This window comes from Panthera leo, chromosome F2, assembly GCF_018350215.1.
Source record: "Panthera leo isolate Ple1 chromosome F2, P.leo_Ple1_pat1.1, whole genome shotgun sequence".
Classification (NCBI taxonomy): Eukaryota; Metazoa; Chordata; class Mammalia; order Carnivora; family Felidae; genus Panthera; species Panthera leo.
Genome location: NC_056695.1, coordinates 13,217,666 through 14,371,098, shown reverse-complemented (window position 1 = coordinate 14,371,098; position 1,153,433 = coordinate 13,217,666). Strand labels below are relative to the sequence as shown.

At 38.8% G+C, this 1,153,433-nt stretch overlaps 6 protein-coding genes and 2 long non-coding RNA genes across 17 annotated transcripts; 5 read left to right on the top strand and 3 right to left on the bottom strand.

Annotated features, from left to right (window-relative positions):
• The first annotated feature begins 85,059 nt into the window (after positions 1 to 85,059).
• LOC122211085 lies at positions 85,060 to 86,773 on the top strand. The gene is made up of 3 exons (XR_006198486.1): positions 85,060 to 85,510; positions 85,972 to 86,141; positions 86,368 to 86,773. It is a non-coding gene; the product is annotated as an uncharacterized LOC122211085 (long non-coding RNA).
• Positions 86,774 to 93,314: 6,541 nt separating this feature from the next.
• Positions 93,315 to 133,248, bottom strand: YTHDF3 (YTH N6-methyladenosine RNA binding protein 3). Of its 9 annotated transcripts, none has more exons than XM_042923152.1 (7): positions 132,950 to 133,010; positions 132,442 to 132,466; positions 128,975 to 129,120; positions 126,579 to 126,664; positions 115,636 to 117,234; positions 108,745 to 108,810; positions 93,315 to 96,414 (listed from the first exon to the last, which is right to left on the bottom strand). In XM_042923152.1, the coding sequence occupies exons 3-6, from the start codon at positions 129,030 to 129,032 to the stop codon at positions 108,757 to 108,759; spliced, it is 1,797 nt and encodes a 598-aa protein (XP_042779086.1). In that variant the 5' UTR covers positions 129,033 to 129,120; positions 132,442 to 132,466; positions 132,950 to 133,010; the 3' UTR covers positions 93,315 to 96,414; positions 108,745 to 108,756. The 9 variants fall into 9 exon arrangements, 8 of the variants coding, with proteins under 8 accessions (XP_042779086.1, XP_042779089.1, XP_042779094.1 ...); XM_042923155.1 differs by lacking the exon at positions 132,950 to 133,010 and adding an exon at positions 130,990 to 131,057; XR_006198079.1 differs by lacking the exons at positions 132,442 to 132,466; positions 132,950 to 133,010 and having other exon boundaries at positions 93,315 to 94,407; positions 96,288 to 96,414; positions 128,975 to 130,982.
• Positions 133,249 to 133,365: 117 nt separating this feature from the next.
• On the top strand, positions 133,366 to 173,715 carry LOC122210686. Of its 2 annotated transcripts, XM_042923497.1 has the most exons (3): positions 133,366 to 133,845; positions 172,130 to 172,272; positions 173,576 to 173,715. In XM_042923497.1, exons 1-3 carry the CDS (start codon positions 133,425 to 133,427, stop codon positions 173,684 to 173,686), a joined length of 675 nt encoding a protein of 224 aa, XP_042779431.1. In that variant the 5' UTR covers positions 133,366 to 133,424; the 3' UTR covers positions 173,687 to 173,715. The 2 variants fall into 2 exon arrangements, with proteins under 2 accessions (XP_042779431.1, XP_042779430.1); XM_042923496.1 differs by lacking the exon at positions 173,576 to 173,715 and having other exon boundaries at positions 172,130 to 172,537.
• Positions 173,716 to 174,316: 601 nt separating this feature from the next.
• TTPA (alpha tocopherol transfer protein) lies at positions 174,317 to 192,387 on the top strand. The gene is made up of 5 exons (XM_042923495.1): positions 174,317 to 174,521; positions 181,289 to 181,442; positions 186,635 to 186,828; positions 188,329 to 188,439; positions 190,810 to 192,387. Exons 1-5 carry the CDS (start codon positions 174,318 to 174,320, stop codon positions 190,981 to 190,983), a joined length of 837 nt encoding a protein of 278 aa, XP_042779429.1. The 5' UTR covers position 174,317; the 3' UTR covers positions 190,984 to 192,387.
• Positions 192,388 to 209,101: 16,714 nt separating this feature from the next.
• Positions 209,102 to 228,468, top strand: GGH (gamma-glutamyl hydrolase). The gene is made up of 9 exons (XM_042923434.1): positions 209,102 to 209,302; positions 212,437 to 212,548; positions 216,479 to 216,529; positions 217,815 to 217,899; positions 220,822 to 220,960; positions 223,250 to 223,356; positions 223,438 to 223,528; positions 225,754 to 225,891; positions 228,085 to 228,468. The coding sequence occupies exons 1-9, from the start codon at positions 209,194 to 209,196 to the stop codon at positions 228,207 to 228,209; spliced, it is 957 nt and encodes a 318-aa protein (XP_042779368.1). The 5' UTR covers positions 209,102 to 209,193; the 3' UTR covers positions 228,210 to 228,468.
• A 45,534-nt stretch (positions 228,469 to 274,002) lies between these two features.
• NKAIN3 (sodium/potassium transporting ATPase interacting 3) lies at positions 274,003 to 975,540 on the bottom strand. Its single transcript, XM_042923339.1, has 6 exons — positions 975,222 to 975,540; positions 557,946 to 558,083; positions 547,168 to 547,248; positions 415,537 to 415,734; positions 309,042 to 309,102; positions 274,003 to 274,182 (listed from the first exon to the last, which is right to left on the bottom strand). The coding sequence occupies exons 1-6, from the start codon at positions 975,258 to 975,260 to the stop codon at positions 274,169 to 274,171; spliced, it is 531 nt and encodes a 176-aa protein (XP_042779273.1). The 5' UTR covers positions 975,261 to 975,540; the 3' UTR covers positions 274,003 to 274,168.
• Positions 302,765 to 311,742, top strand: LOC122210571. The gene is made up of 4 exons (XR_006198129.1): positions 302,765 to 302,882; positions 307,724 to 307,892; positions 308,071 to 308,190; positions 310,323 to 311,742. It is a non-coding gene; the product is annotated as an uncharacterized LOC122210571 (long non-coding RNA).
• LOC122211248 (60S acidic ribosomal protein P1-like) lies at positions 829,643 to 838,156 on the bottom strand. Its single transcript, XM_042924384.1, has 3 exons — positions 837,985 to 838,156; positions 831,029 to 831,111; positions 829,643 to 829,993 (listed from the first exon to the last, which is right to left on the bottom strand). Exons 1-3 carry the CDS (start codon positions 838,154 to 838,156, stop codon positions 829,643 to 829,645), a joined length of 606 nt encoding a protein of 201 aa, XP_042780318.1.
• Positions 975,541 to 1,153,433: the final 177,893 nt, after the last annotated feature.

Below are 1,153,433 nucleotides of genomic sequence, written 5' to 3'. Positions count from 1 at the left end.
GTGCCTGCGTGGCTCAGTTGGTTAAGCGTCCAATTTCGGCTCAGGTCACGATCTCACGGTTTGTGAGTTTGAGCCCCGCGTGGGGCTTTGTGCTAACCGCTCAGAGCCTGGAGCCTGCTTTGGATTCTGTGTCTCCCTCTCTCTCTGCCCCTCCCCTGTTCATGCTCTCTCTCTCTCTTTCTCTCTCTCTCTCTCTTTCAAAAATAAACATGTACAAAAAACAAAAAAAGACTTCATGATGTTACAGAAAAGAATTCCCAAACCAGTAACTTAGGCTGACATTCCCTCTAGGGTGGCCCACTTCTAACAAATCCGTGCATCCATGGGTATTTACATTTTTATTGTGAGGAGAAATTATATAGCCACCTAAATAAGACCCTGTGCTCTCTCTCCCCTCAAAACAATATTTTTTTTTTTCTGGCAAAAAGAGTAAGTAAAGCTACGGCCTACTAAGAAATGCAAGATTGTGCACATTTATCTCTTATAGGCAGGCAGTGATGTTTGGTATATTCTAAGGATGTATCTTCTCAAAAGAAGCAGATGTCCTTAGTTGACAGTAGAAATGTAAACAGAAACTTAAAGAATTGTCTCCTCGTTTGGCCTATTTATTTATTTATATACTGCCTTTGCCAAAAAAATAAATTAGACAGGCTTACAGAGATAAAATAAAACAAGATAAAATAACATAAAAATGGGTGATAGAATCAGGGCAATGGAATAATAAAAGTAGAAAAAATATGACAGAGCCATGAGTAGTGTTGGGACATTAAAAAAAGATTAAAAATTGCGATAAAACTCTATCCACTGGCCGGAAGTGAACCCGAAATATGGTTCTGAACTTTTGCCCAAAGCAGAAATACTTATGTGACAAAGTGTTCATAAAACAAAGCGTTTATTCAGAAGGGGAAAGTCATTCCTAGGTCTGAGACCCCCAAAAGTTTCCCTTGAAGACTCTCAAAAAAGAGGTAACCATGACTAGCCTTTTATATTGGTCAGAATTCTCTCCACTGCAAATGATAGAAAGCCCAACTCAAACTGACTGAAGCAGGAGAAAGGATTTACTGACTAGTACAACTACAAATCCAAGGGGTTAATGAGGCATTTCCAGATTCAGGTACTCAAATAAGGTTGTGAAGAGTCTTCCTATATGTCAGTCCCACCAACAGTGCACAAGGATTCCTTCCCTTTTCTCTGCATCCAGTTACCTCTTCCTTTTTTTTTTTTTTTTTTAACGTGTATTTATTTATTTTTGAGAGAGGGGGAGGGGGGGTAAGGGCAGAGAGAGAATCCCAAACAGCCTTCACATTCACAACATGGGGCTTGAACTCACAAACAATAAGATCATAATCTGAGGAGAAATCAAGAGTCAGACACTTAACTGACTGAGCCACCCAGGCATCCCTATTGGTGATGGCCATTCTCCCAGGTGTGAGGTGATATCTCTTTGTGGTTTTAATTTGTATTTCTCTAATGACTAGTGATGTTTAGCCTCTCCTCATATATCATTTGGCCTTTCATATATTTTCTTTGGAGAACTATCTATTCAGGTCCTTTGCCCACTTTTTAATTGGTTAATTTGGGATTTTTTTGTTGTTGAGTTGTATGAGTTCTTTATATATCTTGGTTATTAATCCCTTATCAGATATATGGTTTGCAAATATTTTTTCCTATTCCACAGATTGTCTTTTTACTTTATTCTTTTGCCATGCGGAAGCTTTTTGGTTTGGTGTAGTCCCACTTGCTTACTTTTTATTCTGTTGCTTGTTCTTGAAGTGTCCAAAAGTATTCAAAGTATCATTACCAAAACCCATGTCAAGGCTTTTCATTCCTATATTTTTTTTCTAGGATTTTCATGATTTCCATTTTGAGTTCATTTTTGTAGGTAGTATAAGATATGGATCTAGTTTCATTCTTTTACATGTGAAATCCAAGTATCTAAGCACCATTTATTGAAAAGACTATATTTTCTTCATTGAGTATTTGTGACTCCCTTGTCAAATAATAGGTGACCATACATACTTCAATTTATTTCTGGACTCCCAATTCTGTTCCACTGGTCTATTTGTCTGTTTTTATGTCAGTGCCATACTGTTTTGATGACTATAACTTTCTTTGGCTAGTCTAAGGGTTTTTCATTTGTGTGTCTCTTTAAAGAACCAACTCTTGGTTTAATTTATCTTGTCTATTGTTTCTCCTTTCTCTATTTCATTTATTTCTGCCCTAATCTTTACTATTTTCTTTTCTTTCTTCTGCTAATTTTGGGCTCATATTGTTCTTCTTCTAGTTCCTTATTGAATAGAGTTACATAGTTTCTTTAGAGATCTTTCTTGCTTCTTAATACAGGTGTTTATTGCTATGAACTTCCCTCCCTCTTAGCACTGTTTTTGTTGCACCCCATAAGTTCTGATATTTGTGTTTCTATTTCTGTTACTCTCAACAAACTCTGTTTTTGTTTTAATTCTCCTTTGATCGACTGCTTGTTCATGGGAGTGTTTAATTGCCACATGTTTGTAAATTTTCTAGTTTCCCTCTTGTTATTGATTTTTAGTTTCATGTCCTTGTGCTCAGAAAAGATACTTGGTATGATTTCAATCTCCTTGAATTTGTTAGACTTGTTTCATAGTCTAACATATGGTCTATCCTAGAAAATATTCCATATGCACTTGAGAAGAATATGTATTCTGCTATTGTTGGATAGAATATTCTACATATGTCTGTTAGGTCCATTTGGTCTGCAGTGTTGTTCAGATCTGCTGTTTCCTTATTAATTCTCTGTTTGGATTATCTATCCATAGTTGGGAGGGGTTATTAAGGTCCCCAGCTGTTACTGTATTAGTGTTTATTTCTCCTTTTAGCTCTGTTTGTTTTTGCTTTATATATTTAGTTGCTTCAATGTTGGGTGCATGAATATTTACAATCGTTATATCTTCTTACTGTATTGACCTGTTTATCATTATGTAATAACTTCTTTCATCTCTTTTTACCATTTTTAGTTTAATGTCTATTTTGTCTGATGTAGATATCGCTACCCCTGCTTTTTGTTTTGGTTATCATTTGTTTTACATGTCTTTTTTTTTATCCCTTCCCTCGTAGTCTATGTGTGTCTGTAAAGCTAAAGTGAGTATCTTGTGGGCAGCATATCATTGGATCTTGTGATTTTTTTAATCTATTCAGCCATTCTTTGTCTTTTAAATAGAGAATTTAATCCATTTACATTTAAAGTAATTATTAATAGGTAAGGACTTACTATTGCCATTTTTAATTGCTTTCTTGTTGTTTTGTAGATCTGTTGTTCTTTGTTTCTTATCCTGTTGCCTCTTTTGTGTTTTGATATCTTTTGGTATCAGTATGCTTTGACTTCTTTAACATGTCCTTTTGTGTAATTACTACAGTATTTTCCCTTGTATTAACCATGAGCCTGATATAAAATATCTTAAACTTATAATACCCTATTTAAACTGACAACTTAGCTTCAACAGAATTTATAAAGTTTACAATTTTACTTCTCCTCCCCCTCAGATTTTAGGTTATTGCTGAGACAGTTTATATGTTTTTATATTGTGAACCTAATGACAGTGGGACAACTGGGAAAAAAGCAGGCCCTGGCTTCATGGAGATTATAATCTAACATTTATTAAATCTAGGTCGTAAGGGAGCGTGAAGATATATTTTAATGGGAAGATTATCTTAAAGCCTATTAGAACACAGGAAGAGGGAGACAGATAAATGTGAATTAGGGAGAGTAGAAGTCTTCCAGGGATAACCTGAGATAAATCTTAATCCCCATATTGAAACCCAGGAGCTTTCCAACTCAGGAAAATTGACTGGGGCAGAGCTTCAGAACAACACCCTCACAGCATTACATCCGTCTACTGCTTGGCATCTTTACTTTCTATTCCCACAACCCTCACAAACAATAACGGTCAATCAACTAAAATGAGGCTCTCCAGGAAGAGCTGAAGAAGAATCTCCAATGGTGATATTGCTGAATCTTCTAGAGTTGAGCATGGTTTTGTTCAGCTCTTTAAAAAAGTAAAAGAAAAGCCTTTAGCATTGTGTTACCATCCTCTTAATTTACACTCTTATCCTCTGTATCATCTGTGACCCACAGCATCACACTTCAAATCTTGTCAGTGCCTTGAAGCCAGACATGGACCAACAATTCTCCTATGACTCATACCGCAGGGAAAAACACCTGGCACAACCCCTCAAGGCAGGCTATGTATGGTGAAATCTTAAACAGAGACCAGATGGTTTTTGAACACTGACTCAGCCCCCTCTACAGCTCCAAGATGCCAGCAGTAGACAGCATTCTCCAATGGATACTGAGTATCTCGAGATGTGAACTCCACCTCTATCAAATGACCCACCATTCTCTCTCCTTTCTAAAGTCTTCTCCAGCCTTTTCCATTTTTCCATCCAGGGAAATCTTTCAGGTCCCAGAGGCTGAAAGCTTCACTTTTACTCATCATGCTTGCCCAGATGTATTCAGTTTCAGCCAGGGTAGAAATCATCTGTAATTCTGAACTGTATATATAATAACCCTCATAGCCACATCTGACTACTGAGCACTTGAAATGTGCAAATGAAAAACAGGCTTTTTCATTTAATTTAATTTTAATTAACTTAAATTTAAACAGTACATGGCCATGGGCTAGGTAGGGGCTACCATATCGGACAGGACAAGTCTAGCTCTGGCCGCTCGGAAACTAAGACCTGATTTCTTTCTATTTTTCCTTCTGACTTTTTCCAATTTCCCTTTGAAATAGTCTGCTGAATAATTGAAGAAGTGGGGACATTAAGTAATATTTCAAAAATATAAGTTTATCACATTTATCCCTTCGTACCCCAACAAATGAAAGTTACTCTAATCCAGTGCACAGGTACCATGTGCCCTTGAGTGTCTAAAGTTGACTTGATAAGCCTCAGTCTCTGTATTGGCCTCTCACAAGTGTCACTTCCCAGTTCTTGCAGGAGGGTCTCTCATAATAGAGATGAAAGACTTATCAGAGTCAAAGAAGGCAGAGAGAAGTTAACATCATATCCCTGACTGCACCCCTCTTTTCCTATGTGTGTGCAAGGAAGTGTTTGAACCCCATATGATTTGGTGGGGTCTCAGTGGACTAGTCTCACTATGATTGCCTGAGCTCTTGAATGGCTTGGCAGTTGATGGTTGTGTGCCCTCAAAAGTGATACTGAAGGAACAGTGACGACTAGAGTCTGACCTTGAAGAGGCCCATATGGCAAGAACAAAAGATGACTCAGCAGTGACCTTCATGAACCACCCGCCAGGACCAGGTAGTTTAACAGATGCCTCAGTGGATACAAATGTGGACAGATGACGGCTGAGGACCAGATGTCTCTCCTCCCTCCAGTTCCTTGGCATCACTTAACTTTCCAAGAAATATGATGGAACCAGAGAGAACAGGGGAAGTTTAAATAGGCAGAAACTAGGTTTTAACAAACTCCAAAAGATTAGCACAAAACATTAAAATTTAGTTTTAGTTATAGGAAAATGAGTTTATACTTATTCCTCACCTAAGTTTGTAAACTATTATTTTATGATAGTGATGATATGATTATTGTGATATACAAATGTGTGTATATATACTTTTGGGGGAATATATTGTACATATACACATACACATACACATACATATACATATACATAATATATTCCCCCAAAAGTACCCAGGGACAATGGACTAAAAAAAATATGGTATTTAGAATAAAGTAATTTACTGCCATAATATCCTGGGCCATTTTTAAGATTTGTCCTGTCAAATATCTTATAAAGCCACGGTAGTAAAGAGTTTGGTATGAGTGTCACTAAAAACAGGCAAACAAAATAGAACAGAAGGCACAGAAGTAAACTGAAGAACATAAGCTAAAAGCTAAATATCGTTTAGTCGCTTAACATGTGCCAGGCACTGTGCTGTGTGGATCATCATTATTCAGTTTATCACTTAATCCCTGCAACATGATAATTGGTGGAAGAGGATGATTTCTCGAGAAACTAATGGGTGTCTTGCTACTTGTTTTCTCTACTTGCTTTAGACTCTTTGGAACAAATTCAAAAGAATGTTTTCCCTTTTCTCCACCAGGAGAATTAGCAGGACCTGTATTGCTAAATTCTAGCCAGAAGTTATAAACCAGTGACCCACGGGGCAAATCTGGCTTTCAAATGTAAAACCCATTTTGTGCTCTTTAAAAATAAAAGTTAGGGGCGCCTGGATGGCTCAGTCGGTTAAGCATCCGACTTTGGCTCAGGGCATGATCTCACGTTTGTGAGTTCAAGTCCCACATCAGGCTCTGGGCTGACAGCTCAGAGCCTGGAGTCTGCTTCGGATTCTGTGTCTCCCTCTCTCTCTCTCTCTCTCTCTGCCTCTTCCCCCCTCAAAAATAAATAAAAAAATTTTTTTAAAGAAACAATAAAAAATAAGAGTTAGTTGCCAATATTTTAAAATAGGGATATCTCACATTTAAAAAAATCCGACTTTTCGACCTCTCTTGGGCAAAAGTGGGCATTTTTGTACAAACAAGATTAACAGCACATCTGTAGCAACTGCCCCTTTAGGCTGAGTGTGCTTTCCAGGCCACTCCCTGTCTTGGTCCACCTCTATGTTACCACCTAACTGGGCCCTGAGGTCGTTTTAATTTGTGGTTTCTTTGTTTATTAACACTTTTTTAAAGTTTATTTATTTATATTTAGAGAGAGAGAGCATACCCGCAGGCACAGCAAGGGAGGAGAGAGGGAGAGAGAGAATCCTAAGCAGGCTCTGCACAGTCAGTGCAGAGTGCAACTCGGGGCTCGAACTCATGAACCCTGAGATCACGACCTGAGTTGAAATCAAGAGTCTGGTGCTTAACTGAGCCACCCAGGTGCCCCTAATTTGTACTTTCTGATCTCCTTACCTACCAGCTTTTGTGGTTTAGGCTTTAAAGGGAATCCACAAGGAGCTCCTCGGATGGGGAGGGTATGGAAACATGGAAGCATGGGAACCCACCCTGGCAATCGTTAGATGTAGAACACTGGAGAATGGGAGATAACGGCTTCCACGGGGCTACGAGATGCAGACAGCTCTGGGGGAGCCTATCGAAATGCCCAAACCTCCTTAGGGGATCAGGGAGAATAAGCCTCAGGGCCAGCGCGCTTGGGTGGCTCAGTTGGTTAAGCGTCCAACTCCAGATTTCGGATCTGGTCAGGATCTCAAGGTTGTGAGATGGAGCCCTCTGCGGAGCCCTCTATGGAGCCCCCAGCTGGGCGTGGAGCCTGCACAGAAGCCTCAGGGCCTTACCAGCCTAGACAAAGTCTCAGGGTGGTGTCATCCCCAGGAGCTCCTTGCTGCTAAAGGAATCAGACTGGCCTAAGCAAACAGGATGACAAGCTCTTACGATCCATATGAAGACATAGCAAATAGTCACTACCCGAGAGCAGCAGCAGCATTGACTCTGAGGGAAAATGGCACATTCTTCTCCAAAGGACTCCTTTACAAAGCATGTGTGAGCAGCTAGCACTTGTTTACCTTCCCAGGAGCTGGAAAGTGCCCACAAAGAGCAACTGATACTGAAATTCCCACTACCCTGAGTGAGTAGAGCCGGTGTGGTGGGTGGCGTAGGGCAGAAGTTGATATTTTCAAGGAGCTTCCTTGGAGGTTGTGTAAGACAGACTGGTTTGGGATCGATCGCCTGGACTAGCTGTTTACTCACTAAAGTCCCCAACAGCTCAAACATCCCATGAGCCAGAGTTCTTTTGCATAAAAAGCTGTCCATAGATAGAAGCTTGTTGCCAGGGTAAAGGTCCAAAGTAGGAATTTGCCAATATATTAGTGCCATCATCAAAAATTAAACCTTTAATTCACAAAATAGTATATACCTGATAAGCAGTGGCCTTAGATGTAGGGGGAATTGGCCATTTTGGCCACCCAGCTTGTGTTTCTCCATCCTCGTGGCTTACTTTTTAGGGCTTCATCTTCCCTCCAAAAGGCTGTAGCCTCAGAACACAGACTAAGCTGCTACAGCGAGAATTTGTTTAAACGAGATAGAAGTTTGTTTCTACTTGATATCACTTTGGTTACATCTTATACAACAGAAGTTATACAACATAGAAGTTCCTTCTTGCATAACATCTATAACATATAAGTTATTTCTCACTTACACATTCAAAATGGTGGCCCAGGCCTGAGTGGCAGTTCAATAGTGACGAGCACACGGGCTCTTTGCAGTTTTGTTTTGTTTGTTTTTTCTTTGCTATCCCTAGGGTACGGCCTCTGTCCACAGGCGATCTGCTTCGGGTTCATTCATGTGGTCGTTAGAAAGCCTCAGTCCCTCCTCCCGTTGGGGTTCTCCACACAACTGTTCACAACATGGCAGCTGATTTGCCCCCTGTGAGAGATCTAAAAGGGAGCCAGAGAAAGCACCCAAGATGGAAATCACAAGCTTTTACAACCTAATCACAGAAGTGGCATCCTGTTATGTCTGCCATATCCTATTTGTTAGAAGTGAGTCACTAAATGTAGCCTGCACTTCAGAGAAGCTGACACAAGGCACGAACACCAGCGGGCAGAGATCACTGGGGCCGTGTTAGAGTCTGTCCGCCGCCCTATGACCGTTATTCCCCACCTACAAATGAGCCACTGTCAGAAAAGGACAAGGAGTAAAGCTCACCTAAAAGTATGATTTTCCCTTGTTGTTGTTGTTTTTTTTTTTTTTCACGAAATTCCCTAAAAATATTTAAGTGACTATTTTGCTTTCAAAATATCAGGCAGCAATTGTCAGGCAGAACCCACCACTGTCAATTTTTTTCTTCTTCTTTTTTTTTTTTTTTTTTACTGTACTGTAATTTACATTGCCCTGCTGCAACCGCTATTTTACAGGACAGTCCCAAGGATATTTTAAACAATGATAAAAAAAGATAGTTGTATCAATTTTTTGAATTGTATTAGTATTATTATTAACAATAATAACAACCCGATGAGCAAAAAGAGGCAATGTGTCCTTTTCCCCCACTTATCTTCTTTTACTACTCTATTACGATTTCCTTAGCTGCCATTGTAGCTTTCAAAAAGCTAGTTCAATTACTGAAGTACTACCCGTTAAATTAGAAATGATGGGTTTGCCAAAGAAATCAGCTATTATTTCGAAATAAAAAGCATAGGCAGAGATGCTGCTAACCCTCCATGAATTTTCAGAAGCCTCAAACCTTTTCAAAGCCACTGTGAACAACAGAACAAAGTTGGTGCTTTTGAAATCGAACAAATTGTTAAAGGCACGAAAGTGACAACAGCTGTAAATAGCTAGGTTTTCTCAATTATCTAATAAAAGAGCTCCTGTGCAAACAAAGCAATGTTTAAGCATCTATATGCCAATTGTTCAAGTGTTACAGTTCCTGTTACTTTCTATAGCTTTCACCTGAACAAGAAAGACGAAGTCCCCTGCCTAACGAGATCTGTACACTCTCCCTGAAAGTCTACCCCTTGGGGTGGCCAAGAGGTCACGCAGGGTCAGTAAAAATTTTTTTAATTTTATTTTAATATGTAAAAGGAAAGGAAGGGGGACATATATTGGCAAGATGCCCAGATTCCTTTTACCAAACACATTATCTCATTTAATCCAAGCTTAAATGTCACTTTCTCAAAGAAAACTCCTCTGATCACCCTCTCTGAAGGATCTCCAGAGCCCCTTCCCCATTGTTCTCTGTCACAGACTCTATTCATTTCCTTCATAGCACTTAGGTGAATTTTAATTACGAATCTCTTTGTTTCTTTGGATGTGGACTTCACCAAATTGCAAGCTCCGTACTGATGGAATCTCCACTCACACCGTGAGGCATGCGGCATAGGAGCTAAGCGCCAGCTCCTGGACCCAGGTAGCTTGGCTTCCATCCTAGATATGTTGGTCGCCCGCTGTGTGACCCGGGCACGTTTCTAAACCTCTCTGGGCCTTACTCTTGCCATCAGTAAGATGGGGATACGAGTAGAACCCTCCACCCTTTGCTGTGAGGATCAAGCGAGCTAATGTACATGAGCACTTTGAAGCCTGCACGCAAACAGCAAAAACTGTTTAAATATTAGTCCTCAACGAACGCCCAGCTTGGGGTTCAATAAATTCAGGCTTAAGGGATAAATTCAACTCTCACAATAGTTTTGCGTAGTTTCTAAGCCTACAGATGAGTAGAGTAGCTCAAACCTCAGAAGCCAGCCTCGATCACACACTAGTAGGTGGTCCCGGGACGTGTCTGTGTAACTCCAGGCAATCTGGATTTCCCAGACCAAATTGTCTAGTTTTGTGCTCCTCTTCATGTGTGCTTTCTTTTCATTATTCCCAGCTTTTAGGGAAGATTTCCAGCCTTAGAGTAACTGTATTGTGGGGTGGTAAAGGAAAACTCACTTACTGATGCTTGAGCCTTAGTGAAAACCAAGAGAGTGGCACCCCCTGCTGGAGGCCTGCAATGGGCTTCCAAGGTGAGGGTTCCTGGAGGCAAAAGTTGGGGTGACAGAATCCAGGCACTTTTCCTCAGTTTGAAGATCTGCCTTCATGGCCAGTTTGGAGGAAGGGGCCATTGATTAAGGACGCAGCAGTTTCATTTCAATATTTTTGCCAGTTTTCACAAGTGCTGGTAGGCACTAATATCCTCATTTTACAGAAGAGGTATTGTGGAGAGGTTGAGTAGCTGCCCCCTTTCCCCACCCCACCCCCATCACAAATGTGGAGCAGGACTGTGAAGCAAACTGATGGCCCATTTGATTCCAGGTTATTTCCTATCTCTGAGTTTAGCTACCTAATCTGGAAAAGAGAAGCAATAATAACTACCTCATTGGTTGTTGTGGAATTTAAGGTCTGTACGTGGGAAGTGCCTAGCACATGACCGTAACGTGCTAATGGGGGGGGTAGTGTTGGCATCTCATCAGTGTATGCACTGATTCTTAAAGGTAAGGTGAGTTGCCCAGATCGACAAGAAAAAGGCAAGCAAGGGGTCATTTTTACAGAAGATATGGCCTGTGATGGCACGGAACAGGAGGCTTGTTTGAGTAACACGGCTGAAAGAGAGGAGGTAGCAAAGGCTGGAATTACCCTGAAAAAAATATTTTTTTAAGTGGAAGAGACATAGGCAGATTTACATTTAAAAATATTATCCTGGAGCATTGAGTTCCAAGGGTTGCCTGAGAGGAGATGATTACAAAGGCCAGGCACAATGCATGTGCATGGTAAACACCTGAATTGTAGCTGGGCTTACAAATCGAGAGAAGGGACACAATATAAAATTGGGGGGAGCGGACTTGATAGGGTTTGACTGTGCTTTGAGGGAGATTAAAGGGAGAGAAGGCTAGGGTCCTGTCTGGCTAGCATGGATGACCAAGCAGATGGACCAGCCGTTAACAGAGATACGATAGAAGGAGAACCGGGTTTCCGAGGTGAGCAGAAAAGGAAGAATTTTACCAAGGAATGCAAAGCCCATCGAGGGAAGACTTAGCCAGCTAAATACTATAGGACAACACTCCAAAACTTGGACCAACATACTTGTTCTTGCATTCGTACCAAAATAACCTGACTCTGTGCTTTTCCAGAGCAAGACTACTGTACCCTGGTCCCTGGGCACAGTGCCTGGCCCCCAGTATCCCATATGGGTGCTACGTTCTCAAATAGGTGCTGTTTCTTCATTTGAGCACCAGACGAGCAAGGTGGCTTGTGTTTAGGGACATGATGTGAGAACAGTGTGTATGTTTTAACACTAGAATCAAATTCAGCGTCGAGAAGTACTCATAGCATGAGAGATACCAGGACACGAGGTGCGAGCTCACTCCCACTCAGGGAGTACCCACGTTGAGCCAAAAGCAGGCAGAATGTGCAGTCCATTCAGGTTGATATTTTTCTCCTCTATTTCTCCCTTTTTTAATTTGCTGGGTGAATACAGTCGGATTCACATAAGTTAAACATATGATGTGAGTCCTCGATAGAGGTCCAATTGGTCTTTAATGGGCAAACTAAGCTTCAACTGCTTTCCCAAATTTGCCCCAATTGGAAGGTAATGCTGTGTGTAAACTGAGAAAATGGAGCCCTACATGCCAACGGGCTTCAGAGTTTCTTGTTTGCCTGCTCCTTGCAGGAATTTTGAGAGTGCAGTATCCTAACACCACCAGGGAGACTTCCTTGACAAATTTTGAAAAGCTACGTGCTCCCTTGCTTATTTTTTTAAATATTTTTAATGTCTATTTATCTTTGAGAGAGACAGAGCACGAGTCAGGGAGGGGCAGAGACAGAGAGGAAGACACAGAATCCGAAACAGGTTCCAGGCTCTGAGCTGTCAGCACAGAGCCCGACGTGAGGCTCGAACTCAGGAACGGTGAGATCATGACCTAAGCCAAAGTCAGACGCTCAACCGACTGAGCCACCCAGGTGCCCAGACCCTTGCTTATTTTTAAGTTATTATTAAAAATTTTTCATCATCATTTAAATAGTGCAAAATATTATTTCCAGCATAGTGTAAATAATGATTATTTTAAATAAAGCTATAGGATCATTTTTTTTTAATATATCCAATGGAACTATATGATTTTGATACTCATCCACTTCTAAAATATACATGAGAAAGCTTGTCTTTAACAGTGAAAATTTTCTATTGTTTTTTCCTTATATGCTTATTTCCATTCCACAGCCTTGATGGAATTTTATCCTGACGTAATATATTTTACCCTTAATGATATTTTTATTCTTCTATCATAAGAATAGTGAAAGAAGTATGTCAACTGAAATTAAACTTAATTATTTTCTGTGACTATATAGTTCTAAGTGTTAAAGATATTTTTCTTTCAGAATAAAACCAAATATTATTGATTATAATTAATCAAAACATAAAATGCATTGAATATGTCAATTGAAATATTATTAAGCACAACAAGTTTCTATCCATTTCCCGTTGCCACCATAACAACTTACTACAACTTTACCAGCTTAAAACAACACGTTAGCTACCTCACTGCTCTGTGGGTCAAAACTTCGAGTATTGTGTGGCTCCGTTGGTCCCACTGCTCAAAATCTCACAGGGTAGAAATTAAGGAATCAGCAAGGCTGCATTCCCTTCTGGAAGCTCTCAGGGAGAATCCATTTCCAGGCTCATTCAGAGTGTTGGCAGAATTCAGGTCTATCCAGCTGTAGAGTTGAGGTCTTACGTCCTTTCTGGCTGTCAGCTACAAACCACCCCTAGCTTCTAGCGGCTTCTCTCTGGTCCTGGCAGGTAGCTACCTGTCTCAGAAATAGCAACTGTGTAATACATCCTTCTCTCTCCCTACATCTCTTCTGCTTCCTCCTCTGCCACATCTCTCTGATACTACCTTCCTCTTCTGCTTTTAAGGGTTCATGTGATTATATTGGGTCCACCGGCTAATCCAGGAGAATCTTTTTTACTTTAAGGTCTATGATTAGTAAATTTAATTCCTCAAAGTCCCTTCAGAGAGTACCTAGGTTAGTGCCTGATTAACTAACCAGGGGTCAGGAATCTTAGGGGCTCATTTTAAGAATACCGTCTACCACGGTCACTTCTCATTAGCCAAACATCTAGCCAGATGCATGCGGCTGTTGTACTTTGTCAATTAGCCCATGTGTTTGTGGATCAATATCACTCGCCAGTAGGATGAGATACATTTGACAAAAATTATATTTCTATTTTTCATTTTCAAATATGCAAGTGCTAAGCAACTTTGTCCATATGAATAAGTAAGTGGAAATGGAAGGAATTTTGTCATAGCAATGTAACTGAATTCTTTAAACTCCTAAGTTATTCTCCAAAAATATCATGAAGTGACATATCATTTGAAGTCCTTTTTTTTTTAATGATCCATCAACCAAAAAGCCACTGAGGCTCTCCTTCAATTCTGTGGGAAACAGAGAATTGAAAACCATCTGTCTTGCAGTAGGACTCTTTGCTCAATCATCCTTATTCTCAATTTCTGGGACTTACACCAAAAAGTATTTACAAGACTTACTGAATGACTTGGCCAGGCCTATTACTCTTTCATGTATAAATATAATGGAAATGACTTTTGGCACAAATAATTTTGGGGAGAAAGAAGTGTTTTATTCCCCAGCTGTGTCTTACTATGTAAACAATATTTTTAAATGTAAGCACCCAAGTTCCAGAGATTGGAATGGTCTCTCCAAATAACCAAAAATCTACCCAGACGTAGCAAAGAGCAAAGCTTCTTTTATTACACAATAAATCCCAAGAAAAGATTCAGAAGTGGTTTAATCATAAAAAAAATATAAGTTAACCTACCATAAGAAGTGTTTTTTTCTCAGATCAGCAACTATACCAATGATAAACAGACGTTTTCAACACACCTCAAAACTAAACAAAAAGAATATCTAGTCAAATGAGCTAACAAGTTATTTCAAAAGCAATGTAAGCCTAATAGAGAATAACTGGCTAAACAGAGACAGACTGTTAGGAATTAGATGGGGTCTGTGTGATATAACCCAGCCTTCTCATTGCATCCTGAGAGGTCACACAGCTAGAACCAAAGCCAGGATTCTTCCCTTAGCTTACTTGTCACTGTCTCAAAAATATCCCTGTACCAGCTATCAATGTATTACCTGCCTTACTTGCAAAATCACCCTGCATTGCCTGCTTAGCAAAAATTGATACAGAGCCTTTAAGTAGTTTTTCTCTGCCAAGTGGCATGTAGGCTTTGCCAGTAGATGGCACTGGGGGCAATTACAGGAAGAAGGGGTTTTCTTTCCCAGTTTAGATGTGCTTTCTCAGAAGGCTCCTAAATCCCGGGTGACTTCTCCCACACCCAAGTCCTGTGGTGCCTGCAGCATCTTCAGAGAAAACTCATACAGAACTCACAGCTTTTCCTGTGGTTGGCTCCTGAGTACCCAGCAGCGAGCAGCTCCCCTTGGCCCTCTTTCTGCAGAAGGTTCTGTAGCCAAGTGCCTACAATCACGTACTTCTCTATCGAAAAATTTCCCTGGTATCATAGAGAATAGATTTCTAGCAAGATCCAGAGGGTGTGTTTCCAGCAACTTCTACTAGAGGAACACCAACAGTGAGTTTTCTGCCAATCACCGAACCACAGCCACGCTTTCTCCAGTAAGGACTAAATATCTACCTGGGGGTCAGGGAGAAGGCTCTTCCCTGGGCACCCAACCTCAGCCCTAGGAGTCGTGGCTGCTCCTTACACCTGCCATTTCTGTATTCTTTGAAGTTCTCTTTACTTCTTATTAGCCAATGCTTTGTAACTCCAATTCCCTGTTATAATTAACATCTATGATTAATTCTTTACACTTATCCAGTTCAAATTCCTATGTGGTTTCCCTCTCCTGATTGGACCCTGATATAACCCTAGGATCAGACAACTTCAGAAGAACTTCCCTCCACTCAGCTAAGATAGGTATGTCTCTTTAAGATTCACAGAGAGGAAAGTTTTTAAAATATGTTACACTTTTCTCTTTTCAACAGATCGCATTGTCTGAGACAAATTAATATTATTTTTAGCAAATTCCCTTATTATACAGGATGAATAATCCCAATCCATTTAACCTTTCCTCACAAGCTCTCATTCAATTCATTCAGCACTTTTCATTGGTCTTTTGGGATCTTCTAGACGTGAAGAGGGATTCTGTAATCTCAGACAGACTTCCAGACATGCTGCTGTGCACTTCTGTTATAATAGTTACATGTTCACAAATTATAAAAAGTGAGAAACATGCTGATGCAAAGGCAAAATTATTTTAACGAGTAGAAAATGCACTCTTTCCTTTCATCTTTCTTTATTAAAAATGGAAGTGTGGAAAGCAGAGGAGAAAAGACTACAAAATGTTGAGCAACGTAATCAAAACTAGAAAAGAAGCTGGTAACACTTCGGTAATAAAATGACAACGTGTAAGTGAAAATAAGGGACCTATTGAGCTTTTCCATCTAAATTCAGATTTTTAAAAAAGACTTCTTGCTGCCCTTGGAATTATCTGAAACCTTAAAATATAGAACCCATCCTTTCAGTTAATCCTGCTTTTGTTATTGTCTTCTGAAACAAGCCCAGAGATTTTTCCAGTACTTCAAGGTCATATTCTATGACCTTGCGCAATAGAATTCTGCAGCCAGGATAAGTCGATTCGGCAGCTGTAATAATGGCAAGCCATCTGCAGCTCTACGGTTAGTGTGCGAATGAGAGAAAGCAAAGGTCTAGCATTAGATGCAAGATCTTAAGTTCTGTACTTGATGAGATCTGATTCGTTCATTCCTTCATCAAATAGTTATTGAGTGTCTGGGGGTACAGACAAGAGCTTGAATACTAAGACTGGACTCCTCCTTATTCCTTCGGTCTACGAACTCCCTTTTGGATTCACTTGCCTCCCTGAAAGCCAAGACCAGCCAGTCATTTACTTCCTCAGGTCCCACTTTCAGGCTACTAAGCACTGTGACCGTCTCAATGTTTTGGGTGGCCCTCCCGCCCAAACCCATTGCTATGCCAGCAGTTCACAGAGAATGACCCCGCACAGTTTTGTGGAAACTTGAAGCCATACAGTATTTAGCTCTTCAGTTTCCTTTCTTTTCTCGTCAGCGTTTATTCTGACTTGTTCCCCTCATTCTCTGAACTTGATCCTTCAGATCTAATCAATGACACCTACAAGAGAATGTTGCTAACATCTTTTAAGTCAATGCTGTGCATCCATCTCTAAGCTTTCCCCCTGCCGCAAGCCCTCATCAGCTCTCATTGGAACCAAGGCAACATTATGGATCGGTATCATCTTGCGTTGATCAGTGTTCTTCGTTCCAAGTTACAGAATCTCCATCGACTGAGCAGCTCACAGAATCTCCAGAAGGGCCAGAGATCCAGACTGAGCTGTGCACCCCGGATCAACACCCAACATACACCAGGGCTGTTCTAGTAAAAGCACCAGTGCCACCACCTGGCACCTGGCAGGATTGAGGCCGAGAGCCAGGGACTCCACGATCGCTACTTCCAAAGAGCCAGCTATGTCTGTTTCCTTACCTGTCACAAGACTGGTTTCCCTACACTTAGCCAGCAACTCAGTATTGCTCAGATCCAAATTCGAGCGTCTCGCAGTCACCTCTGAATAGTGGAACCAAGTTCACATGGCTGTACTGTAGCTTCAGGAGAGCCTAGGAAGGTGGAGTAGAGTTGAAATTTTGAAAGGTAAAGTGTACAATGTGGGAAATTGCCAAAACTTAAGAGAGCATTCAACCATTGGAGCTGCCACAGAAGCAAAGGACCACCAAATACTACTTTGCAATCCATATTTTAATATGAAATATAATTACTTTATTCCTTTTTTAAAAAATAACCTCATGTTTCCCTATCACCTAAAGATTAAGTATAAGCTGAAAATACAGCATATAAACCCCTTGTATGCCTTCATCTTCCTCCCCTCTATTCATCCTGCTATTACTTCTATTTCTAGAAAACTAAAGATCTGAAGCCTTTTTCTGAAAAACACACGACACTTGTGTGCCTGACTTTCTGCCCTTCTGTGTGCTTTTCCCTCTTGTCTGGGGTGTCCTTCCCTTTTCTGCCTTCGGATCCCTGCTCAGAGCACATATTACATGCCAATCCATGGGCTACGCACTAGAAAAATAAAAACCATGAAGGGAACTCCCATCTCAAGGGATTTAGCATGTGTTGCAGATTAAATGTTTGTGTCTCCCTCAAAATTCAAATGTTAAACCCTGATCCCCAACGTGATGGTATTTAGAGGCAGGGCCTCTCAGATGTGATTAGGTCATGCATGTAGAGCCCTCGTGAATGGGGTTAATGCCCTTATAAAAGAGTCTGCAGAGAGCTCCCTTGCCTCCTTTGCCATGTGAGGGCACAGGGAGAAGATGGTCATCTGTGAACCAGGAAATTATTCCTTCATCGACACCAAATCAGCAGGTGTCTTGATACTGAACTGCTAGCCTCCAGAGCCACAAGAAATAAATTTCTGTTGTTTACAATCCACCCATCCATGGTACTTTTGTTGGAGGAGCTTGAATAGACTAAGACACATGGTGAGAGAGATATGTAAACAAATAGGATGAAAACACAGAGCAATACTGCTGGATGTTCTGGTAGTTTTCTGCCAAGAGAAGTATGTTGCCCCAGAGGATCTGGTTAATCACTTCAATTTGGGTGGTCAGGATAAAGCTTGTCAGGAAAGGCGTGGCAAAATAACATTTTCAAATATTAATATGTGGGGATGTTTTGCACCCTAATATTTCCCTTGCACCCTTTTCCCGTTCAAGAAATACCTCATAATCGTTATGGCTCTGTTATTCAAAAGCCTAAGCTTCAAGGACTGAGGTCACAAACCTGCGATCCACGGGGTGTATAACGCCTACAAACGTAATTTGTTTGGTTCCAACAATATTTTTGTAAATTTAAAATTGGTTGCCAACATAAACAAACTTGGCAATTTTACATAAGGCTTTAAATTTCCAGTTTCCGGTCACCTGGGTGGTTCAGTTGGTTAAGCAGCCAAGTCTCAATTTCAGCTCAGGTCACGATCTCACAGTTTGTGGATCAGGTCCTTTATAGGGAAGTACAGAGCCTGCTTGGAATTCTCTCTCTCCCTCTCTCTCTGCCCCTCCCCCACTCACGTGCTCGAGTTCTCTCTCTCAGAAGAAACATTTCAAAAAATAATTGGAGAGGCTGCCCAGAGCCTGATCGTGGAGGATATGCTACACAGTGGAGTTTATCCTTCAGGCAAGGAAAATAATTGAACAGAACTCTACATGTTGAGCAAGCTGGCGTAGATGGAGAAGAAATAATAAGTTCAATTTTAGACATGCTGACTTTGAGATATCTCCGGAACATCCAAGTGGTAATGTGGACAAAATAATCTGGGACTTGGGAGAGGAATCTGGGTTATCAATACATATGTGAGCATCATCGACCTATAAATGGTCATCAAAGCCATAGGGGTGTATGGAATCATCTAAGGAACATGTCGAGTGGCAGAAAGTGGGAGCGCACCTCGAGGAAAACCTACACTTATGTGATAGCCAGAGAAAGAGGACCCTGTAAAAGAGATTAAAAAGGAACTTCTACAGAAGAAGGAGGAATTATGACAAGGCATCATCATGGAAAACAAGGGACAAGAGGTTTTCAGAAAGTGACCAAAAATCACAAGTACAAAAGAAAGATCAAATAAGAGGAAAATTCACGTGTATGTGTGTATATTGGGTTTGGCGACATGAATGCAGGCATTTTCACGACAAGGTCAATTTCAGTGGAGAGTAGGCTAGACAGCATATTGTGAGCCGGGGAGGAGGTGGGAAGTGAGGAGGCGGATGCCGTGTGTGCAGATAATACCAAGGAAATTTAGCTACGGAGGGAGGAAGGAAACGGGGCTATAGCTGGGAAGAACTTGGGGGTCAAAAGGTGGGATTTTTAAGATGGGCAGAACTAAGTCTGCTGAAAGGAGTCAGGGAGAGAAAAGTTTGGAAATGAAAAAGAGGACTTCTTTCTTTGATTTCATCAAATAAACATTTCTATAACACTTATCATGTGCCACCCTTCCTGTAATCACTTTACCAATATTACCTTATTTAGCCCTCATAACAACAAAGTGCAATAAGTGCTATTATTATCCCAATTTCCAGTTGGGTAAACCGAGGCACAGGAAGGTAAGAGGTTTGTCCAAGGTCATACAAGTACTAAGTGTCAATGCTGGGATCTAGTGCCAGGCGATGTCTCCAGAGCTCATGCCCTCCCACTGTTCCACGCCATTTCTTGAGAGAGACGGGAATAATCAGGCTCTCTTCTGGGGAGGCAGGTAGGGGTGCAGGTGAGGGATAAGCATTTAAGAAGAAGCACCTTGTCCCGTGTAACAAGAGGTAAAGAAGGGGTGGGAAAAACATAGGTTACGATCATAAAATTTTCATCTAATGACTTCTATTCCTTTTTCTTTAAAGTAAAAGATAATGCTGTTTACTGAGAGGAAAATGGAGGCAGGAGCCTATACCTTTGGGAAGAGTAGAAAGTGGTTAGCCGTTGTGAACAAAAGGGAGACAGCTGGCTGGAGCAACAGATAGGGTTGGCTGGCTGTGTTGAAAAAGCAGCTGGGTTGATAACCATGAATATATATGGTGGTTGCAATCAAAGTGAGCTACATTGTCTGCAGAGCCAAGAGCAAAATGAAAGCGAGAGGCCCTTTGTTCAAAAAGCTTAGAAAACAACAACTGAAGATACTAAAGACAACTTATTTCCTTTCTTCCACAGTCTGTCTCCCTCTTGGCCAGTCGTGGTGTTTTCATTTATTACTGGGCAAGGGATACTCTTCCGTGGAAGAGTACAGAATCTCTTGGGGCCCAGGCACCCCATCCCATGACTTGAGGCACGTGCGTGTGTGACCCACCGACGACCTCTCACCAGCCTCCAGACCAACACCCCTTCCCACAGGCCCATCCTGACCTATTGCAGACTGATGACCTCCAAGAGGTTCAGCCTCCACTCAGAATGTTCCTGGTACCTGGATGGAGGCTCACACCCACCCAATCACTTGCCAAATATGTTGTGGCGCTGCTAGCCTAGGGCAAGGACAGCCATGACATGGCCACACAGGACACAGCCAAGACGAAACATTTACCAAACCTCTGGGGACAGAGGACTGGCGTGGAGGCCAGGCAGGGCCGGGGACACCTGAGGTGGGGAGTGTGCAGCCCTGAGTCCCCCCAGGAGGCAGGAAGGCTGAGAAGGCAACACACCTAAACCCAGGTTCCGAATCCCCGACACAGCAAGGTGCAGAAGGGTGGATTTAGCATGTTTCTATTATTTTCTTTCTTCAGATGGGTAATGGGGGTGGAGGGAGAGGGGACATATATGCTTGCCAACACACAGAATATTTCTGGAAGAATGAGATCTTCCTAATATAGCTGCCTCTGGTGTGTGGGACTAGGAGACCAGAGATACAGAATGAGAGGAAAAATTAGTTGTTATTTATCCCCCCCTGTATTGTTAAAATCTCTTTAATTAAAAAATAGAGGGGCACCTGGATGGCCCAGTCGGTTAAGCATCTGACTTGATTACCACTCAGATGATGATTTCACAGTTTGTGAGATCGAGCCCTGCATGAGACTCTGCGCTGACGGGGAGGAGCCTGCTTGGGGTTCTCTCTCTCCTCTCTCTCTGGCCCACCCCCTCTCGTGCATGTACACGCACACATGCGCTCTCTCTTCCTCTCTCTCAAAATAAATAAATGAACATTCTTAAAATACAAATCTATCAATAAATATAAAACTAGTGGGGCACCTGGGTGGCTCAGTCAGTTGAGCGTTGGACTCTTGATCGAGGATCAGGCCCCACTGAGTGTGGAGCCTGCTTGGGATTCTCTCTCTCTCTCTCTCTCTCTCTCTCTCTGTCTCTCCCTCCCTCCCCCTCTCCTCTGTTTGCACTCTCTCTCTAAAATAAATTTTTTAATTAAAAATATAAAACTAGCCCGTGAAAAAGGAAAAAGCGTGAGTGAATGGGAGGTGAGAAAATAGAGTCAACAACTCTCCGTGGATTTGCTCTGATGGGAAGAGGGTGCTTATGGGAAGCACCGAAGAGCAGAGCATGAAGGAGACTCCATCAGGACGGATGCCCACATTTCTAACCAACAATGAAGGGCTACGCTGCAATGGAGGCTAAACAGCCAGATGAAGGTGAGTTGGAATGGCAGGGCAATACATGGGAATCACCAAGGGGGGTGGGGTGGCATCAGGAGTACAGTGAATAGTTTAGCCTTGAAAAAAAGACCTAAGTCTGCTGAAACTGGAGGAAGAGACATGCACACAAATGTAGGTTGATGTGGGAGAAATCAACGCCTAATTGCATCATGTGTTCTGTGAGTGCGGTGACAGGGGCATCTTCTGAGAGATGAGTGGGAGGGGGAGAGTTGCCTATGTACAGACATTTAGAAAAGATTTGAGGGGCGCCTGGGTGGCTCAGTCAGCTGAACAGCCGATTCTTGATTTCAGCTCAGGTCATGATCTCACAATCCGTAAGTTCGAGCCCCGCCTCAGGCTCTGTGCTCACATGAGCTCCGTGCTCCGTGCTCAGCGTGGAGCTCACTATGGATCCTCTGTCTCCCTCTCTCTGCCCCTCTGCTCTCATGCACTCTTTCTCTCTCTCTCTGTCTCTCTCCCTGAAAAATAAATAAACGTTTAAAAAAAAGGAGATTTGAAAGAAACACATCGAATAGCTAACACAGGTGGACTTGAAGGGTATTTTAATTGCTGCTTTGTACTACATTTTCTAAGTTCTCTAAGAAATCTATTCTTTACGTTTTTAAATAGTATTGGCCTGACGGCAGGTAAAGACATGTAGCAGACATGTGAAAGTGATGGCACGGGTCTCACTCAGACCTTCATTTCACATCCAACTTGCCAACTCATCCTAGAACACGGGGCTGGTCCTGGAAGCCAGAGGGCCGGTGAGGACACACGGATGGTCTTCACCCTGCTCCAGAGCTTACTTCTGCTCCAGGCTACCTCTGGATTCTGGGCAGAGGATCTTCAGAAGAAAACCCACAAACCCACTGGAAGTATTTGGTTGGTTGGGGCCTCACCCCAGTCTGAACAATGCCTCTGGCTACATATCAAAGCAGCCTTTCAGGAGAAGGGCTGTTGGCTTCTGTGCTCAGACCAAAAACTTGTGCTGCCTCCAGGGATGTGCAGACCCCTGACCCTAGACTCCTTCCTCCAGGCTGGCCTTCTCAGAAGAAATCCTAGGCTCCAAAAACAAATTACTGAAAATTTAACAACCGATTTTTCAATAATAACATACACATAGACAAGCCCAAGCCCAGACACGACGTAGTTTCCTGAGCCACTTGAAAAAGTGGAGATTATTAAAGTAGAGAAAAGGTGGAAAATAAGCCTATAAATTCTCTTCTGGAAACTCAGATGGTAGCTAATCTGATTTTGCTAATCTGTCTCAAGTATCTACTTGCAAAGTTACTTTCCTCCTCAACAGTGATCACTTCAAATTCACTCTACTGTATTTTTACCATAACATCACCTTTTATTCTCAGACAGTTTTGATAAACCTTAATCCATGATTAGTTTCAACAGTGAAGAAAACCCCTTTAATGAGGCAACCTTCTGGAACATTCCCAAAAGCGATTGCAGTTTACAATATACTAATAATAAAGGAGTCGTTGTTGAAAAGGAAATTTCTGATCTAAAATTCTTGGAGATTCTGTGCAATTTTCAGATCTCTTAGAAACGTTAGAAAAGAATTGAAAAGTGAAAGATTTCTCCAGGGTCATGTCATCTCATGCTTTCTTTGTGGAGTCTTAAAACAGTTATGGAAAAATTTGGATTGTAGTGTTTCTCTTTGAAATAGGCAGTGAAAAATTAGTAGTTATGCAATTTAAACAAAAAATAGCTTTAAAACTTATAGGCCCTTCCGAAGCTGATTGAATTTGAAGAAAAATGTGTATCTTTTTATTACCTCTGAACTCCACGAAACTGAACCGAGTGAATGCCTATATTGAACCAAGAATAGCAGTCTATTTAAACTATATGAAATAGTGCTGATTTTCATGGCTCTTAACTAAAAATTCATTTCCCTCACTCTTAAGCCTAAATCACATTCAATTCTATTACTCTCTGGGATGAATGTGACTTGAAGACTTTCATAATCTAACTTTTACCGATGACCTATATGCTCTAAAAAGCTGAGCTGCCTTTTCCCCAAGAGAAATGGCAGTGGGGTTAATCCAGCTTATTTGAACAAGGTTGCCGGCTCCCAACCCCCATCCAAGTTGGCTTAATACAAACCACTGGTATAAGTGTTATTCTTAGAATCTTTGAACTGGGTGAGGCTTTAGACATCCATCTAGTACAATGTTCAATGTTCATCTGTTTCCTGAATTTCGCGCACTTGAAAATGAATAGTTCTTTTTCCAAATGTACCACAGGGACAAAAAATAACCTCAGAGAACCAGAAGTATGTGATTGGATGTGTATGAATAGCAAGTATTTTCTGTATCTAGCATGTAGATGGAAAGAAACCACGTGGGTCTTTTTTTTTTTTTTTGGTCCAATTTTAAAGGGCATGTTCACAGTCGATTATTGAATTTTAAATACCACATTGTGACCCAAGTCAAATAAATCGGTGTTTCTTACAGAAGTACTGTTTGCCCCCAAATGTATCAAGTAGTACCCTATAGTCCATATAGTCAAACATAAGAAATACACAAATTGATGAGAGTTCACTCTGATATTTCTCCCAAAAAGTAATTCAAAAAAAAAAAAAAAAAAAAAAAAACAATATCTTCTGGACCTGGAGAAAAAAAAAAAGAATATCACTCTCCTTTCTTAGAGGAAAAATGATGGATTTCAAATAATGTTTGTGTTATAGTAATTTTCCCCTTTTTAATCTTTTAAATGACAAATATTAGAGGAGCTCTAAATGCTCAAGAGAGAATCTCAAGAGATCATATTCCAAAATCGTTAACAGTTTGGACACAGTTGGTCACCCTCTTCCCTAAAACCATGTCTTCACTTGCCCTCCGGACGCTACTTGCCCCTGCTCCCTGGGGTGGGCCCATCACACAGATTTGTACTAATCCTTCTTCATCTTCTCAGCTTCTTAACACTGAAGTTCCTCGGGACTCTCCTGCGCTGCTTCTCATCTCTGTTTGTGCCCCCAATGATCCCATCCAAGCACATGGCTTTGAACAACATCTATTCACCGGGGACTCCACATTCGTATCCGTAACCCTGAACTCTGACTCACGAATCTAACTTCCAACTTGATATTTCCATTTGAATATCTGATAGACATCTCAAATTTGACATATACAGAACTGACCTCAAAACCTTCTCTTCTGGAGTCATCCTCCACCTCTATTATTGGCAATTCCATTCTTCCAGATAAAAGAAAAGACCTTTGGATTGACTCCAACTCCTCTCTTTTTCTGATACTCCACATCCATTCTGTCTGCAAATTCTGTTCTCCTTCTCAATAAACACAGAATTCAACCATGCTTCACCACGTCCATCGCTCCCATCCTGGTCCAAGCTACCAAGCCTTCTGCCTGGACTATTGCAGTATCTTCCAAACTAGTCTCTCTGCCCCTACCTATTTTCAACACTGCAAGCCAAATGCTCCTTTTAATCTTATCTAGTCCTGCTAATCTGTGTCTCGGGTATCGAGCTGTAAATTTCCTATCCTACTCCAAGACTGAATACTGCAAACTTAAGTCAGATCATTAAGCCAGTGACTTCTCAGCTCACTCAGAGTAAGCCATACCTTACAATGGTCCATAAGACCTCACATGATCTGCCTGTACGTGTGTGTGCACACATGCCCATACAAATGCACACACACTCACACACTCATACACACACCCCATTACTTCTCTGATCTTATCTCCTACTGCTCTCCTTCTTTCTTATACCACTCTTATCTCTACTGGCCGCTTGACTGAGTCTCAAACATTCAAGCTTGCTCCTCTTACATGAGTCTTTTCACTAACTGTTCCTTCTGCTCTTTCCCCAAATTGACAAGATGCACTCCCTCACTTCCTCTGCTCAAAATATGCTTTCTTTTTTTTTCTTCTCATCACTTATCAGTTTGAAATATATTTTGTAAGTTGCATAGTCAGTTTGTTTATGTTCCTTCTTACCCACTAGAACACAAGCCCCACCAGGACAGGGATTACCTGCTTTGCTTGCTAGTATATCTGTATTTCCAAAGACAGTACTTGGAAGTGCTCAGTAAATGATTGTTGAGTGAATTCAAACATGTGCTTTAAGCAGCTGACAAGATATTACACAACTTTTCCTGCAGTTTTGTTTTCTTAAAAGAAGATACTTTTAAAGTTAAAATCCTTGATTTTTGTCATTTACATATATTCTAAAGACTCTCCTTTCAGCTGCACACTAAAGAAAAAGATAAATAAAGACAAAGACTAGAGTTATAAAGGGTGAATACATTTTTAACTTGTTTTGATTAAATTTTATATGTCTATAGAGGTCACTGAATTGATTCTTTACTGACCTTGGACAGAATTTCACATATCAGTTACAAGTGTTTTCCAGCTTTAAAAAGTTTATTTCCCACTGCACAAAAAGATGCAGAGATATAGAGTCACTTGCTCTAAAACTATAATTTCATAAGACACCGTCATAAAGATTGATACAGTTAACATGGATTTCATTTACTTACAAATTTTGCTCCAGAAATCTGTCTGCCAATCAATCCAATGGAATTATTGTCATTTTATTGAATGTGTATTGAATATTTGATCGTCAAAGCTCACAAATTATGCTGTGCTATTATCTAAACATCAGTTATAAAATATTTGCTTATTACATTTACCGCCTGGTGTAATGGAACCAAGAGCAACAGATTTTACTATCTGTCTCTCACATACACACTTGCACGTATACACAGGCATAAACACAAATAGATTAAGAAACTTTGCCACAAAAGGAAAACCTTTAACTGTATTTTTGAAGAGAGTGAAGACCAGAAAATAATTTACCCATTCAAATTCAGAAAGGTCATTAGAAGTAGCATGAGACCTCTGTTTGACTTTCAGTCTACTGTTCAATCCATGACTAGAAAAAGCATTGTTCTTTTAAGAAGAATGACTAATGTCAGTTATGCCAAAGAGAACACAACCCTGCTGATTGTTTGCCATCTACCCATAGCTCACAAACACAGTGGACATAAATTTGTAAAACAATAAAAAATCCAGGTGGCTTCAGTCAGGAGAGAATTTTTAGAGAACTCAAAAGTGGGAATCCCAAGGAGTTGATATTTTCTTCAGGGTTGAAGAGAATTTTTCAGGTAGTGTTCAATCTAGAAGTTGGTCTCCTGTACACCTGGAAAAAAGAAGAAATTTACATAGCCTAGACTTCTCCAGCACAAGACAAAGAGAGTAATGATTCTCAGAAAAACAGGCATTATTGAGAAAGAACACTGAAGGAAAGCAAATCTTATTTCCTGTTCCATAGATGAGCTAACCCCAAAAATCTGGTAGCCAAGTCAACTCACAGGAATCAAGAATCTTACCCAGTGTCAAGCTTTACTGATAATTTCACGAACACAATAGCCACAGGCATAGCAAGGTGAGTTCTGATATTCCAAGTATACTCTCTAGGTTCTTACTTTTTGCACTAGTTGTACCCTCTGGGTACATGCAATGAGCGTACTGTCCAAGTAAAGTATTGTTTTCCTTCCTGGCAGAGAGCATTCCAGGTTATATCACTGAATAATATTCAAAAAGTCAGATCTGTGACATTTTCTAAGAAGGCACGCCCCATAAACCTATAGATTCTATGTTTGTTTGTCTCTAAATCAGAGACATCTTGCTAAAATATTCCATGGATAAGGACTCCTCTCCTATAAAACACCATTAATTAGGTTAGTGCTTAGTATTCTTATCGGGGGTATTATATCCCCCATCACGCATCTTCTCTCTTTCTTGGGTTTTGAGAAAGTCTCTCCTTGACTGATTCTAGTCAGCTCTTCTGAGCTCTTTTTACAACCAGGTCTTGATTTTTGGACTTCTGTATTTGTCTCTGAATTGTCCAGTTTTAGCGAGAATCCTGCTAAGTCAGTTTAACCAGAAACATACCCTGCCCTTTCCATCATCCATGTGTGATTACTCTGACTGGCTTTCAGCAAGAATCCCGTGAGGTCAGTTTAAGAAGAATCTCTCCTTACTCCTGATGTTTCCTCTTAACAATTTTCTATCCACTGAACTTGGCTATAAATTTTCTATCCTCCTTGGCTATAAATTCCTGCATTTCCTTGTATTTAGAGTTGAGCCTGATCTCTCTCCTCCTCTGCAAACCCGCACGGTAGGAGTCCCCACAAACAAAGTCATCCTTACTGTCTTTAACAACTATCATGAATGATTTTTTTTCTTTAATAGCACACACCTTCATCTCCCCATAAAGGGAGAGAACTAGATTATAGGCCACCTTCTCTCCCCCATGCTGATGGGTGCAGTAGCAGATTAGAAATAGCAGTGACTATTACTATGGAAATACAGTTAATAATCACCCGGTACTTAGAGTTTTCACCTTAAACAAACCTAGACAAAGTGTCTGGCAATTCTTTGCAATTAGTACAAAAGTTTTGCTATAAGGGAGGAACTTTCCAGAGCCAATTACTGCAACTTTGAAATACCATCACAGATCAGTAAACAACCTCCCAAAAGACAACCAAACACATGGTTTTTATAGGACCAACACAGAACTGATGCCCTTAACCTATCCACTATATACTATTTGTAACTTGTTGTTTACAGAACTATGCTTAAATATTTATTAAATTGTATCTATTAGGTGGGTTCTATTTTTCTCAAGAAGTCTTCTCGTTGTTGTTAATATGATTCAAATGTAATGACTCCCTTCTGGAATTGTTAAACTGAACGAGATGGTTCACCAAAACATTTGCAACATCGAGATTATGATACCCAAAGTTGGTTTTAAAAATTATGCTGTGCTACCGCTGGAGTGCTGTGCACATTATATGCTCTCATTATTTTTTATAAAGTTCTCCCAGGTACCATAAGGAGCAAATTAAACACATAAGGACTTTGCCCTCCAGGAAATTGCAGTTTAAAAGGGTCAACAAATTGAAAAATCAGCAGAATAACTCTTCCTCCTCTGACCCTGTTGAACCGACAGATGTCATTAAAGCGAATGATCACACTACAGAAGGACATGCCATCCATGAATGATGGGCACCTAAATCCTGGCTCTGCCATCAACTATCTGTTGGACCCCAGCACAACACTTCCGTCTCCCGGATCTCAGTTTTATCATCCATGAAACAAATGAAGTTTGGGTTAGAAGATGCAGAGGCTTCTTCAAAGTCTAAATTCATGGAGGAAATACGTACAATAAGTAGATGAAGAGAATTAGCACTCACGAAATTGGTGCTGTGGAACGCTTTATTCAGTCCCAAGAACTGACTGCAGCACAATGTACATTTCATTTGGAAAATACACGTGAAACGCTGCATGCAGAAATGATCCAAAGTGTGTTGGTCCTCATGCTTCTGTAAAAACAGTATGATTGTGGCCCATATTTTGGTCCCCACTTGAATTCCGTGAGTACTGGCCTTAGCTTTGTACTCAAAAGTGTATTTAGGTAAAATGTCCTAAGAAGCTTTATGCCTTTAGTTAAGTCACATACAAAAATGTCCTATTTGTGGGAAAAGGAAATGTCATTTCAAACTTTTTGTTTAAACATGCTTATTTTTTTTTTTCACATTTATTTATTTTTGAGAGACAGAGCACGAGTGGGAGAGGAACAGATAAAGAGGGAGACACAGAACCTGAAGCAGGCTGCAGGCTCCGAACTGTCAGTACAGAGCCCAACGCGGGGCTCAAACTCATGAACCATGAGATCACAACCTGAGCTGAAGTCTGACATGTAACCGACAGAACCTCTCAGGCGTCCCCATCATTTGAAACTCTTAAAGGGGAAATTCAAAGAGCTCAGAGAATACATGCACATTTTCTGGTCAAAGTGCTCCCATAACTAAACTATTTCTGTGAACATCTGAAGGTTCACCGTCAGTGTAGCCCCCGTGGTATAACAGATGACCTGAAGACCAGGGATCTAGGCACAGGAGCCTCCTTCCCAGCCCTGACCAAAGTGAAAGAGGGTACTATGATAAGTGAATAAGCTGGCAGAGAAAGATAAAGGCCCTGTGGTCTCACTTAAGTGTGCAATCTAAAGAAGTCGAACTCCTAGAACCAGAGAGTAGAATGATGGTTACCAGGGGCCAGGAAATGGGGAGAGAAAGAGATGTTCATCAAAGAATACAAACTTTCAGTTACGAGATGACTAAGTTCTGGAGAGTTCATGTACAGCATGGCAACCGTGGCTAATAATACTGAGTTTTATACTTGAAATTTGCTGAGAGTAGATCTTGACCATTCTCCCTCCACACACTGAAGAAAAAAAAAAAGATAACTGTGAGGTGATGTGTGTGTTAACTAACCCGATGGTGGTAACCATTCCACAATGTACATGTACATCAAACCAGCATCTTACACACCTTAAAAATATACGATCTTTGTCAGTTCTACTCCATAAAGCTAGGAAGGAAAAAGAAATGATTCCTAAGGAGCTTAGATGCTAAACCTTGAAACTGGCAAAGCCCAAGCTGACTGCACAAGTTATGTAATTTTTTTTTGAGTCTTCCATAACTCTAAAAATAAAGAGGAGGGGGGCGGGGAATCCAGTTTGAGTCTTTTTTTTAAACACCTCATAATGGCAGAAACATCTGAATTTCTTAACTGGTGCACAAGAGAAAAGCAGAAATGAGATGGGTAGAGATTTAAATTCAATTCTTTTCTTCTATTGTGTGAGACAACAGCATCAACAACTGGCAATTGAGAGAAGAGATACATCATTATACTTATTTATAGCATTAACTACTTTACATTCAGCCACACAAGTGAAACTGTAAAAAAAAATTATAAAGGGGGTATGTGGTTCTTTCATTAGCTTGTCTGTAATACTGGATTGGTCCATAAATTAATGTGTATAAGAGAACGGAAAAAAAAAAAGAATTCAAAGCTCTGCCATTGTAATTACAGCTCTTTAAATATCAAAAGGCACAAAGAAAGATTCCTTTTGAAAAGCCTACCGACTCTCTTGGCAAGACACTATTAATTACTTGCATAAATCTGCAGTTTGTACACCCAGAGCTATGGGTGACATTATTACATTATCCAAGCTTTTAACAGTCCCCATTGGTCTCAGCGTGTTTCTGTAAATTCTTGTTTACCAACCGATCCCTCTGTAAACTTCAGACTCCTGCTCAGAGGGAATGAGCAGAGCTCTGGGACAACAGGTAGCTCGGAGTCCCCCATCACTGTCTATAACTCACACAATTCAATTAGAGAAACCATACCATGTGAATTATTAAATCAGGCTGGAGATTGCCATGAGCAGTAATAATATCGCAATCTTATTTAAAAACAAGACATTTAGCTTCCATAAACAAACCGCTTATAAACAAACCACACGGGCAAATGGAAAATACAAAGTGGGCCTGGGATCTAAATTAATAGTTAAAGCCCTAGAGAAAGGACATCTAGAGAAGCAGTTATATCTTGGAAAATATTTGCCTCCAAATTTCCAGCTTTTATATATAAACTTAATCAACATTTCTCTTTTGAGCATCTATTGCACAGGAAGTTTAACAGAATTAAAATCTGGCCCATGGCTCTATATTTTTGCAATAAATACAGACTCTAGGGAACATCTTCCAAACGGCTTTGGGAGAGAGAGGGGGAGTGTGTTACTTGATAAAATGAAAACCTAAATTCAAAGCAGCAAATGTGTCCCCTGCTGTGCCCAAGTGCCAATTCTCAGCTTTAACCTTGCATAAGAACCTCTCACAAATTTTTTTTTAAAAAGGAAAACGGATTTATGACCAAGCTGAATTGGTCCACATCATCTATTTGGGGAGAGAGAAGCAGGAAAAGCAGACAGCATGTCAAAAATCTAAACTGCTTAAAGAACTTCATACCAAGGAGAAAGTAGTTGGTGTTCTTCCTCAAGGTCTAGTCAAGGCAAAGCCAAAGAGGCAGGAGATTGGTCTTACCTCAGGTCAGACCCTTGTAATGACTGAGTATCAAAGATGCAAGGATTGAACTTAGAGGTGACCCCAGTCTCGCAGCCATTAAATCTAACGTGACACCACTTAATATTACATGTCGTTGCGTTCCTCCTAATTACCAACAAGCCGATTAATTATAAGACTTGGCCAACAGCCAATTCTATTGATATGAAATTTGATCATGTAACAGAAGAGCTCCTTTACATTCTTTGCAATCCCTTATGCTTCTAATCTCATGGATGAGCACAGGAATATTTTGTAGTTTGGAGGTATGGCAAAAGTCAAGAGTACAAGTACGTGTGTCAGTAGATCAATTCATGTGAGTAGACTGACCCAATAATGGACACTATAAAGTAAAAATGAGTGTCATTCTAGGCAAATGTCTAAACATTTGTTAAGAACTTGCTTGGAGTATCCCAATGTGTCCCAGATAACAGCGGCAAAACTTGCAGTGTTTTGTAGATACTCTGTTATACTCTTCTTACTTTACAGACAAGGAAACAGAGAGAGAAGGTGTGTGATTGTTTTCAAATTTTCACAAATCATCAGTGATAGAGCTAGGATCAAACTCGAATCTATCTCTTGCACTAGGATTCTTTTGCTATTATGATAAGAGTAGAAAGTATGAATTGGTAATATTTATTTTCCTTAAATCCAGCAACTGCTTTTTGCTGTGGTAGCCATGATCTAGCTAAATAAATATAAAAAGAAAAGAAGAAATAAAAAACCAAACGTAAGAACAAATATTATCAGGGAGTTGTTTTAAAGAATACTTGTCTTGGGGGGCCTGGGTGGCTCAGTCAGTTAAGCATCAGACTTTGGCTCAGGTCATGAGCTGGCAGTTCGTGAGTTCGAACCCCGCATCAGGCTCCGTGCTGATGGCTCGGAGCCTAGAACCTGTTTCAGATTCTGTGTCTCCCTCTCTCCCTCTCTCTCTGCCCCTCCCCCACTCGTGCTCGCTCTCTATCTCTAAAATAAACATTAAAAAAATAAAAATAAAAAACAGGAAGAGAAAGAAAGAAAGGGAAAAAGAAAAAGAGAAAGAAAAAGAAAAAAAAGAAAAAGAAAAAAGACAGACTTGCAGACTTGTCTGGAAGGATGAGTCACAAATGGGATCATTTCACTTTCTCACTTAGAGCATTTCAATGACTTCCTTTCACGGATCTTCTGCTGAGATTCAGACTTCACTATGGTCTTGAAGGATCTGGCCCATTCTCTCTCTCCAACCTTCTCACATGCCCTTCTCCTCCTCAACCACTGCACTTCTAGGTCATCAGACTCCCTTCTGTTGGTAGCGGTCTATTATCATCTTCCTCCCTAGATCACAAGCCTCATGCCTGTGCTTCTCATTCGTTCATCGTTTTATTTGTGGTGGCCAGCACAGAGCCTAGCAAACAGTTGATATTTAATAAACATACATTGAATGAATGAATGACGTTACACATGTAAGAACACTTGGAAATTTTCCAGGATGTAAAGCACTATTACAATGTTAGGTAGTTTTTTTATTTAATTTTAATGCATTTGAAAACTGATTCTTACAATTCCCCAAGGGCAGATTTTTGGCCTATAACTGCACACATTGTATTGTACAATGACATCTGGATGAGCCAGGTTAATTAAATCATATATCACCCAACTCCTTGTACTAACCAACCTGATCTTACCTCCACCTCTTATTAAAGAAAAAGAGGGCTCTTTCATGTTCAGTAAACAAAAAGAAAAAGGTGTGGCCATTCACTTCTTCCGTTCTCCCGTTCTTGGTTGCAGGGTAGAATACTCTCCGGTCACACAGGTCATCCTCCAGGGACAGATGTGTGTGATGGCAGTTATGGGACTATTGGTCCCTCTCTGACCATAACTTGGATTATTGAGCTGAATTTCCGTCAAGGATCCTCTCCAAGAAACACGGGAGTGGCCTCAGGACATTATCCAAATAGAAAGCCTGGGCCAAACAAGTCCTCCATCTTGACGGAGCCTCAGTCTTTGTACAGAAGCCCCCCTTGCTCCCCACCTTCAGAGCAGCAGAGGCCCCCCTTTGGATCATCTCCCCAGAGCCCAGGAGCTGGGCTTATCTCTCTTACGTGTGTGTGTTTATGAGAGTATGGTATGTAGGCAAAAGGCCAACTACTTTTTCTTGCTGGAGATGCCATATGAATTAAAACAGTTTGATAATCATGTCATGCTGCCTAGTATAACATTATTTCTGGTTCTTTCTTTCTTTTTTCCAAAAGAAAATACAATCAGTATCTTAAACTAAGCATTTCATTTTTTCAGGTCCTAAGGGTGGATATATATATACATATGTATGTATGTATCAATAGATATAGATACAGATACGGAGATAGATATAAATATAGGTACAGATATGCACAGCAAAATCCCTCTATGTAGGTAGATGATTATATTATGTGTTGTATGTTATATATATATATCAGATATTATATATATCAGATAACATACATATACATCAGATAAAGTCTCTATATTCTGTTTGGGGGAGATAGGCAATAAAGAAGTAAATAAGTATATATCAAAAAGTGTTAAGTGCTAAAGAGAACAGAAAAGCAAAAAGCAGGACAGGAGTGTGGCACCTGGGTAGCTCAGTCAGATGAGCATCCAACTCTTGATTTTGGCTGAGGTCATGATCCCAGTGTTGTGGGATCAAGCCCCATGTCAGGCTTCATGCTCAGCATGGAGGCTGCTTGGGACTCTCTCTCTCTTCCTCTGTCCTTCTCTCCCACTCCCTCTCTCTCTCTCTCTCTCTCTCTCTCAAGTAAATAAATAAATAAATAGCAAGAAAACAGGATAGGAGAAAGGAGATGACGGGCTGAGGCAAAGAAGAGCCAGAGTACATGGGGCAGTCATTAGGGAAGGCCGGTACTATGGGGTAATACTGAGTAAAGAAAGACTCTATGGCAACCAATCTAGGCAAATATCTGTGGAAATGACAATACACATATAGGGAACAAAAACTGTCACTTTACTTAGATGGGGAGCATGCTTATTAACTGTATTTCTTGCTTTCTGTATTCTTGATGCTCCGGCATACATGGCCTGGCTGATCCTGGAGACACCGACCCTCCCAGGATTGGCTAATTCCTAGAGCTAGCACGCAACTCGTCTCGCAATTCATCCCGGGAGCACATCTAGCTCACATGCAGATGAACCGGTCCAAATTCCATACTCCCAGCCACCTTCTTTCTTGGGATTTTATACTCAGGGCCAATTTCCCCTTTATTAATTACCCCAGGAGCAGGTATCAGACAACTAGAGAGAGCCACTATACTCCAGATACACTGAAATTTTTCAAACTAGTTAATCTTAAACCTATTTAATCTGTCTCATCTTGCCTTTTCCTGCAAAAGCCACAGTGAAGGCGTTTGCCCATGCTTTCCCCTCAATTCCTTCTGCCTCCTAGCTGGCCCTGGTGCTTCCTTGTGTGGTTCCACATGGCATGCCAAACTTTCTGCTTCTAGAGAACTGTAAATTAAAACTTCTTCCTCCATGACTGTCATTTCTGTGTGTGCATGTCTTACTATACCTGATTAAAACATATCCAGGGTACACTTTAAAACAAATGCCTAGTGAGTTCGAGGGGCAGTAAGAAGGCCAGTGTGGCTGGAGCCAAGTGGTGGGGGCATGGGGGTGGTGCAAGGAGATGAGGAGGGGAAGATAAGATGAGAGAGGAAAACAAAGGGCCACCTTCTGTTAAGCCTTAGGGACAATAACAAGAATGTTAGCTCTTCTGCTGACTGAAATAAAGAACCACTGAAAGATTCGGAACAAAATGACATGATTGGACTCATATTTCAACGGGACCGTTCATAACAGACTGAAGGGTAGCAATGGCAGAAGCAGGGAGATAGACTGGGGATTTATTACAACAATCTAGGGAAGAGATGTTGGTGGCCTGGACCAGGATGGTAGTAGGAGACACAGCAAAAAGTGGTTGCCTTCTGGACCTAAGTTTTTAAAGGTAGAATCAGTAGGATTTGCTGATGGTTTGATGTGGGGTATGAGAGAGAGAGAAAGAAGCCATAGATTACTGTAAAGTTTTTTGACATGTAAAACTATAAAAGTGTAGTTACCATTTACTGAGATGGCAAAAACTGCAAAAGGAACATATTTGGGGTGGAAGAGTGGACTGCAAATCAGGAATTCAGTTTTGGACATGTTAGATTTGAGGTGGCTATTACATATCATTAATTTTGTGATTAACTACAGTAAGTTATCTTCCATGTTGGAGAGGTTCATGTGGCAGTAACTGTGCATGACCCCCTGCCAACAGCCAGCTAAGAACTGAGGTTTTGATCACAACGGTCCGAAGGAACTGAAACCTGCCGATGGCTACGTGACCTTGGATACCCATCCTTCCCCAGTCAAGCCTTCAGATGAGACCCTAATGTCTACTGACATCTTTATTGCGGCCTTGTGAGAAATCCTAAATTAGAAGACCCAGCCATGCTGTGCCCAGATTACTGACCCACAGAAACTATCAGATAATAAATGTGTATTGTTTTAGGCTGCTAATTTGGGGGGCAATTTGTTATACAGCAGCTGATAGCTAATACAAGATTATTAGAATGAATGTAGATAGAAGAGAGAACTGGGGATGGCCCTGGGCACACCACTGTTTAGAAGTCAGCAAGATGAAGAGGAAAATGCAAGGAGACTGAGTAGTCTAGGAAGGGGAACAAGGAGACTGTATGACAAAGGATTCAACAAGGAAGAGGAAATTATAACTGCTCAAGGGCTATTGGTAAGTCAAATAAGATGAGGTCTGAGAAGTTGTCATTGGAAATAGCAATGTTGAGATTATTACCACAGTAACACTATGTAAACAGTAGGGCAAAAAAAAATGTAAACCTTAACTTCTTGAATGAAGATAGTCAAAATTTCATAAATGAGGTTTCCTTGAAGCAAGATATAACTATTTGCATTTCCTGCTTGCCAGAGTTGATCATAATATTTTAACCCTGGAGAAGAATTCAGGGATTTTCAACTTCAAATGTCTCCATTATAGATGAACACAATGAACCAACTCAAGGTCACAGAGCTGGCTAGTAGAGGACTCAGGAATCAAAATGAGACTAAAGATGTCATGCTCTTTCCGCTGTGATGCACGACTTCTTTGATTTCCTACTTCAAGGTGGTGATTAAAAATCCTAAATGCTATATAGCAGTATTAACCACTAACCACTCTTACCTGAAGTCTAATTCATTTGTGCTTTCTCATATTTAAGAATTTGTAAAAGTTTTTTTTAAGTTTATTTATTTATTTTGAGAGAGAGAAAATAACTAAGAGCAGGGGAGGGGCATAGAGAGAGAGAGAGAGAGAGAGAGAGAGAAAGAGAGAGAGAAAGAGAGAGAGAGAGAATCCTGAGCAGGCTCCACACTGTCAGTGCAGAGCCTGTTGTAGGGCTCAATCCCACAAACCACAAGAACATGACCTGAGCCAGAATCAAGAGTCAGAGGCTTAACCGACTGAGTCACCCAGGTGCCCTGTAACAGTTTTATTAAGAAAAAGTCTGTGAGACATTTTTTAAAAATATTTGATTGACTTATAGTTGATATACAATATGATATTAGTTTCAGGTGTACATGGGATATTTTCTAAACCATTGAGAGAATCAACATGTAAAACATACAAAAATATTGATATGGAAGGTCCCAGAATTTAACTTAAAAGTTCAATAAAGCCGGTAAGATGATTTCAATGAAAACAAGTGCTAATTATCACTGGAAGTTATATGTAAGTGACGAATCACTAAATTCTACTCCTGAAACCGTTATTACACCATATGTTAACTAACTTGGATTTAAATAAAAAATTTTTAAAAAGTAATGAAAAAAATGTTTTCCTTTCACTAAAAAAGTGCTGATGACTACACCATTTAAAAGAACACTCTACAAAGGTAGTCTTTAATACACAAAACAACTTACTTCACAACATTTTTCAGAAATAGTTAATTATCTTGCTTACGTAATCATTACTGTTGCTTTCATTTGCTAAAATGTAGGTTCCATGAGAGTGGGGATTATAGGTCTTGCTCACCTCTCTATCTCAGTCCCCCGAAACTAGCAGAAAGGAAAATATACTCATAGGATGAATGAATCTTTGCACTGGGCCTTGAACAACCTAAGTGGATGCATGTAAGGCAGAGGAAAATGCACAGACACAGGCTGGGAAGCATAAGAGTCCCTGACGTTTTTGAAGGTGGTGAGGGGCCCGAATCCCTGGACAGAGGTGATTTAGAGAGAGCGGAGGAAACACACCCGGTGGGGTGGAGAGAAGCAGGTGCACGTGGTCTTTGAACGGCAGGTGAAGAGTTCTGGCCTCCAGTCTCAGTGCTCAGGGAGCCACTGGAGATTGATGAAACGGAGTAAGGCATGGATTTTAGAAAGGACTTGTTTTGAAAATGAGACAAAATGTGGAGAATGAGACAGGAAGCAGGAAAACGTATTAGAATGCTTTGAACTGATTTTTTAAAAATATGTCTGTCATTCATGCATTTGAGCTACGGCAATGATCAAGGTATTTACTCCCAAGGAAATGACAGTCCAATGGGAGGCAGACGTGTAAACAGGCTGCCGCAGGACAGCGTAATAAATGCAATAAATGGAGAAGACCTGGAATGTGGTGCGTGCAAATAAAAGGGGTTCTGGGCTCAGTTCTAGTTGCAAGCAACACCTTCCCTAAGACGTGGCAGAGATAAGAAAGCAGCCGCAGTGCCCGTGGTGGTCCAGGAAGAGGGAAGAGCACGGTACCGGAACGACAGGGCCGCTGTCCCAGAGGGGAGAAAGGATGTGCAGTGGGTACAGAATGCCAGAAGGCTCTGAGGGCCATTCACACTATAGCACCACAGGGGGCAGCTGGCTGGCTCAGTCCGTGGAGCGTGCGACTCTTAATCTCAGGGTCGTGAGTTCGAGCCCCACATTGGGTGTAGCGATTACTTAAATAAGTAAGTAAATCTTTTTTAAAAACCGGCAGCATCCTAGATTCTGTGAGTATGAGCACAGGTGGGAGGGCATAGAATATTTCCAGAACCCCGTAACTTCCTGGCAGGCACTTTCCCACTCTATATTGCATCCCACCCCACCCCCTCGCACCCGTCCCCAAAAGTAACTATTATTCTACTTGTCATCACCATGGATTCATTTTGCCTATTTTTAAATTTCATATAAGCGAAACCATACACTAGGATCTTTATTTTTGTCTGGGTGGTTGTTACACAGGTCAGCGTATACATAAAGTCACGTTTATGTTTAATATTCGTGTGCCATGCTATATGCACATTCTACCTCAATTTTTAAAGCGGGGGGGGGGGTGGAGAAAAATACCAAGTGACACTCTTGGGCTGTGTTTCTCAAGATTTGCACCAGACACTGCTTTCGCAGGATGTTAACGGAGGTTACATTTAAAAAGGGGCTCCTTTTTCAAATAAGCTTGGACAATTCTGGGCGAAACTGAGTTAAAGCTGATATGCAAGTCTTCTCAGAGTTCGTACTACATTAGTAAGTACTGTGAATCTTCAAAGGGATGAAAAGGATCCAGAAATTCTCACCTGTTCTTGTAGAGCCTCTGTCAGGACTCAGATACTTAGGAACTCACTTTGGAAAAGTTCTCTAATCGGTACACTCTGAGAAACGGATTATGTGAAACAGGAACTGGTCTGGGAGGGAAATAACTCTCTAGGGCATACTGCCTGTGAGGTGCCAGTGGGTGAATCCATCAGATACCCAGAGTCCAGGAGGCAGCTGAAATGCAGGAATGGCATTCAGAGAGAGCCAGCAGGAGTGGGGATGTGTTTTGAACTCTGACCTATGGTTTATGTTTGAAAATCCGTGGGTAAACCTGGATTACATCCTCTAGAAGAGATGTCAGGTGAGATACTCCCAGGACCAGGTGGATAACTGAGCAGATGGAAAGGGACCAGCAAAGTAACAAATAAAGAGGAGTTATGAAATAATAGGGCTTCAGTCTGCATAAAGTTGATGCCGAATGATGCTCTTTCCCCAGGCAACAATACATCTTCCATGCCCGCAAGCTCATTTCTCTCCCATCTTAAGCCTTGTGTTCGAAGTTCATCCCAACAGCCAGAACTCAGAGCTCTTTAAATGTCTTTAGAGTTCCTATCACAGGGGCCAGATTTTATAAGATTCTTAACCTACTAAGAAGAGAAGGTTAGTGTCCACAATACAGCATGTACTTTCTTGGGGTGTTATTGAAAAAACACATGGTTCTTGAATAAAAACACTTCCGGCAGTCTAAAACTTGGCTCAATTAAGGAAGGAGGGACGGTGTGAGTGTGGTTTATTTATATTTTGTTCTCAAAAAAGACAAAGAAATTTCATTTGGATTAAATATTTTAGGGGCGCCTGGGTGGCTCAGTCGGTTGACGTCCGACTTCGGCTCAGGTCATGATCTCGCGGTCCTTGAGTTCGAGCCCTGCTTCGGGCTCTGTGCTGACCGCTCAGAGCCTGGAGCCTGTTTCAGATTCTGTGTCTCCCTCTCTCTCTGACCCTCCCCCGTTCACGCTCTGTCTCTCTCTGTCTCAAAAATAAATAAAGGTTAAAAAAATTTAAAAAAAATATTTTATATGCCTCATCTACCTAATTAACTAGTTATATACGTTGCTCTCATTATCAGCAGATATATCAAGATTTGCACATAAAACACAGCAATGATGGATTTAGACATGAAGTTAAAAGTTAAGCAAAAGGAAAAAAGAAAACTAGTCAGGAAGAGACAGCAGTGAGGTGAAAAAACTTCGCTAATATTTTATGAAAATTTTAGAGAAACAAGGTTTTGTAATACCAAAGAGACAACCAATAAAGATCTTGTTTCTTCCATCTGACTAATCTGGGAGCTGCAGAAAATGTCGTTCATTTTAACCATCTTGAAAAAAAAAATGATCTTATAATATTGCCATCTGTTGGCATACGACAGATACAGCATTCCAACGATGCAGATAATGAAGCAAAAATACAGAAAATTAAAGGGACAGATGTGGAAAACTCACACACTCATTTGGCTTACCATTTCACATCTGTTCTCTCAGACCTTCCCAGGAACACAAATCTAACTCCTAGATTCAGTATCTTGAAATGTTATGCTATACAACAGCAATATGCCAATTACTGACTGAAGATCAATTCATTCCAACACATGATGTGTTTTCTCATCAATATTGGGAGTCTTCTACCCAAAACTCAGTCGCTGCTCTCGAGGGAGAAGCCAGGTAAGTACACAGAGGTATATATTATACTAAATCTATTTATCTATGCTTTTAACAATTTGCTTCACTGGCATCCATATGCTCTCCATACCATTTCTAAGATTATTCATTTTCTTGGTTGGCGGATAGATGAAAAATAATAATATTAAACAATTCCTGCACAATGGTGTATACGTATGTGCCTTTAAACATTGAATCTCCTTTATATACTTTTAAAACTTTGAACCATTTATTGCCCAGTCAAAAAACTTACTTAAAAATGTAATGAAATAAATATATAATTGTTTTTACAACACTCGCCACACATTTGCTGGAGCAAACACTTTCTTTGCACCTTCACCGTCGGGACAATGTTGTGAGAAAACACGTTCCCCAGGACGGAGCCCACAAGCCACTGGGAGAGGTCCTCGTTTGTATTCTTCTCCCTTACCCCAGCCTTTTTGAGATATAACTGACACATAGCATTGTGTAAATTTCAGGCTAAGGGGTGCAACATGAGGGTTTCGTTTATGTGCATGCTGTGAGATGATTACCACAATCAGGTTAATTAATACATCCATCACTTCACAGTTGCCATTTTTTGTGTGTGGGGAGGACACTTAAGACTCTATTAGCAACTTTATACGATAGGGTTTTGCTAACTACAGTCACGATGGTGTACATTGTATCCTCAGAACTTATGTACCTCATTAACTGGAGTTTTGTTCCCTCTGACCAGCATCCCCCATCTCCCTCTCTCCACAGCCCCTGACAACCTCCATTCTACTGTTTCTGTAAGTTCGTTAGTCTGTTGTTGTTGCGTTTTTGATTCCACGTATAAGTGAGATCACACAGTATCTGTCCTTCTCTCTCTCTCTCTCTCTGTCTGACTTATTTTATTTCCTTATCATAGTGCCCTCAAGATCCATTCATGTTGCTGCAAATGGCAGGATTTCCTTCTTTTTTTTAATATACCACATTTTCTTTATCCGTTCCCATATCAGCTGACACTGAGGTTGTTTCCGTACCTTGGCTGTTGTGAATAATGTTGCAATGAACACGGGGGTGCAAATACCGCTTCCAGATAATGTTTCCGTTTCCTTAGGATATATTCCCGGAAGTGGGATTGCTGGAACATACAGTAGCTCTATTTTTAATTTTTCGAGGATCCTCCATACTGTTCATGGAAGCTGAATCAGTTTACATTCCCACCAACAGCGCGCAAAGACTCCCTTTCCTCCACATCCTTGCTTAGCTGTATTCTTGATAGTACGAGGATTCCTGGCAAAATATTCCAGTGTTGTACCTCCATTAAATTAAGAGTTTCTCAAAAGGTAATAAAAGAATATTTTGAATCATATGAATAACAAACTTATAACCTAACAGGGCCAAGAAACACCGTTTTTCTTTTAAAAAGTTGTCCATTACTAAAATTTGAGCACATTGGTAATGTGCCTATCTTGGCATGTTTTTATGAATGTCGGCACCAAGTTGCTCCACATCAAAGGCTAATGCAAAATCAACAGAAGCGAACTTAATATGGAAATCCTGCTTTTCAGCCAAATGAAGACCAAAGACATCAAAAGCTAGAAGACAAAAGGCTTTCTGGCAGTTCATCTGGAGAAACTGGCAGGATTGAACTATCACAGGACAGGCTGTAGAAGAGTTACACTGATTTCAAAAGCTCTCACACCTTTTGTAATCAGCCCATATTCACTCCAGAAAGAGCAAAGCAACAATGTTATATATTATCAAACATATACCTACTTTTAAGCTTATGGAAATTGAGTAACACTCAATAAAAATAATTTACATCTGCAATAGGGATCCGAGAATCCCCTCTCCCCACCTCTGACCGTGAAAGGGGTTAGACAGTCCCTAAACTTGAGGAAAGCTTGCGTCAACGTCATGGCCACAACTTTGGGACAGTCTGGGTTCCCCTGGGCTCTGGCCCTTATAACTGCTGTAAAGTGAATTACTCAACCCCTCTAAACCTGTCTTTCCACTTGTGACATGAAAATAACAAGGGTCATAGTTCGCCGGGAGATTGGCATGCTAGTGCATTTGTGTATGTCAGCTGGGTTTATAACAGACCAGCGCAGAGCTATCCCAGAGCAAGATCTCAGTATGTGTTAGCTGGTTTTTATTATTATTGATTCCTCCCAATAAAGCTTCAAGGCAGAGTTTTTGAGCCCATTTTACAGGTGATGAAACTGAGGCTCAGAGATTTCTAGTAACTATGACACAACAAAGAGCTGAGAAAGCTGGCAATGCAAGGCGGGGTCTGGTAGGTTCTGAAGTGTGGAATCTTTGCACTATCCCAGACTGCTCCTCAGGAAATGACCCAAGAATTCTCATTCTCGGGAGCTGTAGCCATTGGCCAGCCCCGCCCGCTAGACTCCTCTTTCCTTACTGGAAAGTGGGCCGGCACTTCGACAGCAGTGTTCAAAGGTTACCGGGACAAGCAAAGTACCAGTAATAATCTAGGCAAGTGTGGCCTCCCTCCATGAGGCAGAACCTGTCGTTTTAATGAGATCAAATCTCTTCTGCTTCCTTGGGCTACAGGAAGCCATGGGCAGCAAACTGTCAACATCTTATCTCGCCTTCCATCTGATGGCCTGTGGAGATAAGCAGGCATGAACCTTCACTGTGTTTCCTTCTTCCAGCCAGAAAATTTCCCTAAGTATCTGTAACAATTAGAGCATTTGTTATTTCCAGGGCCAGAGTAAAAATAAACAGTTGTGGGCTGTCTTTGTTTCTGGAAAGACCTCTTCTCTACCTTGATGTGCCCTCAAAACTCAACTGGGGAAGCTAATGGATGGAAGGATTGGTTGTATAATGAATGTGGTGGCTCACGTTTCAGATGTTACTCTGTCTTTTCTACACAACAGGGAAATAAAATTCTCTAGACTATCAAATGTGACAAGTCTGCAGTAACAGTCAATCCTTTTTATTTCTTGTCATTAAATGTGCTCTGCATCAGTATAATATGTAATAATTGTCCATGAAATGGATGCCTTCAGACCGACTTACTTTCAGTGAAGGGGAAATAATAGAGATCTGCAATGTGGGGTTATTAGTGGGGACGATGAGGAGGAGGAGGAGGGGGAAGAGGCAGTATTTTCGAAATGTCTTTTTTTGAAAAACTAAAGATAGGCTATAAAAAAGGCCTGACCATAATCACTGAGCAAGGACTCTGCAGTCATTTTTTTTTTTTTTTTTTGATAAACTCTTGGGGTGCCTGGGTGGCTCAGTTGGTTAAGCGTCTGACTCTTGATTTCAGTTCAGGTTGTGATCTAAGATTCCAAGATCTAAGATTCTAAGGAGTCACCTAAGTGGACTAGTGATTTACAAATATCACGTTGCAAGTAAGAATAGAATAGAATAGAATAGAATAGAATAGAATAGAAAGAAGGTGAAAATGAAGATCTGTTGCAGTTAGGAGACAAACATAAAAATCTACGTGGAAAACAAAAGTGGTCTGAATTAATGCCCTTGACACACTGGTTCGTAGGAGATGGTCGATAAACGGTTATATACCATTAAGGCACTCACAGTAACGCAATGGTCGGAGAGGATTGAGATGCATTGAAGATGATCACATACATACCACCTCTTGATTGTCAGCGATCAGAGATGAGAAAACAGTATGTCATCGAGGATGACATGGGTTTTCCAACTTGGGCGGCTACGTGCACAGCTGTAGTCACTACGTCGGGGACATGGGGAAAGGAACTGGCTAAAGGGTCACAGAAGACGTCGAATTAATGGGGGGGGAAAGTTTCTGTTTAAGGTGGGCAGCGACCATTTCTCAGTTGATTTTCCCTGTTCCCTCTTTCCGTTTTCTTTTTCATGCAACTTTTTAACCATTTAAAACTGTCCGAGACAATGGCTTTCAGTATATTTACAATGTTGTGCCACCATCGCCGCTTTCTAATTCCAGATCATTTTCATTATCCCAAAAAGAAACCCCGTATCCATCCAGCAGGCGCTCCCCATTCTCCCTTCCCCTCAGCCCCTGACAGCACTGATCCGCTTTCTGAGTCTGTGGATTTTGCCTGTTCTGGATATTTCATATACATGAAATCACATCCAATATGTGACCTTCCGTGTCTGGCTTACATAAATGTTCCTGGCAGCATTGCTTATAATAGCCAAAAAGGGGAAACGACCCAAAGGCCCCCCATCTAATAAATGACCAAACAATGTGTGGGCTATCCATACCACGGAATAGTGTTCAGCCATGAAAAGTAATGAAATAACTTGTGCATGCTCCAACTTGGATGAAACTGGAAAACATTACACTAAGTGGAAGAAGCCAGGCACAAAAAACATGTATGGTTCTATTTATGTGAAATCTCCAAACAGACAGATCTGTAGAGACAGAAAGCAGATGTGCGGTTGCCAGAGCCGGGTTGAGGGTGGGGAGTGACTGCTTAATGGGTAAAGAGTTTCTGCTTGGGGCGATGAGAAAGTTTTAGAACTTTGTAGTGGTAGCACAATATTGTGAACGTACTTACTGCCACTGAATTGTACCCTTTGAAATGGCAAATTTATCTTATATGTATTTTACCGCAACTTTTTTCAAAAAAGGAAGAGAAGGGAGTGAAATACTGATAGATTGTCTCCCTTCTTTGAAGTGCAATATTCCCACCTTTGAAGGGAGTAGGGGCCCTCTTAGGTTCAGACAAACTCTGGAGTCCAATTGCCTGGATTTGAATCCTTGCGTCTTCCCCTAGTTAATGTGTGACTCTGCACAATTACTTCACATTTCTAACTCAGTCTTCATCTATAAAGTGGAGATAAAAATAGCACCTGTATAAGGAGCTATTGCAAGGATTATGGGAAATAATACATGCAAAACGTTGAGCACAGTGCCTACAACATAAAATGTATTCAATAGTGTTATCCTAAAAAGAATAATAATAATTATTATTATCATTATTATTAGGCCACAGTGATCAAGATTTAGGTTGGGCTTGTGTGGGCCAGCAGGGTCCTTCCCAGGTATTTCTGAAATGGAGCTGAAGAAAAACACGCTTTCCCTCTCCTGATCTGATGCTCTGAGATAGGAGCCTATCTGTTGAAAGGTCAGGAAATACCAGGTAGAACAACCAAGAGAAGCCAGGACAAGTGACTGTGATTGGGGTAAGAGTCCCTGATTCCAGGTGCCCAGGACTTGATCACATGATCTAATAGATTTCTCATTTTTGCCTAAGCAAGTTCAAGTGCTGTTTCTGTTCAATATGAATTTGCAACCAAAAAGTGCTAAGCAGTGTAGCTGTTGACTAATGGGCCCAGAAGGGCATAGAAGCGGGGATATTCACAGCCAACTGGATGGATACAAGGTTCAAAAATTAAATATTGGTTAGAAATACGGGTTTAGAAAAGTCATCAGCCTATAAAAAGTAACTAAATCCATGAGCATAAATAAGATCGTCTGGAGAGAGAAGATACAGAGAAAAGATAAGATGTCATAAAACTGAATTTCAGGGGTCAGAACTATTTCATGGACAGAGAAAGATGAGCTAGAAAGGAAATGAGGAAGTGAAGCAGAAAGGAGAAAAACCAAGACAGCATCAGATCACAGAAGTCAAAGGAATTACATACTTTTAAAGGAACCGGTCGGTGGCTAAATACTGAAGAGAAATCAAGTAAGAATAAGACTGACATGATCTCACGGTTTGTGAGATAGTGAGATCGAGCCCTGCGTGGGGCTCTGCACTGACAGTGTGGAGCCTGCTTGGGATCCTGTCACTACGTCCCTCCCCTGCTCCCACATGTGTGTGCGCACGCATGTGCTCTCTCGCTCTCTCTCTCTCTCTCTCAAAATAAATAAATCAACATTAAACAATAACAATACTGAAAACTGTCCCTTGGATTTGTCAAACTAAGACTCCCACTCCCTTGAATAGAAGCACTTTCAGAGACATACAATCAATGTTCACCCCATCAGAGGGGAAAAAGACAGATGGAGAAGACACCGAAAAGGATGGTAAAAATCAGCATGGTTTCAGAGTTATTATTCTGATTCTAACATAGTTCTGCAACTTTGGGCAAGTTGTTTAACGATACTGGACCTCAGTCTTTTTATCTATACACACACAAAAGACGGTCTATAATGACAAGCCACAGGCATATCACACCTCCTGTGGAGGTCCTGATAGTATTAAAATGGACTGATGGATGGTAAACCCACCCAAGAACCTCTCAAGAGTTCTTCTGAGATTTCCTAAAATCCTTTTTGCCTAAGTCCAACTGTGCTTCCTTATGGAAAAACAAAAACAAAAACAAAACTAGTGACAAGGACTTTGGGATCTGGGGTCAATTCTGGGAACTTAAGCGATCCTAATTGCCCTAAAGCCCTGAAAGGAAGGAGGGGTAGATTCCTGCTATAGTGGGTGCTGCGGGGTGTGCTGGCCAGACGCCCTCTTCAGGACTGAAATACTTCCCTGCCATTGCTGAGAGCTCGGGTGGCAACTAGCACTCAGCTCCGTCACAACCCCCCAAATTGCCCTTAGTCAAAGAGAACCCTGCGTCACACCCTCCCTCAGCAGTCTGCTCGCAATGACTGACCGGTGGTTATAAAGGCCAAAGAGCCATCCCTGTGCCGACCCCCAGTAACGGGAGCCCGGGCTGGGACCGCACCATACGTCATGCCCCGTGGTCAGGCCTGCTGCCCTCACTCCGCCACAGAGGTTGATCCTGAGCGTTCTCCCCAGGACGCTTGTACCCCAAATCTCTACCCAGAGCCTATTTTGGAGAAAACCTCAACTAGGTGACCAAATATTTGAATAGTTTACAGCAGATGAGAAGGAAGTGTAGGCTGACAAGCATTAGGAGTGAGTTAGCTTCTACTCTGTCCCCCAGTATCTAGGAACACCAAGAAGAACCTCCAAGTGGCTTTTTGCAAGTGCACCCTGGACCACCCTCTGGAGACTTAAAACCTCAAAAACCAGCAGCCCTTTGTAGAACCGAACACAAAATTTGTGTGGAGGAAGGTGGTCAAAGGTACAAAGTTGCAGTTATAATGAAGTAAATAAAGCCTAGGAATGCAATGTACACCATGATGACTATAAGTTAACAACACTTATTACATTGGAAAGTTGCTAAAGGCGTAAATCTTTTTTTTTTTTTTTTTTTAATGTTTACTTATTTTGAGAGAGAGTGAACAGGGGAGGGGCGGAGAGAGAAAGAGAGGGAGAGAGAGAATCCCAAGCAGGCTCCACACTGTCAGTATAGAGCTCAATGCGGGGCTTGATCTCATGGTGGAGTGAGATCATGACCTGAGCCGAAATCAAGAACAAGAGGTTTAACCGACTGAACCACTCAGGTGCCCCTAAAAGAGTAAACGTTCTCATCACAAGAAACAAAATTGTAACTATACATGGTGATGGAAGTTAAGTAGGCTTACTGTGGTGATCATTTCATAATACATACATATATCATTATGTTGTATATCTGAAGCTAATATAATGCCTTATGTCAATTACATCTCAAAAAAAAAAAATCTGAAAAATCTGAAAAGTGAAGCAGAGCCTGTCCCCATCTGGACCTAAGTGGGGCCACAAATCTGTAGACTCAAGAGTGGCACTGATGGCAACAATAGAGTCACTTAAGAGCCACCAAGAACAAGAGAGCCACCCAAGAGTCTGCCTGGGAAAGTAAGGAGAGCAGGTGAGAGCTGGGGCTTGAAGGCAGGGGCTGACATCTGTGTCCCCTACGGTAACCAGGCTACCAGGCAGGTTTCCTGCACACTGGTGCCCAGATCCATCCATGGCAAAGGAGAAGAGCCCCAATATACAGCAATAATTTACATCAGATGAAAGTGAATTGCACAAAGCGAGGAAACTTGCTTCTACTCAAAGATTCTTTAAAAATAATGAGCTCATCCAAAGCATAAGAGACTGTTAAAAACTGAGAACAAACTGAGGGTTGATGGGGGGTGGGAGGGAGGGCAGGGTGGGTGATGGGTATTGAGGAGGGCACCTTTTGGGATGAGCACTGGGTGTTGTATGGAAACCAATTTGACAGTAAATTTCATATATTAAAAAATAAAAAATAAAAAATAAAAAAAAAAAAAAATAATGAGCTCATTATTCTAATCAGTTGAAAAATAACTTACTTTTTTAATTTCAGTTTCTGGGGAAAAAGTACAAAACTTTGGAAGGTCCTCTTTCCCCTTCCCTTATCCTTCTACCCCATAGCCTTTTTTTTTTAAGTAAGGTTCACTCCCAGTGTGTAGCCCAAGGCAAGGCTTGAACTCATGACCCTAAGATCAAGACCTGAAGCTGAGGTCAAGAGTAGACTCCTCAACCCATCAAGCCATCCAGGTGCCCCTGCCTCATGGCCTCTTAAACTCAACCCACTTCCTGATCTCTCCTCTTCCTTCACCCTGTCGACTTTCTTCTTGCCAGTGGCCCATTAACCTTTCCAATATACCTCCCCACACCCTCACGAGCTCCTCTGGCCTGTGGGTGTATATTTGTGTTTTTGGGGAGAGACGCTTTGCCAGTCTCCCCCAACGCAGGGGACACAAGGTCGCCTTTACTACCTATGACGCAGGGTCCTTCAGAGAACCATGACGGTACTTTACTTCCATTCCTGTCATACTAAGTATTACTTTTACAGACTGTCCTTTATTTCAAAATCACATTCTCCCTACTTTTGGGGTATTAAAATATCAGCCTTTGTGAAACAATGGTGACAGTCGACGGTGGATTTTTTAACAACATACTTGGCTAAATAAAATGTTTGCGACCTTATTTCAGTCCTCAAAATTTTTCTTTTAAGTTTTACAAATCCACTAAGTCCAAAGTCTCAGCAACATTATAATAAGACAATATGCACGCCTGGATCTAATTTTATATATCAGTTATGCTTCAATAAAAACTTTTTTTTTAAATATGCAGAGGTGCCCACGTGGCTCAGTTGGTTGAGCGTCCAACTCGATTTCGGCTCAAATCACGATCTCACAGTTTGGTTGGTGCTTTGCAGCCCACGTCAGTTCCACATTGACAGCAGGGAGCCTGCTTGGGATTCTCTCTCTTTCCTTCTCTCTCTGCCCCTCCCGCACACTCTCTCTCTCTCTCTCTCTCTCTCTCCCCCTCTGTCTCTCTGTCTCTCTCTCTTTCTCTCAAAACAAAGAAATAAACTTTAAAAAGAAAACAATATGCAGAGAAAACACAACACAGGAAGGAGGCATTGGGACCATCAGTCTGCAAAAGGTTGATTGCTATCAGTCTTGGAAGAATTTGAGGAGAGATTTAAAAGAACAGAAAGGAGGAAAGGGGTTCAGAAACATCCCAGGCAATACACGAGGGCTCTTTGCATACATTTGCATACATGATCTTAAGGAGGTGTTATCACCTTGATGTTACTGGTGGTGAAACAGGTTCAGAGAGCCTAAGGAAGTTGCCCAAAACAACTCAGCCAGGACGTGGCCTAACTGTAAGTGGTGTGGGGACCCCACAGCAGTGGGAACAAGAAAGATGTCCTGATTAGCAACAGGGTTTTAGAGAAGGAGAACTGATGATAGTCCCAGGACACAGCATATAGGAGCCCCAAACAGAGAGTGAAGGGAAAGTCTGCCCTATCTATCCTCTAAGGACAAACAGGGACCTTTTCTGAGATCGAAAGCAGTTGAAGAGCCTTAGATATGGAGCCAAGCAAATAAAGAATTATTACCCTTAACTCACTAAATCACCGACCACTGCACATCTACACATCCATACAGAGGGTGGCATGGAATTTTAATTCCCTGTCCACCGAGTGCTTCTGCTGTGTTTCAACCTCAGAACTTTGCCTCAAGTTACCGATAGCGTTTTCTTTCTTTCTTTCTTTTTAACTGAGCTAACTCCACCACTGCATCCTGACAGTATAATTAACATTAGCCTGGGGAGAGGAATTGTTCTGCATTAAAAACTAAGTATTGCAGACAGATAGTTTTAGATCTTCTTACATGGCTGAGAAAGAATCAGCACACCGAGCGTGAAGTCAAGAGAAGTCAAAGAACAAAGGAAAAAGAACGCTAATGAATTCTCAGATGTGTTGGAAGTCTGTTAAGTCCTGGGTTTGACACTAGATGTGGAGTTAAGTGATTTTTAATTTTTTTTAATTGTAACTTTAAATTGAATATAATCCAAGAATGCTGTCTGTCATTTTACAAAACCTCACTAATGGTTACACTTGAGGGACATGTTAACTCCTACCAAAAGGATTCCCTCAGGAATCAGTCTTCTAAGAGTTTGGGACAAACGTGCTCTTCCGTGAAATTATGCACCTATTTTCCCACATGTTCTTCAGACTGAGCTGTTTGTTTGTCAGGAGGGTCATACTGCAAGGTCATGGCTTTTTGAAAACAGAAAGGAAGTATATTAGCCCAACACCCTTGTTTAAAAGGCAAGGAAATAGGCATGTGGCAACTCTAGGGTGAAACACTGGCCTATGGATCTTGGTTTAGGACCCATTCTGGCTCCTCACTGGACAGCTTTGTGATTCAAGAGCCCCCTTGAGACAATGATCTCAATCCATCATCTTGTAGGCTGTCCTGTCAGGTTTAGTAATAATAAAATGCTGTCCTTCATAAATCAGCAACTTCTTAATTGAATGCAACGGCATTTTCCCCAAATAATCATCTAGGAGAGTAAGAAAGAGTTGGGAAAGTATTCCCTGAACTAATATTGTGACATCATTCTGAATTTATATGTAAATCAGCCTACCGGCTATTAATCACAAAATGAGATCGAATATAGGAAAATGCTTGGTCCATTATTCAGAACTCCTTTAATGTGATCTATTGTTATCACCATTATCATCACTACGTGTACTATTGCCGTATTTGAGTTTGAGGTTGAAATATATAACAAAATAAACGCTAATTCAGACTAACTGAGAGAGAACAGTCTAAATCACACACTGTTATTAAAATGTAGCGTTACTACAGTGAAGTCCATAGTCTCCCTTAAAGCTACTGCTAACACAATGCAACCAAATAACAGCCTTTGTCTGTTCTACTTCAAGATAAAAAAATCTGTAGCTGACACTACACATTTACATTCTGTAATTAATGCACTAGATTCCTTAGAAAAGAATTTATCCTGTTAATTATTGTAAACATATCTATATATTAAAACCTCATTAATCCAGGCTTCCAATAATTCAGAGTTTAAGCTCATTTTCCTTGTGCCAAAATGAAATATACATTTCTTCCCAGATAATGTAAAGGTATATTTCAGTAAGGTACAAGCTGAATTAATAAAATTTAAGTATATAATCTCTGGAAAGATTCTGGGTGAAAGGCTTTCAAAATCCTCCATTGCTGCCATCTGGTGGCCAAACGTGGTTCTCTACTATAATTTTAAAATGCAATCTATATAGACATAAAACAATTTGAACTCTACCAATATGTGTATTTTGCTGCAAATTTAAATGTATTGCCATAAAGTAAGTGCACATAGAGAATTTATAAATGCACATTCATAATATTAACATGCCTAAATAAATTCTTCACTTGAACATGTTCTATAATGATTTATTAATTACTGTATAGAGCAAGGTCCCTGCCTGTGAATACAACCCCAAAACAATAAGGAATAGTCTTTGCTAAAGCTACTTCATGCTGTTTTCTTAGCATACTTAGAGTTTAACAATCCGTGGGCTTTTCAGTTCTATTGCCATCGATCCAGGCCACACAAGATACTACTCCTTATTAGTGAAGTGAATTTTGGTAAATAACCCAACTGCTCTATATGCTCTATACCTTATTGCCTTATCTGAAAAATGGGGATAATTATACTTACCTCTCAGACTTGTCGTGAGGATTGACTGTGGATGTATGTAAAGTGTCTGACACATAGTAAGCATATGTTTAATGGTAGAAATTACTATCGTTTCTGTCCTAAATAGCAACATATAATAGACTCAAGGAGAATGTACAGTTCTTGTTTGGAATGTAAGCCTGAATTTTCAGTCCGCTTTTACCAAAAGTGCAAATCAATCGCTCACTTTCTATCCTTCCCGCGGAAACATTTAGGAAGAGTTTCTTTGCAACTCCTCCTTATACTATGAGTTTTGCCTCTTGAAAGGCAAAATATTTTTTGGTATTTTCAAAATAGCCAAGAACGTAAGGAATTCACACTAAAACATGGGGAAAATGAAAAACGTCCACTGAATTAACCTACACCTTGAAACAACTTCCTTTAAGAGCAAAGTTCTCAGCCCAAGAATATTCCTCCCAGTGACTGAGTTAAGAGGGAAATTCTGATCCTGATCACTCTCCATATGTCTCGGCATTCCAAAACAGAAGGGGGTATCATCTGGACAGCCAGTTGCCCCCCCCCCCGACTATGCCCTAAAAGAGGTAATTTGCTACCCGTGTGTTAACACTGACTCACCAAGAGTTGTTTCATACACTCTGGTTTTTCCAAGGATTTGACTCAGATGTTTAGCCTTAAGTGCTTATGTCTGTATTAGTATGTTTTGTGGCGGAAAACCAGCATGAGAGGTTTTATCTTATTGATGTGGCATGCTCCAGTGACTACATAACCCCACTCAGAACAGCCTGGCCAGACTTAACTCTCCCAACCTGCAAGCCAGCAACATTCATTAAGTGTCAGATATGTGCTTGCATGGATCACTGTACTAGGTGATGAAGATTAGTCAAAAATGGATAAATAGGGGCACCTGAATGGTCCAGCGGGTTGAGCGTCTGGCTCTTGACTTCGGCTCAGGTCATGATCTCTCAGTTTGTGACCTCGAGCCCTGAACTGGGCTTTGCACTGACAGCACAGAGCCCCCTGGAGATTCTCTCTCTCTGCCCCTCCCCTGCTTGCATTCTCTCTCACTCTCAAAACTAAATAATTTTTTTAAACTTTTTAAAAAATGGATAAGACAGTATCCCTATTTTCAAGAAACATAATGTCTAGTTAGGAGATATCAACGGTAACAAGAAAAATACTACGCAATTGAATTAATATAATGCAGAGAGAATACATGGTTCTTTGCAACATGAAGAAGGTAGAAATCAGGGCACACTGCCATGATTCTAATCTTTCAGTGCCTCTCACAGTAAGCATGATTATCATGCACTCAGTACACTTCTCTCTTCCACATAGCTCATCATTAGTCTACCTTGCCCCCCGCCAAAAAAAAAAAACAAAAAACAAACTAAAAAAAAACCAAACCTTAATAGCTAAATTACTTATAGAATCTTTTATTGGTCACCAATTACCATGTACAGAGAGCCTCTGAAACAGTCCAGTGTAATGTTCTTGTTCTAGGAGCATATAAACAGAAATTGGTTTATAAATTTCAGTTAATACGCTAGAAAACAAACTGGAGAGGGATTAATGTACAATTCAAGTTTGTCATAATCAACCCCTAGATGCAAGAGTCTAGACAGGCAATAATAAAGATTAACAATCTTATCAGCATTATGAGGCAGCAAATTATTGGAAAAGATATCTTTGATTTATTATAGTCATCAAAGGAATTATTCCAGAGCTATAGAAATGATGTGAGTCAAATTCCAGAAGAGACAGAGTCAATTGTTAATCACTAAAGTGATTTGTATGTGGGTATCTCAAAAAGTATTTGAAAACACAACAAAGAAATTAATTCTGTCTATCTCAGAAAGGAGGATATGTAGCCAAGTTATCAGTGCACATTTGTAAGAGCCTGAATGACATCAGACCACATCATGTCTTTTGACATAACTCAACTAGTGACGATAATCTATTTACAACTTAACAAAGCACTCAACACTGTTTTGTGATGAAAATCCATGGAAAGTCTGTAGATATGTGGATAAAGAAGCTGAAGGTGACATAGTAACTAATTGGTTTTTAGAAAGGCTTGTTAAAGTACCGTTGCCTATTACCTCTTCTCTTAAGTTCCAAATGACAACACAGATTTTTGATGCATTCCATCTTCATAAATTAAAAGATCTGTCTCAGAGCACATAAATGCTGAAAGCATGGGAGGCAGAAAAGAATGGATGTAGGGAAATAGATTTGGGGGCTGAGAGATTGTGGAAACCTCTGATTGAGAAGAAGAAATCACTATCTTGGTTGACTGTCACTTTGCCACGCCCTGCAAGACACCACGAAGTCATGTAAATGCGTGAAGTTTGTTCCTTCCAACTACCATGCCGCTCACTCTCAGTGGTGAGGACCGTATTTTCCCCTTTTGTCACTGTAAGCGTGAGAATGTAAATTCCATTAGGGGAGAGATTTTGCATGTTTTGTCAAGTGCTATATCCCTAGTGCTGAAAGAGCGCTCAATAAATAGTTGTTGAATAAATGGTAAGTATGATCAATATAGCCACTGAAATAATCCATCTGCTGAGTACAAGGTAAATACTCTGAAATCAATCGCTTCTCTCTGCAGTAGTCATAGCACTTACAAATGCAAATGGAAAAATATTCCTTTCACAGAAGTGACAAAAACTGTAAAACAGCCATAATACAAGCACAGCACATATATGAAGAACACTGCAAACATTACTGAAAGACAAAACACAAAAGAGTAACAAATGCAAAAATGCACCCTCTTTGGATGAGAAGACAATAAAAAATGCCAATTCTACCAGAAAGAATAATGTAAATCAATGTAATTCTGATTAACATTTCAAAAGATTTTATTTCAGTAAGATTATCTTTAATTTTATGTGGAAGGATAAATATCCAGAATAGCCAAGAAAAATATTTAAAATCTAATGACAATGAAAGATATACTATAAACCCAATAGAATAAAAATCAGTATGGTATTGACATGAAAATAGATTAAAAAGAATAAATCAATGAAATAAAATGGATAACTCAGAAATAGATCCTAATGTATATGTGATAAAAGGTACATTAAATTCATGAGTAATGAATTGACTATTTTCAAAAGCATAATGGTATAGCCAGTGCTCCATAAGGTGAAAATAAAGTTAGGTGGGCCTCTATTTATACTATACACAAAACAAACTCCAGGCGTAGACGAAGTTAACTGGATAAATAAGTAAAATAAAATAAAATAAATAAAAATGTTAGAAGAAAATGTAAGAGATTGCATATATGATCTAGATGTAGAAGAAATTTATTAACCAAGTGAGAAAATCCAAAATCTGAAAGAAAGAAATAAAGAACAAGGAAGGAAGGAAGGAAGGAAGGAAGGAAGGGAAGAAAGAAGGAAGGGAGGAAGGAAGAAGGGTAAGGGAGGGAGGGGGGAAGGGAGAGGCAGGCAAGCCAACTTCAAAAGAGCAGGAGAATAATAGGAATAATATAATGCATAATATAATGCCATTTTTAAAAACAACTGGAAAACTGCCTTCTGTTTGTATGCTTTTGCATATATGACTGTGTCTATCTATATATATAGTTTGCTTATAACTATAGAGCATGAAGGAAAACACATCTGTAAGGGGTGAGTTCTTCTTGATTTGAAGAGGAGGAAAGGGGAGGGGAAAGAGGCAAAGAAGAGAAAAAAAATTATAGCCCTAAAAAATTATTCTTCACTTAAGCATTTGTATATGCATGCATACATATAAAGAAAAAAGTTTAATTTAGAAACTTAAAGAGGGAGAAAGGAAAGGAGGAAGACAGAAGAATGGAGGGATAGAGGAGGAAAGAGGAAGAGGGAAAGACAGAAACAAAAGAAATTCGCATTAGCAATCATGAATCAGTTACATCACATCAACTACCAACTTTATTTGCTAGTGACCTTGACAGTTTTCAACGTTATCAGATTTTTAACTTCAATCCAAAATGTGAGAGTATTTCTAGTGTTTGTAATTTTTCTTTTCTTTTTCCTACCTTTTCCACATCTTCCCCTTTTAAAAACAGGAACAACCTACTGCCAATATTGAATGTCATCTACTACATGGCTCAGAAATTTTACCTTGCTGTGTGCAAACCTTTTAAGCTGATGTGTCCTACAGGCTGATTCTCTAAGCATTTTGTAGCATCTATGAAGTCTCAGATAATCTGTTGGTGGGAGGCTTCTCCTAAAAGCAAAACTGTCCAATTCTAAGAAAAGCTTGCTTTTGCAAAACAAGAGCTTCCATAGAGACTACATTTTCAACACAGAAGAAACAATTTCTAAAACACCTTAATAAATCTCAGTAATTGTTAGAATACCATGAAGTCAAGCAGAAAACAAAGAAGGATATCAATTTCTCAAAAGATCAAGGTCAATAGAATTGGTTTCAGCAACCATTCAGTAATTTATAATGAGATCAAACTTGTCACCAAATATCTTGGGAAAGTAATTACAACAGACATACTTTGAGGCTATGGGTTAGCATAAGGTGTCACCAAGGAATTAAGAATGATGACGATATTATAGGTTTAGAGAACAATGGATGGGGAATACAAATGCCAGGGAAAGAGGTTTTAATACAGACATCGAATCTGCAGAGTAAAATTAATATAAAACTTGAATTGAGGTTAGTATCATTCAAATAATCTATATCCATTAAAATGTTATAGTCAACCCTCATCTAGTCATTCATTCAACCAGCCTCCCTCATCTTTTCCCCGCTTTTAGCAAGGATAGAGGACTGACCCTGAAATGCCTCAATTAATAATCATCTTAGATCTTTTTTGTTGAACCCCTATTCTGTAAGAAGCACCCTTCCCATCATATCTCATTTAAGCATAATTGCAATTTTATGAAATAGGTATTTATTTGACCACTTCAGATGAGAAGACAGAGGCTTGGAGAGGTACAATGAATATGACCAAGGTCAAGGAGCTAGTAAGTGTCAGAGCAGGGATCCACAGCCACGGCTAACTTCACAGCCTGAGCTTTTTCTGCTCCACTGCCATGGGTCTCTGTTTAAGTCCATCCTGTCCTGGAGACAGCCCAACACGGAGAACTCACCATATCCACAGCCATCTAGCTTGGAGTCACTGATAGTATTACAGGCATACCTCCTTTTATTGCGCATTGCAGATATTCCGTGTTTGAAAACTCGAAGGTTTGTGACAACCCTGCGTCGAGCAAATCTATTGGCACCATTTTTTTCAACAGTATTTGTTCCCTTCAGGTCTCTATGTCACATTCTGGTAAGTCTAGCAGCATTCCAAACTTTTCTATTATTACGACATTTGTTATGGTGATCTGTGATCAGCGATTATGACCCACTGAAAGATCAGAAGATGGTTAGTATCTTCTAGCTATAAAATAATTTTTAATTCAGGTACGTACATTATTTTTTTAGAAATAATGCTATTGCACATGTGATAGACTACAGGGTTGTGTAAACATAACTTTTATATGCATGAGGAAACCAAAAAACATGTATTTGACTTGTTTCATTGCGATATTCACTTTATTGTGATGGTCTGGAACCAAGCAGGCAATACCGTCACGGTGTGCCTATATTCATACTGGGCCATAGTTTTTGTTAACTCAACATCAGAAGACACAGCTGCCCATCCCATCAGCTCCTCTCTCTAGACACTCATCTAGTGGGAGGACACGCATGCCATCTGCCCCAATCAGTGCACACCCCACCCCCACCCAGCCACCATCAATATCCCAGACTACCGGGACTCATAAGCAAGTGACTTCAGGAAATCAGTCATGACCCAAACCTTATCTTCTTCGTTGGAAGCATACACATCTTCTCCTCCTAAGCTCAGAAAACCTCATGGGAAAAAGAATATTAAAGGCCAATGGGTGATTGAAACAGGGCTTCAGAATCTTATCCCTGAGAACATTGTGGGTTAAAGCACTCCCAGACTATGTGAGCTACGGGTCTCTAGACCGGCACTTTAACTTTACAGCTGAAGAAACTGGCCCCAAAGAGGTGACATGGGGTCCTTCCTGATGCAGCCCTTGCCTACCCCTTTCAACCTCATTTCATGCCCTTCTGCCATCACCCATGTTCCCCAGTATAACACACAACTCAGCACAGGGCAGCTAGGTGCAATGGACAAGTTGCTTCACGTGGCTGTATCTCTGTCTCCTCACTTTCAAAATAGGGACAGTTCAACTTCCAGTTTTTCAACATACTTTTTATTGAGATTCAACCATACTGAGAACTTTCTTGCCAAACTCATAGGGTTTATATGATGGTTAATTCATTAGAATTGATTAATGAGGTTTAAACTCTACATAAAATTCTTAGCCTCGTGAGTGTTAAATAGTAAATTCTCTATAAATTTATTAACTGTTGATAGTTTTATTATTTCCTTATCTCACCTCTGCACCTTGGTACACACTGCCCTATCTGCTTCCCCAGCTTATTCAACTGTCGAGACTCAAGATATCATCTCTCTGTAAAGCCTCCCCTCCTTTTTTGTAGGAACAGACACTGGCTTCTTTCTCCTCTAGGCTTTCTTTGTACATATAATAATTGTAGAGGGACACCTGGATGGCTCAGACAGTCAAGTGTCTGACTCATGATTTCGGCTCAGATCATGATCTCATGGTTCATGAGTTCGAGCCCTGCGTCAGACTCTGCACTACACTATCTATCTTTCCCCTTTCCTTCTGGGCCCTGGGTTCCTTGAAGGCGAATAGGGACGGTGTCTTAGTCACAGTATAAGTTCCTATGGTTAGTGCAACAGCAAAGACAAAATGGATTCTCCAGACATGAGTGCTGAAGAAGAGGATGGCCTGCCTGAGTTTTTAGAGTCAACTAGCCATAGGACCATAGATCCCAGGTCCCCTGATTTTCTGCCTTTGGCGCTTTTCTCTCTCTCATGCTGCTCCTCTGAATCACTGGGAAGAGGGTCACAATGTGCTGTGTGCTGTCGAGACGCTACAGAACACGGGCACCTGGGTGTTTCAGCTGGTCGAGCATCCTCCTCCGGTTCATGTCATGGTCTCACAGTTCTTGAGTTCAAGCCCCACATCGGGCTTGCTGCTGTCAGTCTGTTAGTGCAGAGCCTGCTTTGGATCCTCAGTCCTCCTCTCTCTGCTCCTTCCCAACCTATGCTCCTCCAAAAATAAATATTTTTTTTAAAAGATGTTACAGGGCAGTGCTTCTTAAGTGGACTAGGTCAGTCTGGGTCCAGTCAGGAGAAAAAAATCTACACAGCGATTTAAACAGGGAAAGATTAATAGAAAGAAATACCACACTGTGGCTTGAAGGTTACTTTAATATGTAAGAAAGGTCTATACGGTACCGTGGAGCCAAGGGAGAGCACTCAAGGAAAGACAAACATAAGAGGCAGTCCCTTTTCCATGGCTGGAGTTCAGATCTCAGTGGGAAAGGCATAGCTGCAACCCACTAGATGGCAGAGAAGTTTATTGGTCCCCAGTCATAGGGAAGGCAAAAAGCAACCCTCTGTGTGCAGGCAAACTATGGCACATGGGCAGGTACACATGTGCAGAGGATGTGGGGGCACAGGTGTAGGCAAGGAGTCTGGGGAACCCAACGTCTGCACTGGGAGAGCTATAGCAGAAAACCTGAGCCAAGCAGAGAGGATTGGGGTGCCGGGGTGGACAGGGACCTAACGGGTACAATGTCTGTGATCGTCAGTCCACCCCCGGGCTGCAAGATCATCAAAGGACCCTGCGCTCTGGACTCATGGCTGGGGCAGAGCACCACTGAGGTCCTCATGCCCACACAACTGATAGACATTGCAGCCACAAAACCAACACAAAAAGCCTTTCCTCCCACCGCATCCTTCCAGGTGCCCTCTATGAGAAAGCTTAATATCATGCTTGCGGTCAAGAAAAAAATGTTTACAGTTAGCCTGTCCATTATTGCATAGTAGGTATTGAAAGATGAATTTGGAACTGGCAGGCAATAAATAGATAACTGGCACAAAGCCCAAGTGGAAATTTCAGGGTGCAAAACTGTTTATGCTAATTCTGTTCAGGTCCATGACACTGCCAGTCAAAAGTGAACAGCGGGGTTGATCTGAATAATAATGAGACAACACAGGTAAAGATGTAGCACAAAATATGCTTTCAATTAATATTTTTCCCCAGTCCCCTTAACATTGTTATAAAAGTTTGCTATATTAGTTATCTTTTGCTGTGTGTCAAATTAATGCCAAAACTTAGCAGCTTAAAACAATGTGTACCTATTTTCTCATAGTTTCTGTGCATCAGGAATCCAGGCTCAGTCTTACTAGGAACTCTGTGTCAGAGTCTCTCACAAGATTTCAATCAGGGTGTCGTCTAAGGCTTTAGTCTCATCTGAAGGCTTACCTGGGGAAGGGTTTGCTTCCGAGTTCACTGAGATGGTTATTGGCAAGACTCAGTTCATCGAGAACTATTGGACTGAGGGTCTCAACTCCACAGTGGTGATTAGCTTGAGTCTGCTCAGGTCCTTCCCACATGGGGCTTGCCAGCTGATTGCATCAGAGCGAGCACAAGAGAGGAGCCAAAGGGAGTGCAAACAAGACAGAAGCTAGTCTCTTATAACCTGATTTGGAAGTGCATTACTAACCCTTGCCATATTCTACTTACTGTAAGTCCAGCTCATACCAAAGAGGAAGATTGCCCACAAGGACAGGTATGCCAGGATGTGGGGTCATTGCAAACCCTGTCAGAAGTTACCTGCCACATTGCCTTTGCTTTTCATTTCTCACTATTTTCCTTTAAGAATATAACATTAATCCATAAATTGAATCCATAAAATCTATTAGAGACATTACATATTAGAAACCTAAATATCTTGGAGCACCTGGCTGGCTCAGTCAGTGTAGCATGCAACTCTTCATCTCAGCATTGTGAGTTCGAGCCCCATGTTCAGAATAGAAACTACTTAAAAATAAAATATTTTTAAAAAGAGAAATCTAAATAGCTAATTCTGGTTAGATAATATATTTAAGAGAGCTTTGATCATGCAGGAAGCAAACATAAAACCAATTGTCACAAAAAATGCTTTATGATCGATCCATTGGCTGTCAATCACATAGCTTCCTCGAGTTAGACTAGTGCAACCATTTGAAACAAATTATGAAATGTTTCAAGAGTAAATCTAATCCCTAAATTAATGATATAGATATCCCAGTCATGCATACTTAAAAATTCTCTCAAAAGTTTCATTGGCCATTTTGCATTTACAGCTACCCAAAATAACCAACTACAAAGCATTATTATCATCTTGAAAAACATTCATTAAGGATACAATTATGCTCACCACTGTGTACATACACAGTAAGGGTCTTACATTCTAGTATTTACATTCTAAAAGATTTAACCCTGATGTGACTAAATACAGATATGGCAGCAGTAACAGAATCTTATATTACACTTTCTTATCTACTCACAACATCCTTCCAGGAACAATAGGTATTCAGAAAGTGATATATTAAAAAAAAATTGAAACTCATCTCATGTTTGTGAAATGCCAATTACATTCCAGAAACTACAGTAAGCACTGGGAATACAGTGATGAATAAGGCAAAAAAAAAAAAAAAAATCCTGCCCTGATAGGGCTTACTCTGTAGTGGGAGAACTAGACAATAAACACATAAGCAAATAAATAATATAAGTATACATGTGGTAAGTGCTGGAAAGGAAATCAACACAATTATGTAAGAACTGAGAATTTAGCTTATATCAGGTGATTAAAGAAGGCCTTTTTGAGCAGGGGATATTTGATCTGAGAGCTGAAGAATGGGAATGAATTTGACTTCTAAAGAGCTAAAGAAAGTATTCCAGGCAGAAGGAAGGGTAAGTACAAGGACCCTGTGTGGAAAAGGGTTTGCGTGACTAAGAAACAGAAAAAGAGACCCTGTGCCTGGTGCATGATGGTGGAGGAGAGTGAATATAAGATAAGCTCCTTGAGGGCAAAGGCCCCATCCTGCAGGACCATGTATATAGGCAGGGAAGGGACTTTAGATTTAAGTATAGAAATGATGTAAACTGATTTACTTTATTTTTTTAGTATTTATTTATTTATTTTAAGATAGAGCAAGGAAGGGACAGAGAGAAAAGGAGACAGAATCCCAAGCACACTGTCAGCGCAGAGCCCTATGTGGGCTTGAACTCACAAACCTATGGGATCACAACCTGAGCCTAAATCAAAACCTGGATGCTTAACAAACTGAGCCACCCAGGCACCCCTGATTTATATATTATTTAACCCCCCTAGTTCCCATGTGTCAAGTGGGTTTGAGCTGGCAGGACCCATACTGAAGCTGTCACAGGTGGACAGATGTCAATGTTAGTGGCTCAGACAAAACTTGTGGCAGTGGAATTGGAGAGTGCGTGTTTTCAAAAATATGTTTGAGGGTTCAATGAGAATGGTGAAAAAAAAAATAAGGACCCAGGGCTGGTCCCTAGACTTGGAGGTTGAGCATTTACTGAGACCGAGCAGAGCAGGGCTCTGGGCAGAGCAGGATGGGGATGAGAGCGGGTATGGCTTGCAAGGCTGGAGAGCTCCACTGAAAACATGTTCAATTTGAGATGCCTATTACTCATCCAAGTGGAGGTGTTAGCAGTGACATTTTCAAGGGTATAGCTCAAGAGACCAAACTAGGCTGGAAATATCAATTCTAATGTAATCAGCAAATAGGTGGTATTTCCAACCTTGAGAGCAAATGAGATACCTGGAGACAGACGGTAGATGGAGAAGAAAAGAGTGGCCAGGAGCAAGCCCTGAGGTACTGAGTCATTTAGAGACTAGGTAGTGGAAGATGAGAAGGAAGAGGGATCAACAAAGGAAATTAAGCAGGAGGCAAACCAGGAGTGCAGTGTCAGGGAAGCCAGGAGAGGAGAGTATTTTAAGGAATAGGTAATGGAATCAAATGCAACTGACCTACACCCTGAGACCTGCCCTTCATATTCAGCAGGATGGATGTTGTCGAGGACCTTGGCCCAGGAAGTTTTAGTCGAGTGGTTAGAGATGGAAATAAGATCTGAGTAGATTGAAGAGTAAATGAAGACTAAGAAAGCGGACACAACTGGTCTGAGAAGTATTGGAAGTAAAGGGAGTCTTAAATTGGTGGCATTGCCTTTAATGTCTTTGAATAACTCAGAGCATCCGAGAGAGCTTTTGCAAGTACTAAATGGAGACTATATTAGTCAGGGTCCTCCAGAAATACAGAACCAATAGTGTATAGAGATGTGCAGAACAAGATACATTATGAGGGACTGGCCAAACAATTTCAGAAGCTAAGTCCCAAGACGCGCTGCGCTGTCTGCAACCTGAAGGCCCAGCAGAGTGGGTGGTGGGGTCCCAGTCCAACCCGAAAGCTTGAGAACCAGCGGGGCCCAGGGTGTAAGTCCCAGCCTGAGTCTGAAAACCTGAGACCCAGGAGCCACCGAGGTCTGAGGGCAGGATAAGATGGATGTCCCAACTCGGAGAAAGCACATTCACCCTTATATTTTGCCTTTCTTGTTCTACTCAGGCCCTCAGCAGATGAAGGATGCCCACTCACCACGGTGAGGATCATCTTCTTTTACTCAGTCCATGGATTCGAAACACCCACGCAGATGCACCCATAGGTCATGGAGCATCAGCTCTCCAGGCATCCCTCAGTCTGGTCGGCACATAAGATTAACCATCACAGAGACCAACAAATATTTGTGAATAATAATATTTATTTGTTCAAGGTACATTTATTAAGCACTTCATTATGTGCAAATCACCGGTGATTTGGAAGTAAGAAGCTGAACAAATGTAGTTTCTGCCAACCTACCATTACCAGCCTCTTTAGATAGGTAGGACCAGCACTTTCCAGCACAATATGACATGCTGGCCTAGAAGTGGTTACGTGAACCCAGACAAAGAACAGCAGGTCTGCCTGGGGAGGTAAGGGAGATGTCGTTACTAAAGTGAAACTAACAGTGAACAATTACAGAGCACTTACTATAGGCCCGCCCTCCTCAAACACACTGCAGGTATTGACTCATTTATTTCTGGCAACTGTGTGAAGTAGGCACTCCCATTTTACAGATGATGAAACTGAGGCTCATAGGTTTAACTTCACTTCCCAAGGTCACGTGCCCCGTAGACGGTGAAGCCAGGATTCAAAGCCGGACAGTCCCACCTCAGACTGTATTTTAACCATTATACCTGTGGTTCTCAAAGTGTGGTCCCCAGACCAGCAGCATCAGCAGCATCTGAGAATGTGTTACAAATGCAAATGTTTTAGGTTCCACCCTACACCTTTTGAATCAGAAATTGTGGGAAAGAGCCCCACTTTATTTGTTTTAACAAACCCTACAGGTGATTCTAAGGCACATTAAAGCTTGAGAACCACTGCACTGCATTACATTTCCTAAAAAAAAGATAAACAAGTTGGCAGATAGACAAAAAGTGGTTAAGTTTTCAGGGGGAGGGAGCGGCGGGTGAGAAGACAGAACAGAAGAACCTGACATGTGGTGGACCAGCAGGTAGTTCCATGAACTGAACACGCTCTTGCTTCCCTTCACATCTTCTGAGCGAACCTCTTACTCCAGCCACTGCTAAAACATCCAGTTCAGTGCAGATTTTACTCTTCATGGCATGGGTCTAATTTATTAGTGCCCTTTTTCCCATGCCTCCCACTTCCTGCATTGGGGTTTCTCTGACACCTAGTTGTGGGACATCCATGGGAACCATCTCAACACACACATAAGCTTGTCTGGACATGTGGGGGTGTGGGACCACGTTTTGCAGTAAAGGAGGATGGAAGTAGATGAATAAATGTTCCCTCTCTCATTCTCTAGGCAAATAAGGTTCCTCCAAAAGTCCTGGGAGGATCAGGCACCTTTTGCTCACAGTGGGAGTCAAATCAATAGAAGACCCCTACATTAGTTTTCTTTCTGATCCATTCCCCAGCCCCTCACTCCTACCCTCTGGGAACATGTTCCCAAATAAGGTGCCGGCATATAAGCCTTTGTCAGCTAGATGAACGAGGAAGGTGAGGACAGGTTCAGAGAACAGGATGTGAGAAAGACCAGGGTATCTTCATGAGTTGAAACAAGTCTAGCATGGGCACAACATAAAGCACAAAGGAAAGAGTGGGTAGAATTGACCCTGGAGAGGGATCTGAGATCTCCTATGGCCTTGTGTACCACGTAAGAAGTTTGTGTTTAACCTCAGAGGGGAGGAAGCCATTGAGGGTTTGAAACAGAGACTGGCATGATCTCATTTGCATGTTTAAAAGCAGACTCTGGCTGCATAGATTAGAGGTGACCAAGGATGGAGACAAGGGCACCAGGCAGTGGGCAGGAGAGATATTGCTGATCTGGATGAAGGCACTGACCATTGAAATGGAGAGAAGTGGACAGAACCTAGAGGTATTTACAACACAAACAGGAACTGGTGATTGATTAGATATTGGGACTGAAGGAAAAGGAGTGTTCAAGAATGAGCCCAGATTTCAGAGTTGACACCTGCCAAGGTGGTGGTGAGATGGGGGAGGGAGAGGAAGGTGTAGAGAAAAATAGCAAATTCAGCTTTAGACGTGATGAGTTGAGGAATCCATGTGACATTCTAGCTTGGTGTCCAAAAGGTAATGGGATACGTAGATTTGGACTTCGTGAGTAAGGTCAGGGCTGGATGCAGATTTGGGGATCTCCAGTATATGTAGTTGCTTGAAATCATGAGAGAAAGTAAGATTGCCTAGCAAGAGAAGTTACAGTGGGAATAAAGAATAATCCCAAACACAACCCCCAAAGGAAACCACCATTTAAGGGATGTATAGGAAAGAGGGAGGCAACAAAGGAGCTTGGGAAAATGCCACCAGAGAGAAAAGGATTAACATCAGTAGAGTTTAGTGCTATATCCTAAGCCAGGGAAAAGGACATTCCTGCCAGAGAATGGAGTCAACACTATCAGCCGCTGCTGGGACTTCAGGTAAGATAAAGAAGTGAAAACACTGGATTTAGTAACCCAATGATGGTGACTGGCGACATCATTGAAAGCCCTTCAGTTGGCTGGCATGGGGAAGCCACACTGCAGGAAGTTGAGTGACGGGTAGGAACTGAGTTCTCTGACAAAGTGTGGCTGTGATAGAGGAGAAAAACAAGGAGGTAGCAGAGAAGAAGACAGTAAGGAGAAGTGGCTGATACCTATGGTGGGGAAGACGTGAAAACTTCAAAGTGCTACTAGAAAGAGCCAAAGGAGTGGGGGGCGGGGGGGCGCCTGGGTGGCTCAGTTGGTTAAGCGTCCAACTTCAGCTCAGGTCACAATCTCACGGTTCATGAGTTCGAGCCACGCATCGGGCTCTGTGCTGACAGCGCAGAGCCTGGAGGCTGCTTCAGGTTCTGTGTCTCCCTCTCTCTCTGCCCCTCCCCTGCTTGCGCTCTGTCTCTGTCTCTCAAAAATAAATATTAAATACGTACATACATACATACATACATGAATACCTAAATAAATAAAAAAGAAAGAGCCAAAGGGAGGGACAGTCGAGACAAGAGAGAGGTAATAACAGAACAGACGGCCTGAGTTGGCAGGAGGACAGGGGCTCCCGTGCCTACATGCTGGGATCAGCTTTGGTAGGGGAGGTTCTCACTGCACCGCACAGAAGGAAAGGAGGAAAGAATAGGTAAAGATGTAGTACACAGTGGGGATGCTGCTGGGAATGTGAAGGGGGCCCTGGGATCTTCAAGCTCTGTGTGAAACAGAGGCGAAAATTCTCTGCTGCTGGGGAGGGAGGTGGGGGACAAGTCGCCCAAGAACGCGAATCAAGAGGTGGAAATTAGGGCTTGCGGGGACCGGGGTGATGTGAGAAGGAATCAGAGTAGGATGAATCACTAGAGCATGCAGGTGTCGATAGGATTTTCCACTTTAGTAAAATACTTCTCTTATACCCGTGACACGAATGGTGGGAACTTCATGAGAACCCATAAGATCTGTGTGTCTTTTCCCCAAGTCACAAGAGCAAGGGACTGCTAGTGCCCCATGTCTGCCCATAGCGAATCATTTCCCTCGGTTCCCAACTGAGGAAAAAGTGGAGCCGCATCCAAGTTCCTGCCCTGCCACGTACGTTGCGCTTTTTTCACAAAGTGCTTTCCTATCCACAGTAGTGCTCTGGCTCCCACAGCCAAGCCTCTGCACGACAGGCTGGGGTCCCGGGGCCTGAGCCCACCCCTAGACCTCACTCCACACGTCCAGAATAAGCCGGTGCCGGGCGCTTCCCCAGCGCGTTCATGGGAGGGGTGGCTATTCGTGCGGAGACGGTCGTGGACAGTTTGTTTTGCAAGCTGAGAGGTCCCCCTACACACAGAAAAGCCGCGTGGGTGCCGGATAGGGCTGGGGTGCAGGGCGAGCCACAGGGGCATTTTGAGCTGTGTCAGCCCTCCATCCCGCCATGTTCTGATAAGAAACTCTGAGAAGTCTAAGAATTCTAAGTCAGGCTTGATTTTCTAGATCATTATGAATGTATGTTTATCATGGCGGGAAGATAAAAGTGTTTTCTCTTTTTTTTTAATTGTTTTAAGTTTACTTAAAACAATTGTTTGGAGAGAGAGTCCCAAGCTGGCTCTGAACCACCAGTGTAGAGCTGGTGGTTCTGAGTCAGATTCTTAACCTACTGAGCCACGTAGGCACTCCAAAAGTGTTTTCCCTTGACTTAACTTTTAAATATTTAGGCAGATGTCATGTAAGCCGCTATTCGTTCTCTTGCCTCGAGCCGCACAAAGATTGGGTGAACCCCATATTGGGTGAACCGCACAACGACTGGGTGAACCTCCCTGTCCATCCCAGTGGGGTTGACTTGGGTTCTCCTAACTCCCTTAGCGCATTGACGTTGCTACTGCTGTGGCGGCAACCTGAAGAATCCAAGTTCTTCTAGTCTCACCAGATCCGGAAAATCCCCTCTAAGAAGGTGGCTTCTCTCTTTGTGAACTGGACTCCGTGGAAAGTTGTCTCACCACCTTTGGTGCCTGGCACAGTGATTGGGCTTCAGTTTGAGGACTAGAGCTATTTCCCAACTATCACTTAAATGAGGTCTGGAAAGTCTAATTCTTTCTCTCCTCTGGAGGGAGGAGGGTGTCTTTGGATTCCAGCAAGTTAGGGTAGCTCTTCCCCCCTCCCCTCCTGCAACATCACCTTCCATTTCCCCTTCCACAGCTGAGCCTGGCCTCCATCTGAGGATTCACTCCCAAAAAGAGAAGCAAATTCAGTCCTGTTCTCATTGCCATTCTTAGTCTCATTTCCTCTACCTCCCTCTCTCCCTCCCTCTCCCAGGGTCTCCCTCTCCCATTTTCTCTCTCTCTCTCTCTCTCTCTCTGACTTGTACAACTCATGAGTACCAGTCTCCCTCCCCATCTCTTCCTCCCTCCTACTTCCCCTCATTGATTTTCCAATCCAGCTGTGACAGCTGATTTGCCTGATAAGGATTTTGACCACAGGTGACCTACCACACCATTTTTGTCATATATCCTTAAACTTGTCTACTTGCAACTTTGTAAACCAGCTTAAACTCACTTAGTACCGACTTAGAAAATAGGAAACAGTGTCTTTAGGGTCATTTGTTTAGAAGATTACACACAGCCATATGAACTACTCGGTGCCTTCGATTCAATTTACTTATCATTGCACCCAAACTGTTCCTCTTGGTGCCAACTTTGATCTTAAATGGTTTTTCCATTTGAAATAAATTCAACTTGCTTTTCAGAGTTGGGGGCATGAAGTAGATCACCAAAATAAGTATGTAACATTTCGCAACTGCAAAAAGATGTACCAGTGTAAGATAGCAGATCATTTCAATTCAGAGACTGAGGAAAAGTGTCACATGGGAAAATCAGTTTTTCACTATGTCTCCTTCGAGAAACTTGCTAACAACATCTCTAATGAGAGTAATCACAAATGTTTCTTTATGCTTCTTTGAGAAATCACTCCTAAACTCCCTAGCCAGGGGCGGGGGGGGGGGGGGGGGGCGGGGAACTGCTTCAAAAGCTAATTTGATATCCAAGCGATCCTAATTTAGGCTTTTCCTTCAAATATGGGAACTTAAGCGTACTCCAGTAACATGTATTAGTGTCACATTTTCTGTCCTTCAGTTTTAGTTACATTTAAGCAAAAGTAAACATTCATTTCTTTCCCAGCTGCTGTAATATGATAAAGAAATTTTTTGGACTTAGGGTAATATTAAAACTTATTGAGGTTGACAATTTCTGTTTCAGTCATGTCATCTTCCATTAACATAGGTCTCGGCTTCATTGTCAAAATCCAAGACTGCTAAAGAAATTTGACTGTCCTAAAATTACATTATATGATATGTATATGTATGTATGTGTGTGTATGTGTGTGTGTGTGTGTGTGTGTATACCCATATATATATATGTATATGAGAAAGGTGATCATATACTGTTAAATTACAAGTCGCTGATACCCAAATATATAATTTAAACTCTCCTCTCTACATAATATTCCATAGTTAGCAGAGATGCAGAATACCAAAGAGAATCATGTCATTGGAAAGGGTGGGATTTATTTGTGTGTTGTGAACAAAGATTTATGTGAAAGTGATTTATCTGCCAAGCACATAATGGACAACTTATGAGAGAAATGTGCCCTTTTTGCATTTATGAATTGTGGAAGAAACCCCAGGGACCTGCCAAGCCTCAACTTAATAGCTTGACCCTATGGGATTTCACCTGCCTGATTTCAAAACGAAGATGCTCCCATTGTCTCTTCTTCCCTTTCACTTTTTTATGCTTCTAGATAATGAGAATCTCTTATTACTTTTCTTTTGTGTTCCCATTATACAAATTGAAAACACTTATTTCATTGTACGATCTTATTTTTTTTGGCACTTCTATCTTCTGTCAGCAGTCTAAAATGGTAAAAATGTTTTCACATAATGAGGAACAATGGGAATTACATTTTTTTCAGTTTTATTGATACATAATTGACATATAATATTGTATTTGTTTAAGGCGTGTAACATAATGACTTGATATATGTATATATTATGATACAATTACCACAATAAGTCGTGTTAACATCCATCACTTAACAGCTACGCATTTTTTTCTGATGAGACTTCTTAATACCTACCTTTTAGAAACGTTTAAATATACCAAACTGTTAACTGCAGTCATCGTGCTATACATTACATCCCCAGAACTTTTATGTCTTATAACTGGAAGCTTGTACTTTTGGGTCACCTTCATCCATTTCCTCTAACTCCTACCCCCTGCCTCTAGCAACCACTAGCCTATTCTCTGTTTCTGTGAGTTTGGTTTTTTTTAGACTCTACGCATAGACTCCACATCATACAGCACTTGTCTTTCTCTATACGACTTATTACACTTAGCATAACACCTTCAAGGTCCATCCATGTTGTCACAAATGGCAGGATTTCCTTTTTTATGGCCGAACAATATTCCAGTGTGTGTGTGTGTGTGTGTGTGTGTGTGTGTGTGTGTGTGTAAAGATCTTCTTTATTCGTCCATCAGTGAACACTTAGGTTGTGTCTGTGGCTTGGCTGTTGTAAATAATGCTGTCATGAACATGGAGGTGCAGATATCTCTTCAAGATAGTGATTTCTTTTTCTTCAGACACATGCCCAGAATGAGTTTACATTCCCACCAACAGTACACAGGGGTTCCCTTTCTTCCCATTCTCACTGACACTTGTGACAGTTGTGCCTGATGACAGCCATTCTAAGAGGTATGAGGTGATATCTCTTTTTTTGATGTTCATTTCCCTGGTGATTACTGATGTCAAGCAACTTTTCATTTCCTGTTAGTAATTTGTATGTCTTCTTTGGAAAAATGTCTCATCAGTTCCTCTACCCATATTCAATAACAATGGGAATCCTTCAGCACTGCTCATGGGAGTATAAATTATTAAAACGACCTCCAAAATAATTGACAAAATCTAGTGAAGCTGAAAAGATTCACACATTAAAACCAAGTAATTCCATTACTACAGATGTGCCCTAGAGAAAACTCTTGTGTATTTATATGGAGACATGCATAAGAATTTTCAAAGCAATCTTATCTCTAATAGAAAAATAATATAAAGAATGCAAATATTCGGAAGAGAATGGATTCATTGCTATGTATTCATATATTGGGATATTACATAAAAGTAGAAATCAGTGAATTAGAGCTACATGTATCAACATGGATGAATCTCACAAATATAATTTTGAACCAAACAGGGGCACCTGGGTTGCTTAATCGGTTAAGCATCTGACTGTTGGTTTCCACTCAGGTCATGATTTCACGGTTTTGTGAGTTCGAGCCCCATGTCAAGCTTTGTGTTGCCAGTGCAGTGCTTGGGATTCTCTCTCTCTCTCTCTCTCTGTTTCTCTCTCTCTCTCTCTGCCTCTCCCTGTGTATGCTGTCTCTGTCTCTCTCAAAATAAATAAACATTAAAAATTTTTTTAAAGTGTCCTAATATGTCAGTTTGTTTTAGTTTGTGTTTTCATATAACTATGGTCATTTCCTCATATATCAGTGAGTTATTATCCATTTATTTGAATGTATTTTGATTGTCTTCCCCTTTATTATTTTTTATGATTTTTTTAAATGTTTATTTATTTTTGAGACAGAGACAGAGTGTGAGCAGGGGAGGGGCAGAGACAGAGGGAGACACAGAATCAGAAGTAGTCTCCAGGCAGGCTCTGAACCGTCAGCACAGAACCCAACATGGGGCTGGAACTCATGGACCGTGAGATCATGACCTGAGCCGAAGTCAGATGCTTAACCGACTGAGCCACCCAGGTGCCCCGTCTCAATATTTCTCAAAACAGTCAATAAGGATTCATTACATATTTGTCGAATTAATAAGTAAATAAATAAATGAGCAATCAAACATGAATTCCCACTCAAGAAACTCAATAGCAGAGAAAAGCCACACCCATCATAATCCACCTAACCTTTCATTCATAAATAGAAACAAACAACCGAGGATCACTAGATATTTGGAAAACACGTTTCATACAAGTACTGGGTGACAAAATCTACCAAAATGTAGAACCTGAATATGAAAGTTTGATAAAGAAACAAACACTAAAGACATGGCCTATTGTAGAAAGTTTGAATCGTATATAATAACAGAGAATATGTAAAATGAGGGTGGGAGATAATCAAACAAATACAAAGAGAAAATATTGCAATAATGAAGAAAATCTCGAAGATTTTAATCAATGGATAAATACGGTATAAGCTTCTATTATCAATAAGAAAACTGTAGCCATTGGTGGGGGGTGGGATGGGAAAAAAGGTGGTAAATAGCTGTACAAGAGTATTATAGCACCAAGTCGAAAATTCTTCATGATTTTAAACCGATTTCCATGGAAGAAAGTTGGGACAGAATATACGTGTTACAAACCTTGACTATATGAAAAACATGGCACCCCTGAAGCTGGGAGGTTGAAGAAAAAAAGGGACAGTTCTCACGTTAGGGACCTGTAGACATGCCGACTTCCTCACTTCATACAGTGGGACTCAAGAGGACCTGCCTAAAGATGGTATCTCAACTATTCATTAAATGTGCAAAGGTAATCAATGAGCATTAAAATTAATATGAAAAAAATCATAAAAAATGGAGTTATAAAGGACAATCTGAGTTAATTCCTCATTTTTCAGGGTGGGAAGAACATGAGTACTGTATAAATTAATAAATCAGCTTCTAGAGATGAAAGTAGGGTTAGAGAGGTAAGCATTGGAAAAGCTAAAAACAAAAATAATTAAAAAAAATAAATTCAGGGAGTAGAACTGGAGACACAGAATGTAAGAAATTTTTACTTGCCCTTGATAACCTTTTGAATATCTTGAGGTAATTTTTTCCATATGTTGGAATTACTTGTATAATAAAAATGGAAAAAATGACCAGAACATAAAAATAAAAAATACATGATCACTGTAAACCTTTTGAAAAATATATATAAAGTTGTTTTAAGTCATGTTTATTGTGGTATAATTTATATAAAATAAAACTCACCTTTTTCTATCAAATTTGATGAATTTGACAAATACATAGTCATGCAGCTACCAGCACAATTAAGATATAGAATATTTTGCTCATATCCAGGAGTGGACCCGTCCCCAGTCCCAGGCCCAGCTCTAGGAATCAGTCATCTTATTTCTGTCCCTAAAGTTTTGCCTTTCAGAATTCATATGAAATGAAATCTTCAGTATGCAGCCTTTTGGTATTTGGTTTTTTCCATTTAGCATAATCCTTTTGAGATTTATCCATGATATCGCATATATCATGAATTGTTCTTTTTGTTGCTGAATATCTCATTACTTAGATACATAACTATTTATCTATTCTAGGTGATGGGCAGGTGGGTTGATTTTTGTCAATTATTAATAAAGCTGCTATAAATACTTGGATATGGGTTTTTTGTTGGATATATGTTTTCATTTCTCTTGGGGGGATATATATATATATATATATATATATATATATATATATATATGAGATTGCAGAGACATATGCTAAATTTGTGATTAACTTTATAAAAACTGTCAAATTGTTTTCTAAACTTATTTTACCATTTTGCATCCCTCCACAATAATGTATGAGAGTTCCAGTTGTTTCACATCCTCGTCAACACTTAGTATTGTCAATCTTTTTAAATTCAGTCATGCTAATAACTCTAGAGAAGTATTATGATTTTAACTTTTCATTTCCCATGACGAATGATATTAAGTGTCTTTTCATGTGCTTATTTGGTAGCCCTTCTTTGGTACAGTGTCTATTCAAATATTTCGCCCATTTTTCAATTGTCTCCATATCATTGAGCTTGAAGAGTTTTTGTAAATGCTGGAGACAAGCTCTTTTTGGACTTCTGTGTGTTGCAATTATTTTTATCCAGTATTTTGCAAACACTTGGATTATCTTTTAATTTTATTAACAGTACCTTTTAAAGAGCAGAAGTGTTTAACTTTTATGCAATTTATTGATCTTTTTATTTTACACCTTGCGCTTTTTGTGCCCTAAGAAATCTCTCCCTATTCAAGCAAAAATCAAGACATTTTCTTCTATGTTTTCTTCTAGAAATATTGTCTTTTAAGTTTTATTCTTAAGTTTATGCCCATTTTGAATTAATTTTTATATATGATAGAAGGAAGGAGTCAAGCACTTTTTAATGTTGATTTCCAACTATTCCAGCACCATTTATTAAAAACCAAAAAACAACTATCCTTCATCACTGAAATATTTTGTCCCTTTTGTCAAAAATCAATTGAACATGTATGTGAGGATCTATTTCTAGACCCTCTATTCTGTTCTTTTGATATATAAGTCTAGCCCTTACTCTATCACACTGCCTTGATTGCTGGAATTTTGTATAAGTTTGTAGTGTGAGACCTCCCACTATGTTTTTTTTTTTTTCAAAATTGTTTTTATTCTAAATCCTCTGTGGGTGTATTTAAATTTTAGAATAACTTGTTAGTTTCCACATAAAATATCCTCCTGGGATTTTGATCAGGATTGCATTGAGTCTATAGATGAGTTTGGGAAAAATTATCAAAAATACGGAGTCTTTCTCTCTATGATTCTGATGTATCTCTCCATTTATTTAGATTTTCTTTCATTTCTCTCAGGAAAGTTCTATAACTTTCAACATGTAAATCTTTCACATATTTTATTGATAGCTTTTTCCTTAAGCATTTTGTGATTTTTGGATGCTACTACTAGAATATAAAAATACAATTGATTTTTTATGTTGAAATTTTGTCCTGAAAATTTGTTTGTTTGTTTTTTTTTAATGTTTATGTGGCAGAGAGAGAGAGGAGAGGATACCAAGCAGTCTCTGTGCTGTCAGCACAGAGCCCAATGCAGGGCTCAATCCATGAACCATGAGATCCTGATCTGAGCCAAAATCCAGAATTGGACACTTAACAGACTGAGCCACCCACACACCCTTATCCTATAAACTTGTTAATACATGTACTAGTTCTGGTACTTTTTATAGTCCTTTAGAATTTTCTACATAGATATTCATCTGCAAATAAATAGAATTTTACGTTCTTGTTTTCAGTTGAGAAGATGTCTATGCCTTGTTTTTTATTAATTGCACTGGTGAAGAACTCAAGTACAATATTGAAAACAAGTGATGAGAGCAGATAGCCTCACCTTGCTCCCAATTTTAGTGGGAAAGCTTTTAGTCTTCCACAATTATGTGGAAGTTGACGAAGTTCTTAGTTTGAGAAGAATTTTTATTAACCAGTGGGTGTTAGATTTTGCCCAGTGCTTTTTATGTATGTTTTGAGAATATTATTATGATTTTCCTCTATATGGCAATTTATATTACTTGATTCATGAATGTTATCAAATCTTACATTTCTTAGATAAACTTCATTAGTTCACAACCTATAATATTTATTTATTTATTTGTTTATTTATTTATTTATTTATTATTTATGATGGACTCATAAATAAGTTGGGAAATATTTCCTCTTCCTCAATTTGCTGAAAAGAACTTGAGTAAGACTGATGTGTGTGTGTGTGTGTGGGGGAAGGTGTTTTACTGTAAATTTTTACAGAATTAACCAGTGAAATCATAAGGCCTAGTTTCTCTGTGTATGAATGCTTTAAATTATGAATCCAATTTATTTTATAAATATAGGTCCCTTTATACTTTCTATTTCTTATTAATTCATTTTTCAGTCTTTTAAATAATCTATCCATTCTATCCTAGTTGTCAAATTTATAAGCATAAAGGTGTTAATAATATTTCTTTCTTACCTATTGAATATCTATAAGATCTGTAGTGATACTTCCTATTTCATTCTGTTTTTCGTTATTTGGGCATTGTCTCTTTATTTCTTGATTAGTCTAGCTAGAGGTTTATTAACTTTATTTATTTTTCAAATAACCAGTTCTTGGCTTCTTTGATTTTCTCAACTGTTGTTTTCTATTCATTAATTTTACTCTTTCTATTTTACATTTAATTTCGTTTCTTTTTCTAGTTTCTTAATGTGGAAGTTTATATAATTGACTCTACAGCTATCTTCTTTCTTTAATATAAACAATTAAAACTATAAATTTTCATCTAAAGCTCTCTTCCAGCTGCATTCCATAAATTCTAATATATTTTGTTTTTTATAGTGTCACTTCAACATGCCCCTTAGCTTTCTTTTTTTTTTTTTAATTTTATTTTAGCGTTTATTTACTATTGAGAGACAGAGAGAGAGAGCATGAGCATGGGAGGGAGAGACAGAGAGAGGAGGAGACACAGAATCCGAAGCAGGCTCCAGGCTCTGAGCTGTCAGCACAGAGCCTGACGTGGGGCTTGAACCCACAAACCGCGAGATCATGACTTGGGCCGAAGTTGGACACTCAACTGACTGAGCCACCCAGGAGCTCCCCCACCTTAGTTTTCTTTTTGATGTCACCTTTGACCCATGGGCCATTAGAAGAGTAATATTTACTTTCTAAATACTTGCAGATTTTTCCATATGTTTTTTTGTATATGATTTCAATCCCTTCAATTTTATTGAGATATTTTTATGGGCCAGTATGTGATCTATCTTGGTGAATGTTCCATGTATAATTGAAAAAAAAAAATGTGTATTATAGTGTTATTGGGTGTAGGGTTTTCTAAATATCAATTGGTCAAGTTTGTTGATAGCATTGTTCGAGTCTTTATATTCTTACTGGGGTTTTTTTTATCCCCTTGTTCTCTCCTTTACTGAAAGAAGAATATTGACACTCCAACAATAATTATGGATTTGTCCATTTGTTTTTGTTTTTTTTTTAGTTCTGTCAGTTATTGTTTTGTGTACTTTTAGGTCTCCTTCATGAACCAATATTATTTAAAAACGTCTCTCAGATGCCTGGGTGGTTCAGTCCATTAAGCAGTTAAGCATCCCACTTCGGCCCAGGTCATGACCTCATGGTCCCTGAGTTCTAACCCTGCGAGCCCTTTGTCAGGCTGTCTGCTGTCAGCACGGAGCCCGCTTCGGGTCCTCTGTCCCCCTCTCTATCTGCCCCTCCTCCAGGCTCTGTCTCTCTCTCAAAAATGAATAAACATTTTTAATTTTTTTTAAAAGTCTCTCTTTATCTCTGGTATTATTCCTTTCCTAAGCTTACTTTGTCTGAATTTAATACAGTCACTCCAGCTTTCTTACAATCAGCTTTTTCATGCTATATTTTTCCATATTTTTGTCTTGACCTCTGTCTTTACATATAGTGTTAACTAGCCCTAGAATAAAGATTAATGTTGACCTGCCCTAATAAAACTTATTAACAAGCCTCCAAAAATTGAGCTAACCCCTAAGTCACATATCCAACCTGTTAAAACCAAATTCAAGTATTTTTTTAAAGAAGACAACAAAATCCAGGAACTCAACCACTGAAGGTTACAATGACAATCGAAACAATTCCAGATAGGCCAAGTAGCAGGAAAATGTTACCTATAACCAGAATATAGATCAGTCAATAAGAACAGTTCCCCCAAATGGCAGTGATAATGAAATTAGCGTAGAAGGACATATTCAGGTACTGATACTGACCGCCTAGACTATACAGGCCTAATCAACCACATCATTTCATTGAGTCTTATCTCAGTATGGATTATTCCCAAGAATGTTCATATGAGATATATAAATGTCCTATCTGACTTCAGCAATGGCTTTCCAGAGCCTATAGCCTCACAGAGATGTGTCTTTAATATACTTAGTCAGTCACCACTCAGGTGCCCAACCAGATAGTTATGTTTCTAGTCATGGCTCAAGAGTCAGTAAAAATAAAACATAACTGGCCCTTAGGAGTTTTGTCTACAACAACAGAAGGTTCTTTCAATTTAGGCCATTGTGCTGACCTGACCTTATCATAGTCAGTCTTCCAAAATTCTCTTTGCTCTAGCCAGCTGCTGCCATCCAGTAGACACCATTAGCTTTACATTTGGCTCAGCTCTCAGAAAACCAGCTGCTCTTTGTCGGAGGTTCTAATCAGCACTGTTGTTAGCACTAGGTACCTCTGGTTCAAGGACATCCTGGGGCTCATGGGCCCCAAGAGTAGGGTGGCTGGAATAGCCTGCTGCACTGCCTCTATCTTTGCTTGCTGCTCAGATCCCCAGCTAAATGTAGCATATTTTCATGTTGTCTTATGTATTGGGCTCAACAAAATGTCTAAACGAGGCAGTATTGCCCCCAACTCGCATAATCAAAGAAGGAATTGGGCTCCCATTCTGGTACTGGGGGGCAGGAGGTAGATAACTTTTTTCTTTACTGTCTCAGGAGTCACACTTTGAGCCTCATAACACATTGTTCCCCAGAATTGGACTGTTTCCTATATTTTATCAGAATTAACAAGCCACTTCTGTGCTCCCATGTAAGTTAGTACGTGCTCTACAGTCACTGCTGCCTGTCTTTTGTGGGGCCTATGGTGCACACACTCCAAGATGGAACTAATTTCAGCCAACAATGACGTGAACTCAGAAGCACATGCTTTCTCAGTAGACTCTCTCAAGGAGAGCCTGGTCTTGGCCAACACCTTGATTGCAGCCTTGTGACAGATCCTGAGGCAGAGGTCTAGTTAAGCCATGCCAGATTATTGAATCAAAGAAACTAAATATGAAATTTCTGTTATTTTAAACTACTAATGTGTAGAAATTTGTTAGCCAAAAATGAGTAACTAATACAGGCCTCATCAACACAGTGAAACTAAGCACTTTGAATGGAGAGAGATTTACTTCATGTCTCAGCCTACCCGTTGGTGGCAAATGACATGAGAATTCACATACTCTTATTGCAGTACCATAAATGTGTATTGAGATCCCAGACAAGTAAAGGCAACTGATCTTGATCTCCTTATGCAAAAAGACTTTGAAAAGGCATTAGCAATGCTCAAGGTGCCACTGTTTTGTTTTGCTTTGTTTTGTTTTGTTTTTACCATATCTGGAACAGCCAGGGCTATAATAATCAAATCCAGTGGCAATAATCCACCATAAGTATCCAGCTTCCACTGGCCTCTTCAATGACCACAATGAACTGCTGTAAAGAATTGCATCCTCAGTACCCCTGCTGCCTTTAAGCCCTTAATCATGGCTTTAAAATTCGTTACTTCTATATTATAATTCTATATTGTTTGCTGTATAACATGGATGGAACTAGAAGCCAGTCAGTGCCTTCTCCCCGCTACCGCTTCCCACTATCATCTAGGGACAAGCAACTCTTCTCAATTGGGAAAACCCTTTTGCAATTTATAAGCATTTACAGTACAAGCATGTAAAACATCAGTGCAAACTATGCATTCAGCAATGAGAGCAACAACAGGAGTGCTTAACAGTGATTTCAACAGCCCAATCCAGAAGATTACAGTTACTTCTCTTCCACATTTCACTCCTTCAAATCTGGCCAATTGAATATGTGGCTCTCACTGCTCAAAAGAACCTGATAAGAGGTCAGCTACCACCTTGGCATAACTGGGCCAGGGCCAAAAAGTGCAAAAGTGCAGCCCATCAACCCCATCTTCACATACTTGCCAAATAGATGTCAGATTCAGGTGTGGTTTTATGAGCACGTGAACATGTACATGGAGGGCTATATCATTGGTTTCGATGAGTACATAAGCCTTGTATTAGATGATGCAGAAGAGATTCATTCTAAAACAAAGTCAAGAAAACAACTAGATTGGATCATGCTGAAAGGAATTAATATTACCCTGCTCCAAATTGTCTCCAGTGGGAAATGATCGGTGAAGTGAGAAGTTTTTGAGAAGGCCTTGTAGTTTGGTTTTTTTTAGATGTCCTTTGTTAAGAGCATAGTTCTAAAATATTTCTTCATATTGTTTTGATTACATTTAGTTATTAGTAGATGACAGTAAATGCTGTGGGAAGGTTTACCCCCATTTAGAGAAGTGTCGCTTACACTGCCTTTTGTTGGTTAAGCCATCCCAGGGCCGACAACATCCTAAGGGAAGATAAACTCTACATCCTAATCAGGGGCATGACAAAGGAACTGAGGCCATTTTTTAATGACTTTCATGACTTTTTTAGGCTTGTTGGAGATGTACTTTAAGAGGTATTTCCTCCCAGATATATATATAACTTGGTATGCTGTCTTGTTGGTCAAGGTTCTGGCTGTGGGGATCTGGGAGAATCATCTGACCTCTTTGCTCAGCTAGAGGTCTCTTTGCTCAGTTTGCTAGAACAGTGCATTCCATTGAGAACAGATTTTGCTACAGTTATATTATATGGACACATTTTCACTGACTCATTTCCTGGGATAACAATCTTAGCTATCAAGAAGAATAGACCTTTAATTTGTTCTTGGCGGTGGTGGGAGGTTTGAAACACAGATTAAAAACAGAAAATAAAACAACACATTTCTCTTGCTGATAAAAAAACAAAGTGTCAAAAGAAACAGAAAACTAAAACTAAGAACACTTTCAGCTTGTTGTTGGAAGGAGACAGGCAGCACTGAATTTTTACTGGATCTATTTCTGACATGTATTTCACTCACCTGGATGTATCACTTTATCACATTAATGCAACACCAACTTCCAGAAGCATCTTCTAAACAAGTGAACTCTGCCAGTAGGGTTTCTATCTTTACGGAACAATTAGGTTGATCAGTGGTTCTTGCCATATCTAAATGCTTCTCAAGAAGCAGAAGAAAATGTTTGATTGTACCTCATTAAACAAATGACATAAAATTAGATGCTTGGGAATATTATCAGATTTGGGCAGAGATCATGGATTAATTTATTCATTCAAAATTTTGTGCTGACAAGACTCTACTAAGGGACAAATACTTCTTACGATTTTGAAATACAACATAATAAAAAGCAGTAGAGGAGAAGTGTCTTTTAAAAAGGGGGAGCTGGAGGGCACCTGGGTGGCTCAGTCGCTTAAGCGTTTGACTTCGGCTCAGGTCATGATCTCGCGGTTTGCGGGTTTGAGCCCTGCATCGGGTTCTGTGCTGACAGCTCAGAACCTGGAGCCTGCTTCAGATCCGTGTCTCCTCTCTCTCTGCCCCTCCCCCACTCAAAAATAAATAAACATTAAAAAAAATCTTTTTAAAGGGGAGTTGGTAACAGAGGGTGACACTGTTAAAATTACAAGACCACCCACTATCTCTGATGCAGGCTGGTGATGCCCTCAGGAGCAGCACCAACTTGACAGTTCTGTGCTCCATGCTGGTCCGATAAAACTCACACTGTCAGTAATATAGAAACTACCTATGCAGTTGGTTTGAAAATGCCGAATTGTGAATTTTCTATAACTGTGCTTGTCTTCATATGGTGTCACCACTAGATTCACCTTTTAGGGGAGTCATTAGTGGACCATTGGAAATATATCAGCCTTTAATATTAAGCCCCAATCAAGATTGTTCATCCATATTGCTAGCTGAGACATAGTACAGGTGTAATTTGATATGGAAGTCTAGAGAATGATGTCATGCCACACAAGAAAATCCCGGTGTAGAAGGCATCGCTGCGTTTATTCAACAAAGTGTCAAGACTACCATAATAGAGAAAACAATCTCCATCCTCAAAAAAATATGTCACCTCTTGTCGAGCACCTGTATCTACCTGTCATCATGCTGAGCCTTTGCCTAAGTTCACTCTGCCCTGCAACAATCTTGCAATAATGGCATCAATATTCCCACACGATTGGTGGAGAAAGTCAAGCTAAAGGAGGTTAAATATTTTGTCCAATATCACGTCATTTTGCCCCAGGTATGCCTGACATCAAAGCCTCTACTGGTTCTATTGCATGAAATAGTCTCAAGTAGAGAAGAGGACCACTAGTCAGTGGTCACAAAGGAAAACCATCTAAGTCAGACCAAAGAGTCATGAAAGGTTTCAGGGAAGCCCTAATGCTGGGATTCAATCTTAGAAGATCATAGATTTAGTCATTTAAATTTAAATTAGTTTGGGGCACCTGGTTGGGCATCCAACTCTTGATTTTGGCTCAGGTCATGATCCCAGGGCCATGGGATCGAGCCCCAAGTCGGGCTCCGTGCTGAGTGTGGAACCTGCTTAAGATTCTCTCTCTCGCCTTCTGCCCCTCTCCCCAACTCGCGCGCTCTCTCTCTATAGAAAAAAATTCTTTAATTTAAATTAGTTTGCTCATTGTAAGTATAAACTCTCGGTAGATAGTTCAAACAAAGAAAGCTAGAAGCAAAGAGCCAGATCTTTCCTCTTTCCTCCCTCATACCCAGCAAGTCTGGCACCATAGTTAAGAATTAGCCATTGTTATGAATGTTATGAAACAATGAAGACTATGACCTTGGAGTGGGAGGGACCTCCGAGGCTGAGGGTCCAGTTAGGAGGCCCAGCGAAAGTAGGCAGCACAGGAAAGACAAAAGCATCAAAAGCAGACGTAGGGCACCTGGGTGGCTCAGTCAGTTAAGTGTCTGACTTTGGCTCACATCACGATCTCATGGTTCACATCATGCTCTCGTGGTTCGTGAGTTTGAGCCCCACATCAGGCTCATGCTGTCAGCCCAGAACCTGCTTTGGATCCTCTGTCCCCCTCTCTCTCGGCCCCTCCCCTGCTGCTGCTCTCTCTCTCTCAAAAAGTAAATAAAACATAAAAAAAAAAAAAAAGCAGAAGTGGATCACAAACATGGATGTGACCTAAAGAAGAGGGTGGAGAAAGCCTGAAACAAACTTTCTGCACCTCTGTCCCCTAACCACCATCCACCACATACCACACACATGCACACGCACGCACACACACACACACACACACACACACACACCCCAGCTCTAGTATAACCGACCTCCATTCCAATGAATGCTGTGAATCTTAACCCTTCCACATCTCAGGTGTCACCACATACAATCGAAGCAGGTCAGAGCACTGGGGATTATACAAGCAATCCTGGGAAGACTTTTAAAACAACAGAAGTCCCAGGAAGCCAGACAAACACAGTCCGGGACAATGGCCTGTGGAGCAGCTGACCCTGATGACCTAGATTTACACTAAGGCAGCAGACTCACTGCTAAAACTACCACTGTAAAGTCATCATTATTTTTCTTATACCAACTACCTTCATAGGAGTCCTGGGGATGGTGAGTTCATTGAAAAGGGGGCAGACAGAAAAAGAGCTTCATATTTTGCAACCCCCCAAACTGCATATACATCCTCCAATATGATAAAGGTTTTCCTGCATAGTGATATTGAGATGAGAAAGACTGAGTCAAAATATTAAAGAAAAACAAACAAAAAAATTCCACCAGGGCAATAGAAAATGTAATCGAAACTCAATAGCTCCCTCTGCTGTCATTTTGGGTTAATTCCTAAAATATTTTTGTTTAATCTTTAATTTTGTAATTATTCTATTTGGAACCACATTAAGCTGGGGGGCATAAAAGCCAGTTGACAAAATCCTTACCACTTTACCTTCAATTGAAAGCATCCCTTCTGGGTCATGAATAATGACCATTTTATGATCAAACCTTTCCTTCGTGGTAGAGGTGTTAGTGTCATTTAAAGAAGTGACTACATTTCTGAAGTGAAAGGTGATATATGTGCTTCAATAACAAGGAAACACGAATCTCTAAAAGTAAGACTAATTTTTAAAAATAAAAATTTTTAAAGTTTCACTGGTGTCGGCAATTTTGGGTCACGTGGAAGCTGAAAAGATGGCTTTGAAGACGATTTACAGTTGGACGCAAAGAAGAAACACTGGCCAAATTTTAGGCAAAGTTCTTCCACATGGGGATAGCCAGGACGGCTGGAGAGAGGGGAGGGAATGAGGAGGAAAAGCTGTCACATTGAGGGCTTCAAGAGGCCACGCAGTGTGCATTTCATTCTCTAACAAATCTGGGTGAGGATATTTCTCATGTTACAAGGAAGACAACAGACAGGTGCATTTAGTTGTTTGGTCCGTCAACAACCAAGTGAAAGGTTGGGGCCCAGATTTAGAAGTGTTTGAAGTGGAAACTAGGAATTCTGGGCTTGAAGTCCTGGTTCTCTCACTCACTGGGATCTTGGAAAAGTCAGAGCCTCCCAGCCTGTTCCTTTATCTATGAACGGTGATGGAATCATCTCCCAGGTCCCCCTCCAGCAGTCAAAATGATCTCCAAGTAAGTCACACTCGATCTCCAGTGCATTATTTGCCCCAGAGAAAAATCTGATTTAATGAGAATTGAAAGCAATTCTAGGAAAAAGCAAGGAAGGAAAGAAGGGAGGGAGGCAGACTTCAAAGGAGCATAAAGAGAATACTAACGGTAAGTCAGGGAGTGGCACCTGGGTGGCTCAGTTGGTTAAGCAACTGACTCTTGGTTTTGGCTCAGGTCCTGATCTCATGGTTCATGAGTTCAAGCCCCGCGTTGGGATCTGTGCTGACAGCATGGGGCCTGCTTGGGATTCTCTCTCTCTCTCTCTCTCTCTTTCTCTCTCTCTCAAAATAAATAAATAAACTTAAAAAAAAATAAAGGTAAATGAGGATGTTATGAGGCAGTCAACTTGCTCCTTGATAAGGAAAATTATGTCACGTGGCTTCTTTTCGAGCAATAATCAGCAGCACCAACTTTTTCCTACTCTGTGCCTCACGTGTTCACAGGCTGCCTTCTGGTTCCCAAGCAATGAAGACCGCCATTGCAGCACTGATGGCAATGGTTGCGTTCATCACAATGTAAGAACCAGCTTGGAGGAGTCAGTGACTCATTCAACCAGCAGCTATTGAGCACTTTACATGGCAGGCAGTGTGTAGGGCAGGAAGGAAGACAAAGTCCCCTAACTTCGTGAATGGCACACTTTACAGAACAAAGACCATACACAAGTAATTTTAGATAAGTTTCTTGAAGAACACAGAAGGCAAGAGAGCAAAGTGACAAGAGTAACGACTTCAGATACGGCGATCAGGGACAGACTTTCTGAAAGTTATTTTAGCAGAGAAGCAAGCAAATATCCAACACAGGTGGAGGACAGAAAAACTCGAAGGTAGGAATGAATCTTAAGTTTTATGGGAGGACAAGAAAGCCAGTGTGGCTGGAGCAGAGTGACAAGGCAGAAAGAAGGTGGGGACCCCAGCGAGAACCCAGGCGGGTTAACAACGGGAATGAAAATACAACTGAGGAAAGCGGAGGAGAGGAATCACTGATTACTTGGCAATTTCTCCTACTCTGGTTACCACGAGCTGTGCCTGGAGCGTATTAAGTACAATTCGTGGCACTGAACAAAGAGCAGAAGAAAAAGGCAGTGAGAGGATGCTGACTGGATGGAGGGGAGCGGGTGCTAGGGCAGGGAAGGAAGGAAGGAAGACCAAGCATAAAGACAAGCATTTCCTTTCAGATACAAGTATCCTCATAAAAACTCCTTACAGATACATAGCAAAACTAATTTTGTGGCACAAATCAAAACTAATTTTTAGTGTTAAACCATTCGTGTTCTTACTGTTATAGGCAAGGAAGTTATCGGATAAGGTGAGGAAAAAGGAAGTTAAAGAGAAAAGTTCAATGATGACGAAAAGCTATGAATCAATACATCCCTTGTGATGAATATGTTGAGATGTGTACTTGACTTTATGTTCATAGATCAAGAAGGAAAAAGACTGGTGAACGTCTGTAAGAAGGTAAGGGGGTCTGGGAGTGTGATGCTGGGAAGTTGCCAAGATACAACTCCTTGAGAAGTGATTTGTCGGGCCTTGTTAAGGACACCTGTTTACACAGAGGAATATGAACACCCCAGACCATCAGCAAAGTGTGTTCCAGTAGAGCAGTTCCCCAAAGGAGTCATCAATGCCAAATGTATATTCATAATCATACTAAGACTTTTCCTCCTTCGTTCTTTCGTAACAGCACAGTCCAGTTTTCCAGAGGATTACGTAGTGATACTGCAAAGATTGAACACAAAAAAGATGAAAACCCAGATGCTCTTAGATGAAACAGTAAGTTGCTTTCAAATGTTTAACTTCCAGTATGGTAAATATAGATAGAACCCACATGAACAAAAGCTCTTTGGGTTCCTCAATTATTTGTGTGTAATGGGGTACTGAGACTACTGAGTACCGCTGCCCAACCTTTAATAAACTTGGTATTATTATTATAAATTATGAAGATTGTGTATTACAGGTAGGACACTTACTGATGACAGTTGTATTATTGATATATCAGGAGTGTCCATTAAGTACTGGGAAGTGTAGTCAGGTATCAAAACCATTCAAAAACCCACTCTAAGGGAGTAAATAGTCTGTGTATCTATAGTGGGCCTGTGGAGTATTCCTGAATGGTGTAAAAAAAAAAAAAATCTACAATAATGAAACAACTGAGGTTTTCCTTGAAAATAGTGTAAGTTGGGGCACCTGGGTGGCTCAGGTCCTGATCTCTTGTCAGTTCAAGCCCCACATCGGGCTCTCTGCTGTCAATGTGGAACCTGCTTTGGTGTGTGCTTTCTCTCTCTCTCAAAAATAAACATAAAAAAATGGCAATTTCTGCTAAGAAGGAAAGAAAGAAAGAAAGAAAGAAAGAAAGAAAGAAAGAAAGAAAGAAAGAAAGAAAGAAAGAAAGAAAAGGGAAAAAGAGAAAAATAAAGAAAAGAAAAAAAGAAAAGAAAATAGAGTAAGTTCATTGTGAATGGAATTCATTGTGAATGGAATAGGGTTTCCTCACCAAGCTATAAACATCAACTAAAAAAAGAGAAGCTAGGTACCTATATGTGAACAAAACTTAGTATTAATGTGTCTTTTTAAAATTTGAACCTTCCTGAGAAAGCTGTTCAAAGGGTCTTCTGGAAAATCTTTTTAATATCCAGTTGAAGGGGCGCCTGGATGGTTCAGTTAAGTGGCTGACTTCAGCTCAGGTCATGATCTCGCAGTTTCATGGGTTCGAGCCCCACCTCGGGCTCTGTGCTGACAGCTCAGAGACTGGAGCCTGCTTCCGATTCTGTCTCCCTCTCTCTCTCTGCCCCTCCCCCGGTTGAGCTCTGCCTCTCTTTCAAAAAATAAACTAAAAAAAAAATTTAAATCCACTTGAAAATAAATACAGATGCAAATGAGTTTATTTCTACTATATATGTGCTATTGGAAATCATTCCATTGGTTTTTCATTTGTTTTTAATGTGTTTCAAATATTGCCTGGAAAGCAGTAAAAGATAAACAAAAACAAAATGAAAAAACAAGCGTATCTGGAAAGCCTAGGTTACGTAATTCCAAAATAACTATTTAATGGCTGACTTCCTCTTCCTTAGGCATTTTTGGTTTTGGCCTTATTAAAAGAGAGAAATGGGGGGAAAACCATCCGTTTATACAAGCTCTTAGAAATTAAACATGTGCCTTTCCAAAGGAGAAAAGATTTCCTCAAGGCAACTCCCAAGACTCGACACGGTTTCAGTGGCTGTAATTGTAGACACCAGTCATTGTTACTGGGTATATTTCTTCTCTCCCACATTTCATACGGGAAACATTCCTTACAGCTTAGATATTTGAAACACATACGTAAGTGCTAGCACATTATATTTTCTAAGTGGTATGAATACTTCTTTATTACATTTATTTGCAAAGATATCATAACAGCTTATCATTACACATGTACACATGCAACCACAAGCAGAAAATGGTTAACCTGTTTAATGTAGAGGGAAACAAGTTTTGGGACTTAAAAAAGAGTAATTTAGGTTATAATCTTAAAAACGAAGTGTTAAATAATGGAATGGATTCATAAGAAGTGATACAAACTTCAAACATTTTAATTTAAAACAGACGTATACTTTAATTCACAGATTATTTTATATATGTCCAAGACTTTCTGATTCAAGTTCCCTGATGTGTTTCTTCTATGAACCATGCCTTTACCTCTAACGCATCGCCTAAGATTTCCCACTGGAGTGAGAACTGAAAATCCACTTGCAAACTTCCACATTTTTGACTTTCCTGACAAGTTTTTACAGTTTTCTGATCTATACCTAATTAGACAACGGCACCTCTATCAGGTATTTCCAAACTGTCAATTTAGTTTTCATAGAAACAACTCTTTCAGTCACATGCTGTTTTGTTTTGTTTTTAATCAGTTTACATATTTAAATTGCATAATAAAAGAAACAGGTACAACTGGAACAGGGATGCGAGTATTATGGGTGGTCCAAGCACTGGGTGCCTTACAGAAGAATGCAAAAGTCAGTTTGTACAGCAAGCCCAAGCAGAAAGAATAAGCTTCGTATATTAGTTGGAGATAACAGTCTTACTATTAGCATGCAACAATACTGAGTTTTATTTGTAACCTTTTTACCTCAAGACATAATCTTTCTTGAAGAGTTAAAACTGCCATCTTATTTCATGGATGTCAAAATACCTCTTACTTCCAAACTGCACCATACCGTTGATGAAACACGGAAGTAACGCATCCACATTGGTGTTCGCGTTCTGACCTGTTCATGCATAATGAACAGCTTCATGCATAATGAAGCTACTACTTACTAATGATAAAGGCAATTTGTACCTTGGCCCCCACAAAATGGAGGCTGCCCCCAGTGGCCAGGCTGTCTCAAAACTAAACCTACATCAGCCTGCACTTAACCTTAAACAACCTGCAAGGAAACCTAACACACACCAATCACAAGCCTCCAAGTCACCTTCTTAGCTAGCTCACCTTACCCGAGAAAACAGGAGCTGCTAACCAGTCATGACCCGTTTCTGCGTTGCCTGTTCTAGCACTCTATAAAAACTGGCACTTGCACAAAATCCTTCAAGAGTAGAGAGTGGAGTGGAGACCCCTCGGGAGGCACTGTACTCACAATCCACGGATTATGTTCCCTTCAAGAAAGGACATCAAACTCACTGCTAAATTTAGTAGCTTGGCGCTTGATACTAATATACTTAAATGGTATCAATATCAAGGACCATTTGTAACAAAGCAAAAAATTTCTTCTTAGGATATAATTTTCATCTTTGGCTTCATTTTTCTTCTATTGTTTATAGCTGTTCTCATGCTATTGTTCTCGTATTTGCTTTCCTTTTGGCCTCATCTGCCTTTGGCTCTGCCCACGGCTGAGCACTAGCCAGATAAACTAACTCTATGTTGTTACATCTTACTTATTTAGAAAAAGCGTAACTGACAAGTCACTGAAAACTGGAAACCAAGAGTTGACTTAAGGAGTATAAATGATAATTTAAGCTTTTATTCAGGAAGTGACTGCTCTCAGGATCTCAATGGTATAACAGTATGAATTGAAAAGTAATCAGCTTTCTACCACCTTTAAGCTGCTTGTAAGTAGTGAAGATTACCCCTGAGAAATCTTCAATGACAATCAGTAAATTCTAAATTCTCCCCAACAAATAAAAGAGCATAGAACTGGTAACATTTGAAGCCTCGCCACAGGCCCAGGGATTGTGCTAAACATTTTTTGAATGTTACTTCATTTAATCCTCCTGAAATAGGATCTATGTTTTCTTTATTTTTAATTTTTTAATTGATGAGGAAAATCTAGGCTTGGATCTAATTTAGTGGACCCAGGATTCAAGGACAGGTCTGCAGGCCTCCAAAGTCCATGCTCTTCGCCAGAATATGATGCAGCAGCCTCAGAAGTATCTCAAGGGCACCTGGGTGGCTCAGTTGGTTAAGCAACCGACTTTGGCTCAAGTCATGATCTCACAGTTCATGGGTTTGAGTCCCATGCTGGGTTCTGTGCTGACAGCTCAGAGCCTGGCACCTGCTTTGGATTCTGTGTCTCCCTCTTTCTCTGCTCCTCCCCCGCTTGTGCTCTTTCCCAGAAATAAATAAACGTTTTTTTAAAAAAAAAACAACAAAGTATCTCAAAAGAATTCCATCAAAAAACAGATGCCAAGCTATTTAAATCACCCTTCCTTTTTAAAGGAAAGAACCACTGTAACCGTAACCGTTTAGCTCCCAACTCGGGGCTTTCAGCCCAGCCAAATCTGAATGACCATCCATTCTTACTGAATGGATGAATGACCATCCATTCTATACATGTAAGACCAAGATATCTTGCCATCATCTAAATCTCCTTTATTAATACATCTTCAATCCCCTTGTTAAAAATCATCTTACATACACATTTAGAACTTAGAGCAGGTAGGAGTCTCCATTAGATTCCTCCAATATGCAACTGTTCTGTTGAAAAAAGCGGAAGGGGAAAGTGGGGAAAAAAGAGTTCTAAAAAGATACAAGCAAAAAAGAAAATGTATTGACACAGCCTGCTGGGATGAGGCTAAACAGTAATAAACACATTCTCATGTTTCTCTTCAAAAACACATGGAGAAGAGGGAGCACAACTACCCACTCAAAGGTGGACTGTGATTCTTTCCAAGGAGTACAGAAAGGAGGAAAAAGAGTGACTTTGCAATGGATAAACCCAACACTACCTTGGCCAGGTGACCAAGGTCAACATCAACAAGCCTATGTTGGGGCTATGCCTCTTTGATATGGGATGGAAATGGCAATTTCCCTATGGGGTTTTCCTCCCCAAAACCCATAACCTCGACCTAATCCTAAGATCACAAAATAAATTCCAGAGGGGCACTCTACAAAATCTGACCTGTACTCAATAGTGTCAAGATCATCAAAAACAAGTCTGAGAAACTACCACAGCCAAGAAGAAGCTAAGCAGACATAGCAACTAAAAGTAATGCGCTATCCTTGATGGCAGCCTGGACTAAACAATGGACATTTGATAAAACTTTAAAAATTTGGAAAAAAGTATGATGATAATGTATCAATGCTGGTCTATGAATTGTAACAAATGTACCACACTAATGTAAGATGTTAATAGGGAAAGCTGGCTGCAGGGTGTATGGGAACTCTGTGCTGTCTTCCCAATTTTTCTGTAAAACTATTTTAAAAATATAAAGCATATTTTTATTTAAAAAACACCCATAAGGATAATATACAATGACAGGATAATGAAGAGGAAAAAAAAAAACCAAAAAACTTGGATTTCTTTGGAACACATAGTCTCTTGTCTCTTTTTATCAATACTATGGAAAAGATGAGGATTTTGTACCAAAGAACTTCAAAAATCATTGAAGGAAAGTAGTAGTCATACACACAATGTATAAAATCTAATTGAGGCGTTCATTATTTATATTCTGTAAATAAAACTATTTTTTTTAAAAATTATATTGGTATCCAAACTTAGTTTCTAAAGACCAAACATTCACCATTGCTAGAATAGGTCATAGTCTACAAAGCTATTTGCATCATAAATCACAAAACTTCAGAACTGCCAAGAACCTTAGACGTATTCTATACCAATCTCCTGGTAAGTGCACTAAAAGAAGGAAATGATTCGCTCAGGGTCAATCTACCAGTTAGAAATAACTTGAAGTCTGGTCTTTCTTTCAACTTCCAATTCTAAGACATTCCCTTATAGGATTAATTCCATTCTGATTACAGAGGGGTCAGATATATCCAATGTTTTAAAATGACACTCAACTATCTACATCCCTACGTGTGTTCTATGTAAGGGGGTGGGGAGGAGTATTTGGATAGGCAAGTGGGGTGGCAGGAAGGGATGGGGAACTCATCAGTGTTATGAACTCCACACGTACATCTTCCTTGCATATTGTTTTACAAAAATAGTTTATATTTAGTCCCAAACGGTAACTCAAATTATAGAGTAGACAGATTCTGAACTTAGTGCAGTATACATAAACTGTATTTAAACTGCCACTACCACACGTAGGTGATATTAGTTCTACTTCTCACTACTGCACCAAGAGGAATGAGAAAAGAATACACCTCAAGATTATGCTATCACCAAGTACTGTAATTAGAAAGCTAGTGACTTTGAGTTGGCCAGTTAACTTCTGACTGCAAGAATATTTGGGTTCCAGGGTGCCTGGGTGGCTCAGCTGGGTAAGAGTCTGACTCTTGGTTTCTGCTCAGGTCATGACCTCACAGTTTGTGAGTGCAAGCCCCACATCGGGATTTGCGCTGACAGTGTGGAGACTGCTTGGTATTCTCCCGCTCTCCCTCTCTCTCTACCCTTCACTGCTCACGCTCTCTGTCTCAAAATAAATAAACTTAAAAAAAACCCAAACAGGATATTTTAGTTTCTAAACTAGACTTACAAAATCTAGTATCACTAAGCAAGATAAAGCCAGGCTGGTAAGAATTAGGGTCCCAACAACAAACGAGTAGCCTCGAATATAAATATGCTGATGAAATGCCAACGCTCCCTTTAGGAAATGACTGGTAAAAAGGAGGTTCCAAATGATGCCACAGTGTGGGACACCTGGGGATTCCGTAAAATTGTGCCCTCTTCACAGGCCAACAGTGCATCTGGAAAGTTTTAACAGCACAAAACTAAACTCTTTGGTTTCCCCCATCAGGACAAGTACCTTAGATAAAGAGCCCGGCCAATAATCAATGCACCATCCACATTCATCACAGATCGTATCTACACAAGCTCTATCCATCCCAAAGGATAACACGCAGACTGTTAGAAAAGCATTCCTTGGAACCAAGGATGGGGGATTAGGGTTATTAGACAGGTGGTACCACTACTTGCTCCCATTACCTGAAAACAAATAGGCCTCTTTCTCTTTTGCTCTAAGTTTAGTACTAAGAGCATGTAATTCAATAAGCTCACTGGAGCAGATCAAGATTAGGATAAACTGTTACCCTCTCTCTAATTCCCCCACTTAATTTAAATGGCCAACTAAAACGAGTGATACAATCCACTTGTACTCGAGAGACGTGTCAATCAGGAAACCCACAATAGGACGGACAAAAATGTTGTTTTCTGGCAAGCAATATATATTTTTGAAGATAAAATGGAAAAAACACAGATATGAGTGAACAATTTTTATTGAAACCCTCAAAGATTAAAGAGGACCAAATGGTGAGTTTGGGTACCATAACAGAAAATCTCACCTAACTGTACCATCATTCACAGGAATGAACAAACCCAAACACGACAAAATTCAAATTCTCATGTAATTGCTACAAGTGAATGTAAATGAACTAATCATTTTATCATAACCTTTCTTTAATCATACGAAAAAGAAGGGAATTTACATGGCATAACAAAAGATATGCAAAACTTAATGAAAACACAATTCTCTTAATTTCTCAAACTTATTTTTATAGGATGCAGAATGCACTTGAAATGATTAAATGACTTAAGCTGATTCTTTTTTATTGCAAACTGTTTTAACATCAGCTTAACCCCCATGCATGGTATTCAAAAAGAACACAGCTTTTGAATTAGAAAGATCACTCGAGTTAAAATGAGGAATTAAGTATTGAAATTAGGAAAAGGCTGGGGTTTCTTCTGAAAGGAATCTTCAAGTACCAATATGTATAGAGAAAGAATACTAATTTTGGTTACATTTTCCCCCTTACTGTTAAATATACAAACTATAATACCTTTCAAAATAAAATACCCACGTAAGATAACTTTAATAAGAAACATTCAAACCAGATTTTGGAAAAATCGGAAGCAAGAAACTGACTGGGCCAATAATGTCTTAATTTGTGATTATTCAAACATTTGATGATGTGTCTCCTGCTGCAGAGCCCAGGTTCTCTCCCTTTTGGTCCCTACAGTTAAGAAATAGTTAGTTGTGCTATTGAGACAATCTGTGATCATGTCATTCAGAGAAAAACCTTTTTGCCATCCACTGACAGACCAAGGAGGAAGAGAAGGTAGGTGCTCTGAAGAAAACAATTACCAATTTTGAAAAGACAAAAGTGTTGTTGTTGTTGTTGTTGTTGTTTTTCCAAAGGAACGCTGCACCCATTTCACTTCGTATTAGAAATCCAGGTTAAAGGCACTGGGATGTACTCCTCACCTTGAATAGACTCCTCGATTACATCTGACAGCTGCGTCTGCTACTGCAATCAGCCTGCTCGCTGAGTGAGTGACACTTCTTACATAGAAACCTAATGTAAATTAAACAAGTTTGAATCCACTTATAATGTAACTAGTTTTATAAAAATATTCAGAGTTGCTAATAAAGCACCAAGAAAAAGAGAACCTCAGAGAGAGGACTCAGACCCTTTCTACAAGGTCACCCCTTTACAGTTTTGTCTAATAGGACCTCCAGAGTGACAACAGTCAGCTTTGACACGTCCTATCTATATAATCTTAGGGATACAGAACATTGCTGTGGTGACTATACCCAAATGCCAATTTTCAGTATAAATAGTTAAGAGACGTGTTACGAGATTTCATGGCTTACTCTTAAAAAGGTAAAATAGGTGCAATTTTCCTTTAAGAAAGTCTTTTATTCTGTAACATACCACTAATATTTTGATGTTCCCTTCAGTAAACACTGATATAACTACACTGGGACTACGAAAGAACTGTGAAGTAGCTACGATTATCTACAAATACTGTATTTTTTTCACTTGAATACAGTATTTGTACCTTTAAGAAAACATTGTACAAAAAAATTATATAAATGAAAGCCTCAAAGAAGTATCTGTCACTAGATTTTTGAACTGAAGTGACCAAAGACCACTGTAAATGAACACATTTCTAAACATGATGTAAACATAAATGGAGTAATGCAAAACATCAAGGTATTCAAATCTACTATATTGCTATTTTCACCCTTAATGTATCTTTCTACATAGTTTCCTCCTTTTGGAACAGTAATATAAGGGGCAGTACATTATCTTCATAACCTTATGCCATCAAATCAGTTAATACAGATGCTTGACACGTTTAATTGTACAAAATCAATTTGTTTCAAGTTACAAAATTAATGTTGATATGTAATTAATGAAAAAAATAAGATGTTAAAAAGATAACTATAAGAATACCCAGATATATGCTGTATTCCCATTTATATAGATCTGATCAATAAAACATCAACACATTCACTTAGATACTGATTTAATCCATGGATCAAGGCCATATTTTCCAAGTATTTTAAGGATGCCAGGACACTGCAAAAGCTGGAGAAAAGAGTTGAGGAACAGTATATGCTTGCTAAACAAGAACTATTGTTTATTTAGCTAGTGAATACCTAGAATAATAAATTTTTACTTCATGATCGCAATCAGGCTCGCAAACACCCAGAAATAGGAATTAAGGGTTTTAAATGTAGTTATAAAGGTCATAAAAAGTCTGATTAGACTGAGGTACATTTACTCAAAATTTTGAGATTCATTAAGTGGTAGCAAACAAAATAATTCCTCAGACAAATGCACATTTTTCAGTATACATATTATTGGGGGAAGGAGGGGAGAAGAATGTGCATTAACTGGTGAAGTCCACCCAGCTGCATATCAATATTCTGTTACACCAAACGGTTTGAAGACAAGGGAAATGTTCTAATATAATTTCAGATTATGATTCATTTGGCTAAAATAGAGCTTAAGGTTGCTTTGCCATATTAAAAGTTTACTACAATAATTTTTCACATAAACATTTAGACTTGAACTCCAGGACTAAATATGGCATGATTATTTTGCTTTTAATCTGTCAAATAGCTAAAAATTGACAATTTAAAAACTACAACAAAGAAAAAGTTGAAGCAGTGTGACTCTTACATCATTGAACCACTTCTAATGGTTAACTGTTAGTATTTAACAAATTCAAAGAGTTAATGAATCCTTGCATTCATTCAGTCTTCTGTGCCTTAGCTAGGATGCATAATTACAAAAGACAGCAGATACTGGTAAAAGCTTCAGGACAGAAAGTGCTTGACGAAGTTACAGTTCTCAAGTGTGTTTGGTGAGAGTATAAGGGCAGATGCGCTGATGAAAACCATTACAAGAAGAGTCAATTCTGTGTTAGAGTTCAAAGATGTCACCTTAAGCAGAAAAAAAGCTTTAATAACGTCTTCTTTGACTTATTAGGCATTTCCAGAGTCTACATCATTAGTGTTGTAATTCTAACAGGACATCTTCATACGGTTATTGTTTGTTTCTATTTCTCTCCTGAAAGAAAAGCACAGAGAATTTTAATAAAATACTATCATTATTTAAAGACTGAAATTATTTGTACTATAATAAAAAGTTATGCAAATACTAATTTGAGTAATTAAAAAAGATTTACTACCTATGCATACTATTGAGGGAGGATTACCACAAAACATTTTAAAACAAAGAATTTCAAACAGAAGACCTATATCAAGACAGCATGACCTTCTCCACGCCCTACTTTCCCGTGAGATTTTAAGGTGAGAATATGAACATCTTTCTAGCCTTTTCATTGAGTTTTTAATGGTGAGGTATTAAGGCCTAAAAGGCCTCTGTGGCAATTTGAACTATTGGCTAGGTAGGGTTATGAGGAAAAGAGATGCATTAAAATGCACTAAAATTGGATTAAATTAAGAATTTAGTGTTAATTAAAAAATACCTTGATTCACAAACTTCCTCTATATCATATTCTCATATTCATCATATTGTACTTTTTCATATCAAGAAATCTTTTTTTTTTTTTTTTAACGTTTATTTATTTTTGAGACAGAGAAAGACAGAGCATGAACGGGGGAGGGTCAGAGAGAGGGAGGAGACACAGAATCTGAAGCAGGCTCCAGGCTCCGAGCTGTCAGCACAGAACCCGACGCAGGGCTCGAACTCACGGACCGTGAGATCATGATCTAAGCTGAAGTCAGATGCTTAACCGACTGAGTCACCCAGGAGCCCCTAGAAATCTTAATATTTATTAATCATCATTATTAATTCCGTTAAGAAGTTGGAAATCCCTTGAACAAAAGTTAAACTGCGTTATATTTTCATTTTGTTTACTATCCCAATATATATCTGCAGTACTTCTGTCTGTGAAATAAAGAATGACTGGCATTGTGCATGCCTGTTAAATGTACGCATCATGTAGTTTGCACCACCTTGTAACTCAGTTCTCGAATTTTAGCATTAGAATAATCTGTAAAACTTCTGGAAACAGACTACTGGGCCCCTAATGTGTGAAGCTGAACCTACGAGTTTGTAGTTCTAACAGGTTCACAGGTGATCCAGACACTGCTGGTCCAGAGAACACACTGTGAAAAAGACCTGTGTTTAAACACATTATAAAACTTTTTTGTTTTCACTACTCCCATTTTATTTTCCATGAGTAATACATGCTCTATAATAAATATGAATATTCTTGGCAAATGGTCAATTAGTTTCCAATCCTGTGACACCATCAGAAAACTGTATTTTAAATTCCAAAGAGAACTCTGTAAGTTATCTGTTACTAAATTCCTTTCTTTTTGACTTTAATATATTTCTAGAACTTAAATAACAGTATTTCATACAGAAAGCTAATAAAATAAATGCCCTCCTGTATGGTAACTACAAATAAAATCATTTCATACACACATTTCCAGTGGGATATTCTAAAAGTAAATAAAACTTGGGGTGCCTGGGTGGCTCAGTCAGTTAAGCGTCCAACTTTGGCTCAGGTCATGATCTCACGAGTCGTGGGTTCGAGCTCTGCTCAGGCTCTGTGCTGACAGCTCAGAGCTTGCAGCCTGCCTCTCTCTCTGCCCCTCCCCTGCTCTCACTCTGTTTCTGTCTCTCAAAAATAAATAAAAATGTTAAAAATAAATAAAGTAATTAAATAAAACAAAACGAAAGCACAGAGCTAGCTAAATCCAACAATATGAAGAAAAAAAAAGGGACAAAAAAAGAGAATATGGTACCAGGAAGTGTCGTCTGATTGTATACAATCCCTAAAGCTTTTTAAAAAACATCCTAATTGGGGCGCCTGGGTGGCTCAGTCGGTTAAGTGTCCAACTTCGGCTCAGGTCATGATCTCACAGTTCCTGAGTTCGAGCCCCACATCGGACTCTGTGCTGACAGCTCAGAGCCTGGAGCCTGTTTGAGATTCTGTGTCTCCCTCTCTCTCTGCCCCTCACCTGCTTGCTCGCTTGCTTTTTCTCTCTCTCTCAAAAATAAATAAAACATTAAAAAAATAAAATAAATAAAAAACAGCCTAATCATAAAGTTCAGTTCTAAACTAAAGAAAACAAATAGATTTGTGTGAAAAATTCTGAAGCCTGCTTTGATTAGCCAGATATAAAAACTACAGAAATTTATCAACTCCATGAAGAACCTTCAAACTACAGAAAAAAAAAAAAAAAAGTCACTATTTAAGGATAAGTTAGACAAAGGGAAATTTAATTCAAGGGAGATGATCAGCTATAGCAATAAGGATTGTGTGTTATTTAAAATAGAAGTCAGAGATACTATTTCAGTTTCAACTGTAATCAACTATGCACTTTAGCTGAATCAAATTTAATATATACAAATTACATACGTATTACAAGATAGCTATGTATGTAATGCGTAACTTCTAACTCAGTGGCCAGGAAAAGAGGAAAATAAAAAAAAAAAAAAAACCACATACATCAATACAACAGGACAGAAGGGTTGAGGGGAGAGCCTGAATGAACTAGATTTAATTAGAAAGTACAAACTAAGACAGCAGAAATATACATTTATAATCAAGCATCAAAAACTCTGTTCTTCAATGAAAATATAAATAACAGTTCAGATTTTTCAAAAATCCAGTTATATATGATTTACAAGAAAACAACCTAAAACATAAGGTCACAAAGTTAAAAGTAATGAAAAGACATATGACAACACAAACCAAATAAAGACTGATACAACTATATTAGTACCAGACAAAACTCATTTGAAGGCAAAAACCACTGTTGGGAGACAAAACGGTCACTCGATACTAAATAACAGATATTTTTAAAATAAGCTGCAATAACATTAAACTAAAAAAACAACTTTACATATATTAAAAGTTGTCAGAATTATAAAGAAAATTTGACAGGTTTGTCATTATAGCAAGAGAATTCAACACATTTCTCTAAGTAACTGGTAAAGCACATATATTAGTAAAAATACAGAGTGAATATACATGCTACAGAAAACCAAACCAATTATAGGGTACACATAGAACAACCACAGAAGGGGACTACATGCTAGACCAGAAAGCAAATCTCAATAAATACCATGGTCTATGTCATGCACCATCACATTTTCTGACATCAGTTTTAGGAGCAAAACAGATTAACAAAAAACCTTAACCACATCTGGAAATTCTAAAACAACTTCTAAAAAATCTCCAAAAAAAATCATGATGGAAATTCAAAAATTTTTACATGAGTACAATAATGAAAATGCTTAGTCTAAGTCCCAACAAACACTTAGAAATTTACACATGTAGAACTTTAAAAAAAAGAGAAAGTCTGAAAAGTAATGAGCTCATCATCCAACTCAATCTGTTAGGAAATGAGTAATAAGCCCCCAAAAGTAGAAGGAATAAAATAGGATAGCAGCAGAAAATAATGAAACAGAAAACAAGAATAAAGAGAACCAGAGAATAAAAATTGGGTGTTTGGAGGGGGAAATCTATTAGTGTTTGGGAGAAAAAAAAACTACCAAGAGAAAAAATCTCTGGAAAGACTGATTTAAAAAGAAGATACATTAATAGCAAAAGACTGATACAACTAAAAAATAAAAATATCATTAATGCCAATATGAAAAAAAGGCTTAAGACAAAACAACCTCCTAAAAGTACAATTTATATACATACAATTTACCAAACTAAACTCAAGAATAAGTAGAAAACCTGAAGAGACTTGTAATAAAGGACTTTAATCAACAATTAAAAATCCACCCCCAAAAAAACCCACCAGTCTCACATGTTAAGTGTGTGTGTGTAATTACACCCCAACATGGGGCTTGAACTCACAACCCCAAGATCAAGAGCCACATGCTCTTCTGACTGAGCCAGGCAGGTGCCTCCAAGCTCACATAGTTTTAGATGTGCATTTCATTAACTGTCCCAGAACAGATAACTCTAAACTTACACCAACTATTCCAGAGACTAGAAAAAGGGGGAATATTTCCTGACATATTTTGAGGTTAGCAATACTTTGATACTAACAGTATCAGGAGAAGCATGAAAAAACTGTCTCCCGAGGATCTCCTAAGGGCTGTTTTGCTGGTAATAGACTGTAGGGGAGCAAAGGTGAGAACAGGAAAGCCAGAAAGGCTAGCACAGTAATAATCCAGTACGATAATAGCTCTTAGGCAGGGCTGGAAGATGCAGAGCTAGTGAAGACCTTGGATTCCAGATACATTTTGAAAGCAGAGCCGACAAGTTACTTACTGATAGACTGATTAGACGTGAAGTGAGAAAGAGAAGTTTCACAAATGAGTCCAGCATTGTTGGCCTCAACAACTGGAAGGGCAGTGGTGCCCTATACAGAGATAGAGAAGGTTTGGGGCAGGCAAACAGCGTTATATTAAATTTAAGATGCTTATTAGACAACTGTGAGAAGATGTCAAACAGGCAACTGGATACATGAGTTTGGAGATAAGAGGAAAGGTCCAGGGTGGGTATACAAATTTGGAAGTCCTTAGCATGGAAAAAATTTCACCAACAAAACTCAGGTCTTCCTGAATATGGTCAACACCACCTCGGCTTTAAGACAACAAAACAAAACAACCACATTTACATTAACAAGATCTAGAACTGCACCTGTCACTGTTAATATTAAACAAATACTTGAATATAATGAGATATCTATGGGCATGCTATCAGCCATAGACCACTAGAAAAATGAGGCTAAGTGATGCCGAGCTATCAGTGATAGCTGGATAGAGGGAGAAAGGAAACCCAAATCATTCAAAGGAAGCCATGGTCCAGTACACCTACAGGACTATGTCTTTAGTGATAGTTCAGAAGAAGGCACTTAAACATATACACTCTTTAGGACACAATCCCAAAGTGACTCACAGAATTTTTATTTTTAATGATTGACAATTCAAAAAATAAGTTGTAGAGGAACGGCTTCTCCTCTCCTTTTCCATTAACAGAGCTAGGCCTCAAACAGGCAGATTCAGAGATTAGAGGGCTTTTGAGTCTGGTATAGGGCTTCTTCCCCACCTTGAAGTGAGTAGACACTGGAGACCAACATACGATCCTAAGGTCAAGATCCACAAGTTGGCATGTGGAGATGAGCTCCAGGAAGAAGTTTACTTGCCAACCCATGTCTTTTTGTTAAACCATGAGTTTCACAGATGAGCTAAGACTTCTCTACCTAGGAAACAGCTTGAAAACAAAATTTTCTTCAGTTTTCTGAGAGAGGCCAACAGCTTGCCTTTATACCTTAGAGATAAATGACTTACTTCCTTTTAATCACTGGTAGGTTTATCACTATAAGCAATATTTCAGTAACCAGACCTGAGGTTAAAAAAGCCACAAGGGAAAAAGTAAATGTGTATCTAAGACGCCACACCATCCAAAAAGTAAATGCGAAAAAGCACTAGGAACACAAGTAGAGTAACACAGAACTGCAAAAGGAACGAGTGAATACCTGGAAGGAAAAAAAAAGAAAAAGCAGGCAGGCACTTGAGACCCAAATGCAAAAAGACAAACACCTTTGTTTACGTTAAAAATCTAATTTTCAAACTGAATATTTCAGTAGATGAATTAAAGGGGAAAATGGTCACAGCCTCATTTAGAAAGTAGAGTATTAAGTCTAAGAAATATCTCAAATTACAAATCAGAAAAAAAGAGCTGGAAATCACAAAGAAAAAAAAAATTAGAGAACTGTAGGAATCTAAGACAAAAGGAATATTCTAGAAGTTAAGAAAAAGAACAAACACAAGAGCTGAATAAATAAAAAATTTCACGAATTCTTTAATACTCTTTCCTGCATGAGGTGGAGCTTGTTTTTCCTTCTTTAAAGTGTGGACTGCAAATGTCCATCAACTGATGAACAGATAAAGATGTCACACACACACACACACACACACAATGGGATATTAGTCATCAAAAAATAAAATTTTTGTACATTTTGTACATGTACATTCTACATGGAACTAGAATGTATTATGGTAAGCAAAATAAGTCAAAGAAAGACAAAGATATGATTTCACTCTTATGTGGAATTTAAAAAATAAAACCGATGAACATATGGGAAGGAGGGGGGAAAGAGAAGAGCAGTAAACAAACAAGAGACTCTTAACTATAAAGAACAACTAAGGGTTGATGAAGGTAGGTAGGTGGGAGATGGCTAGATGGACGATGGGCATTAAGGAGGGCACCTGTGATGAGCACTGTGTGTTGTATATAAGTGAGGAATCACGTTAATTCTACTCCTGAAACCAATACTGCACTGTATGTTAACTAAAATTTAAATTAAAAAAATAAAGTGTGGGGCTAGACATACTGACTTGCTTCTAAGAACACCGTATGCAAAAGGAGAAAAGGGACATTTACATTAGAGAAACCTAGCAGATACAACCTTAACCAAGCAATCAAAATTAATATCACAGTAAGTTACATACGATCAGATGAGAAGGACGTATCACTTACGTAGTACTCTTCCCATAAACTCAGTCTAATCATGGCAAAGCATTAGGCAAACCAACATTGAAAGACACCTTATAAAACACCTGACCAGTAACGTCTTCAAAAGTGTTAAAGCCATGAAAGACACAGAAACTGTCACAGCTTAGAGAAGATTAAGGAGACATAAAAACTGAATACAAAACTGGTTTTCCAGATCTTGAACAGAAAAAGTGGGAAAAGTGGGGAAATCTGGAAAAACATATGTTTGGATAAACATACTATGATTATGTAACATGTCAAATATTAGGAGAAACTACATACAGAGAAACATCCTATATTATCTCTGTAACATTTCTGTAAATCTAAAAATTACTTCCAAATAAGTGTTTAAAAAATCAGAGTGAGAAGTTAGAAAAACACAACTCCCAAATACATTAAGTATCATATTGGTGCGGTAATATGAAATACATAGATATTCCACAGAGTACTGTTGATTTTAATGGTTGCCCAGCTTCTCTTTTTATTGTTTACGAGAGGGTTAAATTCTGCCCCAAAGTTAAAACCAGTGAATTATCAGACTTAAATAAAAAAGAGGGACACGTTCCAAAAAAAGACAAGATTTTAGATGTACAATGACTGTAGTTAAAATATGTAATAGATTCAATTCTTCAGAAGGAAAATTAATTATTTACCAGAGTTAAAATCTACTCAGACTGGTTTACACAACTGAAAAATTTCACACTAGAGAGTAGAACAAGGGCAATAACAGATGGATAAAAGCCCCAGCTGTTCAAAAGCCTGTACATTTGTCCAGATCCATAAAAGTATTTTAATACTGAGATAAGCTTCTGACCTGCACTGTCCCAAAAACATGATCGATCATTTTGCAGTAAGAAAGCAAAACACAAAAAATGTAAAGGAAATAGATCAATTCTGTACTGTAAAATAAAATCAAAATTAAAAAAAAATCATCAAGGGAAAAGAGAATGATTCTGCTTTGGAGGCTCTGTTCTACAAAGCCAAATCTTCGATTTTTTTAATGTTTCCATGTACGTGAGACTTAACATTCTTGATCCCCTGCATGATCACACTATAATAAAAAACTGCTTTAAGAGATTCCAGTGCCCAAGTTTGCATTTATAAAATAAAGAAATATTTCAGGTTTGAAAAAAAAGAACAGATGCAGTCTAATAATTTATTATCAATTTATCCGTACCAACCAAAGATCAAGTAATCTCAAAGTGTACTATAAAATGAAAGAGTTAGGAGTAAGTTCAAATAGTGAAAAGTGGTGGACAACAGTCATAGCATACGTTAGTTTAGGTCCAAATGAGAGTAAGAATATGATTCTAAGAAGCCTTAGAACTAACTCATGTGTCTGAACTGTGATTTAGTTTCAGCAAAATAACATCACTCACTACACTAACTTTTTATTTTGGTTTTAGAGTTTTCACTTAATTTCACATTTAAGCCACACTACATTAAAATTAAAATCACACACAAAAAAGAAGCATAAGAAAAAATAAAATGGTCTCTATTTACAGACACTGTGACTGTCAGCCAGAAAATCCTAAGGATGTTCTATTAGAACTCCTAGAACTAATAGATGAATTTACAAAGGTCAGAAGATACAAAATATTTCTATAAACCAGCAACAAACAACTGAAAAGTAAAACTGAAATTACCAATTACATTAAAAAAATACCAAAATTAAATTAAATATAAATAAATAAATATATAATATATAAATATATATATAAATATAAATAATGTATAAATATATAAATAAATATATATATATATTTACACACACACACACACATAAAATAAATTCTTCAAGAGACATGTAGGTCCTCAATACTGAAAAATATAAAACTGAGAGAAATTAATTATGTTTGTCCAAGCAGATTAAATTCCATAAAGGAAGGGCTATTTATCTTTAGTGGCTTACTAGTAACCCTTGGTATATATCTGCTGGAATGAAAAAGGGATCCCAGTTAAGAAAAAACCATACAGGAACTAAATATATGGTGATATAGGTTGACCAGAATACAAGATGTAGATGTGTGCTAGTAGATTCCTCACACAAAATGGCTGATCTGGGGACCCAGGAACAGAGGGTCTTAAAGCCAAATAAAAGGAATCCACACACAATTCTATTTTGGAATCAGAGTTTGGTCTGTTTACAATAAAATGAAAAAAATAAAATTAGTACATTCCAGACTTTTAATTCAAAAATGGAATTGTTAACTAGTAGCTTTCTGTTACCTTAGTTATTTTATTATATATCCTATTATCTTTCCTCCATTCCCTTTTGTTATTTCAAATGCAAAACAGAACACATCAGTATTGAATATGTAATGTCTAAGAGTTGAAATGCCTTTCTATAAGTTCAAAGTTTTCTGTCAAGAGGCAGTGAAGTGAGTTTCACTCAGAAATTAGAGTGCAATATAGCAAGTCAATTTCTAAATTAAGAAATTGCACATACAATTTTTAAAATAAATCATTAAGTAAACTGGAAAGATAATTCAACAATTTAAGTTACTTCCTGAAACTTAAACAAGATAATTCGTATCACCTAAACACATATGTTCATGAAGTAATAATGTATTTGCTGCTGAAGAAAAGTAAGTGAAATACCCATCAAATTTAATGATGACTGTTCATACTGTAATAGGTATGAAAGAAGTATCTCCCAAAGATCTAGCATGAACCCAGTGAGCTATAGATAGTTCATTTACTAAACTTCTAAAATTCTTAACCAGCACCGGAACAAAATACAGCCACTATTAACTCTCCTATGGCGCAAGAACCTTAATCTGAGAAAAAAATAAAAACAAATCAGTACCCTAAAATGTTAATCAGAGCACGTCGTTTCCCCAACTCTGGCTTACAAAGACTATTTACCAAGTGCAAAACACAGTATTACTACACTTAAAACTGTATCATCTTGACTATACAAAAATACCACTCAATGTTTTATCGGAGAATTACTTAAATACGTAATATAAAAAGTTTATAGTATTGGGGTGACTGGCTGGCTCTGTCAGTAGACACATGAATCTTAATCTCAGGGTCATGAATTCAAGCCCCACGTTGGGCATGGAGCCTAATTAAAAATTTAAAAAAAAGCTTATGGTATCCACTGTGACACATCTTGTGCCAAAAACTATTTTCCAAAGAAATATTATTCTTCAAATTTTATAGTAAAGATGAAAGGAAAAGCAAAATTTTGTTTCTGTTAATCATAATCAACTCACTCAGTATAAAAGAAGTCCATCCATAAAAAAGTTTATCAAAAGGTAGATGAGAACAGACTTCGACTAATTCTTGATCTTAAAGAACTATAATTTGATTAATGGGAAAGCATTAAACTAAATGTTCTACTTGAGAAAAAGATGTATAGAACTGTCAGAGAAATGTTCACTGTTGTCACAGGTAGTGTTACTGTTGAAGTGACTTCTTATATATTAACAAAAAATTTGGTTACTTTGAGAAAGACTATCATCTCATCTCAGAATCAAAAGTATTCCCATTATGAAAAATATTATTGGAGGTACTAAAATTTGCTCTTTCAAAATAACTAACAATATACAATGGTATACATGAGCAAAATGCATAGAAGATTCTAGAAATTAAAACAATTTAATAGGGATTTTATTATCATTATGTCTTGCTTGTTTTGGCATAAACTGCGGGTCTTCATCTGTTTCTGAGAGAACAGGTAAATAAATGCATTATTTAGGAAGTCACCTCAAAGTTACAGGCAATTGAAAACTCTAATTTCTACAGGGAAATAAAACTAAAAATTTTACTTGGGATTAGGTTTCCTGATAAGGATTTATAATCAAAGAATATCTAGTAGGATCTGAATGACTCACATTCAAGTACAGCAGAAGTAATATTTCAATAAAAAGACTATCTAAATAGTCAAAAGTAGATTCTACTGCTGCGCAGATTACTCATATTTATCTGTACAAATATACTCAGAACACTATTAGTTCTTTGTTTTCTTTCTCTTATTTTGCAATTAAACTAGCTTTATCATTAGAAGTAATATATACAAATAGCAAGTTCAAGTAAAAAGTAAGCTCCTGTACCCACCTCTAGCCCCTTCTAAGTTCCTCCTAATGGGTCGCCACTATAACTTTAAGTAGCATACTAACACATAAATTTCTTGTTCTTTCAATGCGAACACTATCAATTCCCATTGTATATGACAGGTAATGTATTACAGTGGACGTGTTATATTCTCCTTCTCTTCCCCCCGCCTTACACTAGAAGCCACACTATTTTTAGTTTTAGTGATTGTCTTTATGACTTTAAATAATATGCTTGAGGCACAATTGCTTGATATATCATCTTTAAACAATCATCTGTTACCTTCAGATGAGAAAAACAGTGCATTTATTTACCCTTCCTCAATTCTTTCTCTCCTTCTATTCCATCTCATAACATTTTGTTCTAACTATAATTAAATTGTCCATTTCTACAAATGGGAAAAACAATCAGCAGCATTTATTATGTAACTTGAATAACTGAGTACAGAGTTCCTAAATAAAAAAGTACAGCAATTTAAACCAATAAATAAAAATTCAATGACATTCAAACTTTCCCAAAGGAAAGAGATTCTTCAAAGCATTTACTCCTTCAACAAATATTTAATCAGCTACTATGTGCCAGTCATTAGGTGCTAGGGATTCAGCAGAGAACAAAAGCAAGCCCTGCTCTCACAGAACTTATGTTCTGTGAACATGATTACTTAGAAACTTTTTATTTTCTTTTAGTTAGAATTTTATTTTCTTTTTAGCTTCCTTCACTTCTCCAAGGTCAGTGGTTCCCCACTGAGGGCTCATTTCATCTGTCAGGCTTTAAAGACCACAGTGGAGATGCTTATAGTCCTGAGATACACTACATACAATGAAGACCTGTCTGATACATAGAGTCTGCCCCTGCTGAGAGATACTTGTTCTAGTATAACCAGTTACCAGGTATTATCTTTCTTGAATACCTTTTTCATTCTGCTAAAAAACCTCTTCAGGTTACCTTCTCATGAAGGATATGCGGCTACTCTTGTACACCTGAAATCTTCTTTAGTTTGCGTTTCCCCTTCACTGATATAATGGGACACTGACCTTAAGAATATAATTCTATATACCCCATTCCCCTCCACTCTAAGAGTTTCCATAGGAGTATCCAGAGTTGTAGATGGAAAAATTCTGATAGTCTGATTCTCCTTCCCTTGTAGAAGGCAATTTGTCTTTTGCTCAGGAAGTTCAAGATTTTCTCTTTATCCTATCTTTAATTCTTTTCAATTGGAAATAATGCTGCTAGTCACTCAGCTTGAGCCCATTCCCACTGAAAACATACAACCTTTGGCTCTGGGCATTTTTCTCTAACCATTCTTCCCTTTGATGGTTTTTTTCCTATACTCTTTCAACACTCCTTTAGAAAGACAGTGGGCGTCCCTCTTTCCATCACTTGTTTTTACCTTTTGTATTTTTCATCTCTATTACTCCACATATGGAAATTTCTTCGATTTGAAACTCCAGATTAACTAGCTCTAAAACACGAGCATTTATTTTACTACCTGCTTGCTTGCTGTATTGTTTTTATTTTGACATTCGTATTTCTCATTTCCAAAAACATTTTCTGGCTTTCTTTTCTTTTTACATACGAATCCTAAGAACAAAATAAATTTTGTTTTATATTTTAAATTATCTTCTGTTCCTGAATCCTTTTAGTGAGTTTGCCTTGGTTGTTCTGCCATTAAGCTTGACTTTAATAAAATATTTTGGTATCAAAAGTATGTGTTAAAATATTAAGAATGAAGAACGAGGCAAATACTATGATAATTAGCACGGATTTCTCTTCCAGTTTTAAGTTTCAGCAATATCCCTTAGTTTAAAAGAGACAGCATGACTTTCTAAGTATTATACAACCTGACAGGATGTCTAGCAGGCTCCTCCACTGAGTGCTTTGCTGGCAAGACAACCTGGGGAATTCCTCTGTTGTCAAAATAACCACAAACAAACAAACAAACAAACAAAAGTCAATTAAAGACCCAGTGATGAGAAGATGGACTTAGCTTCTTAAAATCCTTCTTTTATCATAAGTAGGCCTAAGAACTTAAATAAAAACATGAACACTAGAAAGAGAAATGAAAGTTACAGTAACCACAGACCCAAATGTAAAATTTAAAACTAGTAACTCCCTGAAAAAGCGTAAGAAAAAATCTTCACAAACCAGGGAAAGGCAAAGATTTGAGGTCAGATTAGTATAAGCTTTCTAAAACTGTTCTTACTATTTAAAATTATTTTGGCTAATTCTATTTTGGCTATTTTAGCTTCTCTACCAGATCTTATACTAGAAAAAAAGAAAAAAAATGGCAAAAAGGACACTGAGAATCAACTTATAATAGTATTGTGGTTATATACCCTTATCCTTAGGAAATAAACACTATACTTTTTGGGGGGTAAAGAGCCATGATATAGGGAACTTACTCTCAAATTGATGAAAAAAGCAAACAGGGAAGAACGCTAATAGGTGAATCTGGATAAAAGGCATGTGTGTGTTTCACATATTATTCTTATTCTTCCAAATAAATTAAAAATTATGTCCAAATAAAAAGGAAAAAGATTCACACATACAGCTGCATGTAGCTATAGTTCAATCAATTCTACTCTATCATTATGGCACCAATATATTTTGGTTATTTTCCTGATGATAAACATTTAGGTTGTTCCCAGTCTTTTTACTATTATCTACATTCTTGTGTGTCTTCTGATGTATTTAGGAAGTTTCTCTTAGCTATGTATGTGTGTGTGCGTGCGTGTACACAAAGAACTGAATTATAAAATATATGAAATTTTGTTCAGCTTTACAAAAAAATGCAAAATTACTTCCCCACATGGCTGTTATCAATTTAATGGTCCTATCTCCAGCTGTAGAAGAGCTTTTGTTGATCTACAGTCTAATACCTGATACTATCAAATTTCTCAATTTCACCAAATAAACGGATATAAAAATTTTTTTCATTATACTCCTGATTTGTATTTCCCTAATAAGACTGAGTATCTTTTCATATACTTTTTAGCCATATTTGTTTCAATCTATCTTTTGCCCATTTTTCAACTGGGTTCATCTTTTTTCTTAAACTGATTCACAGGAGTTCTTTCTACATTCTTGATACTAACTAATCTTTGGTCATTTATGTCCAAATTCCTCCTAGGGCCTTACATGTCTTTCTACCCTCCTTAAAGCATCTTTTGATGAACAGATTTTTTTTTTTTTTAAGTAGACTCCATGCTCAACATGAGGCTTGAACTCACGACCCTGTGATCAAGAGTTGCATTCTCTGACTGGTGAGCCCCTTGATGAACAGATTTTAAACTGGTCAAATTTCATCAATCTTTTCTTTTATAATTAGTGCTATTCTGGGTCTTAAGAAACCCTACTTTACCCAAAGACTGAAGAATTTGCATCCGGGAAAATGTGACCTCCACATATCAGAAGCTTTGAAGAATTTCAGCAAAACACAAGACAGATGGGGTCATGTTAAAAGAGAACACTAAACAATGACTTGCAAATCCTTTTCTTTAACAAAGAAAATGGCCATAACAAGTAAAAAAAAAAAATTCTAGCAAAACACCACTAATTTGTCCTTTTTGATGGAGCCAAGGAGGACCTACAACAGAGGGGGAACACATCCTTTATCACTGGGTTGCCAAGCGTATTTAAAAGCAGTTATGCTGGAAAGCTAAAGTGTAAGCACAACATTATCTAAGAGAAAATCTACAAATGAAAATTTACACATTCCTGCTGGACAAGGGATAACAGCACCAGGAAGAAAACTGGGCAAGGACACGTGATACCCCAAATGCAAAACAGTCAATAAACAGAGAAAACAGTTTCCCCGACATGGCTGTTTCAAACTCAAAGAAAAGTTAAATTTCACCCACTAGCATATTCATTGTACTGGCTCTCCCTTCTCACTCTTCACAGGCTGATGAATCATTTGACTGGTAAAGTTAACAATCAACAGGATTCTCCTGTCTCCACATTTGCAGCAGGAAGAGAATGTGAAACTAACACTAAACATTAAAAGGAAGAAAGGAAAAAAAACAACAATAACCCTGTTTTGGAGCAAATACCTGACCTGGATGATCCTCTTCCAGGTTCAATGATGACAGAAAAAGGTCAAAATGAGTCTTAAAATATCCTTTCACAAAAAAGGATACTAATAAAACTACAATGAATCAAACTAAAAAGCTTCTGCACAGCGAAGGAAATCATCAACAAACTAAAAGGTAGCTTACTGAATGGGAAAAGAGATTTACAAATGACAGTTCCAATTAGGAGTTAAGGACATGAATGAACATTTTTCCAAAGACATGGCCAACAGACAAGAAAACATGCTCAATATCACTAATCAGTAGGGAAATGTAAATCAAAACCACAATGAAATCGCACCTGACACCTGTCAGAATGGCTAACATCAAAACAAGAAATAACAAGTACTGGCGAGTGTTTAGAGAAAAGGGAAACATTGTGCAGCGTTTGGGCAAATGGGAATTGGTGTAGCCACTGTGCAAAACAGTATGGAGGTGCCTCAAAAAATTAAAAATAGAAACACCATACAATCCAGTAATCCCACTTCTGGGTATTTAACCAAAGAAAACAAAACCACTAATTTAAATATATATATAACACCCCTAGGTTTATTGCTGCAATATTTATAATAGCAAAATATGCAAGCAATGCCAAGTGTCTATCAATGGATGAATGGATGAAGAAAGATGTGGTGTATATACATACACGCACAATGGGACTTTACCTAGCCATTAAAAAAAAAATGAAATCTTGCCACATGTGGTAACATGGATGAACCTAGAAGGTATTATGTTAAGTGAAATAAGTCAGACAGAGAAAGACAAATACCATATGATTTCACTTATATGTGTAATCTAAAAATCAACAAAGTTGGGAGGGTGGGGAGGGGTATAAGAGGTGAAGAGGATTAAGAGGTACAAAATTCCAGTTATAAGTACAAAAGCACAGAACAAGGTATAGTGAATATGGTAATAACTCTGTATGCTGACAGTAACTATACTTACAGTGGTGAGCATTTTGTAATGTATGTAAATGTTGAATCACTAAGTTGTACACCTGAAAATAACACTGTATGTCAACTATACTTCAATTTAAAAAGAACTATACTAAGTCCAAATCACGGTTGCCAGAAGTTAGATATGGGGGAAGAATGTTAATATGAAGGGATAGTACAAGATAGCTTTCCCAGGATGATGATATTATTCTGTATCCTGATCATGGTGATAGTTATACAAATCTATAAGTGTGTTAAAATTCATGGAACCGTACTTCCTCAAAAAGTGAATTATACTATGTAATTTTTTTAAAACTTTTATCTTTTTTTAAAATATTTATTTTGATAGCACCAGCAAGGGACAGGAGAGAGAGAGAGAGAGAGGGAGACAGAATCTCAAGCAGGCTCCGTGCTATCAGCACAGAACCTGACACAGGACTTGAACTCATGAACACCGAGATCATGACCTGAAAAGAAATCAAGAGTCAGATGCTTAACCGACTGAGCCACTCAACTACCCCTAAAAAACTTTTTTAAAAAGGATATATACACAAAGTTATGGGACCTTTATTTACATTCTCCAAAAACTAGAAACAACTCAGAAGTGCTTTAAAGGATGAACAGATAAAAACACTATGGTGAATCCACACAGTGGAATGGTACTTAGTAATTAAAAGGAACAAAGAATTGATATATAAAACACTGATACACTGCAAAGATAGCATGCTAAGTGAAAGAAATCTTAAAAGATTACACACTATGTAATTTCGTTTACATGACATTATGAAAAATGCCTTATAGAGACAGAGAATGGATTGATCAAAGGGGGAGGGAAGCACTTGACTACAAGTCAGCAAAAGGGAATTTACAAATTCACAATTTTACTGTAGGTAAATTTTAAAAAACTAAACAAGTTGAAAAGTATATGGAAGGGGCACCTAGGTAGCTCAGTCTGTTAAGTGTCCAACTCTTGGTTTCAGCTCAGGTCAAGATCTCACAGTTCATGGGACAGTGTGAAGCCTGCTTGGGATTCTCTCTTTCCCTCTCTCTGCCCCTCCCCCACTCACTCTCTCAAAATAAATAAACTGAAAAAAAAATTATCAAATATGTCACATAAGGTTGAACAACAAAAAAAAGATTCAAAATAAACATGTCAAAGATGGATTATATACCATCAAAAGACTGGCAGTAAACTCTGAAACAATTTAAATGTAAAATTTTTAAGTTTAAAAATTAAGTTTAAATCACTGTGGTATATATGTGATTATAAAAACAATATATAACTGTCATAAATAATTCCTGAGACAATTATATTTAAAAAAATAATAAACTAGGACTAAATTTGCAGACCGGGTAGGTAAGAAATGTGGAAGACATACAAGGGTGACCACCCCTTAGTGGTGGGAGAGAAAAAAAAATTGGTAAATATTTCCTTGCCATGCATCTTTTTCCCCTGAGCAATCTCATGCCACTTTCGTGGAATCAACTATTTAAGAAAAGAAAGCTCCCAAATGTGTGACTCTCACATCTAACTGCTTAATCACAGATTTCACAGTTCATATTTCTCAAAAACACCTTAAAATCAGCACCTCCTCAAAAAGAAACCTGCATCCTACTTTTCATACCCCAAATCAGTTCTACTGATCCACTATTGGTCATGGCAGTTACAGTATGACCATTTACTCACGTGCTGAGCTCAAAAGTTCAGAAGCTACTTTTGATCCTCCTTTTTCACTCTTCTCCCACATTTAACCGGAATCACTAGCACCAGAATCACCTAAGGTATCTATTAAAAATGTACACCAGCAGGTCCTTTATGAAATACAGTTGTCCCTTGCACAACATGGGTTTAAACTGTGTGCATTGACATATATGTAGATTTTTCTGTTAAATACAGTACTGTAAATGTACTTTATCTTCCTGATGATTTTAATACCATGTTTTCTCTCACTTACTCGACTGTAAGACTACAGTATATAATTCATGTAAGATACAAAATGTGTGTTAATCAACTGTTTATGTTATCAGCAAGGTGGCTTCCTGTAAACAGCAGGCTATCAGTGGTTAAGTTTTGGGTGAGTCAAAAGTTACACACAAATTTCCAACTATGGAAATTGGGGGGTGGGGGGGGCACCCCTGACCTGCACATTTGTTCAAGGGCCATCCATAGATCAGATTTTCCTACAGCGGAAGAATCGCTGCATTCCAAGAAGCATCCCAATAATTTAAGCAGCTTAAGGTTTGCAAACTACTGTTCTAGAATTATTATTTCAATATTATTCACCAGTGAGGAACGTTCGCTCAAATAGTTCCCTTGTCTGCAAAGATTAAGAAGCCACAGATATTTAAGTTCACACATAGAAACAAATTACTGACATTTTCTACGTAAGAGCTTTCCATAGTAACCAACATAATTTATTAGAAGAGCTTCTAACTTGGGGGACCTGGGTGGCTCAGTCAGTTGAGCATCCAACTCTTGACTTCAGCCCAGGTCATGATCCAGGGTTGTGAGATTGAGCCCTGCATCGGGCTCCATGCTAAGTGTGGAGCCTGCTTAAGACTCTTTCAACCTTGGCCCCTCTCCCCTGCTTGCGTGCTCTTCCCGTATCTCTTTCTCTACCAGTCAATATTTTAAAAAACCTTCTAGTAACTTTACCCTTGCGGCATTTGAAAAGAAATGTGAATGTACTGTCTATGGAAAAATCTGCTAGTTGTCTACTATATCCATTCTCTCTTTTCCTCCTAAAAATAGGACCCCAATTTTCTTCTGCGGTTTGGAACAGAAAACATTCCCCAACTGTCTTGCCTTTGTGCCCCGTGACCAAATTCTGGCCTACATGACGCAAGCAAAAAGAGTGCATAACTTCAGGAAAGTCTCACGAGTTTCAGAGAGGATCAATAACAGAATAAGAAATCAAATTCTTCAATCAAAATCTCAAAGTCCATGCATTCCCAACTCTAAACTGCCTTCCCAAAGTCAGATCCTTCCTATACTTTATACAAGTGCTTAATTTAAATGTACAAATTATGAAAATGTTTCAGGAAGGGAGTGCCTGGGTAGCTCAGTTGGTTAAGGGTCTGACACTTGATTTTGGCTCAGATCATTAACGGATCATGGTTGGTGAATCTCAGCCCCCTGACCGGGCTCTGCGCCACCAGTGCGTGGAGCCTGCTTGAGATTCTTTCTCTCCCTCTCTCTCTGTCCCCATCCCCTGCTTGCTCACGAGCTCTCTCTCAAATATTTTAAAAAATGGTTCAGGAAGGAGTTTCGGGGAAAAAAAATCTGTTTTCTCACAAATACAAAATAAATTATATTCAAACATTTATTTAAAAGCTGTCTCAAAATCCTAAGCACGTTTTTGCCTAAAACTAATGTTTAAAATTAGTGTTTAGAGTCCCTCACCAGTTCCTAAATTTGCTTAGTTATAAATGCAGAACTTACTAGGCTTTGATGAATACAACTCAATGACCTTTATCCCCTGAATATAAAGAACAGGCAAATTCAGAGTAAGGATGACACTTAGGAAGGAAAGAGAAAAGGATTTAATGTGCCTCTGAGGCCCTCAAGGGAGTTTGCAGAGTTCTGTTTCTTAAGCTAAGTGGTTGGTTTCCTTCAGAATAAAGTTCCTAAACTCAAAATGTATTATTAAAAGGCATTAAAGAACACCCATCCATATGTACCCCCCCAAGAAAAAGACCCTACATACAAAAACCACTGTACTCTTACCCTACGCATGGCTTCCTCCTCTTCTTGACGCTTTTCATAATGTGCAAAGTCATCAAAGATTGAGGTGGTATGCTTGAAAGTAGCAATTATTTTAAGCACTTGCTTAGCTTTTTCTAGGGGTACCTCTTGAGTGTCCCTCGAATTGGTAACTGGTTTGTTGTCATTATTTTCTAAGCGAATATGCCGTAACTGGTTATTGGGAACATCTTTGACAAAGATCCATTTAACTTCAAATTTGCCCTTCCACTTATCCTGAGACCAGACACCAGCATATGCATTATAGTCCACAACAGACTTCATTTCAGCCACTCCACAAAAATGTCCACTGCCATTCACACTGAAGAGTAAATAGAGTGGGCCTTTCCCATTCAGGGAACGGTAAGCTGCATCCAAACGCTTATTACCATGCTCAGTACTACACCAGATAGAGTACTTAATGGATCGGTGTATGTCATCCTCAGAATAGCTTTTAATTATAAACACACGTCCATTCTTCAGGTTCCAGTCAAAGTCTTTGGGATTATAATTGTTTATGGCCTTTAGCTTTTCCAGCACTGGATGCACTTCTACACTAGAAGGTGAAGCACTGACAGGAACAACACCTAAACCAAAGTTTTCACCGCCCACTCCATTGTTCTGGTTGAATCCAGCTCCCCTATTCCGAGGAGCTACCCAGCGATTCTGCAGCTGTTGCTGTTGGGGCTGCACTTGGTGAGGCTGGGCCTGTGGCTGAGGTCCTTGTTGCTGCTGTGGTTGTGGTGGCTGAGGCTGCTGTTGAGGCAGTTGGCTTTGCACCAATGTTGGTGGTTGAATTAATGGCTGAGGCTGCTGGATTATAGTTTGAGGAGGCAGAACTGGTTGGGTTGGTGGAGCCTTTACCACTGACCCCTTTTCATCCCAAGTTCCAATATTCATGTTGTGTTTTATAGGAGGTGGTGGCACAGCAGAACCCCCAATTCCCACATTGCCCTTGGGTTTAAGTTTCGGTTGAGGTTTGGCAGGCTTTCTGGCAATGGCAGCCCATGAGGTCGGTTTAGGCGCTGCACTGCTAACTGGGGGCACACTATTGGTTGCAATGCTAGTCATACCACTGCTGCTCAAGGCTGTACCTACAGTTTTTGTCACTGCAGCTGTCAGGTCACCACCAATTTTCAGTCCAGTCATGCCTTGCTCAATACTGCTAATGCCAGGCACCTTACTCAAAGTATCATTGCCAAATCCAGCCTGTCCATCCGTAATAGCTCTCCCAAGAGAACTAGGTGGATAGCCATAACTGCTACTATAAGCAGAACTTTGTGTTGATTGTCCCTGAGATCCACTTGTCCCCCATGTAGAGAAATCAGCATTACCAGGAAAAAAGTTAAATCCATGTTGACCAAGAAATGGAGGGGTATTTCCTAATGCCCCAGGTTGACTAAACACACCATCTGGTATATAATGATGTTCTCCATTACTCATTTGTCCATAGGTTGTCAGATACGGCATAGGTTGGTCTCCAGCCGTGGACCATGCTGCTTCCCCAAGAGAATATGGAAATCCAATGGATGGAGCATAGTAACTAGGCATGTATGGATCTGACATTGGTGGATAGCTGTTACTCTGGAAGACAAAAGATCATAATCAGGAGCGAAGTATCCTCTTAAGACCAGGGGGAAAAAAGGACTCTCAAAGATTAAAAACAAATAGTTTTAAATAAATGAAAACCAAATGCACTTCTTCCAGATAAAATGAAAATTTCAAACCCGATTTTATCAAAACAAAAATGTGCTGGTATTTTTATTTTAAAATATTCGTTATAAAATTGCAGGGTTTGGGGGAGGGGAGCGAGGAGGTGGGTAGGAAGAGGATTATTTCTAAGAGTCAGATCCTCTGGCACAATTTAAAAATATCATTTCTACAAAAATCTGATTTATAAACTCTGCAGACACAAATTGATCATTTACAGCCAACTTTATTTTAAACAGTTAATGTATCCAAAAACTTACATGCAAAGATCAAACAAATCTGGAATCTATGCCAAATAATAGAGGAATTTTAGAATACCTATCTATATGATGGAATCCAATTTAGCAGTTACATTCTGTACTTTCATTAAGAAACAATAAAAGAAGGGTGGCCTGGGTGGCTCAGTTAAGTGTCCAACTTTGGCCCAGGTCATGATCTCAAGGTTCATGAGTTTGAGCCCTATGTCGGGCTCAGTGCTGACAGCCTGGAGCCTGCTTCTGATTCTGTGTCTCCTTCTCTGTGCTCCTTCCTCGCTGATGCTCTCTCTCTCTCTCTCAAAAATAAACATTAAAAATTAAAAAAAAAAAAAGAAATGCTCACACTATGAGAAGAAAAAAATGACAAGATTATACCTATGGCATGATCCAAATTTGCTTTTTGTTTTGTCTTGCTCATTTTGAAAAAAAAATCAAAACAAAATCCTTACTGTGGTTTCTAAATGGTGGGATAATAGGTGCCGCTTTTTAGACTCTAATTTCTGAATTTTACCCAATAAACTATCACCTTCCTAATCAGAATTTTAATTTAGAAATAGTGAGTTCCTGCAATTTTTTCCAGAATTACTGCAATTAAATCAATGTTTACTTGTGAATAGTAACTAATGATTCATTTAATGATTTGCCATAAAAGAAACACCAAATTCTATTTAAAGAAAAAAACCTCAAACTTGTTACTAGCCAATGTAAAAAACAAACATTTTAAGGATTTATTTTAAAATTGGTTTAAGCCAAAAACATGTCTGATAATAGATTTTCACCCTTTGGTTTAGGTATGATTTTTTAAAGCATTGAACAGACCTCTGAATGTATAGAATTAAGCAAAATGCAAGAATTAAGCTAATACCTAATCAGGACAACTAGAAGTCACCATGCGAGGATGAATACCATTCTGAAGGCTGACTGTTCACTTAATTTACATAGGCATTCTTATTCAAAGTTCCTAGAGCAAAGTATTTAGCTTTTTTTGTTGTTGTTACTCTCTTCCACTCAAGAAAGTATTTCCACCACTTCTCTACCACTTAAGAAAGTGTATCAATATAAACGTGTGACAGTAACATCATAGATACTACCTGGTATTCACATGACATTCTTTTAAGGGCCTATCATTGGCAATTGACATATTTTATTATTATGAAGTTACTTGTGACACACTTCGCAACTGTCAAATTTGTCCTCTATGAGAAACTTAATATTTTGTCTTCTGCAATGATGCCAATAAAACTGATATAAAAATAAGAGAGGGGTGCTGGGTGGCTCAGTTGGTTAACCTTCTGACTCTGGATTTCTGCTCAGGTCATGGTCTCACAGTTCATGAGTTTGAGTCCCGCATTGGCCCCTGCAGAGCCTGCTTGGGATATTCTCTCTCTCTCTCTCTCTCTCTCTCTCTCTGTGCCCTTACCCTGCTCATTCTCTCTCTCGAAACAAACATTAAAAAAAAAGTAACTTAAGACAAATAAAAGTTGCATTGAAATTACTAATTATGACACAGATTTATTGAGTATTTCCAGCAATGCTTGGTCTTAAAGACAAAAAAACAATTCTGTCACTTAGTACGATTTAAACAAAAAACAATGACTCTTAAAATATACTTGATATAAGTATATTTTAACTACATTCAGAACGGGAAATAAATGGGCTACTGTTGACTAATTTAGTTGAGTATATTCTTCAACTGTATTAGCTAATTATTACCTATATAATGCTCAGAATATTAGTATGAAGGAAATGAAGAACAGCTTTGAAACCACAACAGTACTGGCATCGTCATACAGACCAACACTGGAAATACTGGCTGCTATATTTAATACTAGAGAAATTTTCAGGAAAGCTCAAAATCACCAACAATGGTTTGCAAAGAAAAACTTCTTGAAAAAATTAGTAATGATTATTAAACTTACTAGCCATGAAGATCACACACACTCACGTGTGTATAATCTGATCACTAAATTATTTATTAAAAATAAAAGCACTCATAGGGCTTCACACTGACAAGGACGTCCCCGTGACATAAAACTCCAAAAAGCTTAATAAAAATGAACAGGTCAGCCAATATAACATGCATAATAGATTAAAATATTTTTTAAGTTATCTTTTTTCAGCTTAAAGTTACTAAAACTATCCTTTTATTTATTAGCTTACTATTTACTTCACCCAAGCACTTATTGAATGCCTGCTTCTGAAAAACACAGATACATTCATTCTAAAAGAAAACCTACAGTTAAAAAGACATAAAATACAGGGGAGTGAATAAATTCCATATTAGGGAAGAAAACTAGAGTGTGCCGAATAGGGAGGTAATCAGTTTCAAAGTCTTAATTTAGAATGTTGGCATTAAATGTGGACTCAGTAAGTCCTTACCTATTGTGGGAGTGGAAAATCAGACCAGATAGAAAGTTTTTAAAGTTGAACTCTTCATAATCAAATTTTTGCAAAATGACACCTCTAACTTATGTTGAATATTATTTCACCATCACAGATAAGAAATTTCACACAGTTACATACCAAGTTCCTAACTTATCTGTAACCATAATAATTCAGAGGTTAGCAAACTAAAGGCCAAAGGGTAAATAGGCTGCTAGCTTAGGGGTTTTTTCAGAGTGCAGAGCATAGAGTGGATCTGATCCCTGGGCTATAGTTTGTCCACACTGTTTTAACTGATGGTCTCACCTGTACTCATTCCTAAAAAACCAGCCAATTTTCTTTGGAGACTGGGGAAACAAATTTTGCCAACTCTGTTACCTGTGGGGCTGGAACAGGCCCAAACACTTTTGGGTGTGGGGGCTTTTATTAGAGATCTTTTCCATTGTTTTTTTAATTGTAATTTTTACTACTTCACCTCTCAATTACAGACTTTGTAAAAACGGCAAGTTTAAATTACTTTAAAATGCGTTCGGTTAGTCATGAGGGCTACCAAACAGACGGCTCTGGCTAATAAGCAGGCACACTGCTGTCCCCGATCTGATTATAGAGCTGTCCAGTGTTATTTCCACCACCTACACTTCATCAGTATAGTGGGTAACTGGCCTGCTTTCTGCAGTTTATCAAACAACACTAACCATTTATTTTTCCAATTCTTTCAGCAGTTTTAGCCCCATGAAAGTACTTAATCAGATTCTAAAGGCAAGGCTTCATTTTGGGTTCTAGTAAGAACAAAACTATAGAGGGGCACCTGGGTGGCTCCGTCGGTTAAGCATCCGACTTCGACTCAGGCCACGATCTCACAATTTGTGGGTTTGAGCCTCACGTCGGGCTCCATGCTGACGGCTCAGAGTCTGGATCCTGCTTCGGATTCTGTATCTCCCTCTTTCTCTGCCCCTCCCCTGCTCACACTCTGTCTCTCTCAAAAATAAACATTAAAATTAAAAAGAAAAAGAAAAAGAAAAAGAAAAAGAAAAAGAAAAAGAAAAAGAAAAACTATAGGAAACTTTCAGAGTTTAAAAGGTATGGTCAACACATTTTGAATTAGTAGAGCTTCAATAGTAATATTAAAAAAGATGTTCTGCTAAATTTAAGATAAGTTTTTAATTGCTAGCTAAGTGGAATATCAATTAGAGGAATGTACCTTGGTAGTGAAGAGGAACAAAAGTTCCACTTACTGATGATGGAAAAAAACAACTCAAAACTTACTTTCACCTTTTACTTCAAACCTGGTTATAATGAGACATAATCAATTGAACAGTTTATGTTCAAATAATCACTTGAATAGTTTATTCATTATTTGTAAATTGGTCAGTTATAGTGAAATTTTACTATATTCTTTGATAAAGATATGCAATCTTTAAACCAAATGATGTTGAAATGTTTGATGTTTCCCTCACTATCAAAAAACTATTTGGAAGGGGAAAAATAACAATAGGTAAATACAGGTGATGGCACAATCATTGGATATAACAAAAGATACTTATAAGAAGAGATCCACAGACCCTTTACCCAGAGCATAAACTTAGAAACACAATCTGGGGAGGCCATTTAACCTAAGGTTGAAGTGAAGTCATGAGGTATCTGAACTCGAATCACAAACCAGGTACTCATCGGCTATGTGAAAGTAGCCAAGTTACTTAAACTCTGAATTTTTTTCTCATCTACTAAAAGGAAATAAAGATATAGTGTCTAAAACACATTAAGTATTCAATCAACGACAGTTACATTTGTGACTACAACTTACCCCTTTAAAATGTAAATTAATCACCAAACACATGATATAATTTCAGACCTAGTCCATATCTTAAGAGTATAAACTGCTGTTGGGATGTAATAGCTAAGGACACAGACTCAATTCTTTAATCTTTTACTTTCTGTGTCAGTGATCTCTCAGATCATATTTCTCTAACCCTGACTCTTTGGTGGTGAAATGGGAGTAACACCTGCTGGTCTTATCAGTTGTAAAGATTTTTAAAATCTACTCTGTTAACTACAAAGAGCTATATGGATATAAAGTATGGGAGCTTAAGCCTTTTACCTTTAGTTTTGTGTTTTTTGTTTTTTTTTTAATTTGGAAACTAAAATACAGAAAAGATGAAAAGATCTTCCTTAAAATTTTTAAATCATTTCTAATTATTATTCCTTAGCCTTATGAAATAGATCAATTGTTCTTCTAGTATCTCTAAGAAAATCTGAACAAGAGGTTCAAGATCACTGCTCTGACTTGAGACATTTTAATACAACTCAATTATAACCAGTCTTTCACTTATAGCAACCTAAGATCCATTTTAACTTTCCTTCCAAGAAAGAAGACTATAAATGTCTCATAAGTTCAATTAAAATGGAAAAGGCACAATTCACCAATAAAAGTACTTCTGTAAGGAGAAAAACAAAAACTTTTCCATTAAGAACCTGAGGTACTTCAAACTCCAGAAATCACTTCTGAATTAAAAAGTTAAGTGAAGGGGCACCTGGGTGGCTCAGTTGGTTAAGCGTCTGACTCCTGATTTTGGCTCAGGTCATGACCTCGAGGGTCATGTCTAGTACACTTTTAATGCTTATGTGTATTTTCTCCTAATACTTTAAAAAATATTATTGTGCTTTTCAAAAAGTATACTCTACACATATCTAATCATAAGGATGTCACAAAAAATGTTTTATACATGGTACCCAGTTAACCTAAATATTTCATCAACTGTAATTCTTTGTTCCTTAATTCTAGCAGATAACCCAATCCGTTCATTCAATACTTAATGCCTACTATGTGCTAGATACAATGCCAGTCATTGGAGACACAAACATGAACATGGTCTCTGACCTGGACCACTTCCCAGGTCTAGTGAGGAAGACACATGTACACTACAACTTGACAGGTACTATTATGGAAGTACAACCAAAGCAAAACTTTCTGGGAGAATGAGAAAAGAATCATGAAGGGATAGACATGAGTCTGTGTATGTCTGTGTATAAATCATATACACAAATACAAAACAGATCATAAAGGAAGATATTCAGAAAATACTTTTTCAGAAAATAATGAGTCCTATTTCCCCAAGCATATTAGATGGAGAAAGTTGACCAAAGATGAGGGAAATGGAGCAATTTTAAGGCCATTCATATAATAAACGTATCCACTGTTGTGAAGCTGTGGTTACTCTTTAACATGACAGTGCCACAATCAGACTTGGACTTTAAGAGGACTGCTGAGTGGCAATATAGAATTATTAGTTAGAAAATCATTCCAACAGGCAGAGATAATGCAAACTTTAAGGGCAGTTTTCAGAATAACAAAATTCAAAATATTTTTTACTTTCTTACTCTCCATGCCACTTCTCTGATAAACATGCTTAGGAATTTATTTCCCCATATATACAAGCAGACAAGCTCAAACTTCATTTTTCCAACTTATTCTTCAAATTTGTATGCATAAATTCCATGGCATCTGTAACAGTACCAGTTAAACCTGAATTTTCCAATCAACTTAATCATCAGAGTATTCTGAGGAACTTTAGAAGACTAATTTTAAGACCTGAAGGACGAACATTTACTTTCTAAATTACTATAAAAATTATCCCTTAAGAAACTGAGCACTAGAAAACAGAATACTCTCTCTACCACAGAAGGCCAACAACCTGTGTTAAAGTATCCCTAGGTTTGATACGAATTAGATCTAAGTATACAAAGCAATTTAAATCATTAGCCAAAAACATTAACCACTTTTCCAGATAAAAGATTCATTTTTGTTATTTATAATACTAAAGCCAGATGAAGGCATTTAATTTTAAAGATATATTACACATCTAACTGCAAAAATTTTTAATTAAACAATTACTCAGCTAGATCAGTGCAAGGAAATATAAATGCTTGCATAACTGTAATCTGTGAATAATTACTTGAGATATTTCACCAACAATTCTAGTTTTCACAAACCTGCTTTAAAAGGTCCATTTTAAAAAATTTTCTTTTACCTAGGTGTTATTATGAGTAACTTGAATTCTTGTACTCCTAAGATTAAATTGTGAAACTCCTAAGATTTCAGGTAATTTTCAATTTTTATCTCCAATAAACCCAGTTTTCAACATTCCAGTGTTAGTACTCTTTAAAAGGTAAATGTGTGCCCTGATTACTGATAATTATTTTTAGTATTACAGAAACATAATTGCTAAAACCTGTTCACTAGTACTGACTAGGAGAGGGAGGATAATACACCCTTACTGGCATCAAATTTTAAAACTTCTCTTTAAACAGCATATGAGGGGCGCCTGGGTGGCTCGGTCGGTTAAGCGGCCGACTTGGGCTCAGGTCATGATCTCATAGCCCATGAGTTCGAGCCCCGCGTCGGGCTCTGTGCTGACAGCTCAGAGCCTGGAGCCTGTTTCAGATTCTGTGTCTCCCTCTCTCTCACCCTCCCCCGTTCATGCTCTGTCTCTCTCTGTCTCAAAAATAAATAAATGTTAAAAAAAAAAATTTATAAAAAAAATAAACAGCATATGAATATACATTCAAATTATAGTAACAATTTAATATAAAACCTAAAACCTTCTATTTAAACACCACAAAACAAACCTTTGTAGGTATTTTTATCCCAACATAAGGAAACTTTTATGAGACAAACTTAAAATTGGGTTCACTACATAAATACCTTTAATTCTTAAAAAAATAATGGTTTTCTGAAACTTTGAAAGTTTTTTTTTTTACAAGTCCAATTTTATGCAGAATTCCAATATATAAAACAGACAAAAGAAGGAAGGGCACAGCTCTGGTTGCTGCATGGGTGGGATCACGGGTGCCCTTCCCTGGTTTTCCCTAGGCAGACCTGAAGCACCTCTGTGGAATGCCAAAAAAACCAATCCTCTAAGCCCCTGTGACAAATAAATTATACAAGATCTGTTACTAAGTAAAACAAGAGGATTCTTACTGGTTGTAATTTTCAAACATTTAACTTCCATTAAAACTCCTTGAAAACAGAGGCTGAACAAGTCAGTCAGAGGATCTTCATAACTGCATCCTTGCTTTAGAAAATCATTTTATTATAGTCGAGTATGAAATCAAGTAGCAAAAAAAATTCAAATATTTAAAATTTAAAATATCAAAAATTTATCTGATCACGAAGACCTTTTTGAGAAAATATCTACTATACCTCATAGTATCAGAATTTCTCAAAATAAGTTGGCAAACTCAAAAAAAGTTGGAAACACTGCCCTAAGAGATGTTAACCGAGATTACTGTATGGGCCCAAATATAATAGAATATCGTATATATTTCTTTTAAGCCTTGCACTACAATTCAAAACAAAGATCTTCTTCTATTTTCCGGTGATAGCATTCTTTGACAACCTTCAGGTGGAAAGTAAATATCTGTTATTGAGATCAGAAAGTTAGATTATTTAAGTATGAAATGAATTTTTTCATTCTTTTATGAGCAGCCAAACTTTCATAGATTTTATCACCCATTTTTATTTTCTCATTTATTTACTTCTTCCCAACATAAGCTAGGAATGTAGATCAACAGATAAGAGGGGGTGGTTAACAAGAAATGACCAAGAGGTAGATCAGATTGAACATAACCATGGCGCTCCACAGTCCTGAAAATAATCCTACATACCACAAATTGGGAACTACTTCTTTTCAAATTTTCCCTACAACTGTAAAGGTCTGCAATAATATTTGGTTCCTTATTCTTTTACAATGTAAACAAAATCTAGAGGTTAAGATTTCAAGGTACATTTTTCATCTACTGTTTTTTAAGCAAAACAACAAAGGCAGTCTTCATTCCAGAATATTCTCTCCCAAGACACTAGTTAACAATGAAAGTTTCTTTTTTAAATTTGTTGCTAGTGAGGACATATTTTTATTAATAAACAAATGGATGCAGATATGGTATACAGAGACCAAAGAATACTCTTGTTTTTCAATGCTGAAATCTAAATTATACCTGTTTACAAATTCACAGGATTATCTGTGAAAAATCCAAACATAAAAGACCCTCAAGAGTCACCAGTTATTTGATTTTATGAAATTCTCCAAGCCTATAACATAGAAGGTTAGCATCTTTATAAAGTCTTCTATTCCCTACGTTACCTAGTTGTATTAAAACTTTAATCACCAACAAAACTCAAATTGGAAAAGAAAACACTGTATTAACCAAAAATTTCAGGCATAAACTAGTCCTTTCCCACAAATGTGTAGCTAATTAAATCTTGTAATTTGCTTTGGCTATAAAGACATGGCAGCGACATTAGAAGGTTAAATTCTCTCAACGTTCAAAAAAAAATCTAACCACACCGCATACAAATAATGTCCATCTTCAAATCTTTGTATTTCGCACTCTAGTTTCAGCCAGGTAGAATTTCTAAAGAATTCTCCTGTACCACAAAGCTGCAACTGCTATTCACTATTATGCAGGCACACTAGATTAATACATGTTATGGTTAGCCTCATTCAATTAAGACATCTATTTGAAAAATCAATTAATACTAATGTAAGTTTAATTTCCTAAATATGGGACTGTCAGACTTACCTGATTTGTCTGGCTACTTAAGTATGGCTCAAAATCATCATCATTTACAGCATCTTTTTGATGAATCGAACCGTTTTGTACTGAAACTAAAAAATATGTTTATATTAGATGTGTGGTAATTACCTTTATGAAACTGACAGAATAACCTACAATTTTCAGTATTTTTCAACCAACTCAGAAAGTTATCCTGAGTTGTTCTTTTCATTAAAAAATCTTCTTAGAAATTTAACTTGATTTAGATACAAATATTTATGTGTCACCAAAAACTTACAAAGCTTGTATATACCCAAGATTACATAAACTATATACACCTCCCATTACCAAAAACATAATGTAAACACCCCAATATCAACATGGTAGTAAGCAATTAAATTGTTGGAAAGGTTCCCTAATATTATATTTGAATCTAAAATAACTTCAAATAGTGTTGTAGATCATAGAATCCTGAATGTTCTCTACCTTTGTTGGATCTTTATATTAGTCCAATAAAGGCAAATAAAGAACGAAATTAACTTTCTTTGTAAGTAAAGTCAGAGTAAATGTCTTAAAGAAAGTGGCTAAAGTTCACTGAAGCAGTTATCACAATGAATAAATTATAAAAAAATCTAAAGAAAAGGGGTCTTAATTCTAAACCAAAATATTATAAAGACTTTCACTTGGAAGCACAAATAAAGTTAAGACACTAAAGAGAACCATGGTTGTTCTTCCAACACATCAGAAAACCAGAGAATAGTTTATAATGCCTTATTTGTTCAGAGATCATTTCCAAAAATGCTCTATAAAACTGTCATTCTGACTGCTGTCTCAGAAGGCTTTTGAATACAGACTAGAAGAAGGTTCTGGGTTCCAATCCCAACTCTAACACTGAGAAGCTGAGTGATATCTAGTTAGTGACTCAGCCTCTCTAACTCTATCTCTCTATACAAAGAGGTTATTATTAGTACCTACCTCATTGGTCTGAGGATTCAATGACAGTATTCAATAATCTTGGATATTATTTGACATAAAATATTACAAGATCCAAATAAGACTAAAAATTCTTTAGGACCACATAAACAGAAGTTTTACAAGGCTAAAACTTGATATAATGACACTCTCTAAATATACTATTCTACTTCTGAAACACATGCGAGATGAAAAAAGCTGAAAGTTTCTAACGGATGTTGACTAATCCCTCAGAAACAACAACAAAAAAAACCCTGCAGTATGTGAAAATTTACTGCTTAAAAATACAGTGTCACAAAGTATTATAAATTAAAGCTGGGGGTATGGATTTAAGTTGTGTGTTTCTCTATAGCATCATTACATTTTGATTTACCCTAATTTTTCCAAAGAGTTTAGATAACCAAAAATGTAGTATTATAAGCTGACAGTGGCACGGGAGCAAAGATAGGTGAAATACCTTAGTTCTTTGCCACCCACTGAGTAGGGATGATCACTCAAAGAAATGATACTACTCTGTGAAGCCTTCAAAGTAGACCTCTTATGATGCTACACTGCCCTCAAATATCAAAAGAGCAACATGAAGGTCACCTTGATCCTGGCTCCACCGGGGTGGTTTAACTGTATTTGGTAAGGATTGCATTAGAGCCAAGGTTGAACTAAATATGCTCCCTAGAATTTAAACAGGTTAACAGCCACTAAAACCAAAAATAAAGAGGTGGTACCTTAGGTTATTTCTGCTGGGCTAATCATTTCAGCCCACAGGATTCTAACATACCTGTTCTCCTTTACCACCCCTTCATCGAAGGGGTCTGTCTAGTCTCTCTTGAAAAAAAAATCTTCACTACACTATTGGACTATTACACTAGTACGTACTATTATCTGACACAGCTACCCATTTCAAAATTACAACTATCTATTTCTTATATTCATTAGATTCTCAGAAATTTAGCCCATACTGCTCATATAGTAAACAAAAAAAAAAGTACCCCCTTAAAATCCATCTAAATGTATATTACAGTGCTATTCTTACTCATTTCCTCTGTTCTATTCTTTCTCTTCTAATTCTAAGATGCTGAGACTAAGAACAAAATATTCTCATGTACTAAGTAAATATACAGTCTGTGCGTAAGTGATGCATGAATATGTCTAAAAAGTCCTAAAAGATTATTCAAGGAGTACGTCAATCTAAGGAAAAAAATATTTAATCAAAAGTACTGCACAAATACTGACAAGCGATTTGCATTAAATTAGAATCTGAATAGGCTAGCCCTTGAGTTTCAAAACCATACCTTTCCTTAAGAAATTCAGCTGTCTTAAAGACTGTAGTTTTTGAACATTACTTAATGACAAACTAATGTCTTGGAACCTGAAAGCCATTAAATAGTAAAGAAATCCAAGCCAGTTCCATAGTCTGTACAAGTTCTTCAGGGAAAAAAGAACAGATGACTTACATGATTCTTCGCCTGTTTCCTCTGCTCTATGAAGCAGAGTCAAATCAAGATAGAACATGGGCCTTAGGAGCCAGGTGATTCTTTGCTCTGGTCCTGACTACATCAAGTTAGGAAAGTCAACAGATCTGTGCATCATGTTTTCCCACCTACAAAAACAGCGACAATACCATATACCCTCTATCTCCTTACAGGAATGTTTTGAGGATTAATAATAAAATGAAGCCTAAAATGACAATAAAGTGCTTAGCAATCATTTCCAGAGGGAGTGTGGGGAGAGGACACAAAAGAATACTGCATTTTCTACTACTTTTCTGAAACACTAAATAACAGCCAAATTCAACCTAATTCTTTTAACCTGCAGTTGTACCAAGCAATTCTGTCCCTCTGTTGGAAAGGGATGGGGGAGAGAGGAGGGCAAAGATAAACTCCTTTCCATGTACTGGTCTATTTTTACACTTAAGGCACAGGAGAAAGTTGGTAGCAAGACTACTAGGAGTATGGGATCTGACACTTTTATCTGTGGTGCCTGCGGGAAAAGGAGAGGTTCCCTTGTATCCTAGCAAGCAAAACTTCTACTTATTAATAAATAACAGTGATATCAATTTTAAATTACAGACCGATATAAGTAAATAAATAAATAAAGGACCAATAGTTAACTAGCCTTAAATTTCTACAAAGCTTCAGTACTACCCTAGCCACGTATAATAAAAGAGTTCTAATATTTAGTATAAAGAAAATCTATTAACTAAAAAGAACTCAAACTTCCAAAAAAAGTACACCCAGAATTACAACGTATACTATGAAAGCATTTTTGCCTTACAAAGAGATTGATACAGAATTCCTTTCACATTTTAGCTGTTAGTGCATATCCTTAAGGATATGCAGGGAAAAAAGCCTTAGAAAATCAAAAACACTGCAGACAGGTGTTAGGCTAACACTGTCAAATGAAGATAATTCAGAAAAGAAATACAGCATCTCTGAAATTATATTAAGTCAACTGAAGAGGATTCTGCTTTCAGAACTCTGACAACTCCTCAGCAACATATATTTTTTCTGTTTGAGAAGTTCTGAATTCAAGTTTAGTACTCATATTCTTAAACCACTCAGGCTGTAGTTCAAGAAAAATAACTTTGCTTTCTGCTTCACAAAAGTAAACAGAATAACTGTAAAACACTTTTACTAGCTTGAAAACCAAGTCAGCTAAGGCACAGGAGTTTTTCTCAAACACACACATAGCTACTTGTATCAGTTCACTGGAATGCTGCCTTCGCCTTGTAATTCTCCCTGCAGGGGCATAAAAATACAAGTAATGTATATGTGTATTTGTGCACTTGCGGCATGTACCATTTTAAAGCATCTTAAATGATTACCAATACTTTTAGGCCAGTAGAGTTTTTCCCTCCTGCCATGTCTTAGAAGAAGTCTCCCTGCACCTTAAAAATAGATGAGGTGAGGCAGGTGAAAAGAAATCCAGCAAATAAAATGGCCACCAGAGCAGTGGACTCCCGTCCGTAATTGTCATTCCTCATAACATACAATAGGATTTACAGCTAGAATTACCACTTTCGTTTTATAGATAGAAGGGGAAATTCTGACCAAAAGGTGCAATGTGTTCAAGCTCACTTGGCAAGTCAGTAGCCACAGGAAGTATTAGAACACAGGTCTCCTAGTGATCCCAGTCCATTGTTCTATCCATGGATAAAACTATGAACGGGACAATAAGGGTGAAAAAAAGAAAATTTCTTAGAATAAAGAGCTATCCAAATAAATACTTTTGTGTGTCTAAATACATCTAAAAGAGGTTACATGGATGGATCAAAAAAATTTTAATAACCAAAAAATATTTATAGTCAATAAGCAATAGTGTCATAGGTAATTTACAACTATAACATCAAAGATACCACCTAAGTGAAATGACTATATCACAGATTAGTTCAGTAATGGCTTACAATGCTGTAGATGCTTTATGTTGTTTTGTTAAACAAGTATGTACTTCATTGAACTTGCATACTTACCTTAGAGCAGGTAACACAAAACACTTAGCATTTCAAATAGCCTTGCAAAGTGCCACCTCCCCACAGATCTAGGATAAAATAATTTATGCTAGGCAATAATGACCACAGATTTCATATATCTCCAAGTCTATATACTTCCTCATGAGCAGACTAGCAAAAAAAAAAAAAATTAATGGATCATTCTTTTCAAATTTACAAATGAATATTTTAAAACATTTAAAATAAACAACATCGAATTGAAGTTTATGCTTACAACAGAAAATAATTCTAAAATTAAAATTTTACCTCTAAAAATTAAAAACTGAAATTTCTAAATACGTACATACTCCCCCAAAATACATCCTTAATCAAAAGAAATTCATGGTAAATTCATGGTATCTGATACAGTGCCATTCATCTGGTATGTACAAATTCTCAAATAAAATGCACTACAACTCAAAGAAAATTAACTGAGCTGGGTACTCAAAACCTATTCTTTTCGAATTTGCAAAGGCAAATAAAAACGCTAAGAGTATAAAGAGCACCAATAAAGACTGTGAACTTGTATCTCAAAAGCTACTGTACATCTTATTTTTTAGGTAATACCATACTACTGAAATAAAAAACAGGAAACATAATTCTATTTAGTCTGATATCAGGCCCTATTACAAAATGTTATAAATATGTAATTCACTGTAATGTTAATTGGCACTGTCCCAAGAAAGCAGTTATTGTTCTATACTTACTAATGTCACATGATTAATGTCATAATGTTTCAGTCAGTTGACTGTATTTTCCATATTAAGAGGCACAAAATACACTTATTTTTTTTAATGCTTTACTTTCAATAGTACTTTTTTTTTTTCAAAGACTAAATCATATCACCGTAGCAGAAACCTCACAAACTATTTCCTTCTCAGTCCTTTCTAAAATACCAGCTTGAGTCACACCTTGCCACCAGGACTGCGCCTGTTCAGTTTTGATCTCTCTGGTGTTACTGCCTCATTGCAACTGACTTCAGTAGAACCAGTGATTAACAGTACAATTTTCACTAACGTGACATGGAATACAACTTGAGTTGCATTCTCCAGTGTAACCTAGCAATGTCGAACAACATGTCCACTTATCTGCACACATTTGTAGAAATTTTTGTGGCAGAAGTTACATAATACAGATAAATTGCAAAATTAAAGACATGTCACCACATTCCTAGTCCCTCCTTAACTGAGATACAACTAAGAAAACTGTTTCTCCTGCCACTCTGGTTTCTATGAAAGTGGCTTCAAAGCAAGGGAACCACAGAAGTTTGGGACAGCATTTCGCTGCTTTAGCCATGATGAATATTTCTCTAAACCTACATTTCAAAACACACAAACCAACCAACCCCCCAAAATGGTGCAAAAAGGCCCTCTCAAAGTTTAGAAGTCACATCGAACCAACATTAAGAAATAAGAGAAAAATATTCAAACTCACCTTTATTTCCTTGCCCTTTAGGTCTCTGCGCAGCAAGACGGAAGGTGTGATAATGAGAAGAAAAAAGAGAGAGAAAGTGTGTTAATCAAAGACATTATCAAAGACAAGTTATTTTCAACAATCCGCGTAGGAGGAAAACCCACCACATCCTCCATAGCCTCCAATTTCCCAACCACCCCCGGTCTTTAAACCTCCCACCCGCCACTCAAAACCCGTCTCCCAGACCTCGCCTGGTCTCAGCCCCACGTCGGCCGCCCTCAGATGTGCCCTAAGGCCCCCTAGGAGCGGTCCTTCCCCCACCCACCGCGGCCCCGCGGCCTCCCGCCTCGGCCGCAGGCTCGGGGGCAGGGCGCACGCCCCGGCCCGGGCGGCAAGACCGCAGCAACTTGAGCCCAGAGCACCGTTATGGGGCCGGCAGCGGCGGCGACGGGGAGGAGCCCGAGCCCCACGCGAGGGTGGAGCTCCGGGGCTCGGGCCTTCGCCGAGCCTGAGGCCTCTGCTCCCTCACCTGATCCACGCTAGTGGCTGACATTCTTCACCGCAACCCGAGAGCTGCTGCTGCCGCCGCCGCCGCCGCCGCCGCCGCCGCCGCCGCCGCCGCCGCCGCCTGGGCCTCTCCCCGTGCACTCACAGCAGTTGGCTGCCGCCCTCGGCCGAGTGACTGATCCAGCCGCCGCCGCTGCCGCCGCTCGCCGAGAAGCCAGAAAGACGGCCTCGCGCTCGGGGGTCCGTGGAGGGGGCCCTTCTGCTCGGCGTGCAGGCTGCTCTTCCCCCTCTCGCTCTCCGCTCCTCGGGTCCACAATGGCGGACAGACTCCCTAGTCTCACTTCCGCTCCGAGCCTCCCTGACCTTCCGCTCTCCACTCTGACGTCCCTGCTCACCTCGCTCTTCCTCCCCCACCCACCCGCCCGCTACCGACCTTGGCTCCGCCTGCGCGTCGCCACGTCACCGGAGACGGGGACCGCGGGTCGGCCCCTGGACGCATGCGCCGGGGAGGCAGTGCGCCTGTGCGGCCGCGAGCGCCACCTTCCAGGGTCGTTTCTGCGGCTTCTTTTGGTCGGGCTCGCATGCTGCGGGGCGCGCGGCGGGCGGCTGTAGCGGGAAGCCGGCCGGAATGGGAAGCCAGCGCACTCTGGGCAGGAAGTGCGGCTGCCAGGGATTGCGGAGCCGGGCCGGAGGCGCAGGGCCGGCGGCGCCCTCCTTATGACGGAGAGGACGTTGGTGGGTTGCAGCGTCGCAGCCACCGCCGCACCGCCCCGGGTGCGCGAGCAGCGGTGGCAGGGCCTCCGCCAGAGCCTCCTGAGGCCATCCACGGCCACGTGGGCGGCTGGGTGAGTCAACCACCCTCGGGACAGAGTTGCTGGGCCTTCCGCAAGAGTTCGCACGTGCAGCGAAAGTGGCCAGGTCAGAGCTCTGGGCACTAACACTTAAAAGCAAATAGGAGGTGCGCCGGCAAGGGTTGGTTCTCACCAAAACCCAGGCACATGCTCAGAATAACTCACAATGCTTCCCTAACCTCTGGAGTCAAATTTACCACCCAATTCCTACACTTGTGTTCCCCTCCCCTAATGTTAAGTTGATTTTGTCGAAGAAGTTACCTCGGCAAAGGTACGCATAGTTATGCGAAGCTTTTCAGTCGAAAAGTTAATTTCAAAAGAAACTGGTAAAGTGACTCTTTTGCAAATTGGCAAAACGAAAGTAGCCGATTTGCAAGATTTTGAAACTTATGTTGAAATAATGTCTTTCCAGTAAAGACAAAGATTTCTTGCCTAACAGATATAATGCGGACTCTAAAAAAAGAAATAATTTAGATTAGTAAATTCTTTCTTTATTTAAACGCCGTCAAGTAAGTGATAATTGAGAAAGTATGAAATTGTTGAATGATAGGATTCATTTTGTGTTTTACACTACGACGTATTTTAGAAGCACTGAGAAACAGAACTGGAACTTATCTTGAGAGTTTACTGCTTCTTGTAAATCACCAAGAGGCATTTTTCATATCAGGTCAGCTTCCCATGCTCTCTTATTTTGCCACAGGTCCCAGGGACTCAGGTGGAATTTCAGCTCAGGTTGATCACTCTTGCCACTTCCCAAGACTTCTCCCACCCAATTACTCTTCTCAATCTGCGGTGTACCCATTCTTCATTCCCATACAGAACTTTATTGCGTGCAAGAGTTTGCTGCTACATGCTATGAGGGGGGAAAGAATATACAAGAGGAAGCTTGTGAAATCTTACAGGCCTTGTCCTTAATTATCTTTGTTGAAAACAATGGCTTTGGAATCCAACCCACTGGAGTTTGAATTCTCACTGGGCTAGAATTAGTTGCATAACCTTGGGAAAGTTACTGAAACTTTCAAAGACTTAGTTTCCTAATAAATAAAGTAAGGTCAGATATGTACAATTCCTGGCAAAGAGTGAGCTTCCAACAAGCATGGCCAGTTTCAGATTCCTTTGCTAAACAATTACCAGAATGGTGGGAATAGCTTACGTTCATTGAGTGAATGTTCATTTATGTCAGGCACTGTAATTATTTAAATTACAGTTCTGTTGCAAAAACTAGCACACAGTAGGTTAAGAAACAGAATAACACAGCTAGTCACTGGGAGCCAGGATTTGAACACAGGCAGTCTGGCTCCAGAGCTTGTGCTCTAGCCACCATAAAATACTGCCTAATGACATGATGTTGCGTGAGCTTTCTGTTCTCTTTCTGCTCTTCAACAGTCTCCTTCCTTGCTTATTGTGCTTCCTAGCACTGAGGTCTGAACTTGCAGAATGGAGTGGTAACTACCATGAAATATAAGCCCATTTAATTTAGTATTAAATATTATTGTTTGAAGTACTTCAAGGGACTACCTTAAATCATCTCTTCCAGAAGTATGCAGATGAAATTTTCAAAAATTTTTGGAAAATGCTGCTCTAGAGTTTAGATTCTAGACAAAATTTGACTTTTCTACAGGGCTACCAGTATATATCAGGCTCTTGGTAAACAAAACACTATTCAAAGCTTGGAAAGGAGTGGGTAGGTTAGGGTTCAGCCCCCATTTACCCGTCGGCCATCCCGGTGCCTTATCCAGTAGACTTCTACTTCTCTATAACTCTAAGCGATGGCCCTGCATTTCTGCATGACTTTTTCTATCAGTTCAAATTAGGTTCAGCTGCAGGTGACATCAAGTCCCAAATAATAAGAACTTAAGCTAGAGGTCTGTTTTTCTCATATATATATATATATATATATACACACACACACACACACACACACACACACGCATATGTATGTGTGTAAATATATGTATATATATGTATGTGTGTATATATACATATGTGTGTGTGTGTGTATACATATAAATCTGGACATTGTCAGTCCAGGGCTTGGGCTGTTGTCACAGTGTTAGGTATCCAGACTCCTAGCCTGTTGGTCCACCGTCCTCACAATAACACTGTGATCCAAGATGGCTGCTCAACTTCCAGGCATCATATATTCCTACCAACAGAAAGCAAGGTGAAGAAAAGCATGTCTCTCTCCTTCATGGACATTTTGAGAAATTGCATTTCCTACTTCTGTCTACCTCCTACTATCTAGAACAGTCTTATGAAAACACCTAGTTGAAGGAAACTTGGAAAACATTCTGGGTAGCCATGTGTCAGAGAGTTTACTACCAAGGAAGAAGGGGATGGTAGGTCATGGGAGATAACTAGTTAATACCAAACTGTGTGCATAATTACCCAGATTGACTTCCTTAGCTCGTACTAGAGTGTTGATTTGAGGGTTACAAATAAATTTTAACTGAGTAGGCATTTGCAAGTACAGAAACACAAGAATAATAAGAATCAATTGTATTTAAAGTGACAAGTATAGGGGTGCCTGGGTGGCTCAGTCAGTTAAGCATCCACCTCTTTATTTCAGCTCAGGTCATGATCTCACAGTTAGGAGATTGAACCCTGTGTCGGGCTCTGCACTGACAGCACGGAGCTTGTTTGGGATTCTCTCTCTCTCTCTCTCTCTCTCTCTCTTTCAAAATAAATAAACTATATATATATATATATATATATATATATATACACACATATATATACAAATAAATAAACTTATAAACAAATAAACATATATATATAAACAAAGTGACAAGTATAGTGATTGACACAGTGTAAATAATAATTAAGAGTTCCTTTCCCTTGCAGGTACATACTATGATATTGACTTGTTAAAATTTTATATGAGTACTGTGGTTCTCTAAGTTAAATATATTAAAAAGCAATGTGCAGATTAAATATGTCATACGTAGTTGATTAAAAGTCTTGGTTGAATCATAGAATGTCAGATACAACTTTCTAGCCTATGAGAAAATCAGATTTAGCTTAAATGTTTTAAAATTAGAACATTTTTCCAAAACACAAACAATCCAATTAAAAGATAGCCAGAGGACCAAAATAGACATTTTTCCAAAGGAGATAAAGACATGTCCAACAGACGCATGAAAAGATGCTCGACGTCACTCATCAGGGAAATGCAAATCAAAACCACAATGAGATATCACCTTATACCTGTCAGAAGGGCTAAAATTGAAAAAAGGAGAAATAACTGTTGACAAGGTGTGGAGAAAAAGGAACCCTCATACACTGTTGGTGAGAATATAAATTGGGGTAGCCACTGTGGAAAACAGTATGGAAGTTGCTCAAAAATTTAAAAATAGAACTACCATATGATCCACTACTGGGTTTTTACCCAAAGAAAATGAAGACACTAATTCAAAAAGACATACACACCCCTGTATTTATTTTAACATTATTTAAAATAGCCAAGATATAGAACTAACCTAAGTGTCCATCAATAGATAAATGCATAAAGAAGATGTGATACATACACACAAAAATACATGGGAATATTATGCAATTATTAAAAAGGCTAGATCAGGCCATTTGCAACAACATGGATGGATCTAGAGGGTATAATGCTAAGTGAAATAAGTCAGACTGAGAAACACAAATACGTGATTTCACTCATGTGGGATCTGAAAAAAAAAATGAATAAATGAAAAGAATCAGATCTATAAATACAGCGAACAAACTGGTGGTTGCCAGAGGGGAAGAGGGTAGAAGATGGGCAAAATGGGTGAAGGGGAGTGGTAGATACAGGCTTCCAGTTATGGAATGAACAAGTCAAAGGAATAAAAGGCACAGCATAAGGAATATAGTCAATGATATTGTAGTAGCATTGTGTGATGATAGATGGTAGTTATGCTTGTAGGGATAGTAAGATGTATAAACTTGTTAAATCACTGTGTTGTATACCTGAAACTAATGTAACATTGCACATTAATTATACTTAAATTAAAAATTTAAAAAAATAAAACTACAACACTTTTGTCAATACTAAATCCACCATAAGCTCAAAGACTGACTACGTGTTATTAAAAGGGATTTGTACTTCCTGGAATTTCACATAGATATCAAATAAAAGATTTTAAAAGGAAAAAGATTCATTTTTAATGTGAAAATGTTGAAGAATTCCAGTTTTGCTTATAAGTGTTTTTTTAATTGGAAACTTCAAATGGAAAATTTTCATATTTCTGGTAAATCTAACAATTAAATTAGATTTGGATTGAAAAGAGTATAAAAGGACAATACTTGTAAATGTCATTCAAAAGTCAGAGTGGTACAGTCAAACTTCTGACTTCGATGCAGGTCATGATCTCATCATCCATGAGTTCGAGCCCACAGCTCTGTGCTAACAGCTCAGAGCCTGGAGCCTGATTTGGATTCTGTGTCTCCCTCTCTCTCTGCCCCTCCCCCACTCACTCTGTCTCTCTGTCTCTCAAAAATGAATAAAAAAAAATTTTTTTAATCAGAAATGTAACTGGGTTTTTAAAACAATGAATATGTTAATTAAATCTTGTTTAATAATATTGAGTGTATAAATCTCCTGAAACTGACCAAAGACCTCTTCTTTATAAAAATAATACTGTTTCTTATTGACAAATACTGAATGCTTTCTATGATTGTAGCACATTGTGAGGCATTTTGGGGGAAATGCAAAAAAGACATGAATCTTATACTCAAGAGAGCTTGTCTAGTTACAAAGATAAAATATGCCACAATAATACTTAGTTCAGTAGTGATTTACAGTTTGTGATTTACATTCCTTTTTTCTTCTTTTTTTTTTTTGGAGAGAGAACATGCACATGCGCAAGCAGGGGGAAGGGGTAGAGAGACAGAGAAAATCTCAAGCAGGCTCCACATTCAGCAGGGAGCCCGACCCACAGCTTGATCCCATGACCCTGGGATCATGACCTGATCTGAAACCAACAGTCGGATGCTCATTCAACTGAGCCACCCAGGCACCCCTGTAATTTACATTCATATGTGGGGCATAACCTCAGTCCTCTGAGGTAGGATAGGTAGTATATAATTCATTTGCAAAAGAAGAAATTTAGACTTAAGTCGTAATAGTAAGTGATAAAATGATTCAGCTGGAATTAGAACATAGTTTTTCAGATGGTTACGCCAGTTTTCGGAACAAGTTTAAGGCGATTTTTTGGAAAGGCCTCTGCTTTTTCCAAAATAATAAAATTCACGAGCTGAGTGCCATTGGAGTATTATGAGAGCAGCAGATGTTAGGAAGTGAGCTTTGAGTGGGTAGCATTTACGTGGACAGTGAAGAGGAAAAATGTAGATGGTGGGAGCATGGAAGCAATAACTCATCACTGGTATAATGGAGAGGTGGAGAACAAGAACCCTGGAATTTGCTGACTTATAGAGAAGTACTGATTCTCTCCAACTGACCTTAATAGGACTCTTGCTCCTTCATCTACCCCACCCCCAATAGTGCAATGGGACTAGACAAGAGAGTTCTCTCCCAGGCCAATGAGATGAGTTACCACTGATTTCAGCCCAGCAGGTTGCATGTGGAAATAAAGTAGCTGCCCCCCCCCCACCACCACTCCAAACCAAAGCGCTCACCTCTCCCTTATGGGTATGGCTGCTCACTGCTCTCAGGCTGCATTTGTGACAGTTTTAGAGAAGAAAAGGATCGGGTTCCTCAGGTATAAGATAGAGTAGGCTCAGTAGGCTACTCAGTAGGTTAAGTGGCTCAGTAGGTTAAGTGTCCAACTCTTGATTTAGACTCAGGTCATGATCTCACAGTCCGTGAGATCGAGCCCCGAGTTGGCCTCTGTGCTGACAGCATGGAGCCTGCTTGGGATTTTCTCCCTCCCTCTATCTCTCTCTCTGCCCTCCCCCACTTGTACCCTCTCTCTCTCAAAATAAACTTTAAAAAAAAAAAAAAGATACAGAGGGGCCGGTGCCGTGACTACATCTATTTCTGCCACTACAATAGTGACATGGGTAACTGGCAATGGTCCACACACGTAAATACAGAATTACAGACTGTTGATAGCTGAAGGAGGGATGTTTTTTGAACTACTCATCAACACCAGTGGAACTAATGGATTCGAGGGTCACAGTCCCATTCTTTTGTATGAAAGCGCTCAATTTTGTGACCCTCGTTCTTCCAGGCAGGGGCAACTTATAGAATCATGTTTTTATTTCCAAAAGGCTTCTCCGCCTAGTTGTCCTGTCTGGGTTCCTTCAGGGTGCTATAACAAAGTACCACAGCCTGAGTAGTTTATAAGGCACAGAAATTTATTCCTCACAGTTCCAGAGTCTGGGAAGTCAAGATCCAGCCTTCAGTATGGTCATGTTCTAGTGAGGGCCTTCTTTCTGGTACATAGCTGGCACGTTGCTGTGCCCTCACTAGCAGAAGGGGTAAGAGATTTCGGGGGGGCGGGAGGGAGTATCTTTTACAACAACACTAATCTCTTTCATGAGACCTCTGCCCTCATGACTTAATTTCCTCCCAAAGGCCTCACACTTCCTAACACCATCACATTAGGCGTTAGGATTTCGGCAGATGAGTTTGTGGGGGACGTAAACATTCAGACCATAGCATGCCCGTCTTCACCTGTTAACATTTTTCCATTCTTCAAGATCCAACTGTGAGTTTTCCTATAAGGCCTTTGATGTTATCAGTCAAAATTAATTGCCCCCTCCTCCAAAACCCCAGAGTACCTTGTAAACGACCAACTATCATATCAGTCTGACTCATAACTACGATTAATTGAGTGCCTATTACATGGCTAATGTGTACCAGGTCATTTACATACGTTATGTAATTTAGCCTCACTGTGGTATATCTCCATTTTATACTTGAGACAACTGGCATTTGAAAATATTCTGCTTCTGATTCTGTGTCTCCCTCTCTCTCTGCCCCTTCCCCGTTCATGCTCTGTCTCTCTCTGTCTCAAAAATAAATAAATGTTAAAAAAAAAATTAAAAAAAAAGAAAATACTAAGTAATCTGCTTAAAGTCATTTGGGTAGTCATATGTTGGTTTGTAATGTGCCAGTAAAACATGTTGGTTTGTAACAGTGTAACAAGAACTCCCATGACGAGGTCTTTGAAATGGAGAGTGTCTAGGAAGGCTTCACAAGGTCAAGGAGGCTGTACGGAAGTGGTTAAGAGGGCAGACTCTGGAGTAGGACCTCTGAGTGTGTATCCTGACTTCAGCATTCACTGTAGCCTTGGGCTAATTTCCCTCCATCTCTGCTTAGGTATTGCCTGTGCCTCTTAGGGTTCTTGAAACGATTAAATGAGAGATAATTATGTGCAGTGTTTGGCACTGTCCTGCGAACACAGTAAACATCCAGTAAACATTAGCAATTATCATTATCACCATCTTCTTTATCATCCTCCTCATCATTAAATGTTAAATGTACCAAGCAAGATGTGTGATAAGAGCTCCAGAATTTTACTAACAAAATCTGGGTTCATATCCCAGGAATGCGTCTTCAGAAGGCATGTCTTCAACAGGTGTCTAACACTGTCAATTCCAATTTCTTAATTTCCAAAATGGAGAAAAACATATTAGGGTTGTTTTGAGCATTAAGTGAGAAATCATGTTCAAAAATACTTGGTGAAACTGTTAAGCGTTTTTGCAACAATAGTATTTATTATGAACTGATCTGTAAATATTTTGAGCACTTTATACACTGCTTGCACCACTTAAGTTTTAAAAATTACTAAATCCAAAAGTGTATGGCTAATGATGAAAAGTTGGAGATCTTCACTAATACCTGTTTGTCTTCTCACATAAAGCGATGTTAGTGAGCAGGTGTTAATTCGCTTGTATATGAAATGGTGACCATCTTGCTTAAACTGTGACAATTCAGTTTTGTTTTTGTTTTTGTTTTTAAGTAAGCATACCATAGGGCTTGAACTCACAATCCTAAGATCAAGAGTCATACAGTCTACTGACTGAACCAGCCAGGCACCCCTGTGACAATTCATTCCTAAAGTACTTAGAACATACTTATTATGGATTGAATTGTGTTCCCCAGAAGGATACATTGAAGTCTTAATCCCCAGCACCTCAGAATGTGACCTTATTTGGAAATAGGACCCTTACAGGTGTGATTAGTTAAGACAAGGTAGGACTAAGGTGGGCCTTTAATCCAATATGATTGGTATCCTTATGAGAGAAACAGAAATACAGACATAGAGGGACGAATGAACGCAATGTGATGACAGAGGCAGAGATTGAAGTGTTACAGCTACAAGCCAGGGAACACTGCCAGAAAAACACCAGAAGCTAGGAAGAGGCAAAGTGATTCCTTCTTACAGGTTTCAGAGGGACCATGGCCCTGCTGACACTTTGTTTTTGACTTCTAGCCTCTTGAACGGTCAGATAATAAATTTCTCATTTTTTAAGTCACCCAGATTGTGGTACCTGGTTACAGTGGCCCTACGAAACCAGTACAATACTTTATGAATCCCTTTTAAGAGTGTCAGATGAATTTAATTTTTAAAAAATCAGACTTATTTTGGGGAACTAAAAAAATTCATAAAAAACTGAAATATAATAAAATACCGTCTTGGACCAGTGGTCTACATGAATCCAGAATTCTATGACAGGCAATGAAAAAGAAAGCGAACACATGGATTTTTCAGTCATATATATTTGGCTTCAAATTCTTGCCAAGCCACTGAATAGCTGTGTGAATTTAAGTTATTTAACACTTGCTCAATTTCCTCATTTTAAAAATGGGATCATCGTGCCTATGTCACAGGGTTGCCTATGATACAGTGTCGTTGAGAAGCATTTGTCCAGCATCTGGAACGAGCAGGCAGTTAGCCAGTGTTCTCTCTGAGAAGATGCCAGGGGACTTTCTATACAGCACCATGGTGATTGCACTTTAACTCATTCTCAGATTAAGAAATGCAAGTAATCCTGGGGCGCCTGGGTGGCTAAATTGGTTGAGGGTCTGCCTTTGGCTCAGGTTATGATCCCATGGCTCATGAGTTCAATCCCAAGGTCGGCTCTCTGCGGTCCGTGAGGAGCCTGTTTCAGATCCTCTGTCCCCCTTTCTCTCTGCTCCTCCCCCACCCCCCTTTCTCAAAAATAAATAAAGGGGCGTCTGGGTGGCTCAGTCAGTTAAGTGTCCGACTTTGGCTCAGGTCATGATCTCATGGTTCATGGGTTTGAGCTCCACGTCAGGCTCTGTGATGACAGCTCAGTGCCTGAAGCCTGCTTCAGATTCTGTGTCTCCCACTCTCTCTGCCCCTCCCCAACTCACTCTCTCTCTCTCAAAAATAAACATTAAAAAAAATTAATTAATTTAAAAAAAGAAATGCAAGTAATCCTAACCTTCCCATTAGTAACCCACTAGAAATATTTCATTCAGGAATCAAGATTTTCCTTATGAGTATGAAGCAGAATATTAATCTTGTGATACTTACCAGTATTCATGCAGACCCTCTCTCTTTCCTTAACATTTTCTCCTGTCTTCTTGGTCTTTTCTAAGCATCAGCTAGGCTCCTTTATTTGTACTCAGGAAAGGAATGTGGCTGCAAGGGAGTTGGGGGTATTCTCTTCTGGCTTTTGAGTTTTGAAAGCAGGCCTAGAGATAAAAAGAAGATACTGATGAATAGACAAAGAGTGGGGAGATTGCATCAGTAAGAACACAGCTTCCTCTCTCTCTTCCACAGTCTGTACCCTGGCAAGCAAGAATCCAGAGGCTTGAAAGGAATTTCAAGAGATGAGGCGTGTTGCTGGAGTCCAAGAGAAAAGTGCCGTCCCTGCCGAGTGACAGGTGTAGCTCCATGCCCCTGGGCTTACCTCTGGGGCGGGCTCTGTGCCCTCTGCAGTCCCGAGGAAGCAGAATGAGTCCCACAGGCCCAAGGATGGAGACAGGTAGAGGAGAAAAACCCTGCTCAAAAGAGACACAATATAGGAAAGGGAAGTCTCCAGAGAAACCCTCTTGGACTAATTCAACGTGGCCAGATGGGTATTGATGTCTTAAGTGACTGAGGGGACAGATGACACTAAGGACAGATGAGCTCTCATCTCAGTATCTTGGCTTTATGCAAATAGTAGAGAAAAAGAGGGAAAGATACTGAATAGACCAAGACAAAATTTTTGCCAGCCTGGTAAAATGATGCCTGAACTGGAAATCCAGTTGAATTGTAAAAATTAAGTTATGGCTCTCGCACTTACGAGTTTGTCAATGAAGATTCTGGCCTAATGGACCTGATTTATAGAGCTGGCCTATACAGCTCAATTTTACTCAATTAATGTTTATTGAGTGCCAATGGAGCCAGGCAGTGTTCGTGCCCATGGGATGTCTATGGCTCAGTACAAGGTAGGTACAAAAAAAAATTGCAGGTCAAATAAACATTACCAAAATGGAAGTAAGTACGCAGGATCAGAGACTGAAAGTATTTAAGCCATATGTTGGTACAGTAAACATCTCCTTGGGGAAATTATGTTTAAACTGGAACATGAAATGTAAGAAGGAATACACTCAAGGCAAAATGAAATCGAGAGAAAAGCGGTAGAGGGAAAGCAGAGGGAAGAGCTGTTTCAGGATTGAAAGTGAAATCCAGCACAGCCAGTGAATAGTGGGCATACGAAAGAGTAGCCTTGGACTTGAAGAAGTTTTGTTTTTATTGCATTATTTCTTTGCGAGGTAAGTTGACTGGAAAATAAGGTAAGGTCGCACACTTAGGTCTAAAACAAGAGGGAAAGTCTAGCCACTATTTAAAATAGCATTCTATCACAATGTGCCAACTGAGTTTGTGATGACTGATAGCTTTAGAGTAAAAATGTTTCATTCCTACACCTTGTGCCTATTTCTAGACATTATCTGTAGCTTTATATTATGTCTAGATGGGAGTTCTCTGAAGGTTTTAGAGACTATGCTCTTGTAATTATGTCACTATCTTTCACAACATTCTATGGTGTTTACAAGTATAAATGAATTCAGAACTTTAAACCACTTCCATTGGAATTCATTACATTTCAAATGTTTTTTTTAACTTTTTTTTTTTTTTTTTTTTTGAGAGAGAGGGAGAGAGAGGGCACAAGTGAGCAAGGGGCAGAGAGAGAGGGAGAGAGAAATAATCCCACAAGGGGCAGGGAGAGAGAAAGAAGCAGGGCTCGTGCTCACCTGAAGCGGGGCTCAAGTTCACCTGAAGCAAACTCAAGCTCACCCAATGTGGGGCTCAAACTCACAGTCAGAAGCTTAACCGACAGAGCCACCCAGGCGCCCCTCAAATGTTTCTTTTGATCAGAATATAGTAAGTTGTGTATACTTCTGGGTCGGCAGTCACCATCAGCACATTTATTGTGTCATATCTGTATGGGTTAGAAATTTCGAGCTTAAAATGCATTCTTGCATTAAACTAATACTATAAACAGTGACTTACACCAGGATATGCATCCTGTAATAATGGCGAATTACATTTTTCTGCATGGGACTTCTGATTTGGCTCACCTGTTATCGTTTCACACAGCATCCATCCTCTTTCTGTTTCTGTTACTTCTATTCATTTCCCCTCCGCACTGCACAAAGTGTCAGTTTACCAAGCCCCATCTGAATCTCACCAGTCCCACCAAACCCCCTTCCTAGTTTAGGCTGTCACCATTTCTCACATTGACTAATGCCTCTGAACTGCCTGCATGCTTTCTCCCACCAACCGTCCTTCACCCTCCTGCCAAAGTTTCAGATCTTGTTGCCATCCCTCTCCCCTTCAAACCCGTCGTGGTTTCCCCTCACCTAGAGCAGTTGTCTCGAAGCTTCACTGACCCCAGAAAAACAGTTTTGAGCATTCATCCCCAATACAGTCAAATTCATTCATTCATTCATTGTAAGCTCTACACCCAACCTGGTGCTTGAACTCATGACCCTGAGACGAAGAGTCCCATGCTCTACTGACGAGCTAGCCAGGTGCCCCCCAGCCAAATGTATTGTTTAATAATTTGTATATTTGTGTCACTGTACTAATAATAGGTGTCACATAAATTACCTTTTAAGAAGAATTTTTGAAGATAGAAACTAAACTACATACAAATAAAGACGGTAACTTCTTCCACACTGTAGTGTACTATATTGAACATGACTCATTTTGTACACGTCTATCTTATGTTCTTCCCTTTAACTCCTACCAACTCACACACACATGCGCTCCTACCTGCTGGCCTCAATATACCACGTAGAATTCTTTCAACGTGCTACATGCACTCCTGACTCTGTATCTTTGCACAGATTATTGCTTCTGCCGGGAAAGCCCTGTGTGCTCCCTTTTTCCCTACCCTTTTCTTTGAGGAACTCCTACTCATCCTTCAGGGGCTCGTTTACATTACTGTCTTCCAGGATACCTTCCTTGATCCTATTAGGTGAGGTCAGACACTTTGCTCTGTCTTCTCTAGCACCTGGGCATCCCTTGTATTGCCCATGTCCCTGACTGGCTCTTTAAGCTCCTTGAGGATAAGGACCAGGGATTCCATCTGGATGTCAACTTCGCCTAGCATATTGCTCATATTTGTGGAAAGCAAGCTGGTCAAAAAGGTGGTCTTGTAACATTTTCTGCATCTTTAAGAATTGTTACCTATTTTGCCTTTTCTTTTAGCTCCAGGAGAAGGATTGTACTTTTAAAAAATGTGTACTTAATTATTAGAGAAAGAGAGGGCATGCTCACGTGTGTCTGTGCATGTGAGAGAGGGAGAGGGGCAGAGAGAGATGGAGAGAGGGAATCCCAAGCAGGCTTGGTGCTGTCCGCATGGAGCCTGACATGGGAACTGAACTGTGAGATCCTGACCTAAGCCAAAAACCAAGAGTTGGATGCCTAATGGACGGAGCCACCCAGGCGCCCTGGATTGTTTTGTTTTTTTTTTTAATTTGTTTTTAATGTTTATTCACTTTTTTTGAAAGACAGAGACAGAGCATGAGTGAGGGAGGGCGGGAGGGCGAGGGGGACACAGAATCCGAAGCAGGTTCCAGACTCTGAGCTGTCAGCACAGAGCCCGACGCGGGGCTCAGACCCTCGAACCCTGAGATCAAGACCTGAGCCAAAGTCGGACACTCAACCGACTGAGCCACCCAGGCGCCTCCGGATTGTTCTTTTTTATAGTAATTTATTTTCATCTAATTGTAACTGCTCTGCACTATTCATCACTTCAAAAATTTGGTATCCAATAATTGGTAAACTGCAGAAAGGTATGCATGATATTAGATTACAGAAAAATAACACAATGTTTTATATAGAAGAATCTTGGAGAATATAATCTCAGGTATTAATAAACATTTTATTTCGAAAATAGGCTTGTATTATTAAAACACTTCCTGCTCATTACAGAAAAATCAGAAACCACAAATAAATAAAATAAATTAAAATAAAAGAGAAGTCAAATTTCATCATCCTAGAAACAACTGCCTTGTGGGAGAGAAGGGGAGGAGAGGAGAAATGTATAGGAATTGATTAGTGACTGACCAGGAAAAGGGTAGTCTTGACAAGATTTTGGGAGGGAGACATAAAAGGTCAAACTAGGAGGGATATTTAAGCCATATGCTGGTACATATAAGGTAAAACTAGGAGGGATAGTTTGAAATAAATGAAGAGTTTTTTTTGAAGTAGCTAAACCAATATTCTCCTATCTCAGATCAAAGCACAATTCATCCCTTCGGTTTGCTAGTTCCCAGGGTCCCTGGGTGGCTCAGGTGGTTAAGCATCTGACTCTTGATTTCGGCTCAGGTCGTGATCTCATAGTCATGAGATGGAGCTCCACATCAGGCTCTATGCTGAGCTTGGAGCCTGCTTGGGATTCTCTCCCCGCCGCCCCCCGCCCTTCCCCACTTGCGTGCACTCTCCCCCCTCTCAAAATAAATAGATAATAAACATTTAAAAAAATTTAATTTACCCCAAATCTCAATAAATGAAGCATGCATTCCCAAGCCTTTATTTCCAGTGCCATTTTCTTCTGATACTCTATCACAGCCCGGTAACGCTCCTCAGGCTCCCCCCACGTTTGTCCCTAACGTCCTCTTGACTTTACATCTATGCACAAGTTATTTATTATCATGAATGCCACCAATTGTGGTCTGACGAAATATGCTCCCCTTTCAAAGCTCATCCAGAATGTTTTCTTCTTCGTGGAGTCTTCACAACCAACCCCTGTCACCCTCCTACGAGGAATCTCTTCTCCTTGACCCTCCATAGCACTGTGTATTTTGTTAATGGCCTCTACGTTCTGGTAGTGTGGAAAGGGGGCAGGGCAGTGAATTTGCAAGATGTGCCACACTTCGTAAACTTAAGAGCACCGTGCAAATCTATGATACTATTGTTTTCATCCTCGGAGCCAGTTTATATAAGCGCCTTTAGGGCAGAGACTCTATCTTATGCAACTTTTCGTCCCCGCTTCCTAGCATGACGCCTAGCACATAGTTATTTAATTAATACTTGTTCAGTAGCACATAACAATTCTTTTCTGGCTTTCCCTAGTACTCATTCTTCAGGAGTGGCCTTGGGTCATAAGGAAATGCTTCTTGTCTTTATGAACGCATTATCCACAACTTTTACAAAAGATTCTGTGCTGATCGTGAGCGCTAAGAAATGCACCTTCCCCACTGGGTTTGTGTGCAGGTGCAGGTTTATAAAGTTGTTTATTTCCAGGCATAACACGTTTGATGAGAAGATAATGATGAATTTTCCTGGGCCCTTTCGGTTTAAACCAGCGTACAGATTTGTGTTGGCATGGGTGAGGGATCCCGACGTAAGGCCTTCTGTAAGGCCTTCTGTAAGGCCCTCAGAATACAGGCAGAGCTGGCCAAACTAGAGGGAGGTAGCAGACACTGGTTCTGGGGGCAGCGCCTTCCCGATACCTGCACTTGGTTTGCTGTATCTGCTACATGTTCCCTTATACCTCAGATCGTGTTTCTTAGCGCCATCAGAAGGATTTTCCCGGCCTCTAGTTGTCACAGAAGGCAGGGAGTTTCTTCCATGCTGGCATTTCAGATTATCTTGTCCCTTAAGACCTTTAAGGACAGGTGGAGTCCAGCATAAAATGAAAATGCTTGGATCTCTCAGTCTACCAGCTATTTCTAGACCATATTGGACTACCAAACAACATAGATTTAAAAAAAACATTTTTTTAAGTTTATGTATTTATTTTGAGAGACAGAGAGTACGAGTAGGGTAGTGGCAGAGAGGGGGGGAGAGAGAATTCCAAGCAGGCTCCACACAATCAGTGCAGAGCTGGAAGCAGGATTCAAACTCACGAACTGTGAGATCATGACCTGAGCCGAGATCAAGAGTCAGTCGCTTAAACGACTGAACCACCCAGGCGCCCCATAAGTTTTTATTTTTAAAATGTGAGTTCTCAGGGAGGACAGTTTGAGATAAATCATCACTAGATACAGAATTACACTGTTAGATTTATTCATCAGAAAATTTCCTTCATAGATGTGCATTCATTCATGCATATGTACTTACAGAAACGTGTTTGCTTCTGCAGAGACCATTCCTTTAGATCAGCACACATTTACCGTAGTCTTATTTTGTGCCAGACTCCCTTCCCTCTCAGCTCCTGAGGATAAAGAGTTGAATGAATTGAAGCCCTTGTCCTATAGAACTTAGATACACCTTGTAATATGCTCAGAAGCTCACAGTGATTTGGAAAAATAATTGCAATTCACCATGAAATGTGAGATTATAGCTGCAAAGTACGACAGCAGCTCAGAGGAAAGCAACATCATCATAGTCTAAGAGAACCAAGGAAAGCTTCACAAAGATGGTGAGAATTTTGGAGGGTAGTCAGGGGGTCAACAGGCAAATGCTGGAGGTGAGGGCATTCTAGGATCGGGAAACAGTCTATATAATTGCATGGGGGTTTAAAGTTGCAAGACAAGTTTGAGGTGCTACGGTAAGTCATGTCTGAGTGCCTCAGGGGGGTGTGCAAGATGAACAACTGGAATACCAGGTAATATATTAGAATTTCTGCAAAGAGAAATATAAATTAAATGTAATTAATTAATATATTAGTAATATATTAGAATATATTAATAACATACTAGTAATACATTAGAATTTCTGCGAAGAGAAATATAAATTAAATCTCTATTGAGATGCCATTTCTCTGTCAGATTAGCAAAAATCCAAAACTTATACACACCCTTGATGAGGTTGTGTGGAAACAGGTGCACTTGGCACTGCGGGTGGGGTGTAAATTAGTACAGCTGCTAATTACAAAATTACAAACACACATAGCTTTTGACCCAGTAATCCTCCTGGTAATTTTATGATAATATTTTACATATTATGTATCTATATCTGTATCTAAATAAACACATAAAACACACACTCGCAAAATGGCATGTAGAGTATAGGTGTTTCCTTGTTGCATCGTTTGTGATACTTTTTTATTTATTTATTTATTTTTTAATTTTTTTTTAACGTTTATTTATTTTTGAGACAGAGACAGAGCATGAACAGGGGAGGAGCAGAGAGAGGGAGACACAGAATCTGAAACAGGCTCCAGGCTCTGAGCTGTCAGCCCAGAGCCTGACGCAGGGCTCGAACTCATGGACCGTGAGATCATGACCTGAGCCGAAGTCGGACACTTAACCAACCGAGCCACTCAGGTGCTCCCGTCTGTAATACTTTTGTGATTCATCCATGTTATTCCACATACTGACTTCATTCCTTGCTGTTACATTTCATTATATACATATGTTTATCCATTTACCAATTAATGAGCATGCACCTTATCCCAAATCTTGGCTATTACAAATAGACATTTGCCCACTGAAGGTTCCGGTGTTTTCATTCCTCTTGAACAAATGTGTAGGGGTGGAACTGCTGGGTTGAATAGTAATATATGTTTAAGTTTATAAGAAACCCCTGAACTGTACTTCTAAAATAGCAGTATCATTTTGCATCCCCACCAGCAATTTATGAGAGTTCCACTTGCTCTATATCACCATTTGTTATTGTCATCCCACCTGGGCCCACTTAGACATTCTAGTAGCTGTGAAGAACTATCTCATTGTGGTTTAATTTGCTTTTCCTTAGCGACGAATGGTGTTGAATATCTTTTTGTGTGCTTATTTGCCACCCACATTTCTTCCTGCGTGATGTGTCCAAATCTCTTGCCTCTTTATTGGATTGTTTGTCTCCTTATTGGGTGCCGGGTGTTCTCTATATATTTAGGATGCAAGTCTTTTATCAGACATGTATTTTGGAAGCGTTTTCTCCCAGTCTGTGACTTTTCTTTTCCTATTCATAGTAGTACCTTTCAGAGACCACAAGTTTTTACTTAAGTCTCATTTATTAATTTTGTTTTTTAGGGTTCATGCTTTTTGTTTCCTAAGAAATCTTTATCCAAAGCAAGGTCATAAAGATATTCTTCTATGCTTTCTTCTAAAAGTTTTATAGTTTTAGCTCTAATATTTAGGTCTATCATCCTTTTGGAGTCAAATATGTGTACATTGTGTGTATATATTAATCTTCAATAAAAATTAAACAACAAAAAAAGTTCCGGCTATGCCGTCCTTTATTTTGATGAGACTTTTAGTATTACTCCACCTAGTGGTTACTTAAAAACTCACACCTTTAATCTGTTCGTATAATGACGTTTTAAATATAAATACAGTTTTTTGTTTTTGTTTCTTCAAAATAAGTGTTTTGAAGACATATTTTTGGAAATAATCATTTAATTTTATTTTGAAATAGATATAAATAGAAGCGCCTGGGTGGCTCAGTCGGTTGAGCATCTGATTCTTGGTTTCAGCTCAGATCATGATCCCAGGGTTGTGGGATCAAGCCCCACATCTGGCTCTGCACTGAGCACGGAGCCTACATAGGATTCTTTTTCTCTCCCTCTGCCCCTGTCCCCTGCTTGTGCGTTCTCTCTCTATGAAAATAAAAAAATAAAAGTAAAGTAAATAGATATAAATATGTCACCTGTAAAAAGTCTCTTATCTCTACACACTTGGAAAACTTGGGAACAGATTTTTCTAAGTTATTTTAACTACTTCCACTTTAAAATGAGGCATGCCCACGGGATTCAAGCACTTTTTTTTTTTTAATTTGAAAGTACAGCATTTTCAACTTACTTATCAAGAACAGTGAATTGATATTAGGGAAGGTGAATTTTTACTAATGATTTTTCAATAAAAACTTCTGAGTAGGTGGATCAAATTGAAAAATGAATATTGAATCTACATATCTTTGTGACCTACTGTTTTTTAAATAACCAAGTGTCAAAATAAGCTTATTCTCAACTTTTGGGTTGCTATATCAAACTGATAATCCAAGATTTTAATTTTTTTTAACATGTATTTATTTTTGAGAGACAGGGAGAGACAGAGCACAGACAGGGGAGGGGCAGAGACAGAGAGAGACAGAATCTGAAGCAGGCTCCAGGCTCTGAGCTGTCAGCACAGAGCCCGAGGTGGGGCTCAAACTCACGTACCGTGAGATCATGACCTGAGCCGAAGTTGGACGCTTACCTGACTGAGTCACCCAGGCGCCCGGATAATCCAAAAATTTAAAAGTTGATTGTGCATATTCATTTGGCACTCACCAAAAACATAGTTCATAGTAAGAGCCTTGGTGGCTCAGTTGGTCAAGCGTTTGACTTCAGCTCAGGTCATGATCTCATAGTTGGTGGGGTCAAGCCCCATGTCGGGCTCTGTGCTGATGACAGCTCAGAGCCTGGAGCCTGCTTCAGATTCTGTGTCTCCCTCTCTCTCTGCCCCTCTCCCACTCATGCTCTGTTTCTCTCTGCCTCTCAAAAATAAATAAAAAACATTAAATTTTAAAAACTTAATAAAAAATAGTAAGAGCAAAAAGGATTTTCGTACCATTAATAAAATAAAATAGGGGCGCCTGGGTGGCTCAGCCAGTTAAGTGCCTGACTTTGGCTCAGGTCATGATCTCATGGTTTGTGAGTTCCAGCCTGCATGGGGCTCTGTGCTGACAGCTCGGAGCCTGGAGCCTGCTTCAGATTCTTGCCTCCCTCTCTCTCTGTTCCTCCCCTGCTCGCACTTTCTCTCTCTCTCTCAAAGATACATAAAGATTAAAAAAATTAAAAATAAAATAAAATGTTTTTAAAGTATTTACTTCCTATTTATGCTACACTATAAAATGCTCATCTGTATTTCATAATATATATAACTTATAACTATATAAATATATAATAATTAGATGTACCTTTGAACAAATTATTCAATCTCTCGAGGTTCCTATATTCTTACCTATAAAATAAGTGGCTTTGATTACATAATCTGTTCAACTTGCTTTAAAATTCTTTGATTTTGCAATTCTATGCCCGGAGATCCTCTTCTTAGCCTGTATGTCTGCATTTTTTTAAATGATACCATCATCAGCCTTCTTTCACGTGCTTAAAAACATGTCAGACCTACATTTTTTTTTTTTTTTTTTTTTTTTTTGGGAATTCTGGCAGCTCCTTTCCCCCTGCCTGAGGTCAATCCCGAAGTTATGCAAGTATCCTTTGAGATTTAAAAACAACTGTTTTTCACTGGAGAATAATGGAGGCAGGGGAGATCATTTCTATTGCATCAGAAGGAAGCATGAGAGAGGGATTTACTGAAGGTGGTGTAAAACAAAAATAAAAACAGATGTGGGGAATGACAGAAGAATTTATTTTGAGCAAAGAAATGATAGATCTGGTGATAGGTTGCAGATACGAGGGATTTTCGAGAGAGAAGAGTTAAAGATAATTTAGAAGATTCTAGCCTTGGAGATTTGAAGAGAGGTGATATTATGGACAGGTTTATGAACATATTAAAATGATGCCCATTTGTGAAAGGAGAATGTTGAGCTCCATTGCAAAAGTTAAATTTGAGGTAATTTCGGCACATCCAGTTTTCTCTACTTCTTTATTAGAAAACAAATCAGATTAAGGAAAAAAATGGGTTAATATCCGTAATGGATAAAGATCATCTACAAATCAATGGGCAAAAAAATACATTTCCAAAAGAAAAATGGGCAAAGACAATTCCCAGGAATTCATCAAAGAAGACACTCAAATGACTCAATCTTACAGTTTAAGAAATGTGAAATTAAAATAATAATAGCCTGTAATATAGATGATCAGGATAGGCTTTTGCCATAATTATATTGCTTCTTTGGAGAAACAGTTCTTTTCTCTCATAGAATTTGACACGAATATGCTTAGAATATATTTGGAAGCTATGACTTATGTGCCCTGGCTTATGGGAACCTGAGAGGGAGAGAGAGACAGGGAGCCTGGCTGGGGCACAGCAGGTTGATGTGACATAACAGGTGGTCCAGTAATGTAGCTGAGAAGGGCTGACGATTGGAGGAATTAATGATGACCACATCAAGTGAAAAAGATAATCGTTGGCAAATTGAAATGATATGTCTCACTTCCTAAGATGGAGAAAAAGGGATGGACGTACATCCCCTTAAACCAGCTAACCAGGGATTCATTAATGTAGTAAATCCCAACGCAGCCAGAGGAGCTGACAAAGCACCAGGGAAATACTGAAAAGCACCAAAGGTGCAGAACCCCACGTTGTATCAGCACAGAGCATGCAGTTCGTCATGTACACTCCAATCTAAGATACGGAATTTTGTTTGAAAATCCAGAGGCTGCTGTAGGGATTCGGAAGAGAATGAAGTTAGAGAAAAAACATCAGGGGTGCCTGGGTGGCTCAGTCGGTTAAGCGTCTGACTCTTGATTCCGGCTCAGGTCATGATCTCACGGGTTCGTTCAGTTCTAGCCCCGCATCGGTCTCTGCGCTGACAGTGCAGGGCCTTATTGGGATTCTCCCTCTCTCTGTCTCTCTCTCTCTCTTTCTCTCAAAAATAAATAAATAGGGGCGCCTGGGTGGCTCAGTCGGTTAAGCGGCTGACTTCAGCTCAGATCATGATCTCGCAGTCCGGTGAGTTCGAGCCCCACATCGGACTCTGTGCTGGCAGCTCAGAGCCTGGAGCCTGCTTCGGATTCTGTGTCTCCCTCTCTCTCTGCTCCTTCCCCGCTCGCGCTCTCTCTCTGTCTCTCAAAAATGAATAAACGTTTAAAAAATAAATAAATAAATAAATAAATAAATAAATAAATAAATAAACATTGGGGAAAAAAAGAAAAAAAAGTCAGGAAAACCAGCAGAATTTCTCCAACTCCATCTGATATCTATAGAAAAATTAAGGGACAAAACGATGATGAAGAAATTTCACTTTACCAGCTTCACGACTTTTGGCGGTGTATTTTATGACGTTTTAGTCTTCCCAACAGTAGTACCGTTAATTTCCTAGCCTCCTTCTGTGTGCACTGTACTGACGATTACTTATATGTCTTTGGTGACTACCTGCTATTCTAACTGAGTCCTTGAAGTGCCTGTTCATTTCACAGAGGCTGAAATTCCCGAAGCCCCATTACCATGCTGTGTTGAGTGGAATCTCAGGGCCGGAAGTTCTCTCGCATATATGCTTTGGGAAGACATTTTTTTAAGTTCTAAGGGGACGCTGACCTTGGCCTCCGGTGTGCTTCCTTGGATCGTCTATCTCCTTGGAGAGATAGTGGACTTCATTCAGAAGCAATTGTTTGCTAGGCTTCTCAGTGTTCACAGAGAACGGCAGTTTTCTGAATTGTCTGATAACACATTTGAGTCTCTATTTAAACGGCAACATAGGAAGTCTGTCGTTCAGGTAATGGTCAAGCATGAAACATGAACTCAAAGGTTGCTGCAATGTTATGGAGGCCTTAGCTGAAAGAAGTAACTTTCGGGGAAGACTGACCAGAAAATTTATCTGCTGTGGTGGTGTCCTGCCCAGATCCCCCCTTCCCCGTAGAACCGAGGCACCCATTTCCTCAACCACCCCCATTCTTGGCTGCTGATGGCTCACAGACCTCCTGCAGGAACTGCGCTCAGAAGAAGTTGTTTTGCCCAAGGTTACCCCACCTCCCCAGCAACGGCCTGCAGTTCCTGGTTGGGGTGGGGGCCACAGATCTCTTTCCTTCATCTCCGAAGGGTGATCCAGCTGTGAAGCTCAAGCTGGCTCTGGGATTGACTGAGGCTTCTCTCTCCAGCAGCTGAATCATGGCTCAACTCCTGCCAGCTTTGCTTCCCTGGACCCCTAGGGGTGCTGTTTCTGAGAGCAATCCCTAACACCTCCAGAAAGCAGATTGTCACAGCACGTGCTCCTTCCAGAGAGCCCAAACTAAGATATACTCCAAATATTCTTTCAGATATTGTCGACTCAATCCCTGGGTCTAGTTAGACCATGAGAGAGGTGGCTTTCTTGGTAACTTAATATTGGCCACCCTAGAATTACTTAGTTCACTTTGCTTTGAGGGGTCTTACCCCTGCCTTTGTGGACTAAGGCTGTAAAGATCAGCCCCGCAAGACATGTCATTATTTCTACTCTAAGGTTCTTGTTACTTCTACAGTTTCATTTTTAGGGAGTTTATCCTAAGGAAGTAATCTGATTTGCAGGCAAAGATGCATAAAGATAATGATTAGAACAGTTTATAGCAAGGGATTAGTGGAAAGTATATATTGACCATATATATAATAGTTAAAATTGAAAAACACATAACAATATGAACAGTTTTACCTCATTTTTCAAATGTCCTACATATGTTCATAGATGAAGACACCTGAAATTTGACATGACAAGTCAGGACATTAGATACAGATACAGCAATTACCTACATAGAGGTGAAAGTCAACACGACATCGTTCTTACAATTCCATAAAATTATATATATTTGACACATTTTTGTTTAATTTTGGACAGAGTCTAATAAAATGTATATAAAAGGTAAACACTTTATTGAGTTGACATAATACAATTTAATTTTAAACAAATTCTAATCTGTAAAAATTCTACTAATGTATAATAAAGGAGTTTTAACGGTTGTGATAGGTCAATTCTAATACCCATAAAATGTATTTCCATCATTACTAAATGATTTTCGTATCTATTTAGTTTAAGTCAACAAACACAGATATGGTTATTATTTATTGATAATCTCTCTCTGTACTAGTTATTTTATTTGCACTATTCATATCAGCACTATAGAAGTCAACTTTATTCCCATTTATTTTATTGAGAAGAAACTGACCTTGACCTTCAATAAATTTTACTACTTAGCTGAGGTTGAGTAACTAGTTCATGGAAATTTGGTCAGACTCAAACTGGAGGTAGTCTTTTTCAGTTTTTTTGCTCTTGCTAATTAGCCAAAACATATGTTCAATTTATATGTATTTTTAGTGGATTCATCCATGAAACATTATTATAGATAAAAATTTAATAGCTTAATGTAGCCAAAGAAATGCTAAATGAAAACAGTACTATGACATACACTCCATTTTAAAATATAAATGTATAGGGGCACCCAGGTGGCTCAGTCCGTTAGGCGTCCGACTTCGGCTCAGGTCATGATCTCACAGTTTGTGAGTTTGAGCACTGCGTCAGGCTCTGTGCCGACAGCTCAGAGCCTGGAGCCTGCTTCAGATTCCGTGTCTCCCTTTCTGCCTCTCTCCCACTTGCACTCTCTGTCTCTTTCTCTCTCAAAAATAAATAAACATTAAAAAATATATAAATAACACTAAATAAATAGTAAATATTAAATATAAATAAGTATTAAAATAAATTAAAATTTTATTCTTAAATAAAATTAAATATAAATATTGAATATAAATAAACATTAAAAATAAAATATACATGTATAGACATGGACATAGAAAAATGTTTGAACTTATATACATTCTTGAATGGTGGAATTATGAATGACTTTTATTCTAGTGTACTCATTCTTATTTTGTAAAGTACATAAAATGAGTATTTCTCAATTTGTAACTAGAAAAAATGGGATTTTTTGTACAAATATAAGGTTGTTCCTTATTTTTCAATAGAGCATATCAATCTCTTAATTGCTTTAGGAACTGCATTTTATATTGAGCTTACTTTTAAATGAACCCTTATTCACTTTACATTTTATTTTGCCCATCCAAGGCGGATAGAAAAACCAATTGATTTCTTCTAAAGTTCCACTAGGTGGTGCTATGGTGGAATGAATTGCTTTTTTTTTTTTTTTTTTTTTTTTTTTTAAATCTACTCGGTTCTCAAACTTTTGATTCTGTTTTGCAGTTCAAGGTATTATTCTTCCCCCCCTCCCCCCATCAATCTCTTCACCTATTACATATAATAAAAAATTTATTGATTTATGCTAAGTGATAATATAAACAATGGTCTCTTACAAACATTAAAGAGATGTACATCCAACTCTGATAACTGTGAGTTCCTTAGAAATAACTGGAGGTATCTGGACTATATTTTGTGAAGCATAATTTACAACATAGTGCTTTAAGAAATTTGGATCAGTTGGGGCGCCTGGGTGGCTCAGATGATTAAGCATCTGACTTTGGCTCAGGTCATGATCTCACAGCTTGTGAGTTCGAGCCCAGCATCGGGCTCTGTGCTGACAGCTCAGAGCCTGGAGCCTGCTTCGGATTCTGTCTCCCTCTCTCTCTGTCCCTTTCCCGCTCATGCTCTGTCTCCCTCTCTCTCAAAAATAAATAAACATTAAAAAAAATTAAAAAACAAATTTGGATCAGTAATTTTCCAATTACCAGCAGTTCTCAACTTTCAGATTTTCAGCTATAAGAATCCAAAATTATGACACATTGATGATTACATGCATGTGATTATGTATGACATTTAGAGTAGTCTGTGCCAAAAGCCTAATTTTTCTGGCCCAGATGCTCTTTGTCAATGAGGCTCAGGAAATTTCCCTCTTCGCTGTGCATTTGCCCTGCAGTGATCTCTCCAGCTCATGGCCTCAGACACCACAGAATTATGCTAATAGATGCTCCTCAGCTCTGTTCCTAGTAATACTATCAATAATACAAGTGAACTTTAATGCCATTAGTTGTAATATTGTGCCATTAGATAGATTTGGCAACTAAAATGTATGTCAGATTTTATCACTTGTGCATAAATTTATGTAGTGTGTATAAAAGGCTGATGCAGTGGTAGGCAGGATAATGACTTCCAGCCATCCACATCCTAATCCCTGGAAACCGTGAATCTTATACGACAAAAGGGACTTTGCAGATGTGATTAGATGAACGGTCTTGAGATGGGCAGACTATTCTGGATTATCAGGGTGGGCTTGATTTAATTACAACAGTCCTTGTAGGAGGGACACAGGAGGAGTCAAGGTCAGAGAAGGCCATGTGATGATGGAAGCAGAGATTGAAGTGATGTGCTTTGAAGATAAAGGAAGGGGCCGTAGCCAAAGAACACAGGCTAGAAGCTAAAAAACACAAGGGACTAAAGGCTCTTTTAAGAGCCTCCAGAATAAAGCAGCTTTGCAAACACCGCCACTCTAGCCTAGTAAAACTGATTTTGGACTTCTGGCCTCAGAATGGTACAAGAATAAATCTGTGTTGTTTTAAGTTAGTGGCAGCCGGTCACAGTGGCAGTAGGAGACTGATACTGCTTAAGCTACCAACCCTATTAATATAGCATTGCTGCATCAGTATCCTAACCTGCCTATTTGGCACAGTTATTAATTAGTCCAATTTTTCTGGAAGATGGGGTAGCAACATGTATCAAGATATTTTAAAATGTTCATATCCTTTGACCCAGTAATGCTAGGTGGCTAAAGAAATAGCTATAAATACATAGAAAGACCTAGGTGCAAGGATGGGCAGGCATTACAAGGACATAATAAAGATTAGAGGAGATATTAATGAAATAGAAAAATAAAAGAGCAAACAAACAAATACCCCACTTTCAAAAATGAACAGAAGACTGTGGCAAAAGATCAACAAGAAAATGAAGACTTGAAGATATTATAGATCAACTAGACCAAATAAATATCTATAAAATAATCCATCCAACAACAAGAAGAAGACATATTTTTCTCAAGACCACATGGAAGATTCTCCTATATAAATCATATGTTAGTTGACAAAAAAGAAGATTAATCAGTAATATCACTATTATCAATGTATCAATAAATTAAGATTGAAATCAAACAAAGATCTTCTCTGACCACAATGGAAGTAGAAATCACTAACAGAAGGAAAACCAGAAAATGCACAAATCTATAGAAATTAAATCACGCGATCCTAAATAACCAATGTGTCAAAGAAAAGCATCATAAAGGGAACTAGAAAACACTTTGAAATGAATGAAAAGTAAAACACAACATATCAAAATTCATGGAATGCACTGAAAGCAGTGCTCAGAGGGAAATACATAGCTGTAAATGCTTACGTTAAAAAAAGATCTCAAGTGAGTAACCTAACTTTCCACCATAAGGAACTGCAGTTCTAAAACAAAAAAGCAGCAAACTAAACTCAAAGGTGGCAGAGGGAAAAACATTATTAAGATCAGAATGAAGATAAACAAAATAGAAAATAGAAAAACCATAGAGAGAATCAATGAAACTGAAAGTTGGTTTTTTGGGGCCGCCTGGCTGGCTTAGTCTGAAGAGCATGTGACTGTTGATATCAGGGTTGTGAGTTCGAGCTCCACGTTGGGTGTAGAGATTACGAAAAGAAATAAATAAACTTAAAAAAAGAAAACGGTTCCTTGAAAAGATCAACAAAATCGACGAAAGTTTAGCTAGATTAAGAAAAAAAAGAGAGAAGTCTCACATTACTAAAAGCAGGAATGAAAGAGGGAATGTCACTACAGACATTACAGAAATAAAAAGGATTGTAAGTGAATCCTGAGAACAAATGTATGCTAACAAATTAGATAGCCTAGATGAAGTTGACACGGGAAAGACACAAACTCTCAAAACTGAAGCAAAAAGAAATAGAAAATATGAATAGACCTACAGCAAATAAAAAGACTGAATTGGTAATCAAAAAAATAGTTCACAGGGACGCCTGGCTGGCTCTGTCAGTAGAGTGTATGACTCTTGATCTCGGGGTCGTCAGTTCGAGCCCCACGTTGGGCTCAACATGATGACTCAAAACAAAAATGTTTTTAAACATCTCACAAAGCAAAGCTCAATCCCATCCAAAAGCAATAGAACACACGTTCTTCTCAAGTGTACATGGGACGTTCTCCAGGGTAAATTGTATGTTAGGTTACAAAACAAGTCTTCATATATTTAAGAAGATTGAAATCATGTCAAAAATGTTTTCTGGCCACAGTGGTATGAAACGAAATCGATTACGAGAAAATTCACAAATATGTGGAAATTAAACAACATGTTACTGAACAACAGTGGGTCAAAGAAGAAATCAAAAGAGAAATCAAAAAATACCTTGAGACAAATGAAAAGGGAAATACAATACACCAAAACTAACAGGATTCAGCAAAAGCAGTTCTAAGAGAGAAGTTCATAGCAATAAACACCTGCCTCAAGAAACAAACAAACAAATCTCAAATAAACCACCTAACTTTACACCTCAAGGAACTAGAAAAGAGGAAAAAAACTAAGCCCAAAGTTAGCAGCATTTTTCTTTTTTCTTTTCTTTCTTGTTTTAGATTCCACAGATCGGTGATACCATGCAGAATATGTGTTTATCTGTGAATTATCTTGCTTTGCATAATGACCTCTGGGTCCATCCATATTGTCCCCACGGGCAGGATTTCCTTGTCATTTATGGTTGAATCATCTCCCATTGTATATATATACATTTTTTAGCAATACAAACTTAAGCAAACCCTATTTGGAGGTACTATCTGAACTTGGTGAATTTGCATAACTGAGCTCCAGAAGGAACTCAAAGGGCAAGGCTAGGTAAACACATGCCCGAGTTGGTCTTTGGATATTTACAACACTGGGGAGTGTACCAAAGGCCACCACTGAATAAACAGACTGCAGATGCTGATTGCCTCATTCCTTCCAAAATCTTTACATATCCATGTTTATTCTTATTTCTCAAATAGGACAATTTACATATATGATTTTCATACAACAGAAAAATTACATATTAACATTTACCTATGAAACAAGACAAACTGGCACTGTTCGTATTCTTAATCTGATGTTAGATAATAACTACAGTGCAGGAAATGTCTTCCCTCATATGCAGGTGCTTTTCTCAATCGTCACTCCACTGCTGTCATCCTGTTTGTTGGGGATAGGAGATCTCTTAGGTTAGGAGTTCTTCTTAGTGTTGATTATACAGACCGTGGGCTATATAGATGTAGCTACTTACATTAATTTTCCTTTCCACCATACAGAAGCATTTCCATGCGAAGATTTTAAAGTTTTCTTTCTCTTTTCTTTTTTTTTATTTTTTTTATTTTTTGAGAGAAAGAGAGACAGAGTATGAGCGGGGGAGGGGCAGAGAGAGAGAGAGAGAGAGACACAGACTCTGAAGCAGGCTTCTCACTGCCAGCACAGAACCCACCTCAAGGCTCGAACTCACCAAATGTGAGATCATGACCTAAGCCTAAGTCGGATGCTTAACTGACTGAGCCACCCAGGCGCCCCGAGTTTTACATTTTCTAATGGATATAATGTTAGCCATATAAATGCTCTCATTTAAGGTATTATGGGAGAGAGCAAAATTTAGGTTGATAGAATCAGAATGTTTTAGAGCTTTAAAGTTTATACCTCAGAAAGTATCTAGTCCGGTTCTTTTCTTTTTCTAGAGAAGGAAGAGAGATTGAATGAGTCTCTGTCACGTAAGTTTTGAAATAAGCTGTTTTGGGCTAGCCAGTCTAAAATAAAGTTTCACATGATCTCACACAGTGCCTGGCACACGGGCATCACTTTACAAGCATTTGTAAAAGAAATTGCTGCTGCTGGAAGATGGCAGAATGATTTCTCTCGAAACTGACTACCAATCTCTACGAGACATAATATATGAAGTGCTTGGAATGATTCCCGGCACATAGTTAGCAGGTATGTGTGTGATAGAAAATCCCATTCCGCAGTTCAACATTCAACGAGTACTGAACTACGCGGCGGTCATCTGTCCTGGATGTCAAGGGCGCTGAATGGAGGCAAGCAGGATTCCTCAAGGGGACAACTGGCGGACGTTAGAATCTCCGTGCAGTCTCCCTTTTACAATGAATGTTATTTACCATAATTATAATTTGCACCCAAAAATGGCGACTTTGCTAAGAAAGGGCCGTGTGGGTTAGGGTTATGAGCCAGCATTCTTAAGAGATTTCGTGGTTCCTTCCATGCGTTGTGGTTTGCAAGTATTAACGTACGGGTCTTTTTGATGAAATGAGGTTTAAGGTAACTTCAACAGCCCAAATGCTCCGATTACGTATCTAAAGCCTTAAGGAACAGGTCTGTGTGCCTAAATAAGTGGCATTCAGGTCACCAGATACTATGTTAACAGATGTGGACATAGGCTATTGTTATAATCCCTTCCTTAACCGACTGTATTTTAACAGGACAGAATTAAAACTACCCACTGAGGATGTACATTCCTGCATTTAGGCTAAGTGGAACTTAGAAAAGCTACATTTTAGGGTTTTTAAAGGTGACGTTTTTGAGCATTTCCCTTTTGAATTGTTCAGATAGCTCCAAGATATCTCCTTGATCAGCATGGTAGCTCATCTAGATGGAGGGCCTATATCATGCCACTTTTAGAGTTATTAAATCTGTAGGCGTAGGTCTGAAGGTAATGGATTACCTTCAGTCAGTGATTCTCACTCAAACTTGCCTTATCCTAAGGATCCCCTGGGTGTCTATTACAAATGCAGATTTCTAGGCGTCTTCTCTGGAGATTTTGATTAATAGGTCTGGATGGGGCTGGAAATCTCTGTCTCTAACAAAACCCAGGTAAATTGTTCCAATGTCTGTTCCAGCTTGGGAAGTAGAATCTTCCTTACCATTTGCTAAACAAAAAGGCTGTTATACTAAAACTCCTATAGAGAACTTCTTCTGTAGCTACTACCCCCAACCACTAATATCTTAAAAGATTTAACTGGTTCGGACCATCAGGACTTGATGCTGTACCTGTCACATAAAAGATTGTAACAGGGATAGATACTGGTAAGTAGGAGTTAGAGTCATAATTTAACTCAAGACTAAGAAGTGAACAGAATCAAAGTACAAGTAAAGCTGATATATTATTTTATCAAAGCTAAGATGTCATTGATTGTAAATGGCACCATTATCATTGAGGAAGAAAAATATTATGATACAATGCTTTCTTATCATCCAAATACTTTATTTTATATTTATAGAAAGAGCTTTTCAAACTTAGGTATTTTTATCCTATACAACTCAATAACTCTTATTAATACATAAGAAGGGAAATACTATATTTCACTGAGTCTAAAACACATTTTTAAAAAATGTTTAATTTGAGAGAAAGAGAGAGAGAGAGAGAGTGTGTGTGTGTGTGCGTGTGTGCACCTGTGAGTGGGAGGAGATTCAGAGAGAGAGAGAGGGAGAGAGAGAATCCTAAGCAGGCTCCAAGCTGTTAGCGCAGAACCCATCATGGGGCTCGGTAACATATACTGTGAGAGTATGACCTGAGCCGAAATCAAGAGTCAGATGCTTAACCAACTGAGCCACCCAGGCACCCCTAAAACACATTTTTTCCCACATTTTTATATTGCTAAAACCAGGAGGTATATTATAATCCATGATGCTATAGCAATGCATCATAAGTTAATGCATCTTTACTTCTATTATATATATATGTAATATATAACATATATAATATTGTATTATAATGTATAGCACCTTAGATTCACTGAAAGAGGGCATTAGCATTATATTGTGGTTAGTGCACTCCTAAACTTCTTCCCGGCCAGGGACTACCTCTTTTGTATCACTTTTTAATTCAGACTCATCCATGTGCACAGTTTGCCACTCAACTACTATTCCCTGTGGCGTCAAAATGCAGCATTTGTTAGAAGAATCCATGGAAGAACGAACTCCTTTGGTTCTGGATTCTAAGCCAGGTTTACAATGAAATACAGCTGCTTTATTTTGACATTGGGGATGTTGAGACCCCCAAAGTCTCTGGCCCATGACCTTTTGGTCTGTACTCTCAATCTTTTGGTTGATGGGGGATAAAAGATTACACCAATTTTTTTTTTCTTTTTACAATGGTTTTTTCTTTTTACAATTTTTTTTAAAAGTCGGCCCAACATGGGGCTTGATCTCACAATCCTGAGTTCAAGAGTCTCATGCTCCACCAACTGTGACAGCTGGGCACCCCAAGATTACAGCAATTGCAGCCTCTGTGGGAAACAGTGTGTCAGTTTCTAAAAAGGTTAAACAGAGAACTACCGGATGACTCAAAGGCCACATCTCGCTGTATATCCAGAGGACTCAAACAGCTACTTCTACACCAGTGCTCGTAGCAACAATAGTCAAAAAAAAATAGGAGCAACGCAAGTGCCCGTGGACAGAAGAATGGATAAAGAAAATGTGGTATATACAAACAATGGAATATCATTCAACCATTAAAAGTAAAGCCATTTTTATATGTGCTACAACATGAATGGATCTAGAAAACATATGTTTTCTACTTATATGAAGGTACTTGTATGAGGTCCTAGAACAGGCAGGTTGATAGATAGACACAGAAAGTAGAATAGAGATTGCTAGGGGCTGGAGAGAGGGAAGTTATGGGTTAATGGCTACAGAGTTTTGGTTGAGGATAATGAAGAAAGATTTAGGTCTAGATAGTGGTGAAAACCTTGAGAATGTATTTAATGCCACTTTATCGCACACTCACCAAATGACTAAATCAGCAAATATTTCCTCATGATACGCTTTACCACCAAAAAAGTTCACAGCGCTCTTTTCGTTCTGGATTTTCTTCCATGTCACTCACACGCCTTCTGCCAGTCTGGCCCTTTAGGGTGTGCAGCAACATCTGTTAGGTCACAACCGTGGTCGGACGGAGAGCGGCTGTCGCAAGCCACTTACATATATCCCAATTTCAGAGATGTAAAATGCAGGAAAGTGTGTGTCTCAGCAATGAAACGAGGTTTCAGGGATTTGGGATAGAGTTGGGGTTCACTGTTTAAGGTCAGAAAGGAAAGAATAGATTCTGAACAACTCATGTCATCCTGAGATCATTCACTGGGGACACGGATGGTGAAGGAGCAGACTCAAAATTAACTGATTTAGATTAGTAGTCAGCTAAGTCAGAGTCACGAAACAAGGAATGGGCGTAAGCGTTTTGGTATATTAGGGTCAGGGTTAGGGTTAGCAAAATATATATTATGAATCTATATGACCATAAACAGATCTTGAACACACAGAGCATACTTATCTTAGCCTAAATTTTTACTCACTTACCCTATACTTTCACGTGTATTATCTCATTCGAGTTGAGTCCAGAAATATTGTCATGTGGTAAAAATGATCCCCACTGAGTGAGGAGGAAAGCTAAGTCTTTACTACTCAGGTATTTCCTGAGTAGCACAGATCTGGTGAGAAACAGAATCTCATTCCAACTCTTAATGTACCTCCAATGCCCAGGGCTTTTCAGCCACAGAAAATACTGCATCATCTGTTACCACTGAATGTAAGGATGTTTGCGTGATTTAGTTCTCTGAGTCTAAATGAGTGAAAGATATGTACTTGAGTAAGGAGAGGTATTCTAGGATTCATTCTCGGCTGTTGTATGTTCAATTTAATTAGAGTCAATTACCATGTCCCCCTGAGAGCGGCCTACATTATCACAATGTTCCTAATATGCCGGTGGCTCAGGTAGGCAGATATGTAATGTCAGGACCTGGCTTTAGTCATCCTGCTCAGCATGTAAGAGCCGAGTGGCATTAGGCTGCGTTGCAATCACCTCTTGAGATCCAAGTTTCTCCTTTCTAAACAGGGGTAATATTACCCCACACTGAAGCTCTGTTACGAAATTAGAGATAATGTATGTAAAATACCTAGCACAGTATCTGGAAAAAATGGTAGGTATTAGTAATCTGAATGTTTACTCAATGGTTTTATTTTTAGGCATAATGATACTACATTGACCCAATCAGTCATTTCTGTATTAAAATCATTCGCTTTCCACAACTTAAATTCTTATGAAAAATGATTGCATGTTCGATGCAACATAGCATGGTGGTTAAATCTTAATTATAATTAAGCAATCTGAACTGGACTAATATCAGCTGTGTGGTGTTGGGTAAGTTACTTAATGTCTCTGTTCCTCAGTTTCCTCCAAAATAGCTTGGGAGTAATAGAATCTACCATGCAGGATTGTGATGAAAATTAAGTGACTTAACATGGTTTTTTAAATTTTTATTCCAGTATAATTAACATACAGTGTTATATTAGTTTCAGGTGTTTAATACAGTCATTCAACAATTCTATACATTACTCAGTGTTCATCATGATAAGTGTACTCTTTAATCCCCATCACCTTTTCACCCACTCCCCCACTCATCTCATCTCTGGTGATCATCGGTTTGTTCTCTATAGTTAAGAGTCTGATTCTTGGTTTGTCTCTCTTTTTTTCCTTTGCTCATTTGTTTTGTTTCTTAAATTCTACATATGGTATTTGTCTTTCTCTGACTGATTTATTTTGCCTAGCATTATACTCTCTAGTTCCACCCATGTCATTGCAAATGGCAAGGTTTCACTTTTTTTAATGGCTGCATAATATTGCAGTGTGTATAGACCACATTTTCTTTGTCCATTCATCTATCAATGGACATTTGGGATACTTCTGTAAGTTGGCTATTGTCAATAATGCTGCAATAAACATAGGAGTGCATGTATCTCTTTGAATTAGTGTTTTTACATTTTTTCGGTAAATACCCAGTAGTGTCATTACTATACTGTAGGGTAGTTCTATGTTTTTAATGTTTATTTATTTATTTTGAGAGAGAACAAGTGGGCACAAGTCGGGGAGGGGCAGAAAGAGAGAGAGGGAAAGAGAGAATCCTAAGCTGGGCTCTATCTCATGACCGTGAGATCATGACCTGAGCTGAAATCAAGAGTCAAACGCTTAACTGACTGAGCCACCCAGGCATCCCAGGGTGGTTCTATTTTTAACTTTTGGAAGAACCTCCATACGGTTTTCCACAATGCCTCCACCAGTTTGCATTCCTACTAACAGTGCATGTGAGTTCCTTTCTCTCCACACCCTTGCCAACACTTGCTGTTTCTTGAGTTTTTGATTTTAGCCTTTGTGACAGGTGTGAGGTGATATCTTATTGTAGTTTGGATTTGCATTTTCCTGATGAAGAGTGATGTTGAGCATCTTCTCATGTGTCTGCTGGCCATCTGTGTGTCTTCTCTGGAGAGATGGCTGTTCACGTCTTCTGCCCACTTTTAATTGGGTTATTTTTATTTGGGGTGTTGAGTTGTATCAGTTCCTTATATATTTTGGATACTAACTCTTCATCAGATATGTCATTTGCAGATACCTTCTCGCATTCAGTAGGTGGCCTCTTAGTTTTGTTGATTGTTTCCTTCACTGTGCAGAAGTTTTTTTATTTTGATGTAGTCCCAATAGTTTAATTTTGCTTTTATTTCCCTCGCCTCAGAAGACATATCTAGAAAAATGTGGCTACAACTGATAGATTACTGCCTGGGCTCTCTTCTAGGATTTTTACGGTTCAGGTCTCACATTTAGGACTTTAATCCATTTTGAGTTTATTTTTGTGTGTGGTGTAAGAAAGTGGTCCAGTTTCCTTCTTCTGCATGTAGCTGTCTAGTTTTCCCAATACCATTTGTTGAATAGACTATCTTTTTCCCATTGCGTACTCTTCCCTAAATGAGTTAACATTTGTAAAGAACTCAGAATACTACCTGACACATAGTAGGAGTATATACATCTGTTTAAATAAACAAACTTTTATATAGGCTTTTACACACGTCATTTTCAAATAAACGCCAGCAGTAAGCGAGATAATATTCCTAACAAGGGGAACAATTTTTACTCTACTAATCCACATGATTCTTGATGCACAACTAAAGAATGGCATGCATCGTTCAAAAATGAAGAAATAAGTACCTAGTTTACATATCTAAACAAGTGCCTGGTTCACGGATGTGAGGATCTTTGAGGAGAAGCTGGGTCCTATGAGACCAGTTCCTGTGCTCCAACAGGTGTATACCATGACCCTTCCCCCAAGTCATGCCCAGAGGTACCTGCAGCCATTTCTCAGAGCAAGAGAACAAGGATAAAGAGAAAGACCTAGTGCATGGGAGGGTTACCAGACATTACGAAGGTAATCCCCAGGGCTCCAACATACCACCGTGGTCTCCAGGCAGAACGGGGCTTGTGGAGGTCAGGTGATAGATGAAGTCTTCACCTGAGTTTATTTTACAATGGACCTGATGAGATAGGAGATTGATCCTATGGTCATTTCCTCACTTTGCAGAATATATAATACAATTAAACATACTTAGTATCTGGCAGAATCCCCATATTGTTTACGACCCACGGAATAAGTGCTATCATAGAAAAAGCAAACAGAGGCCCTTGAAACTGACCACCTGCTCCCCGCCCCCTCCCATTCTTCCAATATCCCCCAAGAGAGTAAACCAAAAGCAGTACCACATTTCTAGGTAACTGCCGAGGTTGGGGCTATTTAACTTACTCCTTTAGTTAGCAAAAGCCAAATGAGTTTTAAAGGATGACTGTGGATTATTGCAAAAGTAATCAGGCGGTGATAAAAATTATTGCTAAGGTTCTAGATGAGGGAGTTTAACCGGAACAAATAAACATTGTGCTACTGACATTGAAAACAGGCTCTCCAATTTTTATCAGTGAAGATAATCAGACCCGAGTTTGCCTTTACACAGCAAGGGATTGTGATCTTACTTCACTGTTGTGTAAACTCTCCTGCTTTTTTTGTATAATGTAGTCCAGAGACCTTAATCATCTTAATGTGCCCCACTGGTTGGGCAGACAGGGTGGTGACCAGAAACAGATGGTATACTCAAATTCGACAATTTAGGATAGTTTCATAAAGGGACTATTTACAATAGTGAGGGCATGGGCAACACAAAGTCACCACCACCCTTAGATATTCTACTGGGTTGAATGATGTCTGCCCAAAATTCATTCCCTTCCCAGAACCTCAGAATGTGACCTAAGTTGGAAATAGGTTCTTTGTAGATGTAATCAAGTTAACATGAGGTCGTACTTGATTAGGGTAGAATCTAACCGAATAAGACTGGTGTCCTTATAAGAAGAAAATGTAGCCATGCAAACACAGGTCAGGGAGATGGCCATGCAGCTATGGAGGTAGAGACCAGAGTGACGTAGCTACAAACCCAGGGGTGCCAAGCACTACCACAGGGACCTGAAGTTAGAAAGAGGCGCAGAACAAATTCTCCCTCACAGTCTCCAAAAAAGCAAGCAATCCTGCCCACACTTTGATTTGGCACTTCTACCTCCAGTATCGTGAGAATAATTTTATTTTTTTTAACATTTCATTTATTTTTGAGAGACAGAGAGAGACGGAATATGAGTGGGGAAGGGACAGAGAGCGAGAGGGAGTCACAGAATCCGAAGCAGGCTCCAGGCTCTGAGCTGTCAGCACAGACTCTGATGTGGGGCTCGAACCCATGAACTGTGAGATGTCGGCCAAAGTAGGACACGTAGCTGACTGAGCCACCCAGGTGCCCTGAGAAGAAATTTTTATTATTTCATCTTTCTTACAGCACTTGGTTACAGCAGCCCTACCAGACTAATATAGACCTGAGCGGACGAGGGGTGGGTAGTTATGGAAACTCAGAGAAAGTAGCTGTAGCTGTAAGAAAGGGCTGCCTAAAAGGCATGGTGGGCTTTGATAAAGGGATACAGTCGATATGGGGCAACCCCATGGGGAGGGAGCTGGGGGAATAAGATCCTGACCTCAAACTCTTCCCCGTTGCCTCCGCCAGCTAAGCAGAACTGGGAGCCAGAGGGCAAGGAGCACCCTGGGGAAATCAATCAGTCAGCCTCACGGCACACAAATGGGAGAGGAGAATGGAGGCTGTACATCGGAGGTGAAAATGGAAAATACTCAGCACTGGATATTAGATGACACTGTGGAACTGTTGCTAATTTTTTTTTTTTTTTTTGGTGTGAAAATGGTATTTAGTAATATAAAAAAAGAAAAAATGCACATTATTTACCAATAAAATATGATAGGTAAGGATCCTTTACAATATTTCGGCTTTTTAAAAAAGTGGGAGAGGCAGACAAAACAAGATTGGCAAAACAGCACTGATTGTTGAGGCAATGTACTACTATTGTCTTGACATGTGTTCGAAAGTTTCCATGGTAAATACTACACTGAAAAGTTTTAAGTGAGGTTTCCCAAGTGATGTAGGATAAACTCTGTGCTTCGGTAGAAACCTAGGCTCTGTATAGACTCTAAATGACACCCTCTGGATTATCGGATTCTGATTTCATCTACACTGTCTCACAACTTTATAAATTGCAGGTAACTGATAGCAATGGCACTTAACTCTTATCTCAGAAAATGTGAATTCTGTCCTCTCTGGTAGAGTTTCACTTGGCCTCCCTCATCACTGTGGAAGAAGTTAGTCTTGCCTCTATTTGCATATTCATCTTTCATTTCGTATAAAAGTATGCTGTTTTGAAATCTCCTTTGAACCTGTTATAACATCTCCCCGGTTCTCTACGTGCAAGTTAAAACAGAAGTTTTAACACATGCTCACTTTTATGTCTGCTGGAGTAATGATTGTACCTCTTTTTGAAAGTTATCTCTTAGCAGTGATAGATAGTATTTACGTCTTTTTTGTGAAGCTGAAAGTCAAATAAATGAATGCATATACTTATGAACGATTATGTGTTAATGAATAATTAATTGCTAAATAATTTCAGAGTAAATAGTAAGCTACTTGTACAAATAGTAACTAACTTTTCCTCTATTTGTTCCTCATACCATTAGTTCCAAAAACCCCTTTGGAATCTTTGTACCAGAGAACTAGATGGATTTTCAGTAAACATGACAGCTCACTGAAGTGAAATATGCACATAGCAAATTCGAAAACGCTTCAAAACAAACATTGAGTAACATCTGAAAATCTGTGTTAAGAATTCTAAAGTTTTTATATAGATACAAGATACATTGTTGAAAGACACAAGCATGGTCTGCGTTATTATTTTTTTTAATGTTTATTTATTTTTGAGTGAGAGAGAGACAGAGAGAGCAAGGGAGGAGCAGAGAGAGAGGGAGACACAGGATCCAAAGCAGGCTCCAGACTCTGAGCTGTCAGCACAGAGCCCAACATGGGGCTGGAACCCATGAACCTCGAGATCATGACCTGAGCCAAAGTCAGACGCTTAACAGACTGAGCCACCCTGGCGCCCCACGTGGTCTGCATTATTTAACAAGTAGTCAAGTTTTAGGGTAGGAGTCTCGCCTTATATGTGTACACCTCTTCTCCAATTTCTTTTCTTTCTCTTTCCGTTGACATTGCAGTCTTTTCTTTAATGGAACTGCAGACACCGGAATTTCTTCATGCTTTGTTACCGGTATCCACTGCTACCACTGCCATTTCTCCTGGTCATCTGGGCTCCGTGTTGGTTCCGTTTTCGCCAAGTTTAATGGCAACCAATCCATTGGTCAGTATTCTTTTGCATTTCTCTTATAAGAGTCTCACAGATCCAGAAATAACAGGACATCAAACCCATACATGGCATACTTCCAAAAAAGAATACCACAGCTGTGTCCATGAGTCTCACTGAAGTTTCTGCCCACTTTCAAAAAAGCAGATGCTAATTTCTAAGAACAAGTAGAAGAATGTGTTGAAAAATTTTCAAAAGGAAAACATGCTGTACATACACTCTTAATTCACTTTTAAACACATTAAACTATTAGAGAAATCTGGCTTCCCCTGTATTTCTTTTATTGCGTCGCAATACCTTCTTCCCGACCGCCCACTTTCTCCTTTACCTGGCAAACTGCCAATGCACCACTAAAGCCAAGCAAACGTCCCCCTTGTAGTGTACCCAGATCTCTGAGAAGAGACCAGTAGCCTTGCTCTGTGTGTTCACGGCACATTCCCAGTACTTCTTTCATATCAGTTTCACACTGAATTGTAAAACCTTGAGACCAATAGCTTTCCATCTCACTCCCAAGTAAAAATCAAAGCTTGGAATCTCTGTCATTTACATTGTTTTTTCATTGGATTCTGATGATTTACTGTACTGGCTTCCCAGCTCCATCAGACTGGAAGTCACAGCCCGTAGCCCTGCGATCCCAGATATCCCTGGGCCAGCTTCCTCACCTCTTCCAGGGGTTCATCCGAGCATCACTACAGGTGCTATCACCCTTCATTGCTTTGTTTCCCCATAGCACGGATCCCCATCTCTCATACCACAATGTCATTTATTTGTCTTGTTTATTGCCTGTCCCCATCCACAAGAGTGAAAAGTCCCGGAAGACAAGGGTTTCTGTCTGTTTCACTCACAGGTGTATACTCTGCACCTTGAACAAAGTCTGGAAACGCCAGCAACTTAGTAACTGTTCTTGTAATGAATGAAATGGCAGGGCCTCTCACCACTGTCTCTTAAGACAAAGATTTGGCTTTGTGTGTTTGTACAATTCTAGCATCTACCTGGCACATGGCGTAGATTCAGTAAGAATTAGTCTCATGGATTTCCCTGCGGGAGGCAGGTCAATTCTAGGACAGCTGCCGCGGGTAGAGATCAAGAAAACGCCAATGTGATGACCTTTCTGGTTCCCACATCGACTCCCTGATTCATCTTCATTACCTGGGCTCACTTGGATGAGGTCATACACCTTTGGCCAGGCCACTGAAAGACTAGACACGGTGGGGCACGGGAAGGGAAGAAGTACACGGTGTTTAAGACTTTTTTCTTTTTTTTTTGGCACTTGCTAGTCATCCGTGTTTATCACTAACAGGATGAAGTCTCAAGAACGGAGAAGACTGCCTGGATTTGGAGGAAGTGGCCAAGTAGGGAGTCTGTTAAGGCGGCATTATGGAGTGTTTTTTGGAAACCACTGTGGCAATAAAACGTTTTTGAGACGGGAAGTCTGCGTGGAGCTTTAATGGGCGTAAGGAGGGGCGCTCAGTAGTACTTCGGCCGCAGTGCCACCAAATGGCTGTCCTTCCAGCTCCAAGATGAGAAAGTGATTATGAGAGAAAGAGCAAAGGGAGGGAGAGAAAGAGAGGTGGGAAGGAAGCAAAGGCAAGGAAAGAAGGAGGGAGGAAGGCAGGAAAAGAGGAAAGGGAGGCAGGGAGGGAGGGAGAAAAAGACGGAAAAGTTTCCTCTAGTAGGTAGATAGTTTTTTGTTTTTGTTTTTGTTTTTGTTTTTGTTTTTTTGGAAAAACATCCAAACTCATGGCAATCAGCGTAGGCGAGCAAACTTTCTGACATCCTCCCTTTGGCGGTGGACACCACGCCTTCCCTCACTGGAGAAAGAACGGCTCGGGTTTCCAGAAGGAGCAGCACCGTGGGGGACACCACGCGGCTCCGGGAGCTGGCGCACACCCTCGCGGCCGCGCGAGGCCGGTCGCGGCCCCGCGGGGCGGGCGGGTGGCTGTGCGCGGCCCGCCGCCACCGGGGGAGGGGCCGGAGGGTGGCGCGGCGCCCGCGCTTTTCCCGGCCACCCGGCCCCGGGCGGCCGAAACGGCGGGGCGGGCATGGCAGAGACGCGGCCGGGGCCGGAGCGGGGGCTGCAGCTCAGCGCGCTGCCGGACCAGTCCCCGCTGTTGCAACCCGCCCTGGCCGAGCTGCGGCGCCAGGCCCGGGCGGCCGGCGCTCCGCCGACGCCGCTGCCCCTCACCGATTCCTTCCTGCTGCGGTTCCTGCGCGCCCGGGACTTCGACCTCGACCTGGCCTGGCGGGTAAGCGTGCCTCCCGGCTGCGTTCCCCTCCGCGGGCAGGGCTGGGGGCCCGCCGCGGCTCGGCCCAGACCCCCGCGAAAGCTCGAGTCGCCGGCAGAACCGTGGCGGGAAGGCGCCCCTGACGCGCACCGGGCGGCGGGCGCGGTGGCTGCAGGTGCTCTGAGAAATCCCGCGCGGGTCCTGCCAGTTTCTCAGGGTCTTGGAAACGGAAAACCTAGAAAAAGCTGGAGCGCTCCGGGGTGATGGCCCGTTTGACCTCCAACCACTGGAGCTCTGCTCTACACGAGTCTCCCGAACCCATGAAGTTCGGGGCGAATGCCTTTCCTCTCCCTGGCGCGAAGCCGGTGATAGAAACCAAAGTAACAGCTGAGAAGGAGGAAGCCTGGATTTATCACATCTTAGCAGATCACTGCACGTGTGGCCGGGAGTATGGAGTTGCCAGTAAAACTGAAGGTCTGAGGCCAAATTCTAGCGAAAGAGTGCCATTCCTGATAATACTTTGTCAGGACGGTAAAGCAGTCCGGTATATTTTGAGTGGAAAGGTATGGGACCAGCTGGCTCTTCTGTGTTTCCAGGTTTGCTACAGATGGTTGAGAGAAGGGGTGGTGCGAAGACAGGAATCGAAAAGAGAGATGTAACCTTGAGTTCTGTCACTTTGGGCTCAGCATCCTTTTCTGTTAAATAATGGTGAGAAAGCCTAGCCCACTGACTGATTTCGAGAATTGAACGTTAGCCAATTTAACAGAACAACGCGGGTCTGGCACAGAGCCTGACCTAAGAGTAAGCACCCAGCAATTGAACCTGATCTCGCCCTTTTGCCAACTGGCTTGCTCAATGTCGTGTTGCGAGGTGGGCCGCAGGGGACGTAGTATAGTACAGAATCGTAAACATGTCTCGGTATGAGTTTTTTGTTGTTGTTGTTAACTAATTTTTAACCGAAAAAGTAAAGAGCATGGGGGATTTAAAAAATCCGTAAGTAGCAAGGAGTGCAAAGTAAGTTTCTAAAAGTAACTTTGTAAAGGAAAAAAACTTCCCCATCCAAAACCTTCATTTCGTTGGTTGGTTACCCAGAAGCAGTTACTGTTAACATGTTTCTCTTTCTGGGTATAGTCTGAGCTCACGCGGCATAGGTATGTGGTTTACGTTTGGTCTTTATTTTATTTTATTTGTTTATATAATTTCTCATAGAGATCAGCCTATTTCAGCATGTGTGCATACATTGTATTCTTTTGGGGAGCTGTGTGCAATCCCATTGTATGAATTAATTATATTAACATTTATTAACAGTCCCCTGTTACTGGACATAGGAGTTGTCATCAGCCAGCAGCAATGCCATCATGCATGCTGTTCATTCCTTCAACGATTATTTTTTGAACTGCAATTAGCCTGGCAGTGTACAAAATGCAGTAAATAAGAGAAACGGGGTTTCTTCCATCACCAAGTGGATTTTGTAGTATGTCTTTATACATTTGTCTTTGTGCAAAAACAGGAATATATCCTTATAAGGTAAGTTCAGCCCGTACAGTTGCTGAAGAGGTGCATTTTCAATGTTGATAAATGCAACAACTGTCCTTCAAAGTGTTTGCACTAACTTTATCACTTTTATGCTACAGAATGGTGACTTTTTCTTCTTATTATCACCCACCCTGTACTATCAAACATTATGATCTGTGTCAACCTGCTTGGTGAAAAATTGGTTCTCATTGTAATATACATTTTTAAAGTTATAAGTGAGGTTAATCATGTTTCGTATACTTAAAATTTTTAAATTATTTTCCAGTTAACTGCCTGTTTTTACCATTTGTTAATTCTCTTCCATTTTGTTCACATAAAATATACATATAATTTTTTACTCATAAAATATCTTTATGTTTAAAGAAAATAAGCCTTTCTCCTAGTTTGTTGTCTTTTGACATAGCTTGTACTATTTTTTTTTTTCTCGGCAGAGTTTAAACATTTCTATGTAATCAAATATATCAGTTAGATTGTTCTTTGATTGATTCTGGGTCTTATAGGCTCTTCTCCTCTCCAAAATTTTCTATAGTAATTTATGACTTCTCTTTTTAATGTTGGAGTTGCTAATCTACTGAGATTTATTTTGATGTTAGGAATGAAATAAGAACCTGACTTTAATTTTGTTTTGTCAGATGTCTACCCAGGTATTCCAACATCATGAGCAATAAACTAAATTCAGCAACTACTAAATACAAACACAACCTTAGGTCCTATGAAGAGTACAGTTCAAATGAGGCATTAAACATATAAATGTGTAGAGGTAACTAATAATAAAAAAGTGAATGATTTACCGATTTCATTTTAGCTGCTTTTTAAAAGTAATGTCTAGGGGCGCCTGGGTGGCTCAGTCCGTTAAGCGTCTGACTTTGGCTCAGGTCATGATCTCACAGTTTGTGAGTTCGAGCCCCGCGTCGGGCTGTGTGCTGACAGCTCAGAGCCTGGAGCCTGCTTTGGATTCTGTGTCTCCCTCTTTCTCTGCCCCTCCCCCGCTCACGCTCAGTCTCTGTCTCTCAAAAAATGAATAAACCTTAAAAAATAATAAATAAATAAATAAAAGTAATGTCTAAACAAAAGAAGAAATAAAATTTACCCCCAGCCTCTGCTATATATATTATTTCCTGTATTCTTTATTTTCCTGAATTGTTTTCATTGCACCATATCCTTGAGGAATTGGCCAGCAAGACTGTCTAAATCCATTGGATAGGGATCAAGTGTCTGTGAACATTTTGCCTCACTTTTCTGCCAACTGGAAAGGAAAGGGAAAGGCTTAGAGTGTGAAACTATTTTTTTTTTCATTTTCCACCATAAAAGCAGCTAATTCAACTCAAAGTCCCTTATTTATAATATAAAAACCCCAAAGTTTTAGCATATGAAGAAAGCTTGATAAGCCCCTCAGTTACATTGAAACTTCTCATTATTCTAGTTTTTATGTTTCAAGTTATAATGAATTAATGAGGTTTTTATGATTCTAATAGCTTATGGAGTACCAGGTATTTTGGTAAATAGTGTTTGTGTGGATTATGTCATTATTCACTTATTTTGGAAGAAACTGAGATGCAGAGAGTAACTAGTCCGAAGTCATTTATTAAGTGGTAGAGCAGGGATCTGAACTTGGCTTGATGTTTGCAGAGCCTATGCTCTCAAGCACACTACACTTGACCCTTCTGTTTAAAACAATGAACTTAAAACAGCCAACTGTTAACCTTTGCCTGTCCCACATATTCTTGTGAATTCCTGTCTTTTACAAGTGACTAGTTCAGTTCCTTATATTTTTGCTCCGTGTGGCAAGTTTTTTTTTATCTTTTAAATATTTTTATGGTTTTCCCAAAGTCTTTGCAGCTTTCAAAATCCATTGACTCTCCCTGCTAATTTCCCTTTCAATGTAGCTTCTTTTGTAAATGTAGCTTCTTTGGTGTTTTCTTCTCCAAAAAATTGGGTAACAGTAGTTACCTCTCAGGATGGTTGTGAGAAGGAATTGAAATGATGCCATTGAACCCTATAAAAGCTGCACAAACATAGTCCTTATTTTGTTTGAAAGTACGTGAAAAATGTAAGAAGAAACATACTCGATTACAACGCATAGTTAAAATAAACCATAGCTTTTATTTATTTAATTATTCCTAATTGTGGTACAAAAGAGTTGCCTTCCAATAATGAATATCGACCTGCTTCCAGTTTTCTGTTGTTGTGGACTTTTGATGATTTGTTTGAGAATTGCTCAGTAGCAGTTTACGTCATTTATATAACTTATTTATATGTCAGCCGGGGTTTTGAATTGATTTATCAATGGAAAAGTAATCATCAAAGATCCGAGTTTAGATATTTCAATTTGCAAAAGCTAAATGTCCAAGCATAAGAGTGATTTGCACATCTTTACAAAAGCCAGTTTCTCAGGTTTGTGAATTCAGCTGGCTTACCCATGCATTCATTTATTCTTTCATTCAACACATGTACCTAACTCCCTGGTGCCCACCACTCTGCAGAGATCAATCAGCCGAAGACCCTGCCTCCATTACCTAACAGATCCCTTTTAATGAGCCTACAACTTCTATGGCTCCATGGTAAATTCAGATCATTCTTTTTATATAGGTGCTGATATGCTGTGTCTAGCGTTTTCCTTGAATCAGTATTAAAAGGACTATTTGTATATCTGAGGGACCATCGAAGTAATGAGCATTGCAACATGCTTAAAACCTTTGTTCTGATGCCCTCTCAGACAGGAGGAGGAAGAGAAACTCATAGAGTAGAATGAATATATCAGAATCTACAATGTACCTTTTGTTCTTTCTGCTTTTGGTAGTTGCTATTTAGGTCACCAATTATTTCGTTGTTGGCAGATTTATGGACTTTTTTTCGTTCTTACCTCTCAGTTTCATTTAACTTGTAGCAACTCTCTTTTTTTAAAACAATTCGGAAAAGTTTATCAAATGAAGAAATGAGAGGGAGAAAAACAGAAATAGAGAAAGTTGGAAAGACGATATCCGTGCGAGAGAGAAAGGAGAGAGGGGCAGCTGGCACACATAACTTCTCCCTCCCTTCTGTGCATCACGGTGTAGGTGTCGCTTCTCCTGTATACAGTCCAACCAGCTTTTCTCGTTCTTCAGCCTTTTCCAGTCACTTACATTGCCCAAGGGTTGGAATTCCCCCTTCTGCTTGGTTTTTGTATTTGTATTTGTAGTTTCTCATCCAGAGCATAACGACTTTGTGATCACACCTGTCATGTTTATTCCAAGGACAATGGGATCCGTCCCTTCCTTTCATCTGAACCTCAGTTCCCCGTTGCTAGCAGACCTCTTCAAACTCAAAACAAACATGCTGGCATTTTACAAAAATTGAGGACACGGAAAATCGTGAAGAGGAAAATTTTAAAACCACAAATTTTACATGCCTAATTTAATTTTAGGATTCTCCACAAGACACTGGCAATATCTGTTTTACTTGTCACTGCAGAGTAACCATTACTGATGGTTCTTTTAAAACAGGATTCCTTCACACTTTGCCACGACGGGCCATCCAGGCATACTGTTCCACCCTGAACGCAAATCTCAATTAAAACGTTGATTTTGGGGGCACCTGGGCAGCTCAGTCCATTAAAGATCCGACTTTGGCTCAGGTCATAATCTCACGGCTCGGCTTGTGAGTTCGAGCCCTGCGTCTGACTTTGCTGACAGCTCAGAGCCTGGAGCCTGTTTTGGATTCTGGGTCTCCCTCTCTGTCTGCCCCTTCCCTGCTCGTGCTGGGTCTCTCTCTCAAAAATAAATAAACATTAAAAAAATTTTAAACATTGATTTTTGTTGTTTTTCTATTCGTAGAAAGAATAGTAGTGGTATAGAGATGTTCCTTTGTATCTTTGATTTAGCCCTTGTTTTTGAAGGAAAAGAAAATGAAACCAAAAAATCCTAGTTACCTTTAATATAAACCTGCACTAAGATACTTGGATGAGCAATATAAATCCAAATAACTCCCAATTATCACAACAGCAGTGGTAACTACCACTCATTATGCCCGTGTATGATTTAACCCTACCGGGCAGATATAGACAAAACAAGACTCAAAGGAGTTAAATATTTACCCAAGATCACACAGATAACGAATGGTAGAGTTAGGATTTTTCTGAAGCAGCAGCCTGGGAATTTAACTTTTCACTACAAAACATGGCTTGTATGATGCAGCGGTTACTGACAGGTCAGCTCCAGGGAATGCAAGCATTTTACTCTGTTCATTGTTGTAACTCAAGCCCCTACACAGTGTGTGGAACATTGTAGATGCTCCCAAAATATTTGTGGAGCAAATTTGTTTGGTTTCTCTTCTTCCTTGTTTCAGAAAGGACTAAACGTGGATGTTTCAGCTATCTATCGCTGAGTAACAAATCACCCCCAAATTTAGTGGCTCAAACCACAGCTATTTATTTGTCTGTGATTCTCTAATTTGGCAGGGCTGCATGGGGCTCATCTCCGCTCCACATTGCGTCAGATGGGAACTTGGCTGAGATCAGACTGAGAATGGCTCTGGTTGTCCAGTGTCTCTCTCCACCTAGACTTACCATTTGGCAATCTTAGTCTTGTTTTTTTTTAATTTTTAATGTTTATTTATTTTTGAGAGGGACAGAGACAGAGTATGAGCATGGGAGGGGCAGAGAGAGAGGGAGACATAGAATCCGAAGCAGGCTCCAGGCTCTGAGCCGTCAGCACAGAGCCCAACTCAAGGCTCAAACTCATTAGCCAAGCCGTGAGATTGTGACCTGAGCTGAAGTCAGATCTTTAATGGACTGAGCCACCCAGGCTCCCCTTAGTGATCTTATTCTTATGTGATATCTTGATCCCAAAAAGCAAACACAGAAAGTCCCAGACTTCCTAAACGAGCACAGTGTCACTTCTGCCAAAGCAAGATGTAAGACCAGCCCAGATTCAGGGAGGAGGAGGAGGAGGAATCAAATGGATCCCACCTTTGATGGGATGAATGGCGCCTGTGTACCAGGAGGGGTGGGTATTTGCAGCTGGTTTTGGAGACTACCGGCCATAGGAGACAAATGACAATTACTCAACTCTGAATTTGTGGTGAAGTCTTATCACCTGAGATCCTTGATGAAGAGAAGTTTAATTTTTACAGCTAAAAAAAAAAAAAATATGCCAGATTACAATCCTGACATAATGGATGGAAGGGGCCACACATAATGCCAAGGCTTTGCTACCATTTTTACGAAGTGCTTACCAGGTATGTTATCTGTAGACAATTTTTATTTTATCTTTCAGTTACTGAAAAACTATTATAAGTGGAGGGCAGAATGTCCAGAAATAAGTGCCGATCTACGCCCTAGAAGTATCCTTGGCCTTCTGAAGGCCGGTTACCTTGGAGTTCTGAGAGCCAGAGATCCCACTGGCAGCAAAGTTCTTATTTACAGAATCGGTAAGTCACACGTAGTACTTTTTTTCTTTTTCTTTTTTTTTTTTCTTGACTGCCCTATTGAAAGCTTTAATGAGTCCATATTTAAGAATTCAGCTTTTTAGGTTTTCACTTAGGTTTAATGAAGATTTTAATGTCCCTCAAATATAATAAAACTGGCAATTGTGAGAAAATTAAAAACCCATGAAAATCTTACTTCCATTCTTCCACACAGTCAACGGTATAAAATACGAGAGAGAGAAAACGGAGTAGAGAAATAAGGAAAAAAGGTGAAAACATCAGGGTAAAGGCTTTAAAAAGTACTCGGTAGGAAATCCAAATAAGAATTCTGAACTGTCATAATGCCACATGAGAGTATGGGTTTTGTCTGTTCAGTGCGTCCCAAACACTGAAACCAGGGCCTAATACTTAAATACTTCTGGAGTGAGCGAATGGCTAGTGGGTTAACCCCCAGGGCTGAGGAGGCAGGGGCCCACTCTCTGGGATGAGAAAGGAGCATTCCCGGGTAGTGGGAAGACAGTGTCTTCCACATGGCCCTCTTGTCACATCTTCCCCCTTTTCACATCAGGCCTTCCTGGTAATTTCTGTAGGTTGGTGACTGCCCCTTCCTTTGACCTTTGTGTGGCTAAAAATGGTGCGTAACAGAGGACTCACATGGCCCCCGGCATCCTCCCTTGGCCCAGTGGGAAGGACAAAGATAACGAATATTTCATGAGGAGGATCTCATTAATTATAATCTTACAAAAACTTTTGCATCTGAAAATATTCTAGGGAACTTTAAAATATCTACAGATTTGCTTTTTCTGCCTGATTATGGGTAACTCAACTGTTACCTGTAACTCAACTGTTTATGATCTTGCAAGAAGACACTGCACTCAATTCTTTAGGGTATCAGAAGATGGGGTAGAAGGATTCCGGTTTTCGCTCCAGCTTACGTATTGAGTACACCTGGGTCAATCGTGAAGCTGTTATCTATAAAGCAGACATCACAATGTCTGTCCTGTCTTCTTGTTGCCCCGCCAGTGTTCTAGGAAGATGAAGGAAGTTCCCCAAGTTATTTAGGGGTAGCGTTGCCAGAGTTAAGATAGTATCCTTGTTTTGTATAGCAAGTAAACATACATTTTATGAAAATATGGTGTGTCCAGTTCGCATTTGAATTTCAGATAAACACAACAGATAAGTTTTTAGTATGCATGGGGCACACTTACGTTAAAAATTACATCCTGATCATCTGAATTCCAGTTTTAACAGGGAGTCTTATAATTTATCTGCAATGCTAGTTGGAGGTCCCAGGAATATAAAACTGAAACCTGCAGGGGATTCTTTCTGCAAGTGTCCTGACTGTACTGCCTGGCTGGAGTTTGGTTTTTGGTTTTTGGTTTTTGGTTTTTGTATTTTTTTTGTTTTTTGGGTTTGTTCATAAAGTACCTGGGGGCAAGTTAAGAAGTACAAATGACACCTTGAAAGTAAAAAGCAAATGTACTACTTTGATCATAAGTACCTTAACACTGGGGGCACCCGGCTGGCTCAGTCAGTGGAGCCAGTGACTCTTGGTCTCGGGGTTGTAAGTTTGAGCCCCACACTGGGTGCAGAGATTACTTAAAAATAAAATCTTTAGGGGCGCCTGGGTGGCTCAGTTAGTTGAGTCCTGATTTTGCACTGACGGCTTAGAACCTGCTTGGGATTCTTTCTCTCTCTCTCTCTCTCTCTGCCCCTCCCCTGCTCAAACACACACACCCTCTCTTTCTCTTGCTCTCAAAATAAATAAACTTAAAAAAATTAAAAATAAAGCCTTTATAAATACATACATACATATATACCTTAACAGTGAATCAATAGTCTTCTATTGCTTAGGGAGGTTTCTTGTAGTACATTAATAGTTAAGTATACTGTTTAACTAAAAGAGATTTTAAAGTCAAGAAAACATGTAGGTCAGTGATGGTCAGGGAAGCAAGGCATGTAGCAAATTTCCTGTGTGTTATATAGAATAAGACGTTATTCTAGGGTGAAAAGGAGAATCAGGAGAAGTTTAGGAGTAAAATGAAAGGACAGAATAAAGATTTATGAATTTCCTCAACTTAACTGAATTAATGGGAGGAACTAAAGGAAATCTGTGGTAGAGGGTTTGGGACGTTAGCATCACCCCCTTTGCCTAGGTATCATGTCTGCAGTAAACGCAGTGACAAAATGTACAGAGCATTTTCGCCATCCTGTCAGGGCAATACAAGGTGAAACTCAGTTTTTGCCATTATTAGCCCACAAGCCAGAGCATATCATGTTATGCTTTTGGGACCCACTACTATACCGCAGCAGCAAAAATACAATTAGCAGTGACCATTAACTTTGACTGTGGCGTAGTTCTTAGGAATACAAGTTCTACAGCACATTGACCAGGTTGGAACTCCAGCTCTGCTACTTTCTAGCTACATGGGAAGTCGTACCTGTAATCCCATTTTCTCATCTGTCAAACGGGCATAGTAAAAACCCATCTCACAGGGTTGCTGTGAGGGTTAAATCTCATAATATATACGAAATATAATTAGAACGTTACCTGACATATAAGAAGCACTCGATAAATGTTAGATAGAGGCTGAAAAAGGAATTAGAAATCTAAGGCATGTTTGTCTTTTGCCTCAAAGAAGCTTCGAGCCTAGACCAGTGCTATCCAGTGGAATTTTCTATAATGATGAAATTGTTCTGCAATAGCCACTAGCCACATGTGACTATTGAGCACTTGAATGTGGCTTTTGCAACTAAGAAACTGAGTTTTTAATTTTACCCAATTGTAATTAATTTAGGTTTAAATGGCTACCATATTGGACAGCACAGGTCTAGACAACTATGTTGGTGAGGTCAGAAATTTAGGTCAGCTACTATTTTCTTAACTGCAGACTTTCAATCATTCTGCTCCTAGTTTTCACCATGGTAGCTTTCTGCCAATGTCTGAAGTAGTATATTATATTTGAGCTGGGTTATCCATGAATTGATTATTCAAATTCTTACCAGGCAGCTGAGGCTCTAAAAAGGCAAGGGGCAATCCTATTGTGCCTACCTGGAAATACTTCTGATGGTCTCTTCTCCATATATCTTTGAATTTTTCTTTGCTAGTAGACACTCCCCATCAATATTTAAATCTGTTAAGGGTCAGCCATACAAAAGACCCTTTAAATTCTGAAATTCCTTAGGGTATTGGCCTCAACCTCGTGTTCTGATGCTACTTTCTGCATAGACCTAAGACAATCCCTATTGTGCTGTCTCACCCCCATATCTCCTGTCCCCAGGGACCCATACAACCAGCTCCTTGTTCCATCTGTATGCAATTAGATGTCTCTCAGTCACCATTTTTACATGTCCAAAAGTACGTATGATCTTTTCCTCCCCAAACATTTCTCTTCCACTGTTTTCTATCTCAGTAAATGGTACCACCATTCTACCCAGCTGTCCAAGCCAGAAACTGGTGCTTTGAAACTTTGCCATTACTTACTCATGAATCTTCCCCCCTCTTTTTAATTTGTTTTGTTAGACACTCCATGGAACCTTCAATATGAAGACTTGCATTTTTTTCAGCGTTGGAACATTTTTCTCTACTGTTACTCCCCTTTCCTCTATTCCCCATTCTCTGCATTATTACCTTCCAGAACTCTAATTAGTTGGATGTTGAAACTTCTGCTAGCTGCCTGTTGCCAGCTGCATGAGTCTTTTGATACATACATATCAATTCTTGGCTCTTTTCAGAGAATTCCTCAGCTTGGTATTCCAAACCATTATCCACTCGTTGGCTTTGTCTTTTCTGCCATTTGTCCCTTCAGCTGAGATTTGCTTGAATTGCCATCTTTTTATTTCCAAGATCTCAGCTGATTCTTTCAGATAATATTCTGTCCTGGGGCGCCTGGGTGGCCCAATCGGTTAAGCATCTGACTCTTGGTGTTGGCTCAGGTCACAACCTCACAGTTTCTGGGTTTGAGCCACACATCTGGCTCTGCACTGACAGTGCAGAGCCTGCTTGGGATTCTCTCTCTCTCCTTCTCTCTCTGCATCTTCCTTGCTTGTGCTCTCTCTCTCTCTCAAAATAAATAAATAAACTTAAGTAACAACATGTTCTTATAATAGCCTGCATTATTCTTTTTTTCCCCTCACAAACTATTTTGCTTCTTTTTAATGTCTCTTGCTTTATTAACTGTTTTCTTGCGTTTTAGTGCCTTTATTTATTGAGTGTAACTTCCTTCTTCCTTGAATGTGTATATTTTTTTTAATTTTTTTTTTTAACATTTATTTATTTTTGAGACAGAGAGAGACAGAGCCTGAACGGGGGAGGGTCAGAGAGAGGGAGACACAGAATCTGAAACAGGCTCCAGGCTCTGAGCTGTCAGCACAGAGCCCGACGTGGGGCTCGAACCCATGGACCGTGAGATCATGACCTGAGCCGAAGTTAGCCGCTTAACTGAGCCACCCAGGCGCCCCAATTTTTAAAAATTCTTATAATACTGAATGACTGCGTATCTTCTTTTAAGATCACCTGTTTACCTGTCTGTTACTGCCATTTCTCCTTGCCCTGGCCTGCCCAGGGATGGTAGGGGAGGGGAGAAGACTAGAATGTCAGTTAGTCTTCTAGTTGTTTCCCCGGGGTGTGGGCAGCTACTGGAGTGCTTCCCTGTCTCTTTTCCAAAGCCCACACTTACTGTTCTGGCCTGTTCAGATGTGACGGCTATGTGCTGTTGCTACTGAAGAGTGTCTGAGACATCAGCCTGCCAATCTGCTGTTCACACATTTCCCTTAGCAACCTCTTTGGTTACTACAGGGCCCTAGTTACTCCTTATAAGGCTTTATCACCCTAAAGCTTTTCTCATTTCCAATACCTCTGAGCTTGGAGCATACCTGGGGGCATTCTCATCTTCAGCCACAGCCGTCTCCTGCATGTGGTGGGCGTAGTTTCATCTGGCAGTCAAATCTAGCCTGCATGCATTCTCTTTTCCCCCATGCTTTTAAAATCTGTTCTTTGCTAGGGATCTGAGGGTGGAGGGAGAAGCACGAACATGTTTTTAGATCTATTTGATCTATTATTCAATCCATGATCATTGTACATGTTTTTAGTTCTACTGATCTTTTAAGTCTTGAAAGAATTGGTTTCCCTTTGTAAATCTTCCTGAGTTTTTACACTATGCTGAGATATACTATTTAAAAATTTTCTTTTTTAGCACATTGGGACCCAAAAGTTTTCACAGCTTATGATGTTTTCCGTGTAAGTCTAATCACATCCGAGCTTATTGTAGAGGAGGTAGAAACCCAACGGAATGGTATCAAAGCTGTCTTTGATCTAGAAGGCTGGCAGTTTTCTCACGCTTTTCAAATTACCCCATCGGTAGCCAAGAAGATTGCTGCTGTTCTTACAGTAAGTGTATATTTTAACTCTTTGGGATAAATTTGTAAGGGATGGTGCATTTATCAGAAAATTAGATAAAAATTTTTAAATGATACACATAATTCAATGACGCTAAGAGGAAGGAAAGGGTGATTAATTCATGAAACAAAGAACGTTGCAAGAAACCAAAAATACGTTCAAAATTAGTAACCACAGAATTTATACATTTAAACAACAATGTGGTAATTTTCTCTTTTTGTTATTAAATTTTTCTTCCTAAATTAAAAGATTGACTCAAAACAATATTTATAACAATGGTACAATGGGATGTAACATTCTTAGAAGGTATAAATTGATGCAGTTCTTTCAGAAATTAAAAGATTTTTAAGATGGCCATCATCTAATACTACTTTCGGGGACCTAGCCAAGGAATAATCTTAAATACGGTAAAGACTTTGTATATACTATGTGCCAGGTACTTTGTTAAGTGTCTCAAGTGCATTACCATTTAATGGCCAAACGAGCCTATGGCTATTATTTTCCCATTTTGCAGATTAATTAACTGTATCGGAGAGGTCACAATGCCCAAGGACACACATTTTGTCAGTAGAGAAGCAAGAATTCCAGGTCAGGTCATCTGAATGTAAGAGTTGTGCTTATTGCCTTATGTAAATGAAGACAGTTGCTTTGGCATCAATTTTTATAGATGAAAATTAGAAACAGCTTATTAGTGCAGTAACAGGAAAATGGTTACTTAAATTATGGTACATCCATTTAATAGATTATTGCAATGATATTAAAACTCATGATGTGTAAAAAAAAATCGTATTGTGCCAATAAAAACAGGGTGCAAATTATTTAGAGACCATATTGGCAATTATGTTTAAAATAAAATTATTCACAGGAAGAATCTGGAAGGAAAAGCTCCAAATTGATAACACATCTCTAAAAGCTATGCATAGGAAAAAAATTTTTTTTTATGACAGAAACTTGGGGAGACAAATCAGTACATTAACAACACATTTTGGGTAGGAAAACTATTGATGAAGTGTTTTTTATTTATCCTTAACTTTCCAAATAAACCTATGTTACTTTGATGTGAAAGACTTAACCTGGGTTAAAGGTTTAAAAGTGTGTGTTTATCCTTTCAACTTCTATGAAGTTTTAATTATTTTCTCAAAATAAAAATTACGAGAAGATGGTTAACTATAAATATCCAAATGAATGATTGGTTCCTTGAAAGAACATGTATACGTGATTAGGGAAGATATTTTCTGTGTCTTACTTACAAAAGATGTAGATGGGTCTTAACATACTTTGTCTAAGCTGTAAGGTGAAATCTTTTCCTTACTCTAGCGACTGTGAACTGGAAAGGAGGCTATTGTATTGATACAATACATAATTCTGAAAATAAAATCCCACTTTAGGTCCTGCATGCACTAGGTATAGCAAGTGTTCAGAGAATGGACTGCTCGATAGGAATATATGTTAATTTACGCTTTGTTATTAACATTTTTTTATTTTCAAAAGGATTCCTTTCCATTAAAAGTTCGCGGTATCCATTTGATAAATGAGCCAATAATTTTTCATGCTGTCTTTTCCATGATTAAACCATTCCTGACTGAAAAAATTAAGGAACGGGTGAGTAAAAGACATATTCAAGTCACTATTCTTCTGTAGCAGACATTCCAATCCTTTTTTTATTTAAGGATTGCATTATTAGCTCCCCTCCCCTCCTCACAATTAACCCAGTGTTGTAAGTATTTGTCTAACAAACCAACTGCTTTTATAAATTAAAATTCCTTTTTAATTTTGAAAAACCAAGTTAGTGAGATTGGAGAAGTTGGGCCTCTCGTTCGTTGCCAGTGGCGGTGCAAAACGGCATATTCCCTCTAGAGGGCAGTGTGGTCATAGTTACCAAAATCACAGTCCTTGCACTTCTGGGATTTTGTCCCACAGATATACCAACACATTAACAAAATTACACGTACGAGAGGATTCACTGCAACAAAAGATTGGAAACCACCAAATGTTCATCATCGGGGAACTGGTTATATAAACAGACACATCAACTCAATAGAATATGATATAATTTGCAGGATGTATTGTAAAGTGAAATAAGCAAACGAAGGATAGCTTTTATAGTATGCTACCTTCTGTATAAAAAGGGGAGAAATCAGAATCTCTGGTTACAGCTGCATTAAAAGGATATACAAGAAAGCAACCTAAATGGTTACCTAAATGGTAGCAGAGGCGGATGAGGTGTGAGTAGGGACCAGGGCATCTCACTGTGTATCTTTGATCTTGTTTTGATTTCTAGCCATATGAATGTGTTATCTGTGCAAATAAAAAATAAATGTATTTAAATTAGACATGCATGACTGAAAATCACAGTACCCAAGGTATGTGACTTAATGTCATGTTAGTTAAAGCAAAACGATTTGATTGTTCTTGTTTTTGTCTTCTTTTTTGACCTATCCTGTGGAGGCTTATCTGAGGTGACTATCTAATGTCTTTTAGGAGTTTTTCAAGTATCAAAAATAAAATCTGAGTTCCCAAGAATGGCAACCACTCTTCTACATTAATCTGTAAAGGATAATTTGTAGAGGTTATTCAGTAGGAATTTCTATCTGTCTTCAAGAAGAACCACACCTATGAAGATGGCCACTTTTCATTCTAGTATTTTTAGAAAAGTCAGTTTTGGGGTGTTGATTATTGTCTCTCTTCAGCGTAGCTTCATAATGGCTGACCACCTTCTGTTTAACTCTAAAATGTCTAAAAATAAGTATTTCTATTTTGGGGTATATTCTGGACAAATAAAAGCAAAAATAACAATACACTCAACCTAACAAATAGGAGAATATGAGCAAAAAAGAAAGAAAAATAAAAAATTGAGAAGGAGGTGAAGCATTTCGGTGAAAGTTAATTGACATGAAATGGACTTGCCACAATTAGAGAAGTGGGGACCCAGTCCAGCCCTTCTCCTCCCATTCAACCTTTTGCCAATACCCTATGAATGTTCTTATTTGGCCCTTCCTGAGGAGATAGGAGATTTTCTTTTCAATGAGCTGATGATATTTTAAACATTTCAGAAGAAGCCAAGAATTGGGGCTCTGAGGTTCCTGAGGAACTTGTTTTATTCTTCTAATGCAAAGATGAACATTTTACCCTAGCAGATGGAAAAAGGGTACTTATTTGTTTCTAGCAACATGTGCTAAAGGTTCCAAGTCTTTATTTTAACTTCATGGCATTATATGATCAATTTTTATAGTGTAAAGTATTTGAAAATTTAAGGTTCTCCACCATAATTGTCTCTTAATTCTTTAATAGCCAATTTAATAGCCATTAATTGTACCACATAAATTACTCCCCACATACATAGCTGTGTGTGCAGATATATGCTTTTATTTCATATGAACCAATACCAAGTAGCACATTTTTTTATCATCTATAGAAGAGTCTCAGGATGTTAGATGTTTTTGAATCACATGTACATTAGGGAACAGAATGTATAAAATAATTTTATTTAGAGTTTAAAAAAAATCTATTTTTTAAAGTTTATTTACTCAAGGGGTGGGGGATGGAGGGGCAAAGAGAGAGGAAGAGAGAGAATCCCAAGCAGGCTCTCTGTTGACAGCATGGATTTCACGAATGGTGAGATCATGACCTGGGCCGAAATCAAGAGTCACATGCTTAACCGACTGAGCCACCCAGGTGCCCCTAAAAATCTATTTTTGAAAGAGGATAGATCTTTTTATAAATCTTACATAGTTATCAGAATACAAACATGTATAAAAAACAGTAAGATGATTAGACTCCTAAGCAACACAATACAAACTTAAGTAAAATTCTTACATAAGAAGAGAAATAAAGGGCATAGTGTCTATTCATGCTCTCCTATCTTGAAAGTCATTAGAGTGCCTTATTTTATGGTATTGATTTTACGTTAGAAATGCATCTGGTAAACTGAGAGGCTGGGGCATATCTTCTCAAACATTTTGGCTATTTCAGATTCATATGCATGGGAACAATTACAAACAAAGCTTACTTCAGCATTTCCCAGACATTCTTCCTCTGGAATATGGTGGTACAGAATTCTCCATGGAGGACATTTGTCAGGAGTGGACAAATTTTATAATGAAGTCTGAAAATTATCTCAGCAGCATTTCACAGATCAATCAATGAGAAGAAGTTATTTAATGTGAATATTAAATATACATGAGTGAGATCCTACCTGGTTACATGAATGAAAGAAAAATAATCTTTTTAAACTAGTTAATGCTTGTCTGATTGATCTTCTAAAATGTAAAACTCTTCTGACATAAGCAACATGGGGATTTGGAAAACTGCTTTTTAAATGCATTTTATCTTTCAGGTAGTTAAATGTTAGTACTTCTTGAAAGCATAGAAGAGATTCCTGGTTTTTGTACTTGAAGTTATCTCTTAAAGTAGCTATTCATGTTCACCTTTGTATATTTCTGAAAAGTTTCCTTTTAACCAAGTTATTTGACTACATTGGTTTAGGAATAAGTGTACTACAAATAGTCCATGAAAAAGAAGTATTAGTACAAATCATCTGATGATAAAAATCTATCAACATCCATCATGGGTGGGTGTCAGATTAGATTATAATTCAGATTAAAATCTGAATACAGTTTTACAGAGTTATTTCTATGGGCCAGCAAGACAGTTTATCTCAGGGAGGTTCTATTTCAGCATAATTTGCACAATAGAAAATTTTGATTGAAGAGTCTAGATACCATAAACTATTGTATGTAACATCTAGAGGTCTCTGAAATTACTCATGTTGACAAAATTGATAATCAAAAATAATTTAGGAAATATTTTAGGTATAGCTGATGGCTTCTTAATACTATTTCTGCATTTTCAAACAAATCAAGAACGTAATTTTGACTTCTGTTTTTAGTTATCTTATCAAGAATACACAGAGACTTAAAAATGGAATAATACTTAGTCGTCATACATGGACTCTATTTTTAATTGAACAATAACACAACTACACAAAGGAAAGGAAATGTTTACATTTTAAAAATCACTGTCAGTTACACCTGGAACTTTTCAGATTATGTATGAAATAATTTAACTTTTAATATATATCAGAATATTCTAGACAAATTCTATAATTCATATTTACTTTAAAAAATCAGTAGTTAAAATATGCTGTTTATATTATAGCTTATGTCATAGAATATTTCATTTATTAAGAAAGATACAATGTCAATATAGCTTTCAATTTATGACACAGTGTTTCATAATTTTTAAATTTTGTTTTAAGTTTGAAAAGAAAAAAAACACAGTGCAAATTTGTTACACATTTGTTCAACTTTAATCATGCAATAGTATCTTTGTGAAAGGATATATGAAGGGTATATTTCTTTATAAGAAAATTATTCTAATCAGGTGAGCTGATAATTTTAATTCTCTGTACATATGTCTATGAAAAAATTGAGAGCAACTGTGAATGTTCATTAGAGAACAAATTTTGATTTAGCATTGGGAAGCTAACTTTACATTATAATTTTTATTAAAAAATTAGATTGTGCCTGTTTTCTAAAAAAAATCATAAAGACTTCCTTACAAAATTATATAATTCACAAAATTGTATGATTAAAAATAACAGGAGAATAAAATCATTGAAAAACAATGAACAATAACAACGACAAAAAGCTCTGGTTTACCCAACTTTTATTTTTCTGTAAAGGAGGTTTATATCCGAGTTCCACTTCATTTACATTTGGATACTTAAAACACTTACTCATGACTCTGTGAAGGAATGATTACTTTAGCACGTGAATAAAGGATAGTATTTAAAAATGTTGTTTAAATGTGATTCACTGGTGATGTTATTAACAGTAAATAGAATTAAAATAGTCAGTAGAAGTGCATTTCATGATGGTACGGTGACATATTTTTTTAAATGCAGCAATTCACTGAAGAACATGAAAAGAACAAGGCGAAATGAGCAGGCAATTTTATAAGGTGGCAGGATAAATATCAAATTGTCTATATTACTAAGTTACTGTATATTACTTTACTGTAATTGCACCAGAAGTGCCTTTTACAAGGTTAACTCTAACTGCTCATTATGTTACTGAGCTGCACAATAATTTGTGTTAATATTGTTCAAAAATAATAAAGATCTTTTACATAAGCTATCGCTGTTTCTTTCTCATTTTTAAATATAAATATTAGGCATTCATTTTCAAAAATTACTTTTCCTTACAGGTAAGCTTAGGAAAAACTTACCAAATCTGGTTGTCCAGTACCCAAAGGCTAGTTTTCCTTTGTAAGTTTTCATTGCAGGCTGGTTTTCCCGGCTGCTTAGCTCAGCATCATCTTTCTCTAATGCCTTTGGCTGTGCTTAAAGGGACCGCAAGCCAATTTCATGAAACTAAGCCATGCAGACTTAAAGATGTTAAAACTTCTAAGTGAAAAAAGAGTGTGCTACTTAATCAGATAATTTAATTTTGAAACCGAATCTGCTGTTAGCCTGGATCATGACTTTATTTGTCAAACTATGTATTTTTCTTACAGAAAGAACACTGAAGTCATAGAGCACATATTCTCTTGGCCACTCACCTGAATGAAGCCTAGAGCTCACGGAACAGGTCAAACATACAAACCAGCCCAAAACTCAGCACACTCATGATGTTGTCTGAAACCCTCCTTACTGGCCTTACATGTTTGTTGAATTTTGCCACTCTCAGAGGCTGTGGAGGAAGTAGGAGTTACAAAGGAAGAACTAGAAATGATGGTAATAAAATTAGGACTGGCAGCCGTACGTCTCCACTAATTTTCTGGCTGACAAGCACACACCATCCTCCTCCTGCCCCCACACCTAGTATTCACTTGACCACTCCCTTCTCTATCCGAGTTGACCACATTCATCCATTAACTATCTACTTCTGGTAACACTGTACACGGACTTAGTATTATAGTGAACAGAAAACTTAACTAGATGCTACCTAGAAGAGAGAAAATATATCTCCAAAACAGGTGAAGTGCAGTATAGTGTAAGCGTTATTAGAAGGGTTCCAAGAGAATGCTTTGGCAGGAAGGATCATTTCTACGTGGGGTAACTGAGGATGTGTTCTTAGATGAGGTACAATTTGAAGCTTTAAGAATTGACTGCCCTAGAGAACAATGAAAACTGAAGACAGGAAAGATATTCCAAGAAAAGAAATAGCATGAGCAAAGACTTAGAGATGACAAAGAATAGGCCATGTCTGAGAAACAGTAAATAGTCCTGTTTTGGAGGGAGGGGATGGGAACAGGAGAGTGAGCCTGTCTGGGCTGACGGCTCAGAGCCTGGAGCCTGCTTCCGATTCTGTCTCCGTGTTCCTCCCCCGTTTGTGCTCTGTTTCTCTCTCTCTCTCAAAAATAAATAAACATTTAAAAAATTCCATAAAAAATGAAAGATGCACGTGACACAAAATATGGGAGGCCTTGAACACCCACTGATAGGCACTCAAATGTATGGATTACTTACTTTGTGCCAGACAAAACATTAGATTCAATTCAATCTTTGCTGAAAAAAAAAAATGGCCCATTTTTACAGAAGAGAACTGAACTCTAAAAGTGTCTGTCCCTGGCTCAGGATCACAGAGCTAGTAAATGCCAGCATCAGACCGCACTTGGCTGGCCTTGCTGTAAAGTCCACACCCTCCACGACACCACCATGCTCCTCACAGACCCAGTTCCACAGGTCACCAGACTCTACCAATCCTACTTGGAAATGTCTGGCCCTGACCCACTTCTAAGGTTAATCACCTCTCACCAGACCGGCTGTAATAGCCCACATTTGACTACCAGTTTCTCATTATTCCTGACCTGACGTTCCCCTTCCGCTGTTGCCAGAGTTACGTTCTGCAAGATTTTATTACCTGAACTTTGAGACAGCAGCGCTGGGTGTATGGGAAACTGCTAATTGGCACCCGAGGCCTCTTACAACCAGTCCCAACCTGTTCTTCCATTCTTGCTCTGAACCCCACCTATACTGTAGGCTCGCATCCTTTTCACCACTTTGAAACTCTCACCCTCTCCACACAGGACATCTCAGTATCAATAGCAAGGGAGGTGGGGAGGGAGGGAGGGAGGTAAAAGGTGCGTGTTCTGTACTTTGAACCTTCACTCTTGCTGTTTCCTCTGCTCCGTGCTCTTTCCCACTTTCTCTGTGTGCTCAATCTGCAAGGTCCTGCTCACCTGTCGTATCTGTGAAACCTCTCACCCTCTCGAGAATTCTTTGTTCTTGCTTGTGGATCCTCTGTGTGGATGTCTAAAACAATCCTTATGACCCTGAATTTATAGCTACCTGCCTGTCTCCCTGCTCGACAGTGCTCTTAAATGCAGTCTTCTTCTTCTTTTTTTTTTAAGAATTTTTTTTTAATGTTTTATTCATTTTTGAGACAGAGAGAGACAGAGCATGAGCAGGGGAGGGGCAGAGAGAGAGGGAGACACAGAATCCGAAGCAAGCTCCAGGCTCTGAGCTGTCAGCATAGAGCCTGACGCGGGGCTCGAACTCACAAACCGTGAGATCATGACCTGAGCCGAAGTCGGACGCTTAACCGACTGAGTCACCCAGGTGCCCCTAAATGCAGTCTTCTTTACCTTTGTCTAGTAGTATCTAAGCAGCATCTAGCAGACGGTCAATACTCACAGGATGCAGACCTTACCGAGGCATATTTCTCGGTGCAAGGCTGGGCGACAGCCCTCAGGGGAACAATCACAGGTGGATGAAGGTCTGCCTTGTGCTATATGGGATACTGTTTACTGGGAAGCTGGGCTGTCCATAGGAGCCTCCTTACAGATTTTCAGACTTGACCTCCTCTCTCTACTTTTTATCTCTCTCTCATCCTAAATGTTAGCTGTGTTACAATAAGGTCCTACCCTGTTGACCTTTATTTCTGCCTCAAACTTCAATTCGTTTCTATGTTTTAAGTATCTTAAGTGATTGGCTTTAATTTTTTAGCTGATTTTAAACTTCACTTCCTTTACTTCTACACCCACAGACATACAAACTACAGCTGGCCCCAGTGCAGTTGTTCCAGAGACTCATTAACCGCGTTGAATAAATAGGCTCCACCCCTGTGGCAGTTTGGCTGTCATCAGGAGCTCCCTCTCCAGTCCAACAGAGCTGTTGTGGCAGGTCACCCACAGCGGAGCTTTGCCGTGCACCACGCCCCTCTTCTCAGAACACCCTGCACTTGGGGTGAGGTGAAGGTCTGGGATGGGTTATGGTCAGGCACAGCCCCACACTCTACTCCGTCTTCCTTCCCTGCTGCTCAGTCTCATCCATCCGTGACTCAGGCGAACCTCTTTTGAGGAGGTTCAGTCCCTCCTCTGAGGGCGTCCGAGCCTCATTACCTTCTCTGCTTAATGATGGTGGTCAATGCCCAATATTTACTCCAAGCTCTTGCCCACAGGGGACATAACATCTCTAAACATAAAACAATGAGTGGCTCTCAAGTACCAGCACATGATATCCTCCCTGAAGTAAAGGCTTTATTCCTAAAAAAATTAACACCGTTATCAGTTTCCCTCTCCGCAAGACCAAAAGACAACTCTGAGGGTTTCTAAGAACAGTTAGCTGTCACCAGAACTGACTCCCTAACTTTTCTGCCGTAGCCTCTTCCTTATACATCATGACTAAAGAGATGTCTCTGACCCCCTTAACTGGGTTCCATGCCTGCATCTCAAAACCTCAAATCCTCTCCATGCTCTTCGCTCACTCTTGGAGTCCCCAGTTACTCATACCTCTTCCCTTTTGTATACATGAAAGGGGTAGATACACTTTAGGGGTCCTAAGCCAAAACACACTATCCTCCTCAAAACCACAACTGCTCCAGAATTACAAACAATACAACCTTGCGTTCACATTTCACAACTAAAAAAAAAAAAGGCTGTACTTCAAACAGAAATCCACCTTAACAGGAAACCTTGAAATGAAGGTCTTTTGAGAGGCCCCAGAAGCAGATGATGATGTAGGTGGCAGAATATACCACTTTTGCACAAGGATTATTTGGACCTGAAGGCAAGTGAGAAGCAGATAGAAGAAAAGCTCCCTACCTTTCCCCTCTTTACCTAAAAGCAGGACATAAATTTGCAGGAAGGACAAAAGTTAATCATTGGAGACAACTAGAGACTCTTATCAGTCCCAAGGAATCTACATAATACATTTTATTAGCCCATATCTTCCACTAATTCTCCATCTATTTCATTTGCCTTCCTACAATTTTCCACCCCTAGAAACTTGAAGTCCTTTTGCTTTCCCTTGTCACTTCTCCAAAAAATTATTGTTCCTTTGCTAAGATGCTATAAAGCCCAAGTTCTAAACAACGCTTTGAGTTACTCTTCACTGAGTTTTCTCCCACACGATGTACACTCCATAAATTGTTTTTCTCTTGTAAATCTATCTTTTGTCAGTCTAATTTTATAAGGTCCCAGTCAGGGAACTAGCAGAAGAGAAGGAAAAAAAAAGAAATTTTCCTTCCTTACAATGACATGAAGTAGACTGCTTTCCCAAGAACAATTATATTACACCATAAAGTGGTCAGCTTCCAACCAACATGCCAGAACATCATCTACAGGTGTTATATTCAATCCTCTCCGTATTTCCCCTTTGTATCCTTTCTGTTATCCTCTTCCTATTTTTCTGTTACTCATTACTATCAAAACTTCCTTGAACCATGTCTTTTTCTTTTTTGCCCGTCCTACTATTCCTTCTTCCCTATTCCTCATTTAACTTACATTCAGGATCCCCACAACCTGGGGATGGCTTTTGCTAAACTGATTACTCAACTTTAACATCTTTCTTAAAATTTTTGCCTTTGTTCACCCTTTCCTTCATTTTTCCTTAAATTTCTTCTTCCCACCCTAAAACCACCATCAACAGCTTAGCTGTTGTCCCCACACAATGTGAGGACATTCTTCCCATGTTTTATATTAGTTAAACAAATAACCAAATCCAATCTGGACTACTTTTAGAAAACTCATATTTATTTCTCTGACAACTTCACAGACAAGAATTTTCTAGGTTCCAGTTTCTGTCTACACAGTTGACCTTTGAACAACATGGGCCCACTTATATGCAGATTTTTTTTACAGTACAGAGCTATAAATGTATTTTCTGTACCTTGCAATTTTCTTTTTTTAAGTATTTGTTTTGAGGGAGAGACATTGCATGCATGAGCAGGGGAGGGGCAGAGAGAGGGGAGAGAGAGAAAATCCCAAGCAGGCTCCACTGTGTCAGCACAAATCCTGACATGTGGCTTGTTCTATGAACGGTGAGATCATGACCTGAGCCAAAATCAAGAATCAGACGCTTAACCCACAGAGCCACCCTGGTGCTCCTCTACCTTACAATTTTCTTAACAACACTTCCTTTTCTCTAGCTTACTTTATTATAAATACGCTGTCTATAATACATATAACACACAAAATAAGTATTAATCAATTGTTTATGTTATTGGTAAGACTTCTGGTCAACAGTAGGCTATTAGTAACTAAGTTTTTGGGAGGGTCAAATTACATGTGGATTGTCAACTGTGCAGGGGGTTGGCACCCCATTCTCCTGTGTTGTTCAAGAGTCAATTGTACATCTTTTACTCTGCCAACTCTAATGACAGTACTTGTAACTATTCATCGTTTCCCAAAGAAAATGCAACCTAAAATCAAACAACTCCACCATGGGTGCTGCCATGGTGGGGGGGGGGGGGGGGAAAGTTTTACATATGGAAAAGTCCCAGTCGGGATATGATATTCTCCTTAAAGCTATACCTTTTTCTCAGCTTCTATATGGTAGAAAGGATGACATTATGGCAATAAAAAAAAAAAAATTGCCCCATTTTCCTTGGTTATTCCAAAAGACACCTTATTTCATTTATGGAAGTAGACCCTAGCATACTGGACAGGCTCATAACCTAGCCAGTCTTGTCAGTCCTTACTGGATATGTAGTCTAACCGCTTTCTTAAAGTATTTAAATTCCTCTTTGTCCTCTTCAATGACTATCATTGATCTTAACAGTCTACCAGTAACTGTGTTTCCTGAAAATGTGAAGGCTGACATCAAAATGTTAATATAGTCTTCCTTTCTCTGTTGGACCTGATGACACCCTTGAAAGGGAAGCTGAGAGCTTGGTAGGAGATCTCAAGGACTTGGCTCTTGCATCTGACCACATTTGAGCCACGTTTTTGCCTAGAGCGTCTCCACTATGGGCTACTCAAGTAGGGAGTCAAAACTCTCACATCTTCCATGTCCGACTACAGGAGATAGCCATCACTACAAATAATGTGATAAAGAACATTGAACTTCTTGCCCAAGAATTTCAAAAGACTCAACACACAGTGCTCCACAACTGAGTGGCCCTTGGTCTGATCTTCGCATCCATAGGCAAGACATGTGCTGTTTGAAAGTGACTACTGCATATGTGTTCCCCCAAATTTCTCTGACTTCTACATCATAAATATAGTTCAAGTTGCTAATGAAGAAATGCACCCCATTGCCACTGCAGTGCTGACCCCATTGTCAACGGACTCTACCACACTAATATTCTGGAATCCATTAGACTGATCTCAAGTCTTGGTTTTATTCCTTCATATAATTTCTAATAATATTCTTTCTGCTTATTCCTGTATGTATCCCCTGATTAAATATTTGTCTCTAGAACCCTTCTCAGTTCTAGACCACTGTCAGAGCACAACGGATGGTTCAGCGCTTTCTCCAAGAACAGCGCCAACAAGAAATGCTGACTTTGTTGACTATTTCAATGAACTTTCACCAAAATTCCACACTAATTACTCTAATCCTTAATATTGTTTTCAGACAGACTATGTTTGACAAAGCCAACAAACACAGACCTTTCTCTTTTGCCCAAACCTGCTGACAAGGCCAGACACAGACCCTTCAGTTTCCCACCTTTTGTCTCATTATTGATTAGCTAAGATTAGAAACTCTTTGCCTCCTTGAAACTTACTAACTATAGAGAAAAACGTTTCCTATTCAGGTATCTTGAGACTTCTGCTTGCAAATCAACCCCTACTGTAAATCTCCAAAATGCCACATGTTCACCCCTTTCCATGAAAGTCTAAGGCAAAACCAATATTGAGAACTCTGATATTCAGATCTGGTATTGTTTAAATTATAATAGAATAAAATAAACCTCAGGGTGCTTGCATGGCTCAGTCTGATGAGCATCTGACTCTTAATTTCAGCTGAGGTCATGATCCCAGGGTCATGGGATCAAGCCCTGTCTCAGGCTCTGTGCTGAGCATGGAGTCTGCTTGGGATCCTCTCTGTCTCTGTCTCTGTCTCTCTCTCTCTCATGCCCTCTCTTAAAAAAATAAATAAAAATAAACCACCATGCTTGTCCAGTTTTTGTCTTTGATAGAAGCCACCCAAATATTCTCTGCTGTGTAGAATCATAAGAGGATTTCTGGGGAAGGTTATGAGAAACCATTTTTACTTCAGCTTTACTCAGCCCTTTGCTACGTGAATGCTTTATGTAGATACAGACATGTAACTGGGCTTCCTTCAGCTGACTCTGCCCTCAACCAGTTGCTGTGTTGAGATAAATTTCCCATCAGGCACAGACACACAATACAGACAATAAAACATTAGTGAATAATGTAGACTTCTAATAAAGCTTCCACCTAGAAATGCAAAAAGGCAAAATTGCAGCTCACCCAGCAAAACCACAACGTACCTTAGAACAACAGTCTTTCACTTTTGTTTGTTGTCCTCTCCCTTCCCTCTCCTCTCTTCCCTTCCCGTCTACTCATCTCCCTTCCCTTACTGTCTTTCTCTCTCTTCCCTCATTATGTCTCATTTCAGGGCTCCTTTGGGGTTTCTCTAAATCCATAATCACCCTTCTCCCTTGGCAAAACAAAAGATCTCTTCCAGAATCCACCTTCCCTATAAAGTATGGAAATAGGGTGGGATTCCTATAAAGTATGGAAATAGTGATAGGTGACAAGTCTTTAACTTATTTTTGAAGTTTTAATTCTAGTCTTATATTTTTTCTTAATAAAGATTTTAAGTATTCTCTACACCCAATGTGGGGCTTGAACTCACAACCCTAAGATCAAGAATCACATGCTCCACTGATTGAGACAACCAGGGGCCCCTAGTCTTATGCTTTTTAAAAAAATTAGGGGTGGGGGGTATCTCATTTTAAACCTTTTTAAAAATTCTGTATTGAACTTTATATGTTTAGCAAAGGAAACAATTGGCAAAACTAAAAGGCAACTGATGGAATGAGAGAAGATATTCACAAATGACATATCAGATAAAGGATTAGTAACCAAAATCTATAAAGAACTTATCAAACTCAACACCAAAAAAAAAACCAAATAATCCAGTGAAGAAATGGACAAAAGACATGGATAGACACTTCTCCAAAGAAGACATCCAGGTGGTTAACAGACACATGAAGAAAATGCTCAACATCACTCATCATCAGAGAAATCAAAACCACAATGAAATACTACCTCACACCTGTCAGAATGGCTAAAATTAACAACTCAGGCAACAACAGATGTTGGTAAAGATGTGGAGAAAGAGAAACCCTTTTGCACTGCTGGTGGGAATACAAACTGGTGCAGCCACTCTGGAGAAGAGTATGGAGGTTTTTCAAAAAATTAGAAATAGAACTGCCCTGCGACTCAGAAATTGCACTATTAGGTGTTCATCCAAAGGATACAGGAGTGCTGATTCAAAGGGGCACGTGCACCTCAATTTTTATAGTAGCACTATTGATAATAGCCAAGTATGGAAAGAGCCCAAATGTCCATTGACTGATGAGTGAATAAAGAAGATATCATATATATATATATATATATATATATATATATATATATATATATACATACCACGGAATATTATTCAGTGATCAAAAAGAATGAAATCTTGCCATTTGCAACAACATTAATGGAACCAGAGTGTGCTATGCTAAGTGAAATAAATTAGAGAAAGATAAATATCATATGATTTCACTCACAGGTGGAATTTAAGATACAAAACAGATGAACATGATGAGAAGGGATGAGAGATGAGAGATGAGAGAAGGGAAACAAAATAATATAAAAACAGAGAGGGAGACAAACCATTAGAGACTCTTAAACTAGAACAAACTAAGGGTTGCTGGTAGGGTGTTGGGTGGGGGGGGGGTGGGCTAAATGGGTGAGGGGCATTAAGGAAGACACTTGTTGGGATGAGCACTGGGTGTTATATGTCAGTGATGAATCACTAAATTCTATTCCTGAAACCATTATTACACTATATGTTAACTAACTTGGATTTAAATTTAAATAAATAAATAAATAAATAAATAAATAAATAAATTTAATTACATTTTAAAAACTGGGAGGTTAGCTCATTTTAAACCTTTTTTTTTTAAATTTTGGATGAAACATTGTATGTTTCCAAATTACAATTCAGTTTTCCCTTTTTCAACCACTCTTAAACCTTTTGTTCCCATTGGGTTCTGGGCAAGCTAGATGATGTCATGAGTGAAGAACTTGCAAAGAAATGCCTCTTCTTTAATTTAGCGAAGAAATACTTGGTTTCAAACACTCCAGTGCACATTAATAGGAAGAGACAGAGACTCTGTAGCCCAATTCCGGCCACTCTACTTCTCTCATATTCCTAAGCTCTAGGATGGTTTATATCTCCTTCTCAGTAGGGTCATAACAGAAAGCTCGAGGTTTGCTCCTATCAGCTTCCCTTTAACCATAAACCAAGAACAAGCTAGAACTGGGTTTAGCTAAAGAAGGCTACAGTTGTTCCTCTGGTTGGTGGTTCTAAGTCTTTGGGTCCTGTTTTTAGTAAGTAGAGCCTTACCTGGGAAGAGCCCTTTCTTTTGTGATTAATAAGCCATTGCCAGCCCCCAGAGATAGAGGTCCTGTTTTACTGAACTTACTGGTTTCACCAAAATTAAATAGATGCCGAAGGAGTGACTTGATTCAACTTCTGGATGTATGTCCCACTGATAATACTGCTAGCTCTATTCAGTTATCCCCTCCTCCACTTTCTCCTCCTCTTCCTCTAGTGGCCTGTTGATTTCTTTAGTGGGGCTTCACTAAGTGGATTGCTCTCCCCTTTGAAGAGATGAGCCATCGGAGATCTCAAACACTCTTTTAGACCAAAGAGGGAGAACAGTAAAGTTGTAATGAGACTGCTTTTTGCCACTTCCCAGTCCTACCCAAGGACTAGTGCTGGAGTATCCCTTTCTATACCACCACTACTATCCTGGAGGTCAAGGTGGATGAAACAGAGCAGAGAAGGGAAGTAAATGGTAAAACAGGGTAGTTCAGAAGAGGCTCGACAAATTCTAAGGTGCAGCCAGATACCCTTCTGCTGCTAGATAAGCCATGAGTGATCTGCAGGCATTTGATGATTGGAGACCTAGATGTCATAGCATTTAGATGAGCAGCACCCAGGACTCTCTGCTTTGGTGACAGTCAGTGGTACTTCTAACAAGTGGCCCACAAGCACATAGAGTCAAATATTTACACTTAAATAAAGAGTGTAAAATTGGCCAGTGGCGAGAACCTGCCCTGACCCTGAAGTAAAAACTGGCGTGAGAAATTCAGACATGCATTATTTTTGGTAAATAATTGATGTAAAATTAGAATGGAATATCCAGTTACCTAATACATCTATATTTAGAAGGGAACAAAACGGTTGTCCTTTTGAAAGTGGGGAAGAAATGTATTATAGGCCCAGTTAGATGTGATATTATTATTATAAATATTTAAGAAAAACAAGTTATTAATGATAAATTTAATCATTTCAAGTGGTCCTCAAACAGATCTGAGGGAAAAGGTCATTTTGGGAGATTTTACTTATCACATCTAAATACCAATACAGTGGGAAGGACAAAGTATCAGTTTTGTTTATGTTTTGTTTTTGTGTTAGCTCTGGTGGTCTTTGTTTTATTCTCTGACATTCCAGTGGTGAGTTTTGTTTTGCTGTCTTCCTGATTTTGAAGAAAAATTCCATGTGTGCCCCCTTTTGATTTTTGCTTTGCATTATACTGCACTAAACTTACTGAGGCTTTTGTTTAGCTATTTTTGTTAGGTAACTTACAGTGCTTACAGTCTTAGAAACACTCATACTAGTAAAACGGGATCCTCTGATGATGTAATGTCTTCTAGTTAAAAGTGTTATACAAAATGAGGAGACATTATTCTTTAGGCAAAATAGAATTCAAAATTCTTTTTTATAGATTCCAATTCTCTGTTGAAAACTTCTCATCCATTTTGCCCATATTTTTCTCTACTTTATTTAAAACTAACCATATTTTTTTTAAAGTATGTTTAAAGCCTTGTGTTCTAATTGCAGTATCAGGATCATCTATGGGTTCTTGATTTTACTTTTCTTTTTAGATTACTATTATTTATTTCTGCTTCTTCATGTTTTTAGAAATATTTTATTATATGCTAGACACTGTAGAGTCTCCAGATAGTATCTTCCACTAGCAAAGATTCTTCTTTTATCAGACAGAGTGACAACCCAATCAGGTCTTATGCTGGGTTGCAGATTTAGTAAGATTCAGTCCATCTCTGGTTCATTCCCATTCTTTAAAACTGGTCTTCTTCAACTTTCGATTGGTGTCTTGCATATTTTTTCTCAGACTTTGAAGTTCAGCCTTTGTCAGATTTTAAACTTGGTTCCCATCTTTTGCTAATTAAAAATCTGGCAAATGCCTAGAAGCAGAGATTTATTGTGTGTTTGCTGAAGGCTTCTTCACTCTTTGTTTCCCAAACTCTGCAAGATAAAGGGATGTTTCGCTCTGCCTTTCCTACTCAGCAAGGTACCAGTTTCTGGTACCATCCCAGAACTCAGCACATGTCCCATGGGAAAAATCTAACCATGTATAGTTTCCAATTTTTTTTTTCCCCATCCTATATAACTACAGAAAGCTCCACTGATTTCTCTTTTCCAGCTAGGATCTATCTGCCTTATATCTATGTATGTAGGTATAGTTATTTATCTTACATCATGCCCTTTATTCCTCTTGTCTTAACGTTTTATATCTGGGTAGTTTTAAATGACACCCTTGACTCCCACCTATTACCTATCCACAATGATTTCATTTTAGTTTTTCCCTTCTCTCTCCCTTTTCCTCTCATTTTTTAACTTGTGTTCTATTGGGCAGAATATATGTTTATATTCTATTCTTTGAGTCACGTCCCTACCCTTATTTTAGTATTAGTACTACAATTAAGTATATTAAATGCTCACCATCAGTTATTCTGATGTATTTCCCAAGTCATCTTTTGTTTAGATGAAATTCATCTTCTAGATGGTTTTCCAGGAAGGGTGTAGGAGAACAGTTAAAATATGCATTTCTATAACCCTCTGACTTGAAGTACAGCTCAGCTGCATACAGAAATCTAAGAATTTATTTGGATTTTTCTTAAAATGATGCTCCATTATTGCCTTGATTTTTATGTTGCTCTTGAAAAGTGTGAGGTCATACTAATATTCTTACCTGCATAAGTAAACTGATTATTTTGCCTGGCAGCTTTCCTTCCTTCTTTTTACTTAATGTCCAATAGTTTTACTAGGATAAGTCTCAGAGTTGTTCATTCCAGGTCAATTTTCACCATTTTTCTCTAACTTACAGAAAGTCTCTTGGATTATAATGATAAATATTGCTTTTAATCGATTGCTTTGTCTTCTTCCTGGACTCCAATAATACATAATTTGAATCTTCTTTGCCTGTCTTCCATTTTAAGCACTTTTTCTCAGACCCGTTTCACTTTTGTCTTTGGTTGTTTCTTCCCTTTCTTCACTGCTTATTAAAATTTCACTTGAATCTTTTCTGCCTTAGACAGACAATGGTAATTCATTCTTCACTCGTGAGATGGTTTTGTCTTTACCTTCAACTTTTTCCTGATCACCTTCTGTGCATTTTTGTGACACTTCTTCCTGTTTTTGTTCATTTCTGTTCTTAGGTCGTGAACTAGATTTGATATATATACATATAAACACATAGCTAATGCTTGTCTGAGAATATTTAATTATAGTTTGGAGCTTGGTCTTACAGTTTTGTTTTGTCTGTTTTGAGGAGTAATTTTCGTTAGGTGAAATGTTACAATTTACCTTTTCTGTTTTCGTCTCAGAGTAGTTTTATACTGTGTTGGTCTGATTTTTTTTTTTTTTTTTTTTTAAATAAGTCTTTTGTGGACAACTTCCTAGTTGAAAAGTATTTTATTGAGTCAGTGTAGTGAAGTGCAATTCCTTTAACACATGATGTTTTTAGTGGTGACAGGTTTATGGATGTAGAGGAGAGGTGGGGTGGTTGGCATGACTTATTTCTCTTTCGTTTCTGTAGAATCCTTAATTTCCCCCCTTCTTCTTTCTTTCTTTTCATTTCTATGTCTTTAAGGGACCCAACCCCCATGTCAATGTAGCTGATTCTTCCTCAGAAGTAATGATAACATGAGGGCGTTGGATGGCTCAGTCCAACTCTTGATTTTGGCTCAGGTTATGATCTTGGGGTCATGAAACTGGGCCCTGCATCCGGCTCCATGCTGAGCATGGAGCCTGCCTGAGATTCTCTCTCCCTCTACCGCTCTTGCTCCCTCTCTCAAAACAAACAAACAAACAAAAAAAAAAACAAAAGAGAGAAGTAATACTTACCTGAAGCTGCCACCTCTGGTCTCACTCATTTTCAAGCTCCTATTTGACAGCTAAAGCTGTAACTTACCAAGACCCAGGCTGTGGTTAGTATGTTGGCACTTAATGTTTGACATTTTCTTCTGGGGTTTGATTTTGGGGGGAGGGGCAGAGAGAGAGGGAGAGACAGAGAATCTCAAGCAGGCTTTGTGCTGTCAGCACGGAGCCCAGTGAGGGGCTTGATCCCATGAACTGAACCATGAGATCATGACCTGATCCGAGATGAAGGGTCAGAAGCTTAACTGACAGAGCTGCCCAGGTGCCTCTCATTCTTTGAAGCCCTGCCTCTCCCACTCTCAGCAAGCAGAGGTCTTGCAGCAGTGGAGGAAGATTTTAAAATCTGGTACAAATCAACTTTCTGAAAATTTGATGTTTGTGGTATCCTTGGTCTTCTAATATTGGTAAAGGCATGGATCACATGTAATTATATTTGCACTGCTTGTACATATGTGTTTTTGAAAATGTATGGAGATTCTGGTTTAGGTGGTTGACATTATCCTCTAAGCCCAAGCATAATTTATCTGTGTTATCTCTCATTAATAGAGATTTATCTCTGTTCATAAGCAGCCAAGCAGCTCCAATGCATTGATTTTTCATTCTTCCTAATAGTCTATTACTTTTTCAATTTACTATCCATTCTTTTCTAGGTCATTTACATTGCATTCAGTATTTCAATATTACCAAAAAAAAAAAATGCCGCAAAGAACATATTTGTATCTATGTTTTTGTTCACACATGCAAGGAATTTTCTAGGGCGTATACCTCTTTGAAAAGTGCTGGTTTACAGAATATATGCCACTTTACCTTTACCAGATATTGCCTAACTGCTCTCAATAATGGTTGTAATAATACAAGTCTAATAGGAGTGTTAAAGAATTCTCATTTTCTACATGCTTTAATTATTATTTCAAAGTTTACATTCTTGCCAATCTGATGGATGTGACATATTATCTTAATTTTTATTTCTCCAATGACTACTGAGGGTTTGGTTTATCTTTTCATAGTCTTTCCCTAATTTTCTTTTGGGCTGCTGTCCTTATTGATTTTAGTTCTTTGTATATTCTAGAAACAAACTTTTAAAATTCTATATTTTATAAATATATTTTCCAAGTTTGTGCCTTATCTTTAACTTTCCTAAAGTCACATAAAAGTTTCAAAATTATAGCACTGTCAAATCTATTATTTTGCTCCATTAACATTTGCCATCAAAGTCATGAACATATGCTCCTATGTTTTCTCATCGAAGTATATTTTGCTTTTCACATTCACATTCTTATCTATATGGAGTTTATTTTTTGTGTATCATGCCAGGTAATAATTTGTCCTCTGCGGATGGTTACCTCTCCGACACCTCAAATTCATATTCACCAAGGCTCCTCCTCTGTTCAAAAATTATGCTCAAAACTAGCTGAGCACTTAAGGCCTTTCATAGTGTCTTTAACCACATCCTTTGGGTTTATCTCTTCACCACACCCTTCTACAGGAGCACTATTTTCTTGTCGAACCAGATAATTTATTGCATTCACTCTTCTTGAAACACGCCAAAACTATATTCTTGCTCTCTCCACAAGTTGTGTTCTGGTCCTGTCTTTTCTCCTTAAGAAACTGCAAACTTCCTGTAAAAAAGTCATTGTCCAATTCACCTTTGCATCCTCAATGTTCAGTACTGATTGCATAGACTTTCAACACTCAAGAATTTTATTCTGAATTTAATTTGGCCCTTGGAGTTGGGCACTTGCACCCAGTACAAACCATATCTTCGTATTTGGGTGTTCGTACAAAAAGCAAAAGGTTTCTGTCTCTTACCTAGTTTCCCACCCTAGTTGATTCTAAATCTCTTCTGAAATTTTAAACAGACACAAAATACTTTTAATGCCCAGGAGCCAAAGTGATCATTTCTGGCCCTGTGCGTAGGGCCGGCAAGTCTGTGGCTGACGCTAACAGTGAAGGGGACGTGCCCCTTTGCAGGGGATGCCAGGGGGTGGCCCCTCCTTGACCCACTTCGGAGCTGAGGCCACGCGCCTGGGAACGTGTTCACATCCATCGTCCTTCCCTCTTCCCTTTGTTTCCTTAGGCTGCCTGGACCCTGAAAACACAGAGCAGGATGTGGAAATTACCTCTGAAGTCACAGTCTATCCTTCCACGGAACGCTGGAGTGCCCAACCCAGCTGCCAGCATTCCTAAAGTCAACGTCTGGCCTTTCAGGCGGCAGCGATGGTTGGCGCAAAGTTCTCAGACGAATTCTCAACCTCTCGCCGGGCCCGCTTCCTGCTTGGTTACAAGACTCGGTCTGGCGGAGACTGGCAGGTTCCCCTTTGAGAGCCTGGGCTCCCTTACCCGGGACTGAAGGTCACATCCATAGAACAGTGCAAAGGAGGATTCCGTCCACCCCGGTCCCGCAGAGCAGCTTCCGGTGTCTCCGCACCGGCCGCGGGGTCGCAAGCAGCGGAGCGAGGGCCGAGCAAGGGGACGCGTGCGGCGACTGCGCCCCCGGAACCTTCCGCGCAGGCCCCGCGGCCGCCGCGCGCGCCGGAACTGCATTTCCCACAGGCCTCCGCGGCGGAGCCCCGCCCCAGCCCGCCGCCCCCGCGCGGTCCGGGGACCACCCACCCCGCCGCCGCTGTCGCCGCGGCTGCAGCCTCTGGTGTCCTGCCAGCTGTGCTTTTGAAAGGCGGCGGGAGGCGGCGGGCGCGATGGCGAGCCTGGAGCGCCTGCTGTGCGTGCTGAGCCTGCTCCTGTGCTGGGCGGCCAGCCCCGGGCTGTGCGCTCCTCGCGCCTCCACCTCCGAGAAGCCCATCATCGGTAAGAAGGCTGGGCGGGAGCCGCGGGCTGGGGCCGGGTGTCCGTCCTTGGCACTTCCCGCCGCTGGGCTCCAGCTGCTGCGTCCCGGTTTGGAAATACCCGAGTCCAGGGTTACGTTGGGTGCCTTCATTTGTAGCACGAGTAAGAGCCGAGCCCAGACGCCGTTTGGATCGTGCCGAAATATTGCTGCTGCCTGCTGATTCAAACTCGTATGGCTCTTGAAGTTGGAGGGGAGGAGGGTGCGCTGGGAAGAATCCTGCGGATTGTTTTCTTTTTCGTACATAGCTAGGAATTTCTACTAACTCAACAAACTGTATATGCGTTATGTTTATTACAGCTTCACGGAGCGAGGGCGTTGTTTCAAGGTACAATGCATTATACATACAAAAATCGAATTGACCAGATAATCAAGAAATTATGGTATAGTTTGGATTTTTGTCATTCTGCAGCACCGGAGGGCAGCAGTGGCTAGTAGAACCCTAATGTCAGTTCTACTCTGTGTGAAAGTGAAGCTTCTAATTTTTCATTTTCAACTAATTTATGTTTTAAGAAGAGTAAAATCAGTTTGCCTTGCCCAAACAGACATTCAAGGCAGGGAAGGAGAAAGCTATCCAGGAAACATCAATCAGCCTAGAAGTAAAATTTACCAAAAGCAATTTGTGTCAGACAATTAAGATTGACTTTATTTTCGAGGTAGTATTATGCCATTCAAACTCTTTTATCTTCCGGGAAGAGGAACAGCATATTCTGTAACTAAAGAGAAAGTAAATGAGTATTTTTTCATATATACTAGTAGTGCTCACATTTTGATGTTTTTATTTTTTTTAATGTTTTTATTTATTTTCGAGACAGAGAGAGACAGAGCATGAGCAGGGGAGGGGCAGAGAGAGAGGGAGACACAGAATCAGAAAAGCAGGTTCCAGGCTCTGAGCTGTCAGCACAGAGCCGGACGACGCGGGGCTCTAACTCACAAACCGCAAGATCATGAGCTGAGCCGAAGTCAGTCGCTTAACTGACTGAGCCAACCAGGAGCCCCTCAAATGGGTTTCATATCAATATTTAGAACTTGGAATGCCTTATTTCATAAATTGGGTGGTTTCATAAAATGGTGGTTAGAGTCTCCCAGGAGAATTAACTCAAAATAAAATTCTATGTAGTGTGTTGAGAATTGTGAGTACACAGAGGAGGCAAAAAGGAAAAAGAGGGGGACTCTTTTCCCTCTCCTAGAAACAGTGGTAATTCAGGGTTAAATATAGAAAAAAGGGAGAGTCTGCTTTTGGTCACATGAATTAAGACAAAATAACTGAGCACCTACTGTGTGCAAGACATTGAATGCGGAAGTGCAAAGGATTCAAAGACGAGGAAATCACAAACGTTGTGAGATGGTCTTAAAGTATGGGTGGAATCTGGGGGGACTTACATGTTGAGGGACTTACGTGCGACCTGAGCTTCCCCCCATAGATGGGAAAAGTGAATATGTGGGTAAAGGGGCAGGGCAGGGGAGAAGACGGTGGAACTCACCTGTTCTAATATACTTTTCCCCTTCTTGGTACTTATGTTCACCTGTCCCAGACCCTTTTTTATGGCACCTCACCTTGCCTGCCTTGTACCATTCTATTCTCCCATTTCCGATGACACCCCCGAATTCTTTCCCTACCACAGTTCATTTTTCTCAGTGGAAATAATCCTGCCTGTCCACAACAAGGAAGACAGTCCTAGTGAACACATTCTGGTATTGGGCACATGTCCACTGAGTGCCTGACAACTTTTTGCAAGAAGCTGGGAATACAGAAGTGATTGATACAGGGAGCCCTTCCAGTCAGGTGGCCCACAGAGACTGTGAAGGTATGCCAGGTGGTGAAGCAGCGAGTGATACCGTGTTCTCCAAACAGACATGTTTTGCTGTATACTGGATGCCAGTAGCTTTCTGGGGCTGAGGTTTCAGTGATAAGAGGCAGCCTGGGTGGGAGGTGGGGCGGAGCACACAGGGTCTTACAGAGTTTATGAAAGTTTAGGGACCCAGTGGCTTAAACAAGGAGAAACTTAAACAGGGCTCTAATCATATGGACTCCTTGCGATGTGATAGGCGCCCACTGGACTCAGGGCCTTTGCACATGCTATTCCCACACCCTGGATCCTTTTTCTTCCAGATATTTGCCTATGGTTTTCTCCCTCATCTCTCTGAAGCCGCGGCTCAAATGTCATGTTCTGCCTTCTCAGAAAGGGAGGATCCTCAGGGAGGATTTACCTGGCCGTCATATATAAGAGACCGGCTAGATGGGACCTCTGGATAGATGGGACCAACTCCTCCCCCTCTCCAACACACACTTTCTTACTCCGCTCTACTTTTTCTCCTTAGCATTTACCACCAGCCATCAGACTTTATATTATAACCTTTTATCTTGTTAGTTATTTGTCCTCTCTTCTCTCCCTCCCGCACACTAGGATTAAAGTCCACAAGGGAGGGATTTGTGTTTTGTTCATTCATGTGTCCCCAGCACCTAGTTCAGTGCCTGGTAAATATTATGATCCAGTAACGTACTGAATGAAGAAATGGATGACTGAATGGTGATACGATCGGATCTCTTTCCACGTGGAGAATAGATTGGAGTTGTTGCGGGTTGTTTAAGAAGGGATACAGACAGGCTTTTTAAGAAGGTATTGTAATCAGCCAAGATGCTGGTTGCTTAGATTTCCATAGTGTTGCTGATTCTGGAGCTATGTGGAAAGAAGGTATATTTCCACTGCTTTATTGTCAAGGAAACAATGTGTCTTTGAGTGTGTATGGGAGGGGAGAGGCCTCCTTCTAGATTTAAGGATGTGAGATTGATTCTGGGTTGTGTGAAGGAGGCTGGTGCTATTGTAAACCTGCTTTGGGGCTCATTTGGTCTCCCTAACTGAGGTGAGAAAGAGGCTGCTACTTGAAACTCCTATCAGCCTCCTCTTGCTCTTTTCTCAAAGTTTATGGATGCACTTATAGAGGAAGCTTGGTGTTTCATTCTGGTAATTAAACAAGTAAGGTAGTGGTATCTTTACTCTGATATGCTTCCGTTTCTGAGTAAGAAAAAGAGGAAATTGCTTGAAACTAAAACTGTTTTCTCCCCACCCTTTCTTTCTCTCTTTTTGTAATTTAGGAGTATTAATGCAAACGTGCAGTAAGGAAATGAAAAGCCTGGGAAAATACTATATTGCTGCATCCTATGTAAAATATCTGGAGTCTGCAGGTGCAAGAGTAGTACCGATAAGGTATGATCCAATATTTTTACACCATACAAGGAAAAAACTCCTGCTTTATTGCGAATTATCGTCTATCTCAAAAATTCATGTTTCCTTTGCTATGATTGCATCATTTAAACGTGGCAACGTTGCACCTGATTTTTGCCACAAATCTAATGCTTAGGGTCTCTCATTAAATTGTTTAAAGTGTGAATAAAGCTGTATTTGCCAAGCTATTAGAAGTCTGTCCTGTGCATTCGGTAAAGAACAAAATGACAGTTTCCTATACTCCGGAAAAGGTGGTATTTGGAAAGTAATGGAGTAAAAGGATCTAAAACTTAACCAGCTTTATTCCATCATATTAGGATACGGGAACACTTGGGGAATAAAAGAGGTTTTTAGAAGATGACTTTTAAAATACCTTCACACTCTGTTTTAATGTTTGTGAATGACTAATACAGCATAAATTACAATATGAATTACAATTATTCAGTATAAATTACAATTATTACAGTTTTAAAGGAGCTACATTACTTTTGGTGATATGATGGCCTAGTAAGACTAAAATGACTTATGTCATATTTTGATTTGGAAAGAACTGAATTTTTTAACAAAACCTTACAAGTATCTATAATATTTTTTCACCCCAAATTAGTGTATTTTACAATCTTCTGGCACTCTTACCTATCCATCATAAGCGACTTCACACATAAAACACAGCTGTTTGCTTTGGGAAACCTGTTTTTGTCATTAATTTTACGTTAAAAAGTTGTAACAAAGAAAGCTACTCTTCAAATAAAACACTAATAATGAAAATGCAAGCATTACAGCTGAGAGAGTTGTACCACAACATGGCTTTATGTTTAGCTTCATGAGGGTCATCTTCTTGCTTAACCTTTTACGTTTAAGTGCCTCTACCCCTTTCACTTTGGCACTTGTCTTTCAGTTTTTAGTAGCAGATCTAATTTTTTCAAGTGAGATCTTATTTGGAACCTAGATAATACCAGAGTTTACTTTTTTTTTTTTTTTTTTTTTTTTTTTTTTAACATTTACTCATTTTTTTGAGAGACAGAAAGCGAGCAAGCAGGGGGCAGGGTGTGGCAGAGAGAGAGAGGGAGACACAGAATCCGAAGCAGGCTCCAGGCTCTGAGCTGGCAGCACAGAGCCCGATGCGGGGCTCGAACTCACAAACTGCGAGATCGTGACCTGAGATGAAGTCGGCTGCTTAACTGACTGAGCCACCCAGGCGCCCCAACACCAGAGTTTTAGAGCCGAGGAGGCTTTAGAGAGTCTTCAGAACAGAGTTTCAATGTTTTCATCACCGAAGCTTTCTCTGCAAGTGGTTTTTTAGGACATTAGTGCTGATCACCTGGATGGGAGGTAGGAGAGACACGAGGCAGGTAGACGACTTCAGAGACCGTTGAGGTAGGCTATGTGTGAAGTGATGCAGGCTTGGCTTAGAGCAGTGCTTGCTGTAGGACTGATGGGTAAACGTTCTCTAAAAATATCAACAAGATTTGATGACTAATAGAATGAAAGGGCACAGGGAGGAATAGTCAAGAATGACCAGTTTTGAAACGGGGGAAGTTTTGAAACTTGGGGAAGTTTTGAAACTGAGGAAGTTTTGAAACCTGATGACTGGGAACAGAATACTGGCATTTATGACGGAGTCACTGAAAGTGTGACTGTCAGCACATAGCTTAATTTCCAGGTTGGGTTCCCGAAGTTCATTTTAAGGTGTATCACTCGCAATTAGAATCATAGAGTCCTACAAAAGCAATGTGATCCATGGCAGCTAAATTTCCAGAGTGACCTACAGAGGATTGCCTAATGGAGAATGGGACTGAAGTGGCCACACTGATAAGGTTGAGTTTATTTCCACATTTGGGATGCTGGGGGTCAACTTCCGTGGCTTAGAAGGGATAGGGAGGAGGATGGAAGACCCAAGGAAAATTCCGGAATAGGTAAAGGGGTTTGTCTTTGTTGTCCTTCTGCCTTCTCAGGTGCCTGGTGCCCTGAGGTTATGCTAAATCCCCACTGGTGGAACCCAAGATCAGCGTCCTCCTGAAGGGTAGCATTGGCCCCTTTTGATTTAAAAATTTGTTTTGTTCACACAGTGTTTTGTAACATTTTTAAACATTTACAAGTCAGAAGCCTTCATGAAAGTCTGAATTTCTGGCCTCCTTCTCTCCCCCCGCCAAGATAATGATATGGAGCTGACTTCAAATAAAACAACATTGGCAACAAGGCCTGTCACTCCTCTTTGTGCCACTGAAACTGTGTCATCCACCATCATTATCAGGCTTAAGCCGTTTTCTTTTAGTTAACGAGAGAGCAAACTAGTTCGTATCCTATTGAGAAGGTCTTTCGTTTCCAGAAAGTATCACAACATGCAAGCAACATCTATATTCAGAGAATATGACCTGGCCTGTTTTTGCTGTCTGGTCTCTGAGGCACTTGAGTTCATGACACTTCCTCCCCTCCTTCCCCCAACAATTAAGCCCCTTAAAAGTGATTACCTGGGTCCAGAAATTCGGTCGTGCACAATATGGGAGCCATTTATTTAGAATTAATGAAATGACTGAAACCAGCATGCATGGCTAGTTGGTAGAAGTCCCTGGAATGTAGCTGAGTGATCTAAATCCATTCCTGTGAGGACTGTCTGTCCTGGTTTAAACATCCATGGGGAAGATTCTGGGTCCTGACTGTTCGGTTCCCTTGTCACTGGCACAGTCTGGGGAGATTGGACTGGCAGGGTGCTGGGAATGCGGACTCACGTTTCATCTCCCTGCTGCTTCCCAAGTCAGGGCCACTTGCCCATGTATCCTTCATCTAAGATAATGGTAGGCACCATTAATATCACCCACTGCTTTGTAGCTCTCTGCTGGGAGGAGGATTATTATGAACTTCTAAAGAGACCCGGACTGGCAAGGCTCATTTGGACTTTGAGAAAAACCCAGCACAACAAAGCACAGCCAAGTTCCGGGCATCATAAGTGTGTTTAATAATGGGAGAGGTGTTCTAACTGTTCCTTAAACTTTCCCTGGGGCAGAAATGGACTGTGGTTGACATTTGATCAGAAACCCACTTTTGTGGCTGATTGAGAGGGCGTTATGTCTTGTTATTCTCTTATAGAACCAGAAGACTGCTTAACGTAGGAAAGCTGTTGCAGGAATTTCGTAATCACGATGCTCTCTTCTCTTGTTCTTGCATTTTGTGAACTTTTGGAAGAGCAAAACCCATTTTACTATGACCTAACTAAATTTTCACAGATTAATCCCATCACTTTTCTCTGGAGAAGGGGGTAAAATCGTCAATAACGTGGTGATGTTAGGAACCCTTACGTGAGGTCTGATGAAGGGAGCTTCAGAATAATTACCTGGGCAAATTGCACCGGTCTACAGTGGTGTACATGTAGTCTGTCCCTAGGTCGGAACTCTTCTGACTTTTGAAAACACAGTGGTCTCCAGATCTTTGCAGTTAGTGGTGGGGGTGGGATGAAGAAGGGACTTGGCATTTATATGTGTTGTTTTTTATCTGCCCAAACTGCCTGTAGTTAAGGTAGGCATATTCATAAATCTTTTTATTTAGTCTTTATATAAAACTACTGAGTATCCTTACGTGTTGTTGATAGTTTCCAGCTAACAGAGAAATTACTGGTGCCCAAATCTCATGGTCTTTAAAGTTTTACATACTAACACACACTTCACAATATTAAGTTATATTGAGACCACATGAAAACACATTTACTTGTCTGATTAGCAACACAGGGTATACTTACAATATGTGATTTTCATGTAGTTTGAAAAAATATCTCTAGGAAGGGAGAGAGATATTGCCTAGCATTTAAGAATTATGTTTCTTTCTTTTTTTTTTAAATTAATGTGGGGACTTTATTTTCAGTCTTTTTTCTTTAAGTTTTGGAAATGGATGTTTTATAATTGTTTTTGTTGTTTTCAGACCTGATCTTACCAAAGAAGAGTATGAAAGGCTTTTCCGGTCTATTAATGGGTAAGTTGAAGCATTGATTTGATATAGGGAATGAGGTGGAGGTCATCTACTTTTGCAAAAATACATAAAAGGATACATGTTTCAATGTAACTATCTTTTAGTGGTGTAATGGTAGTTTTCTGAATTCCGTTTTAGGAATCGTTTTGTTGAGAGTTGAAAAAGTACTGCAGACTGGAAGTGGCCTAAGAAATAAATGCTACATAGTAGATACATTTAGGTCTTTTTTTTTTTTTTTTTTTTTTTCCTTAAGTGTCACATAATCTTTGTTCCTTTAATGCTTGTCTTTAATGTATTGAAGCCACTTTGAATGGCATGGCATACTGCCTGGTCAGGGGATTTAGAAGTTCTAAGTCTGGGGATTGGAATTGGTGATCTTTCAGAAGGTAGTTCGAGGGGCTCCTGAATGGCTCAGTTGTTTGAGTGTCCGACTTCAGCTCGGGACATGATCTCACGGTTCATGAGTTCGAGCTCTGCCTCGGGCTCTGTGCTGAGGCATGGAGTCTGCTTGGAATTTTCTCTCTCCCTTTCTCTCTGCCCCTCCCCTGCTTGCTCACTCTCTTTCTCTCCCTCTCAAAATAAATAAACTTAAAAAAATGAAAAAAAAATTAAATTCTCATGGATATTTGCTTCTAGCCCATGTATATTTTTATGACCAGTTTGTTCTTTAGGATTAAAAGTAATTCTCTATGAGCCAAAACCAATTCACGATTATGAGCCTGCATTTGATTTTGCCATCACTGATCCCCTGAATTTAAACCTAGCTGTGCCTGGAATTTTATCTCGACTTGATTTCTAGTTTTGTATACTCTCCTCCCCTCCCCTGCCTATTTATCCTTAATTTGTCTATACTCTATCTCAAAAATAAACTTGTTTATTGAAGAAATTGCAGGAGAATATGCACAAAAGTATTAACTACGGCAGTTTGTGAATGTGTGGGAGTGTAAATATTTTATCTTTTTGCTGTAGTTTCTTTCATTAATGATACTGTTACTTATGTGGTAAGGCAAAATGTATTTAAAATTTTTTTTAATGTTTATTTTTGAGAGAGAGAGACAGACAGAGAGACAGAGAGAGTGCGAGCGGGGGAGGGGCAGAGAAAGAGAGAGACACAGAATCTGGAACCCGACAAGGGGCCTGAACCAGGAGACCATGACCTGAGCCGAAGTTGGACGCTTAACCGACTGAACCACCCAGGTGCCCTAAGGCAAAATTTGTTTTAAAGTAAAAAGAGTTTATTTTCAGTGGGGCGTGAGGTTGAAATGCACCCACTTTTATGTCGTTTCAGGATCCTTTTCCCTGGAGGAAGCGCGAATCTCAAGAAGTCAGGTTATGCCCTCGCAGCCAAAAAATTTTACAACTTGGCCATACAGGTAGATATTGTTCATCGTTTATTATACCAGATGGGTTTTTGTAATTTTCCGTGGGGATAATGCTTTTTTAAGCGTGTGGTGGTACTTCCTTCACGATTTCCCTGGCTCATCCCGCTTTACCTTTGGAGCTGCCAGCTCCAAAGTTCGTGGCAGCTGTCACCTGTTTTCTGTGTTCTTCATTTAGTTCTGGCTGGTCCAGGGAACCAGAGTCTCGCAGACCGGCCCTCTATGCCGGTGCTCATTAATATGATCCAGGTCCTTATGTGGGCTTAGTAAGCTGTTTTGTGTCTTGTGAACCAGGCATTGTTCGTATGTTACTAATTGTCATCTCCTCTTGAAAGCTCCTCTCCGTCCTATTTGACCTTGAACGGTTACCTTAGACTCCACAGTGTCACCAGGCACCAAAGCCTCTTGATTCCTTTCTGATGTCTCACACTGAGCCCACGTTTGCACCATACTTCAGATCTTTACTGTTTCTCTCCTGAACTATAATCTTGCTGGCCCTGGTATCTCCCCCGGCCCTTAAACATTTCCCTAAAAGAACTGCCTTTAGCATCCGAGATACTTGCTTAAAGACTTTTAATGGTTAGGCTAGGTAATCTGTAGCCTATCATAGTCTTTGGGTCAAGACATGTAGTGTGTCCACAGCCCCACTTTTCCAGCTTTTCCTTATGCACATAATTGAAGCCAGGTTGGTATTCCTAGCATATGTTCTGTGTCCTCCTACTTAAAAAAATTTTTTTTTTAATGTTTTATTCATTTTTAAGAGAGAGAGATGCAGAGAGGGGGACAGAGATTCTAAGCGGGCTCCATGCTGACAGCAGAGAGCCCAATGCGGGGCTCGAACTCAGGAACCTTGAGATCATGACCTGAGCTGAAGTCAGAAACTTAACTGACTGAGCCACCCAGGCGCCCCTGTGTCCTCTTACTTTTAAATTGGTTTAGTCTGTTTCTTTCCATTCTATCCCCAGTGCACAGTTTGGCTGTGTTTCCAGACTAAGGTGCTACTCCCCTTCTGTAGAAGTTGCTTTGCCAACTCCAATTGGAATGGTGTCCCACTCCCTCTTAACTTTTAGAGTGTGTTGTTGTAGAATAGTTCAAACATTTACTTAGCTCCAACTCTGCAATATGACAGGATCTGTGACCTTCAGGAGCTTATATTTCAGAAGACAGACTATGTTGAGGTTAGCTACTTACGTCTCTTCAGATTTCACAGTTCTAGCACCTTTTGAGGTGTTCCTCATTTCATATCACATGCTACCATGTACTTAGTACATGCTCAGTGGATATTTTTTTAAAAAAGTGAACAAAGTGGACACTTTGTAATGTGAGTGATTTAAAATGCATTTGGGAAATACATATGGACATTATAAAGTAGTCATTTTTCCTTTTGCATACGGGACTCATGTAACTAGCTTGTTCAATTAAAAAAAAAAAAAAAAGGAAACACATAATCCATAAGATCCAAAAGTCTACTTTTTTTGTAAAGTTTGCTTTTATTTATTTTGCGAGAAAGATAGAGAGCAAGCAGGGGAGGGGCAGAGATGGAGACAGAATCCCAAGCAGACTTTGCACTATCAGTGCAGAGCCTGATGTGCAGTTTTGAACTCACGAACCATGAGATCATGACCTAAGCCAAAATCAAGAGTCAGGTGCTTAACTGACTGAGCCACCCACGTGCCCCCTGAAAGTCTACTTTTTAAAATGTAATTAGCTACCTGAAGATTTCAAAGCAAAGGAAAATAGCTCAGCCACCTTGAACTGATTTAGCTACAGCTCCTGGGATCCACAAAGCCCTCCCTGAAGAAGCCTTGAGAAGCGAAGTCTGTTAGATCTGTTCACTGCTACTCTGTGTCCTTTGCTCTGCTAGGCTTTGTGGAGGATCCACAAAAAATAAAAGATGTGGTCCCAGCAAGCAAGGACTTAACATTTAGCCGAGAAGTTAATTTGGTACTTATGGACACAGAACAGTTAAGCCCTCTTTTGTGTTTACTATAGATGCAGTATGACCTTTCAACTTGATGTATGCAACTCTAGCTTCTAAAAATAAAATTTGCCAGACCTGCATATAAAGTGTTAGAAATCCTACCTTGGGATGGAAAGTATAGGAATTAATGTAAATCTGTATTTTTCTTAGCGAGGAACAGGAAAAAAAAAAAAAGGGGAAACCTTAACAATTTCCTCACTTAAAATGAGTGACTGTTAGGTTATATTTTACAATGTATGCAGGAAAATCACTGCTTTTAGAAAAGTTGCAAAACGCATGTTGGTAATATCAGTACATATGGGTTTAATCATTCCTTAGCCAAAAAAATGGAGTTGCTGGAAAACTTTCTCCCCATCCATGCTAGTTGTTGTGACTCCTTTTGAAGAAGCTCAATACATTTGTACTTCTTTAGTTGGCAACTTTCACTTTATGCAAATTTCTTTCACTTTTGCTTGGCCTTATTCTTACTGACCATTCATTCCTTCCCTTCCAGATCATAGCTTCCCCTGATTTAAATCTGATTTAAATCATGCAGCTATTACTATAAATGCTTAGAATGGAGGAGGGACTTCAGAGTGTGTTCCAACCAGACAATCATCCAAAGCAACAAGATTTGTAGAAGATGTATAAATGGGCGTTTATCTAGCATTACCTTTGGTGGTTGCAGTCTCTGATTGTTACTTGTGTTGGTTAGTAGCCGCCTGGCAGATGTCAGTCTTTTTCCCGGCGCAGGTGAGGTTAGGTAGTTTGACTCAACCTGAATTATTATATAGGAGCTTGGTCTGAGGAAAGATGAAGTCCTAGCCTACTTATGGATCCTGGAAAGTTCTTTAGAAACCCATGCATGACGTGCCTGTCTCATCATGACAAACCAAATGTATAATTTTTGTTTCGAAAAGTTGAATAAGCTTAGTTTTCTCTTCCACTCTGCAAAGAGTTTCGATGATGGAGACTATTTTCCTGTGTGGGGCACATGCCTTGGATTTGAAGAGCTTTCGTATCTGATTAGTGGGGAGTGCTTATTAACGCTCACGAAAACGGAAGGAGTTACGATGCCGCTCAACTTCACCAAAGGTGAGTACTGTCTTTTCCAGCCTTTAAAAGATATTACCTGGGCAGGATTCGTAAGTAGCACATCTCCACGTCGGAAATGCTCATAATGTTTACTGATTCTTACATGATTTACACAAGCTGATGATGTGGATGATCGCTTTTGTACTGAGCTGTGAAGATGGCTGGAGAAGCCCTCATTGCCTGTAGTGCTCCTGGGACCGTGTGTGATTAAGACCTCTGAGGTCGGGCCTGGGTTTGAGTCCTACTTTGTCGCGTTTGCCTTGAGGCATGGCTTAGCCTCTCTCGGCTTTCATTTCCTGATTTTAAGGGTTTTCCTCTTATGGTCATTTGTGAGGACTGAACAAGACGCTGCTTTCCAGGTACTGTGTGAAACGCTTTCAATACAAGTCTCGTAAATGTTAGCTCTAACTATTATAGTACAGCACTGTTCCCTTGGCCGTGTACTCTGTTTGAATCCCAGCTGTGGTGTACTGCAGTTCGATTCTGGTACTGACCACCCGGAGTTAGCTCAGCCTCCAGTTAAAGGTTATCTCCCCAGCTAGACTGCCCTTATTTCAAGATACACCAGCCATAAGTCACATCCGCAAGGCCACCCACACTACTCGCCAACTGGCCACAATTTTGAGGATTCCCATGACCCTTCCTGAGGTTCAGTAATTCACAAGAATGACTCTCAGAACTCAGGAAGGTGCTGTGTCTGCGCTAACTTTTATTATAAAGGATACACACAAGGTGACATCTGGGGAGGGAGTGCAGAACCTCTGTGTCCTCTCCCTGTTGAGTCACATCACCCTCCTGGCATGTCAGGAATTTTTTCCTGGGGTTTCATTGCGAAGGCAAGATTGATTAAATCATGGGCTGTGTGACTGTACTCAATCTCCAGTCTCCCTTCCGTCCCCGGAAGTCAGGCTGGTTCAAAGTCCTAACCTACTCTAGTCATGTGGTTGACCTTTCTGATGACCAGCCTCGTCTTGAAGCTGCCTAGGGCCCCACCAGGAGTCACCTCATTAGCATTACGGAGACTCTCCTATTTCTCAGGAAATTCTGAGAGTTTTAGAAGCTGTCAGGAACTCAGGGCACAGAACCAGGCAAATTCTTTGTCATACCACTCTGTGTAACTACGTAATGATTCTTGTAGGTTATCTGATCTCTGGAGCCTCAGAGTTGAGTGCCGTCTGCTATCTTGTTCTCATAAGGATTTTGGATGGAAAGCAGTAGTTTTATACATAGAACCCATCGAATATTCTATATTTTTCAAAGTTCTTTCTCACATTATCTCACTTAGTCATCGTAAGAGCTCTGTGGGAAGCACATGTATTAGGTCAATCTATTTTGGATGTGTGTGGTGAGAACCCAGTTTATAAAAAAAATGAAGAGTGCCTTACCTGAGTGCATTTTTATTATCTGAGGTGCAGGGATTCTCATGGAAGCCATTAGCATGCTGAGTGAGAGGCTTCATTTAGGGAGAGCTGGCGTCAGGGCCTTGCATATCATCAGAACTTTTTTATCCTTTTGCTGGTGTTTGAGTTTATGCATCAGACTCCAGAGCCTGGTGTGAGGTAAACTGCTCTTTTCTGATCTCTTTACCGAGTAGAGATTTCTTGGCCTGGTCAATGTTCTTTTCTACGTTGTTGGTGTTCCTTTTTTTTTTTTTTTTTTTTTTATTTTGAGAGAGAGAGAGAGCAAATGGTGGAGAGGCAGAGAGAGAGAGAGAGAGAGAGAGAGAGTGTCCCAAGCAGGCTCTGCACTATCAGCGTGGAGCCTGATGTGGGACTCGAACCCATGAACCTCGAGATCATGACCTGAGCTGAAATCAAGAGTCAGATGCTTAACCGACTAAGCCACCCAGGCACCCCTACATTGTTGGTATTTTTAAACCTTTTAAAGTCCAGATACCTTTAAAAATATGTTGAAAGTTCTGGATCATTTCCTGAGAGAACAAAAATATGTTCGTGTGGTAAACTGTACCTGATTTCAAGATAACTCAAGTTAAAATTCTCTGCTTACTCTATGGCCAGCCTGATAATGATAATATTGGAAGGATTTTAGTTATTCATGTTACAATTCTGTAAGAAAAATACTTGATTATAGAACATATTTGAATTTGTGTGTTAAACTCATTTTGTGCTTGCCCAGAAAACATATGTGGAAATGATGTGTTTTGCTTATCAACTAGGCATCTTGATTATGTCTTAATAATGGCCTCTTTTTGGCTGTTAGATCAGTGACTTTGGTGGATTTTATTTTGCCTGTGTTTAAATCATTTCTCTTGTGCTTAAATTATTTCAGGTGCATTCCAGAGCAGAATGTTCCAGAATTTTCCTGATGACTTGTTGATGTCATTATCACTGGAACCTCTAACTGCAAATTTCCACAAGTGGAGCCTCTCCATGACGGTATCACATTAATTAACAATGAAATTAATGCATTTAGATTAACTACAGAAGTAATTATTTTGTTTTATTTTTATACTCTAGAATTTTACGATGAATGAAAAGTTAAAGAAGTTTTTCAATGTGTTAACTACAAATACAGATGGCGAGACTGAGTTTATTTCAACCATGGAAGGTATATATCATGGCACATACAAACCTTATGTTTCTATATATTAATTTTCATTTTATAGTTCTTTTATGAATTATAAAATCATGTTACTTTGGGGTGTGAAGATAGAAGCTAGGGCATTTTTGGAAACCGACTTTTTCCAAATGAGTTGTGATTTACCTGGGTCCTCTTCGAGAATGGGGTCAGGGAAATGGAAAATAAAGAGTAAGGGGAGGGTAGCTAAAGATAGAAATGGAGAAAATGACTTGTGTTTTTAGCAGTGGTATAGATTAAGCACCATGATAGATTCTCCCGCAGACAACAACAAAAAATATGATTCACATTCAGAAAAGCATCTTCCTAAACACAAGTATACCCCACTATCCCAAAGTAGAACCTTCCTATGAAACTCTTAAACCAAAATGGCACAAAGCAAAGAGTATCCCCCCACATTCCAAAAGTTCGCATTAAAGCCACCTTGGTTTTATGAGGGACTTGCATTAGAACCTATTTCCGCTAAGTGAAAGAAATCCGAAGAGGGCTTTTACTTTCATGAAGAAACGCCATTGCTCTACTAACGTAAGTCTCTCATAACCGTGAAGTGGCACACGTGGACTTCTGGCAAGTGGAGGATACCAGTATATTGAGGAAGTGACCGTAGGGATACTCACGCCGAAACCCCTGGGAGTTAAATGGAGTACTTTCTTGTTTTCATGGTTAATTTATGTATCTTTGAAGGGGTTGGGGGATCGGGTCAGAGAGAGAGAGGGAGACAGAGAATCCCAAGCAGGATCTGTGCTGTCAATGCAGGGCTTGAACCTATGAACCATGAATGACCTGAGCCAAAATCAAGAGCTGGAGGCTTAACCAACTGAGCCACCCAGGTGTCTTGGAATACTTTTTTTTTTTTTTTAATTTTTTACATTTATTTTTGAGAGAGCACAAGTGGGGGGGGGGGTGTGCAGAGAGAGAAGGAGACAGAATCCAAAGCAGGCTCCAGGCTCTGAGCTGTCAACACAGAACCTGGCACGGGGCTCAAACCCATGAACTGTGAGATCATGACCTGAGCCGAAGTCGGATGCTTAACCAACTGAGCCACCTAAGCGCCCCAGAGGAAACTGCATTTATTCCAGACTTGAAGGGATTTCCATATGATGAGACTTTAAGGAAAACGAGCCGTCAAAGCCAAAAAATCACTAATGTGCAAGCAAGGACAATGCATGACAACTTACAGAAATAGTAGACAGTCTTTGAGTCAGTGAGGCTGTGCCACATGAGAGGCCAGGGTCCTGGAGTGGAATGAACTGAAATAAAGTGGATATAGTTCTTATTATTCAAAGATTGGTCTTTTTGCTGGCTTGCTCTTGGGGGAGGTCAGAGGTCCAAGGGTTTACAAACAGTGTCTGGGAAATTGTGGGGAAGGTTGGTCAGCCTAGTCTGAAGTCTGAACCTGTTACCTTCTCCTTAACACTATTTTCTCCCTCTGTTTTTTTGCTTTAATGATAGCATTGGCATTTCCCAAATCATCCCAGGTTAGAAACTCGGATGTTGTCCTTGACTTCCTGCCCTCATTCTCCACATCTAAAAAATGTGTGCAACATTCTGTTCCCCAAATGCCTCTTGAAAATATTACCTCCCCTGCATCCAGCTTAGCCCTGGCCGACTTCTGTGTTAACCACGTTCTACCTAGACTCCTCGGTAACCTCCTAACTGTCCACAAAGTCACTTTCCAGGTGGCCTCTGATGACCCCTCTGAAACACCAATTATGAAGTTAGGAACCTTTCCACAGAGACATAGTTTAGGCTGAGACAAACTGGCTTATGTAAAAGGACACCAAAAATGCACAGCATGGTTCATTCTTATATGATTACGTTATGTGAGGAAATGAAAACACAGCATGAGGTAGGGGGAAAACAGACCCATTGTGGAAGAAACTTGTGTCACTAATCACGCGCGGGCACCTGACTGTTTAACTGGGTTATACTCAGAGGCTCAACTATTTCACTCTTCTCTGATTACCTAGCAAATCATGCTACAAATTGTAAAAGGTTGAAAAACCAGGGAAATGTACTGTGAATGTTCACATTCTGAGCTGAAATTCTTTTGTCTCTGAGAGAATGAGCGCAATTTTACCCTGACACTGTGAATTATAAAATAATGTTTTCCCTAGGGTGTAAAACATAACTGAATTGTAAGTAACAGCTTAGAGCATTCTCACCTCACTTACTTGTTTGTGTTCTTCATGCAGGGTACAGGTACCCAGTATACGGTGTCCAGTGGCATCCAGAGAAAGCACCTTACGAGTGGGGGAAGTTAGAAGGGATTTCTCATGCTCCGAATGCTGTGATGGCGGCGTTTTATTTAGCGGAGTTCTTTGTTGCTGAAGGTAATATGCGGGTATATAACTTTATTAGTCTACTGTAGCTTTGGAGGAAATTGCCCTCATCTGAACTTACTATACTCTCTTGGCTCTGTAGATGTTCCATAGGTTGAACTTTAAAAAAGATTAAATCATAGGAAAGCCCTGAAATTGAGATATTAGACATTCAAATAAAATCAGGACAGTTATTTCAGTTAATTATACAATCTAAAGAGCACTTAGCTTTTTTTTTTTAATGTTTACTTTATTTTTCTTGGGTGAGGGGGAGGTGCAGAGAGAGAGGGAGACAGGATCCGAAGCGGGCTCTGCACTGAGAGTGGAGAGCCCGATGTGTTTCTTAAACTTACAAACCGCAAGATTATGACTTCAGCTGAAGTCAGATGCTTAAGCGACTGAGCCACTCAGGCGCCCCAAAAATGTGCTGAATTCTTGAACAACAGCATGAAGATTGTTGAGTTCTTTGTTTTTCTTTCTTTCTTGAAGATTTTTAAAAAAAATGTTTTCCCTGTGAGTCGTCATTGTGGGAATAATGCTTTAATTTTAACATTCTCTGAGAATTAGATGTCATTTTTCTAAGAAAACTACATAAATTGAGTACATACTCATCAGTCTGTGATTTTAAGGCTGCCTGTCTGCAGGCATTGGCACATTGGAGAAAGTTCATGGGCTTTTTCATGATGAAAACACAGAGGCATTTTCATGCTGTTATATTTATGGGTAAAACTGAGAATTTGGCGGTAGATGCTTAGGTTCCAGTTGAGTGACACAGCTATGGGACAGAGCTACAAACGCAACTTGCAAGGGACACGGCATACTCTGGCGAGGCGTGAACTCCAGCCCATTGTGTTTGCACCCTGTCTCCAAGCTGCCCTATGTTTTTATCAGCCCTCCTGGCCACACTCATGAGTCAAGTACTTACCTCCTCAGTTCTCTCTGGTTTAAAATTATGTTCAGTTGAATGGGTAGTTTCATGACAAAAACTCCGAATTAAAAAAAAAAAAAAAAAAATTGTCTCCTGTGCAGTGCTAATCCCAAGTAACATTTTCCTGTTGCATATTCAGAGAAAATGAGAACGGCGTAGGCGGTTTGTTGCAGCATTATCACGTGGCAAAGCTGTTTATTTTATCTTCATTTCCCAATATCCTTCTTTCTAAAAATGCCACAAAGCCTATATTTATTTTCACTTTAGGAGAAAGTCTGAGCCTTCACTGCTTCACATTCAGACTTCAGCTCACTTTTCTCTTTTTTTTTAATTTAAATTTTTTCTTTTAACGTTTATTCATTTCTTTGAGTGGGGGAGGAGCAGAGAGAGAGGAAGACACAGAATCCAAAGCAGGCTCCAGGCTCTGAGCTGTCAGCACAGAGCCCAACGCAGGGCTCGAACCCACGAACCAGGAGATCATGACCTGAGCCGAAGTCGGAAGCTTGACTGGCTGAGCCACCCAGGCGCCCCCAGACTTCAGCTACCTTCTTTTGGTTTTTTTTTTCAATTAAAAAAATTTTTTTTTAAGTTTATTTATTTTGAGAGAGAGAGAGAGCCAGGGAGGGGCAGAGAGAGAGGGAGAGAGAGAATCCCAAGCAGGCTCCATGCCTTCTGTGCAGAATCCAGTGTGGGGCTCAAACTCACGAACCGTGAGATCATGGCCTGAGCTGAAACCAAGAGTCCAATGCTTAACTGACTGAGCCACCCAGGCGCCCCAAACTTCAGCCAACTTCTGTGTTCCTCCTTGTTATCCCCGTTTCTGCCTTGCCTCTCACTTCTCCGTATGCCTCAGTTTTGCCAACATCTCCATTCTCTTCGCTCTTGAAGCATCTCAAGAAGATAGACCATGAAAACATCACAGTATACAATTCTGTGTGGTTACTAGACTAGGCTTCTTGCGTGCTAGGACCTTGCCCTGTTTATATTTCCGTCCCCAGGCCCTGCAGCAAGTCTTGCACACAGTAGGCCCTTTGTAAGTGTTTGAGTCAGTGGGAGAGGGAGCCCCACGCTGGATCTGGTGCGGGGCAAATACAGATGCTCTTTTTCGGTAGGTAATGAATCAATGCTGCATTATGTAGGGGAGTTCTTGTAAGATATTTCTCCTTTTTTGGTAGTATTTTCCTGCTTAATAATGCTGATTATAGGAAGCCATGTTATAAAGTAGCCTTTTGAAGATTATTTATACTTTTTAAAAATGAACACTCTTTTTCTTGCAGCTCGGAAAAACAGTCATCATTTTGAATCTGACGTGGAAGAGAATAAAGCACTGATTTATCAGTTCCGTCCAGTTTATACTGGAAATATTTCCTCATCATTTCAGCAAAGTTATATATTTGATTGAAAGCCTGCCATGTGTTAACACTGGAATTTGGGATAATTCCACTATTAAACTGTTGCAATAACTTGCTTCTCATGGCAATAATGGAAAGCCACAGAGATTCCTTTTCTGTAATGTTCCTGGTTCTGATTCTTCATTTAGTGTGTTTGAATATTTATATCACATTTGAAAATTAATCAGTGAGACAGATAAAAAAAATCACAGTGTATTCCATGGAAAAGATTTTATGTGAAACTTAAAATAAATGCATTGAAAATCCAAATATTTTATTTTTTTCCTGTTGATTATAGAAATAAGTACCTCTTCCCACTCCCCCCCACCCCCAAACCATCCACCCCATCCTTGCTGAAGACCCTTCTTAAATCTTAGCTCTCGTTCACTGGGAGTCATTGTTTGAGTTTTGGGAGTATTAGTGTGTGAGAGAGTGTGTATGTGAGAGGGTGTGGTGTGAGTGTGTGTGTATACATACATTTCGTCTTCTGCCTTTTCAGCTCCACAGTTACACTGCACACCTCCTGAAAGTTGAGCCTGTGTCTTGAACTTTTTCTCTCTCACAACTTCTAACACAGTACGCCATGAGTAAATACTTGTGACTATTGGTGAGTAAACTTTGTTTCCATGGAAAATAATTTGAAAGCTGCCCAACATTTTTTGGGGGTACATTTTAATCTATTTCTCAATCTGTGCTTCCCTCTTCCATCCCTCAGTCCTGTACACCCTCGCCAACTCTGAAATTTCGGAATTCCTAGAGGACAACAAAAATAGAAGACAGGACATTCTGAACTGTTTTTGACAGACCGCGTCTATGCCTCTGTTCTCCTTAGTCCTTCAGAGCTGCTGCTGGAGTAGAAACATGGGAAACAGAGTGATTGGGCAAGGTGATGTAGGAGCTTATGAATGACTTTAGGTTCAGAAAGATAAGGACAATAATCTGAAGATACCGAGGTAAACCGTAAGCTTTGAGCAATACATCCAAACAGAATATAGGGGTTGAAAGGGAATAACACATTTAGTCAGCTCACGGGATTTTAGGAGAAGTGTGGCAGATTTAGTTTCTATCCGTGAGCAGAAAGATTCTGGTAAGTCTTGTCAGATGTGCCATTTCTCGCTAATTCCATGTCTCTCACTACTAGAAAAAGGTGGCGACTGTTATCCTGCCAGGGTTCTTTCCAGCCCATTTGTATTGAGATAGAAATCTCCTTGTCTCTGAAGTTCCCTAATCACGCTAAATCCTGACCGTGTCATTCCTCACGCTGTATCATCCCTCCTTCCGCTGTGAATGCTACTATTTGCTCCCAAAGGTTCTCACTGGGCTTCATTGGTGATGAGCACACATATAAGAAAATGTAAACCATTATTTTACTTAAATTCAGTTTTCTATTTTTCCATGTTTTTTTATTATTATTATTTTTTTATGCTAGACTCACTGTATTCCAAGAATGGGATCACTTTCAGAGTTGACAATATCCCTGCCTTTCACATACTACTGCCTGCCAGAGGCTTGGTGGGAGGCCCGAGGGCAAGTGAGAAGAACGGTCCCATCCAGGCAAGGAACGTCTGTTTCTTGTCTAGCTTGACGTAAGACTGACCCAGGGCAGCCTGACATTGCTACATCAGTGGAGGCAAGACAGGACGGATTAGAAATGCCTGTTGATGTTAGGAAAGCCCTAGGGGGAGATAGATAGCTGCCCCAGAGGGCTGCCTGACCCATCATGTGGAGCTCCTGGGAAGAGTGGACTGACCATCTTGGGTTCCAGTGGCCAGAGACATGGAGGCTAAGAGATGGGTGCTGCCACCCAATGCCTTTGCATTCTGTAAACTAGAGGTGACACTGTAGTTGGAAGACGGATGTGTAAGGGCCAATATACAGGCCCAAACAAGTGGCTCAAGCCCAAGGATCAGTAGATCTCCGATAACCACACACCTGAACTTGTCCTGTGCCCATTATGAGAGTCACTTAAAATCAACATGTCAACACCATTCTGGCCATCCAATCTCGTGCAATCCTGTGAAAGGAATATTGTGCTTGCCAGGCGGCCCTCCTGGAACTGAAGTCTGGCCACAGGACCTAGACAATTGCATAGGAATGAATCTGAAAGCTGCTCAGGGCACCTCGTTGCCTTGAATGAGTGGGGTTTCGCTCATTTCCTGAAGGGGAGAACTGGGAGTACAGGCCCAGGCGGGTCTGGCTGGGCTCAAAGTGCCCTAACCGTGTAGCTCTGCTATGGCTGGCTTGTCACCACTGTGGGGGCACTTACGAAATGTTGAGGTAGTACTTCCGGTGACCCAGACCCACACAGGACCAGGTCCAGGTGTGGGGTACCTAGCCCGGATAGCACTTCACCCTGACCAGTTCCAGGCACTAGAAAGGGGCCTGGACAACTTTGAGGAGGTTGTCCAAAGTGTTGTCCAAAGTGGGGGGCCCTGATGGGCAAGGTCTGGAGCAGGGGCTCCACTTGCCTGGGCCCAAAGGTGATGCTGCCTGGCTCAGTAGCAACAGCTTAAAGAAGCTCAGTGACAACAGCTTAAAGAAGTAAACACTAAAGAAGCGTTAGCAGGTCAGCGGGCCACACTGAGTGTCAAAACTTCTCTGTTGGGGGAAAGAAACAGAGGCTGAAAGACCAAGTGTGAGTGGGGGAACATGCAGGTTGGAAGAAAAAGGAAGAAAGAACAAAAGGAGGAAGGATCGGGTAAGCGTGGCTTGCTTTCTACGTGTAAGAGACCGCTAAAGTGGATCCTTCTCCAGCCTACAGCCGTCAGCGTCTAAGGGCTTTGGGGGAACAACTGACAGGTCATTACCTCCAGCATTTCCCAACCTCTCACCTACGTGAAACACCCCAGATGGAATGGGAATGTTGGACTCAAAAGAACAGGCCAACACTCATTTCCATTCAGCCAGATGTCTTTGAGTGCCCACAAGTTTATGTGACATGTGGCCTGACACGAGATGTTTTATGAAGGCACGTTGGCTGTTGGCTGTCTCCATTTCCACACCGCAGAGTACGAAAATCCTCAGTACCCTGTCAGGCTGAGTTTCTGTGGTTAGGACGGTCCTGTGGCTTGTAAAAGCTTCTAAAAGCTTCTAAAGGGGCGCCTGGGTGGCTCAGTCGGTTAAGCATCCTACTTTGGCTCAGGTCATGATCTCGTGGTCTGTGAGTTCCAGCCCCGCGTCGGGCTCTGTGCTGACAGCTCAGAGCCTGGAGCCTGTTTCAGATTCTGTGTCTCCCTCTCTCTCTGCCCCTCCCCTGTTCATGCTGTCTCTCCCTGTCTCAAAAATAAACGTTAAAAAAAAAAAAAAAAAAAAACAAAAACCACAGTGATAGCTCACAGTGAAGCGTTCAAGCCCAGCACCCGGCATGTGACAGGCCCGCGGTAAGGGCCGCCTCTCTCATTCCCCCTGTGTCCTCTTCAGTAAGAGAACAGCCCACGCACGTGCTGGGTCTTTCTGTCCTGTCAGACTAGCAAGAAAATGCAGCACTTTTCTCTTATGGGAAGAGCTAAGAGAAGAGTCTTTTGCCTCTTAGAAATAAACAGAAGCTTTGTGGGGCGCCTGTGGCTCAGTCGGTTAAGCAGCTGACTCTTGAGTTCAGCTCAGGTCATGATCTCACGGTCCTTAAGTTCAAGCCCTGTGTCAGGCTCTGTGCTGACAGCACATAGTCTGCTTGAGGTTCTCTCTCCCCCTTTTTCTCTTCCCCTTCCCTGCTCACGTTTTCTATCTCTGTCTCTCTCAAAAATAAATACATAAACATTAAAAAAAAAAAAAAAAAACAGACGCTGTGTTACTATTTATTTTGTAGTTTTACTCCACTTAACAAATTTCTTCCTAAAATGAATGAAGAGGGAGCACTTGGGTGGCTCAGTTGGTTAAGCATCTGGCTCTTGATTTTGGTTCAGGTCATGATCTCATGGTTCATCAGTTCGAGCCCCGCATCGAGCTCTGTGCTGACGGTGCAGAGCCTGCTTGGGATTCTCACTCTCCCTCTCAGCCCCACCCCTGCTCACTTGCTCTCTCTCTCACAAAAGAAATAAACTTGAAAAAATAAAATGAATAAAGTTTTTATTCTATGTAACATTTTTCTTCCAACAGCAGTTTAAAATGAACTGAGGTATTTTGCAGTAATGAGTCAGAAACACTAGATGTCAGAAGAGAACCAGCTAACCTAAGGTTTAACCAACTGTGTTTACATCCAGCCATTTAGAATAGTAGATTTTAGGAGGCTACCGGAAACCTAAAGAACATTTAATAACACAGTTATTGTATTTATTTAAATACTAATGGTTTATTGAATCAATATGTTGTGCACTTGAAACTAATATATGAAACTAATATATTGTATGTCAATTATATCTCATTTAAAAAAAACCCTAATGGCTATGTAAACATAGATTTATACCTAATACTAGATATTTCCTACTCTGACCTAAGAGAATGTCCTGAAAGACCTGGTAAAAAGAAGGGAAACAAACAATTTTAAGTGTCTATTAAGGGTCAGGAAGTCTCATGTACATAAATTTGTGGTCTATATACAAAATTCCCAATCCCCATTCCCCTTCTACCTAACTGAGCAACTTTTAGGCTAGCGGGGTTTTTCTCTGGATGGGTAAAGAACCAGAGCTTCATATAATGAAAAATGCTTCTGGGGACACCTGCGGGGAAGACACAATATCAATTAAGAAGTATTCCTTGAACATCTACTGTAAGCAATGTACATGCAAGAGAAGCACTTTAAACAAACATTGACATTGGATTTTTTCCCCTATAGATTAAAGTGTCTCAACCAAATGTACTCTAAATCGTGTCATTATTTCCCTTTTGGACTTAAGGAAAAGTTCCTAATCACTAGTTTTTCTATTGAAGCTGTTCCTTTTTGCATAAATATAGCATGTTTCTAGGTTTCTAATTCTCTAACACTTATTATAATTTCTCATAAACCTAATTTAGAGTCATTCTGTTTCATCATATAAATTGTCTTTAGAAACTTACAATATCACTTTAACATCTTTTGCATCCAAGTTAATTCATCCTGGTAATTTTTCGGGGAGAAGCTCAAAAGTTTGAGAGAATCAGAGATTCTCAGAACGGGAGAGTAGATAATCATGGTGGGCAATGGGTAGACTCCATATTTCCATTAACGAAACCCAACCGATATTTATTTTAGGTCAGCCACATTATCCCTGGACCACACTGAACTGTTGGCAAATTAAAAATCATAATTTCTGGGGAGACTGGGTGACTCAGTTGGTTAAGTGGCAGACTCTTGATTTCAGCTCAGGTCACAGTCTCATGGTTCATGGGATCAAGCCCTGCATCGGGCTCTGCACTGACAGGCCTGCTTGGGATTATCTCTTTCCCTCTCTCTCTGTCCTCTTATGGTCATGCACTCCCTCCCTCTCTCTCTCTCACTCTCTCTCTCTCTCTCTCTCTCTGTCTCTCAAGTAAACATGAAAAAATATTTTTAAAAAGTAAAAATCAAAATTTCTTCTTCTCTGGCTTATATGTCACATTTTCCATCCAGTTTCCTAGCTGGATGAGAGTGGAAAGTCTACTGGTAGTCAGAGACCAGGGGTCTGGTCCCATCTCTTGTCATTCATGTAATCTTGGGCAAATCATATACTCTCTTAGTCATGAAAATTTCTACCCATACTCTGAGCACTTCATATCCCATGTAATTGTCTTTCAAGATTTTAAACCCACAGTGAATACCTTCTTTTTTCTTTTATATTCTTTGATAGTTAAAAAAATATATTTCATCCACTTTTTATAAAGTTAAATAAGAAAATAAAACTTTTCAATTTGTGCAATTAGAATAGTAACTTTACTTTGCCAATAGTTAACACTGTCCTTTCTCTTTAAATTGTATCAAATAACTTGAAGTGAAGATGAGCATTTACATTTTTTTCTTCTCTAGTCAGAAGGATCTAAGTGAGTTGGTTCCTCTTTACTAGTCTTGATCCTGAGACAAAGGAGCTAGTAAATAATATAGGCAAATCTTTTGGTGTAATTAACAATAATGATTGGCTCCATTGTTGAGGGGACAAGACACATAAAACAAAGTTTGAACTAAGAATAGAGTTTAGGGGCGCCTGGGCGGCTCAGTTGGTTAAGCGGCCGACTTCGGCTCAGGTCATGATCTCACGGTCCGTGAGTTCGAGCCCCACGTCGGGCTCTGTGCTGACAGCTCAGAGCCTGGAGCCTTCTTCAGATTCTGTGTCTCCCTCTCTCTCTGACCCTCCCCCGTTCATGCTCTGTCTCTCTCTGTCTCAAAAATAAATAAAACATTAAAAAAATTAAAAAAAAAGAATAGAGTTTAGAACAACAATAATAATGTAACCATGATAAGAGAAAAAAATTGAATTAAAAATTCTGTTATTTCCCCTTAGTGCCTTGTCATGTATTTGCAGACATAATTTGTGTCCTGGATTTAGTTAACTGGATCAAAAACATGTTTCTGTGTTGCTACGTATGTGGCCATCCTAGCTGGCTGGGTCCTTGTCCTTTGGGAGGACTGGATGGCCCAGCCAGGACCTAGCCTCGGTGGCGAGGATCGGCCAGTGCGGCAGGTGGGTCGAGGGTTCAGACAGGGCAGGAATCCGATTTAATGTGGTCCAAAGTGGGGGCAGTGAGGTGGATGCAGCCCAAGTATACAGGGGGAATCAGAGAGTGCAAGAGCAAAGAGGACAAGGACAAGAGTGATGGAGTCACTGGAACATGGAACCTGGAGTCAGGGACCGAAGTGAAGAGTGCCTGTGGTGTGAACAGGCCGCTACAGCCAGGAGAGTCCCGGATAAGTGTCCCAGCTCCGGGGGGCGGGGGTGGGGGGGGTGGGGATTGTCCTTTACAACGTTCCGGTTGGGGCATGCCTTGTCTCCAAGACACGATGTCAAGACTTATTTTACGGGCTGTGAGGTGTCCCATTGGTAAAAGCTGGCGGTGTTTGCCTACGTGGGGCATGCAGGATGGGGACTTTAAAGCCAGCACAGGCTGATACTTTAACCACTTTTTCCCCCGTTGCCCAGGTTGCAGGCTGCCCTACAGGCCTCCTGTGTAAGAATTCCTCTGGGTCGTCAGCCACCCTGCCCTTTATACTTCATCTCTTTTGGCTTCGCTCTGGTCTCTCCCTCAAAGAGGGTTTGATATTCAGGGTGTTTTCCTCTCCTTGCCCAGTCCCCTTGTGTGTGTGAGTCGTAGGCGTGGTCTGCCTGGCTTTGTGATTCACTGAGTGATGTATAAGCTCAGGCTCCCGCCCAAGCGTTGGCCTGTGTGTGTGTCTACTGCGGGTGATCATTGAACTCGAGCAGAATGTGCCCATGCGCGGTGAAGACTGCCCTGCCCGGTACCCACCGGGTATGTTAAATTCAGGGGGAAGTGGCCTCATTTTGATCTTGTGTATAGGCTGTGATGTCCAATGGACTTAAAATAGCAATACAGTGATGCCTGTCTTTTAGTCCTTCCCTATGTGTCTAGAGAAGGAAGGTTGATGGACTAGGCTTCCTCCGAGTCCCTCGTACCTGTAACGGTGAGTCAAAGATCCTTGCTTCCCTTTTCAATGGGCCAGCACTCATAATCATTCTCAGGATGGGGTGCACTGCAGTGGCCTGATGATGCAGTGGCTTCCTAGGGCTGGACACCACTGCTGCCACATCTGTGGTCGCCATCAGGCTCACCCAGTTCTCTGGTGCAGGAAAGGGGTGCAGGTCTGGGTGGAACTCACCACCTGCAGGTCGAGGGAGTGCTAACCTCATGGGCGCCAGGCAGTATTTCCGTTAGCTTTTGCTGTATAATGACTGCCCCCCTCCCCACTTCAGTCCCTTAAAATAACCATTTTAGGTAGCTTCTAATTCCACGTGCGGCTGGCAGTCCTGGGGTCTGTGCAGGGAGTGGATTAATACCCCTGTGCTCTGCCCAAGATACAGATCCTCCCAGAGCAAGCCCACGAGGCACCGGATGCATTGGGAGGGGATCAATTCAACTCTGCATTTGTGAGTTTGTCTATGTCCAAGTGTGGGGCCACTTAGACACTGTGGCCTTTTCAAAACATTGAGATACAGCTATTAAAATCTGTTAGCCTCAAGACTGACGGTCTATCCATCAGCCATTGTTTTAAAATGTAGAGTTTATTTTAAAACGAAAAATTTTTTTAAGTTTATTTGTTTTTGAGAGAGAGACAGAGCGTGAGCAGGGGAGGGGCAGAGAGAGAGGGAGACACAGAATCAAAAGCAGGCTCCAGGCTCTGAGCTGTCAGCACAGAGCCCAACGCAGGACTCGAGCTCACAAACCGTGAGATCACAACCCGAGCCGAAGTCGGACGCTTAACTGACTGAGCCACCCAGGCGCCCCTAGAGTTTATTTTTTATTCAGGGTCGGGGAGGTCGGCAGATCAGAAGACAATTGCCATTGAAAAGGTAGTTTCTTACTTGTAGTTTCTAAGAGGAAGGGGGATGTCATGCCATGCAGGGCCACCCAGGGAAGCACCGGTATTGGTCACAGGCAGAGAGAGTAAGGGAACTGTGGGCAAGTGGCTTTATCGCAGCTTTTGTTGGTAGGAGTGTGCAAGGCAGGGTAAGAAGGCTAAGCAGGTTTAGCACTGGGCTAGTTCACACAATTTCAGCAGGCTCAGTGGGTAGGGGCTACCTCTGTTGTGGAATGGCTGGCCCTGGGGTGATTAGGATGGGGGATATTGTCCCAAAGAGTAGGGCACTACTAAAGCATGTGGGTGGTGAGTAGGGGCTATTGCCTCTAGGAATTAGCTAGTGCTGACAGGGGCGGTCTTTCCCTGGTCAGGAAAGCCCAAATGTCAAGCATCAATTTAGAAGCTAGAAAATGTGGTTACTATACCACCTGTGCCTTCTGTGCCTAGGCCAGGTGACCGTGTGGCTCATCCATCTCTGAATGCCCCTAGGAAGTCCTTACTTAGATTTGCCTTCCTACTTCCCTTCGCTTATGGTTCTGAGACTCAGATGGCATCTTGGCAAAAATCGTAGACGTTATACTCTGGAGCGCACGATCCCCCAATCCCTGTCCCTTTGATGATCAGCGAAAGCTGAAGCATCCATGGACCACAAGTCTCCCGACATCCGATCTCAGCCCTCAGTTCGTGCTCGGATTTTGGAGCCACTGTTTGAGAGTCAGATCTGTCTGTTTACTACTCCTTATTCATAGACCCAAGGCCCAACAGAGTTTATCAGATTGGGACCAACGGCAGTCTGCATTCGATCAGGTTGCTGTATGACTGGCTTGCCGGCCGCCATCACTGCAAGGTAAAAGTGAAAGGGCGTGCCTCTTTCGCAAGGACTCTGCTTGTTGTGCTGACAATCTCCTCACTTCCTCTGATGAAATAGAAACTCTGGCTGCTGGTTAGTGCCCGAGGCAGCCAAGCAACGGTCACCGAAAGGCCCCCCCCCCCCCCCCGACACATCAGGGAATGGACATCAGCCCTACTTTTTAAATGCACATCTTCCCAAGGTCCAGTGGCATCCAACACACAGTGTTACCAGGGTTAAGCAACACCTCTCCCTGGCTACTGGGATGGCTTCTGGAAGTCGATCAGCCTGGTCTGAGCTCCCGGTCTACTCTCAAGCCTTTCTCTTAGCGGCTCCCAGAAGGTGAGGGTGTGCCAAGACTGTCCGTGTACCAAAGGGGAGGCCTGTAGTTCCCAAGTGGATGCAGGCTGTTTCGTAACGGACGCTCAGACAGCAGCTGGGAATGTATGTAGTTAAGTCCTTCCCAAGGAGGAACTGGGAGGTGGGCATTTTCCCTTGCTTCCTCTGTGTTAAGCCCAAGCATAGAGTCATGGGACATGCTCCTACGCCTGTTGAAAAACCGCTTCTTTGTTTGGCTAATAGCCCTTTGGGACTAGTGAATGCAAGTCCTGTTGGTTAGGAGAAGTAGGCGATTTAGGGGCCCATCCCTCAGCTGATGGCTGTAAATGTTGAGGCACTAGCTGTGTGGACCAACTCCTTCCTGAGAGATAACTGGCACTTTGGTTTCACTGCTGGAGTGAACCAGAGGGGAGGTGGGGGATGTGCCCACCGGCCGCTTCGGGGTCTGGGACGGATCCGCGTTCGGCACGTAGATGGGTGCTAACTGGAGGCAGGGTCCTCAAGCAGCAGCTTGTAAAGTGTGCAAATTCCTTCCAGGGAGAGGCTGGACGGTTTGCATGTCCGCATGCCCCCTCCACACCGAGCCCTGTGGATCAGCTGAGGTGAGTGCACGTCTGACTAGTAACTGCTTCTGTTTGCTGTCATCTTGCAGGACTGTGAGTGCAAACCCCACTGGTTTTCAGAGCTAGGCGATCTGGGGGCCCATCCCTGGGAGCCGGCCCTAGGAGCCGGGGCACTGGATGTGCTGTCTAAACCTCTGGGTCTTCGGGGAGAGGCTGGGAGAGGCGTTGTTCCCTCCCAGCGCCATCATCGTGTGCCAGCGGTAGGGTTTATGGCAGGAGCGCGTCTCAGCCTTTCCTACTCACTTTGTTTGTTTATATATTTTTAACGTGTATTTATGTATGTATTTTGAGCAAGAAAGAGTGTGAGCAGGGGAGGGGCAGAGAGAGAGAGAATCCAAGGAGGCTCCACACTGTCAGTGCAGAGGCGGACACAGAACTTGAACTCACGAGCCGTGAGGTCATGATCTGAGCCGAAATCAAGAGTCCAGTGCTCAGCTGCCTGAGCCACCCAGGCGCCCCTCCTGGTCACTTTGATGTGGGTACTTTCGCAGTGTCCTGATGTATAGGAGCCACTCTGCTGGTCTCTGGATTTCTCTGAGGGAACTGTTCTATGTGGAGTTGTTATTCGGTGTCTTCACGGGAGAAGGGAAATTCAGGAGACTCTTATGGTCCAGACCTAGATAGTTTTCTTTAAATGTTTGTTAACCTTTTTCTTTAAGTCTAGAAATCCCACACATGGTCTTTCTAGCATCATTATCAAACAATCATCTCTTTCTCCTTGTTTACAATACTGTCTATAAAATATACTACATTTTGTAAACACCGTGATCCGTTTTGTACTATTTTGTTTCCTTAATTTCTACTTATTCTTATACCAGTACCATTAGTTTAATTATAAGGTCTTTGTAATATATTTCAGTGTAAGGCCAATTCTCTCTTACTGGCCTTCTTATAAGGAATTTGTTTTGATATCATTTTTTCCCCAAGTTTTTGACTTAAATTCCAGTTAGTTTAACATACAGTATAATATTGGTTTCAGGTGTACATGGTATCTTTTCCTATTTATATGTTAAGATTAATTAGATTATTTTGTTGAGTCCTCAGAACTCTCCCACACCCCAACATAGGTTTTATAGAGAACACAATAAGCCTACAAATTAATTTGAGAACAGCTGGCATCTTTATGTTTAGCTTTTTCCATACAGCAGCATACAATATATCTTTAAAAAAAATTTTTTTTAACATTTATTCATTTTTGAGAGTGAGAGAGCATGAGTGGGAGAGGGGCAGAGTGAGAAGGAGACACAGAATCCGAAGCAGGCTCCAGGCTCTGAGCTGTCAGCACAGAGCCCGATACGGGGCTCGAACTCACGGACCGCGAGATCATGACGCAGTCAAGTCGGACGCCCAACCGACTGAGCCACCCAGGCGCCCCTAATGTATCTTTTATATCTTTGAATTCAGTTAAGTAGTTTCATATACATTTCTCATTAGGATTTTTCTTAGTTATTTGTTGTCTATTACTACTTTTCAATGGAATTTATTAGTTTACCTTCTTAAATGGAAAGTTTTAAGCATGCATCCCTTGAACTGATCAGAAGAGGATGTCTTTTAAATTTTTTAACAGTTTTTTTTTTTTTTTTTATCGGGGGTGTGTTGGGGAATTGGAGTACAGGCATTCCACTGGTTTTTGTGTGTGAGTTTTGTACCTGTTCTTATTAATTCTGACAACTCTTTAACTGATTCCCAGGGGCTTATCATATTTATTTGTTATATATAATATGTTTATACATAAATATATGTAATTGTATTTTATACATAATGTAATATAATAAATACAGTAGGATTATTAATTCACATTTTCCTTTTGTACATATATATACACTTGCCATATCCTATGTAATGATTCTTTCCCAGAAACAAAGAATTGAGTGTACATGTTAAATTAAGGAGGGCTGAATCATTTAGATTTTGAAAAGTTGCAATTAAAATAGCTTGGGTAAGGTTTACAGACTTCTACTTTACATGAATAAAAGCATTCTGAAAAGTGGCAGAGTAACCACAGTAGATAATTTTCTGGAAGGCATTCTCCCAAACCAGCGATTGACAGGTAGAATCAGATGTGTGTGGATTGTTGCTGGTCTGGTACTACAATTAAGCTCTTACCTTTTCTTTGCTCTCAAACAGAAAGTTCTGACAAAGGATGTGGTGGCTTCAGGGCCTCTTGGAAACCACACAAGCGGTGCCCTTGCGTTGAACTCTAGGTTAAGAAAGGACCGTTGCTGTACTAATGAACCTTGTTGAGATACTACTAGTTCAGTTCCCGTTACTTCTAATTGGGGCCTCCAGAATTCTCTGAACCTTGCCAGGTCTCTGGCTGGGGCCATGTTAATGTTTCCACTCCAGAGCTTGGCTGCCAATTTTGATTTTTTTTCCTGGGTAGGATTTCCTGAATCGTTATGACATAAAAAGTCATTTGCTTTGCCTTTCATAGTAGAAGCTTTCTTTTTTTAAAAAAAAAATATTTTGAAGTAATTTCAGTCTTCCAGGAAAATTGCAATTATATACAAAGAATTTCCATATATCCTTCACCGAGATTACCCAACCATTGACGTTTTACACATTCGCATCATCATTCTCTTTCTCTGCTCTGCATGAGTGTATGTGCATGTATGTACGTGTGCACACACATTCTTTTTTAGAACCACATGAGATTAAATTTGCAGATGTGCCGTCTTTTACCCTTAAATTCTTCAATATATATTCCCTAATAACAAGGACATTCTCTTACATAATACTGCATAATTATCAACATCAACACATCATCAACACAACTGATGAAAATGTTGCCAATTTATTGTTGTCTATAGCAAATAAAGAAATGTGGGGGTGGGGGTGGGGAGGGGGGGCGATCCAGAATCCAACCCAAAATCACACCGGGTATTTATGTCTTCTTAGTGTCCTTGAATCTATTTCTCGGTCTTTGTCTTTCATGACCTTGAATTTGTGAAGACTGTAGGCGAGTTATTTTGTGGACGCTTTCTCCTAATCCTAAATCTTCAACTCATTCCAAAGGTATGACCTTTAACTTGCAATTGAACTCCTGTTATCTTAATTTTTGTATCCAACCTGAAAACACTCACCTCCTATTTGTGCTTGAAGAGCTCAGAGGTACAAGGGCAAAAACGTGGGGAGGGGATTGACATTTGCCGAGCACCTGCATAGTCCCCGTACTGGGCAGTTGATAAACATCCGTTCCATGAGCACATCCTGTAGCATAAATTATGATTATTGCTATTATGCACATTGTGCAAATGAGGAAGCAGATGCTCAGAGATTGTAACCTGCCCAAAGCCACGCAATTGGACCTAGGACGGTTTAGAGCCCAACTCCTCGATTTTGCCACACACTCTCTGTAAGGGCACTTGATCTACCTTGACCCTTAGCCACACTGGGTTCTATATAGACCTTGACTTCTGCAGGGTTTCTGGCCTTTGGTGGAGGTTATTAATTTACTGCCTTTTTCCTGCACTGAAATGTGAGCCAGCTCCTGAGGAGGAGAGACCAGAGTTATTGACTTTGTCGTCCTTTGCCTGACTCAAAGCCTGGACTGTAAACGGTTCTTGAATGAAGACATTGGAGCATGTGAAGTCTAAGAGGAATAAGAAACACGTCTTGTGGGCTCAACTTAAGTTTTCCATATTCAGGGATGTGACCAGTGCCTGAGCCCTGGAACTAGATTGTCCCTCTTTCTTTAGGGAAACACTGGCTTTGTTTGGAAGACATACTCTTCTGATTCCCTTCTGACCTCATTAGCAACTGCTTCTTCATCTGAGTGGATTTATCCTCACCTCTCTGACTCTTACGCATTGGATTGCCCCGAGTCCAGTCCTCGGATTTCTTCTCTCCTCTCTCTGCGTTGACCTACTTGGTATTCTCTCATCTCATGGCTCCAAACAGAGCATGGCTACTTTAAAATTTATATCCTGGCCTGGATCTTTCCTGAACTCCAGGCTCCCGTCTGCCTGCTTATTTTACTTGGATGCCTCATAAGCGTCCTAAACTTAACACGTAGAACTGAAATCCTGGTTTTCCCTCCACCTCAGTAAACGGAAACTCTCCATCCTTCGTGTTGCTCAGACTCAACACTGTAGATTCATCCTTGATTTTCTTTTTCTCTTCTATCCCACACACAGCACAGCAGAAAATTCTATCATATTTCAGGGGCTGGGATCATGATACCAGGGTCGTTTTTTAAACACCTTTCTCCCTGAAAATCAAATAGACAGCTAGGACTGAATTGTGGCCACTCAAAATTCATCTGTTGAACCCCTCACCCTCCAATGTAGTGGCATTTGGAAAGGAAGCTTTGGGAAATAATTAGATTTAGATGAGGTCATGAGAGTAGGGCCTTCATGATGGAATTGATACCTTTATAGAAGAGATATCAGAGGGGCACCTGGGTGGTTCAGTCGATTGAGCTTCCGACCTCAGCTCAGGCCATGATTTCGCAGTCCATGAGTTCGAGCCCCACATGGGGTTCTGTGCTGACAGCTCGGAGCCTGGAGCTGCTTTCAGATTCTGTGTTTCCCTCTCTCTGACCCTCCCCGACTCATGCTCTGTCTCTCTCTCTCTCTCTGTTAAAAATAAATAAACATTAAATTTTTTTTAAAAAGAGAAGCGATATCAGAGAGCTTGCTCTCTTTCTCTCTGCCCTGCAAGCACACAGCAAGAAGCAGTGTCTGCAAGCCAGGAAGAGAGCTCTCACCAGAATCTAAGCATCCTGACACCCTGATCTCAGATTCTGGACTCCAACGCTGTGAGAAAATAGATTTCTGTTCTGCTGTTTAAACAACCCAGTCTATGGTATTTTGTTATGGCAGATCAAGGTGACTAATCAAAGATCAATCAGCATAGTGAATGGAAAAATTACCCATGGAAACCACTTTTGAGAAAACTAGAGGATGGAAAATCCCCACAAATCTCCCCTCAGAGGACAGACACATTCAAATAAAATTTAGACACATTCAGACATATTTCGAATTCAGACCTATTGTCTAAACCCCTACCAGCAATAGACAGTTGTAGAGCAGGAGTGGTGGAAAATGAGAATTGAGATCCTCAGAAATGTCTAGCGAATAATCTCTTCTATAAATTCACAGCATGACACAGAAGGAAAATAACTAGAAATAGAAAATGCATTGAGCAGAATAGGAATCCGGGGCAAGGAATAAAGAAAGTGTGGGGAGGGGAGGGCAGCTCAGGGGAGGTGGATTCCAGAAGGCTCTGTCAACGCGGAGTGCGAACCAGGGCTGGAGGCAGAAAACCTTCCTGAACCAGTCCCCCATCCTTTTAATCTAAAAAATTCCATCACCGTTTTTGGACAAACTGGGTCACCTGTCCCACAGACTGCCCCCTTTCTGATTTTGTCTTTTCGCCACCTACATTTCCTGCAAACTAGACATTAGCTCTGAACACTTGATTGGAGGAAAATTCAGTTTTTTGACAGAAATTCTATATTTTAATACTTGATGATTACTGGGTCCTGCATCACTCCAGGAAGGACTTAATGTCTGGTTTTCCCCCTTTGCACAGTGGAAGGTTGGTCCACCGGTGACGACTTGATCCTTCCGCCGTGAAGACGTCTACCAACTAACTAACTCATCTGACTGGTGACCGTGAAGTCCAGCCACCTGTTGCCAACACTGCCATGGTCATGACCACCCCCATCTCTCACCTGGAGTGTTGTAACAGACTCCTCACCTGTGACCTGCTTCTTGCTCCCCAGTGGCCTCTTGCCCATGAAGGAGATGGAGCGATTTGTTTGTTTGTTTTTTTGTAATGTTTATTTAGTTTTGAGAGAGAGAAAGCGTGAGCAGGGAGGGGCAGAGAGAGGGGGGGACAGATGATCCAAAGCAGGTTCTGTGCTCGTAGCAGAAAGCCCGATGCGGGAATTGAACTCACGAACCATGATGATCTTGACCAGATCTTAAACGATGCAGCCACGCGGGAGTGATTCTTTAGAAACCCGGGTCCCCTTCTATTATTACTCTCTGCTCAGGACTCTCCAGCTTCTTCCTAACTCACTCAGAGTAAGAGCCAATCTTCTGCACTGGCGTCCTGGGTCTCAGGGATCTGGCCCCCACCATTTCCACGGGCCCTGCCCTTCCTCACTCCCTGCCTCCTCCCTGTGTCTCGCATCCACGATGTGCGCGTCCCTGGCCGGCCTTTGCACTTACGGCTGCCTTGTCTGAAATACTCTCCCCCACCCCGGAGAGCTGCCGGCTCCTACCCTTCCTTCTCCCGAATCTTTCCTTAAATGTTCCCCTCCTCAGTGAGGCCTTCCCTGATCGCTCTCCATAAAATTATAACTCTTGCCTTGGTGCCGCCTCTACCTTTTCCCTGCTTTGTCTCCACAGCACATAAAACTCTCCGATGTGATTTTATTTGCCTGCTCATGTATGTATTCTCTGCCTCCTCACTTAATCTGCCTGCAGGTGGGGACTGAACTTGGTCCCATGCCGCTGCCTGGGTGTGGTTGGCACCGCTTAAATAACTGATGAAGGGCTGTGCACTCAGGCCTCAGACACCCCTGGGTGAGCCGAACCTGAGTGTACAGCCGAGGAATACTGTACCTGAAGGGTGAATTATAGTATTTTTTTAAATTTCACTTATTTATTTTGGGAGAGAGAGAGAGAGAGAGGGAGCGAGAGAATCCCAAGCAGGCTCCGCCTTGTCAGGGTGGCCAGTGCGGGGCTTGAACCCACGAACCGTGAGATCATGGCCTGAGCCAAAATCAAGAGTCGGTGGCCTAACACCTGAGCCACGCAGGGGCCCCACCAGTATTTTTATTTTACAGTATCTTTAATGCAAATTTTGACTATACTTAACTTTTGCTTTCTGCATTCACTTTACAACTTAATCCCCTGAGTAGGAATTTTTTTTTTTTATTAAAAAAAATATTTTTTTCTACTGTTCATTTACTCTCAAGGGATTGACAGAGTGTGAGGGGGGCGGGGCGGACAGAGAGACACAGAATCCGAAGCAGGTTCCAGGTTCTGTCAGTACAGAGCTCGACGTGTGGCTCGAACTCACGAGTGGTGAAATCATGACCTGAGCTGAAGTCGGACGCCCAGCTGACTGAGCCACCCAGGCACCCCCACCCCCGCACCCAGTGGGATTTGACTCCACTATAGAAGGTGGTGTCCATGTGGCCTCTTTCATAAAACAAAAACCCAGCAGCCCGAAGGTCTTTAAAGCCACTGACCACAATGAGCAAGCAAGTGCTCGTGTCACTGGCTTCAGGCATCAAATATACCAAAAAGATGTGCCAATTTTAAGAATTCAATCCCCCAAATGTGAAGTTTTCTTGCTTCCAAGTCAAAAATGCTCGTCAGCACGGCGCCACTCACAGGCAAAAACCTGTAAATCTGACTTTAAAAAGCACTGCAAAGTAATACAGGTCTTTAGCTGAAGCTTTCCTCTTCCTTTCTCATGGGGCTGTGGAGGAGGGGGCGATTGCCTTGTCACAAGTTCACCAAGATTTCCTACCACACTCACGACATTGCCCATTCTGAAAGGAAGGAGTCACCTACCTTCTTGCCTTTCGGCCTCTCCAGGCTCTTCTCCCTCCTTCTCTCTGCCTTGTCCCCAGGCTCCTTTCTTCAATGTGTCCCATGACATTTCTAAGGTAGATGAGTAGCTTTCCTTGTTTGGTTTTGGTTTTGGTTTTTCCCAGCAAGGACCCCCTTCCCCAGCCAGCACCGCCAAGGGCGGGAGGTACAAATGCGTGTCTTCCACTCCCCCCCCCCCCCCCCCGCCCCCGCCTCCCCTGCCCAGGCATGGGCTGAGCAGCCTCGTCCGTTCTGGCATTGTCTGCGCCCCTCTGTGGGCTCCCTCTCCTGTGCTATCTTGGCTTCTCAGTTGGGTCTCATCCCCTGACTCCCGTCCCGCAGCCTGCATCGCTTGAGTGATCTCTCGAAGAGTGTAGAGGACAGACATCCGAAACACCTACTTCTCACGATTAAGCATAAACAGGGCACGCCTTTGCCAAGCCCACCTAATTGTGGCTTGTTTGTTTAATATCAAAATGCTCTCAGATCTACATAAGCCATTGCTTTTTCCTCCAGATCCGCTGAGCCCTGATGCATGAAGCATCGGTAATGCTGTTTCTCTTTACGTCGTTAAGGATGGGGATGTGCTAATGTCCATATCAGTTGGAAAGCTTGAATAATTTTTCAAACTTTTCCATCAGGCCATTTTCTGTATTATTATTCTGGATTAATCTACTTTCGGTAGAGTTTTACGGTTCATTAAAGTCCGACTCCAACATTTAGATCCCAAATGATAGATTTAATGGCCTTTGTTATCACCCCAATGATGTAGGCCTAATTTTATGGTTCACCTGTTTTTGCTGTTTACTTTCTTGAGCTGCAGCCGAGCTGAAGAAACTGTGAAAACAGAGTCTGATTGCCCATGAAAGACAACGCCACCTTATTTTGTAAAAAGAAAATCTGGATTCTCCTAAGTCGGCCCCTGAAAGGGACTCTGCCCGTGGGGATGGTGGAAACGTAAACCCCGCAGCCCCTCATCTTCTCCCAGGTGATGCCTCAGTCACACTGGCTCCAAGGACATGCTCCTGCCCTTGAGTGCTCTAGGTCAGGTGAGGAGCCGTAACCCTTGTCTCCACAGATTGTGGCACTGTGGACGTGAGATCGAAACCTTTTGTTTATTTACTTTCAACTTGAATTTTCCTGAACACATGATAAAAGGAAAGTCTAAAACGTCTAAAAAGTGTACCCAGCCCCCCAGCCCTCGTTCCCTGAGATAACTAGGGTAACCGATTCATTTTTTTTAACTTTTAACATTAAAACAAATTTTTTTACGTTTCAATGTGAGAGAGTGCAAGTGGGGGAGGGGCAGAGAGAGGGGAACAGAGGATCTGAAGCGGGCTCTGTGCCGACAGCCGTGAGTTCCATGTGGGGCTCGAACTCACAAACCAAGAGGTCATGACCCGAGCCGCAGTCAGACGCTCAACCAACCGAGCCACCCAGCTGCCCCAGGGTAACCGATTTCTTTATAACCGTTCAGAGGCATTCTACACTTAGACAAATACTGATATGATTCTCCGTTTCCCCTTTTCAGACGTGGTGCCCCACTGCACATACTGGTACAAGTGACCCTCTCCTTTGCTCCGTCTCGGAAAGTCTCCAGTGCGGAAGTCCCCGTTCTTTTCTGTTGGCTCCGCGATGACCCGTTGTATGGCTGTCCCATAACGTATTTAGCCTCTCTCCTGCCGATAGGCATTTGGGTCATTTCTTATCTTTTTTTTTCACTCCCAAAGTGCTTCAGTGGAAAACAATGAATAACTTCCTTTGCACATATGTGAAGTATGTAGGACAACTTTCTAGAAACTGCTGGGTCAAAGAATAGGTGCACCTCGAGTGTAAATACATATTGTCAAATTTACATTAATAGTATTGTAATTTATACCCCCGCACCCCCCACCCCACACATACACACAAGTACTGTATGCACTTAATCAGAGTTTACAAGAGGCCTAGGTTTAATGTAAGGAAATAAACCTGGTGGCCTGAAGCGGGATAATATGGTTTATGAGACATGGCTTACCAGTCTTTAGTTTGTGATCCAGTAGAGGAATTCTTTGCTTCCTAGCTCTCAACTTGTTTGCACAGAGCAGGAACTCTCGGGGAGGGGGGTAGTTGTTTTCTGTCCCCCGCCCCCACCTGCCTCATATCCTCCCACTTCTCTGAGCCAGAAGGGAACACAGATGCCTTAGGTATTGCAACTCAGGGAATAGGACACATAGTCTTTTTCCGATTTCTACTGAGCAAGGTCACCAAACAGATGTGACTGCCAGCTGACCCATGAGCCGGTCCCAGGCACTTGGAGGCTCCTCACCCTGTTCCCTGACCTTGGAATGTGGGTTCCACTTGCCTTTCCCATTCCCACAGGTTGCTCCATCCAAGGAGATGGCCTTGAGATGGTGATGTGGTTTTGAAAACACCTTCATGGGACACATGACTGAGTCCAGTTAGAGTCTCTTTACAAACTTAGATTTGGCAGGCAGGTGCAAGGATCCGTTCGTGCTGGTGCCTCAGATAAGCCTCGTATAGAAGTTCCCCTCACTTGTTAAAACTGCTACCTACTGACCTGGAGTGGCCTATCACTTCTTCAGACTCTCCCTGCCCTCTGTGATGGGCACTGGTTTCAAATTTCACCTGGGAAGCTCCTGAAAAGGTTGCAAACAAGCAATGTCCATCCTTCCAATACCAACATCTGGCTCAACTAGAACCAAGCCAGAGACTGAACACGAGGAGAGAGCAGGTAGCAGAAAGATTGAGGAGACCAAGGGGTCAAGGAAGGTAGAAAAGGGAGAAGGGATAAGGGAGAGAGATTTCTCTGCTGGCAGGAGAGGGAGGCTCTATGGTGCCCCTAGAGAATGTTACGGGTGGCATCATTTTCTCTCCTTGTCGACTACATGGTCTTTGTAGGATGTGTGAAAAGAGTCACATCAGGGCAGTCAATATTATTCTGTGGGAGCTTAAAGTTCGAGGACAATTTCTTTTGCTCTCAATCTTCTAATTTTCCTAAATATTGCTAAAATTCTGATACAAATTCCCATTGCAAAGAAAAAAATACTAAACCAAACTATTTGTAATAAAAGATGGTTGTGGCAGAGTTTGCTATATGTTCACCATGGTCTCTTCTTTTTTCTTTCTGGGCCAGAGTCAGATTCTATTTTTCTGCTTTCCTTATGACTTGGTGGGGTCCTGTGACTATATTCCGGCCCAAGGAATGTGGGCAGAAGGGACGTGCACCATTTCCAGGCCTGGCCCCTCATACCCTTCTCCTCTCCCCCTGTGAAATCACGTCTACTCTCTTTTCTTCTCCTTTTTGTACAGCTAGAAACAAAAGACGTCAAGGCCTTATGCCACTTCTGGCTTCAGTAAAGCCAGAACATGGGAGGAGCTTGGAGCCCTGAGTTCTGCTTGATGAGAGCAAGTAGGAGAACCTAAGTTTTATGCCCCCATTAAGTAGATGTTAGTCCTCTCCTCGGATTGGTCTCTGCTGGCAGGTTGCTGTTGCACCCAGGTACTTGAAGGTACTCATATGTGTCTGAGCGAGGAGGCATATGGGAGCAGGGGTAGAATTGCACTTCATTACATAGCTTTCCCCTATTTCATTTCATTTTATTTTATTTTAATTATTTTTTTAATGTTTATTTTTGAGAGACAGAGACAGAGCACAAGCAGGGGAGGGAAAGAGAGAGAGAGGCAGACACAGAATCTGAAGCAGGCTCCAGGCTCTGAGCTGTCAGCACAGAGCCTGATGCGGGGCTCGAACCCACAAACTGTGAGATCCTGACTTGAAGCCGGACACTTTAACCGACTGAGCCACTCAGGCACCCCTAACTTTCCCCAATTTTAAATAAAAATCTCGGGGTACCTGGGTGCTCAGTCAGTTAAGCATCCAACTTGTGGTTTGTGACCTTGAGCCCTGCACCAGGCTCTGTGCTGACAGCATGGAGCCTGCTTGGGATTCTCTCTCTCTCTCTCTCTCTCTCTCTCTCGTTCTGTCCCTTTCCCACTCATGTTCTCTCTTTCTCTCTCTCTCTCTCAAAATAAATAAATGCATATTTTAAAAAATAAGTAAGAATCTTGCCCTTAATTAGCGGAGGAGGTCAGATAATTCTTTGTGAAACCTCTTGAAATAAAAATAAAACAAAATAGAAATTTACTCTGCATACTAGAATGTACTTCTGGGTGTGTTAAACTCTATGCCCGTTGGCCTCCACCCCTTAGACCCCAGGGAGTAGAGCTGAAGCGAGCCCTGGCTATAGGAAAAACTTGTTGGCCTGTGGCATGGACAGGGGAAGAAGAGACAAGGGAGGGTGGCAAGGGGCAGAACGCATGAGGGAAGACCGGCATTTGTAGGGGACTTACTCATATATCAGGGCCTGTGTTATCTGTGTTGAATGTATTTTCTCACTTAACCAGATGGGACAGGTGTCAGCCTCCTGTTATAGATAAGGAAGCGCAGACTCTGAGAAACGTCACTGACTCAATGATATGGAATCAATGAGTGATATAAGTGTAGGCTAAAAGAACATGGTTGTATCAGAATGCAGAAGTATCAGAAATGCAGAAAGATTAGAGGTGGGAGGAAGGAAAGTCAGAGAAGGAAAGAGAGAGGAGGGGACAGAGCACCTCCTCCCCAGTGACTCACCCAGTTTCCTCTGAAGGTGTTTGCTCTGTAACAAAGCCTGCAAGTCACGGAAATTGCTTCAGTCATTTTTATTCTCCAGGACACTTTGTCCCTTAAGGAGTCTGTTCAGTCAAAGAGCTCTCAAAAGACTGCATAAACTGAAGATACCCAGTGCCTTTTATGTCTCGTCACCAAAATGACAAAGACAGAATCAGGCACCATTAGTTCTGATGTTTCCGTCCACACAGGTCTTCATTAGAGCCCTTAAACATAACCATTTAAGAAGGCATCAGCTTTTGGGGAAAATACTTTTTGAAAGCTAACTTAATGAAGTCATTTCTACATAATCTGGAAGCAGAAATGTCTTTTATGATTGAATTTTTATTTTCAACATATTGACTAATGTCGGGATTATTATGTATCACAGTGAGCTGAACAAGCACATACTTTGCTCTGAGTTGGCATAGGTGTAGTCTCAAAAGATGAAAATGGCAAAGACAGGGAGGGGTGAAATTAAATTAAGTTTCTGCTTAAGTAAGAGGAATGGTACAGTATCCCTGTTCTTTGCCAACAATTTTAGCTTCCAAAGATGTATGCTGTTCCTAGTATTTGCTGGTATTTGTTCCCCAAAGAGGTGCCATTGGAGATGATTTGATTTACCCATGGTCAGTCAGGGCCTAGGGCCCTCTAGTGGTTTCCTGTTGAATAGAATCTCAACTTTGATAGACTCACAAGGCTCTGAATCTGGCTACTAACTTCTTACCTCCCACTTTCCAACCTTGTCTCATGCCTCCCTTCCACACTCATTGTACTCCAACCATGGAGATTCCTTGACTGTGTCCACCTCTTTCCCGTCTCATGATCTTTGCACTCGCACTGAAATCAGAGATGGTGCCTGGTCACTCTGTCAAAGGTAGTGCCTCGTTCCGCATCTATTTACTTTCCATCACACCATTCTGTTTATGTTTGCACGGCACCGAAGCACAATCTGGATTTACTTATCTTTATTTTATTTGAATTTATTTGTTCACTGGTTTGCTGCAAGTCCATATGTCCTGCGATTATTGGATTTGCCTTTGCTCACCAAGACGTGAGCACCATGGGAGCTGCTAGAAAACATGTTCCTGAGAATGTTCTTCAACCTTTAGGACATTTTATAACTGCAAACGACTAACGGTTAGCATTTCTTTACCTTCCCTGGTACAAAGTGTAACTTACCAGGCAAAACGCTGGTCATTGTTAGTTTAAGTCTCGTATAATTGAAGAAAAATTCTGACTGGCTCTCCAAACTATAACCTTTCAAGACACAGAGGATCAAAATGGAGGGGAATGCCTCCTTTTGAATGGAGGAAATATATCTGTTTAACTCAAGGTGAGCTGCTGGCCAGCACAGTGCCTGGCACATTATAGACATTTAATAACTTCTTGTTGAAACACTGAGTAGATAAAGCTGCATTTATTAAAATCATCTAAGATCATTTTTCTTGGCAAACTTGGAGGATCTTAGAGGATGAGAGAAGAGCCAGAACACTGAAAATGGGCAATCATTGTGAGAATTTGCAAAAAGTGGAAGAAGGTACATTTCAAAAATCGTAAGTGATGAATTTAGTGGAAATCCCAAATAAGACATGACTCGTAACAGCTAACAAAAACTGACTGTGGTCTTGAAGAACTCATTCGCAAAGAACACCTCAGGTTAGACATACTATTTCTTTTTCATAGAATTAATATATTAGACTACAGTAGAGACATTAAGAAAATGATGACTCTGGAGTTCAGAATGGTTCTCTACCTAACATAGTGCATCATCCCAGGCCCTAAGGAGGCACTTGAAGCCTGACTGATGAGAATAATGTGATAATTTGGCGATAATCACTTTCTAACTTGTCTTATTCAACAATTTATAGTCTCCAAAGTTTGAATATATGTAGGTCACATGAATCTGAGAAGAATAACCAATAGTTTGGTTAAGAAAATCAGAATTCAGGGGCACCTCCGTAGCTCAGTCGGCTAAGTATCTGACTTTAGCTCAGGTCATGATCTCATCTGTGGGTTCAAACCCTGTGTTGGGCTCTGTGCAGACAGCTCAGAGCCTAGAGACTCCTTCAGATTCTGTGTCTCCCTCTCTCTCTCTCTGCCCTTTCCCACTTGCACGCTCTCTCTCTCTTTCTCTCGAAAATAAACAAACATTAAAAAAAAAAAGAAAATCAGAATTCGAAATGATATCATTATATTGAAATGATTGGCTGAATCTACCAAAATTAAGTTTAGAAGAAGTCACTGTAAGTTCCTAAAATTGAGCTTAATAAACCCATTTGCACAGATGCTGGGTGAGGAGTTTTTACTTAACAGTACAAGCATAGTGGGGAAACCCCAACCTTATGGCTCTAGTGATGGAAGAATGAATGGAAACGAACAGGGCAATATGACTGCCAGAAAAGCTAGTGTGATTAATATTTATAGAGCACTTAGAAAACTCACAATGTAGTAGGTGTAGTTAGGGTTCAACATGTAATTATGGATCAAAGTTCTTAGAGTATAGAGAGACCAATGGTGCTTGATGGATTCAGGATCATCCACCTACTAAGGGTTCCATAATTATATATTGACTGGGTTTTTATTTATTTATTTTATTATTATTATTATTTTTTTAATGTTTATTTATTTTTGAGAGACAGAGAGAGACAGAGTGTGAGTGGGGGAGGGGCAGAGAGAGAAAGACACAGAATCTGAAGAGGCTCCAGGCTCTGAGCTGTCAGCACAGAGCCCAACGCGGGGCTCGAACTCACAAGCCGTGAGATCATGACCTGAGCCAAAGTCGGACACTTGACCGACTGAGCCACCCAGGCGTCCCTTGATTGAGTTTTTAATGGGCTAACATTTGACTTAGGTCTTGAAGATCGAGTAAAATATATTTAGAATTCAAGACAATATCTTGAGTATCTTCTACATGCAGAAAAGGGCTCCCAAGTAATAGAAGCATGAAAAAGCAGGAGGAACGTTTAAACAAAAGCATAAAAGAGATGTACAGGGTGTGAAAAAGAGTAGTAAAAGGGTGAGGCTGAAAATATAGATTGGTCAGATAATGAAAGATCTTATAAACCAAACTAAGGATTTTGGACCTGACTCTTTATCTTATTTCAAGATAAAAAAAAAATGTTTATTCATTTTTTGAGAGAGAGTGTGAGCAGGGGAGGGGCAGAAATAGAGGGGGACAGGGGATCCAAAGCAGGGTCTGCACTAACAGCAGAGAGCCTCATGTGGGACTTGAACTGACGAGCTGCGAGATCACGACCTGTCAAAGTCAGACACTCAACTGACTGAGCCACCCAGATGCCCATATCCTATGTTAAGTTTTTAGCAGGGTGATAAAACAAAGCTCAGAGTTGTCATTTTAGAAATCTATTGAAAGCGGAGTTTTTAGGAAAAAGGTGGAGAGTCTAAGCTCCATTAGGAACCTATTTAATTAAGAAATGATGAGGGCCAGGACTAAGGCAGTGGTAGTGGGATTGGAGAGGAGGGGCTAAGAGATGATATCTAGGTTATTTTGACAGAGGTAAAAAATAAAGGAAAAATAGAATTTGATGTACACTTAGAGTAGGGAAAGAATATGATTATGTTAGTCTGTTGTTTATATTCTCAGCCATGATTAGATTATGGAATCTATTAGGAATATCTAATATAATTTCTATTTGCCCAACGAGGTATAGGAATTCAAATGCCCACTTGAAGGAAAAGGCAATAAGATTAGAAATTAACATTTTTCTTTATTTTGCTTGCAAGTACATGGGAGACTGTATTTTAATCTTTTTGACAAATTTATAATTTTCTATGTTGTTGTGCTTGCATCACTAAGGGTAAAATCTGGACCATACCATTGAAACCAGCATCCCCGCCCCCCCCATCACCTTTCTAATAAACTCTGTTTTAGAATTCCAAAAAAAATGTTTTTAATTGCAAAGTAGAGTTTGCATGGATCCCACCATCCTTCGCCCTCTGTTTTCTGGAAATGAGCCCACTGTGAGGTGCTGGCCACTCGGTTCAAGTCAAAGTCTTTCACTCATCTTGGAGAAGCCTCATCTGGGGACGGAGCTCCAGTGAACACGTGTTAGGCCAGATGTCAGGTATTCTGTTAACTAACAGAAATAACAGTATCGTCTTAATCTCTGCAGAGATTACTCTGATGTTAAGGAGATTTTGCTCCCTGGCTGGGGTGCGGTGGAGGGTATTTTTGGCAACCCGACCCAGAAGCAGCGCCGAAATCAACAGCGGGCAGGTCTGCCTGGATGTGAGGAGATGGAAGGCAGGAGATTAAGACAAGAGGGGTGCACAGAGGCTGTCCTGTGAGGGTGAAGGACTCAAGGCTCACGGGTGTCCGAGATGCACTTTTAATCTTTTCTTTTCTGGGATAACCCTTTTATTTATCATCAAACCTTAGTAAAATGTATTAGTTGCAACAGTTTGTCTCAGCTTTCCTCGGGAAATAAAAAGCCCAAGTGCCTGATTTGGGAAGATGGCGGCCAGGAGTGAGCTGCAGGGACAAGAGGCAGTTATGAGAAAGTTTGAGTCATTGGCAGAGAAACCCAGAGTCTGCAGTGAGCCTACACTGGCAACACTTCGGTGGGTTTGCAGAGCATTTGAACCCTCACAGGAATGCTCAGATATTCCTGGGGTAGGGACTGGGTTTCTTGTGGTCACACAGCCTGTGACTTCACTTTCCCTTGAAATCTGAAGAATGAAGGGACATTCATGATGCGTACCTTTTCCAATTTTACTATAATAAATACTGTAATGGAGAAGAAGTTATTAAAAACAGTAGTCATGGGGCGCCTGGGTGGCTCAGTCGGTTGAGCGTCCGACTTCGTCTCAGGTCGTGATCTCATGGTTTGTGGGTTCAAGCCCTGCTTTGGGCTCTGTGCTAACAGCTCAGAGCCCGGAGTCTCTTTGGATTCTCTGTCTCCTCTCTCTGCTCCTCCCCGGCTTGTGCTCTGTCTCTCTCTGTCTTTCAAAAATAAATAAATGCAAAAAAAAAAAAAAAAAAAATTAAAAAAAAACCAGTAGTCATCTTTTACTTCAATGTACATTTTTATTCATACTTGAAAAGAATAGTCTATTTTACTTCTAACTTATTGTAAATGTACCCAGAATCAAAGCGTCTATAGAGACATAAAAAATGTATGTAGTTTCTATTAAATAACACTTTCTGGTCACTTTAGAATATGAGTATAATATACAGGTATTATATGCACAAAAATGTAAAAAGGAATTGTGAAAACAAGTCTTGTTACCGGTTTATATAAGAAAAAAGACATTCATTTTTCACAGGCTACCAGCATCTTCTAAGGTGGTGCCTAGCAGGATTCGACTTTTTCAATTAATTCACCTGGTAGCTCAAAAATCTGTAGAAAAGAAGTTAATATACAGTGAAGTCACTACACAGTGTTAGGGGGCAGTAGAAATTCCTATCAGTACAAAATATCGTTCAAGAGTTTTACATGAACTTGCAGTGTCGAGATTGAGACACATCTAGGTTGGCAAGCGATTTAAGAATTGCTCAAGACTGAAACTTTCTTTTTAAATGACTTCTGCTGGTAAAAATGTTAAAAGTTAAAAATAGGTAGAAATAGGAGGTGCAATATCCTTGTTTTCCTGTTTTCTTAACCAGCAGATCCTCGCCTTGGAAATAAAAAGGAAATGCTTTAGGTACTTCCAATATTTTCCACGAGATGGCAGTGTTGCCATTACAAATGTGAGAGCAAACTAACTTTCTTACCAGTGGTCACAGCAACAAAGAAAGTCATTCTCCCCAATTAAATACTGCTATCCTGCCCTCAATAATAATAGCAGTAGCAGTTGTCGCAGGAAAATAATAACAACATCCAGTTTGTTAGAAACAATATTAAGGAATTACGTGTTGTGTAGTCTCCCATATTATGCCATGGTGGCCTGGGGACTGCGTTTAGCATTGCTTTTGCTCTTTTTCGGTGAGCTCCCGTACCTGTCGGCTCTGGTTTTTATGTAAACACTGACCCATCCAGCAAGGCCCTAGGGCAGCACTCTCAGATCACCACAGATAGAACAAGCAGACGTCTGTTGACATCACTTTAGCAAGCAGTGGCCGTGATTCCTTCTGACTGTTAGAAGCTGTAGACTGGCTACGTTTAATGCAAATTCAGAGGTCCTCCAGATTTGCATTGGTTTGTTTGCAATGAGTGACTGCATTCTGGCGTTTGTTATTCAGCAATACTGGCTCATTTTGTCAATATTCGGCAATACTGGGCTCACTTTGTCAATGCGCTTTTTCATAAAGTCAAACAAAAAAATGTGGCATGTACTATGTCTGCCCAAATGAATGGGCTGTCTATGGCCTAGTGACTTCAAGATCATGGAGTGCACAGGTGTCGTTTCCAGAACTGAACCCAAGGAAGGCAATTTACAGACCACCTGAAAGCTACTGGGACTGTTTTTGTAAACTCCTCAAGGCAAAGATGTGTATTTGATTTGTTTTGGTCACTCCCCAGCTTTTCGCACCAAGTAGATGCTCCCTAAATGTTTGTTGAATCACAGGGAAGGGGGCGGAGGGTTGTGCGTGGGCTCTCCTCTCTCTTGAGATTGCTGGGACTCTCGATTCAGAAGAAGGAAAGTCCCAGCATCTCCCATTAGGGCCCGGCTGTGCAGAGTGCTGGCAGACATTAGCGTAGGTTAATACTCCTCTTGACAACTGGATTGTAAGCTCCTTGCAGGAAAACTCTGTTACGATTTTGCTGAATATAGCTAGTGCCTGCGTACCTCACACATAGAAGGAATACATCAGGGGTGATTTGAAAGAAAGAAGAACAGTTCTAGGTTGCCATCCGAGATGGCATACTAGTGGGTACTGGTGCATGGTGTGGAGGTCATCTGAGCCTGTCTCAGCTATGCAGCTGGTGTAGCAAATGCTACTATGGCCCCCACCTTCAGAGAAACTTTGAGACCGATAGTATCTTCCGGGTACAGTCGGTTTTACACACCAAAGAGCAAATCAGAATCATCCATGAGTGAAGAAGAAACGATACATCCCAGTTTGATACGAGCTGCCACTATCAACAGAGAAGAGATTTCCTATTATGGAGTACTGAATAGGCACCAGGAAGGAGGTTTTTGTGAATGTGGGCAGGAGAACTACTTCCCATGGGGAAAGTGTGCCCATTCATGCTGTCTTCAAAGGCTTCCTTTCTCTGCAAAATAGCCTAGGACTTTGAGATCTCTGCAAATGAAAAAAATCAAGGCATTCTACCAGAAGAGATAATTTGGCGAGTGGAAGGCAGAGGAAAATTTATCAAAGGGGAAAATTCCAGAGAATGAATACCAAGGCCCACACTCCTGAAAATGTATTCATTTTTTCCAGAGATGTCTTCTCACCAGGGTGTGGCTTCCACTCAGGACATTCAGGGAATGTCTTTGGTGTAAGAGACACTTTAACCTTTTAAATGCCTAAGCATCCACTTGGATACTCCGAGTAACCAGTTGGAGTGTGAGTTTTCCACGGTGAAATTTACATACCTATTTTTCAGAAAAGACTGCATTGACCGTGAAAGGGCGGGCCTATGCCGGCCGACTCCATCTTGTTCTGTGTCCTTCACCTTGACCACACCTCCTCCCCTTGAGTAACCCCCCCCCCTCACCTGTCTAACAGGACTCGGACCCTTCCCCAGCCAATCGGCTGAGGCCACAGCCGTTACCTCACCAACTGCCCCTGGGCCCCAATAAAACCTTTGTCCTTTTGAAACTCGCTCTCTCTCCCTGGTATCTCACCGCTGCGTCGGTGCAGGTAGGGGATTGAGCTCGAGCTAGCTCGAATAAAGGTTCTTTTGCTTTTGCATCGGACTCGGCTCCCTAGTGGTCTTTGGGGATCACGAATTCTGGGCATAACATTTGGGGGCTCGGCCCGGGATCCCCAAGACCCCTGAGGGACCCCCGACCCGGAGAGCCTGACTGGCCACGGTTAGTGTCTGTTTGTTTGTTCTGTCTTTTCTGTGTGAGCTCACTTCTGGAGTTCTGGTAGTGCCCGACGCGGTCTAAGTGGACGCACTGGAGGACCACGGGCCGGGAGTTTCGGAAGACGTTCCGATTCTCCCTTCTGGAGGGACGTGGAATCCCCTCAAAGGTCTGAGACGAGGCGGGTCGCTCCCGCTGGTCGGCGTGAGGCCGTCGTCTTTGGAGGGACGTGGAATCCCCTCATCGGTTTTGGAGGGACGTGGAATCCCCTCATCGGTTTTGGAGGGACGTGGAATCCCCTCAAATGTCTAAGCTAGCTTTCAGTTTTGCTTCCATGGAGTTGGAAGATTTTCTAGGGGCCCTCTGTTTGTCTGTTTTTGTGTTTCTCTGTTTTGTTCTGTGGACTTACTGGACGGATGTTATGGGACAGACTCAGACTACTCCTCTAAGTATTATGATTGATCACTTTAAGGATGTGAGGGGAAGAGCTAACAACCTCAGTGTGGAAGTCCGAAAGGGTCGGTGGCAGTTTTTTTGTTCTAGCGAGTGGCCAACTTTCAATGTCGGATGGCCACCAGAGGGGACCTTCGACCTCCCTACCATCCACCGAGTCAGGAGTATCATCTCTCAGCCTAAGACGGGCCATCTTGATCAGCTCCCTTACATTATCACTTGGCGGGACCTTGTGGAAGACCCACCCTCTTGGCTTAAACCCTTCCTAGCCCCGCTCCCTCCGGAGCCAAAACCCATTCTTGCTTTGCAGGGGACAAAGAAGAAGAAAAGTCTTATCCAGCCTTCAGCACCCCTCTACCCTGTCTTACAGGGGGGTACTGAAGAAGAATTAATTTTTCCTCCCTCGTATAACCCCTCTAGGATGCTGGAAGAACACCATCCTCCCCCTCCGGGGGAGGCAGACGCTGTTCCGAGAGCGGGAGGCGGAAACGCTCCAGTGGGAAGCCCGCCCTTCACCAGACAAAGGGCTCAGAGGGAGCAATCTGCCTCCGCCGCCGACTCCACTATTCTGCCCCTGCGAGCCACCGGACCCCCAGACGCGGAGGGGAACCAGCCCCATCACTATTGGCCTTTCGCCACTAGTGACCTCTACAATTGGAAAGCTCAGAATCCTAAGTTTTCCGAGAAACCGGCAGGGCTTATTGATTTATTAGACTCTGTTCTTTTTACCCATCAGCCCACGTGGGACGATTGCCAGCAGCTTTTGCAGGTCCTGTTCACGACTGAAGAAAGAGAAAGAATCGTCAACGAGGCCCGAAAACTAGTTCCGGGCACAGACGGGAATCCCACCACCAACCAGGCTCAGATAGATGCCTCCTTCCCTTTAACTCGGCCCCAGTGGGATTTCAACACGGCAGAAGGTAAGGAGAGGCTCCGGGTCTACCGCCAGACTCTAATGGGGGGTCTCTGAATGGCTGCTAGAAAGCCAACCAATTTGGCCAAGGTAGGAAATGTACAACAGGGAAAAGATGAATCTCCGGCTGCCTTTTTAGAACGGATCATGGAGGCATTCCGTACCTATACCCCCATGAATCCAGAGGCTCCGGAAAGCAAGGCAGCTGTTATCATGGCCTTTGTAAACCAATCGGCCATAGACATTAGGAGAAAATTACAGAAAATAGATAGACTAGGAGAAAAAAGTCTGCAGGACTTACTGGTGGTAGCCGAAAAGGTATATAATAACCGGGAGCTTCCTGAGGACAAGCAGGCTCGCGCCATGGCGGCTGCCAGCAGTAAGCAGACTCGAGACCTGGCGAGAATACTACTAGCTACCACTGCTGACTCCCCTGAGGAACGAGACCGCCGTCTCTGGCAGCTGGCAGACGACGCAAGAAAAGGTAAAAGAACCACCAAGGGGGGGAAGCAGAGGCTGCAGAAGGATCAGTGCGCATACTGCAAGGAGATAGGGCATTGGGCCCGAGATTGTCTGAAAAGGGCCGGCGGGAAAGGAAGCAAGACTGATCGAGTAAAAGTCCTAGAGCTAGATGAACTAAGTGATTAGGGGAGTCGGGGTTCGGACCCTCTCCCCGAACCCAGGGTAACTCTTAAAGTGGAGGGGACCCCTGTTGACTTCCTTGTCGACACCGGAGCACAACATTCGGTCCTCCGCACCCCACAAGGAAAACTAGCCAGCAAGAAGTCCTGGGTACAAGGGGCAACTGGTATGAGCCAGTATTCATGGACTACCCGAAGAACAGTAGATTTGGGAACGGGCCGGGTATCCCACTCCTTTATGGTAATACCAGAATGCCCCTACCCGCTGTTAGGACGGGACTTACTGACCAAGATTGGAGCTCAGATAACTTTCAGACAAGGGGGGCCTCAGGTCACCGATGGCAAGGGCCACCCCATCCAGGTCCTGACCATGAAACTGGAGGATGAATACCTCCTCCACCAGGAGGCGCTCCCGAGAGAGGATAATATAGACAGATGGCTACAAGAATTCCCCTCGGTTTGGGCAGAGACTGGGGGGGGGATGGGACTAGCCGCTCATAGGACCCCAGTCCTGGTAGAGCTCAAGCCAGGAGAGAGTCCGGTAAGGATCAAACAATACCCCATGTCACAGGAGGCCCGGAAGGGGATCCAGCCACACATCCGGAGACTACGAAGCCTAGGGGTACTAGTTCCCTGCCAGTCTGCCTGGAACACCCCCTTACTGCCGGTCAAAAAGCCTCACACAAATGACTACCGACCGGTACAAGACCTCCGGGAAGTAAATAAGAGGGTCGCGGACATACACCCAACTGTTCCCAACCCATATACTCTCTTGAGCTCCTTGGCGCCCCCCAGGGTCTGGTATACTGTACTAGATTTAAAGGACGCCTTCTTCAGTCTGCCGCTGGCACCCCAGAGCCAACCCCTGTTCGCCTTCGAGTGGCATGATCCGGAGGAGGGCTACAGTGGGCAACTCACCTGGACACGGCTACCTCAGGGATTCAAAAATTCACCCACCGTCTTCGACGAGGCACTACACGAGGACCTGGGTGAGTACAGAAGGGAGCACCCTGGCCTCACCCTCCTACAGTACGTAGATGACATCCTGATTGCTGCTGACACGGCCAAAGACTGTGAGCGAGGGACCCAGGACCTGCTGGCTACCCTGGGAGCTTTAGGGTACCGGGCATCCGCAAAGAAGGCTCAGATATGCAGGGAGAGGGTAAGTTACCTGGGATATATCCTGGAGGGCGGACAGCGGCGGTTATCAGATGCCAAAAAAGAAACTGTCCTAAAGATCCCTACTCCCACCTCCCGAAGAGAAGTGAGGGAATTCCTAGGATCAGCCGGCTACTGCCGCCTCTGGGTTCCAGGTTTTGCTGAGATCGCCAGGCCCCTATATGAAGCTACCAAAGAAGGGAAAACATTTAAATGGACTGAAAAAGAAAAAATTGCCTTTAATCAGTTAAAAAAGGCCCTCCTAAGTGCCCCAGCCCTGGGCCTACCAGACATTATGAAACCCTTCCACCTCTTTGTAGACGAACATAAGGGAATAGCAAAAGGGGTTCTAACTCAAGCCTTAGGCCCCTGGAACCGCCCAGTGGCTTACCTGTCTAAGAAACTAGACCCAGTGGCTGCCGGCTGGCCGCCATGCCTAAGAATTATTGCGGCGACAGCACTCCTAGTCAAGGATGCAGACAAACTGACCCTAGGACAGGAGATCTGGATCACAACCCCACACGCCATTGAAGGGGTCCTGAAACAGCCTCCTGATAGATGGATGAGCAATACACGTGTGACTCATTACCAGAGCCTCCTACTCAACCCTCCACGAGTGCGGTTCCACCCCAGTGCAGCCCTCAATCCTGCAACCCTGCTGCCCGACCCTAACCTAGGTGCTCCACTACATGACTGTGCGGGAATCCTAGAACAAGTACATGGATTCCGGATGGACCTGACCGACCAGCCCCTCCCCGATGCCGAGGCTACTTGGTTCACTGATGGCAGCAGCTTTGTGCGAGATGGACACAGGTATGCGGGTGCAGCGGTGGTCACCGAAATGGACACCGTATGGGCGGAGGCTCTACCCTCCGGAACGTCAGCCCAGCGAGCGGAGCTCATAGCCCTCACCAAGGCGCTGATGCTGGGAGCTGGAAAACGGCTTAACATCTACACAGACAGCCGTTATGCATTTGCCACAGCTCATATTCATGGGGCAATTTATCAGGAGAGGGGGTTACTGACGGCAGAAGGACGGACTATAAAAAATAAGCAGGAGATACTTAACCTGCTTACGGCCTTATGGCTTCCTGCCAAGCTAGCCATTATCCACTGCCAAGGGCACCAAAAAGCTGATAACCCAGTAGCTAGAGGTAATCGAAAGGCTGACCAGGCAGCCAAGGCAGTAGCCCTTACTCCAGTCCCCACCATGACCATACAACTACCAGACCCGGGAGACCCAGTTTTACCAGACCAGCCCAAATACTCCCAGGAGGAGTTACAGCGGATCAAGAAACTCCCCATGGCCCAGGAGATAAAGGGATGGTGGTATACACCTAACAAGGAGCTCGTGCTGCCAGACCGGCTCGGAGTCTCAATATTAGAGCACATGCATCGGTCTACTCACATGGGGGCCCGAAAATTAAAAGACTTAATCCGACATGCCGGAATCAAGATTCACCAACAGGACACCAAAATAGAGCAAGTTGTATCTGCCTGCAAGACCTGCCAACTCACCAACGCGAAAGCCACATCAAATAAAAAAGGAACCAGGCTCAGAGGCACCAGACCGGGAGCCCAATGGGAAGTCGACTTCACTGAAGTCAAACCAGAAAAGTATGGTTATAAATATCTTTTAGTATTTACAGACACCTTCTCTGGCTGGGTGGAGGCATACCCAACCAAGCATGAAACGGCTCAGACGGTGGCTAAGAAGCTACTAGAAGACATCTTACCCAGGTATGGTTTTCCTGCCATGGTAGGATCAGACAATGGACCAGCTTTTATCTCTCAGGTAACACAGGCAGTAGCCAAGGCGGTGGGGGCAAACTGGAAATTACATTGTGCTTATAGGCCCCAGAGCTCAGGACAGGTAGAAAAAATAAATAAAACCCTAAAAGAGACCCTTACCAAATTAACCATGGAGACTGGCGGGGACTGGGTGACTCTCCTACCGTACGCCCTTTACCGGGTTAGAAACACTCCTTACACTCTGGGTTTTACTCCCTACGAGATCATGTTTGGCAGGCCACCCCCTGTTATTCCCAGCCTTCGAGCTGAACTTCTTGCAGAGTTTAAAGATCAAGAACTTTTTCTTTCCTTGAGAGGGCTCCAGAGGGCGCACGAGGATATTTGGCCGCGCCTCCGTGCCATCTACGAGGCTGGCCAGACCCTGACACCTCATCAGTACAAGCCGGGAGACTGGGTCTATGTCAAGAGGCACCACCGAGAGACTCTCGAGCCGCGCTGGAAGGGACCCTACATTGTAGTGCTGACAACCCCCACCGCTCTCAAAGTAGACGGCATCGCGACCTGGGTCCATCACACCCACGTTCGGCCAGCGGACCCCTCCTCGATCTGGAAGGACTTCGTCACGCGATGGGCCATCAGTCGGGACCAACACAACCCGCTCAAGCTCAAGCTCAAGTTACAGCACATTCGACCCACCTAATATTGGTAACTCTGTTAACTCTGCTTGTCATTGCTCATGCTACTGGGAGTCCCCACACCCCCCAAAACATCACCTGGCAGATCATAGATACCAGCTCAGGGACAATACTTAATTAGACCTCCCAGAGCCACCCCAGGGACACATGCTTCCCAGAACTTAGCGTAAACTTCCAAACTCTGTTCCCCTTGTCACCATAAATGCAGCCGGTCCCATGATTGGGTCCGTAAGTTACATGACAAGGGGGGAATGAAAGGGCGGGCCTATGCCGGCCGACTCCATCTTGTTCTGTGTCCTTCACCTTGACCACACCTCCTCCCCTTGAGTAACCCCCCCCCTCACCTGTCTAACAGGACTCGGACCCTTCCCCAGCCAATCGGCTGAGGCCACAGCCGTTACCTCACCAACTGCCCCTGGGCCCCAATAAAACCTTTGTCCTTTTGAAACTCGCTCTCTCTCCCTGGTATCTCACCGCTGCGTCGGTGCAGGTAGGGGATTGAGCTCGAGCTAGCTCGAATAAAGGTTCTTTTGCTTTTGCATCGGACTCGGCTCCCTAGTGGTCTTTGGGGATCACGAATTCTGGGCATAACAACCGTAAGGCCAACATAAAACGTGCAGGTTATGAAGGGCACAGCAATGCCACATTTAAAGGGTTCCCATTCAAATAATAGATATTGAAGATCCATATGATTATCTGAGAAATTTTCCAGATGACAGTAAAATGTCTTACATAAATAAAAATGAATAATATAATTTTAGGACGGATGAAAGATAAGTACCTTGAGTAAGGGGTTCCCATTCCTAATTCCCAATAAATATTTTTATGATAATCTGGACTCATTGTATGAATAAAATGCCGTTCCCTGAAACAGTGCAATGTTGCCCACAGACTCTGCGAAGTGTATTCATTCTCACCTAAGATGTCTCCAGACATCTGTGCTATAGATTTTTGTATTAGTGTTCTGTCTCTGTCCCTTTAGAGAATGTTACATTACTATCAGTATTTCTGCTTATTTTATACATAGCTCTCTTTCTAATTTTCTGCTTGTGATCTGCCATGTGATTGAAAACTAGGCCAGGAAGGTAATTAGAATTGCGTATAAGTTAAGAGTAATTAGGATTTAAATAAAGGGTTGAAGAGGTTTTCTATGGAAAAAAACTCAGGAGTTTCAGAGTGTGGATTTCATGAAATTTCCTGGGATAGTCAGAGACTTTGCCATTTGTCTCTTGGTTCTCTGTTCTGCTGTGGATAGACGAGGTTGCCAGGTAGCTGAGCTCTAGTCACATAAAGACAGTCTCAGAAAAAAATTGAAAGGTAAGAACAAGTGAGAAGACAGGTTTTTTTTTCTGTCTTTTTAGCTACAATGGCAGAAATTCCTTAGTGTTTTCAGATGGGAAGGTCTCAGTGGGAGTTCTCACCTGTACATTTCTGCCACAGGATAAGAAATAACTTTGTTATTCTGAGGCAGGCATTTTGCTTTAGGAACTGAATCAGAAATTAATACTTTTCACTTTGGATTCTCTCCCTAAGGACTTAAAAGTATTTTGAAGTGTTAGCACCCAAATTCCCTTTGAGTCAGACAGGATGAAATTGATATACCTATGTCTTTAAAAGAAAATGAGACATAGTCTTACTACAGTTACCACTGATGCTAATAATACTCTGTGCTGCTAACATCTATACGTGACATCTTAGATTTGCAGGGAAACTTCAGTGAAAACTCTCCATTTTTTTAAGAGGTAGCAATTATCATGCGGCCCCATATTTATAGCTATGGAAATGGGAAGCTCAGGCAAAATAAAATTAGGGACGGTTGATGGCCGTGGGCCCTGAAACAAATGAGGAAAGAATAAAACAGGATCTGGAGTTGGCCTTCCGACCCTCCCCTCAAACTTCCTTCTTGACAGAGATTAATGGGACTCATGTGATTCAAGCTCAGAGACTTTAGAGCAAAGCTTTGCAGGCCTCAGAGCACAAAAAAACTTCACAAAAGGCCAAGCAATTTAGATTTCTGAGTGAACTTTAGATATTTGAGTTCCATAATCAATAGGCTTCCTCTGTGATCTTAAAAAAAAACACCAAAGATCGATCAATTGATTTTTTAAAAAATCCACCACACTAAACAAGTGGTTTAAAAACAATAAATAGAATGGAATTAATGCGCTTTGCTTGGCCTATAAAAACAAGGTATGCCACATGAATTGTCCCAAATTTCATTCTCTAAAGTTATTGAACTTGGTGCTCTGTACATTATATTTTGCCTAAAAATCTCTTGCACAGAAAACTCTTTTTCTTATTTAGAATGATGGCAAAAGTGAAAAGCCGTAGAAGAACCTAAATACTTGAATAAGCGGGTTAAATGTGACAGGTTATGACAATAAAAACCCTAGAGAGTGCAAAGAGAAGGTTGCACAGCGCAAGGTAAGTTCTGATGAAGCGATGGGAAAGCTGATTAACATTCACACTTGCAATGCTCTCTTTGTATTGTCATTATCTGAATGCGACAGGAATAATCACAATGATTAGGCTTTTTGGTTTCACAGGACATAGGCGATCCAAGTAAACTATTTTGTACAACTGCATTCAATGACCGATATTTTAGGTTTCAGATAGATTTAAGAAGCCAGAAGGGGAAGAGAACAATTCCCTTTTAAAAAAGAGGCTTACAAGAAGTGAAACTATGTGAGGCAGTTAAAAAGCGACTTCATGCAATTATTTGCAAAATTGCTTCCTCATGAACTAAAGTCTTTAAAAGACACTGACATCCAGTAGTTCTGCTGGTTGACAAAGAATCATGAGAAGGTTTGATAAGGTCAGAGGGAATCATGTTCAAGCCATAATAAGTAAAGAAAGAAGAAGGCGGGCAGGACTGAGCTGTTATGTCTTCGGGGAAGCAATGAGCAGGGACCTGAGGTCTGGGATTTCTTGTTTGTCCTGAGAAGACAAAATGGCAGGCTGAAAGCCCATTGGAAGGGGACTTTCTGATGCTCAGATCCAAGCACATGGAAGGGGGAGGGGGAGGAGCCAACAGTAGGCGTCTTCCTCAGCTGTCCTGAGCCTTGAAGACGAGGTAAAAAACCATCAGACTGCAATCAACAGCCAAAGCCTAGTTAGGACTTGTGACAGCTGGTGACCGGCCACCAATGATAGAGGAAAGATGGTAGGCGTAGAGTGTGTATAACAGACCCGATGGGACATGGGAGAAGCCACTGCAGCTACCAGCCTGTCTCCTCATCTGTAAACTGAACAAAAAAATCACTGAGGTGCTTTCAGTTCTACAACTTGATCCTGCACAAGGCATCTTGCTTCTTGCTCTAGGCATCTTATTTTTTTTTTCAACGTCTACCTCTTAAAATAATCTTCTGCTCTTTGTTAAGGGACATGGGTCATATGGCACATTTTAGCAACGCGATTGTTTAGAAAAGGTAGACTTGAGTGTTGAAGTTTGTGGGTAGAAGTGTGTCTACGACATGAATAAGTCAACCAATCTTATCTCCATCATTAGTGACAGCCGCCATATTTGCAGGCACTGAGTATTAGGAGGATATAACCAACTCTTTTCAGGGGTTGCAATCGCTTCATAGGACATTGTTGAGTAAGTATATTTGTAAGATTTTCCTGCTTCTGTTTTCTTTGTCTCTGTCTCTCTCCCACCCTTAACCCCAGCCTGGGAAGGATGTATGATAAAATGTAATGACAATATTTTGGTGATTTCCTTCACTTGTATTTTTTTCTTAGAGAAACAGACTATGAAGGAGTTTAAAACACTCATTCCACTCTGGCCAATACATTTTTGATAAACAGATGAAGGGAAACACAGGCCAAACTTCTACTGAGAGAAAACAACAAAAAAGGAAGGATTGTTTGCTTTTCACTATATATCCCGCCCTGCCTTCTTAAGCATCAATGTCCATACATATTTGTCAAATTGAATAAAAAAGAAAATAAAGACACTACTAATCAATTCAGAAGAAAAGATGCTGCTAAAATAAAATAGTTGAAGATTTACGACCATAGAAGAAAAGATTTATTTTCATAGCACAATGGTGAGGACCAAGCAAAACATTAGATTGGCTCCTAAGTGTTAAATTCAGTTTCCAGAAAAGGAAAGCTAAAATATACCCTGCAGAATTATGGAAAACTTAGAAGGATCTTGAGTCCTAGATTTATTTTTTCTTTCTAGAAAGAAAGGCAGAAAGATGAGGTAGAAATTCTCATTTCACAGAGCTCGTGATTAATTTCTCACAGTATTCAAGAATGTATGTATTTTTTCAAGTATCTATTATAATTAAAGTAAATGAAAACGTTATTCCAAAAAGTTATGAGAACTAGTTTGAACTGTGTGGCAGACTGCTAAGCATTCTTCAGTACACATTTCCTTTTCTTAATAAGAAAGAAGCCCCTATTTTTTAGGTGGGCACAAGGCTATGAAGAATGAAGATAACAATTCCCAACTGTTCCTTGCAGTTAAATTTAGTCAAAATTTTCCTTGAAGCTAAAATTAGTCAAGACTTGACTGATAGGATGTAAGCAGAAGTCGTATGTGCAACTTCTGAGACAGGTCCTTAAATGAAAGAAGCACCATTCTCTGTTCCTTTTTCCTCAGTTTTGGTTGGAATAAAAAAGCAATGGCTGGACCTTTCACAGCCATCTTGAGTCATGTTATGCCTTGAGAACGGCAGGACACATAATGAAGTAATGAGAATGAACCTAGGTCCTTGTCTCCAGGGAATCCGAGTCCAGCTCTTTGCTGATGATTTCCAGAGTTTTGAAATATAAAGAGGTATAGAGCTCTATCCTGTTTAAGCCATTGTCTTTTTCTTTCTTCTTTCTTTCTTTCTTTCTTTCTATCTTTCTTTCTTTCTGTCACTTGTAGGTAAACCTAATCCTAACTAATACAGACTGACAAAGTTGTCTGCCAAAGCTAGTTCTATGAGAATAACTAGATAGATCATTGGTTTCTTCAAAGTGTTTTATAAACAAAACAAAACCTAACTGGAGAGGAAAGAAAAAGCATTCCCTAAATGGAAAAGGTTCACTGTTTTTAGTCACTCAAAGAAACAAGTACAACAACTTTGAGTGAAAGACTGACCTGTCCGAACCCAAATTAAGTAGACTTTCAATTTTGGATCTTCCTTCTTTCCTTTCTATGTCCCTTTCTTTCTCTTCCCCTTTCCTCCATCCCTTTTCTCTTTCCTGCCTTATTTCTTTTCCTTCTTTTTTCTTAATTTAGCTCTCAAGTTTAAACCAGAGCATATTTTGGATTCTTTGGGCATCTTATATATTTTTTTAAGGTGTAGCATTTAACATGATTCTTGCCTTTTATATGCTTTCAAGTCCAAGGAAGATGATTCATTTTTCATCTGACCCTAAATTTTTCTAGAAATATTGATTCTTAAGAAAGCTTATCCACCTTCTAGAAATGGCTTTTCTCCTCTTAGCTCTCAATAAAGATATTAAGCTTAAGATTCTTTAGGATGATAAGAAGGATGCTACCCACAAATTTTGAAATTTTTGAGAATTTTGTTTTCTGGAAAAATTTTTATTAATAGATATATTGTTCTAATAATTAAAATATACCTGCTCCCCTTCTTCATTGCACACTATGCAGTTATATGAGCAGTGATTTCTTTAGACATAACATCCTTAGGTGGTGGGTCCATTTATCATGAATATTTGAACAGGGTTCATGGACACTTTCACAAACCTATTCAGCAAAGGTTGCAGATGACTCTTAAATGGGAAGGAAACAAGAAAAATGGACGTTCAAGGTTTCTAAGTTTAAAAAGATCAATTATTTGTATTTTTTCCTACTTAATTCAGTTATCCCCTCAAAGGAGCTACTACCTTGAGCTAAAATGTCAAGTTAGAACATTTGAATTCCAATCAACTATAAAAGTTCTCCTAGTTACATACTAAAGTAACTCAGAAATGATAAGCCAGAATATTCACTCCATAGTGAATCCACATTTTGGGAGAGTATACATTTTTACATCAGGTCTGAAATGAAGATCTGTTTATTTTTGGCAAGATTCCCTTCTAATTTGCAAAGATTGAAAAAAGCAATTTTGGTTTTTATTTGCTTCTCATTTTAGCAGAGTCAAGATGGTTTTCCTCAGCTTGGCAACACACATTTGAGCTGGTTCCACTAAACACAAAATCGTCTCAATCCTGAGCGTCCCATTCATTGAGACAAACGGCAGCCTGGCTATATTTTGTTAGATCCAGCCTCCTGAAGCTGGCTACCTTCGTTATTTAGGTCTATGGGAAACAGCAGGGCTTATTTTTCTGAAGGGAAAAAAAAAGAAAGAAGTCAATATTTTGGTAGGGCAAGATGTCAAGTTATCTTCAAACAAGTCAAAAGCCTCTCAGTTTTTGAGTGGTATGAACCTGTTTTTGTTTCAGGGACACATACCCTCATGTTATATGGCAGGTGAAAGTCTTAATGTTTATTTATTTTTGAGAAAGAGAGAGAGAGAGAGAGAGACAAAATTCGAGCAGGGGAGGGGCAGGAGAGAGAGAGAGAGAGAGGGGGACACAGAATCCAAAGCAGGCTCCCGGCTCCAAGCTGTCAGCACAAAGCCCGATGCAGGGCTCGAACTCATGACTGTGAGATAATGACCTGAGCCAAAGTCAGACACTTAACTGACAGAGCTGCCCAGGTGCCCCAGGCAGGTGAAAGTCTTAAGGTACCTGGGCATGTATTAGCTTAGAGCTTTTCCTAAGAAATGTTTGAGGTTTCCTTGATGGTAGACCATTCCACACCCCAAGATGTAGCCCGTCTCCTGGCAATGCTCCAACAGCCCATCAACCGGGCTGCATATAGCCCAGTTGAGCAGGGGAGCCATAGCTCCCTGCCCAGCGTTTGCAGTCATGAGCCATGACTGGAAGCTGAAGTTAATATAAGGTAAACTGCAAACTATCCCAGCTGTCTGTGGCTCCACACATTGCTAGCAGAAGATACTTCAGAAAGGATAAGTCATCCACACAGGATAGAAGACACAGCCTGGGGCAGTGCTCACCAAGGTTTTACAGGACACAATACCAAGGTGTACACTGTATCCCCTTGTACGTTCCAGTCAGCACTAGGGGCTAACGGGCGGTGGACCACTTCTGAGGAGGGCACTTGAACCTGGAGCTGCACCATCGTTCAGGATGCGGGGGTTCTGGCAGATGAGGGCAGGCTTGGACACACATTCATCTTCTCTCGCTCTGACCAGGCACCCGCTGCACACGGAGAAGCCAAGCTTTGGCAAGACTGTAGACATCATGAACATGTGTGGGGCTTTCAAGCCCCACTACATAATGCACAGTGCTGGATGGCTTCCCCCAAACAGGAGGCAAAACCTGCAAGAACCCGACGCGCTCACTCCTCAGAAGCAGCGGCGGTGACACCGCTGTGTGGAAAGACCCGGATCAAGGGTGACTGTTGAGGGTCACCGCAAAGCTCAGCACTTCTCTTCATCCCTTTGTCACGGGAAGCAGAATCTCTAAGTAGCAGCCAGGACAGGAGAAGTAGGGAGAAGAAAAGTGAGAAGGAGAGGAGATCGATCTGACTTGTCTCTGATGAGAGGTCAAGTCTCCGGAACTTTAGAATTATCATTATGGATTGCTGGGATACCATATTAAGTAGTTGCCTATATTGGAAATCCATAGAAAAAATCACTAACGTAAGGATTTCTTCCTCAAATCAGTTAGGCAAGATCTAGGACTCTCCCGTGCATCTTACCAGTACGTACACATTTACATGAAGATAAAACACAACAAAAGTTAGTATGGTGCCGTTTTCTGAAATGTTAACTATGTTTTGTTTGTGCACGTGTGAGAGGCTAATGCAATGACTGTTTAAAATACTCACATATTAATTTTATTCTTCTGTCTTACTGACTTTCTACATTTTTGATATTTTATTAGCTTTACCCATGGTAATAATATGTATTAGTCTTGAAATACAAAAGTTATTTTTTTAATTAGGAAATGCAACTTTCAGTCTTCACTATTTCTAATTGCTTTAACATGGCAATTTTTTCCAGCTGCTTTTTAGAAAACTTAGAAGAGTTTGATGTTTTCATGGGCTTTTCACAGCACTTGGCTGTATGGCGAGAGCTCCAGACAGGGTCCCACTTGTCCTGACACTACAATCGTAACTGCCTTTTTCAGTTGTGGAGCACTTCACAGGGTCCAGGATACTTTTTATATGTCATCTGATTCTCACCTCTTCATTGGGAGGTAGGGATTATAGTTCTACTTCCCAGATGAGGAAAGTTCCAGGGCAAAGATGTCCAACACTATCCAAGGCCACAGTGCTGGGTCCAAACCCTACCATTTGCCCTCCAAAGTTCCCACCCCCTCCCATGACTCTTGCCCCTCTGTGTACATGCAGGACTCAGGACAAGGCCACCAAATCCCCTATGCTTCGGATCCCTGAACTGTGAAGTGGCAGTTTGGATTTGACCATCTCCTAGGTCCCTGTGAGCTCCTCGTCATTTTGCATTCAGGTTTATTTAGCAGAATGAAAAATGATGGGATTAAATGTGTGTCACCTGACTGACGGAGCACAATCCAAAGGCTAGTGACTAAAATGGGCTTCTGGAATGCCCACAGTGGTTGGCATGAGATGGGAGCAACCAGGGCACTTTGTTGTATTAGTTCTGATTCTTAACAGAGTCTCATAAAAATATACGGACTCCAAACAAACAAACAAACAAACAAAAATAAGAAAATAGGAACCTCTATACCCACATAAAAATTTGCATACGATTTTAAATAGTTTACAGACTGACTTGTTAGAGATGTATGGGCCAAGTTAACAACTTCCGGATTAAATAGTACACATGCACACAATTTTGTGGCCTACAGGGGGCCTCACCTTGGTTGCTATCCAAAGTGAGCAAAACTTATTTTGATATGGGAAATAGTCATTGAAAGATATGAAAGGGGAAAGCCATGATGTGTTTTCAAAACAGTCCTTCTTTCCCTGGAAAATGATGTTTCCCATATTACTTTCTTGGTTATTGGGATGGGGTAAGAAAAAGAAAAATTGATGTAGAGCAAATATAAATATGTTTTTTAGGAGCATTTATAGAGAATTCCATACCATTTTAATGCTCCTTTTGAATATCTTAAGAGCAATATTCCTGATTGCAGATTTATGGTTGTGATTTCTGTTCCACAACTCCACAAGCTGTATGTTTAGGTCTGACACCAATGTCAGAACCGGGATAAAGAATAGAAAATATGAACATCAGAGATACCCATATAACCCCCAAAGGGGAAAGGTATTCTACTAATCATACTCTTCTATACTCCCCACGATCTGTTCTTCTCAGAATACAGGAAGAACAAGATAATATGCATGAATCTGAGAATTTAGATTGATGTAATGGTGTTCTACATTTTGGAAAGTTGAGAACAAAGGAGGACCTCATGTTTTGTCCTATGGTGTTGAAAAAATGACCCATGGTCAGTCTGAAGGCCGGATCCACTGTTTGCACCCATTTATCAGCTGTCACAGCATCTAACTTCATATTGAGTAGCCCCCGGTAATGTCTGTTAATGCAAACTCCATCAGGCATAGGATAACTCAGGTCATGAGCAACACCGACTTAACACCTCAATACAAAAACCAGTATTTCTCTTAGAATTGACTGTAGAAGGTTTTCACCAAGTGTTTTTGTTTTGCATGCCTCACAGTAAATATTGTTAAAAAATGAAAGACCAATTTTTAAAATAATTTACAAGTATTCATATAAGAAGAAAATGACTTAAAAAAATACCCACCCAGTCACCTACAACTCATCTAGTGAACAATGCTAATAATACATAGGCTGTGACCCAGGAACTCCGGGATTCGTGGGGAAGTAGGGAGGCGTGGTCCGTCCTCTGGGAGGAAGTGAGACGTGCCAATGCAGAGAGGTGCTCTCAGTGGTGCTTTGCTTCCTAACTCAAGTTCAGCAGCCGTGTTTCAGAGTCAGTGTCATTACTTATTTCGACCTAAAACAGAAAATATGAATTGCTTTAAAGAACTTGACAATTGAAAACTGAATTTCCTTTCTATTCATCCAGGCTTTTCAAAACGCAAAATAGATTCTGGGCGTGCCTCATGCGGTCCATGTATATGACTGTCGCAATAAGAAAACCAAAAACCCATGGGCTTCCTGCTCTTCAGGTCGGGGTGTGCAATCAGGTATAAAAATCAGAATATAGGACTGCTTTCCTGGGAGAGAAGTGCCAACCCATAGCAACTGAAGAATGATGTAAAGGTATGGCCTTCGGTTGTCTTGGGGTAAAGATGACAGGGCAATATTATGTCTCCAAACTGCTAGAAACGTCCCTAGCCTAATCTTCCTACAGTGTTCTGTTGGTTGACTGCTCAAGGATCATCCTCATCTGGCTTTCATACCACTGATCTATGTCCTTACATACATCCCGTCCTGTGATGATTAATTTTATGTGTCAGCTTGGGTGGGCCAAGGTAGCCAGATATTTGGTGTGGCTGTGAAGGTATTTTTTAGATGAGATTTACATTTACATCAATAAACTTTAAGTAAAGCAGATTACCCTCCATATTGTGGATGAGTCTTATTCAGTCCCTTAAAGGCCTTAAGAACAAAGACATTCTGCCTCTCCACTGCCTTTGGACTCAAGATTGCAACATCAACCCTTCCCTGGGTCTCCAGTCTGCAAGCTTTCCTTACGCTTGTTGGACTTGCCTGGCTCCATAATCACATGAGCCAATTAAGATCTCCCTCTCTCTCTGTCTCCACACACACACACACACACACACACACACACACACCCTATTGGTCCTCTTCCTTGGAATCTCTAGTCACTCTTGCTACCGATTCTAAGTCTATATTAGACAGTCAGCCTTTGGAAGGTGGCAGTTCTGCCTTATGCTTATTCCCAGAATATCAACCACATGCACTGTCTGCCACATAGTTGGCACTTCATAGTGCCAACTTCATTCATAGGGCACTTCATTCATATTTGTTGAATATTTTTGCTCTCACTGTTTCTCTCATGAAAAAAGTCTTAGCTGATCCAAATCCTATTCATCTTTAGGGTTCAGCTGACATTTCTTCTCCTCTGTGAAGACTTCTACTTCTGCTTCAGCCATACTGCTTTCTCACCCTGCTGACAGCAACTCTTACATTATCTGCTGTACCCCATGTGGAGCAAATGGCATTCAACTACACAATTAATTCGGCTCTGATTGTTTCACTCAGATATGTAAGTTTCTTCCCCCCCAACTAAATTATAAGCATCCTGCCAGTAGAAGCTGTGACTTTCTCTATGGCTCAGAATAGACTTTTTTGGTCATAATTTTAAATAACTGGAAAAAAGCTCCAACTTTCCAGCTTTGCTTTTTGGTAGTAACTCTTCTCCAGGGAAGTCCTGTTCCCTCTCACACATCGCAAGAGTTGGAGTCCTTTACTTATCTCCTCGCCTTCCTTTCACATTTTCTCTGCCTGTTTCTCTACATTCCGAAAACTATGTAGCCCACATATCTACCCCTTTCACCCCATTGTGATTTAATAAGGATTGGAACTGAAAGATAAAGGGATAAGATTATGATAGTGGAATTTTTATCATTTTATACTGTATCTTAGTTGGGAAGGGGTTTCAAGGTCCTGAAGTTTATTCATCCATCCAGTAGGCAAATTTCTTCTAGAATGAGGATAAGGCAATAGGGGAAGGAATTTTTGTTTTTTGGGGGTAGTACCGATGGGAGTTTGGGGGGAACTTCTGGGTATACCCATCACATTTATCTTTAGTGGTGAGACCGATCTAATTCTGTTATTCTTGAATTTTCTACACTTTTGGTCCAAGATCAAGCTTGACCTTGTGGCAAGATACTTCATACGTGGTGCTACGTCTTCTGATTGTGTCATATCTGGAGACACATAATGTCAAGTTGTCACTCTTTTAATGATGCTATGATTGATCAATGAGTTTGAGTAGAACAGTTTGAGTTTTGGGAACCTTAAGATCATATCTTTATTTTTTTCTTCAGATGTTAGTAGTTATCTGAGGGTACCTACCTTCCAGGCAGAATGAAATCAAGTAGCAAGGTAGTGATGTTATTTTAAAGTGTGTCTTCTGAGAGGCCTGTCATTGTATCTTTTTCTATTGGTTTTCTGCTCTCTGTATCACTTCTGGGATGTGTGTGTGTGTGGGTGTGTGTGTGTGATATGCCTGTGCTCTCATCTGTGTATTCTACTTTCTTTCCTGTGTCTTGTTTCTTTCCAGAACTTGTCATTACATGGGATTATAAGTGTTTCTTGATATGAATATAAAGGAAAACAAAGTATGTTTTTAACATGAAATTTGGTGTATGTTCATTGCATTGAATTTAATTTTAATTTTTTTAATGTTTATTTGCTTTTGAAGGAGAGAGAGACAGAGCATGAGCAGGGGAGGGGCAGAGAGAGACAGGGAAGCACAGAATCTGAAGCAGGCTCCAGGCTCTAAGCTGTCAGCACAGAGCCCAACACGGGGCTTGAAGTCACAAACTGTGAGATCATAACCTGAGGCAAAGTCAGACGCTTATCCGACTGAGTCACCCAGGCACCCCACGTTGCATTTAATTTTAGTATCAGAGGATATTTTCTTTTGGAAACAGGCAAAATGAAGTTATTTTTACTTATGTTGATTAATTTGGGGGTGTGCTCCATGTCTCCATGGGTAAATCTATTTCCTTGCTGTTAATATCCATGGCAAGTACTGAGAAGATTCTTGAGAGTTCTGGCAAAGACAGGAATTGACAGTTTCTCTGGAGGGTAACGTTCCGATGTGAGTTTTTTCATTTTGGAAAAGCCTTCATGTGCTTCACAAGGCAGTGGAGAACCAGGTTCCACAAGGTTCTGGGGGCAGTGAGTGAGGTCACAGGTCAAATGAGAAGGTCTTGGCGATCCCTGTGAGACACAGGGGAGATGGCTGACCATCGGTCACGATCATGGCAGACTGTCTTTTGCGTTGCCTGGCTGCACTGTTGGTGGCATCGTTCCTTCCTAGGCAGTCGGTGCATGAACCGACTAGCATAGTGATGAGTCTGAACCCTAGAAGCACAGCCATTTTACTGCTCCATGGTCAAGTGGCTACACATTAGAGTGTGTTCTTACATCGCCCCTAAAATGAAATAGTCGTTTCCTATGATGGATCAAAAAGTTATTAATGCGAGTGACAAAGGAAAGGCGCCCCAAGGAGAGAAAAAGCAGCAAGTCCCTAAACACTGCTCCTTGGTGCTAAGTGACGCAGGCATGTGGGGAAGCCCGGCTCTCCTCTCGGACAACTAAGAAGGCGCTGAGTGCCTGACATTTGTTGTGCTCTATGCTCTTGACCCTGCCCTGGAGAGTTGACACCCGCATAAGTGCCCACCACTTCCAGGGACTGAGGGAAGCCCTCAGGCACCAGGACTTCACATTCAGTCATGGGAAAAGCGAGCAGCCCCCAGTCGGAGCAGATTCCAGACATCTGGTTCTGCATGCCACAGGGGACAGCCAGCATAGAGAGAGAAATATGGACATGTGAGGGCCAGTCAAGGACAAAGGAAAATGAGATAAAGACAGAGAGTTACCATTTTATTAGTCTTTAGGTACTTGGCCAAGAAATAGAGGCGTGATGGAGTAAATGCAGGTTGTAGACTCTGGGTTCCTCCAGCTTCAGTTTACCAATACATCGCTGGTGGCTACTGGTTTTTAAACCAAGGTTTGAAAGCAAATCATTCTTACCTCTGCCTGCCACACACACACACGTTTTGTCTTCTTAGATGGTTCTTAATCTAGGGGTTGCAAATGCAGAATGGTCTGGCTCCAACTTACCGGGATGCTGATAGAAGCAGCTCTTCTTAGGGAAGAGCAGTGGAGGGCCACCCCCATCTGTCCGGCAGCCGGTCATCAGAGGTCGTTTTCCTCTGGGCCTGGGCCATTAGAGGCAGAGACCAGGCAATGAAGGTACAGGTGGGCGCTGACCGCAGAGCCCGCCTGAAATGGGAATTAGCTCGTCTGTCTTCTCATACTGAGTTGCAACAGTCGACACTCGATCAGCAGTGGCCACGTAGCATGTGACATTTTTTGTGAAGAAAAATTAGCCTCCAGCCAAGGCAATCAGGCAAGTCAAGATACCAGAGAAAAGTCAAGTTCTCATTTGGAAACCTTAGGGAAAGACTGGCTGAACGCGGGGGAAGAAGCTTTTTCATCAAGTCTTTCTTAATGGCAGTCTCGGGGCATCTTCCTCATGGGAATTTCTAACGTCATCAGATCTCTATCTCTGTTGTGGAACTCAGTTCTGAAATTCCACTGCTGTCTTTCTTTGACAAACTGCCTTGGTCTAATTATTTCTATCTGAAGAATTACTACTACATAGAACTTAATTTTCCCACTACCCAGTCGCTAACCATTTTGATTTCAACACATTTTAATTTAGTTGCTCACTAGGATGTTCCCTGAAATTCCATATCTCTTTCATAGCTGCCTGGGTTTTTGCCAAGCGATTTTTCTTCCTGAGAGGTAAATCTGCTTTTATTAGCCCTCTCCCCTTGGCGTTAACTGTAGCCCCGATGTAAGCTGCTCTGTAGGTGTCCCCTTCAAAGCCACCACTGACCACATGGCTCTCTGCTCCAATGACAAGAGCTTTTTTCTCCTTGTTAAAGGTGGTGGCAGTGATGGAGGAGGTCCTGGCAGAGACCTAGGCTATACTTAGGTTGAGAGCTATAGCTCCCTCACTGATGGCTGTGGCAAGATCACGGACCCCAACACGGGCTACCTCTGACCTGTGTGTCACATATTCCCAAGGCAGATCCAGACAACAACCACTGAAAGCATCTCTATAGCTTTCAAATTTTTAAATATTTGATTTTTTTGTGGTATTTCACTGGCGCAAGGTTGGCAGACCCTGTCCTGCTCCCTGGCGGGGACAGGGGGAAGGGGGGAATATGCCAGGGAGTTCCTACTTATTCTACACATCTTGCCAGACTAGAGGCAAGATCAATAGGGTCTTCCCCACTGATTTGTCAAGCTCCTTCCCTTGGCTGTGGTTTCACTGGATAGTAGGAACAGACAGTGAGAATTTCATTCATCTATATAGCTTTTTAAAAAAATTCCAGTATAATGAACATACAGTGTTATATTAGCTTCTGGTACACAATGTGGTGATTCAACAATTCCATACATTTCTAGTGCTCATCATAAGTGTGCTCTTATTCCCCTTCACCTATGTCACCCATCCGTCCACCAACCTCCCCTCTGGTAGCCATCAGTTTGTTCTCTGTATTTGAGCAGGGTTTTTTTTTTTTTGTCTTTTTTTCTTTGTTCATTTGTTTCTTAAATTACACGTATGAGTGACATCATATGGTATTTGTCTTTCTTTGTCTGACTTATTTCACTTAGCATTATACCCTCTAGGTCCATCCACGTTGTTGCAAATGGCACGATCCCATTCTTTTTTATGGCTGGCATCTCTGTAGCTTTAGGTGTAAGGAGTGATACTGTTTAGATGGCAGAGCAGTGGCTGTGGAGGATCTGGGGGCATCCCCACCAGGAGTTATCAAGATTCCTGCTCTACTTAAACATCTGCTTTCTCATAGGCTTGCTCAGTTTAGGTGACAACTATGGCAAACAGAAGATTGGGCAGTCTTGAATTTCAACTTCATCCGCTGTAGAATGGCCAAGCAAATTAGCCTCCATACACGGAACAGTCATTCTCTTCTTCTGCTTTTGGTTAACTCCTCATTTTCTTTCCTAAGTCAGCTCGGGTATTATCTCTTGGTTGATCTCCCTGCAAGTGGGAAGTAAGCATTCTTGCTTCTGCAAAAAAATTAATTTGGGGACACTGTTTTGCATCTCCTTATTTCTATGTAGGTCTCCTCTCCTAGATCATTGGCTGCCGGAGGTCAATGCTCAAGTGTTGCTAGTCTTTCCATTTCTGGTGTCTACCACAGGGACTGTGGACACATATTGTAATAAATAGTTGTAAATAAAACTAATTTACTTAATCAGGCCTTCTTGATAGCTTGGTATCATTCTTTTGAAAGGAGACAAAGCACGGAAGACTGACTCCATATGTAAAATAACTTCCCCTATCACATTATCCCCAACACACACATTCACGCACAATTTGACTGTGGGCACAGGAAAGGTACATTTTATGATGATGAGCAATGACACAATCAAACATGAGAATGAAGGCTTCCTGTACAAACAGACAGTGTTACCTGTGAATGGGCTGTCTGCTTGTAACTACCCTTCTAGAGTTGAAAGCCACCCTTCTACATCCCTGTACCTGTGAATATGCTCAGGAATCTCCTGATTCCCTTAATGAAGTCCCCTAATGAAGTGGCTTCCTCATAACACCTGGCTTAGTACTCCATGGAGACTAAAGAGCCTTAACAAAAGTTAAAAACCAGCATTCTCTCCCCTCTCTGGCAACTTATACAGAAGACTGGATTTTTCTCCAACCTGTTGCTGGGTGGTGATATGGCATCACCGAGCCGGCCACAACAAAGTCCAACATAATGGCCTTGTTAAAAGAAATCAAGCAGGTGGACTAATGCTAACTGGATAAACTGCAATATTTACATACAGTGGGGAGCACACATACTGACCTCTTAAATTGTTCATGCACAGTGATTTTAATTCAGGTGTAGTTTGATCTTTCAGATTCTTGCTCCCTTCATGGTTGCAAGGCTTTCCATATTCATCTAACAGTAATATGCATAATCTGTCAAAGCAGAAACTTGTTCTATTGCTTTCTGTAGCCTGTAGTTTATGCTACATTCAGCTAAAAATGTGTGAGAGTTCATCAGTGAACAGGGTAGTTGAGAAAACCCTTTGAGGAGGCAGCAGAGTTGATCAAAGCTTTTCAGGTCATCTCACAGGTACATTTTATGTGTTCTTGATTCACAGAAACGGGAGAGACTTCAGGGAGCATAGATGGCAGTCACTTGCCTTTGGGCCAGGCCAGAGAACACTGTGAAGTACACGGATGCACACGCCATTCAAGAAAGGAGATTCCATTACCAACATCAATCAATTGTAATTGTAATAACCTTCCTTAATAGAAAGATCTTTCTTACATCTGACCAACATTTTTCATAGTGCAATTTCTCTGCTGAGTTATTTTTTTCATAGTGGAGATGAAATAAATCATTCATCACCTTCTTTATTACATATCAAATGTATATTACACTCTCCTAGCCCCTGCTAGGCATTGTTTCCATTCTCCTCTCACTTCCAATGCAGTGATCATCTCCATTATTGTCACAATCCCTGCCAAGTTCCCCAGATCTACAAATATCAACTTTTGGAGCACATCATTTACCAGCGTTCGGTAGCATGAGTAATGAGGTGGTGACTGCTTCGTCCCAGAGTGTTATATAGGGTGAATGATTTTCCAAATTGGATTTGCTTTAAGAAACCAACATTTATTTAAACATCCATCATGTGACAAGCACAGTGCTGATTTGTGTGGCTTGTGAGCTATGTTTCCTTTAGATCATTCTGCCAGAATAAAATTAATTCAACCTGGAGAGGTGGAGGGGCCGGTGCAGGCTTTGCAGGGCTGGGGGCGGGGGATTGCAGATATGAAACCACTGTGGCAAAGCAGAGGAAGGCGTTCATGTGTGTTTCTTATCATGTCTTTGGCTTTGGTCTCCAGTGGCTGTTGTACATAATTTCCTTTATCACCATGGAACTGAAGAACATTGGGCTGAAAGAATAGAAGGTCATCTGACCAAGTCCACAATATCAGGCATGGTGATTGCTTATCATTCAGAAATGATCCCGGCTCCACCCCTTACTACTAGTGGGATTTGGGGGAATTTGTCTAACCTCTGTGTACCTCCGTTTCCCTTTTTATGAAGTGGGACTATTCATGAGTACCTTACAGTATTTCCATGAGGATAAAGTGAGACAATGCCAAGTGCTTGGTACATGATAGCTATTATTTTATACAGCTGTCTACTTGCTACTTAGAGTTTTCTAGGAATGGAGTCACTGTATCTATTTTCTTGCTTTCCAGGATTTTATCAGTCAGGTGACCATGATACCTTCCTTATACTCAACTGAAACCTGTCCCGTTTAAGGTGCTTTTTGTTGTAGTTGTTGACTTCCTTCCGTGTCCTTTAGGGAGAGTTAGTCAAATATTTGAGTACTAGGCACAATCATAGGTAACTTTACATATACTATACATACCTTACCCCATTTTGAGTACTAGCCACATTTGAGTACTAGGCACACTTAAGTACTAGGTACAAGCTATACATATACTATACCTACCTTATCCCATTGAATCCATCTTCCCTCCTCTGCCTCTGAAACCATATCACAGGTGGGAGAACCAAGTCTCAGAGGTGTCAAGGAAGGCCCCTGAGAGCACACACACAGAGCCTGGATTCTAACCCAATCTTTCTCCCCTTTTCTCTGTTATGTGGCCCCCAAATACGTATCTAGTTTCTCTTCTGTAGACTACATTATCCTTTTTATTTCCAATTTAGCTATCAACCCTCTGATAAGAAAAGCTGAATAAAAATCCCATTTTGGAAACATAAACCACGTTACCTATTTCAAATTCTTTTTGGGATGAATAACAACAATGATGATGTTGGGTTACGTGTAAAAGGTGTGTTTTAAATATGAGTGGAAAATTAAACCAATGATTAGTAGTAGCAGGTCCAAATTATTTCAGATTTGGTTAGTTTTGACCAAGTTAGAACGATTAATATTTTCCATCTCATCACACCTTTACTTACAGGTTAACAGGCTTTAACTCAACATGATCCTGGTAGTAGGAGCGTGCATCAAGTCCACCTATGAAATCAACTGCAAATACAACACAGCCCGATGTGAATAAATGTGTAAATGAAAACACACAGAATACTAGGTGTTTAAAGTAGAACACATAAAAATAATATTAACAAAAAAAATCTGTCTACCACAAATGGAAAAATATGTGTTCAATATAAAAGACTGCTAAAAACAAGATCAATGGTCAAAAAATAGGGAAATTTTAAGAAACACATAAAGAGCTTGGGATCTTAAGGATTGGAAAATCAAAGTTGTTATTGACTTTCATGAAAAATGAAGTAACATTAAATAACATTAGATTTTAAATAATGTGTTTGTCCTTAGGCATACGGATATGCCCTTTCCCCCTATATATCAAAAGATATACGTCTCGTCTTGTTGCCAGAATCCAATTTTTTTCTTAAGAATATTTATCGCATCATTAGAAAGACCTTTGAGAAGTTGCATAATCTATGCCCATGCCTTTTGTCCTCAAGCCATCTTTGACAAATGGACATCTGCTTTTTGCAAAGGTTTCATCTCTTCTGTGGTAGCATGGTGCTTGTCTCACCGTCTGTGTAGAATCACTGTTCTTGGTGACATTCATTCTAATTTCTGTTTTGATGACAGTTTCCGTCTTTCTTTTCTAATCCTAATGTCCATGCCTAATCTTCTTCTCCCCCCTTTTTTGGTAGTCTATTAAAAATTTTAATTACTTTACCTCCAGCTTTGGTTATATTATGGCACTATAACATTAACAGGTACACAGTCATATAGGAACTCTGAACTCTTGGCAAGTGTGTGTGTGTGTGTAGGTACACAGTATGAAAATATTATATCGTACCTTCAGCTCAAGACAGACATTTCAGTAACCTGTGATTTCAAGATGGATGACTTAGCTTAGAAGTTCTAGTGAAGACTTGACCTACTCTAGCTGTAGCCTCTCTTGTCAATTTCTGACTTGCTGTATCCTTTTTCCCCCCATTGAAGAAGCTGAGGTAAGGCTGGGTCAATCAAAGCTTCACCAGATCACTGTGTAGACATGAACTTTGGGGTCCTGTGGGGGTACACAACAACCAGGTGGCAAGGGCCATTGTAATTACCATTACTCCAAGATAATCCCCACAGAGACTAGAGGAGCCTGAGGCCCATCCTTTTCCTACCAGGTCATATAAGTTGCCTGGACACCATGTTAGGGAGAGAAACAGTGAAGGAGTCCGTCTGAGACACTGGAAAGATTTTCCCAGAAAGTGTAGGCAGTGACTAGGGACCATTTAAATGGTCAGATTGGACTACGTTTTTATCAGGTTAGATATTTAATCAAACATCCACTCCCTCATCTTGCTGACCAATGGGTGGGAAATTAGAAGGAAAATCACCCTGATTAAAAGTTGAATGAAGATATGATTTATAAGGCACTTTTCAAATTTAAAGAGGGTGTTAAAAATAAAATTACAAATATATACATTTGTGAATAAAAGGATTCAATTGAAAAATTATATACAAAATAAACTTTTTTTTATAAAAATAAAGAGCATATATCTGTATACTTTAAAGCAAAATAAAAAGAAAACTTTTTTATATTGATCATTTGAACATTAAAATGTAATATTCACAGAATCATTATTTTTGGTATAAATTCAGGAACTGCTGTGAATCTGCTCCTTAGCCATCTCTGTCTCTAATAGACCAGATCACCAGAATATACATATAATATATATTTTTTCAATCTGGTTTTATTATTTTCATAAATTTATATACAGTCTTATTCAGAATTTTTTTTATTGTTAGTAAAGTTGAAATTGTTGATACTTTAATTGATTCTGTAAATCATAGTATTTTTAACTACGGAAATAGTCTCCATATAAGGTGCCGGTAATCTCCAAGCAAGTTTGCCAAAGAGTGGATATGTGTAATGTTATTTACAGAACTTTCCCAGGTACTGTTATTTTACCTCCATTTAGTGTATCTTTGCCAAACATCTTATAAGACAATAAAATATAAATTGTATCTATTTATGATTTTTTTAAATCACATATAAATGCTGCACAATTTTTAGGCCCTCTCACAAATCAGCTTCTTTTCATTCTGGTGCAGAATATAAATTTCCTCAATTAAAAATAGGAGCTCTGTCAAAAGAGTCTTTTCTCAAGTCTAGATATTTCAAGAGGAAATTCTAAAATTGAAAAATTAAATCTTGCATAACATTTGAGCTCTCATTATTTAATTTGCCCAGTTCTCTTCCTTTCGTGAGCATAAATTTCAATGTTCTCCTTTTTATAAGCGCTCAATTACTGCCATTTACTAAAAGCTTCAAAGGATGACTTTTGTGGTGCTTCATTTGTTGAATGATTCAATTTAAAATTTCCAACTGATCTTGAATGAAGTGCAACTAAAATGTAGAAGACCCATTTATAAAAATGCTCACAACTAATATAGGAAAATTAGATTGATTTACAAAATACTTCTTTAAAGGATGAAATGTTCCTAACTCTGAAGGATAAAGAGAAGCAAAGGCAGAAAATGTATTCTGTCATTCTGAAGGTTTTTTTTGTTTGTCTTCAACATCAACCTCATTAGCAAAATGTTTTCAGGTAAATGCAAATCAAAATCACAAGGAGATACTATGTTATACCCACAAAGATGGCTAGAATAAAAACATCAGATAATAACAAATATTGGTGATGGTGTAGAGAAATCAGAACCCTCATACACCGCTGGTCAGAATGTAAAATGGTGCCGTCACTTTGCAAAACAGTCAGTTCCTAAAATGTTTAAGCAGAGTTACCATATGACCCAGTAACTCTACTCCTAGGTACATACCCAAGAGAAATGAAAATATATGTCCACACAAAAGTGTGTACACAAATATTTATAACAGTATGATTCATAATATCCAAATGGTGAAAAAATATTCTAGCTTATCTACCCTAAGGTGTGTATGTATACAAATATAATATATATCTTATATATTCTACGTACATCTCTGTATACATAGAAAATTTGAAAACTAGAGTTTCTCTTTTCATTGGTATATCACTGTAGCGTCATTGGGAGGCAATTACAAATTACCTGTGAGCCTGAATTCCAAATATGTTTCTGCTTCACACATTTCTTAATTTAATATGAATACTATGCTTTAAAAAACCCACAATATTGTGCTCCACCATTTGTATGATTATCTCAAAACGAATAATTTTATCCTTAATATTTACTTAACTGAATTACTGTACCATTGAAAGCAACAGCCTACATGTTAGCTTGGACAGAATGAATATTTAAAAACCTTACTTCAATTCTATGTGAAAGGGCGGGCCGACGCCGGCCAACTCCATCTTGTTCTGTGTCCTTCACCTTGACCACACCTCCTCCCCTTGAGTAACCCCCCCCTCACCTGCCTAACAGGACTTGGACCCTTCCCCAGGACCCTTCCCCAGCCAATCGGCTGAGGCCATAGCCATTACCTCACCAACTGCCCCTAGGCCCCAATAAAACCTTTGTCCTTTTGAAACTCACTCTCTCTCCCTGGTATCTCACCGCTGCGTTGGTGCAGGTAGGGGATTGAGCTCGAGCTAGCTCGAATAAAGGCTCTTTGCTTTTGCATCGGACTCGGCTCCCTAGTGGTCTTTGGGGATCACGAATTCTGGGCATAACACTACGAATTTGATTAAAAAAAATAAAACGCTATTCGAAAGCAAATTAATTGGTTTTCCGCTGACAGCATCTGAGGAACTGATAACATGTTGGCATTTTGGCTCCTTGGGAGTTGTTTCTTCCACTGCTGGAGACAGCCCATCACCATAACTTCTGGGTGCCCCGTGCCGACCCTCTGTAGCAGCTATGGGCTGGTGCACTGAGCTGCTGGCAGCCTCCAGTCCTTGCTCACCTCCACCGGCACTGAAAGGAATTAGCCGTATCTGCTACTCCTGCCCAAGCACCTATCTTTTTAATCATTGATGGATCTGCACGCTGTCCTTGGAAGAAAGGTCCTAGTTACACGGAATCTGTAAAGATTTGGGGAGAAGACAGGGGCGGTGGTGGTGGTGGTTTTCTTACACACTTAACCATATATGAAAAGAATTCGACTCATCGCCCTTGTGTCTCACACATCTCGAGGATTCTTTTTTTTTTTTTTAATTTTTTTTTTAACGTTTTATTTATTTTTGAGACAGGGAGAGACAGAGCATGAACAGGGGAGGGTCAGAGAGAGGGAGACACAGAATCCGAAACAGGCTCCAGGCTCCGAGCTGTCAGCACAGAGCCCGACACGGGGCTCGAACTCACGGACCGCGAGATCATGACCTGAGCCGAAGTCGGCCGCTTAACCGACTGAGCCGCCCAGGAGCCCCCATCTTGAGGATTCTTAATGGCAGACGCTTGAGGTGCTATCAGTTCACCCATCCCAGATTATCCTAATACAGTTGCTAATGACAATATTTCACTTGAAAAGCAAAAAAATCTAGGACAAAGCCTAAGCCAGATAGGATGCCAGGGCAACCTATGTAAACAGGGGCTGTTTCAACCAGATCAGGACACATGGTCATCCCAGTGGACCCTTTCTCTGCATATCAGAATTCTAGTGTGAGGTAAAATTTTCAAATCTCTAAACTTAAATATTACATATTGGTAAAATTCAAATTATCAAGCTTCCAAACGAGACAAGAGTACAAGAAAATGTAAGGAACAATCACTGAAAAGTAGGTATGTAAGAAATTAAAACCATCAAGAATCCTTTATGGATAAAATGCAGCAATATGGGTTTTGGGCAACAGAAGCCTACAAGTCCATGAGATGATGATGTTCCTATATAAAAAATTAGTTTTCGATGGATATACCAACACTTGCCATCGGCCAGAGTGGGAAGATAGTTCAAGTGAAGGAGTAAATTGGAGCATAAATTGAAGGTGAGTTTATAGATTCTTTTTTTTTTTTTTTTAATTTTTCATGCTTATTTATTTTGAGGGGGGGCGGTGCAGAGAGAGGAAGACACAGAATCCCAACCAGGCTCCAGGCTCTGAGAGGTCAGCACAGAGCCTGATGCCGGGCTCGAAATCACGGATCTTGAGATCACAACCTGAGCCAAAGTCGGATACTTAACCAACTGAGCCACTCAAGTGCCCAAGTTTATAGATTCTTAAAGCTTATTTTTTTTCCCCTAATGATGTCAAATGCTTTTTAAAAATGAAGAAAAATTTTTTAAAAGATAACCTAACTAAAGACTTAAAAACAATTCAGTAGGAAAGACCTTGGGCTTTTAAGTTCTCAGTAAGGGAGTCATATTATATGATTAATAAAGTAAAGCAACTATGTATTTTAAAATTCACTCTAAGGAGAGAGATGTGAGAAGATGCTTAATGAAGGAATTTCTCCAGGAGAAATAAGATGAATTTCAACAAAACATGAGAAGGAACAAAAAAGGCATAGATAGACTTTCAGAGGTATGAAGAAAAGAGGATTCAAAAGGAAGCATCCGTGAAATCTGGAGTTATTCCAGTGAGAACACCACTTGGGGGTCTTTGGCAGAAGAGTGGCCAGGGAAGAGTTGGGAGAGACAGAAGGAAGCACAGGGAGACAAGGGGTGGGTGTTGGGGGAACTGCTTGCTGGGTGACCTCAAGGACAATTAAGTTGAATTCTCTATACTCTGTGTAATTAAAGTCTCAAAGTGTAGAACAAAAAATCAGCACAATTAAGAGTTGGCAGCAGCTGTCCAGAAAAGTCAGCTATGCAGAGCGCTGCTTCCTTCACCCGTTCTGGGAAACCGAGGTGTTACTATAAAAGATCCCACAGGGAGAGCCTGCAGCCAGAAAACCCCATTGTTTGCAGCCCTTTGAAATGTATTTCTTGTGCTAACTTCCATCAGCACAGCCAAGTAACTTCTTGGAAGAAATTATGTTACTTGTAACCGAATATCTTTGCGGTTACTTTAGCCATGCCACATCCCTGATGAGGATTCTCACTGACCTGAAGGAATTAAAAAGTTATTCTAGATTTCAAGCAACATCTTACTGTATGACTAGAGTTGCTTTCCACTTGGAACAGGTACACAACCAATTGCAAGTTTTCTATTTGGCTATAGGAAAATTTTTGTCATAAATGAAGGTTCCAATAGGTAACTCAGTGTTCCTGACTCGGACATTGCAAACCTGATTAAGTTGATACACCTGAAGCAGCACATTTGTATAAATATACACCTCAGGCAACGCCATTTCCAGCGAGAGCTCAGGCTATCATTTAATGTCCCAGGTGGGGCACCAAGTGGGGTGCCTGGGTGGCTCAGTCGGTTAAGCGTCTGACTTCGGCTCAGGTCATGATCCCACTGTTGGTGGGTTCGAGTCCCGCGTCGGGCTCTGTGCTGATAGCTCAGAGCCTGGAGCCTGCTTTGCGTTCTGTGTCTCTCTCTCTGTCCCTCCTCCACTCAAGCTCTCTGTCACTCTCTCAAAAGAAATAAATAAACATGGAAAAAATTTAACTATATTCCTCAAGTAATTACTAGAATGTAGGTGTTTTGTTTCTGATCCAGCTAAGCGGCATGCTGCCTTGTTACTGACTCGAGAAACACCGAGCTCCTGCCACAATGCCCTTAGCTCAGTGAAATGAAAAGACTCCGGAAGATGAGGACCAATTAACACACATTTATTCTGAACTTGCTTCCCGGTTTATCACTGTTCCTTCTACTCAGGTATTGGACTGTTCTTTTTATTATTATTATTATTATTATTTAACGTTTATTCCTTTTTGAGAGACAGACACAGAGCACTAGCGGGGGAGGGGCACAGAGCTGTCAGCACAGAGCCAGACGCGGGGCTTGAAATCACCAACCAGGAGAGCATGGCCTGAGTTGAAGTGGGACGCTAAACCCACCCAGCCCTAGACTCAGTCCCTAGACTGTTCTAATAAGCATTAATTTTACAAGTACGATTTTACAAGTCGTAAGGGAGCATTTAAGGCCTTAAAAAATACAAATATCTGGGGCTCTTGAATTGTGGTTTACTTGTTCTGCGAAATGAATTCATGAGAGAAAAGCCAGGGTAGAGGCTTGACACCAAGTGAGTTCACACAGATAAGATTTTGCGGCACCCCACGGCTAATGAGGGCTTTTAGGAAAGACCAGTTGTTTCGGAGGTAGCTGGCAACGAAACTCTGGGCTCCTAGGGCATGAGCTGCTTTGAAGCATCGCTCATCCGCCGTCTCCTGTCTGAAGACCCCCAGCTTGCAGAGGGCACGTTGCGCTGTGCAGAATCTCAGGCCGCGGCCGGCCTGCTCACGGCACACCGAGGGGCTGTGGGGGTGCCTCGATGGGTGCGCTGTTGATGCCGAGAGGGTGGCTGGGGCTGTGCTGCTCCCTGCCCCAAACAGCTTTATGCACCTTAAGAGCCCTTCGAACAGACCGATGGCACCCAAATGCAAGCTTGGTAGATATTCATTGTTGTTCTCTTCAGGGTGCAGGAAGCTCAGAATTTCTTGAAACCTTTCAGAAAGCACACTTAACTCAAAAAGGGAAGCATGCGGGACCCCGAGATGCTCAAGGATAAGTCGGCCCCCGGCCGGGAAGGCAGAGTCCTCAGTGTTAGAGGTGGTGCTGTCCAGATTAGAGCTTTTCACCATTTTTCCCTCTTCCTGTCTGGAAATAGCCATGTAGAATAATAGACTCTTCTCGCCTGTCTTGTCCCCCCCTCTGTCTCAGGTACAGGCACGGAGAACTGATAGAGCTCATTGTCACTGCTGGCAACTTGGTCGGGAAAACACTGGCAGCGGTCAGGGGGAGATGCTGGAGGGTCTGGAAGCATCCCCAAGTATGTCCAGGACTTCCAGCCTCCTTGTCCTAGGGAGGGGGAGGGGAAGCAATAAGAGACCAGTAGACTTCAGCATGCCTTGGGGCAGATGTAGGGACTCTGCAAACGCTCTGTAGTTTCCGGTGGTCATTCCAAGAGCCTTAGTTCCAAAATGTGTGTGTCCTGAGAAAGTACCTGCGGTCATTCTGGTTTTCTTGGTTCCCTCATCCTCCTCCATAATTGTCTTCTTTCCACTTTGCAACGAAAGGTATTTATCTCAGCCATCGGGAATCTTATCTTGGTGCACTATCCTGGAGGGTATCATACTCTAGGTCACTAAACAAAATGACAATTATAATTTCACATGATGATGGAGTAATAGCTACTAAAGGCAATGGCTCTAATTTTTTGCTTTCAAACAATCTTGTAATAAATTTTAGTACTTTAACAATAATTTTCGGTACTAGATCACTGGGTACTTTTTAACATATATCTCAGGCACTTTACCTATAATTTCACTCTTCTCCACCTTCTTTCTTCCCTGCTTTATTTTCTCTGTTGTGCTTATCACTGTTTACAATGCTGTATTATATGTTTCAATTAAAAAAAATCTTATTTGTTGTCTGACTCCCTCACTACAATTTAAACTTTATGGGATAAGAATTTTTGTCTGATCTTGTCTGATTTTGTTCACTGCTATATCCTCAGTTCCTAAAACGGTGCCTGGTAAAAGGTATGCCTTCAAAAATATTTGGGGAAGAAAGGAATCAAAAGAATTGAGAGACACTGCTGTAATTAAATTCCTTCCATTCTCATATTTTTTTCCTGTAAACAAGGTTTCCATAATTACAACACTAGCATCAAATATTGAAAGTACCTGAGGTAGCCTATCTCATCCTAGCAGTAACTAATACTCATCCATGAATACACGAACTAGTTGAAAAAAAAAACCCAAAACACACTCCATTCGTTTCATTAAGAGGTACTCTTCCATTAAATGTTTCGTTTTATGTTTAAGTTTTTCTTTGGATAGGGTTATAGTTGCAATTATTGGCTATCAACATTACTGAGCAAATGTAAACATATTGTACTATTGATGAATATATTGATGAATACATTTATGTTTGCTCAGTCATGTTGGTGGCCAATAACTGTAAGCAAAACCTCATCCAAAGACAAACTTTGACACTTAAAATCTGGTCACAGGAAAAAATTAAATTTTTATTTATGGGACTAAATCTAAACCGATCTGCAAGTCCTTTACACTGAGCACAACAAAACATATTGAAAGAAATTAAAGGTGTCTTAAACAAATGGAAGAATAGAAAACATTCATGGATTGTAAAAGTCAATGCTGTAAAGATATCATTTGATCTGTGGATCAATTAATCTACGGATTCAAAGCAAACTCAATAAAACTTTCAGCAGTTTAATGAAGATGCTGACTCTAAAATGTATATGAAAAGGCAAAGACTCAAGATGAGTTAAGACAATCTTAAAGAAGGACAAACCATCAAATGGCCTAATTTTGGGGTTAAGATTGATAACTGGACTATGCAAATTGCGAACTTTTATTCCTAAAAAGATAACATCCATTGAAAATAAAATTTCCAGGTATAGATAAGTTTTCATTGTAGAGATATATGATAGAATAAGAAAAAAAATTAAGAATAAACATATTACATTAAGACAGAATTCTATGGGTCAAGTGGAATGGAGGTACAAGTTCCAAAAGAAACTGGCACAACTTAAAATTCCAACTGTTAATTATTTAGGTACTTTTTAAATGGATGATTATGGCATTAAATTGCTATGCCATTTAGATTCCATGGGATACATTCAAAAGAGTAATGCCTCAGTTTTATTATGGTCATGATTTGTAACACGTCAATTTTTCTAAGTTGGAATTTCACGTCTCCTCTCTCCATGGTTCTGAGTGAGGCTTGGCTACAAGAGACTTTTGTGTGGAAGATACGGCAGACATAAGGGAAGCAGAAGTTACTGTGCTCAGGAGGTTGATCTAGAGTCCCAGGCTCCCCTGTGGCGGACAGCCAAGAGCGAGATCTGGTTGGCACAGTGGGATCAGCGAACAGTTCAGTGGATGCCCAGCCCTGCCCCTCACATCTGGCAGCACCACATCAACCTTGACCTCAGAATCCGTGCTGGGAGGACAGCCCTCCCTGACCTCCTGTCTGATGTGCCAGAGAAATCACTGAAATGGCTGAGTTTTCTTGGACGTGCCTACCATGAGGAAGAAACGCTAAGTCTGGTTTGGTGATAATAAAGAAAGTCACATTTTTGTCACGTCGTTTTGGGGGTGAGGTAGAGAAGAAGTTTGTTTTCATAATTTTGTAGTATTTGAATTGGATCTTGAAATTCTGTTATTTTAATGATAAATTTTGCATATTGAGTGTCCTGTGCTAAATAAAAGCAGACAATTGATTTGGAGCAAGATCATTGGGTGTGTTACATTATATATGACTCCCTGTATCCACTTAAATTTTAATAGGTTAGCCCATTATTTTTCTCCACAGTGTGCAAGTAATTTATATTCTCACTCAATATTTAAATATGAATGTTCTGGTTTTAATCTAGTGAGTGAGCAATGTCTCTTTCTTTACCAAATTATGAAGAATTTAGTTGTTATCCTTGTTGGAAAGAAAAGCACAATTGCATGTTGGAAAGCACATGGACTTTGGCACTCGAAATATCTAGGTCAAACCTAAGTTCTGCTTCTTACAGATTAGTAGTGAGTTGAGGAAATTCTCAGGGCATCTAGAAAACAATGACCACCTCAGTGTGGTTGCCCGAGATGAGCTAACGGCCTTGGAGGGCTGGCACGCGGAAATCATGCAGCAAACGGTAGGTTGCTATGGATATTATTTGCATATTTATCTTGTTCTCATGATACATTCCCATCAACTATTGATTTCTGAAATTCCAGAAGCTTTGTGTAACTTAAGATAACGATGATTTGTGAGAATTCCTACATTCTCTTTCCCCTATTCTCCATAAGAATGTCTGTCCTTGAGGAACTTGCATTGGATTTTGAGTTTAGTTTGATTTTCTCATATTTAGAAAGAGTAGCTACTTTGGAGGAGGGAAAATTGGTTGGTCTGCCACACTTTGAAGCCTGAGATTCCACCTTTTATGAGCATTTTTTAAATTATTCTGGAAAAGTTAAGCTTCCTCACATAAAGACGTGGCGTAAGAAAGAAAATAACGCTCAGCGGAAGTAGAATTTGTGGAGTTAACTGCCATGGGAGAGTAGCTCTCCCTCTCTGCAGCGCTGGTGATAAGTCGTCCAGGAGTGTAGATCCAGTGCACAGGACCCACCCAGTACACACGTGACAACCTCCATCACCATTTGTTTGGCTTTTGACTGGCATTGCTTTTATTCTCTGCTCCTTTTTCCCCCACAGTAGCCCAAACCTTGGGGGGAGAGCTCTCTTTTTTTCTTGGCATTTCAAATCACTCCATAGGATTCTTTGTCAATATATCTACAAAATGCAAAACGCACAAAGTGACTTGTTCCTAATGTTTTCAGCATTATTCCTTTAGATGCTTATTCTAGTCGTTCTGCAAGGATCCCAAGGACCGTCTTTAGCATTTTGTCTTTGAATCTTCCACGGGGGAACTTGGTTGCAGTGTCCCTACAGGGTGTTTTGATAGTAATCATCTACGACTGCAGCTTCTCTCCTCGCTCTGAGTTGCAAGAGTTGTATCACCTTTGTAAAGATGCCCGTAACGTACCTGCTTCCACTATCCTACCCCCTCAACACACACACACACACACACACACACACACACACACACACTTTTTATAGTTTGTTTTTCTCATATTTTGAAAGAAAGTACATAATTTTTTCCCCCTTTCTTACTTTAGGCTTCATGTTTAATAGCACATTTTCTATTCTTTTTAAAGTTACTGAACTCTTTCAAAGCCACACAGGTTGCGCTCTGTTTTGCCATCACAGGTTACTGTTACCCCTTCGGTTAATCTTCATCAGTAGCTCAGTAATTGGACGGAACGGCTGCTCACTGTTTTCAACCACAGTCTGGCTCTACTGAAGGCCCTTTCAATTTTTGTGGTTTTTCAAATACTGTCTGTTCAGAATCACTGGTGGCTGATGGCCTCTATGTCACTATACTGCTGGGCTCGTTCAGAGGAACCTTTTACTCTAGGGAAAACAAGATAAAACAGAATCCTGAAAACACCATCCTTTTTATTTTTCTTTGGCTACCTTTCCAGCTTCTGCTGTTTTCCTGGGTCCAGATCTCTAGAATCAGATGTTCCCATAATCAGTGCTGACAGTTGCTTCCCACTTGAAAATTTTCTAGGAGTAGGTAATATTTATGGAATAATGAATTTCTAAAATCTCTGCCAATAAAGCAGAATGGAATGGCCGAGAGGAAAACTAATGCTCAAAAATGTAAGGACTAAAAACAGTTCTAAGAATTTGTCTAAACAGTTATAACTTTTTCCCAGGTAATTAATCTTTTCCTTAGTTGTCCAGTTTTTCCCCCAGTCTGTATTTGTCATTCTCATCTAAATCTAGCTAATCAAGGGGTGCCTGGGTGGCTCAGTTGGTTAAGCATCCGACTTTGGCCCAGGCCGTGATCTCAGGGTTCATGGGTTCAAGCCCCGCATTGGGCTCTGTGCTGACAGCTCAGAGCCTGGAGCCTGCTTCAGATTCTGTGTCTCCCTCTCTCTCTGCCCCTCCCCCACTCATGCCCTGTCTCTCAAAAATAAATAAACGTCAAAAAAAAAAAAAAAAAACGAACGTAGCCAATCAAGTCACAAATACCTGTTCACTTTAATGTCTGTCTAGAATTCTTTTTTATTGTCTGTGTCTACAATTTTGGGCATTTCTCCTTGAATAGTATTATTTTTTTTAATGGCTTCTATTATTACTTCTGGTTCTCCTTGTCCTAGGAGTCTCTATCCAAAAAAATGCCATTTCTTCTGAGATCTCTTGTATAAATCCTTTTCTATTTCTTTGAATTACTGTTCAAAGAAAATTGAATCTGATCATATTCTTCCCAAGATTAAATCCATTTATTGACCCGCATCATCCAGCAGAAAATCCCAACTGGTGTGACCTGAGTAGGTACAGATGTGACAGGATATCAATTCCTTCATTTCCTGGTGTGTGTGTGTGTGTGTGTGTGTTTGCACACGCACAGCTTGGAGTAGGTAGCCTTCTGGGCCAGTCATTTCTTGCTGGGAGAAAAGTAATTTATTTGCCACAGAGTGCCTTATAAATGTTAGTTTTCCTTATGAGTGCCAAAATACATAACACAAAATACAAAATACAAAATAAGACAGAATCCAGGGTCCCTCAAAGCCGACCCCACCATTCACTTGGTGAACTGAACACACCCAATCACTTATCACTTCTGGGGTAATTCAGTCTTTTCCCAGGCCTTCTTGAATATTCCATGGTTGTCCCAAGCTTTTTTGACATATATTTCCCAGTATTTAAAATGCATTTTCTTTGTGCCCTTCCTGGTGATGTAATACTCTTCACATAAGACCATGTTCCCATGCTCTGAGCCATGTTTGGTACCCTGAGACACAATTAGCCTCTGCTTGTTTTTTTCTGTGCATGTGATTCACTTTATACAGATCGTTATCTGCACTTGACTCTTCTGTAATTATTTACATGTCTGGCTCACTTATTGGAATATAAAACCTCTCAGGAAAGAAACCAAGTCTTATTTATCTATGTATCCTTGTGGCCTAACACAGAAGTCTTTCAATAACTGTTTCTTGAATGAATCAATCAATAAAGAATTAGCTATTTAACTTTATTTAAGCTTTAAAATTAAACGATAATATGCTGAGTCTGTACTATAAATACTTTTGGATCTTGACAGGTCAGTGACCTTGGAACAAGAAGAGATATGAGAGAATTGCAGAATCCAATAAAAAATATTTAAATGTCTACAAGGATTGGCAACCTACCGAGAATATAAAATGAACACGGAATTCTATCATGTTATATGGTTGGAAGAAGTATATGGGATGTCAGTACATGGAGAAGTACATGGAGTGTCTCTTGAGTCATATGGAAAGACATTAAAATGTTTAAAGAATTTGTGAGTATAAAACCAATCAGAAAGAGACTCTTAATAGGAGTAAAGTCTTCTGTCTACTGAAATCTAATGTCATGAGTCCTAGTGTTGTGGGCTGCTAAGCTAATCACATTTAAAGGGTATGGGATGAGACCTCCTCTTGTTCTACCAACATTAAAAAAAAGCCCAATATATCCATTAGTGGAATTTCGGTCCTGCTTGGCAGCTGACAGTCTCTCAGCATGTAGCAAATTCAAATTGTTTGAGATACTCATTCATTGGAGAAATGCATTTCCAATACTAGGAACTGACTACAGAGAGAGGAAAAGAAGCCAACTTCAAGGTTTTAAAACCCTTTTATGAAGTATAGATTAGGATATTGTAATCATTGGGATAGTCGGTGTTTATTTGGTATGTAAAATCTTTGGTTCTTAACATAATCAGACAGATCATGTTAGGTCTGGCAGATTCCCCCTGTAAAACAAATTCAAGTTTTGAATTGGCTAATTAATTTTACACTTGTGATTTTAGGTTGAAAGACATGGGAAAACTTTATTAAATTTGTGTAATATATGTTTTTTAATATGAAATTTATTGTCAAATTGGTTTCCATACAAAACCCAGTGCTCATCTCAACAGGTGCTCTCCTCAAAGCCCATCACCCACTTTCCCCTCCTCGCCGTCTCCCACCAACCCTCAGTTTATTCTCAGTATTTAAGAGTCTCTTATGGTTTGCCTCCTTCCCTCTCTGTAACTCCCCCCCTGGTTTTCTGTTGAGTTTCTCAGGATCCACATATGACTGAAAACATATGGTATCTGTCTTTCTCTGCCTGACTTATTTCACTTAGCATAACACTCTCCAGTTCCATCCACTTTGCTACAAAAATTTGTGTAATAATGAAGAAAATTTGAGATTCAATATATGCATAAGCTTATTTTATTAGATTTATAGATTTGCTGGAATATTTTAAAAACTAGTGAGTGTTTTGTTTATCAGGATGAATATCTGAAGGACTTCCAAAGAATGATAATTACAAAAAAGAATGATAATTACAATGGATTCATGAATGCAGGTTTAATATGTAAAGGGCTTTAGTTCAAATTGTATATGGAACAAATCATTTAAAGGAATTTAGACTACTAAATATAAGTAGATCAAGTAGTAATTGAAGTCCAATGGAATATTATTTAGCCTTACACAAAAATGAAATTCTGATACATGTTACGATAAGGATAGACCTTGAAAACGTGGTAAATGAAATAAGTCAGACACAAAAGAACAAATACCGTAAGATTCTATGTATATGAGGTACCTAGACTAGGTAAATACAAAGAGACAGAAAGTAAATAGGTAAATACATAGAGCCAGAAGAGAGGTTATCAGAGGCTGGGGGGAAAGGGAGATGAAGAGTTATTATTTATGGGGACACAGCTCCTCTTGATACAATGAAAAAGTTCTGGAAATCGATATTGGTGATGGTTATATAACATTGTGAATGTATTTGATGCCTCTTAATTGTACACTTAAAGATGTTCAAATGGTTCATTTTATATTATGTATTTTACCACTATAAAAATAAAAATAATTTCCCCAAAAGGCATTATCAAAATTCAGTAGGTTTATAAATAGTGAAAGTTCTATGTAGCCTTTAGAACTTAAGAAAACCCAGGTTTTAAAAACGTTGCCACTCTAATAAATAGCACAGTGATTTTAAACCCTGAATCAATATAAATAGAATTTGCTGAAAATCTTCCCTCATGGACATCAGGAAACGTACAGTGACAAAATACTAAGGAAACTTTGGCTTTCACCTGTTTTCTTGCATCTTTGTTGTGTCAAAAAAAGAAAACAGTCAGTATGACACCTTTGTTTTCCTTAAATAACAAAAAAAACCCCACCCAGATTTAATTTACTTTTCCAAATAAACATGTAGGTGAATAAACAGAAAATGAGGCAAATATAGAATAAAAGAAAAGAAAACAAAACTTAAGTCCAAGCTGTGTGTTATTTTTGCTCCCAACATGTAAAAAAAAAAAAAAAAATGGTATGGTTTTCATCATTTCCACATAGCCTTCCCTCTCGATGCAGGGTTTAAAACTAAGTCCCTGATACGATCTGCCTTTTAATTCACTAGTCTTTTGACAGTCAGCAGGCCAGGGAAGTCCTGATTGCCTTTTGACCTTCCAGAACATCCAATATGAAGCTAGGCCTGAAGTCAAGGCCTTTGTTTTGGTCAGAGGCCTCTTCTAGGAAGTGACTCCCTATGCATTTGTTACTCCACCTGCCAGGAATGTTCTTCTCCTGGCCACTCACCTCACAGGTTCCTTCTTATCCATATCCTTTATCTTCTCCTTCTCCTTCAGTGCTATCTCCTCCAGGAGACCTTCCCAGGCACATAGGAGCCACCGGCACTTTGTAGAATACACAAATTGTTCTACACCCCGTTTGGTGGCAGAATTCCTGCCTGTTTCTACTTCAGGGTCTCCACCTCTGGGAACCCTTTCCTGATCATACCCTCTTGGGTGCTTCTCAGTGCCTCATGCCTCAAAGGCACTTATCACCCTGTCCTCAACCTGCTTGGTCAACTCTCCTCCAAGCAATGACTTGGTGACCCAGGTGCCTTCAACACTGTAACGGCACCATTTTAAACATGTGGCTTCCAAAGCTTCTGTGCTTCTCTGTAGCTAATAGGTAGAAAGGGAAAGAGCATGGAGAACCACATGTAGAAGGTGTTTAGGGGCCAGGCCTAGAAGTGGGCATACCTCTTCTGTTCACCTTCCATGATCTAGAATTCAATTTCATGGGACATCTAACTGCAGGAAGGCTGGGAAATGCAGTCCAGCTCTGTTTCAGGAGAAAAACCAACAAATGGGTTTAGTGAGCAGCTGGCCAGTTTCTCACACAAGCTTGTATCTAGCTATGACAAAACTTGTGAAGGTGCTATTCAATGAGTAAGGGTTGGGAAATGTTACAAGCTTTGCAGTTGATGGAACTATATATGTGGCCAAGAAAGCTGTTCTCTGGATACACCATTAACTCTAATCTAGACTTTGTGTTCTTGCAATCAAAGAGAGAGAGCAAACACAAGAGCAGATGAGACAGAGAGAAAGAGAGAGAGAGAGAGAGAGAGAGAGAGAGAGAGAGAGAGAGATCCTGTTTCCTTCTATGAGAACAAGTGTGGAAAAAGTTAAAAGGCTGGTTAGGTATAATTTAGAATTAATTTCCTTTGCACCTCATACAACTCAGGAGGAGAAACAAATTCTTTTAACTTCTCCCCTACTTTATTTTCATGCTGGCATCCAAGTTATATGAATATTCCCAAATACCTCACTTAGATTCCAGTTCCAAATGTTGCTCCCAGAAGGAACAGTAAATTACTTTTTCCTTAGTCAATAAAGTACGTAGTAAAAGCACATGAAGATGAGTGTTCCTTATATACCTTTTACTGTTGGTTACTTGTATGACACTTCTTTAAAGGAATTATAAAATCAGATTTCCATTGAATATTTGGTCCATGAATATAGCTCTTGAGAATATCACGTGCCCTTTTGTTATCTAAAAGGGATAAACATCTGTTTTATTGTTTGGTCTTACTTTAAAATGCTTCTGTTTTATTGTCCGATCTTACTTAAAATGCTTCAGTGTTAACAGTGGGCTATTTACTAGGGATGGCAAGTTAACATTTTAAGGATTTAATGAGAAGTCATTACTCCAAAACTAGCCAGGGTAAGTACTAACTCAAAATTTGTTACCTGTATCTGTGTTGGCAGTGTGCTTAATTTGCGTAACGATATTCAAAATAATTTTTAATTGGTAAAGTAAGTGCTGTTCAAAGGATGGGATTGCCTGGCAAAACTCAAGAGACAGGAAAGCTAGAAGAGAAAATTTTCACGGAGGGAGCAGTCAACAGTGACCAAAGCCATTAATTATAATGAAGCGTGATGAGATCTAAGTGAATTTGACAATTAAGAGGTCATTGCTGGCCTCTGAGTGAGCGTTTTCAGTAATAATGGAGGACAGAAGGCCTGACAGCAGCAGTCTGACGGTGAATAGCAGGTGAGAGAGTGAACACTATAAGTCGGGACTACTTTGTAGAAAAGTCTGAACATGGAGGGAAGAAGCATGAGAGATGGGAAAGCTAGCTGTATATACCGGGTGGGGGGTCAGGGTAATTTCTGTTTTGTTTTTTATTTTAATTATGTGACTTTATTCATAAACTGAGGAACAAGGTCCAGTGGGAGGAAGAAACTGGACAGAGAGAAGGGAAGAAAAGAGTTAGATGGGGGTGGGAAGGGAGGGTGAGAAAGAGAGAGAGAAAAAATAATTAGTGAGGCAAGGTGCCTGAATACGTGGGAGGGAACGAAGCTCTCTTTTTCTGTTGGGAAGAAGATAATCCTGGGGGAATGTAGACAGTCCGGATGGGAGAGAGACTCCAGGAACTTGTAGGGACCCCTGCCTACTGGCTTTCATTTTCTTTGTAACAGAGTCTTAGTGCCAAGGGTGTAGGGCAGAGGAGTGCAAGGTGCTGGGAATTACATCTCTCTGGGCTTCATTTCCTCATCCCTAGAATAATGGTAGGGAGCTCTAAGACTGCAGTTTTAAGGGAACTGGAGAAGGTGCTGACTCGGAACGAGTGACAGGCCTGCTCACAGGCGTCGACATTGTGAAGTCGCACGAGGGCCAGTGGATGGGGGCACGTTCTTCTCTGTAACGTCACGGCAGTTTAGGAACAGGTGTAGAGAGAGGAGGGATCAATGTACTCTCACTGAAAGGCATTGGGGCATGGATACTGAATTTAGAATTAGAATGGAGACACAGGGGGCCCTCTGGGTGGCTCAGTCCGTTAAGCATCCGACTTGGGCTCAGGTCATGATCTCTCGGTCAGAGATTGAGCCCTGCGTCTGGCCCTGTGCTGAGCATGGAGCTTGCTTGGAATTCTTTTCTCTCTCCCTCTGTCCCTGTCCCACCAGCACGTGCTCTCTCTCTCTCCCTCTCTCAAAATAAATAAGAATTTAAAAATAAAATAAAATGGAGACACCGGAAGCCCTGTCAGAACGCTGTCAGTTGTTCTTCCCCCTGGGCCCCTAATCTTTCCCACTAATAATCCAGAATAAAACCATCGCACAGGATCCACGTAGAATCCTTACGGCCCATTTTTTTCTCACTGGGACTTCAGGGTTCCATGAGGGTGTGGATTTTTTTTTTTTTAATTTCTTACTCTGCTCCCTCATAATCACATCTGGTTCCCAAATCCCTAATCTTCCATTCTGTACCATCTGGATGGCAGATCCTGCATTCTTCCTTCTCAACTTAAGGGCATGCCACGCACAGGAGGCTGCTGGGCAACAGCGAGAACCTGAAGGCTCTGACCTGTCTGAAACAGGCATGTAGGGAGATGTGATTGTGCCTTCCCGAGCGAGACAGGCATTTGTGCAGCAGGCTTGCTTTCAGGGGTGAGGCTGATGCTTCACACTCCATCGACTATTAATCTGAGGCAGAGAGATCAGGATGTTTTGAACAGCTGCCGAAACTTTCCATTTGTAAATGAATGTAAAAAATGGGATGCACCTGATTGCACCTTGAGACAACCCCAGAGCCAGGGACATCTTCCATAGAGCTGTCGTGTCAGAGCTCAGAGTGCCTTTGGGATCCCCTAAGAGATGATTTGAGTTGTTGATGTGAACAGAGCTAGATGTTGGCAGGGTTAGGACTGCCTTCATTTAATTTCTAACATCCAGTTTCAAGTGGAAACATGGGACATTAAAACCCCCTCTGGGGCAGTAGGTGTTCTTTGCTTGCTGCTGTCAACTTTCTGACAAGTAGCCAATGAAAATTTTCAGGGAATATAAGTGCGTGAGCCATTTATACCTCATTGTGAATTAATCAAATTTTATTTATTGTGCAGGGAATGAGATATTTAAATTCTCATAAGGTGTGAGGAAAGACATATGAAAGATAATGTAAAGACATGGGGGTGTGTACAACAAATATACGTTTGACAAACATACGCCGGTCTCCTGTGGTGTTCCAGATACCGAACCAGGTGTTGGGATCCTAGGGTAAGTAAGCCATGATCCCCATCTACAAGTGGGGAATGCAGCTAAGTAAAAAATAAGTTGAACGCAGATTCAGAGATGTGCTTAGGGTCCGCTGAGGCATGGGAAAGAAGGTGTCCTTGGGAAGAATGTTCAAAAAGCATGTGAGGGCTGTTAGTTACTTGAAGGGAGGTGACAATGTCTCATTTGATGACTGACTGCATGTGGGAGGTGAGGAAAGAGTGAAGGAGTATGCCCAAATTTCTAGCTTGTGTGAAGAGTGGTCATTCATACCACTCTGGAGTTAGAGAATAGAGAAGGAAACCCTTTCTCCCCCATCTCTGCCAATGGAAATCCCAACCATCCTCTGAGTCCACTTGTTCATACAGTTATTCATTCAACACTCCCTTATTATCTGTTGTTTTAGAGCGTCCTTTATGCCAGGAAATGGGCTGCCTCTTGGGGATATCATGACTGAAAAATTCCAGTTATGTTAAATGTCTCCACAGGAGAATTATGCTGTCCAATGCAAGCACCTAACAGTGTACCACAGGTGCCCTCATCTAGCCTGGAGAGAGTGAGAAGGAAATGGGCAAATTTGGGAAGAATAGTTAAGCTGAGATTTGCAGGATTTGTGTAGGTTAGTATGTCAGCAAAGGGAAGAGGCCTCCCTGAAAGAATCTGGTGGATTTAGGAAAATAGATGTGGCTAGAGATGAGGAGACTAGAAAATAATGGCTGTGGCTAGTCCCAGTTAGGCTGAATTACAAAAGTCCTGGTCGAGTGAAATAGGCAACAGTCTAGGTTCTACTTCATGATGAGTTTAGTACTGACTTGGGAGCTGGTTCTAGTAAAAAGGTTTCTTTATCTTGCCCCTGTGCAGAGTCTCTACTTGATTCACTGGTTTGGGTATTTGGGTGTTTATGATATTCTTCTTGAGAGATACTGTGTTTTTTTCTGACTTTATTGAGGTATAGTTGACTAATAAAATTGTGATATATTTAAATCTTCAACATGGTGACTTGATACATGTATACATTGTGAAAGGATTCTCACCACTGAGTCATTACAGAGAGAGACAGTCTTCATAACCTACCCAAGGACTGGAATTCTGTCTCTGAACCACAGCATTGTAGCTAGGATCTCATTCCATGCCACTTGCCCTTCCCACGTGTAGTGCTGGCTGAGGTCACCACCCTGCTGGGCCCAACTTTTTGATAGTGAGTCTGTTCCCTGGGCCAGACTTTGTAGTTGAATTCACTCTGTGGGTCCATCTCTACCTTCCAAGCCCCTGTTCCCCCCCGTGATATCTTGTCCAGGAACTGACGAACCCAAGCTCTTACACTGATGTGGTATAATGGAGGTTTAATCCACCTCCTTGGATCTTGACCTTCAAAAGTACTAAAAATCCATCCAATTTTGTTAAAGAGATGCAGGACCATCATTTGCCAAACATAAATATTTGTAAAGGCATCAGGCATTCTAAATGTAAGGCAGTATCATTTTATCAAATTTGAGAATCTTGGGTTTTGAAATCCATCTTAAAAAATGAGTTGCTTGGCCAAGAGAATTTACCAATATAAATTCGGCTATTTTTTCATTATCGGATGCTATGTGCAAAGCATTTTCTAGGCTCTAGGATTAAATCAAAGAATAAAATAAAAATCCTGACCTCATAGATCGTCTATTCTAGTACAAAGATTAGCCAGTTATTTTGTAGCTATTTAACAAAGTCTTCTCATCAAATTAGGGGAATTACTTCAGACTCAAAATCTAAACTTGTGGTGAGGTTAGTTAGATACAACTCACCTGATAGTTACCAAAAGAAATTTATCCTCTCTGAGCACCACTAGATTCTTGATGGCTTATTGGACAAATGCTCTGACTCCTTTGAAATGCTGGTCATGACTACAGGATCATTCCTGAGTCTCTCTCTTGGACTCACCAAATTCTCCTGCCCCTCCACCTCAAATGTATATATATTGCAAGGCTCACAAGACAATGGTCAGTTTTCTATTCTGAGGATCCTCCCGGCCTCTGCTGCTTTCTCTTCTTCCCGGTGGGTGCCTGAACTTTGGGTCACTCTCCTTCTCTAAGGCTTCTGCAAACATTACAAAGCCATGAAGGGACACTGAGAGATTAACATTCAAACTATTCAACTGCCCTCCCATTAGCTTCTTCAGTAAATTCTTAGGGGAAGAAAGGGGTTGTGAAAATAAAGGAAACCTCATTTAAAATGGAGCTGGGAAGCCCTGAAGGGGGAGCTCTCATGCACATACCAGGCTTCTAACCAGCAGGAAGAAGGAAGATAAGAATTATCTTGATAGGGAGGACATTTTCACATAGGAATTTCATCTTCCACTTTTAAGAAAAAGAAGGAAAATCCTCCCTGCCCCAGAAACAACTCACTAACCACCACTCATAGCCAATGAGAAATGCTCTTTCTTTGTTCTTTTCTGATGAACGCTTGTTTAAAACAATCCTCCCTAATTTCCTCCTATAACCTAATAACGGCCGGCTTTCCCTTTGTCTCTTTGGACTTGTCTGCGGTTCCCTATAGTTTGCTTGTCCCAAATTGCAATTCTTCTGCTATTACCAAAGAAACTAATTTTGCTGATAATTGACTATTTTGAAGGTAGACAGGGTTATTTATTTCCAATTCACATCATTGCTATGCTAATATCACCATCCTCTGAAAAGGAATTTATGGGCAGACAGGCAAATATATGAACACTAGCCTGTAGGAAGCCTCAAGGACAGTAGAGATATAGAATGTGTTCCAAGAGTCATGTTTCCTTCCAATGAACAGTTCCCCAAAAGTATACTATGAAGGGTCAAATGGTAGTATAAAGAGTTATTTTGAGCTTTTCAGTGTAAATTATTGAACCTGCATCTGGGGGGATTCATTTCCTTTTCAAAAACTAACTCTTAGGGTTTTCGATATACTTTTCTCCCACTATTCAACTATACAACCCAGACTGGCCTTTGTGAGACCAAACAGATGTCCTAGTCGCAATTTGAAACCTAATATCAGAAGCAGTCATGCTAGCAACAGATCCTCTGAAGAAGTCTAGTAATATTTATACAAGTTAATACTATTTTTCAGCATCTTTTGCCTCGCCTCCACACTTTCCCAAATTAGAAACATTCTTTTTTCACAAGTGTGACAAGATAGTAACAAGCCTACAAGTTCATTTTCAGCAGTAGATGATTCACAAACAAGATGTCGACAGGTTTTTATGATTACAGATTCCAAATATCCTGGTCTCACAAAAGTGTTCATGGAGATTGATAGATATTACAAAAAAGAAATAAAAATGAGACGAGAGATATAAATGGGCTTTTTCATTGGAATGAATGATGGGAAGTTCTGACCCCATCAAGCAACATTCTTCCTTTTTCAAGCTTTTTATTTCATTGTCTTTGACCTGCAATCAGAGTCCTTATAGGAGATATAGTTAGCAGAAGAGGCCGAGAGGTAACTAAGAAGATGGGTGGCTGGAAATAAATGTTTCCGCAAGCATTTATTACCCTTCAGAAATGTCCATCAGCTGAAATGTTAGTCCCATAGAAACACTTAGGCAGTGCAGGGGAGAGAAGTGGGTAGCTGTTATTAATTTTTAAGGCTGGCTGACAGCTTTCAGTCCAAGAACAAAGATTAACTTTGCATTCTGAATAATGCAGAAATTTTCATTAGTTAGAATAGGAATTGAAATGATAAATGATACATTGTCTGCCAAAATACTGTGACATTACATTATATATTTGCAGTCACCTTTCAGAATAAGCTTTCCAGAAGTATACTTAGACAGATTGGAAAGCTACCAATATTGGTTTTTTTTCACTGTATGTTTAGATTTTGGAAAAACAAATCAAAAGACACATCTTTTTGACTGTGGGTTGGTAATGTCATATCCAAAGGGCAGTTCATTACTGCACCTAAAAGCTAAGTGTTGGCACAAATTGTGCTAGTCTATGAGATCATTGCGATTGGTTTCCAGACATTTCTTTTTGTTCACATCTGCCTTGAAGACTCCGGGACAATTTAATTACAACTGCACTTTTGATTTCTACTTCTTTCAATAAAAAATGCAAAATTACACTCACTTGAGAACTATCAGCCTAAAAGGTTTGTGATTGCTTTTCCCTGTCATCTTTCTTCCAGCAGATCATCACGTCAAGTCAGTTTAGGGCATATTTATTTTGTGTTGAGCACCCAAGACTTTTTCTGGCTCTAAATTTTGTTTGAATTGATGGTAACACTATATACTAGATACAACTACTATATCCAGATGTCTCTCGATAACTTAATGTATGGCCCTCCTAATAAACACTAGAATTAAACCATTAATAGAATAGGCTTGTAGCAGCTGCTCGAATGCCAGTTTGATGGGCATTAAAATAGCTGAATCAGAGATTTCTATAGAGAAACTTACGCTAATGAAAGACACCAAAGTCAATGGAACTACAATATCTGCCAGTAGCAATACAGTCCATTATTACTCTAAAAGAGGCTGATAGAAGGTCAAAATCGTTTACCCAATTTAGATGAGCCTTTTCTTTTGCATGTCATTTTGTATTTCCAAGTTTTGCTTAAAATCACACGCCTCAAGGAAAAGTCCTTTATGTACTTATTCTAATAGATAAAAGACTATTGATTAATCCACCTTTTCTCACACAATAAGGTAGACTGGAACATTAGCATCATTCGAGGGCCTCCAAACAGCTCAGCAAGGAGGACAAGAAACAGGGGCTTTGATATCTACTTGAACATACTTTATAAAGGATTCAGCTGCGATTTATCGGTCAGTGTATCATGTTTTGAAGTTTTTTTTTTGAAGTATTTATTCTAATAATTTCCTTGAGGTCTCAACTGCCGTTAAAACTGTTCATGCCGGGCCAGTTGTTTTTGGAGGTGAAGCCTGTCTCTTGGAGGTGAAGCTGTGAGTTGGAGGCATGCTGCCGATTTTCTGTGCATTAACTTTGTCAGACTGTGGAGCTACCAATGGGACTCCTGAAAATACACTTTCCGAAGGTAACCTCATCGTGGGAAGTGTTGTCATTACAACGGCACTTTTGAAATGTCAGAAACTTTCTGGTTTATCTCTTGTTTAGAAAAAAATCTCTAAGCCAGCATAAAAGATACGATGCAGCATGTTCACACATTTTCACTACCTGAGAGTTTAATCTCAGGGTCTAATATTTTTTTCCAGTTGGGTAAATAAATCCTCATTGTCAACTGGATTCCAGTTCGTATACTGCGACCGCATCTATTTGGTGGGAAGCATTCATCAGACCCCTTCGGAGTTGTGTTCTAGAAAGAAGTTATCACGGTGAGCTGGACACTTATCCTCATTTTTTTAAAGGGTCAAGTTTATAACCCAGGGAGTTTAACTATGATGATATAACTGAATCATTGAGATGGGTGGGTGTGATTTGGTTATCTAATAATGATTTATTTTAAAGAATGAACTAAAATTTTCTTTAGTGTTGCATGAGATCATAACCGTTCTGCCAAGAATTGCCTTACATTAGCAGGCACTCGATAAAGGCCAGTGTTGGCATATGTGGCTAAATCTTCGCCTACATAACTTCAGGTCATATACGTCTTTTACTTTTTTGGTGGTATTCTGCTGAAACACGACTCCTTAGCATTTTAGCATCCCGTTAGTTATTTTTCAGCATCGCTTCTTTAAATTTGGGGTGTTTTTTTCACATCTCACCTTGAAGGTTGTCATTTTTAGTTTCTGTGGAGCACTTTATAAAATTTGTGTTCACATACTTCTTGCTGGAATGTACTGTTTTCATGTTATTGGTGTTAGTCAGATTTCAAAATTCTGCAGCTAGCATACTTACAATTGACAATGGATAAAACGATCCCTGGTTTTCTATTCAACATTATCTTTAAATCTCTGAAGAAAACTTGCTAAGACATGATCCGACAGCCATCTGTAGGCTTACAGCCTCTGGGCATCCTCATACACAGCTTGATTTGAGGGTTTCAATACCTATGCCACCTTATTTGCGTGCAGTTCAGTTTGCAAACACTTGATTATAATTTTACCATTCTGCATTCGGTCACTTTAAATTCCAAATACAAAAGCTTTCATAGCCCTGTAATGATTTGCTTGGGAAGCTATATCTCATCCAAAGTAAACCCAAAGGTAGCTATCATAGTACTTACAGGTGTCCTCTTCTTCCATGAAAATACTGATCACATAACAGGCATACACAAAACCAACCAACTGCAAAAGAGAAGAAAAAGAAAAACCTTTAAGAATCTATGCTAAATGTCCAGAATTGAAGAGCCTATATAATCCAATAAAGAATGCATAGTAAGAATGTCAATGAGTCTGTAATAGGAAGAAATCTTGATTTTAAATAATAGCTGTGGTTTAATTTTTTAAATGTTTATTCATTTTTGAACTAGGGAGAGACAGAATCTGAAGCAGGCTCCAGGCTCCAAGCTGTCAGCACAGAGCCCGACACAGGGCTCGAACCCATGAACTGCGAGATCATGACCTGAGCTGAAGTCAGATGCTTAACTGACTGAGCCACCCAGGCACCCCAATAGCTGTGATTTTTAAAGAGTTTTGCCATTTCTACTCAGTTGCAACGGCTTTTTAAAACAGAACACAAAAATGGGAAAATGTTTTTAGACATTTCACTTGGATTTTGATTTGGGATTTATAGTCCTTATATTTTAAAATCACCACAGATTATTCAGAACGTATAGTTTTAAATTTGACTACTTAAAGGGCAATTTGTAGCAATACTCATTATTACTACAACTATTTTAATATTTAATGCCATAAAAGGAATCAAAATATGCTAATTGTAAATTAAATACCAATCATCTACTTAGTTGTTTGAAATGCTCTGAGAATATAATTCTATTTAAATACTAAATTGTTTTGTTAATTATATCATCAGAAAATGCATTAAATTTCAGTTCATTAATCATATAATGACACCAAAGAGATAGTTTACACTTGGATACTAGTGGTTAAATAAATTCAGGTGCTAGAGCACAGGCTTTCTAGTTTTTCATATTGTTATCTGTACTTACTATACTGAGAAGGCAATTTTTATTTTATGGAGCCAGAGACACCGCAGTTCCTGAAGGGCAAAATTGTCAATGCAGCTAGTCTAGTCTAAAATTACTCTAAGTACTTTGCTGAAAAATAGATACCTCAATAGTGGCTATATAGTCTGCCTTCTTACTTTTCTCTCTGTTGTTAAAGTCTGTCCTCTCCTCCCTTTATAAGATAACATTTGGAAAGGAAACTTCTCTGATAGTCCCAGTATCAAAGGCTGAAATTCCCAATGCAGAGAACAATCCATCTGGTGTTTGTGACTACCCTGTAGATTAGGAACCTGAACTAGGAATTCACCTTCAGACTTGGCAGGATCAGGTTTTAGCTTTTCCTCACTTGCTGAGATGGATTTCCTCTCACTCTTTCAGGAAAATGCAGAGGAAGCGGTGAGGTCAGAAGGCTCGAAACACAGAGGTTCGAACCAAGGGAGAGATGACCAAACAGCATCTGTTGCCGCTTGATGGTTCTTTCATCAACAAGACTATTGGAAAGTTGCTTCTCCAGTTTGCTCATCACCTCATAGAAATTGTGGTTGAGTTTGCTCATCTCCCTGTGGAAGACATGCCTCAACTTGGAAATGTTTTGGAAGATGGTCATTTAACAGCCAGTAAGACTATTGTGGAGAATAGGCAACTCCTTTAGTAATTCTTGGTTCAGATCTTTAGACACAATCTGGCCTTTGATGAACTCTTCCTCAGCCTTGGCCACACTAACCTCATCTGTCTTTTCTGTATTCTGCATGCCTCCAAGTGGCGCTGGGCACTGTCACAGTCCATGAGTTTCCAACCCACTTGGCGATTCTTTCCTTCATCTCACTGAACTGGGCTCCATAGTATTCCATAGTCCTCAAAGTCTGTTCAGCTCTTTTCTCTTCATAGTCTTACCTATGAAGGAGATCACCACTTCCTACAGTGGTCATTGGTTTCTCATGATTATCCCAGTCACTGTTGTAGACCTCCTGTAGGGTTTCTGACACTCCCTTTGAGTTTTCACACATCACCTTGACTGCACTAAAGGTATTCTTTAGGTCCTTTTATAACTTGAGGCCATCTGCTAGATTTCTAGTTTATTATAAAAGGATTTAACTCTGGGATAGCCAGATGGAAGAGATGCATGGGGCAAGGTAGGGGGTAAAGTGTAGAGCTTCCCTGTTCCTCAAGTGCACCACTCTCCCCAAATCCCCAAGTGTTCACCAACCTGGAAGGTCCCATAGATGTTCTTTTATTAAGACAAAAGACAGCAAGCTCATCTGAATAATTTTTTTCCAGAAATACTTTTTTTACAGAAGTTTTATTAGCTTATATTTATTCCCTGTAGTTTTAGGGCTATGGATTATGCTAAAAATATTGGGTTAGCTATGTTTTCTGAAAAGATTCATTGTCTGTGTACTGAAGAAAACTGGCCAGTATGTTTATTTCTTTTCCAAATGAGTCTTTTGACTGATGGAAAGTAAGATCAGGGTCTTAATTCTAGTTACAGCTCACTATCTTTCCTCATTCAGTGAAGTTTTTGTTACTGATGAAATGGGAGAACACCCAGTTTAAAAAAAAAAAGATAAATGTATAGCAACAGAAAATTTGTCAAATTCAATTCTTCACTAATGGGCCTTAAAAATATCTTGATAGATGACAAGAAAGGAATTTGGGCTAGGTAATTGAAATATACAGTACCATTAGCTGGAAACAGTAAGATAAAGACGTGCCATACTAGAATATTAGCTCATTCTCCAGGCCCTCAAGCAGAAATTGCCAGCCTTAATCTCAATATTACAACAGATGAATTAATTAGCATATATCCTTTTACTTTTGCTTTATTGATGGGCACACTAATAAAATATTTATTCCAAAAATTACTTTTGCTATCGTGATTAACCAAACTGCTGCTTAATTAATAATATTATTCTCATGAGAACCTGTCTAGACATCATGTTAATCACCAATTTGTTGATGGCTGAGTGTTGTGTAGTTCTTGGTTTCCCAGAATATGATTTGAAATAGTCCCTGTGGTTTTCTGCTTATCTCCAAGAAATAGAATAACATGCATTCTTGCCAACAGCAAAGATACACAAAGTAAATAACACCAAGATTGTCCCGATTGTCTGCTTTTAATAAAGTTTTGAAGGACTCAGTCATTTTAAAGACACTTTCTTCTTTTCCATTAAGTTATCCATCTCCAAAGTTATAACATTTAAATGATTTTCTCCAATGTATTGTAAATTCTGACTGCATAAAGTCCATTTTTTTGGTATAGTGCATAAATGCAAATGGCGGAAGACTAGATTCCGACACCACTTCTTGTATAAGGGATTGATTAGTTTTTGCAAGTAGGATTTGTATATGCGATTGATTTCTTTTGCCCTGCAGGCCTTGTATAAGGATTGGCAGGATTAGATTTCACATATGTAGAAACTAGGATGACAGCCACTGGCTGTGAGTCCTGCTAGTTGTGAATCTTAGGATAAATCAAAGAAATGAGGCATTTCTAAAAGCATGAGTGTCTTAAGGGATCACTTTTAGGTGCAACAAATGGATGAGAAAAGCTCATCTAAGAAACTCAGAAGAATTTGTACAGGCCCTGCCTTACTTAGGGTGAAAGAATCAGTGGGGTTTGAAGGAAGCCAAAAGGATCCTTAAACAAAAAGAATTCCCCAACGACTTTCCTAGATATCCCAGCATTTACACTAACATTTAAGCATTAATGTTTAAGAGATTCCTTAAGGAATGACAGAAGTGTCTCTATTTAGCACTAGGCTCTAAAATGTTCTTCGTTGGTTGATTTTTTTCCCTCAAATCCAAAATGACTCTATAAAGGTCTTGGCCAAAGCCACCTGCAGGAAGCAGGCAGAGGCTGACACACTTCACTCTGTGTAGAGCTTTATCCTTATGAAAGTCATTAAACTGAACATTTTCAAGTTCTATGTGTAATTTGAAACCTTCTATAATTTAATTTTTTATTTGGGTTAAGATGTTAAGTTACATATAAAAGAAAGCATAGATACCTAATGTCAAGAACTGCAGGGTTTGGGATTTTACTCTAGAAGCTAACGAGTTAGCCTGTTACTGTTTCATGGATGCTGGGTTAGAGATAAAGGACTTCATTACTCATAGCTCAGCAGCCAGCGTGAGCTTCATATCTCTGCCACATTCTCCTTGGGCCATGATGGACTCCTGCACACACAGTGGGTTGTGTTACAGGAGAGGAATATTGAGCTACTTTTACAGCAGTGGGAAGCAAGCCTACTCTTTGTTGGGGTGTGATGGGGGAGAAGTTACCTCATTCCTTAAGGTTGCTTGCTGAAAACACAGTCCTGAGAAGTTGCTCAGGGAAAGACTGATTATAAATTTGGAGGTTATCGGTATATCTATAGACGGTATTTGAAGCTACATGGGGGTGCCTGGTTGGCTCAGTCGGTTAATCCTTCGACTTTGGTTCAGGTCATGATCTCACGGTTCGTAGGTTCAAGTCCCGTGTCAGGCTCTGTGCTGACTGCTCAGAGGCTGCAGCCTACTTTGGATTCTGTGTCTTCCTCTCTCTCTGCCCCACCCTCCTCCCCCTGTCCCGCTCACACTCTCTCTCTGTCTCTCAAAAACAAATAAAGAAATTAAAGCTATATGATTGGATCAGAATGCTAAGGAAATGAGTGAAGTTAGAGAAGGGAGTCAAAGGATGAAGTTCTGGAACATTATGACATTTAGGGTTTAGAGAGAAGTCAAGAAACCAGGAAGAGACTGAAAAGGCCTGACTAGAGAGGTACAGTGATATAAGAAAGCAAGGGCAATCAACTGTGTCAAAGGTCTCTGGCAGGTCAAGGACAATGAGTACTGAGCCTTGACGACTGGGCTGGGCAGTGTAGAGCACATGGGTGACCTTGATGGAGTTGTTCTGGTAGAGGATGGGGGCAAAAATGTGGCCAGAATGGGTTCAAGAGAAAATAAGATGTCAACTATTCTTTCAAGGAGTTTTGGAAAAGGAGAGTAGAGACAGGAACAAGATCTGGACAGAGATGTGATGTTAATGAGGTTTTTGTTTTAGTTTCTTTTTTAAAGGTGGAAATTAATACAGCATATTTGGATACAATGGGCTTTTCCTTAAACCATGATTCACAATTTGGGGAAATAAAGAACAAAGATTATTTGCCTGGCCAAGCACACATCACTTTTATCTGCTTCCAAGCCCTCTATAATCCTACCTCAACTTGGCTTTCAAGCCTTCTCCCCTACTCTTCTCTGCCATGAACTGTGCTCCAACTCCCTGAGCACACCCCATTCTTCACTGGCCCGTGACCCCCTAACCTGTTCTCACATCTCTGCTTGCACAGACCCTCTCATCCTTTAAGCCCTGTTGTAAATGTCACTTTCTTTGATCCCCCCAGTGGATACACCTCTAGTCTGAACTGTTTCAGGACTTTGTTCTTAGATCTCTAATGGCAGTTCCCAGTATTGCTTTGTGTTAAAGCTTTGTGTTCATTTGTTATCTTCCCAGTGGGTCCTTGAAGGCAGGACCCGTCTGAGACAGCTGCTGCAAAGTCCACGTCCTCAGAGTCCTGCCCTGGTTCCTTTAGGAAGAAGATCTACTCCTTCCACTACATAGGCACAGCCCCATGTTCTTTGATTCAGGCATATTTATCTATCTATTTACATGTCTGTCTCCACTGCCAGGCTCTCACAAAGGTGAGAACTTTTTCTCAATTTCACTTTGCGTTCCTGAAACTTAGCATTTTTCCTGTACAAAGAAGGTACTTACTAAATGTTTTTAAGCAAGTAAATGATGAGAAGCACTGTATTTCAAAGCCAAGTGTGGGAGGGAAATGAGTATGGCTGGAACAAAGTAGGTGAATTTTAGAATTCCAGCACATTAGCAACCCTGAAATTCCCACATGGGTCACCCTGTCACTCAGTCAAAGTAAAAGCCAACTCTGCTTGTGTGCATCAGCATCTGTTGTCTTGACTTGGTAAGTCCCATAGACTTTTCTGTTTTGCTGTGATAACGTCTATGCCACACAATAGACACGAGAACAAGATTATACCATCTTAGACAGACGGATGGAAGCTACACATTTAGAAAGAAAAAGGAGATTAGGCTATTTTCACTTATGAATTAACTATTGGTTGGGTTTACATGAAACCAAACAGTTAAAGTATATCGAAAGTAGCTAATGTATTCCTGAATGCACGTTGCTTCCTTCACTGGGAAGAGGAGAAATAAATATGAAGGAGTAAGAATTTCTCAGCCATTTGACTGAAGAGACATAGTGGTTTTCATGAAGTATAGCAATGCTCCAATTCTCACAGCAAGCGGGAATTCAGTATGTCCCGGTGTCATGTCAGAGTGATAAACAACACAATGTCCAGACACACAGCTTATGGTGGGTTATTAATTTGAGAATCTTCTGACTCTCTCCTAGGAGTGATATTGAACTTTCTACCATGGTTCACCCTCAATTTTGGACTGGACAGTAGGTGTATCCTTCCTTTCTAGGGAGTGATCAAAAAACCTTGAGATTGAAGAACAGGCAGCTGGTGGACAGTCTCATCTCACAGTGCTGTGTGGACACATTTCTTTCTCTATGACTCCCAGGAGGGTCTTTTTGTGCAACTATCACCCACGTCCATCTGTTTTCTCTTGCGTGCCCAATAGAACAGAAGTCTAAGATCTTAGGATCCTCAGGGGAAGAAGTTGTAGGAAGAACCGGCTTTTTATTTATATGGACCACTCTGGGAAGGGTGTGAATCCTAGTGAGTCCTAACCTATTTGTTTTTAATCAAGCTGCTCATACTTTTCCTTCAGGAATCCAGAATTAGAGTTATGTCTGTTTATGGAAGTGTTCTATGCCAAGAGAAGCCTGAAATTATTTGAAGACATTTGGTTCAATCTCCTAAGAGTCCCACTGGCACGCTGGGCTCCAAATGAATCAATGAATATGGAAATAAGTTGTTTTCTCCACGATGACCATAAAAATGCACAACGGCAACAGCATCGCATTTATTCGGGCTTTGGGGATTTATTGCCCTTACGTGTATGGGAAGCACTTGTGTAGACAGTCAAAATGGAAAACTAATGGATTGCTGGCTTCTACCAAGGAAGATAAGCCTTTTAATGACATGCTTTTGTGATGCAGACACTCTGCACAAGCCAGCTCAGCAATATCGTAGAGGACACAAACGTTACTCTCATTTGCAAAGAGCACTGTTGTCAGATAGTGCATTTCTGGTGGCAAGTTGTTGGGGAATAAGAGCATTCTTTAAACAAACAAACAAAACTAAACAAACAAACAAATGTATCTATTCAGATAGGTCATTTCATCTAGGACTTTTCTAAGTGTCCAGTTCAGTAATTCTTCAATGGTATCGTGTGAATAGTTGGGTAGGGTTACTGTATCTGAGTGTTACGAGGTAATTTGAAGAAAACTTTCCATTAAGGAAAATTTCATGTAGTTTTACCTGTTTCACAATCCTAAATGTAAACTAAAGCAGCATTTTTAAACATGTAAGATTAACATGAATGTAGTTTGGTGATAAAGAGTTGTTTTTGTGATAGTGTCGGAACGTGATGGATGAGGTCTCGGGTGAGCATACGTGTCTTCCTCGCTATGTGGACTTATAAGTAAGCCAGGGTTCATGGAGCTCTGCCTTCTCGCACTTGTCCTTTTAAATGGAATCAGGGTCAGGAAACTGTAGTAAAAGCTGGTCTTGGGCAGGAGCCCTCCTCTCCACCTATGTCCACTCAGATGGCCTCAGACTTCTTGTATGACGTTCTATACCCTGTTCCCATCTTGAGCTGCTGACTTCAGCCTCTGGCAACTCAAACCTCTTGTTCTCATGACTCATTCAGAATCTTCTGTCTGGCTTGCTAGAACACAGTCTTTTTGAGCCCCTTTCATGTTGGGTTACCCTCAGTGTCTCGGGAGAGACATCTCTACAAATGCACCCTCAGATCCAGCTTGCCACTGGACCACATAACCCAACAGCGGGATATTTATCTTCAAATAGACATGTGTTGAGAATTGAGACCCCTAGAGCACCCAGTGGAAGGCGGTGAGTGGTGGAGCAGCTGTGCTCTGAGCCCTCTGCTTAGCCAGGCACTGCCCTATAGGCATACTGGTCCATATGTCTATCCACTGTTCATCTGCTTCTCACTGAGGGGCTGGCTCAGCCACCAATGAAGCTATTTACCAATGGCAAAGTCTGGAGCCCTGTCTTTTATGGACACAGCTCCAGCCAGTAGCAGGTATGTAACCTCAACAGACTGCTTAGCCCACTGTTGCCAATGGAGTTGTGTGTGGGTATACACGGTTTGTAGATCTCAGGACAGGCATTTTTCTGCTCATATGTGACTGTGAAATTTGAGGAGAGAAATTCTGCAATATGGAAACCTGCTTCTCTGTAATGAGGTAAGGTTTTTCACAGGCTTCTTATTTTGTTTGAGGGACTTAGCTGACAACCCCACCTAGTGAAATGTGAAAGATCCACTTGGCTGAATTAGCAGATGGAGGCAATTCCACCTCCTTGAACAGGAGTCAGAAGGAGACTGATGATGCTGTGGCCTAGATCTGAGACGGCCCCAGGAAATTCTGTGTGAGAAACTGGCCACAGTACCGAGGCATACCAGCTTTTGTAACTAATGGGCATTTGTGTAAGCCAGATGCATAGCCTAGGACCTGCCCATACTTCATCACTGCTGCAGCAGCTCAATGACCCTCCACTCAGGGTCAAAGGTGGGGAGTATCCCATGTCATGGACCCTTGACCTCCGCTGATTGTCCCTGTTAAATGAATGCTGAGTACTGTCACTTTGCCCGTGTGGTGTTCCTGCACCCTCTTTGGTTCTGAGCCTCCGTATTTCTTCTCTCCTGACTGCTGGAACAACTTCACCTTGGTCCTGGGGCCAATGATGTTACTTCCAGCAAGGGTTCAAGGGGTTTCATTTAACACTTGGGGAATAAATGAGGTTACTCTTGCTAGTAGTCTTGCTCTGATATATCCAGGTCTTAGGATGGATTTTAGCCTTGTTCCTGAGAGCCAATGCTGACCTTACAGTGGATGGTTATGGTGTCAAGAGTTCAGCTTCTGGTTGGAGAGATCTCAGTTCAAGTTTTGGCTTTGCCACTACTACCTGAGTGACCTTGGGCACGGTATAATGATCATATTACTTAATTGATTATTGTGAGGATTACTAAGATAGTGGATATCCACTGCTTAGTACAGGGCTTAGCTCGACCCCATTCTGGGCATGATATGTTCATTAATTCATCAAGTCCTTACATCTCTAGGAGTTAAGTGCTTTACTAACTCCATTCTGTAAATGAGAAAATCGAGGCATAAAAATTAATGAACTTGTTCCCAACTCACTTAGGTAGGAAGTGACACTCTGGCTGTTTAGTCCATGATGTTAACTCCTCTCCTTATTGCTGCTCTATATGTGGTTCTTCTACAGCTCAAAGCCGCATGTACTTAGCCAAATAGTTACAAACTCTTTTATAGCATTATTCCCAAGAAGGCAGTATTACTTTTCATAGTAGCCCTTACATAGAATTAAGTGCTATCCACCTATCTACTTAACACGTTATTCACCACACACTGTGTACTTTTAAAATGATGGTTTCAACCTTTAAAAGCATTTTTAAAAGCATAAGAAGTCAAAAATTTGAGTCAAGAGTATTAAGTAGTTCCAGGATCCTTGTGTCTAATAATCTGGAGTTTTTAGACTTCTCCTTTGTTTTGTTAGGTACTTTCCAATCCACCGGCCAAAACCATTATTGTTTCTTATAACATGTTGAAATCAATAGAAAGGAGGAGTTTTTCACTAATGATGTCCATTTTCTTACTTCCTAAACTAAGAGTTCCTTTTTTAATATCTTTGGAATGATGCCAGAATTATATGGTCATGATATTTTCTTTCAAATATGAGTGCCTGTATGGGTCCAGGAAAATTCATTATTATTGTGTTTTAGTTGATTACTAAACGCTTTGTTGAAATACATGTGCATCATGCATTTGAATCCAAGCACAGCCTAGAAATCATGACCAAAAAGGAAGCAAGGTTAATTCACTCTGACTTATTCTTAGAAAGTCTATGTTGACCTCCAAGGGTTCTCTCATCTTTTATTATTTACAGTCATTCTGTAATGTTTTTAATAATTTATTCCATTTTGAGGTGGTGCAGGAATGGTGTTAATTTTTCTGCTCTATAATTTGTGGCATTCATATTTTGGAAAAATGGGACAGTTGCCTGGGTCAAAGAAGAAAATCGTAACCACCATGGTAAAATCTTGGTTCCCTACCATTGATGAAAACCAGTTGTGTGATTTCTGGAAGACAGAGATAGTTCTGGGTTATAGAATCCACACCTAAGGTGTTACAACCTAAATACTTCAAATGGAGCCATGAACTACCAGGGCAGGTCAGTGAGAACTGGTTGTAGGTTCTCACAGGAGCAGCTGCATTTCCATAGTGCCAGAGTCTGCTCCCAGCAAGCTTCATCGTTCCAACTTGGTCCTTTCAAGGTACACATCTTAGGGGTAATTGCCAACCTCCACTGAAGTGAAGAATGTTCACACCTAACCAAATTCCAGAAAGGGGCTGACTCCAGAAAAAATTTGCAGGTTGGAATATTACTCAGAAAAGTTATTTGGGCTGGATAAAGAGGGTCAGACTGAAAGAAAGGAGTTTAAAAACTTTTGTGTGTGTATGTCGGGGGAGAGGGTGGAGGGCCTGGGTGGCTCAGTTGGTTAATTGTCTGACTCATGACTTCGACCCAGGCCATGATCTCAAGGTTTGTGAGACCAAGCCTTGCATTGGGCTCTGTGCTGACAGTCCGGAGTCTTCTTGAGATTCTGTCTCCCTCTCTCCCTGTCCCTCCACCCTTGCTTTCTATCTCTCTTTCAAAATAAATAAAAATAAACTTTAAAAACCATTTTTCCCAACTAATTTTTTTGATTTAAAATTATTTACTTCAGAAGCCAGTGAAATCTCTAGATGCCTTAAAGATCTAATTTACACTTTAATTAAAAAATCTCTGTGGACCTACTATAGTCACTAAAATCCTACATAAAAAAATAAGTTATACTATTTATGTAGTTGTGAGTGAAATTAGTTGGCACTTCTGCTTCTATTTCAGGTGTTTAAGGATGAGAATAGTTGGCAATATGCCTGAGTACTGATTTCCTGTTTTAGTTCTGCTTTATCAGTTATCAGACTGCAACTGTTCTGCTGTATGGACAACCTAAGAGGAAGACATTAGGGTTGGTTCAGTGGTAATTAGAACTGGGTCTCCCTAAAAGGTAGAAACTGTGTGGGAAGATGCTCTGGTGCCATGTAAACTCAGTGGGAGAGAATGGTGTTCAATGAGCTTTAAAAATATGGCATCTTAAAATGGCATTTAAGGTCCCCCAAGGCTATTTCCTTCAGAATCATTACAAAAAGTATATGTTCCCTACCAAGTTTGATAGTTTTCTACTTTTCTACATGGTGGGAGGTGAACTGAGAGAATGATCTCATTCATTATTGAGATTCTAGGAAATATCTGGATGGATATATATTATACTGCTATTTTTGTGGTAAAAATCTGATACTTCAAGACAGATTATATCTCCTTATGTATCATGACATAGTTTACATCCCGTGAGAAGAAGAGACTTATGGAACCATTTGTAGCTACATTTTGAGTATTTACTGGGGGCTAGGACTTGGTGCTAAGTTCTTGGTAATTTAATTTTCACACCATATTTGTGAGATGAATATTATTATCCCTCTTTTGTGAATGAGGAACCCAAGGATCCAAATAACTTCTTTCAGGTTTCATAGCTAGTTATTAGTAGAATCAGGAATCAACCATAAATCTTTAGTCCACAAACACCTACACTTTTGACACAGTTTAAACTGGGCAAGATCTGGGAAGATGAGGAAGCAGTTTGTATCAGAGGTTCCCCACTGACTGAGGCAAGTCACTTCATATTGCCCTCCCTACAGCCCTAGGCCCCCCTCCTTCTTGTTCGTTGACAGACTGAACTAGGCCCCAGCTCAGTATCACTTTTGTTTCTCATGTCTTGCCCCTGCTTTTGGGTCACAAAGCAAAGCGTTCAAAATATAATGCTCAGGTCCCACCAATAAACTACACTTCTTCAGCCTCAACTCGGACTTCCATCTCCATTCTGAAGTTTACCATTGGCCTCGGTCTTAGCTTCAGCTTCATTTACTTGGCAACTTCTGTCTTCATCTCTAGTTCATGATCTTCAGGGATTGTTCTAGATAGCATAAAATCCTGACAGCCACTAGACTTTTTTAAACCTGTCTTGGCAAATAGGTTTCTCCTTTCATTCATGGTTTCCTATCTCTTCAGAAGAAGAGTGTACATTAGTAGGTTGTTCCATAAGCTTTTCCTACCATAAAACTCTTTGCTTCTATGAGTGTTCCACGTGTAACTCAAACATTCCTGAATCTTGCCATTACTTTGTTGAGTGTAAGACTATTAAAGTAGACCAATTAATCTATCCACAGACACAACTTATTGTATTTCCATTCTACATGTTTCCATCATACCTTCTTGATGTGTGTGAGGATAAGAAATCTTTCCTCTTTAAGCCAAGACAACCCCCCTCACTAATGTTTGTTTCTTCTTATCTTGATTTTCAAAGATCTTTCTTCTGCTCTTTTGAATTTTTCTGCAATATCTTCTTTTCACAGGCTCTTTTCCTCGTGCCTTCAGAAATGTTTAGTTCTCCCTTATCTTACAAAAATGTCACTTGATTCTGTTATGTCTTTGCAGCTTCTTCCTTTTACCCACAAATTTCTGAAATGAATGTTTTTATCAGCTGCCTCCTTTCCTTTGCTTTTCATTCCTTCCTTAATTCACTGCGGTTTGGCTTCTGGCCCTATTTTTCTGCTGAGATTGCTCCTTTAAAGGTTAACAGCGTACATTTTGTCAAATCTAATGGCCTTTTTATCTATCCAAATTCAAATAGTATTGGTATTACACTCCTACTTGCCTGTGAGTGTTCGGTTCTGCCAGGCTTCCACATCTCCTTCCCTGATGGGGTCACTTACTCTACTGCTGTATTTCAGCCTGGCCACAGCGTCTACAAGCAATTCTTGCTGTGGCAGTAGTGGACCAAAAGACTCTAGGTCGATGGCGGGACTCAGCAACAAGTCACTTTTTGACATTAGCAGCATGGTCCTTGTTGACATCTCCTTGGGTAAAAGAGAACAAGCAGGGACAATCCGGGTGTGGCACAAACTTAGAGTGAGATAAATCTGCTTGGGATCTGGGGAGGAAGGACTGCCTCCAAAACAAAGTTCAGGAGAGTACCAAAGTCATCTCTGACCCCGACTATCGTCACTAGCCAAGGTTGTCCTGACCCAAGAAAGCAAAGAAGGCCAGGATCCAGGCTTTGTGGTGATGATACCATTTCAGAGCTCTTGGCTTGAAGGATTAAAATGCAGTGAGGCTCATTGAAGAAGAGTTAAGGAAACTGGAAGCAAGAACAGCTCCATGAGAAAAGGGGATCTAGAAACTAGGGAGAAAAGTAGATGGAGTTGAAAGCCACCTTCCTTCCAGTTTAGGAGAGAAGGAGTCAGGATTGGAGGAAGGAACCAGAACTGGTGACTGATGGCACAATTAGGAACAGACCACTAAGTGTACAGCTGACCCTCTCACTGGCCCTCATTTAAACAGGGTGCTTACAGGGGTGCCTGGGTGGCTCAGTCGGTTAGGCGTCCGACTTCGGCTCAGGTCATGATCTCGCGGTCCGTGAGTTCGAGCCCCGTGTCGGGCTCTGTGCTGACAGCTCAGAGCCTGGAGCCTGTTTCAAATTCTGTGTCTCCCTCTCTCTGACCCTCCCCCGTTCATGGTCTGTCTCTCTCTGTCTCAAAAATAAATAAACATTAAAAAAAATTAAAAAAAAATAAAAAAAATAAACAGGGTGTTTACAGACATCCATCTTAGGACATGGAATTGCTTCCAGCCCCTAACTGCTAGTTGGGAGAGGGCTCCTAAAATACTACTAGTCACTAAAGTGGGACTTTAGCAGGGTTGAAAGTACACACTGCTTCTCAAACTCAAATGCACATATGTATTTCTGGGATCTTGTTGAACTGTAAATTCTGAATCTAGTAGATTTAAGGTGGAGCCTCAGATTCTGCATTTCCAGCAAGTTCCAGGGATACTACTGTTGCTGGTTTGCAGACTGCTCTTTGAACAGCAAGGAGTGAAGGAAGCAACCGTAGTTGTGAGCAGCTGGGGTCGTGCAGAAACTGTCTTTCAGAGGAATCAGCTCCATGTCCTTTGGTCCTACTAAAATCTAATAAACATAGTGGATAAAATCAAAAGTAATGCGGGTATTTATAATATGCCACCATTTGTTTAAAAAACGGGGAGGAGAATACATATGCCTATGGCTTATATGTTGTAGTAGATTACTAGTTGCCTTTTCCCTGTCTATTCTTCCTTTATTCTTTACCAACAGAACCCCAATGTTTGGGAGTGGCAAAGTGCCCAGCTTAAAATCTATCCCCTCAGACAGGGCTAGTCAATTAGATAGTGTGGGACTTTTAAATTTCTTGAAAAGAAGTTGGCTGCTGGGAGGCCAACTCTTTTGTTTTTTTGTTTTTTGCTTTTTTGTTCTTCCTTCTTGGCTGGAATATTGATGTGATAGATTTCACTCTAGCCACCATATTGTGATCGTGAAGTGCTTTTCAGGATGAAAATTGGGTCCCAAGAATAATGAGGAAGGCAGGTAAACATCCTGAGTCTCTGATGATAGTGGAACCACCATCACAGGCCTGCTGTGCCTACGTCCAGATTCCTCTTGGATGAGAGAAAAACAAATCTCTACCTTCTAAATAATCGTTATTTGGGCTTTCTTTTATATGTAGCTAAATTCAATTACTAAATGGTACTATATGCACATAGTATTTCTCAGAAGGTCATCTGAGAACTGATATCAGCTGTCACCTCCTGGGAGGGGAACTGATAATCCCCCGGGTGAGAGGCTGGGGAGGGGGACAGAATTTCAATTTTATGGAGTCCCCTTCTGTCCTTTTTGGAGTTTTCATCCCAACGGTACAGCCATAACAAACATTCACAAATAAAAGCACACAAACAATAAATAACAACAACAAAACACAAACCAAAAAGCACACTAGTGAAACATGAGCAATATGAGAACCTGAGTTCTCGTGAATGCTCAAGAAAAACATATTTTGAATTTTCAATGCCTGTTTTCACGTCCTTTGACTGAAATTTTCTTTTCATTAAAGATGAAAGTGGACCCAGCTGCATTATATGAATTTAATCAGATATTGGTACACGAATGGAAATTACCATGCAGAATTGATATTCAACCGAACTCCGGTTTTCTGTTTTGCTTTCTGCAGAATTTTACATCGGGATCACTATGCAAATAGTTAAACCTACAGCATTTCTGCCGCTGAATTAGATCTCTGAGATTTTGAATTCATATTTAGGACCAATAACAAGTGAATCAATGGCCGAGGAAGAAATGTGTTTTGGAAGTTTGTGTCTTTGTTATATGTCTTCATATAACTTAGTTAATCTATTTAATGAGGTGTTGGATTTTCATTGGCAGTGTCATTTTACGGCAAATATCACAGAAGACTCAAATCTTGATGTATGATTAGAATGCATTTAACCAAGATCATTCAAGAAGCTTCTGCTCAAACAACTCCATTTGCTTTTCAAGACTTTGTTTTACTATAAAGTCAACCTTCTTTCTCCCTTAGCTAGGAAAAATTTTTCTTTTCACCCAAACATTCCAAACTTTCTCATCATTCCTACCCTTGGACCATGGATCTCTCCAGTGTCTGGGTGCCCCCCTTCCTTTTTGCCTTTCCTGGTAGCATATATCTTTGTGTGTACACACGCGTGCATACACACACATTCAGGGAGCAATTCAGACCATGCCACTAAACCTCACAGGTGTCTCCAATCCACACCGAATCACCGGAGTAAACATCACAGACTGTTGTCTTTTGTCTACACCCAGCTCACAGATACGCTCCAGTTGGTTCATATATCCTTTCCGTAAAATGGTAAGATGGCGGCCCAAAATAAAACATGATTTTGGAAGTTCACATTGGAAGATATCACAAAAGTTTTTAAATATCTGGTTTCCCTTAAAAAGCTGGAGGAGACTGGATATGAAGTCCTGCATATCAATAGTTAGCTCAGGCTGGCTGGCTTAGTGGAACAGTGTGTGACTCTCCACCTCAGGGTCTTGGATTCAAGTCCCACATCGGGTATAGAGATTACCTAAACAAATAAAACCTCAAAAAAAAAAAATAAGCTCAAACTGAAGAGCTGCTGCTCATTAACACAAAGAAGTCTCATGTTTTCTGGAGCCCTCACATCCTATTGCCTGGCCTGTCTGCTATTTGAGTCTTTTCTCTTATTGTATGGTCACGGGGGATATTTAATGTGGGGCACTAGAAGCATGAGTGGAGAAGTGAGGTGAAGAAGTTGACCTGAGCACATGATTCTATGCAAATATTTGTCTGGAGAAAGAGTCCATTGCCCCAAGCATGTTTAGAACGAGGAACTGCTCCTACACAGAGCCCTGCACTGATTGTCTACAGTTGCGTGAAATGATCACACAGTTTATTTTCCTCTTATTAAGCCAACTATTTAACTCATGTACTCTTGTAAGATGGAATGGAGGCTACTAAGTATTAGGGTTCCCCTCACCTTTATTCTGTAGGTCAGGAAACTGACTCACACCGTGAGTTATCACTGCCTGATAACTCATAACCATTTCTTTACTATTTTATGCCTGTAGGTCTGACCTTTCTAAATTAATGACAGACTCCTGGAGGAAGGAGTATCATCTTGTTTACCTCCAGAAGTAAATAGAAGACTATGTAAATATACTTATTAATAGATATGAATGAACAAATAAGGAAACATTTTACCAAATTAATCCACTGCAGTTTTGACACAAGAGCACCTTTTCTTCTTAATCTTTATATTTGAGATTTTCTTTTCTTTACATTTTGTTTCACTTGAATTAGAGTGGGAAACCTGGATTTGTTTATTTACTTTCTGTGGCAGTATATTTGAATCTATATTTTCAAGTATATGATTTGAGCATTTCACTAGGGGGCTAATAACCACAGCCTGGAAAGTGTAAAGATAAATCTTATTCACACTTCATTAGATCAGGAAACATTTTCTCACATCAGTTAATATGCTGATAGTTTTTAAAACGTCTGCCTTCTTCCCCCACGGTGCTAATGTGAAGTGAAGTCAATCTAAGACTAGTATGCAAGCAGATTTAGAAGGATTTTGTGGATGTCATACGAAATGTTAACCTTTCCACGTTAGCATGTATGATGAAAGGATATGTCATATAGGCAATGTCCTCCTTACTCTGACTAGGAAGTCATGTTATTTTGAGTACCATGCTGCGTCCTTTCCTTTGTTTTTGTTTTGTTTTTAAGTTCTGAAACGTTTTACCTGACATGATACCTAGAGATGCCTCTGCTCAGAAAAGTAATTAAACAATTGTGCAACGAAGAACTATTAAAATACATTTAATCCCTGCTAAAAAGGACAAAAGCAACACATGGAATCCATTGTAACCTCTACCACACACATATTCCTCAGTCCTACTCTTGTTATTTTTGTTTTACTAGCAGTTTTCATCCTGTGAATAGAAGGAATTTAAGCCTTATCCCACTTACAAAAGGATTGTCAAATAATTTGCAGCAGGGGTTTCCGTGACATCCATTCTTTGCTCATTTCATCCAACTAATAATGTTTATTGTGTGAAGGTGGAAGGGGGAATGGAGAGAGAAGGAAGAGGAAGAAGAAGGGGGGCGGGCGGGGAGGAGAAGTGGGATGCAGAGAAAGGGAAGGAGAGAGGGAGGAAGTCAAGGTCTTCCTTCTTACAAAGAGAGCTTATCTACATTTTAGAAATAGTGAAGTCTCCAGGTAAATCCCTAAATAAGGAGAGGATTTTGCCTCTGGTCAAAAGGCTACATAGGAATGGTATTTCAATAGTTAACAGCCAAGTGAAACGGGCTCTGCTTGCCTCCCACCTCCACCCTGTTCTCTGGCCTCCAGAGGGGTCCTGCGTCGCCCCTGTTCTTCCACATTGGTCCCTTGCTGATATTCTCAGCTGCCTCAGTGACACGAACGAGGAGGACACCCATCTCGCAGTCTTCAAAGGACAAAATGTTAAAGGGATAAAGTCATCTAAGAATCGTATAGGGATACGGGTTGTGAAATGGCACATTAACCAGTGGGTGGAGAAGGGCTCTCTCTAGGGATGAGAGGGGGCGTGAGGGGCAGACGTCGCACCCAAAACAGGCGGCTCCCGCTTGCCCTCTGGGCGGGCAGGCCAGGCCTGCGGGGAGGGGCCCTGAAATCCCCTCTCACTTGTTGCTGGGAGGCCGCAGGCGCGTGTGCAAGTTCGCACACGCTGACGGCACTGACACCCAACGGGTGCTCCTGTTAGAGTAGGAGAGGAAAACTCAGCTGACGGGTTTGGAACGCTGATTCTTCAGGTTTGAATACACTCTATACACTTGGTTGCTTCTTCCACACGACTGCATAAAGGACACCGGGGAAATTAAACACTTTAATTGTGGGCAGACAAATCACCTTCCCATAAATCAGAAAACAGCTCGTGGAACATAAATCAGTTAAAAGGAAAAACGGGGTTGCACAGCAAGTTTTTACCTGCATTGTGCATGTAGGAGGTGGGCTTGAACGAGGACATTACCTATATGGCATATCCTTTCATCACTGTTCAAATGATCTAACGAAAGGAGAATTAGAAACAAAGACAGACCTTCTGCGCTCATTTGCCGAAGATCTGTTTGGTGGTCAGAATACTTATTTCCTATCAGAGCACGAAAATGTTTCAATAATCCCCTTTGAAGGGAGGTGTTTTTAAAAGTTTAGTAAGTGTTGGTCTGCTATCGTTTCAAGGAGCCTATTAAAACATTTTAATGCTGCTTCAGATCAACTGACTCAAGAAGTGTACTGTGCATTCCAACAGCCAGAACTGTCAGCCGAGCTAAAGACCTATTCAACTGAAGAGCACGTTTAAAATAAATTACGCTTACAGCCACTGCAACACTCCACACTTTAATGGGGAAGGTTTGATTAATTTGCTAGAGTGGTTCACAGAACTCAGAGAAACATTTTACGTACCAGATACATGGCGTATTATAAAACGTGTAACTCAGAACAGCCAGATGGAAGAGATAACGCGGGCCAGGTTCGTGCGGAGAAGCTGCGGGGCTTCTGTGCCCTCATGAGTGAGCCCCTCTCCCCAGATCTCCACATGTGCAAAAACCTGGAAGTTTTGTGAACTTTATCCTTTTGGGGTTTCTTGGCGGCTCTATTACGCAGGCATATTAGACTAAATCATTGATTATTGGCATTGATTCAATTTCCAGCCCCTCTGCCCACCTCAGAGGCCAGCGAGATGGGACTGAAATTTCCCACCCTCCCATCACGTGCTTGGTTCTGCTGTCAACCAGCCCCTACCATTAGTGTGGTCCAAAAGTCACCTTATTAATACAGCGAAAGACATGTTTATTTCCCTTCTTGCCTAGGAAATTCCAAGCGTTTTTAGGAGCTCTGTGCCAGAAACAGGATAAAGACCAAATACACTTAATATATTTTTCTTATTGTAAGTCAATATCACAGTCTCTAAATGACATAGTATCGTCCTTATTTTTCTCACTTTCAAGAACCAGAACAAATTCCCCTTCTCCTTGGGTATTTTTTAATCATTAAAAAAGATAGTTACACAGAGAACAAATTGGTGGCTGCCAGAGGGGAGGTGGATGGGAAGACAGGCAAAATAGACAAGGGGATTAAGAGGTACCGACTTCCAGTTATAAAATAAATAAGTCATGGAGATGAAAAGTACAGCGTAAGGAATATAGTCAATAATACTGTAATAATCTTGTATGGTGACATGGTGACTATACTTATTGTGGCGAGCACTGAGTAATGTATAGAATTGTTGAATCAATATGCTGTACATCTGAAACTGACATCACATTATATGTCAATTATAGTTTAATAAAAAAGATACTTATAGGGGTGCCTGGGTGGCTCAGTCGGTTAAGCATCCGACTACGGCTCAGGTCATGATCTCACAGTTTGTGGGTTTGAGCCCCACGTCGGGCTCTGTGCTGACAGCTTGGAGCCTGGAACCTGCTTTGGATTCTGTGTCTCCTTCTCTCTCTTCCCCTCCCCCGCTCACACTCTGTCTCTGTCTCTGTCTCTCTCTCTCTCAAAAATAAATAAACATAAAAAATTAAAAAAAAAGATATTTATATAGAAGTATGTATCAGAACTCAATAGTGGTTAGATTTTATCAGTAGGAAATGGTAGAGCCACAGGATTTACAATTTGAGGTCTAGTTGTCACTAGTTGTTATTGGTGGCATTTTGAGGGACCTTTTATGGTATTCAACAGAATTTAAAATTTTTATCATGCCGTCACTTTATCCTACTTTTCTTTGTAACTCTGGGCCTAGTCCATTGCCGGCACGCAGCACTTGTCTAATAAACTCATGCTAAAATATTAAATACACTTTTTGGAACCTCTTGGATAAGTGCAACAAAGGTAAAAAGGGCTCATTCAAAACTTGTTGTTGGGGAAAGAATAGACAAATGTATCAGTGGAGCAGAATAGAGGACCCAGAAATAGACCCACACAAACATGGTTAACTGACTTAAGGGAACACAGTGGAACAAAGATAATGTTTCCACAAATGGTGCTGCAACAGCTGGACAACCGTGTGCGAAAACACTGGAAAACCCTTCACAAAAATGAACTCAAAATAGGTCATAGACCTAAGTGTCAAACATAAAGCTTTAAAACTCCCAGAAGATAACACAGGGGAAAATCTAGGTGACTTTAGATATGGTGATGTCTTTTTAGATACAATACCAAAGGCACAGTCCATTAGAGAAATAATTGATAAGATGGACATCATTAAAATTTAAAACTTCTGCTCCTGCAAAAGGCACCGTAAAGAGAATGAGTAAACAAGTCACTGACTTGTAAAGAAAATATTTCTTCAGATTTCTACAGACTTACAGAGAAACTATTTGCAAAAGTCCGATAAAGGACTGTTATCCTCAGTACACGCACATGCATGCACGCACACACACACACAACTCTTCAATTTAAAATTTTAGCAATATGAAAATGAACAACTGGGTTGAGAATGGGCCCAAGACCTGAAGAGACATCTCATAAGAGAAGATAATACGGATTGCAAATAAGCACATGCGAAGATGGTCCACAGCGTATGTCATTCGGGAAGTTCAGGTCAAAGTGACAATGAGATACCACCACCCACCTAGAACGGCCAGAATCCAGAACACTGACAATGCCAAGTGCTGGTGAGGGTGTAGAGCAACAGGAACTCTCATTCAGGGATGGGGAGAACGCAAAATGAAACACCTTGGATGTGTGGCAAGTATAAAAAACTAAATATACCCTCACTATTTGATTCGGCAGTCACACTCACTGGTATTTACTCAAAGGACTTGAAAACATATATCCACAGAAAAAACGTGAACATGGGTGTTTATAGCAGCTTTCTCAATAATTGCCAACACTTGGGTGTAACCAAGATGTCCTTTGGTAGGCGAAGGGATAAATAAACTATGGTCCATCCAGACAACAGAATACCATTATGTGCTAAAAAGAAATGAGTCGTAACAGCCACGAAAAGATATGAAGGAATCTTAAATGCATATTATCGAGGGAAAGAAACCAACATGAAAGGCTATCTACCATACAATTTCAACAGTATGACATTCTGGAAAATGCAAAACATTTTGAAACGTAAAAGGATCAGTAGTAGGGGGGTGCCTGGATGGCTCAGTCGGTTAAGTGTTCAACTTCAACTCAGGTCATGATCTCACACTTCTTCGTGAGTTCGAGCCCGCATCGGGCTCTGTGCTGACAGCTCAGAGCCTGGAGCCTGCTTCAGATTCTGTGTCTCCCTCTCTCTCTGCCCTTCCCCCACTCATGCTCTGCCTCTCTCTCTCTCTCTCTCTCAATAAATAAACATTAAAAAAAATTTTTAAAAAAGGATCAGTAGTTGCTGGGGATTGGTGGGGAAGAAAGGATGAATGGATAGAATACAGAGGGTTTTTAGGGCAGTGAAACTATTCTGCATGATACTATAATGATGGATACGTGTCACTATACATTCGTTAAAATTCACAGAATGTACAACACCAAGAGTGAACTTTAACGTATGCTATGAACTTTGTATGATCATGATGTGTCAGTGTAGGCTCACTGATACAAATGTAACACTTTGATGTGACTTTTCTTTTTTTAATTAATAAGCTAATTTTTAGAGCATTTTTAGGTACACAAGAAAGTTCTCATATGTTGCCAATGTGGGATTTTGGTAGTCAGGGAGGCTCTGCATATGAGGGTCAGGGAGTATACGGAAACATCTGTACCTTCCATTTAATTTTGCTGTGAACCTAAAAATGCGCTAAAAAAATAAAGTTTATTAAAAAAACACTCATAGAAAAAGAGATCCGATTTGTGGTTACCAGAGGCAATGGGGGGGGGGCGGTGGGGAGCGGGAATATTGGAGGAAGGTGGTCAAAAGGTACAAACTTTCAGTTAAAAGATAAGTAAGTACTGGGGATGTAATGTACAGCGGGGTGACTAGAGTTAACACTGCTATATAATATGACAGTTGTTAAGAAAGTTGATCCTAAAAGTTCTCATCACAAAGAAAGAAACAATTTTTTGGGGATTTATATGAGATGATGGATGTTAACTCTTATTCATTGCGGCAACCATTTTGCAATGTATACATAAATCGAGTTATTATGCCATACACGTTAAAGCTATACAGTGCTGTGCATCAATTACATCTCAATAAAATGGAAAGAAAAAAATTGACCTTTAAAAAAGGTCAATATGATACATAAATTAAACATACAGATGAAACCAAATACAGCAATGATTTTTGATGTGAAGCTTCTACTGACTTTGAAATTAACAGTCTAGCCCCAGCACGCGTACCCTTAGCCATGCTCCCTTCTTTCCAGTATTCAGTAGCTTTGGGGCTCTGTCAGATGACAGCTAGGAACAGGGGTCTCCAATATGAAGGCCCTATGGGGAGGATCCCTACATGAGCTACCTCCTGTTTTGTCTTCATCATAAAATGGAGGAAACTGGGGAACGAGGTGTGTGTGCATAAAACCATAAACATATCTTTAAAAAGTCCTGATTTGGAGGAAAATATATCAACGTATTTAAATCTCAGTGTGCTTACCAAATGATTCTCCTCATCTTCAGCCGTGTTCCTTTACCTCCTCTCATCCCAAACTCTTAGAAAATAACTAGTCCCTTCACTCCACGCTAAATTTTGGCCTCAGAACTGGCAGAAGGATGGGATGCTGGATTTTCAATAAATACTCTTTTGGTTGTGGAGTTGACTGTGAGGCTTTTGGGAAATGATCCCCATCTACCGATGTCTCAGACAGTCTGGTTGGGGGCACTGGAAGATCTCAAGGAACCATGTGAATTCAGTTCCTTTGTTTCACTGAGAGGGGATTAGCAGGACGATAAGATGTCCAGACCACTTGGAGTCCTGACGAGCTTTGGCACTTATTAGACACTCTGGCAAGTGTCTCCCTCTCTCTGTATTTGGATCCTCCTCTACAAAATGAGAGTAATATCTAGCCCACAAACGGAATTTCTATTTGGATTAAATGAATTTTCCTTAGCAAAGTGTTCAGTTAGCATCTGGCACACGGGAAGCATCGCATCTGTGTGCTAAGGTGGAGACTGAGGGTCCGGGCCTGCGAGAAGTCTCCAGAGTTGAAGGGGCTTTTGTGACTTCTATTTACAGATGAGATTACAGTTCTCTGGGGGATGGATTTGCGCTGAAACCAAAGTGCACTCCTACAAAAGGCCGCGGACCTCTCTAGGGAACGGTTCTCTCTCTTAGGTGGGACCATGGCCTACAGAGGCAGAGTGGGGCTGTTCACAGGGGCCTGCCAAGCACTGAACTCCATCATCTGGGTCCTCTGTAGACCGCTCCTTGCGTTGAGAGCCGCTGTCCAAGGACAACAACCACGGCGGAGGTGAAGCTCTCTTACACACAAGTGTGAACTGAAGAGCGGCTAACTTGCGGTGCTCCAGTCTTAGTGCATCCGCCAGCGGCTCCTGGCAGGACTCCCGTGTCAGAGCAGCAAAGTTACACATGGAGGTTTTGCTGTTTCTTAGAGGATATAGTAACTGATAATAAAAGGATTATCTGATTAGTCAAGGAGTTATCTCTGTTGGAATTTTGTAGGATGAATTCTTTCGCAGAAGCATTACAGAATGGTTTTACAAAGCAACATATTCTTCTCTTCAAAGATCTAATCTGTTATTGCCTTACTAAAAAGTTCTCCCGACATTCTAAAACATGGGAATAATCAGACAAAAAAAAAAAAAAAAAAAAAAAACAAACCGCAGGCTGATATAGAGCAAATTATTGCACATATCTGATCCTTGGCTAAAATGCAAAGCGTTCTATTAGGTTTCTTTGTGTCTCTCTGTATGTCGATGCCGTCATTTAACAGAAAAAAAGCAGCTTTCTTCAAATTATTGAGAAAATGAAGGGTATTGTGTTGTGAATATAAAAGTATTAGATTTTGGTGGGACTAAATAACTTAACATTTTAATATTAGAAATTTTAATTAGACAGTGAGGATTCTGGTTCCAGGTCCAAATCTTACATGTGCTACTTCAGGTCTGACCACAGGCAATTGCCAAATCCGTACTTGGCAGGTCTCAGGGGAAAGTTGCCCCCCAACACTAGACTGTGCGCATAGCCAGTGCATGCCTGTCTCTGATGGGAGTTGCAGTCAAGGACTCAGGCTCGAGATCACACGCATGCACCGCACCCCCCCCCCCCCCACCACACACACACACACACACTCGGGCCATGATCTCTTTCATATCGTCACTCCTCCCTTAGGTGCCCTCCCCTTTGGAGTCCTTATTACTGGTCAGCTGCCAGCAGGGACCTTTCTTGGCTGCTTCTTCGGAGACCATGCTATGGGGGAGTAGGAGCTTGAAGACATTTTTCTCTCCTGTGATTCAATATTCAGTACTTTTTACTCCTACTCCCTCCCGCTTCCTCCCCTTGGCCCCCAGGTCTATAACAATGGCAGGAGTCTTTAATTTGGGGTTCCCTTGGCAGTGGGATGATACCTCCTACCCCATCTATATCAAATACAACTGACCTTCATACTGGTCCAATTCCATGGGGAAAAATGGGACACTGGGGGAACTGGTACCGTCTTTATGACCTCTTGTCTAGTCTATCACGATAAGTGAATGAAATCTTGACTGTTACTTTCTAACTGACCACTTAACTGGGTCTCGGCTTAGCTCAGCTCAGCTCTCTTGACTGGGAGCTCATGGCCTCCTGGTATTCACTCCTTCCCCTCTGAGAAATACACCTTCTGTCCACAATGCCATTTGTCAGGGATATCCCTTTCTTACTCATTCAAAAAAACAAGTGCACACAATGGTACCATGGTGTCCCAACACAGTGGTCAGATCTGCACCTTAATGCTCAGGCAGGAAGGGGACCTGAACGTGAGTGTCACCGTGGACATCCCTGTGTTTGCATTTGCATCCGTGCTGCCGTAAGGAGACCCATGTGTCATGCATGAACCTCCTGTACTGTGGACGTCACCAGGGTCTCCCTGCCTCTCACAGGTGGAGGATGTCCAGCTCCAAACTGATGACCTAAGCTCTCCTGTGACCTCAGCAAATGCCTTTCTCTCCATCTCATCGCTGAAGTTCTCTGTTACGTGTTTGCAGGCACAGATTTTGGTCTCCTTCAAGCTTCTAAGTGGATTCTATTTCTATTTTTCTGAAGTTGGATATTATTGAATTCCCTTCTATGTTAATTTGCCTCCTGGATAAAGCACAGCTTAGGTACTGTAGATGAGGTAGAGATCCTTGATTCCATATAATTTTCCACCAGAAAGCTGATGAAAATGGTAATTTTACTGAGGGCCCATCTTGCACATTCCACCATGTCCAGCTGCTCCCAGGCCCCACCCCCTTCAAAACACCCTGCCCCTGTCCTTCCCAGGGTTTGGCCTTGGAGGGACAGTCCAGGCCCTGCCTCCAGCTGCTGATTCAGAACAGCAGCTGCCCCAGACCCGGCCTTTCCTTTCAGGTGAAGTCTGGGGAATAATATCTTCTTCGTCTCATTGTGCTCATTTGTTGAGCTCTATCTGGCCACTGCTTCAAAGAAAAAAAAAAAAGGAAATATTAAGCAATTAAGCCATTAAGCCATTAAGGTAAAGGAAGTCTTCTGTTGCCCTTAACATCTAGAATCATGCCAAAGCAGAGCTATACCAGAAAAAAATCCCTCTGAGGAGATATGTTAAAAACAAAAGCCAGTCTTTGATTCCAGTTTTCTCCATATGAATTTTGTTGTGCTAAAGAAGACAGACTGAAAAATAAACCTCTCCGCACAACCACTTTTCCAAAGCTAACAGGTAATAGTAGATGGCTTCATTTGGTGATTTCCATTCTTCCGAATCTCAAATGAACGTCTATTCCTTTTAAAAATCCTATTTAAATTCTGCATCATTTTTTTACCTCATTATCTTAAAATAAGTTTCTATTCTTCCTTTTATCCCTTCTAAACTTGATGAATTCTGCTTGATTTCAGTCTCCTAGACATATTCTACATAGTGTATTCCTCAGGTTACATATCATCCATCTTTCTTCTAAAGTAATTTGCCCACTGGAAAAACACCACCAATACGCAGCAATGTTCTTTTCTTTTCTTAAAAAATATTTTTAAGAAATGTTCAAAATATCTCCTCTTCAGAACAGACGTCTCGTTTCCACAACCTTCTCAGCCAAGGCCACTTCAGAGGACACGCAGACCGCTTCCCCGGCCTATCACTTCCACGACCGGGTTTCTATTTCTTATTTCATATTTCTCTTGTCCTCTGTCCTCATCAAGAGAGCGTGGGGTCAAAAAGTTGCAGAGGCAAGAAGAAAAGATCGAATCTTTTAGACCTTTTTCGTTTGGCTTCCATCTTTTTGCTGTTCTCGCTCGCCCGCACTGTGAGCCACGGTGGGAGCAGTGTGAGTACGACTCAGGGGACGTCTTCGTCCAGCGGCAGCTCCAGCCCTTGACGTCTACTGACAGGTTATGGAAATGCTACACATGAAGCCATCGTGAGGCAGGGCGCCTGATGACTGCCCTCCTATGCAACACTCACTCAAGTACTTAGAAGCTGAGCCTGTTGGGGTTTACAAATGTGGGATGCACACAGTTTTCCCTTGCTAAGTTATTCGGAATAGAGGGTTGAGTCAGTGGTGTTCAGATGTAAATCTTCACATAAATGATAACACTGCTGTTATCTCAAAAGGGTCCCAAAGCTCAGGGAGGATGCAGGGTACTGGAGGGATCAAAGTCCCAGCACCAGGGTATCATCGGTACATTATTTTCTGTCTGAAACCCACCCGGGTCTGGGGTTAATCCAAGCAAAATTTCTCTTTTGTCTAAAACATCTTGCTGCCTCAGGTGTAAATTGTTTCTGCCTGAATTATTGAGATAAATGTCTCTTTGGTCCATTTCCCTCTGCTAGTATAGTCCTAGCTTGTAATGGAAGCAAGTGCCAGGTCATGAGGAGAAAAAATGAAATGAACCAAGAATGAATGAAAAGGAAAGATGAAAAGAAAAAAATAAATACTCTAACACTGGTGTGATTAAATGACTTGTGCTTTCATTAAAGTTCTTATGCTGCACCGTTGAGGCTTATTTAAAACTGTTGTAAAGCTCAAGTATTTGTAATTTGGCTTTTTATTCTAGTGAGAGCATCTGTTTCCTTTTCTACCAGCCACACTTCCCTACTTTTCCCTTTAAAGATGTTTTTCAAACTCCATTCACCCTGGTCTCTTAATGCATTCTAGTCAGAGCCAGTAGATTCTTTTCAGAATGAAAGGAAAATAGTGTACAAGGTTTCCTGCCAGTTTGATGATTCAGTTGTTGATTTGCTGATACGTCTTAGAGCCATTTCCTACTTACACAGCTGGATATGCTACCTTTCTCTGTGCATGTGTTAGTGAATGCATGTACATTTTTTCGGTGTAAATATACCCGTATATATACGACCAGGTGATCTATTCCATTCTGGGAAATGGCTCACAGAAAAGCTTTTTATTCTATGTTGTTAGACTGCTAGTGAGGGATAGTCATTAAAAGTAGGAAATGTGTCACTTTAAATATCTAAATGAAGCAACAGGTTATTGGATTTGTCATCATGAACTAATTTTTCTTACTGTGAGGCAGAGTACTTTAGTATGAAATTTGTTGTAGCAACTCATGACTCCTGGTCTGTGACGGCTTCCTTGCTAAGCTGACCGTGTGGTCGCAGGTTACCCAGAAGTGAGCGGCCAGAGATGTGGGGTCTATATTAGCCGAGACTGCAGGTTCCTGTTGGAGCAGGGCTTTGAGCTAGGACAGACACCAGTGAGTCAGTACTCCCTCTCTCCTAGCTCCTACTTTCTTGCCTGACCTTCTGGTGTGTCTTATTTTGGTTTAGGACTTGGTGTGGTTATCAGTAAATCATGATTATGATGACTACCAGGGATTGATCATATGCTTTGCTCAGGGCACTATATCGAGGTCTGTATACGTGAGCTCACTCAATTCTGAAACTAATCTTATGAAGACACTACTTCCATAGTCATTTTGTAAATAAGAAAATGAACCGTGAGGAGACTGATTAAATTGCCTGATGTGACATGGCGTAGAAGTGGCATCTCGGAATTTGAACTCAGTCATATGAATGACTAAAAACCATGGTTTAATAACCATTAGACTATTCTGCTTCCTTTCCGAATTAAAAAAAAAAAGCCTTGTAATTACTCTTTCTTTGCTTTACACCTTCTTTAATTGCAGACATGTGTGAGAGGAAGGACTGAAGTGTCTAGATTCTCCAGTGTCTTTACACACATACACACAGACACACACGTACACAGGCAGATACTTGCATGCACACATGTGGATACACGTAAGTACGTGTGCATACACAAAACACACGCACACACATATATACATACGTATGCACACACATAGACACGTAAACCTAGGACTTACCACAACTGCATTGTAGGGTGAAAAAGTAAACCACTTTTAAGCTCTTGTTTGAAAAGAATAACTCCTGCTGCTGTTCTTCCTGATCTGAGACCCTCAAGCTTCACTTGCGTTATTCAACTTCCCTGTGAAATATTCTCATTGTTATTGCTTGTATCTTTTTCCTTTCCATTTCCTTAAGTCGTTGACTTGTATCCTATGTCTCCTGAAAGCTCTATATCACTCAATATTATATTTTCCAATTCCAAAATGATTTTCAGTGACCTTTAAAAACTATTGAGTGTATTTTATGTAGAACTAAGAATTTTTCATAATTTTTGGCACGTTTTTGCAGAAAGGAAGGGTAACTCAGATATTATAATAAATGCTAAGTATTTCCTTTCTTGTTTTCTCTGAAAGTGTCTTAAATTATTTTTCAGTTGCACCCTGTATTACAGGTTTTAAATATTTGATCATTTTTTCAGTAAGTCAGCTTTCTTTAATCTCTTTAATTTTCAGTTTAAAAACATTTTGATTTTTATTTGTCTTGACTACAAAGAACTGTGATTTCCAGGACACCTGGGTGGCTTAGTCAGTTAAATGTCTGACTCTTGGTTTCAGCTCAGGTCATCCCAGTTTGTGGGTTCAGCCCTCTGTTGGGCTCCACCTGACAGAATGGAACATGCTTGGGATTCTCTCTTTCCTTCTCTTTCTCTGCCTTTCCCCTGCTCACATGTGTGCTCTCTCTTTCAAAATAAAGAAATAAACTTAAAAAAAAAAAGAATTGTGATTTCCTATGTGACTTTGTTATGCTCTCATTCATTGATTCCATAATATATAAAAATATATATTAAACATACATATATACATATATGATATATTCATTGATTCCATAATATATTAAATATACATACATGTATATACATGTATATATATTATGGAATCAATGAAAATATATTAAGTATACATACATGTATATACATGTATATATATTATGGAATCAATGAATGAGAGCATAACAAAGTATATATATGTATATATATGTATGTGTATATGTGTATATATACATATATATGAATTATTTACCATCTTCTTTTTATTTTTTTAATTTTGGAATGTTTATTCATTTATTTTGAGAAAGAAAGAGAGTGCAAACAGAGGGAGGGGCACAGAGAGAGCAGAGTGAGAATCCCACACAGGCTCCAAGCTGTCAGTGCAGAGCCCGACTTGGGGCTTGACCTTGTGAACTGTGAGATCATGACCTGAGCCAAAATCCAGAGTCTGAGGCTTCACCACCTGAGCCTCCTAGGTGCCCCATCTTCTTTTTAGAGCTGAACTGCTTCACATTCTGCTACTTTCATGAAGTTTTTTCTTCCCTTTGACTATGTTTTACATGACGCATTGGATTTGTCATAGACACGGGAAGCCACATCATCTTTCTTAATTGCCTTAAAATACAGAGGGGCAGCTGTCTAGTTTTATTAATATTGTTTTTATAATTGGATTCCTGATAGTAAATCCACTTTTTGGCTATCAGCATCAATAACCAAACTGAACTGCGGATCAAACAGATTGTAGGAAATACAACATGGTAGCTGCAGAAATTTAGGGAAGACAGGCACCACAACTTTCTAATGCGAGGAGACAACTGGAGCCCTAAGTGCATCATGTGGGCATCAAGAGAGCTCATTTGTTTCACATGTGACACCAGAGGATAAATGAAGGAAGCTTCCATGTCAGCGCCTTCGTTTCACATTGAGATGAATCTACCTTGTTAATTCTTTCATTCCTTTAAAGTTCTCTTAGAGTATGAAGAATAAGGCCGCTGCTTCAAACCTGTCCATGGCTTAATCCTAAAATTATTCACAATATCAAACATTGATTAAATAACAAACTACTGATCAAAACACAAATAGAGTTTATCAGTAACAAACACGTTAATATCTTAGTATAATCACAAGTTTCAAAATAGTATTAAAGTTATACTATTTGCAAAGAATGAAGGTGGTGTTTCTTTTGTAAGGCAGTCCCTAAATTGACTCCCTTAAATAATACGATGAGTTCTCAAAATATTTTGAAAATGATGCAAACTGGAAACATGTATGAGGTTGTTCTCATGCTGGTGTAACGGACACCCATGAAACCCTTGTGGGGTCATCACCCAGGAATATGTCCCTGTCTGCGATCCTACTGTTGCCTCATCTAGGCAGATGCAGTTTGAGACAGAGTTAGAAGGGCAAGGGATTTGAGGTCATACGGAGGCGAGGGGAACTGCAATCCCAGCAGATTAGTTGTGAAAATGGAGCTCTGACAGTCAACAGGAAATAGTGGGGAGCGGGGGGCGGGGTGCACATCATGGTTCTTGGCAACGCAAGGGGGCAAGGAACCATCTACACTCTCGGGGGTCAGGGCAGAGTACAAAGGTGCAGCAAATGCTGGTCCAAGGAAATGGGGGGATCAAGACGCACGAGGGCTGAAGCCCAAGTTAAACACCCCGGATAGCACTGAGGGAGGGAGAGAGAAGTTCAGAACAAGATCTGAAGCAAGTTTCTTGTCTTTGGAGGTGGCCCAAAGATTGACCCACCCAAACCTGCCCTAGCACCTCTCAAAGCTGCTGTAGCTCCCCAATATCAGGGATATGCTCTCATCCACTCCCAAGACTTCTGCATGGCCAGGTTGTGTCTGAGAAAATTTCACCTCCCACAGTGGGGTGGGGTGTCACGCTGGATAGCATAACAATCTCTGCTGTTCCTCAGGGATCCCAAATAACCTGCTTTCTCTGTGTTGTTTATGTGGATTAAAATACTGGGTGGGAAGCTCTGTATGCAATTTGGTGCCATACAAGAAGAAATGGGAAAACCGAGACGAATCATGTTGTTACCTGGGAGCCGAATTTTGTATTCTTGGGACAATTTTTAGAACACCATTTACCCACCAAAAGTTTGGTGAAGTTGGCTTCCTACCAGCTTTGTAAGCTAGGTAGTCCAATGTGGGCATGCAATGGACAGCTGAATCTGGTTTCTTATCTCAAGGACTGTCCTGGGGTTACTGTTAGTCGGATTGCCTCATCCAGACATGTTTGCTCCCTTGCCTTAGAATGGCCTCACGACAAAGGGCAATTGGTGCTGAAAAGCAGTGAAGATAAAATCGGTGACTTATATGTCAAGAGATATCCTGGGGCAGAAGATGGGTGCGTGTGAAGAAGCTGCCCTGACTTTCTCTGATGGACGGTAAAAATTGAAGGCGGTGGCCCGAAGTATAGTCCGTTCTGCTACCTATAATGCTTGCTTTGAAAATATGGATTTGTCCCAACGTGATTGATGTATTAGGGAAAATTTTGAATATTATGCAGATTTTTCTTTTGTGTGATTTTGTCCATGAGCAATAACAGGTGAATGCAGAAAACTGCACTCAGTGGAACTGAGTTGTGCAGGAATACACAAAACGTAAACATGAGCACACCTCAGAATCTACCAGCTACCTCGGTTTCCCACACGTGTTATAAGCCAGGCTCATCCTTTTATAGAGTTATAATTTTCCACCAAATTTCAGACAAGTTTTCTTCTACCTCTTCATAAGAACTCAGAAGCTGCATCCCTTCTGTCCTCTACCCCAGCAAGTAAAGTGCACATTCTTTTCAAAGTAAAACATCATACTTACCATAGGATTTATGTATTTCTTAACCATTTGATACGTGCAAAACTTTGCTACCACTCTTAATAGCTTCCTATTGTTTATGTCACTGATAAAGTTTTGAATTGTTCCCTGACCCCATTTGCCTTGTGCTTTCTACTGCAGCTATTGTAGATTTTTAAGGGACACATATGTCCATGTAGGGCAGAACTGATGGGACATTTGGTTTGTTCACTATTATGATTGAGATGGATTACGAAGGTTTGGAAAAGATATTTGTGATTGCGTCCTGGGATTCTGGTAGAAGATTCCTCCCAGGCCATCATTCTTCTTGATGGTATAAATATAGATTTCTCAGTCGCCACAGAAATGAGGATATTTTCCCAGCGCTATCACAAAGAACTTGCTAGAAACCAATGTGCCTGAAGAGCAATACAGATACAGGATGGAGGTGATGGAGGGTGATGGTTTGAGGTGTGAGGCCCCCATTGATAATGAATGTTTTTCTGGGGTTAGCAGGTGCTCCTATCTGCTTTTTGCTGCTCCAAGGTGAACAAGAGCCCTGGCCAGGGCTGCAAGATGGACAAAATCCGCATGTATGCAGGCAATTGGATAGCTGGGGGCCTTTGGAATAAAATGCAGAGGGGTTTAGAATTGGCTCTCTGGCTCTGTGCTTTGGGGAGGTATTGAGTCTGGCAGCGAGAGGAAAGAAAAGGGCCAGTAAATAAATCTGTCCTTGGCTGACTTGTGCATGTCATTGAGTTCTGCTGGTTTGTGCTAATGGCTAATGGGAGGTTTGGCTCCCAGAAGAAAGTGTCACAGGCATTTTGTGAATTGATAGTGAGGGTCTGATGGAAAATAGCTCGTTCTCCAAAGTGATGCAGGGAGACTCCGCAGAAATGATATTCAGACAGAGATAGTTCCATTACAATCTTCCCTATGGGCTTCATAGTCTTGCCATGCTCCCTCCCAGGAGTTACCCTCTACGGCAAAAACAAGTCACAGGTCTGAGTTGTTTAAGAGTCGCTTAACATTAAGTTGGTATATACAAAACTTAATTCTTTTATTATTTATCTTTTGTTTTTTTTTTCTGCTTTACTGAGATACAATCAACATATAATATTATGGAAGTTTAAGGTGTACAGTGTGATGACTGCAAAGCTTAAGTCTTGCTAGACCTCTGACAGCTACTGAAATAGCTGATTGTTGCATACCAGTATTTGGAGCAGTGATTTCCAAAGTGTGTTTTGTGCAGATCAGGGTGTTTTGGAGGCATGTCAAGAGAGAAGAGGGAGGAATGCCAGGGAGAGGAAGGTGTTGTGCATAAAGGCCCCCATCCTGCCCCCCCCCCCCCAGCCCTTCAAGGTAAGCAGATTCACCTTTATGTTTTGTAATTGAGATTTGTTATTGGTTGAATCGCGTCTCTCCCCCCCTCCCCCCCACCAAAAAAAAGAGATGTGACAGTCCTAACCCTTAGTGCCTGTAAATGGGACCTTATTTGGAAATACAGTCTTTGCAGATGATTAAAGTGAATCCTTGGAATGATCCCTAATGCAATATGACTGGTGCTTTTATAAAAAGGGGAAATTTGGATGCAGAGACAGATGCATACAGGGAGGATGCTATCTGAAGATAGCAGGTAGAGATAGAAGGTAGAGATGGGGAACTCTATGAGCCAAGGTATGCCAAAGAGAGTCAGCTAACACCAGAAGTCAGGAGAGAGGCATATAACACATTCTCCCTCACAGCCCTCAGAAGGAAACAACCCTGGCAATATCTTGATTTTGAACTTGTAGCCTCCAGGACCGTGAGACAACACATTTTGGTTGTGTAAGACACCCAGCTTATGGTACTTTGTTATAGCAGCCCTAGGAAACTACAACAGGATTCTTGGTGAAATTTCATTTGGAAAAAGAAAAGCACAGAGAGTTCTCAGGTCAAACTTATTTGAAAATTATTGAGTTAGACACTTAGTTAGACCCTTGGCAATGGGCCAAGAGGAGAACTGTGGGCACTTCCAACACAGAATTGCACCATCAAAGGACATGAGACCTCTGAGTGCCAAGATTCTACCAAAGCAAAGTCAAATGCGTACTTCCTCACATGTGTACCTAACTGGCATCCATGGTAACTTATATTGTATAGTTTGTAAGAGTTGTGAGAAGAAAAATAAAAATGTTTATCCAGCAATCAGATTATGCAATAGTGTGATGTAATCATGGTCAGAAGAGGTTGGATGGCCTTAATGTATATTCACAATTGTCAAACCAAGTTCAAAATAGGGTCCTTTGTCTTTTTTTTCATGACTATGACTAACTAGTTACGTGTTCTCGGGAATCCCTGTTTGGAATAAACTGTGGTTCACCTGTGCAAATACAGCCAGCAGGAGTCTATAGGAAGGTGTTGATTTTGGATTATGATTTTAATTAACACCTGGTACTCATTGCACAGATGTGCATCCTTGCTTCTCTTCTCAACAAGGAGGAGAGGCAGTTGATGGGCAGATGAGGCCCTACTGTAGATTTCTTTCATGGAATTCTCCATAGGATGCCATCTTTGACTGATCATGAATACATACACCTGGCAGAAGATCCCTAGCTCAGGCAGAGGGGTAGAAGGCCGGCGGGGCTTTGGCTTAAAAAGTCTGAATACATTTCAGAGTTGGAGGATTTCTGTGTTAGGAGCGGTGCATGTTTTGTGTTATTTTGTACTCCTGTATGTGTGCTTGCTGCTGGAAGTGATAGTGAAAGCCCCAGAAGCTAGACTTGGCTTTCAATGGTTTCAAGTGATCCTGGACAAGCCTCTGCATCCCTGGAATTATGAGGTTGCAAGAAACCAGGTAGTGTCCAGGAGTGAATATCTTTGGTGACATTCAAAATTATGAGCGGGCCCAGAACCCCTTGTGGCACTGACCGGAGACTGGGATTGTCTTTGGATGTTGGGTTTGTGTGTTGTGACCCAGCCCAAGGAATTTCTCAATGATTACATAGTGCTCCATGCGTGTGAATATGGACATCAGTTGAGTAATGGTTTATATCCATACTGAACTAAAGCAGCACTTTGAGGATCCCCGGGGATTGAGGTTTAAAACTCTGTCATGTGTGCCCCAACAACCCTCTCCAGTACCCACGGCAGACATCATCACGGGCCAGGGCACACGTTTATGCTGAGCCCAGACGAGGTCTTGGAATTCTTCTACACGCAGCTGTCTAGGCATTTGCTAACAATAGATGGGGCCGCCACGCAAGATGAAACCTATTGGCCTTGCCTATATTAGGCCTTGAGTAGGCATCTGGCATAATGACTACTGCCTGCCCTAAAATGAAGCCAGACTGTTGGCCCAGCTCTGGGAAAGCTCCAATGTCACCATGCAGGAAAAATCAGCCGGGTGAAAGTACCTAGATTCATGCCTTGAGGGTATGGATTGAGGGCTGTCTACCTGTTGGCCGTGTGAGCCATATGCAAGAACACAAGTCATCTTGGACAGCCCACTCCTCTTAGTCGCCACCTGCAACTCAAAGTCCAGTATTTGGCCTCAGACCACTCCGCATCAGACAGAGAGATTCATCCGACAGTACTGAGATGTGTACTAGCAGTCCCTCGACCTCAATTCTACAGGCAAGGAAATGTAGGCAAGCACCAGTGACTGTTCCCAGGGCTTGCTCAAACATCCATAGGGTCTGACTAGGAACTTAGTAGGAAGAAGGAGGAGTGAACCCACCACAGTGAATTAGGGACTCCCTCTGCTAGATCTCTTAGCCTTGTGGGGCTGGGCCGTGTTCTCACCAGGGCTGTAGGCCAAGTTGTTGATCACCTGTGAGCATAAATTACCTGCAATGTTAAAGTAGAAACAAGGGAAGAAAGGCAAACTGGCACCTTGCAGATACGATTTTATTAATCTCCCCACCGGCCCGGGAGGTAGGTAATTTTATTTCATTTCACAGATAAGGGAAGTGAAGCTGAGGGGGCCATGTACCCTCCTGAGGTTACAAACAGGAAGCAGCAGAAGTGAGACCACGTTTAGGTCTGACCAGAACTCCCCTTCACTCTTTGTGACACCCGCTTCTGCCACATCTCTGGCCTATGCCAGGAAAGAAAGCATGTCTTTCATATCGCATTATTTTACTTCTTGAAAAATTGAAAAAGCTTATTATGGTTTCAGGTCCCTACTCCACAGCCAGCATTTAAACACTGATTGATGACCCACTATGGTCCACCTATCCAAACTCACGGGTTGCTGTTTGTAATACTCCTGACATTTCTGAGGTCATCTCTCTTTCTCCCCTCAACGTACAGACAAGTCCGATTCTGCGATTCGAAATGAAAAAGCAAAATGGCAACAAATGTCAAGTGTAACAGTGATTCTTTCAGACGAAGCACCAAGAGAGCAAAGCTATTAAAAATTTCATCCTCTTTGCCCTTCCATTTACTGGGCTGCATCCTCTATGCTACTACAGTTACTACCACTGGAAGTAATATCGAGCACCACCAACTGGGACATAGCACAGTTTCTGCAAATGTGAATCTATGTGGAGCAAGACCCACAAATAGCTTATGTAGTATTGGCAATTGGTAGGAAAGATCTAGTAAGTCCTGCATTATCACTTACAAAGAAAGGGGGCGAAATGGGAAAAAAAGAGCTCATTATCTTTAAAGGAATTTAAATTTGCGTGTATACTTACTTGATTTCGGTTAAACATAAACGGACTCTTCTCGTTAAGTATTATTTTACTTAAGGGGAAGGTAGAGAAAAAGTTAACTGAAGTAAGAAAGTCTTGCTATTAAAAAGGAACTAAACTTCCTTTTAACTCGGAAAAAAGACAGCATGAAAGTTGTACTTTCTTATGTAAATTTCACATATCATTGGCATCATCATTTTGTAAACGATACATCCTGAAACCTCATTAAATCATGTTGATTAATGATTTAATTTATGCTACGAAACATAGCAAAAGACTGATACTCTTAAAAATTTTGACTCAAATCAAATTTTGACTCAAAAATATGTAACTCAAATCAACTCTTCATTTTTAAAAGTGGAAAAGCTGAACCACTTGTCACATTTCTTATGCTTTGGATAAATCTTACCCTGGTTGTCTGGTCATTGATTTCTAAGGAAATTCATTTGTCAAAGCTCTTTTAGTTCATGCCTCCCCGTTATACATTCATCATTTACTGCGCTGAAAGCTCACAGGCTTTCTCTCCTGGCCCTTTACGCATTGCTTTAGAGTTTTTGATCTTTCTACTTCTTTGATAGCTGCATGATCATGTATGGATTTTTAAAAACTCAAATACTAAGCGAGATTTTTCTGTCTGCTGGGTTACAATCAGGTCTTGGAAATCCGGCATCCTGAATTCGCTCTGTATCTTCTAAGTGGATTGGAAACCCTAGTTAGTTGTGTGTTGATAAGAATACTATTTTAATCAAACAAAGTAACAGAGTACAGAAAACAGGGTGAATATTATAGTTAGAAAATTACATCAAATATGGTAGCATTTTGGGGTGCGTAGTGAACAAAACCTGTCTTTTCCCTGGGTGACTCTTTTTTTTTGTCTTTTTGTTTTAAACATGCTGTTCGATCTTTGCTTAAATAATGCCCGTTTCCTTTTCCTCCCAGACCTGTCTGCTAGACTACTGTGCCTGATTAGCACATATGTCTGTAGCCTATTATGTGGGTTTAAAACTTTCTTTTCCCTGATTTTATCTCATGTCTTCTGGGGTAACTGTGATAAGCAAAGGTAATAAATACAAATGTTACATCAGTTACTTAGAAAGTGTTCAATCCTGACCCGATGCTCTTTCATCATTCACTCTGTCCCTGTCCAGTACTTCTCCTGCACAGGACTCAGACTCAGGCCCCGGGGAATGTTGAGTGCAGTCAGTCCTGAATCTCTTTTGTGGAACATCTTCTCTGGGGAAGGTGTGCTGGGTGCTGGGAGAGGGGGAATCGATACAGAGCAAAAAGTCAGCTCGGTTAGGTATAGGATTGTTTTTATCACCGAAGCCTAAGGTCTAAGCAGATCTGTATTATGAGGAAGATTTATAAAATATGTAACCAGGGTGGTAAAGACAGAATTGAAAATATGGAGTCACTAAAGGCATCCCTAACATTGGACATCTGCCTTTATACTAACTAAAATAAATAAATAAATAAATAAATAAATAAACAACAACAAAACAAACCAAAACCCAAACTAAAACCTAGCACATGACAAAATACTCCTTTTTCAATTTCTAATTGTATCCAAATATGTTCTAGGTCTCTGGGTAGCTATTCCTTATTGATTTATGATTGTGTACAATGTACTTGGTGGGTAAAGCAGGCATCATTTCATCTAAATTTCCTTTCAGATGGTGAACATGAAGGGTAAGTGGCCCTGGAAGGCATAGAGCACCATAGGAGTGGTGTGGATAGTGTTTTCTTGCTGGGTAATGATAGTAGAGTTCATGGACTTTTGGGGCCACTGTGATTCCTCAGTTGCCCAAGCCTATTACTTCTGCCCCCTGACAGCCAGGCAGTGATCGATATCTACGAGAATGCCAAATGAGGATAGTCACCAACAAGAAACATGCTCCTTTTACCAGTAACCCTTGGCCATTTTTGTCTTTTGCCTCAATCTTCCTTTCCCCTGGACTTTAAGAAGATCACATTCAATTCTAATGCCTCAGCTTTTAGTACTGATAAGAGTGATACAGAACAAGAAAACAAAGTGTTCCCATTGAGGCCTGGCTATGAACACCTGATAACACCGAAGTCGGAGGGAAATGGAATAGGATTGAGCAAGGACAATGAAGTGAGGATGTTTTTTATGAAACAAAAATATTCCTTACCCTATTCTTGGATTAAAAATAAACATTTTCCAGGGCACCTGGGTGGCTCGGTCAGTTAAGCGTCCGACTTCAGCTCAGGTCGTGATCTCACGGTTTGTGTTCGAGGCCCACGTCAGGCTCTGTGCTGACAGCTCAGAGCCTGGAGCCTGCTTTGGATTTTGTCTCCCTCTCTCTCTGCCCCTCCCCCACTCGCACTCTGTCTCTCTCACTCTCTCTGAAAAATAAATAAACATTTAAAATTTTTTTAAAAAAAATAAACACTTTCCTTTAGGCTGATACCATGTTTTGTTGTAAGTGCTAACCTAAAGCTTAAATAAGTCTCCCAAAGGTGAGCAGTCAATCTGAAGGTTTCTGAAAGGAATCTGGAATCCCTACTATCCCCAGAAGTAAATCATCGTTGGACATGAGAACAGTTTCTACAGAGTTATTTTATTCTGTGGATGCATTCCCTTTCTATTTAGGTTTACAGTCGATAACCCTGGAGAGCTCTCCCATATGACTTCTATAAATAATGGAATCTTTTCTTTTAAAAGCTCAAGGCAGAGATGCAAATAAGTTGAGCCGCAAAAAAAAATCTTTCAGGTCCAAAATGCCCTGTCATATCAGCCAAGCCAAGGATATGTGTGTTTAGGGCACTTATGATCATATTTCAGATCGTGCCCTGGCAGTTACTGTTACCACACTATGAGTTGGGCATACAAATAGCTTTTTGTTGTGAAGTTGCAACGTGCCTCAAATTGTTTCTTAGAGGTTTTAGGACTTTTACCATAAAGTTTTGGACTCCTGACGACTAATGAGATCGTGCGGGAGCTTTCTCACTTCTTGAGTGGTGTTCTGTTGGTGTGGACAGGAGAGGTCATGAATTCATGTAAACAGCTGCAGAGGAGAGGCAGGAGGCCACGGGCTGAGCACCCCTCTTACAGGGAAGCTCCTTCAGAAGGAGACACAGGTCAGAAACAAGTCCTGAAAAAACACCATATTTGTTTCCTACTGCTGCCGTAGAAAATTATCAGGAAGGTAGGCACTTAAAGCAACCAAAATTGATTATCTTACACTTCTGGAAGTCAAAATCCCTGTGTTCCTTTCTGGGGGCTCTACAGGAGAATCCCTCTCCTTGCCTTTTCCAGCTTCTAGATGCAGCCTCTGTTCCTTGCCTCAGGCTGCCCCTTCCATCTTCAAGGCCAGCAAGGCAGGTTGAATTCTCATGTCTCCTGCCGCCAATTTACTTTTCTGCTCCCCTCTTCCATTTTTAAATGCCTTCGTGATTGCATTGGGCTCATTTGCAGAATCTAGGACAATTTCCTTACTCATCTCAAGGTTCTTAATCTTATTCACATCTGCGAAGTCCCTTATGGCATACAAGGTAACATTTTAACAGGTTCTGTGGATCAAGGCATACATATCTGGGGGGGGCGGGTCATAGGCTCCCTACCACGAATGCCTGGTTGTAGTAGATGTGTGAACTCCCTAGTTGCCCCTTCAGTGTGAAAGTTGCCGGGGGAAATGTGAGACAGTAACACAAGAAAGCATATGCACAGCAGTCCCCGAGGTGCTAAATTGATGAGATGCTATTTATACCTGTTCAGGTGATTGCTTTCACTAAGTCATATATTCACTAGTTGTATTTTTTCTTTTATGTGGGTTGAGTTACCAACTTTTTAACATAGAAACTGGGGACTGAAAAGGTATCTGCTATTATATTAAAATGGTTGCAGAAATCACCCCAATAGTATTTGCCTTGCTTAGAATTTTAAAATTTATTTGTGGAACTTCTTTCGTCCTGGAAGGTCAATCAGCATCGGGACAGCAAAGCTATCATCAATCTGACTCTCCTAGGCAATCTGGCTCCCTCGAGGTCTCCTCATAGAAATGTTTTTTAACACCAAAAAAATGTAGAAAGTAGGGTAAAGGACAGGAGCCAGAAGAAAGAAAGTCTTACTCTCCCTTTCACGATGTTTTCTGACCATTCAGATTTAAATAAAGCATATCTGAGAGAAAAGGTACAAAACATATTTTGCAATGAAAATTAATTTGTTAGAAATTTCGCCTGGTAGATATGTCTATGGTGGAACTGAACAGATTATGTTAAGCAACGGTATATGCATTATAAACTCTAAGTATGTAACCAGACCACTAAATAAGTCAACATCCCTTTGAGATCTTTCTTTTCTGTGTGAAATTAGCAATTGAAGGATAATGTGGGTGAGGAAGATGTATGCCAGAACCCCCCCCCCCCACCACCAAGGGGTTAACAGTAAGATTTGCCTTATATTTACAAAAGCCATTCATTCATTCAAAAATACTTATTGAATGCCTACTAAAAGCAATGCTATGGAGGGAGGGATGTATGTGGATGTAAATATATGAGAATAAAATCCAGCCCTATTTTCCATGTAGTTTATAACCTAAAGAGAAAATGCTGCAACTTGTGTGTGATTCCTGGGTGCAGTGAAGACATTTTATAAATGTCTTTGATTTTCTACAATTTGAAACCCACTTCTGATTTCATTTATCTGACCAAGTCATCCCAAAGAACTCTCTTAAAAAGATTCATTTCCTTTTATTATAATTCTAAAGGCCTAAAACATCACCACTTCAGATCTGAGTATCTTTTGTTTTTTTTAAGTGACTTTTCAAAAATGTTTATTTATTTATTTTGAGAGGTGTGGGGAGGGGCAGAGAGAGAGGAGAGAGAGAATATCCCCCAAAGGCTCCACACTGTCAGTGCAGAGCCACACGACGTGGGGCTCCGTCTTACAAACCGTGAGATCATGACCCGAGCTGAAATCAAGAGTCAGACACTTAACCGACTGAGCCACCCAGGCGCCCCTGCAAGAGACTTTTTAAGAAACTCAAATCCATTCGATAGAGCCACAGGATCCTATATATCGCTCTGTGGTGGTGTCGAAGGCTAAAATAGGCAAAGAACCCTGAAATGTTCAAATAGGGTAGTCTGTCAGGCTGAGCATATTTTAGGTTGGTTTAAAAGAAAGAAACTTGAGAGTCTGCAAACTAACAGAAATAAAGTTAATGACAGACAAATAATTCTTGTTATTAAGCCTTTGGAAGAAGGAAACATGTAGAGACAAAAACAGTATGGCACATAGACTGCTTCTCTGTGGTATTTCTGCTTCAGAAACAGGGAGACCAGAGCAGCTATGTTTTAGAAGGGGGGTGGGATTATGCCAGAAAGATCTATACTTTGTGGTGCTCAGGTGTGAAGCCAAATCCCTACAACCCTGTACTAACGAGCGAGGAGAACCCCCTGATACACACTAAAATGTCTCCCTTAGTTACCCAAAGCTAAGAATGTTAATAAAAAGCCACTCATTTCCTTCCCATTAGAAGAGCCCAAGTTATCCCGGCGACCCCAGGGATACAAATATCACTGTCTGGTTCAAGCTGCAAGGATTTCAACACATAGTTATAATTCACTGAAATGACTAGAAATTAGTGTTTCAAATGCGAGGGAGTTTATTTCTTTGGATATAATCACTGATTACTTTGTGTCAATTAAAATAAATACGTGATGGTTTTTCTAGCTCTTACACCTAGTAATTGTATCCTATAAATGAAGAATCTTCCATATGTATAATCAGTAGCTCCTCCAACAATCAAATCCCTCTCTGCTAGTTCTAAAGAATGGATTGTCTTTGTTTAAAACTTGTGGAAACCATTATTGAGAGAGAACAACATTTACATATCTAAGACAACGGCAATGATGCAATAATTTGAATTCCCCTAGCTACGTGATTTTACCTGTTTGCAGCTTCCATTTCTTATTAAGTTTCCTCCAGATCCACAGATCTCTTTCCCAACGTCCCTGTTGTCTCTGCTGGTGTTTCGAGAAGCACTGTGAACAATGCCTTCCCCACACATTTTCATACCATCACACGCTTCTAAATCCTAGGATTTAACTGCTTCTTCCATCTACGTTCTATATTCCTATCAAGTTTTCGAGAGTCAAGAGGGTTTATCCTTAACTTTTATCGCCCTCATTAGCTCTTAGATGTACTCTGCACATTGTAGACATTTAGTAAACACTTACAGACTACACATACAAGGAAAATTTGAAGATTAAGTTCAAAGATTCCCTTTGGAGGGGACATATTGGATCATGTTCAAGGTAAATTGCTTTGGTAATTTCGAATTGTTTTTGGCACAGGAGACAAAGTAAATTAGTTCAGTGTCTTTTGTTTTTCATTACCCACAAAGCATGTTGAATTTGGAAAAATAATGTCAATATTATTTGATAGTACATCACATTTTGTAAAATATAGCTACTCTGAGAGTTATCCTAAGTCAGTAGGCAGATGGAAAACACAAAGTTCTGAGCTACAGACTTCAAACAGAAATGCTATTCTCTGGTTGCCAAAAATGCCACTATGTTTGAGTACTATAACACAATGCCATACACATCATCATCATATTCAGAATAAAAAAAATTTCCCCTGAACAATGCAAAATCAGTTCAAGATAACTCTAAAATCCTACTGATTTAGATTTTCAGACATGGGAAGGGGATTCATTCAATTGCCTGATACTGATTGTGGGAGTCTTTCCCCTGTATCTATATTATTAAATACACACACCGTTCAGTTCTGCAGTCATGATCATTATTAAATCATTATCCCCAATTTAAAAATATCATGAAGTAACATTTTAACTTGAAATGGAGATGGTGTTACCTTCCCTACTTCATGAAGATACACAGAATCAGTCAACTTCACACGTCTTAAGTAAATTGCAAGTTTGTGAGGACAAAAAGAAGATAGCATTCATTAAAAATAAATGCCAGTTCATTATACACAATGTCATTTGCAAGGTCCTAACACTGGGGAAGCTGGCTACTCCTTGCTAATGTTTTTTTAGAAAACAAATAGTGGAGCCTTCAAGGAATGTCAAACAGAGGCAAGACTGTGAGTCTAGTCTTTTCTGTGAGTGAATTTAGCAGAAATTGCATTTACTCCCTTTAGTGATAAATGTTCCTATCGCACTTCAACTTTCCAGGCGAGTTTGTTTTTTGTTTATTAAAGGTTTAGGTTTAGGTTTCACTCTCCGCTGGACTCTTCAAACAGATATTTGTGTCTTTAGCTCCCTGAATTGACTAAATGCTGCTTAAGTTCCCCGGCTGGCCCCTGAGTCCTGTTTCTTACTTATGTCTCACTGCTTCATGCCAGAGTCTTCTCCCCATGGACCTTATAACAAAGACGTGGAAGCCATGGGAGCCAAAGCATGTGAGGTAGACCCAGAGAAAGACCTCTGTCCAAGCTCCCTCGGTGACTTGAATCTGCACGTTTCTCACCCCGCGAACCATGCTGGTGACTTTGTTTATTTTCTGATCTCATTGCAGTCAGAAAATTCCTTGCAATTCCGGGTAATTGGCGAGAGCAGCTGTTGCTTTGGCTTCTGGTTTTACCAAAGGGGAATCTTTTTATTTTTTAAGGTATTCTTTTCCTAGTTACATTAAGAAATAATTGACACATATCACTATATAAGTTTAAGGCAGACAGCACGCTGGCTTGATTTACATATATTGTGTAATGCTTACCATAATATGTTTAGTTGACAACCATCATCTTATAGAGATACAATAAGAAGGAAAGAAAACAATGTTCTCCTTGTGATAACTCTTAGGATTTCCTCTCTCAACAACTTTGGTGTATATCGTCCAGCAGCATTAGCTATAGTCCTCACGTTGTACATTACATCCCTAGTGCTTATTTATCTTATCACTGGAAGTTTACACCATTTGGCTACTTTCCTCCAATTCCTCCTCCCACACCCCCATCTAAAAGGGAATCTTGAAGATAGTCGGAGAAAGCCAGACTGACTTCATACAATTCAACGTCCTAAAACTTGTGGATAAAGATTAGATTATATTTAATAAATTTGCTGCATTTTCTTACAATTTACCATTATAGGGCATTATGTATTATATTAGAAATCTAAAACAAAAAGGTATTTCATATTAAAAATTTATTCCAGATATGGGGATTGAGTGGGAATTTTATACCTTATTTTCTAGCACAATGTTTTTAGTAATGCAACTACTTTTATAATTATATGTATGGCTATTTTTATGGTTGTATGAAGCTATGAAAGTGAGCCTACCTTCAAAAATTCAGGAAAAAAATGGTAACAGAGACTGTAAGTAGTAAAGGAATTAATTTAACTTCAGAAGGATTTAAGGCAAATTACATTAATCAAGGCCTTGTTATGCGCAGGGATCTATATGTAGTATGTTCACATTTATTATTTGATTATTTAATCCCTTAGTTAATGCTATTTACTGTTTACATCAACCCTTGAGTTTAATATTAAAACTCAGACTTAATTCTAGTACATTCACTTCACTTTCTCAAATACAGAGGGAATATTTTTGGATTTGATTATTTCTTAGAGGGAGAAATCAGTAATAATTAAATATAAATCTTAGACACTACTTGATAAGTAATCACCAGAAGGTCATCCAAAGGACATTTGAATATGTTGTGTTAGATGACTTATAGCCATGGCAAAACAGAAACAAAAACCAGCAGCAAGAAAAATATTGGTTTGTTAAGGTATATCTAGAAATCTTCCATGTTCTGTTGTGAATCTTAGATCTTTTCCATTTCTGTCTTTTGGAGCCTACTTTGAGCACCTTGAAGTTTCAATGTATGTCTATGATAGAATCTTAGCTTCTCTTTTTATAGGCTTTGTTTTTAGTGATTGTAACATGATGATAATTTCTTCAATTTACTCATTTTCCACTTCATTTCAAAGTCAACTTGCAAGAGATATGGTAACTAAAAAAAAAAATCTCTCTCTTTTATTTTGTCATGGAAGGCAGGAAGAGATCTCAAGGAGTCTACTTTAGGCACAAATAGTTTTAATGAACAAAAAAATTAGTAGCTAAAAAATTAGGAGGTTATAGTTTCTTAAATGGTTTTTCTGTTAAATATATATATGAAAGTACTATTTTAAGATATAGAAGTAAAGAGCAAAAAAAATTTAGCTTTGTTACCTTGCCTCCATATTAAGTCATTCTTATTTAATTTGTCAAAATCATAAAAATCACAGGACTTACACGCCCTGTTAATATAATGGCTAGTCAATAAATGTCAGTGTTTCTACCCATTCTTTGTAATACACCGGCTCTTACTATCTCATGTTTTTATATTCACGGAGAATCTGTGCTCTGATGAGCTCTATTTTGTCTTGTAGAACAAGCTTACTTCAAGGACCTCTCTACCTGGTTTTCTTGTAGCAAATTTCTTTTCTTCATTGAATGTATCTTTTCTGGTAGTGACACATGACATCACCTCCCTGGTCCAACTATTTTCAGTTCATCTTTTAAGAGTGTCTGAAATGCTAGGGGCCAAACATTAGGGTGCACAAGAATCACATGGGCAGCTTGTTAAAAATGTGGGTTTTTGAATCCCTACTTCAAGAAATTCTTAGTCAATAGGTTTGGTGAGAAATGGAGATGGGTGCTTTTTTCACAGAACTTCAGACAATTTTGATGCAGGTTGTTGAGGCTGACACACTAATACTCGGCAAGAAGGCAACAACTCATGACTCTGGGGACTACTTTTTCTGAAGAAATCCTTCAGTTATCTATTACTATATAACAGACCACCCAACACTTCGTAGCTCAAAACAACCATAGTAATTAATTTTGCTCGTGAATTTGCAAGTTGGGCAGGAATTGTTGGTAATGCCTTAATCTGTCCACATGATGTCAGCTGAGGTGGTTTGCTTGGAGCTGGATATCTATTTCCAACATGGCTCATTCATATGGTTGGCATGCTTTGGTGGCTGTTGGCTGGGAGGTCAGCCAAAAGGATGTTAGTTAAGAGTTTTGGTTTCTTTCTACACGGGATTGTCCATGGAACTGCTTGGGCTTCCTCACAGCATGGTGACTGAGTTCTAAGAGTGAGTATTTCAAGAGGAAGTGTGTAGGAACTTCTGATCTCTTCAGACCTGGCTCCAGAAACTGACACAGGATCATTTCCCCTGTATTCCATTTGTCAAAGCAATGAGAGAACTCTCTCAGATTCAAGGAGAAGGGACATAGACCCCACCCCTCAGTGAGATAAGTGTCAAAGAATTTTTGACTATTTTTAATCTGTCATGGTAACTTGATAATTACAGACCATGATCACTAAAAGGGAATTTAGAGGCAATTTATTCTACTGGCTTCCAAGTTAAAGATGGATGATGAGGCACTGGAGTACAAAGATAAAATATTAGAACTTTATTATATTTTTCTCATTACTTATTTTGGTATTTACCATACAATAAAATGGACTCTTTTGCTTTTGGTGTATAGTTTTATGAATTTTAATACCTGTATTCTTTTGTATAGCCATCACTGTAACCAGGATATAAAGCAGTTTTATCACCTCAAAAAACTGTCTTATGCTATCCCTTGAAAATCACACATTTACCCTGCCTATAGCTGCTGGCAAACAGTTATTAATTTTCCATGAAAACAGTTTTGTCCCTCCAAGAATGTCAAATAAATGAAATAATAGAGTACGTTACCTTTTGAGACGGGCTTCTCACAGTGTTTTTGAGATTCATTTATGTTGTTGCATTTATCAATACTTCCTTCTTTTTTTATTACTGAGTAGCATTGCATTGTATGAATATAGAGGTTGGCTTATCTATTCACTAGTCAACGGACATTTGGATTGGTTCCAGCTTTCAGCTCTCATAAATAAAGCTGCTATGAGCATTTGTGAATGAAACTTCATTAGGTTTTAACTCATATTTCAAAAATATATACTTGCAAAGTGTGTTTTAAAATGTCAATAATACAATGATACAGTAATGCATGTTTATAATTTACATATAAGTTGTGTATGAGTTCTCCTGAATTCAGTGGTAAGGGTATGTGGTCAGTAAGTTTGGAAACTGTTGCTAGTGATTGAAGTTGCGTGATGAGTACATGGGCTTTATTATACTGTACCTTCTACTTTTATTTGTTTCAAAATTTGCATAATATAACTTTTTAAAAGATTTATAGATCTTCATCTGGCCCATTCCACTAACGTGACGGGTATAGAGCTGAGACTTGAGGGTGTTACTGGACATAGGTGCAAATGGCAGAGACACCAGCTCTTCTGCTTCTTCCCGATGTCTCATGAAGCTGATTCAGGTGAAATGACAAATTACATAAAGATCTGAAGTTAACTGTACATATTCTCACATTCTAGCATTTGGTAACCACATACTTAGAAAAATTGGTGGATACTTAAAACAATCACATCATGGGAACAAATCAAGGCCAGAAACGCTGTTCTTGTTTGATCTTTGTTCTGTTTCGCCCCCGGCACACCAGATGCGTGTGCTGCAGAGAAAACCAATTACTAGGCTTGTGAGAACTGAAAGTCCTCACTCTCTATACCTGGTGTGTAAAGAGATCCTATTTCTTCCTGGCCATTTATTACTAATGTTAGCACCCAAGAGAAAAACAATGCATAAAAACTTTAACATGGTTACAATTCTGCAACAGTGATGCAAAGAAATTTAATTTGTAAAAAAACCAGCATATGCCAAGCTGCTACCTCTTAATTGTCATTGACCCCTTGGTTTGGGCTGAGAAATTTTTTTATTTACTATTACTGTTATGTATTTATCTATTATTTTCCTCTCTAAAAAGAAAATTAAGGTTCCCAAACTGCCTTAGCTCAGCTAAAACCTGCCAGATGATAGAGCTCTTCTCCATCCCACACTCTTAGACTTTGATGGTCCATCAGAGATAAAGAAGAAAGACTGACATCATGGATATAAAGTTGTATTCAAACCAGCCATGGAACCCAAATTTGCAAGTGACTACAGTTCATTACAATTCAGCACGTCTCAGCTATTTACATCTTCACTTCCTCTGTTTTCCCAGCTACAGAATAAGGAGAACATTGCATTTCCAATAAATAATGTATAGTTAATTAGCATTTCCAAAAGCATAGTGCCCTTCACATACAATTGTCTTCCCTCTACCAAAACAGCAGGTACTAATGAGATCAGGTTTTTGTCTTGGAGCAAGGAGTTCCTGTTATTTGGCAATTAGACAGTGCTTAGGGAATGGAACTCAATTTCTCTTGGTTCATCCATTTAAAATCAACCTTGTTACAATGATAGAATTCTTCTAGATGGGAAATATTATTTAACAAAGTTAGAGAAAAAGGATGCTTGCTGTAAGGAAATGTTAATGTGTACCACCTCAGAGAACTTAATAATTCTGAATTAGAGAGGCTATTCAAGATGATGGCATAGGAAGATCCTGAATTCACTTCCTCCCACAACACAAAAACCTACAGCTACATATGAAATAATTCCTTTTGCCAAAGACCTGAAAAACTGCTGAGCAGCTCCCCCACAATAAATAAGAAAAGAGCCACACCAAGGGCAGAAGAGGCAGAGACGGGGTAGTGCCACACCTTACACCCCCAGTGCAGTGACATACAATTGGGAAGAATCTCACAAATCCGGACTTTCTCCCTGAGAAGTGACCGCTTTGTGCCCTACATCAGGCACTTCAACCCTTGAGAACTGAATCAGAGAGATTCCATACAACACCCAGTGTTCATCCCAACAGGTGCCTTCCTCAATGCCTATCACCCACTTTTCCCTCTCTCCCACTCCCCAAGAGTTTTTATCATTAATGGGTTTCATGAAAATGGAAACTAAAATAAAGCCGGGGTAGCAATACTTGTATCAGACAAAATAGACTTTAAAACAAAGAACACAATAAAAGACAAAGAGGGGCATTACTTAACCATAAAGGGATCAATTCAGTAGAAGATACAATATTTGTAAATATTTATGCACCCAACATAGAAGAACCTAAATACATAAAGCAAGTATTTAACAGATATAAAGGGAGACATAGACAGAATACAATAATAGTAGGGGACATTAATACTCCACTTACCTCAATGGATAGATGAACAATAGAAAATACTATGGAAATATTGGATTTAAAAAACACATTAGACCAGATGGCAATTATATATATATATATATATATATATATATATATATATATATATACATATACATATGTATATGTATGTATGTATGTATATATATATATATATATATATATATATATATATATATATATGTGTGTGTGTGTGTGTGTGTGTATAATATTCCATCCAAAAGCAAGAGAATATATATTCTTTTCAAGTGCACACAGAGCATTCTCCAGGATAGATCATATGTTAGGCCACAAAACAAGTCTCCATAAACTTAAGAAGAATAAAGTCATATCAAGCATCTTTTGTGACCACAATGCTATGAAACTAGAAATCAATTGCAAGAAGAAAATTGGGAGGGGTGTCTGGGAGCCTCGGTCCCTTAGGCATCTGACTTTGGCTCAGGTCATGATCTCATGGTTAATGTGTTTGAGCCCTGCATCAGTCTCTGTGCTGACAGCTCAGAGCCTGGAGCCTGCTTCAGATTCTGTGTCTCCCTCTCTTTCTGTCTCTCTCTCTCAAAAATAAATAAACATTAAAAAAAAAGGAAAATTGGGAAATTCACACGTATTTGGAGATTAATCAACATGATACTGAAAAAACAATGGGTCAACAAAGAAATTAAAGAAGAAAAAAAAATATCTTAAGCGAAATGAAAATGGAAATATAACACACCAAAATGTATGGGGTGCAGCAAAAGCAGTTCAAGGAGGGAAGTTTATAGTGTTACATACCTACCTCAAGAAACAAATATCTCAAGTAAACAATCTAACCTATTCTTAAGGAATTAGAAAAAGAAAAACAAATGAAGCCCAAAGTTAGTAGGAGGAAGGAAATAATAAAGATCGGAGCAGAAACAAATGGAAAAGAGACAAAAAAGACAATAGAAAATATCAATAAAACTGAAAGAGACAAAAAAGACAATAGAAAATATCAATAAAACTGAGAGCTGGCTTTTTGAAAAGATAAACAAAATTGACGAGCTTTAGCTAGACTTGCTAAGAAGAAAAACGAGAGGACTCAAATCAATAAAATCAGAAATGAAAGAGAAGTTACAATTGATACTGAAGAAATACAAAAGATCATAAAAGACCACTATGACCATTAAATGCCACCAAATTTGACAACCTAGAAAAAAATCGATAAGTTTCTAGAAACATACAATCTTCCAAGATGGAATCATAAAGAAATATAAAATTTAAAAAGACCAATTGCTAGTAAGGAGATTGAATCAGTCATCAAAAAACTCTCAACAAACAAGATGCCTCACTGGAGAATTCTACCAAACATTCAAAGAAGATTAATATCTATCCTTTTTAAGATCTTCCAAAAATTTGAGAAAGCAAAACTCCCAAACTCATTTTATGAGGCCAGCATTATCCTGATACCAACCCAGACAAGAACACCACACGAACACACACACACACACACACACACACACACACACAAACACACACACACACACACACACACACACACACACACTACAGGCCAACATTTCTGATGAACATAGATCCAAAAACCCTCAGAAAATTTTAGCAAACCAAATTCAACTACATTAAAAGGATCATACAACATGATCGAGATTTATTTATTCCAGGGATGTAAGGATGTTTCAATATCTGCAAATCAATCAAACTAACCACATTAACAAACAAAATGAAGAACAAAAGTTCATATGACCATCTCAATAAATGCACAAAACCATTTGACAAAATTCAACACCCATTAATGATAAAAACTCTTGGGGAGTGGGAGAGAGGGAAAAGTGGGTGATAGGCATTGAGGAAGGCACCTGTTGGGATGAACACTGGGTGTTGTATGGAAATCAATTTGACAATAAGTTTCATATAAAAAAAACTTCTCAACAAAGTGGGTATAGACAGAATACACTGGAATACAATAAAAACCACATATCACAAGCCACACTAACATCATACTCAACATTGAAAAGCTGGAAGCTTTTCCACCAAGATCAGGAACAAGACAAGGATGCTTACTCTCACACTGTTTTTTGACAGAGTATTGGAAATCCTAGCTAGAGCAATTGGGCAGGAAAGAGAAATAAAAGTCATCTAAATTGAAAAGGAAAAAGTAACATTGTCACTATTTGAGGGTGACATGATTTTATATACAAAAAGTCCTAAAGACATCATCAAAAAACTGTTAGAACCAATAAACAAATTGATTAAAGTTGCAGTGTACAAAATCAATATATAAAAATCTGTTGCATTTTTAGAAACTAACAATGAACTATCAGAAAGAGAAATTAATTGGGGCATGGTTAAGTGTCTGACTTCAGCTCAGGTCATGATCTCACAGTTTGTGAGTTTGAGCCCCACTTGGGATCCTCTGTCCTCCTCTCTCTCTGCCCCTCCCAAGCTTGTGCTTTCTCTCTCTGTCTCAAAAATAAACATTAAAAAAAAGAAAAATAAATTAAGAAAACAATCCCATTTACAATTGCATTAAAAAGAATAAAATACCTAGGAGCAAATTTAACCAAGGAAGTCAAGCTACATTGAACACTGTAACACACTGATAAAGGAAACTGAAGAAGACACAAATAAATGGGAAGAAACCTCATGCTCATGTATTGGAAGAGTTAATATTGTTAAAATGTCTACAGTTTCTAAAGCAATCTACAGATTGAATACAACTTCTATCAAAATTCTAGTAACAATTTTCACAGAAATAGAACAAACAGTCTTAAAACTTGTGTGTAGCCACAAAAGATCCCAGATAGCTAGAGCTATTTTGAGAAAGAGAATAAAGCAAGAGGCATCATGCTCTCTGATTTCAAATTAGATTAGAAAGCTATAATAATCAAAACAGTATGGCATTGGCATAAAAACATATACATGAAGCATTGGAACAGAATAGGGAGTCCAGAAATAAAATAACACACATATGGTCCATTAATTTACAACAAAAGATCTAAGATTATACACAGGGGAAAGGATGGTTTCTTCAATAAATGGTGTTGGGAAAACTGGACAATTACATGCAAAAGAATAAAAATGGGCCACTATCTTATACTATACACAAAAATTAACTCAAAATGGATTAAAGACTTGAATGTAAGTACAAAAACCATAAACCTTCTAGAAGAAAACACAGGCTTTTTAACATTGGTCTTGGTGGTATTTTTTGGATCTGACTCCAAAGGTAATGCCAACAAAAGCAAAAATAAACAGATGGGACTAAGTCAAATTAGAAAGCTTCTGCATAGTGAAGGGAACCATCATACAATAAAAAGGCAATTTACCAAATGGGAGAAGTTATTTGCAAATCATATATCTGCTAAGGGGTTAGTATCCAAAATATATAAAGAACTCATACAACTCAACAACAACAACAACAACAACAACAACAGCAACAACAACAACAACCTCCAAAGCAAGCAATAAGATTTAACGAATGGGCAAGGGATCTAAGTAGACATTCTTCCAGAGAAGACATACAAACGGCTAATAGACACAGGAAAAGATGCTCAACATCACTAATCACGAGGGAAATGCAAATCAAAACCACAATGTGATATTGTCTCACACCTGTCAGAATGGTTATTATCAAAAGGATAAGAAATAATAAGCATTGGTAAGTATGTGGAGAAAAGGAAACCCTTGTACACTGTTGGTGGAAATGTGAACTGGTATAGCCACTGTGGAAAACATTACAGAGAGTGCTCAAAAAATGAAAAATACAAGTACCATATGATTTGGCAATTCCAATATCTAGCAGGTATTTATCTGAAGAAAATGAAAACACTAATTCAAAAAGATATATGAACTCTTATGTTCATTGTAGCATTATTTACGATTGCCAAGATATGGAAACAACCATCAATGGATAAATGGATAAAGAAGTTTTGGAAAATATATAAACAATGGAATATTACCTATAAAGAGAATGAAATCTTGCCATTTGTGACAACATGGATGGGCCTTGAGGGTAAGTGAAATAAGTCAGACAGAGAAAGACAAAAACTGTATGATTTCACTTATATGTGAAGTCCCAAACCAAAGCAAACAAACAAAACAAAGCAAAATGAAACTCATAGATACAGAGAAGAGACTGGTGGTTGCTAGAAAGGAGGGGGGTTGGGAGGTAGGCAAAATGGGTGAGGGGGGGTCAAGAGGTACAGTCTTTGAGTTATAAAATAAGTCAAGGGGATATAATGTATAGCCTGGTGACTATTGTCAATAATATTCTACTACAAATATGAAAGATGCTGAAAGTATATCTTAAAAGTTCCCATCACAAGAAAGGTTTTTGTAACTCTGTATGTAATGGATCATATCTAGACTTATGGCAGTGCTCATTTTGCAGTGTATACAAATGTTAAATCATGTTGTACACCTGAGACTATTATAATGGTGTATATCATTTATAATTAAAAAAAGAATTCAGTCAAATGAGTGGACTAATGGCTTACAGAACTTAAAAATAATGCTTCCTAATTAAAAAGAATAGAGAAGTCAGTAGAGCAAGCTGATCATATTTTTGAGTGTAGTTTTTTCTGCTATTGTAATGAATATTTAGTGTTACTAAGCAAGTTTAAATGAATAAAAGTTTCTTCCCTTTATTTTTTGGACTACATTTTTAAGTTTACACACATAATATATATACACCCACTTGCTAGAGATAAATAAACTCTCATTGTAAATATGCCCTTAAGGCCTCAAATAGCTCTCAAGTTCTATTCAATGATCTATTGTTCTCTAAGTTAGGAAATGAGACTCAGGTTAAACAGAGCCTTGAAGTGCAGAATCTATTTAGGCAATTCCAGCATGAGGATTAGAGATGAACACATGGAGGGGTTAGAATTGATGGCACAGGGATAATTGGGGAGGGAGAGGCCTGAACTAGGAGCATGCATTTTGACATAGAGTGTAACATTTGTTATAAATCACCCTCAAGGATGTCATTGATATGGCATGTAAGGTAAGTATCTTTCACTGTTTTTCAAGGTATGGCTGTAGGTGTCCCTATCTCTTCCTCTAGACCTCTTTGTGACTGATGGGACTGCCTGAAACTGACCAGCAATCAGAGGCCCTAAACTGGTAGTATGGCCATTTCACCCTCTGTGGTAGTACCAAGAAGTGACCAACCTCTGTCACTTCACACTTTATCGCAATATAATTTTCAAATCTGGCTACACAGGAGGATTATCTGGGGAGCTCTTCATATGTAGCTTTTTGGACCTCATTTTATACCCAGTAAATGAAGATCTCCAGAGATTGGGACTCAGGAATGTTTTTAAAACACCCCTAGGTAAATTTGATTGTTAGTCTTTGGAGGGACCATGTTTCACTCAGTTTGCTTAACTGTTTCAAATGGAGGTAGGGAGGTATGGAAGTATGTACCAAGCTAACACATGCATGTATGGGTGCACACACACACACGTTGTCACAAATAATTGCACTACCGGTTCATTTAATTTAGTGGATTTTATCTCATAATAGTACCCTGGGCACTTTTGGAGGCAGACTGTAGATATCATATTCCCAGTTTCTCCATCATAGCTCAATTAGATACACACATTGTATTATGGATTTTCTCCAACCTTCTTGTGAGTCTATAATAAGAGACACCTAGGATCTTTACGTAAACATATATCTAGTAACCCTGAACAACGTATGGGAATTATAAGTCTCTGACTTGATAAAGTTTACTTATTATGTTGGAGAAAATTCTACCTCCTAATGTGTACTTCAATGTTTCCTTAAATTTGCTAACACTGAGACTCATGAATTGTTCCATTCATTGGAGGAGACAGTGTAAGGCAGGGGATGGTCATCTATGGACTTGGTTCTAAGCTTAACTCTTGGCTTTGCCAGCTGGCAGACCTTTGAAAGTCCTGATCTTCTTTCTTGCTTTTTCCCTCCATTTGGGATCATCTCGAAAGTCTCTTTGAGCTCTATATTCTGTGGTAATAATCATTTATTAAGTCATTGCTAGTGTTGTTTTGACCGCTGTCCTGCTGGTGTTTGCCGTTTAGGCAGAGTGACATGACACTTCCATGAAATGATAGGTGATGTGCAGCATAAGAAGTATCTGGGATTGTGCAGAGCAGCCTTCTTCAAGACCATAGGGTGGGTTGATGAGGGAAGGCTTGTGATAGGTAGCTAGAATTGGGTCAGAGTCATAAAGAAGAGGATTTAAATAGGCAAAAAAGAGTGGAGAGGGCATTCCAGGTCAAATGGGAAGTCTGGAAGTTGGAATATACATGCACTGAGCTCAAGCTTTCCATCCCCCATGAAAGACAGACCGAATCTCTCTATGAAGTAAAACTCCCTCTTCTGCATTCCCAAAGCTCATTGCAATGACCTTTATTAAAGTGTTTATAACTATTTTTCCTGTGTTTTTTTCCCCTTAGACTGCAAGATCATTTTCCACTCACCTTTGTATTGCCAAGACCCAGCCAATAGACCAAGTACTTAATATATATTTGTTACATTAATGGAGAGGGGAAGCAATAAGAATACTGGGAGGCAGGATTGGTGTAATGAATGTTGTGGTACATCACTCAGGACCCTATGGGGACCAAGTATTCATCCTCCAGCTGTTGGGAGTGTTGATGGTTGATGGTTGTCTACCCAATCACTTTTGGGAATGGCTCTCAGGTGAAGGTCAGGTCCTAGATCTGTCTCACCCTAGGTCAGGTCCCCTCCCCACAAAGGGTCCACATCCAATGGCTGGTTAATGCAGGACCATAAAACCTAAGTCACTTTCCCTCAAAGCAAACAATTTTGAAGGGCTGTCGCAGCACAGGAGCTCCCTGTGGGATTGCTTGATGTCTTTGTTGAGTCTGCACTGCAGCTCAACTCTCCCATCTGTTCAGCCCTGCTTCCTTCACCTCCTCCTGGTGTTCATCCTAAGGGCACACAGCATTGAATTTCTGGTATGCAAATTTCTACCTCAGAGTCTGTTTCTCACAGAATTCAATCTGAGACAGCTGGGTGGGAGTCCAATTTTGGATACTATAGAGGATAAGGTTGGAACAACCCTGCTTGAGCCCGAATGACACCTTTATGAGAATCAAAAGGGGTTGCCCTTGCTCATCTGTCAGAAAATTGTTGACCTAAATATACAAACCCACAGTGATTATGAAGGTGGAAGGCACTCCCATAATTAATCAGTGCTTTACAATTAAGCTACATAATGGAAATTGGCAGTCTTGTAATGGAAAGATAGATTTATGCCAGATTATGAAGGGCTTTACTAATCAATCTGTGGATTTTATCTTCTCAATACTATCCTCATTTTTGCTGACATTCCAGGGCCTTAGTAGTTTTTTTTAAATTTTTTAACATTTTTATTTATTTTTGAGAGATAGAGACAGAGTGCGAGTGGGGTTGGGGCAGAGAGAGAGGGAGACACAGAATCCAGCCTTCAGGCTCTAAGCTGTCCACAAAGGACTCCGAGGCTCGGACCCACCATCCATGAGATCATGACCTGAGCCGAAGTCAGATACTTAACTGACTGAGTCACCTAGGGGCCCCTGGCCTCACTAGCTTTTAAACCAAATTTAAGTAATGATTCTTTTCATAGATGCTATATGTAAATTTGCTATCAGTCCATAAGATGCTTGAAGTATATCCTTAGGAGTTTCTCAGTGTTATGTGCAATTTACCTGTATTTAGCATTATAGTATCAAGGGGGGAACAACCTAAGGTTTCTTGTGTATCTGTATATTTGCTCACTGGGAAACATCTTCAACGTAAGGGAAAGTCTCCTAAATATGGTCCCTGAGACTTCTCAGGCTAAATATTACACAGTAAGTTGAATACTTGGCCCAAGGATGGCAAGTATAATATAACACCAGCACCCTCACATGTCTGTGCAGTAAATGAAAGCTGAGAACTTTTCCCCAAATTTGGTTCCAATGTAAGTCTTCCTTAAATTCCCCTAGATTAATTAATTTAGGCATACGGGTATTCTACAACACTTTCCTTATAATACTAAATCACACAAAACTAGCGTGTATGTTATGGATAAGTCAGATTATTAAGGTCAGATGCTTTAAAGATTGATTAGCATAGAATCGACCTCATATTAATGCTTTCATTGAAACACTCTTGTCATACTAAAAAATCTTTCAACTGCTTTCTGGTTTTTTTAATCTGTTTTTATCAATAGACTTTTCCTTTTGATGCTTTTACTCAGAATCCTTCAAATATTCTGCCCCATTCCAATGAGAGGAAATAAATTATTCCTTACCATCAAGAAGATAAAATCAGTAATAGAACAACCACTATAGATCAGCTGGTACCTTTTTCTCTTGACAATATGCTTCATTTTGATAACAGAAGGATTTGGCCACCTTGCTCAACCCAATTTAAACTTCACACAGGATCATAACCTAGTAACGAGAAACTGGATTTTCGCAGTTGCATTCTGCAGGGAATTTTTTTCCAGCCCTAATCTGTAGCTTTGGTCATCAGCCTCTGTATACTGGCTTTTTGACAGCCAGGCTATACATGCATTGCATCAAAAGGTATAGCTTTGGTGGGTTTCCTTTTCTAATGTGCAGTAAATAGGAAATTTATGATTGTCCTAAGATTCCCTTTTGAATGACATGAACTCAAAGACTTGCAATAGTGGATTACTTAGGAATTTCCCACCCAAGTGTCCCCCAAAATAGATGAATATGGAACCTCGAGAAGTATATTTTTAGTAGGTTTATATATTACTTATAATCTCAATTAATATTTAAGTTTATGTACTGAAGATGTGAATTAGAACATGTAGGTATATGTCCTTCACTTTAATATATGATTTAGAAATTCATGACCACTTCAAAAATAATGACACGTTTCAAAATGTGATAGGAAGCAGTATTATCTCCTCCAATTCTGTTTCTTGCTCAAAATGGATGATTTTTATCATCCACCTTATTCTTACATTGATGGAAAACACCAGCCAGTAATCAAATGCTCTTTCCCCTGCTAAGATTATAGTCTCTCTGCACAGAAACTTTACTAAAGCTAAACTTGGGTATGGGACAGGACTTCAGTCTAGTGAAAGAGGAAATTAAAAAAAAAAAAAAAAACAAAAGAGAAAATGAAAGCCATTACTGCCCTGTCTCTATCATGTGAAGTGTAAAACTCTGCTGCAGAGTATCACCTTTTGGCAGTTACATATTTGAGAGTTGACTTTGGAAATAAAAAATAAAAGGAAACATTTACTATCAATAAAGAGGAGAAAGGCATTCTATTAGGCAATAATTGGTATAATTCTTAGCTCAACTGTCACTTTATGGAAACCAAAAGCTCAAAATCTGTAGCTCATTATTACAAAAGATAATTTAGGCTTTGAATTTTGCAGGTGTCTCAGGGTAAAATGCAATCAGCATTAATTAAAATACTCCCGCTTATAATTATGCCTATGATGGGTTCAGGAGAACAAAAACTACCATAAAACAAATGCTGCAAAAATAATTAAACAAAAATAAAGGCTCTGTAGAGTCAGATTGCTTCAAATCATTTACCTAAATATGCACATTCATGTTTATGTTTGTTTACTCAGCGTTTTTTCTTCATGGATTGTTACAGCTCCCTAATATGGTATTCTTCAACAATCAAGCCTTTCCTCAAATCTCACTGATCCCATGAAGCTTTTCTGAAATTAATAACATTTTCCTACTGTTCTCCTCTTCACCTCTGCCCATTGCTTTTTATTTATTTTTTATTTTTTAAAATTTTATTTTAGAGAGAGAGAGTGTGTGCGAGCAGGGGAAAGGTGCAGAGGAAAAGAGAGTATTAAGTAGGTTCCACGCTCAGTGTGGAGCCTGACGCAGGGCTAAATCCCATGACCCTGGGATCATGACATGAGCCAAAATCAACAGTCGGACACTCAACTGACTAAGCCACCCAGGTGTCCCTGCCTATTGGTTTTTAACCTGCAGATCCCTCACTCACACATTTTTCTTGTGGGTTCACCATAGTTCTGCCTTTGATCTTGTCTTCTTGTTCTATGTGTTTTTCCTGGGCATACCTTTTATTGGAACAAAGGAGAACTAACCTCTAGTCCTAAATTGTCACCCTCATCTCTGCCTGGATGTCCTATAGACCTTCATGTCTAATACTGTTCTCATGTCTTCCCTCCCCAAACCTGCTCTAAGTTCCATATTCCAACTTTGGCTAGTGATATCATTACTGAGTCATTCTTCTTCCTGTCTCCTCTTCCACTGAACTTCCAAATCTTAATTAAATCTGTCTCAGACAAAGCTTTTCTTCCATTCCTAATGCCATGGTATAGTTCAGGCTTGCATCATCTTTTGTCTGGACCATTTCAGAAGCTTCCTCTTTTTGATGTTCCTATTGCCAGATCATTCCCCCATTATTGCACATTCCACATTAATATCTGAGATACCTGCAAAACAAATACAACTTTGTTATTCCCCTATTTCCAACCTGCATTAGTTCTCTTTAGCTTATAGGATTAAATACAAGTTTGTAAGTTAGGAAAAATTTGGTAGTTAGCAAATGCCCTTAGCCACCATGGTTACTATCTTTCAGCTTCATGCTCCCACCCACCTACGTTGCTTTCCAGCCTACCCTTGGCTCAGTCCAGACGATATTTCCCTAACATAAGCTTTTTACATTTTTCTCCTCAATACTGCTTTTTTTTTTTTTTTTTTGCCTGGAATAACTTTCCTTTTCTTCTTTCTCCTACAGGTTTTAAAAATAAAATTTGTTTACTGAGACTATTTGAAGTTTACTTTTAAAATTACTTTTCATTTTGTGCAAACCTTTGAGTAGAAAGTTTTAAAACCCTATCAGCTTATTCTCAGAGTCAAAAGTATGACAATTTCAGGGCTGATGAAAAAAATCATTCATAAGTCCAATAACAATGAAGACAGAGATTTTCCCCTAGCATTTTTCTCAGAAAAAAAAAAGTCATCTTCTTCCAATCCATAGAGGAAACACAAATGGCTACAATAAATTCTTATTCTCCCCGATGCCATGGCTGATACCTATTCGGAATACAGAAGTCTATGACCCAGAAAAAAATGTTACTACAGTGACTGAAAAATTAATCAATGTTGTCTATGATTCAGAATAAATTAAAATGAAGATTAGGTGTTAAATGTTCTGAAGCCGTCATGTAAAATGTTGATGATTAAGGAATATATTTTACTTTTTATTATGGAAATTCCCAAACAGAACTAGCATAAGGAGAACAATATAAATGAATTTCCATTCACCAATCAACCAACTTCAACAGTTGGTAACTTGGTCAATCTTGTGTCATCTATCACCCACAATTTTATTTTCTGGAGTATTTTAAGGTAAATTGCAGTCATTAAAACATTTTATTTGTGAATGCTTCAGTTTGTAACTCTGACATAAAGGACTATTATAAACTTAATAACAAATCATTATATTACCTAACAAAATTATCAATAATTCCTTAACTACCATTATTAACACATTACATTTTTATCCATATCGATTTATTATTAAATCATTATTAACAACAAGTCCTTACTAACCCATTGAATCTGTTTTCATATTATTGTCTCACAAATGGCTTTTGACGGCTGTTCAAATGAGGTCTATATATTATATTTGGTTAATATGTTTCTTAAGCATCTTTTAATCTATAGCAATTCACCCAATTCCCTTTCTGTTTGTATCATCTATTTGTTGAATTGTTAGGCCATTTAACCCAGAGAATTTGTCATATTCTGAAAAATCTCTTCTTATTCTTTAAGACTGAACTCATATGTTCTCTCTTTGATGCGGTCACTGACTCCCAAAGACAGATTTTCCAACCTCTGAGTTCCTCCAGCACTAAGTGTGTGCAATCATCAGGTTGTTGTACAGGTGTTTACATGTCTTTCTTTTCCAATAGATTAGAAGGCCCTTGAACACAGGGACACTATTTTATTCATCTATGTGTTCCCAGGGCTTAAGGTCAAACATGACACATAAATACTGCTTCATAGCTTTTTGCTACGTGAATGAGGAAATGAACAAGTAAGATAAAAGACAGATCATACCTGAAGAAAGGAGTTAGCATAGAAGTATCATTAGAAAAGGAGATAAGGTGAAATTTCGTTAATACTTTACACACTTTATAAGGTATATCAATTGTTTCTACCCCAAACTGCCTAATTCTTGCATGAAAAATGATTTTTAAAAAATCTACCATTTATATGACTTTATAATCCTAGGGTTTTTTTTTTTTTTACTTTTTATTTTGAAATAATTATAGTCATATAGGAAAATGCAAAAATAGTACACTGAATCCTGGGAACTCTACATCTGGTTTCTACCCACTGTAACATCATATGTAACATCATATGTAACATCATATGTAAAATAGGAAATGCTTTTATTTATTATAGATTTTTTTCAGTTTTCTCCAGTTTTTACATGAACCTGTCATGTTTGTATATTTGTGTGTATGTGTATGTGTGTAAAATCTATGTGATCTGCTAGAACTCTACTTTTGATGAAAGATTAACTTCCAAGTTTAAAATTATTTGAATCATAAAGTCACACACAAAAACAGTATCAGTTCTAGTTCAGATTTTGGTGCATTTGCTGCAGTTCAAATTCTGGTATACCTTCTTTGTTTCAAATATACAATAAAATATAAAAAGAGAGAATTAAAAAAAAAGATATTTATGGGTTCCCAAGATGAGTTAAGTATATGCAAACACAGCAATAGGAAAGAAACAACAATGGCAAAAGAAGATGAAATCTCAGGTAGTCTCTGGTGTGGGAGCTGGCAGTGGCTGTGAGGATTTTACTCTCTGGAGAGAAATGTGGATGAAGACTTTCCACAAACTGCTAAGGACAAGCTCACTGAAGTTTCTCCCTTTTCCATGTGAAACTGGGGTTATGGATAAAGACTTGCTGTCTGAAGGTGTAGCTTCACAGGAAGCTCCCAGAGGCTCTGGGGTGGTGAGAGAACAAACACTCATCTGCAAAATAAGAACCAATCAAGCTGCTTGTTGCTCTGTGTCTGGATCTGTGATATCCTCAGCATTAGAGAGGGAGAGTGCTGAAGTTCACTCTAAGATCTTGTCTTCAACTGAAAGCTTAGGGTCAGTGATGGGGTAGGGGCAGGAGCAGGAGCAGCTGACCAAAGGCTGGATCTGGAGAGGGTGAATTTAGAAGAAAGAGAGAAAAATAAAAACTTCTCACTCAAAATGAGTTCACCAATGAAAATTCTAGAATATATGGATATCTTCATCTAAGAAAGATGGACAACAAAACAGCAATTGGAACATGAATTTATTTTAGATTCTTACAAAAACAATGAGCCTAACAAAATCTTTAAATCATGAATGTTTAAGATACTCAAAAAGGAAATTTTTAAAAATCCACTGAAAAAGAAGAAAAATTCATAAAAAATAATCTTGCAGAGATAAAGGAAGAATAGCTAGGTTAGGGAAAAAACTACTATAGATTTAAAAAAAAGCCCAGCCATTGACATAACTATCAATAAGTGAGATTGTTTCTACATTGCAAGAAGGGAAAATAGGGAAGGAGGGAAAGAGGGAGAAAGAGAGAGAGAAAGAGTGTTAAGACACATATAAGAAAGAATAAAAGCTCCAAAACACATCTGGCCGTGGTTCTAGATAAAAAGATTAGAGTGAATAAGAAATAAATAATATTTGAAGAGATAATGGTTATATTTACAAAACTGAAGGAAAATGAATTGTCACATCAAAATTCTACTCTAAGTATTGATCAAAGTAAATAAAAATAAATCCAGACCTAGATACACTGAAGATAAAGAATCTTAAAAGCTATCAGAGGAAAAATGAAAAATTCCTACAAAGTAATTAGATTTATAGTAGATTTCTTATTACCAAATATTGATGTAAGTTTTAAGGAAAGGTGATGAACACAAAAACTGATATGTCAATAATTTTAATCAACTATGTAAAAAAAGACCAAATAAAACCTGTATGTATGTTTGAAACAGGTAAAACTAAAACTCTAGGGAAAAATAAAAAGATGGAGGATGTTCAATGCATGGTTAAAGTGTGACACAGTCTTATTATTCAAGGAGGAGAATGGATATATTGAATAAACATAGACTGTGAAAAATACATATTTGATATACCTGTTAAACATAAAGGGCAATAAAACGCATGTGGATTGGAAAGGAAAAAATAAAATGTTACATAATTGTATATACTCAGAATGAACATGTGGAAAGCAAAATTTGAAAAATAATGCATTTATTCCAAATAAAATTAAATACTTAGGTATAAACCTAACAAAACATGCACAGGGATCCGTATGCTGCAAATTACAAAATGCTGAAGAAAGAAATCAAAGCAGCTCTAAATAAGGGAAGAGATAAACTATGTTCATACAGATAAGCCACTGGAAGTCTCAACAAGAATGACATAATTTCTCCCCAAATTGATCTATAGATTTAATGCTGTTCCTACCAGGATCCTACCAGTGATTCTGCAAACATAGACAAACTTATTCTAAAAATATATAGAAATGCACAGGCCCCAGAACAGGTAACATAATCCTGAAAAAGAATAAGGTAGGAAGAATCACTCTACCCTATATTAACTTCTCCTATATAGCTATAATAATCAGTATGGTACGGATGGAGAGATTGATACATAGGTTAGTGGAACAGGATAGAAAATCCAGAAAAAAGACTCACACAAATATGTCCCACTGTTTTTTCACCAAGGTGCTAAAGCAGTTCAATAGAGGGAGATAGGCTTTTTACTCATGGTGCTATACAGCTGCTGGACACAGGCAAAAAATGAATCTTGACCTAAATCTCATACCTTATTAAAAAGTTAACTCACCATGAATTATGGGCTCTAACGTAAAATGTACAACTGTGAAACATTTAGAAAAAAGCACAGGAAAAAGTCTTTGGAGTGTATGGCTAGGCAAAAACTTCTTAGACTTGATACCAAAGGTATGATCCATAAAAGGAAAGATTGATACATTGGATCTCATGAACATTAAAAGCTCTGCTCTGTGAAAGACACTGTTAAGAGGATAAGACCATGTTTTGGATGGGGAGAAAATATTTGCAAGCCAGGTATTCAACAAAGAAACAGTACCTAGAATATATAAGGAACTGTCAAAATTCAAGAGTAAAAAAGCAAACAGCCAGTTAAAAAATGGCCAAAAGACATGAACAGACATTGCATTGAAGAAAATACATAGATGGCAAATATGCACTTGCAAAATTATCCAGCATCATTAGTTATTATAAAAGATATGCAAAATAAAATCACAGTGAGATCTCATCACATAGTCACAAAAATCGCTAAAATTAAAATAGTGACAAATGTAAATGCTGGTGAGGATACAGAGAAACTAGATCATATATACATTGGTGGGAGTGCACAACTACAGTTTGGTAGTCTCATTTAAAACTACATATGCAAAAGAGGTTAGAGAGGGAGGGAGCCAAACCATAAGAGACTCTTAAAAACTGAGAACAAACTGAGGGTTGATGGGGGATGGGAGGGAGGGGAGGGTGGGTGATGGGTATTGAGGAGGGCACCTGTTGGGATGAGCACTGGGTGTTGTATGGAACCCAATTTGACAATAAATTTCATATTAAAAAAATAAAAAAAATAAAACCACATATGCAACTACTATACAACCTAGCATTTATACTCTTGAGCATTTATCCCAGAGAAATGAAAACTTTTGTTTATAACAAAAACCTGTACACGTATGTTTGTAACAGCCTCATTTATAATAGCCAGAAACTGCAAACAACTCGGATGTCTTTCCACAGGCAAGTGGTTCAGCAAACTGTGGTACACCCGTATCAAAGAATACTACCGGTAGAGCAAGAAAGAAGAGTAGCTGTTATATGCAATCACTTGGATGAATCTACAGGGAATGACGCCCCGTGAAAGAGCCAATCCCAAACCTCTACATACTGTATGCGTCCGTTTACATAACGTTTTTGGAATAACAATATAGAAATGGAGAATAGATTAGTGATTTCCAGAGATCAGGGATGACATGGAGGAGATAGGTAGGAGCAGAGGAAAAGGGTGTGGGTTATAATAGAAAGAATCCGTGTGATGAAATTGTTCTGTATCTTGACTGTGACAATGTCAGTACATCAGTGTGCTGGTTTCGATATAGTGTACTATAGTTTTGCAAGATACAACTGCCATTGGGGAAAACCAGGTAAAGGTATGACAGGCTCTCTTTTATGATTTCTTACAACCGTGTGTAAACCTATATTCAAAATAAAACATTTAGGGGTGCCTGGGTGGCTCAATCAGTTAAGCCTCTGACTCTTGATTTCAGCTCAGGTCATGATTGTGAGATTGAGACCCATGTGTTGCCTCCACTGGGCATGGAGCCTGCTTAAGATTCTTTCTCCCTCTCCCTCTCCCCTTTCTCCATGGGCATGCACGCACACGCACATGGTCTCTGTCTCAAAAAATAAAATAGATACAATACAATACAATACAATAAAACATTTAATTTAAAAAAGTAAGAAAAATAACTAAGGGTAATCTTTAATGGAAGAAAATATTTGTACAGTTTCCAAGTGAGCAGTAAATACATACACTCATGCATACATTAATATGTGCAAGATATATAAGACCAGGAGTATTTAAGACTATGGATTTAACAGAAGTCAGGAAAGGAGAAAAAAGAAAGCAAAAATAAATATCTACCTACCTTCGTACATACATGTATACCATATGCATACACATATACTATGGTGAATAAAAACATAAAACGAAAAGGTTGAAGTTTGTCTAATAAATAAGAATGTATTGAGTTCACATATTAAATGGCAGGTTTTTTACATTTTATAAATGAAAAAACTGAAGCCCATGGAGCCTAAATGACTTGTGGTGTTCTCAAAGAAAACTGGATACAGAGGCTGGAGTGAAACACAGTCCCCCTAAACCCCATGCTCACATGCGATAAATAAAAAAAAAAATTTACCCCAGAAATGACCTACTCCACCAAATATATCCCATTAGACTTGCTGGCATGCCTTGCGATATCCTCAAATCATAAAAGAAGTGGAATGTGCCTGAAAACTGAATTACATTTTTCTCCAGAGTGAAGACTCTTCTGTATTTCAAAGATCATTTATTTTTCAATTTTGCCATTTTTCAATTTCGCAACATGTGGCTCAGGGAACCTACCCTGAATCTAAAACTCATGAGCATGATTACTCAAGCAGCTGAGTTCTACCTTTTAGCTCTCAAAGACAAAGTTGCTTCCCCCGCCCTTAGGGCCAGGTTGGGGGTTTTTGATCCTTGAACTTAGGGGGCTGATCTCTACCTTGGGCCCCATGAGGAAGACAAAATCATAAATTATGTTATCATTAAATGAGAGTGACCAAGGGCTCTGTATCTTAATTCATAGTATTCTATTTTCTTTCACTGTCATCACAATTAATGAAGGGATACAAAGTAATATTATTAATTCTAGAGGCAACTATATTTGGAATTAGAAGACGTACGTTTGCATTCATTAACGCCATTTCTTAGCTGTGTGATCAAGAATAAATTATTTGGCCAAGCAGGCCTTGGTTTCTTCATCTATAAAATGTACAGCTATTAAAATTTCCTGATTATGAGCCTCAGTGAAATGGGAAAGCCTCTGGCCTTCAACAAGCATTTAAATTCGAATTAAAAAGAATGTGAATTATTTTGAAAAGACTTAAATGTAGCAGGAGTGGAACTATTTAATTACTCTAAAATTGTTTTCCCATGAAAATTTCAAGCCAAATATTTTCTTCGCACACATATTTCTGGGAATGCTTACTCAGCTAGTGTGATTAATAGCACCACACAGTTCCAGTGGAGGCCAGAAGATGAAGTGTTTGAGGATAACAGCTGTCGACATGGAGTAAGTGTCCAGCCAAATCACTCAACAGAATGAAGCTCAGATCAAGACATTCAGACCAACAGAGCCAGAGTTTACTACTCATGACAACCCCAGAACAGAGTGGTTGACACCATCAAAGGGAGTGGTAAGTGAGAGGCAACAGTGACCAAAGAAATGGACAAGCATGTGAAAACACCAAAATATAAGATAATAAGTTGTGGTCATTATAAATAAGATGGACCTAAAATACCAGACCAAATGAGAGAGGGATGATTGGAACTAAAATGTAAAGGATTTCATGTCCTTAGTGTGCTCAAAAAGGAAGAAGAATATATAAGTTGTTTAGACTTTTAAATCAAATAGGTGTATGATAAAACTTTAAGGGTAACCATGGAAAGACCAGAAATACATATTAACTAGCAGGTGAGAAATGAAGACAATAAAAGAAACTGATGAATCTCACTGAAAGCAGGAAAGGAGAAGATAAGAAGCAAGGTAAAATCGTGGTAAACAGAAGACACAAAACAAGACATTTAAAAAATCTCTAATCTATGTATTAAGTAATTTCATACCCATTGGTTAGATAAGAACATGAGGGGTAGGATAACTCATCAACTTTAGGGTAGTGGCTACCTCTGAGGAAGGATGGGGAAAGCCGACACAAAGGTGCTATGGTGATATTAGGAAAGTGCTATCTAGATTACTGTGGCGACTGCTTCAAAATGTGTACAAATACTTAATCACTACGCTGTGCACCTGATACCAATATAATATTGTATGTCAGTTATTCTCCAATTAAAAATTGTGTGAAACAAAAATGGCAAAATGTTAATATCTGTTCAATTTGGGTATAAGAGTACCTGTTATCTTACTGTCTATTGATATGAAATAGAGGGCAATAAAAAATCCATAAATCATATATGTCCACGAGGGCATGCGTATACAGGTTAACCAAAAGAAACTCTACCCTTCATTGTAAAAAAGTTTAAAAAACAAAATACTCATTTATAAAATAGTGAAAGCATAATATGTGATTTGGGGAAAGTTCTAGTGATGGTTTTGGATAAGGTAATCAGTGTGCCATCTGCCTGTCACCTATCCTCCATTCTGCATCATTCCCTGCATCCTTCAGAGGCTGGGTATTAACTCCACAGTGCAACTTCTGCTTGGTCTAATGTAGGTAACTGGAAATAAGCAAAATATTGGTCTGGTGATTCTTGCAAGATAGGACAGCTTTCCTGAAATTCTTCATAGTGAATTGATGGTGGAGAAAATCCCTTTAAGGCCTACCATGTCTTCTGACCTATGCCATGACTTTCAGGCCAGTGTACTGGGTATTCTTTTGGAAACAGACCTGAGATTTTACAATAAAATTGGATACCAAATAGTTAAGTGGTGGAGTTTGGTCTTTGCTGAGCGAAATTTGGTCTTATTCCATAGTCCTAGAGATTTCAACCATAAACAAAGCTTAGCGGAGGGCCCCACACAAACTCCATCACATACACAAATGTGTAATTGTCAAAACCAGTTACTGGCAAATAATAATCTAGTTACGTGTACAGAAAAGTCAACTTAACATTAAATGGGAAGTACGCCCCAGACTGACATTCTTTTGGGTCCACTGTTTCCCAGTTTTTGCATTTTTAACTTACCACATCCTCTCCCCTAGATGCCCACATGCAGTTCTGCTCCATTCCCAGTCCACACGTCAATTGAAACTTGAGGAAAGGAACACTTAACCAGCCCTAATTCCAACCATGAAGCAATTCTGCTAACCAAGTGTTTCTGTGCTACTGGTTCTCCAGCCTCCTGTGGCAGCTACCTTGGTCTTCTTCCTCAGACCCCATCTGGTCACTGGCCTCATACGCTAGGTCAGGGGTCCTGTCATCTCTTCCAATGCATTAGAATTCAGTTCTTGCATCCCAGAGTGGTTGGGCCACTCCCTCCAGTAGATACATTTTCTTAATGTCTCCTTTCAACAATTTTGGGACTCTTCCTACTTCTAAATTCCCAATTTCCAAGTGCATTAGCTTTCTAGGGATATTAAAACAGAAGACCATACAGAACAGCTTCAACAGCAGAAATTTACTGTCTCATAGTTCCCACAGAGGGTATGAGTTTGGGATCAAGGCACCTGCAGGGTCATACTTCCTCTGGTGCCACTAAGGAAGGTTCTGTTCCAGGCCTTTCTCCTACCTTCCTGTGGTTCCTTGGCTTGAGGCAATTTAACTCTGGTTTTCACATGATATTCTTCCTGTGTACAGCTCTATTATAAAAAGCTACCCCTTTTTACAATAGCATTAGTGACATAAGATTAGGGGCCCACACCATTCCAGTTTGATCTTATTTCAACTAATTATATCTGCACAACCTTATTTCCAAATAAGGTCATATTCCTAGGTACTGTTGGTTAAGACTTCGATGCATGAAGTTTTGGAGGACACAAGTCAACCCATGACACTATGGTTTCTATAACGTATTGAGACACTGTTACTCACTTTTTAATTTTTTCACTCATTCCTTTGTTCACTTATTCATTTAACTAATATTTGTTGAAAGCTCACCATATGTCAGACAGACATTCTGCCAGACATTAGAAGAAACAAGAAATGAGAGCAAAGGAGCTTGCTGTCTGTCAGGAGACACAGGTGTGCAATGGAAAACGATCCTTCATTACAAGTTTAAAAACAATGACCCATTTTTCCCAAGACTGGTCTTTTTTTTTTAAACTGGTCATGATCTGCCAGATTTTGATAGGAACAATTGGTCTAATTAACATGTCTACAAATTCCTTAAAAGTGCCTGTTACTAAATTTATCTATGACCAAGATGTCTATTATACTGATTTTCACCATTCGTTATTTGTAAAGTGTATGTTCCTGAACTTTGGGTAGATAAGAGGGCTCATGTATTTAAGTTTCAGGGTCTGGAAAATCCAGTTACTATGCTATTACTTAGCTCTGAAAATGATTCCTAATAAAGAAAAAAAAGCTGATAAAAAGAGCATTAAACCTTCTCAAGAGGGATCCTTCTTTGAAACAAAAGGTTCTGCCTTTTCCAGAGAATAGATTAAAAACCGAGTCAAATGAAAATATGGAAGAGAAGGGGCGCCTGAGTGGCTCAGTCGGTTGAGCGTCCGACTTTGGCTCAGGTCATGATCTCATGGTTCGTGAGTTCAAGCCCCACATTGGGCTCTGTGCTGACAACTCAGAGCCTGGATCCTGCTTCAGATTCTGTGTCTCCCTGTCTTTCTGCCCCTCCCCTGTTCGCGTTCTGTCTCTCTCTCTCTCTCAAAAATAAATAAACATTTAAAAAATTTAAAAATTATAGAAGAAACAACAGGCAGAAGATATTTTCATCCAACTCCTGCTACATCACAGTGGCATTTTCAGTCTCTAAACAATTGCACTGGAGAGCACTCAATGCTCTCCATAAACAACCCCAAGTGACCTTATAAACTCTCCCTTTGCTGGGAGGACCAACATATGGGTGGAGGGGGGGTGGTGGTTACACTGAAGTGTTAATGGACTGCTTTTAGAATGAGAGCCTCTCCAGCACAATGCCTTTCAATTCTTGTTAGGTTCAGTGTGTGTGTGTGTGTGTGTGTGTGTGTGTGTGTGTGTGTACATGCACGAAATAAAAACCAGTTTTCTCTTGTCATAAAAAATTATGTTTCCTTTCTATTAAATTCAGTTGCACAGTGCTCAGTAACCTGTATATACTTGTTCCTCTGTACAGTACAAGATCAGCTGGGACTGGGGTCCCTGGCTCAACTGATCCTTTGAGATTTAAGAAGTAAGAGAAAATTCTCTGCAAGTCCACATCTCTGGATATATGTAGGCATCATTGTCCTACGTGTGTGGAATTCAGGCTGGCTGTCTGCACTTAGGTAAGTGCTGAGAGCATCCTATGTGTGTTTGCACAGAGTAATCAGCTAGTCAAACTGAGCAGCTCTGTCCACTTTGCGGAGGCTAAGGGCATTCTCTGCGTCCAACATGAACTTTAAAGTCACCAGTCACATCTAACTTGCTGAGCCGCAAACTAAAGGTGAAGAATTAAAGACAGTCATATTATTGCCCAAACCAATACACTTTGTGAAATGGTCTTTGAAAAAGTCAGAGGCTTAGTTGTGATCTGGGCATTTGGTGGATTTATAAGGAATCACAAGTTTCAGGGTGAGGCTCATTTATACACTGAACATACTTTTTTTTGGAACATTCACAATGTTCCAAGCTACTATCTACATTATCTAATTAAATTTTTGAAAATGAAGCATTAGTGAGTTATTAATTTCCTTTCATTGCATTTTAGGATTGAAAGAGGCTAAGAGAAGTTAAAGAATTTTTAGCTGAAGGTTCTCTAGCTAGGAAATTCTGCCACAGAGATCCACCTAATTCTAAAATGGTTAGGTACATTTTCCACTACATAACACTGCTTTACAATCTTTGCTTATAGGACTTTTCAACTCAAGGTCCACAGATGCCCAAGAGGTTTGTAGATGGAGTTCAGGGGCCCATGACCCGGATGGGAAAACATTACATCTTCCTTTTCACTAAACTCGAACTGAATTTTAGCATTTGTTTCAATTATAAATGGCGGCAACACACTTTAGAAGTCTCATTTTTGTTTGGTTGTATTCTTATGAGGTAGATAAAGAATAAGAATAAGAACTGAATATTGGACAGGAAACAGCAAGAGGGGCCCTCCTTCGTGATAGGAATCCAGGTATACATATTTGTAGACTTTAAATAAGTGGGGCTCATCCAGGTCTGAGAGTCAGAATTACCTTTAGAGTTTGTTAAATATACAAATTCCTGGGCCTTGCTCTCTAGAAATGTTGAGATAGCTGGTCTTGAGGTATGTTCTGGTCATCTGCACCGTGATATATTTACACAGAAGGTACACAATTAGTGCCCTGAAGGGGGTGGATGGATGCATAATTAAATAATGAACAAGAAGGAAAAACAGCAAAAGAAGCAGCAGGACCAAAAGACAGTGAGACTACTGGCCCCAGCTAATTGTCTACGAGGTCACACTGGCTTTCTCCATCTCTCCCCATGCAGTTCCTATGTTGCGGACCTGCTTTTAATGCTGGGAGACAAATTATAGACAGTGTCTTAGAGATGTAGGCAACTATTAGGAAGTCTCCCTATAAAAACATGTAGGACAAGAATAGGAAAGAAACTGAAGTTAACATTCAAAAGACCTCCAGTTCCCTGCTTACCACCTTTCAATTTCCCTTTCCAACTCCTTACTTCAACACACACCTTAACAGATGTAAGGACAGTATTTTTAGGTAGATTTGGCAGGGGCGGGGGCCTATGGATTTTCCTAAGAGTAGCTTCAGGGTTGAGGACTGTTTTTTAAGTACTGTTACTGAGTTCCATTTTTGCCTGATGGCATTTTATTTGTTAAGAGCATTTATTAGTGACAGGTGAATGGATTTCTCTTGTACTTATATACCACATAGGAAGTGAAAAAGGAATTTTCTACGACATTTGTCTCATGCTCTATTTGATATTTATTGGAGCCAGAGTAGAATCTACACATGTTAAAAATAATCACCTCATTAGGAGGCCATTTATTGCTAGTCAAGCCACCTTACTTCCTGTAGAGAAGTAACAGGCCACGTGTGTGAAGGCTACTAATGGTGGCCAAAAAAAAAAAAAAATGAGATGATGAGAAGGGAGCAAAGTGGTTGCCAGCACTGCAGCCCATTTGTTTTCCTAGCAGCTACTGGTGTTTTCAGAAAGGCTTTTTTATTCTGATAACCAGAAAGCAGATATTCAACTATGTTTAATGTAGGGAGGTATAAAAGTAATGGCTGTCAATGATCGCTTATACACTCAAAAGGATTTACTTAATAAAACCGGACATCATGCTGTTGTTTCTTAACTAGTGATTTTTTCCCCCTCCCTTGGGCCCAAACTCTAACAATGTCAAGAATGACGAGGATTATGGATATTCTGGGCAATCACATTAAGGATGCATTCTTATATATTCTTGAAACTGAAAGCTAAATATTAGGGAGTAGATCCTCTCAGACCTCAGGAACTGAGTCAGAGGGTCTCACCTTAACCTCACGGGGGGATGCGACCAGTACTGCTCAGGCTCCTTAGGCCAGCCTGCCACATCCTCCTCTGGGGAAGTGTCCCCACCCACATCTCCTTCCACTAAGCAGTCATGTACTTCCTGTGGTCACAGATAATTGACTGGAGGGGGTAGTGGACTCTAAAAGAGACATCTGGCTTATAAACAGGCCCAACAGCAAAAGATGAGCTAGGCCAATGAGATTCATCCTCTCAGAATTTCCAAACATGGGCTCATCATCAGGAAACAGCAGAGGCCAAAGGGTTATGATTTGGAGGAGGGCTAGGGTGCCCTGTCTGTAGTAAGTTAAAGTCATGAAGGAGCAGAGACTGAGTATACCAAGGCAATCAATTGATAGAGAAGGAAAAGAGGAATCGATCAACAAAAAGAGCAGCAATGCCATGGTGGAGGCTAAGTGGGAATTATTTCTGTCTATTTTCCATGATGCTCAGCTGAGTCTAGTTCTTGTTCTTGGACTCCTGGGAGAGCTCTTCTTGTTTCCCCTCAGTAAACCATCCTTTACCTGAGAAACATCCAGTGGGACTCCTTTGCTCACAAGCAAATGTGTTAGGTTAGACAAACTGACTTCAAAATGCCGAGCTCAAGGCTTCACAGATGCATTTGAGAAGTCTGAATCTCCAAATCCCAGTATTTGACATTGTTGATCTATAAAATGTCAATTTCATTTGGTTCAACCTGACATGGTGTCTTATGCAGACTACCCTTGGCCTGCATAGAGAAGGGCGCTCAGCTTTTTAGTTTTCTCACCTTCCACTCATTTTCCTATTGAATTTTAGGCTTAGCTAAGTCATTACACTTTTCTGAGCCATGCTTTTTATGTCTCCATAAACTCATTTATGCTATTCCCTCTGACTGGAATGCTATTGCCTAGCTTTTCTACCTGTAAATTCTTTTCATCTCTTTTTCTTTTAAATTCAAGCACAATTAACATACAATGCTGTTGAAGTTTCAGGTGTACAATATAGTGATCCAACAATTCTGTACATCACTCAGTGCTCATCATAAAGTGTACTTTTTTTAAAAAACATTTTTTAAAATTCTTATTTATTTATTTTTGAGAAAGGGAGAGAGCTGGGAAGGGGCAGAGAGAGAGGGAGAGAGAGAATCCCAAGCAGGCTCTGTATTGTCAGCACAGCTCAATGTGGGCCTTGATCTCGCAAATTGTGAGATCATGACCTGAGTTGAAATCAAGAGTCGGACATTTAACTGACGGAGCCACTAGGTGCCCCCATAAGTGTACTCTCAATCCCTTTCACATATTTCGTCATACCCCCACCCACCTCCCTCCTGGTGGCAACCACCCACTCTCTATACTTAAGAGTCTCTTGTTTCGTCTGTCTCTGTTTTTCTTTGTTTTTGTTCCTTAGATTCTAGATATGAATGAAATCATATGATATTTGTCTTTCTTTAACTTATTTCACTCAGCATTATAGCCTCTAGCTCCACCCATGTTGTTGCAAATGGTAAGATTTCATTCTTTTGATGGCTTGGTAATATTCCCTTGTACATACACATCACATCTTCTTTATTCATCTATTGATAGACACTTGGGCTGCTTCCATATCTTAGGTATTGTAAATAATGCTGCAATAAGCATAGGAGTGTATACATATATTCATCTTTTAAGACACTTCAAATGCTAGCTCATCTTTGAAAATTTCCTGATTTCACCAGATTCAGTGGATCCCTTCCTTGTCCCATTCTTCCTTGATGCCTAGTGCTTTAACTTTACATTAGCAAGTTCCACGCTACATTACTCTTACCTGTTGAAAGTCTGTCTAGAAGGCTACCTCAAAGGCCAGGAGGTCCTTTAGAGCAAGGACCACCTTTTCTTCTTTCCGTCTCTGATACAATCCAATTTTAAGTAAATGTGTGAGTTCACTTAACCTAGGATACCTGGAATTTTGGAAGATGATTGCAAACAACTCAAAAATTCAAAAATCAAAAGGCACTCATCATTGGATAACGTTGCATATATCATACCTTACATGTAGAATGAAATAACCTTGGAAAAAGAACTATATTCCAATATTTTAAAATTTTAGGCACTAGATACACTTGCATCCAATATTTCCACTCAAATAATTGTTGAATATACTACTCGAATTATAAGCAAGAAAATAAATAGTGTGGCTTTTGGAATTAACAGCTCAATTTCCTTGTATGTGTATCCTTCCATTAGGAATTTGAAAATAATTTAAATTAATCTGCTAATTTATTCTGAAATCCATTGGAAATACTTGTTTGGAGTGAACTCTGTGGGTAAAGTAGAGACATGAACCTTTTCAAGTAAAGAAATTAATAGTCAGGTTTGCATTTTAGAAACATGTGGAGAATAGCCCTAAAAGGAAGAAACTATATGTAGGAAGACCTGTTAAGGAATCATTCAGAGTCAAAGTTAAGACAGTGGCTGTGGAGATGGAGAAGGAAAAAGAGGGAGAAATATTTAAGAGTATTCACAGTAAAGCCACCAAATTTTCATATACACAGGTCGATGTATACTCAATGATATTTACTTTCAAAGCCTTTTAGTAAGGTAATGCTGTCAAGTTTTCTGGAATCTGCTTTATGAATACACACAATGGTTTTTCAAGACTATCATTGTGTGAGTTAAAGGTAAAACACCTACATAGAATGAACTAATTCTCACAAAAGAGGAATGGCCATTTACACTGTGGGAAGTACCCCATTAAGGGAAGATGTCACAATTTCTACCGCAATTGCTAGTGAACTGGGGATATATGGAGAGTAGCAAGAATTATTTCTTTGGATATAGCCTTGTTTATCCATTTCCTAGAAAGTCGTTCATTCATGTTTTTCTCATAAACAACAACGGTAACAAATTCACTGGAATAAATCAGGATATATGTGGAGTTCATCCTCATGGACCTAGTCCATGTAATATGTCAGCCCACACACTGAAGAATTTTTTTTCTAGCCCTTGAAGTACAGAGTCAAAGGGAATTCAACAATATTTTAAGTAACATGGAAGATTATGATTCTCATAACAACCTGAGTTGTTGGTTAGTATGTTTGACAACCCTCCATAATAACACGATTTTAAAGTTTAGTTTAAATTGTGCATTGGTTCTCAATTCAGTACCAAGAGATTTGCAAAATTATCCACCTCGTTGCTCAGGTCAGAAGCTTTGCTGTCATGATCAATTCCCTTCTTTTCTTTTCCTTCCCCACATCCACAAACAGTAAGATTGATTCATCCTATACTCGAAGTGGTCTTTTCATCCCCACTGCCATGTGGAAGAGTGTAAAAACATCCACCGTACTTTGCTAGCACCTCTCATCAAGAGGTGGAATTTATTTCCCCATCCTTTGGGTCTACGTGGGTTTGGTGACTCACTTTGACCAATAGAATGCTACCCAGGTGAGGTTTGAGGCATTCTAAAGCTGGGGCTCAAGAGACTTTATAGCTTTCACTAGCATGGTCTTGGAACCATGTGACTCCAGGAAAAGATGGCCCATTTAATCCTCACAATCACATAATTATGTAATTGTAATTAAATAATAGTATAGGGGTGCCTGGGTGGCTCAGTCGATTAAGTGTCCAACTCCGGCTCGGGTCATGATCTCACTGTTTGTGGGTTCAAGCCCCGTGTCGGGCTCTGTGCTGACAGCTCAGATCCTGGAGCCTGCTTCACATCTGAGTCTCCCTCTCTCTCTTCTCTCCCCCACTCATGCTCTGTCTCTCTTTCAAAAACAAATAAACATTAAAAAATTTTAAAATAGTAGATACTATTATTATCCCCACTGTAAAGATGAGGAACCAGGAGCATACAGAGGCTGAGTAGTTTGGCTGAGATTGTAGGGCTAATCATTGGCAATAAAGCAAATCGTTGTCTAGGTTTTAAATCAAGGCACTCTGACTCTAGAACCTGCACTCTTAACCACCACACACGTAGGCAGAGATAACTGTTCTGATTAAGCAGGGACAGGTAGAATCTCCTTGCTTCTGGGAAAGAGGAGTATGCCCCCATCATTTTTGTAACATTTATCAGACTTGCAATTACTTGTTCCAAAGTATGTCTTTTTTAATAGCTTGTAAGCATAATGAGAATAGGACCATGTCTGTCTTGCTTTCTGCGTATCCCCCAGTGCTTGGAAAGACATCAGACATATAGCAGATGTCTAAGAGGGAAAAATATTATCTTCCTTTTAGAATTCCTGCATTCAAAATTTGAATGTTCAGGTGCCTGGGTGGCTCAGTTGGTTAGTGTCTGACTTTGGCTCAGGTCATGATCTCACAGCTCGTGAGTTCGAGTCCCACGTCGGGCTCTGTTCTGACAGTTCAGAGCCTGGAGCCTGCTTCAGATTCTGTGTATCCCTTTCTCTCTGCCCTCCCCCACTTGCACTGTCTCTCTCTCTCTCTCAAAAATAAACACTAAAAAATATTTTTAAAAATTGAATCTTCAAATTCATAAGTAGCTTCTGAGCTTGCACTTCAACTGTCAATAGAAACACACACACACACACACACACACACACACACACACACACACACATCGTACCTAGAAACAATGAACTCACTGCTCAATGTCTACTGGTACTCATTATCATACCAACACAGTAAAAGAAACAAAGGGTGGATTGATGTGCAGTTTTGAGAAGGTATCATAACTTTTTCAAATAGGAGGATGGTAGTATTTATTCATTGTTTTCTTTGTTCTGGCTCCAAAGTTCATTATTAAGTATTATGCTTAGTCATTATAGATTTATAACTTTTTAAGATAAGAGGATGGTAGTATTTATTCATTGAGGTTTCCTTTTTGTTCTAGTTACAAAGAAAGTTCACAATTAAACATTACATTTAGTTATTGCAGATTTTCTCTGCCAGCAGATTTTGATCTCTTTCTCTACTATCCTCTCTCATTTTTGATTATTTTCTTTGTTATATCAATAGTTGTTTTGGTCTTTTTATTTTGGAGTTTTTATTATTTGCCTCCTAAATCTTTTGGGGAGTAAACAGGATATGAAAAGATCTGCAAAACGATAAGTGATATACTTTTAGTTTTGCTTATTTGACGCATGCAGCATACAGAGCTGGAAATGGAATAGGTTTATCACTTAAGTAATGCCATACCTTTTGAAGAAAGAATCAGCTTATTTCTTCCAAGCCACAGTAGAAGAACAACATTATGTAACATAAACAGATACAGAATCATCTCAAGGAAAACATGTTTTTTCCCCCTTGTTCTTTCTCCTTTTGTTCTTGCGTTTAGTCTACTCACAAAGAATTGGTCCCTATTCCCAACCATTCAGGGTTAAATCTGCTAATCCGGGAGTTCCATATTGTCCTGCTTCAGGTCAGGCTAGAGAGCAGCTGTGGGTTTGATAGCTCACCCACTGAAGCATATGCTCACAATTGCCCCCCCAGGAGCTTGCCTCCAACAACTACATTCACAGGGTTCAAATGTGCCAAGCTCCGTCCAGCCTCTAACGTATTAAGAAGTAACCAAATCATCAGGGTTTCATACTTCACTGGCACTGTGCAGGTTATAGACCTTTTTCAAAGGGTAAAAGCTTATGCTGCTTTCTTTAGTTCAGCAATAAATATTTATAGGATTACCAGCCCATTGTAAATGGGATAACCAAATGCATTCTAATGCAAAACTGCTGGCTGCTTATCTAGCTGTTAGACAGAATGCAATTACACAACCAATTCTCTTTTTTGTGCCCTTCTGTTACTGCTCCTGGGTCACCAAGGATAGAGCCACTGTAGGTGTTTTTTTGCAACTTTTCCAAGCATTCTCTGTTAACAAGGTTAGATACGTCAGTTATCCCAGTAAGTACTGGCATAAACATTATTCTGTTAATGTTCTGATATAAAAACGATTTTTTCACTACAACAGAAAATCTCACTTAAAATCATCTACAGCTAATTAATTTGTCTTTGTTTCCAGTATGAGGCAGCGCCTTCAAAGATCTACGTATGATAATATTATGTGCAATGTCTGCCACTTATGTGACACTTTTCTCATAGGAGTTCCATACATCTTGTCAATCTTGAGCTAATTTATTATTAATAGGCATGCTGGTGCTTGTGACATCATTAGCAGCTAAAATTTATTGAATGCATATTCTGTGCCAATCACTAGGCTTAGCTCCTTGCATCTATAATCTCCAAGCCTTGCGATAACCCAGTAAAAAAGACACCACTACTATCTTCATAGATGAAGGAATAGAACTTCTATGCTTACACAGGATATGGTAGAGCTAGAATCTGAACCCAACTAGGTGTCTCTACCACTGATGAAAAACTGATGTGATGAAGATTGAATTCATTCTCATAGGATGCGGATGCCAAGATTATGTATCTTTATTTTTTTCCAAAAGTCAACTGTAATTTATTTATTTATTTATTTATTTATTTATTTATTCATTCGTTCATTCATTCATCCATTCATTTATATCCAAGTTAGTTACCATATAGTGCTATGATGATTTCAGGAGTAGATCCCAGTGATTCATCCCCTATGTATAACACCCAGTGCTCATCCCAACAAGTGTCCTCCCTAATGTCCCTTACCCATTTAGCCCATTCCCCCACTCACAATCCCTCCAGCAACCCTCAGTTTGTTAGCTGTGTTTAAGAGTCTCTTATGTTTTGTCCCCCTCCTTGTTTTTATCTTATTTTTGCTTCCCTTCCCTTATGCTCATCTGTTTTGTATCTTAAATTCCTCAAATGAATGAAAACATATGATATTTGTCTTTCTCCGACTGGCTAATTTCGCATAGCATAACACCTTCTAGTTCCATCCATGCAGTTGCAAATGGCAAGATTTCATTCTTTTTGATTACTGAGTAATACTCCATTTGTACATATATACCACATCTTCTTTATCCATTCATCTGTTGATGGACATTTGGGCTCTTTCCATACTTTGGCTCTTGTCAATAATGCTACTATAAACATTGGGGTGCATGTGCCCCCTTTGAAACAGCACACCTGTGTCCCTTGGATAAATACCTAAGAGTGCAATTGCTGGGTCTATTTTTAATTTTTTGAGGAACCTCCATACTGTTTTCCAGAGTGGCTGCACCCGTTTACATTCCCACCAGCAGTGCAAAAGAGATCCTCTTTCTATGCATCCTCGCCAACATCTGCTGTTGCCTGAGTTGTTCATTTTAGCCACTTTGGTGTGAGATGGTATCTTGCTGTAGTTTTAATCTGTATTTTCCTGATGATGAGCAATGTTGAGCATTTTTCATGTGTCTGTTATCCATCTGGATGTCTTCTTTGGAAAAGTGTCTATTCATGTCTTTTGCCCATTTATTCACTGGATTATTTGTTTTTTGGGTGTTGAGTTTGACAAGTTCTTTATAGATTTTGAATACTAACCCTTTATCTGACATGTCATTTGCAAATAGATTATGTATCTTTAAATAAGTAACTCAACATACATTCTTCTATACAACTATGTGAGTAGTAAAGCAGGACTCAGCCACTCTCTGTGATTGTATTTGACACCACCCACCTTGGGAAGCAGGTAGCAATCTCCCAAGAGTATAGGAATGAGCCAGAGTTTTACTGCAAAATTCTAATCCCATCTCAGCTGCCACTCCCTAATATACAAAAATGGAGGGCATTTAAAAAAAAGTATTCTGAATGGGATAAAAACAATTCAGTGCTATGTTGTTAAATGAGATTGTTCTTAATCATTTATTGATTCCAAAGACATTTATTTATAACAGGATGTTTTAATTATGATTTTCATGTACAGTGTAAGCAGTTCTGCAAAACGACTTGAATTTTTGGCATCTATATCTATTCCCTATGTTTGCATTTGGAAGGACTAAAGTTTCTCTAGTGACTCAGCCGTTTTCTCTTTACTGGGGGCTATTGAGTTAGGAATGAGAGAGACAGCCTCCCTGCAGGAAGAATACATTGTCTACTCTGCCACTTATTTCAGCACTGGCCACTGGTTGTCTAGCTGTGAGGGTGCCTAAGTTGGGTAGCAGGCATTAGAAAGCCCATTGGATTGCTTACCTAAACAAGCCATGCTCTTCAATTGGATATATGAGGAATAAAACTCATACTCCGATTTCCATGTCTGTTTCTGAATCCTTTTTCCTGCTTTATTTTGCCTTTTTTTGTTGTTTTTGTTTTGTTTTGTTTTTTTTTTTTTTTGGTTTGTTTTATTTTTTCCTGCTTGATTTCAAATTCAAAAAGAAAGAGTGATATATTGTCTCATAAAAGTTCTCTAAAAGATGATAATATCTCTATTCACTGCACTATTAATTTTAGCAGAAAAAAAACAAGACTGGATTTTTGGATGTTAACTAACCTTGCATTTCTGGGATAAATCCCCTTTGTTCATAGCGTATAATACTCTTGTAAAACGTATTTTGTAAAAAAAAAATGCCTTTATTGAGGTAGAATTCACATAGCATACAACTCATCCATTTATAAAGTGTATAATTCAGTGAATTTTAGTATATTCCCATTGCTGTGCAACTATCACCATGATCTAAATTTAGAACATTCACATCATTTCAAAAAGAAACTCATACCCATGAATCCATTAATAATCACTTCCCAGTCCTCCCCTGCTTTGTGTCCCTTCCCCATCCACAGCCTCAGGTGGCCACTAATCTACTTTATGTCTCTATAAATTTGCCTATTATGGACATTTGTTGTAAATGGAATCATATAATGGTGTGGTCTTTTGTGACAGGCTTCTTTAACTTAGCATAATGTTTTTGAGTTTCATCTATGTTGCAGCATGTATCAATACTTCGTTCCTTTACATAAGTATGGAATCCATCACTTGATGGGTATTATGATTACTTCTATTTTTTTTATTATAAATAAAACTGCTGTGAACATTTGTGTACCAGTTTTTATGTGAATATTTCCATTTTCTTTGGATAGGTATATACCCAAGGAAGGAGACTGTTGGTTTATATGGAAACTCTATAGTTCATCTTATGAGGGACTATTAGACTATTTTCCAAAGCAGCTGCACATTTTGCATCTCTATCAGCAGCGTACGAGGGTTCCAATTTCTCTCATCTTCACCGCTATTTGATATTGCCTATCTTTTTTATTATAACCATATTAGTGGTTGCAAAGGGAATATCTCGTGGTTTTCATTTAAAAATAATACATTTTTTATTTTACTGGATTCAGCATTCCAATCTCTGATGAAGAATTTATGTGTCTACATTCACAAGAGATACTGGTCTGTAATTTTCTTTGATTTTTTTGTGTGGTTTTGGTGTCTTAACAGTAGACTAATAGTTGAGAAGAATTCCTTCCTGTTCTATTTTCTGCAAAAGTTTGTGAAGGATTGCTATTATATATTTTTAAGATATTTGATAGAGTTTATCAATGAAGCTATCTGGGTTTAGACCTTTCTTTTTGGGCAATTTTAAAAATTTTTTTTAACGTTTATTCATTTTTTGATAGAGAAAGACAGAGCGTGAGTGGGGGAGGGGCAGAAAGAGAGGGAGACACAGATCTGAAGCAGGCTCCAGGCTCTGAACTGACAGCACAGAGCCCGACGCGGGGCTTGAACTTATGGACCATGAGATCATGACCTGAGCCGAAGTCAGACGCCCAACCGACTGAGCCACCCAGGTGCCCCTGGGCAATTTTTAATTACTAATTCATTTTCTTTATTTCCTCATGGTTGGCCTATATAAATCGTATAAGCTCTTCTTGAGTTAGTTTTGGTAATTTGTCCATTTTATGTAAGTTATCTAAATTGTTTCCATGAGTTGTTCATAGTATTCTCTTATAATCCTTTTAATTTCTGTAAGGTCAATAGGGATGCCCCTTCTTTCATTTCTGATTTTGGTCATTGATACTTTCCTTCATTTTTTTTCCTGATTAATCTAGTCAGAAGTTTATCAGTTTTGTAGATCTTTTGAAAGTGCCAAACTTTGGTTATTTTGATTTGCTCATTATTTTTCTATTTTTATTTTATTATTTATGCTTGACCTTTGTTATTGCCTTATTTTTGTTTGCTTGAGGTAGTTTGCTCTTTGTTTTCTCACCTAAGTTGATCACTAAGATTTTTATTTGAAAATGTTCATCATCTGATGTATTCACTTATAGGTATAATTTTTCCCTCTAATAACTATTGGTTGTGGTCCATAAATTTTATTATGATGCTTTTGTTTCCATTCAGTTCAATTTTCTTATGGTCAGAGAACATACTTTGAATAAATTCAATTCCTTTAAATTTATTGAGACTTGTCTTATGGCCTAGCATATGGTCTATCTTGAAGAATGTTCCATGTGCTCTTGAAAAGAATGTGTAGTCTGAGGTGACTGGGTGGCTGAGTCGGTTAAACATCCAACTCTGGCCCTGGTCATGATCTCATGGTTTTTGGAGTTCGAGCCCCGCGTTCGAGCCCCTGATTCGGATTCAACGTCTCCCTCTCTCTCTGTTTCTCCCCTGCTCGCACTCTCTCTGTCTTTCTCTCAAATATAAATAAAGAATAAAAAAGAAAAATCAAAAAAGAAAAGAATATGTAGTCTGCTGTTAAGCAGTGTCCTATAAATATCAGGTCAATTTGGTTGCTAGTGTTGTACGGGTCTTCCAGATCCTTATTTTTGAGTAGGGTATTGTAATATCCAAGTATAATTTAAAAGTTTCTGGGGTGCCTGGGTGGCTCAGTCGGTAAGCGTCCGACTTCAGCTCAGGTCATGATCTCACCGTTCCTGAGTTTGAGCCCTGCATCGGGCTCTGTGCTGACAGCTCAGAGCCTGGATCCTGCTTCAGATTCTGTGTCTCCCTCTCTCTGCTCCTCCCCCACTCACACTCTCTCTCTCCAAAATAAACAAACATTAAAAAAGTTAAAAACAAGTTTCTATTTATCCTTTACATACGTCTTTTGGGTTCTGTTGTTAGGTGTGCATATATTGTCCTGGTGTATGATCTTTTTTATCCTTATAAATCCCCTCATCTGTAATTATATCTCTTTTCTTAAAGTCTATTTTTTCTTATATTAATTTCAGCTCTATTATTATTACTATTTGGATAGAATATCTTTTTCTACCTTATTACTTTCAAATAATTTGTGTCTTTTAATCTAAAGTGTGTCTTTTGTACACAGCATACAGTTGGATCTTGCTCTTTAAAAAAATTTATTCTGACAACCTCTGTCTTTTCATTAGAGTGTTTGTACATCTACATTTATTGTAATTTTTTGTATGCTTAGATTTACATCTGTAATTTTTCCATTTCCTTTCCATATGTTTCATGTCTGTTTTGCTTCTTTTTTCCTTCTTAGGACCTTCTTTAGTATTACATATTTTATTTGTTGATTTTTCTTATTGTATCATCTAAACTTCTTTATTGGCTTTACATTATATTTTAAAAGTAATTTTCTTTGTTATTAAAAAGGACTATAATATGCATCTTTATTTGCCATAGTCTAATTAATCTTCAGGTGAATATTGGCTTAATTCTGGTAAACTATAGAAACTTTGCTTCAATATTGTTCTATTTCCTTTTCCTGTTTTCTGCTATTGTTATATCTCACATGTATATATATTAGAAATCAAAAATACAGTGTGAATATTGTTTTGTAGAATCTTGTATCTTTTATTTTTATCATTTATTAAACAATTTGTTTAAAGGTTTATTTATTTTTGAGAGAGAGAGACAGAGTGTGAGGGGGAGGGGCACAGAGAGAGGGAGACACAGAATCTGAAGCAGGCTCCAGGCTCTGAGCCCTCAGCACTGAGCCTGGTGCAGGGCTCAAATTCACACAAACCATGAGATCATGACCTGAACTGAAACTAAGAGCTGGATGCTAACCGGCTGAGCCACCCAGGTATTCCCATTCTGGCTGTTTGTTTTTTTAATGTTTCTTTATTTTTAAGAGAGACAGAGAGAGAGACAGACAGAGTGTGAATGGGGGAGGGGCAGTGAGAGAGGGAGACAGAATTTGAAGCAGGTTCAAGGCCCTGAATTGTCATCACAGAGCCTGATTCAGCGCTCAAACTCACAAACAGTGAGATCATGACCTGAGCCAAAGTCCGACACCTAACCGACTGAGCCACCCAGGCGCCCCCATTCTGGCTGTTTTTATACTTATCCACATATTTACCATTTCTGGTGCTTGTCATTACTTCCTTTTAATTCAGTTTACTCTGGGGTTTTTTAGTTTCAGCCGGAAAAATTTTCTTTAGTGTTTCATGTAAAAAGCAAGTCTACTAGCACCAAATTTTGCCAGTCTTTGTCTAGGAATGTCTTTATTTTATGTTCACTTTTCACCCTCATTTTGTTGGAAATAGAATTTCTGGTTGACCTTTTTTTACTTTTAGCACTTTTAAATGCATCATTTCGTTGTCTTCTAGCCTCCATCGTTTCTGATGAGAAGTCAGCTGTTGATTTTTTATCGTGATTTCTTTGTATGTGATGAGTTGCTTTTCTTTTACTGCTTTCCAGACTTTCATTTTCAACAGTTTGGCTATGATGCATCTAGGTGTGGATCTCCTCATGTTTATTTTTTCTACTTTGGGATTCATTCAGCTTCTTGGATCTGTAGATTTATTTTTTCATTAAAATTGAAAAGTTGTGGGTTATTATTTCTTCAAAAAAATTTTTTTGCCACTATCTCATCTATCCTTTTAGGATTCCAATTACATTTATGTTGTTATGTTGTCTCAAGATCTGAGGTATGCCCATTCTTTTCTTCAATTTTTCTCCCTCTGTTCATCAGATTGGATAATTTCTATTTCTTTTTCTTCAAGTTTAATGATTCTTTCTTCTACCACTGCAAATTTGTGATTGAACCCACTTAATGAAATTTTCATTTAAGCTATTGTAACTTTCATTTATTGAATATCCATTTGTTTCTTTTCATAATTTCTATTTCTTTATGAAGACTTCCTGTTGTTGATTCATTGTCATATTTTCCTTTAATAATCTAAACACGATTTCCTTTAATTTTGAACATTTTTATAATTAGTGCTTTGAAATATCTATCTGCTAAATATAATGTCTGAGGCCACTCACAATTTCTATTGACTCCTCCCCGCACCCCCCCCCCCGCCAAACCTTGCAGTATGAGTCACACTTTCCTGTTTCTTTGCATGTCTTATTTTTTTGTTATTGTTGAAAACTGGACATTTTAGATAACACGCCATAGCAACTCCAGATTCTGCTTTTTATTCCTGATAGGTTGTTAGTTTATTTTGTTTTATTTTAAAATAACTTGTCTGGGTTTAATCCTGTTGGTATGTAGTTTGGTATGTAACTGCTAAGGCTTTCTCTGCTTAGTTTTAAAAAAAAGTCCTATTACATTTTCTTTTTTCCTGGGATCCTAAAAGTCGCCATTACGTCTGCTTAGCCTAGTAGTTGATTGAAGATTCGTGAGAGGTTTGCTTAAACATCTAATGCTAGTAAATCTACTCTCTGCTGATGCATCTATGTGTGGGTTACAGAGTTTCACGCAAAATTTAGTTAATTTTCAAATAATCCCTGGCTTTTCCTTATTTCCATGCCCTTCAGGTCTTTCTTTCATATGTGTGCAATCACCCAGGCAGCCAGGGATGTTTGGAGAGCTTTGTGCCTGCTTGATTCTATCCTGCACATGTGGAGCCTCCCAGTTTTATATACAATAAAACAATCAAAGGGGTGATATCTCATCACTTTTGCCATATAATGTAATGTATCATGGGATGGACATCTCATCATCTCATCATATTCTTTCTGTTGGTTAGAAACAAGTCCCAGGTGCTATACACGCTCCAGGAGAAGCAATTATATAAGAGCATAAATACTAAAAGGGGAAAGTTATTGAGGGTCACCTTAGGATCCATCTATCATATAAAGAAAAATCATTCGGAACCTCAGAGATTACCTATTCTGTGGTGAAAGGCCAGAAAGGTACAAATTAGGAGGATTTTCAGAGGATGACTGAATCTCTAAACTGTTTAAAAGAATCACCTTAAATTTTTCAATACACTAAGCTATTGACAATGAGATTTTAGAAATGTTGGATTTGATGGCATAGAGAAGGCTCACTGCACTGGGGGAAAGATAAACTATAGAATGTTAAGATTGTTTTGTAAGTGGGAGGAAGCAATGCAATGATTTATTGAAGGAAAAATGAGACAAGATGAGAGCTGTGGCTTTTAGATTATCTCTCTATTTCTTAGGCAGAGACTGTTTTGATCAACTCTTTTAGAAAAATTAGCTTGTCAGTTTGTTGGTGAATATGGTTTTTTTCATATTTAATTAACTGGATTGAGTGAATTGAATTAACTGAATGTTTTAGAAACCATGTAGACAGAATTTTAATCTGGATGTTGATATGAACTGAAATAGGACAAATATGGATGTTGAAAGGGCACTGAAATGCTTTAGCACCAAGTGGTATTTTGAATTAGATTCATTACCACACAATTTATTACTTCTTAAGTTACTTATCTTGATAATCAGGGCATATTATTGTGTCTACAAAACCTGGATGCTTTAATTAGTGCCTGGCATGAACTTGTCTTATTTCAATTCTCCTTTAGGAAATTTATTTGCAATAAAAAGCTTTCCCTAGACAAGAAAAAATTCCATCTGATCACTAGATTAAAATGTGGGTTTTGGGGGTTAGTGATGAAATCTATGCTGAAATAAGATGAAATGAAAAAAGAGTCAGTTTTGGGCAGACAAATGTGTTTTTGTTTTCAAGAGTATCAATATCCTGAAATATAAGGAGTTCCAGCTAAAAAGTCTTAGTATTTCATGGATGTCCAAAACTTTGCAATGAATATGTTAAAGTCACAGACAATCATAGTGGTTTAAACCATGACTCTATCTCGAAAGATGTAAATTCTATCTGATCATCAAAACAAGCATCAAGAACTTGACACTTGACATCTTCATGACATACTTAAGTAGCAATCTGCAGCATTCTATTTATTTTATTTTTAAATTTAAAAGGGGCACTAAATTTCTCGGTACTTCATTAAGGATACTAATGACAAAGAAGCTATCTGATCTACTGTTATGACTAGTCTGCCTTCACAAAGCCTCAGTTGGAGCAGGTTATATTGGAACAGACTCTGTTGTTTGCTGAAAATTGACTCAGAATTGCCATTCTCTTTTGACAGCTGTCCTCTTCTCAGCCTGAAGTCTATGTCCATTTCTCAAGATTGAGCCCAGGGCAGAAGCAAACATCCCTGCTGGATGAGCTTAACTTCTCTCCAGGTCATACCTCATGGGGTGTAGAGAGCTTCCTAGGTCCCAAATAGAAGTCTGTATCTTGCCTCTGGCTTCACAAGAAGAACATTGAGCCAGGTTGTGCATTAGCTATAAAGAGATCATCGCTAATACGTCTGCAACAGTTCGTAATGTAAATAAAGAATCCCGTCTGTGATGTACTATGAGAGAAGATACATTGGATGGTAATCTTCCAGTAACAAACAGAAGATCTGGGTGTGAATGAAAGGTAGATTCTCTGTGATTCTCAGGAGGCAGAACTAGTGCCAATAGATGGAAATTTCAAGGTGATGGATTTTGGATCTGCAGACAATCATTTTTAACACTTAGAACAGTCCAATAATGGATGTGGCAGCCTAGGGGGGTAATGAGCTGCACGTTCCTGAAGAGGCTGCATCACCGTTTGTCAGGAAAGCCACAGACCAGCACTGTCCAATGCAAATATAATGTGAGCTGCATATGTGATTTTAAATTGTCTAGTGGCCACATAAAAAAATAAATAAATAAATAAGAAGCAGGTTAAATTAATTTTAATAATATATTCCATTTAACCCAAAAATGCAAAGTATTTTTATTTCAACATATAATCAATATAGAAAAATTATCAATGGGATACTTTACATTTTTTATGCACCAAGTCTTCAAAATCCAGGGTATATATTATACTTACAGCACATCTCCGTTTTGACCTGACACATTGCATAGCACGGCTATAGGCCTTGAGGAAGACTGGCCTAGATTGCTACAAGGATCCCTTTCAATGAAAAATTCTGAGGATGCCTGGGTGATTCAGTCAGTTGAGGGTCCAACTCTTGATTTTGGCTCGGGTCATGATCCCAGGGTCGTAGGATCGGGCCCCATGTGAGGCTCTGCACTGAGCATGGAGCTTGCTGGGGATTCTCTCGCTCTCCCTCTGCCCCTCTCCCCTGCTTGCATGCCCTCTCTCTCTCTAAAATAAAAAAAATAAAAAATAAAAAAGTAAAAATTCTGAGGTTTTAAGTCAGTAAACACTCAGAAGTTAAGATACTGTTCAGGCACTAAAAAACACTATGAAAAAGTGTTATAGGTAGGAGAAACTCTTCTGAAAATTACTTAAGCAAAAAAGAGAATGTATTGACTCATGTATTGAAAAGTCCATGAGCAGGGCTGGTTTGGGCATGACTCAATCGAAAACTACTACATCTGTCTGTGTTCCTCGGTGCCCGTATATCTTTCTTTTTTTTACAGCTCTGTTTTTCTCTCAGATAGGCCCTATCCACCCAATGGCTGCCTGCTTCTGCAAACCTAATCCCTCCTAATTCAGCAGGCTTGGAAGGAAAAATTTATAAAAGTTGAGAATTGTACAGCTAAGTCTTAGGAATAAGCTTACAGAACTATCTGTGAACCAATCACCGGTCCGGAGGAAGGAATATGCTGTTTGAAAATTTGGGGGACTCATGTTTTTACTCTGGAGCTGGAAGGTAGTGGAGTCAGTCCTGCCCTACCCACCTTCATCATGCAGAGGGAAAGAGTGGATGTGCGGCTATTTAACTACAAGGCAACTGAAGTGCCGTTATCAAAAGTTATGGATATGGAAGCTGGCAGACAAAGACAATAGATGTCTGCTCTTCTCACTGTAGTGTGTGTTGTTATCCTCTGCTCCCTACTCCCTGACTACCTGTGAGTTACCCTGAAACCTCAATGGGCCGTTCTTCTGCACACTGACTTCCGTGATTCTTGGCTTGAGAGATTTCTCTGGCCCCAAGCCTGCTCAGACTCTGGGCAGGGCATCCTGGAATGCCAGGGATTTAATATTCCTAGGGAAGCATTCAACTTGAGAGGATGGGGACACACACACACACACACACACCCACACACACACACACACAACTGAGGAGGGGGATCCCCAGGACCTTAAGCCCTGAGCTCATAGTAATAACTTGTTCAACAACCCACTCTTTTCTCATTCTTTTCTCACTGTGTTTTCTTGGGATCACTTCCTACATCAACTATCTGCACTTAAGTCCTTGTTTCAGCATCTGGTTCAAGGAAACTAGAATGCCACTCACCTATGAATTTCAAAGAGGAATTGAAATGTCTGTTATATTTAAATGGAAGCCAACTCTAAAGTCAATCTCTATTAGAAGATCAAACTACAGAGCCTTTTAACCATGGATCTCATGGAGCCTGAGTACCTGGTTTCAAATCTCAGTTTTTTTTTTTTTTCTTTAACGTTTATTTATTTTGAGAGAGAGACAGACAGACAGACAGTGAGCAGGGGAGGGGCAGAGAGAGAAGGAGACACAGAATCTGAAGCGGGGCTCCAGGCTTCAAGCTGTCAGCACAGAGCCCAATGTGGGGCTCCAACTCACAAACCATGAGATCGTGACCTGAGCCAAAGTCGCATGCTTAACCGACGGAGCCAACCAGGTGGCCCTCAAATCTCAGTTCTACCATATGTTAAAACTGAGTGACCTTGTACAGTGTTAACATTTTCTTCCTTAATTTTTTCCTTATTTGAAATTTTTCCTTATTTGAAAATATTTATATATTTTATATATATATTATGAAAATTATATATATAATATATATTATATATATGAAAAATATATTATATATATTTATATATTACATAAATTTATATATTTTTCCTTATTTAAAAAAATGGAGATAATAATGGAATTGCTAAGATTAAATGACTTAATATTTATAAAATATGTAAAACACAGCCTGCACATAATAGTTATTAGATAATTATTCTTTTCTATTTTCCTCTATATTATTCTAATCACTAACAATCATCAGCGTAAGCCTGTGTCAACATGTCTTGTACCTGTTATAGTGAGATAGAGAATCTATCTAGTGTAGTGCTAGGCCAAAGGTAAATCATCAATTAATATTTGTTGTTGATAATTACTCTGGCAATAAGACAAACCATGAAGATACAAGTCAATTGCAAAATAGTACCGAATAGTTTAGTTTAGAAATAAATATTTTGGTCTGACTTGGTCATCTTAGTCCATTCAGGTTGCTATAATAAAATACCACAGATGGGATAGCTAATAAACAACAAAAATTTGATTTCTTATAGTTCTAGGGGTTGGAAAGTCCAAGATCAAGGTACCAACATGGCTGGGTGAGGGCCCTCTTCCTGGTTTATTGTGAACACCTATGTCCTCACATGGTGGATGGGGCTAAGACTCTTTCTGAAACCTCTTTTATAACATACTAATCCCATTTATGAGGGCTCCACTCACATGGCTTAAGCACCTCCCAAAGACCCCACCTCCTAATACCATCATCTTTGTGGGTTAGAATTTCAACATAAAAATTTGGGGAGACACAAACATTCAGACCATAGCATTAGTGAAATTTTAATTGTATTTCCAAGTGTCTTCTAAAAAATGGTAAGACATATTATTAGTTGAATGTAAGCCTTAATCTTGTAGAAATAAATCCTGTGCTGAAATGAAATATAAAATACTGACTTTAATATGAGGGATCAAAATATTTCACTTAATGGCAATTAAATATATATAGTTATACACTGACAATTTAATTGACTTTTTGTCATAGGAAAGTTGTTGAATTTTTTTGTATTAACTCCTTTCTTACAGTGTATCTCCTATATAAATATAAACTCTGACTCAATGGTCAGGAAAGAAAATTGAAACTGAATATAACACATCTACTCCAGGCAAGAAAGAGTCAAATGAGAATACACTTCTGAAGTAGATCAGGTGAATTTTGCTTAAGCAGGGTCTCACCATCAGTCTAAAGGTTATAGAAGTCAAAGGAAGTATTGAGAGGTTGAGAAGGGGTTCTAGGTTAAGAGACTGAACTTTTTATAAATTGAATCTTCACTGACCTTCCTCTTTGTTTTTCATGCATTCCCAGAATGCAGCACAGTTTCAATGTTCACATGTAGGCATAAAAGGTCTTCAAAGCCCCACCTTGAAAGAATTACCTAGTAGTTTAAGTTTTGTTCTGATGATTTACTCCATTAACAAGCATAATTGGATAATAATAATGGTTGGAATAGAATGTGTTTCTGCTGTCCAGTACATGAACACAAAAATCTCACAATTTGAACGTTTGGATGGATTTACACAAAATTGTGAAATAATGAACAAAATTTTCAAGTTGATACTTTAAAACTCTAATATCCTTCCAAAGAATACACTAAAAGATATATTTAGGTCTATATTACCTTTGGTTTTATGTATTAATGAAGTATCTTCAATAAGCACAGCAGTTTTGGGATACATAAGAACCAAATTTGGTGCCTCCTCCCCAATCACTGACCACAGGATCTTGGACAAGATATCAATTTTATGTCACGGTTTCTTCATATATAATTAGAAATAATAAAGCCTACCTTTCATTATTTTTGAGAATATTACACAAGATAACACTTCAAAGGAAGATGCCAGGCACATAATATAGACCTAGTAATGATACCTGTGATTCTGTTTCTTATTAACAGTGACTTTAAACTCCTTTATACCCAAGCACTGTAGCACAGTTTTCTATTTGTTTGGATTAGTTTAGCTTATTAATTAAAAGCTGTTATGTATCCTAAAGATTTTAATTGTTCGTGTTTCAGTGTCCATAGGACTTCCTGATTATCTTTGCCACTAAGTAATAATTATGCACTGCAAATATTTGCTCGAATTTTATACGAATCACTTTTAAATGAAAGAGCTATTTACATTGATCCATTTAAATACAGAGCACTATTTCCCCATAGCTTTTTTTGCTATCAATTTTACTTTTAGCAAAGTGTGAATGGCTGATACTGCACTAATTGCTTCAAACCATTATGAAATCACAATTTTGAACCATTAGCATGGCAGGATTTTTCAATCTGAGAAGGCGTACCTGCTACTTCTAGATGATGCTTCTTTTAGGCTGACTGTGTTTGTTTCATGATATATCTGGAAAATTCCTCTAATTATTATTAAAAAAATTTTTTTAATGTTTATTTTTTTTTTGAGAGAAGGAGAAAACAAAACTGAGTGAGGAGGGGCAGAGAGAGAAGGAGACACAGAATCCCAGGCAGGATCCAGGCTCTGAGCTGTCAGCACAGAGCCTGATGCAGGGCTTGAACTCACAGGCTGTGAGATCATGACCTGAGTTGAAGCTGGTTGCTTAACCAACTCAGCCACCCAGGTGCCCCTATTCTTCTAATTATTAAAACTATTTTAAACAGTAATCTGTGTTTGATTGCTATTGTTTTACATGTTGAGAAAAGATAAAAGCTACCATTGGAACAAGACTCCCAGACTCATCTCAATAACTAGCAACATTATCTACATATTATTCAAATCTAAACTCTAAGCTCCATCCTTATTTCTTCCTTTTCTTCACAGGCCACTTGCTCTTGTCCTGTAAGAGCTCCTGCATAGGCATTTCTACTTCCATGGACACTATTCAGGTCCAAGTCACCATCTTCTCTCAGGTGGTCTATTGGAATAGCCAACAAATTGGTTTATTTTCTTCCATTTTTATTCTCCAATCCATTCTCCAAACAGCTCTGGAGTTGCTTTCTTAAATGTAGATCCTATCACTCTCCTGGTTGAAACACAGTAGTATCTTGTCAGTGTCTTATCATCCAACTAGAATCCTGTACCATGCCTTCTCCAACCCCTGCCTACTTCTCTCATTTCATTTTTCACCACTCGCTCCCTTGCTCTCTAGACTCCGGCCATGTGCATCTTTCTGTTTCTTGTGGAATATTTCTAGCCCTACTCTAATTGAGTTCATTTGTAACTCAGCTCAAATGCCGTTTCCTAAGAGACATCTTCTCTGGCTACTCTGTTAAATATTGACTAAACCAATTTGATCATTTATAATCATTAAGTCCTTTTTGGGTAGATACTCAGAGGAAGTCAAAGCCCAAAGTTTTTCCCTCTTACAACCTTGCTACCAGAAAGCAAGCAAGTTTCAGTATAAACTCTTACACACACACACACACACACACACACACACACACATGGGCGCGCCACAATATTTATTAGCAAATAACACAAAATCAGTCACAAAACCTGTCCTGCAAGTTCATTGAAGTCCCAGCTGGCTATCCCTTAGGGCATCTGAAAAGTTGACACTTTGCTTGCCTGCCCAATCTTCCCTGGTAGACTGAATATTACCACAGGGAGGACCATGTCAAATTCCACTTTGGTTTATTTCCAGCCTCTCATCAGCAAAGTTCTTAGCACAGTGCTTTGTATCGAAGCAGGGTTTACTGAGTATGTTTTTCTGAATGAATCATATACTGCTTGTTTTCTTTTAGAAAGAATACAAAAAATGACAAATGATGTTCTTTATGGAACTTGTACAAACTTTGGTCTTCTAAAAGTAGGGTGTGAATGTTTTTGAATTCATTCTTATTATTATGTAAGCTACTTTTTCTTTTACATAATAATTAATCCTACCTGGGGCTAAAGATGAAATGTCTGCCAACATCTGAATGACATTAAATTACCCTAAGTAAAGCATCAATAAAATTAGCTTTCTTGCTTTTAATATCGCCATAAGCCCAAGTCACAATGTTTGTTTCCATTAATTATTAAACATATCTCAGATTTTGTATGTAATGGTTTTGGTGCGAGATATGATTTCGAATTAAGCTTTCCATTTCTCTGATGAAATTGTATTTAATATACCAAATGTCATAACTCGCTTTTGCATTTAATAATCAATGTTTAACAGATTATTTGAAACCAGCAGGGCAGTAATAATTTATGAAAACGTGCAGACATGTCTGAGATAATCATGAGTATCTGGGCCTTGTGAGACTTGATTCTGTTGTTTGGAAATGGTATGGAATTTGTGGTTTGAGACATAAATGTCTGTGATAACTGGTTAACATACAAAATAAAATCCAGTCATACGCATACTATTAAGGAGAATGCTATGGTATAAGAAAATATGAACTTTAAATGCTTACATATTTTAAGTTGTTAAAACCCACAGATGCTATGTACAAGTGACAGGTAATAGTATTACATTTATGTAAGACCAAATATCTATACAAACTGAGAACTGCTATCTCTAATCTGGATGTTTCCAAAACATGGATATATATAGAGAGACAAAATATATGGTAGATTGCCTAAATTCCACTTAGAGTTCATCAGTGAGCAGGTGAGGGCTTTATACATTTAAATTGTATTTCTGAAATTTTTGCTAGATGCCATACATGTGTTATAACAGATAAAAGGCTTAAAAGTAAATATATGATAGAACATTATTTAACCGTAAAAAGGAATACGGTTCTGCTACACGCTACATGCTACATGAGCGAATCTTGAAACCATGCTAAGTGAAAGAAGCCAGACACACAAAGAAACACATATATGATTTCATTTATATGGAATGACCATAACAGGCAAATCTATAAAGACAGAACGTAGATTAGCTATTGCTTAGGTTTGGGGAGAAGGAAAGGATAGGTGGTGGCGGCTAAAGAATCAAGGTTTCTTTCCAAGGTGATGAATATGTTCTGAAATTGACTTTGGTGATGATGGTTGCCATATCTGTGACTATATTGAAAACCACTGAACTGTGGACTTCAAATGGATGGATTGTATGAGATGTGAATTATATTTCAGTAAAGCCTTTAAAAAATGTACGCACATTTCAAAGACAGAGAGTACACTGTGAAGACATGAATACCAAGAAAGACATTACTTAAAATTATAGTTCACCAGACAAGCACTTTCATACCCAAGCAATTTTACTGACCAGGTATACTCTGGTTCCCGCACACAAATGTCTCCGCCAAAAGCTTTTTAGTATTGTTGACATGGCGATTCTTCCCCCACAACCACAAACCCTTCTCAATACTTTGATGGTACAATAAAGGATTCCTTTATGGAACTTTGGATGAACTGTTGACTCAGCTTTTTGAGGATGGAATTAAATACAGAGACCATGGGGCGCCTGGGTGGCTCAGTCGGTTGAGCGTCTGACTTCGGCTCAGGTCATGATCTCGCGGTCCGTGAGTTCGAGCCCTGCGTCGGGCTCTGTGCTGACAGCTCGGAGCCTGGAGCCTGTTTCAGATTCTGTGTCTCCTCCCTCTTTCTCTGACCCTCCCCTGTTCATGCTCTCTCTCTCTCTGTCTCAAAAATAAATAAAATGTTTAAAAAAAAAAATACAGAGACCAAAGGTGGTGTATAGGGAAATACTAATACTTCTAGATAGCACTTAGAGATTGCTCAAATTTTGGCACAGACAGAAACCATCTAATTCATATAAAAGTGGATTCCTGGGAAAGAATGATTCTGGGAAGAATTTAGGGCAGGAGAGATAGACTATGATTCCTTTCCTCTTGCTACTATCTAGAAAGCCCCAGCAAGCAAGCAACCAAAAAAGGAGTCGGATATACTTAGCACTTTTAAGTGTTGAAATCTTCCATTTTTTTAAACAACAAAAAGATGGTTAAGAGATGTTTTCAAGGGTGAAAGAAACATCTTGAACTATTCATCCTATAATCTTTTAACTATTGAATAATTATTAATTGGTCTCTTTTACTTTCAAATACTGGAACTGTCAGTAAACCCCATCAACACAGAAGGAGATTCACAGGCTTAGAGATCTGAGAGTTTACCACTGACCTTCACCCAAAAAGGGCTGTAAGGAATCAGAGGTGTTCTTTCCAATGTCATAGGAAGTACAGCAAAGTAGTTAAGACCATGAACTCTGGATTCCATCTGCCTGGGTTTTAGGTCAGCTTTGCTCATTTTAAGCCGTGTGACCTTGAGAAAACGACTTAATTTCTCTGTATGTCTCAGTTTTCACCTTTGTAAAATTAATAAAATAATACCTTCTTCTTGGGTCGTTTTAAAGATTAAGTGAGCTCCTATTTGCAAAGCTCTCAGAGGGGCTTGTTAACTAAATGTTAACTAAATGTGCAAATGTTAACACAGGAATAAAACAACAACAACAAAAAAATCCTCTTTTAACTATATTTACATTTTTGGAAGAATATCATTGATAGCAATTGGAACTTATTTCAAGGTTTACCTTTTGACTTGCATTCTTACACTGTGTGAGCATATGTTACTGAATTAGCAATAGTATTATCTGTTCTTGTCACTGGGCCATTTATTTTAAGTAGATGAAGCAGATAATCTATACAGTCTTTCGAGGATAAAGATTCTACAGGATACCTTGTGGTCTAATGCTACTTTTCACCCTACTGAGTTTTAATTTACCTTTAGGCTGAATGTGTCTGATATGAAGGGCATGGAGCAGTGATGAATGCTGATGTGACTGGATGGATGCAACGAGAACACCATGGGGATGAAGGAAAAGCCATTCTCAGAGTGCTCTGGTCCCCAGCTCCCCCCATGGTGACAGCCTCCAAAGACGTTAAAGAATGAGACTCATCACCTATCAGATATGAAAGAGAGTATCTTGACAGCAAGGATTCAAGACAATATGCATGTAAAATTACCACCGAAGAGAGATAGATAAGGCAAGTTTTAAAGATGTCTTCCAGGTTTAGAGATTTAGAATTTGTCTATTAGTTATAAAAACGAGCTCCTTAAAAAAAGTGTGTGTGTGTGTGTGTGTGTGTGTGTGTGTATGTATGTTGTTTAATAGTTAACATGAGTATATGGATCTGTTTACCAGCAAATAACTAATGCTTAAAATTGAAAACGAGCCTTAAATTGCATATTCATGATTATTGACCTCAGAACTGAGCAGTCTGCTAAAACGGAATAACATGTAATAACTCTAGATTCAAGAGTGCCTCCAGGTGCACCTGGGTGGCTCAGTCAGTTAAGCATCTTGATTTCAGTTCAGGTCATGATCAGGTTCGTGAGTTCAAGCCCCACATCAGTCTCTGTGCTGACAGCTGGAGCCTGCTTGGGATTCTCTCTCCTTCTCTCTCTGCCCCTCTCCTGTTCTCACTTGCTCTCCTATGTTGTCTCTCTAAATAAACATTTTTAAAAAAGAGTGCCTCCAAATGATCAAGTAAATGTTGTGGGATTTAGGAATATGTAATCATCTAAGAAAACAACCATAACATCTCTTCCAGTGTTCTATACAAATCATGTGATGATTAAACACTATTTTAAAAATGCTTACAGTATTTAAAAACATTTTAGGAGAGAACACACATAATTCCACATTTGTTTTTTGCATCTTACTTCTTTTCCTTGACTGCTTATTTAAATCATAAATTCCTTTCCATGTTTTATATACAAAAGTTTATACAGAATTATCACAGTTATTGCTATCTAAAAATCATGCTGATGTACTGTAAATTGTTATACTGTCTTCAACAAGGTTGTTTAGACATACTCAGGTTTGCTATTATAAATAACAGTGAAAAGAACATCATGCAGGTAGCTGTTTGTCGCTGTTCAATTATCTTAGGAGAAACTCCACTGAGTTGGCTTACCGGGCCAAAAAGTACAGACATTTTAATGAGCATTGCAGGAAAGAATGCCTTTACCAACAAGTAAGTAACACTTTACTTCGATGCTATGTGTTCCCGTTTTTAAAAGTTGTTAAATTAGCGCAAACTCAATTTGCACAGATCAAGTTACTACTGAAACAATCCTATTTTACACCTTTGTTTACAATTACGTGATTACATTTGTTTATATTCTTCATTGATTTAATGATTAAATTTCGTTGTTTTTATTATTCATTTAAATGACTTCATCATGTGTTGTTGATAATGACCCTTTGCCTATCATACAAATGAATTTTAATTACTTGTTTCATTTAGTTTTGTAAGATTTCATGTTCAGAGTTTGGTAATTAAATGAGTAAAACATAACACTGTAGAATGAGATTAAATGGTTATAGAGATTCTTTCAACCAGAAATATTTTATCCACATTCTCTAGTGGAAAAAGAAAATGCTGTATTTGGGATTGTAGTATTTAATTTGATATATATGTTTCTTCTTTAAATCTGTGGTGTTAAATTTCCAGAATGGAAGTCTGTTCTGAAAATACATATAGTACCTAGAATTCAACTGGACATAATTTTACATTTTTGCCAGAAACTATTTTGATGTTCTCTTCAATGGGAGCAAAGCAACTAAACCCGGCTGAACTAGTGAAGTCCCTCTCAAAATAAAGAACACGTGGATGTGGAAGAACAAATTCAAAAGGAGAGTTATGGTCTCGGAGGGGAATGACTTTCCTTTTCCCGGCATCTGGGTACACTCACAAATCCAAACAAATAGCATCCGAATCGGAAAGAATTTGGAAGTGTGTTCTTCAGATATGTTTTCTTTAGCAAGTGGTATGAAACAAAATCAAGGCATAGCGTCATTAAATCACTTCCAGTGTTTAAAAATTATGCACTTTGTGTTTTGTAAAACTAAAATCCAGAAAATTTACACAATTTACTCAACAGCTCTGAATGAGTGGCTGTTCTGAGTCAGGCACAGTCCTAGGCATTAGAGATGTGGGGGTAGATACAAAGTTACAGTAATATATAACTACAGTAGTATATAACTATAGCAATTGTAAAATTTTTCATGAAAATATGAAATTTGTTCAGTCATCCAAATGCTCTTGGGAGGCATAGGTAGGAAAGAACTTGAGTAAGCCAGAATGAGGAAAATAAACACATATTAAACATTCAGTCCTCTGTGTAAAAATTTATGATTCAGTGTCCTATGAAGATCACAGAAATGACATTTTTCCTGCAGGGAATGGATGTCAGGTGTGGGATTAAAGAACTGAGAGTTCAACAGTTATAGCACACCAGGGTGGAGCCCATGGTCTTTGAAGAAGGACTGGCCCAGATAGGAGAGGGACAGGCTGAAACAATTACAGTAAAAACATCAGTAACAGCAATACAAAGCTAACATTTACTGGGTGCTTCCGTGTCATGCACTGTGCATAACATTTTGTGGACAACCCCTCACTTCGCAAATGAAGCTCACTCTGGCTCCTGAATTTTGTTAGTGCATTCATTCATTCCTGCACTTTTTGGTCAGTGGATTCTTCCTTTTGTGTTTACTCACTTCAGGCTTTGGAATCTCCTGTTTGTCGGTCATTTATTCATTCAGCAAATATTTATGTGCTATCACTCAGCTATCACTGTGACTGCAGAAATGAACAAGTGAAAAAAGGGCACAACTCCAGCCTTTACGGGGCTTTCCGTAGATAGACCAGAGACTCCATGATTATAAAACTGTGCTGTCATAGCAAGCCACCTAGTACAGCCCAGGGAGGGTGAGTGAGCAGGGCAGGTCTAGGAAATGTTCTCAGTGACACATGTACACAGTTATATAGTATAACACTGTGCATAACAGTTATATAATATGTAATCATGATACAAAATTGCTATACTATGGATTATATATTATGTTAGCTGCATTAGCTCTATATTCTATACATCCAACATCATTATATTGGATGAGGTAAGTAGTTCAAATGTCCATTAATAGGGAAGCATTAAATAAACAATGAATCACTGATGTGCTGATATGGAAATAGTTCCAAAATATATAAGTTGAAAAAAGGAAGACCTCAGAGGGGTGGATGTCATATGCTGTCTTTTGTGGGGGGGGGGGGCAAATAAAAATAAAAAGTCATAGTTTCTTGAATTTCATATAGACACTTTGGCATAGCACTAAAAATTAAAACAAAACTGGCTGCCTATTGGGGAGCAGAGATGGGGAAACCAGGCAGAGGGCGCACAAGGGTGGGAGGGCGTATTGTCACTGTACACATTTTTATGAGTTTGGACTAAGTGAATGTATTATCTATTTAAAAAATTAACATATCCTGAACCTTTGAGGGGGGAAGGTATCTACTAGTGGACTGTGGACAGGTGGCTGGAGAGCTGAGAATTGGTTAAGAGGGAGCGGGGTGGGGTGGAGGGCCATTCCAAGCACAGTATTGCACATGGGAGGCATGCTGTGCTTGCGAACCTGTTATGTTTTGTGAAGATGACAGGTGGGCTCCTCAAGGGGAGTGTTGGGAGATGGGGGTCTTGGGAATCAGACAGAGCACAGGTCATGAGGTCCTCATGTGACAGGATATGAATTCAGATTTCATCTCGGAGGTGGGAATCTTTGGCTGGTGATCAGAAGGGAAATGAGTGACCAGAACAGCACTTTGTAATCATCTTCCTGGGAGCAAGTACATGTGTGATGGTGGGTGAGGCACAACCGGGGCCGGGAAGACTCTCTGGGAGGCTATTGGCCATCCTTCTGGTAGAAATGATGAGCATATGGGCCAAGGACATGGGCAGTGGTCACAGACAAGGGGGACTAACATCACCCACACCTTGCTCCTGGCTACAGCCCTTGACTCTTCATCTCCTCCATGGATGAGACTTTGCTCCTCTTCTCATACTATTCACAGTCGTTCTTTAGATTCCACCCTGAAGTATAACTTGGTGTTGCTGGCCATTTGCAGGACCCCTGCTAAATAGGCTTCAGTGAGATTAGGGTGGCAGGCATCTCTCTCTGCCTTCCATTCTCCCTGTCCCCCTCAACCTGGGTGCCAGTGAGGGACCCCAAGACACGTTGCTGCTATGCAGACACAGTGGCACTGGCAAGGCCAGGGACCAGAGCTCCCGTGCTGGGGCCCGTGGAGCTAGACACGTCGTCCCAGAGGGGGTAGCAGGCCACTGCCTTCTTTCTGAATCCTGCTATTTTTTGTGTTTCTGTCAAGCTTGTACATAGCTCCTGCAGATATTTGACTGGCATTTCATTTTTTCCAGTTCCAAGCTCTACTCTTACGTGGGACAACAGTACAGGCAGTATTCATGAGCAGAGCAGAGCTGTATCCATGAGTAAACCGTTCAAATATTTCCCTTTCACTTGCCAGAGAGCTGCTGATTTCACACCCCAACACACCCCCTCCATTATTCTGCCCACCTCTGTTGGCCTCTCCCTGCATCCTTCTAGATCCTTCTGTGCCTCTAGCAATTACAGGGGTACCCCCTGGCACAGCAGGGCCTCCAGGACATTGTCCCATCTCAAAGCCCTTTGTCTAATTTGCCAAGTTATCGCCCATGCAGCACAGGCTGTTAAATATTGTGGCCATCATCCCCTTTTTTTCAGGAATAAGGTTGACATCTCAGCACATGCTAGGCGACTACTACAGAAAGTATTCCTATATCATCACATTAAAAAATTGTAATTCTAATAGTTATAAACATATTTATATGAAATACGTGGCAAGTATAAAAAACCCATATAACCACACAATAATACATAATTTGACAGTTGGGAAACAATTTCAGGGTGTATTCCATTTTAATATAAAAAGATACAATACTGGAACTCTTGTCTCATGGGTGTATTACACAAGAAAAATCAGAGATCAGCAACTAATCCTTTTATTGCTGGAATGCTGAATAGAAGAGTCAGGACTATACATGCGGGTGGACGGCTTTGAATGTTCACTCGACAAATATGTCAAAGAATTAGTTTATAACTGACAAGTCCTTTTAGGTGGCAACATACATTTTGTTGAGTATTTCTCCTTAGTGTATGTTTTTATGTGTCAGTTCAGCCCCTTACCAAATACTTTCACCTTGCTATTCATTTGAATTGGAGTAACCATGGAGAAATGACTTTTTGATTCCACAGTATTATGCTGTATTATAAAAATGTGAACATCATGCTATCATTCCACAAAATGGTTTAGCAATTTACTCTGAATAATTTTTTAAAAGGAAGGAGATCTGTCCAGAGATGAAAGATTCTAGAAAAATGTTTCAAAATTAAAAAAAAAAGAATAAGAACCTTTAGAATCTAGCATATAATAATAGAGTACTCTTTTACCTTAACATACACTGAAAAATTTTAAGAGAAAATGTGCCTCTCTATTTTTCTTAAAAAAAAACAACAACAAAGATTTAAACATATATTTTGGCACAGTTTCATATGTAACTGCTAGGAGAGTAAAGAAATATCAGAAAATAGGAAACAACTGATAAACATCTATTGACAAATGGCAATATCTAGAAACCAAGAATAATCAGAATCTCTGGTACATCTCTGAGAGAAAATTCCTTAGTGTTGAGGCATAACCTCTTTCTTCTTTTTTTAAATTCAGTGCAGAATTTGCTTTCGTTGGACTAGAACACTAAACAATCTGATTTTTTATTCTAACCTTTAGTCTTTCTAGAAAATTATATTTCAAGTGTGCTCCAAAACACTATTTTAAAACTTGACATATGTGGGTTAAAGAACAACAATTCATAGATTATACCAGTGAGGTAAGACCACTATGTTGGTGGTCCCAAATCAGCCATGGCTCCTGGTATGCTCACTTTTTTATAGCTGCCCTCCTACATTTGGCTTGGGCTTGGTCATATAACTTGCTGTAATCAATGGAATAATAGTACAAGTTATTCAGGTAGAGGCTGGAAAAATGCTTACATGCTGGGCTTCCCCTGGAACCTAGCTACCTTGCTATAGGAAAACTTGTTAAGTTTCTGCAAGAAGACAAGCCATATGGAGGAGAATGTGGTCCAACAGCAGCACCAGACATGTGAATGAGGTCCTCTTGGGTATTCTAGCCCCAGCAGAAGCCCTTGTTGAACGGTGCATATGAGTGATCCTGGCCAATACCATGCAGAGCAGAAGAACTACACAGCTGAACCCTGCCCAAATTTCTGACCCACAAAACTCTAAGCAATAAATTTATATTGCTCTAAGTAATTCCATGTTGGAGTGGTTTGTTACATGGCAGTAGATAACAGATATACTAAATGATAACAAGGATTTCTCAACCTGTTTCTAGAAATAATTCCAAGGTACATTCTTCACCGACATACATCTCTTATACTTCTGTTGTCTATTCATTTACTGTTGAGCCTGTATCTTTTGTTCCTATTCTAACTCAACCAGTTGGATAGAAGGATCGAGTTGGATAGTTGGCTTATATGAAAAGTGTGACTTAAACTGACTTTATTGTATGCTGACTCAAACAACATGCCATGTCCTTGTTGGATCTCAGAGGAACAGCATTGTTGATAATACCTTAAGTTACTTCCCCTCTACACTGTAATCAAATTGTGTGTGGGACAATCCGATAGAAAAAAATTAACTTTAAGAGATTCCCAGGACATAAACTTCCTGTGGTCCAATCAAGCCATTTCTTCTCTCTGCTCCTCTATATGGAATTACATCTTGACACCACACTTTAAGCACTAAAATGTGGAAGACTCTTTGGAGGGATTTGTTTTCTTAAGGAATAATAATTATTATTATTTTTAACGTTTATTTTTGAGACACAGCATGAGCAGGCGGGGGATGGGGGGTGACAGGGAGTGGTAGAGAGAGAGAGAAAGGGAGCAACAGAATCCAAAGCAGTCTCCAGGCTCCGAGCTGTCAGCACAGAGCCCAATGCAGGACTTGAACCCACGGACCACGAGATCATGACCTGAGCCGAAGTCAGAAGCCCAGCCGACTGAGCCACCCAGGCGCCCCCAGGAATAATTATTTGAAATATGAAGCTTACTAGATTGATCAAGCCATTGGGTGTGTTTGCATCCTCCTTTCTCTGGAACTGATGCACATTAGTTAAAGAATGCTTTAGAAGTAGAAGCAGTCAGTAGTAGACGCGTAAGCAGAAGAACCCAAAGTAGAGAATGGGAAAGGCACTGCTTCTGGGGGGCGGTGATGCTATTTCACTGAATGGTGTGTACTGTATCTCAAGTTAGAAACTATAGCGAAAACTATTTCTAAAACAAAGTGTCCGGATACCAAGAGGGAAGATGTTGCCTCATTAAGCACAGCTACTGTTAGCATAATTGCTGCTATTTCCATTATTTAAAGGATGTTCTCCATGTGCTTATTTAAGGCATTATCTACCACATGGGTGTGGACAGCAGGTTTAGATACAAAAATGCCAATAAAGGAGAGTCTTGATCAGACAGTGATTCAATGGTGCTACTTACAGAGAGTAGTATCTGGACAGCGCTGTGGATGACCTCTAGGTACTGGAAGTCCACAATGCAGCCTGTGACAGAGACGTACGTGTAATCGTCCATCATGCCGTGGGCGGACGGAGGCAGCACTCTTCGGACACAGCCAGGCCCGTGTTCCCGCCACCACGACCGGTGCACAGAAATGTTGAATGTCATCAGATCTGTATCCTAGGTGGGCAGGAGACGAGAGCAAAAGGAGACAGTCCTATCATATCACGTCTCTGATTTGCACTTTAGGAAGAATTCAGGATGGAGAAAATTGTTGAGAGGACTTACATTTCAGGTGCAAAATAACACAAGACAGAACCACAAATGGCTATATATACTATATGCCTAAACAACTGGATTATAATCGTTTAACATAGATACAACCTTTGGAAAATAACATTGTAAGGTTAGCACGCCTCAAAAATTGAGAGGCAAGGTCCTCTACATTTGTTCAAAACAAATTATTTTATTCATTTTGAGACTTTTTGTCTGCATTTTCTTGTTCATCATCATCGACATCACCTTTATGGGCTAACATATGAGTGCTTTTTAGCATTCTAGCCATTGTTCTAAGCACTTTTCATATGCTATATCCTTAAGGTTCATATAGATACTAGTAGTAACCCAATTTATAGTAAGCTGAATAGTAGTCCCCTCAAAAGACCTTCATGTGCCTCTCTCTGGTACCTGTGAATTTTACCTTCTTTGGATTATCTGAGTGGGCCCTAAATGCAATCTCATGTATTCTCATGAGGGGGAGGCAGAGGGAGATCAGACACAAGGCAGAAGAGGAGAAGGCAATGTGACCATGGAAAATTGGAGATGGGAGTTATGTGGCCACAAGCCCAGGAATGCTGGTAGCCACTAGAAGCTGGAAGAGACAAGGGACTATTCTCTTCAAGAGGTCCAGAGGGAGCATGGCCCCGTCAACACCTTGATTTCAGCCCAAGGAAATTGATTGCAGACTTGTAGCCTCCAGAATTGTGAGATTAAGTTTCTGTTGTTTAAGACATCAGGTTTGTAGTAACTTGTTACATAGCAGCCGTAAGAAACTAACACACATAAGGAAAGGAAATCACAGAGAGGTAAAATACATTGCCCAGTTTAATGAACAAATTAAATAAATTGCCTATTTAATGACAGACCCACAACTTGATCCTCTGCAGTCTGTAGTTTCAGCTCTGATGTGGTACTACCCGGTTGCCTATGGTGTTCTCCCTCCCAAACCTTTACAATTCCTCATACCCTAAATTCCTCCTCAATTCCAGAAAACGCCACTGAGAGCCAGAGCAAAAGAACCAAGAAGGCAATCCTTGGCATTTACATATCAAAATAAGCTTTCAGAGCTCTTTAGCAGAGACAACAGCCCGGGTGTTTAGCCTCAAAAGATGCCCATTAGTATTTTGGTGGAATGTGAACCTCGAACAACTGAGATCAGACTGTTTTTGCTGTAACAATGGATTGAAAAGAATAGGTAAGGAGCCAGCATCTTGATTCCCAAAAAACTGACCTCAAGTCCTGGCCTCTCCCGTTCTGCCCACTGAATCCTATCTTTCCCCATCATACTGTCTTCCTTTTGCTGGAGTGCAATCCCCAATAAAAGCCTTGCCCAGAAGTCCTGCTTGGCCTCTAGTTAATTCCTATCGCTTGGTAAGCCCAAGGGCTGTGGTTGCTAACAAAACTACTATTATAGGTATGCCTCAGATTATATCACTATTAAAACATTTTATATCTTTTTTTTCTTTTTTGGGTTGTTGGTTTGTTACACATATCATTCAGTTACCTTCACAGTTACAGCACTTTATTGATAATAAAACATTTTACATCTTTTTTTTTTTTCGGTTCTTGGTTTGCTACCTGTATCATTTGCAGTGCCCTCTGAAGGGAGAATATTATAGAAAAATAATTGCTTTAGCTAGTGAATTCAGTTTAACGCAAGGCAATTTACCTGCAGGCAAACAGCACACTGACTGCTCCCTTTCCTGACCATCAGATTTAATCTCTTACAGTTAGTCATGATCACAACCAAAAAACTATTATTTCCCGTTTTAATAGAATTCATTAGGTTCAAGATGAACTGGAGTGATCTCAAAAGTCATAGCAATTTCTGCTCTTTAAGTATTCTTCCCCAGTGGCCTTTTCTATTGCTGGACTCTAAATTCCTTCCGATATGATTTTGACTGAAATTTATATTACACAAATAAAACAAAAGTGAATTTATGAACTCATGGTATGTATTTGCTACACTCATAAAATCCCTCTGTGTAGTTCTCACTTAATTTGCTGGTACTATAAATATTTAAAAACTGTGCTGTTTTTTGCCATGACTACATTAAAATGTGAATGAGAACATCAATAGCATCAAATTATACTTAAAGCTTAAACTTCTAACTTAAATTTGGTATAAAATTTTATTGCAAGTGTGTGTCTGATTTGAATCCCCTTCAGTAGCTAGATTTCAAACATTGCAAAAACCCTTAACACATAATAACTCAATTTTGTATATGAAGCACATCAGAGGAAATGAAGAACAAAAAACTATAACAAAGTTTTTTATGAAAAAAAAATACAGAAGGTCATTTACTTTGTTTAAGCTGTTCATTACCACATCAAAGCCTATAGATTTGAAATACATGGGTTAAGGCTAAACCTGGATCAACAAAGCTATCCTTACAAATAATTTCAAGGAGCTCAAACGTTGTTTCTCTTTCACTTCTTGGAGTTAGAATAGTATAGTGATGATTTAAGCACAACATGCTTAAGAAAACTGGTGACTGACATCCTTGTCATTTTCTTTAGAATTTAAAAGATTTCAACAATGATATTTACATTTATGCAAGCGTGTGTGATTACCAAGGACAGTTTGGACGACAAAGAAAGCAAGGAAGGAGAAGAAATGCATGAAACCCAAGCAGAGGGGCTTGGGATGCAAAGGACAGCCTGGAGAGAGAGAAAACACATCAAGGTTAACAGAAGAGAGAATTTCAGGGAAGATGGTAATGCCATAGACTCAAAGCCTGGTTAAAAAGAACCACTGAATTTGATGACTGGTTTGGCAGGAGGGGGATGCCTTATGAAATGCAATGCCAGGAGAGGATTGGGAGTGAAAAACTGGATTACAAGGAATAGAGGGGACTGAAAGGGAGAATTTGGTGTGTTTTTTCATGAAGTTTGGGAGTGAACGTAGTGAGAACACAGGATGGTGGCCTCAAGGGTGGGCAAGGAAAGCAAGAGTCCCTCCAAGGAAACACGTGGAGAACCGCATGCCCGCTGCATCTGCTCACACGCACAAAGTTATGACTTAGAAGAAAATTATTCCAGAATACCTGTCTCCCCCTAATATCTATTTAAGCAAATATTAAATGTTTCAAAGTACTTTCATCTCTCTAGTGTGAATTCCAAACTTGTTCCCATTTCCTTCAAATACTTGAATTAAACAAAAAAGGAATTTCCAGAATTCTTTGAAGTGTTGTTCATCAACCGTGTAGGTGAACATGCCTGCCCACATTCCTTTCACAATAAGTGTAGCTGCAGCACTGGAATCAGCTCATGTCCTAAAAAAGCTCAATATTCACTTCTTTTATAGTATATCACTATATTATCTCTTTTTTTTTTAAATTTTTTTTTAACGTTTATTTATTTTTGAGACAGAGAGAGACAGAGCATGAACGGGGGAGGGTCAGAGAGAGGGAGACACAGAATCCGAAACAGGCTCCAGGCTCCGAGCTGTCAGCACAGAGCCTGACGCGGGGCTCAAACTCACGGACCGCGAGATCGTGACCTGAGCCGAAGTCGGCCGCTCAACCGACTGAGCCACCCAGGCGCCCCTATATTATCTCTTATTAATCAAGGAGATAGTCTCTGTCTTATTCTTATTCTATCTGCTTTTTTGGGCATGTGTTTAATTCAACTAACCCTCTCTACTTCTAGAAATGGATGCTCAACTGCTAATGATACTCTTTTTTTTTTTTTTTTCTGTTTCCTTAATTGTGACTCAAAGAATCATTGAATCCACTCTTACATAGTTATCTCCTTTCTTTGTCTTTTTACTCAGTCTTATCATAAGCCAGGACATTTGGAGACAAACGTGTATTTAACAAAATAGATTTTACTCAGTTTTAAAGAGTTGGCATTGGGTTTATATTTAGATAATAGAATTCATGTTAGTTGAAACTTCTTTTGAGATACTCGTTCATCTCAGAATATGAATTAGACAAGTAAAAACAATTTGCTTACATTTCTAATTACTTTTTTTTTTTCACCAAAGCACTAAATATTTTAGAGGGTACTATGGATCCATAGAGTAAAGGGCAAACACAGTGCTTGGTAGTGAGGTGTAAGTGTTTAGAGCATGTAATACAAAGACTAGGTACCAGTTCAAATATATTAACAATTATATGTTGTTTTCCTTAAAGATAGGTTTAAAAGATATTCAAGTTTCCATTGGGAAGAAAGAGTCTGTCATTTGCTAAGTCATAATCACTTAGTCTGTGCCATTGGTTCTGAATACAAAGAGCAGTTTGCACCTATAAATACAGAGAACAAAGTGATGGTTACGGTGGGGGGCGGGTGGGGGTTGGGCAAATGGGTAAAGGGGAGTGGTAGGTACCGGCTCCCAGTTTTGAAATGAACAAGTCACAGGAATAAAGGACACAACATAAGGAATATAGTTGATGATATTGTGGGCACTTTGGTGGCTCAGATGATTAAGCGTCCAACTCTTGATTTTGGCTCAGGTCATGTTCTCATGAGCTCCATGTTGGGGTCGGCACTGACAGTACAGAGCCTGCTTGGAATTCTCTCTCCCTGTCTCTCTGCTCCTCCCCAATTGGCACACACATGCTGTCTCTCCCTATCTCCCTCAAAATAATGTTTTAAATAAACATCTAAAAAACCACATTATAATAGTATTGTATGGTGAGAAGTCGTGGCTACACGTTTGAGCACAGCATAATGTATAAACTTGTTGAATCACTATGTTGTACAACTGAAACTAATGTAACATTGTGTGTCAACTATACTCAAATTAAAAAACTAAGATAAAAAAAAGCAGTGTGCAGAGTAAGTGGCCACCGGTTACTCTGACTTCCTGTTTCCCATCTCTACAACTAGGTATTGCTGGGATTTTTCATTTCTGTACCATTGGTCATAAACCAGAGGCAGAGCTAAAAGTAATGAAGCCTTTTGTCTTCATCCTGGGGCTTAATTCCCTGAATTGAACCACAACAGGAAGGAATGAAGTCTCATCTATCCATCCAATGATATTTATGGAGTTTCTAATGTGAGCTATGTGTTGGGATGTAAGACTGAACATAAGAGATCTTATCCCTGTCCTCATGGAACATATACTCTAGCAGAGAAGATAGGTAATAAAGGAAACAACTAAGTAGGCAGAGTAAGTACCCATTGCGAAAACTAATATAAAGGAAATAACCTGCTGGAGAGTGGCTGGGATGTGAAATGGAGTTCCTCCCTAATAGGTCGCCAGAGAAGGCTTCTCCAATAGCGGATATTTGGGCCAAGACCTGTTAGATGAGAAGGAACTAGATGTGTGAAGATCTGGGGAACGCGTGTTGCACACTGACGGAACTCCAAGTGCAAAGATCACGTGAGGGCAAAGAGGTGTCAGTATTCCTGGTACTGACTGAAGACCGGTATAGCTGGAGGGAAGCCGAGGTGAGGATAAAAGTGGTGTATGATGAGGCTGAAGACAGGCAATGAGCCACGGCAGAGTCCAGTTGAGAAGTCAAATACCAGCATCATCTCCTGTGCATTCTTAAAAAGATAACTCTAAGAAACGTAAAGAGGATGGGTTTGATTGGGCAAAACTCGGAGCCAGGTAGGTGGTTATGATAGCGGGTGAGTGTCTTGGAGAAAGGTGGTAGCAGTAGAGAGAGGCAGAACAGAGAGGTGAGACATATTCTGGAGGCAGAATAGCATGTGGGGCCGAGAGGAAGAGATAAATGGAGGACAACCGTCTCTCATCGGGTGGCAGCCACCTGTCAGCTGACGGCAATGCCCTGAGGAAGGCCGCTCCAGCAGCAGCATCATTGCGGGCCTGGAATTGGGCACATCGGCCCCCGTAAAGGGGAAGGGACGGGCCCGAAACAGTATGTCCCAGTGCATCTTTGTCAGCGTGGCATTGTAAAACCATTTTCTTTATATGTAGGTTAAAAGAAAGGAGTCGTCATGTTAAATGGTGTTGGAAATACAAATTTTCGGTGTAAGAGAAGAGAGTCACTTATCTCGATGAGCACTGAGTAATGTATCGAATTGTTGAATCACTATGTTGTACACCTGAAACGAATATAACACTGTATGTTAACTATACTGGAATTAAAATGAAAAAGAAAAGAAAAAACAGTTATAAGATCAAAGAAATTAAGTGAAATAGTGTGATTTGGAAAACAAAGAGTTGACTGCTCTTCCAGAAATTTCTTCCAGAAATTTAAGTAATATATTTTACTATCCACATGCTTTTACTTTCGAAATAAGAACTAAAACATTGCCCACGATCAATTAATCTCAATAATGAGGAAACCAGGGGTGCCTGGGTGGCTCAGTTGGTTAAGCATCCAACTCTTGATTTCAGCTCAGGTCATGATCTCACGGCTTTATGGGTTCAAGCCCCGCGTCAGGCTCTGCGCTGACAGCGTGGAACCTGCTTGGGATTCTCTCTCTCTCTGCCCCTCCCCCACTTGCACTGTGTCACCAAAACAACTTTCACTATCATGCTCTGAGCTTTGGTTCTAGTCTGTTCAGTCATACAGTTCATTGTATAATTTTCATGGAAATGGCTAATATTTGTGTTCCTTTCTTTTGTTCTCATTTTTTAACTTATTCAATTGAAAACCTTAGTCCCATAATAAGTAGCACTTTAAAAAATAATTCTATTGCTGATTCTTTTATTTATATTCATATCTGGATTAGCTGACTTTTAGAATTAGTACAGTTTTAGTCTGTAAGTATATATAAATTCGTGTTTTGTCTAAATGATTAATATAAGCTCAATCCCCTCAGTCTTTGTGGGTTTGGTGCTATGTGCACAGCACCTTATACATGGCAATAAAATTGTATCGCTGCAAAAAACCACTATGATGTTAAGACTGAACTGAAAATTTCAAATTGTGCTCACGATTCGAAATGATTATATAGAATGTGTGTGTGTGTGTGTGTGTGTGTGTGTGTGTGTGTGTGATCTCTGTTCATCGAAATGGCCTAGAAGCAATGTCACTCCGGTAGCAGCAAACATCTCTGGTTCACACTCCCCAGTATAAGAACCAAGGTTTTTCCCTGGAGAAATGCTAAATTCAGTGTGGTACAAGGAAGGAACAAAGACAGTGTGAAATATATTTTGTTCTAGAAAACAAGACAGTTTAAAAAAATTGAGGAGTCCTGTTGAAAACATGTGGGAACCAATATGTAGGGTCTGTTATTGGCTGAAGTTATAATAATTGGAACATCAGAAAGAATAATGTTTAAGGCTGACAAAATGCATTGAATCAATGAAAATCCGTGACTCCATAATGATCAAAAAAGAAAGGTAAAAATACTCACTGTTAATATTTAAAGCAGCTACTTAAATAAGACTTCTGTGCCTTCTGCTCAATTTTGCTATGACTGCTCTCTCTAAAAAGTGTTTCTTAATTATAAAAAATAACTGCACTTGAAAAAAATGAGTAAAGAGAAAGAAGAAAGCATTTATTTTGTCTTTTTCCAGTAGAAATTCTAAATCAAGTTAACCAAGCTGGTGAAATAAAATTCTACATTACTGATGAGTGTCAGGCAATAAAGGCAGAAGGAATAAAAGAACTTAAAAAACCACATTTTTGCCAATTTTAACAAAATTGTTTGATTCTTGTAAGGATTAGCAATTGGTTATTTAAAAAATTAAGTAAATAATTAATCCACACAGTGCCAAAGTACATAACACAGATTTATTTTTAGTGTCAAACAATACGTCTAGAATAATAGTAACAATAAATATATCACATTGAGGGTAAATGTATAGCATTAAATGTTTTAGTAGGAAAGAAGAAAGGCTAAAAATTAGTGAGCTAAGCATCTAGTTTAAAAGTTTTAAAAGACTCACAAGTTAAAACTAAAGATGTTAGATATAGATTTTATTAACAAATATTTGCTATGTGCCTATATTATTCAGGGATCTAGATGAATCCATGAACAAAACAGACTAAAATCCCTGTTCCATTGGAGCTAACATTCTCATATGGGAAGACAGACTATAAACATAACAAAAAAGCACATTTCATGATCGAAGATGAGTGCTATTTAAAAAGAGTAAGGACATCAGAAATATATAATAGCAGAAATTACTTAAAAAACCAAAGATCCAATAGATAGCAAAACAAAGACCAAATTTGTATCTTTAAAAATCTACAATAAAATTAACTACATCCTAGTAAGAATGATCAAGCTCAATATGACTTGTCATTGTTCAGTGTGGTACAGGGGCCAGTCACATGCAGGATAATCACTAGTCTACCAGAGAATAGTGTGGCAACATTGAAAAGTTAAAAATGGGAATGCCTCTTGATTCTGCAATTTTATCCCTCTGCCTTTATCCTAGCTCACACATCCACCTGTATACACATATGAGTCTACTTAGCAATGGTGTTTGCAACAGCAAAAAGTTGAGAACAAGCTAAATGTCTATCAGGCATTAATAAATTGGTATTCGTGTAATTGAATGCTATGTGAAGTAGAAATGAATTAAATAAGCTTATGTATATTCAAAAGGATGGATCTCTTAAGCATGATGTTGACAAAAAGAATCCAGTTGTGGACAAAATATTGTATGACCTCAGTTATATAAAGTTTTAAAAGTTGTGCAATACTATGCATTTTTTTTAGGAATGCGCATATATATATATATATATATATATATATATATGGTAAAACTTTAAATAAATATAAAAACATAACAAATAAATGCAGAATACAGAGTGAAAAAAGGGATCATGGAACAGTAAACAAGAAGGGTTTAATTGTGAGGGAAAAGTTTTATCTTTATTTCATTGGTGATAAAATGAGTATTTGTCGACTACTTCATTATTCTTTATTAAGTATTACATACTGCTTGAAGATAAAATTTTTTTTAAAAATATCCCTCTATTTCTCTCCATTCCAGTTGCCACTATCCTAGACTGGCCACCATGGTTTCTCTCTGGGACAATTGCAGTGACCCCTAAATGTAACTCCTGGCATCTCCTGTCTTCAAATTTATTTTCTTTATTACAGCCAGAATAATATTTTCTAAACCCGAATGTGTTGATATCACTAGTTGCTTAAAAATACTTCAACGGTTTCCCACTGCCCAAAGATAAAAGGTTATCCTTGGGAAAGCCTGAAGGATCTTTACTCACTTTTGCAGACTCCTTGTTGTCCTTCTCTTCACAATCTGTGCTCTAGCCATACTGATCCTTTTCCCCAAATGAACTGTTCTGTCTAACTTGTTGGTCTTCACACACTCTGTTCCCTTTTTATAGAATATTGTCTTTCACTCTTACCTTCCATCCGCTTTCCTGCCCCTACAAACAACCCTTCCCCATCCTGGTTACCTGGCCAACTGCAATTTCTTTTTAGGGTTCAGCAGAGACATCACTTTCTTTGGAAAGTCATCCCTGGCCCCTGGAAAGTCTGGGCAATATAACTCTTCTGTGTGCTTCCCAAGTGCCCAATTCTTCCACCTAATTTTATAGCTTTATCTGGGTAGAGATGACACATTCTTTTTTATAATCAGTTTTCTGACTAACCTACAAGATTATAAACCAACTATAATCAGCACTGTTTTCCCATGCCAAGCTCACAAAAATAGCTCAATATATTTTTTTAATCAAAAGAATGAACAAACCTAACTGCTAGTTTTTTGAGGCATGATTTCAGTTGAGAATTGAGAAAAACTTATAAAACAAGAAATCAACTGTACATCCCTCAAAGTCCCTCTTTATGTTGCTAGTGGGAGTGCGAATTTGTGCAGCCACTTTGGAAAGAGTTTTGTATTCCCACTGAAGCTAGATAAGTATATGTCTTAGGACCTAGTGTACCTACTCCTGAGTACGTAGCCAGGAGAAATGAATGCATACATCCACCAAAGACCTGAACAAGAATGTTCTTAGCATCTATTTGTAGCCAATGCCTGAAATGTATACCAACAGTAGAATAGATTGAAAACATGTGGTATGTTGTTAAAATGGAAGCCACACAACAACAAAAGAGAATGAACTGTTGATACCACAAGGACATGGTTGACTCTTATGGACATGATGTTGAGTGAAGGAGGTCAGACTCAATAGAGATATACCATATGATTCCATTTCTATGTCCTAAGAAAGGCAGGACTGGGCTGTGGTGATGAAGGTGGAAAGAGTGAGCACGGGTATCACTGCAGGGATGGAGGTTGTCTCTAAAGCTGAAGATCACATGGTGTTGGTAAACCACATGACTTCTAAAGCTTCACAAACTTTTTTTTACATATGAAAAAAGTTGGAGTTGCAAGGTTTTTCTTTCCTTTTTTTAATTTTTTAATGTTTTTATTTATTTTGAGAGAGAGAAAGAGAATGAGTGGGGGAGGAACAGAGAGAGAGGAAGACACAGAATCCGAAGCAGACTCCAGGCTCTGAGCTGTCAGCACAGAGCCTGATGTGGGGCTCGAATCCACCAACTGTAAGATCATGACCTGAGCAGAAGTGGGATGCTTCACTGACTGAGCCACGCAGGCGCCCCATAGGGTTTTTCAAATTTATACTTCCCTGTTGCATTCATCTTGGAATTGACATGAGTCTTATCAAATGCATTTCTTAAGAAAGGTAAGTATGCAAAGGATCAGCATCTTTCTCATATGTAATGAAAATAATTGAGGCACTGTGCGTACATAGGTAGGAGGAAAAGAACCATGGCCAAAGACCTAATTTCCTTCCTTAAATCAGTTTGTTTGTGTCATTTGATACAATTGGAAGCAATCATACAAAAACTTGCAGTTTCCTAATAATGACTGAAGAAATCATTAGTTCCTTTGGAAGAAATGTACTACTCATGTAGTAAAAATGAAGCCACTTTTACTACAGGGCCATTTGGCCCTGTAGTAAATTTTTACTGTAGTAAATTTCTACTACAGTGAGAAATTAACAAAAATCTGCGATTTGCAAAAGAACTTATATTTTTCTTTTAAATGTCAAGCTCCCGGTCTCTTATTTGTGTTTAATTTTTAGTTGTCCCTTTATTAGCCGTATCTTCCTGTACACTGGTTTGTCTACTTTTGATGTGCATCAGGTCCATTGGGCAGAACCAGAGATGTCCTTGTGAAAACAGCCCTCCAAAGACTTCAAAGGACTTAAGCCCTGAAAACATTTCAAATATTAATTATTTGTGAAGGGATAACGTACATTCACAGATATCGACATTTCTGGTATGTAATTGATGCACCTGATTACATTAAGATTTGCCTACAGATGATTTTTAGAAAATAAGTACACCTATCCTTGTAATCTATGAATTTTAAACACCTGTAGTTTACTTACTTAATTACCGAGCTCACTCAACACATCTGGCTTCTCTGTCTTTGTGTTAATCAATAATTATTTGATTACAATGTTATGCCTTTTATGCTAATCAGGATTTTGAGACCATAAAATTGTGCTACCTTTGGTATGCACGCTGGCGCTAATGTGTTGTATTTATAGCATGGTGTATTCATAATTCATATATGCATATGCACGTATGCACACATTTTACTTAATTTGCACAACAGAATATTTTTTTAATCTTTTTTTTTTCTTGCTAAGTTTACCACCTGAAAAGAACACCCTTACTTATTTTTCAATTTTGGTAGGAAAAATTCCTCATTTGAGAAAAAAAAAAAATAGATATTTGTTTTGATGTGATAGAATTCTTTTTAAAAAATAAAAAGAATAGTCATGTAGTCCTTTTAGTTGTTCCCTTTTTGAAAAGTGTCTGGATAAAAAGAATAATATTGGTGTTTCTGACCTATGAATGTGGCTGCTGGTGTGGTTGAAAACCCTCTACAAAAGAAGACTATTTTGTTAATTGCTTCCTTTGCTGAAATAATTGTGAAGGCTGGAAAGAGGTCTGATTAATTGCAAACTTGGATGTGGTAAAAACCTCTCTGGCAGGTTCTTATCTATCACCATCAATCTCAAGTTGCACAGCAACCTTCTTAGATGGCTTGTAAGAGGCAGCCTCTTGGGATATGGAAGTTTCAGAGACAGTGACTTAAATACAACTCTGGGTGGATATTCACTGTAGCAGAGGGATGTGTGTTAACCTATTCTTATTGCTTGACTCCTCATTAGGGTCTTGAAGGTTCCATACAAATCTTGGTGTGTATATGTGATTGGGGGAGTTATTCACTGTGCTGTGGGGAGGAGCTGAACTGGGAATGAAAGCCCAACTCTGCCCATTTGTAGCTATTTTTTCATTTTGAAATATTGTTTCCCTGCATGTCTCCCTAGATCCTTTGATATAAATAGGTGTCATCATACCAAGTTTGGAGACACCTCATGTCAACAACACTTCTATGCACTTCATCCAAATAGGATTAAGTTATCACCAGCCAGATATTCCACAAGTGTATAAAGTGCAGTGGCCACAAAGGAGTCACCTAAATAATGGACTTGGTTTTGTTTTTGGGGCGCCTGGGTGGCTCAGTCGGTTAAGCGGCCGACTTTGGCTCAGGTCATGATCTCGCGGTCCGTGAGTTCAAGCCCCGTGTCGGGCTCTGTGCTGACCGCTCAGAGCCTGGAGCCTGTTTCAGATTCTGTGTCTCCCTCTCTCTGACCCTCCCCTGTTCATGCTCTGTCTCTCTCTGTCTCAAAAATAAATAAACGTTAAAAAAATTGTTTTGTTTTACTACTGTTTGATTCTTTTGGGAATAATGCTATTTAAGGTCATTTCCTTTTTTTTTTTTTTTTTTTTTTTTAATACCAGGGTGGAGTCATGGCCGTAGCTGTCTTAGGGTTCTAAGGAGCTCAGGGTGCTTCTCAAACATGAATTAGTTCATATTAGAAAGTGAATTCTTATTAGCAGTGATTAATCTCAATAATTTTAATTTCCCCAAATGAAGTAAAGATCACTTTTAGCTCTCTTTAGTTAGAGTTCAATTGGAAGTTTTCCAAAGAATATTTATTTATTTATTTACTTATTTATTTACATTTTTTAACATTTATTCATTTTTGAGAGACAGAGAGACAGAGCGTGGGTGGGGGAGGGGCAGAGAGAGAGGGAGACACGGAATCTGAAGAAAGCTCCAGGCTCTGAGCTCTCAGCACAGAGCCGCATGCAAGGTTCAAACTCATGGACTGCGAGATCATGACCTGAGCTGAAGTCAGATGCTTAACCAACTGAGCCATCCAGGCGCCCCACTGAAGAATATTTAAATCCTTTTCAATTTGCTGATCATAAGGAGAAATATAAATTTCTGTTTTTCTTTATAGATAGCAGCTACTCTTAAACCAAAGCATCCAACTTGTCCAAAAGCATACTTAGCTACATTTTTTGAAAGTACCTAAATGAATATACATACTATTATCCAACCTCTTCCCCTTCACAGTTCCACCTGCACCCAACAATCCTCCTCCCATGAGCTGGGATTATTTCTAGGGATTCTGGGTAGTTACTGTGGCTACATCTTTTGCAATGACTGAAACAGCAACAGTATGAGGCCATAAGTGTCTGTCTATGCTTGTCCTACTTCCCCTCTGTCTAAACACAAAGAGCTGTCAAATAGTGTAGGTTTCCTCCTACGAATACAGTAATTCCACTATACATATGGATCATTATAAATTTAAAAATCTTATTAGGTCACAAGATTTTCCCCAAGAACGAATGCATACATTTTTCCTTGCTCAGCTCTGTAACAGAAAGACTGTTTATAATCATCATTCTCCATCCATTATACAGCCAAAAATATCATATTTTCTTAATTAGCACTTTATAATCTAAAAATATCTAGTCTATATTAATTATATTATCTTGCACACCAAAGTTATTTAGAACTATTTCAATTCAGAGCCATTTACGCAGCCATTATGTGACTCACACAGCCTGATGCATTTTCCCTATAAGAACGATGCTTTGAGTATCTTGTCAACCAATCATAAGTCCTGATGGCATCTTATTTGTTATTGGAGGATAAGTATTGTGCATCAGGAGCTCTGTGCACACTGAAAGGCCAAGGTTTGGAGAAGTGGAGGCTGGTTCAATCAGCAATCAGAATATGCCCACACCATCCCTGAGGCGGGGAAAAAAAAATCATCCACTAAGGGTCCAACTCTTTTTCTCAAAGTCTGGGAATGAGATATATGGTTTTTGAGGAAGTCTAGCACTTTAAAAGTTAGTTTTTGGAGACTTTCCAGAAACAGATCAAACAGGAGAAGATTCTTTTTTACTGTCACAGCTGTCATTCTTTTAAAAGTCTGTTTCCTTAGTGAAGGGCACTGTTTCTAAGAGGCACGTTTGGTGGGGGAAGGAGAGCCCGTAGCATTCAAAGGCAGCAGTTGCACCAAGGACCAAGTAAGTGAGGCTGAAAAGGCACAGTTCGCCTGGCATTCTAATCATAGTCTCGCCAGTAAGAAAAAGGAAAAGAAAAATCTCAATATGGGCAACAAGCTATTGACTGACTTTAGTTTTAAACTTTTAACCAGAGGAGAACTGAAATAGAAAGGGCACTTGCATTCCCCCTATATTCTTAACAGGTTTCATTCTCATTTATATGTTTAACATTCTCTAATTTCAGGCCATGTGCCGAGTAGCCTGTAATACTTTAGGCAAGTTACATAAAATTTCGATTTCAACTTAAAAGTCCAAGTAGTTCCCTTATACTTTCTTTCTTTTTTTTTAAGTTTACTTATTTATTTTGAGAGAGAGACAGAAAGAGAGAGAGACAGAGAGACAGAGAGAGAGATAGAGACAGAGAGAGACAGAGAGCATGCATAAGAGGGAGAAGGGCAGAGAGAAGGAGAAACAGAATCCCAAGCAGGCTCTGCACCATCACTGTCAGTACAGAGCCCAATGTGGGGCTCGAACCCATGAACTATGGGATCATGACCTGAACCAAAATCAAGAATAGATGCTTAATCAATTGAGCCACCCAGGTGCCCTCCCTTATATTTTAAAATTGAGGCAATCTTCAGTAGAGAATTATGCTATATGGTACATCAGCCTCTATTTGGGGAATGTTACACATTTACATTTCCAGCTTCTAGATGTGACTCTGATCAAGTATATATTACCCCAGAGCCAACCTGCCCATGAAGAAAGTTCTGAGAGGGCAGGAATCTTCCCAAGTATCTATTCTCCACGATCTCACATTATATGAGAGACCAGTAAGTGCTACTATCTGGTCCTCAGGAAAGATCCACGAAGAAGGGAAGGCCAGATGCATAATACATACCAGATGCATTGTAGGGAAGGGTGGACCAATATCACATAACTCAGATGAAGTGAAGTTAAATAAAAGGTTGCTGGAAAGATAGCAGCCGTGCTGGGCATGGTAACATGGGGAACACCCACCTCCCTCCTCTTCTCCACTTTGTCCAGAATTTAAATAGCAGCTTCTCTTTGAATCATTCGACAGATGGGGCTGATTTGCAGTAGGAAGCCCGGTAACTTGATGGCTTGGATCATGTTGCCTTTGGGGAGGAGCTAGAAAGAAGGGCTAGAATGAAAAGGGGAGAGGAAAGAAATGCTGCCATTGTCAGAAAAAGATCAACTTAGGAGAAAAAGGGAATTTTATGGGGACCTTCAGTAGACCGGGAATCAACAGGTCAGAGCCATGCGTTATATAAAATGAACAAAAGACAGAATTTGAATTACAAGATAATAAATAATTCCATCGAGAATTTTTGTAGCTATTTGATGATTCATAGTATTCTTTGATTATTTATTTTACTCATGACCATTAATGCTACTCTCAAATTCAGGTAGCTTATATTAGAATCCACTACACAATGCACATTTATTTATGAACATTTAGAAATAAACATGTTCCTATCACTTGATGTGAATGTATAAATGTGTTAGGGCCATCAGCTCATCATTGTTATTGAAAACATTCTGGACCATTTATATAAAGATTCTCAGTATCGAATAAAGAAGGTTCTACTTTGGGGATATATAAATTTCAGCTTCTTAGTTTGATAAATACTTAATTTGGTCATAACTACACATAACACGAGGCTTCGGTTTAGTGTTCATGTGTGAATTGTAATAAGTTTTTGCTAGGTCAATTGTTGCATCCCATAAACACATACGCAAGGGATTAAAGAGACTGTCAACAACCACAGTATCAGTGCTGGTGATGGTCAAAATTTACTTGTCAGGCAAAGCATAAGACAAATGGATTATTTGTGAACATTTTGCTAAGATTGAGAACAAAGCCAGATGCCCAGAGTAAATAAACAGACAGACAAACAAGATCTCAGCTGACTGTAGGACAATGATTCATAACACTAGCTCATCCCAGAACTCTTCAAAGCTTCTTGCTGTGGACTAGTCTCAAAGGCTCATTCCCAAGAAAATTTAACCAGGCTCCTAATCGACACAGAGTTGCTTGTGAACAGAATTAGAATACTTTCTTTTAGATTAGTTGCTTCTAATAGTTCCTAGATTTTTAATGGAGTGATGGCATGACGGCAGATTTCCCTGCCTTTCTTTCTTACCCATACCCCCAGCTCTACATCCTACCACGCACACCTCTTATCTCACAAGTACGAAAGACAGGGAGGAGACTCCAGGGAGCTCAAGTTAGATGGGAAAGAAGAAAGAAAAAGATATTCCAAACAAGCCTCTGTAATCTAAGTTTCCATATCACACACAGGTTAAACATAGCATTGCATCCTATGCCTAACATTTACCTGAAAAGCAATCGTAATGTTGTGGTCTTTCGGGACTTCTGAGATGGGAATGGCAGCAACAGTGCCTACCCAATGACATTTGTCTATTGTTTTTGTCCAGCCTTGGACATAGCCAGTCCATATCCAACAGTACACTTACTCTTTTCTGCTAATGTAAGTCTGGCTCTGTAATGATGGTACCTCATGAACTCAGCATTCTAGCTATACCAAGAAGCAGAACCCTGGTCAATGGAAAAACTACCACCATTGTCGCCATCTGCTCTTTGGCCCTTTTCACACTGCAGTATAATTTATCTTTTTAGGATTGTCCTGCCCATTGACTTTATGTTTCTCAAGAGCGAGCATGGATTTATTTTTATATACACAGTATCTAAAACAGAGCTAAACATGTAGTAGATATGTAATAAATATTCATTGATGAATTATTGGTTCTTAAATAAGATCAATAACATGCATCCTTTAGAATCAAAGGGTCAATTTCTTACCTACTAAAGAGTTAACATAAAATATAAACTATAAAAGCCTTAGAGAAAACAAACATAAATATTTATCTTAGGGTGAGGAAGGACAAACAAAACTAGCAAGAAAGAAAATGACGAAGAATAGATATGAAAAATTTGCTTTCAAGGATAGCTAATGAGAAGAATTGACACTGGAATTGAGAGTTGGCGTCTTCCCCCTGTGTTATACTATGCCACTTTGAAAAGTGTTTTTTGCCACAATTGAGTCTTTTCAACCACATGCTAAAAGGAACAATATTCCTGTAAACAACACTACGTTTACACAGATAAATTGGTTTAATGCATTAAGGAAAAATGCTACATGAATTAAACAAGATGTATTAAAATGTCTTCCAAAAACTTACCGACAAATAATTGGTTTGACTGTATTTTTCAGAGTTTAGTCATTAACCTGGTGTCCCTTAGGTGTGATCCTAGGATTAGAGTACTAGGGAATTACTAGTTGTAAAATATGTACAGCTTTACAGCTCCACAAGGATGTAACAAGAAATGATCCTTCTTTTTTTTTTTTTTTAAATATAATTTACTGTTAAGTTAGCTAACATACAGTGTATATAGTGTACTCTTGGCTTTCGTAGTAGATTCCCGTGATTCATCACTTACATACAACACTCAGTGCTCATCTCAACACGTGCCCTCCTTAATGCCCATCATCCATTTTCCTTGCCCCCCCCCCAACTCCCTACCCCGTCAACCCTCAGTTTGTTCTCTGTATTTAAGAGTCTCTTATGGGGGCGCCTGGGTGGCTCAGTTGGTTAAGCGTCCGACTTCGACTCAGGTCATCTCATGGTTTATGGGTTTGTGAGTTCGAGCCCCATGTTGGGCTCTGTGCTGACAGCTCAGAGCCTGGAGCCTGCTTTGTATTCTGTGTCTCCTCCTCTCTCTGCTCCTCCCATGCTCATGCTCTGTCTCCTTCTGTCTCTCAATAATAAATAAACGTTAAAAATTTTTTTAAATAAAATAAAAAAAGAGTCTCTTATGGTTTGCCTCCCTCTCTGCTTGTAACTATTTTTTTTCCTTCCTTCTATTTACCACAGCCTTTTTGGCTGAGATTCTTTAACAAGTTGTATGCCATACTAACCAAGAAAATTCACAATTACATGTTTAAGGATCCTAAGTGATAATTGAGAAAAAGTCATGTTCTGGAAAAGTTACAAACTTCAGTGTTATACCTTTAATTTTTGCCAACAGATTCACCATCACAAAGATTTCGGAGGGTAAATTATTGTTTGTCTAGTAAAATTAAAAGGTTTGAAATTCTACTTAAAAAGCCTATTTTCTGTATTCATATAGAAACATATATTTATAAGTAACAAAATTATATGCTTAATAAGAATCTTAATCATGTATATAGATACTGGACACTTTAAAAATTAACTTGAATTAACTAAATTAATTAATTTAGAATTCCAAATTAGCACTTGATGGAAATAGCGAGATGATTATCATTATTTGGTATCATAAAGATACAACTTTAATTATAATAAAGCATATACAGTAAAACACACAGCTTTGTTTTTTTTTTTTAAATCTTATTAGACAATCTTACTAGGCAAATATCACTAATTGAGGAAGCAAAGAGTAAATATAGGCATGTAAAAAAAATCACTTTTCAAATTTGACAGGTTAATGTGTTATATTGGGAAATTCTTTTTTTAAATGTTTATTTATTTATTTTGAGAGAGAGAGAGATAGCATGCAAGCAGGAGTGGGGCCAAGAGAGAGGAAGAGAGAATCCCAAGCAGGTTCCACACTGTCAGTGCAGAGTCTGACATGGGGCTTCAACTCATGACTGTGAGATCATGACCTGGACTGAAATCAGGAGTCGGACACTTAAAAGACTGAGTTACCCAGGCCCCCCTATATAGGGAACATTCTTTTTTTTTTCAGTTGGTTGTCTGCTTTTTATTCTGTTTACATTGTTATGGCATGATGGCATCATAAAATCTTTATGTAGTCAATTCTATTAATTATTTATAATTATATATATATATGTATATATATATATATATACATATATATATATATAGCTAATTTATATATAAGGTAGAAACTATAAAAGCAATTTCATGTAACAATAAATACTCAAGAAAAGATGTGTCAGTAGGGCAACTGCTATATGAACTTCAAACACTTTGGGTCCTGGGGCTCTTCTTAATTAATATAGTGCAACAATTCTGCAAAAACATAGGCAGGCATATATTACAAAACCACAAATAATAAACATGGGTCCAGGAGAAAGGAATGCACACTTCCCATTGAAAGATTTGAAAAACATGCTTTTTAAATGCTCTAAAGTTTCTTCAGAGAAGCTCATAGAATTATATTAACTTACTCATGGTTTTCTTTAAAACAATATTCTAATTCTCATACAATTTTCAGAACATTTGGCCAATATACAGATCAGATAACCAGCTGTGAAAGAGAGAGAGAGAGAGAGAGAGAACTGAAAAGATGCCGAGTCCCTGTGCCCATCCCCTCCACCCTACTCAGAGTCAATCAAGCCACACTGCCTTCCTGGAGCCTGTCCCAATCCCAGTACTCTACACAGTTACTTGTTTGTTTCTTTTTTTTCTTCTCATATGAAATTTATTGTCAAGTTGGTTTCCATACAACACCCAGTGCTCATCCCAACAGGTGCCCTCCTCAATACCCATCACCCACCCGCCCCTCCCTCCCACCAATATTCTAATGCTTCTGGGAAAATTAGTCAGTAGAGCATGTTAAAAATGTAATAAAATACAGTACCTAGAAAATGAACATTCTTTCTATAGGTAAGTGTGAGTATTCGGCAATGGTCACAGGATGACTGATTTGTGGTCTCTTCACATTTCATATTCTGGGTGTGGAGCTATTTTTAGCTGATGTCAAACCTCCATTTGTAGTAAACTTCAGTGCTACCTCCTGATCAAATGTTCCTTTGCTGCAGCAATCATTAAGGTAGAATTGAAGCTACGATAATTTAAATGTGGATATAGCCTCCTGACTAATTTTGGGTATCAGATACAGTTTCAGCAGCAGGTTAATTTCTATGTAAGGTTTGGTCTGACTTCTTAAAAGATGATTACTAATAGCTACTATTCTCTAAGTTTTTTTTTTTCCTCAGACAACTCCAGTTTTCAGGCCAAAGACAAGCAGCTCCCTGTGTGTCCGTTAGTGTTCTGATGCCAGCTCTTTAGAACGATATTAATCTCTATGTCACAGACTCATGTATTTTTTAATCTGCTTCAAGAACAAAAAGGATATAATGGCCCATTAGGAAACATTAAATCCTGATCATTTTGTTAATGTTCTAGCTAATATGTGTTCTATAAAGTTGCTCACTTTTATAACTAAGATTCTAGTGTCATGGGTTAATGAGCCACATAGCTTCTACTGTTGTACATCAGCCATTAATCCATTATCAGAAAAGGACTAAGCTATCGCCCTAGCAGATGGATCGGAAGTCCTGGAGGGGTAAATTAACCCTCATCCTTTACTGCTGGGTCTTACAACTTTACAGAGCATTTTCACATCCCATCACATTTGCTTCTTAAAACCATTCTCTGAAGTCAGGAGGGTAGTGTGTTATTATTCTCATTTGTTTGAAGGGCCTGCCAGGGAAGCACAGCCTCTTGTGCATCTCCGACCAAAAAAGGACTGTGGGAAAGGTCTTTCACTGGGAAGGTCATTGGCTGACTACAGCTTCCGGAGGATCGTGGTGAGGGAGGAAGAGGACGTAAAAGTCAGTCAAAACAACCCTCTGTGACTTAGTCTTTGGATTAGGAGTTTGTGCTCCAACCAACCGGCAGTTGCATGACAGAGGAGGGAGGCACACTTGGGTGACGACGTCTTCCATTGTGCCTTACGTCTTCCATTGTGCCTTATGTCAAGTTGTCCGGTGGGCCAACACTAACACTCCATATCATATTCATAGGAGATGAGGAAGGTTGCTGAGGTCTGTTCCTTTGTGCCCGCCCTTCCTGGCCCTGTGCCTCAGGGGAGGGCACTCTACCCTCTGCTCTGGGGTGCCCTGGCCGTTGGGCTAAGGGTGAACCTGTTTCCTATCTGGCGACTCTTTCAGGAAAAGTCTTGAAACCCAGCTCCCACTGGCAGAGGTGGGAGGAAATCAGTTACAAGGACTAAAAGTTTTCTTCATATCTAAGAGAGTACCATTGTTTTTTTGTTTGTTTGTTTTGTTTTTCTGGACACCGTCCTAGCAGCATAACAAGAAAACAGCAACACATAACAAGAAAATAGCTGACACATATGGAGCACTTATAATGTACCAGCCACAGGTCTTTGCACTTTGTGTATTTTAACTACATTAATCGTTGCAACAGCCTCTGGAGTGGTTGATATCATGCCGCTGCCCTTGCAGACGAGGAAACGGGTGCTGGATTGTGAGGTCTGCCTGGACTGCTTCCAGTCCTCAATCAACGTGGCAACGTTGTCATTGGTTACATTTGCATATACTTGGGTTTATTTTCAGATCATTTATATAACTTGTTTTAATTGATAGCCTTTAAGGAGCGGACTTGATTTTGGAAGGTGGACTGACGTGGCAAAACAGAGACACGGTAATAACCTGAGTCCTCGACATGACTGAGTCAACTAACCTTACAACCTGCTCTACTTCTGGGCTTTGGCATGCAATATGCTAAATGCCCTGCACATCTATAGCCCTTGAGTTAGAGTCTGTGTTACTTCCAGCCTAAACTTTCCTGAGGGATCCAAGAGTCATATTGAGCACCAATTATGGATGCGGCTACTTGTGTTTGAGTTTGGGCCTCGCGATTTTGGGTGGGTTTTTGTTGTTTTCCTCTGAGGGAAAGCATCCTTTCCCTTTTTCATTTGTAAAAAGGGAATGAGAGTGGCACCTACTTCATACGCATGATGAGGATCAGATGGTTTCATATACATATAGCACTTAAAACAGTGCCCCAAATGGAGTTTATATTCACTAATATTTAGTGATTTTATTTTTTTTATTTTTATTTTTTTAATATTTATTTATTTTTGAGAGACAGAGTGAGACAAAGTGAGACTGGGGGAGGGGCAGAGAGAGAGGGAGACACAGGATTGGAAACAGGCTCCAGGCTCTGAGCTGTCAGCACAGAGCCTGACGCGGGGCTCGAACCCACAGACTGTGAGATCATGACCTGAGCCGAAGTCGGACGCTCAACCGACTGAGCCACCCAGGCGCCCCATGATTTTAAATATTATTTTATTATTATTACTTTTTTTTCTTATTTTAGAGAAAGAGAGCATGAGCTGGGGACAGGGCAGAAGGAGAGGGGGAGAAAGAGTATCTTAAACAGGCTCCATGCTTAGCATGAAGCCTGACTCAGGACTCTATCCCATGACCCTGGGATCATGACCAGAGCTGAAATCAAGAGTGGGTCACTCAACCAACTAACCAGGGCGCTCAAGCAGGCGCCCTACTCTATTACATTTTATTATTAACCTTTGACGTTTTTCTAATGTGTGAAATGTGAATAACAATAAAGTTATAGGGTTGTTATGAGATACAATGAAGCAACCCACATAAAGTGTTTAGCAGAATATCTGACATATAGAAAATGTTCAACAGATTTTCAGTATTTTTCTTTCCAATTAATTTTTTATTTTAACAAAAATAGTGTACATGTGGTGTAAAAGATAAAACAAATGTTATAAAGTCTTATAATTAAAAAAGTAGTCCTTTCTATTTTATGAGTCAAAGTTATCATAACATTATTTTTCTTAAAAAATTATATACATTAAAAAATAACACTGTCACGTTTTGTGTAAAGATTTACTCCTTCAATAAAACAGTCTGAATATACATACTTCATACTTTTTATTTTATAAATGAAAACCAATTACAGTCTGTGCAAGCTGTTACATAAGAAATGCCATGCTATTGTATAAGCAATTGGTCTTTTTCTAAAATGAAAAATGGAGACATGTCTGGAAAATTATATTGCTTGCTGATCCATAAACTCATATAGATCAAACATCCAAGTACAAAAATTAAATATCTAATACTATACCCCTAAGGAAATATTATACTATCTGGATGAACTGAAACCCTGATCTATCAAAATCTAGTGGTTTAGGTATAATTCTGGTTTCAAGACATATTAGTAATAGCTTCTTGATTCTAAAAAGATTCCAAATACATTACAATTAGCTTTCTAGCCCTCTCAGAAACTGATGAAGCTTTATACAAAGGCAATAAACTAAAACTCCATTTGCATTATTAAATTTAGTAACAGAATGAGGGATTCTATATATCAAAGTCATATTTAGTGACACATATAAATCATAGAACTGTTCACTTCAATCTGTTCTTGATTTGGGAGCTAACAAATCTTAACCTATAAAATTCATTTGGGGGACATTCCTAGTAATTGAGTGATGCCCAATTTATAATAGACGTTCTGTGTAACAAAATGCAAACATTAATCTCCGTGATTATTAGTGACATTGTGCTTTCTCATAAATATTTGTTGAATAGGTAAGAACACAAGAGCAGATAAAGTGCCCATTCAAAATGTTGTTAACTTTTTCCAATACAGAATTTTTTAAAAAACTTACAAGCTATCTATATGTTACATTATTGTAGGAGAAAAGTGACATTTAGTTTTATTAATTTGTCAAATACATTAATCTGTAGTAAGTGAAAGTGCTGTAGTACTACGTTTTGAATACGTTCCAAGTATCCATTTATTCAAATTTACAAATACCAGTTTAGTGCCTACTATGTGCAAGACATTGGCATATGCTATGAGAGAGTCAAAAATAAAAATGATATTATTTTGGTCTCTCTTTAAGATAGGGTACTGAGGGGCACCTGGGTGGCTCTGTTGGTTGAGCATTTGACTTCAGCTCAGGTCATGATCTTGGGATTTATGAGTTCGAGCTTCACAACAGGCTCGCTGCTGTCAGTGCAGTCTGCTTTGGATCTTCTGTCGCCCTCTCTCTCTCTGCCCCTCTCCCGCTCTGCCCCTCTCCTGCTCATGCCCTCTCTCTCAAAAATATTTATTTGTTTATTTATTTATTAAAAAGAAGATAGGGCATGAAAACACCCAAAAAACAATAGTAAAAACATATATTTTAAAAACATAATCCACAAGGATGGGGAAAAAGAGGAGGCAAGGGCACACAATTCTGAAAGGTGGAAGCTAATGGATGAGCCGGAACTGATGGCAGTAAGGAAAGACAGGGACAGACTCAGGTTACACTTGCAGAACCAGAAAACACATCAGTTACTTCAGGAAAGGAGGTGAAGAGAGTGTTTCTGAAATCAGGCAGCCTAGGTACAATCTGTTTGAGAACTAGTTAGACCTCTGATGTCTTCTGCTCCTTACTGCTATGTGTCCCTCCTTCCCCCCAAGTCTGGAGATGTACTCATTAGAGAGAGAACACAGAACATCGTGAGCAGGCAAATGCCACACACAGTTAAGGGTGTATGTGCTGATGATGACATGGAAATTAAGGATCAGAGGCATACCAAAGGAATGCAAAGACCCCTGGCCTCCGCCCCTAATTGATTCTCAAGATGCTGGCTCCCAAATCCTTCCCCTCTAGGTACAAATTGTAAGATTCTTCCCTGAAGAGTTTATCTATTCCAAAGCAGAGAAGACAAAGACACCGACACCTGTAATTCCCCAACAAATGGTCCACACAGATCAGTTTGCAGTGTGGCTCAGAGTTGAGGAGCCCCACAGCGTGCTCAGCCTGGCCAGTTAGGTTTTAAAGCCCTCGTTCAATCATGCACAGAAAGCCAAGGATGAGAAAAATCTGAGGAAAGGCTTTCAAAGGTAAAGACTCAAACTAACAAATGGGGGCGGGAGGGGGGGAGAAAACTAAAACCCCCAAAATAAAAGCAACTTTGAAGAAATAGATTATGTGGGGAGAAAAATTACTTAAAAAAAAAACTATTAGAAACATGAACAAACCCAAAACAGGACGCTGTTAATGAAGAACATTCAAATTTAAAAGGAGCATTGGATATCAGAAACATAACAGCACTCAGGAAGATTCAGTGGAAGGACTGGAAGATACAATTTTAAGAACTCTCCCTGGAAAGCAGAGTGATAGGACAAAAGGATGGAAAATAGAGAAAATCAAGAAACTTGGCAAGCTAGTGCAAAATACCCAATGTCTGAGGGTTCCAAACTCCCATGAGAAATTCAGGACACAGACGTGGAGGGGAGAAACTTATCAACAAATGATTTGAGAATATTTCCGTAAAATATAGGCCATACGTTTCCAGAAAGAGAGAGTCTGCTAAATGTTCAGCATGAGATGCCTTGTTTGTGAAGAGCTTCCTGTTTCCCAGAACTCACCCATTACTAGGTCTGGTGATGCCCTAAAGGGCTTTCACAGTCCCTCAAGCCAGACTATGATTTAACTCTCTCTGTGCCTTGAAATATGAAAGACTAAATTCTGGAACTCTGGGTGATAGTGTAATTAAATAATAATAAAGCACTGCAAGAAAATTCCTGGACAGTATTATATGTTTCATAAGCATGTTAACAATAAATGGTGGGAGGGATTTGCCCATCATGTCACATTTACGCAACTGTTTAGAACATTCATTACCCACGCAAAACTGTGAGGTACCTTCTGGGCTATTAACTTCTATAAAAAAGGTATTTCATGGCTCTGAATTGTGCCAGTTGTTGTCAGTGAAAAATGGATGATTCTTAAAGTCATCTCATTTGACCAAATCATTGCTCTCAGCAGCAAATGAGCCGTACGATGTTATTTAGAACTTTCAGACCCTTTAACTTTGAATTCAAAATAAAACTTTTCCTAACTGAAGCATTAAAACAAGAGTAGCAAGGATACTCACTGTGTAACTTCTTAGAATTCTTCCATTCAACATCTATTCATTCACTCAACTACTTAATTCATCCCTACTTGTGCAAGTTATGCTCTAGCTGTTAAAACTATACAGAAATAAATGAGAATTCTTGGTCAAGGTGGTAATTTGAATGAATATATATATACTTTCCTCTTCAAACCTCATTAAAATATCAGTAAGAGTTTTAAGAAAAGTATATATGTGTACAATGATGAAGCCAGGCTCTAGAAGGTAGGCTACAAGAGTCTCCTCGGGACCAGCTGGAGAGCCAAACTAAATCTATTACCTTAGTATGAAATCTATTACTTAATATGAAGGAGACAGCCAAGAAGACTCACGACGTGTGGTGAGAGTTTTTGAGCAATCCTCCCCCCAGCTTTCATTTTATTTTATTTTATTTTATTTTATTCTGTAAATTTTATTTATTGATTTTTTTTCGAGAGAGATAGAGAACACAAGCAGGGGAGGGGCAGAGAGAGAGAGGGACACAGAGGATCCAAAGCAGGCTTCACACTGAAAGTAGAGAGCCCGATGTGGGAGCTGAAACTCACGAACCCAACCTTGAGCCCCAAATCAGATGCTTAGCTGACTCAGCCACTCAGGCGCCCTTCCCCCTACTTTAAAAAATGAGCCTACAATTAAGGATTATTAGACAATTGAATAAAGACCCTAAGATGGGGGACAGAGACTACGGCAAATAGGGCGAAACAAATGAAGTCATTGGAGGAAAGAAACACCCTAAAGGCAAAGGTGGCTCTCTCTCATATCCACAGAAAGGAGAAAGGAAATACTGAAAATACAAAGTAAAATGAAGGTTTTGTAGAAAAGGAAAAATTTATGGGTGAAATATTTTTTGGGGGGGTATGTAAAATACGATGCTGGAAACAGAAATGTTACAAAATAAAATCAAAGACATCCTCCAGAAATTCCAAAGTTTACAAAGTTCAGGAAATACACAGTATCCGTACTTTCCCACATGTCTCATCTCTGAATATCGTTTTTATAGTCATAATAAAATAAATATTGAATAATAAAAGTAATAAAATAAAACAAAATGTAACAAAATTCGCTTGGTTCATTTATAAGAGTAGATGGAAAAGCCTGTATTGAGCGATTATCTTGCTGAAACAGTCTGTTGATCTTAAAAGTCCAAATGAGAGAATGACATTGTTAAAAGGAAAGTGAGAATTTGCTTCAGAGCACATCCTGTGAACAAGATGACCAAAATGGTGGATATTAGGAGATTAAGCAACTGTATGACTTAGTTACTGTGGTTTTCAGTCATATATTTTTAATAAATTAAAGTAATGAATGTATGTACTGCTTGCAAGGTAGAAGCAATTAAATTTAGTAGCTCTGTCATGGAACAATACCCCTGTCCCCCAAGCTCCTAAAATAATGAGCTCCTTTGGAATATATTATCCTAATGGTGCTCATTCTCACGATGGTACAGAATGAAAGGATGAGATTTTGGTGCAAGTGGAGGCAATCAATGCTGATGATCTGATTCAGTGTAGCATAATTCCCTGTGGTTTTATTCTTAATTCTTCTGTTATTATGTGGCTTCACTGAAGTTTACATTGATATGTTGTGGTGTCTTAACAGTTGTTAAATTTGAGTCAGAAATAAAAAGTGAAGCAACCAGCCAAAATTTATCAGAATAAAATTCTGGACACGGAACTTTAAATATTGTTAAGTGGGTTCTACCACAACATAACAATTTGCAAGACAAATAGAAAATCGAACCATCTAGAATTTTCAAAGTAGATCTGTGGATAACGATAGAACATGGATGACAACTTACAGGAGTCATTAAAATGAAGTGCTGTTCCCAGACCTCTAAACTGCAAAATGTAAGCCATCTAGAAAACTCCAAAAACCATGTGTGGTTCAGTCGTCAGTGTTCAACCTTGGTATTAGAAATAAAGTAATTATTGGGGCACCTGGGTGGTTTAGTCAGTTAAGCGTCCAACTTCAGCTCAGGTCATGATCTCATGGTTCGTGAGTTCAAGCCCCACATCGGGCTCTGTGCTGTCAGCATGGAACCTGCTTTGGATCCTCTGTCTCTTTTTCTCTGTGCCCCTATCTCTCTCTCTTTCTCTCTCTCTCAAAAATAAACAAACATTTTTTAAAAAAAGAAATAAAATAATTATTAGTTTGATCAGGAAATGAATTTTCCACAGGGGTCTTGTCTTCCTATACATACTATCTATATACAAATCTAACTTTCAAGGTCATAATAACTAGACATTTGTTTCAAAAATGTCCACAATTTCCAATTTAAAATATTTTCCAAATGTATTTGACACCCACCCTTTTTTAACACTGCAATTGTATGCTCTCCTGTCTTAAACTTATTTCTGAGGAGAATGACGCCAATAATATTGGTTTAGAAATTGCCTTTTTATGTCAAATATAACACATAGCTGATACACTCAAATTCTAAAATGAGCACACACAACCATGGCAGAACTGAAAACTGCATAGTTTTATCTGATATTCTATACTCACCCAACTTCTAACATTCTTTGGTTACAGGCCTTCGAGTGCAAAGACTTGTGTGGATTATCCAGGGGAGCGAGGTATGGCCCCTGACCTAAAGAAGTTTATAATCTAGACATGGAGACAAGCATGTCAAGAAGTAGATCATCTTGGTGTGCCTGGGTGGCTCAGTGGGTTAAGCATCTGACTTCGGCTCAGGTCATGATCTCACAGTCCGTGCGTTTGAGCCCCACGTCGGGCTCTGTGCTGACACCTCAGGGCCTGGAGCCTCTTTCAGACTTTGTGTTTCCCCCTCTCTCTCTGCTCCTCCTCCACTCACGCTCTGTCTCTCTCTGTCTCTCAAAACTAAATAAATGTTAAAAAAATTTTTTAAAAAGAACTAGATCATCAAACAAAGAACAGAGAAAGTGCTGTAAGTCACACAAGCATGCATGGCTGCTGTTAGCCCACTGGGAGCACTAGTGGGATTTAAAGAAAAAGATTCACCCGTGGATGGATGCAGCTCTGTGCATCCTGTGCACATGGGGGCAAGGGGAGAGCACGGCATTCAGTTCTGCAAGCTAGTGCTTTGGAACCGCAATGGAAACATCAATTCCAAACATGCATCGATGGGCTTCCAGGAAGAGGCAGCACTTCGATTTGGAAAGATGTGCAGCATCTCAGTTAGCAGCAGAGAAACCGAGGAAGGACAGTCTGTTTCTCATTCTGGCCCATCTCCAAATGATGGAAACAGGGTACCAGAGACTCATTTTGAAGAAAGCTAATTTGAATAGCTGAGATGATTATACCTGTCATGTGAGTTTGCCACATAGGCCCCTGCTGCAAAATGTCTCTGCAAGTCTAGCATCACTCATTTATTCAATGCTGAAATTAGGATTTGACTTTTATTTCAACACAGACTGAGCATAGGCTTGATGGCAAATCATCCATCTGATCTGGGGGGTGGGGAGGGGAGTCTCACTCATTCCCATTTAACTGGCCGCCAAATCTTTCAGCTGTCCGTCCATCCGAGGGACCCCCTGTGCTTCCACAACCCATAAAACATGTAATGACTAAATCTGAGATTTTTCTAATTGAGAGTTAGAAAGCATGACTGAAGGATATGTGGCCACAGTAAACTGTTGGATACAGGCTGTGCATTTTTGGCAAAAGGTTAGTTATGTGTAGTAAAGAGGGGAACATCAGACACTGCACCAAACTGAGACGCCATTGGTTTGATGCCATGTTTTGAAATGCCCAGATGGCCAAATCCTAACATCTATTGCATTAGAGCAGGATTATGAATCAAAATGAGAGAAAAAGATTGTGAGGCCAAAAAGTGGTTATAGTACAGTGATAAAAAGCTTACAACCTAAGCAACACACAGGGATTAATAAAAGGTAAATCTGGCTGAATTTAATGCTGACCTTCAACAAAATAATTTACTCTTTAGCAACCACAGATGGGTTTGTAGGAGAAAAGACTAGCTATGTATAATTTTACAGCTAAGATAAAGGATCAGAATGCAAACATAATATCTAGAAATAATTTGTTTCTGGCCAGGAGCACCATGGAGCAGTTAGGGTCCATGAAATAAACAGATGGAAGACAAGTGTATAAAATATAATATTTTTCAGTTTGGAAAATTTGGTCTGATGAGGATTTGTTTGATTTTGCCTGTAACAGAGAAAGTCTAGCATCTTCAAACTATGTCTGTTGAAGACTAATCAACACCACAGAAAACAACAAAACAGTTAATTGATTATTGCTTTAAAATGTGCTAAGATAAATTTCTTTAAAAAAAAAACTGGGCAAACACATCATGAACTTCAGATCATGTTTTGGAGTTTTTTAATACAGACCCTGTTATTTTGCGTCTCCATTTTCTTTGCCAAAGGTGATGATTAATAGTGATTCAAGGTTTAAATAATACTTCAAAGTTTAAATAATACATGTCTACCAAATTGACCATTCTGATTGAATTAGGAGATGAATGGGAAAAGAGTTTTTATTTCTGGGAGTCTGCACAGTATTTTATAGTTCATAAAACACTTCCACATTTGAGTGAAATTATCCTGAGGCAATTCTGGAAAATACTGTTCCTCCATATTTTAGCTAAGGAAACTGCAGAGTCCTAACAACCTAGCCCAAAGAACCTGCATTTAAGCTGCAGACCTGGGAGGTCTCCGGGATCCTTGTCTATGCTCTTTCTTTTACTCTGTGCATTATCTCAATTATCTTCTCTGAATTTTCAAGCAAACTCAAACCGAAAAAACCTGCTCCCGAGATTTCGTCTCGGCTTTCCCCATACAGGCACTTCCTCCAGTTGACTGTTTCAGCGTAGCAGAGAAGCTGTCGAACCCACTTAGCATTCTGAGTTTCAAAGTCACCACCAAGCAATTAAATGACTGAGTTAGAAAATATATCGCTCTCCAAGTATCAAGATTCTAAGTCATAATTCATAGTCTCCCTGTTTTCCCACTCTGCATAGTGGATAGCTTCGAGTAGCATAAAATACTGTGAATTTACCTTTTTGTGGTATTCTACCACAAAGACCACAGATCCTGACTAAGTAAATCATAATTTCAGGATTGTTAAGAACAGCCAAACCAACGTAAAAATCTTCTCTTATCACCAAATGACGGGACAGGATGAATAAACCATGGAAGAAGGAGGTCACGCTTTTGAAGATCTTAAGTTCAGCTGAAGAGACCCCTCTTTCTCTCCCCCACCCAACAAAGGTAGGAAAGTAGCTGGAAGAGAAGCCAATATTTACAAGCATTTGATATGCAGAGTTTCCCAATTAGTTACAGCAGCAATCATTTAATCAGAGGTTCTATGCTAGCAAAAACAGTTTATTTCATTAGCATTAATTCCATTTTGAAGGGCATTGCCAATTAAAGATGTTTTTAATTGATCATCATTCATGGTTTAATATAGATTCTTAATATAATTGATTTGGGATGAAAAGTATAATTATAGAGAAATCTAGAAATGTGCTTTATAATAATGCAGTGAATCATACTAATTTTCTTGAACCTGTTTGACCTTTTTTGAACAGCTTTTGTGGGGCTATATCAAATTAATGTTCTAATTTTCAAGAAGGAGGAAGCAAAATTATGCAAATTATTGATGTACATCTTGAAAAAGATTTTAGGATAAATTATTAAGAAATGATGTGTATGGGGTGCCTGGGTGGCTCAGTCAGATAAGCATCCGACTTCAGCTCAGGTCATGATCTCACGGTCCATGAGTTTGAGCCCCGCGTTAGGCTCTGTGCTGTCAGTTCGGAGCCTGGAGTTTGCTTCAGATTCTGCGTCTCCCTCTCTCTCTGCCCCTCCCCCACTCACACTCTGTCTTTATCAAAAAATGAATAAACGTTAAAAAAATTTAAAAAAAAGAAAAGAAAAGAAATGATGAGTAAATATCCCAAGGAAGACCACAAGGAATCTAGCATGTGTCTAATGACAATAACATATCAGGATTTATTTCTATGATAGGGATAGTAGGTGCAAATGCAAAGAAGCAGTTGTTTAGGACTTGTTCTTAAGCTGGCAAAATCTTAGGCAATATGCTTACTCTTAAGGGAGAGACAAATTGGAACAACAGATAAGTGGCTTAGAAACTACTTACATCAGAGTACCATAATGATGCTTATTAATACATTGATGTCAATCACAAAGCAGGTTTCCAGGGGAATGTTGCAGGTTCCACCTCTTCCTCTGTTCTCTTCAGTATTTTTCCAATTAGTGATATTTATTACATAAAAAAAATAGAGGGCATATGACCCCCAAGTTGGAGTTGAAGTTAACTTTATGGTCAGTAAATATACTGAGTCAAAAGTGTCTTGACATGATATAGTCCTAAGCTAAAATCTATCAAATTTCTATTTAATTGGAAAAATATAAGGTTTCACACTTGGCTGTACACAGTGGGAAATATGCAGCCTAAGAGTCTTAGGGATTAAATTTAATAGGAACTCCGCAGGAGTCATGAACATACCTCCCAAAAAGCAAACATGATCTGAGGCTGAATTAATAACAGCAAAACATCTAAGACGGAGAGGATGGCTGTGCTCTCACTGTGTGTGAGGGGCACCTAATTCTGGGTGTTGCTCTTCAAGGGGAGATGGGAGAAGGGACTCAGATGATGAACAAACTTGAATTTAAGTCAGTTGTGAAACAGTTCAACAATTACCCTGCTTCAGAATAGACTGAGTACTTGAGAGGAGCATGAAAACTCTCCAAATATTTGAGGATCTGTTATTTAGGAGAAAAGTTTAAGAAAAGTACTTAAACTTCTTTCCTTTAATGGATGTAATCACACTAAAACAATACCTATTCTGTTGACTCCCTCTGAAAAACCTCAGTTTTAATTCGTCCTTTCTATTTTCTTCCCATTTCCCAGTTTATACTGATTTAATGTTCCATATTAGAGCTAACTGATGATTATTTTATTACATTACTTTGGGTGTTTGAGATAAATCAGTGAACAACACAGACAAAGATCCCTGTTCTTAAAAACCATGTATTCCAGCATGGGGGAGGTACTAGAGATTGGGACAAATAACAAAAAATAAAATATGTATGCAAATTACTAAGTATATCGGAAAGCGACAAAAAGACAAAAGATGGAATTCACTGGGAGTGGAGGAAGTTTGTAATTTTAAATAAGGAGTGATGAGGGTAGTCTCATTGAAAAAAGTGACGCCTGAGAAAGAATTCAAGAAGGGGAGGCAGAGAGTCATGAGAACGAGTCATGAAAGAGAACACCAGGCAGAGGAAACCAGCATAGACAAAGTCCCCGAGGCAGGCATCTTTCCAGCAGGACCACAAAGAGGTGAGTGTGGCTGGAGAGGAGTGGGCATGAAGTAGGACAGAGGATAGGACAGAGAGCCAATGGGGGGATGTTACTATAGATCATGCAGGACCTTGTAGGCTTCTGTAAGGACTTTCCCTCTTGCTCCATGTGGAATAAGAAGCCATGCGGAGTATTGAGCAATGGGCTACCATGGTCTGACCTATGTTCTAAAAGGATCACTCTGGCTACAGTGTTGAAACTAGACTGTAGAGGGGCCAGCATTTAGAGATTCAGGGCAAGTCTCTTCCATTTATTCCCTAGTAGAGTAAAAAAGGAAGCAATTTAGAAATGTCATTTTGCATTTATTATATACTTTTTTTTTAGTTTTACTAGGAAAAAATGTAATAGAGCATATCACAGAAAAATCATTGAATTATATGACTGGAAGAAACCTTGAGAAATAATCTATTCCACCTTGCCTCAGCCAGATGCCATTCTTATAAATGATTTCAGACATATATGAATCTGTTTTATGTTAAAACACTTGTAGTAAAAGAAATTTCACAGCTCCTTGTAATCCACACTCCAAAGCTTCAGAGACATCTCTTTCAAAAATTTCTTCCTTATGTCAAATTAGAATTCTTCATTCTCTAAATCATAATTTCCCTCCATTCCCGCCTTCCTTCCTTCCTTCCTTCCTTCCTTCCTTCCTTCCTTCCTTCCTTCCTCCTTCCTTCATAAATGGAATTTAAAACAAAGAGTACTAAATGTGAAATCAAAAATCCATATTTCTAGGGCTGCATGGATGGAAGTCAGTTAAACGTCAGGCTCTAAATTTAGTTCGGCTCAGGTAATGATCTCACAGTTCATGAGATCAAGCCTAAGACTCATGAGATTGAGCCCTTAGCCTTGAGTTGGGCTCCATGGTGATAGCACCGTGCTGATAGCTTGGAATTTTCTCTCTCTCTCTCTCTCTCTCTCTCTCTCTCTCTCTCTCTCTCTCCCTCTCTCTCTCTCTCTGCCTCTCCCCTGCTCTTGCACGTGCATGTGCTCTCTCTCAAAATAAATAACCCCCTCCCCAAATCCAGATTTCTAATCATATAGGGTTCTAATCACACTGGCATACAGTATAAACTTTGTCAGATCACTTTGTTTCTATGTATAAATTAACAGATGTACACCTTCCTTTAGCTCCTAGGAAGAAATGAGCTCTATAAATCCAAGATATAATTAGAATTATTGTTGGTATTATTCTCTTCTCATCAGAAATGGAGAATTAATCCAATCCCTTACTAGGATTTTAACCCAGCAAGATGGTGTATGTTGCCTGTAGATAGGAAATCTTCAGGGAGCATTAAGTCATTAATTCTGAGTTGGGGGAAAAAAAAACACACTGAATTCACCAAAAGCTTTTAATCCAGCTTTAGATCCATTCTTACTCTATTACAATGAGTGACCTTTAAGGAAAAAATTCTGATGGTAATTTAAAAGAAGTTTAACAGAGCAGTTCAAAATAGCTAACATAGATTCCCTTGAAAAATATACTTTAGGTGTTAAATCACAGGATGAAATATTTGGCTGAGTGAAAATTCACTAGAAAACTATTAAAAATTAAAAATCATGTATACTGACATGAATGTAACATTGCATATCGACTATACTCAAATAAAAAAAATTAAAAACAACAGCGACAAAACAAAAAATGAAATAAAAGTTATAAATCAATAAGTTTTCAATTGAAACCCTTTATTGTGTTTGTGTTTGTGTATATTTGTACACACACACACACACATATACACAAACATATACACCAAAATTTTATATATAAAATATATACACCAAAATTTATATATAAAATATTTACTATTCCCTTCATTTGGAACCATTCTCCTAAGATGCTAGGAAACAAAACACTTGATTTTTAAAAATTCAAGTATCATGTTATCTCCAATGTCAGACACTGCAGCATGAACCATGACTGTGTTCTTAGTCATGCAGTCAGCAATTCCTGAGTCCCCATGGTCTCCTGGGATCTACTTTCAAATCTAAGGAGAGAACAAAGAAGCCACATGCCAGCAATAGGCAACACTGTGCACAGCACAGAGTCCATGCTGACCATATTCGACACAGAGTTCTTCAGCTTCCCTCCTGTTTTCCCAAGGGTTGTTATTAAAACCATCCATTCTCAGCTCCAGGCTCCATTTTGGATTTATTGTCAATTATTCTTTCTGCCCTTTCAAGCCTCACTGAGTACTGTGGATTTTCAGCAATGCCCAGTATTCTTCATTGCTCTATGCCCATTGACAATTTCCTGTTGCACCTCATTATTGTTAGCATCAGCCTGGATTATCTCAATACCCTCCTAGCTGGTCCCTTCCATATGGCTTCCTCTCTAATTCCTTCTTCACGTTATTCCCGCACTCATGTTCCTAAAGCTTTGCTCTTATTATTTGTTCACATATCACTGAACCATTGCCAGGTGCCATTTACTGTATTACATGCTGGTGATGTAAAGGTAAATAAGACTTGGTCCTTTCACTTGTAGGAAACTGCAATTAAGTCTGGCAGAGAGACAGGTAATTAAATAATTTTAATACAGTACGATTAATGAAACATCATGAGCATATACAAAGTGCTATGGAAATAAGAGGAAGAGATCAAGTCTGCCTAAGGGGGTAGGGTTTAGGAAAGTCTTCAGATAGGAGAAAGTGATATGAAATCTATGTATTGAGGGATAGGTGGCCTTTCACCAGGCAGACACTAGGGAAAAGCTAATGAGGGGTGGAGAGAACAATATTTGCAGGGATAGGATGGTAAGAAATATAGCAAGTTTGAAAATCTCTAAGTGTTCTGGTCTTGAGAGAACATAGTATATGTGTGTTAAGAAAGGCAGGATAATTGGCAACAGAGTTTGGACAGAAACTTCTCTGGGGCAGGTTTTATGTAGTAGGTGTGCAATTTAGACTTTCTTTTGTATTTTATAGATAATGGAGGTGAGGAGGTGATATTTGGTTTTAGGCTCTGGAAAGTGTTCTACTCCTTTACCAGATAGGTCAGGAACTGGAAGCAAGGAGACCAGTTAGTTTCTTGCAGGAGTCCAGGGAAAAGCATATTAGGGCAGTTCAGGTCAAGGAAGCTATGGCAGGGGGTTGGAAAGAAAAGGCTCCATTCCAAAGTCAGTTATAGGTAGGGTTTTTACTGGACTCATCTGCCTCTTAGTTTGTCTGGTCAAGATTCTGAATCCAACCTCTTCCAGTTAATGCACCGTTCTTTTTGTTTTCTAGAGTTGGTCAGATACAGCCCAGGTCATTGCGTTTTTCTATATAAATGACATTTGCTCTCTTCCTAGAGTGTATTGGTTTCCTGTTTCCCCTAGGCCCGTGGTTTTTAAATTGGGCTCTTTGGGGCTTTAGGATGACTTAGACTTGCTCCAGGGGCCTGGCAGGAGGTGCTACGAAGGGACGGGTGGGAGCCTGGGGGCCACAGTGCTCGAGCCTCTACTCCTCACTCCAACAAAGCAAGCTCTGCTTTTATTTTACTTGAGTTCCCCCAGAAGATTTTGTTTGAAGAAAGCTATTTAAACATGTTTAGCTCAAAGTAGTGGGGGGAGCTTAAGTAATCTTAGGATTCACTTAGTATTGACATTAGACTTGGAGGAATAACCCAATCCATTTTGTGCCAAGATATAGAGAAAGGCTGGCCTGAGCTTTTGCTGAAACTATGGAGAAATGCTATCCACAATATGTCTGTAAGTCACATGAAGATTACGTTTCTGAAGCCAACTGTATATGAAGGTCAAAAGTCACATTGGAAAGCTTGCTCTTTCCGATATTTCCAGATAACACACTTGCCTCTTGTAATGGGGTGCAAATTCTTAACTATAGGGGGATGATTATGGAATGCTTCAGGGAGATAAGATGTTCAACTTAAATATCAGTTGGTCAAGACACATTATGACATCAATGAAATCATATTCCAAGTAAAATGAGGTGAGCTGAATTATCTATGTCCTTCCTGTATAACTCGGCAAACCCAAGGAATGTTAACTGCCAGGACCTAAGACTAAATATGAGAGGGGAGATGGGGCAGCTGGGTGACTCAGTCAGTTAAGCAACTGACTTTGGCTCAGGTCATGATCTCGGTTTGGGATTTCGAGCCCGGCATCAGGCTCCATGCTGACAGGTCAGAGCCTGGAGCCTGCTTCGGATTCTCTGTCTCCCCCTCTCTCTGACCCTCCCATGCTCAGGCTCTGTTTCTCTCTGTCTCTCAATAATAAATAAATGTTAAAAAAAATTAAAGCAAATAAATATGAGAGGGGAGAGAGATAGAGAGGGAGAGAGGGGACATGTTCAGGTCTTTCCCAAGCTGCTGGCTCATGCATTCGAATTGATAACAGTGGTCCTTAAATAAAATAATACACAAGAGAATGAGAAGCATAAAGGGGAAGACAGTAAGATTCACTTTGAAACAAGTTGAGCTCGAAATGCATGAGGAGTATCCAGGATGCAGTTAGATAAATGAGTCGAGAGCTGGGGAGGGAGCTTGAGAGGAGTATAGATCTGTGAATCAGCAATATGGCATTAGTGAAAAACAACAAAGGGATGAATTTGCTGAGGGGCAATTTTTTTAAGTTTATCATTTTTAAAAATTTTTTAACGTTTATTTATTTTTGAGACAGAGAGAGAAAAGAGCATGAATGGGGGAGGGTCAGAGACACAGAATCTGAAACAGGCTCCAGGCTCTGAGCTGTCAGCACAGAGCCTTACGCAGGGATCCAACTCACAGACCGCGAGATCATGACCTGAGCCGAAGTTGGCCACTTAACTGACTGAGCACCCAGGCGCCCCTATTTTTTATTTATTTTTAGAGAGAGAGAGCGCATGGGAGAGGAGCAGAGAAAGAGGAAGACAGAATCCCAAGCAGGCTCCTCTCTGCCAGCACAGAGCCCAATGCAGGGCTCGAATTCACAAACCATGAGATTGTGACCTGAACCAAAATCATGAGCTAGACACTTAACCAACTGAGCCACCCAGGTGCCCCACTGAGGGGCAATTTTTGAATGAGAAGAAAAGGCTGGGGATAGAATGTTAGGTGGCCCCAAATTAGGGGATAATGGGGAAAGAGCACTAATAAATAAAATGGAGTCATAAACATTAGATGAATATTAAGAAAACCAGGAAAGAGTAGCTCTCATTAAACTCACAGGAGGAGAGAGTTTTAAGAATAAGGCAATGACGATCACTGTTAAGCTGCAGACAAGTAATCTTCTTCTGTAATTAATTCTTTGTGTCTTCAACTGCTCATAGAACACAGTTTCCTAGTGTGGAATGGAAATCCCTCCCAAACCTCATTTCTAGTCTTCTTTCCCCCAAAACCCCAGGGCTCTTCTATGCTTGCAAACACAGAATCTTTGTTCTATTAACAATTCTTTTTGCCCTTTATGAAATTGCTTTGTGCATTTTTCCTATTGTTCCTTACTTGGGAGCATTCTTACATGTTACCAGTGCCACTTGGGCTCCTACTTATCCTTAAAGCTTGTGGTGGCTTGATTGAAAAAAAATGGCCGCTGTCCCTATACCCCTTGTAATATGGTGTATGACTTTGCAAGCCCTGCCATCAAGAGGTGGAGTTGATTTCTCCAGCTCTTGAGTCTGGACTGGCTTCTAGACTTGCTCTGGCCAATAGAATGAGCAATGTAGCTTGCCAGGTCTGAACTTAGGTTTCAAGTGGCCTTGAGAGCTTTCATTCTCTCTCTTGGAGCCCTGTTATGACTCGGGAAGAAGCCCAGGATGGTCTTTAGGACAATGTCAGATCATGTGGACAACAGTCAAGTCCATTACAGGCCTGCCTCCTGCAGTGCAGTCCTGGAACATGTAAGGGCACTCAGCTAGGCTGAGTGGAGCTGCCTGCCTGACTCAGAGCTGAACACAGATGCCTGTGTATTTCTAACTATGCCAGGAGACCTACTAAGCGACCTTAGACTCATGAGCAATAACAAATTTTTGTTCCTTGGGGCCACTGTGTTTTAATATGGCTTGTTATGCAGCAATAGCTAACTGATAAAGTAGTCTAGCTCATATCTCATCAATTCCACGAGCCCAGCCTTGATGAATTTTGCTAGTAAAACAACATAAAAAACAAAAGCAGAGCAGTCTCTTTCCATTCATAGAGGCAAGTGGTCTGAGATGAGGCAACAGAGGAAGATAGAACCCAGAAAAGACAGGGCCAGATGGACTCTATTAAGAATTTGAGAATTGAACACTTTCAAATACACAAAATGTTTTTTTTCTTTCTCCCTTTGATTAGAAACAAAAAAAAAAAAATTCACCACCAAAAACAGAATCTTAAAAATTACATTTAAAGTTAAAAATTTGGGGGGTGCCTGGGTGGTTCAGTTGGTTAAGCATCTGGCTCTTGATTTCTGCTCAGGTTATGACCTCACGATTTGAAAGATCAAGACCCGCATCAGGCTCTGCTCCTACAGCACGGAGCCTGACTGGGATTCTCTCTCTCCCACTCTCTCTGTCCCTCCCTTACTCGTGCTCATATTCTCTCTCTCTCTCTTTTTCTCTCAAAATAAATAAATAAACATTAAAAAAAGTTTTGAAATCTTGAGACAATTGGAAATCTATGTGAAAACCTGCAAGAACCCTGTGTTTTCTTTAACTTAGGCCAGCTTGCTGTGAGACCACCCACCCTTGTGCTGTGCCTCAACTGCCCCCACTCTGCCCGCTAAGTCATACATTTGCAACAGTGCTTAGAGCCAGAGACAATGGAATGAGCACACCTCATTCTCTTTCTCAGGTTATATTCCAGATCGGAGGCACTTAAGATCCTCCAAAGTTCATTTGAGTCAGCCTCTCTACAATAACACCTGCTTCAGTGCTGAAAGCTCTTTCACAGAGGAGGAGATAATGGGTAATGCATGACAAAGAAGCACGGGTTGCTACTTAGCTTCAAGCACTTATAAAAACATTGAACTGCACATTTGAAACTGTGGATCTCTAAGATATGTGAATGTTTTTAAAGGCCTCGGAAAGTTGGACAACTTGATCCTATGCTACAGATGACAAGGATTGTGAGTCTGATACCCTCTTGCATTATAGCACGAGGAACAAATTGTTGTCTTCGTAATTCAGTCCATGGCTTCCAGTTATGGTCCCAAGTATCAGGGAACACAATGGAGACCGTGGAAGTGGTTAACAGTGTGACCCTCCACCTGTGCTGAAGCAGTAACAACGGCTGTCGTTCTTGCGTCTTCCTTCGTAGACCCTGTACAGTGAAGCTCGTGACTTTGCACTTGCCCGGAGTGTGGTTTATCCAGACAAACTCAAGCTTCATCAGTGGAACGTTCTGCTTGTGTGAAATGTGTGCAGCTGTCAGGGAAAACCTTATAGGATTCTCAGTTTGCAACTGGGAAACTGGCTGGGAGTACCTCTGTCACAATGCTTGGGTTCCTACCTAGCCAGCTTCTGGACAACTGTCTACTTGTTAGTGCTGCCAGCCAGGCTGACTGAGACAGAGACGGAAACTTCCACGGAGGCGCTGAAGCTGAATACCTTGTGCTGTTCAGTGACGAATTTGGAAAACTTCCCAGATTGTACATCTGCCTTGGCATAATATCTTGTAATGCAGAGAATGAGGCTTTCAAGGGAGACAGTGAGAACAGCCATATCTGTTCACAGGGGGAGGATGACATTTCTTCCTTCTTTCAGGGACAAGTGCCTGCCTTGTTACGCTCTGCCCCCATTGTCATAGCTGCTGGTGAATGTGTATAATCAGGAAGTGCCCACTTGGCACACAAGCCTCACTGGGGTAAGCCCTGTGATTGGTGCACAGCCCGGCCAGCTTAACCAGAGGAAGCTACTTAGGATGGGCGAGGTGGGCCAAGAGGGAGACCAAAGTATGCGTGCAGCAAGGCCAAAGATCCTTTGGCATTCTTCTCCTTCTCATCAACTTACACTATCTGCTTTTTCTTTTTTGTTTTTCTTTATGTGTTTGTTGTTCACTGTGCTAGCCAGGTAGCCAGATGCCAATGAGCCTCTTTTGCTAACACCTGAGGAAGCTGAGATTCAGTGTTTCATGGTCTTCCTTAGAGAGTGTACAGGCCCAAACTGGCACTTCATAAGTCTCTTTATGGGGATAGTTAACTAAATTTCATATTTATGTTCAAATTTATATAATTTCCAGGTCAGAGAAACAAAGATATAGCAGAGGAAATTCTGATAGGGCCATAGGAATTCTGGGTACCTGGGTGGGATTAGTAAGAATATATGAACATTATTTAAAATGTGTCCTAATGGGATGCCTGGGTTGGTTGGTTGAGCATCTGACTTCCACTCAGGTCATGATCTCATGGTTCGTGGGTTCAAGCCCCACATCAGGCTCTGTGCTGACTGGGTGGAGCCTGCTTTGGATTCTTTCTCTCCCTCTCTCTCTGCCCCTCCCCTGCTTGCTCTTTCCATCTCTCTTTCTCTCTCAAAAATAAACTTTTTAAAAAACCTAAAAAAAGTAAAATGTGTTCCAATGTAGGGATGCCTGGGAGGCTCAGTTAGGTGTGTAACTCTTGATTTTGGCTCAGGTCATGATCCCTGGCTCATGGGATTGAGCCCCCACTCAGGCTCCGTGCTGAGCATGGAGCCTGTTTAAGATTCTCTTTCTCTCCTTCTGCCCCTCTCCTCCACTCAAGCTCTCTCTCTCTCAAATAAATAAATAAATAAATAAATAAATAAATAAAAATAAATGTGTTCTAACATAAAAGTGTAGTCAGTTCCAATGATGTCCATTTTATAAAGAAAGAGAAAAAAATTTTTTTAAGAATAAGCACATTATCTATTGAGGTTTGAAAACCAGGCTTATCAGGAGGACATTGTGGAAGGTACATTAATGGGATAAATAGTCTAAATTAAATGTTTGGGGACTTCTGATGGGATCAAATCCATGCCTGCCTGAAAGGCAAAATGTACAGGCAATGCCCAGTATAAATTCTTAAAACCGGAAGGAAATGAAGTATGTGAGAAATCAAACTGATGACTTAAATACTAGAATGTGCAGGAGAATGGAGGGAAGGGACTTGGTCTATGGGTGCTGTGTAATATAAAAGCACATATCCAGGTAGACGGAAGATGCACGAGACTAGATGCATTTGGTTCAGGCGTCTACTTAGAAGGGATAATACGCAAGCACTTTTAGTCACTTCACAACAGCAGTGGGTCTAGTGATGAGGAGAAATTTAGAAACTCTGTCTAGATATCTTATAACTTTAAAATAAGTTCCCCAGAGGGAATAGTTCATAGTTGCTGTTAAAACTTATTTTCCCTCCCAACATTATAGAAACAAATATGACAGCAAATGAAAGTTGGTATATAGAATATGCAAACTATAAAAGGAATGCAAATGTCCGCCATTGCTATTTTACATGTCGAAGGAGACTTAAAAACTTTATTAGCCTCAAGGTTAATTTAAGAAAGGACCTTTCAGTGTTCTGTATTTTAATAGAAAATTTTAGCCATCCCATAACCATTCTATCTGAAGAATGGATGAAAACATTGAAATGTTTATTCTTGAGATAAAAAGACTTTGTAAAGGGAGACAATACACTATGCTTGTGTGTGTGTGTGTGTGTGTGTGTGCGTGTGCACACGTGCATGAGCGCATAGGTGTTTAACAGAAGGTGAAGTTGTTCTTTATGCTTCCTTTGTATGAGCTCTCTTAGTACCCTGGTGTTTTCTTTCATAGCACTTCTAACATTTGCAATTCAGTGTTTACTTTGGATACACTATATCTCCTTTAGACAAAATAGAAGTTTGATTTATTCTCTGATATGTTATCAGGGTCTATTCCAGGGTTTGCAACAAGAAAATGTTAAACCAATATTTTATGAGTGATTGAATGAATGATTCTGGACCATTACTACACAGAAGTAATATTAAGCAAGCATCTACCATGACAAAACAAACACTATAACAGGAAATATATGTTTATATCATTTAACCTTCCCTAAGATTCTGAATGATAGATATTATCAACTCTATTCTGTAGATGAAGAAACCAAAGCTTACAGAGACTATTTGAACCATCTCTGTCTGTTTAGGTCCAAGACCAATGTTTCTTGGACCATGATGGACATCCTCTGCAGCCCCTGATGGAAACAGATGCCAATCCAATATAAGGACGGACTTGCTAAGAAGTCTAACAATTCTGGAATGCACTCTCTTATGAGGAACTGAATTATCTATCTGTGGAATTATGGAGTCTGTTTGACCATCTGTCAGGAACATATAATAGAGAAGATGCAAAAGGAGACAGCATTAGAAAACCTGTAGTGTTCTTCTCAATGCTAAAACTTTAATTTACTGTGCAGCCATATGCTGAAGTGGCAGAATAATATGGTTCTTCCCCTCTCTTGGTATTTCCCCCTTTTTCTTTCCCTCTCAAAGCAGATGGTTGCTATTGTGCCTGTTGCCCCAGGAGAAGCATATACAGAACAACAGTCAGAAGGTCTGCTATCTTTTGGCTTTTCTGTTACTGAAGCCTATGCCTTCAGGGGAAGCTGGAGGGTCAGGGGCACAGACAAAATTTTTAAGAGGAAGCAGGGCTTCTTCACCAGTTCAAAAAAGCTAATCTGGCTGGTGAATGAGAACTGGATGAACAAAGCATAGAAGAGTTAATGGTAAACAAGGGCAAGGTCCTTGATGCTTCATAGAGAGAGATGCCCTTTAGCATCCTTCTTGAGTAGAGCCACATGGATGTAGAACTACCCCAGAAAGGGTTTGAGGGGTCTGAGAACACAAGTAGCCATACCTGTTTTCAGGTGAAGCTCTGTGGACCCAGCAAAATGTTGTCTGGAAGGAGTATCTGGGCAAACAGAGCCAGAGGGAGTACCAGGTGACCCCAGGATTAAAGGGACTTGTCCTGACCCAGAGCTTGGCCCTCAGGAGCCTCCCCAAGCTCAGACACAAATCCAGGGAAGGGAGGGATCAAGGGCAGTGGAATAGGGGCTTTGAAGATTTGTTCTGAAGACTAATCAAACTACAGATGGAAGATTTTTTTTTAATCCTTTACTTGTCACTCCTTTGTTTTTTTGCTTCTTTTATAAGGTGAAATGACAACACACATACTCCTCCAATGAGAATAGTTTGATGTGTGTATTCTGAAGAATCCAAATGTGATCTGGTGACGAAATTCACATTTTAATGGGTTTGACTTGTTTATTTTGAGAGATTGTCTTTATCCATCTTACATTAATTCTCGTCTTAAAAAAGAAAGATAGAAAGAAAAAAAAAACTTCCTTAAGCTGGAAGCCTTATATAACATTACACCCTCTGTTTCCCCAAAGGAAATGGTTTGGTGAAGTGGGAGAAGTGGTGGATATCATCTTTCTATTCCTTTCCCTAATAACATGATTTTCTGTAGACTGTGCAGAGTTTGTCGCACATCAGCATCCTTTGTGCAACAGACACCGAAAGTTTTAAGAGATTTAATGAGGGGAAATGCCATGAACGATAAGGTGCAGAGAGAGCAGACATCAGCAGGAGAACGTTCAGTCCACAGTGCCAGGCTCACACCTTGGAAGGGAGAGAGGAAAGGAAGGTTGGATGGGAAGGTCTTTGAATTGCAGTGCAGCTCTGACAGAGGCTGGCAGGGAGCACCCCGGTGGAGTGAACTATTGACAAAGAGCAGTTCTATGTTTATACCCCAACATATCATTTCTCAGTAATTCACTTAGTCGCAGTTGTTATCTACCTTTTATCTGGTTCATAATACTTATTCTCCTGCTGCATGAGAATTTGACCTTTGGCAAGTCTCTAGCTCTGTTCTACAGATAACTTGCTAAAGATGATATGTGCCAACTACATTATGGAGCCATATTTAATATGGTAAAAACTGACCCATGATTGACAAATTACATCTGGACTGGGATTATCTATTAGAGATGCTGGTGAAAAGCCATAATTTTTGGCTTCCTTGAGTAAGTGCCATATGGCACTTATGTGGCTTATGTGGATTCCTAATCTTCATTTGATTTTTTCCCTCTCCATGTTAACTGCCATTTTTAATAAAAAATTGCTAATGTTTTTTGAGAGCTGACTAGATTCCAGATACTTTTAATAAACACTTTATCAGTATCATTTCATTTCATTTAATCCTTACAACAAACTGTGAGGTGGTTTGATAATCCCCATATAAAGACTAAGACATGTTAAAATAACTTCCCAAGATCATGCAATTATTAAACCATATAGCTTAATTTATAATTCAAACATGCCATCTGGGAGGTGATTTAAAGTTGTATTCCAATGATAAGAATTTTTTAACTTGCCCTTCAGTAGCTTATATGAGTAAACTTACTTATAGAACAAATATGTAAAGATACATGTTCTAATATTATTTTTTTGAAAGTCTATCTTCCCCAACTTCAACTCCCCTTATCACTTCTGGTGGAAAAGGAAAAAAAAATGTCCATATGATGTGTTCTTCTACTGTATTCCAACATAGTTTTAATGATAAGCTAGTATTGAAAAGATAGGAGAAATAAAAAATTGAAAGTCCATGCTTGTGACAATGAAAGATAAATTAATTGAGTATCAACCCTATGCCTAGAATACTCTAGAGGAGACTACAGACATTGAAGGAAGATCAGCTACATGACATTGAAACCTTTTCCTTAGGAGGGGAAGGTGAATGTGGAAGTTTTATGTTTCTAGAGTCTCTCATTCAAACAATCTCAGAGTTCTTCTTAAAACAAAGCTGATCCATCTGAGGCATCATTTAGTAATCCTATAATTACATGTGCAATTTTGAAACTAGAAGCATTTTATCACTTTTAAAGTGGGCATTCAGAGCAAGCCTGGCTCACAGGGAAAGGGTCTGCATGGAGCATTGTAAATGGTTGTTCTTGCCAAGTACGATGATTCAGGTATGGGATGCCATGTGTCAAGATCAAGGGGCTAAATAGTCACCAAAAAAGCTTTTCTCCTTTGCTGAAATCATTCTAACTTCATATTTGATAAATTTGTATTCAGTTGCTACTGTTTCAAAAAAGTTTCAGAGATCTCTACAATATATATGATGTTATTCAACTCATTAAAAATATTTACTCGTGTTTCTAATTTTCCTTTAATGCCCTAATTACCATAATCTGAAACAAGATTGGTTATAGTTGAATCAAATGTAGCAAGGGAAATTTATACAGTTAAATGGATAATTATTTACCTGAGATAATTTAATATAAATATGCAGTGAGGCATTTTTATAGAGACAGTAAGACATATAAAAAACTAAAACTCAAAAGTTTTAGTTCAAATCACACATTATGTGTTACTTTACTGAATTTCAAGGTTCAAAAAAAAAAAGGGGGCAAGAGCCAAAATCCTTTCTGAGCCATTCATGCCTCTTGACAATTATACGGTGTCTTTTGATACCTGAATCAGTTTCCTATCCCTGCCATAACAAATGAGCACAATTTGAGTGCCTTAAAACAACACCAATTTATCATCCTACAATTCTGTAGTCCAGAAGACCAGAGGGCTGGGCTGGGAACTGCTGAGAGACTCACAAGGCTGACATCAAGCTATCAGCAGTGTTGTGCTCCTTACCAGAGGCTCTGAAAAAAAATTCACTTCCAAACTCATTCATGTCAGTGGCAGAATTCAGTTCCATGCAGTTGTAGGACTGAGGTCTAGTTTCCTGTGTTGGATGCTGGCTGGGAGTGGTTCTCAGCTTCTATAAGCTACCACATTTTCCTGGCTTGTGATCTCCTTCATCTTCAAAGTTAGCAATAGTAGGGCAAGTCCCTCTCATGCTTTGAAGTTCTCTGACCTCTCCTTCTGCATCATCTCACTGATCTCTCCTCCCGGCTGAAGACAGTTCCCTGCTTCTAAGGGCTCATGTAATTACCTGGAGCCCACCTAGATAATTGGCCCATTTTAAGGTCCCTAACCTTCATTACAACTGTAAGTCCCTTTTGCCATGTCAGGTAGCATATTCACACAGGTTCCCGGGATTAGGCCATGTCCACCTTTGGGACTATTCTGCTTCTGATGCTGTTGAGAGTTGGTCATATCTCTGTCCTATTAGGTCTCACCCCTACCAGATGCATCCTCTAAACTCCACCTGCAGACTCTGGATGTGTCTTCTAGCCCTTGCTCACTTCCGTATAGGAAGCATACAATGACTTCCCAGAAATGGCCTGTTTCCAAGATCCCCATTCTTAGCGAATTCTCAAATCTACTTTTCTGTCAGCTTTATGTTGCCCCTTCAATTTTGACAGAGGATCATTTCCCAACCACTTGCCTGGATATTCGAATATTGGACTTTCTCTGTCCTTTGCCCTATCCTGGTTGGTCAGCATGGTTTCTAAACTTGTCAGTCCCAACCAGGGATCTCCATATGTGTTTTTGGAGGGTCTCAAGTCTTTCCATAGTTTCTCTGGTTCTGGCTTGAATTACTCATCCTTCAGGACCACGAGGCATTGTTGTTCTCATTTTTTTGTATTTATTAAAAGCTATCACTAGATCTGGAATGTTACTAAAACGTCCTTTCTGTGTTCTAGCATTTATTCACTAGAAATATGAAAAATTTATTAGCTATGGCTCAAGCCAGCATACATGTGTTATGTGATAAATCACAACACAAACTCAAAGTTATTTTTCAACAACCTATATGACTAGGTTAATAGGAAAAAAAAGTTTATACAGCCTGGATCAACTATTCATTAGACATTTTTGATAAATTATTGAATTATGATATAATTACACTATTATTGTTAATATGCCTGAAATGAGTGACCTGTGAAATATTCACCTTGGTAATTTGAGTCATTTTAATAAATGGACTGTATTAATATTGTAGTAAACTAATAAGCTACTTGGTAATTGGTTATTAGGCAACCAGAAGCTAACTGTGGGTAGTGAATGGAATTGAGTAGTTGCTATCAAAACTCTTACTGGGCTATCTCAAATGTTATGTGACTTCATAAGCTCAAATTACAAATATTTATTTTATGTCTATTGAGTGCACCACACTGAAATACAAACGAGACAGATATGGATTCTTCCCCCAAGACACTCACAGCCTATTAGAGGAGGTAGGAGGTACCTCAATATCTGGAATTCAAGGTAAAAAGTACTGAATGTCCCGCCAAAGGTACAGATGAGGCCTTACAGAAACTATGAAGAGAGGAAAAAATGACTCTGCTATCAAGAAACATATCTGGTACCTAGTCTAGGATAGACGTTTAATAAATAGTGAGTGTATTGAGCCTCTCATTTGACTTGAATCTTGACATATTTAGACTCAGAAAGAGTATGAAACCAGCAGCCTAACAAATGAAGAAATGGAAACCAAAGCACAGAGAGAGTGGAAGTTCTCATGCCTTTGTCGTTTAGATCTCAGTCAATTAGGTTATTCTCATCCGCATTTTTCTCATCCTGGTTTCTATTAATGCAGCTTCGTCTGCTTTCTCCTCACTCTCCCTGACCGGCACACATAGACACACACAATCTTATCTATTCCACAGCAGAAAACAAACTGTTGGCCACTGTCTTCTCTTCATTCCCATTATCACCATCTCAGATAAGCGCCCATCCCTTACACTTGGTCTCTTGTAGTAATGTGCCAAGTGGTGTCCTTGTTTTTAGTGTTTTATCATTCCAAAACCCTCACCGTTATTTAAACTCCTCATGGTATAACTCTGAACGTGTCATTCGCTGCATCAAAACTAGTATTTCCTGAATACAGTCTGGCTGTCAAAGGCTCTGTGATCTGATTAAATCCATGGTCCTCTTGTATTTCACCCTGGCTGTCTACACAATCCCTCTCCTCCAGCCTAGCTAGACTGCTTGCTATTCATTGCTTTCCTGTTCTGCTCACATGCCTCCCTATTTTGAGGATGCCTTTTCTCATTGACGTTCCCCATCACTTCCTATATGTTAAACCTCACACACCCTTAAAAATTCACCTTTTCAGCTACTATGAAGCTCCTTGCCTTGGTCTCCTATCTGGAAGTGAATTTTGTCCACTTGTTTGAACCCATCCTAACTTCTCACATTTCACACTGTCTCACAGTAGAATTAAAACTGGCTTCAAGCTCCTTTGGAGAAGAATATGTAATTTTTTTTTTCATTTTATATCCTCACAATGGTTACTTAACAAACGATTAGTAATGGTTTAATGAATGGATTGCTGTCACTTAGTCCCTTATTTACTATTGGATATTTTCTACTAGGATGGCTGATTAATTTCCAAACATCAGAGAGTAGGCTTTATTGGAGAGACTTTAAATCTTTTTCATCAGTGAAACCTCTTTGCCTAGGATAATGCCCAGCATGTCTTAGGCACTCACCCAGTAAGTGTTGAATAAATAAATGAATAAATAAAATTAAAAATTTAAGAAATAATACTGCTGTCTTCATACACAAAACAGCTTTATTTAGTGACTCATAATCACTTTTATTCCCAGAAAGACATTTTCAAAGTATTGGTGGGCTCAGTATTCTTATATTTCCAGGAATCTTGTCGTACTTATCATTGACATGTAGGTAAGTATAGAATTTTTTACAATTATTATGGAACACAGCCATTCTAAAGGTTTCTTAGTGATGCTGATGTTTGGGAGATAGGAGAACTTGGTAACTTTCTGCTAATGTTTCCTAGTGCCCAAAAACTTCTAACAGGTTAATTGCTCACAAGCTCCTTTATTCTCAACAATAAGACATTCCTCTATGGTAGAGAGATTACTTAGAGACCTCCTACATGCTAGAAAGTATACTTAGAATACTTACTGAAATAAGGTCTAAATGGTAAAAGTTACTTTCCATTGGTAGCTGTAAGTGACGGAGTTCTTAGGTTGTCATCTGACAGACTCGGGCGTGAATGCTGGTTTAGAAGATACTAGCAGTGTGTACTCGAACGATTTATTCTCACTCTTGTCTATACAATGAGGTAACAATGGTACCAGTTTTAGAGGCCTGTGGTGGGGATTAAGTGAGATGTGGCGTAAAGGTACTAATGAAAATGTGTGTTTCTTATGTGCCCTGCAGTGTGCTACGTGCTCAATGTGAATTGCCCCCACTTAATCCTCACATCAGCCCTTTAAAGCCACTATTACTATTATCCTTATTTTTCGGATTGAAAAACTAAGGCACAAAGAGTTGCCTGACATAGTAAATCCTTAATGAATACGTAGCTAACATGTTTATTTGCATTGATTGATATATACTAGCAGCATAACTTTAATCAAACTATGTTAATTAAGTGGTATCATTTTGGTATCTGTAATTTGATTAAAATATATGTGACTCGTAGTAACTAATGCTTAATGAGCATTACATTGTACCTGATGCTCTGTTAATACTTCATGTGGCCATCTAATATAATCCTCACAGTATGGCTATGTGATGCAATATTCCTCCCCATTTTGCAGGTAAAGAAACTAAGGTTTAAAAAGGTTAAGCCATGTGTCTGGGGTCACAAAGCTAGAAATTGGTTGAGTCAATATACAAACCCAGGCTGTCTGATTCCAGAGCTGGTGTGAGAACCCTGCCATTACTACATAGCCTCCAGCCTAGCTCCTCGTGTCTCTAGAAGTTGCATATAAACACACAAAAGGAACGGAGTCAATGGAGAGCAGGGTCTTGGGAGTAGTACAATGGGCACATTAATTTCCTATGGCTGGTGTAGCAAATCACCACGGATTAGGTGGCTTGAAACAATTGGAATTTATTCTTTCACAGTTCCAGAAGCCAGATGTCCAAAATCAAGCTGTTGGCAAGATTGCGCTCACTCCCGAGGCCTGGATGATGATCCCATTCCTTGCCGATGGTAGTTTCTGGTGGCTGCTGACATTCCATGACTTGAAGCTGCTTCACTCTAGTCTTTAGGAACAGTATCTTCACATTTCTTTCTGCTCTGCCATCACATGGCCTTCTCTTCTGTATGTATCTAATCTCCCTCTGCCTGTCTCTTTTACGGACACGTGTGAGGGCATTTAGGGCTGGAAAATCCAGGATAATGTCCCATCTCCGGACTTTTAACTTAATCACATTGGCAAAGACTTTACCATATAAAGTAACATTCAAAACTTCTAGGGATTAGGACCTGGCAACTATGGGGACACCCACTAGCGTGGGGAATATTTGCCGAATCCAGGAATCCATTGGTTGTGATGTACTATTACTCTATGTACCGGTAATGGGAACAATACCCAACATGGGCAGTCTACTAGGAGATACTCTAACACAAAATGCAGGCAAGGACTATATGCTTGGTGTAGATATCATCCAGAAAAAAAGTCCACCACACAGAAAGAAAGGAGCATCTTGTCTGCCACAAGCGTGGCCACATCTGGGCACTCTAATGGGTAAGCCCTGGAGGAGAAGTGTGAGTAATTTTGAATGAAGAGTAATTAGTATCTCTTGTGGCCTCAAGACCAGCACAGCCATGCGGGCTGACGTTTACATGACTAACCATTCTTTTATAAATGATCTCAGGAAATGAGACCATCCAGAATCCAGGAGGAGTTGGCCTCATATCAGGCAAGCTTATAAGAATCAATGGGCCCCAAAGACACAGGAGGGGGCTGTAGTGCATGTGGCAGTGTGACTCTGAGTCCCCCCTCCCCCCCCCTTGCTTTCCCAGGAATCACTTCGTGTCCAGGCCTTTCCCAGGAATCACCTTCTCAGGAAGGAAGCAGCATAGGCCAGGGTTGTGCCCCCTCCTCATACCCAATGCTACCTGTGAGGGTACCAGGGCCAAGTCTTCTTGCCTGCATGGACTACTGGGAGGCTTGATTCCAGGTTCAGAGTTCACTCTGGAATGGCACGAGGCCTCTACTGGAAGTATATCCCTTCTCAGAGTCCCTCTGCTAATCCTGCTTCCCTCCCTCGGTTACAGGTCTCAAGAGCAGATAATGTCCATCTCAGGGTCCGTTTCCTGTAGAATTATACTTACTGAGCACTTGAAAAATACAAAAATAAGCCAACCACAAAGCAAAAATACAAAAGTCCCGGGATTTGTCTGGGTGGGCGCCTATTTAAAGGTTTTTTTTTTTTTTTTTTTTTACTGTGAACTACTCCAAAATTGGGTTACAGATATATAAACTATGTACAACTCAGCAGTAAAGAGATATTTCTAGTTTTGAAAAATTTTTGGTAATTTACCTGGATCCACAAGAGTATGTTCTTTTCAGTACCTGTTCTTTTCTAATCTAACAAATTCTTTGGACATATGGGTCTAAATTCCCATCCTTCCATTTATTAACTCTACATCCTTGCACAAATGACTTAGTCTCTCTGAGCTTCTGTAAAGTGGGGGTCAATGCTACCTGGCTACTTCAAAAGACTGTTGTGAACATTAAGTTAAATGTTGTCCCTGCACAACCCTAGCACTCTGCCTGGCATGGAAGGGGCAATTTATGAATGTTAGTTCCTCTTCCAGTTCCGATGAGGGTATCTGAAAACCTCTTCTGCTTATAGTCTTCTTGAGAGAATAAATGTGATAGAATATCAGGAAATGTATCCTTTGTGGTGGATACTTTAAATAAATGATGTTAATATACAGAGTGCTAGGAAAAACAATGTCAAATAAATCCTCTCTTTCCTAATTTAAAAACAAAGTCAAAATCACAGAGTCCATACGTTATTACTAGAAGGCATGGTTGGCCTGACTGTGGTCTCTATATGATGCCAGGGGGATCTGATGAGCCCGAGATGACATGCCTTTCTGCTTCCGTAGAAACTTCTTACCTTCCTTCCTGTCTAACATGCCTTTGCCTGGTGGTCCTCAGTTACACTTTGCAGCTTTTGATGAGTGAGTCAGGAGACAACAGTTGATGGCCGCAGTTGACTTCCTTTCTAGGTAGGCCATGTTGGAATTTTAGAATCCTTGACCCTCAAAGTCCTCAGAGAACTTCCAGGGGTAACTGGCACACCACTGGTGACGGCAATTTAAACCTGGCTATTCTTCCAGAAAGGAAAGTCTACCCACTCTTGATCTTTCCTATTGGCTGCATAAACCAGGCCATGATGAATTTTGGATGGATTTCTCGGGGCTTAGAAGAGAAATGAATATATTCTGAATAGAAAGACTGTAGAAAAATATTAAATTTGATTTGTAAAAACTAATTAAATTATTTTTGTAAATGTCTGTCAGTGTGATTTGGAAAAATGGGTATATTGATCATGAAAAAGAGAGCAGGGGCGTCTGGGTGGCTCAGTCCGTTGAGCGTCCGATCAGGCCTTCGGCTCAGGTCATGATCTCGCAGTTTGTGAGTTTGAGCCCCGTGTCGGTCTCTCTGCTGTCAGCTCAGAGCCTGGAACCTGCTTTGGATTCTGTGTCTCCCTCTCTGCCCCTCCCCTGCTCATGCTCTGTCTCTCTCTGTCTCAAAAATAAATAAAACACATTAAAAAAATTTTTTTTTTTAAGAAAAAGAGAGCAAAATTTAGTGATATTTGGCAGTATACAGGGCATCTGAAAAAATTTAATAGAATTGACACAAGAAAAAGATCTTGGTATCGGTAGAAAAAGAATCTCTTCTCACTTTTTACAGTCCCACACAGGTTACAGAGGTTTTTTGCATACATTAATGTTCATGATAATTCCTTAAAATAGGTAGGCTACATATTCTTTTAATTTTTTTAATGTTTATTTATTTTTTTTTTAAATTTTTTTTAACGTTTATTTATTTTTGAGACAGAGAGAGACAGAGCATGAACGGGGGAGGGGCAGAGAGAGGGAGACACAGAATCGGAAGCAGGCTCCAGGCTCTGAGCCATCAGCCCAGAGCCCGACGCGGGGCTCGAACTCACGGACCGCGAGATCGGGACCTGAGCCGAAGTCGGACGCTCAACCGACTGAGCCACCCAGGCGCCCCAATGTTTATTTATTTTTGAGAGAGACAGAGACAGAGAGCCAGCAGGGAAGGGCAGAGAGAGAGGGAGACGCAGAATCTGAATCAGGCTCCAGGCTCTGAGCTGTCAGCGCATGAACTCCGAACTGTGAGGTCATGACCTGAGCCAAAGTCGGAAGCCCAACCAACTGAGACACCTAGGCACCCCAAGGCTATGTATTTTTCACCTCATTGGGCACATGAACAAATTGAAACTCAGAAACATTAACGTGAAAAAAAAAAATTAACTTGCTCACTCCCAGGCAGAAGCTGGGCAAAGACCACACGTCTCCTTCCAGGAGCCTAAATAGAAGCTGTGTGTGGAAGCCTGCATGTTCCATAGTAGGATTTGGGGAGAAGAGTACAGAGCATAGAACTGGATGCCAGGTCCCTTTCCCCCACACCTCCATCTTAATTGTCCTTATCTGGAGATTTATAGTTGGCCACACTCTCATAAAAGGCACAGCAAGAACCTTTGTTTTACTCTCTGAAGTAACCATGTTAAAGGATGCTAACCATCCCAGTGTCTCTTCCCTTCACATATTCTCTCATTGGGATATCTTTCATGACTGAACTCATTTCCTGTTTACAGCTGCCTGCTGGGCACCTCTACCCGGATATCTGGCTGGTGCTTAAAACTGACCGTGAACGAATGGAATCACCCCCATCAAAATCTACCCTTCTTCATGTTAAACAAATTAATAGCAAGGTATCAGACTAACGCAATTACAATGGTTAACTCTTTGCTTTTTTGTCATCTTTACCTTTAGTGTTTCTGGTGGCAGTGAAATCATTGTGTTTCCCCCCAACAAAAGCACAATACTTGTAAACATTCATATAATGAATATAAATTGGGGCAGTGCTAGGCACAAGGAGTTTCATTAATAGAGGGAGATTGACACATGGACAGAATTAAGAACAAGATAGATGTCTACAAAAAAAAAAAAAAAAAAAAAAAAAGCAGTGAAACTATAAAGGAGGTAGCAGCTGGGGAGCCTGAGTGGCTCAGTTGGTTAAGCGTCTGACTTCTGTTCAGGTCACGATCTCATGGCTTGTGAGTTCGAGCCCCGTGTTGGGCTCTGTGCTGACAGCTCAGAGCCTGGAGCCTGCTTTGGATTCTGTGTCTCCCTCTCTCTCTGCCCCTCCCTCACTTGCACTCTGTCTCTATCAAAAACAAATAAACATTAAACCTTTTTACAAAAAGGTAAAGGAGGTAGCAGTTATGTCTGCTTCTGATGAAATAAGCAATGGCTTCTCAGAGGAGGGACAAGTCAGCTGGCTCTTGACCGGCAGACAGGCAGGGAGGGGATTCCAGGTGAAGAGACAGCATGAGCCACGGCACAGGCCTGAGCGAGCCTCGCACGTTTAGGGAGTTTTGAGTTCTTCCACAAGCCTGAATGAGGCCAGAGAGACAGGTCAGGGTGTGCGTAGGCTTGCTAAGTAGGATGGATGTGATCCTGTAGACCAGAGATCAGCCCTAGGGCACAACCGCACAGCAGAATCACATGGAAGCCCTTTCATAAATAAGCGGCCCCTGCCCGAACCCCTTAATAATCCCCAAGTAAGAGACTGATTTAATCCCACCATGGAAGGCTTGGAATTAATTATTTCTTATAGTGCCAGAGGTGACTCACAGGTGATTTCTAGGTTTCAAGCAAGAGGATATGACACACTCAGATAACAGCCTCCCTTGTTGCTATGGAGGTTATTTGAGGAGGGCAAGGCCTTAGGTAAACATTCGGAGTAGATTTACTTTGGCTCTTCCAATTTCAAGGTGCCTCCTTTTTTATACTCGGCAAGTCATTAAGATTGGGCCTCTAGGTTTCTTGAACGAATTCTCTATTTATTTTCTGTTTTCATTATTGTGCCCTAGATCGGCACTTCATTATTTTTTACTTGATATATTTCAGTATACTTAGCAGGTGAGTCCCCATACTTTCTCTTTACTCAAGTTGCATCCATTCTAGACATCCTCATTAATCTTCTCAAACTTGTAAATTTGAACATATCATTTCTCTGCTCAGAAACCTTCAATGGATCCCTATTGCTTATTGAATTTTGTAAACTTCTCAGTGTGACAGTGGAAATCTTCACCTTGGTTCAACGGTACTGTTTTGTATTCCTTAAATACACTCTTTACTCTTTTGCTTTGTTCATATTGGTTTTTTTTCCTGTAGTAGAAGATACTTCCCTAATCTCTGTTTACAAAATTTCTCCCATTTTTCTTGGCTCATAGGATACCTCTTCGTTGAAGCCTCCCTTGATTGCCTAACCTCCTTGTAGATTTCATAGTATCCTTTCAACAAACATATATATAACTTTCTATTTTTTAGAACATATATAACTTTCTAACATCTTCTCTATAACTATCATCTAACATCTAACATGCTCTCAGATCAAACAGTTATTAATGCTGGTGCATAATTTGCTTCATTGCAAATAAAGATGGGTCCTCATCATCATTATATACCACTATATATTCTTCTCTATAGGGATTTGCCCATGTCAGGCATAGAATAAATAAAATAAATTAATAACTTATAAATAATTTATAAATTAATAATTTATAATAGAATTTGAAATAATAAATTAAGAATTTTCATTGTTTCTAGGTATGAAGAATTTTGCTTTTTTAACAGTTCTAATAATAAAGTTAAAAATGAACGGGGGAAGGGTGCCTGGGTGGCTCAGTTGGTTAGGTGACCGACTTCAGCTCAGGTCATGATCTCACGGTCTGAGTTCGAACCTCCCATCAGGCTCTGGGTTGACAGTTCAGAGCCTGGAGCCTGTTTCAGATTCTCTCCCCCTCTCTCTCTCCCTTCTCTCTCTCTCTCTCTCTCACATATAAATAAACATTAAAAAAATGAACTGGGGAAAATACAAGACCCATCTTAATATTCTCCCAGAGCAGTTATATGTGGAAAGTTATATATCTCAGACATTGGAATCAGGTAAATAATGGAGTTGAATTCACTTTATTATTTACTAGTTGTTTGACCTCAGGAACGTTGCTAGACCTCTTTGAAATTTAGTGTCTTTTTCTGTAAAATTAGATTTGTGGCACCTGGATCACATGGGTGTACAATATATAAATAATATAACATGGGCATGTGCGATAGCCAATGTGTAATAGATAGCCAAGCATTCCCTGCATCTATGTCTATTAAATTAATAAATTCTATAAAACACTAGTAAAGAGGCATTTACTTGGTATATAGGAACAAAAATACTTTTACCAATAAGATTGGCCTTATACAATTAAACTTTAAAACTGACACATAATTATCCAAGACACATAAATATATTTTAAAGAAACAGAGTGGTTCCTGGATTGAAAAGAGTTAATTGAAGGCACATGTTTATCTGAAGAAATAATAAGTCATTCAGAAAAGGTACTGGTAGCCATTTTGGCATGGGGAAAGGGAAGAGCATGAGGCAAATGTGGTTAGTGTCTGTCTAAGCCCTAGTGCATGGTCAAGGATGCACCTACTCCTACCTGGTCCAGGAGATGTGGGCATCCCAACAGGAGGTGCAGGCATGGCTAGATGCCACTAAATACCTGAATTACAAAACTAACCAGGCCTTTTCTTGTTCGATTTATACTAGACATCCTCCTGATAATAATTTAGATTTTCCTGTGGTTTGCTTTAGACAAGTATCTGGTCATTTTGAAAAACTGTTTTGTTTTGTTTTCATCTTATTGGATAAACTGGTTCTTTGAGTTTGGAGTATTATGAATTCTATCACTGTGGATCACTGTTTCTTGGTCCAATATTTCTGAGACACTCACAAGGTCAACATCCTATGCCACTTTGAGGAGTCCACCCCATTATGAAGCTCCTTTGTATTGTTTCACACCTCAGAGCCTTGGGACACAGTGATAAATGCTGTGGATGAGCCTTGTACCACACGTACATGTAGTTCTGGTTTCTAATTTACGTTGGCCATGTAAGGGAGGAGGACTGGACACTTGTGGATTCCCTCTACCGTGTCTTTTTCCTCCCTTTCCCCCTTTCCAATAGCTTATTCATGTGGTTTTGGAGAAGCTGAGCCCACCATTGCTCTTGGATGGAATGCATGACCAAACAGGGAAATCAGAACATTTCATGACTCTAGCTATACTGATTGGTTTGTGGTGGGCATGTGACATAATCTGGTTGAGTCAGACTGAATCTCAGGTCTTCTTGGAACTCTGAGACAAAAGTATGTGACCTTCCTGTCATCTAGAGGGTATGTGGGATATAGCTGTTAGGCTGGGGACTGCAACTGTCATTCTTTTTCTATAAGGATGGAAGCTGTCCTGATGAAAACACCATAGGAGGAGGGAAAAACTAAGAAAAATTTAAAGAAGCAGAGTCAGAACTTCAGCAATATCACAATCCCAAGAATCAAACTGTGCCTAAAGCCTGACCCATGTGTGACATCTCAGTTACATAAGCCAATGAATTCTTTCTTCTTATTTAGGTCAGCTGAGTTGAGTTTTATGTTACTTGCAAAACAAAGGGCCCTAACCTAGAAAAGTACACTAGTGTATCATTATAAATAATTTTTATTTTCTCAATTTTTAAATTAATAACCCTGAAAATAATACCTAAAACTACGAAACAAATAGCTTTTTGGTATTGATATTTTACAGAACAATTCATACTTTCATTCCTTCAAAATGATTTTACCACACTTAACCAACTTTCTGATGTCACTAAGAAAAGATGTTTATGGTGCTTACTCATGTCTATTCTCAAGTCAATAAAATCTTGGCACTAAACTTTCAGTTTTAAGCAACTAAATCTTAAACTGTTGTCAAGAGCACCTGAAGGATACAATGGAGTGTTCTTGGGCATGAATAGATTTTTTTAAAGTATTTTTTTGTCAGGCAGACTCTCAAAAAGCTCAGCTCATCAAGAGATGTAGGATGTGTTCACATCTGTTCTCATCCTGGGTGACCCTTCTCCCACATAAACTTAAAAGTTTCAAGCGTATGAGAATGGAGGCAGCATACTAAAACATTCTAAAAGAGATGAGGATATAGAAGAAAACAACAGGAATTTATCGAAAGTCACTAGATATGGCTCCCATTTCATATGGCAACACCTATCACCCCGCTCTTTCTTCACACAAGTAATTGTAAATGCTCAGCGTTTGAGGACTGGGACAAATACATACCCCACTAGGGCTTTGCTTATCTCCTTTTAAAAAATGTAATATTCAGAATCATGGCATCAGTGTAATTAAGATTCTTGGTTATAAGCAAGAGAAAGCAATTCTAGCTTCTTGAGTAAAATAGATTTATTTGGAAGAATATTAGTATGCGTGCATGAGCAGATGTGGGGCTTCACAGAAATGATGGGAGAATAGTGACTAGTCTAGAAACAGGTAGATTTCAGGGCACCTCAGTGGCTCAGTCGGTTAAGCATCCGACTTCGGCTCAGGTCATAATCTTGTAGTTGGCGGGTTCAAGCCCTGAGTCGGGCTCTGTGCTGACAGTGCAGGGCCTGGAGCCTGCTTCAGAATCTGTGTCTCCCTTTCTCTCTGCCCTTCCCCCATTCTCTCTCTCTCCCTCTCTCTGAAAAATAAATAAGCATTAGAAAAAGAAAAAAAGAAACAGGCGGAAATCAAGGAAGCTACAGAGGGACAAAACCCAGGGAACAAGAATCATAGTTCCTCTATTTTAATCTGTCCAAGCCCCCACCACTGGGATTAAAAAATCTGTAATCATTCCCTCTGTCAAGGTTTCACCTGTTTGTTTTAAAGTTTCAGAAGAGAATTCCTTTGGCCACATGCTTGCCCAGGAAAGGGAGCATCTAGTCTCTTTAGTTTGTCTAGTGGGTAGTTAATTGCCTTCCCAACAGGACCATATATAATGGCAGAAGGTCCATTCCCCAAAAAAACAAAAACAAAAAATTGAGGACTAACTTACGGCCAACCAAAGCAGCACACATTCTCATTACAGTATCCACAGATCCAGGGATCCTGAGGCAAATTCCTGCCTCCTAAAGTAGACATAGAATGCCAAAGGAGTTAACAGCATGGTAACTGTTTTGTGCTTTGTTTCAGAAGTCTAAAGCATTAGGTCTAGTAATATATATCTTGAGGATAAAATGCCAACACTCTTTAAGACACAAAAATTGAATAGAAGCAATTCCTTAGAGGAAATGTCTATTGGTTAGATGTTCTTTCTATTGCAGATAGAGGAAAATGCCTGTTGTCCTGCCATTTGAAGAGATTGAGCCCTTAAAATCACCTACACAAAACACAAAATGGTTCCCCTAAAAGGAAAGGGCTGACTTCTTTAATCCTTGAGCAAGAAATGGGGTAGAGTCTTTTGCAAGTCTTCACTCTCTACGTCTCTCCTCAACAAAGTTGGTTTATTTTTTTAGTTTACAGTGCAGAACTGATCTTAATTGTGTTACTTTTCCTGGTTTGAATTATTTAAGGCTAGTTGAAAAAAGAGATTTCATTCATAGACTAACTTTTGTGGACCAAAAGCATTGGGAGTTTGCTTCCATTATAGTTGAATAGCACAAAGACAGTGGTAAGAAGAGGAGAGGAAAATATGTCATTGTTTTTTATCAAGTGACTCTCCAGTAGCTGATTTCCTTAACACGCAGGAGAACATAACAGAAGGAGAGGCAATCACACTTTCCTTGACTGCAGCTATTTGTAAATGTAATGCACTAATGCAATATCTAAATACTCAAGTGAGTTTCTGACAGTCCTATCCATCACAATACAACTCTCACCATGTCACCTAAGTGCAGCCATTCTAATGAGCCAGAGGGAAGGAAAGGTGAATAGATTGTTAAGCCACTTATGTCGCTGGTCTATAACTTTGCAATGTATGCCTTTTGCTCTCCTTTTTCTTTTGTTGTATAGTCATGATTGTACACGCCAGCATGATTATACACTATGTGCAACCTCATCTGATGAAAATAGAGGAAAAAAGGAATTTAGAAAATGTATCATTTTGGTCCTCTTGGAAGCAGATTCTGAGATGTAGCTAAGAGTGGAAGAGGTTTGTTAAACGTTGATGTCTGAATATGAAAGAGGGAGGAGGAAGCAGAACTGAGCAAGGAAAGCCTAAGCCTTAGACTGAAATGCAGATCTCAAAAAATTTGAGCCAATTGAACAAGGGAAATCTAAAGCAAGAATCGCCCACTGGAGTTCTGCATTGGGCAGAAATGAACAAAGCTAGTATCCTAATCATGCTCAGTCATTACAGGGGGCTGTCTGGGTGAATGAGACCTTCACTCTCCAGATGAAGCAAACCTTGAAGAATACTGTGAACTCATAGTACTCATTGCAGAGAAAGAGCAAGTGCTTTCTTGAAGAGAATTTGGAATGGTAGGCTTTCATGATTGTCACAGAACAGGAAATAGTTTGTCTAGAATGAGATATTGGTTTAGTCCCAGAGTAAGTGTCACGTACTGACTTTGTCATCATTTTTTTAAAATGTTTATTCATTTTTGCGAGGGAGGGAGGGAGGGAGAGAGAGAGAGAGAGAGAGAGAGAGAGAGGCTGAATGTGAGCAGGGGAGGGGCAGAAAGAGAGGGAGACACAGAATTTGAAGCAGGGTCCAGGCCCTGCTCTGTCAGCACAGAGTCTGACATGGGGCTTGAACTCATGAACTGTGAGATCATGACCCGAGGCAAAGTCAGACTCCTCACCGACCGAGCCACCCAGGAGCCCCTTGACTTTGTCATTTTTATGACTGCTACCAAGGAGCACAATTCTACATTTGTAGGCAGAGAGAGTGAAAATGTAACAGTTAATTATAACAGCTGCTCTATTAAAGGGAAGCATTTATGATGATTTATTGTAAACCAACTAAAAATTACAAAAACATAGCCTTAGTTTGGGCGGCGATAATAGAATAGTATAGACTGGGGGCCTCAAACAACAAACATTCATTTCTCAGGATTCTAGAGGCTGGGGAAATACAAGATCAAGATGCCAGGAGGTCCTGTGTCTGGTGGGGATACTCTTCCTGGTTTGTAGTTGGCTATTTTCTTGTTATTTCATCCCATGGGCAAGGGCAGATGGAGATCACGTGTCTCCAGTCTCTTCTTATAAGGGTACTACTCCCATCACAAAGGCTCTACTCATCACAACCTACTCATCTTCCAAATTCCCATCTTAAAATACCATCATCCTGGGGATTTAGGCTTCAACATACGAATTGTGGGGACAACACATTAAGCCCACAGCAAAAATATTTTGAAAATAAAGAAATTATGGATAAATAAAAAGTTTAAATATTTAAATTGGCGATCTCCCTTTCCTTACCCTTCCTTTCACTGGTCTACTTTCTTCTATTTATTTATTTATTTTTTAAGCAGGCTTCGCATCCGGCACATAGCCCAACATGGGGTTTGAACTTACAACTCTGAGATCAAGACCTGGACTGAAATCAAGAGTTGGATACTCACCCAAATGAGCCACCCACGCATCCCTCACTGGTCAAATTTCAAGTAAACTGTTTACGTATATCAATAGCACTGTCTAGTATGGACTTAGTAGTTCCAGGTATGTTATTAAAAGTTATTAGACTAATGTGTGAAATCTTGGATAAACATATTGTTACCTAACACATCATCTAGAAAGACAGTATGGATAGTGCAATGGAAATAGCACTGGCAGGAAGTGAGAAGACTTGGTCTTGAATTCTCCTTTGACAGTAAATATCCATGTTCTAAGTTTCAAAAAATAATTTACTTCCTATTGATAATTGCATTGTGGATTTTATCTTGTCTGTATTATAGTAGACAATACCAAAAGTCTCAAACGTCTTTAGAGATATCCTTCCATTCATTCAAAAAGTATTTACTGAGTGCAGAACCCAGACTAGGCATGGTCCCAGGCATTTGAGATACAAAGCAAAGCTCATATTCTCTTGGAGTTTGTGCTCTAGTGGGAGCAACAAACACTGAGAAAATACAAGTACAATTTGTGATAGATGTAAGTGCTGTGAAGAAAGACGAAGCACACTAATAGAAAGAAAATACCTGTGTGATTGTGTATGAGGGTGGAGGCTTGGATTTTAGGTAGGGTGGTCCAGCTTATCTTCTAACAGAGAAGATATTAGGAGCAAATCTAGTACATGCAACGGAAAGCCAGAAGGAACAGCAAGGGCAAAATTCCAGGGCAGGAACAAGCTGAGCTTCTGGGAGGAATACCGTAAAGGTAAGTGTGGATGGATTATTGTGAAAGAGGCTGGTTGCAGAAGTGAGGTGAGTAAGGAAGGGCAGATCTTGCCGGAAATAAAATTCACGCAAAGAGTTTGAGTTTCTTCTAAGCCTGAAGGAAAGTTCCGGATGTTTTTAGGCAGGATGACCTGATAAATGAGGTATCTTTTAGAAAGATGACTCTGGTTGCTGTGGGAGAAAACACCTGTAGGGTGGCAAGAAAGGAAGCCAAAAGCTAAGGCACTAATTAGCCTGGGTGAAACATGAAGGTAATTTAGACAGTCAAGGTGGTAACTGGACTGCTTCACAATACATTTTGAAGGTAGAATTGTCTGGAATTGCTGATAGATTGGATGCAGGGTGTGAGGGTAAGAGAGGGATCAAGAATGACTTCTAGGGGCGCCTGGGTGGCGCAGTCGGTTAAGCGTCCGACTTCAGCCAGGTCACGATCTCGCGGTCCGTGAGTTCGAGCCCCGCGTCAGGCTCTGGGCTGATGGCTCGGAGCCTGGAGCCTGTTTCCGATTCTGTGTCTCCCTCTCTCTCTGCCCCTCCCCCGTTCATGCTCTGTCTCTCTCTGTCCCAAAAATAAAAATAAAAAAAAAAACGTTGAAAAAGAATGACTTCTAATCTGAGCTACAGCCTAAATGTGGAGCTCAAATTTGTTAGCAGGTATTTGGCAGAAATTGGGGGTGATTGCCATCTGTGAGCTAATCCTAATTTTCTGTTCCATTAATATAAGCAGTGAGTGGGAGTTTCAGGTCACATAAAAGGGCATGCAGCTCTCTATTTTTCACTTGCTACCTTATTCTCTACTCACTATCAACATAGCAATTGACTCATATAAATAGAATTTTGTATACATCTTGACTGGTCCTTTTTGGGGGAGGTGGAAGGGGGGAATTCAGACCATAATTGGGCATCTGTATCAGAGTCCCCACTTAAGATAGAAATGGTTGGTCGTGATGATGCCAATCAAATTCAATACCCCATTGTGTGGGTTTAATGAGTAAGTCCACTTATGCTTTTTGGTATAATAAGAAAGCAAAAGCTGGCACAATTTTTAGAGAAAGGTTTTCTCGTAGGAATTTGACAGCATTATAAACTCTGTTTGACATAATGTAAAGGCAGACAGAAGTAGTAGGAAGACATCCTTTAGAACCACAACCTAGACAGGGAGACAATCAGTTTTTTTGTGGCCTGAAGCTTAAAGAACTTAGAAGATCTTCTTCAAGGTAAGAAACAAATAATTACAGATATGAAAATCAGAATGAGAAATTATTCATATGAGGAAAAAATGCAAAAGATAACTATTTAAGGCTGATAAAATCACAGAAATCACAGAATACACACAAATAATATAATATTTTTATAAATTATTATCTGATACCACTCTGTAATAATTTTCCCTACTTTTGGCTGCATATACTTCTATCACATTAACACAAAACAAAAATTACATTATTTTTTAAAAAAGAGTAAAGATAATTCTGTTTCACTCTAGCATGGTTGATGAAACTTTAAAAACATTTTATAGTTGGGATGCCATAAAAATATGTCTTCTCACATGGATGTATTCACTAATTGGCTAATTATGCCCTATAAACACATAATTCTGATTAATCCTGTTTTGTATCATTTTTATTAAAAAAATCTATGTTTTAATGATTGAAATGATTTTTGAAAGACCAGCTTTGGACTCTGTATACTTCAAACATTATTCTTCCTCCTCTATGCATGGAAATTTGGTGTTAGGCACAGACACCTTTGCATCGTGACCAAGCCCTGGTCTTGGCCCTGCCCCTTTGTGTTAGGGAGAAGGTACAGTAGGCCATCTGAGTATATTCTTGGAAGTCATTCCCACACTGGGAAGTCTACACTGAGAATCATCTATGAAACTCATAAATATACTCCATTAAGCTACTTTCTCTTTAGCCAAATGACTAAAATGCCCGTGCCCACTGCAATGCCATCCTGTCACCAGGAATGTGACAAAATTGGAAAAAAGACAATTGTCTCAAACAATGTTAATAAATTACTTCGGCAGATGTTGCTAAAACGTTGCGTGAATGCAATGCCAGGACCCCTTTCAGCACCTTGGAAAGGGCTCTGTCATGAGGGGCCCTGGAACTTGAGCTTCATTTTGTCTGTGGCAAATCCTCTTTTCCTCAAGAGTCACAATTTGGGGTGTACTTTGTTGTAATTTGATGAGAGAGAAAATAATAACTACATAAGTGGTAACCTCAAAAGGAGTTTCAATTTCACAGAAGGGAAATTTGTTCAAGACTCTCTTGAGCACACTGAAGAGGAGAAAGGGGAAAATAAATTATCTGGTTTTCTGGCATGTTTGGCTTGAATGTTTTACTCCAGTGCCTCTCAAACTTACATGTGCATGTGAATCTTGAGGATCTTGTTAGAATGCAGACTTTGACCGCACAGTTCTGGGTCAGCAGACTCTGAGATTCTGCATCTCTAACAAGTTCCTTTGTTTCCTAGTGCCAGTCTTAGGATCACATTTGAGTCACAAGATGTTAGCAATAGTTCAAATGGTGATTCCAAGTCTGCAAAATTAAAAAAAAAAAGATTTGGGGTTTAGAAGGAGATTAGCATGAAATCAACTAAGTAAGAAAGGTAGTCAATGACAAGAAAAAAGCCTGGCACTGAACTTTAGGGCACAGTGACATTTAGGGCAGCCTTTCTGAACTGGTGTTCCTCTTCCCTTCAACCACAGAACACAGAAAATGATTTCAGTGGCTGTTTTCTCCATCGGAGGATGGCACCTAAGGAACCCATTCTAGATGTACAAGGAAGAGGTAAGTTCAGTGGATGCCTTTGGCCATCAGGGCTTCATCTCTGGGAACTCTGGCTGAGAAAGGCTGAATTAAAGGAAAAGAAGAAATGGTTCATCACAGTGGACTGAGATTGAAGTTTGAGTAATATCAGAAGCTTAGGGCTTCATCAAATTCAGTAAGATGAGGGAGTGATTAAATATATGAAGAGTTATTAAGAGGTCAAATAAAATGAGGATTATTGATTATTATCTTCTCCTTCCACGAGACAGGTTGTGTTGACTTTGGCAAGAACAGTTTCAAAGAGAGAGAGTTTGATCTGAGTGGGTTCAGGAGAGAACAGAAGGGAAGGAAGGTTGAATGGTGAATATAAGCATTGTTTAGAGAGTGCAGAAATTGGCTGTAGCTGGACTTCAAACAGGAAGGGATTGGGAAGACTTTTTTTTTTTTTTATTAAGGGATGGGAGCTATGCTAATCAAAATCTTCTAGTAGAGAGGAAAATATGAGGATTCTGAAGTGAGGAGTGACAATCTTAAGAGCTTTTACTAGGATAAAGGTGATAGGAGCTACTAGGAGGAGGAGGAGGAATTGACCTCACAGAAGAGCCTGGAACATGTCACAGGAGGGGAGGCAGACTATATGGGCTCAAGGTTAGCGCCCCGATATCTGAAGAGAAATAGTGAAAAGGTCAGAAGAGGACAGATATCTTCACCAAGACCTAAATTTTCCACTCTTAAATACTCTTTAGGGCCATATATGCAGCTCCATACAAAGATTGTATTGTTTCAATTCATTCATTCAGCAAATACTCACGGAGGACTGACTATCCAGGTGTCAAATACTGTTGTCTCCTGTGGTTGGCTGGAGTTTTCTGCAGAGCTCTTTTTCCTTTTTTTCTCCTCTCCTCTATTAATATCTCACCACACTCACTGAGTCTATTTTGTGAGCTAATCAGAAGAGAGTAGGGGGCACCTGAGTGGCTCAGTCGGTTGGGTGTCTGGCTTTGGCTTGGGTCATTATTTCACAGTTCGTGAGTTCGAGCCTTGGGTTGGGCTCTGTGCTGAGAGCTCAGAGCCTGGAGCCTATTTCAGATACTGTGTCTCCCTCTCTCTCTGCCCCTCACCCACTTGGGCTCTGTCTCTCTCTCTCCCCAAAATAAATAAACATGAAAAAAATTTAGAGAAAACAGTGTTTTAAAAAAGAGTCGGTAGATAATATTATGTGGAAAGCTTAAGATACTTAAGATTAAGATGCAGGAACCCAAATTCTGGTATCATTGTAGTAAAAGCTTTACCCTGTGTGGGTGTATAACCCTAGAATGGTCAGGAGCATATGACACAATAGAAGCGGGATATTTGGAGGTAGTTGTATATGTCATAATCTCCTCTTGTCTCAGCATCTTCTAACTCCCAGACTCTCTGGTTAGGAAAATGTTGGACACCCTTGACTCCTTCAGCTGCTTACTAAATTATCCTCATCCCATCCCATACTGTCAACTGAAGTTTACTAATGTCTCTTGTACCTGACCCTTTGTTTTCATTTCTACACTGACCTCTGCATCCAACCCCCACAGAATTTACTGCCCAATCTCTGCTGCTTCAAACAACTTCTTACTCTGTCTCCTAAATTCCAGGCCAGACCCACCATTCCCCTTCTCAGAAACTGCCATTTGAAGAAAGCCTGAATAGGGGCGCCTGGGTGGCTCAGTTGTTGGTTGGTTAAGCGTCCAACTTTGGCGCAGGTCATGATCTTGCAGTCTGTGGGTTCAAGACTCGTAGGGCTCTGTGCTGACAGCTCAGAGCCTGGAGCCTGCTTCAGATCCTGTGTCTCCCTCTCTCTCTCTGCTCCTCCCCTGCTCATGCTCTGTTTCTGTCTCTCTCCAAAATAAATAAACATTAACAATTTTTTTTAAAAAAGAAAGAAAACCTGAATTGAATGGGACATTTGGAGCCTCTGAATCTGACATTTTCAACCTCATTCCTTCTTCCATCCATCAAATCACCCTCTGCTTGAACCACACAAGGCTACTTGTCCTTAATGCCTTTCCTTATCCCTTCTTCACATCTTCTATTCTGGTTTTTTGATTCTGAAATTTAACACTTACCTTGGCCTTCAAATTATTACAAGGAATTATCAAAACTTCCACATTCTTGGCAAAGCCTTCTTGAATATGTCGAGTCACAATGCATTGCTCTTTATTCTACATCTCCATGGAAGCTGACTTGTACAGCCACTGCAATACTTACTTATATCTTGTGTGGTAGAAACATATGCTTTTTTATGTTTATTCCCCATACTTGATGATCAATTCCTTGCAGAGAGGGGCAGTATTACTCATCACTGACCTCTCTACCAAACACATTTACACATTTCTCAAAGTGCTATGTACACAGTAGGTGTTCAAAGAATTGTGCGTGAATGTATCAGCCCACTCTTAAGTATTTCATAAGAAGTGAACTAAAAAACTTTGAGCCATTCACCAGATTGTAAGTGCTACAAGGGCAGAACACTTTATTAACTTTTTATTGCCAGCAAAAAGAACAAAGCTTAGCTCAATGAAAATTTGTTGTATGAATAATTCAAAAGATTCTAAGGATCAGTGTATATAGCAGGCCCATCTGATGGTTAAGGGTAAAGTATGACCCCAGTGAGAAAAGTAATAAAACAATAATAATTTCCAAACAAAATGGGAGAAAAAATAGAACTGTGGAGTCAGTCACAGATGGATTAACAATGATTGGGATGTTCAAGAGAAATACACTTTCAAAAACAAAAAGCTGAGAAAGATGTTATGGACACCATTCCTGGCCAGGAGGGGCTTATAGGCATGATGAGAATGTTGATAGCAAGTCTGAGTTGAGATGCTTTTGTTCATAGTTTTGGACTGTCTGGAGAGACTGAGGGCAAGGCTATGATTTCGAGTAACCACAAGAAGCAAATATGGTAGCTCAGGGCACCTGGGCAGGAAGGGGGCTGGGTCAGTGCTCCTCAGCCAGCCTGGGCTCTTGTGTAGAACAGAACAGACCAGAGATTACTGTTTCTTATGGAGTAAGGAATGGCCATGAGAGCTGGCCATCCTCAGAGGGGTTCATTTTGGCATGGGCTAAGTGATGCTGAATGCAAGTACTGATGGATGAGCCTCTCAGGATGTACAAATGACCTGGCTAGAGATAGGCTCGTTCAGCCGCAGGGTGCTGGGCTCCCCAGGAGCATGGCCTGACTGAGAGAACACACTGGGAGATATACCAGCCAAGGCCTGAGCAGAAACACAGGCCGACTCTACAGTTAAGAATGCATCCACCTCATCTCAGCAGAGATCAGCCAGAGGATAGCCAGGACCAGCCGGTGCAGGGGGACCAGGCCTCTCTGGTGAGGCCTCCCGTGAGGCCAAGATCCCTTCCCCCATCCGGACAACAGGGGGATGGGAAGCTCCCACTCCTGGGAAGCCAGCCACCATGTGGGGGAGGTGCGGGGGAGAGTGGGGAGGAGCAGGTCTGTTAGGAGTGAATCACTTTGATGGATTGTTTACCCAACAGACATGATCTAGACTAAAACTAACTGGGGACTGCTATGTAGACATCTCCCCCACCTTCCTGGCCCAGCCCCGGAAAGTAGAGGCTGGTAAGCAGGAGTAGGTCAGCCAGAGAAAATTTAAAAAGGTTCTATTTTATTGGTTTTTATGAATCCAGTGTGTTAAATTGTGACCTGTCAACTTGGAAGCCCAGGGGCTGTGAAAAGAGCAGCTTCAGCCAGAAACCAAGTGGTGGCCTGATGCTCAAACAGAAAAGGGCATCATGGTCCCCAGCATTCGTGATGGCCCAAGGATAGTCACGCCTGACTGGGAAGGGGTGGAGAGACAGAAAACAGCCAAAGGTCCAGACCGCAGCATGAGCTTACTGACCATGGGACTACAGCTAATGGGCCTGAAACAGGGTATCTGTGCTCTGAATGTGCTTTCAACTAACTGAATAATTTAAGTGTGTTTGTGTCAGGATCCTGAATTTTGGAGTGCCAGCTTTCTTAAATTGCCTGTGCTGAGTATCTGGAGATGCACTCAGAGGGTGCTGGAAATACTTCATGCCCATCAACCCATGCTATTCTGAAGTGTTGAGTGAGGATGTTCCCTTGGTAGAAGGGGGTGGGGAGAGGTTGCATAACCAGGGAGAGGATAGTGTCCTGATGCCCAGAGGGTCCAGTGGACAGCACCCCACCCAGGTTGACTGGCCAGGCATGTCTCTCACTCTGTACGTCATCCTTCTTCATCCTTTGGCTGAGTGGCATGGACATGGAGGATGTGGAGGAGAACTTCAAGAGATGTTCTGCACAGCTGTGTTTAAATGATTCTTGACTACTGTCCATTGCATGCCCATATCCAAAATGGGCTCGAGACCCTGAACCTTCAATCTCTAAGTATCTGTGATAGATTTCTTTTCTTCGTAAATCAACAACAACTGATCACATCTTGCCTTTTCTCCTGGGCTGTATGATCTACCATTAATCATTTCACTAGCAGCTTTGGTATTATATCTGCCTGATGCATTGAAACCTCCATAATATCATTCAGTGGGGTCTTCCAGGCCATCATCTGTACTAATGTCAGATCAAGCATATAGGGTCTTCAGTTTTCTTAGAAAGGAATAAACAAAAAAGCAAGGTCTACTTTTAAATGTATAATTCACATGTGGCTATTTCCTTACTCTCCGTATACTTAATTATAGATTATAAAACTAATTGTGTGTTCTGTGGTGTTTCCTTCCTAATCTGATCCCAATATCCTACATTAGTCTTCACTATATCTTTGTGAGGTATGGCCATAAGATCAATTATCTTCCTTTAATAGAAAGAAGAGAAGGAAAGTGGTTTGCCCAACATCAGTTGCCAAATTAGTGCTGGGACCTGGCAGAAAGCCCAGGTCCCATGAATCCTGCTCCTGTGCCCCATCCAGGAAACCATGTTGCACCTAAACCATGACACCACGTCAGGACTGGCTCCAGTTCAGCTAAGCAGGCAGACGTCCCCCGAGGCGTCTGGCCAGCCAGAGAGGGTACAGCCCACCGGGTGGCCAAATCTATTCTGACCTTTACATCAGAAATCAGCACGGACTCAATAGATTACAGAATGACAATGAAGCGGTCTGCTGTCTCCATCCAGCATGACAGACCATGTTGAAGCACCTTAGTCTCATAATTCTTTGTCGTCACAGTGCCAGCAAAAGCAGAGGTGCAATGTACCTGACAGTCACATTTATCTATTAAAAACTTGAGAGTCTAATACATGCAGGGCCCTAAGGTATTTCTCATGTCTCATCTATTTAATCCTTCCAAAGCATCACAAGTTACCTATAATTATCCTGATGCACGGCTGGTAAGTGCTGGAGCCAGGATCTGAAGTCTCACGGTGGCCTCTACTGTTACAGAAAATGCAGCATGAAGATGGGTCCTTATGGAGCTGGTCAGTGCTGCTCATGAGGATGGGAGAGACAAACCCAAGTAAGTCTCTCAGAAGCTGGCTCAGTAGATACCAGGGGATGGAGTGGAATGTGTATCCCTTGTGTTACCTCTTGGCTGTGGTACCAGTTTAACTTTGTGACCTTGGGATAGTCAAGCCCAGTGTCAAAGGGATTCCATGGAGATATGAATGATTTCTAATTGGATGGCCACTTGGAGGGTCGAAAATGAAGAATTCCATGTTGAGGAGGGGCTACAAGGATATGCCTTCCAAGTGGGTTGAGCCCCTCACTTTTTAGTCACTTTTTTCTTCTCATCGCTGCTCCATTTCAAGAGCCTTGAATAACCCCTGCATCCCAGATATACACTCCAGTGTAAATATGCAGACCATTCTGACACTTAAAAATATGTCCATAGCAAAGTAGGACAGGTTAGAATTACAGTGTAGCTTGTAGGCATAAGGGAGAGAAATGAGTAGGTAATACTTCACTTCCTGAAGTTGCAAGGAATAGTTTACCAGCCAATTGCTGCAGAGGGAGGATAAAATTACTATCCAGATCAACAAATGCATAGACTAGAAAACAAATAAATTATTTCAACACTATTTCAGAAACTCATGTTTTATCGATGATAAATCACTGAGTGGAAGGGAAGTTATGAATACAGTACTTATTTTAAAGACTCAATATCTTCATGGTGTGATAGATTCATTTATTCAAGAGTGCACCATCAAATTATCTGAATGGGTAAGGTTCATTTACATATAATATGCCAAGCGGTGATAAATTAGAACTTTGAACATCCATTGCCTCAGTTCCCCAATGATAAACCCAACTAATTTCTTCCCACGTAAAGCAAACAAATACACAAAATGACTGTTTCCAAAGTTTACTCAAGAAGCTTGTATGACATTCTCACCACCAAATTCAATTTTCCCACAGGACAATACGTTATGTTTATGACATTCACCTCACAACTGTTACTGGGGATCTGATAAGCATCTGTTAATGCACAGGAGATAGACTGTCACAAGTTGACCCCCAAGCCAATGCCACGGAACAGGATCTTCACAGCGTGATTTCATGATTTTGTCAGAAGACACTTTCGAAATGTACACAGAACACATTCAAATTTAATTCCAAAGGCAAACAGAAGTGCTAGGGATTATTCATGCCTTGGCTGCCCTTCATTAATGCAAATAATTAAAAGAGGACTGTAAACAAAGAGGCACATGGACTGCTAAGATAAAGCAAGAGATCTGCTTTGGCTTCTGTCCTCCTGATTTCTTTTGTTCTTTTGGTTATTTGGATGTTTACAGAGTTTTCTCCATTTGTTCCACTGAATGCTGAAGGACAGGGTAAGATTGCTTTATCCCCATTTCTCAAAGGAGGAACCCCAAACTCTGAGATACAGACTTGGCCGAGGTCACCCTAGAAGGGGCAGGATACGGAACCGATTTCAGTGCTCCTGTTTCCACATGTGCAGGACTCTTCCCTCTGTACCGTAGCCACTGAATATTGTATAGAATGCACACACAGTTGGCACCATTCATTCAGTCAGCAAGTACATACTGAGAGCTCATTGTGTGGGGGGACTATTTTAGGCACTGCAGATAGAATGATGAGCCACATAAAGCTCCTGCAACATGGAAACTAAGACGGTGTACTCTTTTTCTTGTTTCAGCTTTCTAAAAGGAGAAATGAACAATGAGGGGATAGACTTTCAACACAAAAGATGAGAGAGGATTACTTGCTTATGTGTGGGAGTCCTGGTTTCCTGTTCTGACAATTGGCCGTGGGCACAGAGCGGGCATGCTTTTCTTCTTATATAATGCATATGTAAAATGCACCCAAATGAATATAATTAAATGCAGATATTGACCAACTAGTCTGTTAAAGTGAATATAATTCAATACACGTAATACTATATTATTTCAGTTTCTAAAATGGATTCTGACATCTTAAAAGGTTTCATTATATACCTATGAAATATTTACACAACTCTTCTGATCGGCTGATATATACTAGCAACTTCAGACATGCTTAGATAGCTATTTCAAAAGACAGCCTTCCATATGTAAGCAGCCCTTTAAAACAGTATGAAAGTTGAAATGTTTTAGATACTGTTTCTAGCCAGAACAAAATAGCCAAAAACAAGGAAAGCAAGAACTTCATCTACTGCATATTGACTTTCCTAACGCTTGAGATTAGAAAACACAAAGAATACCCTTGTATTAAAAAAATTCACTTATACAAATGGATTTTTAACAAAATCTTCAGTTATTTTGGTAACATGTTAATTTACTAGTGACTTCCCTGATCTTTCTTTACTTATAGGTTTCTTTATCTGCCCTGAAGAGTCTTAGCTGGAGGCAACCTCAGAAATACAGAACACTGTTAAGGCTTCACTTTAAAATAAGAGAAAAATTGGTAGGGGCCGTGGTTACAAAAGAGCTGATAGGAATAATGAATGAGAACTATATTTAGTTTGGGGATTAGGGAGGTGGTTAGAATTAGACATTTTAGAGTAACCATGAAAAATCAAAAACAGTTATTCCAATTCGGAAATTCAAAGCCTAAAATAACTTATGCTTTGGGGAAGTACAATTTTAAACACAAATGCAAATTACAAAGTGTTTTGTAATCTAATTTATGAGGCTCATTGCCCTAAGCCACAAATAACCCCCAACATAGGATCCTATAATTCTATCCACCTCCCTTTTTTTGTTTCTTTAGTTTGCTAAATGTTTCCTGATGTATAAAATAATAGCTGCTGAAAATCTGTAAGCCACAAAAATATTCTCATGCTTAAAAATCTATGCCAATTTTCAAGGCTGAGATCTAAACAAGTTCCTGAATCAGATTTTCCAAATTGAAAAATAGGGGGTGTAATGGGGAATCAATGGTAGATGTGGTTCAGAATGGTAGCAAAATCAGCCCCAGACAGGTTTTTCCTGACAGCAAGGCTACTGCTCAGGGAACGCAGTTTCGGTCACCTCTTCTCTCAGCTGCCTTGTCCTCTCTGAGGTCCATCTCCTTGGAGCTGTCCCTCTGGTCTCTCTGGTAGATAGGGCCCATGAGAGTTGGCCAGAGCAGATGAGTTCTGTTTAATTTTATTTGCAGATTCAAAGTAAGTGGGGCTTGCTTTATTTCCAACACAATTTTTCCAACTTGGCAATTATTTCAGTGTTCCTGACTTCCCATGAGCCATATCTGCTCACGATCCACCACAAGTTTACGTCTCTCCGTTCTCACTTTATACATTCTTCACGGGGCTGGGGTGATCTCTTTCATACCCATGTTTACAAACCCCTATTGTTCAGGATGCCAAAATATGCATGCCTATTTCCGTCCTAAACCCATACATATATCCTGCTACCTACTAGACATCTCTGTTCAGATGCTTCACATCCAAAATGGACATCTTCATCTTTCTCTCTGAGCCGCTCTCTCTCCTGTATTTTCTTTGTATTCTGGAAGACAGATCACCATCGACACAATAGTCTAAGCTAGAAATCTGAGTGCCATTGTCATTCTCTCATACCCAGTCTCACCAAGTTCTATCTTGATTCTGCCTACTTTTTAAAAATAAAGACACATTCTGTCATTTCTTCCTTGTCTATCCTTATTGTAACTCTTTAACCACTTTGCTTGTTCCACTGCAACCTCTAAATGGTCTCTTTTGTGTTTCTTCCCTCTCATCTATTCTGTACCCTGAAGCCAAAGCTGTATTTCTAAAATTCAAATCTGATTATATCACCCACCTGCCAAAAATACTTCAAGGACCACCTACGATTTAGAGTAGTGATTGTCAATATTTTTTGCCAGAAAATGTTCCTTCATCTATATTTAAATATGTCCAAGAGATGGAAGTGGACTTGTTCTGGCTGAAGCAGAGGAGGCAAATCCCTGGATCCTTTATGGCTCAGACTCACCCCATCCCCTCCCTGACCGATGCTGACTTGTCATCATAGCCTTACGTCCATCTGTTTACCTCCTCATACTGATTCTTACCACCCCTCCCTACCGCCAGCACCTGCCTCTCCAAGTTTATTTATGCCATAGCTGAACCTTGCAGAAAAGAGTGACTGTAGACATAGTATAGAATTTTAGCTGCCGGTGGCTGTGTGCTTCCATCCCTGCGTCCACCTGCACTAAGCCCGAGAGCACCAATCACCCTGGGATTTTTCTTCATAACTCAGGGAGTTCTCTTTACTGCTCTTCAGTTTGAAAGATCCTATTTCTGATTTCTTATGAGTTCCTCCTTTTCATTTTCGTTTTTGTTTGTTGTCTTGTTGGGTGGAACAAATCATCTGGTATTTTACGAGGAAAAGTGAGTGTGTGCATGTGGTGTGTGTGTGTGTGTGTGTGTGTGATTAATGTTTGCAGATACTGCTTGTCCAAAAATGTCTTTATTATATACTCTTGCTTGATTGGTAGTGTGGCTTGGTCTATATTTTTTAGATCATTTTTAAAAGTTTTTACTTATTTTGAGAGAGAGAGAACAAACATGAACTGGGGAGGGGCAGAGAGAGAGAGAGAAGAAGGGAGAGAATCCCAAGAAGGCACCGTGCTGTCAGCACAGAGCTTGATGTGGGGCTCAAACTCACAAACTGTGAGCTCAGGACCCAAGCCGAAATCGAGAGTCAGATGCTTAACCAAACTGAGCCGCACAGGTGCCCCTGGCTTGGTCTGTATTTTAAGTAGGAAAGAATTTTCCCTCTAATTTTCCATTTCGGAGCTTTTTTCTCCATTGTCCTCCAGCCTTCACTGAGCCTGCAAAAATATAAAGCCATCCTAATTTTTGATCTTTTGTATTTGGCACATGCTTTTTTTTTTCTGTAGAAGCTTATGGCATCTTCTTATTGTACCCAACTGCTCTGAAATTTCAGGGATGGGCCTTATTGTGGATACATTTTAGGCACTGCTGATGTTCAGGCTGACTCAGGTGCTACTGCCCTAGGATTTATTCTTGAATTGTTTCATTGATTTCTCCCTCCTCTCTTCTCAAACCCCTATTATTTTAATGTTGGGAGTGGATTTAAACTATTCTTCTAACTGTATCTTTTCTTTCCCTTCTGTTCTTCTTTACAGAGAAGAAATTTATACATTGTTATTGGCTTCTTTATTTATGCTATAAAGATTTTAATTTCCAAGAATGTAGTTTTGTTTTCTGCAATATTTTAAGCATTCTGGTCCTATTTTGGTGTGGCAAAATCTTTTTTTTTATTTCTCTTAGAATATTAATAATAGGGTTTTTCTCCCTTTTGTTTACTTTTTTTTTTTTTTTGGTGGGAGGCACAGTCTATGTTCTTCTAAGTTTATTTTTGTTTTGTTTTGGTCACTCTCCTTCATTTTAAAGACTTTCTGGAGTGCCTGGGTGGCTCATTTGGTTATGCGTCTGACTTCCGCTCAGGTCATAATCTTGCGGTCCGTGAGTTTGAGCCCTGCACTGGGCTCTGTGCTGACAGCTCAGAGCCTAGAACCTGTTCGGATTCTGTGTCTCCCTCTCTGTTCCTCCCCCACTCGTGTTCTGTCTCTCTGTCTCTCAAAAAGTAAATAAACATTTAAAAAAATTAAGTATATGATATCCCTTTAAGTATATGATATCCCTTTGATGTTTGATCATGATTAGAGGGAGAGATCAGAACAATGATATGAACACTGAGGCCATAGTGAGGGCTTGTCAATTTGGAACTTGTAGGAAGAGTGATTTGGTTTGTATGTGTTCTCAACCTGGGACATAATAATTCTCATAAAGGAACACTGAACTGTATACCTTGATCATAGAGGTAACAGATCAAACTCCAGCCTACTTGAGTGGAATAGTAGGGCTGATGGACCCCTCTGTAACATTAGCCAACCACACACACACTTCCAGATTCAGTTCGATCTCTTCTTTTGTAAAAGTTGCTTTGAAGCCATCCTTCCCCTGAGTCCCAGACAAAATTAATTGCACCTTCCTTGGTGTTTTCAGGATACCTTGCATATTTCTTTATTTTACAATCTATAAGGTTGTCATAACTTGCTTATGTATCCCCTTACATTTTTATTTCCTTGAAGTAAATATCTAGGTTTTTTCCCATTTTTAACCCCCAAACCTGGATTAGTGATAGTATTTTGAGGTGGGGCCTTTGGGGGACTATTATATTTAGATGAGGTCATGAGATGGAGGTCTTATGATGAGATTAGTATTCATATAAGAATAGACACCATAGAGCTTGCTGTCTATCTGTCATGTGAGGACACAGCATGAAAGCTCTCATCAGAACCCAACAATGCTGACACCTTGACCTTAGACTTCCAGCCTCCAGAACTGGGAGAAAATAAATTTCTGTTGTTTACTATACCTAGTATATGGTATTTTGTTATGGCAGCCTGAGCTAACTAATACAGACCCTAACACATAAAATAATCCCATAACAACCCCCAAATGGGACTATTACCCTAGATACAAATTCATAATGGCAAGAGGGAACGTGGTTTAATGTGATAAAAAGAATACCACATTCCGGTCTTCCTGGGCTCTGTTTCTTTGCATCTCTTTATAAATGAACATACTTTGAGTATCAGAGCCAAGGTTTGACCTGACTCTGACACTTCCTAGTGGAGGACCACAAGCAACTTCTTTAAGTTATCTATAGTTGTTTCCTTCTTGGTAAAAGGGAACAAAAATAAGTTTGTTTACCTAAAAGAGTTGTTTAGGTAATTAAACGTATAGTGCTTAGAAGAGCTCTGGCAGAAATTACTTTAAAAAATGGTAGTTGTAATACTCAACTACCCACACCATTATGCTACAGGGATTCTAACCAACATTAAGTGGATTGGCATATCTCAGATTTACTCCAATGAATCTGCATCTTTAAAACCTCCTCAGAAACAGTTTTTGCTGAGTGTCTCAGTGAAGAGGAGAGTAGATATTTTTCATGCTTTGTCTTTGTTCTAATGTTTTGAGAATAAGAGGCTTTTCTTCTTCTTCTAAAAAATGGTAGGTTTCTTCTGCGAAAAAATGATTGGTCCCACCTGTCTGGCAGTGCTTTGGCTAAGCTGCAGTATGGCTAGTTAATATGAGGAGATCCTTTGTGTACTAAATTGACTGGTCTAAATTCTAACTTCTCTTAAAAGATAGTTGGGATGATTTCTTAAATATTGAAGGCCAAAAGTTCTAGATGGAAATAATTCTATATAAAGTATTGAATGACATTATTGAGCTTCCATAAAAATTTCCAAGTAAGATTTCTCCCACACCTTCCACAAGGGAGAAGTCATTTGCTAATGAGACTTAATGAGGTGAATATTAGAGAGTTATGCAAATCATTCCAATATGAGACTTGAAAATTGTTATTCTTCTTTGATTCCTTGGGTGTCTCTCTTTAGCAATTCAACCATAAAGAGGCACTTTAAAAAAAGATGTGATACCTTTTTTATCATGCAAATGCAAATACAAAATGTGCAAAAATTAAATTATAGGTTGAATACAAAAAGATGTATCAGTGTTATTCTTAAAAAAAATCCACTTTTCCCAGTAGGGAATAATCTTGCAACGCATTCTCTTTCCCTTTCAAAACAGATGTTTTGGTTTTTGCAGGTACTGTGAGAACCCAGGATTATATTCAAAAGAAGGTTTATTTAAAAATACACAGCTTTTAGGTATTCTTTGAATCTTTAAGACAGTTTGAAAGGTTTAATTAAGAGCCTGTGAAAGATTAAAACAAAGCATTCCTGTTAGGACCAGATGGCTTCCCTAGTAAATTCTAAAATCATTAAAAAAAGAATTAATACCAATCCTTTGGAAACCCCTCCAAAAATTGAAGAGAGGAAATGCTTCCAAACTTATTTTACAAGGCCAGCATTACCCTGGTACCAAAACCAGACAAAGACACCACAAGAAAAGAAAATTACTGGCCAATATCCCTGACGAACATGGATGCAAAAATCCTTTAAAAAATCTTAGTAAACCAAACTCAACAACACATTAAAAGGATCATACACTTTGATCAAGTGGGATTTAGTCCAGGGATGCAAGGATGGTTCAACATCTGCAAGTCAATCAATGTGATACATCACATTAGCAAAATGAAGGGTCAAAATCATACGGCCATTTCAATAGAGGCAGAAAGCATTTGATAAAATTTAGCATCCATTTATAATAAAAGCTCTTAATAAAGTAAGCATAGAGGGAATGTAACTCAAAATAATAAAGGCCATATATGACAAACTCACAGCTAACATCATACTCAACAGTGAAAAGCTGGAAGCTTTTCCTTAAAAGTTAAGAACAAGACAAGGGCGTCTACTGTCACCACTTTTATTCAACATAGTATTGGAAGGCCTAACCACAGTATTAAGGCAAGAAAAAGAAATAGAAGTCATCTAAACTGAAAAGGAAGAAATGAAACTGTCACTATTTTGCAGGCAACATGATATGTAGAAAACCCTAATGACTTCACAAAAAACTGTTAGAAATAATAACTGAATTCAGTAAAAACTACAGGATACAAAATCAACACAAAAACCTATTCTACACCCAACAAGCTGTCAGAAAAAGAAATGAAGAAAAAACCTCATTTACAATTGCATCAAAAATTATAAAATACTAGGAATAGATTTAACCAAGGAGGTAAAAGACCTATAAAACTATCAGACATTGATAACAGAAAATTCAAGATGACAGAAGTAAATGAAGATAGCTCATGAATTGAAATAATTAATATTGTTTAAATGTGTATACCACTCAAAGTAACCTACAGATTCAATGCAACCTCTATCAAAATTCCAATGGCATTTGGGGTGCCTGGGTGTTCCAGCCGGTTAAGCGTTCAACTCTGAATTTCAGATCAGGTCATCTTACTGTTTGTGAGTTCGAGTCCTGCGCTGGGCTTTGTGCTGACAGTACAAAGACTGCTTGGAATTCTCTCTCTGCATCCCCCTCCAGAATAAATAAACAAACTTAAAAAAAATCCAAGTGGCATTTTTCACAAAAATAGAATAAATAATCCCAGAACTTGTGTGGAATCACAAGAGACCCCAAATAGCCAAAGCAATCTTGAGAATGAAGAACAAAGTTGGAAGCATCATGCTCCCTGATTTCAAATTATGACAGAAAGCTATAGTAATCAAAGCAATATGGCATTGGCATAAAAACAGACCGACAGATCAATGGAACAGAACAGAGTGCCCATAAATAAATCCATGCACATATGGGCAATTCATCTATGACAAAAGAGGAAAGCACATAATACAAAGGGGAAAAAACTCTCTTTAATAAATGGTGTTGGTAAACCTAGATAGCCATATGCAAAAGAATGAATTTAGATTACTATTTTATACCATACACAAAAATTAACTCAAAATGGACTAAAGCTTTCAATATAAGATATGAAACCATAAAATTCCTAGAAACAAACATAGGTTGTCAGCTCCTTGACATCACCAACCATTTTTTTTTGGATCTGACTCCAAAGCAAAGGCAAGAAAAGCAAAAATAAACAAGTGGAATTACATCAAACACATAGCAAAAGAAATCATCAATAAAAATAAAAAGGCAACCTACTCAATAGGAGAAAATATTTGTAAATCATATATCCAATAAGGGTTTAATATCCAAAATATCTAAAGAACTCATACAACTCAACAGTGAAACAAAAACAAACAAAAACAAAACAAAGCAAACACACAATAAACATTCTAATTAAAGAATGAGCACAGGATCTGAATAGACATTTTTCCAAAAGAGTCATAGAAATGGCCAACAGACACATGACAAAATGCTCACCATCCCTAATGGTTACCAAGAAAATGCAAATCAAAACCCTAGTGAGATAGCACCTCACACCTGTTAGAATGGGTATCATCAAAATGACAAGAAATGACAAGTGTTGGTGAAAATGTGGGGAAAAAAAGGAACTTTTGTGTACTGTTGGTGGGAACATGAATTGGTGCAGTCACCATGGGAAGAGTGTGGAGGTCCTCAAAAAATTAAAAACAGAACAACAATATATGATCCAGCAACTCCACTTTGGGGTATTTATCTGAAAAAATTGAAAACATTAATTCAAATGGATATATTAACCCCCATGTTCACTGCAGCATTATTTACAATAGCCAAGATATGGAAACAACTGAAGTGTCCATAGATGTATGAATGGATAAAGCAGACGTAAAATGGAATAATTACCCAGCCATTAAAAAAGATTGGCATCTTGCCATTTGTGGCAACATGGATGGACCTTGAGAGCATTATGTGAGGTGAAATAATTTTGAGAGAGAAAGATAAATACTGTATGATTTCACTTGTATGGGGAATCTAAAAACAAAAACAAAAACAAAAACCCACATACAAAACTGAAATCAAATAAAAACAAAACAAACAAAAAATGCTAAGCTCATAGATATAGATAGACAATAGATAAGTGGTTGCCAGAGGAAGGGGGTAATGAGGTGGGTGAAATGGATGAAGGGGAACAAAAGGTACAAACTTTCAGTTATAAAATAAGTAAGTCACAGGGATGTAATGTACAGCATGGTGACCAGTTATATGTCTGTAGTTATATATTGTATACAGTTATATACTGTATTGCATATTTGAAAATTGCTAAGAGAGTAAATCTTAAAAGTTCTTATAACAAAAATTATAGAATACCTGAAATTAATAGAATGTTATATGCCAATTAAACCCCAACTAAAATAAAGAGAACCTATATTAAAGATGTTAAAAAGAAATAAAAGCATTTTTGTTAGAAAATCTTGTTGCAATTGAAAGACAATGACGATTTTTCATATAAAGAAAATATTGCTTCAGCCAGTATAAAATCACAAAGTATCATTTTTCCATAACATCCTCAGTGTGCTCATACCAACCTTATATTTTCTATATGTCTAGAAATATGTTAAAAACACATTGCATCGGAACTGACACTGAATTCCATGAAATAATGAGAAGAATAAGTGCAAATGGCAGACATTTGAACATAGCTTGTGGTCAATGCCCACACACCATACTTTGGTCCCTAATTTGTGATAACTGGAAGCCCAGAACTCAATACCAACATGCTGTACGTTGGTGTGAAATCAGTCACGGAAAATATCCCTTCCTTTAATTCATCTCACCCATGAAGTGAGACCGACTGAAACACATCCTAACCTCAAAGAATTCATAATCAAGTCATGAAGAATAAGAGATAAAAAGACAGAAACACATTCAATGAATAGTAATAAAGGCAGACTATGTGCTCTGAAAAAAATAAAATAAAAAAGCAAACAAATACATAAGTGCAATTCCCTGATAGATATTTTGGAATGTGGTCTTTCACTGCATGATTTAACTGGTGTCGGGATATTCAATTAACTTTGGGATTATTCACCTGGTAGTAGAATATATGGTGATAGATGGAGCAAACCATGGCTAGAGGCCCAAAGATCAACTGGGGGAGTGTTATTCTATTCTAAGCCAGAGGTAGTACACATCTAAATTTTGTAATATATTTTGAATAGGAAAAAAAGAGTGGATGTGAGAAACTCTGTGAAGGAAAATTGAGGCTGTGGTGACAGATTGCTATGAGTCCATGGAAACACGCGAGCGGTGGTGAAGTGAAGAACTACACAGAACTGGTGTAAATATTTCTACTTCCATAGTCACTAGGATGACCAGATGTCAGAATCAAATGGTAATTTTCCTGGGCCATCAGAAGGACAGAAGGACACTGTTTGTTTGTTTATCTAGAGACTGCAAGCAAGGGAAGGGCAAAGGGAGAGGGAGGGAGAGAGAAGGAGAGACAGAGAGAGAGAGAGAGAGAGAGAGAGAATCCCAAGCAGGCTCCATGCTCAGCACAGAGCCTGACACAGGGCTCAATCCCACGACCCTGGGATCATAACCTGAACTGAAATCAAGAGTCAGACGTTCAAGCAACTGAGCCACCAGGCACCCCAGGACACTGTTTTCTGTCAAACCGCAGATCAAATGACTCCTGTGAACTTCCCCTTGTTCTGGTATATTGAGTATCTTTAATGGACCTATATTTAATAAAAACCCACTACGTACCTGGAACAGTGTTAAGTACTTGAGGAAAAGAGAAAATTAAGATCAGATCTATGTGTTGTCATGTTGACTTTACAATTGTTTAAAATGAATGGGGCTCTGTCTGGGCTCTGGCAACACTGAAAAGCCCCCACCCCTACCCTGGGTGATGTAGCATACCTCTTTCTTAGATGGAGTCCAGAACAACATGCTGCCAAGATGCCAAGATTGCTTGCAGATGCCCCTTCTGCTTTCTGACATGGGTTCTCTAAACGTTTAGTTTGACTTCCTCCATCCTTTCACAAGTAGGTGAAACTGTGTTTTAAGCATAAAGAAGGTGAATTCTTCACCTGGAGTAAGAATGTCCCTGAATTCTACCAGGGCTGCCATACTGAAACCATACTCTCTGAAGTTATCAATAACTTTTTTCATTACAGCAACGTGCAGAAGATGAAACTAGACCACTTTCTTACAGCATACACAAAAGTAAACTCAAAATGGATTAAAGACCTAAATGTGAGAAGGAAGCCATCAAAACCCTAGAGGCGAAAACAGGCAACAACTTCTTTGACCTCAGCCACAGCAATTTCTTGCTCAACACGTCTCTGAAGGCAAGGGAAATCAAACTGAACTACTGGGACCTCATCAAGATAAAAAGCTTCTGCACTGCAAAGGAAACAATCACCAAAACTAAAAGGCAACCGACGGAATGGGAAAAGATATTTGCAAATGACATATCGGATAAAGGGTTAGTATCCAAAATCTATAAAGAACTTACCAAACTCAACACCTGAAAAACAAATAATCCAGTGAGGAAATGAATAGACATGAAGAAGACATGAATAGACACTTTTCCAAAGAAGACATCCAGATGACCAACAGACACATGAAAAGATGCTCAACATCACTCATCATCAGGGAAATACAAATCAAAATCACACTGAGACACCACCTCACACCGGTCAGAGTGGCTACAATTAACAACTCAGGAAACAGCAGATGCTAGGGAGGATGTGGGCAAATGAGAACTCTCTTGCACTGTTGGTGGGAATGCAAACTGGTGCAGCTGCTCTGGAAAACAGTGTGGAGGTTCCTCACAAATTAAAAATAGAACTACCCTACTACCCAGTAATAGCACTAGTTATTTATCCAAAGGATATAGGCGTGCTGATTCATAGGGGCACATGTACCCCAATGTTTATAGCAACACTTTCAACAATAGCCAAAGTATGGAATGAGCCTAAATGTCCGTCAACTGATGAATGGGTAAAGAAGATGTGGTTTATATATACAATGGAATGCTACTTGGCAATGAGAAAGAATGAGATTATGCCATTTGCAGCAACATGGATGGAACTGGAAGGTATTATGCTGAGTGAAATAAGTCGGTCAGAGAAAGACAGATACCATATGTTTTCACTCATTTGTGGAATGTGAGAAACTTAACAGAAGACCATGGGGGAAGGGAAGGGGAAAAATAGTTTCAGACAGAGTGAGAGGCAAACAATAAAAGACTCTTAAATACAGAGAACAAACTGAGGGCTGATGGGGGAGGGGTGGGGAGAGGCACTTGTTGGGATGAGCACTGGGTATTGGATGTTAAGTGATGAATCACAGGAATCTACCCTCAAAACCAAGCACTGTATACACTGTATGTCAGTCAACTTGACAATAAATTAGATTAAAAAATAACTTTTGTCATGAAACCTAATGGTTATTTTTCTGTTTAAAAATTAAAATAAGTAATCCGGTGTCTTTTGTTTACAAATGACAGAAAAGCAACTCCAACGGACTTAAGAAAAAAAGAAAGAGGCTTTTATTCTCATAGCATTTAAAAGTCCAGGCTTCCAGCTCTTTACCAGGAATTCCAGTGAAATTCCTGACATGGACTCTCATTGGCCTGTTTTCCTCACAGGCCATCCCTGGGCTCAGGGAGGTCACACACTCACTGTTTAAACTGGGAACAGTTGAGTGAGGTTCACTCAACCCACACCAAGTAAATCAGGAGTCGAGAAGGCATGGTTCCTACGGGAACACTGAAGTATCAGAAGCACAGGGGATCCATCCATTTAGGCTTCAGCGTTTATTTTATTTGACTTGACAGAAACTTTTGACACCGATGACTCATTCTTGAAATACGGCATTTTCTTGCTATTTTTGGCATTATTTGTTTTCTCTCACTTCTCCTGTTACTCCTTCTCAGGTTTCTCCACGGGATATAACTGACCCAGTCCGGGTACTACCCCAAATTGTTTCAGGCCATTGGTCGCTTGCTCTGATTCGTAGCTGAAGAAAATCCATTGAGGCTCACATCATTCTATCATTTAAAACATTCCAGCTACTAATGACATCGTTTCATCTCTTAGCAGGACTTCCTGTCTCAGCGTTTCCCAAAGGTACTGATGGATTCAGCTGTGACCAAACCCACATCACATCCATTACTAAGGGCACTACAAGCTCTAGCACTGAGGCTTGACCGGACTGAACCCATGGAGACTAATTTCCCCAAGTGCTGTCTGGAAGGGCTGAGGGAGTTAACACCCTAAAAGGCACATTTTGATCAGTGAGAAGCAAGAGCTGGAAGGACCCGGAAGGTAAATTGCATACTCTTTCCCAGCCTTACAGACTTGTAGTTCCACGGGGTCTCTCTGGGGATGTCCCCCAAGACTACACATTAGGCTGTTCCATGTGGGTAACGTACCACCAGGGGTTTGCTTTCCTGACATTTCTTCCTCACTACTATTTTTCTTTTATTCTTACTGCCCTGCTATCACACCCTCTCCCCCAATAAAGGGTAGCATATAGCTTTACTTTCAGCTTTGCTTCTTAGGAAATAAAACCTGGGCTGAGACACTGATCTTCTCTGATCAATGCACATTTATGGTTCCTGAGGTTCCTTCCTACATCATTTCTTTTCTCATAGCACACATTTTTCTGGGGAGACATCACCCACTCCCATGATTTCAGTCGCCAACTACAATCTGATAACTCTCAGACCTCTATCCTGGCTCCTCTTCTGAGCTCCAGTTCCACAGACACAGCTCTTTCTGGATATCTCTCCTTGGGAGGCTCACAGGAATCTCCGTCTCAACATGCCCAAAACTCATCTGTGTGCCAAACTCAAATTGCTCTTCCCTTGACATTTCCTCTCTTGGATGAATGGTACCACCTCTCTTGGGTGAATGGTACCACCATGCACCCAGTTGTCTAAATCAGACACCTAGCAGCCTTGATCCCTCACTCTCCTTTATGCCTCACTGTTCACACCCAGTCGCTCATCAGGCTTTGGCAATTCTATTTTTTAAATATCCTTAGCAACATCTACCTTTTTCCATCTTCCCTCCATGACCTCTCCAAGTCATTTTCCTACTTGGCTGCATTCCTCCAGTCCACTCTCTGTAAAGAAGTCCCTTTATTTGTTTTTATTTTTTCCAGCTTTATTGAGATATAATTGGCATGTAACACTGTGTGAGTTTAATGTGTATGATGTGTTGATTTGATATACTTACATATTGCAAAGTAGTGACTATGGGCTGGGGGGTGGAGAGGGAGAAGTGGGGAGATGTTGTCAGAGAGCAGAAACTTCCATTCTATAAGATGAGTAGGATCAGTCTTCGAGATCCTTTCAAACACTGATCTCAAAAAAGGCTTTCTGTTATCTCAGGTAAAACTTCCTTAATGAGGCTTACTCTGACTTTTATGCCCTATGCCCTACCTTTTTCTCCCGGTTCATTTCTTCCCTCTCAGCAATCTAGGAGACTTAGGCTTTAGCTCTATTGGGTTTTTGTTTTCTCGCAGCTCTGTGTTCTATCTCACCTCGGCGTCTTCACTTAAAGACTGGTTAAAACTGTTGCCCTTCTCGTCCTCATCTAGCTAACCTGTACCCATCCTTCGGATCTCAGCCTAGATAGCGGTTCTTCTAGGAAGCCCTTCTGTATCTTCACCCTCTTCCCCAGTCCAGGTCAGAGCCTGCTGCCAAAGCTCTCATTGCACCTGCTTGTTTGTTCTCCCAGCACTTCAGTGCTGAATCAGACATACCATTTAATTCTGCTTTCCATATACGGTCAGGTCCCCTGTCTAGTTTGCTCATAATTGCTTTCCTTAGAACCTGGCACAGTGACTGGTTTAAAAATACTCCTAATGTATAAACACACTGACAAGTAGTTTTGCCACGTAGCTTTTTGTTTCGTGTCAAGTCCCAGAACATCCAGAGTTTTCTCCCCAGAGTTTTCAACCACTGTTGTGTTCAGTCTTGCCTTTGCAGGCCCTTTGAACAGCTTTCCTTGTAGAATCACAAATGATAGTATTAGAATGACTTTTAACACATACACTCCAAGGTAGAATTTATCACTGACTAGTTCTAAGAAATAACACCACGTTGATGTGAATGCAATTGTTAATTATGTATTTCAAAGTTTGTCTTCTTTCTAGCTTATAGTGTTAAAAAACGCAGTCTTTAAGAACTGATTTCATGGCAAGTGAGTAAATTAAGCACTCATTGGCATTGCTTTCCAGGGACCATGTGCAGGGAGCTGGGGCTACAATAAAAAGTCACCTTTTTATTCATTTATGCCTCTTTGAGTTGAGCCACTTTTGTATTCATTTATGCCTCTTCTTTGCCATTTTTCCCCAATGGCTCTCTACCTGAGAATTTTTCTTTTGTGATTGGCCTAACACATTGCATCCTTAAAGTATTTCATGATTATCATAATTTTTGCTTGTGTGTATTTTTATTTTATTCTCTGCAACTTTAGGTGATCATGTGTGCTATTTCCATTATATATATACATTTTTGCTCTGTTTACAGTTTATTATCTGTTGAATAGAAGTTGCTGATGGCAATTTTTAGGGTTATAAAATGTAATATTGGCTCATCGCATAAATGGGACTTTTAAAATGGAATAATTTCCAAAGAAATCAACTTTATGGAAAAGCTAAGCTTGTTCAAAATGGATAAATACAATGTCTTATTATAAACATTAGGAACATATAAATTAATACCCACATTTGAGCTTTATGCTCAGAACAAGCTATTATGGGCTCAATAAGGACATTTTATATCTAAGCATACTATCTTTTGCACTAGGTTTTTTTGTTTTTGTTTTTGTTTTTTTTTTAGTATCTTAAATGTCTTGTTTTGAGGTGGGTGAGTGAATGACAAGGCTCCACAAACACAGATTCAAAAGCTAACCCTGAGCACTCTTTTGCAGTATTGTATGTAAAAGTGTATGGAATAATGTACTTCGTACATTACACTAGGAGTGTATTAGTTCTCTAAAAGATCACCTTCTAAGACTCATTTTATTTAAACCATGAATTAAGTTCAGTATAGGAGTTGTAAGGATAAAGCCGTCTAGTAGACTCGTGGCTAATAAGGTGTAGTCAGTCAACATATCTGCATTCCCTTTTTTAACAGGATGAGAAAAATACCCTTCGATTTTTAGGCTATTGCAAGTGATGTATCTATCTCATCTCAGAGGCTTCATCCCAGATAGATTTTGGTATGCATTTCAAAGTAATAAGTTTCAAGATTTAATTGTGAGACAGAAAACAGCTATTAAGAACACTACTATTTTTGGAAAGTAGAGTATTAATTTCATGTAAATCGTTCCTCAGATTAACTAGGAAATAGTTCTGAAAATTGTGTTGGGGGTTAAACAATTGAGGACTTGAGCCTCAGGTGATTTGCATCACAAAACTTCACTAATGACCACAGCAGTTCTTGAGAATGGAAACCCCCGGAATATCATTAATTGTCTAAAGCGAAGCTAGTGCTCAGCAGTAATGATGCCCTTTGCATATAATATCCCAGGAAAATTCTACTTTGGAAATGCCAGCCAGTGAGCTGTCAGAAATCCAACCTTTCATATAAATTTGGTTAATTCTTTTATCTTCGATCCAGTGTGATCTTTCATTTAAAAGGGGGGATGAATTTTGGGGTGCCTGGGTAGCTCAGTCAGTTAAGCATCCAACGTGTGGTTTTCGGGGGTTGGAGCCCAGCATCGGGCTCCGTGCTGACAGTGCGGAGCCTGCTTGGGATTCTTTCTCTCTTCCTCTCTCGCACTGTCCCTGTCTGTCTCAAAATAAATTAAACTTTTAAAAACAAAGTGGGGGTGGATTTTAAAAGTTACCCGTGTCTGTGGCTGTGCAGACAATCCCTTTACTTTTTTATTATTTGAAGGATATTTATCCTTATTCACATTTAAATTAAATCTCAGAAAAACCAAGTATCTCCCTACTGTTACCCCTTTTCCCAAAGCGGCATGACTTCATTACATTTATCACAAGAGGATGAATAAATGCTGTCATGCATATATTGGCTGGTAGGACTTTCCTTAAAAATTAAAAAGATATAGAGCAAAAATTTGAGGTAAGTAGAAAGTTATGGGTTAAATTTGTCAAAAGTAAGAACATGCAATATCTTCAAAAAAATCACAGATTCAGCTTCACCCCAGAATTATCCCTATTTTTGTGCTCTGAACAAACTCTGTGACCTGAAACCATGAGGAGTGGCTCACTGTTAAATAGTCACCCAATCTCTATTCTATACCCCTTGGTTTCTCCTGCCCACTACTCCTAATTAGTATTAAAATTAGCCATCAAGTGACTGCTCTAATTTGGCTTAAAGGGACAATAACCTAATCAACCATAGTTAAGGACCTTTCCTACAAGTTATATTTGTTATAATTCCCTTCTGAGTGTTCCTTTAACCTACCTAAGGAGAAAATTCGACAAAATTCTCATTTTTAAATAAATACTATAGCCATGATGGTCTGCCTACATACGTAAATATTGGGCTGAATGTAGATAACTGCATGGACAATTAGTTATGCAAACACATTAATCAGCAATCAGTTATTACTCGTCTGTTTTGTGCTTGGTGCTGTGGACAATAAAACATGAACACCTTCCAAATGCATATTAATTGATGAGGGAGCATTAGGCAAGCTGACAGGACACAACCTCCCTCCCCCCACCCTGAGGTGGGATATGTGTGATATTCCTCCAGCACTCTTGGCTGCCCAAGAACAAAGAAAAGGGGACAAGCAAATGGTTAACTGATAGAGATCATAGTCCTGCAGGACCTAAGTCTCCATCACCCCTCCATAGTGATGTGGGAAACAAAGGCAGAAGGAAATGGCAGACAGAACTAAATTTCCTTATACCCTGCAGCCCATTGACAAATACTTGAGGGTGGCAGAGTAAAACATTTCTCCAGGAACTCCCTGCTATCTTAATGCTAATGCTTTGCTAGAGGGAAAAACCACCTTAGCTTGACAATAGCTAGGCTTCCACTATCCTGGGAGTCTTCTTTAGCTTATGAAAATCTCACTGGAAACTTCCCCTGGACTTTACCTCCCCTAACCCCATAGTATTTAACCAGTCTCTCCACGAGGTCCGGGGCAGCTCTTCCTGCCCACAGGCCCCGTCCCCCGTGCTTTAATAAAACCACCTTTTTGCACCAAAGATGTCTTCAAGAATTCTTTTTTGGTCATCAGCTCTGGACCCCACGAACCCCACTAACACCCTCAAAAAAACCCTCATCATTAATTGCTGAACAACCATTTAAAAAGCCAAAAATATTCAGAAAAAAAGCCAAAATCAATACTTATAATCGATATACAGCCATTACTTAGCTTTCAGTCATAACCAAAAATAACTGATGTATAGTTGTCCTTTCTACAGACTTCATTATATGAACATCTGATTCACTTAATTTTAACAAGTTACTTAAAAGTCATAATTCTGAATTTCTAGGAAATTTGGGATAGGTATATAAAGATATAAGAATAAACAGACATATTAAGTAGGAATTTATTCTTCTGGTCTAAAAATGTCATTTTGAAGGATTTTTCTGTCTCCTAGTAAGGGAAAAAATGTAATGTAGCTATACTTAGAAAATGTAGCTATACTCCTGAAGAAGAATATTGTGCCTAATGTGCATTAAAATCCCTTATCAGAGTTAAGGATATAAAAGTTTGACATTTGTATCATTGTGGGTCCCAAAAGGAAAAAGGTTGCACACTTACATCAGGATATTTCGAGGTCTCTGTATGCAAAGGGAATAATTGCGAAGACAGTGACAAGGTCTAGGAGAACTACGAAAAGCAGTCAGGGACCTGGAACCAGCAGGGCCCCTGGAGGTGTTGCCCCTGAGCCCAGGAGAGACTCGGGGAGTGAGAAGCCAGGCAGAAGGAAAGAGCCATGTGGAGTACCTGCGTGAAGGAAGGGACAGCCCTAGCCTGAGATGGCCTCACAGGGAGGAGCCCAGGAGATGAAAACCCCTGACTTCACTCTCCTCCTTTCCATTGCCCGAAGGACCTCTGCATCTGACAAAACCAGTTGGAACCCAGACAGAGTCCATACAAATGGAGTCTCAGCATTTACAAGAAGGAGGAGAGTAAAAGGTGGAACCGGAGGGGCACCTGAGCGGCTCAGTTGGTTAAGATCCAGACTCTTGGTTTCGGCTCAGGTCATGATCTCATAGTTCATGAGACAGAGCCCCATGTCGGGCTCTGTGCTGACAGTGCAGAGCCTGTTTGGGATTCTCTCTCTCCCTCTCTCTCTGCCCCTCCCCTTATGGTGCACACTCTCCCTCTCAAAATAAATAAAAAAGAAAAGAAAAAGTGGAACTGGAAAGTCAAATGGAAAATATGTGGCATTACATTGGAAGAGAATTTGCATCTATATATGACTCATCCATTAAAGCAATAAGAGATCTAACAATCTATGTATAAAGACGGGAACAGTTCTTTCCCAACAGGCTGATGGGTATGCTTAGCAATATTTGGAAAGCTGTCGAAAAAATCCCAGAGGTGGATATTGAGCAACAAAGGCAAATACCCAATAGCACACACAATGAATGGGCTTTATGTGTGAAGCGGGTTTATTCGTGGAGCAGTTGGGCAGATCCTCCCTTTTGTCCACCGCATACAGAGATGCACAGTGCCATCAGATTTGGGGAGGAGACCCTAGCCTTGGGCTTGGGGGTGGTTATTAAGAGGCGCGATTGGGAACTATCTTGTGCTGATCTCAGCCTATCCTTCCCAATGTTGTTAGCTAGAAATGCCTGGGGACACTCACCTGTGCCCCATGACCTTCCCGCAAACCTCTCCCCTTTCCAAACCAGGGTTATGAGTGGGCAGACCCTGTGGTTCTCATTGTGATTGCAAGACGTCCTTCGGCAGCAACCATCGGGACACTTCAAAACAATAAAGGTTTATTACTTACGAGACCTGGAAACTACACAGCATGTCTGCCTGGGGTCTCTGGTTAGAGAACAAGCACGGGTGCCTGGGCTGGGGCGTTCTGCTTTTACTGGGGCCAAGGGTGGGGGCCTAGGGTTTCACAGGCCACTCTTTATTTCTGAATTTAAAACACAGGAGCAAGAATTTTAAGCGCAGGTGGAGAAAAGACACATTTCCCAAAAGATCTGGAAATCACTGAGATTTCTAAAACAAAGGAACCTCAGTGAGGGAGGTGACCTGGCTCTTTATCTAGTTTGTGGCCGACTTTGAAGCAGGTGTCTCTTTGAAATGGATGCTTCAGCAATCAAAGTTTAAGTCAGGCATTTGCATTCAAAAAGAAAAAGAAAACACAGCTCTAGGGGCTTTACACTAAAGAAGCCAGTGTTGCTTTCCTAGCATGGCCAGGCTGGACTCGTGCAGCTCATGTGACATGGGGTCCTTTGCCCAAATCCCCCCGCCACCATCCCACCAGGATTGACTGCGTTGGATATTCCAGCCAGTCTTCTCAGCGCCTTGCAGGATACAACTCCTCTGGGAGTCCAGCCTGCGGGGAACCAGTCTTGGACAAGTTAACACTTAACCTCGGTAGGTAATGTTTTTGTGTGTTAACTTCCTAGCTGACCATACGTTATTTCTATTCCTACCACATCAGAGTTTTAAAGTAGTATTTTAGCTTTGTAGACTCTTATTGGATACATTAGGATTTTAAAATCTTAATGTGCGTTTAAATAACAGTATTGACTTCAATTGAATGATGTTTGTTATTTCATTTTCCTGGTGTTTTTACCTTAAACAAAGATGAGGGGCTGAATAAGAAGATCTCAAAGAATTCTTTTAGCACTAACATTCTTTGGTCATTTCCATTTATTTCTGGAACACAGAAGAATACTCTTAAAACTTCTGAAAGCGAGGGGCACCTGGGTGGTTCAGTAGGTTAAGCGTTAGACTCTTGACTTCGGCTCAGGTTATGTTCTCCTGATTCGTGAGTTAGAGCCTGGCATCGGACTCGGCACTGACAGTGTGGAGCCTGCTTGGGATTCTCTCTCTCCCTCTTTCTCTGCCCTTCCCCCACCCTTCTCTCTCTCTCCCTCTCTCTCTCTCTCTCTCTCAAAATAAATACATAAATAAACTTAAAACACACACACAAAACTTCTGAAGGTGACCATTTGCTTACTAATGTATACATTTCAGATACTCTCAGTAAATTTTTTATTTTATTCTATCTTGTTATTATAGACCATCAGCCTCTTTTTGTATTCACCAGCATATCTTTGTGTTTACCGTATGTTAGCCTATGAATTAACTGAAGAAAAGGGGTGATGGACAGCTTCTAAGACAGCTTCACATAGAGATAGCATAAAAAAGGTGGGAGGGATGTGCTTACAGGAAGCTCATCACCATTTGATTTATGTTAACATGACTTTTGATAAAGTAAACTGCCTACTTTCTCTGCAGGAATAAGGACTAAGGGGAAAGCCACTAAAGAAAAGAGATCAACAAATTCTTCAGATAATTTTTAGGTGTGAATTTAGCAGGATATATTTGCTTCACCAGAAGAAAAAGCAAAGGGGTGTAAGTTCACTATTTACTTTGCTTACATGGTATATGACGTTGTTTAGCATTGTAACAACAGACCAAGAAAGAGGAAATCAAATCATGAAGATGAGACTCTCCTTTGAGAACTTGGAAGTCTGAATTCAGCACCAACATTTATCCAACTTGAAATAAAATTGGAAGGCTTTCGAATAACACTAACGCGGTTTTCTTGAAAGCCAGTGGTCCTCTACACCACTTTTCAAAAACCTACAAAGAGCAAATGTGCTACAAAACATTAATGCATTACTGAGAGCATCTGTATTATTGTGAGTATGGATTTTGTGTCTAATTTCTTAAATGCAATTTACATGGAAGAGTCAGCCTGTATTAAGCAGAGTTCAGCTTTGCTGACAGTGATCACAAAACCTTTCTGTTCCCTAGGTCTGTATTTACCCACCCGAAATACTGTAGTGAAGCGTGCTTTTATTTATGGGCAAAACTCAAAGCAGTTATTCAAGTTTTTATTTTTTGCAAAGATTTTCATCAGCACAACTACATAACCTCATTTGGGAGTGTCTCATGTCATGGAGAAGAGTGCGTGGCAAACTTTGGTGGCTTAGGAATCACCTGAGCCCTTTGTTAAAGTGCATTCTGTTTCAGTGGGTCTTCAGTAGGTGGGCCCAAGATCTACATTTCTAATAGACTCTCCAGTAATGCTGACTCTGCTGGCACCAGGACCACACGTTGAAAAGCAAAGATCTTTAAAAAAAAATAAATGAGGTATTTCTTTTTTATTTCTAGGGCACAGTCTGTGACTTGTGTTACCATAATGCTGAGCATCAGAAATTACTGAGATTAAAGAATTTGAGCACCAAAATGTGATTGAAAGGAACTGGCCCTGGTTTCCAGCTGCAAAGAAAGAAACGATAAACACATCTCACACTGGTGCTTACTCTGGCTCCAGACCAGACTGTGAAGGGTTGCCTGGGTGGCTCAGTCCTTTAAGCCTCAGACTCTTGATTTCAGCTCAGGTCACGATCTCAGCTCAGGTCATGATTTCATGGTTTGTGGGACTGAGCCTGGCCTCTGGCTCTGCGTTATCAGCTTGGGATCTCTCTCTCCCTCTCCCTCTCCTCCCCCACTCATACACTTTCCTGCTCTCTCGCTCTCTCTCTGTCTCAAAAATAAATAAATAAACATTAAAAAAATTGCTGTGAAACTTGGACTCACTCTGGGGTGTGCACAGGAGTGCCATTGGATCCATTTAGTGATAGGTGGGCTAAGCCAGACACTGTGTTTGCCAGGATGAGTGTATGCAATGATTTACCTAAACATCTACGTTAATTAGGTACAGAGCAAAGGAAAAATGTACTAGAAATATTAACTGAAGTGTTTCATTCAAGATTATTCAATCTTAAATTCCACAAATGTTTATGAGGTACTTACTTGCTAGGACTCTAAAGTGTACCCTTTACAGGAGAAGGTATCAGGTAATACAACTTTGGGATTCTACTTCCGAAAAACTGGCAAACGAATTGGGAAAATATGATATTCACATACAAAATGGCTTCTTGGTTACTAATAACATGATTTTGTAAACCCTAAATGCCAAATTAGAGATAAGGACTAATGTTATAACTGCAAATTTCAAATGAATACTAGGTAAAGCCTAGCAATCCTACCATACTTCTCTAGTGTATTTGTGTTCCCATTTTCCAAGATGATTATTGACTTAGTTTTCTCTCCATGTCCAAAGCCCCTTTTCTCATTCTCATTTATGACCTCCCTCATTCTTTACTGACAAAAAAAAAAAAAAAAGGAAGTACCAGAAAGAAACCAATTTACTTTCCCATCACCTGATCAGATAAAACTTACACTCTCTGTATCCATATTCTCCTTTCCTCCTCTTTTTGTATGTTCCTGCTTCTGTGTATGCCCAGCCTCTTTGTTTTTATCACCTTCTAGTCCACTCAAGGATCTTGCTTTTGCAATTTCCCTCCTCTTTCTTTTGCAAGGTCAATTTCTTCCTCTCAGAACCGTTACTATTGACTTGCAAATATGCCTTAATATTCCTAGACTTAAGGAAAAAAAAGGTCCATTAATACTATATCTTCTTCCAGTCACTGCCTTATTTTTCAGCTCACTTTCAGTAAAAATTTTCAAAGAGAGTCATTCCTTTTTCACTTCCTCCTCATGTATACCCTGTGAGTGAGATTCTTTCTTTCAAACCCTGTGAATGAGCTTTGTTTCTTCTCTGCTCAACAACATGGGTTTTATTTTGCCAAATCTGGTAGCCTGTTTTCTGTTTTTATCTCATTGGAACTCCTGGTGGCCTCTGGCATGGCCGATCACCTCTCTTCTTCCAGAAGCACCTTCTTGTCTTGGCCTCCATATCAACATTCTCTTGATTTCCTTTGTCTCACTGGAAGTGTCTTCCTGAGGCAACCACCAGATTTTGGAGTTCTCAGGGTTCAAACGTTGGTCCTTTTCTCCTTATCTGCACTCAGTCTACAAGGATCTCACTCAATTCTATGCCAACAGGTTGATTTAAAGGGCATGGTGTCAGGATTTGAGATGTTTTCTGTAATACTGAGATTGAGGAGAGAGCTGAAATAGTACAGCGTAGAGAACAAAGTTCTATACTTCTCCAGGGCCATCTCCCGGGGAAGCCTAGGGCAAGGCAATCTCAGCTGGTTTAGTAGGCTTTAGCACTAAAAGCTAACTGGTAAGAGCAAAGGATGAGGCAGAAGGACCCAAAGTTTGTGGAACACCCAATCTCTTTCATGCACTTTTTGAACTACATGAACTATCCATCCCTGCACTTACAGAATGCTGGTAGTTGTAGAGGGAAGCTGTATCAAGGTTCAGGGAAGGAAAATATGGTATATGGTTGTGAGATCAGGGTTGAATCAGTAACATTAGGCATGGATGGGCTTTTGGTCTGAGCACCGAATTAGGGCAAGATTATCAAATTAAGTCTTGAGAAAAAGAAACATGATCAGCAATATTAATAAGTTGTTGCCATTTTTAGCATTTGGGTGTATTTGGGTGGGGAAAACCCAACTATTCTGCTCATTAAAACTACTTCAACGGCGCATAGACTTTCAGATGATAAGGCCATCTTGGCAACTTAGAGGATGGGAACTATGGCCACAGAAGATTTTGAAAGGTGAATAGAAGTTGACGACATATATCCTATTTTATCTTTAGCTTTGTTTAACTCTCTGTGTCTTTCTTTTCCCATCACTGCTTCCTACCACCAAACCCTGATTTGGATTTAACCTTCATATTTGGAAAATCTGGTCTGTGGCCAAGAATTCGTAGGAAGAATGGAGAAAAGTAGGTTTTGATTTATTTTATTATTTTTTTAAATGATAATGGTGAGAAAAATCCTGGAGATGGGTTTTTATTCAAAATCAATCTTCCTTCAACCATCACAATTCTATAAAAATTTTATTAGGAGATTGCAGACCTCATTAGGATGGGTCAATCATTCATGTTTTTGTTTGTTTTTTGGTAAGGTCTTTGACTAGCAATCAAACACTCTAGGAAACACTCATAGTTTGAGAAAGTCCCATTTCCAACATCTTAACGTATTTCCATAAAGTAGAACATGTTATTAGCATATTGTGAGCTGTCTGAGCTTGAGGATACTAATTCAAGTCCCCCAAATTAGTGAATCTACTTGCTATTCCTTTTGGACTGAATAAAGAACTACCATCATTATATTTCTATGCCTTTCCAGGATGGTGTTTATAACGTGCCACAGACAGAGGGAATCAACATACAATGGATGGTATATTTCATGGAAACCTGACCCTTGTATTTTCCTGTGTGTTCTTGATCTTCATCTTCCCTGTTGGCCTTCACTCTCTTATGCAACACAGAGGGACACTGCTCCCAGATCGCTGACACTGCAGGTGTCCAGCAAAGAGCTGGGAGGCCTCTTTCTGTGGTACTATTTGCACCATGATCATGCATCTTGATTCTCTCGAGCGAATTAACGATAAATGCTCAGAATTACCGTACTCCCCCCTTACAGGACAAAGCTGGCTTAGAAGTCTATTTAGGGCCTTCTAAGATTGGCTCCAAAAGACTGAGAATTCCTTGTGATGAAACACTAAATGCAGATAAGAACATTCCCCGAAGAAGCCCGCTAATTGCTCGGTTTCATTATTTTGTGTCTGCACAGGAAACTCCAGGCTGAGAGAGCTTCTCATTTCTCAGCAGTAATGTGATTAGTGTCTTCCTCCTGAAGTTTTCCTGTGGGGCAGGAAAAGAGCAGAAATCACCTGGTCCAGCAGGATTTGCCAAGATGGGAAGCGCATTTGCATGCACACAGGTGTTATGTTTCTTCCACAGATTGCTTGGTCCATATAACAAAGGAATATTGCTATGAATTCTGAGCAGCCTCAGGGGTGCTCTTCTAAGACTCCAGGCAATGAAAAGGAAGAAAAGGTCTTTTGGTTAAATACTGAACTTCATTAATTAGAGGAAAACATTTGTTTCATGCCTGGTTATGTCTGGTATTAAGTTGTGTCATTTAAAACAATTTTTTATACTGCAATCATAGACTTGAAATCATATTTTCCCCAAACATACCAAATTCACATTTTTTAGAGAAAACTGATAGCTGTTGATATGCGTACAGAATTTAAAAATCTATATATTTTTTTTTTTTTTAATTTTTTTTTTCAACGTTTTTTATTTATTTTTGGGACAGAGAGAGACAGAGCATGAACGGGGGAGGGTCAGAGAGAGAGGGAGACACAGAATCGGAAACAGGCTCCAGGCTCCGAGCCATCAGCCCAGAGCCTGACGCGGGGCTCGAACTCACAGACCGCGAGATCGTGACCTGGCTGAAGTCGGACGCTTAACCGACTGCGCCACCCAGGCGCCCCAAAAATCTATATTTTTATGTAAGGTGAGGAACTTTAAAAAGCAAAAATTCAATTTTTAAACAATTGTAAGTAGGGGAGCGTAGAGTTCATCATGATGAAATGAGAATTGCTAACTATTGTGTATTTTCAACTATCAATTTATCATCACTAATTACTATCATTACAGAGTATGAACATAAGATTAATGGGGATTTCTGAGTTCTCTAATGAGGTCCTTGTAGCAAAATTTATACCAGTGACATGATTTTCTTTTGTTTAGGATATGAGTATAATTAATTCAGGTCTCTAATTATGAGGAAAGTCCTAAATAGAGATAAAAGTTTCATGAATGAAAGCATGCCCACTGCATTTCACAAACTAATGATTAGTCTCAAAGTAGAGAACTTCAAGGGCAGATTGAGACTTTGTTATTATTGTTGGGACTGCCATGGACATGCATTTTCAAGTTCAACATTATTTGGAGATGGGTGTTTTATTTTTATTTTTTAAACATTTATTTATTTTTGAGAGAGAGAGCGCGCACGCGAGCAAGCAGGGGAGGGGCAGAGAGAGGGAGATGGAGACCTGAAGTGGGCTCTGTGCTGACAGCAGAGAGTTCAACGTGGGGCTCGAACTCAAGAACCACGAGATCATGACCTGAGCTGAAGTTGGATGCTTAACCGACTGAGCCACCCAGGTGCCCCCAAGGAGATGTGTCTCTTAAAATGTGCTATTTACTATGGTAAATTTCACTTTTTTAGGGTACAAAGAGAGATTTGGTTTAGTGTCCATGGCAAATAATTGCAAATATAGTGTCCTAGGAAAATTCTTACAGGAGCTATTGCTATATATGACATGCAGGTGCGTGGGCATGTGTGTGCATGTGTATGTGTGTCTGTGTGTGTTTTCAAAGGCTAAGCCATCTCTACAATTTTTGGAAGCTCTTTCTTTAAAGGCACTTGTACAGACTTTTTACAAGTCTATGCTGACACATCCTTGCTCCCTCACAGCTCTGCCCCTTCCCTCCCAACTGTCACTGCTGTATTCTCAGCAGGGACCACTCCTTCCCATCTCTGCATCACTGAGAGGTACAACCACTACTTTCTTTGGATGTTATTTGTAGAGAAGAGGAGTACTTCTCTATGTAGTTACACTTCTAATTCCTTGATTTCAGTTAGGTTGAGCACAGATTTGTAAATCCACCCTCCTCTTCATTTTTAAAAATGTTTCTTTGTAGAGAGGAGGGAGAGTCCCATCTCCTATGAGTAAATACTCAGTACTCTTGACCCTTACTGCCTGCATTAGTTGCACTCTTGAAGAAGTGGAAGGAGAAAAGTGGAAGGGTAACCATGAACAACAGGTGCCCTCTGTAAGGAGACTCACACCCTCTCTGTATCCTCTCACATTCTGCCTAGCTAAGCACAGGCCTATTTCAGTTTCTACCAGGTGGGGTTCCTGCCAGCGCCTCTGGTTCCTGCCATTCTGGGTCAGACACATCTGACTTCAGTTATGTGGTGGAAATTGGAGGGTCATGTGGCAAGGAGCCTGGCTGCTGTACTCAAAGACAAGCAGTGCTTTGGGCATTTGTGCTTATAAGGGGCTGTGGCCTGACCACATCAGGTATTTTCTAGACTTCCCTCCAGCACATATCCCTCTTTGTTATCAGCAGCGCCTCTCTCTACTGTGGGCCATTGATACCTTTCCTTGTGGCTATTGTACAGATTAGAAAAAAAAATACATGCAAAGACTTGACATTCAGTTAGTGACCACTGTTATTCTTGTCTTATTGCCCAGTGGGTCTTTCCCATTGCAAGAAACATGGGATGTCAGACACAAGTCAGGCTGCAGATGTACACATGAAACCCTCACCCACGATCACAGGACTACAGAGACAGAGTCTGGGAAGTTTGGGCCCCCGCCGTGGTGGGAGATGGGGTGATGAATAGGGAAACAGATGAAACAGTCATGTGGAAAAATCAGGAGAAGAGAAATACTTTAATTTTCACACTTTCAAAATATTCTGAAATTATAATGCCCTTAAGAGCCTGTGAGGTTTGAAGTACGTGTTTCCATTTTATGAGGGCAGAAACTGGGGCTCAGCGAGGTTAGGGAACTCACTCAGCCATGCAGCTATCAGGAGGCCGGGTGCTGATTTGGAGTTGGAAGTGTCAGCCTTGCAGGTCCCCTTGCTCTTACCCTACCTTCTGAAGCTTCCACGCATCCCAAACAGGGACCCACACAGCCACCCTGCTCTGCTCCCGTGGCCAAGGACCACTCTGTCTCCATTCTTAGGCCACACACTGCAGAAGAAGGTGTGATGGAGCATTGCCCCATGGTAGAAAACATCTGTTAAAGGCATATTTTTGATTCATTTTCCTTGAAATCAGGGTGTGAATATATTCTCTCATTCTGTGACATGCACCAGCCTTAGGGCCATTAAAATTTAACTCCTAATTAAACATATTTACAAATCAACTGTCTTAAAGGCTTACTCATTTTCTACTTGAACCCCACAAAAAATTTCAGTCCCCTGCCCAGAATTGAGAGGAGAAAACGATTGAAAAGTTTATGTTAACATTTGTAAAAGTGTCCTTGGTATTTGCCTTTTATACCCTGGCCCAGCATTTCTCAGTTATTCCCGGAAGGGTAAATAGTTGCCTCAAATTAAAAAAAAAAATGTTTAGCAGAGTATATAAAAAATGTAGAAATGTTTTATCCAAAAATATAGAGACATGTACAAAAGTACTAAGCCAGTATAAATGGTTGCTCTTACTGAAGCGATAATGTACGTTGAGAAAAGAATATCATAGCTGAGAAAAGAAGGCAGCAACCGAGAGACCACCCCACGAAGGCAAGCACGAGGGTCCCCCTGGGTGTGACGCATTAGCAACATTTCAGCATTTACAAGTGCTGCCGAGCTGGTCTTTTCAGTGTTCATCCAGCCATTGGCACTGCGTCATTATTTCAACATCTGATACTATCTGATGTCTAATCTGTGCCAGACATGGAGACAGACCCCATGGTTAAGATGTGAACAAGACATTGTACCCATCTTTATGTGGCTTAAAGCCTAGGCAGAGAGACTCTCAAACCAACTATGTTCGCACGCCTAATGCAGAGAGGTTGAGATAGCAGAAGGGAGAAGGGCCCTGCGAGTTCAAAGGAGATAAATCTTCAGCAGAAAGGATTGTGGGGGAGCGGGTGCTGGACCCAAATCATGAGGAGAAGGGGTTAGCTAGGCATCAGAGGGAGTAGGAGCGTTCCAGATACAGGAGCATATAGAGAAGTCTCTGCAAACTAAAATTAGCGGGGGAAGAGACGGAGTGAAAAATACCTGTGAGGAAAGGTCAAGAGAAGAAAATGGAAAATATAGGCAGGATCAGTTCATGAGGGATTTGGAGTATCTTGTTTAATGTTTTGGCTTTCTTCTAAAAGCTGTGAGAAACCCCTGAAAGGCTACAAATACAGGAGTGACATAACTGAATTTTTATTTTTGGAAAATTATTCTGGCATTAGGATGTTCTAGGCATGGGAGACAGAAGAGGGTATCAAACAATTTTCCCTATTTCTGGATTAAGCTTTGGGTGAAGGGTGGCATCCCGCTAAGGCACAGAATATCAGAGAAGGGGCAGGATGCAGGGAGGGGGATGCAAGGTCAGTCTCTGATGTGTAAGCCATCACGGAACAGCCATCAAGGACGAAATGCTCAGGCACAGTCAGAGAGGTGCAGAGGTCAGGGAAGATGGCCAGGGGTTCTAAAGAAACTTGAAAAGAGTGTGGTCAAAAGTTTCCAACGCTACAGAAAATTCTAGTCGAGAGGGATTGATAGGTGCCCACTTGAATTGGCAGAGAAAGGTCATTCATGACTCCTGAGAGAGTAGCTCCCCTGGAATGATAGGGCCCCTCCCTCTGGGGGAGTGAAGGGGAGTTTGGAAATGGAGATTAGATCCGCAGATTTGTCCTTCTAGAAATTGGGCTGTCAAAAGAGAGATACAGAGTGGGATCTAGAGGCAAGTTGCCTTTCTCTTAATATTGGGGAGGTGGTTTGAAGCTTGTTATATGCTAAAAAGAAACACCCAGCAGTATGTGAGTGGGGAGGCAATCTCTAGAAACAGAAGGTGTTAGGGAGCAGTGCCTCTCTTTCTCCGAATTAGAGAGAAGGCAAGATGAGTCACAATGACTTGCTCCTATTTCCACTCTCACGTAACAAGCGGTGTCACGTGTAGAGGAGGGGCAAGGAGGGTCAGGTCAGGCACTGGGACCGAATAAGGGAGGTGGAGCACTGGCTGGGAGCACATGCAGTGCTCTGGATACACCTCGTCATGGTTTTGGTGACTTGCTAAATATACTTGGAAAATCTAGAAATCTTTCTGTTTTTATTTTGCTTCATTTTTTTCAGGGTCAACACTTCCATCAGGCTTTAAGAACCAAAGCTTTGTTATTACATGATTATGAAGTGCTACTTTTAATGAAGAGTTTCAGCTCTCCCACACTAATTAGGGTAAATCCCATTATAACTGTCTGCTGTATGGTTTACAACTCATTTCACTGCAGAACATCATTTATATGCAATTGGAAGAAAGGCTCCATCCTATAGTATGTTTTTATAGTCAGACGCTACCTCTTGCTTAAACAATTATCTAATGTAATTACATTAGAATTATTAGAATGTACCTTTTAAAAGCTCCAAAATGAATCAAACCCTTGGATACAGATCCATACATAAATTTCATAAACTCAAACTCATATGTCTAATGAACAGGAGTGAATTTGAAATACTTTGATTCGATTTTTCCAGTCCAAAGGAGCATATGTTGTTCCCAAATTTCTGGATCCATCACAGTCCAACGCTTAGAATTTTTTTTGCTGAGTGATGATGAATTTATATTGAACTATTTGTTCTCCTTCAATTCCCTCTTAATCGATGGGAAACATCTATTAATCTACTAAGTCTAAGTATGTTGTTGCATAATAATAATGTCTAACATTTATTGAGTACTGACTATATGCCCAGTTTTAGGTGACTTTGTTTTAGGTGACTTTGCTAGTATTATCTCATTTAATACTCCTGGCAATGTTATGAAGTAGGTATTATTATCGATGTAAGATCATGAGGACAAGGGTATTTTACCATTGTGTTTGCCGCCTGCAACAGCATCTGGTAAAGAGTAGGCGTGTAAAACATATTTCTCAATAGGTAAAACTCCATTTGGCAAATGAGGAAACTGAGAGACAGAGATACTAAATAATTGGCCTTACTCCCTAAGGTTTCGTAGTGTAAATTAAATGAGCCACCATAAGAAAGGTACTTAAAATAGGGTAATGGTGAGGATGAAATACATTCATATTTGTGAGTTGATAGAATAGGGCCTGGGGAGCCTGGGTGGCTCAGTCGGTTAAGCGTTCGACTTTGGCTCAGGTCATGATCTCGCAGTCCTTGAGTTCGAGCCCCGCTTTGGGCTCTGTGATGACAGCTCAGAGCCTGGAGCTGCTTTGGATTCTGGGTCTCCTTCTCTCTCTGCCCCTCCCCTGCTCACACTCTGTCTGTTTGTCTCTCTCTCTCTCTCTTTCTCTCTCTCTCTCAAAAATAAATAAACATTAAAAAAAGAGGAATAGGGCCTGGAACATAGTAAACACTGTCTGCAGATTTTGTCAGCACTACTAGAATTATCTATATACTTTTGTGTCTTTCTCCCCTGATCAGGCAAGGCCTTATTTATTTCTCTACCCCTGGGCCAGTGTGTTACATACGTTAGGTAGTCCGCAGATAGGTTTGAGGGAGAAGATGTTTTCAAACAGATATTTCTGAGAGCTTAATGAATTATTTGTCTTAATAAAATTAGAATGGATTTAGGTCATTTATTCAATATTCATTCAGCAATGTGAATCAGGGGCTACCATATCCCACGTGCTCTGCTGGAATAAAATGAATAAAATGAAATGGAATAAAATTTTGGAATAAAATGTTGAGGAAAAACAGAAGAGACAGTCCCTGCCCTCATGGAATTTGCAATCTGGGGTGGGGGGTGGGGAGAGAGAGGAATGCCAATATGTTTTCTTTTTTTTTAATAATCTTGAATAAGAAGTTATCCAAACCATGACTTATACATATGAAATCTATAAAATCTTCTTGATAAACTGGACCACAAACTAAGCTGGTCACAGTGATCCAAAGCGTGTCCCATGCAAAAACATTAAGAACATAGCATATGTATAGACCGGAGATAAATAATACTAAGAGGAAAGGGTAACTCTTTAGAAATATTTGGAATAGGATAACAGAACTAGCTAGAAGAATTACTTACAGTGATTGAGCGTTGCATAATAAGAAGCAACATTATACAATCTAAAAAGGAAACATTTAGATTGGAAACGAAAAAAAAACTGGTAATGATAAAATTGGTTAGATAATGGGATAATTTGTCAAGAAACATCCCATTTTCAAATACAGGTGATGACAAAATGTAAAATTTGCTATGCAAACCAAGTATAAACCCAGCGGGGAAAACATTAGCACATCAATAAGGTATTTTGTTGTGCAGCAACATATACAAGCACTTAATTCTGTATTGAGATAATGACACTTTAGCATCCCACTGACAAAAGCTTGGATAGAGGCCCAGTCTTCTCTTCAGGTTCCATGACTTGTGAGATGTTTCCCAAAGCTGATGTGCAAGATAGCTTTATAGTCTTGATCATGCCCTTTGACCTTTATGGGTTTCAGCATCCCCATCTGTGAAGCAGGGTAATGATTTAACTCACAATGAACAAAACTGTAACTAGCATTTATAGAGACCCCACAGTGGTTCCAAGTGCAAAGTGCTTTTACAGATGCGTGCGCCATGACAATAATGGACCCCACCTTCGTGGGATTCAGAAGCTCGTCTCTGTGTGCATCATAAGTGAGGGGCAGAGCCAGGAATGACCTTTCTGAATCCGGCAACCACTTTCTGTCCTGTGGGCCCTGTTAGTGCCTACAAGATGGGTCTTTCCTTCAAATCTCCATGAAACCAGCAACCTAAAGACAACAAAAGATGCACCCTTTCCAGGGTTCTCTTTTACCTCAGAGCTGTGCCTTTTTCAGGGGATAAGGGTTTTTTTTTAAACTTGAAGAGTGTTGTGTAAAGGCAAGTTTCTGGAATTACTGCAATCACCACCATGTCACCCTCTTGATGAACAGTCACATCAAGCCTGGCATCAGAGCATAGGACATGAGAGGATCCTACCATCGTTCTCTCTGGATCCCTTCCCACCTTCGCCCCTGAGTACTCTGTTCCAAAAAATACTTCTTTCCCATCACCCTTTCCACAGCACAGGGCCCACTGCCACCACCCAGCCTCCCCGGTCCCAGCCATTTCTGAGAGGAAAGCAGCCTCATTGCCTCTTGAAGCAATTCACAATAGCCGACAAGTGACGGCTAGACCCACCCGGCCCTCCTAGGACCTACACGGTGCACTAGCATTGCGTAGAGCGCTATGGCTTACAAAGATTTGCAAAGCATATTCAATTCTCTGAGGTGCTCTTAGCCGAAGTCTTCAAATAGGGAAACTACGCTGGAGAGAGAGTAATTAGCACAGACTCATTCTGCTACTAAGTGGCAGAGCCGGGGTTTACACGCAGAATTTCTCGCTCATGGTTGCATATTCCGTCCGTTATCTCTCCCAGCTGTTCAGGAAGCCAACCTTCTTCCTTGCCTCTTTCCTAGTTCTGGCCACTAGCACATCCTTCCTTTGAGCCACGGCATGTAAAACTCATGCAGTTAGTGATTTGGCAAACTCATTCAAAAACTTGCTCAGTGTTCTCTTGTATTTCACTGACCTGTTGAACAGAGTTAACTGTTCAATTTGGCGGTACAGAGGCAAGAGTGGATGAGTCACTGTTTGACACGAGTATGTAAGCCCTATAGAAAGAGGTGTTCAACAAAAGTGCATTACTTTTTCGTTGTTTCAGTTAATGTCTGGTGGGTACTACTTTTGGCATTCTGCATACATTGTCTCATCGAATATGTAGGCCACACTAAGACGAACAGTTCTATCACCATGTGCATTTCACAGATGGGAAGACTGAGGCACACACACCCAGGTAACCGGCCCGAGAGCTAGCAGATGGAGCTGGGATGCAAACTCGAAGAGTGTTGTCCCCAGAGCCCCTGCCTTCAGACCCAATGCCCCACTGCCTCCCATGGATCTACCTCCCTCACCCTGCAGAATGCCACAGAGGTTGGGGTTGAATGAGAATACTGGCAGCTACGTCCAGAGAGCTTGAAGACAGCCGTGACCTCGTGTTTCTGATAATTCGCCAGCATCGGCGCCCTCCAGGCCACTGATGTGTTTGCTCAGGAAGAACAATCTCTGGAATCTCCATTGATCTGAATTCAACCTCCTTACTCTTGGGAATTATTGAACCCAGCGTGAAACACAAGTCTATGTCAGGAACAAATAAATCCATCTCTGCGTCCCTATCCGAATGGGGCTTTTCTCCATGGAAATCAATGGAAGTTGAGTGGCTCTGAAGAGGCTGCCTGAGATGTGCTAATAGCAGAACACTGTGTGCCCCTCCTACTTACTGTGGAAGGGAAGAGGCTTCGGGTGGTGCCTACATTCCAGCGGCGGGGCGGGGTGGGCTTGGAAGCTAATAAACACAGAAATAGCATAAGGGTTTAGTGAGCTGGAAAGAGCCTTTTCAAAAATCAAGCGGCACACAAGGGCTCATGGGCTGTGGTCCTTCTGTAAATTTTTTACTTTCCCAGTTCCTCTGTTTCCTTACAGGGGGTTGCTGTTTGGGTCTTGTGTTTTAACTCATGCGAAATGTTTGTAATGGTGGTGGACAGTTGTGTGTGAGAGTTCAGTAACCGTAACTGTGATTTCTCTTTGCTGCTGACTCCCCTGATTGGATAATAGGAAACGTGAGAAAACAGTGATTACGGCTCAAAAGAGAATGAGGGAGGATACGGCAACTTCCAGTTCCTTGTCACTCTTCAGCTCCTTTGTCCCATGCTACCTCTCCTTCAGAGCCCTTCTCAATCCCTCAGAAAAGCTGCTCTTCCTCCTGTAGGTAACATGCTTTATTTATTTCTTGGTCAGAGTAATCTCACATTTATCATAATCTGATGAGGCGGGAACCACTATTGTCCCATTTTCACATGAGGAAACTGAGGTTCGAGGTTAAGCAATCTGCTTCTGTCACACAGATGCTAAGCAGTGGAGATGAGACTCAAGTGGAGCCAGAATGTAATCATTGGGTTTACATAACTCAGGGTGGCACAGTGCTTGCTTGGCTTTTGAGTCAGAAAAATCTGAGTGGGAGCCCAGGTTTCAGCATGTATTAGCTGTACGACTTTGGGCAGACTCTAGTTTCTTGACCTGTTAAATGCAAATAATGTGTTTACCTCTTGGAACAAGTGGGGATTAAGTGAGATGGTGCTTATGGAGAACCAGAAGGGACTTAATTAGCTGAAGCTTTTACTAGAATTATCTACCTCTACCAGACCTTGATCCCAGCTTTATATCCCCAGCACAGTGTCCAGCAGGTGATAGGTAAGGATGGATGGATGGATGGATGGGACATGAACAATTAAGTTGGACTGAGAAAATTATGCTGTGAAATGTCACATCAAAGCAATGTTATATATCAGTTATTTTAATACAAATGATGTTATTTTAATGCAAATATATTCCTTACTGGACATTTTGTGCATCAAGTAATGAAGGTAGGAGAAATCATACAAATATCAAAGTTAGACATAGTCATAATCTTTATAAATGGCTATATTGATTAATATTTCTAGATACTTAGGGGCGCCTGGGTGGCTCAGTCAGTTAAGCGTCTGACTTCAGCTCAGGTCATGACCTCACACTCTGTAAATTAGAGCCCCGCGTCGGGCTCTGTGCTGACAGCTCAGAGCCTGAAGCCTGTTTCAGATTCTGTGTCTCCCCCTCTCTCTGCTCCTCCCCTGCTCATGCTCTGTCTCCCTCTGTCTCAAAAATAAATAAAAACATTAAAAAAAGATTATTTCTAGATACTTAAACAATGTACATACAAATGCATGAATTTTTTTCTAATCATAACATCCCATTTGCACTCATATTACATTGCCTAGAAACTTATTCATTATATTGATGAAAAATCTCACCATCAACCATTCCTACTCCATTACATTTTTATTGTGACTATTGTTCCTCAAATAAGTACCCTGTCACTTGGCATTTGCTGATCATTCATATAAATTTAAAGTGGCAAGAAATTTTTTTCTGGCCTCACTGATCTCATAGGAGAACAAGAACATCTGAAATCACCTGCCAGGCCTATGACAAAAGGGGCACTTTATGGCCTGGCTTCTGTCCAGAAGTTTCCCTCATTGCTGGTAGTTTTGAGAAATATTCCATTGCTATTACCCAAACAGAAATATGGGGATTTTCTTTTCCCTAAAGCTAACGGCCTTGGGTAACAGACTTTCTCCATTTTCTATCTCTGTGTCTCCAGAGAGATATATATTTTTTTGTTTTTTCCCCCCCTCTCCTCTGGAGCCTTTAGGCTCCTTGAAGAGATTGTAGCCAATGACATGTTTCCTCCAGTTCATCATTCTGTTGTAATATGTTCATTTAAAAAGAGAAATAGTGACTCTGAGACATTTCCATTGGCCCCAAAATGATCATTACAATTATGAGGTCAATAAGGGGAGACAGGGAAAAAAAGTGTTTTCATAAATTCCATGAACCCAGATCCTTGATTTTTCCCCATTTCTCTTCTCCAGGATGTTCTCTGTCTGACATCTTTCTGCCCTCTCTTGAGCCTTTTGATTCTGTCTCAAAGCTTGCTCATCTAAATGGCATTTTTAGAGATTATTGTCTGCCTTCTAATCTAGACATCTACATTAGCTCTACATGGATTATAAATGAATACATGTATACTGTTTTATTCAAGGCTATTATATATTTAATTAAGAAGGAAAATGCCATAGTGGTTATATACACAACTTTCATTTCTAGGGAAGAGTTTACTGATTGTAGGTTGTTTGATAACAGTTGAATGCGCTTGCTGGTATTAGACTAGGTTGATACTCTATAACCAGAAAGAGAATAACAAGTGTAAATGAAAAAGAGGATGAGGGTTTAGTGGATCAAAGACTTCAAAGCAGTAGAAATGAGGGGTGAGGAGTGAAGGGATGAATGTTATTCTGGATAAGACCTTTGGAGAATTGGAAAAGCAGACTGTCAGGAGGGGAAGTCAGTGTCAGTTTGAGATCCCTCATCTCAGGCTGGTTCCAATGGACTACAGTTTATCCTCAGTTAATATCTAATTATGTCTCTTTTCTCCTAGCCTCACTTCACCCATGAATTTCTTGGTTTAACAATTAAACAAACAAACGAAAAAGTTCTCCCACTGTGAACATATTAATTCAATCCTTTTATAAGGAATAAAATTACAGCTAAATAATCAACTCAAAATGGACTGCAGACTTAAATATAGAACTTAAAACTGATTAAAAAATAAGAAAAATTTCAGGATCTAGGGGTAGGCAGAGTTCTTAGACTTGACACCAAAAATATTATTTATAAAAAGAAAAGTTGATAAATTGACTCTCATCAAAATTAAAAATGTTTGCCCTGCTACAGAGTCTGCTAAGGGGAAGGGAAGACAAGCTACAGACAGGGAGAAAATATCTGCAAACCACACATCTGGCAAAGGACTCATATCTAGAATACATAAAGCAGTATTAAACAGTAAAAAAAAAACCATAAATCCAATTAGAAGATGGGCAAAAGTCACGAAGAGATATTTCAGCAATGGCAAATACTCACATGAAAAGATATCCAACATCATTAGCCCTTAAAGAAATACAAATTAAAACCACAATGAGATATCACTATGCATCTATCAGAATGCTTAAAATAAGTAACGGTGACACCAAATGCTGGCGAGGATGCAGAGAAACTAGAGTGTTCACACATCGGGAGCGCTGTAGTCTCTTCTCGGTTTGACAGTTTTCCATGAAACTGAGCACGCAGGGACCAATGACCCAGCAATTACATACTTGGGCATTTACCTCAGAGAAATGAAAACTTGTATTCACATGCAATCTGTATACAAATGTTCATTCATAATAGTCAAGAGTTGGAAAAAACCCCAGGTGTTCTTTAATGGGTGGCTGGTTAAACAAACTCTGGTATATCCATATCATGGAATAAATACTCAGCAATGAATAAGAATGAACTATTGACACATGTAATAACTCTGATGAATATCTAGAGAACTAGGGATTCCTAAAGGGTGCATACCATATTTGTATAACATTCTTGAAATGACAAAACTAGAGAAATAGAAAATAGATTAGTGGTTTCCAGAGGTTAAGGACTGGAGGCAAGTACCTGTCTATAGAAAGGTAACACAAGGGATCCTGTGGGGATGGAAATATTTTATATCTTGAGTATATCAGTGTGAATATTCTGGCTGTGATATAGTTGTGTGTGAGGCTCCACTGTGGCAATTGGGCAAAGGGTATACTGACTCTCTTGGCATTATCTCTTACAACCACATGGGAATCTACAATCATCTCAAAATAAAAAGTTTAATTAAGACATGGTTTTCAAAGGACATTTATTACCTAGGGAAATGGCTCTTATAGCAGGTGAAAAAGCAAAATATGAAACAATATAGTTAAGTAATGACAAATTTAGGGAGTGTATGTATCTACCTACATGCTGAGCCACATATATACTACATATATGCATATATATATATATATGTATATATATGCATGCATATACATGCACTATATTTATATATACATACATACATATATGTGTGTGTGTGTGTGTGTGTGTGTGTGTGTGTGCGTGTTGAGCTCAACAAATGAGAACACTAAAATACTACGAGTGATGGGGAAAGAACAGAAGATAGTTTTTTTGTTTTTCTTCAACATATTTTTCAGATATTAAAAAATGTTTATATATTATGTTTATAATTGGCAACAAGAAAACAAACCAGCTTAGACCATGACCACCCAGCCAACTCCTACTTCAACACCTCAGACCTTTTCTAATAGGGCGTCAGAAGAAATGGTACATTATTGAAAACCTGGATCTGATATTAAATAAATTATCCTTTCCTACTCTCCAAACTGATGACTTTTATAATTAATGGGCTAATTTAACTGCAAATCTTCAAGTCAGTAATATTAATTAAAAAGAAGACATGTAAATGACCTTCTGAAAAGGACTTATCTCTTAATTTGCCCACAAACGAGCACTTGCCATTACTTCTTAATCAATACCAGGAAGCTGGCTGGAATTAATGCGTGGCTTCTTAGTTTCAGCCACTTTTAAGAGCACTCAGGATCACCACATACAGACCGTTCAAGGCCAACCCTATATTTCCCTTTAATTTACCTGACCTTTCAGGCAGTGAGTGAATTTAAGGCCTTTATAGGCTTGGCCTGAATAACTGGCAACTTTCATTACTTTAATCATTGACCAACAGCTTTGGGAAATGTCAGCCTTTCCTATGCCATTGTTTAATATGTTAATAAGATCATTAACATCTTCTTTTGCTGAGAAATGGACCTGATACATAAAGAAAATGGTAGAAGGTTGGAGGGAGAGGGAGAGGAATAAAACTTTATCTTTATTTCTAGGAGAAAATTGGTGTTCTTTCCTCGCTATCTTTTTTTCTCGCATTAGATGTAGCAAAAATGGTGGCTAGCAGGTTCTAAAACTGATACTTATAACCAAATGCAGTTGCCTCTTTTGGGGAGATCTGGGTCTCTAGTCAGCACATAAGGTGAGAATCAAGTATCATGTATTGCAAATCATTCCTGGCATCTCTTAAATTGTCCAGAAAAGACCTTGCTAATACACGTTTGTGTGTGTAACACATCCCTGGAACTCTTCTTTTTAAGACCTAACCTTCAATTAATTCACTTTCTTTTTTCCTCAAGAATGTTGTTGATTATATTCTTTTGTACATCTTAATAAGCATTTTACTAGCTTGCCAATAGTAAGGAAGACCCTTAAAACCACTGCCATGTTCTTTCAGTAGGTCTTTCTGACAGTCATCGGCTGTTTCAGGCTTGAATGCTTCCATTCCCTTGATAATGTAAGTGACCCAGTATGGGAATTGCCAAGTTGAATTCAGCCAAGGTAAGTAAATACTTGCATCAAAGGACTGCACTGTAACGAAGAGGTAAGAGTGAGATAACTCTCCACCACAGCATCATCTTCACATGAAATCACTGGTTGTGTACATTATTTTTTAGACATTTATTTATTTTTGAGAGAGAGTGAGAGTGAGGGAGGGGCAGAGATGGAAGGAGGACCCAAAGCGGGCTCTGTACTAATAGCAACGAGCCCAAGCCCGATGCGCCCGATGCGGGGCTGCAACTCTGGAGCCATGAGATCCTGACCAGAGCTGACGTCAGACGTTCAACTGACTGATCCACTCAAATGCCCCAGAAATCACTGGTTACATTTTACTGCTTACATTAGTAGAGGGTTTCTCCAAGTTGGAACTAATGGTCTAATGAACAACATTAGCACCATATCAGGATTTTTTAAAAATATTTACTTATTTTGAAAGAAAGAGAGAGAGAGCGAGAGACCAGGGAAGGGGCAGAGAGTGAGGGAGGGAGAGAGAGAGAAAGAGAGAGAGAGGCAGAGAGAGAGAGAGAGAGAGAGACAGCAGAGAGAGAGAGAGAGAGAGAGAGAGAGACCAGGCAAGGGGAAGAGAGAGAGGGAGAGAGGGAGACTCCGAAGCAGGTTCTGTGCTACCAGCCAGAACCCAACATGGGGCTCCATCCCATGAACCGTGAGATCATGACCTGAGCCAAAATCAAGAATGGGATACTTAACCAACTGCACCCAGATGCACCCATATCAGAATGCTTATTAACTCAAAAGAAACACGGTACAAAAAGGTGTAAGGATATCTATTTTATTTCTTAGCCATTTTTTAGGAAGGGAAAAACAATGCAAATTAAGTAAATAAGTGGAAGAAAAAAAAAGAAAAGCTACCACAATAAAATTGTCCTTTGCAAGGGAGGTAATAAGAAGATTACACCTGCTTTCAGACACACCTAGCTGGATGGGACAGTAGTTTTGAACTGGCCCAGCATTATATACCCCTCCTTTCCTTGCTTTTGGCTGGGCTGGCTGCCAAGGCAGCTCCTGGATCCTGATAAATCAATTAGATGGCTCCAACCCCAAACCTGAATCACATCCCTGAAAACATCCATGAACTGGTGTCAGATATTCTAAGTTGGACTCTCCCTCTAGCCCTCATTTTGTGTGTGTTCACTAGAGGTTTTCACTTCTCAGAGATAGGATTTCCTCACCTGCCTGGTGGGACAGGGGTCACAGCACAGGACTGATGGTGCCATATGGGTTGAGATGCTGTAAATCGCAAAGTTCCGTGTAGATATTACAAGGAGGATAACCAATGAAGACAGCAAGAGGGGCAGCTGATGTTTCAGATCCTAATTACAGGACTCTGAAAATATAATTTCTCAGATAATTTAGAGCCAAAGCCTTTCTGAAATCTGAAAACACAAATGTTGACTTACAGTCTTTGATGACTGAATTCACAAGATTACTAAGTCTTCTTATCATTTTATGTTAGGTGGCCCCGGTATCAGCTATTGGAGCAGCATTTTGTTTATTCATTTATCTCCCTGGTCTCTGGCTTTCAGGGTGCTGAGAGAAGATAAAACACTCTTTAGTGGTGGGGGAGGAAAAGAACGTATGAGTCCAGCAATATCTTTGCTCTTTTTTTTTCCTTCCATGGCATGTTTCTCTTACATAACGGTGGCAACTGTCAATAATGGATATGATCTTGGTCCCAGAGACAGCAGCCCAGGATTAAAAAGTACATTTTCCAGCTATCAGTTGTCTGACCAGGAGTAAATTATTTACTGCCTACAATCCTTCCATTTTCTTATCTATGTTAGGGAAGAGGCCACTTTCTTTGAGAGACGGATGTCAGGGTGAAAAGAGCCACCTCTATGAACTTGCTTGGTATGCAGCGGACATCTAACCCTGGCCTTTGTTTCTTCTTGCTTCAAGCCCTTTGCACTCAAAGACGGTGTCTTCCTCACTCTAGTTGAACCTCAGCACCTAGACTCAGTGTCCTTCCAAAAATTCTTTTCTCAATGGGATAGTAATGAAAAACACCATGATTAATGTGGTCTAAAAAAAGTATATACTTGATGTTTGTCCATTCCTCACACAGAGCTTCTAAAATCCCTGGGATTTCCTGAGTGATAGGAGTGTCTTTTTTAGGAGACTTTTTTGACCCCATCTGAGTTTATGTTACTGAGGTGCTTGTTAGAGGGTGGGGGCTCTAGACGGCTTTAGGACGGGAGCTGATCGTCAGAGGAACCAACCATATGGTTAGAGGTTTGGAACTCTCAGCCCCACTCCCTCTGAAAATTGAGTTCAATCCCCACTGGCCAATGATTTAATCAATCGCAGCTACATAATGAAGCTTCCTTAAAAGCTCTTGAATAATCTGGCTCAGGGAGCTTCTGTGTTAGTGAGCACCTCCACACATCTAGGTCAGTAGTGTGGCACACCTGGAGCGGGTATGGAAGCCCCCCAGCCCCCTCCTCACTCCTATACCTTACCCTATTCCTCTCTCCCATGTGGCTGTTCCTGAGCTGTATCCCTTACAATGAACCAAAAATTGTAAGTAAAGTGCTTTCCGGAATTCTAGGAGGGACTATGGGAACTTGTAAGTTTGTTGCTGTGTCTGGGAAGTGTGAATAGCCTGGGGATCCCATTTGCAGCCGGCCTGTGAAGTGAGACAATCTTGGGGCTGAGCCCCAAACTGTGGAGTCTGTGCTAACTATGGGTAGTGCTACAACTGAACTGAATGGTTGGACATCCCGTTGGTGTTGGAGAATAAGAGATTTGACTGGTGTCAGGGAAAAAAAATCATACAATTAGAAGTTACTGAAGGACCAAAATATAAATGTGGATTTAAGTATAACTGATTCTCACTGAAAGTAGAATTTCATGGTAAGCATATACAACTTGGTAGAAAAAAATATTTTCTAATTGATTCTCAACTTCGAAAGTCTTTCCTTTTTTTTGTTCTTAATGCTAGAGCCTGTCTTTGACAGAGAAAGCAAATACTCCACATCTTGTTTTTGCTAAAGCTTCAGACGTGTGCATTAGAAGAATATTTACTATTAAGCCAAAGATTTTGATTAGAGTCTAAAAACATAGAGAGCTCGGTTGAAGACTCCTCATTTGAATGTTCAAAGATAGACAAGATGGCAAAATATTAGCATCATTAAATGACACATTTGGGGGGCAAGCACAATGCAACAAAGAAGGAGCAGGAAACAAAAGGAGAAGAAAAATAAGGAGTGTGAAGTTGAAGAGAAAGGAAAGTAAGAAAGAAAAGGGCTAGCTGAGCATGGGGAGGGAGCAGACATTTTTAAGGCATGGAAAGTGAGCTCTGTATTACAGGAGTCCCCAGCTACATTCTGATTTACTCACTGTTGCTATCTTACCGGTGAGAAAACTATGGCTTCCAGACATCACATGTAGCAGAGACAGAATTTAAAGGTCTCTCATACACCATCTCTGATCCATTAGCAAATTCTGTGAGTTGTGCTTTACAGATGCTTTTCAAACCTGATTACTCTCCCCTTGACCACTGTTATCACCCTAGTCCAACCCACCTTTATTTCTGACCTGGACCACCACAATCATCTCTCTGTTGGTCTTGCTTCCACTCTTGTGTCCTGCACAGCAGTTGCACTGATTTGTGACTCCACGGTTCTACTCTGCTCATCCTTCTGTTCGGTTCCCATTACATTTAGACCAAATCCAAATCCTTATCATGGCGGATGAGATTCCCACAGGATCTTGCCACTGCCCAGCTCTCCAGACACATGGCTTGACCTCCTCACCATGCTCCTGGCATGCTGGTGACGCAACACAGCATCCTGCTATTTCTTGTGCATGCTGAGCACACTTCCATCTTAGGGACCTGGCATTCCCCCATATGTTTATATGGCTTCTCCCACCACTTGGATCTTTGAACACCATCCATTCCCATTAAGTACTCTCTATCCTCTTATCCTACCCCTGCTTTTTTTCCTTGATAGCACTTAGTACAACATGATATTATATCATGTATTTGTTTGCTTATATATTACAAATAAACTATGTGAGAGCAAGTTCCTTTCATCTTCCAGATATGTTCTCAGCAACTACAATAATATCTGGCACAGAGCACATGTTCAATGAATTTGTTGAACAAAAGCATCAGATTCCAAAGCCGAGAAAAGAAAATGTTTAAGACAGTTGGACTTTTATTTTAAAGGAAATCTCTGAAAAATTATCTCTAAAAAATATGTAGAAAATGAAAAGTTTCCAGTGAGCACTATGCCTTTGGCACATTTATACCAGCATTATTTCTTGCCTTACATACCTGACAAAGTGTTTTGATGACTGTTGTCATGTTTTGTATAGCCCCTAGAGCTACTTGAAGGAAAATACAATATAAATGCAAACTAATACTAAACCACCTCTCTGGTACTCATAATAAAGTACATGAGGCTTTCGTTGATTTAGTGAAAAATAAAGTGGAGAGTTTCTAAAGGTAAAGAAATAGGTCAAGTCAAGATCATTATAGTCTGATCCAAGCAGCAAGGGGTCTTGGCATGTAAACTTACCACAATTTAGACCTCAGAAATTCACTTCTTGATGGTTTGAACAAAGGTGAAAGCCTTCTGCCTTCATGGCATTCTGTTAGGCTACCACCATTATTATACTCTAACCTCATCTTTTAGTCAAACAGATAAAATTCTGATTTTGTTGTCTACAATACAGCTACCTCTAAATAAGCCAACATTTCCCCCTTTCTGGAGCATATCCTTTTTACTCCATTGAAAACACTACAGACAAAGAACGGACAATAAAACTATACGATTTAATTGGTTGGACCAATCCAAAGCTAAGATTAAAAGTCACTGAAAACTTTCTGTAATATTTATGAATACATTTTTTACTTTTATGATAAGTTTAAGGAGATTAGATTCCAAGTTTACATGACTTAATTATAGATGCTCGTATTACATAAAGAATATTTTGGAAAAGTTGAATGTGACTGTCTATTATTGTTCTAAATCTATGCTTCAAAACTATCAGGCAAAGGAACACCCACCTGCCTAAAGTGCTTTTCTATTGCCTTAGATAGCAAAACAATAAATTGCTGAGCCACTTTAGAGCTGTCAGTCTTCAATGTAATGTTTTAAATGTAATCCACTCATATGGACTTTCATTTTATTGATTTTTTAATATTAAAAACAAAACCTCTGGGTAAAGCCAGAGTTGTAGTCTAATATGAATCTCTGCCAATTAAACAGTTCAATTTTTTGGCTTTTATGGTAACTTTCTGGTATTTTGCCTTTACTATGTGACAAAGAAAAGAAAAATTAGTTTATCACAAGGTCATCTTTTTTACTCTTTTTAGGAAAAAGATAATGTGGGAAAAAATTTATTAAGGCAAAACACAAGAGCTGTCATCAGTTTGTAAAGGAGCCAGATGGGCAGACAGAGAAAGTAGAAAGAAGAAAAAAGGTATTTGTCTTAGTTTTCAGATTGACTTTATTGCTAACAACGACACCCATAGGAAGTTTTGACTTGTCTCTCATATGGGAAGCTAAACTGTTAAAAAAAAAAGTTACTATTAACATATGTGATTCCAGATTAGGAATTCCAATTACAACTCTGACTTGTAGGGTTTGAGCTTGCTAGGAAACCTGGGTGAATTTGATAAGTTAACGTAAACACTGAGAATAAATTTCAAAATATATCAGAAGTCCATTTTTTGGTTTAGCTCCAAAAATGACCAATCATAGGTTATACTTTCTCATGTTTAAACTATGAGACACTATTTCATGAATATTCTTCCTACAGAAGTCATCCTTCAGAATGCTTTAGTTTCAAATTCCTCCAGAAGCTAAGCCTACCTTCATTCCACTTTTTTATAAATTCAAATATGAAGAAATTATTGTTACTGACTTAATCCTCAAAAGAAAAAGAGGGGGAAAGAAATTACACTAATAAAAAGGAGATTTTTCTTTAATCAGCTTCTTATGAAGAACTGTAAGGCAGACTCCTGGTACAGTATGAAAGTGATTATACCTCCCAGATGGCACAAGACTAAGGAAATATATGGACAATGATTTCTTCTCCAAGAAATAAAAGCTCATCACCATGCTTTGTCCTGGAATAGTTAGTGCATTAGAGCACTGAGTCATGCAAAGGTGCTTAATGGTTCCCAGAGAAGGTGCATCACCCTCTCTGACAACGCTCATTTGCATACACCTGGTTAATCCCGGCAGGAGGTGTGCATTCAGAGGTCTCCCAGAGCAGAAATGTAGAGATTCTTGGATAAAGGCAGTTCTTTACTAAACTTTATAACCTCATTCCAAACTCCAGTTGTCAGTTAACAGCTTTCAGGATGACATCTTAAATCAAGAAAATGTCACACGTGTACAGTAACTGGCCTAATCTTTTCTGTAAATTGCTGCCTGTGGTTTTCAAAAACATAGTAAATTGCTGGCAATTGACAATGTGTCTCTCTGCATGGCTAACTTCACTTCTGCACGGTTAACAAATCAGTCTTAAATTATTCATCAGATCACCCAATGTCTAGGCTCTTCTGTCATTGATTAGGGACCAGTAGCCTGCCTGCCTTTCATACAGAAGAGAAATTCCTACTCCTGGCACATAAGATTAATTTCAAAGAGGAAATAATAATACTTTGTCTCAGCATCTCAGTTAATGGTGAGCACAACTCACTACACACAATCAGCATTTCTGCTTCCTATGCCGTCCTGAGGCAGGACAGAGTATTTTCTCAAACTAACACTTAAAATAGCTTCAATGCCCCCCTTATACTTCCAATATACTGAGGAAGTGTTTTCTCTATTAATTCTATTACAAGGAAGGAATAAAATGATGAGATATATGTACAACCTAAAACATCAAATGGACCATGTAGAAATGATGCCATTGTTTATTGCTCTGCAAACGGTGAAATCAACTCTTGAGACAGCTTAACTGAATTGAGTTTTTGTTGCTAAAGTAACAGTAGGGATAGAGTGCTTGTTTGGAAAGGACATCTTAACACCATGTTTTCTTTCAGTAGCATACATGGGATATTTATCGTTCCTTGAAATACTTTTTGAATCGGTACTGGCTCTAAGCTAAATAGTGCAGTTGTGCTGTGCAACAGTCTTATATTAGAGGACCACGTTTGTCTATTTATGCTCAGGGAAATTAACTCCAGATCATCTCAAAAGGATCCCCAGCATGCTGGCTTTTTCTCCTAGCTGTGTCTGCCTGGACAGATATTTCCAGGACACTGGTAGTCATGGTCTGTAACTTGATAGCTCACTTGTTTAGAGCATGTCCCTATAAGATCACTTCCCAAAGGTAGTGACCTTGGCTCTGATACATGTAAATCCATGGAGTTGTCTCGCCAATGTCTGCTGGCCAGAAGAGAGGCTGGGAAAAGAGTGTGGGCTGGAGGTGGGCAGGTCGACGCAAATTCATTTTAGGAGATTTTTTAAAAGGTGGCAACTCAAAGCATGTTTCTCACTTATGGTAGGTCAATAACAGCATCTGTGTTTGTGAAGGTCAGCGAGGTACTTGTAATGCTGTCCTTCACTAAATGTGTACAATCTTCATCCCACCTTCCTTAGGAAACCTCCCCTGATCGCGGTGAAGGCTATGTTCCCTGCTCTATGTCTCCTTGTTCTTTTTCCTTCGTTAACATAACACTGATTACATTTTCTTATTATTACTCATTTAATGTCTGTCTTACCTCTGATAGAGAACATTTCATGAGGGCAAGAACTGAAAATAGCCCTAGTGTCTGGCACAGTACTTTGACCTAAGTGAATACTAAGTAAAATTGGCTATAGAATTCTATGTGATTAGTTAGACATTATTTTCAGCTGTATATATCAAGCCCTAAAACACATTTTCTAATATAAAAGAATTCTGGTCATAGGCATCTCAGGGCTAGTATGAAAACTCCACAGAGTTATTAGGTTCCCAAGGCTCCTTTTTTTCTTTTTATTCTATTTTTCTCCTTCTTGGTTAACATCCGCAGGGTGACCTCATGTTCCAAGATGGCTACCATCACTGTAGTAGCAGAATAATGGCCCTCAAAGATGGCCATGTCCTTATGCTCAGAACCTATAAATATGGTACTTTTCCATGGCCAAAAGGCTTTGCAGATGTGATTGATGTGAAGGACCCTGACATGCTGAGATTAGCCTGTATGATTCAGGTGGGCCCCATCGAATCAAATGAGTCCTTAAAAGAGGGGAATTGTTCCTGGCAGCCGAAAATCAGAGAGATGCCAGAGTAAGGATTTGGGCTGTCATTGCTGGCTTTGAAGATGCAAGATGGGATGTGGGCAGCCTCTGGATGCGGGAAAAGAGATGGAAAAGATTCTCCCTTAGATCTTCTAGAAAGGAACACAGCCCTGCTGACGTCTTGACTGTATTTTATTTTTTCCTAATTTTAGTGAGATATAATTGACATATAACACTATATACATTTAAAGTGTACAACATGATGATTTGATAGGTATATACATTGCAAAATGATTGCAGTGATAAATTTAGTTAGCATCCATCACCTCACATAACTATAAAATCTTTTTGAGGTGAGAATGTTTAAGATCTATTCTCTCAGCAACTTCAACTGTGCAATACACTACTGTCCATCATATTGTATATAACATACCAAGAACCTATTTATTTTATAACTGGAAGTTTGTAACTGTTGACCACCTTCACCCATCCCCCCCCCACACACCTACCCCGGACCTCTGGCAACCACCAACCTGATCTCTGTATCTATGAGTTTGGTCTTCTTAGACCCCACATGTAAGTGAGATCATATAGTATTTGTCTTTCTTTGTCTGACTTATTTCACTTAGCACCACGCCCTCAAGGTCCATCCATGTTGTCACAAATGGCAAGACTTCCTTCTTTTTTTTTCATGGATGAATAATATTCCAGTGTGTGTATATGTGTGTGTACACACATCAAATACATACATACGTATATCACATTCTCTTTAGCCATTCATCTGTTAGTGGACACATAGGCTGTTTTCATGTCTTGACATGAGATATAATATTTATACTACTTATTTATATACTGCAATGAACATGGGGATGCAGATATGTCTGACACAGTGATTTCATTTCATTCAGATATATTCCAAAATGTGGAATTGCTGGACCACATAGTTCTATTTTTAGTTTTTTGAGGAACCTCATGTTGTTTTGTACAGTAGCCATCTGACATCTTGATTTTAGCCCAGTGGGACTCATGTAGGATTTCTGACCTACAGAGGAAGCGTAAGATTTGTATTAAGTGTAAGATTTGTATTCTTTCAAAAAAAATTTTTTTAAATGTTTTTATTTATTTTTGAGAGAGAGAGAGAGCATGAGCAGGGGAGGGGCAGAGAGAGAGGGAGACACAGAATCTGAAGCAGGCTCCAGGCTCTGAGCTGTCAGCACAGATCCCCACACGGGGCTGGAACTCACAGACCACGAGATCATGACCTGAGCCGAAGTCGGATGCCCAACCAACTGAGCCACACAGGCGCCCCAGGATTTGTATTCTTTAAATCACTAAGTTTGGGTCGGCTTCTAAACTGAATTAGTTTCTTAGCAGCTTTCCCAGAAGTCCTGATAATTCTTCTGCTTATATCTCAGTGGCCAGAACTGTAGGACCACACCTACTCGTACAGACACAAAGAAATGCACTTCTGTCTCAAAGGAAAGCAAGGTTTTCCCTGGCTCTTCATCAGAAGAGGAGAGAATAGATAATGGAAGGTAACCAGAAACTTTAGCCACCATTTGTTTAACAAGAGCATAATTAGATGAACACAGTTGAACAACTAGAAAATTAGGAAAATGATATGATTTTCATAGAAGTTGATTTCCCATTTGTCAATTAATTTAACAAATGGATATCCTTCCTTTATCTTTTCAGTTATCTACATTTCCTTCAATTTTTGTCCATCTAATTTTCATCTTAGAAATGGATGCTTTTAAAGTTTCTATACTTTGAGGAAATTAAGAGCTACTGATATTCAGATTCCATAAATAAGAAAGCTTGAGTCAAACCAGCTTCTACAAGAATAAAGTAGAATTACTTCTTTAATGTCTTTTCTTTAGCTTTATTATTTATTTGAATATGAAATATTCTCTCTGGTTCTTGTAGTAAACTGAAAGTCCCCCAAAGAGCCAACCTTTCAGGTTGTCCAGAGTGCTAGATGCTTCCACGTGCCTATTTTAGCACACAAGAGCACTAAGGATTCCTATCAACACAACTGGATATTGTATTTCACTGTACTTGTTCTTCTTTCTTTTTTAAAAAATTTTAAAAAGTTTTTACCCATTCACTTTAAGAGAGAGAGAGAGAGAGAGAGAGAGAGAAAGGGCAAGCTGGGGAGGGGCAGAAAGAGAGGGATAGAAAGAGAATCCCAAGCAGGCTCCACACTGTCAGCACAGAGCCTGATGTGGGGGGTGAACTCATGAACCGTGAGATCATGAACTGAGCCGAAATCCAGAGTCGGACGCTTAACTGACTGAGCCACCCAGGCACCCCACTTCTGTTATTTTTAAGTCAGGAAATAGGCGAAGGGTGATTAATGCTGAGAACTTCCAAAGGGTGTAAGAGATACAGCCTTATCCTTGATTACCAGACACTTGGATGCTTGTTTCTCATGCCCTTGTCATTTTGTCTTCCTGTGCCTCTGTTCTGCAATCTGTGCAGACAGCCAGTTCTGCCTCATCTTCTGGGCAGTCTTTGCTCCGGGCACTTTTTCTCTGTTCTCCTCTCTGTCAGTCCCCAGAGAGGACAGGGAGGGCTGAAATCGCTCATGCCTCCTGACTCTTTTCCCTGGGCAGGTGCATGCTGCAGCCAACATCCCAGTCAGCCCTGCTGGTGGGCAGACATGACTTGTAAGGACTTTCACACCAAAGGGCATGCCATTACAAGGATTTCTGAATTGTCATTCTGTTAGCACAACCTGGGTCAAGAGAAAGCAAAACATACCTCCCTTCCTACTTCTCATCTTTGACACTAATCTCTTGGCCAATCATTTTTCACATCTTCTTCTATATATCTGGCTTGATTCCCTTATCATTCTGTTCATCTTGCATTCTCAAGCTTATCCTTTCTGAGCTAGGGATCCAGAACTCTTGTGCTATGGCAGCTGGTGGGACAACATTGGGCTTCCAGTGGCTGCCATGACAAATCAATGAACAGATACTTTTAGGGCCATCTGTGTTCAAGACCCGATCAGTCTGAGGCTGCATACTCATAATTCCTCATACCATCAAAGCACAAGAGAAACTTTCTCTGTGCAAAGAGAACTTTTTAGATATTATCACTGTTATCTGTGATTCCCTCCTCTCACCCCCACAGGCTACATAGGAAACCTTGATACAAAGCATGTAAATGACTTGTCATTGCCTTCATCTGAGAGTGGTGTTGAGCAATTGTTATCGTAGGCTCTTCTGTGTGTATGGGGCCCTTCAGCTTAATGTTCATTGGTTATAATTGGGCTGTGTGGTGCTATTTTATTTTATAAAACTACACCATGGTATATGCTGCTATTCTGGTTTTAAATAGTAAACAGATGCAACTAATCAGGCTCTCTTTTTAATCTTGTGAACACTGCAAATGTCACCTGAAATTCTTCATCACCAAGATTGTATTCTTAATTGACATTTCCTAACAAAGAGATCGTGTCTTCAAAACAAACTAATTAACATCACAGCAAGAAAATCCAAAATCTTAATGGCATTTACTCATGTTCTATTCATTCTATACGTTCTAAAATGGTCTTATGTTCAACTGACTGCATCAAAAATTCTGCAGCAGCTACTTTAAACAGTTGTTAAAAACCTGGCAAAGCATTTGAATATAAGCTGTAAAAGTGTGGTTTCTTTGCAGCACCAAAATTTTCTTGAAAATAATGGCTACATGGAAATTCAGCAGGCATGGTCAACTCAGAATGGCTTAACTTATGTAAGCATTTGCTTAACAAATTACATCTATTGGAATAATTATAGATTTATTAAAAATAAATATCATTTAATCGAATTTAAGAAGAATTAGGCATATTTGAAGATTGTCACATCAGCAGAGGCCACTAGTAAAATCTGGAAACATGAAGGTCAGCATGAGGTCAGCAATCTTTGCAACCTCCACCATCAGCTATAGGTTGGCTATACAAGAAGTTGACTACTTCCTGTCTCCTCTCCCAGAGGGGCAGAGTCACAAGAAGGGAGGAGTGGGGGAGGAGGGGCACGGTATGTCAAGGCCTTAAGCATGGCCAGTTCTGGTGAGGGGAGAAGATTTGAATCAGACATGAGACTAATTTTTAACAACCGAATCTGCCACAGAATCTGTACAGAATATAATAAGGAATGGAAATAGGGTTTGAGACAAAATAGTTGAGAGGGCATTTATTCTAAAGAAATACAACTATTTCCTAATAAAAATCCAATGAGTTGAGACAATAAACTAGATCTACAGGTACCATATTTACCCTTCTTCAAAAATCGATCTCAGGCATATTTCTCTATAAGAAGAATAAATTATAAAACATAAACAACAGAGATGACAAATTTCTGTGTAGTTTTTCAGTTATATTTGCATGGGCCTTGTTCCACACAGCTACTCTAATCATACTGCAATAAACAGAGCTACTGTTGATATAATGATATATTCATCTTCTTTTTAGGAAAAAAAAAAAACCTATTTGAACCCTTACGGAAGGGCATAGGATTATCTCATAAATTTCTGATTACAAACTCCTAACACCACCCACCCTGCAACATTTATTTAGTAGTTTGTTATGGTTTGTATGTGTCATTGGACTCTAACAGAGTGGCAAATTATAAATTTAGAGCAACTGTTTTCAAAATATTCGCATTTGATACAATTTGTGAAAAACGGAATACTAAGTTTAAACATGGTTATCGTTTTCTTTATGTGGAAATGGAGCCAGAGGGGAAAACAATGATCCTCCCATACAAGGAAGGACACTGAAGATGCTGTTTTCAGAAGTTGTGTTCACTTAGATCAATGTCAAAGGAAAAAGTGTAGTTTAAGTCTTTTGGAATAAGAAATGCATACCTATACTTATGCTGCTTTGCTATTTTTTTTAAAGGACAGAATTGTATTATTTTGGAAAAAAAGAGTTTAGACATAAAAGATGAACCAGAAATAAGGAACCGACCATGAAAATAAACATCTGCAAGTCTTTGAGTCTTTTATCAATTTAATGCCTGGAAGTAGACTGTGATGATTCTTCCTTTATTAATCCTTAATAACAGGACAGATATCCCCCATCGCCTCCATATCCCCCTGGCCGATATTACAGACAAAAACATTCTTTCGGGATAGCAGGGTAAGTATGTAACAATATATTAATTCAGATCCTGAAATATTTTGTTATTCTAGTGAGCTGAGAGAGTTTATGCATTTTCCCAAAGTGTTTCATTGATATACATATGACATCTACTTCCTGATATACCAAACAGGATATACCATTCTGGCAGTTCCAAATGTAGACATAATTTTGCTGGGTTTCTAGGATTCTATTGTATCATTTGCTGCCACATTATTCTCAAATAAAGATATTTCGTGCCCTAGCTTCACCCCTCTGTAAACATCGTATTTCAAGATTCGTTTTGCAAAATGTCCAGTAGGAAGAGATCATGAAAAGGAAAAGATAAATGTAAGTTTAATATTCATTGCTAGATTCAGTATGTTGTATTTGCTTAAGTACAAAAGAAATATACTGTACATCACTGATTTAGTTTGAAACTGTCATCAGTTAGTTTGAAACTGCCAGAAGAAAAAGAATTCTTTGAGACAACAATATTTTGGTTGTTTATAAAAAATAATGGATAGATTGTAAGCAGGCACAGGAAAGTGAAGTTCTGTTTCCTAAGCAATTGCTCCTGTACATAACTCTGAATTGACTCTAAAAGTTTTCTACTTGAAAGTGCCTGTCCAAAGCCAAAGTTAGTGGAAGAATTCAACCTTGAAGGAAAATGAATCTTGGGCAAGAAAGAGAATTTTTCCAGTAAGCACAGAAGAACAATTCAGGCTAGGTAATAAGAGTGAGCCTTGAAAAGAAGAATTATCTCATTGATCTTGCCTGGCTGCTCAGGTGAAATATTCAGTGGGAGAATCTCACAAAAGAAGAGGACCCTTATGAGCGAATGGTGACAATTTAAGTAAAAAAAAAAAAAAAAAAAAAGAATAAAAAGTGTGCTATTACTGCCATTTGGGGAAATGTTTTAAATTTCCTTAAGAATCAAAACACCTATACATCAGGTCATGATGGAAAAAGCGCAGTCATTAGAACACGATATAGGGAAACAAATGAAGGTAGGTTTTCCTTCTATGTGAAGGCAATATAAAGCATCTACACGGAGTAAAAATCAGTAAAGTTTAGGCTCTCTCTCTCTTCCATGCCCTGTTTATAAGTTTTTGAAAGGCCCTTGATCAAAGCACATGATTAATAAGATAAATCTTCATATAATTTGTTTATATTCATTTTAAGTCTAAATTATGCCAATTATACACATTCTGAATTTTATGAGAATGGGACCCACTCAAAATTCGCTAGGATCACTTACACATTTGAGAAGACTTGAATAAAAGAAATATTAGCTGAAAGTTTGTACAATTTAGAGTAATCCAAAATCTGGCATAAGACATTAGCGTAAAACTCCTTTGGAATTACAAAGAAAGTACAACCTGAGTTCTCAACATAACTTATTTTTTAGTCTCTTTAAATGTAGCAAATGAGTTGAGTTTTCATATTTATATTCCGAATGTATTCCTAGGGTGGAAAAAATGATTTCAAGTCTTGCAACTTCCAAAGAAGCAGCAATAACTTATTAATTGTGCCCTGGGTGATCTTAAAGTATGGCAGAAAAACAGCCATGGAGACTTCCAAAGATGCATAAAGTTCTCCTAGGGGGAACAGTAGGGACACAGGGAGAATCTAGCTGCAGAAGTATTTCAAAAAAGCCATTTACGTGTTGAAGGAAAGGATTTAATCAATAGTGTTACAGCTGTGAAGCTAATATGCAGGTCAGAGTTCCCACCACAAGGGACTGGTACATATTTTGTAAACAAGTCATTCAGTCCTACATTTTCTCCCCTTCACAGCTCCTCACATAGTAATAATATGTCCCTAAGGTTTCAGGATGAGAATCATGATGTCTGCTAATTTCTTCAATAATAATAAAGATGATGTTGATGGCAATTATGAGAACGACTATTTACTGAAACCTCATTCTATGCCAAGATCCTAAATCCTTTATATGTATTATCTTATTTAAAGTAAAAACAGTGCTGTGGTTTTCCTCAAAAGGAAACCGAAGCTCCAGGAGATTATGTAAACGCAGACCCACAATCATCCCTGACCTCACCATACATGTATGCATTCCCTGTAAACAATACATCCATTTCCTTCAAGTTCTGGAAGATCTGAGGAGAATCAGGACCCTCAAGACCAGTGACAAACACATGATCCAGAGCTGGTTGGCAGATGGAGTGAAAAGGAAAGGAATGTCTGGATGCTGGAATCAAGAATCATAACAGGCCAGATGGATGACGGTTCATGCCCACAATAACGTGCACTAGTAGTTAATGAGAATGGCTAGGTGGTTCCTGTCACTGGAATAACACCGGGTAGAGATATTGTGGAAATTCATCTGAATCCAGTTTTGGGGAAAAGATTCCTTATTTTAGAGTGGATATTTTTGGGGAAAAATCAAGGTGAAAGAAGACCTCTATTTAACCTACCCCAGTGAGGAATGCCATGAAACGCCTTCATGAACTAGCAAGAAATGGAGAGCTCTAGAAAGTATATACCAGCACATAGGGACAAGAAATTTCTTATAAAAACTGGAGTCCAACCTGGAAGGGTAGCAGTGGTGCTCGCGTTTCTCAAGGGTCCTTAATATTTTTCAGGATAGATGTCCTACAGATTGCAACGGAGGCTAAACTGTGGCTAACTAGGGAAATGTTACCAGCCTTTGAGGCAGTTAATAGAAAGAGAACAACAGAAAATCTTTAGGATGTTCGTTTTGGAGTCATCTATCCTTGTAACGACCTAGGATACTTGGTTGACTGCCTAACGCCATTTGAATGGGTAATAAAATGAGTGACCGGGACTAGTACATACATCGCTTTTAACCTTGCACCCGAAGAAATGAGAAAGAAAAAAACCCTGACAGGCATACTGATATTAGAAACGCAGTCACAAAAAGCAGTTCACAAAAGTAACCTTGAACAGAGGAGCGAAAACACACTTGTATGGAACCAACAGGTGCTAATATTATTATCTTTTTATCAATTCATAGCGTTGTTTTGAAGCTTACCTGGGTTACCATAAATGATGAGCTTAAAACAATGCTCAATTGGCAGAGCTGGTCCTATTTTTATGTGTGACAGAGACTTAGCATGGTTAAATGATTTGCCAAAGGGCCCATAGTTAATAATTGTTAAAGACAAGAGTTGAATGAAAGACTTAGGATTTTAAATTCAGGTTTCTTTTAGCACATCATGATGCCAATTCCGTAAGACACATTTCTGGTCTATTTTTTCCCCTCAAAAATCAGTTTATATGGAAGCAAATAGAAGAGAATTACTACCCGCTAATGATTTAAATAGACCAAATTATAAGATACAAAATGCCATGGTTGGAAAAATGCTATGCTTACCTTATTATTCACAATTATTATATTCATAAAATTTGCATTTTAAAATTATAATCTGCATGCTATAGAAGATAACTGGGCACTGATTTAAATACTTTTTTCTGTCTTAAAAATTAGAGGTAAAATGTGATTAATGGCACAAATATTAAAGGTAGATGCTTGTGCATTTGTATAAAAGTCAGTATTAGAAATGTCACTTCTGGCTCCCGAATACATTTGCCAATGTGAGAAAATGATGACAAGTTCTAATTATAAGGTTATCACAGTGTATGTAGAATAAAGACTAACCACTTCTGGAGGTTCCAGGGGGAAAACCCTTCAGGGTAACAAAATTCTTTGTTACCATATGGATCTTCAGTGGAGCCTGACAACTTTAAGAGTCTGCTGGTCAGTGCAAATTTTCTAAGATCTAAAACCACAAATGCTAGTAGAAGACCATTATGTTATTCATAAGATTTCAAACTATGATATAATAGAACAAGTTAATAGAGTTGATAATGAGAAATTGAAAAAAAATACAGCTTTCTCATTCTTTTTGTAATTATACGGTTACATTTCCTCTCTATGATTTCTACAAGTAAAAATTGTTCTGGTTTATGAAACACATGTTTGAGAAACACAGCTAGAAGCTTCACCCAAGATGCTCTTCCATTTGGATGGCAATCAAAAGATGTTTCTGTAGGAGTCAGTGAAAAATGTGTGCTCGATTGACACTAGTTGTATACAGAAAAAACATTGGTATCATGTTGCATCGAGACAGCTCTCTTCTACTTAACCAGAATTTCAAGATGTGTTTACTAGTTAGGAAATGTATCCTCCACTTGACATGTAAGGATTTTAGCCTTTGTCAAACTTTTTTTTCCCCCACAATCAATATTCAAGCAAAGATAGCAGCTTGCTATTCATATCTGTTACATCAACATTTTCATCAATCCCCCTTTCCACTTTAAATGCAAGAATGTTCAAAAACATTGTTAAATTAACATTTGGGGCTTTTGTCACCATGACATTAGGCCTTTTTCAACAGGACATGAGGATACACTAGAAGCTGGGTTCTACCACAGTTTAACAGACCAAACCAGAAAGCTACAGTTGTGGAGTTTCATTAAATTAACGTGCTTCTAAGATCACTCTTTCCTGATCAGTATCCAAACTGATTTTTGATTAGTATTCCATTTGTAATGTTACTTAGATTTCTCTCTCTCTCTTGATATATAGATATACATATACATATATATGGTCATAATAATTATTTATTAGTGTTCTCTTTTTAAAGTGTACTTTAAAAGCACGATAAACTTACCTTAGAGAGCCCACCTACTTCCAAATAAAAGCAGATAATGAACACATTCCAGGTGACCCAGAGGGCAGTCCATACTGTGTACTAGAGAGAAGGGGGGCAGGAGGAGAAAGAGAAAAAAATATAGAGATGAAAGGCATGTATACTAAATAAATCAATAATAAAAATGTCAATAAGTCTAAGTCTTCTGGGAAGAAGCAGGGCGTGCTCAGAAAAGACTACTCCTTATGAGGTCCCCTAAGATCTGGAAATTAAAAATCCAATAGTTTCTACGGCTTTCAGTAGATGCCAATAAGGCTAGATTTATTTTTAAAGTGCTCTGCTGGCCTGCAGATAAAGTTAAATCCAAGAGCTGACTTGATTGCTGTTTTCTGAGTATTAGCTTTTCCAGGGAATACAATTATGCAAATTTTCTGTGGGTTATCTATCTATCTTTTAGTTATAATATTAACCTGTCAAATTTTTAGGAATGTTAGTCAAAACTCAGCACTTACATACCCCTGAATGAAGAGCATGTTTGAAAATGGATGTAGGGAGTAAAATGAACACACTTTCCTGTTGAACTATTTTAGTATGAGTAGCGCGTCTGTGCCTCCAACACAATTATGTTAAATACGACCGTTAAAATATTTTTAAAAAAACCCCAAATTAATAAATATGGTTAAGAATGAGCAAATAAACAACAGATTTCCATAATAGGAAAATACCTTCCAATCACATCCAACAAACTCTAAACATGCTTGCCTTACTGACTAATTGGTTTTATTAATGTATTATGTATTAAGAAATGCCTTCCCTGAGAGTACTGGTGAGTCTGAATTAAGGTAGCCTTAGATCAAGACTCATCAGTGCAGAGGGTCTTAGGGTACAAACCACCGGGTTACTGATGAAGAAACTGAAATCTAGAATTGACATAGAATTAGCTTGGATGACTGAGGATGGAATTTACCGTGGGAACACAACACAAGGCTTTTCTCATTCATTTTACTTTACCACAAAAGCCTATACATTGTTAATTCCTTCAGTCGACATACTGATTAAATTATTGCTTTCCACAGTGATTTTAATCATCCCATGCTATTGTCAAATGAAAATAAATATTGAAATCACCTAAGTAACTTATTCTATGCTGTGTCAAGTAACAAAATTATGAAGATTAAACACTGTGTAAAATAGCCATGCTCCTATTAGAAACCTTATCAGAAGCCTGTCACTACTTGCAAAATTTAATTTATATTTTGTGTCTGTCATTTATGATTTTTAAAGGGCTTTCTAAATAATCTCACGTAGTTGTGTAGCTTTCTAATTGGATACATTTGATGTCACATCGCATACATCTTTTTTTCTTTCTGGAGAGGAGGTTTTTTTGTTTGTTTGTTTGTTTGTTTTAAGAATAATACAATTATAATTATGAGTTAAGGGGTCCAAAATCACTGAAAATTTAGAGAAGGTGGCAAGTATGTTCAAATATTAACACAAATTAAAATATATAGTGGGGCTTTTAGCATTTGTAGATATTGTTGATGCTGACAATATCTTCTGTTAATAAAGTCTTCCAGTATGAATGACTTTAGACAGTTTTAACAATGTGCCAAGTACATTGAAATACACTTTTAAAAATCACAAAAATAGTTCCATGACTATTGAAAATAGCTAAACTTCATCCTCAATGTATATTTTTTGCAAACTGATCAAGTCACAATAACCATAACAAATTTCAAAGCTGTTGCTAATTTAAGATGGTGACTGGTATCTACATTTTTCATTCTAAATTAATCTAATTATGAGTCAATTAGAATGAGAGAGCAGTGCAAACCACTAAGTCATGAGAAAAAAGCCAATGATACGAAGGTTAAGGAAAGGGCATAAAAGAAAGTAAGGCTAACATAAGGAAATAAACAAAATTAACTGCAAAACCATACGATTCTTAATTATTAGGAAGGCAAACTTAAGCCCATAAGTATTCTTTTAGAAAAGACAATCCACCCATAGTTATAACGAATGCATAATAAAACCAATCTACTTTAACATCACGGCACAAACTCAGTGACAGAAGTGTATTCAGGACCTCTCACAAGTTGTACCACTGATGTCATTTGTGAACTCTCAAAGATAAAATTACCAGGCTGAGTAGGCTCCAAGTGTCTGCTGCTAAATTCCCTAAACAATAACATGAGTTATTATTCTGCTGCTTTCTATGTTCCTGGTACTGTGTTAAGCACTTTCTATGTTCCTGGTGCTACGCTAAGCACTTAATACAGGTCACGTTATTCAGTCATCACACTAAACCGAGGAAGAGAGTAATCTTTTGATCACCTACTTAGTGTCATAATTGGGAGAGGAACTCTCACAGTCTGACTCCAGAGCTGAGATGCTTAAGTATTACATGATAGGCTTCATTTCAGAAGGGTTTTAGGAAAAGGACTACAGAATAATTTGCAAGTTAACACTTCACCAAATTTTGCAACTTATAAAATGACCAGTTCACCAAATTATCGGTTTTCTAAAAATGTATTTCATTTATATAATGAGGCCACTGGCAATATTTTTGAATAACAATTTCTTTTGTATTTTGCAACTGATGTGTTACATGTGATACGAAGTTCATGGTTTTTGAAAACAATATTGTAAGCGTCTTTCTTCTAATATATTGGTTTGTTGACAACAAAGATTATTTGTATGACTGAACGTTGGACTGTTATGAGATGAAAACTACATATCTCAACCTGCACTGGAGATGCAAGTCCGTACATGGAGATAAAGAGAAAGAAGTTTCTAGCAATACAAACGTATCCATAGGCATTTACCTAGGCAGGAAGTATTAGGACAACATATGTATTCTTTTTGACATGGGTTATTTTATTTACAATCAATGCAAACAGGAATAAAAAAAAGATAAGACTCCATTTTCAAGAAATCCCTTTTGGTTATCAGGAAGTATGCCCATATTCTCATATCCAGACACATATACTTGCAGTATAGAAAACCACTTCCCAATATATAAAAAATTACTCTGTATGATTATCTATCTACCTATTTATTTGTTGTACTTTGCTTATGTTCACTGCATATATTAAAAAAATTTTTTTAACGTTTGGTTTATTTTTGAGAGAGACAGAGTACAAGTAGGGATGGGCAGAGAGAGAGGGAGACACAGAATCTGAAGCAGGATCCAGGCTCTGAGCTGTTAAAACAGAGCCCGATGTGAGGCTTGGACTCGTGAACCGCGAGATCATGACCTGAGTCGAAGTCAGATGTTTAACCCACTGAGCCACCCAGGCGCCCCAGAGTACATATATTTTAAATCCTAATTTACATATTCAAAGACTGTAAGGCGAAAAAAATGTCCATCTATTCTAAGTAGTAGCCTGGATATTTCAAGGTTTTACAAAGATATTTCAGTGTTTTTTGCTTGAAATGAATTTGGAAGTCTTGCAGCCTATTTCTTCCTCATTGAGCAATTAGTTTATGACATAAGTTATTTTTACTTCCTGAGCTTGTTTTCCAATTGACAGAAAGGTCATTTATTCATTCATTCACATGTGTATCTATCAGATACAGTATTATGTACAATATGTTAGACTAATAATTTTTTTAAAAAAGGTTTCTTGTGAACTCATTGCTCTAACACTTTCTAGAGTTTAGTATTCATCTCCAGAAGAACTTTAAGAGAGTTATGTGCTATCCCTTCATTTTAATGGCTAAAAAAGCAGAGTGAAAGCCAAAAAAGAAAAAAAAAGAAAGAAAAAAAAATATATTAACAGCTTAATCATTTACTAAGCACTTACTCTGTGTTAGGTTATGTTAAGCAAGTCGCATACATTACATAATGTAATTCTTAAAGAAAACCTGAGTCAGACTTTTACATATGAAGTTAACTGTGGTACAAATAATGGAAATAAATGTCCCAAGGCTTCATAGTGGAGGAGACTGGTGGAGGAGATTTAATATAGGACCAACTAAAAGGAAAATTGACACTCTTTTTTTTAATGTTTATTTATTTATTTACTTTGAGAGACAGAGAGAGAGAGCATGCACAGGGGAAGTGCAGAGAGAGAGGAGAGAGAATACCAAGCAGGCTCCACACTGGGAGCGCAGAGCCCGATACAGGGCTTGAACCCTCATGAACCCTTGAGGTCATGACCTGAGCTGAAATCAAGAGTCAGATGCTTAAGTGACTGAGTCACCCAGGCGCCCCAGAAAATTAACACTCTCAGCTGATTCCAGAACAATATGCTTTCTGCTTCATTGTCTAGGGTCAAAGAAACACAAAAGGTACATTCAAACCCTACAACTGACCTTGGTATCCACTAATTATATATAGATACATAGATACAGATATAGATACAGATAGATATAGATATAGATATAGATATAGATATAGATATAGATATATAGAGATAGATGATAGATAGATAGATAGATAGATACCACACCTTGCTGTGGAGCTTCCTCAAGCAGGAGTCCATAACATTATATTTCTTAGAGAAAAAATAAGATGAGGAGCAAGTCAGCTAATGGTAGGTCCAGGCAGAGCAGCATATATCATTTTATCATGTAAATCCTCAGCTAAGCTCAGACTGAGATCAACAAGGCAGGAAAGGCCACTTTCTCTTACTGAACTATTGTTGGTGTGTTCTGAGATAAGAAATCAACGTCAAGTCCATCCTATGAAATAATTTCATGTAATAACTTTTGATTCATTTATCAATTGTTCATTACAGTATTAAACATATTTAAAAAAATATTTAGAAAGAGAGAGAGTGAGAGCAGGGAAGGGCAGAGGGAGAAAGAAAGAGAACTTCTGTTTTTGATGTTTATTTTTGAGAGAGAGCATGAGCCCTGGAGGGGCAGACAGAGAGAGACACACAGAATCCGAAGCAGGCTCCAGGCTCCATGCTGTCAGCACAGAGCCCAATGTGGGGCTTGAACTCACGAGCTGTGAGATCATGATCTGAGCTGATATCAAATTCTCAAATGACTGACCCACCCAGGTACCCCATAGAGAGAGAGGAGCCTGACACAGGGCTCGATCCCAGGCCATGGCATCATGACCAGAGCAGAAATCGAGAGTTGGATGCTTAACCAACTGAGCTACCCAGGTGCCCCAACTATTAAGCATCTTTAAAGCCTCATGTATACCAGGATAGACCTAGAGCACAGCAATGGATAGGAACAATGGGCATGCCAGGAGAACACTGTTGAATGGAATAAGATGGGCCTGGAAGCAAGGGTTGTAGCTGTGCAGTGTACAAGGGTGGGAAGTGTCACCAGGATCCATGAGAGCACAGGAGGAGGCATTTATCACAGAGTGGGATGCTCAGGCAAGGCTCCTAAGAGGTGACCATTCGGTGGAAGCACTATTTAGAGTTTTCCAAGAGGGTAAGGGGACTAGGGCATTCCAGGTAGAAAGTACAGAATGTGCAAACAGAGGAGGCAAGAAACAGCATGTGGTCTTTGGAAAACACAATCATTAAGCATGGCTGGCGCGAGGTGGGGGAGTGGGGCATAAGCAAAGGAGCAGTTTTTATGAGTTTTGAGTTCCATTTGTGGAAGTTAGAAGTTTGCCTATAGACGTTGGAGAGTTTGTTTTGCATGGTCCTTGACCATAACCATTTTCTTTTTAAAAAATTTTTTTTTTAACATTTTTATTTATTTTTGAGACAGAGAGAGAGACACAGCATGAACGGGGGAGGGGCAGAGAGAGAGGGAGACACAGAATCGGAAGCAAGCTCCAGGCTCTGAGCCATCAGCCCAGAGCCCGACGCGGGGCTCGAACTCACAGACCGCGAGATCGTGACCTGAGCTGAAGTCGGATGCTTAACCGACTGAGCCACCCAGGCGCCCCAACCATAACCATTTTCATAAGCATGATTAATTCTTTCAATTCTTTAAATTCTTTGATTCTTTGATGTCAGAAATGGTAGTAACTTACCATCTGTGTTTCAGCGTTCCAAAAATTTTAGTTTGAAATGGATTAAACTTAGTTGGCATTACTGGTGTTTGTTTTGGCCAATAAAGGGGGCTAATACTAAGAATACTGCAGGTGAGTTTGAGAGAAAATCTCCCACAATCAAAAACTCTTTCCCTGCTGAGTGAAAAATGTGTGTGAATTTCTGATCCAGGATTCCTCTCACTTCCGCTGAAAAGTTGGGGCCTCTCGAGACACACCTGTGTACCTCTGTGACATATGCCAGATTTATTTTCTGGCTTTTTCAGACTAGAATTAATCCCAGACCACTGGTGGTAGATTCAAATCAAAGCATTCATGGGAACAAATCGGGGACGAATCGCCTGTGGCGTAATGAAGATAACATGGCGTAGCCACCCTCCCAGTAACAATATGATCTTCCCATTGAAGGCACTTTTTTTTGAACAGAGTTTCTATGTTTGTGGATTAATGATTCCTTTTTAAAAATTGTTTATATATTTATTTTGAGAGACAGAGAGAGAGCACAAGCAAGGGAGGGGCAGAGGGAGAGAGAGAATCACAAGCGGGCTCCACACTGCCCGTGCAGAGCCCAATGTGGGACCTGACTCACACACTGTGAGATCGTGACCAGAGCCACAACCAAGAGTCAGAACCACCCAGTCACCCTGGATTGACGATTCTTCAGGCACTTCTTCCAAATGGACGATTTATACCCATGTTAGAACAAGAGGTAATCTGGAATCCCACACAGGTAACAATATTCTGCGATCAGCTGAGGTGGTAGGGCAGGATCAGTTTCAATGTCAAAATTTATACTGACAATGGCATCATATCATCTGGAATATGGTGGTGAAGCAAAGCAAAGCATCATGATGATCATGATAAAGCAACTTCACAAACCTAACTATAACAGAGGTGAGGCAGATACACATTCACTTCTGCCACTTACTATGTGGGTTCCTGGGGTAGGTCACTTAACCTTCCTTGACTCTTTTCTTGTCTGTAAAATTAGGGATGCTAATAGATGCCCATAGGATATGTGTGAAAATTAAATCCAATGATATCTTTGGCACAGAAGGCTTTCCCACCAATTCATTACTTTCTTTCTCTCCTAAGACGGCGACAACAACAACAACAACAACAACAACATCAACAACAACAAAAATCATAGAAATTTGATTGGCATATGCATTAAAAGAGAAAAACAACACAAGCAAAAACATGGATTGTTTTTCTTGGAAGATTCTTTTTTTATTTTTTTTATATTTTAATTTAATTTTTTATTTTTTTAATTTACATCCAAATTAGTTAGCATATAGTGCAACAATGATTTCAGGAGTAGATTCCTTAGTGCCCCTTACCCATTTAGCCCATCCCCCCCTCCCTCAACCCCTCCAGCAACCCTCAGTTTGTTCTCCATATTTATGAGTCTCTTCTGTTTTGTCCTCCTCCCTGTTTTTATATTATTTTTGTTTCCCTTCCCTTATGTTCATCGGTTTTGTCTCTTAAAGTCCTCATATGAGTGAAGTCATATTATATTTGTCTTTCTTTGACTAATTTCACTTAGCATAATACCCTCCAGTTCCATCCACGTAGTTGCAAATGGCAGCATTTCATATGACTGCCAAGTAATACTCCATTGTATATATATACCACATCTTCTTTTTTTTTTTTTTTTAACGTTTATTTACTTTTGAGACAGAGAGAGACAGAGCATGAACGGGGGAGAGGCAGAGAGAGAGGGAGACACAGAATCGGAAGCAGGCTCCAGGCTCTGAGCTGTCAGCACAGAGCCCTACGCGGGGCTTGAACTCACGGACCGTGAGATCATGACCTGAGCCAAAGTCAGACGCTTAACCGACTGAGCCACCCAGGTGCCCCTATACCACATCTTCTTTATCCATTCATCCACTGATGGACATTTGGGCTCTTTCCATACTTTGGCTATTGTTGATAGTGCTGCTATAAACATTGGGGTGCACGTGTCCCTTCGAAACAGCACACCTGTATCCCATGGATAAATGCCTAGAGGTGCAATTGCTGGGTCGTAGGGTAGTTCCATTTTTAGTTTTTTGAGGAACCTCCATACTGTTTTACAGAGTGGCTGCACCAGCTTGCATTCCCATCTTGAAGATTCTTAAAGATCTAAATCTGTCTCTTTCTATGCACAAGAGGGAGTTGGGAGAGAGGGAAGCAAAGAAAAGATACCAGAGAAAGAAGTGATGCCAGTTCTAACATGAATGGACTCTGAATGAGTAAGGAACTACATGGGAAAAACAATGAGTATTTATTGAGTATCTATTACATTCCATATTCTCAAAGAACGCTGCCTATTAGGAAGACATAAATGTGAACGAATTGTAAACCATGTTCAAGACACACAACAGTAGTGATTAACTATTAAAGTGCCTGGAAGGAGGGAAGTGTGCTCCAGAGACAGAAAATGTTGCTGTAGCTGGAGCTCAAACACAAGCAGGGCTACCTGGGTGAGAGGCTGGAGAAGCAGGTAGGAGCAGGGTGCATGGCACTGAAATGCACAAACTCTCTGCTCTTTCACCTGTGATGGGGCTAGTGCTCAACCCCATCATCCTTCTCATGACTCATTCAAGGACCCTTCATCACCTCCAGAGACCCCTGGACCCGGTGCCTCCCCATTCTTTGCATAACGAGTTCCTGGAGAGCAGGGATGCTGTAGTTTACTTTCTTCTCTATGTATCCAGCCCTAGCAAAGTCTAGTAGGGCCGCAATTAATGTTTAATGAGTGAATGGGAACTACTGCTATTGACATCCTACTACGTGCCCTGCAGTGCCTTCTGCCCACAACACTTCGGTCTTCCTCTTCCCTGGTGAATTCACACATTGCAGATCTCAGCTCCCCAGTGACTTCTGCAGAGCCCATTTCCCCATTATACATCTCATGGCACAGTGTGCTCCTTTGTAACACTGGTCACAGTTGCAATTTACCATTTACCTGGATGATTATTTGATAATATGTAAGGTAAGTACCCAAGATGGCAGAGAATACATGTGTCCGTATTTGATCACCAACGTAGCCCATACTTAATACAATGCCAAACGCATGGCAGAGACCCAATAAACAGAGTTTGAATAAATAAGCTAATTAAATAAAGGAGAAAGGAAGTTAAGAAAGAAGGGAAGTGGGGTACCTCGCTGGCTCAATCAGAAGAGCAAGTGACTCTTGATCTTGGGGTTGTGAGTTTGAGCCCTCCTGTGGGGTGTGGAGATGACTTAAATAAATAAAACTTAAAAGAAAAAAAAAAGAAGGTAGGGAAGAAGGGAGCAGGAAAGGAGAGGAGAGAGGACACATTGATTGTGGGATCAGTGCTTGGTCATGTGGTCAGCCAAGGATATTCTTAGATTTTATCCTGCTAAGAGTTATCAAAGAGTTTTAAGCCAGTGATTTAGGAAAAGTGCAAAGGACACACTGGAAGGTAGGAAGGCTGAAAGCAAGCAGGAAGTCCCTATTCCGGAAAGAGAAAGCAGAGGCCTCATCCAAGGCAGTAGCTGTGTGACGAATGGAGCTAGTATTTACAGGGTACAATCAATAGGACTAGATAATGCCATTAATGTGTACCAACAGCTTCATTCCAGAGAGGACACTGGTTTCACAGCCATCGAGGATTGTGGGCTTCACTATTATCACAAATAAAATATCATAAAATAAAAAGTGTGTATTGAGTACAAGTGCTGTGTTTGTGGCAACAAACTGGAAGATAGAATCCAATATAATAGTTTGATATTATGCACACCGAAGTGTTTTATACTACAAGTCCAGCTTCATGAGATACCCTTCTAGCAGATTATACAGAAAGAAAAGTAAAGCAGACATTGTTTGGTCCCTGCAGCTGGTTTAGTGATATCAAATGCTCCTAATATCCCCGGGGCAGCCATGTTGAGTGCAGAGTGTCGGCTGTGGGCCAGCTACATTCACCTTGATATGGTGAGAGGTGCAAAAAGCCAATTTTGAGATTAAAAATAGAGAATTAATGCACTCACAGAAAAATGTGTAGCTTTATTTTTTCCATAGATTAAATAAAAATTGAAAGATGGCATATGTTTAAGTCTATGGTCTTTCTTCTAGTAAGGCAATGTCACTGCATTGCAAGAAAATACTCACTAGTCCTACTGAACACTGTTATTTATTCAGGTTCAACGAGCATTTTAGATATGTTATTCCTAGTTACAATCACTTATATATGCTTATTATTGCTCACAAACTTATATATGTAGCCTAAAATACTGCCTTCTTTTCATACAAAACTAATTACTGTGAATAATTTCCATTCCACTGTGGTACAAAGCATACACTTCCTTAAACTGTCCTACAAAGGAGGGTGTGCTGACCGTATTTGGTATAGTAGGGAGTATGGAATTAACATTTCAAATTTATCATAACAAAATGGAGAAGTGTTCAGTGACATAAAGTATTAAATACATCAGGGATGAGTACTGAATACTGAATAACATTTACAATGTCCTAGATCCTAAATCAACTAAAATTAAATGATATTATTGTTATCAGATGGTAAACAGTTATGGCTAGGTAAGTCTGCTTTTTCGGGTTAGTGACATACGTCCCAGGAATGACAGTTAATGCACATTTATATCTCATCGTGCCATCCGGATCACAGACAGACTTCCTACTCTATCCAAACCCTGTTTTAAAATATCTTTTTATTTTTAATGTTTATTCATTTTTGATGAATCTAATCTAATCTAATCTAATGTAATATAATCTTCTGTTAGTAATTTTGTAGCATTTATTACAAGCATTTATAAATTTGTAGCATTTACTACAAGCATTTATTATGATAAAAAGACGACTTACCACCACGATATATCGAGGTCTGTACTGAATGGTTCCAAACAAACCCAATATGACGACTATTATATGTAGAAAATTTCCAAGAATTGGTGCCCACTGGAAGCCAAGGAAGTCAAAGATTTGCCTCTCTAACGCTGAGAGCTAAAATAAAGCAAAGAGAATCCATTAGCTTCTAACCCAAGCAGAATCACACCATTTTAATATGTATCACACAGCTAGAAAAGTCTGCATATTTGGTTTCAATCACACATACGGACGTCATCATCACTACCGTTGTGACACCCATTTCATGTCCTATTTTATGCAACTTCTATCAGAAAATGTACTAAGATAACTAAGAGGATTATGACTTCAAGTAAAAATAAAGTTTAAACCTATCTGGAGAGCTCAACATATATTCCTTAGATCATTTTCTGTAGTAGAAGATCCAGGCAGATATTTTAGAATATCATATTCTATGATATCAGTTCTTGATTTTTTTAAGTAAAATGATTGGCTTAGTATAACACACTTGGAAAAATAGCTACAAGCTTGAATGCTAGAACTGGTATGATTTGGGGGAAAAATGCAAAACCCAAAGTCTCCTACTCACCCCTGGCTTCCTTTAAGAAACATAAATTACCAAATCTGTTTGGTTTCTTTGCTTTCATTAGTCTGTCATTGATGATAATGACTAACCACTTTTTCAAAATGAAGCTTTCTCATTTATTTAGCTCTGGGCTCAAGGCTCCCATGTAAAACTAAGTTAAATCGTTCCTTTGAATCATATTTATTACCATCATATACCTACATGGAAATTCATCTTAGATTAGGTAAAACCCTTTTTGAATATGGAAATAAAAATTACAGGACCATTACAATCATAGACATGCTACGGTTTATTACATCTGCATTATACACAATTACATTTTAAACAATTACACAATGTAATAAAATATACACTTAAATAATTTGTGTATGATTTATGAAACAGATGAATTTCATATAGTCTAGTGAATGCCAAAAATGTCATTATCATATAAAAATGATATTTATTGTATTTTATATCTAAAACTTTTATAGTTCCACCTGCTGCGTTTGGGCACTAATTTTATACATTTCAGACATTTTTCTAGATTTACTTTGATAAAGTAGTAATTTTAATAAAATGATCCAACAGTTGGTTATGTTGATGGCCCTAGAAACCGCAGATTTGAAATCAAAATGGTACCCTAGGTATTTTTCTAGTTACGTGACAGGTGTATGCCTGAATAGCTTTAATTTCCTTGGACATAAAGAAATGTCCTCCATCCAGTAAGCTGAATTTACCTTGGTTAAAATTCACCTTCAGCAAGCTGTGGAGGAGAAGAGAAATGAGCAAATGCCTAAAGACAACCACACCAGAACCACATTCATTTCATGGGTATTTCCTGATCATCAAGTGATCTGTCACTATCCCCTGCTCTCATGAATGGGAAGATGCACAGAAATGGCTAAAACACAAAATAATCACAGCAAGGTAAGAAGTAGAACCGTGTTTTTAATACCCTGTTTGTCTGCTTGTGACTCTAATTAGTTCCCTGGAACCTTCCCGTAAAACCGTAAAAACGCAGCATTTTATTTATTGGCCCATCAGTGATGTAAATATGCAGTTTTTTTATGTCCAAACGGGATGGATGTGCTCAGATAAAAAAGAAACCCTGAAGAGCAGCTGCAGGCAATTTATTCTGAAAAGCAACCCTATTTTAAAGCTGTCGCGCATCACAAAAACCTTTAAAGTGAACTTTTCAAACAGAGAAAAATCCATTTTCTTTTCTGTCAGAAGCTGCATGGATAGCATTCTCTTTTATGATATTAAAGAAAACACATATAATGAAGGAGAAGCCGCATTAACACCACTTATTAGGAAATCTGCGCTTAAATATTAGAAAATCTGCATTCTTCAGTGGAGACACTATATCTATTAATATTTATTTTCGGATAACTTACTTAGAAATGGATTCATGGTGGCTTGAAATAGGAACACAAAAGTTCAGCAAAAAAAAAAAAAGAAAAGAAAAGAACAGAAAAGAAAAGAAAAACTAAACAAGGAGGGGATCACACCAAGGATTAAAAGAGAGGCAGCTATAACAGCTATACAAACCATGAAACCTAGGTTTCAGTAACTGACTGTTAATGAACAGGGTTTGAAATGCACAGGTTCTTACGTGAGGATTCTTTTTGATAAGTACAGTATGGTACTGTAAATGCATTTTCTCTTATGATTTTCTTAAAAACATTTTCTTTCTCTAGAGTGCATAAAACATACCAGATACATGCTGATTGATAGTTTATGTTATTGTAAGGCTTTCAGTCAACAGTAGGCTATTGGTAGTTAAATTCAGGTGAGTCGAAAGTTGTATTTGGATTTTTTCAACTGTGTAGGGGGTTGGAGTTCCTGACCCCTGTGTTGTTCAAGGGCCAACTGTGTTGTATTTTAAAAAGTCAACCAACAGGGCGCCTGGGTGATGCAGTCAGTTAAGTGTCTGACGTCAGCTCAGGTCATGATCTCATGATTCATGGGTTCAAGCCCCGTGTCGGGCTCTGTGCTGACAGCTCAGAGCCAGGAGCCTGCTTCAGATTCTGTGTCTCCCTCTCTCTCTGCCCCTCCCCTGCTTGTGCTCTGTCTCTCACAAATAAACGTTAAAAAAATAATAATAAAAAAATTAAAAAGTCAACTAACAACAAAAAGCCCTTCAAAAATAAACAAAACACCACTGCATTTTTTCCTTAATTATTTTATCTAATTTCCATGTTAAGCCATTTTGTCATTTAGTTTATAGGCAACTATCTTCTCTCTAAATGTCATAATCTCTAGAGACACCTCTTGCTGCCTTAGAGCTTGACATTAATAATAATGACCCAGGGCCACTAAGTGAAATTAAATGAGATCCAGGTTGCTTTGTTAGCTCAGAGAGAATGAGTTTATTTTAGAAATATCTCTGTCAAAATAGTTCTCATCAATGGAGCAGGCCTGGGAGTGCAGATCGGGTGAATCTCTTCCCAAATGCATGGTCAGTGACCTCAAGCTGGAAACCCGACATCAACCATTATGGCAATATATACAACATGGACATTGGGAAATGCTAAAAATCAAGAGTTTTGTTAGTTAGGAGAATCTACTGTTAAATATTACCTGCACACCACTGCATATGACACCTAGAAAACAGTGGTTCTGATTCAGAAAGACACTGAAAGGAAGTGATCAAATGTTTCAGTGAGCAGGAAAGGAAAGCGCCCAGCCCTGATGAGCACTGAAGAATGGAAGGCTCAAAGAGGGTATTTGCAAAGATGCCATAGCAAAGAAGAGAATGACTGAGACATCTGAAGAATTTGAGGTTTAAATACATGTATAGAATTCAAGAAGATATAAGAGCAATAAGACACTCCAGAGAAAGCAAAAACCAACCAGTCATCAGTTTAAAACAACTGTGGGGGGGCACCTGGGTGGCTCAGTTGGTTAAGCACCCAACTTCAGCACAGGTCATGATTTCATGGTTCGTGAGTTTGATCCCTGCGTCAGATTCCGTGTTGACAGCTCAGAGCCTGGAGCCTGCTTCAGATTCTGTCTCTCTCTCTCTCTCTCTCTCTCTGCCCCTCCCCTGCTCAAACTCTGTCTCTCTCTCAAAAATAAATATATGTTAAAAAAATTTAAAACAACTGGAAGCAGGAGGAGGGGTCAAGTGGTGAAATGGAATGGAAGTTTTTTTTGTGTGTCTTGTATCCATGAAATACAGCCAGATCAACATTAACCATCCTGCACACCTAGAAAACTGATCTGAAGATGAACACAACAATCTGCACAACCTGAACTATAGGACTCGGCAGGTACATGGTGCAGAGAAGTGAACTGGGGGAGAGAGAAGCCGCAGAGGGCAGGAAGCTGTTTTTGCTTGTGGAGAGAGGATGGAGAAGGAGTTGGGGGTGTGGGGGAGAGTACAGGAAAGCATCCCCCCACTGCCTGAAAACAGCTGGAGAGAAAAGAAAGTGTATGCAAGGGACTGAACAAAAAAAGGGAAAAAGGAGAAAGGAGAGGGTTTAAATTCCATCAAGACTCTATAAGCAGGGTGTTTTCAGAGTCTGAAACTCTGCAGCTCGATACCTGGCAGTGCTCTGATAGGAAGGGCAAATCTCCAGGAGCAGAAAGCAAGGTCTGAGGGATCCAAGGGCCACACGGGGAAAGGCAGTTCCCCTGCTGGGAGAACATTTGGTAGGGGTTGTGCAGCCACCCCACAGGCAAAGGTCCCAGCGGACCCTGAAGAACAACCACATTCACTGGTGCTGGAATAAGGATGTTAAGTGGGAAGTCTGGTGCCAGATGTGTGTTGTGATTTCTCATAATCCCTGAAACGCTGCTGCTACACAATTGCATGAACTTTTTCTGGGGTGGGCTGATACCCAGCCACAGTCTCTTGGCATCAGCAGCAGCACAGTCCTGTGAACATTCCTGGGGGTTGGGAGCAGCACCTGGCCATTGCTCGATGAGACCCTCCCCCAGAAGGTCTGAATGTGTCAAAGCTGCAGTCCCTCAGAAGTGAGGGATGGGAAGCACAGCCCCATCTGAGGTAAAACTCAGGAAGGAGGTGCCGCCTGGCAACCTGATGGCTTGGTTGCGGACAATGTAAAAGTGGGGAGTGGATGGAAGCCAGAGACAAAGGAGGGGTGCACGACTGCTGGTAGGGGAGAGCACAGAATTCTGATACTAGAGACTGGGTAGCTGGGTGATGCCATTTTGACCTCTCCCACACATAAACATACACATCTACATGTGCCACAACAATCCACCTCTGTAAGCTAAGCAGTGCCATCTAGTGGAGAACGGAGCTGCTACACTAAGCCCCACCCAACTGGGCCAAACTCGCTCTTCAGGAACACCACAAGTCTCTCCACCTGCTTAGTTTACAGATGACAAAGTGCTTCATAGTTTGACTTCTAGGGAAACTGATGGAATTTCGATCATAGTTCAGTCTGTTCACTGGGCCATCTATTCAACTTCTTTTCTTTTCCTTTTCTTTTCTTATTCTTGAATACCTAAAGAGATAACATTTATTTTTATTTTCCATTTTTACTAAAAATATTTTTCTTTATTTTTTCTACTATATTTCATACTTTTGTGTAAATTTTTTCAAATTCTATTTTACTTCCATCATTTCATTGTATTCTATTTCATTGTATTCATATTTTCCTTTTTTTTCCTTTTTTAATCTTTCCCTTTTTTCTCTAATCTATCAAGCTTCTTTCAACAACTGGACCAAAACACACCTAGGATCTAGCATCTTTATTTGATTTTGTGTGTGTTGTTTTTAATTTTTTAATTTCAATTTTTCTACCTTAATAATTCCTTTTCTTCCTTCAAAATGATGAAATGAAGGAATTCACCCCAAAAGAAAGAACAGGAAGAAATGACAGCCAGGGACTTAATCAACACACACACAAGCAAGATGTTTGAACCAGAATTTAGAATCACAATAACAAGAATACTAGCTGGGGTTGAAAATAGATTAGAAGCCCTTTCTGCAGAGATAAAGAAGGTAAAAGCGAGTCAGGATGAAATAAAAAATGCTGTAACTGAGTTGCAATCTCAAATGGCTGCCATGGCAGGAAGAATGGATGAAACAAAGCAGCAAATCAGCGATATGGAGGACAAACTTATGGAGAACAATGAAGCAGAAAAAAAGAGGGAGACTAAGGCAAAAGAGAACGATTTAAGAATTAGAGAAATCAGTGACTCATTAAAAAGGAACAATATCAGAATCATAGGGGTCCCAGAAGATGAAGAGAGAAAAAAAAGGGGTAGAATGGTTACATGAGCAAATTATAGTGGAAAACTTTCCTAACCTGGGGAAAGACATAGACATCAATATCCAGGAATCACAGAGGACTCCTAGTAGATTCAATAAAACTGACCATCAACAAGGCATATCACAGTCAAATTCACAAAATACTCAGGCAAGGAAAGAATCATGAAAGCAGCAAGGGAAAAAAAGTCCTTAACCTACAACTGAAGACAGATCAGGTTTCAACAGACTTATCCACAGAAACTCGGCAGGCCAGAAAGGAGTGGCAGGACATATTCATTGTGCTAAATTGGAAAAATATGCAGCCAAGAATTCTTTATCCAGCAAGTTTGTCATTCAAAATAGAAGGAGAGATAAAAAGTTTTCCAAACAAAAATAAAAGAAGTTTGTGGCCAGCCCTGCAAGAAATTTTAAGGGGGACTCTCTGAGGGGAGAAAAGACAAGGGAAAAAAAAAGACCAAAAGCAACAAAGACTAGAAAGGACCAGAGAATACCACCAGAAACTCCAACTCCACAGTCAACTTAATGACAATAAATTCATATTTTTCAGTACTCACTCTAAACATCAGTGGACTAAAGGCTCCAATCAAAAGATTGGATAAGAAAACAAAATCCATCTATATTCTGTTTCCAAGAGACCCACTTTATACCTAAAGACACCTTCAGATTGAAAGTAAGGGCATGGAGAACCATCTATCATGTTAATGGTCACCAAAAGAAAGCTAGAGTAGCCATTCTTATATCAGACAATCTAAACTTTCAAATAAAGACTGTAACAAGACATGAAGAAGGGCATTATATCATAATTAAGGGGTCTATCCCTTAATCTAACTATTGTAAACATTTATGCTCCAAATGTGAAGTACTGAAATATATAAATCAATTAATCACAAACACAAACTCATTGATAATAATACCATAATAGTAGGAGGCTTCAACACCCTACTTATAGCAATGGACAGATCATATAAACAGAAAATCAACACGGAAACAATGGCTTTGAATGACACACTGGACCAGATGCACTTAACAGATATATTCAGATCATTTCATCCTAAAGCAGCAGAATACACATTCTTCTCCAGTGCACATGGAACGTTCCCCAGAATAGATCACATACTGGGACACAAATCAGCCCTCAGCAGGTACAAAAAGATCATACAGTGCATATTTTCAGATCACAATGGTATGAAACTTGAAATCAACTACAAGAAAAAATGTGAAGGATAACAAATACTTGGAGACTAAAGACCATCCGACTAAAGAATGAATGGGCTAACCAAGAAGTTAAAGAGGAAATTAAAAAGTACATGGAAGCCAAAGAAAATGAAAACACGACAGCCCCAAACCTCTGAGACGCAGCAAAGTTGGTCATAAGAGGGAAGTTATATAGCAATCCAGGACTTCCTAAGAAGGGAGAAAGTTCTCAGGTACACAACCTAACCTTATACCTTAAAGAGCTATAAAAGGAATAGCAAATAAAACCCAAAACCAGCAGAAGACAGGAAATAATAAAGATTAGAACAGAAATCAATGCTATCAAAACCAAAAAAACAGTAGAACAGATCAATGAAACCAGAAGCTGGTTCTTTGAAAGAATTAACACAATTGATAAACCCCTAGCCAGTTTGATCAAAAAGAAAAAGAAAAGGACCCAAATAAATAAAATCAAGAATGAAAGAGGAGAGATCACAACCAACACAGCAGAAATACAAACAATAATAAGAGAATATTATGAGCAATTATATGCCAATAAAATGGGCATATGGAAGAAATGGACAAATTCTTAGGAACATATAAACTACCAAACCGAAACAGGAAGAAATAGAAAATTTGAACAGGCCAGTAAAGAACTCGAATTAGTAATCAAAAATCTCCCAAAAACAAGAATCCAGGACCAGATGGCTTTCCAGGGGAATTCTACCAAACATTTAAAGAAGAGTTAACATATACTGTCTTGAAGCTGTTTCAAAAAATAGAAATGGAAGAAAAACTTCCAAACTCCTTTATGAAGTCAGCTTTATCTTGATTCCAATACCAGACAAAGACCACACTAAAAAGGAGAACTATAGACCAATTTCCCTGATGAACATGGATGCAAAAATCCTCAACAAGATATTAGCCAACCGGATCCAACAATACATTAAAAAAATTATTCACCACAACCAAGTGGGATTTATACCTGGGATGCAGGCCTGGGTCAATATCTGCAAAACAATTAACGTGATTCATCACATCAATAAAAGAAAGGACAAGAACCACATGATCCTCTCAAAAGATTCAGAGAAAGCATTTGACAAAACACAGCATCCTTTCTTGATAAAAACCCTCAAGAAAGTAGGGATAGAAGGATCATACCTTCAGATCACAAAAGCCATATGTGAAACACCCAATGGTAATTTCATCCTCAATGGGGAAAAACTGAGAGTTTTCCCCTAAGGTCAGGAACAAGACAGGGATGTCCATTCTTGCCACTGTTACTCAACATAGTATTGGAAGTGTTAGCCTCAGCAATCAGACAACACAAAGAAATAAAAGGCTCCAAATCAGCCAGGAGGAGATCAAACTTTCACTCTTCGCAGTTGACCTGATACACTATAAAAAGATGCCACCAAAAAACTGCTAGAACTGATCCATGAATTCAGCGAAGTTGCAGGATATAAAATCAATGCACAGAAATTGGTTGCATTCCTATACACCAATAATGAAGCAACAGAAAGAGAAATCAAGGAATCGATCCCATTTACAATTGCACCAAAAACCATAAAATATATAGGAATAATTCTAACCAAAGAGGTGAAAAATCTACACAGTGAAAACTATAGAAAGCTTATGAAAGAAATTGAAGAAGACACAAAACAATAGAAAAATATTCCATGCTCCTGGATAAAAAGAACAAATATTGTTAAAATGTCAATACTACCCAAAGCAATTTACATATTCAATGCAATACCTACCAAAATAACACCAGCATTCTTCACAGAGCAAGAACAAACAATCCTAAAATTTGTATGGAACCAGAAAAGACCTTGGATAGCCAAAGCAATCTTGAAAAAGAAAACCAAAGCTGGAGGCATCACAATCACGGACTTCAAGCTGTATTACAAAGCTGTAATCAGCAAGACAGTATGGTACTGGCACAAGAACAGACACTCAGATCAATGTAACAGAATAGAAAACCCAGAAATGGACCCACAAACGTATGGCCAACTAATCTTTGACAAAGCAGAAAAGAATATCCAATGGAATAAAGACCGTCTCTTCAGCAAATGGTATTGGGAAAACTGGACAGCGACATGCAGAAGAATGAATCTGGACTACTTTCTTACACCATACACAAAAATAAATTCAAAATGGATGAAAGACCTAAAGGAAACTATCAAAATCCTAGAGGAGAAAGCAGGCAAAAACCTCTTTGACCTCAGACACAGCAACTTCTTATTCCACACGTCTCAGGAGGCAAGGGAAACAAAAGTAAAGTGAACTATTGGGACCTCATCAAAATAAAAGGCTTCTGCACAGCAAAGGAAACAATCAGGAAAACTAAAAGGCAACCGACAGAATGGAAGAAGATATTTACAAACGACATATCAGATAAAGGGTTAGTATATAAGTATACAGTATATAGTATCAGTCTATAAAGAACTTATCAAACTCAACACCCAGAAAACCAAATAATCGAGTTAAGAAATGGGCAAAAGACATGAAGAGATACTTCTCCAAAGAAGACATCCAGATGGCCAACTGACACATGAAAAAATGCTCAACATCACTCATCATCAGGGAAATACAAATCAAAACCACAATGAGATACCACCTCTCACCTGTTAGAATGGCTAACATTAACAACTCAGGCAACAACAGATGTTGGTGAGGATGAGGAGAAAGAGGATCTCTTTTACATTGTTGGTGGGAAGGCAAACTGGTGTAGCCACTCTGGAAAACAGTATGGAGATTCCTCAAAAAAATTAAAAATAGAACTACCCTACGACCCAGCAACTGCACTACTAGGCATTTATCCATGGGATACAGGTGTGCTGTTTCGAAGGGACACATGCACTCCAATGTTTATAGCAGTACTATCAACAATAGCCAACGCATTGGAGGATAGAAGACCAAATCAGCGATGCAAAGAACCAATGAAATTAGAATGGGGAGTTATTTTGAATGTAAATATGAAGAAGCCATTGAAACATTCTCCTTGAGTGGCAGAAGGATGGGAACATTGGAACTATAGGAAAGAAATGTAACCCTAGATTGTACCTGGGCCTGCATGAAAAATATTCCATACTCACTATAGTGTAAATGTTGCTTACTGGATTGTAACTTTCAGAATCAAATTGTAGAAAGTCTGAAAGTCTTCTTTATGGTTATGGAACAAAACGTAAGTGGGATTCGACCATATAAACCATATTTCTGTGTGTATGGCAAAGGGAATAGAGTGTGCTTTAAAATTCTTTATGCAGGGTCAGGCATTTCCCTTTACCAGGCTCCAAGGTGGGAATATTCCCTATAAATCTATGAATCATTAACTGCAACCCACATTAACCACACACACCAACAGCTCAAGAAGTATTTCTACTCTCTTATTTTATGTCCACACAATGAAGACAGAGACAAATAGGAGCACTTTTAAAATACAGTAACTTTCTTATTGATCCATATATTATGTTTAATGACACACATGGTATTTGGCTTAACTGTTCATAATTATTACTAATTATAAAAATTAATTTATACTTAATTAAAAAGCTGTAAAAACGCCAGGTGACCAAACATTTCCCTGGGCATTTCCCTAGTCTGGGTCTACACAATAAGCCTCTGCCCAAACAAAAGCTGGGTAAGAATGTTCATTCTTGGGGTGCCTGCATGGCTCAGTTGGTTAAGCATCTGTCTTCACCTCAGGTCATGATCTCACAGTTCATGAGTTCGAGCCCTGCATCACGCTCTGTGCTGACAGCTCAGAGCCTGGAGCCTGCTTCAGATTCTGTGTCTCTTTCTCTCTCTCTGCCCTTCCCCTGTTTGTTCTCTGTCTCCCTCTCAAAAATAAATAAACATTAAAAATTTTTTTTAAAAAGAATGTTCATTCCTAAGGAGTGAATACCCTTGGAGATTCAACTTCCCAGTAAGAAAAGTGAGCTGGCTTTTCACTCATTCCCCCTTGGACTTTTCCCCTGCTCACTGGAGTCAGACACGATAAAAAAAGATCAAAACAGGGTTTTTCATGTTGGCAGAATCATAAGAAAGCATTTGATCAAATCATAGTTTCACAAAAGACTGTGAAATTAAAGCATACTGTACGACTGATATTCTCTTCTGTATAACTTCTAGCTTAGAGATTCATGCAGTCAGTATTTTATAACCGTGAAGGATCAAATATTTCCTTAAAGTGGGAATTTAAAAGCTCCAATTAGCATTCCCATTAGCTAAATTGATATATCTCAGGCCATTTCAAGTAAGTCTTGAGCTATTAGACTTTTTCTTTCTGTCTGGAGAGTCCAGGTAGCTCTCCATGCTACCACCATCATCCTTGGAAAAATCCCAGAGGACTTTTCATGCTTGGAGGTGATAATGTCCAAGTTGTATGCCCACAGACCTGGCTGGCCTAGGCCAACTTATGACCTTTCAAGCTATATATTTCAAGCTATAATTTGTGAATGTTCTTTCATGGCTCTAAAAAAATGATCAGTAGCATTTATATCATGATTCTATTTCATAGAGTCAGGTCACAGAGTTCTTGGAGATTTACCACTATGCTAAAGCAGGTGCTATTCCAGAGAAGTTTCTACGTGTCTGTAGACAGGTAACTAAGCCTTAGGATGTATGCAAACTTCAGTGGAGTCAAGAATTCTAGAAATGGCCTGCTTATGATTTGGTTCATCCAATAAAGACAGTAATAATGTTAAGGGCTTCATAATTTCTGCATAGTTTTGTATTATCTTTGGTAGGGGTAGATGGCAAGGTTATTCCAGTGAATGCAGAAACCAATCATTTAGTGAAATGAATGACGTCAAATCAAGTTTAATATATCACATTCTTTTTCTGTTACTTGACTTTTAGTATCTTCTCCAGTGGCTCATTGACCATTAGTATTTATGTAGCTAGATGTGGTGGAACTGTGGATGCTAGCAGGAGGAAGAGTATTTTCCTTAATGCCAAGTGTGATTATTTAAGTTGTTCCTTGAACTAGCTTTATTGGGACTTCTCACAAACCTTCTTGCACAAACCTTTCCAGAAAAACTCTTTGAAATAGTATTAAAAATTAAAATTTGCGATGTAGGTCTTAGGATTCTGATGTAAACAGAGTTTTAAAATTACAGAAGTATCTATCAACAAGGCATAATGGAAAAGAAAGGATAAATATATCCAGTATATATACTAGGATATATATCATATATCCCAGTAATACCCTATTTGAAATGAAAATAGGAATAGGTCTTTATTTTTTGTCTAGATAAAATCACTTTCATGTCAATAATGAGGAAAATTACTTGGGCTGTGTGATATTTAATGATCAATAGCAATACTGAGCACTTATGTAGCTGTTTTTATTTTCAAGTCACCCCTGTAACCGAATTCAAAATACTCTGACTTTTTCAAGAAGAATTAATTGAAAAATAATTTGTAGTAGTTGGTCTTTCTAGAGTGCAGAGATGCTTCGAATGGCAGGCATTTCAGAAGTCATATGATACCAGATGATATATGAAATGATTAATGAATGCAATGTGGAAAGACTGGAGAAGAAAGCATAAAATAGTTTCAAAAGTACAGTTAATCCAATAATTAGAATGTCATCAGTGATTTCTTTTAGATTCAGGTTTTTGAACCGAAAACCAATTATTTTTTCTTTTGTGTTAATTCACTCATTTGTTCAATATGTACCACTTAACAAATGCGACGAGGTAGGTTCTGAGGGTACAAAGATGAATGGCAGAATTCTTAGACTGGCGAAACTAGTGCATAGTCTAGTGGGGAAGAAAGACATAGATCAAAAAATTATGATGAAATAAATACACTATGGTATAGCAGTGTTCAAACAGCTATAGGAACACAGAGAAAAATGTTTTCACCTCTGCCTGGCATGACCAGCATGTTTCAGATATCTTTACAAAAGAGGTGGCTATTGAACATGGTTCCCAAAGAATGGTCCAATTTTTTTCATTCAAAGAAGAGCGCAATTAAATTAACAATGAAATTACAATGAAATACAATGAAAGCATAATTAAAGAGCAATTAATTAAATAATTAATTTGTTACATTAATTAAAGAACAATTAAAGCAAAAGGCATGGCATAACACTTCAAAGTGCCATAAAATGTCAATTTTAGTTCCAATAAATTTAAGTTCACTTTCAGAAATGTATCTTAATTGGATAAGTTGAGGCACCATTGCATAGTGTTAGGTATACAGATTCTTGAAACAGACTGGCTGGTTTCAAATCCTGGCTCTGTCACTTATTAACATGGGATCCTGGGCAATATCCTTAAATTCTCTGTGTCATGACTCCTCATCTGTAAAATGATAGAATCTATTTCACCATGTCGTTTTGTAGACTAAATGAGTTAATTATATAAGACACTTAAATCTGTGCCTGGTGTGAGTGCACACACACACACACACACACACACACACACACGTATACACACACTTCACATATGTGCATACATGTTTGCTCATATAAAGATGTTCATGAAAATGGAGCTCATAATGAAGGGGGATAGAAAACTAAGTGTCTAATATTATGAGATATTAAAAGTATATGTTGATATATTTATAAAACGAAACACTACATATCCATATAAAATAATGTAGATCAATAGGTACTGATAAAGAAACTGATCATAGTATGTTGGACAAAATCATGTGTACATATAATAAGCTTCTACTTGATAACAAGAAGCTAATTTCTAGTCATTCAATCAACATGTATTTTGAGACCCTACTAAATGTATGAAATGCTTCTGTGGCTATGCATGTAAATGTGTGTGTAGAAACATACAACATTAAACCCATCTGTCTAAATTATGACTGAATAGTAGAATTTTGGTTGTTTAAACACTATTGCTATTCTAGTTTTTCTAAAAATTTTACTCAACAAACATGGATTATTTAAGAAAAAGATTTGTGCTTTCTCCCTCTGTCTCTCTCTCTCCTTCTCATTCCCTGTGTGTGTGTGCGTGTGTGTGTGCGTGTGTGTGTGTGTGTGTGTGTGTGTGTGTGTGCCTTTTACTTTAATCCATGCAATGAAATACACATCACATCCTCTACAGCATATATACTGAAACAAAAGATCAAGAAGCAATGTTTAATCTTATGTGTGCCATCGTCTGGTCTATTCTATTGCATTTCATTAGCAGTGCTAGTCTAGACCAACTAAATTGATTTCCAACCTACCAGTTGGTCAAGAATTGTATGCTAATCTCTGGTATTCCACACATGCTGTGGAAGGGGCTTCATCAGGAGAAGCTGAAGAGCAAAAAGTGCCTGGCTAAAGAGTTTGTGACTTACCCTGTAAGTGTTAGGAAGCCATTAAGGGTTTTATCTCATGTGTAAGTTTCATAAACAGTATTATGCTTTAGAAAACCCCTCTGTCAGAGGTTTGGAAGTGTTTTTATCTTGTTTTGCAATGGGAGTAGGGAGGTAATGGGAGTAAGGATAAGACTTGGACTGAAGGTGGGGCACATGGTGGAATGCAATTTTCACATGAGAGAGGATGGAAACCTGAACTAAGAAGTAAGACAAGGGAAACCAGAACAGAGACAGTGTGGAAATATTCAAGAACCAGAATCTAATGGCCACTTCTATCTGAAAGGTGAAGGATAACCCAGGTCAGTTTGGCTTACATCTTTGCTCTGGCCAAAGAAAACTTACTCAGTGTATGCTGTTACAATCATTGAAAGTGAGGAGGAAAATTACAATTTTGAAGCTAATGTATTTGATTTCCTTACAGATCTTACACAGCATGAGATTACATATTCCAATGTAGGCGTTCCCTATCCTTTTTATCATTTTTTAAAGACTAATTACAACCTACTGTGGATGGTCCACCTGTAGACTGTGCACCTTGATAATGCCTCAAATCAAGGAACTGTGAACTTTGCCACTGAACTCAATGTAAGTATGGAGACACCTTCCTCTCTGTCTGTCAAGACGTGCGTAAAAAGTTAAGTTAGGTTAAGCCAAATATCATTTGAATAATTGAAATAATAGTAAGAACTGGATAAAAAACATCCTGTAAGGAAACTTAAGCCTACTAAAAATAACTTCTGGGTTACTTACTGTTTGAGATTATCTTAATCACCACTCTTCTTATATCAACCCAGTTAGTTTAACTAAATATATGAAATTTCAAGCTCTGGGGTTTAATTATAAGAAATGAGTTTCTTACAATTAAGTAAACTTATAAAATCCTTTGGCAGCAAATATTTTTCAGAAGATTCTTACATTTACCAATAGGTTCTTATCCAGAGAGGGGTTTTCTTACTTGTTTTCTAGGGCTGCAGACACTGATACTGATGTAAGACAAACTCATGCCATAAAGAATCTAGGGGGAGGATACTCTCATTCTTTCTTTCACACTAAGCCAGTAACACTCTGGGTAAGAATTCCACAAAGATTAGGCAGAAGGGAATAATCTTTTAGTGTTTGGTCCAGGATGTCCCTTGATCTGTAAATAGTGTGATCTCATCATTTGATTCAGGTTGTTAGTATCCTTTTCCTGCCAGAAATTATCCCAAAGCCCAACCTGCCCAACTTTGCTAAGCAGAAGCTGACCTTAAAATGCAGTTCCAGTCCATGAATAGCTCAAGCCAGGAGTAAGGCAACTATTTTATCAAAAGCCCAAAGTGCCAATTTGTTACAGAACAGTGATTGAAGATTGAATTTCAATCCTCCAGTGGAGCCATAATGGATCCAAGAACACTAAAGTTGAACCCCTAGGCTGGGTGACCTATACAATCCCACAAACAGCTGGCGGGAACATGCCTGCCGTGGCATTTAAGACTCCCATGGAGGTTTCACTTAAATGGCAACCCAGCATGAGAAGACGGAAGAGAGGGTTATGGGCCAAAAGTTTCTTTAAGGGCCTTTTCACATTTTTATTTGTAGTAGGGACCACCTGCAAGAATGCCTTCTCTAAAGAATTCCTTTAAAGCATACATTTGTTTCAGCAAGAAGTACATTTTTCATTTGGGAATGAAATGTTTATTGTACACTCTAATTTTCAAATGAGAATAGCTTCTCTACAGCATAAACGCTTTGACATGTTCAGGGTTTTTTTTCTCTACTATTTTCTAAACTTGAACATGTCAAAGCGTTTATGCTGTAGAGAAGCTGTTCTCATTTGAAAATTAGAGTGTACGATAAACATTTAAGTAATAAACAGTTGATGGTGTTAACCTACTTTAAGGCCATCAACTGTTTATTTTTCCTTTTGTGGTTATCTTTGCCTACCTCTTGCTCTCCTAAATGCACTGTGTAGTAGCTGCTTGAGTATCTTGCTGCTGTCCATATTCTGGGAAGGGTGTGGGTAACACTGACAATGGAGCATATCCTTGATTGTAGAACGAGTGAAAACCTCAGACAATGTTTGAGGTGTTTCTGGTGTGGCTTGCATTTTACTTTCTTCTTCACAGTTATCACTGACCAATAACTATGACCCAATTTGGTGAAATGGTCTTCATTAACTTGATTACTGGGGTCTTACATCTTCAGAGTTTCATGGACAAACTGATTTAACCACTTTTGAATCATCCTCAGACTTTTTGGACAAATGTTTCTCAAAGGACCAGAGAAGCTTGATAAGCCTCTTAGCTTCCAGTGTTTTAAATCGTAAGTGTACAAACAGACTCAAGAAAACAGAGCCTATCCTATGATCTGTCTTCTGGGCCTTCTGTTAGTGACCAGGGTTGAGTAAGTGTTCATTTTCTGCGCTCCGATGCAGCTATGCGGATCATACGGAGATACACTTTCAACATCTTGAGTTTTTACCTCAGCCACACTCATTCCCTTGTTTCTACTGAGGATCTGTATTTATAAAGTTCTTTGTAGGGATCATGCTTTACTGCCCAATTTTATGTACAATTAATATAATTACTGTTCTATACTGTGGCTTAACATGATATTAGTATTACAGAACGTATTTGTGATGCTTTGACCTATGTTTCAAAGAGCTTTATATTTTAAAGGAAAAGGACTGTTGTTTTACAAATCTATTTCCATTTCTGATAAAGTTAGGGGAAGTGAGCGAGCTAATATTTGCCTATCGCCTACTGTGTGGTAGGTATTACATATACTATCTCATTATAACCTAATAAAAAACCCTATGAAGAGGGTATTCTCGCTTCCATTTTACATAGATTTAAAGGGTACCTAACACACTCAAGAAATACGGCTAGCGGTATGAGAATCAGCATGAGAACCTGGCTCAGTCAGGCTGCAGAGTCTGGACTTTTTACACATAGTATGGCCTTGCGCTAAACGTTTACATTAATCCCTACGTGGCTTGAATATTTTACTAAAAATATATATGTACAGTTTATAAAGTTTACAGACATCTCATTTGTGCCTCCTTCATGAATTTACTTTCTGATCTGTGGTAGCACAGTTAAAAGAAAAAATTCGATAATTTATAGAAAGAAATTCAAAAAGGCAGATAAGATTTTCTCCTGCAGGAAGATGAAACAGGCGTACTTTTCTGTATTATTTCTGCTAAGTACATCTACACATCTCAGACATCACATTTTAAACAAGCATAAGTCTCCAAAAGGTGGAGAGAAGAAGGTAGAGCAGTTAGCAACCTCAGGAATGATGAGACAGATGGTGATTTCTACCCCCTGCGTTTTCCTTTTGCTGCCTATACTCCCAGACTTGGAACTATAAGGCTGGTAACTCAGAAATGCCAGTGGGTGCAGACAAAAAAGTTCCTCAAAACTTGTTTTCTCTACCCCAACTACCAGGAAGAGGGCAATGGTAGCTTAGTAAGTTAGAAAACTTTTAGGCAATAACTGCTACTCCGGTCAAACACCACAAAACAGAACAGAACAAAACAAAACAAAACAGAAAACAAAACAGCAGCTATTCATTGAGTGATGCCAAGTAGGCTGAGCGATGAGCCTAGAATTCTGCCCTGGTGAAAACGTAACAAGGCAAGGGTGGTGTCAGGGAAGTTCAAATAGTGAGCTGAGACTTTCATCCTTCCAGCCGATAGTGGGTCCCTTCCACCTTGGGGTGACAGTGGAGACCGCTTGGGGAACTGGAACCTCCACTCTGACCTGACAGTAATGAGGTATCTCTCCTTTTCACCCTTGGGGAAGTGTAAGATGAAAGCTAGTGGAGATTAGGGCTTTCACCAATGCCTAGAGGTAATGAAGCTATTCCCACCACAGTGCCAGTGGAGATAAAACTCCCACTGACACCCAGCAGTAAAGAGTTATCAGTGCAATTTGAAAGGGAAGCATGCATTTCCACCTGTCTTGCTGGAGAAGTGTCACCAAAAAGACAGTTAAAACAGAAGGTTTAAATAAGACACAGAGTCTCATAACATAATACAAAGTTGTCCAGGTTTTAAAGATGCTTGTCATACCAAAACCCAGGAAGATCTCAACCTGGATGAAAAAAGATAAGCAATAGATGGTAAAACCAAGAACAGAAATATGTTAAAATTATCTGACAAATATTTTAAAGCAGTCATGATAAAAATGATTCAACAAACAATTATAACCATACTTGAAACAAATGAAAAATAAGAAAGCCTTAGCAAAAACCAAAAATTCTCAGCAAAGAAATAGGAGATATAAAGAACCAAATGGAAATTTCAGGACTCAAAATACACTAACTACAACAAAAACCTCCGCGTATGGGCTCAACAACAGAAAGGAGGGGAGAGAGGAAAGACTCAATGGAGTGGAAGCTAGAACAATAAAAATTATGCAATTTGAAAAACATAGAGAAAATAGATTTAAAAAAATGAACAGAGACTCAAGGGCCTGTGAAACTATAACAAAATATTTAACTTTTCTGTCATTGGACTACCAGATGGAGAGGAGACAGAGGGTGAAACTGAAAAAAAAAAAACACTTGATGAAGTAATGGCTGAAAACTTCCCAAATCTGGCAACAGAAATAAATCTAGAGATTAAACAGGTTGAGTGAGCCTCAACCAGAATAAATACAAAGAAATACAAAGAAATCCATTATGCATCATAATTAAATTTCTGAAAACTAAAGACAAGTAAATTATCCTGAAAGCAGCCAGAGAAAAACAACACTTTAATTATAGGGGAAGGGGCCCTGGGTGGCTCAGTCGGTTAGGCATCTGACTTCATTTCAGGTCATGATCTCACAGTTCATGAGTTTGAGCCCCACGTTGGGCCCTGTGCTGACAGCTCGGAGCCTGGATCCTGCTTCAGATTCTGTGTCTCCCTCTCTCTCTGCCCTTCCCCACTCACACTCTGTCTCTCTCTCTCTCTCTCTCTTTCAAAAATAAACATAAACATTTTTTTAATTATAGGGGAAAATAATTTTAACAACTTATTTATCACCAGAAACTATGGGAACCTGAACAAATTAGCACAATACTTTTCAAATACTGAAAGAAAAAGAACTGTCGATGGAGAAACTCATACCCAGGAATAATATCCTTCAGGAATTTGTGGAAATCAAGACATCCTCAGATAAGGAATAATTGAGAAAATTTGTCATCAGCAGACAAAAATTCATCCCCTCAAAACATGGCTAAAAAAAGTTCTCTAAACAGAATGGAAATAATCAAAGAAGGAATGTTGAAACACCAGGGAAGAAGAGCACAATAAGAAAAAATACCGGTAAATACATAGACTTTCCTTCTCTTCTTGAACTTTCTAACGTATATTTGATGATTGAATCAAAATTTGTAACACTGTTGCGGTTCCAAATATATGTGGAAGAAATATTTAAGATAATTATATTATTAAAGGGGTAGAGTAAAGGAAAAAATGAGGTCAGGTTTCTGTACTTCACCTGAACTGGTAAAATGATGACACCAATAGCCTGTGGTAAATTATGTCACCACAAGAGAATCCACTAAAAAAGCTCTACATAGAGATATACTAAATGACACTATAGATAAATCAAAATTGAATTCTTAAAAATTGTCCAAGTAACCCACAGAAAGGCAGCAAAAGAAAAAAGAAAAATGAAAAAAGTAAGAACAAACAAAATTAAAAAAGAGTTAGAATTTCAATCCTTAGTATATCAAGAATCACATTAAATGTTAAATGGTCTAAATATATCAATTAAAAGATAGAAATTGGCAAAGTGGATTAAAAAATCACGACCCATCTGTATGTTTTCTATTAAAGAAAACCTCAAACTAATGACATAAACATATTACTGGACTTATTTTTTCAATTCAACCTGGGAATCTTTGTCCGTAAATCAAGCATCTTGTCCAATTATATTTTTTGTGATTAATGATATGTTGTTGTTGTTGTTTTTACTATTCTAGTTTTTAATTTATTTTTCTTGCCATTTCCAGGCTTCATCTTTCTACTTTATTTTCTTCTTTTGAAATGATCATTTTTTCCATTTTCTATTTTCTTCCCTTTTTAGTTTCAAGTGCATGGACTTTACTTCTTTCTTTTATGTTTACGTATGTATTTTGAGAGACAGTGCAAGCGGGGGGGGGAGAGAGACAATCCCAAGAGAATCTGTGCTGACCGTGCAGAGCCCATCCTGGGACTCAGTCTCATGAGATGTGAGATCATGACCTGAGCCAAAATCAAGAGCCAGCTGCTTAGCCAACTGAGCCATGCAGGCACCGCCCCCCACCCCCGCAACACTTTTTTAAATGTAGTTTTCTACTTTGACATTATTATTGTTTGTTTTATTCAGTGAATGTATATGATTTTCCCACTTATATTCCACCACCTGCGTATCACTTATTTTTGTCTCTAAGACCTTCTCTCAGGCAAAACTTCTTTTTTTCCTGAAAAATACATTTTCAAATTTGTTAAATGAGGGCATCCTGGGGGCAAACTCTTTCCATTCTTCTTCACTTGAAAGTATCTTTATTTCATTCATATACTTCAAAACATTTCCAATTAAGTATATTTCTCTCTCTGCACATTAAAGAATGTGCTGGATTACAGTGCTGCTAGTAAGAAGGGAGCTATTGTTTAATTATTTTTTCTCTGAACACAATGTCTCCTTCCTGCCCCACCAATAGATATCAAAATCTGTGTTCTTGAAATTTGGAGATTGATTATAATGTATCTTCATTTGGATGTCTTTCAATTTATCTTTCTTGGTAATTCTTGGTGTTCCAGCATCTGACGAGTGGTGTTCTTCATCAGTTCCAAAAACTTCTCAGCTAAAATTCTCTTCAAACACTTACAGCTGTCCTATTCTGTTTCTCTTTTTTTCCTACCAGAAATCTATATAGGCACATAGAACTCCTCATTATATCTTCCTCTCTCTTCATCATCTACATTTCCTAACTCTTGTTTTTCTCTCCTGCATTCTGTATAATATCCTCAAAAATACTTTCCCATTCATCATTTTCCTCCATTCTTTAGAATTTTCTGAACTCGTCCATTGGGTTTTTAAAAATTAATGTTATGTATTTTCTGTTAATTATATATGGTTCTTTTCTCAAGTGTGCTCAGTCATTTTGCTCTTTCCGTATCTCAAACCTCTTTTACTTCTTTGAGTATACTAATTTCTATTTACCTCATATTCTATCTCTGATATCTTTGTGGATTTAATTCAGCTGTTTAATTCACTTTGTTTTTTTTCTATGGCTTTACAGGTATGGTATCTTGGTTCTCTGTATATTCTGAATTGTTGATTTTTGTCTTGTTCCTTGGAACATTACCTTTGGGAAATTTTGTGATTTGTTTTGAAGGTAGATAACCTCCAAAAGGATTTTTATTTGCTTTTAGAATTTCGTTTGTATTTCCTAGGTTCTTTGAGACACACATAGCCTACTACCACTTACAATTCAATTCTCTGCTTATAGATTTTTTGGATCACCCAAGAGGTGTGAACTTAGTTTATAAATATAATTTTATGAACATTCAGAAGAAATTCCATCTAGTTACCGGGGTCGGAGGCAGACAACTTTACTCGTCTTTGGTTGTGGGAAGATCTAGTTCTCACCTTGACTTTCCAGCTATAGCCCTTTTTGGGTTCCAGCTCTAGGAAAACATTCTTCTATGAAGAAGACTCATGGAAGTCTTGGGCACCGAAGCTCAGGTTTAGAAAAATTTAGTTTCTTGTTAGCCCATTGATGCAATTAAAACATTTTTAAATCTGACATTGGCAGTTGTTTTTAACAGCAGTGATGTTCTGGAGAACTTCTGTACTGTACTGCCAGAAATATGTCTTCCAAAGATGTTTCTGATCTCAAGTATTATATTGCCTCATTACATCTTCCTCTTACAGAATTACAAAGAAAAATGTCTTATTTCAAGGAAACAAAATTCCACTGATATGCTCTATTAGGACATTACTGACATAGGTCATCTTTATGCTTTGAGACAAAGTGGAAAACTGCACTCATCTCCAGCAAGTGATGTTATTTTTTAATACCAAACATTGGAACAAATAAAAGAAGAACTCTTCTTTTATAATAGTGACTAAAATCTGGGGCGCCTGGGTGGCTCAGTCGGTTGAGCGTCCCACTTCGGCTCAGGTCATGGTCTTGCAGTTCGTGAGTTTGAGACCTGCATCCAGCTCAGAGCCTGGAGCCTGCTTCAGATTCTCTGTGTGTGTGTGTGTCTCTCTCTCCCCCTCCCCTGCTTATGCTCTGCCTCTCTCTGTCTCTCAAAAATAAAAATAAATGTTAAAAAAATAGTGACTAAAATCTGATTTTTCATTATAAAGCTATGGGTTTTTAGAAACTCATGGATGAGATTGCGTTAAGTAGAAAAAATACTGCATGTTCATTCTCATTACATAAACATTAGAGGGCAAAACTGTAGCATCAGATATAAGGTTTTAGTAATCCATGGACTGGATCGGCTTATGTTTTTATCAGGTAGCAAACACACAGAATATAACAGGGTTTTGCATGTAGTGGTTGTATGATAAATATTTGTCTTATTTGACAAATGTCATTTTATTATTTTATTTATTAATATTTATAAATATTATTTTCTTCTTTTTAGAGAAAGAGAGGGTAGGTTTTTTTTTCTTTGAGAGAATTTGCAGTGAAAATATTTGGTGGTAGGCAACCTTGCTTTAAATCATGATAGATTTAGTAAATAAAATGGGTATTTAAATAAGTTGAATGAAATAAGGGGAATGGTTTGACAGGTGAAGGAAAGGAGTTTGTTTTCTGACCTGGGACATAAGGGAAATAAAAAGACAAATAATGCAATGATTTTAGTGGTATATTTTTGTATTAATATGATACAAACGGTAATGTAAGTCTTCTAAATATACACATGACACTCTTCCCTGAATTGTCAAATTCTACATAACTTTTACATGGAAGGGGCTTTGGGGCTCTTATTTCTTTGTCTCCACCACAACTGCCACCATCTGCTTTTCCTCTTATAGTCATCTCTCCATGGCAACACATATTGATTTACCAGCATGATTGCAATTGTATGGCCAACTTTATGTAACCCTGTACTGGCAACCATGAATCCTGCAATTTTCTCTTTCCACCTTTGCATTCCAAGTCACCTTCCAGTGGCTGTGTTGCTGCATTTTAGGGCACACATCGAGGGGAGACGTGGTGTTTTTTAGTGAAAGGTGCCTTTTATCCCAGCAGCTGTCTCTGGGCCAGAACTTCTCCAGAAGTTCTTTTGTAGAAGTTAAGACCTGACTGGCAACTGCAAGTTTACATACTTTCAACAGCATTAACTGAGATGTTAACATATCAAACCAGACAAAAGAGAAAAGCAGCCTGGCTGGCATCAGGTTCAGAAATAGCACTTTTCTTTTTCTTTTGTTCCACCTAGTGCCAGTCAGGATACAGTTTAACGAAAACTGGATGCTTCTTTAGTCACTAAATATTGACATCTGTAATAGCATAAAATGTGAATGAACCGCTTATCGAAACTGGACTCACTCATCTTTATGGTTCAACTAAGAAGAGCATGCAGAGGCGCCTGGGTGGCTCAGTCAGTTGAGCATCCAACTTTGACTCGGGTCATGATCTCCAGGGTCCTGAGTTCGAGACCCGCACGGGCTCGCTGCTGTCATGGCCAAAGCTGTCAGCACTGAAGCTGCCAACGCAGAACATGCTTCAGATCTCTATCCCCCACTCTCTCTCTGCCCCTCCCCTACCTGCGCTCTCTCAAAAACGAATAAACATTTTTCAACGTTTATTTATTTTTGGAACAGAGAGAGACAGAGCATGAACGGGGGAGGGGCAGAGAGAGAGGGAGACACAGAATCGGAAACAGCCTCCAGGCTCTGAGCCACCAGCCCAGAGCCTGACGCGGGGCTCGAACTCACGGACCGCGAGATCGTGACCTGGCTGAAGTCGGACGCTTAACCAACTGCGCCACCCAGGCGCCCCAGTATGCAGGCGTTGCATTACAACAGATTGCCGTGCAAAGAAATCATTAAACTCTCTGGATCCAGCATACTATATTTATTCTAATAGCTACTAAAGTAGTCAAAATAAATCTTTAAATAAATGAGAAAAGAAAGCCATACTTAGAAAGCAAAACAGGACATAGAGCTGATTATGATACGTGAATGTAGTTCAAACAATGACAAGGTCCTTGCTCTATATTTCCTCAATGATTGTGTATCTGTTGCACTCCAATATTTAGAACAGGTCAAATTCAATAGTTGCATGTTGAGCAAATGAATTATGTCCTGGCTCAAGGCATACGAAACTCAATGGACAGACCCACATCCTCAACCACTTTGGTATTTCTTATCTCACCAGTAATAGCATTTGTTCACTCTTTAATTCACATATTCATTCTTCAGTAAACATATATGGAGGGATCTGCTAGGCTCTAGAGGTACAAAAGTGAGCAAAAGGAGAGTTGTCATATTTTTTTCTTATGAATTTTGCACCTCTAGAAACAAGAGGATGCCATAATATATGTGTACAGGCATGAGCGCACATATGCATTTGTATGTGTAAACATAAACTCAAATAACTGAATAAAAGGTAATTTGAATACAACTTATCTAGAAGTGCAGATCATTTAAGGGAGGAAAAAGAGGGACAAAGAAAGAGAGAGAAACGGGTAGGGGGAGAAGACTTGGGAGAGAGACAAGGAATGTGTCCATCTGCGGAAGAGAAAGGAATCCATAAGTTAGTCTAAGAAAAAGAATTTGTCTTCTGCTTAACCGAACTATTTCACTAAGGGTTGATGTTGTCAATTTCTAAGCAGACTTTTTACTTCTCAGTGAAAATGCAAAAAGTTAACATGACCTTATCAGCTGCTAGTTGGTTTTACCTGATAACATCACTTTCAAATTTAACAGTTGTAGGCAGAAAGATGACGAACATACCTGTTACTGAGGGTAGATTTTACACAAGATGAAAACAAAGACAGGAATTTAAATTAGAAAAAAAGTAACTTATGTAGTACAGAGGGTAAAGGAAGTGAAATGGGGAAAATGCTATCCAATCGATTTAAGCATGTGAAAGTGTGGCTACACTCCACTTGATAAGGTGAATTCCTAACAGCCTTTCATTCATTTTGCTGGGTGTCTTGATGAGGAAAGAATAAAATGAATATGGCAAGAGCTCCTCCTTAAAGGCCATGTGAGTTTCATCAAATTTTAGGGACTACTCAGAGTTTACAAGTACAATGAAAGCATTAACATAATCTATAAAAATTTATTCACTCTTACAGTTAAATGTTTTCAAAATCTGTCTCTAATTCTTCTAAAGGGAGTCTTAGGTAGAGTGGGATTTTACAATTAAGTACATGGAGGGAAGCAAGAATGATATCTAATGGTAGTAAAATATAACTCAATGTGGTTTCTTATTATATGTAATTTTTGAAAACCGTAATATAAAAAAAGGAATACTTTTAAGAGGAAATTACCTCATTCATAATTAGCCTGCTTCCATTTTCCCATGTTCTTTTTTGTTCATTATTTATATGGAATAAAAAATGGAAACACAAAAAAATGCACGGTTGCATCCAGTTTTTTTTTTTCACTTAACATAATGTTATAAAAATTTCATGTCGTTAGAGTTGCTGCAATAATTAATTCGTGAGGTACGTTTTATTCCACTGAATTGATACACCATAATTTACTTCTTATTCCAAGAAGGATTTTTTTCACTAGCTTTCACTGAACACTTGTAGGCGCCGGGTCCTGCGTGTGGCGGGTGGACACAGGAATGGATGGGTGGAGAGCTGGCCCTTGGAACAATGTGACAACCCCACACAGAGTGGGAGCCCTAGTGCTATGAGGGCAGTAACCCCAGGCCTCCCTGAGTCCGGACAGGGAAGTAAAACGGCTTTGAAGCTGTAAAACGCTATTTCTTCACCATTGCCATTCTTACCAAACATTCCCAACTGCTATCAGCAAATTGTGAAATATGTTTCAAGGAGTAAAATACTGAATATATTCAGTTCATTTAGTAAATCTCAGTGCTAACTCTAGCTAGTTTACTCTGTGACATCATAAGGAATGAAGGGATTATCAGAAAAAAATACATTAATCACCTTTTCGTCATTGTTAAGGTTGAGCTTCTGTTCACTTATGTCCAGGTGAGGGCATGGAAGTGGATGTTCCCTCAAGATGAACAACCCAAGGAATCACAAACTGATAGAGGTTGTGTTTGTATCTTTAGTTACAGTTAAAAGATTTAGAACATAAGACTTCACATACTCAAAATATAGGCTGCACTATACTACAGCCGTGGACCAGCAGCTGTGATTACTGCAGACTCCTGGGTCTCATCAAGCACGGCACAATCTGAACCCTGAACCCCCATTTTTATATGATCCCCAGGGAACTTGAGTGCACGTTCAAATTTGAGAAGCAGTGCCTTAGAGGACAACTTTATCTCAATTGTATGCCATGGTTTTGTCAATCCATGTGACAATGGAAAGAGTCCAACCAGGATTCTCCTCGAAGCCTGAAGCTCTGTAATATCTATTTTTCACACTGTATTTGCTTGCTTATCATTGGAGGAACAATTTAATCATATGTGGACCATAACTGAGCTGGTGGGCAGGGGCTATTTTAAGTAATGGCCCTGAGATTCTACCAGCATTTTAAAGCAGACAAGCAATGGAAATGTAATCACTAACGTCACGGAATATAGATTTCTACTGCTCCTCACCATCAGCCTACTGGCCTCTGAGTTTTCCCTTTTGATTGGAAATGAACAAGTAGGGGAAAGTCCCTGACAGTCAACTGAAGCTGCCATTAGCCAGGACCTTAGTCACTAATTATTAGTGATATTCCTCCTCCTTACCCGATGTTCTTTTCGACAAACCTGTATATGCAAAAACTGAATCTGGCAGGTAGGAGAGAAAGAGATACGGTACTGTGGTAACCGGTCAGGAGCTGCAAGAGGGAGATGCACCAATGGAGATCTCTCTCTAGGGACAGGGATGAAATCACCATGTTTCTAATGTAAGGAAATCTAGGCATCTGGGATCAAGCACAGATCACTAGGGACACTATCAAGTCATTCAAAATTTATGTGGTCGTAGCAGTTGCTGGTGTCTTTTTTGGGACACAGTTGTAACTCATTAAAGGACTCATCCTTGTCTGATTTCTTCAAGTGAGTTCTTCAATCCATCTTTTAGACCTTAGTCATGAAAAGGGTTGTCTCTGATAGAGGCTCAGCTGCACCAGACCTTCAAAAACCCACTTCTTCCCTGGCATCACACATCATATAATAGAATATTCATTGTTCACACAAAACCATATGCCACATTGTCACAAATCCTATCGCTCAATATTTAAAGCTGCAGTGGGTCCCCTGACAGCCTCTCTCAGAATCCTGGGGATGGCATGCTAAGCGTAATGGCAAGACTTAAACATCTACTACTGCATTTTCTTTTACTGCTCTTTGCGATATTTTTAAAGCTTATGTTTAAGCAGAGGTGAAATTATAGGAAATATTTCACCCAGAGCCAATCCGGAGACTTCTGGTGTAAAACAGTGTCTGGTTCATCCTTATGACATGACCTTTCCAAATTCACACTATGATAAGGATGAAGACACTAAAACAGTGAAAATTCAGAGAAGCGCAACACAAGCCAAGGGCTAATTGCAGGATCTGGAAGACATGATCACTGATACAACAAAAGGTACACTAAGTACCCACTTGTGCTTTGCCATTTGGAAACCAAGCAAAGCTGCAATTATCTATATAGGTACCTAGATGCCACCTCTCCCCATCATTTCAGTATCTCATTATGTGCTGCTGAGACCAGGAATGCAAGATTTATAGCAACTCTGAAACTAGCTGCTGCTCTTGTAGGCAGCCAAGGTACCACATCAGCTTTGCTCCCAAAAGTACATTTTCCTACATCCATTCCAATTGTAATGCCCAGAAATTGACCGGAACTGTAGTATGAGTGGTCTGATGCAGGTCTCTTGAATCTTTTCCTCAGGTTCAGAGATGGATATGGGCACGTAAGGAATGTATTAAACTGCTATAGATAGATGGACACTGTAGACAGAAGGACAAGCCCTGGAAGCAGTGCATGCTGGAGAATGCAGCTTTTATACATTGCCAGAGAACCAACAGCAAACAGCCTGTCTGCATGCAAAAAATCCAGTCTGCATGAGTACCTAAATTCTAAGAAATAGGGATTCAAATGAAAATTAGTGTTTTTTACTGCTCAAATTATCAAAACATTTAAAGATTGACAATTTTCAGTATTGGTGATGGTGTGAATAACTAGGCATACTTATATATTTTTGGAGTAACTTGTATTGCCTTTTTGGAAAGCAATTGGACCTTACATTATCACTAAATATTTATATGCCCTTTGATAGAATAATTCTACTTTTAGGACTCTATTGGACTAAAAAGATTATTTTGTACACATTTGAAAAGTGGTTTGTGTGCAAAGGTACATACAACAGTGTTGTATATAATAGTAAGAAACTATGAACAACTTCAAGTATTTTTCAATGGGGGAAATTTTACATAAATTATTGTGTATCAAGCCCATGAGGTCATTAAAAAGAATGAGATAAATTTATATTCACTGAGATAGAGATGTGCTTGTTGTAAATGACCAATTTAAAAAGTAAGTTGTGGAACAGTATGTGTTCTATAATTTTAAGTAAGAAATATTAAAGGTTGGTATATATACTTATCTATGTTAGTTACTTTGGATTTTAGGAAATGTGCTTTTTATCAATGTTGTAAATAGTGTAATGCAGGGGTGCGTAGGTGGCTTAGTTGGTTAAGCGTCTGACTCTTGATTTTGGCTACGGTTATGATCTCATGGTCATGAGATCGAGTCCTATGTTGGGCTTCATGCTGGGTGTGAAGCCTGCTGAAGATTCTCCCCAACTCATGCTATCTCTCTCTCTCTCAAAAAATGGTATAATGCATAGAAAGATCTAGGAAAATATATGGCAAACTTTAAAGAAGCTAAATCTTGAAGCATTTTAGGAGAAAATAGTACTCAAAAGGGAATTTTATTTGTTTCATAATTCTGTGTTATCTATATTTTTAAATAAGCATTTATTACTTTTGTGATTACATTTATTTCTTAAATGAGGTCTTGAAGAAATATGTAAGTATAAAGTTTTAATGTGGTTTATCTGAATAGTCATATACTGGATTTAAATTTCTTATGCATTTCTGTATTTTCCAAATATTTTGTAGTGAACACAAACTATTGCTCTAATCACAAAAATTATTATCTTTTAAATGTAGTATGTCAATGTTGTTTCTAACATCATAGTAAGGAAGAAAAATGACTTGAAAAGAACAAACAGATATTAACAGTAATTTCCTTTGGTTAATGACACTTCAGATAATTTTTAAAATTTCACTGCACCTTAAAAACTGTCTATATGTAGGGGCACCTGGGTGGCTCAGTCAGTTAAATGTCTGACTCTTGATCTCAGCTCGGGTCTTGATCCCAGGGTCATGATTTCAAGCCCCATGCTGGATTCTGTGCTGGGTGTGAAACCTACTTAAAACAAAAATGTCCATATATAATACTTCTGTGCTGATAAAACAAAAACAAAAACAAAAACAAAAATAAAAACAAAAACAAAAACAAAAAAAAACAAAGCAAAATAAATGAGAACCTTCCAAATCTTGGGAAATGAAGGCCAAAACAGTTACATATTGCCAAACACCTTAAATACAAGGTATGTTAAAACAGGAAAGGAATTAAATTCAGGAAACCAATTTGAGGTTTCCAGTTTCCTATATACCAAAGATGTTACAGTTTACCCAAACTATCCAATTTGATTTTGTCAAAGTATCCAATTAATAAGCTTAAATAAAGCAGATAAAGATTAGCATCTTCTCTGGGTGCTAAAAGTATGATGTCCGGGAACGATCACATCCTAGATCAATGCAATAGACAATTTGGGGCATTTGTGGCCATCCATGCTCAAAGCCCTTCTCAAATCCACTAATTCCAATGGGATTCTATAATGTGATTGACAGTGTCTCCTATGGGGTCCTCTCAGGGGTTACTTCGAAGCTACTGAGTCAGTGCCATCACTGAACCACTATTTATATAGAAACTGAAGGCCTGATCCAGTAGAGTGAAGTTTTTATGAAGGTGTTTACATGTGCCTTCTGGACTGGGCATAGAAGGAAAATGAATGATCTCTAAATTCTTTACAGACAGAGCTGGATGGCCCAAAGGAAGGCTAATAGCCTGGAGTGCTAGGAAAAACCACCAGGTGACAAACTGGTCCAGAAAAATGAGATGTGTGGAGCTGGCAGGGTCACCAGCAGTCTCAATCAACAGGGCAGTTTGCCTACAGAAGGAAGGAGGTCGACAGCCACACATAAAAAGCTTATTCTCTAATGTGTGTCTTTGTTGGAAAGATCACCCCTTCAAGTATGAGTCAACTCCCAGACAGATTATAAAAAAACCCAAAACTTGCATGTTTAACAATATGCAAAATATAAAATGCTTAGGTGTATACCTGTAGTGAAAGTAAACAAAAAAGCCAAAGAGAGATAGAGAAAAAGTGATCATGGTAAGACACATAAGGAACATTTAACTGTGCATTGAAGGTTTTTTCTAAAGTTTGGTAGTGGGTGTATGGGTATACACAACATAACACATCTTTAACACAAAAGACCTGAAAAATTTTCTTTTTTAAAGAAATTTTTTAATGTTTATTTTTGAGAAAGAGAGAGAGAGAGAGAGAGAGAGCAAGCCAGGGAGGGGCAGAGAGAGAGGGAGACACAGAATCAGAAGTAGGTTCTAGGCTCTAAGCTGTTAGCACAGAGCCTGACTCAGGGCTCGAACTCATGAACCGTGAGATCATGACCTGAGCCAAAGTCGGATGCTTAACTGACTGAGCGACCCACGCACCCCAGATAGCAAAAAATTTTAAAAAGCAACCGAGAAGAGACTATGCAGAGAGAAGAAATTTCCACCACAATATGAAATAACCCCAAACCTATCATTTACATTCTTAGAGATATAGACCATCATATATATAAAGCAAGAATAAGATGTTATAAGAAATAAACACTGTTAACACAAAAAAGAACTTTTGGAAATTTAAAAATATAGTACTAATAAAAAAATATATAGTACTAATAGAAAACTCCTTAAGGAAGACAAATTTGAAAACTACCTGAGAAAATAGAATTCAACACAGGAAAATAGAAGAAAAAGAATGAGAGATACAATATCTAAATAATAAGAGTTCCCAAAGAAACAACAGAGAAAACAGAGTAATTTAATAAAATTTCTTAGAGCACAAAAACAACAATTTCCAGATAAAAGATCCTCTTCCTCAACCAAGCACCCAGCAGAATAGATGGAAATTACCCTAACAAACTACATCATCATGGTATTTCAGAACCTTGGCTACAAAAACAAAATATGTTTTACTCTTCATTTTCTTTTCTTTTACTTCTTTTTTTTTGAGGGGAGGGCAGATTATAAGCACGTACAAAGATTCAGAATCACAGTGGTGTTGGACTCTAGCTTCATTCGTGTTGTTGCAGATGACAAGAATTTCTTCTTGTTAAAGGCTGGATAGTACTACATTATACATATATCACCTTATCTTTACCCGTTCATCCGCTGACAGACATTTAAGCAGTTTCCATTACCTTGGATATTGTGAACGATGCTGTTATGTACATGGGTGTGTGGTACCGCCTTCAGATCCTGATTTTCAGTTTCTTTGGATATTTACACAGAAGTGGGATTGCTGGATTGTAAGGCAGTTCCGTATTTATTTTTATTTTTTTGAAGAAACTCTATACTGTTTTCCTTAATGTACTGTGCACTTGAAATTTGCTAAGAGGGCAGATCTTGAGTGTTCTCACTACACACACACACACACACACACACACACACACACACGCAAGGTAACTATGTGAGGTGATGGATGTGTTAACTAGCTTAATTGTTATCATTTCACAATATATACATATATCAAAACATCAAGTTGCATGCCTTAAATATATACAATTTTATGTCAATTATACTTTAACAAAGATAAAGAAACAAAAGAACAGCATTGGACTTCTTGATTCAACACAAGAAGCTAGAGAACAATGGACTAATGCCTTCATAATTTTGAGGAAAAACAATTTGAACCCAGAATTCTACACCTGTTCTTCCTCAGGCAGGACTTTTTTGGTTTTTTTTTTAAGTAGGCTCCAAGCCCAACATGGGGCTTGAACTTATGACCCAGAGATCGAGTCGCATGCTCTATTGACTGAGCCAGCCAGGTGCCCCCTATTCAAACTTTTAATTGAAGGTTAGCATGGAATAAAGTATCTTTATAAAATCTTTAAAAAATTACTTCTTTTACTCAGGAACATACTTGAAAGTACTCTCCCTTAATAAAAAGTAAACAAAAAATAAAACACACATTTAGATGAGAGAAGAGTCTACACAGAAGACAAAACAATCCCAAACACCCAAAACGATGGTTGAGGGGGCTCTTCAGATGACGGCTGAAGAGCAGGCCCAGAGAATACTCAAGCTGGAAAGTTGTGAGGGAGATACCTCCCAGAAGGTACAATTGATAGAATAACTGATGTGTTTGAACATACTGACAGATTTACACTATGGATGAGAGCTGGGGAGTTAATCAGAGACAAACACACAGAAAATCAGTAACCAAAAAGATAAGATTATGAGAATGGAAACTTAACTGTAGTATACTACATGGCTCAGTTATGAACGGTGCTTCTATTAATCATATTAACACTGAATATGGATCTATCTGAAAATTATGATTTATTAATACTGGCTAAGTGATGGGAGGTAATTATGGGGCTGGGAAGTGGTTGAGAGTGGTGGGGAATAATGAAAAACACTAAATCCCCTTCTTTCAAAACAGACATCTAGTCACTAACTGCATAAAGCTAAAAAGTCAGGAAGAGCAGCGTAAGCATGTTGTTGAGTGATTTGGGGGTAAATACCAAAGAAATAGCTGGAAGGGTTTCAAACTGTTTTTCTTTTTGAGAGCAGGAATTGGGAAGGGGCGCAGGTAAGAGACAGATACTTTTCATTATTGTTGAAGTAGTTGATTGTTAAATTATAGAAATATAAATTTGATACAAATTTAAAATAATAAAATACCATTAATATTCATCAAGGATGTTATTGTTCTTTTTTAATATGTTTTTATTTATTTTTGAGAGAGAAAGAGAGGCAGAGCAAGAGCAGGAGAGGGACAGAGAGAGAAGGAGAACAGAATCTGAAGCAGGCTCTAGGCTCTGAGCTGTCAGCACAGAGCCCGACACAGGGCTGGCACCTACAAACCCTGAGATCATGACCTAAGCTGAAGTCGGATGCTTAACCAACTGAGCCACCCAGGCACCCTAAGAATGTTATTGTTCTTCTTGACTGAAAGCTGACACATTTACCAACACAGAATGAAGCAATGCATAGACCATTTGTTGTGTTTTGTGAGTATGACTGGCTGAAATACGTAACATATATTAGAATGTTTGAATGTTTACTTTAGAAAGAAGGGGGGAAAATGCATCCCAGTTGTTTGATATCTTTGTGCAATTGATCAAAAGAAACCATTTGAATCTTTTTAAGATCTACACACAGTACACTTCCAATTTTGATTTGTGGGAAGAGTCTATGGCAATTGACCAATTTCATATTGCAGTAAAGCTGAAATTAAGTTCCTACGTTTCTGCCAGTTTTATAACTGATTTTTCAGATGTTCCAGGCAAAGCCTTTCACTTCCCTTCATTGTTTTGGAACTCTATTATTCTATTGAGTTATCATTTCAGAAATTAATTCTTCATGGTGTCACATTTGTAGAGTGATATTGCTTGTTTTCTGCTCAAGTTCAAAAGGAATTGATGATTGATTCAAATAGTTCCAGGGGCAATGTAAAAATGACACACACACATTTCAGGGCATAGACACAGGAATCATGGGTAGAGAGGGTCAAGCTTGAAACTAGGAGAAGTCGGGGCCCTACTAATCTCATTTATTCATTTGCCAAACATTCACGGAAAGCCTCTCATGAGCCCTGCACTGTCCTAGGTGCTTAGAGGATAGAGAAGAGTGGGAGTAGGTAAACAAACAAACAAAAAACCCCAAACATTTAGTATGTACAACAGTGTAAAAGAAAATCAAAGAGGGTAAGGGGATGAAGAGCTAAGGGAGAGGGTAGCATACATTTCATCACCTGCTTACATGAACTTGCATCCATTTAATTTCCCAAAATTAGTATAAATAGAGAGATCCACTAGGATTCAAGGCAATAGGAAAAACTAGAAAAAGTATTATGTAATGTAGAGGAACATATTGATGGCATGAGAATACAACAATCAACAGTAAATGCAACTTAGACAAACCACTAAGACTGAAATGAGATTTAGTGCTAGAGGATATCTGAAATATGTCACTAGTGGAAAAATCCTCTTTATAATTCCAACAACAATTAGTCTTGTGGCTGAAATGAACTATTATGAATTTTATTATGGTAGACACTATGGAACCATTTTCTTTTGGAACTGTGTTTAAGATGTATTTTGTGATGGAAAAAACACCCCAGAAAAACAGGACAACCGTAAGGCTACTTCATAATAAGAACTATGTTTCCAAATGACATGTTTAGAGAATAAGCCAGACTGAAGATTTTCCACAGCTCCTCAAGGCCCTGTTTTCTTTCCCTTTCTCCCTGTGCTCGGACTGCTTTCTGTCAGGGGAAGTGGCTCCTGGCAGTGACACAGGACTTGGGGAGACTAGGCTGTAATCACAGTAGCCATCACGGTGAGGAACAGCACAAAGATGACACAGCTCTGTCCCTGAACTTGGCTTGTCTGAGGCTGTGTCAAAAAGTGAAAATTATCCTGCACAAGTTTCTGCGAATGCAGTATTGAGCAGGAGTACCTTTCAAAAGTGACCTGATCAAAGTGGCCCAGAAAACAGAAATCAACTTTTAAAGTCACCAGCTCTACTTTAGACGTGTATGTTTTCAAACAAGGTGTGTTTTCTGAGATTCCTAAGAAAGTCACAAGTCTCTATAAGACTACATGTTAATGGTGGACGGAATTACTGATCGAGAGCTGATGGATGAAAACCAGGAGGACATAAGAGGGAAATCAATGAGGACATTGCTAGATATAACAAGATACATTCAGGGCAAGTGGCCAGGAGTAGTGAAGTCAAACGAAGAAAAGGAGAACCTTCCTGGGAAGTGAGACTAGAGAATTCATTTCTAGTTGAAGCCATTTTATCACTTGCGGCACCTAAAATGACGCTGAGTAACTTATAACAGTGGCAGACCAAGGCTGATATGGTTTAGAATCCCCAGAAACGACTGGATTCCTCTTCCAGCCACCATAAACAGAGAACTACTAAAGTAGAAGAATATATATATAATACAATTAAAGGCACCTTCTTAAAAACTTCCCAGTAAACCCTGGGTAAAATTGGTGTATTTACTTGACAGACACAGTTTCCAACAAATTCCTTATCTCTTCCTTCCAACTCGCTCATTACCCCAGGACTCCATCTATGAAGAGCTTCTGGAGAAGCCCCTGCTTGGTGAAACGACAAATTATATAATGAGTTCTTTCCAAGTCTGATTGCCAGGACATGTTGACATCCTGTCCTCATTTGGGATGCGCTCTGACCAGAATTTATTCCAAAGGAAAGGCACGAAGTGACTATTCGTCTTTTCCTTCTCTTTCCTGAAATGCGGCAGTGCTGATTGCAGAAAGCAACATTTGACTGTGTGTTGCCATGTGTGCACGTCTCTGCTCCCTAACGAGATGGGCCTCAGTTCTGATGATCGCTGCTGTCTTCAGACTCTTCCCTCTCTTGACAGCAGGCAGGCAGAGCTCAGCAATACTGAGCTGAGTCAACAAATCACAATTCTCCTTCCCTGGGTGTCAGGAATATTGTTGGAATGCAGGCTGAGGATGGTGTGTGCTGTATATAAAACGTATTTAAACTGGGGGAACATGAACTGGGGAAAATGCTGGTGTTCCAATTTAATTGAAGAGAATCTAAGCGAGCAACCTCTCTAAATGCGGTTTCATTTGTTGCGAGAATCTAAGTCAGGAGACTAGAAGGAAATAGCAACTGTTTTGAGAGGGTTCTGCGGGTTCTTCCAGAGACAGTTTTATGGCCACAGAAACTGTTCCTGTCATGTATCTTCAGGCCTTCTTAAATGTGTCCATGGATCCACCAGTTGGAACACCCAGGAAGGATTCACTGCTGTGTTATGGGTCCCCTCATCTAATTTCTACAGAGAATATACTCAAAGCAAATGCAATTCAGAAAATCCAATCGATTAAGTTCTATCTCCCGTGGAGAGAAAGGACATATATAAATATTATTGTTAAATTAATACCTGACATGTACATAATAGGTGTTTAATAACTGTTCTATATGCTCATGCCTTAAAAATACTGTTTTTCAGATCTAACAGAGAAAGCAACTGGGTCATGCCACCCTTCTCTTGTTTAGGTAGAGGTCTGGCATCATGGGAGTTTGCAGCCTTGCTTTCTGAAGGCATTAGAATGATAAATTTATTTTTAAATGAATTGTACTCTTAAAAATGGTATACGCATTCTTTATCCCTGTCCCAAATGGCTCCACTTATAATAATGTTCAAATGTTCAAAAAATACTTAGGGTCATTTCCTTGAAATTAAAAAAAAAAATAACGCATATCCCAAGGGAACTCAAAGATTTTTTTATATATATGTTACATATATATGTGTGTCTATTTATATATGTATGCACATATTATATGACATAGATCAGATGACATGTATATGTATACGAGTCTGAGACAGGACATGTGCTGTGGCATATGCTGCTAGTAAGATGAACAGTATACGATGAGCAATATATGACTTTGACTCAGTGCTCATCTGTTAGCTCTATCAATTTTGGATGCAAAAAGGAATCACTTAGTGTTGAACCGAATGGTGGTAATGACTCCGTAAAGACAGTCCTATTCCAAGTTTTATAAATAATGCTACTCATAAACAAAGCATGCACACAAATCAGTTTGAATTCCAATATGCATCTGCAGTGGATAGAGTGCTATTTATCTAGCTCTGTTTCACAAGAAGCTGCTTATAAACATTTCCTTTGGGACCATTCTGTGGTGCTTTCAGAAAATCAGAAAACACACCAAGAAAAAAAGAATAAATGGAATGTTATCACATTTTTGCCCTGAAGAAAGGGGCTCTTTTTCTGACAGGAAGTGGCAGCCAGGTGGAAAGGAAGAGGCATCTGTTAGACTGGTGGTTCTCAAAGTGTAGTTCAGAAGTGGCTGCATCAACAAAGAGAGAATCTTCTCAATTGTTAGAAATAGAAATGTCTGGGCCCAGCCCCAGATTTACAGAAGAGAATCCTGGGGTGTGGCCCAGCACTCTGTTTTTGCAGGCCCTCCAGGTAATTCTGACACCTGCTGCAGTATGAAAACCACTGAGTTCAGTTATCAACGATAACAAACAGCCAATGATATTTAAAGTTCACAGATGAGACCTAACCTATGTTGTTTTTTGGGAGTGAAAGCTACATATAATTATGACCAACGTTACATAATTTTCAACTACTATGAAGTGCGTGTGGGTGTGATTTCATAATTCTGCCATGTCCTCACTGCAAAAAGAGACATTACACTACAGAGTCAGCCCAGAGTGGGAGCTGTTCTATTTATTAGCATCCCTGTTGGCTAGTATGTGTTTCCTTCAGACAGGTCTAGATGTTCTATGCCACCTCACCTGGTTCTCATGAACCTTCAAAGGAAGCAACTCAACTCTTCTCACACGTGGCTGCCGTCTAGCTCGGAGCCAGCCTTCCGGTGCACTGATTGGGACACATGTATTGGAACCAGTTTACTCAGGGGAAGAGCTTCATTTCATGACCACCGTGCTTGATAAAGAATGGCAGACCTAAGGCTAGAAAATCATCAGGGAGTACGCAGAGCCTCAGAAAACTCAGTAGCTGGGCAAAGCTCAGCTCCCCCTTCCCATTTTCATGAAGTTGCCGCGGTGATGATGATGCCCCAGAAGGGCAATCACTACTGGGACCCCCAGGGCCCTCTGTGGAACCCACATCCTCCAGTGTGCTCCAGTTCTCAGTATCAGTCTGTTGCCTTTCTTTCGTGTCTGACAGTTTCCAAGTTTGGATGATACTGCAGAATAACGATTATCACAATTTCATTTTCCATAAATCCGTGCTGGAGGACTTCTATTTACTCAGAGTCTGGAGAGAAAAGGTTTTTAAGAATCCAGGCATAATTATCACTCCTGTGCATATAATATAAACTACCAATTTATACATATTGACTTTTCCTCTCTATATAACTAATGATCGAGCTCTCAAAAATCAAGAGATTTTTGCTTAGCCAACTGTGTATCCACAGTTCCTAGAGAAGTGAGTGACACAGGTAGACACTGAAAGAGCTATTGAATGAATGAATACATGAATGTTCTAGGAGATAATATCTTCTAGATCCAAAATGTTGATTCACCAGTGCTAGAACGTAAAGCATCAAACCCAACAATAATACAGGATGGGAGTAGAATTTTTCACGTATACCCTCGAATCTCACTACCTCAGTCAATTTGTAAACTCTACATAGAATGAAAAGAAGCCTCCAGAAGGTTCTGAGAAGAGCTATCACTAATGTAGTCTTACACCACATTAATAAACTTTCTCACTGAGTGGAATTGAAAGGCAGAGACAAATCACAAAGCGACTGAAATCATACTGACTTCTAATCAGACTTACCTACAAAAATATTTCTAATATGATGTGCTTCCAGATATTGTTGAAATGCTGACACAGACAAACATAGTACAAAGCCATGTATCATCACAAAACAAATGCAAAATGCTGAACCTGTCTTCCAGGGACACTAATTCTTAAAGAGATTAGCTTCCCAGCTCTATGAATACGTGGATAATTATAGCATCATGTTTATTATGCTGTTGCTAGCAATGCACACATTCATTATAATGCAGTTTTCCTCTCCCTGTTGGGGCTGCAGAACAAATATAGATGTTACATTTTGGACTGGATCATGAAGGCACGAAGCCTCAGAATGGGGGATTGAGTAGGGTATACTTGGTGGAATCAGACCACAGTCTTGGCATGGGTAAGTCTTTGTCTCTCTGCCAGGCCTTGATGGCGTCTCCTGGTACCATGAGGCTGCCTTTACCTTCAGTTAACAGCCACAATCGATGTGATGACATGGCACATGTTAGATAATCATCTTATTTCTCATGGATGTCACTGACAAACAGTATTTTAATAGAGCCCCCGGCCAAACTGAGCTGTGTTCAAGGAAGAAAGCATCAGACTGGGAGCTTTAACCCAAGAACAGATGCCAAAGTTAGTCAAAAGAACGTATCCATTGGGGCTCACGAGGAGATTCTAAATACCAACATGTTTTTCCAGACACACTGAGGTGAGGTGGATTGAGACCCTACTTCATTACTGTCATCAGAGGGATCTGGGCATTCATAATAACACTTGGCAAAGCAGTTGGACACATGGGGATGATTCAGACTTCCTCCTCCCCAGGAGGGAGCATGCTTTTGTACAGCTGAGAGCTACATTCACACCAGGAAGGCAGGCAGTAGTGCTGCTGCTCTGTGGTACAGAGTCTGGTTATTTCCCTTCAATCTGTCTGCTCATCTCCAATCAAAACAGACACCATCTAAACAAGGGGTTGGGAGAAAAAACCCACCAGCTGGTTTTTTACTTCAGATCATCTCTATGTCAATGCATCTTAAACTATTTTGTGGGTTGACTTTATTCCTTCATTCGTTTACTCAGAAAAAAAAATGTGTAAGCCACCTACTCTGCACCAGAAAGTGGGCTGGGGATACAAAAGAAAAGAGATCATGATCCCTGCTCTTCCCAGTCTTGGGAAAACGTATACAGTGAGCATAGTGCCATTGTGATAAAAAAAAAAAAAAAAAGCAACTAAGCCAACTAAGTGTAGAAAGAGATAACTTAGGAAACAAAGGCAGAATTCTTATGATGCTTTAAAGATATCAGTACATTAGCACCAACACCCGAGACACGTTAGGTATAGAAAGGTGGAGCTCCTGGGTCTTTACCTCTTGCTGTGCCCGGGCTGTGTTTGCTGAACACGATAGAAGGAAACAGAAAAGAGGCACCCAATATTCATGACCATTTTATCTTTATGACATACTAAAAAGATGTAAGGTACCCTCTCAGGACTCTGGTCAGCTGCAGACGTGGCCAGGGATTTTGCCGCTGTGACCCAGAGACAGACACACATAGATAGGCTCTAAAATTTTGGTCTCTGACCCCCTGACTCTGACCTCACAACTACATCATCAGTGAAGAAGGCTGATGTGGCAGAGAGACAGAACTTAGGAACAGGACACAAACCAGGATTGCCAAAGTGCAGCATCTAATTTAACACGTTCATCTGGGAGCCTGCTAGAACATTCTCCAGGGACGAAAAGTGGTGGGTGTCATCTTTGTGCTCTCCCTTTGTTACAGGCCACAGCACCAGTATCTTCCAGAAGGAAGCTTTTACACATCTGGTGCCCTGATTTGGGGTCTGTCCCCCAGGGGATGCCTCTTGACTGCCTGACTCTGGAGGCCAGGAAAGCTTGCATGAAGCAGGTGTGCACTCAGGTAAAGACCCAGGAGTTTCATCTTCCCATGAAGGAAGTTTCTTAGGTAAGTATCATGGCTGCAGCCTGAGGCACAGGCCTCTAATTAAATACATATCCAGGAGCTGGGTGTAGTCCTTTCTAGAGAGATTGGAGGGTAGGCATTGCCTTCACACTCTTTCTCTGCCACACTCCAGAGCACCAGTGTCTCATGGAGTAGGGTTTTATACACATGGCTGGTGCCTTTGGTTTTATGCCTGACACCCTGGTTTTTGCAGCTCCACCAAGGGGACACCCCTTGATCACCTAGCTCTGGTGGCAGGGAAGCTTACATTCCCGGGTCCCACAGGACTGTGGCAATTGGGGAGAAGGCCCTTGGAGGACTGCCACCAGCAGGGCACTATGCAGACAGCAGACTGAGGCACACCCCTCAATCTTTCTGTGAAGGAGGCCTCTTTGCCTATCCCAGAGCTTCAGGTTTGGGTATGAATGTAGTAAACTATGAAAGGGCTCTCAAGGAATGCAGACCATGAACACCAACTTGGTGCTCTTCTTCTACCTGCTCTAGCTCACCAGAAAAGAGCTTATACACCGTCTGGAGACCCAGTTTTTTGTGACTGTTACCCAGAGAACACCATCAGATGACCTGGCCAGCAGGACTTATACTTGTGATCTCACAGAACTATATACACTGGTACACATTTAAAATCTGTTGCCTGAGGGTCTGGCTGCCAAAGAGCCTGAATCTAGGTGCTGACTGAGATCCTTCCTTTAGGGACTTTGCCAGGTCTTGGCACATTCTCAACTACTGGAAGCTATTAAAATACAACAGACTGTGTGGGTAAGCATAAAAGTTTGAGACACAAGAGAGTGTTGGGGCAGGGTTGAATGACAAGGTTCATCGCCTATGCAAGGTCACTCCTACAAGACTGGGAGAGTTGGCTGTTTCATCTACTGTACAGAACCAGCACAGAGGAAACAGGAGTATGAGCACAATTAGGAAATGGATGAGTATGTTCAAATGAAAGAACAAGATAAAACCTCAGAAGAAAAACTTAATGTAATGGAGATAAGTATTTTACCTGATAAGGATTCAAAGAAATGGTTAAAAGGATGCTTATCAAGCTCGAGAAAAGAATGGGTGAACACAGTGAAAACTTCAATAAAGTGATGGAAAAATACAAGGAAGTACCAAACAGAAGTCACGGAGCTGAGGCCTACAATCACTAAACTACAAAATTCATGAGTAGAATTCAACAGCAGACTGGATGAAACAGAAGAAAGGATCAAAGACAAAGCAGTGGGACTGATGCAATCAGAGCAGCAAATACAAAAAAACAGAAGAAAAAAAAAGAACAAAAAAGAATGAAAAAAACGTGAAGATAACTTAAGGGATTTATTGGACAACACCAAGCAGACTAACGTTCACGTTGTAGGAGTCCCAAAAAAGATAAGAAAAAAAGGGTAAAGATCTTGTTTGAGAAATAATGAATGAAAACTTCCCTAACCTGGGGAAAGAAACAAGACATACAGATCCAGGAAGCTCAGAGAATTCCAAAGAAGATGAATCCAAAGAAACCCACAGCAAGACATACTGTAATGAAAATGTTAAAAATTAAAGGCAGGAGAATATTAAAAGCAGAAAGAGAAAAAAAAACAACTTGTTACATACAAGGGAACCCCATATCACCATCAGCGGATTTTTCAGCAAAACTTTTGCCAAAAGTGCATATCATGACATATTCAAAGTGCTTAAAGACAAAACTTCCAACCCCAAATACTCTACTCAGCAAAGTTATCATTCGGAATTAAAGGAGAGATAAAGAATATTCTGAACACATAAAAGCAAAAGGAGTTCATCACCACTAAATTGACAATACAAGAAATGTTACAGGGACTTTTTTAAGCTGAAAAAAAAGGTGATTGGTAATAAGAAAATCTCACTGGGAAGGTAAATATATAATAAAGACAGTATATTAGTCACTTATAAAGCTAGTTTGAAAATTAAAAAAACAAATGTAGTGAATATAAATATGGTTATAATAATTAAAAGATACAGAAGTAAAATGAGATTCAAACAATTTTGACAAAATTCAACATCCATTTATGATAAAAACCCTCAACAAAGTGAGCCTAGAAGGAATGTACCTCAACATAAAAAAAGCCACATAAGTCAAGCCCAGAGCTAACATTTCACCCAATGTGAAAAGCTGAAAGGCTTTCCTCTCAGATCAGGAACAAGACAAGGATGATTCTCTTGCCACTTCTATTCAACATAGTTTTGGAAGTCTTGGCCAGAGTAATTAGGCGAGAGAAAGAAATAAAAGGCATGCAAACTGGGAAAGAAAAATAAAGCTGTCACTATCAATATTTGCAGATGACATGACATTATAAACAGAAAACTCTGAAGACTCCATCAAAAAACCGTTAGAGCTAATAAATTCAGTATAGTTGCAGGGTACATATCAATACACAAAAATCTGCTGTATTTCTATACACAAATAACAAACTATCAGAAGAAGGGGAAACAATCACATTTATAATTATATCAAAAATAAAATACCTAGGGGCACCTGGGTGGCTCAGTCAGTTAAGCGTCGAACTTTGGCTCAGGTCATGATCTCACCAGTCATGGTGAGATCTCACCGGTCTCACAGGTCATGAACTCACTCAGTTTGTGAGTTCAAGTCCTACATCAGGCTCTGTGCTGGCAGCTCAGAGCCTGGAGCTTGCTTCAGATTCTGTGTCTCCTTCTGTCTCTGCCTCTCCCCCACTCACACTCTGCCTCTCTCTCTCAAAAACAAATAAAAAACCATAGATAAATAAATAAATAAATAAATAAATAAATAAATAAATAACCTAGAAATAAATTTAATCAAGGAGATGAAAGAACTCTATATTGAAAACTACAGTTAATGAAAGAAATTGAAGAAGACACAAATAAATGGGAAGACACTCCTTGTTCATGGGTTGGAAGAATTAATAGCTAAAATGTCCATACTTCCCAAAGTAATCTACAGATTCAAGCAGCTCCTATCAAAATTCCAAAGGCATATTTTTCAAAGAAATAGAACAAATAATTCTAAAATTTGTATGGAATGGCAACAAAACACAACAAAATAAAACAATCCTAAATAGCCAAGCAACCTTGAGAAAAAAAGAAAAAAAAGCTTAGTATGTTGAAATCACTCTCCCTAACTTCAAACTATATTACAAAGCTATAGTATCAAAACAGTATGGTAGTGGCATAAAAACAGACACATGGATCGGTGGAACGGAATAGAGAGCCTAAAAATCAATCCATACATATTTTATCAATTAATTACAACACAGGAGCCAAGAATATACACTGGGTAAAGGACAATCTCTTCAATAAATGGTGTTGGGAAAACTGTACAGCTACATGAAAAAGGATGAAACTTGACCACTATCTTACATCATACACAAAAATAAACTCAAAATGGATTAAAAATTTGAAGTGACAGCTGAAACCCTAAAACTCCTAGAAGAAAATCATAAGCAGTAGCTCCTTGAAAATGGGTATTGGTGATGAAGTTTTAAACAGCTGACACTAAAAGCAAAAGGAATAAAAGGAAAAATAAATAAATGGGACTACATCATACTAAAAAGCTCTATACGGGGGGGGGGGGGGGTGGGAGGAAGGGGAAAGTGGGTGATGGGCATTCAGGAGGGAACCTGTTGGGATGAGCACTGGGTGTTGTATGGAAACCAATTTGACAATAAATTTCATATTAAAAAAAAAAAAAACTCTACACAGTGAAGAAAATCATCAAAAAAATGAAAAGACAAGCTAATAAATAGGAGAAAATATTTACAAATCATATGCCTGATAAAGGCTATATAAAGAACTCAAACAACTTAATAGCAAAAAAAAAATCTAATTAAAAAATGGGCAGAATCTCTGAATAGACATTTTTCCAAAGAAAGCATACACATGGCAAACAATTCGTGGAAAGATGTTCAACGTCATTAATCATCAGAAAAGTACAAATCAAAATCACAATCAGATATCATCTCACACTTGTTAGAGTAGCTATTATCAAAAAGATTAAAAAAAACAAATGTTGGCAAGGATGTTGAGAAAAGAGGACGCTTATGCACTGTTGGTGGGAATGTAAATTGGTGTAGCCACTATGGAAAACAGTATGGAGTTTTCTCAAAAAATTATAAATAGAACTACCATATGATCCAACAATTCCACTTTTGGGTATTTATCCAAATCACTGTCCCAAAGAGATAGCTGTACCCCCATGTTCATTGTGACACTATTTGCAAAAGCCAAGATATTGGAAACAACTTAAGTGTCTATCAATGGGGGAATGGATAAATAAATCACTCATATGATGGAATAATATTCAGCCATAGAAAAATAATGAGATCTTGCTATTTGCAATAACATGGATAGATCTCAAGGGCATTTTGCTAAGTGAAATAAGTCAGAAAAAGAAAGACATATGCCATATCATCTCTCTTATTATGTGGAAACCCTCCCCCTAAAATCTCATAAATAAGATCAGATTGCTGGTTTTCAAAAGTGGGGAGTGGGGGAATGGAAGAAATGGGTGAGAAGAGTACAAATTTCTTTAAAAATTAAAAAAAGAAGAATAAGGGGCGCCTGGGTGGCGCAGTCGGTTAAGCGGCCGACTTCAGCCAGGTCATGATCTCGCGGTCCGTGAGTTTGAGCCCCGCGTCGGGCTCTGTGCTGACAGCTCGGAGCCTGGAACCTGTTTCCGATTCTGTGTCTCCCTCTCTCTCTGCCCCTCCCCCGTTCATGCTCTGTCTCTCTCTGTCTCAAAAATAAATAAAAAACGTTGAAAAAAAAATTAAAAAAAAAAAAAGAAGAATAAAATACAGACTAGTTCAATTCTGTTGAGAATTCAAATAGCAGTGTAAATATACTATTTACAGTCATCCAGTACATTTTTAAAAATTAGCTAAAAACGTTGGAAGCGGCTGCTTTGTAGAGCAGAGAAGGGTTATATTATTTACTAATGATTTTAGGTTATGTCTTTTTCATATCCTAGGCCTTGTGGAAGATATTACACATCCAGTTCCTATCTTCAAGGTGACTAGATTTTATGAGTGCTTCACTGTGATAGAAAAATAAAAATTCAGGGGCGCCTGGGTGGCTCAGTCGGTTAAGCAACCGACTTCGGCTCAGGTCATGATCTCGCAGTCCGTGAGTTCGAGCCCCGCGCCGGGCTCTGTGCTGACAGCTGGGAGCCTGGAGCCTGTTTCAGATTCTGTGTCTCCCTCTCTCTCTGCCCTTCCCCTGCTCATGCTCTGTCTCTCTCTCTCAAAAATAAACATTAAAAAAGTAAATAACTAAATAAACAAACATTAAAAACAACAACATAAAACTGGGTTCATCTAGAAAGGTTCACTGAGGTGGAGATATACCAAACAAAATAAAATAAGATAACTTTCCTTTACCCTTTGTTTTCATTCTTCTTTGGAGTATGTTGTGTCTGATTTTGCAAGGCATTTGAAATTCTAACAATACAAAAGAAGCAGCATCTCTGGGGTCTAGCATTCTGAAGAATATGCTTATCAAGATGTGGCAGATATATTTCCCAAATTAAGAAAAAAGTTATCCAATTATAAAATGACTTAAATTGAATAGAAAATCCTCAATATTTAAGGGACGCGAATATACGGGTCTAATCTCTCAATACATATTTTCTGTTTATATGACATAAGACTTATTCATTTAAAAAAATTTTTTTAATGTTTACTTATTTTTGAGAGAGAGACAGAGAGAGAGAGACAGAGCATGAGCAGGGGAGGGGCAGAGAGAGAGGGAAACACAGAATCTGAAACAGGCTCCAGGCTCTGAGCTGTCAGCATACAGCCCGACTATGGGCTCGAACCCATGAACTGTGAGATCACGACCTGAGCCGAAGTCGGACGGTTAACCGACTGAGCCATCCAGGGGCCCCAAGACTTATTCATTTTTATTTCTGTGCATCTTGACTTTTTTCAATTTTATTTTTAAAGGTTTTAAGTTCCAATCTTCAGGGATGGAAGATAGACTTGAAATATGAGTGAGGTATAACCTATCTGTAGAAACAGGATATGTGATATGGAGATTTTCTCTTTTTATATCATTCTCAATAGCAGTTATCACCCTAACAAAATGTGCTAACTAAAGTTGTAAAAGTTACTTTTTTTTAAATTCTCCAATTGCTATGTAAATATGTTCAAGTTTTATGTTAATCAAGAATGTCTACCATTGTTTCTTACTTTTAAAAATATTAAAAGCTGCTGTGTGTTGATCTCAACTCCAACATCTTATGAAAAACCTCAAGGATCTGAATGCAAGAGCAGAAATATCAACGTTAGAACATAAGATTACTTGCTATATTTGATAAACTTTCAAAACACATCCTACTCTATTCCTACTGTGTAGGTTTTCCATTTGACAAAGTGCAATATTCAAAGCAGAGCACTTTAAATACTTGAAGCATTTTTCTATCTGATACTCTAATAAGCTTTTTCCTGCCCCAGTTTCCTTGGTATCGGTGGCGGCAAAGGAGTTGAAAAGATGAATGCATTTCTTCTGATGATTCAACACATGAGGCCTTGCAGACCAAGACGCACTACATTTTACATGAAATTTTGTGTTTGCCCTCACAATAATTGAAATGGAAGTGCCATAGATTTATGCAAATAGGCAAACGTCGTATGTTGAAGAGATCGTAAGGAGAGAGAAAGACGCAGTCACATGTATTACCATGCTGTGTTGTATTTTGTTTTTTCAAGTAAGATAAGACAAAAATGCAAAAACAGAAAACAAATGAGACAGAACAAAAACACCAATAAACCAAAACTCAAAAACAAAAAAATGAAGAAAGAGGAAACCTCATGGTGATGCTCAGTGGAGTGGATCTCACTGCTCCATTTGCTTAGCTTTAACCAAAGGTCCAGTGCTTTGATCGCTGGGTCATTTGGCTGAAACTGAGATGGGAGACTCTGGTGTTTACACAGGAGAGTGGGGGCGGGGGTGGGGGGAGGCTTGTCGGATGGGATTGTCATGTATCCAGTCAAGGGCCCTGCTATCTCTGGTTTGGGGATTCCAGTCTGGGGACCAGAAAGACTGAAGCTTACCTCTTAGAGACACTGGTGGGAGCATACGTGAAAATGCCAGAAGCTGCAGTGTGGGTGGAGGAATAAGACTAAGAATTGATGCAGAGGCGAGATCCCCAACATTGGTTCATCTGGGGGAGTACGTGTCAAGGAGCAGGTGGTGGCGTGGATGTAGGAAGGTGGCTCCAAGGACTTTAATTGCTATTTTTGTTGAACCACAGATTACAATGGGCCAAGCCTTGACCAAGTGGGTAGAAAGAACTGAGGAGCTGTTACCGAGGGACCGTGCTCTGTCCATTACTAATCATAAAGCCTTGGAAAGGGCTGAAGACTCTGGGCTTTTACTTCTCACCTCTAACATGAAGTCCATTTTAGATGTGCTGTTCCATGGTTTTATATTCACACAGGATCATGGCTTTTTGTTTTCCTCATCAAGCAAAGTTTGGAGATTATCATGCTAAATAACGCTAAATACTCCTTTGTGAGTATCTTAGAAACTTATCTGGTTTCTGGGAAGCTTGTGTCAAGTATAACAAAGAAATCAAATAATCCATTACTTATATTGTTGCCCTGTATGTAAATAGATAGATGACAATCAAATAATCTATGCCAAGACAGAATTCTACTCTAACATGCTCCTGATTAAGGAATAGCCAGCTTTTTGTTATAATGGAAAATTTGCGGTAGGGGCCCATTTCTCTTCTGGAGCACTCTAAGTTAGAAGGTACTTATGTATTTGAGCCGAACTCTGGTTCTCTGTAGATTTTTCCCCCTCATTCTGTCCTCTGTAGTAATCCTTCTTATATTTGTATTTGTATTCCACATTGGATTGTGCTGTTATTGTTGTTTATGCCCCTCCTCACCCTTCCTGTGCTCATTCACTCAAATTTTCATTCTTTCAGCCCTTCTCTCATTCTATAGGGTCCCAGGGCTTTCTTCCTACAGGTTGCTCCCTCTGATTCACTCTGAAGGATCAATGCCTCTCATAAAATGTAGCAGACACATTCTTCAGATAGAGTATGGCCCCATAAACCTGGAGATGACCTACGAACTAAGCACGGAAGTGGGGTATGTTTTAAAACCCACATTATAAGTTGTGCCTGTTAAAACTGTCAGCTATTTAATGTGAATTCCTGTTTACTTCCCAAACAGAAGTTTAATATGAGACACATACGTATCACTAATTACATATGACTGTCATGCTTTCTGCTTGTCTCAGAGCAGTTACATTCCTTGCATATCTCCAAATTCATAGATAAGAAAATATAATTGTGGTTCTATCAATAATTAACTCAGATTTTTGAAATTTAGATAAGAAGACCAATAGCAACAATCTTATAAACATCTAAAAAAGCTTTAACACAGAATTTAATTGCTTTAGAAGCTGTATATAGTTGATTTGACCTTCATGAGAGCATCTGATAAAATTTAAATATGAATATTTGGAGACAGTTACTAAAAACGACATGATCTCATCTCATTCCCTCTATTTTTATTTTCACTATGAATTATTTCATTTATATACAATGTACTCATCATTATATTTGTACCAGAATTCCCTTTTTTTTTTTTTTTTTGAGGTATATAGCTTTGCAGCTAATGTCCCATTCACAACCCTTTCTCTGTCCTTTCTAGAAGTAAATACCACATGAAGTTGGTGTCCATCATTCCTATGCATATTTTTATATTTCTACTATATATTCACGTATATATGTAGACCACGTATAAAGTGTTTTGTTTTAAACACTTATGAGTGGTATGATACTTTATGCACCTTTTTGCAATTTTCCTTTTTTCAGTACTATGTTTCCAGTTTTAGTCATGTTGATATATGTATATCATAGTAAATATATGACATATGACATATATATGACATATCTATAGTAAATCTCTAAATAATTAGCCACTTTAATTAGCAAACCTCTTACAGAAAGGTCAGTTGATTGCATAAAATTTCTCTCTATTACAGCCAATATACTCATTGGTATATGTTTGAGAATTTTCATAGGGTCTATCCTTCTAAGTGGAATTGTGAAGTCAGACCATATTCAACTCTCTACGTATTTCCAAATTGCTCTTCAAATGGTTATATTCATGTACAAAAAGACAATGTATTATTCTATATGAATATAAGACAAAAATTTATTTTTGTTGGACAAAAAGTAAAATGTCTGTGAAGGGGTTCAGGACAAGTCTCCTGGAAATACGCTACTTTGGCATAAGGATTGTTTTGAGTTAAAAGCAATCAACACCCACCAGATTCAGGACAAGTTCTATACCTCTCCCCTCAATTGCCTAAACCTACATTGGAAAGGGGGTCTTGTACCTGAAAGGGAGCTATTAACAAAGATTCCTTCTTATCATCTAAGAAACTTACCTATGTAATAGTGCAGCCTTTGTTTTCCAAACATTTCCTCTCACCTTCCAGCTAAAGGCCTTCCTCCCATTTGTGTCCCCAGACTCTTACCCCTCCCCTTAGCTCAGGTTGTCATTAAGCCTCATTTTGCCTGACTGTATTTGGAATCTCTCATGTTTATGTGAATTAACTTTGACTTTCTTCTGTTAATTTGTCTCATGTCAAATTAATTCTTTTTAAAATTTTTTATGTTTATTTTTGACAGAGAGAGACAGAACATTAATGGGGGAAGGGGCAGAGAGAGAGGGAGACATAGAATCCGAAACAGGCTCCAGGCTCTGAGCTGTCAGCACAGAGCCCGACGCAGGGCTCGAACTCACCGACCGCAACATCATGACTTGAGCTGAAGTCGGACGCTCAACCGACTGAGCCACCCAGGTGCCCCTCATGTCAAATTAATTCTTAAACAGTCAGAAGAATCTTGAAGAGTAAGAGGAAAATTTTTCCTCCTCAACTTCTGGCATGTCCAATAAACAAACTATGGGCTAGTTTAAGGAGACAACAATAAAAAATCATTTTAAAAGTTAAGTTCAACCCTATGGCATTATTTGGTCAAATGTATGCACTGAGGAACATTATAAGAAAAGGTTTTTATGAAATTCTCCACTATAGTTAGTACAGGTGGAAATGCTCTTCTAACCACTGTCCATTGTATTATATAATGGCTCCTTTGTAGATGCAATGGGAAAGATGCTTTTGTGGGAATCGTAGGAAAGCTGTACTTCTTGACATCTGGTTTTATTTTATCCTCCATACCCTGTAAATTTTATAAGTGTTGATATGATACTTTTCTTTTTGCTTTGACCAGTGAAAGCTTTGCACAACCAAGTTGTGACTGCAGTCAGCAAGAGTGCAAAACAGAGAAACAATAAACTTGTGTTTGGCACAGTTTTCTTTTTCTCCTCATACCCACACACCAACCAAATTTTCCAATGAATTTATTTCATGTAGGAATAATATTAGTGTTTTTATAAGCTTTCCAAATGAAGTGAGGCATATAAGAATAAATGAGTAAACAAAACAATGAAAGAGTGAGTGAGAAAAATAAATCTCTATCATCAGTTTTGACTACAATCTCAATCTGAAGCTCCGGTCTTGCTTTTTTAAACTACCTTCTGGACACTTCCAGTTAAATGACTTACAACTGACTTGAATTCTATAATAAATCCCATCAACTTCCTCACAAATAGCCTCCTCTTTCTGATATCCCATCAAAAATGTTTCATTGATTTTTTTTGCATGGCAAAAGTAATTATGCATATTATTATTAATGGTAGAATAGTGGAAAAGGGAGATTCCACCTCCATAATTTGTTAGTTCCTCCACAATCTCACCTATAAAATATTATTACTAAAAGAGAAATTTGGAGTTTTCTTGGTCTCATTTCAAATCTGAATAACAGATTGTTTATCATGCATTCTAAGTGTTAGGTGTCGTGTGTACCCTATGCTCCATGCCAGGAAAGAAAGTGAGGTGGACACTGTCCCTGCCCTCTCAGAAGACAATCTCAGCATCATCTCTGACTCTTCTGCCTCTTCACCTGGCATAGTCAGTCACCAAATGTAACTGATTGTTTTTCATATTATTTTGCGGGATCCCTCTTCTGTTCCTGCACAACCCCTATCACTTACAGTTCTTACATCTCATTCTTAGACCACTGTGTCCTCTTCCTCATTAGTTTCTCCGATCCTAGGCCGACAATCCTGCCATCGTTCTTGCTGCCCACTGCTATCAGATTAGTATGTTCCACAATCTTTCCTGCTTCAGACAGCTCTACTTCCCCATCTTAGCCTTAGGCATGTCCAGCAGCCTTCCACAAGCACCAGTTCAGCTTCTACCTCTCCTGCTCCCACAGTAGCTCTCCCCTGCCCCATTGCTCCCATTGCAAGGCAGGACCACCTCTCCTGTTCCAGAGAGAATGGAAAAGTCATGGGTTCCTGTTATCCGTCCACACACTCCACCACGTGCAACATGCCCACTTCTTTCATTTCCCCTTCACGCCTTCCTCTCAACTCAGGAAATTGTGAATTGTGCTCATTTTTGTTGATTCCCAAGTCAGTATAGATAATATGTGCTTTGGCACAGAAGTCTTATGTTTGTAGTCCTGATGAGTAGAAGAAACGATAGTGCTAGATTCCTATTTGAGGAAGAAATAGAGAAGACTGGTAATCACGGTGTGATTACACCCGTAGCAGGAGCATGTTTGCCAAGGAAAACCGTCTTCCATGTGTCATTTATGGAGAAAAGATTAAGAACTGACCTAACTTAAATAGAGGGATTTGCTTAATAAGTCTTAAGACCACTCGCTTGGGTCACGTTTAATGGTAAAATAATGTAATTAAATTTTTAATGGAGAAAAAATATGGGCTGGAAAAATAAGTAAAATATAATGTTCAATTACTTATATGGTGAAAGGCAGGAGGAACTTTTCCAATGAAAGTTTTGATAGAAACCTCTCTAGTCAGCATCTAATCCCATTCCATTCCTAAGAAGAACAAGAAGCCGGTACCAAAAAAAAAGAAAAACAGATCAGTTACTCCATGGAATGCTCTGGCAAGTTTACTAGGAACAAGGGGTCCTTCTGCTGTGATCCTTTCCTCTACTAATGCAATTGCTTCCTCTTCCTCCCACTGCTCAGTCTGTGGTTTTTTCTTTTGAAATGCTAATTTTGTAAAGGTTACAATTGACTCTTAAGTATGCATCTCTTAGCATTTGAAAAAAATGTAATCAGCTCTCCTTAGGGGGTTCTGTGGCAGAATTCTTGGTACATAGCTCCCCATTAAAGTTAATCTGTGTGTAGTTGATGACTCACAACAGGAATTATAAAGCTGTTGGTAAATGAAGAAATTTATATGGAATCATTTACCCTTAGAGGGTCTCTCCACACCTCTCCCCGCCACAGTAGCCTCTGTAAAGGATGAGGTGACAGAGCAATAGATCGTTCTATGTGGGCTCCTTCCTATGGACTCTTCAGTAAAATCAATCCTTAAGTGCAATTAATACATATTTAATATACCCATATACATCACCACACTAATGCAGCTATTAAACCAGAGTATCTCAAGAGTTCTTTGAGGGCCTGCACTCATTTCATAAAATCTCAAGATATGCTCAGTAGTGACAGCAAACAAGTCACCAACATGGGATAGACAGATTGGTCTTAAGAATAAAGAATGAAAATAGTACAACCGTTCAGTTTAAAACCTTTGGAAAGAAAGCACAACAAATTTGAAAATTCTGGATAGCTACCTTACAAGGATGGGATGTGCCTGGAGATTTCAAATAATTGAAGAATGCCATGAGGGTTAATTGATGTCAGTAGTGCAAGGCTGAAGAAACCACTCACTGTGGATTGAAGGTGAATAATTTGTTCCATCCAGGGCTATTTTCTGAATGACCTATGCTGATTCCCATCAGCAGACAGAATTAGTTATCACTGCCAATGTGTCCCTTCAGGGCCCTGCTCATTTTTCAATTCACCGCCATTTGGTTGAGTTATTCCCTAGATGAATCAATCACTAATTCATAATTAGATCTAATGACAGCATAAATCTCTGTAGTGGAAAACTTTGGAGATGACAACATGAATCTTTAGACAAATCAGAGATACAACGTGTTTGTTATTCTTAAAACCGATTAAGTCTTAGCCTAAAATCTCAGTCAAGATATATTAGCTAACTTTTTGTTGTTGTTGGGTGTAGTGTGATGAACTTAATACTTCTTTTGTTCATCTTACGTTGTTTTATATATATAGATATATAAATATATATATATGTAAATATATATATATGTAAATATATATATGTAAATATATATATATATATATATATATATATATATATATATATACATATATATATATGCATATATAGCCACTATTGGAGAGTATCAGATTTATCAATGTCACTGACATAAAAGGTCTTGTTGTCAGCTCAGTGTTATAGGGAACATTATATAAAAGCAACTATTGCTAATTTAAGGCCAGATCATCATCCCTGAGGACCAAAAAAGCCCCACAGGAGAAATCCCTTGTGGCTACGCTACACCTAAATAAAACAGTGGATAAGCCAGATGGATTTCTAACTCATCCTTCTCTCTGTGAGGCTTGGGCAAGTTCTGGCTCCGGTGTAGAGCTGTTGGTATCACAGCCAGAACTCATCTTTTTTCATATCCTTGCTCTAGAGCATCCTCCTAAGTACAGCTGGATGTACATTTAAGTGTGAAACATACTTGCTATTGATGTATTATATCCTTACCTTCTTCCAATATTCAGAGCCCTGGTATCCTTGTGGTCATGATAAAACCCATGGGAATGCTGTGTATGCCCACAGTGTGCCCCATTCACTTTTCCTTTCCCTCCACGAGGGAAATATTTCCTAGTCCTAAACATTTTCATTTCCGGTATGCAGCAGTGAATGCCAGTGGGCTATTTAATTACTCCCTCTCACAAGTTTGCTTAGCTGGTCTCTTCTCCCTAAATTGCCTCAGCATTTTACATCTGCTTAGGTAAGTCAACTATTGAGGAACGTGATCAATACTGGACAACTTGGCCACTGTGTTGTGGTCCAAGGGCCAGCATTCCCCGGCCCTCTGTCACCAAATGGAGTATTTAAATGAGTACATGTTTCATGTATGAATGTGATGAGATCTAACCGCATAGCAAACCCTAGACTGCTGCCTGTTTAGGCTGTTTGCTTTTTATTTACTCTCACCTCCAGTAGAGGACTAGAGTTGCCATGCAACTTGAATGTCATTGCCACTATTGCTATTTTAATAACTGTCTCATCCAGAGAACCCATGTTTAATCTCAGCCAAAACATTGAGAACTTTCAGTCTCATATTACAAATGTTTTAAAAGCAATCATAACATTTAGGAATTCAGACTTCCCTGGACCAAGAGGTAAAACAATTTAGGGAAAACCTTAAGTAAATTTTATCTTGGAATAAGGATTCTTAAATTTTTTTTTTTTTTTAACGTTTATTTATTTTTGGGACAGAGAGAGACAGAGCATGAACGGGGGAGGGGCAGAGAGAGAGGGAGACACAGAATCGGAAGCAGGCTCCAGGCTCTGAGCCATCAGCCCAGAGCCCGATGCGGGGCTCGAACTCACAAACTGCGAGATCGTGACCTGAGCTGAAGTCGGACACTTAACCGACTGAGCCACCCAGGCGCCCCCTGGAATAAGGATTCTGATGACATCAGCCAGAGAAGTTTTCTAGTTTCTAGAATCATTCTTTTGTGAACCGTCAAGCTTTGAGTACTCTGGATTAATGAATCTTCTGAAATAAACTAGAACTTACGTTGTGGAGAAATGGATGCCTGCCTCAATGTAGGTCCAGATCCAAGACGCTCTTTTTTGTCCATGATTCAGCTACACTGCTGACAATTAAAGCAACCCACGATCATTTCCAAGTGGGGTCAATGGGCTGACTCTGCATTTGATTCAACATGGATGTGTCCTCGGCCTCAGCAGTCTTCTGCAGACCATTTAAATGGGATGTGTGTGTTTGCCCCTCAGAGATTTACTGCCATTTGACCATGACCAGAATTTTGGCCACGGCAAGAACTCCTGCACCACTTCAGAACTTTCCTGCTTTCATAGCTAAGCACTTGCTCAATCATTAACATATTCCCAGGCAAGAAAAAAAAGTTAGAAAACTCTATTGAGCCAGTCACACAATCACACAGATTAATTGTTCTTCCAATAGCAACATTTAAAAACAGCTGGCATGTGGCCTCTCTATCCACGGGTTATCCCAGAATCAGAGAATCAGAGCAGGAAGAGACCTTGAGAGAACATTGATGCAATCCCTTGGTCCTTCTAGAAGCCTGCAACTAAATCATCCCAGACAGAGGTACATTTGCCCGAATTTTAATGAGCTCTGGGACAGTGCTCTCATGACTTCCTTTTCAGAGTAGAATAAAACCTTTTCTCACAGCTCAACAATCTCTCCCTTTAGAGCTGAAGTCCATTCATTATGTCTGGCTGTTGTCTGAGATGGAGAAGGGCCTCTCTAACAATCCCTATATCACACACTCTCTATGGGAAAGGCAGCTGGTTCCCACCTTGTGGAACATATTCTCATGAAACTTTTAAAATATTACTTTTGTGACATTCACTTGTTTCTTGAAGTTATCTCTAGTTCTCCTTAGCTCTTAACCCTAGACTTAAATGTTATTTTTCAGTAAAGTCTAATTAGAGATCAATAATCTGAGTAAAATAAAAAGTCTCTATGCTGTCTACTATGGTAGCCACCAGTCATTATGTCTGCTTTGAAATATGGCTAGTGTGACTGAGATACTGAATTTAAATTCTTTTAATGTTTTATTTATTTTTGAGAGACAGAGAGACAGAGCGTGCGTAAGGAAGGGGCAGAGAAAGAGGGAGACACAGAATCCGAAGCAGGCTCCAGGCTCTGAGCTGCCAGCACAAAGCCTGACATGGGGCTCGAACTCATGAACTTTGAGATCATGACCTGAGCCAAAATCGGATGCTTAACCGCCTAAGCCACCCAGGCACCCCTAAACTGTATTTAGTTGTACTAAATTCAGTTTAGATCTAAATACTGGTATTTGCTACAGTGTTTAGAGAATTTTAAGTATGTTTGGAACATCTTGGGTTTGTGCATCTCCTTTTTCAAATGTAAATTTCAAATGTAAACATAAATAATGTTCAAATATTGATGAAAATTTAGCACCCAATTTGAGATTCCCTTTAGTGCATAATACACAGAGGGTTTTGAAGACTTAATAGGAAAAGAAAAATTTAAGTATCCCATTAATATTTTCACATTGATTACCTGTTAAAACTATAATATTTTGGATATACTGGATGTTATAGACTGAGTGTTTTTGTTGCTTCCCCAGAAAAATTCATATGTTGAAACTGTAATCCCCAATGTGATGGTATTTGGAGGTAGGGCTGGAACCCTCACCAGCACCCAAGCATGGCGGCGCCCTGACCTCAGACTTCTCAGCCTCTAGAAATGTGAGAAATAAACGCCCATTGTTTAAGCCACCCAGTCTATGGTATTTTGTCATGGCAGCATGAGCTAAGACATGGGGTGAGATAACATACAACATCAAAATTAATTTTACCTTTTTTAAACAAATCATAAGCTTGAAAAGAATCATTTAATGGGAATTCTATCCCTTATTATATCTCTCCTCATAAGCATCATAAATCTGACACAGGGCTAAAAAAGGTAAGGAAGTAAGTTGGAACAGCAGGATTTTAAATGTTGTACCACAAGGTCATGATTAGAAGTAGCCCAGGGAAAAGGATTTAACATCTTCTACATGGTCTTTGCACTCCAACTAAATGGCTAATGTATACAAGCATGCCTACTTTAAGGATTTTGTTTTGTCTTGTTTTGTTTTGTTTTTTTGTTTATTTTTTTGTTTCAGACTTTGCAAGAGATTATGTGATAGATGTTAAATGGGAGGCTGCTAAAAAGGGGAAAATGCTGCAGAAGGAATTTTACACATCCTCAGCATATCTGGCTGGTGTGGGAAGGCCTCGGGCCCATCTGCACATGGTTATGCTGGGCTGCATATGATGTGATGTGTGTGCGCAAGTTTGTGGCTTGAGACTTGTATTCCAAGGCCACATTCAAAGAGATAAGAGGTCTTGGCAATTTGAAAATTTAGGAAGCTGTTTTGAATGCAACTGGGTATGGAAATATTAGCATTATAACTTGGAAATGATTTTTTTAAATGCTATCTCATAGATTAGAGCTGGCCCATTGCCAGACCCAACTCTGTCCAGGAGGAGAGATGATCATGCAGAAATGCTCACAGCAAGTTGATTTTAGGGGGTTGGTGTTCACTTCTATCACCCTAAGTTAAGAGCTGGTTTTTATTTCCCCTGAAACCCCCTTCAGGTGTCTTTTAATCATACTAAAAGAATACTCTATAGGTGTGTACCCCCTGCGATTATAAGCATTAATATTTTATACATTCTCATGGATTCTGATTTTCTAAGAAAGTAACATGTAATAAATGACCAGCAGATTTTTTTTGATGTAAGGTATATTCAGGACAGCACCGTTTTAAGGGTCAAGAAAGTGAATCTGGTCTGTTCTGACAGAGGAACACCGAGGAGGATGAACACAGAAGACATGAGATGCCTGCTTCCAGATCTTTTAATGAATCACCACGAGAATTTTAGCAAGTTAACTTTCCCTTCCAACTTTTCCTCGACATTTTGAAATACTAACCTCTTGTTATTTCATTGCTTTATTTTATTTTATTTTATTTTATTTTATTTTATTTTATTTTATTTTATTTTACTTTATTTCTGTAGACTCCATTCCCAGAACAGAGCCCAATATGGGGCTTAAACTCACAACCCTGAGATCAAGACCTGAGCTGAGATAGAGTTGGAACTTCACTGAGCCACTCAGGTGCCCCTTTCATTTCTTTTTGATATGCAAACACTGACAGGCATGTAACCACACTGATATCATAAGCTCCCTGAGTGCTCCCTTGAGTGCTCTGTGCTCTTGACCCTTCTGAGTGCTCTTGACCCTTCACTCCCTGAGTGAACTGTGTCTCCAACTTCTGTTGGGTGTCCTAAGTCCTGCTGTGTATATGGCCTGGTGCAAAAGTCTATTGAAATATTGTGCAATGTTTTTTTAACCCTTATGAAAAGTAAGTCCACCTCACACATTGTTAAAGCTATTAAATATTAGAATTTCAATGCTAAAATGACTGAGAGATTGCCTAGTAAATCCTTTCATGGTAGACTCACAAAGCTGGGACCCAGGTATTAATGTCACTTCTAAATCCTGTAGCTAGTTGGAGGAAAACTGCAGCTAGAATCCAGGTCATGGAAAGATTTGCTTCTTTATGCTGTCTTAGCAATAGCTGAGATTATTCAGGTGGACTTTTATGAGCAACTCAAATTCACAGACAAAATATTTCAGAGTCCCCTTTCTGGTCTCTCCTTCTAACTTTAAAGAGTCATGGCATAAAAAAAATAATTTTACTGTGTTTTTAGAAAAAAAAAATTTAATCTTTTGATGCCTAATATTCTTGATGTCAAAAATTAAAGCCAAATTGTTTATAACATGATGAAATCATACATCCTTAATACCCAGCATCACTTAGAGAGCATCTACTTTATGCCAGGAACTGTGCCATACTCCTCACTGCATTATCTCATTTAATCTTCCAACATCCCAAGGAGGTAGGCACTAGTACTATTAATAATTTCCAATGAGGGAACTGATACAAAGAGTAGGTACTTAAGAGCAAAGTCAAACATTAATCTATTTCAATGATGGAATCATTTGGGCATCTGTAGGTACTGAATTACACTTGACCTTTCAGTATCTGCTCTCACAATTAATTCATTTGGCTGAAAAGGACCCCAGTCAGGTGAGCTCATGCTACAATTCCCATGCCATGTGAGTGGGAGATATAGACATAGATGGATATGAATATAGATATTGATATAGGTGATATAGACATACACATATAGATACAGATACAGATATAGACACATAGATATAGCTATATTCTCTTGGGTAGTATTCCTTTCTAATGAAATTATGAAAAACAAACATTAAAAATAGACCCACTATTTTAATGTATTGTTGGATTTGGTTTGCTAATATTTTATTAAGGTTTTTGCATCTATATTTATCAGAGATATTAGTCTGGAGTTTTTTTGTAGTGTCTTTGTCGAGTTTTGTTTTCAGGGTAATTCTGGCCTTGTAGAATGAATTTGGGAGCTTTCCTTCATCTTCATTCACCATGATCAAGTGGGATTTATACCAGGGATGCAAGGGTGATTCAATATTCACAAATCAATCAACATGAGACATCACATTAGTAAGAGAAAGGATAAAAACCATGTGATAATCTCAATAGATGCAGGGAAAACATTTGACAAAGTACAACACCAGTTCATGATAAAAACCCTCAACAAAGTGGGCTTAAAGGGGGCATACCACAACATAATAGGACCCATATATGAAAAGCTCACAACCGACATCATACTTAAGGTGAAAAACTGAGAGCTATTCCTCAAAGGTCAGGAACAAGAGAAGGATGTCCACTCTGACCAATTTTATTCAATATAGTACCAGAAGTCCTAGCCATAGCAGACAAGAAAAATAAATAAAAGACATCCAAATTGTTAAGGAAAAAGTAAAACTTTTACTACTTGCTGATGACTACTTGCTAAAGACTCTACCAAAAACCTACTAGAAATTCAGTAAAGTCACAGGATACAAAATTAATATACAGAAATATTTCTGTACACAAATAATGAAGTAACAAAGAGAAATTGAGAAAACAATCCCACTTCCAATTGTATCAAAAAGAATAAAATACTGAGGAACAAACTTAACCAAAAAGGTGAAAGACCTATACTCTGAAAACTATAAAACATTGATGAAAGAAATTGAAAACACAAACAAATGGAAAGATATTTCATGTTCATGGATTGGAAGAACCAATGTTGTTAAAAGGTTCATACTAACCAAAGCAATCTACAGATTTAATTTAATCCTTATCAAAATACCAGTAGCATTTTTTTACAGAACTAGAGCAAGTAATTCTAAAACTTGTATATAACCACAAAAGATTCCAAATAGCCAAAGAAATCTTGAAAAAGAAGAAAAAAGCTGGATGTATCACAATTCCAGATTTTAAGAGATATTACAAAGCTATAGTTATCAAAACAGTATAATACTGGCACAAAAATAGACATATAGATCAATGGAACAGAACAGGGAGCCCAGAAATAAACCCACATCTGTATGATCAACTAATCTATGACAAAGGAGGCAAGACTATACAATGGAGAAAAGATAGTCTCTTCAACAAATGGTGCTGGGAAAACTGGACAGCTACATGCAAAAGAATGAAACTGGACTACTTTCTTACACCATGCACAAAAATAAACTCAGAGTGGATTAAAAACTTAAATTTGAGACCTGAAAACATAAAACTCCTAGAAGAAAACCGAAGCAGCAATTTGTCTGGCATGACCTATAGAAACATTTTTCTAGATCTGTCTCCTCAGACAAGGAAAACAAAAGCAAAATTAATTAATGCGACTACACCAAAATAAACAGCCTTTGCGTAGCAAAGGAAACCATCAACAAAATGGCAAGCAAGCTACTAATGAGAGAAGATATTTGCCAATGATTTATCTGATGAGAGGTTAATATCTAAAATATACAAAGAACTTCGACAGCTCACATCAAAACAAACAAACAAACAAACAAACAAACAATCTGATCAAAAATGGGCAGAGAACCTGAATAGATGTTTTTCCAAAGAAGACATACAAATGACCAAAGCATTTGGCCATACAAAAAAAAAAAGATGCTCAATGCTGCTCATCATCAGGGAAATGCAAATCAAAACAAAAATGAGATATCCCCTTGCAGGTGTCAGAATGGCTAGAAAAAAAAAAAGGATAAGAAATAACAAGTGTAAGGATGTGGAGAAAAAGGAACCCTCATGGACCATTTATGGGAATGTAAACTGGTGCTGCCATTGTGGGAAACAGTACAGAGGTGTCTCAAAAAAAAATTAAAAATAGAATTACCATATGATTCAGCAATTCTACTGCTGGGTATCTACCCAAAGAAAATGAAAACACTAATTTGAAAAGATATATGCACCCCTATGTTTACTGCAGCATTGTTTACAATAGCCAAGGTATGGAAGCAACCAAAGTGTCTGCCCATAGATGAATGGATAAAGAAGATGTCATATGGATATACAATGGAATATTACTCAGCCATAAAAAGAATGAAAGCTTGCCATTTGCAATAACATGAGTATGTCTACAGAGTATAATGCTAAATGAAATTAGACACAGAAAGACACATACCATACGATTTTACTCATATGCTGAAGTTAAGAAGCAAAAACAAATACACAGAGAAAAAGATGAAAAGAAAAACAAATTTTTAAATACAAAGAACAAGCTGGTGGTTGCCAGAGAAGTAGGTGGGGGGGATGGGTGAAACAGATAAAGGGATTAAGATCACTTAATTGTGTTGAGCACTGAGAAATGTGTAGACTTGTTGAATCTTTGTGTTGTATACCTGAAAGTAATATAGCATTGTACTGTAATTATATTTCAAAAAACAACAGGCCCATTGTAAACAAACTATTGACCACAGTATCTAAGGAGAACTTAAGATTAAGGAGAACTTAAAGTCCCAAGATAACAAAGTATATGCATCACAAGATGCTAGTGCTGGAAGGAAACATGAAGGACATCTGGTTATGTATGAAATGCTGTGAGTTCCAGATTATATGGCTACAGGATGGTAAAGACTCCATTTGCCTGTATCACTATAAAACTGCATGGAGGGCAAGTGTCTTGGAAAACTGCCTAAACTTGTAGCAGACTTCACTTAATAAGAAATCAGTCTTCAGAATTTAGGGATATTTATTACAAATTTATTACAAGTTATAAATTACCAATTTATTATAAATTACAAATTTAGACTATTTTTAGTTAATGCCTACTACACTTTTGAGGGTAAGCTTAGTAAGGAAAAACACTGTCCTTGTGATAAAGCATCACTTTATTTTATGCTTAAGCAAGAAAAGTATTACTACCACAATCTAAAAGTCATAACCAATCTGTGTAATCACAGGAAAGAAATGACTACAGCAAATCACTCATCTGTTCAATCAATATTTATGCACCAGTTTTGTTTAAAAAACACTCCTATACAAGTAATTTTGGCATTAAAATAGTACTTAATGATAGATTAACTGGGATGGTAAAAAAGAGGATAGAGCAGGTTGAAAGTCGGTACAGGATTTATGGCTAGAGGTCTAGAAGGAGCTGCAAGTGATACCAACTACTAAAATGTAGAAGACTAAAGGGGGAGGCATTTTGAGTGTGAGGTGAAGATTAAATTCTCCATTGGGTACACAAGAAGTTTAAAAAGAAGTTTCCAAAATGGAACTGTCGAAGTGGTGGTTGGGTACATATACAGTGTTGATTCTCAAAAGAAAGATTTGGACTACCGATTCAGATTTATAATAAGAATAAAATTACTAAGTATCTAGGAATGAACTGAATCAAGAACTCATAAGATTTGTATAGAGTATATTTTAAAAACTCTGTTAGAGGATGTCAACCATATATAAATCACAGGAGAAATATACTTTGTTAATGGATGGATGGTTTTACATTTTAAAGATCTTTATTTTTCTCAAGTTTATCTGTAAATTTCAGCACTGCTAAATTAACTGTACAAAGAAGGCTTTTTGAAGTTACTTGGAAAATTAGCTTCAAAGTAATATGAATCCTAGGCTACTTTGCCAAAGAAGAGCAAAAACTAGGATCTTCCTTTATCATATATCAAGACACATTTCACAGTCCTAGTAATACACAGAAGGGGCTGGTAGAAGATAACTCTACCTGCATATATGCAAAAATATTGCATAACTGTGTTAACTTGATATACAGTCATGCTGGCACCATTAATCAGTGAGGAAATGGTAGACTGTTTAGTACAAGGTATTGGGAGATAACTTGCTTACCAAATAAAGAAAAAACCCTCTGAATCCTAATGTTATACCACACGGGTGTGGGGGACAGGCCAAGATGGATAAGAAAGTTAATTATGATTAGCAATGGATTGGGAGAGGTGGGACTATAAGGTTAATACAAGAATAAATAAAACATTTTGAGACTCCCAAATATACAAACTATATAGCCCAGAAAATTTGAAGGACCCAAGTACATCTAAATTTTGACTTTTTGTTCAGTAGAAGGTCCCTTAGGCAAAGTTGACAGATCATAGACTGAGAAAAAATTACAATGTCTAAAATAAACAAGGGGTGACATTTTCAAAATGTAAGAAAACCCCTACAAATCAAGAAAATAGGAAGGCCAACAGAAAAGTGAGGAAAAAATACAAATGGACAATTCATAGTGAAATCCAAAATAGCTAACACATGTATAAAGAACTGTTCAGGGGTACTTGGGTGGTTCAGTTGGTTAAGCCTTTAGGTCTTGACTTCAGCTCAGGTTATGATCTTGTGGTTTGTGGGCTTGAGCCCCGCCCTGGGCTCTGCACTGACGGTGAGAAGCCTGCCTGGGATTCTCTTTCTCTCTCTCTCTCTGCCCCTCCCCTGCTTGGGCTCTCTCTCTCTTTCTTGCCCTCTCTCTCTCTCTCTCTCTCTCTGTCTCTCACAAAACAAGTAATAAGCACATAAACTTTAAAAAAAGTTAATATATATATATATAAATATATATCTGTTCAGCCTCACTAGCATTTAATAAATACAAATATTAAATTAAAAATTAAAAAAGTAAAGACATGCCTTTACTTGCATCAGACTGACAAAAATTAGAAAACCCCAAGTAATATCAAGTGTTGGTGAAGATGTGTGGAAACAAAAACCCATGCAGAGTTACAGTGAAACTATAAATTATTTAAAACCTTTCTGGAAAACAATCTGGCAGGACTTGGTGAAATTGATTTTTGCGTAACCTATAACAGAACCACCCCAATGGATATGAACACACACACACACACCCCTCATGATAAAGGAGAATATGCATAGAAATACTAAAGTGTTGTTTATGACATGGAAGAGATAATAGAGGCAGTTTAAGAGGGGGGAAGTAAAATGTGGAAGGTTCATGCCATGGAACTTAGAAATATATTAGAGGTATATATAACAACATAAATAGATTTTTAAAATAGTGACTGATATAAAACAGATGTTAAAATCAGAATGACTCTTTGGCACAATTTTGTTTTCTTTAAATTTAGCATAATTTTGTTTTATTAAAAGTAGGCACAACAAAAACAATACTGCAATGATATATCCCTATTTGAGGATACTACTCAAGGATATAGTCTATAAAAAGAAACTGAGGTGTTATTAGTAAATCTATAAACTGGCATATAATTTAAGTTGCATTTAATCTAACGGAGAAGATCTGGCTTTATATTAATTATCTTCACTGCACAAATAAGATTTCTGATGAAATGTAGAGGAACGTATGGGTAGTGTTGACTATATTCCAATAGGGAAGCTTGGTTTAGAAAAGGAATAAATACTTAAAAGTTTAGAATACAGAAATGTGAATAGATACGTACTGTTGTATCTTGGCCAGGATTATTCTCATGCCTTACCTCTAGAAAATCTGAGTAGAGTCTGTGGCTAAGTTGAAGTGACAGAATCTGAGGAAAGAGTCTGTGGCTAAGTTGAAGTGACAGAATGCAGTTTTGGAGATGTATTGCCTGAATCCTGCACTACAGGATTTCATGGCAGTAATGGCCTTAGTATATTTTTTTCCTAGCAAGGTATGAGACATCTGTTTATTATAATGCATTACCACTATTTACATACATGAGGCTAAACAGGACTTCTGTCTTCTAGGAATGCAAATGCTTTCACAAGAGATTTATTTTTCCCCAATAATTGTGTTACAAAGGAAACGTACATGATGCTAACTAAGCTGTCCAATTCAGTTTCTTTTGACTATATGTATATATATATATATATATATATATATATATATATATATATATATATATATAATTGTTTTCCCAGAAATGGATCTTATGATGCCAGTAGGAAAGCAAACAGTGGGATAAACTCATTTACTTACTGAATTTCCCATACACCCCGCTGCCATATTTTTTGTGATTACTTTTATTTGCTTCTAAAGACTTCTTAGGAAGACAGCCATTTGTCACTCGCTGGTAATGCACTATTTGTTCAGGGGATGTGAAAACATGATACATAAAAGTTTTCCTGATCAGAAAGGAAAGACAAGATCAGGCTGAAATTTGAGGATTTACCTGAGCTTACGCATGTGGTTACATACAGAGACTCTCCATGTGACAGGCATGGTTTTATTCATAGCAGCACTTCATATGCAAACAGTCAACATGAAAGGGTGAGCAAGTATAAAAGTAGAATTTGAGATCAAGGGAAGTGGTTCAGAGGACAAAAAAACAAAATAAGTATCAACATCAAATGGTACTGACTATGAAGCTGAATAAGAAGTCAGAGGGACCTAAAACACCAAATCCTTTAAAACCAGGGAAATCGTGGTACGTATCGAAGGAGACCTATTTCCTTGGCCTCATCACAGGAGGCAGGAATGAGAATATGTTTCCAGGCCTTCAATAAGTATTGAAAAGAGAAGATTGGGGTAAAAGAAATGGGTTAGGAGGATGAAAGAAGTGGTTATGTGGTTGAGAGTACCAGGGATTAGCTGTCTACGGCAGTAAACTCCTTATAAATCCAGTCTCCACTGATAGCCATAAATTCATTAGCTTGATATTTATAATCACTCATTTATTAAATCAATCATGCATTGATAATTTTAGGAACGTTCATGGAAAATAACTCTCCATGGTCCTGGGAATGTCATGTTAAATAAGGATTATCTCAGTTCTCTAGAATTTCATAGTATAAAATAGAAAGTCAATTCACTTTTCATTTTTTCTAAGTAAAACTATATTTATTAAGGACCTACCACATGCCAGGTACCATGCAAGACAGTGGGACATGAGTAAAATAGACCCAACTGATACTTTCACAGAGATAAGTATTTAGAGCAAGAAAGAGATATTATTTAAATATCATAAAACGATTCCATGGTCATGAATAAAGATAAACATAGTGAGTGTGTGAGACATGGCTCACTGACGACATGGACCAGGATGCTAAGAAAGGTTTCCTGAGGGAAGTAGCTCTTGAGCTGCAATCAGACAGAAGAGTAGAAGTTAGTTCGGTCAAAGTGGAGAAGATGACATTCCAAGCTAAGGAAAGAAAATTTGTAAAGATTCTTGAAAGAAGGAGATGCCATGACATTTTTGAGTAAATGACAGAAGGCCAGTAAGACTTTGGTAGAGAGAGCGAGAGGGAGACAAATTTATTTACTTGTTTGTTTATTTATTTATTAACATTTATTTATTTTTGAGAGATCCAGAGACAGAGTGTGAGCAGGAGAAGGGCAGAAAGAGAGGGAGACACAGAATCCGAAGCAGGCTCCAGGCTCCGAACTGTCAGCACAGAGCCTGACGTGGGGCTCGAACTCACGGACTGCGAGATCATGACCTGAGCCAAGTCGGATGCTCAACAGACCGAGACACCCAGGCGCCCCCTGGGAGACAAATGTATTTAAAGTAGAAGAGAGAGAACCCTTGTAAGATTTTGTGTGAGGTGTAAGGACCTTTGTCTCCTGAAAATAACAAGAAATTTTTGAAAGGTTTTAAGCAGAGAACAGTCATCATGCTATTTTTGTTTGGAAAAGATCTTTTGCTGCAGCCTAAAGCACAGTTTGGAGAACAGCCAGAGGGATGCAATGAGATTAGTAAGATCTCTCCAGTGATGTGGATGGGAGTTGATAGTGGCTTGGAGAGGGCAGGTTACAATGGCCTTGGAGAGACTCAGAATGTCATTGGTCACTGAGTCGATGACTCAATATAGTGAGATAAACTCCTCAAAAAGTGGGTTGAAGGAACAGGGACCCTGAGGGGTATCATAGAAATCAAACTGCGGGAAAGCATTTGCAAATAAGTGCCTCTTAATTGAAGTCTTGAATAAGGAATTATTTGTTGAATGAAACCAAGGAGAGGATGTGGTATTCTACCACCTGTGGAAAGCGAGTGAGGAGATAGAGCCAGACCAGAGCAGAAAGCACAGTCAAGAGTTTGTGCTGGAGGCTTACAGGTGTAAGTATAGACCTGGTGAGTGGATGTGGGTTCCTTTAGGAGGGGTGAGACAAGGATAGAAACTGGCCAGAAACCTTGAGAAACTGCAGTTTATGGGGGAAACAGAGAGTGGGAACCAGGAAACTGCACTGAGAAGGAGCAGCCTATTTCGTAGAACACAAAAGAAAGGCTGAAACAGACAAGGGAGGTGCATCGAGAGTCAAAAGCCAAGAAGAAGTCAAGTAAGAAGACAAAAAATGGATTTTTAGCAACATGGGGTTCATCCATAATATGGCCCCTAAATATACCCAAACCAATTACTTACTATGCTGCTAAAACTCAACTTTTAAGTCATTTTCTTCTTTCCTCCTCTTGCTCGTTCATCTTTCACTTTTTCTTCTTATTCTCCTCCATGTCTTCCTCCCCCTCTCTTCATCTTCTTTCTCCTTCTTGCTATCCTTGTTTTTTTGTAAGGGACTCCAACACAGTTGGTCTAAGGTAATCATAGCGAATTCATGGCCTTCTCCGTGATTAGGCTGGAGATGGACTTGAGACTGAGCTCTGACATGAGTTGCCAGGGCCAACTGGCAAAGAGCCAACATGCTCAGGATGATGGGGTGGGGGGTCTCTGATGACACAGGATCCCTCATGACACAGCAGATCCCAGGACTGACTACCTGCAGGCTTCTTATAGAATGAGCCCTGAATGTCTTTTCAGTTAAAGCTAGTTTAGCCCTGTTCGTTGCTGTTGCATCTGAAAACATTTCTAACAGATATCATACTTACCCTTTCACTCTCCCCTATACAGACTCTCTTGTGTGTTCACTTTTCCCTTTATTTATTCTGATTCCTCTGCCAGGAGTATCTTCACCAAATCTTTGTATATCCCAAATCAATTTCGGTATTTCAACTGATACTGAATTTTCAGTATCGATTTCAGGTATCAATTTCATGATGTGCTTTTCTCTCTTCTTCCCAGTCCTAGAGAATTATTCCCACTTCTCACCCCTAACCATCTATTTCCATTACTCTAAATCTCTTTGACTATTTAAAGTATAGGTATTTATGCACATGTCCTATATTCCTTGCTGGATCTTAATTTGCTCAAGGACAAGACCCATGTCCAAACTATTTTAGTTTCCCAGTGTTTAACACAATGTTTTGTCCATAGCAGGCCCTTAATAAATTGAGCTACTTAATAAAATGTCTAAAAATGTTGATATACATGAAGCTAGTAATCAAGATCTATGGAAAATGTGATATTTAAGAGAGTTATGATAAGAAAAAAAGCTGCTAGTAGAATAATCAAAGTCAAAGGAAAGAATTAATAGCAATTTCAGACACAGTTTCATGGCAAATGGCATATTACCGGAATTGTGGCCCCGTATTTCAGGGCAATTTAGTGATCATAGTATACTTCTGGCACTTGGAAGCTTATGGTGCTTAGAGATAAGAATGCAGCTACTGCTGCATTTCATTAATAGCCCATAGATCAGGTATCCCAAACCCAAGGCTGTTTTTGTTAAGCCAGGGCCATGCAATGTTAGCAATAAAGGACGGGAGCCCGGGGAGCACAGACATAAGTAAGAGTGACAGATAAAGGATGTGAAGAACAAGAGCCACAAATCTCACTGGGTGGGACCCTTCACCTGGACAGATGGCACAGTGTGTGGTCAACATGATTCTGAGACAATAAAGCAGGGTCTGAAGCACAAAGATGAAGTAAGGTGGGGGATACAAAGAAACCTGTCTACAAATGCCGCTCTCAGCCCTTGACAAAGCTTTCCTTCACAAAAACCCACTGCACTCCCTTCTTCTGCTTCCTTTGATCAGTTTCTTAGCATCACAGATACAGTTCATGCCGATCTTGCCCACATTTCCTCTTAGTCCTTTTGTTGTCCTTCCCTCGTTCTAGGGGTTTTGCTCTCTTAACAAGGCTACACCTCCATAGAGAAAGTCACCTCCTCACTAAAGATAGTACCTAACTGTGCATCCAGGAGTGTGCAGAGAAAAAGTTAATGAATTCCAAAAAGATCCTTCCTTAAAAGCCTATTGAATTGTGAAGGGGCAAGAGGGGGCATTAGGGTACTGATAAATGGCAATCTTTTCTTTCTTTTTCTAGGTGTTTTTTATATCAGTGTGTTACTTTGTGGAAATTCTATTCTACACTTACAATTGGTGTATATTTCTGTATGCATGTTACACTTCAACAAAATTTCAACTTAAAAAAAAAAAAACCTCATTAGAAAAGCCATGCTGAGAAGTCTCTATTCAGAAAGAAAACCCATACGAAAACCAACAAGATCACAAGGGTCTGGCTGAGAGGTGAGGACAGTGAGGGACTGAGTCAAAACCATTGTAGAATATTACCTATGTCATCTTGGAAGAGTGCTTTGGAGATGGCCGACCACTTAGAATCATATTATTTTGGGGGGTCCTCCCAACAAACCCATGAAATAGGCACATCTAACTGGTCCCCACTACACGAGGGGCTTGGCATGGCTCCAAATGTGGTGGTAAGAATCATAGGCTAAAGTGACAGAGGACAGGACATTTGTGAAGTGCAGCAAAGGGAAATTGGTGGCTGTGACTTCAATTGAGTGAGCTAGAAAGTAAAAGAGGATCCACAAAGTACTGCCTAAAGTGGAGGAAGGAGGGGCAAAAATGGCCTCAAGCAAAGTGTTGGAAATAAGGAATGCCCTACAACTAAGCAAAACCCCGTCTTCAGTTGTGAAGGCTTGATCCAGAACAATTCAGGTTTACTAAGGACTGAAAGGACTGCCTTCCTCTTCCTTGTGCTTCCTCTGCATTTGTGGGGAGATCTCACTGCCCTCTCCAAAATCTCCAGGTTTTCACAGACCTGCTGCCTTCCCAGCCCAGCACACAGCTTTCAATGACCATCTAGGGGAAGAGGCATAAAAGGAATTATTTCCCAGAAATAATAATGTATCACCTTCCCTATGGAAGCACAGTCACTAAGTTATGACAGATGTCTGTTATAGCTGAGCCTGAGAAACAGCACACCAAGATGTTGTTCATCACTTTTTATGCTGTGGAACTACAACACAGCACCATCAGGCACCAATGCATGAGCTCACAGAATCCAAAGGTCACCTGATGCCACCTCAGCCCCACCTCTTTATATGTCCTTTCTGCAAGCCTTTATCCTATCATTGACCCTTGCAGTGGGCAGCCTGTTACAGGCTTGGCAAAGGTTCCACAGATCTCACATGGAACAGCTTTTAATCTGCTGAATAATTTGTTCCAACTGTGGGATATATAGAAGCAGTTTTATAACAGAAAGGAAGAGAGGGTCATATTAATGATGTCTCCTTTATCCATCCTGGGACACTACTTTAAAAAAAAGAGACAGATGATAGTTTTGTGGCCTCAACTGGTGGTGTATAATTTTAAAATGTGGAGGAAGGTGATACTTTCAGTAGAAAGCTTTGTAAGGTACTGGGAGTGGGCATCAACCTGAGATATGGTGTGGACAACTGTAGTATGAGACACTAATCTGACAGGTAGGTCAATCATTTCTACCTATTTCAAATTAGGTTGACTGGGAAGAATACCATCAGATAAGCTTTGACTCGAGAGAAAAACTGAAGCATTATTCTCTTATTCAAATAATAAGTATGTATTGAATCTTTACTGTGTGCAGAAATATATGGTTGCTGAGGTACTGATTATACTGGTTTTAGATGAACCCCAGTGAGTAACTCATAATGCACAAGGAGTGTTTTACACTTTGTTCACATTCCAGACTCAAATCAGAAATCTTCATCCATCTGGTTGTATCTACAATATGCAAGCTGGTTTCAATTTTGTAAAGTGAAACTGACAAACACATAATAGAAATATGTTTTTCTAACCACTCATACACTTTGGAAAACAATGGGAAATTATTCACACAGTGCAAAATTATCTTTATTCAGAAGATCACGTAAGCATCATGTTCACAATCAAAAACATTTTACATTAGCAATAAACACCAGTCATTTATGCAAGAGCTTCCCAGCGTTGGTAGATATTTTTATTGCTTCATTTTACTTCTATCAAAGAAATGGAGTAGATGCTTTTAACCCATTATCCATTCTACATCAGGTGTAGAGTAGGGAAGTGCAAAGCTTTAGAAGGAGATTGGGGAGGAGGGGAAGGATCTCCAATCTTCCCTGTAAGGAAGCCAACTCAGACATGGTCACCCCAGACATTCTCTTCTGATTTCTAACCTTGCAAAGCAGAAGAAAATGTATATGACCTCATCACACATGCACACATATCCCTACATAACTAGTGATGGATTCTAAGGAAATATAACTTTCAATGTTGTTTTAGGGAAAGGGTCCAGAATTACAACATGCAGTTTGTTCCCTTGAACAAGTAGTTGGGAGGCCACAATCTCCACTGTAAATGAGAACATGCCAGCAAAATGGTATGGCCCCAAGAATAATGGTTTCCAAAATGTCCTCACACGAATCCTCAAATTATTGGCTACATCATCTTGCATGAGAGAAGAGACTTTGCAGATGTGATTGAATTAATGATGTCACCATGAGAAGATTATCCTGGATTACTTAGGTGTGCCCAATCTAGTCACATGGGTCCTTAAAAGCAGAGGAACTTTTCTGGCCCAGTCACAGGGGATGTGACTTTGCAGTAATGACCAGAGAGCTACAATGTCACTGACTTGAAGGATGGGAAGCACAAGCCAAGGAACATGGATGGCCTCTTAAGTTGGAAAGGGCAATGGAACAGATTCTGCTCAAGAGTTTCCATAAAGGAACCCAGTCTTGCCAACAGCTTGATTGTTAGCCCAGTGAGAACTCTATGGGACTTCTAACCTATAGAACTATAAGAAAATCAATGTGATTGTTTTAAGCCACTATTTTGTGCTAATTTGTTATAGTAACAATAGGAAACTGTACTATGGACTGGCAGATACAGGTTTCTTAGTGCCAATATCTCAAACAAATGCACAAAACAACTGTGACTGTGATGTCAGTGATACTATTGGATATGGGTCTGGCTATATTTGGTAAAAGGACTGACAAAATCGGACAACAGTGTTTGATTTCAACAACCATTTATAACAGGTCCCTATGATACAGTAGGGGATATTAACTGCTTTTAAATAGTTTGCCTTCATTAACAGTCATATAAAGCTATGCTCCTATTTTTGTGATGAAAGCATTGCTGAGGCCCTTATCCTTTATCTCAACCAATAAGCCCTATGTAATGTCCCAAGTGGGAAATTTCCCTCAAAGTTTAGAACCAGGAGAAATTTTGCTCTTCACGATGAACTGTTGTTTATACTCCTCTAAGATGATTCCTCTAAGATGACTTATTCCTATAAATTCTTTGTGAGTAGGAGCCAGATCTGTCTTGCTCTTCATTGCCCTCCAATACCTACACACAAGTGATTTGTGCTATGCAAAGTAATTCACCCAAAATTATTTGTGAAGTGAATCTTGGCTGATAAGTGGATCGGAGGTAGGGTTTGTGCATTGCCATAGTGATTGCCTTTTTTTTTTTTCTGTATTGACTTTATTATTGGCAGAATTGCTTTCCTTGGTTCTTCTTTTTACCATTTTTATTTCTTTATTTCTGGCTTTATTACATTTGTCTCGTTTGCTCTAAAAGGACTTAGCTTGTGGAGAAAAGAACACTTGCATACTAATTATAATAGAATGAAAAAGCACTAAATAGATATTCAAGTATTACAGGAACCTAAAGGAAGAAGTGGCTAAAAGTAACTGGCATTTTGTTTGAGGAAGAAGGGCATTCCAAAGTGAAGGAATGACATTAGTCTAGATAACTGTTTGGGGGATACTGAATAATCTACTATTACTAGAACATAAACTAGTGGGAGAAGAATCTGGAAAAGACAATAGGAATAACACTGTAAAGGACAATGGCAGCTAAGCTAAGGAATGATGGCATATACTATAGGCAACAGGGGCTACTGAAGCATTTTGAGAGGACTAACCTGTTTAATTCTGTGCCTCATGAAAACAGAACAAAACAAAACTCTGATGGCAATATGACGGATGGTTTGGAGAAATGAGAAAGCCAAAGCAGAGAAATCAACTTGAATGCTATTGTAATAATCCAGGTAACAAATAATAAGGACCAAGACAGGTTGCTAAGGATAGATTCAAGGGAATCTAAAGAAGTGGAAACAACATGACATAAGCAGTGATTGAATGTGAGCATTGGGATAGAGGGGAGAAGAAAATCCCATGAGCTTAGCATAAAGGTCATGTTCTCTATGCTGTTCTGCACAGACCAATTTTGTAATCTGGATATGTCGAATTTGGAAAGCCAGAAGAACATCCATGCCCAGCAAGCTGATGCAAATGTGCACGTCATGGCTCCGAGAATGACTGAGGTCCACAGATTTCAAATCATCTAAGGGTAGATGATGGCTAGGAAGTTTCTGAGGTAATTTGGGGAGGGTAAGGGGTACAAAGAAGACCAAGAATTTTACACTTAAAGGTAGGTAGAGAAAGAGAAGTTAGAAGGAGAAACTGACAAGAAGTAGAATGAAAAGGGAGAAATGAGAGAGAAGAGTACAGTGTTCTGTTAGTTAAGAGGGGCCGTGTCAGCTGGAATAAACTACAAAAATTACAGGAGGGTGAGAAATGGGAAGCGGCCACTGAATTTTGCAAAAGGAAATTCATTAGAGACTCTGAAAGGGCAGCATGATGTTAATCATTAGGTATTGATAGAGTCCAGAAGCAAGACTGCATGTAGGGCTGGGTGGAAAGGAGTAGCGAAGAAATGGAGCCTGTTCTTTATGACACTTGGCAATGACAGGAAGACTAGATATGGGACAGAGACTGGAGGGACAAGAAGAAAAAAAGATAAGGTATTTTCTTTACACAGATTTAAGTGTCTATAGGAAGGCTTATTGGGTAGAACGATGCAGTGGACAGGGAAGAATGTAAATATGTGAGCAAGCGGGATTCTCCTCACTGTCTTGGTAGCTCATCTGGAAGCAGCACGAGTGGTGCATTAGTGCTGGGCCACATCCTTTTGATGGCCATCTGCTGTGACCACGTGGGCTGCTACAGGATGGACTGCCGACAGAGCTCTGGGCAGCCCCGGGGTACATCTAGAAAACTGGGACCACTTTAAACCCTCTTTATCTTGAACATAATATCCAACTAGTTTATACTGGTATTTAAAACGCATCCACTGACGAAGAATGCTGTATTCCAGACATGACTCATCACTTAGCATAGTTACATTGTTAGTAAATACCAAGGGTAGTCACTCAAGTCTATGATTTTTTTTTTTTGCATACATACAGTAGCAGTGATTTGAATACTTACACACAGTAAATGTAAGTCCAGTGCCTTATGTTTGCTACAGAAATCGAGTTCAGCTTTTAAGTGGGCGCCCACAAAACAAGTATTCAAAACATCTGTGAAGGTCTAGGCCCACGCTGTGCAGAGTATACAAGAGCAGTAATGCACATTTTGCATAATGGCTAGACATAAAGAGTGGAGGAAGCAGAATGGAGCTTGACTCCAGACGGGTAGCTGCAAGAACAACAAAAGCTTTGGAACCAACAACAAACGTGAGAAATGAAGAGACCCGAAAGGACATGAGCAAGTAGAAAGCTTTGTACCTCAGAGGGAATTGAGAAAGCACATGAAAGATAGCAAAAGATGTGAGTCAGCCCTGAGGAGAAAGCCCAAAAGGAACAGAATCGATGTGGCATCCTAGGTTACTGTGGCCCTAGAAGAGCGGTTTTAAAAAGAGAAAGAAGAGGCAGATTTAGGAGGATTTGGTAGGTCTATGGGTGCAGGACGCCCAAAGCCACTGAGGGGGTCAGGGTATGATTTCTTCCTCCACACCCTCCTCTTTCATATAGCCAATATGTTTTCATACTGTATTCATAAAACTACAGCAGGGGATTTAGAGATAATGCAGTTGTTATAAATGATCTTTGCCTTCCCCAAATTCTCAGCTCAACCTCATTGGAAAAAAGTAAAGAAATAACATAAATTGAATAACTAGAAAAAATGGAATGTGTAACAATACGTGCATGTGCCTATATTAGCACAACAAAAGAATAATCAATATTTTCTGAATCAATCAAATTTTCTGAAACACTGAAATGTTTTGCTTTTCTGTAGCAATCGTGTTTGGCATAGGAACCCCCAGTTCCTCCCTCACGACAGCCTGTGAGCCATTCCTCACAGCTCCCAGGATGAACACTGATCTGACCACATCCCCTTCCTGGTGATTTCCAGTCTCTAGTTCTCTCTGATGACCTCCATCTCCCTCCCAGGATTATCCTACTCCCTCCCTGTCAAAACCCATCTCTTTCCACACGGACATTAAATGCAGCCTATTCTTCAGGGTCCAACTACTGTGTCATTTCCTTGATCAAATCCTCCTCAATTCCTGCTCCCCTCTGTTGAGACCTTTCTGCTGGCATGTGATGTCACAGAGGGAACATCCAACTGCTTTCTGATCGTTTCTTATTTTTTAGAATAAAATCTGACATTTTTCTCCTGGGATTTAAACCCTTGTAGCATCTGTCCCTGGTTAAGAAAGACAGGATAAATGTCATTATCCACAGCTTTCAACTCCTGACGTAAATCTCTAAGAGAGCTGACAAGATTCAAAGAGCAGAGGATCAGAGATAGAATTTTTGGGTTCAAATCCAGATTCTGACACCAACTCAATGTATCCTCTAAAACAGGGCATTAATTTCACTGGGCCTCAGATTGCTCATATGCAAAACACCAGGGTTGAGGATTATAGAGTTCTCTGTCACTGTGCAATCCCCAGGCCCCGCGACCTTGCTCAGCGACGGGCAGTCCACACACTCAGACCTATCCAAACACACTTACATCAAGTGTTCACCGAAGTTGGTGTCAGCTCGGAAATGTTAGGTCTGATCTACCTCTTGAAATAAATCATCAATTCTCCCCTCCTGTTATCGTTCTTAGAAGATGCTTCAACCATGACAAGACATAATAAAAGGGAAGATTAATTGGTGAACTGAAAAATCCTTGCAGTGACAAGGACACAAAAAGAAAAAAAGAGAGGAAAAAAAAACTAGCTGCGGCATTTTTTTTTTTTGCAATCCTTGTTTATTTTAGGTTTCAAGGTTTTATTTGTAGGATGACCAGCTTATATTCTAAAAGTATATTGCCTAAATTATTACTAAAGGGAAATTATCCTAATCTTGTTATTAACTAATCTTGATTAAAGTACCTATTTATAGTGACCTTAAACCCTTTGGGAGATATGATGCTGTGTCCTTTGCTGCTTTCCCTTCCACAGTGGTACACGAAACATCTTTTTTTTTTGTTTTCTAAATTACCATAAACAAAATGTATTTTTTTCTGGACACTTTAATTTAATGAAACATCTCTTGAATAAATGGTATTGCAAGGTTGGATTTTGGAATCATTCGCTGGCATTCTGTCTTAGACTAGCAGCAAAGAGATCAGAAAATAGTTTCTATCTTCAAAAGGGCAATAGTTGATATCCTTTACCGAGGTCTTGCCAGGGGACACAGAAGATCTTTCATACTTACAGTAGTCCTCCGGGCAGGTGCCGTTGTTACCTGCACCACAGGTACGTTTAGGACAATCACATATACAATCTGACAACTACTACAGAATTACGTATCAAAAAAAGAATCCCTTTGTGGCTCTAGAGAATCTGAATTGATAAAAGTAGGAGAACAGAGAATAAAAAGGATTATTACAGTTGGAAATCAACTTCCTCCAGAAGGTGACATTTGAGTCAGTCTTGAAACTGTTATTAGACCTAAATAAATGGTATTAAGGGGGAAGAAAACTGCAGAAATAAGTAGTGCATGGCAAGGGAAGTCTTATCATAATAATTGCCACACCTGTCCTTTGTTCCATGTCAGTCATCGCCACTGCATTGTAAGATCCACCGACCCTGAGACTGCCTTATTTATAGCAATAATCCCAAGTCCTAGCATATGGCAATAGGAGTTGAATGAAGGAAAACACATGTAGCACTCAGTAGATTTAATTATTGGTCCAATTCTTTGTTCATCATGTATCTAGGTGTGTGTGTGTGTGTGTGTGTGTGTGTGTGTAACTTTACAGTTCCTCCCTAAAATGGTACAGTGAACTTCACCACTCTCTTATGGACTGAATGTTTGTGCCCCACCCCAAACTCATATATTAACATCCTAACCCCCAATGTGACGATATATGAAGGTGGGATACTTGGGAGATAATTTGATTTAGATTAGGTAACGAGGGTGGGAACCTCATGAGTGAGATTAGTAACCTTAGAAGAAGTGAGATATCTCCCTCTCTCCAGGCACAGGCATAGAGGAAAGGCCATGTGAGCACACAGTAAGAAGAAGGTAGCTACCTAGAAGTCAGAGAGAGGGCTCCGACCAGGAGCTGAATCTGCTTATGCCTTGATCTCGTACTTCCCAGCCTCCAGACCTAAGAAGTAAATATCTATTGTTGAAGCCACCCAGTCTTTGGTATTTTGTTATGGCAGCTCGAGCTGACTATGACATACTCATTGACTTTGGACTTGGCCACGTGATTTGCTTTGGCCAACAAGATTATATGCTGTGCTCCAAGCAGAGACTTGAAAAGCACTTGTCTTGTCCCGTGTGTTTCTGCCAAAACCACAAGGAACATGCAGCAGAGAGTATGAGCGTGAATGTAGACTGTGAGTGCTGAGGAGGCGGTTGGACTAATATAACAAAGTTCAAGCAGTATGACACTCCATGTGTTAGAGTGGAGTTGTAGGGAGGAATAAGGTGAGGGAAAAGCAGTTGAGGGATAGTCTTCCTAATAAAATTTAAAAATTTACATTTCAAGAGGGAATCTGAAGAGAAAAGCAATCCCATTATAGAGTCTTTACAATGGAGTTGGGTAAAATAAAGCAGACACCAGAGACTACAAAATAAAGCATTCTTTAGAGGAATTCTGCCCTGCTCAATGACAGGGGTTCCAATCTCTTATCTTTATGTCACCTTTTCTGACAAAGCAACCATAGATCTTATTTTACAATGTGTTATGTAACAACTCTGGCTAAATATTATCCTCAATCCAACCCAAAGGCTTGATGATTACCAACAGTCCTTACTTGTGACTACACTCATAATCCATGTACACCTGTTAAACACACACAGATACTGGCAATGTTCTAAAAGCCCAATAATAATAATAATAAACAAGCAATAAAAGAGGATTTGAATTCATGAATGCCAAGTCAAGTAACGTAGTCACTTTCTCCTTAAGCACTCAGCCACTTCAATGGTAGGTGCCAACAGGTTTACTGATGTTAATCCTAAGATTTTTGTATTTTGTAGCTAATATCCCCAAGCTGACAATGCCAGAAACTCAGCCTGCAGAAATTAATAAACTAAATTCCCGAAGACTGGGAACCCACCAAGTCATAAATGTCCAAGGGCATCGGAATCAAAGCCTTAATGGCACTGCACAGGACTCCTGGATTTCAAGATCAAGTTCAAATTTGACTGTCAGTGTATGTTATGAGGATGTTTTTGGCCTCTACGAGATACTTTGAATTGGCCTCATGATACTCCTAATTGGAACTGGCATTTTTAAAACAGAATGAAAGTCTTTGGTATGTCTCCATGGAAAAATAAGTCTGGATCCAAGCAGAGACTTGTAGGTAGGAAATGAATTGTAGGATTAGTGGATGATTTTCTAGTCCTGTAGCAAGAGTTTATCCTAAATTAAACTGCCTGCAAGGCAGCAGACACCTTTACAACTACAGCCAGGAGCTTGATAAGAAAATTCAGAGCGTATCTAGAAGTCACTGCCCACATAATCTTGCATTCCAGAGAACATTGCTGCAATTATCGTCATTTGTTTTTATTGCTGAAGCAGAATATATATCCTATCTTCCACTATTAGTTACTTTTTAAGTCAACAACGGAGACAGATATTCTGTTTAGTAGTTCATTTTTTTCCTATAATTTGTCATTCTCTTTCCCTCAAATTCTATGTTTTTATGACTAAAAACTACTGAATTATGTATTTTGGTAGTTTTATTCTTTTTGAAATAGCAGCCAGAAAGCATTTCAAACACTTTGAATTTTGTCAAGGTAAGAAAGAAAGAATTTATTTTAGCCTTAAAGCAGAAGAAACAACTTCTTTTCCAGATTATCAACTCTTTAGTTGGCAGCTGTATCATTAGGGAAATGTCTTTGTTTTTAAGACCTTGAACTCCAATGCCTTCTTAATTGTGAAACTCATTAGATGTTCAGAAACGGCATTATTCTCTAAAGCTCATACCCATTAAGCACAGCACACCCATTGTAGTTATTAAGATACTAGGGAACCACACCGCATTGATGAGGAGGTAGGAAACTAGGAGGCCACAGACCATAATTAAAACATTCCCACTAAGAAAATAATTGCATAGGCAATACAGAGCAAATGAAACTTCTGCTCCCAAAAAGAGGAGCTAAAGTCAGTCCAATCTACTCTGATCACATTACACAACCCATTTTAGCTCTGCTTCGTTGAAAGAGGGTCTCTAATAGTCTTTCGGAACTCTTCCCATAGTCCCCAATAACCACTGAAACCTCCCTTCATAGTACCTCTATAGTGAGGTCTGTTGAATAAATACAAATGTGAATAAATGAATGGATGAGTATAAACCTTGAATAAGCAATACTAGTGTGACTTCCTACTGAACTTATTTCAGCACTTTTAGGAGTCAAGCAGCATCAGTGGGCAAGATGGTGGCATGTGGAATTCTGTTCTCTATAGTGCTGCTCCTTTTACAAGAGTTCTGTCCATCCCTGATGGCCTAGCAAGGACCCCCTGCACAAGTCTTGATACCCAGTGTTTTCAACATCATTCAGATAGGACTGAGGTAAAGAGCAGAAACCCATTCGAGTTAGTGAAACATGTGACTCTTCCTCGTAAGGTAAAGCTCTGGTGAGCATACTGGGTCTATCAGCTGTTTATGCCTAGTGGAAGGCAATATAAGGAGACATCATTAGTGGTCTAGTTTAAAATAGCTTATTTCTTCTTGTGAGTATTTATAGTTTTTTGGCCTTTCCTTTAGTGTTCGCACATTATAAGCAGTAAGCACATCATTAAAAGCTATTAAATTAATAAGGCATGGTGGTTTTAATAACAGCATATAGCCACAGATAATACTCATATACAAAAGGTATCCACAAACTCAGTGTCCAGTTACTACACTCAAAACTCCTTGCTTAGACCAATTTAATGGAACAAACTTTGACTCCATTGTGCTGTGGAGTGAACCCTGGGCTGGCGTCAGCATAGCTGGGGCTCCTTGCCAAAGAGCTTTCTAGTGGGAAGCAGCAGACTTGGAAGTCAGCCCTTGGATTAAGTTATTAGCTGTGTGACCTTGGGCAAGTTACCTAGCCCTTATGAAAGTTACATAAGCTGCAATTCTTAGCTCATTGAACTATTGAGATATTAAATTACATAATGTGGATAAATGGCTTAGCACTGTTTTAGTCAATAAAGATATCTATATCTTGGGTGCTTCAGTTAACTCTCTGTAGTCAGTTTTCTTTCTGTTTTCTTTTTTCACTTATTAAAAAATATATAAGATCCTCTTTGTCCTATAAAATATACTTTAATCTATTTTTACATATTCTTTGCTTAATCATTCCCCAAGAACAGTTCTTTTGCACCATTGATCAAAAGAATATATTCACATTTATTTATTTATAGTTCTCAGCTACATTTTGCTTTCCTTTGGCTGGGATTGTGATTTTTTTTTTTTTGACTATATAATCATGCTCTTATTCCATTCACTTGAATTTCTCATTTAAATCTAGTCTTACTTTTTGATTCAAAAATATTTAATGAGAATTTACATAACCTAATGTAATTGGGCATGAAACAGTTACAGCAAAACTGCAGTGCAGCAAGCAAACAGTTTTAACTACAGCTGCTGTAGCAAATATGATAATGGATATTGAGAGATAAGAGGTAACCATAAAATAAAGTTTCTGATAATGGAGGGACAGATTTCCAAGGAGCCCTTAGACCAGACATTGCTGTTGCCCTCCATAATTGCCAATAATTAAATTACAGATAGCATTTTCTGTTATTCACATGCAGTCGCAAAAAGCATAATTGCAAAATTGGTAGAAATTTGTACTTCAAACATTTTCACAAACTTGTGAGGTAACAAGTCAGAACACTTGACCTAGCTACTACATACAATAGAACAATAGCTAGAAGGTATGTACTCAGACTAAAATTTGAGTAATTGCAAACAGAGTAGGGTAACATCTTGATATTAGTATGTTAGCACAGATACAAAGAAGAAAACAATCCAATATGGTAGGTCGGTCATCGGTCATTGGGAATATATGATAAGAAAAACAGGATGAAAGAAGATTCTCTCCATTCCTGAGATACTGGTTCCTAGATTTGAGATGGGGCTTAGGCATCTATATTCACAAAGTTTCACAAGTAATCCAGATATAACATTAAGACCAAATGGTATCAAATCCCATCATTTTTAGAAAAAAAATTTTTAATGTTTACTTATTTTTGAGAGAGAGAGAGAGAGAGAGAGAGAGAGCGTGCGCGCGCATGAGTTGGGGAGGGGCAGAGAGAAAGGAAGACATGGAATCTGAAGCAAGATCCAGGCTCTAAGCTGTTAGCACAGAGTCCAGCGCGGGGCTCGAACCCACGAGCTGTGTGAGATCATGACCTGAGCCGAAGTCAGACGCTTAACCAACTGAGCCACCCAGGCACCCCTCAAATCCCATCATCATACTCAATAGACAAATACTACACTCTTCACTTCTGGAGAGAAGCAACTGCATCACATCTTTTGCTGAACATCATCATGGACCCCTAAGATCTACTAAATACTTGGCATGACCCTCTCTTCATTCTTTCCTTCTTAGCTGAACTTCTTGGGAAAGCTTTCTACAATTTTCTACAATCTCTCTTCATTTACCCTTCTTGATTCAAATTAATGCAACCCATTGTCTATATTCACAGCTCCAATTAAAGTGTTCTTATTAGGGTCATTTGTGACTTCCTTAATGAAAAAATCTAATAAGAGTGCTTTTATTCCCAATTTTCTTGACTTCTCCCCTCAGAAGTAACTGACATTACTGACTACACCTTTTTTTTTTACTTTTTAAAAAACTTTATTTATTGAGAGAGAGAGAGAATGAGCTGGGGAGGGGCAGAGAGAGAAGGAGACAGAGGATCTGAAGTGGGCTCTGTGCTGACAGCAGAGAGCCTAATGCAGGGCTAGAACTCACAAACCATGAGAGGAGATCATGACCTGAGCCAAAGTCAGATGCTTCACCCACTGAGACACCCAGGTGCCCCCAAAACTTGACTACACCTTTTTTTATGAATTGCATTCTTTTATCTCTTCTTCTGGCCTCCTTTATGGGCTTCTCTTTCTCTTCCTGCTGCTTAACATTTGGTATTCTCCAGGGTTCTAATCTCATTCCCTCTCTCTTCCCACTATAGATGCTTTTCCTAACTAATCAAGAATAAGGTAGTAATGCTCAGATAATTCTCATTAACCTAATTACTTCCTACAGTCACTCAAATAGGACTAAATGTCCAAGATGGAATTATCTCCACTATCTTTGCCCTCCCATGCATGACATCTGCTCTTTCTCCTCTGCATAATTTTCAATGCTTTTAAAATTTTATAGAGATTGCAGTAAACTGCTAGTATCTGTCTATGTCATTAAATCCCTAGAGGCCATAATTTCATTTGCCTCTATCAAGAAAAAAAAGGAGAAAAGTCTAGAGTTAGTCTTTCAGAAGATAATTCAGATGTAATAGTTTGAGAGAGCAAAGGAAGCACCTGTACTCAGTTACTTCTAAAATATTTAATGTATTAATATAATACGTAGGATACAAAAGTGATCTAGGTATAATTACAAAGGAGACCATACAGACAAAGCCTAGGACAACAGGTGACCATTGGCCTGTTGGATCTATCCGTGGTGTGCCTGCAATTTCAATAGTTAGGTATGATGCAGAGCAAATGATACATTGTCAATGGACATGGTAAGGAGTCCATCTCTTAGGAAAAAGTATGGTGAGATTACTAATAAATCTTTGTACACAATTTGAGAATGATGATCTGAAGACTTTTCCTTGGACACTTATTATTTCTTCTTCCTTGCGGCACAACACGTAGGGGATATGTAAGTGCTCCTAAATGGTAAACAATTACCCACTAAAGATGCTTGTTGGTTTACAGTAAGAAGTTCAGAGAGTGAAAAAGAGTATAGTATGTTGAGAGTCCACAGTTTCAAGGGAATACTATTAGCTACTATTTATTGTTTATTTTATGCTGGCCCTACACATGTATTATGTCTTGATTCTTATAACATACCTTGAGAGAAAGGTATTAATATTATTCTACATTTACACTAGAAAATAATATAAGGGACTTTCAGAGAGGTTAAAAAGAACTTGTCTGGGGTCAGGCAAATAGATATGATTCACCAAGACATGACTTTAATGCAGGTCTGTTTGACTCCAAAGCCCCTGTTCTTTCCACTATGACTTGATAAGCTGCCTCTCTCATGATAGCAGTGTTATAATTTGATTGATAAGCTGGATCTTCCTTTTGCACCCAGGGATCAACTTTACACTTTACAAAGCACATGTAAACATTCATGGATTTCTGTTTTTTTTTTTTTTTTAATTTTTTTTAACGTTTATTTATTTTTGAGATAGAGAGAGACAGAGCATGAACGGGGGAGGGGCAGAGAGAGAGGGAGACACAGAATCGGAAGCAGGCTCCAGGCTCTGAGCCATCAGTCCAGAGCCCCACGCAGGGCTCGAACTCACAGACCGCGAGATTGTGACCTGAGCCGAAGTCGGACGCTTAACCGACTGAGCCACCCAGGCGCCCCTGGATTTCTGTTTTTAAGTGAATTAATACATTCCCACATTCCTACACTTGGTTTATAAAATCATGAGGCCCAGATAAACAAATCTGAAATCCATAACAGGCCATCATGGAGGGCAGGTTAGAACCCACAGGCAAAGACACAACTGGAATTTCTTCTCTCTGGGAAGCCTCGTTCTGCTTTTCAGGCCTTTCAACTGATTGCGTCAGGTCACCCAGATTATCTAGAACCATCTCTCTTACTTAAAGTCAACTGATTATGGACTTTAAACACATCTATAAAACACCATTCATACTAACACCAAGATTAGCATTTGAGTAACTAGGGACTGTACTTAGCCAAACTGACACATCACAAGAACTACCACAGCTATGGTCACTACTCTTATCACACTAATTCACATGTTTCCAAATTATTTAACGTCTGATTCTCAAAACAACTCTGAGAAAATGGATTAGGGCTTATGGTGCCCAATTTACAAAACAGAAAACTGAGACTCAGATAACAAATTTATCTAGGATCACACATCAGAAAACAACAGGGTTGGACCTGAAGCCAGACCATTGGTGCCATGGGCCACTCTTAACAGCACACCCTGATGTACATCATGCTCTAACCATTCATGTAAGACACCAGGCACTATTAAGGAAGACACGATGAATTTCACTTTGCAAGGCAGGAAAGAAATTCTGTCTCAGATAACACTTAGAAGTTATTTTAAATTAGTGTATCTAGTAGTTGGTTTATTGAATATCATTGATATTTGTTATGAGCAAAGAACATAATTAAAATAAAATGCAAACTCACAGCTCTTCTGAATATGCTAAATGTTTTGTCTTCATTTTTCAAAATTGTTCTTTCTTAGAACAAGTAGAGTTTAGTTTGTAAAAATTCTCCATTATTCAGATATTAAAAGCAAGGTATGGGGGAGTCTAAAAGCCCTTCAGAAACCTTCAAGTTTCTGAACAACTTAATCTCAGACACATTCTTATAAAACCTGTTACAGATAATTGATGAGGTTAATATGTTTCTATAATTTAAAGGTTTACATAATTTCAAATATCTAGCATACAGTTTTTAATTTAATGCTATGAATGCATAATTCAATTTAAGATCTAGACAAATGTACATTTAACTTTTAAAATTTCAAATAAATAAATTGGTGATTAAATCATATAATATATTTAATAATAACAATAAAAACTAGCATTTATTGAACTTTTAGTATGCATGCCATTTTGCTAGAATAGTTCAGTATGAAACATCATTTAATCTACCCAGCAAACTGAGGTGGCAGATTCAGTTATGGGGGATGTTAAGGATACACAGCTGCTAAGTGGCTCAGCCACAGTTCGAATCAAGGTGTAACTAACTCCGGGCCCTCCATTCTTAGCCCCACCAGCTAACTACCTCTCAGATTAGTGCAGCCCTATACACAGATACTCCTCAAAAATCTCCAGTTTTACAAAGATTTTATATTGCTCATAGTAGTTGATTATTCTTTTCCTTCTATGAGCAGCAGCCCCTTCAGGTATTCTTAGCTCTACTGATCCCATTATTCCAGGATACTGATCCCATCTACCTCTACTGATCCCACTATTCCAGGATAACAGGAAGCCTACATCCTCCTCTTTACCACAAACCTTTCATGAAATAAAAGGAGAACAGGATTCCCAGTAAATAACATATTAGTCACTATCTCACTTATTCATTCATGCACAGTAAGTATTTACTGAGATGACGTGCGACCCATTCAGTAGGCAATAGTACAGATGAAAAAGAGAGGATTTCTGCTCTCAAAGAACTTGTGGTCTATTGGGGTGGGGCAATGGGACAATTACATAAAATGATAAGGGTTATGATAAAGAGGCATATGGGAGCTATGGAATCACAGGGAAGTTGACACGTACCTCCTCCACGAAGGATAGGTCAGAATTAGGAAGAGGAAAGAAGGAAAGCCTTTAAAGCACATAGAACCGTATGCATAGAGGCAGCACCAAGATAAGGTAGAGCCCGAAACATTTCCAGAACACTGAGATGTTCTCTGTGGATGAACAAGTGAAAGCAGGTAAGTAGGTAGTGTCTTTGGGATATGAGGAGGTCGGGCTGAAACTTGGTTGGGTTATTGCTAAATTTATTGCAGCACCGGATTCCATTCAGCCAAAGTGATCTAACTTTATAAATTTCAGTTTAAAGATGCAAAGCTTAGGCCTATAAAAATAAAAATTAGATGTTAAAATAAAACACTGCCAACAATGAAATGGGCCAATAAATCTCCCCCGTGGTCCAGTTGCCTTCTTAGAATTCTAATAAGTTACAAAAGCAAAGTTCTCACATTTGTTGATCAAGACACCTTGAAGATGGACAGATATTTGTCATTTTACTGGTATGTTCCCCCAAACTCGATACTCACATGTAATTTGTAGCAGGCAATGGAACTGGCCTAAATACAGCTATTATAAACAATGACAATAAGCACATTTCAGAAGAATGTGATAGCTTTACAGGATATGTGGTCATAATAGAACTGAATGACACTACTATTAATAGCTTAAGAATAATCCCCTTCTACTGAGTCATTATTTGTTGAATTGTCACATGTATTTTGTGATCATATATGACAATGCGGGTATTTAAAACTCTTGACAAAAACAATTTCAAATGAGAGTATCACTGAAACATTAAGATGGTAAAGTCACCATTGAGCCAACATGAATATCTAATTGTGCCTCCCCTGGATAACATCATGATATGTGTCTTCACCTCTAAAATTATACCATTTCCTTGAGATTCCTGTTTGAAAAAAAGAGGAGCGAATTTTCATTTTAGAAAGCAGGCCCCTCAACTTGTCCCTGTCCAAATCCCCTGATTTCTTTGCCCCTCTGTGTGTAGTATTTCCTCAAGGCTTTTCCAAACTCTGTCATCCATGAGCAATGCATTGCTGTCCTTTTCCCACTGAGCAAACCCTATATAATTCTGAGCTTTTAATGATTAGAAAGGAGGCAAAGATTCTTCAGTCCCTTAGTACTACCTGTGTTATTTTGGAAGCCAAACCAGAATATGTGCTCTGCCTTCACAAGCTCACCAGTGCACCGTGGCCAATGACTACCTGAGCTGTGTGGCAAGTGTAGGGAGGGCTAATTAATATCTTTTATGATCTTTTCAATGTTTAGGCCTTCATTTTGAATATGTGAACTCTCTGATCTGGCATGGTCTGGGACTTGGGAGTTCTGGTTAACAGTCTAATCGAAAGAAAGAGATGGTAAGAGTGTGAAGGGTGTTAGTGCTTGTGGATTCAGGCTGGGTCTGTGTGAGATGCCTGATTTCATTAGCCTGCTCGCCTCTATTCCGTAGCACCATCAGAGATCCAAATAGTAGCAAAGGAATGCCCCAAACTGTCACCTCCTCTATTTTAAATGGCCCTCCTCCCCATTCCTTTCATTTTTCTCCTATGGAGCCTTTCCTCAGAAAAAGGATGTGGAATGAAGCTGTTGCCAGTCACCATTTACGGAGCCTTAAGAAAATCACAAGCAGTAATATAAGTAACAGGAGAACTGCCCTGGGAAGATTGATAATGTCTTTCTCACTTTTCCACCTCATGGTGTGTGTCAGAACTTTTCTCTATGTGTGTTTGTGAAACTGTAATAAAGGATATTACTTTTTCACATTGCCTTGGGTCAAAGATAGCATGTCAAAAATCAAATGCAAGTGAGCAAGGCATCCTACTCAGCTTGTGGTTAGCTTACCAGAGATGAAATTTGCTTTCAAGCTTAATTTCAGCAATATTTCAAATTACCATGAGGAGATGTTCCAAATACCTAATAAGTTAGCTACTGCAGCACTAAATATTCAGATGAAAGAATTTACACAGAGAAAAACTGAAGAGAAGAATAAGGACGAGAAAGAGGAAGAGGAGGAAGAGGAGGAGAAGAAGAAAAAGAAAAAACCTTATGACCCTGAGTGAAGCATGCAGTGAACTCTTTATATGACTTTCCATCTTTGAGATAAATGAATACCAACTTATTGAGACCCCTCTTTCTCTTGACTTCAATGTCTACCTCTCCCTCTTTAAACTCCCTTATCTCACATCATCATTCCATCGATTTCATCCGATTCTCCACTTATCTGACTTTCTCAGTCTCCTTCCTGGTTCATTCAATTTGCCCCTTAACTGTTAGTGCCCCCACCTCCCCACCCCCAGACTCTGTACTCAGGAGTTTCTCTTCCTACTTTGCTTGTCTTATGTGATTTCATCCTCTCTCATCACTTTATTTCCCAATTTTTTTTTTCATCTCCAGGCCTGATCTTACTCCTAAGTTGACACTCTCATTTACAACTACTTCCTAATTAACATCATTGTCATCACTCACCCCTGCCCCGTACCCATAGTTCATAAATCAGTTAATGCATTATCAATTACCTGCTCACTCAGGCTAAAGCACTTCCCTCAGGCTTCCTATCTGATCTGTCATTAAATCTCACAAGTCAACCTGCAGAATCATTCTCAAACCCACTTTCTCTTCTCTTCTACCAAGGTCATTGCCCTATGTAGATTTTCTTCTCTTCTCCCTGAATGAGTGCTACTCCCTCTTAACATATCTCCTCAGCTCCCCATTCTCATCACTTCACCCTATTCTCAATACTACCACTCTGCAAGACACAGGCCACTGTCCTCTTGGCTCTATCCACTTATAGAATAAAGCCCAGACTTCTTAGGCATAGAATAAAAATATCCTCAAAAACCTGACCCAATACATATACCTTAATATCTCTATTAAACCTTCTAGTTTAGCAGACAATGAACACAGCACACAACGGACATCTACTGAATGAATGAATGAATGAATGATTTTTTAAACAGGATTTAGCATATTTGTGCTTTAAAAATGTTATTTTCCTCTCAATGTAGTGGAAACAAATAAAACTCATCTAACACATCTGACTTGAAATCATACATACAGGCTCCAGGTAGCTTTCCAAAGCTTAGGAATGGATTTTAAGAAAATACACCTGAGTTGACTCACGGATTCTCACTTCCACCATTACCAATGCTCTCTCTAGGATTTTTGTCCCCAGTCTTATGTGTCAGGACAGCACAAACAAGTATGAGTTGTCCCAGCTGTGCATGGGAAACGGACACAGCTATGAAAAAGGACACGGCCCTGGGACAATTGTGGTCATATCTCCTTCTGGCTCAGAGGCTCTTCCTGGCCAGGGCTATTCAGTTCCTGTTGGGTCAACAAAAATACGTAGATAGTTAATATACAATATTGTAAGTTCAACGATAGTGTTATGCACAGGATTTGTTTGTCCTGGCTGGATGGGGGGCTGCTGTCACTACGTCCACAGCCCAGTGACTACTCTATACCTGAATGGAGTCCCTGCCAGCATCATCGCTGATGCTGCCCAAACAAAAGCTGTGCCTGGCTGGCTATGACTATGTGTCACAGTGTGGGCCCTTGGGCACTGTAGCATGAGTAAGTGAGGGCTGGACACCAAGGTTTCCCCACTCTAGATCTCTTGTCTATATCTGACAGGAGAGAAAATACCTTACAAAGTGAGAAGGAAGGAAATGTATACACACACACACACACACACACACATATTTATATAAACACACTTAGGATATCTATCTGTCTATCTATCTATCTACACACACACACACACACACACACACACACACACACACACACATTTAGGAAATATATATATTAAAAAAAAGCACTTAGCTTTCATTAAGCAAATCATCCTGCATTGCAAAGCCTATGAGTAGAAACTTGAGATTTGAAATCAGATCCAGCTCAGAGTTAATGCTATGCTGCCTCTCCTTTAAAAATCATAACAAAGAGATGATAGAAATGTGCAGAGGGCAAAGACCCCACACAGCAGAACACAAGAACAGTTCAACTAGTGGGGAATGACGAAAGGATCTGGACATCTTTCATGGAGAAGACCCTCAAGCTGAATGATCATGAAAAACGAGCAGACGTTCTCTAAGTGAACAAGTGGGGGTGGAGGTATAGCAGGAAGAAGGCTGGGTGCGAGGTATCCGGGGAACAGAGAGACTCATGGAGACATGGAAAGCCGCAAGTCTGACAAAAGCATGTTGTAGGAGATGAGATGTGACAAGAGATCCATCCAGGGAGGAAGACAGGAGTCCATCAGAGAGTGCCATGAAGACAGTTGAGACTTTACCCCAAGTGCATGGGAAGCCAGCAAAGGGCCTTACATAAGAGGGCAGGACTCACAGATCTGCTGGAGACATGTCAATATGTTTCTGCATCATCCTTTCACTTCATGTATTAACAGGTTTGCTAGTAACTGTGTCTGCAAAGTGAAGGATAGATTTGGTGGGGATTTCGGGGGTGGGGGGTGTTGAATTGAAACAGAGACCAATTAGTACAATACCACACGAATGCATGCTCCTGATTCAGGTAGGAGGTATAGGGATGGAGAAGAGGGGACAACTGTAAGTGTTGGGAAGTCAGAATCTGGGTGCTATGGACTGAATTTTTGTGTCCCCTAAAATTCATATGTTGAAGCCCTAAGTCCCCAGTGTGATGGTGCGTGCAGGTGGGGCCTTTGGAAGGTAAGGTTAGATTCGATCATGAGAATAGTGTCCTCATGATGGTACCAATACCTTAGAAAATTGATCTCTCTCTCTCTCTCCAACTCTCCACATTCACATTCCAAGGAAAAACCATAATGAGAAGAAAGCAGTCTTCAAATCAGGAAGAGGGCCCTCATCAGACACAGAACTTGCCAGCACCCTGATCTTGGACTTCCCAGCCTCTAGAACTGTGAGAAATAAATGCCTGTTGTTTAAGCCACTTGGTCTATGATATTTTTTATAGCAGTCTGGGCTGTTTAAGACACTAAGAAATGTGTGAGAGGGAGTACAAGAGAAAAGGATAGAAAACTATAAGGGAGGAAGAAGAGTTTTGTGTAGGAATGGAGACTATCATTCTGAAAGTGACAATGGAGCGATAGGAGAATCTTGAACGCCTCCAGGGTCCATAACACCTTTGAGTGAAGAGAAACAACACAAGAATTCTCAGCTACACTGTAGGTAACCTAGGATTTAATGGGCTAGTGGGCTGGTGTGGGCACCTGACCACCATTCACAGCACGGATCCATTCAGTAATAATTCTGAGGTTGGAATAAATGAGATGTCCAACTGAGTGGAATATAACCTATCCTCAAGTGAGGAATTCTCTGCTTAATATAGGATTTTGTCACATTCAATATTTAATTGCATCTCAAAGCACAGGGTGATTTCTTTGGTTAGAAGATCTATTGTCTTGTATTCTGACAAATCATAAGGAAATAATACAGTAGGTTTTCAGTTTTGGTTACTTCTGTAGATTTCTAGATGACCTTTACTAAAGCTATCCTATAAATTTTCATTTGTTTTTCTTCCATCAGTTATTAAATCAACTGACATTTACCAAATGCTACCAAGGAACTGCTGTGGGCTAGTTGATGGGGGATTTAAAGATGAACAGGACCTCGTCATGGCTTTCAAGCAGCTCACAATTCTGGTTGAGGTGAAAGAAATAAATAGATAGTTAACATATAATGGATTAAGTCCAATGACAGAGTCATGCACAGGAATTTTTATGTCTGTATGGGTTGGATACATCACCCAACCTAGAGCCTTCTTACAGAAAGTGTCACCTGAGAGGTGTCTTAATGGATGAGTAAGAGTTGGCTAGACAGCAGGAGGGAAAAAAGGGGGAGGGCATGAATGTCAGAAGTAGTGTGGTATATGCAAGGGATTACAGGCAATTAAGTGCTGCTGGAGCATCAAGTATGGGAGGAAGAATGGCAGTAAAGGATAATTTGAGCAATTATTAATATCATTGCGAATATCTAAATCAAGGGAGAATTTAGCATTACCTGTCAGAAAATCAATCCAAAATATGAAATGACAATGATATCATGATTATAAATATGAAGACATGAGAGATACTGGGTTTTTAAATGTCTCCACCCAGCCATTCAGATTTTACAGTCACTGTCAGTCCAGAAAGGTGGGGCTGTTCAAGTTCTCTTGAGATTAGTGACTTCTCTGTCAGCGTCCTTTCTCCTGCCTCTTTTGAGGATCCCTGGGGAATGATTCTATTCTGATCACTTATCAATTTTGTCTCCATACTTTCTGCAGTTTATAAACACTGAGGAAAAAAAACAACAACTCTGCTCTGATTTCTACCTCCCACCTCCTCAGAGCCTACTGCTCACTACTCTTCAGTGGTCTCCATATGTTCATGACTTTGGGGTCTAGCTTCGAACAAAGTTTCTTGAACAGTTATTCAAGAATTTTTTTTTCCCCTAGGTAAAGTTCAAAGCTGTCCTTTAAATAGAAACCCAGGGCTTTTCTCAACAAGTCCTGAGGCATTCCTCCTCTAGAAACATTTTGAAAGCATCTTGAGCTAACTTTTTCTCTCTTTGGGGACTTTGGGAAATCCCAACTCTCTGTCCTATATTGTTTATGTCTAAACAGGAATGATAACTTAATTATTTCTTCCTTAAATTTATCCTCAAGACACTATAACATGGCAAACTTTGAGTGATTTTATTCCCATTTAAGTTCCTGTGAAGAGAGATGTTATTTAAAAACCAAATGTTGCCTTAAAAACAAAATATTTGATTCAAAATAAAATAAAATAAAATTCTAAAATATTCTGGGAAGCGGCCAGGATCATTCTCATTGTCCTTCTTCATTCCCACTCCTTTACCTTGCTCCCTTGTTTCCTTTTCATTTAGAAATCCACTGTGGGTAAGGGAGACAAAAATATGCTGACCAAACTTGCACAGAATGAAGTTTGTTAAGCAACATTTCTAAGGTTGATTTATTTCTGGAAGTTAATTCTAGGCCATTGAGATTATCTCTTATTTTATCTCTTCTAAGAGCAATAACCATCAGGATCGGAGAGACAATACACATATCCTGTCTCTTTCCTCACCTTTGAATAAGATTCTTGTTGAGTGTATCCAGCGTTTCCAGAACCATCTTAGTCCCTATGGGCACATCCTTCCACTCAAGAATCAATCTCGATTTATTTTTTTCAAGATTAAGGACAATTTGGAGTGAGTCCAGACCTGACCGGATGCTGCTGGCAGTTCTAATGGTGAATCAGGCAGTCTTAGCCAAGATAATACGAACATTGTGGAGATAGTGGGGGCGTTGGAGCTAGGATGTGAGTTCAAATTCAACCTCACTACTTAGAAGCTATATGAGTCTGGGCAACTTGATTTCTGTCTGCATCACTTTCTTCAGCTAACAATGGCACCTATATCACAAGTTTGTTCTGAAGATTATATAAGACAATATATGTAAAACCTGGGATGGAATGGATGCTTAATAAATTATAGTTCTAATAGTGGTGATAATCAATAACAGAACTAATCCATAACGATTTAACTCACTTCCAAGGATTATTAGACTCCTCATATTCAGTGAACAATCAGCTTAAGTAACACACCAAGTCCAATGCTACAACTTATGGTCTTGTGTGACCCCAAAGGCTAGCCCCTGCTGAATGCCCTGGAGGCACAGTAAGGAAACAGACCCAGCAAATTAGAAGCTGAACTGGGGGAGGCCCTGTCTGAGGCCAGATTTGCCTAATCCCAGAGTCTGTGTAGCAAATCTCCACACTGTGTGCTCTACATGGCAGGGTGGCAGGGTGCTCAGTTCTGTGAGAACCTCCTCAGTGCCTAGCATGGTGCCCAGAATGCGGCTACATCCAACATGCTGCCTTGCAGGCCATATGAATATTAGTTGACCAATGTTATTCTTAATCCTGGTTACACTTTAGATGGGGAGCTTTACAAAAATACTAATCAGCAGGCCCCATCCTCATTCCTCCACCCCTAACATTGTGGCTTATTTGGTATGGGATGTGGCTCAGGAAATAAGTATTTTTTAAAAACCTTTCCAGTTGATTTTAAAGAACTACCAGGTTGAAAAGCACTGTGGAAAAGTGTTACTTCTTATATTCATAAGAAAGATGATGATGATAACACTAATACTGATATGGATTCAATGTTTACTTCGTGACACTTACTATGCTAATACATGATTATACAACATGGTGGTAGATTTACGATAGGAAGCTGGGTCTAAACGACTTCAATACTTGTATTTTTAACTGGGACCATACATGAGATTTGTATTAATCTTATATTTTATAGACCATCTATATAGGATGGCTGAATATTAGTATACAGCACGACTTCACTTTCTTCTAAGGCAATGTACAGCCTGTATTAGCAGTGGCCACTGGAGCCTGTGACCTTGGCTTTATATAAAGGCATCCAAAGATGGTAATTAAAAATATGCATAGACTCTGGACCTGGATAGCCTTGGTTCAACTACTGGACCTATCACTAGTCAGCTGAATACCAAGCTCTACTAGTTACCATTGGCTTACCCTGTTTCTCAGTTATCTCATCAGTAAAATGGGAATAATAATAACAACAATAATGATAATGATGATGATGATGATAATAATAATAATGGGACCTTACAGAGTTCATTGTAGAGGATTAAATTATTATACATGTATACTGCATAGAATACTGGCATACAGTAAAAGCTATATAAGGTTTTGTTTTTGTTTTTATCATTATATACCTAACTGAGGCAATGACTAATGGTGAGGATTTCAGGAATTTCAGAAAGCCTGTCAGAAGAGACACTTTGGAATGTTTAATTCTTTGCCATATTACTAGGATCATGCTACATTTGTGGCAATAAAGTTCTGAATCTTCTGCACACACAGTGAATTACAGGTGTTAGTGATTCTCAGTGGGGTGGTACTACCTTCTAAAGAGGATTTTGGAATATGTGGGAGCATTTTTATTTGTCACAAGGAAAGGTGAAGCCCTATTCATATGTGGTGGGTGAAAACCAAGGTTGTTTCATGTTCTCCTCAAGGGAGAACTTCTCCACCCCAAATGGCAGTAAATCCCTTTGATGAAATTTAGGAGGTAGTATGTAGTCCAGAATGATGTCCATATGAAAGATTTTAATCATAAAGTCAGAGACACAAGGACAATTGTAAGATTTCTCGAACTGTGAAAAGGAAATGAGACTAGAATATTTGGAGAATGAAAGTGGCAGCCAATGGAAATCCAGCTTTGCTAGGCAGGAAAGGGGTGCTTTAGGGCACGAGTATAAAGACCACAACTCAACAACAGTTAGACTGGAAATTCAGGACCCCAGGCCATAGGTATGACACATTCTTTAAAAACCTATGTCATAATTATTTTGTCAGAATATGTAAGCTTATGAACAAAGAACAGACAGGAAAAAAGTAAAAACACACACAGACACACACACACACACACACACACACACACACACACACACACACAATTGTTAGAGTAATAGGACTATGTATGATTTTTCTTTCTTTTAAGAGTAAAGACATCATGAAAAATCCATAAAATGAAAAAATGTGACAAGCATATAATGAACCTTCTAATAGTACTGTTGAGGAAAAAGCTAGTGTTAAATATAGACACTCTTAGGCGAGTAACTCAAGAATAAAGATAATGGCATCCTTCTTTTTTCAAAAAAAATTGTTTTTTGAAGTTTCAGTACAAATTTTACATTTTTTACTTGTCCTTTTAATTAACCAAACGCACTTTTCCTTTATCTTTGCATATATGGGAACATTTAGAGATTGTGATTCTCTGGAAATTAGGTGATCCCTCTTGATTTCATAGTTTTCATAGTATTGACAGTTAATTTAGGATCAGTGGATACATCTGTGAGTACTTTACTTTTCAATTTTGAATTCAACTTTTCTTTAGTGAAGACATTATTCAGTTAAGGGAAGGTCTATCCTGAGAATCCTGTGCAATTTAAACATTTTTCAGGTTATATCCTGCTTTCATTTCTAAATTATTACTTATAGGCTATTAGCTGGCTGTTTATCATGAGAAAACAACACTCTCACTCAAGGGCAATATAAAACACTGAGTAGATTTTCTCCTACTCAATTTGGAGTTATGCAGTGCTAAAGAAAATACAAAAGTTGGGGTGCCTGGGTGGCTCAGTTGGTTAAGTGTCTGACTTTGGCTCAGGTCATGATCTTACAGTTTGTGAGTTCAAGCCCCATATCAGGCTCTGTGCTGACAGCTCAGAGCCTGGAGCCTGCTTTGGATTCTGTGTCTCCCTGTCTCTCTGCCCCTCTCCTGCTCATGCTCTGTCTCTCAAAAATAAATAAATGTTAAAAAAAAGTTTAAGAAAATACAAAAGTACACATAAAACCCCCACATTTCTATAATCTTGATGCCTTTGATTTGCATTGTTTTTCTTTAGTGGTTATATTTCTAGTGTGTGATACTCTATAAATGTTATCAGGTTTTGACACGTTTGTACCTTTAATTGAATTACTTTTGGAATGAAACTTAGAACTCTCTCTTTATCTATTTTTGAGAGAGAGACAGTGTGTGAGCAGGGAAGGAGCGGAGAGAGGGAGAGAGAGACAGAAGGCGAAGCAGGCTCCAGGCTCTGGGCTGTCAGCACAGAGCCTGACACGGAGCTCGAACTCACGAACTGTGAGATCATGACCTGAGCCCAAGTCGGACACTCAATCAACTGAGCTACCCAGGCGCCCCTGGATTGTTCTTTTATTTGAAGTGGCATTCTCTTCCTCTGGAAGTAACTTATTATTTTAATGTTTATTTTCACCCCTGTCCCTCTTGTGCTTGACTTTTAAAAAAAATTTTAATTGTTTGTTTTTGAGAGAGAGAAAGAGAGAGAGAGAGAGAGAGAGAGAGAGAGAGAGAGAGAGAATGCATGAGGGGCAGAGAGAGAGGGAGACACAGAATCCGAAGCAGGCTCAGGGCTCCGAGCCATCAGCACAGAGTCTGATGCAGGGCTTGAACCCACAAACTGTGAGATCATGACCTGAGCTAAAGTAGGACACTTAACTTGCTGAGTCACCCAGGCGCCCCTTTTGTGCTTGACTTTATGTAAGCATTTTTTTTTTTTGCTTTCCCCAAAGCACACAGTATATGGATTCATTCTATAAGTGTTTTTTTTTTCATTTTTTTTGGCCAATCTTTTTCCTATGGAACAATTTTTGTTTCAGGTCTCAGAAACAAAACATGTTTTGTACAACACAGAATGATGACAAAAACCTGGTTATTTCCCATCCTTGTCCTTATTTTATTACCCACAAAGTACACTAAAACATAAAACATTCCTCCATTTACGTCTTCTGCTTATCAATTTTCAGGTTTTGTCAGTCCAATAAAAAGTATGATGTTGAGGAGTTTCTTAGAGCTTTCCATTTTAGATGCCTTTATTATAAAAATAATCTTATTTATGTGTTTTCATTTGAGCTTATAGAAGTTAGTTTGTTTCCTAGGTACAAAGCACGTTCTGAAAACTAACTATTGTTTCTAATCTTTCCTTAATCTCCTGTATTTTATAAGTGGGCCTGTTTCTCTGCTCAGAATGTCATTCTGATGTTTTTCTACACTTCTGGCCTGCACCCACATGAGTTCTTGCCTTATTGGTTATATTTCAGTGGGAGTCACACTATTGTTTTTGTTTCACTGCTGAATCCCTCTTTTCCATTTTCTTTCTCTGTGGGACTTTCTAGGTCTCAGGACATGTATCTCCTTAGAAGCCCCCTTCACACAATAAAGCAAGCACCCTTGTCTCCTAGGACTATTTCTCTCATGCAAGGAAGCTCGATATATGCAAGTATAAAAGAGAAAGCCGTAAGGAACCATCCTGTTGGGGGAATTATTTCCTGGACTCCGTGGCCAGGATGAGAGAGCAGCGGTCCCCTTTGAGAGCCATGAAATCAATGAAAATCACAGCCTGTGCAGCATCTTTTCCCCAGGAGACGTTGCAGTGGCCGGCACAGAGATAGTCCATGGCTCTCCATTCGTCCCAGCACCAGAGAAACATTTCTCACTGCCCCTGGAAAAAAGAATGCTCTGTTGTCGCTGTCCTTGGCAAAGGACTCCAAAAGATGCCTCCGTGTGTGTGTGTGTGTGTGTGTGTGTGTGTGTGTGTGTGTGTGAATGAGTATGTAAATCTAAGCCCATCCTCGTTCTCATTCCAGTCCTGGCGAGGAGCCTGTACCCTCACGCTGCTCAGCTCCATGTATATTTCGTCACATGATTGATACTCTGAGCAGTTGTAACCAGCTGTTTGCTCCCCACACGAACATTTCCTGCGCTGACTTTTCCCTCTGCCTGGGAGATCTTGAGTTTCCTCTCATTGCTCTCGTACCTTTCCTGTGTTTACCCCAATCAAAGCTGCCTCTAGTTTTGCAGTCAAACCACAGTTCTTTCCATCCTAAAGTCACAGCCTACTCCTTCTCCTCCTGCTTTGTCTTGTCTTGATGTAGTAATTCATTTTAAAAATTCCTGTGACCACTTTAGAGTGTCAGAGAAAAGCAGGATATTACTTACGAAACAAGACAAACAGGGACAAACAGATAGAAGTAAATAAATAAATAAATAAATAACCCCCAAAAGGTGTACGAGGAGGAGAGTGCAAAGGCTTTTTGAATTACTATTGAAACAAACAGATACTAACCCTACAACATGCACAGGCTTCTAACAGTGCTTCAACAGCAAACAAAACATGGTTGTATGCTATGCTTCCAAATAATAGTGTCAAAAATGTGTACATCCCACTTTTCTAAATTCCATCTGAATAAGACGAACAAATTACTACCCTGCCACTTGGCTCTCTGTTTCATATATTTATTTCTCAGTGACAACAATCCTATCAAATAAGTGCCACGGTTATAAAATTCTAGGCCTCTTACTTGATCAAAGAATAGGGAAGTGAGATGCTTCAAACTGGTCCTAGTATAATTCTAAGGCGAATTGTCAGCTATAAACTGTAATGATGATCATAACTAACCTCTAGTGACTATCTATCATGTGCCAGGTACTTTTCCAAATAATCAATTTCTTTTGTTTCATTTCATTTTCATCACAACCTCATGAAGAATGTGCTGTTTTGGAGAGGGGACTTGAGGCTCATAACTTTGAGAAACTAGCTCGAGTTCCCAAAGATAGTAAGCCATGTTTGACCTTGTCGCACTTTGCTACTCTTGTTGTTAACCACAACTCCCTACTACGCTTTATGTTAATTAGAGAAGGGGCACCTGCATGGCTCGGTCGGTTAAGCATCCGACTTTGGCTCAGGTCATTATCTCACAATTCATGGGTTCAAGCCCCACGCCGGGCTCACTGCTGTCAGAGCAGAGCCTTCTTTAGATCCTCTGTCCCCCTCTCTCTCCACCCCTCCCATGCTCTCTCTCTCTCTCACAATATAAACATCTTTTAAGCACTATTTAGGGGTACTTGGGTGTCTCAGTCGGTTAAGCCTCTGACTTGGGCTCAGGTCTTCATCTCGCAGTTCGTGGGTTTGAGCCCCATGTCGGGCTTTGTGCTGACAGCTCAGAGCCTGGAGCAGACTTAGGATTCTGTGTCTCCCTGTCTCTCTGCCCATCCCCAACCCATGCGTGTACACCTGTGCGCACTCTCTCTCAAAGATAAACATTAAAAGAAAAATTTAAAACACTATATTAGTTACAATGTTTGCTCATATCCTTTAGCGAAAATTTAAAAATTTAAATCAATGTGGGTTTTCATGGGTCCTTAGACTGCACCACCCCATGGAGCTCCTCACTAACAATGCAACGTGAGGTGTGCCTCTGGAACTGGTCCACGCCAGAAGCCTGGAGGTACCATTTACTTCAATGAGACTATTCTCACTTTGAAGAACCAGATCTTTGTGGGCTTCCAAGATTTCGCAAAGAGGCAAAATGAAATGGATTTGGTGAGAAAAGAGCAGCATTTCTGAGGTGGTTGTCAAAAATCACCTGTGGGAGTTATGACACACATAGACATTCAAGGTTTACCAGCAGGCATTTGGTTTCAGCGAACTCAGAGTGGATCCCAGGATTCCTAATTTAACAAACGGACCAGATAGAAGAAAAGGGCTGATGGGGACAAGGTTTCTCTGGGCATGATGAAATATTTTAAAGTTAGGTTATGGTAATGGTTGCAAAGCTGTAAATATTCTAAAAAATGTTGAATTGTATTCTTTAAATGGGTGAACTAAAGAGCATGTAATTGGATCTCAATAAAGCAGTTAAAAAAAAGTCACGAGCAAAAATGATCACAGGGCTCACAAAGAACAGACTTGGAATAGATCCTTTCTCTGAGATGGACGTGTCATGTTTTTTTCACTTACTTTGAATAATTAAAGTACTTTATGACAAAGAGATTTCCAGAGGGACACATGGTCTCTGTTCTCTTTTTGGTCCTTTCTATCCTTTGTTCCTTCTTTCCATTTTGTATCTTTTTTTCCTGGAGAGGAGTGATATAGATGAGTATGTTTTACTATCTTCTCTAATGGCTTTTTACCTATGCCTTTTTTAAAAATTATTTTTATAATTGTTGCCCTAGGAATTTTAATATGCATTCTTAATCTAGCATGATCAACCGTGAATTAATATTATATGCTTTCACATATAATGTAAGACATTTTAATTGACTTTTAAAAAACGTAAGAGAGAAAATAATCTTTTACATGTATCCCTTTAAAACAATCCTTATGAAGGTTTTTTATTCCTTACTGTAGATCTGAATTTCCATCTGGCACTGTCTCCCTTCAGACTGAAAAACTCTCTTTAGCATTTTTGATAGTGTGAATCTGTCAGCAGCCATTTCTCTCACCTTTTGTTTATCTGACAATATTTTTTAGCCATAATTTTTCAAATATATTTTTACTGTATGCAGAATTCGAGGTTGACAGTATTTAGTTTTGCATTTGAGCACATCAAAGGTTTGGTTCTATTTTCTTTTTGTCTTGCTTTTTTTATATATTGTCATATTTACTATTATTCCTCTGTAGGTATTGGTCTTTTTTCTGGCTGTAAGATCATGAGGTCTTTTTCCATTTTCCATCCCAGCTCCCAGCTTCTGCTTACTTAGTAAAATTTTCAAAGAGGGAATTACTAGACAAAGAGGATTACTTTTGTGTTTGGGGTGGCAGGAGATTCAAACACAGATTTGCCCAGCATGTGCTGGTTTGCACGAGTCAGAGCAAAGAATGTCCTTCTCTAGCTGGTGATCTCCTCCAACCTCTAGGAACACAGCCTAGAATCTGGCCTCACCTCCAACTGCTTGTCCCTCGAGGGTTTTCTTTAAAATGCATTTGTACCCACAATTCTTCAAGATATTTAAGAAAAACTATGGTTGCTTTTGTTTGTATGTTGCCTGGTCATTTCTGATTTTTATCACATGAATGGACATCTTGCACATCCTTCTTCCAGTTTGGATACTGGAACTCCTTTCTGTTTCTAAGGGGCTTAAGACCTGACTGAAGATATACAACAGAACTAGGCTGGAGATGTCAGTGATAAGTGAATGATTAAGACAATTAATTTCCTAAGAGTTCAGAGTAGGAACTAGGGTTGCCAGATATAATACAGGACATCCAGTTAGACTTGAATTTCAGATATGCAAGGAATAAATTTTTAGTAAAAGTATACTCCAAATATTGCATAGGATACAGTTGTTTTGGAAAATATTCCTTGTTTACCTGAAATTCAAATTTAACTGGACACCCTATATGTTTCCAAAATTTGTCCCTAGGAGGCAAGGGGCCATTAGTAGGGAAAGAAGACTCTAGAAGCAAGTAAAAATTAAGTCAGGCTCTTAAGGCAGGACTGAGAGGTTCAAAAATTACCACAGAATGTGTATGCAGATAAGTCGTGGGAGAAATGATCAGAGAAATCTGTCAAGTTCAAAACCCTGGAGGATTCTGAATGCCAATCGGAAAAGAAGAATGGACTCTATTTTGCTGCCAAAGATGAATAAGAAAGACTCTCAGTAAGTCTCTCATTTTTGACCTCTTTAAAGGTAACGGTGGCAATAAGAATCAATTTTATGGTATAGGTCTTCCATAGCAAAGCCCTTTTCAGATTTTATAGGGCTTTTTGCTTCAATAAGATCCCATTTTCCTTTTTATGTTTTTCCTTAGGTTTTACAGTCTTCCTTTGTTCAGGTATAAGAAATGATGATGGCTCTACCTTCAGGAATGTGAAACAAATAAGACTTTTTGTTTCTGCCGAATAAATGAAAATCCAGATCGTGCAGAAATTGACAAACGCCAAACAATAGACTTTTAGCTATGTTTACTTGAAGCAACTTGCTGTACTTCAGTGCACAATTACAAACCATCTTTCGAGCTCTTCAGAATCGCAGACCTGCCAAGAGCTAATTAACTGCTCTGACAGTGGGAAGATGTGGCAACATAAGGAACAGTTTCTGAATGACTGTAAGGTATTTAATTTGAATAAAAGAAGAATTAAAAAGCAGCAGTGAGCAGGAGTGGTAGCAGACAGAGAATGCTTGTGTTAAAGATTCTTATTTGATTTCAAAATCATCCACTGGAAATGTATACTGGGATGCACGTTTTAGAGTGTCAGACTGCCTTACGGAGCAGAGAGCAGTGACAGAAGCAGTGATCGGGAGTCTGTGTTGGTGCCACTCTCCCAGCAGAGACGGGCATGCCCTCCTGCAGCCCTGACCAGCAGTGGTCAGAAAATGAAGGAGGGTGCGGGGCACCTGGGTGGCTCAGTCGACTGAGTGTCCGACTTCAGCTCAGGTCATGATCTTGTGGTTTGTGAGTTCGAGCCCCACATCAGGCTCGCTGCTGTCAGCCTGTGAGCACAGAGCCCGCTTCAGATCCTCTGTCCCCCTCTGTCTGCCAATAATAATTGGCAAAATAAATAAATAAATCTCTCTGCCAAAAATAAATAAGTATTTAAAAAAAGAAGAAGAAGAAGACCATGAATGAGGTTGCTCAGTGCTTAGCATCATGGTCAGACCAGCCAAGCTTCCTCTAACATTTAACTGAATCAAGGGACTGCTGTGTCCTGATTTGAGGAATACACACATAATCTAATTAATACCCTCATTGCTAATTTGCAGCTATTTTCAGTTCACTGTAACAATCTAACACTTCGCCCCAACCCTACTCCCTGGTCTGAGAAAGGGGCAGCAAAGATGGGATTTTTTTTCTTCGATCCCTCTGCAAGGGCCCTTCAGACAGGGCTAGCCTATTGGAAGTCTTCGGGCCGCTTCTCTTTGTCTCCTCCCTATTTACCCCCAGTTAACACTCACCTTATTGGTGGAGAGAAAAATAGCTTTTTAGGAGGTGCCAAGGACTTTCCTGCATTACTTCATTCAACTCTGATAAGAATATCATCCCGGGTAGGGTTAACTCCTATTGTTGAGATAAAGAAACTGGGTCTCGGAAAGCTTTCATATCTTGCCCATCATTCAAATTGAGGTGGGCTGACCCAACTGCATTGCTTCCCACCTTACCACACAGTCTCACCATACAGACTTGCCTGCCAGGTACATTCTTCAGCTCCAGTTTTCTTTGTAACCAATGCCTGACCCGGTTCTGATTTCATGTGGAATTAAAGACCCCTGTAATTCCCTTCCCACTCAGAGGTTGTAACTGAGTCCGCTGAGTCATTCCAGGAAGGAGGCTGAATCCTCCTTATCAGGTCACATGTGAGTTAGCTCCCTGGACATCCAAGATTTCTAGGTGCTTCCCCTGATTCCAGCCCTCATCCTGAGTAAGTGAACGTAGAAAGTGCTATTTAAGTCCACAGCCATGTGAATCCTTCCGCTATGCGGGGATCTGATCATCTTTGACAGCTAGTTCCCCAACTCATATGTGCCTCCTCTCAGAGGAGGTAGATGAGCGTATGCATAAAAGATTTTTTGCCAATAACTCTAATGGTTTTGTGGTACGCACACAATTTTCCCCTTCTAAACAATAGCCTGCAATGTTTCAAAGAACTTAATTTTAACAGAACTCGTGAAACATGGCAAGCATTTTTAAAAGTATAAGAAAAATACAATATCTGCATAATTATCACCAAGATTGAACAGATGTTAACATACTGCAATTTGTTCCAGATCATTTTTTAAAGAAATATGATGTTATAGATATTGCTAACATGTTATTTCTATCCCTATCCCTTCCCCCCAGAAGCTTCCTCTCCTGAAGTCGGTGTGGGTCATTTCCATGCAGGTTTTTGAACTTCTATAATATGAATAAATTCACCCGTAAGCAATACGCTTGTGAGTTTTAAAGATTTATATAATTGGAATCCAGCTGCACATATCTTTTTACAACTTGTTTTTCTCCTCCTTTTTATGGGTGTCTACCCTAGAGAAGCTAGATGAACTGGTTCAAGGAGCTAACTCTAAGAATTTTCACTGAATCATTGTATGCTAGTAAAACAAAAAATGAAGACAACCTAATTGTTCCTCTCTTGTGCCATGTGTACATAAATGTGATTTATGTAATGGAACGTTGAAAATGCTATCCAGCAGTTAAAATGGATCAACAAGATCTACACATATTTACAGAACTTAAGTTCCCTTTTTAAAAAATGCAGTTAGCTAAGGAAAGCAATGAATATCAAGTGAGTTCTTACAATAGTAGGTTTCTGTTTGCTTCTTTTTAAGATGGATCCCTTGATAATATAAAACATTGAATGACTGAGTACATAAAGGTTCTTAGTGTTATCACTGGTGAGAGAAAACAACAAGTGTTTCAGTATTTTCTTCATCTAAATCTCTGGCCTGTCTTCGGCTCGTGTGCTGAATCCTGCAAGGCAGGTAGCAGAAAGATGCAGAATTTTGACAGTAAATTAAGTCATCATGTTTGCAGACTCTCATTTGGTCCCTGCCATTGACTCTACCGGAAGCTCAGGATAAAGGAAGATATGTCTATCTTTCATTCTTAAAAAATTATTCCCATCTGCTATACTTGTGTGTGGCAATCAGATCAGTGATGCTTTTCAGAAACTTGGTCTTTCTTGTTTCTGATTTTATCACATTAGTTCTTGAAGAGATTTTGGATACCACATTCGTATGCAGGCCAGAATCTCCAAATCGGCAGCTCTAACTACCACGGCGTTCGAACCGCCATATATAGATGGCAGTAAATTACTTTCGGTATTACCTCCAGCCTATTAAAGCTACAGTGGTATGAGAATAATGCATGTGTGCATATTGCTACCGTCAGTAGGTACCCAATCAATAAGACAATATTGCTCAGTATTTCAGCAGAGCAGAGGTCTGATAAGGTAATGGTAGCTTGGAATATGATAATACATTTAGTAAAACCTCTATTAGTGGAGAAGAGGCTGCTGTGAACGGGGAGAGCTGCAAAGCATGCTGGGGCAGGCACAGCCCAGAACTGGAATTCTGCTAGAGAAACTTTGTCATGGTTGAACCTGGAAGGGAAGTGATGTGTGGGCCAGACAGTAAGTACTGAGCCAACCAGCTGAGTTGGTGAGGCCAAGCAGCAATTCTCTGACCTGCCGGAACAGGTCAGGTAATCCCGCGGTAGGCTTTTATTGTGCACTGCCATCTTCTTTCGTGAGTTTACCACAACACTAAAGTATGCAATTCTTTGTAAAATTATGTGATTAAGGGTTCTTTCCTCTGCCAGATGCTTAGCTGAATGCAAGGGACTGTGCCTGATGTGTCTGTTACATATCCACAATACCAAGCACAACTCCATGAACACACTTATTTAGTAAGAGAGTCGTAAAAATAGTTAAAGGGATACAAGGGGAAGCGTCTCAGTGTAGAGGTCCTATTGGGCACCAGTCCTGCCTGATAAGGTGGGTCTTCTCTGTGTCGCCACCCTACCCGTGACCAACCCTGCAGGAGCCATACGTCAGTAATTCCAGAGCAAAAAACAGGAGCTCAGAGCACAGGTCTGGATTCAGGTCATTTGGTTCATATTCAACTCTATTATTCACCTGCCATGTGATTTTAAGCAAGTTACTTAACTTCCCTAAGCCTCCGCTTTCCCATTTGTAAAATAAATAATGGTTTCATGCATTGTTTTCAAGGATGACATAATTCAGGCATGGCTTAGCATACAGTGCTTGCTCAAAACATGATTTCTATTATGACCATTATTAGTCAAGATTAGAATCCACTAAGCAGACCTCAGGACTTTTAAGGACATAAGAAAAGGAGAGTAGTAGCCATATATTTACTATAAATTTATTGAGACTGAATCACAACAAAAGAGAAATCAGTGTGGGTAAATAGTGGATTTAGCTTATTTTTCACTTTTAGCAAACGGTTTTCACCCCATAGAGAGAAACTGTGCAAACCCAGTGACCTTAAAAAGAATCACTGGAAACTGGATCCTGTCCTGGAATTGCCAATATATGGCACAGGTGTATCATTTCTGAACCTTGTCCCTGGCCAACCTCAAGGAGTAATCTGTGTTCTTCCCAGGGAGCCCATATATGGCCTCAAGACATGTCTTAATTTAGTGCAGCAGCCTTTTCTAACCAATTTCTTTCGGCACAAAGAGAGGACCAATTTGCCCTCCAGATCTAGATTAATCCCTTAGTATTTAAATGAGAAAACTGAGGCCTAATGAGGCCAAACCACCTTCCTCTTAAAAATCTCAGAGCCAGCTCTCGTACCTCTCCTGGTGCATTATTCCCCTACTCAGGGCATGATCCTCATTTCTATTCAGTTAACATGGCTACACAAAATACATTTAGATAAAATATCCAATACTAAATAAATTTTTAAAATGATCTTTCTTGAAGTCACGCTACTAGCTGTCCATAGACGTAAGACTCTGGGCAAATAATAAGTACTTGTGGCAAACCCACTGGGCATGGCAACAGAGAAAAAAGTGGGGAAAATGTAGAGTAAGCTCAAAAATAAAAACTTTTTCAATGGAGGAGACCTAATATTTGAACATCACAGTGACTCTCCTTGATGTAAAGAAAGTCACAGAGAGGTAAGACATAAACACAACCTACTTTAGCAGCTTTTAAGAGAGATCTGGACCGTAAAAATCATCTTCCCTCAGCCTTGCAAATTCTCAAAAGTAAAAATAATAGTTAATGAAACGGCTAATGCTTTATTGCTTTACATGTTCCCATATTGATGGCATTTGACTTTTGTGTCAAATACAAGTGTACTTACATACACTGATCAAAAAGAAGCACTAATTGGGGCGCTTGGGTGGCTCAGTCAATTGAGCATCTGACTTTGGCTCAGGTCATGATCTCTCAGTTTGTGAGTTCGAGCCCCTTGTCAGGTTCTATGCTAATAGCTCAGAGCCTGGAAACTGCTTCAGATTCTGTGTCTCCCATTCTCTCTCTGCCCCTCCCCCCCCCAATAAATAAACATTAAAAAAATTAAAAAATAGAAGCACTGTTTTTCAAGGTGTTTCAAGATTATTAAACTAGTTACAGGGTTTAGTATGTGTGTATCTTTGTTCTCATAAGGTTGCTGATCATGGCTGTTATTTCTTTGCTACAAAATCATTGTTAGGAATCCTCCAATGTTTTCTTTTCTAGGGACATACATGATCTATTTGTTTGGTACCCTTTTTAAGAAACACATGAAAGTAATATGACTAAAGCTTTGACTAAACTTCTGTCTTATGGGGGCTAGGAGGTGAGGGAGCAAGAACCAGCTTTCCAGACAGAAGCAACAAGAACAAGTGCCAAGGCCCTGGGGCAGGAATGTGTTAGGCACCTTTTAGGAATGAAAATGCATCTCCTGTAACTGCTGCACAGTTGAGCTGGAGAGCAAGGAAATAACGAAAGGTAGAGGTCAGAGCTAGGTCAAATAGGGTTTTAAAGGCTTTGGCTAAAAGTTGGATTTGAATTTAAGCCCCATGGGGAATCACTGAGGGAGCAAAGCAGACAAATACATACTTTCGTTAACCTTTTTAAATGATGATATCGTTTTCCTTTGAGTTAGTGTTACTTAAGCAAGTAACTTAAATAGATTCAGGACAGGGACTGTTTCTGTTTCTCTGACACCTCCACACTGTCCAGTTCGTAACAAGCTGAGAATAAACGTTTACTAAATAAATAAGATCAAATGGCTTATTGTATGAAGACATGAATACAGCAAAAACTGTCAATGTGGAGAGAATTCAAAACACATACTGAAACAATTCTGGCCACATCTAAGTCTGAGTGAACAGGAAAAAGACTTTAAAATACTATGCGTTGATGATTTATTTTTGTAGATATAATTAGTTCCTGGATTTTTTTTCCTTCTTCAAAAGTTTGTTTATTCTGTAGTTGTTGTGTTAATATTCTTGTTTTATTTAAGTATTTTCTTGCTAATTAGCATGCATTTATGTAGCCAGGATAATTAGGTTGAATTACATCAATTTGGAGAGGTTAAATTTTAGTAATTATACATTTGCAATTTACAATTAGAGTATAAATCTGATGATAGTATACTACTTTCAATGTGTATGATAATGGCAATTTAAGAAAGACGTTGTAAGCTTAGAATTCTGGATACCACTCACATAAGCAATCCATTTAGTCTATAAAAATGTTTGAGTTGAATATTCTAAAAAAGGAAAGCTGTGACTTGATACTTTCCCGTTTTATAGTTGAAAACACTATATTGTATCAGTCTTCAAAATGTTTTCCAAATAGGCAGAAAGCCATTTCGGAAACTGCATTAGAAAACAGAAATTCCTTCTACACACTAAAGCCAGGATGTTGAAATATCCATTCCGTCTTTACATATGAATTACCATGCCAGGTGTTCTCGCAAACCAATTGTACTCTGCACTATTAAATAGCTTTGTGATAGATAATTCACAGGTATATTTCTGTTTCAGGGTGTAAATAACTAAATTATATACTTGGGCATGTGAAATATCACTGATGCCAAGATTCTACTCTGACACTTTTCAGAGTCAGCAATACATAACTGGAAAGTTTCATTGGTAATAAACAACAAGTTTGCTTTCCAAAAATAGTTATACCTGAAGATTCTCCTGACTCATCGGGGGGGGGCTTTATCATATTAGAAGATTTAGCATATCATTAGGACATATCTGTGAACATCTTCAAACAGAATATTCTTTTGTTCTGTTAGCACACAGCCCGAAGTGGGCTCGAACCCATGAACCGTAAAATCGTGACGTGAGCTGAAGTTGGACCCTCAACCAAATGAGCCACCCAGGTGACCCTTCAAACAGAATATTCTAACGAGCATTTAAGATATGATATACTCTTGGGGCGCCTGGGTGGCTCAGTCAGTTAATTGTCTGACTGCAGTTCAGGTCACGATCTCATGGTTCGTGAGTTTGAGCCCGGTGATGGGCTCTGTGCTGACAGTTCAGAGCCTGGAGCCTGCTTCACATTCTGTGTCTCCCTCTCTCTCTGCCCCTCCCCTGCTCAAGCTCTGTCTCTCTCTCTCTCAAAAATGAATAAACATAAAAAAAAAAAAAAGATATACTCTTTAGCATTACACTTCTAACAAGCATTAAAATGGTGCTGGACAAAAAAAAAAAAGAAAAAAGAAAAAAGAAAAAAAAATATGAAGGCCCACATATTGATTGATTTTTTTTTAAAAGGTTATTTTATGAATCACATAATAACTACTCTCTTTTTGACTTGCTTCTGTGTGAATCCAAATACACACCTACATTTATATTTATGCCTAGAGAGATTATAAATCAATAATTATTCAGTAAAATATGCTATTATCAAGAGTAATCTACTGACTCCATGACCTAAGAGAAATTGAGGGATACACCAGCTTTCTGAGTTTTAATATGAGAAAACTTTCTAAACTCTTTACCTTTAATTTACTTATTTTTGAATAAACTTAATTTTGGAATAACTGAAGATTTACAGGAAGGTTGCAAAGATACTATAGAGAGTTCCCATATATCCCTCACTCAGTTTTCCCCATTGCTAACATCTTACTTGTCCTGGAATCTGGAGATGTATATCTACAAATACACACATGGCTCAAGAAAGAGTGTATATAAAATTAAGCACTCAGGGACAAAGATTCAGTTTTAAGGGTAAGGAAAATGAGCAAATTTCCAAGTGTTAATATAGGTTTCCATTTAGATATCACAAAATTCAATCTAAGGGCTCAAGTTTCAATAACAAATATGCATTCAACAGACCCTTGGTGCATTCTAGGCTATCTCTAGTAACTTCTATAACAGAACTTACAAAGCACTGAGTTACAATATTATCACATAGAACATAACAGGGCTTTTGTAGCTATGTGTTGCAAGATGAATTACATTGATTTTCAACATTTTCCAAGGGAGCATCAACACTAATTGCTAATAAGCCTTATGCTGCGCCTAAAATAGATTCAAAATTTGCTGGATTCTATTAAACTAAGTTTTAATGGACCAAACTTACTTTCACCGCACATTTTGTTTTTCCTACCTATACAGGAACATTTATTACCTTTGAGTAGAATCACAAAAATGAATAGAAATGTCAGTCCTCCCTTTAAGGAGCTCAAAATGTAAAAGACACAGAAAGGAAGAGCAAACAAGATTTCCTAAAAGACCAAATATGAGCAATGCTGTACGAGTTGAGCCTACAGAATGCAGTGGGAACTTCGAGAACACATGTGGCTTGAGGAAGCAGCCTTTAGACTATAGGGATGACTAGAATGTTTTGAGTACTCAGGAATTTGAGAAAAGGTCATCCTATGAAAAAGAAAATGTTATGAACCAAGGTTTGCAAAGCTGACATATGGAGTACATATGGTCTGGGAAGAAGCTAGTTGTCAAATGGATGGACAACGTTTTAGAAGTATCAGAAAGACCTTCCATCTGACAACTGCATACTGTTCTACAAAGGCAAAGACTTGGAAAACCGTCTGTCTCAGCTGCTTTTTCAAATCAAGATGACCAGTAGGACATGCTTTCTGCCTGTCCTTCATAGTGACAGCTGATTCAGGATCTGGAGCTAAATTGTCAACAGCCATTATTCACATCATCAAAGGGTTGGGTCGATAACCTGCAAATCCAACCAACCACATGTCATTCTCCAGTCTCCTTTCCACGGGCAGATATGTTTTGACATGTTTGTATTTTTTAAATGCCTCATTTCTTTCTTATAAACATTACTCCATTTAATGTGTTCATCTACACACCCACCTTTCTCTATAATTTTTCATAGTCTTTAGGTTTGGCAGGTAAGTTTTTGTAGAGATAGCATAGGAATAAACAATCCAGCCAAATGGCTGAATTTGAGACACTGGCTCTCTCAGAGGCAGCAGCCGCAACTAAGCAGCTGAATAACATGGAGAGATTAATCTTGACAGAGTCAGACTTGCAGATACTCAGACGGGAAGATGATGATACGCTTTGAGTTGTCTGTTGGAGTGCTGTTATTTTTGTGTCATGTAAAACTAGAGTGTTTGAAGACCAGATAAAACTAGACTAATACACTAACCATTCCCCTCTGGGACCTACCTGTAGACACAATCCAAACAAAAGAGACAGAAAATCTGTAGGTGATCAATAGTGAGCCTATTACAGTGTAGTGGCTTAGGTAATTTGGCTACACGCCTGTTTTAGCCACTTGAAGGGGACTTGAATAAATCCTCCCTGAAAAAAAAATTAATTGAGTGCAAGCAAGTGCTAATGGCCATGGTAAGAAAAAATAATTTACGATATATGACAGACTCATTGTTTCTGATTATATCTACACATGGCTAATTTAATACAGTAAGAGCTATTGGTGTAAATTTGAGTCAATGGTAAACTTTGCTTAAATCATGACTTACTCAATATTGTTTATCAATCATTATCAACCTAGACAAAAGAACTCACGGCTAGAAAAATGGGAAAATAGATTTCCAAATGAAATTAGGAAGTGTGTTGAAAAGAAGAAAAAGAAGAGTTACAAATCACAAGCGGAAATCACGGTGTTCTCAGTCACAACAATGTCACAATCATATGTCTCAATAAAGCTGAAATTAAACAAAAAAAGAATCACATAAACCACCCCACCCCTGAAAGTCCGCATAATCATTGTTGGAAAGCCAGAAAGTCCGCATAATCATTGTTGGAAAGCATTTAAAAGTCAGCATGCCCACCCCCCAAAAGATTGATAAAGCTCTATCACCCATCACTGCAAGTGGATTATCTCATCTCTGAACAATACTAGTGGCAGAACTTGATACTTTGCAAGATAGCTCTCTCTGCTCATGTGTGAACATTCTACTTTAACTTTAAGTCCTCCCGAAGCAAAACATTTATCAGTTGCTTGAACTTTGCACCAGACCTCCATGTTGTTCCCCGAGTAACAGAAAATAAAAAAATATGTTATGTTTAAGGACCTTCCAACTATTTGAAGATGACTTTCTCATCTCTCTCTAATGTAGCCCAGTCTCCATAAGCAGTCCCAATTCAAACATTCCCATGTGCGTGGTTTCCGTTGTCAACTTTCATGATTTTAGTTGCCATCTTTATTCATTTAACATGTATTAACCAAACACCCACTATATGTCAGGTATTGAGGACATGCTGATGGATAGAATAACATAGTACTTGTACTCACGGAGCTTAAAGTCTACTAAGAAAGGCAAATGCTTCAAGCCAGATTATTAAAACTGTGATGTATGCTACAAAGCAGAAGATCATGGATACTATTCAATTCTTCAAAAGGAGTGCCTTGATCTGTATGTAAAACCCCAAGAATTATTTAATGAAGGCAAGGTGCATTAGGATGATTTATTACCTTGATCCAATTTATGATTCTTTGAATTTGGCCAAGATTGAAATAACTCAGAAACCACTTGGCAGAGTGTAAAGGAGTCATACTAAGGCTGAGGTAAATCAAAATTCTGGTAAACAGTTCACAGCAACTGATAATTATACCATTATCCCGTAATTATACCATGCTCCTCCAAGAGAAAGTATAAACTACCCTGAGGAAAATTTACAAAGGAAGCCTCCTGGTTCAGTTAGTTAGTGCCCTGTACAGATGACCAATGTGCGTATCAGGAACAGGGTCTTCACATAGGTAGAAAGGGGTTTGATCCACTTCTGTTTCCCAAGATTCTCTGTATGTTAAAAACAATGAAAAACAGCAAGAAGGAAATCCCCCAATTAAACTATTTCTGCTAACAAGCTAGCAATTTTAAATCAATATAAAGATTATTGAATGTGTAATTATATTCCCGATGGACATCTCCTGGCATTTCCTCCAACTTCATCCTGCCCAGACAGAGATCTCCTTTGTTGTGTGTTTTTGCTGTATTTTCCCGAGTATGGTGAACGAATTGCATTATCATAATGAGTGGATCATACTGTGGTCTCCAGACGTTGTTAATTGCTAATCAAGTATCCTAGAAAATAAATAAGTAAGCAAAAAGTAGTTGACTTGACAGGTAGTGTTCCACTAAGCAACTATGTACTCTTCATACCTTTTTAGCTTTTCTGATCTCGGACATTTTGCCTAGCAAATGAGATGTCAATTCTGAAGCTTTGTAGGTGGCTTCTAGCTTTAATGTCCTACGAATCTGAATGCTGTTTAGTTAAGCCTAGGTTAATTTCCTATCACCATCTCTATGATGTATGGAAAAGAAACACTTTGGTAATGAGGACACTAACCAAAATATAAAAAATAACACATTTTTAAAAGTCTCAAGAATCCTTGACTATAAATGAAAATAACCTATATCCACTACCTGAAACATTTAGTTCTTACTAATCCATAAAATGTTTTTATGGAAGATTTTAATACAGATCTTCCAGTCAACCATCTACCAAATAGCATGAGTCTATAAACAGATCACCCCTATGATGCTTATTACCACTTTGCATGTTCTGGATGAGTTGTCCAGCCAGCTAAGTTAACTGTGGCTTGGAGTGTTCTGAGATTAATAATCAATGCCGAAAAATGGCAGATGACATGGATGTTGGGATTGAACCCAGTTTTTGTTTTGCAAACTCAGTAACTTCTACCTAACTTCTTGCCTATCCTTATGTGTTTTTATCTTTTTTTTTTTTTTTTTGGTAAATTATCAAATATAAGTAGTGATGCAGCTAGCCAAAGGTCAGTTGAAATATCTAATATCTACCGCTTTGGAGAAAAAGGGAATTACTAAAGTTATTCTGGGTCTTGAAATGTATCTGAGAGTATGAGTGTGTTGTATGTGTGTGTGTGCATGTGTGTATATGTGTATGTATAAATAACATGCTCAGGATGAGATTGGTGAGGAAAATGCACAGAACTCAAGGTGTTTTTCAAATGCTGTTTAGAAATATTTACTTCCCTCAGATAGTCACAATGTAAAAGAATTGAGTGAACTATAAGATGATATGTATTGTACAGTCTAAGTTGTATAAAAGGGATAGACACTGGCAGCTAGAAGACATTCTCTCAATTGTGAGTGGCTTTTCTTTTCTTTATTTTTTCTGCATTTTCCTATTCTTAAAATTTTTAAATTTATTTTTTATTTAATCTGTACACCCAGGGTGGGGCTTGAACTCACAATTCTGAGATCAAGAGCTTCATGCTCTACCGAGCTCCTCTGCCATTTTCTAAAACTAAAATGTGTCGGCATTGTTTTTATAATTCTAAAAGTAAACATCATTATAATCTTTTCACCCATTATCCACATATCTGAAATCTAAAGATGAAATTTTTTGTAATTTAAGCACTCCTTCCTTTGGCAACATAACCCGACTTAACCTGGCAAGAAACTATATAGCTTTCACCCATCTTTTGAGAATTCTGATTTATTACTCTGCACAAATACTTAGGTGTTGGATTATGGACTTCTGTCTCAGACTCCACTGGGTTTTTATGAAATTTATAGTTGACGTATCATATTGCATTTCTAAAACCTGAAGAGTTCTGAAAGACATCCCACCCTGAGCATTTTAGATGAAGAATTGTGGACCTTTAATAAAGTAGAAAAAAAATTTAACAAGATCTTTCATGAAGCTTCAATACTATATATGAGATGATCATGACCCAATGCCATTAAAAGCTCAGATATGGCCTACTAGATATTTTTGTTCCATGATCAAACGGGTCATACCAAAGGAGATACCAACAACTATTCATTTTTAGTGTGTTGCAGTAAGTTTTATTTGCAATACGAACTCCTAGGTCCTTACCTTTGAAAGTCCTCAAGATTTTGAAAATGCTACAATTGGACATTATCTTATCTGACTATTACATACATGAGAATAACTTAGGAAGGCCGGACAAGCACTACTAGATCCTAAGTGCTAACGTTCAAAGAGGTAAATCATCTATCCTGCTCATAATCAGCAAAACTCAAACTGGCCAAGCTCTTCTGATTCCCGTGATAATGTGTTTTGTTTTTTTCTAGTCTACCATTCTGCCTCAAAACTTTGGACAAAGAAGTTTTTTTTTTAAGTTTCAGTTTTAAAAAAGAAATTTTCCTCTCCTTTTAAGTAGATAATATGAGGTAGAGCAAACACTGAGTTCTAAGGTCAAACCAACAACAATGGAGTTCTGCCTCCCCCACTTAGGAGATCCTGACCTTGAATAAGTTACTGAACCTCTCGTCTCCAAAATGGAAATTATTATAGGAAACTTCACAAAATTTTAGTACATAGGCCGTTGGTGAATATGTGGTTCGCATTAGCTTTGATTTTCCAAAATAATAACTCAGACAAAGCAAGTCTAATGAAATTTTATTTTAGATGACTATTTGGTTTTGTTTGTTTGTTTGTTTTTAGGCATCAAGTTTTTAGAGCTGGTTAGTCTTTGATAATTTTGTATTTATTAAATTGAACTTCAAAGAATATCAGCACTTTTGAGAAAAATAATCTTATTTTAAATACATGCCTGCATGGCTGGATCACTACACAACTCAGTCATTTAGTTACTAGTTGAGTTTTAAAAACCGCTTATTTTCTTCAACTGTCTTTCTCAGTAGACAAATTGTCATCCTCTCTGTGTTACACAAAATTTTTTGAGCATTAAGTATGATTTAAAAGTTGAGAAACTTTTATATATGTACATATTCCATTATATAAACACATCCTATATATGAGACAAAGAGACAGAGGATGAGAGACAGAGAGACACAGACTGAGTTCACTGCATAATTTCCTAAAATGCTTTGGGTGTATTAACAAGTGAGGAAAGCATTTTACATATGCATTTTTTTCTTTATCAAATAAAGCCTCATGAATACATTGGACAACTTATTTAAAAGGGATAATTCGGGCTAAGTAAGAAGCAGTAATTCCTGGAGACAAAGACTGAGCAGGAGCTGACTGCCACCAAGAAGCATGGCACCAAAACAAGCACGTGGCCTGTTGGGTGCTGAAGCACAAGAAGAGGCATGATCAAGAGCACATCATCAACCACTGAGTTTCAGCGAGAGGCCCTAGAGAATGCCAATACCAATATCGAAGTGCTCAAGAACATGGGCTATGTCACCAAGGTCATGAGGTCTGCCCATGACAACACGGACATTGATAAAATTGAAGAGTTAACGCAGGACATCTGTGACTAGCAAGAACTTGCAAATACAGCTATTTTAAAAACCTGTAGGGTTTGGAGAAGAATTTGGTAAGGATGAGCTCATGGTGGAATTAGAAAAACTAGAACAGGAGGAACTAGACAAGAATTTGCTGGACGTCGGTGGACCTTAAACGGTCCCTCTGCCAAATGTTCCCTCTATAACCTTACCATCAAAACCCACCAGAATAAAGGAAGAGGAAGAGGATGACACAAAGGAATTAAAGAACTGGGGTGGATCCGTTGCACTGGTCCACTGAGGGCTGGGCCCAGCCAGACTCTGGTGGCCTGTGCAGCGGGCGGGCATGTGCATGTGCAGGGCAGGCAGGACATGGTGCAGACAGGTTCCATCACTTTTCAGTCTCCCTGCAAAGCAGTAGGGCTGCATTGCTGTTCACTCTCTGCATAGTGTGGTCTGCACCCAGCTGGACTGGATGGGGAGTGAGGAGGAGGGAGGGAGGGGACGGGGTGGGTGGGAGGTGACTGCTGTTTATAATGTTGAATTTCTGTGAAGTAAATTGTATTTGCAAATCCAACATGGAGCTTCTGGCTATGCCAATTTCGCTGCTGAACCTCAATGGAAAAGGTCAACTGTTTGCAGTTGAAATGATCTGAAATGTAGTCTCCATCCTTTTAAGTCAGTCGTTTCGTCACACATCTCTCTGTGAGACTTGCATGGTGCTGACAGAAAAGTCATTTTTTAAAATCTGTAGGTTTTGGGGCGCCTGGGTGCTCGGTCGGTAAAGCATCCGACTCGGTTTCAGTTCAGGTCATGATCTCTCAGTTTCATGGGTTTGAGCCCCACATTGAGCTCTGCACTGCCAGTGTGGAGCTAGGTTGGGATTCTCTCTCTCTCTCTGCCCCTCCACAACTCGTGCTGTCACTGTCTCTCTCAAAATAAATAAACAAACTTTAAAAAAATATTCTAAAATCCGTAAGCTTTTCCTTGTCCTTATCTGTAATAATGCATCTGATTTGAGTTTCCTTGAAAGCTGAATTTCTGTCCATCACCTGTGTTTACCACTCTGCCCACCCCTCACTCCCACTCTCCCAGTCTCTTGGAGTTTGTGACATAGATTTGAAATGGATGGTGTTCTCTTGAGAGCAAGTGAGATTGCAGAGTTAAATTCCAGGTATACGTTTTTCTAATATAGCTCTAAGGTCTTCATTGCTGTTTGTGATAACTGATAGATAACTCATTGGAAACATATACATACGTTTATATTCAGATTAAATTATGGTTTGCACTGTATATATATCTCAACTAATTTTCATAAAAAGGGATAATTTGGAGATTAGGTCAAACAATAACTTAAAATACTGATAAGATAAAAATTTCTAAGAAACTTAATAATATTGTGTATACCCCAATATAAAATGGCCATGATACACAATATTTACTTGACTAATACTTGGAAAGTTGCTTAAACTAGTTTGTTAAAAATAATGTTATTTAGAGATCATCTTGTAATATGAGAGACTTAGCACTACTTAATTATAGGGTGTCCCTTGTCTTTCTGAAAAAGTTTTATTAAAAAAACTCACCTTAGGTGTGGCATATCACAGAACAAAGATAGCTATACGATCTTATATATAATAATTATTATATACAATAAATTTATTGATTATAAATTTATCCACTTATTAATAGATTCAAAATGACAATTCACAATTTTCTCCTGTCTTAATCCAATAGTGGTTCCTATATGAAGTAAAATTTATAAAACTTCGTATCTTAATTAGATTCTGAAATTCAGAATTTTTAGAAATCTGGGTTGGTTCTTCCACTTATGTTAACTTATCAAGATTATTTCCTTTCATTAGGAATAATAACACTTAATACTTTCCATTTCCCCCAACAAACAGTCTTAACCTTAACTTTATTCAGATAAAGACTTTATACTTTAAACAATAGTCCACCTATGTTAAAAAAAAGTTTTGCATTTATTTACATCATTTATCAAAAAATGTAATTAAAGATGGCTGGATTTGATTATCCTATTTCCATTTGACTTGGAAGACTCATCATACAGATATCATCAGGACACCCTCCCTATACTTTCAACATTTAAAGGGGTGGGAGTGGGGGAACCAAAATGGCTACCAGGATCAATGGATCACACAATGTCTGAATTTCTGCTTCTGATAAATGTTGGAAGAATTATGAGAGCCTGACAGTATTCATTACTTCTAGAAACAATTATTAGACCATTACTATGTGCATTGGTTAGCGGTACTCATGTGAGAGAATGAGAAGAACCTAAAGCACAAATTATTTTTTATTGGGTTCAGTTATTTTTTTTTCACCATGGAGTATTTGGGTTGACTGTTGACAAAAGTGCTAGCAATGGAAAACAAGAGATACCTGAACATATCTGCTTGATGTCAACTCTGTTAATACTCACCACTTCCTCAAATAACAAACATTTGTAAGTGGTTAAATCAAAGAAAATACATGAATTTGCCTATATTTCACTAAACAGAATCCTAATTTTTTTAAATTTTTTTAATGTTTATTTATTTTTGAGACAGAGAGAGACAGAGCATGAATGGGGGAGGGGCAGAGAGAGAGGGAGACACAGAATCGGAAGCAGGCTCCAGGCTCTGAGCCATCAGCCCAGAGCCTGACGTGGGGCTCCAATTCACGAACCGTGAGATCGTGACCTGAGCTAAAGTCAGACGCTCAACTGACTGAGCCACCCAGGTGCCCCTAATGTTTTAAGATTACCAACATACTTCCTAATAGACTTCACTTTCTAATGAGATTAAGTTAAATAATTCCATTTCACATTTACCAATCACTATAAACTAAAAATTCTATGTATTCAACTACCTTTCAAAAGATGAGAGGACCAAATGGCCTGGTTTGCTTGAGACACTTCTGATTTATGCTTATTTTCTCTGGGTAAATATTAATCAGACTATTTTCTATTGCCATCCTGGTTTGAATGGTAAATCATATAGTCTTCTTAAGTATAATTGATACTCAAAAAATACTTTAAAAATGTCACCAGGAATAGCACCATAGTAACATGAAGCATTAGATTTCTCCTGTCTTGTTAATCTGCATAAATGCCAAAAGACATATATGTTTTAGATACCCAAATCACATGCATAAAAGGAGAACCTTTCACACTAATGTTTATGGTAGCATTATTAACAAACAGCTAAAAGACGGAAACAACCCAAATGCTTATCAACAAGTGAATGATATGCAAAATGCAGTATAAACATACAGTAGAGTATTATTCAGCCTTAAAAAGGAAGAAAATTCTGTAGACATATGCTACAAACGTGGATGGACCTTAAAGACTTTAGGCTAAGCAAATAGAATACACCAGACACAAGAGGAAGCATCATGTGATTCTACTTATATGAGGTACCTAGAGTAGTCAAATTCATAAATATACAAAGTAGAGTAGAGGTTACCAGGGGCTGGAGAGAGAGGGGAAATTGGAAGTTAAAGGGCACAGAGTTTCAATTTGGGATGATAAAAAATTCCAGATTTTGATAGTGGTGGAACAATAATGGGAATGAATTCAATGCCACTGAAGTATACATTTAAAAATGTTTAAAATGGTAAATTTTATGTTAGGTATGTTTTACCACAATGAAAAAGAAGCATTATTAAAAGTAGATGAAGAGGATTAAAATGTACAGACTTTCAGTTATAAAATAAATAAGTCATGGGGACCTAACATACAGCATGGGAAATACAGTCAGTAGTATTGTAATAACCTTGTATGGTGACCAGATGGTAACTAAATCTACCATAGGGATCATTCTGTAATGTATAAAAATATTGAATCACTATGATATACATCTGAAACCAATAGAGTATTGTGTGTCAATTATACTCCATTGAAGAAAATGAAAAAAACACAAAAGCCTTATTACTTAATTTTGTCATATGTTTTAATTAATGTATTATAGCTGTTTGTATTGAAAACCAGTAAAAGCCAACCAGGTGTAAAGATCTTGATGCCACATAAGGGATTCTGACAATACTAGCTCTGTCTCTGGTGCGATAACCATATGCCTAAGGTCTCTTCTTTATGCTATTATTAAGAATCTACAACCAGTTGACATAAACTTTTGTCAGCTGACTCAGCAACTATCAGAAACATTTTGTTAGTTTCACTTCAACTTCTTTGACCTAACGTTGAATCTTCAAACAATCATAACGAATACACACGAACATTCTAACTTGTTTGTAATCTATGGTTTTTTAGTTTCTTGCCTATCAAGCACAACTATCTACATGCCTAAAATATTCTGGAATCTATAATTTTCTTCTTCTGTAGTCTCTTACCATTAGACTCAGAACTAACTAATTCACCAGATCCCATACTTCAATATGAATGGTTGTTTCAGCTCTCATTTTGAGGGGAGATTTTGAGTGGGATAAGGAGAAACCATATGGAAAATCAGAAAAAGTACTGCAGACGCCAAAGATTGGGAGTGCCTGTGTAAAATGGGACTACCACTATCCCTAGCCTCTATTCCTATCCTGTCTCCTCTGTTTCATTCCTTAATTTCATTTCATGCATACCTCCCCAACTTGTATTTCATCTTCTCAGCTCTGTATAACTGTATAGTACAAGAGGTAAAGCAAAAACAGGATAACGCACTCAGGAACCAGACTCTCCAGATTCAGATCTCAGCCCTAGCACTTACTATGTAGCTTTGGACAACTTCCTTAACCTCTCTGGGGCTCATTTTTTTTAATATAAAAAAGATGAATATAATAACAGCATCTACTTCCGAGAGTATATGTAAAGTGCTTAAAGTAATGCTTGGCATATTGCTAGAAATCAAATATTATTAACTACATAGAGGAAGCTGATTCCTGTATCATTTGGTAATCCAATACCCAGTCTTCATGAAAAATAACAACTCAGGCTCCCAATATTCCACAAAACTCAACCATTTGGTATAAGCCTTGATTAACCACTCTTTCTTATTCCCTTTATTATATTTATATGGTCATTGAGAGGAATACATCTATTTTATTCTTCTAAATATATTACAGTGGTTGTACTATTGTACAGTATAAAGGTGTTAGTAGAGTCAGAATGCTTACTTCCTTACAATTTTTTTTGATGTTTATTTATTTTTGAGAAATTGTGAATGAGAAAAGAGCAGAGAGAGAGGGAGACACAGAATCGGAAGCAGGCTCTAGGCTCTGAGCTGTCAGCATAGAGCCCTATGCAGGGCTCGAACTCATTAGCCATGAGATCACGACCTGAAGTCGGATGCTTAACCTAACTGACTGAGCCACCCAGGTGCCCCAAGATGCTTGGTTCTAATCCTAGTTCGATTACTCATTTAGTTGCATGAACCTGAACAAACTACTTAATCTTTTGATGCAGAATTTCCTACTGGGTAGAATAGGAATATTTTTAATATTTATCTTGGAGGCTAATTGTGTGTATTAAAGCAATTATCCCAATGCCTATTAAATAGTGCCTGATCAAAAAAAATCTGAATAAGAAAGAAAACTTTCATAGGAGTAAGCAGAAATAATAAAGGAGAGACAAAATAATTTTTAATAAGCCTAAGAAATATCTTCAAAGATATAAGGGAGGGTAATGAAAACATGAGGTAAGAATGAACAACTTAAAGGAAGAACTAAATGGAGATACCAAGTGTAAAAATGTAACAGTCAAAATAAAAGACCTATTTGATAAGATGGATGGCAAAACACAGGTGAAAATGGTTGGGTGATGGAATTACAAAAAAGCATCAGGAGGTTAAAGAGATGGAAAGAAAAGAAGGACTTTGGAGGAGGATATACATATGTCTACGCTATAAAAAATAGTCTGAAAATAAGAAAAAATTAATGGAGCGAAGACAATATATTTAAAAATATATTACTCAATAATCAGCAATTATCCAGAATTAAAGAAAGATATAAAACATTCTTAAAATGGCTCATAGAATGACAGATTATATGAGAAAATAATCCAAACAAGTCATATTATAATAAATTTAGATAATACTACGGACAAAATTCTAAAAGTTTCCAGGAAGAACATTATCTATAAAAGAAAAAAAAATAATTCAAATTGATATTGTACTACAAAATAGCAATAAGAGATGTTAGAAAAATACAAATTATATTCCAAGGCATTGAAGTAAAAAAAAGTTTAAGCCTAAAATTTAAGTGTTAACATTAGTCATTCTCAAGTATACCATATTTGAGAATTTCTTCCACAGCAAAATACTCTTTAAAGCATTCTTGAAGAAGGTAAACCAACAAGAAGAAAAATAAATTCAAAAACGTACTAAAAAATGTGGAAAATAAGGATGAATGTGTAAAGTTTATTGTTGTGGTCTAAATAAAAATTTGCTCCATTTACCAAGGAAGAGAATCATATCCATAAATATCCAAAAATAACTTATTTTATTTATATTATTCAATATGGTAGCCACTGGCCACATTTGGATATTTAAATTTAAAAATTAAATTCAATTAAATTAATTAAATTAAGTTAAAAATTCAGTTCCTCATTCAGTCATAGTAGCCATATTTTGAGTGCTCAATAGGTATGTGGCTAGTGGCTCCTGTATCAGGTAGCACAGTTAAAAATGTTCCCACCATCACAGAAAGTTCTGTTCTACAGTGCTATTGTAGATGATATATAACTTACTGACAAAAGGTGACAGCTGGGAAAAGCATGAATAGAGGAAAGAGAGTGTCTCAGGGTATATATCTTATCCAAGGAGAAGATGCATATATTGATATATGCAAGATACTGATATGGTAAAAGAACTATAAATACATTATATTAGGGTTAATTAATAGAAAGGTAAAAACCAAATATATAATTTCTACTATTACAAAATTCTATTTCAAAGTTAAGAAAGAAAAATAATTTTGTATGTAACAGTAAGATAATATAAATAAAATATAATGTAACTAAAAATTACAATAAATATAAATGGATAAAACTTTTTAATAGTCAGTGACTCTGATAAGATTCTTAAAAAATTGATTTTACAATATTATATTACCTATCTGAGACATCAGTGACAAAAGGACACAGAAATAATTAAAAATAAAGTGAGGAGAGAAGAAAATAATATGAGCTAATTGTCAATAGCGGTAATAAAAGTAACTGACAAAATGGAATTTAACACAAAAAGCAAATCAAAAGCAACAATGAAGGACAGTACATACTGCCAGAAAAAAGCACAGGTGAAAAAGTCCTATTGTCTATATTGACATTAAAACTGCGTCAATGATCACTTCACAGGCATAACAGATTAATAAACAACTGTGATTGAAATTTTAAGACAACTCTTTCAGAAACTCATAGGTAAAGATATAAATGTTTAAGTATACATGGAACACAGACAAAAGTCCATGGTGAAACAACTCTCAAAGGAAACCTCAGTAAACTTCAACACACTGATATCATAAATATTATATTCACTGATCATATGAATTAGAAATGAATGAAAATAACTAAATATTATGTATCAGTAAACTAAAAGACTTATGACTAAATAAACGACCTAAAATGGTAATAGTATAAGTAAATAGAAACAGTTTAAAGCTAAATGAAAAAAAAAATTATGCACTGACAAACGTGGGACACAGCTTAACAAGAGACACAGCAAAATTGCAGCTTTAAATGGATTTATCAGAAAACAAAAGGAAAACATATTTGATAAGAAACAAGCAGAGGAAAAGACAATAAAGCCAAATAAATAAGAAATAAAATAAAAATAAAAGCACTAGTCACTGACATAAACAAGAAACACTAACAATTCAAAGAAATAAACAAACCAAAACTATTTGAAAATACTAAAGGTTAGACAAACTTCTGTTAATATTTCTTTTTAAATGTAGATATGACATGATGGGGTGCCTGGGTGGTCCAGTTGGTTAAGTATCTGACACTTAATTTCAGCTGAGGTCATTATCTCATGGTTCCTGAGATTGAGCCCAGCATCAGGCTCTGCGCTGACAAGCGTGGAGCTTGGGATTCTCTCTCTCCCTCTCTCTCTGCCCCTTCCCTGCTCATGCATAGTTTTTCTCTCTCTCTCAAAATAAACACTAAAAAAAAAAGAAAAAAGAAAAAAATAAATACACATAGGAGGTGAAAAGATCTAAGTAAACAAATTGAGAAAAGAAATACCTCCAGATATTAGTTTAAAATATTATCTTCACCCAAATATCAATAAATATAGGAATATTTTTTAAAAGATACATTTCTAGGAAAATACAAAATGCCAAAACTGGTAACATTGGTCTAATGAATATGACAATGACTACTAAAAAATTAAAATATGAATTACTCATTTTCCTTTCCAACAAAAAAGATCCAAGGCTCAGAGAGCTTTACAAAGAATTCTACCAAACTTTTAAGGGACAAATAATACAAACTGGATAATGAAAACAAAAAGAAATTTGTATGGACATTTCTCAAGTGTGAAGGAAAATCCAAGTTAAGTAAATTAGTTCCTCTAAATCAACTAATTAACAAAAATAATACATTATGTTCAAGTAGGATTTAATTTAGATACAAGTATGTTATCAGAACATTTCACTTCAGTTCATCAAATTAATTAATTAATTAATGGAGAAAAATATAGGATTTTCTCAGACAGAAAAAAAGGTGTTTGATAAAATTCAATACCAAAATAAAAATTCTGAGAAGTGTAAAATTAAAGTGAAATTCCTTAATTTGATAAAGGCAGTGTACCCCCAATACAAACATAATGGAATAACTTTGGTACATGTTTATTTCAGGTTTATTGACATACAATTAATACACAAAACTATATAAGTTTAGGGGGTACAGCATAATGACTTGACTTACATATATTTTGAAATGATTACCACAAGTTAGTTAACATCCATCATCTCATATAGATACAAGAAAAGAAAACAGAGAAAGAAAAAAACTGTTTTCTTATGATGGAAATTCTTAAGATTTACTCTCCTAACACTTTTCATAAATATACAGTAGTGATGCATATTTTTTAAAAGAGAAAATGAGACAATGATGTTCCCTATCAATTTTATTTATTTTATTTTATTTTTTCTATATAGTATTGAAGGTCCTCAAAAATGAAATAAGATAAAATAAAAAGAGGTATAAGGATTAGAAAAGAAAGAGATAAAATAGTCATTATTAACCAATATATATATTTATCTACAAGGAAAATCCAAAAGAATGAACAGATAAATTCTTAAAAATAATAAGACAGTTCTGGAAAGTTGTCACATGTGAGATCAGCTTAAAAATTCTTCTACAGGAGGAATAACCGAAGAAAAAATAAGATAGAAAGATATTATTCAAACTAGCAAAAAGGCAAAATATCTAGGAATTGCTGCAACTGTAGTATAATGAATGCTTAAGACCTTACAGAGAAAATGTTTTCGTTTAAAGCTTATTAATTAACTCTACTAACAAATATAAAAGAACTAAATAAATGGCGATGTATACTCTGTTCACTGATGGACAAACCTGTAAATACATTAACTCTATTCTTAAACACATTTATAACGAGGATTTGGGGGAAGTGACTCAGATTAGAATCAGAGAGGAAAACATACCAAGAAGAAGAAAAATAAACACAAAAGAAAATACCACATCTATAGTAAGTAAAAACAGTAGGGAACTTAATTCTTTCTTATTAGGTTAGATTGTGTGCTACTTAAAAAAAAAAATCAAAAGGCATATCCCCCTTGCTTGAACCAATGAGACCTTAAACGATAGATTATCTATATTTAAAGTTGTAGATGTAATGACAAAAGGTGAAAACAAAGTAGAAACAGAACAGAAAACAAATAAACCAATAAACCAAGTGTGTTGACTCTCACCAAGTGAAGCCTTCAAAATGGAGGAGGATGTATGGCAGTTTAAGAGGACATATATTAGCATTGAGGGTGATTTTGGAAGCGAAATCTGCAAAAGCCATGGAGGTTCTGAAATAAGTCAGGACTCTGCAACAGAAGTTTTGTGAAAACATTTATTGCCTCACAGTTAAACTCTTGCAATGGCCACAAAACTGATCTGCCTGCCTGTGGCACCCCACGTCCAGATTAAAATTTCTGGAACACTGCATGTCAAGAGAGTAAAAGAAATGTCTGAGGGTGAAGATACCTCATTGCCATCTTTACCGCACAGTCCTTAGCTGTCTCTTGATGAAAAACAGAAGGAGAGACCACGTAGCCGTGAGAAAGGTACTGCCCCAGGGCGCAAGCATGACCGGGTGTGCAGGCGGAGGGAAACCCAGCCAGTAGAAGATGTAACTAGCCAGAATAAAGATGAAGGAGACAAAGGGCAACGAGAGGAGATGGAAAAGGACTGCGTGAAAAGCAGACTTAGACTATAGCTTAGGACAAGAGGAGGAACCTTGTGTTCTAAGACTGAGCAAAAGTAGCATACTTGTCAATATATTGGCTATGCTGATTCCTACCACACCCACTGGAAAATGCTGCCTTGCCGGCTGCAAATTTTCTCTGTATCTTCACTACCTTTTCATCCCCAGTGAAGGTTGAACAAGGATCCTTTGAAGGACATTAATTTCTGAACAAGACCAAAGAAGTCATAAAATTCGCACACAAAGGGCACCTTTAGTTTGGGTTGGATTCCGTTCTGGTATTTATTTTCTGGGTCTTTTCAGTGTTCAGTATGGAAAGTAACTCAGAAGACTGACAAATCAATATTTGAGATAATGATGTTTTCCTAATTCAAGAACTGCCCTGACCTTGGAATTGCATAATGGAGTAAATAAAATGCAGGTTTTTAGGAAAGGCAGAGCATCCAATCCTGGTTACAAAGAGGAAGACGGAATTCAGTGAAAAAGTGGGTCCTGAATGTCTTTCCATTAAAATCAGCATCCAAATGTAAGCAAAAAAGGCTTCCGTGCCCCACCCCCATATTAATACTTGCTTCAGAGTAAGCAAAACAACAAACACAACAATAAACTAGTATCGGAACAATAGTTAATTCAAAGCAGTAAAGTAAAATGCTTCCCCAATACAAGCACATGCTCATAGTTTAGCAGCAAACAAAAATGCTTCTCTCTTGACTGCACCTCATGTCTGGTGGCAATGCTTGCTCTGTGCAAATGAACAGAGGAAACTGTGAAAGGAGAACATCTTTGATAACATCTGCCTGCAAATGTTCAGAAACACTCAGCATTTGAATCCATGTGGCTAAGTACAAATGTTAATGACTCTGCATTAGATTGGATGGAGTATGAAGACTGCCAAGTCTGACACCCAGAGTAACTCGAGGGGGGACAATCTGTGTGCTGGATACATTTTTTTCTAACTCAGGATGAACGCTGAAGTGCAGAGACACATGAAGGAAATCTATTCCATTCGGTAGCCAAAATGATGTTGGTATTTTTAATTTGCTTTCTTGCTTCCAGGCTCAAATGCCGGCTAAGTTTGTTTTTTGTTTTTTCTTTGGGATTTTTTTTTTTGATATTTATTCACCTTTGAGAGACAGAGAGAGACAGAACACAAGTGGGGGAGGGGCAGAGAGAGAAGGAGACACAGAATCTGAAGCAGGCTCCAGGCTCTGAGCTATTAGCGCAGAGCTCCATGCGGGGCTCAAACCCGCGGACAGCAAGATCATGACCTGAGCTGAAGTCAGAAGCTTAACCGACTCAGCCACCCAGGTGCCCCAAGTTTGATGTTTTTAAGAAGCGAAAGCATGGACTAGCTGGGATCCAAATTATACGAACAGAGAAGCTGAACCTGCATGGTAATTGTCCTTACAGTTTCCTAAAATGTGACACTTCCTTTTCAATTTGTGAACTGCAAGCTGTACTTAACAGATCCTTCTTTCCAGTTGTGGGGAGGGTCTACATTTCATAACCCAGAGCCATCTGGGCACTCTGGTGTATCACCCCCCAGCTACGCAAATGTGGACCATAGCCAGAATCATCATTTACGTTTCACATCAGACACATGCTTAAAATCTTTAAGAGCTACCTAGTGACCCTTGAATAAAGCCTAACATCCTTAATCAACTTGGCCTGGAAAGTCCTGCATGACTGGCCTGCCTACCTCTTCACCCTAAACTTGTGCAACACCTCTGATTGCTATCCATGCTTCAGCCACACTGGCCTTTTTCACTCCCCAACACCAGCTCTGTTCTGACACCCAAGGATCAGCAACTTTGGGGATATCAGCTCTGCTAAGCACAGATACTGGCATTTTCATCCAGGCCGCTCCTGACACTGGCCTCAAGGGCATTGTTGAGAAGTGGGAGTTGAGGACAGAGATAATATGGTAGGGTGACCCAAGGTGATTCTGGGTGACAGACTGATCTGTGAGCTAAGAGACCCACTGGTGCACCCAGAAGCTACAGAAATGGAAATATGGGGGGGGGGGGGGAGGCTCACAGCAATTGTAATACGGTGTTAAATGTACTGTCACTCCACAGCTGGCATATGATTTTAGCACACCGATTCCCCACACAAAGTACAGTACAACTAAAGCAGGAAAGAATTTCTTTCCCTCGTATGAGGATGGGACCATGACCTGTGGAAAGGCATACAAGAAAAATGTGAAACTTGCGAAAGGAAGCACAGAAAAGGGGGCTGGAAGGAAGGGTGGGGGAGAGCAAGCAGTGACGCCTGTATTCTCTCTATCACGCCCCTGCTCATGGGATCTGCAGGATATCTTCAAATAGTGCCCCCTTAGATATTAAAGACCTTTCCAGTTTTGCACATTTATAAATATTCACTGTGGCAATTACTTTTGTCATCATAGGTTTCTAAGGTCACAGTTTCTAAGAATTAACTGAGGACTTCCAGGATATTGTCTTCACACGCTCAGTGGCCTCCATAACTGAAGAGTTTTACACATTCTTCCTTGCACAGGAAGACAGGACGACTTACCTTGCAGTATCTATAAGTCATTTTAAGTCATTGCTAGAACTGACAGAAAAGCACTGCCCAGTCATCAATCAACACTTCAGGATGCCTACGTTCACCGGTAAATGGAGACAGGGTATAAATAAAACATCTCAATATTCTGCTGTCTGTGTGTATCTTTCCACAGGGAGAGTTTATTTTGCAAAAGCGCATTTATTTTGCAAAGCGCATTTAATTTTTTCTTTCTTTAACTAAGAGTGTTAAAGCTTCGTTTCTACTCTGGAGAAATTTTTTGATGATTCTTTACAGAAAATTCAGATTAATGAGTCATACTTATTTTGTTTCAGTGGTTATTCTGTGTGACATTATAGGTCATTAATGGTCTCACGGTTTTTCATATGCTTTTAGCCCCTCTTTGCCAAAAGAAAGCTATTCTACTTCTGCCCATATTGATAGTCTTACAAATTTTACACCCCTTAATAGCAATTCGTAATCATACATCTCTCCTTTGTAACTCATTTACCTCTACTTTAACCTCATAAAATGAAAATTAAAATGACTAGGAGAATAATATATTGAAGAATCTAAAATAATCTTTCATTTACTTTGGCACATTTTATTTAGATTAAAATGTAATTATGAATTCCTTTTAATATGCAGCCCCCTTTTATTTCACACATCAAAATTACTTTTTTTTCTCACTTTGGATCATAATCCCTTAATTCTATTTGTGCAAAGTCTGTTACATTTGAGAAACACGAAAAATTCGAACTGCCAGGTCAAATGGTATCTGTTCCATAGCCTCTGCCATCACCATTCACTCTACAACAAAGTAGATTTCTGATTCTATGCTATTTGTATGAAAAGCTATTTGACATTTATATCATGGTTATTTTAGGAAACTGATCAACGTGTGATAACTTCTAATTAAGTGAACAAAATTAAGATATCTGAGACAGGAAAGTGCTTCCAATTTCTATATGTTAATATAATTACTTAATGGTGTATTTAACAACTGATAACAAAAAAGACGAGGGCTGGAATCTATCAATAGTTAAGTAGAATTTCTACACTCATTAAGCTGGTGTTCACAGCTGTTTTATAACCACTTAATCTGACAAGAAAGAATGCGATGGCTTTATTCTGCCGCGTTCAAAATATCCATATTAAATACTATTTAAATAAACAAAACATGTCTGCCCAGGGTAGACCCTTCTCAGAACATACCTTTATGTACAATTCTTAGCTCTGTATTCAACTCCACTCAGGAGCAAGAAAAACTTCACCGGTTTGCCTTAATTAGAATACACTTAGTAATATTTGGGGTAAAAGATGAGTGAAAGGAGACTTTAAAAGAACTCTTTTTGACACTTTATAATCTTCATTTATTAGTGAAGACGGAGGTGGGGGGGGGGGATACTGACTGTTCCACATACCCTCTAGTGGACTGTGAAATACATAATATCTGAAGGGCAATTTGACAATCTGTTACATTATAGTTTTTAAATGTTCATATACACTGACCCAACAATTTGTTTTTGGCAATTTATCTTGAAGGAAAAAAAAATCAAAGGCAAGTGAAGAGATTTACATCCAAGAATATTTATTTCAGCATATCTTTATGAGATTAAAATATTGGGAATAAAATAGAAGATTATTATATATTGTAAAGAATTACCGTGCTCATATAAAGGCACACTGTGTAGAATACTTAATGACTAGGGAAAGGACTGTCAGTACAATTTTAATGAAAAAAAGACTACAAAACAGTTTTTGTAGTATGATATGAAGTTATGAAAACTTACACTTGCTTAGATGTATATCTTAGGGAAAATTCCTAGAAAGTTGTATATAAAAAATCATTATTTATCACCACAGAGGGGGTTTTTATATTTGAAATATTTTAAAAATATTTTCTACATTTCTAATGAAGATATATTATTTTGTAGTCTTTGATAACAATCCATATTAATGTCTAGTCAGTTTAAGGGGTGAAAAGAGGTGAACTTTATCTTTGGGCCACTTATATATACACTTATATATGTGGACACAACTAATTAAAAATTAGCATAGTTATTGGTAGCAACAACTCCTTTTCAATGGAGTTTGCAAGAAATTAAAATTATTCTTTTTTGCTTTACACACCTACTTAAGTTGGCTATTTTTATTTTATATACGATCCACTTGCCCAGCAATCCAATCCCCATGCCCCTCACATTGTAACTCTGTCAGCATGTGGATTTGGTAAGTAAGGGTACACATAAAAGGAGCTGTGTCGGGAGAGATTTTATGGTGTCTACAACCTTTAGTTGTCAGAATCTGCTGTTGCTGTGAATCACCAACTGGTTATTAGGCCCCCAGGAGGAATTGCCTTTAACCATCAAAAAAGCCTAGCCGCGAGATCCAATAAAGTCTTCACATTTCCAGTAAGCAAAGGCAGGACACAAAAAAAAACCCCAGCAAACCCTAGGGTAGAACTTCAGAGCCTGACTTGTCTTACCTCAGCAGCTAGAGGTATTAGCGATGCCTGGAAATCCATCAGTTTATCAGAAATCCCCACTTTGTTTTCATCCTCTCTTCCTCTCCTCCCCTCTTTCCTCCCTGTCCTCGTCCTCCATCCTTCCATCCATTGTTCAGGGTTCAGTGTCTTCAAGCCCTCTCCTGGCTAACGTCCGCTATTGGGAAGGGGAGCGTATCTTGATGTGAAAGAATGATTGATGTATCACAAAGCTCCGTCAGTGTTAACAGACGTTCCATGAAAAATTGGGGAAGAGAGAGGTGTTCATGTCAGCTGGCTTATTTTTTAACCACAGAATTTCTAGGCTCCTTAATGCACATGGGTATAGTTGATTTTCAAGAGAGGCCTACAGATTGAATGCTTTCCAAGTTTAATCATCATGAAACCCTTTTAATCACAAAACATCCAGGACTCATGCTTTTCAAAAGAACTTTTTTTAAAATCTTTGCCTAAATCCAGTGGTATTTCCCTTTAGGTAGAGCTTTGAAGCCTTTGTAGAAAAAAATGACTTGATTATGATGTAATTTTTTTCATTACCTAGATCAGGTGTAGGAACAGAGAGCTGGGGAAAAGAAGTGGCCCTTCCTTAAAATTATACATCGCTGGGTCTTTCCAACCTGAGTTACTGAACTGAATATTTAGAAGAAATGGATGCTTTTGCTCAGAGATGGTGCACAATCTTGTGATTTGAAATTTGCAGGAAATGCCCTTTTATTTTTAGTGTATCATTAAATATTATTTGAATAAAGAAATGCCAGAGGTGTCTGGCTGGCTCAGTTGGTTGAGCATGAAACTCTTGATCTCATGGTTGTGAGTTCAAGCCTCATATTGGGTCTACAACTTATTTAGGAAGGAAGGAAGGAAGGAAGGAAAGAAAGGTGGGAGGGAGGGAAGGAAGAAGGAAGGAAGGGAGGAAAAATAAAAGATGTGTTGAAAATTAAAAAAAGTTAAATTACTTTGAAAGGGCCACAACATGTATTAAACATTCACAAATGTAAAATGCTTTGTCAAAGTAATTAACTAAGGACGATTCCATTTGGGACTGAGAGGACAAAAAACTACTCTGCATGGTTAGTAGGCTGTCACATGCTCCGAATAAGACAGATTCATTTCCCTGGCCCAGAATGGACCAAGTTGCTGGACGAGACACCAGACCTCAGGTGTAATGGACAGTTCTGAGGGCTGATCAGATATTAAGAACTGCTTTGGGATCAACAGGACTGAGGTAGTGCAAAATTCATGGCTATCTTCTAAACGACAAGTCAGATTCCAAGGGACGAAACAACCTCTAGTTCTTAGACTCATTACTGCATGCTCAGGTTGAGAGATAAGCACATGTTTGGAGCAAATATTAAATCTATATTCAAAATTCAATTCACATGGTACAGGCTAATGGGTTTAAACCGGGATGCGTTCTCCGTTAGATAATGAATTATACTTCAGATAGGCTCTTTCCCCTGACAGGGCCCTCAAGAAAAATCAGAAACAGCACGGAAGAAGATAATGTGCAATATTATGACAGACATCAAATATCATGCTAATTCTGTCACAGATTAATTTGATGCATAAGTGCTTAGGTCACATCAATATCATAGAAGGTTTTTCTGGGTCACAAATCTAGACCATTCTACAGTCCTCTCTTCTAACGTAGAAGTAATTCATTAAAATGATTGTCTATGTGTATGGAAATAATTTCCTTATCTCTGAAGTTTCTCCAAGTGATAAAAGAGCTCTTAGGCTAAGTTTTCCTTGACTAGAAAGGCAGTACTCAGCTGGGAAATTAAATAAAACCACTTTTGCAAGGATTTCTCATCTCTGGTGATTTCAGATTTGTGAAGAAATATCATAACCATCCCATTTTCGCTTAGTATTTCTACAACATCAGAAACCTTCTTTGTGCATTTCTATGGGTTATTTTGAGTGTTTTGGTTATCTTTTAGGGACAAGCAAATTGAGAAGACTATAAAAGTGAAATGATCAAATTAGAAGCTTTTTGAGGTTAAACCCATGTGGCCAACTGTTTGGTTCTCAATTCCTATTACTTATTTTATTTCTCTTGCTAAAAATGATTTTCTTCATATACTTACATATCAAAAAGGTTATGGCATGGGATAACTGTATGCCAGTTACAGTTTAATTGGGTGGATACAGTTCTTAGAGCAAGTTAATTAACTTTTTATATGCCTTTCTTTTGGTTGTTCTTAGAGCATCTCAAGCAGATAATTAAGCATTCTCTAAGGCACTTTTATAGTCCTTGTTACCATCGATTGCTAACAAGACTTAGCAGAAAATAAATCACCTTTTTTAAGGTTACCTGAAAACATTAAAAAAATCCTTTGTTATTTTGGAATACAAGAAAATCAATTACTGCAGCAATAACGCTTTTCAGATACAAGCCTTGGGTAAGAACGAACACAAAGATGTTATTTGTTTCATTTTGTCATAGTTTAATTTAGTTGTTAAAAGATTCCTGAAATTATTATTGTTTCCCACCATTCACCTCTTTGAATGCACAATTACAAATACAATATTGGTTTATTGTGAGTCATCTATCTTAGTCAATTTAACATAAATCAGCTCAGCCAGAGCTCTGGGCAAACGAAAGAACAAGGTTGACAAATAAACTGCTATTAATATGTGTACTTTGAATATGAACTATAGTTCACTTAAAAAGTGGACATGCAAGTGAAAAACCCATCAGGTGCATCTTAGTTCTTTATGTTCTTCATTAAACACATTTAGAGAATGAGTTTTCACATTTTCAGAACACCCACGTTCAAAGAACATGGCCTGATTAATGGTTAGAATTAAGTAACCCAACCAGGAATCACTCTTTGATTCAGACTGTCTTTGGATGTGACATAAGAAAACTCACCTAGTGAAAGGAAGTATGGTTTCCAAGTAACATTAATAGAAAATAGAAGGTCATAAACATATTTGTAAAATGTTAAGATTGCATTATCTCCCCATCTTTCTGATACAAATGTTATCCTAAATCCTATTTCTATGCCATTTCTCAGGAAGCCAGATTCATCCCACCAGTACTTGCTTTGTGCCCTATGCTTGTGGTGCTTGCCTACTTCTTCAGGGTCTAAAACCCTACCAATTACGCAGGAGCCACACGGACTTCCATCCCTCCTGCGATTCTTTCCTGGCTGCCCCATTCCAAATAGAAGCCCCCACCTCCCACCCCACTATTCAGAAGCCTCCATCAACTCATAACTCTATTGTATGTGCTTTCACTATTAGGGGTTGTTTTCATAATAATTCATTTATAGCCCTAGTATCTCACTTCTAACATTTTTTAGCAGGGAGGGGTGAAGGGAGAGGGAGAGAGAGCATCACAAGGAGGTTCCATGCGCAGCACAGAGCATGTCATGGGTCTCGACCTCACGACTGTGAGATCATGACCTGAGCCAAAATCAGTAGTCTGATGTTTCACTGACTGAGCCACCCAGGTACCCCACTAGTATCATATTTCTAATTTAAGACAATTTCTTTAATCTACCCTCTTACTTCAGAAAAATACCTACTCTTGAATGCAAAGTTTCTATTTTGGCTTCTTTTAAGGACATGTTAAGACAGACGTAGTTACCAGTGCAGCTGTAGCATACAGACTAGAGAGTACTGGATGTGACGGCCATGCTCATATGGAACGTCAATGTCTTCAGTTCCACAGTGTATTAGTAGACAAAGATGACAGAAGGTACATTTTCAATGTACCTATGAACGGGTCCAATGTTAGCAATAAATGGGTTCTTCTGAGAAGACACGGAAAATATGACTTTAGGAGTCAGAACCAAAGGCAGCAAGCTCTACATACCGAGACATTCTCTGTGCGTAGAAAAAAAATATTGATAAGTCATCTCTGTTACTAATGACATTATTAGCTAATTTTGTACCTGGTAATTACCAGTTTCATGATACACATTACCTCAACTGTTCTTCAAAAAATTCTTGAAAGTATTATTATCTATACCTCAGATGAGGAAAGCGAAGCTGACAGGTGACAAAGGACTTGTCCAGCCAGCAAGAACTGAAGCAGGGATCTGAGACCACACTATCCCTCAGAGGCTTTTTCCCATTAGCTGTGGTGTCTTTCAGCTACTCTTCTTCTTGATGAGAGCAGAAACTTGTAGAAATCTGGAGAGACCTAGGATATTTCCAGTTTTGTGAGAATCTTGGAATATATTGCTTCAGTGCCCAAACCCCACAAACCCCACTAGACTTCCAAAAATTGTAATATATTTGAACTTGTATTATGTTAATAATTTTGACATAAAATAACCTCATTTGCAGGTAGTATCAAAAGCCTATATTTACAACCTCCCTGGATTAATAAATAACGGCACTAAATGGCCACATTGACCTCCCTTTGTTGATTGATGGCAACACTTATCACCTCTACACATATGACTTTATACAAAGGTCTCAAGCTCAGGAGCATCTTTATCATCTTCATGTGCTTTCTGAGGTTCCTGTATGATTTTTATTACCCATGCTTCCACCTTACCTATGTGGTGGTCAAGCGAACTGACATGAGCATAATATAATTTTTTCGTACCAAGGTCACCAGCTTCTGAAATGGCATCTTCACATGGACACATTCAATAAAGAAAAGAGAAAAACAACAAAAACAAACTGGAAAGCAAACCGTGGAAAACTAAAGTCAGAAACTTCTTCACATTTCTTCTATGGAATGTCTCCATGATATATCCACTTGAGGCTGTTTTACTAAAGCTCTTAATTAACCAACCATAAACAAAGAATGAAGGAAAAGATAGAGCGAGTTTGGGAAGGTACTACAGTACCCAAACTCTCTTAAGAGCAAACAGCCAATCAGAAGTGCGCAAGTATTGCAAAGGAAATGTGGTTTTTAATGTTTTTATTTTGAGAGAGAGAGAGAAAGAGTGAGTGCGTGAGCAGGGGAGGGGCAAGGAGGCGGGGGGGGGGGAGGGGGGAGAGAGAGAATCCCAAGCAAGCTCCCTGCTGTCAGTGCAGAGCCCAATATGGAGCCCAACCCACGAACCATGAGATCATGACCTGAGCCAAAATCAAGACCTGGGTGTTTAACCAACTGAGCCACCCAAGCGTCCCAGGAAATATGCTTTTAAAAGGTAATATTTCCATATGCAAAAGGCCACCTTATAGTTAAAGGTGTCTGTTACCATGGCAATGGCAACTAGCTGCTACTGATTTTCCATGCAAACCCCTTCAGTTTAAGATTACATTGTCTGATCATCAAAGAAGTGAATTCTCACTCTAAATTCATATTCTGAAATAATCAGCTTTTAAAAAAATTACACCTCAGGGGTGCCTGGGTGGCTTAATCGGTTGAGCCTTGGATTCTTGATTTTGGCTCAGGTCATGATCTTGTGGTTTGTGAGATCGAGTCCCCATGGCGGGCTCTGCACTGATGGTGTGAAACCTACTTGGGATTCTCTCTCTCTCTCTCTCTCTCTCTCTCTCTCTCTCTGATCCTATTCAGCTCATGTGCCCTCTCTCTCAAAATAAATAAAAGTTAAAAAAATAAATTAAAAAAATTTAAACATTGCACTTCAGCTCCCTGATTAGTAGAGTTCTTCTTTAGGAAGTTTCACTTCAAGGAGTTAACAAGGACTTCTTAACAAATATACATGATCAAATTTTCCATAAATACCTTTTATTGTCATGAAATTAGAAACTGGAGTAATTAAGTCACTGTGTGTCACCGATGATGGATTCATTGTTCTCATCATTATTCTTTCAAAACGGACAAGACTTTCGTTTTAGACCTCAAAGACTTGAACAGATTTTGATCTGACATTCCCAACCGGATTAAATGGTCTTGATGATTTCTCATAAAAATGTAAGTAAATTTGAAGAGAATGTGAAAGACTTTTGATGGTTAAAATCAATCAATTAATCAATTAAAGCAGATGAGATGTTAAATGCTATTTTCTATTCCTAACTTTTCATCAAATTAAGACATCTGAATACCTAAAGTCTATATAACTGAACAGTATAACAGCAGATTTTCAAATAATATTGTGTAGGTAAAACAGACATGTATTGTTGAGGCTGTGGATACCAGAGCAAATGAGCTACTCAAGGAAGCATGTATTTGACACTAAAGGTCACACTGAATGCCTAGACTTGTAGTTTGAAGAAAGCCAGCATACTTTCCAAGACAATGAGTGCATTAATTCATCATTCTTTCTCAAATGACTTTCCAAGCCAAATTACACTCTCAGAATATTTAAAGTTTTGTTGTCATTATTAAGCTTATCAGGAAAAATGGTAAGAAAATAGAAAAACAATAGAATGTATCTTATCCATTGACTCCAAGCTAAATCAACAGCAGATGTATAGCATAAGCCTTTTCAAACTGCATGTAGCACGACCATTATTTAACCACAAAGTCCATAAAATCAAATTCATTCACTTATATTTTCAAAAGAGCCTGTCTAGAGCAGTGTTGTCCAACAGGCATATTGTGTGAGATACATGTGAAATTAAAAGTTTTCTATTAGACACACTAAAAACTAAAAAAAAATAGATGAAATTAATTTAACCATGTATTTTATTTACTCCAATATATGCAAAATTTTATTTCAACACTAAAAATAAGCAAAAATTTTAAAGGAGATATTTTATATTATTTTTGCGGTAAGTCTTTGAAATCTCATCTGAATTTGATACTTAGAGCTCCTCTTAATTGAGACCAGCACATTTAAAGTGTTCAATAGCCACATGCGACTCATACTTATCATATGAAACAGGACAGTCTACAGTAATTCTTCCCTTCGTGGGAGAACAAGTTAAAGAATATGTAGGAAACCTTCTGTCCTAGCCCTCAAAATTCACATGGAGGGAGCAGAGGGTGTGGTTTCTATTCAAAAGAAGAGAAGACAAGAAACAACAGCTAGAGAACCCCCACAAAGCCAGTGTTCACGCAGACACAATGATATGGAATGCATCGCGCCATTGCGTGTCCTGACAAGATGAGAAGGTGTCAGTATTTACTGAAAAAGGAAATTTTAGTATAAAAATGGAAATTTCAGTATAAAAAATCATATGTTAGAAAAAGTCATGGGGAGCTAAATTTGCCAGCTGTGGTAAGTACGTGATTTGGATGAAAATCGGAATACCTCTTGAGAAAGGCAATGCTAATTTCAAGTTGATAGAGAACTAGGGGAATCAAGAGAAAGTATGAAAAAAATCACTGCCAAAAAATAATCTCAACGTTATTTCTAAATTGGATAGGCCTGGTTAAATAAGGGAGAGTATAAAGTGCTGAAGACAGCTCTGTGATGGTAAAGCTATGAAGAATAAGAATAGCAGTAGTAGAGAGGCATACAAGTTCATGTTAATTTGAGAAAGATGGATAGCTTTAAATTTAGACACTATTATAGAAAAGTGCATGTATGTGAATGTGCATCAACATACACATACACGCATTGTACCTACATATATATAATATGAATATTATGGTATATAAATATATAAATGATCTCAGGTTTTTAAAAGGACAGCTCCCCAAGGAGCCACCCAATCAGTAATACCTGCGACAGGGCTTTGCACAAGTGACAAATTTTTGTTTGATGAAGTCATTGAGATTTAGTGATTGTTTCTTATGACAAGTTTGCCTACTCTGAATAAGAAATGATCTTAATTTTTTAACTGTTCTATTTCCATTGTCCAGCACAATATATAAAACACACAGCAAGTAAGAAATCAGTATTTCCTTTTTAGCTTTATACATAGCTGTGGTAGACATGTTATTGTCTATGTCAGAGATGGAAAATAAATTTGACACCTGTACTGACTCCAGTCAGCTGTTAAGAGCTGCCTCAAGCCCTGTGTTGAAAAATGTCTGAGATAACATTCAGTTTCAATGAGGAGTATGTGATTGATTAGTTAGGTCTTACTTACATGATCGCAGGATGGGAGTGATGAGGCATGGGCCACATGGTTGTCATTTGTGATGTTCTCAAAACCAAGTTAAAAGGTAAGCCCTCACCAAAGTGTCAAGCAAACCTGATTAGCTGAAATTTTGTTCTTAAATTCTTGCAGTTACTAGGGACCTCATGTGCTTGACCTTGAGTTCTGAATACTTTTCACATTCCAATTTGGCAACAGTAATCTTAAGGGAATGACTCATAATCTTAGGGAAAGACTCATAATCTTAAAAATCAATATATTGCCTACTAAAACCACTTCACTTTGCTAGGAATGGCAGCACAAACTTGAGAAAGAATTCTTATCATAGCAGATCATTTAAAAAAATCTTGTTTCTTTAGATATTTAATGATATATTTCAGTCAATGATCAAAGCAAACAAAATAGGTGACTTTACTGTGTGACATTTAACCCCAGAGTAACTCAATATGTCTTAGTTTTCTTTAGTTCTTTGTTATCTTTGTTATCTGAGTGTTATCTGTAAGACTGGGATGAAGAACTCCTCATACTCGTGGACTAGCCAAATGGCAATACAGTAAAACCTTGGTTTGCAAGCATAATTAGTTCTGGAAACACACTTGTAATCCAAAGCACTTGTATATCAAAACGAATTCCTGATAAGAAATAATGGAAACTCAGATGATTCATTCCAAAACCCAAAAAATATTCATGAGAAAATGATTACAATACTGAAATATAATACAAAATAATAAAGAAAATACAAAATATAAAGAAAAATAAACAAATTAACCTGAACTTACCTTTGAAAACCTTCGTGGCTGGTGTGAGGGACACAAGAGAGAGGAGGGTTATTGTGTGGGACAACGTGCACTATCACTAACTGAATCACTGCTATCTATTGCCCCAATGGAATCTTTTTCCTTTCATACAGTATTAATAAGGAACCTACCCAGTGAAACTTGCTTTTGCCTCCTTTTGAGGATTTTGTGGAAATGTGACATTGCATTGTCATTAAACAGATTCATTGCTCGCACTGCTTCAGCCTTATTTGGGTGGTGTTTTTCTACAAAATTTGGACTGTTCCCCACATTTTACACATCTCCCTAATGTCATCTGAAGTGAGACATTCCTCCACCATTTCCTTCTTCTCCTCTGCAGACAAGATGCAGATGTAGACTTCTTATAAAATCTTGCAATTTGAACCACTTGCATACCTAGTTCTTACTTCCCCCATGATTTCCTTCTTAACCCAGCGTAATCATCTCCTTCTTCTTACCGCCTTTCTTTTCAACCTTTTTCTGCATGGGGCCATTGTATGCTCGCATGGATGTTGACTACAGTACAGCATTAATAAACTCTTGTCATCTGTGTTTAATGTAACTGGCAATAAGACAGCAGAGGAAAGAATCTAAATCTGCAGGCAGCCTGACGTAGAATGAAGCATAGCATTCTTAAGCTTGCTCTTATATGGAAAAGCAAAGGACTGTCCGTAGGTGCTATGAAGTGACAAAAATACACTAGTGCCAGTTATAGGCACCCTCCGATGTTCTGAAAAAGTATTGATTTCTGCCAAACACTGCAGCCTGAGACCAAGCATCCAAGCATGGGAGATGATCACCCACAATCCCTCAGCAAGAAAGAGAAGGAGAGAGAGAGAGAACCATTTGCTCAGTTGTGATCATGTGATGTTCGGTGTCACTTACTACGTGTATTGCAAGACATCGCTCACTTGTCAAGTTAAAACGTATTAGAAATGTTTGCTCATCTTGCGGAACACTCGTGGAATAAGTTACTTGCAATCCAAGGTCTTACTGTACCTCTAAATCCTTGGCTATAACAACAGACCCAACTGCTGGCCCTCTTCAGCACCACTCTGCGTAGTAGTGAAGAGTTAAGAGTTCTATAGGTTTCAGTTGGTCTCCCAGCTTCCCCACATCCTAACTGTAAGACTTCATAGATACACTTTATCTATCTATAAATAGATACACTAATCTATTTGATTAATCTGTATCTCAGTTTTCCCCATATATAAAAATGGGACACTAGTACCTATGTCCTGGGGTTTTTATAAGGATTACATTATATAAATATAAGGCATACTATAAGCAGTCGACACGTTTGCTCCTAAATCATGAGGAACTACAGCCTGATTTGCTGTGGAGAGCAGATTCACATTCCCAGGCAGGTGCAGAGAGAGAGAGAGAGAGAGAGAGAGAGAGAGAGAGAGACTCCCACTGAGAGCCAAATTCTCCTGCTGCCTTTTCAGCTGGTATAGAAAAATAAACTCCACCCCAAGCAGATGATGTGTGGTACTCTCCAAATAGGCTACTTTCCCAAAGAGCAAACCTACGGGCATTAGAGCCTCCCCCAGCACCACGCAGGACATGGACAGCTAGACTTAAATTAAGGAATGCTATCGTTGCTGAGGTGATGGGGAAACAGGTGCTCTTGGGAACTGTCAAGTGGAGTAAAACTTGGTACAAACTCTCTAAAAGACATTTTGCTCACTAACTACCCCACTGAAGTGGAGATAAGGATCCTGGAGGAGCTGATCTCACAGCCATGCTGCAACACCTGCCTGGTTGGGAAGCCAGAGTTTAGTACCAAAGGGCACAAGAAAATTGACATTCCCTGCTTAGGACCAGGTGGCTGAGGACTGGAGCTGAGGACAGAAGAAAAATCCTTCTCCTGGTAGGGACTGTCCCTCTGGGCACCTGGCTGCTCTGGTTTACAATCCCCAACCTTGTGTGGTGTTGCCTGGATGTGTTCAAAGTATCCTTGGCCACATTGAAGACCCGCCATAGTCATTTGAGGAAGTGACAGAGTCTGCCTGTGAATGTTTATGTTATTTCTAAGTAGCATAGCAATTAAATCTCTGAACTCGGTTAAACAAAAAGTGGACATTACACAAAATCATACCTTAAAAAAGTTTTAAGGATCGCATGTAATAAAATCCACTGAAATATTTTTAAAAACAAATTTATGGTTATATATGTAAAGAGATCTCAAAGATGACTTAATTCCCATTTTAGCCTATTTTTATAAAGTGTACAGATACTATTTTTCTTCTTAATATTTGGTTTATTGTTAATGTAAACATCGGGGTAATCTTCATTAATGTAAATCTTCAAACTTACTAATCCAAAAGATCCAACTGAATGGTGATTTGGGTAGTTTCTGACAATTTTATGAAGCCTAAACTTGTAAAACTCTACACACTTATTTTTTAAAGACTAAACAAACTCCAAAGTTTATACCACTTCAGTCTCTGCTTTATTATTGATATGATTACGGCCAATAGCTTTAAAAGGAAATAAGAAATTGTCACAAATAATTATTTTACAAAGCTAGACTTTATTACCCTAACACTTAAACATTAAAATGTATACGATGGAAACCCCATGTACATTTTTTTAAGTTTAATTTATTTTGAGAGAGACAGAGTGAGGGGGGAGGGGCAGAGAAAGAGGGGGAGAGAGAGAATCACAAGCAGGCTCTGCACTGTCAGCGCAGAGCCCTATGTGGGGCTCGAACTCACAAAACTGAGATCATGACTTGAGTAGAAATCAAGTTGGACGCTTAACTGATTGAGCCACCCAGGCGCCCCACCAATTACATTTTTTAAATGAATGTCTGGCTTTGGAATAGAAATCACTTATGCAATTGGAACTACCCTGTTAAGTTGGGTATCATCACATCTGCTGAGGCATGAGTTTAGGTGGGCATAGCCCATCACTTGATGGAAGGCATATATCTGGGACTGGGCCTCAACAGGTCCAAAAACCATGAGTAAACACAAATAAGGTAACCTAAACATCATGTTTCCTATTTGACCTACCAAGATCTCTCCCTTTACTCATACTTCTGGCCTCATGTGAGATTCTCTACCACCAAATGATGGAGGAGGAAAGAACTTATATTTGATATGCTGATGTTAGCTAAAAGCTGACTGTTGATACATTATACCTCCACTCAAGTTTTGCCCTAAAAATGTAGTAAGGAAGGAAAATGCTTTCAGATGACATGTTTGTGGGTTACAGAACTAGCCACCTACTTTATATGTAACTAGAAGTGTCTTTAATTATAGATATTCATGTACTCCTTGTAAGGTAGCAAATGTCCTAGCTAGTTGGTCATGAGACTCAAAGGAGCAAGACTAGAAAACAAGGGACGGACATCTGAGAAGGTACTCTGTAGTTGGATCCATGGGAATGGTACAACTCACTTCCAACTTTGCATCACATATTAATGCCCTTTGGAAAGTGTCTACCAATGTGGAAGCTCTAAACAACCAGGACAATTCATCCTATAAATGCCAGCCAGAAATTCTTCTTGCTTGTCTCAGGGTTATACCAGGTATAATGGTACCATGAGCAGAATGGCACTAAAGACAGAGATAAAGGGCATGAATAAACGTAATAGCACAGACTCCTACAAGACCGATCTAGACTACCACTGCTGAATGCCCAACCCTAGTATCAGCAAAGACTTACACTGAGCCCTCTCTATGACACCATTACTTGGGAATACCATCTGGACAGTTGATAGCTGTCCAGGACAGTTCAGCAGGACAGTTCCATTGGACCTCTTCCACCCTGGAGGAACAACTCTTCCCAAAAATAACAACCCTTCCATATTTCTTCCCTGGCTGTAAAGCCTTTGAAAGAATGACTTTCCAAAGACATACCTGAACTGTCAATGTGGTATTGCACATAGGATTGCCTCACTTAATGGAACCTATTGTTAGAAAACAGTAGTGTACCGATCATGACACATGCATTGGATTCATGTACACAGTCGCCCAGAAGCAGTTAGCTTAAGACACTGGAGACATGGGCTGATAAAGTCTCAATTAAGGTAAAAACTTAAAACCAATACCTTGTGGGGTTGAAGTGCGGACCTCTAGGACACAGGACATTCACTAAATCAAATGTCAACATATGCTCCTGTGTCTCCATGAGCTAGACTACTTGAGTCCTGGAGCCCTTGGATAGAGTAGTATTGCCCCCCCTCCTTTTTTTAAAAAAATTTTTAACATTTATTTATTTTTAAAGAGAGAGAGAGGGAGAGGGAGAAAGAGTGTGAGCAGGGTAGGGACAGAAAGAGGGAGACAGAGGATCCAAAGCAGGCTCCACGCTCCGAGCACAAAGCCTGATGCGGGGCTTGAACTCATGACCCATGACCTGAGCCAAAATCAAGAGTTGGCCGCTTAACCAACGGAGCCACCTAGGTGCCCCTAGTATTGGCCCTTTATTACTATCACTCCCAGTGACCCATGTGTAGAGTACAGGCTTCTCATTCCTGCAGCAGTAGGCTATGCAGGGTTAGACATCCTAAATCCCAGTTGGGAAATGCTTCTGCTAAGGAACATATTAAGGTACCACTGAACTTGGAGCTGCAACCTCCCTGATTCACACTGTGCTTCTCATGTTAGTGGGTCCACAAACAAATGAAGGAGTTGCTATACGGGTGGAAGTAGAGACACATGATTACATGAAGAGTCAGGGTTTTGGCTACACGTGGGGCCAGAGAGGAGTAAGTCTCATGCGCAAGCGATTCCATAGGATGTCTCTTGGTACTTCCACGACTAGTTTTGAGAGTAAATTAGAAAACGTGGTGACCGTGACCCCCAAATACCAAAGGAAAAGCAGCAGCAAAACAAAGAAGGGCGATTTAGATATATCTGAAATGAAGAGTTAGGTCACCCCACCGGGCAAGTCACCTTGCCAGCCTCCAGAGTGAGGGAAGTCTAGAATGGATGGTGGAAGAAAGGAGACAATAAATACCAATTATGGCTTCGAGACCAGCTACAGAAATAGAGACTCTAGTTGATCTCACTAGCCTACTTGCATTAAGCTTTTCAAAGAGTGCAGCTGGAAATCCTCTGACCTGACTGAACTTACTCTTTTCTCTGGGAAGAAGTGAGGGCCATTTACTTTTTCTCATTTTATTATGGGAGCCACATGTAATGGAGGGCACTGAAGTAGCTATATAGTGTGAGGGGAGATTAGATGGACCACTCTTAGTTCCCTTCTCACATCTTCTCTACCTCATCCGCCTCTTGTTTCAACTTGTGTGACCTTTGACCATCTTCATGCAGACATAGCCAGATAGTGTCTATCTTCTGCCCACATCTGCACCTCTCAACTCCTATGCTCACACAAGCATACCCTTGAAGTACAGAGGAGATAATAACCTATGGAACAAACTCTAAGCCAACAGAAATGGAAGATGATTCATACATTCTTCCCACTTACTCCCCACTGCGGGATGGTCCCCAAATTCCATCAGTACATCTTGAGAAACAAAGTTCCTGAATCGGTCAGTTTCACTTGCTGGCAGCTAGACTGATAACACGTCTCATAAACAGCACTGAATGGGTCAAGGCGGGTGAGGCACTTGCTTTGGATGAAAAATTTAAGAGGACATCAAAATCTCAGTACCGAACATAGAGAATATTTTAAAGTATTAAAAAAACCCTCAAAATTAATTTAAAAAATCAATAATGAACAAAATATAAGAATTTTCAATAAAGATAGGATCAGACCGCCTCCTACTCTCCCTCTCCCTCCTTCCCTCTCCCTCTTCTTCACTCATTCTTTCTGGATCCCTAACAAAATACCAGCCATCAGCCCTCTTTGTCAAGCATTGCTTTCTGGAAAGAAAAGGCTGACAATTCTTATAAAAGGAATACGTCCAAAGGGAGGGCGTTCTGGAGGACCATGTGGGGAAAAATGAGAAAAAAAAATACCCTTTGAGGAGAAAAGAACGGGAAAGACAAGGCAATGGAAGTAGATGGTGATACATGAGAAAGCACTGAAGGATCCCTCACACTCATAAAACTCAAGAGGAGATCCTGTTTTTGGAGAAGAAAGAACACAATAAGCTCAATATTACTAGTGCATCTTTGGTGGGCGTGAACTGCAGTTTTCTGAAGGGTGAGGAGCAAGCAGGAGGCCTATGGGTCCCAGAACACTCCTTGAAAAGCTAATACCCCATCCCAAGGTCAAGGCCTGAGATGTGGCGGCAATGGGATGGAGGAGAGGAATCTCGCCTCCTCTTGGCTATGAATTCTTAATGACATTATTGTACTGAGCCATTTGTAACAGCAAAAGCAAGAAGGGAGTTTCCATCATTTATAGACCTTAATCAAAATGTCCTTGAGGAATATACATAAACACCAACAAATGCCTCACTGCAAAACTGAGGCTTGAAGTCACATGTGATACAGCCTACAATAAAAATTTAAAGGGTTTGGAAGAGTAGACTCTAGATATAGTTAATATTAGAATATTGTATTAGCTTTTTATGTATCATTAATCACTACTTTATGAAATAAGAGCATGTCTGACCAAGGTGTTCAGCAACTTTTTGACTCTGTATAAAGTTGATCATGACAATGTTGATGATAATGATGAAGAAACATCACTTCTTTAGTTATTATGATCCAGACTTTAGAAAGCTCGCTCTCTCTCTGTCTCTCTCTCACACACACATGCGCGCACACACGCACACACACACACACACACACACACACACACACACACACCATCATCCCAAGATTCACAAGGCTAAGAGGCAGAAATAGATAATATTTTGAAATAATTCACATAGGAGTAAACTGGGACTTAAAAAGGTTAGATATTTGCCTAAGATTCAAACCCGAATCTATGAGATCCCACACACTTGACCCTAACTACACTACATATAATACTACACACCACATCATTCTGGGTAAACACCCTTCTCAGTTCAAGTTCCCACTCTGACAGTGTTTACAAGTTACCAGTGCTAAAATACTACCTGTATATAAATTGTTTCCTAATGTTCCCTGATATTTCATGTTATCTTTCACGGAAAGCAGGTAACCTTTCATACGGCATAACTAAATATTGACTGCTGGCTAAGGTCCTCAGCCAAAGGGAACAGTCAGCGATTTCATGAAATACAGTTCTTTTTAGGCATGTTCACATCCTCGGAAGGCTCTGTAAGACCAGTTGAAGAAGCATTTATCGTGCTTAATTGAATCCAGTTTGCTGAAAATAACTAGAAGAGTCGAACCATTGTTCATGTTTCCTTGACCGCTCTTATCAAATCGTCAGAGTTCCTGCCTTGAGCAGTGGAACGGGTGCTAACAGCCATACCACACATTTTGTGAAGAAGTGATTCTACCCTGCAATAACGCGCCGTAAGAACAGTATCACTGAATAATTTTTCTCCCCATTTCCTCCCACCCTCCCCATTCCTCAGTTTAAATGGCAAATGATGGCAATATTTTGGAGCTCATTTAACTCTCAGTATAACCAGGAAAGATGTCATAGGCATTTTAATTTTTTTAAATATGAAATCTTTGGATAGTTTTTAAAAGTAATAATAAAATGATCATTCAAATCAACTTAATAATAACTTAAATTAATTTAAACACAAAAAACCTTTTTCCATGCCATTTTTCCTAGTTTTAAAGGATGTGTATATATATATATGTACTTATATATATATACACTTCTATACGTGTACACGCTTATATATATGTATATATATAAAAGTAAAACTATATATATATATACACACACACACACACAAATAAAAGTTCTTTTTTTAACAGTAACAAAGGCACCTAGTAAACTCTAATCCCAAATGTTTAATACATCATTAACCTATAATGCAGCTTATCAAAACTTCTCATGTTTCTTGCCTTTGTATTGTCAAAATGCAATTCTCTTGAACACTTTCAAGGTGTATTAATTTTGTTTGTGATCAATCCAATGCATTCTTTTCATGGCAACATAATCTAGTTCCTTTTCACTACCTTTGTATATATAACAGATGTATCGAATCAGAGCTTTGAGGATATAGTCCCCTGCATACCCAGAAATCTGTGAAATATTAGAGAGATTCCCATTAAATTAGGAACAAGATTTGGAAGATAGATATTCCCATAATTATTCATCACTTTTTTGGAAGTTCTGCCCAATATTTGAAGGCATGTAACAGAAATAACAGATCAAGTTTCTTTAAAGGAAAAGATAGAATGTGTAATCGAGACAATTGATGAATAAATTATTTCAATTAATATGATGATTCAGTAAAGTGTCATGTAAAAGATGGATGCATAATAGCCACTAGAGTTTCCTGCTAGAGGTATATCAGAAAAATACTTGATTCCCTATAGTAATAAAAATACAACATACTAAAAATTACTGTAAAAGAAATCTGCTTGATTTACATTTAAAAAACTATGACTTAACAAGACACTAAAGAATATTTGAAAAGAATATAGACCCGTGCTTGTAAATAAGAAACGTGGAATATTGCAAATTCAAACAATTTTAATTTAATTCCAACCAAAAGTAATTTAGCTGTTTAAAAAATTGACCAAACAAATCTAAGAGAACAAATAAGAAAACCCAAGAAAATGTCAATTACCAAATAAATATTTACTATTCCATTAAGGTAGAAAAACTAGAGTCTGAGACTCAACCAAAAACTAAAGAACTGACCTAAGAGTGATAGGCAAAATATTTGACAGTGGTCTGTCAAACATTCTAAATGGATATGGCTATAACACTCCATACTCATTTAAACTGGCTGAACATCAGTCTGGGAGAAGGCAACAAAATAGAATTGATAATCCTTAAAGAGATGCTAGACTGCATAAGAACATAACACAACATTTTATAACATTTTCATTATAATGTCAGATAAATTATTTTTTAAATTAGTAAAGAAAAACAACTAATTATTCATAAAAAAGTAAGCCTCAAGTTGGATATTTCTCTTCTTAGCGTTTTCAAAAAAACAAAACCAAAGACAACCAAAAACTTCTGCAGATAAAAATAGATTTACAAGGGAAAGTTATTTTTTTTAATTCTAGAATAAAATATTGATGAATATAACCCATCCTGGGGAATGGGAAAACTTCCTAAGTATCAGAGCAATAAAAATGGCATTGTGGGTTTTGACCACACAACCTGTAAGCCTCCAATAAATCAAAGCATTATAAAAAATACTTAAAATGAATGTGATAATAATAAATTCACAAAAATCTTACAAAAAAACTAATCCAATGGAAAAATTAGCAGAGGACACTAATGTGTAATTCACAGAAGAAACTATATAAATGTATGAAAAAATGTTAACCTCCAGAGTAACCAAACACATTGTAACTTTAAGATTCTTTGTTGGCACAATAAGACATCCTTCAGAACTGTTCTCTTTTCCCTCAATTAACCCTTATTTCTAGCTGGTTCTAGAATAGGCCAAAATAAACACTATATTTTCCAATTTCTCAAACAGTTAGATTTGGTGAGGTGACTTAGTTCTGATTAATGGGATCCACATTCAGAAGTTTTATAAGGAAACTGCATTGTATCCTTGAAGGGAAGGAAAGTTTTGGCTCCCCCTTCTTCTTGTCACTTTCCTCCATGGTGCCTTTGGAACATGGTGGTAGTGGTGATGTACTATCTTAGACCAAGTGGATGGGAGCAGAATGCATGGAGAAACAATTACAACAGCAAGAATCTTTGGAAAACACTGTGATGAAGAACACAACCAGCAGATATGAACCTCTTCTGCTTACCCCTAGAACTCTGAGTAAGAGTAAAAACCAACTTCTATCTTCCTTACACCACAATTGTTTTTGAAGTCTCTGCTAAATGCAATTGAATTCTAACTAATGCTCAATGAAAAACATGTGTTTTTTTCATTTTTTGTAGTGTCAGTGATTCTAAAAGTGATTATATTTAATATTAGTGACAGTGAGATGTGTATACTCCAACTTTGCAGGTAGGAGTAGTCAAAGTTTAATTGTGTGTGTTGTGCACTGAACAACTTCAGAAGTTGCTATTAACATGTGTGCACAAATATACTTATTGGCCCCAGACAAATGTATACACTTACTTGTACAGTCTTTAAAAATATTTTTCAAAAGTGTTTATCAAGAGTCTTAAGAGACTACGGGGTGCCTGGGTGGCTCAGTCGGTTAAGCGTCCGACTTCAACTCAGGTCATGATCTCACACTTCTTCGTGGGCTCAAGACCCACGTCGGGCTCTGTGCTGACAGCTCTGAGCCTGGAGCCTGCTTCGGATTCTGTGTCTCCTTCTCTCTCTGCCCCTCCCCTGCTTACACTGTCTCTTTCTCTCTCTCAAAAATAAATAAACATTTAAAAAAATTAAAAAAAAAATAGTCTTAAGAGACTATGATAGCACTGGGGTATCTATTGTGATGAATAATGTAATGTATATCTAGAGCTATGTTCAAAGTTTCATTATATTAAAAAAATGGGAGACAATCAAGATATCTAAAAAAGATGATAAACTATGACACATATGATACATACAGGCATCATAAACAGTATGATAAATATGGTATGTACATTATGTATCATAAAACATGGTACATAAAATATGATCCATAAAAATTTATGGTACATAAATATATGATAGACTATACTATAGCTACTATACATTATATTTTAAAAAAATATCTGTTGTCAGATAACAAATTCTGTTAAGTTTAAAGAAACTATCTCTTTGATCCCATGTTTTTTGAAAGTAAGAAAAAGGCACATATATATATATATATATATATATATATATATATATATATACATACACACACACACACACAAAGAAAAAGGGAATATATAAAAATATCAATTATCTCTAAGTGTTGATATTATCTGTGCTTTTTATTTCTTCTCTATCAATACCTCCTCTCATTTCCTTTTTTCCATAATAACCAGGTACTGTTCTGAAAATCAGTAAAAAGAAATATTTAAAAATCTTCTTTCCAACTGAATCCGATACAGAAAACCTATTATAAATTTGTCATCTGCCTGCATCCTGTTTATTACAAACATTCTAACTTAGCCAATGGTATGGTCTAAATATTTATGTCTCCCCAAATTCATGTTGAAACCCCAACCTCCAAAGTGATAGTGTTCGGAGGTGGGGCCTATGGGAGGTGCTTACATATTGAGGGTGGAGTCTTCCTGAGTGGGATTAGTGCTCTTATAAAAGAAACCCCACAGAGCTCCCTAACCCTCTCCAGCATCTGAATACACAGAGAAAAGGTGCGGTCTATGAAACAGGAAATGGGCTTTCACCAGACACCAAATCTACCAGCACCTCGAACTTGGACTTCCAGTCTCCAGAACTGTGAGGAATACATTTGTTTTTTTCATAAGCTACCTAGTTTGTGATATTTTTGCTATCACAGCCTGAATGTAAGAAGACAGTGATTACAGCCTCAGCAATGTGGTTAACTAAATTACAATGAAGAAAACTGTATCTTATTCACAGCTAAAAATAATTGGCACACCACTTAAAATTTATTCTAATGAATATTTTTCATTGATGTTTTCCCAGAAAAATACACAAGGAATAATAAAGTGGTCTATTTTATTTGCATGATCACATACAAATGTAGGAAAAATACAGTTTCCCTTTTCAGATGTAGAGTTAGAGACAAGGATACATAGTAGGAAGAAGAAAAGTCTTAAATACTTACTGTGCCTAGATACCTTTGTCTAAATCAGTGGGAGTTCATAAAAAATGTTCTCAAATCTAAATAAAATTGTATAAGTGATATCTTACTGTGTACAAAGATGATATTTTTAAATATAATACTGTAACATTATATTTACAAGTTCTATCACAGGACCAGTGTTTGAACAAAGTTTAGAGCCCAGAAACTAGGGAAAAACAGCCTCAGGATACAAATTATTTTAAAGTGAGAGTGACTAAAGCATCCTACTTTTCCTTTTGTTGTAAAGGAATCTTTAGCTTTATACCTTATATCATGAGCAACTTACAATTTTATTTTCCGGTGTTTGGAAAACAAATCTTAAGCATCATCTAAATTTTATGTATTTCTTAAATTTATGCAGGGTCCCTCTTAAGGGTTCACACACGTGGTTTATACATTACAGCAGACACTAATTCTAGTAAGTACAGCCTTCTACATTTTAAGATGTTGAAATATATTCAATAAAATAATTTACATGCTTTAAATATTTAATGGTTGCACATATTAGGTGAATAAGCTTTTACTGAGTAACCTGTATGTATTCAGCCAACTGTTAGGCATCGAGGATAGAGACTGAGTATATGGCAGGACTTCCCTAAGAAAGACTTTGGAACAATATTTCATTAAACATTTGTGGTGACTAATATAAATCATCCTTGGTTACACTGCAGTGAGCAATATTGATCAAAGAGCTTATTAGAGAAAGGAGACTCATAAATTTCAAACAATTGGATACTGGGTCAAAATAATTTACAGCCAAGTGATAACTTGATATGGTATAAATTATGAATACTTTGTTAGTTAAGAGAAGGGAGAAATTAGCAAGCTTATAAAGAGAGAAAGACTCGTCTAGAACATGTGAACTTAGACTTGCAACATGAGCAAGGTTAAGATAGGGAGAAAAGGGAGGAGGTTATAGCTGGGAAAAACACAAGAGAAATGGCATAGAGACAGGTGGCCAGGATACATGGAAGGTAAAGTTGGGTGCTTCATAATTTATTTTTTTTTATTTTATTTATTTTTTAATTTTTTTTAACGTTTATTTATTTTTGAGACAGAGAGAGACAGAGCATGAACGGGGGAGGGTCACAGAGAGAAGGAGACACAGAATCTGAAACAGGCTCCAGGCTCTGAGCTGTCAGCACAGAGCCCGACGCGGGGCTCGAACCCACGGACCGTGAGATCATGACCTGAGCCAAAGTCGGATGCTTAACCGACTGAGCCACCCAGGTGCCCCGGGTGCTTCATAATTTAGAAGAAGAGATGAAAGAGTTGTAATAAGAGTGGAATATACTATTTTGTTGGCATGTCATATATATATATATATATATATATATATATATATATATATATATATGGTGTGTGTATAAATATCTGATCATATAGCTTCTGTCTTCCCAAAGGCACATATGTGGAGTTACTCTGAAGCGCTTTTTCAACCCACTCCATTCAAGGGCTGTCTCCATGTTGAAGGGGGAAGGGAATGAAGCTATGCAGGGAAGTCCCCAGTGAAGCAGAAGACAGGACCTGATGTAAAAGAGTGGTAATGCAACCGGCTCTTACAGTACCAATATTTTATAAGAAGTACAGATACTAATCTTTAGGTATAAAAAAAACCCACTATTTTTATCACTACAGGCCACCAGAGTTCTGCCCACGGTAGATAATAATAAAATAACACACACTTTTGAGTATTAATTATATGCCAGGTTTCTAAGTGATTTACATATATGATTACATGTGTTTCCCAAATTAATGTATGAAAAAAGTTTCTACCATCATCTCCATTTTATAGATCAGAAAAGAGGCAAAGAGATGCTATATAATTAGCCTAAGCTTACAAAACTACTAACAGGCAGGTTAAAGGGCAGTTTAATTTCAGAGTCTTTGTCCTTAAACACTTAACTAAATACTGATTGACCAATGCTAATTCTGGAGAGATTCCCACAGGCAGAGCCTTACGTTGATAAGTTTTAGGAGAAACATACTGTGCATTTGGAATTTTTAGATATTAACATTTCCCTTATAATTACTACTAACATAATTATTACAAGTGAAACGTCTTTGAAGGCTTCTAAAACCAAAGCTTTCCTTTTAGCATGATTCTTCAAATTAAACAAAATTCAATCCGTGTGTTTGTAAAGTCCCCTCTTCTATCACCTTTCGTCTTCAATCTGTTAGACAGTCTTACCAACTCTAACTCCCCAGAGTTCCTGAATCCAATTGTTTCTCATTGCTAATCCTGGTCAAAGCCCCACCATCTCTTGCCCGGACTGCTGTAACAGCCTCCTTTCCCACTTCTCTGCTTCCACTTCCACTTCGATCTCCCTATTTTTCATTCTCTAAGTAATAACAAAAGTGATTTTATTAAAGCATAAATCAAATCATGCTCAAAATTCTCCAAGGGTTTCCGAAAGCAATTCACAGGAAATCAAAACACTGTACCGTGATCTACAACATTCCACTTGAACTATCTCCTGCCCACTCTCTGCCCTCATGACCTATCATTCCACACATTTGTCACTATGCTCCAGGGACACTGGCTTGCTTTTGTCCTTTGATTATCCTTAGGTCATCTATCTCAGGGCCTTTGCACATGCTATTACCACTTACTACAATGCTCTATCTTCAGACCATTTCATGGCTATCTCCTCACATTATTTAAGTATCGGTTCAAATGAAAGCTGGTGAACATCCGACCCTCATTTCGATTTATTTCTTGACAGCATTTACCACTCCCTTCCTTTTCTGGACTATTCCTTACTACCTCCATGAGGAAGAGACATTAATTTACTATTGTACTTCCCATGCCCGCAACAAAGAGTAGCTGTTAGGAGACAATATATAATTGTTGAATGGGTAAGCAAATGAATGAATAACTAATGAATAAATGAATGACTAATACAGTCCAGTAATAGTATTAGCAGTTGGGGATTCGGAAGTAAATTAAAAGACCCAATATCTGGCCTCGAATCTCAGGATCTACTTATTTTCTAAGAAAGTACAGTGTAAACTAAAACGTGAGGAACAGGGAGGAGTCAGCCAGGTGGAGAGTGTGGGAACAAGTTTTCCAGGAACATGGACTATGAAACACCAAGGCCCAGAGTTTAGAGGGAGCTGAGCCTGTTGGAGCACTGTAAGAAGAGCAGCAACATGGCCGTTTTGGGGACAGAGAATCCAGATTTGAGGCTAAAGGGTAGGTCAGCCAGGGCTGCATAAGTCGTGCTAAGAGTGTGGCCTTTATCATGAGGAAATGTAGAGCTCTAGACAGGTTTTAAATCGGGAACTGGTATCATGTTAGGGACAAAAGCTTGGAACCCGAATTCAGCCAGTTGCACCTAAACTACATTTTAATAAAACTAAAACATGTAAACTCACAGAATGATGCTATGGGTTCAGGGTAGGGAGGCGTAGTGCTGCATGGGAGTTCCTAGGAATGTGCAGAATTGTATGGTCAAGCTCACAGTAAGTCTCTCCTATGAATGGGTGATATAATGACTCAGCGCTAGTCAGAGAGGTAAGTACAGTCAAATATAAATCTTTCTTTGCATATTTCTTTTCTTTAACTTCTTTTCACAAAGCTCAGAAACACTGTCTTTTTTTTTTTTTTTTTTTTTTTGCTGGTAGGACAATTTCAGTTACAAATTAGTCCCAATTTTCATATTTTGCTTCTATAGAATGAGTTCAATATTATTTTTCCTCTTGTGTTAGGAGGCAAGGTAATTTAGACATGCTAAGCCATATTTCAGAAAAGAACATTGGCATGATTCTATCCGACCATTCACTCCATCAGTTTTCAGGAGTTACATTTTATTCTTGGGTATTTTTACTTTTAGGCAGGTTTTTACTTTGTCTTCTCATGGCATAAAACACATATTTCTCTGAGATGAATATTTTTAGGATATAAATATATAATGTTTGCCCATTTTTCATGTTTTTCCTGATTCTCCTAAAAATGACAGGCACCTGGAAGGCTCAGTCAGTTGGGCGTCCAACTCTTGATTTTGGCTCAGGTCATGATCTCCTGGTTCGTGGGGTCGAGCTCCATGTCGGGTTCTGAGCTGACAGCATGGAGCCTGCTTGGGACCTTTCTCTCCCTCTCTCTTTGCCCCTTCCCTGCTCAATCTCTCTCTCTTAAAATAATTAAATAAATAAACTTAAAATAAAAAAAAATACTAATGGAACTCCTACTACGTACAAGGTGCTGTGGGCACAGGCATATCAAGTATACAGATCATGACTATTTCAAAATAAAATCAAAACTAAGATTTGAGAATATGTAAAATTGATCCAGATAACTACCATGTTTTGGAAAGTGCTCATAACCATTTTCCCCATTGTTACAAGTATACAAATGAAATAATTTGCTTCTTTTTTTCACATTCAGTTTTGTAAGCCCAATTTACTGAACTATAATATGAACACATGTTAGGGAGTAGAAGCCACCTGTAAGCCCTGCCGTTTGTAGCTTGCAGCTGGGGTTGGCACTTGTTTGTGCCATCAGCACTTTGCACGGTGCCTGGCACATAGCCGTGCTGAATAGTTACTGAATAGAATAGAGCGGGATAAAATTGATAGTCGGCCATTAGACTTTACTATTTATAATTGATTTATTTAAATGCCTGTGAGATTTACCATTGAAACGGATTCCATGTTAATGATGCCCACATACAAGTTAGCAAGGTACAATACTTGCAGAATGAACCTGTGTGCCCTTTTCGTTTGGCAGCTGCATTGTACTCAGTTTGTTTTCGTTTCACCTATACTGGGATTCACCAATGACCAGCTTTTGAGAAACAAGAATGTTCTTGTTTGTATGTGAATAATTTATTCACATTTTGTTCCACCCACCAATTTTTACTGACATTGAAATGTGGCATAATCTCAGGCATATTGTTATTAATATTAAAGCCATGTAAAACTAGGGCAGAAGTCTGTTTTGCATTAATAAAAGTCCTTATCAATGCAAAATATTTTCACATTATCCAAATTAGCAATGCAAAAATGCAAATGTGTTTCTCCAAGGATTTGAGAACTTGAGTTCACTTGGAATGCAGGTATTTCTAGTATTTGTTGAATATACTAACGTGGCAAATTTGTAAACTTTGAAGTGATCATTCTATTTCTGGCTTAGCAACTGTGAAAATTAATTAAATCATACTTGAAAATATAGAAAATATCTACATTTTTTTCTTCATTTACCTCCCTAAATAATTGAAACATAGAATGTCAACTTAAAGGTATATTTATAAAGATAATATTATAGGGTTATTAAAGAGACAGAAACCAAAATAACCTTTACTATTAATATTTGCAATTGCATTTCACAAAAGGCTTTAGATAAATAATGAAATGTGGATTCTGGTACAGCATTCAGATTCAGAGTGCATGTGTAAAATAATTTATTTTACTATAAATGGCACATAAACGGGAATGCAGTTGGTGCTTACATTAATCAATCTACAATTCTGAAAATCTTTACTTCAGATTTGTGCAAAAACCTACAGCTTAGATTCCTTTTCTAATCCAAGAGTGAACTACTGCACAATTAGAAATATTCCTATGGCAATTTTTTTTCTCACACACTTGCCCCTATACAAAGAGAAATTGGCTAAAAGGATATTTATTTATTTATTTACTTATTTACTTACTTAGAGTGCTGAAGGGGAAAGAGAGAAGGAAGCAGAGAGAATCCCAAGCAGGCTCCGCACCATCAGGATGGAGCCCAATGTGGGGCTCCAACGTACAAACTCTGAGATTATGACCTGGGCCGAAATCAAGACTCGGATGCTTTAACCCATTGAGCCAGAATCATCGAGCTACCCAGGCACCGCAAAAGATAAGTATTTACAATCAAGAAAATATCAAGCCAGGTTTATCACAGTTGTTAACGTTTTTGTCGGCTCATGATCTGATCTTGTCTGAATGTTTAACTTGTCTGAGTCTGCATTCGGTTTAGGCCACATGGCTACGCCGCTCTCCTTGTGTTGGTTGTGTGCTTCTCTGTCACTTCCCTCGTTTCCTGAAGACTCTACTACTGGGCCTTAAACTTTGTCTCCACCCATGTCCTGCCACCATCTAGGTGATTTCAGGGACTGTGGAACCACTTGACAAGGTGGTTCCATGAGCCACGATTTCCTTTTCCTCAATCTCCTTTTCCACCCCTGGGCCCTCCTGCTGCAATGGCCGCCAAAGCACCCACAGCTTGGTGTCTGTGCCACCAGGAGTGCATGTTCTTCTCACCCAGGCTTCTCTACTTCTCTACAGTTAACACTCCCAGCCATTCTCCACAGAAGAGCTAATTTGTGGAAAAGATAGCATCTACCATAGAGGAACTCTCTCAGCTGCCCGGCCTTAGTTATGAGCTCCCTTCCCCCCTCACTTCCGAATGAACAGAAGGAATCTCACTCCTGTCATCTGAGACGAACATGCTACTTCTGCTTGGGGTCCCATCCTTTCCTGTGTTCAGGAATCATATCCAACGTGTTATCCGTCTCTCTCCTGTGTGACCAGCCACTGGATCTGCTATATTAGAACCTTTTGGTCACCTTCCGACACTGCTAAAAAAAGCCCTTCTATCTATGAGACAGCTCTTACTTCCTCTGTACTTGAAGCACCGTAAAGGAAGCACTCACATCTTGCGAGTCATTGAAATCTGGATTTCCTGTCATTCATTCGCACCATGAATAGACACTGACTGACAGCTGTCTATGGACAAAGCACTGTTCTAGGTGCTGGAATACAGCAGTTCATGAGACGCACACCCTCCCAGTCAAACAGAATCTTATAAGAAGCTCCTTTCAGAGATCGAATATGTCATTACTTTTTTCTTACTATACTTTCCATTCTCCCTTTTAATACAATTATCACTTGCCTAAATACATTTCAAAAATGAATATATATTTTATAAGTTCATCTTCTGAAAAGAATAATTTAACTATCTCCAGGCAGTAGGAACAAAAAAATAAAGTTGAGTAGCTTTATCCCATATAAACTATGGCTATAATTTCTAATATTAAACTGCACAACCAACTCTGATCTTCAAGAAGATACATTGGAAATCACTGGGGAATCAAAATAAACATAATAGTAAATAGAAACAACGTGGTACTAGTTCATTCTGCTGATTGTGACCCTGCTTCAGTTTATTTCTCAAGCTTCCATGACCAAATTACTACTTCTGTGAAATTTGAGAATTTGAAATAATCTCCCTTTTGAATTTTGTAACATCTTTGTTTTTTTTTTAATTTTTAACGTTTTATTTATTTTTGAGACAGAGAGAGACAGAGCATGAACAGGGGAGGGGCAGAGAGAGAGGGAGACACAGAATCGGAAGCAGGCTCCAGGCTCTGAGCCATCAGCCCAGAGCCCAACGCGGGGCTCGAACTCATGGACCGTGAGATCGTGACCTGAGCTGAAGTCGGACGCTCAACCGACTGAGCCACCCAGGCGCCCCTGTAACATCTTTGTTTTAATGGTCACCATTACTGTCTGGAAATCCTTATATTATTATCATATACCTACAAGTCTGTCATCCCCTTGATATCACAGATTCAACAGCTCACATGAAATCTGCTTGTGCATTGGAAGGGCAATAACCTTGAGGATCCCTGAAAGTTCTAGCCTCAAATGCTCCTTGCTTACTGTGGTTTAGATTTGCCCTTATGTTTACTTAATTTCCACGGATATGCGGGAAATGATATATAAGGATGGAATGTCATTTCAATTTGCATCCATCTGCACAGATGGAGGTCAGTTTAATCCTCCCCATCCAACTCTGCAACATTATCCTGTTTCCCCAAATTTTTAGGTTATGCGTTTCCCTTTTGCTTCCATCACTGTCTTCCTATTTTACCTTTCTTCCTGCCTCTGCACTGCAGCAACAAGACAGCAGACCTGAAGGATGCGGGCAGACACCCCATAACCAGCTAGAGATCAATGATACGACTGTAAACCAGGATCTGTAGATAACTGTAGGTAACTGAGAGTGAGCTTTATATAAAATTTATCATCTATTTGCCAAGGACCGAGGGGGCAGGTAGTGTGATCTAGTGTATAGAGAACTAATTGGGAGTCAAGAGACCCCGAGTCCATTCTGAGCTCCATTATAGCTGTGCTCGGTGACTCAGAGCAATTTTCCACATCACTCTATTTCAATTGTCCTCCCTGTAAATTGGATATACTACTTATCACCTACAACCCTCCACAGGCTTTGAAGATCTAAATGAGTTATTGCCTGTAGAGTAGTTTGTGCTCCCCAGAAAAAAGAACTACATACTTCATGATAGAAATGCTTTAATTTACACAAAATAACTCTGATACTATCATATCCTCACTCTGCAAAACAACAAAATGTGAATTTTAGAAGCTTTGTTTTTTTTTAAGGCAATAGGTAACTATAGGCACAGATGGGATGATAAAATTTATTCTCTATTCTAATTACATGTCAAGATGGTAGTAGGGATCAGTATCTTCAGAACAACAAGGCCAACGGCATCCCTGTGAAGTTCTAAAATCTTGAAGATGGTAAAGGATGCCACTCATAGTAGAAATGTCATTCATGAGCTGGGGTTTTAAGATGATTCTTCTAGAACGCTCCAAGAATATCTCAAATAGCTTCAAACAAGAAACAATCCAAATGTCCATCAAGTGGTGAGCAGAGAATCACACAGAGGAATAACACTCATCAATAAAAGGTATTAATTCATTTATTGACTGAGTAAATGAAAGAATTCACTGGGTGAACTGGTAATGTTACACTGGCCCAGAATCATTTTCATTGTTCGCAGCAAGCAGAGGACTAAGTGAAGAACTCTTAAACTAGGGGCGCCTGGGTGGCCCAGTCAGTTAAGTGTCCGACTCTTGATTTTGGCTCAGGTCATGATCTCATGGTTGTGAGGTTGAGCCCCGAGTTGGGCTCTGCATTGGGTGTGGAGCCTGCTTAAGATTATCTGTCTCTGGGATGCCTGGGTGGCTCAATTGATTAAGCTTCCGACTCTTGATTTCAGCTCAGGTCATGTGCTCATGGTTCGTGAGACCCAGCCCTGCTTCGGGCTCTGCGCTGACAGCGTGGAGCCAGCTTGGGATTTTCATTCTCTCTCTCTCTCTCTCTCTCTGCCCCTCCCCTGATTGCTCTCTCTGTTTCTCAAAATAAATAAACTTAAAAAAAATTTTTTTGAAAATATTCTCTCCCTCTCTCTCTGCCCCTCCCCTGCTCATGTGCTAGTGTTCTTGTGCATGCACACTCTCTCTTGAACCAGAAAAGAATACTGGCCTGCATTATGACACTAGATGATTCCTACACACCACCACCCACTGCCTCATCTCAACAAGTAGATAAGAAAATACAAAATCCAAAGAGTCTCATCACAGCCTTATGTGCACCAGATACAGAATTCACTAAATGCACAAAATTCACAATGCACTAAATTCACAAAATGCATACACATGTGCCACAAGAGTAAGGAACTCTCTCCATTTTCTTAATCACTGCATTTCTACTCTTAGCACAGTGCTAAACAACAACAACAACAACAACAACAACAGGTGAATAACTGATGGTACATCTTTGGACTCCATGTCTTTAACCCAGATCCAGCCCAGATTCCCATTAGTTTTTTCATTTTGTTGAGATTTCTTGCCATAGCACCTGACACATTCCTGTATTTCTTGTGTGACCTTAATTCTATGTATATATACCATTTAGCCTTTAAAAATACATGTTCAAATGCTCAATCCATAAATCCAGGAGTTAAATTTTTAGAAAGATACCTAGGAAAAAAACAACATAAATTTGTTTATTAATGCTCATTAGCAGATTCTATTCATTTTACTTCCAGAACATATTCCTGAACTGTTCTGTAGTAGTCCTGGAGTCTTCATTTCACTCATGACAATGGCAAAAACACCTCCGAAGTGGCCTGATTCCCCAAAGATCCTTTCCATGGATTCTTTATAAACAAGCCAGAGAAGCCATTTAATGTAAGTATCATATTATGTCACTCATCTTGTCTATGACTCTCAAGGATTTGTGTCATTTAGAATTGAACACAACTTGACCTTATGTAATGGAGTCCCTACCAACCTCATTTCTCTTTGCTCAAAACTCTTCAGCTACTGACATCCTTTCTCTTCCAACTCAATACACTCATCATAGCCTTAGCCCCTTTGCATGACCTGTTGACTCTGAAGTATCTAATGAATACTACATTAAAAGCACAAACTATGGGTTAACAGAAGAACTTTAACCAAGTACAGCAAATCTGGCAAATTCTGGAGCCAGATAGACCTGAGTTTGAATCTATAGTCTACCTCTGATTGCAATAAAATCTTTCTTGGTATCTATGACCTTCAGTTTCCTCATATGCAAAATTGGAATCAAAATCTACCTTACAGGAACAGCACATTCCAGACACTTCATGAAGGATTTAATATAAAGTAGGTTCTCAATAAATTGTTGTTAATGCCATAAATCAAAATATAATTTATACCCTTAAGAGAATTAAGCAGGTGCACCTGGGTGGCTCAGTCTGTTAAGCGTCAAGCCTGCCTGGGATTCTGTGTCTCCTTCTCTCTCTTGCCCCTCCCTCACTCACGCTTTGTCTCTCTCTGTCTCTCAAAAATAAATAAATGTAAAAAAAAAATTAAAGGGGCACCTGGGTGACTCAGTTGGTTAAGTGGCCGACTTCAGCTCAGGTCATGATCTCATGGTTTGTGGGTTCAAGCCCCGCGTTGGGCTCTGTGCTGACAGCTCAGAGCCTGGAGCCTGCTTCGGATTCTGTGTCTCCCTCTCTCTCTGTTCCTCCCCCACTCATGCTCTGTCTCTCTCTGTCTCTCAAAAATAAAATAAAACATTAAAATTTTTTTTAATTTTAAAAAAAGAATAAAGCAAAAAGTGAAATTTCTAAATTTTTTGAATAATTTATTATTTTTTTATTAATTTTAAATAATAGTTTTTACATAATAGTTTATATCCAGGACACGTAAATGATATAGAAGTTCTAACTTTAAAAGTCTGCTCCAATGCAATTTAACAGACATATAATATGAGTCACATATGTAATTTTAAATATCCTTGCAGGACATTAAAAAAAGTAAAAAGAAATAGGTAAAATTACTTACTAATATATTTTATTTAACTCAGTATATTATCATGTCAACACATAATCGATATAAAAATTGTTGAGATCATTTCCATTCTTTTTTTATACTGTCTTTGAAATCTGATATGTGTTTTATTTCAATTTAGTTACTAAATTTTCACTGAGAGTGAAATACAGCCTTATCAAACCCCTACCAAAAGTAACATTGTGGTTAATGGAAAAATATCTTCTCTGATTGTTTTTAAATTGAAATTTAAGATAATTAATGTCAAGTAAAATTAAAAATTCAGTCCCTCAGTCTCACTAGTCAAACTTCAAGTATTCAATAGCCACATGAGGCTAGTGGCTATTTTGGGCAGTATCGACTCACTCCATAGTCTTACCTTTTTATTTATTTTTTTAATGTTTATTTGAGAGAGAGAGAGAGAGAGAGAGAGAGAGAGCACAAGCAGGAGAGGGGCAGAGAGAGAGGGAGACACAGAATCCGAAGCAGGCTCCAGGCTCTGAGCTGTCAGCACAGAGCCTGATGCAGGGCTCAAACTCACGAACCAGGAGATCATGACCTGAGCCAAAGTTGGACACTTAACCAAATGAGCCACCCAGGCACCCCAATAATACATCTTTTTAAAAAGTAAGCATTTTACTAAGAACAGAAGGATGAAAGACGTGCCACATCATAAAGAAATTAACCAAAAACATGTATATGGAGGAGTATGTAAAATATCAAGTGATCAGTTATTTAAATTTGTTTATAAAAATTGCATCAAACAGACTTTCCTTTCCGAGAAGATGTGTCTGATTGGTTTCTGTTTGCTTTCTCGGTGAAGACTAAAACAGTAAGCATCCTAGGAAAGACTCCAGAAACAGAGTAGTGAAGCATCTATTCTAATAGAAACGATGTGAGCTGTCTCCAGCAGTGGATGCAATAAAGATAGGGTAGGTCAGCAAAGATTTGCAGCTCCAAGATACCGTTCTGAATGTCAAAAGAGGACAGTGGATGAACACAGACCAGATGTCTTTCTCTCCAAAGGCCATGAGCCACAGTTCCCAAGCCTCCTGACTCCACACTGGAATTTAGATGCCATCAGAGGGAGGAGTTGGGGTGGCCTGAGAACTCAGAATTGGTGGAGTTTAAACTTTGAATTAATCAAGGATCTTTTCATCCGTAGTAAACAAGGAATAAACTTTGGCAACTTTAGTAGAATATTACCAATATAATTTCTTGGTAATTTTCCAGTCCTCTAGAGTAATATTCCTTAAACTCTTTATACTTTAATGATTTTACATTATATTATAAAAATATAAGAAATTAAGGATTATTGTGGTCCATTCTGTTGTTACGATGTGTGAGTGTGTGTGTGTGTGTGTGTGTGTGTGTGTGTGCATGTTTGTGCTTTCTTGGTTCAGTGTTGCCTGTCTAGTTGTGACTGTGGCATATATGCATAACTTAGATAAGTGTTAATGTTTTTATGATCTTCTGTAATTAGTAAGTTTTATAACATCTTTTTTTCTAAGCCTCTATGATACTAGTAAAGTTCGAATCTGTGAATTCCTTACCATTATTAAAAAAAATAGAAAGACAATTACCAAAGTCGTAACATCTAACTTACAAAGATGATTTTCTTATCCAAAAACTATTTATAAGACCAAATGATGCCACAGAGAAAGAATTTCCAACAAAGCAAAGAGTTTCTTCAAATACCAATGATACCAAGTGATATTACAAATAAAAACACTTTGGTTCCTTCAAGAAAATAGTGAGTATGTATTACCCTGGTGTCACTTCCCAGCTATTAATGCTTAATTTACATTTTCTGTGAACTATGAGCACAGATTCTCCCGAAACAGAGTATAGGTCCTGCACTGTAATTACCTTTCTTAACCTTTTACTTAACCTTTTATGCCAATAAACCAACACTTCCGCACGTTGTCAACATGAAGAATTGTGCTGCTGTTTAGTTCAGGAGACGGACTGACAGTACAGAATATTAAATCAAGTTTTCTTATCTTCAAGTCATACACTTTATTTCTAGTATTTTTGAAGAGAGTAGTTAGAATATTTTTATTTAAATCTAATCTGTAGCTGTTAAAGATGACAACACATACAAAATATGATGGCAAAAATGGAAAGACAATTACCAAAAAATAGTCGCTTCTCTGTTCATCATACCAAATAGATGTAATACTTTGACAGCTAATCAACATGTTTTTTTTTCCTGGCTGCTATATCTGTCCTGTTCCTCGATGACCTATTAATTTTAATGGCTTGCTGGACCCCCATTTAATGGTTCAATGAATATAATACATCTGTGCTTTTCTTTGCATAATAAAGTGGCCAAGAAAGCAAGATAACTTTTGAAGTTTATGTAGCTAGGGGTTCCCAAAACAATTCAAATGTTTCAACTTCCCATTTTAATTAGTAATAAAACTTACCTAAATTCTATTGTTAAACTTGCGAACCAGCCCTAAAAGTGAGGTGCACTCCACTACAAAAATGCCCGTTAAACCACACACATTTTTTAAAAATTATACTTAGCAAAATGCTCTTTAAGTTCGCAATAAATTTCTTTCTCTGCATTACTTGTTTATTTAGTTTTGGATCGCTCTGGAGTCATGTTATTGCCAATAAATTTATCTACCGTGTATAGTGAAAATATTCAGTAATAACAATTTTCAAAAGTATGGACCTGTCCTACACATTTTCTCACAGACTTATTTTATTAGAATATTGAAATATTTGGCAGCTCTGATATTTTATAAATCTTAATTTTTTTCTACTAAATACACTTGTAGGGCTTTAAGTAGAACTTTATTAAGTTGCCTAGTGGAGTTTTTGTTGTGGTTGTTGTTACTGAGAAAGGGTCTGAGACTAACGAAAAAGAAATAATCTCAATTGGGCAGAAAGAGCATTATAACAATTTCACTCTATAAAACACGAGGACACATTTGTGATGTTTTTGATTCTATATATTTTCCCCAAATGAATCTAATATTTTTCACACACACATACACAACCTCATCTTCATCTTACGTCAAACAATGTGAAGTTTTAAAAACCCAACCTAGTATTTCATTTTTCCACTTGTAATCTGCAAAGTGTATCTCAAATATTGGCACTCGTTCTAATTTTTACTGTTGCTTTATTTTCACAAAAATCTATTTTGAAGTCCTATTTATATGCATTTCACTTTCTGTCCATAGGATTCCCCTAACTTTCTTGTTTTATTCCATTTCAAGGTATCTTGTCTCTTCTTCCTTCATTGTGTCCAAATTACTTTTCTGCATATTAAAGTTTGCTTGCCTTTTTCTTCATTCTCCCATGTTTTATTTAGCACCAGGTACAATCTTAACACCTACTCTTTTTATTTAATGTTATCCCATGGCTTTGGCCATTTCTTTGCACCCTGAATTCGATCTTTATTTCCATCAACCAAATTAGTGCCATTTTATCTAAGACCCTTCTAAAAGGCTGGGTTGTTTGTTTGTTTGTTTGTTTTTAAAATGTATTTATTTATTTTGAGAGAGACAGAGAGAGCACGAGCAGGGGAGGGGCAAAGAGAGAGGAGAGCACATTCCAAGGAGGTTCCTCAGGGTCAGAGCAGAGCCCTAAGCAGGGCTCAAACTGACAAAACTGTGAGATCACGACCTGAGCCGAAACCAAGAATTGGACACTTAACCAACTGAGCCCCCCTAGCACCTCTAAAAGACTGTTTGAAATAAAGTCAACCCTTTGGCCAGTAAGGCTGTGACCAAGACGTGGACTCCCCAGACAAGCCCAGGAAAGCTCTCAAGGTGCCAGGAGAAAAAGGTACAGGCATCTGCACAGGAGACTGTGGCTTCCAGCCCTGACTAAACTCGCAGGGGCAATCAAGGCATTTCAGGCTCTCTTTAGACTGAATTGAATTCCATAATTCTCAAGCAAACAAACAACAAGAACAACAACAACAGAAAACTAGTCAAAACGACATTATCTAAGATAAATTATTACCATTACTGCACAATAAACGATACTAAAATGGCCCAGAAGCTTAACTGCATTACCCTCAACTCCTAAACTGTATCAGGGGAAGCTACATAATAAAAAGTTACTCTGCTTTGCATCAGCTCTCCTTGCTACCCACCTGTACCTATTTCTACATCCAGATATGCTACACAGAGACACTGTTTCCCTTTCTGCAAATGTTTAATATAACATATTGGGAAGAGGAATGAGATCATTATTCAGTGACATCAAACCTCTTCTGTACCCTAGAAAGAGGGCAGCCCAGAGAATCCCCAACCACGGCATGCCTGAGGTTGACCTGGAATGCCTGGGGAGGGACACAGTTGCCAGGCCTTCTCTTTTCCACCTTGCCCTCAATATAGAAGGGGAGGCCATTTCCACTCCCTGTTTCTCTTCTCCACAGGAAAAGGAATCAGTGTGGGTTGAGAGCCTGGATTCCTTGGGCCATGTTTCTCTCTCAGGTGGAATTAAGGTGTCAGAGTGAAGGATATTTTGGATCTCATGCTTCTGTGGATGAAACTGTGTTCCGGTGGGGGGAGGAGGGTGTTTCCAGTCTCCGTGTGGCAATGTTCCCTGTCACCTGCCATCCCACTTTCAGGCAAGGTGTCTTCTGTCCTTCTCAGTTCCTCTACCTGTGGCTAAGCAGGTGAGGCCAATATGAGCTGGTACCTGGAGGCCCAACTCTATTTTCTGTCCAGTTTCACCAGAGAAGTCTGTATTTGAGGGGTATGAGTCTGGCCCACTAAGAAAGCTGATGACCCTGTTTCTTGCTTGGTCACAGTTTTTGGTCACCTAGAGATTTTTATCCAACTGCCGTCTGGAAAGGGACGGCATACCTTATGCCCAACAGCACGAAGCAGCTGCCTCTGACAGCCCAGAGACCTAACAGCAGTCAGATCTGGCTTAAATCCCAATAGGGAGACAAGGTAATTGGGAAAGTTGTACAATGTCACTAAGCTCTGATCGCTTTATTTTAAAATTAAGACAATGCGACCTTGATGGTTGTTTTAAAAATCAATTTAGGTAATGATTGTAAAGCGCCTAAAGTAGTACTTGGTGTGCAATCTAGTGGCCAAGCTTTGATAAAAGTGACTAATTAGGTGTGAACTGCATTCAGTCCACTTACACATGAAGATTTTCCCCAACTACTTGAGTGAGTTTGCAACCACATATTACTTTTGGGGGGCCTGAATAAACAATGACCAATTATTACAAACACAGTTTTTCTTAGATCTTTTCCCAAAGTTATGAAATAAATTCATGCTCCACATATAATGTTCAACTGCTAAAGTGAAAGTGACTATATTTATAAATGAACAAAGACAAGGCAATCTAACAGGCTTTGTATGTTAGGGATAATCAATATAAATTATTAATCTAAAAAAGAAAACACTTTTTGGGTCCTAGAATACATTTATAAAAACCAAGGCGTTTCATTTAGCATATAATATCTTCACAATAATGTTTTTAATATGAATGTTGACTCACTTATCATATCATCATCTCATATCATAATATCATATATTGTTATAATGACAAGTTAGTAAATTAAAGTCTATTAACTAGTGACAAAAAAACATTTGGAGAAAGTAGTAAATATTTTTTATCTTTTTGAATATTTATTTATTTTGAGAGAGAGAGAGCATGTGAGAGCAGGAGCGGGGGAGGGGCACAGAGAGAAGGAGAGAGAGAATCCCAAGCAAGCTCCATGCTGAGCCCCAATGTGGGGCTCGACTTCATGACCGTGGGATCATGACCTAAGATGAAATCAAGAGACGGACACTTGACTGACTGAGCCACTCAGGCGACTAAGAAAGTATGCATTCTGTGATAATACGTAATAATTTACTCTGATATCCTATAATACCATTGAGTTGCGAGGCATATGAGTTAAATTTACCTAAGCTAAAAACACTGTGGCCTAAGGGAGGACTTTTGAAAAATAATTGTTTTATTCATGTAAAAAAGAAATCTTTTTGTAGGCAACAAGATGTCATTAGCAGATTACTGGTTCTCCCTTCTCAAGATAAGATAGAAAAGCACATTGAACAGTATGCCTAAAATTATAATCACTACCAATTTCACTATGGACAGAATACTAGAGGTGAGAATTACTGAAGATTTAATCTAGTTCAATAACTTCATTATATAAATAAAGATGGTGATTAAATGACTTTCCTAAAGTGCCATAGCAGCACCAATGCATGTGCCAAACTGGGAGAGTATTATCACAGCAGACAGGTTTTTGCATTTTTCTCCTCCTAACTGGAATAACATCATCCTTAAGAGGAACAAAGGTGATGATGAGCAAATGTGATCGACTTACTCATATGTGTCTTCTATAAAATAAAGAGTCTTTTCTTAACTGTTTAACATGGTAGGTTTAATAAAGACTACAGAACATGGGGTGCCTGGGTGGTTCAGTCGGATGAGAGTCCGACTTTGGTTCAGGCCATGATCTCATGTTTGGTAAGTTTGAGTCCCACATCGGGCTCACTGCTGTCAGTGCAGAACCCACTTTGGATCCTCTGCGCACCCCACCCCCCCTCTCTGCCTTCCCACCATTCATCCCCCCTCCCTCTCAAAAATAAATAGAACATTAAAAAAAGAAGACCACAGAACTAAACTGATAGTGACTACTCAATCAGAGGTCAAAAATGGCAGCCTGCATGGTGAGTCCACCAAAAGCATATTTTTATTTGATCAGTTCCATGTTTGGGACATAAACCTCAGCAAAAAACTAAATAATTCTAGTATACCAGCTTTATTGAAAAATCACATGGACCCTTATCCCATGTGGCCCAGGGTCTCATGTGGCAATATTCATCTAGCAATAAACAGTGGTTGGCGACTGCCTCTTTGATGGGACAAGAACTCCTCCATTTATTATAGAAGCTACCATGTCTGTTGTTTCACATTCAGTTCAATTATACTATCCACTTGGCCTGGCTTGGGTGGGTACTTGTGACCACCTGTAAAGATGATCATATCAACTAGTAGAATACTTTACTATAACCAGTATGACCTTTCAGGTACATCCCATATCTTAAGAAGTACGATCTGTTATCATGTACATGGGATGCATGGTTAATTGCTTCTGTTCCTCTCTCTCATGTGTTGATTTGGAGTCTCCAGGTGCACTATTTCACCTGACCCCCACAATAACATGTAAGGTAAATGACCTGAGTTTTAAAAGTCATATATTACAGATGAAAGAACTGAGACTCAGCAAGTTTCAGACACTTGCTTGAGACAACTCAGTAAATGGCAGACTGCTGTTCAAACTGGTCTTCTAAGACCAACAGGCTTTCAACTATATCATGTTGCCTTACCATATCAGTCACTGGGATTATATCGTTTATCTTAATGTACAAAATAAGCTTCGTTTTTAACTTGCTCCCCAATAACCACATTAAGTCAGAAAGCAAGTTATCGCATTGTAAATTCATTCATTTACTATTTTTATTATTCATATTTACCACTTATTTTAAAAATTAGACCTAACTCGGGGCACCTGGGTGGCTCAGTCGGTTAAGCGTCCGACTTCGGCTCAGGTCATGATCTCACGGTCCGGGAGTTCGAGCCCCGTGTCGGGCTCTGTGCTGATGGCTCAGAGCCTGGAGCTTGTTTCGGATTCTGTGTCTCCCTTTCTCTCTGCCCCTCCCCTGTTCATGCTCTCTCTCTGTCTCAAAAATAAATAAACGTTAAAATTAAAAAAAAAAATTAGACCTAACTCAAATAACTACTATAGAATAACACACTGAGGTGGAGGAACCATCGGAAACTAGCATTCCTTGTTCGGAGAGATCATGTCCTTTATATCCTCATGTTTTTTGCCTAACAATAACTTTGCCAGATAACCCAGGGATAATCACACCTACTGTTTATCAGTGATGGGGCTTTATTAGGAACTTTCCATTAAAAAAACTAATTTTGGAATAATCCCATGAGGTGGGTGTTATAATGATAACTACTTTAAAGATGAATAAACCGAAATTTAAAGTGAGTAATAAGCAAGTTACCTGATTTTATGCAACTTGAAATGTGACATATCCTTTCACAAAGTGGAGTCTTTTTCTCCACAACATAACCCTAGGGCTTGGCTAAGAGACTTTGTTTGGTCCACAGAATAGTAGCAAATTAGATGTCAGCACAGGATACAAAAGGACGGGCCAGTGCACAGGGCACTATTCTATCCACTTCATTTGCAACGTGGAGGCCTCTATGTGAATGAACCCAAGCTAAGATAGGAGAGATCATGTTGATGAGAATCCAGGTTCATTGGCCAATGGCCTGGTGACCGCTAGTCTTAGGATGAGGCCATCCTTAACTGTCGAATGGATAAATAAACTATGGTAGATGTACAAATCCATGTTGATACACGGCAAACTGTATCATCTCAAATGGATTATACTAAGTAAAAGAAGCCAGACCAAAAAAGGCTGCATATTGGAGATTCCGTTTATGCTATTCTGGAAAAGACAAAGGTATACAGCAAGGTAGTTCCCAGAGGTTAGGGTTAGGAGAGGGACTGACTACAAAGGAATGCCACCGGGAACCTTCAGGGATAATGGAACTATTCTGTATGTTGATTGTGGTTGTAGCTTTATGAAGCTATGCATTTGTCAAAATTCATAAAACTATAACAAAAACAAGTGAGTTTGAGGCATGAAAAGTAAAACAAAAATTTAAAAATTCTCTTTCTCCATGTTAACTTTGAAGCCATGCAGAATTAATGGTGTTGAGTTTACGAAGGACCTGGGGTATCTCGATTCTGGATCTGTTCTTTACCAACTGGGTGATTTAAGTAAATGCCATAATGTCTCTCAGCCTCAGTTTAGAAAATGAAAAGTGGAAATGATAATACCCACTTTACACTTCCATGTCTTCATCTGTGAAATGAGGCAAGTAATACTCTCCAGAGTTATGGTTGAGATTTAAATGAAATAATGTCTGTAGAAGGCTTGGTACAAACTGCTCAATAAAAAGAAACGATGGTGGTGTAGATGCACATCGTGATGAAGAGGAAGAAGGAGAAGACAAAAAAAGAAGAAGGAGTAGAAGCAGAAAAGAATGATAATCTACATTGGGCAGCACTATATAGGGAGAATTTATGCCTCTAGGAAACAGATAACATTCTCAGAGTTCTGATTTTAAGTTTATGTTGTGTCGTATGTACCTCCTAAAAGACCCTTGCATCGCATAGGTAATGAGACTTTGAACAAATGGAGGCTTTCAAGATGAACAAATTCAGCAGATATATATTAGGTACCTCTTACACGCAAAATACCATCAAACAAGTGTTGTATGTAGTAATTGCATTTATAATATCTAAAAGATGTCTTACAAGAAACTACAATGATATGTTATAGATCTTCGACTTAATCCTCGATTGAGGAGGCTCCACTGTAACCTTACTTGTTACCTCTGATGCAAGTTATCCTTTGGAATCTCCAGGCTCTGCGTCCCGAAGCCTTGTGGCATTCTGGAAACTCTGCATGTATGATTATGACTTTTCAGTGAAAGCTATTTATATTATTTTGGTGTCCTTGTCTATATCAAACCCTTAGAGTCAAGAAAATCATCTAAAGCCACTGAATCTTTGGATGATTAATGCTCAAAATATTAAACAAGGTGCTAGTGCACATCGGAGTGCAGTGAAGTCCTAAGAGATAGATGGCGACCCATCACTGGTGAGGGTAAGGAGGGATCTCGGGCTCCCTTGTCCTAAGAAACAACTCAGGTTAGGATTGCTGGAGTTTAACTATAAAGGAGAAGAGCAAAAGGTCAACCTGCGCATGCAGATGGATAAAAATTTTATGTTCATGTCTAAGAGGGTACTCATGAATATGTATATATTGATATTAATATTAAGCCAGCTATCATATACTGGAAAGAGCACCAAGCTAGGAGTCAGAAGAACTGGGCTCTAGTTCTGGCTGCAGACCAAAGTCTCCCCATCCCATCTGTCAGAGTCCTGGACTCGAGTAAAATCACTTAATCCAACTATTTATATAACTGGCCATTTTACCTACTTCGGGGCCAGCATGGGGAAATGATTTACCTTTGTATGGCTAAACAAAACCTCATTTCCTTGTTTTATTTAATTTATAAAGTTTTCCCTTAATTTACAGAAAGCACCAACCTAATGAAATAGCACTTTTTAACCTAAAGGATTAGATATTTCACCCCCAGGGGTAGTGAAGGAGACGATAAAAGGGCATCCTTGTACAAAGTGGTTGCATGCATGCTAGATGCTTTAGGCAAAGAGTGAAATTTTAGCTTGAGTTTGATTGGCAACGTAGAAATGTCTTGGTGATAGGCAAGAAAGCTGATTCTCAGTCTTCATATGAAGAAAGAAGTAGGTAAAAATTTTGACTACGGGAAAAATTATCAATGCCAAGGGGAAGAAAAGCAAACTAATTAAAGTTCCAAACATTCAGAAGTAATAAAGGGTCTTGGACAAGTATGGAAATAGTACTTTGTTCACCTTTATGATTCTAGAAAATATAATATGGAATAAAGCACAGTTAATTTATGTTTTTAATTGCAAAACCAAGTAATTGATATTTTTAAAAATAGGGAGACTTGAAAGTGGATCACAACGGGATGTTTTCAATAGGCCCCATAAGAAGTAAATTATAAAGTCCCCATCTGTGCCTCACAGGAAAAAAAAAAAAATCCATTACCATTCGCTCTTTATTGGCATTATAGTTCTTCAAAATGGCTTACAACCGAGCTTATATTTCACCCATGAACGTTTGATTGAGCTCACCTATTGGGATCTGCTCTAAGTGCCCACATTTTTAGTAGCAGCTGTAGATTGCAAAAACCTCAGCTTTTATAATGTTTTACAATAATTGAGGGAGCTTTCCCTTTGTTTTACTCTCACTTTATCTCACTTGAATGTTAAACAGAAATTACTCAAGTTTGGAAACTTAAGGGTTGAAAATGGAAGCTTGTTTATCTCACAGGTTTTAGACTGCCTTTCTTACCTGTTTCTTGCGACAAGGCTTTCCCGAGACCAGCACAGAGGTCACTCAGCCCTGCGCACTGTCCCCTCTGTTGAAATCCTAACAGAGGCACATATTCAGCAATGGGGGTATTAGGGCCTTGGGTACTGATGACCAGTGCCGGCAACTGGGGCATCCACCCGCGAGATTGTCTGGTAAGCCAGAAGATGTAGATATCCCTGGAATGCTCTGGCCCATACTGCCATTATCATCTCATAGGAGAAAAAGATGGAAAGCTCATTATATGAAAGTGGTAACCAGGAGGAATAGAAACAACTAGACTTATGGCAAAAGAGAATGTCTAGAGGCAGGTGGCATTCTTGATTATCCTACTGAGGCTTAAGAGTGAGTGCATTTACCTTTTGAAAGTGCAAAGTATGTATTAATTTAAAAACCTTCTCAGGACATCCTGGCTCATATTAAAGGCTGTGTTGTCTATTTCTCATTCTTCAGGCAGAAGCCTCCCTAAGCCTTTTCAAACAAAAACATTTTATCACGTTTTTAAATCATGTTAACATACTAGTTTCCAGACTCCTTTACCAATCCATTTTATTACTTAACAGCCTTAGCTGCCAAGAAAATCTTTCCTAAATAGAGTTAACTGCTTCAGACAGTGAAACAGGATGGCAGGGAGATCTATACAGATTCAAGTCCCAGCTCTACACTGATGAGCCCTGCCTGACTCTCATTATCCTCGTCTATAAAATGAAAACATCAGCTTGAGCAGATAACCAATGGAAAGCTTCCTAGTAGACAATCTGTCCCAAGGAAAGACAGGTCATATCTACCCATGTTACAGAGTAACTTTATATTTTCTAGTCTATAAAGGCAGTAATACAGAAGAGCACACGGACACCCTTCATGGACTTCAAAATAAGTACCATTGTCAACCTTCTCTTTTGCGATCCCTTAAACTGCATATGTGCGTCCAGAGGCCATTAAGAATTAAAACTACAGGGGTGTCTGGGTGGCTCAGAAGGTTAAGTATCTGACTCTTGATTTCCACTCAGGTCAAGATCTCACAGTTTTGTGGGTTCAAGCCCCAAGTCAGGCTCTGTGCTGGCAGTGCAGAGCCTACTTGGGATACTCTCTCCCTCTGTCTCTGCCACTCCCCCACTCACACTGTCTCTGTCTCTCTCAAAAGAAATAAATAAACCTTAAAAAATTAAAACTACAACGTGCTTAATAATCAAAAAATGTAAAAGAAATTGTTGAAAATGGTTGAGAAATGAAGCATTTAAAGGAAAAATAAGTCTACAAATAATTTTTAAGTGCCTAAATAAGGGAATCTGAGAGTTTTACTTTGAAGGAAGAATAAAGAGAAAAAAGTTGTGTTTATATGTATGAAATTATGCATTTGTATCTGCGGGGGGCGGGGGTATGAGAGACCAAGAGACAGAAGGGTTTTTTAAAAGGAAGAGTGTACGTGTTCTCAGCAATCAACATCTTTTTAATAGTAGAAATGAAAATTCAGTCCTAATTAAATGCTAATTGGGTAGTAAAATGCGTTTTTATTCTATTGTTAATTTTCCATTACATTAACCTCCTCATCAAAACTTATGCTTATATACTAAAGTTTTCTAATGATAGAACTTCATGAAGAAAGTTTAGAATGCTTTATCTGCAGAAAACGTAGGTCTTTCTACTGGGTCACTTCATGCTCTATAGAGAAAAAATATATATACATATAAGCAATTAAGCATAAAAGTAGCTATTGTGACTTAAGTGAGTATCTTCCATAGATACCATTCTAGATAAGAGACTAAGATTAGATATAAATTCACCAACATCTAGAGAAAAAATGTTTTATATGTTTTATTTAAATTATCCCAGAACCGCATCAAACATGTGCTTTTACAGAAAGAATGAAGTCTGAACATATGGGCATTTGAAAGGCCCATAATATGATTCCCCTTCTCCTTTCAGATACGACTCCCGACTTCCCTGTCAGCTTCTGAAGGACAGAGAATCTTGGTCACCTTCCATTCCCAACATTTTGCGAGAGCTTAGCTTGTGGCTGGCACTCAGGAAGTATGTCGAAAACCAAACAGGTCACACAACTTTATTCACTATTTTCCAGTACAATTTGTGCATTTTCCCCTTGACATTTATGCTCCCAAGATTTTTTCAAACAGAAAAGGCCTCTACTCTTTTTCCTTTTTCTCTGCCTATTTCAATTCAATCTGTTTTTAAGGATGAACTCAAGTATCACCTCCCTCATAAAGGTAAACCTCCGAACCTCTTCTGACTATCCACTGGTTGCACTCACTCTTCATTCAGGAAGCAACTGTCACAACCGGCTCTGGATTCGTAGCACCACATGGCAGTACAGGGATCAGGAGCCTTCTAGTGAGTCCGCAGGTTGGACACTGGAGTATAGGAGCAAGACGCAGAGGCAGTTACCACAGCTTTACACACGAAAACACGAGTCTGCATCGAGATCCATCCACAGGGAAAATGTCATGGGAGCATAACAGACGGGCCGAGATGCAGGATGTCTCAGACAACGGCAGGCCCCTGCAGAGAGGAAGGTATCACGTGGGAGTCTCTGTTGAGAATAACTGGTGTTCAAGAAAAGGAATTGCAGTACTCGGGGACACTAGTGGACTGGAGATGGCATCAAGCTGTGACAAGCCAGGAAGAGAACAGAGATGCAACTTGGGCCTGGACCCTTTGGGACTCACCAAGTAGAGGATACGTTAAGGCAAAAGTAAGAAAAGAGGCTAGAGAGTCCAGAACAGCAGGGAAGGCCTTCCTGCAGAGATGAACATTTTCTAAATTTCCTGTTAGAGGTTCGTTGTTAAAATCCCATTGCGTAGTATGTAACGTCTTGCATGTCCATGAACATAGAACGCTTAGATCCCAGAGTAAAGTCAGATAGGTTTGGGGCTCCTGGGATGCCTTTCTCTTTCCTGTAGAGAAGTCCTTATGGCCCGGCACGGTGTTCTTCACAGCTTTTAACAGTGTCACTTCTACATTTTGCATTTTATCTGAGTGGTGTTCATTAGTGGGTGAATCTAAGCACCTTCAGGGCAGGGATCACCTCGGCTCTCTCCTTTGCTGCGTCCACAGCTTCTAACACAGTGCCCAACACCAAGTAAGAACTTTGGGCATGGACTTACAAACACCATGGCAGGGAAACAATCGGTCAAAGCTGCTACAAGACAAAAATGACACACAACTGCAGCAGCCAGATAAGGGGACTGAAGTTCTGTCAAAAACAAATCCTGAGAAATTGTTGTCGTTAAATATCATTTGTTTTTCCAATTAGAGTTTTGTTTTTTTTAATTTTTTTTTAACGTTTATTTATTTTTGAGACAGAGAGAGACAGAGCATGAGCAGGGGAGGGTCAGAGAGAGAGGGAGTCACAGAATGGCTCCAGGCTCTGAGCTGTCAGCACAGAGCCCGACGCGGGGCTCGAACTCATGGACCGTGAGATCATGACCTGAGCCGAAGTCGGCCGCTTAACCGACTGAGCCACCCAGGCACCCCCCAATTAGAGTTTTAAAAGGGCCCATGAGTTATGCATTTTAACATGGTCAAAGACTCTTTCTGGAGCTGGTTGACCTTTATCCCGAATAGTCTCTCCAGGTAGTAGGATATGTTCTGAATATACTTTGCTTATGAAATTCCAGTCTCTGCAGTCGCTAAATTAGGTAGGTAGGATTGACACTTGACAGTCCTAAATATGGCACGATTGTCTAGTCTTATGACTCAAAAACCAACTGAAGCTGAATGCCTGAATAAAAGACTCGTGGGTTCATGGCTACTAAGCAGCCTGGACAACATCTGCGTCAGTTCTGACTCCCCGGTCTGAGCTCTCTCCATGGCATGCCACTGGGGATCACATTGTTACGGCATGTGGTTCACATTTGCTCATTTCCAGGGCCTGCCAGCTATGGGTTTCAAATGTGTTTTCAAAGGAAAAACCTGCAGTGCTTATCGATGTTGACCTACAGCCTTTGTGCTGTACGTCACAGTGTTCACAGACCTGACTTAACTGATCTATGGAAGTTACTATGGAAGGAACTATGGAAGGAACAAAGGCCTGATCGCATTGCTCCCATTTTACAGGTGACAGAATCAAATCTCTGAGCTGAAATGACTGGCTTACGATCAAGCAGCCGGCGGGTGAAAAAGCCTGTCTAGTTAATTCAAAATGTACCAGACTGACCTTGATTTCAATACTGAGAATTTGTTTCAAATTTGTTTCAAATAATGCATCTCGATGAAAAGAGCATGGCTGATTTAATTTGGGGCGGAGGGGACAGAGCATCTACATATAAGAAATAGTGAAAATAGAATACTCAAAGGATTAACAAACCCACAAATAAAGGAAGCAAACACTGTGTAAACGCCGTGGCAAGATTAGACAGCTCTCTTTCTGTGCAGCCAGGTTTTAGTTGTGATTACTTTTCCTGAAGTTTAATGTTTAAATGGTCCGCTTTATCCAAACAAATGGAATAGGCACACGCTGTGGCATTGCTGTACATGTTGTTACACATTGTCTATCACATGGAATGTGCTTCTCATTTTAACACACATTTGCTCGAGGTTCGACTGACTGGGGCTTGGCCGGATGCTCCAATCTGCTCCCCACTCCCGCCTCTAGGATTGCTTTGTTTGCTAGGACTTCCTTTGCTAGCGGAACCTGTGAAGCTACAAAGTAAAACCATTGCATCGATGTGCAATTTGCCACTAAGAATCCCGCATTTCATGGTTCAAACTCATAGTTGAAAACTAGCAGCAACCTGCCTGGGGGAAAACACTCATTTTGCTAAAGCCGCGAAACGATCCTTCTTGGCTTGGAGTCCTGAATTCTCAGGCATCCGAGAGATTGCATCACTCCTGGGGAAACCAAGGCATAATTTTCACTTCAAGTGCCAATTTAGGTTTAACGGAGTTAGACTGCAATTGTCGATACTAATGAATTAGACTCAGATTCTGCAGACGGTCTGTGGTCTAGTAATGAGTATTTTCTTTGGGATTTTTCGTGAATAGCACTAGCCAAAAGTGATCTTATTCGAAAGATGGCCACTGATACCATTCTCATTTTGAGGACTGTATTGTAAGCAGGGTGGCTTTCTGAGGTCAAGAAGTATAATTGCTACAGAGGGCACTGGGAGGCAAGTCTACAACTTACTGTAGTGACAGTGAACACCTTTGTGATAAGGAAGTGCCTTTGTCGACCGACTGCTGCAACTGATGACAACTCCTTTCCTCGGTGCAATAAAAGGTAACTTAAATCTTCATTTAAGTAAGTTTTTGATTTGATTTGCTTGCCTTGCAACTTTACACCGAATGATCCATTATTTCCACCATAAAGGTTCTTCCCAGGAACTAAACTGTGTGTCTGAAATAACTTATCCAAAGCCTTGGTTTAGAAGCGTTCTAAATTTCCAAACTGGCAGAATGCAGTAAGACATGGGAGCAAAATAGATTAGTATCATCTCCCCTCTCCTAATGAGAATAAAGGGTCCAAAAAATATTGGTAAGTAGGTGAGATTTCTGAGTTATTCTAACAAGTCTAGTAACTCTTATGAAATCATGTTCATTTTAAAAATAAAGACAGGAGAATTTCAATATAAAAATCTTAAAAGTAAATCTAGCCAGAAAAAATTTCCAATCCATTTTTATCGACTTAATGATAGAACATTCAACATAAAACACTTTAATTTTTCAGAATTCATCTAAAATTTGACAGCTTTTTAGAATAACCTCAATCTGGACCTAAAAAGGATAATACCTGACATGAAACACAGCACCTCACAGGATCCTGGCATTTAATTATCATAAATAGCTCCATACCGACTTTCTTTCTAGTGATATTTTAGAAAACCCAATGTTATTTTCTTAAGCTAATTTTCCAGAAGCAGAATTTTTGAGTCAAAGGAAAGGTATGAAATCTACAATTTTTATTTTTTATTTAAAAAGTAATTAATGTTTATTATTTTTGAGAGAGAGAGAGACAGAGCACAAGTGGGAAGGGCCAGAGAGAGAGGGAGACACAGAATCTGAAGCAGGTTCCAGGCTCTGAGCTGTCAGCACAGAGCCTGACTCGGGGCTTGAACTCATGAGCCGTGAGATCATGACCTGAGCCAGAGTTGGACACTTTACTGATTGAGCCACCCAGGAGCCCCGAAAATCTACAGTTTTTAAAGAAATGTTTTGCTAAATTGTTCTCCAGAATTTGCTTGTCCTAACAGCAGGTATAAGAGTATTTATTTTCCAGGGCATTTGGTTGTCTCAGTTGGTTGAGTCTCCAACTCTTGATTTTGGCTCAGGTCATGATCTCAGATCCAACTCCGTGTCAGCTCTGTCCTCAGTGTGGAGTCTGCTTAAGATTCTCTCTCTCCCTTCCTCTGTCCCTCTCCCCAACTCACATGTGCGCGTGCTCTCTCTCTCTCTGTCTCAAAAAAAAAAGAATGTTTATTTTTCTAAGTAAAATCAATAATAGACTATAATTTTTAAAAATCCCTTCAAAAAGTGGGAAGGGGAATTGCTTAAAGGTGCACTTTAGGATCAAAAGGTGAAGGACAATAAAAGGCAGAGAAAAAACATGGTCATAGTTCTCATTTTATCCTTCTGCATTAAAATTTTTGCTATTTTGACTTCCTTTTAATTGTGAAGAAAGTGGAGGGAAGTCATCTAAGTAAAGAGAAAATGCAATGAAATGCTCTACACCATTTTAGCTACTCTTCAGAATTACTCAATGGTCTCCTAGCCAAAAGGACTTTCAGGTCACTAACACAAATATTTAAATACCGACTCAGAAACCCAAGTCTGTTGAAATTTACATGAAAGACTTTTTGAGCAATAGATGAATTATGCCTGCTTCTTGAAAGATTTGTGAGAAAAAAGTATTATAGGCACAAATATGGAGGGGAAGGAGAGAATATAACACATATTGCTAAATTCTCCCTTTCCTTATTTTTAGCATGTTTAGAAGTAGCACTTTCAGGTGCTTAGGATTGTAACAGTTATTTCTTAGGTCGAATACATACCAACAGTCTAGTAGGAGTAAATAAACAGTAACATCATAAGTATAGGACCATGAGTTTTCTATATTTTAACCACATTAGTAAACATTGATTTGATCATCCAAAAAGCCTTATTTGTACTCAAATCAAACTACAACCAAACCACCATGGAAAGAAAGGCAAGAGGCTTTGGAGACATGTATCATGGGCAACAAAGCACAGCTGGGAATGCAGCATTAACACTTTCTGAGATTTAGAGTCTTTATGTGCACTTATTCCAACTCCCACCAGAATTTCCCAACTGGGTCATGTCAGAACTAAGTCTTTTCAATGTCCAGTCAATTGTCCTTCTCAGAAGCCTCATGCCAGTAAAATCTACTTTAGTTTCTAATACTAGGCCATCTCTTTCTTAAAATCACCGATTAGATTCTGTAGGTCTGTCCTTCCAGGGTTTAGATAGGCTAAACGTAAAAGGAAATTTAAGTTTTAGAATATACTCAATGATGGGGCACCTGGGTGGTTCAGTTGGTTAAGCATCTGACTCTTGGTTTTGGCTCAGGTCGTGATCTCACTGTTTCTGAGATTGGACCCTACACTGGGCTCTGTGTGGACAGTGCGGAACCTGCTTGGGATTGTCTCTCTCTCTCTGCCCCTCCCTTGCTTGCACATGCTTCCTCTCTCTCTCAAATAAATAAATAAACTAAAGGAAAAAAAGAACATACTCAATGTTATTAGGAATAACTTTTGAAATGATTACGTATACATGCAAACATATGTTCTTAACTCAATATTTATTTTTATACCCGGACTACAAATACAAATTGTTAAACTGTTTCTTATTGGCCTTTTTGTTAATTTGAATATTCTTTGAAGCCACATATTTTTACATTTAAGGCATAATTACCGTAATAGTAAAATTCAACCATTTTAGTGGACAGTTCTACAAATACTGTTAAATGCCTAGAATGAAATCACTTCTGCTACCATCCAGATATAGAACATTTCCATTACCCCACAAAATTCCCTTTGGCTTCTTCGTAATAAAATGTCCCTGGCCCCTGGCAATCACTTCTCCTATTGCTTTGCTTTTTCCAGAATATTTTATAAATAGAATGATGTAGTATGTAGCCTTTTGAGTTCAGTTTCTTTTACTTAGCATAATGTATTTGAGATTGACCTCTTTGGTGCTTATCAGTAGTTCATTTCTTTATACTGCTGAACAGTATTTCATTTTGTGGACAGACCACCATTTCTTTACCCATTCCAAAATTGAAGGGTAATTTTTAATTTTATAGATCTCATTTTCTTTTCATTAAGAAAAATAAAGTTACATGGTCCAGTTCTCCATTTTTAGATCTTGGAGTCCCTCTTAAATTACATTCCCTTTTAGAACCTCTGGCCTTGAGATTACACTTATCTCTGAATTTTTTTAATCGCCTGATATAGCTCAGATTTCATTCTCTTACTATGAACCTCACTTCCACATTGAAAGTCTATTTTTCTTCAAAATAAACTCACACTCCTAACAGACTGTGTTTGAATTCCCAATAAGAGCCTTTTGAACCTATTACTAAATCCTTACAAAATCAGGCATTGTTATATGGAAAGATGTTTTGATGTTACCTCTACACGGTAGGCAAACACCTGCGAGTTATTTCTTGCAGAGAGGAGACGACACGAGAATTCCTTTCAGTCTTCCCTTTCTTTCTATTGAGAATTTTGTCATTGTACCATAATGAAAGTAATGCTAGCTATTGTTTTAAAAATAAATGTCTTCAAACAAATTGGGCTTAATAAAATACTAACTATAGCTCCTACTTGACAGAGTGTTAACCCAAAGTGATCTAGCTCTGTCTTTATGTGTGTTCTGCTCTTTTGTAAATACTTCATACAGTTGTGACTTTATTAGATTGTAATTGGTTGCCATCTTTGTAAAACAACCTGGAAACATTAAAAAAAAAAAAAAAAGAAGTGAAAACAATACTGTTTCAGGATGAAGCCAGCCATATAAACAAGCACATACAACTCAAATTATATCTATCAAAACTATAAGAAAGTATACCCCTAGTTAAAGAACATTTTTTGCTCCAGCTACTTAATTTTCACACAAAACATGTGATGTGAATATCCACAACCATAAAAAAAATGGCTAAAGCTACTCATTCAGCTGACGGCTTTCTCCTTCTAGCAGAAAATCATGTATTTGTTAGAAACATACATGGGAAATATATCAGTACAAAGTTCAGAGAAAATCATGAACCAATCCTCTTTAAAAAGAAAAAAAAAACACATCACTAAGGAATCAAGATGCATCTATTTATGGCATTTTGTGTCTTTTTAGAGAACAGATAGTAAAAATTAATGTCTTCTGTATATGTAAATACTGTTTAAAGTATGTATCTGTGTGTAACCTAAAATACACTTTTTTTTTCCTTTTTTTAAACCAACATTCATACACATGCAGGCAAAAGACTCACATGTATATCTACAGTATTCACAAATTCCTTGTTGTAATCTCCAGCTAATCAACATTGCTTTTTTCAATCCCAGAAAATCCAATCGGTGAAAGATATTTTATGTTGATTGATTAAACCAGGACTAAGTTATATTCTGACATGTTTCTAACATCAAATATTAGAAAATAGGAAAAAAAAAACAGAAAAGCAATGACATTTTGGTAAGCCTGTGTCAAAGAAGGGAAGGCTAGCCGAGTCTACAAGAAAAGAAAGTGAGGTAAATCACTGAAAACAATTTACCATAATTATCAGGAGTAAATGTTAGAAATGTTTTACATTCTCATGGTGCACAGAAAGCAAAATAGACTGAAATTAAAAACAATAGCACACAATAAAATATAGGTGAAACAAGGAAAGAATTCAAGTGCATTAAAATTACCACAAAGTGCAAAACCAGAATTAAAATCCACATTGGAGAGCAGAAATTTACATCTCAGAAAATACAATAAAAAACTGGAGCATCTGGAAAGTTCTTCCAGAATTCAGAAGAAACGCTAAAGGTGTTAAAACAAGAAAACCATGGTAAGTATGGAGAGCAGAAAATAGTTCTCTAACCCATGGACTGGAGTGGTCCCTGAGGAAGAAGCCATAATAAAAAACAAATGGAACTGAGTTTTTGATTTAAGAAATTTCTTTAAAGTTCCTACTATGCATATAATCATAAATCTCATTCCAGCCAAAAAACCAGAAAGTGATATATACTAGGGACATATATGTGTTTTAAAAGGATAAAGAAATAAGAATAAGAACAAGAACAAGAATAAGAATAAGAATAAGAAAGACAAACGGAAGTGGAGGCATGGGAGAGAGGGAGAGAGGCAGACAAAGAAAGAGAGATAATTAAGAAACCAGGCCACTCTTAAAATAACAACAACAAACTATGTTGCCTGGATTCGGCTTTCCCGGGGCATTAAATTCAAAAGGACAGAAGCATAATGTTGACAGAACATTGTGAATAAGACGGCTTGGTGGGATGTCAACCTCATTGTTATTGGTGTATTAAGGCAGCTAAGGCTCAGGACATGTCACATTTATGTACTCATGTTTATAAATGTTCCTTGAGATTTACTACAGTCAGTCTTCAACAGAAACACAGTATAACTCAGAGCTCAGATAAGACTAGATTGGGGAATCTACCTTTCCCAAGTAGAAATCTCAAAGGAAAAGATTCCACGGTGTTTTGTTCAGGGGGACTTCACAAAATTCTTGCCGCTTTTCTTCTGGATCTGCTCCACTCCCAGTCACAGGAAATGAGTTTCTTAAACTGCGTTCATGTCCACAGTTCAAACAGAGTCTTCTGCAGTTCTATTTATTATTTCATATAATAGATCATGTTTGTTATTCCATTCTTGGTAGTATGCCTTAACTGACAATTCTTAATATGGTGCGGAATTACTAATCAAAACGTTCATTTTTCCTTTCATAAAAACCAAGTTGTTACAGTAATCAACACTGTCACAGTACTTAAGGAACATTTTTTTTTGTACACCTGAAGCCTATGGAATGGCATATGTCATTTTTTTCTTTTAAAATACTTTTTTAAAATATAATTCTTTCTCTTTTTTAGGGGCTCCTGGGTGGCACAGTTGGTTAAGCATCTGACTCTTGATATCAGCTCAGGTCCTGATCTTTCAGTAGTGAGATCAAGCCCCATGTAGGGCTCTGCGCTGACAGCATGGAGTCTGCTTGGGATTTTCTCTCTCTGTCTCCCTCTCTCTGTCTCTGTCTCTCTCAAAACTAAATAAATAAACATTAAAAGGATCTTTCTCTTTTTTAAAGTTTATTTCGTTTTGAGAGAGTGTGCATATGCAGGGGAGGGGCAGAGAGAGAGACAGAGAGACAGAGAGAATCACAAGTAGGCTCCATGCTGTCAGTATAGAGCCCAGTGCAGGGCTGTATCTCATGAATCCATGAGATCATGACCTGAGCCAAAACCAAGAGTCGGACACTTAACTGACTAAGCCTCTCAAGCACCATTTTTTTTCTTTTACAGTGCCCTAATAACTCATCCAGAAACAAATATTTTCTATCTTCCATCTAGAATGTGGATTAATTCAAAATCAATATATGATGTTTCTTCCCTCTTAGGAAGGCTTGGATTACTATATAGTTTCCTCTTATGCAGCTTTTGCTGTATTCCAAAAGTTTTGGATGGTTTCATTTTTATTTTCATTCACTTCCAGGTACTTTTTAATTTCCTCATTAATTTCTTGGTTGACCCATTCATTCTTTAGTAGGATGTTTTTCAACCTCCAACTATTTGTGGCCTTTACAAATCTTTTCTTGTGGTTAATTTGGAGTTTCATAGCATTGTGGTCTGAAAATATGCACGGTATGATCTTGATCTTTTTGTACTTGGAGAAAGAGGACAGTTTCACACTGTTGGGGGGCGGAAATCAAACCGGCGCAGCCACTCTTGAAAATAGTATGGAGGTTCCTCAAAAAATTAAAAATAGAATTACCCTACAACCCAGCAATTGCACTACTAGGTATTTATCCAAAGGATGCAAAAATGTTGATTCGAAGGAGCACAGGTACCACAACGTTTATAGCAGTGCTATCAATAATAGCCATATTTGGAAAGAGCCCAAAGGTCCACTGAAGGATGAATGGACAAAGAAGATGTGGTACACACACACACACACACACACACACACACAATTGAATATTACTTGGCAATAAAAAAAGAATGAAATATTGCCATTTGCAACAATGTGGATGGAACTAGAGTGTATTATGCTAAGCAAAATAAGTCAGTCAGAGCAAGACAAATATCATATGATTTCACTCATACATGGAATTTAAGAAACAAAGCAGATAAATATAAAGGAAGGGAAGGGAAAATAAAATAAGGTAAAAACAGAGAAGGAGGCAAACCAAAAGAGATGGTTAAATGCAGAGAACAAACTGAAGGTCACTGGAGGGGAGGTGGGCAGGGAGATGGGTTAAATGGGTGATGGGCATTAATGAGGGCACTTGTTGGGATGAGCACTGGGGGTTATATGTAAGTAATGAATCACTACATTCTACTCCTGAAACCAATACTACACTAAATGTCAACTAATTTGAATTTAAATTTTAAAGAAGTAAAATAAAATAAAATAAATATCTGATGTATGGTCATAACCATGAATAACAGTATTCAAAAAGAAATGAGATAGTGAGGAAACGTATTAAAATAGAAAATGCTAATAGTAGTTATCCATAAATAATGAAGCTATAGGCAATCTTTTTCTTCCTGAATTTTCTTTTTCCAATTTTTAAAATGAGTACACTTTCACTGAATATTTTTGAAGAACACATAAAGCAAATTTGCAGATGCTTGAGCTCACACTGCTGAGATAAATGCAAATCAAATCAACAAGATAGCACTTCCTACTCAAAAGATAAGCAAAAACGTATGGTCAGAAATCACTAAGAGATAGTGGGGCAACATGCTCTCTGGTATCCTGCAGGGAGGAATGCAAATTGCAACATTAGGTCTTGGTAAAGTTAAAGATTTGTGCTTAGGCTGTGCTTTATCCATTTCACTCCTATAAGCTTTGAGACACTATACAGGATGCACACACACACACACACACACACACACACACACACACTCACTGTGTTTGAGTTTGTAAGAATAAAAATTGGAAACAACATAAATGCCCATTCTTTATAAAACATACTGTATAGAAATTAAAATAAGTGAACTAGAGTTGCATGTGTCAATAAGGATAAATCTCAAAAACGTTACATTCAGCAGAAAAAGCAATAAGAGTGTGATACGGCACATATTTAAATTTTATGTACTAATATTTAAATAAAGCTTAAATATGCAAAACAATACCATATTGTTTATGGGTCCATAAATATATAGCATAAAAAGATTATTGGGAAAAATAAACACCAAATGCTGCAATGTGGAGGATGGGAGAGAATGGGACTGGAAGAGATACTTAGGTTGTTTGGGGTTTTTTTTCCTCTATATTTTTCTGCATGCTTGAAATATATCAAAATAATAATAATGCACAGAAAAAGATCAAATACTTTTAATTTAAACAACCCTTTCAGTTATAAAAAGCAGCAAAGTGGTTTGAAAAACAAGGTATCTAGATTTTGATTTTTAGACTCCGTCACTTTTGATTCCTAATCCTATGATATCTTTAGAGAGTTACAAATCAGTCCTTGTTGGAGCTGATCTTTTAACAAATCACCTTTAAGCTCTACTGATTCATCCTGAAGGGCAGCTTGGACAATGTCTCTGCAAATAACCATGTTCAACACCTGTATATTTTAATTGATTGAAGCAGAAAAGCTTAAGTGATCTATGGAATTGAAATATCCCATAGGTGATAAAATCGATTAGAATGGGAAGAATAAAAGAACCAAATTACCTGTAATGATTTTGAAATTCCATGGAGGAGAGAAACCACTGTGTGAAAATGTTGAGGTCTATCATGTAAGCTGCTACCCTTAAAAATAAATAAAATGTAAACTCTGGATTCCATTCAATGTCTAAAATTACAAGAGGCTATATGTAAGCCAACAATTTTAGTAAAAAAGAGCACTAGCTTTGCTAAATTCTTTGTGATCATATTCCATAATTTTATGAACTTTCCAAGTTAGAGAAGTTGAATGATTTGAGGGAGGGGGGGACTTTTACAGAAGTTTCACAATTACCTTTAAGGCATTGCTGCAAGTCTCAATTTGCTAATTGATTTTTTGTATGCTAATAGTCTTGAATCTATTAATATACACGTTAAGTAATGCCCTAATTGGTTTTAGTGCTTTCATTTAATGGAACTACAACAGCGCACGTATAGAAAACTATTCATTCACTCATTAACGTGCCTAATAAACATTCACTTTTCCTTATACTCCAATGGGTTTTAAAGAAAGGGATACGTGAAAAATTTTAAACTCACATAAACCTCTAGACAGAGGAGGAAAATCAAATGAGAAATAACCTCTAGGTAACCATTTCCCATTATTATGTTACACTGCATCATTCTACATAGGTTTTTTTCACTATTTCTAATCTGTATTGAAAAATAGGAAGACATTAAGAACTGATTAAACACCTTTCTCATTTCACTCTAACAATTCATTTCTTCTGCTGGAAAAAGAAACTATCACTTTCAAATAGAACTAGTTATTGAGATAGTAGATTCACCAATAGAATTTATGATAAATGTTGGCTTGCTCAGGGGTTAGCTTGTGGGACAGACACAAAACTATTTTTCTCTAATCCCTGGCATTTATGTTTGATCATTCCAGGTAGAAATGATACCTTCTTCCTCAGACAATTTAAGATACTTGAAACATACAATTTTGTACTGTAATTTTTTCAATAATTTATTTTATCTAGCCCAATGATAATCATTACAATTTAAGTAGAATTTTAGAATATACAGTCACATGGCTGATGACATGTTCATTGAATAGGGGCAGTACTGCGGCTTGCCCCAACTATTCAAGGAGAACAGCTACATGGCCAACATCAAGGTCTAGCACATTAAGGAGAAAGACTGAATGTGCACAGCTCCAGATGGTTAGGTAGCCACCCACTGTTCCCGGTATCAGGCAAGATGAAATCTGAACTGTGGATGACAAAGCTAGAAGATATTCCAGAAAAGGATCTCCAGTGATAAGAGCCCAGCCATCTTCATACTGACTCATTGCCAAGAGAATCAAAAGTCCTGGAAGATGCCCTAAACGTGCACAAAGGGAGGCACAAGAGGAGAATGGGAACAGTATCACTAAGCATGAGCTACAGCTACAGGGCACTGCTGTCTGCAGAACAGGGCTCCGTTCTTACTGTTTCTTTCAGAAATTGACTGCCCTCTCTACATATTTTTACTCCTACTCTTACTTTCCTGTCCTTCTACACTATTCCTTTATCTCACTCTACTTATGACGTCCTCCACATTTTGTTTTGTACTGTACAAGTTCTGTTCTGCAGTTTCTCCCGAGCACTATCCATGCAGTTTCCAATGTCTCATGAGTTGCTGTACCCAACTGGGAAACTGTCCCTGCATGTGACACACAGGGACAGCAGTTGCTGTTTCCTCACCAAGTGTTGCCTGTGTTCATTTTTCCTGGTGCTATGTCCCATTCTCCTTGCTTCTGGAATTGACATAGAAGACGGGGGAATACCTGGCATGAGGTGACAGATACAACCCTGGCTCTTTAAAAGCCAGAAACCATTGCGATCATTTGAGTTATGTGGAACAGTCTGAGTCTATCCCTCTGATTCCTGCCTCCTGCATCTATACGGTTTTCCAAATTCATGTCCTATTACTTGCAAGTAATTCTTACAACATGTCTACTTGCTTAGATGTTGGTGCCATTCATTCATTCATTCACTCATTCAATGTTTCTTGAAATTCTTTGCTGTATCACATGCTGCCCTAGGTGCTACAGAGACTCTCAGCCATCAAGAACTATAGCTGACCCTTAAACAACACAGGTTTGAGCCACATGGGCCTACTTATATGTGGGTTCTTTACAGTACAATACTGTAAATGTATTTCTCTTCCTTATGATTTTCTTAATAACATTTTCTTTTCGCTAGCTTACTTTATTGTAAGAATACAGTGTATAATACATGTAACACAAACTATGTGTTAATTGACTGTTTGTTATCGGTAAAACTTCTGGTAAACAGTAGTCTATTAGTAGTTAAGTTTTGGAGGAGTCAAAAGTTATATGAGGATTTTAGACTGTGCAGGGGGTCAGTGCCCCTAACCCTTGTGCTGTTCAAGGGTCAACTGTATACAGTCTAGTTGGCAGAAACACACCAAAAGAATAAGTTACAGTACAAGGCGGCGAGAGCAGATAGTACAGAATGTGTATTCAGCCCATCTTGGAGGCCTAGGGATGCCTCTTAGAGGAAGAGACTTGGAAGCTAAGACCTAAAGAAAGAATGGGAGTTAACAAGGTGAAAGGTGTACCCAACTGGGAAACTGTCTGAAACTGGTGAAAGGAGTGAGCCCTAGGGGAAGAGGAAATGTCATGTACAAATTCTAGAGGCAGAAACATGCTAAAGATCGTTCATTACTGCGGCTTCTGTGAATGGCAGAGGAAATTTTATTTTTAAACACTTAACTTCACTGTTCACTTTACATCAATTAAAAATAAATAAGTACATACTTATGTTAAGACTATGAATCATTAAGCACATACTTGTATTAAGCATATGAGTCATTAAGTACAGCATTTAACAAAATCATGGACCTGAAAGGATTTAATAATTCACTTGTCTCAGCTCCCTAAATATTTTGAGTTATTAACAAAGTTATTCTCTGTTTAAAGCTAGAGTGAGACAGACAATGGGCCACTGTAGGCTACATAAATAACTTTTTAACTTTATTCATTCATTTAATCGTTACACAAATATTTAAGGAATTCCTACTATTGCCAAGCACTTTTCACGATGCTTACGATGCTAGCGGAGGGAAGGAAAGAGCAATACTGAAAAAGTAAACAACCAAATCAATCATGTAATACTTCAAATATAAACAGTGAAGGTAAAAAAAAAAAAAAGCAAATGATCCACAAACTTAGGTTCAAGTCACATAAACAAGTTCATTTATTGAAAATCCCACTGAAATCAAACACACCAAAAACCCTTTCTAATAAATTCTATTAGTTATATTTCCTTTACAACTTACTAAATAACTACAGTCACAGATTTCACTTTCTAGAACGGCATTCAGTGTATTAGGGATAACAATTACATTACACTGCTGAGAAGCGACTTCTTGTGTAAGGGTTACGTGCTCTGGCTGCAAAGACCAGCTCTAGTCTTTGTTCTGCAGCTTTCTAACGGGATGAATTTCAGCAGGTTATCCAACCTTATAAGAACCTTATTCTTCTTTATGATATGAAAACATAAATTATGCTAAAGTTAGTACAAACTTGTTAGGTTGTTTTAAGGCCTAATCTGAGTTCATTCACATTAAATGTGTTCATTAACGTTAAGCTCTTAGAACAGTGCCTGCCTCATTCTAAACGTGTTGGCTAACCACTGTGAGGTTTATGGACTCTGTATTTCTGCCTTCCTAGGCCCCCAATAGCTATCGTGAAAGAAGCATTCATTGTTCCAAACGATAAAAAGCTGGTTTTCTTTCAGGCAACCCCACCTGATTATATCCTGATCGAAATGTTCTTTGATACTAAGTAATTGGGTGGTTTAAGCACAAGCTGCTGGGGAACCTCCATCAGTAAGCGGTCCATCCACGTGGCGGTCCCACATGCAGACACACAGATGCTCCCACAGTGAACCGTAGCTACTCAGTGTGACAGTTACGTATGGCTCCTTTGCCATTTATGTTGTGATAGCTCCGGACGCGAGCTCTGTCCTCTGAAGCAGGAATGTTATCAACAAGCTCCATTTACCTTTTACACAGGGAGACAGAACGAAGGCATACTTGGGTTTCCCATTTCTTCCCTTAAGACGATAGGACAGCGGCATCTTTAGAGAAAAGAGTGAAGGGTGGGTGCTCCCTCCATAAATCACATGTGTCGCCCACACCAGGAGTGTTAGTGAGAGTTCATCTGTGGGAGACATGCTGCCTGCCACCCTTCTGGTTTCGGAGAGAAGCCTTGCTCTGGCTCTTGCCTCATCTTCATTACTCCGCTCAGGGGTGGAGTCGTGGGGCTGCTATTTGGTGGCTGCCGGCCAATGGTCCGCTCGGCTGGGTGGACCGTGCTGGGGTCTCTGTCCTCCTCCCTCGGACCGAAGAGAGGCAGCAATCCTGGGTAACTGTCTCTGCTCTGCAGACTCAAATCAGCCCTCTGATGCAGTGGCCCACGGTCTAGCCTGGACATCAGGAACTGTTAGTATGCCCACTTAGCATGCCAGCAGACGGAAGCTCCAAGCTCCAATAGCTCTTTATCAGTTACAAAGCAAAAAGACGGGGCGCCTGGGTGGCTCAGTGGGTTAAGCGTCCGACTTCGGCTCAGGTCATGATCTCACGGTTCGTGGGTTTGAGCCCCACGTTGGACTCTGTGCTGACAGCTCGGAGCCTGGAGCCTGCTTCGGATTCTGTGTCTCCCTCTCTCTCTGCCCTTCCCCCACTCACACTCTGTCTCTCTCTCTCAAAAATAAATGAACATTACATTTTTTTAATGTAAGAATATTATCTAAAATACATAGAATTAGTGAAAAGACTTAAAAGCATGGCTAAGGAAGTGGAATCTCTCTTTAGTGTAAGATATATTTGCTATTGTTTTGCTTGTTTTCTTATCTATATAGATCAGGGAAATCTGTGAGTTTCTGATTTAAAGAAATGTAAATAAGACAGGAATATATGTTACTGTGTAATATTTATTCATGATGAGAATATAAATGGAATGAACTATTTACTCAAACAATTGACCTTATAACTTAAAGCATGACTCTTCACCAACACAAAAGCTGAAGACATCTTTTCCTTAATTCTGCGTTAAGGACAATTTATATGTGCAGATCCTGAGGTGCACTTGTGTGCAGACGTGCTGTCTTCAGCAGTGCTCACGTCTCACAAATTACATATTCCACTACCCAGATCTAAGGGAAAATGTTTAATTTTTTGAACTAATGCATAAAAAATGCAAATGTGAGCTCATTTATATCTACACTTAACACAGAATGGAATAAAACTTCTTCTTTTGGCTTACATAGCATTTTGTACCTTATCAACTACCATTAAAATGCATTAAATGGCTCTAATGATGATGCGCAATTGACCTGCCCAGTACTTCAGCATTCCTAATCATGTCTAATTTCTGTCTGAAAATGAAGAACAGCCTAATTATCAAACTACTAACTTCAGGTCTTTTGAGTATTAAAAAAAAAAAAAGTCAAAGAACATTAATTAGGTTCAACTCTCAATCTTATACACTTCTGTACGTCTCGGTGAAACTATCAAGTTACATAATCCCAGGTTCTCCTCCATATGTGTGTGTGAGATATTAACAACACCTAGGCTTGACAAGTTAGACATACTGTATGCTCATTTTCCATCCATCGTTTCCTAGGTGTGAATCAGTAATGTATTCCACTATGTTTACTCTTAAAATATCAGCCAAAACAAGAAACCTAGTGTTCAATTAGTCCTTTGAAATAAATGTGCTAGCTACAAAGAACAAACAGTCTGTTTGTCCTAAAGAAAAAGACTAGGTGATATATGACCATCTAAAAACAACTGAAAATATACTGTAGAACTAACAAATAATACAACCTATTTACATTTTAAGAAAATAGACTGTACTTCAATTTCTGAGGAAATCAAACCCCTCTTTTTCTTGTAAATTCTGCTGATAGTGACTAGAGTTTGGATGTCCAGGGAAACAGGACAGGTGAGTTGAGAAGGGAGAATGGAGAGAGCAGGGCAGGCCCTGGATCATGTGTAGGAGTTCAGGCTTTACTTCTAGGCTTGCATTATCCGTGCCTTTTTTAGAGAAATAACAGATGTTTTTGCCAAAGGAAAGAATTTGATTATCAAATAATTTGGGAACATAACATTATTTGGGAAAAGAAAGAAATATCTTTATTCCTGGACTTTGAAGAGCCTTTTTTTAAATTACTTTATTTTTCAATTTAAATCCTAGTTAACATATAGTGTGATAATGATTTCAGGAACAGAATTTAGTCATTTACCACTTACATATAACCACCAGTGCTCATCCCAATAAGTGCTCTCCTTATTGTCCATCACCCATTTAGCCCATGCCCCACTCAACAACCCCACCAGCAACCCTCTGTTTGTCCTCTGTATTTAAGAGTCTCTTAATGGTTTTTCTCCTTCTGTTTTTGTCTTATTTTTGCTTCGAAGAGCCTTTAATACGTAAATGAGCATTTGTCAACAGGTAGTTTTGTATACTCAGGAGAATTTCTAATTTTCTTTTTACTATCAATTTACTTTTTACTATCAATCTTTTAAATTGATAGTAAATTTATTTTTGAGAGAGAGAGAGAGAGCACACGTGAGCAGGAGAGGGGTAGAAAGAGAGGGAGACAGAGGATCATAAGCTGGCTCTGCTCTGACAGCAGTGAGCCCGATGTGGGTCTTGAACTCACAAACTTGAGATCATGACCTCCGTGGAAGCTGGACACCCAATGAGCCACCCAGATGCCCCTTATCAAATGTTTTTTTATGAAAACTTTTCTTTATAGAGCTCGGGATCAAAAATGCACTTTGGTGTGTTTAGGCAAATGAGAGACATTTAGAGATTTTAGTCTTAGGACTGACACAGTCTGATTTGCATTTAAGACTGGTGACTCTGATGTTTGGAAGAAAGAGACTGCAAGGTGATCATGGAGCCTGTCAAGACAAAATGAGCAAGGTGAGAATGAAACCAGTAGTATTTACGAATAGAGAATGATAAAGACTAGCGTATATCCAAGAGAAAAATTTCAGCAGGAGTTGGCAATTAGTTTGATAAGGGAATAGGTCAAAGGTGACTCCTAAATTTGAAGTTGAGTGATTGGGTGATCATGGAGGTCAACAATCAAGACAGAGAATGACAGAGAAGTGACATCTTAAGCCAATACACAAATACATGCAAAAAATGGTTTGTAAAGTTCTTTCACACTCATTATTTTATCCAACACTCATAACGATGCTAAGACGTAGCAGTATATATAGTTTTTCTTATTGTAATGATAAGAAAAATAGGATCAGAATTGTAAATTACTCAACTAAGCTAATAAGGTAAGGATTCCCCTTCATCCCTCCAATCAGCTCTTAGTAAATTGGAATTTTTTCAAGTTCTTAGAAAATCTCTCATGGTTCATGGCTCTTCAAAATGAACTGTCTTTCGCAGGGAACTGCATTAGCCTGAAATGTTCTCAGCCAATTCTATTTGAGATATTTCTGGAGCTCAGCTACATGAATTGATAGAAAGGGGGGGGCAAGAAATAAAACCTGGATTTAGGATTCATTCTCAAGTTTATGTCCTCATACCTGCCAATGTTGGAAGATACTACCCTCAAAAGTTGTAAAATATTGCTTTGAAAAAACACAGATTGCTTTCTTACATTTTAGAGATCATGACATATCTCCAAAATAGATGGAAACAAACTTACTTAATATATTTATAGCTTAAGATAAATGTCATAGTGACAACATCATAAAAGAAACAAAAAACTGTTGAATTTTAAAGGACTTCTATGAATGCAGAAATGATAGTCCTAAAAAACTATAATAGGTAATCCCAAAGTGGCTCTAAGTGTTGAAGATGCATGCAAAGAATCTGAATGACATTGTTTCAGGAAATGTGAAAAAAGCATTTGACTAATACCCCATATAACTGCATATGTGATTTGAAGTATGTACAAATAATTATAATTTGAATTTAGGAATCATCTATAAGCTGTAGGCTTTCATCTACATCTCTAAGAGTTATACATTTAGACTGGTTGAACATGTTAGTTCTTCTTACTCAGAAAGTGGGAGGATCATCTTCTATGATGAGTTACCTTCTATTCAGGCTTATTTGACATTGGGTGCTGTCCCATTCTTTACTACCACCACTGTTTCCATTGACTCAAGAGACACCTGATCAAATCCTGTCAAAGCTGAAATTGGGAAGCCAATATTGACCTTAGAAGCACAGGAGGCAGTAAAGCATTGTGAAATCGGGAATGACAGATCCAGTACTGACTCTCTAAATCTTGCCATGAAGATTTCAGTTTGCTTCTGAAATTGGGAAGAACAAGGCTTCCAGAAAATGAAAGCTGTATGTCCTAAAAATGCGGTTGTGACTTGGGTATTTATGGGAAAACAGTACGATGGTGTGAAAAGAGCCCTAGGCTTGAAGACAGCTGTACGGTCTTCCATAAGTGACTCATCTCTGTTGGGAGACGATTCTTCATGGATCTCTCAAATTTGTGTACATCTTGGCAGTGAGATTTTGACTGTCCTTTATTCTGGACTATGTTTTCAAAGATGTTTGGATAGCAAATAGCCTTGCAAGATAAAGACAGTGACTCCTTCCAGAAAAAAGGGCAGGCATATTTACTTCCCTGTGTAATAAAGATAAATCTCCTAGCTTTCTGCCTCCTTGAAGAGATTCAGAGCCCTTAAGATCAGGGCTCTTCTGTAATGCAACCCACACACGTGCATGTGTCAGATGGCCTTCTTTACGTTCGCCGCTGGTACTGGGGCTGAGGGATTGGGTGCACAGATAATGACAGATTGCCTACTGTCAGTAACTGTCTTTCACCTCTGACCCGGGAGTCTTGGGTCTTCTACCAACATCTATGAATCTGTGACAAGCTAATTTGCTATTTTGCAAGTACTCTGAAATCTTAGATCCTTCAGAGAATTTCATGAAATTCTCTGCTTTTAAAAAACCTCCTTTCCTTGTCTTAAAAAACCCTCAGCCTAAGCTAGATGATTCTTAGTTCTCTTTCCAGCTCAATGAGTACATATAATTTATATTAGGAATATAAATGTCCTTGGCAAAAATGGTTCTTATGTTTTATGTTTTTATTGTTTAATAGTCTTTAAAATTGTTTTTCCAAAAGAATTCTATGTATCTAATGCTTTGAGTTATATGTTTCCTCTTTCCTAAATAAATAAATAAATAACCCCAAACAATGACCCGAATGCCTTCCACTTACTTTTCAAAACAAAATCTGCTCTATTCAGTTAAAACCTCAGCTCTTAAACATCTCTGACTGAGCTGTAATCAATCTCCTCTCAAATCCCTCACGCACACTTACTTCCTTAAGAATCCATTCAATTATGTTTTAGTTTTGAAGTTTCTCCCTGAAATGTCTATCAACATCATACCTTTGAAATCTTAAATCAGTTGGTCTATTTTATATCAAAATTTTGTCTTTGTGGCTGTTTCAATTCTAGTGGTATTAGGCATGAGAAACTGTCAGTCTCCACATTTGGTAAGAAAAAGTAGTCACTCATGTTTGACAGACTTTCTCTATAATAGGAGGAAATTTATTCAGTCATTAAGAGTTATTTATTGAGTTCCTACTATGTGCCAGGAACTATAAAAGATATGATATAAAAATTAATAAAACATAATTACTGTCTTCATAAAGCGTCCAATAAAAGAGGAGTCTGTTATCTAGTGATATATCTTATAGGCTTAACTTCCTTAGGAAACAGACAATATACCATTCATACTCTAAAAAATTTTTTTGAGTAATCACTGAATGAATGACTACATGAATATTGAATGAGTAAATACAAGAATGCTAACTGAGGGGAATCAAGACTATGCATCAAATACATATTTTGGCAGCCAGGGGATTTCTGAAACCATTTTAGATCACAGCACTAATGAAAACTCATTTCTCTGCAGAAACTAGAATTTAAATTCTAATTGCATTAAAATCCCTGGGCTAATACTTCTTACTAAGAATGCACAGAGCAACTATTAAACTACACTTAAACTAACCCTGTCTCAGGGCTGACTATTGTTTTTTCCCTTGTGTAAAGCAGACAAAGGTTCATCTAAGGGTCTATACCAAGGCACAACTAACACTTGTCTCAGATCTTCCATACTGATGCCACAGGCCTCCCAGCACTGGGCTACACCAGAGGCTTTTGTAAATTTTGATCTTAAGGTCACAGACTACACTACACTCAAGGACTGGGTTGTTGATCTGATTTAATTGCTGATCAAGTAAGAAGAAAGCAGATGGACTCTTGTTCTTCCCACTGGTAGACTCCTAAGTCATCAGTCTACCTGCCTGGACTGAGAATGGGAAATCCGGGTCCCTGAAGCTAGAATAATTATGATGCAGTAGGTATCTGTAAGGGGTTAAATCCTTGAGATTCATTCATTCCACAATCATCAATGTGGTGCCTGTACTATGGGAGCCACTGGCTAGAAGAGAAGCAGTGGCAGTGCAGCAAACATGACTGATGTCTTGGCAATCCTGAGAAATCTACGGGGCAGGAGGGAGGATGTGTGCTCACCAGCAACAGGAACGAGATATGCCATGTCCTCGTGGTGGCTGGGAGTTCAGATAATGTTCAGACCATGGGAGATAAAGTTATGTCAAGTGAGAAAAGCAACTGCTTTCTATCTGATTCTTCAAGATCTCGATCAAATGTCAGTTCTCTTTAATGCTGGGAGGGGTAAGGCCATTTAAGAAGATGATGTTCAGCTTAATTCTTTTTCCCTCCAAGAATCCTCCAGGGTGTCTGACTGGCCCATCCATTTTTCAGCCTCCTTGTCTGCATATCTTTGCTATTTAATTCATTTATTCTATAACTTCTGGGGAGGCAGAGAAGACATTGTCTCTCCCTGCAGAGCACTTAAAGTTTAATAAATAGGTTGGAATCAGCATCAGTGAATACAATGACATATGTGTTATGAGTGAAATGTGTGTAGGATGCAGAAGGGAACTGCCATTTCTATCAGGGGGTGTTGGAAAGGCCATAGGGTTTGCCATCAGAGCGCGGAGAGGAGTGGGTGCTCACTGCATAGGCAAGGAGAAGAGAAACACAGGTCGAAGCTCAGCACCAGGGAGGCTCACAACAGAAGCGTCTCGGCATCCAGCCCCACCCTTCCCGGACTTCTCCAAATATGCCCGCTCTAATAAGACGTCTGACATATTCCACTAGTATAATTTTCTCTTCTCATCTGTCCTCTCTCCAATTATTAGCTGACTCTCCGGTTTCAATCCATCTCCCTGGTCTTTGAGCAACCCACCAGCTTCATCCCTATTTTTCATCCGTAACTTTTATTGACCCAGCCTGGGAGGGACATCTCTACCTCCACCTTGGAACATGACTTCGGCACCCTGTTTCTTCCATGGTTGTCCAGGATACCTACATAGTATCTCAAAATAAAAATATCATCACTTTTTGTTAATGCTACTTCCTCTTAGAATCAAATTCTGAAGAGTTGTAGGGCACTTTTTTCAGTACATTAGTCCAACAGAAATTAACATTTAATGCGCATTTGGTAAACCACAAAAATTGTTCTGGGCAATTTCATATTCGTCACATTACTTGGTTGACCTAACATCTCTTCAATTTAGGAACTATATATTTCATAAATCAGATACCTGAGGAGGGAGAAATTATTACTTGTCTAAAGTCACATAGCTAGCTAATAAGTGACTGAGCCAGGATTGTGCCTCCCATCTCTGTAGCTGTAAGACACTACTCCAAAAAAACAAAACAAAACAAAACAAAACAAAAATCTTTATCTCTGTATCTAAATCTGTCTCTGTCTCTATATATCCTACCTCTGCTTGATCATTGTCAGTGATGAAAAGCTCATTATTCTCTAAGGCAACATATTTTGATATTTTTATGATGATTAAAATACACATGACATATTTCATATTCACTGCTAAAAAGAAGTGGGCTATCAAGTCATGAAAAGACATGAAGGAATCTTAAGTGCATGTTACTAAGTGAAAGAATGTAATCTGAAAAGGCCACATACTGTATGGTTCCAACTATATGACTGTCTGGAAAAGGCAAAAACTGTGGAGACAACAAGAAGATCAATGGCTGCTGTGGTAGAGAGGAAGATATGAATAGGCAGAGCACAGAGATTTTTAGGGTATAAATACTCCGTGTGATATTATAGTAATGGATGTATATCCTTATACATTTGTCCAAACCCACAGAATGTACTACACCAAGAATGAACCCGAAGGTACACTATAGACCTTGGGTGCTTATGAGGCATCAATGTAGATTTATCCTTAGTAAAAACAAAATGTACCCCTAAAGATAACATGATAATGTGATAATTTTGTTGTAGATCTAAAACTGCTCCAAACACTAAAAAAGTAAATGAAATATTAAAAAAATAAAATACATAAAATTCACTACTTGAACCATTTTTAAGCATACAGATCAATGGCATTCAGTATTTCACATTGCTGTGCAAGTACCATCACCATCCATCTCCAGAACTTCTTCACCTTCCCAAACTGACACTCTGTATCCATTAAATAAAAACTTCACATTCTCTTCTCTCCTCCCAGCCTCTGGTTACCCCCATTCTACTTTTGTCTCTATGAATTTGACCACTGTAGGTACCTCATATAAGTCAAGTCATAATAGTATTTATCCTTCTGTGTCTGGCTTATTTCATTCAACATAATGGTTTCAAATTCATCCTTGCGGTAGCATGTGTCAGGACTTCATTTTTGAAAGGAATATTTCACAGTATTCTATTGTGCGTGTATGTCACATTTTGTTTATCCATTCATCTGTTGGTGGGCATTTGGGTTGTTCCCACCTTTTAGTCATTGTGAGTAATGTTGCTGTGACCATATGAACCTCAAGATCCCATTTTTGATTCTTGGTATAGTCCCAGAAGTGGAATTGCTATATGGTAATTCTAAGTTTATGTTTTCTTGAGGAATAGTCATATTGTTTTCCAGAGAAGCTGTGCTATTGTGCATCCCCACAAGACTTCTGAACTCCAAAAAGAGTTCCAACATATTTTGGACCACACTAAATTAAATGTATATATTACTTTGTCAAGAAAGGTGGAGCCCTTGTCAGAACATAACTTCAAATCTCAAAGGAGTAAGAAGGTTGAGAGTAAGTATGTGTTCAGGTCCTGGGAGAAAGGGGAGGTACACGCGGAACAGGGATTCCCCTGGAGAGGGTCCTGATATATCTAGGCTCACTCTGATACTGGCACAGGTTGAACACTTAGTTATCTTCCGGATGGAAATGGCCTGAGAGACCACATTCTTTTCAGGCTCAAGTGAATTGCAGGGACTTCAACAGCCTGATAACTAAGCCTGACCTGCTTCCTCTTCCAGATAGACCCTAACTGGTTTTCTCGTGTGTTTGATCCTGGTGGGATCCAGGGTTATGCCAATCACATATTTAGCTTTAGCGTTTGTGCAGACATCAAGTTTTAACCTCTGTTTCTCCAGTCACACCTTTCCTGAAGTATTCTCTTCCTCAAATAAATTTTGTTTAGAGCCACCTTTATCCACTAGATTTATCCAGATGTTTACAACTAAACAAACTGCAGTCTGTCTTCTCTAACACCCACATGAAGCTCTCTTTTTTTTTTTTCAGAGAGAGAGAGAGAGAGAGAGAGAGAGAGAGAGAGAGAATGTGTGCACATGCACACAAGCAGGGAAGGACAGAGAGACAGAGAGACAGACAGACAGAGAATCCCAAGTAGGCTCCACACTGACAGCACGGGGCTTAAACCCACAAACCGTGAGATCATGACCTGAGCTGAAACCCAGAGTCAGATGCTTAACTGATCCACCCGGGTGCCCCTCCCTTGTGCAGCTCTAATCTTTACATGTCTGGTTAGGTTTCTGGCCAAATGTAGGCGTTACCTTTCCCGAAGCCACTCCCTCCTCCAATTTCAGCTTCCTCATCTCCCTGCCTCTCTAAAGCAGAGAAGTTTGCTGCAACACTGCCTACTGAGATAAGGTATTTTTAAAAATCCCCTTGCTGCACTTCATATGAAGACACATGGCCCTCCAGGTATCTGCGGAGACCACCACCTTGTGCACACAGCTTCAGCTTCACAATTAAGTATGACAGAAGAAATGCAATGATGTCTTTTGAGAAGTAAAAACGAGATATACTGAGGAACAGTTTAAGGCTCAGGGAATACTCAGACCCACTCTTTGCCCATATGGAGTTATTTATCAAAGGATGACCTACTAGAATTAGATACTCTAGGTCAGGTGTGTTTGAATAATAACCCATTCAAGTTCAAGGATTATGTAGACAATTAAGTAGAAGAGCACATCATTTCTGCTAAACTAAAACTGAAAATCTGAAAATAGAGGGGACTTATCTGAAGCCAATAACAGGGACACTTCTTGTCCCTGTTGAATGGGACATAGACTTAGGCTCATATGTCTTAGAATGGGTGAGCAATGGATAGATCAAATTATTTTTCTTGTACTGGAATACAGTCATCATGCTTAATCATTTCCAGACAAATATCCTCCAACTGTTTCAACAGTTTCTCATATGGCATGGCTTTTAGTCTCCTCAGGTGAGGAAATTTGAATTTATTCGGGTCCGTCTTAAAACTTACAGCTAGAAAGCAAGCTGAGTGCTCTAGACAAGGACTGCTTCATGATGAGTTCTTTTAATCTCAGCACTGCCTGCCCATAGAGGAAGCTAAGATTGTGTTGGCTATTTTTTGGAGCCAGAGACACAAGTGGCTCCCACTAAAACTGTGAGCAACCATGAGAAACTGAAGCCACTGGCTATAAGTACATTAATGTCGTTAATATACATATTACGACGTTAATGTCATATAAATTGCCCCCTCCTATGCCAGGGCCAGAGAGATAGATAGATGATATAAATCATCTGGTCTGTTTCTTTCTATCATGCAAGCCAACAGAACCATTTTCAATTTTGGTAATGTCACTAAATTTATCTACAATGCCTAAAAGACTGTTATCTACAAACCTAATAAGTATGCTTTCTGGGACTGGTAACCCTACACTAGACAGAACATCATTTAAGTTGGATGACATGTTTTTAGCGAAACCATGAGGTGTCCAGTGATTGCTACGTTCTTTTCAATTTATTCTTATGCTCCCTGTTTATTAGCCCTGGCTGGAGATTAATAGTATAATAATCTATAGTTGCTTTAGTTTATCTTCTCCTCAATTTTAGAAGGATCAAGATTTTTTATCTCTGACAGCCTAGTATGTTCATAGACCAAGTGATTTCAGATATACTGACAGTGAATCTAAGATCATATCTTCAAACTCTTTTTTAAGACCTAACAATTCTTCTATTTGACACTTGACTTATTTAAACAACCAAGTACGTTCTCACTGTCTAATCTCCTATGTGAATGATGAAGAGTCTCTTCCTTCTGATTTAAAGTTCATTCTCTTGGGGCGCCTGGGTGGCTGGGTCAGTTAAACATCTGACTCTTGATTTCAGCTCAGATCATGATCTCGTGGTTTGTGAGATCGAGCCGTGTGTCGGGCTTTGCAGTGACAGCTCAGAAGCTGCTTGGGAGTCTCCCTCCCTCTCTCTCTATGCCCCTCCTCGGCTCTCGCCCCCACCCCCCCCCCCCACCTCTCAAAATAAATAAATAAACACTAAAAATTTTTTTAAAATAAAGTTCATTCTCTCACTTAGACAAAATGGAAGCAATGAAGAATAGGTAATCCTTGCTTTCTCATTGTCATTTTGTAACGTATGCTTATCTATTCCAGAAATTAGCCTATCACATTTTATGGAAATGTTAAATTTGTACCATAATGGGAAACATAATCCCATTCTAGGCATTAGACTGTCTGGCATTATTTTTAATGTTTCTTCTCTTTTTCAGAATCATTAGTGATGCAACTTCCTTTGCTCTTTTTATGTGCACCTCCTTTCAAAAGGCTGATTTATTATGTATCTACTTATACTCCCACAGAAATTTTTACCTTTTCACCTGCCTTAGGATCATTTGTGATTTATCGTCTGGATTTGCCTTTTGAAAGTGTCTTATCCATTCTTAGATAATCTCTCTTTTCAGAATCTTTGAACATGGAAATGAACCTTTTTTCTAAACTTTTCTAATATCTTCTTTGGAAAAGGCAGGATTCCTATCTGGAGATGCCCAACATTTCCTTTTCTCTCCACTGTGACTTTTAAGTTAATAGCATCATGGGCTCCTGAGGTTCCCACAGATCTCTAGCACCAATATATTTTCCTCTTTGGATAAAATTAATTCAACAAAAGATCCTATTTTCCTTGACAGAAATGTAATTTTAAGCTATATAGGACATAGACAATCCAAGCACTCTGCTTTTAGTGAACTAAACTTACAGAAGATGTCTTCACATTAAAACCTTCAATTATTACTCTACCCTACAGAACCAACGTGCAGGTTTTAATGGAAAGCATCACTTGTAACTATATCTGTACACAGGGGAGGTTTGCCCTGGCTCTGAGTGACGAGTTCTTTTAATCTCAGCACTGCATGCCCATAGAGGAAGCTAAGATTGTGTTGGCTATTCTTTGGAGCCAGAGACACAAGTGGCTCCCATAAAAACTGTGGGCAACCATGAGAAACTGCGCCATTGTACTTCTCCAAAAGTCCCCAGTGCCCTAATCATTCGTGATTAGAATTTTTAGTCTGATCATAATAAATGAAAGACACAATGGGATCTTTAGGCATTCATTTGCTCCAAGAACAAAGCAGCTGAGCAGGTACCGTGCCCATTTCAAATCATGATTTGAACCATTGTGTGATAGTCATGGAACTATTGTACCCTGTGGTTTCTCTGAATCGTGGAGAGCTCGGGCTAAGTCTTGTGGTCCATAGTGGCCTTGGTGACTCCCGAGTGGATGGCTAATGTAGCAGAACATGACTCAGATCCACCTTTCTGGCTGCATGTGGAGCCCAGCTCCCATGTCATTGAAGTAGAGACCTCTGGCAGATCCAGCAAATAGCCAAGTCTTAGCATTCCTTTACCTTCTAAAGCAAAATTGGAAGACTAATCGTCCCCTTCACACAAGATTCATTCATTTATTCTGTATGTAGATAATTTTAAAATGTACACGTATTTATTTTTTTTTGAAAATTTATTTTCAAATTTTAATTTATTTTAATTTATTTTATTTTTGAAATGTACACGTATTTATTTCAAATATCATTTTAATGCAAAAAAACTCACTAATTTAATAAGGTTCACTAAGTTAAATAAGGTTTAGAAATAGATGAAATTCCATATTTTATTACCTCATATTGTACACCACACAACTCCGAATTTCTTAGTTCTAATAGCGGCTTACTGTCTATTTAGCATGCTGGAAAACAGACTTCAGTCAACACACATAGGCAACTGAGTTGCAGGATGAAAAATACAGCAATTAAAACTATAAAGTACCTATTAGATCATGCAGTTCCCTCCTTCCCACTGCCAACTCATAAAGAAAAGCAAAATATAGAGTAGAGAAAACATAATGCACCCATCTCTACTAAAAGCCTATGTATAAATATTAAACTTCTATCTGAAAAAAAATTCAAAGCAGAGGGCAATCTAATGTTCTCATTTTACAATGACTTTTAATGGTCCTTCCTCCTAGTGTATAGAACTTTGAAATACCACAAACCTGAATACTGTTGTGATGGCAGTAATTCATAATACAGATAATCTAGAAACATAGTGCACACTTATGCATTAATGTATAATACATGTATGTGAACGTAAGTACATAATGTGCTTATGTACAATATATTTGCCATTTACATCAACTCTTCTAAATGGGGGTCACAAAGATTGGAATACTTGATATTTACTGTTCCTACAAACTCACCTTCAAAAAGTGATTTATTTGGTTTTCACAGAAGTTCATCAAGATCCAGCTCAAGGACTATGATGCCCCAGAAGCTATTACAACACTCTCTACCCACCAGCCTGGCTGTCAAATGTATTTCTGAATCTCAATAATCTATCCATATTTTCATGTCAAAATGAAAGGCCTTTTTAAGTTTTTTTTTTTCTTATCTTAAATTTGTTGATGGAATTCCCTAATGTTAGTAGCATTAACTTCAAAATAATAAGCAACTCTTGGGTACTAATTATACATTGACCATAATGACTCACATTTCATCTATGAAAAATCAACACTGTGGTCTCTATACCACAGCAATTTTGCATTAATCAAAAGCACACTAAGTATAGATTTTTAAACTTATGCTAAACCGGGGAATGTTCAATTGGACAACAGAATAGTAATAGAAGTTTTGTGAAAAGATTAAAATAAGAGGAACCCACGGGGTGCCTGGGTGGCCCAGTGAGTTTAGCATCGAATTTGAACTCAGGTCATGATCTCATAGTTTGTGGGTTCAAGCCCCACGTTGGGCTCTGTGCTGACAGCTGAGAGCCTGGAGCCTGCTGCAGATTCTGTGTCTCCCTTTCCCTCAAAATAAATAAACATTAAAAAAAAGTTTTTAAAAAGGGAATCCATGGAAAATCATCAATTCACATAGGTATACAGTAAGAGAGGGAAAAAGTAACAATAAAACCATGCAACAACCAGAAAGCAATTAAGAAAATGGCATTAGTATGTCCTTACATATCAAGAATTACTCTAAATGTAAATGGAATGAATTACCCAATCAAAAGTCACAAAGTGGCTGGAAGGATTTAAAAAGAAGCAAACAACAAAAACAAAAACAAGACCCAACTATAAGTTGCCTAAAAGAGACTAACTTCAGCTTTAGGAAACATCTAGGCTCAAAGTGATGGGATGAAAAAAAGATATTCCATGCAACTGGAAACCAAAAGAAAGAAGGGGTAGCTAGACCCATATCAGACAAAATAAACTTTAAGCCGAAATTTGTAACACAAAAAAGAAGGTTATTATATAATGATAAAGGAGTCATCAAGAAGATATGTTGATGACAACAGATGAATAAATTAAGAAGACCTCACACACACACACAACACACACAAGAGTATTATTCAACCATGAGAAAAAAGAAAATACCGTCATTTGCAACAACACAGATGGACTTTGAGGGCATTATGCTAAGTCAGATAAGTCAGACAAAGAAAGAGAAACACTATATGATATCATTTACATGTGGAAGTAAAAAAAAAAACCTGAAATCTCAAAAACAGAGAGTAGAATAGTGGTTACCATGAGCCTGGTGGCAGGGGAGGGGGGACTGAGGAGAAATTGGTCAAAGGGCACAAACTTGCAGGAAGATAAATAAGTTCTGGGGATCTAATGCACAGCAATATGATCATAGTTAACTAGACTGTATTATAGGCTTGAAAGTTCCTAAGAGACTAGATCTTAAATGTTATCCCCACAAAAAAGAAATGGAAATTATTTGGTCTGATGGATATGTTAGGTAATGCTATATGGTGGTAATGATACTGCAATATATAAGTATCAAATCAACACATTGTATACCTTAAACTTACACAAAGTTATGTGTCAATTATATCATAAGAAAGAAAGAAACTAATAACTAAGTAACTAACTAATGGCAGGTAGGAAGCCAAGGGTATAGCCTAGGGTGGATAAGTGGGGGTAGGTTACTGCCATGATTAGGCTCACGGACCCTGTGTTGATGTAGGTATACAGCAGTTTGGGTCAAGGATACTGACTTAGAATGCTCTGCTTTCCTTCTTTCTCCAAGACCAGAAGGGAATGAGTATTGGTTCAATCCGGGATTAGAACAGGGATCCTTAACTTGGTGTCCACTAAAGCATGTTGGATCAAATTCTGGGAGTCTGTCAACTTAGATGGGAAAATAATATATTTTTATTTTTACTAATATCTAACTGAGACTTATCATTATCTCCAATTACTAAATGTAGGCAACAAACTATAGTAGTATTAACAATACCTGTGACTTTGTTACCAATAAAAATGACAATATTTTAATTTTATTTCACATTGGACTTATTGCAGATATTTCAAACATTGTTCATGCTCCTCACCACTTTGGAATTATGGAAGTTATTAGGCTCTCTGATAAAGCTTGATGTCTAATGTTCAATGTTTAATAAAGAAGCACATATATTCCTGCCACATTTTGAAAACACTTTGATCATTGTATTTCAATATCTTTGATTTCCTTTTTCATCCATTGTGTTTTATTTTATACTTTTAAAAATAGTATTCTGAGAAGCAATTCATTGGCTTCAAAAGATTGCCAAAGTAGTCCCTGGACAAATAAGGTAAGAAAATCTGGGTTACATGGTATGGAAGGGAAAAGAGAGACTCGCCCTCTGAGCCTCGGGGAAGAGGTTTGGGTCAAGGAGAAAAGCGAAAGCTGTTCTTGGAGGTGCTGGGACCCAAGTGTTGGACTTAAGACCACCCATTACTGTTATTGTCTGTTCCTGGGTGGTCCTCAGGCCTGCCTTAGCTGCCAAGGCAGAAAATGGAACTGGAAGGACTTGAGCCCCAGGACAAAAAGTAAAGAGGTCTTATATATATAAGTGAGAGAATCATGTTCTATCAGGAAACCAATTTTTCATCTGAGTAAATCACATAATTTATATGAAAATAATAACTATTCAAATAATGCTGACTTTATGTCAGGCAGTGTTTGAGGCAACTTACAAATATTAGTTCCATTAATCCTGACGACAACCCTATACAGTAGGCACTATTATTATCCCCATTTTGCAAATGAAGAGGGGAGGCAAAGTGAAGTGTTGCCCAGGGAGGTCCAAGTGTTAGGTCACAAAACCAGGATTTGAATGCAATGCATTCAAGGTGGACTATGGACTCTCTACCCTTCTGCAGGCTGCAAAGTGATTTTTCTAAAGGATTAATAATAACAACGAAAGTTATTTGTACAGTGCAATAATGATAATAAAGGCAATATGATATATCCTAGCTAGAAATAGCATCCTATGCTCGTATTTTCCACTCCGGATTCTTCTTATCAGATGTGCTTCCTATAATAATATTCTCAGTTTCTCCTCCAAACAGCTATTATTGGAATATTGGCGGTTATATTAAAGCATGTCTTGCTCCATTTTTGTAACATATACCATGACTCCCATTGGATTCTAAGAAAGCAAATCTTAACCTCTTAAGGGCCGCTCTTTCTGTGACTGATGGCTTAACCCAACTTCTGACATTATTAATATATTCTTTTCAGAGAACATTACAAAGAGTGCAGGCAGCTGGGCCATACTGGCTGTGGCTGTCGTTGCAGTGATAACCCTTCTTCATTCAGCACACCAGTGAAAGCAGCCTTGTAATTTGGCATCACCAGATGAGAGACATCAAGAGCTCTGAGTGTGCCTTTGTGCAGAAGTCTCAGGCTTCTGCCTGGTGCCCAGCGGTTTGGGGCTGGGTGATATTCAAATGCACTAATGGATTCAGAGAGCAAGAACCCGGACACTTTTGTTACAGAGGAAAAACTTGATTTAAAAGGTTTCTACTGCATTGGTCTTTGTGGAAATAGGCTGGATGCAAAAGAAAACGCAAATCTGTCCCAAATTTGATTGCAGATATCTAGGCATTTACATAAAACTCAACAGTCTGAGTGCCGACACAGTACTTCCAAATTTCTAAACAAATAAAATAACACAATTTTTATTTTTGCTTGAGAGTTAAGAGGTGTGATTACTAAGTTTTGAAATTTGGGCCAAAGCTATAGAAGGAGGTAGACAGACATCTCTTTTGCTTCATATTCTCCTTTTACACAAATACTGAAAGTAGCTATTTTTCTCTACTGGGAAAAAATAGAGATATGAATGTTTCCCAATAATGATATAATGGATTAAAATTTGGATTGAGAGTTGTAAGACCTGAATTGTAGTCTTGACTTTGTCCCTAAGCATTTTTATCTGAATAATTTATTGCTCAATAGTTTTCAAAAGGCATTTGTGGAGTGACTTGGAATAAAAACTTGCATACAAAAGAACATAAGAGAGTTGGACAGGAAATCAGAAACAATAGAGTAAAAGGGGAGAAAATTTCCATAACCTGGTTCATCTAACTCTGAGGATCCTGGACACAAAGTGAAAAAGGGAAACATGATGAACTTCAAAAGTCTCATTATAGACAAAAAAAAAAAAAAAAAGTAATTTCTGCTTTTTGCTTGGTTTCCTGGTTCTAAATTTTAGAAAGAATTTTTTCTTTTGGATCATTATATAAAAAAGTAACAAGTTAGACTCTTCTTTTGAAAATGTAAAAACTCTGGAGAAAGGTTAAAGGTATTTTATTGAATTATACTTGAGTGAAGGTAATTTCTTCGGAGAGTTAATCCAAGTACTTTAAGTCAATTGCTTTTGAAACTCTACCTTGACTGAAGGAGTCACCAAGTAGCTTTGTGACCTCTCCCCACCTCTTAGTAAAATAGGGATTTTGATTAGATGAACTCTAAGCTTCCTTCTAACGTACAAGTTTGGTAATTTCTAGAATTAATTTCACTTAGACTTTCTATTGTTATCATGCCATTCTAGCCCAGATACCTGAAACGTAAGGATTCCCATCCTCTGCTTTTTGTCATAAAAGTAACATTATAAATATATCTGGAACAAAATTATGTGCTTTAAAGTCAAAAACAGGGTATACTATACTGAAAAACGATGCCTGTTGAATTTATAAGTGAATACAAATATTTTGAAGTTCCCATTCTCACTTTTTTTTTTACCTTGTCTTTAAAGATCTCAGATTGATTAATGGCTGAGCTGTCTGTATGTTCTGTGAATTCTAAAATGAGCAACACAGAAATCTTGCTGTAGACAACAGAAGTTCACAAAGAGTAATCTAATAGCACCAAAGTACATGTGGCAATTTCTAGATAAATAAAAATGTCACTACTTTAATGGCTAGTGAAGGGGAGCAGAATATGCCACCCCAAAACTATGCCTCTTTGACACATTGATTCTTTTGAGCTGTTTTTTTTTAAACAGACACTTCAGGAAAAACACTGAAAATGGAGCTCAAGTTATCCTTTTGCAAGGGACATTTATATTTACAAGGGAAATCTCCATTTGTAATGGTGTCTCCCTTTCTACACAAGGAAGGGAAGAATGATTCTAAATTTCTATACACTTTTATCAATGGAGAAGGCAAGGACTTAAATCTGTATAATAACCTTATCCTTGTTCACAGTGCTTTTTCTGGTAACCTCCCATAACTGACTTCCTACCCTTAATGTCTTGTTTTGTCTTTAGCTAGAGAAGTTATTTAAACTGGTGGTTTGGGCCATTTTGAAGAGTTACTCAGTTTTCATAGGTTCGCCCCCTGTACACAGGCTAGTATACTGGTTTTAAGCTTCTGTTTGCTTTTCTCCTGTTAATCCATCTTTTACTACAGAGATGTTTCAGCCAAGAACCAAGAAGGGTAGAGGAAAAATTATTTCCACCCCCCTACAGTTCAAGAGGAATAAGGTTAGTGTTCTCACTTCCAGTTTTGCTCTTCTCTGGTTTAATCTCCACACAGCTATCAAACTGAGTTTCTTAAAACATAAATTGGAACTTTCCTTGTCCTGCAGAAACTCTCCTGAATAGCTTCCTCTTGGGCTAAAGGAAAAAAAAATATCCATAGTCCTAACTGTGGCCTGTGAGGTCCTGCTTGATGGGTTCCTGGCCACTCGCTTCTCACTCTCTTCTCCTCCAACTGCCTAGCCTGACTCACTAGACTTCACTCACTTGGAGTTTCAGTTTCCATGCACAGCAACCACATCCTGACCCTGGAACCTCTACCTACTCTCTGGAATGCTCTTTCCAGTGGTCGAATCACAGAGAGCTCCTTCTTATGCTTGGGTCCCTTCTTAATTGTCACCTTCTCAGAGCATCCCTCCCTGACCACTCTTTATCAAGAGCTGATCCCAACCTTTTCAATTTCTGCTGTTTGTTCCTTTCATCTAATTCATCCCCAATCACAATTGTTTTGTCTGTTGACTTGTTTCCTTCTCTCTGTCCTGTAGAATGGAAGTTCCATGATGGCAGAGTGGTGAGGTCCTGTTTACTGTTGCATTTCAAGCACTAAGTAAACTCTTATTTAGTGCATAACTAAAGAATGGTTACATTGTATAACTGTCATATTAATACTATAATCAAATTCAATTCATCATTTTTTCCCTGTTTTCCTATTTCAAATCCTCAGCATGAATATACAGTTTCTACACAAACTACAAAATTCCAAACTTTTCTCATCATAAAATGTGATGACTTCTACAAGGACATAATGCTATTTTCACAAACTGCCAAAGGTAACAACGTTTTATGGCTGCTTCAAACTAATGTCTTATCAGAGAAGCTCAGAATTAGCAAACACATCACTGGCAGAGAATCAAATAACATATATCAAAACATACTGAGCATATGCTTTGTCAGAGAAGCCACTGGGCAAAGAATTGGTGTGAAAAGTTCTTTCATATTGCCCTATTAAATCAATTCCCAGATCTTCCTGTAAAGAATAAATTTTAACAATAAATTCTTGGGCAACTGTGACCCACAAGACTCTTTGTCCTCTGCCTCTTCTAGACAGTTGTTTTTCAAACTACAGATTATGATATCAGGCTGCAGTTGTGAGATCAATTCAGGGGGCAATGTCCAGAATTTCTAAATGTTAAATAATACAACAGAAAAAAAAAACAGAAAAGAATGGAAAATATCAAAGTACACTGCACAGAAGTAGTATAACTGTTATTTGAAGAAACTTGTTTTGGGTTTGAGTGTGTGTGTGTGTGTGTGTGTGTGTGTGTGTGCGATGCAAGTTTTTATTCTAGGTCACAATGTAAATCATAGGTTCTAGTTAAAAACAAGTTGAAAACCACTATACTAGAAAGTAAGAGAGATCAAATAAGGGCTAGTAACTACTTGTAAAACACATTCATATATCCATATTTATTATATTCCTCTAAGGGTACTAATGGGGTTTGGGGCACTCTACCCCAAAATATGGCATCTTAGCATATTAAGTTAAAGGAGTTTTCAAAACCAGCAGAAGCAGAAGCTCATTGTAACCTTCTTCCCTGAATCAGGTCCTAAAACTCTTATAGCAGAGGTGTCCTTCTCTATTTCAGAAAAAAATATAAGTCCTTATGCTAACAAAGAAGCCTTGCTGAATTTCCCCCAGTTTACTACACTAACCTCATTTCTACATGACTCTCCACTCTTCGTTAAATATAAACTAAAAACACTCAGGTCTGTTTCTTTAGGTCTTCATTCCTTATGAAGGCTCCTGTGTCATGTAAAACTTACATTAAATAAATCTGTATGCATTTCTCTTGTTACCTTCCTTTGGCAGTTTAGTTTTCAGACCCAGCCAGGGACTCTGAGAGTCCCAAGGAAAACGTTTTCCTCTTCACAGTATTCACAGACTTTGGTCCGGTCCTTAATACATTTCATTCTCCCTTGTGTTTTAGATAAAGGTTTTCATATCTGTGTCCAACTATAATGTAAACTTTTTGAGGTAAGAAGATGTCACCTATCAGTGAATTGAATTAAGGCCAGTGGATTGAATTATGTTGGATTAAATATGGCCACAAGTTATCTGACACTCTTTCCATTAAGAGTGTCCATTAAGAGTCCTGTCTTTTCCTTTTCAATCTAGGAGGGGTAGTCTATGATTGCACTGACCAACAAAAATGGCAGAAATGACGATGTGGTACACATTTCTGGGCTTAAACTTTACAAGGCTGGCAGTTTCCTGTCTCTTGGAGTGCTCACTTTTGGAGCCTGAGCTTCCATGAGAGAATTTGGACTGCCATCCTAGAAAAACCATGAGAGAGGTTCTGTGTCTACCTAGAGAGGGAAGGAAGGCCTACTGAGCCCATCCTTCTAGCTGTCTTCATGAAGTAAAAGGTACACGTGTGGAGCCTTCTTGGGTCTTATAAATTAACCACTGGCAAGCTGTCGCCCAGAGGGAAGCCACTTAAATTTGCAAATAAAACTTTATTAGAACCACAGTCATTGATTTACAGATTGGCTGTAGCTACTTGCACATTACAACCTTAGGGCTGACTAGCTGTCATAGACAGTATGCCCCACAAAGCCTGAACTGTTTACTATCTGGCCCTTCACAAAGAGTTCGATGACCTCAGTTCTAGCCCCCTCCAAATGACTACAAATGATGCCAGCTAGAGCAGAATAATCTCTTAGCCAAGCTCTGCTCATATTTCTAATCTACAGAAATCATAAAGTCTAATAAAATGGTTATTATCTTAAGCTGCTTGTTTTAAGGGAGATTTTTTATGTAACAGTAGAAAACTGGAACATAATTCGTTACCTGGAAGTGTGGGGTTACATTAACCTTGTGATATGTGTCAATGGCTTTGGAATCAGGCAGTGAACAGAAGCTGAAAGGGCCTTGCAGAGCCTGTTAATGGAAAGAAGAACTTTCAAGAAACTGTTAGTAAAAGCTGCAAGAGCCTTGAAAATTCTATTGTTGAGGCCTTGAGGGATACTGAAAATATGCCGCTGGAAGCAGTAGAATATGGGATACTTTTGCTGTATTGGCCGAAAATTTGGCATGAGTGTTGCATGTGATAATGGAGAAAATGGAAAAGGAACCTAATGAATTTGTGGACTTGGCAGACAAGATTAACAGGCAGAACGGAGGACGTGCCAACTAGCTTCTAACTGCCAAAGGTGAAATACGAGAAGAGAGATGAACTAAAGGAGGGACAATGGAGTTTGTGAGCAGATTTAGAGGAAATATAAAAGAGCCCGGGCAGGCTGGGTGTGCAAAAGGAAACTGTTTCTCATCCCAGTCTACCCCAGCAATAGACTTGCAAAGTCTGAAAGGGCCGCAAGATAAAGGCTAAATCCAGGCTACTACCTAAAAAACTGGCTACAGGGTAAATAATCGCAAGGGCTTCTGAGAATTTTAAGGGTTGTACATCTTAGACCCTCTCTGCCAGAAGAGAGGGCCACTGTGAATCTTAAGATATGCTTGTAAACCCTTTCAACTAGACAAAACAGCTTCTTTGTATAATTTTCCCAGAATATCCTACATTTCAAGGATTACATTAGAAACAATGCATGTGTAGTTTTTGTTTGGTGAACCGGATTATCTGATAGACAGAAGCTCCATAAATTTTTTATGGAAAAAGGAGCGTTGACTCAAAGACGGAAACAAGAGCCACTGCAATCACTTCTAGGGAACACTAGACCCTAATCAAGGAACCAGTGACCTTGACCTGGTTGAATTTCCAAACTAGTGTAGAACAGTATCTGCTATGTGCCTCCCATTTTCTCCGTTTTGAACAGGAGAACGCAGGGTTATCCTATCCCTACCTGGCCATTATATATTGGAAGGAGGACAGATAAATTCTCCCAATAGTTCACATGTCTTCAGAGGAACCATGCTCAAAGAGCTCTGTCCACACATGGCTTTGATTTAATCATCAGCTTTTTAAATTCAAGGCAATGTTGAAATGAGCTGGATTTTTTTTTAATGTGGGAGGCATATAAGTAATCTGTGGCCAGAAGGTAGACAACAGTCCTTCTGTAGAGGGTCATCCCTCTCCCCCTTAAACTTGGGGGTGCTCTGAGATTGTACTGACCAAAAGAATATGGCAGAAGCTTTCCTGACCCAAGTTTTGGACCTGGTCCTTAAAAGACTAAAAGGTTCTAGTTCCTGTCTCTTGGGTTATTTACTCTTGGAGCCTTGAACTGCCATATAAACCTTTTCAGAGAACATATGGAAAGGTCCCGACAGCCTCCTTGCTGCGAATAAAAGCCTTTGACCCTCTGTCAGAGCCACTAGCTGGATATCAATACTGATATCACATGGAGAAGAATTGCCCAGCCAAATCTTGTCCAAGTTTTGACCCACAAAATCTTGAGATATAATGAAATGATTGTAGTTTTAAGGCACTACGTTTTGGGGTAATTTGTTATACAGCAATAGATAATAAACACACATTTCGTGCTGGTACTAAAAAAAAAAAACCACACATTTTCAATATATCTAATCTCCTAAATCATTGAGTTGGGAAAACTATGGTCTCTGTTATGGGCTGAATTAAGTCTCCCAGAATGATATGTAGAAGTCCAAACTCCCAGAACTTGTGAATCTGACCTTATCTGGAAACAAAGTCTTTGCAGATGCAATCCAATTCTGGATAAACCACACTAGATTAGGGTGTGCCTTAATCCAATGATTGTCACCCTTTAAGAAGAAGACAGAAATTGGGAGCCAAAGATATAGGGGAGAAGGCCACATTAAGCTGGCAGCAGGAATTGGAATGATGGATCTGTAAGTCAAGGAGCACGAAGGGGCTGCTGGGAGCCCCTGGAAGCAAAGAACGAATCCTCCCCTAGAGCCTTCAGAGTGAGTAAGCCCCGCCCACATCTTGATTTGGGACTTCTAGCTTCCAGAACTATGAGAGAATACATTTCTGTTATTTTAAGACAACTGGTTTGTGATACTTTGCTAGTGCATTGCAGGGTGGCCAACACTAGCTCCTACAGGGGGTGGCACAGAGTAGAACTTATATGTCTATTACAAACACTACATAACACATCTTCTGGAAGATTACCGATACTGGCTAATAATCTTCACAGGGCCCTGCACTTATAAACTCCAAATATTTAGGGTGGTTCTCCATATTGCATGCCGGTGTTCTTTTTTGATGCTGATTCTTGGAGTCACAAGACTGGAGTATTCCAGGTCTCTAGTTCTCCTGGCCCCTGAAATCCACTTAATGGCTTATAGACTTTACCCCTGAAGAAAGGCCAGAGCCATAAAAAAGGATTAAAAAAATCCAATGAGGCAACGCCATTACTTGCCAGCAGTTTGGCGATGGATAACCGTCATTATTCTCTAAAATGGGATTTAGAAGTTTTCTATGGGTTTTAGTTACTCTTTCATAATACTTTCAGATAATGATACTTGGGCCCAAAGCCATAGGTAAAGCATTTAATGGTATACATTTGTGTCTCTATCAATATTTCAGAGTACCTATGTGAATAGAGTACCTAACTGATAGAGTACCTATCACTCTAAAAACAGGAGGTAAGTTTTCACTGCTTATTTTTACTGTATGATAACATGTATACATGTTAAGAAAAATGATACATCAAGTTGATGCTCAGTAAATCCTCCTCCAAAGTGGTTGTTTACATCTGACTTCAGGAAAAGACCAGATAAATGTGACTGTCACAAGATTTCAGTAAGGGCATCGCAGTATTTCTTATTTGACATTAAACCTTACTTAAGTAGCTCCTGGTACACCTCTGCAGAATGCAGAATTATTGCCTTTTTATTATTAAAAATGCATGTCATATTTCCAGATTGCATTCATTTGGCCAATGGGACATGCACTATAATAAGCTAGTACCAGATTCACCTGAGCTATAAAAATAAATAATAACTACATGATAATCTTTTGATGTACGGCCAAGAATCATTTAATTTCTGGAGTCATAAAAAGGTGAAATGAACCACAAGTTCAAAAACGCCAATGAGTACTTGAAGGAAATATCCTTTGGAGACAAGTAACTCTAGCTTTTCTATGCAATAAAAAAAAATTATTTCTTACGGGAAAGGTTGATGGTAAAATGATGTATTTCTAGGCCAGTGTAATGGGAAACCTGAAAATATTTTTCAGTATTAGTTTAACGTATTTTCAAAAGCCATCTTGTAAACTGTGCAAGGAAAAACCTGTATAAAGATACTAATAAGCAAAACCAAACACAGAACCATGATGCCATCACAAGTACAAGGAATAACAGTGGGCTTAGACATGGCAGTCCGTTCATAGGTTAGCAGGATCGCTTGCAAAGTAACCTTCTCAGGCTTCAGGCTCCTTATATGCAGAATGAAATGATATTATTACCTAGATCACTGAATCATTATGATGAAAAATTTTTAAAGGGCATGGAAATTTTCCTTGAAACTTCAAAGCATTATGCAGATGTTCCGTTATTCATTAGTCTAATTGGGAAAGTGACTCCAAATTACATATGTTCATGTACATTCTCTCTAGCTTGAAGCTATAGAATGGAGGTTTCAGTCTGGTTTATGCTTAATTCCTTGTGATGCTGAGTTTTTGTTTGTACTCACAGTATAGACTCCGAATGCACCAAACCGGTTACTTATTGACAATGGATATTTAGAATAAGAACACTATGCCTTCCTGGAAGTCTAAAGCATAAGCTGTTAAAAAACATTCTTATTGACCTTTAACAAAGCCTGTTAAGCAGAAACAAGGGGTTAAGAATGTAATGGACCAAAAAACATTTTCTTATTTCTGAAGCATTTATGATTTCACATGTTCCTTTTTCAAAATCTTTTTAACAGCCCTAACAGAAGGCTCCATTGAAGTTTCAGCTAGGATGCAGACAGGTTGAAGGGCATACAAGTAAAAAGGCTTGCTATTAGAACCAGCATGGAAATAACTCCTTAATTGTTCCCTTCAAATGCATATCATGATCAGTCAGAGTCAGGGTCATCCAGCTGGGGAGTTCCCCCTGACTTCAAAGAATGCTCAGGAAAGACAATGGTTAGTCATACCTGAAATAGAGTTACACATGAAAAAAAAAGCATTTTTTATTTTATTTATTTATTTATTTATTTATTTGTCATTCTAAAAGTACTTGTATAAAGCACTGCTTACTTGGTCTTTCACAAAGACAAAGATACACAATAACCTATCACTGCTGGAACTACAAATTAGTTGTTGAAAGTTGAGTCAGGAGATATTTGTCCCTAAGGTTCATGAATTCACTTTCCAGTTCATTCAGGATAAAAATCAAACTCGTTCCTACAGCTGCCAAGAAAGAATTAGTCAAGCTTTCCCAACTCTTAAAGAAGAACAGAGACTTCAATTTTTTTAACGTTTATTTATTTTTGAGAGACAGAGAGAGACAGAGCATTAGCAGGGGAGAGGCACAGAAAGAGGGAGACACAGAATCTGAAGCAGGCTTCAGGCTCTGAGCTGATAGCACAGAGCCTGATGCGGGGGACCAAGCCCACGAACTGTGAGATCATGACCGGACCCGAAGTTGGATGCCCAAACAACTGAGCCACTCAGGCGCCCCAAGACTTCATTCACATGCTTAGTACTTTCTTCTTTGGATTGTATCCTTCAGTAAAAGAAAGTGGAATGTTTGAATGTGATGTTCCTTCTAGCCACTCAGCCATTTCATAGACACCTACTGTCTGTTGCATGCCAGATGCTGTGCTGATGGTAGCTGGCACATGAGAGGTGGTTCCTACCTTTAAGGAGTTCCACCAACCAATAGGGGACACTGCCATGTGAACCACAAGTTATTATATAGTGGGATGAGAGCCAGCCTAGATGGGAATCAGAGATGCCAGCTTAGGAATCCAAGAAGAGGTGACACATAAGTTGAGTCTTCATAGACATGTAGGAGTTAGTTGGGGAAGGGAGACAGGGGGATCCAGTTGGAGGTGAGAGCAGGTTGGAAGGGGCATACAGGACCCCCAGGATCCCTGTAGTTTACAGGGCTGGGCACAGGGCTTTGGAAGGAGGAGAAAGAGTGGAACAAGAGGAGGCTAGAGGAGTGAACAAGGGGATTTGTGTCCAACCAGAGTCTGGACTGTGACCTCGGTGATATAGGGAACCAGTGAAACACGTCTGAGCAACTAGGAGAGTGCTCACATTGGCAAGTACGCGTGCATGTGTACACACGCGTGTATGTGTGTGATTGTGCACGCAGGCACGTGTGTGTTTTAATGGTTTTAGCAAGAGCACAGAGAATGAAAGAAGGTATAGCTGGGGGCAGAACTGTTAGGAAGTCATCATAATAACTGAGGGAGGGGTATTAGGGTTTACTTAACATTACTTAGTGGGGAAAGAAGGGAAGGGACAAAGTCAAAAGGAATATTTCAGGCATTAGAAACAAATAAGATCTGGTTGCTAAGTGGATACAGTTGCAAGGAAAAGGAAGCTGTTTCCAGTGACTTCCAGGTTTCATCCTGGGCAACTGGGTGTCTATCACTGACACAGCTGTTCTAGAGAAGGAGCCCGTACAGGTCAGGTTTCCTGGGCTCTCAGTATGTAAAGTGAAAGACAAATATACCCAGTTGTATATGTTTGTTTCAAATTCTGCCAATTGTAACCTCTTGACATGCCTCACATCCAACCTTCTTTGTCCCTCTGCACTACCCTCCTTTAAGCTCCCGCCATGGTTTCCTGTTGCCGTGCCAGTACCTCTGGGCCTCTGGGCTTACTCTGCCTAGTACTCTCAGCCGTAGCCAAGTTCCTGCCTAAAAATCTTCAGAGGCTGTTCTAGAACTTTGGGACACAAATCAGACTCCCTCCTGAGGCTTCCACACTCGCCCTCAACAGTTACCTCCTCACCTCTCCATCCTCATTTGTCGTCAGTCCCCATTGCCCAAGCGAACCCTTTCCCCGGGAAGTACTATACTTGCTTCTCTCTGCTGGCCCTTCCCTCATCCTGTTCCTTCTGTGGGGAACACTGTGCCTCTCCCGCTCCAGGCTTCCGTCTGGCTTCCTCGTCATCCTCATCCTTACAGCCTCAGAGTAGGCATTAGCTCTTCAGCTCCTGGCCTCCGAGACCACAAGGTGCTGCTTCTATGTGCTGTCACTGCACCTACCTTTAATTTGTCAGTAAATCAGCACATCACTAGTTTTGCTGAAGTAGAAGCTTCTTGAAGGCACAGATGGTATCTTGCTCATCTTTGTGCCTCTGTGTTGCTTTATTTATTGCTGTGTGAAACACTATCCCACATGTATCAAGGTAAAAGAACAAACATTTATTTCCCTCACAGTTTGTACAAGTCACGCATTCTAGATAGAGCAGCTTTACTACGTGCTTCTGGTACATGGCCCCTCATGAGGCTATGACCCAGGTGTCGGTGGGGGCTGCAGTCCTTTGCAACTTGACTGGGCTTGAGGAGCCACTTGGCAGGTCACTCCCAGGACTGTTGGTGGACACTAAGGTCTCTCACCACACGGGCCACTCCACAGAGCTGCGAATGACATGCTTTCCCAGACAGGGCGATCCGAGAGATTATAAAGCCCAAGACAGAAGCTAGAGTTTTTACTATCTAATCTCAGAAGTGACATGCCACGATTTCTGTGGTGTTCTGTTAGTCACACAGGGCAATTCTGGTGCAATGTGGGAAGGGATTACACCAGGGCGTGAGCAACAGGAGGCAGGCATCACTGGGGAGCTCACAGTCTCCAGTGCACAGCAGTGCAATTAGCCTGAGAAATCCTAATGGATATGTGAGAATTAATTAATAAATCAGTGAATAATAAAAGGTAAACATGTTTATGCAAAGTTTAGGGTTAATTACTCTGGAGAATTTAAAGAAGTAAAAGATGGATTCATTATCTTTTAGATACATTATTTTCTGCTAAAATAAAGTGCACCATAATCTCTGGATGGTTAAGGTCTTCTTTTGCAAAAGATCTCTGGAGCAATGAAGGCTGGTTTAACGGCATATGGAGATTTATTCCCTGAAGGCAGAGCAGACAGGAATGAAAGCTCGGAGATAATATCTACAACACCTCTTTACATCTTGAAAAGAAAATAATATATACTGCTACCCATAGATCCTCATGCTTTATTTGTATCAAGACTCATCTCATTATGGGTTTTTTGATACATTTAAACTGATTAAAAAGCAAAGGAAAACAATGTCTGAAATAGCAGGTCCATTAAGCAAGGAAATGAGAACCATAAACAATGTAAAGTTTTTTACTTTTTGTTGGACTTGTGAATTCTGTAGAAGGTAATGCTGAGCTTAGTGAGATGTAATTCAAAAGCTGAATTACTATAAGAATAGGTTTGTCTACTGACACTATTTTCTAGCTATTCTGCATTAAATGACATTTAACTGTTCTAATAAACTTTTGGTCCAGAGGACCAATTGATGAGCATTTCTCTATCTGCTTATAAATAAAATAAGCTGTACGGATAATAATAGATGGATCAATATACAAAGCCAACAGTGTAATATGATGATAATGCACTAAGAAATGAGTCAATAAGAAAAAATCATTATTAAGGTCATTGCTTTAAAATAACAAGCATTCAAAAAAGAAAGTTATCCAAGGGATACCATAAAACATTGCTAAAAGAAATGAGACAAGACATAAATAAATGCAAAGATGTCCCATGTCCATGAACTGGAAGACTTAATGTTATTAAACTGTCAATATTACCCAAAGTGACCTACGATTCAATGTAATCTTTATCAAAATCTCAATGACTTTTTTTTTTTTGCAGAAATAGAAAAATCCATACCAAAATTCATTTGGAATCTGAAAAGACCTTGAATAGCCAAAACAATCTTAAAAAAGAACAAAGTTGGGGCCCCTGGATGGCTCAGCCAGTTGAGTGTTGGATTCTTGATTTCAGCTCAGGTCTTGATCTCCTTTCAAGAATTAAAAAAAAAACAAAGTTGAAGTACTCATACTTCCTGATTTCAAACTTACTTCAAACCTACAGTAATCAAAATAGTGTGGTAATAGCATAAAAAGACAGATATATAGACCAACAGAATAAAATAGAGTCCAAAAACAAACCTTCACATATATGGTCAAATAATTTTCAATAAAGGTGCCAAGCCCATATAGAAAGACAGTTTTTTCAACAATGGTGCTGGGTAAACTATATATCCATATACAAAAGAATGAAGTTGAACCCTCACATAACACCATATAAAAAAATTAACTCAAATAGATCAAAGACATGGGTGCCTGGCTGGCTCAGTCAGTACAGCATGAGACTCTTGATCTGGGGGTTATAAGTTTGATCCCCACATCAAATATATAGATTACTTTAAAAAAATAAGATGTTAAAAAAATTGATTGAAGACCTAAATTTAAGAGCCAAAAGTACAAAATCTTAGAAGAAAACATGGGACAAAGGCTTTGTGAATTTGGATTTAGCAATGATTTCTTAGATATAATACAAAAGACACAGGCAACTGAAAAAAAAAAATTGATAAATTTGGTCTCGTGAAAATTTAAAACTTTTGTGCATCAAAGGACATGATCAACAGAGTGAAAAGGAAACCCAGAGAATGGGAGATAATATTTGCAAACCAAATATCTGATAAGGGGTTGATATCCAGAATATATAGAGAACTCCTAAAGCTCAACAACAAAAAAGCAAACAACCCAATACAAAAATGAGCAAAGAATTTAAATACACATTTCTCCAAAAAAGGTATACAAAGGCCACTGAGCACATGGAAACATGCTCCACATTACTCATCATCAAAGAAATGCAAATCAAAACCACAATAAGATATCACTTCACATTTATTAGGATGGCTGCTATAGAAAGGAAGGAAGGAAGGAAGGAAGGAAGGAAGGAAGGAAGGAAGGGAGGAAGGGAGGACAGAAGGAAAGAAGGGAGGGAGGGAAGGAAGGAAGGAAGGAAAGAAGGGGGGGAGAAAAGAAAGAAAACAAAACAGAAAACAAGTGTTGGTCAAAATGTGGAGAAACTGGAACACTTGTGGACTGTTGGTAGGAAAGTAAAATGGCGTATCTACTTGAAAAACAAGCTGACAGTTCCTCAAAATATTAAAAATAGATCTACCATATGACCCAACAATTCCACTTTTAGTTAAATACCCAAAACAACTGAAAACCAGGTCTCAGAGAGTTATTTGTATACCTGTTCATTGCAGCCTTATGCACCATGATTTAAACATAGACGCAACCCAAGTGTCAAATGAGAGATGAATGTTATATAAACAGAATGTTGTACATACATATAATGGAATATCATTCAGCCTTAAAAAGGAAGGAAGTCATAACATATGCTACTACATGGATAAAATTTGAGGGCATTATTCTAAATGAAATAAGCCTGTCACAAAAAGACAGATACTGGATTGTTCCACTAAGAGATACCTAGAGTAGTCAAAATCATAGAGACAAAATGGTGGTTGCCAAGGTAAGGGGGGGGGGGGGGTGGATAGAGAATTATTGCTTCAAAGATAAAGTTCTGGAGGTAGACAGTTACACAAAACTATAAATGTACTTAATACCACCCAACTACACATTGAAAAATGATTAAGATAGTAAATTTCATGTTATGTGTATTTGCCACATTTTAAAAAATTGAAAAAAATATCTAGAAAGAATGAAAAAAAAGGCAACAGGTGGGAATCTGCGTAGTGATGGAAATGTCTGCATCTTGACTTTAATAATGTCAACAACCTGATTGTGATACTGTACTATACTATACTATACTATACTATACTATACTATACTATACTACATAGTTTTGTAGGATGTTACCACTGGAGTAAACTGGGTAAACTCTATGTGTTATTTCTTACAATTGCACGTGCATCTACAGTGATCTCAAAATAAAAATTTTAGTTAACACACACAAAAGAATCCTTAAAGTTAGTAGTTGCTATTGGTTGTTAATATACACAAATCTGATCTAGTTTTCACTCATACATTCTACAAGTATTTATTCAGCACCTACAATGTGCTGGTTCTTACGGATCTTACATTATTATCTCAACAAATTATAGTTATCATAAGGTGGAGACTAAAATTCCCACAACTGCCCTACAAGGTAAGGGCACAGATAATACAGTGATGTTATACTTAATAAACTATATTTTGTGTTCAGGAAATAAAGTGTGTAATAGAGGGTAAATTATTAAGAGGCTACAATATATAGAATGAGTGATGCATCAGCAATCTTTTCCAAGATATTTAAAGTACATACACATTGATGGTTATTTTGAACCAATCCCTTCTGAATTCATTTTCATAGGAAAGTTAAAATACTCATTATATTCTCTATACTTTAATAAACTAGGGGGTTAGGGGAGGGAGAAACAGTGTAAGATGATATTTCTTTTTATATTGTGTCTCTTTTTCTAGACCAGCAAAGGATATAAAGGTCCAAGACACCCAAGCTTGCAGCCAAGAGAGAGAATAACCAATCTGCTACTTTAGACTATCAGCAAAATGGAAAGTTACATTTCATTTTCACGGGTGGGATGCTGTGACTTATCAAACTGTTAATCTTCAGAGATCCCATTCTTTTACTAGGGAGCAATCAAAATGGTTTAAATGTGCCTTGTTGTTCTGTTGACTGGTTGGAAATTTAGTGCTTTCTTTCCGCCTTTTCTGGCATTTTTTTTTTCTTTTTTGGCTTCACATAAGGCCCTTTAAAGGAGACTGCCACTTAAAGTTTTTAGTTCTCTTGTTTAATGAATGTTTCCTGAAAAAATGCATTATAATGCAACATTGTGTGTCAACTCATATTCAAATTAAAAAAAAATTAATGCATTATATAACAGTTGATAAAATAGCCCCATCTCCAATATATACATGTTATTAATTCAACACATTGTTTGTTATCAAATCAATCTCAGTTTTTAATTACTGGTAGAATTTGCAAGAGGAGAGAATGTAATTAGATTTTTAATGTAATTTTCTTATTCACAAGTATATTTTTTAGGTTATAAAAGTTTAGAATCCGAAGGTTTCCATTTAGGGACCCAGCTGAACCTGTTTAATAAAGGTTTATAGCCTTTATTTTTGGAGCAATTTCAGGTTTATAGAAATATGGGCAGAAATTAGAGTTCTCATATATACCTTCACTTCCCCCCACTCAGTTTTCCCTACTACTAAAACCTTTCATTAGTGTGCTATGCTTGTCACAATGGATGAATACGTATTGATGCTTTATTGTTAACTAAAGTCTGTAGTTTATATTAGGGATCATCCTGATGTACAATCTATGAGTTTTGACACATGTGTGATGACATTATAATATCACATAGACTAGTTTCATTGCCCTAAAAATCCCGTGCTCCAACTATCCTTCCCTTTCTCCCAACCCCCAAACTCTCGCAACCACTAATGTTTTTTCCCTTGTCCATAGTTCCGCCTTATCCAAAATGTCATATAGTTGGAATCACATAGTTTGTAGCCTTTACAGATTGGCTTCTTTCCCTCAGCAATATGTATTTAAGATTCCTCCGTGTATTTAGTTCTTTAATAGCTCATTTTCTTTATTGCTAAATAATACTCCATTGTACAGATGAGACATGGTTTGTTCACCAGTTTGCCTACAGAAGAATACCTTGGTTACTTCCAAGTTTTGGAAATTAAGAATAAGCATTAAGAATAATGCTATAAGCATTTGTGTGTAGGTTTTGTGTACACGTACGTTTTTAACTCATTTTGCTAAGTACCAAGGACCATAATTGCTGAGTCTTATGATAAGAATATGTTCAGTTTTGTAAGAAACCACCAAACTGTCTTCCAAAGAGACTGTACCATTTTGCATTCCCACGAAAGTTCGTGTTCCACATCCTCCTCAGCATTTCATGTTGTCACTGTTTTAGATTCAGCCATTCTAATAGACATGTAGTGTTCCTTTAGGTTTTTTTAACTGAAGTATAATCGACATACAATGTTTTATTAGTGTGATGCATACACCATATTGATTCGACACCTTTATACATCACTCAATGATCATCATCATAAGTACAGTCACCACATGTTACCATACAGTATTAGTATATTATTGACTATATTCTCTATGCTGTACTTTTTGTCCCCGTGACTTACTCATTTTAAAATTGGAAGTTTGTGGGGCGCCTGCATGGCTCAGTCAGTTAAGCGTCCGACTTCGGCTCAGGTCATGGTCTCAGTTTGTGAGTTCGAGCCCCGCGTCAGACTCTGTGCTGATAGCTTAGAGCCTGGAGCCTGCTTCGAATTCTGTGTCTCCCTCTCTCTCTGCTCCTCCCCCCTCATGCTCTGTCTGTCTCTATCCTTCAAAAATAAATAAAAACATTTAAAAACATTAAGAAAATAAATAAAATTGGAAGTTTGTACCTCTTAATCCCCTTTATCTGTTTTGCCCATCCCTTCATCCTTCTCCTCCTCTCCAACAACCACCAGTTTGTTCTCTGTATTCAGGAGTCTGTTTGTTCATTTTGTTTTTTAGATTCCATATGTAAGTGAAGTCATATGGTATTTACCTTTCTCTGTCTGACTTACTTAACCTGGTAGAAGACCTTCTCAGTCCATATATATTGTCACAAATGGCAAGATCTCATTTGTTTTTATGGCTAATATTCCATTATAGACATATACAACTTTCCCTCTTTTTTGAGAGAGAAAGAGAGAGACAGTGCAAATATAAGCAGGGGAGGGGCAGAGGGAGAGAGAGAGAGAGAGAGAGAGAGAGAGAGAATCCCAAGCAGGCTGCATGCCCAGTGAGGAGCCCAAGGCGGGCTCAATCCCACAACCATGAAATAAGGACCTGAGCCAAAATCAAGAGTCAGACGCTCAACCAAATGAGCCACCCACGCGCTCCTATATATACAACCTTCCCTTTATCCATGCATCTATTGATGGACATGTGGGTTGCTTCCATATCTTGGCTTTTAAAAATAGTGCTGCAGTAAACATAGGGGTGCATATATCTTTTTGAATTAGTGTTTTCATTTTCTTTCAGTAAGTACCTAGTCGTGGAATTACTGAAATGTAAGCTATTTATTTCTGTTTTTAATTTTTTGAGGAACCTCCATACTGTTTTCCCTCCAGTGGCTGCACCAATTACATTCTCACCAACGTGGGCAGGGTTCCCTTTTCTCCACATTCTTGCCAACATTTGGAATTTCTTGTCTTTTTTTGTACTAGGTATTCTGCCTGGTGTGAGGTGAGATCTCACTGTGGTTTTGATTTGCATTTCCCTCATGATTAGTGATGTTGAGCATCTTTTCATGGGTCTGTTGGCCACTTACATGACTTCTTTGGAAAAATGTCTTCCCAAGTCCTCTCCCCATTTTTCATCGGATTGTTTTTGTTGTTGTTGTTGTTGGTGGTGGTGGTGGTGGTGGTGGTGTTGCGTTGTATAAGTTCTTTATATTTTTTTGGATATTAACCTGTTATCAAATTCATCATTTGCCAATATTTTCTCCCATTCACTGGGTTGCTTTTTTGTTTTGTTGGTGGTTTCCTTTTTGGTGTGAAAGATTTTTATTTTGATATAGTCCCAATAGTTTAACTTTTCTTTTATTTTCCTTGCCTGAGGAGACATATCCATAAATATGTTGGTAAGAGCAATGCCCAAGAGATTATTCCCTATGTTTTCTTTTGAGTTTTATGGTTTTTACGGTTTCAGGGCTTATATTTAGGTCTTTAATCCATTTTGAGTTTATTTTTGTGTATAGTGTAAGAAAGTGGCCCAGTTTCTTTCTTTTTTTTTTTTTTTTGCATGTAGCTGTCCAGTTTTCCCAGCACCATTTATTAAAGAGACTGTCTTTTCTCCATTGTCTATTCTTGCCTCTTTTGTCATAGATTAATTGACCATAGAGTTGTGGGTTTATTTCTGGGCTCTCTATCCTATTCCATTGATTTATGAATTTATTTTGTGTCAGTGTCTTAATGTTTTGATTACTATAGCTTTGTAGTATCTCTTGAATCTGGGATTGTGACATCTCCAGCTTTGCTCTTCTTTCTAAAGATTGCTTTGCCTATTCAGAGTGTTTTGTGGTTGCATACAAATTTTAGGATTATTTATTCAAATTATGTGAAAAATACTATTGGTATTTTGATGTTGCATTAAATATCTGACATTGCATTAAATCTACAGTAGGTATATATGGGTAGTATGTATATTTTAAAAATATTAATTCTTCCAATCCATGAGCATAGAAGATCTTCTCATTTGTTTGTCTCATCTTCAATTTCCTCCATCAATGTCTTGTAGTTTCTAGAGTATAGGTCTTTCACCTCTTTGGCTAAATTTATATAGGCATGTGGTTTTAATGTGAAATTTCTTGATGACTTATGACACTGAGCATCTTTTTATATGCTTATGGATATCTTTATAACATCTTTGGTGAGGTGTCTATTCAGATTTTTTGCCCTTTCTGAAATTGGATGATTTGCTTTTTTATTGTTGAGTTTTAAGAGTTCTTTATATATTTTAGACAACAATCTTTTATTATATACATATTTTGTGAATATTTTCTCCCTATCTGTGACATGATCCATTTTTAAATAGCTTAACTAATTTTGTCATTTACCTTTAGATGGCCTTCAAAACTTGTAATAGGTCCATCATATAGAATTTATTCAGCAAGTATTTGCGGATGCCCATTTAGAGTGCTTTCTCCCTATAATATGGGTTTGCAGAAAAAAAAAACTGTTTTGAAATATTTGTATATTCCACAGTAATCACTGAGAATAAACACTAATATATTTCCATCCACCCTCCAAAAAAATTTGAATTTGCTTGTAACAGAGGGAAGCTTGATGAAAATACATCAATCTGCTTTTAAGACCAGCCACTTATTTCACAGAGTAACTTGCATTTCAGTGAAGCAAACTCATCCTTTTCTAACTGGTTACCACCTGCCAGTGCAAAAAGATTTACACTGTCACATTGCTGTACTAGACCAAGATGGCCACATCTTTGACCTTTGCCCTTCCTCAAGTTAATATGCTTGCTTCTTTCAGATATATTTACATTTTACTTTCAGATACATTTCACATTTTAGACATTGGAAGCAGGGTTACCCTGTCATTATAATTGCCCAAGATAAAAAAAACCTTTAAAAAATAGTTCCCTTGCTAAATCAACCCCAATGAAGTATTAGGGACAACTGGGTGATTCCCACAGTATTGAAGATCATCCATCCTCAGCATTTGCAACAAATCCTAAAGGATCTTGAAGGCTATCCTAGAAATTGAGGTCAAAACATTTAATAGATGGGTCTGGGCTATAAGTGCTCTGAACGTGTGTAACAGAAATTTATAAAATAATAATATGCATGACATTATGTTCACATTACAATTTGTATTTGTAGCAGAACTCTGGAAATGGCCTATGCAAGAGCTTTCTATGAATTTCATTTTCCACAATATTTTCCTTCCTAGTTTCTTTTTTAAACAAGTATAATATGCACTTAAGCAGTGGTTGTTACTTGGATAACATGTCCCAAATTAGATTTGCTATCCTTGTCAGAAAAAGGAAATGCGTCCTATATGATGACCGTGTCTTAAAAAATCTATTACGTCTTCTGTTGTGATCTATTTACCCCAAACACCAAGCCATTCTATCCCCAGAAAATCCTCCAAGTTCAGCACAGCTAGTGAAGACAAGCAAGTTGGGGAAATCATCTCACCTGCAAATTTCATGAGTTAGGGCTCTCAAGATTTAATCTCCCGTAACAAAGAATTTTTCTTCACGAGAGAGTTTTGGGGTTCGTGTTCACGATTATAGATCCTTGTCACATAAGCATTCACTAGCATGAAATACAGTGTAAATTTCATGGTAAAAACATCCACTGCAAAGGATGCGCTGTTCTGATTATTGCCAAATGTATCACTTGGCAAGACACTGTCATTATAGGACTACCTCAAATGGACAGGACTCTCTTCAACTAAAGACTGTCTATCAAAGAAAGTTCCAAATTCTAATGTAACACAAATGGGGAGTGGGGGCTAATCAGCAGATTCTATTTCTGCTGAAGAGGAAGAAGTATGTCATACAGGCTAGCCTTTCAATTGAAGCTAGATAATGATTACAGAAAGGAGAATCCCTTTCACAAGGAAAGATCGGCTTCCTATCAATAGAGCTAATGCTACCTAACAGTGATCTCAAGTCAAGGGCAGGAGTCTGGTTTCTTCACATATCTTGGAGGCTGTCATTATAGCAAGAACGAGGCCTTTTCACTTACTGTGATGTAAGACCCTACTGAAGGCTTGGATAATGGCACACCCAAGTTATACTGACCGGCCACTACAGCCAATTGTGACTCTAGAACATGTCAGCAGAATGACAGTTTAATACAGCAGGAGAATTTTCTGGAGTGCTATTAAATATTGAAAGAGCTAAAATGTGCCTAGTAATTCAGGAAATTTAAATTTTTCATCCAGTTATGATTTCTACACTTAATTCAATATTATATTAAATGCAGAATAGTTTAAACATTCCCTTAATTTATGAACTTATTCTGAGTGCCTACATAGGAACTTGAGAGAGATAATTTCTCAGATGGATTCACCCACTAAAGGATGCTTATAATCAGTCTAACATAAAGAGACAAGTAACATAAGCAATTTGGATAACAACACGGGCACACATTGTATTGTCGTTCTCTTTAACTTAAAACATTGTTGTGTCCTTCCCCTGTGCCACAGATACGGTTTATCTTACTGACAGCAATATCTCCAGTGCTTTATAAACAGTACCCCCAATAAGTATTTTGTGAATGAATGAATAAATAAATAAATAAATGACAGCACAGAAATTCAGAACCACAAACAGCTTGATATTTGGTCTGAATGTGGGCTTTGGTGCCCTGTGGACACTTGTGCTAATGTCTATATCCTTTTACAAAAGGTTCTGGAATTCTTTAACAACACAGTATCTGAAAGGACAGACTTTTATGCTTTTCGGAACCTGTGAGTGAAATATATAGAAATTCCCCAAAATAGAAAAACCTTTTTATGCATTCAGCCCTTCGTGTCTATTATTCCCATCAGTAATATCTACTATTTCCCCTTGGGCTCCTTATAATTAATACTAGCTTTTTAAAAACTGCTGACATTTATGCCTTTGAGTGCTTGCTCTTCCAAAGAAATATTCTGACTTACATCACAGGGAAGTTTATATGCTAGTTGTGTATCAATATCTGTACTATCATTTTTCCAGCTTTCAGAATAAAGGGAAGGAAAACTGGAACACTAAATAAAATTCTGCAAAAAAAATTTTTTTTTCAAAGTTAAAACTTTAATTGTGTAACTAACTTACAGCAATGAGTTCACTTCATTCAATCTGCAGAACTGATTTCCTGAAGGAAAATTCTCAATTATCTATTTACTCAATAATACAGAAGACTTGAGAGAGTTTACATAAGTTAGTGTTTTGCAACAATTTCATGGATTAAAGCCACATATCCATAATTAGCTTGTAATAGATAATGGAGAAAAAGTGTTTTGTATTTCTTTGCTGGAAATAGTTCCTAACAGGATGGGGGGTGTGGTAGTAGCTAATTTAAACTTAATAAGTTCCCATGTCAGGGTTGCCTGGGTGACTCAGTTGGTTAACAATCCTACTTCGGCTAAGGTCATGATCTCGTGGTTCATGAGTTTGAGCCCTGCGTCGGGCTCTGTGTTGACAGCTCGGAGCCTGGAGCCTGCTTCGGATTCTGTGTCTCCCTCTCTCTCTGCCCTTCCCCTGCTTGCACTCTGTCTCTGTATCTCTCAAAAATAAATAAACGTTAAAAAAATTAAAAATAAAAAAAATATGTTCCCATGTCAGCTCATTGCTCACCTGACATTTATTTTCATATGTTCCTCCCTACTCTATCAACTCAATCAATTTTCTCCTGAAAATTAGAGAAACACATATGACAATTCATTAGGAAGAAGATTTGAATATTCATCTTCAAATCTTCAGATTTCTGCTAGTAGTTTCTTAGGGATCACAGTCTTTGTGGTTTAAATCCAGAACATCACCTACATCCCAGCAGGCCTTTTGAAGTGCTCATGCGAAGGTAATGTTGGGGAAGTGGGTGAGGACGGTGGGGTCCTCATATATTTACCTCCTCTTTCTTTCCCAGAGCTGATCCTATCTAGGTTGGTGAAAAAGAACATTTCAATGGAGAGAGGTCATTCAATCCATGGACACTCAGAATCTGTAGCAATCATCAACATTTTTTTGTTTATAAAACCCCAGTGTTTTTTCCTCTAAACTCTCACCTATTTCCATGTATCTGACATCTAAAAAGATTAAGAAATTGCAAAAGATATAATTGTTATTGCACTATAATTAATTACACTTTAAAATAAAACTGCTACATTGCTCTGCTAAATATATTCATTATATTTAAACATTATAATGAGCCCAACATCATCTACTTCAAAAGACATGAATAATCTTAACTTCAAGGATTAGAAATTTTACATAGCTTCTTTCTCTACTTGAACTCATGGTGACACTTCACATACCGCTAAAATTTTCATTCTCATGTATACTTTTTTAAACAAAAAGGTTTGTTCAATCTATTCCACTTCTTTGCAAAGATCTATCTATAATTTAAGATTTTCATTTTCCTATATGAAAATATCCTATATATCCTCTTTTGTCTCAATACTAACATCACTATTTTGAATGCTCCTTTCTTTGGTCCTCCAGTGGTTTTTAGCCCTTGGAACCACAAATTTCAGTAAAATAAAGTCAAGACTTTATTTTGTAGAATGGGAGAACGAAATTTGAGGATGAGAATGTGGGCAAGGGAACCCATTTCAGTCCTAGGCATGTTTCAGGTAGAACAGCTTTATGGAAGACTGTATGAAAGGTGAGAGTCTGGAAACTGGTCCTCCTAAAAGTCTTCATGCACAGGTACACCTCGAGCAGTCTTCATGTGCCCTGGGTGGCACACACATCCCTACCTGAAAACCACTAGGCTAAATGCTCATTGGCACCCAGGATCTCACATGGACTTGAGCCAGTCTGGAAAAAGCCTTCGATAAAGGGTGACCCAGACAAGTATAACTTCTTAGGCTCAGCTCCCACATTTGTGCCTCCTTGCCCCATCAGCTTGTAAGGCATCAAGATGGCCTCACAGAGTTGTGGGCTCCACTCCTACTTTGTGGTTTCCCACGTGAACGCAGTCTCAGGCACTGAAATGATCATGGAGTTGGGAGTCCAACGGACATGAGTTGGAAACATAGATCTGAAACTTATTGTCAGAATGAACTTCAGTCAAACTACTCAGATCTCTGGGCTCCAATTTCCTCACCCCCCAAAAAACCAAAAACAAACAAACAAACAAAAAACTAATAATACTGACTTTCCTGAGGATTAAATGAGGTAATACATTTTTGAAGGACCTGGCAGAGAACACACAGCCCATGTGTTCCCCTTTCTACCTTCCTCCATGGATTATCCAGCATCCCTCTCTGCTAACCTTCTCACCAAAACATACAGATTTTAGTTCTGATGTAAAGTTAAGATATAAAATGGCAGGAAACAACTTAAACGTTGCATTTTCCACATGTTTACATTTTTTGTTTGGTTGGGTTTTTTTGTTGGTTGGTTGGTTGGTTGGTTTGGTGAGGTTTCGAAGATCAGTTATCAAAGCCTGTATCTAAGCAATGATTCTTCAGGGGCTGAGGTTTCAGGTATGACTCAGTTGTGAGATGAATTTGAGAGACAAAGGAACCTTCCTTTGGCTCGGAAATTGTGCTGTTTTCGTTTTTTCGGACTGTGGGTATCAGGTGGGCTTGATTATGACTCTAGATTGGCTGCTGACATCCTCTGGACCTGTGCAGAAACAGCCCCAACTTCAGAGTGATCCTGGAGTCGCCACCATTGCCCCACCCATTCCCAGTATCATGGCGAGCTCAGGAGCAGGGGTCATTCCCTGGTTGATGCCGGGTCTCATGCATACAGCGGAGTTCCATGTCAGACAAGAGCAGACTCTGAATCTGCGTAGATCTGATTACATAACCCGTAAGGATGGACAAAGAGAACCACTTCCTCTGCTTATTCAGTGCTTCAGGTAAAGGCAATACCCATATTACTTTATTTGACCCTGACAATCTTATAAACTACTCAGATTACAAGTCAATAAATATTTTTTTAATCTTTTTTAAAGGAAGTCCCATGTACTCAAGCACCTACCATAGTGTAATAATATTTATGTAATGGGAATATTTTCTAAATGCTTTCTTTGGTGGGGGGGATCTTTTCGAAATACTTTCTTTGGTTTTTCTAGACATATTAAACCTCATATAAAATTGTTCTCTTCCACAATTTTGGAATTCATATCTACAATTTGCTTTGTAATGCTATAAACATAGGGGTCTTCCCCGCCCTTTAGCTCTTTTCCTGATCAAATGATTTGGAAAGATCGTGCCAAGTTTCAGTTTGCTTTCATACTTATATGGTAATGAATCCTATCCCATCTACTCTTCTTTAAGCACATTTTTTGTTTGTTTGTTTAACTCTCACTTAAGTTTCCCTTCCCTTTTAGCCTATATTTATCTCTCACACTAAGGATATTTTATAAGACTCGGGATAAGGAAGGCAATCTGGAAAAAAGTATGGCCTATTTTATTTTATGAACATGACAAACAAGTTATACTACTAGGTCACCAGCCTGACCTTGTACCGATAACAATTTTCTGTTTCATAAAAACTACCTTTAGAATTTTTTCTTCATGCACCAGCGTTTATGAAATTAATTTATAATTGGGGTATACTTCAAGGCATATAGTTCCAAGCAGAATTTTTAGCAACAGGAAAATTTCAGGGATATCCCATTCTGTCTACTTTAAGGCTACATAGCTTAAGCTTTGCTTGGTATTTTTGGAGATCTACTGATATATCAAAAGTTCCATTACAAACAACCAAGGCAGCTTCAAAAAACTAACAGTCCTTCTTGCTTTCCTGCTAAATTATGATACAGAATATATTTCTACTTCCAACAATACAAAAAATCTAAATGATCAATACTTATCTACATTCAACCAAAAATCATACAAATACACAACTAGAAAGGTCTCAAGTCCCATGGTTAGTTCTCTGAAGCTAACAGATTAAACGATGAGGGAGGTTACAGATCCAGGATTTGTATTCATATTGCTAACAAGGCTAGTATTTTTCTTATGAAATATAACTTAGAACCTCTTAACTACCAACTTCATAAAGCATGACCTGTCCAAGGTGAGTGATGGCTTTATCTTCTACCATGGATTAGAATTTAGTAGATGTGCAGATCATTGCTTTTCAAATCCTCCTAAATGTGACTTGTGTGCACATTTTCAAAATAGGACATACTCAGATAGTGCAGCCCTCTATCACAATAAACATAAGATGCTTCCTACAGGCATATATGATTTAGCAATTTACATCTTCTTGAACCACGATTAAACACATTTGTTTCAATTTGGACATACAATGTATGTGCAAATACTATTTTTTTAAATTTGAAATACAAAGTAAAATAAGCACCATTTCTATAAAACAAAGCAATTTTTGGTATACAGCTTGAGCACAGCTTTATAATGGATGGACATTTTGAGTTATAAAATTATGCAATTTTTTTCTTTGGATGAAACAGGATGTTTTCTATCCAGTCTGAATCTCACTAATTTTCAAGATATTTCAAGATAACTAGAGGCTAATTACAATGCCCTTTCAAATTTCAATATATGCTTGCATAGATGCTTCATTTTTCCAAGATTGAGGCAAAAAAACATACACATTTTATTATGACAGTCAACTAAGTACCTCCTCCCATTTGTCAATGGACTACACAGGTAGATTTTCAGCTGTGAAATACAAGATTTCTCAGCAGATCTGAAAGTTCTGTCTCCAAATGTCTCTTGCGTATTCCCCTACTCGTACTAATGGTACCTTCCTTTTTACAAAAGTTGGTTTATCACCCGGACTCAAGTTCTTTGAATTACATGACTCCTGCTTCTCATTTGTTTCCCATAGTCAATTGATTGCCAAGTTCTATTGATTTCATTTCCACCATGTCCCATGAGGATGACCTTTCATATAGAGTATAATTATTCTAGTTGACCATTCCCATACCTCTTCCAAAGATGTGGCAATGCATCCATAAATGTCCACCTATATCCAGACTTGCTTTTGGCAGAATAATCTTCCTAAACTACAGCTCTTCATCAACGTCTTCCCCTAACAAACCTTCAAACTCTTCACATCACCATACAAATTGACTTTTAATTCCTTACCTTGAATTAAGGCTCTCGCGAGTCCCTGACTCAGCTGGTTCAACATATACACTTGCACTAGCTTGAATGAAGTACATATCTTTCTCCACAAACACCCACTCCTCAAGTTACCGTATCACCCTCAGACATGAAGAATGAGGAAAGCTGGCTGCCTGAGGACTTGGTCAGGTAAACAAGCCTTTGAGGTATAGCTGACTAGACCACTCCAGGCTATATCCAGAAAAAAAAAATTAAAATTAAAAAATGTATAATTTTCTTTAAATTATTCTGAGAATAACTGGCTTCTCCCACAGCTATGTGAGGAAACTGTTTTTGGCTCTGGCTTCAAAGTAGCTATCGGGCCAAGCCTGCCCTATCTGTTCATCCTAGACCGCAGCCCCCCTAATTCAGTGCTATGCGCCCCTGACCTGTTACATGCCTACCGTCCTATGCCTGAGGGAATGTCATCTCTAAGCCTTAGCATCTCAGCCAGTTCTCGCCAGCTCTATCTGCCTTACCCTGTCTCGCCCACACCCCTACCTTTACCACAGTCCCCCGACTGAACTCTCCATTCCATTCAAATCCAGTTAATAGAGTCCTGCTACACAACCTAACGCCGCTCGCCTTATCCCAGAACTCCTCAGCTAGAAATGCCGTCTCTTCTCTCCCACAAAACATTCTGTACAATTCACATAAGATTTCTCACATTCTGCCTCGAGTTGTTTTTTTCTTATATTTCCTACACGTTTAATACCAGCACAACCTAAAGCCAAGCCTGCTTTTTGCATCTTCCACAAACCCAAAATAGTGCTTGAACACAAGAGAAGCGTAATCCATACTTGTGGAGTTAAATTGAATTTATGCCACAAATGAAAGATACGTTTAACCTCTTATTGTATATTTGATTATGTGTCTCTCTCTTCCTACAAGATTATATGTTTTTTGTATTCCTAGAATGTAAAACTTCGTGTTAGGCACATATTGATGCTCAAAACATGCACAAGAAAGGAAGTAAAGAAGACGAATAAATAAGAAAGGAAAGAAAAGGAGAGAGAAAGAAAAAAGAAAGAGGAGAGAGAGAGGAAAAACAGGGAGGGAGGAAGAAGAAAGAAAAAAGTGGCAAGAGGAGAGAGAGAACATATTCATACAGAAATGTTTGACTTGTTAGTCTCCACCGATTTCATAACAATAAAGATATTTGTGAAGCATTTTTAATAGAAAAAAGGGAATTAAACAATAAGGAAAAAAGAGCCGCTTGTTTCTTTTGAAACAATTAGGGAAGATAGCATTTAAAATGGAATCACCTGTGGGGTGGTCAGCATGTCACCAAGAGAAGCCAGCTGCTTAGCTACCCCAGGTCTCTGGAGTGGCAGCAATTTGACAAGGACAGGCCCCTCAGCCCCACAGGCTCAGAAATGTGAGCAGTCCACAGCAGTGAATCCTCTCTCAAGAGAGCATTCAAATCACCAAGCTCGCCCAAACCAAAGTGGTAGAATAAGAATGCAACTTGACCCTTCTAGCGTACTGGAGCAGAACTGATGAGGTCACGACCCACATACTTCTCCCCGCTCCTATTTCTTGGTGAGTACTGGCATCAGAACAGGCGCGTTCTATGATTCGAAAGAGTAAGAACAGCATTAGGGCAAGGGCAGTTCGAGGTGTCTATCTGCCCAGTGGTCGGTCATTCATCTTGAACATGGCGTTCTATTAGCTGGCTCTTTGGCCAAAGCTATCATTTCATTAAACTATCAGTTATTGAACGATCAGTGTCAAAATCTGACACTCTGACTCTTCCTTTTCCATATTCTGTTGTCAATCCGTACCTGCCTCTGCCCCTCCCCCCAGTCCGCACTGCCTTCTGATGACTGACACATCCTTTCTTTAGCTAATGAATATATTCAGTCAGATGTTTGTCTGGCTGGGAAAAACCATCTCATTAAGGTCTTCATAGCTCAGCTCTTACTTCTTGTATTCTGCTTTAACAGTTTAACTTTCCGAGATGTTTTATCATTCTTAATTCTAAGTTCATGGGAGTTACCTAATTAATACCCACCTGCCATGTATGGTAAAAGGCAAACTCTCCTTTCAAGTACTACTCCTCCAAGAATTTTCAAGGTAGTCAAAAAGTACGAACTTTCAGTTATGACATAAATAAGGCTGGGGGATGTAACTTACAGCATGGTGACTATGGCTAATATTACTGTGTTGTATATTTGAAAGTCGCTAAGAGAGTGGATCTTACAAGTTCTCATCACAAGGGAAAAATGTATAACTGTGTGGCAATGGATGGTAACCGGACTTACTGTGGTGATCACTTCATGGTACTGTACTACAAATACCAAATCACTATGTCGGACACCTGAAAATAACGTCGTATGTCACTTATATCTCAATTTAAAAAAATTCTTGGCAAACGATTATAAAATTTACTTCTCTTCCCAAATACTAACATTCAGTATCTTACTAATAGTAAAAAAAAAATTATCAAGCACTTAAAATAGTAAGAAATATAACAAATACAAAAAGTACAAGCAGAACAAAATTAAGGGTAGGTATACACTAAATCTTTCAACACTGAAATAGTTTAAAAGTTATAAATGGAAAGGAAGCTTAATCATAATGTTTGACTATAGATCAAAATTCCAAGAGTGATGTGAATAGTTCAAGAAAGCTGAACAGGAGCACCTGGGTGGCTCAGTTGATTAAGCATCCAACTCTTGGTTTCGGCTCATCACCATCTTACTGATTTGTGAGATAAGGCCCCACGTCAGAGTCTGTGCTGACTGCATGAAGCCTGGTTAGGATTCTCTCTCTCTCCCCCTCTCTCTCTGCCCCTCCCCTGCTTACACATGTGTGCACATTATCCCTCTTTCTCTGTCTCTGAAAATAAATAAATAAACTAAAAAAAAGCTAAATAGATTGAAGTGCTAGGTTAGGAAGAGTCATTGTCCCCTAGTTCTTATGATATTCTCAGTTGTGTCCACACTGATTCACCAGAACTCAGGGAAATGTCTGGGCCATTAGACAGAAGTACAGAAGCCTCAGAGTTCAGAGGCCAAACTCCCCGTTTGTCAACATGACGCAGGACAATGAATCAAGGTCCTCAAACCTAATTATATATCCAAGGACCACAAATTCTTAGAATCCAGAAGGAGAAGGCAAGTAGAGATCAACCTTTCATTCTTTTCATCCATTACTACATGTTAGTGCCCAAGGACCGAGAAGGAGGGCCTGGCAGCATCATCCTACTTAGACCTTGGGGAAATTTACAGGACACTGGACAGACATCTCAAAGGAACATGCAAAGAAAGAGGAACAGTTTCCATTTTGTCTAGAAAGGAAATTAAAAGTTAGTTGCCTTTTAAAAATTAGTGGCTTCCAGGAGCGCATTTGTCAACGAGAAACAACAAAGTCAGTGGGCACTTTGTGAACTTTACTGGTACGTGTCTATCCAAATTAATAACCATACTCCCCATTAGGATGAGCTTTTAAGGTTGTTGGAAGTTTTTGCAATATCCTCTTGTTAACATTACCATCTGCATGCATTACGTGATTCCCTAACTCAACTTCTATTTTCTCCTAAAATCCAATTCCTGCTGAATGATCTATAACCATTAAAGCTCTAAAGTCATATTTAATAGAAATATCTGTTCTCAGGGCACCTGAGTTATTTAAGCATCCGACTTTGGCTCCAGTCATGATCTCATGGTTTGTGGGTTCGAGCCCCATGTCAGGCTCTGTGCTGATACCTCCAGAGCCTGGAACCTACTTTGGATTCTCTGTCTCCCTCTCTCTGCCCCTTCCTACTTGTGCTCTGTCTGTCTGTCTCTTAGAAATGAATAAACATTAAAAAGTTTTTAAAAACCTCATGCACTGTTAGAGTAAATTAAATGTGTACTTTAAAAAAAGAAATATCTGTTCTCAAAACAGTTATCAACAATTAAAACAACAGTAAAATGAATGTGCAACTCTGGAGGTTGAAATATAAGCAAGTACTTCTTTAAGTTTTGTATAATCAACAGTAAGACATGTTACAGTAAATTTAACACTATGAACAGTCACTGTTCATGGACAAGCTACTCGGTGCCAGGCAATGTGTTATTTCCCTATCTTTTGCACTTTCCAAAGCAAGGTTTGGTCCACCCAAAAATCAATTTTCCCTTGACTTTGGAGTGGCTTCTACTGACTTATGAACTTTATGTCAAGGGCACAATGCAGGAGGATGCTGTCACTCTAGTTAGGTTGAACAGAAGCAGATACTTTTCTATGACATCCAATGGTGTTTAAACTCCTGATTTGTGAAATAATTAAATCCTAGAATATTAGTCCATAAGTATTAATCAACCCAGGTCACAGGTTGGCTAGTGACAGAGTAAGACTAGTCTTTTATACCTGCTGGCTCTCAATTCTTTGTTCTTTCTTCATTCTATTTGCATCCTTACATTTCATTAAATATGTGTTAAGTGTCTACAGGTGCCAGGTAAATCAGCATTGAACACTCAATTATTGCTCAATAATTATTAATTATTCAATTATTCATCAGAAAGCAGCTTCTTAGGCATGGTATTAGAACAGAGGAACAGGACCTCCATCAACCTATTCTATCTTCCTCTATCCCCAGATTGGGAATGGCAGGGCACTAATAACTTCTTGCATGGGTTTCCTTCCTGCTGGACAACACCCTTAAGCAGATGGATTTGAACAGATACACATCTCAGTAACGCATTTTCACACCATCTCAACAGTGACTTGCTCAGGCTCCCATGGTTGGTCAGGGATGAGTCTGTTGCATTTTCTACTTCTCTGGGCTCCTGGAAATTTCTTAACAAGATAGCTCTAATCACATTTTAAATGAAATTAGAAACAGAAGGTTATTAAATACTCCTTTGGAAATTAAACTTATGTAATTGTAACAATTTTTGCAATCTACACTGGCTATTTTTATTCTATGCATCTATAATCCTATAACAATAAAATTAAAACATTAGCTTTTGAGTTTTAGGTGCTGTATTTCTTTTATCAATCACACAATATTTGCAATATGGATTTTGAAAGATTCTGCAATCCTAGCAACTCAGAATTTGAAGCTATCTTATTTTTCACATTGAAATTTTGAAAAATAAGTTGATTCCTACCTAAAATGTATTATATCTAATTTGAGAAAAAGCAACAGAGTGCCTGTCAATGCTATTCTTTGGTAAATCAACTATATCTTTCCATAGCTTCCAAATTATGTATGCAAATCCCTTCACCACATTAAGGTACAATTTCCAAAAGGGTCCTCATTTTAAGGCAATCTATTCTGCAAAATTAGCATTATCTGGTCTGGATAAAAGTTCACTTGGGCACCTTGAAGAAGAGTTAGCTGTTAGGAAACACCTTTTTGGGGGAAATTTAATTAAAAAAAATGCATAAGGTAGGAAATGAGTGGGTCCTCAGTCATTGGCTGAATTTCAAGAGTCCTGTGATGACTTCAGCGAATTAGAACAAGGAGCTTAGCTCACACACTGGAACACTCCCAGAATTATCAGACTCATCCAGGGATCATTCAACAGTTTGTTTCATACAATTCATTTTCATTGTTATAGAATTAGTGACCAAAGAGCACAGCTCTTTCCAAAAGAAACAGTAAATCAAACACTGAAGAACACATTTTCCCAATTGTCCCTTTTCTAGTTGAGTTCTATGCCTTGTTTTTAAAAGTCTCAAGGAGGGGCGCCTGGGTAGCTCAGTCGGTTGAGCGCAGACTTCGGCTCTGGTCATGATCTCTCGGTCTGTGAGTTCGAGCCCTGCATCAGGCTCTGTGCTGACAGCTCAGAGCCTGGAACCTGCTTCGGATTCTGTGTTTCCCTCTCTCTCTGCCCCTCCCCCGCTCATGCTCTGTCTCTCTCTCTCTCTGTCAAAAATAAATAAACATTAAAAATTTTTAATAAAAAAAAATAAATAAAAGTCTCAAGGAGCCCAGGGGCACGTGGGTGGCTCAGTTGGTTAAGCATCCAACTCTTGGTTTCAGCTCAGGACATGATCTCATGGTTTTGTGGGTTCGAGCCCCACTTCAGGCTCTGTGCTGGCAGCACCAATCCTGCTTAGGATTCTCTCTCTCTCTCTCTCTCTCTCTGCCCCTCCCCCACTCATGCTATTTCTGTCTCCCTCATAAATAAATAAACTTAACAAAAAAGGTCTCAAGGAGTCCAGCATCATGACCTGGGAACAAAACTTTTTCATTGTACACTCACTCCACCCGTTAGAGTTCAGGCATGCAGCTCAAGTGATATGCTACCTGAACTTGTCAAGATGTCACAGTGTTCTTAAAAGGTACAAGCGGGAGGAATTAACAGCCCAAACTTTTATATAACATCACCATTGTAAGAGAAACCCCACGGATGATGAGCAACACAAAACACGAATCTTTTGACAAAGATGCCCTAAATGATAATTTATTATTATCAAATTAAACACTGCCATCATTGTTTTTCCTTTATGCTTTTATTTACTAAGAAGAATATGCTGTTATTCACTCAGAAGGAAATAAACTCTGCAACATGTTCTTTGGTGATCTACTGTTGCGTTTTCTCATCTCGGAAATAATGTAGAGGATAAGAACTACATCGTTATGCAGCGAATAGTCAAGGAGTACCTCCTATGTGCCTGGGAAAAACACAGACAAAAGCCAGAAATCACAACCAACCCCCCAAAGGAAATAGTTACATGCCTTATGGTCACTAACCTGGGCTAGTCTATAACTATAACAAAGCATAACGTTAATTAAAATGATATTTTCAAATCAATGTTTACACTTTCCTTGTTATTGATACAACTTCTTAAAAAAAAGCTAAAGAGAAACAGCTTTTGTGTAATACACTTTAATGATTTTTCTGTATAGCACCAAGAAATAATGCCTCCTCTTTGAAATACTGACCTGTAAATTTCCCTTTGATAAAAAGGACTGCAAAAGAAGTTGGAAACCCAGCTGAGGTAAGAAGAAAGGGTGCCTTTTATTCATGTGGTTTAGGGAAGTAGGAGAGTCTAATGAGCAAGAATAGAGAAGTGCTTTCTTCCTAATGAATAGGTAACCCACATGAATGCCCTTGGTTTACCCATTTGGCGAAACCTGAAATAGAAAACACTGCCAAGTCATGCCTCAATGAATAGCTTCGTTTGAGAATTCTGAACATGTCAAGGGGGCAGTGCTAAATGAACATGTTTTTATTCATCTTGGAAGCCTTGTAGGGTAATTAGGGAAGTGGGGACACTCAGATTGAGTAAGGAGTGGCATTCAGGCTATTTTAGGGACAGCCTGTGGTGGCAGCTGCTGAAAACCAAGAATTTTCCAAAGGCTACAGGGGATAGGATAACACTCAGTAGGGCTTTTGAAGATGAAATCCAGTTTAGGCCCTCCTGACATCCCTGGTTTGATTTCAACTTCGATTATGCATGAGGTAACACTCATATTTATTTCCATTGTTCTTTAATATGCTGTTGTCCTTTTAAAAGACTGACCCAAATGGAGGGACTGATTTTGGAGTTTTGCAAATAGCAACCACAGTGTGTATATGTGTGTGTGTGTGTGTGTGTGTGTGTATGTGTGTGTGTGTACTGATGAGACAGAGAGAAAGAGGGAGATGGATAGACAGAAAGGCAGAGTCATCTGAAACAGAAAAATTTGACTGTGTTTCCATGTCTCTCCCCAAGTTGAATAGCTTTAGTTCATCTCACGTGTAGCTTGAGTCCAATAAAGTGACTAAATCCTGATTCTGCTCTTTCCTCAGAACTTATTGAGAGATTGTAAGTTGCAAGAAGCCCTTGATCTCCTGGGGAAGGTAATCACACAGCCGTCAGGTGCTGGGGGGTGGGGGGGTGTACTCTTCATGAAGGCAGCATCCATGTCACCCACAGCTTGGCTCTGATGGGTGGGAGGTGCATAAACCAAGGAACAGAACGGTGACGGAGAGGACCTGTGACAACGTGCACCTCACAGCATGCCAGAAGAGTCCTTTTTAGCCAAAGGTTGGCCTCTCTGCTCATCCCACCGGTGTGGGGACCTGGAATTGTAGACCTGTACAGAGAAGCTCTAAGAGTTACAACCCCTGCAGGCCAAGCTATGTCACCTTGGCACTTAAGCCAGTTGTCTTTTTGTATGACAAGTCTAGCTCTATACTTCAGCCTGTTGGGCTATAATTAGAGGTCCCTGGACCAGTGAGAGTAACTATAAGGAACCTACCAAAGTCAACCATCCCAAGAAAAATTTCTGCTCACTGCCTGTGCTATACTCCACACCCTGTATGTTTCCATGGTAGTCTTTATCTTCTTGAATGCAACAGCTTGTTTATTGGCTTTCCTTCCCTATAAGCTGTGAGCTCGTTGAAGACAGGGACTGTGCAATATTCCTCTTCGTATAACCTCAACATATGGCATGACATGTAACACACACAGCCAGGCATGATGCACAAAACATTTTGTGGGATGAATGAATGAATGAAGATTAAATCAGATTTACTTCCTCTTGAACACTTCAGTCTCCAAAGAGCAAATGAAACCTTAGAGAACCAGGTTGAACTCACTGCAGAGAAAAGACCAGTGCAGAGTCTGCAAAGAGATGTGTAGTGATGAGGCTGTGCAAAGACACATCAGCTCAAATTTCCCACCACTACTAGCGATGTGATCTGGTACTATTTACATAACTTCTCTGTGTCTCATTTTACTGATCTATAAAAATACCTGTCTTACAGAATTACTTGAGGTCCTAGATAATATTAACAAACCACCTTGTACAGTATCTGGCACAGAGAAGGCATATAATGTGTAAAGGCTATTATTTACAAGATACTTGAGGACAGCGGAGGAGAAATATATCAGAGGAAACATGTTTTGTGTCTGAGTCTTCATGGTCCAGTGGCACGACGTTATTCCCTTGGGACCATTACTGACCTAGACCAAATGGCCAGGCTCTAGAGCCAAGGGATAGGAACCCACTAAATCACTTTTTTATGGGGAAGATTAAAGCCAAGCGCTGTGTAGAAAAAACAGCAATAGGCCTCACTACAAGAATAGACAAGTGCAGCGTCTATGAATATTTGCAGCCTTCTCAGCCTGTGCTCCTTCAAATGTATTTTGTAAATACTAAGGTCACCCCAAATTTCATATGACTCGGGATTAAAGAGGCAAGAATTATACTTATCTGGTATGACTCCAAATCAGCATCACATATGCATTAATTTGGTTACTCATTGAGTCGTTGCCCCTACACTATTGATGAGCCTTAGCATCAGGTATTAGCAATACAAGAAAAAGTAAGCCATACCTGTCTTCAATGAGCCCCCAATACTGGAAAAAACAGATTTACAATTTATAACCCTTCAGTCTTACAAAGTGCTATGGGTTGATACAGGCCACACTGTTTTTTCCTTCAGGTCTCAGCAGAAACATCACTTCCTCGGGGAAGCCTTACAACCTGCTAAACCAGTCTGGGACCTTCTTATTCCCACAAAGCCTAGATATTTTCTCCTTTGCATCCTGAACCACATTCTGCTTTTCCAGGGTCAGTTTTTGCCACTTGACTGAAGAGTCCATGAGGTTAAGTTCCATGAGCCTGGAACACAACAGGTGTTCAATCAGTGTTGAATAAGTATGAGATGACAGTCAGGACAGGCGACAGGCGAAGTCAGTGGATGCAGAGGACTGTCAAGCAGGACTGAGACGTCAGCATTGTAAAATGCTCCTGGGAGGTGAAATCAGACCAGCAGGAAAAAGAAAACTAAAATTATCTACGGACTTTGTTGGTAAGGAAGCATTTGTTATGCCCAGCTTTAGAAGAATAGCAAGTAAAAGAAGACTGCATTCATCTGAGAAACCAAAGTGGAGGAAGTCAAGAAGGCAACTGGACACAGATTTTTAAGAATACACAGATTAACAGCTAGAAAGAATCAGGTGAAGGAGGCAGCAGAAAAAGGAAGAGGTTGAAATATACAAGAGAGAAACCATTAAGAAGTAAAAATGCAAGCCACACATGGGAAAAAAAAATATTTGTAGCCTATATAAACACTAATAGATTTATATCCAGAATCCACAAAAAAAAAAAAAAAACCCTAATATCAATTAATTTAAAAAATCAAATTGAAACATTGGTAAAGGACTTGAACAAGCATCATACAAGGAGGAATTCAAATGGCCAACAGGTATGAGAAAGGTGCTTAATCATGCTGACATTAGGGAAAGACTTCAAAACAACAAGGCACCACTGCCATCCTACTGAAAAGGAGGGGAGAAGGACTATGAATGTAGATGTATCTGGAGGTCTGAGAGTGAGCAGTTAAGGTAGCTCAGGCCTGTCTTTTTTTTCAGCATGAGAGAAGCTGTCACTGACATACGTACTTAAGGTGATCCATTAAGATTTGGAATAATCATTCTGAGGAATGTGAGTGCATGATCTTTGGAACAAGAATATAATCCCTGTAAAAGTTTTATGGGTCTAGTTAAATTGTGGACTCTAAATGCGTATCAGCAACAATCAATAACAGTGTTTTTTTTCTGCGGCACCTGGATGGCTCAGTCAGTTAAGCATCTGACTTTTGATTTCGGCTCAGGTCAAGATCTTGCAGTTCATGGGATCAAGCCCTGCATAGGGCTCCACACTGACAGTGCAGAGCCTGCTTGGGGTCCTTTCCCTCCCTCTCTCTCTCTGCCCCTGCCCTGCTCAAGCTCACTCGCTCTCTCTCTCAGAAATAAATAAATAAACTTTAAAAAGACAGTGTTATATTCCTCGCATTGTCCAAACCCTGAGTGCACGTGGACAGCTAGACTGATACAGGATTAATAATCTGTAGGGTAGCTGTAGCAGACCGATAAAGGGCATTGAAATGGCAGATGAATGAACAGCTGAACTGGGGAATCGCAGTGAAGGCAGAAGGGGAAAACATCCCAAGATGAGTAAGGAAATTGGAAGGGAATAACTGAGAAGGGATTTGACATGGATATCTCAGCGAGGTTGAGAAGCAGGGGTGGTGGGAGTTGGGGCTGAGAGAATAGACTATAAGACTGTAGAGGCCGGGCAGCTCCCCACAATTGCGAGTGCCAGGATGAACAAAGGGAGCGGGGTTACTCCCTGGAGAAGGGTATCTTTGACTTACTTTGTAAAATAAGAACTCGAACCTCCCAGAGATTCCAAGGAGAAGTGTGGCGAGGACTGGGGCAGCCAGCCCTGATGGACCCGACACTTGCTCCCCTGTAGAGATCTCTCAGTGAGTCCTGCTACCACAAGCCTTGACCTCTTCTCCCCTTCATAACTCTGGGCCAAGTGAGGGTGCTTAATTTAATTATATCTTAATTTAAATATATCTTAATTTAATTATATGTCAGTTCTGAAATATTAAGACTTTATTAAAGACTCAGTGAGACAAAGAGCAATTGATAGAGTCACATGAAAACCAGATACTCTTTTTTTTAATGCTTATTTATTTTTGAGAGAGAGAGTAAATGGGGAGGGACAGAGAGAAAGGAAGGCAGAGAATCCCAAGCAAGCTCCATGCTGTCAGTGCAGAGCCTGATGTGGGGCTCAAACTCCCAAACTGTGAGATCATGTCCTGAGTCAAAATCAAGAGTGGGGCGCTTAACCAACTGAGCCACCCAGGCACCAATGTTTTTGTTTTTAAATACAATTTATGCATGCAGCTCGGGGTCCCCTACATGAAGATCTTCCTGTAGGAAGATCCAAGTAGGTCAGTTAGGCTCCTCCAAGTTAGCTGGCCTGCTCCAAGTAGGTCAGTTAAGCTCTCTATACCTTGGTTCCCTCACCTTAAAACATGATGATTGAATTGAGCATTTCATATCTACTTCACAGGACTTGCAAGAATCAACTTCATGAGTTCACAAGCATAGAAGCTTTTATTGATGTATAAGTGCTATGTTACTACTCATTTATATGACCTCATTAAAATATCTCCATAAAGTATAATCTTTACTTGAAATTGGGATATTGACTTTTACTTCCTGGAAGACATGGTAGGTAAGCTCTAATTTTACCAAACATATATCAAGTGAGAAAAACTCATTTTTCCCGCAATTTATACAGTGTGCCCAAACTGCAAGCCTCTGCCCATCCATCCTCCCCAACTCCCGGTGGGGAAGTGACAAGAAGGCTCAAGCTGAAATGCTCCTACTGGAGAAATAAGTCCTCCAGAAATGTGGCAGTAGCTATGGTCACCATCATCATTGTCATCATTGTTAGTCAGAGCCTAGAGTTATAGCTAATGTATTTAAAAGACAAACCATAAATCTTGACCGTAGTCAGATAGAGCAAGTGCTCAGCCTAACTCACTCGGACCCGCAGCGGGACAAGGGGAGCAGGACCGCAGTGGACAGCACTTTAAGAAGCTATAATTCTTAATGATTCCCCAAGTGCGCCAATGAGTATTTTAAATGGCTGAGTTAACAAAAATGAAGAGTAGTAGCCTAATTTCACATTCTTTAGGACTCAAAAGCCTAACTAATATGGAACATCAAAGCTTTTTGATTGACATATTTCATTGCAAAATATGCTAAAGGAGTGTACTTTTGACATATACCACTTCGTTGCTAAGAAATGTCTATTAAAAAAGAAGGAAACACAAATTCCTTGAAACTTAGCAATTGAAAAGGTCTATTTGCAGTAAAACACACACACTCACACACACACACACACACACACACACACACACACACACACTCCAGTACATTTGAACATTATCAGAAAATAATGGTAACTATATCATTAACATATATAGATTCCCAACATGTATCACTTGAAGCATTACAAGATCCAGATAACTATTTATGTAAAGAAAATTCCCCTCATTCCTGAACCCATGGTATGTATTTTTAGTGCTGTCTTAACTTTCCTTGAAAGAAAAGGCCAATCACAGCATGTAAGACCATTTCAGGCCGACCCAACACATGTACATGTCATATCTAAAATAAATAATTTCACTATTTGTCCATTCTCTACATAAACCCTTTTCAGGCTCTCACAGTCCATCACTCTACATCATCACAATGTCACAGTCCTGTCCAGGGTGTGCCCAGAGTAGGCAATCAGTAAATACTTGGGGCACGAATAAAAACACGAGGAAAGTTTCTTCATTCTTTATTTTGTTTCTGGAGCCTTCTAGCCCTGTCCTCTTCCCATTTAATTAGAACCTGTGTTTGTATAATCTAATCTCCTGGCTCCCTGCTCTGAATTCAGTCTTCTTCTCTACCTCCCAAACTCCCTCCTGGATTTAGCCTCTTCCTGACTCGCCGCTCTGGAATTCAGACCTAGGCTCCCTTACTTAGTTCCCAGATTAACGTGTATTCCAAAACAGTTCAACCCAAGTCCTTCACCCTGCAGTCACTGCCTAGCACCTACCACCCAGCACCTAGGAGGATCCCATAACATGAAGGAAAGACATGGAGAGGAAAGAGGTACAGCATAGGTGAAGCCAGATTTCATTTCTATAATTTTATTCTGTTCAAATGAACCAAATGATACTGAGGAAAAAAGGACAGTGGATAAGAAAGCAAAAAGCAGGTTGTGGGGTTGGTTCTCACACAGGAGACTAAATGGGTCTACACTGGAAGCTGACTCTGAGACAAGCAAGATGTGTAAAAAAGGACAAATAAGGACACCCAGAGTTACCAGATTTTTCACCAACGGCTCTCTACAAGAAAATCCTAAATAAAATAATCCATTCATATAATACTATAGGATATCCATTGAAATGAAAAACAAAATAATTATTCTCTTAGTGCTAAAAATATATTTAACAACTTATATCATCCACTCCTAAAGATACCGCTTGTGTTTTCTTGTGTAGTAAAAATATCTATTTCAAATTGATATTTAGCATGGTATTCAAATGGGATATATTATATTTATGTGTGCAGTAAAACCTTTGAAAATAAAAATAATTATAAAAAATTTATGGGGTGCCTGGGTGGCTCAGTCAGTTAAGCGTCTGACTCTGGACTTCAGCTTAGGTCATGATTTCACAGTTCATGAGTTTGAGCCCCGCATCAGGTTCTGTGCTGACACTCAGGAGCCTGCTTGGGATTCTCTCTCTGTGTCTCTGCCCCTCCCCCATCTCAAAATAAACAACAAAAAATTTATGATTTTTTTCTTTGCTTATTACTACTATTCAAGTACATGAACTTGTTCAAATTCCTACTTGTAAACTTTCTAAGTTTTAAAAAGTTATTTCTAAATTAGTCCTAATTTGGAAACTATAAAATGATGACAAAGAAATCTTTTCTAAAAGAATACAAGCAAAATATCCTACAGTCTTTATGCAACTTTCCTAACGTGTGTATATTCCCTTCTTGTGTTTTTAGACATTATTTTACATCACAGTAATAAGACTGCACCCATTGGTGTTGGTGTTTCCCATTCTCATTTACTGCCGTGCATCAAGCACTTTTCTTTGTGGCTACCTAATTGTTTTTAACCATTATTTAAAAATCCTGCCTATTCTTCTATGAAGAATATATTCCAAAACTTATTTGAGTATCCCCTTTATTGTTGGATAGTTGTCTTATTTTCATTTGTTAAGAAATGTCAAAGTGAACTACTTTTGGTATTCATTTAGTGAGTTTTCACAGTTCTCTTTATTTTTTGAACTCATTATAAAAATATCTTCATTATACTGTTGCAAATATTAATCTTCTTGACTTTTTCATTTTCACCGCACAGTTTTTACTCTTCATCTAATCACAGATGCTTTCTTTTCTAATTTACCAGTCTTAAAAAAATAGAGGATTGTCTTCCTGCAGAAACTGACAACTTCAGGTAAGGTTTTATGTGCATCGTCCCCAAAATTTCCAATCAGTGCTGCATACCACTTATTAAGTAATCCTCCTTTATTTTCATCTTTTTAATGCTTCTTCCAGCACTTACAAAATTCCAAAATGTGAAGAAATACTGCTAGGAAAACTGTCCTGTTTTAGAGCCCTGTATTTATGCCCAAACCAGAAAAGTCTGTGTTTAAATGAATTTTTTTTAATATGTCTATACTAGCTTAAACAGTGTTTGGTATTTTTTAAATTTTCATTTCAATACTGTTCACTTCAAGTGAACTTACAAATAATTTCTTTGAATTTCTTTGAATTTACAGAATGTCCTCTTTAAGATTGTGATTTAAGTTCATTAAACATATGAATTAGAGTGCAGAGAATTCATATTTTTATATATTTAATATTTGCAAAATAGAGTAATGACAAGCTTCTTTGTGGGTTAAAATCTTTATTCTTTGTAAGGTTTGGTAGGCTTCTGTTTGTAGACCTTCACCATTTCTGTGAAGTTTACTATGATTATACACTTTATTTTCTTATGGTACACTCTTTTCCATTATAATTTATATTTCATAATGGCTCCTATATTAAAGGAACTTCAAAATCTGCCTAAGGAGAAAAGAAAGTACACATTTAAGGATCATATAAATGATTCAAAGGACCAAAAGTTCTCAGAGCACTCTCTGACCCCATCGCACTCTCCACCCCACCAGAAATGTTCCTTGCTAGCTGACTGTGACTTCTCTAAGTCTTTTAAGCTACTTATATGAAAAGGTATTTTGCCATTTTCCCCACTGGGCATCAAGTACTAAAAGTAGGATAGATTCTAAAAATTATAATAAAGAGACTTATTTTAACTAAACAGGATAATCTTTTAAACTTTTATTTATCCCAACTATAATAGTTTTATTTCATGACTTATTTTTAATTGTAGAAGTATATACTTTGAAGCTTAGAAGGTTCAAATTGACCATGATTTTTATTTTGTGTAATTATAAATTAAACTTTTTGCTGAAGTCTGTCTTTGCTTTTCCATTTGAGTGGATAATCTTATTACAATCCATACCTAACTTTATTTAATTATGTTCCCCAGATAGAGATAAGTGATATGTCAGTAAGATTATAATTTCATTTGTTGCTTCTCCTTTAATTTAATTTTGTTTATACATCTGTTCCAAAAGGGTTCTTCTTGTCTATTTTGAATTAAAATAATATAATTATGTTTCAGGTTATTATAACTGTTTTTTTCATTTTTATTGCATAGCCACTTCTTCTTAAAAATATTTTTTAATGTCTATTTTTGAGAGAGAGAGACAGAGTGTGAGCAGGGGAGGGGCAGAGAGAGAGGGAGACACAGAATCCGAAGCAGGCTCCAGGCTCCGAGCTGTCAGCACAGAGCCCGATAGGGGCTCGAACTCACGAGCCGCAATATCATAACCTGAGCTGAAGTCGGACCCTTAACCGACCAAGCCACCTGGGTGCCCCTGCATAGCCACTTCTCAGGAGGGCTTCTCCGGATCCCTGCCAATTCACATACACACGGACAATACAGCCACCACCACCCATACAAACTAGGGTCCAAATGATGATATAAATGTTGCTTCCCGTCAATAGCATCAAGCTGTTACAGCTACGACAGAATGTGAACATCACTTAGCCAATGACATCCTACCAACGAAAGGGAAGTGATTCTTCTTCTGATTACGGTTTTAAACCCAGATAACACCATCATTCCTCAAAACTCTAATTTACAATTTCCTGATCAACATTCATGTTCAGAGTAGCACATTTTTTAGCTAAAAATATACCCCCAAGTTGATAACAAAGTACAGTGTTTCTTTTTAAATGAAGAGAAATGTGGCAAAAAGAATAAAACAGAGCCTTTCTGTATCCACATATTGTTCTGTTAGTGTCACGTTTTTGAACGTAACTTAAAAAAGACCCCTTTTGTGATATGCCATATATGAACATTTTCATAAAAGTCTGTTACATAAAGGATGCAAGAAGACTCAGACTATTTCATAGAACGGAAGTACTACGGGGGAGAAGGAGGTTCTTTCCTCTGCAGGGTGTTCAGCACTAATTTCATAAGCCAAAAGCCAAACCAAAACACTAATGCATAAAGCTGAAAAATGACAGAACCACATACTTTTCACAAACTCAAAACCACTTTATTCACAAGTGAGAAATGACCAAACTGAACAAACGCCTACCCGGCTTTGTTAGCAACTTAATGTTAGTACACAAACACTGATTGCTTCGCTGTAAGAGACAACCATGGGTTCCTCAAGTCAGAGAAGCAAGGTCTTAGAAACACAAGGAAAACATTCTCTCTTCATCCCCAAACTTCTCCTCATTCGTTCATTCATCCATTCTACAAGTATGTACTGACCGAGACCTACTCTATCGCAAGGACTCTGTGAGTGGTAGCGATATAGCAGTGAGAAAACAGACGGTCCCCTGGGCACTTGGGTTTCTCGTGGTCTTGGAGGTACATGCAACACACTAAATAAATACGTAGCCGAAGTTATGAAAATGCCATGAAGGACAAAAATAAGGGTTGTAACTCTTAGAGGAGATTTAAGTTAGGAAATGAGAGGCTTTGCTAGAAAAAGTGACATGACACCGATTCCTAAAAACAAAGAGTAGGGGAACCTACCCAGTTTGCTAGGAGGAGTAGCAGGTGGGAAGGCTCTGGGTAGAAAGAGCATGGGAAGTGTCAGGACAGCAAAAAGGCCAGTGTGGCTGCAGCAAAGCAGGCAGAGGGAGGTCAGGACAGCAGGGCATCAGGCTAGAGGGGAAGGCAGGGGTCAGACAGTCTCAGCTATAGACTGGGCTTCTCATCTTAATTGGAGTAGGAAGGTGTTGGCAGAATTAATACCAGGGCCTGTCAGAATCCGATCTGAGCCATCCTTTGAAAGAACACCATAGCTGCCAAATGGAGAATAAGAGGCCTTGGAGCACTCTATTTAGCAGATGACAGCAGTGGCCTAGCAAGGGGTGGTGGCTCATCACAGGCTAGTGGTCATGGCAACAGAGAAAAGCAAATACATTCAAGAGCTGTCTGGAAATAAAACCTATAAGTTTTGATGATAGAGCAGGTATGAGAGATGAAGGAGAGCATGAGGTGCTCGGGTTTCTGTCCCAAGCAACTGGATGGGAACAGGTGCCAGAGATGGAAAAATGGCCAAAGACACTGACATGGGAGGCAAGGCGGGGGAGGGAGGGCTCAAGGGCTACACTTCGGAGTTCTTACATTAGGGAGGCCAGTGAGGAAGTGGGCAAGTGGCAGCAAGGATCAAGAGCACTGAAGGAAGACTGGCCCAGGGAAATGAACTTAGGTTGTAGAGGGCATGGTAAGAGAGAGTAGCAGGTGACAAGAGACAGAGTAAGAGAGAAGGCTGCCTCTGGGACTCATCCTTGCCATGTGATAACGCACAGACATTGCATGTAGAGATGGTGTAAGGAGAGAAAATGAAAAAGAGGAGCATGGAAGTTAATAAAATGAGGGGTTCAAGGAAAATGGCTGAGTGCAGTGAATGAAGAATGAAAGGTGAATGTTAGACTTAGCAATAAGAAAGCCATATGCAAGAGCCATTTCAATGGAATTCCAGGTGTGGAAACCATACCATGTGGGTTGAACAGTAAACTGGAAGAAAGTGAAGATAAGTGTCAAAATACATAGAGACAGGTTTTTATAAGAATATCTTAAACATATTCTTATAAGGTAGAACACAGGATATTGTGGTTTCTAAATGGTAGATAAAAAGGCATATTTATCATTAAGAGGAATGATACAATAGAAAGGGAGAGAATTTGAGAGGAACAAAAATCCCATCTAAGAAACCAGAAGCTATGGGATCAAGAGTAGACAAGCTGCCCTTGAAAAGGTGGGCTCGGAGTAGAAAGGGGAAAATACAGTGATAGACGGTGGGGACGTGGGGGATTTGGTGGCTTCTGTTTTCTCACTTGGTAAAAGTATGCAGTGTGTGAGAGTGGAGGGTAGAGTGGAAGGATGAGACAGAAAAGCCTAGAAGGTTTGAAGAAGGTAGACAATGTGTGGAAGTCACTGCAGTTTGGGAATTCACAGAAACATTGAACACTGTGGTGAAGTAGGTGATAGTAAATTTATACAAGCACGGATATATTCAATTTCCTGCAACCCCCTCTCTTCCTCTCTAGGTTAACAGCATTTATACCTACCCTGCCAGTAGGACAGGAATGCTTGGGGTCATCCTGACCCTCCCTTCTGCACATTCTCCCAACTTCTCATCAACCCTACACATTCAAACTCCAAACTTCCCCGTCCCATGGCTGTTGAACTTGCTCACCCCTCACTGTTGCCAGATAGACACAACTGTAGTAACTTTCAGCTTTCTGTCCTCCAGGCTCTCTTCTCTCTTGACACATTTTCCCAACTCCACTACTTTACCTACCGCACTCACTACAACTGGTCACTGCAACACTGGCTTATTTCTATATCCCTTTGGCTCCTTTGATTTCTCCTGGAATTCCCTTTCTCCTTCTGGGCAAAGTTAATTTACTCCCTCGTCTCCAGTCCTAGTGCTTCTATGTGTCCAGCTCCTCATTAGACCGTGAGCTCCTCTAAATAAATAAATAAATAAATATATGAATATAAATAAATAAATAAATACATAAATAAATAAATAAATAAATAAATAAATAAACTGAATGTTTATTTCTGTGTCACCAATGTCTAGCAGGCAGGACCAGCTACAAAATTTTCCACACCCAGTGCAAAATGAAAATGCGGGCCCCTTGTTAAAAGATTATTAAGAGGGGCGCCTAGGTGGCTCAGTTGGTCCAGCTTCCGACTTCAGCTCAGGCCATGATCTTGTGGTTCGTGATTTCCAGCCCCACATTGGGCTCACTGCTGTCAGCCTGTCAGCACTGAGTCTGCTCCAGATCCTCTGTCCCCCTCTCTCTGCCCCTCCCCACCTTGCACTCTTCCCCCTCCCCCCCAAAATTATTAAGAATCTCAAAATGGCAACTGCAGAGCATTAAGTAAGTACAGGGCCCTGGGCAGCCACACGAGTCACACAGCCATGAAGCCAGCCCTGCAAGCAAAGTACCTGAAACGTATCGTGTTCAAGGAATCACTGATGCATAAATGCAGAATTTAATGAGAGCTTAATGCATTTAGATATAATCCCTCATCAAGTAAGGTTGTATTAAGATAAATAGAGCCCTAGATTTGATCTGTGATACAAACTGGCTGTCTGATCTTGGATAATTCTTTTGATCTTTACTTTCCTAACCTCTAAAATGAGAAGATTGCATTAGACAGATTCTCACCCATACTTTTAAAATTCTAGAATCCGTAAATGTGCTCAGACCTCAACTCATTTGACAGGCTCTCTTCCTAGCAAAGAAAAAGAAGAAAGAGTGGAGGAGGAAGAGGAAGAGGAGGAGAAGACAAGAAGAAGAGGAAGAAGATACTAGCAAATTTCAGAATACACAGATGATCCTCTTTATTTATAAACTCAGTAACTATTAGGAAATTTAAGGGTCCCATTTGAACAACATGAGACTTTTCAATGAATATTATAGAAAATTAGTAAAATTACGAACTAGTAACTAAATAAGAAGGTTCAAAAATTGAAGCTCAACCAGAAGTAAACTCACTCTTATATGGTCAATTAATGTATGACAAGGGAGGCAAGCTTATACAATGGGGAAAAGTCTCCTGGACAGCTACATGTAAAAGAATGAAACTGAGCCACTTTCTTATACCCTACACAAAGTCAAAACAGATTAGACTTACATGAGAGACCTGAAACCATAAAACTCTTATAAGAAAATCTACACAGTAATCTCTTTGACATCAGCCTTTTCCAGATATGTCTCTTCGGGCAGAGGAAACAAAGCAAAAATAAACTATTGGGATTACACCAAAATAAGAAACTTTTGCATAGTGAAAGAAACCATCAAGAAAACAACAAAGCAACCCTACTCAATGGGAGAAGGGTTTTTTTTAATGTTTTTATTTATTTTTTGAGATAGAGAAAGCAGGAGCTGGGGAGGGGCACAGAGAAAGGGAGACAGGAACCAAAGGGGGTTCTATGCTGACAGCAGAGAGCTCAATGCAGAGCTCAAATTCAGGACTTGTAAGATCGTGACCTGAGCTGAAGTCAGATGCTCAGCCAACTGAGCCACCTAGGTGTCCCAGGAGAAGATACTTTAAATGATACATCCAATAAGGGGTTAATTCCAAAATATATAAAGAACTTTTACAACTCACTCAACACCAAAAAAACAAATAATCTGATTAAAAAATGGTCAGAGGACCTGAATATATATATATATATATATATATATATATATATATATATATATATATAAAATTTATTGTCAAATTGGTTTCCATACAACACCCATTGCTCATCCCAACAGGTGCCCCCTCAATGCCCATCGCCCACTTTCCCCTCTCCCCCCACCTCCATCAACCCTCAGTTTGTTCTCAGTAATTAAGAGTCTCTTATGGTTTGTCTCCTTTCCTCTCTGTAACTTTTTTCCCCCTTCCCCTCCCCATGGTCTTCTGTTAAGTTTCTCAGGATCCACATATGAGTGAAAACATTTGGTATCTAGAAGACATAGAGATGGCCAACAGACATAAAAAGATGCCCAACACTGATAATCATCAAGGAAATGCAAATCCAAACAGCAAGGACATATCACGTTACACCTGTCAGAATAGCTAGAATCAGAGACGAGAAATAACAAGTGTTGGTGAGGATGTGGAGTAAAAGGAACCCTCAATACACTGTTGGTGGGAATGCAAATCGGTGCAGCCACTGTGGAAAACACTATGAAGGTTTCTCAAATTATTAAAAATAGAAGGATATGATCCAGTAATTCCACGGGATTTATAATACTGAGTGTTTACTCAAAGAAAACAAAAACACTAATTCTTAAAGACATATGCACCCCTTTGCTTACTGCAGCATTATTTATAATAGTCAAGCTACGGAAGCAACCTAAGTATCCACTGACAGGTGAATGGATAAAGAAGATACGCTATATATATATACAAAGGAATATTACCCGCCATAAAAAAGAATGAGGTCTTGCCATTTGCCACAACATGGGTGGACCTAGAGGGTATTATGCTAGGGGGAAAAAGTCAGACAGAGAAAGGCAAATACTATATGATTTCACTTATATGTGTAATATAAAAAATAAAATAAAATAAACAAAAGGCAGAAACAAACCCATAAATACTGACGGTTGCCAGAGGGGAAGGGCGTGAGGGGATGGACAAAACGCGTGAAGGGGAGACAGGGATACAGGCTTCTGGTTATGGAATGAGTAAGTCGTGAGGATGAAACACATAGCACAGGGAATACAGTCAATGGTATCATAATGGCATTGTATGGTGACAGATTCTGGCCACACTTGAGGTGAGCACAGCATAATATATAGAATTGTCAAATCAGTATGTTACACACCAGAAACAATGTAACGTAATGTGGCAACTATACTTCAATTAAAAACAAACAAAAAATGAAGCTCGGGTAGACAAAAGAGAAGGTAGAGACATGATTTAATTTGGACAATATTCCAGTTTTCTGAGTGGATGCCTTGCAAACTCAATGACAATTCCATCATGAACTCAAGAACTCTCTAATCTGTATTTCTGCACATCTGAACAGACATGATTTCCCTTCCCAGGCCCTGTATTGGCAGGGGTGAAAATGAGCGTTATGTGTATATCCACAGAACACTAAGAGAAAGGGCAGTGCAAAGCTGGGGTTGAAAGCGTGGGGGGCACTATAAGCACTTGGGTTAAGGAATGAGACTCTGGAAATCAAATGGCCACTCCTCGTCTTGGACAAGCTGCATATCAACCAGAAGCCTCAGTTGTTGAGGTGGTAAACGTCTGTACCTTCCTCTTAGAACTGGTTCAAAAACTGAGAAAAAAGACTACAAATGTACATTGCACCAAACAAGGGTCAGTTGATGTTTTTCCTGTATCCACTAGGCACAGGTAAATTAATAACCATAGAGAAATTATTTGAAAAATTCACTCAACATACTCCTGAGATCTACTTTGTACATGATGCATGGTCTAGGTTGGCCAGCTAGATTAGCCTGTGCTCAAGAATTAAACCGATTTCTGTCTTCTTGGCCTAAACATACTAGCTCTCTGGGTTAATTTCCTAATGTTCTATTCTATTTTACATAGAGCTAGATGTAATTTTTAAAAATTAGGAAAAAAGTTTTCTTGAACTATTCTCAATATATTCTGAGGACAATATGACCCTTAAAAGAATCTTCAATTTTCCTAATAAATCTTTCTCATCAATATCAGTTTATTCTCACATAAAATCAAAAGTAGCCATTCATGAAACTTTGACTAAAGTGGTAATAACAATATAAACAAATCTTAAAAACTTAAAACTACTTCTTGTCTTCCAATTTTGGTTTACTCCTACCCCCCTCAGAAAACAAAAACAAAAAACACTTTTATAAGCAAAAAGAAAAAAACTCACTGGCTCTAATAAAATAATACCCCCTTCCTCCTCAGTATTTGATTCAGGAAAAAATGTATCTGTAATTGTACTGAGGTTGACAGCCAACATTAGACATCTTGTAGCAGAAAGTTCTCTTAGGACATATATGGTTTTAGAAATACTGAAGAAAATCCATAGAGATTAATATTTCTAAATATTTAGGGAACCAAAAAATGAAAAAAATATCATTAGCCATGTTAATATTCTAAACAGTTTCAAATTGTCAATAAAAGAGGTAAGAAATGAAACATTTTTCACCATCTGTAAGTGACATTCATACTGCTGAAAAATATATTTTTTCCTAACATTCATATTTAAACCCATAATACACTCTGGCTGGGGTTATTCTCATGAAAGCAAGAGATGGACAGGTTGAAAATGTGAATTGAGGATTATTAGCTTTTTAAATTCAAAAATATCTTTACAAAGCTATTTTAATAAACTCCAAAGGATTTAGTAATGATTTTGTTCCACTATTTTACACTGATAAATAGTATTTAATTTTCTTACGTCAAATTACAAACAGTAATTTTCTTACCGTTTGAGGTAAGAAACAGATTAGTGGGTGGGGAGATTAACCATTTTATTGTAATGTAACCTGGCAGGGAGAAGTCTTGTGACTGAATGGGAGAAAATCCATTACAGTTACTTGACTTGTCAAAAAGGAATCTCGATGTGATTGAAGTACAAATTCAATCTGTAGCTTTAAAAAGGTAGAAGAAAGGCATTTTATTCTTAAATATATGGTGCTCTTGTGGCAACTTACAAATACTCAGATACATTCTAGTTCCCCTACCTGATGAACATCTGTGGGCAGATGGCCTTTCTATAGCAACTGGACACCAAAGGAACGTGTTTATTTTCTCTCCTCTGGATGCAGATTTGCAAATTTACAAGTCTAACTTTCTCTAACACTAACTGTGAAAATCCAAGTTTTCAATCACTTGAAAAAATTCTTATCCTTTCTTGATTTTTTGAAGATATTAATTGCAATAATTGTAGAATATCTCTAATTTCTTACTCCAGTAAATGTGCTGCAGCCAACCCTGAATATGAGATAATGAACTCCAAGATTTCTGAATACAGCCACATGGAATTTCCTTTAAATTCTTATCCGGGATAGCACTTTCAAAGTTCCCATCATATTCAGTTCCCTTACAAATTAGTGATGGTTCATGATGAAACAGGCTGTAGATAGTTCCCACTGATACATTTAATTTAGTTAAATGCTTTTCCAGCAGTTGTGTTCACACGACTGCCTCTTACAAGTTATTCAGACACTTCCTATTTCTCCTTTTTTCCACCTTTAATCGTATCCCAGCAGGAAATAACAGCAAGTTTCGCAGCATCCATTTCTTCAATTTCTCCATTAAGGAGTCCTCCTATATCTTTGTATTTTCATAAACAGTGTTCTTTTCTCCACACGTAGAAATATTTTTAACCCAAATGGAACTTTAAAAATCACAGCAAACATTAAGACAAGGCAATTTTGCTCTAGTTAAAACTGGGGTGCTTTCTGAAATGATCTGATGTGGTCTCACAGATCAACCAAAAATATGTACTAGTCCCCTAATGTGCAAGTTGGCCTTGGCTAAAGCAGAACATTTGCACTGGGTGTGAAGTTACCAGGAGTATAACTCCATGGGAGCACAGATTTGCCTGTCTTGTTCACTGCTGTAGCCTCAATACACAGAGGTCTGGTGGCCAAAGTACCCAATAAACATTGTTGAATACATAGGTAAATAAATAAAATCAATTGAAAAAAAATCTTAACAAAACGCATAAAAAAACTGTGAGAAGTTTTACTTTATGTCTTGTAGACTTGACGACCAAATAGAGTAGCTAGAAAGATAGGATTGTGCTCTGAAGGATATTACACAGAGAATTATGGGAACATGGAAATTAAAGTGCAGCTCCCTTACCCTCTACTCCAAGATGGCAGCTTCTCCAGAGCCTATAGCTTCTGGGTCTGTAGGCAGTGAGGAAGGCCTTGGGCTGTTCTAAGGTCTATGGACATGGCCGGTACAGTACCACATCCCCACTCTCAAGCAGAGACCAACAGTAAGAAGCATAAATGTGGCCCACAGAGACCTGTAGAGCTCTAGGGGAAGAGTGAAATCAGCTCCCCACATGAGGGTCACATCACCCTGGCCTTCCTAAAAGTAAGAAGTAGCTGAACTAGTGAGCTGAGTGCCCCCAACCTCTGAAGCAGTGAGATTTCAAGGAGACTGAGGATGTGGGGAACAAGAAAGCTCCTTCTAGGAAGGAGGAATGGCCAACCTGCTTCAACATTTTGCTTTTCTTTATTTATATAAAACCAGTACTTGGGATATCTGGACAATGAGCAGACAAAAAAGAGCACAACCACACACAGACACACAGACACACACACACAGACACACACACACTCACACACACATTTAAGGGAGTTCAGTGGCCAAAACACGAATAGATACCCAGTGAAACAGAGTTCCTGGAAAAGGCAGAAACTTTAATAAAAAAACAAAAGCACTAAAAGGATTCAACAACACCACAAAGATGTTCTTCAGCTAATAAAGATGATTTTCTAATTAGACATCTAGTATATGAATGTAAGGACAATATGGTTGTTTGAGACCCAAATTAGGACCCAGATCAACTGAAACTGAATTAGGATTCAGATCAACTGAAAACAATCACAAAGGTTTAAAAAATTACTAATACAAACACACACACACACTATTTATATACATACACATATATCACACACACATGCACAAAAAGATAAGAGACTTAGAGAGCAGATACAGAAGATTTAACATAAAAAAATAAGAGTTCTGGAAGGAGAAAAAGAAACAGTTGTAAGAATCACCATAATTAAACAAATAATGTAATACAATTTTTTAGTTTAAGTATGAAAAGAAAACAAGAGAAAAGAGATCAGACAAATTCTGGTGAAAATTTCTTAACCTTCAAAAATACGGTATATCTTACAATGTTCCAAGCAGAAAGAATAAACTGTCTACAAAGGAGATGATATAAAAGTGTCATGTGACTATTTTCAACTATAGAGCCTAGAAGTCAGTGGAATAATATTTGATATCTACTAAAAGGAAAGAATGAAATTCAAAATCTTATACCATTTATTTGTCAAAGTAAAAGGAAGACAATTGGAGAACAGCAAAATTCAGGTACTATACCATCTATGTTCTTTACAGGAGAAAAATACTTAAATCAATTTAAGTGAATAACAAATGAAAGAGTACAGACATATAAAGATGCGGTAACAGAAAGAGGAAAGCAGCCCCTGGTATCTGGTAGCTCAGAGCCACATCTTGGCATTCTCCATTTTTTTTTTAATTTTTTTTAACGTTTATTTATTTTTGAGACAGAGAGAGACAAAGCATGAACGGGGGAGGGTCAGAGAGAGAGGGAGACACAGAATCGGAAACAGGCTCCAGGCTCTGAGCTGTCAGCACAGAGCCCGACACGGGGCTCGAACTCACGGACCGCGAGATCGTGACCTGAGCCGAAGTCGGATGCTTAACCGACTGAGCCACCCAGGCACCCCTTGGCATTCTCCATTTGAACATCAACAATCTCACACCACCTGAGCGTCAGACAAGGCCCCTCTCCCTGAAGGTCATGTCAAAAACAAGGCCACTCTGTAATCATATACGAACTCAGAACAAAATATGAGCACTGTCCAAACCAGAAATTAGCAGACATATTCTTTTCCTAGCTAATACCAATGATGGGGGCTACTTTACCAATTACAGCTACAGCCTCACTCACATCCACCCTCCTTGAGGATAAGAGTTATTAAGATGCCCAATCATAGAACTATACCTGCTCCTTGCAGTATCCAATCTACTTCCTTAAACCATCCTCCAAATCCCTAAACCTAAACGCAAATTCTGTAGATTCTTTCTAACATCCTCTAAAGCTCCCCATGGTTTCTAACGGTATTAGCTGCCTCATCATCACAAATAAATTCAACTTGCTCAACTACAGGTGTATTCCTTGTGGTCTTGAGCTGAAGGACATTGATATTGAGTATAAAGAGAAGAGGAAACAGTGGTGAGCAATGGACTTTGCCCTTTACAAAAAAAGGGTAAAGATAAGCTGACTGAGAATTTGTTTAAAAAAAAAAGAAAGGAAAGGAGAAAAAAACTTAATAAAGAACCTTGAAATTGAAAAGATGAAGAGATACACTGCAAGAGAAAGTCTAATATAGGGTCCAATGAAGATTACCAAACTAGCTCAGTAAACCCTAGAACTGTTAAGGGGAGGAACACTGGTGTACCTTGAGATAGAGAAAACTAGAAAAGTAAAAGCAATTCAAGTGATCTCACGAAGAGGGCAGGTAGAGGAAAAGGATAACTTCATAATAAACATATTTTCATTTATTCAACAACTATGCACTGATTGCCTTACTGTATACAAGTTATTTTTCCAAGTACTTCAGATACAACAATAAATCAAGCCATACAGTGTTTGCCTTCATGAAACTTTGATTATATTGGGGAAAGACAGTAAATAAAATACATACATAATGTGTTTTCATATGGAAAAGATTCCTGAAGAAAAATAAAACTGGCTAAGGAACCAGAACATGATGGGAAACGTCTTGCAAATACTCTGTTGAAGCAACAAGCAAGCAGAGACCTGAATAGAGTCAGGGAGCACCACAGATACCTTGGGCAGCTTAGCAAGGCAGAAGGAAAAGTGAGAGCAAATGTTCTGAGTCGAGACTATTCTTGCTGTGTCTTATAACAGCAAGAAGCCCAGTGAGGCTGGAGCACAGTGTGACAAGGAAAAGCTGTAGGACGAGAGGAAGCCAGGGACCAGGTCATACAGGATTTGGGATTTTGAACAAATAGAGCATTTTCATACAGAACAAGAAGTCACACAATCAGCAGCTACATTGGTTCAGTTGCCCAGAATCTCTGCCAAGCTGTTTTCTAACCTTCTCTTCTGCCATCCTTAGAACACGGACTCTTCATGGTCTTTATTCTCCACTTCCTCACGGTGGTAATAGGGCTGCTGCAGCTCCCAGAATCATGTCTTCACACAACAGGCCAAGCAGGAATGAAGGCAGGAGTAAAAAAGCTTTTTCTCCAGAAGATCTGTTTTTTGTTTTTTGTTTTTTGTTTGTTAATCATAAAAGGATTCTTCTTTAGTCTCATTGATTAGACTATGCCATTGGCCTGGATTTAGAGTAAGCTCTGGCAAAAGGAAATGGGATGTCAATTATGCCAATTACCTCAGGGGTAACACTAACCATCTCTAGGAATGGGAGAGGCCACCCTTTTCCTCAAGGTATAAGTTAAGGTATAGTTTAGGTTAAGGTGGAAGTCGGAGTTCTATTAACAAGATAAAAAGGGAGAAGGAGGAATGGCTCTTGAGTAAGCAACCAAAAGTCTGCCACCAAAATCCACAATATCTACAAATTCAAGGAAGGAAATTCATGGGTCACATCTTTCAAATGTTAAGGATGCATTTGAAAAAAAAATTAGCATTTAATCCTAATGAAACTACTGTGTAAAATAGGAAGAGAAGAAAATTAGCAAAAACAAGAGAATATATTGTCTTCAATTTTAACTCAATATTATCTTTATCTCATTTGAAATCAGAGATCTGAAAGCAATGGCCACTATTCCCTTTTTATTTCACATTGTCTTAGAGGTTCTAGTAGTGAATGTAATAAATCATGAAAATTAAATAATCTATACAAATGTTTAGAAAAAAGAAAATATAAAATTGCTACTTTTTCTGATAGGATCAAAAAATATAAGATATTCCAGTATAAAGTAACTGATAGAATTAATATGAAACATTGGTAAGATACTGGGATACAAGATAAATGTACCAAGATCAATAGCTTTTCTCTATTCAGAATATGCACTTGAAAATATAAATCAGAATATATTTTATTGTCAACTGGAAAAAAATGGAAAAACACAAGAAAATGTTAAGGAACACATTTAACAAGAAAGACAGGAATTCTATTAAAAAATGAAAATCTTCTTGATGGGAACCAATGGAAAGATATAATTTTTTTCTTGGATGGACAGATTTAATATCATGCACACACACACACACACACACACACACACACACCGAGTTTTCTTATACATAAGTTGAATCCAGTTTTTATTAGAAACCAGCAGGTAGGATGTTTTTACTGGATAAAGTGATTTTAAATTTTATATGAAAGCATTTAAGAATGTCTTTCTAAAAGCTGTGAAATAGAAGCATATGAATAATCTCCAAAGATATGTGTCAATATTCTTATTTTATAGATCAGAATACTGAAGCTCAGAAGCTGTTACGTTGTCCAAGGTCACATGGCTAGTCAGTGAACCAGGACTCAAACTCAAGTCAGCCTATGTCCAAAACACATATTACTGTCTTGGAGTCAGAGTGAATTTACAGTTATTAGGAAGACTGCCTAACCCACCTATCGGCTTCACTAATGCATTTTTGTTGGGTATTAAACCTTATAAAAATAAGAGTCAGTGTTACTTTTTTAATTTACTCATTCAATTTACTAATTATTTACTACCAAATCAATTTTATTATTTGTTATGTAAAATAAATTATAATAAATACAATCATTTAGTTATTAAAATTATTATTAACTGATTGTTATTAATTATTTTAATTATTTAATTTACTTATATGAGCCAAGAATCAACTATACTCCCCATGTCCTAGACAAGAATATATTCCTCTATACACATGTCCTGATTTGGTCTGTAAGGCCTACCAGTGTGATATTGAGTTGAAACATACAAAAAACATATTCAAGGAATGAAATCATTCTATTGAAGCCTTTGCATCCTTTTCCTTCAAACCAACCCTGGTCCTGCTAGACCTCCTAAAGTCTGAGGAGGAAGAGAGGCCACGTGGATTTCCAGGAAAGAAAAGTAATCCAAGGATCCATGTAAAAGTTCACTCACAACAAGCTGATACAAATATTGGAACATGACCCAAAAAGGAAAAAGGTATGTGTTTGTGTATTTTGGGAAGGGTAAAATCTTCGAGTCCTCTCAAGAATCCTAACTACGCAATTCATAGATTTCTTTGACTTAATTTCTACAGGAAACTTTCAGAATAGAAAGACATATCTGTTAATGAACTCCTGAGCAGGGTGCTTAGTGTTCATAATTTTTCATTATGATATATTTTGTGCAATTCAAAATTAGAAATGCTGAATGAGGAAAGGTAGTTTTTGTCAAAACTCTTCAAATAAACTCACCTCAATAAATATTTTCAGAGAATCTATTATGAGCAAGGAATTGGACTAGGTAGAATAAAAGCTGATTAAAATACTGTGTTCTCTGGGAATTTACAATCTTGTGTGTAGAACAGGAATATACACCTAAAGAAATAATGTGGTGGTAAAGACACTATAGAAGGATAAATCAAATGCAAAGATTTACTCTACTAAGAGGATTCAAGGAGGAACTATATAAATTATGACTGGAAGTCTTTTTTTAAGTATCTTTTTAAAAATTTTATTTTAATTCCAGTATAGTTAACATACAGGGTTGTATTAGTTTCAGGTGCACAGTATACTGATTCAACAATTCCATACATCACCCAGTGCTCATCATGACAAGTGCACTCCTTAATCCCCATCAACTATTTCATCCATCCCCTACCTACCTACCTCCCCTCTGGTAACCATCAGTTTGTTCTCTATAGTTAAGAGCCTGTTTCTGGCTTGCCTCTCTCTCTCTCTCTCTCTCTCTCTCTGCCTCTCACTTTCTCTCTCTCTTTTTTTGCCTTTGTTCACTTGTTTCTTAAATTCCACGTAAGAGAGAAATCATACGGTGTTTTTCTCTAGTTCTCTCCATGTCATTGTAAATGGCAAGACTGCATAATTTTTTATGGCTGAATAACATTCCTACACACACACACACACACACACACACACACACACACACACACACACACATTTATATATATATATCACATCTTCTTTATCCATTCCTCTATCGATGAACACTTGGGCTACTTCTGTAATTTGGCTACTGTAAATAATGCTACTATAAACATAGGGGTGTTGAACTGGAAGTCTTTGGCAGGCCATTGACAGGTGAGAATGGGAAGGAGAGAAAGAAGTCATTAGGTGAGAAAACACGTGGAGACTAGAAAGCACAGGTATGCCAAAGGCTGAGCAGGCCACCATGGAGCACAGACTGCTGGGATGAGATGTGTGTGCTTCACAGGGAATGTGAGCAGCTAGATAGAACGGGGAGGATGGGTAAAGGGAGACAGAGACAGCAAGAATAGAATTGGAGTGAAAGGAGCATGCAAAGAATTTGTACTTCCTCTTTACGCTATGGAGATCCACCAACAAAATTTTAGTAGGTCGTGAAGGAATAATCCAGGAATTTTTTTGTCTGACTTGAAATACAATGAAACTTCCCTTTCATTCTTTCCTATTTGATGTTTTCTGAAAAGAAATCTTTAAGGAATTTAGAAATATTCCATAATAAATTTTCTAAAAAACAAACAGTAGAAAACATATGTTCAAGTATTTACATTCTAATTTATATTCTAAGTGCAGAGAAGGGCCACTGACTTGTTTTCCATTAGCTTCCCCATGAAAGCTCCCTTGTGTCTCCATCTTTTTTTTTTTTTAGAGAGAGAGAGAAAGAGTGTGCATACACAAGCAGGCAAGAGGGGCACAGGGAGAGAGAGAGAGAATCTCAAGTATGTTCATGCTCAGCCTGACACAGGGCTTGATCCCACAACGACCCTGGGATCATAACCTGAGTCAAAATCTAGAGTGGCTTCTTCAACAGACTGAGCCACCCAGGCACCCACCTTGGGTCTCAATCTTGTGCTGAAATGAACTGGCTTCTCTCCAAGTAAGGACACAAGTCAGGCTCCTAATCCACCCATCACTGATTGTCAGTGGTGCCTCCTCATGTTGAGATTGTTTCTGTCAATTAGAAACCAAGACTAACTGAGCTACAGGTACTTGCTGGAGAATTGCGAACTGACTGGCACTGGGAACTTGCCAGGAATACTAATATTTGAAAGTGATAGTTTAATAGGAAACCATTCATTTAAATTATACAAGTCCTATTATATTAAATTGGAATACAAATAGAGGATTCCTAGACAGCATTATCTCTGGTCTACAGAGAATTCCATCATTGAAATGAGGTGTAGTATTGTGCCTTCTACCATTGAGAGTGTGGAAATAAGAATTATTCACTTTAAAAATATTTCTGCATCTTCTTTTATGTAAGTAGAAAAGAAAAACACAGTCAAAGATACTGGACACTATGTTTTACCACTTCTTTATATTTGGCCTGCTAAGATAAATTTTATATTCTTTTACTTTCAAAGTAAGGTTTATATGCTCTTCTGTCAGAAACTAAATCCAGGACCATTTATTACAAAGGGAATACTGTGCTGAATTTAGGAAGCTCAGAGTCAAATTAATGGCCCAATGATAAGATTCTATTGCATTCAGACATCTGGTATGATCACTTCCTTCCTATAAACCATCTCTGCACTATTTTAAAATTCAATTTGATTTAACAAACATTTACTGAGTATCTACCATATACCAAGCACTAGGCTAGACATTTGGGATGCAGATATAAATATCTTATCTGGCACTTTAAAAAGATATGAAAGCTACCACAAGTCCAGTAAATGGAAGAATGTACATCATAAATAAATATGTCCACATGCATAATACACATTCAATTTTCTAGGAGAAAAGTATCTAATTTGGCCTTTCTTTTTCTTTTTTTTCCCCTCAATATACAAGTATAGAAAATTGAGTTGATAAATCATGTAAAGCTCTATATAAAGAAAAACTGTGATTGCTTTCAGCCTTCCTGGTCCAGATATTTCTGCAGGGATGTGTGTTAGCCTGGTCCATTGACTCCAGAGAAGGGACTGGACAGGGATGGAATCTAAAGGTCCTTGGGTGTCAAGGTTCATCCAAAATTCAGGAAATGACATCAAGAATGGGCAGTGGGATTAATAACAGTTGCGCTGGTACTGAGAGCTCTGAGACACCCACGGAGGGCAATTCATCCTAAAGCAGAGCCTAGCCAGGGACAGGAGAGGATAGACTGGAGCACAGGACAGAGCCCAGGACAGGGCTTGGGTAACCTCTGAAGACTGGGCTCCACATAATTAGCTCCAGTCTCGACTGGTTTTAGGTTCAGCCCCTTGAACTGTAATTCTTATTCCAGGAATACTTTAAAAGAAATCAGAGCTCCTAATAATGACATATACAAAAGCCATAATTTCCAAAAAGAAGCTAATAGTATCTTTATTTATTTGTTTGTTTAGATTTCAGCTTTTCGATGTTTATTTAGTTATTTAATTTATTTTTAAGAGTCCAGCTTTTTATTGAACAGGTTACGGAAGAGGTTTAGTCAAAAAGCCCAAAGCCCATGTCATCATCAGACTGCTCAGATTCCTCTTTCTTTGCCTGCACTTTCTTCTCAGCGGGGACAGCAGTGGTGAAGGGGGCAGGACCACTCCCTGGTGCAGCACAGGCTGCCACCCGGGCGGGTCCACCAGCCCCTACATTGCAGGCGAGGCTCCCGATGTGGATGTGGACGTTGGCCAGGGCCTTCGCAAACAAACCCGGCCAGAAAGGTCGAACATTTACACCAGCTGCTTTAATGAAGGCATTGATCTTATCCTCTGGGACCTCAGGGTAGTGCAGGATGAGGGCCAAGTAGATGCAGGCAAGCTCCGAGAGGAGACGGAGGCCATGGTGTGGTCAAGTGCGGAGCTGGTGCTGCAGGGTGCGGGAGCCGTGCTAGTGATCAGATGAAGTGAGGGCCTCACCCCAAGGCAGCCTTAGCTTCCTCGGAAGGACCAGCACCTTAGCGGCAGCTGAGGAAAGCCACGGTGTCTTTTTAGGTGAGCCGAATAGACATTTGTGTATTCTCTTGATTTTTCTCCATTATAAAATATACAACTTAGCAGAAGCAAAATTTTGCCAAGATTTTATAGCTGGCAACTTCAGATCAATGGCTTAGAAGGCATACATTCTCAATTTTACAGTGCTTTTTTCTTCTCCAGCAATTACCTGTATTTTGGGGACTTTCACATTGGTGAAGCCTGGGACATATCAGGGAAAAGATAAAAGGAGAGGTTTTATAATGAGTATTGAAGGGTCCTAGAAGAGCGCTTTTGTTCTTCCAGAAATAGTCATATACTTGAAATTATAGAGTCATTCTAGTGTATTCGTGGACCGATGCTGTAAAATACTGCTTTGCCAGTTTTCACTACACAGACTCTGGAAACTAAAGGTCAGTTTTCCCCACCAGCTTGCTCACAGATGTATGTCTATACCTCCAAACTGGGATGTCACTGAGGCCATCAATACCCTACCTATCTAGGGATTCTGATTGGCTTACATGTAGGTAACTACATGTGAGATTTTCCAGTTTCAGAGTTTACTTTTGCATCTCATTCATGCCGTGTTTTACCCCTTCTTCCTACTGAAATTCCATCCACTGTGCTTCATTACGACTGGATCATGAACAAGCCATGCTCTCTGAAACTAAGTTCCACAGGGTCTACCATGTCAAGCTGAACAGCAAGGACAGCAGGCACTACAGGAAGCAGAAGAAGAGAAATGGCCACCACCGCCGCCACTGTGTTCCCCTAAGTCCTAGTCACAGGGGTTACAATGACCAAAAAATAGCATCCCAGAGTTCCACATTTCTCTGAGCCAGCCAGTACCATTGCCACATGGGCCCACTTGCCCCCAGCAGAGAGACCCCCCCCCCCCTTCCCATACCCTTTCAGGGCTGCCTTTCTGATGAGGAGCACATTCAGACGTACATGAGGCAGGTGGGGTTCTGGGCTGTGTGGTCTCAAGGTCTGAGAAAGGAGAAGTTGAAGGAGTTCATAGTTCATTGAAGGGCAGGCAGGGAGGCCTTTCACCTTTTAATTTTAACACACCGCTGTCATAATCACTGCCACTAGGGTGCTGCCTATTGTGTGATTTCCCTTTAAATCAATCCATTATGAAAAATATGGAAATGTATCCCTAAAGGAGTCAAAGAGCTTCATGGGGCTGTTACATTTATTTTTAAAGTATGCCAAATACAAAACGTTTAAAATAACGTGTTCGTGCATGGATCACCAAGAATGTAAACTATTATAAGTCATGGCTTGAAATTTTTTTTTCTTTTTTTTTTTCAATATATGAAATTTATTGTCAAATTGGTTTCCATACAACACCCAGTGCTCATCCCAGAAGGTGCCCTCCTCAATACCCATCACCCACCCTGCCCTCCCTCCCACCCCCCATCAACCCTCAGTTTGTTCTCAGTTTTTAACAGTCTCTTATGCTTTGGCTCTCTCCCACTCTAACCTCTTTTTTTTTTTTCCTTCCCCTCCCCCATGGGTTTCTGTTACGTTTCTCAGGATCCACATAAGAGTGAAACCATATGGTATCTGTCTTTCTCTGTATGGCTTATTTCACTTAGCATCACACTCTCCAGTTCCATCCACGTTGCTACAAAGGGCCATATTTCGTTCTTTCTCATTGCCCTGTATTACTCCATTGTGTATATAAACCACAATTTCTTTATCCATTCATCAGTTGATGGACATTTAGGCTCTTTCCATAATTTGGCTATTGTTGAGAGTGCTGTCATGGCTTGAAATTAAGTACTTTCCAATTTATGACCACACTTGCAAGTTTTAAGCATAAATATTGCCAGTTGATTTGGAAACTCAGTAAAGAAGAGCATTCCAGATGATTGTTTTTAGGAAGGTGTAGAATGGGTGCAGCTTCTGTCTGGTGTAGTTTCCACAGCTCTGCTTTGTCTCCATCATGGGCCCTCCTCCCATTCTTGCAACCTGCAGAGCCACGAAGGCAGCCCAAGCATCTTCCGCTCACAGGTCTGTGCCCCGTGACTATTCTGTCAAATTATCTGCCTGGTAAACAAAGTATTTGAACCTCTAGCAGGGGATTACGTGTGTGTGTGTGTGTTCCCCATAGCCAGAAATCCTCAGAACAGGATGCTCAGATCAAAAGATAAGGAAAGCCAGACCTTGAAAGGAAAATAGTCTAATTACCTGTTTTTCAGGAGTCCAGGAGAAATTTATTAACAATCAATTGGCCATTACAGAGAATGGACATAATGGTTAACAAGATGGAAGAAATGGTCTCTGCACTAACACAGCTTTTAATGAAAGGACAAAATGCAGAGCTGACTTAAGACTTCTGACAGTATAATATAATGTTGGTAGCCATCAAAATGCACTAGGAAAGCTAATTAGCAGGTAACTCTGCAACACATAAAAACATTTTTTTCTTAAATGGGAAACACCAGAACCATTCAGACCTTTAGTGTATCGAAAAGGAATCTACAACTGAATACCTAAACATCTTTTTAATTAAAGAAACATTTACACACAGTGAAATGCAAAGATCTTATGTATACAATTCAATGACTTTTAATAAATGTATACACTGCATTAGCCAACAACCCAGGGGAGATCCAGAAACTTCCACCATTCCAGAAAGTTCTCACTTGCCACATTCTACTCAACTTCGTTTCCACCTCCCCCAGCCATAAGGAACTGCCATTTTGATTTCTATCACAATAAAAGTCCTTGAACTTCAAATAAACATATTATGAAAGTAAGAACTTCCATGTTTCCTTCTAGAAGTTTACATCTGGCTTCTTTCCCTCCATATAATATTTCTGAAGTTCACTCACATTATTCAATGTATCCATAGTTTATGCTCTCTCTATTCTTCTCTCCTTCTTCCCTCGAAGGACATTTGGGTTGTGTCCAGTTTGGGAATATTATGAAAAAAGTCACTAGAAAAACTGTGAACAAGTTTTTGTTTGACATATATTTTCATTTTTATTGTGTAAATACCAAGAAGTGGAATTCTGGAGCGGAGTACATACATGTTTACATTTCCTAGAAACTGCCAGTTTTTTCTAAGCGTTTGTACTGTCTTACATTCTGCCAACAACGTGTGAGTGCACCAGCTGCTCCACATCTCACCCCCATTTGCGATGTCTGTCTTCTAGCATTAGCTATTCTGAAGAGCAGAAAATAGGATTTCATTGTGATCTTAGCTTCCGTTTTCCTGATGAACAATAACTGAGAATATTTTTCATATGTTTACTGTTATTTGCATATGTTCTTGTGTGAGTATCTCTTCAAGTCCTTTGCCCATTTCATTTTTATCTTTTAGAGAGAAACAAAGCACAGAAGGGGGGGTGAGAGGGGCAGAGAGAGAGAGAGAGAGAGAGAGAGAGAGAGAATATCTTAAGTAGGCTCCCCACACTCAGTGCAGAGACTGTCATGGGGCTCGATCCCACAATCCTGGGATCATGACCCAATCTGAAATCAAGTCAGACACTCAAACAACTAAGCCAACCAGGTACCACTTTTAAATTGCACTATTTGTCTTTCAATTATCGGCTTATATTAGTTCTTAAAATATTCTAAGTACAAGTCCCTTGTCAGGAAGATATAAGGCAAATAATTTCTGCAGTGTGTGTCTTGCCTTTTCAGTTGCAAAATTTGTTTTGATAAACAGAATTTTTTTCATATGATGAACTACCATTTATCATTTTTTTTTCTTTCAGGTTAATGCCTCTGTATATTGTCTTTACCTCTTTCAAGGTCACAATGCTATTCTCCCATGTTTTCTTCTAGAAAGTTACAAGTTCAGCTTTTATGTTTATGTCTATGATCAACTTCAAATTAATTTTTGTGAATGGAGTGAAATAGGGGTCAAAAGTCTTATTTTCCCCTATGTCGATCCAGTGTTCCAATACCATCTGTGGAAAAGATTTTCTTTAGTCCCTTGAATTGCCTTCATGCCTTGGTCCAAAATTAATGGACCAGCAACATGTGAATCTATCGTGTACTTTTTATTCCTTTAATCTGTGTGTCTATTTTTATGCCAAGCCACACTGCCCTGATTACTATAGGTTTATAGCAAATTTTAAAGTCAGGTAGGTTGAGTCTTCCAACTTTGTTCTTCTTGACCATCACTGCTTTCTATATATGGGTCCTTTACATTCTATTTACATTTTGGCTTATCAATTTGTTTTAAAAAATTAAGATTTTTTTAATTGAGATTGTTTTGAATCTATTTTTCAGGTTTTTAGTATATTGTTTAGTAAGTAACAGTCATGTTGATTTGGCTTAAAGTGTTAACTATTTTACACCCTTACTAATCATCTTTCTGTCTGATTTTCCTACTGATTATGAAGAGTTGTTAAAATTGCTGATTGTGGGGCGCCTGGGTGGCTCAGTCGGTTGAGCGGCCGACTTCAGCTCAGGTCATGATCTCACGGTCTGTGAGTTCGAATCCCGCATCGGGCTCTGTGCTGACAGCTCAGAGCCCGGAGCCCGTTTCAGATTCTGTGTCTCCCTCTCTCTCTGACCCTCCCCTGTTCATGCTCTGTCTCTCTCTGTCTCAAAAATAAATAAAAACGTTAAAAAAAAAATTGCTGATTGTGAGTGTGAGGGACACCTGGATGGCTTAGTCGGTTAAGTGTCCGACTTCAGCTCAGGTCACGTCAGCTGTGCTGACAGCTTAGAGCCTGGAGCTTGCTTTGGATTCTGTGTCTCCCTCCCTCTCTCCCCACCCCCCACTCATGCTCTGTCTCTTTCTGCCAAAAATAAATAAACATTAAAAAATTTTTTTAATTGCTGATTGTGAATTTACCCATTTTTCCCTCTAGGGCTATTGGTTTGCTTCATATATCTTCAAACTGTTAATAACGGAATGCACATTCAGATTTTTTTGAATGGACTCTTTTATCATTTTAAAAACATTTCCCTTTGTAAATGGCGATACTCTTTCTCTGATTTCTATTTTGTCTAATATTCATAGCATGTTTGATGTTTGTTGTTGGCACAGTACATGTCTCTATCTTTGATATTTTTAAAATTGTTTTCACTGTATTGCAATATAATTGGTATACAGCATTGTATAGGTTTAAGGTGTAAAGCATAATACCTTGACCTGATATATTGTAAAATGATTATCACAATAAGTTTAGTTAACATCCATCATCTCATACAGATGCCCACACATACACGATGTTTCTTTTTCTTATGATGAGAACTTTTAGGATTTACTCTCTTAGTAGCTTTCAAATACACCATAGAGCAGTATGGTGAATTTATACATACATTTAATTTTTTTTTCTTTGAGTGTGGTTGGCACACAGCGTTACATCAGATTCAGGTGTCCAACATAATGATTCAACATCTCTACATGTTATGCTGTTATGCCAGGCTCACCACAAATGTAGCTACCATCTGTCACCGTAGAACACTATTACACTATCACTGACTGTATTCCTTATGCTGTGCTTTTTATTCCTATGAGCTATTCATTCCATAACTGGACACTTGTACCTCTCATTCCCCTTCACCCATTTTGCCCAACCCCCTCCGCCAGCCCTCTGGCAACCACCAGTTTGTTCTCTGTATCTACAGCTCTGATTCTGCTTTTTAATTGTTTGTTTATTCATTTGTTTTGTTTTTAAATTCCGTATGAGTGAAATCACACAGCATTTGTCTTGTCTTTCTCGGTCTGACTTATTTCACTTAGCAGAATACTCTCTAGGTCCAACCATGTTGTCGCAAAAGGCAAGATCTCATCTTGTTTATGGCTGCATAAATTCCGTGTGTGTGTGTGTGTGTGTGTGTGTGTGTGTGTGTACATCTTCTTTATCGATCCATGTATCTCTCTTTATTTTTATTTTTTTTTAATTTTTTTTAACGTTTATTTATTTTTGAGACAGAGAGAGACAGAGCATGAGCAGGGGAGGGTCAGAGAGAGAGGGAGACACAGAATCTGAAACAGGCTCCAGGCTCTGAGCTGTCAGCACAGAGCCCGACGCGGGGCTCGAATTCACGGACCGTGAGATCATGACCTGAGCCGAAGTCGGCCGCTTAACTGACTGAGCCACCCAGGCGCCCCTCTCTTTATTTTTTTTAACTAAGCTCTATACCCAAAATATGGGGCTCGAATTCATGACTCCAAGATCAAGAGTCACGTGCTCTCTTGACTAAGCCAGCCAGGCCCCTCTCCTTTCTTTGATTTTTAATTGTATATATCAGGATTTTGGTTTTTTTTTTAATCCAGTCTAACAATATATAGCTTTTGACTCGAATGTTTATAATTATTGGCTTTCTAGGATTTTCTATAGCATCATGATATATCTGCTAATTTGTCAGTTATTATTTTTATACAATTATTTCTTCTCTTTTACTTTCTTTAGAGTCACTTTATTCTCTCTGCTGGTTCAAAGCTACACCTCTTCGAGCTATCTGGCATAGTTTTTGTAGGGATTATAAACACATCCTTTACTTATTGCAGTCTACTTAAAAAATTAATATTGTACTACTTCATGTAAAATATAAGAATCTTATAGCAATATGATTCATTTATTCATACATTTTCTTGTCCATATGTTTTACATCTTATGTGATATAATACACATAATGCAATGCCATAATTTTTATATTTGTTGTCTTTTAAAGAAATAAATTAAAAATATTTATCTAAGTATTTATCATTTCTGATACTATTCTATGCTATTTATGGATCTGATTTTCTCTCTGTTATCATTTCTCTCAAGCTTGACGGGTTTCCTTTAGCATTTCTTGTAGTGCAGTTCTGCTGGCAACAGATGCTTTAGATCTGGTTTATCTGAAAATTGTCTTTATGTCATCATGACTTTTGAAGGACATTTTTAACTTAGTGCAGCATACTAACTTACCACATCACTTTTTTCTCTTCCAAAAATTTAAAGATGACATCCATTGTCTTTCTGGCCTCCGCTGTTACTGATGAAATATTAGCCATAATTCAAATAGTATACATATATTCCCTATATGTAACGTATCTTTTTGTTTTTTCTGACAACTTTGAAAACTTTATCTAAGGTAATCAATAGTTTAATTATAACGTGGCTCTCTTTATATTTGTTTTTCTTGGGGTTTACAGATTTCTTGAATCTGTTAAGTTGACTTTTCTTCGTGACATTGGGAAATCTTCTATCATTACTTCTTCAAATACTCCTTTTTCCATTCTCTTCTCTTCTATCAATTTTATATTGCTCCACATGTCACAAAGGTTCTGTTCATTTTCTTATAACACGATCCCTTTCCTTAAGGTTTTACAGTTTTTATTGGCTTCTCTTTAAGTTCACTGGTTCTCTTCTATAATGAGCAATCTGCTGGTAAACCCATTACAGGGATTTTTCATTTCCAATATATTACTTTTAAGTTTCAACATTTCTGCTTGGTTCTTCTTTCACTTTCAGTGTCTCTGCTGAGTCCCCCTCTCTATTCAAGCATCATTTATATGGTTTCCTTTAAATTCCTGAACATATTTATAATAGAGTTCTTAAGTCCTTGTCTGTTCATTCCAACACCTTGATCACCCAGAAGTGTGTTTCTGTTGTCTACATTTCCTCTAAACTCTGCATCACTTTTTAACTTATTGCACTGGTTCTTTGAATATCAAATATATTTATTTACTTTTTTATTCTGGGCATCATGGAATCAAGTCATGGGGAATCTGAATTGCACTTTCCTCCTTTAAAGAGCATTGGTATTTGTTACACTAATGGCAGAATCTCTGTCGTGCATGGTTTTCTGCTGTATATAGTAGATTCGCTTTGTTTTATTCTCCAGCTCTAGCACGTGACCCTTAATTTAGAGTGTAATGACTCTTCCTCCCTGGCTTACACCATGGCTTTTGGTGTAGCAACTGCCTGAAGGGTGGTCGGGGAGGCTTCTTTACTCTGTTCCGCCGGAAATCCCATGCCTCCCAGGACTGCAGAACTTCACCTCTACGTTCATCTGTTGGTCCTGCAACAGACTTTCTGAGGTGGGCTTCACAGAGCCTCCCTCTGAGCATGCGTGGCCCAGCCCACAGCCAGTGTCTTGAGACATAACCACACCAACTCCTTGGTCGCCCTGTCTCTCCCTCTATTCTACTCCACAAATTTGTCCTGACCCCCATTACCTGCCTCCTCATGTCAGCAAGACCACTGCCATCTGGGTAGGCTTCAAACCCTGTTCACCTTCAGAAAGGACTCTACAGTGTCTCTCTTCTCTCGAGGTCACAGTCCTGCACTGAGTGGTGAGACACCATCTGAAAGCATTGCCTCATCTGTTTTGTCCAGAGTTCTAGTTGTTTATGTCAAAAAAGTAATTCAATACCAGTCATTTCATCTGCCAGAAGCAGAAGGCTACAAGTAATTAAAGCAGGATTTTAAAACTAATAAAGTGAACTTTATTCAAGGACATATCCTAAGCCCATGTTAACTTACCTTAATCCTTTCCATAAAACAAACAAAAAAAGATTTAAATTCCCTTGTTTTGGATTTCTAAATGGGAAAGTAGTTTTATATAAATACATTTCATCTCAACGTTAAAGATGACCATATATTAGATGATTTAAGAAAAGATGATAAATGTTAATACCACACAAGCTATGTCACATAAAGGATATAATGACTCATCTTCCTTTCTAGGGAGAGAGGCCAGTCATCACCCACAAGCCACAGCCCACAGAGGGAGAGCTGGCAACACTCGACTGCCCAGAGGGTCAGCACGGTGAGTGACTGACGTGGTCACCATCAATAATACTCGTCCACTTACACTTCTATGCATCGCCAAAAACCTGCCCAGGGCTAAAATTAATTTTGTAGAAAACCAGATGCTCAAAACTACAAACCTCTTTCTGTTCAATTATAAACTAGTAATTACATATATTCAGAAAATACACTAAAAATATGTCTTCGGTATATAATTTTCTATCCAATACTGTTCTGACAGGTTCATCAGCTGAAATACACTTATTCTTTAATAACAAACTTATATTCAACAGTCTTTATCCTTGATTTTCAAAAGTAGTTAGTTTGGGGGCAGTTTCTGAAAAGGGCATCCTATACATCATTATTAAAATTGAAACTCAGTGATCAATAAAATTTAACTACTACTAACAATTAAATTATACAAATCAAAAGAAAAAATATACAAGTCAAAGATCAAAGGAATACAATCTTATGTGGTAAAAGGATGGAGTACTAGGAAGAATAAAATTCAGAAAAACAGTGAGAAAATATGCATTTATTTACCACTGAAAATAAAGCATAGAAATATTAGCTGAATTCTAAAAAGAGTGAAAATTGTTTTACTGTGATGTTTGACTTAAATCAAAACTGAAGAAAGCATTGAAAATTGCCATTCTCATTAATTTAAGCATGACTGCTTAGAATTATAAATTCCTAGCCTTTTAATTTTAACTTTCCTTAGCACTCTGCCTGAAATAGATGAACTAATAAATTGGGAAATATGCCAACCTAATACACACAGCAAAAAAAGTATGATTTTAATAGATAAAACTGAATATGTAGGTATGCAAAATTAATATGAAGCATATGCATACTTCATAGTACATCATCTCTCACTTTTATAAATGGTCATTAGGACAGAGCTTGAGGTCATCAGAAGTACAATTACTGCTTTATTTCCAGTTTTCTCTTGTTAAGTCTAGTGATGTTGCCTAGCAATGTAGAGCTTTGGTACCACTCTAAAATACTTCTCAATTACTAACTTAAAAAATAAAAATCACAACTGACATAATAGACCTATACCAGTAACCTTCCATGCTCTTCAATCTGAATTTTTTTCCTACATTTCCAACCTATCGGGTCCTATTTAAACCCAGTAAAAAGATACCCTTAGTTTCTACACCACTAAGTTATAGCCTTGAAGAGTTTTTTGTGTTTTTTTTTTTTTCCAAATGGGATGCAATTTGGTCTTGGAGTAACAGATAAGTGCTCACTGGGTGTACGTGTACAAGTTGTCTCAGGAAAAACAGTTTAGGGCTTCTTAGTTTTGCTTTGTTTTGTTTTGTTTTTCATTCCTCACACAGATAAAGATGTCATGTGACTACCATTCTCCAGCCACCTGTATCACATAAATTCCAGGTTTATTTATAATAGGCAGTCAAGATATACAAAGAATACCCTGTTAAAAAAATTCATAGATATGAACTTCTTAGATAATCTATCTGTTACTAAATCTCCTTGAAATATTTACAGGATGTCTAGTGGAGGTCAGTACTTGGCCCTGCTGTCCTTGAGAAGGGCAGGAGAAAGCTAGGACCACTGTTAATTCCTTCCTTCCCAACTAGGGCACTACTGGACCCATAACTATGAACTCAGGACCACAGTCAGACATTTGTAGTCATGCTACAATGTATGGAAACCCCATTGGGGCAAGTATCTTAAAAGGGGCAGGTGTAGGGGCCAGACTGATAAGATTCACATCTCTTCTTGGCAAATTGCAAGAATATATGAGTAAACAGGATGATTTACTAAAAGTCGGTTTTACATGGCCAATATTAATTTTGTTGGCATTAACAGAGTGGTATGCATGAGCTTGTCCTAGGCATAATATCTTGATTTCAGGGAGAAAATACAGTACAATCCCCTGATGATTCTTATAAAGAAAAGCAGCAAGTGTAGTGCATAATGTAACTTTGGTGCAGTTTCATGAATTAATTGATGGTTAAACCATGGTAATCAAACATATTTGTTACTGAGACCATTCACCATCTTAAACTAAATAATGAGTTATGTGGTACAGAGCCATTTTTAGGCTTTAGTCTGTTTAAGGTGCCTTTGCTTTGGTTTGAAGAATAAATAGCTAAAAGTATAGAAGGATGTATTAGGTGACACAAAGTGAAAAAGAGTTTAATTTTTTAATTGGATAACCAGAACTGGAATAACTAAAATTTAAGAGGTTCTCAGCTGGTTGGAATGAATGGCTGAAACCAATACAATTATATGAAGAGACATAATAAGAAAGTACTACGTTTGGATTTTCATCAAATTATTCTTTAAGCACAGAACAGGGGTTGACAAACTGTGGCCCGTGAGCCAAATCTAACCCCCTCCTGTTTTTGTAAATAAAGTTTAATTGAAACAAAACCACACCTGGTGAGTTATGTATCATCTCTCTGGCTGCTTTCATGCTACAATGGCTAGTTGAGTGGTTGTAAGAGAGACCGAAAGGCCTGCCCGAACCAAAGTATTTTTTTCTGAATGTTATCTGTCCAACAGGTATTTGGATATTTTATAAGGTGGTGGCTGTCATGTCTCTAACCTTCCTACCCAAGAACTCTGATGGAGACTCCGTGTTCCTCACTGGGATGCTTTTTACTCATTTCGGCAAGAATTCCTCATTGTGCAGGACTCCCTGCCCATTGAAAGGCGTTCACATCTCCGCCCTTTGATAATCTGTAAGTGCCGGTAGCACCTCACACACGTCACCACCCCCAACGCTGTGACAGCCAAAATGTCCTCACACAACTCCAAATGCCCTACGTAAGCGGAAGGGGGCCACAGTGCCCTGGGTTAAGAACCAAGCTGAGATGATATGTTGTTGAAATCCCAAAGGAAAATTACTGAGGGGTCTGCTTCCACTCCACAAGACTCTCCATTCGCTGCCCCCTTCATTCATTTGTGCAACAAATATTTACGGAGCACCTCTTACAGGGAAGACACTGTGATCCCACTACTTCATCTGAGGCTGGCTGGAGGGCAGACTTTTCCCATAGCTTAACCAACAGTTCCTGCCTCTATCATTAGTCACATCTTTTTATGAATTGCTCAGCTGAACTACGCAAGCAGAGCAACACTTACACCCAGCAATCCTGCCTCGAACCACAGCGGAGAGGCAAATTGCCTCTGGCTCACCACAGATCCTTGCGGACTTTCACTAAGTGTTGTGGAGAATAAAGCTGAAGAACCACAGGATCTCAGCACCCTAGCAGGCCTGCTGAGGAAACATGACAGCTGAAATCAGTTCTGAATCTCAGAAGATAGGGATTATGGTAGATGACCTCTAAAGCGTAATTAAAGAAACAAAAAGGAAAAAGATTCTAAGTCCTTTCCAGGGCTAGCATACCAAATGGAACCCTTAGTATCTTAGAAGAATTAAAATGTAACTCTAGATACTCTTTACTACATGGAAAATATAGCATTAAGAAAGCATTACGTTAGTGGCCTGAGAAAGTATAATTGAAATTCTTGGCTCACATTACCCTGCAAACTTCCTAATACTACCAGTCCAGACTTGAGGTTAATTTATTATATTTCAGCTCTTAGGCACACCGTGATATCTCATCACAGACATCAGAACCAAGCTATTCTCAATTCTCTCCCTGAGTCAGTCCCATGTAGAGCTTTCTTTCTAAAATTCCCAATTTCGGGGCCTGCCACAAATCTCAGGCATAAAGAAAATAGTAAGAACAGACAAGCCATAGAGTTTATTGCAATAAAAAAAAAAAAATCTCATTCGTGGCCCTATCTCGTTGTCATGAGCTATTCTGTTGAAAGTTCAGGTCACAGTAAATCTTACTGATGCTGCATTCCAATCCAGGTAGAAAGGGACCCGCTTTGATTTATAATTTCAATCTGTGACTCTCTGTATGGTTTTTAGGTAAAATTAATGCAGCCTCGTAAGTACTTTGAAATTTTTTTTTCTAGAGAGAGAATACTCTAAATGCGGTTCATGTGCAACACTCACTAGGAAACTATGAGGAATATATATTTTCTTATGACATCTAAAAATATTATGTTTTTAATACTAATTTTTCATTATTTCACAAGACACCCTAAATTTCAACATAACCACCCTTCACTATTGCAATTCCAACACTGTAACATGTTTTCAAAGTAAACATTTAATATTTGAGTTATCAAACAATGGAAAAAGCATGTAGACGTCCAGAGCTAAAATAAAATGAATTCATTAATTTTTTTTCATTATTTGTACTTCAACATAAATTATTAACTTTATTTTACTTAACCTAAACTACATGGAAATTTTTAGAAGATAGATGGACTTATTTTACCCCAAGTGCTGTTTTTATCACTTCCCACGAAATGGTGAATCTGATAAGAATGTTTGATTACGCATCATGTACATGCTGGAGTTTTCCATCCAAAGGCAATATCAACAACATTAATGAGCATCATCAGATGCCACGCATGTCAAAGTTGTTGGCCTGAAGTAACTTACAATTGAGTATAATTGACAATATATGGCTGTGATAGGAAGACAGACCTCAAGGTGGACCCACATAGCTTGATAAATGCTAAAATGTTCACTGATAATAAAATCCACATATTGGGGCAGTAAACACGAATGTTCCAAAGCTTATTTTCACAGCCCTATAAACTTTGCTATGCTGCATGTATTAACTAGAACAGAGTATCACCTGAAGAAAGGAACACGGTCGAAGATAATTAGTTGTATGCCCAGATCAGCAGTAGAATGAAGAAAAAAAAAAAAAAAAATGGACTGCTCCAGAGATATATCACCTAACTTACCTCAGAAGCAATTTTCTAGGGAATTGGAATATGAGAAACTATAGGATTGAGAGAAAACTCCACAAACTGAGCAATTTTCAGCTTACCAAAGAGCTCTGTTATAAAGAAATGTTGAAAGTTGGTTGTTTGGCACACTTTAGGGTTCAAAATGGTTTCTGAAAGCCCATGAAAGCCTAGGTAAGCCAGAGTACTGCTGAGATATTAGTAAATACTGACATATTAGTAAAGTTTCAAGCTATTCTCATCCACCATGCACAAGGGTTTTATTGGCCAACAGTCTTCTAGATTTCAGAATTACAGAGAATACATCTATCTACAGATTAGGTCCAACCCTGTGACAAGAGAGGGGGCCTTTGGCACAGCAAATGACAGTGACAGATGTAGTTATAGGGGGTGCTTTTCAGATAGCAGCAGAGCGGGTTCACATTTTAGTGACCAGAGAAGAAAAAAGTATAGAGCCACGTGCCAGAAAGTCAATAATTGTACTTGGAGATGTTAAGATGGTTCACATTACCTATTTAAAAGAGGACATAGCTCAAGTCAGAGTCTCCTGGGTCAGACCTCCCTAGGTTTCTGATATCATGTACACTGTCTGGTCACCCTACGGCACCAAATACTTAACCAAATACGGCAAAGATACTTTACCTTTCTCTATTTCATTTCCCCCAGTGTAACACTGGCTATGTGTAGGGTAGTTGTACAAAATATGAAGAATAACATAAAATAGCTAGCATAATAGGCAGTCCATAAACTTGAGCCATATTATACGTTCCGACTTACTGAAATATTCTCAGCGGCTATGTCAATTTCTGATAATGTTAGATCTTTAGAGAAATATGCAGGACAGCCATTCTCCAGTCCTTCTTGCTGAGAGAACCCTAGCTCCATTCATGCAGCGAGGTGTCCTGCCTAGAGGTTGGGTCATGCTGGACTTGACCTTGAGAGTTTTGCAGGGATTGACTGAAGGAGGGCAAATGACTCAATTCTCATCAAGTAAATATGGGGAGAAATCTGGAAAAGATTCTCTATTTTTTTTTTTTAGTATTTTTTAAGTTTATTTATTTTGAGAGGGAGAGAGAAAGGGAGAGTGTGAGCAGGGGAGTGGCAGAAAGGGAGAGAGAATCCCAAGTAGGTTCCGTGCACAGCATGGAGCCTGATGCAGGGCTCAATCTCACAATCATGAGATCATGACCTGAGCTGAAATTAAGAGTCAGACACTTAACCGACTGAGCCACCCAGGCACCCAAAGATTCTCTTTCTAAATGCAAAGAAAGCTACAAGAGAGAAAGGCTTTTTTCCATCTACCCCTTTCTCGTCTGAGATGAGTATTTTCATGGGAAAACAGAAGACTTGGAACCACTGATGGCATATTGTAACCAGGGTAGAAGAAAGGGAATTCGAGGAACACCAACATAGAGCCCTAACACTACTGAACTGGTAATCCAACCCCAGCAACTATTTCCCTCTTGATTTCTTGTTATGTGAGATTTATTAATATGCACACTCGGGGTCTAAATGTGTGCTTTCTCAAACACTCTGTAATAAAGAAACTTTTTTTTTTTTTCAATTTTCAATCAGTTGAAGACAAAAACTGTTGTAAAATAAAATAAAAGTAAGTTCTTAGGATAATAGTCAGACACTTGAATGTCATGAAAAATCCAAATTGCTATAAATGTTTCTAAATGCTTAGTTAAGGGGCGGCTAGGTGGCTCAGTTGGTTAAGCGTCCGACTTCGGCTCAGGTCATGATCTCACGGTTCGTGGGTTCGAGCCCCACATCTGGCTCTGTGCAGACACGCTCGGTGTCTGGAGCCTGCTTCTGATTCTGTGTCTTTCTCTCTCTCTGCCCTCCCCTGCTCACGCTCTGTCTCGAAAATAAAATAAAATAAAATAAAATAAAATAAAATAAAATAAAATAAAATAAAATAAAACATTAAAAAATATGTTAAAAAAATAAATGCTTAGTTAAGTACTTAGCTCCTTACAGATCAGAAATGAAGTCTGTGTGCTGATACAAGTCTAGGGATCACACTTTGAGGAGCACTAACCGAAGCAACTTTTACCCACGTGTTTTGTTTTATGGAACCAAAAGCATCCTGATGTTATAGGAAAAAATAACTCACTTATTCCGAATTCAACAGGTATGTATTGAGGAGCTCCTATGTGTGAATCAGGGTGCAGGCACTGTGGGGAATATAAAAACAAGTAGAACAGGAACCTTCCATCCTTACGACAGGAGAGAACTATATACAAATAATAGAAAATAAAAAAGTGATAATCTGGAACATTGGCACAGAGTCATAATTCAGAGAAGAGAACCACTCATGTTAATGTAGCATATTGTCTGCCAATAGAGGTGTGGCAAATAATTAGGGGGAAATACAAAAAAACTGCCAATACTTGACCTAAAAACACTGAAATCCCATTGAAATTTCACCAGGGTTCACTGAATTAGTAATCTACTGAAAATTAAACAAATGGGTTCCATGTAAGGAGAAATGCTGTGCAAGAAAATTGAGTCATTTGCTGTATTGCTACGATTTTGAATAATCTACACAAGCCAAAATTTCAGTGGTGGAACACAAACAGAGAGTTCTATTTATTATTTGTTCTAACTCAGAAAATAGTGTTATATACTTTTGGAAAAAAACCACAACATAGTAAAAATGTTTGCTGTAAATACAATTATTATACAATGGGCAGTGATGGCTACTTCATCTCTTCAATGGAATATTTACACAATTCTCAAGAGTCCCCTTAGAAAATCACACTATGAGATTAGCTCTTTCATGCAATGTTCCCCTTTGAACATGTCTGAAGTTTTGATAATATGTATTTGAAATAACACATTTTATTTCATATGTGTGTATATTTCTAAATGAATTTGTCATCATTTAGTGTGAAGGTGTGCACATGAAGAGAAAAATCTTAATTTTTTAAATATGGAAACTTCCTAGCAAGAATTTTAATAAGGAACTTTTTTAAATTTTAATAAATAAAAATAAATAATCGACATCTTAATAAATCAACCACTTATACTTTCTAAACTAGTGGCTTTAAGATTCTTTTCAGTGGTAGAACCACTTTCCCAAATAAAGTCTTAGTTAGACTTTAGTGTTTTCTAAAACATAGAGTCTTAACTGCTCTGCTGAAAGTGTTCTTAGCCTTTATGTTCTACAGAAAGAGATCAGGAGTAGAGTCTGGGCCTGTTGACTGGGATCCCCTTATTCCTCCCCTCTGAGGAGCCAAGAGGCACTTTCTGGGACTCTAGGACTCCTTAAGACATTTTAGCATATGTGTGAAAGAGCACATCGGTGCACTAGCATTTTTTTAATCTTCACACCTGTTATTCTCTCTATCGGAGAAGGTATGGTAGATTATTTTTGTATCAGAAAACTACATTTCTTATTGACATTTCTCACTCTTTTAGATATTACTCATGTCCCATATGGTTTGACCTTCTGCTTTGTTCACAATAATACTGTGCGTAAATTATTTACTCGTGACCGTTATCTATCAGTTAATCTTATCCAAATTGGTTGCCACTGAGCCACCGGCCTGCACACTTTGTTCCAGCATAATTTCCTCTTGGAAGCCTCCCTTGAGTGCCGTGTTCTTAGCCTGGGTTAGATGCCTACTCAGAACGCCAAGCTTAGTTCTGTGTCCTAGCACATTACACTGACATTATCTATTTACTTAACTGTCTCCAGTCACAAGACTATAAACTCCTCAGGACAAGGATGATTTTTTTGTAAAGTTTTATTTAGTTAAGTAATCTCTATACCCAACATGGGGCTCGAACTCATGACCCCAAGATCATGGTCTTCCAACCTAACCAGGAGGCACCCCTAATTTTTAAGTCCTCTCATAGACAGTCATGTAGCAGTAGTAATGGTGAAGTAGTAAATAAAAATGATTAAGTAGTAAATAAAAAGTATTTCAAACACTTTGTTAGGTAATGTTAATATTGACCACAATCTTACCACAAACATTAGCCAAAAACACTCAGACATACAGCAATTACTCAAGTTATAATCCTCTGTGCTTCAGACATGTACTGTAACTAAACTCTGTTTATCATTAAACACCACACTCCATGAGGGGAAAGCTATGTGTGCCCTATTCAGCCATTGTCTGGCACTGTGCAGAGCACATGGGTAGCCCTCGGTAATTATACCTGAATAAGTTCATGAATAAATCAATAGATGCTTGGAAGAATGAATGAATGTAATGGCGTCTGAGATTCAGTTCATATCTACCTAATCATATTTGCTGTGTGATCCCATACATGAGGCTCTAAAAACTCTCAGAAATAATCTTGTTGGTAGAAATGAGTTAATTTTAAGTACCACAAGTATATCGAATGGGAATAATAGTGTTCAAAAGTAAACTGGCACTCAGGAAAAATATGTACCAGTATAAAATATATTATCAGCCTTTCAAACTCCTTGTCTTCTACATAAAGTTAACAGAAGGTAGAAAAGAAATACAGGATAGGAAAGGCAGAAGGAAGGCCAAGGAGAAAGAAGAATAGAAGAAGAAAGAAGGAGGAGGGGGGTAAAGAAAGAATAAGCTCCTGTTGGAGTAAAGAACTCAATTTAAATCAGTTTTGGGGGACTGATTTATCCTGAGAAATATGTCCCCAGAGTGCTGTTAATTTTCACCGTGGTCCTACATGATAATGCAGGAATTACACTGTGTATTTGAATCCACCGACTTTCAGATACTTAAAATCTCACACCAAACTGATTGGGAAAGAAGTATGCAATATTAAAAGCTTGGAATTGTTTCAAATTCCTTTCTGCCTCCAAATCTGAAACCACCTAATTACAGTTTTGATGCCACATACTGAAAATGTAAACTGAAAAAATGCAACCAAAGAAGTTTCACCAATGTAGAGCTTCTCAGAAACTCTAATTTAGAGTGCAAAATTTAAGCGTTAATGAAAAAAGAGGGGAACTGACTCAATGACATCATTAAGATATAAAACATGCTTTATCTCATGTTTAAATGAAGTCACATAATTAAAATTCATAATTTAAAAAATAAAATGTCAAATGTTTGCTTTGCAGGTGGAATGTACCAATTGTATGTCTATAAACATTTACTGAAAACTTCTTATTTTATTTTTCTGCCTCAGTAATGGCTGTATGATGATAATTTTTATGTGTCAACTTGACTGGGCTAAGGGATGCCCAAAGTGTTGATAAAACATGATTTCTACTACAGGCTAATATCCCTGATGACTACAGATGCAAAATACTGGCAAACCAATTCAGCAGCACATTAAAAGGATTATTCACCATGATCAAATAGGATTTATCCCTGAGATGCAAGGATATTTCAAAACATGTAAATTAATCAATATGATAAATCACAGTAATGTAATGAAGGAAAAGAATCCAATGATCATTTCAATAAATGCAGAAAAAGCATTTGACAAAATTCAACATTCATTTATGTTAAAAAACTCTTAACAAATTAGTCAAAGAAGTAATATATCTTAACATAATAAAGCCCATATATGACAAGTCCACTACTAACATACTCAACTATACAAAACTGAAAGCTTTCCTCTCAAATCAGGAACAAAAAAGGCTGCCCATTCTTGCCACTCCTATTCAACACAGTACTGGAAGTCCTAGCTAGAGCAATCAGGCAAGAAAAAGAAATGAAAGGTATCAGAATTCAAATGGGAGTAGTAAAATGATCTCTATTTGCATTGATATGATGTTATATGTAGAAAATCATAAAGGTTCAACCAAACCTTTTGCAGGATACAAAATTAACATAAAAATCAGTAACATTTTAATATACTAACAATAAATTGTCTGAAAAAGAAAGAAATCAATCCCATTTACAATAGCATCAAAAACAATAAAATAATAAAATACTTAAGAATAAATTCAGTGAATATATATAATATATATCATCACACTTCCTGATTTCATGCTATACTATAAAGCTATAGTCATCAAAATAGTATGGTACTGGCATGAAAGCAATCAGATAAATGGAACAGAATCAAGGGCACAGAAATAAACCCAAGCACAAATGGTCAACTAAATTTGACAAGGAAGCCAAGAATAGTCAATGGAGAAAAGAGAGTCTCTTCAATAATTGGATATTCACGTGTAAAATGTGAAACTAGACCCTATCTTATACCACTCACAAAAATTAACTGGAAATAGATTAAAGACCTACATGTAAGACCTGAAGCCATGTAAATCCTAGAAGAAAGCATAGATATAAAGTTCTTTGATATGAGTCTTGGTAATGATTTTGGGGATATGACACCTAAAGCACAAGCAACAAAAGAAAAACTAAACAAATGGGACTCATCAAACTAAAAAGCTTCTATACGTCAAAAAAAAAAAAGAAAAAAAAGAAAAAGAAAACTCGTTAGCAAAGTGAAAAGACAACCAATAGAATGTGAAAAAATATATTTGCAAGCCATGTATCTGATAAGGGATTAATATCCAAAATATATAAAGAACTCAAACAACTCAATAGCAAAAAAAACCAAAACAAAACACAAAAAACTAATAATCAAATTAGAAATGGACAAAGGAATTGAATACACATTTCTCCAAAGAAGATATAGGAAAGGCTAACAGTACACGAAAAGATGCTCAACATGACTGGTCATTAGGATAATACAAGTTAAAATTGCAATGAGATATCATCTCATGCCTGTTAGAATAGTCATCATCAAAAATAAAAGAGATAACTGGGGCGCCTGGGTGGCTCAGTCAGTTAAGCAACCCACTTCAGCTCAGGTCATGATCTCACGGTTCATGAGTTTGAGCCCTATGTTGGGCTCTGTGCTGCCAGCTCAGAACCTACAGCCTGCTTTGGATTCTGTGTCTCCTCTCTCTTTGTCCCTCCCCCACTCACACTCTGTGTGTGTGTGTGTGTGTGTGTGTGTGTGTGTGTGTGTGTGTCTCTGTGTCAAGAATAAATTAACATTAAAAATTGACAAATAAATAAAGTGATAACAAATGCTGGCATGATGTGGAGAAAAGGGAACCCTTGTGCACTGTTGGAGGATTGTAAATTGGTACAGCCACTATAGAAAACGGTATGGAAGATCCTCAAAAAGTTAATAATGAAACTATCATGTGATCCAGCTATTCCGTTTTGGGGAATATATGCAAAGGAAATGAAAAATAAAAACCCTACATGGAAAAGATACCTGCACCCCCACGTTCACAGCAGCATGTACACAATAACCAAGACATGGAAACAACCTGAATGTTCACTGATGGATGAACGGATAACGAAGTTGTGAGATATATATATGCTATAGTATATACTGTATTATAGTATATACAGTATCATATATATAGTATTATATATAATAATATGGAATGTTATTTCATAAAAAATGAGGAAATTCTACGATTTGCAATAATATGGATGGACCTTGAAGGCATTAGGCTAAGTAAGAAAAGTCAGACATATAACACTGTATGATCTCACTTACATGTGGAACCCTTGAAAAAGAAAGAAGTCACAGAAAAAGAAACCAGACATGTGGTTACTGGAGGTGGGGGGTGGCAGGAGGGGGGATTGGAGGAAGTGGGCCAAAAGGCGCACATTTCCAGTTATAAGTACTAGATATGCAAGTTACAACACGATGGCTTCAGCTTAACCCTGTTATGTGACATAGAAAAAGTTAAGAGAGTAGATCATACATATATATTTTAATTTTCTTTAAATCCAAGTTAATTAACATATAGCATCATAATGCTTTCAGGAGTAGAATTTAGTGGTTCATCACTTATATACAACACCCAGTGCTCATCCCGACAAACGTTCTCCTTAATGCCCCTCACCCATTTAGCCCATCCCCCACACAACACCCAACCAACAACCCTCAGTTGGTTCTCTGTATTTAAGAGTCTCTTCTGGTTTGCCCCCTCTCTGTTTTTATCTTATTTTTCCTCCCCTTACCCTATGTTCATCAGTTTTGTTTCTTAAAATCCACATATGAGTGAAATCATATGATATTTGTCTTTCTCCGACTTATTTCACTTAGCATAATACATTCTAGTTCCACCATGTTGTTGCAAGAGTATATCCTAAGAGTTCTAATCATAAGGAGAATTTTTTTCTTCTGTTTTTTTTCTTTTTATTGTATCTATATGATAAGATGGATGTTAGCTGAACCTATAGTGATAATCATTTCATAACACATGTAAATCAAACCATCATGCTGTATACCTTAAATTTATATAATGATATCAATTATTTCTCAACAAAACTGGGGGGAAAACCCACATTATTTCTAAATGTGCCTGTGAGGATAGTCTTTTTGGGAAAAGATTAGCATTTCAATCAGTAAGCATTTCAATCAATAAAGTAAATCACCTCCCAAATGCCTGTGGGCATTATCAACTCTATTGAGGGCCAAATAAAACAAATGGGCAGAAGAGAGAATGTGGTCTCTTTGCATTTGATATCCATCTTCTCCTGCCTTTGGACATAGATGTAGATTGATGATAGATAGATGATAGATAGATGATAGATAGATAGATAGATATGGAAAAGCAAGTGGAGTAGTAGAAAGAAACATGCATCTACTCTCAAAGTCCAGGTTGTAATTTTAAACAATGATTCAAGAAGTAGACAGTTAAGAACTGATTACTTACATACCTAAATTAACATCAAACTCATTTTCTGTAATAGTACCTTTCATGCACCTGTTTTATCCACCATGTGCTACCATAATGTACGAGTTTCTGATAACACTTTTTCTCTTTTGTCACGGAAGTGGCCATGTTGGAAAATGTCACATGGCTCCTTTCTCAGCCATATGGGTGGAAAAGCCTGATCATAAAACACTGTTCCAGGTGGCCTCTGAGTGTCTCCATAAGAGTGTCACATTTACAAAAATACAACTGAGGAGAGAACTCATGGTGTGACACAAGTAGACGGTGGTCACAGAAGCGGTGGCACAGGTGCGGTTACATTGTAATTTTATCATCACAATGGACAGCTGAACAGATCAAGCTGCAGCTGGGATTTGCAGAGTGAGGGTGGTTTGTAATGACAATTGGTATATAAACCTCAGAGTCTGCATCTTTCACAGTGGTAAGAGACTGATGCAGGAAGCACAAGAAAAAGATGTAACTAAATACGGTGCTAAGTTAACATCGATTGCATCTTATTACATAGACAGGCCCAAGCCAACAATACAGGGTAGAATCGGTTGTCAGACTTAGGAACCACCAAGAAAGCTGAGGAACCAAGTGGGTAAGGAGCAAAGTGGGACACCTTGGGAAAGGTTTGACTGATAAATCATCTTGCTATAGTGTTGTCTTATTCTTTCTGCTTCTAAGAAAAAAAGATGTTCAGGTATATGATTTAAAGTCTTATTGGCCACAAACTGAACAGCTAAAGATGACATCTGTACTATTCTAACGCTGTCAACATTGGCTCAGTAACTAGGATGGGTCAGAATACACACAGTGGGACAATGATTCCAGGGATGAAGAAAACGGGGCGCTGGGGGTTCATATTTTCCTTTCAAAGTTCCGTGACAGCTCCCTGTTATACTAATAATCCACCGTTAGGCTAAATAATCTGAATTCCTTCATTTTTCCTTCTGAACTGTTTTCAAATTAGCATTCCCTTTACATTTGACTACACATTTCTCAAAGTACTTCACTATGAGGAACATAAAACTATCACATTATTTTGTTTAAATATATCTGATAAATGCCGACAAGAGTGGATTGCTACATATCATGTTTATATTTGTGCATTCCAACATGCGATGCTCACTCATCTTTTGCCTGTACTTTATTACTGTTAAGATCTTTATCTTCAGAACTTTCTTGCATATTGTTATCATTGCATATAATGGAGTTTATACACCAATATGTTCCTTAATCCCACCAAAAGCACCATTTCCCCTATACATGAACGTAATAGAAGTCTGATGATCAGAAACTCCCAGCAATGTGCAATGATTTTATTCCTTACACTTACATAGATGAAGTTTATAAAATTTGCCATGATTTCCTGCACTATCTTTTTTACTCGCATTTAGTTCAATCTGAACAACTTATTTCTAATGTCATCTGACTCGCTGCTATCTTGGGTTAAGTTATAGCACATTAAATGGTGCTCTTACAGCGCTAATCCTACCACCTAGTTGTGATCCACCTCCTAGGAGGTCAACCTCCAGTGTCTCAGAGCGCCTTGGAGAGAGTCCTGGCTAGAGAGCAGCTCACCATCCATTACGCAATTCTGATGCCTGTGGGATAAGGGTTCTCTACTGCTTTTCCTTTTGCTTTGAGTCATGGAAAGCACATCGGCACTGCAGTTGTTGCTTGACCCAAATCTAAATTCAGATTACCTCTTAATTAAATATAATGCACAATACATATTGACCAAAGAAGCGTATTTCTTTTTATAAAAAGGGCTTTAACTACCATTCTGCTAAGGGCGTTTTAAACCTTTCCTCAAGGAGTAGGATGGCAATTAATCAACCCTTCAAAATCAAATCAGATTTTATAATGAGCAAAATTATAAGACATATAAAGTTCAAATGTCTGAAAATATGTTCACAAATAATTCTCTCTTCGGTTTGGGTATGAAATAATATTATTTCTTCGATATCATAAGACAAAAATATGATCTTGAATTAGACTCCATGCATGTTTTTTCAACTACCGAACAGGTTTGTCATCAATAAGGAAAAATATGTATGAAGAAAATTGGTATCCTGTATTTTGAGTTATCTTAAAAGAAAATCAAGCCACTACTTACATCTTAAATCAGACTCCCCCAAACCTCTGCCCTCTAACAAAAAATATAATCAGTGGTGAAGAAGTTAAAAAGTATGTGTAAAGATACTTCAGGACTAGTCAAACAAACATATTAATAATAGATGACCAATGCTCCTCTGCATGATGTAGTCTGTGAAATGTTACAGAATGTTAAGTCTCCTACTTGTGAAACGCTTCAACAGAACCATGTGTGTGGAGGACAGATCCCTGAGGACGACTCCATCTGTATTACCAACCACAGCTCTCTGTTCAGATGAAAAGGCTGTTAGGGGATCTTTGCAGGCTTCCTAATTGTTCAGTGGCTTCATCTAATGATTCCTCTAATTGGCCCTGCATTTAAGATGCTCAGTCAATGAATGGTGTGGCTGTAACGTTCAGATCTTTGACAGTCATACACTCCAAGGCCAAAAAAAGATTTCCCATCAGAGAAAGAAAAAAAATGCCTTAAAGTCTCATGGAGAGAAAGGATATTTGTGAGTAGATGTCACGATGGTATTAGTAAGTTACAACTGAACAGTAAAAAGCATTTTGTTTTTTTTTTTTATTTTTTATTTTTATTTTTATTTTTTAATATATGAAATTTACTGTCAAATTGGTTTCCATACAACACCCAGTGCTCATCCCAAAAGGTGCCCTCCTCAATACCCATCACCCACCCTGCCCTCCCTCCCACCCCCCATCAACCCTCAGTTTGTTCTCAGTAGTAAAAAGCATTTTGGAAGTGGTTTATCTGTTGAAGAAAATAGAGCATGCAAAAATTGCAGACTATCTGGTCTGCAGAACACTTGCATTTTATTCTTTTGTTTTAGGATAAATCGGAGTGTCTCCTGAGGGACTCCAAATATAGGTATCAGTCTTGAGGAAGCCGCCTTGTATTAACAGAAGCAGAAGAGAAATAAAAGCTATTTCAAATAGTTACAGTGTCTCTACTTATTACTTAAGTCACCTGGGTAACATTTGAAAAACGACATCGTATGGAAAGAAAATACTTGCTTAAATAAATACTCTTTCCAACAGGTTTAGCCTGAGCCCAGAGAAACCACTCTTTTAATCCAGTCATAAGGTAATACACAAAATTTTGTTATCCATGTTTCTGCATTTCTCACGGTTTAAGCCATATCGTACCATACCGCTTCATATACTCCTTCATTTCTCCATGTTTCGGTTTTCTCATCTGGAAATGGGAATATATTAACTAGCTGCCTTATGGAGAGGTTATAAGAATGAAACAAGGAAACTGAGGCACAAAAGGACTTTGTTCCATATTGTAACAATGATTTCTTTTTAAAAAATAACATTTAGTAAGAAAAATAACAAAAATTTAAAAATACATGTTTTTAGTACGTGCTCAAATAAATCACCTTCCAACAAGCCTCCTTCAAGTATGACTACTTAGGATTTCAATGTGCGGAAAACAGAAAACTGAAGCCCATCCCAAGCCTGGAAGAACCTGGTGTGGTTCAAGAAGATATTTTGAACTTTTTGCCATTGATTAGTTGACATCCCTGTGGATAGAGCAAATTAGAGCCGATAACATGGCCAGGTGGCCAGGCTGGGGCATTGGAGTGCCATCACTCAGGGGAATCAATTAACGACATTAGGCAGAAATGACTTTCCCTCATACTGAAAGATCCTAGAGTACAGTCGGTTACCTGAAATGAAATTTAGGAACCATTACCAATTTTGGATCATTTAGTTACAAATCAGTTATCAACTATAGTGCTTAGGGAGATCTGAAAGCTGTTATATAAAAGGAGTTAATATTGTAACTTTTGAAAATAAAAACTCCATCACGTGTAAACAATCTTACAGATGCACTCAAAGCAATAAATAAAACATTTAGGTTAGGAAATATACTTTCTATTCATGCATTAATTAGTTACATCAAGGGCTTATAAATCAGTCCCTCCTTGTGCAAGAAAACTGGCTTTCTTCTGAGGAAAGCCCCTACCCAGTAGCATGCTGGTAAATGTTTAATAACTGGCTCTGAGGGGTGGCAGGAGGGCCTGATTTGTGGGTTTTGTGTATCTTCATGATGTAAATACTTCCACCATGATAGATTTTTAGCTACCAGTATGATCTCACTGGATGCAGAGCTTGAAAGAGATGCTCAATAGCATCCTGTTATATGGAATCTCTACCTTACAGTAACAATGGACAGCACAGCTTAACAGTACAATGCAGAATCAGGAAGCGTTGCATTTTTAATTTAATTTAATTTAAAGTTTATGCAATTAATTTTTAATAAAGGCTGGGTTTAACCACCGGCTTGCAGAATTTCTAGAAACATACCAGTGAACTCTCCCCAGCTAGAACAAGCCAGCTCCAGAACGTCACTGCCTGTATCTGCTATTCCTCATCCAGATAAAAGGCAAATGTGTAGAAGAGAAGCTAGAAATTGAAGCAAGAGAAATTCTATCTATTTTTGGGGGTGCGGGGGTGCGCATGTGCACACACGGTGGAGGGGCAGAGGCGGAGAGAGAATCTTCAGCAGCCTCCACATCCAGCCTGGAGCCTGACTTGGGGCTCAATCTCAGGACCACGAGATCATGACAGTCTAGAGGTCACATGACCTGAGCAAAATCAAGAGCCAGACACTTAACCGACTGACCCACACAGGTGCCCCAAGAAATTCGATTTACACATAAGGACGACTTTGCTAACAGTAAAAGTTTCCATTCTCAGAGATATTTGAGAATCACCAGGACAGTCGTCAGTATTGAAGAGTCATGCATAGTCCTGCCATGGTGCTAAAGACAGTTCTAGATAATTTCTTGAGGACCCCTCAACTCTAAAATAGGTTACCTTTTATAAACTATCATTTGAAAGACCTCCCTCACCAAGAATTTGTATTTGAAATACAAATTGATAAAGAACTGCCATTAACGAGAATTTTAGGTTTCCCATTTTCTTAATTATGATCAGTTACAGCTAGTTATCAGTACAGGAAACATAACCCGCGTATAGAACATTCTTCTTTGTACCAATTTAATTAACCAATTTAACCAATCAACCTCTATTGCCTGGGGCTTGCCACATGCAAGCACTTATTATACTACATATTAATCAATAGCAAAGTACAGCCACGTCTCTAATTACTGGAATAGAGAGAAACCGTCAGATATATATTTACGACTTATCATCACATCCATTGAGCTCGTATCTCTTACGAGAATCTGATAGCTAAAATCCTATGCAATACTTCTTGTTAATAAAGGAACTGGGTGTCTGTAGGAAAGCAATCATAATGCAAGTATCCGTGAAGGGAGTGGAGAGAAGAAACTGAAACGTTTAATTCTACTTTATAATTCAGGAGTACAATTAATCAGGAAAACCATTCTAAAGAGCGGCCCTCGATGCAGAAAAGAAAAAAAAAAAACTGGAAAAAAAAGAACAAAATCATTAATACTGCCACGATCTTGCCCTGCTTCCCTTAACAACAGGCCATCTAATTCTGATCCTGAGAACCTCTGTCAGTACCCCCTGCTGCCCACTGGCCTTCCCCCTTATCTCCTGTTCCCAATAGACAAGATGCTCTTCCTCCAAATCAAGGAACTGGGGATTCTCTAACCAGCACGAAACACAACAGCAATGCAGCAGTTCAAAGGCTTCATCTTTCTCACCTTATGGCATCGAGTAAGATGAAATGCTTTCACAAGAACTGTCTATGCCCATCTTAAACTATCTGTTCTCCAATTCTCTACCAACACCAGAAGATCAAAAGGTTCTATTAAAGGGATTTAGGGCCTGTGTCCCATTTTATGTTGGTATCTTTGCAAAATGTACCAAATTAAAAATGTAAATTAGTTTGTGCCATGTGGCATTTGCTTGTACTACCATTAACCGGTGTTTTGAATACTAATCATCGATAAAGTGCTATCTTTTAGTCTAACGTTATACTCTGTGGTAAATGCATGAAGATTCACACACATTAATACCAGTTAGTGTTCATGGGGATTAAAAGCATGAATATTTGAGTACCTATGAAAGAAGGTCCACTCACCTTATCAAGTATTTGCCACACAGTTTCCCTAAAATTGACATAGAGAACACCTTCAAAATTAGGTTTGAAAATCTCACCTTATGGTGTCAAAATTACTTTCGAGTGTAACATAAAAAGTATTACAAGAAAATCAAAATAAGCAATTAAAAATAGTCATTTGTGGGGCACCTGGTTGGCTCAGTCGGTTTAGCATCCAACTCTTGGTTTCAGCTCAGGTCATGATCTCATGGTTTGTGAGTCTGAGCCCCACACTGGGCTCTGCGCTGACAGGGCAGAACCTGCTTGGGATTCTCTTTCTGTCCCTCTCTCTCTGCCCCTCCCGTGTGTGCGCTCGGTCTCTCTCTCCCTCTCTCTCTCTCTCTCAAAATAAACTTTAAAGACATAATCATTTGCGGTTTTCTTTTTAATCTCCTCATTGTTGTCTAAACTACTATAAATCCTAACTTATACATCGGTCAACTTTCCTTTCAAAACAATTAATGTACTTATTCTCCTATTCCATATCTTCTCCACAATGGCATGAGGCAGCTAACCCTGAAGACGCAAACCTCAAAGGTGCCCAATGCTCCAGCCCCACTCCAGGGTGCCCCTTGTGATAAGCAGAATAATGTCACATTTCAGCTCTTACAAGAACACCTCTATGCAGTGCACAAAGCACACGGCCTTAGATTAAGGCTCTGTTCTCTCAAATACACTCTGCTTCATATCTTACTGGACTCTGCAATTTTGCTGGTCATCTGTTTGCCCCATCTTTTTCTTCCTAGCACAATTATTGTGTCATTTGAACACTGGGGCCTTGGGAGAAAGGGGAGATACACTCGTCTACTGTTTGTCATCTTATTTTAAAAGCCCTCAGATTTTGTGTTTTCTGTTCTGATTTTTGCTTTTATCTTTAATAAGTAATTGCTAGTAAGTACTTGAAATCCTGCTATTTTAAGCAAGATATACCTCCCCTGATTAAAAAAAAAAATGCTTTTAAGGAAAACAGTCAAAATACACACATATCGATCTATTGCTTCTTCTGCCCACTCATGCAAACTCTTGCAAGGAAACCATGTAAAGTTTATGTTGATGTGCATTTTTGTCTCTAACACCAAAATCTTAAGCAATATGAAGTCAAAATTTCTTATGAACAAGAGCCAAATTATGGAAAGAGCCCGTATGTCCATCAACTGATAAATGGATAAAGATGTGGTGCGTGTGTGTGTGTGTGTGTGCGCGCGCACACATACATATACACAATGGGATATTACTCAGCCATCAAAAAGAGTGAAATCTTGCCATTTGCAACAGCATGGATGCAGCTAGAGTGCATTATGCTAAGCGAAATAAGTCAGAGAAAGACAGATACCGTATGATTTCACTCATGTGGAATTTAACAAACCAAAGAGATGAACATAGGGAAGGGGAAAAAAAGAAGGGAAGCAAACCATAAGAGACTCTTAACTATAGAAAAAAAAAAACTGAGGGTTGCTAGAGGAGAGGAGAGGTGGGCAGAGAGTGGGCTAAATGGGTGATGGGCATTAAGGAGGGTACTTGTGATGAGCACTGGGTGTTGTATATAAGTGATGAATCACCAGATTCCACTCCTGAAACCAATATTACGCTATACGTTAACTAACTAGAGTTTGAATAAAAACTTGAAAAATATTTCTTATGTTGAAAGTATATGAGGGTGCCTTGGTGGCTCAGTTGGTTCAGCGTCTGACTCTTGATTTCAGCTCAGGTCATGATCTCATGGGTTTGTGAGTTTGAGCCCTGCATCAGGCTCTGTGTTGGCAGCGCGGAGCCTGCCTGGGATTCTCTCTCTGCCTCTCTCTCTCTCTCTGCTGCTTCCCTACTCGCATTCTCACTCTCTCTCTCTCAAAATAAATAAACTTAAAAAAAAAGAAAGTCTTTGAAATTCTTCCTTATATACACATATATATGTATATAGATAGATAATTATTCAAATCTTTCCTAGACGCCCAAAATGTACATTGTAAAATTCGTGACAGGATGGTGAAAAATATGAACAAAGAAGTTCATTTTTTTTTTTAAATAGAAAGCACTAATGAAGTTCTAGGGATAGAAAGCAATTTATTTCTCAAAATATTATGATAAGGACTATTCTCTTAGGGGAAAACAAAACAAAACAAACAAAACAAAATACTAGGCAAAACAAAAATCCACACGAAAGTGACCAGAATTAAAGTGATTTGATCATAACTGGAGAAAATGTCTAAAAAAATCAAGAGCACTTCACATTTTATGAAGAATAAAATAGCAGGTTTATACAAATATTTCCATTTTGGCACACTTGGCTCATTTCCATTTTCTCAGTTTTACAACGTTGAGTCCTGTTTCTGATACTACCCTCATCTATCCTTACACTCTCTGCTCTGGGGTTTTAAATACCAATCTTGCTTACGAGTCTCAAATCTGAGTATTCAGTCTAGTCTTACCGTCTGAGTTCCAGGCTCATAGACCTGACGGTTACTTGGCCTTAGGTATCAGAATCTCAAAGTGTCCAACCCAGAACCCTTATGTCCCCAGACAAACACACCTCCTCCACCTCCATCCCCCACAACACCCAGTTCTCACATTTTTAGTAAAATGTATTCTGTTATATTGTTGTGCAAGATGGGGAGGTAATCCCCACAGCGAGTCCTAGGCTTTCTACCTCCTCCATCGTGTCTCAAGTCTATACTCTCCCCCATCTGTTCTCGTCTGACATGTGTCTGACTTGCATTATCTCTTGCTCAGAATAACAGAAGAGCATCCCGCCTCCCATTTCCTCTCGTTTCCCTCTGATCTGTTCTCCACTCAGCGGTGAGGGTATTTCCAAACATAACTCACATGATAGCCTGGCTCAGTGGATCCACATTGCTCCCTAAAGGAAATCAGGTGTCACGGTGTGTGTCCAATGTCATCTCACTGCATGCACGCTCTCATACCGCACCCTAGCCACACCAGACTTCTGTCACAACTGGGGACATACCCTGCTCTTCTCAAACTAGACACTATGCTCATTTGGTTTCCTCCACTGAGAATGGTTCCCTTGTCTTTGCATGACTAACTCCTGGTCATTCTTTCAGACTCCACTTCCAAATTCTGGGAAGTCATCCAGACCACCCCATCTACGAAGGACATTGTTCATCTTAGTGACACTTGACAACATTTGTGATTAGATAATCTTTGTTTACATATTTGTTGACAGCCCTTCAGCCCTTCGACATAATTCACACTGGTACACTCAGTGCTTAGGGACTCTGAACATTGGTTGAACTTTATTGATCATTTCAATTGCAAGAAGCACTAAATAGAGTGCAGACTCCAAATCTGAACCCTGGCTCCATCATTTACCAGCTCTATGGTTCTGGGCATGTTACTCAAACTCTTTTTGCCTTAATTTCTGAATCTATATGATTTCGTAGACATAGGTAGAGTACCTAGAACAATGTCTGGCACATTAAAAAATTCAATGAAGTTTAGCTATTCATTTATGCATCATTTTATTCTCCAAATATTTACTGAGTGCTTACCCTTTGTAGGGTATAGTGGAAGATTCTGTGAGTCGATCAGAGTCTTTGCCCTTTGTGGACTTCAAATCCAGTAAAAGAATTAGCACATACACAAAGAGATAAACTCAAAGAAACATGTGATTCGTGTCCTAAGAAAATAAAAAACAAACACCAGTGTTCATTTGTGAGGGCTGCCATGACACAATACCACAGAAATTATACGGTCTCATGGTTCCGGAGGCCAGATGTCTAGAGGTTAGACTAATATGGAGGTTTTGGCAGAGTTCTCTCCTTCTGAAGCCTATAAGAGAGAATCTGTTCCATGCCTCTGTCCTAGCTTCTGGTGGTTCACTGGCAAACTTTGGCTTGTAGAAGCATCACCCTGATCTCTACCTTCTTCGTCATATGGCATGCTTCCTGTGTGCATACCTGTGTCCAAGTTTCCCCTTTACATAAGGACACCCGTCATATGGATTAGGGGTCCACCCTATACTAATATGGCCTCACGTAACTAAGTACATCTGCAATGACCCTTTTTCCAAATACGATCAGATTCTAAATTACCAGAGATGAAGACGTCAACATAAGAATTTGGGGGGTGGGGGGGCACAATGCAACCTGTGACAAAACCATAAGAATACAATATTTCCCCAGCAAATTCAATACTCTGAATGTATACTTAAATAACCAGAAAGCTATAAATGGATCTGGATGTGTTTAAAAAAATCACTAATGCAGAATGTTGTAAGGATTTCAACAATCATGTTATAACTAAAGTCTCATTATTAGCCATAATTTTAATTTCCCTCAATTTTCCTAGGTTTCGCAAGATAAACCAGTGCTTGTCAATATAGAAAAAGAATGGAAACTGAATGATTAACAATGATACTTCACAGGAGAAAAGGGCTATTAAAACGAAAAACATGTTAAAGCAAAAGTGTCATTGTATCTACACAGTAAAATAAATGTATCTCTGTATCCACTGCCAAATATGTAGACCAGCTGAGCGCTACGGTTCATAAAACTTAGTTTAGAACATGTTACCACAACCACACCATCATCATTCAGACACCTCTCAACACATTTTAGTTCAGCCTTACAGAGTCACCGGTGGTGACAAGATAGTTTGAATGTGGGATGGAGAGAAAGTTAACATGGTTTTTCCTGTGAGAAATTACAAAAAACAAAAACGAGTTTTCTTTAATTTGAGAGGATGTCCTCTAAAATGAAAACATACAGCCTATCTGTGTGTTGAAAGCTGTGTGGTTTCTATAACTCTTCTAAAGGTTTCTGTTACTACAGATATGTAAAGGGAAAGTTGAATTTTGTTCCACTGATTATTAGGCCTAATAGGCATTATGGCTGTCACCTTTCCATAAAGTGATGCAAGTCAATAAATCTCTGGTAATCCAACAACCAGGGACAGAAATCCTGTTGAATGTGTCTTTGAGTCACCTTTTTGATATATATAAAAAAAAGTGTAAAGCTCTCTGACAACCACGAAGTTCAACACTTCACTGGGGCCACTATAAGAAGATGGCTCTGAAGTGATATATGGAGCCAATTTTTGGCTTTCAAAAATGCAATTAAGACTTCTTTAAATGTAGCAACTGTAAGTAATTTACTAAAAGCATATAATTGTTTCTTTTTTATTTCTAGATTACACATACGTGATAATAGAATACACATTATCCTAAGCCAAGCAAAATGAAAAGTATTCTTAACAACAACAACAAAAAAATGAATTTAAATGTTCTTGGGTGACTCGATGAATCTGTTACGCAGTGGCGAATTGCTTTTTCAGAAAAGATTTACTTTGCATAGTTTTCTATGGACATGCATTCATGCTTCTCAATTTCCCTTTAAATTCGTTCAGCAGAATTTAGAACATGAATGTAAAATCTGGGGCATAGTGCACAAATTTGCTTAGGGGTAGAACTATGGAGACAAAGTAACGACGGGAGATGGGCAGAGCAGCAGAACGAAGAAAGCAGAAAGAAGGACTGAGATTTTGCAAACCGAAGCTCACCCAAATACACTAGCCTGTAAGTGAGTTCTCTCCAATTCTTCTTATTCCCAGTCTGATGTTTCACTCTGGAGCTGGGCTTGGAGGAAATGTGAGTGAGATAATAGAAACCTTCCCTTGTTTCTTTAACTTTTAGAAAGAGCTAATGGGCCATCTTTTAATGACCTGCACAGTTACTCCTAGTCATTAGCATGTAGATTCTTTTCAACAAATGTGTTCTCCAAATGCCATTCCCCTCTCAACACCCACTCTTATTTACTGCTTCATAACCTCCAACTTCCAACAGTTGGTGGGAGCAGAAAAAAAAAACATGAAAGAGAAAAAATGACAGCTGGTTTCAGTGGAAAGAACACTAGATCTTTTTCCCTGGTTTTTACCGGTTTTACCCGCTGGTATGCTGGACAAGGCTTATAATGGCTCAGAGAGTCAGTTATATTTTTAGGATTTTGTGACCCTGTTGTTAAATGGAGCCATTATTAACAATTAAATAATATAAACTTAATTTTAAATAAATAATATTAAAATAGAGGTAATAAATATTAAAAACACATCCTTTCTTATTTTACTGTATTTTACTTTCACCTGCTTTTGAGGTTATTTATGCCTATTCTAGCTGTATGCTAGCAATACTATGTAATGGTATTTCAAACTGGCCAAGGTGGGAATATTTACACCAAAGAAATTGGCAAATGCTAAACAAATCAGGGTGTAACTCTGTTCTGTTGATTGTCTATGTTTAGGAAAGCCATGGAGAAGGTTTTCTAATAATACATATTAAACCTAAAATGTGCTGTCATTATCCTGTCAATAGCACACAAAAAAACTGAAGTTTCCCAGCATGTGAAAATGATTACCCAATTCAGCAAAGCATCTGCTGGAGGAGGAGGTCACTGAGAGGACATGACTGCCAGCTGCCCCTTACGCTGGGCCAGGGCTATCCAAGGCTCCTTACTTCTCCCATCCTTGGAATATACATCTTGCCCACTGTGGGAGTCACTTCAAGGACACAGTCTTGAGAAAGTAATGTGTTGTTGAGACCTTCGCGATGGTACACATGGATGAACCCAGTTAAGGCCCCATTTAAACTTTTAAGATTCTGGTAAGCAGGGGTGGAGATCTACTCATCTTGTAGCCGCTTCGTACATAAGTCACCTTGCTTAGGAATCTGCCACCTACCAATCCGGAGTGGTCTGCCTCTTTCTTTGGTCTCTCCTTGCCTTCCCTGTATGAGAGCCATTTTGTTTGTTTGTTGGTTGGTTTTTTAATTAATTTTAGTGTTATGTTTGAATTATTTTCTCTATATAGATTGTGTATCTAATCTAGATTTTTGGTTGCCGTGAGGTTCATATATAACAACCTGTATATACAAGTCTATTTTAATTTTTTTTAAATATATGAAATTTATTGTCAAATTGGTTTCCATACAACACCCAGTGCTCATCCCAACAGGTGTCCTCCTCAGTACCCATCACCCACCCTCCCCTCCCTCCCACCCCCCATCAGCCCTCAGTTTGCTATGAGAGCCATTTCGAATTTCACCCAGGGAGGTTCCCTGAGGCTGTGAACCAACATCAGGTCCCAGAAGGATTAAAATTCCAATACTGGCTTCCTTGTGTCACTTTCCTATTACTCCTCAAAGTAAATAAAAACATTAACCAGCATTCATATCAGATCTATATAACCAAGAGTATACCAAATTCAACAAAAAGATTCTTTTTGTTGCCAGAATTAATGGGCTATATAAATTTTACAATAAAGAACATTACATCATCGTCACTATTATTTGTCCAGTGAGCACTACACATCCTTTAAATATATACAATGTATTATATACAATATCATTATGTAATAATATATGTAATATAATACATACATGCTTTGTTTTGTCTGAGATCCAATTATTAAAAGTTTACTCTCCCCGTCTCTACCATGTAAAAACTATTGATTTGGAAAAGTTGTTTAACTCTGTGAGTATCACCTTTCTTATCTGCAAACTAGTGAAATGGGTGCCTTTCTCAAAAGATAATTTAAGAGTCAAACATTCAGCCAATAACCTTTCAGCTCCTGATATGAGCTCTCTTAAGCACTTGCAAGGTTTGAAAAGATGAATAATGTTTCATCTTTATCTTCAGGTAGCTTACAGTCTAGAGATGAGAGATATATGTAAATAAAATAATTTAAGACGATGAAATGTGATCCAACAGAGGAAAAGGCAAAGTGCTACGCAATTCAAACAAGAGAAGTGATTGATTTTACCTGGAGCACCAGGAAAGCCTTCATAGAGAAGACAGAATTTTGAGGTAAGTTTGAAGAGTACGTTGCATTTTGTATCAATTGAGGAGGTATATGTGGAAAGTGGAGGCATTCCAGGCTGATAGATGAAACACCAAACATATTTTCATCACAAATACTATAATATCAACTAAGGAAATCACAATTGTATTGATAAATCCACTGCATCAAAAACTCCTACACGCAATTTCCATGTACAACAGAAAGAATTATGCTATTATACGATCCAGGGTGCCTGACTACAATCTTGCATATTCAAGAGTTGACTAAATATTTATTCGGTTTTTCCTATTTATAAGCCATGTTCATTTCTAATAACCAAACTGTAAATTATCCTACGACCTTTCTTTAGTGAAAGGAAACATTCACGTCCAAATGAATTTTAAAATTATTTTTTCAAGAAACTATGTACTATGTCCTGTCCTACTTAACAGGACAGAAGGGACTATCCCATGGACTTAAAGAAAAGTCGTCACTGACTGCAACTCTATAAATACATAAACTATGCATGTATTATGTAAACAAGGAAGAGCACATCTAGAGGGAGGTTTTAATGGGAGAGTGGAACACTGAGGCAAGAGTGAGACCTTTCAATACATTTGCAGGAACAAGGACTATTAAAGAAAGAGCATTATTTCATCTCTCAGTTAATGAATCTTGGAAGGGCTGACATTACTCAGTAAAGTTCACTGGAAGGCTTTTCCCCTTGCTAGGAAAAACATGCTAGTTAATGTACGTAACTTTCAAAAACAAGCACTTTGAAGAAGGCTTGGCAGAGCATCTACAGAATTTAAGTGTAAGAGAAGGAGATGTCTATTAATCTCTCACATACAAAAGTCTGACACGATGGGTCTGTAGCCTTGACCTCAAGTGACTGTAGAAGAGAGACCACAGGGCCGTCTGTGTCCCTAATAGACATATGTTAAGAAAAGCAGCCTCCCAACACACACACACACACACACACACACACACACACACGCTGAAATGAAAGCCTTTTTCCTCTTCACTCTGGATCTCTCGCCCCCCAGTACATGCACTCCCCTGGCAAGCCACTGTGCCAAAGGAGCCTTTCACTCGTTCTCTCCCTGACAACTGTCAGTGTGTCGCTGTCTGAACGTGCAACACTTCAACAAAATCTAAAGGGAAATTGGAAGCGCGGGGGCTGGAATACTCTGTTTAAAACCACACAGCCAGACCTCCTTCCTGGAGATCCGAGACTCCTCCACCACCACCTTTCAAACTGCGGAAGGTAAGAATCACCCCAGTCTGAGCTAGGAGTTAAGGCCGTTTCTGTGTCCTCAGAACCTGAGCACTCTTACGCGCCTTCTAATTAAACAATGTGAACAAAAATCATCCCGAGAAGAAAGAGCCCACAAGCCCCGGGGAAACTTCAGCAGGAAAGCAGACTGTGCTAAAAGCCAGTGGTCCGACAGAGGGGCGGGGAAATCGCTCACTCTCCAGCACCTCGGCAGCGGCCCCGGGACCTCGGCGCGACGTCCGCTGGGTGCGCGGTGACCCCCAGAGCTCGGGGCCAAGAGGGAGACCGCGCCCTCCCGCTGAGCGCCCGGGGCCGGAGGGCAGTGCGGGTCGGGGCTGCGGGGAGGCGGGGGCCGGCGGGAGCCCCCGGCTGGCACTCACGCGCCCGGCGGGGAGGTGCAGGTCCGCGGCGGGGGCCGTGGAGGCCAGTCCCAGGGCAGGCGCGGATCCCGGGACTGGGGCGCGCGGGGCACTCACCAGCTGCAGCGCGCAGAGGCAGATGAGCGAGCAGCGCCCGGTGCAGCAGCCCATGGTGCCGGCGGCGTCCGAGCGGCGCGCGCGGGGAGCGATCCGCGTCCTCCGGCGCCGCTGCTCCCCGCTCCGGAGCGGCCCCCGCCCGGCTCTCGCCCGGCCCGGCCCAGGCTCGCCCCGCCGCGCGGCCGCCGCTCGCGGCTCTCGGGGTCCGGGCGAGCGCACCGCCTTTGTTAGTTTCCCGGGCGGGCAGAGGTCAGTCCGGCGCGCTCGACCCGAGCGTCTGGCGGGGTCCCTGCCTCCCACAGTGCAGGTCTGCTTCTTGGGGAGGGGGAGCCGGGCGGGCGGGGCGGGGGGCGGAAGGGAGGCTACAGATGGTGAGTGGGTGGAAGTCTGTTTAGGGGAGGGGAGTATGGAGGAGGTGGGCGTCTGAAAAGTGGAGTGGGCTGTCTGGGTTGGGGTGTGTGTGTGTGTGTGTGTGTGTGTGTGTGTGTGTGTGTGCGCCTGTGTGTGCGTGTGGTGGGAGGCGATGAATGAAAGGGAGTGCCACCGAGGAGGCCCGGCCTGTCTTGTTAGGAGTCTTTGGAGAGAGAGGCAGAGGAAGACAGAGAATGAGAACGAGGATGAATATGAATGAGCGTGAATTAGGGCGGCTGGTGGTGGTGGAGACCCTCGGCGGCCGGTGTAATGGGGAGACCCGGGCAGCGCTTTCTCTCCGGGGCTCGTGCTAGGGGGTGGGAGGGCGGTCGGAGGCGTGCGCAAAGGAGGGGACTGGGTTTTACTGAGCTGCCCCAGGGGTGGAGAGGGTGGGAGTTGAGAGGGCTTGGTGTCCGGAGACGCGGGTCCCAGAGGCTTGCAGCCAAGGGCGGGCGCGGCGCAGCGCCGGGCGGAGCTTGGAGACCGCGGTGCTGCGAGCTCGGGAGGCCGGGGGTAGCGGGCGCTTCTGCTCCGCCCGAAGCTGGGCGCGCAGCTCTGGGGTCCCGGGGCCAGGGTCCTTCCTGCTCGCCGCAGTCGGTGGCCCAGAGGGCGCCCCTGCTGCAGCCCGGGAGCGGAAAGTTGGAGCGAGTTGGTGTGGTTAGAGGCGAAGCGGCGGCGGAGGGCAGCGCGGGCTCGGAGCGCCGGGGTGAACCCGGGCTCCGCGAGGAGACGCGGCGTAGCTTTTCCCATTAAAGGCTCTTTGCAATTGTCGCCAGGGAGGAGAGAGGACCAGGAGAGAAAGAAGACAATGAGTGGCTTTTTCTAGAAATGGAGACTATTTCCGGGATGGAGACGATTTCTTTTCAGAGAAAATTAAATTGTTTGAGAAGGGCTTGGGAAGAAGACCTCGTCCCGGAGAGTTAAAATCCCGGACTAACTCTCCACGAATCCCAAGGAGCACCGCTCGCTCTGGCTCACCTAATAAGACTAGCGCGGAGGAGGTCTGCGAGGACCAGGTTTCACCGGGGCCCAATGTCAAATTTCATGGGCACATTAGTTGTACCTGGTGTTACTACGCAAATAGCTGGAGCACGCGGGAGAAGCAGACAGCAAGCCTCGGGGCCATTTGTCACAGAAGAGGCTTTCTTCAGAACTTGGCACAGAAACCCCGTTTCTAACCTACCGCTGCCCTCCTGGGCCCTCGGTGCTAGGTTAGCAGGAAAGGGAGAGCTCTTTGCATTTTTAAAACATTCCCCCTACACGTGGAAACTGTGCGCAGGTCATTCTTTCAGGCATTAAAGGGAGTTGTGGGGTTTGGTTTGTTTGCTTGTTGGGCGGGGGTGGGGGGGGGTGGGGGGGGTTGTTTGTTTTCTTTTGCAATTAACTGCCTTTTTTCTGAACCGTTCCTCCAGAACCTATGTTTTTAACTGAGTAGTTACAGCTCCCAGGAAAAATCCTTGCGTGGTAACTTTGAAATTCTAGTAGGGACACGCGAATAACCTCGGGATCTGGGTTAATTAAATGGTCAAAAACATTCATTGTTTAGGTTCCACCTCTGTCCGTTATTTTGGAAAAGGGAAAAATGGGAGTCGGAAGCCTTTGTTGTTGTTGTTGTTGACCCAGTGTTTAAGACATCAAGCGATCCGGGATTATGAGGGCACACTTCTATGCACAATAAACATAACCATCATGATTTATGATGAATGAAAACAATAGGGGAAAAATGGAGCCTGACAAATTAATAATTTAGCATATAGTAGAGGACAATGCAAAAAGTTTCAGGCATCAATGTGTCTGAAATCTGTAGGAAGCAAATGAAGGGGGAGGGGACATGAACAAGTCTACCTACAACTTCCAGAAATAATCATAGCCTCTTCACTACCAGTGACTGTGATGGATGATGATAATAAACATAACGACGCTCCTCCTCTCCACATTACCTGTGTTTGCCCCAATATACATTTTCTCACCATCATTTTTTATTTACTAATTTAGGAAGTAGGAAATTTGCAGCTAACGTGCATTGTGTCCTTGTTAGGCACCAGTCTCAGTGCTTTGTGTATATTCACTTATTTACTCCTCACAATGCCTAAGAGATCAGTGCACCACCTTGAACCTCCCCAGTCAAAAGAGGTGGAGATGGGAACAGGGATCTCATCTCTCAACCGATGAAGAGAAATGCAAAGCCAGGTAATCGGACACAAGATCTCCTTGATTTACACATTCACTGCTGCCTTTGAAACTTAGGACCCAAGTAACACCTGCTCTGGGCCCAACTGCTCTCTGGGAAGTAGGTATAGTAATTTGCATTAACCCTACCTCCATAGTCAGTGCCACCCTTGTGGTGTCATTTCAGGGGACCAGGACAGTCTTCCTGTACCTTTCCCTTTCCCACTGCCCCCTCTACTGATGGACTTAGATTGGAGTTTCTTCCTTGAATCACTTAAGATGTTGAAAATGCATTTGGCTTTCAAAGAGAGAAAGAGGAAAGAAGCAAAGATAAGACAATGCTAGTAACAAGTCTAGAAATTGTGTGACGCCACCTTTATTTGTCTCTGCAGTCTCTTATTCTCATTGTCTAAACTGAACTGCATCATGAACTAAAAATCTTTCTCCTTACCTTCCTGGGTTTCCTTCTTTCCTCAATCCCACCCTCAAATATGTCTTACTTGCTTCATTTCTACATTGCTTTTTATGCCAGGGGCCATACTGGTTGCCAGGTTTGCAAAGGTAAATGCTATACTCCCTCCCCTTAAGGGCTCGGTAGGGGGAGGGAGAGCAGCTGAGTCAATGAAGTAGCAGCCCACTCTGAGAAAGGTCAGCACTGAGTGCTTGCACTGAGTTTTCTTTCTGCCGGGTGAGGGAGGTTTAAAAGAATTACCTGTCGGGATGCCTGGGTGGCTCAGTCGGCTGAGTGTCCGACTTCCGCTCAGGTCATGATCTCACAGTTCATGGGTTCGAGCCCCACATCAGGCTCTGTGCTGACCTCTTGCTCAGAGCCTGGAGCCTGCTTCAGATTCTGTGTCTCCTTCTCTCTCTGCCCCTCCCCTGCTCACGCTTTGTCTCACTCTGTTTCTCAAAAATAAATAAATGTAAAAAAAAATTTTTTTTAAATAAAATAAAGAAAAATTTAAAAGAATTACCTGTCTCCTGGGGGGGAGGGGGGTGGAGAAGAGAGTAGAAAATGACAACAATGGAAACGGTGGGGCTTAGAGAGGATTTTGGATTTTCCCAAAATCAGCTGACGAGGAAATAATCTAATAGAGCAGCGGATGCAACGTGTGGTTGGTTATGCCACTTCCTGGCTGCGGAATCTCAGAGAAGTCACTTTGCTTCCCTCGGTCTAGCTCGCCTATGTAATGTGGGTATGATGGTATGACTTGCCCCACAGGACTAAGCCTTAGGTTGTTCTTTATCTTCTATCCACATGTGTTTTGCACCCTGGCCTCACGCAGGTCTCAGCCTCGTGTCAGGTCCCAGAGAGGCCTCACTGACTACACTGTCTGAAATAACACTCATGTCACTCCTTCACTGTCTTTTCATTCAAAACAGCGACTCGGGGGTGTTTGAGGGGCTCTGTCAGCTGAGCCACCTACTCTTGATTAGGACTCAGGCCCTGAGAACAAGCCCTGTGTTGGTCTCACACTAAGCATGGAGCATGCTCAGGATTCTCTCCCTCTCCCTCTCCCCTTCTCCCACACACACTAGCTCTTTCTCTCTCTCTCTCTCTAAAACAAAACCAACAAACAAAACCCCAGTGATTGGTTTACTTTATAATTTCCTGTCTCCTCCAGCCAAAAATAATGTTAATTTTTAATAATAACATTTTTAGCATCCTACTTCCCACACAGTGTATACACACACACACACACACACACACACACACACACACACACACACACATATATATATGTAGTATATAGCAAGTACTAAACATATGTGTATATACATGCATACAGGACATTCTAGTCTATGTTTTTTTTTTTCCTTTTTTAATTTCTCAGTTTCTTAGTAAAATTCCTTTTTTTTAAATGTTTTTTTTATTTACTTAAGTAATCTCTACACCCAATGTGGGGCTCAAACAGATGACCCCCTGATCAAGAGTTGCATGCTCTTCTGACTGAGCCAGCCAAGTGCCCCTAGTAAAATTCCTTTTGAAAGACTCTAGTCCCATCTCCCTTAAAGTCCAGAGAAAATCAAACTGTCTATACCAAGAGTAAGAGGACTGGGTGGGAGAGAGCACATCTAGAGACCAGACCCAGAAATGCAGATTTGTAGATTTCATAGGACTGTCAAATACAATTGACCCTCAAACAACACGAGGGTTGGGGCCCTGACCCCTCATGCAGTCAAAAATCCAAGTATAACTTTTTTTAAGCTTATTTATTCATTTTTGAGGGAGACAGAGAGAGAGCATGAGTGGGACAGAAGCAGAGAGAGAGGGAAAGAGAGAATCTCAAGCAGGACTCATGCTGTCAGCACAGAGCCCAATGAAGGGCTCAATCTCATGGAACCATGAGATCATGAACTGAGCTGAAATCAAGAGTCAGATGCTTAACCGACTGAGCCACCCAGGTGCCCCCAGTGTAACTTTTGACTCTTAATAGCCCACTGTTCATCAGAAGCCTTAATGATAACAGAAATAGTTGGTAAACACATATTTTGCATGTGTATTTTATAATATATTCTTTAATATAATTATATATTAATTAAATATTAAATTAAATTAATTTAAATTAAATTATTAATTTAAATTAATTTAAATTAAATTATTAATTTAAATTAATTTAAATTAAATTAAATATTATATTATATATTAAATATAATATAATTATATTAATTTATAATTGTATTTTATAATATATTCTTATAATAAAGTAATCTAGAGAAAAGAAAATGTCATTAAGGAAATCATAAGGAGGAGAAAATACATTGTCAGTACTGTACTATAAAGAATCCACGTACAAGTGGATCTGCACAGTTGAAACCCATGTTGAGAGTCAACTGTACTAGGAATGGAGACAAGGGCTTGAAGGAATCAAAGTTCCTCCTTAACTACTGCACTTTGTTTTTTGAAGGCTTCTAATTTGGCATTTTTGTTTGAGCGAAATAAAGTACAGTATGTTCAAGCATTTCTCTATATTCACTGAGAAAAGTTCCTAAATGTGCCCCTAGATATGTGCTTTTCCTCTAGCACCTGCTTGAGGCCGGGCCCCTCCTTTGGCACCTTCTTGGAGCGAGCAAATTACAATCTTCTACACCCCCTCCTACAACTGGCTGACCTTCATGGTTACCTGATAGACACTGTACTAACAGTATGGCTGCTCAGTTAGAGCAAAGATCAGGTTTACACTGGAGCAAAAGTGGGAAACACACATGTGGAGTGTTTCAAGCATGGCTTGGAGCCTTCAGTACACCTGTGTGCTGCCTGATGCCTGTTGCGTTAGAAGTGGTGATTCATGTTGTGCATAGCAATGAATACCCCAGAGTGTTGGGGACAAGGGGAGAGGTGGCAGTCATAATTTCTCTATTCCTTTTCTCCCTAAGGAGACAGATACTCTTGCTATTGTGAGCACTTTACATCATAGCATTTAAAAGTGATCCCCCAAAGGAGGTGAGGTGAGAAAAAAGTGGGAGATGGTTATGTGGTGTGGGAGTTTTAAAGGACACGGGAGAGCCTGGAGGATGCCAGAATTACAAAAGAGAGAGAGTAAGGAAATTCCTTGGTATATTTTGCCTCAAGAAATGTTGGTAATAACTAGTTTTATTGCCAAGCGCCATCTTTTTTATTTCTGTTTGGGTTAAAAATAAGCCTCAATTAATATTTATCTATCGTACTCCTCAGTGTCTAACAACACTGATCCTGTTGTTGCTATTATCATAATTAGTATTGCAGCGATATGCATTTAGAGTTTTTCTAATGTCAAGCACTGAGCAGCCCCGGCTGACACCGACAAGTTCAAGCTTTTTTGACCACTTAATTTACTGCCAAGCGTTGGCAACTATTGTTGATTTCTATGCAACAGACATTACTGCACGCCTATTATGTCAGAGTCCTCATATTGGAGACACAAACACTTTCTTACTACCATTAACATTTGCTCCCCTGCCCTCTGTTTTTCTCAGGATTCCAGAAGATCAGATCAGACTTCTCTGCATAATGGCCTAGCTAGACCCCTAACAATTGGCAGTAACAGAGGAAGAGAAAAGGTAGCATGACTCAAAGTAAAAAGAAAACATTAATCCAAAGTCCTGGTGAATCCTAATGCCACCAACATATTTTTGTATGGATGGATACAAACATCTATCGATCTACTTATCTGTCTATTGGATTGCATTAAGTGTTCCAAAGTAAAGACTTTCTTTTTTTCTCCATTTTTAAACCAAGGACGTTAACAATAACCACAACACAAACACGTTTTTATCCACTGCAGTACCACATATGGAGAGAATATCTCTGTAAGATAATGAATCCTTATGGTTTCCTCACATGTATCTGTTTTAAGGATCAGTCCTGTATTATTGTATAATGCTTGTGTAAGACGATAACATTAAGGAAAACATCTGAGATCTCTCTGATTTTTTGGCACCTTTTTTGTAAGTCTAAGATTATTTAGTTAAATAGTTAAAAATAAGAAACCATTACATAAAATGTGTTAGACATGTGGAGCAGGCACGTGCAGTGCTGAACAGGTCGTCCGTCAGAAACGTAAATCCTAATATAAAGTACATTAGCTCATGCTAATGTGGAACAAATTCTTTTTTAGTAATGTGTGAGCGATGTATTTTTTATTTGTCCATGATAATTTAATATGCATATAAAATCTCTCAAAGTTACACCAGTGCACATAAATACACATTTGTATTATTTTAAAAATCAGTGAAACAAACTTACAATTCACACTGAACAAGCTTTTGCTTTTTTTCCAGGCGTTTTTATTTATGAAATCTAGAAAATTTTAAACAATCAATCATTAAAGATAGTACAATCATATAGTTTCCCTTTATATTTTTGAATGGCAAAATAAGAAAATGTATTTGTTAGTGAGTGAAAATGAGTAGTCATTTGTAAGACCACTGTCACATTCTGAAGGAGTCTTGAATAAGGAGTGGCAAAGCCAGTTAGCATAGATTCCCTTTGCATTCACTAGATCCCAAATGTGCCTTCGGGAAGGCCATGGTCTCATCTGAAAGAGATGCAAATCACCACAGGACAGCACATTTTCTTATAGGTTTTACTGTTATTTCTCTTAGGTTTGCCTAGTATGTTCTCCAGTGTGTATATACTGAGCAGTGATAAGGAACCGACAGATTTTGAGTACAATTGTAAATATAGTATATATAGTTCAGTTTTTAATATAAGTCACATATAAAAATAAATTGATTAAAATAAAAACTAAAGGACACAGGAGTCCAATTTGCGGTTATAAACAATCCTGAGTACCTGCAAACAGGTCCTTTTGGGGTGTAACCATATCACTGGTGCTGGGATAGAGTGGGAAGTGCCCCAAAGTAATTTTTCCAAGCAGTACATATACAGTCTAGAAAAAGTTTTGTTAAGATGGCACCCAACGGGGTTTGTAATAGATGCTCTGGCTGTCTCACTCACATCCCCTTGCCCTCACCATTTCAGGGCACAAGGCTCCAACTTCCTCCTGACAGCACCAAGATTTCACATACAAGGTAAGCTGCAATTCTGGAGAGACACCACCTCCCAGGAAGAACTCTGGGACTCCAACTGATAGGAGTTGGTATATAAAAACCTTATTACCTTCCTAGACCATTGGAGAAGAATCAGAGGTGCATATATTCTGTACCATTTCCAGAGTTCCTCAGCTTCAGTGGCCCATGGGAATAATTTGTTTCATAGTCCACCTTTTATTGGCCCTTCCCCTTGGTTTCACTTCCACTTGCTCTACTGTGGTTTCCAGGAATTATCTCCCAAACAACCTGCATGCAATTGCATCTGAATTCTGGTCAAAGGGTCTGCTTCCATAAAAGCCCAAACTAAGACCGTGAACTCTGCTAGTCTTCCATTCTTGGCACCAGCATCTGGAGCAAATAATCAGCAGGATTCAATCTCATTTTTTATACATGAGAACAACTTGAGGGATTCTTCAGATTTGATAAAGATAAAAGATTGGCAGATAATGACTTCATCCACAACATAGGATCAGAGGTGCATATAATCCATGATCATTAAACCAAGCATGACAATAAATTACATATAGAGATTTTACACAGTGGGAGTGCTGTCATGAATTTCTTATTTCTTCCTAAGGATTAGGAACACTGTTAGCAAAAGGTGACTATAAAAATTTCTCTGTTTTCGTTGCATCTGTTTTTCTCTTCCAGCATTGATGGGTCATGCCAAGGCTACTTCTAGATATTCTGTATCATGATGATCTCCAATGAGTAATCTTGCCCTTGTGCCAAACATTCTCAGTCTCTGCTTTATGTGTAGTTCAAATTCCATTTTCAGTACAAAGTTATTACTACTTGTATTTAGAAAAAGTGACTTCTGAGAAGAGTTTTCTCATACTCGCCTCTCATCAGTCCCTTGTATCTCCAGTGAGGGCTTCCTTTCTCTCGTTGGCACAGCTCAGTTGTCTGTCTATGAGTTCTAATTTGGAAGAGGACGGGGAGCCTTTATGTCTCTACTCATTTTGGCAGGAAGGATAACTTCCAGATGGTGTCTTACTTTGAAATGGAAGCAGAAACATACACCTGTGATATGTGTTATCATAACAGCTCAGAAGTTTTACTACTTTACTATTTAATTCCAGTCATGTGATGACATACTGATTAATGAGCTGGGTTTTCTTCCTTAAGTCCCTTGGATAACAGACACTTCCAAGGTTGAAAGATGGAGAGAGGCCCATCTCAGCTGCAGTTAAACTTGAACCTCTGGGGACACACGTCAATGCACGTTAGAAATAAAAAAGCTGCCAGAAGAAGAATGTTGCCATGGTTCTTCTGCCATAAATACATACTATAAATGATTGTGCTTGGCTGACCGTCTCTGCAGTATAAACCGCCCCTTAAACGGGGCAGGATCACATGTTAACATCAATGTTTGGCCCAGATTTATAGTTCTAAGGTGTTACTGTATCTTTTAAATCACGTGGTTCTCAAAATAACCAGAGGTACCTAGACTAAGTGACAAACACAGCCAGCTAGTGGTGGCCACCTCTTTTACTGCCATTGCCTGCCATCAGCAAAGCACATGTAAACTCTACAAGGTAAGGCAAGGCGTACTAGCTGCTACAATAAACAAAGCCTAAATCTTAGTAGCTTTACACAATGCAACTGTCTCTCTCCCTCACACAAATGTTCCTCGTTGATGGGGAAGGCTGTCCACGTGTCATCCAGTGACTCAGGTCCTTCCACCTTGGGGCACCACCCTCCTCCCATTCAGCTGACTGAGGGCGAAAAGCTGAGCAAATGGGGATTTGTATGGGGAAAGTTTGTAAGGGCCAGACCTGAAAAGGAATACGGGGCTCATTGCTGGGCTCATTCTTTGGTTAATACTCAGCCACAGCCAGGTGCAAGGGAGAACTGGAAAGGTAATCTAACTCTGGGACCAAGAGGAAAAGAAGCAGGATTTGGAGAACACGTAGTATTCTTTGTGAAATGTAATACGCTGCTTCTAAACTCCCCATTGTGTCCTGTAATCTCCCCTACCTAGAATATTCCCTTCCCTTCTTGCACTCTCCTTCTCTAGACAACATTCACCCATCGCGATAGCTGAGCTCAGATGTTGCCTCCTCTGAGAAGGCTTCCCTGATGCACTCATTTCCATCCTCAGTGTATAATAAGGTGCCTATTTTTTTGTTCCCTTTCTACTCCTAATTATCCTCTATTATTGACTTCTATCAGCTCTATTAACATTTTCTACTTTTGGATAGTGCATGTTGGCGAGGACACATATTTGCGGAGCTACTGAAGAAATGAAGCCCATCATTCCTCTTACTATGACATACTTTCTGGTGGCACCAAATGGCAATCCTCTTATAGTAGGGCTGACTTCTTGAGAGTCACCTGTAGAGTTGTTACACCCAGTCCCTCAGTCCTAACCCCCACAGGTGATCATTCCTCCTCTCTTTCCCCTTGAGGAGAGTATATTTTCCAACCTCACTGCCTTGGGCTTGGTCACATGGAATGTGGGCAGCAGTGCGGATGGGTTGGTTCATAATTGAGCTTTAAGGACCATCACATGTTTTTATTCACCTTGCTTCTGACTTCTGCCATGAAAACAGCCGCCCCAGATGGCTGCTGTTCCTTTAGCCTGTGTTCCAGAACGAGAGACATGTGGCGCAGAGCTGAACCGAAGTCCAGCCCAGCCCAGCTGAGCCACAACTAACTTGCACACTGTAACAAAAGATAACTAATAAAGTCTCCCAACTGAATTCTTTTATAATGAGTCAAGCTGGGGCCTAGAATATGCATTTTTAAAATGCCTCCAAGGTTATCTGGATGCTCAGTCAGCCACATGTGGAAAGCGTTGTACACACTAGTCTCCCACTCAATAGGAGAAAAAAACAATACTTAAACCCATGGGATAGGGCATCCATAAAGACTTCACTGCCAGCCATCTTCCCCATCCCATGCCAGGAAACATAACTTCAGATAGAATCCCAGAAGTTCTCAAGTGGCAGCTGAACATGAACCCTGCTGCAGTGGAGGACTTGGGAGGCAGAAGGATCCAGAGGTGTGTGCAGCTGTACCCTTCCAACCCTGGTGTGGGCAACAGTGCTATATAAGCCTGTATAGGATGTAGGTTAGTGGGGCTTTTCCTTCAACCTGAATTCACTGCTCCATCACAGTATTTAAATGGGCCAGATTACTAAATCTTATACGATCCCTTTATTCTTTGTAGTCATTAGGTAATATAATTTAAAGGTAAAATAATTATACTCTGCATATAGTCTAGCAATAAGAGATATGGCTTACTGTGACTAACGTAATTCCTATTTCATGTCTACAAGGTTCTTTTTTCCCCATCAGTCTGGCATGTGGGGTGCTATTATTGGCAATTTTTTAAAAGATGTGTAAATGATTTTTTATGCCTCTTTTCTGGCTTATAAGTTCACCATGTTCTATTTATCCAGTTATATGTTCTCTGTCCACGAATTGAGGATTTGCATTAGGCACAAAAGAACCCGATTCCATGACAGCAGTTCTTATGTGCTGTGATCTAATAAGCAGTAGGCATTCGACTTCTGCTATTCCTTGGCAGAGTAGGGAAAGTGTAGGGAGAAGAAACACATTGAGTTCTGTAAATACTAGGTCTTATTTCCTTTATCATGGTAGAAAAGGAAGAGGATGGCAGTCATAAGAACACTCAGAAATTTGTCACATCCATGAATCACATTAGGTAGGGAGATTAAAATACTTTTTAAAGATAGTCGACAGTAACTATCATGTCAAATACAGGGCTACAATCCCAAAGGACAGGACTATTAGGCCAGGACTCCTTTGGAGTGTCACAGGGAGCAATCCTGGCTCATTCTTTGTGTTTCTAATTTCATAAATGTTTGCTGAATGAGTGGGTGGGCAAGGGGATGGGAGGTTTCTGCTGAGCAGAAATGGGAATCATTGAGGATGCTAATCCAAAAGCTACATGGACGGTTAAACAAACCTTTGCTGCCAGGAACTCTGTGCAAGTGGAAGGTATCGGGCTCACACCCATTGCCTACCTGAACTGCCCAAGCAGGAGAGTCTTCCAAACAGGCCTGTCACTTCCTCAAACAGTGGCTCACCTTATTCCTGACACAAGTGCTTTAGAATATTTTTGTCTGCTGTTATCTTTCGCATGGACAGCGCTGAATGTTTTATAGCATCACTGGTGTTTTTAGCAAATCCTATTTTCAATATATCCTCTAAAAGACAGACATAAAGATGATCTAATTTTCTTTATTTTATTTATTATTATTATTTTTTAAATCTTTATGTATTTTTGAGAGAGAAAGAGAGAAAGAGAGAGAGAGTGCGAGCAGGGGAGGAACACAGAGAGAGGGAGACACAGAATCAGAAGCAGGCTCCAGGCTCTGAGCTGTCAGCACACAGCCTGATGTGGGGCTCGAACTCACAAACCGTGAGATCATGACCTCAGCCGAAGTCGGATGCTTAACCGACTGAGCCACCCAGGCGCCCCTAATTTTAAATTCATGCTTATATCTCATGTTGGGAAATAACATTCTTCATTGAAATTAAAGCAGTTTATATAAAATGATGAAGTTACTAAGTATTTGTAAGCAAACTGAGAGGAAGTGTTATCAAAATGCTGTGCAAAGAGATAGTGGAGAAAAAAAGCACAGTCTTCTTATTATAACCAACGTAGGATCCTGCTATGAGTCTATGTAGATTTAACATATTCTGCACAAGACAGGAGTGAATCCTCTGAACTTAACCTAAAGAAGACAGGCAGGTTTTTTCTCACATTATTACTTGTTCAGAGGCACAGGAATTCAGGCAAAATTTCCTCTCATCACCCCTGAGTCTACGTCATAGGATGAGGGGAAAGGTAAATGCAACAAATATTCTAGAGTGCATCACGATCATTTTAAGCATAGGCATCATTAGACAACCGGGGGAAAAAAAAGGAATGGTAGAGGGTAGATGGCTTAGTCCTCATATTAGAATGCACATGACAATACTAATTTTGATATTGAATAAGAAAGGAAAACTCTGGGGACTCCCAGCCAGGTTCTAACTACAAGTTTGGCCTCAATCTCATTCCTTATCTTTTAATGCCTGGAGCAATGGTCTAGCTAAGGATGCTTAGCAACTCTGCCCATAACACAGTCTATTTCTAAGACATTTGGCTAAAGAGGGTCTGGATTTTTCTCCCTAGTAGAAAGTTGTCACCAAGTTCGCAGCTCAGCAATGCAAGTTTTACCAAGACAGACCATGCTGAATTTTGCTTTCCCAATAGGAAATTAGAAACTACATGCCTTGGGGCGCCTGGGTGGCTCAATCAGTTGAGCTTCCAACTTTGGCTCAGGTCATGATCTCACAGCTCGTGAGTCTGAGCTCCACATCGGCCTCTGTGCTGACAGCTCAGAGCTTGGAGTCCACTTCAGAATCTGTGTCTCCCTCTCTCTCTACCCCTCCATCGCTCACGATCTGTGTCTCTCTCTCTCCCTCTCTCTCTCAAAAATAAATAAATATTTTTAAAAAATAAAAAAAGAAACCACATTGTCTTTGGGACTTCCTTTTGGATCCAAGGACTTTTATAGGCTGAATCTGGGCCACTTATCCAAACATAACTACCACCCCTTCCTAATATAAGACACCAAAAGCTACTGCAAATTGCAAATCTGGTTTCCTGTCCTTTCAGGCTTCTTTCTGAGATGGAGACAATATAACCTGAGGGAAGGAACATGAGCTTTGCAAACAGACATGTCTGAGTTCACCTCCTTTCTTCTACTGCCTGGCTGTGAGGGGGCCCCTTGAATGATAGCTATGATCGCCTCCAAATCCTATTACTTGTCCTTAGTCTGTGTTTCTTCAGAATCTCTCTGTGCCATTGGACACTTCTAACCATGCCCTCCTTCACTGGTTTCTTCCACATGTGAGAGCATTCTTTTCTAGAATGATCCAATGCAGTGTTCCTAAAAATAATGTCATGACAACAGTGTTGGGTCAGATAGTTATTGAGACTGTGCAATGAACCATGCGTGGTAGAAAGTGTTGAGGAATAAAAACTTGCCCCTGCCCTTAAAGAATTTACTGTCTGGAAGGAGAAATCAAATTACAAGGAAATGACTGCAAACCTCATAACTTGTAAGTGGTGGTGGTGGTGGTGGTGGTAAAAGACTAGTAGTAAGAGACAAGTAGTGCCTAGATTATTAAAGTTCTGGAATGCATGAATGAGTAGCTTAAGCTTTATTCTACAGGTCAGTTCTTTTTAAAGTTATTTATCTATTCATTTTGAGAGAGAGAGAGAGAATGAGAACGAGCAGGGAACAAACAGGGGGAGTGGAGAGGGGTTACCCAAGCCAGCTCTGCATCATCAGCACGGAGCCTGACACAGGGCTCAAAATCACTAACCCTGAGATCATGACCTGAGCTGAAACCACGAGTCAGATGCTTAACCGAGCCACCCTGGGGGCCCCTACAGGTCAGTTCTTCTTAGACATGCTTTATTATGTACAGTTATCAGTAAAAAGAAACTGAGAATACACTAATGAATACACACACACACACACACACACCACACACTATACAAACTTCATTATTCACACAACTTATATTTGAAAATTCACCTGCTAGCTAAAATTTAATTGTAGCCCCCAAGTCAACACTCAGCACTCGTGTAGTCATTTGTGGACACGGGGAGAGCAGGGGAAAAATCTGAATGCCTGAAAGGCGGGTTTCCAGCTGAAAGCAAGCAACATGATGCTTTGCCTTATTTCATTTCTCCTACTGTAAACAACTGTCCTTTTCATAGTCTGGTTAGTGCCCGAGTTTTTGTTCTTCTGTGCTTCTGCTGGGGCTTTTGCTGCTTTAAATGGCCCCCAAACACAGTGTTGAAGTGCTATCTCGTATTCCTAAGCACAAGAGGGCTGTGTTGGACCTTATGGAGAAAATACAGGTGCTAGATAAGCTTTGTTCAGGTGGCAGTTACAGCACGGTTGACTTGAATTGAAGTCAAGTTTCAACTGGTTGAATTGAAGGTTAACGATTCAACAATTTATATTATGTCAAGTGTCTTTAAAGAGAAACACACATAAAAACTTGTTTTATCAGTGAAATTGTTTTCAGCTGAGCACATAAGGACAGATCATAATGACTTGATGTAGATAATTCAAGTATTTTTTTCATGTTCAGTTCACTACTAAGCCAAAATAAACATATCTTTGAATAAAAATTTTTGGTGGAGTCTAACCACAGCGGGAGCCTGGAATTTCACTGGGTTGTCACTTTCGAAACACATGCTTTACAAAGTCACCATCTTAAGCCAGTTTCCTATTGGCAATTTTATTAGGTGTTTATCCTCTGTTGTGCAATTTCTATTAGTAATTGCATTGTGAAACCCCACGACTGTCTGCTGGAATTTATATAGGAAATAAGACTCTACTATCCTCAGCAAATGCAAGTCAGAAAGACCAAGGAGGAGACTTTCAGAACGGAGGGATGTGGTGGCAGCATGAAGTGAAACAGAAAGGCCAATATTTCAGTGTGAAGAAGACTAGATAGAGAGCATCCTTAACAAGATCAATTTTTACTGAGTGCTAGAAACAGAAGGTGGCTTAGGCCATTGCAAAGATGAGGGAATGCTGGCTGATATAAAGGTCCAGATCACAATCATGGGAGGGAGGGAGAAAAACTTTGATTGGAATTGGGAACAGTTAGACATCAAGCGGCCAAAGAATTCTGCCTTCCTGAAAATGACAGGAATTGGGATAAACAAACAAACAAACCAACAAACAAACAAAATAAAACAAATCAATGAACCAAGCACTAAATTTCATCCTTTATGTAAGAGAATAACCCAGAGACTGAAGATCATACAGAAGTGGACAGAAAGGTGGTACGAAAGCCTGGTGCCATGGACTTCAGTATGATTTTTATTTAAGAATGGAACAAGAGTGGGGCACCTGGGTGGCTCAGTAGGTTAAGCATCCAACTTCAGCTCAGGTCATGATCTCATGGCTCGTGGGTACGAGTCCCACCTTGGGCTCTGTGCTGACAGCTCAGAGCCTGGAACCTGCTTTGGATTCTGTGTCTCCTCTCTCTCTGCCCCTCTTGTGCTCGAGGTCTATCTCTCTCTCTCTCTCAAAAATGAATAAACATTTAAACAAACAAACAAACTTTAAAAAAAAAAGAATGGAACAATGGTGCCTGAATGGCTCACTCCGCCAAGGTCCTACTCTTGATTTCAGCTCAGGTCATGATCTTGCAGCCGTGGGATCAAGCCCCCCACATCAGGCTCTGCACTGAGCATAGAACCTGCTTGGTCTTTCTCCCTCTTTCTCTGTCCCTTCTCCTCTCATACCCTCTCTAAATAAAAATAAACATAATAAACGTAATAATAATAATAATAATAATAATAATAAAATAGAACAGTAATTGTTTGAAAAAACTGGGTAGATTGCTCTAGGTTGAGAAATTAGCAGTAATACAAGGGGAGGGAGCAGCTCCCACCTTCCAGGAAACCTTTTTTTTCGCCAACCTACTGATTTCTTTCATTAAGTTTTTAACTTGGGGGTGCCTGGGTGGCTCAGTCAGTTAAGCGTCCGACTTCAGCTCAGGTCACGATCTTGCGGTCCGTGAGTTCAAGCCTCGCGTCGGGCTCTGGGCTGATGGCTCAGAGCCTGGAGCCTGCTTCCGATTCTGTGTCTCCCTCTCTATCTGCCCCTCCCCCATTCATGCTCTGTCTCTGTCTCAAAAATAAATAAACGTTAAAAAAATTTTTTTAAAGTTTTTAATTTGAATTTCAGTATAGTTAACATACAGTGAGTGTTTTATTAGTTTCAGGTGTACAATATAGTTATTTAACAATTCCATACATCACCCAGTGCTCATCATGACAGGTGCACTCCTTAATCCCCATCCCCCTACCCACCTCCCCTCTGGTAACCAACAGTTTGTTCTCAATAGTTAACAGTCTGTTTCTTGGTTTGTCTCTCTCTTTTCTTTGTCCATTTATTTTGTTTCTTAAATTCCACATATGAGTGAAACCATATGGTATTTGTCTTTCTCTGACTTATTTCAGTTAGCATTATACTATCTAGATTCACCCATGTTGTTGCAAATAGCAAGATTTAATTCCTTTTTATGGTTGAATAATATCCCATTGTATATACATACCACATCTTCTTTATCCATTCATCTTTCAGTGGACACTTGGGCTGCTGTCATAATTCGGTTATTGCAAATAATGCTGCAACAGATATCAAGGTGCATGTATCCATTTGAATTAATGTTTTTGTATTTCTTGGGTAAAATACCCAGTAGCGTGATTCCTGGATCCTAGGGTATTTCTATTCTGAACTTTTTGAGGAAACTCCATACTGTTTTCTACAGTGACTGTACCGGTCTGCATTCCCACCAAGAGTGCAAAAAGTTTCCTTTTTCTCCACCTCCTTGCCAACACTTGTTGTTTCTTGTGTTTTTGATTTTAGCCATTCTGATAGGTGTGAAGTAATATCTCATTGTAGTTTTCATTTGTATTTCCCTGATGATGAGTGATGTTGAGCATCTTTTCATGTGTCTATTGGCCATCTGGATGTCTTCTGTAGAAAAATGTCTGTTCATGTCTTCTGCCCATTTTTAACTGGATTATTTGTTTTTGGGGTGTTGAGTTATATCAGTTTTTTAAAATATATTTTGGATACTAACCCTTTATTGGATATGTCATCTCAAAACATTTTCTCCCATTCAGTAGGTTGCCTTTTAAACTAGTTGGTTGTTTTCTTCTCTGTACAAAAGCTTTTTATTTTGATGTAGTCCCAAAGGTTTATTTTTGCTTTTATTCCCTTTGTTGGGAGAGACATATCTAGAAAAGTGTTGCTATGGCCAATGTCAGAGACATTACTCCCTGTGCTCTCTTCTAGGTTTTTTATGGTTTCAGGTCTCACATTTAGGTCTTTAATTCATTGTGTGTTTATTTTGTATGTATGGTATAAGAAAGTGGTCCAGTTTCATTTTTTTTTGCACATAGCTGACCAGTTTTCCCAACACCATTTGTTAAAGGGACTGACTTTTTCCCACTGTAAATCCTTTCCTCTTTTGGTGGAAGTCAATTGACCATATAATTGTGGGTTTATTTCTGAGTTTTCTATTCTGTTCCAGGGATGTATGTGTCTATTTTTGTGCCAGGTCCATACTGTTTTGATTATTACAGCTTTGTAATATAACTTGAAGTCTGAATTGTGATACCCCCAGTTTCTTCTTTTTCAAGATTGCTTTGGCTATTTGGGATATTTTGTGGTCCATACAAATTTTAGGATTATGTGTTCTAGTTCTGTGAAAAACGCTGTTGGTATTTTGACGGGGATTGAATTAAATCTATTGATTGCTTTGGGTAATACAGACATTTTAACAATATTTGTTCTTCGAACCCATAAGCATGGATGTCTTTCCATTTCTTTGTGTTGCCTTCAATTTCTTTCATCAATGTTTTATACTTTTCAGAGTACTGGTTTTTCACCTCTTTGGTTATTATTTTTGGTGCAATTGTAAATGGGATTATGCTCTTAATTTCTCTTTGTGCTGTGTCACTATTAATGTATAGCAATGCAGCAAATTTCTGTACATTGATTATATGTCCTGCGACTCTCCTACGTGTCCACTGCAGTGCTCTGTGAGGTCTTATCTAACTCCTCTTCACCTCCTCACGGGTCACCAAACCCTCCTCTGGCCTCAAATTTCCCAGAGTACTTCAGGCAACCTGAAGGTAACCTGAGGAGGAGGCCACAGAATTGGACAGAACTAGACAGAATTAATGTGCCCTGAGACTCCTAAAGATGTGTTTAATATCCATATCTAATGGAGAAAGCATTAGCAAAGTCTGTAAATAAACATGTAAACATATACATCTGGCAAATGAAAGCCAGCACTGTGTTGTGGTAAAACCTCCAGACTCTGACTTACTGGGCTAAAATCCTGCTCTACCAGCAACTAACTCCAAGGACTTGAAAAACATAGATTACTTCCATTTCCTTTTCTGTAAAGTGAGAATCATAATAAAGGTATTTAACACAGAAGTGTTATGAGGATTAAATGAGTAAATTAACATAAAGCCATTAGAACTGCCCATGGTGAATGTGCAGTAAAAGGTAGGTATTATTTTGATTAGCACAGTTTTGGTTTTTCTTAAAATTCTCTTGATTTTAAATGAAAATTGATGTTGACTTTAGTTACATACTTGGTTTTCCTTCTTTTGGTGTTCATTGTTTTATACTTATGTTTTTCTTCTTTTGGCAGAATTTAAGCAATGAAAAGTAAATTAAAGAAAATTGTTAGGAAACATTTTAATTATTCCCTAAGTCTAATATAGCTTATGCTTTCATATTTTTACACTTAACACACAAATACACACATGATAATAACTGAAATATAATTTCAATACGTTATCTAAGGACTTCTCTCATTGAATTCTACCAATAATCCTTGAAAAAGAGATTCTATAAAGTATTCTTAAATAGGTAAGGGAAACTAGGAAAATGTTTAGATGGTATATTTAAATTAACATGAAACTCTCCTTCTCTCTCTTTCCAGTTCTTGCTCTTACTAATCTGTAAGTTATTTTAGGCAGGGATTCCTTACTTTCCCTTCTTATTACAATCATGTGGGAATGTAAATACTGGTAGCTTTTCAGATGAAACTGCAGAGTGAAATGTACTCTGCACTTTAGTGGGCCTTTACTCCGCTCCTAAAATGAAATAGCAAGTGGAAGATTTTAAGACTTGAGGTCTATTTATTAACAGGCTGCTTAGGATAGCATTTGTACTGTCCTTTCCTGGAAATCTTCCGAACTCAACACTAGCCAATCTATCATAGCTACACAAAGGAGACAATGAAAAACATGCCTGTCTCCTGCACTTAAAATTGAAATTAGCCTGATTGGATTGCACAAAGAGTCCTCTTGCAGCCAACCCTGGTTGACTTCAAAGGATTCATATACATGGAAGAAACAAAACAAAACAAAACAAAGCTACAAAGAGTCGAGAATCTGGCACAAATAGTGTCATTTTCTCACTCAAAGCTTAAAACAAAGAGCAAGCAAAACAAAACAAAAAACACCAACAACTACAGCAAAAAAACTGCTCTTACCAAACAATTTTAAAACTATGTTGATGTGATTAGTCTAATTACTTGTCATTTAATAGCTACAGGTGGCTCTAAATGTTACAATTCAAGTTTAAGTCAATTATCTTTATATAACTTATAAAAGACATCTTGCTTTGTAAGTGAAGAAAATAAAGAATATTCCTGAAATTCGGCTATGCTTGTTGACCATTTACAGTGGTGTGGCCAACATAAATGCGCGCAGGGCCAGTGAGAGGTGTGATAAAGGAAGCAGTCCGCATGGGGAACTCGGTGAACGGGGAGGGACAGTCTTGTTTAAAGGACAGCCATTCCTCAGCATCATCCCGTTGGTGCTTGGCAGGGAGGCGGATCAGCACTGCCAGCTCTGAAAGACTGTCAAGGGAAGGCTGAAAACTGGAGTTTTGTATGATCTCTCCCAGTTTACCTACAATTGCAATTAATTAAAAATGTAAACACTGTGCAGGCTAACCAAGGAGTCATATTTATCATATTTTGTAGAAAAATCAAGACACAGAGGTGTTTGCAGCAGACGATGAAAAGGTTGGGTTGTTCAAAAATTAATAACTACACGAAATCTCTTCTTCTTCTAAGTTGGAAGAGTGAAAATGTCATCCAGAGGTCAGTGGCAGGTGCCTCAAGGCTTCAGATGTCCAGGTCCAGCTCCTTAAGCTGAAGCCCAGGAAAGCCGCTCTTCCGGGGCTGGGCCATTACTGCTGTCCTTGAAGCTGCAACCGCGAGGACTCACACATCAGCTGCTACACCTGCAGCTAATACTGTTATTGCTTCCTGAATTATTCCCATTGCTGCCCCCATAGCCTCCTTCATGGAGGATCCCTCAGTGCTGCTGCTGCTGCTGAACACAATGTTGTTAGTGCTTCCAGAATGGTTGCCACTGCAGATTATGCCTGCAGCTACCACTGGAGATCGCTTCAGACACTGGGAACAGAAAGAGAGTCGCTTCTCCCCTCCAGCTGTATGGTGTTCAGTCGGTTCCCCCATAGACAGATGACATAAAAATGCTATGCCAACTTCCTTAAGAGTACAGATGCCAAATTCTTCTGCAAATGTTAGAAAACTAAGTGGACCAGTGTGTATGCATGTACATATATACATCAGGCATACAGAGTAATGGCACTGGTTTCATCCAGTAATGCAGGAATGCTCTACCAACAGAAATCCTTTCAATGTCATTTACCACATTAACAGACTGAAGAAGGGAAACCATAGGATCATCACAGAAGATGCAAGAAAAAAATATATGACAATCCAATATCTATGTATATTAAAAGCTTTATAACCAAAGTGGGAATAGAAGACAACTTTTTAAACCTGATATGTTTATCTATAACAAAACCATCAATGCCAACATGTTTAATATTGAAATATAATATTTTCTATAAAAGCGAGGAAAAGGAAAGAGCTGTCTGATGACACTGCCTCTATTTACCACTGTCCTGGAGATCCTGGCCAGTGCAGTAAGACAGAACAAAGAAATGTTATAAAAGTAAAAACAAACAAACAAACAAACAAACAAAAAGACACAAGTTATTATTGTTTGGAAATGTTAAAATTACTCTTAAGAAATCTGAGAACATCTACAGTTAATACTATGCAAATCAATAAAGCTTTTATATATAAAGTCAAAGCAAAAAAAACACAATAAAATTGTCATAAATCAGTGGGAACCAATTAGAAAAAAAAACTATTTTAAAAATATAACATTTACAATAGCTTCTGCTATGACTCTGCACTGTGTAACATACTTGAGTCCTGACCCAAACTCACAACGCGGCTCCTTATCACAGGAATTTTTTTTTTAAACCAAAGTGGTTAAGTAGATGGTTGGAAAACCACAGTCGTGTGGATTCTGGGAAATGCTGCTGCATCAGTACATAACTACCTGCCATGGATGACCATAGTCCACCATAGAAGACGCTACAAGCTCTGAAGCTGAGTGCTCCCTTCCCTCAAATTGATCACCATAAATGCTTGTTAATTAAGTAAATGAATACTGTTTCAGTTATCAAGTCACATACTTTAAAAGGGGGGAGAGAAGACCATTCTTAAAAACAATCTCAAATTTTCCTCCAGATTCATCTTGCATTTTGTAAGTTCAACCACTGGATAACACCAGCTCATTTTAGTCCCTGCCGGTAACATAACCCATTTAGAAATACTGAATGTCTTTATGAGCACATGAGTAATTAACCAAATAATGGGCAATACATCAGCCAATTATTCCAGAGCATAAGCTGATCCTTGGAAGGAAATCTGATCATTAGAGGGCTTTGGATCACTTCCCCCCTCCCCGCCCCGTTATTTTAGGAGTATCAAACTAATTCCCCAATGAAATCTAATGCACTGAGATAATCTGATTCAATAAAAGGAATAGCACCCCTATGCCATTTCTAATGAAGAAAATTAATTTTCTGGTATACTTGAAATGTCAGAATTCATACCCACAACCTCTATGAACTAAAATAAATCAACTAATAACAAATATTAAGGGAGAAAACTGAAATACTAGTGTTATCAAAGGGGTTATATGATAATGATTTCCATTGAATATATAAAAATTTCTGTATGTTTTCCTAAGAATAAATGTTTTAAGGAAAATAGAATGTATTAACACATGAGAAACACTCAAAGGGAATACATGAATTTCTTTTCCTCTTTTGAATAAATGTCAGCTATTGGCCCATAATACACTGGGTTAGATACACAGAAAAAAAAGAATGTGATTAAATAGCTTCTCATTTGGGTGCACTGTTTATGTATTCAGTCTTGATGATAATGCACTCAAACACAATCGATCACTGATTTTAATTTCCTTTATTGTGTTACAGACAGATGAAAAGGAAAGAATTAAATGAAGGAGTTGTTTAGCCAGGCTGTGCACCATTTCCCTGTCCAGATGGCACCACACGTCCTGTGTTCTTTGCAGCATGAGTTTGGCAGCAATGCACACCCCACCCCAGTGCATGCGGTTCACACGGTACTTTCCTGGGTGATGCTGTGCGAACGGACTCACTTCCTCACTCTGTGTACGCGAGGGGACCACGAAGCAATGAGCGACACTTTCATGAATCATAAAATAATAATAAAAAAACAGTCTCATATTCTGTATGTGTTACATGTTCTAGAAATTACAAAATCAATAATAGACGCCTTTGACACTACTAGGGATTCCATGATCAAGGCTGTCTTTGCTAATACTTTTCACTATAGTAGGGTTGGAAATTCCTGTTGTTTTCTCCCTCTCTCTCTCTCTAACTATACAAACATTAACCAGAATTTATAATATAAAGTAAAAAAAATATTGTGTTGACATGAGAATAACAATTGTTTCTTTATTGAGTATTTTCTACAGGAGTAAGGTAAAACCTAAAGAAAAGATCTGTAATTAAAAACCTGAAATTTCTTAAGCTTTATGACCAGTGAGAATATAGCATTTTTTAAGCCTTTTATTCAGCACTCAGGTTTACTACCCAGCACCATCCGTTCTGAAACCTGTATCTTGAGAAATCGTTTCTTCAAGGAACTTCCTCAAAATGCCTCACTTTTCCTGGAAATTCATACATACAGTCTCTTAACTTGGACATCTGTCAATTCAACTGGTTAAAAAAGTAAAACATATGGTGACTAAAACAAGAGTCTAAACAAGGACCCCCATTCCCAGACAACATTATCTGACGCTCAAAGAGAGCCCTCGCTGCCAGGGCCCCCCATGCTCTCTACCTCTAATATCCAAATATCCAAATAATCGTTCCTATGTATCTTTTCCAGCTAATTGTGCCCTCTTTGAGGGACAGAGTCATGCCTTCTCCATCCCTGTATTCCCCAGGGCCAGGGCCAAGGTACTGGGCTCATTTTCTGAGTTCAATAATGCGAAAAGGATAGTTGAGAAATCCTTATATGAAAATAAAAGCTACTTTTGTATTCCTTGTCATAGAATCTATTGTGGACATTTTTTGATAGTTCAGAATACACTTGAAACATTTCATCCTGTGTTCTTTTATGCGCTGGTCAGTCGAGTGTGGCCCAACACAGGAGGCACAGGAGAAATCTGGGAGAACTAAGTATTTTAGACTCACAGGTCTGGGCAAAACATACAGAAGCACATGGGGAAGATTCGGGGTGGTGAGGAGGCAGAAAGCAAGAGCAGAGGAAGCTGTGTTAGGCCCTTTCTTGGGAGTTCCGGGGGGAAAGGCAAGGCAGAGCAACGGAAACAGTTCAGGACTGACTATCTGAATGGTTTTGGTAGGGTCCTAGCTTTAGGGGTGGTCCCTAATTGCCTAGGGCCTGGCCCTGGTATGCCCAAGACAGAGCCTATTGCCTCCTGGGTACGCTGACCAGGGAGAGGAGGTGGGGCTCTGGACTGGGGAGTCTGCATATTAAAGGCATGCTTTGGCCTGACCCTTTCACTCCCTTTCCCCAGCCAGAAAGGTTTTTAAGATACCAGAACATCAATAATATACAGAGATACAAAGGATATCTATCCAGAAGCACCTAAAAATATTAATAACACACGCATGCTCACGGAAAGGCTCATGCAAGTCTGTAAGCAGGAAAAAGGCGGGGTCCCAGCCACTTAGAGAAGTGGGCAGTACTGCCCACCTCTCCTTTCCTTTCCCAGTACAAGACCTCCTGGTGTCCTCTCACCTATTCTGTCTCCATTTAAGGCGGCGTGTAGATGACTGAGAACAGCGGGGGCACAGTGGCGCACGTCTGTGCAAGTGGAAGAAGGTGATTTATCAGCGGTGCTGAGATTCAGCACCGGTGCATTCCGTGGAGAGACGGGGCACTGGAGGGGGAAGACTCTCTCTTCCTCTTGTTGAATTCAGAGCTCCTCCTTCCCAGGACCAGCGGCAAAAGTGTCAACATATGGAACCCTGTGAACTGGGCTGACGTCATCCTGAAATTACGGTGGGGTCTCGGGTCCCAGACTGCCGTCAGCAAAGACAATGGAGGTAGTAGACGTGCCTTCTCTATCCTGGCTTCTTTGTAAGCCTTGTCAGTCCAGCCATGATGCTCTGTTCCACCTGCTAGGACTCTCCCCTCTAACACAGGCCACCCTATGCAGGAACCTACTCCTCCACACATCTAACAGCTTTGTCGACTGCCTCCGAAGCAGTCACAGACCTGTGACTGTTCCACGGGCAGGCACTTCCAGCCCACCCCATGCTCGTTTTCTGTGGTGCTGCTGTTATCGGTGTTCTACCTTGCACTCCCTGAAACCCCTGTTCTCAGACCACACGGGCCTCTGGTGCACAGATACTCTCTGTATGTGATGTGTCAGGTAGGAGAAACCAGTCACGCTGATTTTCCTCTTTTGGGATATTGTGGGACATCAGTTATTATTTCTGGATTGTTACAATTCAGTATGTTAGTCTACTGTAAAGGATTACATCACAGAATGATTGTTTCTCCAAAAGTATTACCATCTTTGTTTTGGACCTGAAAAAGTTACTCTATATCAAACTGAAAGGGAGAGTAAAAAATAAGGACCCATAAATAAATGCTGATTATTTCCTCTTTTCTTCTGGAATGTTTGTATAGAAGCCTCCAGCCTGAAAATGCTTTCCCTGGAGCTCTTTGTCTGAGCCGGTACCGATGATGTCGGAATATGGTATATGCCACTCAAATTTGTTTCCAATTTAAATTCTAGGGCACTGAGAATATAATCTAAAGAAAATTAATCCTAAAAATTATAACTTTTAGGAAGTAAAGCCACCATGAAAAATTAAAATCCACTTCAGTGTTTATAAAAGAGGTAGAACAGACTTCCCACCACTTATACTTCAAGGACAAACGGTAGGAAAACAAACAGCCACATCCAAGGTCACAGGTACCTTCTCCGTCCTCACCATGGACCCTAGATACCAGGTTTAGAATGGGACTGAAACCTATTCAATCAATATTAATAATCATAAAAAGTGTGTCCCTATAACTCCATGGAACTACTTTCCATAAATTTTCACTTAATGGAATTGAACTGCAAGTGGTTCCAAGGCATTCATAGTGTTCTCATTGTCATGTGGGGACACGGCACAAGAAGCCCCCTTAAATATCAGACCTCAAGGTCAAGGAGAAAAGAAACAGTGCCTTTGTGTTTCCTCCCATCCTGAAACAGTGTGCTAAGGGGTCGCATTGATGGAAGGCAAGAAATAAAGATATAAAATGGCAGGCATTGTCCCAGGAAGAACAAGGCAGAACATGCAATACAACACATATAAAATGTGTCCAAAGTTAAAAGACAAAAAAGCTCTTTTCTCTTGCCATAAATAAATAGAATAAAAAAGCCAGCAGAAGAAAAGTGGACACACAATGGAAGACAGTCTGTAATGTGTGACTTATTAGCCCTGTATTTTTGCCGATGATACGCTACTCTTTGATTCCATATGCCAGACAGTTGGAACATAATTAAAAATAAGGCAGTGTATAAAAAGAAAGGTGACAACAAACATTAAGTAGGATGATCAAACTACTTTCATGGAAATAGAAGGGCATCAGTGATTGCTTTAAATCACCATCTCAGACCTGATAAAGATTATGCCTTTAAGCTTCCATTTCCTTTTCGACCTCACAAATTGATTTGAAAAATAATGAACTGCTGTTTGTGGAGCACTTATTTCTTAAATAATGATTGTAGTAAGAAGGAAGATGATGGTCAAAGGAGGAAGTATTCTTTTCAGAGCTGAACAGGTTTTAACCAGTGACATCATCTCTGAGACTCCGACTGGCTAGGTCCGGATGATATTCTAGTACCTGGACCTCATCTCTCGGGAAGCAGCAAAGAGTTACCTGCAGTGATTCTCAGACCCTGAGTGCTTGATCCTCACATCAGATCAAACTTGCCGCTCTCAGCTCTATTTCAGGAGATAAAATCAAGAGTGATTTGTGCATCCTCACACCCAAAATGGAAAATTAGTTAACTGTGTCACTCCACCTGGAAGAAGAAAATACATGGCATTCAATTTGCCATGGTACAGAATGTTGAAAAGATAAAACCTGTCTGGGCCAAAAAGAAGAAAAAAAAAAAAAACAGATAAATTGCAACTAATACTGGAGTGTCAGAAGTCTCAAAAGTGCCAGGTTGTTTATATCTTCTGCAATGCTCTTAACACTAAATTAGGAAAGATACTAAATAGCATTGGAACTGACAGACTGTAGAAAGTGATATCAACAAAACTGCTCAGAGATAGAAGGAAGCCTTAGCTTTAAACGTCAAGTCCAAATTGATCTGTAGATAGAGAAAGATTCCCTCCTGGAAAAAAAAAAATTGCAGCCAAATGCTCATCAATAGAGACAAAGATGAGCTCGGCAAACTCATTATAGTGCCAGTGAAGCTGTTTGATAAACCACAGGACAGAGACAAAGCTCTCTGTTAAAGGAGCAGTCTGAGGCTCTCCACTCAACCTGCCAACTGCAGCTAACATGAACATCTCTTAACAAGAAATGTGCAGGGGGTGGAAAAATGAAGGAGCGATTCACTGAATGAGACAGAAAGCTCCAGATCAGTCAAAGGCAGTGCCTGAAATGCCCGGACTTGGTTAGATGCCAAAGCCCAATGATGCAGCGAAAACATCTGCAATCAACTGCTCAGAGGAGATCAACATTCAGCACACCCCAAACTTAGCTAACTATTCATTTACAATTCTACACATCTGGGGCAGGGCAAAACTGAACAACGGTCTGGGCCAAATGTCATCCATGGGAGAAATAATGAGGGCTAAATATCAGAACAGCCATCTCTTCTGCCTGACGCAAAATGTCCTTGCAGATCAAGCTTTGTTCAGATCGTTTGTGACTTTGTATGGGGTCTAGATGTGTAGGCTTACACACTTAGCCCGGAATGAGTCCCAGTCTGCTGGTCTCGACAAATGTTACTCTAAGCTAGTGAGAGAATCCGAGCCAGAAATAATATATGCTCAAAGATTCAAAATGGGATAGTGCTGCTTTGAAAAGAGATAGGGTTGTGACAACCGTGGAGATGCTCAGGCAGTACCTCCCTGGTAGAGAACCTCCCAAGAACCTCCTACGGATGACAGACAGCGTCCAGCTGCCATATTTCTACAAGCTGAGGTCCCGCTTCCCCCTGCTGCTCCCGTCAGTGGCTGAGCAGGGCAGGGCCACTAGAGCAGGCCACCTCTGCCTGATGTGGGAGTCCTCTGACAGGCAGTCTTTGCTTGGGGACCTCCTGTCAGCATGGGGAGAGATCTCAGAACCGCACAGTGGTCTGAGACCTGTCCCACCCAGCCCTTCCATGCTCTTCTCTTTTCACAGGTGCCACCCCTAAAGGCTCTTTTCTCCTGCCCCCCCTTCTTTCTCCTTCCTGCCATCTCCTCAGTAAATCACCTGTGTGTCTAAGCCTGCCTGGGCGACCGCTTTTTTTGAGGACCCGAGCTAGCACAAGTTTGCATCTACAAACTATAGGTGGCCATCAGTCTTTGATTCCACAAGCTACAGATTCTACCTATGGAAGAGTCCAGATTGACCTATCAGAATGTTTGTTTAGAGTTAGACAAGTATGGCATGGGTCTTCTAACTAAGGCATGAAACATGCCTTACAAGATTTAAATGGTTTTCTTTTTACAGTAGGGTTACTAGCATGATACATGGTGGGGGTGGGGGAGCAGAAGACATGTGTATTTCACAAGGCATCTGGCAATGTCCCACGTATGACACCTGGTCTGTGAATGTTGTAAGGGCTGTGGGGTGACTAACCCTGACTAAGCCCATCAAAGGACACTTCGGGGGGAAGGCTGTGAAGGATGCGTGGGAGAGGTGCACGCAGGGAAGATGGAGAAGACTGGGCAGAGACCCAGCAGGCAAAAGCTGCCATCCACGGGGATGCTTCCAGGCCATTTACTACACACCAGGCAGTGTGTAAGACACATTGCATACTTTATGTACATAAACACATAAAACCAAAATGAAATCCTTCAGATAAGCCTCTGAAAGAGAGAATTTCCTCTGGGTAGGGCTGAGGAAGCCAAAGCATGGGCAATTTGTTCAGCCTGACAAAGAATGTACTGGTGGTTAAGGACCAGGATCTGAAACCAGGTCTGTCAAGCCCTGTGCTAACCACACCCCCCCTGCCTCCTGTCTTTGGGGAAGGATTTCAAGTTCAGCGTGGCCAGACTTTGACATGCAGTGTGAGGAGTGGGGGCAGACGAGGGTCTCCTCCGTAGGGCGCTTCTTGCACAATTTGAAAGCAGACCTGCAAGCCCTTTTTACAAGCAGCCAGTGTCCTCTGCAGGGCAGCACATGGGGGTGCGGGAGAGTATGCGGTGAGCCTTGGGCTGCTCTGCAGACACTAACAGCACGGCCACCCCACCGACGGGGTGGCCTCTGGGCAAAACGCCAGCAGGATGAGGTTCAACCTGGGGAGGGTGCGAGCTCGGTCAGGTGACGAGATCGCCCCTCCCCGTAATGCCACAGGTAGCGGATGTGACCCATGCTCCCTTCGCAACAGCTTATTTCAGTTTTAACCGTGGCGGGCGGGTCCAGTCGAGCTCAGCCGGCTTTCGTGCCGCCAGCTCAGCAAATCGAGAACCTTGCATCTTCTGCACTTCTCTCGTAAGACCTTACACAACTCCGTGGGATCTCGCTTCGTACCATGCTCATATGCAGCCTAGAAGTACAGAAAGCTTAGCAGCTCCTTCAGGGGAAGGGAGTCACGGGGTCATGCTGGGGGCAGTCTCTCTGCTTCCTAAAGGTCATGGAAAAAAATTGAGCTACTGTTTTTACAGTTGCATTCTAGATAATGTGCCCTTATATTGGCTTTTCATTTTTTTTTTGTCTCAGTTTACCTGCTTCCTCATTCCCCTGTGATCACCTCTGAAAAGAAAAAAAAAATACACACACACACACACACACACACACATAGAGAGAGAGAGAGAGAGAAGGGGGGGGGGGGCAGCGGGCTGGGCTGTAGTCCTTGTGATAGGCTCTCCTATCCGGGTAACTTAAACTAAGCCAGGTATAGGAAATGATTCTAGAACATACTCAGGATGGGATCTGGTACTAAGTCAATCACAGATCATCGCCCCATTTGTGATTAGATGGGGGCAGTCAGTAGTCCCTGGAGCGCCTGAATTACAATGACTCAATCACACGTGAGGTGACTGGGCTGAGGGACAGGGTTGTGCGGTAGCTTTAGCACCTGAGTAGCATGAGGCCACGGTAAATAGGAAGGCGATGGCTGGCAAAAGGCTGACTTTTGCTTAACTGCCTTCAAAGGCTTGAACAGAAGAGACAATGTAGGTTCAGGTTAGTCAACTATCAACCCGGGGCATGCCGTGCCAGCCAGGACCCGTGCCAACTAACACTGAAATACCTCCTGCAGCCATAGGACAAAAAGTGCCAAAAACACATCCCAGAATTCATTGTTAAGGCTGAGGGCTCAGTGGAGACTGAACGTCTCAGCTCAAGAGGTAGCCTCTGCTGACGTCAGGGCCCTCAGAGGAACAGAGGCGGCATGCCACAGGAACGTGCTCCTCATCGGAACATGCCAACGGAACCAATGGCACCTTGAAGCCTCGGATGGGGACTCTCAGACGTCTGCATCGAACAAAGGTACAGGCAGAACGGCCCCACTTCCCATAGCGGCCAGCAACACACCTGCGGGACGCGGGCTCTATGAATCTCGGGTCCCACCGGAGCAGAGGTCCAGGGGGAGAAACCAATGGCAAACATTCCACCGAGGGACAGAAAGGGCAGTTTCCCCTGAAACTGGAGCTCCGATTGGTAGTTTTAGACTCCTTAGTTCAGCGTAAAAGAGGAATGGTGTTCTTTTAGTGCCACTGATTCTGGTTACTTTCGGGAGCTAAAGGGGGAGGGGGCATGGCGGCAACTTGGGGATTCCCTGGGGTCCTCTAGTCCTTCCACGCCTGGTGATCACTGAACAGACCATTGTAACAACCATTGCCCACAAAAAGGGCAAAGCAATCAAGAATGCAGATCCCGCTGGGCTGAAGGTCTCTGTCTCTCTACAGGGTGAGCAACGTAGATCTGCAGCAGCGTTGGATGAGGGTGAGGGAGATCGAGAAGGCGTGGCTGTGGCTGCAGAGAGAGCTGATAAATGCCCACCGTGGACTTGATGCCAGCTGCAGCAGGGAGTTTGTCCTCCCAAACCTGCCTGCATGAAGCTCTCTGCTAGAAAGTGTAGCCAGTCTCCACCTTGAAAACACAGTGACAGAGCAGACCCAGTGAGGGACGTGCCCCGCTCTGAACAGCGCCACGGGCCAGAATGTGGCAGATACCACTGGCGCGTTGCATTCTGAGCCTCACCTGCAGTGACACCCGCATGTGAGCTCAGACGCACCTTGTTGTGCCTCAAAGGAGCATGGCCTGAGTCGATGCTCCAGGGCTTTCTGAGATGCCAATAGAACTCGCTTGCTCTCCTTGTAGGCCCAGCCTGAAGGTAATACCCTTGGGAGTGACCTTCAGCCAATGGGAGATCGGTGTCAGTGAATAACGGCTTCAGTCTCCCGACTTTCATGAGGACGTTTCTGAAAAGTATTCTGTTCATTTCACAGAGACTCTGAATGGATTCCCCAATTGCCTTTGGCAGTGGAAGCAATAATGCACACTTACATCCTTTTCCTCCTCCTGTGTCTGCCTCCTTCACTTGTGCTTCCTGAGATCATCTCTCAGACAAACTACCTGCCTGAAACCCCTTTTCAAGCTCTACTTTCAGAGGAAAGCAAACCAAAACACACAAAATGTCTTGAAAGTCTTCATATTTTCTACCGATAACAAATGTGCTCGTGCCTGCTAGAACGGTAGCTGGATTGAATATTGGATAAGGGGTATTTATTATTTAGAGCCAAGAACAGTATGAGTCTGGGGTATGTGCCAGATTTCAGATTTCTACTGCTCTGCAGAATCTTCACCATAAAACGTGGTGGAGATGCTGAAAACCCACAGTCACAGCCAGACGAGTTATTGCAACTGGAATTTTTAAGTCACTCACATAACATATTTTTGGAAAAAGTCTACCCCAGAGCAAAATTGGAAGCACTGGAAGGAAATATACCTTATGGGCCTATAATTTTTTAGCTTTCAGATTCCCTTACATATCCAGTTCAAGCCATCATTAGTATTGCTTTGGGGCACTCCAAGCTGTCCCCAGTGAGCAGTCTGCTACTGGCTCTAACCACTTTCTAAGAAACATGAAGTTCAAGCAGCGTCTAAAAGCTTAGATCAATGAGTCATGAAGAAGCTAAATGAGATGACTAGCCTTCACAGAGCTCCCAGCCCCAAGTGCAACACGGAGGAGAGCTGACTGATGCTCTCTCGGGCACGGCAGTTAAGACAACACTTAGCACTTCGCAGCTTCCAGGCCCAAATTTACTGAAATCCTGTATACTCCATACTCCTTTGAAACATGTCATATGACTTTCGTTTTTCTAAACAGAGGAGAAGAGATTACAAGTGACTTATTTAATACTAGAGTGGTCAAAACTTTAAAAATTGGAATTTAGTGGGCCCTGAGTTCAGGAACATTCCTCCTGTGGCTGTTTAGAATTTAAATTGGACTGACGTATCATCCCAGAAGTTTTGTTTTGTTTTGTTTTGTTTTGTTTTGTTTTGTTTTCCTGTACGCTATTTCCGGCAGTGTCCTAGATCCAAGTGCCATCAAGGAGTTCTTTGAAGAGAAGGCACTGGCTTCAAGCTTTTGAGAGTGAGGAATGTTTTTGTTGCACTCAACAGGCCACAGAGGTCTTGGAGACTCAAAAATCATTGTTGAAGACAATAAAAGAGTATTTCCTCTTCCTCACTTATTGTGAACACACAAAAGAGGAGGTGCAAACTATAAGGAATGGACTGACAGGTGTAGGGTAGAATGGACGTCTTATTGTGTGACCACAAGTAGTCCAAAATTAAGGCACCGTTCCTTTATTATGCTACCTGAGTTGAATAACTTTTCATTTAGAGTGCTTCTTGCAGAAAGTGTGTACACGGACTTCATTTTTTATATTATAAAATTTCCTTTTAAATGCGGCTAAAATGACTCCGTTAATTAAGTGATTTTACATGACCTTTTCACATAGATATAATTCCTGAAGTTCTGGTCATAGTTATACCCCAAAAGCCTAACAATCTTCTCAACATATATAAATCTAATGAAAACTAAAAAGTATAGAAGAGAATTAAACTAATCCAAATTACACCGGTATAAAGTAAATATACAGTAAAAAGCCTGATACCTAAGTGCCATTTTCTTAAAAGCCTCTGGGATGCTTATTCAAAATACAGGTTTCTTGGCCTCACTGAGGACCACTGGATCAGAATGTCCTCGGGTAAATTCCCATTTCTCTTAAGCACACTCCACTCCTACCCCTCCCCCTACCAGCACGGGACTGAACAACTGAATCCTGGGAGGTATGGACAACCAAAACCCTGAACGTTGTATCCTTACTCCCCATGTGTGGACAGCAAGTTGCATAAGAGTTCTGGTTTATAAAAGCATGTAAGTTGGGATTTATTTTTCTCACACACACTACGTCGGCCTGTGAGTGTCTATTGGCTTTGCTCCAACAGTGCTGTGGTGCCAGGGGCAGTGTCTATAGGTCCCCTGCATCTCGTCCTCAGGACTGTCACCTTCCACTAGGAAACACTACTCAGCTCACGTTCAAAACACCTGCTGTCACCCTCAGAGGGTGCAGCCTAAGGACATGCACAGTCATCAGGGTATTAGCAGGGTTCTGTTGGCCTCTTTCTGACGTCTCTGTTAAGCTGTCCACCTCTGACTGTATCACCCGTAGCTGTTAGGCTACACTAATAGCTGATTAATTGCTCTATTCTTTTCTTTAAATTTTTTTTTAACATTTATTTTTGAGAGAGAGAGAGAGGAAGATAGAGCACAAGCGGGGAAGGAGGAGAGAGACAGAGAGAGAGAGAGAGAGAGAGAGAGAGACAGCATCTGAAGCAGGCTACAGGCTCCAAGCTGTCAGTACAGAACCCAACAAAGGGTTCGAACCCACAACCCGTGAAATCATGACCCGAGCTAAAGTCAGACACATAATGAACAGAGCCACCCGGGCACCCCAAATTGCTCTATTCTTTTCAATGATGCCGTGGGCATAAATTTCTTTAAGGTCTGTGATCCTCTGTAGGGATATTTTTTGAGGCTAGTATTTGAATTTTTCTTAAGTTTATTTTATTTGGGGGGGGGGGGTAGAAGAGGAGAGAGAGAGAATCCCAAGCAGGCTCCACGCTCAGCACAGAGCCCAATGTGGTGCTGGATCCCACGACTGTGAGATGATGACCTGAGCTGCTATCAAGAGGCTGATGCTTAACCGAATGAGCCACCCAGGCATTCAGAGGCCAATATTTGAATTTTGTTCTCTCTCTGGGAGAACGTTCTTTTTCCTCTTTCTTTTTCTTTTGGGTATCTCTGATAAAGTAGACGGCCTTCAATTTAGCTTGTTGTTCTAGTGCAACTACCGGTGTCCTCTTAGTAACTTTCCATAAAAATCTCCATTGTTTTAGAAGTGCCCTGGTGGCTCAGTCGGGTAAGTGTCAGACTCTTGGTTTAGGCTCAGGTCATGGTTTGTGAGTTTGAGGTGACTCAGGTCTCATGGTTCATGAATTTGAGCCCTACATCGGGCTCTTAACTGTCAGCACGGAGCCTGCTTAGGATTCTCTCTCTCCTTCTCTCTCTCGGCCCCTCCCCAGCTTGTGTGCATGCTCTTTACCTCTCTAAAAATAAACTTAAAAAATATATCTCCATTGCTTTTTAAAGCAACTTTAGGTTTGAATACCACTCGCTCAACTCCAAACAACGTCTGTTTCTTCGGGTAAAGCTTCAGAGCTCTGACCTGCCTCTCTCTCTTTGCAAAATCTCTGAGCCACTGCTCTTGAGATGGGACACTCCTGGTTTATGAGCAGGATGCTGGGTGGAGGCAGTAAGCTTAGGTTACCTTAGCTTGCCTCTCTCAGCTTTGAACCTCCCGGTATGAATGATCTAGGGGAAAGGTGATTAGGACCTGCCAGGCCTAGAGTAGAAACTTTGCCCTATAAGTGGGGGACAGGTCAAAGAAAGCCCCAACCTCCTAGGCTTGCTTGGAATTTAGTCTCTGAAACATGGATCTGGGAATACAATATGAAATCCTGGCATCCTGTTCCTCCCAAAAGATGTCATCGCCCTTGACTAGGAACTGTGAGGAGTTGTTAACTACATTCTTAACCACATTCACCTGAGGAGTGGAATGTCCCTCTTGCAGAGCTGGATGCGGAGGAAAGAAGCAGGTCAGGTCAAGTGACACAGACTCTGTTCTAACCAAGATATGGTAGATTTTTTTTTTTTGAAAAGATGTTTCTTCGTTTTCTATAAAGCCTTAACACAATTTCCAGAGACTGTGTGTGTGTGTGTGTGTGTGTGTGTGTAACTAATATTCATGAGTTATGGTTGTATTGCTGGGGACACATCTGTGGAGCTACTCACACTGCCATTTTGGAAGTCATCTCTTTTCTTGATTCTTTAGACCTGTTAATTTGTTAAATTACAGAATTTGCATCTCCATCTGTGGTTATTAGTTGCCAGTTTTTCTCATTTGTCTTCTTATAACAGTTGCAGTGTATTATTGTGGCATGAAGGTTTAAAATGAAATTGTTCAATTATTTCCTCTTTATTAGATTTTGAATCTTAGTTGGAAAGATAGTCTCCACTCCCATGTTATAAAATAATTCACTCATTTTCCCCTCGTACTTGTATGATTTAATTTGTACATTTAGATTTCCAAACATTTTTAGTTTCTTGAAGTGGGTCGTGTGAGGTATAATTTCTAAATTACCTTGTTCTAAGTGGCCACTTAGGTGTTCCAAACTAATGACTAAAAATTCCATCTTCTTCTCAGTACTTGAGATTGCACATTTTCCACATAGATTTTAGTTGGTTTTAGATTCCATTCTGTTTTCCTGGTGTATCAGTCTATTTATGAGCTATACTCTTTTTCTTTTTCTTGAATATTTGTTTCTGAGAGAGAGAGAAAAAAACGTGAGTGGGGGAGGGGCAGAGAGTGGGGGACAGAGCATCTAAAGTGGGCTCTGGGCTGAGAGCAGATGCTGGGCTCGAACTTATATAAACCATAAGATCAGGGCTTGAGCCAAAGTCCAATGCTCAACTGACTGAGCCACCCAGGCACCCCTGTGAGCTAAACTCTTAACTCTAAAGGTTTTATGTTTTAAAATGGTAAGCCCTTTCAACTCAATTATTCTAATTTTCCAGGGTTTTCTGGAAGGTTCTTATTTATTTATTTTAAAATTTTATTAATTCTAGAATTAGCTTATATAGCTCCGGGCCAAGAAAATAAAGTTAAACTGTTTGGAATGTGTGACCACATTTACACATTAACTTTAGAACTACATCTTTTGATTGAGTTATTACAGAAACAGCAGCATTAAATATCCAAAAATATTTTAACAATACACATGAAAAGTCTAAATGAGGAAAAATCTAAGATGCCACTGAAAAGCAGGAAAAAATGAGTTCAATCAAATGGGCAGACCTTCTATAATTTTGAATACAGTAAGTGGTGATTTTCTCTTCTAACATACTTTATGCATTGTTGTTTTTGGTCTATAAAAGGGCAATTGACTTTTGTGTTTTAACTTCATAACCTGCTAAATGACTGATTCTTTTGCTGTTTGTATTCATTTTTTCCACTGTCTGTCTTTGGTTTTCAAGGTACACTATTATAAAATCTATAGATGAAAATATTTTTTTCCTTTCTTGTAACTGTTATGCCTCAAATTATTGATCTTGTCTGAAGGACTGGCTAATTCTTCCAAAATAATAATTAGTAGTAATGGATAGTTCAGTATCTCTTGCCTTGTTCATGATGTTAGTGAGAATGTGAATGATGTTTCCGTCTTAATTAAGACGCTGGTGCTGATTTGTCTTCATTTTTCTGGAATAAGTCCCACTTAGCCATGATGCATCTTTTTTATGGTACTGTTGGATTCTATTCACTAATGATTTTTTAGAACCTTCATCAATATCTGTGTGATTAATTGGTGATTTGGTCATGCAACTGTTGTTGCAACCATCGTCAGATTCGGGGACCCCCTTCATAAAATTAATCTGAACGCTTTCCTTATTTCATAAACCCTGGAACAGTGTAAGCAGCAATAGCAATATTTGTTCTTTGAAGGTTTGATAGAAGTCTCTGTGACAGCATGAGTGAGGTCCTTTCTGGGGTATGACACTTGGATATAGTTCTCTACTTCTTCTAAGGACACTGAAATTCAAACTTTCCCTTCTTCCTGGGGTTGGTCTTGGCAATTTTGTTTTCCCAGAAATTCAGCTTTGTTCATCTAAGTTTTCAAACTGATTTACAAAGAATTGTGTAAAGTCTTCTCTTACGAATTTATTATATTTTCCTGGCCATTTTTTATTTTATGTATTTATGTTTCTTTCCTTTCTTGATTGTGTTAGATACTTATTTGTCTTTTAGGTTGTCTATTAGTTCAAGACACCAGCTTGTGTACTTACGTATGTTACATTTTTCTTGTTTTCTGATTTGTTAATTTCTGCTTGTATCCTTCTTACTTTATTCTTTCTTTGTATTTATTTTTTTTTTCTTCTCTATGAAGTGGATCTCTCCACTTATATTTGTATTAAAAGCCACAAATTTGTCTTTGAACATTGTTTTAATTGATTCTACAGATTCTCTTTTGTATAGTTTTAATAATTTCTAAAAGAAATCCCTTCAATTTTAATTTGTATTTCCCTTTGATTCAAGAGATGTTTATAAGGAAGTTTGAAAATTATGCATCTAGGGGCGCCTGGATGTCTCAGTCCGTTAAACATCTGACTTCGGCTCAGGTCATGATCTGATGGTTGGTGAGTTCCAGCCCTGCATCGGGTTCTCTGCTGTCAGCACAGAGCCTGCTTCAGATCCTCCGCCTCCCCTCTCTCTGCACCTAGCCCACTCTCTTTCTCTCTCAAAAATAAATAAACATTAAAAAAATAATAAAATAAAATTCTGGTTATAAAGACTTTCCACCCTCTTTAAAAATTAATTTCTACTTTCATGTATCATGATCAGTGAATATTGCTTGCATTGTTTTTAATGAAACATATTCAGATTTGGTTTATTATTTTTTTTAAGTTTACTTGTTTTTGAGAGAGAATGTACATGCGTGTGTGTGCAGCAGGGAAGGGGAGAGAGAGAGGGAGAGAGAGAATCTCAAGCAGTCTCTGCACTGTCAGCACAGAGCAGATGCGGGGCTCAATCCCATGAACTGTGAGACCATGACCTGAGCTGAGGTCAAGAGCCAGACACTCAACCTTCTGAGCCACCCAGGTACCCCTTGCCTATTTTTATATGTTAAAATTTGCATATCCTTCTTTATTAGGTTTTGTTCCAATTACTTACTTGTCTTAGCTTGCCAATATTTTGCTCAAGTCTCTTCTTATTGGTGGGATTCTGATTTTTTGCTATGTCATTTGTTATTAGTATCTATTGCTGTTATTTTTTTATTAACATTCAGAAATGTTTCATATACTCATTGCAAAATTATGAATTTACTAAACACCATAATTCTGCAACATGCCAGGCAATTCAAATCTACAGAGAGGAGCACCATTGCCCCTCACATACCCATCACCTAGCTTTAATAGTTCTTCACTCAAGGTAAGTACCGTTCCATTTATACACTTCTACCAGCCCTCCACCTGTTTTCCCTGCATTATTTCGAAGGAAATAATAAAATAAAATTGCCAAATTTTCTTCTTTTTCCATGCTTTCAAACAGGTTAACACTAAGATTATCTAATCTTTAAAAGTTTGTCAGGATTCCCCTCAAAACCATCTGGGTCTAGTGCTTTTTGGTTGTTGTTGTTAGCCATGTCTCCTATTTCTTCTTTGGTAATTGTTCTGAGGTCAAATTTGGTGGGCTGCACTTTTTCTAAAAGACCATGTGTTTCATCTAATTTTTCACACATATACAAACAGTATTATAAAGCATGTTTCTTTTGATTTTAAAAAGTCCTCTATTTTATGGTTAATTCCCTTTATATATTTCAATATTATAAACTTTTGTTCTTCTGCTTCTTAAAAGCCACTATTATGAATGAAAAGATAATAAGCTTTAGACCAGGAGAAACATTTGTAAGCAATATATATGATGCATTCAAATATGCACATAACTATGAAAATAATAATAAAACAAGCAGTCTAGTAAGAAAAAATGAACAAAAATTTTGGACAGGTCCACAAAAAATATATGTGAATATCAAATAAGCACACTAAAAGAGTCTCCATATCATTAGTCACCAAGAATCGGAGTGGTGCATGGATGGCTCAGTCATTTGAGTGTCCAACTCTTGATTTTGGCTTAGGTCATGGTGCCATGACCCTTGCACTCATGTCCTTCAGTTGGTGGATGGATTTTTTTTAAATGTGGCAAATATAATGAAATAATAAAATGAAATTAATGAAATACTTCTTAGGGATTCAAAACAAATGAACAATTGATACATACCAGAAGGATGAATCTCAGATATGCTTTGATAGGTAAAAGAAGCCAGACTTAAAAAGCTATGTGCTGATAATTCTGTTTGTATGATGATGATCTGGAATAGATACACTAGAAGGAAGGAGATGAGGTCATTGGTGACCAGGTTAGGGGACTGGGAGAAGAGGTGACTATGTGAGGAGCTCATGGGGGGATGATGGAATGTTCTGTATCCTGATTGTCATAGTACTTGCACAACTCGATGCACTTGTCAAGAGTCATAAAACCATGCATCAGTAAGAGATTATATTCACTGTATGCAAATATAAAAATAAAAATAAAGTGGATAGGTATCAGGATGGTATAAAGGTAAAAACAAATTCAAGGAAAACAAAATAAATACATCAGATATCCCATTTTTTGCTACGAAATTGCTCTTACTCCTTCACACCCCTCTGTGTGCCAGCAGGCTGACCTTTTTAGGCAACATCAACATACTCCCTTTCCAACAGTCTTTTGGTGGGCACAGCCACATGGGACCCCCCATCATGAGATCAGAGGAGTGAAGAAGGCAATGTTAGGGTATTGATTCTCCTGGCTCCTTCCCTGTGGGACTGCTTCGGGCTGGCTGTGATCTTCCACAAATCACAAAAATTCTTCTGGTCATCCTAGCAACATGAAACTCCCCTTTCACTTTCCGGCATTCACTTCTTCCTCTGATCCTTTTTGATCTAGCCAAGGTAACAATTCCCACTGATACTAGCCCTAGGGGATTACCTCACAGAGGTAAGAGGTTTCCTTACCTCTGTCCATACTTCTGTAAACATTCTTCTATTAAAACCTTTCAAATCATCCAATTTAAATTTGCCATCCGTTCCATGCAGAGATCCTAACTAATAATATAGTGAATTAAGACTCACGAGAATAAATGTTCTGGGGACAGCAAGGAGGCCAGCTTCACTGCATTAAGAAGCTAAAATTTGAATAACTGAGAAATAAGGTAAAATGCACAGAGTGAGGCCACAATCAGCAAGGTCACAATATCTAAAACTAGGTTACTCTTAATTATGTGGGGAAAAATGAAACCATTGGAAACTTCTGAACAGCAAATTCATATTATTAAAGTAATACTTAATAAAGACCAGCTGTATGCAAGATGGATTGGAGTGGAAAACATGAAGTTTGGGCGAACAATTAAAAGAATGATATATGACACGTAAGGCGAAGGAAGCTACATAATCATTATGCAGTGGAAATGACAAGCATAGAAAATTAGACCTTGGAAAGTAAGTGGATACAGGACAAGAAAGAATAAGAGGAGCCAAAGATGACTTTGCAGTCAAAGTCTGGGTGACTGGAAGAATAATGACGTTATTAAAGGGTGACATTTGTTGGGAGTACAGACTGATTTGCAAAGGAAGATGATGCTTTAGAGGTAAGGAACTCACCCCCTCATACCACCATTTCAGGAATTTGCTCTGGATGGTGGATTTGATTTCAGCTTTGAATTTTTTTTTTTCTCCCTACATTAAAGGAAAATCTCAAGTTGTTAATCCCCATTGAGAACCAGCAAATGGCTCAATGTGAAGAATTTATGGAGTCTGATTCCACAGACCACTGGGAAGAGAGGCTCCAATCCCAGGAACAAGGTAACATACTAATTTCTGTGACTCAACTCAACAGGTCAGACAGATTGGTGGTTGGACTCAGGCAAAAGTTACTTTGCATTGAATTGGGAAAATGGAAAAACTGTCCAAACCGAAGGAAACACTGAGAATGGAGCTTATCTAGGAGCAGCTGTACCACACACAGGGGTAAAGGTGAGGGGAATCATTATGCCAGACAATTTACTTACTTAGCAGTTTACCAGGCTAAGGCTAATCACCGCAGTGAAATTACTTAGCCTGGGAGGGGGTGGTATTTGGATTCGAAGGCCACAGACGTGCATGGTGTCATTCCTGTTCCAGTTCTTGCTCTGGCTGGCAGTGAGCTATGTTTGGTGCAGTGTGGGGGAACCCAGCCATGCTGATCACACTACTGAATCTGACATCTGAGGAACACAGTTTAATAGTAAGCTTAGGTTCCCTGTGTAGTTACTGATACTCTTGCTGCAGACATGAAGTCTGGCTTGAGAACTGGGGCCCGGGAGGAGATGCAGACAGAACTCAAGCAAGAGAAAGGAAGCTGCAGACGGAATACACCCCAGACGCAGAGTTGTGCAGAGGTCAGCGCTTTTTCTTCCCTTCGGTCTCATATAGAATCTAACGCAATATTGGATTCACAGAAGATGCTCATTAAATAAATGTTGAATAGGAGTGGTACGAACCCAGACTAAAGGCAGTCTTGCTTTTGGCTTGAAAAAAGCCAAAAGCTTGTGAGACCCAACAAAGATACTTAGGTTTTGAACAATCCGATTTGCTTCCAGAATCATGAAGTGGAATTCTCAAATACGTAAGGGTAAATAAATGTCTTCTAGATAAGGGGTAAGAGCTGATATGACAAGACAGTATGTATACAGCTCAACAAAAACTGAAGGAATAAGGAGGGATAGGCAGACTGAAGTTACTACTCTCTATTTTTCAAAGAAATCCCCGTGGGGATGAAGCTTTGAGTTAAGAGGGCATATCAGAGATGTTTCAGCAAATCAGTGGTTTCTCAAATTGAAATTGAAACAAGTATAATGCAGATCTGTTCACACATACCTAACTGATAAATTTCTTTCATCTCAAAAGATTAAGAATAGATATTAAAGAGGCATTTCAATAACTGATTTAAATTCCACACTTCCAAATGAGTAAGGGCACTGTAACAAAAAGTACATGTAAAGATCATCCTACAAAGTACATTGCAGAATCATCTCCTCCTTGGATACGCTTCTCCAACGGTGTTTGCCAGTGGCCAGAACTTCATGATTCAATGTTGACAGTAAAATCTTGAGTTTACATTTTTATCATTGAATCAGAAGGCTCAGAAGAATCACTAATAGATGCTGTAAAAGAAACCTATCCAAAAACCCTACCTGCATTTCCAGAATCCCTTGGTAGTTTATTAGGAAGCATCCATATCTGTGATGCTGGATTTTTCAACTGTAAAAGAGATCTTTGTCTTTAGGTTTTTTTTCATTGTCTCTGTCTAGGAGGATTGAAGTAATAGTACTTAGTTTACTGGGGCTGAGCCCCAGAAAAATTAATAAAAGAATACTCATTAAAACATATTTATTAATTATCTCTAATATGCCATAAATGGATTTACAAGTATTCCTGACAATAGGTGCTATTCCTGCCATTTCAGTTATGATGGAAAACATTAATGTGCCCAGAATATACTGCATACCTTAAGGGCAAAATCACTCTCACTCGTTCTTAATTTTACTGATACAAACACTGAGGCCTGGCTGTGAAGTGCTCAAAGTCACAGAACAATACTACTGCAAACAATAAACTCACACAAAACTCAACTGTGCAACCTCATTTTCATGAAATATACATCAAGAAATCATTTTTATTTTCACATCACCAATGATAGCAAACAATGTAGCTACATTAAGGTATTTATAAGAATCACTATAAAATGCAATGGAGTAACCCCTCCCAATACCAATATGTTTTAGTAGACGGTGAGGGACATTTTAAGTGGACGGGTAGACAGGTATTTATTAAGTTCTTGGTATTTTATTAAATTATTAAAATCACAAAAGCTCTAACAAGTGCTTCCCAGCAGAGAAAGAATACATAAAGAAACCTAACTGAAGGGGCATTTCATTTAAAAAACAATATGCATTATATGATTTAAAAGTTTATTAATTAAAATCTGAATGGGTTCTTTTCTTCAGGCTTAGAGAAGAGTAGAAGTTCCCTTGGGAAATTTTCTCAGCTTTCCTCAAGGCTAAAGAACTTGGTTTTATATAGATTAATAACCTTAGAATTTTATCCTCAAAGAAATGTTTAATAGCCTGATGGATTATGGTATAGTGCAGATGATTTCTATAAAATGTTATCTTTTACTTGTTTTCAGCACAGCAAAAAGGGACCTCATAAAATCATAGTCTCCCTTCCTCAATGTAGTTTCCATTACTCTCTGAGTTTATCAAGAAGAGTAATGATGCTCTGATTAAAAAAGGAACACCAGTGCTGCTGGAGGCGGGCCTCACCAAGGGCAGGCCTGCACATCATTCTTTTGCTCATTTTCCCAGCAACTGTGATGGAGAACAATGGTGAAACACCTCAGATTATGACAACTGTGTAAGGGCGGCTGTGTGTCTTCAGTTCCTCAGGAAACATTGACAAAATATTTCTAAACGCTGCCTTGCATATACTTATCAGTCTTCTGTTTTTCCTCTCTGTAAATATGTAGAAATATGCTAAAAGAGGCAAAGTCTATCAGCCTCCTGCCCATCAGCCCAGAGTCACTATCCCATTAGTGTGATTCTAAGATCTAAACAGAAAGGGCAGCATAAGAAATGTGATATATTCTGTATTTCTTCAACTTCCCCATCCTCACTATCACTCCTCTGGTTCAGTTTCTTACCACAGCTAAGCTGCTTTCTTGCAAAGGTCTTCCAGGCGATTTGCTTGCTTCCTAATTCATTCTTCACTTCAGGTCAGCACTCTACTCTCTCACTGCCAGAATTTCTAAACCTTTTAGGTTGTTGACCCTCTCAACCCCATTCCCATACATCCCTCCCAACCGTGTAGAATATCCTCCGGCCCCTTTCAAATCTCTTTAGACTTTATTTTCCCCGTCATCCTATTTTTCTGAACTTTGTGTTATTTCCTGTCCAAGTTATGTCAGGTGATTTGATGAGAGTGCTTCATTGATAAAACCTGGTAAGTTTCCAGTGGGTTCAAGATAATTCATCCTGCAGAAATATTCATGTGAATCAGTTTTAAAACACTGGAATTTCTTATCTGTCTCTTTTTAATCTTTAATGATATTTCTTTCACATTATTCCAATGAGACAATTTCTGGTAGTTTTAAAGGCTAACATCTTATATATTTTTAATCACTTTAAGCATATAAAAGGCAATTTGACTATTCACAATGTATTGTCAGAGTATTTTTGGACACTGGAAACATTTCTTGGCAAAGGCAGTGCACTGTTTCCTGAATTGACATTGATCTTCCTTTTAACACACCATGACTAATGTAAAAGTTTGTGAATATTTTCTACATGTTGGTTCTACATATGACCACAAGAAGTGCAGAATTAGTCACATGGTTCTGTTGTTTAGGATCTACATGTGGAAATGGTCCATATGTGAATGATTGGTCCTGAATGATTTATGGAGAATATGAGGTGATATAAATCCTATTAATATTATTGGTTCTGACTTAAGACACATGAGGTGTACAAAACTGAATCTGAGCAGAAACTGGTTTTTCTACTCTCTTTACCATTTTTTTTTCTCATCAAAGCAAAACTTGGAAAGCCATACATATTCAACACTATACAATTTGGTGTTCAAAGCCACTTTGTCCCAGAGCATGTACTATGCTAAATGGTATCTGTATATAGTCCTTTATTCAAACTCTTAGGACCAGGTGTGCTTCTGAATGCAGAACTATGCATATTTTAGGAAAGCAAAACAGTGCATGCATCTTCCATTAAAAAAGACTCCCAGAGGAACCCTGAGCAATATCCTATAATCAAACACATTAGTGTGTCAGCAGTGAAAATCATGACTATTCACTTAGGAATAATGAACTTTATAAATGGCCTCTTCTCAAGATAGACAAGGTTTTGCAGCCAAATGAGTAATAAAGACAATTTTAATTTTTTCAGCTTTTGTGGATTTCAGAATTGTAGATCGAGGCTTTTGGACCTGTGATGTTTAATGAAAAGTAGAACATAGATTCTGCTCTCAAAGAACCCAACAAGTGTTAATATTTAGCTAGTTCACACTGGTAGACCCAATACTGGTGGTAAAATATTAAAATACTTTTTTTACAGTGATTAAGTGGCCATTGTCCCAAGCCACTCAAGGACTCTCCCTTCCAACCCATGCATCTCCTGAATGCCTAGTGCTTCTCCTGCACCTACCATGACCCAACTACGGAAAGAATAACTTTGGCTCCATGGCCAACCTCTGTGTGGTTGGTGGGTGTCTGAACCATACCAACTGTTCAAAATTTTGAATATCACTCCTGAAATCACAGGATATTACTGAATTTTGACAGAGCCAGAGAATTCTGACAGAATGAGAAGAGGCTGAGAGAACTAAGGAGTCCTACTTCCTTTTACTTTTAACTTTTATAGATCAGAGGTTTGGGTAACCAAAAAGCCAGTGAAATCATCCACAATCCTGTTTCTACTGTCCAACAAGGACAGCCAGTCCCCAAGAGAGCAAGCAGGGAAGGGGTGACCCCAGGAAAAGATTGTCTTCCATGATCTCTCATCAGTGGCTTTCATAATTATATTCATTATATTTACCTCAGATGTAGGAAATTCCATATATGCTCATTGATATTTTTTTTCAACAGATGTGAATTTTCAGCATGGCGCCATTGAAAGAGAACACGATTTGATGAAAGACCTATTGTTAAGAACCTCTCCTTTACTTTTTAGAAATAATATCCCTGAACAAATTCCAACCTCGCTGAGTGTTATTTGTATTTTTCATCTATAAAACGAGTATAATAGTTCCTTTCTGATGCCAGGATGTTTGTAAATATTTATGAGATGGTATATATTGCTACACTAATACAAGACATTACCATTTGTTTCTTTATCAGATTGAAAGTGACTCTTTTAGATTCCTGTTGTTTTTTTTTCACTGAATTTGATCAGCCCTGATGGTCATGCTTCAGAATGAGATGTATTGATCTGTCCCTACCCTGCCCAACTGGCCAGAGGTCACAGTGTTGAGTGGATACTAATTAAGACTTTCATTAAAAAATGCTGCCACCTCTGATTTAGTGTGACAGGCAGTACAACAGAGTTGCTAAGAGCATGGGAATATGATTGCCTCGGTTTAAATCCCAGCACTGGCACTTACTAGCTTAAGCAAGTTACTTAATCTCTTTGTTTTTCAATTTCCTCATTGCTTAAATGAGGATAATAACTGTTTCTATCTCATAATCTTGATATAACACTGAAGTGATTTAGTGAATGCAAACCACCTACTACTGTGCCGAGCAGAGAGTAAGCTTTAAGTGCTGACCATGGCTGGAAGGACACCTGCCTCCAGGAGGAGCCCTTGCCACAGTTACTGCAGACTTGTTAACTGCTGGCCAGCCTGTAGAGGCTGCTCTCGACTCAGTTTCTCCGGGGCCATGCAATCAAAGCAACTCAACTCCTTATCAGACCTTTCTCATGGTCACTGCCATTGCTGCTGCCATCCTTCTCCTTCCTTTTCTCCTCCTCCGCATCATCCTACCCTCCTTCTCCTCCTCTTCCTTTTCCTAAAATTCACCTGTAATGCACATCTCTTAGTACTGTAAGAGCCAAGGGCACTTGGCTCACGATGGGCTCACGATGGGCCACTCTGACATGAAGATTATTCTGAGCTGAAGGCAATCGAGACCCTACCTATTCAAGAGAAACTCTTGCCACTCCCTTAACTACACAGAAGGATGCAAATTGAGGACTTTCCCAGAATAATTAGCAGAGAGACATTTTGTCTGAGTGACCTATCTATATGGCAGGGCAAACATCTAATTACCAAACATCTTCTCTTTTTCCTATTGCTCTGTGAAGTACATTCCTTTCCCCTGAAGTCCCTTTTCCTGATTTCAGGATGACGTATAGACCTCATTTTGCCTGTCTTGGCAATTTCCATGTCTGCTTGGATTCCCCATACACACTCTATTAAATTTGATTTCCTCCTGTTAATCTAATGTCAATTTGACTCTTAGTCCAGCTAAAAGGATCGTTAGAGGGGACAGGAAGTCTTCCTCCCTGACAGTACAAAAACATGTTATTAGTTTTTGCTCTTCCACTGCTAAACTTCCCATGCCTAAATTATTCTACTGCATCTTGATAATACTGAAATAGTTCATCACACACACACACACACACACACGGTCTCCATTTTGTTATCATTATGTCACATTGTAGCTTATCCTCATGGGGCATTTCTGTTCTTATTCCTTTACACATCCAACATTCTATTTTTTTTATTTTTTTTTAATTTTTTGAATGTTTATTTTTGAGACAGAGAGAGTGAGAGTGGGGGGGAGGGTTCAGAGAGAGAAGGAGGCACAGAATCCAAAGCAGGCTCCAGGCTGCCCAACATGGGGCTTGAACCCACAAACCGTGAGATCATGACCTGAGCCAAAGTTGGACACTTAACCGATTGAGCTACCCAGGTGCCCCTAACACTGTGACCCATTTTAATCCTTATCAGAACTCTGAAGTACACTCCACCAAATCAATGTGTCATCCTTTCCACTGGTTTCTCCACCAGCCAGAAGTTTAGCTATGTTTATTAGCCTGTGTCACAGCTTGCTGACAGTCTTTAATTTTCTATCCTATTTTCTAATGCCTATTCCTAAGTATGCCACTTCAAATAAATATTGTTCAGGTGACAGTATTTAAATGGCAAGCAAGAATCATCTAAGTTCATGGAGTAAAGATTCTTTATATTAAAAATTATATTTTTATGTTAAAAAAGATTAAGTTTGCAGAACATCCCCTACAGAGGTTTTTCCCATATCTACAATTTAAGCCAAAATCTTAGATAACTAACTGCATTTTAGGATAATATACAAACTCAGTAGCAAAATTTATTACGCTTGCTAACTTGACCTTGTATTAGGAACTTGTTTAACTATCTGAACTTTGAGAAAAGAATAACCGTGAGGCATGCAAGAAAGAGTAATTCAATTCTTGTTTCTTCTTTTTTTTGATTTCTCCAGTGGCATCTTAAGTAACAATGGTTCCTTTTGATCAGGTTCCCTAGCAAAGAGAGATTAAAATAAAAGTATATGTGCTAACATTTGACAGATTTAGCCATCATAAGGCAATGTGATGATGGAAGCAGAAAGTAGGGTAAGTCAGCCGAGAGCCAAGGAATGCCATAGCCTCTAGAAACTGGAAGAAGAAGCCAGGAACTGATTCTCCCCTAAAGCCTCCAGGGGGAACTAGATCTGATGAGTCCTTGCTTTTAGCCCAGTAAACCTAAGGTTATTCCTCTGACCTCCACAAACATAAGAGGATAAATAGGTGTTGTTTTAAACCATTAAGTGTGTAGTAATTCGTTACAGCAGCAATAAGAAACTGGTATATATTTTGGTACCAGAAGTGGGATGCTGCCATAACAAATACCTAAATCATCATAAAACAGAATTTTGGTAGGAATGTGAAAATTAAAGGTGCTGCTGGTGAGAATTCAGAGGACATGAGGAGCATGTTACTGGCAACTGGAGGAAAGGAGATCCTTGCTACATAGCAGCAGGAATCTTAGCTGAATTGTGTCACGTAGTTATGCACAAAACAGAACATGATGGATATTATCTGAGCAAAGTTTTGAAGATATGGCCTGATTTCTTCATGTTGACTATAGTTCAAATTTGGGAGAAAGAGAGAAATTGAGGGTAGAACTAACAAGCAAAAAAGAATCTGGATTTGATAATTTGCAAAATTCTCAGCCTAACTGGATTGCAAATGACGCTAAAATTAGGAGACTCACTGTCAGAAAAGAATGGTCTGGGGGCACCTGGGTGGCTCAGTCGGTTAAGCGTCTAACTCTTGGTTCGATTCGGGTCATGATCTCATGTTAGTGAGTTCCAGCCCCACATCGGGCTTTGCACTGATGGTGTGGAGCCTGCCTGGGATTCTCTCTCTCTCCCTCTCTCTGCCCCTCCCATACTCTCTCTTTCTTTCACAATAAATAAATTAACTTTAAAAAATTACAAAAGAAAAGAATGCTCTGGAGAGAAAGCCGGGGATGTGCCTAGACTACCTTTTGCCAGTTCCTGGGAAGAATCAAAAGGTCAAAGTATTCAGTCACACAAAAAATTATTTTAAAAGATAAAGCATATGAATCATGGATCCTCTCAGCCATATCAGCAGAAGCCAGGAATAGACATGAAATTATTCGGTAAAGACCTTTGAATGAACTTTTGTCTAGTGGAGTGAATACCTGTGATATATGTTGGAAATCCACAAGGTTTTTGCAAATGTTGTATCAGCAGAAACATCTCCAGCTTGGATTGACAGGGAAGAGAGGGTGAAATCAAAGAAAGCTGTTGGATTCTATAGATAGGAGCCAGGCTGGTGTAACTACTCAGCTACAAATATGCTCCTCTTCATTAAAAAGGAAGAAGGACTCAGAGGGTTCCTGTGGAGGCCCAGAGGACAGAACCTCAGTCCTAGAGGGTGGATCCAGGGGCCAAGAGCCAGGAGCCACAGAGGATTATTCTCAGACCTGTAAACTGATGGAGGTTTTCATCTCCCAGCTGGATCCCAAAACTGCTTGAGAATAGTGACTTCTTTATTCCTTCCACTTTCTCCCTTTTGGGAAAGGAACTGGATAATTTATTCTTAAATGTTTGGTATAATTCATCAGTGAATCCATCTGGACCTGGCGCTTTCTGTTTTGCAAGGTTACCAATTACGGATTTAATTTCTCTACTGGATATAGGCCTTTCAGACTGTTCCTTCTTGGGTGAGTTTTGGCAGACTGCGTCTTTCAAAAAACTGGTCAATTTCACCTAGAATTTGCCCTGTGACTTCATTTCTCTTCTGGGTCCATGAAGGTCTAAGAAGGATCTTCACCTTTTCCTTGTTTTTAGAAGGGAGCAGTAACTTCTGCACTCCATGCACACTGGGCTGGAAACAGAAATCTCACAGGCTACTTTTTTAAGCAGCATGGTTGAGGTGTGAAAGAATGTAATGAAGACGAAAAATTAAAGAATTTTATTCAGGCAGTTCTGGAGATCTGAGCCACACAAAATAAGCCAACAGAGGGAAGAGGCTGCAAACAGAAGAGGGGGAGCCACAGGGAGAACCAGACAGGAGGGAACACAATCCTGAGCATGGATGAAGTAGCATTCTTGGACTGAGGGGTGAAACAGTCCTCCCTGGAGATCGAGGGTCTGCTACTCATCTGGAGAGGAGTTTAAACATAGAAAGGCTTGGTGTCCATCTCCTCTTAGGTGGACAGCGAAACCAGCAAAATAAGATATGGAAAAGTGCTAATAATATGTGACGGTCAGTAGACAAATGGGACGAATGACACCTGTTAGTCCAAAAACCACAGACATTTTCAATATTCCTCGTCATCATACTTTTTCTGATCTACATATCTGCAAATTTTCTACTCTTCTCTTCCCCCCTCCAAACTACATGACGTTTCATCTTTATTTTTCTCAGTACCAGTCTCCCTCTATATTGCATTATGATACTTTTCAAAAAAATTTTAAGGTAAGTATTAATTGACAGATATGCATTGAGTGTCTACATTGTGCTAGGTAGGCCTCACATCTCTTCTTAAAATGATTGAGATTGGGAACTTCCTCTAATTCATTCTTGATTCCACCAAAGGGTCTGAACCAGGGTTTTATACTTACATAGATAATAGGCAAATATTTAACGTTTAATGGATTAAAAATAAATGAAATTACGTTAGTGTTGACATGTTCATTGTTCCATGCATTAAATGGCAGGGATAACAGCTAAAAGGACTCAGCTTTTCTCATGAATCATGTTGTTTAATCCTCATGCAAACTTGTGATGTATATATGGTTATCTCTATTTTACTGTTGAAGAAACATAACTTTCAAAAAGTTAAACAATTTACTCAAAGCTACATAACTAGTAAGGACTCTGCTCTTTGAATAGCCAACTCCAATAGCTTATTTTTTAACCAGCATCTTCTTCAGTCCACAGAGTATACTGCCTGTTCACATAAAACCTTCACTTTTCACCATCAGAACTTGTCAAAAATGCCAAGGTCAAGCATTAAGAAAAAAAGAACTTAGAGGATAAACAAAAAGGAAGACCTTCACCTGAGAATACTTAAGTTGTATAATCGCAATAATGCAGCATTATGAGAAAATAAAAATCCTGAAAAAAGAGTCTCGGTTGGTGAAGTCCCCTTTTGCTCACAAGATACCAACAGACACAGAACCTTGGCTCAGCCTGTCCTTGTCCGCTCAGACATAGTGTGTTTGCTGAGATCAGCATGGAATGCCTGCCTGTGTGCGTAACTCGTCACCCATACAGCTTTACCACAATTTGTCATGGCTTATATTTTGCTTTCAGTTTTGGCCCTGGTGCTTAGGCTTCTCACTGGTGCCCTGAAGGGCTTTTCCAGGACCATCTGACAACAATCACCTAGGTTGCTGCAGCACAAGCACTTTGTGGAGTTGGAGGCACTTGATTGAAAATCACTTACTCCATCCCTGAGAAGTAATATTTTCAGTTTATTTCACACAGACAACACTTTCTCAAATTCAGAGTGGTTGTCTGTTTCCATAGCACAGGTAATTCATTCCAGTTACTTAAGACTGAACTCTAAATCCATGCGCTGTTGGTAATTTAGGATGGATATAAGGAGGAATTTCCTGAGAGCCTTATGGGTTATTAAACACTAAAATGTGCTACAGAAGAAAATTGAAGGACCCTCTTCCTACAAAGGTGTTTAAAAATGGAATCAATGAACATTATCCAGAGTGGGCTAGGGTGAACCCATATGAAGGCAAGGATGTGGGCTAGATGACTTCTCAAGGTCCTTTAACAGGGCTGGCATTCTATGATTCATTTCCTTTAAAATCAATGATCTGTGTTGAGAAAAATTGTATCTTATCAGTATGTGAAGAAATCAAACATAAAATATTCTGGAGGCGATGATAAGCATTTATGGTGTACTAAACCAATCCTGCTGCCTTAGAAGATACTTACCAAGTTTCACTGATTGCAAATGTGGCAGAGATACTATAATCTTAGGGGGGAAAGCTACCAGTTTTTAATGTAGCATTGAAAATTCATGCAGTGAGAATGGAGAAAGTTTTCCAAAATGCTCACCTTCATTTACTGTCTATAGTCAGTAAACAAGAGAGGAGTTAGGAACCTTCTAAAATGTCCCTGCATTCACATTATACATGAACCTGAAGATGTAAATGAGGTTGTACCATGCTATTTTTAAATGGCATATAACCTCTTTATTCTTCCATTCTCATAGACTGTTTAGGCAGTTTTCCATTTAGCATGGCTGTCCTCCAAAATCTGGGGCTCGGGGAAATGAGAATGCATTTTTGTTGTTGAACAATGTTGATTTACTTGCTTGCTGAGCCTCCAAACAAGTCATTTAGCCTAAAGAATAAACATAATGCTGCTTTAACCTTAACCATAAACAAATGAATGAATTGGCAGTAGGTTTTTTGTATTGCACTTCTTCATCTTAAATACCGGAATTGGAAGAGGTGGAAGGACATTTAGGCAGAAACAGTGCAAACAATGTATGTGCATTTACATAGGCTTTGGTACTTGGTGTGACAGAGTACCTTTGTAATTTCATTTCAACTCTTTTTACTTTTGATCATGTGGATGGGTTTAACATTACTGATAATTTCACTGAACTTTGACAGTATTCGTATTTCCGTTTATTTATTAAACAAGTAATTTTTGAGCACTAAATGTGTTCCAGGCACTGTTCTAGCTGCTGACTTTAGTAGTGATGAAAAAGATGAGCCCCTTGTCTTTGTAGATCTTACAATGCACTAGAAGTTACATACGGACAAGATAATCACAACAAAAAAACGTTTCAAATGTGCACATGTGTTTAAACGGGAAAGGCCTGCAGAGTGAAAATTCAGAGGGAATTTGAGGGAGCAAAGGGAAGGGTGCATGGGATGGGATGGGGCTGGAGTTCAGGCACTGAAAGCAATGAGGACACACTGAAGAGAATGTCTGTTCAGGAGACATAACTGAAGGCTATGTATGAGACTGATGATGGAGGACGACAGAGGAGCATGAGACAGTACGAAACTGTTACTATATATAAAAATGCTTGTATACCGGATGTGCTCAACTCAAGTTGAGAATGCCCGGACCTTGGGGTATAAGCCTTTTGGAAATTCATGTCTGACTCATAGTGTGACTTTAGATTATTCAAATAAACATCAAGGGGAGAATAAGATCGAGGCTTTAAATCCCTTAATACTCCTTCTATCAAGGGGTGGGCTCTGTTTCCTGTTTTTTTTTTTGTTTGTTTGTTTGTTTTTGATTCTGGGCTGATCTGTGACTGACCAATAGAGTGCAGTGGGAATAATGTGATGCCAGTTTGGGGTCAGTCCTTTAAGCAAACTGGCCATTTAGGCCTTTTACCCTCCATTCTTTAAGCCACCATAGTAAGAAAACTCAAAACAAAACAAAACACGTGGAGAGGCTTTGAGGCTACACGAAGAGGAAGAGGGGTTCAAGTGAGCTCAATGTTCCCAACATCGCCACTGAGGTGCCAGTGCATGTGAGTAAGGATGATGTGGACCCTTCAGATAAGCACCCCCACCAGCTAAAAATAATACTGATTGATGGCAACTGATGGCCCATAGAGCAAAAGAATCACATAGCTGAACCTTGTCCAAATCAATGACTCAGAATATTGGGGTATCAGTAAATGGTTGTGGTTTCAGGCCACTAAGTTTTTAGGGTACTTTGGTCCAGAGAAATAGGTAATTGGGGTAATTTTTGTTTCCCAGGAGTGAGGTGCTGCCATACTGATATCTAAAACCAGTGGCTTTGGGACCCAACAGAAAGAAGCTAGAATGGCCTCAAGGAGACTGGCAGTGAAAGCTGGAAGAGCTTTGGGGAGGTTGTTCATGAATACTTGAAAGACAATGAGGAGAACATACTGGAACTGAAGAAAAGGGAACTCTACTTATGTAGTCCCAGAAAGCTCGGCAACACCTACGGCCTGCAGAAATATAGAAGATAAGAAATGTATCTGTGGAACTCATTGATTTAGCTAAGTGGATTTTCAGACAGAATGCTCAAAGGTTGATGATTCTAGCTATGATAAAATAGTCTATTACGAAACATAAAAAAAGAAGTGGCCATTATTTGCTTTTTGAGAATAATTTAGAGAAGATATAGAGTTCCCAGGAAAGTTTTTTCTAGCCAGCAGAAGATTCTCAAAGTAGGAAATGATCCTCAGGCAAAATTCAAATCCAAGTCAGTAAGACTGGGGTCTCTGGGAAAGGCTGAGGTCAGGATGAGGCTCAGACCCCTTGTTTCATGCTTTGCAAAGATATAAGGGCATGCCTCACAGATTCTTTCTGTTGGACAATAGCATTTTTAAGAATTTTAAATGCTGTCATTTTTTCCAAGACCCTCACCAGTTGCCCAAGATAGGCCAGTTGCTATCTGGGGAAGTCATGCAAGTATGGCTTTTGTCTAATAAAGTGAAATACAATCTGACATATTAGACACCTACAGAATGTTAAGAGATTTGTACTAAATTAAAACAGACATAGAAAGTACAAAATCAAAGAAAGAAAACTCTGATATCTGTTCTCTTAGCTGTCTATGGAAAGAAAGCAGCCCGAGAAGACTACACAGCTGTGCACCCGGTGCATTTCTCATGGGAAAGGAAGCATGACTCACGTCCCTGAAGGGTGGATCCAAACAACACTGAGAATATTTCCCAGGGGTCAGAGACTGATGACATGTACCTGGCCAGATTCAGAGTCACTATGAATCAGTTACGTGTCTCGTATTTTCCCCCATTTTGAAGGCGAGTGTCTGTGGTGGTTGCCCTGACGGTCTCGTAGTGTATACTGAGCATATGGAGGGCAGATTACTTATCTCTTTAGTTCACAGGTCTTCAGAGCAAGAGGAACCATACTCAAGGAGCCATTCTTGAGGAACTTCATCTAAACCTGGCCCTAATCGTAGAAAACGAGATCGTGGACTTTGAGATGATGCCATAATGGGATGAAACTGTGGGCATCTAGCAAGAGGTAAATGAATTCTGCTTGCAGAAGAAACGTGAAGAATTTGTGGCTACAGGAAAGATGGTAGCAGGGGAACCATGCCTCGAATTACTTGAAATTTCCCTTTTGAGAGGTTTGATTCATTTCCCTTCGCACTGAACCTACACTGAACTAGATTCCCTGGAGCATTATGGCACGATGGGATGCAATGATACTATGCTAACTGCAGGCCTAAACTGTAAAGGGACTATACGTTTCTGTCTTCATAGCTTACATCTCTGAGCTGTCTTTATAAATCTGATTTCCCAGTTGAAGACACCACACGGAGAAGATCTAAGACTACATGGAGAAGACGAAGAGCCCCGCTGAGGTCAGCTTTCCAGACATCCCCCTCCAATTCTCAGGCGTGTGAGTAAAGTCAGTGGCCTTTCTGGAACAGTCCAGCTGAATTCCACTGAGAGATGACAAAGTTATACAGGGAAGAACCACCCAGTTAAGCGTGCCCAAATTCTAATCTATAAAGCCACAAGATATAATGGAGTGCTTTTTGTTTCAAGCTACTATATTCTGAGGTAATTCTGAGGTAATAGCTGGTGCAGCCCCTTAAGAACTGACTTGGGAGGAACTGAGGATTATGAATGGAATGTGTGTATTTATATCAGTAGAAGCAGTAACTGAAGTAAAGACAGAAGCTTTGATGACTGAAAATAAGGATAAAGGGGTGCCTGGGTGGCTCAGGTCATGATCTCGCAGTTTGTGAGTTCAAGCTCCGCGTTGGGCTCTCTGCTGTCAGCATAGAGCACACTTCGGATCCTCTGTCTCCCTCTCTCTCGGCACCTCCATCGCTCGTGCTCTCTCTTCCTCTCTCTCTCAAAAATAAATAAATATTTAAAAATAAAATAAAATTAAGTACTTGAAAACATAACATTAAAAAAGAAAAGAAAAGATGGGTAGACGTTTAGTGATAGGGCACAATGACCTCAAGGCAACAGGGAATATTGGCTTACAATCCACATAAGCTAATAGCTGACTACTGACAGATCTTTGGCACGCCATATGAGTAATAAATATTGGTTCATATAATGTATGATTGTGTCCAACATTGTAAGAACTTGGAAGCGGCTATGGTCCCAGATGAATCTGAGGAATGAATTAGGTGGCTCTTTGAGTGTTCAGATCCTAAAGACTCACTGCCCTTTTTCCTCAGATTTAGACTTCTCTCAGAGGTTTTCTGACAGATGAAAGTTCTTACTCCATTATATCCATTCATTCAGCAGTATTTATTGTATCATCTGTATATGTACACTCAGTGCGAGGTTCGGTTAGGGATGCGAAGGAAGAGATGTCGTCCCTACACTTTCAAGGGACTTACTGCAGAGTGAAACGGATCAGACAAGGAACTCAAGGAACTCTAATGCAGGAAAAAAAAATACTGATTTCTAGCTTTTGGAGAGGGTTGACTGACAATAGGATTTTGGAGTCCAGTCAAGGAGCTTCCTAAGTTTAAGAGGTAAACAATCCACCCCTGAATAGACTAGGGTACCAGACAGGGACAAAACAAAGCAAGAAGCCACTTACTGGAAAAGGTTTTACCAAGGTCTCCGTACAATTTGAAGAAAGATTGTATGCTGAACCTCAGCTTCTTCATTGAGCTTTTAGAACTAGGAACATATTAGAGTCTACATCTCAGAAGAATTGCAAGTTAAGTGCCAAATCACTCCAACTAAGAAAATTAGAGGTCTACCTGAGATTAGAACCAGTAATAGTAGGTGAGATATCAGTAATTCCATGAAAATGTTGCTGCCTGAAATTCCAATATAATTCCTGTTGCAAGGGTGGGATAGTGGCTGAGTTGGACATAATTTGTCCATGACTTTATAATGGATGCTGCTACTTAAATCCCAGAGCCACTGCTTTCCTTATTTTCACTCCTGCTCTCTTGTTTTCACTAAATCCTCCTCTTCCTGCAAATTGTGTCCTGTATCACTCAATCCAAAGGACTCATCCCCTGTCTTCCCACCTTCCCCAGCTTCTATGGTTTTTGGGTTGTTCAGTAATATACACACTTTTTTTTTTTAAGTTTTACTTGTTTTAAATGATAGCCCCTCCTCTGTACTCACGTTCCTAGATTCTCTTACAGCTGTGGTTGATTAGATAAACTGGTTTATCAGTTTTCTCCAAGGAGACATAAGAAAATCTCCACTAGTTAATTAGGATAATCTGTTTCCTTCAAAAAGACATTTCTTAAGCTGCTTCTTCCCTTCTTTCTACCTTGAAAATAGATGTGATGCCTGTAGATGCAGCAGACATCTTGCAACAATGAAGCAACCAGCATGAAAATAAGAAGCCAACACACCAAGGATGACAAAAAAAAAAAAAAGGAAAGAAAGATCTGGGTCATTGATGACGTTGTTGAGTTTTCAAATTGGCTGTCAGACCTCTTGTCAAGGACATAATAAACATCCTTACTTAAGCCGCTGTTGGACAGGCTTTCGGATACTTACAGAGGAATGAAATGCTAACTGATGTAGTTATTTTTCATTTCATTAAATACATAATGTAATTGATTATAAGTTATATCATTATTAAATTATATCATTATTTAATATACTGCTGAGCAAGAAAATAAGCAGCAAGTTGCACAAAATGAAATTCCTCCTATCACTTATCATTTTTATTTTATACTTCTGGAAAAAACTCTTTTCTATTTAAAAAGACATGGATTTTTATCATTTATTCCATTTGTGAATACATTAAAGAAAATAAGTGGAGTAAATTTCTTAAAGCGTGCCAAAACTTCCTCACATTCAACATAAAACTCTACTGAATAATTTTGTTACTCATAGGCTTCTATTTCCATGGTTCTTTTTCTACATAATATCATTTTTTGTCATCAAGAGTGTAGATGATGCAGTATTTTTTAAGTGAATTCATAAAACAATGAATTCCAATATTTGGGCTCTTGAGCCTGCTTTGCATGTGTCTAGAGCAAATCAATTTTCGGATTTCCACTTCAAGAATATGCCTAAACACTTAAAATTAACAATTTCCAACACCCTCTCCCCATGCTATTGAGTTCCTAGGAGTAATGAGAGTATGGAGTCAAAGAGGAAAGATAAAAGATCTGAATTATTATTATAATTGTAATGTTAGCCACTGGGGAGTATAGTCTGGGAGTTTTTCTAGTATAAAAATGGGCTTTCACTTCCTTTATAGAAATTTAGGAAGTAGAGGTATGTAACTATGGGTTGGTTGATAGACATATTTGCTCACTGAATATGGCAGGCCTAACAGTGGTTAACACAGCTCATGCTTCACCAATTCCATTTGGTGGAAAAGTCCTCCAGCGTCTAGACTAGGTTTTACGTGGAGGTCATGGCAAACCGAGAAGGCAGCTGAGGAGAATTACCATATGCAGTTTTCACATTTGGGTAAATGATAATGAACAATGAAGATAACTGAGGATCTATAATCCTGCAGGACAGAGGAGATTTGGAGGGTCTAATATATTGTGAGGCAGATGGAAAATATCCTGGAGTGAGGAAGGAAGCTGGGCAGAACAGACTGAGGGAAAGCTATTTCCCTTAGAGTAGGATTCGGAATGAGATGATAATGTGTTCTGTTATCAGTGAGGTAGGTCACTAAGACCTATTTCCCTCATGCTTTCCAGCTAACTTTTCAAAGGCAGATGTCTTGTTAAAAATTTATTCTTTCTAATATTCTTAAAGTTTTATTTATTTATTTAGACAGAGGGACAGCGTGAGTGGGGGAGGGGTAGAGGGAGGGGTAGAGAGAGAGGGAGAGAGAGAGAATCCCAAGCAGGCTCTGTGCTGTCAGTGCAGAGCCCGAGACAGGACTCAAACTCACAAAACAATGAGATCATGACCTGAGCCGAAACTGGGAGTTGGATGCTTAACCAACTGAGCCACCCAGGAGCGCCACCCCCCCCCAAATTATTCTTTCTAAAACCATAAACAGAACTATTAGAGTAGTCTACCCTCCTTTTAGGACAGCTAAGAGCTAAAGTAAAAGATGAGCCAGGATTGATTTTGCTCTGAAATATCAGACAAGGTCACGCTGCTTTTTTTGGAGATTGTGTTTTGTTTGCTAGGTGATCACACAAAAAAGAAACTGTCTTTATTTCAAAATTACACAACAAAGAACCTTGGCCCTAGCCAATCTCTGCTTAGCATACAGAAGTATAGAAGACATTCCCCAAATCTCATGAATGCTTATTATTTGACTAAACTAATCTAGGAGGGAGGTGCCTTCCCTGAATAGAATTGTCAGCCAAGGTCTTTCTTCTGTTCAATGGCCACCCAGTATATGATTTGTCTTATAACTCGTGATTACACAAGTAAAGACTATGGATTTTAGATTACACATTTTGCTACCAAAAGCATTGGAAAGGGCTAAATACCCATTGAAAACCAAATGAAGGAACCACAACGTTCAACCTGGGGCATGAATTTTTAAATACCTGCTCCTAGTTCGTTTCTGTATATAGAAATTCTATACATAGTCACATTGTAAAACTTAGCATAAATAATAATGTGAAGAAATTAAAGAGAATAATGAAAATAAATGAGGCAAAAGAAAGTTTTTAAATTCAAAAGACAAACTTGCTAAGATAAACACAAAAAATAGAATGTATAAAGAAACAAGAAAATTTCACGTAATTGAAAATACACTTTAGAACATTCAATAAAAGCGCTAAAATTTTAAAAGGGACAACAACGTAGTCAGATACAAATAATGTAAATGAATATTATTTGAAAGACTAAAGAACAGCAAATAGACCAAAAAGAAAAAGTTAAATGATTCAATGATAACGGTCTAAGATTTAAATCCATGCATGGAACAGTGGCATGTGTTCTCATAAGAGAAAGCCAGCGAGCACCACATAAAATGACCCTTTATATATATGCAAAAGGCTTTTATTTTCGTATTTTTTAAATGAAGATTCTCCTTATTCAGAAAGTAAGAGTAATCTAACATATGGGTAATTTTTTTAAATTTTGTTTATCATTTATTCAATTTTTGAGAGACAGAGCATGAGCAGGGGTGGGGCAGAGAAAGAGAGGGAGACACAGAAGCCAAAGCAGGCTCCAAGCTCCGAGCTTTCAGTACAGAGCCAGATGCGGGGCTCCAACTCATGAACTGTGAGATCATGACCTGAGCTGAAGTCGGACGCTTAACCGGCCGAGCCACCCAGATGTGCCAGTATATGGATAAAATTTTAATGAATTAAAACATTGATCACATTTACAATAGTAAATTATCAGAAACATTTAACTGTAAACAAAGTATTTAAAAAAAATTTTTTTTTAGACACAGACAGAATGTGAGTGGGGGAGGGGCAGAGAGCGAGGGAGACACAGAATCTGAAGCAGGTTCCAGGCTCTGACTCAAACCCATGAACCATGAGATCATGACCTGAGCTAAAGTCTGGCGCTTAACCTACTAAACCACCCAGGCGTCCCATCAAAGTTTTTGGTTTTTTGGTTTAAAAAAAATTTTTTTAATGTTTATTTATTTTTGAGAGAGAGACACAGAGTGCGAGCAAGAGAAGGACAGAGAGAGAGGGAGACAAAATCTGAAGCAGGCTCCAGGAGGGGTGCCTGGGTGGCTCAGTCGGTTGAGCGTCCAACTTCAGCTCAGGTCATGATCTCACAACTTGTGGGTTTGAGCCCCGCATAGGGCTCTGTGCTGACAGCTTGGAGCCTGAAGCCTGCTTGGGATTCTGTGTCTCCATCTCTCTCTGCCCCTAACTCACTCACATTCTGCCTCTGTCTTTCCCAAAAATAAATAAACATTAAAAAAATGTTTTTTAATGAAATAAAATAAAGCAGGCTCCAGGCTCTGAGCTGTCAGCACAGAGCCCTATGCGGGGTTTAAACTCAAGAGCTCTGAGAGAGATCATGGCCTGAGCTGAAGTCCAGCGCTTAAATGACTGAGCCACCCAGGTGCCCCTCAGGTGCCCCTCAAAGCGGTAAGTTAAATACAATATAGGCATAATGGCCAGCTCCTGCTGCGAGCTGGGTTCTATCCCCTACTGCTTACTCAAGGTTTTCTCTACTGCAATTTTACTTGAGTATTTTGAGTCACTAAGTTATTCTTGTCAATATACAAATATACTTTAATATTTCCCATATCTTAAAATAGATATTTATTGGTAAATCATTAGTACCCAGAATATAAAAACCGTATTTATAAATCAATGAGGAAAAGAGAGCTAACCAAAGAGAAAAATGGACAAAAGGCTTGAAATGACACTTCTTGAAGGCAATGTGCAATGGGCCAATAAACATTTGACTTCACCGGTGTTCAGTGAAATGCAAATTAAAATCACATCATAATTGATAAAATGAAAATTTAAAAAGGCAACTACGTCTTGGCAAAATTATTCAACAACTGGAACTCAGTGCTTTAAGAAAAAACAATTTGTAGAATTGTTTGGCTTTAATGATATATATGTTTTGTGTGACTCAGCAATTCCATTTCTAGATCAATCCATCATGTGTTCACTGAAGGTCATGTACTGGAAAATACATGAGCGTAATCTAGGAGATTATGACTACTGGCGGCATTATTCATAATAGTCCAATAGGTGTAAATAGCAGATTCCCTTCAACATATTAATAAGTGAATAAACTGTGGTGCATTCAAATAAAAGAAAATTAAACAGCAATGAATGAGAATGAAAAAATGAGTCATTCTCACAAATATAGTTCCCAGGAAAGAAAGTCAGACACGAAAGAATTGCCAACACTAGTGTGAGACATTAGGTCGATCTTTTGAGGGTAATTAAGGATTACATGGAACAGCTTCTAGGAAGGTGGTAGCATTCCGTTCTTTGATCTAAAGGCTGCTGAGGTTCTGAAAATTCATCAAGTATATTGAAGATATATGTAGTTTTTTTCTAAGTATATGCTTAAATTAAAAGTAGAAACAAACAAAAAAAAAAAACCAAAAAACCTTGATCTCAGTGCCCTCAATTACTACACATTACATGGCCTATTATAATTAATCTTCTCAACTAAGTGTTCTGAACTTGCTGCATTTAGTGTATCTACTTTCTCATGCTGCTCTGTCTTTTATACCCACTGCTCAACAGTAAGACACTTTTTAAGGCCACTGATGACCCTAAACCAATGGTTAGTTTTTAGTCTTTATCTTAACCTCCCAGGAGCACTTGCCACATTGATTACTCCATTGTTCTTGAGAAATTTGTGTCCCTTAGCTTTGTGACACTACATTCTCCCCACTGGCTACTCCTTTGTAGTATCTCTTGCTCAACAGTATGAATAAAACCAGGAAAATGGCATAGCTAGAATTCAGAGAACACCACAAACTTCAAATTACCTGTAAGTACGAAAGTACGTGCTGATTTTCAGCAGAGCCATCTCTCAAGCTTTGCAGACAGCTAGGGAGAGGGAACTGGGAAGAAGGCTTGGAAAAACTGCTGAGGAAGAGAAAATTGGACAAGAAAGGTCCATGATTGATCTAAGATCCCCTTAGAAAGAGAAAGTCCGCTGTAAGTGTGAAATAACTGAAAAATATTTCTGATAAATCAGAGCACAGACAGAAAAGAACAGGCATAATAGTGTGTGGGGCTCAAAGTGACAAGATTGAAAAGCACGGTTTCTGAAGGATGAGGGTAACAAGAAAAGGAGTGTCCTCCTTTGTGGACTGAAAGGCAAAAGACACAAAAAAGGAGCAAAGGGGGGATATTGGGATCCTGCTAGAGAAAAGAGAATAAAAAACAAAATCAAGGGCATACAAGCTCTTCTCCCATTAACTAACTAACTAACTAACTAAATAAATAAATAAATAAATAAACGAGAATTTCCTATTCTTGAAACAGAAAACTTGTAACCCATTCCCCCGGCATCCTGTCTGCAAAGTGTGTAGATGTAAGCTGTGATATCTACACACTGCTGCTGCAGGAGGAAAACAGAAGGAATCAAAAGCTTCATCCAATGAAAATTCTCTCTCGGGAAACCAACCACAAAGCAGAAGAAAACTGCAGCACAATATCCCAAACTGAATTAATCCTCAGGTAAGCTTTTGTGGACCTATAGCCAGAATAACAAATGTACATATTAGGGAAGAAATAAAAGCTGACTGAACTCAGAAAAGAAGAGGAAGAGGAGGAAGAGGAGGGAGGAGTAAAAGGAAGAAGGGAGGAGGGGGAGAAGGAGGAAAAGAAAATTATAATAGCGTTAACTACTAAATTATATGAGGTACCCAGGGAGAATAAACTTAAATACTTAATAAGGGACTTTGGAGAAAAGTAGGAAAATAATCAAAGGAATGACAATGAGTTAAAATAAGAAGTGGAAAGAGTGAGAAGGAAAGTGATGAAAATGCAAAACAAGCAAATATTTAAAAAATCATAAAATATGGAGTCTCTGACAATGGAAAACAAAATAACAAAACAGCTTATATTTAATTGTTTAATATAAAAATTCCTGGAAATAAAATAACTCTTTTTTTAATATGGAAACACCCAGTAGGCGCCTGAAAGCCTTTCTTTCTTTCTTTCTCTTCCTTCCTTCCTTCCTTCCTTCCTTCCTTCCTTCCTTCCTTCCTAATATAATTTATTGTCAAGTTGGCTAACATACAGGGTACACAGTGTGCTCTTGGTTTCGGGGTAAATTCCTGTGATTCATTGCTTACATACAACACCCAGTGCTCATCCCAACAGGTGCCCTCCTCAATGCCCATCACCCACTTTCCCCTCTACCCCCCAACCCCCATCCTCCCATCAACCCTGTTTGTTCTCTGTATTTAAGAGCCTCTTATGGCTTGCCTCCCTCCCTCTCTGTTTGTAACTATTTTCCCCCCTCCCTGCCCCACGGTCTTTGAAACCCTTTCTTGAACTGACTATGGAGAAATAAAGTTGGAAGCAGTAAGTCACTCCTGGCAAAGTGACACATAGTTGAACTGTTAACACTTACTGGGATGGCTGCTGTCTGACACCTCAACCCGAATCACAACAGCTCTGTCCTCCTCATCCATCTTCTCCTACACTAGGACTACTGCTAAAAGTCAGTCCACCCTTGGCATTATTCAAATTCCCTGGTCGGTTCCAGTCATATCTCTCTCTCTCTCTCTCTCTCTCTCTCTCTCTCTCTATATATATATATATATATATATATATATATATATATATATATATATATATATATTGAGCCAAGACCTCTTGTCTCTCTCTAGGCCTAGACATCAAAATGTCCTAGCCCAGGGACTCCCCTCACTTTGCATTTGCCTGAGTAATCAGCCTTTGAATTATCTGCACTCACTGGCTGTGGTAAGGTATGTTTTGACATATGATACTTTTAAAGGTGAGAGAGCTGGCCAGATCGGGCCTTAACAAGGGTCAACTCCAAGAGCTATGTTAATAAATCCATAAGACTTTAATGATTCAAAAAAAAATCTTTAGGACTTACAGGCAAATCCTTTTGACTTACAGGCAAAATGATCAATAATTTAAAAGGACAAGAGAATTAGACTGACATCAGATTTCTTAAAAGCAACATAAAAAGCAAATTAAAACTAAAACAATAGAGCAGCATTTTTTAATGAAAAGAAAGTGAACCAAAGATACTCAAAAACACTGTCGTTTTTTGAGTGCCAGAAAAATGGCTTTAAATGTACAAGAACACAGGTTATACTGTACTCTCAAGCTCTCCTTGAAGAACCTTCTTGAGAATAAGCCAAAAAAGAGGTAATGCAGAATCTTCAGCAAAAGTTACTGTGATAAGCATTTACTACTGAAGTGCAGAACTAAAACTGAGGGTAAGGTATTGAAGAAGGTGAAAGAATGGCAAGTAAGCGGTATGTGTTCTCACAAAATAAAAATAATGCAACTAAAATAATGGAAGAAAGGGGCACCTGGGAGGCTAGTTGGTTAAGTGTCTGACTCTTGGTTCTGGCTCAGGTCATGGTCTCACGGTTTGTGAGATCGAGCCCCACTGCGGGCTCTGTGCCAACTGTGTGGAGCCTGCTTGGGATTCTTTCTCTCCCCTTACTCTCTCTGCCCCTACCCCAAGAGCACTCCCTCTCTCTCTCTCTCTCTCAAAATAAACTTTAAAAGAAAAATAAAATAATGGAAGAAAGAAAAACAAGAGGAACATGGACTAAGTTCATTGATTGGCATAGGCAAGAGGCAAAGTCAAAAGATACTACTGAAATTCAACAAACCAACTAATACATGTTTGTATAAGAAATCAGGGTACTAAGAGCACTAAAAAGGTACAAGTACAAGATAATTACCAGAAAAAATATCAACTAAGTAGCAAATGAAACATAAAAATGAAAAGAGCAAAGTAAACACAACAAATGCAGAAAGAAATATGACATGATACACAGAACAATTATATAATTATATATGTAATTGTGTAAATGCATAAAAATTATTAAAAATGAGTTATATCACTCGTATCAGTAAATACAGGTGGACTTAAATATTAAAAGAAAACTTTTAACTTTACTAACAAAGAAATGCCAAGCTATAGAATTCTGTACATAAGTGATATACCTAAAATAAAAGGATTCAAAAGGCTAAAATAAAGATCAAGGACACATTGGTCAAGTGTCCAATGATAAGAAAGTAGATTTATGATCTTAATAGACAAAGTAAAGTCAAGCCAAAATTTAAAAAAAAAATTAAGTGTGACAGAGGAAGACACTTTCAATATGAAAGCCACAATTCCCAATAAACATGTAAAAGTTATGAATGTGAATAACCAAATAAATAATACACTACTATCTTAAAGAACAGAAACTATAGAAAACAAAATGAGATGAAAAGAGGTTTTAAGGAAGAAATAGAAACTCACTACTAAGAGAAGATTTGAATATCTTTTGGAGTATAAGGTAGATCAAGTGATTAAATAAGTAGGGCCCCTGGGTAGTTCAGTTGGTTAAGCGTCCAACTTTGGCTCAAGTCATGATCTTGCAGTTTCTGGGTTCAAGCCCTGCGTCAGGCTCAGTGCTAATAGCTCAGAGCCTGGAGCCTGCTTCAGATTCTGTGTCTTCATCTCTCTCTCCCCCTCCCCTGCTTGTGCGCTCTCTCTCTCTCTCTCAAAAATAAATAAACATTAAAAATATTTTTTAATATTTAATAAGGAGATAGAAGTCCTAAGTAGTATAATCAATAGGATACAGTACATTGCATGAATATAAAACAAACTTTATACCTACTTAACAGAAAATACACCTTCTTATTAAGTGCATATGGATCATTTACAAAAATTGATCACAAAATCCATTAATAATTTATTGATCCTTAAGAAAGGATCTATAGTACTATAATGTAGAAATGCTGTAATACTCTCTTATTGCAGTGCAATAAAGATAGAAAATACTGACACCCCTCATAAGCAACTTTCACTTAAAAATTTTACTTACAAAAGAAATTTTTCTATTGAAAAACTCTTGAAATACTCTTGAATAATACTACAAACTAAAAATATAAAATATATAAAATGATGATAAACTATATTATATATATATATATAATACATTCATGTATATATATATATACATACATTCAAAGTAGTGATCAGAAGAAAACTAACAGCTTAAACCATTATAGCAATAAAAAGCAAAGAATTAAATAACTTTTTCCAGTTCCTCTTCCTTTTCTTCTTCCTTTTCCTCCTAAATTATCTCCTTCTTCTTTCCTTCTAAATTAATGCATCGAAAGTTCTTTGGTGGGGCAGAACAAGGAGGGTAATGGCTCCAGAAGGGGTAGGCAGCTATGGCAGAGTTGATCGAAATGTTGAGAACATCCATAGCCTCCCCCATTACCAACATCCCCCACCAGAGTGGTACATGTTTTATAACTGATGAACCTACATTGACACATGATAATCACATCAAGTCCACAGTTTACATTACAGTTAACTCTTGCTATTGTACATTCTATACGTTTAAAGATACATATAATGACATACATCCATGGCATCATAAAGAGTATGTTTACTGCCATAAAATTCTTCTGGGCTCTTACTATTTATCCCTCTCCTCAAACCCTTGAAAATCACTGATTTTTTTTTACTGTCTCCATAGGTTTGCCTCTTATAGAATGTCATATAATTAGAATCATACAGCATACAGCCTTTTCAGATTGGCTTCTTTCACTTAGTAATAGACATTTAAGCTTCCCCTGTCTTTTCATGGTTTGATAGCTTATTTCTCTTTAGCATTGAATACTATTCCATTGTCTTGATGTACCACAGTTTTATTCATTCACCTACTGAAGGACATTTTGGTGTCTCCAAGTTTTGGCAATTATGAATAATGGTGTTATAAACATCTGTGTACAGGTTTTTGTGTAAACATGAATTTTCAATTCATCTGGGTAAACACCAAGCAGACCAAATGCTGAATCATATAGTAAGAGCATGCTTAGTTTTGTAAGAAGCAACCAAACTGTCTTCCAAAGTGGCTGTACCATTTTGCATTCCTACCAGAAATGAATGAGAGTTCCTGTTGCTCTATATCCTTGTAAACATTTGGTGTTGTCTGTGTTCCAAATTTTGGACATTCTAATAGAGGTGTAATAGTATTATCACTGTTTGAATTTTAATTTCCCTGATAACACATGTTTACTATACCTTTTCATATGCTAATTGCCATCCATATTTTCTTTGATGAGATAGCCATTAAGGTCTTCGATCTATTTTTAAGTTAGGTTTTTTGTCTTCTCATTATTGAGTTTTAAGTGTTTGTATATTTTAGGTAGCAGTTTTTTATCTATGATTTGCAAATATTTTCCCAGTCTGTGGCTTGTCTTCCTATTCTCTTGACATTGCCTTTTGCAAGGCAGAAGTTTGTAATTTTAATTAAATTCAGCTTATCAACACTTTCTATCACGGATCATGCCTTTGGTGCATCCAAAAAGTTATTGCTATGTTCAAGGTTATTGAGGCTTTCTCCTCTGCCTATCTTTTAGAATTTTATACTTCTGCATTTTATCATTAGGTCTGTGATCCATTTTGAGTTAATTTCTTTTTTCTTTCTTTTGTTTTTTTTTTAGTTAATTTCTGTGAAGGATGTAAGGTCTGTGTCTAGAATCTTTTTCTTTTCTTTTCTTTTTTGCACGTGGGTGTCCAGCTGTACCAGTATCATTTGTTGAAAAGACTACGCTCCATTGTACTGCCTTTACTCTTTTGTCAAAAAACAGTTGACTATATTTATGTGAGTCTATTTCTGGGCTCTCTGTTCTGTTTCCTTGATGTACTTGTCCACCCCTTCACCAACATTACTTTGTCTTGATTCCTGTATCTGTACAGTAAGTCTTAAAGTTGATCAGTGTCAGTCCTCCAACTTCATTCTTCTCCCTAAATATTGAAGTGGCTATTCCTGGTCTTATGCCTTTACATATAAACTTTAGAATCAGTTTGTTGACATCTACAAAATAATTCACTGAGATTTCTAGTGGAATTGTATTGAATCTATAGATTAATTTGGGAAGAACTAACATCTTAACAACATTGAGTCTTCTTACCCGTGAACATGGAAAAATGCAATTTTAAAAACTGTGGTTAGGGTCAACTAGGTGGCTCAGTTGGTTGAGTATCTGACTCCTGACTTCAGCTCAGGTCAAGATCCCAGGATCATGGGATCAAGCCCTGCCTTTGGCTCTGCGCTGAGCATTGAGCCTGCTTGGGATCCTTTCTCTCTCCCTCTGCCCCTCTCCCTGTATGCTCTCTCTCTCTCTAAAACAATAAAAATAAAATAAATTAAATAATCCTAAAAAACTTTTTTTTAATTAAAAAAATAAAAGCCTGTGGTTACACCTATATTGGAAAGAAGTTAACTTTTCTTTTTAAATTTTTTTTAACGTTTATTTATTTTTGAGACAGAGAGAAACAGAGCATGAACAGGGGAGGAGCAGAGAGAGAGGGAGACACAGAATCTGAAACAGGCTCCAGGCTCTGAGCTGTCAGCACAGAGCCCGACGCGGGGCTCGAACTCACGGACCATGAGATCATGACCTGAGCCGAAGTCAGATGCTTAACCGAACAAGCCACCCAGGCGCCCCAGAAGTTAACTTTTAAATAAAGACTGAAAAATAAAGCCTGAAAATATTTTTGATGAATTTTCACCTTCTTTACTAAAATTATTAGAAATTAGTATGTTCTACCTTTCCAATGGGAAAAGAAAATTTCAAAAATAGCCTTAGTGTCCTTTATGTTGTCCACAGTTAGTGTACCACACCGTCCCCTCCTTTTTAAATCATCTTTGGCTTAAATATGTGTACCTAGGACATAAGAAGGGTGAGAGGCTGAGAGTTCTTTTTCTGTATGGCAAGAACTGCCATCAGCATTTTGAAAAGGTCTCTCTTCAGACAAGAGAGGAACAGTCACTTCAAGCATGGACTTCTGGGTTCAGATGGAAGCAGTTTCCATGTCCCAGCTCTGCCTAGTGCTCATATGTCACTGTGAGTGACTTAACTTCTCCAAGCTTCAGTTCCACTGCTTAAGAAGTGAGAAGCATACAAGAACCTTCTTTTTCTTTGTTGTGAAAAGTTAGTGAGATGATATGCTTTGCACGGTGCCTGGTATGTGACAGCAATCAATAAATTGTGTGCCTTTAGTTTTTTACACATCTCTTATGAGCAAAAAGTACTCCATGTATTTAAGTAACTCATGTCATATAAAAATATCAAACCCCAAATACTGATACAAATACATGGGATAAATAATGAGTAAAGACTATTTACTTCACCAAACAGATCCACAGCAAGATCTTCTTAAATTCTGTCACTATAGTCCATTTACTTTTTATAAATAATTTCTCATCGTTTTTTTATTTTTTTTATTTTTGGGACAGAGAGAGACAGAGCATGAACAGGGGAGGGGCAGAGAGAGAGGGAGACACAGAATGGGAAACAGGCTCCAGGCTCTGAGCCATCAGCCCAGAGCCTGACGCGGGGCTCGAACTCACGGACCGCGAGATCGTGACCTGGCTGAAGTCGGACGCTTAACCGACTGCGCCACCCAGGCGCCCCTTATAAATAATTTCTAAGAGACATTTAATGAACATATAAACATATGTAAAAAGAAACACAAGGAATTAAGATCTATATACATAAAGAATATGCACATCACATTTATATAATGCCAGGCATCCTTGGTCATGCTAAAGCACTTGAACATTTCCTTATCTGTACCAGCTATTCTAGATCATAATCAGCTAGAGGGCAGGCCAGGGTGGTATTTAACCTTCTTTGCCTTGTACTTGTATAAACTAAAAAATATTAATGTCAACAAGCTGACTTGATACAAAGTTTCACAAATCTAATGCTAGTATTCAGGTGTGAAATGCAGAAAAAAATATACATTGTTTTGTCTGGTATCTGCTTTTCCTCTGGATGACTGTGTCGGGGAGCAATGAAGTTCTCCATCCTAAGGGCTCAATGGTCCAGGCTGCTCAGATTTAGAAAGAGCACGAGCATCCCTGGTATAGAAAGCCGAGTTGGAGGAGCGTCTCAAGGTCAGGGGGACCAGAACAACAGAAAAGTGCGTCACCCGGCTACTGTGTGGTCGGTGAATTTAGGTGAAAGTAGTTCTAAGAAATACACTCTCAACTTTGTAAGAGATTCCTGTCGTATTCTAACCTCACCACGGGGAGAGAAGGTAGAGGGCTTCTACCAAACGCTTGAGGTGAATACAGAGGTGTTCTCTGTTCCACCGGCAGCATGAGGAAGAGGGAAAGGATGTCTGCTCTGTTCTTAGCCCTTCACCTGCAAGCTCCATCTGGGAGGACCCATCATCTTCTGCCCACAAAGAGATAGCCTATGTCTCTGAAAAGATGCTCTGGAGGAAACAGAACACTGAAGGGGAATTTAAAGGGCAGCGGAAACAATAAAAGACATAAAAGGTCAATTGATCCAAACACTCTGGCAGCCAGAGCTCTCCGACCCCTCAGCATTTGGAGAGCAGGAAGGCAGTTACAAAGCGCGCTGGGTCAGGGCATGCATGAAGTGACTAACAGGGAAACTGGTTCTTCCTTGAGCTCAGTGTATTTGCCTCAACCACAAGAACACTTAGGAAAAGCTTGCCTGTCCTCTGCACAGTGTCTTCACTTCTGGATCAAATCGTTCTTCAGGTAAAAACTGTCACACGGAGATGGTCGATTACATTGGCTCTTTGAAAGAAGAATAATTTCTTGGAAAGCCTCCTCTTTCAGGGGGTATAAATGTCTTAAATATCCATGGGCATGATCTTATACTGGCTAAAATAAATAGACAGTTGCTACTATCTAGGCATATGTTAGTTAAATGAATGCCACACACACACACACACACACACACACACACACACACACGCAGAAGATGTTTGTTTGTTTGTTTGTTTTTCCTGGAGGTTCTATTCATGGAATGCACTTTATGTTTTCTTAGAGAACAGTTCTGCTTTTGTAGACCATGAAGCCATCACGTATAACTTTCTGACCTGCTCTTTTGAGCTTTAACCACACCTTCATACCCTTCCCTGCTCTACTCTGGTTACTGATGGAAGGTAAAATAACTTACTAATTCTATGCCAAATCATATTGTGCCTATTTCTCTGTGCCTCTGTGTGTGAGGCTGCTTGTATACGCAGTGCTCCTATGCTCTAAGTCAACACGCATAAATACCTACAGCCTTAGTGATGGTAAAATGCTGGTAAAATTCATTGGAAAATAACTTTAAAGTGGATGCGATTCATTCCGCATCGTTTTAAAAATTTTTTTAACATTTATTTATTTTTGAGAGACAGAAAGACAGAGCACGAGTGGGGGGAGGGGCAGAGAGAGGGGGGTACACAGAATCCAAAGCAGCCTCCAGGCTCTGAGCTGTCAGCACAGAGCCCGATGCGGGGCTCGAACTCACAGACAGCAAGATCATGACCTGAACTGAAGTCAGATGCTTAACCGACTGAGCCACCCAGGTGCCCCCATTCCACATCTTTATGGTTGCACTTATTTGATTTTCAAGATTATTTTGAGTGTGTAGCAAACTGTTGCTCTCGTCATAGTATGTGCAATTCCACAGGGGAGAGAAAAGAAAAGAAGAAATAGGGAAGGTTAGGAAAATGTACACAACAATGATGCATTTAGGTAGAGACAATAGAAATTGCTAACCAGCATGCATTTGGTTGTAAGATTTACTTTCACAACATCTGCTAGACTTTCATTTGTAATATTGGCGTTAGAAACTCTAGCAGTGTATTTTTACTTTTTTTTTTTTTAGTTTTTAGGGGAAGTCTTTTATTATCTTTATGGTTGAAAACATATGGATGCATAATCTAGCAATATATATTAGAAATTTGGAAGTCATAACTAAAAATATCTAAATATCCAAGATACCTATAATAATGTCTGACCTAGATCAGAACAGCATAAAAAACAACTATTCTTAGCCTGACCCCTAGTGTTAACAGCAAATAAGCATGGAATCTGACAGTGTTAGACCAAGACAAAATTATTTAAAAAGAAATACATAATAATTTTTTTCATTATAAAATAATTCATCCTTAGTGTGTAAATACTGAGCACAGGAACATCAATCCAGAAGGAGCTGAGAGATAAACACCTTCATTTGATAGAAGGGAACATCCAGATCATTTGATAGAAGGGAAACCTTCCTTTGGTAGTCTGACTGGTTCTGGGATGACAGAATTAGTCTGAATTAGTTTACAGAGCCTCGTTTCGGTCTTTGCACCCCCTCCACTGGCCATAAATCTATTTTACAACTGCAGGAAGACAATATTCTGACTTTTGATCCCTGTCCTCACCACTTCCTGAGCACTGCTATGGCTAAGACATGGATGGGTACACTCAGCACCTGCTCGGAGCTGGCAATTAAGTTCAAGTTACTCAGAAGGCACAGTAGAAAGGGCCAGAGAAAGAATTTATTCTTTATTAATCAAGTCTGAGTTTAGAATTGTCTGACTTTTCTCCAATCAACCGAGGCAATCTTAGTAATTACCCACCCATTTACAAGACATTTCTAAATATAGCTCTAAATTCAACCAACTCAAATGTTTCCCTCTGCTCTCTGGAAGGGAGAAATCTCTTCTTGTGGAGGAAGCCCTCTGAAGCTTTGAACAGGATGTCCCCGAAAATGAAATTATCATCCAGGGACTGACTTTTATTCATGACTTCAGGTGATATTCTTGGCAGATAAAGAAAAGGAGAATTGTGAACTGCTTGCTTATTTTTCTGAAGATCTGGAACATCCAGATCTTCTGATCTCCTTTGCTCTCATATGCTATACTTGTTTTAATACCCCCACATCTTTATTACTTTTTCTTATTTATGACTTTTTCTACTTCTTTTGATCCTAAATTCAGTTCATAAAAGCTTTCCCAATGGAAATTCCTTAGTTTTAGAACTTAGATAATTTCAACTTTGCCTCTTATTACCAAACTAATACGCACATTTACTTCATAAGCCTGGAAATTGTCCCCAACATGTTCTAAGATACTTCTGATAAAACTAACCAAGTTGATTTTTCAGCAGAAATCTGAATAACTAATGTCCCAATTACCACTCGGTTTCTTACCTTGGGAATATTTGAGGGGGTATATTTATAAGCTGATTAAAGAAGGTCATGCTTAGAGGTAGCCTAATTGTTACTGGTTTTAAAATGACACAATTCTCGGGGCACGTAGGTGGCTCAGTCAATTAAGCGTCCGACTTTCAGCTCAGGTCATGATCTCACGGTCTATAAGTTCGAACCCTAGGTCGGGCTCTGTGCTGATAGCTCAGAGCCTGGAGCCTGCTTCAGATTCTGTGTCTCCCTCTCTCTCTCTGCCCCTCCTCCGCTCATGCCTCTGTCTCTCTGTCTCTCTCAAAAGTAAATAAACATTAAAAAGAATTAAAAACAAAAAAAAAATGACACAATCCTCATTGTCTTCCCTGTTTGTTCTCTTGTCTTTTAGTGTATTGATGGAAACCTCTGAATAAAAACATGATTTCAGAGATGTTGTCAAAATAAACTTGCAATAACACTTTGCAAAACTTTTGATAAAGCAATTGCAACGATGCAGTTATATATACACTTGAACTTTTGCTGTGTTTAGAAGTTTGCCCATATTAAAGAAACAAACACGATAAAGATAATAATTTGGGGGGGCATACTAATTCTTAGATCATGAACTATGGTGACTCAGCCATCCCTGAATCAGCTTCTCTGCTATCCCTTTTACCCACCCCTTCAGAGATCCTTGATTCCTGTCTGTTTTCCAAACATGGAGCCCAGTAACCTAACCTTTCCGTGAGCTTCTCCAATAGTATTCTGATCAATTTCCTTCATTTTATAATGTTGGTTTCTGTTGCTTGCATCCAAAAACCCTAATTAACCCAGGGTAGCAACATTACGAGTAACAAGCAAAGGCTGGAATTGGTTCCAGGCAAAATAAGGCAGGTGGCAGTGACAATTCCTAGCCATAAACCCAGAGAGGAACGTAACACTCCATGGAATGAAATGGCTGGATTAGTTAATTAAATCACCACCTGTGCTTATCCAAAATCAAATTCCTACTTATGGCAAGACGTTGCACTGCTCTGCTATGGAGAGTAAGAGACGTTCCAGACCCCAGGGTGACAAAATGCCAAGCCGCAGCCCTGTATGAGGCAAGCACGGTTATAAGAAGCAGTAGGGCAGGCGCAGTGAACACATTTTGATCCACAATAATGCCATGGTCAATCGAACGTAGTTTTCTGGAAGAAAATAAAAAATAAAAATTCAGGCCTGGGGAACAAAAGTCTGTCGTGAGCCATCATAATAAATGGGTTCAATCGTCCCTCATTTCCCAGTCCTGAAATAGTTCACAGACAAGAGCTTCTTGAATAAAGGAAGGCAAGGTGGACTTCAAAATAAACCCTGAAATATATCCACTATGTATGGCCTATGAGATTTTTTTCCCACCATAACCAAAGGGTCCTAAAGCTACATACCAGGGTAATTCTTTTTTCTGAAAATTTTTTTAATGTTTATTTATTTTCGAGACAGAGACAGACAGAGTGCAAGTGGAGGAGGGGCAGAGAGAGAGGGAGACACAGAATCTGAAACAGGCTCCAGGCTCCAAGCTGTCAGCACAGAGCCCAACGCAGGGCTTGAACCCACGGACCGCGAGATCATGACCTGAGCCGAAGTTGGATGCCCAACCGACTGAGCCACCCAGGCGCCCCATACCAGGGTAATTCTTTAGTGGAATGAACACACCAAATCTTTCAAAGACTATCAGGCACTGTCTCTGAGCTAATTGTTGGGACCCCAAAACATTGCTTCATACCCCTAGTCTTATTCGAGGCTTATGAGCCACAGGAGAACAGTGAAGTTTTCACATTAGCTTCCTGGAAAAACTAAAAAACTTCAAACTCATTTCATGGTTATGTTTAACGTTCCTGAGTGTGTAGTTTGAATAGACATCTTTAGAAGCAGGCATCATCCCTACATTGGTGCCACTGACTAAAACCAATGATTATATAGGGTCAAGGGTAAGTCCCTGGAGTCCCCTCTTCCTACCACGCAGCACACCATAAATCTCAGCACTCCCCCTTGGTAGGGAAAATAGCAGGGACTAGGAGAACCATCAAAAACTTTTTAAAAAACTAGGTAATTTCACATCCTCGTTTAATTATACAGTTTAACTGATGCAAAAATGAACAGGCTTAAAATAGCAAGCGTTTGGGGGGTTGTTGATCTGAAAAAAAGTGTTCATTTTGGCTTGGTTATAGAAAGATAGTATTTCTGGACATTGATTCAAGGTCACTAGTCATTTTCTTTTAGGACACCGGAGACATTCTTCTAGGTCTTTATTTTTGCTTTAGAGAAGTCACTTCTCTGCTTCTGTGATTTTTTTTCTTTGATTTTCTATAGTTCCACTATAATTCACAATGTGTTTCTTTTTATTTAATCTGTTTGGGTTCATTGGGATTTTGAATGGGAATACTGAGATCTTTCATCAGTTCTGGAACACTGTAAGCTATCATCTTATGAAGCATTGCTTCTGTACCATCCGTTCTTTTCTCTCTTTCAGAAACTCATGTTCAGACCTTGCACTCTTCTGTTAGCTTCTTAAACTCTTCTCTATTTTATATCTTTTTGTCTCCTTATCCTCTGTTCTAGATGATATCTTCTGATCTCTCCTGATTTTCTCTTCAGTTATATCGAATTCGTTATTAACATGTTCATTGTATTTTTAATTTAAATTTAGTTAATTCATTAATACAATTTGTTTTCACAAGTTTTTAAGAAGCTAGAACAGTTTCCATATACCCCACACTCCGTTTCTGCTATTATTAACATTTTACATTATTATGATACATGTATTACAATCAATGAAGCAATGTTGATACATTATTATTAACTGAAGACCATAGTGTATTTAGATTTCCTTATTATTTCCCTAATGTCCTTTTTCTGTTCCAGGACTCCATCCAGGATACCACATTAAATTTAGTTGTCCTCTCTCTCTCCAGGTTCCTGTTGGCTGTGACTTTCCATGTCTTGACTTTCCATTTCTTGACTTTCCATGTCTTCAATGACCTTGGCATTAAATGAGTACTGGCCAGGTGTTTTTTACAATGCCCTTCTCTTGGAATTTGTCGGATGTTTTTTCTCATGATTAAGCTGGGATTGTAGGTATTGGGAGGGAGATCACAGAAGTAAAGAGCTATTATCATCACATCATAATAAGCATACATACTATCAATATGACTTATGAGTTGTTGACACTGGCTTTAATCACCTGGCTCATGTAGTGTTTGCCAGGTTTCTCCGCTGTAAAGTTGTAGCCCCATTACTGTACGTTTTGGGAGAAAGTCACTACGTGCAACACACGCCTATAGAGCGAGAGTTATGCTCCCCCTCCTTGAGTATTGAGCATTTATTAAAATTATTTGGAATTCTTCTCCATGACAAATTTATCTCCTCAGCATTTATTAGTTTATTCAATCTTTTATTTATATATGTATAAACATGTGATATGCATTTTATTCTACTTTGAACAATAATCCAAGAATATTCATTTTGTTGCTCAAACGGTTTCAGCTTTGGCCATTGGGGGATCTTTCAGTTGTCCCTGTGTTCCTTTGATATTCCTTTCAATGTGTTTGTTTTTAGCTATTTCTTGTTTTCTGGCAAATGCTCCAGGCTCAGCTTGCGTATTTTCTGTCACAGTGTTAGGATCAGCCATTTCTTTGAGGAGCCCTGGTTCCTTTTATTAGAGAACGGTATTAGAAACCAAAATCTGGATGCTATATACGCATGTTGCAACAGGGTGTCATTTCTTTTACGCCCTTTCATCTAAAAAGCAGAACATATATATGATTATACTAACCTGTATATTTAAAGGTATCTATAAATGTTTCTATATGCAAACATCTGTACCTATATTAAGCTAACCATGAATTCACATGATGTCTCCACTCTAGCTGATTGCCACATGGGTATTTTTAGCTCCCTCTTTTCACTTAATTGTAATCTCCCACTTCAACAGTGATAAATCTGGCTCCCACCATGTGTCATACGTTTATTAATTGTTTCGGGCTGGTATACATGTATAGCAGTGGCAGAATTGGCAACCCGTAATCCCATGGGAAACAACTTTATCAATTAGAGTACAGTGCTTCTGTGCAGTTTCTCACATCTTTAGTCTGACAGATGCCACTCATTTCTAAAAATACTCCGCAATCACCTTTCCTCCAACCCCTGCAGTGAAATTCTTTCAATTGTTTTTAAGAGTTAGCCTCCTTGTCAGTCTGCATTTCTTCTCAGAATACCCCAATCTCCTAAATTATAATGAAAATTTTGCATCCACTAAGGTTACTTTTTGTGCTGTACAGTTCTCTGAGTTTTGACAAATGCATGATATATTGTATTCACAATCACATTATCATAAAGAATAACTCTATTCCCCTGAAAACCCACTATGCTTCACTTATGTCTTTACAATTTTATCTTTTCTAGAATGTTGCATAACTGGTTTCTTTCACTTAGTAATATGCGTTTGATATTTCTCCATCTGTCTTTGTGGCTTTATAGCTCATTTCTCTGTATCTCTGAATAATACTGTGATGAATCTCATCTTACCCATTCAGCTTTTAAAGGACATCTTGGTTAAATCTACAATAAGCATTTACATGGAGGTCTTTGTGTGGGCTTGGCTTTCCAAATAGGTTGGGCAAATACCAAGGAGCATGTTTGCTGGATCATATGGTAAGACTGTGTTAACTTTGTAAACGACTGTCAAACTGTCTTCCAAAGGAAACATAGCATTTTATATTCCCACTAGCAATGAATGAGCATTCCTTTTGTTCCTTGTCTTATCATCTTCGAAAAAGTTTTTGTTTATTTTACATTTCACAGTTGTACCCACCCAAAATTGATTTCTATATATGGAGTATGTATGGATCCATGTGTTCTTTTTTTTCACATGAATTTTTAGATAGAAAATGTGATGTTTTTGCAAATAGAAATGATAAATGTATTTCATTTAAAGCAATTTATTGATAATATGTTGGAACACAATTTTGTATGTTGATATTTTATTCAGTGATGCTTACCTAACTTATGAATTAATTCTAATAAGTTATCTATAGATATATATATATAAATTATATCTTTAAAAAATTTTTTTAACATTTATTTATTTTTGAGAGAGTGTGAGCCAGGGAGGGACAGAGAGGGAGGGAGACACAGAATCCGAAGCCAGCTCCAGGCTCTGAGCTGTCAGCACAGAGCCTGACGCGGGGATCAAACTCATGAACCATGAGATCATAACCTGAGCTGAAGTCCAACGCTTAACCTACTGAGCTACCCAGGCACGCCAAATTATTTTTTCTTTCTTTCTTTCTTTCTTTCTTTCTTTCTTTCTTTCTTTCTTTCTTTCTTTTTTATTGAGGTATAGTTGACATACAATGTTACATTAGTTTTAGGTGCACAACATAGTGATTCCACAACTCCATACATTATGCTATGCTCACCACAAGTGAGGCTACCATCTGTAACCATGTAACTATTACAATACCATTGATTATATTCCCTATGCTGTAACTTTCATCCATAACTGAAAGCCTATTCCTCCTACTCCCCTTTACCCATTTTGCCCATCCCATCACCCTTCTCCCTTCTGGCAACCACCAGTTTGTTCTGTATTTACAGGTCTGTTTCTGCTTTTTTTGTTTGTTTGTTTGACTAGTTGATTCATTTTTTAGATTCCACATATTAAGTGAAATCGTATGGTATTTATCTTTCCCTGTCTGTCTTATTTCACTTAGCATTATATCTACTAGGTCCATCCATGTTGTTGCAAATGGCAAGATTTCATTCTCTTTTTATGGCTGAATAATAGTCCATTGTATGTGGATACCACATCTTCTTTATCCAGTCATCTGTTGATGGACTTTTAGGTCGTTTCCATATCTTGGCTATTGAAAATAATGCTGCAATAAACATAGGGGTGCAGACATCTTTTCAAATTACTGTTTTCACTTTCTTTGGTTAAATATCCAGCAGTGGAACTACTAGACCATATGATATTTCTATTTTTAATTTTTTGAGAAACCTCCATGCTGTTTTCCACAGTGGTTACACCAATTTACATTCCCATCAACAGTGCATAAGGGTTCCCTTTTCTCCACATCCTGGCCAATACTTGTTAATTTTCTTGTCTTTTTGATATTAGCCATTCTGATGGGTGTGAAGTGATATCTCATTATAGTTTTGATTTGTGGTTTCCTAATGATTAGTGATGCTGAGCATCTTTTCATGTGTCTGTTGGCCATCTGGATGTCTTCCTTGTAAAATGTCTATTCAGGTCCTCTGCTTATTTTAATCAGATTATTTTGGGCTTTCACTGTTGGATTGTGTTCTCAAATATATCACTTGCAAATATCTTCCCCCATTCAGTGAGTTGTCTTTTCATTTTGTTGATGGTTTCTATTTGGGTGCAAAAGCTATGTGCAAAAGCTTCCTATATGGGTGTAGTTCCAATAGTTTATTTTTGCGTTTGTTTCTCTTACCTGAGGAGATATACCCACAAAAATGTTGCTAAGGCTGATGTCAAACAGGTTGCTGTCTATGTTTTCTTCTAGGAGTTTTATGGTTTCAGGTCTCACATTTAGGTCTTTCTTCCATTTTGAGTTTATTTTTGGGTATGGTATAAGAAAGTGGCCCAGTTTTATTCTTTTGCATGTAGCTGTCTAGTTTTTCTAGCACTATTTATTAAAGAAAGTGTCTTTTTCCCATTGTATGTTCTTGGCTCCTTTGCCATAGATTAATTTAACATACAGATGTGGGTTTATTTCTGGGCTCTTTATCCATTTCCACTCATCTCTATGTATATTTTTGTGCCAGTACCATACTGTTTGATCACAGTAGCTTTGCAGTATATCTTGAAATCTGAAATTGTTAATACCTCTAGCTTTGTTCTTTCTCAAGATTGCTTTGGCTATTCAGGGTCTTTGTGTGGTTCCTCACAAATTTTACGATTATGTGTTCTAGTTCTGTGAAAAATGCTATTGGTATTTTGATAGGGATTGTATTGAATCTGTAGATTGCTTTTGGTAATATGGACATTTTAACAATATTAATTCTTCCAGTCCACAAGCATGGAATATCTTTCCATCTGTTGGTATCATCTTCAGTTTCTTTCATCAGTGTTTTATAGTTTTCAGAGTACAGGTCTTTACCTCTTTTGTCAAGGTTATTCCTCAGTGTTTTAATCATTCAGGGACAATTGTGTAAATTATCCTAATATATAATTAAATCCATCTTTAAATACTGTGAGTGATATTTCTACTTTTCCGATCTTCAAGTATTGTATATATTTTATATATTTTTCTTGTATATGCATTGATTAAGACCATTTGTACTCTGTGGAATAGAAATGGTAATAGTGGACATCCTTATCTCATTCCTAATCTTAATAGAATGTTCAGTATTTCACTAATGAGTATGTTCTTTACTGGCATCTAAAACAATATAAATACCACTATTTACAATAATCACATCACCTAATTATCAGATTATTCTCAGATTAGATACTTGTTTTTAACAGATTAAGGCAGTTTCCTTCTATTCCTAAATGGATAGTTTTTTTTTTCATTATACAAATAAATAATGAATTTTATCAAAAGTGTTTTCCTGTGTGTACTGCATTACTCATGTAATTATTCTTACATTCTATAGAAGCAAGGTATGGTAGCACTTGATTTTCTCATGTTAAACTAACTTTAAATTCCTGAAATGGGTCTCACTTGTTTAAGATGTATTAACTTCTATAAATATTGCTGAAAGCGGTTTCCTAGATTTTTTTTTTTTTTTAGAGAGACAGAGAGAGAGAGACAGCATGAGCAGGGGAGGGGGCAGAGGGAGACAGGGGGAGAAAAGGAAAAAGAGAGAGACAGAGACAGAGAGACAGAGAGAATATTAAGCAGGCTCCCTGCTCAGCATGGAGTTTGATGTGGGGTACCATGCTACAACCCTGGGATCATTCCCTGAGCTGAAATCAAAAGTTGGGCTCTCAACTGACTGAGCCACCCAGGTCCCCCAACAGTTTCCTAGATTTTTATTTAAAATGTTTACATTTAAGTTACAAGATGTATGAGCCTATAATCTTTACTAATGCCCTTGTCAAATTTCAGTTCAAAGAATTTGGACTCAAAAAATTGGTTTGAATGCGTTCCTTTTTCTATGTCTGAAAGAGTTTATGTGATAAAGGTGTTAAATCTTGCTTAATATTTGGTAGAAAATTTTCACTGATATATTCTGGGTATGGAATTATCCTTGTGGAAAGAATAGTTACAGGACTATTTCAATGTTTCTATGTTGTCTTGAACAGCTTTGGTAAGTAGCATTGCTCTAGAAAGTTGCACTTCTCTTTTGCTGTTAATTAATTGGCTTGAAGGTATTCCTAATGTTCTTGTATTATATTTGCATTGTCTGCAGGATACACAGTGATATCCCCTTTTCACTCCAGTATTGGTTATTTGTAGCTATTCTTCTTTTGTTCTCAGTAAGCTTTACAAAAGTTTTATTAGTCATTTTATAGAAACATTCTATTTTCATATCAACATTAGTCCTTTCTGATCTGTGCTTTTCTATACCAACAGCTTCTGCTCTTATTGTATTATTTTTCTTCATTCTTTGGTTTAACCTGCTGTTTTTATAAACCTCTTGAGAGGAATATTTAGTTCATACAGCTAAGCCTTTTTATTATTTCTTAAATACTAATTTACAGCTATAAATCTCTAGGCATGACTTTAGCTACATGCTACATATCTTATAATGTAGAATTTTATTGCTCAATTCAAATTATTTTTCACTTACACTATGATTCTTCTTTGATTCAAGAGTTAGTGATATATTGCTTAATTTTCAAATAATGGCAGTTTTCTGGTTAACTCTGTGGTCAAAAAACAAATTGTTTATATGAGCCCTTTACAAGGTTGCCGAAGGTGTGTCAAACTTTTGTAAATTTTTCACATATATTATGATTGTGAATTTGCCTAGTTTATTTTTTAATGTGAATTCTTGCTTCATGCATTTTGAGACTATGTTATTAAATTTTTCCTGATGCAATATTTAGTACATTAATGGCTTTTTATGTCTAACTTGTTATACATTTACTGATTATGTTTGTACTTTCAGTTACTGTATATTTCCACTGTAGAACGTCTGTTTTGTCCTTTTGTAGTTATTCAGCTAAATTCTAAATCTTGTTTCATTTCTTTGAGCATGCCAATCATAGTTATTTCAATGTAAATAGAAATAATACTTACTTTAGTAACTATTATCTGAATCTCTTTATGATTAGTTTCATTTTTTATTTTTCTTAGTTTTTGATCATGTTTTCCAATATACCACGCCATTTATATTTTTATTTATTTTTACTTAACCGCTAGATATTGAACATGAAGAATTGGAAAGATCACAGGAACCTGTAATGGCACTATCCTTCTCCAGAGAAAATTTGCACGGACTTCTGACAGGAGCTAAAGACAAAATAAATCTCATATAATCTCAATCCAATCAGGAAGGGAGAAGATATGTACCTCGTGTAAATCCTTAAGGAGGTTGATCTGTTTTCAGTTTAGCTTTTCTTTTAGAGTGGAGACTTTGAGAGTCCTGGGCACTTACCAGGGACCTTTACAGCCCTTAAACTCCAGTTTTTGCCCCACAAGCCTGTGAAATGAGTGAAGATTTCTTAGACTTTCAGTATCTAGGAGAAAGTTGGTCCCTCCTAATAGTTAGAATCACCTCTCAGGTATTTTGTTTTCCTAGATATTTGTCCCTTAATTTTCCATAGGTGTGAAAGGTCTTTGATATCATCCAAAAGATTAAAAAAATATCTTGTACATCTTCTCTAGTTCTTCTTATGTGCACTGCTGTCTGAATGTCTGATGCATTCTGCCTTAACTTAAAACAAAACTTCTGTGTTGAGAGTGAAAAATATAAAGGGTTTTGAGAAAGGAGAGACATGGGTGGCTTATTTTTCTCAATTTTGTTTATAAAATATGACAGATATGAGACAATGAAAATATAAAGAGAAATATTCATGGAAATTAGAGGCATATGGAGAGTGCTTTCTTAACTTCAATTTAACATTTCTCATCCTTCATTTCCTGTGACATTTTTAAGCAAATATATTAAGTTTAAGCTTTCACTTAAAATTCTGTTTTTGTCCCAATGCTATGATCATTTCTATTTCTACACACAAACTGGCTGCAAATCCGAAAGAATACACAGCTTATGGTATAATTAAATAATCTTTATGCAGGTCATGTGAAGACAACCCCACATAAGCTGACTGCCCAATCACTTGGAGAGACCTATCCAATTCATCTGCAGTAGAATGAAATAGCAAATATTGCTGTAAGGAATATGTAAGAAAAATTTAAATAGTGACACTGAAATCTCATTTCCCTGAAATTTGAAGTGGTTTAGCTACTAATATTTTTCCCTCATCTAGGATTGATCTGATGCCTCCAGGAAGTTCTGAGTCAGTTATGTAGTTTCAATTTTCAGTGTGATGACCCTGTGTTACTTGTGTCTTTTAAGCATAGATTAAGAGTCAGAACCTTTCTGCTGCCTTATTTTCTTTAATTACTATGATACCGCTGAAGATATATTTAGCTCTTGGGCCAAGAAACTCAGTATGTAAGTGACAGTGATTTCTATGGGGCGAGCAGTGCTTTTCTGAGCTGTCAGATAAACAGTGTTTGATATGTCACATTACACCTTCTTTTGAAACAAGGGTAAAATAATTTGGATGGCTATTGTTCCATTAATTTCACCAGTATTTGAAATATTAGCAAGGGTATCTCTATAGGTTAAAAAACTGCTGTGGCAGAATGCAAATACTGGCAGTTGATACATAAGTTGTCTATATTTAATTTTTCTTTTTACCCCATTCAATTTAAAGAGAATATGAAGTATAAAGGCAGAAGAGGCAGAACACAGAAAGGAGATATTCTGTCATTCCGCACTGATCAGCCATTTATTAAAATGAAGTTATCAAGCAACTTATTTAGAATAGCAAGACAGTTTCTGAAAGCTGCTTCTCTAGATACTGAAATATTTTACAGAAAATTAACAATACAGAAAAATTATATTTTAATGCTGAAGGTTTACAGTATAATAACTTGGTGAATCAGGTATCTTTTATTTTTGTATTGATATCTTGGCTTTTAACTGCTTAAAATCACATAGGAAGTCCAGGGGATGTGGTAATGTTGGAAACTGGTATATCCAGGCTTTTAATAATCTAAAACGTTAAGTGGGATTGAATTTGTATACTACTCTATCTTGAAAGTTGTGTATGTCAGGATAAAATTCAACTTAAATAGTATCTTTTGTCTTTCATTATAGAAAAACCAAAAACCACAGATCAATACATGTTACTCCACCTAATTCTTCATGTTTCTTTTATTCTTTTCCAAATTATACTCAGTTTGCCCTCTATGTTTGAATGCTGCCAGCTAAAAAAAAATCCAGAAAGACCAGTACAAAATAATATTTTAAGCAGTATATCCTATCAAAAAAAAAAAAAAAAAAAGAATTTCTGCAACAAGGAAACCACAACAAATGGTGAACTTTAACAACGCAATGACCTTGATGTCTCAGGTGCGTAATAACATACCAGTCAAGGGCTTTATGTGTGTCATTTAAAAAGTATATAGTAGTGTCCAATGTCACCCTGAGAAAAATCCTTCATAAAGGAAGTTCAAAACCTACTGACTAAAAAGATGTAGACTCCAATGCAGGGGTGCTGAGGCTCTCATATGTTCCTTACTGTCAGGGAGATTGAAGGAGAGAGTACAGAAGACTATTTCCACACACAGTTCCTATGGTGACCCTGATCTGACACTCCTTATGCAGCTGTTAGGTCCCCCAAAACATCACCTGGACTACATGTTACTATCATTCATGTGACAGTATCAAATATTTTGGGGGAAATGCTTGAAATAGGGATAAAGTCTATGTTCTTATTATCAAAACACCACCACATTAAAAGTTATAGTTCGTGAATTAAATAATCTGTGTATTTTCTGACTTAAAACTGTTTTTTTAACAGTGTTTAAAGCCATTATAACTTAAGAAGCCAACAGAGGGCACTTCAAAACTAAAAGTGAAAGTTTAGGAATTAAGATATCAGAGTTATAATTCTGACTTGTCCATTGACTTTCAGTAAGATTACTTATCCAAGGTACTTTATCCTTTTCAGTCTCGATTTTCTCATTTGCAAAATGAAGAAAATTGAACATGAATATTTCTTAGGCTTCTTATACTCCCAATAATGTATCTGAGATGGAGACCACAGAAGAATTTGAGGAAGTCCCATATGCTAGAGAACGAAGGCAGTGGCTGCATAGCGTCAGGATATCTGGAATAGACCAGGGCAGTGGAACTAAGGTCACATCTAGTTATGCCTTCATCAGAAGGAAAAATTGGGCCTACTCATTTGGTATAATATCAGTTCTCTCCAAAATCTGTTTCATCACTGAGGGTGTGACCAAAAACATGTGTATTCCAAGAGCATTTCCTTGTCCCCCAGCAGGCATCAGCAGCATGCTAGGTCTAAACAATGTGGTGCCTCCAAAGCTTCTACACCCTTATCAAAGGTGAGACAGAGCCCCAGGAGGCCACACTTTCACTTCTCCCTCACTCTGGGCCTTTCCACCACTGCTGCGTTGAATTGACAAGAACTAACTTTGTTCAGCCTGATTCTCCTTATCTCCAGTCACTAAAGGAAGCCACAGACCATCAGTAAACTTCCAGTATCTTAACTGTCAAAGGCTCTGCCCTTCCCTTTTTACTGAACCTTTTTCCACCTCTAGCTCTGAATCCTTTCCAGCATGCCCTCTAGACCTCACCTTCCATCATCAGCAAATCTCCCTGCATGCTTAGCATCTTCTCTAAACATTCCTTGCCTGTTCTTGATGTTGTAAAACCTGGCTCTCCCCCAAGGACCTTACTTCCTCTTACCCTCTCTTACCTTGTATAGTGTGCTGGAAGGTGGGGCAGGTGATTGACTTGCTCTTGATTGCTATTCTCAAACTACTTTCCCTTCCTCCTAAAGACCCCTCAAACTTTCACTCTCCTATGTCAGATAATTCCCTTTATAACTTTTTAAAAATTTCCATTCATTTCTATAGATTTTAGTTCCTAGCTCCTTTTATGAGAGAGACTCTCTACTGCTTTAATTCTTGGCCATTTCAGTATACATGTAGCTATTTTTCTCCATACTCTACCCTCTCAGTCACTGGATCACCTCTCCACAATGGTCTCATTGACGCACTTTCCTCACTCACTCCCATCGCCATACCTAAGATCTTGTCATTACCAATAACTGTAGAACAAAATGACATCCTCTCTTCACATCCAAGTCGGCACCACTAAGTATAAAGGGCAATCCGCTGCCCTGGTCCTAAACAGACACTTGTTCAACAACAGCCAGGGACAAGTGCTCTGAGACACTGAGAATTTAGACTAGCCCAAACTACTCCCACTTTTGGAACATAAAACATGGGGCCACTGGGCATATTTTCCTCTTGATAGAACCAAAGATGTGTATTAAGACTATTTGTACCATTTATATCTGTGCTATTTTAATGTAAAGTATAAAATCCATAAGCTTTCCTTTTTTTTAAGTTTATTTCTTTATTTTGGGGAGAGGGGGGCGGAGAGAGAGAGGGAGAGAGAATCCCAAGCAGGCTCCATGCTGTCAGTGCAGGGAGCCTGATGTGGGGCTCGAACTCATTAACCATGAGATCATGACCTGAGCTGAATTCAAGAGTCAGATACTTAACCGACTGAGCCACCCAGGCACTTGCATAAGCTTTCTAATACACAGATATGTACCCTGCAGCACTGAAAAAAAAAAAAAAAAAACAGAAAAATAAGAGTTATGGAAGGATTAGGAGATTTTTATGGAACTAAAATGTTTTCAAAGCAAACAAAATAATAGGTCCTAGTAAAATCCACTCAAGAAAATAGGGATTTGGAATTACTTTTTGAAAGCAAATAAAATGAGATTGACCAGGTTAGTTTGTTCACATTAGGGCTATGATCATCTAGGTTATTTAAATTTAAATTTTGAAAGCAAGTTATTGTAAAATTCAAAGGATGTAGTTTACCCTAGCAAAAGAGCTCTATTTGCTAATTACAGGCTTAATGTTAAATTAGGTCCTTTTTCTCTGCAGCAGCAAAGTAATCAAATAAGAATTCCATGCCTCTATTAAACATTTACTTTAGAACCCACTAATTATACCAGATTTGTTTGGGTAGCACTGGCAGATGTCCTGAAAGGCGATGGAAAATGCAGTTACTGTTTCATAGAAGACAGGCCCTCACGTAGGACAATCCTGGTATCAGAGCAAGGTGTGTGAGTGCATGTGTAGATCAAAACCTGTACTGGGTGAACGACCTGCCAGTATAAAATGATAATTATATAATTTATTACAATGGATTGTCTAAACACCTGTGATGAAGCTATTTGTTCTCCATGTGCCTCAGGAAAATACTGCAAGGATTCACAAAAGAAGCCCAAACATCTTTAAGCTTTTCAAAATTCAGTACTGTGGAAACAATAGTTATTGTAAACAGAATCCTAATGTTGAAAAAAAAAATCCACATAGGTTTCTTTTCTGGATGACCACACATTTCCTACAGCTGTTTTTATCTCTACAAAGACACGAGATGTATAATGCTATGACATTCTACTGTTAAAAGCTCTCGTGGTTCACAGCTGAGTGGATGATACCTGGTCAATCACTGCCACTCGAAAATGAGTGCAGGTGGCCCTGTTTCCTCTACTGCATTTTATGAAGCCATGCTTAAAGGGCTAATTGTGGGTCAGACAGCCCAAAGAAGGGAGAATTGGGACCATCTAGGTAACACAGCAAATGACAAAGAAATAAGCTCCTTGTCCAGATTTACTCTTCTCCTGCTCCTCTGCCTGAGGCCCAAGATTCTTCTATAAAAGCTCCTTTCTCTGGTTTGGGACGTTCCTCTGGTTTGGGACACTCCCCGGCTCTCTGAATGTCCCGTGCCCAGAATATAGTTGCTCTCACCCATTTTCCTGATGCTGCACCTTTGGCCTCTTTCCTGGATCCTCCCTCTCTATCTAGCTGCCTCTGATAAATGAATTGGTTGGGTGGTCTGCCTGATTTTCATTTGAAATTCTTCCCCATGAATCTACTCGTTGGGTGGCACCGGTTGGAGGGTGTCATCCAAAAAATGTGACTACCAATTGACTCGTGTGGTTCTGCTTGTCTTTCCCGCCCCCAGGGGTGCTTCAAAGACATGGCCTTGAGAAGGTGATGTATCGTGTTGGAAACACCTACATGACGTAAGTAACTGAGCTCAGTTACAGCCTCTTTATAAACTTTTAAGATTCGGATGGTGGGTGTGGGGATCCATTTGTCTGGCTGCCACCCAAGGCGAGCCTCATATGTAAGTTTCCTCTGCTTTTTAGCACTGCCACCTACTAAGCTGGAGTGGCCTGCCTCTTTCTTCAGTCTCTTCCTGCCCTCTGAGTACAGGGGCCAGTTTCAGATTACACCACGGAGACTCTCAAGAGCGTTGTGAACCAACAACACCCTGGGTTTTACATCGTGTGGCCCATGCAAGATTGACCCCCTTCACATGTGCCCACTTCTCATTGAACCTGACTAAATTCCTGTAATACACAGTGCCCAAGACCCCCCACATTTTCAGGAAGGGGGTTCAGATAATACCTATATGTAGAAATGTTTTAATGTGGGATTTTGGAGACAATAAGTTAGTTGTTGATAATAATTGGACTAACATTGTACAGTATTACTTTGAACATCAAGTCCCATCCTCTCATCCCCATTAGCGCTTTCCCTAAAATGTGCACAATTCATCCTTGGCCTTTCCATCTGCAAGTACTCAGAAATGGCATCAAGGGAAATCCTGACCACTGATTTCCGTTATCTTAATTTATCATCCTACGAATGACCTCCTCTGTTGGCTTCATTCTGTTCGCCATCTTTACAATCAGAGCTCTTTGACCATTTTAAAAAAAAATTCCAGATAGTGTCCTTCTGCTCCTATGAATTTTCAAGATGGTGTGGAATTAACAATCATTTCAAGCTCTTTTTAGCGGGAGTGACTGTTTTCTGTTCGGAGTCCAAGTCCCAGAGTCATCCCAGTCAACTGCTCTCAAGGCAGCTGTGGTCCAGGTAAATTCCTGCTCGATGCATTTCATGACTGCAGTGTCTATGGCTGCACACTGAGCTGCTATGTCTGTGGCAGCACGGCTTTGCGGGTGGCCACTGTGGACACTTGTTCATTCCATCTGCTCTTCTCTGCTCATCTGCATTCCCTCTGGGCTATGGGCTCTCTCTTCAACGTTTGATCATGAAGTGAGATTTTGAGGCAGGTTCTAACCCAACCCCTAACAGTTTCGTGCAGTGTCAAAGACCGGCTCTACTGAAGAATCACAAAGGCTGAGAACTTTCCCAGAAAAAAATGAATAGTTAGCAGTGACCTACCTATAAGAAACCACACCTTCATGCCAATGACAAGGGAAAGACACAGAAGGGGTGTGGCTTAATTCCCACTATACCTAAGTATATCAAGCACACTTAATTTTTATTTATTTCCCATTTTATTACTAATATATGCAATGATTCTTAGAAAGAAGCCAACAGGGATATACCCTAACAATGGCTTAATATAATATCAACAGCATATTTTCCTGACTCTTGGAATTCTATTTTTAAACTTTTTTTTAATGTTTATTTATTTTTGAGAGAGAGTGTGTGTGTGAGTGGAGGAGGGGAAGAGAGAGGGAGACACAGAATCTGAAGCAGGCTCCAGGCTCTGAGCTGTCAGCACACAGCCCAACATGGGGCTTGAACCCATGAACCGTGAGATCATGACCTGAGCCAAATTTGGACACTTAACCAACTGAGCCACCCAGGCACCCCCTGAATCCTGGAATTCTATTTTATTCTATGATGACAGGATTTTTGATCAAGTTCTAAACTTGGTCATGACTGCAGATTAAACCATGTTTTAGGAAGTATGGAAAAGAAAAATGAAAGATGCAAGTCTCTCTCTGTTGTGAGTTGAATTGTGTCCCCGAAAAAAAAGAATGCTGATATCCCTAACCCACTGTACTGACTCCAGAATGTACTGACTTATTTAGACATGGGATCATTGCAGATATAATTAGGTAAGCTAACATGAGATCATACTGGAGCAGGATATGACCGATGCTCTTATCAAAAGATGGCCATGTGAAGACAGACACACAGGGAGAACACTTGGTGACAATGAAGGCAGGGACTAGAGAGCTATAGCTGCAAGCCAAGGAAAGCCGAAGTTGCCAACAAACCACTAGGAGCTAGAAGAGGAAGGAAGAGTTGCCCCACAGGTTTCAGAGGGAGTACAGTCCCTCTGACAAATGATGTCAGCCTTCTAGCCTCCAGAACTGTGAGACAAATTGCTGTTGTTTTAAACCAAGAGGTTTGGGGTGCTTGTCCTTTCACCCCACTCCCACAGCCACGCTGCAGCAAGTCCTGTTGCAATCTGTGGTCACTGTTGCCACCCTCAGGAACTGATCTCAGGGAAGCAGCAATGAACAGCAGTGCACCCCCCAAAATGCAGTAAATAGCCATGAGAGTGCCTGCCAAACACTGAGGCTGCCTCCCACCCAAGGATTTGCTAGGAATCCAAGGCCAGGGGAGAACAAAACCAGCAGCATGATGGAGTTAGATCTGGGCTCTGCTGATCTGGCTTCTGACCTTCAGTATGTTCCCTAATCATTTTAGTCTTCTGTGTCTTAATGTTTGAAATATGGTCAATAATATATGCCTTACAATATTGTTATAGAATTTGGGGGGAAAAGTGTATACTCAATAATTATTATCACAGTAACCATCAGGAGTTCAAAGTGTTTATAATCCACAATACCAAATGCATCAGTTAACATTGATCAATAGCTTTGTTGAAATTTATTTTCTCAGCCTGCGTGGAACTTTTTCTAAAATATCTCCCAGCCCCCATAATTACTGATAATTCATTTTACAACAATATCTACATGTTGCCTAGGCCTCTGCAGGTGGGATCTGGTTTTGTGGCCAGGAATGTATCCCAGATTGGACTCTGCTCTGAGCTAACACTACATACAAGGGTCACGATTAACCCAAGGACACTGAGAGCCATCCCAGCCTTATTCTACAAAGGAACAACGCCAGTAGCAACTGCCATTGGGTGCAGACTGCGGGTCAGGCATTATGGTGAGTTTTAAATCTATCATTCTATTCTGTTCTCACAACAATCCTGTGGAATAGCACTGTCCTTATTTTGGGATGACTAATTAGAAGCCTAACAGATTGCTCAAGTAACCTCCCATAGCAAGAGGTAGAGCCGGGATCCTAATCCAGTTCACTCTAACGCCAAGTCAGGCTTTTAACCACTATATTAGTCTTTCTAAGATGTCTTTTAGCCAGCATATCCCTTTTCATCAAAGTTATCATCTAGGCTTTTTTTTTTCTTTTTTTCTTTTTTTTTTTTTTTTTATCAAAATGATTCACAATCCCATCTTTCATCCTATTATCCAGATCCCTAACAAATATAACAAAGAAATCCAGCTGGTGCAGAGTAAGCTGAGAACTCCAGGGCCTGCAGGACAAAGTGAAAAGCCTTTACTTCAGTGGAAGCTGCTTCCCAGAACCCACTTGAGAAGTATCAACAGTCTCCACACTGTCGTGTGATATTTAACATTAATGGAAACAGCAGCGCTGTCCTGTCAGGCTGCCCGGTCGCTCGGGGGCTTTTGCCACCCCTGTGTTTAGTCAGCGGACACAGCTCATGGTGCCATTCTAGTGGCAGCAGAAGCCCTGGCCACATCCGGCTTCCACAGAGAAAGTGAATGTGGACCACTTGTTCTCCAAATGGGTGAGCCTACAGCAAAGAGATTGGAAAAAGCAGAATGCAGACAGAGTTTTCAAAGCAAAAAAAAAAAAGATGGGCACCCAGGTGGCTCAGTTCTTGATTTCAGTTCAGGTTGTGACCTCACGGTTCCTGAGTTTGAGCCCCACATTGGGCTCTGCCCTGACAGCATGGAGCCTGCTTGGGATTCCCTCTCTCTCCTTCTCTTTGCCCCTCCCCTACTCATGCCCTTGCTCTCTCTCAAAAATAAACTTAAAGTTAAAAAAAAAAAAAAAAAAAGACCGTTCTCTCAACCACATCACTACACATACAGGTACTGAGAATTCCATGAATAATTCGGGTAATATTGCCACTGCCCGGAGGGAGTTCCCCATTCAGGGTCCCAACTCAACACATGCCTTCTTGCAGATTGCCAGTTGTCTGTGCTAATGTATGCAGTGTAGCAAAGGCCACAGTTCAATGCTACTCAGAATGACCAGTTTGGACATTTCCAACGTTTTCTACAGTTTTTCCTCACTGTATTGTTTCTAAGGCATCTACTTCAGCCTTTGTTTTCACTCTCACTGCTTTTATTCAACTGCAGCATTGCCAACGTTTGCTGATGAAGTGACCTTTTTTTTTTTTGAACCTGGAATTTACTGAATATCCTTCGAGAACCAGTAGTTTACTGACAGCAGCTACACCCAGTGCACTCAGTCCTCTGATTCTCCAAGAGGCCCAAGAGGACGGAGCATGAAGAGGTCCTTTTTACTACCTGATGGTTACTGCTGTTTTGGTGATTACTTCCAGAGCTGTCTCAGCACTCGTAGTCCTTAGCTTAGCAAAACTGCTGAAACTCCTCCATCCTAAACATCAGTATTTGGCAAACAGCAGGTCAAATGCGCAAATTCACTTTGTCTTTTACTCTGTAATTTGTTTAACTTAAAGTGGTGTAATTTTTTTTAAGTGATGTAAATAGACCAGAGTTTAAAAGAAAACAACTGTGCAAACCTGACTCAGAAAGTAACTAAGAAGTCAGTAAAAATTATAATCCAAAGGAGACACAGTTTGGAACTTTCTGCCTGAGATCCAACTGCGCAAACATTGTTGATGCTGTCAACAGTCAAATGAAGCCTGGATAAGATGTAGTAAAGCTGGAAGAACCAGAGGGAAATGTCTGTGCACAACATTTGCAAAGTAAAAACCTCCATGTGGGAGGGAGGGGAGGGTGGGTGGTGGGTATTGAGGAGGGCACCTTTTGGGATGAGCACTGGGTGTTGTATGGAAACCAATTTGACAATAAACTTCATATATGGAAAAAATAAAAATAAAAAATAAAAAAAAATAAAATAAATCAGGAAAATAAATAAATAAATAAGGATTAAAAAAACACCCAAAAAACAAAAAACCTCTATGTTTTCAACAGCTTTAGAGATGCATTTAATTATTTTTACACTTTTAAGCAAAATCTCCTGAGAAATATCAGGAGTTGCCTTAATATCATTCTCATGTACCCTGAGTGGGAATCACTCCAAAATATTTTGCTCTACTTACCTATAATCCATATCTGCTCTGTAAACAATCACAGTTGCTTACTTGAAAAATACGCACCAACTTGATATCTAAAGTAACTAAGTGATTTTCTATGAGAAAACGTTATAACATGAAGGGCCAACCTGGTTAAAGTGATCTAAGGCCTTTCTAAATATTCTTTTACTCATAGGGAAGAAAAATATTTTTGCCTCTAGAAGATTGATTTTAATGGAAATTAAACATACTTGCTTTTTCTGAAAAAAAATTACTAAACTCAAATTCCCAAAGATTAATTCAGAAGGAATTATTAACACCAGAAAAATATAATGGATTTACTTGAGGTTTATGGTATATTTTTTACACAACCTTTTGTGATAGATAAAACATTTTTAGTTTATAAAAATTAAGGAGACACTTTTGAGGACTATACTAACTTTTTAGGCCAACAATATTCTATGTAAAATATGATATATGGTACTTATCACATTCCATTTATATTTATTAATATATTTGTGTTACTGGATATCAGCATTCTCATATGATCCACCCTCTTGAAACAGTTGTCAGAGTGACAAGAAGGATCAGGAAAATTGCAGCATGAGGATGACCAAGCTCCTCAGGATGGAGGTCTTCTATGGTGCATACCAGCGGCCATTTTTCATTAACATATGCGGAAAACAATCTACTTACTTTGGTAGATGGCCCACTGACATCATTCTCCACTGCCTTAACAGCCGGAACTTTTAATTTAACTTAAAAAAATACATATCTTTTACTGCCAAAAACAACTTTGGTTCTAAAACAATTGCCAATTAAGGTGCTGCTTTTTAATAACCTCAAGTGTTTGATACCTGGTGACTTAAAAATTGCCACTTGAAAACATTTATGCATGCTTATGTTCTCTGATTGTTAGGAACTTGAAATTACTTAGACCCTTTATCAATCTTTTCTCTGCAAATAGGCAAAGTCCACAGAACAAAGTATAAGGGGGATATTCAATAGTAAGTGGGTTATCTCCTGCTTTTAGAACCTTGATATATACATGACTTCAAAATTTGATTCCTATATCTCATATTATATGCTTGGGTATGCCATTAAGTGTTTCAATAGCTTTCTGAGTAGGTTTCTCTAATTACTAGGAATATAAAAATCCGTAAGATTACTTTAGAAAGATTTCCAAAGACTAGGTATTTTGAGTGCATTTTTATGTATTCTTCCTTTTTATTGGATACACATAATTATTCTCACTGGCCTTCACAGAAATCTACGGTTATGATGAGGATTTTTTTAAATACACAAATGAAAAGCAGAACTTTGAAAATCTGGTCTTTTATTTGAATATTTTTAATTTTATATAATTTTGAAGAGTAGCAAATAATTGGTAACATGTAAGATATTCAGGAGACAATATATTTTTATTTTGTATATAATATTCCTATGTGCTATGTAAACCTGATTGGCTCAAAAGGCCTCCAGACAAGCCAATAGATGGCGGGGATGACTTTCATTTTTCCCTTCCTGGGAAGCAGGGCCCAGAAAATATACTGAGCTAGGAAAGGTGCAACCCCTCAATCCAAACCCCAGTGCTCTGCCTTCTTAAATCAGGCACTGCTTCTCCAATTCTGTTCTATGAATGGTACCTTGGTCAGTTCTTCTGGGGAGAGAACATTCTATAATCAAATATGTTTTGCTAACAATGAATACTATAGTCCCCCTTTGAAGTTTCACAATGCCCATTAGTTTAGTATAAGCACTGAAAAGTTCTGCGTAAAGAAACCTGTGACACCTTGTTTACCTCAGCCTTTCTATTATCACAGAATTGTTTTTAGAATGAATTCCTGTTAATATTCCATGTAAATTTCTTCAAAAATTGTTATTCTAGAGAAAGTAGGCTTATGTACAAGGTTATGCTCACATTAGTATGTATTTTCTTTCCTTCTCCTTCTCCTTCTCCTTCTCCTGGTATATCATATCCCAAGAACTTATTCATCTTATAAATAGAAGTTTGTACCCTTTGACCAACTTTTCCTCGTTCCCCCACCCTCTGAGTTCAGCTCTTCTAGATTCCATATATAAATGTATAACCATATATACAGTGTTTTATATGTATTCCACATATAAATACAACATTTGTCTTTCTCTGTCTGAATTATTTCACCAAGCATTATGTATATCTATGTCTACACCTGTCTCTACATCTACATCTATCTATATATTTATATCTATATCTGTACCTCTCACATCTCTCTTTTCCACTCATCCATAAACAGGCCTTTAGCTTGTTTCCAAGTCTTGGCTACTATAAATAATGCTGCAATGAACATGAAGACGTGGGTATCTTCTGGAGATAGTGTTTTCATTTTCCTTGGATCCATACCCAGCAGTGGAATTGCTGGATAATATTCTAGTCCTATCTTTAATTTTTTGAGGAGCCTCTATCCTGTTTCCATAGTGACTGCACCAGTTTACAATCCCACCAACAGTGAACAAGGGTTTACTTTTCTCCACACCCATGTCAACACTTGTAATCTGTCTTTCGGATGGCAGCCATTCTAAAAGGTTGATGTATTCTTGTGGTTTTGATATGCATTTTCCTGATTATTAGTGATGCTGAACATATTCTCATGTACTTACTGGCCATTTGTATATCTTCTTTAGAAAAATGTCTACTAAGTCCTCTGCCCACTTTTTAATCAGATTCTTTGCTTTATAAAGCTTTTGAGTTGTACAAGTTCCTTACATATTTTGGTTATTGACCTCTTATCAGATAGAAGGTTTGTAAATATTTTCTTCCATTCCACATATTGCCTTTTCAGTTCGTAATTGCAGATCTTTATGTGTTTGGATTCAGTTACTGGTAAATTATTGAATTCCTTTAGATGGTTCATGTTTCTTTGATTTTGTGTGTTCCTTACGATATTATGTTGCTATTTTTACATTTGAAGTAGCAGTTGCCTCTCTAGTCTTTGCTGTCTAACTTCTGGAAAGAAGTATCTTCCACCAGCCCTGCTAGAGATCCTGAGGCTTTCTCAGATCTTCTGTAGATATGTTTGCTCCATACTTCTCACTTCCTCTAGTGGCAGAATTCTTAAGCAAGTATGCATTTTCTCTACGCTGCAAAGTCAGGCCACGTGTTGACAGTCTCCTTTTTGCTTTCTGTAGGATAGTGTTGTGTGCTCAAGTTTCATTCTGTTTTGTTTTGTTTCCCTAGACTTGCAGATTTAGGCCAGGTTTTTGCACACATTCACCAACCATCTGCATAAGTTCACTCTTGCTGTCATTGGGAGCATGCGCAGGGAGTCTGTCACATGGTAGGAGTTTGTGTGGATGTGGTACACAGAGGGCTGGGGGGTATCCAGGGGCCAGCTGTGAGAATTCACAGATGAAGTATCCTCAGAAATTCATGGGCGGGCCTCCCAGTGGAGGCCAGTGATGTAATTAGTGGGAAACAAGTCCCTTTGAGACATACCATTCTGTGCCCTGATAAGAATGGGCCTGTTCAGCAGCATCTTGAATAGCCAGGGAAGGTGGGCACTCACTCACATGCTCTCACTTTCCCTTGCAAAATAAATGATGAACCAAGAAGGGCCCTCTTTGTACTGAGCTGTGCTGCCTTTCTGAGACCGGTAATGCACATAGTCAAACTGTTCCTTTTATCCTCTTTGAAATAGCCAATCTCAGATATTTTTCCTCCAGTGGTGTGCTGGAACTTCTCTGCCACTCTCCTGGACTTCCACAGAGTTTCCCTGTCTTTGGGTGACTGTCTAAATCTGTGTTCTTCAGGGGCTCCTGAACCATGCCTGAGAGGGTTTGGACCTGTCCATGAGCCAATCAGGGTCCACAGCTGGAACAAGGTCTTTATGCCTATTACCCCATACACAGATGGGTGAGACTCTTCTGGAGTCCCATGGCTATGGTGTTGATGACAGAACTAAAGCCAAATGGGTCTGTGGCCAAGTCCTCAAGGGTACAGTGCTGTTTATAGGTCAATAGCTGGGACACAGTTAGGTATCAGCTACCTGGGTGTGGCCTGCCTTCTCAAAATGGCTCTCCTCAATCTTAGACTACACCAAGGTTTCATAATCACCTACTTGGATCCCAAAGCTCTTACAAAGCATTTTTGTCCATGGATGGATACAAAATTATTGCTTCTGACGGGGAAATATGAGTGATGCACATCTTATTTGGCCATCTTGCTGACATCACACTCTCTTAATATCTGCTGAACATTTTCTCTAATGCTGAACGCCAAGACATATGTGTGTGTTTTATTTTTACTCTTGATAACTAAGTAGAAAGTATTACAGAATGGAGGTGTCTAGGACCCAGAAATTTATTTTAGGTCATCTTCCAAATGATGAGCTAACAAGTATGATTTGCAACCAGGAAGTACATAAACATTGATTCTAAGAATTTTAGTACCCTCATTAAATTTTAGTCCTAATTATATTCCTACTAAAAAGAGCAAAAGAAGGAGAAAATGCTCTTTCCTACAGGATCTTCCTGATCAATACAATAGGAGTAATAAAGAGCCACTGCCTGACAGCACATGTAGTCATACTGATGGACTGACACAGCTGTTAGAGCAGGTGGCTGAGGGGAATTCCTATTCAGAGTTGCCTTAGATGGCCTAAAAGCCACCGAATGACCCAGGGCAGCAAGGGACAGAGGCAGCATCCTTTCAATTAAATATGCAACTAAAGTTCAAGTTTTCCCATTTCAGCATGACCATCAACTCTGACAGAAGCTGGAAATGAGGAGAGGATCGTTGAGGACTATGTGTATGTGTGAGACACTAAATCCAACAATAATATTAGTTGACTTTGACTCTTTATTCCTTTGACCTCCACTTTACACCTCACTTATAAAACTGACCTCAGTGAAATATGAATAAAAGGATGATCAGAGCTTTAAAAAAAGAACATTTACTCATGAACAATTAGTTGAATAAAGTATCCAACATGTCAATGTGCCCTTGAAGTGAGCATCCTTCATGGAATTGATATGGTTTTCAAACTGAATTATCTGTTCTTCTCCAAACAGATCCTAAGTTTTCCAAAATCTTTGCACTGACTCATGCTACTTCTGCCACAGCTGAAATTCATTCCTTCACTGAGTATAACCAAAGCTTTCCTAAAGTTAAGACTTCAGATGAACTGTCATTCTTTTCTCTGATGCCTTCCTTACTTTCCTTGTCCAGAAGGAATTTTGTCATCCTTTGCATTATGATAATATTTTTACTGTACTTTGTTCATGGCATTTGATACTTTCTACCATGAATTGTATTTACTCGTCCACATGGCTTACTTCATTTATAAGCAGTAAATTTGGATCACCTTTGTTTGTTGTTTGCCCTTGAAACCAGCCCTTGAATTTTCTAAGTATATATGCTCAATCAATATAGGATGACTTATGAAATAACATCTTTAAACTGGGCGCTCTATTTATCTTCTCTTTGCACTCTCTTTCACCTGAATAAGGCCCAGCTTTCCCCACAGTTGCATAAGTCACTAGTAAGATGGTTATATCCTGCATTTACATTCACTCCTTCAGATTCCCCAATCCTCTTTTGATTTTTAACCTTACTTAGTCACCTTTTTCTTCACAAATATCCTTTAGATATAAATTATATAAATAAGTCTTAGTATGGAATCAAAGGGTGTCTGTAAAATATCTTTGGTCCAATGATTTATCTTCAATAGCCGGAGACTGCACCTTCTGCTATAAATACAAAGGACTCCTTAACACCCCTCTTGAGGACCTTAACCTTCGCTACCTCTTGCATTTTCTCCTACCTTTGTCTGTCAGTCATCTCAACCCCTATTTTTCTGAGAAACTCTTTCTGGCTGCTTCAAACATGATGGAGCTTTTTTACCTTGAGTTCTGACAGCATTTTATACTGTTTTTCACCCCTGAAATAGTTGAATAATGCAAAAGAATAAAGACTACAATTCAACGTTTAATAGAATAAAACGTTGGCATTATTTATAACAAAACTGTTCAACTTATGCAAAGCAGGACCTATTGAAAGAGTAGGCGAGGAAATAAGATTTTTCTAGACATTGTGAAGCACTAATTGCCACCTGGTCTTTTCTAAACAATCTAAACTTTTATACAGGCAGCAGGGTTTGTCAGCATGGTGGTTAATATGTGAAAAAAGTTTAGTAAATGAAGAGAAAAGGGCATCACCAAATTAACTACTAAAAGGTTAGAACAAGTAAAGGAGGCACTGTGTTTCCAAATGTCAGAGAAGTGTCTGTCTTAGAAGAAGCAAGTCAAATGATGGCAGTTTCATGCAAAAGGTGTAAGAAATAAGGACCAGAGACGCCATTCTAGAAGGGAGAGAGAAGAAGGGAAGTGGCTTTTTCTAAAAGGTTTGAAAAATAAATAAATAAAATACTATGTGTGTGACTTCAGGAGCAATTTTAGGGAATGGCTGGGTAAGGTATGTAGGCAGGTGCACCTATAGTTGTAAAGCTAAGGAAGGGACTGGGTGCAAATGGCCAGTTCCATTCAGGACGTGGTCTGGTCAGGACCTGGGAGGGCAGGGAAGGGCTAGCCATGTTGTCACTGTGGTCAGTGTTTCTTCAAATGTGAATAGACCACTGTGTGCGTGTGTATGTGTGTGTGTGGGGGGGGAGGGATCAGCTAATTTTAAATCATATCAGAAAGAGACTTTTAAAACTTATCTATTTCATGCTTCCTATATTATAACTAGTATCTAATACCCGATTTCATTGATACTGTTGTTTAGAGGATGGCTAAAGGGAGCTGTACTATGTTTATCTATCTAACAGAGACAGCATAAATCACACATGTTCCCCTGGTGTGGCTGGGCCTATGGATAAAATCAGGAAGAGAGCATGTGAAGGAATGAAATTTGGGAAACAATGTCTCAAACTGACAATTCCCCAAAGAAGTACTCTAGGTTTACTAAAACTAAAAATCTGTTTTGTTTTGTTTTTTTACTATTTTCTGGTCACATGATGCTTAATATTTGAGGGAAAGGTACATATCTTGGTGTATACCAGATTGCACTGGAAAAGTATGAGTTGAAATAGTCAGCTACTCAGGCAAATATGGAGCCAATTTCCCTGCCCATATATGAAAGGAAAAAACATTCTAAATTATATAGATATTTTACATATATTTTGTGGCACTAAGTTGGAACCAAAGAATTTCTTTAATAAAAAATACTGTATAATTTTATATTTCTTTTCCCTTTACTATACAAAAGAGAGTTGTTTGCATTTATTAGTACATTTTTACTGTTCCACAGGAATAGTGTGACAGAACATTATTAAAAATTCAATTTGGGAGACTTTTAGTATTCATTTTAGCATCTAAGCAATGTCTTCAGAACAAACATAAAAATAGTATTATTTTGTAATGTTTATAATTTTCTCCTAGTGATTTTCAGCAATTTACTACATCTTTCCTCTTTCTGCCTCTATAATTTACTTATTACTTCCTTAGAAATAAAATTTAAAAAGGATCAAGGGATATTTCCTGGTAAATGATTTGTAATTATTTCAGGGTTTTGGCAGGGGGGGGCAATAGAGGAAAGGGGTAATAGAAAACATCCCTGACATCATAATTGGTTATAATGAAAACACAATAGTAGGATCAAAAGGGATGCAACTTATTATATATGGAATTCACTGAAATGCTTTACTGAAGCAAAGAATCAAAATGGAACTGAGTCTTATGAAATATGGAACATTAAAACAAGCCCGTATTTGTGTGCGCGTGCATATGTTTGTGTATAAAAAGAGACAAGGAAAGAAATATAACTAGTGAATATAAGAAATGTGAATTGTCTTTTATAAGTACAAAGCATTATTATTTCAAATATTGTATTTTGCCAATAAATCATTGTCCTCATGTAGGACGATGAAATACTACAACATTTGTTTGTATAATAAATTATTGAATTAATAAACAACAAAGGAACCCAGGCCTCTAAAAATGCAAGTATGATGAAATAAACACAAAGCAACCATCAAAATATCCCAATCCCAAATACAAATGTGCCTGAAAGTAAAAGTAGTCATTTCTTTCAACTCTTACACACTAACTTCAGAATTTGCTCAACAAGTGGGCTGGAATATAGATGAAAGTGAACAGGATACCAAAGTTCAGGTCACCAAATCTCATCTGCGTGGAGGGACGAGGGCTCCTCCCACACCACCAAGAGATGCTCTGGACATCAGCTAGGTGTCCTATAATTCAACTCAGTCCTGACACTATCCACCTGCAGAGTATCAGACCCCACAGACTGAGGGCTCTGTCCCAAACAGTGCCCCCCTTATACAGCTTCTCTTTGGACACCAGTCACAAGCCTGGTTGTCATCTGTCTTCCTGACCAACGAGCTCTAGATACTGGCGGTTTCAACAACCACCTCCTTGGATTTGAATAATTTGCTAAAGGGGCTTACAGAACTCAGGGAAACATTTTACTTGCTAGATTATCAGTTTATTATAAAAGGACGCACAGGGCAGGAAGGTATGGAGGAAGCATACAGAGCTTCTGGGCCCTAAGCACCCCACTCTCCCCAAATTCCAATGAGTTTATCAACGTGGAAAATCTCTGGACCTTCTCTTTTTGGATTTTTATGTAGGCTTCATTAATAGGCATGACTAATGACATCACTGGCCACTGGTGACTGAACTCAATCTGCAGACTATCTCCCTACCCCGGAGGTATGGGATGGGACTGAAAGTTCCAACCCTTCATTTATTTATTTTTTAATGTTTTATTTATTTTCGAGAGAGAGAAAGTATACCATGCATGCACATGTACGAGTAGGAGAAGGGCAGAGAGGGAGACCGAGGATCTGAAGTGGGTTCCACACTGATAGCAGAGAGCTTGACGTGTGGCTCAAACTCACAAACTGTAAGATCATGACTTGAGCCAAAGTTGGATGCTCAACCAACTGTGCCACCCAGATGCCCTAGTACCAACCATTTAATTCAGAATTGGCTCCATGGGCAATCAGCCTTCCTTAGGTTCCCCAAGGCTTTCCAAAAGTCACCTCACAAATATAACAAAAGACATAGGGGCACCTGGGTGGTTTAGTCAGTTGAGCATCTGACTCTTGATTTCTGCTCAGGTCATGATCTCCCAGTTGGGAAGATTGAGCCCCTCGGGATTCTCTCTCTCCTCGTCTCTCTGTTCCTCTCCAAATCGTGCTTTCTCTCTTGAAATAAATTCTAAAATATACACCAAAAGACATATCACTTAGACTCTCTCATCACTTAGGATGTCCCAAGGTTATAGTTATAGTTTATAACATATATTGTATTATTATAACATTATATTTATTAATTATAGCATTATATAACATATTTATTATAACATTATAACATTATTGTGACATTTATAGCATTTCTGTGCCAGAAATGTGGGTAAAGACCAAATATGTATTTCTTATTATAAGTCACAACATCACAGATACTAACCTTTCTAGTGTGGGGAACTGGGGAATATACGGGTATAATTCAAATACAAGGTTGAAAGTGATTTGGCCACAGTGTAGGTAATAGATAAGTCTACAGAGGTTGAGAAGTGAGAAATTGGTGTGACTGAAGGCTATCAGAGAAGTCTGCATGGAGAAAGTGTCTTTGATTAGGACCTACCTCTAATAAGCAGGATTCGCACATGTAGAAAAAGATGAAAATGGGGACATGAAATTAGACATTAAGCACAAATGCAAGCAAATCAACAAAGACAGGAAACATGGGGTGAATGCTCTGTAGATAATAATAAAACGGGTTTGTGAAGGAAAAGCAAATGTTTATAAAGGGAAGCAATATATGGGGTGCCTGGGAGGTTCAGTTGATTGAGCGTCTGACTTCGGCTCAGGTCATGATCTCACTGCTGGTGAGTTCAAGCCCCGCATCAGGTTCTGTGCTGACAGTTCACAGCTCAGAGCCTGGAGCCTGCTTCAGATTCTGTCTCTCTCTGCCCCTCCCTCTCATGCTCTGTCTCTGTCTCTCTCTCTCTCTGTCTCTCTCAAATATAAATAAACATTAAAAAATTTTAAATAATAAAATAAAGGGGAACAATATAGCTAAAATTAAGCATTTACCGTATGAACATGTTTTTGTCATTTAAAAATGAGAAAGCAATAGAATTTTGAAAATAGCTATATTTGCAATACATAATAGGGTATTTAAACTTTTTGTAACTAATTATGAGAGGAAAAAAACATTATGTGTCAATCTGTATTTCACCAAATAAGTAGCATTAAAGGATTTAGAATTCTAAAGAGAGTGAATACAGTGTTACCTTCTCAGTAAATCAAAAAAGATATCTTTTTAGTATTCTTGACAGTTATTATTGACATTTTTAATTCTTTAAAATGTAGGAATGTAGGGACTTACATATGATTGCTACAATCAAATCAAATCAATAATGGCTTCCAGCATTTGCTCCTATCAGGCTAACTCTACACAAAATAGAAACTATAAATTATAGACCATATGTATGCTGCATATACTATAACTTTTATGACAATGAATACAGTAAGTTTGATGAAATGGACAAATTCATTTCAAAATAAAACCAAATAATAAACAAGATGAAATGAAAATAATAATATGAATATATTCTCATGAATATAAACTGAAATCATGATCAAACCATATTCACAATGAAAACCCCAGACTCAGAGGCTATTGCCAATGATTTCTATCAAATATTTTAAACAGAAATGACGAACTGTAGACAAACTCCTTCAGAATTAGAAAAAGAGTGAACCCTTGTCTAATCATTTTATGAAGTTAGCTTATCCCCAATAACCAAACTTGAGAAAAAAATTTCAAAGTAAGAAAATTACAGACAAATATCCCTCATGAACATGGGCACATATACCTTTAACAGAATATTAGAAATAAATTATGTATATAAGTACATACACACATATATGAAGGATAATGCCACAAAATCAAATATGATTATGCCAAGGATGAAGACTGTTTTAACAGGTAAACAATATAAACCCTACTAACAAAGTGAAAGGGAAGAAATCTTACCATTTTTTCTTACTTTATGGGTTTATCATTTCAATAGATTCAGCAAAATCATTTATCAAAATTCAACACCCATTCATGATAATATATCTCAGAAGACTAGGAATAAATAGTTTTAAAATCTGATAAAGGACATCCAAGAAAAACTATAGCTCACATCATCTTTTTTGTTGAAATACTAAACTTTTTCCTCCTAAATTTAGTACAGGGAAAGGATGTCCAGTGTTATTTCTATTTTCGGCAAAAGAGCCTAGTCAGTGAAATAAGGAGAGAAAAATAAATAAAATACATAAAGATAAGAAATGAAAAATAAAATCCCATCTATTTGCAAAATTCAGATTCTTTTAAATATTGAAAGCCTTCAGGAATGTATAGTACAATGATGAGAACAAGTGAATATAGCAAGGTCCCAGATTATTAGGAAAATATAAATCAATTACATTTTCTATATACCAGCAGTATTAAGGAAAAAATACTCATTCTAACTGGTAAAGAAGAAGCTATCCAGTGACACTTGTTAAAGCACTGTAAAAAAGACTTTATTCAAGGGACGCCCTGCAACAGGTACAGGGACCATTGCAATAGGGCCCTGCAGGGGGACAGAATGGACTCAACTCTGTATACAGCACAGGCAAATGGGAATTTATAGCCAAGGAGAGGGGTGGGGGTCAGTGGATGGGAAATTACTAAGAGGAACATCAGAGGTAAGGGGGAGGTGGGGGGAGGGTTGGGTGAAACTGAACTCACAGGATGCTTGCAGAAGGCAAGCCAGGAGATCAGACATCACCCGGGGGATGGTGGAGGATGAAGAACTTGAGCAGATACCAAGGGAGACCAGAAAGGAAGGGTGGGGGATTGGAGCTGAACTAACTTAGGATTCCTGCTAAATTTGGGCAATGCAGACAAGAACACAGAAGTCTAAAAGTGAAGGCCTACTTGAAAAGTTCAGGGGAGGCTGAATAGCGTTTGGTCAAGGACAGAATCTTTGTCAGTAGCCAAGTTTTAGAAAATGAAGTTTAAGAAAAATGACTCACAACCACATCAGCGGCGTAAAAACACTTACTTAAAAAATTAACACAAATCATATAAGCCTATATATAGAAAAGTACCAAATATTGCTGTAAGAAATTAAGGAAGACCTAAATACAGAGAAAGAAACATATTTGTGGATTAAAAGGCTCAGCATGACTATGTTTTCTTCAAACGGCTTTGTAAATTCAATAAAATCCCAGGGAATTTTTGCTTCTTTACTTTCCCCTCATCCTCTTCCTCCTTCTGCTAAGAATCGATAAACTGCATTTAAAATTTATAAGGAAATGCAAACAACCTAGAATATTTCAAATAATTTTTACTTTAGAAACAAAAATGGTTGAGGGCTACAGTATCAGATTTCAAGCCTACTATAAATATAAACAAGAATATGTGGTACCAGCATAAAGATAAAGCATGGATCAATGACACCCAACAGTTTCCAGAAATAGAGCCACACATATACAGCTCCCCCATTTTCTACAAGATAATCTAACGAAGGAAAGGACTTTCAAAACAGACTTTTTGAGCAATTGGATGTGCATTCAGAAAATTATTAAATATTTTAAATTGGAAATGAAAATACACTTCAGAATTTGTGGGATGGAATAAGCACTTACAGGGGAAAATATCACAGTAAAAGTTATTTTAGAAAAAATAAACTTACCAGATCAGTGATCCAAACTTCCACTCTAAATATGGTCATGCAAACTGCTGTTCAACCTCTTGTCAAGAAGTTGAGGGCAGTCATTCTGTTAGAGCAGAAGGCAGTGTTCAAGTGACGCAAGGTTCTCAGTGATGGAGACAGCACGTGTCCAGGTGGCCAAGACTGCGTGGATGCTCAGGGGACAGACTGATCTGCATCTGTATCCCAGCCCTGTTACATCAATCCCTCACCTTGGGCAGGTGAGTTAACCTCTTTAAGCTCCAAGCCTCTCATTTTGGAATGGGACAACAATGTAACAAATATCCAAATGTGTATATGATATCACATACCATAAAATGTGTTGATCTGCGACCTTGGGAGCTTCCCTAGGTGATACTCAAAACCAGCACACGGAGGGCAAGGAGAGTCAGAAGAAAGAGGCAGGCCAGATTGGTGGGCGGCAGGCTTCACAAGCAAAGGCACTTACAAGGCTTGTCTTGCACGAGTCCAGAGATCTCCATCTAGAGATCTCCATCCCTTTCCACCTGAATCTGAAGTTTATACACAGGCTGCAGGCTGTCACGGGCTTAACATGGAAGAAGCGCATAAAGTTCAGATGGCCTCAACAACACTTTCCTCTCTCGAGGCTGCCTCCCTGAGCGGATCCTGGCGAGAAGACTTTCCAAGGCCAGGGAAGAGTGGGAGGAGCCTGTGACCGCCTGGGTCAGTGGCGCTCCCGGCCGCCGGAGGTCATGTGGCAGTTACGCGCGCTAGACGACCTCCTCCAACCTCGCGAGAAGAGCTTAGCCGCTTAGCCGGGGCCCTTAACCCAGCTGGAGAGCTCACATGGGCACGTGTTGGATGCTGTCCTCATTCTGGAAGGACCGGAAGAGGCTGGCTGGTTCTCCCGAGGTCGGGGTGTTCAGGAAACGCCCATGCTGGCGGCATCCCGAGGTCGCCTGGAATTCCAGGTGAGCCTGAGCCCGTTGGGGACGCTTTCTGAACCCGCCTGAAAGTATTTTGCTTGAGGAAAAAGTAAATCACTCCACTTAAGCTTTCTGTTGTCTAGAGAAATCGCTGGTTAAAATTATGCTTTCCTTTTTCTATAGAAACAAAAATCACTTTTCAAAAACCCTTTCAAAGGCCATACTGTTCATCGGTATATTTAACGCATGTACCCTATTATTAATGGAAGAAATTATAACCTGTTAAACCAGAATGTGAAAATTAATTTTTCGTGCACGGTTTGTACTAGCTATATAGACATTTTGTACTGGTTTGGTACAGGAAAAAAATGTAATGCCTGTTTGCTGGAATATTTTTTACGAACGGAATGCTGGTGTTTTGCCCGTGAGTTAGTTTGGAACATTGCAAGTACCTTTTCACAGTAATAATTTTATCTTTTTATCTTTGATGTGTAAAATGTGTAATTTTGATTTTTAGAGGTAGACTATTCCCATCTTTAATAGTCGGAGATTTCACTTGGAACCAGGATTTATTTCATGGTTTGGAAATTTTATTTTCTTTTTCCAAGTAAATTTTTGTTTATAACTCCTCTTCCCTGACTATTCAGGTCCTAATGAATATGGTAAATTCATTTGATGAACGTCGTAAATTAGCACAAGCCAACAAGAAGACTAATTTTTATTCACACCTAATCAGCTCTCTTATCAAATTATCAATCTATATATTTTTATAAGATGTTACTCTGGGCACTTTACACTTATTATCTGTAATTTTCAAACACTTGTTACAATTCAGTTATCCTAACTTAAAATTAAGAAACCAGGGCTCAGTGAACTTAAATAAACAACCCAGTTTCTCACAGTTAAGTAGTCTCTGATTGGGATTCAACCCAGTTCTGTCTGTACCCAAAGTACATGTAAGGAATGCTCTCTGATAAAGCCAGGAAAAAGCTACAGTAGGCCTCCCAAGACAAGCCTGAATTGAATTTACCCACTTGAGTGTAGGTGGAGAAGCTGCAGGAATAGCTGACCTGTTCTGAGAGGGTCCCAGGGAGGGAAAGATGTTTCTCTGGAAAAGTTATGAAAGTTTCCTCTATCTGGAACCAACTTTGTGAACTTAAGTACAATATGAGAAAAGCATGGCCATGGTTTCCCATAACCTTTCCAAGGTACTCTAAAAAACATCATAATTTGGACAGTCTCTGTCAAACGAAATGGAGAAATCATGCTTTAAGGCATTATTCATTTTAGGATTCAGGAAGGGCTCAGTATTCCTGAATAGTCAACCCCTTTCTTTGCTTAAAATTTCTTGAGTAGACAGTTTCATAAACAGGGCAATTACAAGTCCTGTTCTATGTTGGCATTCCTTAAATGGATGCATGGATGCATGTGAGTAACAAAGGAAAATTATTCAATGTCTTTGCTCTTCCAAAGAGCAAACTATCTTGTTTATTAAGTGGCTTCCTGACATAATTTCATAACTGCAGGGAATCCAGTTAAATTTTCAGACCCCTTGGGGATCGTTTAAAGCAATGTCATAATGCACTATCTTAGAGAATATATATATTTTATATATAGTTTTCAAATGTTTTTTTTTTCTATAAGTAAAATGTATATTCGGTTTAATCTAAGAAGAGTATTTTCTTTTTTAGCTCCTGTAAGGGTAAACAATGTGGGAGCAAGAGTTATCTTCCTGGTTCCATAACTTTTTCACTTTTGGGGGTAGACAAGGATAATAGTTGCTGCCTGTAGGAATGCCACGGAGAATCCTGGCGTCTTGATTACTTTCCTGGGGTATTGGGGGAGGCTGCTCAGATGTTCTGTACATTGGGTGTTGAGAGTATTAGTAGACAAAGGGGTGGTTCATTTACAAATCCTTCAAAAAAGGAGTTAAATGAGATCACTAACTTGGTGATGGAAATAAGGATATAATCCAGACTGAAATAAGGTGGAAGTCCCAGAAACAAGGTAAAATTAAGAAGATACATGGAATTGGAAATAGGTGAAAATGAGAACAAAGAAATAGGCACAGAAAGAAGGAATTTAAATGTGAGAAAAATGTTATTCTATCATGAAGAAAAGATTGAGCATGGAGTAAAAGGAAAAGTTATAAAATCCTATGGATGAGAAAGAAAAATACACGTGAAAACAGTATTTCTAAATAGACATGGAAAAATAATGTCTTAGAGAGAAATGCCAACTTTGAGATACAGTTCCCTGCTTTAGAATAGAGAGTATAAAATATGACATAGTCTCTAATTCCAGAGTTAAGTGCCACTACAAATATGAGCCTGTGTGTCATTAGGGTATGTGTGTGCTACTCAAGCTGGTTTTCTTCCATTTCTCTATTTTCCACTCCACTGCTATTTTCTTTTCCCCCCAAACAGACCACACACATACACACACATTCACACACAAACTGACTAGCATTTACTATGATTCTTAAAGGTAATCCACTTCTTGGAGTTTCTTCATTATTGAGAATGATCAGTATTTGAGAATGACAGGAAAGCATTTTCCTAATTTGGGGGGTGGAAGTAGGAAAAGCCAAAACAGAGTGGATAAGTTGGCTATCTGCACAAATAATTTAAAAGCTTCGCCTTGACAACACAAGCCATTGTGAGGTCTTCCAATATATTTTCATGTTTCAGATTCTTTACAGTGTTTTGCTACACTTGGGTATCAAGAAGATAGAAATGCTGGGAATCCTTTGTTCTTTTTAATTCTAATTATAAATGTAAGTAATTAGGCATCCTGATTCTGACGTCAGCATCTTATTCTTTACTGTGAGTTCTCCTACTGCCTTGGAAATCTTAGGAGTACCAAGAAGATCCAGTTTCTGAACCAAAAGCTACAAACTTCTGCAGCCTTGCTTTGCTTGTGCTGCCAGCTGGTCCCGCTGATGTCTTCTTTGACTTGTCACTCTGGTGGGAACAACAATCTCTCTACTCATGTCTTTAAGGCATCTATGCCAGTGTGTCTACACAAACCTTGTAGTTTCAAACACTTTCACTTCCATTGTCATTACCTTTGACCTTCACATCATTCTAGGATGGAGGCACAGTAGTACCAGTCCTTAATTTGATCGTTCTCCTCTTTGGAAATGAATGTAAAAAGAAAGTGCATGGGGAAAACAATTGGGTACTAAAATAAAGGCAGCAGATGTTTATTGAACACTCTGGAACACATATTTCATGTAGTGTTTCTAATTAACATAATAGCCTTGCAAAGTGATTGTTATCTCTACTTAAAAACTTGAAACTAGAATGAAAGAAAATGTTAGATTCAATTGGGAAATGTGTCTAGTGATAAAAAGATTTCTTTCAAATATGTTTTCAATAAATTTTCTATTATGGTATCATTGTACCTGGCATATTCTGGCCAACTTCTGTATCTCCAGATCATGAATTTATGACCTTTTCTTTGTATTTAAAGAAAGCAATTACTAGCCATTTCAAGAAAGTCTTAATAACTGAAAATCTACAAAATTATTTTTAAGAAACAAAATATATTAACTTTGATAATCATGACCTGACCTATTTCAAGTTTTTACATAAGGCTTTGAGAAGCTCTGTGGAACACCAATAATTTTAATAATTATTTTTTGCCGAATATTTTAAATCTGAGTTGAATTTTTTGCCAGCTGTATAATCTTTTAAAGACTTTTTAAGCAGTTTTATTGAGATATAATTGGCAAATAAAATTGTAAGATATTCAATGTGATGATTTGTTATATGGATACATCACAAAAGGATTCCCCTGTGAGTTAATTAATACATTCATCACTTTTCATAGTTACTTTTCTTGTGTGAGAACATTTAAGTTCTACTCTCTTAGCATTAGTATTTCTACTCTCCTATCAGTTATATGATATATTTATTCATTATAATCACCATGTTATACTTTCAATCTTCAGACCTTATGCATATTATATCTGAAAGTTTGTACTCTTAAAAAGTTCACGTGTTACCAGGAGATTCATTCAGTTGGTTAAAGCTCATTTGAGGACTAGACTACAAGTTTACAGGGAGAGTTTACAGTGTAATTTTTTATTAATAGTATTAGTGGAAATGTGAGATATTTGAGTTGTTTGGGAGCCCGTGAGTATATTAACCTCAAAAAAGTTATTTTACTTACTGGATCACTTCATTATGCAACAAAAACACATGTGTATTATATTTATTGAACCATTAAATAGGAGTCCAGTATGCTATAAAAATTAATGGGTCAATGAGGAACAGGGTAGATAAAGGAGTGGGAAACAAGCAAACAAAAAACCCTAATGAGATTAACCATCAACTTCTACATGTTTGTCAAAGTGAGTGGAGATGCAGCATTTTTTTTCCACAGTTGCCTTTCCTTTTTCATCCATTATAATTTATGTGTGGTTGTATTCTTTAAAGGATGCTGATTAGAATTAAATGAAAATTTCATAACCACCTTCTTCAACAATACCGCTAATAAATTCTAGGACTTGAAGTATGAAAATTGATTTCCTATTCAGCACCATGGTCTCCTGAACTACAACACCAGAGGATACAATGAGTTACGAATATCTTCACCCTGACAGCGAGTGCACAGGCCCTGGTGTACCAGCATGACAGGCTAAGTGAGCAGACAGGATGGAAACAGACCTCTTAAGTAGAGGATCATATATGCGGCTTCATAGAGGTCGTGCTTAAGGACAATGTAGGGTAAAGAGTATTAGCAAATAAGGGACATCTCAGTAATGCACACTCTGTTTTTTGAGGGACCAAAGTGTCTGAAATACAATTCAGTTCCACAGATAGAATATAAAGAAAATTGTTTACTTCACTGTGAACTATTTGAATTTGAGATCCCTTTCCTTCCTTCCTTCTTTCCTCCCTCCCTCCCTCCATTCTCAGTGCCTCTCCCTCCCTCCCTTCTCATTGCCTATCTCCCTCTCCCCTCCCTCTCCCCTCCCTCTTCCCTCCCAATCCCTCCCTCCCTCCCTCCCTCTCCTTCTCTCCTCCCTCTCCCTCCCCTCTCCCCTCCTCCCTCTCCCCTCCTTCTCCCCTCCCAGTCCCCTCCCTCCCTCCCTTCCCTAGGGTGTGTGTGTGTGTGTGTGTGTGTGTGTGTGTGTGTGTGTGTTTTATTTTTGGCTAGGAAAAAATTTCCTTCCTAATGTCATTTTATTATTTAAATAATAGTTATAGAATAATAGTTAAATAATAGTTATATAATTCTCATATGCATCATGGAAGTTTGTAAAGAAAGTGTTGGGGAGAAAAAACTAACTTTCACTCTATTCTTTTAGGTTCTTGGCTAAGACACCCCCCCCCCCCCATCTGTAATACCAGACAAATTAGCAGGAGGAAAAAAACAGCTTTAATTATGCATGTTTGTTTATACAGGAGCCCCACAAAGATATGATATTCAAAAAGTATCTAGAGAATTGAGACTGCTGAGGATATATACCATCCTGAGCTAAGAAAAGGGATGGGGGTTTGGGGTTTCTGAGGTCAGTGTGGGGGTTTGCTGTGTTATGCAGATAACTTCCTTAGGTAAAAAGTTTTCTCTGGTAGTCACTCTCTTTCTGGTTCGGCCCGCTTTCTTATGTCACAAAAGAGCTTTTCCTGTGTTTGAACTCTCTCAAAATAAACAGCTTGAAATACTTTTCATGCCCAAAAGGCATATTTTGGGATGACATACTCTGCTACTCTTCTACGCCTCAAAAGTATGTACAAAAATTAATGATTACAGAAGGTTATAAATGACCAGTGGCTGTGCTCTCCCTAACTAAAGTATGCCACAGTAATTAGACAAAGCACTAAACAGAAAAGTCTTTGTGTATTCAAGAAAGCACACACATGAACATACTCACGTACCCACAGACAGAACTGGACATACACACACACGTGAATCAGTTGGGTCGGTAATTATTTATTATTTACACAACAGGCTTATATAACTTTTAAAAGTGTTTAGAGACTTGGGAAAGGAAAGGAAGAAATAAAGGGAGGGAAAGAGGGAGAGATTGAAAGAAGGGAGGAAGGAAATGTAAATAGACATTACCTAGATAGATATTACATATATATAACCTAGAGAGAGAGAGAGAGAGAGAGATTACCTATACCTATATATAGGTGTTATGTAGACAACGGTATAAAGTTCAAATGCATGTGTGTGTGTGTAGAACCCTATATATCAAGTATATATTATAGTTTTTATTACATGATATCTATGTATTACATATATACATTTTGTATAGACAGTAATAAAGAATTCAAAATCTTGAGATAAACATAGGGATTTCCAGTGTTACCCATAAGGTATACAAGAAATACAAAATTTTAAATCTTTTTATTTAGAGATCTAAGTCCCTGTTTTTCTTTTTTCTTTTCGTTTTTAAATTTAGTTATTTTAAGGGAGAGAATGAGAGAGAACAAGTAGGGGAAGGACAGAGGGAGAGAGAGAATCCCAAGCAGGCCCAGCACCGCCAGCACAGAGCCCAATGCAGGGCTCAAACTCAGGAGCCATGAGATCATGACCTGAGCCGAAATCAAGAGTTGGACGCTAAACCGACTGAGCCACCCAAGTGCCCCTAAGTCTCTGTTCTTCTGATGCAGAAAAAAAATCAATCAACCGCAGATTGATTTTTCTCAAATTCAGTAATTCCACAGATAATTCAGTTTTAGACTCAACCAAGTTAGAATTCTGGCAACCCATCCTGCCTAAGTTCCAATTGCACCGCCCCTGGAAATCCTCTGTTGTCTGCAGGCATCCGTTAGCAGTGGTCCTCAAACTTGTACCCAAATCTGGAGGGCTTGCTAGAATACAGACTTCCACTCTTGCTCCCAGAGTTCCTGATTCTAAGTAGGTCTGGAGTGGTACCAGCCTGTGCTGATTCTGCTGCTCTAGGGACCACACTTTGAGAACTACTGCACTAAGACGTCCTTTCCATGTGCTGATCTTTTCTCTGTCGAATCTGTTTCTGAAGACGGTTCCCTAGGTCAGTGCCGTACCTAAATCCCTGCACAGTCGTGGGAGATACTCGTAGGCTCTTTCTTGATGTCCCGTGGACCCACTGGATTGAGGACACTGGCATCTGCTCTTTCTGGCTGGCCATGTCTGGCCGCCATTGCTGTTTGTCTGCTACTCTACCGTTCCACTGAGACTTCAGACTTCTATCATTAGACAGCCCCTCTACCTCGAAAATGTATCGAAGGGCTCTTTTTTTTCTCACATCCACCCATCGGGGCTTTGCCCAGAGAAGGGGAAAGACGCACCAAGTCTTGCTCTATCCTTCACTGAAGCTTCATCTTCTCCGTGAAAACATTCATTCTTATATCACTGTGCGGACTTCTCAAATGTGTGTTCTCATTCCTTCATGCCCTTACCATTTTGGGGTTTCAGAAATGTTTCTCCCAATAAAAGCCTGATTTTAAGCTATTCAAGTGGATGTTTTAAATATGAGCTAATAACGGTTTTTAAGTCCTATGTTATAGGTTGAAAACCAAATCTTTGTGTTTTATACTTTCAGCTCCTCTTTGATAATGAGGCTCAATTTAAGATTTAATTTTGATTATGTTAAGTCCGTAAGAGGAGAGGGACCACTAAAAACAATAGTAAAAAAAAATCAGTTAAATTTCAAAATGTTACCCAGCTTAAATATATTTGGTTCGTTTTCTTGAATAATGGCATACTTGCTGTCTTTGTGCTTTTGGTGAAAATGTTACTTTTGGTGAAACTGGTGTTTCTTATTATTTTAAGGAAAAAAATACCTCCATGGGCCATTGTTAGAATTTACTTTATCATTTTAAGGGTAATACTCAGATTTGATCACAAGAATATCGAAGGTGTAATGATCAGTGATCTGGGTGAGATCATTGAAATGCTCATACCTGTCCTACCTGAACAAAAGGCTCATGTGCAGATTCTCTGAGTTTTGCCTCCAGAAACCTCTCTCTGTGGACCCTAAATGAAGAGCCTGAGGAAGCCAGATGCTGTAAAGAGTTGTGTCTCAATGAAATTACCCTGAATCTAATTTGGCTTCACTCTGTGTGTTTAGAATAGAAGCATTGCTAGTTGAACATGGAATGTCATGTTAATTAGCATACATGCATAAATAATGTGCAGTAAACAGGCTCACAGACTGATTAAAAATGACAAGTACAGACAGAAATATAAGCTAAACTTTCTGTGGCCTACAATTTGCCTAGTATAGAAAGATGGCAGACTGAAATTGTAAGTGGGCAGAGAATTAAGTGAATAGGGAGCTAAGGAATGCTCATATCGAAAGAGAGCCCCATAACTTACATTTTAGTTATAGACTCCTAGTTTAAAACCTTTTAGGGGAGTAATCTCCCCTAGTTAGTAACTAAAAGTCAAATGGCATAGGGGCACCTGGGTGGCTCTGTCAGTTAAGTGTCCAACTCTGATTTCAGCTCAGGTCATGATCTCATGCTTTGTGAGTTTGAGCTCTGCTTCAGGCTCTGCAATGGCAGTACAGAGCCTGCTTGGGATTCTCTCTCCCCTTGTCTCTCTCTGCCCCTTCCCCTCTCATGATATCTATCCCTCTCTCAAAATAACTAAATAAACTTCAAAACAAAACAAAAAGTTCAAATGGCATATATTTGAATGAAAATAATCATTTCATATATGTGTGTGTATTTGTATGTGTGTGTATATGTATATATAATCACACTTATTCTTTTGTTCCTCTTTATTACATTACTAGCTACCACTAATTAAGTGCCTACTATGTGTTAAAACTTCAATAATGTGTCTTTAAGATAATATGCCCGTGAAGCCAAGATTATCATCCAGATTTACAATGAGGAAGCTGAAACTAAGAAGGTTTAAGGACAGACAGTTTTAGTCCAAAAACTGTCTGCATGGACTTAAACCTAGATTTAAGTCCAGATATTCTATATTTTTTTCTTAATTCAGATTACTTGATTGTTTTTCGTTTTTAAATTAAAATATAGTATTTATTCAACTGTTCTGATTGTTGGGGTGATTAGTGGGATACCATGGGCTGATCTGAAAGAGTTACTTACTCACCAAACAAGAGAAGCCTATGGTTAAATGAGCCTCATGTGTTAGAAGAACAGAAAGAGGTAAGTATTCTCACCAAAAAAAACAAAGAAAATAAGAAAGAAAGAAAATGGTAGCAGTATGGTGATGTATATGTTCATTCCTTTGATTATGGTGATCATTTAACAGTGTATACATATATCAAAATATCAAGTTGTATGTCTTAAGTAGATACACTTAATCATGTGATGTATGTCTACATTATGTCTTTTTATATAATTGAATCATGTTGCCCATATTCTTTGGTTGCTGAGAAAAATCAGACTTGACAATTCATTATTTTTGTAAATCTCTTTATGAAATGCAACATTAATTCTAAATAGTAATATACTGCATTATATAATTTTATCTTCTACATATTATAATAAATCAATCTTAAGTAGGTATCATGGCTGTTATCTTGTTAAAATCCCCATGATGTTATTCTTTAAATACAGTTTCAAATAAGTAATTTCTTATTCATTTATTTGGAGAGGTAAATGAAAAAAATACATACACATTTTGCTGAGTTTGAAATTTTGGAAGTTTTCATTTTATTTTGTTCTCTTTCAGTTTATTTCTTACATCTGCTTAATTTAAAATCTAAACTTTTTTCAGGGTTTAAAACTTTGTTAAATATATAGTTTTAGCAGAAGTTTTTTTTTTAATCATCTGTTAAAATCCTAATGTCACCATGAAGGATATTTACATTTCCACATTACCAATTTGACAGTGGAAAAATAGTTTTTATAAGGGCTTCATTAATATAAAACAAACTCCTATCTTAGTTTCACATTATTTTAATATTAATAATGATATACCTTAAATTGTTCATAATCCAATGACAGTAAAATTGATAGGTGGAACAGTATGTGAATATAAATTATTTATGTACAAACAAAGCATTCATGTTTTTACAAAAGCTAATCATTGGGGAATCACAAGTGTCCATGTAATAAAAACGACTGAATAGCATACATATGAAAGGGGGAAAATGACAGTAAGCTTGATTCTGTAAGTACGAAATGTTGCTAACTAGAGTGAGAACATAATCAAAGTGGAGTCAATTTTCAATATGAAATTTCATAGACTTTAAATAAATTGCCCAATGGTCAAATTTAACAACCAAATTATTTGTGGTGGGTTATAGTTATTTGTAACTGTTAGCTTATAGCTGAACTGTTACAGCTACAGGAACTCCTGGATTCAGTATAAGCCATTTTTTTTAAATGTATTCACACATAAATAATTTTTCACTAATTTTGGTTTATAAATTACAAATTGAAAATAAAATTATTTATTAATATTTCTGTGAAGGTGGTTCAGTCTGATTATACATTCCCCCCTCTGCAAAATCACACTGGGTCCTGAATTATCTGGATTATTTTTTTCATAGACCTCCAAATTACTGTTTAGATTTGTGCTTTGCAAACAATAATGATCTTTCTGTTTAATGTGACTATACCAAGATCACCCTGCCCATAGTACAATATATATAAATATTGTTAAATGAAACAAACACAATATTGATATTTTAAAATATTCCTCCTGAACTCTTGGTAGAGTGATACAAAATGATTTCATTATGTAAATGGAAGGCAAATTAAAATTATCTCAGATAAATGTAATTACTGAGAGCCCTGGCTGGTATGAATGAATGGTCTGATTGAATCTGACCACTTTACTTTTTTGTGAACCATAATTTAGCAGATCTGCACATGAATAGAACAGAAAAATAAATTCAATTTATTAAAAATGGAAAATTCTGAAAGGGTTCACAACTGAAGTGATTTCACTAGTCAAAAAGCATGTCTTCTGCCATTTGTGAAATGTTTAATATGTTGCAGAAGAGTGTCATTTGATTCAGGGTTTGACTGGCACTGAGATGTTGGATTGACAGTCCTGAATGTTGGATTATAAACATTAGCAGGAACCCTCCGTTCATCACCCACTCTCTATTTACCCAAATTATGATCTCACTGCTTATGCAAATGTGGTTTAGTTGCAGCCTTGATTAATTCAGGTTCCGTGCTTTGATCACTGTGTAATATGATAGCATTACCTACTGATGTAAAGAAAGCCTTTCTGCAGCCCTCCATTCACTCCTGATAAAGTCCACATTCTTAATATCTGTAAGGTCTTTGTGATGTGCCTTTCTACCCTCCAGCCCCAAGCCTGGTTCTTCTGTGCCTGTTTCCAGAACAGCCATGCTACTCCTACAACAGGCTTAGCTCCCTCTTAACCCTGAGCCTCAGTGTTTCATAGTTTATTTACCCTGGAAGCTCTTTTCCTCACTCTCCACCTAGATAGCTCATTCCTGTTCTTTGAGTTTCATTTTATCCTTTACTTCCTTCAAGAGAAAGTGACTATACTCCAAGACTGGAGGATAGATACAGTGTTTACCTTGTTGAATCCATAGCAGTAAGCAAATCCCTAGCCTTTAGATTTTATTTCTTCTTTCAATAATTCACTCATTATTCAATAAATATTTATTAATCATCTATTACATGTCAGGCATTGTTCTAGGCATGAGCAATGCAAGAGACTTTGTAGGACAGAGCCCCTTCTTCATGAGGCTTACACTTTTGTAATTAACATAGAACACTGAGACATAAAGACAGAAGATCATTTCAGAAAATGATAAAAACTAATAGGAAAATCAGTCATGGGTCAGGGATAAGGCCTCTTAGAGAAACTTTTATTTGAGCTGGATCCTAAAAAACAAAGAAGAAAAATTATGTCAAACTCAAGAGAAAGAACATTCTAGTCAGAGGAAATGCAAGTACAGAGCTATGAGATGGGGATGAGCTTGGCATATGGAAAGCCAAGTGCCTGGAAAAAAGTGAAAAATAAAGCACTTTGGGTAATAAGAACTGAGCTTAGGCAGCAGCCGAATCCTGTGGCATATTGCAGGCCTTAGTTTGCAGTTTAGGTATGATTTTATATCATAAGGGAAACCACTGGAGGATGCATAGCAGAGGGTCATGGTTTTCTATAGGCTTTAGAGAAGTTATACTGCTACTAATGAAATGTAGGAGGAACAAGAATGGAGGCAGAAATGATGGCTTGACCTAAAGTTTAGTGATAAATGTCAGGATTCAGGATATAATTTGATAGATGGAGTCCTGAAGGCATGCGATAATCTAAATGTAGAAGGTGAAAGACATCAGTAAGTACTTACTGAAATTAATTCTCTTATTTTAACAGTAATGCAAAGAGAACAGTTATAGATTACATCATGAATTCTCAACCTCAGCACTATTGACATTTCAATCGGGATAATTCTTTTTTGTGGGGATTGTCTGGTCCTTTGTAGAATGGTTAGTAGCATCCTTGGCCTTAACTCATTACATGCTAGCAGCAACCCTTGATTTTGACAACCAACAATGTCTCCACGTGTCGTTAAATGTCCCCAGGGGATAAAATCTTTCCTGGTGAAGGGCCACTGGATTTGATATATGAGACTTCATTTGTAACAGTGTTGCAAATATTAGGGTGCACTTATAAAGGGGAGTAAAAATATTTTCTATTCTTAAAATTTTTGGGCGCCTGGGTGGTTAAGCATCCAACTTCAGCTTGAGTCATGATCTCGTGGTTCATGGGTTCAAGCCCTGCTTCGGGCTCTGTGCTGATGGCTCAGAGCCTGGAGTCTGCTTCAAATTCTGTGTCTCCCTCTCTGCCCATCCCACACTCACACTTTGTATCTCTCCCTCAAATAAGTAAGTAAGTAAATAAATAAATAAATAAATAAGTGCTTTTGAGTAGAAAATAATGACCATCTTTTCTGGATGACTTATTTGCAGCTATTTTGTGAGGAATCTTTTCAGATATATCATTCATCAATTAAAATGTATTTTAATATTTAGAACAAGGACTCTGCAGTAGATGACCTGATGGTCAATCTGCCTATACCATTCACTAGCTGGGATTAGTGATGATAATATTAGAACCCTTCCCCTGAGGATCATTTTACATGTAAAACCTGCAAAGCACTTAGAATAGCTCCTGGCACGTAGTATAAACATTAGTTCTTGTTGTTATTATTATAGTTATTTACTCGGAAAACTACTGGTGACTTGTGGATGATCCCATAAAGAAAATTATTTATCTCCTCTCAAAGAACCACAAATGTACTTTCTACAAAAATAATAGTAATATCAGTGGTGATTAGAGTTACTGTGATTTATTTCAGGGTCCCTGTCTGGATGACATGACTCATTATAGCGGGCTTATCTAGAGGCTGTTCTAGATTTGTCTCAAATGGATCAGGGACAGTTATGCCCATCATCATTCCCTCTCCCTTCTCAGTATAGAGACAGTTCTAGGGCAGAGTGGTTGGGAAAGCAGTGGGTGGCTCTTTGGAAGTCATGGAGACTGTGGTCCTCTTCAGACATTAGAGGTATGAACAAGCCGAAGAGCAACATTGCTTAGTGTTTTAACTCATGAGGTACTTTTTTAAAAAGTTTATTCATTTTGAGAGAGGATGCACACATGCATGAATGCAGGGGGGGGGGGGGAGAGAGAGAGAGAGAGAGAGAGAGAGAGAGAGAGAGAGAGAGAGAGAGAGAGAGAATATGAATAAGAGAGAATCCAAAGAGCAGGCGTGGCATTGCCAGCATGAAGTCTGACACGGGGCTCCAACTCACAGACTGCGAGATCATGACCTGAGCCTAAACCAACAGTCATATTTTCAACTGACTGAGCCACCCAGGTGCCCCTAACTCATGATGTACTTAAGAGATGCATTTCTTTTGTAGCAAATACTATAGTGTAAGCTTGATGCTCACTGTAACTAAGTTGATATCATGGGTCATATGATCCAATCTCAGAGCAAAGAATACCCAAGCCAGTAAGTGTAAGCAACTATGAAATAACTCAACTATTCTTTATAGTTTTCCCATGCAGTGAGTAGTATACATAGGCCATGGCAATACTTAGCTTTCCCTTTTCTTTTTCATTTAAATCCCTTATACCTCATGGCTTATATCCACCATTCCTGAAATTTCTTCCCCAGTCCATTTCTTCCCATGTCTTGTCTTTTATAACCCCCTTCTCCTTTCAGTCTGCAACATAAAATTCAAAAGGACCAATATGGTAGGTAAGGGGAGCCCACTCTTTGATGGACAAATGACAAAGGGTATGGGATGATAATGCATTGATTCATTTTGTCTGGTCCCAGCAGTATATGATTTTGCCACACTGTTTTCTTCTCTCCTAAAGCTATTCTCATGTTTTAGATACACCTCTTGTTGGTCAAATCAAGAATCAAATGGTATGTTTCTTCACTATGCCCCCATACTTTCTCTTCTTGTTCCACTTTCCTGACTAGACTTAACTGCCCTTCACTAGCCTCAGGTAAAATAGCATACGTCCATTCATTTCAGGTCACATTTTCAAATCTTCTAGAGGTATGGGGTATACAGTGTTAAAAGAGGTTAAATTGCTAATATAAATATGCCTCAATTATATTAATATTTAATATAAAAACATGTGTAATTAAACTATTTCTTCAACTACTCTAAATACCTATCTTGTTGCCTTGCCCATATGCTCATTTCCACCTTTTTGCCATTATACTTATATGCTCTTCCATAACTAAACCCTCAGTACTATCCTTTCTGTCTAACAAAATTTTGTTCATGGGTAAGCCTCATTTCACGTGTTTCCAATGAAGGCTTCCTATTCTTTTAACTCACAATAATTCCTCTATTCTAACAAATGAAGCATTCATGATTTATACTATACAAGATGTCACTTGACTAGAAATTATTTTGTACTAATTACTAATTGTTTCTACTTTATAAGCCTCATTTCCTTAATAAGATTGTGAGATCTTTAATCAATGGAGCTTGCTAGAGTAAAACTAAAGAAGATTTATCTTAATCACCACAAATGATAAATGGAATGTCATCTTGATGTCTTTCTCAGGGAAGATACATTCTTATTCTGTCCCATAGTGCCTAGGACTTGAGTGAGTACATACAATATATCTCATAAATACTTACTCACTTGATATGGCAAACATATAAATATATAAATTCTATTACATATATATATTTTAATGTTTTTAACGTTTATTTATTTTTGAGACAGAGAGAGACAGGGCATGAACAGGGGGAGGGTCAGAGAGAGAGGGAGACACAGAATCTGAAATAGACTCCAGGCTCTGAGCTGTCAGCACAGAACCCGATGCGGGCTCGAACTCACGGACCGCGAGATCATGACCTCAGCTGGTCGGATGCTTAACCGACTGAGCCACCCAGGCGCCCGCATTACATGTATTTTTATAAAATAAAAGGGAGAATGATACCCCTCACTAAATATTGCATTTGCCTATAATATATGAAATGTATACGTGAGGTTTTAGAAGAACAAAACATAACTTTTTTAAAACATAATTTTACCGAGGCTTAAGTTTCCCCCCTAATCTAGGAAATAAAGTTGTGAGCTGCTCCGTGTAGAATTTAAGCAGTGGTTTTGAAACTTGAGCATGAATCAAAATTTCCCGGATGGCTTTTTAAACAAATTGCTGAGCCTGTCCCCAGAGTTTCTGATTCAATAAGCCTAGAGTAGGACCCAATAATTTGCATTTCTAACAAGTTTTCTGGTGATACAGATGCAACTGTTCCTAGAAACATGCTTTAAGAACCAGTGTGTAAAAGTGTTCTTTCTCCTAAGGAAAAAAAAATCAGCTACTTGAGTCACAGCACCACCATGTTCCAAGAAGCATGATGGAGGAAGGCAAAAGGTCCAAGGTGATAATATTCATGACTATTTTATTTAAGACAAGATATTCAAACAAGAGGGGACTAATTTTCTCAGAAACAGGAGGACAGGTTGTTCTCACTTGCAAGGGAGTATTAGTGTGACCTAATTTCTACCAGTCTACACAGATATTCCTGTTCCAAGCCTCAGGGTCCCACATTTTCCCAATGATAATCCTCATTTTCACATTAAAAACAAATTTGACAAAACTGTGCAGAACTGTACCTTCATGACTAAAGTCTATGTTAGTTTTTCAGAAGAATTTTCCCTGTGGCTTCATAAACAAGAGATTCTTAAAAGTCTGCTATAGAACTCTGATCATAACTTGGCCTAAGAGTTTACAAACTTGAGTTTACAAACAATTGATTGTTTTTTGTAAGAATTCCAGTGCAGTGAGAAAAATCCACACCATGGATACCAGCTAGCAGAAGATGACATGTGCTTCTCTTCCCAACTTCGTGTTCAGTGACACCACATTCATAGCTTGATATTGACCATGGTGGGAATATTTTCACCAAGGAGATTGGCCATGACTACAGACAAGATTGTTTTTGAGAATCAGTTGTTAAACATTTACCAGCCCGACATTAATCCCACGTCACCTTTTTTTTTAGTCAACATTATTGAGAAGCTTCAGTGCAGAAACCTCATGGTCCCCAAGATACTTGCCTGAGAAGGCACTTCATTAAAATTGGCCACAAACAATTATTCCTGTTTCTGAGGCATCCTATAACTAAGTAGAATCCCATTTCCCATTAGCAAGCAACATAGGATGTGTTCAAGCTTCCAGGCCGATTCTCAAATCCCATTGTTGAGGGACCGTTTCCTGGGGCTACTCCTAATAAAAATTTCTGTATCAGCCAGTGTCTACTCAGAAAACAGGACTTGCAGCAGTTATTTTAACAGAGAATTTAACATAAAGAATTGTTAGCTTGGTATACAGAAGCATAGACTAGATAACAATATTTAAAGAAATAATTAAGATATGGCAACATTAACAGAGAATTTAACATAAAGAATTGTTAGCTTGGTATACAGAACTGTAAACTAGATAATATGAAAAAAATAAGATATGACAATACATCTATTAGATGGAGGTATGTATTATCACAGGGAAAGGGAAACCAGGGGGTAAGTTGGAATTATTAAAATTTAGAAGCTTGGAAAATGGGCCCCACCAAACTGAAACTCAGACCTCAGAGAAGGGAGTTAATTCTGTTTGGCTAGCTCTAGCTCCTGAGAAAGGGACCTATATCCTGGACCTAATGACTAAGGGGAGGGTCATCCTGGGCTGGCACTGATGTCTATTTCAGCATGCCTAGGAAAATAGGAAATCAGGAAAAAACAGCACAATGAAAGCATTGCAAAGACATAGAGAAATATGCCTGGGGCTTGATTCCAGGGTATTAGACAAAAGAGAGTACAATTTAACAGTGAGTCAGACCAAAATGATTGACGTTGAGTGTACTTACTAGGAATTAGTAAGTTAGTGAGTATTAGTGAATGCATTTCAAAGTTTACATGATTATGTGACTTAAAACTTGGACTCAGACGTGGTCTACCTTTAAAAATGTTGAGATGCAAAGACTTTGCTAGCACAATGGAGAGGAAGGAATGCAAAGGAATGGGCAATAGGAATATTAGAAACAATAATGCTGTTCCTCCACGTTCTTGAAAAACTGAACACTGTAATCAAAGAACAGGCTTTGTATCTGAGTAGAATCTAATCTTTTTCTTTGCAGATCCAGTTCTCAGGGAATGATTCTAAAAGCATCAGTAACTCCCAGTGTGGATATCAATGCAGAATTGGGCCCAAAGCTAGGATTTCTATTACCTAAATGAGTATTTTTCCTGTAAAAGTATAACATTAGCAGCCAACTTCCAGGACTTTATTTTTGTCAGAATTTTTATTTTCTAGTATTAGACTCTACCAACAGAAAGCAGCCAGAAGTATAGGATGACACCCTGAGAATGTAATACTGTACTAACAGAAGAGTCACGTACCAGGGGGTGCAGATGAACTCTCATGAAAATTTCACACATTCTCTGCCAATTTTCCAAAAAGTACATCTGCCTCTTTTGTATTCTGGAGAAATTTTTGGATGGTGACTGAGAATGCCATTTTATTGGTATTAGCTAGTTTTAGTAATACTGACGAAGATGACATTACCACAGTGAAAGTATGACCAGAAACATAACCTGATCCTACACTTATAGACAAGCATTGGTTATGTTTTTTGGAGTCTTTCTTTGATGCAAAATATATTGAAATGAATTTTTTAGTCACATTTTAATGTTTTATCAGTAACCAGTATGATGAAACTTTGGACTGGGGCGCCTGGGTGGCTCACTCGGTTAAGCGTCTGACTTTGGCTCAGGTCATGATCTCACAGTTTGTGAGTTCGAGCCCCATGTCAGGCTCTGTGCTGACAGCTCAGAGCCTGGAGCCTACTTCAGATGCTGTATCTCTCTCTCTCTGCCTCTCCCCCACTTGTGTTCTCTCTCTCTCTCTCTCTCTCAAAAATAAATAAAATGTAAAAAAAATGATATCTGAATAAAACTTTTGTATTTTCCACTTAAGACTATTTGCCTTACATATCTCAATAAAATAGGAGATATATCTGCCTGGTTATTGAAAGTGGGCTATAAAATTTAGGGCCTGTTTAAATCTTTTGAAATACTTCTTGTTTCTGATGATGTAATTACCCTAAACTGACATCCAAAGATGTATCTTTTGGATTAATTAATTTAAATGTTAATAAAGCATTAGAATTATCCTGATTTTCACATAAGAAGTAAATCAGAAGTCAATACAAGCAAACCCTCATACATTAAAAAAAAAAATAGTACTGGAGCAGCAACTGAGTGAACAAACAAAATAAGATCAAATCAACCAGTTATAAAATAATTTCAAAAGGTGGATTCTGATGCCAGGTAGATCTGGCTCCAAATTTGGGCTCTTACATTTGCCCATTATGGGACCTAGGCATTTACTTAAATCTCCAAGTTTCCAGGTATCTGTTTTGCTCTGTAAAATGGAAATAATACCTGACTTTCAGGGTACCACATGCCATACTCTTTACTTGGAATGTCTCTCTGTCCCTCATCACCACTTCAGGGCATCCTGAAGTGCATCACTTCAGGGCATCACTACAGGGCATCCTGTAGCTCACAGTTTTAATATCACTTCAGCAAAGTATCCCCTTATCATCTGATTTATCCTTTATGGTTTTGACCACAATGGAAATTGATTAATGGTGATTATTGTTTAATGCCTCTCCCCTTCATTAGCCTGTTTATGAGAGCAGAAGTCATTTCTATATTGTTAATGGCATCTCCTCAGTAGATATTCAATATACACCGTAGGATGGATGAATGGATATCATATAAAGCATCTGACACAAGTAGATAAGCAATAAATGATAGTTAATATATATTCATCATTTATATTTTATATAATTGCTATAATTTACTGTGTAGTCTTTAATAAAAATCTGCCATGGCATTATTTTGTGCAGTGACCTTTTTTTGTCCTATAGAGATTAGACACCATAGCATAAAAATCAAAGGGCAAATTTTATTACTTCATCAGATGACTATGTTGGCTCTTATTTACCTGCAGAGTTTTATAGATGTAAGACTTCTTAGAGTAGAAAGTTATTCTTTTGTTCCTACTAGAAAAAATGCTGATCCTCTCTTTAATTTTTACTCAGAGGTAAATACTTTTTTAAATGGTTCACTTTTGATTATAGGTACAAGCATTGAAATAAGCTAAAACATTTATTTATAGGCTACATTATTTATAGGCCAGCAAATTTACCACAGAGTTAGAGGGCACAACCCAAAGGAGCCATTGGCCAACATTATCTTTCTTCCAAACTGGACCTTTTCTCCCAGATCCCTAGTCCCAGGCAGGCCATTTTTAATTTATTTGTGCCTATGGAAAGTCACCTGGCATCCACCTAGCCAGATTAATATTTGCAAAAGGAGACAGAACTATTCTTAAAAGATTCACTCCCTCATGATCCTTTACTCCTGTTCCACAAAGGACTCCTACAAAGAAAGTTCCACTGAAAGATTCACACCCCTAATAAGGACTGAGGAATAAATTATGTGAGCCTTTTAAAAAGTTTTAGGATCCTGACTTAAGCAGCATTACCAAAGAGAAAGGAAGCACAGGTCAAATTCCAGGTGTTAATTGTTTTCTTCACAAAGTTCATAGAAATTGTACAAAACTTAGAAAATAGAGATAAGCATGACACTCCCTACTGATAATCATTGTCAGTAGTGGTTTTGGCACAGATCTGTCCAGACCCCTTTGAGATGTGTGTGTGTGTGTGTGTGTGTGTGTGTGTGTGTATTTAATTTATGAACTAGACATATAGATAAATCTTTAATTCTTTTCTACTTCGTATGTATACAATATATGACTGTAGCATAATACTTTATGAACATCCTTTATGTTATATATTCTACAATGTAATTTTATTGATTATGTACTATGGAAACAAAGTAACCCTATTGTTGGAAAATTTTAATATTAACCTTATTATTTGACATTGTATACTTTTATTTCTTTATACATATGAAACTCTAGTATTATTTCATATGCATTTGTATACATGACTGATGATTTTATCAGGATATATTTCTAAAAGTGCAACTTCTTGGTAACGCATATGCAAATCTTCAAGGATGTTGACAAACCATCATCCAGAATTTTGTACCAATTTAAACTCATGTATCTGTGTGTCTATGAAGGGATCTGATTCCTGGTGCCCTCCCAAATACCAATTACTTAATTAAACATAAATGCGTGGTGCTGCATTGCTGCCAGAAAATAATCTGATGCCTCATGGCTTTGTTCTTTCAAAAAGTAGCCTATTTAGGTAACATTGCCCCAACTGCTCTTAGGATGAGTTAATTTTCTGGAGCAACCAGAAGAGTTCTCAAAGGACTCTCCATGGGTGTCTTTTCATCTCTCTGAATTTGTCTGTGGATGTGGATATGCAGAATTTCTTTACTCGATAGCTGATGCATATTGAATGCTTACAATGTGCTTTGTACATATTTAATTTAATGTTTCAGTTACCTCATAGCATAGCTACTGTTATCCCCAATCTCTAAATGGGAAAACGGAGGCACAGTCAAGTTAAATAAATTATAAGTTGTGTGTTCTACAACAGTAAATGATTAAGTTGAAATTTGAACAAAATTGGTCCAACTCAGAACATCTACTCTTCAGCACTACATAACATGACTACAGAAAAGAGTGCTGATGAGTGGAAGTTTACATTTCTGATGTGTGTATTTGTGTAAATAAAAATACATGAATTTATTTGACAAGGCAAAGACATATGCCATGCCCTTACTGTGCAGACAAAAAAAAAAAAAGAAAAAAAGAACAACAAACAATAGAATTGCCAATTGGACTGAGATTAGGAAATGTTCAGCGAGGACTTAATAAATGAGGTGAGCTTGGACTCAGTCTTGAACAATGACTGCGCTTACCAGGCAGATGTGATGTGATGCAGATTGACAAAGGCCTGCCTAGTGAAGGGAGCAGTTGGGCAAAAGCACCAAGGTGTGAAGCCGCATGATGTATCCACCATAACAGCATGTGCTGGGACATTGACTTTGTGAGGAGTGGTTCTCAAGCTGTTCACATCACCTTTCTTCAGGTTGGAAAGCATACCTTCTGCTTCCTATGCCTAGATTTTAAAGTGTGGGGCAGACGTTTCCTGGAACATGTGTTACTTTCTGTATCAAAATTTCCCAGGGAGAGGCAGACTACTCTAGTGTCTGTTAAATGAATGAATGAAAGAATGTTTGCATTCAAAGAGAGGGACTGCCAGATTAAATAAGAAAAAAAAAAAATGGGGAATTAGGAAGTATGTTCTTGATTTGGCTTGGAAAGAGCTTAAGGGGCACTTTGACTTTCTTTAAATGTTCTTGTGGTTCCTAATTACAAAAATTTCTTCTAAGTGAGCTGACATTTTTATTCAGTCATTTAGAATGTTCATTAGAGACAGGATCATGAATAATATAAATGTATTACAAATTCCACTCCACAGTTAAATGCTGCCTCTATGTAATTCAAAATAAAAATATTAACTTTTTTTTTCCTGTGGCCACCATTTTCTCTCCTATGCCTGGAGCTCAAGCTGAGCCGATTTGTGTTGAAAACTTATAGTAACCAGTATTGAATTTGAAGTTCTGAATTCTGAAATGTGAATGGTAGGGAAACACTCTGAATTTCATGTATTTAAGCCTATTGATAGATAGACCAAATATAACAAAGTGAAACAAATGACATCCTGTGTTTGCTGTAACTCCAGCTTGTGTCTAAAAAGCACGGTTGTTATAGTAATTGATTTTATCATACTCAAAACTAACAAAGACTTTTTAAAAATATTCTAATTACCTGGGGGAGCCTGGGTGGCTCAGTCAGTTAAGCATCTGTCTCTTGATTTCGGCTGAGGTCATGATCTCACAGTTGGTGGGTTCAAGCCCCATGTCAGGCTCTGTGCTCACAGCTCAGAGCCTGGAGCCTGCTTCGGATTCTGTGTCTCCCTCTCTCTCTGTCCCTCCCCTGCTCATGCTCTGTCTCTCTCTGTCTCAAAAATAAATAAACATTCAAAAAAAATTTTTTTTAATTCTAATTACTTGGAAAAAATGAATTTCTGCTGTCTAAGTAGCAATCAGTGGTAATAAAGACTGTGAAAGTGCCTTAGAGAATGCTTAATTATCTTTTTGACATCCTCTGAGAACAATTGACAGAGGTTTATAAAAAAAAGGAAAGTTAATTAACTTGCACTAAAGACTATACCCATATAATGAAATACAAATAAAATGTTGTTAACATAGGTTGTTTGATATATGATAGGTAATTTATGCTAAATGAAATAAGCAATAGAAACATTTTATTTTTTTATTCTTTGTAAATTTTAATTCCAGTATACTTAACATACAGTGTTATATTAGTTTCAGGTGTATAATATATTTATTCAACAATCCCATACATCACCCAGTGCTCCTCAGGACAAGCGTACTCCTTAATCCCCATCACCTATTTCACCCATCCTTCCACCTGCCTCCCTTCTGGTAACCACCAGCTTGTTCTCCATAGTTAAGAGTCTGTTTCTTGGTTTCTCTCTCTTTTTTTTTCCTATACTCTTTTGTTTTATTTCTTGAATTCCATTTATGAATGGAATCATGGTATCTGTCTTTCTGACTGACTTATTTTGCTTAGCATTATACTCTCTAGCACCATCCATGTTGTTACAAATGGCAAGATTTGATTTGTTATGGCTGAGTAATATTCCATTTGTGTGTGTGTGTGTGTGTGTGTGTGTGTGTGTGTGTGTATTCCACATCTTTATCCTTTCATCTATCAGTGGACCCTTGGATTGCTTCCATAGTTTGGCTATTGTAAATAATGATGCTGTAAACATAGAGGTGCATATTTCCCTCTGAATTAGTGTTTTGGTATTTTTTTTAGTGTTTGGTAATTTTTAGGTTAATACCCAGTTATGTGACTCCTGAATTATAGGGTAATTCTATTTTTAATTTTTAAAGAAACCTCCATACTCTTTTCCAGAGTGGCTGTACCAGTTTGCATTCCCACCAACAGTGCAGGAGGGTTCCTTTTTCTCCATATCCTCACCAACGCTTGTTATTTCTTACGATTTTGATTTCAGCCTGTCTGACAGGTATGAGGTGGTATTTCATTGTAGTTTTGATTTGCATTTCACTCATGATGAGTGATGTTGATCATCTTTTCATCAGTCTGTTGGCCATCTGGATGTCTTCTTTAGAGAAATGTGTGTTCATGTCTTCTGCCCATTTTTAATTGGATTATTTAGTTTTGGGGAGTTGAATTGTATAAGTTCTTCATATATTTTGAATACCAACACTTTATTGGGTATGTCATTTAAAAAAATTTTTTAGTGTTTATTTTTGAGAGAGAGAGAGACAGAGTGTGAGCAGGAGAGGGACAGAGAGAGAGGGAGACAAATAATCTGAAGCAGGCTCCAGACTTTTAGCTGTCAGCACAGAGTCCAATGCAGGGCTTGAACCCACAAACCATGAGATCATGACCTGAGCCAAAGTCAGACACTTAACCAACTAAGCCAGCCAGGCACCCCTTGGATATGTCCTTTAAAGTTTATGTATTCATTTTTGAGAAACAGAGGGAGAGAGAATGGGGAAGGAGTAGAGAGAGAGGGAGAGAGAGAGAATCTCAAGAAGCTTCCTCACTGTCAGTGCAGACCCCGACAGGGAGCTCAAACTCACAAACCATGACATCATGACCTTAGCCGAAATCAAGAGTCCTACGCCTAACCACCTTAGCCACCCAGGTGCCCCATTTGGATGTGTCATTTGCAAATATCTTCTCCCATTCAGTAGATTGCCTTTTAGTTTTGTTGATTGTTTCCTTCTCTGTACAGAAGCTTTTTATTTTAATGTAGTCTCAATAGTTTATTTTTACTTTTATTCCCTTGTCTCAGAAGACCTATCTAGAAAAATGTTGCTATGGCTGATATAAGAAACATTACTGCCTATTCTCTCTTCTAGGATTTTTATGGTTTCAGGTCTCACATTTAGGTCTTTAATCCATTTTGAATTTATTTTTGTGTGAAATAAGAAAGTGGTCCAGTTTCATTCTTTTGCATGTAGCTAACTAAGTTTTCCGAACACCATTTGTTGAAGGGATTATCTTTTTCCCATTGGATATTCTTTCCTGCTTTGTCAAAGATTAATTAACCATATAATTATGAGTTTATTTCTGGGTTTTCTATTTTGTTCCATTGATCTATGTGCCTGTTTTTGTGCCAGTATCGTACTGTTTTTATTACCACAGCTTTGTAGTATAACTTGAAGTTGGGAGTTGTGATACCTCCACTTGGCTTTGCTTTTCCAAAATTGCTTTGCTATTTGAGGTCTTCTGTGGTTCTGTGTAAGTTTTAGGATTGGTCTAGTTCTGTGAAAAATGCTGTTGGCATTTTGATAGGGATTGCATTAAATCTGTAGATTGCTTTGGGTAGTATGGCCATTTTAGCAGTGTTTGTTTTTCTAATCCATGAGCATAAAATGTCTTTCTATTCTTTGTGTCATCTTAAATTTCTTTCATCAGTGTTTTGTACTTTTCAGAGTACATGTCTTTCACCTGTTTAGTTAGTTTTATTCCTAGGTATATTATTATTTTTGGTGCAAGTATAATTTCTCTTTCTGCTGCTTTATTATTAATGTATAGAAACACAACAGTTTTCTGCATATTGATTTTTGTATCCTGCACCTTTACTGAATTCATTTATCAGTTCTGATAGTTTTTTGGTGGAGTCTTTTGGGTTTTCTCTATAAGTAGGTCATCCACAAATAGTGAAAGAATTTTACTTCTTCCTTATTTATTTCTTTTTGTTGTCATATTGCTGAAGCTAGGACCTCCAGTACTATGTTGAATAAAAGTTGTGAGAGTGGATATCCCTATCTTGTTCCTGACCTTAGAGATAAAGCTCTCAGTTTTTCTCCATTGAGGATGATATTAGCTGTGGGTCCTTCATATATGGCCTGTATTATGTTGAGGGATGTTCCCTCTAAACCTACTTTGTTGAGGGCTTTTTTAATGAATGGTTGCTGTATTTTGTCAAATGCTTTTTCTGTGTCTATTGAGAGGATCATTTGGTTCTTATCCTTTCTTTTATTAATGGGTTATATCATGTTGATTGATTTGCAAATATTGAACCACCCTTGCATCCCAGGAATAAATCCCACTTGATCATGGTGAATGATTTTTTTAATGTCTTATTGGATTCGGTTAGCTAGTATTTTGTTGTAGATTTTTACATCTATGTTCATCAGAGATACTGGCCTGTAGTTCTCTTTTTTTGTGGTGTTTATCTGGTTTGGGTACCAGGGTGATACTGGCCTTATACAATGAATTTGGAAATTTTCTTTCTTCTATTTTTTGGAATAGTTTGAGGAGAATAGGTGTTAACTTATCTTTAAATGTTTGGTAGAATTCACCTGTGAAGCTTTCTGGTCCTGGACTTCTGTTTGTTTGGAGTTTTGTGAGTACTGATTCAATCTCCTTGCTGGTAATTGGCCTGTTCAAACTTTGTGTTTCTTTTTGGTTCAGTTTTGGTATGTTATATGTTTCTAGGAATTTATCCATTTGTCCTAGGTTGTCCAATTTGTTGGTATATAGTTTTTCATAATATTCTTTTATAATTGTTTGTATTTCTGTGGTGTTTGTTATTTCTCTTCTTTCATATGTGATTTTATTTGATTTCTTCCTTCCTTCTTTCCTTCCTTCTTTCCTTCCTTCCTTCCTCCCTTCCTCCCTTCCTCCCTCCCTTCCTTCCTTCCTTCCTTCCTTCTTTCCTTCCTTCCTTCCTTCCGTCTTGAGTCTGGCTAGAGGTTTATCAATTTTGTTGATCTTTTGAAAGACCCAGCTCCTAAAAAAAAAAAAAAAAAAAAAAAAAAAAAGACCCAGCTCCTGGTTTCATTAACCCGTTCTATTGTTTTTTTAGTTTTTATATCATTTATTTCTGCTCTAATCTTTATTATTTCCTTCTTTCTGCTGGTTTTGGGGTTTTGTTTGTTGTTCTTTTTCCAGCTCCTTTAGGTGTAAGATTAGGTTGTTTATTTGTGATTTTTCTTGCTTCTTGATTTAGGCCTATATTGCTATTAACTTGCCTTTTAACACCAGTTTTACTGTGTCCCAAAGGTTTTGGAACATTGTGTTTTCATTTTTGTTTGTTTCCATGCACCAAAACATTTTATAACCAGAGTATTCCTTTACCTAACATGGTTCCCTTAAAAAGTATGTCCCTAGTTTGATCATTTCTCTTTATTTTCCCCTTAAATTATTTCTTCTTAGAAGTTGGCCAGACCTGCAGAGTAATCCATTGGAATGCACACCATAGGTCTCTGACCTTTCAGACATGCTCAGGGAAAACAGAATCGTTATGAATGGTATTTGCAAGTCTGAAATCACCACAGGCTACTGTATAACTGTGCCTGTAGACATTGTATTGAATTTCCCAACTCAATCTTCCCTTCCTTAGTAGAGGAAAAACTCATCCTACTCGTCTTTAATCATTTTGAGGTCCTTAAACAAGAAATATTGGAGTATTTTTTAAATTACCCATTGTTACAGAATTACTTAATGAACTACTATGTAAGAAGAAAAGGTCTCTGTGATACTAATGTGAATCAAGGGCATATGTTTCAATTACCTGAGAAAGACATGGTATATTAGCATGCTTTTCTATGCCTTATAATATTATACATTATATTTTGTCATGTTATCTCTGATTTTTTCATGGGGAATAACCTAAGTGAAGGGTATTGCACCTTAAAAATTACCACTTATTCTAGACCATGTGATTTGAATATGGATTTTATGCCACCAAAGAGTAGATTATGTCTCAACATGAGCATGCAGCAGTGAATCCAAAAATTAATGAGTATCCATGCCCCTTAATATTACTATCTAGAAGACTACAATGCATTTTATACTTGCTCAGCACTGGTCTTCACAGTGTTTTTGTGCTTGATCAAGGGTCAGTACTAACCACTACTCTATGCCCTAAGTCTCATCTGATGACTTGGTGCACATTGAACTTAGAAATTAAATCTCCCTCACTCAGAGACATGCAAGAGACCACCCACAGCTCTTATAGAAGAATGGTACAACTACCAGTGGAATAATACTTATAATTTCATGGAACCTTTTATATTTGCAAGGGTTTAACATCTAGCTAGAAGGCAAAAAGACTCTAGAGACAGCTCTTCTGATTATAATAAGGAGAATGAGCCAGAAAAGCTGCAATATCACAAGTAATCATGTTGGAGTAGCCAGTATCAGATTTTGCCTCCTGGCATAAACAACTAAACAATAATTGGACAGGTGATTTTACACATTGAACAATAGCTACTGCAGGATTGTGACCCCTGAGAGAATTAAAATAAACCAAGAAGCTTATAAGTCATCCTGAGATTTTTCATGGAGGAACCTTCAGAATCAGAGTATAAGAGCAAATCATGTAGATTTTGCTGAATTGGAGGGATAGAAGTTGCATTTTGATGAGGCCTTAGTAGCTGAAATTTTAAAGACATAGTGTTGAAGAGAAGAGAGGTATGCAGAAGAAGAGCGCCAGAAATCTTCAGAGAGTCCCCACTTGAGTTTGTTGCTGAACATTAATTTGTTCATGTATAGGATGAATACCTTGAAGTCAGGCCAAGGTATATTGTGAGTTATAAGATAAGCAATTCCCAGATATCACCCAGCCTTGTAAGATGTTTGAGTTACAACCTGCCATAATAGAGGTGCCTCACTGAACAATCAAGGTATTCAGTAGAGAAATCTGGAGAATCACGTCTCAGCAATAAGGCCAATTTATGCGTATAGTAAACCTAGTGTGGACTCACCTTAAACAGCTCTAAAAATAAGCCTTAAAATGACCAAGCTGTTCAATAAATAATTTAACTGTGAAGATAATTTCTTTAAAGGAAGACAAAACACTCCAGACAAAAATGCAACAAACAAAATGAACAGCACTCAATTAAAATTTACTAGACTATGAAAAACAAGAAAAATCGTAGCCACAACCAGAAGAAAAATTAGACTATTGAAAGAACCAAATTTGACAGACATGATGGAGTCAGTAGAGAAGGACTGTAAAGCAGCAATTACAAACATAATTAAGGTTTTAAAGGAAATGTAAACCTGAAATCAAAAGAGAGAATTCATGAAAATGAACCAAAGATTATATCTGGACAAGAAGAATACAATATGGGAGTTGAAAAGTCCTTTATAAGTATAACATGTTATAAGATACTTATAAAAACGCTCAATAAACTTGAAGACATAGTGAAAATTAGATGACAGGTTAGCACAGAGAAAAAAAATTAAAACTTTAAAAATTAATGCCTCAACAACACGTAGGAAAATATAAAGTAGTTTAACATATTTTTTTAAGTTTATTTATTTTGAGAGAGAGAGAGAGAGAGAGAGAGAGCTAGCAGGGGAAGGGCAGAGAGAAAGGGAGAGAGAATCCCAAGCAGGCCAACATGGAGCTCAGTCTTATGACCACAAGATCATGACCTGAGCCGACATCAGGAGTTGGTTGCTTAACTGACTGAGCCACCCAGGTGTCCCCAACATATGTCTGAGTTCCCAAAATGGAGAAAAGCCACAAAACATTTGAAGAAATAATATTGCTATATGTGCTATTAGAGCTAGGAATTTTATTTTGTTGATTCTTTTGGTTTTATACATAAAGAATCATGTCATCAGTGGGCAAAGATAGTTTTATTCCTTCTATCCCAAACTGAATTCTTTTCCTGTCTCATCTTATTATAGTTATTTGGAATTCTAATAAAATGTTAAATAGAAGTGGTGAGAGAGAACATCCTTATTTTGTCTATGAGCACAAGGGGGAAATGTTCAATTCCTCATCATTAAGTGTGACGTTAGCTATAGCTTTTTGAGATACCGCTTATCAAACTGAGGGAGTTCCCCTGAAATACTAGGTTTCTGAGACCTTTTATCGTGAAAGGGTGTTCAACTTTGTCATATCTTTTTTTCTTTATCGAACGATACAGTCCTATGATTGTCTTAAGCCTGTTGATAGGGAGATTCCATTTATTAATTTTCAAATGTCGAATCAATCTCATAACTGTAATAAATCCCAACTGGTTATAATATGTAGTTCTTTTCATATATTGGTGGATACAGTTTGCTAATATTTTGTTGAAGATTTTTGCATCTGTATTCATGACAGATACTGGTTTGCAGTTTTTCTTTCTTTTAGTGTCACTATTAACATTAGAATATTAGTATGTGTTTGCTTCTATTTTCTGGTTGAGATTGTGGAGAATTGGTATCAGTTCTTTCTTAAATATTTGGTAGAATTTACTACTAAAACCATCTGGGTTTAGTGCTTTTTGTTTTTTGAAGATTTTAAATTAATTCTTTGATTTCTTTACCAGATATAAATCTGTTCAGATGATCCATTTCTCCTTGTGTGAGCTTTGGTAGTTTGTGTTTTCCAAGCAATTGGCAATTGCAATTCCAAGCGATTCATCTGAGTTATCAAATTTGTGGACATAAATTTCTTTACACTAGATCTTTATTATTCTTCTAATGTCCATGGGATTCATAGTGATAAACTCTTTTATATTTTTCGTTTTGGTTATTTGTATGTTCTTTTTTATTTTTCTTGGCAATCTAGATAGAGACTTAATAATTGTGTGTGTGTGTTTTCAAAGAGCCAGCTTTGAGGTTCAATGATATATCTCTGTTGTTTTCCTATTTTCGTTTTCATTGATTTCTGCTCTAATTTTTAACATGTCTTTTCTTCTGCTTGCTTTAGGCATAAATTAATCTTCCTTCTCCAGTTTCCTAAGGCACAAATATAAATTATTGATTTTAGCACCTTCTTACTAATAAATTCATTCAGTGCTATAAATTTCCCTGAAAGCACTGCTTTCAGTGCATCACACAAATTTTGACAAGTTATATTCTCATTTAGTTCAAAATATTTTTAAATTTCTCTTGAGAATTCTTTGACCCTTGTCTTAAGTATGTTGCTTAATTTCTAAATAATTGGGGCTATTCTAGCTATCTTTCAGTTATTGATTTCTGGTTTAATTCCATTGTGGTCTGAAGCACATTTTGTATGACTTCTGTTTTTTAATATGTGTAAGGTGGTTTTTATGGTCTAGAATGAAGTCTGTCTTGATAAATGTTCCATGCAAGCTTGAGAAAAATGTTTATTCTGCTGTTGTTCCAGGTAGTAGTGTATAAATGTCAGTTAGATACAGTTGATTGATAGTATTGTTCAAGTCAATTATATCCTTAAGTATTTCCTGTCTGTCTTATCTATCAGTACTGAAAATGTGGCACTGATATCTGCAGCTGGAATGGTGGAATTGTCTATCCACCTGCAGTCCTATTAATTTTCGATTCATGTATTTTGACAATCTGATGTTGGGTACGTATACATTTAAGATTATTGTCTTCCTGGAGAACTGACATCTTAACACTATATAATACTCTTTATTTATGAAAATCATTTTATTTTTGAAATAAAATTGTCTGAAATTAACTACTCAGTCTTTCTTTATATTCGTGTTATCCCAGTATATTTTTTTCCATCCCTTTGCTTTGAAACTAATTGAGTATTTATATTTAGTAAGGTCCTTGTAGTCAACATATAGTTAGGTCTTATTTTTTATTATCCACCTTGAAAATCTATCTTTTAGTTGGTATAGTGGAGTATTCACATTTAAAGGATTTCTTATGGGGAACCTGGGTGGCTCAGTCAGTAGAGTGATTGAGCGTCTGATTTTGGCTCAGGTCATGATCTCATGGTTTGTGAGTTCAAGCCCCACATCGGGTTCTGTGCTGACAGCTCGAAGCTTGGGGCCTGCCTCTGATTCTGTGTCTCCCTGCCTCTCTCTCTGCCCCTCCCCTGCTCATACTCTGTCTCTCTCTCTCAAAGATAAATAATGAACATTAAAAAATAAATCAATTAACTTAAATAAACAAAGGGTGTTTTTAAGTAATTTAATACTTATGTTTGTAACCTTCTGTTTAGTGTACATGTCCTTTGCTTCCCCTATGTTCTTTTTTACCTTCTCTGACTTTCACTGAGCATTTTACATGATTGATTTTATCTCTTCTCTTAGCTCAGTTTTATTTCTGTTAAAATTTTTAGTAGTTTCCCTAGAATTTGCAGTCTATATTTATGCTAATCTTAATGCACCACAAACAATACGAGGCCACTTTACATCTAGTTCAGGTAATTTATGAAAGTGTGCCCTATTCCTTCATCCTACATCCTGTCCTTTATTACAGAGCTGTCTTTTGTGTCATTTAGCTAGTTGCGATAATCAGCCAATATCTGTTGCTGGTATCACTCTAAACAAACATCTTTTAGATGAGTCGAGGATTGGAAAAATAAAAGATGTTATTTTGCCTCATTTATTCCTTCTCCAATGCTCTTCCTTTGTTATAAAATTGAGTTTCTAACCTACGTCATTTTTCTTCTTGGATGCCGCCTTTTATTCACTTCTTTCAAAACAGGTCTATTGGTAATAAATATCCTCAGTTTTTGTCTGAGAAGGTCTTTCTCTCTCCAGTGTTAAAGGACAGTTTCATTGAACATAGAATTCTAGACGGTAGGTTGTTTCTCTTTTTACACTTTAAATATTTCTGAAATATTCATTACTTGTCTTACTGAGTGAATTCTGATGAGAAATCTGTATTTCTTATTTATTTACTGAGATAAATAGGCCTTCAGCATGATGTTTTATGTAAATCTGACTAGGAGCCAGGCTGTGTTTAATGTTTACCTTGCTCTGTGGTGCCAGAGCCTTCATTTCTTCTGGTTTTTGTCTTTCTTGTTGACTTTGGGCCTTGCTATGAACTCCTTTTGGGTAGAATTTGTATTTTGCAGCTCTTTCAGGTGTAATCCCCTGTTAATGTACTGAAGCCCTGTTGGTGTGGTGGTAAACTAGGGGAAGGGAAGCATTCTATAATCTTAAGATTAAATGTCAGTCTTTTAGTTGGATGGTGTTTCCGTGATGTGACCTTCACAAATGTTTCTTAGATTTTTCTCCCCTTGTAGGTGAGCCTGGAGAGCTAGAGGGAACTGGAATCAAAGAAATGCCTTTCTCTCGGGTAAGGTAATGATCTGGTAAGGGCTTCCCCTGGAGAGTTGGTGTTAGTTTTTGAGAATGTTCTGATCATGTTTTATAATGGTTACTCTTCTCTCGCCACCGCCAGGGCCAGGAGGAAATCTGCCTTGGCAGTTCACCTTGAAAACTTGGGTTTCCTGAAACTAAAATCCACGAAAATACCGGGATGCCCCTCAGAATAGGGGTACCAGAACTTTCTCACTTAAGCTTATTCTCATTGAGCTGCCATCAATTCACCAAAGTTACCATTTAATTGCACCTACCAGTTTATGGCTCCAGCAGTGTCTGCTGCATGTGGGCACATGTTGGTTGTGACTGTGTAGTCACCTTTCTTTCTTGGATTTGGGGGTGCTGAATTGCCCGGCAACCTAAGTCTTTCAGTGGCTCCCACTAGAGTCATTGACTTTCAGTTCTGTGTTTTCTTGTGTAAAGATGGGAGTGATGACATCCAAGATCTTGACACATAAGAGCAGAAACCAGTGGTCTATTTTACCTTAACTTTTAATAATCCTTTCATACTTGGAACCTAAGTGTTCATTAACTCTTTCCGGTGATCTCAAACAAGGTAACATTAATATTTATTTCAAATGACAATTCTGTGAGCTTATCCTTCCATCCCTTCCATGTGCATAAGCACATAAGTGATCTGAAATTCTCGGAGCTCTTAGATTGCTGTGTCAGAATCACCTGAAGACATCTATTATATTCTCCCTCTCCTCCATGTCTCACACTAATTAAGTTTACTATAAACCCAGCGTCAGGAATCTCTCTTCTGCCAAGGGTGACTGTAGCCATCGGAGGCCAGTGTTTGTGCAACAACGAGTGTTCGTTCTCCAAATGTTGCTGCCTGACATTTCCACGGTATCCTATCCTTAGAATGCTAGGGGAGAGCTGAGGTTCGGGGAACTGAAATAAGACTAGTATGGCTTGGCTATAAGAATTAAACTTATAGTGTAGTGTGTAGTCCAAGCTAGACTGGAGAGGTTGGTACAGTCTTGTAGAACATGTTATCTCATTAGGAAGCTTCAGAAAGGTTTTGAGTTTAAAAAGGGTGATAATCTTTCAATGTGCATCTGGTCAGAAGTCACCCAGCTGGCAATGAATATACTTGGATATATCCAGGTCCCACTGTTTTCCAAAATGTATTCTCTTTCCTTGAGGAAGGCTTATTTACGTGCACTATACTATTTATAAACCTAGTAATAACAGAGATGGTGCATTTTGGAAGGACAGTTACCATGAGGCTCCAACCTCTCTGTTCATATTATTTTGACTGCATTCAGCCCTCTTCTTCAATTCAGAGAAAGAGCAAACTTTGCAGGGTTTGAGCGTAAAATAAAAAGTCTAAATTAAAGCACGAACACCGGTGCATGGCTAACACATTTCCCTCAAAGGTCTTTTTATGCAGCATTCATCCTTAGGGAAAGAATATTCCAGAGTGTATCTCCCTCACATTCTGCCTGCCATGTCAGACTTGGCAGTCTCCATACGCTTTCAGTATAATTCAGAAACATTTACACTTGCTCTGTTCCACATAGATTCAAGTGTTGAATGCTCTGAACGTTTTCAGACAGATGTTATCAGACATTTTCTTGACACAGCTTCCTTAGTATATTTGCATAGAACAACCATTGCCACTGAAAATGAGGTGCAATCAACAAAAAAAGAATTTGTGTGTGTTGTTGAGATCTGGCAACATACCTGTATTGAAGAAGGGTTTTTCCTTCACTGTACTGAAAATACTTCTGTTCCAGCCACATTACTGCATGTAATCTGGTGTGTGTGTGTGCATGCCTACAGTTGCACATGTACAGTTGACACTTGAGCAACATGGGTTTGAGCTGTGCAGGCCCACTTACAAGTGGATTTTTTCAATAAATACTATATAGTACTATAAATGTATTTTTCTTATCATTTTCTTAGGAACACTTTCTTTTCTCTAGCTTATTTTCTTGTAAGAATACAGTATGTAATACATATAACACAAAATGCGTCAACCGTTTATGTTATTGGTATGGCTTCCTATCAACAGCAGGCTATTAGTAGTTAAGTTTAGGCCAATCGAAAGTTATACATGGATTTTTGACTGCATTGTTTAAGGGTCAGTATATATGTATTTCATTTTATCAGATTAAATATATATATATACACATACGTTTCCCCCTCTGTTGCCATCCCCAATTTTTCTCTAAATGGCATATTAACTCTTTCTTGATTCCTAACAAGGGAACTGGGGTTAAACTTCTACTTTTGCTTAGTATTTAAAGAGTCACAAGAGGCTATAACTCTCACTGTAACAATAAAAAAAATTTAGATGAGTTTTAAAAAGTTGTTTTTTAAAGTCATTAAAATCTGAAGATGCAAAGAATTTTAAGAGAACTAAACTTGAAAAAAATGAATACTTCTTGTAAAAAGAGAAACTACTGGTTACTTTTATGCCTGGGTAGAGTGGACAGAGGATAAAATATTCTACAGACAAGGGACAATCCATAGGTAAGAAGAAACCACCTGGATTTGTAAAGGAGCATGTGGTATGGCAAGATAGATTCTATTTCAAAAATCCCCAGAAGCAAAACGCATCTTCAGCTATCAACCGTTCTCTCCCATAATGGCTCCAAATATATGGAAACATACTCGATGCTGAGGCCAAAACAAGCAGTCAGGTAAAAGTTTCCTCAAGTGCCTAATGCTAGACAGGGTATATAGTTGGGGAACTCACCAGCAGCCCAAAGAGCTGCCTGTAAAGCATAAAAAGCATAAAAAGGAGTTCACAATCCTTAGACCACAAGTCCTTCTGAAAAGTAGAGTTTTGATCTTACCCTCAAAACATTTGAAGCCAGGAGTGGATTAAATGAACAAAAGCCCCAACCTTTATCAGATCCAGGTCAACATGCACTTAGATCAGGTCTTGCAGAGAAAGAGGTATTCTCTGTTCTGAAGTTAAATATCATTGATTTCTTGCCTGCTGCATTTTTTAATGCAGAATATTCAACATGCAATAAGACATTATATGACATGCAAAACAAAATAAAACACAAATTCAGAAAACTATGACAAAAAATGAAAGAAAAATTTGTTACAAAGAATAGAACCACAGCAGAACCGAGGATTTGTCTTAACAGATAATGACATTAAAATGACTAAAGTATGTTAAAGAACTTAAGAAAAATATTGTGCTAACAGTATAAAATTAATGGGATTTTCAGCAGAGAACTTACAGAATAGAAAAAAGACAGTATTTGAAATAGAAAGTTCATTCAGTAGCTTAACAGAATGAACACACACACACACACACACACACATACATACATATACACACACACACACAATCAGCAAACTTGAAGACAAATTATCCAAAGAAGTTATAAAAACAAAAGCAAAAAACAAAAAAAAAAAAAAAAAAAAAAAAAAAAAAGGAAAATGTAACGACTGCAAAAAATACAAAAAAAAATATATAGCGGAACAATAGAGATTTGTGATACAATATAATATGATCTATCACACTTGAAATTTAAGTCCCAAAGAAAGGGAATTTAGAAAAGAGGGCAGAAGAATTATCCAAAAATATAGTGGCCAAGAATTTTACAAAGTTGATGAAGGATGTTAATATGCATATCAAAAAGCTCAGCAAAACCTAAGCAAAATGAATGAAAATTGTGCCTTAGCACACTAGAGTCAAACTGTTGAAAGCCAAGGCTAATGGGAAGCTTTTAAAGAACTCACAGAAGCAGGGTTTCTGGAATATCAGAATGAGGATCTTGAAAATTCTGTCCCCACAATGCAATAATTAAATTGAGAAATAATTAAAAAGTACGGTAAAGTAGCTCAACAGCAGATATGAACTAGCAAAAGGAAAAATAAACACTAAACTTGAAGACAGATGAATAGACTATCCACTCTGAAGAACAGAAAGGGGAAAAAAATCACAAAAATAAAGAGAGCTGTGGAGACCAGTTGGAAACCATTGAGCATGTCAGTGGGATACAATGTGTGTCCCAGTAAGAGAAGAGAGAGAAATGGGCAGAAAAACTGTCTAAGGAAATAATAGCTGAAAAGTTCCTCAATTTGAAGAAAAAACAAGAAGTACACAGTATGTTACACCATACTCAGAAATTAACTCAAAATGGATTAAAAACTTGAACATAAGTCCTTTAACCATAAAACTCCTAGAAGAAACCCTAAGTGGTAAGTTCCTTGACATAAGTCTTGGTGATGATTTTTTGAATCAGGTATCAAAAGTGAGGGCAGCAAAAGCAAACATAAACAATTGGGACTACATCAAACTAAAAAGCTTCTTTACAGAAAAGGAAACCACCAACAAAATGAAATGCCAACCTACTGAATGAGAGAATATTTTTACAAATCATATATCCAATAAGGGGCTCAAATCCAAAATAAAGAACTCTTACAACTTAATAGCATAAAAACTTCAAACACTTTGACTAAAAAATGGCCAGAATATGTGAACAGACACTTTTCTAAGATCTATAGGTGCCAACAGATACATGAAAATATGCTCAACAGTATTAGTCATCAGGGAAATGCAAATCAAAACCATAATGAGGTATCACTTCACATCTGTTAGAATGACCATCATCAAAAAGACTAGAAATAACAAGTGTTGGTGGAGATGTGGAGAAAAGGGAACCTTTGTGTGCTGTTGGTAGGAATGTAAATTGGTACAACCACTATGCAAAATAGTATAGAGGTTTCTCAAAAAACTAAAAATAGAAATACCATATGATCCAGCAGTTCTTCTTCTGGATACCACTTCTGGGTATTTATCAGACAAAAGCAAAAACACTAATTTGAAAAGCTCTATTCACCCCCTGTCTTCTATGTGGAGTAAAAAAAATGTATACAAATATAAATATATAAATGTAAATGTATATAGAGATTGGTGGTTGCCAGAGTGAAGGAATGGGGGTGGGAGAAGTGGGTGAACTGTTTTTTATTTTGTTTAAATAAATTGAACTAAAATAAATCCATAAAAGGGAGCAGAAGGAAACTTGCAATTGATAAGTAAGCTTATGATTTTGATTATGATAGTGTAATGGGTGTATACTTATCTCCAGAGGTATCAAGTTGCATGCAGTAAATATGTTCAGTGATTTGTATGTCAAGAAAACAAATGAACAAACAGAAGTCAATTTTATTCCTACACACCAACTTAAAAAAATGGAATTTTACTTAAAATTTTGTACTTAAAAATAAATCTTACTTAAAAATGAAATTTACTTAAAAATACTTTTTAAACTAGTACCAAAATATAGCAAAGTACTTATTTATGACAAAATATGTGCAGGATCTCTACACTCAAAACTGTGAAATATCGATGAAAACATGTAAAAATCTAAACAAATGGAAAGACAGTCCGTGTTCATGGACTGGAAGACTCAATATTGTTAAGATGTCAGATTATTCACTCATTGCTGGTGGGAATATAAAATAGTACAGCCACTTTGGAAGATGCTTTAGCGATTTTTGAAAAAATTCAGCATATAACTTACCATATAATCCAGCAAACCTACTTCTAGTTATTTACCCAAATGAATTGAAAATTTCAGTTCACACAAAAGCCTCTACCCCAATATTTATATAGCACCTTTATTTGTAGTCAGTAAAAACTGGAAAAAAACCAGTGTCTTTCAACAGATGAATGGATAAATAAAATGTAGTATACTTACTCAGTGGAACACTTCAGCAATAAAAAGAGGTAAACTGTTGATTTATGTAACAATATTGATTAATCTCAAATGCCTTTTGCTTAGTGAAAGAAGTCAGATCCAAAAAGCTACATGTTATATGATTCCATTTATATGACACTCTGGAAAAGATAGACTATGGGTATAGAAAACAAGGTTGTGGAGAGGAAGTAGTTGACTAAAAGAAGCTTTGTTACCCTTCATGTAAGAGAAAGGGATATATAAGAAAATATTCATCTATGTGCTCATCTGTCCAAGGAAATACTGGAGTATAAAGCAGAAACTAAAGAGAAATTGGTTACCTAAGGGGTTGGGTAGGAAAGAGAGGAGAATGAAAATTGATTAGTAGAAATGAAAAGGGAGAAACGCTTCTCAGAACTCACTTTTTTTATAGTTTTACCATTAGAAACATAATAACATTTCACATACCTCCAAACATAGGTACGTTCATAAATAACTGGATTAACTGATTAAATCAAATAGTATATGAAGGAATCCAAAATGAAGTACAAAGAGCAATAATTTAATTCACATGCATTACAAACAAATATCATAATCACATTGAAGAGCACGAAAGAAAATAACCTACTTAACTTTGGAAAACAGTATTTTGACGGGGTTCTGTGAGACTAAAGTCAAAAAGAAAACTTGTACAGAAATACTGTATTTTAGTCAGTATATCTGTTTCTTGCAAGGATATGTTCTATAAGCTTCATATGTTTACCAGCAAGAAATAAATAAGTGAATATATATAGCAGATAATAAAAGCCAGATTTCTTACTAACAAATTAGTCAGAAATAAGGAAAAGAAAGAATCTAGAAGGTTTAGATTTAAAAAGATTTAAATCACAGGTATCAATATTAACTCATGGCTATACACACACCTAGAGTCATGACTTAATATTGATACCTCTGATTCAAATACATACACACACGTGCACATATATATGTATGCATATGTGTATAAGTGTCTGTATATGTACATATACATATATATGTATATGCACATGAAAATTACTATATCCGCATATTCCTTTGTTCCTTGAGAGGATCTATGAGCAATCCCTTTTGAATGAGTATATTATTGTCTACATCTTGGTTTCTAAATGCAATTTTCCATTAAAAGGAACCTGGACTCCTTGGAGATCTGTTTGATTCCAGGACTGGGGCAAGGAAAATACAAGATAGGCCTGGAACATCTTGTGATGCCAAAAAATAATTACTTGAAGCCCAGGAACAGGTCAAAAGTACATAGAAGCCAACTAGAAGGGCCCAGCATTGGCCAAAGCTGGAGCAACTGATCAGCAAAATAAGTAATGATAGTCATGGGTTATAACCCATAGAATCAAATAAATATCCATGAGTCCATAGATGTACATAGATGCATGGATGGATGGATGGAAGGAAGAATAAGTTGCAGAGAAGGGATAAGTTGCAAAGTTCTTCTTTACTAAAGAATTCCAGTGTGTCAGTGTAGGTTCATCAGTTGCAACAAGTATTATCACTCTGGTGGGTGATACTGATAATGGGAGAGGCATATATGTGAAGTCTCTTCCTTCTGCTCAGTTTTGTGAACTAAGACTTCCCTAAAAAAATAATGTCTGTTATTTTAAAAAATATAGGTATGCATTTCTTTACATAGTATACATATATATTTCTGTTTATATTTATATTAGTATATGTATATAAAAACAAATTAACAGTTTTTCTGGTTGAGAGAAAGGGGTAAAGGGATTGTACACTTTCTACTTTATGTATTTCCTATTTTTCTGTCATGTTTCAATTTCCATAATGAGGATATATTCCTTTTGAACAAAACAATAAAAGCATTCAAATTTTTTAAGAAAGATTATCTGAAAAATAGGCGCATGAAAACCAAGTTTAGAAATTAAATTTATTTTATCCATCATCCATTAAATACATACCTGATTTCCGGAACCAGTGCCCCAGTCAACTTGCTGTATTCCAATTTATAACTGTGTTTGACTGGAAACATTAACAAATAAGGAAGGTATAAAATATTTAAAGCCCATAGAGCACTTAAGACCGTCAAAATGATCTATTTTGCACATACAGCCTTATGCTATGGCTTTTTGGTCAGAATGGCCCATTTATGTTAGCTGTAGCTTACAGTGCTGCTTTCTTATATACATGTAGTTACATCATAAAAGTAACAATAAACTTTGATATGTATTAAAGTTCCTTTTATTTTCCATCCTTCAGGTCATGTGCAAATGATTTGCAGTAGCAGATTATGTTCTCTGCAGGAGTAATTTTTAAGTATTAAGCACACCTAGAAAATACATTTATAGTTTAAGAGAAAAAATTACTTCACATTACCCCCCACATCTAAGCCCATTTAATTCTTGCTGATGATGTGTCTTGCTGTGTTGTCAGAAAAACTAAACTTGTGTTTATCCAAATGTCTAATGAGCCATATTAAAATTACTTGTTTTCTGCATGGACCAGGGGTAAAGTTATCATCATTGACAATGCAGTCCTTCCATGCTGGGACTGCCACATGTCAGTAATGCATTCACATGACTTTGATTGAGTACATCTGAAAAAGGAAATTAATGGGTATCAGAGTCGCTTAAAACAGGATCTCTAGGATATAAAAATAACACAATTTTAATTTCAGTATTTATTGCATTTGTATTTCTGATGAGTGTTATTTGGCTATGTGTTATTTGCATATATAGTAATTATAATCTGTTTTGGGTATCTATATTTTTCAGGCCTTTACTTAAAGTTATCTTTCACCCTTCTTCCCCCTCCAGTACAATTTGGTAGCTCTTAAAGAACATCATGATCTTTCAAATAAAAAACTAAAGCTTTGAAATATTAGGATAACATAGTAATGTGTACTCTATAGTCACTTTCTCAGTGAATCAAATTAATCCAAGTAAAATATAGTATCAAGGTCCTAATTTGAACAAAGTTCTTTTGTTTGTTTTTGTTTTTGTTACTGTTATTGGTGGTCATTGGAAGCCCTAGATCATTTTCACTACTTATGAAAAAGTAATATATGGATTAGCAGGGGCATAAAGAAAATGATGTGATAAAGATAAGTTGCCTGGGTAATGTCATTAAGTCACCAGAAAGTGTGATTTTAGTTAGGGACAAACTTAATCTGCATCCCATGGCACCATACTCCTTCCCATTACTATGACATACTTTACAAATATCTACTGATTTAAATTTAAAGTGCTTTTTATTTTGGGAACTGCTTAAGGATTTGGGTATCCTCTTGTAGTACCTACATTCCAAACCAGAGGTATTTCAAATTAAGGATGAGAATTTATGCATATTTTTACTTTCATTTTTGGGTTTCACTTCCTTTGTCCTAAAGACTAGCAAATGGTTTTTGAAAAGGGCCACAAAGAGTAAATAGTTTAGGTTTTGTAGTGCTATAGTTTTTGTTTCCACCACTCATCTCTGCCATTTGTTGCACAATAACAGCCCTGGACAATACATAAACAAATGGTTGTAGTTGCATTCCAATAAAGCTTTATTGACAAAAACAGGAAGTGGGCTGGATTTAGCCCATAGATCACCAGTTTGTATATTAATACATTCCTGATAAAGTACAGCTAAATCAAAATTTGTGTCAATCAGAGCAAAAGTTATATTTTTATGGACACTCATGGAAAAAAGTGAAAACTGAAGTCTGTTTGCAGACTACACACACATACACACACACACACACACACACACACACACGTTTTGAAGTCTTTGAAGTCACATAAAATTCAAACTGACTGATGATATTACTAAAACAATTAAGGTATTCGGAAGTTTGACATTAGGAATGCACACATTAGAAATGATCTGGCCTGACATATGTATATTGCATGTAAGTAATTAGGGGCTCAGAGAGATGGTGTGACCTGCCCAGAGCTACTAGGCGCCAAGCTAAAATACAAGAATTCTGTCCTCTGCTCTTGTTCTCTTTATATATCATCATATTACCATTTAAATATTAAACTAATAGCTTCAGCATCTCACAGGATCTATACTATCTGGCCTATATCTAGGAAAATGTAAATTGTATTGGGAAGTGCACACGAACTAACAAAGCCCCTTTGTAACTTAAGTAATTCTGGCACTTTCCCTTTCACATGTCTTTTCTCCAAGGACATGAAAAATACAGCTCTTTGAACATCAAATATAATTACTAAAGGGAACTGTCACTGAAGGTTAAGTATAATGATTAAAGAGAACAAATGCCAATCCCAGTGCAAGCAAGGAATCTTGCCTTTTAGATAGTGATTGTGTCCAAAGGCAAAGATATACAGAAGAAAATTTAATCCTATTGAATAAAGTAAAGCCAACTTCATGACAAAAAATAATGTGTGTGTGTGTGTATGTGTGTATATCTCATAATAATGAGTGATTATAAAATAAGGAAAGGCCTACTAAGGTGGTACAGAAGTAAGCAACAACGTTGGCTACATCCAGTTTCATCTTGAAACATAGGAGTCTAAGCAGCTGCTGGAATGTGAGGAGAGCAAAGGCTACACTTGGGAATTTAGATGAAAACCCATAGCCTCTCCAATGTGTGGAGTGTGCACCGTTGGCCCTACTCATGTAGGGCACCCTGGACTGGAGAAGAGAAGTTCTGTTCTTTCTCTTATTTTCTGCCTGTGTCCACGAACTCCATGAATTCTAAAGGGGAAATCAGTGTTCCAAATACAGCAAATGCTTACTAAGTGTTCCTTGATTTTTATATAAAATTTCCTGGGGAACTAGACCTAAGACAAAATGCTTAGTCCATTTCTATGTAATTACTAATATCATTGCCACAACAAGCTTCCGCATCTTCAAGTCCTTCCTAAGATGCGTCATTAACATTTCTCCCACTAAGAGAGGGGTCCTAGGTTCCCTTCCCTAAGATATGAGTGGGCCTCTGACTATGGCAGAAATGACACCAGTGACTCCTGGGCTAGGTCATTAAAAAAATACAACTCCTTCCTCCTCCTACCCAATATCTATATTATAAAACTCGAATCTCTGTCCCACCAGGTTGGTGGGACCATTTTTCTCCGTTTTCTGTCTTCCTATACTGGGATCTGCATAAGCACTCCCAGGCAGAGAGTCAATACAGTGCTTACCTCCTGTTTCTTTTTTTTACGAATCATAGTCCTGTGCTGCCTTCTGTCTAATGCTGAAAATAGTTGCTTCATATATTAAGCAGAGTTTGATAGTTGTTTAGGGTAGGAAGGTAGGTCTGATCCCATCTACTCTGTCATCCAAAACGGAAGCTTGCTTTTCTAGTGTATATATACAAATACTGTTATGTTGATTCTTATTAAAAAGTAGAGCTTGTTATATTGTTGGTGAACTTATTACTAAGTTAGCAGTGTACTTCAGTTGCATTTTTGTAGAAACTGACCAGTTTCTTCCTCTAATTAATATACCATTGCTTATCTCTGCCTGGATTTCATGCATATCAGGCTGAACTGAAAAAACAAAAAACAACAACAACAAAAAAACCACCTCTCCTTCTGGGGCTCAGCTCCTTCTCACTATCGAATGTAAAAGAGAAGAAAATTGGGTTCTAACTGATTCCCATTCTTGGAAAGATAGTCTTTTTGAATCTTAATCTCCTCTGTCATCATTGGTCTCTACTGCGGGAAACCAGGGGTTCAGTATGGGCCTGAAGGTTGCACTGATTCTGATCCTTGAGACTAGGCATGATTTCAAGCCAGGTCGGTTTTTCCCTTCCAGGCATTATGTCATTGGTTCAATAAATATTTATTACTTGCCATGCACCAGGGATTTGGCAGTGAAAATCAGCTTACATTCTTTTGGAGGCCCCCAAACATTAAATAAATATATATTTGATTAAGTATGTAAGCTGTAAAGCAACCATAAGTACTATGGAGGAAATTAACAGAATAGATTCTAAGGTTGAGCATTCCAAAAACCAGGAAGCAGAAGTTGGCCAGTAAGGAAAGGTCAGTACTCTTTCTTTGATGCACAGCACGGCTTACTCCATTTTCTTTTGGTCCAAGCAGTCACAGGCCTGACCAGATTCAAGAGGAAAGAGGAATAGATTCTACCTCTTGATGGGGAGTGGCCGGGCCACAGACAGAAGAGCACATGGCATGAAGCCACGATTGGAAAATGCATTTGACTACAGTTTATATGCCTAAATATACAAATCAATTCTTGCCACAAGGTAACAGATTTGTGAATTATCTATCATAAGACTTTAGAACAGTGAAAACAAAATTTGAAAAAATATCTGAGGCTGTCATTCATATTTGGAATGCACGAGAATATTTTAACACTGATTTCATTTAAAGAGTTTTTGGCTTTTAAAGCATCTCTTAAATTATGTTGTACCAATATGGAAAACATTTAAGCAGATAAAATACAGTAGATTCAGAGTTAAATGAGAAGTTATTACTCTGAAGCTTTTATTTATTTTTTTAAATAAGTTTCTATTTATTTATTTTGAGACAGAGACAGCACAGGTGGGGAGGGGCAGAGAGAGGGAGAGAGAATCCCAAGCAGGCCCCACACTGTGAGCACAGATTCCAGTGTGGGGCTTAAACTCACAAACGATGAGATTGTGACCTAAGCCAAAGTCAAGAGTCAGATGCTTAGCTGACTGAGCCACCCAGGCACCCCCCCTTTTATATTTGATCATATTTGAGTTCAAGTCAATAGCATTAATATTTCAAGTTTATAATATTTTACTAAATTGTCATTACCCTTTTGTTGAATGATCATATTTATTTCATAATTCTCTGTCACAGTATATAATTACAATAATTTAAACTCTCTATATAGATGTAATTTAACAAATTATCCTGGATATTTAAATGCATGCTAATCACCAAGCAATTAGTTAAGTAAAACAAGAAAATTAAAGCAAGGATTAGAAAATAAACTTCTGGAAAAGGATAATTTCAGGGACTAATTACGTCTCCAACAATAAATCTTAAGTGCATACTAGTGTAAAGACCTATTCATTTGCATTCAGATTTTACAGGTGGCCAGAATTGGTCCAATATGCATTTTAATCCTATTTGTATTAATATTTCTGTTTTTATGTTCAATTGTTTATTCAGTAATCCATTCATTTTTTCATACATTCAATATTTATGCTCGGTCATAATCCTGTTATGAGTAGTGTATTAGGATTCTCCAGAGAAACAGAACAAATAGATTTATAGTATATATTATATATATTATTATATAATATATTTGATATATTGTAATATTTAATTGTATAATATATAATATTGTATAATGCCATAAAATATATTATTATATAATTACGCTATTAATGTGATGTGTAGTATATTTTATATAACATTGTAACTTAATGCATAAATATAAATATAAATTAATATATATTTAATAATATACAACATATGTTTTATGTGATATATGTATGTGATATATAATATATGTAATTATATGGTACATAATTATATATTATGTATAAAATGTATAAATTAATTATAATGAATTGGCTCATGCAGTTATGGAAAATAAGAAATCCATACTCAGGATATCCAATGGTGAGTGCTCCAGTCCTAGTTCAAGTCCAAAGGCAAGAGCAAATCAATGTCCCAGCTCAAAGAGAGAAAGAAGTCTTCCTTACTCATTCTTTTAGCCTATCCAGGTCACCCATGGATTGGATGAGGTCCACCCACAGGGAGCAATCCATTTTACTCAGTCCACAGAATCAAATGTTAATCTCAACCAGAAACACCCTCAACCAGAAACACCCTCACAGGCACACCCAGAAATACTGTTCAGCCAAATTTCTGGTCTCCCTGTGGCCCAGTCAAACTGACACCTAAAATTGACCACTACAAGAAGTTATGAGTAGAGTCAGAGATTCACTGAAACTCTTTTCTGACCTTGAGATGCTTATTAGCTAGTTTCCAAAGAAGTTATTTACCAAAATAACAATGATTCAGAGTTAAAAGGAATATGATCATTTTTAAAAGATAAGTCGGGGCACCTGGGTGGCTCAGTTGGTTAAGCATCAGAATTTTGGTTTCAGCTCAGGACAAGATCTCATGGTTTCATGAGTTTGAGCCCTGCATTGGGCTCTGTGCTTACAGTGTGGAGCCTGCTTGGGATTCTCTGTCTCCCTCTCTCTCTCTCTCTGTCCCTCTCCTGCTCATGCTATCTTTGTCCTTCTCAAAAATAAATAAATAAAAACTTAAAAAAAAAAAGATAAGTCAGTTCATGTCACTTCACTACTTAAAACTTAACTGTGGCTTTCCAATAGATTTACATTAAAATCTAAATTCCTAACCTCAGCCTAGACAACCTTCCATAGCTTTCTGACTGTACCACCTTTCTTGTATCCACTATAGCCAAGGAAAAATTATTTATTCCCAAAGATGCTAGACTCCTCCTTCTTGGGACCTTTGTGCTTTCTTCCCTCTGCCTGGAGGGCTTGTTCTTGCTTCCCTATCCCCAAACCCCACATGGGTCAGAGATTGAGTCAGTATACACACACACACACACACACACACACACACCTGAATATCACAAGTATACATCAAAAATCATATTTTTTATAGTATAATTGAGGCAGTTATGGCCAAGAATTTCACAGCAAATAAATCATTGTCATGACAAAAAAAATGTTATGAAAACGATCTATCCACTATAAATGCCTATAAACATTTTAATATATGCTGAAATACTACAAAGTTGTCAACTCCTTGTTGTAACAATGTATAAATTAAGTACATCATGTAAAAATACAATTTTTTTCTGTAATAAATTTGATCCAGATTCAAATAGGAAGCTAAAATCAGCCTTTAGACGTTAATAACCTGTTTTCATTGCTTTGTAAGAGTTTGGAAAAAATGATTTGGGATGTCCAGATCTCTGTAAAAAGCTGCTGATGGTGGCTTATACTTAGGTGTTCATTTTCAGTATCTTTCTTGGCATCAATAAAAGTGAAGATTTTCAAATTTTGTGTTTGTCCCATTGAAATGTGGTTTTAAGAACAGAACTAATCATAGATTTTCCTTTTCATACTGTTTACATAATCAGTTTATTCAGAATCACAAGTACAACTACTTAGTATTTGACTAGAGTATTTATTTACTAATACTAGTTATGTGACTTCAGAAAAATTCTTATATTTGTACATTATTATACACTGACATTTTTCTTACCATTTGAGATAGCTTTTAACAATGAAACTAATTGAATAAACACAGAGTATAAATGAAGATCATTTTTAAAAAGGTCATATCCTAACTGAAGAGGTGAGGGAGCTGGCTCAGATTTAGGAAGAAAGGGGTTTTGCTTAAGGCCTTGCTTTTCTTGTTTAAACAGAGTGGTTGATTTAGATGGCAAGTAGGTCCTCTCTCATGTGCCAAACCTCACTGGGTGAAGAGGTCACTGCACTGGGATGAGATGTTCTTGAGGCCATCTGTGGGCTCACCCAGGCAGAATGCCCAGATCCCTGGGTGAGGTCTGCCAAAGTTGAGGTACCAGGAAGTCACAGGAGGCATGCCATGCATGGACCATTTCTGGAAAAGATTATGGTTGTCAGTAACTCTTTTAAGTGTCCTCACTGTTTTTGCATAATTTCTCACGGTGCAGCAACAAACTCTTTGCAAATAATGAAAAATGATCTGTTATGCCTATTCATTGCCATCATTGCTTTGAATTTGTTTGGTAAATGGATTCACCTCAATTCCTTTTTATGACATCTTGGGAATTCCGAGCATGGTTCCTGACCTCTTTAAGTTGAGTGTCTGGTAGGCGAGAAGAGCCTTAATCACGTCATTATACAAATAACCTTGTAATTGCTATTGTGAGGAGTTCTACCAAGGAAAAGCATTGTGCTCAGTGAGGCATACCTGGACTGTGCTGGCAAGTCTGTGAATGGCTGCTGAGCAGCATCCCCCTAATTGGAGGGCACATGACTTGCTTTCTTATGTGTGTTTTTACAGAATATTTATTCATTAACAGATTAAACCCCCCCCCCCATTATCTTACCAGACCTCTACTCTACTGAAATACTGTGTAATAATCCTATTTTATTGATTGCATACCTACCGGCAGAAGCAATGTGCACACATGCATTATTCTCATAACACTACAGCTTTAATACTCTGAAGCTAGTAGTGAAAATAATGTACTGTTGCCTACCTCTGGCAGTTTAGACCTTTAACAGTTGGAGCCTCCAATTTGGAAATGTACCCTGAGTTGCATAACACTTGCAGAACTAAGTTGATAGATCAGTCAAGGTGCTGAGAGAGACTAAGTTTCTAAAAAACATCACTGATCTTCCTGTTGTTCACAAGGATAGCATATGGGAATGGTTCTTAGAAATTGAAAAGAAAAGTTCTTCTCTCTTTGCTGGATGAGGTTTTGCTAACATGCTGCTTTATCACAGTATCGAAATCCTGCATCCTTCAGCTGACTTTAATACAGGATTCCACACATGAACTGAAAGATTTGTGTATATAGAGAAGTAGTGTGTGATAGAGAAAATAGTGATAGCTCCAATGTTTTTTTAAAGAAGTTATTCAGTATTTTATATTATCAAGGAAGTAATCTTTTTACAAATAGAAATTCTTTTTTAAGTTTATTTATTTATTTTGAGAGAGAGAGAGAGAAAGCACGAGCAGGGGAGGGGTAGAGAGGGGGGAAGAGAGAGAATCCCAAGCAGGCTCTGCAGCGTGAACACAGAGCCTGATGCAGGGCTTGATCTCACAAACCATGAGATCATGACCTGAGCCGAAATTAAGAGCTGTGCTGAGCCACCCAGGTGCCCCTACAAAATAGAGACTTTTAAGAAATCATTTTACATACCTTGTTCTGTTGTGTTAAATTTTTCTTAAAAAAAAAAAACACAAAAAAAACTTTAAATTCTGTACGTCTTATACAATTACTTTAGCTGCCAGATAGTATTCCATTTAATTGTTAAAACATTTTTTATTTACATTAGCCTTACTGTGTGATGATTAGCTTGTTTACAAGTTATCTACTCTTACATACAACGCTGTGGTAAAAATTCTTATGCAGATACTGTATACAACTAGTTTCTCTAAGCAGACACCAAGTAAGAACCAGAAAAAAAAAGTTGCAAAAGAATGGGCCTGATAGGATAAAATTGGCATAAATTTTTGTAACACAAAGCTTTTATGGATACAATTTTCATTGAAGAGAGGCTTAAAAACTGCAAACAAATGATTATTCTAGCTTCAGGATGGTAGTCACCTTTGGGTGACTTTTGGAGGGACAGAGGTAAGGCCTAGCAGTATCTTTACCATTTCTTCTTTAAAAATAATCAAAAACAAAAAAATGTATAACACCTAGTGAGTATATAGGTGTCTTTTTTATTGTTTCCCATACTTTTCTTGAAATGTTTCATAATTTAGAAAATAATCTTAAATTCTATGAACAGTTTTAGGATACTGTTTAAATCAGAAAGTCCAAATGTATTCAAAATGCATTAGAATCACAGATGAAAGGATGTATTACATACACATATCTAATTGCCTCACTTGAAAGAAGCTAGCTATAAATAGTTTTTTAAAAATAGCCATGAAAAAAATGACATATAACATTAGGGTTCACATGATTAAGAAACTAAACAGTGTTGTGTTAAAGAGTGTCCCTCCCCGCCAAAATTTTTTTTTGCCCATCTAGAATCTCAGAATGTGACCTCATTTGGAAATAGGATCTCTGCAGATGTAACCAGTGTCCCTATAAGAGGAGAGGACATGAATACACACACACACACACACACACACACACACACACACACACACACACACACAGAGGAAAAATGACCATGAGAAGATAGAGGCAGAAACTAGAGGACGTCAAAGAATGCCACAGGTTGCTAGGAACCAACAGAAAGTAAGAAGAGGGAAAGAAAGATCCTTCTGTAGTGCCTCTGGAGGGATTATGGCCTTGCCCCCACCTTTATTTTGGATTGCTAGCCTCCAGAACTGTGGAGAGCAAGTTTTCCTTGTTTGGAGCCACCTGTTTTGTGGTACTCTGTTACAGCAGACACAGGCAACCAATGAAAATACTTTTTATTTCAATTCTCTGGTGGTTGGAGCTAGGACTGGAGCAGCACACAGGAATCCCCATGATCAAGAAACAGCCCCACAGGTCAACGATAATCTATGTCATTTCCAGGACTAGCTGGACTCAACTCGGGTGAGGAGGAAGCTGTAGGTGTCTTTAATGCCACAGAAAATCCGAAATGAGCCAGAGGTAAGATACAAAGAAAATCAGAGCAGATCTGGCAAGAAACATGTGGCCATTCTAGAAGATGTGTCATTGAGTGGGACACTGATGCAGTTAGGTTGGAGTTGGCTGACATGGGTTTGAAATTTGGGGGGCTCAGTTTCTTCACCTAGAATATATCCTCATGAACATTAAATGAAATAACAAAGATTTAAAGATCTTGGCACCATTGCAAAAGTTAGATTCCTCCTCAACTGTAGGGTGAATAAAATTGGAGAGGAGATGGACCAGTACAGAGACCATTTGAAGCTCTGTCTCAGAAGGTGGGATGGCTAGTTTAGCCAAGTGTCAACTTGGTTAGGCCACAATATGCAGGTCAAACTTTAATGTAGATGTTTCTGTAAAGGTATTTTTTTAGATGAGCTTAGCATTTAAATTAGTAGACTTTGAGTATAGCAGATTACTCTTCATACTGTGGTGGGCCTCATCCAATCAGTTCACTGATTGAATGACTCCTCCGGAAGAGAGAATTCTACCTCCAGATGTCCTTCAGACTCGAGCCACATCAGCTCTTGCCTGGGTCTCCAGCCTGCTGGTCTACATTGCAGATTTTAGACTTGCTGGGCATTACAACTGCATGATCCAATTCCTTAAAAATAAATCTCTCGTCTCCATCTCTGTGTTTCTGTGTCCTGTGTCTGTTCTGTGTGTATCTGTGTCTATGGATATGGATGTAGACATAAATCTCGTTGTTGTTTCTGTTGCTCTGGAGTACTCTAATACAGAAGGGATTCAAGAAAAACTTAAAGTGAAATGCTTCTTCTAAGACCAGGGTGGTGTGCAAAACCACTAAGTGGTATGAGTACTTGATAGATAATGGATCGGGAAGATAGCCCTCCTGTATTCGAAGTTAATTGTTTGCAGGTGTGCTGGTATCATTTGCTTCGGTTGTACAGGTTTAGTGAAAGCCTGGCCGTTCAGCCCCTGATGTCCTAAACCATTAATCCTCATCCACATGTTGCTGCTGACTAGAAACACTACGTTAGTTTTTCCAGTGCATCACTAGCGAGTGATGGCTTCCCTTGTTGGTATTTACAATGTAAGTCTCTCTTAAGGTTAAAGAAAAAAAATAATCCCAGAATAAGTCTTCAGGCAATTCATTTTTGAAATTGAATAAGAGCCATTTGGGCAGCATACTCCATCTGGTGATACACTTGCTAACTGCTGCCCTCTAATTCTTCTGTTGTTCATATTAAATACCTTGCAGCCATTCAGAAAAATAGAATTGTGTTGCCACATCTTCCTGTGGCCACAGCAACTAATTAGTTCCTGGCAGGTCTGAGTATCTGAGGAGATTACAGGGAGGACCTCTAATTACATACTCAAGCACAGCAAGTTGCTTCGGTGTTTTTTGCTCAGCATTTACAATTTCTACGCCATTTAGATTTGGAGTTTATTGACAGAAAATGGAAAACTTTTATGTTCCACATTCCTGATGGTGGCATCATCATCATTCTTTCAGCTGAATAAAAAGGAAACAAAACTTGGATTTTACTGAAGCAAACAGCTTTACAAAATCTGAAAAGGACCTTCTTTAAGGAAGGTCTGTAGCACAAAATGTATTCTTATTGTTACTGATATCTTCCAAAGGGTCAAATCTGAAGAATTTACTGAAAAAGCTTTTTATTGCCCTTTGACAGTAAAAGAAAGTTTATTATTTTTATACTTATACTGGAATTCAAGAATCTCAATACTGTTTGAACTTTGCAGGTAGATTTCTCGGATCATTTCCCCCTCCCCACCCAGCTTTCCTATATATACATTAGAAGACATTTAAATAGGACATTTGGGATTTTTTTCCAAATTATTTTCATCCTTCACAGCTGGACTCCATTTTTCTTTCTTTTCTGAACCCTTTCTGGACTTGCCACTATTGTTTGTTTTCCCAGCTTTTTTGAAACCCTGTGAGATATAGCATCTGTACTAATCACTTGTCACCTCTTATTTTCAAACAAGTTTAGTGTTATATCCTCAGTCAGCCTTATCAGCTTACTAAGAATAGAAATCATGTCTTCTTGTCTTCTCTTTGGAATATGCTGTTTAATTTTTCATAGATAAGTAAAACAATCCTATTGTTCTAAAATCCATCTTTCTCCCTGGCGTCAGAAAACCTTTTCTAGAAGGCAGTGTCTTTAAAACCTGTTTTTCCCCCAAATCCTTTAATAATATTTCCCTGGATTCTACATCTACTCATAGATAGTTCAACTCCGTTGTCCCTAGAAAAAAAGATGACAAATGAGGGTTTAAAATAAAATCCTATTTCGTGTCTCTGTGTTACTTAAATCTTTTCTAGGCTCATTGGATGGTTGAGATACTAGCTCCAGGGGACAGCCACTTTCTAGAGAAATGAGATCAGGACATAGTGACCAGAGGGGAGAGTTCGTGTCCAGAAGGGATGGTGAGCCTGCTAGAGTGGGCAAAGCACAAAAGCCAGAGAATCAGTAGGAACCGTCTTGGTTGAGGAGGGTCTCCTACAGTAGACAGGAAGGAGGGTAACAGGGAACGAGAGCCTCGGCCACGTAAGCCACTAGTCAGGGTACCACACGCCCCAAAGTAGTAGTTAGTGAACAGTCTAAAAGAATGCTGCCTCTTATGAGGGGACTAACACCACGACCCAGTTTTGTGATGTGGACCAACCCAAAACATCAAGGCAACGGTAAACCATGGAGCCCACGCAAGCACACGAATAGGAAGGCTGGTTGACAGCCAGGCAGATAGGGATAAGTGAATATGGGAGAGCAAGGTTGGAAATGGAGCACATCCTTAAGCTTCGTAATGCTGGAGTAGACAAAGATGGAGGAGGTCGTGCCAGAGGTGACAGTGCAGCTGCTGCTCACTGCCCCCCGCCACTGCCCCCTCCCTGGCAAACCCCAGCATTCCCTGTACCTTCAGGGCACTGCGTGTGAGTGCTGCTGTAAATCCTCGTTAGCCTTCCTCCGGACACCGGTCGCTGGAGGGTGGGCCCAAATATCTGCACGTCTGACTGGAGTTGGAGAAGCATGACACCAATACTCCTGATCATTTTTTTTTCTTTTTACCTGTTTACTAGACTTTAGAAGTTCAGAAGTATTATGAGGATGAGAACATCCCACGAAATTTCATGGTGCTGAAGGCCCTATTGTCGCCCTTCTCTCCAAGGCACACAATTCACTTTGTACTTATGTGTGTGATGCCCCCTGGAGTTCTACATGTTTGCCTGGGTAAACTCAGGTTGATTTAAATAGAAAATGTCATGCTAGCAACCTGGGTTGCTCAGTCGGTTGAGTGTCGGACTTCAGCTCAGGTCATGATCTCACAGTTGGTGAGTTTGAGCCCCACGTCGGGCTCACGGCTATCAGTGTGGAATCTTCTTTGGATCCTCAGTCCCCCACATCTCTCTCTGCCCCTCCCCTGCTCATGCTGTCTCTCTCAAAAATAAATAAAATGTTAACAAAGAAAGAAAGAAAGAAAGAAAGAAAGAAAGAAAGAAAGAAAGAAAGAAAAAATGTCATGCTACAGAGCAGTGTATCCTATTAAAGAGTTGCATAGAGGTGTGGTGGAGACCAATAGCTTTATGGTTTGATTGCAGTCAAATCACGGTTCTGCCTTGTGTCTTACTGCAGAGCTTGGGCAAATTACTGTGCCTTAATTTACTGAACTCTGACAACACGTACTCACAAGGCTTAAATGAGATTTAAGTAAAACAAAATAAGTAAAGTGCTCTGAAGTGTTCCTGGCAGGTGATCAGCACTCCATAAACATTTGTTACCATCAACAGTGTGGTTTATAGTTATAACGTTGCCAATTAGACTTGTGCTAGCACCAGCCTAAACCATTTTGCTGCTCTGTTCCAGGATCAAATGAAAAGGCCTAAATTTTTAGAACCAGTACAATGATACTTATTTCATGTGACTCTTGGGCCACTGAGAAATAGATTTATGAAAATATAGGCAAGTATCAAGAGAGTAACTTTTTCTTTCAGGTGGGTTTTAAAACAGAGCAGTTGGCACATTTGAAGACTTATGCGGTAGAGGAAGTGAATGACTCCTGTGTTTTCATTGTTTAGACATTGTTATGAGTAGTACACATTTGTGTAGTAGGTGTGTGTGTGTCCAGTAGCTCTAAAAAAATACATGAAATGGATCCTTCACCTGTCTTTTTTTTTTCTTTTTGGTAATTTATATCTTATTTTCCTCTCTTTGTCCCTGTCTCCTTTCACCTCTTTCATAAATAATATATAGCTTTTCTCTGCCATTCTAAAGGGGTCATGGGGACTTTAAACTAAATTGATACAGCTATAAAGGAGGAAAGGAGAGACAAGGGAATACAATGTAACTTTAGGATGGAAAGCTATGTGGTCTGACTGCAAATGCAGAAGCAGCTTTGATTGGGGGTAACACAGTAAAGATCCAAGAACAATCAGAGCATACTATTACAGATCTCCTGGGCAAAGGGAAAGCTCGGTGGGAGAAATTTTCCTGCATAAGGGTGGGGTAGGGAAATAGCTAGTTAAAATGTTAACAGTATCAATCATGTGGGGAATGCACAGAGGCTGAGTCAGGTAAGAGCACAGACTCCTTGCCAGGGCTGGAATGAGGACAAGAGTGGGTGGAGAGCTTTGTGCTCACCCACACCTATGCACACGTGTGTTCACACACGGGCACAAGCACACATATCTTTCAAAAATTTTTTTAAATGTTTGTTTATTTTTAAGAAAGAGAGGAGACAGAGCATGAAGGAGGGGCAGAGAGAGAGGGAGACACAGAATCCGAAGCAGGCTCCAGGCTCCGAGCTGTCAGCACAGAGCCCGACGTGGGGCTCAAACTCACGAACTGTGAGATCATGACCTAAGCTGAAATCAGATGCTCAACCAACTGAGCCACCCAGGCACCCCAAGCACACACATATCTTAAGGGTCCTCTGGAGAGGTGTGGGCTTTCTTTTTGTGGGCCACCGCAGAGGCAACACAGCACATGCAGCACAGACCAATTTTCACAGTTCCCATAAATTAGGCCCATAAATAAATCCAAAAAATTAGGATTTGCTCTGAGCTCTCCATTTTGCCCCACCCCATCATGTACTGCTTTCCTGTTCATGGCTTCTGAAGGTGACGAACTGTAGGCCAGCTCCTCCCATCAGTACTTGAACTGATTTCTTTGCCCTGCAAGGCCCTGTCGCTCAGGTACTGGCCATGAGCCAAGAAAACAATTCCATGTGGATGGTGGATGGTATTGTTGAACAATGAAAGGCAAAACTGCAAGCCGCAAGACCAAATGTGTGTGCTTATTTGGGATCTTCGGGATTGCAGTCTGGGGGACCCAGACTTGACCAAAATAAAAAATGGGCTCTGGAGAGACAAAAGAAGTCAGGGTTCTTAAAGAAGAAAGACGGGATTTACAGAAGTTGTTTTGAAGAACAGGTGACTGGTGTGGTTTATCCACATTTACATTAATCTATGTGTGATTGGTTGCTAGGGCTAGTGTTAGGCAGAAAGTTCATCTCTGTCCATTATAACATAAGTAAATGTCTTGGATTTTAGCTGAGCTCAGCAGAAATCTCTGAGAATTTGGGACAGATGTGCACAAGCTCTACCTCAGCATCCTCATAGTTCCATGTTAAATTATCTCTTAGCAGTGGTTATTCCATTTTACTCTCTCCCTTGTCAGTATTTTAAGCCTATCATTTTTATACTCTCAACACTCTAGTATTTTGGGTTTTAGAAGCAGCATAATGTGTAGATAAGGATTTAGGATTCGTATGCAACCCTGCAGAAGGGCATCTTGAGGTGTTGTTGTTTTTTTTTTTTTGAAGGTTCCAGGAATCACTACAGAGAAGCAGAAGAGAATAGGGGAATTAAAGATGAATGAATGGAATGCAGAAACTTGCTGGAAAAACATGGAGAATAGTTGTGACACCTGATACAAACTATATAGAGGAGGGAAATTATAAAACAAATTGAAGGTAGTCCAAATATTGGGGAATACGAGACATGGCACATGAGAATAAGGGAAGGAGGATACCTTTCTAGTAAATCAGAAATACAGCAACTACCAAAGAAAAGTTGTTAGCTTTGTTTGCCTAACATGAATCCAATCTGGGGGAATGAAGTAGCATTCATGAGTAAAAAGAAAAACATGATTTTTTAAAAAATTTTAATTGAAAGGTCTAAAGAGGAAAACTATAAAATATACCAACACTACACCACACTGAAGGAATATGAACACTGACAGGAAGAAATGATAAAAAGTGAGAGTCTATGTTTCATTCTAGTTTATTTGTAATACAGTAGGACAAAAGATGGAAAATAATCTGGATTTTGTGGACATTAGATACTATTTTATCTGAGATTTTCCCCTGACCTGCAAGAGACATTGCCACACAGGCAACAAGATTGGGGAAGGAATATCTCACAAAATATGTGTACATTCTGTGTGCCTTTTGGGGGGAGAAAACTATGCAAAAGTGAAATTATATTAGAGGTAGTAAGTGAAAAGCAGTTTAAGACCAGGGTAATGACACTAATGGAAAAAAAAAAGACCACAGAATAGACTATTATCCAAGGAAGATATAAAAATGGCCAATAGGCATATGAAAAGAGTGTCAACATCATGGGTATTTGGGAACTTTAAATAAAAGCCACAATGAGACACTGCTTCATACCCTCCTGAATAGCAGAATCAAATATTCACATAATAACAAGTGCTGGCAAGACTGTGGAGAAATTTGAACCCTGGTCCATTGCTGGTGGAAAAAGAAAGTGGTGCAGCCATTTAAGAAAACAGTTTGGCCTTTTCTCAAAAGACTAAACACACAGTTATAATTTAATCAAACAGTCCTACTAAGTCTATATACCCGAGAGCAATTTAAACATGCTCACACAAGACCTTATATAGAACTATTTCCAGCAGCATTACTCGTTTGAATCAAAATATGGAAACAACCCAAATGTCCATCAACAGACACTGGATAAAAAAATTGTGGTATATCCATACAATGGAATCCTATTTGGCCATAAAAAAGCATGAAGAACTAATACACACTCCACTACAGATGAACCTTGAAAACATGCTAAGTGAAAAAAGCCAATTACAAAAGCCACATACTGTATACTTCCATGCAAATCAAAGTCCAGAATAGGAAAATGTATGGAGATGAAAAGCAGATGATGGGTGCTTAAAGCTGAAAGAGGAAGTGGGGAGCTAGGAGTGTGATAGCTAGAGAGTATGGGGCTGTTTTTGAGGGGATGCAAATGTTCTAAAATTGACTGTCATAATCTGAATATACTAAAAACCATTGAGTTGAACACTTTAAATGTGTAAGTTGTATGATATATGAATAATATCTCAATCAAACTGTAAATAGGGAAGTAAGTAAGTAAACTAATGAATACAAAAATTAGAGAAGAGATTAAGATGCTTGTAAAAATAAGCTAATCAAATTGTCACATTTCTTTTCAACAGATAATACAATTAAAGGTGTAGATATCTCAGTGACAGTATTTATTTATAAATTATCAGAATAGATGCGCTGAAAGGAAAGCATAACACCTAAAAATCTCCAGGCCAGGATGGTTGCCCTAGATCATTTTTCCAAACATTTAAAAAAGAATTAACACCAATTTTTCACAATCTTAATTTTTTTTAAAAAGGGGAAAGAACATTTTACAGTTTATTTATAAGGCCAGGATTAACCTGATCTCAAACAAGACAAAGATAGTTAATAAATAAATAAATAAATAAATAAATAAATAAATAGACACCAATATCTTTTATTTAAAAAAAATTTTTTTACATTTATTTTTGAGAAACAGAGTGAGAAAAAGTGTGAACGGGGGAGGGGCAGAGAGAGTAGGAGACACAGAATCTGAAGCAGGCTCCAGGCTCTGAACAAGCGGTCAGCACAGAGCCTGATGCGGGGCTCGAACCCACGAACTGTGAGATCATGACCTGAGCCGAAGTCGGACGCTCAACCAACTGAGCCACCCAGGCGCCCCAACACCAGTATCTTCATAAGACACAGAAATTGTCACCAAAATATCAGTAAGCTGAATCCAATAATGTATACAAAGAACTGTACACCATGACCAAATGGGACTTATTCCAGGTCTGCCAGGCTAGTCCAACATTTGAGGACCAATCATATGAAAAGGACAAAGAAAAAAAAACATGCAATGATATCACTTGTTACAGAAGAAGCATTTCACAAAATCTAACCCATTCATGATAAAAAGACAAACCTCTCAGCAAACTAGAAATAGATAGGAATTTCCATATTTTGATAAAGCACATTTACCAAAAATCTACAGCTAAATTCATATGAATATTTCCTCCTGAGATAGAGAACATGTCCCAGTCAGCTCATGTTGCCATGACAAAATACCATAGACTGGGTGGCTCAGACAACAGAAATTTGTTTTCTCGTGGTTCTGGAGACTGGAAGTGTGAGGTCAGAATCCCAGCATAATTGGGGTCTAGTGGGAGCTTCCTTCATGATTTGCAGATGGCCACCTTCTCATGTGTTCTTACAAGTTCTTATTTTAGTGCAATGGCTTGAACTTCCAGTACTATATGGGGTAAGAATGGTGAGAATGGAGATCCTTGCCTTGTTCTGCTATGGACTGAATTGTGTACTTTCCCCAGTTCATATGTTGAAATCCCTGCCCTCAATGGGATTGTATCTGGAGATGGGGTCTTTAGGAGGAATTAAGGTTAAAGGCCACAATCCTGTCAGATCGGGTCCCCTTGCTTCTATACTCTTTAGCCTTAATTCTTCCTAAAGACCCCCATCTCCAGATGCAATCCCATTGATGGATAAGTATTTGAAAGCCACAGGTATCCAGAATACATAAGAACCTTCCAAACTTGACAGCAGAAAATCTCATGCAATCCAGTTTTGAAATAGGCAAATGACATGAATAGATATTTCGCTGAAGAAGACATACACCTGTATTGAGACTAAGCACATGAAAAGTTGCTCAACATAATTAGCCATCAGGAAAAAGCAAAGTGAAACCACAATGAAGTAGCTGTGTACATCTGTCTAAATGGCTAAATAAAAAGTAATGACAACACCAAATGCTTACAAGGATGCAGATAAACTGGATCAGTTACACCTTGCTGGTAGGAATGTAAAAACTGTAGAGCCACCTTCAAAAATGCTCGGCCCTTTCTTATAAAATTAATATGGAATTGTCATAACGACCTAGAATATGCAATCTTGGGCATTTGTTTCACAGGAATGAAGCACAGAAATGTCCACACAAAAACCTCTACCCCAATATTCACAACAGCTTACTGTTAATAGAACAAAACAGGAAAGAGCCCTGATGTCCTTCAAAGGGTGAATAGTTAAACAATAATACATTGAAACCAAGGAATTTTACCCTGCAATAAAAAAGCAGCTGTCCTCACTGTACGTAAGACATGGGAGAATCCTCTGGCTAGGAGGGCCTTTTTCTCTTGCACTGTGCTGAGCGTTCACCCTTGAAAAGGAGTTGAAAACTCCTCTCTTCCCCTTTCTGTGTTCCACCAGGGTGATGTAATCTCTCACCTGGATTCCAGAGGTCTGGTAAAGCTGTTTTCACCCATGAAGGACTTGTTAAATTGGCACTGCTGTGGTGGTGGTGGTGGGAAGGGTGGTGAATGAAGCTCGGGACCTCCTGTTCTGCCATCTTGCTGATATTATTTCCCAGTAATGTTTTAAATAAATTATAGAAAACAGGAAAACTAGGACATTAAAAACAGACCTTTTATACTTAGCAAACTATTTTCCCCCTTCGCTGTACCTCATTCCTTCCTTTAGATATGGGGTTCCATATGACATCATTTCTCTTCAGCCTACAGATGCCCTTTAAGCATCCCTTACATGGCAGATCTGTGGGCTGTCACTTATCTCAGCTTTTGCCAATCTGAAAGTGTCTTTACTTCACCAGCATCTCTGAAGGATACTTTCATTGGATATAAAATTCCAGGAGGAGGTGAGTAAAGTCATGACTAGTTCTGGATTGGATCCTTTGTCTGTGGGGTGTGTGCAGCCTAGGTACCTCCTCATTGCTCTTTTGTCATCACAAAGTTTGGTGACAAAGACCCCAAAGAGAGGTCTTGGCAATGGTGGTAGTGAGAACTCAAGAATTAACTCCATGGGTTACGTTCTTGTAGTCTGTTTTTACTGTGGGAGAAAGAAAGATTAGGTGTGTAGAAAAGACTCAAATTTTTGGACTTTTCATATTGGTCATTATTCAGTGAAAGTGGGGAAGCAGTATCTCTGAGGACAGGCAAAATAATACTTAATATCATAAAAGTTACCCTGCATGGATTATTAGGATGGATAGGAAAGAGAACAGATAGGAGCCTAGGAGATTAGTTTACACTTTAGCTTTTAGCATAAACTCAGGGGGCAGAAACCAAAACATGAGCTAGTGCAATAATGTTCATTGGAAAGCAAGAGAGGAAAGGGGTTCAAAATCATTTTGGAGGATGTTCTGACAAGACACAAGTAACAAATCAGTTTTGAAGTACATGGGGATGTTTCTAAGTTAAATGACCAGGTACTTGGCAATGCATTAATTGATTTATTACATATTAAGTGGAGGGGCAGGGTTGAGGGGTGGCATTAACTCCATGTTCTAGGCTATTTAGCGAAAGCATGTGACTGCATTTGGGACACTTGCTGAGAAGAGATTTCAGAAATGGAGATCAGATTAGATAAAAGGAAATTTTTGGTGTATATTGAAGGAGCATGTCACGTAAGTAGAGAACAGAATAGAAACTAGAAACAAGAAAGAGCTGAGGACCAAGTCCTAGGGACAACAATATTTAAAAGTCAAGGTGAAGAAAATGAGGGGGCAAGGGAGGTCGCAAAAGCTAGGCAGGTGGACAGTAGGTGAGGGTGAAGGGTACAGTGGAGATTATGGGAGAAGTCTCAGGAAATGGAGATAGTCAACAGGTTCCAGAGGAAAGCAGGCTCCTCTCAGTTGGCACTGTGCTCAGTGAGGTAGTAACATAAGGATGGCAACTCATTGTACTCTTGTCTCAGGTTGGCAGTATTTCTTCAACTACATTTAAAAGAAACTTTTGTAGATGCTTCAAAAACAGTGGCACTCAAACAGTACATTACATATTTGGAACAGGATAGAGAGGGAAGTTGAAATGTTGTTTACCTCTTACATTATTAACCAGAATGTGGCATTCTGATCAGTTCCATTTGATTTTTGACGTGGAATCCTTGACCTGGACCAATGAGAAAAAGCAACATCCTTTAGTATAGCTTGACAGATACACATACAGAAACCTTCCTATGCCACGTGAATGGAAAAGTGAGGAAGACATTGTTACTCTCCCCATGGTGGTTCTGCTGCTGTTCCTATCACTGCTTCTCATTGTCCTAAGCCTCAGTGAATGGTGACTGTCAACGAGTTCATTCCCACATCCTTTGTCTGAGAAAAGTGTATACACTGGAAGAGGGAAAGATTGAGGGAGATCATTCAAACCAGGGTTAATAACAATTCTAAAACTTGCTGCTATTTAGATATCTGATGGTAAAATGTCATGGTCTTCTAGATGAGGCAAAATCCAGTCATCTCACACAGGCCCAGACTGATTCTCTGGAACACTAAGATCTTTTATTTTCTCTTTTCTTTCAATTGAACCAAAACCAGGATACCCCCGTTCCCTAGCCCTGCCAGATAGGAAAATTCTCCGTAATTAATTATAATAAGAGCTTAGCCATTTAAAATATCTTAAAAGGTAATAATTATCTTCATAACGCTGAGGAGTCATCTACACTGCAGACAAGCACTTGGCAGTGGGTGCTGTAATTGGGGCAGGGGCTGTAGCATTTGATGAGCTTGAGCTTGGAGAGTGGGACTTCTGATACACACATTTAGTTTCCAAGATGACACAGAATGTGCTAAGGAATTGAAAGAGCCTGTTCTTCTTTTTTTTTTTTTTTAAACAAATTCAGAACTGGGTATGGGGAGTGGTCAGTCCAGGGAGTGAGGGACAGCAGTGGGCCATTTAGGGAAGGCAAGGTAGGAAAATGCTTCCTAAACTGTCCCACACCAAGGCAACATAGCTGATGTCCAGTGGTTCTCTTAATTTCTTTAAGAAACATTATCATAAGGTAAATTCGTCTTTAAAAAAAAAAAAGATGGTATGTACTTATAGACACTACAACAACATTTTTTGTTGTAATTAAAAATAATGTTGCAAATATGAAGAATCATAGTAAAATTTCCACGTGGCTTTACATCATTACTTTAATGTTTTGCTGCCGGCGTCATTGAAGTTGACTTTTTCCCAAGAAGATGGAATATCTGCATTTTCAAATGTGACGACAAACAGATACATATATACCTCACTAATTTACAGCAAGCTAGGGAGGTATGGCATATTCTAAAGCTATTAATGTGTTGTCATTCTCAAACTTACTATTACCATATGTCTCGTAAGCCAATCACATTCTCTTGATAAAAGTTGCACTTAATGCATGTATAGCTCACTTACTGAATACATAGTTCTTTGTCACCTAGTTCACTTAATGCATACATAGTTCTTTATCATTAGCTACAGACTATCCCTGGGAATAGAGGTGGGGAGTAAACCTGGAAAATGACAGTAAAAAAAAAAAAACAAAAACAGAAAAGCACCAGTAACAGTAAATCTCTTGAGGAGGTCTTAGTAATATTAATAAATGTGAGAATTTTACTTTTGTAACTTATAAGATTTCTAGGAAGACAACTGGATCACTGCGAGATTTATTGGTCCATTTCATTGTATGCAATGTTTTTTATTATTTTTATGACTAAGCATTGCATCTTTAAATTGGAACTTCATAAAATGTAAAGCATTTTACCTGGAAGTGATACAATGATGTCATTAATTGGCGATAACCTATCCATGTGTAAGTCTAACCTCTCTAGAGTCCAAAGACATCATCTCTAAGTAATCCAAGACCTCATCATGTACTGTTCCCTTCCTTGTATTAAAACACAGAGAGCATCTATGGTTCAGAACACACACTTTTTAAGATGCTATAACAAAATATCATACAATGAATGGCTTCTATACAACACACATTAATTTCTCATGGTTCCGGAGGCTGGAAGTCTGCCATCAGGGTGCCAGCATTGTCGGGTGAGAGCCATCTTCCAAACGCAGACTTCTCATTCTGTCCTCCTGTGTCAGAAAGAGTTATTAGGGAGCTCCATGGAATCTCTTTTATAAGAGCATTTACCCCATACATGAGGACTCCACCCTCACGACCAATCACTTCCCAAAGGCCCCACCTTCCAACACTATCACATGGGGTGTTGCAATTCCAACACAATTTGGGGAGTGGGAGACACAAACATACGGACCATAGCAGGGGATGATTAATAAGATTAATATCCTATAAAGTGCCTGGCACATGCTAAGTGCTAGATTGTAGCTATTATACTTATCCCTTTTATGTATGATTTTACCTTTATCCCTCTTTTGGGTTTTCAAACGTGCATATCTGAGGCTAAAATAAATATGGCTATCTATGTGTAGAGATTTATTTAAAAATATGTTCTAAAATATTTTGAGTATTGAAAGCCTTTAGATTCTAGCGATACGTCAACACCATCTCTTCTCTGTGACACTGGGCTCTCCCAGTGTCCTCCCTATGAGCAGGAGAGGTGAGTGACACCAAAACTCTCAATGGTCTGTCATGGTTTTGTAACTGTAGGCACACTTTACCTTGTTTTCGTTGTCTGAAAAATAGAGACAAAAAAATTGAAACCTGACTTCAGATGGATTGTAAGGAATAGCAAGTAGGAAAAATAATAATGAAGCAGTTAGCTTTCTTTAAAGTGTTGTAAGGTGGTATCATATTTTAATTATGTTCTCTTCACAAAACAAATAGCAAAAAGCAATCAATCAACTTAAGGGCATAATTCACCTAGTTTAAAATTGGCCCAAAAGTATGGTCTGAGACAAATTGCAAATTGTAGCTTTAGCTTCAATGCCCCTTTGTGAATATTGCCCAGTGCCTTTGTGGTAGAGTCCCCACCCTAAGAAATGTGGTAAGGGGGGAAAAAAAAACAACAACAAGAAAAGGGAAGGCAACCTGGCTATGTGCACTTATGTGACATGCCTCATGACCCTGTAACGTGAGACCACCCAATCAGACCATACATATGTCTGTATATTACCATGTAAGGGAGACAAAGAAGTAAAAAATTTATAAAAGGCTACACCTCACTGTGCTGGGGGCTCAGTTTTTCCAGTCCCAACCTACTGAACCTGTGCCTGCATAGATAAAGCTGCTTCCTGGATAGAAAGGCCTCAGTGTCCCCTCCCTCTATTTGAGAATTGTGCTACACCTTGAGTGAATAATTGTTAGAGTTATTACTGAGGATGACGAGATTATACCCAACGCTTGGCTAGCTAAAATGTAACACAGAGATTTCTGCTGGGTTGCAGTTAAGCTTGGAAGGGGCATGGGTCTCTTGGAATGCAGGAGGCCTGCAGCCTGCAGAACCGCCCTGACTGCTGAATGCCCCGGGGGCTTGCCCTCCTGGTTGTTTCTGCAGTTCTTGGGGAAACTCCTACCTATACCTCGTATACAAAGTTTAGCAGAACGAGAGGACACATAGACCCTTGCTGCAGATCTCTGATTTGATTGGGCTCTTGTGATTGTTCCCCTTTAAGTCCTGCACTCCTTGTTTCTGCATGCCTGGAATGTTGTACGCCCTCTGCACACAACAAGCCAACTGAGATTTGTGATTGGCCTGACACTGCAATAGATGAGAGTAAGAGTGAGGCGAACCGGGTCTTCGTCTGCAAACGTTGACCACCACCCCCCCGCACGCCTTCTCCTGTCTTTCTTAGCAAAGTGTGGAGTGATCTTTGACCCCTTGGCACAGGGTTTGCCGGCCATGCCCCGCAAATAATTAATGCAGTGACCTCCATCAGGAGGTGGTGGCGAAAGCAGATATGGGGTCAAGTAGGCACTACATTGTTTTCTAACTCAGCGGTGCTGGATCTCTACACCATCAGATTGTCATGTCTTCAGTATATTGGGGATAATCAACCTTCCAGTCACCTCAGAATTATTTTAAAGATTAATAATAAAAATAATTGTTCACTTCTTTTTCTTCTTTGAACAGAAAGCAGTGATGGAAGCAGAGTAAGAAAAAGGGTTAGGATTAGCCAAGAGAAACCTACCTGAGAAGCTGCAGTGAGAGGGACCGTGATGGACAATGATACAAACAACCAGTTTAGTTACAGGACGCGGGGATCCATCACTAGGAAGCAGACATTCCGAAGTGTTTATGAGGGAGTCCTAGAAACCCAAGAAAGGCTCAATCTTCCCCTCAAGCCACAGTGCTAGTGTCATGGTAGGGGCGGCATGTTGTTGGGGAAAGAAGAAGGGCTTGAAGGCAAGTGGGCCTGGGTAGGAATCCTGCTCTGGTGAATTACTGGGTGCTGTTCCTTGCTGAGTCTCAACATCTTTCTAAGTAAACTGGGGATAATAATATTTATCTTCAGGGAGGCTGTGAGAATCAAAAGCGTTAATGCATATCACCTACAGTAAGCATTTAACCTACAGTAAGCACGCTGTAAATACAGAGCGTTGTTAATCCCCTGGGACTCGGTGTTCTCACTGCACTGCCCTTCTCTTCATTGACTGTACTTCTTACTAGGAAACCACAGATCACCAAGTTTCTAGCGGAGCTTATGGTTTCCTGTTATCAGTCACACGCTCCTGAGCAAAGGAGATATGTTAAATGTCCAAGGAATATTATTTCAGATTAAATTCTTCAAGTTGGTAGAAAAACTAATTATAAATCTATTGACCTAATCCCTGACCATGTTGACTTCATCATTATTTATTGCTTGTATCTTCCGTTACTTTCCAGTTACTGTCTCCTATTAGTGAAGCATATTGTAAATAATGGAAGGAAGAGGACCTCACCTCCCCATTTCTCTCAAACAAGCCACTTTAAATCAGAAAGCTTTGCTGTTGTGTTTTTAGCAGGGTACCTTGTGGGCTTACTTTAATTGGAGTGTATTTATGATAGTATTACCAGTGCCATTCAGGAACACGTGCTAGGGGCACTGGGTGGCTCAGTCAGTTAAGCGCCCATCTCTTGGTTTGGGCTCAGGTTGTTACTTCAGAGTCCCGAGATCGAGCCCCATGTGGGGCTTCACTCTAAGCATGGAGCCTTCTTAAGAAAGATTCTCTCTTGGGGCGCCTGACTGGTTCAGTTCATGAAGTGTCTGACTTCAGCTCAGGTCATGATCTCACGGTTTGTGGGTTTGAGCCCCGTGTCGGGCTCTGTGCTGACAGCTCAGAGCCTGGAGCCTGCCACAGATTCTGTGTCTCCCTCTCTCTCTGCCCCTTCCCCACTAGCACTGTGTCTCTCTCAAAAATGAATGAACATTAAAAAAATTTTTTAATTAAAAAAAAAAAGATTCTCTCTCTGTCCCTCCCCTGCTCATGTGCACGTGTGCACATGTTCTCTCTCTCTCTCTCTCTCTCTCTCGCTCGCTCCAAACAAACAAACAAAAATACACCCTCTAACTTGGATGGTAGAATTGTATTCAGTTCTTATAACTTGTGAAAAATGCACTCATTTTCAAATTGCGATGTGTATGAAGATAATCATGTATGTTAAATCTATGTAGAACCTAAGTAATTTTCAGGGCATACTATTTTCCATACCTAAAATCCTTCATAAAAATGTAATTTTGATTTAATTAAAATGCAGTTTGTAAAGACATGCATATGCTTGGGGGGAAAAACAAACCTTTCTCTTCACATAGTAAACACTGGGTTTTGTGAGTCTTAAGCATCTATACTCCTGTCTTGTGTTAATGCATCCCCGTTGCCGTATTCTTTTTGAGAAATTGCTTTTTGTAAAGACAGAAAGAAAACAATGTGATGTGGTGGTAACATCAATCGAAATGGCCTGACTTCCCTGAGCCAAGGCGGGAACATGTGGCCCAAGGCAAACCAATTGGATTCCGTCTCCTGTGATTTTGAAACATGAATAAAATAATGCCAACGTGGGGGGGGAAAACAATTGGAGCCAATTTATCTAGCTGTCAGTACGCTGGTTAGGTAATTCCACTGACTCCATCATGTTGTTAAGGACCAGAATCTCTCTCCTTGATTCCCACATTCACAAGGTATAGACTCATCTTGTTCAGCCGCCTCCTGTGTGGTCTCAAGATGGCTGCTCACGTCCCAGTTTCACAAGGCAAGATGATTCTGTGGACTGGCGGTCTGATCAGGGCTCAGCGGGACAGCTAAGCTCAGTAATGTGGCTAAACAAATAAATACACACCAACTGTAATTATATGGCTCTAGAGTTGCAAATATTTTGATTTATTATTTCATAAATCTGTGAAAATATCCTGAGTATAATAGTCTACGAATGTTGAAGTTGTACTTTAGTACCAGAGCATACTTTCAGTGACTTTTTCGGTAGCAATTTTGGAGGGAAGAGAAAAACATCTTATTTCTGTTACTCAGGAATCCCTTACTGTTTCTTATTTTACATTTCTTTCTGTACAGAATCCCCTCCAGCCATAACAGCTAGAGCTAAAATTGTGCGTTTGATGATGCACTGGGATTTTGCCTTTTCACTCTCCTGTGCCCACTTATGTCTATGATCAGGGAGTCTTCATTAAATGTTTGTTGAATTCATAATTAAAAATAGATTAAGTGAGGAAAGGCAATTGCTATGATACAAGCACTAGAAAATGGTTATTAGAAACAACAACAATGACATAGACATGATTCCTGCAAAAGAAAAGGAAATGTATAGTTGAGGTTTAGAAAAATGAGAGCAGAATATGAGCTGCACATTAAAAGTCCACCGTCTCGGAAAAAAAATAACCACTGTCTTGGGATTCATAAGACTTGGCTCTGAGAGTTATGTGGATCACTCAGGCACATAATGTTGACAGTGAACAATCAACATTTTTTTGTTGTATTTTTTTATATGTTATAAAATTCATTCAGGTAACACTATCCTTGGTAAGAACACAAAAGTAGAAACTGTTCTTTAGATTTATAGACCTGTAGCATTAGAAGGACCTAAATGTATCTTTCCATCTAACTTGTTCATTTTAAATGAAAAGATTAAAGTGTGGACAGGTTCAAGTAACCCATACCATTTTAATAGCATATACTAATCACTTGTTCTGTGTTGTCTTAAATCATTTACTTACACATATTCTCTCATTTAATGCTCTCATGCAATTCAACAAAAGAAATCCCAACTTATGTATCAGCTAACTAAAATTCAGCAAGGTTAAGTAACTGGTCCAAGGTCACACTGCTGTGCTTCTCATCAGCAACAGGCCCAGCTCTGTTGACTCCCAGCCTAGCATTCACCAGTAGTCAGACCTCTGAAACAGCCTACATGGGAATCTGGATCCCAGGAATTGGGCAGAAAGGTTTAGGTGGTCTCTCTGTGCAGTTATAACATATGAGCATATGCTTTTATGAAGATTATCTTGAGGAGCCTGGGTGGCTCAGTCAGTTAAGCGTCTGACTTCAGCTCGGGTCATGATCTCACAGTTCATGGGTTCGAGCCCCACATCGGGCTCTGTGCTGACCACTCAGAGCCTGGAGCCTGTTTCAGATTCTCTGCCCCTCCCTGCTCGTGCTCTCCCTCTATCTCAAAATAAATAAACATTAAATAATAATAATAATAAAGATTGTCTTGTCCTAGGGGGTGCCTGGGTGGCTCAGTCGGTTAAGCATCTGACTTCAGCTCAGGTCATGATTTTGTGGTTCATCAGTCTGAGCCTGATGTCGGGCTGTGCTGACAGCTAAAGCCTGGAGCCTGCTTCACATTCTGTGTGTGTGTCTCTCTCTCTGCCCCTACCCCCTCACACTCTGTCTCTTTCAAAAATAAATAAACATTAACAAAATTAAAAAAAAAAAAAAAAAAAAAGAGCGGGGACACCTGGGTGGCTCAGTCAGTTGAGCGTGCAACTTCGGCTCAGGTCATGATCTCGCAGTTCGTGAGCTCGAACCCAGCTTCGGGCTCTGTGCTGACAGCTCAGAGCCTGGAGCCTGCTTCTGATTCTGTGTCTCCCTCTCTCTCTGCCCCTTCCCCACTCATGCTCTGTCTCTCTCCGTCTCTCAAAAATGAATAAACTTTAAAAAAAGTTTTTAAAAAAAGATTATCATGTCCTATTAACAGCTTTTAATAATATGCTTAATGTTTACAAATGTCAAAATAAATGGAAAGAGAGAAGATCATGAAACTGTACCTGCCGAAATAGCTATTTTAAGCTAGATCACTGATTGCATTCTAATCAGGATGAAAAAACAGCTGACTTCCTAATGTAGAATAACCAGGTTGGTGGGGGGGCAGGGAATATCAGGATTAAATACTCCAGTGATACCCTTTTCTGTTTCTATTTAAATAATATTGAGAGCACAGGGTATAAAAGTATGGGCAGGGTGTCCCTATGAGGTGATAAGAGACTGGCAAGGTTCCTACAAAAAGAGCCAGAAACGCATGGCAAAGAGTGCCACTCATTGTCATCTTATCTGCTGATTCTGGTTAATACATAATGTCTTCAATGAGTTCAGCAGGAAGCCTCTCCGTAGTTCTGTGTTCAAAGCTAGGGTTATTCATTAATTCATTTGTGCAGGCATTCATTCAATTTGTTATCCTCATTGAGCTCATGTGATTGGTAAGTTGCAGTTATGGGAAAGAAGTATGGGAAATGTTCTGAAAGACTATCAGAGATGTGCTTTCAAAGAACAGAGTTGATATATGTTGGGTAATATAATTAGAGTAGATTAGTCTAACTTTAGTGCCTCCTCTTTATAGAGATAGAAGCTTCCTTTCTCTACATTGTTTTATGTAATTAGTTTCTAGCCAGAAATGTTTTATTTTTGTTCAATGGTCCCTAATTTACCAGCCTCTTTTCCAGGACAGCATTTCCTACTACCCTAATAACTACAGTGGAATGGCTATGCTCTGCTTAATGGGCATGAGTTTTAAACAATAATGTCATTTCTGAACACTTAACGAGATTCACAATTAAGAAGGCATTGAAGTTCAAGGTCTTATGAAAAAAAAGACAGTTTTGTAATCATAATGTAGCCATCTAAGTTAGTAACCCAAGTAGTCTTTTTCTTCTAATTTAAGGCTTAAAGACATGAATGTATTCCTATTTATTCCTGACCTTGAAATAATCCCAAATGTGAAAAGCTGTTTGACTCCCATCACAGAACTACATATGTGTGTGTATTCATAGGTATGTAGATATCCATGTAAAATACTATAGTATAACAAGCACGATACAGATGAAGTATATCTGTGTGTAGGTACAGTAAACTATAATCTGTATCTAGACTAAACTGTGTCTGTATCTATAGTGTATGAAACCAGTATATACATATTATAATATATATACTAATAAATATTTATATATACTATATATTGTTATATATACTATATATGTGCCATATAATAAATGTATTAATAATTATATAATAAATATATACACTATATATATGTATAGCAGTTTGTGTGATAGTTGTCTTAACAGCCATTTCACATATTGAATTATATATAGTATTTATATCTATATTATGATATATAGTAGATACATATTAATGTGTATAATTACTTTTGATTCTTAAGATACAATTTGAGAAGAAAAAGTCACAATTTTTAAGGAACGAACCAACACACATAGGACTTCTGTTTTCAGTGTAGACTAGATTAGTAACAGTGAAAGGCATATTATATTTATTTTCTGTTTGGGAAATAAAACTTAAACAGTCCTTTCATAATTATGCTCAGTGGAATGTGTGGTACTTGGGCAGTTACCATAAACATACTGTGAATTTTCTTCTCAAGCAGCTCACAGAGGGTCTCCTGTCCTTCAAGAAGCCTGATTAGAATAGACTCTCGTTGTGGGGAAAAGATCCTTTTTACTCATCCTAAATTTAGTTCCTACCTCCAACACCCGGCAAAGATCCCAACTTATTTTCAGTGGAGAGCCAGGCCAAATACCATTCCTATCAAAATATCTAAGAGATAAATTTGAATTTGAGCTAAAGTCTAGCTTTCTTCAACAGTGGACTCAGGACTTTACTCTCGTGTTTTGGGGCTTCTGTTTTCTTTGGTTTCTCATCCAGTTTGGGCTTATGATCTATGAAAGATTTAGTATTAACCCTGGTAGCACTTTTGGCATGGACTGCTTAGAGCATTTGATTGTATGATTAACATTATAAATAGTTAATACCTGTTACTTGGTACAGTCAATTCAAATTCTGCATTGTTGCTTGGTTACTTTTATTTGGGTTTTAGAATCATGCCAGAAACTTACTGTGCTATTAACAAATATGTATTAATGATTATTGTAACTACCATCCCTATAAAGGAATAGGCAGCCATTAGGCTTTAGGATTCAATTGAATGAGAGTAACATTTAGACAGGGTCATTTCTAGACTAATACATGAAATACATGCCATAATGTAGGATCTCTGGGTTTTGTCAAAGAAATATAGTGAGTATAATCCTTTTTCTTGAATATTGTAATGTTCCTTAAAAAAAATATTTCTGCATCCTGAGTTTCTGCCCTCATCTAATTCAACTTCATTTTAAACCCAATGTTTCTATTATTTCATTCTTTTCCCCCACAGATTCCTCCAATGAAATATAAACATTTCAGATTATCCCCAATAGCTCTACCCTTGCTCCCCATTCCAAGTTTGCTCTCTCTCTCTCTCTCTCTGTCTCTCTCTCTCTGTCTCTCTCTCTCTCTCTCTCACACACACACACACACACACACACACACGTCACCAGAACTCTTTTACTTCTCTATATTCCTTCTCCTAAACCTCTTATTTAGTTTTCATAATCAATCTGTTCTTCATTAATCATGTTCAGTTCCTTCTGCATAAATAATAACCTCAAAACTTCGGTGGCTTACAACAATCAGCATTGGTTTTCTCTCCTAAGGTGGTGGGTTAGCAGGAACTTCAGGCTGCAGTCACTGAAGTAGATCATTCCCACATATCTGTCCCCATGGTCCTGAGATTATCAGGCTAGCTAGCATCTTTTTCTCATAAAATGACAAAAGTACAAAAAAAAAAAACCAAGCCCCACTGTGTAAGGGTCATTTCAAGCCTCTGTTTGTGTCACAACTGCAATCAACACATTGCCTGGTTAGGTTCCCTTGTCAAAGTTTAGTGATACCAAAACACATCAAAACAAACAAAAAGGGCAACAGGATAAGAAACAAGGAACAATAGATTACAAAACAACCAGAAAACAGTTAACAAAATGACAATGGTAAGTCCTTACCTACTAATAATTATTTTAATGTAAACAGATTAAATTCCCCAATTAAGAGACATTAGAATGGCTGAATGGATTTACAAAACAAAACAAAAAAGAAGTTCCAACAATATGCTGCCTATAAGAGACTCACTTTAGCCTTAGGGACACTTGTAGACTGAGAGGGAAGGGATGGAAAAATAGACATTTCAAGCAAATGGTAATTGATAACAAAAAAAAAAAAGCAAGGAATGCTATATTTATATGAGACAAAATAGTCTTTAAACTAAAAATGTTAAAAATAGACAAAGAAGGTCATTATACACTGGTAAAGGAGTTAATACTCAAGAATATATAACAATTACAAATACACTCAACATTAGAGCACCTAAATGAATAAACAAAAACTAATACAGCTAAAAAGAGAAATAAACTATATAATACAATAATAGCTGGGGACTTTAATACCACAACTTCCAGCAATAAATAGATCATCCAGACAGAGAATCAATAAAGAAACAGTGGATTTGAACAATACTGAGACAAAATGGACCTAACAGGCATATACAGAACGTTTTACCCATCAACAGCAGAATGCACATTCTTCTCAAGCACACTTCTAACATTTTATAGATTAGAGCAAATGTTAGCCTCTGAAACAAGTCTTAGCAAATTGAAGAAGGTTGAAATCATACCAAGACTCTTCTCTGACCACAGTGGCAAGAAACTAGAAATCGATAATGAGAGGAAAAATGGAAAATTCACAAACACCTAAAAATTAAACAACACTCTTCCAAATAGCCAATGGATCAAAGAAGAAATTAAAGGAGAAAGAAGAACAGTTCCTTGAGACAAAGGAAAATGAAAATACAACTTTCCAGAACTAATGCAGTGCAGCAAAAGCAGTTCCTAAGAGGAAGGTCCATAACAATAAACACCTATGTTAAAAATCAAGAAAGACCCCAAATAAACAACCTAACACTACACGTTTAGGAACTAGAAAAAAAGATCAAACTAAGCCTAAAGTTAACAGAAGAAAGGAAATAATAAAGATTATAGCAGAAATAATGACATAGAGACCAGGAAAATAATAGAAAAGATTAACCAAACCAAGACTTTCCTTTGAAAAGACAAAACTGACAAACTCTTAGCTAGACTAACCAAAGGGAAGAGAGAAAGGACCATATCAACAAATTATAAATGTAAAAAGAGACATTACAAATAACAGAAATTCAAAGGATCATAAGAGGCTACTATAAATATCTGTATTATTTAACCTAGAAAAATGGGAAAATTCTTAGAAATATACAGTGTACCAAGACTGATCAAGAAGCAATAGGAAATCTTGGGACACCAGGATGGCTCAGTTGGTTAAGTGTCCAACTTCAGCTCAGGTCATGATCCCACAGTTCATGGGTTCAAGCACCACTTCGGGCTCTGTGCTGACAGCTGAGAGCCTGAAGCCTGCTTCAGATTCTTTGTCTCCTCCCTCTCTCTGCCCCTCCCCTACTCATTGCCTCTCTCTCTCTTTCTCAAAAATAAATAAATACTTAATTTTTTTTTAAAGAAGATAGGAAATATGGACAGACCAATTATTAGTAAGGAGGTTGAATCAGTATCAAAAATCCTCCAGTGAAGAAAAGCCCAGGATCAGATGACTTCACTGGTGAGTTTTGCCAAACATTAAAGAATTAACACCAATCATTTTCAAACACTTCCAAAAAATCAAAGAGGAGGGCACTTATTTTATGACACCAGCATTATCTTGATACCAAAATCAGAAAAGAAAACTACAGGCCGATATCCCTGATGAATCTAGATGCAAAAGTTCAGTGAAATACTAGCAAACCAAATTCAGCAATGTATTTAAAGTATCCTTCACCACGATCCCACCAAGTGGGATTTATACTTGGGATACAAGGATGGTTCAACATATGCAAATCAATCAATGTGATTTACATTAAGAGAATGAAAGCAAGAATCATATGATCATCTCAATAGATGCAGAAAGAGCACTTGACAAAATTTAACATACGTTCATAATAAAAACTCTTAACAAATTAGACAAAGAAGGAACATATCCCAACATAATAAAGACCATATAAAACAAGCCCACAGCTAGCATCATACTCCATGGTGAAAGGTTGGAAGCTTTTGCTCTCAGATCAGGAACAAGAAGAGGCTGCCACTGTCACCACTCCTATTCAACATGGTACTGAAAGTCCTAGCTAGTGAAATCAGGCAAGAAAAAGAAATAAAAAGTATCAAAATTAGAAAGCAAGAAGTAAAATTAGCTCTATTTGCAGACATGATTGTATATATAGAAAATCCTAAAGACTCAACCAGAAAACTGTTATATCTTATCAATGGATTCAGTAAAGCTTAGGGTACAAAATTAGCATTCAGAAGTTAGTAGAATTTCTTTTTTTTTTTTTAATTTTTTTTTCAACGTTTTTTTATTTATTTTTGGGACAGAGAGAGACAGAGCATGAACGGGGGAGGGGCAGAGAGAGAGGGAGACACAGAATCGGAAACAGGCTCCAGGCTCCGAGCCATCAGCCCAGAGCCTGACGCGGGGCTCGAACTCACAGACCGCGAGATCGTGACCTGGCTGAAGTCGGACACTTAACCGACTGCACCACCCAGGCGCCCCAGAATTTCTATGCACTGATGGCAAAATTGTGGGAAAAAAAAAAAAAAAAAAAAAAGAAAAAGATCCCATTTAGAATAGTATCAAAACAATAAAATACTTAGTAATACATTTAAGGAATTAAAGATCTCTGTGCTGAAAACTGCAAAACCCTGATTAAAGAAATCATAGAAGATACAAATAAATGGGAATGTATTCTGTATTCTTGGACTGGAATAATGACTATTGTTAATATGTCAGTACTACCAAAGGCCATCTATAGATTTAATGCAATCTCTATAAAAATTCCAATGGAAGTTTTTACAGAAGTTAAAAAAACAAACAAGAAAACTAATATTTATATGAAACTATGAAAGACCATGAATACCCAAAGAAATCCCGAGAAATCAGGACAGAAAGGACAGGAAAGAAGAACAAAGCAGAAGGTACCCCCTACTTTCTGATTTCAAGCTATACCATAAAGCTATAATCCTCAAAATAGTATGGTACTGGTATAAAAACAGAACAATGGAACAGAATCAAGAGTCCCCCCCAAAAAACAAAAAAACAAGTATTTACAGTCAAATAAATTTGACAGGGGAGCCAAGAATACCCAGCAGAAAAAAGACAATCTCTTCAATAAATGGTGCTGAGATAATCGGATATTCACATGTAAAAGAATGAAAGTGGACCCATATCTTATACCACTCACACAAACTCAGAATGGATTAAAGACTTAAATGTAAGATCTGAAACCATTAAACTCCCAGAAGAAAACAGAGGAGCAACTCTCCTTGACATGGGTCTTAATAATGATTTTTTGGATATGACAAATAAAGTATAAGCAACAAAATAAAAATAAACAAGTGGGATTACATCAAACTAAAAATCTGCTAAACAGCAAAAGAGACCACAAACAAAGTGAAAAGACAACCTACAGAATGGGTATTTGCAAACTATGTATCTGATATCTAAGACATTGCAACTCTCTCTTTTTACTGTAGAACACCAAATAACCCAGCTAAAAAATGGGCAAAGGACACAACTAGACATTTCCCCAAAGAAGATATTAAAAATGCCAACAGACCAAATGAAAGGTGCTGAATTTCATATTAGGGAAATGCAATTGAAACTACAATGAGATATCACCTCATGCCTCTTGTATGTCCATCATCAAAAAGACAAGAGATTACCAGGATGGTATCCTCTATAGGATATCCTCTATAGTATATCCTCTATCCTCTATGGCGAGGATGTGGAGAAAAGGGAATCCTTGTGCACTTTTGGTGGCATGTAAATTGGCACAGCCATTATGAAAAACAGGAGGATTCTTAAAAGATTAAAACTCGAACTACCAAATGATCCATCAATTCCACTTCAGGAAATATATCCAAAGGTAACAAAAACATCAAATGGAAGATACATCTGCACCCCATGTTCATAGCAGCATTATTTACAAGTCAGGACATGGAAACAACCTAAGTGTCCATTGATGGCTGAATGGATAAAGCAGTTGTGAGGTAGGTATATATACGTGTAGTACACACACGCACACACACACGTGCATACAGATGCATACGTATATGTGTATATCCATATAATGAAATACCATTCAGCCATAAAATAAACAAGGAAATCCTACTATTTGTGACAACACGGTTGGGCCTTGAAGGCATTATGCTAAGTGAAATAAGTCAGACGGAAAGACAAATACCAAATACTACATGATCTCATTTTGATGTGGAATCTAAAAACAACAACTCATAGAAAAAGATATTAGCCATGTGGTTGCCAGAGGTGGAGGGTGGGGGCAGGGGAAATTGGAGAAAGGCCATAAGTACTAGAGATGTAATGTACAACACGATGAATATAGCCAACACTGCCGTTTGATATATAGGAAGGTTGTTATGAGAGTAAATCCTAAGAGTTCTCATCACAAAGGGAATTTTTTCCTTCTTTTTTTTATTGTATCTATCTGAGAAATGGATGTTAACTAAATATTTTATGTCAATAAATTCACAATATATGTAAATCAAACCATAATACTATATGCCTAGAACTTATACAGTGTGTATGTCACTTCTCAAACTGGAAAAAAATGTTGAATACACTTAATACATACTAGAATGGCTAAAAAATCCTAAATATACCAAGTCTGGTGAGGGTTCAGAGTGAGTGGAGCTCTTTTATATTGCTGGTGGGATCACACAGTTCAGTCACTCTGGGGAACAGTTTGCATTTTCTTGTGAAGTGAAATACATACCATAAGAAACAGCATTCCCGTTCCTAAGAATCCTTTGCTTTTATCTAGGATGCAAAAGCAGTTTTTTTCCTTTGGGGCTTCTCTTTGGGGTTGACATGTTTGTTTTGCTATCTTTTATTTGTTTTTCAATCCCTCCCCCCATTCCTAACTTTCTGTTCACTCATGTCTTTTTCTGTTCTCATTTCTCATGATTTCAAAGCTGCTTTTTGCAAAGCTTTACATTGTAGCTCTCTTTCATAGTCAAACTATATTCTACTCTCTCTGTTATGTCTGCTCATTATGCCGACATGCATGTTAATGCTACGGTGTGCACTGTTTGCCATCAACTAGACCAAAAGCCTGTGATCTTACGGATAGTCTTCTTATGTCATAGTCCGTAATTCTTTTTGACCACTAGAGGTGTATTTTATGATTGCTTATTTGAAAGATGAAATGTCAAGATTTCTCTGGCAGATATAATCTGCTGGTTTCCACTTTTGGATGTCTAAATAAGCTCTGCTAAATGTGTGTGTAGAACAGTCATCTGTTTGAGGAAACATCTTTAATATTTTCTCATGGTATAGATATGCTAAATGGTGAGTCATGTCTGAGATACATCACTTTTCACAGCAGGTGCATTTTATATGCTAGAAAAACTTAATTAGATATGACATTTAAGTTAAAGGGGGTTAATGTCGTTCCAGTTTGTGGAATTCATTGTTTAGTTGCCACGTAGCTCAGCCTGCAGCCTGCCACGTAAGGGGTTATGTAGTTAGTGCATAGGGTAATGTATCCTCCCTCACTTCCTCTTTCTTTCTCTCTTTTTGTTTTATATCTTTTTCACCACTGCCTTCTTACACTTCAATAAGTCTTCATCATAGTGACTAAAAAAGGAAAACAAGGGGCACCTGGGTGGCTCGGTCGGTTAAGCGTCTGACTTCAGCTCAAGTCATGATCTCACGGTTCGTGGGTTCAAGCCCTGTGTCAGGCTCTGTGCTGACAGCTCAGAGCCTGGAGCCTGCTCCCGATTCTGTGTCTCCCTCTCTCTCTCTGCCCCTCCCCTGCTCATACTCTCTCTCTCTCTCTCTCTCTCTCTCTCTCTCTCTCTCTCAAAAATAAATAAACATCAAAAAAATTAAAAAAAATAAAATTAAATTAAAAAGGAAAACAAAAATCAAAACAATCCACAATGAAAAAGTCCATGATGCACTTCTTTTCCATCTCTGTTCTTTGCTCCTTTACGGAAATCACAAATGAAAAGTCTTCAGTTCTTTACTACATCTTCATCACCCAACACTCTGAAGAACTATTATGGGCTTTAACAATCTCTGATACCTGAATAATGCTGTTCTTTTGGAGTCTCCAATAAATTCCTACTTGCAAAATCCAAGTGCCTCTTCCCAGATCTCATGCTCAGGTAACTTTCTGTATTACTTGGCATTGGTGACCACTCCTTTCTTCTTCACATGCTACTTCTTGGCCTCTGTGTAAATCTCCTCACTCTTGTTCTACTAGTTATCAGCTTCTCCATCACACCTCTTTCTTCACGTACCTTTTAGGTGTAACTTTCTCAAAGTTACATGCTGGTCTTCTCTCACATGCTCTCCCTAGTGAAACGCTGGCTACCACTGTTTCAACATTCACTTCCCTTCAGATAACTCCACCTCCATATTTCTGGCCTGCTTCTTGTCTTAGACAACACACCTACATTTGGAACCCCTTGCCGTACAGGGATATTGCAATTATCCCTAAATTCAACGTGTTCAGAATGAAAGTGGGCAATGAGTAAGAGTGTATGGAACACGACCTTCTTACTCAGACAAATCTGGTTTAAAGTTTTGCCTTGACCACTTATCCTCTTGTGTGCCTATGGAGAAGACACTTAAATGGTAAATACAGCTGTAATTTGGGGAAAGCACACTACAGAGTTACTGTGAGAATTAAGTATCTAATTCACTGCCTGAGATATGGTGGCACTCAATATCTCAGAGATATGCTGTGTTATTATCCTCTCTTTAGTGTCTCTTTGTCTTACTGAAACTCTATATCCATTAGTAACATTATTACAACCCTATAGCAATTTCTTCTCGCTCTATCTTCACATCCCATCAGTGGTCAAGTCATGTTAACTGTATTTTTTTTTCTTTTTATTTTTTATATCTGTCCTTGTCTTTCCGTGCATTGGTTCTTATTATCCACAACTCACATTATTGCAAATTTTTCCAATGGTTTCTTCTTTCAGTCTTTTATTGCTCCAAATCATCCTTTATACTGTCATTTACATTATTTTCCTAAGGAACAGCAATAATGCCTTTACATTTCCCTCAGATTGCTTCAGTGGATCCCAATTGCCTGAAGTATAATGACCAAATATCTTAAATTAGCATTCACAGTCCTTCTCAGTCTGATTTTTAGTTATCTTTTTTGTTTCATTTCCCACTACTACTCTTTATAAACTCTCTGCTCTAGCCAGATTGGATAAGTAACTGACCTCCAAAAAAAAAAAAAAAAAAAAGCTCAATAAAGCATGCTCAATGCATTTCCTCCCCTTGCAAGGTCTCTCTTCCCTTAATAAATTCCAGTTAGATGCAACTGCTTCTTCCTCAGGGTTCATGTAACATGTTGCTTGTATCTCTGTTAAGTGTTTTATTTTTACCTTTCTCTCTTATATTGTTGTTAGGCATATGAGTATCTTTTCTCAGTATAAGCTGAGTCCATTGGAAGCAAGAATGACAATACAGTAAAGCTAGTAAAATAGAAATGGATGTAGAAAATCATGACTGAGAAAAAGAACTACATGCACATTATGGCCCAATATGATAGCTGTGATTATTGCCAAGCATTGCTCTGAACTACTTTTTTTTAATTGAGGTAATTTTTTAATTAACATACAATATTATATTAATTTCAGGTATACAACATATCAATTCAGCAATTCTATTACCCTGTGCTCCCCACAATAAGCATGATCACCATATAATATTATTATAGTACCATTGACAATATTCCCTATGCTGTACTTTTCATCTCTGTGACTTATTTATTTTACAACTAGAATTTTGTACCTCTAATCCCTTCTATCTATTTCACCCATCCCCCCATGATTCCCCTTTTAGAAATTGCCAGTGTGTTTTCTGTTCTTTTGTTTTTGTCTTCATTTTATTTATTTTAGAGAGAGAGAAAGTGCGCACAGGAGGTGGAGAGGGGCAGAGAGGAAGAGAGAGAGAGAATCTTAAGCAGGCTCCACACCCAGCATGAGCCCGAAGTGGGGCTCAATCCCACGATCCTGGGATCACAACCTGAGCTGGAATCAAGAGTCTGACATTCAACAGACTGAGCCACTCAGGCGCCCCTGTGTTCTCTGTTGTCTATTTGTTTTATTTTGTAGATTCTGCATGTAAGTGAAATTATATGTCTTCTGTCTTTCTCTGTCTGCAGCAAAAGCAGTTCTAAGAGGGAAGTTTATAGCAATACAGGACTACATCAAGAAATAAGAATTCTAAAATTAATATGGAATCACAAAACATTCCAAAGTGCCAAAGCAATCTCGAGAAAGAAGAACAAAGTTGGAGGTATCACAATTCTAGATTTCAAGATCTACTACAAAGCTGTAATAATCAAAACAGTATGGTACTGGCACAAAAATAGAGCTATAGATCAATGGAAAATAATAGCCCAGAACTAAATGCACATTTGTATGGTCAATTAATCTATGACAAAGGACTCAAGAAAATACAATGGGGAAAAGACAGTCTCTTCAAGAAATGCTGCTGGGAAAACTGGACAGCTATATGCAACTGAATGAAACTGGACCACTTTCTTACACCATACACAAAAATAAACTCAAAATTGATTAAAGACCTAAATGGGAGACATGAAACCATAAAAATCCTAGAAGAAAACATAGGCAGTAATCTCTTTGACATGGGTCTTAGTAACATTTTTCTAGATGTCTTCTCAAGCAAAGGAAACAAAATTTAAAAAAAAATAAATTTTTGGGACTACATCCAAATAAAAATCTCTGAACTTCTAGCTGAACAAAATCCAATCATTCATTTCACAAATGTATTTTGAATGTCTTCCCTAAGTTTTGCATTGTGCTAGATCCTTGGGATACAAATGCATGCAGTTCATAGGAAATTTAAAATGGCAAGTTATATACCTCAAATTTTCTAAGAGAAAGAAACACCATTCTTCATAAGAAGCAAAATGTCTCATAGTACTAATATTTGAGAGAGACTTCTTATTTGGGACCTTATGAAGGGGTCATGGGAAAAAAATGAACAGGAGCCTCAACAATTCTCTTTACAAAAATATGGAAGCAACAATCCATATAAAAAAGCAATTTGTAATCACTGTATTATATGTAATATTCAGAAGTATTAGTGTCTTAGTTCCTCACTATTTTTATTAAATGTGGCCAAACCGTTGGCAACAGCAGCCTTGACACATTAGTCACATTGGTTCTATGAATTAGTTTACATTTAGTACTAAGTAATCCTTCACTGAGAACCACATTAAAAGGCATTTCCCAGTATTGTGTGGATTAGTGACTATAACTACTAACTAGCTATTCAAACACCCAAACTCTATGAAAAGTCTGCACCCACACCTCTTGAAACAAATATGTCTTACTTTTCCTTAATCCATAGTAATGTTTGTCTAATTTAGAACATGTGCATTTTTCTCTGACTTTCATTGTTGGTCTTTGGGAACAGAGGAAGCTGGTATTTTCTGACATGTTTCTCCCCTGAATGTCTGCCAAGATTCTATTTCCTTCTCAGGGATTATCTTCATTACCTTGTCCCCTTTTGCTTCCTAGTTTTCTGCATTTCCTCACCTAATGTATAATAGGTAATGGGTTGAAACAATCTATTCTGTTTCTACTACTAACAATGGTTAGCTCTTAACTGATTTTCATTCTTATGCTAAGATGTGTTTAGTTTTGAATAAGCTGCTTATGTGATCTGCCCATAATTTTGCACTATGTGAATGATTTTCCATTGTTTGCCAAAGCATATGAGTGATTAGGAGATATACTGCTATAGAGTCTATCGGCTTCATTTGACAAAATTTTAACAATCTTGGATACTGTAGATAAAAATCCAGATGCATGAAGATTTTTGATTGGAGTCTTGAATGTGAACAAAGCATAACTTGCTTCTTCTAGACTATGAGTTACTCACTGGGACTTATTTAAAATCCACACAGGCACTGCCTCAGCAACTGTTTAGTTCTGTGCACACAGCAAGAATTCATAAATGCTGAATACGTAAATAATAGAAGTATTTTCCACTCTTCCCTAGACACCTTTATATTCTTACCAAGTAACATGGAATCTGAAATCAGGTAGAAATAATCGACACTCATGATTAGATAACACTTATCACTGTAGTCATACATGCCATCTTTGGAGCTAATGCACATACTAAGGTATTCATTATTGTTCTAAAGAATACAACAAGCTAGACCTTTTTCTGAATGCCATATCAGAGTTAGCACCCTTTTTGGTAATATTAAAATTATACTCCACCAGGTGAGAACAATAAGCCTAACGATGGATTTCTTTTTTGTTTGCTTTTTGATAGAAGAGGGATTGCCCACTAATTAGATGAAGGACACAACATTAATGAAATTTTTCTTCCTTTAACTACCTCTTGTTTACAGTTATATCTACAGTTAAAACAGTCTGCAGATTAAAAGCCTGATGGAATTTTCAAAAGTCGTGATGCCTATATTAGGCTGCCCGTTGCAAGTGTCAGAAAGGGTGTAACTTTCAAGAAGACCCATGAAAGAGAAGGGAGGTGGGGTGGTGGTAAGAGTAAAGAGATTCTTCTGTCTCATGTATTGTTGCCAGAAAATGCCAAGGTCCAGTTCCCTGGCACAAAAAGTACTAAAAAGACATCTTGAAGTACACAAGACCTGCTAAGTTGAGAAAAAATAGCTCAGTTACTGTTATGTTAATCGGGCTTACTAAAGGAAACTGATAAGTCATTACTTCCAGGGAATAATTCCTCAAATGCCCTATTTCCTAAAAAGCTTCTCTTCAAAGAAGTCATATGATATTAAAGAACACACTCATTGAGTCAGGAGCCATAAATTCCAATTCTGACTCTACCAGTTATGGTGTGATTTTAGGCAAGTCACTTTATTTCATTTTTTGACAAAATGGGGATCCTCTCAGCCCTTCCAACTGAACTCTGTTTTTGTTGTTTTATTTTTTTATTTTCTCTTTTAGAGAGTAAGAGAGCAAGCTGGGGAGAAGGGCAGAGGGAGAGAGGGAGACGGAGAGGGAGGGGGAGAGAGAGAGAGAGAGAGAGAGAGACAGAGAATGAATCCCAAGTGGGCTCCACGCTGGTCATGGAGCCCAACTTGGGGACAGAAAAGCAAGACCCATCCATATCTTGCTACAGGAGACTCATTTCAGACGTGCAGTTTGAAAGTGAGGAAAAGGAGAAATATTTATCATGCAAATTAATGTAAAAGGAAACCTTGGAGTAGTACCACTTATATTGGAACAAATAGACGTTAAAACAGAGATTGTAGAAAGAGACAAAGTCACTATATAACAGTAATAAAGGGGAAAATCCAACAAGAAGATCAAACATTTGTAAATATTTATGGACCCAACATGAAACACCCAAATACACAAAACAGTTAATAACAAACATAAAGGAACCAATTGATAATAATACAATAATACTAGAAGACTTTAACACCTCACTTACATCGGTGGACAGATCATCCAAAGAGAAAATCAACAAAGAGTGACTTAAATGACACAGTGGACCAAATGGACTTAACAGTTATGTTCAGAACATCGCATCCTAAAGCAGTAGAATACACCTTCTTTTCAAGTGCACATGAAACATTCTGCAGAATAAATCACATATTGGCCCACAAAGCAAGCCTCGATAAATTCAAGATCAAAGTCCTACCATGCATAGTTTCTGACCACAGTGCTTTGAAACTAGAAATCAATCACAAGAAAAAATCTGAAAACACCACAAATACAAGGAGGTTAAATAACATGCTACTATACAATGAATGAGTCAATCAAGAAATCACAGAAGCAATCAAAAAGTACATGGAAACAAACAAAAATGTAAACACAATGGTCCAAAACCTTTGAGATGCAGCAAAAGCTGGACTAGAGGGAAACTTTATAGCAATATGAGCCTACCTTAAGAAGCAAGAAAAATCTCAACCTAACCTTACACCTAAAAGAGCTAAGAAAAGAACAACAAACAAAACCTAAAACCAGCAAAAGAAAGAAATAATAAATATTAGAGCCGAAATAATGATATAGAAACTACAAGAAACAATAGAACAGATCAATGAAACTGGGAGCTGGTTCTTTCAAAAGATCAACAAAATTGGGGGTTCCGGAAGATGGCGGCGTAGGAGGACGCGGGGCTCACAGCGCGTCCTGCCGATCACTTAGATTCCACCTACACCTGCCTAAAGAACCCAGAAAACCGCCAGAGGATTAGCAGAAGGGAGTCTCCGGAGTCAAGCGCAGACCAGAGGCCCACGGAAGAGGGTAGGAAGGGCGGCGAGGCGGTGCGCGCTCCACGGACTGGCGGGAGGGAGCCGGGGCGGAGGGGCGGCTCGCCGGCCAAGCAGAGCCCCCGAGTCTGGCTGGCAAAGCGGAGGGGCCGGGGACTGTGTTCCGACAGCAAGCGCGACTTAGCGTCTGGGAGGTCAGAAGTTAACAGCTCTGCTCGGAAAGCGGGAAGACTGGAGGACAAAGGGAGGGAGAGCTGCTGAGCCCCCGCACGGCAGAGCTCAGCTTGGCGGGGAACAAAGGCGCCAGCGCCATCTCCCCCGCCCATCCCCCAGCCAAAATCCCAAAGGGAACCAGTTCCTGCCAGAGAACTTGCTCGCTCCGCGCAAACACCCAACTCTGTGCTTCTGCGGAGCCAAACCTCCGGCAGCGGATCTGACTCCCTCCCGCTGCCACAGGGCTCCTCCTGAAGTGGATCACCTAAGGAGAAGCGAGCTAAGCCTGCCCCTCCAGCCCCCGAGCACCTTGCCTACCCACCCCAGCTAATACGCCAGATCCCCAGCAACACAAGCCTGGCAGTGTGCGAGTAGCCCAGACGGGACACGCCACCCCACAGTGAATCCCGCCCCTAGGAGAGGGGAAGAGAAGGCACACACCAGTCTGACTGTGGCCCCAGCAGTGGGCTGGGGGCAGACATCGGGTCGGACTGCGGCCCCGCCCACTAACTCCAGTTATACACCACAGCACAGGGGAAGTGCACTGCAGGTCCTCACCACGCAAGGGACTCTCCAAAATGACCAAACGGAAGAATTCCCCTCAGAAGAATCTCCAGGAAATAACAACAGCTAATGAACTGATCAAAAAGGATTTAAATAATATAACAGAAAGTGAATTTAGAATAATAGTCATAAAATTAATCGCTGGGCTTGAAAACAGTATACAGGACAGCAGAGAATCTCTTGCCACAAAGATCGAGGGACTAAGGAACAGTCACGAGGAGTTGAAAAACGCTTTAAACGAATTGCAAAACAAAATGGAATCCACGATGGCTCGGCTTGAAGAGGCAGAGGAGAGAATAGGTGAACTAGAAGATAAAGTTATGGAGAAAGAGGAAGCTGAAAGAAAGAGAGATAAAAAAATCCAGGAGTATGAGGGGAAAATTAGAGAACTAAGTGATACACTAAAAAAAAAATAATATACGCATAATTGGTATCCCAGAGGAGGAAGAGAGAGGGAAGGGTGCTGAAGGGGTACTTGAACAAATTATAGCTGAGAACTTCCCTGAACTGGGGAAGGAAAAAGGCATTGAAATCCAAGAGGCACAGAGAACTCCCTTCAGACGTAACTTGAATCGATCTTCTGCACGACATATCATAGTGAAACTGGCAAAATACAAGGATAAAGAGAAAATTCTGAAAGCAGCAAGGGATAAACGTGCCCTCACATATAAAGGGAGACCTATAAGACTCGTGACTGATCTCTCCTTTGAAACTTGGCAGGCCAGAAAGGCTTGGCACGATATCTACAGTGTGCTAAACAGAAAAAATATGCAGCCGAGAATCCTTTATCCAGCAAGTCTGTCATTTAGAATAGAAGGAGAGATAAAGGTCTTCCCAAACAAACAAAAACTGAAGGAATTTGTCACCACGAAACCAGCCCTACAAGAGATCCTAAGGGGGATCCTGTGAGACAAAGTACCAGAGACATCACTACAAGCATAAAACATACAGACATCACAATGACTCTAAACCCATATCTTTCTATAATAACACTGAATGTAAATGGATTAAATGCGCCAACTAAAAGACATAGGGTATCAGAATGGATAAAAAAACAAGACCCATCTATTTGCTGTCTACAAGAGACTCATTTTAGATCTGAGGACACCTTTAGATTGAGAGTGAGGGGATGGAGAACTATTTATCATGCTCCTGGAAGCCAAAAGAAAGCTGGAGTAGCCATACTTATATCAGACAAACTAGACTTTAAATTAAAGGCTGTAACAAGAGATGAAGAAGGGCATTATATAATAATCACAGGGTCTATCCACCAGGAAGAGCTAACTATTATGAATGTCTATGCGCCAAATACCCGAGCCCCCAGATATATAAAACAATTACTCATAAACATAAGCAACCTTATTGATAAGAATGTGGTCATTGCAGGGGACTTTAACACCCCACTTACAGAAATGGATAGATCATCTAGACACACAGTCAATAAAGAAACAAGGGCCCTGAATGATACATTGGATCAGATGGACTTGACAGATATATTTAGAACTCTGCATCCCAAAGCAACAGAATATACTTTCTTCTCGAGTGCACATGGAACATTCTCCAAGATAGATCATATACTGGGTCACAAAACAGCCCTTCATAAGTTTACAAGAATTGAAATTATACCATGCATACTTTCAGACCACAATGCTATGAAGCTTGAAATCAACCACAGGAAAAAGTCTGGAAAACCTCCAAAAGCATGGAGGTTAAAGAACACCCTACTAACGAATGAGTGGGTCAACCAGGCAATTAGAGAAGAAATTAAAACATATATGGAAACAAACGAAAATGAAAATACAACAATCCAAACGCTTTGGGACGCAGCGAAGGCAGTCCTGAGAGGAAAATACATTGCAATCCAGGCCTATCTCAAGAAACAAGAAAAATCCCAAATACAAAATCTAACAGCACACCTAAAGGAAATAGAAGCAGAACAGCAAAGGCAGCCTAAACCCAGCAGAAGAAGAGAAATCATAAAGATCAGAGCAGAAATAAACAATATAGAATCTAAAAAAACTGTAGAGCAGATCAACGAAACCAAGAGTTGGTTTTTTGAAAAAATAAACAAAATTGACAAACCTCTAGCCAGGCTTCTCAAAAAGAAAAGGGAGATGACCCAAATAGATAAAATCATGAATGAAAATGGAATGATTACAACCAATCCCTCAGAGATACAAACAATTATCAGGGAATACTATGAAAAATTATATGCCAGCAAATTGGACAACCTGGAAGAAATGGACAAATTTCTAAACACCCACACTCTTCCAAAACTCAATCAGGAGGAAATAGAAAGCTTGAACAGACCCATAACCAGCGAAGAAATTGAATCGGTTATCAAAAATCTCCCAACAAATAAGAGTCCAGGACCAGATGGCTTCCCAGGGGAGTTCTACCAGACATTTAAAGCAGAGATAATACCTATCCTTCTCAAGCTATTCCAAGAAATAGAAAGGGAAGGAAAACTTCCAGACTCATTCTATGAAGCCAGTATTACTTGGATTCCTAAACCAGACAGAGACCCAGTAAAAAAAGAGAACTACAGGCCAATATCCCTGATGAATATGGATGCAAAAATTCTTAATAAGATACTAGCAAATCGAATTCAACAGCATATAAAAAGAATTATTCACCATGATCAAGTGGGATTCATTCCTGGGATGCAGGGCTGGTTCAACATTCGCAAATCGATCAACGTGATACATCACATTAACAAAAAAAAAGAGAAGAACCATATGATCCTGTCAATCGATGCAGAAAAGGCCTTTGACAAAATCCAGCACCCTTTCTTAATAAAAACCCTTGAGAAAGTCGGGATAGAAGGAACATACTTAAAGATCATAAAGGCCATTTATGAAAAGCCCACAGCTAACATCATCCTCAACGGGGAAAAACTGAGAGCTTTTTCCCTGAGATCAGGAACACGACAGGGATGCCCACTGTCACCGCTGCTGTTTAATATAGTGCTGGAAGTTCTAGCATCAGCAATCAGACAACAAAAGGAAATCAAAGGCATCAAAATTGGCAAAGATGAAGTCAAGCTTTCGCTTTTTGCAGATGACATGATATTATACATGGAAAATCCGATAGACTCCACCAAAAGTCTGCTAGAACTGATACATGAATTCAGCAAAGTTGCAGGATACAAAATCAATGTGCAGAAATCAGTTGCATTCTTATACACTAACAATGAAGCAACAGAAAGACAAATGAAGAAACTGATCCCATTCACAATTGCACCAAGAAGCATAAAATACCTAGGAATAAATCTAACCAAAGATGTAAAAGATCTGTATGCTGAAAACTATAGAAAGCTTATGCAGGTAATTGAAGAAGATATAAAGAAATGGAAAGACATTCCCTGCTCATGGATTGGAAGAATAAATATTGTCAAAATGTCAATACTACCCAAAGCTATCTACACATTCAATGCAATCCCAATGAAAATTGCACCAGCATTCTTCTCGAAACTAGAACAAGCAATCCTAAAATTCATATGGAACCACAAAAGGCCCCGAATAGCCAAAGTAATTTTGAAGAAGAAGACCAAAGCAGGAGGCATCACAATCCCAGACTTTAGCCTCTACTACAAAGCTGTCATCATCAAGACAGCATGGTATTGGCATAAAAACAGACACATAGACCAATGGAATAGAATAGAAACCCCAGAACTAGACCCACAAACGTATGGCCAACTCATCTTTGACAAAGCAGGAAAGAACATCCAATGGAAAAAAGACAGTCTCTTTAACAAATGGTGCTGGGAGAACTGGACAGCAACATGCAGAAGGTTGAAACTAGACCACTTTCTCACACCATTCACAAAAATAAACTCAAAATGGATAAAGGACCTGAATGTGAGACAGGAAACCATCAAAACCTTAGAGGAGAAAGCAGGAAAAGACATCTCTGACCTCAGCCGTAGCAATCTCTTACTCGGCACATCCCCAAAGGCAAGGGAATTAAAAGCAAAAGTGAATTACTGGGACCTTATGAAGATAAAAAGCTTCTGCACAGCAAAGGAAACAACCAACAAAACTAAAAGGCAACCAACGGAATGGGAAAAGATATTTGCAAATGACACATCGGACAAAGGGCTAGTATCCAAAATCTATAAAGAGCTCATCAAACTCCACACCCGAAAAACAAATAACCCAGTGAAGAAATGGGCAGAAAACATGAATAGACACTTCTCTAAAGAAGACATCCGGATGGCCAACAGGCACATGAAAAGATGTTCAACGTCGCTCCTTATCAGGGAAATACAAATCAAAACCACACTCAGATACCACCTCACGCCAGTCAGAGTGGCCAAAATGAAGAAATCAGGAGACTATAGATGCTGGAGAGGATGTGGAGAAACAGGAACCCTCTTGCACTGTTGGTGGGAATGCAAATTGGTGCAGCCACTCTGGAAAGCAGTGTGGAGGTTCCTCAGAAAATTAAAAATAGACCTACCCTATGACCCAGCAATAGCACTGCTAGGAATTTATCCAAGGGATACAGGAGTACTGATGCATAGGGGCACCTGTACCCCAATGTTTATAGCGGCACTCTCAACAATAGCCAAATTATGGAAAGAGCCTAAATGTCCATCAACTGATGAATGGATAAAGAAATTGTGGTTTATATACACAATGGAATACTACGTGGCAATGAGAAAAAATGAAATATGGCCTTTTGTAGCAACATGGATGGAACTGGAGAGTGTGATGCTAAGTGAAATAAGCCATACAGAGAAAGACAGATACCATATGGTTTCACTCTTATGTGGATCCTGAGAAACATAACAGAAACCCATGGGGGAGGGGAAGGAAAAAAAAAAAAAAAGAGGTTAGAGTGGGAGAGAGCCAAAGCATAAGAGACTGTTAAAAACTGAGAACAAACTGAGGGTTGATGGGGGGTGGGAGGGAGGGCAGGGTGGGTGATGGGTATTGAGGAGGGCACCTTTTGGGATGAGCACTGGGTGTTGTATGGAAACCAATTTGACAGTAAATTTCATATATTAAAAAATAAAAAAAAATTAAAAAAAAAAAGAATTTGGATAAAAAAAAAAAAACAAAAAACAAAAGATCAACAAAATTGATATACGACTCATAAAAAGAGGAAAGACTCAAATAAAATCACAATTGAGAGAGGGAAAATAACAACCAACACCACAGAAATACAAACAATTGTAAGAGAATATTATGAAAATCTATGTCAGCAAATTAGACAACCTAGAATAAATGGATAAATTCCCAGAAACATACAGCATACCAGAACCGACAGAAGAATAGAAAGTTGGAATAGACAGATTACCAGCAAGGAGATTGAATCAGTAATCGAAAAGCTCCAAACAAACAAAAGTCCAGGACCAGATGACTCCACAGGTGAATTCTACCAAACCTATAAAGAAGACTTAACACCCATTCTTCTCAAACTACTCTAAAAAATAGCAGAAAACTTCCAAATTCGCTGTATGAGATTAGTATCATCCTGATACCAAAACCAGATATAAAGACACGAGAGAGAGAGAGAGAGAGAGAGAGAGAGAGAGAGAGAGAACTACAGACCAATATCTCTGATAAACATAGGTGCAAAAATCCTCAACAGAATACTAGCAAATAAAATCTAACAATACATTACAAAATCATTCACCACAGCCAAGTGGGATTTAGTTCCAAGATGCAAGGGTGGTTTAGTATTCACAAATCAATCAATGTGATATATCACATCAATAAAAGAAAGGATAAAAACCATATGATCATTTCAGTAGATACAGGAAAAGCATTTGACAAAGTACAACATCCATTCATGAAAAAAGCCCTCAGAAGAATAGGTTTAGAGGGAACATACCTCAACATAATAAAAGCCATATATGAAAAATCCACAGTGAACATCATTCTCAATGAGGAAAAACTGAGAGCTTTCCCCACTAAGGTCAGGAATGAGACAAAGATGTCCACTGTTACCCCTTATATTCCACATAGTACTGGAAGTCCTAGTCACAGCAAGCAGACAACAAAAAGAAATAAAAGTCATCCAAATTGGTAAGGAAGAAGTAAAACCTTCACCATTTGAAGACAATATTATACTATATAGACAAACCAAACCAAACCAAAACAAAACAAAAACAAACAAACAAAAAACCCACCAAAGAACTGCTAGAACTGATAAATAAATTCAGTAAAGTTGTAGGATACAAAGTCAATGTGCAGAAATCTGTCGTGTTTCTATACACTAATAATGAAGCAGCAGAAATGGAAATTAAGAAAATAATCCCATTTGCAGTTGCACCAAAAATGATAAGATACTAAGGAATAAACCCAACAAAAAGGTGAAAGACCAGTACACTGAAAACCATAAAACATTAATAAAAGAAATTGAAGATGACACAAAGAAAGACCTTCCACGCTCATGGATTGGAAGAACAAATACTGTTAAAATGGCCACACTACCCAAAGCAATCTAAAGATTTAGTGCAATACCTATCAAAATACCAACAGCATTTTTCACAGAACTAGAGCAAACAATCCTAAAATGTATATGGAACCACAAAAGATGTTGGATAGCCAAAGCAGTTTTGAAAAAGAAAAGCAAAACTGGAGGTATCACAATTCCAGACTTCAAGTTACCTTACAAAGCTATAGTAATTCAAAACAGTATGATAATGGCACAAAAATAGACACATAGATCAGTGGAAGAGAACAGAAAACCCAGAAATAAACCCACAGTGTATGATCATTTTAATGTTCGACAAAGCAGGAAAGAAGTCTAATAGGAAGAAGACAGTCTCTTCAGTAAATGGTATTAGGAAAACTACGAGACCATTTTTTTACACCATACACAAAAAGAAAGTCAAAATGGATTAAACACCTAAATGTGAGACCTGAAACCATAAAAATCCTAAAAGAGAACACAGTCGGTAATGTTTTTGACATCAGCCATAGCAAAATTTTTCTAGATATGTCTCCTGAGGCAAGGGAAATAAAAGCAGAAAATAAACTATATAATTATACAATTCAAACCCCGCAAAAATAAATAGTCCAATTAAAAATGGGCAAAATACATGAACAGACATTCTCCAAAGAAGATATCCAGATGTCCAAAAGACATTTAACTTCACTCATCATCAGGCAAATGCAAATCAAACTACAATGAGATACCACCTCACACCTGTCAGAATGGCTAAAATTAAAAACACAAGAAACTACAAGTGTTAGTGAAGATGTGGAAAAAAAGGAACCCTCTTGCACTGTAGGTGGGAATGCAAATTGGTGCAGCCAGTCTGGGAAACAGTATGGAGTTTCCTCAAAAAGTTAAAAATAGAACAACCTTACAATCAAGTGATCGCACCAGTGGGTATTTATCCAAAAAACACAAAAACACGAAGTCAGAAGGATACATGCACCACGATGTTTATAGCAACATCATTTACAATAGCCAAACTATTGAAGCAGCCCAAGTTTCCATTGATAGATGAATGGATAAAGATGTGGTGGTATACACACACACACACACACACACACACACACACACACACACACACGAATATCATTCAGCCATAAAGAAGAATAGAATCTTTCCATTTGCAACAATGTGGATAGAGTTATACAGTATAATGCTAAGTGAAATAAGTCAGAGAAAGACAAATACCATATGATTTCACCCGTGGAACTTAAGAAACAAATGAGCAAAGGAAATAGAGAGGGACAAACCAAGATATAGACTCTTAACTATAGAGAACAAGCTGGTGGTTATCCGGAGGCAGGTGGGTGGAGGGATGGGTGAAATAGGTGATGGGGATTAAGGAGTACTCTTGTCCTGAGGAGCACTGGGTGATGTATGGGATTGTTGAATCAATATATTATACACCTGGAACTAATATAACTCTGTATGTTAACTATACTGGAATCAAAATTTTAAGGAAAAGAAAGTAAAAAATAGATAGTTGAAAGAGGTTATTTATTGTTTAATTGTACCTTTTAGTCATCTCAGCATCATCCATTATTCTGAATTTCCACTATTACACATGCTAAGATGTCTGAAAACCACAGGAAAAAAGGCACTTTTTAGTAATACTATGGATTTAGATACTAAATTGCAAGAGTATGCCAGAGTTGTTTCCACTGGAAAATCTGCTTTACTTTGCAGTGAACACCCAGTCTTACTTATTGTTACAATTATATTATTTGTATTAGTTAAGTCACAATTTTTATATTTGAGCTGCTGCTTCAATTTTAAATGTGGCTCTCACCTGTGGAGTCTATTTGTGTAACGACATGTTGAAGTTTAGGTGAATTCTTGGTTGTAAACTTATCCTAACTTTATTTTTCTCATCAGAAAAACTTTTATCTACCATCATTTTCATTTTCACTTTCTCTGAACACAGAGTACATTACCAACAATTTTTCAGACATAAGTAAATGTTTAAAAAGTTGTGGCAGCAAGGTATCTAAAACATCATTATGAAAAGACTATCACAGCATTGGTTCCAATTGACATCATGAAAGCCATTATGGAAAAATACAAAATGTTAAATGAAACTGATTTGGATAGCATATCTTCCTTCCAAGGCAATTAATGGGAGAAATAACTTTTCTTGTCAAAGCATCAGTGCCCATGGACAAAAGCACTGCTGTTTATAATGCATTATGATAAATAGATGCATAATACCTCCCTAAAAGAAAAAAGTCTAATTTATTGCAACCAGTTGTAATGCAGAATCCTTTAACACTTATGCAAAATTACATTCTGTCACATCAGCTAACAGCATCAAACCCACCAGAGGGAGGAAACAAGAATATTTACATGTAAAGTGAATGATCTTTAGTGCACTTGTGGCTAGGAGACATGGTATACTTTCATTTGAATTTCTCTATTTTGTGTTTTAAGACACTGTCTTTTCTCTATTAAAATGTGGTGTAGCTATGGGCACCTGTGTGGCTCAGCAGGTTAAGTCTTGGAATTCAGCTCAGGTCATGATCCCGCAGTTTGTGAGTTTGAGCCCCACATCCAGCTCTGTGCTAACAGCTCAGAGCCTGTAGCCTGCTTTGGACTCTGTGTCCCCCCCTCTCTCTGCCCCTCCCCTGGCACGCTCTCTCTCTCTCTCAAAAATAAACATTTAAATAAATAAATAAATAAATAAATAAATAAATAAATAAATAAACCATCAAAACCCTAGAGGAGAAAACAGGCAACAACCTGTTTGACCTCGGCGGCAGGAATTTCTTGCTAGACATGTCTCCAAAGGCAAGGGAAATAAAAGCAAAAATGAACTATCGAGACCTCATCAAGATAAAAAGGCTTCTGCACTGCAAAGGAAACAATCAACAAAACTAAAAGGCAATCTATGGAATGGGAGAAGATATTTGCCAATGACATACTGGATAAAGGGTTAGTATCCAAAATCTATAAAGAACTCACCAAACTCAACACTCAAAAAACAAATAATCCATCAAAGAAATGGGCAGAAGACATGAATAGACCCTTTTCCAAAGAAGACATTCAGATGGCCAACAGACACATGAAAAGATGCTCAAAGTCACTCATCATCAGGGAAATACACATCAAAACCACATTGAGATACCACCTCACACCTATCAGATTGGCTAAAATTAACAACTCAGGAAACAACAGATGTTGGCGAGGATGTGGAGAAACGGGAACCCTCTTGCACAGTTGGGGGGAATGCAAACTGATGCAGCCACTCTGGAAAACAGTGTGGAGGTTCCTCAAAAAATTAAAAATAGAACTACCCTACGACCCAGCAATAACACTACTAGAAATTTATCTAAAGGATACAGGAGTGCTGTTTCATAGGGGCACATGTACCCCAATGTTTATAGCAGCACTTTCAACAATAGCCAAATTATGGAAAGAGCCTAAATGCCCATCAACTGATGAATAGACAAAGAAAATGTGGTTTATATATACAATGGAATACTACTTGGCAATGAGAAAGAATGAAATCCTGCCATTTGCAACAACGTGAATGGAACTGGAGGGTATTATGCTAAGTGAAATTAGTCAGAGAAAGACAAATATCATGTTTTCACTCATATGTGGAATTTCAGAAACTTAAGAGAAGACCATGGGGGATGGGAAGGGGAAAAATAGTTTCAAGCAGAGAAGGAGGCAAACCATAGGAGACTTCTTAAATACAGAGAACAAACTGAGGATTGATGGGGGGACGGGGGAGAGGGGAAAATGGGTGATGGGCATTGAGGAGGGCACCTATTGGGATGAGCACTGGGTGTTGTATGGAAACCAATTTGACAAATTATATTTAAAAAAAGAATTGATATTATATTTTTAAAAAATGGTGTTATATTAAGGATATATTTGTTTAAAAAAGACAAACATGGTATTTTCTTGATTTATAAATATTCCCCACTGACATCTCCAAGGTTTTTCATTATGATTTATGCTGCCACTTGGTCTAATTATGAATTAATGATTAGATTCATTTAAAGATGAATTTGACAAAGTGAACATTCATTCGTGAAGAGAAATTGTCAGTGATAACTGTACTGATGATCAGAAAACAGGAATGTAAGAAAAAATATTGCTTGCCTTCAGTTGACCATTAACTTTATCCCACTGATACTAACAACTTTTAATGGCATTCTTTAATTAATCATGGTCCCACACTTACATAGTTTTCCAGAACTTTTGTTTCAAGTTTGTTTTCTTTGCAAAGGTTTTAATCAGAACTGTGATATTTAAGCCCCTTTACATTCAAATGCTTTATTTTTAAGAGCACTCTGTCCAATTCATTTGAAGTGTAGTTACTCTTCTCACAATTGAGTGCATCTTGACATTTGAGAATTAATACAGGCCTCAAGAGAAAGTGCAATTTACTCAGGTTTCATAGCTGTTCTGATGTATATGGTCATATTAAAGATGTATTAATTACACTTCAAGATTAATTCTAACTGAAGGGTCTGTGAAAAAGAGCCCACACACAATTATGTATTTCTCTGTCTCCTTATCCTTTGTAAATGCTCCTTTTGGAAGGTTGGAAGGGAAATCAGCCAATAAAAGGTAAATAAACCCAAATGCATTTTTTAAAGTATGTATGTATATATGTTTGTTTGTTTATTTATTTATTTATTTATTTATTTATTTATTTATTATGAGAGAGAGAGAGAGCGCACACATGCACCAGCAGGGGGAGGGCAGAGAGAGAGAGGGAGAGAGAGAATCCCAAGCAGCCTCCGTGCTGTGAGCTCAGAGCCCAACCCAGGGCTCCACCTCACAAACCATGAGATCATGACCTGAGTGGAAATCAAGAGTGGACGCTTAACCAACTGAGACACCCTGGCACCCCCAAATGCATTTTTTAAAGTTACCAACATTGGGCTCCTGGGTGGCTCAGTTGGTTAAACATTCAGTTTTGACTCATGATCTCACAGTTCGTGGGTTCGAGCCCCACGTGTTGGGCTCTGTACTGACAACTCAGAGCCTGGAGCCTGCTTCCATGTTTCTCTCTCTCTCTGCCCCTACCCAGCTCGCACTCTGCCCCTCTCCCTCTCTCTCTCTCTCTCTCTCTCTCTCTCTCTCTCTCTCTCAAAACTAAATAAACATTAAAAAAAAGTCACCAGCTACTTTATCATTCCTGCCAGGAGCCATCAGCTGTACTCAGATTAGCTTTAATGGCGAGTTGTGTACTAAGAATCCTGCCGCAGAACTTCCTAATTAGAGCACATTGCTTTTTTTTTCAAATGTTTACTCAGAGAATTAATAGTGAATTGTAACCTTTCAAAAATTGAAATTACAAAGCAACTGAATAGGAGGAGGTAGAAAAGGATGCAGAGTAGAGGCAGTTTCGTAACTAGAGGAAAGGGTACCATCAGAAGGAGCCCCTGTTTCTGGTAATCCTGTGAAGCCATTCCATGGGCGAACATCTCTCTCTCGTGTTTTGTACACCATTATCTTTGTCTACTTGTCAGTGCAAAAGACTCTGAAATTAGTCTGAGTTATTTACATCAGAAGTTTTTAAGAGTTCTCCCATAGCTATTTGGCATATAAATCATTGCAAAAGTGTATTGTCTCATTTATTTGCTCAGCCCATATCTTCTCTATTAATAATTTAGCCTTGTTTATCATTCAGCTTAACCTGAAAGAATAGCCAGTTTCAAAATCCTTCAGGTAAATTGATCTTTTGTAAGGTCAGTTCCCTATATTATCTCTATAGCAATACACATGGAAGATGACTTTTATATGCAGTACAGTTCTAGTATCAGATATGCACAGAGCAATTAACCCCTAGCATGTCAACTGCAATTCCGCCCATTTCCTTTGCAACTTGAAAGAAGAGTACGTAGAAACACAAGTGATAATGATGTTATCATAGATACAGTCTTGAATTTGGTCTATTAGAGTTTCCAGCTTTCACAATTACAGCTTTAATAATAGAAGTAAAATACATCTTAGAACTGATGAGTATGTCACAATTAATAGAATAGGATATGAGATTAAAAATTATAGAGCCATCAGGAGCACCTGAGTGGCTCAGTCAGTTGGGTGTCCGACTTCAGCTCAGGCCATGATCTCACAGCTCATGGGTTCGAGCACCATGTCGGGCTCTAAGCTGCAGCCCAGAGCCTGAAACCTGCTTTGGATTCTGTGTCTCCCTCTCTCTCCGCCCCTCCCTCACTTATGCGCGCTCTCTCTCTCTTTCTCTCTCCCTCACTCTCTCTCTTTCTCTCAAAAATGAATAAAAGTTTAAAAAACACTTTAAAAAAATAAATAAATAATAAAAATTACAGAACCATCAAATGAGTAGCATTTGTATTACATGGGAATGGAAAACCTTAACTTCAAAGGGCATTTTTGACAACCCAGAGAAGTTGCTACATAATGACTTCTGATTGAAGGAGTTCTCTACCTTTGTGAGAGTCAAATGATAACTACCAATCATCTGTGTCTCCTTTCTACATGGAAATCTGGACTGTTGTCCTGAAAGAATGTGATTCTTTACAATCTGCTTACCTGATTGCAGTGTTTCTTAACATTTGCCAGGACTGCAGACACAGACTTGCCAAGTCACATTTGCCAGCACTGCAGACACAGACTTGCCAAGTCACCCTGGGGACTCCGACAGACGTTACTTAACTTTCATGACATTGACACTTAAAAAGATAAAGGATATTTATTTTGTAGACTCTCCCTCAGTTGGAGTTTTGCTGATTCATTTTTGCTGGTTACTTACTTTTAGTTTATTCTTTAACAGGAACATCCCAAAATGCTATGAAGTATTTGGATTCTATCAGGTGTCACACATTTTCTATGTGCACCATGGTTGGTGATGTTCACCTTGATTACTTTGTTGAGGTGCTGTCTGCTAAATTTACCGTAAAGTTACTCCCTTTATTTGTATTTAGTAAGCCTTTTGTAGTGAGAGAGTTTTATGTGTCAGTTTGGCTAGGCTATAATACCCGGGTATTTAATCAAATGCTAATCTAGGTATTGCTGTGAAGGTATTTTGTAGATGTATATATATATGATATATATGATCTATATCTAATCCTTTTGGTTCTATTTCTCTGAAAAATCCTGACTGATCTGACTGATAGGGATTTGGGGACTGGAAATGGTTTAGGAGGAACAGGATCTTAAGGATGAGATTTCTGAATTGATTCTGCGGAGGTGCTTTGAGATTATGAAATGTCCTATTCCTTATCAAAATGTCCATTTATCCATTTCTTTAGTATGAACTCATGATTTCCTAATTTATTCAGTGGTTTGCAGTCTACGCTTTCTAGTAATTTTATTGAAACTTAATTCACAGAGTATACAATCTAGGCATTTAAAGTATGGAATTCAGTGATTTTTAGTATATTCAGAATGTTGAGAAATCATCACCACAATTAATTTTTTAATACTTCCCCACCTAAAAATGAAGACTTACACACTTCAGCTTTTATCCCCCAAACCTCTCATCTCATCCAGGCTTGGCAACCATTGATCTACCTTCTATCTCTATAGGCTGTTCTAGACATTTCATATAAATGCAAAACTATAACATGTACTCTTGTGACTGGCTTATTTCACTTAGCATAATATTTTCAAGATTCCTCATGTTGTAGTATGTATCAGTACATCGTTCCTTTTTATGGTCAAATAATATTGCATTGGGTAGAACACCACATTTTGCTTATCCATTCATCATTGACGGAAATTTAGATTGTTTTCATCTTTTGGCTGCTACCGTTTAAGTCCACTAAAATCATTTGTGTACAAGTTTCTTCATGGATATGCTTTTGATTCTCTTGGGTATATACCTATGAGTAGAATTGGTAGGTGAAATAGTAAATGTATGTTTAGCTTTTTAAGGAACTTCCAGACTGTTTTCCAAAGTGGCTCTGTCATTTTACATTCCACCAGCAATGTATGGGGGTTTCAGTTTCTCCACATGCCTGCCAACATTTGCTATTTTGTGTTTGATTCTAGTCATTTTAGGGGGTGTGACGTGGTATCTCATTGGGGTTCTGATTTGCATTCCCCTAATGACTAATAATTTGAGCATCTTTTATGTGCTTGTTGGTCACTTATGTATTTTCTTTGGAGGACTGTTTATTCAGATTCTTGTTTATTTTTTGTGTTATTTGTTTTTTATGACTAAGGTGTAAGAGTTCTTTGTGAATTCTACATACAAATCCCTCATCAGATTTATAACTTGCAAATAACCTCTCCTGTTATGTGGGTTGTCTTTCCCTTTTGTAATAGTATCTGTGTAAACACAAATGTGTCATTTTATGAAGCCACATTTATCTACTTTTTCTTTTGTCGCTTGTACTTTTCATATCATATCTAAGAATCCATTGCCTAATCCAAGGTCACAAAGATTTACTCCTATTTCTCTTCTTCTAAGATTTTACTGTTTCTAGCTATTACATTAGATCTTTGTTGAATTTTTAGCTATACGTGGTATGAGATAAGGGTCCAACTTCATGCTTTTTCATATAGACAACCAGTTTCACAACACCATTTATTGGAAAGTCTATTCTCCGTCCATTGAATTGAACTGTGATGTCATGGAAAAATGAAAAAGTTGGAAGCTACAATAATCAGTACCTCAAATAAACCAATCATTGAGCTAGCAAAACAGATATTATCAACTTTTTTGGAATCCTGCAACCTAAACAAAAGCTCACAGCAATGAAGCAGGTGCTGAATGAAGGAAAAAAATACTGTAAATTTCATTATGAAAGCATTATAGTTATTTTGCTTGCCTTCCTGCCATCCTTCATTCTCCAGCTCAGTAGTGGCTGTCTGGACGGTGGCCCGCGTAACTGGGAAGACATGCTGGTCCAAAGGGACAATATAAACCTTGTTCTCAAAAAACTGGTTGTGAGTTTTGGCATGTCTGATAGTTCCCTGACGGACTGGCACAGGGGCTCCACTTTCTTTTGACCCCTCTAGGGCGGGAGCAGCTCTCTGGCAGTGATAACTTCTGTCAAAAACATGTGAAGACGTGTGCTATCGGCATCTAGCTGGAGCAAGCAATGCTAAATAGGGGCCAGTAGCAGATAGATTCAAAAGCCTGAGAAGGAGGCTTAGGAGGAAAATTCTTGGGGGAATAAGGGCTATGAAGAGTTACTACATGTACCAATGAAGCCAGAGTGCAATTCTCGGGGCCAGAGGCGTGCTTAGAACATGACCGAGAGGTTGATAGGCGTGCACCTCTACCAATCTGTGGGCTCAGTGGTTGGCGGTCTGCATTAGTCTGAAAGGGAGTGCCACCTATTCTCTGACTGGATCATTGAAGGTGTGGCTCTGTGGAGAAACATGAGAATGCCACCAGGCCAGCGTACCTGGAAGTGCTGGCCTCTGGCCTGTGTGTGGGCTGGTCCACCATGAGGTGAGGAAATGGAGAGTGACTATTTAGAACCTCTCCCAGCAATTTCAAAGAGTAATTCTATGTGTGTGGAATGTAATAAAATGTTAGGTAGTATTTCAAATGCTGTTCATTTCATTTTTCTGGCAAATATTTTTGATTGTATTTTACAGAAACACTGATCCACAACAAATTGGAGACAAATTTTTAAAAACTACAGATGGTTTGAGATCATTGTTCCAGGCAACTTCATCACTTCTCCTAGGTCAGGTTTATTTATTTGGGAGTATAATGATTTGCTAAAATACCAAAGACATCTATATTTTCAATGTGAAAATAAAATTGACAAACCATTAGCAAAACTGGCAAATAAAAAAGAGAGAATACCCGAATTTTAAAGTCAGGAATAAGAAAGGAAAACCCCTAGCATTCTGGCGCCCCCTTATTTTTCAAAGAACACTTTTGGTTTTGTTCCACTTTCTATTCCTATTAGGTTTATTTATGCTCTAATCTTTTTTATTTCCTTCAATCTGCGTCTTTTGGATTTAGTATGCTCTTTTTCTAGTTTCTTAAGGTGGAAGGTTATTATTTGAAATCTTTCTTCTCTTTTAATATAGGCTTTAAAGCTATTAATTTTTAATAACATCCCAATTGTTTTTCTGTCGTCATGCATTATCTGATTGTCTAAAAGTGACACGGACAGTTCCAAAGCAAGTGTTTGTAAACAGCTCCTTGTGAAGTGGAAGTAGGTGGAACAGCTGTATACCTACTGCATGCGCATTGGATTTAAATTTCTTTATTTTGCACACTTTGCTTGTAAGTAGCATATGCATAAAATAGTGGAGGTGACCCCCTTCATGAAGTCATTCTTGATGCTCAGATAATCACTCAGTAATTTGTCTGTTGGGTCAAGAATTGATAGAATGGACAGGCAAGCACTGGGGGAAATCCACAAAAACTTTGAACTACATGTGGTGTCTCTACCTTTTGTTTTTCTTAACATTTAAGTTTTCTAGTGTAAAGATTAAAGTGGATGGGGACTATGTTTTTGATAATAAAAAAAGAAACTGGGCACCTAGGTGGCTCAGTCGGTTAAACGTCCAACTCTTGGTTTCAGCTCAAGTCATGATCTCATGTTCATGGGATCGAGTTCCCATACCACACTATGTGCTGACGGCATGGAGCCTACTTGGGATTCTCTCTGTGGCCTTCCCCCTGCTTGCATACTCTCTCTCAAAAAAATAAATACGCTTTAAAAAATGATCTAAATGAAAACATTAATTTGAAAAGATATATGTACCCCTATGATCATTGCAGTAGTATTTGTAATAGCCAAGATACGAAAGCAACCTAAGTGTCCATGGATGGATGAATGGATAAAGATGTGGTTTATACATACAATAGAGTAGTATTCAGCCATAGAAAAAGAATGAAATCTGGCCGTTTGTGACCACATGGATGGACCTGAGGGTATTATGCTAAGTGAAACAAGTTTGATTGAGAAACAAAAATACCATATGGTTTTACTTCTATGTGGAATCGAAAAAACAAAAAAAACAAAACAGATACAGATACAAAGAACAACCTGGTGTTTGCCCATGAATGGGAGGTAGAAGTAGAGGTGTAACAGGGGAAGAGATTTAAAAGGTACAGACTTTCAGGTAGAAAATACATAAGACACAGAGATGCAATGTACAGCATAGGGAATACAGTTAATAATATGTAACAACTGTATATGGTGACAGATGGTAGCTAGATTTATCGTGGTAATCACTTCATGATGTATATAAATGTTGAACCACTATGTTGTATACCTAATATAATACTAATATAATATTGTTCTGTCAACTACACTTCAATATAAAAAGAAAAACCACTGATCTTAAGTAAATCTGCAGTAATTTCTGAAGGTAAGACTCATTTAAATTAAAATTTGGTTTTGTTACCTTCGGATATCAGGCCTGGCAAGCTCTTACAATGGTAGACCGTTAGCCCAAGTAGAGAAGTAAAAAACCCTCACTGCTTTCTCTCTTGGTTTTGGAAAAATGTATCACTGGTATGACATCCAGTAACATTTATTAAATACTGTGTGCAAGGTACCTGGTAGGCACTGACTTAAAATTGATGGTTATATATAACCCCTTCTCTCATACAGCTATCTCCATATTGCAGGTGATCTAGACCTAGTAAAAGAAAACTTATAGTATTCACTTTGGCTGTGTTTTTTGGATATAGGAATAGTAAAATAGTAAGACACATTTCCCTGGATTTTTGCCCTAGTGTTCTGGCTTCTAAGGAGCTCTAGACCCAGTCCCAAGAAAGACTGGAAAAACCTGTATCCAGGAAAGGCTTTTGTAGCTCTAAAGATCTCTCCAGAGATCAATCTCTCTTGATGCATTTCTCACTTCTTTTTGTCACCTGAATTGTATTCACTTGGCAAAGTAGATGGTTAAATTTCAGCCGGGCCATCTTGCTCAGCTTCTCTTTATTTTTTTAAGATTTTTTAAAAACATTTATCTATTTTTGAGAGACAGAGAGAGACAGAGTATGAGCAGGGAAGGGGCAGAGAGAGAGGGAGGCACAGAATCCGAAGCAGGCTCCAGACTGTCAGCACAGAGCTCGACGCGGGGCTCAAACTCACAAACTGTGAGATCGTGACCTGAGCCGAAGTTGGATGCTCAACCAACTGAGCCCCCCAGGTGCCCCCTACTCAGCTTCTCTTTAAATTGATGTTAGGCACAATGGCACTAGACTTCAATTCAGTAGTCTTTATTACCTAAAGTGAAACCCGAAATCCTCTCAGCCTAACTTCTAATACCTCCCATGCTGTCATCCCAAAATGAATGTGATCTCTTCATTCGACGGGGCATCACCAAGAACCTGTTTTCCTTCTGGTACATTCAGAAGGAAAGAACCAAAAGACAGGCATATAATTACTGACAGATGCGGCACTGTTATTTAGTGTTGGGTTTTTATGGTAAGTACAACAGTAATTCAGAAGGGAGAAAGGCTTCTACCCTTCGCTTTTCTTTAGAATGAATTCTGGGTCAGGGCACATTTCCAATGATGTAAAAATACTAATACATCCTAGTAGTCAGGAAGAAGTACCTTTGTAATTTAGCTGTCATTTAAGCAGGGGCCCCTTTAGAATTTCTATATGGGTGAGGCTTAAAAAGAAGAACATGTTTGGAAGGAGGTGCTGCGTGACTTCTTAAATAAATGTACTGTTTTTACTTAGGGTATATTAGCAAAGTTTTCTAAAGATAATTTACTTATACCTTATATAATTTTATTTATATTTAAATATGGATATTTATATGTAATATAGATATCTAGGTATATGAAATAGTATAAATATATATAATATAAATAATATATAATATGAATATATTTTTTTACGTATCCACATATCTGTCATATCTTTTCTCTATGTGAGGCAGCTGGGATTATTGATGGAGAGTACTGGGCATACAAAGGATTCCTCCAAGCCACTCTTCATTATCACCGTTATGAATAAGAGGGTACAAATTGAGCCTGACGATTTTGTCCAGGACTGTGACATGCCACGAATGAAAGGATGAATCCAATCAGAAACAAATTCTTCAGTCTTCTCAGAAAGATTCCTAGTTTAACTTCTTTATTCTCCACAACTTCTACCTTAATTGAATCTCATTATGTTTAGTAATGCCCTAATTGCTTTGTACCTTTTTATATTTATATCTTTGCTTTAACAGCCCTCAGTTAGGAATTCCTTTGAACTTTATGTGCAGTTCCACAGAGGCTGTTATGAATTCTTCGGGAACCTCAGAAAATAAGTTCTAATGGAAAAGATGTAAGAGCTTCCTCAAGTACAAATGGAGCAAGTGACTTTTAAAATTGACTTACATTTTCTGAGCCACTTTGATCAGATTGCTTTATTAAAAATGCTCTGCTCAACAATGGACTTTTCAGAACCTTAGGCAGGATAGTGTTATGTTCTTCCCTTCTTGACACAACCTCAGAGAGGGTGAGTTCAAGGGCAGATCTGTGTCATCTCTGTGCCGCACCTCATAGTGATGGCAGCTGTGATTACAGCCTAGCCTCCCCCGAGCTGCCAGGAGCTGCTTCCCCTGACACAAAGCAGGTGTCTGAGCACTGGGGAGAAGAGAATGAAATCGGCCTCAAGGAGCTTCACAATACAATAGTTCTAACTGACCTGTAAACACATACTTTGCAATAATTGTCCTTGTTATGGGATAGGTTGTATATTTTTCTCTTTCCCTTATTCTTTTCTGCAAAACAGTCTGAGAATAGATGTTCAACAAAGAAGCAGTTTCAGAATGAACGTTATTACCATAAAATTCACATTAATTTCAGCTATAAAAGTGATTCTTGTTGATTTCTGCCTTATGGTGTGATAAGTGGGTTTCTCTACTACAAATTAGTTTCAAATACTTCATAGCACTGAATGTGATGTCAACACTGGGCATTCATTTAAAGTTAGTGATGATTTCTCTACCCTGTGTCATTAATATTCTGCTGTACAAACTCTGTTATCTAGTGAAATTCTAAGTTTTCCATTTTTTAGAATTTATTCCAAGAATAAAAAGGGAAAGAAGCAGCAGGAGAGGAAGAAGGGGAAGAAAAAGAACTTATTCAAATGCATTTAAGGGGTCAGTGAAATATAAGATAGAATCTCTTCCTGCAGTATTACACTTTTTTTCTATCTGAAATATTACACACTCACTATAGCCTCCATTAAAATGGGGATTTTAATCCCCCTTCCGTAGCATCTAGAGCAGTGCCCAGGATGGAGGAGGCATTTAATAGGTGTTCTAGTTCTCCTGGTTTTAAAATTGGAAATACTCTACACACTAATTCCATGGTCTTTGACATTGACTCTGTGTATCCTTCTCACAGTGGTTTTGAGCTATCCTCATTTTGAGCTCATTGTTGATTCCTTTTATGTAGAAAGGAAAATTAGCAATACCACACAGCAAAGTGACATTATGGGGATTAATTACTTACTGGAATAATTGAACTATCATGGAGATTTACAGGAACTATAAAATACGTTATTATATATACTATATATATATATATTATGTTATTATATATATATTACATTCTTTGAGTCAAAGAATGGGAGTTAAAATTTCACTACACACTGGGAGAAACAAAGGTAGTGATTTATTTCAGGTCCTCTGCAATATGAATTTGGTCATCTGTCCTAGACTTTTGCTAAAAATCACCAAGATCTGAAATGTATGCTGCATAGAGGAAGAACACCTGGAAGAGTGACTTATGACTGAATCACGTGAAGGTGTCTGGTCAAACCGTCTCACTTCCCATTTCTCTAGAGGATACATTCCAGTCTGCGCTGTTTAGTTAGGCAACCAAGTGCAAAATGAAAACAATCAAAGATCTATGAGCTGCTTTGTTTCTGTTATGAATATGAAAGGAACAAGAGTATTGCTCCTTGTGGGAAGCAATAATATACTCCAGGAGTTTGTTGTATTTATTGATTCCTAAAAATTTTATCCAAAAAGTACGTTTAGGTATCTTAGAAATTAACCACTTTAACAATGTGAATAACAAATCGCAGTTCCTTGCCCACATCTACTTCTAGCTCTTACTCTCCAGAAGAAGCAATTATGAAATTCCTGATAATTATCTGTTTTTACCTACAAACTGGCAACTTCATGTTTCCACATCATACTTTTACTATGTGTGTAGGCCCAAGCCACACAAGATATCTGTTTGTTGTTTAAACGTGGAACTCTTTAATCAACATTATTTTCATAATAATCTGTATAATTCTAATTCATATTATTCTTCTGAATAATGCCCCATGTATTTATCCATTTTACTCTTGATAGGCATTCCATTTGCATTCATTTTTCTCTATACAAATAACATCTATTCATGTCTTCAGGTGTGTCTATTTTATAATTCTTCGGGGTTATACTCTTAGGAATGGAATTTCTGGAACATAAAGTATATGCATCTTCACCCTTACTAGGTGTTGACTAATTATTTTGCAAAGTATTGATGTACCCTCCCATCAGCAATGTACAAATGTTCCTTTGCCTGTTTGTTTCAAATCCTTTGACAATTCTTGGCATTGTCAGAAGTTTTCCAATATTCTTTACATCCATCCTGGTGCTCCACCAGACCCCATGTCCCTGCAAAGATTCCTGAGAGCACCACCTCCTAAGGTTCTGCAATGCAAGTTAGGTTACATGTGTTTCCACACTCACCGCTTTGATCAGTTTTCTTAGGTATGTGGTGTAAGTTTCTGCTTCTCCCTCAGCTTTCCAGCTTACAGAATTTGGTGGCTATCATCTTCATTTATATTCTGTTTTGGTAGCTTTATGCCTTTATTAATCCCCAAATATTTTTATTTTAATGAGGTTGCAACCAGGAATTCAGATTCATCAGTGTGTTCAATCACTGCCTTTAACTAACGTTGAAAACTTCCATGGAGTTTTACTTGCAAATACATCAATATGTTGCAAGCACGCAACTCTGCATTGCAGCTCAGAGCAGCTGTAATGCCATATAAATGAATGGGTGTGGCTGTGCTCAAAGAAAACGATATTTGTAAAAATAGCCAGTGAATTGGATTTGTCCCAGGAGCCATATTTTATTGATCTCCTAATATAAACCCACTACCTAGTTGTCCAACATTGTGAACAGCATGTGAAAGAATACATTCCCCCATAAGCATTGCTTGCCTCCAGGACATGTCTTGATCAATCCCCTGTCATTAATATATTCATTTGTGAGACTTGATAACTCAGAAATAAAAATTCATGAGTGTTTGTTTGTTTGTTTGTTTGTTTTGTTTTTCAGTCTACTCCAATCCCAGGTTCTTTCTGGCCATCACTATCTGAACAGGTGTGCTGGACAAAGCTGACACAGAACACTGGCTGCCTCCAAAAACCAAAGTCAGTTTTACAGTCGAACTCAGTCTGAACTAGGGAGCAGCAACCAAAGTGTTGTTGGGCTGGGCTCTCTATCAATTACTTTTGTGGTTGATTTGTTTCTGAGCAGCAAGCCCACGTGGCCATCAGTTGTGTTTTTCATCTGCTTACATTATTCCCAGTCAGTCACCACTGAAGACCAGAATTCACAACCAGAGTTGTAAGTTGAAGTATTTGTCATTTTCCTTTCATTTAAGTGTAAATTGTAAGTATGTTGGGAAGGAGTAAGACAAAAATACCATTTCGGATGTTTAGAGTTGGCTGTATGCTTGCATTCTGTCCCTAGGTTTCCCACAGAGGAGAGTCACGGGGGCTGGCACAGGTGTAAATATTGAATGATGGGATTCGTGCCAGTGCAGCATATGGTTTTATGTGAACAATGAATATTGCATTATCTGGTGTGTGATGCCAGGGAGAAAGTGCGTTTGTAGAGGCCTGGGGCAGCTGAGCCTATGTCAATAGGCTACCCTTTTGTCATCCCTGGTATATGAGGTCTAATGATGGATGGAAGGACTCCCTGGAGGAAGGCAGACAAGGGGGAGGTTGTTTGTGAGTTACAGCTGTGCCCAAAATGGCACTGGCAGTTGCTACAAGCAAATACATTTTGAATGACTTTAGTGTCCCTTGTGATCTGTGCTTTATCTGAGCTGCCTGGATGCCTGGATTTTCAAACATTAGTAGCATGGTATTTTTATTCCTGTCCCTAGAGAGGTCTCCGTTTTAAGAGCTTCATTTCTACCTTCTGATTAGTTATGAGAGGATTAAGCTATCCCCATATTTCTAGCATATAATGTATGTTAAATGTATGTGTTTTATATGTGTGTATATGTATTTACACACACACGTTTCTTCTTCATGAGTTTCCTAAAAGCAAATTCCAACTAAATTAAAAGATTATTTGTTCAAATAAGAATATCATTCACATTTAGTAAAAATGAAGTAGTTTCTTTTTTGTGATGGCTTCAGTGCTCTATTAGGCCCTTCTTGCCTGTTTCCTTATTCCTGGTCAAGCATGTAGATTCTGTGTGGTCAAAAGAACTCTGAGGCTGGTGTCTGATCATAAGAAAGAATACAAATCTATATTCCTGGACCTTACTGACTAGAAGTGTTCTAATGTTTGATTTTGTTTTAAAACATATGAAGAATTCCCATGAGTGATATTTAAAATGGTCCCTGAGCACGAGCTCCATGATGATTTAAAATGGAATAAAATTGCCACTCCAATTCCCGGCCGACAAAATTCTGATGTGGCCTCAGCTCTACTGGGCCTCAGGCTGCAGAGTAAGTCATGAGTCGCTTCATTAATTGGCATGCAGCGTGTCATGAAATGGAAATGAAGGGGTGCGCTGCAAATTTTAATATCCATACACATATCACCTGGTGTGCTGTTAAAGTGCAGATTCTCATTCAGGAGGTCTGAGGTAGAGTCCAAACTTGTGCAATTCTAACAAGCTCCCAAGTGGCGCTCATGTTGCCAGGCTACAGCCCACAATTAGAGGAGCAAAGTTATTTGGAACCAGTGGGTCAGAGGAATAATGCTATCCCCTTCCACGTCAATTACTGAGATCTCCCCTGGATCCTGTTAAGCTGAGAATCACTTCTGAGTTTTGAAGATAAACCTTTTAGCAGAAAAGCAGGATAGATTAGTCAACCTCGCATCTGGTGTGGCTGCCAGATACCTAGCTTTTGTGTATATATATATCTGTGTGTTTGGTGTGTATGTCTATCTGAAGCAGGTCTCGCAGGCATACAGGTAATTGCACCACTGTCCCAGGAACATCATTATAGTTTGTAGATGCTGTGGAGCCTGGATTGAGGGTGGGAGTGGCAGGCATGGAAATGTGATAGTCTCGGTTAAACTGTCTTAGGTCTTAGGTATTCTGTAACTTTGCGTTTCAGTCGCATAATTTTGTAATGCATCTTTTGTTCTGTTTTTCTTTATTTACACCTCATATAATTTAAGTTTATTAATTTACTTATTTTGAAGGAAGGGGAGGCAGAGAGAGAGGGAGAGAGAGAGAGAATCCCAAGCAGGCTCCACACTGTCAGTGCACAGCCTGACCTGGAACTCGATCCCCTGGACTGTGAGATCATGACCTGAGCCAAAACCAAGAGTCAGACTCTTAACCGACTGAGCCACCCAGGCACCCCAACGCCCCATATCATTCTTTAAAAATGTTGAAACAGTTATCTTTTGCCTTCACGTATATTTTTTGAAGTTAAATTTATTATAACTGTAAGCCAAGCTTTCTGGAATATATATTTGAATCTGTACTAAATTAACAAAATACAATGTGAAAGATGTATTACGTTTATCACTTTCGTAATCAATCATTTGTTCTCACAAATATTTATAAATCACTTACTGTATGGGCCAAGCTCCAAAGTAGGAACTATAAGGATATAAGTGGGAATACAAGGATTAATAAAATCACCAGCCATAGACAGACAATTTAACCATTTAGTAAAAGTAGCACATTGTAAGAAGCATCACGTCAGGGAAGTACAGAGCTATGGCAACACATATTTGAGGAATTGACATAGCTGTTTCTAGTGTTAACATCTCTGTAAAATTCCTAATCTGCTCATAAACTAGGTCTGCTGGATCTTTCAACATATAACTATATTTATTCTAACATCCCTGCTGGATAATTACAACATCTCATGTATTTCTGAGTCTCATTCTTTTAATTTCTCTACCTCCTAGAAACAGATTATTTGCTTTTTTTATGTTTTGTAATTGGTATTGAAATATAGGCATTATGAATTAAAAAAAAAAACAGGGAATTAGGTAAATAATGCTTACACCTGAAACTGGGCATTCCTCTTCTATGCCATAGGAGTTGAGTCCATCTAGTCAGAAGTGGACCGTGTTTCAGTTCTGTTGTTGCTGTTGTTATTTTCAGTATACCACAAGCTTTAAGTTCTTCCAGCGATGGATGATTATCATCTCAGGCTTAGTGGAGGGCCTGGAGTGCTTGAAGGTATTTCTTACTGTTCATACTCTTACATCAGTTTTCAGGAGTCCTTGAGTGACTATGCTACATTGGGGGCTCCCCCGTGCTCTTGGTCCTTCTCTGGAAGCACTCTCCTGCTGCTCATTATTTGGTGTTAAGATCATAGTAGGGGTAAGGTGGGCATGTCTTTGGTCTTGTGGCTCAGTCTCAGACTCAGGCAGGCCCTGTGAACATGGGTTTTGGGGTGTGGCTTTCTAAGCATCCCTGTACTTCCTTCACCAAAGTAGCTGAGTTTATGATGGACCTTAAGCATTTCCTGCCCCTCCTTCAGCAGCATCAAACCTCTGCTTTGCAGCTGTGCAGGAATCTGGATACAAGAAAATTCCTTGCCTGTCTCCCCAGAGAGGAAAACTTTTGCTTCTATTCCTCTCAGCCTGGTCCTTAGTTCTCTCCTTGCCTGTGGAAGACTTGCCTTAAGGCAAGTCTTTTGCTTATTAGGCAAGTATACAGGAAGTGGGTAATTCCAGAGCTAAACAATCACAGCTTGCATGCCTTACCCTCTGCCAGCCCTCAATATTTCCCATGAGCACTCAATGGAGACCTATGGAAAAGAGATTTTAAGTCAATACAAATTTTCCTTGTGTCTCTAACTTCAGTTATTAAAAATTGTTATGCTACACCATTCTTGGTCTTTAAGAATTCATTAAAATTTTCACACAGAGAAAGACAGATACCATATGTTTTCACTCTTATGTGGATCCTGAGAAACTTAACAAAAGACCATGGGGGAGGGTAAGGGGGAAAAAAAGTTAGAGACAGAAGGAGGCAAACCATAAAAGGCTCTTAAAAACTGAGAATAAAGTGAGGGTTGATGGGGGTAGGAGGGAGGGGAAAGGGGTTGATGGACATTGAGAAGGGCACCTGTTGGGATGAGCACTGGGTGTTGTATGGAAACCAATTTGACAATAGATTTCACATTTAAAAAAAATTAAATTAAATTAAATTAAAAATAAATAAATACCAGACTTTAAGTTCTTGTAAAAAAATAAAATTTTACCTGATCTCTTACTATTCTTTTTTTTTTTTTTTTTTGGAACTATGTCCTTTTCCTGTGTTCAGCCAAAGGTGAAACAGTTTGTTTTCTGTCTCTTCTTGGATTGATTGTCTCTATTTGGAATTTGTTTCACTTGACAACATTGCTACCTCAGTTCTCTGATGGACTCGAGAAAATTTACGATTTTGTAAATTACAGTTTTTTCCTAGTTGTTAGAGTGGAAGTGATATACTATTGTGGCTTTGCACACATTAAGCAGAAGATGCAAAAAATAATTTAGTTTTAAAGAAAGAATTAGTAAGGTTTGCCATAAATGTTATATTTTATTCGAGACCAGGGAATGATGTAACAATGGGACAGAGGAAAGAAAAGCATTCAAAGAGGAGGGACAGTATGTGTGAACACCCAGGAATAAGGGAGATAGTACTAGAGAGTTCAGTGTGGTCTGCAAGTCCTATTAAAGATTTTAAACTTTACACTAAAACAAGTAAGTGGGCATTAAAGAATCTTAAGTAGAGAAGTGATGTAGTGAGATAATATATTACAGATATTTCTTATCTTCCTTTGTGGAGAATGTAAGCAAAGGGGGGGGGGGGTGCTGTCAGGAAACCAGTTTGAAGGTTTTTCAGCATTCCAGATGTGAAATGTTAATGATTCTTTAAAGATGGTAGCTGTAGAGTGAAAAGAAGTGGGTGGATTCAAGAGAAACTTGGGGGATAGAATCAATAGGACTTGGTGAATAATCTAGAACATACTTTAAACATGAAGAAGCCCAATAAATAGGAATTTATATAGAATTTTTGGTAGGAATTGAGTAATTCATCATTCAGTAAGAAGAATTGGTGACTAGAAAATAAGAATGAAAAATTAAATGTGGGATTATTTCTTATAAATTCACATTTTTTCTTAAAAAAGAAAGTAAATTCATTAGACATTCATTTTTACAGAATTGCTATTACTATATAGAAAATATTGGCAGAACTCAACATAAGTAGTATATTTGAAATGTATTTTCAAAGACTTGTTTAAATATGTAAGAAAAACCTATTTTTTTTTTGGTCAAGACTTGCAGTGTTCACTAGAGGAGAAATAGTCCACGTCCTACAAACTCCTGGCTTCTTAGTGGAGAAGTAAGATTCTAGAATCTGGATCAAGTGGAATGAAATTCAGTTTCTACACAAACCAAAAGTTAACTAATGTGTTTTCATGACTTATCATTTTACTGCTCAAGATTTCACAGAGAAAGCAGGTAGTTTAAATTGAGCTTTCATGTGCAATCTGGAAGTTATACTCAGTATTTTAATATTTATACGATATTTATATTTTTCTGGGATTTAAGTTATTATAATATTTATGTTTTGCTGGGATTTAAATATTTGATAACAATTATTAAGAACAATATTGTTTTAAGACATTAGCAATGATTTATGTTTTATAATTTCATTAAGCAAGTTCTGCCTGGGTACTTGGCATAATGGATATTTACTGAAACAGTTTGACTATAAGCACTTCACTGGCAGAGGATCAACTCTCCCTTAGACTTTTCTCAGATTCCATTCTCAGATTCTAGAAGCTTTATCTCCTAATGTCTGTCTGTCTATCTGTCTGTCTCTCTGTCACCTATCTTATATAGTCTGTACTTATAAGCAAATATGCTAGAATTTATTTTTATTCAAGTATTTGAGAAATTATACATAGAAAATGCGTATATTTGCACATCTATGTTGCACATCTTTCTATTAATTTTAGAGATGCGTAATTTCTGAGAAAACAGGGCAAGTCTCTTTTGCTCATCTCTGTACCTTTAATACATTCATAACAATGGACACTAACAGGTACTCAGAAATATTTACCAAATAAATAAGTGAAACAGTAAATGAACGCAGTAAATATTTTAAAATGTTACAGTAATATGTGATGTCCTTGTTTATTGCCCCTTGGCTAATGTCTTCATCCTCTAGTTCTTTGCTGGTACATATTTCTCTTTCTCCTTCGTTTCACTGTTTCTTATCAGAACTTGGTCTTTTAAAGGCGATCTTTTCTTTTCCTCTCAGCTTCCCTCTTTTCATTTGAAAAATGTAGACAAAAATGAATAAATTTTAATTTCAACTTCTTTGGTCCATGAAAACACTTGATTTACAGTATTATAATGTCTTTTGTCTCTTTAATTTGTATTAATTATTGAAAGACTTAACTCTTCACCACTAGGAGATTTCTAAGCCCCATTAGGACAATAATGATGTTTCTCCATTTTTACATCTCTGTCAGTGACTAGATTAGTCCCTAGAACATTATTGAAAATGGAGTTTTCTCTAGTTACAGTGAGATAATGAGTCTCTAAAATATTTAAATTTACTTTAAGATATTGCAACACACAGGAAGTAAAAATTATTTTCGTTACATTAAATCTCTCAGGGAAAGGATCATGTTTATCAAAACTTTGGAGACAATAAAAGAATATTGTATATTTATACAGATAAAAAGACATGGTGTATTGGATCAACTTTTATACATTTAGATGTGTATATACCCTAAGATATTTTAGAAAACCTTAGAGCAAGATCTGCGTTGTGGAGAAGCTAAAGAAAAGAGAAAATACGCATGAGAAACAGGTTAAAAATTTTTCAATAGACACAAAGAAAATAATGTACATTTCTTTTATATTGTGAAATCTAGTCAATAGAACTGTATTTCAGGGCCATTTTATTTTTTTTTTAATTTTTTTTTTTAACGTTTATTTATTTTTGAGACAGAGAGAGACAGAGCATGAACAGGGGAGGGGCAGAGAGAGAGGGAGACACAGAATCAGAAGCAGGCTCCAGGCTCTGAGCTGTCAGCACAGAGCCCGAAGCTGGGTTCGAGCTCACGAACTGCGAGATCGTGACCTGAGCTGAAGTCGGACGCCCAACCGACTGAGCCAGCCAGGCGCCCCTCAGGGCCATTTTAAACAGAAAAATCACCCACAAAAATGTGAAAAGTGTCTCTATTAAATAGCCTGCTAAAAGGACACTTGTTTACTATATGTGCATGCTGGATAACACGTTATTCGCCATTCTGCACATGTCCATATATGACTATAAAATCACCATATTTTGGAATAGTAAATAAAAGTTAGCAAGTAGACAAAGTCACAGATACAGAATCTTAAAATAATGAAGATCAACTACACTGTCTCTGTTGATCCAGATCTTTAGAGCTATTATTGCCCACCTCCCAGGGTGGTCCTGAGGTCCTACCTGTCACCCTCCCTCCTCTGCAGCACAGAGTTGTTAAGGGTGAGTGATTTGCCTGTATCCTTACCTCTACTGTGAATTTTAGATGAACTCTGGCCCCAGTAGGTAGAGGTAATGAGTAATGAATTGTTAGTATATAAGTGAACAAAGTTAGGAAAACAGATATATTTAATCTACCTCAACTGTTACTAACTGGTGTTCTTCACAGCTCTCTGGGAAACATGAGTGCAAGGGGTTGGGGTGAGGAAGGAACAACAAATTGGAAGACTCCAGGCTTGCTTTCTAACCTTACTTTAGTTCAGTTCATACGTGTTTAACTTACACCACATCTCCATAAGGTTTATTTGGTACCAAAGTTTTACAGTTGCAGTTTTTAAGCTACTAACTGTACTGAATCTAAGATACATTTCAGTTAGTAGGTCATAAGGAGTATATTTATATATAACTCAAATGTCTGAGGATGCTAAGCAACAGGGGACTAAGAAACTGAATTTGATCTCTGGCAATATATTTGAAGTAAGGTAAGAGGGTTTATGAAAAGGTAAAATGATCGGTAACAGCCCTGCGGGTTTGAAAATGTTTAGTTTGAAGTAACCAATGCAATTGAATTGTTTTGTACATCTAATGATCTACGCCTTAGTAGTTATTACCAAAAAAAAAAAAAAAAGGATGTCTTAAACATTTTTGAAAATCAATAAAAGAATTTGATTGAAAATTAGTTGCTGGAACATGGTAGACTGTTACTTACAAAATTTTGATCCAGTCCATATATTTCAGATAGGACTAAAAGAGTTGTTTTGAAAGAGTTGTTTTTAACCTTTGTGAAATGTGTTTATAACATGATTCACAAGAAACAGGCTTATATCATCACAAAAAAAAAAAAAAAAAAAAAAAAAAAAAAAAAAAAAAAAAAAAAAAAAACAATGAACACAACCAGCCATTACTTTGCTAGTAGTTTTAGGAAAATATTTTAGGTTCTAAGGTCAGACAGAAAAAAAGATTGTCTCCTAAAGTTTGGCAGATTTTCTTGCTATCATATATAGATCTCAGCAAACGCATTTTTATTATTTTGCTTATTGAGTTTGATGAAACTCTCTCTGGAAATACTTAATTATCACCTTGATTTAATTAGGTAGAAAAAAATAATTTTTAGGTCAAATTTCCCTAGAGCTGCATATTCTGAAAATGCTTAATATATGCCAATAAGTAATGTTGGTAATAATATGACCATTGTTGAGGACTTTTTCTTTCTTTACACTGTATTTGTTATGCTTTGGTTAGAATACAATATATTTATTTAATATGCAATTTTAGCATATACACATTATAAATATCGTACTGTGATATACATATAGTTATTTGGGAAACACAGAGCAAGAGCCTGGTTAGTGTAAGATGATATTAACTTGGGCAACATTTACAAATCAAACTCAGTTGTGATGCTTCATGTTTTCTCCTTCCTATTTCTAATTTATTTACATGAATGTTTATTTTAATTATCTTAGTCACAGTGAAAAATAATAACACAAGAATGCATCAGCAAAAATGGTTGAGTAAGGAACTCCTAAACCCTTCCCTTGACAAAAACGACGAAAAAGGGTGCCTGGGTGGCTCAGTTGGCTAAGCATCTGACTCTTGTTTTCAGCTCAGGTCATGATTTCACAGTTTGTGAGTTTGAGCCCCACCTCGGGCTCTGCGCTAACAGCGTGGAGCCTGCTTGGGATTTCTCTCTTCCTCTCTCTCTGCCCCTCCCCAATTTTCACTTTCTCTCTCAAAAATTAAAATAAAGTAAAATAAAATAAATAAAATAAAATAAAATAAAATAAAATAAAATAAAATAAACATTTTTTTTTTCCAAAATACCATGTAAAGGGGCACTTGGGTGGTTCAGACAGTTAAGTGCCCAGCTCTTATTTCAGCTCAGGTCATAATTTCACAGTCATGAGACTCAGCCCCATGTTGGGCTTGGTGCTTACCATTGAGCCTCTTAAGATTCTCTCTCCTTCTCCCTCTGCTCCTTCCATAGTTACGGGCATGCACGTGCACACTCTCTCTCTGACTCTGAAAAATAAATAAATCAAATTTTTAAAAATGAAAAAACTGTAAAGAACTACCAGAATCAACTTATTCAGAATGCTGAAGAATAATGACAAGTTGGCAGCAACCCAGTTAAGCACTGAGCAAAGCCTGGTAGGAATAGTGAGTGCTTTAAGATACTGTAAACTCTTCTCCCACTCCCCAGCTCAACTGAAGCCTTGAAATTAATAACCTGAACTCATTGTACTAGTACCATAAGAAACAGAACAAATCTGACTTGCAAATTATTGTTATTTCATCTGTCTAGTGGCTCCCTGTAAGACCCAGTAAAAAGGCTTGTCTTTATCTCACCCAACTGGAACTGTCCTTGACTATGCTGCCACCCAGGGGCATTTCTTGAAAACATGTACAGGAAAATGGTTTGTTGCTGCTGTCTGAGGCAATGGGTAACTGTTGGGCAAATAATAGACCAACCAAAATCCTGAGTGGGAAAGCTAAGAAATGACATACTGTGGGAATAAGTGCTTTGAACAGCCCTGATCTAATTCTGGGGACCTAAAATCCATATATTTTTTATTTCCTCTGATTTTTGGGGGGTAACTCATTCATTTTTCAGTAGTGTGTTATTTAGCCTCCATATATTTGTGTTCTTTGAGATTTTTTTCCTTTTGAATGATTTCTAGTGTCATACTATTGTGGTTGGAAAACATGTGTGATACAATTTCAGTGTTTTTGAATTTGTTGAGGCTTGTTTTGTAGCCTAGCATGTAAGCTATACTAGAGAATGTTCCATGTACACGAGAGAATAATGTGTATTCCACTGTTTGGGGATGGAGTGTTCTCAATATAGGTTGATTTGGTCCAATGTTTCAAAGCCACTGTTTTCTTGTTGATTTTGTCTGGATGTTATATTCATTGATGTAAGCAAGGTGTTAAATTCCCCTACTGTTATTGTAATACCATCAATTTCTTCCTGTTAATACTTGCTTTATGTATTTGGGCATTCCCCTTATTGAATGCATAAATATTTACAATTGCTATATTTTACTGTTGGATTGTCCCTTTTATCATTATGAGTGTCCTTTTTTTTCCTGTTACAAGATGTCTTTGTTTTCAAGTCTACTTTGTCCAATATAAGTATGGCTACCCTAGCCTCTTTTTGCTTCCATTTTTTATATGGTAAATGTTTTTTTCCATCCTTTCGCTTTCAGTCTGCATGTGTCTTTAGGTCTGAAGTGAGTTTTTTGTAGGAAGCATATAGTGGGTCTTGCTTTCTGTGCATTCAGTCACCCTGGGTCCCTTGATTGGAGCATCTAGGCCATTTACTTTCAAAGTAATTATTGATAGGTATGTACTTATTGCCATTTTGTTAATTGTTTTACAGTTGTTTTTGTGGTTCTTCTCTGGTTTTGTTTTCTTTCTCTTTCCTCATGGTTCCATGACTTCTTTAGTGATAGACTTGGATTCCTTTCTCTTTATTTTTTGTATATCTATTACAGGTGTTTGATTTGTGGTTACCATTAGGTTCATATATAACATATTATGTGTATAGCGGTCTGTATTAAGTTGATGGTCTCAAGTTTGAACCCATCTAAAAGTACTAAATTTTTACTCCTCCCATTCATGTTTTATATGTGTGATGTCATACTTTATATCTTTTTATTTTGTGAATCTCTTGATATGTATAGATATAATTGACTTTACTGCTTTTGGGCTTTAACCTCCATACTCATTTTATAAGTGATTAATCTACTCCTTTTATTATGTTTATATTTACGTGTGAAATTTTTCCTTTCACAATTTTCGTAGCCTTTATTGTGGCCTTTCTTTTTCCACTCAAAGAATCCCCTTTAACTTTCTTGTAAGGTTGGTTTAGTGGTGATAAATTCCTTTAACTTTTGTTTTTCTGGGAAACTCTTTATCTCTCCTTGTATTCTGGGTGATGATAGCCTTGCTAGATAGAGTGTTTCTGATGGCAGATTTTTTTTTTTCCTTTCAGCACTCTGAAGTTATATCCCATTCGTTTTCAAAGCTACATGTTATAGGGACTCATCTTCCTAATGCAGGTCCCCTATGTCTGCTGTGTCTGGTGTGGGGTCTGCTCCTTTCTCTTCTCCATGTTTATGTTATCTTTTCCATTTATTGTTAGTCTCAGTGAGAATCTGCTTCCTGATCCACATTTCTAACCTTCCTATCCTTTTCAATGTGGCCTCCTCTTTAGAATTAACTGCGGAAAGTCTGTTTTTCCAGGCTTCCGGTTGTTTTCTGGGTGAACTGCACCGATGTGGCTGTTATCTAGCTGTGTCCATGGGATTAGGTGAGCTTAGGATCCTCCTACTCTGCCATCATTCCAGAGGCTCTTACCAAACATGAATTAACATTAAGCTTTTTCAAACATTTCCAAAAAAATAGAAAAGAACACTTTTTAATTCTATGAGGCCAGCTTTACCCTGATTGCAAATCAAATCCAATAAAAGGAAATTATGCAAGTATCCCTTATAAACATGGATGTAAAATTCCTCAATATATACTTACAAACTGAGTCTATCAGTATATTGAAAAATTTTTACACAATTATCAAGAGAAATGATTCCAGGAATACAAAGTTTTTCCAACATCAATCAATGTGAATAGAATAAGGAGAAGAAAACCTTGATTGTCTCAACATGTGCAGAGAAAACATTTGACAAAATTCAACATCCTTTTATGATTAAAAGTAAACAAGTCAGGAATAGAAGGGAACTTATTCAACACAATAAATGACATCTATGGAAAACCAATAATGAAAGGCTGAAAGCTTTCCCCCTAAAGTCAGGAACAAACCAAGAATGTCAGCCTTCACCATATCTATCCAACACTGAACTAGAAACTCTAACCAGGATAATTAGATAAGAAAAATAATTAAAAGGCATCCAAATTAGGAAGGAATAAGTAAAATTATTTATTGATGGCTTGATTTTATATACAGAAACCCTAAAGTACTCAGAAAAACACTATTAAAGCTAATGAGCATGTTCAGCAAAATTGCAGGATATAAATTAATATATGAAAATTAGTTCCATTGTTATATGCTAGCAACAGACAATCTGGAAAAAAATGAAGAAACTAATTCCATCTACAATAGCATCGGAAAGAAGAAAATACTTAGGAATAAATTTAACTAAGGAAGCGTAAGATTTGTACCCTGAAAACTATACATTATTGAGAGACATTTAAAAAGTCAAAATAAAAAGATATCATATTCATGAATCAAAAGATTTAATGTTGTTAAATGGCAGTACTCCTCAAATTAATCTACAATTGAATGCAATCCCTATAAAAATCCAACAGCCGGGACGCCTGGGTGGCTCAGTCGGTTAGGCGTCCAACTTCGGCTCAGGTCATGATCTCGCAGTTTGTGAGTTCAAGCCCCGCATCGGGCTTTGTGCTGTCAGCTCAGAGCCTGGAGCCTTCTTCGGATTCTGTGTCTCCCTCTCTTTCTGCCCCTCCCCTACTCATGCTCTGTCTCTCTCTGCCTCAAAAGTAGATAAAAACATTGAAAAAATTTTTAAAAAATCCAACAGCCATGAGGCACTTGGGTGGCTTAGTTGGTTAGGCATCTGACTCTTGATTTCAGCTCAGGTCATGGTCTCAGGGTCATGGGATTGAGCCCCACACCCAGGCTCCCCTCCCAACCCTCTCCCTCTTTCCCTGCCCCAGTCATGCTTTTCTCTCTCTCTCAAAAAAAAAAAAAAAAATCCAACGGCCACTGTTTTGGAAGAAATTGAAAAGCCAATGCTGAAATTCATATAGAATTGCATGGGAACCCAGATAGCCAAAACGATCTTTGAAAAGAACAAAGTTTTAGGACTCGTACTTTCTTCAAAAACACCACAGTGATCAAACAGCATGGTACTGGCATAAAGATACACAAATAAATTAATCGATAGAATAGAATTGATAATTGAGAAATAAGCGAATACATCTATAGTCAATTGATTTTTGACAAGGGTGCCAAGATCATTAATGGAGAAAGTATAGTCCTTTCAACAAATGATACCCATTAATGAATAGACACATGCAAAATAAATAAATAATAAATTTTGACCCCTACCTCACACTATACAGAGAAGTTAATTCAAAGTTGATCAGTGACCAATTGTAAGTGCTAAAAATGTAAATTTCTTACAAGGAAATATAAGCATAAATCTTCATAATTTTAGACAAAGAAATGGGTTTGTATATATGTTACCAAAAGCACAAGCAACTGCAGCATCAACCACCACCACATCAACAAAATAGATGCATTAGCCCTCATGAAAATTGAAATATTTTGCACATCACAGCACACTATCAAGGAAGTGAAGATACAACCCAGAGAATTGTAGAAAATATTTGAAAATAATATGTTTAACAAGATTCTAGTATTCAGAATACATAAATAACTCTTAAAACTTAACAAAAAGATGCAGTCACTGTGGAAAATAGTTTCTCATCAATTTAAAGATATGATTACCATATGACTTACCAACTCCAGTTCTAAGTGTATACCTAAAAGAATTGAAACCAGGTATTCTAACAAATAATTGTACACAATTGCTCATGGTAGCACTGTTCACAACAGCCAAAGGTGGAAATAACTGAAATGTCTATCAAGGGATGAATGGATAAGCCAAACATGGTATATCCATAAATGAAGTATTATACAGCCATAATAAAGAAAGAAGTAGTGATACATGCTATGACATGGGTGAACCTTGAAAACATTATGCTAAGTAAAAGAAGCCAGACCTTAAAAACCACATACTTTATAATTCCATTTATATGCTATATCCAAAATAGGCAAATCCATAAAAAAAGGAAGCAGATTTGTGATTTCAGAGGTAAGGTAAGGGGAATGAGGAGTAACTACTCAGTGGATATGGATTTCAATTTGGGATGATAAAATACGTTCTAGAACTAGATGGTGATGATGGTGCAGCATTCTGAATGTACCTCATGCCACGGAATTGAAGTTTAACCCTGTAAAATTGTTTCAAAGGTAAATTATATGTTTTATCTATTTTATCACAATTAAAAAAAAATCTCAAGAAGAAACAAACAACCCCATTAAAAATGGGCAAAGGGTTTGAATACACATTTCTCCAAAGAAGATACACAAATGGCTGAAAAGCACATGAATGATGCCCAACATCACTAGTGATTACAGAACTGCAGATCAAAGCCACAATGAGTAACCACTTTATATCCACTAGAATGGCTCTAATAAAAATGGGGGAAAAGGTAAATAACAAATGTTGGCAACGATTGGGCAAATTAGACCCTTGTGTGGTGCTAATTGGCTTGCAAAATAGTAGTGGTCTCTGAAAAAACATTTGGCTGTTCCTCAAGCAGTTTGAATTAGCACATGGCCCAGGAATTCTACCGCTATATATGTAACCAAAAGAAGTGATGTCATATATCCACACAAAAACTTATACAAGAATGTTCCTATCAGTATTATTTGTAATAGCCAAAAAGTGGAAACAAACCAAACTGTTCATCAACTGATTAATGAGAAAATAAAATATGGTGTATCCACACAATGGAATATCATTTGGCTCTAAAAAGAAATGAAGTACTGGGGCACCTGCGTGGCTCAGTCGGTTAAGCATCTAACCTTGGGGTTCAGCTCAGGTCATGATCTCACAGTTTCATGAGTTTGAGCCCCACGTTGGGCTCTGCACTGACAGCACAGATCCTGCTTGAAATTCTCTCTCTCTCTCTCTCTTTCTCTCTCTCTCCTTCTGCCCCTCTCCAACTCACACTGTCTCTCTCTCAAAAAAAAAAAAAAAAGTACTGTTACTTGCTATATAACATGGATGAACCTGGAAAACATGCTAAGTGAAAGAAGCCAAAAGCAAGAGGCTGTATATTCTGTCATTTTGTTTATATGAATTAGCCAGAAGAGTCAAACCATAGAGACAGACAGCAAACTGATGGTTGCCAGGGTCTGGGGGTTGCCAGTAATGGATGTGAGGTGTCCTTTTGAGGTGATGAAAAAGTTTCAGAACTAGATGGTGATGACAGTTGCATGACAATGAGAATATACTAAAAACCACTGAATTGTGCACCTTAAAAAGGTTAAAATGATGAGTTTTTATGTTACGTGAAGTTTATCTAAATTTAAAATTATTATTATTATTATTATAATGCTCAACATCACTCATCATCAGGGAAATACAAATCAAAACCACAATGAGATATCACCTCACACCTGTCAGAATGGCTAAAATTAACAACTCAGGCAACAACAGATGTTGGTGAGGATGCGGAGAAAGAGGATCTCTTTTGCATTGTTGGTAGGAATGCAAGCTGGTGCAGCCACTCTGGAAAACAGTATGGAGATTCCTCAAAAAATTAAAAACAGAACTACCCTACAACCCAGAAATTGCACTAGTAGGTATTTATCCAAGGAATATAGGTATGTTGTTTCAAAGAGACAAATACACCCCAATGTTTATAGCAGCACTATCAACAATAGCCAAAGGATGGAAAGAGCCCAAATGTCCATCGATGGATGAATGGATAAAGAAGATATGGTATATATACACAATGGAGTATTACTTGGAAATCAAAAAGAATGAAATCTTGCCATTTGCAACTACATGGATGGAACTGGAGGGTATTACGCTAAGTGAAATTAGTCAGAGAAATACAAAAATCATATGACTTCACTCATATGAGGACTTTAAGAGACAAAACAGATGAACATAAGGGAAGGGAAACAAAAATAATATAAAAACAGGGAGGGGGACAAAACAGAAGAGACTCATAAATATGGAGAACAAACTGAGGATTACTGGAGGGGTTGTGGGAGGGGGGATGGGCTAAATGGGTAAGGGGCACTAAGGAATCTACTCCTGAAATCATTGTTGCACTATATGCTAACTAATTTGTATATAAATTTTAAAAAAATAAAAAAACAAGTTAATAAATAGTAAGAAATAAAAACTATTATTATAGTACATGTGTATCTAGATCATCATTGTAAAAGAACTAGTGATAATCTTTTTAGCCGTTGACAATACAGATATATCTTTCTGAACAGCTTAAAACTTTCTGTTTCCTGGATATCTGCCATAATGTGAATCTTCTAAGTTCATCTTACTTTTTGGAATTCCTCTTATCTGAGCTCTACAGTCGAAAGTAAGTCTAGGTTCAATATGAAATCCATATTCATTTTTGCTGTGGTGGTTACCATTCCATGACTAAATGGTGAGTCCATTCTCATTACATTATACCCATGCCAACCCTCATGCCAGCTCCCCATCTTCTCTTAAATATTTGCTACTATGTCGGATCTCGGTTAATTGCTGTTTATACTATGTGCACTTTTAGTTGCTAGCTGGATCTTGACTCTTAACCAAAACAACAACAAAACAGCAAAACTGATGCAATTGTTCTGGCCCTGAGATTGCTTTCAGGATGATGGTATTTGCCCCTTACGATCCCACCTCTGCCCTCTGTGTGGTGTGCTGGAAAGTGCAGCAACAAGACTGCTGAAAGGTGACTCTGAAAGCGGAGAAAGAAAAATGCATTCCTGGCTAACAGATGTAGGTTAGATAAAATTTGACCCACAATTGCAAGTGTGCTTCTAGGTCAATGAGCATCACTATGGAAAGGTATCTTGTAAGTAAAATACCAATGGTGGTACGAAGGAGTAAAGATGAAGGATGAATGGTGTCTTTCAGTGTAAATGTTGTAGAGAATTCAAGAATATATGGAAAAGAAGCATGCATACTTATGAAGCTTAGATTATTAATCATATAACTGCAGAAACAAACTAAAAGAAGTGTCCTATCATTGTGTTGAAGGACATCTTCAAGCAAGTAACAAATTTTCCTTTGGAACATTTCTTGTGAGATTCTTGCCTGGCACATAGGTATGTTGGAAGAAATGCCAGTATTCATCCCTTAGTCAAATATGTTTCATGTCTGTATTAATAATTTTAATTCTATAAACTCTTTAGAAAACTAACTTTAAAACCTTCCTTTTACAAAGTAGCTATTAGTGAAATGCATTACTTTTTTCAATGTGACTTAAAGAATAGTGCTCAAATGAATGACTGTAAGAGTTTACTTACTTAGGAAAACTGATTTCCTAACTAAAGTCACTAGAGTTTAAACCTCTGTGTATTGAGTTCAGGGAGCTATAACATTAGAGGAGAACTGGTTAAAAAATCTTGAACTATGAATAATCCAAAATCCTAAATCCTAACTCTACTTAAGTTTCCTGATATGATATTTCATGTACATTTGTGAATATTTAAATCTTTATATTTGACTTAGTAAAAGACTGAAATGCATTTAACTCCTCAATGTGCGTATTGAAAGCAGGAGGGGAGCAGGACTAGTACTGGGCAGGATAAAGAAGCTCCAAACTACTAGCTTGGAGGCCTTATCGAAGTCAATGATTCACATGTGGACCATCTACACGAGGCCTCAAGTGTCCTTTAAAAAAGGATGGAGAATGTCCTTCAGTGGCTTCTGTAGTCGATACCATGTACAGCTAGCTATTCTCTCATCTTCTCTCATGGATGATTACACTATTGCCACCATCTTCCTATTTCCAGGGCAAAACCGCTTCCATCAAAACAAAACAAAACAAAACTCTTCAGAACTGCTGTCAGAGTGATTTTTTTTTCCTAAAGCAGAGTTCTGATCATGACACTGCCTTATTTAAAGGCCTTTCTTCCCTGGATCTTGAACTTCTACACTTTCTACTTAGTCCACAGCACTCGTAAATGTTGGCCACCAAACCACTTTTTTAGAATCATGTGGCAGTAACAATTGTTTTTCAGACTGCAAGTCATGATCCAGCAATTCCTAAAACTTAACCTAAATACGGGCGTGGAGGGCTGTGAGGGGAGCAGGAGAGATGACATCTTAAAGTTATATTTATATTCCTACTCATCAGTAAGTAAGGCAGAAAAATGTATACAGAGGTATAAATTACCATTATGCATAGTAGCAGAAAAGAAAGGAAAACTACTTCGATGTCTAAGAGAAGATGGCAACGTAAATTTTGGTGCATTCATACAACCTTAATGTGTATGAGAATGAAGACTCATTTTTGAATTTTTTAAAAAATATTCATGCCTGTTAGTGAAAAACGAGGGCAACCAACTAGGTATTCATTCTGATCTCGTTTACAAAGACTATGCACATGATGAAAATAAATCTACATGCCATAAACCAGTGATACATAGACATTTAGAAATGAGAAGAAACTATTAACATTAATGTCTATTCATGTATAATGATATTGGGAGTCATTTATGCAATTTGATTTTCTTCTTGACACGTCTTTGTATTCTCACACATTTGGCAGTAAAAAATCATCTGTTAATTTTACAAATAGTAAAGTTTACAACTGATATAATTTTAACTAACTTCCAAAAATGATCTGCCGTTACGCGATTTGTGTGAAGTCCATGCCTCTACCATTCGTATTCTGTAATCTGGAATGACAACATTCATTCCATGGATTTTCTTGTGAGTAAAATGACACCCTCTTGAATTTGTTGAATGCCAGTAAAGTGGTTTGAAGATGAAAACCGCTACATAAGTGCTAAGTATTGTTATTGATCATTAAAAATCACTCGACATAACACAAGTGATTCTCTTCATTACTGGCATGAAAGCAATTTTTTCTAGGCAAAGGGTAAGGACTTACAATGTTGACATTTTAAAAAGTGTAATACTAGGAGACATGACATGCTGGAAACACAACTTTCCCTTTCATTTAAGTCCAATTGTTAGCATTTTATTTTTTTGTGGAGTCATTCATTTATATATGTCACTTGCTAACATTAATGTACTACAAATTTTGCAGAAAAGTGCTGAATCAATGACATTTTCAGGAAATAATGTTTCCTATTAGTAAGAATGACTTAGGTGCAGATAGGTTTGCTGAAGAGGTATTGGCCTGCTCAGTACTGGATTGATGGCAGTTGCAGCTGGAAAAGATAATGATGTTATTTCAGACATAGATTTTTGGGGTTGAGAGAGGAATGAGGACGTATACATTTTGCAAGGGCTGGTGTGGGCCTACTGAGGGAAAGACGTTTTCTGAGTTTTGCCCTCCAGATTATGGTCATATGACGATTGTGATCATAGGATGTTTCAGCAATACCATCCAAGAGGAATCTCTAGATTGAGCAGGCAGCAAATAACATCTTCCTTTTTCTTTTTCTTTTTTTAAAAATAGCATCTTTCATTTATTGACTAGCATCTAAGTGTCTAAGTGTTTTACAGGCATTCATGTGCTGATAACTACCCACAAAGCAAGGACTGAGGTTACAAATACTTGACAAAGAAACCGACACTCAAAAGTTGTTACTTGGCAAAGTTTACGCAGATAAGTATTTTTAAGTGCCATATTACTCTTCTGAAGGATAGAAAGATTTGTATTGCCTCGACTAGACACTGAAGGACTATAGGTTAAGACTGGGAAGAGGAGACAATAGAATGAATAAAGCTCCATCTTGCACGCTATGCTTTTTTCCACCTTTGGTGATAAAGCTTATCTTGGAATTCACTCTAATTAAGCAAAGAGCTTTTTGCTGCCTGATTTCAACACGGTATGATAGAAATGAAATAGGATTAGAAAATGAAATTTTTTTCTTAGCTCTGTTGCTAATTGGCTGATAGATTTTGTTTTCATATACCCAGTAGAAATAACCGTACTTTTATTAGCATCATTTGAGATTAACAGATGTGGAAATACTCACGTTAAATGATTTCTTACCCACAGTATTGCTATTATTTCAGGCATTAGAGCATTTGTTGAATACTTTAGCTTACTCCGTGACACATTGAGAGGTTGGTGAGGTATTTGTTACCCGTTTCCTATGGTTTCATTGTCACTCTGCCAGCTGAATGCTGAGTCAGTGCATAGCATACTGTGATGAACTTTTCTGAGGGTGTTTGTAGTACACAGATGCCATTCAAAGGCTCTCTTCCAGCTCTTCAGCCTCCGTAAATTTGTCCATTCACAATGAAGCTTGTAATATCATGGGAAAACTACTTTAATATATTATTCCTAATCCCTATTTCCATAGAGAGAAAATTCACAACACTTTACGTAACTTTTCTCCAGGTTCCAAAATTGTTGCCATTATCATGTAATTCAAACATCTGCTATGAGTCATTAAGTTTCCAAGAACAGGTTATGCTCATTAAACTCCCTTAATGTATATGGATTTAAATTGTAGAAAGAATTTACAGGAACCTCTCTCAAATATTCTAAGATAATTACCCAGTAATGCCGTTTTAAAGAAAAATTTGTACAATTCTTTTTGGTGTTTAAAAAAATTACCTTATCCGTATATTCATAGTCCTTCCTCAGTCCCAAGCACTACATAGGTACTAATTGAAGGTCATTTAGGCCACTGGAGCTGTCCTGAAAGAATAGGAAAACTCCATAATGTTTTAAATTATTTTGCCCTTTATCTATTTATTTGGCTTCACCAAATATTGGTCCCATTTCAGTGACCTGACTTTTTGCAATTAAAGCAAAGCATAAAAAGATAAAATCATAGAAATTGTGAAAAACGTAATACTATCACTATCTTTATCCTATGGAAAAAAGTCTAAACATCCCAGAATATCTCTATACCTAAAGAAATCTATGTAGATATAGAGGGTTCTCCAGAGTTGGACCCATTTCAGCATCTCTCAAGTAAATAATCTCCAAGTCACTAGTACCATTAGTAGCAAATCTTTACGAAGTACGTCTGTGATATGAAAGCCATTGTATCTATTAATTCTCAGACCACAATCAATATTCAGAGAAGCATAACTTGAAATATAAGATCATAAGCTTTTTCACACCATAACTATGCGTAGAAGTTAGAAATCATCAACTCCAAACATGGAAAATCTTTGGGGGAAAAGTTGGGCATTAGGAAATTTTAGAACACAAAAGGAAAGAGCGAGCAGTGGTCGTGGTAGTAGGAGTGGATCTGTGGGCTACAAAGACTTACCAGGTCTATAGATGTGCTGTATTAATAACCCAGATGTGCTCTGTTTGAAATGCTCTGGAAAATTACCAGTTTAATTAATGTGAATTTCATTTAGAGCTTTTAAACTCCATTTTAAAGAAAGGATATACGCTTCATACTATAGTGATTATAAAATAATTTTGTCCATAATTTCCTACATTATTTAAGTACAAATGATTCAGCTCAGAGCCTGGAGCCTGCTGCAGATTCTGTGTCTCCCTCTTTCTCTGTTCCTCCCCCACTCAGGCTCTGTCTGTCTCTCAAAAATAAATTAACAGTAAAACAAAAAATTTTTTAATTAAAAAAAAAAGAGCATAGCAAACAGCCCCACTGACATACAATACAGAAGCAGCAGTTTTAAAAAATGCCTGGGTAAACAGGAGGGAGATTTGTTTACTAATCTCAGAGTTTATGGTGGAGAGCCAGGTATCTTTGGGAGACTTTTTCAAGAATTAAAAAGCTGGTGGTGGCATTTCTTTCCTACCCCCCAGCCTAGATACATGGATACCTGTGAGAACCAGCAGAGCGCAAACACTCCCCACCTAGCTTACTAATAGTGCACTCTGCCACCACACTCTTCTGTGGACACATTCCCTGTATCCCAGCCTTGGCAGGAGTCCATCCAGAGTGGCACCACAAGCATGGCAGTGTGAAAGCAGCCACAAAAAGGGTCAGTACCACTTTAAAGTGACTCCTGCCCCAGGGAGAGTGGAAGAAAACCACTGTTCAACTGCAGCCCCAGCAGTGGGGGTAGATATCTGATTTGACTGCAAAGCCAGCCCTCCAACAAAAGCTTCTCAAGGGACAATACAGGGAGAGTGCCCTCCAGTTCAGTGATACCACAGCTCTGGCAAACATCTAATCTGACCCAACTCAAGACCAAGGCAGGGCTAGAATGAGCCACTAACTCAGGGGCCGAACTCTGCCCACAACAGGCAAAGAGAGTCATTGCGGATGACTGGACTGAAGGCAAACACAGTTCAGCCACAATAGTAGGGCACATGCAACACATAGGAGACACTGCTAAGCACCAGGATCTAGTGAATAAGAGACATTGTACTGCAGGGCACTACACGATCTTTTCCTCATAAGGCCACTACTTTCAAGAGAAGGAGACATAGCTCTTGACACATAGAATCAGACAGAGAGTTAGAAAATGATGAGACAGAGGAATATGTCCAATGAAAAAACAGGACAAAATCACAGCAAGAAAGCTAAACAAAACAGATAGAAGTAATATGCCCCATGGAGAATTTAAAGTAATGGTCATAAAAATATTCACAGGAGTTGAGAAGAGTGGAGGACCTCAGTGAGACCCTCCACAATGAAATAGAAAAGATAAAAAAGAACCAATCAGAGGTGAAGAAGTCAGTAACTGCAACTAAAAATACACTAGAGGAAATAAATAGACTAGAGGAAGTAGAAGAATGGAACAGTGGCCTGGAAGGCAGTAATGGAAAGTAACCAAGCTGAACAGCAAAAAGGAAAAAGAATAAAAAAAAAAAAAAAAGAATAGATTAAGGGAATTTAGTGATACCAACAAGTGGAATATCATTTGCATTAGAGGGATCCCAGAAGAAGAAGAGAGAAATGGGGCAGAATATATATTTTAAAAAATAGTAGCTAAAAAATTCCTGAATCTGGGAAAGGAAACAGATCTCCAGATCCAGGGGACACAAAGAGCACCCAACAAAATCAACCCAAGGAGGCCCACAGCAAGATACACTGTACTTAAAATGGCAAAATGTAGTGATAAAGAAGGATTTTTAAAGCAGCAAGAGAAAGCAGTCCCATAAAGGGGAAACCTCATAAGGCTATCAGCTGATTTTTCAGGAAAAACTTTGCAGACCGGAAGGGAGAGAAGAGAAGAAGAAATAAAGAATTTCCCAGACCAAAAAGAAAAAAAAAAGTTAAAGGAATTCATCACCACTCAAACAGTCTGACAAAAAAGATGTTAAAGGGGACTTTTTGAGTGGAAAAGAAAGACCATAGCAAGGGCAGGAAAAGTAGGAAGCACAGAAGAATAAAATGAAATGTTATAAAAAATCAGTCAAAAGATTCACAAAAGAAAAGGCTGGGAAGTATGACACCATCTACCTAAAACGGGATAAGAGTAGTAAAAATTTAGTTCTTTGAGGGTTCATTCAAACTTAAATGACCGTCAAGTTAATATATATTGCTGTATACACAAGATGTTATATATAAACTTAACTGTAGCCACGAATCAAAAACTGATAATATATATGCAAAAAAATAAAAATAAAGGAATCCAAGTATGTCATTATGAAGACCAGAAAACCATGAGGGAAGAGAGCAAGAAAAGAAAGAAACTACACACACAACTATAAAACAGATAATAAAATGGCAATAACTACATCCCTATCAATAATTACTTTGAATGTAAATGGACTAAATATTCCAATCAAAGGATATAGAGTGATGGAATTGATTTTAAAAAGCTAGATCTATCTATACACTGCCTACAAGAGACTCATTTCATATGATATATGCAGATTGAAAGTGAAGAAATAGAAAAACATTTATTAGGGAAATGTAAATGAAAAGAAAGCCAGGATAGCAATACTTATATCGGACAAAATAGACTTTAAAACCAAGACTAAAACAAAGAACGACACTGCATACTTGTAAAGGTAACAATCCAACAAGAAGATAAAGCAATTGTAAATATTTATGCACCCAACCTGGAAATACCCAAATACATGAAGCACCAAAATAATTAAAGAAAGTAATAATAGGGGATACAATAATAATTGGGGATTTTAACACCCCACTTACATCAATGGATATAGATCATTCAAACAGAAAATCAGCAAGAGTGGCTTTTAAAGACACATTGGACTAAATGGATATAACAGATATATTCAGAACATTCCATCCTAAAGTAGCAGAATACATTTTCTTTTCAAGTAATATGGAATATTCTCAAGAACAGATCACATGTTAGGCCACAAAACAAATCTTAACAAATTCAAAAAGATTGAAGTCATACCATGCATCTTTTCCAATCACAACACTATGAAACTAGAAATCAAAAAAAAAAAAAAAAGTGTGGAAAGAACACAAATACCTAGAAGTTAAATAACATGCTACAAACAATGAATGGGTCAACCAAAAAATCAAAGAGGAAATTTTTAAAAATACATGGAAACAAATGAAAATGAAAGCAGTCCAAAATCTTTGGGATGCAGCAAAAGCTGTTCTAAGAGGGAAGACAGTAACACAGTTCTACCTCAGGAAGAAAGAAAAATCTCAAACAACCTAAATATACATTTAAAGGACCTGGGAACAGAAGAACAAACAAAACCCAAAACCAGTATAAGGAAGGAAATAAGCAAGATCAAAACAATAGAAAAGATCAATGAAACCAGGAGCTATTTCTTTGAAAAGGTCAACAAAATTGATAATCCTGTAGCCAAGGCTCATAAAAAAAAAAAGAGAGAGAGAGAGAACTCAAATTATTAAAATCAGAAATAGAAGTAGCAACTGACACCACAGAAATACAAAGGAATATAAGAGAATAATATGAAGAATTATGCAAACAACTAGGCAACCTAGAAGTGATAGTTAAATTCATAGAAACCTGTAGCTTCCCAAAAATGAATCAGGAAGAAATAGAAAATTTGAACAGACCAATTACCAGTAATAAAACTGAATCAAAAAAAACACCCCAAAACTATCAACAAACAAAAGTCCAGGACCAGATAGCTTCACAGGTGAATCCTACCAGATATTTTTAAAAGTGTTGATACCTATTCTTCTCAAGCAATTCCAAAAAATAGAAGAGGACAGAAAGCTTCCAAATTCATTCTTTTAGACCAGCATTACCCTGATACCAAAACCGGATAAACACACTACAAAGATAGAGAACTACAGGCCAGGGTGAAACAAAAAACCTTTTGTACAGTGTCTGAAACATAATAAGTTCTTAGTAAATTAAATCTCTTGTTATTAAAAACAAAAAGAAAAAGAAAAAATAGAAAATGGATAGAGATCAATTTCATGACTGATGTGATGGCAAATATATTGGTGTCCAATTAGGGTAGAGATTTTCACTTTCATGCCAAGTGGGAAAAAAGAATGCCTGCCATTGTCAAAAGAGATTTAAAAAACACTTTTCTTTTGCTATAATATTCATGATACATGACAAAACTTCCGGCACTTCATGTCTTTTGGTAATATGCTTAGTAATATACTCAGATCTTACTGAATATGCTTACACTTACATTCTAATCCACAACTCTAATGAAGTTTTTGATGCTTTTTCTATAGCTTGACTGTAAATGTTATGAACCAATAAATGACATTTATTTCATAATGACATATAAATGTACTTAATGTGAAAGGTAGTAATAAGCCAAGATCACATCCCTTCTTTACAGTCTTAACATTACAACCCATGAGTTCATGTACTTTACACTCTTACACTCAAAGTTATGATAATTTTAGTATTCTTTTCATATGAACCATGTCTTTCAAGTTAACAATTGGCTTGTTTTCCTTTATTCTTTCCTTCATTTTTTAAAATATTTATTTATTTTTGAGAGAGAGAGAATGGGAGAATATGAGTGGAGGAGGGGCAGAGAGAGAGGGGAACAGAGATCCAAAGTGGCTCTGTGCTGTTAGCCCTTATGTGGGGCTCAAACTCACAAACTGTGACATCATGACCTGAGCCAAAGTCAGACATTTAACCGACTGAGCCACTGAAGGGCCCCAAGACATAGGTCTTCTTTATCATATTCCTAATAACTTCTGGTTATAATACATTTTCTCTGTTACACAGAAATTATTCTACTGTTCTTCAAGCTTTCTTTCAGACTGGTTGACTTGTTGCTTCATATTCAGCTTTTTGATTTCCTGGAGTGTCTAACTGATGCTTTTGGGTGTTTTTGTTTTTTATTGAACTCTGTAACTTCATTGTATCCTCACATTATGCAATTGTATACATCAGATGATAGTAAACATTTTCTGTTAAAGAGGGCAGATAGTAAATAAATAAATAGTTTTAGTCTTTGCAAACCATTTAGTCCCTGTTGCAGCTACTCAACTCTGCCACTGTAGCATAAAATCAGCCATAGAGAATATATAAATAATTGGATGTGACTGTGTTTCAATAAAACTTTATTTACAAAAACAGATGATGGATCAGGCATGGCCAATGGACATCATTCTCTTATTTGTTTTAGCTAGTGACTGACTTTTACCGCTTTCCTGGGTCATAGCCATTATTTTTAGAGCTCATATCTTCATCTTTCTTGATTTACTCCATTTTGCTCTATCATCAGGTAATTAACCAACAAAAGGATATTCGTGATTTTTCTGATTCCTTACTTGTCTAAAATATCTGTAGTCTGTGCTTATCATTTGATTAGTAATTTAGCTAAGTATCAAATTCTTGATTCAAGACAATTTTTCCTCAGAACATTGGCAACATTGCTCCATTTTATTCTGACATTCATGTTGCTGAAGAGACATCTAATGTTGGTCTAAATTCAGGTCTTTGTGAGTAATCTCTTTTTCCTCTCCAAAAATTTTATGATACTTATACTGAACAAGTTTCAGAATAATACAATGATGTGGCCACATATGGGCCACATTTTTATTCAGATTATTTTCCGCTCAATAAGACATTTAAATTCAAAGACTAGTGTCCCTTTGTTTTCTAGAAAATCTCTTGTTTTAATAGTTTGATAATTTGCTATTTTTCTCTTTCATCTTTTTTGGAAATTATTAGCAGAAAACAGAATTCTTTGTTTTATGGTTTTTATCATTTCTCTTAAAATTTTAATTCTTGTCCATTTGTTTGTGTTCAGGAACATTCCTAACAGTACTAACTCTCAAATATTTTAATTGTTTATTTAATTATATTTCTAGTGCCCAAGAATCCTTTATATTCTCCAATTCTCCATTTTTCTCACCACTGTATGATTCTTATGAGCCTCAGATAGCTTTCTAGCAGTCTCTGAAGATAGACCCCCTGTAAAAAGTGACTTTCTATGACTTCTCTGCTTTCTCCAGGTCTATTTTTCTCTCTGTATACTTGATCTTACTCCAGGCTTTTCTCTGTTGACAAGTGAACCTTGATTATTTGCTCGTCACTATATAATGTGGCAGCTAAGAAACAGACTGGGAACTCAATTCACGTGGGCAGACTGTGTCACTTGGCACACTTAGCTTGGAGCTGAGTGTGCAAGAATCTGGTCACTAGTGTGGGTGGACTCAAATATTTGAACATGGAGAGTTTTCTGGGATGGCATTAGTCACACTATTTCTCATGCAGTTCATTCAGTTTCTTCAGAGAACAGTGCACACGTATGCACACATGTGTTAGTGTGTGTGTTTGAAAGAGGCAGAGACAGAGAGATCAACAGCGAAAGTAGGTAAAGGTGGTCTGGCTGCTGGATTCTGCATGCAGGGAGAGGTGTGGGGAGATGTTTGTTTGTTTGTAGTAAATAGTTTTATTTGCACTGTGGCCCATTTGCAAATAAAATCTTACATGAAACTCATAAGACCAATAAGTATTGCTGATATCCAGGAAAAGAAATACAAACAGGAAGCAGGAAGAAGCTGCTTCTTTGTCAGCAGCGCCCACAGCACTGTATGGCTGGTGGTCTGCCATGGGCATCTTGGAGGTGGGCACACTTACAACATTCAAAATATGATCAAACATGGTAGAGACATGGCAAAGTTAGCCATATTTAAAACAAACTCCTTTTCTCTTCAGAGTGGTTCTCAATCCTGAATGTATATCACCACAGACTGTAGAAAGCTTTTGTTTTTGTTTATTTAAATTAGATGATAGGACTCTTGTTTTTGGAAGTCAGTAAACATTGTTAAGATGTTATAAACATGCAACACATTACCCGGGGAGAAAATGTACACATGTTTATAAGCACAATAGTTTGCATATCTTTAAGGTGTATCTTTTAGTCCCCCAGGTATACCATTAGAATGTCCATGGACTTCACCTTAACTTCTCATAATCTGGAGTAGAAGAAAGCATTTTTCAATATAGTTTTCTATTTTATTTTATTTTATTTTATTTTATTTTATTTTTTATTTATTTATTTTTATTTATTTATTTTTTATTTACAGACTTATAATTTCTCTTGTTGTCATCCAGCCAGACTTTTCACTACCAGCCTCTATAGTGTTTATTGTTTTGAGTCTGGGACTCTTCAGGGTTCCTCTGATCAGTTGCCATCTGTTAGCCCAGTTCTCTGTTTTCCAGTTATGTGGTGAAATTTCTCATCTGCAAATGAACACCCATCATTCTTTTCACTGCTATCAAGTATATCTTCTCAATTCCTTCACTAAGTTTTAGAAAGTGCCATGGAAGGGTAGGGTACAAATACTCTCAATTTGACCTGGAAACCCTGATTAGCATTTTCAAGATTGAGGAAGTTCTTCACAGTTCATTCTCTTATAATCAGCATAGAAATGTATAAATGCCTGTTTCCCACATCTTCTAATTTGTGAGACATCTTTGGAGTCATCAGCCAATAAAATCGTTCAAATAATGGTATCCTATTAACCTATAAATCATGAAATCTGTTTTGTCCTTCAAATGTATCCAGATGTTTTTAAGATCACTTCAAAAGTATCAAGCTCTGTCAAACTTATTCTGAACTGGTTCCGTAATCTAATCAATCATGAATATACTGCAGAGATCAAGATACAGAATCAGCATGTTTTAAACACTAAACTCTAATTTTTACTTCTCTCCTGTGGATCCAAATAGAATTGCATGTCAAGGATTCAAGAGATGAAACACCTAGTTACTAATTAGTAGTCTTTATGCGGTATAATCTGGGTATTATTTTTTTCTTAAGCAAGTGGCAATACGTTTAGTTTATAATGGCCCTGGTGTTTCTGTGTCAGCTTCCAAGTTGCACTAAGTTGGATTTCAGGAAAAGTAATTTTTCTATCTACACATGATATAAATATACTCATGATTCTGAGAAGTTGGTTCATCTGTAAATAGCATAAATGTTTTATTTTTCTTCTAGCATTTATTAGCACAAAATTTATATATAAGCTTCAACTTTTTTTGAAAACTTTGTTTTTTTCTGAGTTTCAACTATATTCCTTAGTTTCTAGCTCAAAATAATTCAAGACCCAGGAAGTATGTCTATTTCAAGGTTAGAAGAGCATTTGTATCTCAGACCCTTTTATTCGAGGCTTTAGAAATTCTTTTTCTTTTCAGTGGTGATTGTAAGATTTACACATACTGTATATAGGTGGATATAGATATATATCCATATCCATACATATATACATATGTAATATATACATATATCCATATGCATGCACATATGCATATATGCATATATACATGTGCATATAACATATGCACGAATATGTGCATATATGTATGCATATAATGTATGCATACATATATATATGTATATATGCTTACCTAGTTATGATGTGGGCTTAAATTGTTTTAAATTTTCAAAATTTTGTTTAAATCTATGATCTTATTATATCCTGTGTTTTTCTGGTGATATTATGTCAGAGTTTGAAAATATACGTTTATTGAAAATATTTATTGGGGTGCCTGGGTGGTTCAGTTGGTTAAGCGTCCAACTTCAGCTCAGGTCATAATCTCACAGTTCATGGATTCAAGCCCTGTGTTGGGCTCTATGCTGACAGCCCAGAGTCTGGAGCCTCCTTTGGATTCTGTGTCTCCCTCTCTCTCTGCCCTTCCCCTGCTCATGCATGCATGCACTGTCTATCTCTCTCTCTCTCTCAAAAATAAATAAACATTTTAAAAACTTAAAAATATATATTTATTTGTTGCTATGAAATTTATAGAATGGGAAATCCATATTTATTTGTTAATACTGTGTAATTGATACACTTTTGAGTTTTAACAGTAAGTTAAGCTTACTCATTAGCCCCACTTTTTATTATAACCAGTTGACAAAAATATTTCATATAATTCAAGCTTTTTGTGAGCTAACAGATCAATAGTTATATATGTATATATGTATATATATATATATATATATATATATATATATATATAATGTAATGTATGTAATGCATTGATATATGTAATAAAATGATGTCTTTAGACAAGTTTTGAAATGTAGACATACCTTTGCTGGAAAGTTACTTGAGTAAATGGCCCAAAGGATTTAAAAAGTTGTTTGCTTACTTGCTTTTTGTTAGTGATAGTTTACTTCTTAAGGTATGGTACCCAAATCTACTTTTAATAAGTTCAATAGCATGTATTATTATAGGTTTTCTTTCTTTCTTCAGCAAGGCTGCTTCTTGTTATGATTTGCTTCTTTCATTTCTTATTGTTTTAGCTCTTATTTTGCATAAATTATTTTAGGTGATCTTTTATTTGTGTCTTTATTTCAAGCCACCTCAAATGTGTTTTTGAGATATTCATGGAATAGATTGATAGATGATAGAATGATAGAAAGATAGATGATAGATAATACTCTCCTTCAGTAAAGAATACAGGTCCCCAGATAGGTGTCATTATTTAGTCTTTTTCATTATGTACTTTTTGTCTAATATCATAAAATGGAATGTTACCCCTGCATTTTCTGACAGAATAGGAAATTGTGTTTTTATCCATTTGAAAATTTTACCTTGAACGTTTTGTCCTACATGACAGCTTTAAAATAATGCTGCTTTTCAGACTGTATTGCCTGCAGCTGCTTTTTTTTTTTTCCTCTGAGCACAGCGCTCATTTTTGTACCTTTATTGCACATGTGGATCAAGAAACAACTGGCTGCTTTTTCAGTAGACTGTTCTCGGGAACTAATTTTAGAGTCACAATCAGAGACAAACAGAAAATCAAAAGGCGGCCCTTTTATTTACATTCCTCTGATCATCTGCTCTTTGGTCACTTTATACATCTTTCGATATGTGGATACAAGAGATGGTGACAAGCCACTTAATAATTAGGAGGTACCCGTAAAATGAATGTGGTTCTGGTGTGGTTGTCTTCAGGCGTTTGCTCTTTTCTCTTCTCCTCCACAGCTTGCTGAAGGTGAATCTTAAGCAAGATAAATTCGGCTTACTGGATGAAGGACATTTCTTTTTGTCAAAGGAGATTAAAGCCGTTCAGTCCAAACACCTGTCATGCATACCTAGCAATATACTCCAAGTGCCATTTTCACTCCCGTTGCTTCTAGTGCTATCGGCATAGCTAATCACGGTTCATTTTTTTGTGTTATTATTATATTATCAGTGTAAATCTAGGAGGGAAATGCCCGAAATATGTCAGATAGTATCCTAAGTCAGATAGTATCCTAATATAGCAGGTGGAATTGTAAAAATTACAGATCTAGAATGTAAAATTCATTCATACATAATTATGGTCTTGTTGGTAGTTATTGAACTTGAAATTCAGTCATATCACCATAAGTTATATGAATGCATATTTTAGTATATTTCATAATTGTTTAACAACATTACAGAAATAATGAAAATGGACTAATACTGACGTAACTGAAAACTCTCATGGTTCTATAATTTTAATTTGATAATTCCCGAAGAGTTATATTTGAGAGGAATTTTCATATAAGTTCTCAACAAAAAGTGCTTCAAAGGGATTGCTTTCTTCTGATTTGCTCTAGGACTTGAGGACATAGTAAGTAATAAGCAAGCTTTGTTTTTAGTAAGTAGTTAGTTCTCATCAAAATTGCCATTCTTTAGAGAAAAAAAGAAGAAGAAAGTATGTGTTTGCACACAGGGAAACAGTAATGTAAAATAATTTCCTCCACATAGCATTATCTCTGTTATTGTAAGCCTGAAGTTATTATTCAGATATAAGCCAATTGTTTTATCAAGCATAGTAGTAATTTTAAGTGATAAGTCTTTCCAGATTTTGCTAATATGGACGATAACTTAAGCATATAGTTCTCTATATAGCTTCAGCATCTATTTTATACTTGAAATCATAATTTTCACAAGATCGTTGGCAAATTCTGAGAAAAGTTGCATAAAATATTATATGATATTCATCTATTATTATGTTGCCATACCATGAAACTTAACATGCAGATCTCACTAGCTTTTCCATTTGCTATGATTGTGGAATTTCGTCTCTTAAGCAACCATTTATTACGCTCACAGATTTGGTTGTCAGACATTCAGTCGGGGCCATGGGGATGGCTTGCCTCTGCTCCATGAAGTCTGAAGTCCCAGATCGAAGTCTTGAAGGCTGGAAAACAGAGCAGCTGTTGGCTCAGTCGCACACACATCTGGCAGATAGTACAGGCTGCTGGCTGAGACCTTAGCTGATGCTGTCAATTAGAATTCCTGTAAGAAGCCTCACTGAGTGGCCCAGACTTGTTCACGGCACGTGGGTTGGTCCAACGGAGCACATCTAAAGACTGGGGGAGCCAGGTGAAAGTCTGAAACTTACTATGACCTCGCCTCAGAGTTTCCAATTCTGTCCCATTCTCCTTATCAAGGCAACCATAGCCTGCCTGATTTCAAAGGTGGGGCTGCAGAGGGAGATTGACTGATAGGTAAGTAGCAAAGCTCCAGAAGAACTTAGGGGATAGCTTCGATTTCCCTGGTTGGTTTTGTTTTGTTTTGTTTTGTTTTGTTTTGTTTTGTTTGTTTGTTTTGCCACTGGGTTTCCATTACTGGCAACTTTCTACATATAGTAGTTGCTAGATGGATTTGTTTAGAACCTGTCAGTATAGTTCTTAACACATAGTGGTTGAAAGTGTCTTATTTTTATCATGTCTTTTTATTGAATGCTACCAGACTGTTACAAGAGGGTGAGTGAAATAATTCATCATTTGCTTTAACGGGTTACTGTAGAATTATTACTCTAGAACTCAAATATTAAATTATGTTAAGAAAAGATTGTCTGCAAGGAGGATAGCAAGGGCTTTCCCATACTGAGTATTGTGCAGTGAGAACAAAACAATAGGACACTAAGCATAAATTGGCACATTTTGCAACATATCTGAAGTCAAAGTTTGCCCAGGGAATTGAAAATGGAGTCTGACCAGAACCGGAGGATGGATTTTGGTCTTGCAGCAAGGAAATGAACACAGTGTTGATCAGAATGTAAATAATAAATGCAAAAACCCACTTAAAATCAATCCTATTTGAAGGTAGAAAACAACAATGTAATTCGAATTATAATTGATTTAGTAAATTATAAATACATATACTGAATTTATTTCTTACACATCCATAATAAATGTCATCCTACATAGTATAGAACATTTCTCCAAATCATTAAGTTAATTTGGGGGGATAAAAAAAACACAAAAACTCCATATTCTTTCAAACATGAAGATACATACTCTACTCTAGGCCAATATAAAGAGTATATACTATGAACCACAATCTAATCAAGTACTCATTATACTTAATTTCATTTCTCTAAAGACTATATTTAATATTACTTGCACAAGAAAAAAATATTGTGCAAAATAGCAAGTGCTATAGGTAAATATGAATGAAATTCTCAATGTAACTTTTTAAAGCTAGAATTACTGCATGTTCTACTCTGCAGGTCATGATTTTATAAAATATTTTTTCTTCCCCAAACATGCCAGTGTTCAATCCTGATTTAAATTTATCCTTATCTTTCTAAAGAAGTAAAGCTATAAGTAATTCTCCAAAAGCAACAATTTTCATCTTTAAAATTAGATTCCATCAGATCACATCAGTGAAGATAATAACTAAGACCACGGAATCGTCTCTGTACATAAAATGCCCGCCATGGGGCACACTGGGGACTTTGATATCAACTGGGGTTTTTTCCTGTGTTGAGCAAGTTCTGCATTATTTTTAATGCTGCAAAAGCTCTCCTCTGCAGTCTTCTGCACAATCTCTTGAGAACGTGTGCCTTGGTGTTGGGGTTGCCTGCATGATGATGCCTTTCAGAATATCAAACTGTTACTGAATTCTGACTCGTAGTGTTACTAGGAACAGAGAGTACTTCACTTATCAGTGACTTTTTATTTTGTGATGCTGCTGTTCTGCTCAGTCTCTAAACGTCAGATGGCCAATTGATTCTACTAGATACAGAATGCACACGATAGTATTGTTTTCAAGTCCTGTTGCTTTTACCCTCTAAACACCAGCTCTTCACAGCTTTTATACAACTACTGCTTTGATTTTTGCTTCTATCATTTCTTTCATTGGCTATGATTTGCTGTTTGTCCTCAGCTCTTACCTCGCCTCCCCCACAATCATCCTTTGTATTATTTCCTAAATTATATTGCTTCTCACCTAAAATTTCTTATTGGCTCCATATAGTGGTCACAGAAGATAGTTGGTATGATTTGTCAGCAGGATGAAGTAAAAAAAGAAAGCCCACAGTCTTTTTTCCTGGCCCACCTACATGACCAAACTCTTCTTACACTGTTCTCCATTCTTCCCCCTCTCCTTCCTCCTCCTTACCCCCCTCCCTTTTTCCCTACCTCTATCTCTTCCTTTCTTCTTTTATTTACTCATTCCAGAAATATGTGTTGAGATCTCACTATGTGCTAGGCACTGTCCTAGGCTCTGGAATACACTCATGAGTAAAAAAGACCAGTCTTCTGTTAGGCATATAGAATACTGAGGGGAGATATCCTTCCACCAGATCACAGTTCCCATGTGTGTTAAGTTGCGGCCATGAAAGGTACTACAGAGCAGCACAGTGTGAAAAAAGGATACACAGTGGGAGAACTTTACCTAGGCAAAAGGGATCTACGCAGGAAGATTCTACAGGCTGTATTTATTTACACGTGGCATGAAGTAAGAAATCTGTAACTGGTGGTTTTCATTTATTCAATTAGGGACCTACCATACTATGCTAGCGCTGGGGAAATAAAAAAAGAATACAAACTATAGAGACTCTACTCTCTCTGCGGTAGTTAATTATCCAAGTTAGGGAGGCAGGAGCTAGGTCGAGGGCTCTCTTGGAGGAGGTAGTAATGACAGATGAGATGGAGTTTGAAAGCCTAACAAGGATGACAAGATAACAGCAGATAATTTGTGTTCTCTCTCTTTTTTCTTTTTAAACCTGACAAGAGATCGATCAATTGTATAGATCTTTCCAAAGCACCAGCTTTGGGTTTCATTGATTTTTCTGTATTGTTTCCTTGTTTTCAATTTCATTGATTCATGCTGCACTTTTAAAATTCTTATTTCCTTTCTTCTGCTTGCTTGCTTGAACTTTTGTTTGCTGTTCTTTCTCTAGCCTCCTAAGGTAGAGAAGATTAGATTAATGTTTTTAGATCTTTCCTCTTCTCATACATACATTCAGTGCTATAAATTTCCTTCAAATCACTACTGCCTTTATTGTATCCCACAAATTTCTGTTTTATTTTTAATCTGTTCAAAATATCTTTTTATTTTTCTTGAGACTTCTTGACTTGTGTGTTGCTTATGTTGCTTAGAAGTGTGTTGGGTTAAAACAATGCAACACAGAGGCCAATAGACTGAGGTGGCTCTGATGCCTTGGTAACCTACCCGAGGACACTGAAACCTAAGCCAGACTCAGTGCACTGGTATCTGAGAAAATGAAACTTAAGAACAACCAATCACATACAGCCAACTGGGCTTTCCCAAGTAAGGCAGCTGCTTGAGCTACAGCCAATGAAATAACTTCCTTGCTCTGCTCCCTCGTCTTCTCTACAAAAATCTCTTCCCTAGTTCCTATCAGTGAATCACTCCCAACCACTTGCATTGTCACTGCCTGATTTGCATCAATGAATGCTCAACTAAACTGTTGAAAGTTTTAATGTGCCTCAGTTCAGCTTTTAACAGTTCTGGATAAAATGCTTTCCTAGCCATGTTGAGAGGAAACATGTAAATTATGTGATAGGAATGACTTAAAAAGGAAGAAATCTATCATTGACCTTGACAGGATTTATAGGCGAAATATACTGGTGAAGCATTTCACAGTAAAGAAAGCTGTCATGAGTAATGGTGTCAGGTCAAAAAGGAAGTTAAGTTTCTATTATTACAACTTTGAAACATTAAGTTTCTTAAAGAATCAGAATATTAACAAATCAGGCCACTATATAAAAAGATCTTAAACATTTTACATAACAAGAAGAAAACAAGTACCCAGTTGGAAACCTCTATTTGCTAAAACATACCATTTTTGGACTAAATCTGTGTGGATGGCCCTCTAGTATATAAGGTACAAATCTGATTGTCGAGATCTGCAGATAAAACCCATCTTCCCTGTTTATTCTTTGTGTCTTCTTGGCATCTTACTTAGATTCTTCGAGTTGAAGTTCCTCATACAATAAAGAATACAATGTTTACCTCAAAGTGTTGCTGTAGGAATAAAATAAAAAACATGAATGTAAAATAATGTGTACAGAGTAGGTGATCAGTAAACATGAGCTATTTCTCCTATTGTTGCTTTTAGAAGGCTTCTGATCCAAGTTCATGATTAATATAAGATAAATCTATAGAATTTCTTCACACTCATCTATTTCTGTGTATAACTTTTTAATTTATAATTATACACTTTAAGAATGCTTTAAGAATCTGACACATTGAAAATTCTCTAGAATCACTAAAGTAAAAGTTCCACAGCTCCGAAGGAAAACAAATAATAGCAAAATTAGCCTATAATTTTAGTAATTGTCAAGGTGGCACTACAATGTCAGACTAATTCCTTTGGAAAATCTAAATTTTCAGTATATTTCTTTGTATTTTAAATGTGCCAGATGAAATGTGATTGTATATTTACATGCTATAGTTATTACTTAGAAGAAAAATGATCTATGTCATGTAATTTCCAAGGAAGCAACAATAACTTAATTGTGCTCTTGTTGATTTTAAAGTGTAGCATGAAAAACATCCTTGGAGACTTCCAAAGATACACAAAGTACTCCTAACGAGAGCAATAGAAACACCAGGAGAATCTAGCTGTGAATGTATTCCAAAAAAGCTGTTTACGTGTTAAGGGACCCGGTTTAATTCATAGTGTTACAGCTGTGAGGTTAATGTGCAGATCTGAGATTTTATCACAAAGGACCATTATATGTAGTTAACATGCCACTTAGTCCTATAACTTCCCCTTTTATAGTAATGCATAGAAATGCACATACATCTTAAAGTACTAGATGAGTGTTGTGATGGTTGTTAATAATAACAGTAATGATGAACATGACAATAACCACTATTTATTACATGATCAAAATATGCTGGGTCCTTTCTTTAATGAGCACTTTGTACACATCATCTCCTTGATTCTCTCAACAACCCAATTAAATCGATGCTATTATTATCTCTATCTTGAAGAAAAGGAACCTAAGGCTTTAGTAGATAATTTGCTGGGGAGGGTGTTTTTGGTTAAATACCCGGTCGTCACTCCTCGTGTCCATGAACTTATTCCTTGCCAAAGAACATCAGGTTTTTTTCCAAGCATGAAAACACCTGGAGATGTTGGGTCCTTCTCCAGCTCCAGGACTAAAAACTGAGTGGTCTCATTCCAGCATATTCCTTCCATCTCCCTTGGGATTGACTGAGAAGTGAACTTGAACACATATCTCCAAAAGAACTATAAGGTCTACTTTTGCTGCATGACTGGTAGGAAGAGTTTCTCACTTTTTAAAAAAAAGCAAACAAACAAAAACCGATGTTCTATCTTCTGGGCTTTGAGTGTTGTGAGGGTGTAAGACCTAGATCTGCTATCAGCATCTTGATACTACAAGATGAATGAATGTGAAGACAAAGCCCTCACGCCATCTCCCATCCAACACCCCAATACCAATTCCTCTTACCCTGCTCTATTTTTTCCCATAGAATGCATCATTTTTAGCATACTATATAATTTCCTGTTATTATATTCAAGGTTTATATGTGTTATGCATTATTATATTCCTTGTTAATATATGTTATCATACATCACTATTGTGTTCATTCTTATAGCTTCACTCCCTGGCAACAGTGTAAGCTCCACAAGAGCAGAGGTTTTATGTCTATTTCACTAATATGTCCTGAGTACCCAGAACAGTGCCTGCCACAGGGAAGGCTCTGCTGAAGACAGGAGAGTGGAAACAATAGAAAAAAAACCTGGATCACTGAGGTACAGAGCTAGCCATTCATCTTACTGCTACACTTCCTGTTTCGTGAATAATATGTTCCCTTGAAATCAGAATTATATGGGTTTGGGCACTGCTTTATTCAGAGTCAAATATATCAAAAAGTAATACACCTACCAAGTTTTTCTGCTAGGAAAGATCATATATGAGATTCAAATGCGTAGACATACACTTGTATGAATTTTGAGCTGGACACTCAAAACCATATTTTTTTTTCACCAGCATGCTATACTGCACCATGGACATATTAATGAGAGATGCTGTGAGATCACCTTGAAGTGGGAGAAGGAGGTAGAGTGAAGTAATCATTCCATAAACCATAGACCTACTGTGCATTAGGCATTGGAATGGACACTAGGAATGCAAGGGTTCACTGAACTTGCTCTTCATTCTAAGACTATACAGGGGGGTATACAGTGGACTTGGGGAAGCATGAAGAAGTAACCTACCTCTCTCAATTAGGACGCTTTTAATAGTGAACAACAGAAAATCCCAATTGAATTCATCTACTCAAACATACGTGGGATTTATCATTTCATATAATAAGGAATCTGGAAGTTGGTGGTTTCAGGGTTGTTCAATTCAGAGGTATAATAAATGTTATTAAGGACACAGCTTCTTTCTGTCTTCCTGCTCTGTCACCCTTAACTGGCTGTTTTCCTCATTATCTCAAAATGGCTCAGTAATTCCAGCCATCACAACCTCCCCCACATCGATGTCAAGTAGCAGGAAAAAATAATTAACTTTCCTTTCTATTTTGCCAGCTTTATTGAAGTAATATTGACAAATAAAATTGTAAGACATTTAGACAACATGATGATTTGATGGAAGTGTACATATACATCATGAAAGGATTCCATCACCTCACGTGTTTGCTTTTTTGGGGGGTGGTAAGAACATTTATCTTCGAAAATTTCAGTCATACAGTATGTATTATGAACTATAGTCACCATGCTATACATTAGATCCTCAGACCTTATTCATCTTATAACTGAAAGTTTGCTCTTTTTTAGACTGATCTCTCCCTACTACCCCCACTCCTAGCCACTAGCAACTACTCTTCCACTGTTTTCTGACTTCAACTTTTTTCTTCCTCCCTCCCTTCCTTCCTTCCTTTCTCCTTCCCTTCCTCCTTCTCTTTTTTCTCTTCCTCCTTTTCTTTCTTTCTTTCTTTCTTTCTTTCTTTCTTTCTTTCTTTCTCTCTTTTTTCCCTGCCCCCCCTCCCTCCCTCTTTTTTTAAGATTCCACATATAAGTGATACCATGCACTATTTGTCTTTGTCTGGTTTATTTCACTTAGAACAATGGTTTCCAGTTTCATCTGTGTTGTCAGAAATGACAGAATTTCTTATTTTTTAAGGATGAATAATATTCCATAGTGCATATATACGCTACATTTTATTTATCCGTTTATCTATCAACTGACAGGTTGCTTCCAAGGGAACTGTTCCACGGGTAGCTGTACACTGTCTCTGAGAAGAGGGAGCTGAGGCATTTCCTATGTTGCCATTTTGGTCAATTGCCCTTCACTCTTTAAGCGCTAAGGAAACTTCCCTAAAATATTCCCTAGGCAGATGTATTGTGTGTCATTGGATAGATTTGAATCATATGCACATTCCCAAGCCAGGCAAGGGAAATAAATACAATAACCATGATTAATTTGGGAAAAGACAGACTTGTGTCCTGAATCTGCAAAGGTTTACCGGAAGTAGGCATTTTATTTAGAACAAGGTCACAGCACAGGGCTGATATCTGAAAAAGTAAGAGTATTCTTCATAAGAAGGGTAAGGGGGGGATGGCTGTTGAGTGGACCTCAAGTGTTTGTGACTTTGGTTTAGTTCTCATGTTACATGATCCTTCATAGGCATTTGACAGAGTCACTCAAATCCTTTTCTGGATTTCTATGAAACAACTTTCTGTCAGCCATTTCCTAATTATTGTAAAAGTTAAATATAATGAATATAAAACAAAATATGCATATATGGTTTTGGATACTGTGGCTACATTAAAAAAAAAAAAAACCCAAAGCTTAGTTTAGTTGCTTAAAATAATAATACTTATTTCCCATTCTTTTTTTTTTTAAGTTTATTTATTTTGAGAGACAGAGAGAATGTGTGTGTGTATGTGCATGTAGGCAGAGGAAGGGCAGAGGCAGAGAAAGAATCCCAAGCAGGCTTTGCACTGTCAGCGTAGAGCCCAATGTGGGGCTCAATCTCACGAGTTGTGAGATCATGACCTGAGCTAAAACCAAGAGTCAGATGCCGATCTGACTGAGCCACCCAGGTGCCTCCTCATTTCCCTTTCAATCTGCATCCTAGGCAAGGCTCAATAGGAATACTTTGTGTTAGTTCCACTGGGTGCCAGGGTGGCTGGAACGGTGGGGCTACGATCACTTGTGACTCATGCATGTGACACGTGAGCTAAGAAGCAGCAGCTGGGGCTCCTTGGCCGTCTTTCCCATTCTCTGTATCGTCTCTCCATGTGATCTTTCAAACTGTGCCCTCAGGGATTCCAAGGTGTGTCAGCTGAGAGAGAGAAAAAGGGAACCAGGAAGAAGATTTATGTGGCGTCAGGTGTTACATAGTGTCGCTTTCACCATAGTCCTCGCATTCACACACAGGAGGAGGGAACAGGGAATTCGGCTTTTGTGAGGAGTGTCAACATCACATCCGAAAAACAACATGTGGAATGAGACGTATTAGGGCACAGATATTAATATGTATTTTTAGAATATCATTAGTGATATTGTAAAGATTATTTGGGTAGGAAAATAGAAAACATTATGGAAAGTTTAGCAAAAGAGACACATAGATAAAACCTATGATATATTAAAGTACTTCCAAAACTAAATTAATTAAAACAGTACTGATGGCATATACAAAAATCAATGAAACCAAATAGACATCTTTAGAGAAAGGCCCTAAAAAATGTACTATATTATGTAAAAAGTATGACAAATCAAGAGGAAGACTTCTAAGTAAATATTGTTCATACAATTGTTTGCAAAATTAAACTCCAGAGGAGTTAAGTACAACCAAACAAAACGTTCTATTACCTAAAGGTAAAAATGTTAAAAATGCACAATTATCAGATATTTAAAAATGAGCTGCTTATTTAGTATATAAGAAGATATTCAACAATATACATAATCAAGGAAACCCCTAGCTCCACATGCAAACAGTATGCATTAGAAAGAAAATCAATTATGTCGGTATCAGTTATGTCAAAATCAGGTAAAATAGACTGAGGGCAAAAGAAGTATCAGATATAACATGGACATTGAGTACTGATAGAAGAATCAGAAACACGAAACAGTGAGGAATCTATATTCACTTGAGAGCAGAGCTTTAAAATCATGCAACAAAGATTGACAGAAGAGACAATTCCACAAACACTGTTAAAAATTTTAACACGTCTCTTTCAACAATTGATAGAATTGTGGCTACAAACAAACACCTAAAGCTTGGTTGCTTAGGATAACAATACTTATTTCCCTTTCTTTCTTTTTTTTCTTTATTTTAAGAGAGAGAGTGCACATGTGCATGCGGGCAGAGCAGGGGCCTTGCCCCTCACAAATCACACGCACACAAATCAATGAAGCAACGATGATCTGAGCAATATTATCCCACTAACATGACCCAATTGATATTTATAGAACAATACATGCAACAATTGAAGATTACATATTTTTGCAAGTGTGCATAGCACATTTGCCAAGGTAAACTGTATGCTGGCCTGTAAAAACATTTTCTTTTTTTAAAAATTTAACTATAATCCTATTAGTTCCAGACATGCAGTGATTCATATAGTGGTTCAATAATTCTATTTCAAGATAAGAGTGCTAAAAATATTTTCAATACATTTCAAAGAATTGAAATTTTTAAAAAAGACTTTTTTTTACTACCAAAGTAGCAAAGGTAAGAAATCATTATAATAAATTTAGAAGCAACACAATTGGTGGAAAATAGCAAAACAGTTAAGAAAATTATCTACTTGATTTATGAAATGATTAAAAACAATTGAGTTTTAAAAAAAACATTTTGAGTTTATAATAATATGAGAAATTTTTATATTATGTAGAACAAAAACAAAGTCAGTGTGTAAGTTCTACCTACCACATGATCACCGTAATTGAAAACCTTAAAGTATAGACAGACACTTCTGGCTACGACATGTTAACTGATACTGGAATTGTCCTTGTGGTGAAGATAACAGCAAAACTGAAAAAACGTATATAAAGTAACTGTTTTCAGGCATTGAACATCAGGCAGCTGAGGAATGTGAATCTTGAAAGAAGAAAAATACCCAATGTGATATCCAAGATAGGTCACCCTGACTTTATGACTGGAGATACTTTCCCATTGTGGACCAGTGTTCCTACTGAATGGAGGAAGACTGGATATTTGGGGTTTTGAAATGTTGGAAATTCATGTGGCAGAACCTGAGCAAAGGGAGGGGAGGTGTAGGCTGGCAGGGAGGGTAGAACCAAATGGTAGGGGGGCAGTTAAAATGGTGACACATGGGATCTTTTGAGGAAAAAATGACCCATGATAAATTTCCTGTAAAGAAGATGGTCACGGCTCTCTGAATCTAATGCTCGAGTTAAGTTCTTACTCATAAAGTGCTCTTCTGCCATTTCTCTTTTATTACAAGTCTTCAGTAATTGTCGCCTATGCACAGCAGTCCTGTGTTTGTGGTGTTTGACAGAACAGAAGTGGGTGGAAGAGGGAGAGCGTCTCAGGAAACTGGAACTTATACTGAAGAATTTAGTCACAGAAGAGAAAGGTCCTATGTCACCAGGTCCACAGGGCATAACTTTTCTAGTCTAATTTGAAGTCTATCTCAAATCATGTTTCATAGAGGTAAATAAATTCAAATGACGAGATGCAAAATGTGCTGAAATAACACAAAACTTAATGGATGTAATCATTTTATTCATAAAATCTGAAATTCCTTCCTAATCTGCATGTGATGGAAGACAATTGGGCAATTATTAAATAACAACACATTATTAAAGGGAAATATTAGCTTACAGATATTAAACTTAGGGTGTGGGGTTCACTAACACATTCCCTGATGTGAGAAATGCTGACAGGTTGTAACTGCACGGTACTTATAATAGAACTAACAGAAACCACCTCTGGGAGAGGGGAGTGGTTCTAGAGGAAATCCTCTGGGGATTTCTTGCTGATTCACCAAGTCAAATGCCCCTTACTACAAAAAGGCCTCACTGGAGTCTTTGTTAGATTCTATAAGAATCTGTACTGACTGGTTCGGGATACCTGGGTGGCTCAGTTAGTGAAACATCCAACTCTTGGTCATGATCTCATGTCGTGGTCATGGGTCAGGTCATGATCTCACAGTTAGTGAGTTCGAGCCCTGTGTGGGGCATCTGTGTTGACAGCGTGGAGCCTGCTTGGGATTCTCTGTCTCCCTCTCTCTGCACCTCCACTACGTACTCTCTTTCTCAAAAATAAATAGACATTTTTTAACAGTCTCCTATGCTTTGGCTCTCTCCCACTCCAACCTCCTTTTTTTTCTTTTTCTTTTTTTTTTTCCTTCCCCTCCCCCATAGGTTGATGGGGGGTGGGAGGGAGGGTAGGGTGGGTGATGGGTATTGAGGAGGGCACCTTTTGGGATGAGCACTGGGTGTGGTATGGAAACCAATTTGACAGTAAATTTCATATATTAAATAAATAAATAAATAAATAAATAAATAAACAAACATTAAAAAAAATAAAGCTACAAAGCCTTCTAAAAAAAAAAAAGAAAAGAAAAAAAAATAAATAAACATTAAAAAAAAAAAAAAGAATCAGGGCTGGTCAAGGCAGATTTGCTAAGGTGTAAACCATAAGGGCAAAGAGAGGCACTTCATGGTACTTAGAAAGCTTCAAGAGTGACTTAGAACAACAGCATACATCTGACTACTATAGTTGGAAATGAGAAGCTTAAAAATAGATATGGCTTTTTATTTAATCATGCCATTTAGGCTCTTCTTTACAATGACAAATTGTGCTGTATACAGGAAAATATTTAAATCGCTTAAATAAAAATTCAGCACAAGCTGCTCTTATATTTGTATGGCAATCCTTTACTGCTTCTGTAGAAAGCATGAAAATCCTCTATGCTCTACTGACATTATGCTAGATAGACTGACAAGTAAGGGTGCATCTGGGCTACTCTCTGCTATCTGATCAAGAATTAGAGATATGAGGGTTGCCTGTGTGGTTCAGTCGGTTAGTGTCTGACCTCAACTCAGGTCGTGATTTTATGGTTCATGAGGTTGAGCCCCGCATCACGCTCTGTGCTGACAGCTCAGAACCTGGAGCCTGCTTCAGATTCTGTGTCTCCCTCTTTGTCTGCCACTCCCTTGCTCATGCTCTCTAAATAAATAAATAAATAAATAAACAAACAAACAAACAAACAAACATTAAGAAAATTTTAAAAAATAGGAATCACCACAATAAAATATTCGGTTATTGGTAGGTAAATATTCCACCTAAAAACATGCAAAGATGCCATCCTATGTAATACATATATTTTTCAGAATTTATTCAAACTGAGACACCAATGTGCTATGCATATTGTGCTAACATTCTTATTCAATTCCTTTTCCTGCTTTAATAACAAGAATGTTTAAAACAATGTATCACTTACCCATTTGGAACCATAGTCATACTGATAGGAATTCACTTAAAAGTGTACATGAAGATACCTTGGAAGGCAAGTCCCACTTCAGCATGAAAAACTAAACATGGGGCTACTGTTTTGAGGTTTTATTATATTTACATATTTCTAAAGTCATTATTTGTTCATCAAATCAGCGTTTTCTTTATATTATCTTCAATTACTACATTAACAATAACGTGTGTTATAATACCTTGTAAGTGTGCTTTTTCCACATGAATAGATGATAAACTGTGATAAACAGGATGATCAACTTAATTTTAGAGAGACTACCTACTTCCAGAGAAAAATAGGTTAATTAAAACATTCCAGGTGCCTCAAAGGGAAATTCACATGGTACATAAGACAAAAAGAAAATAAAAAGAGAAAGAAGAAAAATGTGGGGATGAAAGGCATATATACAAAACAGGTCACTAATCAAAAGGTCAATTAAGTTTGAATCTTCTAAGAAGAAACAGACAGGGTGCACTCAGAAAAGTGTTCTCTTTATAAGGTCCCCTACGATCTTTCAATTTCCAAGTTCAATAGTTTCTACTTTCAGTACTTGCCAGTAAAATTACATTAATTTTTAAAGTGCTTTGCTGGCCTGAAAATATTACTTGATCCTGAATGCTCACTTGATTACTGTTTTCTGAGGATTCTCCTGCTATAACAGATAACATTATGCAAATTTTTATATGGCCACCCATGATACCAAAATACATTATACTAATAAACTGTCAGGGCTGGAGATAGTGAATGACAGCACTTCCATAGTCCAGATAGAAAGCCAGTTCTAAAAACAGTTGTTTGGACTTAAGTTAGTAAAGTTTGTTTTTTGTTTTGGGGTGTTGTTTTTTTTTTTTTTTTGGTCCATTTTACAGAAGTGGAAAACGTGTTGTCTGTGGATCATGTGGTGAAAAATATTAACTAACACAGGCCATGGAATCTTAATGAATAAGTTTAGGATGAATAAATTAATACAAATTTCCATGATGAAGGAAAGGCTTCCAATCAAATGCAGCAACCTGTAAATCTGTTGACATCACAGGTGATTTTTTATTAATGACTCTTCTTACCGTAGAAAATACCTCATATACTAGAGAGCATTGGTATCCTTCACTCAAGTTAGCCTTAGATAGAAATCTTAGAGCTCACCAAGATAAAGGAACTGTGCTCCAGAGAACTTAATTATAGCTCGGATGACTGAGAATGATAATTTCCTTGGAAAAAAGTCACCACATTAGATACAATAGTTCTTTCATTTATTTTACTTACCCAGAAAAGTCCATAAATTCTTGCTTTCCTAAATTTTCACTATGTAGACACATGGATTATATTATTGTTTCCTAACCATTATGATAACAAATGACTTTTAACTGATAATAAAATTATAAAGAATATTGTATTTGTTTTATTACATTTATTTTTTTGTTTTATTCTCTACCCATTATTAGAACTGTGCATTGTGGGCTGTACCTATTCATAATTATAGCCATTATTCTCAGAGGCTCATCATAGTCAGAAAATTTCTATTCCCTGTGCTTTTTGTCACTTATTTTTTTTTAAATGTGTAGTTCACAATTTGGTTAAGTGAGGTGTTACATCTCTTGTGTTGCCTTCAAAATGGAGGTTTTCCTGCTGCAACTTACTTTTAGAAGAGCATAAACTGTAGAAATGACCCAGGCTCCTGACTCTGGAGGTTTGAAAAAATTGGATAATGTAAATAGAAAGTTAATAGATTGAGAAGATTTTGAAGTTCACTTCCAAATGTACAACAAGAAAAGCTGGACAAACCGTAAATTAAGATTTTTATTGGACCCATCAGAAAACTGAGGTTTCAGGCACATTTGGAGAGACAGGCACATCCAGAGACAGAACAGAGATCTACCTACCTGGAGCAGAAGCTATTAGGAACACTTAAATGATAGAGCACAGTTTTAGGGGGCTCCCACCCTTCCGTGGACTTTTCCTCCAGGAAACCCACCAGGTTCTCACGTGATGATCTGAGAATGACCCCTTTAAGGGCTTCCTCCAGAAGGTGGGGAGTGGGGGAGAGTCGCCACTGTAAAATATGCCCAGATTGTGACAGAGGATTCCTCCCCACTCTATGCCCCTCCAGACTTCCAATCTCAGCAAAGAAGGAAAGAAACTTAGTCAGCAGAGGCCAGGGCTTCGAGGAAATAGACTGGGAACCAGGGAGGGGAGGAGGCAATGGAAGAAGTGGGGGGTGGGAGCTACAAAGTAGCAGAAATACTGTGAGGTCACAATCCTGAGACAGTCTTCACTGAAAGACTTAGGTTTAATTAGAATATTACAAACACTTCCGCTCCCCAACACCTTACCACCATACCAGTAGCTTCCTAATACAATACCAGTGGATTGCAGCTAAAAGAACTGCCAAGATACAGACTCTCAGAAGTTGATTACAAAGAGGGGGGCCAAGTCAAGAGAGGAGACAAAGACACCAAAGGAATTCAAAGCCTTTGGTGACTATAACTACAGCAGATGTGAAACACAGCTTAATCCTAGCCACATTGATATAAATTCTCCAATGAAAGATCTGTTTACCTCAATTCCTATTATCTGATAACAATATGTCTAGTTTTTTTTTAATTTTTTTTAATGTTTATTTATTTTTGAGAGAGAGAGAGAGACAGAGCGTGAGCGTGGGAGGGGTAGAGAGAGAGGGAGACACAGAACCCGAAGCACGCTCCGGGCTCTGAGCTGTCAGCACAGAGCCCGACGCGGGGCTTGAACTCACGAGCTGTGAGATCATGACCTGAGCCGAAATCAGCCGCCCAACCGACTGAGCCACCCAGGCGCCCCCAATGTGTCTAGTTTTAAAAAAAATCACAAGGCATGCAACAAACAAAAAACTACTCTCTGAAGAGACACAGCAGTCATCAGAAGCAGACTCAGATATAACAGATGTGGGAATGATCAGAGAATTGAAAATAACCATGGTTAATAATTTAGGGCTATAAGAATAAAAGTAGCATACAAAAGTAGATGAGTAAAGTATGGGGCACCTGGGTGGCTCAGTCAGTTGAGTGTCTGACTCTGAATTTCTGCTCAGGTCATGATCCCAGGGATGTGGGAGTGAGCTCTGCGTGGAGCTTACTTAAGATTCTCTCTCCCTGTACCCCTCTCCCACCCCGCCCCACTCTGTCTCTCAAATTTAAAAAAAAAAAAAAATAGATGGGCAAAGCAGACAGAAAGATGGAAACTCCAAGAGTGAAAAGTGAATGCTAAAGAAAGAAATTCGGTAACAGAAATGAAGAATGGTCCTCAGGAAACTTTAAGTAGCTGGGAAAAGAATCAAGAAGTGTGAAGATAGGTCAATAGAGACTTCCTACACTGAAATGCAAAGAGAAAAGGAAACATTAAAAAAAAAAAATAGAACATCCAAGAACTGTGAGACACTATCCCAAGGTATACATACGTATTCATAATTGAGAAATCAGAAGTGGAAGAGGAAAGGGAGCAGAAGAAAAATTTAAAGTAGTAATGGCCAAGAACTTTCCAAAATTAAAGACAGACACCAAGCCACAGACCCATGAAACTCAGATGATACCAACAGAATAAATTTTAAAAGCAAAAACAAAAAGCCACACAAATATTTAGTCATATTACCATTCAAACTGCAAAAAGTTAAAGATGAAATCTTGAAAGAAGATGAGGAAATGAAAAATATGTGTAGTGTTACCTCTAGAAAACAAAGACTTGTCATCAGAACACATGTAAGCAAAAGAGAGTGGAGTGATCTATTTAGAAGGAGAAAGCGTCAACCTTGAATTCTTTTTTTTTTTTTTTCTTTCCTCTTTTTCAACCTTGAATTCAATATGCAACAAAATTACTTTGGAGAAAAGGAGACAAATTTTTTCTCAGATAAACAAATACTGAGGGAAATCATTGATAACAGACTCACCCTTCAAGAAATGTTAAGAGTTCTTGGGGTGCCTGGGTGCACTTGGTTGAGTGTCTGACTTTGGCTCAGGTCATGATCTCCGGTTCGGTTCATGAGTTCAAGCCCCGCATCTGGCTCTGTGCTGACAGCTTGGAGCCTGGAGCCTGCTTCGGATTCTGTGTCTCCCTCCTTCTCTGCCTGCTCTCTCTCTCTCTCTCTCTCTCTCTCTCTCTCTCTCAAGAATAAATATTTAAAAAGAAGAAGAAGTAGAAGAAAAGAAATATTAAGAGTTCTTTAGGCAAGAGGAAAATGATATGGATCAGAAACTTGGACTTATATAAAGAAAGTATCACATAAAGAGAAAGAATAAATGTTTTAAAAATCCTTATTTTTCTTATTCTTCGTTGATCTATAAGACAACTGTTTAAAGCGGTAATCGTAACAATGTCATTGGTATATGGAAAAATATAATGAATATCAGCAATTTCACAAGGGATAGGAGGGAGAAATTGGGAATATTCTGTTACAAACTGACTATACTGCATGCTAAGTTATAGTGGTATTTGAAGGTGGACTTTGATTAAAAATGTGTATTTTACACTAGGGAAACCAATAACATTTTTTAAATAAGTGTAATTGATATGCTTAGGAAAGATAAAAATGGAATCATAAAAAATGCTCACTTAAAACCAGGAAAGGCAGAAATGAGAAAAAAGAAAAATCAAATGCAATGAATAAAAAGCAGTTACAAACAAGAGAACATTATTAGTCCATCTGTATCAATAATTACTTTAAATGCGACTGGTTTAGATATACCAATTTAAGATTCAATTTCTAAATGTCAGAGTTTGGTTCTTTTTTCTGCTGCACGTGGTATTTTGAATTGGAAATACTTTAGAGAGCCAAGTAAGAGTTCTAAAGCTAGGAAACCCAAATCCCAGTTTCCTCCCAACTGGCTACAATCTAGCCATTATATTTAATAAACTTTCTAAACATTTTTATGCATCATCAGTTCCTTTTTATTTTCAGTAGACTGAACTTCGGCAGCTGTGCTTTGTATATTTTGTTTGTATTCATATAGATGCAGTTTATTTAATACATTTATTACTTACAATTAATTTAATTTTAAATTAATGAAATAGATATAATTTCTTTAATTTATTACTAGTTACTACTTACTTTTAGCTTTTCCTAGGAGTGACTTCTTTCTACCTGGGCAACTCTCAAAAGAAATCTTGAAATAAGACACTAGTGAAAGTCTAGGAACTGGTAACACCTGTAGTTAAGAATAATTACTCTAGGAAATGATCCAGAAGCATTTATAGAAACAGTTTTAGAAATTGAGCAAAGTCTGTGCCTTCCTTTGAACTATAAAAATCATGTCTTTAATATTCTAATGTTAGTGTCAAGTAGGCTTTTTTTTTTTATACATAGACACTTTTGGTCACCAGAATTTTTTTTATGTAGGTCTGATATTTACTATCATATATATCCTGTTCTTCTATTTTGATTCTCAGACATAGATGGGAGAAGGAAGTGACAGAAGGGAGGTGATGGGGGTAGATGTCTCTAGGCTTTGAGGATCTGTATAGTTAAACCTGCCTTTGATTTAATTCTAAAGAAATTCATACGCCTGTGGATCTTGATTTGTATTTTTACTGCTAAATGGTACTTTTTCAAGGGATGCCATTAAAGTAAAGAAAATAGGAGAAGTCAGCTTAAAATAGTTATGTTTCTTATTCCAGAGACCTTAGAGTTGTAAGTGAACATAATTTCTAAAAAATAAAGTTCTAATATTTCGTCACTGAAATGGTGACCTAACTTTTTTCCTCTGGAGCTTATAGAGAAGAGCCGTATGCAAGCTGAAATCTATATTGTGTCTTATCATGATGTTTAATGCAAATACAAAGATTTGGGGGAATGCTTTCTCCAGAGAAAACCAGGAAATTTAATTTAATTTACTGCTAGGTAACCCAGTCTAATGATAAACAGAATCAGTCTAAACTTTCAAGTAATCACTGTAGCCTCGGTTGCATGAATTGCTGTTAGTGAGTGGTATGTCTGTCTTTAGTGGTTGCCAGTGGGTTTTGTTTATTTTTTTAAGCAGATGGGTTAATTTTTTTTATACATAGTAACAGCATTTATTACTCTGTGTTAGAGTCACTGTATTGACCAGGTCTGTGCACATATAATTGAATAACTACACCAAAATATATTGTCTCTGCCATTTTTATTTTATACTATAGTCTCCCTCCAAATAACATATGAAAAGAAACAATATTTTAAATAAAAGTAAGTGTTTCATCTGTGTGATTATGTTATAGTGTCAATTCCAGAGTATAAGCATGAAATGATTCCATTTTCTCCAGTAACTCCCTCTCTGATGCTTCTGTGCCAAATCCCCCTTTCTGGTTCCTTAATGCACCAGGCAGAGATTCTGCACCAACTTTAGCTGTTAAAATTTGGTTGCTAATACATGCTCTCACATCTCCTCTGCTGGCCAAGCAAACCACACGTGTGGCTTTGGCTCCAGGTTTCCTCCCCTCCCCGCACTTCCTCTCCCAGACTCTGCCCACCCCCCCACCCACCCCCCCCCCACCCCCGCCGACCCTCCCAGGGCAGAGGACAGAATAGAGCAGTGGTTCTCATCTTCCTCAGCCAGACTAAAGCAGGAGAGAGGTTGGGAAGGGATCACTGTCACCCAGCTTCCCTGGTGTTCCTGGGGTTCTGCTCATGTGACAGTCTCCAAATGTATCCACTTCACTCATGAGTAAAAGCAACATTTTTGTCTTAATCTTTAACTGTCTCAACATATGAGAGGCTACACTGTGCCAAAAATACACCATTAAGCGGTAGACTGAGGCAGCTCTAACAGCATCTAGTACAATGTGTCTCTCCACCTTTTTTAATAAAGGAAATTCAAGCAGTATGGGTGGAATTCTTGATGGAACAAATTGAACGTAAGGTCGTTCTACAATAACAATGTGTAGAACAAATAGAACACCAGTAAATGCCATTAAGATTATGGATTCTGCCACTGTGATGTTAATTCACGTATTTAATGGATACCATGTCATGGTTGAGAAACTTCAATTAAGAGGAAAATCCAAATGAATTTTAGGTGACATTCGCCAGTGCTCCTAAGAGTATAGAAGAGAGCCTGATAAGCATGTTTATTTGCATGTCTCTTACTGTTTTCCAATTTATGCCTTCCAGTAGTTTTGTACAATAACAAAGAACACTACCCCACAGTTAAATAAATGATGAACATTTAGCTGGAGAGCCTTGCAGGAACAGAGCTTATGACATGAACATGGAACACTACCTTCTGGGATATTATAAAGGAAAAAAAAAAAAAAGAGTCATTGAATTAGCTATACAAATTTGCCTCTGTATCTCACTTGACAAAAATCACATTTATCTAAAAATTTTCTCTTTACACAGAGAAAGTTTCTTATTGATGCATGAGAAATTATGAGTTAAGTCTTTGGAGTGGCCTTGAACATGAGAAGCACTGGAGTAGCTGTGCATTTGATGTGTGATTTACTGGGGTGACAGTCACAGGATGCCCACAAGAGTTCTAGATCCTTCACTCTAAAAAAGCAAGGCTGAGAATGCTGGTTAGGCAGAATGATGAGGCAATAAAACCAATCATATAGGGAAAGATGGGGAAACAGATTGGCTGGAGCCTGAGCAGCTTGGACCATAAGATAACCTTGAGGAGACAAGTTATCAACTGAGATAATAGAATGGAAAGACAGAACGACATCTTGGGACCTTTTATCTTTGTGAAGCTGTTATATCATCTCTAGACTGTGTAATATTGGATTTCTTTCCTATGCGGAAATATCTCTTAAGCCATTGTTTTTGGAGCTTTTCTGTAGTATACAACCCAATCTATACATGCAGATTTTAATTTAGAGCTGACAAGCATGGCAATAGGAACATAAAAATATATCAGCTTCTATTCCCATGAAATTTTCTATATAATGAGAAACATAGACAAATTAATCACAATAGTAATAGTAGTAAAAATAATGAAATGTGAAAGTGTTAGTTTGTGCTTGTCTGGGAAATTCTTTATCTTCTTCACTTCTGAATGATAATCTTACTGGGAAGAGTATTCGTAAGTAGATTTTTCCTTTCGGCTCTTTGAATATGCCCTGCCGCTCCCATCTGGCTTGCAAAGTTTCTGCTGACAAATCTGCTCGTGGACTTATGTGGTTTCCTTATATGTAACTACTTGCTTTTCTATTGCTGCTTTTAAGATTCTCTCTTTATCTTTGACTTGACATTTTACGTGTCTTGGTGTGGTTCTCTTTGGGTACATCTTATTTGAAACACCCTGAGCCTCTTGGACCTGGGTGTCTGTTTCCTTAACTAAATTAGGGAAGTTTTCTGCCATTATGTCTCCAAATAGTTGTTCTGCCCCTTTTTCCTTCTCTTCTCCTTCTGGGACCCCTATAATGCCATGTGGTTATGCTTGATGTTGTTCTAGAGGTCCCTTAAGTTATCGACATTTTTTTTTTTTAATTCTCTCTTTTCAGTACTCTGTCTGGATGAGTCCCAATGCCCTCTCTTCCAGGTGGCTGATCCATTCTGCTGCTTCATTTCGTCTTTTGTTGAACCCTCTGGTGTATTTTTTCAGGTCAGTTATTATATTCTTCAGCTCTGTGGCTTCTGTTTGGTACCGACTTATGTTTTCTGTCTCTTTGTTGAGGAATATCACTGTGTTTGTCCATTCTTGTGCCACATTTGGTGAGCATCTTTATGACCATTACTTCTTTCTCGTGTAGGTTATTTTTCTTCATATCATTAAGGTGTTTTTCTGAGGTCTTATCTTGTTCTTGCTTTTCAAACATACCGCTCTCTTTCTTCATTTTGCTTGACTCTGTTGTTTCCATATACGAGGCAAAACAGCTACCTCTCTCAGTCTTGAAGGGGTGGCCTCGTGTAGGTGATTCATTCAACCTTGCCCTGGCTCTTGGTTGCCTCATGGACCCTGATGACTGTCTAACCTACCTGACTTATTTTTTGTATGTCCAGTTGTTTTGTTGAGGGTGTGCCAAGACCTGTCAGTGATCGAAGGAGAGGAATCTCATTTAGCACCTAATTTCAGGCTGATTGGAAGCCAGACCCTCAAGCAGCAGCATTTAAAGTATGCAAATATATGGGGCATCTGGGTGGCTCAGTCGATTAACCATCCAGCTTCAGCTCAGGTCATGATCTCACAGTTCATGGGTTCGAGCTCCACGTCGGGCTCTGTGCTAACAGCATGGAGCCTGGAGCCCGCTTCGGATTCTGTGTCTCCCTCTCTCTCTGCCCCTCCCCCACTCACGCTCTGTCTCTCTCTCAAAAGTAAATAAATATTAAAAATAAAATTTAAAAAATAAAGTATGTAAATATATACAGTGTCATGGGCCCCCAATTGTAAACCCTGCTGACCTCCAGACCAGGAGATCTGGAGGCGTCCCCTAGGTGACACTTGGCAAAAATCAGGCTCCAGACAAGTGCATGAGGCCCTTTATGGGAAGTCTCACTGAGCTATAGTGAGCCATGGATAGTGTCTCTCTGCTTATGTTTCCTGGGAGTGCCTCTTTAGCCTCTACATGTGTGGGAAACCTGAAGTGCGTCCCTGAGGCTGAAGCTCCAGGCTGAGTAAATTTCTGTCTGTGCAGTGTCCTGCTGGTGCTGGCCTACCAAGTACTGTCTTTCCAGCTTTGAAGGCCCATGCAGAGACACCAGTCTCTTGTCCACCAGGGTCAGGCGATCAAGGGGTGCCCCTTGTGTATACTTCTTTTACCTGCTGGCTTTAGCAAGGCTGCTGGAGGGTGTAGTGGGTGGGCCACTCACTGGCTCCGGAAAGGCAGTAGGAAAATGTCTTGACTACAAGTGCCTGTGGCTTCAACAATGCAGTAAGCGAGTTCCTTGTCTGTTCACAAGCACTGGCTTCAGGCTGGGAGTGGAAGAATGCCACAGCTATTTGGCTCACCAGCCCCAGCCAAGGAGCACAGGAGCGCCACAACCACCCACATTCTCCTGCCTTAGAGAGTGCCGCAACCGCTTTCCCTACCCATCCCAGCAAGAGGGTGGAAGAGTGCCATGCCCAAGCTCACCCCCCTGTGCTAGCAGACTACATGGAGTGTGCAATGATGGCATCTGCCAGAACCTCTGCCTCCGGGGATCATTTTTTTTTTAATGTTTATTATTTACTTTTTGAGAGAGAGAGAGAGAGAAAACAGCATGGGCAGGGAAGGGGCAGAGAGAGAGGGAGACGCAGAATCAGAAGCAGGCTCCAGGCTCTGAGCTGTCAGCACAGAGCCCGATGCGGGGTTTGAACTCATGAACTGTGAGATCATGACCTGAGCTGAAGTCGGACACTTAACCAACTGAGCTGTCCAGATGCTCCAAGGGGGAGCATTTTAATTGTCCCCTGTACCTCCAGCTGATCCTTCCAGATCAGCAGCTGACTCACCCTCACATATAATCTAGACATTTTTCAAACGCTGATGATGTTTTTCCACTGGGTCTAGGGGCGAGTGTGATGGTACATGAGCCCTCCAAAAGGGGACTTTCGGTTTCCGGTAGCACTTTGGGACCCCTGGTGTCAGCCCCACTGATTTTCCAAGCCAGGTGTCCCGAGGGCTCACCTCTCCAGTGCAGATTCCAGGAGCCAGCGCGCCCAGTGTGGGACACCTTTTCTTCACTCTTCCGGCGAAAACACCTGTCTGGTGAGATTGCACCCTATTGTGTGTTGCTGCACCAGACTGTGTCTCTGCCTGTCACCCAATTTGATGTGGCACTTTTATTCTTTGTTGTTGAGAGCAGCCATTGGAGCATTCAGATCCTTTTCAGAAAGAAATAACCTATATGTAGCTGTAGATTTGGTGTGTCCCTGGGAGAAGGTGAGTGCAGGATCTTCCTACACTGCCATCTTTCTGCTTACGGTTTTAATTTTACATTGGAAGAGAATGGAAACAATCAGCTGGCAAATTTCGCCTCAGTATAAAAGTTAGAATTACAGGTCCCCAAAATCAATGGTTGTCAATCAAAGCCTAGACACCGGGTGATCTGATGAATAATTTAAAACTGATTTATTAACTGTGCGGAAGTGAAGTTAATCGCGCAGGGAGACACAATGTCAGTTGCCAGCAATTTACTATGTTTTTGAAAATCATAGGCAGCAGTTTACCAAAAAGATTAGACCAGTTACTGTACACGTGTGGCATTTTCCTGATTTAAGATGTCACCCTGAAAGCTGTAAGCTGACAACTGGAGTTTGGAATGAGGTTATAAAGTTTATGAAGAACTGCTTTTACCTGAGAATGCCTGTATTTCTGCTCTGGTGATACCTGCATTCACACCTCCTGCTGGGATTAAACATGTGTATGCAAATGAGCACTGTCAGAGAGGGCAGTGCACCTTCTCTTGGAACCATTAAAAGCACCTTGCATGACTCAGTGCTCTAATGCACTAACTGGTCTGTGGTGATGGGCTTTTATTTCTTGGAGCTCACGTTAGTTCAGAGAAAACATTATGAATACATTTTATTGAGTCCTCAACCATCCCAACAGATATAATTAATATAATTACTTCAATGCTGTGCCAGAATTATTATTTTTTAGTTGCTTTTCAAAAGGATATGGTAGAACCAAAGTAGAAAATTACCTTTGGATAGCACAGCAATAATTGCTATGGGCGAGATTCACAGAGGGCAGATAAAATTAGTGGACAGAACGTTAAGGAGAGGTAAGTTATCTGCATAGATTCAGAGTATCTACCCCGAAACATTCACTGATGACTGTGTTGGTTTGGGCCTGTGTCTACAAATTCTTTGATATTCCCCTTCCCTTCAAGAGGTAAAACTTCATTTTTCCTTCCTTTCAGTGTGGACTGGATTTAGGATTTGCTCCCAAAGAACAAGAGCACAGAAAGGGGAAAATGGCAACTTTACGGTGAAGAAATCTGTCAGACCGCACCTTACCCAAGTCACGCAGGTTAGTATCACTAAGAAGAAGGCATGTTGGTATCATGTACCCCATGATGGGATGTGATGAGCAGGGTACTTCGCCACTGTGATATCCTTCCTCCAAATTCATAATCCTAGTGAAGTTATGAGGAAACATCAGAAAAATCCGGATGAATTCTACAAAACACCCAGTATTCTTCAAAAGTCTCTATGCCAAGTTCATAAAAATCAAGTAAAGACTTAAAACACAGTCACAGATTGGTGCTGCAACTCAATGTAATAAATGAAATTTGATTTCCTAGATTGGATCCTAAAACAACAAAAAATTTTTAAAGCAGGTATCAGTGGAAAAATTAATGAAATACAAATAAAGGTCCACAGCTTAGTTAATAGAATTTTCCCAATGTTAGTTTTTTAGTTTTGAAAACTGTGTCATGATTACGAAAGTTATTTACATCAGTAGAAACTAGGTGAGGGTATGTGAGAACCCTCTGTACTATCATTTTCAAAAATTTTAGAAAAAAATTTAAAGAAGAAAATGGTGATCAGTGGGTATTATGGGTTGCATTATGTTCCTCAAAAGACATATTGAAAGTTACATCTCAGAATGTGACTTTATATGGAAATAGGATCCTTAGAGATGTAATTAATTAAGACGAAGTTATACGGAAGTAGGGTGGGCCCTTCCTCCAATGTGACTGGCGTCGTTCTGATGAGACACGCACAGCCGGTGAGGACAGAGGGACAGACTGGGGGTGCTGCAGGTGCAGGTCGAGGGTCACCACGGATTGCTGGCCTCCACCGGAAACCAGGAAGCAATGAAGGTTTCAAGGGAGCATAATCCTACAGACGCCTTGTGTGTAGACTTTCTAGCCTCCAGAATTATGAGACTGTTCTAAGCCACCCAGTTTGTGGTGCTTGGTTACATTAGGAAACTAATGCAATTAAGAAATCAAGTAAACTTCTCTCCCTGTTTTTTAGTAGTATGAGCTCTTTCTTAAACATTTTTTGACGTTTATTTATTTTTGCGAGAGAGAGAGAGAGAGAGAGAGAGAGAGAGAGAATCCAAAGCAGGCTCTAGGCTCTGAGCTGTCAGCACAGAGCCCGATGCAGGGCTCAAACTCACGAACTGCGAGATCATGACCTGAGCCGAAGTCATATGCTTAACTGATTGAGTCACCCAGGCGCCCCAGTATGAGCTCTTTCAATCTCTTTTTTATTGGTGTTAGAGCTAGAAGTAAAAATTCTTTTTTCTCGAATTTTAAAAAACTTACCTAAAGCTACATTTCCAGTAAAAATTGCAAACCCCAGATGTCCTGAAGGATGGTGGTTACTCCGAGAGCATTTATGGGACAGAGATACCACAATTCAAATGCAATGGGGTACAAGTCTGTGTTTGATCATTTCTCTGTGCTTTAGAAGAAAGTAATCTTGCTGTATATTTAGATTTTTTTTTAGAGTTAACCTTAATTTATTAAATTTTTCAATATTTTGCTGGCAGTTTAAACCTTGTAAGCCAAGGTTCTTCTTGTAATTCCCACATTGAAATTGCATATGCCAGTAGATAATCATTTGAAATAAAAGTTAAAGTTTTGTTTTCCATATGAAAATAAGGCAACATAACCTTTTTATTTAGCAATAAAATTTACCTGAAGAGTGATACTTACAGCTTCTTCTGTCTTATACAGTGTAATATCAACTCTGACGATTTGTTTCAATAATTTTTTTCCTCTGTTTTCTTCGAAAAGGAAAAGAATGAAGACTGTTTAATAATTTTTTTTTTATCTTTGATCTCAGTTTTCAAGGGTAAAATGTAACACGGTAGATTTGATGATAGAAGTCGAACATTGAAGTGCTTTGTGAATAAAAATTGACATTAGGCCATTATCCTGATTCTACTCAGGATTTTTTTTTTTTTTTTTTTTTTTTTTTTGCTATTGCAAAAAGACACAACTCTTTCTTTAAAACAAATCATCAGAATTGACATTTCACTATACAAGATGGATTATACCCGCAGATAAGTGGACAGATGAAACAAAAGTACAACATGAAAGTGAATGGGCTGGGGGCTTTTGGTCTACTTTTAAAACACTGTTTTGAAGACTGACAAATTCAGCTCTAAAATGTCTCAGCTGTCACTTTAATTTTGCCATGTAGGGCTCTTTAAGGCAGATTTCAGGTTACACATTACTGGCATACCCTGTTACATAAAAGGCCAGCATGGTTTTGGAATGGGAACTGGTTTTTTCAATTTTTTCAAATAAATTTAATAATATACTACCAAGCCTCTATAATCATAGTTAATAAGTTTTTTTATGTTTATTTATTTTTAAGAGAGAGAGAGAGAGGCTGCCTATATTTCAGGCCCAGGAAACTGAGTCTTCTTTATCAGAACATCTTTCAGGTGGTGCTCCTTTCACAAACACAATACCTTTTTCTTCTAAACAAACCAGTGTATTAATTTTTAAAAACATAAATTTTTAGGGGCACCTAGGTGCCTCGAGTGGTTAAGCGTCTGACTTCAGCTCAGATCATGATCTCATGGTCTGTGGGTTCGAGCCCCGCGTGGGGCTCTGTACTGACAGCTCAGAGCCTGGAGCCTGCTTTGGATTCTGTGTCTCCCTTTCTGTCTCTGTCCTTCCCCCACTCATGCTTTCTCTCTCTCTCTCTCTCTCTCTCTCTCTCTCAAAAATAAATAAACATTAAAAATTTTTTTCTTAAATATATAAATTTTTAGCAGTTTTTGCACTTTATATATACATATGTTTGTACACATGTATGTGTGTATAGTATAATATATTGTTACCATATTTTTTATCCTAATTAGAAATTTCAATTAGCAATCAACTCTTAGGAAACACTAGTGTTCCCACCAAAATTCATTGTGAAATGCTGAGCCAAGATTTTTGTTGTTTGTTTGTTTTAATATTTATTTATTTTTGAAGTAGAGAGAGTGAGCGGGGGAAGAGCAGAGAGGGAGACACAGAATCCGAGGCAGGCTCCACGCTCTGAGCTGTCAGCATGGAGCCCGATGCGGCGCTCGAACCCACAAACCATGAGATCATGACCAACTTAGCCACACGGGCACTCTGCTGAGCCAAGGTTTTAAGTGAAAATACCGAGCTTCCTTTTAAGTACATCAACACAATTTTTATTTTTATTTTTATTTTTATTTAAAAAAAATTTTTTTAACGTTTTATTTATTTTTGGAACAGAGAGAGACAGAGCATGAACGGGGCAGGGGCAGAGAGAGGGAGACACAGAATCGGAAGCAGGCTCCAGGCTCTGAGCCATCAGCCCAGAGCCCGACACGGGGCTCGAACTCACGACCGCGAGATCGTGACCTGAGCTGAAGTCGGACGCTTTAACCGACTGAGCCACCCAGGCGCCCCAACACAATTTTTAAAGTGCTTTATTCTTTTCAGTTCTGTAGGTTTGAAAATATATTGTTAGATGGAAATGGAGTTTGAAAAACAGAGTATCCACTAATACAATTTTGGTACAAAATCTTTAATTAGAAGGTAGGATTTAAATGGCCCTGAAGGATTATGAAATCGAGAACAAATTCACACCCTTGTTGGAATGGAAATTTTACTCAAACTGAATTAAAACACATCCCTATCGTTTTTTTCCGACCTGAGGGGAGGTGTTCCATCTCTAGCTCATTCTGCAGGAGGAGGCCAAGGACCTGAGGCAGAATGGCTGTCAGCTACAGGGACAGAGCAGGGCAGCCCCTGAAGGATTCTTCAGTGTAGGGTAGGGCCTGCCACTCGTGACTGCAGACCCTCACTCCATGGCCCAACATGGCTGACTGAGCAAGCCATCCAACCTCACTGAGCTTCAGTCTCTGCTTCTGTGCAAATTGGTTTAAACTTCACAGTGTTGCTGCGGGCATTATTTGAAGGGTGAGATTTAGTCAGTCTTTATTATTCTTATTATATAATATTTTAGAAATCAAAAATGAAATTATCTCAAAGATATGCATTCCTACTCTTCTGATTCTCTATGTAATTACTTCTTAGTTTTTTTTTTTTTGTTCTGTGTTTCTCTTACCAATTCCAGATTCAAATAATTTATCATCTTTAGCAACACAGGAATTCATATGCGCATGCACTGACACACACAAACACACATGTGCAACCACATCCTCATCCTGTGATTCTCTCCTTCCCTGCCAAGTAGTACTCGAGTAAATATCTTTCTGCCCTCAAAAGATGAAATATGCAGTGGTAAGCACCAACTTTTAAAGTATAAATCTTTCAGAAATTTTGACAAGTCATGTCTTTAGCAGTTCAAAGAAAAATTCTCAGCCTGAATATAAAATCCTCTCTGTAAGACTAAATTTAAGTATATATAAATTGAATATGTGTAAATACTCACTATAAATTGAGCATATGTGAATATTTAAGACTAATTTGAGTATATGTAAATTACAGCTACCCACGTGATACCATTTTGATCGGTGTCCTTGAGTAATTTCATTGACACTTGACTGAATGCTTTATCTCCCCCAGGACCTTTCCCATACACTAGATTGCACTTATAAAAGTATGGCTGACAAGTGCCAGAGAAATAAATTATTCGTACATCTTTCAGTGCATTGGTTTTCTAAATAAGAGGAAACTATGCCATGGCATAAATTCTGCTACAAAGGACTGCAAGAGAGAACTAAGTATGTAAGTCGTAAATGCATAGAGTATGTTGAGGATAGCTCTTGCTGGTGAATTGCACAACTGTTAGCAAATCTCATTGCTGCATTAGAGTAATTGAAACATAAAACTATACTCTTTCACTTCTTTTAAGAAAATTTGATTTTTTGTAAGGAAGTGTGTTCTTTATGTTTTATTAAAAAATGCAGAATTTTCTATTTTATGCTCACACTGACAGAAATCAAGTTTTTTTAACAAAATATAATATATTTCAGTACTTTATTGGGAAAGTATCATTTAAGGTTTCTTATTCTAGGGGTTTTTGTGTGGCTCAATCTAAGTGTCCGACTTCAGCTCGGGTCATGATCTCTCGGTTTGTGGGTTCAAGCTCCATGTCAGGCTCTGTGATGATAGCTCAGAGCTTAGAGCCTCTTCAGATTCTGTATCTCCCTCTCTCTGTGTTCCTCTGCCGCTCGCACTCTGTCTCTCTCTCTCTCTCAAAAATAAAGATTAAAATTTTTTTTTAATTTCTTATTCTGCTGACGAATCTTTTAATGACAAAAATTAATAGCAGATAAAACCAGACATAAAACAAGTATATTTCCTCTTTCATGAGCAAGAGGTTTTGAAGAGCACCTCTGGGACTGCTCAAAGTTTCCCAGTAATTGTCACCTTTTTGCTACATGTGACAAGCAAGCTGGAGAGATGCCTGGCATTTCCTGCAATAGTATATGCATACAAATGAGCTTTGTATCTCAGCCAACCGTGCTGGGCCAGGTGGTTTCCACCCATATCCTACTCCACAGGAAAGCTGAAGTAGGAAGACACGTGTTAAGATCACAATGGAATGAACAATGGACTATGTGGGACCGGAGCTTCCCACATAGATGGGAAATAAAGACATCAACAAGCAGCAAGCCTCACAGGAAGTGTCCTGCATAACTGCATTTAGCGTATGTCCACTCTTCTCGTTCTTTGGATTCTTGTTATCTGAGTGCAGGTGGACTTCTAGGTCTTTCTGTTCCTACAAAGGGTGGGAATCCTATAATTCCTGAGAGTCCATGGTGAATGCATTCTAGAGAATCAAGATGCATGACAGTGCATATAGAGCGGCAGAAACAGACCTTCCAAAGGTTGAGACGCAAAGGTTGGAGGAGTCGCTCTGGGGCCAGGGATCAAGGTCTTAATGTGTCAAACATGATGGTTAAGAAACAAAAAAAGGAGGTGAGGAACAAGAATGCATAGTGAAAAGGTCAGGTTTCCACAAGGTGAACTATGCCAACCATATTATGTAGAATCCTTAGCCTTTCTTGCATTATAAATGCCATCCTGGAACAGCACAGAAAGGTACTTAGTGGTAGGTTTTATTCAGACTAAAGGGAATTGCCAAATACATTTCACTAACTACTGATGATACCATAATGTTTTTCAGTGGTAAGACACCACATAGAATAGTAATAATAAATTCTGTGTTTCAAAATTATGTAAAATCTCAGAAACATGTTTTTCTCCAGATAAGTGTACCATTATAGTGCTTAGCTACAATGTTTTTCTTTAAAACACTTTTTTAATGTTCATTTGTTTTTTGAGACAGATCATTAGTGGGAGAAGGGCAGAGAGAGAGGAGACACAGAATCCAAAGCAGGTTTCAGGCTCTGAGCTGTCAGCAAGGACTATGAAATGACCTGAGCCGAAGTTGGACGCTCAACCGACTGAGCCATCCAGGCGCCCCACTGACTGAGCCATCCAGGCGCCCCGATGTTTTTCGAGAAGCCTAGAAAATTTTTGAATCATTGTCCCATCCTAAAAGTAGCTAAAACCTTAGAAAAAGGTCACCTTGTTTCACAAAGTAATGATGGATGAGAAAGGATATTGGTTTAAAAAACAAAACAAAACAAAACAAATGACAGCAACAACAAAAACAAAATCTCATCTGAAATATTTTCTCACAATTATAATTTTAAAAAGAGCTTTTGTCCTCCATTCTACCTGTGGATCCATATTATATATTTAGGTCTCTCACACCTGAGTTGCAGGGGCCAGAGTTAAGGGGAGAGTAACTGGAAAGGAGAGACACAGAGTCAGACAGAGGTGAGATAGGCTATGAAATGTATATTATTCATGTGTCAATTATATCCTCAGTGCAAAAGGGTTATCCTCTAAGTTGCCTGAAAGGATCTTCTGATCTTCAGGTAAGTGCATCTGGCTAACCCCCACTGTCACAGATTTATTAGATAGAGCAGAGCTAGAAAGTAGTGTAGCACCAAGCTCTGATTGCCAAAAATAACAATGCTTATTAATATTTCTAATATTGTTTTTTTCCTCAAGCCAGGACCCAAGTAGATACTTATTATGAAAGGTGGCCCAATTCTAATTTTTCCACAGCAGGCTGCTTGTCAAATGCTGCTGATTCTGCCCTCACTCCACAATCAAATGCTATCTGGCCAGTTTACCTAAACTAAAACCACTTTTCTGACAGAGACAATCACTAATGATTCAGATTCCCATAAATTTATATGAAGGATCATGGGTGTCCCATTATCCCCACATTCCGCTCAAAGACAGCATCTTCCTTTTCATTCTTCCTTCTCCTTGGAAATCTCTTGATGCTTCAGTGGTTCCAACACTCTTGCCCCTATAGCACGGAACAGTCTCATACTACCACTCAACTTGCTTAGAACTTGCCCTGGAGACATCAGCTATTTTGTTTGCATCAGTATGCTGTCCCCTGAAATCTCTGCCCTGCTATGTCACCTCCAGAGGCAAGAAAAACTTGCAATCAGACTTCCACATTTCCTATTTAAGATGGTGCTTAAAGCCAAGGGATTTGATGAGATCACCTGTGACCTGAGGCTAGAGAGAAGAGAAAGAGACCGTGGCTGGCCCTGGGAATTCTAGCACACACAGGCTGGTTAGAGAGAGGGAAGCCACCGAAGGATGTGAAAAGGAGTTTGAAACAATGAAGCAGGAGAAAAGCCAGGAGAGTGAGGTTATGGAAGAGGAAGAATGTTTAAAGAATGAGAGGTGTGGTGAACCAGGCCAAATTCTACTGGAAATTCTAATTAGCTAAGGAGGGAGAATTGCCCATTGGTTTTGACAGGACACAAAAGTCTGCTGTCTTCAACAGGAGCCCTGTCACAGTCCATGAGGAATGGCACTCCCTAGCACTGAATGGAAGGAGGAACGGAAGAGGATTTGGAGACCGTGTTGCCAGTTCTGTTACCAAGGTAAATGGAAAAACGAAGCAGTAACTGAGGAGATAATGACCACTCAAGGGAGTGTTGGATTTTTGTTTTCTTTATTGAAATACAGGAAGTTGTCAATGGGAACGCTCCAATTGGGAAGAAAAAAAAAAGGTTTTTGCAAGAGAGAGGGGATAATTGCAGAGATGGTCTTGAATGAATTGGAGGTGATGACGTCCAAAGAACAAGTTGAAGGATTTGACTCAGGCACAGGGATGTTCAAAAAGAGAGAAGGAACTATGGATGCAGAGGTAGTAATGAATTCGATTTGGTTATGGCAGGATGCTATGATTTTCTTCTGGTTGCTTTTATCTTTTTTGTATGCTGACTTGTGTCAACAAAGGAATCCGGTGGGTCCTTTCTGAAGATCCCTGAGGCAAGTCCAAGTTAGATATGTTTTCTGTCCATCAGACTTGGTCTAGAGCATCTAGAAGCATCCCTGTGACTGCTTCTGGTTTACTTCCTATGAATGTTATATCACAGTCTCTCAAATTTTTCTAACCCCCAACAACATGGTAGAAAAAGCCGTAGACTTTGCCGTAGGAATTGAAGAGAACAGCTTTATTTTCTAGATGAAAGAAAACCCCAAATTAGATTATGGAATTATGCTAATGATTTTAGAGAATACTTGAAATACTTAATGAATTTGTTTGACTAATGTTCATAAAGACACGTGGTACTGCTGCATTTCTTTCTTCCTTTTTTTTTTTTTTTTTTAATTTCAGGAATAGAATTTAGTGATTGATCACTTACATATAACACCCAGTGCTCATCCCAACAAGTGTCCTCCTAATGCTCATTGCCCATTTAGCCCATCCCCCACCCACCTCCTCTCTAGCAACCCTCAGTTTGTTCTCTGTATTTAAGAGTCTCTTATGGGGGCACCTGGAGGTTCAGTCGGTTAAGTGTCCAACTTCAGCTCAGGTCATGATCTTACGGCTTGTGAGTTCAAGTCCCACGTTGGGCTCTGTGCTGACAGCTCAGAGCCTGGAGCCTGCTTCAGATTCTGTGTCTCTTTCTCTCTTTGCCTCTCTCTCTCTCTCTCTCTCTCTCAAAAATAAATAAACAAAAACAACTCTCTTATGGTTTGTCGCCCTCTTGGTTTTTATACTATTTTTGCTTCCCTTCCCCTATATTCATCCATTTTGTTTCTTAAATTCCACATACGAGTGAAATAGTATATTTGTCTTTCTCTGACTGACTCATTTCATTTAGCATAATACACTCTATTTCTATCCATGTTGTTGAAAATGGCAAGATTTCATTCTTTTTGATCACCAGGTAATATTCATTATATCTATATATATAGATATAGATATACACACATATATATATATATACATGTATATACATATATATAGATATAGATATATATATACACATAATGAATAGATATAGATATATATATTATCCACTCATTAGTCAGTGGACATTTGGGCTCTTCCATACTTTGGCTACTGTTGGTAGCAATGCCATAAACATTGGGGTACGTGTGCTTCTTTGAAACAGGACTCCTGTATCCTTTGGATAAATACCTATTAGTGCAATTGCTGGGTCATAGGGTAGTTCTATCTTTAATTTTTTGAGGAACCTCCATACTGTTTTCCAGAGTGGCTGCACCAGTTTGCATTCCCACCAGCAGAGCAGAAGGGTTCCTCTTTCTCCGCATCCTTGCCAATATCTGCTGTTGCCTGAGTTTTTTTATTTTAGCCATTCTGACAGGTGTGAGGTGGTATCTTATTGTGGTTTTGATTTGTATTTCCCTGATGATGAGTGATGTTGAGCATTTTTTCATGTGTCTGTTACATCTGGATGTCTTCTTTAGAAAAGTGTCAATTCATGTCTCCTGCCCAATTCTTCACTGGATTATTTGTTTTTGGGTGTTGAGTTTGATAAGTTCCTTATACATTTTGGATACTAACCCTTTATGTGATATGTCATTTGGAAATATCTTCTCCCATTCTGTCAGTTGCCTTTTAGTTTTGCTGATTGTTTCCTTCCCTGTGCAGGAGCTTTTTATCTTGATGAGGTCCCAATAGTTCATTTGTACTTTTGTTCCCTTGTCTCTGGAGATGTGTCAAGTAAGAAGTTGCTGCAGCTGAGGTCAAAGAGATTATTGCCTGTTTTCTCCTCGAAGATTTTGATGGTTCCCTATCTTACATTTAGGTCTTTTATCCATTTTGAGTTTATTTTTGTGTATGGTGTATGTAAGAAAGTGGTCCAGGTTAATTCTTCTGCATGTTGCTGTCCAGTTTTCCCAGCACCACTTGCTGAAGAGACTGTCTTTATTCCATTGGAGATTCTTTCCTGCTTTGTCAAAGATTAGTTGGCCATGCATTTGTGGGTTCATTTCTGGGTTCTCTATTCTATTCCATTGATCTGAGTGTCTGTTTTTGTGCCAAGTACTGCTGTGTTTCTGCTGGGTAAACACTGACCTGTGACACAGGAAGATTATTAAAGTAATTGTTGGGCCAGCTGAACTATGCTTAAAAGACGCTGCCTTAACCATGTGGATGGAACTTTGTAGCTAAGAGATTAGCCACGAAATGCCTTGTCGCTCTCAGAAGCCCGTGAATACTTTGTACCACGTTTGCTCTTTGCAGGCTTGCCATAGCTAAGCCAGTCCGAAGACAACTAGCATTCAGGAAGACTACAGCAGTGTCAGTTGAAGGCTCATCTTGGCACTAAGTTCCCGAGCACAGGAAATGGTTCTAGGGGAGAATATGGTGCAAATCCGAGACGAGAGCACTTCTAAATGTGAATAGCACAGAATTATCTTTGTGAATGTACATAGGAGGATTAATAATTAGGTATAACATTCCCCTATGTCACAGATCTCACAAATTTTTTCAGAGCCTTCTTTTTTTTTAATGTTTATTTATTTTTGAGAGAGAGAGAGAGAGGTGGGGGGGGGGGGAGGGCAGAGAGAGAAGAAGACAGAATCTGAAGCAGGCTCCAGGCTCTGAGCTGTCGGTACAGAGCCCTACACAGGGCTCAAACCCAGGAACCATGAGGTCAAGACCTGAGGTGAAGTCAGACGCTTAACCGAATGAGCCACCCAGGTGCCCCTGGAGCCCTCTTTTTTTTTTAAAGAACTATTTTCCACTTAATTTTTTTGACACATTATTCTAAGGTTGATGTAGAAGTGATCCCCTCTATGCTTGTAAACCCATATGTGGAAATGGCTGGCAGCCACAGAGCAAGTCCCTAAGGTTAGTGGCCAGAAGAGGTCCAGTGTTCAGTGCGGTGTGTAAGGAGCACTCAGCCAAAATAAGCATGCAACCATACTCCACTGTGAGGAAATGAGGACTGTTAAAAACAGAAATAGTTCAAGCTCACTATTAATTAACATCTCATAAATTCAGAAAATTATAAAGAGCAATCATGCAAAATATCCCTCAGAGACAAGGATATTTAATCTATTGATATGGAAACTGGTTACTATTATTTAGACGAATCAAAATATAGTCACTATATGATTTATAAGTTTAAGAATACCTAAAAGAATTTTGTGATTCCATTTTGTCTTGTAGTTTCTTTCTGTCTTATTCTCTTTAAACACAGAGGTAGTAGGCAAATTATTTCATCAAATGTTAAGTTCAGGTAAACTAGAATTGGTCCTTTTCTAAACCCAAAGATCCCTCCTACTTACGCTATTTGCTATTTGGTGCTGCTTTACAAAATCCTGTTGTTTTTTATCATGGCTGATAGGGAAACCAGTTCTAAACACAAATCTTTGTTAATAAACACAAAAGG

Excerpts from the sequence above, each read along its gene's own strand:
- GGH (XM_042923434.1), top strand. The coding sequence starts at position 209,194 with ATGGCGAGCCTGGAGCGCCTGCTGTGCGTGCTGAGCCTGCTCCTGTGC. Across the intron at positions 223,357-223,437 it reads AGTGGAGCCTCTCCATGACG|AATTTTACGATGAATGAAAA; the intron begins GTATCACATTAA and ends TTTATACTCTAG. Across the intron at positions 225,892-228,084 it reads GGAGTTCTTTGTTGCTGAAG|CTCGGAAAAACAGTCATCAT; the intron begins GTAATATGCGGG and ends TTTTTCTTGCAG.
- NKAIN3 (XM_042923339.1), bottom strand. The coding sequence starts at position 975,260 with ATGACCATATTTAGAGTGGAAGTTTGGATCACTGATCTG. Across the intron at positions 558,084-975,221 it reads AAGTTTGGATCACTGATCTG|CTCTCAGCGTTAGAGAGGCA; the intron begins GTAAGTTTATTT and ends GCTTTATTTTAG. Across the intron at positions 547,249-557,945 it reads GACCTCGATATATCGTGGTG|TACACAGTATGGACTGCCCT; the intron begins GTAAGTCGTCTT and ends CCTTCTCTCTAG.
- TTPA (XM_042923495.1), top strand. The coding sequence starts at position 174,318 with ATGGCAGAGACGCGGCCGGGGCCGGAGCGGGGGCTGCAGCTCAGCGCG. Across the intron at positions 174,522-181,288 it reads ACCTCGACCTGGCCTGGCGG|TTACTGAAAAACTATTATAA; the intron begins GTAAGCGTGCCT and ends TTTATCTTTCAG. Across the intron at positions 186,829-188,328 it reads AGATTGCTGCTGTTCTTACA|GATTCCTTTCCATTAAAAGT; the intron begins GTAAGTGTATAT and ends TATTTTCAAAAG.
- LOC122211248 (XM_042924384.1), bottom strand. The coding sequence starts at position 838,156 with ATGCTCAGAGGGAGGCTCTGTGAAGCCCACCTCAGAAAGTCTGTTGCA. Across the intron at positions 831,112-837,984 it reads GCTACACCAAAAGCCATGGT|ACCTTGAGACCACACAGCCC; the intron begins GTAAGCCAGGGA and ends CTCCTTTCTCAG. Across the intron at positions 829,994-831,028 it reads AGAAAGGCAGCCCTGAAAGG|CATGGCCTCCGTCTCCTCTC; the intron begins GTATGGGAAGGG and ends ACTTGACCACAC.
- YTHDF3 (XM_042923152.1), bottom strand. The coding sequence starts at position 129,032 with ATGTTCTATCTTGATTTGACTCTGCTTCATAGAGCAGAGGAAACAGGC. Across the intron at positions 126,665-128,974 it reads GGAAACAGGCGAAGAATCAT|TTTCAGTACAAAACGGTTCG; the intron begins GTAAGTCATCTG and ends CATATTTTTTAG. Across the intron at positions 117,235-126,578 it reads TAAGTAGCCAGACAAATCAG|AGTAACAGCTATCCACCAAT; the intron begins GTAAGTCTGACA and ends TTTGTCTTCCAG.
- LOC122210686 (XM_042923496.1), top strand. The coding sequence starts at position 133,425 with ATGCGCCGGGGAGGCAGTGCGCCTGTGCGGCCGCGAGCGCCACCTTCC. Across the intron at positions 133,846-172,129 it reads CGTGCAGCGAAAGTGGCCAG|TCTTTTCTTTAATGGAACTG; the intron begins GTCAGAGCTCTG and ends TTGACATTGCAG.